Below are 1,153,433 nucleotides of genomic sequence, written 5' to 3'. Positions count from 1 at the left end.
GGATCGGGTTTTCTAACTTCCCTTTCCAGATATTCGAGATCACATGTTCTCTGTCTTCGCTTGTGTTCTATGTCGTCAATTAACTCTCTACGGTTCCTCACTTCCTCTCTAACCCTGTCTTCCTCTTTTTTCTTCGTATCTCTTCGTTCATTTACCCTTTGTATTTACCCATCTTTCCCTCTTTTTATTCTCTTCTCTCGTATCTTTTGTTCTTCTTCTTCTATTCTCCTTTGTTCTATTATTTCCTGTTCATCAGCTGTTCTTTGCTTATATCGCGTTTTCTTTGTTTTTCTGCCTTTTTTTGTTTTCTGGCCTGTTCATCATGGTATAACTGCTCTCGTTTCTGCATATCCTTTTTTCTTGCTCCTTCATCTCTCAATCGTCCTGCCTTTTCCTTATCCCTTCTTTCTTGTTTGTCTTGTTCTTTCCTTTGTCTCATGTCCTCAATGCCTTTACCATCAAGTTTCAATACAATCTGACCTCCCATCCATTCGTTCTGTGTGAATGCTATCTCATCAGTTCTATCCTCATCTCTTCCATGTATTTACCTCTGTTCCTGTACCTAGAGATGTACTTGCTTGTGCTTGAGCACCTTCTCCTTTTCACGTCTCTCCTTGTCCCTCAGGACATTGGAGGTAATATTTCTTTCCTTGTCTTGCTCTGGGCTTTCGTCATTACTTTGCATAGGTGACTCATATGACGGGTTGTTATATCCCATTGCTGCTTTAAGTTCCCTCAGTGGGTACAATCCTTCATCTTTACTAGCTTTATTTTTTATTTCAGATGGGCAGGTGGCACAGAAGGCTCTTCAACCCCTTATTTGCATATATACAATATCCAATCTAACGGCGGCTCCTCCTCCCTTTCTTCCTGGTACATCTTCCAAAGTTCTAGACTAGCCAGGCGATTCTCTAACTTTTTGCCAGTGTACGTGGCATGTAAATATGTCGTCATATGCTGCAGGACCATTTTAGATAGCGATCCACCTTGGGGCCATGGTATAAAAATGTTGTCTGCGGTCCCTTTAACCCATTCTGCACTGTACTGTTTAAGCTTAGGTGCATGTTTTGGCAACTGCTTGCACATGTGTATTATCAGAGTAATGTCTTCCATGCTTAACTTGTTTATCCCTTATTCATATAACACTTGCTTATTTTTTCATTTTACACTTTTTTACAATTGCTTCAATACAATATTAGCGAGCACCAATCGTCTCAAGCTCCAATCCTGTTATTTCAACAATATTTTACTTTAATCCTGCTAAAAAACAACCATCAATCCATGGCATGCAACAGTTTCCCTTTACAATCGTGCAATTTTCATGCTCTATTTCACAAAAACTATTTTCGATTATGACGTCACGAGTTAACTAAAACACATAAAACAAACAGACAAACTCTGGCCAGGCACATGAACTTTATACCGTCTGCTCTCTCAGACGCATCTTACCCCTATGTTTATTCTGACATGGAATTCAAGCCTATCTCTTTCAGATCATCTTTAATCGGTCTAGTTTTCTACGTCATCCTTTTAACAGGACTTTAGATAGGGCTTCTGCTAGCGTTCTTTAAAACCTAGGCACTGGGTGTATACTCTTATCGTGGCCACACTCACGATAACTCTTTATATTGCTCGGCCACACTCGAGTCAATTTCTTTCCCTTTATATATACATTACACTCTTATTCTGATGTTATATTTTATCCCGCCTCCTTCCGTTACCTTCCCTTTACTTGTTTTCTATGCATGCATGCTTTTGCCAAAACATTCAGTCTTTTTTACTCACTGTTCGCATGTCTTTCATCTATGGACGCTCGGGATCACTGTCTTCCTTACCACCTCTCCGTGCCACTTGTCCAATCCGCTAGTCGTAGAAGTGGGAGTTTTTTTGGGGGGAAAGCAAGGAACTCGTCACACCTAACCTGCAGGGTTTTTTCAATTAATCTAACCACTGTCTATGGGGAGCTTCTCGTTCTATCAGCTGGATGGCAAAGTACGTGTGATATTGCCGAGGACCCGAAGTTACTTATGTCAACGGTCGATGAGTATCTTTATCTAATCAAACCATCTAACTCTGCTACCAAGTTAATGTTAATGTTAATGTTAATGTTAATGTTAAAGGATATTTGTACCACACACAATCACCACCGGAGTGGTCCCCTGGCGCTCTGGTGGTTCTGAAATAAAAAGAAGAGGGGTGGAGTTAGTGGGGATGAGCTGGTGAAGTGCAGTAGAGCAGTGATGTGCTATTGGCAGCCTCAGCCCCGAATTCCGTTGGCTGGGCTTGGGGTGTTATACTGTCGGAAGACATGTGCTGTTGTACGGGTTTATGTGTGCTTTGTTTGTTGTTGCAGTGTAGTGAAGTTTGTGCGGATTGTGGCGTTGTAAGATTGTGGTTGTGTTTGGTTATAATTTGAGAGGTGTATGGAGAGGGTGAACTGGATGATCTCTCAATCAGCCCTTTAAGATGAGTAGCAGTACCCTCGCGATAGATGGGGATGCAGATTCATACTCATGCATCAACTAATTAAGACAACTCAATAGTTTTCCAAAGGGATTCCGTTCAAATGACAAGTTCATAAAACAGGGAGTACAACGAACATCAACAACCGCTCAATCTTCTTGCTCTCTTCACCTTTAGAAAAAACACAATATTTATAGCAAAAACATGTCATTACTGACGTACAACCTGCGCACATACTACCATCATTCTACGTGGCAATCTTAAAAACCTAACAAGCAACGTGATTGATTATAGGAAGGTAACTTAACAAAGGTATTATATTTGTATATGGTAACAGGGAGAGGGGATTGGATAATAAATGTCAGGTGGGGCACCTAAGCCTTCCCTTCAAAATGGCCACTGTGAATGTCACTAAAGTACGACATCTCATTGGCTCTACTCACTATAGGACCTTAGATTACATGGTCCACTATGATTGGGTTGGCATAAACCCCACTCATACTTTTCCACCTATGTCTAGCAGCATGAAGAAAGAACATCCAGGTGCAGAGAAGCTTGCCTGCACCCCAGCTTCCCACCAATTATGCTACAATCAATCATCAACTCAGTGGTCATGTGTCAATTACTGCTTTGCAGTTTGGCCTTGTGTCTGCTCTGTACTCTGAGAACTTTCAAGGAGTATGGGAATGGCGGGGATCCATGCATAGGTGTGAAAGTCTCCTTCTTCCAGCCTGTCTTTGTCACGTGACTGAACACCATGAAATCGTCTTTTCTCTGTGTCTTTTCGTATATTTGATTTAATTCTACCAGTCTTCTGACATACGTGGCTTATCTTGACCTTTCTGAACAGGATCCTCTGTTCTCTTCTCTCCTTAATTGTATCCAATGTCGGCCTATTCCAGTTTTATAAAACCTTGGTTTCTTGGCATGGTCATCCTTAGCTGAGTTTTGTTCTGTCTTGATTCTAGATTTTCTTACAGCGACACACTGCCTCTGAGGCCTTTAGTAAAGTTTGTTCAATTCTGCTTATGTGCATAGTGGACTTACATTCATATATAAAGTGCTTCTTGAGGTATTTACTTGTAAACATTGCCGCTGACCACAATCTATCAACTATAAAGCATCAGCAAGCTTCACGATTTCTTTGCCTCTTGCAGTTTTTTTGATTGATTGATTGATTGTTTATTTGTATAGCGCCTATACACAATGTGTTTCAAAGCGCTTCAAGGAGAGAGGGAACATGGGAGAATACTGTAACATTCTTACAAGTCCTTGAAATGATCAGAATGTGAAAAAACTATCAAATCATAACAGATAGTACAAGTGCATAAAACAATAAGGGAGAGGAGAGGGAGGAAAAAAAGAAGACAAAACTAGCAGTAACATTACTATGCCTGACGACAATTGTTGCAATGTAAGAGTGACAAGAGGAAGGGGGAGGAAGGAATGGGGGGGTGGAGAGAAAGGGGTAAGAAGAGGAACACAACAAAAGACTATCCATTAAAGGTCAATGACTATTAAAGATAGTGCTGGGGGGGAGGAGAAGACAGGAAGGGAAAGGGGGGACAGACAAGCTGTTATCAGAGGTCCAAGGACCGAATGATGAAAGTATTTGCTAAGATATAAGCGTAAAGCAGGAAAGGGGAGGGGGGCAAGGGATCATCAAGGGGGTAAAAAGGACACTAACGGTGCAGGGAGGGGGTGGGAGTAGACACTGGAGGGGGCAGGGGGCCAAGGAGACACTGGCAGGGGGGACATGGAGACACAGGAGGGGGCAGGGTGGACATGGAGACACTGGAGGGGCAGGGGGGACACGGAGACACTGGAGGGGGCAGGGGGGACATGGCGACACTGGCAGGGGGTACATGGGGACACTGGGGGGGAGGGGGGACATGGAGACACTGGCAAGGGGGCATGGAGACACTGGAGGGGGCAGGGGGACATGGAGACACTGGCAGGGGGGACATGGAGACACTGGAGGGGGCAGGGGGGACATGGAGACACTGGGGGGGGTCAGGGGGACATGGCAGCACAGGCAGGGGGTATGGAGACACTGGAGGGGCAGGGGGGACATGGAGACACTGGCAGGGGGGACATGGAGACACTGGAGGGGGCAGGGGGACATTGAGACACTGGCAGGGGGGACATGGAGACACTGGAGGGGGCAGGGGGGACATAGAGACACTGGAGGGGGCAGGGGGGACATGGAGACACCTGGAGGGGGCAGAGGGGACATGGAGACACTGGAGGGGGCAGGGGGGACATGGTGACACTGGCAGGGGGTACATGGGGACACTGGGAGGGGTCAAGGGGACATGAAAACACTGGCAGGGGGAATGGAGACACTGGCAAGGGCGGGGGACATGGAGACATTGGGAGGGGGCGGGGGGACATGGAGACATTGGGAGGGGGCAGGGGGACATGGAGACATGGGCAGGGGGGACATGGAGACACTGGCAGGGGGAAGGGGGGACATGGAGACACTGGAAGGGGGGACATGGAGACACTGGGAGGGGGTAGAGGGACATGGAGACAACTGGAGTGGGCAGGGGGGACATGGAGACATTGGCAGGGGGGACATGGAGACACTGGAGGGGGCAGGGGGGACTCATGGGACACAGAAAGTGGTGGCTAGTGGTGGACAGGGGTTGACAGGGACCCTTTTTGGGCCTTAGGTGGTGCGGCCGGCTCCCCACCTCCCGGTTGCAGCCATTGGCTAAAGGGGCCAATGGCAACCAATGGGAGAGGGAGGCAGGAGCTGGCCCACAAAACAGGAACAATTCACAACAAATTCAATGTCAAAATGACGAACAGCCATCTTGGAGGGCCTTAGACATGGTGGCAACAGGCAGGGCAGCAGATAAAATAATAGTGCACCGCAACAACAAAAGCGCAGGCGCTTCATGCTGGACACACCAGCCAAGTGAACAATTGCACATACGAAACGTGCAAATTTCCGACCAAAGATTCAGTCACTCAGATCAGCCACGGAGGTCAAAGTTAATAGTCTCTGTTCCTTACCCCAGCAGAGCACACTGAGAGTTCACGTCCAGTGCAGATGGAGGGTGCTGGAGGGCAGAGGGGAGGGCTCCAGCTCGATGTGAAGAGTCACCCTGTCGGGTGCACTGCGTTGTTCCCGGGAGTGCTGGGGTTGAGTGTAGAACTCCTTGTTCCCCACAGATGACCATGACCTCAGGTGAAGTTCCAGTAACTTCTTTATTTAGTTCCAGTACATTATAATGGTCATATAATGTCAGGTACATCTGGGTTCAGGGCAACATACACCTGCATCCTCCCAGGTAGGCTTACATCTCCCAACTGACCACATAGAACCCCAGTCACACATAAACATTCTAACCCTTAACACTCCATTGTCAATCAATACACTGACCAAAGGTTCCATTAGGATGCAGAATAATACCAAATCCCTACATTGAGCTAGCAGGGAGGGGGGGGGGGGTCGCTGGGCCATTCAGGAGCCGTTCGCGGTATGAGCACCTTTTGGCCCTTTAGCGTTTATATGGGAGAGCGGGCTGCTGCACTGCTTGGCTCCATCCCCCCCCCCAGCCCCTCTTACTTGTTTTGTGTGCCTCCAGCGCAGCTCACATCCGTTCCTGGGTACGGGCGCTGCAGGCGGTAGGCGGGGCTCCTTTGCTGCACGGTGCATGGCTGGCGGGTTCAAGGGAGGCAGGGTACGCTGTTGGCCGGGGAGGCCAGGGAAATCACAGAGTGTTCCGTGCCCCAGGTCCTGCGGGCGGTCTCCCGGCATCACACGGCCTTCGGCTGTATGCGGGTTGGAGTGCACATCAGCCTTGCCCCTCTGATCTGTCATCATCAGGCAAGTGGTCAGTGGGTTCTGGTCGGTGGGGTGCAGAGTTTGGAGTGGTCGGTCCGATGGTGGGGGGTGGCCCTGCCGACACCACACGGTCATTCGGTGCTGGTTGGTGCTCCTTATACCTAGATCCTTCCCCGGGTGCATATACAGTGGTTTTTGGTGGGCTGTGTTGTAGCTGTCTGTGCAAGGAGGCCTCTCTTGCATCTGTACACATTTAACTAACTGAATATCTTCATCATGTATGTGGCATAAGTTTATTCATCTTGACATCAATTTCTTCACCTTAGACTCAAGATGTCACTTATCCATGGTATTTTGTCTCTTTGTCAGTATTCTCAGGTCATTATATCCTCTATATGTTCGTCAGTCCGATTTCTTATGACGTCACCATTCTTCTTCCTTCATTATCTTCTTTGCTTCTTCAGGTATTTTATTCAAACAACCATCATATTGTTTAGGTTGTAAATATGGCTTCTTTAATGGAAACATTAACAGGTGCTGTCAACCTGATAGGTACTGGGCAGAGCCCACATGCTGCTCTCTGCTGATTTAACTGTTCGTCATACGTCACATACTTTGGTGTGAACCCAATAGGTAATGGGAGAGGGGCAGCTGGAGTGGGGACGATACTCGACACTTCCTCTTTAGTTCAAAATTAAAAAAAAATGTTGAATCAAGGTGCTATACAAATATATGCTTTAGTAAAACACACCATGTACAATAATCACTAACTAAAAGAACTGTAAAACCCACCCCTTTAGAAAGTACAAAAAATATGCTTAGAAAAGAGGCAGCACACTGAGTAATGAGACAGGGGGAGAAAAGGCAATTACAAGTTCACAATTTTCAAGTTGGATATTTCTTGAGTTTGCAAAATTGATTAAAATGATCTATCCAGTCTATAGGGCACCAGGGGTCAGATATCAGTCCATATTACCTTTGAAAATGTCTTGGTAGTTAAACGGTGCCAAACCCAGCTTCTCTTTATCATTTGCAGGATCCTTTCAGTTCGTGAATGTGGCAGTTGCTATCGTCCAGCGGCAAGCTGTTGTTTAGTTAGGGTCAACGGGAAGGTAACTGACATCTCGAAGTGTCTACTTCAGCTGTGCAGATCAAGTTATCACCAGGTTCTGTCAGCGGTTGCAGTTCAACTGCAGTGAGCTCGTACCAGGTTGCACAGGCAAGCGGTGGTCACTGTTCAGGGGACACCAGGGTTGGGTTGATCGACTTATAGGAGCAACAATGAATATGCTGGTGATTCATAACACTGACCCAGGCAATGCAAGGTAGTAGTACTTAGTTGTTTTGGGCTGAGGCAACAACATGCTGCAGCTGGGCTTTGCAGCAGCAAATGGACTCAAACAGTTCAGAGAATGATGAATGCTGAAGGAAGCTTTGAACAGTCCTGACATTTCGCTTGGTGTCGAACACGCTCAATTCTTGACTCACAATGGGTCACGTCCAAAGCAAAATGATCTTGGCTGTTCGGGCTTTCAGGAGCTCTGAGGTCCACTCCAGGGTTTTCAGGGACAAGGTTAGTCCTTTTCCTGGACCCCAAAACATGTGGGAGACTGGCACAGACCTTCAGGGATCCTGCAACACAGAGGAATCCTAGGCAACAGTGTGGCTGGCAGGAATGTAGGTCCAGCAACAAGGTTCACCCCTGATGGTCTCTGGGAATGGTTAGGAGACAGAGCTCAACCTCTTTGTATTAACACCTGCCTTCACTTCATTACTGAGGACTTTAGAAAAGACTGCTCTCTCAGTAGGGCTGGGCAAAATCTTCTTCCCGGGTTGGATTCCAGAGATGATTCAAATAAGTGGTGTGATGCCCCTTCTTTTAAATGTACAATTCCACAGATGATTGGACTAAAGCTAGCCTGCACTATGGAACTAATCCCTGCTCTTGGAATGAGCGGACTCCACCCTTCACACGTCACATCCAAAGTGATTTGTGCTACAGGACATGTTGGGGACAGGAAAGAGAGAGAGCGAGGCAGAGAGAACAAGATAGCAGAATCTTTCCCCACTTGTACACGTGTATCCCTGGTTACACTTACCTCACCCCTTCACTTCTTAATAGAATCAAAGCACTTTACAAATGCAGTGCTCTTCGACTCCTGCTTCCAGACCATCTTTCTGTGGAGTAGCTGTCCCTGGGAAATGGTGTTATCTGCCCTTACAAAGGACCAAAGAGAGGCAATCCCACCACGGCTACAGTCCTGCCAGTGGGCATGTGCAGCCTTGTCTGGAACAAATACTCATAACCCTTCCACAGATGAGTTGGATCCCAGTGCTAACATATTTGTGATCTTAATTTAATGTGGTTGGAATAACAATGAGACGTGCTGGCCACCAAACGCTAACACAGGTATGGCTTATGTCTGCAGTTTAACGTTCCACCAGGACAGAATCCTTAGTTATGCATTTTTGAAGCAGGAGTACATATCTTAAATGTAGCCCCTGTCCTCCAGTGACTTGGCGGTCATTGTAGCTTTCAAAAAGGGCACAGGTGACCACTATAGGGCAGGTGCTGCCATCAGGATACTGAGACAGCAGAGCACAGCTGTAGACTATATTTTTGTTATGGGGTTTTATGAAATGGAAATCTAATCAGCAGATTACCCTTTCAGGGCTGTGATAACCCACACCATTGTATTCATTAACAAAAATAAAAAAGTCAAGGCTTTCAAACACTTGCCAGATTGCAAATCCTCACAGTGAGTGAATCAAACGAGCTTGCTCTCAGAGAGGGAATGATAGAGTATGGCCAATCATGCTTGTGGGCAGTTGCCACTCCTTCTCCTGCCCTTCCTACGTTATGTTGTATATAGTAGTCTGGGATAGGAGGATGTCAAACACATGGGCGGAGGATGGGGTAAATCATGGTTTGCTGATGAAGTGGGCAATTAGGTAATTGTACGAGATGAGGTCAGTGATCTCTGTGATGTGAGAAACTGCTGAGCGAGCATTGATGAGCATGAGGCGAGACATGTGTGGTGTGGTCATGTGTATTTGATAGTGCAACAGTGATATTATTGTGATATTCTAGATCACCTTCCGAGGTTTCCCAGAGAGCTTGGCCATTCGAACCCTAGCGAGAATGCGTATAGACTGTGGGGGTATGAGACACATGGTAATGTCTTTTGGCGAGTAGCAGGAGTAGTGACTACTTTGCAGGTGAAATGCACAATAGCAGATCTGCCCCACAGCCCTATCAGGCAAAAACATGCACACATGGGCGATGTCCTTGTCTTCATCCTTTGCTGAGACGCCAGCGATGAAGATGCCCAAGGTGGACTTGTGAAATAAGTGGTGGACGGAGCAACTGAATATCATCTCGTGGTCACGCGACCAGCATCCTTCTCAATGCGTTCTGCCTGTAAGGTGCAAAACCTACTGGTGCTTAGAGCAACTGAGTTGCAGGACGTGGTCATGAAAGACGTGAAGCCTGGTGGTGAGCAAAGAAACTAACTGGCAGGACCTGAGTTTGTGACCAGCAGCCTCCTCAATGCTATGAGCCTGGTGCTTGCCTGGAGTCCTTAAGTAGCTGCATGGAAGGCGAGAAACTTGGCGCTGGGCGAAGCAACTGAGTGGTAAGACATGGTCACATGACCCTCCTCAATGATGTCTGCCTGAAGTTATATAGCAAAACACAGTATATTCACGTGGCTAACACATACATGTATAGTACATAGTTAAGACCTAATTTACCTATGTCTGGGATGCAGGTTTTCAAGTTTCAATCATGTGTCCACCTTCACATAACCATGATCATATAAACAGTTTGCAATAGCATCACAAATAACACTAATATACATACAAATACATAATATACTTACACATTGATTAGACCTAAAGACCATAACCTTTCGTGCCTTGAAACACTTGTGTATAGGCACGATATAAATAAAATATCATATCATATCATACATCACACAAAATACCATTGTAAACAAAAAATATACAAAATATTCAAAGTGCAATCATACATAAAGGGCTAATCAGTGCCAATAAAGTGCAAAATGAATAATAAAGTGCATGGCTAGCAGGGAAGTGCGATCACCAGGATTACACACACCCCTCGTCAGGAAAGAGATCTTTAATATATAGGCCAACTAGTTATGACTAATCATGCGGTTAATATGTTGTAATTGTAGGAGTATATTGCTTAGGCACTGGAAAAAGCCTTGTTCATAAATCTAATACATATGACTTCAATGGCAAACTCCTAGTTTCTACGAACAGCCGGGACAGCATTGTCTTCTTCAGGACCACATTTTTTAACTAAAACACAATATAAATCACATCACTAAACTCATGCCATCATTAACGGAGGGGAGGCAACTAGTGTTTAAAAAATGAACAAATATCTGTACAGCACCCCTCAGTTTAATCCGGAGCCATAATTCTTCCTAATTATTGTTCATATTTCTAAAAATGAACACTTAAATTATTCAGTAAGCAAATTAATTCCTTCATTATTGTTGAAGCCTCATTTCTTCACGTAAAGACACCAAAGGAAAACCTCCACAGTAGGCCAAAACCTAAATATAGGAAATGCACCTGTTGCACAACAACCATTGTGTGATTAGATCCAGAAATCCATTTGCTCCTCCACGTAAACCGATGGCACTCAATCTCAGTTGGGCAACCTAATACAATACTAACACCTCAAACAACACGGGTACCTATCAGGGCAAAAGCCCATACTGTAACACCAGTTTCACTATTTATATTGGCTATGTACCTATGTACAGCGCCCTGTGGCAAAAATGATTACTATTGTCATCAAACTACCTGGACGCTCTGAGCATTCAGCTACTACATACTTCTGTTCCCGTTTTCACATCTATTTGTACAACATCATACGTGACTATAATCCAGTTTCTAGAAACGGAGATAGGACTCGCTAACATTCACTCACTATCGTGGAGTGTTTGGGAGAATTCTCCAGAATAGTTCATTTCCCTTACCTACTGAGTCCCTTGGCAGCTTTGCTGGATTTCTAGGATTTATTTTTTTCACCTGATCAGAGTGTGAGCATTTTTTTCCCCAGTCTTACATGTGTTTTGCTGAGTGTGTTTAACATTTTTGTGTTCATAGACTGTGGAGCCTCGCCTAGTCCACAGGCATCATCTTTTTACTGTGCAGTGACACAGGGTTGTCTTTTAGACTTCCCAACTCAGACTGCATTTTCTGGGACTGACTACTGTCTCCCAGAACATGTAAAGTTGCCATTGACTTTATTAGTCTTTTTAAATCCACAGACCCAGTACAAACCATTTTATACGGAGTACTGGAAAGGGTTAATACTTATGCCTTTTTGTCTGTTTCTCTTGGAGCATTGTTTTGCTCCCTTTTCATCAAGACTTGGATGGTGGCAGTGGTAACTACCCTATTTTTCCTACCACGGTTATCTTAAATAACCTTGGTATTGTTTTAGGCTATCTTGGTAGCCTCGAACGAAAACCCGCTAGACCATATATGTTTTATTTCAGTTCCGGCTGGGTTTAATCACCATTTCTTTTTCAAAATGTCTTTCTCGTGTTTTACTCTGCGCACCAAACCAGGTTTGGTTCCTTTGTTCACCTTCTTTTCGCAGGCTTCTACGTAGAAGCCCTCCTTAGGTGCCTGTATGTCTGGGGGGGACAGTATGTGAGGGCGGGGTTTAGGACTCCTTGCACAGGGTCTCCTTGGAGACCCATGTTGCACTCTGAACTGATTGGCTGTGGTGACTGTCCTGACGGGACAGCACCCTGCTGTGTGATTGACAGCCAGGCTGTGTGAATGGGCGAAAACTGCATAAAAAGCAGGTCTCTGGGTCTGGAAATGCAGAGTCGCCACTCGAACAAAAGAACCGATGAGGAGCTGACGGAAGAGGGCCCCTACCACGACTGAACTGCCCGGTGAAGCCCTGCTGCAGGTCCGAATCCTCGAACTCTGATGGCAGAGAAGATCCTCCAGTAATCTTGTTCCCCTGAGCTGGTGGAACTAACTAGTTTGCCCAAACTGCAAGCCAGGACTCCCTCCTCTGGTCAAATTAGCTGTACAGAGCTACAGTGGGCCGGATAGCCAGAAAGGTCGGACCCTGCTTGGGTTTTAAGGAGCGCACCTTTTATTCGTTGCTTTGCTCTGCTACTGGTTTCTTCCCTGGGCAGTGCAGGGCCCTCCAGTCTTCCTACTTCACGTCAGTCCGACAGTCGCTTCAGGAACCGTGAACCTGCAGGAACTGCCAAGAATGTCCGCCTCATCTACAGCTTCTTCTCTATTTAAAGGTACTCTGCAAATCCAGTTGTTCGTTTCGTTCAGCCACGGTGTGTGAAATCTTTCTCCAATCCGAGGGCTTGTCCTTCTCTACTCTTTAAACTAACTTTTCTGCCAACCAACTTCGTCCAGAACACTTGGCAAAGACTTAACCGCGAACTACCCTGAGCTGTGTGATCTTGAGCAAAAGACTTTTGCCCTATTGACTTTGGCCCTAAGCCTTTTTGATTTGATTCCATCACTGTAGTTCCTTTTTCCAGATTGCCCTGCTTACTTACCTGTTGGTGCTGGTCAATGTCTGCCTAACTTTGTCTTTCCCTCCCTTTTGAATTTCTGGAGTGCCATTTTGCTCCCACTTCATTTGTGAGCTTAACTTGTCTGGAACCTATTGGGAGTGGTGTGGTGTATTAAGAGGGTGATTTTTAAACTGCTTTACTTTAGTGAAATGTTATTCAACTTATGTGTAAATAAATGTATATTCTTTTACTCAGAAATCTAGAGTCAGTGTTTGTTTGAATCATAGTAATTGCTGTACTTTATGTAACTATTGATACTGCTCACTTGCTCTTGAGATAGGTCTGGCTGCTTAGCCATTGCTACAACTTTTACTGTGTAGTACAGGTTTGTACCAAAGGTGAATTTGTAATGTCACTTGCAGTCTTAATTGTGTGTGGTGTTCCCAAAGGGTACTGCATATAATTCTGCCTAACACTGGTGTACACCGGTGAGGATCAAGTATAGTAATTACACTTAGAGTGCTGCTATTTACCTTGGATCAACTAACCACAAGGCTAAAATCACTAAAAAGCTAAATTCATCATGTCTGATATAGAAAGCTACAGTCAGGAGACCCTCCTTAGTTACATTGCGGATTGTTTTAAACATCTGTGTAGAGAAAGGAACCTATCTGCCAAAGGCAAAAAGTCTGAATTGATTGAAAAGTTGTTGAAGAACCAAAGTCTGTGGAGTGGGTCTGAAATGCCTGACTCTCCAGCAAATGTGGCAAATAATGAGGATGATAGTGTATCCATTTCTGATGAGTTAGAGGAAGTAAATGTGTCTCCTAATGTAGGCCTCTCTGCTCCCTTGTCTGCTCAGCAACCTCAACCTTTGTCCACTGGGACCCCCACAGGACCTACACTCAGTCCTGAATTCAATGCTCTAGAAAAGATGAGGCTTGAATTGGAATTCAAACGTTTAAATGCTCAAACTGAACATAAACACCAAGAACTTAAACTCAGAGAAGTGGAGTTGAATCATGAACTAGAAATGAAAAGGTTATCTCTTGAAAAAGCTTCTCTCCCAGAGTCTTCTAGGTCTTTCAGTCCTAAGAGACCCCGTATGCCTAAATAAATTATGGGTATGTATCAGGTTAAGCTTAGTTGCTTCCCTGGCTCTTCTCTAGGCTACCCACTGCTGCATCTGATGTTGTGATGGAGTTGGGGAGGTGGATAGGATGGATTATGAGTGTGGGATGTATTTACCCATGCATCCGAGCCATACCTCAAAACTGTGCAGTACTGACATGGAAAACATCATGATGGCCAGAGCTTCCCAGAAAATGCACAGGGAAATGCATGAAGAATAGGCTGCCACTCATTTTTGCCGATGTTATGGGCACAGAAGGACACTGCCTAAAACCACCATTGGACTACCCACACAGTAGTCTGAAACCATTGGGAATGGCAATGCTGATTGCCAAAAGCAAACCCATAACTGTTGGGAATTCATTTTCTTAAATCCCAAAAAGGGGTGCAGTACCAGTACTCAGCACTATCCAAAAGCCGGCGTTTTAAAACCACCAGATTTTGTAGAAAACTGAATAAATGAACCCAAAACATGCCAAAGAAAGACATTTTAAGAGGTGGATCCAATGTAAAGTTATATTCTGAAGTGACTTGAAGGTTTATAACAAGACTGGCTGAGCTGGGGATTTCAGCAGTTTAAGTAAATTTGGACTGAAAGACACTACAAATCTAAATGTTTAAAAGAAATGAGTGACCTACTTTGAGTGTCACATAGGTTGCAATTGTTTAAATGTCATAGTTTTGAACTTAGAATCAGCATTCTAGCTGCATATGTAAAAAAATGTCTTGACTTAAACTGGGGAACAAAAAGTGACATTTTATCTGAAACTTGGCTTAAGGAACTGAATTCTGCCTGGCAACTACCCCCCATCAGGAGTGAAACTTGAGTCACAGCTGTGTTCCCAGGCCTATCTGCCTTTTGCTGGCCACACTAAGGATATGCCATCTCCCTGATAATTGAATTAAGGGGAGCCCCACAGAACACAGGAGCTCTGAACAATGCAACCCCCTTCACCCAGGCAGATGGTTTATTACAGAGGTCGTAAAACAGCTTCCTCTTGGCAGAAGCTGGGAGGGGCAGGGTCTCTGAGCTTGCCAGAAACTGGAAAGACTGGTTTCTGTACCATGTGACCTGAAAAGACACACCTCTATAGCCAGAATATGGTTTTAGAAAAAGATGAATAACTCATAGTACGGACATGTGAAAATTTTATAAATGACACCATAATTCTTGTGATTTTTCTGCCCACATTTTAAGAGGTTTTTCGAACCGGTGGCATGTTCAGGGGGGTTTTAGCGGAAAAGAGGATATTACTCAAAATGTGTGCATGTGAAAAATCTGACACTTCATCAACTAATGTCCATACTCCTTGCGCACATGTGTGTAAATTTGGGGTAATGTCCGGAATTGCAAACCAGTTAAAAAGTGCAAAATATTGCCATTTCTGAATGCAAGCCCCCAGGAAGAGCAAAGTTTGGACAGGGTATATCTCCTGTGATATGTGATGTGTGCAGGTAATTTTAAACCAATGTTTACCTGTGCAAATATGTCTTTTGTTATCAAATATAGAATATGTGCAATTTGACTGGGGAGTGTCCTCTCTGCAAGCCATAAAATGACATCACGCTGACACACAGTTCCTTCCCCAATCAAGTGAGAAATGGAAGTTTGACCAATTAGAAGCTGAGAGAGAGGTAGGGTCAGTGATGCTAGAACACACCCACATTCTAAACACATAAAAGCAGAGAGACAGGACAGATAGGGACCTTCAAATCCATTTGCAGCTGGAAGCTCTGCCGGGAAAATCCATACTTTACCTCCATCAATCTCCAGAGAAAGCTGTGCAGAAAGATCCAGACTTTAAATCCCTCAATCTTCAGAATCCAGAGAGAGAGCAGACCCAGATCACTGTGAAGTGCAGAGACCAGAGTCCCGTCTAAAACCTGACCAGATCCATGGCGAGGCCCATTTCACTCAAGAATATAGTGTGAGTACCTAGAAAACTGTGCAGAACCAATCTCTTAGTTAAAATAATATAATTCAATCTAGCTTAATCTAAGTAGAACTGTCTCCTAACTGTCACCTGACATTTGTAAAGCTGTCACTTGTCATTTGCTAGTTGCAAGCTGCACTTGTCTTTTTGAACTTTACAATTTCAAATCTGAAAAACGACCTTCACAAAATCGCTCATATCTCCGCGACCGTTTGTGCTAGAGACTTGCAGTAACTTTCATCTGAAAGCTGAGATCCTAGGCTTTCATAGGACCCCAAAACGATAGTGATAGTCCTTGTAGTTCCTCTGTAATCGCGCTCGGCGCATTCGCGAATTTTACCGCGATTTGCAAATTTCTCCACGTGTAAAAAAATCTGCTGCTGCTTGCCTTCCATTTGCCAGAAATTCGTTTAACCTGCTAATCATTCCTGAATCATTGCAAGAGTGAGCCTGGACTAATATTAACTAGATACCACTCACCCTGAACCTCTACAGGGAATTAAAAGCATTTTAGCATATTTTTCACTCCATTGCCAGCACATATAGAAGCATTTTGGGCTGTGTTTTAAACTTCTGTACTCTAAGTTGCTGGGTGAACTGAATTACATTTGAATTGCATTTCTGAGAACTGTGTGCTTCCTTCCATTTCCTTGCATTGCATAAAAGGGGGGAGGGGATTGCCAGAGAAAAGTGATTACATTGTTTTGTTGAACGCATATTGAGTAGTTTCTGTACTGCATTTTCATTCCACATTGCATCCATTTGAAACCATAAAAGTATTGTTGCTATCTTATCCATTTCATGTCAACTCCTTAGTGATTATAAAGAAGTGTGCTAGTGCCAGACTATCCATTATTGATTATATATCAGATTAAGTGTGATATTCAATTATTAATTTATTATAAAGTCTGATATAGATATATATTGTTTAAATTATCAAATAAACCTTTTAACTTGCAAAACAGAACTACTTCTTGGCTCAGTGGGGTCAGGAGGATTCCAAGAGAGGGGTGTTATATAAGGGTAGTCATCCAGAACGCATGAACTGGACATAAAATTATATCAATAAGGGTTTTCATTCAGTATTCTAGACTAGGCGTTGACTTGGCTGTAGTGCTGAATTGAATCCTCTTACAAATTGGGGGCTCGGGCCGGACGTTTGGGTTAGATTTACCATTTGTGCAGATTAATACAGCGTGCCAGCTGACCAGATACACATATCCAGTCGGATCACCACGCTGCATTACGCTGTGAAGCATTCCTCAAAAGGGACACTCCAAGAAAAGTTCTGTTCTGCAAAAATAAAATACAAACTTCTGTAAGTCAGGACAGAGACCAATCTCTAGAATGACGACCTTAGTAGACATGAAAATAGCCAGAGAGCACCTCTTGCATAAGCTATTTGTGAGAGGTGAATGGACCGAACAGGGCCAGGATGCGTGGTTGCAGGCAATCACACAACAGGTCACTGAAACAGGGTCAGATATATATAGAGATCAGGGTCCCTTACATGTGGCCCTGAGTGAACTATATATGGCTCCTAAAGCCAAAGAGGAACACAATAAGATTGCCAGGATAGCAGCATACCTGTACCTATATATGGGAGACATGCAGGATAGATGTGCTGAAAGCCAAAATCTGGCAAATAGGCAACAGATGGGGTTAGAGAAGGTCCAATCTGACCTGGTCTCTTCTGAGCAGAGGCTGCAGAGGAGCCAGGAGTCAGAAAATGACAGCAGACGGTACATCACTAAAATAAAGGAGGATATGGATGTGCTGCAAAAGGAAAAGTCAGAACAGGATACCAGATTTCTGGCCTTGCAGAAGGAACACCAAGAAGGTTTGGACTCCCTACTGCAAAGCCAGAAAAAGCTGGAGCAACAGCTAGACTTCAATAGGGCATGTGCTGAGCAGGTAGTCACCCTGCAAAGCCACCTAGATAGGGAGAAGGCAGAGAGCAATAAACTGATTCTGAAAGACCTGGATACCCAGGCAGAGTTTGATCAGGAGCGCCAGAAAGCTGGTACCTTCCAAAGGCAAAGGGACGACCTGACGGTACAGATGCAGACTCTTAGTCAGGAAAGGGACACCTTAGGCCAGGAAGTCTGCCACTTAAAAAGAAAAATGGAAGAAAATCACCTAGCCCACCAGGGACTGGGTGACCTCCAAAAAGAACACCAGAACTTGCTAGAGCACACCAGGAGGGTGGAGGATGCTCTAGCAAGAAAGGAGCAGGCCAATAGGGACACAGCTCAGGAGGTAACCCTCCTGCAGCAAAGACTGGCCCAGTTCTCCAAGACCAACCAGGAAGCACGGAGGGAAAATGAGGCTCTCTGCCAGCACAATGAGAGGCTCCAGCACCAGGTAGCGATGCAGGAGAAACTGATAGAGTCGAGTAAGGCCTTAACAGAGGAACTGAAATCACAAATGCAGGCTCTTGCATTGCAACAGGGAGCAGGGGCGGATAGAGATGAGGTCCGCTGGGAAAGAGAGACTCCTGACCATAACCGCAGGAGCCCTAACATCAGGGGCCTTCATCTCCCCCAGTCCCTGGACTCTACCACCCCCATGTCCCCTGGTGCACATGAGCACAGGGCCACAGGGATGGCAGATTACTATCCAGCTAAGAGTATGGGGCTCATAGGCCAGTACCACTCAGGAATGGAGGGGTGGGCATCCGGGTATGGGCACCCAAGTACAGTACAGTTCAATGGGGAACCCCAGGAGAGTAGGCCCATTAAGGGCATCCTGAAAACCTCTGCCCAGTTAGGTCAGTGGAGGGGGTACCCATCAAATCCTGGCAGCAAGGAGGAATCTGAAGACTCCTCTGAACTGCGCAGGACACAGGAGACCAGGTCCCCACATTCTGCCAGCCATTCCCAGGCTCGCAGAATCCGGGAAAACCTGGAAGAACAGACGGGAACCTCTGGGAGCAGTGCCTCTGAGTCCGAGGACGAATGGACAAGGGTTACCCGAACCAAAAAGGCCAATAAGGCAAAAAGGGCCTTGCTTAAGGACCCCTTAAAGCAGATTAAGGCGATCAGTAGCGTCATCACGCCTTACCATAAGAACGCTAAGTATTCTGTTTGGGAGCACTTAGAGTTGTTTGAACAAATGATGGAGACTTTCCATTTGAAGGACAGCCAAAGCTGTATTCAATATGTAAAGTGGACCTTCTCCCCGGAATACTCCAGTTTCTTTGCGGGGCTGGAGGACCAAAATCATTTAACATGGTCCACCTATAAGGCGGCCATCTTGAAACATTTTTCTGTTCACAGAAATCCTCAAGAGGCTCGCAAGGCAGCCTACAATTTGCAATGTGGGGAGGATCAGGCCCCACAACAATTTGTGCAGGAGTTAAAGCGTGCTTTTGCACAGACCACAAGAAGGGTGCGCACGGATAGCAGAGAATTTATAAATACGTTTTTCCATGCCTTGCCCAAATATATCATGACCCAGCTCGTGAGGGATTTTCACGAGAAAAGATCTTTAGACTGGGTCATTGAACAGGCTACCCGGATCTATGAGGTGCAGAAACCGATAGATAGCAAAAGTAATGCCCAGAAAAACCCCAAAGCCAACAGCACCCCTGCTGCTGCCAAGGTGGCAGAGGTAAAGGTCACCCCCATTTTGGATTTGGAGATGGGGGGGCCTAAAAACCTACCTGCACCTAATAATGCTAGGCCCAGGAGGTCCTCGGGTCAGTCACAGACAGGGAGCCAAGGAGGCAGCCCCACAAATGGGGTCCCTCGCTCTCCTGATTATGTAAGTCCCCGTTACAAGGGAAATCGACCCATCCTGGGTTATGTGTGGACTCCTCCAGCCCAAGGGGGGGGATCCAGCCAAGCACCTAACCCAGGGAACTTCCCTCCCAACTTCCCACAGGAGGGCAGAAATTCTCTAAATCCTGGGCAGAACTTTTTCCCCAGGTATCCACCCAATTTCCAACCCCAAAATCATCCATCCTTCTTTCCCCAATTCCCTGAGCCCAGACAACCTAATCCGGGAGAGGGGAGGCCAAGGGTGGAGGGGTACCCAAATCTTCCCAACCCGGGGTATTACCAGAGGAGGGACAGCTCCCTTCCCGGGATCAGCCCAGGGGAGAAAACAGGGCCCCGTATCAGCCTGAGCGGGTTTCCCAGTTAGAGCGCCAGGTTCAAAACATGGCGCGGGATCTGGGTCACATACTGAGGGCTCAGCAGAACCCTCAGATCGGCACGCCGGCGCAGAACGCACCCAACTCTGGACCTGGTGCCCCAGAACAATGACGGGGGCAGCACCCCGATAACTCACCGGTTCCCAGGGAGGAGGCATAAAGGGAAGGGGGGTGTAAAGCCTTGGAGGAAGCTTCCTTCCTCACTTGTAAACAGCCCCTGGAAACCCAGGAACCGGAAACAAAATCTCTTGCCCCTGAAAGTCTGCCTCCTAAGGAGCAGAGGGGTGGTAGGAGAAACAAAAGACCCAAACAGACTCAGTTTGAGGAGGAGGTACAGATCTTCCAATTTGAGGGAGAGGGATCCTCAGAGGATCCTGGGAAAAGGATCTTCTCCTTCAGAGAGGGGGGAACCCCTCCCAAAGAAAAATGGGTCCCTAGGGATGCAAATCCAGACTGGGGAGATGTGGAGACTGAGCTACCGCCGCCCACCATCTCATCCCAGAACCAACAGCAAGAAACTCCCCTGGTTCAAACCCATCCTGGTGACTGCCTACAAAAAGGGGGGGGCGGCCCAGAACCGGAGCCAGGGGAACCCACAATGGCTCTGATCTCCAGTTGCCAAATTTTTCTTTCAGATTCCCAAGGCTCTCCACAGAATTCTGCCCAAATCTCTTCGCTAGCGATGTCCAAAACCAGAAAATTAGCCCACCAGTTGTCCAAAAATGTACATTATCTGTGCCCCCTTGAGGAGAAGGAGGGAAGATATTATGCCCCGGTACAAGTACAGGGGCAGGGTACAATTTTGGCACTGGTGGACACTGGATCTCAAGCTACCCTTCTGTCCAGAAGGGCCTTTGACGAACTGAATGCAGGAAGGGGAGAGAATTATCGTATTCCTCTCACCTCTCTTCCTGGACAACTCCAGAACTTCGACGGGAAGGAAATTCCCGTTGAGGGGACGGCAGACTTGGACATTAAAATTGGGCGACACAAGTTGAAACACCCGGTCATAGTTGTGACCCCAGAGGGCACCCCTTGTTTACTAGGGAATGACCTCCTGAGAAGGTTGTCACCCCTAATAGATTGTGTAAACAAGGTCCTCTGGACCCAGACTAGCCGACCAATAAAATTAAAACAGAGTGTCAACCATGTTAGTTTAAACGGCACCTGCCACATGGTTGAACAAAAATCTGACCAAGTAGAATTTCACTTCCAGAACAACCAAATTCCAGACGTGACAGTAATAGCAGTAGGACAACAGACTGGTGATGGGGGGTCCTCTCTATTTCTGAAAATCAACCTTCCTTCCAGTTTAAGGTGGTATTCCACACTGGAAGGAAACACTCTGAAATTCTATACTAATCCACAATCAGAAACTCCCACTCCTATAGTCCAGAAAGATGTGAAATCAGCTCAGAGCCTGGCTGATATTCAGCAAATTGGAGAGCAGTTGTTCATCCCTGTTCAGTTAAATGATGGGAAGGACTCTATTCTCGCTCGAGTGTGTGTGAACAACGGTAAGAGCTTCATCAGCGAAGCCATGTTCCGCCAACTCCCAAAAGATCCAGCCATTCCCACATTCAAACTGATAGACAAATGGGAAATGGACCTGGAAGCACCTAATTCCAAACATCTCCTGCCAAGCAGGTGTATGCTCAAAATCTCCATTGGCAACAAGAGCATAGTCCACAATTGTTGGGTCGTGCGAGACATCACTACCGCCTTTTACTTAGGCAGTGACATTCTCAATCGCTTTGCCATTAGTTTGGACCTAATAAACTTCAAAGCTTGGTCCCGATTAGCAGATAATCCCATGGGCTTTGATGATCCAGAAAAAGCATTTAGGTCAGCTCAATTGCTACCTTATGCAGTTGAAATCCAGATTAAAGAGGAGGTCACCATCCCAGAAAGGACCCGACAATTCTCCCTGGAAGTGAAAGTTAAAAGAGGACAACATTTGCAAAACCCTGATGCTTACATACATCTAAATGCTTCTCTCCAACAGCAAGGGTTGGGGGTAAACCCAACTCCATTAGTCAACATAGAACATGACACCATTCTAATAGAGGTGGATAACAGCGACTTAAAGAGTATTACTCTAGCCGCAGGCACCATTATTGGAATGGCGGTTGATGACCGACATTTTTCCATCGACCTAGTAAATGAACTGTTAGGACCAATCCCCAAGGACTGTTTTGACAGTGACAGTGATGACAATACAACACCAGACAGGATTTTTACCCAGCATGGGGGGAACTTCCTGGTGTACACTTCCTGCCCCTATGGTAAGGAAGATGTGACTTGTGACTTCAGGAGGGATGAGGTGATTTTCCAGGTCCATGAGGGCTGCCTTTCCCACCTGAAGCCTCCGGTCCAAATCAGCACTCTGACCAGGGACTTCTCCACCCAGCTGGAGGAGGCCGCTGAAATAGCCAAACCAGAAGTCTTTCCAGGCTTCAGGCAGATGGTGGAAGAGAGAGTCAACCTAGCTGATGCCTGTGTGACTCTGGAACAAAAGCAAAAGTTGAAACAAGTTTTCTTGGATTTCCAAGATCTCTTTGCGGTAAACTCATATGACTGTGGTCGCACCGACATCCACACAACCACAATCCCCACGGACCCTGGCATGACTCCTGTGTTTTTGAAGCAATATCGCTTGCCTCTCGCATCAATGGAGTCCCTTACTGAAATAATTAAGAACCTTGAGTCCAGGGGAATAATCCGTCCAGTCCACAGCACCTTCAATAACCCGGTGCTGGGAATATTGAAGCCAAACGGCCAGTGGAGACTCTGCGCTGACCTTAGGGAGCTCAACAAATGGGTCCATACTTCCCGATGGCCACTGCCCTACATTGACCAAGGGCTGGCCCAGATCCAGGGGTCACAGGTATTCACTGCAATAGACCTGACCAATGGGTACTGGACCGTGCCTGTCAGTAGGGAGGACCAATACAAACTGGCTTTCACCTTTGGGGGCCAGCAGTACACATGGACCCGGACTCCCTTCGGATACCTCAACTCCGGCAATGAATTCAACATTTTTCTACACAAGGCCATGCCCGACTTGGGTGCAAGGGGTAACCTGGCTTATGTAGATGATGTCCTCATTAAAAGTTCATCTGTAGAGGAACACATAGCGGAGATCCGTTATGTTCTGACACAGTTGAGGGCCGCCGGAGCAAAACTTTCCTTTCAGAAAGCACAGTGGTGTAGAACCCGTGTTAATTTCTTGGGGCATGAGATTACTCCTCAGGGTCTCTGTCCCCAGGAAAAGAAAGTGGAAGCACTTCAGAAACTGAAAGACCCCACAACTCTGCGAGAACTAAGGAGCCTCCTTGGACTGACTAATTACAGCAGAAAGTTCATTGAGGGCTACGCAGAGATCACCAGACCCCTGATTCATCTCCTGAAGGGGGGGGTCAAGTGGGAATGGGGTCCAGAACAAGCCGAGGCAGTAAGACAACTCAAGAGAAGCCTCTCACAAGCGCCTTGCCTAGCTTACCCTGTCAGAAACAAGGAGTTCTTCCTGGAGACAGGGTTCTCTAATACGTGCTTGACGGCAGTATTATACCAAAAGCATGACAAGGTCAATAAAGTAATCTCATATGCGAGCAAAACTTTATCCTCTGTGGAGGAGAAATTCAACGATTGTGAGAAGGCACTCCTGGCGACGGTGTGGGCATTGAAGAATTACCGCCCGTTTATCCAGGGGGAGCACATCATAGTGGAGACTCCACACCAGCCTCTGCAATATCTCCAAAGTGACAGAATCCGGGCCGGAAATGTGAGTAATTCCCGAATTACTTCCTGGATTCTGTCAATGCAAGGCTTTCCTGTGGAAGTCAGATATGGCCAAAACAAGAAGAGTCCCCTCGCGCAAGGTCTGGCTGACTTGCATGATTGTGCCAGAGAAAACTGTCTCGAGGACGAGAGTCTAAAAATAAAGGACAACACGGAGGCATACCTTAATTCCCCACACAAAGTCTTTGAAGAGGACAAGTGTGAGGGAATGCCCACTGTCTATGTGGATGGATGCTCTTACCATGTTGACAACAACGGGGAGAAAGAACTGGTGGCCGGCGTAGGGAATGCATGGGTGAATGAGTTCCCAGAACCCTCCGCTGGATACAAAATTGGTCCCCGAAGTAGTCAGGTGGCAGAATTGATGGCTGTGCATCAGGCCATCCTCACTGCTGTCCAGCATCAACTCCACGAACTGGTCATAATCACAGATTCGGATTATGTACGGAACGGGTTCGTGGAGCACCTGGTTAATTGGAAAACCAGAGGCATGTTATGTGCTAACAACAAACCCTTGAAACATGGGAAGTTGATTCAAAACATTGATGATCTGGTCACCTCGAATGAGATGACCATCTATTGGAAAAAGATCAAGGGTCATTCCAAAGTAGAGGGACCAGACAAAACTGGAAATGATTTAGCTGATCAGCTGGCCAAAACCGGGGCCATCCAAGGGGATCTAATTGAGATTGAGTCCCTGTTGGGGGAAATCCAGGTCACTGCTATCACTAGGTCCCAGACAAATGCTCACAACGACCTTTCAATTGCACAATGGAGTAAGGAGACCCCTGATGCTGATTTGATTACAGCTCAGAAGGGGGATCCAGTTATTGGTAAGTTTTACCAACACCTTGAGGACCCTGAGAACTTTCCCCTGACGGATACCGATTACATTGGGAAAGAGGACCTAAGAGTGTTGATGAAATGTCCAAAAATGTTCCGAATCCAAGACGGTTTGCTGGTAAGGAAATCCAAAGCTGGCCACGATCAGTGGGTGGTTCCTACCTCATTCCGAAGCCTGATGTTAAGTCACGCCCATGATGCGGCCACCGCCGGTCATAGGGGGTTTCACACAACACTGGAAATCTTAAGAGAGGTTGCATACTGGCCACACATGGGGCAGGACCTCGACCAATACTTGAAGGGGTGTCTCGTGTGTGCACAATTTCAGCCATCATCCCTCACGCACCGCGCGCCTCTCCAAAAGCGGGGGATGACTCTGCCATGGTCAGATTTACAAATCGACTTTGTAGGCCCCGTGATTCGCTCTGCTAGGGGGAATAAGTACATGTTGACTGTCACATGCTTGTTCACCAAGTGGGTGGAATGTCTCCCAGCCCCAAATTGCAAGGCAGAAACCGCAGCTGCCCTGATGATTAACCATATCTTTTCCCGTTTTGGTCTACCTCAAAGGATTGAGTCAGACAGAGGTAGCCACTTCACCAGTGAAGTAATGACAAAGATGTGGGAGATACTGGGGGTCAAGAGAAAGCTACACATTGCTTATAGACCAGCTTCTTCTGGGGCAGTAGAGAGATATAACCGGACAATTGTGAGCATCTTAATAAAGTTTGTGGCAGATTCTGGGCCAAATTGGGATATCCGATTACCTCTGGTCCTAATGGCCATCAGATCTACCCCTTCATCTGCAACCAAAATGTCACCATTTGAGTTGATGACTGGGCGCAAGATGGTGCTTCCGCAACATTTGCTCTACAGGACCCAAGAGCAGACACTGATAAATGCCTCCACTACTCATGAGTATGTGGAGAATTTAAGGAAACACCTTCAACATGCTTTTGCTTATGCTCAGCGGAATCTAGAAAGATCGGCTGATAGCATGAAGACCCATTATGACCTGAAAACTTCCAGGAAGGAATATCAGGTGGGAGACCGGGTCTATCTATACAACTTCCAAAGGAACCAGGCCAAGCAGCGCAAATTTTTGCCTACATGGAAGGGACCCTTTGAGATCATCGACAAGATCTCTCCTGTGGCCTACAAAATCCACATCCCCAAAGGTCCTTTGGCAGCGGGGGAAGACAAGTGGGTCCACATAAACAAGTTGAAATGTTGCCATCCCAGGCACACTCTGCAACAACTGGAGGAATCCTCTGGAATCCTAGCGGGCACTGTCTCAGACTAATTCAGTTCCAACCATAAAACATACCACATCTAGTCTCTAAAATATTGTGATTTGCATGAAACTGTCTCTTAGTTATACTGTTTTTTTTTTCAAAATAAGAATGTAATGTTTTGTTATGATGAAATGCATATGCTGCCCCACTATCTCGACAGTGGTGGAAAAACGTCTATGAGTAGGTATTGCCGCTTTTGCTTTATCATCCTAGGAGAGATGAAACCATGGAGAATGACCAAGGAGGACGATCCGGAGACCGCGAGCAGAGACGCAACGGGCCCGGGGTACCGCCCAATCTTCCCATCAGGACCGGCGAGGAGAACCGATCGATCAGTACCGATGGAGGAAAAGATGCTGAACTGTGCCATCTATTGGAAGAAAATGAGGAAACATCCCAGATCTTGCGAGTCCCATCAGTGAAACCGAATGGCCATCGCAAGAGGGGGGCTTGTGGGATGTATTTACCCATGCATCCGAGCCATACCTCAAAACTGTGCAGTACTGACATGGAAAACATCATGATGGCCAGAGCTTCCCAGAAAATGCACAGGGAAATGCATGAAGAATAGGCTGCCACTCATTTTTGCCGATGTTATGGGCACAGAAGGACACTGCCTAAAACCACCATTGGACTACCCACACAGTAGTCTGAAACCATTGGGAATGGCAATGCTGATTGCCAAAAGCAAACCCATAACTGTTGGGAATTCATTTTCTTAAATCCCAAAAAGGGGTGCAGTACCAGTACTCACCACTATCCAAAAGCCGGCGTTTTAAAACCACCAGATTTTGCAGAAAACTGAATAAATGAACCCAAAACATGCCAAAGAAAGACATTTTAAGAGGTGGATCCAATGTAAAGTTATATTCTGAAGTGACTTGAAGGTTTATAACAAGACTGGCTGAGCTGGGGATTTCAGCAGTTTAAGTAAATTTGGACTGAAAGACACTACAAATCTAAATGTTTAAAAGAAATGAGTGACCTACTTTGAGTGTCACATAGGTTGCAGTTGTTTAAATGTCATAGTTTTGAACTTAGAATCAGCATTCTAGCTGCATATGTAAAAAAATGTCTTGACTTAAACTGGGGAACAAAAAGTGACATTTTATCTGAAACTTGGCTTAAGGAACTGAATTCTGCCTGGCAACTACCCCCCATCAGGAGTGAAACTTGAGTCACAGCTGTGTTCCCAGGCCTATCTGCCTTTTGCTGGCCACACTAAGGATATGCCATCTCCCTGATAATTGAATTAAGGGGAGCCCCACAGAACACAGGAGCTCTGAACAATGCAACCCCCTTCACCCAGGCAGATGGTTTATTACAGAGGTCGTAAAACAGCTTCCTCTTGGCAGAAGCTGGAAGGGGCAGGGTCTCTGAGCTTGCCAGAAACTGGAAAGACTGGTTTCTGTACCATGTGACCTGAAAAGACACACCTCTATAGCCAGAATATGGTTTTAGAAAAAGATGAATAACTCATAGTACGGACATGTGAAAATTTTATAAATGACACCATAATTCTTGTGATTTTTCTGCCCACATTTTAAGAGGTTTTTCGAACCGGTGGCATGTTCAGGGGGGTTTTAGCGGAAAAGAGGATATTACTCAAAATGTGTGCATGTGAAAAATCTGACACTTCATCAACTAATGTCCATACTCCTTGCGCACATGTGTGTAAATTTGGGGTAATGTCCGGAATTGCAAACCAGTTAAAAAGTGCAAAATATTGCCATTTCTGAATGCAAGCCCCCAGGAAGAGCAAAGTTTGGACAGGGTATATCTCCTGTGATATGTGATGTGTGCAGGTAATTTTAAACCAATGTTTACCTGTGCAAATATGTCTTTTGTTATCAAATATAGAATGTGTGCAATTTGACTGGGGAGTGTCCTCTCTGCAAGCCATAAAATGACATCACGCTGACACACAGTTCCTTCCCCAATCAAGTGAGAAATGGAAGTTTGACCAATTAGAAGCTGAGAGAGAGGTAGGGTCAGTGATGCTAGAACACACCCACATTCTAAACACATAAAAGCAGAGAGACAGGACAGATAGGGACCTTCAAATCCATTTGCAGCTGGAAGCTCTGCCGGGAAAATCCATACTTTACCTCCATCAATCTCCAGAGAAAGCTGTGCAGAAAGATCCAGACTTTAAATCCCTCAATCTTCAGAATCCAGAGAGAGAGCAGACCCAGATCACTGTGAAGTGCAGAGACCAGAGTCCCGTCTAAAACCTGACCAGATCCATGGCGAGGCCCATTTCACTCAAGAATATAGTGTGAGTACCTAGAAAACTGTGCAGAACCAATCTCTTAGTTAAAATAATATAATTCAATCTAGCTTAATCTAAGTAGAACTGTCTCCTAACTGTCACCTGTCATTTGTAAAGCTGTCACTTGTCATTTGCTAGTTGCAAGCTGCACTTGTCTTTTTGAACTTTACAATTTCAAATCTGAAAAACGACCTTCACAAAATCGCTCATATCTCCGCGACCGTTTGTGCTAGAGACTTGCAGTAACTTTCATCTGAAAGCTGAGATCCTAGGCTTTCATAGGACCCCAAAACGATAGTGATAGTCCTTGTAGTTCCTCTGTAATCGCGCTCGGCGCATTCGCGAATTTTACCGCGATTTGCAAAATTCTCCACGTGTAAAAAAATCTGCTGCTGCTTGCCTTCCATTTGCCAGAAATTCGTTTAACCTGCTAATCATTCCTGAATAATTGCAAGAGTGAGCCTGGACTAATATTAACTAGATACCACTCACCCTGAACCTCTACAGGGAATTAAAAGCATTTTAGCATATTTTTCACTCCATTGCCAGCACATATAGAAGCATTTTGGGCTGTGTTTTAAACTTCTGTAGTCTAAGTTGCTGGGTGAACTGAATTACATTTGAATTGCATTTCTGAGAACTGTGTGCTTCCTTCCATTTCCTTGCATTGCATAAAAGGGGGGAGGGGATTGCCAGAGAAAAGTGATTACACTGTTTTGTTGAACGCATATTGAGTAGTTTCTGTACTGCATTTTCATTCCACATTGCATCCATTTGAAACCATAAAAGTATTGTTGCTATCTTATCCATTTCATGTCAACTCCTTAGTGATTATAAAGAAGTGTGCTAGTGCCAGACTATCCATTATTGATTATATATCAGATTAAGTGTGATATTCAATTATTAATTTATTATAAAGTCTGATATAGATATATATTGTTTAAATTTCCAAATAAAACTTTTAACTTGCAAAACAGAACTACTTCTTGGCTCAGTGGGGTCAGGAGGATTCCAAGAGAGGGGTGTTATATAAGGGTAGTCATCCAGAACGCATGAACTGGACATAAAATTATATCAATAAGGGTTTTCATTCAGTATTCTAGACTAGGCGTTGACTTGGCTGTAGTGCTGAATTGAATCCTCTTACATGAGTATGTGAAGCTAGCTTTAATTGCTAGATTTGGGAAGACCCCTTCCCCGTAACCTAAGAGGTTTAGAACCCTCAAAAAGCATGATAGTACCCCTTGGGCTACCTGGGTATGTGAATGTTTGAAAAACTTAGATGGTTGGGTTAAGGGTTACAGAGTAAACACTTATGAAGGTATGAGAAATCTTTTAATTTTTGAGTCAATTAATGATGCCTGCTCTCCTGAGCTCAGACAGCACGTGGCTGATTCTAAATAGATAGATCCAAAGAAGTTAGCTAAAGCTGCTGACCTATGGCTTCCCAACAGGGATACTCACAAGGATTCTGGGGCAACTCAGAAGAAGGATGAGGGAAAACAGCCAAAGAAAGATAAGAAGGAGAATTCGAATACCTCCAATCCAAAAGAGGGCCACACACAGCAACATAAGGGTAAACCACAAGAAAACCAAATCAGGCTTGTGTACCATCTGGACCCAAACAGATAGAGGTCAGAACAAACCCCCATTCATCAAGACATTTGGGAAATGTTATGGTTGTGGGTCAACTGACCATGTGAAAGGGGATCCCAGGTGTAAGGGTACACCTACAGGGATCCACCCTGTCTCCTTAGCCTTCTCCCCAGAGGAAGAAGTGCCTATGGCAAGTGGAAACTTTCACCTACTGGCTAATGAACCCATGCGAGTGTCAGCTAGTGTTTCTTTAGTGTCCCTGGGCTTGGGGGAATAACAGAATTTAGATGTCTATAATTCCATCCCAGATAATACTAAAGAGTACAAAGATAGTGAAAGCAAATGAGGTGGCAGAAGGGGACTGGCGAGACACAGCGCAAAGACTGGTGAATTGGGTTGGTTTGAATGGGCTGCAGGTGAAAGCATGTAGTGGATACCTGCCAAGTCACCCACTGGATAAGTTGTGCAAAAGAGGGGCTGTTTGCAATCACATTGCACACACAAACTACAGTTAAGTGCAATTTGTTACAATTTTAATTCAAATTCGAGGCAGTTTGACACGTGTTTTGAGCTGGAGAGCTCTTCCTCTGAGACTGCATGTTGATTGATAGTTCCAATTACACATTGCAATTGAATTTGAAACGTACAATATGTACAGGTCCCAGACACAGAGCACACTTGGCAGTTGTTTCAGACCAATTCACAGACCAATCAGAAATCCATGCAGACAACAAATGTGTTCAATTCAAAACATATTAACAAAATGTGCATATTAGAAAAAAGGATATAGGTTGGCCGGATAGAGTTGACATGTGACCAGTTCAATATAAGTGCAATTGATAGGAGAGAATATGCAAAAAATAAAAATAAGAATTAACTAAATTAGCATGTGTTCCTATTGTTGTTCAAATAGATAGGGCCTCATTACGAGAATGGAGGTAATGAAAAAAGGAAGGCGGAATGGTAATAGCGGCAGCGTTAATGGGTCTGGGTCATTATGACCCGACAACCCACAAATACCGGCACCACACGTACCGTGCCCCCTCATACCGGCATGGACATGTACACGCGCCCTTAAGGGAGCAAATAGCAGCATGACGGTAATTGGAGGACATCACAACCCACGCGGGCATGCAAACACCGGCATCCCGAAGGCGGTAATTAGGGGCTGCACGATGGCAGCCATACAGGCATCGTGGACCACCCGTAAACAGCAATCAAGGCAACTGCCACAGGTGCACACAATCACCACAGGTGGACTCATTGAATCTGGCCCAGTATAAAAGGAGTACACCCACACACCACACCCCTTCCTACACCAAAATGCTACCACTAGCTGTTGCAATCATGGCGCTGGAGGACATGCCTATACTGCTACAACTACAGCAACAACTACAGCAACAACAGCAACTACAACAACAACTACAGCAGCAACAACAGGCAGCACAGAGGAGACACAGGAGGAGAAGGAAGGTGAGACTGGCCCAGCAATTACCACCAGTGCAGCCACTAGTTCCTCATAGGCAGTCGCCAATCCCTCACATCAGTCCCAGTCCATTCAATCTAACACCCTGAGCACATCCACACCCTGTACTGGTTGGACCGGGACACCATCACCACCATAGTGGACATGATGCACAATGGCCCGCATTACAACACCGGCGGTAACCAATGGCACTATTAGCACCATGGTTGCTGCCGGTAACAAGTCCGCCAATGGTAAATGGGGAAATACTGCCCCATTCCAAGGTTGGCGGGGCGGCAATTCCCCATTTAGCATTGGCCCTTCCCCATTCCCATTTTTGCCCCATAGGGCTCAATGGGACTGGGGAAGGCGGTAATTACGGTACCGCAAATATCGGTACCGTAATTACCTCGGAAGTCCCTTTGTGGGTCCCTACTTTAACGGCTGGTCCAGACCAGCCGTTAAGGTCGGGAGCCGCAAAGGGACCTCGTAATCAGGCGTTAAGGGTTTAATGGTGCCAACACCTTTTTACGGCGCCGTTAAACCCTTAACGCCAGGGTCGTAATGACCCCCAATGTCATTGTGAGCCTGATAGAAATACGCACTGCCATCCCCCGCTACTAAAGGTGGTGTCTGTGCTCCACTTCCTGGCCACAGGCACCTACCAGCACACAGTGGGCCAGCTGTATGGCGTTTCGCAAACACTATTTTCACGCATGCTGAACCAAGTGCTGGATGCACTTCTAAAGCATGCTAGCACCCACATATCCCTACCATGGACTGCCCAGGAGGTAGCCAACACCAAAGTAGGCTTCCATGCACTGGCAGGCATGCCCAATTGTGTTGGTGCCCTGGACTGCACCCATGTAGAATTGGTAGTCCCCCATGTCGTAGAGGCAGTGTACCGCAATCAAAAGCAATACCACTCCATCAATGTGCAGATGGTACGTGACTCCAGCAAGATCATCACACATTGCCGCGTGTTATTTCCCGGATCAACACATGATGCCATGGTGCTCCACAACTCCACGCTAGCCCGTCACATGGAGCGTCATGCTGGACCACGTGCCTGCTGTTTGGTGAGTTGCCTGAGTGGCCCATGGCAGTGCATTGGGGTAGGGATGTGTTGCGATGCATACCCCACCTGGGTGGGAATGTGGGGGATGCATACCCCACCTGGGTGAGAATGGGGGGGATGCATACCCCACCTGGGTGGGAATGGGTGGGTGCATACCCCACCTGGGTGGGAATGGACGGTGAGTGGAGAATGCACGCAGAGCTAATGACACCCGGACCTGAACCTCCCAACCCCAACATTGGCACACATCTGACCATTAACGCATATCAATGACCACATGTGAGACGCACAACCTGACCACCATGTGTATGTCAAGCAATGCATGACTAAACAGGATCGCAACTGTGCCAATGTGGCTAGTGTGACCATGCACAGTGTAGAATACACAGCATAAATGGGAGGCTAAACATTGTCGTACAACCACAGTACATCCGCCTCAGCATGCATTATTTCACCCTGCATCATCTAATGAACGCCATCCAGACTGCCACACCTCATAGCAGTATAGTATGCATCTAGATAACATTTGTGCATACGTACAGGGGCATGTGCATGTCCACACCAAATAGCTGCGGGCATAACTGTGATTCCTGAAGGTGGCAGCTCAGAGTGACACACTACTATTTGTATTTGCTTGCAGGTGATGGAGGATATCCCTTGAAGCTGTGGCTACTTACCCCTGTGTGGAACCCGCAGAACAGCCATGAAGAGGAGTACAATCGGGTTCACACCCGTACCCGTGTTGTGATTGAGCAGACCTTTGGCCTGTTGAAGGTGCGGTTCCGCTGCCTAAGCAGGTCTGGTGGAGCACTCCTTTATAGGCCTGAGAAGGTGGCAAAGATCACCATGGCCTGTGTCATGCTGCACAACATGTGCGTCCAGAGAAATGTACCACTGCCACCTGACATTGACATGCATGCACCGGGTGAGGATGATGAGGATGGAGACGGAGGTGAAGCAGCACCCCTGCCAGTACGTGATGCACAGGATGGCCATGCAGTACGCCAATCACTGATTCACAAATACTTCTGAACCACAGGGACTTTGATAGACATGTGTCAGTGACACACTGGGTCCATGTGGACATGCACACAGGGAATGTTGGGAGTTGGGCACTGAACACCGTCATACATTAAATGGATACACACGAACTGAACAATCTCCAGGCATTGAATGTTTTTCTCACAACGGGTGTATTGGTTCAAACTGCAAAAATGTGACCCCCCCCCAAACCACCAGTGAACTCCCAAACCCCCCAGTAAACTCCAAACCCCCCCAGTGAACTCCCAAACCCCCCAATAAACTCCCCCAAATGTTCCCATTCACCCCCAACACCAAGTGAGCCACTCCCATTGTCCTCCCACACTATTTGCGGGACTTCTTGCTTTCCGGGGGCAGCATTTCAGTGTGCCTTGCACTCCTTCTCGTAGGACGCACAGGGCTGGTGGGGACAGAGGAAGCAGGTGTGGTGGCTGATGAGGAGTCGGTGGGGATTTCCACGCCTGCTGCAAGTTGTGGCCGCTGCATGTGCAGCAGGATTGATGTCAGTACCTATGTGATGGCCCCCATACAGTCTCTAATCAGCACTGCCGAGGCATTGACTGCGGCTGTGTTGGCTGTTATGGCAGCAGAGGATCCCGCTATGGCTGTCGCTATCTCCCACCTGGTGTCCTCGCCATCCGCTATGTATTGGCACAGGAGCTCCAACATCGACTCCTGTCGGGCCTCCACCCTCACCAGCCGTGACTCAAGGCTGTTGGTGGGAGCAGGAGTGGTGGGTGGTGCTGTCACGGGGCCTGCATTATCGATGCTGTCCTCGGGGATGGGGCTCAGGTTGGAATCGTGCAGGCAGGGATCAGCACTGCTGTAGGTGGGTGAAGGCTGAGTTTGATGCGGGGGGTGGACACAGGGTTTGGGGTGCATGGACATGCCACATTCGTGACTCCTTCCTGGTACACATTCTCCTCCAAGTCATCTTCGGTGGTGGCCAGTACTTCGAGGGCCTCCCCATCCACTGTTGTGGGTGTGGGCAGCTGGGTGTCGACAGTGTCAGGCACACTGGCTGTAGGTGTTGGCAGCTGGGTGTCGACAGTGTCACTGGCTGTAGGTGTGGGCTGCGAGGCTGCCCCGGAGGTGGTGGTGTCGGTTGCCCTTTTCTGTGGCCGGGACGTAGATGCCCTCATGGTGGTGTCCTGGCTAGCATCTTCTCCATCAGTGCCTGGTGGGGGTAGAAGAGATGCAGGGAATCAGTGATGGTGTTACATGCCAGATGCATACTATGGTGCTGTGCAGTATTTCATTACTCATGCATTCATGTCTTACAGGTGTGTCACACAGGGTAGTCTGAGGGGGCATTTTGGCATTTGCTGCATGGCAGGTGGCATGCCGTTGTATTGGGGTTTGTGTCATGTATTACATGGGCACGGTCCATGTGTGTTGGCTGTGTGTTGGTTATGGGATTGGAACTCAGCATGCATTTCTGTCTGCCAGGGTTTGGCCCTCCATCTGGACATGAATATGTTTATGTGGGTGTTGGGACATGCATTGCCTTGCCTACACTCTCTTCCACATCACTTGTGTTACGTCATGGTTTCCCCTACAGGGATCTGCAGGGTCACTCACCTCCTTCTGGTGATGTTGCCGCACCCGTCTCCATCTCCCCAAATCCATCGATGGACTCCGGATTTATGAAGGTGCTTGCCGTCTCCTCCCAGGTGGTCAGTTTGGCAGGAGAGTGGGGACCCCCCGTCTGTGGCCAAGGCCTCCCTCCTGTTGCTTGCAAGGATGTTACTGACCCTGAGGCGAGGTCATCCCACCTCTTCTTGCAATCCTTGACACTCCGTGGGGTGGTTCCAACAGCAGAGACCTTGCAGGCTACCTCCAGCCAGTTGTCCTTCTTGCACTGCTGCACCTCACGCTTCAAGTTCTGACTTTTAATCACATTGGCATGTGCAGCAAGGGTGTCCGCAAGCATGTTTAATTCAGCATCAGAAAAGCGTTGTTTCCGTAGGCTGGGGTAGTCTTCCGGGTTGCCTTGGATATGGTGAATGCATTGCCACTCTCCTGGAAACAACTGGTGGTTTGGGAGGATTGCAATGGATTGTGTTTCTAAAGATGGCCGCCGGCGCATTTCCCGTTCCGATGCGATGACGTTACTTTCCGGTCCAGTATCACGAGCCCGGTATTTGCATGTTGTTATTACCGGGTCGGTATTTAGGGGTTCCTCCTAGCCGGAGGCAGTATCGGCGGGTCCCGTGATGGCGCTATCGGGGGGTTGCAGGGCCTTTAGCGGCATGCCGTTATGGCCAGTACTGGCATGGGGGTTCGCGCGTGCTCGTGCACTTGTAATCACCCGCTATTAGCGGCGTCAAACGGACCCGCTCTTACCTCCAGGCCGGTAATGGCCCGTTTTTACCGCGCTACTCGTAATGAGGCCCATAGACTTGTGCGGTACTAGTGAGATAAATTATTGAAGGCGTAACTTGGAATCTTAAGAAGTCGGTACAGGTAACTGGAGGGACATAAATTTGATGTTTAATGATGTGCAACTCAAGTGGTACAAGAATAAAATTGGCATTGAGTTAAACAGTGTAACTCGCTTACCCATATATTGGTGTGAGGTTCTACTAATAGTGCTGTAACAAATCACTGGCTCCACTGAAATGGAAATAGTATTATATTATCTGCACACTTGTGCTTGCCAAAGGTTTAATATACATGCATGCAAATTTGCATGCATTCATTTAATTTTGTAAAGAATTAAAGTGAGGTCGTACCTATATTAATGCTGTTGCACGTAAAGACACTCAGTTGAGCGAAGTAGAATCTGTGCATCGATATGAGGCGTAGCATGTATTGCATTAAGGTGTCTGTACGAAGTGTCTGTACGAAGTCAAAAGGAGAAGAAAACCTACAATTGCATTCATTAGCAAATGAATTGGAGTCGTCTAGACGATCAGATGTGCTTTGTGAGACGCTAATGGCCAATCTAGGTGTATACACAAAAGAGCATCACTTACCAGCGTCTTCGCTGTGCGAACGATTCTGGTGCCTCCAGGCATGGGCGGTCCGCACTGTTAATATTAAGACGCAAACGTGCTGAAGCATTCAGCAGTTGAGCATTACGTCCCAACAGTCTGCCATTTTGGGAGTACTTGTGTTGAGTTAGATGAGCAGTCTAGCCATAATGAAAATAGGGGTTGAACAAAAATTTGAAGCTAAGTGTGCAAAATTGAGCGCGATATGCAAGCAGTTGCCGACAAAACATTATAAAAATTGAAGGTTGTGCATGGTGTCACGCTTGGTGTGGGCATGGTTTTCACCAATGGTGCCAGACATTCTTTAATTTAAATTGAAATGGGTTCGAGTATACCACCACCACCACTCAGAATGGGTCTCCCCTCAGGTATTTTATCAAAGGATTTATGAATTTTGGGCACAAAATACGCAGTGTGCATCACTGGACTGTCCACGATTAAGAATTGTTTCTCTACATCAGTTAGAAGACCACATGTATGCCATTTAAAAACCAGGGAATTTACTGTTACGCGTAACAGAGGCATGAGGTTGGAGGCAAAACTTCAGATATATTGCTATCATATAATCATATAGTTCTTTTCATATCCACGGTTGGTCATCCATCTAGCCCTTGTGTTTCATTGTAACTAATTTGGACTGATATACAGAAAAGAATCGACCAATTGTGCATAATTAGCACTCACTTACATTCACGCAATCATATAATATTTGCATAGGGCAGATTGTCCACCACAGGTACCCTCTGAATTAGTCAGTTTTATGGTGCTTAGGAACGTGGGGTGCCAATGATCAAATCAACAGCTAACCGCAGCCTATATATATTTCTCACACCCTGTTACTCTGGTTCATTTATGCTGGGCCCACACTGGACCCCGTACAAGTCCTTTCTTTTAATTCATGTATAGATCTTGTTCAAATCCTTCCATTTCATTCACGCGCGCAATTCGGGCACCCTCACTCGTGCCATCCACTATTAACTTATACTATTTTGTCGTCAACTGCTTGCATATAGTGCTCAATTTTGCACACTTAGCTTCTAATTTTTGTTCAACCCCTATTTTCATTATGGCTAGATTGTTCACTTAACTCAACACAAGTACTCCCGAAATGGCGGACTGTTGGGACCTAATGCTCAACTGTTGAATGCTTCAGCACGTTCGGACCTCCCGTGCCTGGCTCCAGAATCGTTCTCACAGCGGAGACTCTGGTAAGTGCTGCTCTTTTGTGTATACCCCTAGATTGGCCATTAGGTTCTCAAAAAGAGCATCTGATCGTCTAGACGACTCCAATTCGTTTGCTAATGAGTGCAATTGCGTTTGTTCTTCTCCTTTCGGCTTCGTACAGATGCGTTTATGCAACACATGCTACGCTTCATATTTATGCACAGATTCTACTTTACGTGCAACAGCATTAATATAGGTACAACCGCACTTTAATTCTTAAAAAAATTAAATTAAATTCATGTGAATTTGCATTCATGTATATTAAACTTTTGGCAAGCACAAGTGTGCAGATAATATAATACTATTTACATTTCATTGGAGCCTGTGATTTTCACAACACTATTAGTAGAACCGCACACCAATGTATGAGTAAGCGAGTTACACTGTTTAACTCAATGCCAATTTTATCCTTGTACCTCTTGAGTTGCACATCATAAAACATCAAATGCATGTCTCTCCAGTGACCTGTACCGACTTATTAAGATTCCAAGGTACGCCTTCAATAATTTATCTCACTAGTACCGCACAAGTCTATCTGTTTGACGTACAATAGGAACACATGATAATTTAGCTAATTCTTCTTTTTATTTTTCGTATATTCTCTCCTGTCAATGCACTTACATTGTACTGGTCACATCTCAACTGTATCCAGCCAACCTATATCCTTTTTCTAATAGACACATTTTGATAATATGTTTTGAATTGAAAAAATGTGTTGTCTGCATGGATTTCAGATTGGTCTGTGAATTGGTCTGAAACAACTGCCAAATGTGCTCTGTGTCTGGGACCTGTACATATTGTACGTTTCAAATTCAATTGCAATGTGTAATTGGAACTATCAATCAACATGCAGTCTCAGAGGAAGAGCTCTCTAGCTCGAAACACGTGTCAAACTGCCTCGGATTTGAATTAAAATTGTACCAAATTGCACTTAACTGTAGTTTGTGTGCGCAGTGTGATTGCAAACAACCCCTCTTTTATACAGATAGTGTTCTTGTGAATTGCCAGGAGACTCCTGCCATCAAAGACACTGGAGCCGGAATAACTGTGGTGGATGAATCATTTTTCAAGGTGGAGGATATTGCTAAGGCACCCAGACGCCTCAGTAAGTTAGCGAGAGGCCCTCTGCAAATGCTTCCCCAGTTACCAGCTCTCATCCAGTGTAATGATATGACTGTTAAAATACCTGTTAGTGTGCAGAGTGAAGTGCCTGGGAGAGTCGTGTTGGGTAATGACCTGAAAAGATTTGGAGTTGTGTCAAGCACCCCGAGGCCTCCCAGTAAAAGGAGACATGAGCTCACTAGGCTTGCAAGAGAGATGACCTTGAGAGGCTCGCCAGAGGAGTTGATAGAGGAAATTATAACTCCCACTCCGCAGGAGTTGCTCACTGCTATTTCTGGAAAGGCAGAGGCATAGGGGAAGCCCAAGACCTCAAGGAAAAAGTCAGACAGCATCCCTGTGCTACCAACAAGGACATCCCCAAGATTGTCCAAAGTCACACCTGTGACTCCTCCACCTGCTGAGGCAGATTGTGAGGTGTAACCTTGTGTGGTTGAGCCAGTTTCTGAAGAATCAGATCTGGAAGAAGACATTGGGGATCATTCCGAGTTTGGTGGTAGCCATGGTGCTATTAACACCATGGCTGCCTCCAAACCCGGGTCCGGGTCCGGCCTGGCTGAATGGGGATTTACCCGGTCATTCCGACCTTGGAGGACTCAGTAAGTCCCCATTCAGTAAACCATTCCCATTCCCATTGAGCCCCCAGAGGGCTCAATGGGAATGGGGAAGGCACTAATTACGGGCCTGCAAATAGCAGGCCCGTTATTAGCGCCCTGATCCCTTAGCGGGACCCACAAAGGACATGTGCTGGTAAACCCTTACCGCCCAACTCGGAATGAGGCCCACTGTCTTAGTTGGAGATCTTGACCCTGTTGACCATCCTGAGCTGCAGTCTTTACTGGCAGAAGGTGGACCCAGCGGGGCAGACTTCAGCAGAGGGCAAAGAGAGTGTCCCACTCTCGAGGGTCTTCGACAATAGGCTGCTAACTAACTTGATGGCCAGGAAGTTGGAAAGCATAGGTTAAGCTTGAAAGATGGTCTTTTCTACAGTGAACTGACAGAGTCTACCCCTGGGGACTGCAAAAGATTTGTAGTGCTCCTTGCCAACAGACTGCAGTTCCTACAGTGTCATGATTCCTGCCCCTCATGCCCCTCATGTCCCCAGCCCTCCAAGATGTCAGGCTGGAGCTAGGCCACGATCACCTACATGCCCTCAAGAGCCTCTCCATCCCTCCAAAGACCCACTTGAAGTCAGACTTGGCGCTTGTGGCACCAGACTCACTCACTCCCATAGGATAACATTGGGAATTGTACTTGTAGTGCATTGATGGGGACAAGGTGGATGCCCCCACATATTTTGGTTCCCAGAACTACATGTGCGGTCTAGTCTTTTGGGTGTGGTTCAGCCCAGAGACAGCTGGGATACCCAGAGACTATTTAAGCCACACCCAGGCTGAGAAACATGCTTTGCGTTTTCTAACTCTCACTGTGTTCGGTTCGGTCTCCAGTAGGCCTGCATCTTTCTTCTGCGCTCAGCTCCTGTAAGAACAAGAACACCGTTAGGAACAGCCTTACCTTGCAGTGCTTGTGCCCATCATTCATCGCTCCTTCTGTTCTGCGGGCATCTTCGGCGGTGTCATTCCCATCCCGGCATGTCGCTTCCTAAGGAAAAGGGAAAAGAACAGAAAAAAGGCATTAGTAAGCATTCTGCAAATCTTTGCTTATTTTTAAATACTGTTCGAGTTTCAAACGCTTACCTGAATCCAGCTGCTCTGGGGGAACTCTGTCTCCGGAACTTCTCATCCATCTGCAAGTTGGAAAAGACACTCCAGGTTAGCGTGGAAACATCTAGAGGTGCCGCATACCGCGCTTACCCACCGCATTTGTTCTTCATAACCAGCATCCACGCTGAAAACATCGCGGCACCAAAAAGAAAAAAAAAATCCCTCAGTTCAATGCAAATACGAAAGGGGTGCATCGCGCATCGCGCTCTCACTCACCTTCAGCGCTACTCATCTCAGCAGCACGCTGCCATCCCCTGACGCCGGCCATCATCTAAGGAAGGAAAGGAACGAAGTTAGAGAACTGTTCAAAAGGCTCATTATACTTACCTATCAGACTCTTGCCAGTGAAGTAACTAGGCAGCAACGAGCCCGCATCAATCAACGCGCCCCTGTGCTGAAAGCAGGACGGAGAGCACACTATCCAAGAAAACAAGGTGAGCTGTGGATCAAAGGGAAGGGTTGGACCCTGGGGAAGAAGGGGTTCAAGCACACAGAGACAATAGGGAGTTAAACTCTACCAATCCTGTGTTTCAGGCCCAGTCTCCAGTCGTATAGCCTCCAGGGAAGGGTTCGAGTTCGTAAGAGGTCAGAACAGGCTGAGTGACGTCCCCGTGGATACCAGGTGAGTGTTATAGAACGCAAAGCCTCACATCAAAATCCACCTGGGCGTCATGGAAACGTCAGAATCCGACCAGTTAGCCCACATGTTGGGGCAGCTACGTTCCGAAGTACATGCAGCCAGGCAGGAGACCAGCACGCTGAGGAGAGAGCTGATCGTAGCCAAAGAACACACTGATGATTTAAGCTGGCAACTTCTCCAGTCACAAGCAGGGCATGCACCATTGCCGGGAAGCGTGCCCTCGATGCCAGCGCCATCAGCCAATCCCGTTCAGATAACCCTTCCTGGGGCAGTTCTCTTGGCCCCACCTGAACGATTTACGGGGGATCCCAAGAGATTTGCAACGTTCATGAACCAGTGCCACCTGCACTTCCTTTGTAGGCCAGGGGCCTTTCCGAATGACCAATCACGGGTCGCTTTTGTGCTATCCTACCTGAGTGGTAGCGCCGCGGACTGGTCTGTACCCTTTGTGGCCCAAGACGATCCTTTGCTGCATGACTTCAGGGGCTTTCAGCAGGAGATGGAAAAGCTGTTCGCCCGTCGTACTCATGGGCAGGCATTACACAACGAACTTCTGTCCCTACGTCAAGGGATTCATACATAGCCATGTTCAATAGATTCGTAGTTGAAGCAGCATGGCGAGTGGAGAAGAGAACCATGTTATTTCATCAGGGGTTGCGAGGGGAGCTCAAGGATGTTCTCGTACAAGTAGTGAACCCCCCGAAAGACTGCTCAGAATTCATTGACCTTGTTGTTCAACTGGATCATAGGTTGCAGGACTGAAGAGCAGATCGAACCAGACCGGACCCTCGCCCTATGTATGTGCGTTCAAAAGACAATACTGCCCGAACCACGGAAGGTTCAGGAGAACCAATGCAAATCGGGGGGGGTCATATCCCCCTTGATTAAAGCGGAAAGGGAGAAAAGGAGACAGCAGCAGTTATGTCTGTACTGTGGAAGGTCAGGTCATTTCCTTAAAGAGTGCCCTGTGAAGCCACCGGGGAGGACGGTAGGGGCCACGGACAAGAAAGATACCATCAAGGAATCGGAAAACTCCCCAGCCAGGCAAGTGTAGGGGTCCACTTGTCGAGCGAAGAAAGTGAACTACAGACCTCCCATTTTGCACTATCTGTGGTCTTGATCAATCACCAACAACCATCTCGGATGCACGCAGTAAGAGCATACATAGACAGTGGAGCTGTTGGGAATTACATCGACCAGGATCTTGCGGCAAAGATGGGGCTTCCGTTACGCCCTAATTCAACCACCGACACATTACCACTGTCGACGGCACGGAAATGGCTTCTGGTCCAGTATCCCAATACACTGCAGCTTTAACCCTTCTGTGCCATGATGGAGACCAAGAATCTATCGTTTTCTACCTCATTAAGTCACGACAGTTCCGGTTGATTTTGGGAATGCCATGGTTGGTAGCTCACAATCCTCGAATCGATTGGCGAGCAAAAGAATTGGCCTTTCCCGAGACTTGCGCCCACGCATGTTATCGCCAAGAGAAACAACCAATAGACACCAGAACTTCCATGCTTGCGACTGTGGCAATCGGCCCCCTACCAAGTGAATACCAGGACTTTCAAGATGTCTTTCAGAAAGAACAGGCTAATACCCTGCCACTACATAGACCATACGATTGCCAAATCAACCTAATACCCGGTGCGTAAATCCCTTTTGGGAGAATTTACGCACTCACGGAACCAGAAAATCAGCACCTGAAGGCCTATCTTGACCAATACCTGGCCAATGGGTTCATCCATCCCTCGACGTCTCCAGCAGCCAGTCCTCTATTCTTCGTACCGAAAAAGGAGGGGGACTTGAGAACGTGCATCGACTATCGCGCACTGAACCAGATTACCATAAAAAATCGCTACCCCCTGCCACTGATCCCTGAATTGCTTGATCAAGTCAAAGATGCCCAAATCTATACAAAACTATACCTGAGGGGGGCATATCACCTTGTTTGCGTAAAACAGGGGGACGAATGGAAAACCGCTTTTCGCACCAAATACGGCTTGTACGAATATTAAGTAATGCCCTTTGGCCTTTGCAACGCACCTGCTGCATTTCAATACTTTATGAACGATGTCCTACGGGAATTGATGGATGTCTGTGCTCTAGTGTACATCGACGATATCCTAGTATATTCCGCATCAAAGCAGGACCACGTTAAACACGTCCGATCCGTATTGGAGAAACTCTGTCAACACCAGCTCTATGCCAAGCTCGAAAAGTGCTCATTCCACATCTCCGAGGTGGAATTTCTGGGCTTTATTCTCAGCCCGAATGGAATCCAAATGGATGTACTCAAGGTAGATGCTATCCTGAACTGGCCATCCCCAAATTCATTCAAGGGGGTTCAAAGTATGCTGGGTTTTGCAAACGTCTAGCCGGTTCATCCCAGGATTTTCGCAAATCGTGCATCCCATCATGTCATTACTAAGGAAAAGCAACAAAAAGTTCCAGTGGACAACAGAAGCCGAGGAGGCTTTCCAGGAACTCAAAGCAAGATTCACATCTGCCCCAATCTTACGCCGCCCTCGCCCTGATCTCCCATACCTGGTGGAAACGGATGCCTCAAGCATGGCTATGGGAGCCGTCCTCTCACAAAAGGAGCCCAAAACGGGCCAGTTAGACCCTGTTGTCTTCTGGTCGCGTAAATTCACACCCCCTGAACTCAATTACGCTATCACAGACAAAGAACTCCTGGCCATTAAGTCAGCCTTTAAGGCATGGCGGCACTACCTCTTGGGCGCCAGACATACAATCACTGTAATAACTGACCACCGGAACCTACAGTACCTAAAAATGGCAAAGGCCCAATCCTCACGACAACTACGTTGGGCTCTTTTTTTTGCTGAATATGACTACGTGATTACATTTCGACCAGGGGTGAAAAACGAGAAGGCCGATGCCATTTCCCGTATGGGGGTGGAAGAGCAAGGGTATCGGACCCCTGACCCAATAGAATCATCCCGAGTGGCAAGCTCCTAGGAATCACAGCAACCATAACTCAGAAAGAATTACATGAAGAAATCCAAAACCTGATGAGTCCAGAGCAATTACAAGCGTGGAGTGCACAAGGAGAACATTACATGATAAAAGATCAGTTGCCCTACTTCAGGAATCGTTTATTCTTACCAAACCAAGAATTACGAGAACAAGTCATGTCCGGTTATCATGATTTCTTGATCGAGGGCCACCCCGGAATCGCTAAAACCCTAGCCAAGGTAAAACAAAATTATTGGTGGTCCACGTGGTGTAAAGACATTTTGGGCCTCATTACGACCCTGGCGCTAATGGGTTAACGGCGCCGTAAAAGTCTGCGGCGCCGTTAACCCATTAGCACCTGATTACGAGGTCCCTTTGCATGACCCGACCTTAACGGCTGGTCTACACCAGCCGTTAAAGTAGGGACCCGCAAAGGGACCTTGGTGCTAAGTACGGTACTGCAATTTGCGGTACCGTACTTAGCGCCTTCCCCATTCCCATTGAGCCCTATGGGGCAAAAATGGGAATGGGGAAGGGCCATGGAGGAAGGGGGAATTACCGCCCTGCCAACCTTGTAAAGGGGTGGTAATTCCCCCTTTCTCCATGGCGGAGTCGGTAAATTACCGGCATGGACCATGGTGCTATTAGCACCATGGTTTTCCGCCTGGGTCGTAATGAGGCCCATTATCCAATACATCCTATCTTGTGGAATGTGTGCTCAAAACAAATCATCCAAGCAGAAACCGGCTGGGCTATTACAACCATTGGAAATCCCACCAGCACCCTGGCACACGTTGTCCCTCGATCCTATTACTGACTTACCACCCAGTCAAGGGTTTAACACTATTCTTGTGGTGGTGGACCTATTTTCAAAAATGGCACATTTCATTCCTCTTAAGGGGCTCCCAAATGCTTCCACTCTGGCAAAGGTATTTCTTCAAGGCATCGTACAGCTCCATGGGTTTCCTTCAGTTTTGGTCTCAGACCGAGGTACTCAATTTGTATCTAACTTCTGGAGAAAATGCTGCTCTATGGCCCAGATCAACATCCGGCTATCCACCAGTTACCATCCCCAAATGGATAGTCAAACTGAGAGGACAAATCAGACGCTCGAGCAGTATCTGCAATGCATGTTACACCAAGCTGAAGGAAGCGGGCTCGACCTATTATGGATAGCTGAATATGCTTTTAATAATTCCATACACACCAGCACTGGGCAGACACCCTGTTATACCATGTATGGCAGGCACCCACGTACTTCTGAGTTGGACGTTCGTAAAACCCTGGAAATACCAGCAGTCAAAACCTTGCACAAGACCATTTCTCAAACCTTTAAAAGGGCGGCTGAACACCTACTTAAAGCTAAGAATCACCAAAAGAAGTTTGCTGATCAACACCGAGCAAAGGCCCCCAATTACCAAGTGGGAGACAAAGTCTGGCTGGCGTCTAAACACGTGTCCATTAAAGGAGCCCGAACATTCCGTCCAAGATACCTGGGTCCATTCACCGTCACCTCCGTGATAAATCCTGTGGCGGTCAGACTAGCTTTGCCGTCAAACATGCAGATTCATCCTGTGTTCCACGTGTATCTCCTTAAACATGTTCAACCTGGGACCCGGGTAGCAACGCCTCCGCAGCCAGTAGTAGTCGCTGGGGAGCCAGATTTCGAAGTCAAGGACATCCTAGATTCAAAGTATGTCAGATCCAAATTATACTACTTAGTAGACTGGAAGGGGTATGGTCCACAAGACATGACATGGGAGCCTTGTGAGTACATCCATGCACCTCGCTTGCTTAGACGATTTCATCAAAACCATCCAACCAAACCAGGACCAGACAGAAGAGCCATCTTGAGAGGGGCCTTGAGGGGGAGTGCTGTCATGATTCCTGCGCCTCATGTCCCCAGCCCTCCAAGATGTCAGGCTGGAGCCAGGCTACAATCACCTACATGGCCCTTAAGGGCCTCTCCATCCTTCCAAAGACCCACTTGGAGTCAGACTTGGCGCTTGTGGCACCAGACTCACTCACTCCCATAGGATAACATTGGGGATTGAACTTGTAGTGCATTAATGGGGACAAGATGGATGCCCCCACATATTTCGGTTCCCAGAACTGCACGTGCGGTCTAGTCTTTTGGGTGTGGTTCAGCCCAGAGACACCTGGGATACCCAGAGACTATTTAAGCCACACCCAGGCTGAGAAACATGCTTTGCGTTTTCTGCACCTGCAGCGTGACAATCACTGTGTTTCCATCGGCCTCCAGTAGGCCTGCATCTTTCTTCTGCGCTCAGCTCCTGCAAGAACAAGAACACCGTTAGGAACAGCCTTACCTTGCGACACTTCTGCCCATCATTCATCGCTCCTTCTGTTCTGCGGGCATCTTCGGCGGTGTCATTCCCATCCCGGCACGCCGCTTCCTAAGGAAAAGGGAAAAGAACAGAAAAAAGGCATTACTTAGCATTCTGCAAATCTTCGCTTATTTTTAAATACTGTACGAGCTTCAAACGCTTACCTGAATCTCAGGCGCTCTGGGGGAACTCTATCTCCGGAACTACTCATCCATATGCAAGAGGGAAAAGACACTCCAGGTTAGCGTGGAGACATCTAGAGGTGCCGCATACCGCACTTACCCACCGCATTTGTTCTACATACCCGGCATCCACGCTGAAAACGTCGCGGCACCTAAAAGACACAGAAAAATAACTCTGTTCAATGCAAATACGAAAGGGGTGCATCGCACATTGCGCTCTCACTCACCTTCAGCGCTACTCATCTCGGCAGCACGCTGCCATCCCCGGACGCCGGCCATCATCTAAGGAAGGAAAGGAACGAAGTTAGAGAACTGTTCAAAAGACTCATTATACTTACCTGTCGGACTCTTGCCAGTGAAGTAACTAGGCAGCAATGAGCCCGCATTAATCAACGCGCCCCTGCGCTGAAAGCAGGACGGAGAGCACACTATCCAAGAAAACAAGGTGAGCTGTGGATCAAAGGGAAGGGTTGGACCCCGGGGAAGAAGGGGTTCAAGCACACAGAGTTAAACTCTACCAATCCTGGGTTTCAGGCCCAGTCTCCAGTCGAATAGCCTCCAGGGAAGGGTTTGAGGTCGTAAGAGGTCAGAACAGGCTGAGTGACGGCCCGTGGATACCAGGTGAGTGTTACATACAGTTGGCCCATGAGGTACCTTTGGCTGGTCACTTGAGTTTCAAAAAGACCAAGGAAAGGCTCTCATTATACTTCTACTGGCCTAAGATGGGTTCAGAAGTTGACAAATTCGGTAGGAGCTGTCACACTTGCCAAACCTCTGTCAAGAGTGGAGCCAAGAATATGGAACCCCTGGTGCCTCTCCCAGTGGTGGGAGTCCCTTTTGAGAGGGTGGGCATCAACATTGTTGTTCCCCTTGGCCCTCCCACATCTTCAGGTAACAGGTTTATCCTTGTTGTAGTAGACCATGCTACAAGATACCCAGAAGCTATAACTATGATAACTGTTACGGCTCAGGCTGTGGCTAAGGCTCTACTTGGTATTTTTACCAGAGTAGGGTTTTCTAAGGAAGTGATATCAGACAGGGGATCCAATTTTATGTCCCACTACATGCAAGCCATGTGGAAAAACTGTGGTGTCACTTACAGGTTCTCTACAGCCTACCATCCACAGGTTGGCGGTAAGGCAAAAACGATGCTGGTATGGTAATACCGGCATCGCTTATCGCTCCGGTGTATTCTGACCCGGCAACCCGGTATTAGCGGCACCCTAAATAACGGCGCCGCTAATAGCGGCATGGGCGCGTACACACGCCCCTTCGGGGAGCAAATACCGGCATGCCGGTAATATGGGGACATCCCAACCCACGCGGACATGCAAATACCGGCATTGCGAAGCCGGTAATCACAGGCTGCACGATGCTGGCCATACAGGCATTGCGGACCACCCGCAAACAGCAATCAGGAAACAAGCCAACTGCCACAGGTGCACACTATCCCCACAGGTGGAGGCAATGGAGGCTGGGCCAGTATAAAATGAGCACACCCACACACCACACCCCTTCCAACACCAAAATGCCACTACTAGCTGTTGCAATCATGGCGCTGGAAGACATGCCAATACTGCTACAACTACAGCAACAACACCAACTACAACAACTATAGCAGCAACAACAGGCAGCACAGAGGAGATGCAGGAGGAGAAGGAGGGTGAGACAGGCCCAGCAAATACCACCAGCGCAGCCAGCAGTGCCTCGTAGGCAGCCACCAATCCCTCGCTCCAGACCCAGTCCATTCAACCTAACCCCTGAGCAGATCCACAACCTGTACCGGTTGGACCGGGACACCATCACCACCATAGTGGACATGATACACAACGACGTAGGCAGCCTTATAGAAATAGGCACTGCCATCCCCCCGCTACAAAAGGTGGTGTCCGTGCTCCACTTACTGGCCACAGGCACCTATCAACACACAGTGGGGCAGCTGCATGGCATTTCCCAACCACTTTTTTACGCATATTGAACCAAGTCCTGGATGCCTTCCTGAAGCACGCAAGCACCCACATATCCCTACCACGGACTGGCCAGAAGATAGCCGACACCAAAGTAGGATTCCATGCACTGGCAGGCATGCCCAATTGTGTTGGTGCCCTGGACTGCACCCATGTTGAATTGGTAGTCCCCCATGCCATAGAGGCGGTGTACCGCAATCGCAAGCAATACCACTCCATCAATGTGCAGATGGTATGTGACTCCAGCAAGATCATCACACATTTCTGTGCCCGATATCCCGGATCAACACATGATGCCATGGTACTGCACAATGCCACCCTACCCTGTCACATGGAGCTACCTGCTGGACCACGTGCCAGGCTGCTTGGTGAGTAGCACAACTGGGCCATGGGGTACTGATGTGTTGGGATGCATACTCCACCTGGTTGGGAAAGGGGTGGGGGGATTCATACCCCACCTGGGTGGCAATTGTCGGTGATTGGAGAATGCATGCAGAGCTAAACACTCCAGACCTGAACCTCACGAATGGAACATGACACATCACTGGCACATACAAATAATGCATATCGATGACAACAAGTAAGAGGCACAACCAGGCCACCATGGTGATGGCAAGCAATGCATGACTGTACAGGATGGCAACTGGGCCAATGTGGCTAGTGTGACCATGCATAGAACTAACTGCTTGAATTGGAGGCTAAACATTGTCGTACTACTCCAGTACATCCACCTCAGCATGCATGATTTACACCGTGCATCATCTATTGAACGCCATCCAGACTACCACACCTCATAACAGTTTAGAATGCATCTAGGGGACAATTTTGCATACGTACAGGGACATGTGCATGTCCACACCAAATTGCTGCCACCATGACTGTGCTTCCTGAAGGTGCCAGCTCAGAGTGACACACACCTATTTGTATTTGCTTGCAGGTGACGGAGGATATCCCTTGAGGCCTGGCAACTTACCACTGTGCGGAACCCGCAGAACAGCTATGAAGAGGAGTACATTCGTGTGCACACCCGTGTTGTGATAGAGCAGACCTTTGGCCTGTTGAAGGCGCGTTTCCGCTGCCTAAGCAGGTCTGGTGGGGCACTCCTATATTGGCCTGAGAAGGTGGCAAAGATCACCATGGCCTGTGTCATGCTGCACAACATGTGCGTCTGGAGAAATGTACCACTGCCACCTGACATTGACATGCATGCCCCGGGTGAGGATGATGAGGATGGAGACGGAGGTGAAGTAGCCCCCCTGCTAGTACATGATGCATGGGATGGCTATGCAGTACGCCAAGCACAGATTCACGAATGCTCCTGACCCACAGGGACTATGAAAGACATGTGTCAGTCAGACACTGGGCCAATGCGACATGCACACAGGGAATGTTGGGAGTTGGGCACTGAACACCGTAACACATTAAATGGATGCACACGAAAATAACAATGTCCAGCCATGGATTTTTCTTATCACAACGTGTGTATTATTTACAACAGCAAAAATGTGCCCACTCCCCCCTCTCTAACCCCCCAACAAACTTCCAGACCCCCCCAACAAACTCCCAAACCCTCCCAACAAACTCCCAAACCCCCCCGACAAACTCCAAAAAACCCCCAACAAACTCCAAAACACCCACGACAAACTCCAAAACCCCCCAACCAACACCAATACCCCCAATAGACTCCACAAGATGCGCCCCTTCACCCCCAACCTTGTGTCCCACTTCCATTGTCTGCCCACACTACTTCCGGGACTTCTTCCTGTCCGGAGGCGGCATTTCAGTGTGCCTTGCACTCCTACATGTCTGGCACATTGGGCTGGTGGGGACAGATAAAGCTGGTGTGGAGGTAGTAGGTGAGTCGCTGGCAGATTCCACACCTCCTGCAAGCCGTGGCCACTGCATATGGAGCAGCATTTCAGTCAGCACCTGTGTCACCGCCCACAGGCAGTCCCTCATTAGCCGAGCCGATGCATTAACAGCGGCTGTGTTGGCTGCGATGGCCGCTGTGGTCCCCACAATTGCTGTGGCAATACCCCACCTGGTTTCCTCCCCGTCCACTATGTACTGGCGGAGTAGGTCTAACATGGCCTCCTGTCGGGCCTCCACCATCGACAATCGTGTCTCCAGGGTTTTGGAGGGGGCTGGAGTGGTGGGTTGTGCAGTCACGTGGGCGGCATTTTCGGGACTGTACTCATCAGAGGTGGGTAGGTCACAGTCACAGAGGCAGGGATCAGCTTCACTGCAAGTGGGTGACTGCAGGTGTTTTGGCGAGGGGGTGGGCACAGGGCTCGGGGTGACCGGGCATGTCACCTCGGTGTCTCCCTCAGGCTAGACACTGGCATCAAGTTCTTCCCCAGTGGAGGCGGGTGCTTCCAGGGACTCTCCTTTGACAGATGTGGGTGTGGCCTGCTGGGTCAGTAGTGTGTCAGACACACTGGCAGCAGGTATTGCTGGCTGTGTCCCAGCTCAGACTGGCAGTGGCTATGGCCTGCTCGCCTCCAGCGGAGGTGGTGGTGGTGGTGGTGGTAACCCTCTTCTTGGAGTGTGAGGTGGATGCCCTTGCGGTGGTCTCCTGGGTTGCTTCTTTCTCATCGGTGCCTGGTGGGTAGAAGAGATGCAGGGCATCAGTTTTGGTGTGACATGGCAGAGGCATACGATGGTACTGTTCATTATTAATTTTTATCATGCATTCATGTCTTACAGGTGTGTCACGCAGGGTATTCAGAGGGGGCATGTTAGCATTCACTGCATGGCAGTTGGCATGCCGTTGATATGGGGTTTGTGTGTTGGGTTACATGGGCACGGTCCTGGTATATTGCCCGTGTGTAGGTTATGGGATTGGCACTCAGCATGCATTTCTGTGTGGCAGGGTTTGGGCCGCAATCTTGACTTGGATATGTTGATGTGGGTGTAGGGACATGCATTGCCTTGCCTAGTCTCACATCCACGTCACTAGTGCTAAGTCATGTTTTCCCCTACAGGGATGTGCAGGGTCACTCACTTCTTTCTGTGGATGATGCCGCACCCATCTCCATCTCTCCAAATCCCTCTATTGACTCAGGACTTAGCAGGTGAATGTGGACCCCCACCTGTCTCCATGGCCGCCCTCCTGTTGCTCGATAGGATGTTTCGCACCCTCAAGCGGAGGTCGTCCCACCTCTTGCGGCAGTCACTCACGGTACGTAGGATGGTCCCCACGGCCGACACCTTCCGGGCAACCTCCTGCCAGATTTCCTTTCTCCTCATCTGGGCTTCTCACTTCATATCATTGCTTTTCATTATGGCTGCATGTGCAGCCAGAGTGTCAGGAAGCATATTGAGCTCAGCGTCTGAAAAACGCTTCTTCCGCTGCTGGGTGGTCGTCTTCCGAGTGGCCTTGGACATCCTCAGGGTTTTCCAACACAGCATGACACGAAAAGACTGGTGGTTTGGGAGGATAGCGACGGATTGGCCCTCATTACGACCCTGGCGGTAAGTATGCGACATTACCGCCATGGCGTAATCATCGTTTACGCCATGGACCGATGGCGTAAAGAGCGCCATATTCCGACCCATCGCGCACGAGCATTATGCCACGGCGGTAATGTAAACTACGCCAAGGCGTAAACAGCCCTTACCGGCATCGAACGCCGCGCAGGGTGACCTTCCGCCACCCATCATTGCGCCGACCGTAATCAGCGGGCCCCGTAATTAGCGGGCACTGTAAATAAGCGGAACCGGAAGTAGCGTCATCGCGGCGGAACGGGAAAGAGCACAGCGGCCATCTTTAAAAACACAATCCATTGCCATCCTACCCAACCACACTACATTAGACCCTGAAACCCTGTGAATCCCATTACCCACCCATTTCCTCACCTAACCATGCCAAAAGTTGTTAAAAAAGCCTGCGACAGGCAGCAGCAGTACCGCTTCAGTCGCGAAGAACTAACTATGCTGGCAGAAACGCTGCAGGAAAAGGCAGACATCGTCTTCTCATCAGAGATGACGAGACCAGCCATAGCCCGGAAAAAAGCAGTATGGGAACTCGTGGCACAACGCGTCAGTGCCGTAGGTACCACCCCACGCACCACCAGACAGTGCCGCAAAAGGTGGGATGACCTCCGGCTCCGAGTAAGGGGCATACTGTCAGCAAACCGTAACCTGGGACTGGCAACTGGCGGTGGAGCAGACTCCCCACTGAAGATGCAGCCATGGGAGGAGACATGTGCCTCATTGATCGGCATAGAGTGCATTGAGGGCGTCGGCGGAATGGAGAGAGGAGCCCCGACATCAGGAGACACAGGTAGGTGCCTCCAATTCAGCCTTGCAAAACACCCTGAATCACACTTACATGGGAATCACAATGTCGCCCCATATGGCAAACGCAACACATCAGCAGAAGACCCACACCCTGCACACATGCAGCATGTACACTCTACAGCAGGCACACACATTCCTGCATGCTCAACCCACCCAAAAGGGAGACAACCTGTATGTCACAGCCTACAAAGTCAACCATCTATCCATCTAAACCATGGCACTCATCACAATGCCTGCTCAATGTCCGCTGAACCATCAATAACACTTTCCCTCCTCTGCTCCACCACAGGCTCACACTCGGACACCGGCAGGGACGAGAGTGGCACCACCCCAGCCAAGAAGCCCAGGACAGAGGGAAGAGGCCACCAACCATCCACCTCTGCTGGACCCATGGCCAACCCACAGCAGGCCAAAATTCCTGTTGTCAAACAGCCCAGGGCAGCAATTCCCCCCGAGGAAAGGGACATGATAGCACCCACGGCAGACACACAACCACTGCTGCCCACTGAGGGGATTGTGTCTGCGGGGAGCAGTACAGTCGGGGAGACTGCAGCCATCGCAGCCTGTTCTGACAGCGATGTGGCGAATGTGGATGATGACATGGAAGGTCCCCCCAACACCCAACTTTCCTCCCCACACCTGTCCCCATGTAGCCTGCATGGACAGGACACACAGGGGCAATCCCCTGGAGATCCATGGCCAGCCACTCCAAGCCCAGTGGGAGTAGGGGAAGAGGGGAGTAGTCCTATTGGGCCTGCAATTGCAACCTCCATTGGGCCTGATTTCAGGCAGGTGCTGGACCAAATATCAGTGAGGCAAGAACAACTGGCGTCACTCCTAACGCAGCATGTTGCTGATTGTGGAGGTGGCAGTTCAGGCATGGAGAGGTGTGCTGAGAGCATCAAGGCAGCCATCCAATCAGCAAGCACGAATATATGCACAGAACTAGCCGCAGTGCGGAATATGATTAGTGAACTGATACGGACAATCATGGACACACGGCGTACCGAGCAGGCCGGTACCTCCTCAGCTGCAAGTTCGGCCCCATCCAGCCCCGTCCGCAGGTCATCCAGGACCCGGAGGAGTACAGGCAGGGGGGCCCCAGGTTCCGCGACAGGGGGCTGGCAATAGTGCCCGCCCAGTGGACCACTGAAACATTACCCACTTCACCACGGGCACTGGCACTCCTTTGCAGGCATTTCTGGGGGAGGGGGAGGGGGGATTGGGTGTGTTGGGGTGTTCAGGGGGAGGGGGAGGGGGGATTGGGTGTGTTGGGGTGTTCAGGGGCAGGGGGAGGGGGGTTGGGTGTGTTGGGGTGTTCAGGGGGGAGGGGGAGGGAGGATTGGGTGTGTTGGGGTGTCCAGGGGGGAGGGGTAGGGGGGATTGGGTGTGTCATACCTTTTCAGAAGCACAATACACTTTTTCGTTTATCACAAACCAAATGTGTAGACATTGCACATTGTGTATGTGTGCTTTATTGTTGTACAGTCTACAGTGTGCATATACCAGACACACACAGTGCCCCAAGTGCCGTCCACATGTTACACGCACACGCTGTGTGTGCTAGAAGTATTGGTCAATGAGATTCTGACGCATTTCACGCCCCTCCTGTGCATCGCTGCCTCCTTGAGGTGCTGCCCCATCCCCACCCTCATCATCCTCATCATCAGGTGGTTGCAGTTCTGCGTCAGGGGGCAGAGGCACGTTACGTCTGACGCACATATTGTGTAGCATGACACATGCCATGACGATCTTCGCAACCTTCTCATGGCGGTACAGGAGTGCCCCGCCAGACCTGCTGAGGCAGCGGAAACGTGCCTTCAGTAGGCCAAAGGCCTGCTCTATCACCACACGGGTACGTGCATGGGCACGGTTGAAATCCTCCTCATGCTGGTTCTGTGGGTTCCGGACTGGTGTAAGGAGCCACCTCTTCAGGGGATAGCCTGCATCACCTGTAAATGGGCAACAATGTATGTGTCAGGAATGAGATTGATTTCTGAACATGACGCGCCACCATGCCTTGCATTCAACTGTTACTTTGCACCAAATTTAGTTGTACTAATGGATTCACACTATGCAACCGGTATATGTTCATGGCTCTCATGTACTGTTTTGCATGCCAAGACACAATGCAGGGGGGACAATTGCCTTGTGAGTGCCCATCCACTGTGTCCGTTCAGGCCGTTATTTTATGTGACCTGGCACGTGTCCTGTGAGGTCAAAGCTCACATGATTGCAACATTGCTGTCTGGCTCATTATGACCCCAGGGAACAATACTGGTGTCAATGGGGACAGTTTGTGGGTCTTGCTGTCTGTGTAGTGGTGCATTGATGTTCCTGTCCGACATGTGCCTCCTTTGTGCGCAGTTATGGGGGACAGGCCTTTCAGTAGATGGTGTTTGGTGACGTGCATGTAGGTGCGTTCCTTTGGAGTCAATGTGGTCACATTTTGTACAATGCACTTGCAGATGGTTGTGTCATGGTTGGGGTACACTTTCATTCACATGTTAGGGCTGATTAGATCAGGCATCATGTATACAGTTGTCAGATGACGTGAGTGCTGCCTCAGGGTATGATCTGGCTACTGCTAGTCGCAGCCATGTGACGTATGCATCATTCCCGCCCCCCTTTCTGCCAGGTGAAATATGCATTGGTACGTCGATCACCTACACACTTTGCATTTCCATGCTCATGACATTAGACTCACCGAGTAGGCAGGATCTTGGGCCTGCATGTCGCTCCATGTAGCGTGGTATTGTGGAGTTCCGATCATGGGTTGATCCGGGGAATCGGGCACAACAATGTGTGAAGATCCTGTTGGAGTCGCAGACCATTTGCACGTTGATTGAGTGAAATAGTTTACGGTTGCGGTATGGTACCTCCATGGCATGTGGGACCACCAATTCAACATGGGTGCAGTCGATGGCACCAATGCAAACAGGTATGCCAGCTAGTGCATGGAAACCCACTTTGGTGTTGGCAATCTCCTGGGCAGACCGTGGCAATGAGATGTGGTCGTCTGTGTGCTTGAGGGGGGCATCGAGCACTTGGATCAGTGTAAGTGAGAATAATGGTTGGGATATGCCATGCAAGTGGCCCACTGTGTGCTGGTAGGTGCCTGTGGCCGGGAAGTGGAGCACGGACACTACCTTCAGTAGGGGCAGGATGGCGGTGTGTGTTTCTATCATGCTGACAATGTCGTTGTGTATCATGTGCACAATGTTGGTGATAGTGTCCCGGTCCAGTCGGTACAGGGTGTGGATCTGCTCTGCGGTGAGGTTGAATGGACTGGCTCTGATGCGTGGGATTGGGGGCTGCCTGCGTGGTGCCACTGGCTGTGCTGGTGGGGCTTGCTGGCCCTGCCTTGCCCTCCTTCTCCTCCTGCGTCTCCTCTGTGCAGCCTGTTGTTGTTGTTGTTGTTGTTGTTGTTGAAGTTGTAGCACTCGCATTGCTATCAGGTCCTCCTGCCCCAACATTGCTAGTCCTATTGGTATCATTGTGGAGTGTGACTGGGGTTGGTAGGGGTGGGGTGTGCTCTTTTTGCACTGGGAGAGTCTGTATTGCCTCCACCTGTGCTGATTCTGTGCACCTCTGGCAGCTGGGAACACTGCACATGGCCATTTACAGTTGGTTCGCGATGGCGGAATTAGCACCATGGCGGTAAGGTACTTAACGGCCTTGGCGATGGCGTTAGGGGCATGTCCGCTTGGTTTGTGATCTGCGTAGCTTTGCACCGTGCCGGTATTTACGGCATGGAGGGTCGCGCGCACGCGACCTTGGTGCTGTTAGCGGCACCGTAAACTACGATGTCGCTAATGGCACTTTCGCGGGTAATAATCGGACCTAGCGGGAAACGATGCCGGTATTCATTTACCAGCATCGTTTTCCACTTACGGCCTGGGTCGTAATGAGGGCCATTGTGTTTTTAAAGATGACCGCCGGCCCATTTCCCGTTCCTGCGCGATGATGTAATTTCCGGGTCCGGTTTTGCGAACCCGGTATTAGCATGGTGGTATTACCGGGCCAGTATTTAGGGGTGGCTCTGAGGCGTTGCCGGTATTGGCGGGTCCCGTGATGCCACTATCGGGGCGTTGGAGGGCCTTTAGCGGCATGCCTGTATTACCATTACCGGCATGGGGGTTTACTCAAGACCAGCTTGTGTTAGTTATGGTGCCAACAAGGCAGAGGGCCTTGCAGGACAAATGGATAGGTGTTACGCTCACCTGGCTCCCTCAGGGGCGTCGATCGGACTCGGACAGCTGCGGTCTCCACCAACGTGAAGCGTAGTGCAGAGATGACTGTCTGGACTGGCCCGCCTAATCTCATCTGCTTGACCCGTAGAAGTATTCTCCTGCAAGTGGAGAAAGGGATTTAGCCCTGTGGATGTTAGTGATGGTCCCTCCCCACTGTTCTCGTTCTCCCCACTAGTCACCTCTGATATTCCCAATTAGTATCCTCACCTTATGTTTTTAAATGATGAGCTCTCCATCATGCGTGGCATGCAGGGGCACGTAGATACCAGTTACTTCACTAGTTTGGGGTACTGGAAGAGTTCCAGAGGAATATTGACTCCGGGGTTTATAAAGTTCAAAGAGTTCAATGTGTCCGATGTTCACTCTTGCATCCCCTTGTTGAATTGCAGCTAAAAATATTGTCTGGAGGCTGCTGATGGCGTTCAGGTAAGAGTCTGTATTACCCAACACTGTCCGGTAAAAGTTGCATGAGTTTAACTTGTTTTTTTCTCTCCCTTTATAGATGCGGCATAAGAAGATGTGGCATATTGAAGGGTAATGCCTCCAGTGGTAAATCAGGTAAGCCTGGTGGTAAAAGTGATTGTATTTGTCGGCTCTCTAGGCTCACCTTGTTATTCCTTTTGTTTTCCCCCAGGTATTGGAGTTCGCCGAAGAAAATGATGGAGACAGCGCCGAGCCGAAAGATGCTGTGGACTGGTGAATATGGCGCGGTGCTGCAGCTGGCGATGCGACGCATGCTGAAGTAATGTCCTTTCAGGCTCGGAGTCGTGCTAGATCCAGAATCAGGTAAGGAATTAAAATAATGTCCGTGATCTAACCTTTTCTCCTTCTTTCCCCTTTTCCTAGGAGCTCCAGATTCGAAGCGGGCGTGGCAGAAGACTGGATGCTAGCTTGCAGGCACGGTGAGCGTTACACTGCAGAATGCAGAATAACGTGAAGCGTGTGTTGCTGGTCGGGCGTGGTTTAAATAGCCTCAAAAGTAGTCCCAGGTAAGAAGTCCCTAGAACCACACCCGAGTAAAAAATATTCCCTATAGTAAAATTGTCCCCATCAGGCTTCACGTTGGCTTGGATTCATTTGCAGCAAAGTCTGCCTGAGGTAAGTAATGACTATGAGCCTGGCGGCTTAGGCGCCAGGACTGATTTCTATTATGAGCCTGGCACCTAAGGCGCCAGGACTGAACCCAGATATCCCCTAGCCAGGGCTGCTGAGGTTTTAATAAATGTCTGGATGCCTGCTTCCGGGGCTGATGGGCTTGATCCAGATGCCCGGGGGTAGGCATCATGACAATAAGACCCTTCAACGTTGTGGGCAAACTTGGATAGGTGAACTATTTGGTGGACTTAGGCAGACCTAAGGAGTCTTTCACACCAACCGTTTGAAGGCATATGTCTCGAGACCAGAAGTGGGAGCTTTGCTTCTAGCTTCAGCTCAAGAGGATGAGGATAGTGAACCTCTACCTGACCTCCTCAGAGGCCAACCTTTGGATGAGAAAATAGAAGGAGTCAATCTCTCTTCTCAACTGACATCTGAACAACAGGAGGAGTGCAAAGCTCTGTTAAATCAGTTTGCCTCCCTGTTTTCACCATCACCAGGCTTGACCCCTTGGGGCCAGCATGATATTCTCGCTAGTGACTGTTTAACTGTGAAAAGCAGAATTTACAGAATGTCAGAACATATGAGATTCCACATCAAAGGAGAGGTCAACAAGATGCTTGATCTCGGGGTTATAGAGCCCTCTACAAGCCTTTGTATAGTCCAGTTGTTCTAGTACCAAAGGCAGGATCCAAGGAGTTGAGATTATGTGTGGACTATAGAGCTCTAAATGCAGTCACTAAGACTGATGCCCATCCTTTGACAAAGACAGATGAACTGGTGGATAGACTTGGTTCAGCCAAGTACCTCAGTACATTTGATCTAACGTTAGGCTATTGGCAAGTAGCCCTGACAGACCATGCCAAGGAGAAAACTGCATTCTCAACCCAAGCGGGCCTCTACCAGTTTAAGATTATGCCTTTTGGTCGAAAGAATGCACCTGCTACATTCCAAAGGATGGTCAATCGGGTTCTGAATGGGATGGAGGACGTCTGCATGGCATACTTGGATAACATTGCAGTGTTCAGCCCTACATGGAAATAACATATTGATCACTTAGGATATGTTTTGCAGGCTCTTGAGCAGGCCCATCTGACCATAAAGGCAAGCAAATGTCAAATTAGTCAGAGCAAAGTGGTCTACCTTGGTCATGGTGTAGGAGGAGGTGAAAAAGGGTCATTGCCCAGCAAAGTACAAGCTGTGCAAAATTGGGCCACCCATACTACTCAAACCCAAGTGAGAGCCTTCCTAGGTCTCACTGGGTACTACAGGAATTTCATAGAGAACTTTGGGACCATAGCTTCTCCATTGAATGTGATCTCCTCTCCAGAATTCCCTAAAAAGGTTAGATGGAATGAGGAGTGCACTCAAGCCTTTGAAAACCTGAAGAAAGCCCTTTGTCAAGCTCCAGTCCTAAGAGCTCCTGAGTATCACCAACCCTTCATTGTGGAGACAGATGCCTCCAATACAGGTATAGGTGCAGTCCTTAGTCAACTGGATGAGAAAGGTAGCGAGCACCCCATTTGCTTCGTTAGTAGGAAACTGAAGGAACCAGAAACAATGGGGGCAACCATAGAGCATGAATGTGTTGCCATTGCGTGGTCTTTGAAGAAGTTTAGACCATACTTATATGGATCTATTTTTGTGATTCAAACTGACCACCAACCCTTGAGATGGTTAATGCAAATGAAAGGGGAAAACCCAAAACTTCTGATATGGTCAATCTGCCTACAAGGGTTTGATTTCACCATTGAGCACAGAGCAGGATGTCACCACCAAAATGCTGATGGTCTCTCTAGGATGTTTTTAACCGACTAGAGGTAGAGATTCATCCAGGAGTGGATTAAATCCTCCTGTCCTTTAGTCTGGGGGGGAGGGGGCAAGTGTTAGGGAGACTTCTCCAGAATGGCTAATTTCCCTTACCTACTGAGTCCCGCAGCACCTTTGCTGGATTTCTAGGATTTATATTTTTTCACCTGGTTAGAGTGTGAGCCTTTTTTTCCCACTCTTACATGTGTTTTGCTGTGTGTGTTTAACATTTTTGTGTTCATAGACTGTGGAGCCTCACCTACTCCACAGGCATCATCTTTTTACTGTGTGTTACACAGCACCTTCAGTGCAGTGACACAGGGTTGTCTTTTAGACTTCTCAACTCAGACTCCATTTTAAGAGACTGACTACTGTCTCCCAGAAAATGTAAAGTTGCCATTGACTTTATTAGTCTTTTTAAATCCATAGACCCAGTACAAACCATCTTACATGGAGTACTGGAAAGGGTTAATACTTATCCATTTTTGTCTGTTTCTCTTGGAGCATTGTTTTGCTCCCTTTTCATCAAGACTTGGCTGGTGGCAGTGGTAACTACCCTATTTTTCCTACCGCGGTTATGTTAAATAACCTTGTTATTGTTTTAGGCTATCTTGGTAGCCTCGAACTTAAACCCGCTAGACCATATATGTTTTATTTCGGTTCCGGCTGGGTTAAGTCGCCATTTCCTTTTGAAAATGTCTTTCTCGTGTTTTACTCTGCGCGCTAAACCAGGTTTGGTTCCTTTGTTCACCGTCTTTTTGCGGGTTTCTACGCAGAAGCCCTCCTTGGGCACCTGTATGTCTGGGGGGGACAGGATGTGAGGGAGGGGTTTAGGACTCCCTGCACAGGGTCTCGTTAGAGATCCATGTCGCACTCTGAACTGATTGGCCGTGGTGACTGTCCCGGCGGGACAGCCACCGTTCTGTGTGATTGACAGCCAGGCTGTGTGAATGGGGGACAACTGCATAAAAAGGTCTGGAAAGGCAGAGTCGCCACTGGAACGAAAGAACTGATGAGGAGCTGACGGAAGACTGACCGGTGACTGAAACGCCCGGTGAAGCCCTGCTGCAGGTAGGAATCCTCAAACTCCAAGGACAGAGAAGATCCTGCAGGAATGTTCTTCCCCTGAGCTGGTGGGACCAACCAGTTCACCCAAACTGCAAGCCAGGACACCCTTCTCTGGTCGGATTCACTGTACAGAGCTACAGTGGGCCGGATAGCCAGGAAGGTCGGATCCTGCTTGGGTTTTAAGGAGCGCACCTTTTATTCGTTGCTTTGCTCTGCTGCTGGTTTCTTCCTTGGGCAGTGCAGGACCCTCCAGTCTTCCTACTTCATGTCAGTCTGACAGTCGCTTCAGGAACCGTGAACCTGCAGGAACTGCCAGGAACGTTCGCCTCAGCTACAACTTCTTCTCCATTTAAAGGTACTGTGCAAATCCTGTTGTTCGTTTTGTTAAGCCGCGGTGAAAGTGTGTGAAATCTTTCTCCAATCTGAGGGCTTGTCCTTCTCTACTCTAAACTAACTTTTCTGCCGGCCAACTTCGTCTGGAACACTTGGCAAAGACTTAACCGCAAACTACCCTGAGCTGTGTGATCTTGAGCAAAAGACATTTGTCCAATTGACTTTGGCCCTAAGCCTTTTTGATTTGATTCCATCACTGTACTTCCACTTTCAAGATTGTCCTGCTTATTTAGCTGTTGGTGCTGGCCAATTTCTGCCTAACTTTGTCTTTCCTTCCCTTTTACATTTCTGGAGTGCCATTTTGCTCTCACTTCATTTGTGAGCTTAACTTGTCTGGAACCTATTGGGAGTGGTGTGGTGTATTAAGAGTGTGATTTTTAACAGCTTTACTTTGGTGAAATGTTATACAACTTATGTGTAAATAAATGTATATTCTTTTACTCAGAAACCTGAGTCAGTGTTTGTTTGAATCATAGTAATTCCTGTCCTTTGTGGAACCACTGATACTGCTCACTTGCTCTTGAGATAAGTCTGGCTGCTCAGTCATCGCTACCACTTTTACTGTTTAGTACAGGCTTGTACCAAAGGTGAATTTGTAATGTCACGTGCAGTCTTAATTGTGTGTGTTGTTCCCAAAGGGTACTGCATATAATTCTGTCTAACATGGAGCATACTTTGGCGGCCATTTTGCAAATGGTTATTACTGCCAAATTGAGAAGTAATCTCTATGCTAAGCGAGGCAATCAATTAATTCAAAGACAAACCTAGTTGCATAATATTAAAACCAACTGAAGTATCTCTCAATATCTCTAATCTCGCCTCGATTTATACAATAATGAATGTTAGCATGTCCACTCTTAGATAGAATTGTGAATGTTAGCATGTCCACACTTATATGGAATTATGAATGTTAGCATGTCCACTCTTAGATAGAATTGTGAATGTTAGCATGTCCACACTTAGATGGAATTATGAATGTTAGCATGTCCACTCTTAGATAGAATTGTGAATGTTAGCATGTCCACACTTAGATGGAATTATGAATGTTAGCATGTCCACTCTTAGATAGAATTGTGAATGTTAGCATGTCCACACTTAGATGGAATTATGAATGTTAGCATGTCCACTCTTAGATAGAATCGTGAATGTCAGCATGTCCACTCTTAGATAGAATTGTGAATGTTAGCATGTCCACACTTAGATGGAATTATGAATGTTAGCATATCCACTCTTAGATAGAATTGTGAATGTCAGCATGTCCACTCTTTGATAGAATCGTGAATGTCAGCATGTCCACTCTTAGATAGAATTGTGAATGTTAGCATGTCCACCCTTAGATGGAATTATGAATGTTAGCATATCCACTCTTAGATAGAATTGTGAATGTCAGCATGTCCACTCTTTGATAGAATCGTGAATGTCAGCATGTCCACTCTTAGATAGAATTGTGATTGTTAGCATGTCCACACTTAGATGGAATTGTGAATATTAGCATGTCCACTCTTAGACGGAATTGTGAATATTGGCCCGCGTCGCATCTAGATGGAACTGTGATTGTTAGCACGTGAAAGTTGCATTTAGAAAGTGTGCCCTATAGCCTCTCCGTGAATTTAGAAATGTGCCCAACAGCCTCGCTGGTAAATCGAATTTAGAAGTGTGCCCAAGACCCTCTATGAAAGTTACATTTAGAAGTGTGCCCAATAGACTCTCTGGAAAGTTGCATTTAGAAGTGTGCCCAATAACCTTGCTGTGATTTCAGAAGTGTGCCCAATAGCCTCTCTGGTAAAATGAATTTAGAAGTCTTCTCAATAGCCTCTCTGGAAAACTGATTTTAAAAGTGCGCCCAGTAGCCTGTCTGTGGAAAATTTGAATTTAGAAATGTGCCCAATAACCTCGCTATGAAAGTGGCATTTAGAAGTGTGCCCAATGCCCTCTGTGAAAGTTGATTATAGAAGCGCATCCAATAGACGCTCTGTAAAAAAAATGCATTTAGAAGTGTGCCCAATAGCCTCTGGAGAAAATTGAATTTAGAGTTGCTCCCAATAGCCTTTTGAAAATTGATTATACAAGTGCGCCCAGTAGCCTCTCTGTGGAAAATTGAATTTAAAAGTGTGCCCAATATCCTCTATGAAAGCTGCTTTAGAAGTGTGCCCAATAGCCACGCTGTGAAAGTTGCATTTAGAAGTGTTCCCAATAGCATCGGTGAAAGTTGATTATAGAAGTGTATCCAATAGACACTCTGGAAAGCTGCATTTAGAAGTGTGCCCAATAGCCTCTCTAGAAAATTGAATTTAGAAGTGTGCCCAATAGCCTCTCTGGAAAATTGAATTTAGAAGTATGCCCAGTAGACGCTCTGTGAAAATTGCATTCAGAAGTGTACCCAATAGCCCTCTGCCCAATAGCCTCTCTGGTAAATTGAATTTAGAAGTATGCCCAGTAGACGCTCTGTGAAAATTGCATTTAGAAGTGTACCCAATAGCCCTCTGCCCAATAGCCTCTCTAGAAAATTGAATTTAGAAGTGTGCCCAATAGCCTCTCTGGGAAATTGAATTTAGAAGTATGCCCAGTAGACGCTCTGTGAAAATTGCATTTAGAAGTGTACCCAATAGCCCTCTGCCCAATAGCCTCTCTGGTAAATTGAATTTAGAAGTGTGCCCAATAGCCTCTCTGGAAAATTGAATTTAGAAGTATGCCCAGTAGACGCTCTGTGAAAATTGCATTTAGAAGTGTACCCAATAGCCCTCTGCCCAATAGCGTCTCTAGTAAATTGAATTTAGAAGTGTGCCCAATAAACCTCTCTGTGGAAAACTGTATTTAGAAGTTCGCCCAGTAGCCTTGCTATGAAAAATTGAATTTAGAGGGTTGCTCAGTACCATCTCTGGGAAAGTTGCATTTAGAAGTGCGCTCTTTGAAAGAGCATATAACCAATCATATCACACCACCACGCTTACTCTCTCCTTACATCACCACTCAACTAGAACACAGAGATACTATGACACCATTCGGTATAACTGTTCTCATACCAACATCCGCCGCTTACTCCACATCATTCTATGTAAACACTGCTGGTATCACACCCCCAGCCAGGCGTTTTCCTCAGGCCTAACGCAGCCACATCCGTTCCGGATAAATCCTGCCAGAACGAACACATTCTCCTGATCTCTAAACCACCACATCTACCGCTAAGAAGCAGCTATTACACGAGTACCGCACGAGCTGCACACATACCCGGTGCTCACACGCACCTTTTTGACTCTCCGTTCTCTCTCTACTGATCTGAACTTCGGTTCCCAAGGGCGTTCAACCTACCAGCGCCTTCAGACCATACCAATGGTATATAAGGCGCTATATAAGTGCAAAATAACAATAACAATAACAATAACAATATTGATTTGATAATAAAAAACGAAAGGAACACTCTGTAAGCTATGTGCACTCTAATAGTACCCTACCGTGCAGCCATTTTAAAGAGGCTACTAATACCACATCAAATATCTCTCTGTGCAGAGCATAATGTTGGAAAAAAAACATACATGTTCTGTGTATTTATCAATTGTAAAGCACAGTACCATACTGTTAAATAAATCCTAAGACAAAGAATGACATCACATGTGTTAGTAAAAACATGTACATGCTGGTCTACACCAGCCCTTCCAATAAATACTGGCCAATCAAGCTGGTCATTCAGGCCCTCTACGTGAGATTATAACACGTAGATCCACTTCTGTTCATGCCTCGCCAACAGGGCATCCAATGATTCACCTCTATTACTGTTCGTGACTTTCTCAACAACAAACCAATGAAAGTCGTCTGGTTTGTTTTTAAGATTGCTAAAGTGTGCCATCGTGGCACAGTTATCACCTTGTTGCTGATTCGAGGTGTGTGCTCATTCATGCAAATATGTATCGGTCATTTAGAGCTGTCCTGGAAACCTTAAATAGCTGCCTGGAAGCCGCGTGACCTGGTGAAGTTCAGAGCAACTGAATGACAGGATCTGTGTATGTGGCCGCAACCTCCTCAATGCTCTCGGCCTGGAGCTTGCCTGGTGTCCTTAAGTAGCTGCCTGGAAGGCGCAATACCTGGTGAAGTGCAGAGCAACTGGATGACAGGATCTGTGTATGTGACCAGCAGCCTCCTCAATGCTCTCAGCCTGGAGCTAGCCTGGGAGGCATATGAACTGTTGGTGGGCAGAATAACTGAATGGCAGGACCTGGTCATGTGATCAACAGCCTCCTTAAAGCTGTGCTGCTGGTAGGCATGAATCCTGGGGTGGGAGGAGCAACAGAGTGGCAGTATCCCGTCACGGGACCAGGAAGCTCCTAAATCAAGTCTCTTCACTGATCTCAAGAACAGAGAGCAAACCATCCGACAGCAAAAACCCACAAGCTTGGCTCCACCTGGAATTCAACCAAATGGAAAATCCCAGGGTGCCTCATGATATCCAGGCCAGCCGCTGTCCTCCCATGCCCTCCTGAGGTTCAAGCCAAGTGCAACTGGGTAGACAATTAGAAAAAAAACATTCATGAACCCACCAATTCCAGCAGGGGTGGTCAAAACACTAATATTAACCCTTAAGCATGTTAAAGCATTTTATTTACATCTGACTCAATACAAAACACTAAATGAAGATAAAATGAACAGTGAACTACAACCCGACCCCCAGCTCAGCACTGATTCCATAGCCCTTGCAATAATACAAACCCTTTCTCTAATTTGCACCTCAGCCTTAGCCTAAGCGCAAATCTAACACTTTACACTTATGCCTGTTCTACCCTAATGCGTAGGTTTATGCCAACCCTCATACTAAGCCAACATTACCAGCCCTCTCCAAACTGCCTATCCCTTTTTTACCACACACCCAAACAATTACTCTGTTAGCTCTATCTTTACCATAACCCCTACCCAAACACTTACCAGGACACCTAATCTACCCTGGTTACTAACCACACCCCGGCATCACCAGCCCTCCCACAACCACCCGTCCCTTACCCTCATCCTAATTCTAACCAAAATCGTTACTCCAACCCTAACAACTATCCTTACATTAAGCCTGATCCTACCCCTAAACCAGGCAATCAAAAGCCCACTGCACTGTCCTTAACCCTAACACTTACCCTAGCAGTACTTCATTTTTGACTACCTGTCAGCTCTTTTGGGACTTTTTGCTTGGCGATGTTTTCACTGTAGAGGTATGCTCACCATGACATTTTTCACTGACTATATTTTCATTGGCAACAATTTGACTGGATATATGAGACTTGACCGGTGCTTTCATACTCTGGCTGTGAGGGTCTATAAAAACGTGGTTCTGTCGTAAGGCCGTTTGCCTTTAATACGTAAAGATGACAGCCGTGTTACCAGAAACTGCTATCATTTCATTTGTGGTTAAATTAGACATTGAGGCGAGCCCATTTGTTCATCAAAATGAGCTTTTAATTCCATATTGTGTATGTTTGAATAACTTTTGATGTACTTGGTGATTTTTTAGAAATCCGCCTTGCAGCATCAAGGTGACAATGCCTGATTAACTAGTTATCTAAGCAGGATTCCACCCACTCAAGAAAAGTCACGCTGCAGAAAAAAAAGGTCAAATAAAGTTGCAGACGCAACTTTTCATTGTACCACTCGGTGGCAGTATGAGACTATGAAATCGAAATATATCGCCCGTGGTTCAGTAACAACGGATGTAGAATTTTAGCTTGGAAGAGATGAAGGACTTCTCTGCAACATCTTCAGGCTCCTGTCAGACACTTCTTAGTCGTTGAAGACACACTCTATCAATTCCCCGGTTACCAACGGGTAGCCTTCGGGATACGTTTGCCAGAAATGTTCCGATGTTTTAAATTTGGAGATATGCGCTCAGCAATGGGAAACACAAAGCATTATCAGAGCACAGTGATAAAGCAGCTGAAACCGCTCATTGAACTTTCATTAATAACTCGAGTATTTACCTTCAGATGACAATACAGAATAAAAAAAAATGCATTGAATTATTACTGTTCCTAAATATACAATTGCGAGCCTACATTTGAGGTTTCTTCTGCCCCCGAATTTGAGCCTATATGCTGGGGCTTTGTAGAGAGTAGGCAGCAGCGTAACCACACTCCGATTGTTGGGGGGTGGATGCTAGTTTTGAAAGCTGTAAGAGAGCGGGGCCATTGGCCCATGGGGCATTCTCGAGCCCCCTACCCCCTGCGCATTCCCCTGAACCCAGGAGGCTGAATAGCTGTTACTCCTCCTCTGGCCTATTAGATGCATCTTGCATCGCAATTCCGAGGATATGTAGATCAACAGAGAGATGCTAATCATTGAGGTGTGGGGTGGGGGGCTTGTAAAAACTGAGCACCGTTAGACCTTTGGCTAAATGAGGTTCTGGAATGAATAGGGTTCACTTGGATGATATACTCAATAGCGGGTGAGTTGGGCCTTCCAGCGCGCGACGCAACCTTGATACAGAATGTGAAGGCATGCACACCCCACACAGCACTATGGCGCTGGTCAATGGTTTCGCCTAGTCACTCTCTATCACTGAGTCCTTGGACCCGTGTTGGAGGGGGCGTCACTAAAAGAAGAGACGTCACTGTCTATTCTAGCGGCTTCCCTTTAGGTGAAGGAATCTATAAGCCAGGATACCCTTGGGTTAAAGTTGCGCTCAAGAAGTTCTTTTAACATAACATAACATAATGCGGCACGTATTTGTTGATCGTATAAGCGCTTGTTTGTTTTTATGAAAAAAAAAAAATCTGCATTGGGTTTTATGTGCACGCATGAAACCATCTTTACTCGCTTTCGGTAACCAACTCCACACTGCACCGAAGACACTACACGGTGACACATTTTAGAAGTCTTACACATTAGGGCATTAATCGTGTAACGTGATAATCATAGACACTCATGGACATTTCACACACTTTCTAGAAAGTACTTTGAAGGCACTGGTTTTGGTGAACTTCTAAACTGTGCGTCAAGAACATTATTGAATTGCACGCTGTACGTCATCTATGGTGAGTCAATAAAAATGACTATCGACAATGCAGAGCAACATAGGTTCGAATCCCGGGCCTTTGCTTAGAGACTGGTCTCCGGTATTAAGTGCGCTATAAAAGCTGCATTCCTTAATTACATTAAAAAACATCATATTATAATGTTTTATTTACTTCACATATCTCATAGGTGGCGCCATTCGTTTTTGTTGCTGATTCTATATGTAAAACAAAGTACACATTCTACCGGATGCATTCGTTCTTCTTGCATGTGATATTACAATAGACGGTGCAAATTTGATTCTCTTTAGTTTGACAGAATTTGTATACATTTTTGTTGTTTTTTTATTCATTTTTTATTTATTTATTTACAATATATACAGAAAAGATAACATATCAACAAAACTACAGAAAGATAATGCATGAAAACAAAATCTAAAAGAAATCATTAAACACGCTCCAGATCTTCTCATATGAAGACAATGGGCCTCATTACGAATCCGGCGGTAACCACAGCGGTAAAACCGCCTGGTTACCGCCGGACTCGTATTACCATTCCGCCTCCATGATTCCCGGAATTACCGGGGCATTACAACCCCGGTTTTCCGGGAATCACGGATGCGGAATGGTGTTAATCCCCATTCCCATTGAGTCATATGGGACTCAATGGGAATGGGGATCATGGAAACACCGGCAGCATCTCGTAATGCTGCCGGTGTTTCCTCGTCCGCCTGCAGGCGGGCGGTGTTAAACCCGCCAGGTCAGACCTGGCGGGAACATCACCTCCCGCCTGCAGGAGTTGTGATCGTCTGGCATGGAAACAACGGTGGCGGCGGGTTTACCGCCACCGTTGTTTCCATACCGGGCGATTTGTAATGAGGCCCATTTTACATTTCAATTTGTAAATCAACTTTTCTGTCCTTGACAGGCAATGCATTTCCTGGATCCATTCCTCGAAGGAAGGAGGGACCCAACCTTTCCACCCACAGAAAATCAGCCTCTTAGTCACAATGAATGCCCTAAAAATCCACTTTTTAAGGGCGGAGCTGACATCATCCAACCCAGAATCATCACCCAGGATTACCGTCCTAAAATCAAGGACAGACCCTCCACCAGTAATCCTGCCACACACATCACAGACCTTACTCCAAAAATCTCTGACCCTCACACAGCTCCACAGCATGTGTTGCAGCAACCCAACTTCCTGAACGCAACCCCAACAATCTTCACTGTCAGACATGCCTCTTTTATGAAGTGTTTCAGGACACCAATACAGGCGATTCAGAATCTTAATTTGTCGAGACCTTTCACACAGATTCAGCGAACACTAGGAGACATTACCACACATATTCTGCCAGGCATCAATATCAATCTCAGACCCAATTCTCTCACTCCAGACTCTCTGTAAATTGTCATTACTCCGATAATGTGACACGATTAGCTTGTACAGCCTACTGGCCAGACCACCTCCCTTCCCATTGGAATCAGCCAGAAAAGCACACACATCCGAAGAGTCAGACCAGTCCACCTCACCTACAGCCCTCTTCAGGCGTCTATAAGCAGAGTCTGATAATCCATCAAAATTCCATCTCTCTCTCATCTCAGCAGCAGTCAACCACCGATCATCGTTCCCCAAATCAGAGACCTGTTTAATATCCATCAAGAACCATTCAGGCCAAAAAACTGTCCTTGAATTATCCCTAATCCTAGGATTCAGCCAGATCGAGGCACTCCTGCACTTAAATGCATCACGACCAAGTAAAGACAAGACTTCAATCCATGAATTGCGCAAAAATGACATAGCCAAAATAATACCACCAGGTATCTTTGTATTAGTGGTCAACAAGGCTTCCGGGCCCAGCGGCCCATAGGCACTCGACTCTGCCACTGCCCAGCTGTCCAATTCACCTTTCAAAAATGGAACAAAAGAATGAGCAGAAAAGGCCAAATGGTAGGCCCTAAAATTCGGAACCCCTAAACCACCTAAATGGACTGGAAGCTGCAACTTCCAAAGACTAAGTCTCGGTGGTTTTCGGTCCCATAAAAATTCCTGAACAAGACGATCCAGATCTCTCCAGTAACAACTCCTAATTTTCAACGGAAGCATGCTAGATACAAAGTTAATCCTGGGCGTCAAATTCATTTTCTAGGCATTGACTTTACCCCACAGGGAAAGATTAAGCAACAACCACCTTTCCAAATCCAATTTGCAATCTCGAATAACACCACTCATGTTTTCATCAACCATAAGGGAGACAGGATACGTCAACCATACCCCCAAATAGCGCAAGCGCACATCAAACCCCAGCCCCGTAATCAGAGTCTTATCACACCTGTTGGACAAGGGCAACACTTCTGACTTCAAGCGGTTAATCTTGTATCCTGAACAAATGTGAAAATCAGACAAAATCCTCATCAGACAGGGCAGGGACTCTTTCAAATTCTGTAGCACCAACAAGAGATCATCCGCATAAAGCCACACCTTTTGCACAACACTCCAACAATTAACACCTAGTAAATCTGGTTCATTTTTGATGCAAACTGCTAGAGGCTCAATCGCTAGGATGAATAACAGAGGAGAAAAAGGACAACCTTGACGTGTGCCTCGGTTCAGACAAAAAGGCTCCGATACCACCCCATTAGTCTTAACGTCAGCAGTAGGATTGGCATATAGAAGAGCAACCCAAGAAACAAAATCCTCACCCAGATTCATCCTCCTCAGAACTGAAAACAAGTAATCCCAGCTGACCCTATCGAAAGCTTTCTCTGCATCAAGCGAAAGGACAGCGGCATCGCAGCCCGTTCCATCCGCCAATTCCATGGTAAGTAACAATCTCCTGATCTTACTGGACGTATGCCGATTTTTCATGAATCCTGATTGTTCCACAGCAGAATCTTATTATCGGTATTGATAAGGCTGATTGGACGATAACTAGCCGGATGATTACAGTCCTTACCTTTTTTCAAAAAGACCGAAATAGACACATGGTTAGTACTTTTAGGCAACGTCTCATCCAGTTTGCTAGAAACAAACATATCTCTCAAGAGCTCTAAGGCCAAGTTCGGGAGGATCCTATAAAACTCACAAGGGAGACCGTCTGGGCCCGGGGATTTACCCACATTCAGCCTTGAAATCGCACTTTTGATCTCATCCACCGTTATAATATCACCAAGAAGATCACGTTCAGTATCCAGAATCCTAGGCAAATTCAAATTACCAAAGAAGTCTTCACCTCTACCAGTTATACCTGCCTCATTGCTATACGGATTCTCGTAGAAGTCACAAAAAATCGAGTTAATTTTATTGGGATCAAATGTAATCCTACCCTCCGGGTCAACCATAGAAGCAATTGCTGACTCTGAAATCCTTTTCTTCAACCGGTATGCCGGCCATCTGTCACAACGTTCTCCCTTTTCGAAATAAGCACACTTAGAATAGAACAAGCCACGCTCTGCCCTCAGCGACAAAAAGTCTTCCATTTCTTTTTTAAGTTTTTTCAAAGTTGCCAATTTTACCGAGTCAGTTGGATCAAGCATCAGATCCGGAGAGATCTCACCAATACGTAGATCAAGAGCACGCCTCTTACTCTCCTCCTTTTTCCGCTTACCACTAGACAGCCCCAAACAAACACCACGCATACAGCATTTAAAGGCTTCCCACGTGTTCGCCACACTGAACTCTTCCGAGCGATTCTCCATAACAAAATAGTTTGCTTCCGAAACAATCTGCTCCAAAATATCATCATCCAATAAGATAGAGGTGTTCGTCTTCCATGAGAAACTTCTTTTACACTGAAATTTAAGTGTCAAATGCATCTCAACAGGGGCATGATCACTCAATAAAATATGACCAATACCACTAGAGACAATACTTTCCGACACATTCCCACCAGTAAAAATCAGGTCCAGTCTAGAAAACACATCATGCGCACTAGAAAAGAAACTGTATTGACGTTTGTCCATGTTCTCCAGACGCCACGTATCTTTCAAATTGTGTTGCTCCAAGAGTGATCTAAGCGCCTGATGATGATAATCACAACGCAACACACACCTGACCTGACTTCTATCCAGCTTAGGATCGACTACAGTATTAAAGACCCACCAAGTAGAATATTAGAATTATTCAAATCTAAAAGGGTCTGGGCCACCATTCTAAAAAAGGAGCCATTGTCCACTGTAGGAGCATACACATTGCAGAGAGTTAACAACTCCATGCAATCATCCTACCATCCTTATCCGCACATTCTTTCAAAAGTTTAACAAGAAGTTTCTTATGAAACAAAATGGCTACACCCCTCGACCTTGATGAAAAGGAAGATCCATAAGCAGAACCCACCCACTCCTTTTCCAACCTAGAAATTTCATCCGCCAAAATATGAGTCTCCTGCAAAAAACAGATGTCAGCATGCATGTCCTGAAACATGTGAAACACTTTCTTTTTCTTTAACAAATTATTGACCCCATTCACATTCCAAGAGACAACACACAGGTCATTAACAGTCCCACCTCTGCAAGAAGCCGCCATTATAACATGAAGGTCTGGAACATTTAAAGCAAAAATAAAATAAAAATAAAAAGAACTAAAAAAATAACATACACATGAAAACGAACCAAAAACAAAAAGTAAAAAACGGAGAGAACAGATAAGACTGTGAAGTCTATTCAGTCCAAAAAACAATTGAAACAACATCCAGAACCATTCCCAGGACCCCACCCAAGGCACAATAAAAACCTACATCAATGCATCAAAACATAACTATTCCAAGGAAAAAGAACCAGAATAATCTATAAGGAAAACCCAAAAACCCCAAAACCAACAAGTCAACCCCAAAAGCCCCAAAAGCCTCCATCCCCCCTCCAAAAAAACATAAAATAAACTTCAAATGAATCAGCAACAATTCAAAACAACAAGCTGTAGTATGGCATCACTAAACAGCAATACATCACATCACTAAATACCCCATGAAATATCAAGATGCAGAGTTGAACCTGTAAAATAAATAAAATTAAATCAATGATACTACAACCAAGAGGGACCAATGGCTTGCACGAATTCCCGGCACCATCCAGCCTGTGTTGGAGAAAACCAACAGTCTCCATTTGTAGCAACCAGTCCTTTACTCCCGCATGAGAGAACATCCTGATAAGACTGGACACAACTTCGAATGACATCAGATGCTCTCCATATCAAGTGCAATAGATCCTAAGTTTTGCAGCAGCTTTAAGTTCGATGGGCAGTATAATGTGACATACAGACTAGATATAAAGCAGATAAGTACAGAAAATTGCACCAAAAGGAAAAAGGCCAGACCTGTAAAGTAACATTGGTTAGTTGTCAAGTCTAGTGGAAACTCATTGGCACTTCCAGTATGAATATGGTTTGAGTAAAATATTCTCTGTTTAGCTGATCCATCTCATGTATTGTAAATACAGGGCAGTTCTAGTGTGGTTAATGTGCGGGGTAAATAATTATCTGTCCAATTGTTGAATCACATTTACAGAGAACACAATATGGTTACTGTCCTATGTCATTTTGTTTGATAGACCAAATGTCGGACCAACACACTTTGCTGAGCATCTGGTCCCCCCAAATAGTAACTGCTACATATATGAGGTAAAGCTGAAGAGAGGTAAACCTCAAATAAAGGGAAATGCGAAAGAGAGGTAAACCTCAAATAAGGTGAAACGCTAATGAGTGGTAAACCTCAAATAAGGGGAAACGCTAAAGAGAGGTAAACCTCAAATAAGGGGAAAAGCTAAAGAGAGGTAAACCTCAAATAAGGGGAAACACGAAAGAGAGTTAAACCTCAAATAAGGGGAAACGCTAATGAGTGGTAAACCTCAAATAAAGGCAAAAGCTAAAGAGAGGTAAACCTCAAATAAAGGGAAATGCTAAAGAGAGGTAAACCTCAAATAAGGTGAAACGCTAATGAGTGGTAAACCTCAAATAAGGGGAAACGCTAAAGAGAGGTAAACCTCAAATAAGGGGAAAAGCTAAAGAGAGGTAAACCTCAAATAAGGGGAAACACGAAAGAGAGTTAAACCTCAAATAAGGGGAAACGCTAATGAGTGGTAAACCTCAAATAAAGGCAAAAGCTAAAGAGAGGTAAACCTCAAATAAAGGGAAATGCTAAAGAGAGGTAAACCTCAAATAAGGAGAACAGCTAAAGAGAGGTAAATCTCAAATAAGGGAAAAAGCTAAAGAGAGGCACACCTCAAATAAGGGGAAACACTAAAGAGAGGTAAACCTCAAATAAGGTGAAACGCTAAAGAAAGGCAAACCTCAAATAAGGGGAAAAGCTAAAGAGAGGTAAACCTCAAATAAGGTGAAACGCTAAAGAGAGGTAAACCTCAATTAAGGGGAAAAGCTAAAGAGAGGCAAACGTCAAATAAGGGAAAAGCTAAAGAGAGGTAAACCTCAAATAAGGGGAAAAGCTAAAGAGAGGTAAACCTCAAATAAGGGGAAACGCTAAAGAGAGGTAAACCTCAAATAAGGGGAATCGCTAATGAGTGGTAAACCTCAAATAAGGGGAAATGCTAAAGAGAGGTAAACCTCAAATAAGGTGAATCGCTAATGAGTGGTAAACCTCAAATAAGGGGAAACGCTAAAGAGAGGTAAACCTCAAATAAGGGGAAACGCTAAAGAGAGGTAAACCTCAAATGAGGGGAAAAGCTAAAGAGAGGTAAATCTCAAAAAAGGGGAAACGCTAAAGAGAGGTAAAGCTCAAATAAGGGGAAAAGCTAAAGAGAGGCACACCTCAAATAAGAGGAAAAGCTAAAGAGAGGTAAAGCTCAAATAAGGGGAAACGCTAAAGAGAGGTATACCTCAAATAAGGGGAAAAGCGAAAGAGAGGTAAACCTCAAATAATTGGAAAAGCTAAAGAGAGGTAAACCTCAAATAAGGGGAAACACTAAATAGAGGTAAACCTCAAATAAAGGTTAAACGCTAAAGAGAGGCAAACCGCAAATAAGGGGAAAAGCTAAAGAGAGGTAAACTTCTCCTAATCTTTTAGCCATATTTGTAGCAGTTACTATTTGTGGGGATCAACTGGCCAACAAAGTGTTTGGTCCAACATTTGGTCTATCATTCAAGTGTTGAAGAGGCAGTCAGTGAAGTGCCCACATATACTGCAATCAGCCTTTGAGGGAATTGCTTCACACTCTTTGCATAGAAACATCGGCTTCACAGCAAAATGTGCAGAGGGTTGCAAAAATGATATCATTGATGATTTCTCTAGATTTCATTTTGAGAGGATTCAGAAACTTGCACCAGAGGCAGAAGAGGACTTTAGAGTATTCCCACTCGATTTTTGGAATTTTGGGATGTGCGTCTAAATGCCCAAGTATCAAAGGCACTCTCCAAAGCAACAACAGTGAGATAACACGCTGGTATTTAGGGCTTTATGATGCTTCTACTATTGGGGATTCAGGAGTGCAGTTTGGCTAAAAGAGGAAACAATGGTGTAGTTCATTCTCTGGCATTGGAACCAAGGGCAAATCATCTCCTCATCTTGCACTTTCAGGCAAGGCTCTCTCTACCCTTAAATCAGTGAGGAGAGGACCTCTCTCCTGTCTCTTTCCCCTATTCATGACTCTTCAATAGCCCATCCTGTCTCCGATATTCACTATGCACGTATGACTCCATTTGACCAACCCTAGTCTGCTTGCACCTTCCCGTCGCCATGCTAGGCATTGGATTACCTCTGGAATCCAGACCCTCACAAAACATGCGCGGTGACCTAAGGTGCTGGTACATATTATGGACAACTACCCTATCCGAGCCTTCAAAAATGCCCTTGTTGCCCATACCTCTGAATTGGGCTCTTTGCAATCGCCTCGACAAACGTCCATCTACTCACAATCTCTGCTCACAAATCCTAACTCAATATACATCACCTTCTCCATTTCTGTTAATGAATATGTCAAATAAAGGCAAAAGCTAAAGAGGTAAACCTCAAATAAAGGGAAATGCTAAAGAGAGGTAAACCTCAAATAAGGAGAACAGCTAAAGAGAGGTAAATCTCAAATAAGGGGAAAAGCTAAAGAGAGGCACACCTCAAATAAGGGGAAACACTAAAGAGAGGTAAACCTCAAATAAGGTGAAACACTAAAGAAAGGCAAACCTCAAATAAGGGGAAAAGCTAAAGAGAGGTAAACCTCAAATAAAGTGAAACACTAAAGAGTGGTAAACCTCAATTAAGGTGAAAAGCTAAAGAGAGGCAAACGTCAAATAAGGGAATAGAGAGGTAAACCTCGATTAAGGGGAAAAGCTAAAGAGAGGCAAACGTCAAATAAGGGAAAAGCTAAAGAGAGGTAAACCTCAAATAAGGGGAAATGCTAAAGAGAGGTAAACCTCAAATAAGGGGAATCGCTAACGAGTGGTAAACCTCAAATAAGGGGAAATGCTAAAGAGAGGTAAACCTCAAATAAGGTGAATCGTCACTGTTTTACCTCTAAAATCTCTGAAATGTGTGACACTCTCCCAGCCCTGCTCTCTCTCCCTCTTCAACTCTGCTGATGTCCACCACCCCTCCCCTCTACCTCTTCTCCTTTCAGTTACATCTCCCCTACCTCTGTTATTGAATTAACACCAAACCTTCACAGTGCCAAACCATCTTGCCTTCTATTGACTCTTTTGAATGAATGAATGAATGAATGAATGAATGAATGAATGAATGAATGAACGAAACAGCATTTAAAGAGCACAATGTTCTCCCAGAGGCATCTTGGCAATTCTTAGACAGGACAATGGAACAAGAGGAGCTAGAAAAGATAGGTCTTCATGGAACGCCTAAATGACTTATAGTCATACATCATCCAAAGAGCAAGAAGGATAGAGTTCCACAAGGAAGCAGGAGCAACTGAGGAGGTCCGGCCAATGACCTGAGCAAGCCTATATCGAAGATCCCCAAACAAAAAGGCCTCAGCTGAGCTCAGGATACAGCGTGTAACATAAAATGTAAACTTCTAAAGATAGATAGCTGCTCACCCATGCCGGGCCTGATGCGCTACACAAAGCGCTATGAATTGAACATGCCTTGCCACTGGTAGCCAGTGCATGCTGCACAAAATGGAGGAGACATGAGCGCAGTGAGGAGTAGAAGTGGCGACATGGGCTGCCGAATTTTAGGTAGGCCGGCGAGAGAAACAGAGTTACAATAGTCTAAATAAGACAATACCGTGGAGGATACCATAGGGGCACAAAGGTGAGCAGGTTTAAAAGGGATAACCCTGTGCAAAACCTTTAATTTAAGATGCCCCGCCTTCACGACCACACACCCAGAATCACATGCACAAACACCCTAGATGGTGGGTGCCATGGGACCATGCTGAGGAATGACCCATTTATGCCCCTTTGAGACACACAGACACAGGGGCCCGGCTGGACTCTGTCATGGCACCTCTGGCACCAGGCCCATGTAGGGAATTAACATTAGGTTGCATTAATTCAAGTGGGCCGCTTTATTGCCAGGCCTCTTTTACATACAAACTGCTGGCTGTGGCTTTCTTGGCCCAACTTCACATGCCAGCTACTGGGTGTGGCTGGGTGTGGCAGACAGACCAGGCTAATGGCCGTAGCCAGGGAGCCCAGCTACATAAGCCGCTTCATCCTAGAAGCCAGTGCTTCGCGTTATCTTGCACTTAAAAGCAATGTGACGTTTACTGTGCATGAACCATCAGATGGAATAGAATACTCACCCTGGAATCCGACTATCCCGCTCAGCCATCTCTGCACGCAGTCTTCTTTCATGAGCCGGTCACTGCAAAAGAAGAAGACAAGGTTGAACATCTCACCAACTGAAAAGCGGCGCCGCATTCAAGTGCATGTGCACAACTCTACAATACAGCGTACCTGTTACCTGCAGCCGCGGATCCAGTTCTTCAACGCTCCGTTTGCAGCAGTCACGCTCAGCAGCTTCAGGGCCCTGCTTCTGCCACCTACACGGGGAAGGAGCAAAAGAGCAAGATTAAAGAAGGAACAGACAATAACACACAGAACGGACAACGTATTGAGGAATGAACAAAAACAAACGGTAACGGGAGACAAACAATACAAAATAAAAACAAGGGAAGGCTGAAAACAAACACGCAAAGGAAGACAGACAAGAACAAGAACACTACTTACCAGAAGAAGTAGATAGTCGCACCTGGACTGGACTACCTCCCGCAAAGGACCAGTGAAGGAGTTCGGTCCATGGCAATTAAGAGCTCCTGTCAGTAGTAGCAGGACGGAGCACCCACAGACATTAATAATAAGGTGAGCCTTCTGCGACAAGTGCATACAGGGAATACACTCCTGGGAAAGGACGAAAGGGCGCAAGGTCACAGCTAGCATCACTCAACACCCTTTGCATTCACGCAGGTGTGTGACCCTAAGAAGCATCTACCGCAGTCATCAGTGGCGAAGGCGAGCACAGCCCCACGACGAATTTCACCCCTGGGAGGGCTACAACCATGCCCCAACGCCCCCGCAGAGACAAGGTAACCGTAACACCCGCCTGACAGACTGCACTGATCTGGGCAGCCATGGACAGAAAGGATGTGATTTTGACACCTAAGTCATTCACCACTTGCACAGGGATGGGGCATGACCCAATCAAATAGGCTAGAAAAGTGGTGACCAAAGAGCATCAGCCCCAGAAGAACCCACCACCAGAACCTCTGTCTTTTTCCTGTTCATTTTCAGCCAGTTGTTACACATCCATTCCCCCGCGGCTTCAAGACACATCCTAAGCCTAACAGCAGTTTCAGGCAACGAAAAGTACAGCCAAACCAATATCTGGGTGTCATCAGCAAATGCATAACAAAAGAAGCCGTGGGAGGTGATGAGTTTGGTAAGTGACTGAACATAAACAATGACCAACACAGGGGAAATAGTGAAGCCTTGGGGGACACCGCAAGAGAGTGCAGTAGGAGCAGAACAGACAAGTGGCAGAGAAAGGGACTGAGAACAATCAGTAAGAAAATAAATGAACCAGGACAGGAAGGTACCCAAGAGGCCGGCTCCTGTGAGGCGAGGAAGCAAGACCACATGATCGATCGTACCAAAGGCAGCGGACAAGTATCGGAGTATCAACACGGCCACACTGCCTTGATCATGTAGCCGGGTGAGGTTGTCCACAACTGAGACCAGAGCCCCCTCTGTTCCATGCCCTGGCTGGAAACTCGATTGAGCTGAGTGATAGAAAGAGGATTTCTCCAAAAGATAAGTGAGAAGAGGACAGCCCAAAGACTCAAGTAATTTCATAAGAAAAGTAAGAAGAGAAAAAGGGCGAAAGTCTGCAGGAACAGAGGAGTCAAGTGTAAAAGAATGCATAAGGGAGGCTGGGTTCTGGCCAGTATTGAATGAAAAGTTCACTGCTTGTGCAACCAGGGCTGGAAATCTGAACTGTCAACTCCTTTAAGACAGACAATGGAACAGCATCCATAAAAGAGGCTGATGTCAGCCTGTTTGTGGCCACTACAATCTCACCAGTGGTAAAAAACAGAAAAACATCCCACACTGGGCCAAGCATGGCAGTAGTTACCTCTGGCTGAGGTTAGAGTAACCACATGCCAAAATCCGGAATGTTCTCTCGAAATCTATCAATTTCATCCACAAAGTACAAGAAAAGTGAATCCCATAACGATTGGGACACCTGCACCGATACTGCGGAAATAGATGACACAGCGCAGACCAGTTTAAATAGCTTACTGGGATGGTTCAGAGACTTTTCCACCTGGTGAGAAAAAAAGAAATACAGCTTTGTGGTAATGCAGAGAAATGCATTGCCGGGTCAGCTTAGCTTCTGGAAAGTAATACAAATGCCATTTGCTCCACAAACGGTCAAATACTTAACATATACACTTGTCCTTATCTCTCAGAGCTCTTTAACCCCTCTCCCTTGGGCTTTTTGCCGTTGGATTCCAAAGTTGCGCAACACGAAGGTTTGGACAATTGCCAACTGTATTCAAGTTTACATGAAATTAACCAAACAATAGTCTGTTTTCCTAAAGCAAGGCAAACAGTCTGTACTTTGGAATAAAACCCATGCGGTGAAGGGCACAGTTATTTCCAACAGAGTAAGAAACTACTGTGGGTTTTAACGCCCACAGTTAGCAAGGCTGTGTAGGAAGACAGGAAAGGATAGATTTAGATTCTAAATTTCCCTTCCTTGTGGCATAAACTGTCCCTGGGTAGCGCTGCTGGACCGCCTACAAATCCAGGGGAAAGAATAAGAAGAGACACTAACTTCTTCTAGATGTAGAACACCGTTCAGCCTTGCATCAAAGTGCCCAATAACCACTCTCTTCCCCTATTTGTATGCATGGGAAGAGACAAATACCAGATCTAAAAACAGTGCTTGCGTCCATCCACTGGATTATCTCGCAGTTTATTTGCCAGGGATTGTACGTCCACCCCCATCCACTGTTGTTAAAACAGGAGTGACTCCAAGTCAGGTAAGGAAACTTCTGACATTGAAGTCAGACCTACATAAAAAGACACAAACAACATAAATTCTCCACTTGCTTGGTTATTGATCTTCTTTACTATAGCGAGTGGGGAGTTGTAAAAGATTGCTCATGTATAGAAAGTGAGTTTGGTATCTAACATTTGTAGCAATTACTGTCTACCGGTTCCAGCGACACATGTTTGTTGGGGTCGCTTTCTTCAGGACAGTCTTTTTCTCAATGTTTACACCACGGGAGTGAGAGAGCTCAGTTCAATCCCCCATGTGTGATTTCTGGTCGGGAAAGTGGGTAATTAATACTTTACCACCTCCTCGGTGCGGCAGGGTTGCAGCAGACAGGTGATCTGTGGCAAAACAAAAGGATAACTTAAGTGCACACAGCACAATTGGTTGTTCACTGCCAATAAATGGTTTAAAAATCTGCACTTTTCTAAAGCTGTTCCTATTCTTGGAAACACTACGCTGGGTGTGGTGTGGTTTACCTCTTATCATCTTGATTATTCAAGGGTTGGACATGTACTGGTATTTAAACCGGAAAAATGGGACCCGACCGGACATGGTTGTCTATTTAATAATTGTCACAATGGCCCTCCCCTATATCTCACTTGCGCTTACTCAAATGGAATTGTATCTTGGTGTCTAAATCACATGCATAGACACTGACCCGCAAGGTGGATGTTGTAGTTTCGCAGGTTGTATCCTTAGGTATCAGGCGTAACGGTCACCATGGTTCGAGTCTTAATGTCGTATTCCTGGGTCAAGAAAAATCGAAAGAACTCTTTTGGGGTCTGTCTATTTACTGGGGAGCACTACCTGATTTGTGCGCTCAAAAACGCACGCGACCAGGCACATCTAGCGTTGTCCTTGTCATGCATCGTGGCTACACGTCCAATCACGTGCGCCCGGAAGTCAGGCGTAACTCTGGAAATGTTTGGTGAGGGCGGGCTATCGCGGCCTTTTGTGTTTACTATCAATATGGCGACGCACCCAGAAAGATAAACACATTCTGTGCAGGCGGTTAAGTTTGTGTCAAAAACGGTCCTTTCTGTGCTATTGTATAGCACTGTCTCAATGTGGGCCTCACTGATCGGGTCGTTTCATACGAGAATTGGAGCACGTATGTGACCGTGGAGTTATGGAATGCTCAGGTAGCGAAAACACTGTGACAGCGTGCTAAGTCTATGATGCAGGGCTGGAAAGTCTCGCTAATACAAGTGCATCTTGTTGGTCTCTAGTCAATACATTCAGGTAACCTGGACCGTGTGGTCAACTGTGCATTGCGAGTGTTTGCCACACAATGCTCTCGTTCAGTCCCACCTTGTCTAATTGTAGATGAAAGATCCATTTCTGCTCTCTTTTAAGGAGAAGATTGGTCATATCGCCGCCTCGTCTTGGGCAGTTCACCTTTTCTATAACGGTCCATATCAAATCATTGGCTTTATGTCTGTATGTTTTAAAATGCTCAACTAAGGGAGCATTTTCCCTTGCGGTTCGTATACAGGACATATGCTCTTGAATACGCTTTTTGATGGGTCTTGTTGTCATCCCTATGTAGTTTTTGTTACATGGGCATTTGATCAGGTAAATCACGTTAGGAGTGTTGCAGTTGGTTAATGATTGTTGTCTCCACGGAGTGGGTAGGCCCAACTGCAGTGTTTGGGATTTTTTTAGTAAGGGCACAGACGTTACATTGGCCGCATGGTGTATGTCCGCACGGAGATGCAGTGGCCCACAGTGTGGTCTATCTTGTCGGATCCCGGGGTGGTATGTATGAGTGAATCAGAGTATCTCGTATGTTTTTTCTTTTTTTGATGGCAAAACGTGGTATTGGTAATGTGACCGTCCCCATGTTCAGTAATGGCCAAAGTTTGATAACTTCTCTTTTGATTAGATTAACTTTGTTGGAATAACTGAACACTGCAATGATGGTGTTTTCGGCTACTGGGCGTGTTTTTTGCTGAAGAGTGATGGCCCGCTCTTTTACAGGCCATTTGATTGTTTTTTTGGGGTAACCCCTCTCCACCAATTTTTCTGCTAGAATCTTGGCTTGGGAATCATATTCTTGTACAGTTGAACAGTTTCGCCTATAGCGCAAAAACTGGCCAAAGGGTAAATTTTCTCGTAAACTGCGCGGGTGGAAGCTTCTGTAGTCTAACATTGCATTTTGGTCTGTAGGCTTCCTGAAAACGGTGGTCGATAAATGTCCTCCGTCAGTTTTAATTTCTACATCTAGGAAGTGGATCACTTCTTTGGTGATGTTGTGGGTGAATTTCAGAAAGGGATTCCGAGAATTGAGCCAGTCCAGAAATTGAACGAATGACGTTTCTGTCCCTGTATATATGGCCAAGATATCATCTATGTATCTTGTCCACAGGGATATCTGTGATCGAAGGGGGTTCGTTGTTGTGTAGATGTGTTGCTCTTCGAATTCTGCCACGTACAGATTGGCTAGAGATGGAGCAAATGTCGCACCCATCGCAGTCCCCGAGCATTGTTGATAGAAGGTTTCATTGTGTAAAAAGAAATTCTGAGTTAAGGCCAATTCAGCTAATTGCATAATGAACTCTATTGGCACTGCCCGCGAGGTCTCCAATTCCCGTAGCACTTTCTCCACTAATTCCAGTGTGGTATGTTTCTATAGAGTGCCTCAATGTCTAATGTCACCAAAAATTGTGTAGTCTGATCGAAAGTGACTTCATGGAGCATATTTAAGATGCTCATGGTATCTTTCAAATACGAACGCATTTTCGGGATTTCCGGTTTTAAAAAGAAATCCACGAACTGCGACAAGGGCTCCAGTATGGATTCAATTCCAGCTACAATTGGCCTACCAGGAGGGGGTGATATGCCCTTATGCACCTTTGGTAGAGCATAAAATACTGGTAATTTGGGAAACCTTGGTGTAAGAAAGGCGGCTTCTTTAGTGCTGATGTATTCCTCGCATGCTGCTTCCTCCACTAGACTTGCGATGGTACACCGCAGAGACTGTGTAGGATCTCCTCTCAGGATCTTATAATGATTAGGATTGTCCAATAGTTTGGCTACCATAGCGTCATAATCGCCTGAGTTCATGATGACTGTGGCGCCCCCTTTGTCGGCTTGTTTGATGGTCAGTGCCGAATTATTTTTCAGATCTTGGAGTACCTGTCTTTCTGGCCTGGAGAGGTTTTGAAAGCTATGTTTATCTACTTTTTCTAGTTCATCTAGTTTTTTGAAAATGGCTTTCTCAAAAACTATTGACTCTGCAGAGGGAGTTGGAGGGTAATAGGTCGATTTTGGATGTAGACCTGTAGTGTCTTGTTCTCTTAAATTCGCGGGGACTTGTTCACATTCTCCAAAATGTTGCCGTAACTGAATGTTTCTCATTAGTCTGGCCACTTCAATTCTAGTCTGAAAAGCATCATGACGTGTCGTTGGGACAAAGCTCAGTCCCTTTTGTAGGACCCTTGTTTCTGCGTCAGTAAGAATGTGATCCGACAGATTCATCACTAGTAGTTGGGTTGTTGTTATTGTATGCCCCTGCCCCTGCTCCTGGTTACCACTGGTGATCCTTGCATTTGGCCTCTGCTGCGTCCCCCTCCTCTTTGGCCACGGTATAAAAAAGAGGCCCTACGGTTGGCATTGTGTCCTCTCTGATTGGTGTTAACAAATTGGACACGCCTGTCTCGTGATTGGTCCCGGGGGCTTTGGTCATTTCGTTCTTGTTCACCCGAAGTTCCTGGTCTATTGTCCTCTTCCGAGCTTCCACTCGAGAAGCTCCATTGGGCGGGAGTGTTCCATTTCTTCTGGTTATTGCGTCTTGGTTGCCACCCCCGCCTGTTGGTATTGTTCGGTTGTTGTGCTGTTCCTGCTTGTGGTTCATCATAGTAGCTTTCAACGGTATATGGGTACGTCTTTTCGTGCGTGAATGTTGCTATATCCTTTTTCAGTTTATTGATCTTTTTATTCAAATTCAAATCTTTGAATTCTTTGATCATGGAGTTCAGCTCATCTAGCTTTTTCTTGAAGTTGTCAAGGACTTCCGTTGACTTAAGTTGGTCGATTTTAAGTTCTATTTCACTCATGAGTTTAATTGAGACGGTCTTGGCCGTGTTGATAATCAGAATTAGCTAGTCTCTTGTGCACTTGTTTGCAATAAAACTCCAGTCTTTTCGGAACTGTATCTGGTCTAAAAAGATTCTTGGTTCTATCCGGATAACTAGCCCATCCGGTGCTGCTTGTGCGCGTAGATATTCTTTTTTTTTTTAAATAATTTTTATTAGTTTTTCAATACAACCAACAATACAAACCAAACATGCAGTGCAATCCACAATCATTACATTAACATCAATTAGTCTTTGTTCACTGCCCCCCTGTTCCCACCCCCCTTCACAAGCCTGTTTGTCCTTCACACTCATTATCTGCTACACACGGCAGGGCGTCATTTTCATCAGATTCCTCTGGATCTAACATTGTTCCAAATAGTCCAGATATCAATGCTTTCCATGCCATCAGGGTACCCACTTCTTCCTCCCAAGACATTCTACTTGCCTCCTGCCACACCCCCATTTCAGCCTCCGCCCATTTCTGTAATTCTTTCCACCACATCTCCACCCGTGGTTTATGACACTTTTTCCATCCCATAGCTATCCTTCGCTTTGCAAGCACGTACGCCAAGTCTTTCAGTTTCCCAACATGCTTCAGTTTTCGTGGCCTAGGAAACCCTCCCAACAGGCAGGCCCAAGCCGTGTCTACGGCGAGCGTGACCCCTTTCTCTGCTAGCTTTTGTGCGACATCTCTCCAGAAACACTCGATCACTGGGCATGACCAAAACATGTGTGTCATATCAGCATTCTCCTCATCGCATTTAGGGCACGCCTGTCTCCCAGCATTCCTGAATTTCGATATCCTCAGCGGGGTCATATACGCTCTATGCGTTACGTACAGCTGTATTTGCTGCAATCTGGCATTCCTAGATACTTTCTTATGGTATCCCAGGGCGCACTCCCACATCCCATCCTCCATTTGGGCTCCCACCTCTGTTTCCCAATCCAATCTCAAATGTGTCAATTCCTTTCCAACTTTAGCCATTACCATCTCATACAGTCTAGAGATCTCATGTCCCCCTTCAGCTGTGTCATATATCATCCCCATAATGGCGTCCGGTTCCTCCCCAACCATTTCTTCTGGTTATTGCGTAAACAAGCACGTTTTTAAAATATAAAAATTGTATCCACTTGTAGAGCTGTGCCATTTTAAACTGAGGGTCAATTACATCTGTTAGCTTTTAGTGTTCTGTGACCATCAGTACATGTCTGGTGGTAACCTTGCTGGTGCTACTGGAGTGTTGCCGCCGGACTTGTAACATTTTACCGGCACCTAACTTCCCGGTGCCACTTGGACATTGCAAGTCCCACCGGACCTGTAAACTGGGTGCCACAAAATGTAAGTCCCCATTCCTATGGAGTGCCGTTACTAATGGTGCCGATGCTTCTGTGATGGGTCTGGCTGCCAGGGCCTCTGTGCCCGGCAGGGTCAGATCTGTCAGGCGCAGTAGCCACAGCAGGTAAACTCAGAGTGTGGCGGTCTGGACACAAGGGTTCCGGTGAGCTTACCGGCACCCTTGTTTCCGGACTGCCACACTCATAAAGAGGCCCTCTGTCTTAACAGATTTATTAGTGGTATGATTTCACTCAGTGTGATGAGCTCCCTGCATATGTGGCACACCACCATATGCCCCTACCTGTTGCAAAGCGTTCTCCAGTACAGGTTCCTTTAGCTCTAACATTGTTTGAAATATGAAACAAATGGAGTACAACTTTGACATCCCATCTTGCAAAATGCGTTGTGTGCTATGTTACCTGTATCTTTACAGTATACTGAAAATGGCCGCAAATGTTCTTTGCTGCCACCACTAAGGTAATAATGCTCTGGTCTCCTTCATAAAGACATGGACAAGAGGAGTACACGATGGACAAGGCATGCTGCATTTTGGAATCTGCACTTTCCCAATGCAGACACTTGTCTGCCCTAAAGCCTACATGTAGGGTCAGTGGCTGCAGCAAACGTATATATCATAATGAAACACTTCTAAAATCTTGTTTGCAGTGTGATTTAAAAAAAATAAATAATGAATGCAGAGGATAACCATTCTGTGTATACTGCTGCATGTTTTCTGATGGAGGAGCATTTTGGAGGCCAGCCTTTAGTCTGTAGATTGCGATGCAACCCACTGTGCAGTGATGCATATGCAATCTGCATATTTGTTAATTATATTATTATTATTATCATTATTATTATTTTCCACATGTAACGTAGTAAAAAGCGAAATAAAAAGCTATAGATGCAATCTGAAATATTTCCACTGGATGGCAGTATTAGACTGCAACATCACAGTGCAAACATTTGGTTCTTCAATAATATGGATTTACAGTTTTCGCTTGGAGGAGATGTATGCACTGTCTTTATCATCCCTCATGCTTCAGTTACAAACTGCTTTGCCATTTTGGATTCACTCTGCGAGCACCCTGGTAAACAATAGATATTCTTTTTCCGGATGTATTGAAACGGTTACATTTCAGAAAACATTGTGAAAGCAAATTCATCAAGGCTGCCGAACACGGTGCCATTAGTCACTATTGTATTATCTACAAGTTTCTAGATACTTATTAGCACATGGAAATCAATATTGACTGCATCTCAGCCACGCACAATGCTCAAAATGCAGTCAATAATTACTGTTATTGACTGCAAGTCAAATATTTTAACATCAGAACAAGACAAAAAAAGTATGTATCTTGATACAAGAAACAACAGTGTAATTTATCAGCAAGACTTTTTCATCACTCCATCCATGGAAGGCTCTTTTTTTCACTTGAACAAAACATGTGTTAACTTTAGAGAAACTGCTGCTACTTTATATATTATGTTAAACCTCGTGTTTACCTTATTATTAACAATATACTTGCTATTTAAAAATACCTAAATAAAAACAAAATAATGTACACATATGTTATGGGATCTAAGTGATTACTGTGGAGCACGATATTGTGATACCGAAAACATTGAATCACAAAAATCGTGCTGCGCAGTGATCTTATGGATCACGATCGCCGACATCCCGCAAACCCGACCACCCGCACTTACATACCTTCTCTCCGCTATCCCTGTGGTGTCAGTTCCCTCCCAATAACGTGCGTCGGAGCTGGCGACGCAGGGTCCCTTTTTCTGTTTTTTCCTCCTTGGGCTTAAAGACTCTCTTGATTTGATATCTCATATTTATATGAGAGCATATGTTCATTGGTACGTGCTGGATGTTCTAGTGCTGCAGCTCCCAAATGCTATTCAGAGGCATTTTTATTTACCCCCACCACTCTAAGTTGTCATTTTAACACTCTGTTAACACTCTTTTTTAAGTTGTCAGTGGCCCTCATTACGACCCTGGCGGAAATCGTGGTGCAAAATGCACCATGGAGCACGGCGGAAAGCTGCCGATAGCGCCATGGGGGTTGGCGGATTTTCCGCCCCATTCCGACCTTGGCGGGGCGGTAAATCCCCATCCCCCATTTTACCCTTCCCCATTCGCATTTTTGCCCCATAGGGTATAATGGGAGTGGGGAAGGCGTTAATTACGCCACCATAAAATACGGTGGCGTAATTAACAACAAGGTCCCGTAGCGCCATGGATTTCTCCGCCCGGAAAAACCAGGCGGAAAACGCTCCATGGCGCTACGGGAACTCGTAGTAGGGCGTACGGGTCCGCCGCGAATACCGCTGGCGTAAACCCACTCCGCCAGGGTCGTAATGAGGCCCAGTGTGACAAATTAAGTACTACTCTGCAGGAGGACTGGGATGAATAGTGACTTATCTCCCTACTCAGCCCCACACTACTACTAAACCAGCAGTGATCCCAATCATGTCATGTCCCCCACTCTCCTAGTTCGGTATTATGGTCTGCGGGGGTGTGCCCCGCATACATTACGTTTATTGGGGTCAGAAAAAAGAAAGTTCAAATTACAAAATGCAAACAAGTGTTTTTCGTAATTTTGTAATTCAATCTTTTGGTTATTTTTTTTTTAACGCACCTCCGGGACAAGGACAGTCTCCATCCTCATGATGGATGTGAAGTGATAACAGTAGCAACCCAAACAGCAACAGTGAAAAGAATTCAAAATAAATAAATGTCCAATTAAGGTTTTAAACAAATATAGACATGAAAAACAAAAAAACAAAAAGGCAAATAACTATCTAAAAAGAGAAGCAAACATCCCACACAGAAGGAACACAGAAGTTGAAGATAGTAATGGATGGCAGAAAGGGTACTTGAGCAGGGGTGTTCGGGAATGGAATTGCAGCATTCTCATCAATGTTCACAAAGGACATGTCTTTCTAGAAAATGATTGAAAATGAGAGCTTATAAGAATGTGGGGTCACATTTATCCAGTTGGAAAATCATTTTTGAGTCAGTGTTGAGACTGGGCTCTCTGCGTTTCAGTCGGTGTCAGATGTGGTGCATTTCAAAGGGTCAAACCAGTTTGAATCAGTGATCTAGTTGGTTCAAGATGATGTTACAGCTGGATTGAGTCATCATGTGACACAATCGGTATTCCAGCGGTTTGAATCAGTGTTTGATTCGGGTCGATAGTGTCAGTCTAGAAAATTAGACACCCCTCGAAAGAAAGGCAATGCAGGATCATTGGTTGGCAAAGACCAACCGCCTCATTTAAAGTGTTAAGAATATATGCTCATTAGTCATTACGTAGCTATTAGCTCAACTAGAGTGCAGCCATTTTAAGATGACCAGAATCGCCATTTTGTTTTCTCTATCTGTTCTCTCTAACACTGCTACTTTGCCTCATGTAAAACTGCTTTGCTGTAGACATTATTTTGCTTCAATGGTCCAAGGTTACTAAAGACATGTTGCAATATTACGCTGGAGAGCCAGACAGAAATGCCCGGTTCCCTCCCTCACATATCCTTGAAGGCAAGGAGCAAGGCATTTTAATCAGTACACGGAATGCCAGCGAGTGTCCCTAAAAGAATAGCAATGTATGAAACTGATAATAAAGAGTTTGAATTATGTTCTTCTTTATGGCCCCCCTTCTGAGCACTGTGAGGCACCGGAGAGCAAGCAGACCTCTAGAGCGTGAATCGAAACCAGGAGATAGTGAGGCCTGGAATGTGCCAGTCCCCTACGCGCAGCTTGCCCATGAAAACAGAAGCGCTGTGTTCTCTCAAATAAAGAATGGTGTCTGTAAATTCGAGATTGCAAACTGTTACTAAATATGGTGGTCTAAGGTGTCATATTCGTCACCATGGTCATTCATCGCCTCCAATTCAAAGGGAATGAATTAGGGGCGGCATCGAATGTGTCATTACTGATTGTAAGATGCTCATTTTGTATATATGTAACTGATGTACGATTCTCGCTCTCTTGCGTCCCCCGAGGTCTGTTAGACACACGTCGCAGGGCGTGGGACCATTTGGCCAACTGGGACTATTTGTTTTGCAATAAACCCTAGATTTTGGGAATACAACCTCGTGTCTGGCGTATCAGCTTGTGTGTGGTGATTGTGCCTTGTTTCCACATCCAAGGGTCCCTCAGGGGCCCCTTCAATAGAAGGTCCTTTTGGTTCAATGAGGTGCTTGAAGAAGCAGTAAGTCAAGGGTTTCTGCAGTGGCCAGCCAATGTATGAATTGAGAGACAAGTCATGGCTCATGGAGCGATGCAGAGTAGAGCCAGTTGAAAATACAGGAGACCATATCAAAGTTTTGAAATGCCTAAATCAAAACCATGGGTTCTGTGTCAGTTTGAAAGCAGATTGGATGGTGTTCAAAACACTGTGAACATAATGCTAGCTGATTTTGAGCTTTCTCTTAGCTGGAGGTCCCAATTGAGGAGCTCCAGGACAGAGTGAGTCCTTCCTGCTCTGCCCTCTCAGTCCTGGGAGTTTGGCTGACCCCTACAGGGATTCCTTCACCTCCAGTAAGGAGCTTAATTCCAGAAAAGCTAGCAGAATTAGTTCACAGCAGTTCACGCTCACTGTTCCCATGTGATGGTTAGGGCCCGAAGCTCCTCTATGCCTTGGATGCTTATCTTCACCTCGCTGTTAGTGGACTTTGGAATGGACTGCACTCTGGCATGGAAAAATGACCATTGACTTTTCCGGTGGATTGGTGAACAATTTATTAGGAGAAAGCAAGCAACAGGACAGCAACAAACCAGCTACAGTACGAGGCTCCAGCACAAATGAAATCTCTCCTCAATCCATGCACCAGTCTCTTTTACCCAAGGGAACACATGAATTTCAATGGAAGGAGAGTTTCAGATAGGGAAGGGATTCATACTGAAACAATTTATTTTAAAAGCAGGGAACAAAGCTCCAGCATACAATTCTTTGATTCCAGCTGAGTTCTCACACATGCAGACATTGTTATCAGGAATAGGAGCATACCGTGATAAAATTAATGGAGCTGAATATACTTCTCAAAGGATGACACACAGTCTGAGGCAAGTGAGCAAGCTTACAGTAAGATGATTCTGTCTGCTAAAGCACCTTTTCTTAGAAAGAGGGAGCATGAAGCACACTTAAATATGCCAAAATGGAAACATGTCCGAAGCAAGAAATGTGAAGGCGAGCATGGCCACACACAAGGTGAATAGCCTTCATCACAAAGAGATGCAGAGTAAAGCCTAAAGCCTCTCGTCGCATGGGACAAGAAAACCATTATTTAATCATGGCAGTTTTCAGTACCTACTCAATATTAGTATGGAGCAGTGTGCCAGGGGAGTACATAACATTTTCAATTCCAGACATTCCCCTACAATTCCCTCTGATCAGACTTTCACTTCAGTCTCATTACATACATCTTTAGGGGAACACACATTACATCCAGGCACATCATAACATATTTGCTCTTCAGTAGCATGGCAGTGAAATACTTGGGTAGTCTGAGAGACTTCAGAGCATGTGGCACATGCTCCATAACAGAGACACATACAAGCCATCATCAAACATGACACATTCAGAATTATGACTGTCACTATGAATATGATGTGACTAAGAGACACACCTAGAGGCCCCAGTAGACACTCAATCCAAGACCCATGTGGCCAGTAAGCATCTGGACTGGTGTGAAGGAGGCTTACAGTGTGGTGAATGTGGGTGTTGATGCCACAATATTATTTTCATAACTAGGTATAAATGTACAGCACTCACTTTTCATGATTGCACAGATGCCTCCTTGTGAGTCTAGGATGAAGTCTAAAGCCATATGGTTCTGAAGCACCGTGGTTTGGGTGGCTCCTTGTTCTCATGATAATAGAGTCAAGGAGGACGTGGTAGCCTTTCCAATATCCTTTACCAACCATGAGAATTGGGTCAGAGAGTATCTGTTTATTTTAATCTGGAGGGCTATTATGAGATATCATACCCAAGCAACAAAATATTCCCAGGCAGTGCTTCTGCTGGGGTGGCGTTAAGCTGGAAAGGTGGGAGTATGACACGTTACGGGCAAAACATACCACATGTAACAAGTCCCTCCACATTTAATAGGAAGCCAAGGATACACCTTCTCCCCACAAATGAAATAGGTTCCAGAATACCTGGTGTACCCAGATTAGGGAAATTAAAAAATAGGGTCAAAGGCAAATGTGACATTATTTATCACTACACTGGTAATGGAGTGCAAATAATAATGTCATTTCCTAGTTCCCATGAAGAGAGGACCTGGCTTGGTGTAACATTCAAGGCCAGTTGCTGGGGAGGAAAGAAGGAGTTCAGCTGGCTTGATGCGTACTTGGTGTGGAGTGTGGAATTTTGGAGGACGGTGAAATCCAGGTGGGAATGATATGATAAGTCATTTATAACACACCCGTAAACAAGTATTTCTAGGCGTGACAAGACAATGGAGGGACTACAGAGGGAGGACACAACAAATAATCCGACTAAGCCTTGTGTCATTCAGATCATGTGAGGATCTCTACAGGGTCTTGGGCCTTGGGATTGGGTGGCCAACATTTGATCCAAACAGACATCCCCCATGGATGGGGCTTGTTGCAATAGGGTACTTGGAGAATAAGTCTTTAGGCAGAGGCGCACAGACCCAGCAGTTAGTAAGACTTAAAATACAGGCATACTGCCAGAAGAGGTGGCGGTACGTTGTTTGACTGTGAACCCGGGGATGTGCAGAGGGACCATCATTTTCATGACAGGTGGTACAAAAAGCAACAGTCAAAGTGAAACGATAATAGATCAGTAATCTAACAACAATAATGATAACAGAGATATAGCCAGAAATAGTGCACACTCAGCTCAATCCTCATATATCCAGGTTCAAGAATCGGGTTGTGGCACCAGTGTACAGGTTTGTGGTTAGAAGACAACGTTCTGTTCTGTTCATTTCAGCAGGTGATGTGCGCGGCACAAGCGATATAAACCCAGACCTTTCAGTTCAAAGTTTTACAGACTTTGTGAAGTTGTGACAAGGCAAACATCACTGTTCAAAAGCTCCAACTGAAATCAGGTATTGAGCATAGAATTCCTTTCTCCATAGTTAGTAATTGGAAGTTCTGGTTAAAAGTTCTCTCACAGTCCATCTTTCCAGCTGGCATGTGTTCACCTGCATAGCTACTGTCCTTAAAGTACTGCATCCGGTTTACGAATTCATCCGGGTATGTTGAGTATTCTCGCTTGCATTCATCTGTGTGACTGCAGTAGGGGTCCATCGGATGTTCAGTGTAGCTTTGATGCATATTCGGCAGGCCATCATATTCATCCCTATATAATGGGTATATTTTGGACTGGTCCTCACCCATGTCGGGTCCTTTATCTGGTATTTCTTCTATGGCCCTCACATATTTTCGTGGGCCTGGTGTGTATCCTGGCGATATTCTGCCCCGGCTTTGCAGAGGTGGATAAGCTCTGTTTCCTTGTCTCCAGGGAGACATGGGATTCATTCTTGGCATGGAAATGGCCTTACTTCATGACAGAGTGACTGGAAAAGACTTTCTCTCCCACAGTTAAAGCACTGTTGGGTGAGCAGCAGACACATGCCGGCATGCGAGAAAGCTAGCCCGCATCAGTGACATAGGGCCTCATTACAAGTATGGCGGTAAGGCAACAACGGTGCTGATATCGCTACCGGCACCTTTGCTACCGTGCCACCATACTATGAGTTATGCTCGCGGGTGCCCTTGCAGCCATCAGGTCTGAACTGGTGTCCGTACCGGCACCCGCGAGTAGAACATGAGGTAGCACCGGTACCATTATTAGCGGAACTGGTGCACCACCCTCTCCATTCCAATTGAGCCCTATGGGGCTCAAATGGCAATGGGGATGTACCGGGCCCGGCACACGCAAAAGGGCAATTACCATATCCGGCTGGGCTGGAATAGCCTGGTAATTACCCATTCGAGGGTGCCGGACCCGGGTGCGAGTTTGGAGGTAGCCTTGCGGGTTTTACCGGCAAGTCTACCTCCAACCTCGTAATGCGGCCCATAGTCTTTTGGGCCTACCTGGTTGTCTACTGGTTGGTCGACCTGCAAGTTGCGGGCAATCTCCCAGTGTTTGTGTATACCTTGGTCGGGAGCCACGAAGGCAGGGCTGTTGTGTCTGATAACAGCAGTCTCTGTCAGGGACGTACGCAGCGTGATCGCTGATACGGGTCAGGTGGTAATGGGTCTTTCAGAACCTCATCACCAGTTTCTGCATCTTGTTTACTATATATATGTATATATTAGGCAGCCCGCGGTAGCAACCGTGTAGTTATGGTTAAGTTGCTAAACCCATAGGAAGACCACTTTTTCGGCAGCTTATAACCCGCTGGAAGAATTCACACCAAACTTTGCAGAAGAGGTATATGGGCCGCTCTGAGCATTTTTGAAAATGTTGGTGAGGATTCCTGCAAGGGGGGAAAAGTTATAGGGGTTTGCAAAAACTTTTTTACACCAAATTTGTGGTAGGAGCGGGGGTTTGGTTCAGAAAGCGTGCCTTTGTGTGTTTGGTTGAAATCCGAGCAGTACTGTTGTTGCAAATAACTGAAATGTATGTCTCTAGAAATTAGTGATATCTGGCGCTGCTCCGAGGACCCATTTCCCTGTTCCCTTCCGCGGACAGAAGTGTCATTAGCTTGCAGTACGGTGTGCTGTCGGAGAACTTTGCACACAACCGGTGGTTGGCTGGATGGAAGCGTGCTGTGCGTCAACGTTTTTTGCAAAATGCTGGTGTGGTGTATCGGAGGACAGTGCGGCGGCGGAAGGGTTTGGAAAATATACCGTACACCATGTGTTTGCGGCAAGAACGGATGGAAAGGGTGGAGGAGCGAGAAGTGGTTCATGTGACATATGTAATTAGGTGGAATAAGACGTATGTGTGCCTGCAGTATTTGTGCGTATTGGGCCGATTCGGGGGCCTGGACAGGTCACTACCTTGTGTGGTGAATGGAGGCAGCTGTCGTAATGGTCCGATAGCTTGTGCAGCGACCTGTTTGCAGCAACCTCTTTCCGTGATGAGTGGTGGCCGGTGAATTTCAGAAGGGGAGTGAATTGCACATGACATAGGTTGGGTGGGAGCCTGGGTGGCTGTGCTATGTGGGTGGATTGCGGTAGTTGGACATATGGGGCATGTATGTTTGCATTACGTTGCGGTGGGTGTGTTGAAGGACTAGACTATTAGCTGCATGGCTGAAGGCCGTAGGCTGAAGGCCATGCACTCAAGAGCCTAGGGCTTGAGCACCCCCAACGCAGAAATGCATGTTTGACACTGCATGAGGTGGTGCTTGCATAGTGTGGTGTGTGCAGATTGGTTGGAGTAGGGCCAATGTCGTGCACATTATGTGGTTAGGGTGGCAATGACACAATACTTTGTGAATAGAAGTGGGTAAGACCATAGTATGTGAATGAAAGTGCATAGGGGTGGTGAAGACAGTGTTGTGTTTGGAGATTATGCAAACTGTTACAGTGTAGCTCCATTATGGTGCGCAGGGCTTGAGCACACCCACGGAAGTAATGCATTTTTGACTGTGAATCCGTTAGAGGGTGGTGGCCTGTAAAGAATGGTTGTGGAGCACATTTCAGACGCCATAGAGTAGCAGAAGTGAACTGCTATGTTTGTATCTTTGGTTTTTTGTAGGTGAGGTCATTGGTAGAACATGGTACAGTTTTGATGTGTGGTTGGAGATGGGGCAGGGGCAAGTCATGCAGTGTGGGCACTGGGTGCAGTGTTTGCATACTGGCTATGGTTTAAGTGCAGCTTACATGTGCTTGGATGGTGTGCTGTGTGCTGATTGGCTGCAATAGGGGCAATGGCGTGAACATTTTGTGGTAGGTTGGCAATGACACAATACATTGTGAATTGAAGTGGGTAAGACTATAGTATGTGAATGAAAGTGCATTGGGGGGCCGGAGACGGTGTTATGTTTGTAGAGTATGATAACTGTGGCATTTTTCACTGTAGAGCTCCATTGCGGTGCAGAGGTTGGGTAGGAGTGCTGGTGGAAGTGGTGCATATGTAGATTGTGGAAGTTGGTGACATGCTGACATGCATGGTTGCATTACGTTGCGGTGAATGTTTGCAAGGAGCATACCCACTGCAGCAATGCAGTTTTGACAGTGCATCAGTCACAGGGTGGTAACCTGTGGAGAATGGTTGTGGGGCACATTGTAGACCTGCTACAGCAGTAGAATTGAGTTAAAAAGCCTGCATTGTTTGTTCCATGGTTGTGTTGATAGTTGGAATATGCTTCAGTATTTGGTGTACGGCTGGAGATGGTGTAGTGAGAAGTTGTGCAGTGTGGCCACAGGGTGCAGTGTTTGTATACTGTGAGTATGGAAGAGGGTATGGGTGAAGTGCAGCTGATATGTGATTGGTTACTGTGCTGTGTGCAGATTTGTTCAAGTAAGCCCAATGTTGTGAAGATGTTGTGGTTAGGTTGCCAGTGACACAATACTTTGTGAATGGCAGTTGGTAGGGGTGGCTGAGGCTGTGGTATGTTTGTGGATTCTGCTAACTGTGACATGGTTTCGTGGATGGCAGTGTTATGGTATGGGGGAATTGGGTAGAAGTGCCGCTATGTATGTTACTTTTGTGGATAATGTTAGCAGCCCACAAGGTCGCATGCATAGATCTATAGTGTAGTGCTGGGTGTGGGCAACGGCTAGACTGTTGTGTGCATGGCCAAAGGTGTGCTGGATGCCGCTCAGGATCTTTGTGGGTGCTGAAATCGTGGATTCTTTAGCAGACGTTTCTAGTGGAGGTGCTTAGGAAGCAAACTCGACATGCGCTGACAGTGTTGAACGGTAAATATGGAGTGGTGTACAGAAATGATAGTGTGCAAGACAGAGGTTGTGTATGTGATTGGTGCATGTGTGTGTGAAAATGTCACAGCACCCAATGAGGTAGTGCAGGAAAAATGCCACTGCACAGGTAAAAACCATTGTGTCTGATGTACTGGGGCATGGCCCTCGCTGTAGCTGGGAAAGGGCACGTGCCACATCGTTCCATTATGAGGATGAGGGCATGGAAATGGAACTGTGGGAATTAGGCCATCAGGTGTTTAGGGTGTGGCTGACAGGAAGGAGAGGTACCATTATTTCCCAATACTGTGTCGTGAGGTTGGTAGAGATGGAGAGACACACAGTGCTTATCGTCGGTGATACCTTTGTGCGCCATCTGCACAGGTGTTGTGTGCAAAAAGGCATTGCAGGTAATTTCGGGTTGGAAGGAGTGGACACTTTCTGGGGCTGTCAGTATGACTGCAGTTTCCGCGGGATGGTTTGCCTTTGCAGATATGTGGCGTCCGTCATGAACGTTGATTTTGTTGTGGTGCACTATGGAAGTTTGCATTTGGGTTACATGTCGTGGGGACATTTAATCCGTCACCTCAAGAGGTTGCTGAATGCAGTGATGTGGATTTTTCCGGCTGCCAAGGTTGTTTTCTCATGCATAAAACGAAGAGGAGTATGCTTGTGTATTTTGTGCCTGGTCAGAGGTCGGAATGTGTGTTATAAACTAAACAGAAGCATTTGTGAATGTTTATATATATATATATGAAAGCATGTGTATGCAGACCTCTGGGATGTTCTCCACACACTATGAGATAATTAGGTCACAAAATATGCAGTAGTTTCGTAGAAATGGCATTTATTAGAGTGCCATGGGCAATGCCATTTTCTTTTACACTGTGCAACAAGCATTGAGCAGAATTTGGTAAAAATGTGAGGAGAGGCAAACAGAAATGCATATAAAGAGAAAAACAAAAAAAGTTGCTCGCAAGCACGTAAAAAAAAAAAAAATATTTCCACAGCCGTGATGGAACACCCAATCCCCTACCCTGCTTGAAATTTCTTCTCCCCCCACCTCTCACTACCACGAGAAGGTAGAGGTGTTTCTCTGTGCATTCATGATTACACGTGCCACATCCTGGGTGGGTATGTGGATGCATGTGCATGGAGAAATCGTGCATAATTGTGGCTGAACTTTGTACTGGACGTGCGTTGGATTTGAGGGACACTTGTAGTGTGAATGTTTTAATGGTACATTTGAAGTATTGTACAGGAGTGACAGTTTGGGATGATGGCGGTTTGGTAGCGATTGGTGTATGCGTGTGTTACTATTCAGTAGTAGCCAATGAGGTGGTGGTGGAGCAACAGTAGTGGAAAGGGAAGAAGGACTACTCCTGCTCTGCTGGAGCGCGGCTCTTGCGGTATTTCGGAAAGTGCGCGTGCCCCATTCTGCTATTCTCACCATGCTGTCCAATGGAAATGGGACTGGGGGAATTGTCTGATCAAGTGCTTGGGGTGTGCATCACAGGAAAGGGCGGCAACATCTTTTTCCATTACTCTGTGGAGTGAGGGTGGCAGGCAGAGATGGACAGATGTACTGTTTGGTAGTCGGTGATGAGTTTGTGGAAGATCTTTTCCAGTATGCCGTTGAAAAAGGCTTTCATTGTGGTTTTGATTTGGAGGCAGTGGAGGTTTTGTGGTGCTGTGGCGATGTGCGCAATTTCGGCTATCTAGTTGCTGAATGTGGAAGAGTGGCCACTTTCACAACTGTTTATGCTGTGGACGTGCACTATGGAGCGTTGCATTTGGGTTCCATGGCTTGTTCCTGTGTGTACTGTCAACTCAAGAAGCTGCTGGAAGCAGTGAAGAGCATTTTCCCACTGCCAAGGTGCTGTTCTCATGTATACCACCACGAATAGGGTGGGTCCAATCCAATGATCATTGTAGTCAGCCAGAGGTTGGACGAGGTATAATCAACCGAAGCATGTGTGACTTCTTGAGTGCTGCTGGGATGTTCGCCTGTGAGAACAACAACATTGGTTCTCAGCATATACACCTTTTCAAAACTAATGGAATTTCTTTGGACACCAGTGGCAATGATATTTTGTTTTCCAATATACAGGCTGCACTTAAGACCCTACTGTAAGCATGTGAACGGAACTACAAAACACACAAATACTTAAAAAAATCACAAAAAAAGATGTTTCTAAGGAAGCAAATAAAAAAAAAGGCTCTTTTCAGAGCCGCCACTACTGACGAGGTCCTCTACCCTGGTTGAAATGTATTCCCCCACTCCCACGCGTGCACACGTCGAAAAGTCAGCGGACATCGCAAGAGTTGCAGGGTTGCTTGTGTGAAATACGCCCTTTTGTAGATGGCGGCCATAAAATTGGGCTTGTGGAGGACACATGATTGGTCAATAAGGTTTCTCGGTGTGGATTACACGCACAGACTGTGGTAAGCTGTATATTTGTCGCGCGAAATGCAGAGGGTGCGATTATGGCTGTGTTTTGCACGAGCCACAGCGTATTCTTTTTGGGGGACATCTAAATACATTGATTGACAGTGAATGGAAAACAGTGTGCAGTGGGAAGTATTTTTGGATTGTATCATGTGGATTTTTACTCGTATGAGTACCTTCAATGAAGTGATTGATTTTGGTTTGTCTGTGTCAGACTTTGGTGATGCACCATCACAAGGATATTACTGTTGTTTATGAAAACTGCAGGGAAAACTGCACTACATGTAACACGATTTTCAGTACGGTTTGCGCTGAAGGAGGCACTTGGCCAGGTCATGAGTCTGTTTGCGATGTCCTGCATAATGTTTTATCCCATTACGCAGACACCCATTTCGCCGCGTTATTTTTCATTTGGTTCGGAAATGGAGAAAGCGCGGTACATTGTGAAGAAGTCTATTTGTGCCTTTTTTACGACTTGTGCCAATGTTGTACTTTACAAATGGGAATCTGACGTTCCACATAACAAAGAGTTTTCCCCACAAATAGCGTTCCTGTTAATATAAGTGCATTTCCGATTTCTGCACGGCCTATAAAAATTGCCTTGCTGCCCTTTTTGGAAGTATAGGAAGAATGTTTGTGGTAGGTGTTGCTCACTGCAGCTCTTGAAAACGCTCTGCAAAACGTAAAACAATTTGTTTCAAAAGTGTGCCCTTTCTTCCCGACTCCACTGCAGTGTTTTCCACAGTACCATGGCTCCTATTATTTAGCGCACAATCTGTGCTGGGTATATGATCCACATCACCCTGCCTCCCTTCTTTGCCACTTCCATTGTTGAACTTTGAAAGGAGTTTTCTTTAGTTAACTTTTTTTGCTTTCCAGTTCATTTCTATTTATTTTGGTCTTGTAACACACACCACTGAAGGAACAAAAGGCAAGGGCTGGTATGGAAGGGCCAGCACCCACAGGGATACCATAGGACACGTGCGGAGAGAGGGCAATTTTGGGTGGTCGTCACTTAAAAAGCGCCAGTCATTCTCATGCTCCCAGACGGACTCTTCCCAAGCACTTCAAAGTAGTTTCTCTCTGTACTATAGCGCATTACAGTACATGCACAGAACAATGCTCTTTGGCAGGTAAGGGTCATTAGTGCAGCATATGGTGTACAAGGTTGTTTTAAAGCTCCGGTTCCATAAAGGAGTGTCCCTGTTGTAGGCCACAGCCTATGTGGAGAATGTTGTACATGAAATTACCCTACTGCATTTTTCGCAGAATAGTAACTTGCCCACTGGACCCTTATGCTTGCATTGATGTCCTGGTCACATGCAGTACGGACAGTTCATGGTACGTCATTAGCTGTACGAGTAGCATGCACAGAGATGAATGAATTGTGCCATACAAGAATGCTTACAACAAAGAGAAAGGCATCTTCAGTACATGCAGGAGGAAGATAATTATTAAGCACGACCCATGTGGCTACAATACTGTTCTAACCACCAATGATATTCTTTACTCTCCAAAGAATCTGCTGTTTGCTTACTACTCTTTACATGCAGAACTATGTTGGTGACCAAGCTGCACCAGCTTTGCCATTTTGCAGGCCCACTACAAACTGTCACACCTGCAGTTAAATGTTATCTCCAACTCTACGACCCGCAGGCGAACCTTTGAAAATTTTCCAGCACATTGCTCAGTTCAGAGACGGCATGTCATTTTCATGGGTCATGGAAAGGCAAGCAGCACATCAGTTAAACTATTGTGATATTTGGCCCGCCCACCATACACAGGAGGTTGATCTTCCTTTTTTGCAGTGGGCCTCATACAGGCAGGCGTGGTGCAGCAACAAATTGGTAGGTTTGGTAGTCAAGTCAAATGCGGTAGCCTACCTTATCAATTCGTAGGGCTGGCGACAGGAGCACTCTTACCAGCACACAGAGGATGCCCTAGGCATGGACATAGTTGTACAACAGATAGACGGGCACTCCCACAAGTAATTAAAAGTGCTTTAGAACATGTGGCCATGCGGCCAGTACTGCAGTCCTATGGATACATGCATTGTGATTGGACGTACACCGGCCAGGTGCAGCCTGCATAGGAAACCTCCACATTGCTTACCTGCAGCTATCTCCACTAGTAATGTGTGGACGTTATGGTTAAGTTGTGCAACTAAAAACGTATCCCCTTTACTGAAAAAACTATGCTACAGGAAGGTTCTGCTCACAGTGCCCTACTACAAACCTATGAAAGTCACTGGAAAAAAGTTGGTAAAGGGACGTTATGCTTCTGTTGCCCTAACAACAGCCTAGCAAATTCAGTGCAAAAACTTCTGTTACAGGGACGTTACAGTTCCTTTGCACTAACCAAAACCTATCTATAGTATGGTTACAAGTAAAACAGAAAAAAAACAAAATTCACCAGTTATGGTAAGCTAAGCAACCATAACTTGCGCCAGCACTGTGCTCTGCTAAGACTAACACCCCTGACATCAAAGATGACATCACAAATGTCATTGATGAAATCACTGATGACATCACATGTGCATTTACTTTCATGAAAAGCCTCCACAAGGGATTCTCAATGTAATGTTGCAAGAAAACTATCAGAGGTCATTTGGAGAACTATCATGAGATAGATCATTCATTCCACAATGCGTTGCTATAAACACCATTGCAGTACAGTTTACGAGCCGACTTATTCAGAAACATAGGCATTGCATGCAGCATGCAACATAGAGGATCAATATGTACATTTTTGGCACAAAAGCCAAATATTTTTTGCCAAAATATGTACAAAAAGCAACAGTCAAAGTGAACCGAGAATAGATCAGTAATCTGACAACAATAATGATAACAGAGATATAGCCAGAAATAGTGCACACTCAGCTCAATCCTCATATATCCAGGTTCAAGAATCGGGTTGTGGCACCAGCGTACAGGTTTGTGGCTAGAAGACAACGTTCTTTTCTGTTCATTTCAGCAGGTGATGTGCGCGGCACAAGTGATATAAACCCAGACCTTTCAGTTCAAAGTTTTACAGACTTTGTGAAGTTGTGTCAAGGCAAACATCACTGTTCAAAAGCTCCAACAGAAATCAGGTATTGAGCATAGAATTCCTTTGTCCATAGTTTGTAATTGGAAGTTCTGGGTAAAAGTTCTGTCACAGTCCATCTTTCCAGCTGGCATGTGTTCACCTGCATAGCTACTGTCCTTAAAGTACTGCATCCGGTTTACGAATTCATCCGGGTATGTTGAGTATTCTCGCTTGCATTCATCTGTGTGACTGCAGTAGGGGTCCATCGGATGTTCAGTGTAGCTTTGATGCATATTCGGCGGTCATCATATTCATCCCTATATAATGGGTATATTTTGGACTGGTCCTCTCCCATGTCGGGTCCTTCATCTGGTATTTCTTCTATGGCCCTCACATATTTTTGTGGGCCTGGTGTGTATCCTGGCGATATTCTGCCCCGGCTTTGCAGAGGTGGATAAGCTCTGTTTCCTTGTCTCCAGGGAGACATGGGATTCATTCTTGGCATGGAAATGGCCTTACTTCATGACAGAGTGACTGGAAAAGACTTTCTCTCCCACAGTTAAAGCACTGTTGGGTGAGCAGCAGACACATGCCGACATGCGAGAAGGCTAGCCTGCATGAGTGACATAGGGCCTCATTACAAGTATGGTGGTAAGGCAACAACAGCGCCGGTATCGCTACCGGCACCTTTGCTACCGTGCTGCCATACTATGGGTTCTGCTCACGGGTGCCCTTGCAGCCACCAGGTCTGACCTGGTGGCCGTACCGGCACCTGCTGTAGAACATGAGGTAGCACCGGTACCATTATTAGCGGAACCGGTGCACCACCCTCTCCATTCCCATTGAGCCCTATTGGGCTCAAATGGGAATGGGGATGTACCAGGCCCGGCACAAGCAAAAGGGTAATTACCGGATCGGGCTGTGCTGGAATAGACTGGTAATTGCCCATTCGTGGGTGCCGGACCCGAGTGAGAGTTTGGAGGTAGCCTTGCGGGTTTTACCAGCAAGGCTACCTCCATCCTCGTAATGAGGCCCACAGTCTTTTGGGCCTACCTGGTTGTCTACTGGTTGGTCGACCTGCAAGTTGTGGGAAATCTCCCAGTGTTTGTGTATACCTTGAAGCTACTGGTTCACCTTTGTCTAGTGTTTTGTTTGGAGGGTTTTCCATGGATGCAGCCTGTGCATCAACCCTTTCGTAGATTCTCACAAGCTGAATGACTTCAACTATAGGGAGGGTATTTTTGAGAAGCTGTTTCCTGAAGATGGAGGAGGTACATCCTTTGATTGCTCGCAGCCTGATGGCATCCTCATCAGAGAATTGAGAAAATTGTCAGTGAGTATGTTTTTTTCAAAGACACGTTATGAATTTGCCAATAGTCTCTTGAGCCTTTTGCGTGTATTGATTGAAAACATAGCATTGATAATCCCTGTTGGCCTGGATGATCAGTTGTTTGTTTAGCACATCAACGAGTGCTTCGTATGTGGCTCTCTCACCCACAGGAATTCTTTTTAGGATGATCTTGATCTCTTTTCCCACTAGGTTGTTAAATATCTGAGATAAGGCAGATTATTTACCCTCCCCTACCACTTTGACAAAGTCATCAAAATCTTCCACCTACTCCATCCATAGTGGGCCTTTGCCACTATGGGGTATCAAAGTGAAAGGGAGAGGTTTTTTGATAATTTCCACCCTGTAAGTAGTAGGCATGATAGCGTGTTGCGCCCTGCGTCTTGTGCTGCTTGCTCCATAGTGGGACATGGTGGGGTCTTGGATTAGGTTGAGCTGAAGTGGTGGTGTGTGCTTCTGAACGTATGTATGATGCACGCCTTCTGTCCTTGGAGGATGTCAGTGGATTTCAACAGGATGGCGCTGAAACTTGCCAGTGCCAGAGCCAGTGCCAGTGCCAGTGCTGTGCTGGAATAGTGCAGCACAGTCTGGTAAATGTCTATGGGTGTGTAGCCTCAAATCCCCTTGCATGTGGATGGGCCTTTGATGTACTGCCCTCGTACACCATCAGGGTGGACAGCACTGTAGTTTACTGTTTTTTCTTCTCTCTTCCTTACTTGTGTTATGTTCTTTTTTTGCAGGCACGGGCCAGCAGGATCGCTGTAGCTTGCATGCACTGCTCTGTTTTTCCATTCTCGTTTTGTCTTTCTTTATGTTATATCTCTTTTCTTTTTGACAGGCATTGGCTAGCGGTATTGCTTCAACCCATGCGCATTGCTAGAAATGGCACGATCACCTGTGGGAGTATTCACGGCAGGACCGCCTATGTGCACTGGAGAAAGCTTGTAGGATCACCATTAGAAAGACACCCATCAGGATTGTCTGTGCATCTGGTCGGGAGCCACGAATGCAGGGCTGTTGTGTCTGATAACAGAGGCTCTGGCGGGGACGTACTCAGCGTGATCACTGGTACGGGTCGGGTGGTAATGGGTCTTTCGGAACCTCATCACCAGTTGTTGCTTCTTGTTTACTGTATATATGTAAATATTACACGGGCCGTGGTAGCGGCCGTGTAGTTATGGTTAAGTTGCTAAACCCATAGGAAGACCACTTTTTCAGCGGGTTATAACCCGCTGGAGGAATTCACACCAAACTTTGCAGAAGCGGTATATGGGCCGCTCTGAGCATTTTTGAAAATGTTGGTGAGGATTCGTGCAAGGGGGTACAAGTTACAGGGGGGTTGCAAAACCTTTTTTTTTCCATAGACTGAATGGGCAAAAACTTTGTGCACGGCGACAGACTGAACGGCTGGACGGATTTACACCAAATCTGTGGTAGGAGCGGGGGCTTGGTTCAGAAAGCGTGCCTTTGTGTATTTGGTTGAAATCCGAGCAGTACTTTTGTTGTAAATAACTGAAATGTACGTCTCTAGAAATTAGTGATATCTGGCTCCGCTGACCCATTTCCCTGTTCGCTCCGCGGACAGAAGTATAATTGGCTTGCGGTACGGCGTGCTGTCGGAGAACTTTGGACACAACCAGTGGTTGGCTGGATGGAAGCGTGCTGTGCGTCAAAGTTTTTTGCAAAACGCTGCCATGGTGTATGGGAGGACAGTGCAGCGGCGGAAGGGTTTGGAAAATATACCGTACACCATGTGTTTGCGGCAAGAACGGATGGAAAGGGTGGAGTGGTGAGGTGTGGTTCATGTGACATATGTAATTAGGTGTAATAAGACAGACGTGTGCCTGCAGTATTTGTGCGTATTGGGCCAATTTGGGGGTACCTGGACAGGCGACTACCTTGTGTGGTGAATGGAGGCAGCTGTCGTAACGGTCCGATAGCTTGTGCAGCGACCTGTTTGCAGCAACCTCTTTCCGTGGTGAGTGGTGGCCGGTGAAATTCAGAAGGGGAGTGAATTGCACATGACATAGATTGGGTGGGAGCCTGGGTGGCTGTGCTATGTGGGTGGATTGCGGTAGTTGGACACATGGGGGCATGCATGGTTGCATTACGTTGCGATGGGTGTGTTGAAGGACTAGACTATTAGCTGCATGGCCGAAGGCCATAGGGTGAAGGCCATGCACTCAAGAGCCTAGGGCTTGAGCTCCCCAACTGCAGCAATGCATGTTTAACTCTGCATGAGGTAGTGGCTGGTGCTTGCATAGTGTGGTGTGTGCAGATTGGTTGGAGTACGGCCAATGTCAAGCACATTATGTGGCTAGGGTGGCAGTGACACAATACTTTGTGAATGGAAGTAGGTAACACCATAGTATGTGAATGAAAGTGCATAGGGGTGATGAAAACAGTGTTTTGTTTGAAGATTATGCAAACTATAATAGCATAGCTTCATTGCGGTGCGCAGGGCTTGAGCACACCAATGTCAGTAATGCATTTTTGACTGTGCATCCGTTAGAGGATGGTGACCTGTAAAGAATGGTTGTGGAGCACATTACAGACGCCATAGAGCAGCAGAAGTGCCTGCCATGTTTGTATCTTTGGTTTCGTAGGTGACGCCATTGGTAGAACATGGTACAGTTTTGACGTGTGGTCGGAGCTGGTGCAGGGAAAAGTCATGCAGTGTGGGGAATGGGTGTAGTGTTTGCATACTGGCTATGGTTTAAGTGCAGCTTACATGTGCTTGGATGGTGTGCTGTGTGCTGATTGGCTTCAATAAGGGCAATGGTGTGAACATTTTGTGGTAGGTTGGCAATGACACAATACATTGTGAATTGAAGTCGGTGAGACTATAGTATGTGAATGAAAGTGCATAGGGGGGCCGGAGACGGTGTTATGTTTGTAGAGTATGGTGACTGTTGCATTTTTCACTGTAGAGCTCCTTTGCAGTACGGAGGTTGGGTAGGAGTGCTGGTGGAAGTGGTGCATATGTGGATTGTGGAAGTTGGTGACATGCTGACATGCATGGTTGCATTACGTTGCAGTGAATGTTTGCAAGGAGCACACCCACTGCAGCAATGCAGTTTTGACAGTGCATCAGTCACAGGGTGGTGACCTGTGGAGAATGGTTGTGGAGCACATTTTAGATGTGCTACAGCAGTAGAATTGAGTTAAACAGCGTGCATTGTTTGTTCCATGGTTGTGGTGATAGTTGGAATATGCTTCAGTATTTGGTGTACGGCTGGAGATGGTGTAGTGAGAAGTTGTGCAGTGTGGCCACAGGGTGCAGTGTTTGTATACTGTGAGTATGGAAGAGGGTATGGGTGAAGTGCAGTTTATATGTGATTGGTTACGGTGCTGTGTGCAAATTTGTTCAAGTAAGCCCAATGTTGTGAAGATGTTGTGGTTAGGTTGCCAGTGACACAATACTTTGTGAATGGCAGTTGGTAGGGGGGCTGAGGCTATGGTATATTTGTGGATTCTTCTAACTGTGACATGGTTTCGTGGATGGCAGTGTTATGGTATGGGGGAATTGGGTAGAAGTGCAGCTATGTATGTTACCTTTGTGGATAATGTTAGCTGCCCACATGGTCACATGCATGGATCTATAGTGTAGTGCTGGGCGTGGGCAAGGCCTAGACTGTTGTGCGCATTGCCAAAGGTGTGCTGGGTGCTGCTCAGGATCTTTGTGGGTGCTGAAATTGTGGATTCTTTAGCAGAAGTTTCTGGTGGAGGTGCTTCGCAAGCAAACTCGACGTGCGCTGACAGTGTTGAACGGTAAACATGGAGTGTGTACAGAAATGATAGTGTGCAAAACAAAGCTTGTGTATGTGATTGGTGCGCGTGTGTGTGAAAATGTCAGAGCACCCAATGAGGTAGTGCAGGAAAAATGCCACTGCACAGGGAAAAAGCATTGTGTCTGATGTACTGGGGCATGGCCCTGGCTGTAGTCGGGAAAGGGCACGTGCCACATCCTTCCATTATGTGGATGAGGGCATGGAAATGGAACTGTGGGAATTAGGCCATCAGGTGTTTAGGGTGTGGCTGATAGGAAGGGGAGGTACCATTATTTCCCAATACTGTGTCGTGAGGTTGGTAGAGATGGAGAGACACACAGTGCTTATCGTCGGTGCTACCTTTGTGCGCCATCTGCACAGGTGTTTTGTGCAAAGAGGCTTTGCTTGTAATTTCAGTTTGGAAGGAGTGGACACATTCTGGGGCTGTCAGAATGACTGCAGTTTCCGCGGGATGGTTCGCCTTTGCAGATATGTGGTCTCCGTCACAAACGTTGATTTTGACATGGTACACTATGGAAGTCTACATTTGGGTTACATATCATGGGAACATTTAATCCGTCACCTCAAGAGGTTGCTGAATGCAGTGATGTGGATTTTTCCTACTGCCAAGGTTGTTTTCTCATGCATAAAACCAAGTGGAGTGTGGAACTAGGCTGGTGTGTTTTGTGCCCGGCCAGAGGTCGGAATGTGTGTTATAAACAGAAGCATGTGTGAATGCATATATGCATATATATATATATATATATATATATATATATATATATATATATATATATATATATATATATATATATATGAAAGCATTTGTGAATGTGAATGCAGACTGCTGGGATGTTCTCCACCCACTATGAGATAATTAGGTCACTAAATATGCAGTAGTTTCGTAGAAATGGCATTTATTTGAGTGACATGGGCAATGCCATTTTCTTTTACACTGTGCAAGAAGCATTGATCAGAATTTGGTAAAAATGTTAGGAGAGGCAAATAGAATATAAAGAGAAAAACAAAAAAGTTGCATGCAAGCACGTAAACAAAAAACCTTTCCACAGCCATGATGGAACACCCAATCCCCTACCCTGCTTGTAATTTCTTCTCCCCCCACCTCTACCACTCACTATCATGAGAAGGTACAGATGTTTTGCTATACTTTCATGATTACACATGTCACATCCTGTGTGGGCATGTGGATGTATGTGCATGGAGAAATTGTGCATAATTGTGGCTGAATTTTGTACTGGACGTGCTTTGGATTTGCAGACACTTGAAGTGTGAATGTGTAATGGTACATTTGAAGTATTGTACAGGAGTAACAGTTTGGGATGATGGCGGTTTGGTAGCGATTGGTGGATGTGTGTGACACTATTCAATAGTAGCCAATGAGGTGGTGGTGAAGCAACAGTAGTGGAAAAGAAAGAAGGACTACTCCTGCTCTGCTGGAGCGTGGCTCTTGAGGTTTTTCAGAAAGTGTGCGTGCCACATTCTGCTATTCTAACCATGCTGTCCAATGGAAATGGGACTGGGGGAATCGTCCAATCAAGTGCTTGGGGTGTGCATCACAGGATGGGCGGCAACATTTTTTTCCATTACTCTGTGGAGTGAGGGTGGCAGGCAGAGATTGACAGATGTACTGTTTTGGTAGTCGGTGATGAGTTTGTGGAAGATCTTTTCCAGTATGCCGTCGAAAAAGGCTTTCATTGTGATTTTGATTTGGAGGCATTGGACGCTTTGTGGTGCTGTGGCGATGTGCGCAATTTCGGCCATCTAGTTGCTGAATGTCGAAGAGTGGCCACTTTCAAAACTGTGTATGCTGTGGACGTGCACTATGGAGCATTGCATTTGGGTTCCATGGCATGTTCCCGTGTGTACTGTCAACTCAAGAAGCTGCTGAAAGCAGTGAAGCACATTTTCCCACTGCCAAGGTGCTTTTCTCATGTATACCACCACGAATAGGGTGGGTCGACTCCAATGATCATTGTAGTCTGCCAGAGGTCGGACGGGGTCTAATCAACCGAAGCATGTGTGACTTCTTGAGTGCTGCTGGAATGTTCTCCTGTGAGAATGACAACATTGGTTCTCAATATATACACCTTTTCAAAGCTAATGGAATTTCTTTGGACACCAGTGGCAATGATATTTTGTTTTCCAATATACAGGCTGCACTTAAGACCCTACTGTAAGCATGTGAACGGAACTACAAAACATACAAATACTTAAAAAAATCACAAAAAAGGTGTTTCTAAGGAAGCAAATAAAAAAAAGACTCTTTTCAGAGCCGCCACTACTGACGAGGTCCACTACCCTGGTTGAAATGTATTCCCCCACTCCCGCGTGTGCACACCTCGAAAAGTCAGCGGACATCATAAGAGTTGCAGGGTTGCTTGCGTGACATACGCCCCTTTTGCAGATGGCGGCCATAAAATTGGGCTTGTGGAGGACACAGCATTGGTCAATAAGGTTTCTGGGTGTGGATTGCAAACACAGACTGTGGTACACTGTTTATTTGTTGCGTTAAATGCAGAGGGTGTGATTATGGCTGTGTGTTGCACGAGCCAGAGCGTATTCTTTGTGGGGGACTTCTAAATACATTGATTGACAGTGAATGGAAAAAAATGTGCAGTGGGAGGTAAATGTGGATTGTATCATGTGGATTTGTACTCGTATCGAGTACCTACAATGAAGTGATTGATTTTGGATTGTCTGTGTCAGACTTTGGTGATGCGCCATCATAAGGATATTATTGTTGTTCGTTGAAAACTGCAGGGAAAACTGAACAACATATAACACGATTTTCAGTGCGGTTTGCACTGAAGGAGGCACTTGGCCAGGTCATGAGTCTGTTTGCGATGTCCTGCATAATGTTTTATCCCATTACGCAGACACCCATGTCGCCGCGTTATTTTTCATTTGGTCCGGAAATGGAGAAAGCGCAGTACATTGTGAAGAAGTCTATTTGTGCCTTTTTTACGACTTGTGCCAATGTTGTACTTTACAAATGGGAATCTGACATTTCACAGCACAAAGAGTTTCCCCCACAAATAGCGTTCCTGTTAATATAAGTGCACTTCCGATTTTTGCACGGCCTATACAAATTGCCTTGCTTCCCTTTTTGGAAGTATAGGAAGAATGTTTGTTGTAGGTGTTGCTCACTGCAGCTCTTGAAAACGCACTGCAAAACGTAAAACAATCTGTTTCAAGAGCAAGCTCTTTCTAGCCGACTCCACTTCAGTGTTTTCCAAAGTACCATTGCTCCTTTTATTTAGCGCACAAACTGTGCTGGGTAAACGATCCACGTCACCCTGCCTCCCTTCTTTGCCACTTCTATTGTTGAACTCTGAAAGGAGTTTCTTTAGTTAACTTTTTTCGCTTTCCAGTTCATTTCTATTTCTTTTGGTCTTGTAACACACGCCACTGAAGGAACAAAAGCAAGGGCTGGTATGGAAGGGCCAGCACCTAAAGAGATACCATAGGGCACGTGCAGAGGGAGGGCAATTTTGGGTGGTCATTGTTAACGGCTTCAATTCAACACTACAGCTAAGTCAATGCCTAGTCTGGGATGCTGATGGAAACCCTTATTGATGTATTTTTATGTCAAGTTCGTTTACTCTGGATGACAACCCTTATATAACACCCCTCTCTTAGAATCCCCCTGACCCCACTGAGCCAAGAAGTAGGTTTGTTTTGCAAATTAAAAGGTTATTGAAAAATTAAACAATATATATATATCACACTATTATAAATAAATTGATATTTGATATTACACTTATGAGTATAATGTCGATCAACAATGGATAATGTTATACTAGCACACTTATTTTATTACTTAGGAGTTGGTACGAAAATAACAAGGTAGCTGGGAATGCTTTATGGTTTCAAGGAGATGCAAAGATGAATAAAAGGCAGTACAGAAATAAACTTGATATGATTTCAGCAAAAGATAATATGATCACTTTTTCCCTGACAATTCACCCCCGCCCTACGCAATGTAAGGAGATGGAAGTAACACACACAGTCTTCAGGAATACAATCACAGTACAATATGAATTCAGTTCCCCCCTAGCAAGCTTATAGCGCCAGGGATGATTTTGAAACCCAGGCGAAAGACTTTCAGGTGATTTGCAAGGGAGTGAAATATGCTAAAATTGATTTTAATTCCCTCTAGAGGTTCAGGGTGAGTGAGAGATACTTTAAATCAGTTCAGGCCAGCCCTATCAATGATTCAGGGATGGTTATCAGGTTGAAAATGGAATTCCGTAATGGAAGCAAAAGACAAATATTTTTACACGTGGCTGAAATGAAGCAAAATGTCAAATCACGGCAATTTAGTTGCGTGCGTCGAGTGCAATTACCAAGGAACTATAAGGAGAGAGATACGGACGATTTTATGAAGGTAGATTCTCAAAATAAAAGTCAAGCTCAGAATGACAGATGACAGTTTTGCAGCTTTGAAATGACAGAATGAACACACGATTCCTATGATGCAGTTCTCAATAGGTTAACATAGTTTGAATTAGATTATTTTAAACTAAGAGATTGGTTCTGCACAGTTCTGGCGAGATATTCACACTATAAATTTAAATGGAATGGCCTCGTCACGGATCTGGTCAATAGGTTTAGCTGCGGTTCTCTCTGATCGGTGGGTCAATCAGGCACCGGTTCTGCTCACAGCGGTCTCGGTCTGGTCTGCTGTTCTGGATACAGCGGTCTGGTCTGGCACTCGGCACTGCACGGATCTCTGGTTCTGCTGGTCTGGATCAAATGGATTCTGGATATAGCACTGCTTTCTGGGTCTGGCACAGGGTTCTAGGCCAGAATCAAACAGCTCCGCTCGGGAGTCTGAATAATTTGCAAATGATTTTGAGGCCTGCTGAGAATATTTTTGCTTGCAGTAGGCCTTCTTGGTTCAAAGTTCTGTAGTCTATCTGGAGTCAATCTGGATCTCTGGAGTTCTGGAGTCTGGATGTGAAGTCGTCCGTCAAAATGCTCCGCAGAAATGGAAAACAAATGTCTCTGTCTGGCTTCCAGTGGCTCTTTTTATGTCTTTAGAAAAATGGTGTGTGTTGGCATAACTAAGCCTGCCCCTCGCAACCTATCATTGGCCAAGTTTTCCTCTCTCCCTTGATTGGGGGAAGGAGATGGAGTGTCATTGTGATGAGGTAGTTTATGGGTCATAGGATCCACCCCTGGTCAATTTGCACACAAATCCATTCTTTATCCAAATACATATTTATCTACGTACAATTTTTCTAATATTATTATTTCTAATATTATATGTCCGGTTAACATATTTTCTGTAGCACCAAACCATCCGATCCCTGTCTTTGTAAAATGTCGTGTCCACTTATGACAGAATTCTGCCCATTTCACCAAGAACACAACCTCTAAACTTTTCCAGAATTTACACAAAGATGCACAAGGAATATGGGCATCAGATGATAAAGTGTCAGATTTTTAACATACAGACATTTGGAGTAATACCTTATTTTACACTACTATCCCCAAGAACATACCACAGATTCCTAACACCTCTTAAAATGTGCACAGAAGAATCACAAGAATAATGATATTAATTATATCATTTTGACAAGTCCGTACTATGAATTATCCATCTTTTTAAAATTATGCTCTGGCCCAGAGGGGTGTGGTTTCACAAAGCACGTGGTGGAATTTCTGGTTTGTCCACTTCCTCCTACTCAAGTTGCTCACAGAGGCACTGTCCCTCCCAGTTTCTCTCAAGAGGAAGCCATTTCCGACCCCCCCTAATTTAACATTTGCCTGAGCCAAGGGAGGCTCATTGTTCAGTTTCCTGCAGTCCCCAGCTGCTCCTCCCCTAATCCAATCAGAGAGGTGTCATCTCCCTTTGGTGAGGGCAGGAGAATGCAGGCCAGGCCTGGGAACATTTGTTGAGCAAGTTTCAACTCCCGTCGGGGGGAGTTGTCAGGCAGAATTCAATCTCTTTAAGCCAGGCTTCAGCTAAATGTCACTTTTGTTCCCAGTTTTTCTTCATCCAAATCAAACTTACAATTTTTACACCTGCAGCTAGAATGCTTGTTCTAAGTTCAAAACTATGACATTTAACAGTTGCAAACTATGTGACACTCAACAGTAGGTCACTCATTTATTTTAAACATTTATATTTTAGCGTCTTTCAGTCCAATTTAAATTAGGCTGCTGACATCCACAGCTCAGCCAGTTTCATTATGAACATTATTTTAGGCTCTTTCTCTTTCCAGATTTTGTAAGCACAAAGGTGATTTCAAAGCGCTTTTTGTGCTAATAGGCACTGCTGTTTTTCCTTTGGCACGCATTCCACTCATGGCACTCCTGGCGCATCACGCTCGCACTTGTGGGTGGTAGGTCAGGTGACCATTTTGGTGTGCGCAAAAACTGCACAGTTTTGCTGGATCCGGGCGCAAATGTGGGCTTTTCCGCCATCTTGGATTTCCTAAGCCCACAGCATCAAATGTTGCAGCATAATAACTCGAACATGGGTCAAAACCCCTGACAAGCCCCCCCGCCCGACTGCTTTGATTTTGAGTCGAGGGGAAGTCGGGTGCAAAGGATGTTTGGATCCACGCGCTGGGATGTCCGCATCATCTTCTTTCAATTCCGCAGATGGCACAGTTCAGCATTTTTCCTTCATCAGGGTCGATCGATCAGTTCTCCTTGCCGGCCCTGATGGAGTATTGGGTGGTACCCCGGGCCCCTCAGATCTTTGCTCCCGGTCCCCAGGTTGTCTTCCGTGGTCAGTATCCAGGTTTTCCTTCTCCTAGGATGACAAAGCAAACCAGCAATACCTATTCATAGACATCTCTCCCCCACTATTGATAAAGTGGAGCGGCATATACATTTTATAAATCAAAAGACATGAACATCTACATTTTTTTTTAAAATCAGTAGAAAAGAACAAATACATTTTTTTTAATCAGGAGACAATTTGCTTTCAAGAATCATAGAATTTTATAGGCTATATGTGGAATATTTTAGGGTTGGAACTGAATTACTCTGGGTCGGCCCCCTCTGGTATTGCAGAAGACTCCTCCAGTTGTTGCAGAGCGTGCTTGGGATGGCAACACTTCAGCTGATTTATATGGACCCACTTGTCTTCCCCTTCCGCCAAACTACCTTTCGGGATGCGGATCTTGTATGCAACTGGGGAGAATTCGGAACATTTTTGGACATTTCATCAACACTCTTAGGTCCTCTTTCCCAACGTAGTCGGTATCCGTCAGGGGAAATTTCTCAGGGTCCTCAATGTGTTGGTAAAACTTACCAATTATTGGATCCCCCTTCTGAACCGTAATTAAATCAGCATCAGGGGTCTCCTTACTCCATTGTGCAGTTGAAAGATCATTGCGAGCATTTGTCTGGGACCTAGTGATAGCAGTGACCTGGATTACCCCCAACAGGGACTCTATTTCTATTAGATCCACTTGGATGGCCCCGGTTTTGGCCAGCTGATCAGCTAAGTCATTCCCAGTTTTGTCTGGTCCCTCTACTTTGGAATGACCCTTGATCTTTTTCCAATAGATGGTCATCCCATTCAAGGTGACCAGATCATCAATATTTTGGATTAACTTCCCATGTTTCAGGGGTTTGTTATTAGCACATAACATGCCTCTGGTTTTCCAATTAACCAGGTGCTCCACAAACCCGTTCCGTACATAATCTGAATCTGTGATTATGACCAGTTCATGGAGTTGATGTTGGACAGCAGTGAGGATGGCCTGATGCACAGCCATCAATTCTGCCACCTGACTACTTCGGGGACCGATTTTGTACCCAGCGGAGGGTTCTGGGGACTCCTTCACCCATGCATTCCCTACACCGGCCACCAGTTCTTTTTCCCCGTTGTTGTCAACATGGTAAGAGCATCCGTCCACATAGACAGTGGGCATCCTCTCACACTTGTCTTCTTCAAAGACTTTGTGTGGGGAATTAAGGTATGCCTCCATGTTGTCCTTGATTTTTAGACTTTCGTCCTCGAGACAGTTTTCTCTGGCACAATCATGCAAGTCAACCAGACCTTGCGCAAAGGGACTCTTCTTGTTTTGGCCATACCTGACCTACACAGGAAAGCCTTGCATTGACAGAATCCAGGAAGTAATTCGGGAATTACTCACATTACCTGCCCGGATTCTGTCACTTTAGAGGTATTGCAGAGGCTGGTGTGGAGTTTCCACTATGATGTGTTCCCCCTGGATGAACGGGCGGTAATTCTTCAATGCACACACCGTTGCCAGGAGTGCCTTCTCACAATCGTTGAATTTTGCTTCCACAGAGGATAAAGTTTCGCTCGCATAGGAGATTACTTTATTGACCTTGCCATGCTTTTGGTATAATACTGCCGTCAAGCACGTATTAGAGAACCCAGTCTCCAGGAAAAACTCCTTGTTTCTGACAGGGTAAGCTAGGCAGGGCGCTTGTGAAAGGCTTCTTTTGAGCTGTCTTACTGCCTCGGATTGTTCTGGACCCCATTCCCTCTTGACCTCCCCCTTCAAGAGATGAATCAGGGGTCTGGTGATCTCTGCATAGCCCTCAATGAACTTTCTGCTGTAATTAGTCAGTCCAAGGAGGCTCCTTAGCTCCTTAGAGTTGTGGGGTCTTTCAGTTTCTAAAGTGCTTCCACTTTCTTTTCTTGGGGACAGAGACCCTGAGGAGTAATCTCATGCCCCAAGAAATTAACACGAGTTCTAAACCACTGTGCTTTCCGAAAGGAAAGTTTGGCTCCGGCAGCCCTCAACTGTGTCAGAACATAACGGATCTCCGCTATATGTTCCTCCACAGATTAACTTTTGATGAGGACATCATCTACATAAGCCAAGTTACCCCTTGCACCCAGGTCGGGCATGGCCTTGTGTAGGAAAATGTTGAACTCATTGCCGGAGTTGAGGTATCCAAAGGGAGTCCGGGTCCATGTGTACTGCTGGCCCCCAAAGGTAAAAGCCAGTTTGTATTGGTCCTCCCTACTGATAGGCACGGTCTGGTATCCATTGGTCAGGTCTATTGCAGTGAATACCTGTGACCCCTGAATCTGGGCCAGCCCTTTGTCAATGTAGGGCAGAGGCCATCGGGAAGTATGGACCCGTTTGTTGAGCTCCCTAAGGTCGGCGCAGAGTCTCCACTGGCCGTTTGGCTTCAATATTCCCAGCACCGGATTATTGAAGGTGCTGTGGACTGGACGGATTATTCCCCAGGACTCAATGTTCTTAATTATTTCAGTAAGGGACTCAATTGATGCGAGAGGCAAGCAATATTGCTTCACAAACCCTGGAGTCATGCCAGGTTCCGTGGGAATTGTTGTTGTTTGGATGTCGGTATGACCACATTCATATGAGTCTACCGCAAAGAGATCTTGGAAATCCAAGAAAACTTGTTTCAACTTTTGCTTCTGTTCCAGAGTCACACAGGCATCAGCTAGGTTGACTCTCTCTTCCACCATCTGCCTGAAGCCTAGAAAGACTTCTGGTTTTGCTATCTCAGCAGCCTCCTCCAGCTGGGTGGAGACGTCCCTGGTCAGAGTGCTGATTTGGACTGGAGGCTTCAGGTGGGAAAGGCAGCCCTCATGGACCTGGAAAATCACCTCATCCCTTCTGAAGTCACAAGTCACATCTTCCTTACCATAAGGCAGGATGTGTACACCAGGAAGTTCCCCCCATGCTGGGTAAAGACCCTGTCTGGTGTTGAATTGTCATCACTGTCACTGTCAAAACAGTCCTTGGGGATTGGTCCTAACAGTTCATTTCCTAGATCAATGGAAAAATGTCAGTCATCAAACTCCATTCCAATAATGGTGCCCGCGGCCAGAGTAATACTCTTTAAGTCGCTGTTATCCACCTTTATTGGAATGGTGTCGTGTTCTATATTGACTAATGGGTTTACCCCCAACCCTTGCTGTTGGAGAGAAGCATTTAGATGCATATAAACATCAGGGTTTTTCAATTTTTGTCCTCTTTTAACTTTCACTCCCAGGGAGAATTGTCGGGTCCTTTCTGGGATGTTGACTTCCTCTTTAACCTGAATTTGAACTGCATAAGGTAGCAATTGAGCTGGCCTAAATGCTTTTTCTGGATCATCAAAGCCCATGGGATTATCCGCTAATCGGTACCAAACTTTGAAGTTTATTAGGTCCAAACTAATGGCAAAGCGATTGAGAATATCACTGCCTAAGTAAAAGGCGGCAGTGACGTCTCGCACGACCCAACAATTATGGACTATGCTCTTGTTGCCAATGGAGATTTTGAGCATACACCTGCTTGGCAGGAGATGTTTGGAATTAGGTGCTTCCAGGTCCATTTCCCATTTGACTATCAGTTTGAATGCGGGAATGGCTGGATCTTTTGGGAGTTGGCGGAACATGGCTTCGCTGATGAAGCTGTTACCGTTGTTCACACACACTCCAGCGAGAACAGAGTCCTTCCCATCATTTAACTGAACAGGGATGAACAACTGCTCTCCAATTTGCTGAATATCAGCCACGCTCTGAGCTGATTTCACATCTTTCTGGATTATCGGAGTGGGAATGTCTGATTGTGGATTAGTAAAGAATTTCAGAGTGTTTCCTTCCAGTGTGGAATACCACCTTAAACTGGAAGGAAGGTTGATTTTCAGAAATAGAGAGGACTCCCCATCACCAGTCTGTTGTCCTACTGCTATTACTGTCACATCTGGAATTTGGTTGTTCTGGAAGTGAAATTCTACTTGGTCAGTTTTTTGTTCAACCATGTGGCATGTGCCATTCAAACTAACATGGTTGGCACTCTGTTTTAATTTTATTGGTCGGCTAGTCTGGGTCCAGAGGACCTTGTTTACGCAATCTATTAGGGGTGACAACCTTCTCTGGAGGTCATTCCCTAGTAAACAAGGGGTGCCCTCTGGAGTCACTACTATGACCAGGGTTTTCACCTGGTGTCTCCCAATTTTAATGTCCAAATCTGCCGTCCCCTCGACAGGAATTTCCTTCCCGTCAAAGTTCTGAAGTTGTCCAGGAAGGGAGGTGAGAGCAATACGGTAATTCTCCCCCTTCCTGCATTTAGTTCGTCAAAGGCCCTTCTGGACAGAAGGGTAGCTTGGGATCCAGTGTCCACCAGTGCCAACATTGTACCCTGCCCCTGTACTTGTACCGGGGCATAATATCTTCCCTCCTTCTCCTCAAGGGGGCACAGATAATGCACATTTTTGGACAACTGGTGGGCTAACTTTCTGGTTTTGGACATTGCTAGCGAAAAGATTTGGGCAGAATTCTGTGGAGAGCCTGGGGAATCTGAAAGAAAAAGTTGGCAACTGGAAATGGTTTCAGGTTCTGGGCCACCCCCCCCTTTTTGGAGGCAGTCCTCAGGATGGGTTTGACCCACGGGATTTTGGTATTGTCGGTTCTGGGATGAGATTATGGGCGGCGGTAGCTCAGTCTCCACATCTCCCCAGTCTGAATTGGCATCCCTTGGGACCCATTTTTCCTGAGGAGGAGTTCCCCCATCTCTGAAGGAGAAGATCCTTTTCCCAGGATCTTCTGAGGATCTCTCTCCCTCAAATTGGAAGACCTGTACCTCCTCCACCAAGTGGGTCTGTTTGGGTCCTTTGTTTCTCCTACCCCCCCTCTGCTCCTTGGGAGGCAGGCTTTCAGGGGCAGGAGATTTTGTTTCCGGTTCCTGGTTTTCCAGGGGCTGTTTACAAGTTGGGAAGGAAGCTTCCTCCAAGGCTTTACACCCCCCCTCCCCTTGTGCCTCCTCCCTGGGAACCGGTGGGTTATCGGGGTGCTACCCCCGTCATTGTTCTGGAGCACCGGGTCCAGAGTTTGGGGCATTCTGCGGTGGCATGCTCATCTGAGGGTTCTGTTGAGCCCTCAGTATGTGTCCCAGATCTCGTGCCATATTTTGGACCAGGCGCTCAAGTTGTGAAACCCGCTCAGGCTGATATGGGGCTCTATTTTCTCCCCTGGGCTGATCCCGGGAAGGGTAGCTATCCCTTATCTGGTAGTAGCCCTGGTTGGGAAGATTTTGGTACCCCTCCACCCTTGCCTCCCCTCTCCCGGATTAGGTTGTCTGGGCTCAGGGAATTGGGGAAAGAAGGATGGATGATTTTGGGGCTGGAAATTGGGTGGATACCTGGGGAAAAAGTTCTGCCCAGGATTTGGTGAATTTCTGCCCTCCTGGGGGTAGTTAGGAGGGAAGTTCCCCGGGTCAGGTGCTTGGCTGGATCCCCCCCTTGGGCTGGAGGAGTCCACACATAACCCAGGATTGGTCGGTTTCCCTTGTAGCGGGGACCTACATAGTCAGGGGGGCGGGGGACCCCATTTGTGGGACTACCTCCTTGACTCCCTGTCTGTGACTGGCCCGAGGGCCTTCTGGGCTGTGAATTATTTGGTGCCGGCAGGTTTTTAGGCCCCCCCATCTCCAAATCTATAACGGGGGCAACCTTTACCTCTGCCACCTTGGCAGCAGCAGGGGTGCTGTTGGTTTTGGGGTTTTTCGGCGCGTTATTTTTATTTTCGATAGGCTTCTGCACCTCATAGATCCGGGAAGCCTGTTCAATGACCCAGTCTAAAGATCTTTTCTCATGAAAATCTCTCACGAGCTGGGTCATTATGTATTTGGGTAAGGCATGGAAAAACGTATTGATAAATTCTCTGTCATCCGTGCGTACCCTTCTGGTGGTCTGCGCAAAAGCACGCTTTAATTCTTGCACAAACTCTTGTGGGGCCTGATCCTCCCCAGATTGCAAATTGTAGGCTACCTTGCGAGCCTCTCGAGGATTTCTGTGCACAGAAAAATGTTTCAAGATGGCCGCCCTGTATGTGGACCACCTTGAATGGTTTTGATCCTCCAGCCCCGCAAAGAAACTGGAGTATTCTGGTGAGAAGGTCCACTTTACATATTGAATACAGCTTTGGCTGTCCTTCAAATGGAAAGTCTCCATAATTTGCTCATAGAGCTCCAAGTGTTCCCAAACAGAATACTTGGCGTTCTTATGATAAGGCGTGATGACACTCCTTATTGCCTTTATTTGTTTCAATGGGTCCTTAAGCAAGGCCCTTTTTGCCTTATTGGCCTTTTTGGTTCGGGTAACCCTGGTCCATTCATCCTCCGACTCAGAAGCGCTGCTCCCAGAGTTGCCCGTCTGATCTTCCAGGTTTTCCCGGATTCTGCGAGCCTGAGAATGGCTGGCAGAATGTGGGGACCTGGTCTCCTGTGTCCTGGGCCGCTCAGAGGAGTCTTCAGATCCCTCCTTGCTGCCAGGATTTGATGGGTACCCCAACCACTGACCTAACTGGGCAAAGGTTTTTAGGATGCCCTTAGTGGGTCTACTTTCCTGGGGTTCCCCGCTAAATTGCACTGTGCTTGGGTGCCCATACCCGGATGCCCGCCCATCCATTCCTGGGAGGTACTGGCCTATGAACCCCATACTTTTGGCTGGATAGTAATCTGCCATCCCTGTAGCCCTGTGCTCATGTGTGCAAGGGCACATGGGGGTGGCAGAGTCCAAGGACTGGGAGAGATGAAGGCCTCTGGTACTAGGGCTCCTGTGGTTGTGCTCAGGTGTTTCCCTTTCCCAGCGAACTTCATCTCTGTCAGCCCCTGCTCCCTGTTGCAATGCAATAGCCTGCACTTTCAGTTCCTCAGTTAAGGCCTTACTAGACTCTATCAGTCTCTCCTGCATGGCTACCTGTTGCTGGAGCCTATCATCGTGCTGACAGAGAGCCTCATTTTCTCTCTGCGCCTCCTGATTGGTACTGGAATACTGGGCCAGTCTGTGCTGCAGGGTGGTTACCTCCTGGGTACCATCCCTACTGGCCTGCTTCTTTCTTGCCAGAGCATCTTCCACCCTCCTGGTGTGCTCTAACAAGTTCTGGTGCTCTTTTTGGAGATCACGCAGCGCCTGGAGGTACAAGTGATTTTCTTGAATTTTTCTTTTTAAGTGGCCGACTTCCTGGCCTAAGGTGTCCCTTTCCTGAGCAAGAGCCTGCATCTGTGCCGCCAGGTCGTCCCTCTGCCGTTGAAGGGCACCAGCTTTCTGTTGCTCTTCATCAAACTCTGCCTGGGTATCCAGGTCTTTCAAAATCAATTTGTTGCTTTCCTCTTTCTCTCTGTCTAGTTGGATTTGCAGGGTAGCTACCTGCTCTGTGCACGCCCTGTTGAAATTGATCTGTTGCTCCAGCTTTTTCTGGCTCTGCAGTAAGGAGTCCAAACTGTCTTGGTGCTCCTTCTGCAAGGCCAGAATTCTGGTATCCTGGTCAGCCTTTTCCTGTTGCAGGATATCCATATCCTCCTTTATTTTAATGATGTACTGTCTACTCTCATTTTCGGACTCCTGGCTTCTGTGCAGCCTCTGCTCAGAAGAGTCCAGATCAGATTGGGCCTTCTGTAATGCCAGCAGTTGCCTACTCGCCAGATCTTGGCCTTCAGCACATTTGTCCTGCATGGCTCCCATATATAAATATAAATATGCTGCTACCGTGGCAATCTTGTTGTGCTCATCCTTGGCCTTAGGGGCCATATATAGGTCACTCAGGGCCACATGTAAGGGACCCTGATCTCTCCATATATCTGACCCTGTTTCAGTGATCTGGGGTGCGATTGCCTGCAACCAGACCGCCTGGTCCTGATGAGCCCACTCACCTCTCACAAATAGCTTATGTAAGAGGTGTTCTCTGGCTATTTTGATGTCTACCAGTGTCGTCATTCTGGAAATTGATTTCCTTCCTGACTTACCGAAGTTAGTATTTTATTTTGCAAACAGACCGTTTCTTGAGTGGTGATCCAACAGGATTTATGTATCCTATTAGTTAGTACACTGTATTAAGCTGCACAAGCGGTAGATTTAATCCAGAATCCCCAGCTACGAGTCCCCACTCTGTTAACGGCTTCAATTCAACACTACAGCTAAGTCAATGCCTAGTCTGGGATGCTGATGGAAACCCTTATTGATGTATTTTTATGTCCAGTTCGTTTACTCTGGATGACAACCCTTATTTAACACCCCTCTCTTAGAATCCCCCTGACCCCACTGAGCCAAGAAGTAGGTTTGTTTTGCAAATTAAAAGGTTTATTTGAAATATTTAACAATATATATATATCACACTTTTATAAATAAATTGATATTTGATATCACACTTATGAGTATAATGTCGATCAACAATGGATATTGTTATACTAGCACACTTATTTTATTACTTAGGAGTTGGTACGAAAAGAACAAGGTAGCTGGGAATGCTTTATGGTTTCAAGGAGATGCAAAGATGAATACAAGGCAGTACAGAAATAAACTTGATATGATTTCAGCAAAAGATAATATGATCACTTTTTCCCTGACAATTCACTCCCCCCCTATGCAATGTAAGGAGATGGAAGTAACACACACAGTCTTCAGGAATACAATCACAGTACAATATGAATTCAGTTCCCCCCTAGCAAGCTTATAGCGCCAGGGATGATTTTGAAACCCAGGCGAAAGACTTTCAGTTGATTTGCAAGGGAGTGAAATATGCTAAAATTGATTTTAATTCCCTCTAGAGGTTCAGAATGAGTGAGACATACTTTAAATCAGTTCAGGCCAGCCCTATCAATGATTCAGGGATGGTTATCAGGTTGAAAACGGAATTCCCTAATGAAAGCAAAAGACAAATATTTTTACACGTGGTTGAAATGAAGCAAAATGTCAAATCGCGGCAATTTAGTCGCATGCGTCGAGTGCAATTACGGAGGAACTATAAGGAGTAGCAAGTCGGTTTAGAGCTTGTTGGAAAGCTTAGAATCTCAGCTTTAAAACAAAAGTTAAATCTCGCTAATGGTTCAAGAGATACGGACGATTTTATGAAGGTAGATTCTCAAAATAAAAGTCAAGCTCAGAATGACAGATGACAGTTTTGCAGCTTTCAAATGACAGAATGAACACACGATTCCTATGATGCAGTTCTCAATAGGTTAAAATAGTTTGAATTAGATTATTTTAAACTAAGAGATTGGTTCTGCACAGTTCTGGAGAGATACTCACACTATAAATTTAAATGGAATGGCCTCGTCACGTATCTGGTCAATAGGTTTAGCTGCAATTCTCTCTGATTGGTGGGTCAATCAGGCACCGGTTCTGCTCACAGCGGTCTGGGTCTGGTCTGCGGTTCTGAATCCAGCGGTCTGGTCTGGCACTCGGCACTGCATGGATCTCTGGTTCTGCTGGTCTGGATCAAATGCATTCTGGATATAGCACTGCTTTCTGGGTCTGGCACATGGTTCTAGGCATGTGTGTTGGCATAACTAAGCCTGCTCGTCGCAATTTATCATTGGCCAAGTTTTCCTCTCTCCCTTGATTGGGGGAAGGAAATTGAGTGTCATCGTGATGAGGTAGTTTATGGGTCATAGGATCCACCCCTGGTCAAGTTGCACAGAAATTGATTCTTCATCCAAATACATATTTATCTACATACAATTTTTCTAATATTATATGTCCGGTTAACATATTTTCTGTAGCACCAAACCATTCGATCCCTGTCTTTGTAAGATGTTGTGTCCACTTATGACAGAATTCTGCCCTTTTCATCAAGAACACAACCTCTAAACTTTTCCAGAATTTACACAAAGATGCACAAGGAATATGGGCATCAGATGATAAAGTGTCAGATTTTTAACATACAGACATTTGGAGTAATACCTTATTTTCCACTCCTACCCCCAAGAACATACCACAGATTCCTAACACCTCTTAAAATGTGCACAGAAGAATCACAAGAATAATGATATTAATTATATAATTTTGACAAGTCCGTACTATGAATTATCCATCTTTCTAAAATTATGCTCTGGCCCAGAGGGGTGTGGTTTCCCAAAGCACATGGTGGAATTTCTGGTTTGTCCACTTCCTCCTACTCAAGTTGTTCACAGAGGCCCTGCCCCTCCCAGTTTCTCTCAAGAGGAAGCCATTTACGACCCCCCCTAATTTAACATTTGCCTGAGCCAAGGAAGGCTCATTGTTCAGTTTCCTGCAGTCCCCAGCTGCTCCTCCCCTAATCCAATCAGAGAGGTGTCATCTCCCTTTGGTGAGGGCAGGAGAATGCAGGCCAGGCCTGGGAACATTTGTTGAGCAAGTTTCAACTCCCATCGGGGGTAGTTGTCAGGCAGAATTCAATCCCTTCAGCTAAATGTCACTTTTGTTCCCAGTTTTTCTTCATCCAAATCAAACTTACAATGTTTACACCTGCAGCTAGAACGCTGATTCTAAGTTCAAAACTATGACATTTAACAGTTGCCAACTATGTGACACTCAACAGTTTATATTTTAGCATCTTTCAGTCCAATTTGACTTAGGCTGCTGACATCCATAGCTAAGTCAGTTTCATTATGAACATTATTTTAGGCTCTTTCTCTTTCCAGATTTTGTATGCACCCAAGTCTACCTTCTTCCAAATGTCTGCTGGTGTTCATTGAGATCTTTTAATATCTTGCGATGTTTAAAATAGGCATTTTTAGCTTGCATTTCAGAGAAACAAAGGTGATTTCAAGGTGCTTTTTGAGCTAACAGGCACTGCTGTTTTTCCTTTGGCACACATTCCACTCATGGCACTCCTGGCCCATCACGCTCGCACTGGTGGGTGGTAGGTCAGGCGACCATTTTGGTGTGCGCAAAAACTGCGCAGTTTTCCCGGATCCTGGTGCAAATATGGGCTTTTCAGCCATCTCGGATTTCCTAAGCCCACAGCACCAAATGTTGCATTATAATAACTCGAACATGGGTCAAAACCCCTGACATTGTCACTTAAATAGCCACCAGTCATTCTCATGCTCCCGGACCGACTCTTCCCAAGCACCTCAAAGTAGTTTCCCTCTGTACTATAGCGCATTACAGTACATGCACAGTACAATGCTCTTTGGCAGGTAAGGGTCATTAGCGCAGCATATGGTGTACAAGGGTGTTTTAAAGCTCTGGTTCCGTATAGGAGTGTCCCTGTTGTAGGCCACAGCCTATGTGGAGAATGCTGTACATGAAATCACCCCACTGCATTTTTTTCGCAGGATAGTAACTTGCCCACTGGACCCTTATGCTTGCATTGCTGTCCTGGTCACATGCAGTACTGACAGTTCATGGTACGTCATTAGCTGTTCGAGTAGCATGCACAGAGATGAATGAATTGTGCCATACAGGAGTGCTTACAACAAAGAGAAAGGCATCTTCAGTACGTACAGGAGAAAGATAATTATTAAGCGCGACCCATGTGGCTACAGTACTGTTCTAACCACCAATGATATTGTTTGCTCTCCAAAGAATCTGCTGTTTGCTTACTACTCTTTACATGCAGAACTATGTTGGTGACCAAGCTGCACCAGCTTTGCCATTTTGCAGACTCACTACAAACTGTCGCACCTGCAGTTAAATGTTATCTTCAACTCTTCGACCTGCAGGCGAAACCTTGAAAATTTCCCGGCACAGTGCTCAGTTCAGAGACGGCATGTCATTTTCATGGGTCATGGAAAGGCAAGCAGCACTTCAGTTAAACTATTGTGACATTTGGCCTGCCCACCATACATAGGAGGTTGCTCTTCCTTTTTTGCAGTGGGCTTCATACTGGCAGGCATGGTGCAGCGACAAATTGGTAGGTTTGGTAGTCGTGAGGAGTACTTCAAATGCGGTAGCCTACCTTATCAATTCATAGGGCTGGCGACGGGGTGCTCTTACGAGCACACAGAGGATGCCCTCGGCATGGACATAGTTGTACAACAGATAGACGTGCACTCCCACAAGTAATTAAAAGTGCTTTAGACCATGTGGCTATGCGGCCAGTACTGCAGTCCTATGGATACCTGCATTGTGATTGGACATATGCCAGCCAGATGCAGCCTGCATAGGAAACCTCCACATTGCTTACCTGCAGCTATCTCCACTAGTAATGTGTGGCACAGATGCACCATGGTATGTTAACACAGAAAAAAAACACTCACAGTCTAATCAACACTTACCATGCACACCTTTCATTTTTAAGATACACCAACACTATTAGGCAAGGGAAGGGGTAGTACAAATGGATAGATACACAGGGGAATTTGGAGTTTTCCACAATTTCGTGATGAAGGCAGACAAGCTGTCAGTGACAAAATGTTTTTAACGGGATGTTATGGTTTAGTTACGGTACCAAAAACATATCACCTTTACAGAAATTACTATACTAAAGCAACGTTCCAGTTACAGTGCCCTACTAAAAACCCATGAAATTCACTAATAAAAAACATTGTTAAAGGGACATTATGGTTAAGTTGTGCAACTAAAAATGTATCCCCTTTACTGAAAAAAACTGTGCTACAGGAAGGTTCTGCTCACAGTGCCCTACTACAAAACTATGAAAATCACTGGAAAAAAGTTGGTAAAGGGACGTTATGCTTCTGTTGCCCTAACAGCAGCCTAGCAAATTCAGTGCAAAAACGTATGTTAAAGGGATGTTACAGTTCCTTTGCACTAACCACAACCTATTTATAGTATGGTTACAAGTAAAACAGAAGAAAAAACATAATTCACCAGTTATGGTAAGCTAAGCAACCATAACTCGCGCCAGCTCTGTGCTCTCCTAAGACTAACACCCATGACATCAAAGATGACATCACATGTCTGCCTCCCTATTTTTGTTCACTGACATATGTGGGGCAGGTGGTTTTCTTCACTGAGAATAAGGAACGAACTATAGAAAAGGTACTGTGTGTGCAGACCTTACCCTTCTCATATGTTCTCACACTGCTTTCCAAAGGATTCAGTCGCAGCATGTGATACAGATACATAAGGGAAGAAGCATGCCTGCAACAGAGCAATCATTGGTGTGCATAAAGATAACAAGTTAGGTTAAGAACACTTTCCGGTAGTACTCCAGCTTTTCAGCCAACTTTACTTTCCCCGAATATGGCCGCATTTGTGTGTGCTGTGGTCTCTTTATTGTTTGTGTGTAGTACTACAGATATGTTGTAAGTGAGGCATTAGTAGCTACTTATTACATGTTGCACAGTATGCAAAACTGTGACACAAAAGTATTCTTCATTTTACTATCCAACGCGGCAAAAATGTACATATTGATCCTCTATGGTGCATGCTGCAGGCAATGCCTACGTTTCTGAATAAATCAGCTCGTACACTGTACTGCAATGGTGTTTATAGCAATGCATTGTGGAATGAATGATCTATCTCATGATAGTTCTCCATATAACCTCTGATAGTTTTCTGGCAACATTACATTGAGAATCCCTTGTGGAGGCTTTTCATGAAAAGTAAATGCACATGTGATGTCATCAATGACATGTGTAATTTCACCTTTGATAAAATGGGTGTTAATTTTAGCAGAGCATAGTGCTGGCGCAAGTTATGGTTGCTTAATTTACCATAACTGGCGAATTTCTGGAGGTTTTCGGTTTTACTTGTAACCATACTATAGATAGGTTGTGGTTAGTGCAAAGGAACTGTAACGTCCCTGTAACAAAAGTTTTTGCACTGAATTTGCTAGGTTGCTGTTAGGGCAACGGAAGCATAACGTCCCTTTACCAACTTTTTTCCAGTGATTTTGATATGTTTGTAGAAGGGCACTCTGAGCAGAACCTTCCTGTAGCATAGTTTTTTCAGTAAAGGGGATGCGTTTTTAGTTGCGTAACTTAACCATAACGTCCCTTTAACAATGTTTATTCTTAGCAAGGCTTTCTTTATTCCTCTGTCCCTCTTCCTCTTTTTATACATACTGACTTTTCTCCCCTTATCCCTCCTCTTCCTCTCTCATGACACTATCCAACCATGGTCCTTGCCTCTGCTGAGGGTGGGTCTGAATTAAAGGTGCAGTATCCCTTTGCACTGTGACACTTCCATTAGAAACATAAAGTACAGTAACACCTAGTCATATTTTTTCATCAAACCATCTTTGAGCACCTGTTTGCCAGCTCTGTTTAGGAGAGGTTATTTCAAACATTTGTTACAAGTTATAACACTGTTCTTGGCTCACAAATATCCGAAGCAAAATCCCTTCCTCTTCAGCCTCAATACGGCTTAGATATAGAGAAAATTAAGCGCATCATACATTAAATCAGGGTTAAGTGTATGCAGTATCATGTATATATATGGTTAATTAGCTCTCATTTAGGGCTGCAGCAATTTGGATTTATTGCCTCTGAATCTGCCATACTCATTTCATTGCAATACCTATTTTCCCAATAGCACCACTCACTTCTTGTTGAAGAGGAAATTAATAAACATAGAAAGTAGGGAATTGTGTTGGCTTCTCTGCGATTACTTTTACAGTTATTACTGGGAGAGACTTGAGTTGTTACTTTCCCAAAATGTTTAATGTTAGGCAGGGAAACATTTTTTTTTTAAATGAACAAGACAGATGCAAGTCTCGACCTTGTATTTTCTTGCTGGTCCAGCGAGACATCTGTTTTTATGCTGCAGCCATTTGCCAGCATGCTCCGGGGAAGTTCCATTCATCAGCAGTAATAAAGCTGCCATGCTCAGAGAACAGGCCCACCTCCCTGCTTAGCAGAGTTCTTATTACACGCTAGATGGATGATCAGTAGATTCCCAAATGGATAAGTGAAGAATGGATATTTAATACATTTTCAGACCCCGAAGACCTGAAAGTCATATATCTATATATATTACACGGGCTGCGGTAGCGGCTGTGTAGTTATGGTTAAGTTGCTCAACTTAAAGGAAGAAAGCTTTTTGGGCAGCTTATAACTTCGCTCCACGTCGATGAATCCTCACCAAACTTTGCAAAAGAAGTATATGGCCTGCTCCAAATTATTGTGCTATGTTTGGTGAGGTCTCGTCAAGGGGGGGCAACACGCAACACTGCACTTGTCAAACTCAACAAACAATCTCTGGTAAGGTGGAGACTGATGAGGATGGGACGGGTTATGGCCCTAAGAAGCCAAAAAACAGGTGTTTTTCACCGCAAATGTCCGCAAACTGTCCGGATGTTCGCAAAATCTATGCCTATTTCTGTACTACAGGGTTCGTGAAAAGCAGTTTTTGGATGGCTTATAACTTTGGCCCACTCAATGAAACTGCATGATATGTTGCAATATCATTATAGACCTGGTCCCGAAAGGTTTTGCAAAGATTGGTGGGATTCTGTCAAGAGGGGGCAAATTTAGAGGGGGGGTCTCAAAATATTGTAACGGTTTATAAATGATGTGCCATTTGACAAATCTACACAAAAGTTGGCAACATGATTTTATATCTAGATCTAAATGTTTTTGTACAGTTTGGTGGGATAATCAAGAGGGGGCTACATTTGAGGGGGGCCTCACCATTTTTAGATGGCTTATAACTTTGTTGCTGTTTGATGAATGTGGACAAATGTTTTCAGAAAGATTATAGATCCAACCTTGAATGTTTGTGTAAAGTCTGAATGGATTTTGTCAAGTTATATAACTATTGTATGTGCATATATTAGACACTTTTGAAAAAATAAAACAAGGGTGGATTTCCAGCAAACTTGTGTAAGGAGCATTGGCAAGGACCTTAAACATGGTTTTGCAAATGGGCCCGTGTTTTATTTTTTGACAAGTGTATGATGTAGGTACAAATAATAGTGATTTACCTTTGGTAGCTGAGGTATAGCCTGTGGCCATGGGCAGTGGGCAAATAAGTTCATGACCTGGACAATCTGGCTACTGGCCATTATCACGAGGGACAACAAATGGGCTTAAAGTGTCATGTCCTCCTGGGACCGGCTTTGTGGTAAAGTTATTCGAAAGTGGGATAGATTTGAAAGGGAAGAAAAATGTGCTTGTGGTAATATGGTCATAGGGTTCTCTATTCGCCTTCTGCAGGCTGCCATGGAAAGCGAAGAGGGGCCCTGTACGGAGCCCCGCCTTGTCTTTCCATGGTTGCCATCTTGGAAAAGGATTTTCCTTCCTAAATTTGAATGTTAATAACATGTTCTGGTGATGCTGTTTCTTGCTTCCTCACTTTAGTGTCCCTGTATGTGCCTCTGATTTGTATGCATTGTGAGTCTTCATATATATTGTTTGTAATAGCACAAGTGTGTAGTAAGTATTGAATTGTTAGTTAGTTATTACATGTTTAACATTACGCAAAACTATGATAAGGTAGTATTCATTATTTTACTTTTTTCAAAATTACAAGATTATAAACAATTTACTTCTATTCAGCATGCTGCAGCCATTGCCTATGTGTATGTATGATTAGGTTCCTGTATTAACAACACTCGAATATAATGTTTTGTTTAGATGAGTACATTCTTAAATAGATTAAGTAGTTCATGATAGGTTTCCCGAGCAAGCCCTGACATCTTGTTACCAACATTATAAACACAACCCCATGTAGGGACTTTTCGTCAAAATGAATTTCACATGTGATGTCATCAGTGATGTCATCGATGACATTTGTGATGTCATCTTTGATGTCCTGGTTGTTAGGCTTAGCAGTGCACCGTGATGGCACGAGTTATGGTTGCTTAGTTTACCATAACTGGCAAATTTCTGAGGTTTTTCGGTTTTACTTGTAACCATAATGTTCTTTTAAGAAAGTGTTGTCATTGATATTCATAGGTTTTTTATTAGTCCAACTTAAACATAACGTCCCTTTAACAATGTTCTTTTTCAGTGAATTCCATGGGTTTTTGCCAGTGCACGCTAATTTCATGCAACTTACTAATATTATACCTACCCCAATATAGCAACATTTTTGTCCAATTTACAAAGTTTCACCTTAAACCTCTGCCATTTCCCACCTTCACAACACGCCTATGCACTTTATGCAACTTTTTCCACTGTTTTTGCATCCGTCGATGTCCATAAACATCTGACGTCATCGTGGACATTCCGGATAGTGCCACGTGACCACAGGCTTGCACGCAGCATGAAGATGTGCCGGCAAACCTGTCTGCACTTTGCGATCGGGTCTGTGTTTCGGGGACAGTTTGGAACTGCATCTTCTACGGATCTAGGAACTTTCAAGCTCAACATTTACCCTTGCATAACTCCTACACCTATTCTTACTCATTATACGTTAACAATCTAGTACACAACACATACTTAGAAGAATACTAGCAAAACTGCTATTTATCAGCTATTTCCATCCCTCCTCCCCAAGAGCCACCACCAGCTGCAGGACATATACAACAAAAAAAGTGCAGTACTTCCAAAGACAATGAACAGCACCAAGAAGATGAGGTAGAGGAAGTGCCTATCTCTAGCACCTAGAGAGAATCATGGGGTGGCAGTTCTTTACCACGTTTGGGAATGTACCAAAGGCTAAAGCTACCAAAGTGAAATGCACTGAGTACATTGTACTCAGTCATGGACTACCTGGACAGTACTCCCACGGGACCACTTCCATGTGCCGCCACACCAAATCCAACCACTGCAATGCTCTCAGAAAGGTTGTTCCTTTTTTTTAGCAATTAGTAGGCTGTCTAACTCCACCTCATCTTCCTCAACCAATAAAAGAGGCTGTTGATCTGAAATCTTTAGGAGACAACAGTCCTCTGTATATACTGCAACACACCACTCTGCAGGGGGCAGCAATTTCCAAGTGCTTTTGAAGCTGTAATCAAGGAGCATGAGAAACACTGCCCCCTAACTTAGAAGTAACACATGTGAAAAATCTTCTCCTGTCCAGCTGCCCCTCCATATCAGTGCTTGGTGCCTCTTCCCTCATTTCCTTCCCCACCTTGAGTTCTAACCGCTTATGCAAAAAAATAAAGAAATCAAAAAACAACAAAAGAAATGTTCTTTTAGGAACCACCTTTCACAGTTAAATCTTATAGATTCCATCTAATTTACATTTCTAGGTAAAGTACATAGACTCAATAAGATTTTCCAACATTTCCATAATCATTTTATGTTGTGCTAATGGGAATAATGTGGCGTTCATCCCCCATTCCAGGGACTGAAACAGGGGCTGAGGGCAGGGCAGCTCAAGTTATTGACCCAAGCGAAGTGAGGGCGTATAACGAGGGATCCAGACTGTTATCCCCCATTACAGCCCCTGCAATGGGGATGTAGGTCATTAGCAAGGATTTTCCTTCCTACGGCGGGACGCCGCGTGCGTCCTGGTGTAGGAGGAAAATCTTTTTTATTTCAGCTTTCAAAGTTTGAGGAAGGCGTTGAGAAGAGCAACAATACCGCCCCCTTTTCCAACAACCAGGAGCAAGAAAAAAAAGAAAAGGACATGCACCCTTGATTTGTTTACATTGTATAGATGTTGTGAGAAAAACAACCTGCACAAAATTAGATTTTTCTGTTCCATGTTTTCAGAAGAACACTTTTTGGATAATGGATGAATAGTAGTGTGCATAGTATTTTTCTGTTTGTTTTCTATTTCTTTCATTTGGCTAGAGTATAGCACAAACATGAGAAAAGAAGAAGTTGAACATAGTAAAGTAGAGAATAGAAATAGAAGAAGTAGAAGAATGAAAAGATAAACATAAAGAGGAGCTGTCTTTGAGAGATAGATATGAAGGATGTTGATCAAAACTGGAGAACACTTGGTATGGCCAAATGTAGGCAGTGGGAAGAGATAAATTAAATGAAAATGATTATGTTTGGTCTCTCATTCCTCAAGCCATGGGTTTTTGTAACACAGGACATACCAGTAGATACGGCACATTGTCTGGTCCATCTCGCGGTTTGCAAAACAAGAGGAGTATTCCAAGTTCACTGGGAATTTGTTAAATGGATGGATGATAAGGAGTATCTCTCCCTTTGTGTAGATGATTATGTTAAAGAAAAAAGACAGTTGTACAGTATAGCTGAACAAACACAGTAATAAAATAGCACTAATGTCATGCACTAATGTCACAGGGGCTGTGCTGCTATGGTGTCAGACCAGACCGTAGCTCCATCTCATGGGGATGTTTTTTTCAAAACCAATTTTGACATATGGAGTAATGGGATGCCTTGCAAACGGGATGGTTGGGCTAGAAGAAGAAACAGTTAGGGCCTCATTACGAGTATGGAGGCAGCCATGCCCTTGATAAGGGCATGGCTACCTGCATACCGTGCTCCAATACCGGGTTCCTTCAATGAGGACCGGGTCATTCCAACATTGGAGGACCCGGTAGTTCCTCCTTGAATGAACCCATCCGCATTTCTATTTGAGCCCCCGTAGGGCTCAATGGGAATGGGAATGGAGCTAATAACGGTCCGTAAATAACAGGCCCGTTATTAGCTCCTTGTTCCCCTCGCGGGACCCGGAAAGGACGTCTGGTTTTACCAGACGTCCATTCCGGGTCCCGCAAGGGAACCTCGTAATTGCGCATCCCGTAATGAAGGGTGCCGGTCCCGTACCGGCACCCTTCATTACGGGAGCGCAAGCCTCGTAATGAGGCCCTTACATTCCTGAACAGTAAGTGCTTCGGTGATTGGGCGAAATATGCTATTTTTCGCACATGGAACAATGTTAACAGGGACACAATGCATATTCAAAGAATGACGGCCCAAACACTCTGTTTTAAATACAATGGCACAGTTTATATAAGCAGAAGTACAGGATGGAAATCAATTATGGATTTTCCAGGCATGCGATTGGGCACTGCAGTATTGATGCACCATTATTGGTCCTGTGGCACATGAGCATACTTGCACCTCCAGCCACAATGGAACAGTATTTATTCTCTTAACACATTGCACTCATCAACACTTGTAGTGTCCCAGAGCCACGTTGTGCTGATCAGTGAACATCCCGCGGTTTATGGTCATAATCTCGAAAAAATAAATCTCAAAAAAAAAATCTCGAAAAAAAGGCCGAAAAAAAAGTTGCATTTTTTTTAATGACGTTTTTTATTCGAAATGGGGATGTTCCCCCCCAACCCCCCTTTTTTATTTTATTTTTTTTTTACCATTTTTTTTTAATCCCGGACCCCAAAATAAATATTAAGTAAAAAAAGAGAAATTCGACTTTTTTTTCGGTCTTTTTTTCGACCTTAATGTTATTCGAGATTTGTTTTTCGATATTTTGACTGACCACCACATCCCGCAGTAAGGATGTGGCCACAAAGAGGGGGGCTCGTAGGAATATGGGCCTACAAAGGAGTAGAGAGAATTGTTTTCTGAAAGAATCCACAGCGAGAATAACAGAAATATCTGCAAAATACAGGCTGTTTACTAAGGCAGCTGTATATTTTGCATCTCCTCTGGCCTCTGGGATACAGGCAGGTGCTAATGCAAACTGGCTCCAGATTAGTGAATGCCACAGAGAGAAGTCTGAATGCCAGAGTTCAGAGGGTGACCAGGAGACCAGTGCGCAGAGCAGTCAGGTGCATCAGCAGGGGAGAGGAAGAGAGAAAGCAGAAGCGAAAAGGAAGGTCTTGAGTTGCTTCCAACACTGGAGGTGGTTCCGCTCAAGTTTGAGAGCGACAGGTAGGCTCGTCCAGATGGCAGCCCCAGCTGAAGAGATAGATCTGACGCCAACTCAGAGAGGGCAGATCGATCTCGTCAACGGCCCTCTTAAAAGCAAGCTCTCCAAGCTCTGCACCACCTGGGTGCATTGGCCCTCGCCCTGTTCACTTTGCGCACTCAGCCGAGTAAAGAGCATCATCTTTCACCACCCGAAATAGTAACTGGAAGACACATGCACGCACCTGTCCCCCCAGTTATGAGGGCATCAGATGCCCATAGAGCTGTAGCGGTATCTGGTGGGGAATTCAAAGAGAACTTAACAAACCTGACACGTGCAATAAAGTACATCTCCTGACAGATCGCACATCATCGCCTTGACAATACACAGGGTACTGCAGAGCAACTTGCCACACATACTACACGTGCCAGCCACTGCGGCCAGGTGACCCCAGATTTCATGGTCCTTATGAAGTGGTGTTTTCCACCCCTCTCGTAGTAAAAGTGAAGTGGCTTCGATATTGGATTCACCTCTCAGATGTTTGTAGGGCACCCCCAAATTCCGCCACAGTATCCTAAAAGAAACAACAAAACTACGTCACAATAACTACCTCAAAATGAATGATGTGACTGCATGTCCCAGAAAAAAAGACATGCATTACTGGTAAAAGCATAAACACTTTTAAGTTAAAAAAAAACCTCTCTCTCCCTCTCTTTCTCCACCCCCCCTGTATTTTTTCCCTATACAGCAGTGTATGACATGGAACGCTGAACGCCAAATTATTCATTGTATGTTCAGAATAAAGATAGATATACTGTTAGTTCTACAAGGTTATGTCTGTACACTTGTTGCCTACACTTCACTGCCATCCTATTTACCTTATTAATGTTTATGTTATTGGAGTGTATCTTTTATCTGGGCAAATCATCTAAAAGAGAGGGAGTGGGGGACATGAGCTAAACACAACTGTACTGTCAAATGAAACCAGCAATGCAATTTTGCATATGTATAATACTTCCCAAATAAGTAACAATAAGTAGGTATTCTACATCTTGCGCTATGTAGAATAAAAGGCACCTTCCAGGCACACAGCGCGCGACTAGAGGTTGTCGATCCAGACACCCTGCAATACAAAAACAACTCAAAAAAACTCATGTTTAGTTATTGACGTGGTGAAGTATGTAAGCATCAAGTGGCAGGAAGCTACACCTAGCTGCCTAGCCAAAGACCTCCTGGGATACAAAGAGTAAGTAGCAACCTTTGTGGGAAAGACAAGGTCACCAATATGGACAGCGGATGTTACAAAATTGACATGGATTGCGGCAATGGAGAAGCCAGTGAAAGTGACCAAGAGGAGACCTTTAAGTTGTGTTTACACAGTGAAGTAACTGTCTTTGACGGCACATATGAAAAATGCAACAGGACATTGTTCATTCCAGACCGGAAAAGGGTCACGGCGGCAGTGATAGACTACTTCTGGGTCTGTGACCTACAAGCGTACTTGAACCTTCCACCATCATGGAGGGTCTACTCTTCGCTGACCATGCTGTACTCAGCTATATTATTAGTCCCAGAAGAACACTTGAAAGGGGGGCCACTACTGGACACAACACAGTTTCCCCAGCATTCGAAGAACAGAACCCAATGCAGAATTTCGTGTCTTACCCGGCAACAGACAATATTATAAGCTGCAGAGGAAGAAAAACACATCTAACTATCTATCAAAAGACTCATCCGCACTCCTTGTGGAGATACCTGAAGAATACTAATTGTTTAGCTCTTCTCAAACAATTTTTACCTCACTCCTGCTGCCCTGCGTAAAAGCAAGAGGTAATGCTAAATGGCTGCAGATCGTATGCTGGGAACTGGTCCAGTTGGGAAACAACACTGAGCAATGGTTCAATGTCATAAAGGTTGAGATGTGTGCCCTAAGGATGATGATGATACAGAACAGATACATCCTGGATATGGTGATGGCAATGGAAGGAGGTGTGTGCAATAAAATTGGGGATTCATGTTGCACACTCAAACCTCCCAAAAGCACAGAAAATGGATTGCTGGCCCACATAATAGCAGCTGTGCATGGCCTGGGGGTCCACTTTAAAAAAGAAGCTGTTATCCAAGGAGGTGATTTTTTCGATATCGACTTTGACTGGGCCCGTCCTGGTTTGGAGCTCTCTTGAAGACCCCAGTGCCTGTCATTGTGTTTATCCTGGATGTTTTCTGCCCTTGCCAAATGGGACTCCAATGTTGTGCCAAAGCAGTCGCTAGTATTGCAATGATGATGATTTCAATTGGTGTTTCAAAAGCACCTCATAATACAAAAGAGATAGAAATACAAACTGGTCACCCTATCCCCCACATTGTCCCCATACCCAATGGAGATGAAGTAAACAGACTCTATAAATGATCAATGTTCCTCCCCCTGAATCCGACAATGTTAAAAAGTGTGGGTAGATTTAGCAGGAAAGGGAGGAGGTATCCACATGACATGCACCCATGAAGAATATGCACAAGCAGTGGAAAGCCTGCCTGATGAATGTAGGGCATGGATGCCAATAAAGGGAACACCACCAGGCGAAGCTGCGGTAAGGAGGGAAAATTAAGTATGCAGAGGAATTTGTTACTGTAGAAGTAATGGAAGTGAAGAATGTTGGGAAGAAAATGAAGCTTTTCCACCCCCCAGGTGCTTTAGAGTGAGGTGAATCCCATAGATACACATGTGATATACTATGGGGAGTAGCTTCTGCTACAAAGCCCTGCACAAACACAATAAATGAGACACAATTTTTGTCGTTTTTGTAGATACATTCAGCCCTGCATGGCTGCGTGGTAAACAAAAGGCCCAATGAAGAAACCTGAACAGGCACAAGCACTGATGGTAGAAAGACCCACGCTATTAAGTTCCCACAGAAATGTCTCTTTGTTCCTTAACTGTTGCGAATACTTAAAAAAAGAATGCACCCTGTAATGACACGAGACAGTTGTCATGATCACTGCTTCCAAGGAGTCAGGAACAGCCCAACGTCCTTGGAAGCAGGCCCCTAACCGTCATCTTAGGCACCAGCCGGTCCCCACTGGGACCTTTTGGACCTTGTCCTGGCGCCGGTGGCACCAGGCTCATCAAAGCCATCGGTCCCGGCACTGGAAGCGCCGGGCTCATAATATGTATGAAGATGCTTGGGTGGACTTACCTGCAGCAGACCATGCTGCTTACTTACCAGCCACATAGGAATCCTCTGTGAACAGGAACTACTTTCTTACCTGGGTGGGGCAAGCTCCACTCCCTGGATACAACACGGGAACTCTTCTGGAACTGGAACTCTTTTCTTACCTAGGCGGGGCCGTGGAGGAAGACGACTCATCACTCTAAGGCTATTTAAACCACACCCGATTGAACAAACGTGCTTTGCGTTATTCTGCATCTGCAGCAGAACGCTCACCGAGTCTGTTCCAGCCTTTCTTCCTTCCGATCCTGAACCTGCAAGAACAATACTTACCACTCCTGTATCCAGTATTCAGCAGCATCTGCAAAGACAAGAAACAACAGGTTAGCACGGCAACCTTTACACGCAGCGCTTTCCTCACCTGATCCATCGGCAGCGAACATTTCTTCACGCTGCACCTCCGCCTGTGAAGACAAAAGCATTGTTATTACTTACCGGCACTCCGTGAAATTCCGGATTTCTTCAACGCTGCAACCCAGCATCTGAAAGACAAATGAAGAGACATTAGACAGGTATTTACTCACGTCCATCGCGCTCGCCACAATAGAACGCCTGCAAATACTCCGGCGTTTTCCAGCATCTCTTCAGCACGAACTCACAGCTGCAAGGGAAAAGAGACAGTTAGAGCGCTTGCATTTACTTACGCATTTCCAAGCGCTTCATTCCAAGGCTCTGGCTCCAACTTCGGCTCTCTTCACACCATCTCCTATCTCAAGAGCCCTGCAAGACAAATAGGAAAAAGCATTATACAGAGTCCTGTTGTATATTAACGTGCCCACGCACCTAAAGACTATAAGGACTAAAAAGGTGTCCGGAAACTCACCGCTCGTGCAGTTAATGACGGTAGTGATCCTCTGATGTCAAGAGGCCTATGTTTCACCAGTGAAGGAACTGGCAATGGCACCCTGCACCAGACGCAGATGGAGAGTCCAGCATTCACCTATCTAAGGTGAGCACGTTGACCTGGGGGCTCTACGGAGAAGCTAGGAAGAGAGTGAGAGAGGGGCATTCAACAACCCAGATCATTAACCCCCATATTCTTTCACCTGCAGAAATCTCACTCTTCGAGTTCGACACACAGTGCGAAGAGGTTCGGCCCCAGAAGCAAATCGAGTCCTGCACATCACTTTTCGGGTCACAGACACCTTCCTGCCAAGACCAGCGCCTCCGTGGGAATCAGGTGAGCGTTACAGAACGCGAAGCCCACCGCAAAACTCCTACCCAGGCGCAATGGAAACCTCAGACACTGATCAATTAGCCCAGTTGCTTGGGGAACTAAGAGCAGAAGTACATGCAGCTCGTCAGGAAACAAATTCTCTAAGAAGAGAGCTGATAATTTCCAAGGAGCGAACAGAGGACCTCGCTAGGCAATTGCTACAAACGCAGGCAGGACAGACACCTTTGCCCGCTCCAGGAGGAAGTTATCCTTCTGCATCATCCTTAAATCCAGTGCAAATCAATCTACCCGGCAATGTGCCCTTGGCTCCGCCCGAACGCTTTTCTGGTGACCCAAAGAAATTTGCAGTGTTCATTAACCAGTGCCGCCTACACTTCTTATGTCGACCAGCTGCCTTCCCAACAGATCAGACCAAGGTGGCTTTCGTGCTTTCTTAACTCAGTGGCAGCGCCGCAGATTGGTCGATCCCTTTAGTCACTCAGGATGATCCGGTTCTGCATGATTTCCAGGCCTTCCAGTCCAGCATGGAGAAACTGTTCGCAAGACATGCACAAGGGCAGGCCTTGGACAATGAACTTCTTTCGTTACGACAGGGTAATCAAGACCTCTTGACTTATATAGCCTCATTCAACAGACTTATAGTGGAAACTCAATGGCCTGAGGATAAGAGAATAACGCTCTTCTACAGAGGCCTGCGTGTAGAGCTCAAGGATGTGTTAGCTCAAGTCGTGAATCCTCCACAAGAATGCTCAGACTATATTGACTTAGTTGTCCAATTGGACCACAGATTACAGAACAGGAAGGCTGATCGTTCCAAATTTGATACCCGAATGTTTTCTAAACCACAGACCTACTAGGGGAGCTGACACTGTGGAACCCATGCAAATAGGGGGCATGAAAGGACCTTTAACCCAAAAGAAGCGGGAAAGAAGAAGACAGCTGCAATTATGCCTCTATTGCGGAAACTCGGGGCACTTTCTTCGAGACTGTCCAGTGAAACCAGCTAAGAAGGCTGTAGGAGCCGCAGATACCTGTACCACAAATTCTGAGCAGGGAAACGACCTAGCCCGACAAGTGTAGAGGTCCTCTTGCCGAGCGTTAAAATCTGTCCCGTGACCTCGCATTTCGTGGTGCCTATGGTCCTCATTAGTCCTGAATGTCCGGATCGTTTGCGTGCAATTGAAGCTTACATTGACAGCGGAGCAATCGGTAATTATGTGGACCGTGAAATGGTATCAAGGATGAATCTACCTCTTGTCCCTAAGGCAGTAAAAGACGTCATTACTACAGTGGATGGCACAGAGATAGCCTCCGGACCAGTAACGCACGCCACCCAAGAAGTGACGTTAGTGAGCCAAGATGGACACCGGGAGAAAATAGTGTTCGATGTGATCAAGGCCCCTCAGTTCCAGATCATTCTGGGAATCCCTTGGTTAGAGAAGCACAATCCTCAGATCGATTGGCGAGCAAAGACGCTTCAGTTTCCAGAATGTTTTACCACTTGTTATCCTCGGCCTGATGTTTCACTGGCGGCAATCTCTTCTGAGGTTCCCAAATTACCTCCCGAATACCAGGAATTCCAAGATGTCTTTCGGAAGGACCAAGCTAACACCCTGCCTCCTCATAGGTCTTACGACTGTCAAATAGATCTGATACCCGGAACAACTCCTCCTTGCAGTAGGATTTATGCCCTCACCGAGCCAGAGAATCTTCACCTCAGACAATATCTGGACCAATACCTAGCTAACGGGTTTATCCGTCCTTCAAAATCTCCAGCTTCCTCGGCTTTGTTCTTCGTTCCGAAAAAGGAAGGAGACCTTGAATATCAAGTTATGCCCTTTGGACTTTGCAACGCTCCTGCCTCCTTCCAGTATTTTATGAATGATGTCCTTAGAGAACTCATTGATGTGTGTGTTATTGTCTACATTGATGACATCCTCGTCTATTCATCATCTGAAGAAGAACATCGGAAACACGTTAGAGAGGTCCTCGAGAGATTACGTCAACATAACCTTTTTGCTAAGCTCGAAAAATGCGTTTTCAACGTAAATGAAGTTGAGTTCTTGGGATTCATATTGTCACCTAACGGAGTCCATATGGATTCAAAGAAAGTCGATGCAATCATCAAGTGGCCTTCACCAACCTCTGTAAAAGGAGTCCAAAGCATGTTAGGCTTCGCTAACTTTTACCGCAGATTCATCCCTGAATTCTCTCGAATAGTCCAGCCCATCACCGCTCTGTTAAAGAAAAACAAACGTTTTCAGTGGTCTACCAAGGCAGAACAAGCTTTTCAAGACTTAAAGACTAAATTCATTTCTGCACCTGTTCTAAAACATCCTCGCCCAGAACTCCCCTACATCGTAGAAACAGATGCTTCTAGTCTTGCTATGGGGGCAGTTTTATCACAAAGGGATCCGGTCACACACCAATTACATCCTGTAGCCTTTTGGTCCCGCAAATTCTCGGCTCCCGAGATCAACTATTCAATTACAGACAAGGAACTTTTAGCTATCAGATCGGCCTTTAAAGCCTGGCGGCATTATCTTTTGGGAGCCAGACACACAGTCACCGTAATGACTGATCACCGCAACTTACAGTATCTGAAGACAGCCAAAGCTCAGTCTTCCAGGCAGCTTCGCTGGGCTCTGTTTTGGCTGAGTTTGACTTTATAATTACTTATCGACCAGGCAGTAAAAATGGAAAAACAGATGCCCTCTCCCGGATGGGAATAGATGAACTGACCAATCCAGAACCAATACCCATAATCCCAGAACAAAGGATTTTGGGCTTGGTCAACGCTCAATCCTTTGAAGACATTAAGACTACAGTCAAATCACTTTTAACTCCGGCCGACTTACAGGACTGGCAATTAAAGGGAAAAGAATTCTCAGTGGTTCGAGACCTACCATATTTCCGAGGACGATTGTACTTGCCCAGTGAGAAAATACAAAAACAGGTAATCTCCTGTTATCACGATTCACTAATGGAGGGTCACCCTGGCATAACCAAAACCATGGAAAAGGTCAAAAGACATTTCTGGTGGCCATCATGGAAGAAGGACATTAGAGACTTTGTAATCTCCTGCGGTGTGTGTGCCCAGAATAAGAGTCAGAAGGAGAAACCAGCCGGTCTCTTACACCCACTAGACATCCCTCCCTGTCCATGGCATACCCTGTCCATGGATTTCATCACGGACTTACCTCCATGCTCAGGGTATTAAACCATTTTAGTAGTCATGGATCTATTCTCCAAGATGGCTCACTTCATTCCCCTGAAGGGCCTACCTTCAGCTTCAGTATTGGCCCGAGAATTCTTAGAAAACATCGTTCGGTTACACGGTTTCCCCTCGGTTTTGGTCTCCGATAGGGGAAGTCAATTCATCTCCCACTTTTGGCGAAGTTGCTGTCGTTTAGCCCAAATTGATGTGAAACTTTCTTCCAGTCACCATCCCCAAACTGACGGACAAACCGAGAGGACAAATCAAACTCTAGAGCAATATCTACGTTGCATGCTCCAACAAACTGAAAACCCTTGGAAGGACATTCTTTGGATCGCTGAATACGCCTATAACAATTCGACTCATTCTGGAACCGGGAAGACTCCCTTCTTCCTATTATACGGACACCATCCTAGAACCTCTAACCTGGATCCTCCCCAAGAATTCGAAACACCTGCTGTGGATCACTTGCACTCGGAGATCACTCGTGCTTTTAAGGAAGCCACTGCCCATCTGCAAAGAGCTAAAGCTCAATTTAAGAAAGGAGCAGATCAGCACCGTAAAGAGGCCCCTCACTACGCAGTGGGAGATCAGGTCTGGTTATCCACTAAGCACCTACCTCTAAAAGGACCCTGCACTTTCATCCCGAGATACCTTGGACCCTATCTTATCTCTGCCATAATTAATCCGGTGGCTGTTAAATTTTGAATTGCCTTCGCATATGAAAATACATCCAGTATTCCATGTCTCCTTACTAAAACCAGTGCAACCAGGAACCCGATTGACCGAACTCCCGGAACCTGTTTTAGTAGATGGAGAACTTGAGTTCGAAGTAAAGAACATCCTAAACTCCAAAATCTCCAAATCTAAATTATATTGCCTGGTTGATTGGAAAGGATACGGCCCCCAGGAAAGGTCTTGGGAACCCTCAGAGCATGTCCACGCACCTCGTCTGGTCAAGAAATTCCATTTGAATCACCCCGACAAGCCAAAACCCCCGGAGAAGACACGCTTGGGAGGGGCCTTGAGGGGGGGTGCTGTCATGATCACTGCTTCCAAGGAGTCAGGAACAGCCCAACGTCCTTGGAAGCAGGCCCCTAACCGTCATCTTAGGCACCAGCCGGTCCCCACTGGGACCTTTTGGACCTTGTCCTGGCGCCGGTGGCACCAGGCTCATCAAAGCCATCGGTCTCGGCACTGGAAGCGCCGGGCTCATAATATGTATGAAGATGCTTGGGTGGACTTACCTGCAGCAGACCATGCTGCTTACTTACCAGCCACATAGGAATCCTCTGTGAACAGGAACTACTTTCTTACCTGGGTGGGGCAAGCTCCACTCCCTGGATACAACACGGGAACTCTTCTGGAACTGGAACTCTTTTCTTACCTAGGCGGGGCCGTGGAGGAAGACGCCTCATCACTCCAAGGCTATTTAAACCACACCCGATTGAACAATTGTGCTTCGCGTTATTCTGCATCTGCAGCAGAACGCTCACCGAGTCTGTTCCAGCCTTTCTTCCTTCCACTCCTGAACCTGCAAGAACAATACTTACCACTCCTGTATCCAGTATTCAGCAGCACCTGCAAAGACAACAAACAACAGGTTAGCACGGCAACCTTTACTACACGCAGCGCTTTCCTCACCTGATCCATCGGCAGCGAACATTTCTTCACGCTGCACCTCTGCCTGTGAAGACAAAAGCATTGTTATTACTTACTGGCACTCCGCGAAATTCCGGATTTCTTCAACGCTGCAACCCAGCATCTGAAAGACAAACGAAGAGACATTAGACAGGTATTTACTCACGTCCATCGCGCTCGCCACAATAGAACGCCTGCAACTACTCCGGCGTTTTCCAGCATCTCTTCAGCACGAACTCACAGCTGCAAGGGAAAAGAGACAGTTAGAGCGCTTGCATTTACTTACGCATTTCCAAGCGCTTCATTCCAAGGCTCTGGCTCCAACTTCGGCTCTCTTCACACCATCTCCTATCTCAAGAGCCCTGCAAGACAAATAGGAAAAAGCATTATACAGAGTCCTGTTCTATATTAACGTGCCCACGCACCTAAAGACTATAAGGACTAAAAAGGTGTCCGGAAACTCACCGCTCGTGCAGTTAACGACGGTAGCGATCCTCTGATGTCAAGAGGCCTATGTTTCACCAGTGAAGGAACTGGCAACGGCACCCTGCACCAGACACAGATGTAGAGTCCAGCATTCACCTATCTAAGGTGAGCACGTTGACCTGGGGGCTCTACGGAGAAGCTATGAAGAGAGTGAGAGAGGGACATTCAACAACCCAGATCATTAACCCCCATATTCTTTCACCTGCAGAAATCTCACTCTTCGAGTTCGACACACAGTGCGAAGAGGTTCGGCCCCAGAAGCAAATCGAGTCCTGCACATCACTTTTCGGGTCACAGACACCTTCCTGCCAAGACCAGCGCCTCCGTGGGAATCAGGTGAGCGTTACAACAGTACCAGGTGCCTCACTGTGCACATCCATCACCGCCAGGCTAAAAGCAGCACTCCAACCCCCACCCAGCCCATTAGGAGATATGACACACCGAACTGACCCTGCCCAAGATGCCTGAGTTCAACGATAGTAGGTGACCTCAGGCCACCATCCCAGTAGTCATCAAAGATCTGAAAGAACACAACCATTTAACCTTATTTCATAATGACACTCTTTGTAATACGAGGTACAGGGAGGAATACATTATAGTCCGAAGCGAGGGTGGAAACCTTGGGTGCGGATAGTGCAATTTGAACTGAGTGAAGAATGTGTGGGTTAACATGATCTTGTGACTCCCCCTGTGCCAGTACCTGAGTTTACTAGATGTACACCATAATGATAGAATAGCATCGTCTTACAATAATAGCTAATGTGGAACGTAACCTTCAGTCCCTGGAGAGATGAGCCCACCTGACCCCACATGATGATAGACGGGCGGACAGGGCTGGGGACAATTGGAGCCAGGCATCCCATACGGAGCAGGCCCATGTGTAGGGTCTCACCAACCAGTCACGTGGGTTTCTATTGTATGTAAGACTGTATGTAAGATGTAGTAATGACAATGTGTTGCCTTATAATGTTCTGCCTGTACTATTGTTTGGCAGCACATTCTTGAACAGCAGAGTTCTTTGCTGGCAGTATTATTTTTGTGCTAGTACAACTTGTTATCTTTGCAAGAAATCCCCTGGTCTTTTTTTCCCTAGCAGGTTGTATTTTTACTGGCATGAGCGTCCAGGGGCGTGCCTTCAATACACTGATCATAAGTGTCCTGGAAGCTCAACATTTGTGTAATCTGATTCTGAAGATCACCACACGATGTCTTCATTTCAGCTTGCATTTGTGCTGTTGCAATATGGAGACCTTGCTTTTTTTAGTGATGCTTGCAGCTGCACAATGTCTTGCAGTTGGTCCCTACACAATTGCTTGGTGCTCAGCAGCTCTTCAGAATTATTCTGAGCCGTTTCTTGTCACTGTTTAATCTGCTAACCTGGCCCCCCACCACCAGTTAGAGGTGAAAATGAAAGTTGTTGTCAATGCTCTTCTTTCACAGTGGAAGTCATATGTATCCTCTGTAGGGATTGGTTTAATGGGCTGCATTCATCTTAAATGTCCATGCCCACTGAGGTGATGCTGTCTAACATCCCTGTCTTTCAGAGATCAATATCTGTGCTGGTCCAATCCCTGTTCAAATATAACTTTAAAAGGACATGGGCCTTAGCCTCAGGTATTGCTATGTCAGACATATCTCTGTTTCCAATGTACCAGTCTACCTCCAGCAGTTCTCACGAATCAGAAATGAAAACCTGTCTTACACCTATTTTACTGCTGTCTATCAATCACTTACAACTCCAATCTAATTTCCAATGTAACAATTTCTGTTTCTGTGCACACCTTAGTATTTACTTAGTAGGCTGGGCTATCATTACCATAAAATTAACTGCAACACAAAAATGCAATGCACATTAATGTGTTCTACACAATTTAAGTTAAAAAGTTCTATGATATGATATGACATTTATAACGCACCTATACACAAGTGTTTCAAGGCGGGACAAAGGCAAGCGATGGGGGACAGAGGGAAGACAGACAACGATCTAGTAGGCAAGGTGTCATTCAGATCAAGCAAGTACAAGGGAAGGGGGAAAAAGAAAATTGCGGGGGGGGGGGAAAGTGCAGTACATGGGATAATAAATAATCACATAAAATAAATAAAGAACGGCCAGCTGGTGGCAAGTGCAGGGTGAATGCAGACATGAGTCCTGGTATGGGGACTGTTCGGTTACAGAAAACAGTCCCCAAGTACAGGGGTTGGCAGGGAGTCAGCGCAAACGTGCAACTGGCAGGTCTAGGGCCCGAGTTCAGAAGGGTGGCTAAGTAAACATGCAGTCTCATTGTCAGTCAGGACTTCAGCAGGGGAGGGGGGGAAGCAGAAGCAAAGAGGAAGGTTGTTAGGTCCTTCCAGAGCCGAAGATGGTTCTCTTCAAGTTTCAAGGGGGCGGGGAGGCTGTTCCAGAGGGAGGCCCCAGCCGAAGAGAGAGATCTACCACCAACTTGTTGCTTGGAGAAGCGACTGACCCTGAGGGAGTTGGAGGCGGATGAGCAAAGAGCTCGAGAGGGAAGATATTTAGGAAGAGAGAGTTGACAGCTGCAATGACACTAGTTATCCCAAAAATCATACCTCAGTGGGACGTCCAGGATTCTTTAATCAGGCAAAATCTAATTTAAATGTCCACCCACTCCAAACCAGGCAAACACAATTGTCCTTTATTTAATCACGTTCTTTCTATTAGTCTGGGACCCCCAGTTTAAGAACATTGATTCCTTACAGCATTACTACCCTGAGGGGTCAAGAAACACACGGGGTTGCTCAGATCTATTTATTAACACAATAGCCATAATTTAATCAGAATAAAGATACACTAATTGTTTCTTCATAAAAGGCCAATGATAACAAATACTCAACATACTAGTCCTGTCAGTTTTCAATGCTACAGTTATGTAAACAGAAACTTTTGTAACACACACATAGCCATAGGTATATATGGACCTATTTTACCCTGAGCACATGTGCACCATGGAGTGAATGCATTAGAGTCCAGGAGGAATCTTTCATTTGTGAAAAACAAAACATTTGTTTAAAATATTCCTGCTGATGCAATTCTTGCTACTTCCTCTTTATTCAAAATACCACAGCCTTACTCAATAGACATGTCAGAATTTCAACAGCATTAAAAACTCAATTGAAACAAACTACTGTACATTCAGGTTTGTAAATGGTTTGTAAAAAAGAATTTCAAGATGTATGGAGGCTAGAACCCTTTCAGTTCTGTTTCTATTAAATTATTGTGTAAACACATACCTTTCTCACATTCAATGGGAAACTTTAAACTGTGAGAGAATGAGTTGTGAAGGATCATCCTCTCCATTTTGTCTTGGACACTTAGCTTTAACAACAATGTTCGGCTTGATGTTGTATCCAGGATGTGACTTTACATTATTTTACTAGGTATGCACAACGTGAGAAGTTGTTTGCTGTTCTGTGCTTGAGCAATGCACAGAGATGGAGTCAGGGGATCACATTATATACAGACCATAGGTAGTAATTAATTAATCTATAATTTCCAAACCACATACACTTATGAAATATTTACTTATTTCCCAGGATGTACAGTTAGTTTGTATACCCCTGCCCCTTAATACTTATAAATAGCAGGGACAGGATTTAATCTCATTCCCTTTATAGTATTACTCCCCTCAGGGTAGTTTTCACTTTTCATAATACTTACATATAACTTTCTTTTTGGCTGAATCAAAGAGACGTGAGCCCCTTCTTATGGAATGGCTCCATTCTCCTCATCTTGTAAGAGGTGGGCATCAGTTAGAAAGATGAGATCAGCTTTCCTGTCTGTTATTTCTTCCACCGTGGATTGCCTGGGGCTTTAACTCCTACTAGGCCTTATTTTCAGGGTGTTGGTTAAATCTAAAATGGGTCAAAAAGGAGAGCAATCTATTCCTCCTCTTTCCTGTTGTTATCACTTGTGTATAGGCGCGTTACAAATACCATATCATATCATATCATATCAAAACTTGTTTCTCTCCATCAGTCAGTGAGTTAGCGTGTGAGTCTGTCAGTGCATGTCCCTGAGTGAGTGTGTGTGGAGTCTTATATAGAACAGTAACCCCACCTCCTCCGAGGTAACGTATGCATTCCGCAATCTAATGTGTCAATATATGTGACTGGACAGTGTTCCAAAAGTGAAATCACAGTAGACATCCCCCTCTTAAGTCATTGGGCATATTAATGAAGGAGACAGTTTGATGGGAGTAACTTCTAAACCCCATTTCTCTTCCACTTAATGTGATGTCATCTCTTGGATTTCTTGCATTAAATATTGCCAAATTCTACATTTGTAATTTCCACAGATATGATGACTTTGCTAATTAGCTTGCCAGATCCCTCTCTTTGGCACTAATCAATTTTTACAATGTTTACAATGATATGATTAATGCTTAATTACTTACAGATTTAGCTGATAACTGGCTTACAACTTATTGATACTTTATGGTACAAATTATTTTTCTATCTCAAAGTGACAGGCTCATCCCTGTGGATGCTATGACATATGCCACATTAGCATGAAGCATTACTTTGACACAAAAAGGAAATATGCCTTATGTGCATACTGAAAAATACCTCAGATAACATAGAGTATTTCTAGCTGAACATTGCATTATAATAATTACCTTTTCACAACTTTCTGTTCACAAATTAGGTGCCGAATTGCGAATTCCACAGCAAATAAATGAATTTTTCCAAAACAAAATATTATACTAAATATAATCTACAGCTGGGTCTTTCATCATCAGAACATTTGGAGTCTTTAGTGCTTTAGCTGTTACTTCAGGGATAATATTTCTGACCCAGAGGCCTGGCAGAGATGGGGTTTTTGAAGTTTGGTTCTTCAGATCTTTGTGACTTTCCATAGATTGTTCAAATAAATCTTTTGTTTTTCCAGGTATTTTCTTTTTGTGCCTTCATGAAGGGATGGGAGATCAGATTAGGCAAAAAAGATTGACTGGTCACTCTGTATCCCCATTCAGTTTTCCTTATCTGAAGCCCACCGTACACAGATGCAACCCATACATGCTGGCTTAGTATTTAAAGTCATGTCAAGTTGTGATCTTTATGGTCTTATTCCCACCAGTTAATTTCTGTGAGAAATCATAGGATCCGTTGTCACATATCATTCTGGGGGAGCTGTTGTGAACAGAATGCAGATGTCATAGTTACATTGTGGATTCCTTTAACGTGGTCCTATTCACCCTCAGCTTTTAAAATATACATTTTCCTGTTCCCCTTGATTTGAAATTTTCCCCAAAAACAGAGCACCATAAAATCCAGATTTGTTTTTCGTTCTTGAAACTGTTGTTCTCTTTCTTTTAAGTTAGGCAGTTGCTTATTTTAACAAACTGTGAAGGCTATTTTCTGGTCTTGTCAGTTAAAGCGGCTGCAAAACATTGCACAAGTGTTTTCACATGTGTCTTTCAACTGCTGGGTGGTGGCCGCAGCTTGTGTGTTATTTATAAAATGACGCCTTGCTATTCATCTTTTCTTATGAGGTAAACTTCCCTCCAACTGGTACATGAGTACGGCAGTGATTTCTTCTCTTTGAAATGTTGCTAGCAGCAAAAAGTCAAATGTACTTACAATAACAGACGTTAATACAACCTCTCGGAGGGGCCTTGAATCAAATCAGTGCTATAACAGAGTTTCACTCTGATGGAAACATGTGCAGTAAAAGCTGCACAGTTTCAGAATGAGGCCTGGTCGTAATTACCTACTGTGGAACTTCTGGAAAAATCCACATCCAAGGGGCTTATAGTGAAAGGTTTGAATACATTGTTTCGAAATGCAATATTGCGAAACAAAAGGACCGGAAAAAAATAATCGAAGGCACGTTTGTTTTTCTTTTTTTTGTGGGGTCCACCCCCAAACCCCTGTTTTTTGGGGGAAAAAACTGTTATTTTTACCATACGAAAGCCAACAAAAAAAAATACATTTAAAAAAGCCATTCAAATATTTTTTTTCCGATCCTTTTGTTTCGAAACTATTGCATTTCGAAACAATAGGGGTCATTACAAGGTGGGCGGTAAGGGATACCGGGCACCGGTAAGGAGACCAGTGCCGTTAATCCCTTACCGTCCTATTCCAAGGTTCCTTACGGGTCCCGCTAAGGGACCAGGGCACTAATAACGGGCTTGCAAGTCGCGAGCCCATTATTAGCGTCCTCCCCATTCCCATTGAGCCCTATGGGGACTCAAATGGGAATGGGGAATGGCATGTTTAATGGGGACTTACCGGTCCCGCCAGGGTCGGACTACACCGGTAAGTCCCCATTGAACGAGACCGGTGCCGGACCCGTTATTGGTGGCAGTCGTGGCGCAAATAGCACCATGACTACCACCAATCTCGTAATGAGGCCCAATGTCTTCAAAACTTTGACTAGACACCCATCCAAGGCACATGGCCAACAAAGGAAATATGAAAATGCTGTTAAATATCATCTGTTTAAACATGAATGTATACAAACGTTTACTAAAAAATAAATGTTTTCCCAGATGGCAGTGGTTCGGCCTCATGTAAATTCCCCCGAGGTATTTTTGCCATGATACCTTAATGATGGTGAAGGTGGGCTCTACAAGTTCTAATTTATAAATTAGTCATTCTTTATAGAAAAGTCTTAAATAGCAATTACGTATGTTTTGCAAAATATTCAATTAATTAATCGTGTAAGTTATGTAAGTTATTCTAAGCTTATTATCGTGTTGGGGGCTTAGCATGTTTTTCCCATGCCTCATTATATGGGTAGTAGTCAGAATAATTCCCAAGTATTTGAAGAGGTTGACTTCCCATGGACATTATTGGATTGATCCATACAAGATTTGTCATATGTCTCACACCGAGATGGTCTGCCCTCCTTGAAGAATGCACGTTGCAAATATGCACATTGATTTTATAATGGGAGGCCTGGTTTCCTATCAGAGAGTGGTAGATGACCACACAGATGTCGCTCTCAATATTTCTGATTGTTCGTTCTCTATGCCTATCATGATATGCAAAGTGTGTAGACCTTTATTGTTAGTACTTCGTGTACTTTGATAATGGCTTTATTGAGCAATTGGTTTAAGTGTCCCTGTTAGGAGGGAATCGTCTGACATATTAGATATGTATCTTTAATCCACGTTGCTTGTGTATATGTTGTGAGGCTGCGTTGTTTTTTAATTGTGAGTGTATATATATATATATATATATATATGTAGTGTATATATATATATATATATATATATATATATATATATATATATATATATATATATATATTTTTTTTTTTGTAAAGTTTGCCGAGGTTTGGTACAGCGGGGGCAAAGTTATAGGGGGGTCCCAAAACTTCTGTTTTTCCCATAGACTGAATGGGGGAAAACTTTGCGCACGGCTACAGGCCAAACCGCTGGACGGATTCAACCAAATTTGCGGCAGGGGCTTGGTGGCGAAAGCGTGCTTTTGTAAATTAAATGACAATTCATCCAGTAGTTCCCTTAAAAACAATCAAAAGGTATGTCTCTACAAATTAGAGATATCTATGTCCGCTCCGCGGTCACACTTCCCTGTTGGCTCCGTGGAGAAGATTGCAATTGGCTATTCTGTGGCGTGCTGGCTGCAACCATGTCGCGCTTTCACCGATTGGTTATGGCACAGCGTGAAGTGCATTTTAATCTTTCGATACGTCCGCCATGTTTACTTCGTTTTCTGTTGAACTCGGACATCGCCTCTAATATACCTAAACGAAGAAGACACCGATGCACTTGTTACACTTATGGAACACTGTTTCAAAGGGTGAGCGTTAATGAGACTTGGTAGTAGAAAGTGAAACATTGAAGTATTCTTGTTAGCACTGTCGTATGGTACAGTGAAACTTGCTACTCATTGCACAAAATGAACTTACTGCGTCCATTTTACAATACATAAACAACATTACTGCGGTCAGACTGGCAGGAATCTGAGGCAGCCACCGGCTCTATTTCATACACACAGCAGTTCCACGCGTGTACGGGAGTAGCGGTTCTCATGAATAGCCGCTGATATGTTGTTGCAAAATGAGAATGTATTTGCATTCGCAGTGAAGGCCACTTCATTTTTTGTTTGAAATACAAGCTCAGTATGGCCGCATATTTGTCGACAGCTATAAGGGTCAGTTGTTTTTTAACCTTGAGGTGCAGGGAAAGAGCAGAAAGAATGTAGGGAGTAACAATTAGAAAAACATATCGTTTGATAAGATTATGCTTCAAAAACGTTTGCACCAACCATGAAATATTAGTTACACTACTGTCTGACTGCAGCTAACGCAATGGAGCTGGTCCACATCATGTGAGTGTATTTTTCTCGCCTATATACCGAATTGACATTAAATTTTTACTTTGGGGGAAAAACATTTTTTTTTCCTAATGCATTACAAGGTTTACGTGCCGTTGAATTTTTTTTCCCATTATGGACATTGCACATTGTCGCCGTTTGTAGGGTGTCAGTACATTTCCCCAAATTAAATTATTATTTAGTAGTAAAAGTATGTGTTAAAACTTTGTTTTGTCCAGAGATTGTGTATTGATATATGTTTTATTTACGCTTTTCCCCTCAGATACTTCCTTTCCTATTGTGATTGTCACGGATTACAGCTGCCGAGTGACGCCTTTTTTAACCGTCAAATGCAACTGTTTATTACCGGTTGTCTGTGCGTCATATTGCACATTGTCGCCATTTGTAGGGTGCCAGTACATTTCCCCAAATTAAATTAGTATTTAATAATAAAAGTATGTGTTACAACTTTGTTTTGTGCAGAGGTTGCATATTGATATACGTTTTATTTACACTTTTTCCCTCAGATACTTCCTTCCCTATTGTGATTGTCACGGATTACAGCTGCCAAGTGATGGCTTTTTCAACCGCCAAATGCAACTGTTCATTACCGGTTGTCTGTGCTTTATAACTCAGTGGGATGATCATGTTGGACCTCTATGTCCTTACGCTGCTGTCGCAATAAGAAGTAACATTCCATCCTTTCTGGTGGTGTAGATCACAGCGGTTGACGTTGTCTTGCACATCAATGTGGGAGGAAAATGTCTACTGTGGAGGCAACGCTTACTTTCTGTGTGTGAAAGAAACCAACATGCCCATTACCATTTTCATTGTTGACGAAAGACAGAAACTTACTACTTGTATGGAAATGTGTTTAGGGCAATCATTTCACACAGTTCATTGTGAAACACAACTACTTCACGAATTACTTAGTTTATTGTGAAATAAAACTATTGCACTAATTTTTAAATGTCAGTGTATTTTTTACAAATGTACTCTCTGCTTTCACAATGTGGCATGCTACGTTGCATGTTGTAATGTGTTCTTTTGTAGGTGCTAAATCACGGCATGTACATCAATATGGACGCATTTGTTTAAGCTGCCAAGGAACGTTATGGAGAAAGGTATTGCATACCCCACTTGCTTTGGCTACGGGAGGGTCAGGCCCATCTCATATGCTATAGTGCCATCAGGCACATTTCTGTTACTGTCAGACCAATTTCTGTCACCCAGATGCCCTATTAACCAACATTAGTTCAGAATAATTACTACCTTCTTAAAAGCGGGAAAATGAGGTAAGGTGCACTGAAAGTGTTTGGTGCACAGAAATGTTTGTAAAATAATACATGGTTACACCCCCCCAATACACATATCTTCACACCATTCGACCTGTGCCACTTACGAAATTATGTGTTGCACGGTGAGTGGTAATGGTGTTGCTTCCAGTATTTCTAACGTCATTGCTCTTCCCATCACAGAGTTTGTTTCAGATTTTATGTAAACGTAAGTAGACTACTCCTTTGTGTTTTTTAAGCACATTTTTATAGAAAAAAATTACTACATGTACAACACATGTATGTAAAGGTCATTGACAACACCCGAAAAGGTTTATGTTGTGCATGTGATAGTGTTTTGATATTTAACATGTGTACTCATGTACATAACAAATCAACGGTACAGATTCCGTCTCTGAGGGGTAGCCTCTATGTATGGTTAGTGGCCACAATGTCGGGGATGTGGCTACTGGCCATTACTGGAAGGGACAAAACATTGCAATGAGGTCGCCATGTCCACCAAGGACTGCCTTTCTGGTAAAGGTGTTCCTTATAACCATACATTTCTCAAGGAACAGAAATGTGGTGCTGCCTTTACGGTCACACAGTTTCAATTTTGCTTTCTGTAGACTGCAATGGAAAGCAAAGAAGGGTTTCTATCCAACACCCGTCTTCCCTTTCTATGGTGGCCATCTTGAAAAAGGATTTCTTTTCTTCAGTCGGGAACGCCGGAGGCGTTCCGGTTGAAGACAAAAAATCCTCTTTCTTGGTAGCACGGGTTACTGCTGTAAAATCTCGATTGCGTATGGCATTCATCCCCCACTCTTTGGGGAGGAATGGGGGTTAATGATCCAGATACGTCGGTATGCACTCTTGCTTATATTGTGTTGCACGCTTGCCTTGTGGAGTTCTGTGCTGGAAATTTTTAATTTTCGAGTTTGTACAAGAATATACATTCTATTTCCCCACTATAACCCAGTTACACATGTCATTATGAAGTGCGTATGACTTTTCGAACACGCCCCTATGTTGTGCGCCAGCATATGATAATGTGGAATTCTTCGGAAGGTGGGCAGTTACTTCAAATGTTCCTTTACAGTAGTATGCTTATGTGTTACTATTAGAACTCTGACAATTGTAGTACAACATTTTTGTTAACGTACTGTTATGATGTATTTACACTACTAAAAACCTATGGCATTCAGTTAAAAAAAACTTTGTTAAAGGGACATTATGGTTACGTTGCCCTCCCAAAAACCTGTAAAATTCACTACAAAAATAACTTTGTTGAGGGGACGTTATGGTTAAGTTGCCCTACGAAAAACCTGTACACTTCACTAAAAAATAATATGTTCGCCCTCCCCATTATGGTTCAAATTAAAATCGAAAAACCCCTGAAATTCGCCGGTTATTGCAGACTGAGCCCCGAGACTTGCCATCACCAATGTGCACTGCTAACAGCCACACCCAGAACATGAAAGAAGTATCACAAATGTCATTGATGACATCACTGATGACATCACATGTGCATGTACTTTTCATGAAAACTCTGTACAAGGGATTCTTATTATAATGTTGACAAAAAAAGTGTCAAGGATCCTTGGAATAGATGTCTTGAGCTATGTAGTGCATTAGGCAATGCATTGATATAAATAGAATTCTATTATGAAGTTCTTTACAGTATACTAAGCTACTCATGTATACATATGAGCATTGTGTGCAGCATACATGATGGAGGTGCAATATTCATAATCTTCCCATGTTGAATAGTGAAATGAGAAATACTTTCTTATTAGAGTTTTGTGTACTGTGCAACATGTAATAAGTAGCTAATGAAACCCAGTTCCTATATAATTTCATTATTACATACAAAACACAAAGATACAACAACACATACAAATATGAGTCTATACAGGGAAAGTGAAGTATGCAAAAAAGCAGCAGTAGAACCAGAAATTGTTCATAACCTACCTGATTATCTTTATGCACAGAAATGATTGTGCTGCTTCAAACCTACTACTTCCCTATGATAACTATCACATGATGTGACTGCACCCTAAAGAAAGTAATGCGAATACAAATATGAGCATATCCAGAGAAAGTACAGTAATAAAAAAACAGCAGAACAATAAGAAAGTGTTGATAACTCCACTGATTGTCTTCATACACAGATAGCATTGGTATTTTTCAAGTGTGTATTCTCCCTATGTATATGTTTCATATGCTGTGAGTGAACCCCAAATGAATTACTGTAAGAACATATTTGAAGTATAAGTCTACAAATATAGTACTTTTTTATTTCTTTGTTCCTAAGTATTACTGGCTAAGATATATCACTAAAGGAAAAAAGAGGGAGCCAGACATGTGATGTCATCAGTGATGTCATCAATGACATTTGTGATGTCATTTTTGATGTCCTGGATGTTAGTCTTAGCAATGCACGATGGTGGCACGAGTTATGGTTGCTTATCTTACCATAACTGGGGAATTTCAGGGGTTTTTCGGTTTTACTTGGAACCATAAAGTCCCTTTAACAACGTTTTTTTACTGAATTTCATAGGTTTTTACTAACGCAACTTAATCATAATGTCCCTTTAACAAAGATCTTTTACTGAATATATATATATATATATATATATATATATATATATATATATACACATTTTGCATTATTAATTAAAATCGTATTGAATAATTTCTGTTTTGTGTATGTTCAGCTGGGCAAGGTGGTACGCTTGCACTAAGTACTAACCAGTACTGAACAGGTTACCTAGCCACACAAAATGTATTGGGATATTGTTTTATTTTTATTTTTTTGGGCCTGGTCTTTGTAGTATGCAGGATTCTTGGTGCATGCATGATCAGTTTATTTTAGGCAATAATTTTTCACTCCAAGGTTCGAACAGGAGCCACCTACTCTTGGGGCATGCCTTGAAATAGCATGCCACTTTACCAGCCCGCCACTTTATCACTGTTGGAGACAGTTGCCTCTGGACTCTGGGGGAAAGCAGGTGCATGGCAATGGCACCCTAAAGTAGGACATTCTATTCCCTTCTGCGATTAACCCAAGCCCTAATATTTTAAACGTAAATGTCTTTAGGCATGTCCACATATATGAAGCATGGACCTGATAAAGGAAAAAAGCCAGTACCACCTTTGAAATATACATCTGGTCACTTAATTCACCGTTGACTCCTAAATGGGGCTCCTGCATATATCTTTCCCATTGAGAACACACCATCTGTCACAGCCAGTCCCCCAGCACAATTCCCATCCATTTCTGGAAGGTGTATTCCTTTAATGTGTTCCTAGTAAAGGAAACTACTTTTGACTCCTGATGCATTATCATGAGCCGAGTCTGGGACTGGCATGATCCGTATGCCCATTACTATGAGCCTTCACCATCGTATGAACGTCGTCGTTTTACTGTTTTTTTTGTTTTACTTGTGGGTCTTCCTATTTCTCATCTTGCTTCTTTGAAGTCTGTATTTAATGCTTCAATTTGCCTTTTTTGTATTTGATTTCTCCTCGTGATTCTATTATTTTATCTTTAGCCTCTCTTGGCTGGTTATCTTTTCATTCTCGGCTTAAATTTACCTTGCTTTGCATTGTGTTCAATCTCTCTATGATCATCCTCCTTCTTATCCTATATCCCTGGTTTGCTTTTATGTCCCTTCTCCAGCCCTTCAATATCTCAATTTCTTTTATCAGTTCCTCGCCCTCTCAATGCTTAATTGTTTTTTCGTTCTCTTTCTTTGCTTGCTCTGCCTTATTGGAACGCTCTCCCCTTTCTCTTCAATCTACTGTTTTGTATTTTTTATTTCCTTGTGTGGGATGTTTTTACCCATGCATCCGGGCTCTACCTCAAAAACTGTGCAGTACTGGCATTGAAAACATCATGATGGCCAGAGATTCCCAGAAAATGCCCAGGGAAGTGCATGAAGAATAGGCTGCCACCCATTTTGCCGATGTTATGGGCACAGAAGGGCACTGCCTAAAACCACCATTGGACTACCCACACAGTAGCCTGAAACCATTGGGAATGGCAATGCTGATTGCCAAAAGCAACCTAGAATTGTGGGGAATTAATTTTCTTAAATCCCAAAAATGGGTGCATTACCAGTACTCACCACTATCAGAAAGCCGGCGGTTTAAAACAACACCAGACTTTTTTTTGTGTAAAACTGAATAAATGAACCCAAAGCAGGCCAAAGAAAGACTTACTGAGAGGTGGATACAATGTAAAGTATTTCTGAAGTGACTTGAAGGTTTATAACAAGACTGGCTGAGCTGTGGATTTCAGCAGTTTAAGTAAATCTGGACTGAAAGACACTAAAAATCTAAATGTTTAAAAGAAATGAGTGACCTACTTTTGAGTGTCACATAGGTTGCAATTGTTTAAATGTCATAGTTTTAAACTTAGAATCAGCATTCTAGCTGCATATGTAAAAATGGTTAGTTTTATTTGAATGCAAAAAACTGGGTAACTAAAAGTGACATTAGCTGGGGCCTGGCTTAAGGAACTGGATTCTGCTTGACAACTTCCCCCCAATTGGAGTGAAACTGGATCTACAGCAGTTCCCAGGCATAGCTGCCTTTTGCTGTTCCCACAAAAAGCGATATGACACTTCTCCGATTGAATTACCAAGGGACTGCTAGAGACTAAACATAGGACCCAGGCAGAGGGTGTATTGAAGTGGCCATAAATGGCTTCCTCTTGAACAATGGGCCTTCCAGGGCCCCGGCAGATGGTTTATTGGGGGACCGTAAAACAGCTTCCTCTTGGCAGAAGCTGGGAGGGACAGGGCCTCTGAGCCTGGCAGAAACTGGACAAACTGGTTTCTACACCATGTGACTTGGGAAACCACACCCCTGTAGCCAGAATATGGTTTTAGAAAAAGATGAATAACTCATAGTACGGACTTGTCATAATTATATAAATGATACCATAATTCTTGTGATTTTTCTGCCCACATTTTAAGAGGTTTTTAGAACCGGTGGCATGATCTGGGGGCAAACTAGCAGTTAAGAGGGTATTACTTAAAATGTCTGCATGTGAAAAGCCTGATACTTCATCAATTAATGCCTGCATGCCTTGCACACATTTGGGTAAATTTGAGTAAGAATCTGATATTGGTAACCTGACCAAAAAGTGAAATATGTTGCCATTTCTCAATGCAAGCTCTCAGGAAGAGCAGATTCGGACAGGGTATATCTCATGTGATATGTGATGGGTGCATGTAATTTCAAACCACTGTGTAGCTATGAAATATGTCTTTTTGAGCAAATATAGATTGTGTGTAAAGTTGACAAGGGTGGGTTCTCTGTACCATAAACAGACCTCATCATGATGACACTTCATTTTATTCCCCCAATCAAGGGGAAGAGGATGAAGTGGCCAATGACAAGTGGAGAGGGTTAGGGCCTAGGAAGCTAGCCTCTCCACCCATTTTCAAAACACATAAAAGCAGACAGTCAGGACAGATAGAGACAGTCAATTCCATTTGCTGCAACGCGCTCTGCTGGACCACACAACATCCAGAAGATACTAGATTCCACACTTAGACTTTAAAACTCCAAAGAACTTGATTCAGAACTCAAAGCAAGGGCCTAAACCCACAAACTGAGAACTCTTCTCAGTGGGCCTCAGCATCCAGCAAACCTAACAGCGAGAGCAGCATCCAGGAGCCGTGCAGATCAGCGCTGGGTCCAGAGAAAGCTGTGCAGAAAGATCCAGAAGCAGTGCTGTACCCAGAGGCAGAGCAGAGCTGACCCAGACCGTTGTTCGCAGAACTAGAGAGCTGACCCAGACGCTGTGCGCAGAGACCGTCCGTGGCGAGTGAAGAAAACCTGACCAGATCCGTGGCGAGGCCCATTTATTTCAAAAATATATTGTGAGTACCTAGCAGAACTGTGCAGAACCAATCTCTTAGTTAAAATAATATAATTCAATCTATTTTAATCTAACCAGAACTGTCTCCTAACTGTCACCTGTCATTTGCAAAGCTGTCACCTGTCATTTCTAGTTGCTAGCTGTCACTTGTCATTTTGAACTTTAAAATTTCAAATCTGAAAAACGACCTGTACCATATCGCTCATATCTCCGTGACCGTTTGTCTTAGAGACTTGCAGTGACTTTCCTCTGAAAGCTGGGAATCTTGGCTTTTCAACGAACCTAGAACCGCATTCCTATTCCCTATACTTTTGCCGCAACCGCGAAAAACGCACTCGCGAATTTTACCGCGATTTGCAAATTTCTCCACGTGTGAAAACAGCAGCTTCATTGCTTTCCTTGCTAAAAATTCGTTTGCCTCTTAAGAACCATCCCTGAATCATTGCTAGAGTGAACCTGGACTAATATTAACTTGATACCACTCACCCTGAACCTCTAGAGGGAATTAAAAGCATTTTAGCATATTTTTCACTTCATTGCCAGCACATATAAAAGCATTTTGGGCCTGTGTTTCAAACTTCTGTAGTCTAAGCTTGCTGGGGTGAACTGAATTACATTTGATTGCATTTCTGAGAACTGTGTGCTTTTCTTCCATTTCCTTGCATTGCATAAAAGGGGGGGTGAATTGTCCAAGAAAGTGATTACATTGGGCCTCATTACGACCGTGGCGGTCCGGAAATAACGGTGGCGGTAAACCCGCCGCCACCGTTGTTTCCGGACCGCCTGATCCCGACCCCTGCAGGCGGGAGGTGATGTTCCCGCCAGGTCTGACCTGGCGGGTTTAACACCGCCCGCCTGCAGGCGGACGAGGAAACACCGGCAGCATTACAAGATGCTGCCGGTGTTTCCATGATCCCGATTCCCATTGAGTCCCATAGGACTCAATGGGAATGGGGATTTACACCATTCCGCCTCCGTGATTCCCGGAAAACCGGGGTTGTGATGCCCCGGTAATTCCGGGAATCACGGAGGCGGAATGGTAATACGAGTCCGGCGTTAACCAGGCGGTTTTACCGCCTCGGTTAACGCCGGACTCGTAATGAGGCCCATTGTCTTTTGCTGAAATCCTATCAAGTTATTTTCTGTACTGCATTTCATTCCACATTGCATCCATTTGAAACCATCAAAGTATTGTTGCTATCTTATCCATCCTATAACCACTCATCATTGATTATAAAGAAGTGTGCTAGTGCCGGACTCTCCATTATTGATTACTGCTCAGATTAAGTGTGATATTCAATTATTAATTTATTATAAAGTGTGATATATATATATATTGTTTAAATTCTCAAATAAACCTTTTAATTTGCAAAACAGAACTCCTTCTTGGCTCAGTGGGGTCAGGGGGATTCCAAGAGAGGGGTGTTATATAGGGGTAGTCATCCAGAACGCATGAACCGGACATAAAGATATATCAATAAGGGTTTCCATTCAGTATCCCAGACTAGGCATTGACTTAGCTGTAGTGTTGAATTGAATCCTCTTACAAATTGGGGGCTCGTAGCCGGGGATTCCGGATTAGATCTATCACTTGTGCAGATTAATACAGTGTGCCAGCTGACCAGATACACATATCCGGTCGGATCATCACGCTGTGTTACGCTGTAAAGCACTCCTCAAAGGAACGCTCTAAGGAAAAGGTCTGTTTTGCAAAAATAAAATACAAACTTCTGTAAGTCAGGAAGGAACTCAAATTCCAGAATGACGACCTTGGTAGATATGAAAATAGCTAGAGAGCACTTCTTACATAAGCTATTTGTGAGAGGTGAGTGGACTCATCAGGACCAGACGGTCTGGTTGCAAGCAATCGCACCCCAGATCACGGAAACAGGGTCAGATATATGGAGAGACCAGGGTCCCTTACATGTGGCCCTGAGTGAACTATATATGTCCTCTAAGGCCAAGAATGAGCACAACAAGATTGCCAGGGTAGCGGCATATTTATATTTAAATATGGGAGCAATGCAGGACAAATGTGCTGAAGGCCAAGATCTGGCGAGTAGGCAACTGCTGGCATTACAGAAGGCCCAATCTGATCTGGACTCTTCTGAGCAGAGGCTGCAGAGGAGCCAGGAGTCAGAAAATGATAGTAGGCAGTATATCATTAAAATAAAAGAGGACATGTATATACTGCAACAGGAAAAGGCTGACAGGGATACCAGATTTCTGGCCTTGCAGAAGGAGTACCAAGAAGGTTTGGACTCCCTACTGCAGAGCCAGAAAAAGCTGGAGCAACAGTTAGACTTCAATAGGGCATGTGCTGAGCAGGTAGTCACCCTGCAAAGCCACCTAGATAGAGTGAAGGCAGAGAGCAATAAACTGATTTTGAAAGACCTGCATACCCAGGCAGAGTTTGACCAGGAGCGCCAGAAAGCTGGTGCCTTCCAAAGGCAAAGGGACGACCTGGCGGCAAAGATGCAGGCTCTTAGTCAGGAAAGGGATACCTTAGGCCAGGAAGTCTGCCATTTAAAAAGAAAAACAGAAGAAAATCACTTGGCCCTCCAGGGGCTGGGTGACCTCCAAAAAGAACACCAGAACTTGTTAAAACACACCAGGAGGGTGGAGGATGCTCTGGCAAGAAAGGAGCAGGCCAATAGGGACACAGCTCAGGAGGTAACCCTCCTGCAGCAAAGACTGGCCCAGTGCTCCAGGACCACTCAGGAGGCACAGAGAGAGAATGAGGCTCTCTGCCAGCACAATGATAGACTCCAACAACAGGTAGCGATGCAGGAGAGACTGATAGAGTCTAGTAAGGCCTTAACTGAGGAACTGAAGGCGCAGGCTCTTGCATTGCAACAGGGAGCAGGGGCGGATAGAGACCAAGTTCGCTGGGAAAGGGAAACTCCTGAGCATAACCTCAGGAGCCCTAGTACCAGAGGCCTTTATCTCTCTAAGTCCCGGAACTCTGCCACCCCCATGTCCCCTGGCGCACATGAGCACCGGGCCACAGGGATGGCAGATTACTATCCAGCCAGAAGCTTGGGGCTCATAGGCCAGTACCTCCAAGGAATGGATGGGCGGGCATCCGGGTATGGGCACCCAAGCACAGTGCAATTTAGTGGGGAACCCCAGGAGAGTAGGCCCGTTAAGGGCATCCTGAAAACCTCTGCCCAGTTAGGTCAGTGAGGGGGGGTACCCATCAAATCCTGGCAGCAAAGAGGAATCTGAAGACTCCTCTGAACGGTACAGGACATAGGAGACCAGGTCCCCACATTCTGCCAGCCATTCCCAGGCTCGCAGAATCCGGGAAAACCTGGAAGATCAGACAGGAACCTCTGGGAGCAGTGCCTCTGAGTCAGAGGACGAATGGACAAGGGTTACCCGAACCAAAAGGGCCAATAAGACAAAAAGGGCCTTGCTTAAGGACCCCTTAAAGCAGATTAAGGCAATCAGGAGCTTCATCACGCCTTATCATAAGAACGCCAAGTATTCTGTTTGGGAGCACTTAGAGTTGTTTGAGCAAATGATGGAGACTTTCCATTTGAAGGACAGCCAAAGCTGTATTCAATATGTAAAGTGGACCTTCTCCCCGGAATACTCCAGTTTCTTTGCGGGGCTGGAGGACCAAAATCATTTAAGATGGTCCACCTATAAGGCGGCCATCTTGAAACATTTTTCTACTCATAGAAATCCTCAAGAGGCTCGCAAGGCAGCCTACAATTTACAATGTGGGGAGGATCAGGCCCCACAAGAGTTTGTGCAGGAGTTAAAGCGTGCTTTTGCACAGACCACAAGAAGGGTGCGCACGGATAGCAGAGAATTTATTAATACGTTTTTCCATGCCTTGCCCAAATACATAATGACCCAGCTCGTGAGGGATTTTCACGAGAAAAGATCTTTAGACTGGGTCATTGAACAGGCGACCCGGATCTATGAGGTGCAGAAGCCAATAGAAAATAAAAATAATGCGCCCAAAAACCCCAAAGCCAACAACACCCCTGCTGCTGCCGAGGTGGCAGAGGTAAAGGTCACCCCCGTTTTAGATTTGGAGATGGGGGGGCCTAAAAACCTACCTGCACCTAATAATGCTAGGCCCAGAAGGTCCTCGGGCCAGTTACAGACAGGGAGCCAGGGAGGCAGCCCCACAAATGGGGTCCCTCGCTCTCCTGATTATGTAAGCCCCTGTTACAAGGGAAACAGACCCATCCTGGGTTATGTGTGGACTCCTCCAGCCCAAGGGGGGGATCCAGCCAAGCACCTAACCCAGAGAACTTCCCTCCCAACTTCTCACAGGAGGGCAGAAACTCACCAAACCCTGGGCAGAACTTCGTCCCCAGGTATCCACCCAACTTCCAGCCCCAAAATCCTCCACCCTGCTTTCCCCAATTCCCTGAGCCCAGACAACCGAATCTGGGAGAGGGGAGGCCAAGGGTGAAGAGGTATCCAAATCTTCCCAACCAGGGGTACTACCAAAGAAGGGATAGCTACCCTTCCCGGGATCAGCCCAGGGGAGAAAACAGGGCCCCGTATCAGCCTGAGCGGGTTTCCCAGTTAGAGCGCCAGGTTCAAAACATGGCGCGGGATCTGGGTCACATACTGAGGGCTCAGCAGAACCCTCAGATCGGCATGCCAGCGCTGAACGCACCCAACTCTGGACCTGGTGCTCCAGAACAATGACGGGGACAGCACCCCGATAACTCACCGGTTCCCAGGGAGGAGGCACAAAGGGAAGGGGGGTGTAAAGCCTTGGAGGAAGCTTCTTTCCTCACTTGTAAACAGCCCCTGGAAACCCAGGAACCGGAAACAAAATCTCTTGCCCCTGAAAGTCTGCCTCCTAAGGAGCAGAGGGGAGGTAGGAGAAACAAAAGACCCAAACAGACTCAGTTTGAGGAGGAGGTACAGATCTTCCAATTTGAGGGAGAGGGATCCTCAGAAGATCCTGGAAAAAGGATCTTCTCCTTCAGAGATTGGGGAACTCCTACCAAGGAAAAATGGGCCCCAAGGGATTCCAATCCAGACTGGGGAGATATGGAGACTGAGCTACCGCCGCCCATCATCTCATCCCAGAACCAACAGCAAGAAAATCCCCTGTTTCAAACCCATCCTGATGACTGCCTCCAAAAAGCGGCCCAGAACCGGAGCCAGGGGAACCCACAATGGCTCTGATCTCCAGTGGCCAACTTTTTCTTTCAGATTCCCAAGGCTCTCCACAGAATTCTGCCCAAATCTCTTCGCTAGCGATGTCCAAAACCAGAAAGTTAGCCCACCAGTTGTCCAAAAATGTGCATTATCTGTGCCCCCTTGAGGAGAAGGAGGGAAGATACTATGCCCCGGTACAAGTACAGGGGCAGGGTACAATTTTGGCACTGGTGGACACTGGATCTCAAGCTACCCTTCTGTCCAGAAGGGCCTTTGACGAACTGAATGTAGGAAGGGCAGAGAATTACCAAATTCCTCTCACCTCTCTTCCTGGACAACTGCAGAACTTTGACGGGAAGGAAATTCCCGTTGGGCGGACTGCAGACTTGGACATTAAGATCGGGCGACACAAGGTGAAACACCCTGTCATAGTAGTGACTCCAGAGGGCACCCCTTGTTTACTGGGGAATGACCTCCTGAGGACGTTGTCACCCTTAATAGATTGCGTAAACAAGGTCCTCTGGACCCAGACTAGCCGACCAATAAAATTAAAACGGAGTGTCAACCATGTTAGTTTAAACGGCACCTGCCACATGGTTGAACAAAAATCTGACCAAGTAGAATTTCACTTCCAGAATATCCAAATTCCAGACGTGACAGTAATAGCAGTAGGACAACAGACTGGTGATGGATGGTCCTCTCTATTTATGAAAATCAACCTTCCTTCCAGTCTAAAGTGGTACTCCACGCTGGAAGGAAACACTCTGAGATTCTATACTAATCCACAATCAGAAACTCCCACTCCTATAGTCCAGAAAGATGTGAAATCAGCTCAGAGCCTGGCTGATATTCAGCAAATTGGAGAGCAGTTGTTCATCCCTGTCCAATTAAATGATGGGAAGGACTCTATTCTCGCTCGAGTGTGTGTGAACAACGGTAAGAGCTTCATCAGCGAAGCCATGTTCCGCCAACTCCCAAAAGATCCAGCCATTCCCACATTCAAACTGATAGACAAATGGGAAATGGACCTGGAAGCACCTAATTCCAAACAGCTCCTGCCAAGCAGGTGTATGCTCAAAATCTCCATTGGCAACAAGAGCATAGTCCATAATTGTTGGGTCGTGCGAGACGTCACTGCCGCCTTTTACTTAGGCAGTGACATTCTCAATCGCTTTGCCATTAGTTTGGACCTAATAAACCTCAAAGCATGGTCTTGATTAGCGAATAATTCCATGGGATTTGATGGTCCAGAAAAAGCATTTATTTCAGCTCAATTGCTACCTTATGCAGTTGAAATTCAGATCAAAGAGGAAGTCACCATCCCAGAAAGGACCCCACAATTCTCCCTGGAAGTGAAAGCTAAAAGAGGACAACATTTGAAAAACCCTGATGCTTCCATACATCTAAACGCTTCTCTCCAAAAGCAAGGGTTGGGGGTAAACCCAACTCCATTAGTCAACATAGAACATGACACCATTCTAATAGAGGTGGATAACAGCGACTTAAAGAGTATTACTCTAGCCGCAGGCACCATCATTGGAATGGCGGTTGATGACCGTCATTTTTCCATCGATTTAGGTAATGAACTGTTAGGGCCAATCCCCAAGGACTGTTTTGACAGTGACAGTGAGGAGAATACAACACCAGACAGGATTTTTACCCGGCATGGGGGGAACTTCTTGGTGTACACTTCTTGCCCTTATGGTAAGGAAGATGTGACTTGTGACTTCAGGAGGGATGAGGTGATTTTCCAGGTCCATGAGGGCTGCCTTTCCCACCTGAAGCCTCCAGTCCAAATCAGCACTCTGACCAGGGACTTCTCCACCCAGCTGGAGGAGGCCGCTGAGATAGCCAAACCAGAAGTCTTTCCAGGCTTCAGGCAGATGGTGGAAGAGAGGGTCAACCTAGCTGATGCCTGTGTGACTATGGAACAAAAGCAAAAGTTGAAACAAGTTTTCTTGGATTTCCAAGATCTCTTTGCGATAGACTCATATGACTGTGGTCGCACTGACATCCACACAACAACAATCCCAACGGACCCTGGCATGACTCCTGTGTTTGTGAAGCAATATCGCTTGCCTCTCGCATCAATGGAGTCCCTTACTGAAATAATTAAGAACCTTGAGTCCCGGGGAATAATCTGTCCAGTCCACAGCACCTTCAATAATCCGGTGCTGGGAATATTGAAGCCAAACGGCCAGTGGAGACTCTGCGCTGACCTTAGGGAGCTCAACAAACGGGTCCATACTTCCCGATGGCCTCTGCCCTACATTGACCAAGGGCTGGCCCAGATCCAGGGGTCACAGGTATTCACTGCAATAGACCTGACCAATGGATACTGGACTGTGCCTGTCAGTAGGGAGGACCAATACAAGCTGGCTTTTACCTTTGGGGGCCAGCAGTACACATGGACCCGGACTCCCTTTGGATACCTTAACTCCGGTAATGAGTTCAATATTTTCCTACATAAGGCCATGCCCGACCTGGGTGCGAGGTGTAACCTGGCTTATGTAGATGATGTCCTCATCAAAAGTTCATCTGTGGAGGAACACATAGCGGAGATCCGTTATGTTCTGATGCAGTTGAGGGCCGCCGGAGCAAAACTTTCCTTTCAGAAAGCACAGTGGTGTAGAACCCGTGTTAATTTCTTGGGGCATGAGATTACTCCTCAGGGTCTCTGTACCCAGGAAAAGAAAGTGGAAGCACTTCAAAAACTGAAAGACCCCACAACTCTGCGGGAACTAGGGAGCCTCCTTGGACTGACTAAATACAGCAGAAAGTTCATTGAGGGCTACGCAGAGATCACCAGACCCCTCATTCATCTCCTGAAGGGGGGGGTCAAGTGGGAATGGGGTCCAGAACAAGCCGAGGCAGTAAGACAACTCAAAAGAAGCCTCTCACAAGCGCCCTGCCTAGCTTACCCTGTCAGAAACAAGGAGTTCTTCCTGGAGACGGGGTTCTCTAATACGTGCTTGATGGCAGTATTATACCAAAAGCATGACAAGGTCAATAAAGTAATCTCCTATGCGAGCAAAACTTTATCCTCTGTGGAGGAAAAATTCAACGATTGTGAGAAGGCACTCCTGGCAACGGTGTGGGCATTGAAGAATTACCGCCCGTTTATCCAGGGGGAACACATCATAGTGGAGACTCGACACCAGCCTCTGCAATATCTCCAAAGTGCTAGAATGCGGGCCGGAAATGTGAGTAATTCCCGAATTACTTCCTGGATTCTGTCAATGCAAGGCTTTCCTGTGGAGGTCAGATATGGCCAAAACAAGAAGAGTCCCCTCGCGCAAGGTCTGGCTGACTTGCATGATTGTGCCAGAAAAAACTGTCTCGAGGACGAAAGTCTAAAAATAAAGGACAACATGGAGGCATACCTTAATTCCCCCCACAAAGTCTTTGAAGAAGACAAGTGTGAGGGAATGCCCACTGTGTATGTGGATGGATGCTCTTACCATGTTGACAACGACGGGGAGAAAGAACTGGTGGCCGGCGTAGGGAATGCATGGGTGAAGGAGTTCCCAGAACCCTCCGCTGGATACAAAATTGGTCCCCGAAGTAGTCAGGTGGCAGAATTGATGGCTGTGCATCAGGCCATCCTCACTGCTGTCCAGCATCAACTCCACAAACTGGTCATAATCACAGATTCGGATTATGTACGGAACGGGTTCGTGGAGCACCTGGTTAATTGGAAAGCCAGAGGCATGTTATGTGCTAACAACAAACCCTTGAAACATGGGAAGTTGATCCAAAACATTGATGATCTGGTCACCTCGAATGATATGACCATCTATTGGAAAAAGATCAAGGGTCATTCCAAAGTAGAGGGACCAGACAAAACTGGAAATGACTTAGCTGATCAGCTGGCCAAAACCGGGGCCATCCAAGGGGATCTAATTGAGATTGAGTCCCTGTTGGGGGAAATCCAGGTCACTGCTATCACTAGGTCCCAGACAAATGCCCACAACGACCTTTCAATTGCACAATGGAGTAAGGAGACCCCTGATGCTGATTTGATTACCGCTCAGAAGGGGGATCCAATTATTGGTAAGTTTACCAACACCTTGAGGACCCTGAGAACTTTCCCCTGACGGATACCGATTACATTGGGAAAGAGGACCTAAGAGTGTTGATGAAATGTCCAAAAATGTTCCGAATCCAAGACGGTTTGCTGGTAAGGAAATCCAAAGCTGGCCACGATCAGTGGGTGGTTCCTACCTCATTCCGAAGCCTGATTTTAAGTCACGCCCATGATGCGGCCACCGCCGGTCATAGGGGGTTTCACACAACATTGGAAATCTTAAGAGAGGTTGCATACTGGCCACACATAGGGCAGGACCTTGACCAATACTTGAAGGGGTGTCTTGTGTGTGCGCAATTTCAGCCGACGTCCCTCACACACCGGGCGCCTCTCCAAAAGCGGGGAATGACACTGCCATGGTCAGATTTGCAAATCGACTTTGTAGGCCCTGTGATTCGCTCGTCTAGAGGAAACAAGTACATGTTGACTGTTACATGCTTGTTTACCAAGTGGGTGGAATGTCTCCCAGCCCCAAATTGCAAGGCAGAAACTGCAGCTGCCCTGATGATTAACCACATCTTTTCCCGTTTCGGTCTACCTCAAAGGATTGAGTCAGACAGAGGTAGCCACTTCACCAGTGAAGTGATGACAAAGATGTGGGAGATACTGGGGGTCAAAAGGAAGTTGCATATTGCTTACCGGCCAGATTCTTCTGGGGCAGTAGAGAGATATAACCGAACCATTGTGAGCATATTAAAGAAGTTTGTGGCAGATTCTAGGCAAGTTGGGATATCCGATTACCTCTGGTCCTAATGGCCATCAGATCTACTCCTTCATCTGCAACCAAAATGTCACCATTTGAGTTGATGACTGGGCGCAAGATGGTGCTTCCTCAGCATTTGCTCTACAGGACCCAAGAGCAGACACTGATAAATGCCTCCACAACTCATGAGTATGTGGAGAATTTAAGGAAACACCTCCAACATGCTTTTGCTTATGCTCAGCGGAATCTAGAAACATCAGCTGATAGCATGAAGACCCACTATGACCTGAAGACTTTCAGGAAGGAATATCAGGTGGGGGACCGGGTCTATCTATACAATTTCCAAAGGAACCAGGCCAAACAGCAAAAATGTTTGCCTACATGGAAGGGACCCTTTGAGATTATAGACAAGATCTCCCCTGTGGCCTACAAGATCAGCATCCCCAAAGGCGGTTTGGCAGAGGGGGAAGACAAGTGGGTCCACATAAACCTTTTGAAGTGTTGCCATCCCAGGCACACTCTGCAACAACTGGAGGAATCCTCTGGAATCCTAGAGGGTACTGTCTCAGATTAATTCAGTTCTAACTTAAAATATCCTACATATCGCCTATCAAATTCTGAGTTTCTCAATGTGGGTGTTGTCGTTTTTGAATGCAAAAAGAAATGTGCATGTTCATATGTTTTGACTATAAATTTATATGCCACCCCACTATACCAATGGTGGGGGAGAAATGTCCATGAATAGGTATTGCCGCTCTTCCTTTGTTGTCCTAGGAGAAACAAAACCTGGAGACGGGCCAAGAAGGACGATCCGGAGACCGGGAGCCGAGACGCAAGGGGCCCAGTGTACCGCCCAATACTCCCATCAGGACCGGCGAGGAGAACTGATCGATCCGACCGGATGGAGGAAAAGATGCTGAACTGTGCCATCTATTGGAAGAAGATGAGGAAACATCCCAGGTCTTGCGAGTCCCATCAGTGAAACAGAATGGCCATCGCAAGAGGGGGGCTTGTGGGATGTTTTTACCCATGCATCCGAGCCCTACCTCAAAAACTGTGCAGTACTGGCATTGAAAACATCATGATGGCCAGAGATTCCCAGAAAATGCCCAGGGAAGTGCATGAAGAATAGGCTGCCACCCATTTTGCCGATGTTATTGGCACAGAAGGGCACTGCCTAAAACCACCTTTGGACTACCCACACAGTAGCCTGAAACCATTGGGAATGGCAATGCTGATTGCCAAAAGCAACCTAGAATTGTGGGGAATTCATTTTCTTAAATCCCAAAAATGGGTGCATTACCAGTACTCACCACTATCAGAAAGCCGGCGGTTTAAAACAACACCAGACTTTTTTTTGTGTAAAACTGAATAAATGAACCCAAAGCAGGCCAAAGAAAGACTTACTGAGAGGTGGATACAATGTAAAGTATTTCTGAAGTGACTTGAAGGTTTATAACAAGACTGGCTGAGCTGTGGATTTCAGCAGTTTAAGTAAATTTGGACTGAAAGACACTAAAAATCTAAATGTTTAAAAGAAATGAGTGTCCTTTTTTTGAGTGTCACATAGGGTGCCATTGTTTAAATGTCATAGTTTTAAACTTAGAATCAGCATTCTAGCTGCATATGTAAAAATGGTTAGTTTTATTTGAATGCAGAAAACTGGGTAACTAAAAGTGACATTAGCTGGGGCCTGGCTTAAGGAACTGGATTCTGCTTGACAACTTCCCCCCAATTGGAGTGAAACTGGATCCACAGCAGTTCCCAGGCCTAGCTGCCTTTTGCTGTTCCCACCAAAAGGGATATGACACTTCTCTGATTGAATTACCAAGGGACTGCTAGAGACTAAACATAGGACCCAGGCAGAGGGTTTATTGAAGTGGCCATAAATGGCTTCCTCTTGAACAATGGGCCTTCCAGGGCCCAGGCAGATGGTTTATTGGGGGACCGTAAAACAGCTTCCTCTTGGCAGAAGCTGGGAGGGACAGGGCCTATGAGCCTGGAAGAAACTGGACAAACTGGTTTCTACACCATGCGACTTGGGAAACCACACCCCTGTAGCCAGAATATGGTTTTAGAAAAAGATGAATAATTCATAGTACGGACTTGTCATAATTATTTAAATGATACCATAATTCTTGTGATTTTTCTGCCCACATTTTAAGAGGTTTTTAGAACCGGTGGCATGATCTGGGGCAAACTAGCAGTTAAGAGGGTATTACTTAAAATGTCTGCATGTGAAAAGTCTGATACTTCATCAATTAATGCCTGCATGCCTTGCACACATTTGGGTAAATTTGAGTAAGAATCTGATATTGGTAACCTGACCAGAAAGTGAAATATGTTGCCATTTCTCAATGCAAGCTCTCAGGAAGAGCAGATTTGGACAGGGTATATCTCAAGTGATATGTGATGGGTGCATGTAATTTCAAACCACTGTGTAGCTATGAAATATGTCTTTTTGAGCAAATATAGATTGTGTGTAAAGTTGACAGGGGTGGGTTCTCTGTACCATAAACAGACCTCATCATGATGACACTTCATTTCATTCCCCCAATCAAGGGGAAGAGGATGAAGTGGCCAATGACAAGTGGAGAGGGGTAGGGCCTAGGAAGCTAGCCTCTCCACCCATTTTCAAAACACATAAAAGCAGACAGTCAGGACAGATAGAGACAGTCAATTCCATTTACTGCAACGCGCTCTGCCGGACCACACAACATCCAGAAGATACTAGATTCCACACTTAGACTTTAAAACTCCAAAGAACTTGATTCAGAACTCAAAGCAAGGGCCTAAACCCACAAACTGAGAACTCTTCTCAGTGGGCCTCAGCATCCAGCAAACCTAACAGCGAGAGCAGCATCCAGGAGCTGTGCAGATCAGTGCTGGGTCCAGAGAAAGCTGTGCAGAAAGATCCAGAAGCAGTGCTGTACCCAGAGGCAGAGCAGAGCTGACCCAGACCGTTGTTCGCAGAACTAGAGAGCTGACCCAGACGCTGTGCGCAGAGACTGTCCGGGGCAAGTGAAGAAAACCTGACCAGATCCGTGGCGAGGCCCATTTATTTCAAAAATATATTGTGAGTACCTAGCAGAACTGTGCAGAACCAATCTCTTAGTTAAAATAATATAATTCAATCTATTTTAATCTAACCAGAACTGTCTCCTAACTGTCACTTGTCATTTGCAAAGCTGTCACCTGTCATTTCTAGTTGCTAGCTGTCACTTGTCACTTTGAACTTTAAAATTTCAAATCTGAAAAACGACCTGTACCATATCGCTCATATCTCTGTGACCGTTTGTCTTAGAGACTTGCAGTAACTTTCCTCTGAAAGCTGTGAATCTTGGCTTTTCAACGAACCTAGAACCGCATTCCCTATACTTTTGCGCGGAACCGCGAAAAACGCACTCGCGAATTTTACTGCGATTTGCAAATTTCTCCACGTGTGAAAACAGCAGCTTCATTGCTTTCCTTGCTAAAAATTCGTTTGCCTCTTAAGAACCATCCCTGAATCATTGCTAGAGTGAGCCTGGACTAATATTAACTTCATACCACTCACCCTGAACCTCTAGAGGGAATTAAAAGCATTTTTGCATATTTTTCACTTCATTGCCAGCACATATAAAAGCATTTTGGGCCTGTGTTTCAAACTTCTGTAGTCTAAGCTTGCTGGGGTGAACTGAATTACATTTGATTGCATTTCTGAGAACAGTGTGCTTTCCTTCCATTTCCTTGCATTGCATAAAAGGGGGGGTGAATTGTCCAAGAAAGTGATTACATTGGGCCTCATTACGACCCTGGCGGAAAGTTACCGCCAGGGCCGTGACTTTACCGCCATGGTGCTAACTACGTTAACACCATGGCGGTAAGGGGATTTACCGCCCCATTCCGACCTTGGCGGGGCGGTAAATCCCCAATCCCCATTTACCCTTCCCCATTCCCATTTTTGCCCCATAGGGCATAATGGGAGTGGGGAAGGCGTTAATTACGCCACCGTAAATTACGGTGGCGTAATTAACACCAAGTTCCCTTACCGCCATGGATTTTTACACCCGCTAGAAGCAGGTGTAAAATCCGCCATGGCGGAAAGGGAACTCGTGATTGGCGGTAAGGGGTCGGCGCAGCTAACGATGGCGCTAACCCCTTACCGCCAGGGTCGTAATGAGGCCCATTGTCTTTTGCTGAAATCCTATCAAGTTATTTTCTGTACTGCATTTCATTCCACATTGCATCCATTTGAAACCATCAAAGTATTGTTGCTATCTTATCCATCCTATAACCACTCATCATTGATTATAAAGAAGTGTGCTAGTGCCGGACTATCCATTATTGATTACTGCTCAGATTAAGTGTGATATTCAATTATTAATTTATTATAAAGTGTGATATATATATATATATATTGTTTAAATTCTCAAATAAACCTTTTAACTTGCAAAACAGAACTACTTCTTGGCTCAGTGGGGCCAGGGGGATTTCAAGAGAGGGGTGTTATATAGGGGTAGTCATCCAGAATGCATGAACTGGACATAAAGATGTATCAATAAGGGTTTCCATTCAGTATCCCAGACTAGGCATTGACTTAGCTGTAGTGTTGAATTGAATCCTCTTACACTTGCTATATGCTGCAATCGTAACTGTGTATTGTATTCTTGCTTTGTTTTCTGATGGCAATGTTAATTATTTAATTTCTTTCACTTTGATGGATCGCCTTATTTCGTATTCACAATTATTGTACTGTAAATTGGCATATGTACAGCGCCTATAAGGCACTATAAATAACACATTAAATACAAAATACAAAAAATACAAATATAAAGTGGGCACTACTGAATGTCATAATCACATTTAATATATTCAAAATTGTATCCGTGTGCGGGGGACGTTTTTACACTTGGTATTTTGTGAGCTAAATAAAATAAAATAAAATTGCCTTGGAAAACCTTCCACAGCCACTTCCCCTGCACAACACTTTTTAGTTATGTGTCAATAAATGAAATACCCAATTGTTCACTTTATCTGGATGATTTCTGTTTGGACACACTTTTATTTAATTTAGGTGATAGATTTGGGTTAAACTTGTGACAATTCATGTTGATAAAATGTTGCTTTAAAGTCAGAAATTCAGAACCTTTACTTCCAAGGATGCTCAAAGCAAGATAAGTGGCACAATGACTAATTGATTGCACCTTTATTTTCTTTGATATAGAATCCACAATTAATTGTTCGTAGCTGACAAAAATGCAATCTTATTAAAATAAATCACTTTGTGCAACATTCACAAAAAGTAATGTAGATACAAAAATGTGTAGAGAATGTATTTATTTGCATTTACTTTGAGTAATGTGCAGGTCAAAGTGGCCTGTGCATTTCCAGAGAGCTTAGCAGACCCAGAAATGGTGCTCTGTCCAGCTCCCTTCCATACATTGGTATCAGAAGCATGTGTGGTGTGCTCTGCACCCATAGGCATCTTACTGTAGAAATGTGTTATGTGTCCCCCCCCCCAGGTGCAAGTCTCAACATTGCCAACCATCGTGTTCCACCAGCCAACACACCAGATGATTGCACTCTTTGCTCCCAACTAGACTCTGATAACATGTAGAATAGGCCGAATCCTTCCAATCAGGATAACAAGGTCCACTAATTACAAACCCTGGCGTAGTGTGAGATCAGCTCGACCAAAATGATGCTCTCCCTGTTCTGGAATGTGATTTATGGAGCACCCCCCCCATTTCCCAATGCAGGGGTCTTCTAACGTGCCCTGAGGAAGGTGTTTTGACAACGAGCCATCAACCACCGAAACGTGTATGGATGTGAGACCCTTTATAAACCAGTCGGGTCCCCTAAACAATCTGTGAAACATCACACACGTAGGTGAACCCCATTGTGAAAATAAATGTTAACAGTTAATAATTGCATCCATGGCAGACTTAATGCCATAGTAAGTGCAAGTAACCACTGGCAGATTGCATGTCCCATTAAGTGTAAACAATGTACCCACAAGAATCATTGCCAGAAGAATAAGTTGTGGAAATAGGTAATGTATCTGATAAATCCTGCAAGTTAAGAACACCAAATGACAAGGTCATTTGGTTAAACTTCAGGAGTGGTCTTGCGATATAACCGTAGAAGTAATTGCATATGTCCTCCACTCCCAGCAAATTTTTACCAATCTTTTTCTTCACACTTATTTTTCATCTCTCATCATGATGACTGAAGTAATAGGAACCATTGTCGATATTTTGGCCTACATTATGTCACCCCTCTCTTGGGTCCTCTTTTATTTTTTTTTCATTTACTGGTTCTGTCCTTTGAACTTTGTTGTCTAACTATGAATATTATTGGCTTTTCCTTTTGTGTTAATGTAATATACATTTTATGCGTATTCTTGAATGGATATTGATGTCAATAAACACACACTGACTCGACAGAATTTTCACTTTTTTGTGCTAATCTTGGTGCTTTGATATATTGTTCAGTGTCACCTTAGCACTATACCCACCGGGATATCACTGATCTCCGCACATGTTTGAACTACTCACATATTGTTCAGAATTAGTGGTGGACCTATATGTGTAAGATTGATATTTTACCACAGCCACCGCTGTTATAATGGCTTCTACCAATAAGTATTGCTCAACATTGCAATCTGCCTGACTTTCCTTTCTCCATTAAGGAATGTTAGACTCTTCCTCACAAAGGCTTGATATATGACTCAGTCTGCATCAGCAATACTGGCCTTTCTGAGGTCATTGAGTTATACCCATGAACTCTCCCTGTATTAAATAGATATCCTCAGTAGTCCTCATGAAAGCAGACTCGGCAGAATGAAACTTCATGCAACTCTATTGCATGAAAGACTATTTTATTATGATAAAAACCTCATTAATACACAATGGGCCTCATTACGAGGTAGGCGGGTACGGAATGAACAGTTCCGGTAAGGGACCGATTCCGGGCTGCCCTATTATGAGGTCTGCAGCGGGACCTGCTAGCAGACCAGGATGCTAACAACGGGCCTGTCATTAACGTTATTAGCATCCTCCCCATTCCCATTGAGCCCTATGGGGGCTCAAATGGGAATGGGGATGTACCGGGGCGGGGAAATGTTTCTAATTTGATCAACTGCAGAAGTGTGAATTCATCTTACCCAGATACATTTGAGTCCTGCAGATAACACTCAGATCCCTGTGGTAGGTTGATCAATCTACTGAGATATCTCACTACAGAGTGTTTGTTTGTTTGTTTGTTTATTATATTTCTATAGCGCTTCGGACCCGGGAGTATAAGGGCGCTTAGTACAAGTTACAAGGCACAGTACATGGTAATAAACAGTAGTAGTAATAGCTCAACAAGTATACATGATATATGTACACATATATATATATATATACAGAATATAGAGACAGTAGAGGTAATAGCAACCAATAATGACAGAAATGAGACAAAAGCAATATGTACAATTTATAGCTGAGGACTAACTTGAAGGTTGACTTTTTGTCAGAAGTCACCCAATGGCAAGCTTCCTGAACGATTGGAAGGATTTGGATGCCTTAATATTCAGTGGCAAGGTGTTCCAGAGTTGGGAGGCGAGGACAGTGAAGCTCGAGCCTCCAACTCTTTTAGAGGTAAATCTGGGTACTGTGAGACATAGGGTATTAGAAGATTTCGTAGTTCTAGGGGAAGATTTCAGAGTAAATTTGTTAGTAAGGTAGGGAGGGGCTAGCTGGTTGAGTGCTTTGTAGGTAAGGCAGAGGGTTTTTAGATCGATTTTATGTTGGATGGTGAGCTATTTACATGAGGTTCTAGTGGCAGAGATGTGCTCACGCCTGGGAATGTTTAGTGCTGCCAGTGGCGCATTATTTTAAATGACTTGGAGTTTGCTAATTATCGCTTGATTGGCGCCTAGGTAGAGGCTATTACAGTAGTCTAACTTAGATTGTATAAGAGCTCTAGCTAGTGTGAGGCAACTGTTAGAGGAGAGAAATGGTCTACAAGCTCTAATTAGTTTACCTGTATAGGCAGTGGCTGAAGCGGTCGAGTTGACTTGTTTGGCGAGGTTGGTATTAGCATCGAGGTAAAAGCCAAGTGTTTTTACATTTTTGGCTACCGGGATAGTATTACCATCTATTATGATGTTGGAATAGTTGGGACTTAGTTTTTGTAAGTTGTTAGGTGAACCAACAATGAGCAGTTCAGTCTTCTCGTCATACAGGCAGAGGCCATGTGTGGCCATCCATGCCTGAATGACGGAGAAGATTTCATTGATCCTGGTTACATCAGTTTTGTAGTTGCCCGAGATAGTGAATCTGGGTGTCATCCGCGTAGTTTGTGTAGGTGACACCCAGACGGTCCAGTTTATCAAAGAGGGGCTTTGTGAAATGTGCTGTCTTACCTGGATATCATTCACAGGACTTAATTTCCTCTTGCTAACCCCTTTTCGATTTTGAGCATGTTTTTTCTGACATATGAGGCCTCATTACGAGGTTGGTGGAATGGGTTTACCGAAAACAGCAACATTACCGGTGCCGGTAAACCCATTCCACCAACCTCGAGGTTCCCCAGGATCTATTGCGGGACCCGCTCAGAACGTCTGTTCAGACCAGATGTCCTTTGCGGGTCCCGCAAGGGGACCAAGGAGCTAATAATGGGCCACTTATTAACGTGCCTGTTATTAGCTCCATCCCCATTCCCATTGAGCCCTACAGGGGCTCAATGGGAATGGGGAATGGTTTTTTGAATGGGGACTTACCGGGTCCTCCAAGGTTGGAAGGACCCGGTAAGTCCCCATTCAGAGAACCCGGACACGATTTTGGAGGCAGCCATGTCGCTAATATCACCATGGCTACCTCCAAACTCGTAATGAGGCCCATGCTCTAGCACCTGCCCAAACTTCTCTTGAACTTGCCTGAAAATCTAAGCCCCTTTAAAGAGATTTGGGCAGATTTGGATTGGAAGAAAATTCTGTGGTGCCCCATGAATGTACTGGAATCGCACTAGAAGATTAGTGAACGCCTTCAGGCCATTTTTGAGAAAGTTCACCCAGTCTTACTCATGAAAATACCCATCTCCTTTATTCATCTGAAAAACCAGGAAGAGGTTGTCATCTGAAAGCACAGATCAGGACATTGAAGAGGAGTCTGAAAATGTGCCCATCTGGACCATTGTGAGGGAAACGGCATCTGCCATGTCATGACAACCTGAAAAGGTCTACATTGAAAATGCAAGTACCAAGACTGCTGGCCCAGAGCCACCATACCTTAGAAGAGGGGCAAGAAAAAAACTGTCGAAACATTTAGGATTTTGTATTTCACAATTGAATGGAATTGTTTTCCAACTAATTTTATGTGGGGGGATGTGTTACGTGCAGTATTGGCATGTGAATGTTATGAGCTGTGATGATGCAGGATTCCATTATTATGGAAAATAAAACAATAACTGGTGCTGGGCTATGGTGAGGCCAGTAGCGGTCATCCCAATCTGTGTCTGTGTCATTTCCTTTTGGGAGCCTGGTCTTAGGGTTCCCCTCTTTGTGTGTGCGGGGAACAAACCCCAACAGGAATCTTACAGGGATCCTACTCCTACATTCAGAAATCCCATTGACTTGCTGGATACATCTACTAATGGTGGTGTGGGGGATACCAGCTTTCAAAGTTCATGTTACAAGTCATATTTGAATTCATCCACCAAACTCAATGCAGGAATACTTTCGGTGTTGTGGCTGTCTGCTTCCTAGGACACCAGAATGAAGGTATTTCTTCAGATCTACAGTGACCTCACTCCACTGCACCTACCAAACCCTCCTGTGTTTTTCCAAGCTGCACCAGACTATCCATACTTAAATATGATTTCACACATTCAGTCTGTGTACCCGCCCCCGATGCAAGTAATGTCACTGCTAGAGTAATGACAGGTTCAAGCTATTAGGGGGGCACTTGCTTTATCTGGTATTTTAAATTAATCCTCATATGTTAACTTGGATCCACCCATCTACTCTTGACAAAAATTCACTAGATTGCCAAACAAAAGCCAATTTAGGCAGAAACATGTCCACTTGTATCCCCTGTAAGACAACGCTCCAGATTTCTTCTAAAGGGCCTCCATTTAACTAAACATGCTTTCTAATTGTTTTTCCTCCTACATGACCTTTCCCTGGACCTGCTCTGCTTCACCAAAATTTGTCATTCTGACAGATGTTAACCAACATTATTGAAATCACCAACCGTGGATACAAACAACAGATGCACTGGACATTGTGGCAGCGTCCTCCCACTCCATAAAGAATTATTTTGTGCTTCTCTGTTTGTTACTCAGGCAGCCTTCCCACAAAGCCCTCTGGTTCCATCTCAGGATCCTATCAGAATTCTAGTTATCAACTACTCCACTAATGATCTCTGAATCTTGAGCAACACCTTTGCTGATAGGCTCCACCACCTTCGCATGTCACTCAAACTGTGTTCTTGGATTGGGTTTAAGCATCTCGATTCATAAAATCCATCTTTCCCATTCCAGTGCGGGGGGAGGTGTGGCCCTTATCTTCCCTAAGTGGATTCCTGCCACTGTGACTCCCACACAGACCTACTCCTCTTTTGAATGTCTTGTCTGCCGACTCTCTCTCTCTCCTAGCCATTCCCTTACCGTGGCTACTATCTATCGGCCACCTGGTCAAATTTCCTCCTTCCTCTCCGAGTGGGCGGACCACTCCTCCTCACTCCTGTCCTCAATCACTCAACTCCTCTTTCTTGGAGACTTCAACATCCACCTGGATGCCTCCTGTCCCCCCTCTGGACTCTTTCGCAACCTCTGCGACTCTCTCTCACTCTCTAATCTCCCGTCTGGGCCGACTAATTCTGCAGGGCACACTCTTGATGCCCTGATCTCCTCTGACCTTCCCCTCTCTGTCCCTCTCTCCACTCCTCTCTCCTGGAGTGATCACTTTCTCCTCTCCTCCCACCTCACCCTCCCTACCCCACAGGCAAAGCCACCCCCATCACTGCCACCTACCTTCTCGGTCATCCGACCCATGAAGCGCGTGTCAGTTGAGGCTTTCGCTGCCAACCTCTTGCCCCTCCTCCCCCTTCGGCTGACTCCCACCCTGACACAGCCCTCTCCACTCTCCACTCTGCTATATATCTGATACTCTTGATATCCTTGCCCCTGTCATAAGAATCCGCCTGAAGCCCAAAGCCAAATGTAACTCCTGGTATGACTCGGATCTCGTCACCCTTAAACGCAAGTGCAGGGTGGCAGAGAGGAAATGGCGTGCTTCATGTTCATCCTCTGAGAAACTGGCCTGTCGCCTGCTCTCAAGGCAAAACCGGCTCTCCGTTCTCACCAAGAAGAGAGCCCTTATCCAAGCCCGCATCTCTGCGGCATCTAACAATTCGGCCGAACTCTTTAAAATCTGCAAGGAGCTGGCCAACCCTGCTGCAGTCTCTACCTCTCCTGTCCCCTCCCAGGCCCTCTGCACGGCACTGGCCTCGCACTTCATTTCAAAAACTCAGGACATCCTGTCCTCACTCTCCTCCTATAACCTCCCCCCTCTATTCCCTGCCCTTCCTCTGGCTCTTCTGCAGCCACCCCTCCTCTCTCCTTCTCTTCCTTTCCCCTTTTTTCTGCTGACGAGGTTTCAAGACAAGTTCGATCTATGAAAGTCTCGTCATAACAGGTCCACCCCTGTTCCTCCAAAACTATCAAGGACCACATTGACTCCTTGGCTCCTGCCCTTGCTGACTTCTGCAATCACTCCTTTGCCTCTGGAGTCTTCCCATGCCCTCTCAAGCACTCCCTTGTGCACCCCCTTCTTAAGAAACCCTCTTCCGACCCTTCCTGCCCAGCTAACTATCGCCCAATCTCTATCACTCCCTTCTTGGGCAAGCTCCTGGAGAAACTGGCCATCTCCCAGCTTAATCTCCATGCTGAGTGTGTTGGTAGTCTTCATGACCATCAGTCTGGCTTCAGAGCTGCCAGAAGCACGGAAACTGCTCTCCTGAACATCCGTGAGGACCTGCTCTCAAACCTTGACTCTAACATTCCATGTGTTCTCATTTTGCTTGATCTCTCTTCTGCCTTTGATACTGTCAACCATACCATCCTGCTCAACCGTCTCCGTGATAACCTTGGTATCACTGGTCAGGCTCCGGCGTGGCTGACCTCTTTCCTCTCAAATCGACCCTCCCAGGTCCAACTGGGGTCTTTCCTCTCTGACATCTTCTTCTCTACCTGTGGTGTCCCCCAGGGATCTAACCTCTCTCCCTGGCTGTTCAACCAGTATCTGGCACTTCTCGCCCACCACATCGCCGCTCTCTGCCCCTACTTTCAGTGCTATGCGGATGATACCCAGCTCATTTTCAGGCTACCCTCGGCCTCCTCTTCTCCTTCCCTCATCTCTGACTGTCAGTAAGACTAAGATTCTACTCATCGGCACTCCCACTCCCTCCTTCCCTGCTGCTCTCTGGCCGACCTCTCTGGGCCCTCTTCTTGCTCCTACCTGCAAGGCAAAAAACCTTGGGGTCATCTTCGACTCCACACTCTCCTTCGCTCCTCACATATCCGACGTATCTAAGAAGTCACACTACCAGCTCCACCTCCTCCGAGGTATCCTTCCTTTCCTCTCCTTCCCCCAGAAGCTCACTGTCACTAGAGACCTGGTTCTCTCTAAACTGGACTACTGTAACAGCCTCTATCTAAATCTGCCCGCCTCTACTCTCCGCCCTTTGCAACTCATCCAGAACAGGACTGCAAGACTTGCCCTTGGCCTCAAGCCCAGGGACCGTATCTCTCCAGGACTGAAATCACTACACTGGCTCCCAGTGACTGCGAGGATCAAGTTCAAAACCCTCTGCATTGTCCACAAGGCTGTCTGGGGCCTTGGGCCAAAATACCTTCAACTCTCTCTTCCTAAATATCTTCCTTCTCGAGCTCTTCGCTCATCCGCCTCCAACTCCCTCAGGGTCAGCCGCTTCTCCAAACAGCGAGTTGGGGGCAGATCTCTTTCCACTGCAGGGGCTTCCCTCTGGAACAGCCTTCCTGCCTCCCTGAAACTTGAGGAGAACCACCTCCGGTTCCGGAAGCACCTCAAAACCTTCCTCTTTGCCTCCGCTTTCTCTCCCCCTCTCCCCTGCTAATACTACTGAAACTGTACTGAATCTGCAACTGGGCCATTCACCGTTCTCGGCCCAGCCACTCTCCCCTGCACTGCCTCCACGGCAACCCCTGCACTACGGGACTGTGTCTGTATCCATGCAGCCCCCCTTCCCAGCACTTGTCTGCACTTACCTCGCACTTGCTACCAGCTGGCCCTTGTTATTTATCCTGTATGCTGTATGCTAATAACCCTGTACTGCACTTTCCCCTCTCCCTTTCCCCCATGCACTTTTCCCTTCCCCTCTACCCTTGCGCGATCTGAATGACACCTGGCCTAGTAAGATCGTTGTCTGTCTCTCCTTGTTCCCCCCCCTGCCTCGCCGCGCCTTGAAACACTTGTGTATAGGCGCGTTACAAATGCCTTATCATATCATATCATATCAGGACCTTCTGCTCCATTCTTAAAATGCATGTCTCTCATCGTCTTATCTACAGGAATCGACACTCCAAAGGCCATACACTTAACTTTAGTTGACAAGGACATTAAAACCTGATGCTCATTTCCTTTTGTGTGATGGGACCATCTTGCTGTGATCTTCTGTTCTTCCTCTTTCCATCTTCCCTTTCCTTTGACTATAGCGTGGTATCTTGCCTCCCGACATCTGCAAGATGTTGAGTAAGGGGTCGTGGGGGTCTGAATCTGAACGGAAGGGTTTCCTTATCCCTAAGAGCTAAGAGTATTCAAACTGAGATAAACTGCACACCCCATTTAAAGAAGCAGATAGAGCCACCCTTTCCAGCCTATCCTGCTTAAGTACGGGTAAGACGTGAAGTAGGCGGGGCCTGAAATAATTGCTGGCACAATTATTTTCTCTTTGGGGGATGCTACTAGTGTGTGTGTGTGGTGTTGATGGCACCATTATTGGTAGGGATATGTGTGCACTGTTCAACACAATCATGCACCTGACCCAAAGGACCACCTCCATAGGCTCAGTGGAGGCCCTGCATATTTTGAGGTCATTATACTGTGCCCGTGGAGTGCAGTGCTGTAGGTGCCTTTTGTGGCAGACACAGCCCAATACACCTTTCTAGGCCTGCAGTGCATGGTTACATGAAGCACAAGAAGAATTTGCCATCTGCACTGTGATGGTGTAAAATTAGGCTCTGCTGCAAGATCACTGTAATGTGTGACTTTAGATCCATCATTCTTGATGTACCTTCTTGACCCACCACTAGAACAAGTCCCTGATCACCTTAATCCTTTTGGTCAGCACGACTACTTACACCTCAGCCGCTGCATTATCATTGACAGTTTGAGAATGTAAGCCTTCTTTGAAGATATTCCCTGCAAAATGATGAGTAGTTCTACAATTTACTCAATCTCTCAATATACCAAATTAAAAGCCCATAGTAGATCCCTGGGATGTTTACGGAATCCTTTCTATAACCCGTATTCTCAAGGAAGGACTATACCAATGCCATATTGATGGACGGAGCAGTCCCATTGTTGTGTACTTTACATAGTTATGACACAGTAGTTAAAATAGCCTCTAAATATAGTTTTGTTAATTAAAGTATTTATCCATATTCCTAGACATGCAATATAGTTGGGGGAGTGTGTTGTGAGAAGGAAAGCACTATAGGTCTCTTGGGCTCCATCCTATTACTGAAGGAGGTTCTTATATTGATATTGAAATGCTAGAATGCCCTTAGTTTTTCAGGCAGGGTGCTACCATAATGGAAAAAGGAGTGAAGGTGGGAGGCAGAACAGGGTTGGTGAGGACAATACACTTGATGAGATTATTGTAGGGTACAGTGCAAGGGGGGGTGAGTTCCAGGAGAGAGTTACAGCCAGGGTGGTGGGGGAGGGATCTAGTCCACTGGTCGATTCATAAACTATCCGAAGGGTATTTAATAAAGAGCAGTTTTGCATGGATAGTCACCCCACATGCGGGCAGTGCACAGACTTGAGTATGGTTTTCACTTAGAGCAACTAGGTCTTATATCTATTCTATATGTGCCAATTATTCTTCTGCTCCTCTAAAAGCACCTTGATGCCCTTGGGATAAGTGTGCTATAAAGGTGTACAAATAACTGACTAAATAAATAAGGTTCAATGAATAGGGTGTAGCGAGTGCAGGTAGAACATTTCAATAGGTTGATGACAGGAGCAAGGTCAATGGGGAGTCTTTTCAGGAAGATGGAGATTACAAATAGGGTGTTTTGGTACAGTGGCATATGAGATTGAGATGAATGATTAGGAGGTTCAGGAGGTTAAGCTTGGCAACCAAGTATGTGAGTATGCTGGACGTTCTGGGGTTTCGAGTCACCATCAAAGAGAATGATAAGATTTCAGAGCATGGGCCCAACATGGTGCTTTGGGGTTCTGGTGCTATACCTTTGGTGGTGGATTTTAATGACATGTGTGTGTAGCTTAGGGTCACATTTATGTACAGAGTTTCCCTTTGTATAGGTGTCAGTTTATATTATCTTTGAGCATTATTTGCATTTGCTAGTACATCTCCTTTTCAATTATCACTGGTATGACAAGCAGGACCTCCTACTATCACATATGTTGTATTGGGTATGCACACGAGTAGTGGCAGTATGTAGATGTGTTTCAACTCTTCAAATCTTCTGCTTCTGTAGGGTGCAGCCAGAAAATCCACTAGAAGTTCCTTTTTTTATAGACTGCTTTCCTCCAACATTCTTGCCGGATCTCCTCGTGATTCTGTTTTCTTTTTTGTATGATTTGTTTTTCAATGGCACTCACATTCCAGTTGCCCTGGTCCTATCTTCACTGGCATCCCCAAAACCCTTTGCCTTCTTTCATTCTACCACTTTACTACAGCTCCCCTAGTACCACATCCTCCTTCTAACTAAAAAGGTACCTTGAATTCCTTCTTAAATTTTGTCTGTACCTTTTCTTCAAATTGAGTGCCTTTATTTCCCATCTCTCCTTGTATGCATCTTCAATCAATCTCGAAAAAGACTCTTAATGCATACAATTTTAACAACAAATGTCTTGTTTTCAATGTATCTTTCCATATCCCTGGATTCTATGGACCATTCCATCCCTCAACTTTTGAATATTTCAGGGGTCTGCCACCTCTGTCTCTCTACATGTTTTGAACTAACATTTCCACGATCTCTCACCTTTGACTCTGCTAGATTGGAAGTATTTGAGCTGCATTCCAAAACATATCAAAAGCCAGAGGTTGCACCCCTGGAATAGTTGATCATATTGGCTCACTGATACCATTAGAAATCTATGAGGTGTTTCTTAATTTTGATCATCCTACTCAACAATTCTGGAATTAGCTGCAATCCTCTATCGAGCATATGCTCCATTCTCCACGCATGTCAAAACTTCCTGGCATCTCTGAAGAGTCCCACAAGTTTAGCCTCGGTCATCCATCCTAGTCAACATCTGCTTACAGCTTCTTTCTTAGAAAATGAAGACTGCCGTCTTCATATTTTACCCTTGCATTGATTACATCCAAATCGTTGTCAGTCCAGATCTCCCTTACATATATTATGTGAGAATGGTTCGGTGGTGTTGATGCGTGACATGATGAAATGATGTCACGTGGAATGCTGTAAGTATGGACCCAAAGTCAATATACTGAATGTGCCAGCTAGAACTATCCGGCTAAGGAGTGGGTGTGCAGTTTGATGTTTCCCTTATATTTTACTTACATGTAAGCTGATAGAAAAGTTACAGGAAAAGTTCAAAATCAAGGTGCATTCTTCATTGCCTACAACCTGTGTCCTGGCCCTTCTTTGACTTTGTCTTTCATTGTTACACTGTCAACAAACAATTCCGTAACCCAAGAGAAGCTGTGTGAGTGGACTGGCTGACAATGACCCCACCACTAAGCACAAAGACATCGCTCCTCGCAAGCATGCAACCCACCACATCTCCCTACTGGGGTACTTCCTCAAGAAGATACTGTTATTACAAGCATCCATACTATCTACCTGAAAATGAACACAGCCTCTATGGTATCATGGCACAAAGTAGGAATGGCCGTTAATCTGTGTTCAAAGTCACAAAATGTGCAAAACAGGAACCACTGCAAGGTAACATGTCCTCCCAAAGCTATGCTAGGGCGCAGAGGCATGGGCTAGCACTGTTTGTGATCTCTCTTTTTGGCTTATTGCACAAAAACCCATACTCGCTTATAGTGGAAAAAGTCGCTTTAATGTGACAGGCCAAAGCTTACAAATAACCGCTTACCTGGCTCCCATGGCCTTACAGACTAACAAAATGTTTTTCTAAACAACCAATTAATAATTTAACACTTTCCTTTTCAGCAAATAAATAATTAAACCATTCTCCCCTCCCTAACTGTTCCCTTGGTCCCTACCGTCTCCTTACCACTTCTCAAGGCGCCCCTTTTTCTCACCAGGGCCATGCCCCTCCAGGTTCAATACCTGTTCCCCCGGGGTAGCCCGTTTGTGCAAACAGCAACACCCCAACCTTTCCCGCGTGATTCCCCCATTGTGCTTCCCTCCCCCCATCTAAAGGGGCCATACCCCTGGCAACCAAACACTTCAAAACCCCTAAAACTACTCCCCTCTACACCAAACTCCACATCCCTATGACCTGCAGCCAGTCTGACCTGCCACATCAGCAACAGAAATGTTTTAACCTCACAACTTCCCCAACTAATGCCCCAACCTGTCACACAAAAACTACCTGAAAATTAAGGACCTTAGACAGAGGAAAAACCCACGACCATATGAAAAGAGGAATTAATCCGACAGAAAGCACATTACAAGGAACACCCCCCCATAGAAACTAAAACCATTAACCTGACTTATGAACAAAAAAGGGGGTGGGATGGCGGGGTCAAACACACGTCCAACTGTCACCTGCTCCAGAACCTTCCCCGAAGCCTTAAATACCCCCCAGTGGGCGCTCTATGCGCGGTCAGCTCTCTGGCCTGTGCCATGCCAAAATAGCCCTGGGGGGAAACACTTTGCGTTTCCCCCAGTGACCCCCTTTTGGATTATTGCACAAAATCCCAGACTCGCTTATAGTGGAAAAGTTTGCTTTATTATGACAGGCCAAAGCTTACAAATAACCGGTTACCTGGCTCCCATAGCCTTACAGACTAACAAAATGTTTTTCCAAACAATCAATTAATAATTTAACACTTTCCTTTTCAACAAATAAATAATTAAACCATTCTCCGCTCCATAACTGTTCCCTTGGTCCCTACCGTCTCCTTACCACTTCTCAAGGCATCCTGTTTTCTCCCCTGGGCCATGACCTTCCAGGTTCAATACCTGTTCCCCTGGGGTAGCCCGTTTGTGCCAACAGTACCACCCCCATCCCTTCCCACGCCATTCCCCCATTGTGCTTCCCTCCCATCTAAAGGGGACATGCCCCCGGCAACAGAAAAACCCTCCACCAAGGTGTTCTTTCTGCCCCACCCCTACCATTTCTCATTCCTTCCAACTTCTTACGATATCTGCCACCAGCAAGGTCAAATCCGCCAGATAATAACTATTCCCGAAAACTGAAAAGTGGACACCTCTCTGAATATCATGAAGCCTTCATATACTATTCCTTTGTGGTCCAAAACCTTTACCGCTGCCGAGGCACAACATTTTACCATCTCTCTGTTTATCCCTTTTCTTGCCCATTCTATGGCTCCCTCACTTCTCGCTCCCCTCCAAACTCTCCGTGGCAACAACTTAGTCCAAACTACACCTGCTTGAGGCCACATTTCTCGTATCCATAACAAATCCCTTGTCATTTTTCTAAGAAGAGCCACACCTGTATCTCTTACCAGGTCATTTTCCCCTGCATGAATGATCACTCCCTCTGAAGACCCATAATGTTCCTTCAACCCTGACAACATAGGCAGTAGCTGATCCCAGCGAAGGTCCCCTAGACCGGACCATCTTACCAATGCCTCTTTATAGCTGCAACCTAATTGCATGCCAAAAACCCTTTTCTCTGCTTCCTTCCCCGCCCACTTAACAAAAGAGTGGCCCACGATCCAAATTTGCGCCATCTCACCCGGCCTCCGAGCAGCATCTAAAAAAGACATTACAATATCACTTACAAATCACAACCATCCTACCACATGCTACACTCATGAGAACCTTCGAAAACTGCTTTCATACGTCCCCTTTACCCTTGTCCCTGATATACCCTTTGTATCTCCTGGACTTCCACCGCCCCAAACTTTTCATCTTATCCTCCGATAAGCCTAACCTACTACCTTCAGATGCTGCACCCATCCTAAATGAATGAGTTCCAAACTCCTCTGCCTTTTCCCCTACTGCTACCAAAACCTTTCGTAGTACCCCCAAAACTTGTGCCGCTGATACTGGCGCCCCTTTTCCTGCTGAATAACCAAACATGTCCCCACCCCCACAACTCTCTTTCCACATTAAACATGTCTGAACCGGGCATAAATCCTTGCTCCCCCGACCCAGCAAAACCCAAGAGCCCTTTCCTTTTTGAGCTGTTTTAGACCTCTTAATCTTGATGTCCAAACCTAACTCTGTAAAATGAACATCATCCCAACGCAGTCCACTTACCCCACTTTTTCCCCCACCATCTCAGAAACCCTAAAGGCCCCAAAGAATAGCCATGTAAAACAAGTCGCAAACAACTCTCCTTCCCAGGCCGACCAGCAACCCCCCCACCCCCAGCCTTACACAACCTTGTTAATAATGTTGCCGATACAGGTCTCCTCTTATCCTTTTCCCTCTTACTCTCCCTTGCCCCTCCTTCCAACATCCTGTTTGCCATTTCTCCACCGCTCGGCTGAAAACCCAAAAACCACTTCCAAAAGAAAGCAATCCCTGCCAATTTCCCCGTTATAGTTGCCCTAGACCGGCCCCTATCCATGCACCTCAAGAGGAAGTTAATGACATCATCCCTTCTCCACTCTTCCAACTCCGAGCTCCCCCTCCTATGAAATCCTCCCAAGCTCTCCTGTACGCCTCTCTAGATGCCGGAGCAAGCAAACCCTCCACCAATGCTAGTGCTCTCAGCTTCCTATCTTCCACAGCCCCTCCGGAATCCGCTGCCCCTCCTGATCCACTTTTGGAGCCAATCCAAGGAATCTCTGCCATTGAATATGAGATAATGCATCAGCGATGCCATTATCCTTCCCCGTTACATATGTTGCCTTAATCACCACATTCCATTCCATGCAACGCAGAACAAACTCTTTCATCAGTCTCGCCACCCTCTGTTACCTTGCTGACTGCCTGTTCACTACATGAACCACAAATTCGTTGTCAATGTTGAAATTCAATTTCTTGTTTTGCAACACCTTCCTCCACAACTCCAATGCAACCAGTAAAGGAAAAAATTCTGGGAATGCTATACTCCTTCCTTCAACCGAAGCGATGCCCACTTCTCCGCACACCACTTTCCTCCCCAGAACACTCCAAAACCTCCCGCACCTGCTGCATCTGTGATATCTGCACCTTCCATTGACACAGGATCTCCCTGCAACCACATGGACACTCCATTAAAACTCACCAAAAAATGCAGCCAAATCCTACAATCCTCCCAAACTGCACCTGTTACCCTTACCCGATGATGTGGGCACTTTGCTCCCGCCATAGACCGTGCCATGTTTCTACAAAATGTCTGCCCTGGGGCCACCACTTTGAATGCAAATTCAAATACCCCACCAATCTCTGCATTTCCACTAGCATCATCTTCCTGGCCCCCACCGCTTTCTCCAGCAATCCGACCAGTTTGCTCACCTTGTCGTGCGACAAGCGCGAGGTCATGGCTACTGAATCCAATTCAATCCCTAGAAATGTCAAAACCACTGCCGACCCTTCCTTTTTGTCTTCTGCTAAAGGCACACCCAAATCCCCCATCAAATCCTGAAACAACGTTAGCATCTCCTCGCACTCCCTCTCTCTGCCCCGCTAATTAACAGAAAATCATCTAGGTAATGCAGTACACCTTCCCAACCGGAACTGTATGAAAAAAAACACTGTAAGAAGGAACTGAAACGCTCAAACAAAGCGCAGGAAAGTGCACACCCCATTGGCAAAGCTTTGTTGATGTAGATGCGGTCCTCAAATTGCAATCCCAACAGCCAAAAATCCTCTGGATGCACCGGCAATAACATGAAAGCCGCCTTAATCTCACACTTGGCCATCAACGGCCCCACACCCAGCTTTCCTCACCAACCCCACCGCCTGGTACACACTTGCGTATACAACCCCACACTCCTCAGGGGCAATGAAATCATTGACAGACATGCCCTCGGGCCATGACAAATGGTGTATCAGTCTGAATTCCCCTGGTGCCTTCTTAGGCACAACACGCAGTGGGGATACAACTAAATCACCCGGCAGATCATCAAATGGCCCTACTATCCTCCCTGCCGCAATTTTCTTGCCCAATTTCTGTCTTACCACCTCCACATTTTCTTTGGCTGGCGTCAAATTTTCCACCCACCGATGCACCCTTGGCCCCTGATAACCCACCCTGATACCATGACAAAAACCCTCTCTAAAAATCTGAGCCCCTTACCTGCCCGGATAAAATTCCAACCACTTCTCCAACACATCCAATTTACAGGCCGATTCATGGAATAATTAGCGCGGCGCAAGTGGCCAAAAACGTGCGAATCGCAGTGGAATAGCGAAAATCGCAGTGCAAGTGCGAAAATCGCACGAAAAGCAGCGCACATCGATTCATGGAAGGCCGTGCGCGAGAAAACCATCGGATGTGCGATAAAAAAGTGTGCAGCGCACGTTGGCGCACAGGCCATCTAACTGCATGCGCCAGGTCACAGCGAAAATCGCACAGGACACAGCGAAAATCGCACATAGCGCGGCGCACGCAACAAAAGTAGGTGGAACACGGGGCGTAACACTCGGAATGGGGAACAACTTGCCAAAATGTGGGCGTCACAGGGGAAGTACAGGGTACAAGTGCGCGGAACGCCCACACGCTCGCCTACAACACATATTCATGGAATAGAATAGGGCAAAAAAGCGCACGCTCAAACCAGCGCACAGGCACAAACACGACCGCCACAAGAAAGCAGGCGGTAGCGTCTCTGCGCCTGTAAGAAATGTGCGCCAAAAGGTGCGCAAACAAATAGCACCTATATACAGCCATGATGAATGTCCTATACTGTGGCCCTCCAGGACAAATGACGTGCAAAGGGGTACCCACAAACACGGACACCCGCTGACAAAAAATACGTGTGCGTGTATACCGGGGTGCGCGGGAAGTCTCACACGCGATTTGTCAGGGTACGTGGATTTCAGGGGTGCGCGGGAAGTTCCACATGCGATTTGTCAGGGTACGTGGATTTCAGGGGTGCGCGGGAAGTCTCACACGCGATTTGTTAGGGTACGTGGATTTCAGGGGTGCGCGGGAAGTTCCACACGCGATTTGTCAGGGTACATGGATTTCAGGGGTGCGCTGGAAGTTCCACATGCGATTTGTCAGGGTACGTGGATTTCAGGGGTGCGCGGGAAGTACTACACGCGATTTGTCAGGGTATGTGGATTGCAGGGGTGCGCAGGAAGTTCCACACGCGATTTGTCAGGGTACGTGGATTTCAGGGGTGTGCGGGAAGTACCACACGCGATTTGTCAGGGTACGTGGATTGCAGGGGTGCGCAGGAAGTTCCACACGCGATTTGTCAGGGTACGTGGATTTCAGGGGTGCGCGGGAAGTTCCACACGCGATTTGGCCGTGTACGTGGATTTCAGGGGTGCGCGGGAAGTTCCACACGCGATTTGGCCGGGTACGTGGATTTCAGGGGTGCGCGGGAAGTTCCACACGCGATTTGTCAGGGTACGTGGATTTCAGGGGTGCGCGGGAAGTTCCACACGCTATTTGGCCGTGTACGTGGATTTCAGGGGTGCATGGGAAGTTCCACACGCGATTTGTCAGGGTACGTGGATTTCAGGGGTGCGCGGGAAGTTCCACACGTGATTTGTCAGGGTACGTGGATTGCAGGGGTGCGCGGGAAGTTCCACATGCGATTTGTCAGGGTACGTGGATTTCAGGGGTGCGCGGGAAGTTCCACACGCGATTTGGCCGGGTACGTGGATTTCAGGGGTGCGCGGGAACTACGACACGCGATTTGTCAGGGTACGTGGATTGCAGGGGTGCGCGGGAAGTTCCACACGCGATTTGTCAGGGTACGTGGATTTCAGGGGTGCGTGGGAAGTTCCACACGCGATTTCGCCGTGTACGTGGATTTCAGGGGTGCGCGGGAAGTTCCACATGCGATTTGGCCGGGTACGTGGATTTCAGGGGTGCGCGGGAAGTTCCACACGCGATTTGTCAGGGTACGTGGATTTCAGGGGTGTGCGGGAAGTTCCACACGCGATTTGGCCGTGTACGTGGATTTCAGGGGTGCGCGGGAAGTTCCACATGCGATTTGGCCGGGTACGTGGATTTCAGGGGTGCGCGGGAAGTTCCACATGCGATTTGTCAGGGTACGTGGATTTCAGGGGAGCGCGGGAAGTTCCACACGCGATTTGGCCGTGTATGTGGATTTCAGGGGTGCGCGGGAAGTTCCACACACGATTTGGCCGGGTACGTGTATGACAGGGGTACGCGGGAAATTCTACACGCGATTTGGCTGTGTGCTCCCAGGTATTCCCTGTACACCCTCCACGGCCCCTGCAGGCAGCACACACCACAGGGGACTACCCTGCACACCTGCTCATGTCACCCAGCACCCCCACCCCCCAGCATCCAGGGGCACCCTCCACCAGGCCCCCACTCATGTCTCCCACCACCCCCACCCCCCAGCATCCAGGGGCACCCTCCACCAGGCCCCCACTCATGTCTCCCACCACCCCCACCCCCCAGCCACCAGGGGCAGCCTCCACCAGGCCCCCACTCATGTCTCCCACCACCCCCACCCCCCAGCCACCAGGGGCACCCTCCACCAGGCCCCCACCCATGTCTCCCACCACCCCCACCCCCCAGCCACCAGGGGCAGCCTCCACCAGGCCCCCACTCATGTCTCCCACCACCCCCACCCCCCAGCAGTGCAGGGGCACCCTCCACCAGGCCCCCACCCATGTCCCCTATCACCCCCACCTCCCAGCAGTGCAGGGACACCCTCCACCAGGCCCCCACTCATGTCTCCCACCACCCCCACCCCCCAGCAGTGCAGGGGCACCCTCCACCAGGCCCCCACCCATGTCCCCTATCACCCCACCCCCCAGCAGTGCAGGGGCACCCTCCACCAGGCCCCCACTCATGTCTCCCACCACCCCTACCCCCCAGCATCCAGGGGCACCCTCCACCAGGCCCCCACTCATGTCTCCCACCACCCCCACCCCCCAGCCACCAGGGGCAGCCTCCACCAGGCCCCCACCCATGTCTCCCACCACCCCCACCCCCCAGCAGTGCAGGGGCACCCTCCACCAGGCCCCCACTCATGTCTCCCACCACCCCCACCCCCCAGCAGTGCGGGGGCAGCCTCCACCAGGCCCCCACTCATGTCCCCTATCACCCCCACCCCCCAGCAGTGCAGGGGCAGCCTCCACCAGGCCCCCACCCATGTCTCCCACCACCCCCACCCCCCAGCCACCAGGGGCAGCCGACACCAGGCCCCCACTCATGTCTCCCACCACCCCCACCCCCCAGCAGTGCAGGGGCAGCCTCCACCAGGCCCCCACCCATGTCTCCCACCACCCCCACCCCCCAGCATCCAGAGGCACCCTCCACCAGGCCCCCACCCATGTCTCCCACCACCCCCCCCCCCAGCCACCAGGGGCAGCCTCCACCAGGCCCCCACCCATGTCTCCCACCACCCCCACCCCCCAGCAGTGCAGGGGCACCCTCCACCAGGCCCCCACTCATGTATCCCACCACCCCCACCCCCCAGCAGTGCAGGGGCAGCCTCCACCAGGCCCCCACTCATGTCTCCTATCACCCCCACACCCCAGCAGTGCAGGGGCAGCCTCCACCAGGCCCCCACCCATGTCTCCCACCACCCCCACCCCCCAGCATCCAGGGGCACCCTCCACCAGGCCCCCACCCATGTCTCCCACCACCCCCACCCCCCAGCCACCAGGGGCAGCTTCCACCAGGCCCCCACTCATGTCTCCCACCACCCCACCCCCCAGCATCCAGGGGCAACCTCCACCAGGCCCCCACCCATGTCTCCCACCACCCCCACCCCCCAGCAGTGCAGGGGCACCCTCCACCAGGCCCCCACTCATGTCTCCCACCACCCCCACCCCCCAGCAGTGCAGGGGCAGCCTCCAACAGGCCCCCACCCATGTCTCCCACCACTGCCACCCCCCAGCATCCAGGGGCACCCTCCACCAGGCCCCCACCCATGTCTCCCACCACCCCCACCCCCCAGCAGTGCAGGGGCACCCTCCACCAGGCCCCCACTCATGTCTCCCACCACCCCCACCCCCAAGCATCCAGGGGCACCCTCCACCAGGCCCCCACCCATGTCTCCCACCACCCCCCAGCAGTGCAGGGGCACCCTCCACCAGGCCCCACTCATGTCTCCCACCACCCCCACCCCCCATCAGTGCAGGGGCAGCCTCCACCAGGCCCCCACCCATGTCTCCCACCACCCCCACCCCCAAGCATCCAGGGGCACCCTCCACCAGGCCCCCACCCATGTCTCCCACCACCCCCACCCCCCAGCAGTGCAGGGGCACCCTCCACCAGGCCCCCACTCATGTCTCCCACCACCCCCACCCCCCAGCAGTGCAGGGGCACCCTCCACCAGGCCCCCACCCATGTCTCCCACCACCCCCACCCCCCAGCATCCAGGGGCACCCTCCACCAGGCCCCCACTCATGTCTCCCACCACCCCCACTCCCCAGCCACCAGGGGCAGCCTCCACCAGGCCCCCACTCATGTCTCCCACCACCCCCACCCCCCAGCCACCAGGGGCACCCACCACCAGGCCCCCACCCATGTCCCCCTGCACCCAGGTCCTCACAATCACCAACCATGTGCGTAATGGTCAGCCTCCACAGCCAAAAAGCCCTACCAAGTAACCCATTCACCCACATGGAAATGGAAATTACATGTTACACCCCCAACGTACATAAAGCAAATGAACCCATGTCTGTCACACACAATGGTTGCAAATGAATTGGAAAACACCCAACATGACATGCATGAAACCAATGAGATGATACCACACAGTGAAGTATGAAAACAAAATTGTATTAAAAAAATATGAATGCAAATGAAATGAAACAAACTACAATGCCAATGAAAAAAAGAAAAGGTGCATGTCCGTCCAAAAAAATTAAAAACACCAAATCCAAAAAAAATGTACTTCAAAGTCACATTAAAAATGAAATCAATCCGACAGGAAAAAAAAAATCCAAACACCATTGCTCCATGGAGAAGAAATAAAAAATTAAAAAATAAAACAATCCCATGAAGAACTATGTACAAAATATCCAAGGGTCCATGAGCCCAACTGAACAAAGGAAACCTACAAAAAACCCTAACAAAAATGCAACTATATACAAAAAGTGGAGCTGTGTCCGTCGACTCCAAATCATAAGATTAAACAAATGAAACCTAAAACTAAAGAACTATATACAAAGGCGGCGGGCAAGTCCAGCGGCTCACTCCGTAGTGTTCCGGGCCAGGGCATCATCAAACTCCTCGTCTATGTCCCGGAGCCGGTCCTGTTCCATGGCCCCGAGGGTCCGCAGGGACGACGCCATCTGCTCCTCCAACCCCCTGCGGATTGCCTCGAGGCACTCGGCCCGCCTCAGGGCCCTCCGCATGGAGTTCTCCGCCCTGACCATCGTGAGCCGCTCCTCTTCCGCCCGCCGCCGCTCCGCACCTATCTGCTGGCCCAACCGCAGCCACACGGAAGACACTTCCTGTCCTGGGTCCTCCTGCCCTCCGGCCGATGCCTGCCCCTCCGATGTTGATGGCCCCGAGCCATGATGCCTCCCACGTTGACTCTGCTGCTGCCTCCGACGCAACTGCCTCTGCCAGCACGACGGCATCCAGGCTGATGTAATCCACCGACGCCGTCGTGCACGTGCCCTGCCTGATGATGCCGGCACATCCTCCATCTGCTGGGGTACAGTTGCTGTGGTGTCCACCCCTGCTTGATCTCCGACTCCCGACTGTGGCAGGGATGGGATCCCCACCGAGCTGGCTGCATAGGTCAGGGCAGGTCCACAGGGTGCCCTGGTGGCATCTGGGCCGGAAGACGGCAAGGAGAACGACCGGCGTATAGCCTCCACAGAGGAGGAGAGGGCCGCCAGATTGGCCGACACATGCAGGAAACCCCCGAACATGGAAGATCCCAATTGGGCCACGTCGGCACGGTGCTCTTCGTGATGATGTGCGTGCTCCTCCCGGGAAGCACGCACGTCATTACGAATTGCACCCGCGCGCATCGCAACCCCAATCAGGACCTTCTCCATACGGACACGGGTCCCCTCGTCCGCATGTGGAGGGGAGTCAGGTGACATGGACATCCCCTCTACCTGCGGACGGGCCTGGGACGGGGCATCCCTGCTGGTGCATGGTGGTGCACTCACAGGGTCAGGGACAGTGACATGCACAGGCCCCTCCACGGTGACCTGTGCTGCCTCCTGCCCCTGGACTGCACCACTTGCACCAGCAGGGATGCCCCCACCAGGCCCCATGTGTGCCCCTGTGGCGGCCTCCTCCTCCTCTGTGGAAACCACCAACCTAGATGGCTCCTCACCGTCTTCCACCATAGCAGGCCCCTGTGGGGGCTCACCCACCCCTTCCGCTGCAGCCGTGGGGGCATCCCCGCCGCCTTGCTCCACAGCGCCGTCTCCGCCCTCTTCTTCACTAGCCGCTGCGTAGAGGGAGACAAAGAACACAAGCATCAGGGTACTGTACAATGGTCCCCTAGACAGGAAGCAATAGCACAACACATGGGTCAGTCCAGGCAAAACACCCACAGTAACAGGCATGGTGCATGCCATGGACATTTCCATACATGTCCAATGGACTCTTGAAACATACAATGATATTGAACTCACATGCATCATGGGTCATGCCTATCACATGCACACACTTCACCTCAGTCACATCCATCTGGCCCCATACACCCCAAACACAGCGGATACAAGGGTAACTAGGCTGCATCAGTGAATCTGTGCATTGTCACACACATGTGTCATGCATCCATGGCATGCTCAAGTCACAGACACGCAGGTCAGGCACACAGACATGGCTACCATATATGTACCTGGCATCAGCACCCATCCCTCACCCCCACCCATGTCCAGGAACAGAGACTGGCATGCTCTCATGTTTAAAATCTGCATAGGGCTCCCCATGTGGCATTTAAACACATGCAACAACCATGTGGTTGACACATCACTGGTCGCACATGCATTACCATGATGTCCCTGCACACATACATGCATACATGGCCTATGTCACACATACAGGCAAGTATCAGAGAACCAGCACACCGCAACATGCCCTGTCTCACACAGCAATGCTTGGACACTTACCGCTCAACTCCAGACGGGTCTCCCTCTCAAGGATCTGGGCGTGGAGCGCTGGGCGTACGCGTTCCAGGACCCTCATCTGGATGGAACTCATGCGGCCCCGGCCCCCCTCCACGAGGCGCCGGGCCTTCACAAGGGTCCTGGACCTCAAGTCCTCCCAGCGCTTCTTGATCTTCTGGACGTCGCGGGTTGCCACCCCCTCCGCGTTGATGGCAACCACACAGTCGGCCCAGATCCTCTCCCGTCCTTCCTTGCTGGCGCGGGACGATCCAAAGAGGGCATCATACCACCCCAGGACATGCTCCACCAGGACACCAACTTCGGTGGCAGTGAAGCTGGTGCCCCTCTGCCCCTCTGGCCTGGGGTTGCCACTGGTGCCAGATGTGGAAGTGCCCGACATGGCAACCCAAGAGGCAGGTGTGGGTGGGCAACTGGGTCCTGGGGCTGGGCTGTGGAGCGATGTAATCCCAGTCGGGAGTCTTCAGTTCCAGCAGGGGTGGACACAGCAATTGGACCCCTGCAGATGGCTGATGTGCAGGCACCAAATGGCAGGGCACAGTGGCAGCAGGCAGGCAGGCAGGCAGCAGCAGATAGCACGTGGGAGGCTGCTCGGGGCACTGGGGGGCAGTAATTCGGCCTTCTGGGCAGGAGCTTGGTCTTCCGTGTGTTTTCGCGTGGCCAGCTTGATACGGAGTGATTTGGCACGTGAAAATCCTGCACGTCAGCGTGAAATTCGAGGAAAGGCCCTTAGCGCGTAAGCGCGTCAGCACGCATACGCGATTCTATTGGACCAAAGGCCCTCAGCGCGTAAGCGTGTCTGTGACGTGACCCGCACGGGTGTTTCCCACACAGCACGTGATGACGGAGCACACGTGGAAAGACTGCACGTCAGAGTGTCATCGCGTGTAATTGGACAGCATGTCAGAGTGTCATCGCGTGGTAATTTTCGGGATGCCTGATGACCAGGTGTATGGGAGGTACAGGTTTCCACCACACATAATACTGGACCTGGTGAGTCAGTGGGAGGATGACCTCACATCACCCACCCTGTGCTCCCAAGCACTCAGCCCCCTGGAGAAGGTCCTCAATGTACTGCACTTATTAGCCACTGGATCATTTCAGCGGACAAGTGCCATAGTGGGTGGGGTATCACATTCCACCCAGTCACGCTGCCTACACCAGGTCTTGAACATCATCACTGCACGCCCATCAGTCCGCAGGCACATATACCTGCCCAGAACACCTGCAGAAAGGCATGCTGCCGCCCTGGATTTTTACGGTGTGGCACGATTCCCCAAAGTGCTAGGTGCCATCGACTGCACCCATGTGGCTCTACGTCCCCCCAGGGCATCAGAGCACATCTATAGGAACCGCAAGCACTGGCATTCCATCAACGTGCAGGTAGTATGTAATGCCAAGGGAATCATCACCTCAGTATATGACAACTATCCCGTGTCCACCCACGACAGCTTCATTTACCGAATGTCCACCCTCAGCCGGGACCTAGAAGCTGGGCGGCATGGCGATACATGGCTGCTTGGTGAGTATGAATGCCACTGCACATGCATGCATGTGAGATACTGAGCAAGGTCACAACCCCACCAATGATACCAATCACCACCTCCACAGGGGACAGTGCCTACCCTCTCAGCCCCCACATGATGACGCCAATTCGGAACACGACCACGCCACCCGAGGTAAGATATAACACAGCCCACATTACAACCCGGGGCATAGTGGAGCGCACATTCGGAGTGCTAAAGTCACGTTTTCGCTCCCTTGACCGTTCTGGCGGGCAGCTGTTATACGCTCCCCCAGTAGTGTGCAGGATCATAGTGGCAGCATGTGTCCTGCACAACGTTGCAACACGCCGGGGCCTGGCCGTGGACATGGTGGTGGCCCCACATCCCCAACCACATGCACAGCCGCTGCGCATGGGAGGGAAAAGGGCACAGGGGGAGGCAGCCCGTACACAGCTAGTGGCTAATTACTTCACATAGAAATCACACCCCTGTGGAGGTCACACTGCCCTGGCACATTCCATCTGACAATCAATGATGACTCAACCTGACACTGATCCTGAATGTCTGGAGAATCAACCGTGAAAACCATATCAGCCTGAGATTGTTCAACTGGAAGTGTTACAATGTGTGCATCCCTACCCACACAGACACCACCAATGCAGTTTTGTGAAGAAACACATTCAAGCAGCTAAAATGAATACCCACTTGCAAAATGCAACAAGAGGACAGTGCCATGTCAGCCAACCCATTCCCAGCACCTCCACACGACACACCATGCCATGTCATGCTATTTGCAGGTAAACAAAGTAATCCCCACAACATGACACAAGTGTCACAATGTACAGTGTCCCTACTTGAAACTTGCAACACCTGAAATGCTCACAGAAATGCAGGACCAACAACAAACTTGAGCAGGTACTACCATTAACATGACATCACAAATGTAATAAATTAGTAGTCTCACCACCTGGAAATGCCTGCACTCCCACCACTTCCAACTGTACAGTGTTGGCGCCATGTAGAGTTGTAGGTGCACTGCTGCCAACATGGACCCCATCTCTAGAGGGCCTTGTGTAGACATGAGGAAGGGACCTGCAAATTGGGAGGTAGACACAGATGATGAGTTACACATCAATGCAACATGCAGTGTACAACACAACAGCAATATGCACTAGGAATGTATACACAGTATTGACTAGACTACCCACACATGTAGTGGGAGTCCAATGTCACCATGTACGTCAATGTCACTTGGGCACACCCTTTGCAAGCCCATGGAAACGGGAAGCAGGAGGGGTGTGTGTGACTCAAACCCAAGCATCTGAACCAAATACATGACAGGCCTGCATGTGCCCAGCCACAATGCAGCGTATGCCCACAGGAACCACGGAAGACAACAAATTGTCCCAAAAAAATTGGGAAAAATAAAAATAAAAATAAAAATAAAAATAAAAAAAAAATCAAAAATGGCCATTGATGGGCCCGGGGGGGGGGGTTGGGGAGGCCACCCAGGAGGTCCGAGGACAGGGTGCACACCAAAACCCACCTGTGTGGATCCTGGGAAAAAAAATCACCTCCATGGGCTCATGGCCCACACGGCTACCCTATTGTGGGAGTATCACTGCTGTCGCTATTATCACCCTGTGCAGCTGCATCCAGAGGTGGTTGCACTATGGGAGGCAGCCCACGCAAGGCCCTAGTCTGCTCCTCCATGGCTGAAAGCATGCGGGTGTGGTAGGTCTCGTTCTGGAGGATGAGTGTGCGGAGGTCCCCATGCAACAACTCACAGGAGGCCCGGACCTCCGCCCTCGTTGCCTGCATCTCAGCTGAGAGCGTACGGGTGAGACGCTCCAGCTGCTGTTCTGTCCTTTGGTGTGTTGAAGCCTCAAGCTCAACAAGATTCGTCCTGAGGTGAAGGAGCTCCTGCCTCAGGGCTTCCCTGTGGCCCTGGGACTCTATGGAGATGGCCTCCTGCAGAGTCGCCAGTGCCGCCCGCCTTTCCCTGTTGGACGCCAACATGTCCTCCCTGTGTGACTGGCAGATGGAGTCGGTTGCCTGCTGTAGTCGCTCCATCAGCCTTTCAGGGGGGGCAATGGAAGTGGCCACCCTATCCATGGCCTGAGCCATCATCTCGGATGATGCTGCCTGTTGGGTTGCCATACCGTAAATGGATTGCTCCCATGCGGTATTGCCAGGTGGCGTACGGCCACCACGTCGGCGGGCACCACCCCTGTCTGGGGCAAGGCGAACTGCGCCTTGCTGTGCCGGCACTGCCTGAGGCTGCAGGACTGCATTCCCCCTCTGATCTGCTGGCCCAGGAACAGGATCAGATGTCGCGGAGTGTGACCCTGCATCCGTAACCACCAAAGGGGTAGCTGCCAACACTGACATCCCCATTGAGGGTTCTGACCCTGGTGCAGGTGGGTGGGACAGAACAGAATCCCTCCCTGGAACACTCACCTGCGACGGCACGTAGGTCTCATCATCCGAATCAACACCTGAGTACAGCTCGGGGGAGGTGCAGCCAGAGACACCCCTTGAGAGCACGACCTGCAGCACTTGTGGGTTCTCACCCACCACCACACCACGTCCCTCACTGGTGGTTGGTCGGCCCTCGGACCCCTCCTTAGTCTGCACCATCTCCACAACCCCAGCAGTATCAGGTGCGTCTTCTCCTGCAAAGACATAAAAACAAAGAAATGGAAACAGGCATTAACACCATGGCACACAATGAGGGCTGAGAAGCAAGAGAACCAGTACTTGATTGACACATGTCCCACATGACTAAAACCCTCCCATGCATGCACCCTCACTGCGTATGAAGGGCAGGCAAATGGCACACACTGATGACACCAAGATGGAAGATGAACACATTTTCTGCATGCTGCCTGGCAGTGGCATCACACATTGGCCTGTGATTGCCAGGTGAAACACACATGCCATCACACAGATGGCATGTACCATTGCTATTGAGTGAAGATGGAGAGGAGGGCAGCACCTAATCATTCAGTCCAGTTCCCACATGTAATAGCTTTTCTAATTCAAACAGGTCAGATTTTTCACCTGGAGCTGCCAGTCCAAAATGGTCCAATTGCACAGGGACATGTGTGAACAAATGATATCCAGGTAACAAAGTCACTCCACTTTACCATAGCCATGTCAGACATGTGACTAGAGGACTGAGAAATGCCTAGTAAAAATGTGGGGGAATGCAAACAATCTGCCTGAATGAACAGAGAAAAATAAGCAACAATGTTGTGGCAAGGTGACACTTCAAGGGCAACTGGCGTGCTGTTGGGATAGATGTCTACTGTTGGCAGAAGGGATACTGCTATGGCCAAATGCAGCTGTGCAGGATGTATTGCATGAAGCACATGGCTGACCCATACGGCTCAGGCGCACACACTCTCACCTGGCACACAAACAGAAGCCCTCACACATACACCATGCACATGGATGACACACACATGCATGTGCACTCACCGGACAATGCCTCGTAATCAGGCAGATCTCCCACGCCTTGGATCTGTTCCTCCGTGACGTAGGTCCCAGCGACTGACTCATGTGGAGTGAGTTCCATGTCCACTACTTGAGACCCACCTCCAGTCACTAGAGTTGCGGCATGACTTGAGGCCAGCTTATTCTTTGCCCTGCGCTTTAGGTCATTCCAGCGCTTATAGCAATCATTGGCTGTGCGCCTCACAATTCCAAGGGCACATATGATGTCCGCAACGGTCTGCCAGTGTGCCTGGCGTTGTGCAGGTGTGGTCTTGGATCCTGCAACAATGACCATCTCGTTATCATGTCCGGACACATACTCGACAAGTGCATTCAGTTCGTCATCCGTGAAGCTGGGCTTCCTCGACGGGCCGGACTGTGTAGCCGTGTCTGGGGCATAAGCCTGTGCCGGACGAGCACTCTTCCTCTTCCGCTTGGAAGGTGGTGGTGATCCTGAGTGTCCTGCGCCGCTCTGGACACTAGGGGCAGGAGCACTGGTGGACTCTGTATCAGGAGTGTGGGATTGCACACTCAGCATGGGAGTTGGTGCAGGCATTGGCTCAAGTGTAATGGTGTCAGGGGGAATGTCAGCAGGATGGACTAGGACCGACACTGTCCTGGCTGGGTGTGTGAGAGCTGGGGTGGATGGAGCCGCAGCTGCCCCTGCAGCCTCTCCGCCCTGCCTACTTGGGGCAGCAGATGACCTTGCTGCCCCAGATCCACGTGGCATGATGACATGGAAGTCAGCCATGGAGTCAGCCAGGTCTGGTGCCACAATGGGCTGGTCCAACAAGGGCTGAGCATGGATGGTGTCAGCCACATCAGCCTCAACGGGAGGGGGGGGGATTATGGGTGCCCTTGACTGGTACTCCACACATGGGGGGACAGGCTCACCCTGCAAGTAACGACCACGTCCCCTACCGGATCCACCACGGCCACCACTTGTGGCTCTTCCACCTTTGCCACCCTTACGGAATCCTCGCCTCCCAGCCATGGCACTGATGTTAATGTGCGTATGGGAGTGGCTGTAAACTATTGTCCTGGGCAATTGGGGATCAAAGGGGTTGGGTACCAGATGGTAATTGTACCCTAGTGCTCTAGCAAGGCTGAATGTAACCCCTGGGGAAAGATGACGGGTCACGCTATGCACAGGAGGCCCAAAAAAGGGAGATGACGTGCACGCATCCCCTCCTAGACCACGTGTGCAGAAAGAAAAACCTGCACTACGCTGTGGCACCCAGTAACACAAGAATGAACGTATGCGCGTCACACGCAGCCTAGAATGACCTCTGAAGGGGTAGGCTACACACGGGGCAAGCACAGATGTTAGATACGTGCGTGACTCACCGTCTGCCAGGTAAAAGAGCGTGAAAAAGGAGAGCGTTTGGTTGGCTACACCCCCGCCAAAAGAAGATTTGTACGCTGTCTGAGGAGACAGGACAACAGTAGAAGGGAACACTGTTTGAGAGAACAGGCCCAGGTAAACCAGTAAAAGAGAAAAAAGAGAAAAAGCTGTCAGAGGTAACAGGGAGTACGAACTTGAAACGCTGTGAAGTAAATCGCGTGTGAAATGACAAGAAGTACAGAATTTACCCACTCGCTCTCCACGAAAAGCACGTACAAGGAAATGGTGTTCTACACGTACCTTTTATGCAGGCCCACACGTCCAGCGTCACTTACGCGGCGTCTACGCGCTAGGGCCATTTCCACCAATTACACGCTTTGTCACTTCTGCGTGTAGGGCCATTTCCACCAATTACACGCTTTGTCACTTCTGCGTGTAGGGCCATTTTCACCAATTACACGCTTTGTCACTGCCGCGTGTACGCGCTAGGCCCATTCCCACCAATTACACGCTTTGACACTCGGACGTGTCTTTCATTTTTTTCACACGCAACATTTTCTAACGTGTGCCCAATTCAATGTGCACGTGACTTCATAGACGCGCATACGCTGGTGACGCGTTTACGCGCTAAGGCCTTTCCTCGAATTACACGCAGACGTGTTGGATTTTCACGTGCCAAATCACTGCGTATCAAGCTGGCCACGCGTTCACACACGGAAGACCACGCTCCTGCCCAGAAGGCCAAATACTGCCCCCCAGAGCCCTGAGCACGCTCCCACCTGCCATCTGCTGCTGCCTGACTGCCTGCTGTCCACGTGCCCTGCCATTTGCTGCCTGCACATCAGCCAGGGGTGCTGTTGCTGTGACCACCCCTGCTGGAACCGAAGACTCCCGACTGATTTTCCATCGCCCCACAGTCCAGCTCCAGGACCCAGTTGCCCACCCACTCCTGCCTCTGGGGTTGCCATGTCGGGCACTGCAACATCTGGCACCAGTGGCAACCCCCGGCCAAGGAGGCAGAGGGGCACCAGCTTCACTGCCACCGAAGTTGGTGTCCTGGTGGAGCATGTCCTGGGGCAGTATGATGCCCTCTTCGGAAGGTTGCGCGCCGACAAGGAAGGACGGACTCAGATCTGGATGGACATCGTGACTGCCATCAACGCGGAGGAGGTGGCAGTCCGCGACTACGAACGTGTCAGGAAGCGCTGGGAGGACTTCAGGTCCAGGACCCTCAACAAGGCCCGGCGCCTCCTGAAGGCAGCGGATGGTAAGGGGCGCCGGGGCCACTTGTCGGAAGATCAGATGAGGGTCCTGGAACGCATATCCCCAGCGCTCCACAGCCAGGTCCTTGAGAAGCAGACCCGTCTGGAGTCGAGCGGTAAGTGTACATGCATACTGATTGTAAGCTGTGCGTGTGGTGGTGTGCCAGGAGTGTGCAGGTTGAACATGCATTTTTATGTGGCCAAGTAGGGGGGGTGTACAGGGCCGTGAGGGTGACACATGCGAGGGGTCTCATGTGTGACACATGAATGGTGCTTGTGTGTGTGGGCTTGCATGGCACAGGATGTGGAGGAATGATTGTCAGGTGTGACATGGATGTCGATCAAAACACTGCGACAGTTGGCGGAGGTGTACACATGCATGCAAGTTTGGTGTTGTGTGTGCATGTGTAGTGTACTCCCTATGTTGCATGTGATGTGTGGATGACCTTTGGGTGCTCATGCTGTTGTATGTGAATGGATGGTGCTGGCTGTTGCATTATGGCTGTGGTATGGCTCATGTGTGCAAGTTGAAATGACATGTGTGTTGGGGATTGTGATGCCATGTCTGAGGTTTACCAATGCCACTCATGTATAACTGTCATGTGTGTATGAGTCCATTTTACAGTGCCCTGATGCCTGTGTTTTCTTTCTCCCTGTCTGCAGCGTCAACTGATGAAGAGGGCGGAGAAGGTGCTGTGGAGTACAGCGGCAGGGGTCGCACCACCAGCCGGAGACGCAAGGCCCGGATCCCCTCCCAGTTTGTGATCTCGTCGGGGAGTGAGGAGTCCGGTGCCGCGTCCCAGGCCGCAGCTGCCGAGGGGAGGTCCAAGAGGCGGAGGTTGGAGTTGGACTCCTCGGCAGCAGAAGGGGCAGCTGGGACCCCACAGGGCCCAACGGGGGAGGATGGCACGGAGTCATCCAGGTTGGTGGGGGGTTTGGTGGAGGAGGAGGCCGTGCAAGCGACAGTGGCGGGGTCTGGAGGTGGGGATTCCACTGGTGCTAGTGGTGCAGTGCAGGATCAGGGACAGGAGGCAGCACAGGCCGCCGCGGAGGTGCCTGTGTGCAATCCTGTCCCTGCTCCTGTCACTGCATCATCTTGCACCAGCGGGGATACCTACCTCCAGACCCGTTCTCAGGGAGTGGATTGGCTTACGACACCTGGCCTTCCACTCCCTGCGGATGTGGCTATCCTGCACCAGGTTGTGCCTGTCCAGGGTGGGGTGGCGTTGGGTCAACGGGCCATTCGAGCTGACCTGCAGTCTTTTCATGATGAGTCTGCACGTCTTCTCGCATGGCTCGTTGACCGCGTTGACCCACTGGGACAGCTCACCAGGGCTGGATTCCTCCGTTTCCTGGACCTTGTTCCGACCCCCTTCTCCACAGAACCCCCTATGCCCCAGTCGTCCTCCATGCCATCTTCCCACCCATGTGTCACCTGGGTGCCCTGTGGAGCTGCCTCCGACCGTGCAGCCAGGCTGGTGGACAACAGATCCCTGCCACAGTCAGGAGTCGGACGTCCAGCAGGGGTGGCCACGTCAACGACTGCACCCCAGCTGGAGGAGGATGTGCAGGCACCATTGGACAGGGCACATGGACAGCAGCAGCTGCAGCAGCAGGAGGCTGTAGGTGGGAGCCACGATAGCTCGGGGCCTTCAAAATCGGAGGGGCAGGCATCGGCCGGAGGGCAGGAGGACCCTGGACGGGAAGTGTCTTCCGTGTGGCAGCGGTTGGGCCACGCCATAGATGCGGAGCGGCGGCAGGCAGAAGAGGCGCGGCTCACGATGGTCAGGGCGGAGAACTCCATGCGGAGGGCCCTGAGGCGGGCCGACTGCCTCGAGGCAATCTGCAGGGAGTTGGAGGTTAACATGTCGGCGTCCCTGCGGACCCTCGGGCCATGCAACAGGACCGCCTCCGGGACATAGACGAGGAGTTCGATGATGCCCTGGCCCGGAACACCACTAAGTGAGCCACTGGACTGGCCTGCCGCCATTGTATATAGTTATTTAGTGATAGGTTTCCTTTGCAGTTTATTTTTCTTTGGAGTCGACGGACACTGCTCCACCTTTTGTATATAGTTCCATTTTAGATTTTTTTTGGTAGGTTTCATTTCTTCTCTTGGGATGATGGACCCTGAATACTTTGTACATAGTTGGACTTTGGATTTGGATATTTTTTTAACTATGAATATTTTTTGCCATGGAGCAATGGTTTTCTATTTCTTTTTTACCTTCATTTACTTTTCATGGACTTGAACTTTGGAAGATATTTTTTCGTATTGTCATTTATTGATTTCATTTTGAAAAGAGACAGCCTGCTTAATTTTTTAATTATTTTACTTGTGTATTTTGGTTGATTTTGATAGCCATTGCTGTTGTTTTTAATACATTATTTTGATTTTTTCATTCTTCAATTTGTGGTTTCATCTCATTGTTTTCATGCATGTCATGATATGGGTTTTCAGGTTCCCTTGCAACCATTGTGTGTGTGTGAGACACATGTGTTGATTTACATTATTTCCATTGTAGTAGTATCATGGGCACATGTAATACTTGGTTGTGTCTTTGGGCTGTGGTGGCTGGCCATGAGGCACATGCTTGAGGATTGTCAGGGCCTGTGGGCAGGGGGACATGAGTGGGGGCCTGGTGGAGGCTGCCCCTGGTGGCGGGGGGTGGGGGTGGTGGTAGACATGAGTGGGGGCCTGGTGGAGGGTGCCCCTGGTGGCTGGGGGGTGGGGGTGGTGGGAGACATGAGTGGGGGCCTGGTGGAGGCTGCCCCTGCACTGCTGGGGGGTGGGGGTGGTGGGAGACATGAGTGGGGGCCTGGTGGAGGCTGCCTCTGGTGGCTGGGGGTGGGGGTGGTGGTAGACATGAGTGGGGGCCTGGTGGAGGCTGCCCCTGCACTGCTGGGGGGTGGGGGTGGTGGGAGACATGAGTGGGGGCCTGGTGGAGGGTGCCCCTGGTGGCTGGGGGATGGGGGTGGTGGGAGACATGAGTGGGGGCCTGGTGGAGGCTGCCCCTGGTGGCTGGGGGGTGGGGGTGGTGGTAGACATGAGTGGGGGCCTGGTGGAGGCTGCCCCTGCACTGCTGGGGGGTGGGGGTGGTGGGAGACATGGGTGGGGGCCTGGTGGAGGCTGCGCCTGGTGGCTGGGGGGTGGGGGTGGTGGGATACATGGGTGGGGGCCTGGTGCAGGGTGCCCCTGGTGGCTGGGGTGTGGGGGTGGTGGGAGACATGAGTGGGGGCCTGGTGGAGGGTGCCCCTGCACTGCTGGGGGGTGGGGGTGGTGGGAGACATGAGTGGGGGCCTGGTGGAGGCTGCCCCTGCACTGCTAGGGGGTGGGGGTGGTGGGAGACATGGGTGGGGGCCTGGTGGAGGCTGCGCCTGGTGGCTGGGGGGTGGAGGGGTGGGATACATGAGTGGGGGCCTGGTGGAGGCTGCCCCTGCACTGCTGGGGGTGGGGGTGGTGGGAGACATGAGTGGGGGCCTGGTGGAGGGTGCCCCTGCACTGCTGGGGGGTGGGGGTGGTGGGAGACATGAGTGGAGCGTGGTGGAGGGTGCCATTGCTGTTGTTTTTAATACATTATTTTGATTTTTTCATTCTTCAATTTGTGGTTTCATCTCATTGTTTTCATGCATGTCATGATATGGGTTTTCAGGTTCCCTTGCAACCATTGTGTGTGTGTGAGACACATGTGTTGATTTACATTATTTCCATTGTAGTAGTATCATGGGCACATGTAATACTTGGTTGTGTCTTTGGGCTGTGGTGGCTGGCCATGAGGCACATGCTTGAGGATTGTCAGGGCCTGTGGGCAGGGGGACATGAGTGGGGGCCTGGTGGAGGCTGCCCCTGGTGGCGGGGGGTGGGGGTGGTGGTAGACATGAGTGGGGGCCTGGTGGAGGGTGCCCCTGGTGGCTGGGGGGTGGGGGTGGTGGGAGACATGAGTGGGGGCCTGGTGGAGGCTGCCCCTGCACTGCTGGGGGGTGGGGGTGGTGGGAGACATGAGTGGGGGCCTGGTGGAGGCTGCCTCTGGTGGCTGGGGGTGGGGGTGGTGGTAGACATGAGTGGGGGCCTGGTGGAGGCTGCCCCTGCACTGCTGGGGGGTGGGGGTGGTGGGAGACATGAGTGGGGGCCTGGTGGAGGGTGCCCCTGGTGGCTGGGGGATGGGGGTGGTGGGAGACATGAGTGGGGGCCTGGTGGAGGCTGCCCCTGGTGGCTGGGGGGTGGGGGTGGTGGTAGACATGAGTGGGGGCCTGGTGGAGGCTGCTCCTGCACTGCTGGGGGGTGGGGGTGGTGGGAGACATGGGTGGGGGCCTGGTGGAGGCTGCGCCTGGTGGCTGGGGGGTGGGGGTGGTGGGATACATGGGTGGGGGCCTGGTGGAGGGTGCCCCTGGTGGCTGGGGTGTGGGGGTGGTGGGAGACATGAGTGGGGGCCTGGTGGAGGGTGCCCCTGCACTGCTGGGGGGTGGGGTGGTGGGAGACATGAGTGGGGGCCTGGTGGAGGCTGCCCCTGCACTGCTAGGGGGTGGGGGTGGTGGGAGACATGGGTGGGGGCCTGGTGGAGGCTGCGACTGGTGGCTGGGGGGTGGGGGGGTGGGATACATGAGTGGGGGCCTGGTGGAGGCTGCCCCTGCACTGCTGGGGGTGGGGGTGGTGGGAGACATGAGTGGGGGCCTGGTGGAGGGTGCCCCTGCACTGCTGGGGGGTGGGGGTGGTGGGAGACATGAGTGGAGCGTGGTGGAGGGTGCCCCTGGATTCTGGGGGGTGGGGGTGGTGGGAGACATGAGTGGGGGCCTGGTGGAGGGTGCCCCTGCACTGCTGGGGGGTGGGGGTGGTGGGAGTCATGGGTGGGGGCCTGGTGGAGGCTGCCCCTGCACTGCTGGGGGGTGGGGGTTGTGGGAGACATGGGTGGGGGCCTGGTGGAGGGTGCCCCTGGTGGCTGGGGAGAGGGGGTGTGGGAGACATGGGTGGGGGCCTGGTGGAGGCTGCCCCTGGTGGCGGGGGGGTGGGGGTGATAGGGGACATGAGTGGGGGCCTGGTGGAGGCTGCCCCTGGTGGCTGGGGGGTGGGGGTGGTGGGAGACATGAGTGGGGGCCTGGTGGAGGCTGCCCCTGCACTGCTGGGGGGGTGGGGGTGGTGGGAGACATGAGTGGGGGCCTGGTGGAGGGTGCCCCTGGTGGCTGGGGGGTAAGGGTGGTGGTAGACATGAGTGGGGGCCTGGTGGAGGCTGCCCCTGCACTGCTGGGGGTGGGGGTGGTGGGAGACATGAGTGGGGGCGTGGTGGAGGGTGCCCCTGGTGGCTGGGGGGTGGGGGTGATGGGAGACATGAGTGGGGGCCTGGTGGAGGCTGCCCCTGCACTGCTGGGGGGTGGGGGTGGTGGGAGACATGAGTGGGGGCCTGGTGGAGGGTGCCCCTGGTGGCTGGGGGGTGGGGGTGGTGGTAGACATGAATGGGGCCCTGGTGGAGGCTGCCCCTGCACTGCTGGGGGGTGGGGGTGGTGGGAGACATGAGTGGGGGCCTGGTGGAGGTTGCCCCTGGTGGCTGGGGGGTGGGGGTGGTGGGAGACATGAGTGGGGGCCTGGTGGAGGGTGCCCCTGGTTGCTGGGGGGTGGGGGTGGTGGTAGACATAAGTGGGGGCCTGGTGGAGGCTGCCCCTGCACTGCTGGGGGGTGGGGGTGGTGGGAGACATGAGTGGGGGCCCGGTGGAGGGTGCCCCTGGTGGCTGGGGGGTGGGGGTGGTGGGAGCCATGAGTGGGGGCCTGGTGGAGGGTGCCCCTGGATGCTGGGGGGTGGGGGTGGTGGGAGACATGAGTTGGGACCTGGTGGAGGTTGCCCCTGCACTGCTGGGGGGTGGGGGTGGTGGGAGACATGGGTGGGGGCCTGGTGGAGGCTGCCCCTGCACTGCTGGGGGGTGGGGGTGCAGGGGGACATGAGCAGGTGTGCAGGGTAGTCCCCTGTTTTGTGGGCTGCCTGCAGGAGCCGTGGAGGGTGTACAGGGAACACCTGTGAGGACCCACCCAGCCTAATCGCGTGTGTAACTTCCCACGCACCCCTGTAATACACGTACCAAGCCAAATCGCGTGTGATATTTCCCGCGCACCCCTGTAATACACGTACCTGGCCAAATCGCATGTGAGAATTCCCGCGCACCCCTGTAATACACGTACCCAGCCAAATCGCGTGTGATAATTCCCGCGTACCCCTGTGATACACATGCCCTGGCTAATCGCGTGTAAAACTTCACGCGTACCCCTGTAATACACGTACCCTGGCCAATCACATGTTAAACTTCCCGCGTACCCCTGTAATACACGTACCCTGGCTAATCGCGTGTATGACTTCACGCGTACCCCTGATATGCACGTTACCCGCTTTGTGTTCCTTGTTTGGCAGCCCTGTAAACTGGTCCAGGGTTAGCGCAGCCCTTTGCGATGATTTTGCGATTTTGATGGCTTTTCCTTGCGCGAGGGCGTTCTTGGGGGCGTTATTGGCGCTGCTGCAGGGTCGCTGCGATACTCTGCGCCACGGCTGGTTTGGGAGCCTAAAATCCATAAATAGGCTGTGCGCGGAAATCGGTTTTAGTGCACGTGCCTGGCGCAGACAATCGCACGCGGACACTCTGCGCCAGCCGCTTGCGACACTTTTCTGCGAAATTCTATGAATTACCCTGTCAATTGGAGTAAAAGACTTTCCCAGAACTCCTCTGCCAGATCCTCTCCCACTCCCTCTGTCCCCTTGCTGAAAACACTGAGTGAGAGGGTGCGTCCCTGCACATTTGCTACATTCATTTTTAAAACTACATAAGTTCCTTGTGCAGCCATCTTTATTAAATGCCCAACATGCCGATGATAACTGCCCCCTCATGGGCGGGGCGGCCAAGAAAAGGCCGGAAAGGTGCTGGCAAACCACTTGCTGTGTGCAATGTCGGGGTAAGTCTCGTCGGTGCCATCCACTGCAGCCATAGATCCATGTCTATTTCCCCCCATGCAGCCTGACTATCCTCCACCATCCTCGCTCTAAATTCTTCATCATAACGCACCCACGCAAAGCCTTTAAAACATGTAAATGCGTTTCTGATCACATCCATATATTTTAGCAGCGCCACGCAACGCTCAGGAACTTTCTCGCAATAGACACTGGCGTGTATAATAAATGCTGACGTCCAATTTTCAATTGTCACTGGGATCCTTGGCCGCGAGTCCAGTTCTCTCTCCTCTTCCTTAGAACCCTCCTTAGCTCTCACTTCCCTATGAAGCAGCTTAAAAACATCCACAAATTCCCCTGCCTGAATCTTATCCTTAGTTGTTGTCATCAAGTGCACTCCCAAAGGTTTTGTGATACCCATGTATGGTAGTTTTTTCTCCTTGCCCTTCACTTCAACCTCTTTATCTTTTGAAACCTGTACTTTGAGCGCCAATGGCTCAATCACCTTGTCCGTTAGTACCTCCAACGAGCAATTTTCCTTTTCTTCCACCTAGGCTCCGATAGCCTGTACACCAATCTCTCTCCTTAACGCTTTTAACCCTTGCAAACCAGACCCTTCCTTTCTTGCCCCAGTTCTCGCATCCCCTCTCTGCCATGCAGTTGACCAGTCCCTATCCCGCTCACCTCTTTCTGCCCTGCCATCGCCTGTCTGCGGCCTGGCCTCCACTCTGATGCTCCTCATTGCTTTCCTTACTGGACTCCTGCTGCGGGAACAAAACATGTCAGCAGTCTCACCCAACCAATTATTCCCCCGACCTCTTGCCCCCCAACCCCCTTGCTCCTGTCTTTTGCAATCCCACCTGAAGTCCCTTCTCACCCTCCCCCTCCTCCTTTCTGCCCTATAACCTTCATCCTCCCACTTCCCCACATATTCCTCCATCCCATCTTCATCACCCCTGAAATACAATTGCTTCTGCAAGCACATGCTCAGGTTGAGTAGATTTTCCTCTTGTGAGACCGGGATGTCCGCTCCGCCACTCCTTTGATGTCTTTTCGGCGGGGCCGCAGAAACCCCTTCCTGGTCCTCTTCTCTCGGGTGAGGTGTGCTGTCCTCCACCCTGTGGTCTTGCTCGCTAGGGGCCGTGCTGTGCCCTCTAGACTGTCATCGCGCAGTTCGAGGAGGAGCTGTTCGTAAACCCTCTCCATATTCATCCTCTGGAACAGCAGGGGCTGCTCTGTGCCCTCCACCCGAAACCCTCATAGCCTGGGGGACTGTTCTGCGCCCCTCCATAACCTCACTAATTGATGGGGACCTATCTCTCCTCCTCCCGCCTGCACTTTTCTGCAGGTATTTACCCCCCTCACCCCTCTGCCCTGACACCCCTCTATGTACCCCTACACTGCCAACTTCATGCCCCTCCCTGCCAGTGCCTTTCTGGGAACTCCTGACCTCCTCTGCATCCTCCCGTTCGTTCTTTCCCACAACCCTATCCATCTCCTCACTGAAATGCAACTCCCCCCTGGACGCCCTCCTGTCAATCTCCCTTCTCATCTTCCTGCTCCTGGATTCCCAAGCCTCCCCTCTACCAGCCGCTGGGCTGCAAGCTACTACCGCAGAGAGAGCCTCATCTGCTGCAGCTCTCCGCTGCAGCCTCCCCTCCCTTTCTTCCCCTTCCCACGTAACCTCAACCACAGCCCCCTCAAGCTGGGCCTTGGATGCCCTACTAATGATCTCCAATGCCTCCCTCAGGGCATTCACATCCACCAGACCCTTTTTCTTAGAACCCTGACCCACCATACTGCTTAGGCAGTGCAACTAAGCACTTGCGCACCGCCCTGCTGAAAATGCCTAAACTGGCCCTGAGTCTTTCCCCTAAAAAAAGCAGGAAAAAAAAGTCGGGGAGTCTAAATGCCAAAATATACTGACAAATGGCCGCCCTCAGATGAAAACCGACAAAATTTAGAAAATAGAAAAATTGTGGAAGAAAACCACAGTTAACAGGTCCACGCAATAATGTAGTCTGTACTTAACAGACTTGTTAATGAATAATCTCACAGCGACCCACAGGCCTGACAATTTAGAGAAGGACAAATAACCTATGTGGAGAAAAACTGAAATAGCACTGTATTAAATTGTCCCTAATAGAAGCACCTAAAATAAATAAACTCCTTTTCTTTTTTTTTCTTTTTTTTAAATTGCCCCAATACAAGAGGAACTGAGAGAGAGGGATCCTGGGACCTAATAAATCCAAAACTTAACCCCCAGAACCTGCCTGCCAAATGAAAACGGTACAAATGTAGAGAAGCAACACCAAAACGGTGCTTTATAAAAAAAACACAAAGCACCTTTAAAAAGGATTAGCAAAAAGAAATGCTGCCCCTTTAAGGATACAAACGCCACCTACAGCGCTCGACTGCCACCACAGTACACAAGCTGTGAGACGGACTACCGGGCTTGCGCTCCCTGGCCCAATAAACTAAGAGCTCCATAGAGCGAGCTACGAAACCCGCGCACCGCCCCCCCAGCAGCCGAGCTAAAACTCTGGGAAGAAAGAAAGTCAGCTCACGCTGGCGCAACAAACAAAAGGCGAATGAAATACATACACCCTCCCTCCAAGGCCCTACATGACAGAAAGAAGTCCTGAACAATGGTAGGAGGAGGTGCCTTATTTACGGCACCTCCAGCTATATTCCTAAAACTTTTATATATATATATATACATATATATATATATACTAATACTAATACTAAACTAAACCTACCCGCCCCTTATACTAAACTAACCTAACCTCCCTCACCTCAACTCACGAACTATACGGACCCCCAGGGAAAGGCTCTGGAGCAGGCGACCTGTCAAACACACGTCCAACCATCGACTGCTCCAGAACCTTCCCCGAAGCCTTAAATACCCCCCAGTGGGTGCTCTATGCGCAGCCAGCACGATGGCATGTGCCACAACAAAATAACCCTGGGGGAAACACTTTGTGTTCCCCACCGGACCCTCCTTCTCCTTGTTGTGTCCCTCAATTCAGTTGTACCCTCGATGCTTTTAGATGAGTGCAAGTTTCAGGGTCTTATCTAGGGTCTTCTTGTCTGCATATCCTCCTTCCCAAGTGGGTAAGCCTTATAATGCAGAAGTCACTGTTACCTGTCATATGTAAAAAAAACTCTGTGGCTCATGAGCACTACTGCACTCATTGCTTTCGATAGACCAGCTTAACTGAGACCAAGGAAGGACTGTCACTGCTAGCGTACATTACAGCTCACAAAGGAATTTAGTTATTTTTTTATTTATTTATTTCACATTTATAAAGCGCTCACACAGCCCGCAGGCATCGAGGCGCTGTAACAGGAATTGTTTTTTTTTTTTTTCTTAGTTACGTATTTATAACGCGCTTAAACACCCAAAGGTTTCTAAGCGCGGACCCGGGGATCGAACCTGTTGTTGCTCCGTGTCGTCTTGCTTCCAAGACGCGCACGCTGCCGCTGAGCTATCCTCAGCCATGAGTTACTATTGTCTGTGATAGGTCTCCAGGTATTGCAACATTCAGCATCCATTATTCATCACATGAGATCCAATGAATTAAAACATGCCACAAAACAGACCACAGTTTTCCACCAATTGTCTATTTATAGAAGGTTTGTAAGTATATTCTCTTAGATAATTGCTTTTGTTGTACACTATGAAAGACATTCATGTAATTGCCACCCTTATTAATGAGCATATTATGTTGCTGCTGTATGTCCTCTTCTGATACCTATTGATGTAATTACACTGGTCAAGTTATGTACACTATAATAATTTCACGTTCTCATTCTGGCTTGCTGGAAATGCTTAAGAAGTAGAGGTTTGTGACCAATGCAGGTACTATGCTGTGCAGTAAACTTGTGAAATGTTTCATGTAACAACTCAATGTAACTATGTTAACGTCATGTTTTGCGTTGTTGGGATTCTCAATATTTCTCAAGATATGCCAAGCTATGGACAGATTTGTGTTGGTTCCACCTGTCTGGCTTGGCATCATTTGAATTTATGCACTTGCTAACTGTTGTTATGTGAGTAGCATTTTCACCCATTGGCAAACCTTACTGTTGCTTCCACCCGTTTGTTGTGGCATGAACATTGACATCCATGTGCTTACTGTTTGCAGTAAGTAGCATCCATTAAGTCCTGATCAACTTACCTGTTTGGAGGCAACCTTCTGTTGGCTCCACTTGCATTGAACAATGTGTGTGTTATCCCCTTGTTGCCTTTCTTTTTAACCTTGCTGGTGCTTCCTCATGGCTGTACACAGTTTCTCTGTGCTTGCTTAATGCCCATGGTTATCATAAATGGTGGCGTGATCCGCTCACCTGTCTGTGGCATCCTTACTGTCGGTGCCACCTGTCTTGCATGTGTTATGTACTAGCAGACTGTTTTTAGTTTGGTGACATCTCTCTTCCTTTTGGATGTACCCTGCTATGTTTTAAAAGGAACTACTTGTTCTTATGTGCCATATATTGACGCCTGACACTTGCCCTGTGTATTCCAAACCCCCCTAGTTGTCAACATCATATCTGTACTTTGCTGCCATGGCCAGCTGTCTGCTCCCATGTCTCAAATCAAACCTGCCATTGGCAGACTAGACATTTGTATCGGTGGCATTTATGTATTCTGACTGTACTGATTGGCTCATGGCCATTTCACAGGAATTTTTTGCAGTGTGATGGTTTATTTCTAAACATCAGCCATTTGTTGGTCTTTTTTGACTGACACTATGGTGATATACTATGGTTTCATGTCTTGTGATCTTCTCATAACTGGTGTGTCTGGTAGACCCTCTATCTTTATCCTGACAACCATCCCTTCGTGATTTTGCTAGAGTTGAAAGAACCTTATTTGAGTGCAGGTGTGAATGTATGTTTGTCCCATTCAATGTCTCCTGGCCTATGATGTTCTTCTAATCTTTGACTCACTCTGGAGTGTATCCTCTGGTCTTGTGGCTTTCTTATAGTGTCCTCGAGGTTTAAAGGAGGAGGATATGTTCAGTTTACACTTGTATGTTCTATTTTCTATTTATTATTTTATTTTATTTTTTACATTTGTGTAGCGCGCAGGCAGCCCAAGGGCATTGCGGTGCTGTTACTTGCAGACAACTTAGTTACATTATGCATAAGTTACAGATTGGGTACATAGGCGTAACATATAATATGCATAGAGGCGTACACAGGTCAGGTATACATATGGCGGGTGTACATGAGAGACGGTAGAGAATCAAGCAAACAGGGTGGTTTTCAAGGTTTTGCGGAAGGTGGTCAGAGAAGGTTCAGCTCGCAGGGCAGTGGGGAGGACATTCAAGTGTAGGGCCGCAAGGTAGGGGAAGCTGGCACCCCCTGCTCTTGCTTTTTTTACCCTGGGTACAGTGAGTAGGTTGGTGTGATCATGGCCGGGGCATGTTGATGCACAGCATGTATGATGTCATGAAGAATGCTTGAGCGTCGACTTGAGCAAATGTTCTAAGCATGGCAGCTATACCTGCAATAGACAAAGCTGCTGAAGATTACATGTGCTACTGGATGTGTCCCCTCTGAGTCCTACCTGCAACAGCTGCAAAGTCACCCGAAGGAATCAGAAAAAGATGAGTCCTTCTTTCCTGAAAGCTGTGTCCCGGGCATACATGACTTTCCTCCATTTTCTTTTTTTGCTGCTGCACAGAAGCCAGCCCCTCATCCATGCAAAACAGGTGATTGAAACAACAAAGGGACACGACTGAAGTTGCCCCTTCAACTCAAACAGCTTCCCTGCCCCCTTCTACTCAGGTCAAACACCTGGGATTCCTATAACAAATATAAATGTTTTCTGACATCGACTGGCAAGTGCTTCTTGTACATGTGCTCCTTAACATGTAAGTTGTAAGAGCATTTATGTTTGTCCTGTGTTAAGTAGGAATTCATGGAACGCCACACCCAGTCCTACACTTAGAGGCTGATTCATGGAATAATTAGCGCGGCGCAAGTGGGCAAAAACGTGCAAATCGCAGTGGAATAGCGAAAATCGCAGTGCAAGTGCGAAAATCGCACCAAAAGCAGCGCACATCGATTCATGGAAGGCCGTGCGCGAGAAAACCAGCGGATGTGCGATAAAACAGTGCGCGGCGCACGTTGGCGCACAGGCCATCTAACAGCGTGCGCCAGGTCACAGCGAAAATCGCACAGGCCACAGCGAAATTTGCACATAGCGCGGCACACGCAACAAAAGTAGGCGGAACACGGGCGGAACACTCGGAATGGGGAACAACTTGCCAAAACGTGGGCGTCACGGGGGAAGTACAGGGCACAAGGGCGCGGAACGCCCACACGCTCGCCTACAACACGTATTCATGGAATAGAATAGGGGAAAAAAGCGCACGCTCAAACCAGCGCACAGGCACAAACACGACCGCCACAAGAAAGCAGGCGGTAGCGTCTCTGCGGCTGTAAGAAATGTGCGCCAAAAGGTGCGCCAACAAATAGCACCTATATACTGCCATGATGAATGTCCTATACTGTGGCCCTCCAGGACAAATGACGTGCAAAGGGGTACCCACAAACACGGACACCCGCTGACAGAAAATACGTGTGCGTGTATACCGGGGTGCGCGGGAAGTCTCACGCGCGATTTCAGCAGGGTACGTGTATTTCAGGGGTGCACGGGAAGTCACACACACGATTGGCCCAGTGCGAGCAGGGTACCTGTATTTCAGGGGTGCGTGGGAAGTTCCACACACGATTGGCCCAGTGCGAGCAGGGTACGTGTATTTCAGGGGTGCGCGGGAAGTTACACACGCGATTCCAGCAAGGTATGTGTATTTCAGGGGTGCGCGGGAAGTCACACACGCGATTTCAGCAGGGTACGTGTATTTCAGGGGTGCGCGGGAAGTTCCACACACGATTGGCCCAGTGCGAGCAGGGTACGTGTATTTCAGGGGTGCGCGGGAAGCTACACACACGATTGGCCCAGTGCGAGCAGGGTACGTGTATTTCAGGGGTGCGTGGGAAGTTACACACGCGATTCCAGCAAGGTATGTGTATTTCAGGGGTGCGCGGGAAGTCACACACGCGATTTCAGCAGGGTACGTGTATTTCAGGGGTGCGCGGGCAGTTCCACACACGATTGGCCCAGTGCGAGCAGGGTACGTGTATTTCAGGGGTGCGCGGGAAGTTACACACGCGATTCCAGCAAGGTATGTGTATTTCAGGGGCGCGCGGGAAGTCACACACGCGATTTCAGCAGGGTACGTGTATTTCAGGTGTGCGTGCGCAGTTCCACACACGATTGGCCCAGTGCGAGCAGGGTACGTGTATTTCAGGGGTGCGCGGGAAGTTACACACGCGATTCCAGCAAGGTATGTGTATTTCAGGGGTGCACGGGAAGTTCCACACGCGATTTCAGCAGGGTATGTGTATTTCAGGGGTTCTGGGGAGTACCACACGTGAATTGGCCGTGTGGGCCCTCCCAGGTGTACGCTCCACAACCTCCACGGACCCTGCAGCCAGCCCACACCACTGGGGACTACCCTGCACCCCTGCCCATGTCCCGCAGGCAGCCCATTCACCATGGGCATGCCCCCCAGCCAACCCACATGTCACCTTGCACTACTGATCAACAATGCATGTCTACCACCACCCCCACCCCCCAGCAGTGCAGGGTCACCCTCCACCAGGCCCCCACTCATGTCTCCCACCACCCCCCCCCTGCCACCATGGGCAGCCTCCACCAGGCCCCCACTCATGTCCCCCTGCACCCCCACCCCCCAGCAGTGCAGGGGCATCCTCCACCAGGCCCCCACTCATGTCTCCCACCACCCCCACACCCCAGCCACCAGGGGCAGCCTCCACCAGGCCCCCACTCATGTCTCCCACCACCCCCACCCCCCTGCCACCATGGGCAGCCTCCACCAGGCCCCCACTCATGTCCCCCTGCATCCCCACGCCCCAGCAGTGCAGGGGCATCCTCCACCAGGCCCCCACTCATGTCTCCCACCACCCCCACCCCCCAGCCACCAGGGGCAGCCTCCACCAGGCCCCCACTCATGTCTCCCACCACCCCCACCCCCCTGCCACCATGGGCAGCCTCCACCAGGCCCCCACTCATGTCCCCCTGCACCCCCACCCCCCAGCAGTGCAGGGGCATCCTCCACCAGGCCCCCACTCATGTCTCCCACCACGCCCACCCCCCAGCCACCAGGGGCAGCCTCCACCAGGCCCCCTCTCATGTCTCCCACCACCCCCACCCCCCTGCCACCATGGGCAGCCTCCACCAGGCCCCCACTCATGTCCCCCTGCACCCCCACCCCCCAGCAGTGCAGGGGCATCCTCCACCAGGCCCCCACTCATGTCTCCCACCACCCCCACCCCCCAGCCACCAGGGGCAGCCTCCACGAGGCCCCCACTCATGTCTCCCACCACCCCCACCCCCCTGCCACCATGGGCAGCCTCCACCAGGCCCCCACTCATGTCCCCCTGCACCCCCACCCCCCAGCAGTGCAGGGGCATCCTCCACCAGGCCCCCACTCATGTCTCCCACCACCCCCACCCCCCAGCCACCAGGGGCAGCCTCCACCAGGCCCCCACTCATGTCTCCCACCACCCCCACCCCCCAGCCACCAGGGGCAGCCTCCACCAGGCCCCCACTCATGTCTCCCACCACCCCCACCCCCCTGCCACCATGGGCAGCCTCCACCAGGCCCCCACTCATGTCCCCCTGCACCCCCACCCCCAGCAGTGCAGGGGCATCCTCCACCAGGCCCCCACTCATGTCTCCCACCACCCCCACCCCCCAGCCACCAGGGGCAGCCTCCACCAGGCCCCCACTCATGTCAAGCACCACCCCCAGCCCCCTGCCACCATGGGCAGCCTCCACCAGGCCCCCACTCATGTCCCCCTGCACCCCCACCCCCCAGCAGTGCAGGGGCATCCTCCACCAGGCCCCCACTCATGTCTCCCACCACCCCCACCCCCCAGCCACCAGGGGCAGCCTCCACCAGGCCCCCACTCATGTCTCCCACCACCCCCACCCCCCTGCCACCATGGGCAGCCTCCACCAGGCCCCCACTCATGTCCCCCTGCACCCCCACCCCCCAGCAGTGCAGGGGCATCCTCCACCAGGCCCCCACTCATGTCTCCCACCACCCCACCCCCCAGCCACCAGGGGCAGCCTCCACCAGGCCCCCACTCATGTCTCCCACCACCCCCACCCCCCAGCCACCAGGGGCAGCCTCCACCAGGCCCCCACTCATGTCTCCCACCACCCCCACCCCCCTGCCACCATGGGCAGCCTCCCCCAGGCCCCCACTCATGTCCCCCTGCACCCCCACCCCCCAGCAGTGCAGGGGCAGCCTCCACCAGGCCCCCACTCATGTCCCCCTGCACCCCCACCCCCCAGCAGTGCAGGGGCAGCCTCCACCAGGTCCTCACAATCCCCAATCATGTGCGTAATGGACAGCCTCCACAGCCAAAAAGCCCTACCAAGTAACCCATTCACCCACATGGAAATGGAATTCACATGTTACACCCCCAATGTTCATGAAGCTAATGAACCCATGTCCGTCACACACAATGGTTGCAATTGAATGGGAAAACACACAACATGACATGCATGAAACCAATGAGATGATACCACACAGTGAAGTATGCAAACAAAATTGTATTGAAAAAAATAAATAAAGAAAACAAACTACAATGTGAAAGAGAACAAAAAAAGATGCATGTCCGTATAAAAAACTACCAAGGCTCCATGAGCACAACTGAACAAAGGAAACCTACTAAAAAACCTACCTACAAATCAACTATATACAAAAAGTGGAGCAGTGTCCGTCGACTCCAAATCATAATAATAAAGAAAGGAAACCTAAAACTAAACAACTATATACAAAGGCGGTGGGCTAGTCCAGCGGCTCACTCCGTGGTGTCCCGTGCCAGGGCATCATCAAACTCCTGTTCGATGTCCCGGAGGCGGTCCAGTTCCATGGCCCAGAGGGTCCGCAGGGACGACGCTGTGTCCTCCTCCAACCCCCTGCGGATTGCCTCGAGGCACTCGGCCCGCCTCAGGGCCCTCCGCATGGAGTTCTCCGCCCTGACCATTGTGAGCCGCGCCTCTTCCGCCCGCCGCCGCTCCGCACCTATGGCGTGGCCCAACCGCTGCCACACGGAAGACACTCTCTGTCCTGGGTCCCCCTGCCCTCCGGCCGATGCCTGCCCCACCGATGTCGAAAGCCCCGAGCCTGCATGTCTCCCACCATGTTGCTGCTGCTGCTGCTCTGCCTCTGCCCGTGCACTGCCTCCTGCTGCCTGCACATCCTCCGCCGGCTGGGGTGCACTTGTTGATGTGGCCACCCCTGCTGGACCTCCGACTCCCGACTGTGGCAGGGATGCCTCCTCCACCAGCCTGGCCGCACCGTCAGAGGCAGCTCCACAGGGCACCCAGGTGACTGATGGGTGGGAAGATGGCACAGAGGACGACTGGGGTGTAGGGGGTCCAGTTGAGGAGGGGGTCAGAGCAAGCCCCATCAGATGGAGGAATCCGGCCTGGGTGACCTGTCCCAGCAGGCTGACGTGGTCAACGAGCCATTCGAGATGACGTGCAGTCTCTCCATGAAAAGACTGCAGGTCACCTCGCATGGCCCGTTGACGCAACGCCACACCAGCCAGGACAGGCTCAACCCGGACCTGGATGGCCACGTCCGCAGGCAGAGGAAGGCCAGTTGACGTCAGCTCATCCCCTGCCTGAAAACGGGTCTGGACGTAGGCATCCCTGCTGGTGTAAGATGATGCAGGGACAGGATCGGGGACAGGATTGCACACAGGCACCTCCGCGGCCGCCTGTTCTGCCTCCTGACCCTGGTCCTGCACTGCACCACTAGCACCAGTGGGATCCCCACCTCCAGACCCCGTCTCTGGTGCTTGCGTGGCCCCCTCCTCCACCAAGCCCCCCACCAACCTGGATGACTCCGTGCCATCTTCCCCCGTTGGGCCCTGTGGGTTCCCAGCTGCCCCTTCTGCTGCCGAGGAGTCCAACTGCAACCTCCGCCTCTTGGACCTCCCCCCGGCAGCTGCGGCCTGGGACGCGGCACCGGACTCCTCACTCCCCAACGAGATGACAACACGGGAGGGGAGCCGGGCCTTGCATCTCCGGCTGGCGGTCGGATTCCCGCCGCTGTGCTCCACAGCACCTTCTCCGCCCTCTTCATCAGTTGACGCTGCAGACAGGGAGAAACAAAACACAGGCATCAGGGCACTGTACAATGGACACATACACGCATGACAGTTGCACAGGAGTGGCATTGGCAAACCTCAGACATGTCATCACAATCCCCAACACACATGTCATTGCAACTGGCACACATGAGCCATACCACAGCCATATCGCAACTGCCACCACCATCCCTACACATACAACAGCATCAGCAGCCAAAGGGTAGCCAGACATCACATGCAACACAGGAAGTGCACCACACATGTACACACACCACCACACTTGCATGCATGTCCACACATGCAGTTGGACTCCTCGGCAGCAGAAGGGGCAGCTGGGACCCCACAGGGCCCAACGGGGGAAGATGGCACGGAGTCATCCAGGTTGGTGGGGGGTTTGGTGGAGGAGGGGGCCGCGCAAGCACCAGAGACGGGGTCTGGAGGTGGGGATCCCACTGGTGCTAGTGGTGCAGTGCAGGACCAGGGACAGGAGGCAGCACAGGCGGCCGCGGAGGTGCCTGTGTGCAATCCTGTCCCCGATCCTGTCACTGCATCATCTTGCACCAGCAGGGATGCCTATGTCCAGACACGTTTTCAGGCAGGGGATGAGCTGACGTCAACTGGCCTTCCTCTGCCTGCGGACGTGGCCATCCAGGTCCGGGTTGAGCCTGTCCTGGCTGGTGTGGCGTTGCGTCAACGGGCCATGCGAGGTGACCTGCAGTCTTTTCATGGAGAGACTGCACGTCATCTCGAATGGCTCGTTGACCACGTCAGCCTGCTGGGACAGGTCACCCAGGCCGGATTCCGCTGTCTGATGGGGCTTGCTCCGACCCCCTCCTCAACTGGACCCCCTACGCGCCAGTCGTCCTCTGTGCCATCTTCCCACCCATCAGTCACCTGGGTGCCCTGTGGAGCTTCCTCTGACGGTGCGGCCAGGCTGGTGGAGGAGGCATCCCTGCCACAGTCGGGAGTCGGTGGTCGAGCAGGGGTGGCCACATCAACAAGTGCACCCCAGCCGGCGGAGGATGTGCAGGCAGCAGGAGGCAGTGCACGGGCAGAGGCAGAGCAGCAGCAGCAGCAACATGGTGGGAGACATGAAGGCTCGGGGCTTTCGACATCGGAGGGGCAGGCATCGGCCGGAGGGCAGGGGGACCCAGGACAGAGAGTGTCTTCCGTGTGGCAGCGGTTGGGCCACACCATAGGAGCGGAGCGGCGGCGGGCGGAAGAGGCGCGGCTCACAATGGTCAGGGCGGAGAACTCCATGCGGAGGGCCCTGAGGCGGGCCGAGTGCCTCGAGGCAATCCGCAGGGGGTTGGAGGAGGACACAGCGTCGTCCCTGCGGACCCTCGGGGCCATGGAACTGGACCGCCTCCGGGACATCGAACAGGAGTTCGATGATGCCCTGGCCCGGGACACCACAGAGTGAGCCGCTGAACTTGCCCGCCGCCTTTGTATATAGTTCTTTAGTTTTAGGTTTCCTTTCTTTCGTATTATGATTTGGAGTCGACGGACACTGCTCCACTTTTTGTATATAGTTGATTTTTAGGTAGGTTTTTTAGTAGGTTTCCTTTGTTCAGTAGGGCTCATGGACCCTTGTTATTTTTGTACATAGTTCTTTATTGCATGGAGATTTTTTTACATTTGACTTTGGACAAAAAAATTTTCTATTTGGATTTCAAGTTTTATTTTTTTATACGGACATGCAGCTTATTTTTTCTCTTTCACATTGTAGTTTGTTTTCTTTCTTTAGCATTCTAATTTTTTTCAATACAATTTTGTTTGCATACTTCACTGTGGTATCATCTCATTGGTTTCATGCATGTCATGTTGTGTGTTTTCCCATTCAATTGCAACCATTGTGTGTGACGGACATGGCTTCATTAGCTTCATGAACATTGGGGGTGTAACATGTGATTTCCATTTCCATGTGGGTGAATGGGTTACTTGGTAGGGCTTTTTGGCTGTGGAGGCTGACCATTACGCACATGATTGGGTATTGTGAGGACCTGGTGGGGGCTGCCCATGGTGGCAGGGGGGTGGGGGTGGTAGGAGACATGAGTGGGGGCCTGGTGGAGGATGCCCATGGTGGCAGGGGGGTGGGGGTGGTGGGAGACATGAGTGGGGGCCTGGTGGAGGATGCCCATGGCGGCAGAGGGGTGGGGGTGGTGGGAGACATGAGTGGGGGCCTGGTGGAGGGTGCCCCTGCACTGCTGGGGGGTGGGGGTGCACGGGGACATGAGTGGGGGCCTGGTGGAGGGTGACCCTGGTGGCTGGGGGGTGGGGGTGGTGGGAGACATGAGTGGGGGCCTGGTGGAGGGTGCCCCTGCACTGCTTGGGGGTGGGGTGGTGGGAGACATGTGTGGGGGCCTGGTGGAGGGTGCCCCTGCACTGCTTGGGGGTGGGGTGGTGGGAGACATGAGTGGGGGCCTGGTGGAGGGTGCCCCTGCACTGCTTGGGGGTGGGGTGGTGGGAGACATGAGTGGGGGCCTGGTGGAGGGTGCCCCTGCACTGCTTGGGGGTGGGGGTTGTGGGAGACATGAGTGGGGGCCTGGTGGAGGGTGCCCATGCACTGCTGGGGGGTGGGGGTGCAGGGGGACATGAGTGGGGGCCTGGTGGGGGCTGCCCATGGTGGCTGGGGGGTGGGGGTGGTGGGAGACATGAGTGGGGGCCTGGTGGAGGGTGCCCCTGCACTGCTGGGGGGTGGGGGTGCAGGGGGACATGAGTGGGGGCCTGGTGGAGGGTGACCCTGGTGGCTGGGGGGTGGGGGTGGTGGGAGACATGAGTGGGGCCTGGTGGAGGGTGCCCCTGCACTGCTTGGGGGTGGGGTGGTGGGAGACATGTGTGGGGGCCTCGTGGAGGGTGCCCCTGCACTGCTTGGGGGTGGGGTGGTGGGAGACATGAGTGGGGGCCTGGTGGAGGGTGCCCCTGCACTGCTTGGGGGTGGGGTGGTGGGAGACATGAGTGGGGGCCTGGTGGAGGGTGCCCCTGCACTGCTTGGGAGTGGGGGTGGTGGGAGACATGAGTGGGGGCCTGGTGGAGGGTGCCCATGCACTGCTGGGGGGTGGGGGTGCAGGGGGACATGAGTGAGGGCCTGGTGGGGGCTGCCCATGGTGGCTGGGGGGTGGGGGTGGTGGGAGACATTAGTGGGGGCCTGGTGGAGGGTGCCCCTGCACTGCTGGGGGGTGGGGGTGCAGGGGGACATGAGTGGGGGCCTGGTGGAGGGTGACCCTGGATGCTGGGGGGTGGGGGTGGTGGGAGACATGATTGGGGGCCTGGTGGAGGATGCCCCTGGTGGCTGGGGGGTGGGGGTGGTGGGAGACATGAGTGGGGGCCTGGTGGAGGCTGCCCCTGGTGGCTGGGGGTGGTGGGAGACATGAGTAGGGGCCTGGTGGAGGCTGCCCCTGGTGGCTGGGGGGTGGGGGTGGTGGGAGACATGAGTGTGGGCCTGGTGGAGGGTGCCCCTGCACTGCTTGGTGGTGGGGTGGTGGGTGACATGTGTGGGGGCCTGGTGGAGGGTGCCCCTGCACTGCTTAGGGGTGGGGTGGTGGGAGACATGAGTGGGGGCCTGGTGGAGGGTGCCCCTGCACTGCTTGGGGGTGTGGTGGTGGGAGACATGAGTGGGGGCCTGGTGGAGGGTGCCCCTGCACTGTTTGGGGGTGGGGTGGTGGGAGACATGAGTGGGGGCCTGGTGGAGGGTGCCCATGCACTGCTGGGGGGTGGGGGTGCAAGGGGACATGAGTGGGGGCCTGGTGGGGGCTGCCCATGGTGGCTGGGGTGTGGGGGTGGTGGGAGACATTAGTGGGGGCCTGGTGAGAGTGCCCCTGGTGGCTGGGTGGTGGGGGTGGTGGGAGACATGAGTGGGGGCCTGGTGGAGGGTGCCCCTGGTGGCTGGGGGGTGGGGGTGGTGGGAGACATGAGTGGGGGCCTGGTGGAGGGTGCCCCTGGTGGCTGGGGGTTGGGGGTGGTGGGAGACATGAGTGGGGGCCTGGTGGAGGCTGCCCCTGCACTGCTGGGGGGTGGGGGTGGTGGGAGACATGAGTGGGGGCCTGGTGGAGGGTGCCCCTGGGGGGTGGGGGTGGTGGGAGACATGAGTGGGGGCCTGGTGGAGGCTGCCCCTGCACTGCTTGGGGGTGGGGTGGTGGGAGACATGAGTGGGGGCCTGGTGGAGGGTGCCCCTGCACTGCTTGGGGGTGGGGTGGTGGGAGACATGAGTGGGGGCCTGGTGGAGGGTGCCCCTGCACTGCTTGGGGGTGGGGGTGGTGGGAGACATGAGTGGGGGCCTGGTGAAGGGTGCCCATGCACTGCTGGGGGGTGGGGGTGCAGGGGGACATGAGTGGGGGCCTGGTGGGGGCTGCCCATGGTGGCTGGGGGGTGGGGGTGGTGGGAGACATGAGTGGGGGCCTGGTGGAGGGTGCCCCTGGTGGCTGGGGGGTGGGGGTGGTGGGAGACATGAGTGGGGGCCTGGTGGAGGGTGCCCCTGGTGGCTGGGGGGTGGGGGTGGTGGGAGACATGAGTGGGGGCCTGGTGGAGGCTGCCCCTGCACTGCTGGGGGGTGGGGGTGGTGGGAGACATGCATTGTTGATCAGTAGTGCAAGGTGACATGTGGGTTGGCTGGGGGGCATGCCCATGGTGGATGGGCTGCCTGCGGGACATGCGCAGGGGTGCAGGGTAGTCCCCCGTGGTGTGGGCTGCCTGCAGGGGCCGTGGAGGTTGTGGAGCGTACACCTGGGAGGACCCACACGGCCAATTCACGTGTAGTACTCCCCAGAACCCCTGAAATACACATACCCTGCTGAAATCGTGTGTGGAACTTCCCGCGGAATACACGTACCCTGCTCGCACTGGGTCAATCGCGTGTGGAACTTCCCGCGCACCCCTGAAATACACGTACCCTGCTTGCACGGGGCCAATCGCGTGTGGAACTTCCCGCGCACCCCTGAAATACACGTACCCTGCTTGCACGGGGCCAATCGCCTGTGGAACTTCCCGCGCACCCCTGAAATACACGTACCCTGCTGGAATCGCGTGTGGAACTTCCCGCGCACCCCTGGGATACACATACCCTGCAGAAATCGCGTGTGGAACTTCCCACGCACCCCTGGAATACACGTACCCTGCTGGAATCGCGTGTGGAACTTCCCGCGCACCCCTGGGATACACATACCCTGCTGAAATCGCGTGTGGAACTTCCTGCGCACCCCTGGAATACACGTACCCTGCTGAAATCGCGTGTGGAACTTCCCGCGCACCCCTGGAATACACGTACCCTGCTTGCACGGGGCCAATCGCGTGTGGAACTTCCCGCGCACCCCTGGAATACACGTACCCTGCTTGCACGGGGCCAATCGCGTGAGAGACTTCACGCGAACCCCTGAAATACACGTAGCCCGCTTCCCCAGGCCCGATCGCGTGAGAAAGTTCACGCGAACCCCTGTAATACACGTAGCACGCTCCCCCAGGCCCGATCGCGTGAGAAACTTCACGCGAACCCCTGAAATACACGTAGCCCGCTCCCCCAGGCCCGATCGCGTGAGAAACTTCACGCGAACCCCTGAAATACACGTAGCCCGCTCCCCCAGGCCCGATCGCGTGAGAAAGTTCACGCGAACCCCTGTAATACACGTAGCCCGCTCCCCCAGGCCCGATCGCGTGAGAAAGTTCACGCGAACCCCTGTAATACACGTAGCCCGCTCCCCCAGGCCCGATCGCGTGAGTAACTTCACGCGAACCCCTGAAATACACGCACCCTGCTGAAATCGCGTGTGGAACTTCCCGCGTACCCCTGAAATACACATACCTTGCTCGCACTGGGCCAATCGCGTGTGGAACTTCCCGCGCACCCCTGAAATACACGTTCCCCGCTTGGCGTTTGCTGTTTGCCAGCCCAGTGAACTGGTACAGGGTTAGCGCAGCCCTTTGCGATGATTTAGCGATTTTGATGGCTTTTCCTTGCGCGAGGGCGTTCTTCGGGGCGTTACTGGCGCTGCTGCAGGGTCGCTGCGATTCTCTGCGCCACGGCTGATTTGGGAGCGTAAAATCCATGAATACGCTGTGCGCGGAAATCGGTTTTAGCGCACGTGCCTGGCGCAGACAATCGCACGTGGACACTCTGCGCCAGCCGCTTGCGACACTTTTCTGCGAAATTCTATGAATTACCCTCTTAATACTTTCCTTCCTATCTTTCCATGAAAGAGTCACATTCATCATTGCATGCCTTTCCTTAGGCTTGTCTACAGCTGCAGCCAATGGCTTGTCTAGGAGAAAGAAGTCAAATCAAAGGGTTGGTTCTAGAGACCACTCTCTCTCCCTATCCACATATGAAATATTGCATACGTGGAAACGAACAGCAGTTTGATAGAAATACAGGATAGAGCAGCCACTCTGAAACAAAGAAGCTTGTATTTAAAATTCAGAAAAGCTTTTTTGTTGTAAATTATAATGAACCTCATGTTAGTTGCTATCACTGGGGCCTAATTAGGCGTTTTCAATTACATTTTAATAGAATATGCAAAATTCAGATTGCTGGGGTGCTTCATTGAAGATAGATTATTGCATTAACATACTCCAAGTGGGAGACATTCATTTTCCATTTTTTTACCATAAAATGTCATGTCTAATTTTAAGGTCAATACAATTATATTAAATTGTTAATTCATAGATTATTAAGTACTTTATAATTTATATGAAACTGATTGGAGAGATGCATTAAAAACGTGATTGTGTAATTAAGAATGCATTAAGAGAATACGATTGTAAAGTGCTCTGTTGCTTCCCAAAGCTAGGTCTGTACTCATCTAATAATAATAATAGGTTATGGAATCGTCATTCTGCTGTGTGCAGTCACATATTTGGTAAAAGTATAGAATCAGAGTGTTCCTTTGATCATCCTTATCCAGTATAGTTAATGACGAGGGGTCATGGAAGTTGTAGTCCAAAACATCTGGAGAGATGCACTTTGCAGAACACTGCCCACTGCACTGTGGGACTGTTTACACAAAGCGTGCCATCAATAAGTAACACTAGTTCAGCATCTGCATGTTGAAAGAGGGCAGGAGGCTCTTTAATGTTTCCAAAATAGTTTTTCCAAAGTGTCAAAATGAAGTATACTTTGCAACAGATTCTCCAATACATTTTCACACAGACCTTGCAACCACATTCTTGCAGTAGGCAACATGATCAACTTATTTCTATACCGATTTGATCCTGTGATCTACAGGTTACAAACACATTTGTACAGTACTGTCAAACTCACTGAGCTAACTTCAAGCCTCACTGTGCATGGGTGAGAACCCACATATTGTGTAGCAATGTGTCATTGGGCCTCATTACGCGGTAGCTGGTAGCCATGGTGCTATTAGCACCATGGCTACCCCCTTACCGCATTCCGGGTCCGGGTTCCCGAAATAGGGACTTACCGGGTCATTCCAACCTTGGAGGACCCGGTAAATCCCCATTCCGGGAACCATTCCCCATTCCCATTCCGGGCCCCCATAGGGCTCAACGGGAATGGGGATGGAGCTAATAACAGTGCCGCAATTTGCGTTACCGTTATTAGCTCTGAAGTCCCTTAACAGGTCCCTTCCATAACGCCTGGTAAAACCAGGTGTTATGGAAGGGACCCACTAAGGGAGCTCGGAATAGGGTGGTAAGGGATTACCAGCACCGGTGCTCTTACCGGTAATCCCTTACCGCCTACCGCGTAATGAGGCCCATTGTTAGACATAGGCATCAGAGCATTCAACCCCCCCGGTCTGGTTGCAAACTGTAATGTAGGATTGCTGAAAGAGGGTTGGTGGTAAAGAGATTGTGCTGCCAGTCAACGTGGGGGTGTCACGGTTTATTGGACAGTCAGTCACAACTCGTGGAGCCCCCCCCCCCCCAAATCAAGGTGTTGTACAGAAAAGCACTTAGCAAATTCAAACTTAGTCAGGTTTCCATCCTGCATAATACCACTCCACTGGTACCCCCTGTGTCACCAATAAGCCAGAAACCAGGCCGGTGTATAGAAATAATAATATATGTTTATTCAAATGTACTCAACTGATAATTGCTTCAACACACTCATCAGCCACCAACGCTGTGGCACAACACAATAATCATATATGGAATGTACTTGCATTTATAGACTGACATGCATTTCTTATAAAGCTTCAAATGCAACAAAAACACAGACTACATTTCAAATCAGTGCACATGTGGGATCTCTCTGCACATTAACACATAGGAAAACTTCAAAACCACACAGTCATAATTTTATATATCACAATGCTCTTTTCTCACAGAATCCCTCCCCCAGGCATCAGTTATATGTGACCACTATGGTTTTGAAGGCAAGGTACAGGGAGTGGGAATATATTGGGAATTTTGTGTGGCTTTTATTTTGAAAGGTAAGGTTTGGGAAATGAACTCAATGGGAACATTTGTTTTGTAACACACATTTAAATAAAATGCAGGGTGTTGGGATTCTGGTTTTGGAATAAAAAGGGACATTTGTTTTGGAACACATTACATTCAAAGAAAATTCAGGGTGTTGGGGTTCTGGTTGTGGAATAAAAGGGAGAATGTGTTTTGAAACACACTACAGTCAAAGGAAATGCATAGTTTTGGGGATTCCTATTTTTCAATCAAACCATTCAAAGGAAATGCAGGGTTTTGGGGATTCTTATTTTGGAATCAAGGCCACCCCTCTTCTGTAACGAAATCAGGGTTTACAGGAAAATACGGTCACCCAATTTTTGCATTGGAAATAGTGGTTATAACACACTCGGAATTAAATGTTTCAATTTCAAATGTTAACAAGAATAATCCTGTGATCTTTTCCATAGGGGAATTAATTGAATTCATTTAGAAAAAATATGCTACACAGCTTCGCCCCCCCCTCTCACATTTACATGGAAAAGATTAGGGCAGGTAGGTCCCCACACAATGCATAGCTTTGGGAGATATCTACTTACTTAGGAGATCTCTCTTCTTAGCTCAGGAGGCCAGCCAGAATTAGGACTCTTGTTTGGTAACAGGTAGGCAGCTCACAATCCAGGTCTCTATTCACAGAAAGGTCCCACCAGCTACCGTCCTCTCTCAGATAGGGCTCCCAGTTTTCCAAGCCGAAGACCCCAGCAAGTGTTGTGGGGTCTCCTTTTCTCTCTTTGTCATTTTATCCTTCTGTCATTTTGTCTCTCTCTCTAGGTTTGGCTCTCTCTGTTGGTCTTCCTTCTTTCCCCTGGATTTCCTTGGTTCCCCCTTGTAGACAGGAAACTGCTATTATATAGTACTCAAGACAAATTCACATTATGAATAATCCTATGCTCTGGATTGGACATTCATTTTCCTTTCCCTCCCACCAATCTGTCCCCTGCCATTAGAGCAAGGGGTTTAGGAGGTCTGGACTGTGGATAATGAAGGGAGGAGAGAAACACATCATTTCAAAATGACATTAAGAGCCTGATTAATGGAATTATGTGCGCCAAAAAACAGGCTTTGTGCGCCATTCTGCTTGCAAATTCCCATTTGTGAAACAGGGATTTGCGGGCAGAATGGCCCGTTTTTCAGCACACATAATTCCATGAAACAGCGATTAAGTTACATGTTTGTATTATCAGAAAGTCACAATATGACAACTTTCTGTAATTTTCAAATAGCTACAACAAAGTATATATTTTTGGATTCTATGATTCATGACAGATGTGGGGACATTAATTTGATCGTGGCATGACCTTTCTGGGGGAGCCATCATTTTCTGTGGTTTATTCATGAGCTAAAATAGTGATAAACATCAGACTTCACAGAACACATATTCATTTTAATTTCTTTCAGCTCACCAAAGTTTGAAATTCTCAGATGTATAGGAGTGTCACAAACCCATTTTCATCTGTAAATCAAATTACTCACATTGCATATTGCTTTTGGTGATCCTCGAAATTAGTATGGAATGAGACAATTAACATGCACGGTTCTCCAATTATTAATGAAAAGATGACCCATGTTATTTGAATGGCAAAACATTAATTTAGAAGCTTCCAGTTTCACATTCAGATCACTCCCTAACGTTTTCATTTTCTCCAAATGCACATGACTGGGACATCTGCTTATCTATGTTGTCTGTTTATTCACAGTCTTTGAAGTTCTATTGGGATTCTGTGAGAAGACAGTTTATTAAACAGTCATGACAGCTCTGAAAGGTCAGCTCAGTTGGCTACCTTATTTGACCATTCCACATTTTTGATCTAAAAACTGTTGTATTTCTTTGGATTTATGAAATAAGCATAGTACCATCAGCATGTATTTGTTTCCTCTAGAACACCATGGCAGTGGGAGCCAGCCAGTCAGGTGGCTAGGAACGTGGGTTTGAACCACTGGTGTAAGGTTGTGTTCCATCCCATGTGATGGCCGGCTCCCCTGCTGCCATCTTCCCCCAACCCCATGTCCTGTGTTTCTTTCCCCGTCCCACCCCCAACTACCTTATTTCTGCTGCGGCGGCACCACTGTCACAGCCGTTCCTTTCTCTCTGCTGCAGCATGCCATAGAAAAGAGAAGCAGGGCTCTTTCCGGAACCCCATTTCCCTTTCTATGGTGGCCATTTTGGAAAGTATTATCCTTTTCTTCAACGGGACACTGTGCGCGTCCAGTTGAAGGTAGGAAATTCCTTTTTTTTATCACTTCATCTTACCGCTTCGGTAGCACGGGGTGCTAATGGCCTTATGCCCCCGTTCCAGCCCTTAGAATGGGGGCTTAACACCACATTATACATACAAGCTATTAAAGGGCCAAAGTGTCCCCCACTATTTATCTTGGGTAATACTATAATTTAGGGCTTGACGGACATGAAGAAATTTAGGAAGCCATGTGTGGAGCTTTTTTAGAGTATAGAATGGATGCCAGAGTGAGATAAGGATGAAATCACCTTGAAGAAGGAATTCACAGACACATTGAAGGTTTGGGATTGGGTCCGGAACCATATACACCTATGTATTTATTTATTTTTACATTTATATCAGCGCACAAAACCTTCAGGCATTTATCTGGTCTAAAGGCATATAGGGAGTATGTGGAATCTCAGACCACCTATTTAAGGCCCCAACCCGTTATGTTATGATCTCCTGAATTAAGTTTTGTCATGCTTCTCCGGCTCAACCAAGTACCCACTTGTGGTGCCATAGGACCTAGGATTTGGAAGAGCATAGAGGTTTGGGGTTGCAGACTCTGTAAATGCCAAAGCCAACTGGAATCCCTTCACCATGTGTTAACTAGCTGCCGTGTGCTGGACCAATTGTATGTGCACTACTTGTTGGCTTTCGTTAGTAATGTGGATGAAGACCAAACTTTTTTGGACTAAATGTCTCATGACAAGTAATAGCCATTTCAATATGGATTTGTTTAAACTCTGGCAAGTAATTGAGTAACTATTAGAATCTTTGCAATATTATTGTGGTGTAGGTGAATGCTATGTAGTCATCAGAATGGACTGTTAAATAAAAAATAGTTTGTATTTTATTATGTATTAATCATGATGAAAGTGTTATGAAATGTGCAAGGAAAATATATTGATATATGTGTATTTTAAACTAATTTTGTGAAACAATCTAAAAAACAATGTAAAAAAACAATGTATATGTGGGTAAGAAGTGACTAAAAGAGAAGGGCCAGACCAGGAAAGAAGGAGGTGAGAGAATCAAGAGGTGTTGTGATTGGCCTTTCTACCTTGTTCTTCATTCTCCTTGGATGATGTATGGATGTGTGATGTCATTTGTGAAATGCTTGCTGTAAGGAGGGAATGTTTGGGTATGAATGGGTTCCACCCCAGGCAGTTGAGATGTGAGCCTGGGTGTTGGGAGCCATTGGGTTTCCTTTACGATTACTTCCTAATCTCATGGTGGACTTGATCTTAATAAAGCAACTGAATATTTAACCTGACAACGTATCCGTTTATAACTTAATGACTGAGAGGCAGTCATAACAGGAGGTTGATAGAGATCCCGAACAGTGACATAATTAGCATGGGGGAGTTGAATAGTGACATATTCAAAGAAGAAAGAGTTGGTGTCACAGTGGGTGGAGGGGCAGTGTTGAGAGCCTTGTTGATAAGGAACCCCACACTGTCACCCTTCCCAACAGATCTGGGAGAGTGAGAAATGTTAGCAGGGTCAGTGTGGAGAGCTACTAGTGTACCAGAGTCATGAGGGTAGAATCATGTTGCTGTTATAGCAAGAAGCTAAAGTTGAAGTGGGTAAGAGTCGAAGTGATCTGTGTTGTAGGAAGGGATTGTGAATTCCAGAGGCCAAGTGTAGGAATGAGAAGAGTGACAGCAGGTGGTGTAGAGGAGCATGCTTTCTGCACTAAGCAAGAGGGATACATGAGGTTGGAGAATAGGTGCGTCTTTTTTGAGCGGTGTGGGTGAAGCGGGAACAAGGACGTTGTGGATGCCAGAGACTGATGAAGAAGTTACACCAAGGTGAGGCTGCAGGTTATGAGAGAAGGGAAGCAGAATAGTGAATAGAAGGTGAAGTAGTGAAACATAAAGCTCCATGATGAAGGGTAAAAGAACAAGTGTGTATTAGAAATAGGCAAGTTAAGACAACGAAGAAAGGATGCAGCCCAAGAGAGATGGAGGATAGGTGGGTAAGCAGAATGTGACGGGGTGGATGGCTGGCTGAGAAGAAGTGGGATTGTGCTCCAAGTTGTGCTACAATGGGATATATGTAACCAAATGACAATTAACAGACCCAAAGCAGCAATGCTCCTTGGTCCTTTGAGGCAACAGAAATTCTGTGGTGATTGGATAATCAATGGCTTGGAGGCTCTCTATGCGTAGAAGCAGACATAAGGTACACTTTGAGCTTGAAGAAGTCGTAGCTTGAACAGAGGTTCTGACCCTAGGGCCTCCGACCCCAACAGGTCAAAACAGGGAGTGTTCTTTGCTGCTTTTGGCTTGTGACTGCAGACGTCCGGGCTGGATGTGCTGGGGAGAATGAAAGGTTCCAGCTTGTCACATGTTCCTCTGGGAGCCATTCACAGTGTTCTAGAAGGCTTCCTCGCCTAAAGGCAGTGTCCTGGTGTTGTAGGCCCAGGGAGCATCATTTGCAGGACTCTCGAATCGTGCACAGCGTCCTCTGGAAAAGCAGGATGTGGTAAAGTGAGAAAAAAAAACATTATTGCATAACAAACCTTAAATGAGGAAGATTGGTAGATTGGTATGGATATTATCGCATGGAGCTCGGGTCCTTTACTCTCTTGGAGGCAGGAAATAGGCAGAGCTAAATCAGAATCAAAGCTCAAAGAATGTGAAGATTTCCACCCTTTTGAATCTCACAGTATGCTCAACATCTGTGTTCTCATTGACTGTACCCGAAGCAAGGCGGCCTAGTAATCACGTCAAAAGAGGGAGAACACTCCCTGAGGCAAATGAACTTATTGTCTCATAGAAGGGATCTTAGAATCCACCAATCTCACACGAGAGGTTGTGAATATCTGATGAAGGGGCACACTTTTGGAGTTTAAGACAAGAGAATTAAGAAGAGAGAAAAGCCACAAAAATAGAAGGCACACTTGCTATGAGAGGCAAGGCCCTTGACTCCTGCTGAATACCAGAGACCCAGGCCACAAAGCCTCTCACAATATGACCAGAGGTGTCTAAGACAACTTCTCCCTTGCGAGAATAGCTGAGGAGTATTATTCTAAGATTGAAAGGCTTTTGAAAGATTTACTCTCAGTATTTTTGTTTCAAAAAGAAACATGGAAAACTAGACTCCCACATGGGGATTGCAAGACTGGGGGTGGAGGGGGCTCAGAAGTCTTCAATCCCAAATAAGGACGTAGAGGAGAGATCCAGGTACAGAAACGTTTTGAAAGAAGTACACCAAGCATCACAGATGAAACTGTATGAAACACAATGACCCCACTGTGAAAAAAGCAATCTGAGGATTTCTGAAAAATGTCAAGAAAGCCCACTAGGGAGAGGTTCCCTTTGGATCTTATTAGGAATCTGAGGAGCCAACAATCTTCTGCTGGAGTTATGCTATACATGGAGTGGGAGTTCATCCATCTGAAAGAGAAATCTGCTGGAAGTACTTTGGAGCTGCCTGTAACTGAGGACCAAGAGACCAGGACATGTGGATACCCAGAGGTAGACAACGTGTCTGGAGGTGCTCCTGCAGGTTTAAACCTATGGATGAAGTGCAGAAGAGAGCTCCTGCTCTGGGTGTGTACCCCTAGCTCATGCTGACACCCAGCAAGCAAACAAAGGAGTGTTTTCAAGCTTTTGAGCAAAATCAGTCCACAATTGAGATATGAAATGACTTCATGCATCGACACACCCTCTGATGCCTAAGATACTGCAATGATTACTGAGGTGCCACAGAAAGCGTACAATGTACCTGATTGAAAGCTGTCCACACACAATAGATAATTTTTACAATGCTGCCCAACTTCGACACGGCTACACTAAAACATTCCACTACACACCAAACCCGTCAAACCTAGAAGACATGCTTGATGATGCTGAGACTGTATATAGAACAGCATAGGTAGAAAACATTTGAGCTAACTGTCATTACCATGGATTCAAGGCACTCTGACCTTTGACCTGCTGACTTTAGATTGGACCCTTTTGGCAGGCTAGATTTGTATTTCCCTACCTCTTTCAAAGATATCTTAAACATTTTGTTTTTGGTTCCCAATGTTCAAAGCACTTTCTTCTTTTCCCTCTTGTCATACAATTCCCAGATTCTTTTGCAGTGGTTGAATATATTATTATTATTATTATTATTATTATTATTATTATTATTATTATTATTATTATTATTAATCATTGTGTTTGCAGTCATGATTTATTTTTATACATCATGCCTTGGATGTTACTTTCAGGATATTTGGTAACGTTACCCACTGGTCCACATTTCTAGCCTAGAATATAGCCTTCCCTCAGCCCATGCCACCACCCTAGAGGCAAAGGAAGTGGACTAGCTCTGTTACCTGTTCAAACCTTAGAGTGAAGATCCGCTGAACAAAGGCATAGCACATAGAAGTCGCTGACCAACACCGATTGTACTTCATCTGAGCTGAATAATATTTGGCACAATATCATTTTCAGAGCAAAACAATTATTTAGCTTCTGATCTGCAGTACTTGTAGTGGACTAGTGTGTAAACGTCATTTTTGGGAAGGACACATGGGTATTGAATGGACGGACAACATTTTCATGCATGGCCACCACACAGTGAATCAAGACAGGATTGGCATTTACTAATGAGTGCAATGAAGAAGCAATCAAATGACTGAAGGTTATTGACCCAGCAATCTTTTTATACCCCTTCCATCACTGTCTCTCATCTGCCTATTTTTCCCAATCCTAAACTGGTATATCCCATTCATCAGATACATTGATTTAGTTTATGTCGTGCAGTAAAAACAAAGCAGATTGTGGTTGGCAGCTTACCTCTGGGTACATACTCATACGATGATATCTGTAGGACTCCTAGTAACTTTTGCTGGAAAATAGAACATGGTAGCTGTCTGAATACACACAGAAGGGCTTCCAAGAAAAGTAAAATTATCTTTAAATGCCTATGCCATCTTGCTACATTCAGGCCAGCATGTGGGCTCTCATAATAGTATAGATATAAAATCCCCTTAAATGTATGATTGCAGGTTTCTAGAATAGTGCCTATGCTGCCTTCAGGCTGCTTGTAAGCTCTATAGAGAGATATGTGAAAGGGAAATGGCTGGGGGGAGAAGAGATGACAATTAGGAGCATGAGAAGGATATGTGGCGAAAGGGTTATTAGTCACTCAGGGGGAGCATCAGGACTTGTTCGACTCCCTGAAAATGGCGGCCAGGACCCCTAGAGGATACTCAAGATGAGTGGGAGAGGACTTGTAGCAGTTCATGTGCTGTACCTTACTGCGACTGTGTGATCACTAAAAAGACAGTGCAGTGCCCTCTGCACCAGGAGAGGTAAAAGAAAGAGATGAGGTATGAAAGTGGAATCAGGTGCTGACACTTAAAACAAACAGGGACTGTCAGTGACTTAGTGATTACATGGGGAGCACAGTAAGTAGCAGACTAGGAGAGGTAGGTACATAATATATGCATACCTGTTGTCCAGGAATGGTAGGCACCGCTATACCTCTATTCCACCAGCTTGATTATGTTAGAAACATTTTGGAATTTATAATAGGATGCATGCAATAACATAGTATGACACGCCGAGCAGTGATGCGTTCCTTTCACAAATCTATGCCACAGCTTTGTGAGGCTGATGGTTATGTCATCCAGAGCTACTGCCCCTCAGTGGCCAAATTCCTGCACAGGTGAGAAACGTTACTCACTAAGGCAACCGTACTGCAACCGTACCATCCATATCCCAGGAGGTACAACAGGAGATGGACATGATCTAGGATAGAAATCGCAAAAATCCCAAAAAATCACAAGAATATACAAACTGACAATGATTGTAAATGCATTAGACACGAAGCAAATGTGCACTCAACATAAAGAAGCCAAACACTAGGTAATATATGCATTTATACATGATCAATACTAACATAAGCAATGTATACGCTAAATGCAACATAAACAATGTATACGCTAAATGCAACATGAACAATATATGACTATAGCTCACTAACATAGAAATGCAAGAGTAATGGGCAGCCATCATTTACAAAAATGGAAGCCACAATATCCTTCAAAGTAAATGAAAAGCCTCAAGACTTCACAAGATTTCAAAGTGCTGATATAACAAAAATACAGATCTGTGCGGAGCTCAGACAGTAGCTAGCAAACCCTGAAAAGGGGAGGAAAGGAATGTTACAGTGGATGGATGAGATAACAATCACAAGATGCAAGCCATATATTCTTAGATGAATTAAGAGTACAACTAGCCTTTGAAAACCAGGTGCAGGACAACTAGTAGCCAAGAGACACCACGATAAATTACTCAAGAGTGTCCCCTGTGGCAAAAGAAACCATAACATTCACATTAATATTAGCTTAAATCCCAATAATGCATGTGACCCATAATTGAAAAACACTCTCTATTCATTAGCAATGAAGACAGATATGACACATGCCACACTCCTCACACATATTCCCAGACACAATGTGCCTCAGAAGGTCAAATGCAAAGAAGTCAACCTGGCTTATGGCCTAGGAATAAGAGATGGTATTTTCTTAAATTGAAGGGAAAGTAGTTAATGGGCCACTCTCTCCCTACTTTCTGGCTCATGTCTTCACACCCTGTCAGTTGCCCAAGGTTGGTCAGTAGGAAGCCAACCAATCAAACCCCTAATGTTACGCTGCCCAGTAGGTATTATGCCAATCAATAGTCTACTGTAGTGATGTCTTATTAATATTATGAATTTAGAGGTGGTCTCAGAAGAAGCCATCAGATTGTTGATCTATTGTTTTCTTGAATCGTGTACCAGTTGTACTGATCAGCTATAACGCATGCTTAAAGCCTTAACGGGTTTGGTACTGGGAGTTGTCAACAATGTTGCCTGACAGATGTTTTGCAATTGATTTATGATTTCTGTTTTATGCGTTTTCCTTTGCTCATCCTTCTGACACCTCATTATATCATGGGTATGTCATTTTCATATTGAAATGGATACTGTACTATTTTGGCAATATTTGTCTGTGATTTGTAACACCACAAATTACTCCTATATGACTTATATGTTGGAATGGACATTTAACAGCCTTGAGAATGACCAAAGGTTGAAACACGTGTCGGACTGGATCGATACCATAATTCAAAATATTTCTATAGACATTAAAAAGAAGCAACACACTTCTTTTTCTTTGTAACACGGTCAAGTGTATGAATCAAGTGTCTCAGCATTAGCCCATTTTTTGAAACCCTATAGAATCAGTATGTAGTCAATCCCCTTAACCAATCCCTGTAATCCGTAGTTTATGGTAGCTAATATTAGAGTATGATGTAGGTTATTTATTTTATTTATATTATTTTGCATTTGTAAGGCACTTATACATCAAGAAATTGTGTTTCACAGCGCCCACAGGGCAATGGGGAGGGAACATGCAGCCCTCTGTCCTACCTGGATAGGCTGAGTTTTTTTAGTTCTAGCTTTTGCAGCTGAAAAATGAAGAGAAAGGATTCTAAATTCCTTGTAGTGTCCACTGGCATACAGAATATGCTCAACAGTGTGATTTGTTCCAGGCTAGCGGCCATTGTGCTCACTGTGTCCTGTGGGTTCCAATTATTGGGAGCCCATCTGGGCTATACCGCTCCGCGATCGTGCTGTCACGTTGTGGTAACTTCTATTGTTAGTGCCTGTGTATGTACGGTACTTGCACGGGCAGTAACAAATCACTTTCTCCAAATAAGAATGCATGGAGGTAAATTAACCCAGTTGAGGAAAATAAATACATGCATGCAGCATGCATAGCACAAGAGCAGCTCCTAAGAGTCTCTAATTTTGAGATCTACAGTCTCATAAAACGTCAGACGCATGCACAGCAGAGTTGGACAAGAATGTCACTATGGTAATGGCCAAGGAGACATCTTGTGTGGAGATCACTGGTTGCCCGGGTCAGACAATCACCATGGGAACCGACAGTTGCATGAAGTCAAATAGTCTTTATTTCAAAGACCTAAATCTCTCTATATATACAAGGGACATTTGTGAATATGCGTGTGTCTGTTCGAAACTAATGTTCAGCATACTTCCCAACATGCTACAAACCTGAAATATGGTATGTGGGTAGGATCCATTGTGTAGACATTGCAAAAAGTATAAGATTATATATTTTCATTTTCTTTTGTGGGATGCATGATAATCACACATGTGACATATATTCCAAATGACTACTAAACTGAAGAACATCCCATAATTATTAGGAAGCACGAGATTACACTGAGCAGGTACCACTTGCTGAACGATCAAAGCCGTGGGGTGGGGAGGGATTTGAAGTTACAAGTCACTAGCCACTCACAAAAAAGACACTTGCCATGTCAATTCTATAGATACAGCACATCATTTCTTACTCGCCAGGAGTACATTTTCACTAGCCAGTTGCTGATTGTCGAGTGCAAATTCAAAGTCACAGCAAATATGACCCTATAATGCCCAAACTGATTTAACATTGATATCCCTGCAAACACACATCAAATGTAAAGCAAGCTGCACAATATGCACATCTGTCACCAAGTAATGCTTCCGGCAGACAAAATCTCCAGCTTTTAAGACAGTACCTGTCCAGACTAGAAAAGGAAAAAGCAAAAAAAACCCAGAAAACAAGCATTCTCGGTCTTCCCCCCAACCCTCCCATAGCCAATTTCCACAACCCATCAACATCAGACTTACACATTCCTATATCAATTCAGAAAATAAACCAAGACACACCTCTACAATTACTTTTTTCTTTACACCCTGAAATGGCTAAAGGTGTGTCAGCGGAGGCCTCTGTTAGATGGATTAGAGACTCATGAAGAGGTGCGGCTTGATGCGTTTTGCCATGACGGGTTCCTGTTACTGCGCAGGGTACCTTACTCTAACCCCAGCAGTGAGAGCTCTGCTCTCTCTGGATCTAGGACCACAGACTGCGGCGCTGCGGCTCACAGCGGCTCCAAGCGGCTCACGGCGGGCTGCTGGTTGTTGGGGGCTGAACTTGACTGCCTCATTGGGACGTATTCACTGCAGGCAGTTGTCTGCAGAGAGTCCACTGCACTGAAGACAGTGGAAGAGGTGAGCAAATCGGTGGGTAAAGCCGCGTCCACCTTGTGCTTTTGGGACCCGGCAGGGAGTGTTGCTGGAAAGTGACCTAAGCCACTGGAAAGGTCTTGGCAGGCTAAGATTCTTCCTGGTCACTTTTCTAATTGGTGTGGGGCATGTTCACATACGGTTCACATACTATCCCTGCCCTGTAAACTGATACAGGGAAAAGCATCTTGAGTTTGAGGTATTTGTGTCTAAGCATGTGGAATTGGTGGGGAGACTGTGGGACAGTGTCCTATGATCCACTGGAGCACCTTGTGCGGCCCAATTCTTTGCTTATTAACAATCCGAGTAAGATTAATTTAATAAACATTTGGCCCATAATGTTGCTCCCACAAGTAGCTAAATCAACGTGGGTATAACTGATTGAGATTTTAGCTACAATTATAGTGGTGTCCGTTTAAGGGAATCTTTTGTAACAACATGAGCACCATTCCTCCAGGAGAAAGTTATAATCTACGTAGAATGAAAGAGAAAGTGCAAACAGTGGGAGCGGGTAACAAGTTGATCAAAGGTAAAATCAAAAAACATGTCTCTGCAACAACTGGTGCTATCACTTCCTTCTTCCATCCTAATTCATCGGTACAGGAAAACTTGACTACACTGCAGCATTAAAGGAGTTACAAGCCTCAGTAGCATCCATGTAATTTGCGCTTAAGATATTATTAAAAATGTGTGGTCGTATTCTTGAGAACACCATCAATGTGGCCCCTGTAAGTGACGCAAACTGCAACTTGACGGATGAGGCTGAGAATAATTTGTCCATTGTCGTGGGTTTGGCAGTGGCAGCGGTTGAAGGGAATTCTATACAGCAAATCAATGCCTCCAGCAATTCAGAGATATTTTTTTCCCCGCAAACAGTGGAGATTGGCAAGAAGGGCGAGTATGAGGAAGCGACAGGGTGATGTGGCATCACTGCTATCTGTGATGGCTGTACCTAGCAAGATCACAAAAAAAATCTAAGAAAAAAGTGGCACGAACAAGGAAGCGAAAGCTAGCAAAGGAGAGCCGCTTGACTAGTTGGCTGATTACTGACAAGGACAAGGAAGTTACGGTGGTTGAGGGAAATTCAACGGTGCTTTCAGCCCCCTTTTTGGAAGGGGAACCTGACAAGATCTCTTCTACTCCATGTAGTAGAAATCAGACCTTCTCTACAATAGGAAATGTTAACTTAACGATGATGGAGGTGGTCCCAGAGAATATATGCATCATTAAGAACATCTACCAAAAAAGTGAATCTGATTGGCTCACAAGAACTGAATTCCTGAACAGATTGCATTCAATTCCACAACTTCGAGTGCTAAAATTAGAGGATTTTGAGTGTATAGAACCACTCAGTTGTGTGAACACCAATGTCTCTGCCATCCATTGTAAATTTAAATCTACCATAAAATTGATGAGATCACACAAAGACAATTTAGCCGAGGTGGACGTCCAACTTGACGCAGACCCAGAAAAGGAAGACTACACTTGCCAGAGGAAGACAATGGTGGAGCCTAAGACTAAGACTATGGCACTCGTGTTAACTTAAGAGAAATCTCCTCAGATACAAGACATTAAGAATATTTTGAAGGGGTTGGTTGATGCCCTTTCGGTGGTCTTTAATAATGAATGAATCTTCTCGATTAAGTCCTGGAACTGCAGGGGTTTTAGCCACCTCTTTTCCCCAGTAGGCTCGTTGTCTACAGTCACTAAGTATCTATGTTTTTGTTTGCAGGAAACGTGGTTGACCTCTCGAGTCATATTGAATGATTATACCTTGTATGGATCCACTGTTAAAAAGGGATTTCGGGTAAGACCCCATGGTGGGCTGATTGTGGGAATTATGCATAATGTGAAATCTCACCAAATTGAGACTAAGTTAGACAAATTTCATGTTGCTGTTGAATTTGAATTACGAGTTGCAGACCATTTTGTTAATTACTCTTTATTCCCCCCACCCCCGGTGCAGCTCAAAATGAAATAATGCAAGAATCCCGGCATGAGTTTATGATTAGATGGTCCCTTAAGCAGGGAATTAAACATATTGTCATCATGGGGGACTTCAATTGCCACATTTTGGGAGGGAAATGGTTATCAAGTAATCCTCTCTTAAGACCTGAGAATAATATGTGTCATAATAGAACAGATCTGGTGGGTCAGCAATGGCTGAGTTTCTTTAAATTCTGGGGTATGGAAATGATAAATGGAAGATCGAGGGGTGATAATCCTGGTAAAGAAACTTGGGGAAATGGGAAATGTAAGAGCAATCTGGATTTATTGTGTTTGATTTTAGTAATTATGACATATTTTTAGTAAGTAATATGAGCATTATTTATTTTCATTATGTAAATTATTATTATTTTTCATTTTTATTATCAGAATTTTGTATATATATTATTGAAAGATGTGAAACGTTTATTTTTAATCTGTAACACATTGCTACATTATTTACACTCTGTAAGATACGCCCTCAAAATGATTATCTTCATTGACGACAACTCTTTACAACTGACTCTCCTATTCCACGGTCACACCCCTCTATGGACTGTTATATTTGACACACTGATTGCAAATGTTAACTAGTTGTTGCAACTCTAAATGGTAAGCACGTAATAACTGCATTGCATGGACTGGATCACCAGTATTCCCTAATGCATGCATGTAGCCCACACTGACGTACAGTGTACCATAGCTCCCAGAAGCAAGGATCACTCGCAGTAAATGCACGCATAAAGTGACATAAGTAAACAACTGAGTGTGCAGCACACAAGATATCTTGTGACTAGGCATTATGTAGGTCGAGTTGGATTTTTTTATGGATCTTAAACCTACATTTACATTCGAAAGCAGTGCTGGCGGTTCCATAACATATCTCTGTGGTTTGCCTGGCTCTGTGATTTTCCCAACTGGTGTGAACTCCACTCGGTGTTCTGTGTGTACTCTTCAGCCGTGTGACCACCCTTCAGCTTGGCCTTTTTCCACAAGTGATTTAAAACGCAATAGTCACCTGCTAATTAAATGAAACATCACACCGGCCTACTCTCTGGTGTAAGAAAATCATTTGACACTTGACACAGAGATTTATGGTATACCACCCCAATGAACACACCATATTCAGTCTGCAATACTTAGGGAAACTCAAATATGAATAATTCAATAGAGATTGACCACTTAATCTCAGGGCGCCTTCCTAAAATTCATCCATCATAGACTTTAATTATAAGACATACCTGGATTTCGGGGTTGATGGCTAGCATCACTCATTCTTATTACAGCTGCACCAATTTGATATCATACATGTGTCAGCACTGTGATTCCAGCTCAACTGTGCAAATCTTACCTTCAAAAGAAGGGGTCCACCACTCCTTCCTGAATTCACTCTCGGAAAACACCTGAGGAAGACTTCATTTGGACTTCTTTTTGAAGCGTTGATCTTTCCAAAGTCCTCCATAACCGAGGTAAAGAAGGAGCAGACTAACAAAGCAGTTAACTATGGTCCATTGGGGGCGACTCTTCGTGAGCACCAGCATCTGACGGTTGGCAACAACCATCCGAACTGCACAACCCGAATGCCAAATTCAAACTGCATTCAGTTCCCGATTGAAACTGACTAGATGCCAGCTTGCCCACTTGACCCAGCATGACTAGACAGACCGGAACATGGTTCATCCTGCACTGCAGGACAGCTCGAACCTGGCTCGGTGCTGTCAATACACCTAAGAGCAGCTGACAGGTACTATTGACCCATAACTTCCCCCCCCGGTCCATCTTTGGGTGCTAGAGACTTGTTTGGTCACTTTTGCACCATTCCAAAGACATATCCTTTTTGAATCTATGGTGGTTGCTTATTGTCTATTCACGCTTGGGTTCAACACCTAGTGTGCTGCATCTTTCTATCCCTGCATATTTTGTGCTGTCTGTTAGAGGGGTAGTATTTTACATTGGCACGTTTCATTAAGGTGAATATATTTTTATAGGACCTTTTATAGAATACTCAAAATCTTTGATAAAATAGCCACCCAGCAGTTGCAGGATCATGTAGAAACCTTTGCTTCCCTACACCACCAACAGTCCGGTTTCAAAGCGTCACACAGCACGGAAACAGCCATGTTGGACCTTCAGAACCACATGGTAGGACTCATGGACAAGGGTAAAATTGGGATTCTGATGCTGCTGGATCTCAGCACGGCATTTGATCTGGTCGATCATGAATTACTGGTCAAAGCCTTGCGGAACAATGTCGGCTGCTCTGATATGGCACTGAAGTGGCTGGTCTCTTTCCTCACAAATCATTGAGCCAGAGTTCACTGGGGAGACAATTTTTCAGATCCCATTCTAATACTATATGGTGTGCCCCAGGGTGCCAGTCTTTCGCCCATGCTCTTTAATCTGTACATGCGTGCACTGTGTGATATCTTGATGGAATCTGGAGTTATTTTCACCAACTATGCAGATGACACGCAGCTCATAATAGAGCTAGAGGGATCACATAGGGCAGACAGCGTTAAGATTGGACTAATATATAGTAAAATCGATGACTGGATGTGCCTCAATGATTCTAAGACAGAACTCATGTTGTTTGGATCCAGCCGTCTTCTATACAAACTGGGGGGGGGGAGTACAAATCATTTCAGATCAAGGAGGCCATCATAACAGTATCTAACCAGGTCAAAACCCTGGGTATGATGATGAATTCTTCTGTTAACTCAGAAGCTCAGGCCAACCTTTTGCGAAAGAATACAGCCTACTATTTGCGGCTCATGAGGGCCAGTAGAACCTTTCTGAGTGAAAACAATATGGCCACCATTGCTAGGACTGTTGTGTTATCCAGGCTAGATTATGGCAATGCCCTTCTAGGGGCTCACGCCAAAGACCTGCATACCTGTCAAGTCATTCAGAATGACGCTGTAAGGCTAGTAAAACACCTCACGAGAAGAGACCATACTAATATGGCCAGAATATTGCTCCATTGGCTCAGAGTCGAAGAAAGGATCAAGTTTAAATCCCTTACTCTTGTGCACAAATGCCTCTTCGGAAAAGCACCCAATTACCTGAAGAAGAGTCTTATACCCTACACCCCAAAGAGACAGCTGCGCTCAGCAGGGAAAAACCTGCTTGTAGTACACAAACATGAACTCAAATCAGCCATGGGCAGATCCTTTATAGTGCAGGCAGCTCAGCTGTGGAACTCCCTTCCCTTGGTTTTGAGAATACAGGAGAATCATCTACAATTTCGGAAACTTCTGAAGACTCTGTCTTTCCAGAATCACAGCTCCCCTAGTTGATCTAGTGAGGTGCCCTAGATAGTTTGTGTCTGTCTCTGTTAACGCGCCCTGATGCCTGCAGGCTACCGGCGCTATAGAAGTCTACATTACATTACATTTCTTGATTGGCCATTCTGTTTTTGTCCTGTTATACTTTGCTGTTTGGGTCACTTCTGGATCACGTTCACACACCTTCTGAGATTATAGCCTTCCTTCAGCCCATGTTACCCCAAAAAGCCAAGGAGGTACATCTCTTTTGTGTGCCTGCTTACCTTTATGATTAGGATCACTGTTAGCTTTAGCCACTACTCATCCTTGTACTCCTGCAGAGCAGAAGCCATTTCACCACAGGTGTAGATACAGTTCCATCTGTAAATTGACAACGTGCACAAAAAAGAGAGTACAACTTTACTTAACAACCATTGACAACATCAATAGGTAAACGCTGGCAACGGGCACAAAAATGAGAGTACAATTTTACTTACCAACCATTGACAATGTTAATAGTTATGGCTTTTTAAATGTAGTATTTACGATTTTATATGTCCTGTGGGACTCTGTAAAAACAGTTTTACTATTTGCATTTGCAAAGACAGCAATAGATTGGGAGCATTATAAAACTGTGCATACAAGAGTAAACTACTCAAACAGTTTTATTCATTAGTAATAATTAGTACTCATAATAATAATAATAATAATATTTTTTTTAAAACATTTTTAAAACGCTCACTTTGCCCGCGGGCATCGCGGCGCTGTTATAGGACTTGTTTGTTTTAGTTGCATAGTTGTTTGTCGGACATAATAATGCCCACAACAAAAATGACAAACACAACATGATGCATTATAGAGGTGGAAAGCACATCGATGTATCAATCAGCCTAGATATAAAAACCCTTTTAATGGCAGCCTTCAACCATTCCCTCCCCAACATATACACTGCCCCTCATTCTATAGACCTTTCACCAGGATGCACTCATTCTCCATCATGGAGCAGCTGGTGGGGAGCAGGGATACCCGTCTGACTTTGAGTTGCGTCATGCACCACACTCGCTCGAACACATGAGTTCTTGATATCAGTTACAATCACTCCTGACTAACCTGCTATCACCTACCCACCCAGAGGCTCACACAGTGATAATTGACCATTACCGTTCATGTAGCTGTATCTTGGGTGAGGTCATTTATTGCTACATACAGCACAAGAGCAGCAACAGATTGTCTGATGTCTATGCTGGTTTGATCTATCAACATTGTATCACCTGCATCAGTTGTTATCAGTTAACAGAAAATCCCCAAGTTTAGGGGTACAGTAATTTACTTCAAGGGTGAGGGCAGAAGACAGATTGTACTTCCAAACTCCGAACTGAAAGGTACTGTGCTAAGAATATCCATAAGGAACAGAAGGATAGGATTGTACTTTCGAGTGGACACATTGGTCGCAAAGCTTTCGAATGGGCATGCAAGTAGCACACATAAGGGTAAATGCTATCCAAGGCTACCTACAACTTGTGCCGTGTGATACATGCCCCATCATTTTTGCAGACACTTCTGAAAAAAGGCCAGATGATACCCCCACAAGTGCAATTCCATATGGTCAGTGTAGCTCCCACTCTTCTCCTCCTGGTGGGTCTTCTAGATTTTGGCTGCAGACACCTGTGCTGCCCTGTGGTCCTTCCTGATGGGGCTTCTAGACTTTGGTTGTGGATGCCTATGCTGCCATGTGGTTCTTATCGGCGGGGTTTCTAGTCTTTGGCTGTGGACACCTGTGTTGCTCCATGGCTCCTCCCTGTGGGTCTTCTAGACCTTGACTGCGGACGCCTGTGCTGCCCTGTGGCCCCTCCTGGTGGAGCGTCTAGACTTTGGCTGCAGACGCCTGTGCTGCCGTGTGGTTCCTACCGGTGGGGTTTCTAGTCTTTGGCTGTGGACACCTGTGCTGCCCTGTAGCCCCTCCCGGTTGGGCTTGTAGACTTTGGCTGCGGACGCCTGTGCTGTCCTGTGGCCCCTCCTGGTGGAGCGTCTAGACTTTGGCTGCAGACGCCTGTGCTGCCGTGTGGTTCCTACCGGTGGGGTTTCTTGTCTTTGGCTGTGGACACCTGTGCTGCCCTGTAGCCCCTCCCGGTTGGGCTTGTAGACTTTGGCTGCGGACGCCTGTGCTACCCTATGGTTCCTACCAATGGGCTTTCTATTCTTTGGTTGTGGACACCTGTGCTGCTCCGCGGCGGCTCCCAGTGTGGCATCTATACTTTGGCTGCTGACGCCTGGTACTGTGGCAGGTGAGGCACAGGCTGACAGATAGCGCCGATGAGAAGGTCTGTCAGGCACAGGGGACTCATCAGACACATAATCCAATGAGCCAGCCACAGCCCCTACCACCTTCCACATCTATGTATCTATTGGGTGTCTTTGGGGAATTTTTCTAGCCTCTCAGGCAAGGATAACCTTTCATCCTCACTCACACTCAAGAAGAAAAATGATTTGAACACATAATTTATCTTTGTAACCCAGGTCTGAGACTGAATCTGAGAACGCAGCAATGATATGACTGAGAGAGTGTGTTAAGGGGCATGGCAGGAAGCCGTGGTCAAATTACGCCACATGATATCCCTCCACTTGCTTAGACCTTCTAAATCCCGGAAGCTGCCTCATCTGTGGAGGGCATTTCTAGTGTCTCGCTGCATAGGCGATGCCTCCCCTCCCCCATCAGCCAACATTGCCCTCTCCTGATGAAATTCCCTGTCGTGAAAGCCCAGAAGCAGCATCGATCAGTGAAGCAGGGAATGGAAACAAGCACCGAGAGCGCCGACCACTGCTGTCCATTAGGAATCCCTGCTCTTCCGGGAAGACATTACAAGGTGTTCTTGTGTTTTCTGAAATATAATATAAAAAAATACAGGCTGTAAAAAAAAAAATAGTATATCAATAACGAGCAAAGCAAAGCAAGGTCACAGGGACAAATATGCCAGCTGCACATTTCCCTATGAAAAGTAAATCGCTATCAGTCTGTCAGCCCAAGACCTTTCCATCCCTATGACACGTAGAGTTGTTTGGTCCCCAGCTTTGTTCCTACTTGCTCGCCTTTGTGTTTGCTTCCCTTCCTGATACTCTATTACCAGGTCATACATTTTAAATATTTATTTTATTTATTTGCATTTTTAAAGCGCTCAGAGAGCCCGGGTGCATCGAGGCGCTGTTACAGGAATATGTCTTAGTTGCATATTCATAATACCCAGAAGTTTCTAAGCGTGGACCCGGGGATGGAACCTGTGTTGCTTCGTGTTGTCTTGTTCTTGTTTCCAAGCCGAGCCGCTTGGCTATCCTCCCAGTTCATAAAATGAAACACACCCTTTTTAATATAATGATTAATTAATTTCAGGATGAACCAAACAAAAGCCACCTTTGATGAGTACCTAGTTTAGGAGGCGAACATAAGCTGGATCATAACATCACTTGTTTATCATGACCAATTCGAGAGCACTAATCGCCTAATTCAGGGTAATTTTAGCACGGTGCAAATGCACAAACACCCTGATTCACAGAGTGGTGCAAAGTGTATTTTTGCAGTTCAAGGTGGCTTTGCACTGGTGCAAAAGTGGTGCACCAGTGCAAAGTCACTTTGCCCAAACTGAGGCTCAAAGAGTATAATGATAACATGTGATTCATTAAAACATGTAGTAGTAATCAGATTATTATTATTATTATTATTATTATTATTATTATTATTATTATTATTATTAATGTTAGCATAATATCATTAAACATTATAGTAATCAGACTATTACCAATATTAATTATAGTAGTAGTATCACTATTGTTATTGGCTGTTGTGGTTTATCATCATTATAAATAGTAGTAGAAGATGTAGTATTATCAGAATGATAGCTACTTTCAGTAGTAGAAATACTAGAAGTAGTAGTGTTATCAGCTTATACATGGAATTCTCTAAGGATATCTGTGCACGGGCGCACCCTCCTCTTGTAAATTAACACAATACTCCCAAAGTCAGTCAAGTGACAGATGTCACAGCTAATGTGTAATCAAACCAACATTCTGATTCCGTCCCATTATGGTTCATGGTTACATCGGGGGTCATTATGAGTTTGCTGGTCCGGGAAAAGTACCTGCAAAAGTGCCGTTAATTCTGTGACCGGCCCTTTTCCCTCTTCGGCAAACTACACGTTTGCCGTTGGGGGTTAATTGATTTATGGTTTTACAAAGGTAGCAGGCGCCCCTCTCTCGCAAGAACAGACATGATAACCTGTTCAGTGGTTATTAACCACTTGAGAGTTCGCAGCCACTGCTTTTACTCACTGATGATCCCCAACAAGGGTGAAACACGTGTATGGGGTTGCTGGTGGTACTCTCGTTCAGATTGGAGTTGCCATTGTATTTCGGTGCTGGACTGCCCCTGGGCAGGACAAAGACTGATGTGCAAATGGATATTTCCCATCTGTGAAAGGCACAGTGAGTAAAAGCAGTGGCTGCGAACTCTCAAGTGGTTAATAACCACTGAACAGGTTATCATGTCTGTTCTTGCGAGAGAGGGGCGCCCGCTACCTTTGTAAAACTATTTTTTAAGGAACCTGGGATTGGTAACCCTAGGTCTCCTGGGGGCAACCAGACGTGGTCTCCCTTTCACTGTGCTTAGAGAGGCATCAGCTTCACCTCACTGATGATCCCCAACAAGGGTGAAACACGTGTATGGGGTTGCTGGTGGTACTCTCGTTCAGATTGGAGTTGCCATTGTATTTCGGTGCTGGACTGCCCCTGGGCAGGACAAAGACTGATGTGCAAATGGATATTTCCCATCTGTGAAAGGCACAGTGAGTAAAAGCAGTGGCTGCGAACTCTCAAGTGGTTAATAACCACTGAACAGGTTATCATGTCTGTTCTTGCGAGAGAGGGGCGCCCGCTACCTTTGTAAAACTATTTTTTAAGGAACCTGGGATTGGTAACCCTAGGTCTCCTGGGGGCAACCAGACGTGGTCTCCCTCTCACTGTGCTTAGAGAGGCATCAGCTTCACCTCACTGATGATCCCCAACAAGGGTGAAACACGTGTATGGGGTTGCTGGTGGTACTCTCGTTCAGATTGGAGTTGCCATTGTATTTCGGTGCTGGACTGGCCCTGGGCAGGACAAAGACTGATGTGCAAATGGATATTTCCCATCTGTGAAAGGCACAGTGAGTAAAAGCAGTGGCTGCGAACTCTCAAGTGGTTAATAACCACTGAACAGGTTATCATGTCTGTTCTTGCGAGAGAGGGGCGCCCGCTACCTTTGTAAAACTATTTTTTAAGGAACCTGGGATTGGTAACCCTAGGTCTCCTGGGGGCAACCAGACGTGGTCTCCCTCTCACTGTGCTTAGAGAGGCATCAGCTTCACCTCACTGATGATCCCCAACAAGGGTGAAACACGTGTATGGGGTTGCTGGTGGTACTCTCGTTCAGATTGGAGTTGCCATTGTATTTCGGTGCTGGACTGCCCCTGGGCAGGACAAAGACTGATGTGCAAATGGATATTTCCCATCTGTGAAAGGCACAGTGAGTAAAAGCAGTGGCTGCGAACTCTCAAGTGGTTAATAACCACTGAACAGGTTATCATGTCTGTTCTTGCGAGAGAGGGGCGCCCGCTACCTTTGTAAAACTATTTTTTAAGGAACCTGGGATTGGTAACCCTAGGTCTCCTGGGGGCAACCAGACGTGGTCTCCCTCTCACTGTGCTTAGAGAGGCATCAGCTTCACCTCACTGATGATCCCCAACAAGGGTGAAACACGTGTATGGGGTTGCTGGTGGTACTCTCGTTCAGATTGGAGTTGCCATTGTATTTCGGTGCTGGACTGCCCCTGGGCAGGACAAAGACTGATGTGCAAATGGATATTTCCCATCTGTGAAAGGCACAGTGAGTAAAAGCAGTGGCTGCGAACTCTCAAGTGGTTAATAACCACTGAACAGGTTATCATGTCTGTTCTTGCGAGAGAGGGGCGCCCGCTACCTTTGTAAAACTATTTTTTAAGGAACCTGGGATTGGTAACCCTAGGTCTCCTGGGGGCAACCAGACGTGGTCTCCCTCTCACTGTGCTTAGAGAGGCATCAGCTTCACCTCACTGATGATCCCCAACAAGGGTGAAACACGTGTATGGGGTTGCTGGTGGTACTCTCGTTCAGATTGGAGTTGCCATTGTATTTCGGTGCTGGACTGCCCCTGGGCAGGACAAAGACTGATGTGCAAATGGATATTTCCCATCTGTGAAAGGCACAGTGAGTAAAAGCAGTGGCTGCGAACTCTCAAGTGGTTAATAACCACTGAACAGGTTATCATGTCTGTTCTTGCGAGAGAGGGGCGCCCGCTACCTTTGTAAAACTATTTTTTAAGGAACCTGGGATTGGTAACCCTAGGTCTCCTGGGGGCAACCAGACGTGGTCTCCCTCTCACTGTGCTTAGAGAGGCATCAGCTTCACCTCACTGATGATCCCCAACAAGGGTGAAACACGTGTATGGGGTTGCTGGTGGTACTCTCGTTCAGATTGGAGTTGCCATTGTATTTCGGTGCTGGACTGCCCCTGGGCAGGACAAAGACTGATGTGCAAATGGATATTTCCCATCTGTGAAAGGCACAGTGAGTAAAAGCAGTGGCTGCGAACTCTCAAGTGGTTAATAACCACTGAACAGGTTATCATGTCTGTTCTTGCGAGAGAGGGGCGCCCGCTACCTTTGTAAAACTATTTTTTAAGGAACCTGGGATTGGTAACCCTAGGTCTCCTGGGGGCAACCAGACGTGGTCTCCCTCTCACTGTGCTTAGAGAGGCATCAGCTTCACCTCACTGATGATCCCCAACAAGGGTGAAACACGTGTATGGGGTTGCTGGTGGTACTCTCGTTCAGATTGGAGTTGCCATTGTATTTCGGTGCTGGACTGCCCCTGGGCAGGACAAAGACTGATGTGCAAATGGATATTTCCCATCTGTGAAAGGCACAGTGAGTAAAAGCAGTGGCTGCGAACTCTCAAGTGGTTAATAACCACTGAACAGGTTATCATGTCTGTTCTTGCGAGAGAGGGGCGCCCGCTACCTTTGTAAAATTAATTGATTTATGCCCTGACTGCCAAAACCAGCAGATATTTCCGTCACTGGTATTGCCAATGCCAGAAATACTAGCAATCCCCTCCATGGAGTCCTTTGGGACACCATGGAATGTGGAATTTCCACCCTTTCTGCCACCTGTCACATCCCTGTAATACCAGGATATCAAGAGCTGGAAACGGTAGGTCAGTTAGCCGATATGCCAGTGGAAATTACCAGTGAGATACTGCTAAGCATCTAATGACACCATAGACTTTAACATAATGTGCACCTAGCTCAGTGTGCATTATGTATTTAGGGAAAAGAACAGGCAGCACTTTCATCCCAATTATATTCATGTTTTACTACATTATATACTAACAGGCCGATTCATGGAATTAATGTGCGCCGAAAAAACGGCGCACGCGTGCTAAAACGTGCGATTCGCAGAGAAATAGCAAAAATCGCAGTGCAAGTGCGATTATCGCACAGAAAACATCGCACATCAATTCATGGAAGTCTGTGCACGCGCGAAAGGTGGGATGTGCGCTGAAAAAGTGCGCGGCGCACGCTGGCACACAGGTCATCGAACGCCGTGCGATAAGGCCACAGCGAATTCGCACATAGCGCTGCGCACATAACAAAAGTAGGCGTAACACGGGGCGTCACACGCAGAATGGGGAACAACTCGTGAAAATGTGGGTGTCACGGGGGAAGTACAGGAGGCAAGTGCGCTGAACGCCCACACGCTCGCCTACAACACGTATTCATGGAATCGAATAGGGAAAAACAGTGCACGGCCAAAGACGCGCACAGGCCCATACATGTCCGCCACACGAAAGCAGGCGGTAGCGTCCCTGCACAGGAAAAAAATGTGCGCCAAAGTCCTACACGCACGAGAAAGCCCACACGCGATCGGGCCTGGGGGAGCATGTGCGTGTATTTCAGGGGTGCGCGTGAAGTTCCACACGCGATTGGCCTGGGCGCGTGTATTTCAGGGGTGCGCGAGAAGTTTCTCACACGCGATTGGCCTGGGCGCGTGTATTTCAGGGGCTCGCGGGTGTTTTCACACGCGATCGGGCCTGGGGGAGCGGGGTAGGTGTATTCCAGGGGCTCGCGGGTGTTTTTACACGCGATCGGGCCTGGGGGAGTGGGGTATGTGTATTTCAGGGGCTCGCGGGTGTTTTCACACGCGATCGGGCCTGGGGGAACGTGTGCGTGTATTTCAGAGGTACGCGAGAAGTTCCACACGCGATTGGGCTGCGTGCAGGTATTTCAGAGGTGCGCGCGAAGATTTACACACGATCTGACCTGGGGGAGCGTGTGCGTGTATTTCAGGGGTGCACGTGAAGTTCCATACCCGATTGGCCTGGGGGAGCGGGGTACGTGTATTCCAGGGGCTCGTGGGTGTTTTTACACACGATCGGGCCTGGGGGAGCGGGGTACGTGTATTTCAGGGGCTCGCGGGTGTTTTCACACGCGATCGGGCCTGGGGGAGCGGGGTACGTGTATTTCAGGGGCTCGCGGGTGTTTTCACACGCGATCGGGCCTGGGGGAGCGTGGTACGTGTATTCCAGGGGCTCGCGGGTGTTTTTACACGCGATCGGGCCTGGGGGAGCGGGGTACGTGTATTTCATGGGCTCACGGGTGTTTTCACACGCGATCGGGCCTGGGGGAGCGGGGTGCGTGTATTTCAGGGGCTCGCGGGTGTTTTCACACGCGATCGGGCCTGGGAGAACGTGCTACGTGTATTCCAGGGGTTCACGTGAAGTTTTTCACGCGATCGCGCCTGTAGGGGAGCGGGGTACCACTCACCATCTGCCCTGCGTGTAGAAGAAAGCGTAGCCAACACCCGCTGTGAAGTAATAGCGTGTGAACCCCAACGGATGGAAAACACACGCACCGCACGAAAAGCACGTACAGAGCAGTGTAAAGGCATGCGGGATCTCCAAGCCCTGCCAGGGCAACGCCCGTGCGCGAAACGTCACAGACACGCTTACGCTGTAAGGGCCTTTGGTCCAATGTAATCGCGTACGCGTGCTGACGCGCTTACGCGCTAAGCCCCTTTCCTCGAATTTCACGCTGACGTGCAGGATTTTCACGTGCCAAATCACTCCGTATCAAGCTGGCCACGCGAAAACACACGGAAGCCACGCTCCTGCCCAGAAGGCCGAATTACTGCCCCCCAGTGCCCCGAGCAGCCTCCCACGTGCCATCTGTTGCTGCCTGCCTGCCTGCCTGCTGCCACGTGCCCTGCCATTTGGTGCCTGCACATCAGCCATCTGCAGGGGTCCAGTTGCTGTGTCCACCCCTGCTGGAACAGAAGACTCCCGACTCGGATAACATCGCTCCACAGCCCAGCCCCAGTTGCCCACCCACTCCTGCCCCTGGGGTTGCCATGTCGGGCACATCAACATCTGGCACCAGTGGCAACCCCCGGCCAGAGGGCAGAGGGGCACCAGCTTCACTGCCACCGAAGTTGGTGTCCTGGTGGAGCAAGTCCTGGGGCAGTATGATGCCCTCTTCGGATCGTCCCGCGCCAACAAGGAAGGACGGGAGAGGATCTGGGCTGACTGTGTGGTTGCCATCAACACGGAGGGGGTGGCAACCCGCACCATCCAGAAGGTCAAGAAGCGCTGGGAGGACTTGAGGTCCAGGACCCTCATAAAGGCCCGTCGCCTAGTGGAGGGGGGCCGGGGCCGCATGAGTTCCATCCAGATGAGGGTCCTGGAACACGTACACCCAGCGCTCCACGCCCAGGTCCTTGAGAGGGAGACCCGTCTGGAGTTGAGCGATAAGTGGCCAAGCATTGCTGTGTGAGACAGGGCATGTTGCAGTGTGCTGGTTGTCTGATACTTGCCTGTATGTGTGACATAGGCCATATAAGCATGTATGTGTGCAGGGACATCATGGTAATGCATGTGCGACCAGTAATGTGTGAACCGCACGGTTGTTGCATGTGTTTAAATGCGACATGGGGAGCCCTATGCAGATTGTACACATGAGAGCATGGCAGTCTCTGTTCCTGGACATGGGTGGGGGTGAGGGATGGGTGCTGATGCCAGGTACATAAATGGTATCCATGTCTGTGTGCCTGACCTGCGTGTCTGTGACTTGTGAATGCCATGGATGCATGACACATGTCTGTGACAATTTACAGATTCACTGATGCAGCCTAGTCATCCTTGTATCCACTGTGATTGGGGTGTACGGGGCCAGATGGATGTGACTGAGGTGAAGTGTGTGCATGTGATAGGCATGACCCATGATGCATGTGAGTTCTATTACATTGTATGTTTCGAGAGTCCATTGGACATGTATGGAAATGTCCATGGCATGCACCATGAATGTCACTGTGTGTGTTTTGCCTGGACTGACACATGTGTTGTGGATGGACATGATGGAAGTGTACTTTGACAGTGGCACTCATCTGCTATTGCTTCCTGTCTAGGGGACCATTGTACAGTACCCTGATGCTTGTGTTCTATGTCTCCCTCTACGCAGCGGCTAGTGAAGAAGAGGACGGAGACGGCGCTGTGGAGCAAGGCGGCGGGGATGCCCCCACGGCTGCAGCGGAAGGGGTGGGTGAGCCCCCACAGGGGCCTGTTATGGCGGAAGACGGTGAGGAGCCATCCAGGTTGGTGGTTTCCACAGAGGAGGAGGAGGCCGCCACTGAGGCGCACATGGGGCCTGGTGGGGGCATCCCTGCTGGTGCAAGTGGTGCAGTCCAGGGGCAGGGGCAGGAGGCAGCACAGGTCACCGTGGAGGGGCCTGTGCATGTCGCTGTCCCTGACCCTGTGGGTGCACCACCATGCACCAGCAGGGATGCCCCGTCCCAGGCCCGTCCGCAGGTAGAGGGGATGTCCATGTCATCTGACTCCCCTCCACCTGCGGACGAGGGGACCCCTGGCCGTATGGAGAAGGTCCTGATTGGGGTCGCGATGCGCACGGCTGTGATTCGTGATGCCGTGCATGCTTCCCAGGAACAGCACGCACATCATCATGAAGAGCACCGTGCCGACGTGGCCCAATTGGGATCGTCCATGTTCGGGGGTTTCCTGCATGTGTCGGCCAATATGGCGGCCCTCTCCTCCTCTGTGGAGACTATACGCCAGTCGTTCTCCTTGCCGTCTTCCGGCCCAGATGCCACCAGGGCCCCCTGTGGACCTGCCCTGACCAATGCAGCCAGCTCGGTGGGGATCCCATCCCTGCCACAGTCGGGAGTCAGAGGTCCAGCAGGGGTGAACACCACAGCAACTGTACCCCAGCAGATGGAGGATGTGCCGGCATCATCAGGCAGGGCACGTGCATGACGGCGTTGGTGGATTCCATCAGCCTGGATGCCGTCGTGCTGGCAGAGGCAGTGGCGTCGGAGGCAGCAGCGGAGTCAACGTGGGAGGCATCATGGCTCGGGGCCATCAACATCGGAGGGGCAGGCATCGGCCGGAGGGCAGGAGGACCCAGGACGGGAAGTGTCTTCCGTGTGGCAGCGGTTGGGCCAGCATATAGGTGCTGAGCGGCGGCGGGCGGAAGAGGCGCGGCTCACAATGGTCAGGGCGGAGAACTCCATGCGGAGGGCCCTGAGGCGGGCCGAGTGCCTCGAGGCAATCCGCAGGGGGTTGGAGGAGGAGACGGCGTCGTCCCTGTGGACCCTCGGGGCCATGGAACAGGACCGCCTCCGGGACATCGAACAGGAGTTCGATGCTGCCCTGGCCCGGGACACCACGGAGTGAGCCGCTGGACTTGCCGCCGCATTTGTATATAGTTATATAGTTGGTGTTAGGTTTCCTTTAATTTTTTTTTTTATTTGGTTGCGATTGGACAATGCGCCACATTTTTGTATATAGTTCAGTTTTTTGTTAGTTGTCATAGTTAGGTTTCATTTGGTTGGGCTCATGGACCCGGGATTATCTTGTAAATAGTTCTTCAATGGATTCTTTTATTTTTTGGATTTTTCTCATCGCCATGGAGCAATGGTTTTTGTTTATCATTTACACTTGGATTACTTTTCTGACTGTGACTTTGGACACCATTCATTTTGATTGTGCTGTGTGTTTTTGATTTTTTTCATGGACATTCATCTTCTTTTGGTTGTTTTGCTTTGTGGTTTTTCTCATTTCATTTCCATTCAAGTTGATTTTCAATACATTTTTATTTTCATCCTTCAATGTGTCGTATCATCTCATTGCTTTCATGCATGTCATGTTGGGTGTTTTAACATTCACTTGCAGCCATTGTGTGTGACAGACATGTGTTCATTTGCATTATTTACATTGGGTGTGTAACATGTAATTGCCTTTGATATGTGGGTGGATGTGATAGTTGGTTGGGCCTTTTGGCAGGGGAGGATGGCCATTACGGACATGATTGGAGATTGTTGGGACCCAGGTGCAGGGGGGCATGGATGGGACATGGGCGAGGGCCTGGTGGAGGGTGCCCCTGCACTGCTGGGGGGTGGGGGGGTGGGGAACATGAGTTGGACATGGGTGGGGGCCTGCTGGCAGGTGGCCCGCAGTGCTGGGGGGTGGAGGGGTGGGAGACATGGGTGGCGGCCTGGTGCAGGGTGCCCCTGGTGGCTGGGGGTGCAGGGGGACATGCGTTGGTGGGCAGTAGTGCAAGTTGACATGTGGGTTGGCTGGGGGGCATGGCCATGGTGGATGGGGTGCCTGCAGGACATGTGCAGGGAAGGCCCCTGTGGTGTGAGCTACCTGCAGGGGCCCTGGAGGGTGTAGAGGGAACACCTGGGAGGACCCACACGTGCAATTCACGTGTGGTGCTCCCCGCGCACCCCTGTAATACACGTACCCTGATGAAATCGCGTGTGGTGCTCCACGCCCACCCTGTAATACACGTACCCTGATGGAATCGCGTGTGGAACTTCCCGCGCACCCCTGAAATACATGCACGCAGCCCAATCGCGTGTGAAACTTCCCGTGCACCCCTGAAATACCCGCACGCAGCCCAATCGCGTGTGAAACTTCCCGCGCACCCCTGAAATACACGCACGCAGCCCAATCGCGTGTGAAACTTCCCGCGCACCCCTGAAATACCCGCACGCAGCCCAATCACGTGTGAAACTTCATGCGCACCCCTGAAATACACGCACGCAGCCCAATCGCGTGTGAAACTTCCCACGCACCCCTGAAATACACGCACGCAGCCCAATCGCGTGTGAAACTTCCCGCGCACCCCTGAAATACCCGCACGCAGCCCAATCGCGTGTGAAACTTCCCGCGCACCCCTGAAATACACGCACGCAGCCCAATCGCGTGTGAAACTTCACGCGCACCCCTGAAATACACGCACGCAGCCCAATCGCGTGTGAAACTTCCTGCGCACCCCTGTAATACCCGCACGCAGGGCAATCGCATGTGGGAGTTCCCACGCACCCCTGAAATACACGCGCCCAGGCCAATCGCGTGTGGAACTTCCCGCGCACCCCTGAAATACACGCACCCAGGCCAATCGCGTGTGGAACTTCCCGCGCACCCCTGAAATACACACGCCCAGGCCAATCGCGTGTTGAACTTCCCGCGCACCCCTGAAATACAGACGCCCAGGGCAATCGCGTGTGTAACTTCCCGCGCACCCCTGAAATACACGCACCCAGGCCATTCGCGTGTAGAACTTCTCGCGCACCCCTGAAATACACGCACACGCTCCCCCTGGCCCGATCGCGTGTGAATCTTCTCTCGCACACGTGTTCCCGACACCCGTAATACGGGTTCCCTGCTTTTGCCAGTCCGGTAAACTGGTACAGTGTTGGCGCAGCCCTTTGCGATGGTTTTGCGATCTTGTTGGCTTTTCCTTGCGCGAGGGCGTTCTTGGGGGCATAACTGGCGCTGCTGCAGGGTCGCTGCGCCACTCTGCGCCACGTCTGCTTTTGGAGGCGAGAATCCATGAATACGCTGTGCGCGGGAATTGATTTTATCGCACGCGGCTGGCGCAGACATTCGCACGGGCACGCTGTGCACCAGCCGCGTGCAACACTTTTGAGAGGAATTACATGAATCGGCCTGTAAAAGTGATCATGTGAAATTAACATTGTATTTTTTAAAGAGACAGTTTACATTGTTAATTCATTTAACGCATGTATATTTTTGAATAGTATGCACAAATAATAGTAATAAACAATAACACAAATAGAAAATAGCTAACAGTCACTTCAGCCTTCTCCTCTGACTCCTGTAACGTCTTTCAGAAACCAAAGGACCCCTGCAGAGCCTCTCCATGCCTTCCTCACCTTCCTCGTTTGTACAATGCACACTCAGTGAGATGGGAACATTGCTGCAAAACACATGTGATGACAATGTATATCTCTAAATACCAGGCCGTCTCCAATTCATGGGATGACTCTGTTGCTGAGGCTCTCATTCTACTGATAGCCATAAAAAGCACACAACTCACCCACCCTCTCATTCAAAATATCTACATGTTTTTCTCTAGCCCTACTGACATCAGCAACAGCTGGGGTGGCTCTAGAAAACATTCACTTGACAATACGGCTCTCAATCAAAGAGAGAAAGAGAGACGTACAGTTAGAGAGAAAGGGAGAGAGGAGAGTGTAGTGAGTGAGTCACCTATCCTAGATCAGTGTATGATATGCCAGGTACAGCACTTGCTTCTTCTCCTTTTTATTTGTCTTTTTAACTTTTACTTCTTTTTTCATATTAGTGGTTGTTGTAGTAGTAGTAGTATTAATAGTAGTTGTTGTAGTATTAGTTGTATTAATAGTAGTGACACTAGTGTTGCTATTGCTGTTATTGGTACTAGTAGTAGTATATTGTTCGCCATAAATCAGGATTGCACACAGCCATATTATCTAGAATCACTATAAAACTTAATTTTCTGAAGTTCATCATGCTTTTCATCTCATTCTGAGTCTGATGTTTGTTTTAACATTTTATTAGTGTTATTTATTATTTATGGACAGGAAGGAACACTGCTCTTTTGATCACAAAAACACATACAATAGATAAATCAGATTTGACAGGAAGGAGGGAGCTTCTTACAACTTCCTAGTTAACTGATGTTCTAAATGGAAGGAGGCAACCTTTATTTTCAAACAGTCCCTGTATTTGAGCATTTTCTCAGCTATGGACATTCTAGCAGTGTTTTATAAAATTGTTCAGCAATCTTGCACATTGCAACTTTAAATCCCAAAATGTCTGACTCAGTCTTTAATCCATCGAGGTTGAAACATTGAGCAACATTAAACTGGTCAAGAGCAATAACAATAATTACATTGCTTAAAAGCAGGGGAATCCTGCATAAAGTGCTGTATTAAAAAATAAATTACTATTTAGGGGAACATCCTCAGAAATATATTTGGGACAGTTTATGGGCCTCATCATGAGTTGGGCGGTATCCTAGCGGTACTACTGCCGAGTTACTGCCCGCGCTAATAGCATTACTGCCAACCGGTCCGGCGCTATTAGCGCCGGATCAAGGGTTGGGCGGTAACTGTAATTCCCCATTCCCCATTGGGTCCATGCTGGGGGTAAACACGCCAGACCCATGTTTCAGCTGACCCTTAAATACAGAAGGAATGGTGTTACCGCCGCAATTAAGGGAACCGCCCAACTCGTGATGAGGCCCTATATGTTTTATGACAATTTTAGAAACGTCTGGGAGCACTGTCATTCTAATCCTAGTCAGTTTGTATATAGCATACGTTTGTACCGAACTGGCATGACATGAGTTCACTGCACGATTGGGTGTGATCAATACCACCATATCTCTCAGTGAGCAATAGATAGGGGACAATCCAGTTGGGCCAGTCCCATATCCCGTCTCGTTTGCTATGGGAAATGCACATTCCCTCATCTCAAATAGTGATTGGGGACACGCTTTTAGAAAATCAATTTAAAATAATTCAGTCAACAAAACATTTATCGATACAACCTGACAACTTTAACTTGTACCACAACTAATCTTTTAACACTATGGTTGATGGACTGACTAGGATGTTTTCAAAACTTCCCGAGAACAAATTGTCAGATTCCATAGTGAGGGCAGCCATAGTACAGGCACATAGGTGCTCATTACGACCCTGGCGCTGACGGAATGAAGGGGCCCGGTACGGGGCCGGCCCCCTTCATTCCGTAAGGGCCGATTGCGAGGTTCCCTTTGCGGGACCCGGATCAGACGTCTGGTAAAGAGGAAGAGGGAGGTAACAACGGGACACTTGTAATGTGCCCGTTGTTACCTCAATCCTATGAGGGCTCAAATGGGAATGGGGAATGGTTCCTGCAAGGAGGAATTACCGGGTCCTCCTATGTCGGAATGACCCGGTTATTCCTCATTGCAGGAACCCGGTAATGGAGCCCGGTTTGGAGGCAGCCATGGAGCTAATAGCTCAATGGCTGCCTCCAAACTCGTAATGAGGCCCATAATGCATAGAGAGGAGGAACGTTACCAGCATTTTCTCTCTGACCTTGGAGGCTACCGGTAGGATTGAGCACACTCATAGATGTGCCTGTTTAAAATCATGTATTATGAAAGCAGGTAGGCACTCATTGCAAACCATGACATTTCTTGCAGGAGTTCATAACCAAAAAGACATGTTTAATGCATTCACAATGTCAACGAGGGCCTTACTCTCAAGCATACTTGGAAAGGATATTGGATACGTGGAAAGATTCAGAAAGATGAAAAAAGCACTACACGATACAAAGTGCCACCCCAACTCAAAAACTGCATACGCGATACCCGGAAAGCTTCTGAAAGGTGAACAAATTGGTACAAAATTCACAGATGCACCCTGAACTAAAGAATTGCTTTTGCAACACACCATAGGCCTAAAACTGGACAAAAATACATGTGCGTATGTGCGTAGGCGACCCCTAAAAATATCACCATCATTGCTGTGAGCCACGTAGGCACACTGCGTGCAGCGTGTGTCACATAACTTACATGCTAAGGGCCATTACTTTGTTTTTCACTGCCTCTGATGCTAGACACAGAAGAAACCCCTTCTCATACCTCTGTGGCAATTCTATTACCTGCCCTGTACCGCCTCCCACCTTGCCATCTGCTGCTGCCTTTCCAGAGTGAGTGACTGCTGACCACCTGCACTGCTTGGGAGTGCCTGTTGACCTGCCATTGCCTGTGCTCCTTTGTATGGCTTTGTGACTACCTCATTTGCTATGTCAGACTTTCAGCTCTCCGTTCCATCACCACTGCTCCACAGCTCTGCCCACTCACACATGCCTCAAGGGATGTCATGTCTGGCTCATCTTTATCTTCCCCATGCGGCACCCCCACAACAGTGATGCAGAGGGCTGTCAACTTCACCTTCAAAGAATTTTGCATCCTGGCGGATCTGGTCCTGGAGAACTATGATGCCTCCTTCAACCCAGCAACGCAGTGTGAGACTGAAAGATTCAGGCAGATCTGGGTGGACATTATGGCTGCCATTGCTGTGGAGGGTGTCTGGATGCTGCTGGTGAGTAGCTATGTGGTGCACTGCTCTACAGTGCATGTGAGTTTTGCATGGGCCTGCATGATTGCAGTTATTCCATTATTTATGCAGCATGTGCGTTTCAGTGATCCACAGCGGTACGCAGCCCCCAGATGATGGTCGCCATGTGTGATGTCAGACATCTGTTGATTGGACATGCGCTGGTATGTGCACATGCAATGTCACTTGATGGTTGGACGTGCTTGGACAGTGAGGGTGACAGATTTCGATGCTGTACCCATGCATGATGGACATATTGTTGTGTGGACCATTACAAAGTGTAGCCATCTGCCCTTAACGTCTGAAGGTGACACGTGCATATGGATGTTGGTGATTGTCATGATGGAGCATTGGTCTTTTAGGGACATTGATGTGATCTGTCTTGCCACTGCATGTGAAGTCTAAGTTGACATGTGATCATGCCTTGTGTAAGTGCTTGTGGCTACAGCATACTCGAGTGTGCCTCAGATGCCCAAGCAGGTTTTTGAATGGCCATGCTGTACATAGTGCAATCATTAGTGTCTACTGAAATCCACCATTCCACTGGCGGTCTTGCCACCAATGTGTTCCCAGCAGTACCCCGGCCCATCTGTGCGTCCATGCATTCTGTGGTCGGCCAATCTACCATTTGAGTCCCTGCCCACCCCTGTGACCCTGTGCCATTACTCCTGTGGCAACACAGCAGGATGCAGTTGGGCACCTTGGCATTGCCTGTGGACCACCTTCTATGTGCTGTGTTTACATGTGAATATTTCATGACTGTGCTTATCATTGACACTGGAGTGCTGCATCTGTTTTTATGGGTATTAAATGAGTGTGTGTGTGGCTGTTGCTGGTTGACCCATGGTGAAATCATGTTGCTGTGAATGTTGTGTCTGTGGAAGTAGTGCTGTAGAGCGTGGATGCAGGGACAGAGCCAACACACAAAGGCGCAGACCTCAGCCACTCCCCTGTGACAGCTCCTCTTCGGTGAGTGATGTGGCTGAGGTAACACCTGGACCATCGGGTGTGGATGCTGGGGGTAAGTCCCAGGAGGAGAAGGCAGCAGGAGACTCCTCAGCAGTGGTGGGACACTGTGATGCCACACAGGGGCCACCCACAGGGGAGGACACCCTGGAGTCATCCAGGTTGATGTAGGTGGAGGAGGTGGCCTTTGCAGCCCACCCTACGGGGTCCGTGGGGGGTATATAGGAGGTTTGCATGCTGCAACCGTGCAACCCTATCCCAGAGACATGAGACATGAGGCTGCGCAGACCACCGTGGAGGTGCCTGCACACAATCCTGTCCAAGGGCCATTGGATGGAACAGTTCCCACCTTCTGGGATGCCTCCACCTAATCCACCATCACCATGCCAGCCAATGTGTCAGTCCAAGTTCATGTGCTGTCCCTGCTGGCTGGTCTCACGAGGAAGACCTCAGTCATCTGTGATTATGTACAGTATACACGTCATATTGTTGTGCATCATCAAAATGAGCTGTGCCACCTCATGGCCTTGCTGGCAAAACCAATGTTCTCGGGTGGGATCTGTGAGCTGTTCCCTGTCCTGACCCCCTCCTCCTCTCCCTCCTCTGTACACTAGTCATCCTCCAGAGTGCCTTCTGTGCCATATTCCAGCATGGCTCCCCTGTGGACCAGTCTGTTAGGCAAAATCATATGCAGTACCCTTTGGGAACACCACACACAATTAAGACTACAAGTGTAAGTACAAATTCACCTTTGTTACACGCCCGTACTACACAGTAAAGTGGTAGCGATGGCTGAGCAGCCAGACTTATCTCAAGAGTAAAATGAGCAGTACAAGAGATTACACAAAGGACAAAAATTACTATGATTCAAGCAAACACTGAGTAAAATAATATACATTTATTTACACCATCAGTTATAAAAACAGTTCACTATCATAAAACAGCAGAAAATCACAGTCTTAATACACTACACAACACCCAATCAATTCTGGACAAGTTAAGCTCAAAATGAAGTGTGAGCAAAATGGCACTCCACCAATTTAAAAGGGGAGGAAAGACAAGGTTATCACACATCAATAACACTAACAAGTTATAGGCAGGGCAATCTAGAAAAGGCTACTACAACTAGGATTCAAGTCAATAGGTCCGGGCCAATGTTAATGGTTCAGAGTCTTTGCAGAGGATCACACAGTTCAAAGTAGTTTGCGGTTAAGTCTTTGCCAAGAGTTCAAAACAAAGTTGATTGGAGGAAAAGTTATTCAAAGGAGAAGAGGACAAGCCTTCGGAGAGGCGAAAGATTTCAAACACTTTCACCGCAGCTGGACAGAATGAACGACCAAATTTTGAACAGTACCTTAAAGAAGAAGAATGTTGTAGCTGAGGCAGTTGTTCCTGGCAGTTCCAGCAGGCTCACGGTTCCTGAAGTGACTGTCATGGTGACAAGAATGAGGATGTCTGGAGGGTCCTGTACTGCCAGGGAAGAAGCCAGCAGCAGAGCAAAGCGTCAAATAAAAGGTGTGCTCCTTAAAAGCACGCATTGACTCTCTCTCACTGGCTATCTGGTTTCCTGTAGCACAGCAAATTCTACCAGGCTAAAGAGGAGGTCGAGGGGCTTTGTGAGCTGGTTGGTCCCACCAGGCTCAAGGGGAGAATACTCCTTTGTGGATCTCCTCTGTCATTGAAGTTTCAGGCGATTCGGACCTGCAGCAACGCTTCACTGGGTGTCCAGTAGTTGCAGCAGTCGTCTTCCTTCAGCTTCTCGTTGGCTCTCTCGATCCAGTGGCAACTCTGCCTTCCAGTCCCAAAGACTGGTTTTTATGCACCAAATCCCCCATTCACACAGTATGGCTGTCAATCACAAAGCAGTGTGGCTGTCCTGGCAGGAGAGTCACCTAGCCAATCAAACTAGAGTGCAATTTGGGACTCCAAGGGCACCCTGTGCAGGGGGCCTCAAACCCCTATCTCACATCCTATCCACCCAGATACTCAGGTGCCTAAGGTGTGCTTCTGTGAAGAAGCCCGCCAAAGAACGTGAACAAAGGAACTAAACCTGGTTTGGCGCTCAGAGTAAAACACCAGAAAGACCTTTACAAAAAGAAATGGCGAATAAACCCAACCGGAACCAAATAAAACGAAAAGAACGAAAAGTGTAGATACCCCCTGCCACCAGCCAAATCTTAGAGAAAGGGGAACATAAAAATGTCCCATTACAAAAGAAAAGAATCAGCCAAAAGGGGATAACTATTAACCCCTCCAGTACTCTATGGGAAGGTTATACTGGGTCTGTAAATTTAAAAAAGACTAGTAAAGTCAATGGCAACTTTACATGTTCTGGGAGACAGTAGTCAGTCCCAAAAAAATGGAGTTTAGAGTGAAAAAGACAACCCTGTGGCACTGCACTGAAGGTGCTGTGTGACACACACTAAAAAGATGATGCCTATGGAGCTGGTGAGACTCCATATCCATGAACACAAAAGTAAAACACATTGAAAATGAAAAGCTCAAAACCCCAAAATATAGCAAAAGAGCTCTAAGGTAGAAGGAATTAAGCACTTGGGTGAGAAATCTCCCTAACACAGACCCACCACCTATACCCGGTCTGATGGAGCTAAAGTCGCTGCTCGAGGTGGGAGTCCCTTCAATGGCAGATGAGGTGGTCATTGTGACTACCCAGGCACTGACACAGTCACATGCAGTAGAGGGTCAGCAGGCACCTTGGAGCAGTGTGGGTGCTTTAAACAATCGACAACAGTCATCAGGTCGTCCAGGCGTACATACATGGCTTGCACTCAGCACGGCAGCACACATGGCAACTATGAGGAGGCAGATGGTGACGAGGCATACCACCCTGATTAGGCAGGTGGCACCTATGGGGCAGGAGGAACATAGAGGAGGCATGCAGGGTATGTTTACTTTGTTCCGGCGATACCAGAGGCAGCTGGTAGCAGAGAGGCAGCGGGCTCGGGAGGCACATGTGATGGTGGCCAGGGCTGAGGTGGCACTGCGGAGGGAGCAGAGCCAGGCTGCCATCCTGGAGGCAACTTGCAGGTCGGCAGAGGAGGCAGAACAACAGATGGTGGCCACCCTGCAAGCCCTCCAGGCAACAACAGAGGCCCACCTGAGGAGGAGGATGTTGCCTGCGACTCAGTCCGGGTCAAAAAGTTGTCAGAAACTGGAGAGGACTAGGATTCATTTGTGACTTTTTATTTTTATTTTATTGCCCGGACTTGAAAGACATCCCTTCCCTTTTTTCATGTATATAGTTACATTTCTATAAAGGTTTTCCATCACTTCATTTAATTAGGATTAGGTTTCATTTGTGACTTTATTTCTTTTTTCTTCCCTGGACTTTAACCTTTTAACTGCCATGGGTTTTCCCCCCAGTGCCAAGGCCTTTTTTCTAACGTTTTCTCCTTCATTAACCCCTTAAGTGCCAAGGACGAGATACCTCGTCCTAGACATTCCTTCCCTGTTTTTCATGTATATATTTATATTTCAATGTAGGGTTTCCATGGGCCTCATTACGAGAAGTTGTTATGCTCACCTGGTATCCACGGGGACTCCCTTATGCCCTCGTTGCCGGATTCACCATGGATCTTCCCGATTCTGGACGATGCCTTCTATGGCGGTCGGGCCTGGAAACACAGGAGGACTGGACTTAGGAACAGATTTTGTTTCCTCCCACCAGCCCCCTGGACTCGACCTGATGGCCCACTCCTCACCTTGTTATGATGTCTGGCAATCTCTCTGTCCTGCCTTCTGTGCAGGGGCGCGTAGTTTTCTGCGGGTTGAAGCAACCGAGTTAACTTCACTGGTGCTAACCCATTCAAGTGTCTTTAAGGAGGTAAGTCTGGTTATAGCAGTCTTAAAATGTCCTTGCTTTCCTTTCTTGCTATTAATGTCTTTTATTTGTGTTTTTTCCCTTAGGTGCTCGGAGGTTCGGTGGGTGCGCTACTTGGATCCGGCTCTTGCCAGGATGATGGACACAGGAGCGTATGATGGATGGTAGGTTAAGCGCGAAGTGCAGCGCGGTAATGTCTTTTCTTGCTAACCTGTATTGTCTATTCCTTTTCAGATCGCGATGGTCTTTCTGGTCGTGTGAAGATTTCCGGAGCGGAACGGGTCAAGAAATGCCCAGCCAGGTGAGGATTTTGTGAATACTGCTGTGAATGCCGTGAGTAACCTGTTTTAACGTTGTCCTTCTTTCTCTCTCCCTCCAGGTGCTTTGTTCCGGTGTGTGCGTGGTGTCCTGATGATGCTGCCGACTGGATGGAAGACCGCGAGCAGCAGGAATCGACGGATGGAAAGTTACAGGTAAGCAGAGACTGCTAATGATGTTCTTTTGTCTCCTCTGCAGGTCCGCTATTCAAGGATCGCCGGGTTCTGGTCTCTGAACACAGCAAGCGTCACGCTGCTGGCTGCAGAATAAAGCGAAGCACGTTCTGTAGCTTGGGTGTGGTTTATACAGCCCTCTGTAAAGTAGTCAAGGTAAAGTAGTCTGGGCTACCACACCCTAAAACACTGCACGGCACAGTATAGTTCTTAGGAACTAGACTGTGTAGGTGCCTCCATGTTGGCTGCAGGCCTTCACAGTAAAAGTAGTCCCTTCAAGACAATGGGCCTCATTAGAAAGTTGGAGGTAACCATGCCGCTTTTAGCGGCATGGTTGCCTCCATACCGCAATCCGGGCCCGGGTTCCTCGAATGAGGAATTACCGAGCCATCGCAACCTTGGCGGACCCGGAAATTCCCCGTCCAAGGAACCCGGGCCTGGTCCATCCCCATTCCCATTCGAGCCCCCATAGGGCTCAATGGGAATGGGGATGGAGCTAACAACGGGCACGTTAATGACGGGCCCGTTGTTAGCTCCCTGGCCCCCTCGAAGGGACCCGGTAAGGACGCCTGGTTTTTCCAAGCACCCATTGCGGGTCCCGCGAGGGGACCTCGTAATAGGGCGGAACGGGTTTACTGGCACCGGCACCTTTACCGGTGCCGGTAAACCCATTCCGCCAACCTTATAGTGAGGGCCAATGTCCCAATCTGAACATGAGCCTGGCGCCAGGACTGACTCCAGAAGAGTCTATGATGATAATGCAAGGCCCTAGGGGCCCCAAGTGAACCCTGAGTCCTAGCCCTACCTGGAATGTGACCATGCCAGTGGGGTTTTGGGTCACAGGTCGTGACAGAAGTGCGGTAAAACATCATTACCGGCATGGAGGAACTAGCGGGTCCATGCTCATTTGACACCGCTAATAGCGGCTGATTATGAGTGCGTGAGCACACGCGAACCCCCATGCCGGTAATGGCCATACCGCCCTGGCGCTAAAGGATCTCCAACCCCCCGATAGCACCATCACGGGATCCGCCGATACCGCCTCCGCCTAGGAGGCACCCCTTAACACCAGCCGGGTAATAACATCATGCTAATACCGGACCCGGAAGTAACGTCATCACTTTGGAACGGGAAATGCGCCGGCGGCCATCTTTAAAAACACAATCCATTGCAATCCGTCCAATCGACCAGTTGTGTACAGGAGAGACCAGTGCCAATCTAGTCAACATGTCTAAGGCTACCAGGAAATCAAACCCCCGTCTGTGCAAGATGCGTTTTTCAGACGAAGAACTCAACATGTTGGCGGACACCCTAGCTGCCCATGCTGAGGAGATCAACCAGCACAACCTCAAAAGGGAGGTGCAGCAAAGGAAAAAGGAGATTTGGGAGGAGGTAGCCCGCAAGGTCTCGGCAGTCGGCACCACCCCAAGGCCAGTCAAAGACTGTAAGAAAAGGTGGGATGACCTCCGCCTCAGGGTATGGAACATCCTGGCCAGCGATAGGAGGGAGGCCATGGCCACAGGTGGGGGTCCCCACTCACCCACAAAACGAATGCGCTCGGAGGAGACGTGCAGTACCTTCATTCAGATGGAGTCCATACGGTGCCGCAACATATGGAGATGAAGGTGAGTGACCCTGCACATCCCAGTAGGGGAAACCATGATGTAGCACAAGTGATCTGGAATAGAGTCTAGGAAAGGCAATGCATGTCCCAGCACACACATCAACATATCCTTGTCCAGATGGAGGCCCAAACCCTGCCACACTGAAATGCATGCTGAGTGCCAATCCCATTACCAACAGACAGCCAACACGCACGGACCGTGCCCGTGTAATACATCACAGAAACCCCAATACAACGGCATACCACCTGCCATGCAGTATTCCTGAATTGAGACGTCACGGCAAATGCCAAAATACCCCCTTCACACTACCCTGTGTGACACACCTGTAAGAAATGAATGCATGATAAATGAAATTCTCTACACCACCATATAATGCAACCTGCATGTACCACCATCAATGATGCCCTGCATCTCTTCTACCCCCCCAGGCACCGATGGTGAGGATGCCAGTGAGGAAACACCCACAAGGGCACCCACGTCCCTGGACAAGACAACTCCCACAGGCAAGACCACCTCCGGGGCAGTCTCGCAGGCCACACCAAAACCCAGGGCGAGTGCCCAGGCCATGACCGCACATGAGGGCCCCACATCTACGCCTGAGCTTGTGACCACAGAGCTGGCAACACCAGTGGAAGGCGAGGCCAGTGGCACACATTTGGCAGCAACAAGTTCAGTGGGCGAGGCAGCAGCCACTGCCCCACTGACCGACATTGAAACTGCAGTGGAGGAGTATGTGGATGAGGATGGACTATCCCATGTGGCATGTCCACACTCCCCAAGCCCCATGTTCACCCCCAGCCCCACACTCAGGCCACACCCACCAGCAGCATTGCGGATCCATTACTCCACGATTCGAACCTCAGCACCCTCCCCGAGGACAGCCCTGCCAATGCACACCTGGTCGCAGCACTCTCAACCGCTGCTGCTCCCACCAACCTTGAGGCACGGCTAGCAAGGGTGAAGGCTAGACAGGACTCAATGCTGCACCTTGTCCGACAATATGTTGCGGAGGGAGAGGACACGAGGCGTGAAATTGCTCAGGCCATGGCGGCAAACACAGCTGCCATTAATGCCTCTGCGTCGATGATGTGAGACAGTCTGGGGGCCGTCACGCAGGTCCTCACCTCAATCCTGCTGCACATGCAGCAGCAACAACCCGCACCAGCCGTGCCAATCACCATGGCTTCCACCCCATCCACCACACCCCCATCCTCCACACATGCTTCCTCTGCACCCTCCAGCCCTGTGCCTCGGACAAGACAGAGTGCGAGGCAGTCAGAAATGCTGCCCCCTGACAAGAGAGCAAGGAAATAGTGTTGGAGAACAATGGGAGTGGGTCAGATGTTGTTGGTGGTGTATAGGTGTATTAGGGGGAGTTCATTGGGGGAATGGGGAGTTCATTGGGGGGAATGGGGAGTTCATTGTGGGGTATGGGGAGTTCATTGGGGGTATGGAGAGTTTTGGTGTTGTGGGAGGGGTGGGGGTAGCACATTTCTATAGTTGAAATTAATACACCCGTTGTGTGAAAAATCATTCAATGCTGGACATTGTTCATTTCGTGTGTCTACATATCCATCAACGTCTCTGTCTGTCAGAAGTATTCGTCAATCAGTGATTGGCGTACTGCACAACCACCTTGTGCATCACGTACTGGCAGGGGTGCTGCTTCTCCTCCGTCTTCATCCTCATCATCCTCACCCGGTGCATGCATGTCAGTGTCAGGTGGCAGTGGTACAATTCTCCCGACGCACATGTTGTGCAGAATGACACAGGCCATGGTGATCTTTGCCACCTTCTCAGGCCTATAAAGGAGTGCTCCACCAGACCTGCTTAGGCAGTGGAACCGCACCTTCAACAGGCCAAAGGTCTGCTCAATCACAACAGGGGTACGGGTATGAACCCGATTGTACTCCTCTTCATGGCTGTTCTGTGGGTTACGCACAGGGGTATGTACCCACGGCTTCAAGGGATATCCTGCATCACCTGCAAGTGAATACAAATAGGTCTGTGTGAGTCACTCTGAGCTGCCACCTTCAGGATTCACAGCCATGGCCGCAGCAATTTGGTGTTGACATGCACATGTCCCTGTACATATGCACAAATATTATTTAGATGCATTGTATACTGCAATATGGTGTGGTAGTCTGGATGGCGTTGTACAGATGATGCAGGGTGTTTTCTTGCATGCTGATGCGGATGTACTGTGGATGCAGGACAATGTTTTGCCTCACATTATTGCTGTGTATACTACACTGTGCATGATCACACTAGCCACAGTTTAAATCATCTTCCGTCATGCATTGCTTGACATACCCATGGTGGCCAGGTTGTGCCTCTTACATGTTGTCATTGATATACGGCATTGGTCCAATGTGTGGCAGTGATGTGTCATGTTGGGTTGGGAGGTTCAGGTCAGGAGTGTTTAGCTCTGTGTGCATTTTCCACTCACCGCCCATTCCCACCCTGGTGGAGTATGCATCCACCCACCTCACAACCCCAATGCACTGCCATGGGCCAGTCAGGCAACTCACCAAGCAGCCTGGCACGCCGTCCAGAATGTCGCTCCATGTGACGGGGTAGCGTGACGTTATGCTGCACCATTGCATCATGTATCAATCCGGGATATCGGGCACAACAATGTGTGATGATCTTGCTGGAGTCACATACCATCTGCACATTGATGGAGTGGTATTGCTTGCGATTGCGGTACACTGCCTCTAGGGCATGGGGGACTACCAATTCTACATTGATGCAGTCGAGGGCACCAACGCAATTGGGCATGCCTGCCAGTGCATGGAAGCCTACTTTGGTGTCGGCTATCTCCTGGCCAGTCCGTGGTAGGGATATGTGGGTGCTAGCGTGCTTTAGGAGGGCATCCAGCACTTGGATCATCATGCTTGAAAATAGTGGTTGTGAAATGCCATGCAGCTGGCCCGCCGTGTGCTGGTAGGTGCCTGTGGCCAGGAAATGGAGCACAGACACCACCTTTAGTAGCGGGGGGATGGCAGTGCGTATTTCTATGAGGCTGACGATGTCATCATGTATCATGTCCCCAATGGTGGGGGATCTGCTCAGGGGTTAGATTGAATGGACTGGGTCTGATGCGAGGGATTGGTGGCTGCCTACGAGGTACTACTGGCTGCACTGGTGGTAATTGCTGGCCCTTTCTCACCCTCCTTCTCCTGTGTCTCCTCTGTGCTGCCTGTTGATGAAGCTGTAGTTGTTGTTGTAGTTGGTGTTGTTGCTGTAGTTGTAGCAGTATAGGCATGTCCTCCAGCCCATGATTGCAACAGCTAGTAGTTTCATTTTGGTGTGGGAAGGGATGTGGTGTGTGGGTGTACTCCTTGTATACTGGGACAGGCTCCATTGACTCCACCTGTGGCGATTGTGTGCACCTGTGGCAGTTGCCTTGACTGCAGGTTGCTGTTTATGGGTGGTCCGCGATGCCTATATGGCCGCCATCGTGCAGGTTCTAATTACTACCTTCGGGATGCCGGTAATTGCATGCCCGCGTGAGTTGTGATGTCCTCCTATTGCCGGCATCCCGGTAGTTACTCTGTGAAGGGGCGCATGTACGAGCGCGTGCCGGTATGAAGGGGCATGGTATGGGCGGTGGTGGTATTGGCGGGTTGTCGGGTCGTAATCAGCCGGACCCGTTAACAATACTGGTATTACCATTCCGCCTTCCTTTTTCCATTACCTCCATTCTCGTAATGACGCCCCATGACTTCATTGCACGCTTCGTGCAGACTATTTTTCTGTATATGCATTCGATTTTTTAAGGTTCTTCCAGTGCATCTGTTCATTGTCGGTCATGTGTATTGTGGCCTGACTGTGTGTGTCATGTTGATGCTGTGATGGTTGCTGGTGGAGTGGTGCACATGTTGCTGACATGTGGAGGTGTGGCAATCAGACAGCTTGCGGGTGCACTGGATGATTTTCATATTTCATTCCATGTGCAGGGGCACTACATGCTTTGTCTCAGTGTGTCAGGGTGGTTGGCGTGGAGGCTCGGTTGTGTGTGTTATGGTGTACATACGGGTATGGTTGTGATGTTGTGTGGATGTCTTATGATGGTTTATGTTGACTCTCATTGGGGATAGATTGCCACTTAATCATGTGTACTTCCACATGTTCAACATGTTTGCATTGGGTGTGGTATCTGGTGTCATCTGTTTTACCTCTGCACTTTTGATACTGGGGGTGCTGTTTCTTTTGCATTGTTTTCCTTTCGGGTCCTCTCTTGTCCTGGTGTCCCCTTGGTGCATACTTGGGATTGTGCATGTGCCCACACTCTATTCTCTGTTGTGTTTATTTGGCATTGTGGGTGGTGGGGTGGGAAGTGTACTCACTGTAATGGGTGGCCTGGACACATCACTTGTGCATTTGATGTTTCATTGCTTTGTCACTCCCATGTCATGCTGAACCACCCATCCACATAAGCAGTCATGCATTGCCTGTTCTCATGTCATGCACCACCTCTGCCATTAGAATGCAGATGTGTGCCATGATTGATGTTTCTGTGTGGCGGAACACATTTCATGTCTCACTGTGTCACACACCCTCTGACTGGCTTCCCATCACCCATACACAGGCCTGTCATGTTTTCATTCCTGACAGAGGGCCTCATTACGACCCTGGCTCTAAGGGGTTAACGGCGTTGTAAAAGGCTGCAGCGCCGTTAACCCCTTAGCGCCTAATTACAAGGTCCCTTTGTGGCTCCCGACCTTAACAGCTGGTCTGGACCAGCCGTTAAAGTAGGGACACGCAAAGGGACCTTGGAGGTAATTACGGTACCGCAATTTGCAGTACCGTAATTACCGCCTTCACCATTCCCATTGAGCCCTATGGGGCAAAAAAGGGAATGGGGAAGGGCCAATGGTGCATGGGGAATTACCGCCCCACCAACCTTGGAATGGGGTGGTAATTCCCCATTGCACCATGGCGGACTCGTTACAATACCGGCAGCAACCATGGTGCTAATAGCGCCATTGGTTACCGCCGGTGTTGTAATGAGAGCCAGAGACTTTGCCAACCCTACAACCCCTGCACAGGTTGTAATGCTCCCAGTCATTCTCAGTGCATAAGCCCAATCTATGATTCTGGGTACCTCTGTCCTCCACAGGCATTCACTTGCTGTCCTTTGAAGCCTTTGCAATTACACATGCACATTATTCACTTGCCACTTTGCATTGCATTCACATGTCACGTGTACATGGGGTGGCCACAGTGTAGGTGGTGCAACAGTGTGCTGTCCAGTGGAGGTGCTGCAGATTCAGGTCTGCCAGGGAGTGACAGGAGATGCTCCAGTCATGGGTTCAACAACAGTGCTACGTATTTAGTGTGTTGGTGGTGGACATGTGAAAGGTCTGCTTCATGGTGGAGGCAAGCCACAGATGTTGAGGTACGTTGCGGCTTCACATTGGACTGATGGGTTGTCAGATTGTCAGGGTGCTGCGTGGGGTAGTGTTGGAGGTGAGGGGGGCTGGTGGGTGGTGTGAGGGCTGTATGGGGTATTGGTGGAGGTGAGGGGTCTGGTGGGTGGTGTCAGGACTTGAGGGTGCTGCCTGGGTTAGTGTTGGAGAAGAGGGGGGCTGGTGAGTTGTGCAAGGGCTGCCTGGGGAATTGGCAGGGGTAAGGGTGGCTGGTGGGTGGTGTCAGGGCTTGAGGGTGTGTCATGGTGCAGTGTCGGGGGTGAGGTGGGCTGGTAGGTTGTGTCAGGATGTGAGGGGGCTTCCCAGGGTGTGTCAAAGGTGAGGGGGGTTAGTGGGGGGTGTGAAGCCTGCCTGGGCATTCTTGGAGTTGAGGGGGTGATGGGTGGTGTCAGGATTTGAGGGGACTGTCGGGGGTAGTGTTGGAGTTGAGGGGGCATGGTGGGTGGTGTGAGGGCTGCCTGAGGTAGTGCTGGAGGATAGGGGGGGATTTGTGGGTTAGTTCAGGACTTGAGGGGCTGCCTGGGGTAGTGTCGGAGGTGATGGGGGCTGGTGGGTGGTATCATGACTTGAGGTTGCTGCCTGGGGTAGTGTCAGACATGAGGGGTGCTGGTGGGTGGTGTTATGGCTGCCTCGAGTAGTGTCAGAGGTAATGGGGACTGGTGGGTTGTGTCTGGACTCAAGGGGGCTATGTGGGTGTAATGGCAGAGGTGAGGGGGGTTAGAGGGTTGGGTCAGGCCTTGAGGGTGCTGCCTAGGTTAGTGTCAGAGCTGAGTGGGGCTGGTGCGTGGTATGAGGGCTTTCCTAGGCTAGTGTCTGAGGTGAGGGGGGATGGTGGGTGATGTCAAGACTTGAGGGTGCTGCCTGGAGTAGTGTTACAGGTGAGGGGGGCTGGTGGGTGGTGTCTGAAATTGAAGGGGGTCATTGGGGATATTGGCAGAGGTGAGGATGATGGTGGGTCATGTCAGGACTTGAGGGTTCTGCCTTGGGTAGTGTCGGAGGTGAGGGGGGCTGCTGGTTTGTATGAGGCCTGTCTGGGGTATTGGCAGAGGTGAGAGGATATGGTGGGTGATGTCAGAACTTGAGGAGGCTGCCTGGGGTAGTGTCAGAGGTGAGGGGGGCTGGTGGGTGATATGAGGGCTGCCTGGGGTATTGGCAGGAGTTAGAGGGGCTGGTGGGTGTTGCTAGGACTTGGGTGGACTACTGTGCAGTAGGGGTATATGTCAGCAGTTTGGGTGCCTTGGGAGTAGGGGGGACAGTTTGCATTTTGGCAGGGGTGCAGCTGTTACTTACGGTGTACAGAGTGTAGTTTTGCAAGTGTGCAGCCATGACTTATGGGGGGGCGTGCACGGTTTCACAGGGGTGCAGAAGTTACTTACCGGGACCTCACTCATTTTCACAGCGGGGTAGCCTTGATTTTCTGGGGACCATGTGCAGTTTTGCAGGGGTGCAGCCATTACTTATGGGGGGCCCTGCTCATTTTTGCAGGAGTGTAGCCTTGATTTGCAGGGGACCTCATGTAGTTTCTCAGGGGTGCAGCCATTATCATCGGGGGACCTCGCAGAGTTTTGCTGGGTTCAGCATTGACTAGCGGTGGACCGCATGCAGTTTTGCAGGTGTGCTGGATGGTGTGGTCAGAGGTGGAGGCGAAGGTTTAAGCAAAGTTTGGTCTTTGGCTTGTTGCAGGCGTTCCTCGCACAGCTCGGTTTTCTTTGCAGGTCGGGTTACTTTGCACTTTGGATTCCATAAACATGCAATACACGCAATGGAAATGTTGCGCGCATGGTTGCGTGCAAAGTTATTGTATACACAGCGTACTTTGCGGGGTCTATGTGCTGATTCTGTAGGAGTTTCATAGTGATACTAAGGTCACATTAATCATATGGGAGGCGAGAGGTGGGCTTAGAAGCTTCTGGGGTTCTGAATGACCTTGCAAGAGACTGCAGTTTAACTCTGCAGGGTATACATGGGCATGTGTTATTTCCAATTTTATGTATTATTACTGTTTGTCCATTCTGTACCAAATCGGCAATTTCAACAGCACTACCGAGAAATCGGTGACCAGCGCCCAAAATTAAACATTGCCTTGATGCTGACAGTAGAATGGTACCATTGCTTTTATTCTCAGCGTGACCCTTTTCAAGAAGATAGAACATTGATATACACAAAACGTTATTGGCAAAAGGATCAATTTAAAAAAAGATGCAATCATAAAAGCATTGTAAACTGTATCTTTTGAAATCAAATTGCAATGCCCATTTGCAATGATAATTTTCATTATGTACTGTTGTATGTATTATTTCTGAAGAACAGGGTCTTGAGTACCTCCCTGAACGGCAGCAGTGGTCGAGGAGTCCTGATTGAGTTTTCTCTTTGTCTAAACATTAAGTACCCACTTCACATTTTTTTCATCACTTTTCTTGCTCACGAATTTGAAAAAACAATGCTGGTGTGGGTTTCTGTGTTTGAGGCAATGCAACGAACATAACCTTTAAGTGTGTGCTACTCAAATAAAAATTGAAATGACTCATGTTAGGTGAACATCTGCAATCTGGTGATCAAAGTGCACAGTTTGATATTGAAGCCTTAACTTTGGGAATTGAAATGTATTTCACGGAATTACAACTATGTCTGAGATAAAAGAGTTTTTTTTTTTCTTTATTGGGATTTGTAAGCATGAGAACAACTTTCTTTTTTCGAACAAGTAAACATAATTTAGATAACAGGAGTTTTCTTTTTAATCACTAAGTATGCAGTATGCTCTGGGCCAGGTGCTCATTTCTTTATTTACACCATTCATCCTGACAATAACATCTTTGTAACCCTAAACCATATTTACTAGTGTTTGTATGTACAATTAATATGGATCTAACCTCCTTCTTAGCTCTCTGTGCCATGAGGGCCATAATATTTGGGTGGCTCCTTCTTTCCCCTTTTGGTAGCTCATTGCTGTATGTCAGGATGTAGACTTTAATAAGGTTTGATGTGTTTGGACCCTTGCTTTAGAAACCAGTCCCAAAAAAACCTGAGTCTTTTAGACTGCCTCAAGCAGACTCCAGCAAGCAGGAAGTGGGCGTCATGGCGTTTCACGACGGAAGCACCCATGCTCTATGCCGCCGCTCACCCACCTGCCCTGCCCTGCTACCCACTCCACATGATCACCTTGTTGTCTGTGCAGCCAGCCCTGCCAAAACCCTCATACCCGCTTTCGCTCCTCCGACCGGGCGACCTTACCTTCAACAACCACCTTCAGCCCCACTTTCGAGACCCTGAACATGCACTTACAGGCTCCATTTAATTCCTTAATCCGGCCTGCTGTGTGATGGCCATCCCTCAATATCCCCACTCCGCCCACATTGCAATCTTCTCTGGGTGGTGTTTACTGGGTCGTTTTTTTATCTTGATGTACAGCTTCCTGTAAGTAGCACATTGATTCAGTCCACCATTCAAATGTACCAGTAGTAAGAAATGTGTGCATACTGAAAGAGTTAACATTGTTGTTATTGCAAATATTCGTCATACAACACACACAGTACAATTTGTCATTTTGGTTTGTTTAAATTATTCGAATTTGTCTTATCACGAAAGATACATAAGAACTAACATCATATTGTAAATAGCTGGTGGTTTCAATTATATGAAACAAGAAAAGAACATCCATATTCGAGCTCATAAACATTACTTATTACGAACATGCAGTAAAGTCTATATTCAACTAAAAACGAACCCAAAATGGCTGCCATTTTAAAAGTTTATTAACAAACAGGTAAACCAGAAGCCTGGTGCCTGCTGCTCAAAATTACACCTGAAACAGGTAAGAATCTCCCTATTGGGAGAAGAAACTCTGATCTTGAACCATCTATATCTCTAATTAGATAATGGAAAACATATTTTAGAATACAATTTATACTTTGACATACAGGTTATCTGCAGTAACAAGACCAGAGGGAAATTAATGTGACACATGGGAAAATGTATGAATTGCACAATTTTTTCAATAATAGATTCTTGAGCATAGTGATGAAATAACTCTGATATTAGAAAAACTACCAACACAACAAGAATATGGGCCTCATTACACGGTAGGCACTAAGGGATTACCAGCACCGATAAGGTCACCGGTGCCGGTAATCCCTTAGCGGCCTACTACGAGGTGCCTCAGCGGGTCCCGTCCTTAACGCCTGGGACGGGACCCGCTGAGGGACTTCAGAGCTAATAACGGTACCGCAAATTGCCTATGGGTGTTACGCTCACCTGGCTTCCACAGAGGCGTCGATCTGAACTGGACAGCTGCGGTCTCCACCAATGTGACGCGTAGGGCCGAGATGACAGACTGGACTGGCCCACCTAGCTTCGTTTGCCTGGCCCGTAAGAATAGTCTTCTGCAAATGGAGAAAGGGAATTAACCACCTGTGGAGTTGAGCGTAAATCCCCCCACCCCCGCTGTTCTCCCCACAGATCACCTCTGATGTCCCCTCTTATAGTCCCACCTGATGGTTTGAAAAGATGAGCTCTCCATCCTGCATTGAGCGCAGGGGTGCGTTGCTAACCAGTTGCTTCACTGGCTCGAAGGAATTGGTGAGTTCCAGAACAATATTGACTCCGAAAAGTATGTAGTTCGTAAGAGTTCACATGTCTGACTTTCACTCTTGTCCGATTCCTTGCAGTTTGCAGCTTAACCCCAGCGAAGGGTTTCTCGTGGTAGCTGAGGAAGTTCAGGTAAGGATTTGGCTTATCCTACACAGTTCAATAAAATAAGGCCAGAATGTAACCTGTTGCTTGTTCCCTTATTCAGGTGTGGAGAGAAAATACGAAGTTCAGGGAATTATACCTCCGGCAGTACAATTAGGTAAGTCTATTGCGGTGAGAAGAGTTCCCCTTATTTGTCCAGTTGTCTCACCTTGTTGTCCTTTTGTTCCCCATAGGGGCCGGGGTACGGCGAGGATGCAATGGAGACTGCGCCGACCCATGAAGAGGAATAGGACCCCCGGCGGTAATCAGGTAAGTCTATGGGGGTAGTTACTATTGCCTCTGTTTATTTCCTTGGCTCACCTTTGCTGTTCTTGTGTCCCCTTAGGTGCCAGAATGTGGCGGGAACGTGCAGAAGGATGCAGTGGATCGTGAGGATGCTGTGAAGGCCGGTTAGTTCAGCGCAGCGCTGCAGCGGGCGAGGCGGCGCAAGTAAAATGCTTCTTTCTTCTAGCTCGAAGGCGCAGTAGATCCGGAATTCCGATAAGGGTTGAAGGTTTGCTCTTATTCTAATCTTTTTTCCTTCTGTTCCTCCCTTTTTCTAGGAGCTGCAGACTCAAGTCGGACGTGGCAGAAGACTGGATGCAGGCTTTCAGACACGGTGAGCGTTACGCTGCTGGATTCAGAATAACGCGAAGCGGGTGCTGCTCTTCGGGTGTGGTTTAAATAGCCTCCAAAGTAGTCCCAGGTAAGTATTCCTCCCCAGCCCCACCCGAGTAAAAAATAGTCCCTAGGTAAAATAGTCCCTTCCAAGCCTCATTTGGCTTGGAGCTCTGCAGCATGGTCTGCACCAGGTAAGTTTGCAGCATGGTCTGCATCAGGTAAGTTCTACTCTATGAGCCTGGAGCCATAGGCACCAGGATTGACTCTCCATGTGAGCCTGGTGCCATAGGCGCCAGGACCACACCCAAACAACCCCTAGCAGGGGTTTTTGGGCTTGCTCAAAATAACGTGATGCCTGCTTCCGGGGTTGCTGGACCTGGTCGGGTTCCCCGGGGGTAGGCATCATGACAATGGGGGCTAAAATGGGAATGGGGAATGGTATTTGGAATAGGGACTTACCGGGTCCTCCAGGGTCGGAATGACCCGGTAAGTCCGCATACCGCCTACCCGGACCCGGTATGCGTTAAGGGAGTAGCGGCATGGTTACCTCCTACCGTGTAATGAGGCCCTATTTGTTTGTTTACCATCACACAGATACAAAGGGTATCAGACTCAGAGTGGATTCAATCTAATGAACATAAGAAAGAGGCCATAAAGCAAAGGTAAATTGAAGATACATGTATTATTTTGAATATTGTCTTGCGTGAATATATTGAACCTTTAAACGATTGGAACATATGATTTGAAATATATGGTTTATCATTTTACAACAGTCCCTGAATAAGGTCAAATATAGACCGAAATGCATTGGACAAAGAATAGTTGGTGCAACAGGCCTACTAAAAGATAGTCTTTACAAATAAAGACAGCCATTGAAACATTCATACAAGTTTCTGGAGTATCAATAAGAAATGAGCATGAAAAATTGAACTGGAGTGTACAATGTAATTACTGTGAATTACCACACAGGTCCTTCCAGCTGACTGTGACAATTAACCCAGTCTCACTGCTGTCATTATAACAGAAACATGGCTCACAGATGCCCATGGCCCATTCATAGAGCAAGTGCCCACCCTCCCCCGGCTATGCCCTTTTCAGGAAAAATCGTAAAACAGTGTGGGGGGTGGGGTAGCTATTATATGTATAAAAACTCTTGGGATGTTTGAGGTGAAAGTGGACTGCGAAGGATGTGATATTTTACATAACAAGATCATTCCTAATCACAATTTTAGCATTAATTATGTATCACTTTATAGACCACCAGGTGAGACCCCCAGTTCAATGAAGATCTCACACTATTGATATCCTCTGTGCAAAAAGCTACTAGTGCTATAATTCTCCCGGGTGATTTAAATCTTTGGAGAGGAGACCCAAGAGATAAGAAAGCACTTGAATTAGAAATACTTCTAAACAATGGAAATATTGTTGTACATAACTCTGACCCAACACACATAAAGGGAAATACATTGGACTGGTTGGCCAGTGAGAATATAACACTGCCAGGCGTCACCACTATCCCCTGTGTGTGGTCAGCTCATTCTTTTCTTAGGTGTCAGATTCAACTCCCTATACCTTTCAGGCAGTAACATGAGTTGCCATGTAAGGTTTTAGGGAGAAACTATCAGGCCATTACATCTGAGGATCTCGTGGGATGTAGAAATGCCCTGATAACACACACAAATGAGATGGATCACCCTGATGTATTGATAGAGAGTTATAATAGGCACGGTGTCCAGTCAAATGGTCGACAGACAAATGGTCGAAAGACAAATGGTCGACACGATTTGGTCGACAGGACAAATGGTTGATTTTTTTTTTACTTATATATATATTTTTTAGGTTTTCGTTTAGGTAAAAAAAAGGGGGGGTTAGCCAAAAAAAGAGGATTGGGGGGACCCCCCCCAAAAAAAAAGTGAAAAAAGTGAAAAAAACAAAAAAATAAAAATTCGACCATTTGACCTGTCGACCTTTTGGTGTCGACCATTTTTCCTGTCGACCATTTATTTTCGACCAAATGACCTACAACCAATAGAAACATGATAGCTTTACTTGACAGACTTGCCCCTAACAAGTCTCGAAGCATTAGGAATTTCCCCAATCATCAAAAGTGTTTCTTCACCGAATTAGTTCAACTAAAGTTAAGGAAAAGACAGGCGGAGTACATATGGCTTAAGGAAAAAAAATCCTAAAAATAAAGGAGAATGGAAATGTAGGGAGAAGGAATATAAAGACAAGTTCATAGAAGCCAAATGTAACCATTATAATGAACAAATAAGCATGACGGGAAACGAAACAAAATAACTTTCTAAACTGTTTGGAACATGGGAAAAGATCAAAGTATTAAACTATAACATAAACCCTAAAAAATAAGATTGCACGCAAGTTCAAAAGGCATTTGCAGACAAGCTTGTGCTTGCCCAAGCCAAGATTTGTAAAATACTGGATAGGTCGAAGTCTGCAACGGAGAGTGATATTATAGGGAATGGGCACCAAGAATCGGTGGACGACCAAATAGCCTCTCATCTGAGGGAGCAAAACCTGGTGGCGCCTTCTCCGCACTTTAATTTTTCAACTGTAACAATTTTAGAAACTTTAGAAATTGTAAATGCCATGCATCCCACAAGCTGTCCAAGGGACCTATTGCCATCTAAGGTCATCCTGGAACATTATGGTGTTTTTGCACCATTTTTGTGCAGATTTGTTAATGCCTCCTTTAACCATTTTGTCATACCTCAAACTATAAAAAATGTTGCGGTGAAGCCCCTTTTGAAAAAACAGGGTTTAGATCCTAATGATACGGCAAACCTGAGGCAAGGCTACCATGCAGCTCCAACGGCACATGGAGGTTGTAAGCATTTTACACAAGAAACAACCGGTCTTTCGATGCACCCATGGCACAGACAGTACCTTGGTCGACCTCCAAACACATATGCTGACAGTGCTAGAGTGGAGTGGATCGGGGCTGCTGATTTTGCTTGATTTATCAGCAGCCTTCGATCTACTGTACCATGAAATACTGTTGGAGAGATTGGCTGTCATAGGGGGATTCCCTGGGTAGGCGGTCAGGTGGAAGAGGTCGTTTCTAGAGGAACGTAGATCCAGGGTTTATTGGGGAGATGTTTCATCTGATTCGAAACCCATTGTCTGTGGGGTTCCGCAGGGGGCATGTCTGTCACCCTCATTTTTTAACATTTATGTCCAGCCTCTGTGCTTGAAATTGGAGAGATTGGGGCTTTTCTTCAAAAATTATGCAGTCGATTTTCAGCTATCACTGGAACTTAATGGAAATCATGCAGAGGACCAGGAGAGGCTAAATAATATCTATTTGTTCATTAAATACTGGATGTCCATGAATTGGCTATGCTTAATGCCGGGAAAACCGAGCTGATGAATTATGGGTCCAACACTCCAGGGAGAGTTTTGCTCAGGATCTTTCCAGCTTCCTGATCGAGGGTGCCCTGATTCCAGTGGCTACCAAGGTGAAGACTCTCGGTACGTACATGGGGGATAATCTTAATGTGAATGCCCATGTGGACTATATTGTGAGGAAAACCAATTATTACCTCAGAGTATTGAGATTGGTTGGTCCTATGGTCACAAAGGATAACCATGCAACATTAAAACAGGCTAGTATATTACCCCTTTTTGTATTATTGTAACTCTCTACTGGGGGGTGCCAGTAAGGATGCCATACAGAAACTGCAGAAAATACAAAACGAAGCAGTGTGCATAGTTCACCATATGGCATGGAGATAAGCAGTGACAGCCACTCGGAGATAGCTGCGTGGTTCCCGGTGGCAGCAAGGGTCCTTTTTAAGTTGCTAACCTTGTGACATAAGTGTATCTTTGGGACTGCCCCTCAATATCTTAAAGAGAAGGTAGAGATCTATCAACCCACTAGCAACCTTCACTCAGACGAGGCATGTGTTCTTAGGGTAAATCATTTCCAGAGAGCCTGGGGCAAGGGCCGCTCTTTCCCGGTTCAGGCGGCACGGGCCTGGATTTAGATACCAGAATCACTCAGGAAGGAAAAACATCATCTTGCCTTTAGGAGATTGTTGAAAACCAGACTGTTTCTGTGAAGAAACCTGAGAAACTTGGAATCCCCATTCAGCTCTGTCTCTCCGTTCAGCGCCTGGATGCCTTAAGGCTTTGGCGCTTTATAAGCAAAATAACATAACAACATAACATAACATAACATAGGACCCCACAGGGATTTTGGCAGTATTACCATTGGTGTTTTTACTGCCAGATTGCTAGTGGTCGTAGGCGGCATTAGTCTCCATGAATTGGAGTCCATGGGACCCCATGGTGATTTTGGCTGTTTTACCACTGGTGGTATTACTGCCAGATTGTTAGTGATGGTAGGCGGGATTAGTCTCCATTAATTGAAGTCCATGGGACCCCATGCTGATTTTGGCAGTATTACCACTGGCGGTATCACTGCCAGATTTCTAGTGGTGGTAGGCGGCATTAGTCTCCATTAAATGGAGTCCTTAGGACCCCATGGGGGTTTTGCCAGTATTGCCAATGGCAGTATTACTGCCAAATTGCTAGTGGTCGTAGGCGGCATTAGTCTCCATTAATTGGAGTCCTTAGGACTCCATGGGGATTTTGGCAGTATTACCACTGGCGGTATTACTGCCAGATTGCTAGTGTTGGTAGGCAGCATTAGTCTCCATTAATTGGATTGCTTAGGACTCCATGGAGATTTTGGCAGTATTACCACTGGAGTATTACTGCCGGATTGCTAGTGATGGTAGGCAGCATTAGTCTCCATTAATTGGCATCCATAGGATCCCAGGGGGTTTTGGTAGTATTGCCATTGGCGGTATTACTGCCAGATCGCTAGTGGTCGTAGACGGCATTTGTCTCCATGAATTGGCGTGCTTAGGACTCCATGGGGATTTGGGCAGTATTACCACTGGCGGTATTACTTCTGGATTGCTAGTGATGGTAGGCGGCATTAGTCTCCATTAATTGGAGTCCATAGGGCCTCATGGGGTTTTGGTAGTATTGCCACTGGCGGTATTACTGCCAGATTGCTAGTGGTGGTAGGCGGCATTAGTCTCCATTAATTGGAGTGCTTAGGACTCCATGGGGATTTTGGCAGTATTACCACTGGCGGTATTACTGCCAGATTGCTAGTGATGGTAGGCAGCATTAATTTCCATTAATTGGACTGCTTAGGACTCCATGGGGATTTTGGCATTTTGGTTTTGGAATTGAATCCTGAAGTTAAATGCACGAAATGTAAATAAATGTGATGATCACGTAAACATTATTTTGATATTGCTAAATGGTTGTTGTGAAATATCATGTCATTGCAGTCATTGGGCCTCATTACGAGGTGGGCGGTAAGGGATTACCCGCACCGGTAAGGGCACCGGTGCTGGTAATCCCTTACCTCCCTACTACGAGTTCCCTTTGCCGGTCCTTCCTTAACGCCGTGTTTTTGCAGGTGTTAAGGACGGGACTCGCAAAGGGACTCTAGAGCTAATAACGGTACTGCAATTTGCTGTACCGTTATTAGCACCTTCCCCATTCTCACTGAGCCCTATGGGGGCTCAAATGGGAATGGGGAATGGCCCTGGTGAATGGGGAATTACCGGTCCTTCCGACCTGGAATGGACCGGTAATTGCTCCATTCACCAGGGAGGAGTCGGAAGGGTTTTGGAGGCAGCCATGGAGCTAAGAGCTCCATGGCTACCTCCAACCTCGTAATGAGGCCCACTGACTTTGCACTGACTTTGCACCAAAAAATACACTTTGCACAGTTCCATTAATCAGGGCTTCCGCCGGCAGTGCAAAGTCACTTTGAACCGTGCAAAAAATTCCACGATCGGGCCCACAGTCTACAAAATATAACACAAAATGACTCATTTCTCAAAAGGAAATATATGCATCAGTCAGAAAGGCCTGTTTATTAAACTGTACAAAATCATTACTGAATCCATGGAAACAGTTGAAAGTGAGATTTCTTGCAGCAAATCTATTAAGCAGGAGGGAGCAAATCATTAGCATCATATCCATCAAAGAGGAGGCAAAGCAGCCAAGCGAATGATATGAAATCAATGATAGCGCTGGAGACCACGTCGATCCTGTCATGTGACAGCAGACAGGTGTATCAGTATATGCATGAAATCAATGATAGCGCTGGAGACCACGTCGATGCTGTCATGTGACAGCAGACAGGTGCATCAGTAGATGGGTGTATTAGGTCTTATCCTTTATAGAGAGCCATACGTGTTTGCATTCTATACCGCCATGCGGTTCACATTGGAAACACATCTGTGCCAATGCCTGGGGTTTCCCTCCAATGCTGGATAACGTTTGTGTGGCCAGTGTGCACTTTGGACAATGCAAAGAAAACAAGCTACAGTGGCCAACAGCGTTTGCCCTGATTAGGGTAAACAGGGCACACATTGCACCTGAATAAGTCTTTTCCAGTCCTGAACTTTCCCTTTACACATCACTGGTCTTTGGCGCAAGAAAATGCAATGGACCAAACTAGTTTTTTGGCACATTTGGTGGTTCTCCCACCACCAAAATGTCAAAGCATTGCTACCGAAAAAAGGCGTGATTCTTCAATTTTCCACTACATCTTTTGAAAATGTAAAGGCCTCCATGATTAACAATTGATGGAGGAATTTATAATGAATTTCCATTGAATCGGGAAGTAATAATGAGGTGCCAATTTCAAGAGGATCAATTAGGAATCCACACCATTGGCACCAGCATGAAACTCTTTGCTGGTGGAAAGACCCCTGCGAAGTGTCATCTTCTATCCTCTATTCACTTAGCGGCTTTGAAGTGCTCTAATATCCCCCTGGTTCATGATGTTCCCTGCAAACTAATGCTAATTAGGTTACAGCCCTCAAGCAATATTTCTGTGCATCTATTGTTGGCGTATCGTTGACCCTCCCATTTGACTACTGTTACACTGGCAATTACACTATTAATATCCTCAAATTACTCATACCAAATAAATGCAGCTCCCTTTTTACAAAGTTCTCTAACACTCTTGCCTCTATCTGCAAAGTGTCTCACAAATTTAGAGTAGTGCTCAACAAGTCTAAGAAGAATATCACATCCTGCTTGTTGGTTGGAGGTTCCAACTCTACAATTGACTTCACAAGTTCAACCCTAGGCTCCAGATCTGTGTCACTTAATGTGTGCCCGGGAAAGTCTATCGAGGTCACTCGGAACTTGCACTTGTACTTCCGAAGAGTACGCGCTTCTTCTGATGATATTCCCAATAGTCTGCCCAGCCTCATGTCCGGCAATACTTTTCCCTGTAAACAAAATATCATCCTGGTAGTACTTCACACCTTCAACTTTCCCCAATAAGTTGTGGATAACGCTCTAAGAGGCACAGCCACAGACACCAATCCAAAGGGCATACTCTTAAATCTAAAGGTACCTCATGAGTAACAGATGTGGTAAGGTCCTTGGACTCAGGATGAAGCTTTGCCTGATGGCACGCTGAGGCTAGATGCAGGGAGCTAAAGACTTTGGCCCCAGCACTGGCGGCACAGACCTCACTGTTCTGCACATAACTTCACTTGGCCATTAGCTTCACGCACCACCACTCAAGCACTTCAGTGCCTTTGGGTTTTTGTGTGCTTTATAAATGAACATATACATAAATAAATAAATACATAAATAAATAAATAAATAAATAAATAAATAAATAAATACTGGCAATACCCTCTCAGACGCCCAGACAGCCTCAATTGTTCCATCTCTCCCTAGTTTTGTGATTTCCACAGCAACTTCCTCCATCATGCACATGGGTACTGTCTGCACTTTCCCTGTAACGGGTCCACCCCCCACCCCTTCAGTCGGATGTGATGGTGGTACCCATGCAAACACCTCACAGCCTCTCTGAACACTCTTTTAAATCTCTCCTCTGGTCATACCTCTTCCTCTTCTTGCTCGTCCAACACCGCCACTCGCCCTGCAACTTTGGGATCCACTATAATGCCCATTTCAATTTGCTCACACTATCCCATCCTTCCTTGAGGCACACACAACCACCACAGTCGATTATTTGTCTGTAACTTAAAATTGTGTAACCAAGCTTCGCATATTCATGTATCTGCTGCGCACTGTTACCTCAGGGTATGTCTGCGCAATACAAATAATAAACAAACAAACAAACAAACAGTCCCTTTGCACTACAACATCACCTTAAACTCTCCTAATATTTCAATGTGCGCCCATATGCATTCGTTCTTGTACTCGGGGCCGGTGGGGGGGGGGCTACTTTTTGCCCCATAAAAATGCTGTTATATATAATAGTGCAGTCTGAACCAGTTTCCACCAGCATAGTCACTCCCACACCATTGACTGCAGCAACTGCAGGTGGTTTGCACCCCTCTTGGGGCGTGGCCCCACTTGGCTGACTGACCAGTTTACTCCCTCTCCTACATGCATACTCATTTCACTGACATTACCACGAGAAAGCTTCTCACATCAATGGGCCAAATGACTCTTTTTTTACACGCGTATGGCATACATCCTTGAGATCAGGGCATGCTCAGTTACTTGCAGACTGGCATGTGCTACGACACTGGCAGCACTTCTTGACACTAGACCCCTTTACTCTCTTATCGTCTGCACCCTCTGTGGTAGTTCCTTTCCTTTCCAACTCTCCCTTTCACGCCAGCCCCTGTTCCCTCTGCCCCCCTTTCCTCTGATAAGCGCATTCACCCACATGACCACACACCTTGTCCGTAGTCTGTGGATGTTTTTTTCCAGTTCCTTGACACACTCCATCATGTGTTCCATCTTCTTTGCAATATCAAGAACGCCGTCCAGATTGGGATCGTCTTTAGGACAGATTTCTTCTCTTATTTTACTCTTGCGTGTTTTCAACATGAACTGGTCTCAAAGTCGTTTGTTACATGACTGACCAAAATGACATTTGTTAGCCATTTCCCTTAAACCAGTAATAAAGTGTTCCCTTTCCCTGGTCATGTTACCAAAGTAATAACTAATATGATATGATGGGTCATTTATAACACGCTTAATACCCAGCAGTTTATAAGCTTGGACCCGGGGATCGAACCTATGCTGCTTCGTGCTGCTTTGCTTCGAAGGCGAGCACATTGCCCCTGAGCTATCCTCCCTAGCTCCGCAGTATTATGCAACATGCAAAACCATTTTCCGGAGAATGCTCTCATATGCTTTTAAAGACTTGCCTCCCGCAGGCTCTTCGCCATGAACTTCAGCACTAGTGGGACTCAAGTCAGGTGGATTCATTAATATCCTATGACATTCAAATCCTAGGCTGTGCATAAGAAGAGCACTGCACGAGGGCCCATGTGTTGCCTGGAAGTCTTCTCTCCTGGTCTCCCATTTGACAGAAGGTTCCCCTGGGTTCAAAAGTAATTGGGGATGAAGGGTGCTCATCTTCTCTATCTGTCAAGCCATCAAGTTTCCTTCAGCTGCACCTGGTGGCAGGGCTGCTCCTGCAAGGTCTGTTAGGCAAACTTCAAACTGCTGCACTTGAAAAATCTTTCAAAATGTCCGTAAGGAGAAACCTCAATCTGTTGCACTTCAACAATACCTTAATTCCTTGAAGGAAGGCCTGTCCAGCAATGTTTCATCCAGACCTTCAGGCACTGCAAGAGCAAGGCAGTCCTCCCCATGTGTACATGCTGTCTCGGATCAGCGGCCCATCCGATTGCTATGGCAACAAGGCCTCAACGACAGGTAACCGCACTGTAGCGCGTACAGCCACGGCTCCTCGCCGCAATGGAAGGTTGTCGTCCTGACACTAGTAGCCTCCGCCGCATGGAAGGCATGCTGCACCTGCAGCTGCCCCGGCAATGGCAGTTTGGACGACAAGCCGCCAACCAGTAGCACTGCCATTGTGGAGTGGAGGCATCCCCGCCAGGTCCCTCGGCAGAGCGATGGAGATCTGAGAATGGAGCACACATGCAGTGCCTCCGTCACCCAGCTTGAGCAGTCCATGGGGGCACATAACTCTCACTACAACACCTGGGGGCCTGTGTGTCCAGCTCGTCACCACTGTTACAGAAGAGACTTACTTGAGGTAGTTGTATCTTCGGCAGGTATTTCATGCTATTTTTATGGTATTTCAGGGTACACAAGTAAGTGGGTAACAGGCCCTTGATGCTCCACCTTCTGCTCCCCTTTCCTTCTCCTGCCTCTTCAAACAACACCACTCACACCCCTCACATTATAAATGGAACATGCTCATTTAGAACAGATAAGCAGATCAACGATGTACAGGTAGTACTGCAGGAACTAACATGAACATCTGCTCAACTGGCTCACCATCCGACGCCATCACAGTTCCTATTCCAATTTTGCCCCCACAAGCTACAGCATCTGCGATGGATGCATCCCCTTATGCCATAAGCGGAGCCCCACCCCGAAAACCTATCTCAAGCTTGGAGCCCCTTCTAGGATAAATCACTAGCCACACTTACAGCACCCCCACCTTAACGGGTATGGTCCCCCTTTCACACAATTTCCCCCTGAGCTTCTATCTCGCCTACCACTACCGACGCAAATCGAACATTGTGTAAGCGTGTGCCACACCATGCCTATGTCTTCAGTTAGCCACCGAGGAGCTGGGCCGTGCCCTCCTGAAGTGCCATGACCCACATATGGTTGCAATCATAACCCAGATCCGGGCTCTTAAACACGGGGAGAGGCACCCATGTACGTTCTGTGGACTCTCGCTCTGCTCTCCTTTTCCTTTTTCAAACAAGAAAGCTGTCCCCTTTCCGTAGGGTGCTTTAGTGGTGCCCCTCTTCTATTTGGGAGAGGCACAAACGTATTCCTTCCTTGTCCTTGCTTTGAACGTCACACAATTGAGGATAAGGGAACTATTTGAGGAACTTGTCACACTTAAGTCAAATCATTTAGCCTTATTCTATAAATTCAAGCAACTTCAGCCAAACATATACTTATATGTATTTTATATATGCATAGAGAGATTAAGCAGAACAAATCAGACAAACACAATGTGTAGTACAACAAAAAGTATTCCTTACATGGAATATAATCGAAATATCACATGCATATTCTAATACTTCAGGGCATGGTCTGAAAGAAAATAAGTACAGCCCTAATTATTTACAATAACGTATTTACAGTTACATATACAACAATTTTTTTTTTTTTTTTTATGTTTTATTGGTTAAATAAATTTTCAACCTTTAACAAATGCCCAGGAAATAGTCAGGAAATAGTTAATGTCCTTATCCAGACCCCACCGTCCTTACGAGGATTCAACCTCCTGGTTGGGTAAGGGCACCGGTGCTGGTAATCCCTTACCTCCCTACTACGAGTTTCCTTTTCCGGTCCTTCCTTAACGCCGTGTTTTTGCAGGCGTTAAGGACGGGACTCGCAAAGGGACTTTAGAGCTAATAACGGTACAGCAATTTGCTGTACCGTTATTAGCACCTTCCCCATTCCCACTGAGCCCTATGGGGGCTCAAATGGGAATGGGGACTGGCCCTGGTGAATGGGGAATTACCGGTCCTTCCGACCTGGAATGGACCGGTAATTGCTCCATTCACCAGGGAGGAGTCGGAAGGGTTTTGGAGGCAGCCATGGAGCTAATAGCTCCATGGCTACCTCCAACCTCGTAATGAGGCGCACTGACTTTGCACTGACTTTGCACCAAAAAATACACTTTGCACAGTTCCATTAATCAGGGTTTCCGCCGGCAGTGCAAAGTCACTTTGAACCGTGCAAAAAATTCCACGATCGGGCCCACAGTCTACAAAATATAACACAAAATGACTCATTTCTCAAAAGGAAATACATGCATCAGTCAGAAAGACCTGTTTATTAAACTGTACAAAATCATTACTGAATCCATGGAAACAGTTGAAAGTGAGATTTCTTGCAGCAAATCTATTAAGCAGGAGGGAGCAAATCATTAGCATCATATCCATCAAAGAGGAGGCAAAGCAGCCAAGCGAATGATATGAAATCAATGATAGCGCTGGAGACCACGTCGATCCTGTCATGTGACAGCAGACAGGTGTATCAGTAGATGGGTGTATTAGGTCTTATCCTCTATAGAGAGCCATACGTGTTTGCATTCTATACTGCCATGCGGTTCACATTGGAAACACATCTGTGCCAATGCCTGGGGTTTCACTCCAATGCTGGATAACGTTTGTGTGGCCAGTGTGCACTTTGGACAATGCAATGAAAACAAGGTACAGTGGCCAACAGTGTTTGCCCTGGTTAGGGTAAACAGGGCACACATTGCACCTGAATAAGTCTTTTCCAGTCCTGAACTTTCCCTTTACACATCACTGGTCTTTGGCGCAAGAAAATGCAATGGACCAAAGTAGTTTTTTGGCACATTTGGTGGTTCTCCCACCACCAAAATGTCAAAGCATTGCTACCGATAAAAGGCGTGATTCTTCAATTTTCCACTACATCTTTTGAAAATGTAAAGGCCTTGTAAGAGGATTCAATTCAGCACTACAGCCAAGTTAACGCCTAGTCTAGAATACTGAATGAAAACCCTTATTGATATATCTTTAGGTCCAGTTCATGCGTTCTGGATGACTACCCTTGTATAACACCCCTCTCTTGGAATCCCCCTGACCCCACTGAGCCAAGAAGTAATTCTGTTTTGCAAGTTTAAAAGGTTTATTTGATAAATTAAAATATATATCACACTTTTTAATAAATTAATAATTGAATATCACACTTAATCTGATATGGTAAATATTAACAACGGAGAATCTGGCACTAGCACACTTCTTTAATCACTAATGAGTTGACATGAAATGGATAAGGTAGCACACTGGTAAATAGGAACAAAAGTATAATGTGGTAGAGGATGCTTTATGTAGGCTCAGGTGGATGCAATATTCAATGAATGCAGTACAGAAAATACGCAATATGATTTCAACCAAACAATGTAATCACTTTTCTCTGGCTATTCACTCCCCCCCTCTTTATGCAATGCAAGGAAATGGAAGGAAAGCACACAGTTCTCAGAAATGCAATCAATGTAATCAGTTCAATCCAGCAAGCTTAAACAGAAGTTTGAAAACACAGGCAAATGCTTTGATAGGTGCTAGCAATGAATGAGAAATATGCTGGAAACGCTCTTAATTCCCTTTTAGAGGTTCAGGATGAGTGGTATCTAGTTAATATTAGTCCAGGCTCACACTGGCAATGATGCAGGGATAGTTAGCAGGTTAAACGAATTTCTGGCAAATGAAATCAGGCAGCAGCAGTTTTTTTACATGTGAAGAAATTGCAAATCGCGGCAAAATTCGCGGATGCGCCGAGCGCTATTACAAAGGAACCGCAAGGACTATCTCTACCGTTTTGGGGTCCTAGGAAAGCCTGGGATCTCAGCTTCCAAATGAAATTTATTGCAAGTCTCTAGCCCAAACGGTTGCGGAGATATAAGTAATTTAGTAAAGGTCGTTTTTGGTTTTGTAAATTTTAAACGCACACTTTTTCAAAATGACAAATTTTACTAGAAATGACAGGTGACAGATAGGAGGCAGTTCTACTTAGGTTAAATAGATTGAATTAGATGAATTTAAACTAAGAGATGTGTTCTGAGTTTTTCTAAGTACTCACAAGAGATTTTGAACAGGAAAGCGACTTGGTCACGATCTTCAGTCTGGTCAGGTCTTTCCGGATTCTGCTCACAGCGCCTGGTCTGGTCTCGGCTAGGCACAGCACTGCTTTCTCTCTGGTCTGGTCTCTGCTAGGCACAGCACTGCTTTCTCTCTGGTCTGGTCTCTGCTAGGCACAGCACTGCTTTCTCTCTGGTCTGGTCTCTGCTCTGGATAGATTGAAGTCTCTAGTTTGGCTTTCTGGAGTTTGATGGAGGTAAGTATGGATTTTTCCGGCAGGGCTTCCAGCGGCAGATGAAATTGAATGTCTCTATGTGTCCTGACTCTCTGCTTTTATCTGTTTCTTGAGAATGGGTGTGTGTGTTGCATCACTAGACTTGCCCCTCTCATTCGTCATTGGTCAGGCTTCCATTCCTCCGCTTGATTGGCAAACTGAACTGTGAGTCAGATTGATGTCATTTTATGATCTCTTGAAACAACCTCCCTTATCATCTGTGCACCCAAATATATATATGATCAAAATCCATACTTCAGAGTTACACAGTTGTTTGAAATTACATATACATGGTGTGGCTGAATTTAGCCATGTCTATGTCCAAATCTGCTCATTCTCGGAGCTTGCATTCAAAGAGTGTACATAATTGACTTTTTAACTGCTTTTTCAATTTCCGACATGGACCCAAGCTGGGAGGGGCACTGCCTGTGAGAAGCAAGCTGGCTTGGCAGAAACTGGAAAGACTGGTTTCTGTACCATGTGACCTGAAAAGACACACCCCTGCAGCAAGGATATGGTTTTATAAAAAGGGGGATAATTCATAGTGCGGACATGTGAAAATTTTATAAATGATACCATAATTCTTGTGATTTTTCTGCCCACAGTTTAAGACGTGGTAGGAACCGGTGGTATGTTCAGGGGGGTTTTAGCGGAAAAGTGGATATTACTCTAAATGTGTGCATGTTAAAAATCTGAAACTTCATCAGTTAATGTCCCTACCCCCTGCACACATGTATGTAAAGTTGGGTCCATGTCGGAAATTGAAAAAGCAGTTAAAAAGTCAATTATGTACACTCTTTGAATGCAAGCTCCGAGAATGAGCAGATTTGGACATAGACATGGCTAAATTCAGCCACACCATGTATATGTAATTTCAAACAACTGTGTAACTCTGAAGTATGGATTTTGATCATATATATATTTGGGTGCACAGATGATAAGGGAGGTTGTTTCAAGAGATCATAAAATGACATCAATCTGACTCACAGTTCAGTTTGCCAATCAAGCGGAGGAATGGAAGCCTGACCAATGACGAATGAGAGGGGCAAGTCTAGTGATGCAACACACACACCCATTCTCAAGAAACAGATAAAAGCAGAGAGTCAGGACACATAGAGACATTCAATTTCATCTGCCGCTGGAAGCCCTGCCGGAAAAATCCATACTTACCTCCATCAAACTCCAGAAAGCCAAACTAGAGACTTCAATCTATCCAGAGCAGAGACCAGACCAGAGAGAAAGCAGTGCTGTGCCTAGCAGAGACCAGACCAGAGAGAAAGCAGTGCTGTGCCTAGCAGAGACCAGACCAGAGAGAAAGCAGTGCTGTGCCTAGCCGAGACCAGACCAGGCGCTGTGAGCAGAATCCGGAAAGACCTGACCAGACTGAAGATCGTGACCAAGTCGCTTTCCTGTTCAAAATCTCTTGTGAGTACTTAGCAAAACTCAGAACACATCTCTTAGTTTAAATTCATCTAATTCAATCTATTTAACCTAAGTAGAACTGCCTCCTATCTGTCACCTGTCATTTCTAGTAAAATTTGTCATTTTGAAAAAGTGTGCGTTTAAAATTTACAAAACCAAAAACGACCTTTACTAAATTACTCATATCTCCGCAACCGTTTGGGCTAGAGACTTGCAATAAATTTCATTTGGAAGCTGAGATCCCAGGCTTTCCTAGGACCCCAAAACGGTAGAGATAGTCCTTGCGGTTCCTTTGTAATAGCGCTCGGCGCATCCGCGAATTTTGCCGCGATTTGCAATTTCTTCACATGTAAAAAAACTGCTGCTGCCTGATTTCATTTGCCAGAAATTCGTTTAACCTGCTAACTATCCCTGCATCATTGCCAGTGTGAGCCTGGACTAATATTAACTAGATACCACTCATCCTGAACCTCTAAAAGGGAATTAAGAGCGTTTCCAGCATATTTCTCATTCATTGCTAGCACCTATCAAAGCATTTGCCTGTGTTTTCAAACTTCTGTTTAAGCTTGCTGGATTGAACTGATTACATTGATTGCATTTCTGAGAACTGTGTGCTTTCCTTCCATTTCCTTGCATTGCATAAAGAGGGGGGGAGTGAATAGCCAGAGAAAAGTGATTACATTGTTTGGTTGAAATCATATTGCGTATTTTCTGTACTGCATTCATTGAATATTGCATCCACCTGAGCCTACATAAAGCATCCTCTACCACATTATACTTTTGTTCCTATTTACCAGTGTGCTACCTTATCCATTTCATGTCAACTCATTAGTGATTAAAGAAGTGTGCTAGTGCCAGATTCTCCGTTGTTAATATTTACCATATCAGATTAAGTGTGATATTCAATTATTAATTTATTAAAAAGTGTGATATATATTTTAATTTATCAAATAAACCTTTTAAACTTGCAAAACAGAATTACTTCTTGGCTCAGTGGGGTCAGGGGGATTCCAAGAGAGGGGTGTTATACAAGGGTAGTCATCCAGAACGCATGAACTGGACCTAAAGATATATCAATAAGGGTTTTCATTCAGTATTCTAGACTAGGCGTTAACTTGGCTGTAGTGCTGAATTGAATCCTCTTACAAAGTGGGGGCTCGAGCCGAGACGTTGGGTTAGATTTACCAGTTGTGCAGCTTAATACAGTGTGCTAACTGACGGGATACATACACCCGGTCGGATCACCACGCTGCATTACGCTGTGAAGCATTCCTCAAAAGGGACACTCCAAGAAAAGTTCTGTTCTGCAAAAATAAAATACTAACTTCTGTAAGTCAGGACAGAGACCAATCTCTAGAATGACGACCTTAGTAGACATGAAAATAGCCAGAGAGCACCTCTTGCATAAGCTATTTGTGAGAGGTGAATGGACCGAACAGGGCCAGGATGTGTGGTTGCAGGCCATCACACAACAGGTCACTGAAACAGGGTCAGATATATATAGAGATCAGGGTCCCTTACATGTGGCCCTGAGTGAACTATATATGGCTCCTAAAGCCAAAGAGGAACACAATAAGATCGCCAGGATAGCAGCATACCTGTACCTATATATGGGAGACATGCAGGATAGATGTGCTGAAAGCCAAAATCTGGCAAATAGGCAACAGATGGCATTACAGAAGGTCCAATCTGATCTGGACTCTTCTGAGCAGAGGCTGCAGAGGAGCCAGGAGTCAGAAAATGACAGCAGACTGTACATTACTAAAATAAAGGAGGATATGGATGTGCTGCAAAAGGAAAAGTCAGAACAGGATACTAGATTTCTGGCCCTGCAGAAGGAGCACCAAGACAGTTTGGACTCCTTACTGCAGAGCCAGAAAAAGCTGGAGCAACAGATCAATTTCAACAGGGCATGCACAGAGCAGGTAGCCACCCTGCAAATCCAACTAGACAGAGAGAAAGAGGAGAGCAATAAACTGATCCTGAAAGACCTGGATACCCAGGCAGAGTTTGATCAGGAGCGCCAGAAAGCTGGTGCCTTCCAAAGGCAAAGGGACGACCTGGCGGCACAAATGCAGGCTCTTAGTCAGGAAAGAGACGCCTTAGGCCAGGAAGTCTGCCATTTAAAAAGGAAAATGGAAGAAAATCACCTGGCCCACCAGGGACTGGGTGACCTCCAAAAAGAAAACCAGAACTTGCTAGAGCACACCAGGAGGGTGGAGGATGCTCTAGCAAGAAAGGAGCAGGCCAATAGGGACACAGCTCAGGAGGTAACCCTCCTGCAGCAAAGACTGGCCCAGTTCTCCAGGACCAACCAGGAAGCACAGAGGGAAAATGAGGCCCTCTGTCAACACAATGATAGGCTCCAACAGCAGGTAGCGATGCAGGAGAGACTGATAGAGTCGAGTAAGGCCTTAACTGAGGAACTGAAGGCACAAATGCAGGCTCTTGCATTGCAACAGGGAGCAGGGGCGGATAGAGATGAGGTTCGCTGGGAAATGGAAACTCCGGAGCATAACCTCAGGAGCCCTAGTACCAGAGGCCCTCATACCTCTCAGTCCCTGGACTCTGCCACCCCCATGTCCCCTGGCGCACATGAGCACAGGGCCACAGGGATGGCAGATTACTATCCAGCCAGAAGCATGGGGCTCATAGGCCAGTACCATCCAGGAATGGAGGGGTGGGCATCCGGGTATGGGCACCCAAGTACAATACAGTTCAGTGGGGAACCCCAGGAGAGTAGGCCCATTAAGGGCATCCTGAAAACCTCTGCCCAGTTAGGTCAGTGGAGGGGGTACCCATCAAATCCTGACAGCAAGGAGGAATCTGAAGACTCCTCTGAACTGCGCAGGACACAGGAGACCAGGTCCCCACATTCTGCCAGCCATTCCCAGGCTCGCAGAATCCGGGAAAACCTGGAAGAACAGACGGGAACCTCTGGGAGCAGTGCCTCTGAGTCCGACGAAGAATGGACAAGGGTTACCCGAACCAAAAAGGCCAATAAGGCAAAAAGGGCCTTGCTCAAGGACCCCTTAAAGCAGATTAAGGCGATCAGGAGCGTCATCACGCCTTACCATAAGAACGCTAAGTATTCTGTTTGGGAGCACTTAGAGTTGTTTGAACAAATGATGGAGACTTTCAATTTGAAGGACAGCCAAAGCTGCATTCAATATGTAAAGTGGACCTTCTCCCCGGAATACTCCAGTTTCTTTGCGGGGCTGGAGGACCAAAATCATTTAAGATGGTCCACCTATAAGGCGGCCATCCTGAAACATTTTTCTGTTCACAGAAATCCTCAAGAGGCTCGCAAGGCAGCCTACAATTTGCAATGTGGGGAGGATCAGGCCCCACAAGAATTTGTGCAGGAGTTAAAGCGGGCTTTTGCACAGACCACAAGAAGGGTGCGCACGGATAGCCGTGAATTTATAAACACGTTTTTCCATGCCTTGCCCAAATATATCATGACCCAGCTCGTGAGGGATTTTCACGAGAAAAGATCTTTAGACTGGGTCATTGAACAGGCTACCCGCATCTATGAGGTGCAGAAGCCCATAGAAAATAAAAGCAATGCCCAGAAAAACCCCAAAGCCAACAGCACCCCTGCTGCTGCCAAGGTGGCAGAGGTAAAGGTCACCCCCGTTTTGGATTTGGAGATGGGGGGGCCTAAAAACCTACCTGCACCTAATAATGCTAGGCCCAGAAGGTCCTCGGGCCAGTCGCAGACAGGGAGCCAGGGAGGCAGCCCCACAAATGGGGTCCCTCGCTCTCCTGACTATGTAAGTCCTCGCTACAAAGGTAACAGACCCATCCTGGGTTATGTGTGGACTCCTCCAGCCCAAGGGGGGGGATCCAGCCAAGCACCTAACCCAGGGAACTTCCCTCCAAACTTCCCACAGGAGGGCAGAAATTTACCAAACCCTGGGCAGAACTTTTTCCCCAGATATCCACCCGACTTCCAACCCCAAAATCATCCATCCTTCTTTCCTCAATTCCCTGAGCCCAGACCACTGAATCCGGGAGAGGGGAGGCCAAGGGTGGAGGGGTACCAAAATCTTCCCAACCAGGGGTACTACCAGAGGAGGGACAGCTACCCTTCCCGGGATCAGCCCAGGGGAGAAAACAGGGCCCCGTATCAGCCTGAGCGGGTTTCCCAGTTAGAGCGCCAGGTTCAAAACATGGCGCGGGATATGGGTCATATACTGAGGGCACAGCAGAACCCTCAGATCAGCATGCCGGCGCAGAACGCACCCAACTCTGGACCTGGTGCTCCAGAACAATGACGGGGGCAGCACCCCGATAAATCACCGGTTCCCAGGGAGGAGGCACAAAGGGAAGGGGGGTGTAAAGCCTTGGAGGAAGCTTCCTTCCTCACTTGTAAACAGCCCCTGGAAACCCAGGAACCGGAAACAAAATCTCTTGCCCCTGAAAGTCTGCCTCCTAAGGAGCAGAGGGGGGGTAGGAGAAACAAAAGACCCAAACAGACTCAGTTTGAGGAGGAGGTACAGATCTTCCAATTTGAGGGAGAGGGATCCTCAGAGGATCCTGGGAAAAGGATCTTCTCCTTCAGAGAGGGGGGAACTCCTCCCAAAGAAAAATGGGTCCCTAGGGATGCAAATCCAGACTGGGGAGATGTGGAGACTGAGCTACCGACGCCCACCATCTCATCCCAGAACCAACAGCAAGAAAATCCCCTGGTTCAAACCCATCCTGGCGACTGCCTCCAAAAAGGGGGGGGCGGCCCAGAAACGGAGCCAGGGGAACCCACAATGGCTCTGATCTCCAGTTGCAAATTTTTTCTTTCAGATTCCCAAGACTCTCCACAGAATTCTGCCCAAATCTCCTCGCTAGCGATGTCCAAAACCAGAAAATTAGCCCACCAGTTGTCCAAAAATGTACATTATCTGTGCCCCCTTGAGGAGAAGGAGGGAAGATATTATGCCCCGGTACAAGTACAGGGGCAGGGTACAATCTCAGCACTGGTGGACACTGGATCTCAAGCTACCCTTCTGTCCAGAAGGGCCTTTGACGAACTGAATGCAGGAAGGGGAGAGAATTACCAAATTCCTCTCACCTCTCTTCCTGGACAACTGCAGAACTTTGACGGGAAGGAAATTCCCGTCGAGGGGACGGCAGACTTGGACATTAAGATCGGGCGACATAAGTTGAAACACCCGGTCATAGTTGTGACCCCAGAGGGCACCCCTTGTTTACTAGGGAATGACCTCCTGAGAAGGTTGTCACCCCTAATAGATTGCGTAAACAAGGTCCTCTGGACTCAGACTAGCCGACCCATAAAATTAAAACAGAGTGTCAACCATGTTAGTTTAAACGGCACATGCCACATGGTTGAACAAAAATCTGACCAAGTAGAATTTCACTTCCAGAACAACCAAATTCCAGACGTGACGGTAATAGCAGTAGGACAACAGACTGGTGATGGGGGGTCCTCTCTATTTCTGAAAATCAACCTTCCTTCCAGTCTAAAGTGGTATTCCACGCTGGAAGGAAACACTCTGAAATTCTATACTAATCCACAATCAGAAACCCCCACTCCTATAGTCCAGAAAGATGTGAAATCAGCTCAAAGCCTGGCTGATATTCAGCAAATTGGAGAGCAGTTGTTCATCCCTGTTCAGTTAAATGATGGGAAGGACTCTGTTCTCGCTCGAGTGTGTGTGAACAACGGTAAGAGCTTCATCAGCGAAGCCATGTTCCGCCAACTCCCAAAAGATCCAGCCATTCCCACCTTCAAACTGATAGACAAATGGGAAATGGACCTGGAAGCACCTGACTCCAAACATCTCCTGCCAAGCAGGTGTATGCTCAAAATCTCCATTGGCAACAAGAGCATAGTCCATAATTGTTGGGTCGTGCGAGACGTCACTGCCGCCTTTTACTTAGGCAGTGACATTCTCAATCGCTTTGCCATTAGTTTGGACCTAATAAACTTCAAAGCTTGGTCCCGATTAGCGGATAATCCCATGGGCTTTGATGATCCAGAAAAAGCATTTAGGTCAGCTCAATTGCTACCTTATGCAGTTGAAATTCAGGTTAAAGAGGAAGTCACCATCCCAGAAAGGACCCGACAATTCTCCCTGGAAGTGAAAGTTAAAAGGGGACAAGAGTTGAAAAACCCTGATGCTTACATACATCTAAATGCTTCTCTCCAACAGCAAGGGTTGGGGGTAAACCCGACTCCATTAGTCAACATAGAACATGACCCCATTCTAATAGAGGTGGATAACAGCGACTTAAAGAGTATTACTCTAGCCGCAGGCACCATTATTGGAATGGCGGTTGATGACCGACATTTCTCCATTGATCTTGTAAATGAACTGTTAGGACCCATCCCCAAGGACTGTTTTGACAGTGACAGTGATGACAACGCAACACCAGACAGGATTTTTACCCGGCATGGGGGGAACTTCCTGGTGTACATTTCCTGCCCCTATGGTAAGGAAGATGTGACCTGTGACTTCAGGAGGGATGAGGTGATTTTCCAGGTCCATGAGGGCTGCCTTTCCCACCTGAAGCCTCCGGTCCAAATCAGCACTCTGACCAGGGACTTCTCCACCCAGCTGGAGGAGGCCGCGGAGATAGCCAAACCAGAAGTCTTTCCAGGCTTCAGGCAGATGGTGGAAGAGAGAGTCAACCTAGCTGATGCCTGTGTGACTCTGGAACAAAAGCAAAAGTTGAAACAAGTTTTCTTGGATTTCCAAGATCTCTTTGCGGTAGACTCATATGACTGTGGTCGCACCGACATCCACACCACAACAATCCCCACGGACCCTGGCATGACTCCAGTGTTTGTGAAGCAATATCGCTTGCCTCTCGCATCAATGGAGTCCCTTACTGAAATAATTAAGAACCTTGAGTCCCGGGGAATAATCCGTCCAGTCCACAGCACCTTCAATAATCCGGTGCTGGGAATATTGAAGCCAAACGGCCAGTGGAGACTCTGCGCTGACCTCAGGGAGCTCAACAAACGGGTCCACACTTCCCGATGGCCTCTTCCCTACATTGACCAAGGGCTGGCCCAGATTCAGGGGTCACAGGTATTCACTGCAATAGACCTGACCAATGGATACTGGACCGTGCCTGTCAGTAGGGAGGACCAATACAAGCTGGCTTTTACCTTTGGGGGCCAGCAGTACACATGGACCCGGACTCCCTTCGGATACCTTAACTCCGGTAATGAGTTCAATATTTTCCTACATAAGGCCATGCCCGACCTGGGTACGAGGGGTAACCTGGCTTATGTAGATGATGTCCTCATCAAAAGTTCATCTGTGGAGGAACACATAGCAGAGATCCGTTATGTTCTGACACAGTTGAGGGCCGCCGGAGCAAAACTTTCCTTTCAGAAAGCACAGTGGTGTAGAACCCGTGTTAATTTCTTGGGGCATGAGATTACTCCTCAGGGTCTCTGTCCCCAGGAAAAGAAAGTGGAAGCACTTCAGAAACTGAAAGACCCCACAACTCTGCGGGAACTAAGGAGCCTCCTTGGACTGACTAATTACAGCAGAAAGTTCATTGAGGGCTACGCAGAGCCCTGATTCATCTCCTGAAGGGGGGGGTCAAGTGGGAATGGGGTCCAGAACAGGCAGAGGCGGTAAAACAACTCAAAAGAAGCCTCTCACAAGCGCCTTGCCTAGCTTACCCGGTCAGAAACAAGGAGTTCTTCCTGGAGACAGGGTTCTCTAATACGTGCTTGACGGCAGTATTATATCAAAAGCATGACAAGGTCAATAAAGTAATCTCCTATGTGAGCAAAACTTTATCCTCTGTGGAGGAAAAATTCAACGATTGTGAGAAGGCACTCCTGGCAACGGTGTGGGCATTGAAGAATTACCGCCCGTTTATCCAGGGGGAACACATCATAGTGGAGACTCCACACCAGCCTCTGCAATATCTCCAAAGTGACAGAATCCGGGCCGGAAATGTGAGTAATTCCCGAATTACTTCCTGGAATCCTGTCAATGCAAGGCTTTCCTGTGGAGGTCAGATATGGCCAAAACAAGAAGAGTCCCCTCGCGCAAGGTCTGGCTGACTTGCATGATTGTGCCAGAGAAAACTGTCTCGAGGACGAAAGTCTAAAAATCAAGGACAACACGGAGGCATACCTTAATTCCCCACACAAAGTCTTTGAAGAAGACAAGTGTGAGGGAATGCCCACTGTGTATGTGGATGGATGCTCTTACCATGTCGACAACAACGGGGAGAAAGAACTGGTGGCCGGCGTAGGGAATGCATGGGTGAATGAGTCCCCAGAACCCTCCGCTGGATACAAAATTGGTCCCCGAAGTAGTCAGGTGGCAGAATTGATGGCTGTGCATCAGGCCATCCTCACTGCTGTCCAGCATCAACTCCACGAACTGGTCATAATCACAGATTCGGATTATGTACGGAACGGGTTCGTGGAGCACCTGGTTAATTGGAAAACCAGAGGCATGTTATGTGCTAACAACAAACCCTTGAAACATGGGAAGTTGATCCAAAACATTGATGATCTGGTCACATCGAATGGGATGACCATCTACTGGAAAAAGATCAAGGGTCATTCCAAAGAAGAGGGACCAGACAAAACTGGAAATGACTTAGCTGATCAGCTGGCCAAAACCGGGGCCATCCAAGGGGATCTAATTGAGATTGAGTCCCTGTTGGGGGAAATCCAGGTCACTGCAATCACTAGGTCCCAGACAAATGCTCACAACGACCTTCCAATTGCACAATGGAGTAAGGAGACCCCTGATGCTGATTTGATTACTGCTCAGAAGGGGGATCCAATTGTTGGTAAATTTTACCAGCACCTTGAGGACCCTGAGAACTTTCCCCTGACGGATACCGATTACATTGGGAAAGAGGACCTAAGAGTGTTGATGAAATGTCCAAAAATGTTCCGGATCCAAGACGGTTTGTTGGTAAGGAAATCCAAAGCTGGCCATGATCAGTGGGTGGTTCCTACCTCATTCCGAAGCCTGATGTTAAGTCACGCCCATGATGCGGCCACCGCCGGTCATAGGGGGTTTCACACAACATTGGAAATCTTAAGAGAGGTTGCGTACTGGCCACACATGGGCCAGGACCTCAACCAATATTTGAAGGGGTGTCTTGTGTGTGCACAATTTCAGCCGACATCCCTCACACACCGTGCGCCTCTACAAAAGAGGGGAATGACACTGCCATGGTCAGATTTACAAATCGACTTTGTAGGCCCTGTGATTCGCTCGGCTAGGGGGAATAAGTACATGTTGACTGTGACATGCTTGTTTACCAAGTGGGTGGAATGTCTCCCAGCCCCAAATTGCAAGGCAGAAACTGCAGCTGCCTTGATGATTAACCACATCTTTTCCCGTTTTGGTCTACCTCAAAGGATTGAGTCAGACAGAGGTAGCCACTTCACCAGTGAAGTAATGACAAAGATGTGGGAGATACTGGGGGTCAAGAGAAAGCTGCATATTGCTTATAGACCAGCTTCTTCTGGGGCAGTAGAGAGATATAACCGGACAATTGTGAGCATATTAAAGAAGTTTGTGGCAGATTCTGGGCCAAGTTGGGATATCCGATTACCTCTGGTCCTAATGGCCATCAGATCTACCCCTTCATCTGCAACCAAAATGTCACCATTTGAGTTGATGACTGGGCGCAAGATGGTGCTTCCTCAGCATTTGCTCTACAGGACCCAAGAGCAGACACTGATAAATGCCTCCACTACTCATGAGTATGTAGAGAATTTAAGGAAACACCTCCAACATGCTTTTGCTTATGCTCAGCGGAATCTAGAAAGATCGACTGATAGCATGAAGACCCATTATGACCTGAAAACTTCCAGGAAGGAATATCAGGTGGGAGACCGGGTCTATCTATACAACTTCCAAAGGAACCAGGCCAAGCAGCGCAAATTTTTGCCTACATGGAAGGGACCCTTTGAGATCGTCGATAAGATCTCCCCTGTGGCCTACAAGATCCGCATCCCCAAAGGTGGTTCGGCAGAGGGGGAAGACAAGTGGGTCCACATAAACCAGTTGAAATGTTGCCATCCCAGGCACACTCTGCAACAACTGGAGGAATCCTCTGGAATCCTAGCGGGTACTGTATCAGACTAATTCAGTTCCAATCATAAAACCTACCACATCTAGTCTCTAAAATATTGTGATTTACATGAAACTGTCTCTAGTGATGCTGTTTTTTTTTTTTTCAAAATAAGAATGTAATATTTCGTTACGATGAAATGCATATGCTGCCCCACTATCTCAACAGTGGTGGAAAAAAAAATTGTCTATGAGTAGATATTGCCGCTCTTCCTTTATCATCCTAGGAGAGATGAAACCATGAAGGATGACCAAGAAGGACGATCCGGAGACCGGGAGCAAAGACACAACGGGCCCGGGGTACCGCCCAATCTTCCCATCAGGACCGGCGAGGAGAACTGATCGATCTGACCGGATGGAGAAGAAGATGCTGAACGGTGCCATCTACAGAAGAGGAAGAAGATTATGCGGACAGACCGGTGCGTGGGTCAAAACCCTTGGGCACGCGACTCCCCATCGACCCAAACTCAAAGTGCAGTCACGTGGGGGGGCTTGTAGGGTGTCCTGACCCACGTTTAAGCTACCCTGCTACAACATTTGGTGCTGTGGGCTTAGGAAATTCAAGATGGCGGAAAACCCACATGTGCGCCGAAATCCAGGAAAGCTGCGCAGTTGTGCGCACACCAAAATGGTTACCTAACTTGCCACCCACCAGGGTAAAGAAAGGTCTTTGTTAACAAAATCCACTTTTACTGATGTCAAAAAGTTGCTGAAATCGTGACTCATTGGACCACTTTAAAGATTCAACCCTTTTTGTGGGGTTCCACATAACCATCTTACTGTAAGGAGCCCCATCAAAACAATGTTAAGCAAGGATTTACTACCATGTAAGAACCATTCCTGTTTAGAATGCATTAATCCAAGAAAATCCCAAAAATGGGTGCAGTACCAGTACTCACCACTATCCAAAAGCCGGCGTTTTAAAACCCACTGTGTGTTTTTCTGAAGGCAAGCAAAATGCCTATTTCAAACCTTGCAACATGTGCAAAATATTCACTGAACACCAGCAGACATTTGGCAGAATGGAGTTTTGTGTGCCTACAAAATCTGGGAAATGAAGAGCCCAAAAACAATGCTTATAACAAAAATGCTATGGAGTCAGCAGCTTAAGCCTAACTGCAACTGGATTTAAAACCACCAAAATCGAAAATGTTAAATTAAATGAGTGACCTATGTTTGGTGTCACATGCCTTTGTAACTGTTGAAATGTCATAGTTTTGCACTTAGAATCAGCATTCTAGCTGCATGTGTAAAATTACAAGTTATTTTAAAAGCAACAAAAAGTTAGCTGAAGGTCTGGCTTAAGGAACTTGATTTTGCCTAGCAACGGATCCCATCAGGAGTGAAACTTGAGTCACAACTATGTTCCCAGGCCAATGTTCCTTTTGCTGCCCACACTAAGGATATGCCATCTATCTGATAATTGAATTTCCTGTGCTCTGCCAGAGAGTGAACAAAGCCCTCTCCACTCAGGCAAAGGTTTTTATTACAGACGTCGTAAAAAGTGGCTTCCTCCTGGAGAAGCTGGGAGGGGCACTGCCTGTGAGAAGCAAGCTGGCTTGGCAGAAACTGGAAAGACTGGTTTCTGTACCATGTGACCTGAAAAGACACACCCCTGCAGCAAGGATATGGTTTTATAAAAAGGGGGATAATTCATAGTGCGGACATGTGAAAATTTTATAAATGATACCATAATTCTTGTGATTTTTCTGCCCACAGTTTAAGACGTGGTAGGAACCGGTGGTATGTTCAGGGGGGTTTTAGCGGAAAAGTGGATATTACTCTAAATGTGTGCATGTTAAAAATCTGAAACTTCATCAGTTAATGTCCCTACCCCCTGCACACATGTATGTAAAGTTGGGTCCATGTCGGAAATTGAAAAAGCAGTTAAAAAGTCAATTATGTACACTCTTTGAATGCAAGCTCCGAGAATGAGCAGATTTGGACATAGACATGGCTAAATTCAGCCACACCATGTATATGTAATTTCAAACAACTGTGTAACTCTGAAGTATGGATTTTGATCATATATATATTTGGGTGCACAGATGATAAGGGAGGTTGTTTCAAGAGATCATAAAATGACATCAATCTGACTCACAGTTCAGTTTGCCAATCAAGCGGAGGAATGGAAGCCTGACCAATGACGAATGAGAGGGGCAAGTCTAGTGATGCAACACACACACCCATTCTCAAGAAACAGATAAAAGCAGAGAGTCAGGACACATAGAGACATTCAATTTCATCTGCCGCTGGAAGCCCTGCCGGAAAAATCCATACTTACCTCCATCAAACTCCAGAAAGCCAAACTAGAGACTTCAATCTATCCAGAGCAGAGACCAGACCAGAGAGAAAGCAGTGCTGTGCCTAGCAGAGACCAGACCAGAGAGAAAGCAGTGCTGTGCCTAGCAGAGACCAGACCAGAGAGAAAGCAGTGCTGTGCCTAGCCGAGACCAGACCAGGCGCTGTGAGCAGAATCCGGAAAGACCTGACCAGACTGAAGATCGTGACCAAGTCGCTTTCCTGTTCAAAATCTCTTGTGAGTACTTAGCAAAACTCAGAACACATCTCTTAGTTTAAATTCATCTAATTCAATCTATTTAACCTAAGTAGAACTGCCTCCTATCTGTCACCTGTCATTTCTAGTAAAATTTGTCATTTTGAAAAAGTGTGCGTTTAAAATTTACAAAACCAAAAACGACCTTTACTAAATTACTCATATCTCCGCAACCGTTTGGGCTAGAGACTTGCAATAAATTTCATTTGGAAGCTGAGATCCCAGGCTTTCCTAGGACCCCAAAACGGTAGAGATAGTCCTTGCGGTTCCTTTGTAATAGCGCTCGGCGCATCCGCGAATTTTGCCGCGATTTGCAATTTCTTCACATGTAAAAAAACTGCTGCTGCCTGATTTCATTTGCCAGAAATTCGTTTAACCTGCTAACTATCCCTGCATCATTGCCAGTGTGAGCCTGGACTAATATTAACTAGATACCACTCATCCTGAACCTCTAAAAGGGAATTAAGAGCGTTTCCAGCATATTTCTCATTCATTGCTAGCACCTATCAAAGCATTTGCCTGTGTTTTCAAACTTCTGTTTAAGCTTGCTGGATTGAACTGATTACATTGATTGCATTTCTGAGAACTGTGTGCTTTCCTTCCATTTCCTTGCATTGCATAAAGAGGGGGGGAGTGAATAGCCAGAGAAAAGTGATTACATTGTTTGGTTGAAATCATATTGCGTATTTTCTGTACTGCATTCATTGACTATTGCATCCACCTGAGCCTACATAAAGCATCCTCTACCACATTATACTTTTGTTCCTATTTACCAGTGTGCTACCTTATCCATTTCATGTCAACTCATTAGTGATTAAAGAAGTGTGCTAGTGCCAGATTCTCCGTTGTTAATATTTACCATATCAGATTAAGTGTGATATTCAATTATTAATTTATTAAAAAGTGTGATATATATTTTAATTTATCAAATAAACCTTTTAAACTTGCAAAACAGAATTACTTCTTGGCTCAGTGGGGTCAGGGGGATTCCAAGAGAGGGGTGTTATACAAGGGTAGTCATCCAGAACGCATGAACTGGACCTAAAGATATATCAATAAGGGTTTTCATTCAGTATTCTAGACTAGGCGTTAACTTGGCTGTAGTGCTGAATTGAATCCTCTTACAGCCTCCATGATTAACAATTGATGGAGGAATTTATAATGAATTTCCATTGAATCGGGAAGTAATAATGAGGTGCCAATTTCAAGAGGATCAATTAGGAATCCACACCATTGGCACCAGCATGAAACTTTTTGCTGGTGGAAAGACCCCTGCGAAGTGTCATCTTCTATCCCCTATTCACTTAGCGGCTTTGAAGTGCTCTAATATCCCCCTGGTTCATGATGTTCCCTGCAAACAAATGCTAATTAGGTTACAGCCCTCAAGCAATATTTCTGTGCATCTATTGTTGGCGTATCGTTGACCCTCCCATTTGACTACTGTTACACTGGCAATTACACTATTAATATCCTCAAATTACTCATACCAAATAAATGCAGCTCCCTTTTTACAAAGTTCTCTAACACTCTTGCCTCTATCTGCAAAGTGTCTCACAAATTTAGAGTAGTGCTCAACAAGTCTAAGAAGAATATCACATCCTGCTTGTTGGTTGGAGGTTCCAACTCTACAATTGACTTCACAAGTTCAACCCTAGGCTCCAGATCTGTGTCACTTAATGTGTGCCCGGGAAAGTCTATCGAGGTCACTCGGAACTTGCACTTGTACTTCCGAAGAGTACGCGCTTCTTCTGATGATATTCCCAATAGTCTGCCCAGCCTCACGTCCGGCAATACTTTTCCCTGTAAACAAAATATCATCCTGGTAGTACTTCACACCTTCAACTTTCCCCAATAAGTTGTGGATAACGCTCTAAGAGACACAGCCACAGACACTAATCCAAAGGGCATACTCTTAAATCTAAAGGTACCTCATGAGTAACAGATGTGGTGAGGTCCTTGGACTCAGGATGAAGCTTTGCCTGATGGCACGCTGAGGCTAGATGCAGGGAGCTAAAGACTTTGGCCCCAGCACTGGCGGCTCAGACCTCACTGTTCTGCCCATAACTTCACTTGGCCATTAGCTTCACGCACCACCACTCAAGCACTTCAGTGCCTTTGGGTTTTTGTGTGCTTTATAAATGAACATATACATAAATAAATAAATAAATAAATACTGGCAATACCCTCTCAGACGCCCAGACAGCCTCAATTGTTCCATCTCTCCCTAGTTTTGTGATTTCCACAGCAACTTCCTCCATCATGCACATGGGTACTGTCTGCACTTTCCCTGTAACGGGTCTACCCCCCACCCCTTCAGTCGGATGTGATGGTGGTACCCATGCAAACACCTCACAGCCTCTCTGAACACTCTTTTAAATCTCTCCTCTGGGCATACCTCTTCCTCTTCTTGCTCGTCCAACACCGCCACTCGCCCTGCAACTTTGGGATCCACTATAATGCCCATTTCAATTTGCTCACGCTATCCCATCCTTCCTTGAGGCACACACAACCGCCACAGTCGATTATTTGTCTGTAACTTAAAATTGTGTAACCAAGCTTCGCATATTCATGTATCTGCTGCGCACTGTTACCTCAGGGTATGTCTGCGCAATACAGATAATAAACAAACAAACAAAGAAACAGTCCCTTTGCACTACAACATCACCTTAAACTCTCCTAATATTTCAATGTGCGCCCATATGCATTCGTTCTTGTACTCGGGGCCGGTGGGGGGGGCTACTTTTTGCCCCATAAAAATGCTGTTATATATAATAGTGTAGTCTGAACCAGTTTCCATCAGCATAGTCACTCCCACACCATTCACGGCAGCAACTGCAGGTGGTTTGCACCCCTCTTGGGGCGTGACCCCACTTGGCTGACTGACCAGCTTACTCCCTCTCCTACATGCATACTAATTTCACTGACATTACCACGAGAAAGCTTCTCCCATCAATGGGCCAAATGCCTCTTTTTTTACACGCGTATGGCATACATCCTTGAGATCAGGGCATGCTCAGTTACTTGCAGACTGGCATGTGCTACGACACTGGCAGCACTTCTTGACACTAGACCCCTTTACTCTCTTATTGTCTGCACCCTCTGTGGTAGTCCCTTTCCTTTCCAACTCTCCCTTTAACGCCAGCCCCTGTTCCCTCTGTCCCCCTTTCCTCTGATAAGCGCATTCACCCACATGACCACACACCTTGTCCGTAGTCTGTGGATGTTTTTTTTCCAGTTCCTTGACACACTCCGTCATGTGTTCCATCTTCTTTGCAATATCAAGAACGCCGTCCAGATTGGGATCGTCTTTAGGACAGATTTCTTCTCTTATTTTACTCTTGCGTGTTTTCAACATGAACTGGTCTCAAAGTCGTTTGTTACATGACTGACCAAAATGACATTTGTTAGCCATTTCCCTTAAACCAGTAATAAAGTGTTCCCTTTCCCTGGTCATGTTACCAAAGTAATAACTAATATGATATGATGGGTCATTTATAACACGCTTAATACCCAGCAGTTTATAAGCTTGGACCCGGGGATCGAACCTATGCTGCTTCGTGCTGCTTTGCTTCGAAGGCGAGCACATTGCCCCTGAGCTATCCTCCCTAGCTCCGCAGTATTATGCAACATGCAAAACCATTTTCCGGAGAATGCTCTCATATGCTTTTAAAGACTTGCCTCCCGCAGGCTCTTCGCCATGAACTTCAGCACTAGTGGGACTCAAGTCAGGTGGATTCATTAATATCCTATGACATTCAAATCCTAGGCTGTGCATAAGAAGAGCACTGCACGAGGGCCCATGTGTTGCCTGGAAGTCTTCTCTCCTGGTCTCCCACTTGACAGAAGGTTTCCCTGGGTTCAAAAGAAATTGGGGATGAAGGGTGCTCATCTTCTCTATCTGTCAAGCCATCAAGTTTCCTTCAGCTGTACCTGGTGGCAGGGCTGCTCCTGCAAGGTCTGTTAGGCAAACTTCAAACTGCTGCACTTGAAAAATCTTTCAAAATGTCCGTTAGGAGAAACCTCAATCTATTGCACTTCAACAATACCTTAATTCCTTGAAGGAAGGCCTGTCCAGCAATGTTTCATCCAGACCTTCAGGCACTGCAAGAGCAAGGCAGTCCTCCCCATGTGTACATGCTGTCTCGGATCAGCGACCCATCCGATTGCTATGGCAACAAGGCCTCAACGACAGGTAACCGCACTGTAGCGCGTACAGCCACGGCTCCTCGCCGCAATGGAAGGTTGTCTTCCTGACACTAGTAGCCTCCGCCGCATGGAAGGCATGCTGCACCTGCAGCTGCCCCGGCAATGGCAGTTTGGACGACAAGCCGCCAACCAGTAGCACTGCCATTGTGGAGTGGAGGCATCCCCGCCAGGTCCCTCGGCAGAGCGATGGAGATCTGAGAATGGAGCACACATGCAGTGCCTCCGTCACCCAGCTTGAGCAGTCCATGGGGGCACATAACTCTCACTACAACACCTGGGGGCCTGTGTGTCCAGCTCGTCACCACTGTTACAGAAGAGACTTACTTGAGGTAGTTGTATCTTCGGCAGGTATTTCATGCTATTTTTATGGTATTTCAGGGTACACAAGTAAGTGGGTAACAGGCCCTTGATGCTCCACCTTCTGCTCCCCTTTCCTTCTCCTGCCTCTTCAAACAACACCACTCACACCCCTCACATTATAAATGGAACATGCTCATTTAGAACAGATAAGCAGATCAACGATGTACAGGTAGTACTGCAGGAACTAACATGAACATCTGCTCAACTGGCTCACCATCCGACGCCATCACAGTTCCTATTCCAATTTTGCCCCCACAAGCTACAGCATCTGCGATGGATGCATCCCCTTATGCCATAAGCGGAGCCCCATCCCGAAAACCTATCTCAAGCTTGGAGCCCCTTCTAGGATAAATCACTAGCCACACTCACAGCACCCCCACCTTAACGGGTATGGTCCCCCTTTCACACAATTTCCCCCTGAGCTTCTATCTCGCCTACCACTACCGACGCAAATCGAACATTGTGTAAGCAAGTGCCACACCATGCCTATTTCTTCAGTTAGCCACCGAGGAGCTGGGCCGTGCCCTCCTGAAGTGCCGTGACCCACATATGGCTGCCATCATAACCCAGATCCGGGCTCTTAAACACGGGGAGAGGCACCCATGTACGTTCTGTGGACTCTCGCTCTGCTCTCCTTTTCCTTTTTCAAACAAGAAAGCTGTCCCCTTTCCGTAGGGTGCTTTAGTGGTGCCCCTCTTCTATTTGGGAGAGGCACAAACGTATTCCTTCCTTGTCCTTGCTTTGAACGTCACACAATTGAGGATAAGGGAACTATTTGAGGAACTTGTCACACTTAAGTCAAATCATTTAGCCTGAGTCTATAAATTCAAGCAACTTCAGCCAAACATATACTTATATGTATTTTATATATGCGTAGAGAGATTAAGCAGAACAAATCAGACAAACACAATGTGTAGTACAACAAAAAGTATTCCTTACATGGAATATAATCGAAATATCACATGCATCTTCTAATACTTCAGGGCATGGTCTGAAAGAACATAACTACAGCCCTAATTATTTACAATAACGTATTTACAGTTACATATACAACAGTGCAAAAATAAAAGAAAGTAAAATAAACAATCCACATTCTTTTTGTGGGGAAATCTCCTAGATCATCTCAAATGTGACAAATTTTTGACTGAAACGAAAACCAAACCAATTCGTTGTTGCTCTCCTTTTCCTGCATCAAGCCTTCCTCTCTTATACTACTCCCAAACCAGATTCTCCTTGAGCTCCATAGCAGAGCACTGGTTAGTTTGTGTAAGCATTTGCATTACAAAACAGCCTTTCATTTCAAACTGAAATTACTTACACATTTGGGAAACAAATAGGATGGCAGGAATGTTGTTTGTTTGTTTATGGAATGTATATAGCGCGGCCTGACCCTGAGGTATCTGTAAGGGTGTAAGGTGCCTATATAGCATTATTGGATTGAATGACACTTCCCCTGTGTGATGGGGTAAGAATAAACACATTTACCAGAGAAAGTGAATGGCAAACGTTAAAGTATTGTAACACTGGCATCATGAGCCCAGTACTTAATTATTTGCAAATTACATTGTGTAGACCCAAGCAGAGAGTACAGGAGAGTTGGGTTGGACAGTGAATTTGGATAGAAGGATTTAGGTGGTTGGATTGCTCCTTCCATTGCTGGCAGGTGGAGTTTTAACCTCATTTTGAAGAGTTTCAAGGAGGAGGTGGCTTTGCTGGATTCAGGAGACCATTACAGGGTGGTGGCATTAGTAGGGGAAAGGAACGAAAGCAGGAGGGGGCACAGGAGTGAAGGGGGACTTATAGGTTGTGAGGAGATTAGGATTTTAGAGTTTGTAAGTGAGAGTACAATGAGATGCATTCGGTGAGGTAGTGGTGACATAACCGGAGATGGATTCACAGCAAGTGGCAGGAATTTTAAAAGAATGTGATTGGGCATGGAGAGGCATGTGGCATAGCAACAGGGTAATGAGTGTTGTGTTCACTGTGTTCACAACAGCTGGAGAGGCAAAGGTTGCAGATCCATGGATTAGGCAATGGAGAGTTGAATTTACTAAAGGCAGGTTCAATTCTCTCAAGATTCCATCAAGTGGATTAAATAATTTATATCTCATCGGACCATGAGGGTCTTCTCGGACACCTCATCAGCCCACCCTGTCCCTGTGACTTGCGGTGTACCACAAAGCTCGTGTTTATCACCTACACTATATAATGCATGGACCCCAGATGCGAGGACAGTCCATTAAGGTATCTGAGAACCGCGGTGGTGCTTTTGCGAGAGACGCAAGGAGCTGAAACTGCAAAGTGCTGCTGATCTGAGGTTTGCCCATTGCTGTCGCTGACTTTCCATTCGTAGTGAATGAGACCCGAGACATCCTCCCTTTCGTCCCCAGGGCTGAGGCCCAGGAACACAGGATCTGCAGACCTACACAGGAACAGAAGCCATCTGGATCCAGTTTTCTTCAAACCAAAGGTACTGTAAAACTAAGGGGACTTACCTCTTGTTGTGTAGCCTTGCTAGCTATCAGTTGAAGCTTGTCTTGGTGAACCTTGCAGAGTTGCTTGCAGCTTGGCCCCCTCACAAGCCGCTCAGCTTGTGGCCCTTCAGTGATTTCCTTTCTACAGACATTTCTAAAACATTGTGCAATACATTTACTTATCTGCAAAAAGATCTTCAGCTCCCCTAGACTTTGCTCAACTAACATTGGCTGGCCTGGCTCCCTGAGAGACTCTTCTTACCTCTGACTTTGTGCTCTAGGAAAGGGTTAATTTACTTTTCATTGGGAGGTTCAAAAAGTACTCACCTGCTTAAGAATATTTGTTAACCATTGTTTTATTCCCTCATATGTTCCTTTTGACATTAATCTCAGTATTGCTCTAAATGTACCAGTGATAGATCAATATCCACAGTGTCTTAGTGGGGTGTAGGAAGTGTCTGCGTGCCATCCCAAATGGGTATCAACTGATTAGTGAACCTTAGAGTGTGGATTTATTGAAGTGTATTTTGTGCTTTATGATTGCCCCCTTCTAAAGAAGGCGTACTCAACTAAATTAATAAGTGTTTAATCAAGAAACCATTGTGAAACTCTGAGTTACAACCTTACAGCTCACATTGACCCCTCTTGAGATAAGTCTGGCTGCTCAGTTACTCTACCAACTTGTGTAGTACATAGCTGGTCTGATAGCACAGCGAGTAGAGTGCTCGCGCCAAACTCAGCCTTAAATCCTTCCGAGGTCGATAAATGAGCACCACACACCGTGGGTAATAATAAGCAGCGCTCAGATACCTGAGGGTTTGTAGCGCTATATAAATGCTAAATTATTATTATTTTTATTATACCAAAGGTTGGGTTACCTATTGCCAAGAGAAGAAGACTGGTGCAGTCTCCCACAGTCTCCCACAGGGTACTGCATACAATCGTGCCTAACACCAGTTCATCAATGCGTAGTGAGTGGCACCTTGGACATTGCAATATTACAACTTCAGAAACATGTCTGTATCGGTTCCATCGCAATGATGTGTTGTGTCATGTTTAGGCCTCTGTGGGCATTGCAATCACTGCAAGTAAATGTATGCGCCTCGATGCCAGGGAGACGCAGACAAATAATGCATGTGTAAACATTATGAACTTTGAATGGAAAAAAGGGGATTTTAATCATACAGTAGCACCTGTGAAAAACTGCACAGTCTGTAGGAAAGATGTAAAAGAAGACATCTTTTTTTTCCCTCAAAGGGCATGTTTTCATATCGTGCATTTCAGGGGTTTTCTCTGTAGTAACATTGTTTCTTTTTCATACTTACTAGGTTCTGCTTATTAAACTCGTTCAGCTCAAGTGTTTGCACACACTATATTTAAATTATCGGATGGTTATGGCGTTCTGCTGAAAATATATCTGAGCACCATTGAAGTTGGGAACGATTCTCTAATGCTTGCAAGATGTGACTGATCTTATCCCAAATGCATTGCTCTTAAGATTAAATCAGGCATCAGGGGACTGATTCCCCTGAATACTTTGTCCAGCAGTCAATGGAGTGTGTAGTGAAAGCTTTGTTCTTCCTTATTGTCTATATACAAGGTATCCAGCACGTTGCTGTGTTGTGTTGCTCATGTCATTTGCCCGCCATCTGGTTAAGGTTATTTGCAAGCTTGCGCATTTTACCGTCTCAGCGTTATTTTTTTCAGTCAGTCAAATTAATGTTATCGAAACTTGGATGTTGTGTCATTTCAAAATGTATCTAAGGGAAGGCCAAACCAGAATAATCTTTGCTAACGAAAAGCGACTATATATTGCATTAGAATCGAGAAAATACATCAATTGACCACTAGATGGCATTAAATGAACATAGTAAAACATGGAGGAATTTTATTTTTTTCTTCAAATGACAACATTTATGCTGGTTGGGTCAGGATACATGAGTATTCCTCGTAGAAAATCTGATATTTACTCATACCAAACCATGCAACGGGTGGCAAGCGCTGCCGAAACAGAAAGAGCAGCTGTGCTTTGGCAACTGATTCGTAAGGGACGGTTGAGGCGTGCAATTATAACTTCATTTTTTCCAAGAGCGAAAGTGAATCAATGTTTTTCATGAGAAGGTGGGGCCAGTGAGGGCGGCGAGCAGCAGACCCGCCTGGCACTATCTGGAGTGCAGTGTGGCGTGACAAATCAATCATCACACAGGAAGCGTGCGGAGCCGGCCGGCCGGAGACAGACGTGCCCAGGAGGGGGCAGAACCTAAGGCTTGCAGTGCAAGTGATTAAGAGTGGATGCCCAGGCTCGTGCAGGGGTGGCGGAGGGCTGCCAGCAGGAAGGGGCTGGAGTGACTGCCGACCAGACATGGAAGCGTGGCTGCATTTTATGCCAGGGGAAATCGTGCTGGGTTTAAGTGATAAGTTACAGCACTCTCATAATTGTTGTCTCAGGCAGGTATAAGTCAATGCTTCAAAAGGGACGGATCTACCCGGCTCTCAGTACCTGCACTTCCTTCTTATTTTTGAGCATTTCAGTACCTGCACTTCTCAAAGCCTGAAATGGAGTACTGGGACTGAACTTGGTGGTGAGGTGATAATGACGCCATTTTCTTTCACTCTTTCACATTGTAGGACTAACCACCTGTAGCCTTTACTGGGTAAGCAGAACCCTCACCCTCCTCTTCTCTCCACCACCCCATAATGGGCCTCATCACCAGCATCCCGGCGGTAATACCACTACTCGGTCTGGCACTTTTAGCGCCGGATCATGAGCAACAGTTGGGCGATTATTGCCCATTCCCCATTGGGTCCGGACCCAATGCAGTTGAGGGGCACTATTACTGCCAGCGGTAATTGGGCTGGAGGTAACAGTGCCGAAAATGGGCTGTAAGTAGACATTGTTACCTCCAGCTTTTAGTTGGAGGTAAAACTCCAACTTACTGCCCAACCCATAATAGGGCCAAATCTTAAATGAGGCGATAATAGCATTACCGCCCCATTTAAGGGCTACCACCCAACTCGTGATGAAGCCCAATGTCTCCTTCAGGGCCCACCCTGCAGAACAAAAGGAGACACAGGCAGGCAGCTCCTGGCACCATTTCGCTAAGTGGGCTTCCCGTGTTGCACCAGGGTCTCTTGAGAGTTTTTATATTGCGCACGGATTGCTATGGAAAGCCTGCAAAATTTCTTTTTTTTACATGTTTCTTAATTATAAGTAGTACCTTTTCTCATATGGAAATGGTTAAGTAATTAGGTTTTTAATTGAACATTTTGGACGGAGAACACGCACAGAGCTCTAGTTACCTACCAAATTCATAATTATTATAATTCAATGAAAGCAAGCAATAATACACTCCCCTTTTATAGCGTTGTTTACACCTACAATATCTGTTAGTTTGACACACAAAAAAGAACATATTTTTTTAAAAATGTCTTTATTGTTTTCTTTTAACAACAACAAAACACATAACATACAAATAACCATAACATAAATGGCTTATTGGCACTTTGTACGGATCTTGCCCTCCCGCTGTCATTTCATAGTTTTCTCCAACGATCTCGTTAGTTCAGTCCAGACCTCCCGTTGGGTCGAACACCAGGTCTGGTACGCATAATGTTCTATACTTGGGCTTCGTGCTCGGTCTTTCTATTTCGTCTATTGACCCTCTGTTTCCGAGGTTTCTTCGGAGTTTCCCTCCTCTCCGTGGCCAAAGAGGTCTTGTATTAGCGTGTTCCATGCAGTCAACTTGTGCACAGTTTCACCTTCCCCTCTTGTCACTGCTCTCATCCACACCACCGTCTCTGCCTGCGTCCACTTCTGAAGGTCTGACCACCATGCTTCTACGCGTGGGCCCTCCCTTGACTGCCATGTCATTGCTATCCTTCTCTTGGCCAGTATACTTATTAAATCTTTCATCTTCTCTAGATGCGATTCGTGTTTACCCCCTCTAGAAAAGAGGCCCAGTAGGTACTTTTTGGGGAGTTCCATCTGGATTTGAAGTCCGCTTCTTGCTATCTTAAGTCTGATCCCTTCCCAGAACTCTTGTATCACTGGGCAGGACCAGAACATGTGTACCATGTCCACTACTTCCGACGAGCAGCGGGGGCACCCGCTCTGCCTCCTATCTGGACTTTATTCATCTTTTTGGGTGTGAGATACGCTCTGTGTGTTACATATAGCTGCACCTGCCTAAATCTTGCATTTTTGGATACCTTTTTTTGGGTATCATAGGGCCCTGGTCCATTCTTGGTCGCAGAGGGGTCTCCCCAACTCCTCCTCCCAACGCTGCCTTGTGTGTTGGTCCTGTGGGTTTTTAACTTTCAGTAGCTGTTCATATAACCTGGAGGTTGTGTGCGTTCCCTCCGCAATGTCATAGCATACGTCTAATGTTGTCTCTTCATCCTGGTGTTCCCAATCTGGCCATCTTCTCGTAATGTTTCTTATCGTGCCGGTATATAGGATGAATTGACCCACATGTATTTCATATTCGTCTACCATTGGAAGTCCGCCCACCTTCCCTCCTTTCTCAGGTCTCCAATTTGTGCTACACCTTTAGTCTCCCAATGTGCTCGATATGTTGCTAATGTGTTTGTGTTCCCTCCCAGGAGACCTGCTAGAAAGATTTGTGCAGACAGCAGATCTTTTGCCCCTTGGAGTTTCCACGCTCTTTTCCATAAGTCCACTACAATGTTGAGCATGTTCGGCAGGGTTCTGAGCAGGGTCTGTCGAGCCATAGTCTTTCCCTTAAGTAATATTGTTTCAGTGCTGGCTGGAAAATGCGTGCGTCTATTATTTCGTCTTCCCCCATCCATCTTACTGCAAATTGCAGCTGCCCTGCTAAGTAGTATCTCTCGAAGTCCGGTAGTCTAATAACCCCTTCTTCGTAGTCCTTCTGGCAGGTCCTTATTGCGATCCTATTTCTCCCTCCCCCCATAGGAATGAACGCATTATCATGTTTCGTTTGGTGAAAAAGGCCCTGGGTATGCTGTATGGGATGTTCGTGAGGAAGTATAATAGGCAGGGTAGTACCACCATTTTCAGGAGGGCTGCTCTTCCCATCATTCCCAGTGGAAGTATCCCCCAGAAGGTCATCGACCGCCATGTTTTTTCTAAAGCAACGAGCATGTTGGATGTATGGGTATCAGCGGTGTCATGATGTATCCCTATACCCAAATATTTGAAGTTGCGGGCGCCAATGTCAGGCCCAGGTCCGGCAGACAATGTGGGGGGACGTGTTTTAGACCTGCCAAGGGGAAGAGGAGGGACTTCTCTTTATTAATCGCTATGCCCGAGAACCCGGTGTACGCCCCGATCGCTTCTAGGAGGCAGGGTAGGTTTGTGGTTGGCTTGCTTACGAATAGGAGCATATCATCCGCGTATAGCGAGATTTGGTGGAGTACCCCATCTATGTCTAGTCCGGTGTCTCTATATTCTGCTCTAAGGAATACCGCAAATGGCTCTAAGGCCAGGATATATAACATCGGTGATAGCGGGCAACCCTGCTTGGTTCCTCTATTATCTTCCACTCCTTGGAAATTAATCGCCCAGTTTTCACCCTTGCTCTGGGTTCCTTATATAGTAATCTGATCCATCGGAGGTACCCCTCCCCAATACTAAAATGGGCGAGTACACTCACCAGCCATTCCCAGCCCACAGAGTCAAAAGCTTTGACTGCGTCCAGCGACACTATTACGCTCTTGTCTTGTAGTCGATTTGTCTCATCTATCACGTGATGAAGTCTGCGGAGGTTCCAGGACGTGTTCCTTCCCGGAATGTAGCCCGTTTGGTCCGGGTGAATCAGCGTGGGTATTACCTGTTTTAAACGGTTGGCTAGGACTGCCGTTAGTATTTTAGCGTCCTGATTGATAAGGGATATCGGCCTATAGGAGGCGCATTTCCTGGGGGACTTCCCTGGTTTAAGGATCGGGACGATTATTGATTCCGACAGGCTTGTCGGGAGACGCATGCTCTCATATGCGTCTTGGAATGTCTCTAGTAGTTTCGGGGCAATGGCGCTCTTGTACGTATTGTAGAACTCTCCCGGGAGCCCATCCGGGCCCAGGGTTTTGCCGGTGGGAAGTTCTGTGAACACAGTCTCTATTTCTTCCACTGTGAGGGGTGCGTCCAATAGCTGGACCTGTTCTTCCGCTAGCCTCGGCAACCCTATTTCTACCAGTGCATCTGCTATGTCCTGCGGGTCTATTTCCGGATTCGGGGCGTACAATTGCTCATAGAAACGCGCAAACAGAGCTTTAATGTGCTCTTGGTCCCTGATCTCTGTCCCAGTGAGCTCTTCTAGTACCGTTATGGGATCTTCTTTACTAGGTAAAATAAAAAGAGCATCTTTATATGGATATTTACATTTTCTTAACACAATACATACCAACAAACTGGAAGTGTGTGTGAAAGAATCCCAAATACACTGCTTAACTTGTGTGATCCTTGGCAGAAAAATGTAATCCCGGTGGGCACTGCCTGAAAAAAATGAGTGAGTTCTCAAAGCCTGCCATCTTTTAGATATAACGATGCCAGTGTCAAAACAGGTCAAAATCAGTCTGTCATTGATGAACATCTTTGAGAGATGGTTGCATTAGGATCACTGAATCAAATTTAAAGGTAGCAATACACCATTGAAATGCCATTTCTGTTGGAAACACTGAGATGTGGAGGGAGACATATAGAGATTGACACTATATAGAGAATGAGACAAAAAGAGTGAGACATGTAGAAAGTGAGACCCATGGAGGACTAGGACAATGGAGATGGAGAAGGACATGCAGTCTGAGATTCATTGAAATGGGTCAATGGGCCGTGGCCAGGCTCCAGCGTGAGAGCGATATTACGACACCCCCTACGCGTCAAGCTACACCCCAGCTCACTCAAAGCCTGGATCAACTTTTTTTCAATTAAATGCACTGGGTATAAGAAATATCGCGGATGTGTCTGTTAAAGGTAGCAGGCCGCACTAGAGATCCACTAATCTGGTTAGTATTATATATAGCCCCAAGGGAGCCTATACGACCTAAAATGATTACTGATAAGCTCCTGTGTTGCTCTCTGCCCTTATGGACAGTGAACCCGTGAGAGACCATCTGGGCAGGACTCTTATTTTCCAGAAGTGTTCACCCTGTTGCTGGGTTTGTGGGTCTAAGAAGGTTGTTTGTGTACACCCCTATCAGTCATTGCTGGGCTTGGACTTCGGAGGCAGAGGGCGGCCCAGGACTGGTGTGCATTGGACATCCCCGGTGATCCTGCTGGGCTGAGTGCCAAGGGTGTGCAGGCTTGTGAGTGGCTGATTCTGACTCCCTCTTGAACTGTAGAGAGTGAGACACGGGGATTGAGCAATGGAGGAGGTCCTCAGTGTCGGTGGTCTCTGGGGCCCACACTTTGACTATTAGTAAAGGAGGGAACTCTGCATAGGGATGCTTGGATTATGGACAGCCCTCCAAGGACCCCTGAGGTCACATTGAGTAGGGAATGACATGACTGCTGTCACTCCTGTAGTCGCTATGTCTCATGTACTTTGCCTTATTCTGTGTATCAGAGTCTGTTCCCCGTGCTCAGCTTTGCAACCATACAGATCTGGTTGACAGATCTGGCACACTCTTACGTGTACTGCTGGGCTTCTAAGTACGCTTGATCAGCCTAAGGAGCTTTTCTCTGCTAGCAAATCATTTTCTTCCACTGCGTGCTTTCTCCCCACTGCTCTGCCATCCCAGTCTCACTGTGAAGCGTTAGGTGATTTTTTAAATTCCAAAATCACTAGTATTCAAGACATCAAATCCGCACACTTGGGTACGGGGTGAAGTTCATTGACATTTGCCCGCCTGTATTCACCCATTGGGCAACCTTCCCAGTGTTTATGGATGAGGCTGTCATGACTGCCATTTCTCACCTTAAATCGGCAGCCCCATGTGACCCAGTTCCTTTATCTATTCTGCAGGATCTTTTGCCTAGGATTATTCCTTTTATGACCCTGGCAGTGAATCTCTCTTGCAGCTGGGTTCTAGTCCCAGAGAGCTGAAACAGGACACTGTGATTCATTTTTTAAAGAAACCATCCTTGGATGCTTCTAATCTTTCAAACCTTTACCCAATCTCCCTACTTCCCTTTTTTATGAAGCTTCTCGAAGCTCTGATCTCTCCTCTTCTTTCTTTCCTCCTTATTGGAGTCCTCTGCAGTGCTCAACCCTTTTCAGTCTGGTTTTCGCCCCAGAAAGGGTACTGAGAGTGGCCTAGTGTCGGTCATGGATGATCTTGCCAGGCTTGTTGATGTGGGGGGGACCCTGATCTTGCTCGACTTTTCAGCAGCCTTTGATACTGTTTACCATCCCCTTCTCCTCTCTCGTCTGGCCTCTCTCAGAATCTACGGTCCCATACTAGCTTGGCTCTCCTTGTTCTTGACCGGTCATGGCCAGTCTGTGTCTTTACCTCCCTTTCTTTCTCCCTCTTATTCTCTTTTCTGTGGGGTACCCCAAGGCTACGCCTTGTCCCCGTTGTTATTTAACATCTATGTCTGTTCTCTGGTAGATCTCATCCGCGCCCATGGCTTTAGGTGTTACTCTTATGCAGACGTCACTCAAACCATGGTCCGATTAGATCTTGACCAGGATGGAGTGTCATCTCGCGTGTGTGACTTCCTATCGGCTGTGCGGGATTGGATGAGCACTGGTTGGCTTAAATTTAACGAGGATAAGACGGAATACCTGGTACTGGCAACCTCGGCTACCTCAGACTCCTGCTCCTCTTCCTTCTGGCCCACTTCACTGGGTGTCTTCCCCACTCCGGTGATGGTGGTAAAGAATCTGGGGGTCTATCTGTCTGCCTCATTGTTTCTGGCCCCTCAGGTGAGTGTGGTTTGTCAGTCTGGACACTTTCTGTTGTGGGTTCTCTGTAAGATTTAGCCCTTTCCTCCAGTTTCACTTCACCCACTAGTGGTGGCTGCTCTGGTTTCTAGCAGGATTGACTACTGCAACACCCTTTATCTGGCCCACCCGTCCGGTCTCATCCACCAGCAACTGTTTCAGATCCTAGCCGCTTGGGTAGCCACTGCAACCCCATATGGCTCTCACATCAGCCCGGTACTACGCCGCTTACACTGGCTTCCAGAGTAGCCGCGGATTGCCTTCACATCGTTATGTATTGTTCATCAAGCTTATTATCAGGTTGGACCAGAATTCCTTCCGGACAAGTACCAACCTTATATTTCCCACCCGACATTCCGTTCTGGTGGTGTCCGTTTGGTTGTGGTTCACAGGTTCCGTCTTCAGAGGGTTGGTGGTCAGGCCTTCTCTGTAGCGTCTGGCATGCTTTGGAATAGTCTCCCCTTTAAACTTGAATCTATGAAGAACCATCTGAACTTCCATTGCTTCCTTAAAACTACTCTCTTTGGCTGATTCTCTTCTAGCCGCAGCCCTGATGTGTCTCTCCGCGTGCCAAGGTTCCCATGGGTGTATGTGCAAGTTATAAATATAACTTACATAGCATAACATAGATAAGTACAACTGGGAGAAATTAATATTGCCGGTAAGTAATCAGGGAATTAACTCCTGGCGCCTCTTCATTGTCAAGGTGCTTACTCGTGAAGTAGACCAAACACCCAAAGATCAGAATGGTATATGCTTGGACCAGAAAGGAATAACACCATCACACAGTTGGAGCATCTAAAATCCCATGAAGAGTCACAAGAAACACTAACCCCAAGGACAGTTAGACAGATGAAGGGGCATTGTTCACAGAGACTAACTGGGGAGGAGCAATAGACTCAGCAGAATGGATAGACACATACCCAGGACTTTAAAACATAATAATTTAAGTAAATCAAGGGGCCCTTGACCTCGATAATCCAAACCTGGGGGCCACCAGATATTCGCAAACATTTCAAGGCAACAGCCAGGGAAGGTGGCATCCACAGGCCAACATCTAACTCTTGGAGCCCCAAGGAAGAAAGCAAGCAAGTTGGGGTTGCAGCGCATACTTCAGCTGAAAAGGGCAATATCTGCAACTCTATTCCCAGAGACAAATGACTAGTAAGAGACCACCAGTAAATGCCCTTCATCCAAGTTTACTCCTGCAAACTACTGGCCTGCAGAATTATAAGTGTGGGTCCATCCAACCATTGAAAAAGGGCAACCAAGTGGGCGGCTGAAAGACTGTCAAAACTGTGGCAGGGGGGCACAGGGGCACAAAGACAGACACCCCTCGAAGAGGCTGGAAAATGAGTCTGGCACAACTAAGAGCTGGGCCCCCCATAAAAGGAACAAAGGGCCCTGTACGAGGGGGTGCAGTGAAGAAATCCTACCCAGTGACTGGTGCCTTTAATCAAATGCATTTCATCCTTCCCTCACATCTCAGGTGGCTTGAAGGAGACAACGCCTAAAGCTGGAACCAGCATGTGGCAAAGGTGCCCGATTCATACCACATAGGAACATTCTAAAATGCCAGCACACAGATCCTGCTTGCTGCCACAGTACCCAAAGGATCTGAGGATTGGATGATATTGGGAGGATGTATGCTAATTCAGAACAGGCACTTGGAATCCACTGAAGCTATTCAGGATACAACCACCCACCTGGACTAAGTTCTAGCCTAGGAGGCTAAGGGGCCTGCATGGACCCCAGATCCCTCTTACAGCTTTCAGGATGTGCAGCTGTAAACACGACCTTAGTACACAGTCGAAGACACTGGGCCTCATTACAAGTGTGGGGTCCGGCACCGGGTCCTGCGAAAGGGGTATAACCAGGTCATTCCAACCTTTGCGGGCACAGTAAATTCCGTTGCGCGGGACCCAGAGCCCGTACGTCCCCATTCCCATTTGAGCTCCCACAGGGCTCAATCGGAATGGGGCGGATGGTAGCAGCGGTACCATTTATAACGGTACCGTTGCTACCATCCTGTTCGGCTTGCGAGTGCCACTCTGCACGCATGTTCTGTCCAGGCGTGCAGAGCGGCACCTGCGAGCAGAACTCGTAATGTGGAGGCAAGGTAACAACGGCGCCGGTAGCACTACCGGCGCCGTTCTTGCCTTACCGCCACAGTTATAATGAGGCCCAGTGTACCGCGAATTCTGCACCACAAAATCCTAGGCAGTGCACTCAGAGCAAAAACTATAAAGCATGCTAGTAGGACTATTGAAATCGGAATCTAAGTGGAGGCAGATCCACAGTCAGGACCTGCCCATCAGCACATATCATGTTTGGAATATGCTCCATCACCACATCTGATGGAATAGTGCTGGAAGCCTGCCACGGATGTCCCACTCAACTGTCCCTATCTCCCAAACATGACACATCACAACCTTGCAAAGAGCAGGCAACAAGTCAGATCTGTCCTGTAAACAATAACTCCCTCATGAAAGCAAAGGATGGGCAACATCCTGCTGAGCGCTGGGAGATCTTCCCTAGCCTCATGACTGTGGGATGTCACCCGGGAGAGTTGAGTCTGACATCCCCCACTCCAGCACCACCAGCAGATGTCTATCTCCTCCCATGACCTGACACCTGGAGAAGATTCCAACGTGCACCAGATTTCCAGTGGAGAGTGTGTTTGAGTAACGGAACTGGCGCACACCCCCTTCCACGCAGTCAGACGGGCTGGAGAATGCTCCGTTGCATTATCTTGACAAATCGGCAATGGTAGGTTGGTGGTGCATCCCGGTCATTGCAACACTGCCTCAAGCAGGCAGAAGGCAGAATCTCAGTGAGGGTCAGCAGCCCCCTTTTCCTTACCACTGACAGGGCTGAAGCTTAGGAATGGTCAGAACGTCCATCTCACCTACAGTAGTGATAGATCTCAGGATAGGTTATACCGTACTAAGGGCACAACTGGCTGCCCATACCATATGCCCAAAACCGGTAGCCAGGAGGCCGGGCAGCCTCCAGTAATCAAGCGCTCACAAGCACAATACAACGATAAAATATAAGATGCACTATTTCAAATAAAAAATTAAAATAATGAATGCAAAATTAATAAAAAAGTGTCAATCAGTGGTGCCCAGTCGCACGCCACGTCCCGGTAGACCCGAAGCCTGAAAGGAAAATAAAATTACATAAAGTAAGAACACTTAATCATAAATATATAAGGAAAGCGGAAGCACAGTGCAATACCGTGTAAATCCACCGAATGACCAAAGGCAAAGGCCCTTAGCTCCAAAGTGGCCAATCCCGACTCGGCAGTAATGAACCAGGAAGAAAGACTTCCGCCGAACAGTGCGTGCAAGTCACAAAGCAAATTAATGATGCAGCAACAATGAGCCGAGCCTCGATAGCCAGGAGGCCGGGCACCCCCCAGTAATCAAGCGCTCCCAAGCGCAATAAAAGGAAAAAATATAAGATGCACTAATTCAAATAAAACATTAAAATAATTATTGCAGAATTAATAAAAAACTGTCAATCAGTAGGCGTCCAGTCACACGCCACAGCCCCGGTTGACCCAGAGCCTGAAAGGAAAGCACAATTGCAGAAAGTAAGAACACTTAATCATAAACATATAAGGAAAGCGGCAGCGCAGCGCAAAACCATGTACTTATTAGTGCTTACTGAAACGTGGCTCATGGATAAGTAAGTTACAAACAGGAACTCTCTGGTTTTGCTGGACTATGCATGCACAGAGAATATCTTATGTGGGGAAAGAAGGAAGAGATGTAGCACTACATTGAGAATATGTCAACTATAACCTTACCAACAGAGTCGAAGACCATCCTTGTAAAATATAACTGTTTAATGTCGAGTAGACAGTAATAGGTTTCACAACATAGTAATAGACATTCACCAATCAGCACACAGCACATTAGTACTGACAGATCGGGCAGCTGAACTTCTAATGAAAGTGTAAGCCAACAAAAATAGGATCCTGGTGGCGAGTCATTTTAATAACTGGATTGACTCTCAAGAACAAAACATCAGCTGAATAATTGAATAATTTAATGACATGATGTACAGTTTGGGGATCACTCCATTGGGTTACACATGTTGCATTGTTGTAACGTGTGTGTGTGTGCGTGTGTTTGCGTGTGTGGGTGTGTGTGTGTGTGTGTGTGAGAGAGAGAGAAAACCTGTATGTGTGTGTGTGTGAGAGAGATTACCTGTGTGTGTGTGTGTGTGTACATGTGTGTGTGTGTGTGTGTGTGTGTGTGTGTGTGTGTGGGTAGGTGGGTGGTGCCGTATACTGTGCATGAGTGCAGAAGAAATTACTAACCTGGGATTTCAGAGATCTCAGTGAAATGGTGCAGCCAATGGGGGGGTCTTCCCTGCATACCTCTCGTGAGCTTGTAACTTGCAACCAAAAAGCAGAATAAAGCAGCAAGGAAAACTGAACTGATATATGTAAAGAGCAACTAATAGTAACAAGCTAGGTAGCACTTGTTACTATTAGTTGCTCTTTACGGATGAAATTTGTATATGTTTTAATAAAAATCACTATAGGTGTTGATTGCGCACAATTTTCACTGCACCATTGTGTAAATACCTATAAAAAGTCAAAAGGTTTTGTTGTTGATACTTTCACAAAAGACAATAGGCCTCATTACACGGACGGCGGTAACCATGGCACTATTAGCGCCATGGTTGCCGCCAGTATTTTTCAATGGGAATGCGGAAGGCGGTAATTAAGGTACCGCAAATTGGGGTACCGTAATTACCTCCAAGGTCCCTTTGCGGGTCCCGACCTTAACGGCTGGTAAAACCAGCCGTTAAGGTAGGGTCCCACAAAGGGACCTCATAGTAAGGCGGTAAAGGTTTGCCGGCACTGGTAACCTTACCGGTACCGGTAAACCCTTCCCGCCATCCGTGTAATGAGGCCCAATGTGTGCTAAAAAATTGAGAAATAAGAAAACAAGAAAATTATACAGTAGTATGTATATAAAAAAAGCATATGAACAGCTAAATAATTAAATGCTGATTCTGCCACTTATTAGTGTCTGTCTACTTAGTCATTTGAGCTCTATCACACACAGAATAATTTGGATTGTGTTGATCATGACAGAATAATATTGTGTTTACAGAAACCAAAAGGTAAACCCTTGATTCCAGACATCAGGACAACCCCCGTGTGCCTCTAGTTTTGTTCAGCCCATAGCCCTGACGTTCCTAGGGCTGTCCCTTCAGTTAACAGGCCACATCATCATAACATCACCGCTGTGGAAGACTTTGGACCGCTCATGCTCGAAAATGGCATCGGACAATCGAGGTCACAGCTTTGAACAGACAGACATTGACTCTAACCGTTGATATGATATGACATTTCTAACGCACCTAAACACAAGTGTTTCAAGGCACGACAAGCCTCAACCATTGGAGTATCGTGTCACACACTGACAAGAACCAGCGGTTACCAATGTCTTCAACCAACACAACCTTAAAAGCAATCCTGGGAAAGCATCTGAATTCTATTGCTTGACTGTTGGCTTCAAACTGCCCCAAATGCCCCCTTTGAACCGAATCGACGTCAACACACCGCTTGGACCAAAACAGCTCACCTCACCCAAACATGGTCCAACCCACATCTGCAGCACGTTGAAGCCTGGTACGACATCATCAAACCAACTGAACTTGGAATCAGGTACTTTATGAAGTGACACTGTCCCTCTGGCAAAATGTTTGGGGCCCTAGAGACTGTTTAATTCGCTTTTGCACATTGTCCCTGCAGGACATATGCCTTTTGAACTCTGTTGCATTTCTTACCTGTTTTTCTTGCCTGCTAAGTTTCCATTATGCTACATCATTATATTCTACATTTATCTGGGGTTGGTTTATATAGTGCTTTTTGAGATAGGTAAGTGCATAACTGACTTGTGTAATTAAAGTATATATGTCTATAGAACCTTGGTTGGACATTCTTTTATTTTGGAAACATTGTACTATAGTTGTTTTGGTGTATATTGGTTAACCTTCACACCCCTTCTGATAGTACAGCATTCCCTCAGCCCACGTTACCACACAAGGAAAAGGAGGTATATCTCTTGGCTGTGCCTGTTTTACATTTATAAATGAGATCCCTTTTGGTTTGTAGAGGGATGGGGTCTGAGTAGACTGTATAACCACTATTCACCCTCATACTCTTGCGGAGCAGAAGTCAATTTGTCACACACCCAACTAATGAAGTTCAACATGGTCAAGCACCCGCACCATTACTAACTTATCTGGATTTTGGCCTCCACAGCACATTGAGACATGCTTACTTTTTTATCAGGGGAACAATCCTTGATGCACTAGATCATTCGAGTGAAGTGATCTCATTGATCTTCCTGATCATGGATCTTATTCTTATTCTCCTTCTCTGCAGCCCACAATATTACATGATGGTCTCGGATTACGGGGGAAAAGTGTTGAACTGGATCGATAACTACCTTCATGACCAATCCACTGAAATGATGATTGGTGTTTCACATCAAAAACCTGCACAGCAACACGCTGGTTCATTTGCAGATCAATAATCTCTCCTTGAATGTACAGTGCATGTGTCAAACTGCTGGCAGCGTCAATGAATTGCTCTCCCAGAGTCTACTAGACATTCTCTGAGAGAACCAGACAATTCTGTGATTACCACTTTCAGTTAAATAATCAAGACTGGTGTAGCCTACTGGTAACAATCTATGCCACAAGTTAATTGTGATTATGTGCTTTGGTATATATTATTAATTAAGACAGCTGTTTTTGAAATGTCCAACCCAGGAAGGCACTGCATACACCCTGGTGACTACGAGCAAAGTTATTGGAATAATAATCAGCTCTCAGGCAGGCCGCACATGTTTAAGGTATCACACAAAATAAATGTCCAACTACTTGTGATAGAGAATATCATGCCTTACTTAGAGATGCCCCAGGAAGCTGAGGTCACTGAGGTCCTACTGCTTGTATTCTAGTATGATGTATCTGGGCCTCAGGTCATTTTAGATTCACCAGCATCAATAGCTAAGGCATTACGGATGAACTTCTACATTACTGGATGAATGTCTTAGGAGGATATCTCAGTGGCAACGTGCTCGCCTTGCAAGCAAGACCACACAGACCACCACAGGTTCGATCCCCGGGTCTGTGTTTAGAAAACGCTGGGTATGAGGCGTGTTATACCTAGCTATACCTATATAGGTTGTTCAACCTATCCTATCATATCATATCATTGATCTGGGGGAATCAATTACACTGGATCTATGGGATTTACACTTGTTGCATAGGGAGCATAGAACCACCCTCAAGTCATGTCCAACATCCACAAAGTGAGATCACTTTGCTTGAAACATACCTCCAAAAACACAAAGCATGGAGAAACTTGAGAACCAGAAAGCCTAACCTCTTAGCTCCTCGAGGGTTCAGATGGGTTGCTCATTTACATACACGGGGGGACAGAAACTGGAGCGAACTAACTACTGGATACCAGAGCTTCATCTAATCACAAAAGGTTAAAGACGCTGTCTGAAGCTTGGCTGCTCGAGTAGCCCTTTCGAGTCTAACTTGGTTTGTAGCAATCAATTCAAGACTTTTTGGAACATCTTTATAACATCTATGTGTGTCTCCCCTTGTCCTGCATAAGCTCTCTCGTGCACTCAGAACCTACATATCTTCATTTTCTGGAGCCTTAACAGGGATCAAGCAGATCAATAATTCTAGGGTACTGCAGATGACATATCGCCCTCCAGAAAACACCCTGAGGATGATAAAACTTTTGTCAGTCGAACATGATGAATTTCTTGACAAGCATGTCTAGCAGTAAAAGAGTACTGTGTTATAATCTTAATAAAGATTTACAATTCCCATTCTTCATAAAACAATCCTTCAATTATTGACTAAAGTCTTTTCAAGACAAAATGGTGGTTGACTTAAGAGTATGGAGAGCAGGATACAGTCATGTGTCCGTTCCTTATGAAACCAGTTAGAGTTTTTCAGGCATATTTTCAGACTATTGATATGTAGTTTGATCATGAACTATTGATATGTAGTTTGATCATGAGTGTAAGTCTGCAAAACAAAGGTTAATGCTAGAATTGCAATCACAAGTTATCAACTGTGTCTTCCCCTTCATTATCAGCTATCCCCACATACTTTCAACATTCCTGCATGCGTACATATACATGTACACACATACACCTACAAAAATGCATATACATGTGATCATTCATACATGCATGTATCCCACACATCCATACACTACACATATATACATAGTTGTATACGTAGGCCTGTCTTGCCTCATAATTACACCCATCCTTTTTTCTTTACCCTTGGTAAACAGTCCAAAAAAAGCCATGCCACAAAAAGCAAATATATCAAGACTAACTGCATCATGTACAATTACCCCTTGATGTCCAGATATTCATACCATGCCACTAAAAGAAAATCTATTCAGACTCGATGCATTAATGTAGGCAAGTCTAGCCATGTCGTAGCACTTTATCATGTTTGATTTATGTTTGATATCTAGTAAAATAAATGCTGTTCCACTGTAAGAAAATATAACGAACCCTCCGGCACCTATTTAGGGCAGTTTAGTTACTTAACATTTACCATGCCTACTTCACCCTTGATGACAGTAAAAAATGTCATGCCACAGTAACAAATACATCATATTGGTTGGACCAATGTAGGCCAGTCTAGCCATGTAACACTTACCATGCTTGCTTTACTGTCAGTCTTCTCTGCTCCCCTGGCACTATGGCCCTCGACTCTGTGCCCTTGCACACTGAAGTGTCTTCTACGTGCTGGATGGAATTACCAGTAACTATCACAGACCAAATACCCGGAGAGACCAAAGAAAAATGACAAACTACTGCTTGAAGCCCAATGAAAGGAAGTAGGGCGATATGACAGCTATCAAAGCAGATGCTCAATGTTCGCACATCATTCTGATTGTAAATAGTTTTTATACTTTCACATACATCATTTATGATGTCATCCTACGTGGCATTCCATAAAACCTATTGCCGGGAATGATTGGATTAGGGGAACATTTCTACTTATAGAATTATGTATGGGTTAGTATCTCATTGGCTGCCCCTTGTATGTAGGACATACCCTGACCTACTTCTACGTATGTCACATACTGATTATAGTAGAGAATATGGCAGCGGGCTAATAACTGCAACATTATGTATGAAGGTGCGTGGCAGGCCTTTTGAATGGTTGTCGACCCTATCCCACCTTGGACATTTGGCTCCTTAGCAGCACATGAACAGTGCTAAACCTAGGTGTTAAAGCTGTGTCAACTTGTTCTCTTGTTTTCCCAATTAGTCCATTGCATTTTTATCAACCTAATCCTTAGCCAAGGTCTATCATTTGTAGTTGAACTCATAGTCTGCACACTGTTCTGGGACATTCAAGGGAGTGTGAGCATACCACTACCTTAACTCAAGCTCTAATGAATAGTCTTTGTTTTGAGCTCTTTGTCACATGCTAGGAGACCACAATGTTGTTTATTTCAGCTTCTAAATTACTGCTGTTTGATATGATATGATATGTTATGAAATGGCATGTATAACACGTCTGTACACAAGTGTTTCTAGGCATGACAAGATTAGGAAGGGGAATCAGAGGGAGGACAAAACAGTGATCTTACTAGGCCTTGTGTCATTCAGATCGTGAAAGTGCAGAGTAGTGGAAGGGGAGAAGTGCCAATGGGGTGGGGACTGTCACGCTCACCTGGTCACCACGGGGGCGTAGCACGTGGCTGCACAAATGATGTCTGCGCTGGCATGGTACTGCGCAGTTGATGATGCTGCTGCGACTTCTCCCTTGTTATCACCCTCACGAGGCATTTGTCTGCAAGATCGAAATAAGATATGAGCCACTGAGTGGGGTTGAATTGGACCCACCTCCTCCACCACCTGATACCCTACACCTCTTGATCTCACCTTAGAATTTTGTAAGGTAGACTCTCCGTCCTGCATTCTAGCAGGGGCGCGATTAATACAGTCTTTCCCAGGACCAAGTTACTTCACTGATCCAATGAGTGGTTGCCGAGTCTTGGAGAGCTGGGTCAAACAGGTAAGTCTCTATGCCAATAGCTGCTTGGTATAGGTGTTAAAGTCTTAATTTTGCCTCAACCCCTTTTGTCTTTGTCTATTCTTTCAGGCGCGGCCTCAAATGGATTTCGAATGGAGATTCAAATAGTTTTAAGATGCAGAGCAGATTTCCTTCAGGTGAGTTGAAGCGCAAGACTGATGCGCTGTAAGTCTAAAATACTGGTTTCCCTTCCGTGCGTAACTAACCTGTTGTTTCTTCTTCTTTTTGCAGAAGCGGCGCGGTGCCAGAACGAAGAATGGAAGAACCGCTCTGAAGAGGCTCCGGAAGAATGCTGAACCCGAGTGCGTCTTGCGGCCTGAACGAATACCTTTCCTTCAGCTGATGCAGAGGTCCGGGAGCGGCTGAAGAAGCAACCGATGGAAGGATGCTGCAGGTAAGGCTTTGCTGTTGTACTGACTTTGTTTTCTCTTGCCTTTCTCCTTCTAGGTACCGATGGATGAAATTCTGAACGGGCGTGGCTGTAAAAGTTCGAGGACAGGACAGACACAGTGAGCGTTACGCTGCAGGAGGGCAGAATAATGGAAAGCGTGTTCTGCCTGCAGGGCGTGGCTTAAATAGCCTTGCAAGTAGTTCCAGGTAAAGTAGTCCCTTTACCACACCCTGTTCTTCAAGTAAAATAGTCCCTCAACCACACCCAGAGAAAGCCTCAGCCTCACTAGACTGAGCAAGTAGTTCCACGTGCTTCATCCCATCTTATGAGCCTGGTGCCAACGGGTTGCTCGGTGCAGGTAAATCAGAAAGCGCAGCCAACGGTGGCTCATAGGTGCAGAGAGAAGGTACTGTAGGTTTAAAGATACAGACCAGAAGTGCTGGGGAAGCCAAGAGTCAGTGTGAGGTGCAACTGGACATGCAGGCACCTGAGCCCAAGTTAAGAGGGTTGTCAGGTGACCAGTGCGTGGAGCAGTCAGGACATCAGCAGGGGAGAGGCAGAGAGAAAGCGGAAGTGATGAGGAAGGTCTGCAGTTGCTTTCAGAACCAGAGGTGGGTCTTCTTAAGTTTGAGAGAGGCGGGGAGGCTATTCCAGGGGGAGGCCCCAGCTGAAGATAAAGATCTGCCCCTATTCTCTGCTTGGAAAAGCGACTGCCCCTCAGAGAATTGGAGGTGGATGAGCGGATATCTCGAGAAGGGAGATGTGTAGGAAGCGAGAGCTTGAGGACGTGCATTTTCAGGCCCCAGAAAGCCTTGTGGACGATGCAGAGGGTCTTGAACTTGATCCTTGCCGCTAAAGGGAGCCAATTAAGAGATTTTGTCACTGGATAGATTTGATCTCTGGGCTTGAGGCCAAGGACAAGCCTCACAGTCCTGTTCTGGATAATTTGTAGAGGATGGAAAGTAGAGGCAGGAAGATTTAGAAAGAGGCTGTTGCAGTAGTCCAGCCTGGAGAGGACCAGGGCTCTGGAGACAGTGAAATTCTGGGGGAAAGTGAGGAAAGTATGAATACCTGAGGAGGTGCAGCTGATAGTTTGACTTCTGAGAGAAGTCAGAGATGTGAGGGGAGAAAGAGATTGTGGAGTCGAAGATGACCCCAAGGTTCTTAGCCTCAAAGGTTGGAGCAGGAAGAGGGCCAAGAGTGGCCGGCCAGAAAGAGAGAGAGGAAAGGAGGTAGCTGCCTACTCCTATGAGGAGGATCTCAGTCTTACTGGCATTAAGGCAGAGATCATCAGCGGTACACTGTTCCTGAATTGTGGTCAGGCAATCTGGAAAGAGAGACGGAGAGAGGGGACCGAGGGGAGCCTGAAAGAGAGCTGAGTGTCATCCGCATAACACTGAAAGTTGGAGCAGAGAGCAGCGATGCAGTGGGAGTGAAGTGCCAGGCAATGGTTGAACAGCCAGGAAGAAAGGTTAGATCCCTGGGGAACACCACAGTTAGAGAGAGAGATAAAAGAAAGGAAAGATTCTAGAAGGACCTGAGAAGGTCAATCAGTGAGAAAGGAGATTAGCCAGGCTAGGGCCTGATCAGTGATACCCAAGTTATCATGGATCGACTGAGCAGGATGACATGGTTGACCGTATCAAAAGTAGAAGACATATTGAGGAGAATGAGGACAGAAGGAAGGTTAGAATCAAGGTTAGAGAACAGGTCTTCACTGATGTTTAGGAGAGCAGTTTATGTGCTTCTGGCCGCTCTGAAGCCAGACTGGTGGTTGTGGAGTAATCCAACAGATTTAGCTGGGAGATGGGCAGCTTTTCCAAGAGTTTGCCCAGGAAAGGAGTGATGGAGATCGGGCGATAGTTAGCAGAGAGGAAGGATTAGCACATGGCTTCTTTAGGAGGGGGTGCATAAGGGAGTGCTTAAGGGGGGAAGGGAAGGTTGCAGTAGCAAAGGAGTGACTGTGGAAATCGGCCAAGGCTGGAGCAAAGGTGTTGATGTGGTCTTAATGGACATGAACAGGGAAGAACCTGTTTTGATGAGATTTTCATAAATCAGACTTGTTTAGAAACATTGTCTGGGGTGAACAAGGGAAAGGAAGAGAAGGGAGGAGGAGAGGTGGTCACGGGTAGGCCAGAAGTGGAGGATGATGAAGAGGAAGAGAGGGTGGACAGGATGTCCTGAGTTTTAGTGATGAAATGAGAAGCCAAGGCCATACAGAGGGCCTGGAAGGGAACAGGAGAGGTAGAGACTGCAGCAGGATCGGCCAGATCCTTGCAGATTTTGAAGAGTTTAGCCGAGTTGTTAGATGCCGCAGTAACGCATGATTGAATGTAGGCTCCCTTCTTGGTGAGAACATAGAGTATGTACTGCCTTTGGAGCAGACGGCAGGCCAGTTTGTCAGAGGGTGCACCTGATGCCCTACACTTCCTCTCAGCCACCCTGTACTTTCATTTGAGGGTGACGAGGTCAGAGTCGTGCCTAGAGTTGCACTTGGATTTGGGCTTCAAGCATATCCTCATGACTGGGCCAAGTACATCAAGAGTGTTAGGAATAGATAGGGTTGTGTCAGGATGTGAGTGAGACGCAGGTGCAGAAGGAGGAGAGAAAGTAGCAGTGAAAGCCTCAACATGAGTCGGATGACCGATAATGTAAATGGCAGTGATGGAGTCTCCTTGGAGCCTGAGGGGTATTTGATTTTATTAAACAGAGTGTCATTACCCCTTCTAGCCTTTAGGGACTTGCTCACTCTACCTCACATAGCTTTTGCCTTTGTCCAACATTGGCATCTGCAAATGTCCTTGTCTCTCCTAGTCTTAGCAGAAATATATCAGATGCACATGGTCTGTTCATTCGACTCATTGTGTGCCTTGCACCCATCTCTCGAAATAGCCTCCTTTACTTCAGGCCAATCTACTCCCTTATTCTTCACACGAAAACAGCATCTTCATTAATTCTTCAATTTGCAATCCTACACTCGTATGTTGAGGTAGCTGGGTTTATTCTTTAACAGAGGCCATAGTCAATTTTCATCCTAAGGCCGTCTTAAACATTGTGTATATACCTCTTTTTAGCAAGCTTCTATATCCTTTTTCTACCTTGCATCACAGTGTATCTCTAATTATTGGTCAGCAAGTTATTTCATCTTCTTACTTGCACAATTACTTCGATTTTAGGTACATGTTTCTCTTCATGCTTCAGTTACATCATCAGTCTTACGTATTTTCATATTGTTTCAACATAGGTTTATATATCTTCTTCATGGCATGATTCTGTTGTTGTCAGACTTTTACTTAGCGTTCATCCATGATTCTCACAGCCGCATTCTGGCACTTTGGCAGTGGGCATCCTTCTTGGTAACTTCCGTCCACTGACTCAACCTGAGGGAATCTTCTGAATGGTTGTGCGCATATCCTCTTTAGTATAATCAACATGGTATGGACATGTCCCATAATCTCGTGCATGGGTTTCCAATTGTAGCTCTTCGTCTGATATTCCAATAACATGGTGTTGGGGTCTGAGGGACTAGAGAAGAGGCCACCTGCTCCTCTACAAACTCCCTATGCCTGCCATACCCCCACCTCCCCTGTACACACATTGGACTTCATCACGAGTCTGGCGGTAACCCTTAAATGCGGCGGTAGCGCTATTACCGCCGCATTTAAGGGTCCGCCAGATCATGACCTTGGCGGAATCCACGGCAAAATTGCCAATTTTCGGCGCTATTACCGCCGGCGGGAAATCCATCAGCGGTAATAGTGTGAATTTTCCCCATTGGGCCCAATGGGGAATGAGGAATTCCCGTATGGGCCCAATGGGGAATGGACAATAACCCATCCGCCAAACCTGTGATCCGGCTCTAATAGCGCCGGCGTTACCGCCCAACTCGTGATGAGGCCCATAGTGGCAGTAACACCTCTTTCACCTGGTGTTTACACTCCACTATCACTCAAACTCACCCTCCAGAGCACACATTCAGTAGTGAGTGTGTGGGGTGAGGATGAGTGTTCTTGCAATGGTTTGGGTGAGTGGGGAAATATACATGGGTTGAGTGGGTTGAGAGAGTGGTGCTCGATGAAGGTAAAATAGGTGAGATGAGGCAGACTATGGTTCGTGGGGTGAGATGGAAGGGAATGATGTAGATTCAAGAATACGCTGAGATGGATTGTTTTAGTGGGGTGAGGTAAAGTGGGTGGGTGTGGAGTGTTATAGTAGAGTACTGGTGTGTGGGAGAGTGGGTGAGTGGGGAGAGGAACAGTGGGTGAGTGCTCTGATGTGGAGTCAGTGATTGGGCTGAGGTATAGTTGATAAATTGTCTGTGGTAAAGTGGGTGAGTGGGTTTAGGTAGAGTGAGTGAGGTGAGGTAGAGTGGGGTGCCTTAGCATGGGTGACCAGGGTGGGTGTGGCACTGTGGGTGTATGGTGTCAGCTTGAATTTTTGAAGGAAGTCAGGTGTGATGTATAGTGGGTAGATTGGATGAGGTATTGTGAGTGAGTGAGGTGAGGCAGATAGAGTCGGAAGATGAACTTGGATAAGTGGTATAGTGGGGTGAAAGGGATGAAGTAGAGTGTCTTGAGGTAGGGTGGGAGAGTGGGAAGAATTTTGAGGTAAAGTGTCTGAGCTAAGTATGCTATAGTGAGTGATTGTGCTGGAGTAGAATGGGTGAGCGGGTTATGGCTGAGTGTGTAAGTGGGTTGATGTAGATAGGGATAAGGTACGATGTGATTAGGTAGAGTACTGAGTGAGTCTAGAGTGCGAAATCGTGTGAGGTAGAGTGGGTGCTTGTGTGGCAAGATATGTTGGTTGAGTGAGGTGAGGTAAAGTGGATGTGTGAGGAGCATTGTACTGGATGAGTGATGTGAAGTAGAGTGTGCTATAGTGGAAAATGATGGTAAAGTCGAGTGGAGTGGGGGCGAGGTAAGGCGTGGTTACTGGGGTGAAGTAGAGTGGGAAGAGGTGTAGTTGGTGAGTGGGGTCAGGTAGCATCAGTAAGTGCAGTGAGGTAAAGTGGGGTGAGGTTGATTTGGTAAGCTGGGTGAAGCATAGTGGATAATTGGTGTGAGGTAGAGTGGGTAAGTGAACAGAGGTAGAATGGATAAGTGGGTGAGGTATCGTGGGTCAGTGAGTTATGGTAGGATGGGTGAGCGGGGTGAGGTTATATTGGTGGGTGAGTGAAGTGAATCAGAGTAGTAAAATGGTGTTAGAGTGAATGAGTTGGGTGAAGTACAGTGGGTGAGTGGGATGAGGAAAAACACATGATTGTGGTGAACTGTGAGGTATGGTTTATTAGTTGGGTGAAGTACAATGAGTGAGATGGATGATATAGAGGTGGTGATGGGTTGAGGACGAGTGTGTGAGTTTTCTGAGGGAGAGTGGAATGAGTGGAATGAAGTCAAGTTTGGTGATGTATGAGCATGAGTTAATGATGTACAGTGGTTGAGTGGAGTAGGAATGAGGTAAATTGTGTGAGGAGAGTGGTACATAGTGAATGATTGTGCTGAGTGGTGTGTGCTAGAGTAGGGTGAGGGTGAGTGTATGAGTGGGGTGAGGTAGAAGGGGTGCATGAGGAGCAGTAAGGGGGTTAATTGAGTGAAGTGAGGAAGTGTTGGGAGAGGAACATTATAGTGGATGAGTGTTGTGAAGTAGAGGGAAGAGGTAGAATTGGTGAGTGGGGTAGAATGCTAGGAGTAAACATGACAAATATAGGTCTGTAGGCCCCATGTTTCTTATAGTATTGCATCAATGTACAGCCATGAATCCATGGTCCCCTAATCAGGGTCTACAGAAAGAGCTCATCCCGGGCAGCTAGAAATCACCCATTGTGAAAACACTTTGCAAATGACCAATGGTGCACAGGCGCCCCAGATGAGGCAAACATCTGTATCTCCGAAGGGTGCCTACACTGTGTGGTTATGGAAATAGACAAACACGAGCTGCACAAAGCCTTGTGCGTTACATCGAAGTGCAAGGTTATTCTTACTTTTTATTAGAACTTCCTCCTCCAACACCTTTTGCAATTCTATTAAGTATTTACAGGATATGTCTTGACATCTTCATGCAGTTACAAGTTGAGTACCGGATGCACACGTGTAGCAGCATTTGCCATTGCAGCATGGGTTGACCTGGTGGCTCTGTTCACCTATGTCACTGTATTGGGATGTCTTCATTAAAATTCACTAAAATGCATTTCACAAAAGCCATATGAAAAAGACACACAAAAAAAGTGTGATTGTCGACTGGGAACAATAAATCAGTGTTGGATGTTAAGGCGTTTCAAACCTGTGCCTAACGCTGATACACCGATGACACCAGCTTGTGCCCTATCACACCCAGCGTATGTTACAGCTCCAGCACAAGTGAGTGATAAACACATTTAGAGAAACCATTTATTTTTAAATGCCAACTCATGCATGCTCACGTTAAACCTGAGGTCGTGGTTGAAGATTCTGGTGACCCATCTCAATCAGCTGACCACCTTTATCATCTATTGTGGCCAAACATTCTTTCTATAAATAATCGTATTGATGAATTACACGTCATGGTTTTTATAGATTTTAGATATTGTGTATCCCTTGTAGTTTTGCATAAATTGGATGGTTGACGTGTGTATGTGGATGAATGAACATACAATTGAATAGGATGAATTTTATTATTGTATAGATGTGTTCTTAAAGTTTTTTCCTGCTATGTGAATAGTTGCCATTAAAATCATGATTTGAGTCATTTATTTAAATTGTATCAGGTTTAATAAATTCTCTTGATACCTATTTGAAAATTGCTTCCTTTGGATGTCTTTTTTGTGATCTACTGCAATTAAAATGCTTAATTTGAAGACAACCATGTTATTTAAATATTACAAAATGAAACCACATTTAATTTAATAACTCACTTTGTCTATTTACTCACTGTATAGCCCCATTTTTTATTTCAGCACAAACACTCCAAAACATGTATTTCTACTAACACCATGTGCTGACCTCGGAAGGGGTCGTTATCACTTGGGATAAAGACCAGTGGTGGCCGCTACGTTTGGTGTTTGAGCAAAGCCCCCTACCCCTCATGCTGCGTAAAAGATGTATGTTTTCAATGAAAGTCTACTTGCATCTTTCACCTAGAGTTGTACTTTAGCATAGCCACCCACGCCAGATATTCAACACCACATCTTGAAGACCACTGTGTGGGAAGAGGATCTCGCTCGGCAGGAGGTCAAGGATTGCTTCCGCGGGAAATTCCAAGCACATCGCCACCCTCACTTGCTCTGCTGCGGGATCTGAGCTCCCCCGGTTGCACAAAGAGGACATCCTGATGCACAGATGCAGCATGTGCTGCAAAGGCCCCGTCCAGGCCTTTTAAATCCTGATAAAATGTCATCCTCATTGAACCTGCAAAAGGGGACCAAAAGCGATTCACCAGCGGCCGAAGCCTCCTGGGGCACTTCGTTCGGCTCAGCTAGGATCTTGTAGCAGCATGCTGCAGCACAGGAGAGGGGCAGACCATCAGCCTTCTCCGGCACCATCTTGGTGAGTAGCCTGGTGGGTAGCCTGGTGGGGGTGGCCATCGAGCAGACCACACCGATCGGTGCTAAGGTGAGGTGGATGGACGAAGGTGGTGTGCCGGCATTAAGAGGACAAGCCGTGGAAGTTGGTGAGACACTGCACCACTTGGTTTCAAACAGATTAGATGTCCTCCCTTCTGGAATAGGTCCCACCATGTCTGGCCCTCCCCTAGGGTGGTCCTGGACACACTTCAATGTGCTCTCACGCACAAGCTGATTGGGGCAATCTTGTCCATGGCCGGCAGAGAGCAGTTTGTGTGAGGAGTGGCGAGCAGTGCAACTGGTTTGGTGAATTGAGACCACCTAAAGGTGCCACAGGCCTGAAGGGCCCTACTACAGAAACCAGGAACTGTTGTGCTTGGACAGGTCTTTCTATAGTGAACTGAGCTCCTGGTTCCTATACCCCAACCCACTGCTCTGTGAATGCTTCAACTGTTGTCAGCTCAACTCGTGACCTATCCCTTTGCTTCTTTTTGATGCTGGTAATCCATGGGAAAGACTACACAACACCACACTACGCACTGGTTATTGCTCTAGCCTCCACTGCCCGTTGTTTCTGTTGAGACCTCCTGCCCTGGTCGAAAGAGGATAGTCAGGAGACAGCCATGCACAACACATGACCTACTATCATTCTTAAACTCCCGGCATTTCCTTCTCAATGAAGATGCCCTGCCATACCCAGTGACATTGAGGACGTAAGAAATCAGGCTTCCTCTGCTGCAATATCTGTCTATAAACTGCCAGTATTGGACAGAGGGTGCAATCCTACCAGCATATACTTCCTGGTGCTGCAGGAGCAGTAGATGCCCACTCTGGGCACTTTTGAGTTTGAACCTAGAATTCACAGCAGCGATTCTGCTGGGCTTTGCAAACTGGCTGTCTGGCTGAAGACACAGTGAAGTGGCCCCAATGGTGGAGGGCTCCTGATGGTGCACAGCACAAATGCAAAGCATGTGAGACCCTGCTACCCGAAGCATCTAATAAGTGGTGTTTCTCCATGCAACAAGCTACCTACCCTTTTTTCGGTGACCAGGGATGGCTTGTGCATCAGAATTGTCTACATCTATCATGCTTCTAGATCTAGGCCCTGTGGTGAGTTTGTCGTGCATTGTGCAGTTTCTTGTGCTGTTTTTCCATGCATTGCAGTTTATCCATTTCTCTCTCGCCTCCTTTCCATCTCTCTGCTCTCTCCCTGCATGGTGCTCTCCATCTCTCCTATTTTCTCTTACTGTTACACCTTCACCTATCCTATCTGGAAGCATGGGAGGAAAAAGTAAAAAAAAAATACCTCCTTGTCTCAATTCCAGGCCTGCCCATCACTTACCCTAAGTCAAACCTTATTGCAGGCAGACTGTCATAGCCATCCTCTTTGTCGCTCCCTCTCTGAACCTATGCACTCCCCACATGGTCTCTGTTCTCTCCCCTTTTGCTTTGTCACCCATTACTGGTGGCAACACATGGGAAGTACTGCTGGCATCCCCTAGGTGCATCATTAATGACTATCAGAATGGAACTGTCATGGCCCAGGGCTCTCAGCCAATCCTCCTCATTCTTGATAGGCGTCTTCTATCTCTCATCAACTTCCTCCCTTCCCCTGCCTCTCCTCTGTCTGCCTCCCTTCTTGCCCCTTCTCCATCTCTGATGGGCTCACCACATCCCTGTACCACTCTTCGGAAGAACTTCAAAGATGGCAACTAGCTTTACCTAGCTACCCTCAAATGTCGCTCTGCTATTAAACACTCCTTTGATATCTGTCTCCTTCTTCAAGACTTTGACCTTGATGTTCTCGCTCTCACTGAGATGTGGTTCACTGCCAGATCTGCCACTGCTTTTGACATATTCCTCCCTGACGGCTACAAGATCGTCTCTAAGCCCAGGCCTAACTGGTCTGGAGGCAGAGTGGCATTGATCTTACCTGAATGGGTCTCCGCTACTATCAATCCAACATAGACCTACTTGTCCTTCGAATGCCTCGTCTGCAGGTGTTGTGTCTTTCCAACCACCTTGTTGACTCTCATCACCATCTACAGGACCCCTGGCCAATCTTCCTCTTCCTCTCAGAATGGTCTGACATCACCTCTTCTCGGCTCCACTCTAAGCTTCTCCTCCTCAGATACTTTGATATTTACCATGGCTCTCCTTATTCTGCCACTGGACCTTGCCGCAACCTCTGATTTTCATTCCCTCACCATTCATCTCTCCGGGCCAGTGCACTCAGCTGGGCATATCTTGAATGATCTCATCTCAGCAGACATCTGAATCTCCAACTTCCTCCTCACTCCTGGTCTGACCATGCTCTCCCGTCCTGCGGGATGTATTAACCTACTTAGACTCTGCCCTGCGGCATCACTGTTTTCTGGTGGTGCCAGAATTATCAAAATGGCCGCAAAATCCCTGTGCGTGCCAAAACCTATGGAAATTGCACTTTACAACACAAAAAGATGGCTGCCAAATCTACCATGCATGTTGTCAGTGGTGGAATGGAGATCTCATTCCTGAAACATGTCACTGGGCTTCACAACAAGTAAAAATGGAGCACCGAAGGAAAAGCAGTGCTTTACTGAAAGAAATCCAAAATCTTGTTTTTAAATCTTTTTCTTGGTTGCTGAAACTGCAGAATGCCGGTACAAAACACCCTCACACATCCAATATTCTTGCTGGGTGCTCGAAGTCACTTAGTTCAAGAAATCATTATGAACATACAATGTCTTGGAAAGCTGAAATTGTCATCAAAACATTCACAGCAAAAATGTGCCTGCCTGTGAAATCTGTCAAAATATGGGCGCAGTACCCGTGGCTGCCTGTATGACAGCTGTCAGTAGATTGCATGATAGAATTTAAACTTGTACACCTGAAATCTAATGTCTGAAAACTAAGTGACCTGTTATTGAGAGTAAACTTGGTTGTAACTGTTAAATCCAATGGTTTAGAAGCTGGAATAAGTGTTCTAGCTGCTTGTTTTGAAATTACAAGTTTGCTTTAAACCAAGAAAAAAAAATGGAACAGAAATAACTTTTGGATTTAAGCCTGACTCAAGCCTGTGCCACCAAACCAGTATAATAGCTTCCGCCACAGAGGCCAGGCCTCTCTCTCCACCAGGATATCACACCTATGTGATGATTATAGGGTGGGGGAGGAATGTGGTCTGACAGGGGAAGAAGAGAATGAACTTCCTCCAGTCAAAGGAAGGCTAATTGTGAAGAGTCGTAAAATGGCCTGGGCCTCTAGAGGAAATGGAGAAGACTGCTTCTGAACTGCAGAGAGCTAGAAGGAGGCGGAGACAAACAGCCATTTGGGGCTGGACATTCACAAAGAAACATTTTGTTAAATACATAGAACTTACCACTTAAAATTGTTTAAATTACAAAAATCACATATTTGTGTATCTAAATTCTGACTGTACATTTTAAGAGGCAGCAAAAACGTGTGACATGTTCTAGAAGGAAACGGCGGAAAAGGTGGTTTTACACCAAATGTATTTATGCCAGAAGTATGAAAAGTTATACCCTTATGCCCATGTTCAACGCACATATTTGTACATTTTTTGGGATAAAATGGACATTGTCTACTGGACAAAAAGGGCAAAATTCTATCAAAAGCAGACACAAGATCCTACAGCACGAGGTTTGGAGGAGTATTTGCTACACAAAATATGTAATGTATATATGTTATTGTTATAGAGATTGCACACATGTAAATATGTATTGTAATAAAAGTAGATTTTATGTTCAAGGGACAAGGGGAGGATTCTCTGACTCAAACTCACACCATCATGGTGACACCCTGTTTTCTCCTCCAATCAAGTTATAGAAGAGACTCTAGCCAATCGCCTGCCTAAGGGGGAGTGCTTAGGATAAACCATCACACGCACCCTTTATCATGAGCATAAATAGAGACAGCTCAGACTGAAAAAGACAGACAGATTCACCCACTAACCGTTTGCTGGTGGAGCACCCTGCGAGAGGACCATCCATTTTCCTTGCTCCAGATTCCAGAAACTTGGCAAGCAGAAAGGCCCATTCCATTAGTTGAACCATTTTCAACTAGGCTTTGAATTTCCAGAACCAGAAAGAATCCCACAATACCTAAGGGGGACCAAATAAACAGCTGGGATCTGCTGTAACTGCTTCCCTGCTAAAAGAATTATTACCAGAACCAAAAGATCCAATCCAGTTGTGCTGTGCTGTGACCAGAGCCATTGCAGACCCGATCCAGACCTGTGCCATGCTGTGAAAAGGTCTAGTTCAGTCCGGTGTGCCCAGCAGAATCCCTGACCAGAATACCTGACCAGAAATCGTGACGGACCAGAATCCCTGACGGTTCCGTTCAAAACATATATTGTGAGTATCTACAGAACAGAAATGTGTCACTAGAATATATACCTGGCTTAGTCCAATCCCTATCTAAATCCATCCTATCTTGTCTTTAGAACCTGATATTGTTAGGAGTAGTTTGAATGGTCAGAACTTTCCTTGCACGGAGTTTCTCTTAGTTGTATTCTAAAATCATAAATCAATATTGTTGTGAATAAATAAATTGAAGATGAAGTCCAGAAAGAAATTGATTATCCACCACGTGAAGGGTCCCTGACCAGCATTGATGGAGATTTGTGTGTGGCATTCTCTTTTTCTATAGTCATAATCTAGTATAAGAAATCCTTTTTTTGTCATTTTAAAAGTGCATCCTTGTTTTCCATTCATTGCGCCTATCTGAAAAAAACGACGTCCACTAAAATGTCCATAACTTCCTCTATTTTTATGCTAGAAACAAACTTTCAACTTCTGCTTGTAGCTAACACCCTCAGCTTTCCAGGGAACCATATAGTTCTCCCACAATCATGATTACCACACATGGAAATGTTTTCCAGGTATTTTGTTTTAGGAAAATTCTATCACGTGTAAAACAGCCTTTGATGGCACCCAACCTCAATTTTAAGATTTCACATTGTTCCTTAGTCTCATATCATTGCTAGTGTTTTTCTGCAACTATCTAAAGCAGACCCCATATGAATTTAAACAATTTCAGCAATTTAAACCATATTTAGTGTTTTACCCATTCCATTCTCAGATAACTTTAAAAAATATTTTTGACAGCTTGCCAATAAATTCCGTTTTTCTCTTGTGTTTTCTGAGGGGAAATTGGGATTGATATTTTGTTTGATTTCTGCATTCCTGAATACCTGCTCTCTCCTCCTATCTCTTTACATTGCCTGTTGGAGGGGGTTTAGGGGTTTTCAGGGGGAAATAGTAACCATACTGTTATCTGATCTGTGCTGAATTGTTTTGCTCACTATTACTCCTTCTGATTAAAGAGATTGCTTAGTGTTAGATCACCCCATTGGTGATCAGTGTATACACCTTAAACATAGTGTGATTATATTGTAACTACATAAATAAATATTTTAACTTAGCAGACCAGCCTGATTGCTGGTTCACTGTGATAGGGGGTGGGGGGGGGGGTTCCAAGAGAGGGGCGTGATATGAGTGGTACATGGTTCAGAATAAAAGAACTTTTAGACATAAACAAATAAATAAGGATTTCAGTTGTGCATTACACGCTAGGCGTTGACTTAGGTGAAGTGCCAGATTGAAATCACTTACAGTCCTCTCACCTTGATCTCTTAGGTCTAAGCCTCTGCCTGCACTACCAGTTCTCCTTCTCAGTCCTTCGACCGATTAAGCGAGTGTCAGTTACTGCTTTCACTGCAAATTTCATTCCCCATCCCACTCTTGCCACAGACACCTACACAGACTCTAGACTTGGTAATCTTCACCTCTCTATCACCAACACCCTGGACATCCTTGCCCCTGCCATGAAGATCCACATGAAGCCTGCTTCCATGTGCAGCCCGTAGTATGACTCTGACCTCACCTCTCGAAAAAGCAAGTGCAGAGTTGCTGAGAGGAAGCGGTGGCCATCAGGCACATCCTCTGACAGACTCTATCTGCTCAAAGAAGAGGGCCCATATCCAAGCCTGCAACTCTGGGGCCACTAACAACAAGGGTGAATTGTTTCAAATCTGCAAGGAACTTAGCAATCCTACTGCAGTCTCTACTTCTTCCCTGCCATCCCTGACGCTCTTTGGTTCACTGTCCTCCCACATTTTAACCAATACTCAGGACATCATGTCCTCACTCTCCTCTAATCCCCTTCCTCCTCCCTCCTCACCTCTCAGACCTCCATTGGCCCACCTTTCCCCTTCCCTCTTACTATCCTCTTTCTCACTCATAGCGCCGGATGAGGTCTCTAGACAAATCTTCTCTATGAAAGTCTCCTCCAAGCAGGTGCTCCCCTGCTCCTCCAGAACTGTGAAGAACAACATTGCCTCCCTTATACCAGCCATGGCTGATTTCTGTAATCACTCCTTTGCCACAAGCTCATTCTCGCTATCACTTAAGCACTCCCTCTTGCATCCTCTACTCAAAAAAGCCCTCTGCTGACCCCTCCTGCCAAATTAACTACCACCCTATCTCCATTACCCCCTTCGTGGGCAAATTCCTTGAGAAGCTGGTCATCTCCCAATTGATCCAACACACAGAATCTGTTGGTTGTCTCCACAATTGCCAGTCTGGCTTCAGAGCAGCCAAAGGCATGTGACCTGCTCTACTGAACACCTGTGAAGACTTTCTCTCTATTCTCGATTCCAACTCTCCATCCGTTCTTGTCCTTCTGGATCTTTCCTTTGCCTACGAGGGTCAATCATGGCACGCTGACAAATCGGCTCCATGACACCGTTGGCATCATGGGCCTGGCACTAGACTGGTTGACCTCATACCTCTCTGACCGACCTTCCTAGGTTCAACTGGGCCGTTTTATCCCCCACACACTCTCCACCTACGGCATTCCTCAAGGCTCTATCCTCTCGTTGTGGCTCTTCAACATCTACCTAGCCCTGTGGCCCACCTGATCTCATCCTTCTCTCCTCACTTCCAGTGTTAAGCAGACAACAGGCAGTGTTCCTTCAAGTTTCCCTCTTCTGCCTCCTCTTCCTCCTCTCTCATCCCTGAATGTCTGACTGCTATTCAGGCATGATGTGCCGCCAGTGATCTCTGCCTTAATGCCAGTAAGATGAAAATCCTTCTCATTGGGACCCCGCCCCCACCTTCCCTCCTACCCTCTAGCCACCCTCTATGGGTCCCATCCACTCACTCTCTTGTGAGGCTGAAAGCCTTGGTGTCATCTTTGACTCCTCTTTCTCCCCTCCCCACATCGCAGACCTTGCCAAGAAAGCCCAGTATCAGCTGCACCTCCTCAAACACATTCACCCTTTCCTCACCTTCCTCCAGAAGCTCAATGTCTCCAGAGCTATGGTCCACTCTAGGATGGACTACTGCAACAGCCTCTTCCTCAACCTTCCTTTATCCTCCCTTCGCCCCCTTCAACTAATCCAGAATAGATCAGCAAGACTTATCCTTGGCCTAAAGCCCAGGGAAAGCATCTCTCCAGCCTGAAATCTCTCCACTGGCTCCCAGTTGCTGCTATGATCAAGTCGAATACTTGCTGCATTATCCACAAGGGTTTACTGGTAGAGCCCTTCAGTCTTCCAGCTCCAACTAGCTGCAGATCGGTGTCGCTGCTCTAAGCATGGAGTGGGGGTAGAGCTCACTCCTCCACAGGAGCCTCCTTCTGGAATGGTCTCCCTGCCCCTCTCAGGCTTGAGCAGGATGTCGTAAGGTTGTGAAGCTTCTCAAGACCCTCCTTTTCTCTTCTTATTTTCCCCTATCCCTCCCCCTCCCATGCTAACACCCCTGTCTGCCATAGTGATTGGCTGCCTTGTTCCCTCTGATTTCAACAAGGCACCAATCCTCCGTGGCCAGTCCACTCCCCCTCTTCGCACTCAGCATGTGGACTGTCACCCCGTGCACTCCATGCAATCCCTGGCACTTGCCCTCCTGGCCTACCCTTATCACTCGCCTATCCCATGTGGCCCTCTCGCACCCCCTTCATCCCACCTTCACTTGCACTCTCTCCTCTTTACCCTGCACATCCCTTCCCACCCGAAAACTTCACATTTCGAGCAGACCAGCACCTCCCCTCCCTCGCCCTACTTGTTACTACACTTGCACGATCCAAATGTCACAAGGCCCAGTAGGACCGATATTGTTATCCTTCTACCTTGACCCTCCACCCCCTTTTTTGTCTTGTGGTGCATTGGAACACTATTTGTTGTATAGGCACCTTACAAATACGAATAAATAATAAATACATAAATAAATCATTCCAATTAAGAGTGAATGTTAAAAATCGCTGTTGTTTTGGGTTCTTTTCTAGTAGTGAGCAAAGTTCGCCTATGGAAGTAAAATGCATTTATACATTTATTTATTTATTTGAAGCCCGCTAATTAGCAGTCCTGTAAAAAAAGTAATGAAACCTAAAGGTTATCTAACAGTAGTACACTTTACTTGAGAATGGGCCTCATTACGACCCAGGCGGTAAGTTACCGCCTGGGCCGTGACTTTACCACCATGGCGTAAACTACGTTTACGCCATGGTGGTTGGCGGACTTACCGCCCCATTCCGAGGTTGGCGGGGCGGTAAGTCCCCAATCCCCATTTACCCTTCCCCATTCCCATTTTTGCCCCATAGGGCATAATGGGAGTGGGGAAGGCGTTAATTACGCCACCGTAAATTACGGTGGCGTAATTAACTCCATGGTCCCTTAGCGCCATGGATTTTAACACCTGCTAAAAGCAGGTGTTAAATCCGCCATGGCGCTAAGGGACCTCGTACTCAGGCGGTAAGGGTCGGCGCTGTTTACGCCGTCGTAAATCCCTTACCGTCTGAGTACGAGGTCCCTTAGCGCCATGGCTAAGGGTCGGCGCTGTTTACGCCGTCGTAAAACCCTTACCGCCTGAGTCGTAATGAGGCCCAATCTCTGCATTGGTTCCTAATGTAGTCCTTGTTTAGGATGTCCCACATTAAAAAGTTCAATGCGTTTATAACCTAATCTCGCGAGACCACAAGTGCTATATTACAGCCCGTCTTCCACTAGTATGCTATTGTACACAGTGTGGGTTTCCCGAGGTCAGGTCTCTCATACAATAGGAAATTGTTTGGCTACCAAGTCTGCAGGAATGGCTTGACGGCCACTAATTAGCGGTCCTGTAGGACACAATGCATTGCTCAGAACAATCCAGTCTTCATTCCCCACGTCAAGGTAGATAGGTCAGCGTTAACCATGCCTGCTCTTGCATCTTTCAATGGGCCCCCTCACAAAGGATGAAAACTGATATGCAACTGCTCAGGGAAATATGTATTTTTAGCAGTAGCTCACAGTCATAGAACCCCAAATTGAACGTGTCTTGGAATAATGCTCTGCTCGTATGGTTTCTGCATAGGGAAGCATGTCTGCTTTACGTCCATTTACACCCATGTTCAGTGGACAGACTGTTTCATTGTTAACTTTAATCAGCATTTTCGCTGTGCATTTACCCCCAGCTTAGAGCAGAAGATAAATGCTGCCAGCTCGAAAGTGGGAAGATCCTTAATTGCGGCTGTATCAATGTTACCACCACATTTAAGAGCTACCACCCAACTCGTGATGATGCCCACAGCCTTTAGTTGGTGAGACTGATGCTTCCTCAGGGAACATGTGCAGGCCGCAAGCCCAAAGTATGGCGTTATTCTTTGGCAGATTCCAATATAAGGCAATGGAGGCTGTGGGTTAGCAAGGGACAGGTCTAGTGGACTGCGAAGAACAAAGAAAGGCACCCAATAGAGTAGCTGAAAGCCAATGAAAAACGTACAAGTTAAGAAAAGCTATTAAGTGTTCTTTGTCACAGTGGAGCCCACAAGCTATGAGGGCATGTTTCAATTGAGAAATGAAAGGGTCGAATGCAGGCCTAGTGACATGAGTGCTTGCAGAGGAGGTCTGTGTGTGACTGGCAGGTTGCAAATCTGACTCCCTGCATGGATGTCTCAGCCTTTAATCTTTCACAAGGTACAATCTTAAACCAGATACTAGTTACTCAGTACAACTCTTCCAGTTCAGAAGCCCCGCTCACATTAGTGTACGCGATTGAGACCCACGAGATGCCTGCAGGGTTAGCCAGGTCAACATATTTAGTATTCTTAAATTAGAATATGCGGGACCAAATACATACTAACGTGCTCCAGGGATTGTAATGCTACCCAATGTATTGGTGCACAAGCTATTGGCCTCAGAAGGAGAAAGATAATGGGATATGAAGACATTGTGGATTAATTTGCCTTTCCTTTAACCCTAGCCATGCTACGGTTTACACGTATCACACAATTATAGTTTGTGCTTGGGGTAGGTGCCACTTAGGTGGGAGAGGAACAGGCTCACACTGGCCCATAGGGCAAAAGGTCGATGGCCGAACCAAAAACACAAAATGCTGGTATGGGCCACTTTTTTTTGGTCAAATTGGGCCATTTTTTTGGGCCAATTTGGGCCAGTTTGATGAGTTAATTCACTCCGCGGCTAGTAGTTTTGACCAGTGTTGCTGAATAAATAGCCTTCAAAATGCACAATTTGCATCACACTTTATAAAAAAAAACTCCCCCTTAGTTACTAATCAAGCAGTGTAACAAAAGGAATAGCCATTTGCAACTGTGGCCATTTTTTCATTGGTGCCCGAGACAATTTCATGGGGCCCAGTCTGACCCTGGAGATGAAGGTGCTATAAGAGGTCCAAGGCTGAACAATAGATAGAAATCTTTCTTCTATGCCCATGGTATGCACCCATGTTTTAAAATCACACAGTAAGAGAGTATGAACTTTGAGCGTGCACAACATTTTAGCACCAGCTATACTAAATTCAAATTGATTTAGAATACACCATTACACGCTCAAATAATTTACCATCTTTAGTACCTAAACCCAAATGCTTATTTAGACAATTATTTTGTGAAATTATGCAGTGAAGTGCATATTTTGGAGACTAATTTTCCAAAGCGTTCTCGGGGGACACCTCCCCACCCATTGGGCTCGCTTGTTGCACTCGCTCACTATTTCAGGGACAAGCATTTACGCCCCACCACCTCACAGAGTCACCAGCTGCCACCGAAAGACCCGCCACCAAGTTATGGCCCAAGGTGAAGACCAACTGTTTGCAAGGATGTATAATACATTTGAAATCATGATATGCAAAAATCTAGAACTTGCACTCACTGAAATGTTGACCAATCTGTTTTTGGGCGCTTTTGTTTTGATGTAAATGTGTTCCTTAGAAACAACGGGTCCCCCACAGGAATATTCTGAGATGTTTATGGGAGTTTCAGACATCTGACAAGGGGCTTGACTTCGACTAGCAGGCTTGCTTAAATGTTCTATCTCGGATATCTGGTCATAGCATCGAATTCCAATCCATCAAATGCCATAACATAGAAAAAATGCATTGAAAAAAATAAATAAATAAACATCTAATGCCTTTTTTTTAAATGGTAAAGGGTTTAGTTTAATTTTTAATGAGTATTAAAAGTTAAAAAGGGGGGTTGGGGTCCCCCCATTAAAAAAACGTAATAATAATGCACTCAATGGTTTTTATTCGATGCATTTTTTCTATGCTATGGCATTTGACGGTTTGGCATTCGATGCAATGGCTAAGAACCCTATCTTGGTGTGTTCATTGTCCTAATCAGATATTTTCATAGTGTTTTTTGGCATCGCTTGAAACATAGTCACCACAAATCTTTAATAATAGCGTGTGTAAAGTTTATCGAGAAACTAAAGGAATAACTAAATGGGAACTATTGTGATAGATAGGCATTTTTTTACAGAAACATGTTTTTCCAATAACAGCAAGCTTTTATTGGTTGCCTTTTCTATAGTCAATGCCATATGTATACGAATGTTCAATATACGTGCTGTTAGGGATTGACTACGTTTACAGAGTGATGAAAAGGTTTTATGATGGTAGAATGACATACTTGTTTTTCCCTTTTTTTTCCCTATTGTAAAAATTTTTAATGTTTAAACCAAATCTCAAATGAACATAAATAAATAAATATGTATCATTCAATGGATGATTGTACAGCTCACAATGCTCCAGCAGTCAAGGCAAAGGGGGACAGATGGTGGTGTGGAAACGAATCTGATTTTGATAAGGTATGTTAATATGTATACGATGATTAATAAAAAGAAAACCGTAATCTTATGCTTTACTTCACAGAAAACATCTCGCCTCTCTGTTTGAGTTTCAATGAACAGCTGTTCTGTCTGAAATCTTATAAGTCTCACTGTAAACACACTCCTTACTGCACCGTCGATGCGGGAGGGATGACAAGGTGCCACTCATATTTTTGGTCTCCAAACTCATCCTGATGTTGCAAAGTTGGCCGCGCACACCAAAAACCTCATGACCAACTTTGCATCAGCCCCCTCAACAGGCACCGTGTTGTAGTTTCTGCTGCAGTCATTGCAAGGAAGAAGAGAAGCACACTTGCAGGTACGTTAGCGTTTATTCTGTAGGAAGATGGGGTGAAGCCTCTTATTGGAGGTGAGTGAGTCCACAGAGAGGCCAGGAGCTGAGTGCACTCCAAAGTGAGGTGGTGCTATTGAGTGAAGGAAGGGTGAGTGGTCTGTTTGGACCAGGTAGGCTGGACATCTGCCGAGCATGCACAGTGTTGCAAACATTTTATTCATGCATAGGAGACTTTCTTTGCAGCTCAGTGACACATTACTAAGGGCCTGATTTACAAACATGCTTTAACCCGGGAAAGTCCCATTGAAAACATTTGTGTAAATCAGGCACACAGTATCCCAAGACTGGCTTGCCTGCCATTGTAAATAATACATCCCATACTAATAATTCTGACAAATGCTGACTCACTACTGTGCACAGACCACTGACAAAGAGTGTTTCTGCAGCAGCATCTGGGGGGGCATATAAAGCACCCTCTAGGCTCTGGGCTGGAGACCAGGGCCCATTGTCCCAAGGCAATTGTGTGTAGAGAAAAGTTTAGTCCTCCAGAAAAAGGCGCTGACCTGTTTTTGTTTTCTAAACTGCTTTTTTGTGTTAGGCCCACTGAGTTTCCCAGCTGGGAGTTAGGGTAGCTGACAAGTGAGTCACCCTACCATTTGGTGAGTTCCATTATTATAGCATGCTGAGTAAATCCATTGCTTCATTATTTTCATTAATACATTTGTTAAATTGTTGTATCGGCTTAATGCATTCCTATAGGGCCATGGAATCAATAGCTATGCTGCCCACAGTTTAAATGCCCACTTTCAGGCTAAAATAGTTTTTAAGACCTTGACACCGTCTTGGCGAATGTACACAATAAGCAAGAGTTACTTTTGAGGCATTGGTTTGTGAGCTGGAGGAACATTTTGGGCCCCAGAGAGACACTTATTTTTTTAGCAGAGTCCAAGGCGAAATTAACCAATTAAAAGAACACACCATATATGGCAGCACTTTGGGCTAGTGGGGGAGGGTGATGGATTCTGGTGGAAGCACTTTGGGCTGGCGGGGGAGTGTGATCGTTTCTGATGGCAGCACTTTGGGCTGGTGGGGGAGTGTGATGGTTTCTGATGCCAGCACTTTGGGCTGGTGGGGGAGTGTGATGGTTTCTGATGGCAGCACTTTGGGCTGGTGGGGGAGTGTGATGGTTTCTGATGGCAGCATTTTTGCGCTTGTGGGGGAGTGTGATGGTTTCTGATGGCAGCACTTTGGGCTTGTGGGGGAGTGTGATGGTTTCTGATGGCAGCACCTTGTGCTGGTGGGGCAGTGCAATGGTTTCTGATGGTCTCATCAATGAGCAGTTAGCAATGTTCTGTTTCAATGAGAGCGTCCAGGAGAGACATGTATTGGTGAAGTGCCGTCTCTGCAATAAGCCGTGGGTATAGACCGGGTGAAGGAGCTGAGTACGCAAAGGCCCCCAACAAACAAGAGAGGAGTGAATTCATTAATGTAGTGGGGAACAACGGAAACTTTGAACCTGGGCCATCCAAGTAAATTAACATAGGTGCAAAGAAAGTGGGGTCAGAGGGGAAAAGCTCATGTGGTTTGGGTGTCGGGGCGTGTAACGCTTAGGGTCGAGCCCCGGCTGTAGTGCTAGAGGAACCTTGGGCAGGAAGTGATTGAAGAGGGTTCCTTCATCTCATGTTTACAGGGACATATTCTGGGTAGTCGTGAGATACATAGAGGAAAATATCAGAGACAAGATGAATGGTCTCATTGTGTCTGCAGTGGTTTATGAGGCGTGTAAGGCACTTGGTGTGATGTGTTTGTAGACAGAACACTTATATGGATGATACTTGACTCTGTGTCCCACATCACATGGGTTGGCATAGGCATACAAGTTAGAAACCTACTTGATCCTGACATCTACCTAGAAGTGTATGGGGTACCAATATGTATGTAATGGATAAGGCTAGAATGAAGGAAACAAGGAACAAAGTCAAGTTGCATCTAACCAAGAAGGGAGAAGTCCTTTTATGGCTGGTGCCATCAGAAAGGGTAAGGGAAACAGCACAATGTCGATTTGGTTGATCCAGGAATGATAATGGAAGCTGAACTTTAGGATAGGCTTTCCAATGTGCTTTTAGATATATTTGGCAAGTTGAAAGGGTTCAAGGTCTGCATTGTGTAAAAAGCCAGAATGAGTCCCATTGAAAACAAGGGATGCCCTGTCCTGCATTTGCTTGAAGAACCCATGAAGGCGGTATTAAAGACATTTTGGGACAACAGAAATATTGAGAAAGTGATGGGTTAGGCTTGATTGGATGGCGAAATGGGTACCTGAATTGAAATGATCGAACAATCATTCCAGAGCCACTTTTGCTTCCCGGTACAGCCAATTTTTAAAAGAACTTTATAAAGGGACTACCTCCCAAACACCATGGTGAATTTCACTATACTCTCCCGATGCTGTTTTGGCAAGGATTTAAGCCTCACCACTCTATAGGTTCACCAGCAGCCATTGCAACTCTTACATAAGGGGTTTTTCCCTTCTTTGCCATAAAATGTTGGTAACCAGTATGCAAGTTGGCCCTCTACATGGCTTTCTGTATGTAAATCTGTGTAGGTGGGTCACAAGAGGCTCCTGTGGCATGCATGGATACAGGCAGGCATCCAAATGAGACATGCAAGTGCATTGTATGCTAGGAAGAGAGTTTGAGAATGGACATTCAGGCTTGTTGATTGGGTAAGCATCAATAAGCCTAGGGCTGTGCGTAAGGAATTTGAACATCCGGATGGTGGGCGTTCGCTCGCCTATGCTTTTTGACATTTTTATTTAAATGGAACTATGGTAGACCAACCTCAGGAAAATGTGTGGGGCTAATCCACCACACATTTGTCTATGCTCACACCAAGACAAACGCATAGACCTGTGTACTCTGGGTGGAGACAGCCTACAGGGACAGTCAGTCTTGTCATATTTAGTTTGAATGTGACAGCCTGGAATACACTTTCTCAAATCCAGGGAAGGGAAAGGCTAACCTTCCCCCTGTCATGGCCAGCCTGATTAACTAACAAAGGCTCCATGGATCCGCCCTGCTCTTTTGTTGGGCCCTGCAGCTGATGGCAGCGATTAACATACCAATTTGAGGGTAATTAAAACAGACCAACATGGGGCCTGGCTGCAGAGGTTACCAAAAGAGACGGAAAACTTCAAGGGAGACCTGCTGCTTTAATTAGGAACCAGCGGGAGATCCATTAACCAGTGAGACTCTTTGATCAACAACAGACAGGAAGATGGGTGGGACATAGTATCACAAGTTTTCCTTCCTTTACCGTTCCTGTTGCACAGCTCTCTAGTTATGATCTCATGTATGCAGGAGATTGTTTGTATGGTCCCCAGGACTGGTACATTAAGGAAGGCTTAGCCTACAGCAATCACTGTTTGTAACTTTGCTTTTAGAGAGCTAAGCCCCTCTTTTGGCAGATCATCTGAACACTTCACTTGAAGTAACAAAGAAGAATTCATTCTTGGAATCTGGCGGAAGTTGCCGTCTGCCTTACATCTTCCGCCAGTGAAGGAAGGCCAGGATATCTAAAGAGGGAAGCAAGATCCCACCCCTAAACATCTCCCAGGGAACAGAAGGAGATACAGCACTCAGCGGACCCTTCTGCTGCTCCACCATCAATACCCAGCCAGCATACAGTGTGCCATGCTAGGCTCAGCAGCAAGCTTCCTGGATAGGAAGTGCAAGAAGGTCTCTGAACCTACAAGCATGGTCAAGGCAGCTGCCTGCAACAAACTCCTCAGCTTTGGGGCATCCACCTTAAAGGACAACACTAGCCCATTGAAGAAGCTGGGAGAAGTGCCTCGACAATCCTCTACCGACGTCTGCGGTTGAGGATATTTTTGAGCCAATAAAGTTCCTCGATCTGCAACCAACAGCAACACTGACCATTGTCAAGCGACTGTCACCTAAAGCAACCCTAAGATGTCTCGATCAGTGATTCATAACCTCTGAACAGCACTGAGACAATGGTTCCTGATCCTGAGCCGCCGTGTAGGCCAGCCTGCAGCCATTCATCAAGCTTTGCTCGCTGAACTGTCTTGATGCCCAATACCTGCATCTGACTCCCATCTCAAACTCTGTTTCAGAAGCCTGCAAAGCTCCCTGAAGCCGCCTCAACCCTGCCAAGCACCAAAAACACCTACAACACAAACTACATTGTGGTTATGTCCGCCTGGTCCCTCCCAGAAGAAGGCCCCTAGAGACATATTAAGACCCATTGTTCCCTTTGTACTGAAGCCAAGAAACCTTAAACTGTTGTGGTTATTAATGAAACCGACTACCCTCCTGTCAGCATCCAGAGTGCATCCCTTTCCTTCTTTGAAACTGTCAGTGCTTTGCATTCCTTTACGTGGTGGCTTGTAGTGTTGCTAGAACTGTCTGTTGTGTTACAAGTAAGGTCATTTTTGTTTATAAAACCTTAACTGGACAGTCCCTTTGATCATTGGGAAATAATTGTATTTCCACTGTGTTGCAACTAACCAACGATCCACAGCCTTTCGTAGATAAGCCTGCCGGAGGTTTATAATTTGCTTGTTATTGCAATCCGTTCAGATCCCATCTGGTGTATTAGAGGTGTGGGGTTGATTGATGGTTTGGATACCGATATTGACCCCTGGACCACTGGTATTCCGGAAGTTGATTTCTCTCAATGTGAGTAACAGGAACTCAGTCCTATCAGAAAGACTGGCTCCATGGTGTTGATGAGTAATTGCACCACATTCAGTCGAGATCAAATGGTGAGGTTCCACGACTCTGAGTGTGACAGAAGGGTTCCAGTTGGGAGTTATTGATTTGATGGATGTGGAGGTGGACTGTAGAACATTGCTTTTGCCTCTGTATCCTTCCAACTATGTAATGCCGACCAACACTGAGAGATCTAGTGGTGGTGCTGCTGCACACCTGCGTGGAACTATTCTCGACAGGGGACTATTGACCCATCCTCCACTGTCCTGGACATTTCAGTGACTTTGTTATGGGGTGGTACCTTGTGTGTAATGGATGGAGATGAGCGGGTGCGAGTTGGCAGGGGGTTAATTGTGAGGGTAGAGCAGCAGGGCACATGGAGGTAGGTAGAGTAGCATTTGGGAATGCCGTTGCTTGTGTTTGGAAGCCATTCCCTGCGATCGTGTGGGTAAGGGTCCTGGTATAAATTAATCTTTGACTAATCTGCAAGGGTGGCACCTCATCTTCCTTTCTGCAGAACAATAATTTGGACTCAAGTAACATGATCTAATCTTTAACTTTAGACTGCCGCTTCACCAAGTCTGTACACTTGAGCAACCTCATAGGGTCTTTAATCTGGTTTATTTCCAGCATAATCTACTGAACCAATCCCATAGATGTATCCTCCGTGAGGTCCTCAGTGGTCTAGTACCTGTGATTTCCTGTTGTCATCCTCATATTTCAACCATGTGTTTGGTAACAAGTTTTGAGGGCTAGTTTGTCTGCCTGGCAAACTATAGTCAAGAGGTCCCTTTCAGTGCAAAAGGATGTATGTCCCTTTCAGTGCAAAGTATGTGTCCTACCAAAGCATATACCACGTGAGGGTGAGTACAGCTGTGGACGCGGCCTATATAAATGTGTATAGTGGGACCTTCCTTTCTTGAAGATGTCCTATATGCAAACAGTGCCACATCTTCAGGAGCATGCCATGTATTAGCAATGTTTGCCTCGCTTCCCCTTTCTATGGTTTCACAGTGTCACACCTATTTATAAAAGGTAGATGTTTGATCAGAAACACGTTCCAAAGACAAAACAATGGGGAGAAGAGGCATTTATTTTGAGGTTGCTATGTAGGGGTGGATCAAGATTAGTGGGCCATCACATCACGCCCTGTGCCACCTGTCTCGCAAGACGTTGCCCGCCCCTTTCCCTCTTTGCCCCTCTTTACCGTCCCCCCGCAGAATATCGGTACTTTTGTTACCTCTGAAAAAGCGCTCCATTATACATCTGTACTGTTGCATAGATCTTTAAAGCGCTCCATTATGCGTCTGTACTGTTGTATACCACTGTAAGGCACTCTGTTATACATCTGCACTGTTGTATACCTCTGTAAAGCGCTCCATTATGCATCTGTACTGTTGTATACCTCTGTAAAGTGCACCGTTATGCATCTGTACTGTTATATACATCTGTAAGGTGCTCCATTATGCATCTACTCTTGTATACCTCTGTAAATCACTCTGTTATACAGCTGTACTGTTGTATACCTCTGTAAAGCACTCTGTTATACATCTGTACTGTTGTATACCTCTGTAAAGCGCTCCATTATGCATCTGTACTGTTGTATGCCTCTGTAAAGTGCACCGTTATGCATCTGTACTGTTATATACATCTGTAACCTGCTCCATTATGCATCTGTACTGTTGTATACCTCTGTAAATCACTCTGTTATACAGCTGTACTGTTGTATACCTCTGTAAAGCACTCTGTTATACATCTGTACTGTTGTATACCTCTGTAAAGCGCTCCATTATGCATCTGTACTGTTGTATACCTCTGTAAAGCGCACCGTTATGCATCTGTACTGTTGTATACATCTGTAACGCGCTCCATTATGCATCTGTACTGTTGTATACTTCTGTAAAGTACTCTGTTATACATCTGTACTGTTTTATACCTCTGTAAAGCACACTGTTATACATCTGTATTGTTGTATACCTCTGTAAAGCACTCTGTTATACATCTGTACTGTTGTATACCTCTGTAAAGCGCTCCATTATGCATCTGTACTGTTGTATACCTCTGTAACACGCTCCATTATGCATCTGTACTGTTGTATACTTCTGTAAAGTACTCTGTTATACATCTGTACTGTTTTATACCTCTGTAAAGCACACTGTTATACATCTGTACTGTTGAATACCTCTGTAACGCGCTCCATTATGCATATGTACTGTTGTATACATCTGTAAAGTGCACTGTTGCTTCTCAAAGCTAGGTATGCACTCAATATATACAATAATAATAATAATAATAATAATAATAATAATAATAATAATAATAATAATAATAATAATAAAAGTGGGATGTAGACCCTGGTGGTGGAGCGGGAAGACTGAACATTGACTACATGTATTTACATTCATGTACCAAAGCAGATGTGACTGGTGATTAGGTGGGACGGGTGATGCCCCAATATGTCTCAGGCACCCATTCAGTGGTCGGAGGGGCTTTTGGGGACCGTATGGAAGCCGCACAGTGGATTCATCCTTAATATTAGGGGTAGGGAGTTCCGGTGGTGCGGGGCCAGAGCAGTCAAGGAGCAGAAGCAGGGTGCATGTTGGAAACGCTAGATTGAGTAGGGCTTAGAAGCACAGGGTGTCAGGCGGGGAGTAGATGGAGACGGAATAAACCAAGTGGGCGTGGGGAGCTGGGGATGTCATCCCATTAAAAGGTTTTTCATGTGTGCTGCATGCATAGGCACCCCGTAGGTAGTTGGTGGGGAGATGTATAAGAAGAGCAGGTCAGGCTGCACATAATGCATGTTGCAAAGTGCAGTACTTTGAGGAGGGGGGGGGGCTCATAGGTAGAGAGTACGACCCAGAACTAGTCAAGACGACTGGAGACAAACTGAAAATCAAATGGCGAGTTTTAGAGCTACAGGGCCTGGCTTGGGCGGTTCGGTTTTGTGCGGCAGAGGGCATGTGGGAGCGGGAGCTGGTGTTGTCTGCCAGCTATTTATTCAATGTTTCCATTCGAGATGATGGCAAAACCTCAATGAAAATATCAATAAGAAGCTGGCAGCAAAATGAATGTCACAAATGCTGCCAGCTACCGAGCGACACAGCAGTGCCTCTGCCAAGCGGATGACACTGAATCTAACGACGATACCCTGCTGTGGGGATGACAGAGGGTGGACTAATGCACACCCAAATACCATTTTATGCTTAGGATCATGCATGCTGCCATCATGTGTGAAAACGTATGCTAATGGTTATCTCGCTGTAAGAAGTCCTCTTGATATTCAACCAATAGGACATGCTGTCTTTTTGTCCTCCAAGTAAATGCTATATTAAATGCATGTCTATTTAGAGAGCTCCTCCTGACAGGTTGCACGTTTCAGGGTGTGAATGCAAATAGAGATGTGTGCGACGTGTGGGATTAATAGAGCGGTTTATAGACAACCTCAGAGTGACAAGGGACACTATATTACAGCCAAGGCCTTCATGTCATAATCCATTCGATTCTAGGAGTGCTAGTCTTGGTACATTTCAAGTGAACACATTTGGACAAAAGTAACAGGTTGCAATGGTTTATAAAGTGTAACCCCACACTGTGTACAAGATGGGGGGGACATAGAGCAAGGGGGTGAGAGGACAGGTAGAGGTAAAACGAGAGAAGAATGAAACTGATAGTGAAAGTGAGATAAAAACGAGATAGAAAGAGAGGGGCAGAGAGAGAGAGAGCGAGGGAGAGAGAGAGAGAGAGAGAGATTGAGGGAGAGAGAGACAGAGAGAGAGAGAGAGAGAGAGTGAGAGAGAGAGAGATTGAGGGAGAGAGAGAGAGAGACAGAGAGAGAGAGAGAGAGATGTATCTTAGCCACACAGGCGACTGGGGAGGAGAGCATGATCTCCCTGGGGAGGAGAGCATGATCTCCCAGTGAAACGCTGGGGAGGAGGGCATGATCTCCCTGTGAAACGCTGGGGGGGGGCATGATCTCCCAGTGACACGCTGGGGAGGAGGGCATGATCTCCCAGTGACACGCTGGGGAGGAGGGAATGATCTCCCAGTGACACGCTGGGGAGGAGAGCATGATCTCCCAGTGAAACGCTGGGGGGAGAGCATGATCTCCCAGTGAAACGCTGGGCAGGAGGGCATGATCTCCCAGTGAAACGCTGGGGAGGAGAGCATGATCTCCCAGTGAAACGCTGGGGAGGAGAGCATGATCTCCCAGTGAAACGCTGGGTAGGAGGGCATGATCTCCCAGTGACACGCTGGGGAGGAGAGCATGATCTCCCAGTGACACGCTGGGGAGGAGAGGGGAGGAGAGCATGATCTCCCAGTGAAATGCCACATCTCTCTATGCGATTGTGCACTTACATGCCCACCCTTTGCCCGTCCCACAGGCTCTCCACAACTGCGACTCTCATTCTCCTTTGCCACGTGTCCCCATCCACAAGCTCCCCCGCCTCATTCTACGCTTCACAAGCCACGGATTGTCTCCGTCTTCTCTATGGCACTTCAGCATCTCACGTGACACTCGCCATGTTAGGCTGGGCAGCTGGGCTGGGCTCACACTGATTCACCCTGGCCCATCACAAAGCTCCCAGACAGCACTGGTGCACAAACGTCTTGCTGTTTCTCCTCCTATAATAAATCTTGAATGCACGCCTTTTTTGAGGGCCAGAGATCGATGATAATGGGCTCTACCATGTGATAATATCACCCTCCCCCTATTAACGTCCATGCTTTTCGGGCATTACTTTGAGATGGCAAGCAGCTTCCACATGGCACACCCCTTCATCTGTGCCAGTACATATTGTTTTAATGTTGGAAAATACAATATGGGAAGTGTCTCCAGGGTATTTTCAATGACTTTTCTGTTTTATTAAGACACTCCTCCCCCAATTTAGAGCGAGTATTATTTTGAATATTTTGTTTTAGTGATGCCTGCTACAGGATCCTGTGCACAATCTGAGGGTCCATCCTGCAAAACGAAATACCATGGGACTAAAACACCCCGGACGCAGCATGCATCCCAAATGGCTGCCTGGAAGCCATACAAAGAACCATGATTGGCTTGCAGAGGGTCATGTGATTGGATGTTTGTTTTCCAGTCAGTTGTTTGGCTTTCCCATCTGAAGGTACTGCCAGTAATACAAAGTTCCCACAGCACCAAGGTCCCTGCATCCTGGCTGGACGTCTCCAACCAATCTGGCACACTTTCAGATTGTGCAAGTGCAAGGGGGAGGGAAGAGGACAAGTGCCAAGGGGGAGGGATGGGGAGAGTGCAGTGGCAATATGTGGTAAGTGTTTCCAGACACGGTAAGTGCTGTCAGGGTGGTGGCTGAAGAAAGTGCAGAGGGGCAGGATACTGTAGGGTTGCAGATACAGTCCCTAAGTGGGTGGGAGTCCCGGAGGCAGTGCAAGGGGCTACTGGTTGTAGAGGAACCTGGTGCTCATGGGTTCAGTGGGTGGTCAGGTAACCAGTTATCATAACAGAAAGGAGAATCAGCAGGGCAGAGGAAGAGAGAAAGCAGAGGTGAAAAGGAAGGTCTTGAGTTGCTTCCCGAACCTTAGGTGGTCCTGCTCAGGTTTGAGAGAGGCAGGGAGGCTGTTCTAAAGGGAGGCCGCAGCCCAGGACAGAGATCTAACCCCACTCTCTGCCTGGAGACGCATCTGACCCTCAGAGAGTTGGAGGTGGATGAGCGGAGGACTCAAGAAGGAAGATTATTAGGAAGAGAGAGTAGGATGTATTGTGGTCCCCAACCGGACAAAGCCCTTTGAACAATGCAGAGGTTCTTGAACTTCAACCTTGCAGCCAATGGAAGCCAGTGGAGAGATTTCAGGGCTAGAGAGATGTGATCTCTGGACTTGAGGCCAAGGACAAGTCTCGCAGTCCTGTTCTGGTTTAGTTGCAAAGGGCAAAGCATAGAGGCAGGCAGATTTAGAAATGGGCTGTTGCAGTAGTCCAGCATAGAGAGTGCCAGGGCTCAGGAGACTGAGCTTCTGGGGGAAACTGAGAAAAGGAAGAATACCTCTGAGGAGGTGCAGCTGGTAGTGTTACTTCTTTGCCTCACAGGAAGGTGCAGGTGGAGGGCTTAGGTTGGGTGGCCAGAGTGCAAGACGGAAAGAGGGAGTAGGGGTTCCAATGAGAAGGATCTCAGTATTACTGGCATTAAGGCAGAGATCGTTGGAGGCATACCAGTCCTGAATCACGGATAGACTGTCAGGAATGAGGGAAAGAACAGAGGAGGCTGAGGGGAGCCTGAAGGAGAGCTGAGTTTCATCTGCATATCACAGAAATTTAGAACAGAAGGTAGAGATGAGGTGGCCCAGAGGAACTAAGTAATGGTTGAAGAGCCAGGGTGAGAGGTTAGACCCCTGGGTTGCACCACAGGTAGAGAGCAAGGTGGGAGAGAGAAAGGAACCATGCTAGGTCTTCACAGGTGTTCAGGAGAGCAGTTTCCATGCTTCTGGCTGCTCTAAAGCCAGACTGGTTGTCATGGAGACAACTAACAGATTCAGTATGGAGAGTAAGCTGGGAGATGGCCAGCTTTTCCAGGAGTTTGCCCAAGAAAGGAGTGATAGAGATCGGGCAATAGATTGCCGGAGAGGAAGGATTGGCAGAGGGCTTCTTGAGGAGATGGTGCACAAGGGAGTGCTTTAGGGGGGGAAAGGAAGGTTCACATGGCAAAAGAGTGATTGGAGAAATAAAATCAGTCAAGGTTGGAGTGAGGGTGTCAGTGTGGTCCTTCATGGTTCTGGAGGAGCAGGGGAGCACTTTTTTTGACATGCATTTCATAGATCAGACTTGTCTAGAAACATTGTTGGGAGTGAACACAGGGAAGGAGGAGAAAGGAGTCGGAGAGACAGCCAGAGAGGGGCGGGAGTGGTAGAGAATCAGTAAAAGGTGAGAGTGGACAGGATGTCATGAGATTTAGTGATAAAGTGAAAAGCCAGTGCTGTGCAAAGGGCCTGGGTGGGGGAACATGCAAGGGGCAGACTGCAGCAGGACTGGCTTGCTCCTTGCAGATTTTCAAAGGTTCGGCCAAGTTGTTAGAGGCCGCAGGGATGCAGGCTTGGATGTAGGCTCTCTTCTTGGACAGGACAGAGAGACTATATTGCCTTGGGAGCAGGTGACAGACCATCGGTCAGAGGATGCGTTTAAGGGTGGCGAGGTCGGAATCATACCAAGGATTGCACTTGGAAGTAGGCTTCAGACAGATCCTGATAACAGGGGCAAGAACATCAATAGTGTTAGAGATTGAGAGATGCAGGTTGGGTTGGAGAGGGCTGTGTCAGCGTGTGAGTTAACCGCAGGTGAAGAGGAGGAGAGAAAGTATGGACGAAAGCCTCCACTGACACACGCTTCATGGGCCGGATGACCAAGAAGGTGGGTGGCAGTGCTGGGGCCAGCTTTGACTCGGGCGACAGAGAGAGACGGGTGAGAGGAGAGAATAAAGTGGTCAGTCCAGGAGAGAGGAGTGGTTAGAGGGTTGGAGAGCTGGATGTCTGACGAGATAAGAATATCCAGAATGTGTCGGGCCAGAGGGAAGACTATAGAGAGTCGCAGAGATTGTGAAAGAGCCCAGAGGAGGGACCAGAGGCATCCAAGTGGATGTTGAGGTCTCCAAGGAGGAGAAGTTGACAGGTAGAGGCTAGGAGGGAGGAGGAGAGGCCGGCCCACTTGGAGAGGAAGAGGGTGACCTGGCCAATTGACCTGTAGATGGTGGCCACAGTAGAGAGAGGCCAGGAGAGATAGAGAGCCTGCAGACCAGGCATTAAAAGAAGGAGTATGACTGCATAGGAATGACAGAAGCAGGGATCCAGTCTGGGAAGATCAGAATTAACAACTTCATTTATCCCGTTGAATGGTGCACAGCATCTACTTAATGTTCTCTTCTCCGATCGCTCTTTCACCTTGCTTAGGGAGTGCACAATGCCTTCTGCATCAGTGACATCTTCAACTTTTATATCAGTCAACTTTTACTTCTCGCTACCATAGAAACCTGGATCTCCCATCATGATCCTGTTATTCTAGTGGATTTACACACTGACTCGCTACCTTCTGACTCGCTTGCTGACCTGTTGGAAAGAGAGGAGGCAGTTTGTGGTTCCTAATCAATAAGGTCATCAACCATGCCCTACTGCCACCATGTGATATCACCCCTTCCTGTTTTGAATATGTCACTATTTAACTCCTCCCTCCTACTCCTCTCACTGTTCTGGCTCTCTACCAACCCTGTGACCCTGTCAACTCCTTCCTCCATAATGTGAATCCTCTCCTTGAGTCAATGTTATTCCATCCAAAACCACCACAGCCACCCACTTTTAAATGAAATCCCTCACATCTGATTACTTCATCTACACCCTCTATGACCAAACTACCCACTCTTGTGGGAACTCTCTTGAACATGTCGATCTCTCTAAATCACCCTCCTCACCTAATCTCTCTGTTTCACCTATTCCTGTGATCACTTCATTGTTCACTCTGTCCCCCATCCCTTGACTCTTCAATGACTACAGGGAAATTCAAGCAGGACTCTATTGCCCTTTACCTTGTGATTTAAGTTCCTCGTCTCTATGTATGCCCTTTCTATTAATTCTTTTGCTTTTTCTTACTTTCACTATGCACTTATCCTTTCACCAACACTACCCTGTTCATACACACACACCTTCTTGTCCCAATCCTCGTCCCTGGATTACCTCTAAAATTTAGATGCTCAAAACAAACATGCATTGTGACCTACTCAGCTGGCACAAGTCACTGATCCACACCCTAGCCAACAAAACGGCCCTTGCTTCCTTCCCTCAGTATTAGACTCTGCCATAATGTCATACTTCACAAACCTAATCTCCCCATTTTACAACAACCTCTACAACTTTCATCTACCCTCAAAGCCTTGCTCACACAGCCCTAGCCAATATCCATCACCTCAAACCCTTTCAGCTAATGCCACTGCTCTCTAGTTTTCCTCTAAAATCTCTAACATTTGTGAAATTCTCACACCGCTACTCTCTCTCCCTCTGCCACACACATTCTGTCCACTGCCTCCACTCCTATTGATTCTACTTTTGACTATTTCTCCCGTACCTCTCCTGTTGGGCTCATATTTTGTAGGTCCAAAACATCTTACTTTATCTTCTATCAACTTGTTTGATCCCCTGATGATCAAATTTGTAGTCTCCATCATTTGACCGTATCTCTCTGAACCTAACCCTCTGTCTTGGCATATAATCTTTCATCCCTCTAGACAAAGACCTCAACTTTGCTACTAACACTCTCTACAATGTACCTAGAGCCTGCCCCACTTATACCTACTGACAAGATATTGGTTGTCTCTCTCTGAACACCCATTCACGTTTTAATGCCATTAAGTTCTTTCTCCTTGTCTACAAAGTTATCAATAGTCTTGCTGATCAGAATCTGTCTGATTGTATCCCAGTTTACTCACAATCTCTTTCTCTCAACACCTCCTCTGCACTCAACCCCACTGACCCATATGCCATCTGTGCCACCTCTTGCTTCCGTTCTTCCTCCCTACTTGCCCCACTCCACTGGAACACGCTGGCCATCACAATCAATGCCAAATTCTCTGTGAATCTCTTCAACGCTCTACTTAAGCATGACTTTTTTGCTAAAGAGGTAGTCCCTGAACTACTCCCCATACTCCCTACCTGACAGCACCACTCCCTTCAGAGACTCTTATCAATGTAATGTTGTATATTTATATAGTGCTTCTTGTTAGTTTGATGCACTTCACCCCATAGGTTAATGTGAGTCATCTGTTCTTGAATACATATATTTCTTATGTTTATTTCACTTTGTTCCTGGTCTATGTCCCATTTTCTTTAACACTTTTATAAACTGGCTATGAATGTAAAACAGACAAAAGGACACAAGAGTCATATTGGAAATTGGCAAAACAAGAAATCCTTTATTATTGGTTTGCAAAGCAAACCCTGTCAGCCCACCGCCCACACAAACCGAACCCACCTCCAAGTCGGCTTCCCCTTATATTCCCGCACGGTCTGGCCCCTCATAATATACGTCATATACGTTTAAACTCTGCGCTCAAAGATTTAACAATAATATCATTGTTCACATCTGTATTCCGTCTTCTGCTTCCAGCTTGTCTCCCGGCATCGCGTAATCCTCCACTTCCGGGTCAGTTGCTCTATTCTGATGATATGAGGCATAGTCCTCCTCAGAGGATGGTTGTGGAGTCAACGCCTCTTTATGGATTTCCGGTCAAGAATAAGTTCCCATTGTTCAAGCTGGTTTAAGCTAGTGCAATCCAAGATGGAGGCCTGGTGGCCTTCACCAAATGCACCGCAGAGCCTTCGGCAGTGTTGTTTCAGCAGTCCTCAGTGCTTGTTTGTTTTAGGGAGCTCTCATGCAAGTATTGCCTAGTATCAATTATTATTTGGTATTTTAAAGGCAAAACACGCCCGGAGGCCTCAGTGCGCACATATTGCCTTAATGACGTCATTACAGCGTCATTACAACTGGAATCTATTTCCCCCCTCCCAGGGTTCATCAGCGTTCACATGGCTCATCACTTATTCTCATCCACCTACAATTTTACAGGCAATCTTTCTGGGCAATACCTCCGCTATCTGGAAAATGTGTTATTATAAGTCATTTCTGATTGTAAATGACATCCCTGTTCTTCAAATAATTGCAAATAAAAAAAAAAAGGAAAGCAAACGAAATGCAGTGCAAAGACATGCATTCATCCATAGGTCCCATTGTCAAGCTCTTTATAAAATGCCTTGATATTTTAGGGTTATATTAGGATTCTTGCAAAATCCTTATAATTATTTACTGAGGAAGATAACAGATTTGATTATATAGATAGGTGGGTATGTGGTTTGATAGACAATCATTGAGACCTGGCATAGCAAGAAGGATTATGAAATGGCAACGTTTTTTTTTTTTTTTTTTTTAAGAGAAAGTCAAGAGTTTAAGGGAAACGGGTAGCTATTGGATCAGTCCAATGCTACTGACCAACTATTTAGGGTCTATGTTAATGCGATGCCCATAAATGGTGATATCGACCGGAAGTGAGCTTTTGAAGCATTGCAACATTTTAGGAAGTGTTCTATATATCTTAAACAGGATATGGGTCTGTTCCAGAGGGTTGCACCTCTGACATGTAGGGTTCCACCTCGAAAATGTTGGCAAGTGATATACGTTAATTGGCTTACTTGTAAAGATTCAAGAGTTTGGAACGTTAGAGGTGCTCAGACACATGCACGTATGATGAGGAAACAGATGGGCTAAATCGAAAGCATATGTCTAGGAATGATTTTCGTGGCTGCACATATTTGCAAATTGCAGCTGGGGCAAGTTGAGGACGATTGATATAAACATAACAGTACTAGACGTCTGTAATAATGTACCCTGTGCCAAACTTATTATTTTTTTTTAATTAAATGCATCTGGCTAATCAGACTTTTGCATAATATGATCACAATATATACATTAAAAAAGTCATCAATTAAACAGATCACACGTAAAAAAAAGAACCAGCACAATTAAAATGTACAATTCACATACAACAAAAGAATAAATATTATACATCATTGGTAAATACCTCTATTAATTACAATATTCAAAATAAAAGCCATCTTTCGAATAGTACCTCCATAGTAATTCTCTACAATTAGCCTTGCCATGTATTTGTGTTTTATGTGCCTCTAGGGATAACCTGTTTTGTATACTCACCCACACATGCATTGCTGCTGCAGTAATCACAAGCGACTCTGCCATCACAATCATACACCAAAACGGATCTGTTACCAAACTACCAGGCCGCGAGCAAAAACGCTCAAAGCCCTCAGAGTAAAGTTCAATAGAATTCTCACATGCCGTCAAAATATGCCTACTAGTTTCTATAGATTTGGCAGACAGTTGGCATAATGTTTCTTCACAAGGGAAGTTCTGCCAGGCGCCCATATATTCTAATCGCGGTGAAATATTTAATCTCAGATACAGGGTGAAGCGTCTTCGGGGGTCAAGTGCTAAATACAAATATGGGGGACTCATTGACATACCAATTGAATGTGGCACCAGCAGAAATTAGCATATTAAGGTGCCCTCTGGAAAAATTGGGGGAACTCCTGAGAAAAGTGTGGGCACACCATCCACTTGCGTGTACCCTCGACTCGAGCCCTGCTCTTAATGTGTGGGAACATGGATTACTCAGGTAACTACATGACTTTTGATATTCAAAGCTTTGTTTAGCATACTCCTCATAACACCGCTTATTCTCAAGGAAACCAATGGATCTCACACGGACGCAGTCGTGCGACTTAAGCTTGAGTTTATGTAAGTAAAAGCCAATGGCCCTCATTACGACCTTGGCGGAGAACCATGGTGCTATTAGCACCATGGTCCATGGCGCTAAGTTGCCAACTCCGCCATGGTGGTTGGCGGACTTACCGCCCCATTCCGACCTTGGCGGGGCGGTAAGTCCCCAATCCCCATTTACCCTTCCCCATTCCCATTTTTGCCCCATAGGGCATAATGGGAGTGGGGAAGGCGTTAATTACGCCACCGTAAATTACGGTGGCGTAATTAACAACAAGGTCCCTTAGCGCCATGGATTTTACCGCCTGCAAAAAGCAGGCGTAAAAATCACCATGGCGCTACGGGAACTCGTACTCAGGCGGTAAGAGTCGGCGAAGTTTACGCCGGCGTAAACCCCTTACCGCCTGGGTCGTAATGAGGGCCAATGTCTGCTGTCTCATTCAATGGCAGTCCGATATTAACCACACACTCTTGTGTGAGTTGGGAGGATAGCTCAGTGGCAACATGCTCACCTTGGAAGCAAGACGACACAGAGCGACACAGGTTTGGTCTCCGGGTCTCTGCTTAGAAACCTCTGGGTATTGAGCACGTTATAAATAAATAATTACAGATACAGTGTCCGTCAATTCAAGATGGGCTTTGTTACCCCTTTGAACCTGGATAAACATGATTTTTTTCAACATATTGTCCTGAAGGTGTTTTACTTTCCCCAAAGCTTGACATCACGTTCTGATAAAAAATGTTTAGCAAACACATTTTCACTTTCCCCACCATCATGTTATTTTTGCATGTGCAACACATGGCAGCCACGATTTGAACATTTCATGAACAATGCGTGGGTAGTTGCAGACACATGCAACACTTTCCACAATGTGCACACTAATTGATCTCCTTGTGAATCGGACCATGGTTCTAGAACATTTCAAGGCAGTGGGGGCTCTTGGCGGTCCTTCGACCCTCTATTTTAATAGCCATTCTTGCAGTTGTACCACCTCTGAGGATGTGGTAAAGAAACGTCAGTCCTGCCACATTCCTGTGTGTGCAAGTTGGCGTATTTTGTGGCAGCGCTAGAGGTCAGCCAGTCCTTTACGTTCTACAGTCTGTCGCTTGCAGCTGTCACCCCGCGTAGCATTTAGCGGAACACAATTAGTCAGGTTGACCTTTGCTGCTGTTTTCTCCTGAGCGTGTGATTGGCGTGAAATGAATGGACGTGGCGCTCTGCAGAACACGGCGAAAGCGCCAGCTAATGTCGCAGCCTTTCTGCTTACCAACGCATCTTTCTAAAGTCAAGCAGGTCTCAGTGGCTGCGCCTGCCTCGTACACAGGCGGTGATGTGTGCAAGGATCTGTCAATTTCACGTCAGAACATGTTAAGGAAGGACCATTTTTTGTTGTCTGCTTTAGAAAAGGGTGGAGGGTGAACCCCTAGGCTACCTCTTTCCAACCACAGTGGGACACATGGATTAATTCAGGGCTCAAGTCGAGGGTACACGCGGGTGGACGGAGTCCACCCACTTTTTTCAGAAGTCCCCCACTTTTTCCAGAGGGCACCTTGATATGCTAATTTCTGGTGACACCATATTTTGAGTGACCCCCACTATATTTTTAGGACTTGACCCCTGAATGAAATATATCTGTGGATCCCAAAACATTCTTACATAAATATGTTGGTGCTAAAAGTGTGCCTGTGCCTTGTGTGCCTTTTTGCGTACCTGTATACACTGCCCTGTTGGCCTCTACTGTTTTGTATATAACGCTGGTGTACTTTGTCCAGTATTATGTATATTCTGCATACTGTACAGTCACGGCTACCACCGGTATCCATTTTTTTCCAAAACCCGCAAATTGACAATTACCGGGTCATGCAGAGTTTGGCGGACCCGGTAATGGGCCATTCGCGGGTGCCAGTAGTAAGGGATTCCCCATTCCCATTCGGCCCCATAGGGCCGAATGGGAATGGGGAGGGTGGTAGCACTGGTACCGGTACTACCATCCTGTTCTGCTCGCGGGTGCGGGTACGGCCACCAGGTCAGACCGCGAGTAAAACTCCTAGTATGGCGGTACGGTAGCAACGGTGCCGGTAGCAATATCGGCGTCATTGTTACCTTGCCGCCATACTCGTAATGAGGCCCAATGTTATATAGTGCTTTAGCGCAGATTCTTCTTACTTCGATGCATTGTGATAATGGGTGTTATGATGAACACATTTAACGCTACTTAATTCATGAACCCCCTGATGATTGATTGATTGATTTATTTATAGAGCGCTTTACACCAAGGCGTTGTACAGTGGAACAACATAATACATGATAACAACAACAAAATATTAGTGGAAGCAAAATTACATCATGAATCATTCAACAAAACAGTGCAAAGAGCAATTAACTGAAGGGGAGGGGGAGAAAGGGTGAGTGGGAATAGGTGTGGGGGGAGGTGGAGATGAGTTGGACAAGGGAAATGGAAGGGAGAGAGAGGAGGAGTAGAAGAGGGGAGAGAGAAAATCAAAGGGGAAGGGAGAAGGGGGAAGGGGAAGTGGAGAGGGCAGAGGGGCGGGTTTCAAGGAGGAGAATGGAGGAGGAGGGATTTAAGGGAAGTGCGAAATGTGGTGAAGGTCGTGGTACAGCGGATTGTGAGAGGGAGTGAGTTCCAGTGCAGAGGTGCAAGGAGTTGGAAGGAGCGGAAACGTTAGGAAGCGCAGGGGGATGGAGGTACAGTGAGAAGGAAATGGTCAGCGGAACGAAGGGAACGGGAGGGGGAGTAGAAGGAGAGAAGGGAGGAGAGATAAGGAGGAGCAAGACCATGGAGGGATTTGAAGACAAGGCATAGAAAGTAAAATTTTAGCTGTAAGTGAAATGGTAGCCAGCCAAGGTAAGAGCGCGAGGTAGAGATGGAATCACGGGAGGTAAGGAGACAGAGGGTACGAACAGCAGAGTGGTAGATGGATTTAAGAGGGGCAAGATGAGATGCGGGAAGTCCAAAGAGTAGAGAAGAGCAGTAGAAGAGGCGGGAAAAGATGAGAGAGGAAATGAGGAGTTTGGTGGCGTGGAATCTGAGGGAGGGACGGATTTTGCGAATATTGTAGAGGTGGTATCGGCAGGTGCGAGAGGGGAGTGAAATGTGTTGGGAGAAGGTGAGAGAGGAGTCAAAGAGAACACCTAAATTATGAGCTTGGGGAGAGATAGGGAGATTGGAGGGAGGAAAGTGAATGAAAACGGGGAGGAGAGGGATGGGGAAAAGAATTAGAGGGGAAGAAAAGGACTTCGGTTTTATCAGTGTTAAGAGAGAGAAAGAGGGAGGACATCCAGTTCTTAATAGCAGTGAGGCAGGAGGAGAGTTTAAGGTGAAGGTCAGTTGAGAAGGAGGAGAAAGAGAGAAAGAGGTGAGTATTGTCAGCATAGAAAAAGTGGGAGATGCCAAACGAGGAGATAACAGGGGCAATGAGGGAGGTGTAAAGAGAGAAGAGGAAAGGACCAAGTACAGAACCTTGAGGAACACCGTAAATAAGAGGGAAGGAAGGAGAGGTCACAAAATGAAGCGTTGTATGGGCCCTGCTGGGATTACAGCCTGAAACTCCATGTTTCACAGAGTGGTCTAGACCAGCACTCGATTCGCTGGCCGTCCTAGGTCCTTGTTCATGATACTACTTTGGGACAAGGACAAGGACCTCTAAATGCGGAGGGCTCTAGGCAATGTGCACCCTTTCCTCGCATTAATCCTATCTGTTGGATTGAAGTTGCATATAGAAGAGACCAAGCTGGAGTCAGTATCAAGCAAGCTGGTACTGTACTCTTCTCATATTCATCAAGTTACATGGATAAGGAATCAGACATCAACATCGAGTATAAGGAGATAGCAACCATCGGACATCCATTCATGAGCTCCAGGATCAAGTGGCCTATAACAAACACTCTATCTGATGACGTGCTGTGACGAATCAACTTCCTTTTTACCAGTGAGCCGGGGGGTGAATATCTGCTTCTAAACCATCACTCAACCCCATACTTCTAATACACCAGAAGGGATCGAACAAATTGGAAAAACAAGCAAATTATAAACATCCTTGTCCAATTTTGGTAACGTGGACGGAACAGCAGGCTTATCTCTGCAAGGTCATGGATCGTTGTTTAGTTGCAACACAGAGAAAATACAATGATTACCCAATGATAAAAAGGACTATGCAGCTAAGGCTGTATAAAAAAATATCTACATTACAGACAGTTATAACAACACTACGAAATATAACCAACCATGTAAAGGAATGCAGAGGACAGGAAGTTTCAAAGAAGGAAAAGGGATGCACTCTGGATACTGACAGGGGGGTTGTCGGTTTGATTAATAACCTCAACAGTTTAGGATTTCTTGGCTTCAGCACAAAGGGAGCATTGGGCCTTAATATGTCTCTAGGGGCCTTCTGTGAAGGACCAATGGGACAAAACCACAATGTACCTTCTCCTCTAGGTGTTGTTGATGTTTGACAGGTTTGAGATTGCTTCAGGGCACTTGCAGGCATCTGCGACAGAGTTCAAGATGGGAGTCAGCAGTGGGTATCAGGTGGCAAAATGGTTCGACAAGCAAAGCTGGATGAACAGCAGCAGGCTGGCCTACACAGTGGCCCAGCGTCAGGAATTGTTGTCTCAGTGCTGTTCAGCAGTTCTGAAGCACTGGGCTAAACGTCTCTGGTTGCTTTATGTGACAGAGGCTTGACAATGGTCAGAGTTGCTGTCTGTTGCATATCGAGGCACTCGACTGGCTGGAAAATGTCCTTTAAGTTGGACAACGGAAAGCTGAGGAGTGTTTTGCAGGCAGCTGCCTTGTCCCTGGTTATAGGTTCAGAGAATTTCTGCTACTTCCTACCTAGCAAGCTTGCTGGGGAGCCTTGCAGGGCACACTGTGTGCTGCCTCGGTACCAATTCTGGAGTGGCTGGAGGGTCCTCTGAGTTCTGTATCTCCCTTGGTTCCCTGGGAGATGTTTCTCTTTAGATGTCCTGACCTTCCTTCACTGTCGCAAGCTGTAAGGCAGACTATGCCTTCAGCCAGGGTCCAAGGATGAGTTCTTCTTTATTACTTCTTGTGAAGTTTTCAGATGATCTGCTCAAGAGAGGCTTTAGCTCTCTTTTAAAGCCAAGCTGGCCACAGTGATTGGTGTAGGATAAGACTACCAGAATGAACCAATCCTGTGGTCCCTACGAAATATCTCCTGTATATGTGAGGTCAAGACTAGAGTTCTTTGCAACAGGAAAGGGAAAGGAGTGAACACAGGAACAAGGTGTGCCCCAGATCTAAAATGCCGGGCTCCTCCTCTCAGCAGAGATATCTCTGGCCACTCTCCCTTGTGATACTAACCCATCTTCCTGTCTATTGTTGATCAAACAGTCTGTCTTGTCAATGGTCTTCTCTTGGTGGTCCATATCAAAGTGGCAGTTCTCCCTTGAAGCTGCACCAAGACCAGACTTTATGGCTCCTGCAAATCAAATTCACGTACCTTATGACTGGGGTCCCCCTAGTGGGTTGCCTACTGTAATCAGAATAATATGACAGCTCACTGTCATTGATAGTGAGGGTGACAGCTGGCTTCAGTTTGACACAGTTACAAATGAAAGGATGTTGGGTTCCAGTCTCCTTTGTTAAGCTCTGCAGCCAGGCCCCATGTGGGCTTATTTGACATACCCTCTATCGTCATGTTAATTGCTACCTCCAGCTGCAGGGCCTAACAAAACAGCAGGGTGGATCCATGGAGCCTTTGTTAGTTAATCAGTCAAAAGCTTGGTCCTCCCACTTTCTGGAGATGACCCAATGTTCTCCTAGCTGTCACATTGCAACTAAATAGGACAGGACTGTCTGTGTTTGTAGGCTGGGTCCACCAAGAGGACACAGGTCTAGGCATTTGTCATGGTGTGAGCATATAAACAGGTCTGTGGATTAGCACCACACATTTTCTTGAGGATGGTCTACCATTGTTTCATTTAATTAAACATTTCAAAAAGCCCAAGCGAGCGCACGCACAGGATGCGGGTGGTCGAGTTTCTCACATATGCCCATATCATTCTATTTATGACAGCAATCACAGTTATACTTTTTTCAAATCTCATTAAATTCTTTCAAGTTATTTCCCTGTTCCTCAATTTATCAATATTCCTCTACAACTGTTCTGGATATTTTCCAATCATATGCTGTATCATTTATTATGTCCTTCTTCATCAATTCCATTTCTATATCCCTATTTCTCTACAATGATCGGACACATCTCCCATATATCTACCATATATCTACCTATATGGTGATTTTATCATACTACTGCACAATAAATGATATTGATTGCAAAAGACAAACAAATATTCCACTGGTTTAATCCTTGAAATAGCTCTATAGTGATCTCAGCTATTTCCTCATCCTCAATACGTTGATTGATCATGTCACACTGCAATTATCCAAGGACTTCTCCATTCTCTTTCCTTTAGTTTAATTAATCTTTCTAATGTGATCTCCTGTGTTTCTTCATCCTTCAAGTCGTTTCCCAGGGAGCCAAATACACCCAGCCCTATCAGGATTTATACACCAGATACATTTAATTACAGTAAATCTAAATAGACATGGTTTAAATATGCCATGGTTACCATGAAACCTGGTGTGGCTGAGTCTCTGAAGACCAATACTTGAAAACCAAGTCAATCTCATGATTTATAATACAGCTGTACTATGATACATGTGTTGTCTGCATACTTAAAGGTATAATTTGATTTCATAATATCAATAACCTTAGGCATGTGTCTCCATGCTCAATTATTCCTGAATCATGTACTTCCGATAACCTGGTAATTGGAATGATTGGGTTAGTTATTTGTGTTGCTCCTTGAATATATGAATGATAAAGTGCTGTATTTGACAGGTTCCCTTGGTCTCATACGTAGCCAAGACCCTACCCTGATGAAGTTCCATTTGTAAGACTAAGCATATACCCGAAGATGAAGATGATAATGATGGAGGAACCAACGATAGTGTTGTATCCAGAGGGGGCTAGAAGTTCTGGCCCATATTTCAGTGAAGATACAGAGGAGCCACAGGGCGCAGTCCCACCACCATCAGTGACTCAGTCAACCATCCCTCAGCCAGCAAGAAACAGTGTCTACACAGCCACAGTGAGTAGGACACCTCCAGAACATCAATACATATTGACACCATGCTGAATTTGGAACACCGTAGTTGACGGCTGGGGACATAGTCATGGTGACTGAGTACCCCCTTAAGGCTGTGAAACACTCCCTTCCCCAGGCAGGTTTGGAACTTGCAGCACCTCCTCCAGATATATAGGGATTGGTCCCTCACCAGGAAGGATGCCCATAAAAAAACAATTTAAAAAATACACAAATGGAGAAATTACTGAATTTTTTGGTTGATAAAACAACATTCCTACTTGCTTTTTGTACTTTTTGTTTTAATGTGGCAGGAGCCCTTCATGCATCCCTCACCCCTTACCACCTACCTTAACTAATACCCTTACCCCACCCATCACCTATATTTTACTGAAAATTTACCAACATTTTTAAATAAATTAGCCTACAAAATTGGGTCTTTTTTTTTTTTTACTTTATTGAATATAGCTGAATTTATATCAACTTTTTCATTTTTTTAATTTTTTTTACATAGAAAAAAAAATTCATAAATATAGACAATAATAATGAAAAAAGTACATCTAGAAAATATCAGTCAATTAAATACATGAATTGAGAAAAATTTGGTATAATAATAATACATTTCAGATATGATAAAGTGTCTATAGACAATTTCATCTTGCTAAACAGATAGTGTAGCACCAAATTCATTCCATGTTCAAAGCCTTTAAAAAATTAATAGTGGCAATTCTTATGCTCATAGATTCTGTTGCAGCCAACGCGGCCCATCTATTACTTGGGTCAATTTGTGCAAAATACGCAAAATGATTCACACACTTCTCGTGCTCATGAGGGCCGGGCAGTCTAATATTATATGCTGGAGAGTTTCAACAATGGCGGTATTTTTACAAAATCTGCACCAATTGAGATCTGGGGAGATCTGCTTCCTTCTTGTTTTAACCTGGCGAGTGGGCCAGATGTTAAATCGCAATCGCAAGGTGGCTGATCTAATAGCAGCAGATGGAGCTAAACATAGATAGGATGCAGTTTCTCTGTATCGTTTAGGACCAAATATTGCAGAATCAAAGTCTTTATAAGTTAAGCACTGGGTTCTAGTGTCGATCCAGTCCATCATGTACACTTTCTTCTTTGCTTGTTCCGGATGGAACACGAGAAGATCAAGTGGTATATCAGAGTTCACCATGATCCTCAAAATACTTGTGGACCAATTTTTAGGAAAAGTTTCTGATGATTTGAGTAAATAACTGGAAATAGAGGATAGTGTAGAGTTGTCACACGTGGATAGCAAGCATTTACAAAATAAGGCACATAGTCGCCAATTGTGAAGGGCCATTAAAGATATTAGGCCTAGTTCATAGCGCAGCAACGCACCAGGGACACATTGAGGTAGATGAAAAATTGCTCTCCAGAACTTGGCTTCTAATAGATTTAGGAAACCTTTAGGAATGATTTGCGTTTCAAGACCATAAAGAACAGTTGCTACAACGTTCTGGTTCCAATAAGTAATGGCTGCCTTGATCGAAAACTTACCATATTTTGAAATAATCAAGCGTGTTTGACAAATTGCCATATTTAATTTCTGTTTGATTTTGTTCAGGTGCGACTCTAGTGCCGGACAGCCATCAATAATGAGACCCAAGTAAACATAATTTGGAACCATCTTTATGGGAGTGCGCTCAATTTGCCAATTTAACAAATGCTTATGTAAACCTTTAGGGACAAACGTGACAATCTGTGTTTTACCAGTGTTTACTATCAGTTAATTTTCTTTAAAGTAATGGCAAAGAGCTGAGAGAAGGTTACGTAAGCCACTAGGTGTTTTTGATACTAAGACAAGATCGTCAGCATACCACAAGGCACTAATTTTCACGCCATTTAGTTTAGGTGCATCAGTTATGATTTTATCAAAAATCCATCGGACATCATTAATGAAGAAATTAAACAAGGCTGACGCTAGAATGCACCCCTGTTTTAGCCCTCTAGATGTACAAATTGGAGAAGATAAGAGGCTCTCAGCGTTAAGTCTTATGTAGACCTTAGTTTTTGAGTGGAGAGCGTAAATGATATCAACTAAAGTGGAGGGACATCCCGCCCTGATTAGTTTATCTATGAGTTTCGGTCTTGAAACCGAATCAAAGGCGGAATGAAGATCCACAAATGCAAAATATCTAGGTTGTTTCTTATTCTGTGCTTGTTGTCTTATGGCGTTTAAGGTAATTAAATTGACACTAGTGCCCAAACCAGCCACAAAACCTGTTTGCGCTGGATCTCGTTTACTAGCCAGTATTGACCAGTCATTAAAGTCTCTCAGCACCAGTCTGGAGAATAATTTTCCTGGAGCATCCAGTATTGCTATTGGACGATAACTCTTAGCATTCATACGATCGCCTTTTTTATAAACCGGAATAATTACAGATGAACGCCATGACTCAGGAATGGTTTTAGTTTGCAAAATATAGTGAAAAGCATTATTCAGGATTAACGCCCATTCATTTGTATGTTGTTTAAACATCCAATTCGTGAGCCCGTCGAGGCCTGCCGCTCTTGACGAGGATGATGACTTAATGAAGTTCTGAATAATATGTTGTGTACAACGCAAACTCCAACATTTCACAGAGTTGCTGTTGTAATTATAATGATTCATTTTAGAATCATCATACAGTGCAGTAAAATGAGTGACCCACACAGATTCAGATACTCCATTGAGTTGCAAATGGACTTGGGGGATATTATTACATTTGTTCAGTAGTTCCCACACTGTTGCAGAGTTTTTATTGTAACAGGCTGCAAGAAAGTTTTCACCATCCATTTGATACAATGCAGCTTTTCTGGACCGGATCCAGCGGCGGTATTTTGCTTTAGCAATATGGACGGCTTTGATCTGAGTATTCATGGGTAGTTTCCGAAGAATTCTAATTTCTTTTCTATAAGCTTTTTTTCTCTCACAGAGAGCTAAGTCAAACCCGTGAACATGTCTCTTTGATGAATTTTTAGAAACAGGAAGTAGATTTGCAAAGGTGTTCAAAACGTCTATATAAGAGTCGGCTTTGAGTAGCTTTTGATTGCTCAAAATGGCATCGTTCAGTGCTAAGAGTTTATCAGTTGACCATTTAAATCGATTTCTGGCGTTATTATTTATTTATTTATTTATTTATTTACATATATAAAGCGCTCACACAGCCCGCAGGCATCGAGGCGCTGTTACAGGAATTGTTTGTTTTTCTTAGTTGCGTAATTGTGTTTGTTTGTCTTAGTTACGTATTTATAACGCGCTTAAACACCCGGAGGTTTCTAAGCGCGGACCCGGGGATCGAACCTGTTGCTGCTTCGTGTCGTCTTGCTTCCAAGACGCGCACGCTGCCGCTGAGCTATCCTCCCGGGTCGTTATTGATTAATAAGGTCTGTTTGTACCAACGGGCAGGTTTAAGGTGGTTGTCAATTCGGACCGACCAAAATAATGCTAGGAGATGGTGATCACTAGCTGTCTGTTTTACAACAACAAACTTCTTAGTATTCATAAAGATATTATTGGACATAAAGATGTAATCAATAGCCGATTTAGAGATGCCTCTCTCCCAGGTATTCAAGCCTATGATCGCACCGTTTGCCATCTTTAGATCAAGATCTTCCATAAAGGACAACCACCTCATTCCCTCACGATTCTTAGAGCTTATACTAGACTCAAAGCAAGACAAATTCAAATCACCCATTACCAAAATTCCAGCAATGTTGTCCTGAACAGAGATAAGTTCAAATAGAGTCGAAAGAGCCGTATAAAAGCTGTCGTCGATAATACCCAGCGGATTACGATATAGGTTAATGAGAGCGTAAGTTAGCAAATTAAATGAAATCTTTACCAATTGCATGAGTTTGTTTGGGGCCTGCCAGGGGGAGATTTTAAAACCCTTGCTTGCTTTTACAGCAACTAACAGACCAGCAGTAGGTCTCCCTTTATCACCTTGTTCTGCTGGGAGTAGAACAAGTTCATGATCATCCCATGTAGGAGGATTTACGAGCCACGTTTCTTGTAAGGCTACTATGTCGAATGTATTCAATTGCGTATTTAAAGTCCATTGCAGGTGAGATGAACCACGCGTATTCCAACTAGTGAGGGAAATTTCAGTTGAGTAGGTACATATTCGTGGTTATGAGTGAGGATTAATGGAAAACAAGGAGTCAGGAAATGATTCTTGAGTGCAGAAGTTGCAAGAGCACAAAGGTTCAGATGCCGTGCTTGCAGTGGGTTCATTAAAATCAACCTTCTTAATTTGCTGGCGTGCCGGATCTTGTGCTAGTAGAAAGCCAAGATTGAATAAATCCATTCTGGCATTCCATAAGGTATTGCGTACAATTCCGGACTTTATCCATAGTCTAACAATGGAGAGGTTCTGATCACATAGAAACTCAATTTGGTCTAAATCAGTAGAGGAAATGGCGTCCAGTCCCTCTATATCCCCAAAAATGTTAAGAACACTAGCACGGCATAAATCATATTTTGGGAACGGCCCATCTCGACACTTCAGAATCAAACTGAGTAACAAATTACATTTTTTTGATAGTGCAGCACTGGCATCATCAGTGCGAGGTTTAATGCCACCATTGCGAGAATCTAAGTTCCTCTTGCTGTTTTGTTTAGGAGGAGCTTGATTGCAATGGCAATTAGGTGGTTTGGTGCAAGTGTCTATTTGGACTTTTGGGAGTGAAATTTCATTTCCAGTGATATGTTGAACATTAAGTGTTTGTGAAGGTTGGGTACTAGCATTCACAGCTTTGGGAATAACCTCAGAGATTCTATTGTATAGGTAAGTGTCAACTGCTGCTTTTAGTGAGCTTAATCGATAATTAGCCCCTGTTGTAGAGATGATAGATCGAGGTAGCTTACCAGCGCTAGAAGAGATTGCATCACAGTGTGCAGTCAGTGTTTGTGTAACCAGAGAAGGTTGCCTGATTTGCACATTGTCAGGTTTAGCTGTTAGCAAGTGTACCAGCTCATTCAACGGATCATAGTTTGGTGAAGTGTTAGATACCGTCTTGGGGGTAATTTGGAGTGGAAAAGAATCGCACGGCAACACTTGGTTTGCTGACATACCGGCCGTGTCATTGTTTGTAGTTTCATTGTATGTGTGCATTGGAGCCGCAGGGGAGTTGTCAGAAGTATTGATAGCACCCACGGGGTGAGTCAATTGATGTTGTTTTTGTGTGCCACCTGAGGGTTTGTGTCTTTGAGTGGCCTTAGAAGACACATTTTTTATTTTGCCAGTGCATGCAGATGTACGACCAGTTTTATGTGAATTTTGTTTTGAGCAAGCAGGCAAATTGGGGTTGGTCACTAATTGAACAGCAGTTCTCACTGGGGAGTCAACACTAATCCAAGACTCATTGTGATTTGAGATCAAGGCATCTTCAACACATTCAATCGGTCGAATGATCTTTGAAAAAGCTGGTAACACTGGATAGGTGGACAGGGAAGCTTTATTAAGTGCTTCTAGATTAGAGAGACGTTGTGTGATGGTGGCTCGAGAGTGTTCCTGAGAGCTTCGAACGGAAGACCAATTGGCTTCAAGGGTGGTTATTCTTTGCTCCAAATTTTCTAAAGAGAGGCTTTTAGCGTTTTTAGGCAGTTTGTCTCTCATCGAATTGCTTATTAGGTCTAATTGTGTGGTTTGACTGACTATTTTCTGATCTAGAGTTTCAAAAAGCTTGAATAGACTAGAGATAGTAGTATTAATAGCTCCCAGGGTAACTTCTAATAAGGCAGGGTTAGCTGGGGATGTGAAAGCTTGTTTTTTCTTATCAGTGATTGGACAGCGACGGGGAGTCGGTTGAATAAAGGACACCTCGTCCTCCTGTCTTGTTGAGTCCATAGAGCATGGTTGTTCATAGTCAGTCAGAATTGAGACTCTAGAACTTTCTAGGTCTCTACTCTCAGCAGGAATGAGACGGGGAGATGGTGAGGGCTTATTTAAGCTAACTTGACTCACGTCTTCAATAAGTACTGATGCCACCGAGGTGTTCATGACAGACTTGTCACAAGCTGACTTACTGTTGTCTAGTAATAACTGTTCACTATCATGAGTGGATTCTTCTAGAACTGTAGCAAATATTTGAAAAGGTTTAGTATTTTTATTGGGAGAGTGAGTTACAGTAAGTAGAGTTTGGTCTGAAATGGTAATACTCAAAGGGGAAATAAGAGGGCATTTGTTTATTGAGGGGAGTATTGATGCACTCGAAACACTTTGAAGAGCCTCGGGTGAGGACAAAACAATGGGTGTGTTCCCCGAAGATGCAAAGTCGATCGGATCAACTGTCGCCCTACCACTTGGTGTTTTCTCATAAAATTTGCGAATATCATGTTGAGTGGGGGCTCTAATAGGAGGAGTCAGATTGATATTTTTCTTAGAAGTACGTATACGACTATTAGGCTTGTTCTGCAATTTAGATATATTCAAATTCACAGGAGTTTGTGGGAGGCACTCGAGATCCGGTAGATTTTGCGTTGAGCATGGAGGAATACTCATCGGATCTCTAGTGATCTCCGATGACATACCTGATTTCAAGGAGAACATAAAGTGGTTTACAAACAGTTACTAAGAGTGAGTTAAATTTTCCGCTTTGTATGTACTACTGAAACAATCAATTATTAGGGAGGTCAAATTAAGAGGAGTATGTTCAGGCAAATGAAACCTTATAGCATGATGGGTGGCTAGGTGATGGCAGCGTAAGAAAACAGTACTTGTGACAGATCAACTAGTTCACTACCATCCACCTAACAGCCACACAACAGTCAGAGGGCTTGACTCCACCGGGCTTATCGCCGCAAGGGTGGATGGCAGTGCCTTTTCTAGCTGGAATGTGTCACGTGATAGGTCACGTGATCAGCACAGGCCCCGCCTCCTCAGAACGCTGTGCGAGTGCCTGCACCTGCAAGAGCCCCGTCTCAGCTCGCAGTGCAGGTTAGTAGAAATAGATAAAAACGAGCGTTCCAGCGAAGTAAAAGCAGCTTTCTAATCCAAACAATACACGCCGCTCGGGCGGATGGCAGTGCCTTTTCTAGCTGGAATGTGTCACGTGATAGGTCACGTGATCAGCACAGGCCCCGCCTCCTCAGAACGCTGTGCGAGTGCCTGCACCTGCAAGAGCCCCGTCTCAGCTCGCAGTGCAGGTTAGTAGAAATAGATAAAAACGAGCGTTCCAGCGAAGTAAAAGCAGCTTTCTAATCCAAACAATACACGCCGCTCGGGCGGATGGCAGTGCCTTTTCTAGCTGGAATGTGTCACGTGATAGGTCACGTGATCAGCACAGGCCCCGCCTCCTCAGAACGCTGTGCGAGTGCCTGCACCTGCAAGAGCCCCGTCTCAGCTCGCAGTGCAGGTTAGTAGAAATAGATAAAAACGAGCGTTCCAGCGAAGTAAAAGCAGCTTTCTAATCCAAACAATACACGCCGCTCGGGCGGATGGCAGTGCCTTTTCTAGCTGGAATGTGTCACGTGATAGGTCACGTGATCAGCACAGGCCCCGCCTCCTCAGAACGCTGTGCGAGTGCCTGCACCTGCAAGAGCCCCGTCTCAGCTCGCAGTGCAGGTTAGTAGAAATAGATAAAAACGAGCGTTCCAGCGAAGTAAAAGCAGCTTTCTAATCCAAACAATACACGCCGCTCGGGCGGATGGCAGTGCCTTTTCTAGCTGGAATGTGTCACGTGATAGGTCACGTGATCAGCACAGGCCCCGCCTCCTCAGAACGCTGTGCGAGTGCCTGCACCTGCAAGAGCCCCGTCTCAGCTCGCAGTGCAGGTTAGTAGAAATAGATAAAAACGAGCGTTCCAGCGAAGTAAAAGCAGCTTTCTAATCCAAACAATACACAAAATTGGGTCATTTCTCTTCGATTTTATTCTTATTCAGTTATTTTTGTATGGTGACCCACCAGGAACAATCCTTCTCCATTCTCCACCACCGGTCCCTGTGCCCAACAGTTTCTAATCAGACATTAAGGATAGAGCATTAGCCACAGAGGTTGCACAGGCACCGGATTACAAGAATGCATGGGAACTGATGGGTGCCTTTTTCTTGTTGCGACTGATCCTACCAGGTCACTACACATCCCTGGAGAAGATGCGGTGAGAGTTGGAGACAGCCAACCAGCTCAGGGCCGAATTGCTAGAGAAGATGCTGGCAGCTAGACAAGAGTCCAGGGAGGGTTCCCAGCTTGCCCAGGAGCATGGTGAAACTAGACAAGCAGGGGTTTGTTCTCAAGCTGCCTGGCCTGGTGTCAGGTCACGGCTGATGCAGTTGCAACTGCATGGTCTGCAGTAGTGGCTGGAGGACAGGTAAACCTCATGCCTTTGTATGCAAAGTGTGCCTGATGCTCATGTGAAGGAAACAGAGTTATGTGCAGAGTTATCTCTTTTGGCACAACAGGTATTCCTGTCTTAGAGATATCCCTTGACATTCATGCCTTTGCAGTGGAGTTGTCTGTTTGCAACCTGTGAAATTTCTGATTGTCTTTGGGATGTAAAATAGGTAGCACTAGTCACTAAGCGCAGGCATTGGTATCTGGATTGCATGCATGGAATGTGTGACACAATAAGGGAGTAACATCACATGGTTCGGTATCTCTTCTGGCCTCTGAAGGGGCTTGCACTCCCTGTCATCTGACCAAGGCTTTGCCAAGCTGCGTGCTGGCTCTGAGGATTCAGTCTACATCACAATCCTCTCGTTGAGGTAGTTGGGAAATATTGCAGGCATCTGGCATCATGGTCACCTACCCGGGTCACATTCCATCTACATTCACCCACTTCCGTGGAGTCTTGGGTCCCGGGAACAAAGGGAACTGAATATGAGGCTGGGCTAATGGTGCATTTTAAGCCTTATATTAAAATGAGCTAACTTAGAACATGAGAGAATATCCACTATCACTACTGCAGCAAGGTAACAATTCTGCATTTGCTCAAAGTTCTGCTTCGTTATTGTTATCTCTTGGTCTCTGCTGGTCTCCTTTACGGATTTGCCATGTTGTGCTTGCTGCTGCCTGGAACCCTGCCTACAGTCCTCTTTCTGCTCCTACAGAAACATACAAAGGCTGACTCGCACCTCGGAGCGGCCACGGAGTCAGCTGCAGAGTCTCTTGGTCTCTGCTGGTCTCCTTTACGGATTTGCCACGTTGTGCTTGCTGCTGCCTGGAACCCTGCCTACAGTCCTCTCTCTGCTGCTAAAGAAACATACAAAGACTGACTCGCGCCGCGAAGCGGCCGCTGAGTAAGCTGCAGAGTCTCTTGGTCTCTGCAGGTCTCCTTTATGGATTTGCCACGTTGTGCTTGCTGCTGCCTGGAACCCTGCCTACAGTCCTCTTTCTGCTGCTACAGAGACATACAAAGACTGATTTGCGCCCCTGAGTCAGCTGCAGAGTCTCTTGGTCTCTGCTGGTCTCCTTTACGGATTTGCCACGTTGTGCTTGCTGCTGCCTGGAACCCTGCCTACAGACCTCTTTCTGCTGTTACAGAAACATACAAAGACTGCCTCATGCCGCGGAGCGGCCGCGGAGTCAGCTGCAGAATCTCTTGGTCTCTGCTGGTCTCTTTTACGGATTTGCCACGTTGTGCTTGCTGCTGCCTGGCACCTTGCCTACAGTCCTCTTTCTGCTGCTACAGAAACATACAAAGACTGCCTCATGCCACGGAGTGGCCGCTGAGTCAGCTGCAGAGTCTCTTGGTCTCCGCTATTCTCCATTACGGATTTGCCACGTTGTCCTTGCTGCTGCCTTGAACCCTGCCTACAGTCCTCTTTCTGCTGCTACAGAAACATACAAAGACTGACTCGTGCCGAGGAGCGGCTGTGGAGTCAGCTGCAGAGTCTCTTGGTCTCTGGGTCGCTGGCAGCTGGCAACGCGCTGCGCCTTCCAGGCACCAGGTGTTGATCTCTGCTTCTTCGTGTATTCGCATTTAAACATCATTTTTAAGACTGTGATTTTTGTAATGCCGGAGGCCCCGGGTCTCCTCACACGGCAAAAATTGCTGCAGCGACGCCGTCTGGATATTGACCCATATAAACATAATGAGGGCAATGATGACAAAGGAATGGGGTATGGAGGTGAGTGTGAACACGCTTTAAAGGCCTTAAACGGTTTGCTGAACTGTTCACGTTGTTTACCTCACTCCCTAGTGATTTTACCCCCCTTTGTGCCATCATCCCCTAGATCCCCTTTACTTCCTTTATCGAATGATTTTTGAAGGATTCTTTGGGCGTCTTCAAACAGCTCTCTGAGCCCACATTGGGAATCCTTGATAAGTCTGTACTGAGAGCACCATACAAAAGCCCCTTGATGGGACTTGCTGACAATGGAACACTTACAAATGATATCACTGATGTGGAACTGTTACATGCCACTGCTCTCGCTGATTGTGTGGAAAGGAGTGTAAATGAAGATCAAGATACTGACAGTCTGTCAGACATTTCCATCAGAAAAGAAGATGGCCTTCCAACTGAGGGAATAGATCTTAACTTTGGAGTTCCAAATTGATTTAATTTTAGTATGACCACAGCGCTGGCCATACTTATGGAGGACACCTTTGTGAGTGCAGCCGACCATATAGCTTCTGCTTCCCAAACTGGTCACTTTGATCATGGACCTATAGTCCTATGTTTGGTGTAATGGTTCGGCTATTGGCACAACTGGAACGTTACCAATTCAGGACCCCAAGGAAGTTCTATATAAATCCAAACACTTGGCTGAAATACAAATCAAAGCGAGTGTAAATAATCGAACAAATGATGATCCTGCAGATCCAAATCATGATTTACATCCCAAATCTATTGGATCAGCAACTACTCAAGGCTGTCACCCGTTCTTTGATTTAGCAGCAAGGTAAGCTCGGTTAACTGAGCGTTTAAAAACTGACTATATTCATCTAAAAAAACGCTTGGACGAAAGTTGCAATTTGAACAACTCTCCAAGATCTAAACCCAAATCCCTGGCGTGCTTGAGTGTCCCATTAACAGATCTGGCATCGAATAAAAAAAAAGAAATCACGGCCAGGATCCCTTCCGACACAGACAATGCTTATAAAGTCTTAACAAGCACTCCAAATACTAACAAGGATGGTTTCTTAATTAAATCTTTACATCAAACTCTGCTTAGCAAAGATGGGCCATCTCATTCCAACAAAGCTAAAGCTCCTTCGAGTGTATCTGGGGCCCGATGTCAAAAATCTGAAGAAAGTATCCATTTGGCTTCAAAACATTCTTCATCTTCTTGTGCAGCTGTGCCAAAAGGCAGTGACGACCCTGAACATGGCAATAAACATATACTATCAGTCGCTGCGGGACTACAAATACACAATAACGTTATGGCAGCTACAACCCTTGCAATGGCTCCTTTTGTTAAGCTTTATGAAGCAATAAGCGACAAACTTGACAATCAGATTTCTTTGGTGGCATCTTTAAATTTCAAAATAAGTACAATGGAAAATTTCTGTCAACAACTGGAGAAAAGATTAGACATGGAAGCCGAAACCGCTTCGCTGGCAGCAACGTCTTTGTGAAGTTGCTAGAAATGAATTAGTGCATAATGCCAACCTAATGGAAGCAGTTATGGAATGTGCAAAATGGATGCGGAAAAATGGTGAACTTTTCAGACAGAAATCTGTTGGTCCCTACAATCAAACAAGACAAGAAAGCTGTATACTAACTATTGTTAATATATCTTCTGATGCTATATTAGCAAATACTCAAACAGATGGGTGCCTGAACACCAGTTCTCTTTTTCAGGGCAAAATGATGGTTCGAACTATTCCATCAAAAGCTATATTACCTGATCCTGCGTCCTTTCCATCCAATGCTTCAAATAAACAATCTAAAATCAAGTCAACTGCACTCAATGTGGCGCAAACACAAGATATAAGATCTGCTTTTGGACCAAAAGCTTTAATTTTCGGTAGTAAGTTGCTGGAAAAACAACCCCAACTCATACATTCTGAAGTTACTGAAAATGTCTTTTTTCCCAAGTAACATAGCTTTAAAAAAAACAAGCTAAGATCTCAAAGAAAGCTTCTCGAGCAGGATTGCAAGCTCAACCGGGAAAAGACATCCAGCGATCGACAAATGATTCAACTAAAATAAAAAAAGACGGTCACTGGGACTTCAGAAGGAATATCTTTGAGAAAGAATCTTAAGAACAATAAATCCAAGAAATTCATAAGGAACCTCACTACTCCTCCGCCTATTGAAATATTCAAACGTGCTCCTTTGTTGAAACCTCTTGGGAAAAACAAAGAGCTAAATGCTGACTCTATAGATCCTCCAAAATGCCTGGAAGCACTTGGCAATCCTAAAAAAAGACAACGACTCAATGAGTGTGAATCTGATACTTCATCTACCTCAATTGATCTTGCCAATTTATCTACCAATTCTCATGGCATGGAGGAATGTTCCCAAGATTTAGGTAACAAATCTCTTCAAGGCGATTCAAGCAATAACTCATCAACCATTTCACTAAAAACTAATGAGGGGAATAGTGATGACTTATCAGTGCGGCCTTATTTTGAATTAAAACACCAAATTAAGCCGTTTAAACCTGTTGTCAAAAAATTGGAATCTCATTAACAGAAGGCCTTGACAAATAATGGCTTTTCTCTTTCGATATCCCATCTGAATCCAAGGTATACTCAGGCACAAATCAAAAAAGAAGGGAAAAAAATGGGAAAAACAGAGCCCAACTATAACGATTATAAATCACAAACATTAAAACTATTACTTGAAAATATTTTACAAGAAAAAGATGAAGATACCTGAACAGACGAAACGTAATGAAGCTCTTCTACTGTGTGTCCTCTCTTAGGACAATAGATTAGAAGATATTGATATTGTGGAGTACGTCTCGGAAGAGCGTGCCGACCGGGTGTTCCTGCATATTCATTCTAAATTGATAGAGAATACTGTGTTGGCCGCAAAAGAGGAACTCCTCCTGTTCGGGTATGAAATTAGCAGATATCAAAGCTTATGTTTACCATCTAATGGTAGAACGGGTACAAGAAAAACATGTGATCTGTTGAACACATCAAGAAATGAACATAGGCGGATACCTGCAAATAAAAGACATGAAAAAATGCAGTCTGCGTGTATGGCGATAACTCACTCGACTCAACCAGATCTAAGGCCAACAGGCGTGGAATGTCAAATTATAATTAGCCAAAAATGTATGGAGCCCAACTGGAAGATACCTCCTTATTGTCATGCAATACAAGTGGGTTCTCGCATTTGTTTCAGGAAGGCAAAATAAGAAAAGAGACTTTTCAAATATTCTGTTTTCAAGAGACTTGGCTTCGGTGGATTCCAGTGTGTGATGGCTTCACAGTGTTATTAAATAAGGCCAAAAAAAAACAACTTTGGACGCCCGTTTTCTGGGCTTTTAACCTTGACTTATAACAGTGATATCAGAGGGAATCGTTGATACGATGAAATGCGGGCAAGAAACTTTACCATGTTAAATGGTCAAGCCATCAGTGATATCCCGGCGAGACACACTTGGGAACAGAATGGGATGAAAAAAACATTGGACTACATTTGGGTCTCTGAAAATCACACACACAAGATTAAGCGCCTTGTAATAAGGCGTATGGGTAAGAGTGACCATGATGCAATTGTGGTAACATGGGTGGAGCCAACCCGAGTCTTGTCGGTATACTGGGGCATTAGAGATAAATCAAGGACTTAATCGATTAAGGCTAACGAATACCAACATAAAAAATCTAACAAACGCCTTTACATCGGGAAATTGAAATGCCTGTACATCGTTGGAATACAATGCTTTATTATTGGATTTCTATAACAAAAAAATTGTTGATGCCAAACGCCTATTGCGCCAAGAAATCAAGAAAATCAAAACTAAAAACATCAACGAATATATCTTGGCCAAAAAGAAATGTCAACAAAAATACCGCAATTGGACAAAATCATTTAAAATGATACGAGAACAAGCTTCTACGGAATTGATGTTGAAGTTAATATGTGAAAACAGAACCCGCGAGACATGGGCGATAATAAATACCGGCTCTCTTACTCAGCAGAGCCACTCGAGTATTGTTGTAGCCAGAAATATATGGACTGAACATTTTTCTAAGGTATTCAGCAGTCCTTCCAATATTTCTGCTGCTTTTTGAATCGACAATACAGTGAATTGGAAACGATCTCCTTCGAAATATGAAATATTTGCAATAACGAAGTTGAGAAACTCTGGAGCAGCCGGCCCATATGGGATAACCAATATAATGCTGAAGAAAAAAAATAATGAATGGTCCAGATTTATTTTTGTCTTGTTTTGCTGCATAACAACATCAAAATCTATCCCGAAGACTTGGCGATCGTCTGTAGTTGTGCCCATTTTTAAAAAGGGTGATCGCTCTGATCCTAACAACTATCGGCCAATCGCTCTATTAGATGTAGTCGGGAAGTTATATGCCGCATTTTTGGAAAAGAGGTTGGCCGCATGGGCCTTGGAGAATGCCATTATTGACCCATGTCAAACTGGTTTCACAAGGGGAGTAGGAGTTGAATTAAATCTATCCCTCCTCTTGCTCCTGAAACTTGAAACAATACGCAATCAAAAGCACTTGTTCTTTGCCTTTGTTGACCTACAACAGGCATTTGACAGCCTAAATAGATCTTTGTTGTGGAATAAGTTCCACTCTTAGAACTGCCCACATTATTTACTACAAGCTTTAATGCTTGTACACTTGAATACCCCTATTTGAGTGAAAATTAATGGCAAATGTGACCTAACAAATGAGATCCTTACAGAAAGAGGTGTAAAGCAGGGCTGTCCTCTAGCTGTAACCATATTTAAGTTATACATTTCAGATCTACCATCTGCGCTATTGGACTGTCACTGCTTTCCCCCTAAGATTAATGGTCATCCACTGAGCTGGGTCACCTATGCAGATGATCTCGTATTGATGGATCACACCCAAGTAGGATTGCAATGTTTGCTCACCAGATTGGTATTTTTACCTAAACCAAAATGATTTGAAAATCAATGTTACCAAATCCAAAATCTTATGTTTAGGTGTAAAATTGGGACAAAAGGGGAAATCCTTTAAATGGTATGCTTCAAATCAAAGTTTGGAACGAGTTAAAGGAATGGTTTGGTCAACATTTTTTATTGCCCCTACGGTTCGGCTATGTGTTTTTAAGCCTAAGTTGCTAGATTTTAGAAAAATTTCCTATGGACCTTACCCAAGTTTTCGTCCATTAAACGCACACCAAAACAGGCACCAGGGAGCTGCCATTTTGTGATAATCCTATCATTTCCCCCATCGCCCGGGCTGACCTGCTTTTGCGGCACTAAATCATATCCCCCGCCCCTGAGCCTGTCATCAGCAGACGTGTACCGCCCATTTCACAACGCCAAAGCACGTCTCGTGTCAACATTCGCTGGGCTTCAGCTAATGACGTGTCGCCATGGAAATGGCAGGACGCCTCTTTCCTCAATAAGTATGAACAGACCGTTTCACAACACACAGCAGCAGATTTTCGATTCCATTCCTCTCTCTGTGTTACTTTGAGTATTCTGTGACTCGTTTCTGTGCTCTGGTCAGCTACCTTTGTTGCTTGTAGCCCGTGTGGAGAGATACCAGTACCACCGCAATCAATTATTTTAGTTTGTGCAACACACAATGGATACAATAATGCCCTACATGTACGAGCCCGAGTATAGCGAGGAGGAACTTCTGGAAAGGGAAACACGCAAAAACGATGGGGCTTCGGACAGCAGTTGGCAGGACGAATCAACGGATGAAGACACTGGACATAGTCGCATGGACGGTGTTTCCACCTGGTGCACATGCAATCGGTGCAAGCTAATGCCGACCGAGGAGGAGAACTGCTGCTGCTGTGAAAACTCGGGATGCGTGGCCTACATTTCGGAAGGCGAGCCACGACCGCAATGCATCACCGAGCTGCCAGACTTCAGGGCAGCCTGCCTCACATGGTCCGTGTTGAGGATAATGATGGTGCTTATGCATGAACTTCACGCAACTGTTCGTTCTCGTAATCCGAGTAACGAGTAAGTATACTCTGCTTGTCATGCCACTCCTATTTCATGGTCTTCTACTATATTCAAAATTACATATACATATCATTGTAACGCATGAAAGTCGTTCAATAGTGTGCAGTGTCTAGATAGCATTTGTCCGAGCAGAATGCCATTAGTTGCAAGAATTGTCATTGACAACAAACGTTTATTAAAATTATCTTGGTCATTTAAAAACAGTTTGTTTTATTCCTTTTCACAGGTGGTACAGGCTGGTGGTCTATCGTTCCTTTACATGGTGGCTTCACGGGAGGCTTGGACACCGCGTTCGAAGAGTGATACCCGCCTGTGACGTTCCCGAGAAACATTCCCGAGTGACAGCGGTCAGTACAGGGGATTTTCTCTCGCTGTGCTGCAACCTGAACTGTACAATGTGTAAACTTTTGTATTTTTGTGTCATCAAAATAAGCTAAAAAATAAAAACACCACATATATTTTAACAACGGTTGTTTTGATTTTTTAAATCAATCAAGTATGTCTCCATTCAAGGATGGACGTCAGACACCTGTGCTCAGAATGGGTGAAGTTTAGGTCGCTGTGAAGCGGGGTGGTCACTATCTAAGCTAACCAAATATATTATCAATAATGCATGCACTAAATAACACTTGTTCAAAGTCTTTCAGTCGGGTATGTCTCTATAAAAGTCACACATATATCAATACTATCAATGAACATTGGATTATACAGGCCTTAGGTCAAGGGTCTTGACCACTATAATACAGTGTTTGAAGTGTGGGTCTGTGCTCACAAGAATCTCCGATATGTTATTGATATGCAACGATACACTGCAGTAGGGGTCTAATGTTAGTTGGGGATCTGCTAGGTGGCCATCATGGCGTGGTCAGTGGTCTGGCACATGAAGAGAATACCTTGCAGGGACACAGGGTCAGAATGGTAGTTACTTTCCACTGGCTAGGGTGCGCGGGCAAGGACACGTTTGTGGAGATGAACGAGCCATGTGCATGGTTCAAGCCGGTTCACATGCAGGATCGTGATCTCAGAGAGTGATGTGTTACATTTATTAGCTGTTGCAAATACCTCTGGAGTTTTCCAGTCAGAGTGGGAACGAGGCTGTGGGCCATGTGCTCTGTGCGCTGTACTATCGCAGTGAGGCCTGGTCACCAAAATGGAGTGGAAAGGGGGTACAAAAATGGATGCCCCGTGTCCTGTTCAGTGTTCCCATCTACGCGAATGTCATGCAAAGTTAACCTCACATAAGGGCAAGGGACGGGCCCTATTCCTTTCCCCAAGGTCCCAAACAGCATGTACACTTCAAAAGGTATCCCACGCCCAGGGGCCATCGCTCACATGGCCTCCTCAGACCCCGTGTCTCCGGGCAGGCTTCCCCTGAGGCAGGCCGACCCCTGCAATCCACATAAGTGTGTCTCCTTTCAGCAGTCTTCCTGTGCCTTATCTGCACGCCCCAGGCCCATCCATCCCACCCCCTCTATCAAAGGTGGTTCGCACCCGAGGATGAGCGCTGGTATGGGGGGCTGTGACGGGCGCAAACGGCCAAGGTGCCAAACAGCATGTACACGTCAAAAGGTATCCCACGCCCAGGGGCCATCGCTCACATGGCCTGAGGCAGGCCGCCCCCCTGCAATCCACATTAGTGTGTCTCCATTCAGCAGTCTTCCTGTGCCTTATCTGCACGCTCCAGGCCCATCGATCCCACTCCCTCTATCAAAGGCGGTTCGCACCCGGGGATGAGCGCTGGCATGGGGGGCTGTGATGGGCGCAAACGGCCAAGGTGCCAAACAGCATGTACACTTCAAAAGATATCCCACGCCCAGGGGCCATCGCTCACATGGCCTCCTCTGACCCCGTGTCTCCAGGCAGGCCTCCCCTGAGGCAGGCCACCCCCCTGCAATAAACATAATACCACGACATACACACGTCATTCATTCACAAACACACCCCTGTTTCTAATACTTTATAAACCACTTGATATGTCTCATGAGAACATCTTTGTGCTTTGCAAGTCAACTCCTGATCCTTCTACCTGAGAAGCACTGAGATCTATGCTAATCTGCTCGTCGCCGTGCTATCTGTGACCGCTTCGAGCAAACTCGTCAGTGTGCTACCTGTGGCCATCTACCTGTTCTCCTGCAACATACTGCTCGGCCTGCTGAATCCAACTGTTTGTTGGTCAAGGTAAGGCCATGTATCCTAGTCATATTTTGGTCATTTTTACATTTCAATCTATTTGCTATTACAGTACCCAATAGAGCTATGGTCATTGGTCTCATTGCTATTGACTTGAGTTTCAATCGTTATGCTATCAATAGATCTATTTATTTTCATATGTGTCAATTGTCATCGAATTGCATCCTTCGGGGGTCCAGTCTATAATGTAAGCATGGTTCCTTTTCGTGCAAGACAAAACAGAAATTTCTGTAACTTATGCAAATACTAAGCCGCACATGATGAACTGGTATAGTTCCGGCGACCAAAACAAACCTTGCATTGAGCATGGTATGGCTCATTTACTTTTTTATGACATTTTTATTCATCAAGGCTTTATAATAATCTTGATATTTACTTTTCAGAATTTTCAACAATGCCTGCCTGTTCGATTAGCGGTTGCCCTTCGAAGACCCATGCTAAATCTGAAGGCACTACAATGCATGTATTCCCGAAAACTAAACTGTTGATCGAATAGGACAATGGGTCAGACATTGCGGATATCCACTGGATGAGCTGGAAAGTAGAGTCCAACAAGTCTTAGAGGACAAGAGGGGTGATCGATACCGCATCTGAAGCCAGCACTTTCCCTCGAACATGTACACCACATCTTGGGTAACAAAGAAGAACAAACGCCGATCGACACGAAAATTGCTCGAAAACGCTATTCCCACTCTATTCATCCACAATCCGCCACTGGTGAGTCAAGTGTCCGTTTTTAGCTTTAGGCCTTGCAGTAGTGTGTAGGTAGTCAAATGGATTCATTGATATTTTAGGTGTTGTTTCAATTTGTAATACTTTCGGCCATTGATATGAGTGTATAGCTTTTTGAATAATGACATTTATCAATATATTATTTTTAGATTTCATAACCCACAAACAAAATCTATATATGGGCACAGGGAACTGTGCTATATTGCGCATTACTCAAGTATTCTGTCTCCTTACATGGCAATTTTAAATATTGGCATTTCATTATCAAACAATAATTTACCTTTCCAACTTCTTGACTATCCCTTGAATCTGAAGCAAGAACATTCTACTTCCGTCACGTGCTCGCAGTTATCAACCACTTCTAGCACGTATCAGGTAATCATACTTGGCTAATCCGCTACAGACTTGTTTTATGCATGTCAAGTAATAGTTTGTATGTATCGTGTGATTATTTTACCAATTGTTTGGTTAGTGCTTTCCAATTGATATACACCTTAGTTGTCGTCCCCTGGTGTTTGTTTTCAGTTATAATTAGTGTTATCCATACTAATGCAAGTACTGTCTTTCAGGGAGATGCTGAAGCGTCCACCACATTGACAACAGCCCTAGATGTTCTTCAGCAGCCCGAGGTATGGATACTGACAGCTCAACTGACCGTGATCATCAGGACTGGAACACTTGTCGTTTGATTGTTCTACACCATATTTCATTTGTGGTTAGCCGTTGATATGTACCTGTGCGGTCAACCCCAAGCATGTGTTGTGTTTTCAATATTGTAATCCTTACTAATGCAAATACTATGTTTCAGGCTGTTGTTGAATCGTCAACCCACGCACTTGATGCAGAGCCTGAAATTCAAGTAATTCCGGTGGAAGTGGGACCATGCGGATACGAATCGGCGCAACAGCTTTCGGAAGTGCGCACCACATTGACAACAGCCCTAGATATTCTTCAGCAGCATGAGGTATGGATACTGACAGCTCCATTGAGCGTGATCATATAAAGTGATTCCATTTGCTATACTTTCTTCCCTATTAATGCAAGTACTGTGTTTCAGGGAGATGATGGAGCTTCAACTACAATCACAAGATCCCATTTAGATGATGCAGATGTAAAGAAATCGGAGAAATAAGTCGATTAAATCTGATCATTTTTAAATATTCCTTGATTCTTTTAGACAATGCAACATTTGTGGTTATCTCTTTATATGTACCTGTGCCGTCATCCCCAAGTGTGTGTTATGTTTACAATATTGAAAACCATACTAACCAAATACTGTGTTTCAGGGAGCTGCTGATGCCTCCTCTTCAATACAATCATTTGTGGCAGTCCATGTAGAGCCAGAGGTATGGATACTGACATCTCCATCGAACTAGGTCATCAGAGCTCGAATACTTGTCGTTTGATTGTTCCACGCAATGTTTAAATTGTGTTTGGCTATTGAGATGTACATGTGTGTTCGTCCTTACATGTGTTTTACGCTAACAATATTTTGATACACAGTAATGAAAATACTATGTTTCAGGGAGTCGATGGAGCCTCATTCCGTGCTGTCTATGCGGATACAGAAAATATATCCGTTGCAGCGCAAGAGGAAGGGGAGTCATGCGGATACGTATCAGAGCAACAGCGTGCAGATGTTGAAGGTTGAGTCAAAAAAGTTGTAAAGAAAAGAAACCAAAGTAAGGTTAGTTACAAACAGTTCATAACTTTAGAATTTATTTTGTGCTGGGGACTATTTTATGTTTTTTTTTCCAGTCAATTGTACTATACTTTATCTTGTGTTTAAACTGAGCATCCCTTTTCCAATCTGTCCTCTTGTTACCCGTGGGTCTACGAACTATACATACACAGACAGTGAAGCGAATGAGAGATGTTGCTTGCCAGACCATTTACACTATGGAGGAACTAATAATTCAGACGCGGCATGTTGAGACTCGGGATGCTCATGTCCAATGGCCAGAACATGAAATTAATGTGTCCGGAGAATCCAGCAAAGTTTTATTGGACCATTGCTACGGTACGACTGCACCGCCGCAACAACATGATACTGGAAGTATTGAAGATAGCTCTGAAGTTCACACAACCTACACCTGTAAAAAAATTGCCACCAAAAAAGCTGTCGACATTGTTGTGTTCTCCCATCAATGTTGAAGTAGCAGATGTTGAAATGACAGAGAATGAACCAGCAGAAGCATTCACCGATGCATCAGAACTTGATAGCAGCGATATGTCTTTCAAATGTGGTGATATGTCCTCAACGTCACAGGCCGAATCAACTTTGACGCAGGATGACAGTCTAATGAAAGAGGGCAAATACATAGTATTCGACAGTTGTTTGATGGATATTATAAGTATGCTGAAATGTGGGCATTCCGTCAGAGGGAAAGTATGTGGGAAGCCATTGATTCATGTGACTCGTCAAAAACAAGGCAGTAACGTCACAATACATGCCGCCTGTAGATTAATTCATACGTTCTCATGGTCTGCACAACCGATGCTGGGGAAAAATCCAGCAGGCAATCTACTGTGTGCAGCTGCATCACTTTTTAGTGGCTCAAGTTTTAGAAAGTTAGAGTATTTCTTTCAGTTTGTGGGACTCCATTTCATTTCAAAAACGCAGTACTACAAATACCAACATGATTATCTGTTTCCGGCCATTAGTAATGCTTGGAAAATTGAACAATCGTCTCTAGCAAGTACATTCGAAGGCAAACGATTCAGGCTAGCTGGCGATGGACAGTGCGACAGCCCTGGATTTTCTGCCAAGTACTGCACCTACCACTTTCAGGACATGGATAGTAAGAAAATTGTGAGTTCGGTGGTCGTGCAGGTAACACAATGTACATCCTCAGTAGCCATGGAGAAACTAGGATTTATAAAATCAGTGGAATATCTACAATCGAGGGGAATGCACATCGACCTCATAGCCACGGACAGACACGTTTCAATTGCCAAGACAATGAGAGAGCAGTTCCCACATATTAAACATCAATTTGACTTATGGCATCTTGCTAAATCAATCAATCAATAAGAAAATCTCGGCTGCAGGGAAAAAAAAAGGTTTGGAAAGTATTTCAGAGTGGTCCCAGTCTATCAGCAACCATCTTTGGTGGAGCTCCAAAACTTGTGAAGGGTCAGTGGAAATACTACTTGAAAAATGGTGGTCACTGATGCACCACTGTACCAATTTGCACCGCTGGTCAGAAAACCTACATTTCCACCAATGTGAAGATGGCCCTTAGAAGAAGTGGTTGAATCCATATTCACCGACACACAAACCCATTGAGAAGATTGTTTTCGATAAAACTCTATCAAGAGATTTGAGGGGACTGACAGAATTCTGTCACACAGGAGGTTTGGAGGTGTTCCACAATATGTGCCTAAAGTACAGGCCAAAGCGCTTGCATTTAAGCATACAGGGCATGAGGCATAGGACTCTACTTGCTGTCTTGGCCCATAACGAGAATCTCGGCCGTGAACAATCTAGGACTAAGGGTAATGTAAGGATACCTTGCTACACTAAGGCCTTTTCTAAAATAAGTAAGCAATGGGTGATCAAACCAGTCTATGAGGAAATGGAGTTCGACTTTGTCAAAAGCCTTATTGTTGCTGTATTAGAGAAGCACAGATATGGAATTTTGAACATTTCTGTTCAGAGCACTGATATATTGCCACCCAACATTGCCACTGTGCCATGTCCACCCAAAGGAGAGCTGGTTGTGAAGTACAAATCCCGGTTTAAATAATTGTAATACGATTGTCTTTTTGTAAATAAATTTTATTGCACAGTGTGCATACAAAGTACGCTAACCCTAACCCCTACCTTCACCATCCTGGGTGCCGAACTACCTGGGTGTCATCTTTGAATTCTCTCTCTACTCACCTCATATTGCTGACCTTGTCTATATGTGTATGTATATATTTTGTTGATGTAACTAATTTTCGCAATCTCTTAGAAATGCTGGGCACTGTTAACCGAGGGGAGGCTTGCGTATTGCAAATAATAAAACAAACAAACAATAAATCTCACTTTCAAATCAACTGCTCGGGTACTTTATACTTTCACCTGACCTTCCCCAAAAAATTAAAAGTCTCAATAGTTATGGTTCTTTGGGGCTTCAAAGCTCGCAGACAATGAGGACAAAATTGGGGCCTTAGAACGCGCCAAGCGAGCCGTTGCAGATGGGAGAGAAGCCAGTTTGCATTTGCACATTGAGACACACTACATAGATGGATTCGAAACTTCAAGTTCTCACAGATGGCTTTACTACGGGATGTTGCAAAGATAGAATGTATGCTAATTTCTAGTGAAGGTCAGCGGCTTTGATTTTCAGCTCGCGCCCTGAAGAGCCCCAAAACTCGCACTGGCAGTATAAGGTTTTATTGTTTTTTGACCTTGAGAGACAGGGACCATGCAGAAAGATCTTCATTTGAAGGCGGGGTTGGGGGTGCAATAACGTTTGAGACGATAAGGCAGAAAATTCTTAAACTAGACCGAGTTTCATGTTTGTTCAGTATACGAAAAATCGTTGTCAAGAGCACAGTGGGATTTACGGACTGCATTACGCAGAGACACAATGGAAATTGCAAATATAATGTAAGTAACTCTTTAGACGCTTTTCTACTGGAATGAAGAATTAATGAATGGATGCATGAATAAATGAATGAATGAAGAGCTTTGAAAATGTTTGTGGGATCGTCCTTGTAGCGGACACATGGGCATGCAGGTCCACATTCCACACGCATGTAGACAAAAAGTCGTTTCTCATTGTGTACCAACCTCGATTTATTTAGTTAGTTTTCGCATTGATTTTAGAGCCAAACATACTCCATTGCACTATCCTTGAAAGCAAATAGTTTCAGCTCGGCCGTAATAAATAAAATGAATAATATTAATAAAGATCGGCTGGCGAGACTAATTATACATTTTATGTTTTCAAAATAGGTATATACTCCCATTTTGCCACTGTCACCAGTTTCAGACATCGGCAGATGGTTTCTTCAGCCGCCAGCTGCAGCTTAATGTAAACAACTGCACCATTCTGATGATCTTATGGGACGATCGCCAAGGGCCCATATGCCCTTACACGGTATTAGCGGCTAGAACATATCAACCTTTATGCTGGCCTAGTGCCTACTTGATGGAACAGCCTTGCGGTTCAACGTGTGACAAAAGTGCCTCTTTGAACGAAAAGCAACACCCTGTGTACCATAAAGGAACAGCGCGTGACTCACGATAAAACGGAACAGTTTTTGCGGATACAGATAAAAGAAAATAAATGGAATTCCGAGTTAATATGGCAATTGCAGAATATTCTATAAACACTTAATGTCAAATAAATGTACTTTACCAAATTTACCGTGTTGCTGTTTGATTTTAAAGTACAGTTTCATATTCCGAATTGTGGCGTGCTGTGTTGTGAGCTGATCTGGGTTGGTTTCTGGGTTCTGTGTGAAGTCGCGTAGAAGACGACTGGGCGCGTTTGCCTACGCAGCACAGTAACGTCACGGAGAGAGGCGGGGAATATGAATGTTTTGATAATATCAGGCTCAGGGGCGGGGGATATGATTTAGTGCCGCAAAAGCAGGTCAGCCAGGGAGATGGGGCAAGTGATAGGATTATCACAAAATGGCAGCTCCCTGGTGCCTGTTTTCACGTGCGTTTAATGGACGAAAACTTGTGTAAGGTCCATAGGAAATTTTTCTACAATCAAGCGACTTAGGCTTAAAAACACATGGCCGACCCGTAGGAGCAATAACACATTTTGACCGACCCATTCCTTTAACAGTATCAGATATCTGGGTGTATTTTTCAACAACTCGATTAGAGAACATCAGTGGGTCGTTGAGTTAACATCAAAAATGAATAATCTGAAACTTCAGGGTGCAAAATTACACTCTGATTATGGAAAGTTTTCACTTAGGCCGGTAATGATGTTTTATTGTCAAAAGGTTGTTGCATCTATCACATTTGGAAGTGAGGCAGGATTTAATATCAGCAGCAAAATTAGGCCCGTGTTAGAAGGGCAATTTTTGCAAAATGTTTTATGTTTGCCCAACTGCGTATCAGTAAAATCAATTAGATACAATCTTGGGTTACAGTCACTCCACTCATACGTGATATGGAAATCAGTCTCACTATTAAGAGAAATCTTGATACGTGATACACCAATCGCTTACGAAATATTGAAAGGTGCAACAAGTAACAATTTAATGAAAATTTGGTCCGAGAAGCTAAACATCTATTTAAGCAAGGCTGGTTGCAGCACACAAATGCTGCTAGAGAATCCATGTAAAACCAAAAATAAACTAGCACTCTATGATTGGATAAAAACCACTAAACAGAGAGCAAGCCTAGTGACTAGCCTATTATTGGAAGACAAAGCTCGTGGTTTAAATGAACCTCCAAAATACTTAATCAAATTCCTGTTTAATTACCATCGTGGGCAGTTTCTAAGACTGCGTCTAAACATACTTCCAACAAGGGAATTGTTATTTCGGAGGAATTCTATTGAAGTTACTACAGACAACTGTCACTTTTGTGATCTTTTAACTGAATATCTAAAACATTTGGTTATAGAATGTTTGGAAATGTCATTTCAAAGATCAAAATATCTCTGATATGACTGAGTGGTGGACACATATACTGTCAGGCCAAAACTGCAAGCTGTCCTGTGCTATAATTTATTATCTTGACAATGTGTTATCACCATCAGACTGAGAACTTGAATGATAAATTGTGGATATTGTTATAATTAGATGATGAATTGTATTTATTTCTTTTATGATGAAGGTTGAGGTTGAGATGAGATGATTTTGGATGTAAAAAAAGTTTTGTAATAAACTATATTTTACAATTAAAAAAAAAATGTTGTTGGGATGACACAATCACCCACCAACAGCAAGACAATGTCTCCCACTGGTGTCCAGGTAAGAGCATGAGGACCATCAGTCATCCCATGAAGTGTGAGCAGTATTATATACACAATATAGAGGAGATAATGATTCTACAGAGAATGTAGTACTTGAAAATATTACAAAGATGACACCTAAAAAAATAAGTAAGCCACAATAGGGTACCTTCAGATCACAATTTCCCTATAATCACCTTTTCTTCATTAAAATAAGTGTAATTGTGGCACTTATCATTGATTACGAAAAGTACATGGACAACGGGTGCTCACTGATAAAAACTAGTCAACCGAACATCTAATTGTGAAAATAGCGACTTGCCTAAGACTAACAAGAAAATCCAAGTCATCCAGGAGAGAGCCTGTGTAGAGGGATTGAATGAAAGAGCACCTCCTTAAGGACTTTTTTATAATTATCCATTTAAACCCCCAGAAGAAGCGAATACCATCAGGTTTGTGCTACCGCAAACAGGTTCCAGAGATCCAATGCATGCCTGATGCTTTTGAAGCTGACCCGTTCTAGCTCTTATCATCGGCTGCAGTCTCTAAGCTCAAAGCATTTGAGTGTTGCCTTTTCATATGTTGTGTTGATGTTGGCTGCAGAAATGTGACTTTGATGGGCGATTCCTATGCATAGCTTGCATGGTTTCATGGTTTTCTTCTTGCAGATTTAACAAGTTACCTTGGTAACTGCGAGTATGTGCCCAGAGGTTATTCAAACTTACATTTCTTAGTGGACTAGCCCAAGGGCCTTAAACCTCCTGTTGAGAAGGGCTGCATACAGATGATTTTTAGTATGTTATACCCACTGTATTGATGGTGTGTTGCTTCCTTTTTGGTATTTCATGTTGTAATTTGTGTTTTTATCATGGCACTCTGGTGCCTGCAGGCTTTCAGCGCCTTATAAATAAATAAATACATAACACACAATCTTAATTGCAGAGATACAGGTAGGTCGTCTTTCTTGGACTTTCCGTCAGGAATCCAAGTTGCCAACGACCAGCACATATTACTTATCAGTCACTCTCAAAATTGCTTACCCACATATTCATTCACTTACTTACCTCACTCAAACCTACAAACGTGATATTAACTCAATGATTGCCCTACTCCTTCATTCACTCACTCACACCTTCCACAGAAATTCCCTCACAAAACCATTATGACATTCTCAGAGAAACTTTCTCATTTTTAATCACTTACTCCCTCACCTACTAAATCAATCATCCCCACAACTCTTTGCTTACTCCTTCGTCCTCTCATTCACCAACTAACCCCCTCACCTTTCACTCAATCACTCAGAGACTTATTCTAACACTCAAACAAAACAGAAGTGCTGAATGAATAATGATTTAGTCATCAAAGTGAATGCAGGGCGTAACTGATTTTCAATGATGAAAGCTGCTAAATTATGAACATGAAAGATTCTGTGTTTAAGAACTTGCTATTGGATAAGTCCTTTGTTGTTTGCTTATTTGCTTATGAAATTATGTAATAGAATATTTGTAATCTCAACAAATTCCTGGTCCTATTTTTCCCTTAACTCAGTCTATTGCGGGACTTGCTTGTTGCTTAGTCTCCTACATAAGCAGAGGTCGAGTATTCCCTTTGCTCTTGTCTCCACTGCTAAATCTCTCAGGTTCACAAGAGTCTCATCTCATTATTTACAGGCACACTTGTCCCAATGAACAAATCCTTTGGTGCTGCTACATTTTCTAACATGGTTCGAATTCCTTCCTCTATCCAAACATTATTATTATTATTATTATTATTATTATTATTATTATTATTATTATTATTATTATTATTATTATTATTATTATTATTATTATATTCATTGACCATTGACCTAACTTTGAGAAGCAACAAGCACTTTAGGGGGAAGAACACATTGAGGGAAGTAGGGAAAAAGGGAACCAGGAGTTAACAAGCAACCAAGGGAGGAGCAGATCACTGACTCTCAGATAGGGTGGGGTGTGGAAGGTGTGTGGACGTAGGTGTTAGGGAGGAGCCATTCCTTGAAGACAAAGGTCTTAAGATTGGTTCTGGCCTGAAAAAGTGATGTGGTGATTATGATATTGATGTGGAGGAGGTTCCAGAGTCCTAGGGGTGTAGAATAGAAGCCTTGTCTTCTTCTTCTTTCCTTCCCCAACGATCGTAGTTCAAGTCTGCACATGTCCTTACTTCTGGTGCATTGCAGGACTCCGAAGATGCTGTTTCACAGTGAAGTAGCTTGAGGACTTGAAGATGACAGCCTTATAGATGATGCAACTGGATTTGAAGATGATGCAGTCGAATTTGTAGAGCAATTAGATTAGTCATGCTGTGGCATGTAGGACACATATCAGGTGTGCACTGGAAAGCCTTGAAAAAGGGCATTACCACCATCCATGTAGGAGAAGACAATGGCTTGGAGAGCGGATATGAAGTTCGCTTCCAGGATGATGGGCTTGCTGTTACAAAGGAGAGAGAGTTGGTACCAAGTCAGCTGTGTTGTCCATGTTCTGTGCTGTTTGAAGGTGAGTGATCTGCCGATGTAAAACCCAAGGGAATTGGCACAGGTGGCCAGCTGGGACGTGAAGCCCTTCAGGTTCATAGCCAGGACTGGATGTCAGGGTATTCTGTGTTGTTGATCAGCAGTAGGAATTCTGCCTAGGGGGGGTGAGTTTCAGGTAAGCTCTGGACATGCAGGACTGGATCAAGGTGAGGCAAGCCTTGATACTGGGGATGTCATCGATTGGGATATCTTGAGGTAGATCTGTGTTTCTTTGCGTATTGGTGGATTTGGATGGTGTGTGGAGCGAGGAGGGTTCTGAGCAGTTCCACATAAAGATAGAAGATCACAGGGGACAGGATGTATCCTTGTAGGACTCCACAGGTGGTAGGTTGTCAACAGGTGGGGGTAGAGTTGGTGATCTGAAGGAATACATTTGTACTACTATTGGTGAGTAGCAAGGTCGGATTTTACCCAGCTGTAGCCGATCTCACTGATACCCATGCAAATATGTAGATTGCCGGTGAGTCTATGGTGGCCTACTAGAGGTCAAGTAGAACCAGGAACCTAGAAGGGACATCATCTAGAACTTTAAGGCCACCATTGATCATGTTGATGGTAGCTGTTTCTGTGCTGCATCTGGGTCTGAAGCCAGATTGGTAGGACTGAAGGAGACTATTAGCTTTGATATGTTGGTGAGGCTGTGTAGCTACTGTTTTCTCAAGGATGTAACCTAGGAAGGTACAATGGGTGATATTGAATCTATGTGATCAATGCACCGCCCATAATGTTGACTATTACATTGCTGACTCCCATTATGGCACGGAGCAGGGATCACATATATCACTGTGTCCTGCATCCCAATACCCACCTCTCTAATCCACTTACCTTTTTGGCGGCACGCAGTGAAGTGTGCCGCCGTCTCTCTTAGACCCTGCCAAATCAGTTCCTCCCACTTACATGGGTCGATACTGATGCGCAGGGTCCTTTTTTTACTTCTTAACTCTGCTCACCATTATGGGAAGCGGGGTTCACCCCCGCCACCCCTGACTCCCATTACTGTGCCCAAGGGGAGCGGGGGACACCCCCACAACCCCTGCTCTTCTTTGGCTCAGTAATGGGAGTCACGATTTTGTGCATATCAAAAGTCGCAGCAACTGAGGGGGCGCAGTACTGGAGCTGACATTTTGGTATGTTTCTGTGATAGTGCAGTAGTTGCTGAGGGTATCAGGGTCCAGTGTTGGTTTCTCGTGAAGGGGGATGAAAAGCCCGGTCTTGAGAGTCGAGGGGATGGTACCTTGAGATAGGGAGCTGTTGGTGATTGTCAGGTAAGAGAGGAATCTTTCCATCGGAAGTGTCTTGAGTACAGACTCAGAGAGGATGCTATCCACATAAAATGTGGCTTTGAGGGATGCTATGGTGGCAGTGAGGTCGTCCATAGTTAGTTTCTTGAAAGTTGTGCAGTTAGTTTTGGTTTTGCAAGATGGACTTTGTAGTCTGGTGTCAGCTGTGGGGTCGGTGTCTAAGTTTTGGTATATCATGCTGAACCTATTGACGAAGAAAAATGTAATGGTTGTGGATTTTTCCATGGAGTGCAGTAATGTTGGTTAGGGCAGAGAGTTGATAAAGTGTTTGATGGCTTTGATGAGGGCACTACTTTAATTGTTGGCCTTTGCTATGGTGTTTTGCAAGTATGTGTACTTGGCAGTGGTGATCTGTCATCTGCGTGTAGCACATAGTTCTTTGCACCAGACGAGGTCAGACACACTGCAGTATTTGCACAGAGTTTTTTCTTGTTTCCGATGGTTAGTTTGTTGAAGATGAGTTCTTGAGTTTTCCAGGGTGTGGAGGGTTAGGTTTGAGTGTACGTTGTTGCACTGGAGCATGGCGGTTAATGTTGCTTGTGATGGTGGTGTTCATTTCTTGGAGAAACGAGTCACAGCCCAGGTTCATCAGAAGTAGGTCAGCCTTTATGAGGTAGAGTTTCGTGAGGTCTTGCATGAGAGCATCCACAGGGAATTTCTTGAATGATTTGAAGGCTTGCTGGCTTGGTTTCTGACGGGTTTGCTTGAGAAGTATGGTGAAGGGGATTTCCACATGGCCTGGCAATTGAGCGGGAATGGAGAGCTATGATGGAGGGTGGGAGGGGGTAATGATGAGGTTTTGGATATTTCCTTTCCTGTGAGTTGGGTCTTTCATGGCCTGTGTGCGGTTCAGAGTGTCAAGTAGACAGATGAGACCTTCCTTCATTGAATAAGTTGCTGGGTTGCCAGGTATGTTGAAGTCGCTGATAAAGATGTTGTTGGGATGCGTGAGAGACATTGTGGTGGCCATGTCTGTGAAGTGTTTGATGAAGGAGGTTTTGGGTTTGGGTGGTCTGTAGATTGGGTGAAAAGAGACAATGTCCATTGATGAGAGTGGGAATTGGCAGGATAGGTTTTCAAAAGAGAGTATGGTGGTGACGTCCAATTGGGTGAATGGCCATGATGCCTTGTGAAGGATGGATTGCCCACCACCAATCTTGTGTGGATGGTCAAATTGTAGCATACGGTAGCCATTGCAAAGGAGGACATCTATGATGTGGGTGGAGATAGATGCCATCAATAACTCAGTATTGATGATGGCATCCAAGCCATGTGTGGTGATGAGGTTGGGGATGTCTGCAGCATGGATGATGGCTGAGCATACATGGGCAAGCATCAGTTTTCGTGATGGAGTGCTGATGGGGTGCAAACCCTATTCCTTTCCCCATTAAATGAGGGGAACACTGTTCTCTTAGATCCTTCTGGAGTGAACCTGTGGTGCCGCTGTGAAGGACAGGGGAAGCAGACGGTGGAGAGGGAGGCGTAGGGTTGTTTTAAGGAGGCGATGTAGGTTCTGGATTTCCACCTCAAATTTTTCATGGAAACATTTGTTGAAAACGCAACTTCCGTCTTCAGTCAATTTTCAGGTGACACTCAGTGGACGTTTGTCCAGCATTGATTGCTACTGTTTCTGAAAGTTTAAACAAATGCTCCTGTCCTTTGCTTTTTCTCTGATACACGTCATCCTATCCAATTTTCTTCCTGGTTCTCGTTATTACGACATCTCTCTCTCTCTTTTATAGAGCATTTTTTAACTCTGTATTTGGTTTTCCTTACTTATTGGTCTAACTTTTCGTTTATCTATAGATGCCTTTATCTTGTGTTATGCTTTTATTAGCTTTGTAGCGCCTTGACTCGTCTTGCAAAGAAACAAACCAGTATATTATATATTTTCGTCTAAAACACTCTCTGTACGCGTTCTGATTCTTGAAAACTGCTGTATTCGTAGCTACATCACTGGAGGGAAATACTAGGGAGTTGCGTAGCCCAAGGGTGCTCTTGATGACGGCATCTTGCACGTGGTGACACTTTGCCGCCCCCGCCACCTGTCTGTTCCCTCATCTCGCTTCGAGGGTGAAAAATGGTGGAGATACTCAGGCCTTTAACAATTAACAATTAAATACCTGTTCATGGGGTGTGGCAGCCCAGATGACATTTGTAAGGTGTTGTTAATAAAATGTAGTGATTACTCTATGTTTTGTGTCTCATTAATTTCCTTTCACTGACTCAATAATCTTAATTAAATAAAATAAAACAAGTAACCAACTAAGTAACCGAACATTTTATATATGGCAAACATGAGGAAAGTTCGTGGACAGCAAACCTTGCGTCGTGCAGGGGGTGCGTGGCAGAGGAGCCGCCAGTCTGGGCGTGTGTGTGTTCCTTACAACGCCTCACAAGCTCGCACTAGGTGGTCTGGGGGGGCAGGAGAGCGGAGTGCGCCGCTGCTTCCTCTCTGGAGGGAGAGGGGGAACCTGTGCTTAATATAACATGAATCTCCCACCATTCCGGGGCTGATGACAGCTTTTATTGGTGGGTGTCTGGGTCATGCCCCAGACGGAATCAGGAAACGCGTTTAGATTTCCTGACAATTTGATTCAATTACCCAGTCTCGGCAGACGGAGGAGGAGCGGGGGAGGGGATGCTCTGGGGGGACGCCACGTGCTCTGAAAAGCACTGTGCTAACATAGATGCAAAGTCTCACCCACCTGCTGCATGAGCACACTGCAATCACGTTTGCATGAACACGAAAAAGAGATGTCGTGAAACTGGAGTCGAGGGAATGCCCTAATTTTCATTGAAGCTTAATGAAATAGCTTGGAGCAATGCTGTTAAGTGGCTGCCAAGTACCCCCTTCCCATGCACGCCCCTGGCAGACAGTTCTGGCTTTTAAGTGAACAGCACTTTTGTGTGGCCTTCCTTTTTATACTTTGTCCATGGTGCCACCTATGAAATTCAATGAAAAAACATTCTTAAAGGCACGTTATGGATAAGTAGCACTAATAAAACCGTATGAAATTTAATGACAAAACTTTGTTAAAGGTTACAAGTAAAACCAAAAATCCCCAGACATTCTCCAGTTATGGTTAGACAAGCAAAGTTCTTAAAGTACTTTCTTTAGAGTTTTTTTCCAAGCACATGGTGCACATACATGGGGCAATAAACAGGCCACAAACACACAATTCATGTGTGTACATGATGATGAACTATAATGTTATTGTTATTCTTTGGAGTTGTTGTTTTCTTCCTTACTTTAGTTCACCTGTATGTGCCTCTAATTTGTATGTATTCCTGGTTTTTACAAGCATTGTTTCTACTAACGCAAGTGTGTGGTGAGTTTTGAATTGTTAGCTATTCCATGTTTAACATTACTCAAAACTCTGAAAAGGTAGCATTTATTATTTTCCTATCAGAAATGACAAGATAAAAAATATTCTACTTCTATGATGCATGCTGCAGCCATTGCCTATGTGTATCTATGATTAGGTTCCTGTATTAACAACATACTCAAATATAATGTTTTTTTTTGTTGAGTACATTATTTAAAACCTTAAGTAGTTCATGATAGGTCTCCCAATCACCCATGATATCTTGTTGCCAACATTATAAACACAACCCCTTGTAGGTACTGTTCATCAAAATTAATTGAATATGTGATGTCATCAGTGATGTCTTGCATGACATTTGTGATGTGATCTTTCATGTACTGGGTATTTGTCTTAGCAGTGCACGGTGATGGCGCAAGATATGGTTGCTTATCTTACCATTACTGGCAAATTTCTGGGTTTTTTCAATTTTACTTGTAACCATAACGTCCCTTTTGACAACGTTTTTTCATTGAATTTCATAGGTTGTTTTATGTAATGTAATACACTGTACGTCTATTCATCACGAGGCGTTGCGCAAGCTCACCTCGTGATGGAAGGACGAATGGAATGTTATGACACGCGACAAGAACGAGCGTTTCAAATGCAGCTGTCAGTTGCTGCCCATGGTCGGTGGGGCCTGTCCACTTATACTTTAGTTCCAGTAGTTAAATAAATATTTTTGTTTACTTCATAAATCTCCTGGTCTTTCCTCCAGTACTTCAAGTGGCGACGAGGATAAACTTCAGGCCCCACCGCCCCTTTTATTGTGAGCCTACATATTTCCTCCATATTCTCCCTCCGGCGATGATGACTTCCAGTGACACATCCTCGAGCGTGTAGCAGGCCGCGCAGTTGTCAGAAACTGTGGCCGCTCCGTTCGTGTTGTCAGCTGTGCATTGGGTGTGTAGCAGCCCTGGCAGCTGTACTAAAAGCTGTGGCCGCTCCGCCCCATCGGGTTCCTGTTCCTTGATCCTGAGCACGGGAACGTTACCGCAGTGAGTGCCTGCGTGGCTCCTAATTGTTTTCATTGTGCTGCGTGTGTTTCTTCAAGTTTCGTTTCGTTCGGATGTGTTGCATGCTGCCTTGAATCCTTACCATATTACGCAGTACACAAGGACAGGCAGTTTTATATTTCAAGACGGTTCTTACCGTATAATACTGCATATAAGGGCAAGTGCATTTGAATCCTTACCATATTACGCAGTACACGAGGACAGGCAGTTTTATACTTCAAGATGGTTCTTACCGTATAATACTACATATAAGGGAAAATGCATTTGCAAATACAGCTGTATTGACTTTGTGAAGACAATAATGCAGATGGCAATTGTTTTGTGCTAAACCGAGCACAATTTACTGGACATATATCGCTTTTTAACATATTGGGAGTGCAAATACTGAATTTTGTTGATAAATTCTGCAGCAAATCCATTTTCTACAGCCACACATTTAATCTTCCCAGCACACCTGTATGACAATTCTCTGGCTTTCAGTAGTGTGCCACCGCCCATGTTTTTTATGTCAGATGTTGGCGAGCCGGCAATTCCATGGAAAAGGTGGATTAAATCGTTTGAACATTACGCGGGTGTTGTGTGTGGCCAAACCTGCAGCGTGGAAAAGAGGAAGTCCCTTTTGATCCATTGTTTGGGCCCAGCAGGGCAGGAGAAGTTTGAAGACCTGCCAGATCTATTTCCCAATGAAGATATCGACCTGAATGAATACGAACGATCAGTGAAGAAAATGGGCAAGCATTATGAAAAGAAACTGAGCACAATCCTAGAACGTTCTAAGTTTGGGAAGAGGACTCAAGGAGAAGGTGAAAGTATAGAACAATACATTACAAATTTGAGGAAATTGGCTAAAACATGTAATTTTAATGCCCAACTGGATGAGAGATAAAGGGATCAATTCATGTTGGAGTGTAGGAGCAGTAAAGTGAGAGAAAGGTTGTGGGCTGAGGACGACCCCACTTTGGACACAGTTCTACGTGTGGCCAAGGAGGTGGAACACACCGAAAAGTGTGTCAAGGAGTTGGAGAACAGACTACAAAATACTGAAATCAAACATGAAATCTCCAAGGATAAGACTACTATACCCACAGCGATCAAGAATAATGAGTCCATTGCTCAAGTGACAGAAAATCCCGGTAAAAGATACAAGTCAGAAAGGAGTGGAAGACTGCCTTGGAATGAAGATAAAAGAAAAAAACCTAGCCTCAGAGTCAGCAATGGAGATGGGAGGAAGAAAGACGCAGACGAGGAGATGAACCTAGAAAGAAGAATACAGGGAGATGTTTTAGATGTGATAGCATAGATCATTGGGCAGATAACCCAGAATGCCCTGCCCTGAAAATTATATGTGGGAAATGTAAAGGTAAAGGACATTATGCTCGATGTTGCAGAATGCAGAACACTTCCACTAATTGGATAGGAAACGACGAGTGTAGTGATGAAGATGGAGAAGAAATTGTTTTTGTTGTAACAGATGAAGAAAATGAGCAAGAGATGGAAAGTCCCAGAGCTGTAGTGTGTGTTGATGGTACTGACATGCACATGATGATCGACTCAGGAGCTAAATACACTCTGATACCACAAAATCTCTGGGACAGAAAGAGACATGAGTATCTACATGAACCAGACATAAGACCCAGAGCATATGGGGAAGTTAAAATAGATCTCATTGGTTGGTTCTGGGGAGCACTCAAGTTCAAAGAGAGGAGAGCCAACGGGAAAATATACATAACAAAGAAGGGGAGAACACCTTTGTTAAGCTGGACTCACCAGAGCAAAATAAAAGTGAGTTTAGATGCCGCATCTGACGAAGCAGTATATTCAATTGAAAGTGGTACTGGAGGAATTCGAAGAATTAAAGAGACCACAGATAATGCTGACATAATGAAGGAAATTTTCAGGGAAGAAATTGGATGTTTACGTGGATTTGTTCACGTAATTAAAATGAAGACAAACCATGTTCCTGTAGTGCAGAAGTTGCGCAGCATCCCACTTTCTATGAGAGAAGAAGTAAAAAAGGAAAATAAATTATTGGAAGATTAGAAGATAATTGAAAAAATAGAAGCCAGTGAATGGGTCTCACCAATAGTAGTCTTGAGAAAAAAATCTGGAAAACTGAGAATATGCGTGGACATGAGAGAATTAAATAAAAATGCGATCCCAGACAGACATCCACTTCCTAACATACAGGAAATTGTGTCCACCATTGGACCTTCAAAGTATTTTTCTACTCTTGATCTGAGGTCAGCATACCACCAAGTTAAGCTGCATAAAGAATCTAAGAAGATGACAGTGTTTATTACACCGGATGGATTGTACCAATACAGGAGACTGCCTTTTGGGTTAGTATCAGCCGCTTCAGTATTTCAAAGGATCATGCACCAACTGTTTGAAGGTGATGAAGGAATCATTTGTTTCCAAGACGATATTTTAGTGCATGCCATTGACCAAAAGGTACATAATGAAAGACTACAACACGTTTTTAAGAAACTATATGAAGCAGGAATGACCTTCAGTAGAGACAAATGTAACATCAATCGCAGTGAAATTGAATATTTATGGCATAACATTTCTGCTGGAGGTATAAGGCCAAAGAAGCAATTGGCTGATGCCATAGTAAATATGCCAAGACCAAAAACAAAAGAGGAGGTGCAGACGTTCATTGGGATGGCGGAGTACTATTCTACATTTATAAAGGACTTTGCGGTGCACACAGTTCCACTCCGTGAACTTTTAAAAAGAAATATATTTGAATGGAACTTAGAATGTGAGGAGGAATTTGAAAATATCAAATTAGAATTAAATAGGGAACCATCGTTGAAGAATTTCAAGAGTGGGAGAAAGACCATAATTACAACAGATGCAAGCAACTTGGGATTAGGGGCTGTTGTCACCCAAGAAGTTGATGGAAAAGAAGTTTTAATTGCTTTTGCATCAGGATTATTAAAAGGTGCAGAAAGGTCGTACGCTGCAATAGAGAAAGAAATTTTAGCCATCAAGTGGGCGACAGAAAAATTCAGAAATTTCATCTGGGGAGTGGAAGTAGAGATTCGCACTGACCACAAACCATTAATACATGTCATTATGAATAAAGGTTTGGACAATGTATCTAACAGGATCAAAAGAAGGGTTGTACTGTTGCAAGAATACAATTGTACAGTACGATACGTACCAGGAGTGAAGAATCGTGCTGCTGACTGTCTGTCGAGGCTTACCAATACTTCTGAAGCATACGACGAAGGTGAAAATAATTCGGAAATGCTTTTGAATATAGAAACATTATCTATATCTCAAGCTGAGTGGGAGGAAGCTGAGAGGCAAGATGATAATATGGCTAATTTGAAACAGATTATACAAAATGGTGAAAACCTGAGGAAAGTCAAATTCAAGGAATCCAATCTCATGGAATACTGGAGAGTAGCGGATGAACTCAATGTGATGAATGACAGAATCATGAGAGGAGATCGAATAATTCCACCTGTGGGCCTACGACAAAGAATCGTTGAATTAGGTCACGAAAGTCATCAAGGGATAGTGAAGACTAAACAGAGAATACGTGATGATTTCTGGTGGCCAGGATGCGATCTGCAAATCGAGAGAATCATCAGAAAATGTATCCTTTGTAATCAGAGTGACAGAACATGTGTGAGTGTGAAGTACCTGATGGTAATAACAAACATTCCAGGAAAGGTATGGGATGAGATAAGTATGGATATATTGGGACCTATTCATTGTGATGGTAAGCAACAATTTTGCTTGGTGGTCATAGACCTTCTTACCAGATGGGTGGAAGTTTTAATTAAGCCTAACATGAATGCAAAGGTAGTTATAGAATTTCTGTCAGAAATATGTGACAGGGAAGGTTTCCCAAGAAGCATTTTAACGGACAATGGTGTCCAGTTCAGGTCAAAAGAAATGGAGAAATTCTGTGCCAATAATTCCATTGTACACAAAACAAGCGCAATATACCATCCACAAACGAATGGAGTAGTTGAGAGATTCAACAAAGTTCTCAAAGACGCCATTCGCTGGGTGTGGGCTAATAGGCTTAGCTGGGAAGAAGCAGTAAGAAGAAAAATAATTGCTCATCGTTTCACGCCACATAGTACAACAGGTTTATCGCCTTTTGAATTGAGTAGAGGACGTAAAGCAAATACCAAATTGACCCCATCCTGGTTGGGGAGGGAGACGGTGGTGAGGAAAGATTTTGGAGAAGCAGTAGAAAACATCAGGGATACACAGATTAAGAACAAAGTAGCTCATGACAGTCATGTAAAGAAAGGAAAAGAGAATGAGGTCCCAAGAGTGGGGGGTTTAGTAAGAATTAAATTGCCTCCAGTACTAAGAGATGGACCTTGCAAATGGTCCAAACCAGTGAGTGTGATTGAAGTTTTCAAACACGCGGTGAGAGTGCAAGATGGCAGAGTTTGGAATATGGAAAGGGTGTGTCGATGAAATTGTGCAGAAGTAGGATGAATGGAGAAACAATGTGCAGAGAACAACCTAGTCATAGTAGTAGTGAAGACATGAAAGAGAATTGTGAACATGTGAGACCAATGTTGAATAGAAAGGCAATGTCACTAATTTCCTTGCCAAAAGTAAAATCAGATTCTTCACGTGTATCAAGAACAGGAAGGATAATCCGCAAACCAGACCACATGAAGGACTTTGTCTAAAAATACAGAGTATACAGAACGAAGAAGAGATCTTATCAAACTATTGTTCAAATAACAGCAAGAAATTAAGGAGGGGAGATGTGTAATGTAATACAATCTACGTCTATTCATCACGAGGCGTTGCTCGAGCTCACCTCGTGATGGAAGGACGAATGGAATGTTATGACACGCGACAAGAACGAGCGTTTCAAATGCAGCTGTCAGTTGCTGCCCATGGTCGGTGGGGCCTGTCCACTTATACTTTAGTTCCAGTAGTTAAATAAATATTTTTGTTTACTTCATAAATCTCCTGGTCTTTCCTCCGGTACTTCATTTTAGTGCAACTAAATCATAACGTCCCTTTAACAAAGCTTTTTCATTGGATTTTATAGGTTTTTATTAGTGAAACTTAACCATAATGTCCCTTTAACAAAGTTTGTTCACTGAATTTCATGAGCTTTTACTAGTGAACCCTAATTTGCTACAACCTCCTGATATTATACCTACCCACAACATAGCAGCATTTGCGGCTGATGTAGAAAGTTTGAACCTACCTTCTGACAATTTTTTAACACTTCTATAAACATTTTTGTAACTTTTTCCACTCTTTTTTGTTTGCCGACATTCGCCTGATGTCATCGCAGACTTTCCAGACAGTGTCACGTGACCACGCGGACGCGTCCGTACTTTGCGAATGGGTTCATGCTTCACGAACAGTTGGAAGCTGAACTCTTGCACAGCTTCTACACCTATTCTTTCTCATTATCCATTAACATTCCTGGACACTGCACATGCTTGGAAGAACATTAGCAAAACTGCTATTTATCTTCAAAAAATGACATCAGCTATTGCCATCCCCTTCCCCAGGAGCCACCACCAGCTGGAGGGCCTAGACAATGGAAGAAGCGCAATAATTCAGAAAACAATGAAGAGGACCAGGAAAATGAGGTAGAGAAAATGCGTCCCTCTACCACCCACATAGAATCATGAGTGTGACAGTTCTCTACCACTGTTGGGAGTGTACTAAAGAGAAAGGCACTGAGTACAACGTTCTACTCAGTCACAGACAACCTGCCCATTACTTCTATGGGACCAGCTCTATGCGCCGCCACACCAATTCTAACCACCAGGATGCCTTCAGAAAGGCTGTTCCTTTCTCAGGAAGTAGGCTGTCTTCCTCTACCTCATCTTCCTCAACCAATACTGCAAGCATACAGGCTACTCCTGTGGGGCACAAAATCCCACCAGCCACCTCGCAAGCCATAAAAGAGGCTGTTGATCCATATCTTTCGAAGACAATAGTACTCTGCATATACTGCAACACACCACTCTGCTGGGGGAAGTAGTTTGTTTTGAAGTTCTTTAGAGGTTGTGATCAAGGAGTATGAGACACACTGCCCCCTACCTTATATGTACTGCACGCCCAACATCTTCTCGTGTTCACCTGCCCCTCCATAGCTGTGCTTTCTGCGCCTTCCCGTACTTCCCTCCCCAGATTGCTGTCTGGCCTATCCTGCAAAAAAAAAAAAAGAAAAACAAATGAAAAGAAAAAAATACATTAAAAAAGGTTCCTTAAGGAAACACCTTTCATAATTAAAAATAAGCTTATAGACTCCATCTACTTTAGATTTTTCAGTAAAATAGTTCAACTCAATAAGATTCTCCAACATTCCCTTTAGCATTTTATACTATGCAAATGGAAATAATGGACATTTGTATACTAGAGAAAAAGAAAAAAAAACATAAACAATGTTCTGTCCCAAATACTTTTCTCTAGCATACAATAAGGACCATAACCCTATCAACATATTAAACTACCACACACCAACTGCCACTTAAAAAGGTTCTACAAATATTTTGCATATACATTTCACTTCCTTATCCCAAAGAATTAAACACACTTCTGCTTAAATGCACGTATCATAGAACAAGTGCATGAATGGAGAGAGAAGTAGTGATTAGCCAGTGCTCATATAAGCCTAGAAGGAAAGTGCCAAGACATGGCTAACTGGGAGGCCACTAGCTACCTGCAGGGGCAGTGGAGTCCCAAGGGTGTCACACATCCACCAGAAGTTACACCCGCAAGGGCAGTGCTGAGGAGGGCGGGGGGTGTACTGGTGTTGACTAGATATAAAAGATATAAGGCCTGGAACCTGTGAGGTTCATGAGGAACCAGGCCACCAGTCTCAGTGGCATTGGTAAGAGTTAGCAGGGAAGGGATTAAGTAAAACAGGAACACACACGTATAGTTTTCAGAAGTTTCTGGAACTTAAGGAGGTCCAGCTCAAGTATAAGAGGAGCAGGAAGGCTGTTCCAAAGACAGTGACATGCCTCCCGCTCTGTGTTTCAAAAAGCACTTGATAAGCAGAGTATTGGAGTTACAGCAGCGATTTACGGAAACAAAGTTGGACATATTGTAATCCTTTCAATTTGCAGAAGCCAATGTACACATTTCACGACTGTAGTGATACGATCCTTGGCCTTGAGGCCAAGGATAAATCTTGCAGCCCTATTCTAGATTAGCCAAAGGGGCATAGACAACAAAGGGGGAGGTTAAGAGAGAGGCTGTTGCAGTAGTCCAGCCTACACAGGACCATCGCTCTACAGACATTGAGCTTCTGGGGGATGGTGAGGAACAGTACAATGCCTGTAAGGAGGTCAAGCTGAAAACATGGACTTGTTTACAAGCTGCAAAATGTAAGGAGTAACGAAGAGAGAGGACTTTAAGATAACCCCAAGGTTTTTGGCCTCACAGGATGGTGAGAGTAGAGGGCCCAAAGACAGCAGCCAGAGGGTAGGAGAAAAATGGGGCAGAGGTGTCACATAACATAAATATCTCCATTTTACTGGCATTCAGACACTGATTGTTAGGCGCACACAATGCCTCGATGGTGGTCAGACAATTAGAGATAAAAAACAACAAATGAGTTCACAGAAGGTTAAAGAAACCTGTGTGTCATTAACATAACACTAGAAATGAGAAAAGAAGCAGGACATCAAGTGAGCCAGAAGGACAATATTGATATGAAATTGCCAAAATTATAGGATAAAACCCTGCGGTACTCTGCAGGTGAGGTGGTGGAGTACAATCAGACCAGTTGCAGCTCCTAAGGGCAGTTAGTGAGGAAAGCATATCAGCCAGAACAGTGCCCGCTCCATGATACTAATGGTATCATGTAACCATTTAATAAAGATACAATTGTTGACCGTGTGACAGGTGGAGGAGACATCAAGAAGCACTGTCCTCAATTGTACTACAATCATAAATACCATATACACTTTGGTTATCTCATTCCACCATATTACACATACTGCATACTCCCACTACATTACCTATAATTACTATACACATATTACTAGTATGTGCTGGCAGTGTGCAGATTGTTGGGCCATTGGCCACAACCAGCACAAAAGAATTAAACCATATAACAAGTACGTACAAAACACCTTCAAATAACAAAACTGACCCAGATACCCCTGCCATCCATATGATGTCCCTGGACAGTAAGAGGAGACTGCAGATTCTGCGTCATCCGCAAGCCTTTTTTCATCTATAAAAACAGCTCCATATCATCTTTATTCCACTTCCTTACCCTTTCTACACCCTCTTTCAGCTACCAAATAACCCCAAATGTGTTTGCAGACTTTTTTCTTACTGAGCTGTCCACGGTCTGAGGCATTGTACGCAGACTTCATGACACCTGCAAACCCCTTTTTCACTCATTAAAATAGCTCTGTGTCAACTTATTCCACTCCCGACCCTTTCCAGCCCCTCTGTCGGCCACCAAATACCCCCAAATGTGTTTTCCACACTTTTTCCCACTGCACTGTCCGCAGTCAGCAGAGGCTGTCCACAGATCCAACATGACGACCATTTCCAAAAATATGACGCCCCTCTTGTTTTCACCATCTAATCAGCGGGCAGGTCTGATGTCCTCAGACATCACACCAGACCCTGATTATTCCAGGTGAGTTTCCGTGGACCGAATAGGAATGTGAGTCTGTGGACTGGAACCAGATATTACACATTTATTTGCCTACTTTTTTGTCATTTTAAAAAAAAATGAATGGACGGATTTACACCAAATTTGCAAAAGCATGCTTATGGGACCAAGGCGCCGCTTCAGCCGCAAATTTGGTTTGGGCTGTAGGCATGAGCACAATTTTGATTGGATTGCCCCCCCTGAATGAAACTGCACCAAACTCAGCCACATTATATACACTAACCAGCAACTAGCCATGGTCTTCAACACAATACTACAGTGGCCAAGGCATTTGGCTGTGCTGTATGTATATTTTGACATATTAATGGGCACTAGCTGTGACCTTTCACCATGGCCACTGACTACAGCTTTCAAAATTCCCCACTGTATATTCTGAATCAGTGACAGGTCACTAGGCATGTCTTTTAACCATGCACATTGGTATTTTTTAACACTAACCGACCACTACCTATGGGCTTTGGTGCTGGATATTGACACCAGTCTTTGTCATGGCCAAGTCCACGGCCTAAATTGTTATTAAGGTAATCACAGTTTCATGAGCTAACTTATAAATGGTGGTATGTCTAATTCCATTATTGATGTAATCAGTTATATACAGTTCAATTAGTGTTGTCACCAGTGATGGCATCAGTGATGGTATTTGTAATGTCATCATTGTTCTCATACAACATGTAATCTGTGATGTCATCACTGTGGTCATAGTCTGCGCAAGAGGGGGCATGAGGTTAAGTTGGCTTTTGCTGCACCTCCAGGTTTATTCAAGTAATTTCCTTGAATTTCAAGGGTTTTGTTGCAAAGTATTGCTCACCGTAAATTCCCTGCAACTAAAGACTTTTCTTAGAATTTCAAGGGTTTTGTTATTCCATACATAATTAGCATTAATAATGCAGACAACTTGGCTAACCAAAATAATATTATGTCTAGAAAGTAAAATAAAATATATTGTGCAAACACATTCCCCCAAATAAACTTGTTGTTACATAAAATGTGTTTGCATATGTACTTAACTTTTTTAAGTATTTACATGTGTATGTACTGTTGATGAAAATAGTTAATACAGTGTTACAGCAACTGTGTAGAAAGACTGCACTCAATATATTTTAAAATAAATATGAACAAGACTACTGCCCATATATATATATATAACATGACATGACCCACGCATGCAAAATGAGCCAATCAGATGTCAAACTCTGTTGACGCATCTACCAATCATCACACATGATCCACCAACCAATGAAATCACATTTAAGCGTGTGAATGAACGAGCCAATCAAACGTTACACTATATTGACACAGCTACGCCCACGCTACTTGACGGCATCTGCGTGTACTAGAATGTCCATTCAGATGGCGCGGGTTTATCTTTTCCAATCTCACTCAAAGGCAAAAATGGAGATGGGCCACCAGATTTAATGGTAAAATTGAGGAATCCTGCAGAAATTTGAATAAAGCAGTTTCAGCATGCATGACAGACCACAAGCAATTATGGATTTCGAACAACAACATGCATGGCCAATTTCTATAGACATGACGGAGTAAACCTAACCGATCAAGCAAATGCAATGTTTCTTCATAAAATCAAAACATTACTCCTGATTTTCTAAAGTTCTGCACTCAGTGTACCCAAAAACAGTCCTTTTAAGGACTACTCATCAAACATAAATGCACATGCACAATAAATAATAACAAAAAACATTTGTTGTTATACCTGCAGATACAGTTCATTGACCTTTGCCATACCGCGGTTTCAAAAAGACAGTTAAAAGGGGGACTGACTTCAGGTTTTATACTACAATCCAACTTAAATAATCAATCCAGTACAACAGTACAACACTACTTATGTACTTATGTAAAATAACTTTCAAATAAGAAAGCATAGAAAAATACATAAAAATAAACTGGGTAGGCAAACATTACACAGCCACACAATAGAATGCCATAAGTGAGAATACACAACCTAAAATACATTGTATGGCACATCTAAAACTAGACTACAATTGCTCTTTTTTTAAAATTAATTTACATTTTATTTTATTATATTATATATTTATATTAATTTTGTTAAACTATTTTCTTCTATTTTTCTCCAAAGTCTCACATGCTCAAAAGTCTGAAAACACACATCCAAAAGAAAAAAAAGACTATCCAATACCTACCAGGTCATTGAGCATGGCCTTTGGCCATGGCCAGTGATTTTTCACCCCTGACGTCACTATACCTATTCAAATAACTTCAGAAAATAAATGAAACAAAACACCCCCAAAAATATAGCAGCAAATTCAGTATGTCTCTTACCCGCGGGTATCTGTAGTTGTTTGTAACCTCGGATGTAGTTGCAAATATTGGCAAAAAGACCAACAAAAAATGCTTCTCTGCCCCCTAGGCCATCACCAGGTGCCCCCCATCCTTACCAGCTCCCCCCACTCTGTATGAGGCCTCCTCACTTCCCCTGCCTGATTCCCTTTCACCCCAAAACACACGCTGCTTCTGTGACGCAGTTTGCTTTCAGATGTCGGCTGTTCGCAGCTATACCGTGGCTACAGAAAGCTTTGTGCTTCAAACCTGGTCCCTGGACACCCTCCAACTCCCAAATTTCACGCAGTGCCCTCTAGCCATCCCCCCGGTGCTACCATGATGGCATTTGTATGTTTTTTGACCTGCCTAAAGCTTTTAAGTGCGTTGCTTCTTCTCAAAACGTCTGTTATAACTGGAAATATCTCTTGCATCGAGCAAAAAACAAGATGGTGGTTGTTTCATTTCTGAAAACCATGATCCTGCAATGCACCATTGGCGATATCTCAATTTGTTGGGCGAAGGGGGCTCCCCATTATCTGTCAAATATTTAAATAACTACTTCACAGAATAACCCCAAACCATGCATGGTGTGCGAGTCAACACTTCATGACCAAGTTGTTTAGGACCTGGTCCAAATCCGTACAGCGGTTTGGGCTGTGCGCTTTAGCAAAAATGGACCTTTTTTGTCACCTATTGCCACCCTATATATATATATACCTGTGCATTGGGAAGGTACTGAGTATGTGTAAAGTAGTTCTTACCTGTGTAACAGACAACACTTAGATTCCAGCAGGTAGACTGATGTTTCAGCCACTCTCTTCCCAGATTCAAAATGTTTCGCGCTCTGAATCAGTAACTTAGTTTCATTTTTCAAAACTTTTAATTTGAGGGAGCGTGTTGTGAAATATTCCTATGAGCACCAAGCCACTTTAGATTAAGTATTTTGTAATTCAAGCATGGAAGTCATTTATCACAGACATATTTTTTTTTCTGTTCATTATTAAGTTCCCGAAATGCTTTTAATTTAATTCAAAGCAGGTGGATCCGTGCTATTTGACCCTTCCGCTTCCTGCGAGGGGTATTTCAAAAGAGTAGGAGTGCACGAGTCCCTGAACTTTAACCTTCTATCAGAAAATAATGCATATGTTTATTCCAAAATTGTATAATGTGCTTTGCGCAGTAAGCCAATGGTATGATTATTTTCATGATTACAATTTATAGCGGAAGGGATCATTACAAATGTACATTATAACATTTTAACAAAAGCCAATTTGCAACATATGCTATTACAATTAATGTCCTACTTTTGATAGCTGCTTTTGAAGCAAATGCAGCCATTCCCCTCTGAAGATATCTGGTTCAGATCATAGAGTTAGATATGGAGAGAAAGAGAGCGCAGAGGGTGAGACATATCGAGATAGAAAGAGAGAGAGAGAAAGAGATAGAAACAGAAAGAGAGAGAAAGAAAGAGAGCGAGAGACAGAGAGAGAGAGAGAGAGAGAGAGAGAGAGAGAAAGAAAAAGAGAGAGAGAGAGAGAGAGAGAGAGGGAGAGAGAGACGGAAAGAGACAGTAAGAGCTATATCAGCAAATCAATTGCCTGGGACCTTCCAGGAGCTGATTGCGGACCAATAGGCGAGTTCATAAGGGCAGTACCAGACTCTTGCACAAAGGGTGTATCTCAAAATTACTGAAATAATGGACAATAAATAGCTCAATATCCTGGAGAGATGTAAGTGGATCCAAAAACACCCTCACAGCCACCAGATCACATTGGCTAGTGGATATCATTTGGCCCAATGTATAACTCCCAGAGATAACCTCTGTGATCTTCCATTTGTTCACCAGCATGAAAACACATCTCTGGATGAGCACCATGTTCCAAATGATATCCAATAGGGTTTGTATGCACTTTAGGTGGAGGAGAGCCACACACATTACTAAACTTTCACCACTTCCTGGGAGACACACATTTAAATCCAATCCATGCGTTTCACCTCCATGTCATCAGCTTTAGGCACTTCATGGTTGGCAGTGGAAGAGTTGGCGATTGCAGTGGGGAGGGCTCTGCTGGAAAGCAGAGGAGTCTATCTGATGTGTCTGCAAGAAGCAGAGGGAACTAAGGTCTTTTTGTCCAGAACAGTGTACCTTATACCACTGTTACACTCTCTAGCGTGTTCTTCTTGAGGACCCAGTGAAGTATTTGAAAGGATGGAAAGGCAAAGAGCAGCCCCTTTGTTCATGGACCTTAGAGAGCATCCACCATCCAGAATGTTGGGCCAGGTTGTACTAAAGACCAATTGGTCTCAGAAGCAAAAAGATGTAACCATAGGATGTCAGCATTTGTTCGCAAACATCTGGAATCACTGAGGGTGAAAGCAGAACTCTATTGATTAGGGGCAAATCAAGCTCAGTTGACCCTCCCTGCATTTCTGATGTCCCATCATATATGTTGCCTCATCAAAGAGCAATACCAGCAAGCCATGTATGTAGTGATGGTGGGCCCCTTCCTGTCAGTTTAAATATGCCTTGGCCCCTGTCTGTCCCTCCAATTAAAAACAAAATGGACCTCTTTTGTACACCTGAAGAATTGCAAATCTCAGAAGATTGCTGCTAACTCACAATAATTGGAATAGTATCTGGCTATGTAACTGCCTAATAGGGCTCAAACTGTAATAATGCCAAGAGCCCACCCAAACCATTCAGACTGTAATCTGTACTTTTGAAGAAGGGAAACCTCTGTATCCAGCGGTTCTCCTCTCATCAGGTTTGGAGTATTACTCCACCTGAGTAAGTGTTGCTGAATATCCACCAATATCTGAATTCCAGATTCATATGTTTGAGGCATGTGACCACAGCACTTACATAAATGGCAGGAGCAGTTTCAAGCAGGCTTTTGCCTATTAGAATTTAGCAGATGGGGATGAAATATCTACATAAAGGTGTAAGCAGTCCCTGTCTCTTGCAGAAAGCAGATTTTTCCAGTGGAGGAACATGGTGTCAACTCACAGAGTCTGACAAGGGATTCTGCCCAGGTCTAAACTGGACTACAACAATTGAAAATTCAGGGTAGAGTTTAAAGTTGAATTATGCTACTGGACTTCTCCCTCCCTCCTGCAGTGATGATGGCATTCTAATTGTGATGGGAGATGAATCAACCAATCACTGAGGTAAGACTGGAAACCTGTGCCTTCAATGTGGCAAAGGCTGATAAATGCAGCGGCAGCTTCCTAAAAACTCTAAGGCCAATGCCAGGCAAAGGAGGTGAACCTGGAAATGATGGTCAGTGTCATATACCAAGGTATCTCTGATGGGCTGCATGGATTGCAAGTGTCCTCAAACACTATAGAGGTAACCCATTTTCCAGGCTGGACTGCTGAGGTGTTACATAAAGAAACAGTGATAGTAATGCCATGTTTCCTCTGTTTGAGGTCAGAACCTGGCTGGAAATCCCTCAAAGGTTTTTTCACCAGAAATATAAGTGGACAAAATGCCTTCACATTGATCTGCCTTTGAGACCTTAACAATGTCTACCTTGTTTATCATCTATTAAATCCAATAGAACATGGCTGCTGTCTTTAGAACATTCTTGGGGAAAGGAGTGACGATGCTGGATACTTGAGGGAGTTCCCAAAACTCCATGCAGTAGCCATCCTTGATGATGCTGTGTGCCTATAAATCAGTGTCCACTCATGTAGCCCAGAAATGATGGAAACGTCCCCTCATTGGAAATTTTGGGTCCACATAGTAAGGACCTTTCTGCTGTTGTAGCTGCAATGGGATTTGGAGCACGTCAACACAGGGAGGAGGAACTCCTCGCTCTTCCATGTAAACAATGTCTGTAAGGAGAGCATGCCTTTGATAGAAAAGAACTTTGTGAACATGTTAGAGTGGGCACCTCCTTTAAAATATCTTGGATAATTCCTTGTTAAGAGAACATATCTGGAACAAACCACTATCCACATTGCACTAAGTGGAGAAAAACAGCATGCAGCATTATCCAGGTGTAGCAGTTGTGTCTGCATACAGATACTCAGATTCCTGTGCTAGGGTATAACTGTTCCCTGCTGTTTGGATGGCAGCAAATGCCAAGATATTGTGACTATGCCTTATGTCACAGTCTGAAATCTTCTGCAGCTGGACAGAGCTAATGACACATACCTGAGCAATAAACAAAACCCCCCATCCTGCAGAAATAGCTGTGTCCCTCATTTATGTCGAATAAGTAAACAATGGGAGAGTGGTGGAAACAAAGGGATAGAGGCGTTTTTTACAAGTGTGGGACCTGCTGCATGTGTCAGTATGCGAAGGATAAAAGCGAATCTTTATATATTGATGCGAAAAGGACAATACTTATTTAACCGTTCATTAACTGCAAAACAAACTGTGTGGTGTATGCTATTGTTTGTATTTGTAAGAATGTGGACATTGATAGTACAGTCAGAGAGCTCAGGATATGCATCCATGAACATTCAGTATGCTAGGAGCCAAGACCCAAGACTACCTTTGGCAACACACCAGCAGAAAGAACCCCGACAGGAGGACAAGAGCAAAGTGAGCTTCATTGGTTTACAGCGAGTCAATAAGGGAAAGAGAGGAGGAGACAGAGAACTTAAGCTATGGTAGAAAGAGTCCAGAATGATATTCAAAATGAGAACTGTACATCAAGGGGTCATGACTGATCATGAGATGACTATGTTTTTGTAACATGTGTTGTAATCCTAATTATGTACTGTTTCGGTACACTGTTACTGAATTTGATTGCTGATTTGATGTAATTGTTTCTTTTTAATGAAATTGTATTTCATTGTTGATAACATGTTAGCATAGCACCCCCGTGATACTTTCTCATGGAGTCAAGCTCCCCTAAAAATCTGTACTCCCCCCAAACCTCTGGAACCAGTTGATATTGGTTTCTTTCGAGTCACTCTTTTTTAACCAGTCATCATATTTTGCTTATCTTATAGTTTTCTCTAACCTGGCACCTTATCCACCTCATTAATGACCCATATATGATAACCAGAATGTTTATGGACTTTGCCTTTTAACCTCTAATCACAACTTTGAGAAACAGAACCATGGTTCACTTCTTTGGACCCCACATTCAGCAATTCCGGCACTCAACATATGTAACCATCCCATATGCCCACCTTCGGAGACCCGCTTGCAGGATGTACTGATAACGTGAACAAAAGAAAGATTTTGCCACTTAGTTAGCGAGTCGTTATTCTGCATTTCTTTTTTTTATTTATTTGTTTTGGTTTTAACAATCAAAACCTTTACAAAAAAACCAACATCAAAAGGTACCCAAAAAAGAGCAAAAAACAAAAAAAAGAATGATAAAAATAGAAAAAAAGAAGGAGAAGAAATATAAATGTATGAAAAAACGTAAGAAGCCGAAAAGAAAGGAAACCAGAGGGGAACAGACAATGTAACAGCAGTATTTTCATGATACTGATGTCTTCTTTTATATTGTGATGGAACTTATTTTCAAGACTGTTAGCATAGTCTCTTGTCTGGCTATCATTCTGTCCCAAAAAAACTCTGATATTAGGCTCTCCTCTTTGGCCACAAATATCCTAAATAACAATAATCTGGCTTCACAGGTGCCTTTGCACTCCATTAATAAGTGTATTATTGATTGTTTACCAGGAGATTCACATTGTCCACAGAGTTCTTTTGCCTGGTCCCCCTAGTTTCTTCTTGCCAATATTTCCCCGATGTGGGCTATATTTAGTCTGAGTCTCAAAAATGTTTTCTACTGTTTTGTCTGGGAATTTCTGTATATATTGTGCTAGACCACCCAGCTTTCTTTATACCTTTAATCATCGATTTGGAGGATTAAGAGATCTCATGCTGGCAATTGTGTCAATCCAGTCCCATAATTCTAGTGATTTTTTTTACTTTCAATGGGTTTGACGTTAGGGTTTCCAAGTTCAGCTCGAGCCGATTTAGGATTCCTCTTGTTTTCTTCTCCAAACTAAGAAGTATCTGGGATCTCGAGTTTTTAAGGTGCTAATTCACATCAAAGAAAAGGGAATCCTTCTTTGCAGTGATGATTTAACGATATAATGTGATTAGCTTCTGATCTGCGCTGCACCCTAATGAGACTAAACCAAGTTCAAAACGTAGGCTCGAGATTGAGGTGCACATTGGGAGAGCCAGAGTGTTCTTCCAAAGTAGGCCGTCTAGTTTGTTCCAATTTGTGTGCCACAGTAGTGGTTTTGCTTTTAAGCCATACAGTAGAGCTGGGACTGCTTTAGCCATGTTCAATCTGATTAGGGGTAAAATGGAGAATTTGCAATATTTTGCATTCAGTTTTTTCATTTGCAGTATTGTTAGTACAACCTTCTCCATGATTGCCGTGTTAACTTTATTGTTTTCAGGGGAGGCAAAGATCTTGTAGCCAAGATATATGAGTTCTTCGACACGGGGGATGGCTTTCCCGTCCAAAAAAGAATTTCCATATCCAATTTTCTTCTTTGGATGTTTGAAGATTAGAATTTTGGATTTCAAGGGGTTAACTGTAAGCCCATTTAAGCTGGCATACTCACTGAGTTTATCTAGGAGACGTTGAAGGCCCACTGCAGACCTATCCAGTAGCACAATGTCATCAGCGTAAGCCAGCCAGTGCAACCTCCTTCCATTTATCACTGGACTGGCCATCGCTGAAGAGAACAGAAAGTCTCCTACGTATGAGAGAAATAGGAAAAAGTACAATGGTGCACCCATGCAGCCTTGCCTTACCCCTCTAAAGACCTGTTAGTTCAGACAGATGACCTTGTTCATCCAGCCGCAGTCATAAGGTGGTGTTTCTGTGCAGATCAATTAACATTACTAAGAGGGAATCTGGAATCCCCCAGCTGTGTAGTTTTTGCCAGAGCAGGGATCTGACCACATGATCGAAAGTTTTGGATAGGTCTACCCAAGCCCCATAGAGAGGTGTGTCCAATTTCTCCTTTGTCTTGTCACCTACCAGATTTAAGATTAAGCGAGACTGGTGGACAATCCTTTTCTAAACCCTGTTTGATGGCATGATAGGATCTGCCTTGACTCCACCCAGTGTGTTAACTCTCTCAGAAGTAGCTGCATGAAGAGCTTGCTGTCAATGTCAAGGAGGGTGATTGGGCGATAGTTTTGCGGGCTTAGCCGATGGCCCCCTTGAAGAATGAACTCACACGCGCGTTCTTCCACGAAGGAGGAAATATGCAAGTCTTCAAAATTTCTTGAAAGAGGAGGTTCAAGAGCTCTGCCCAAAGTTTTGGATTGTTTCTCAAAACCTGGTAGGTTAAACCATTTGGGCCGGCGGCTTTAGATGTGGAACACTTAGATATTAGTTCAAGAATATCATTTTCATCAAAAGAAAGAGACCAGGGAGAGTCCGTGACCATGAAAAATTCCGATGACCCTTGAGGTTTGAAGTTTTCGGAAAGGTATTTCACCCACTTTGATTCTGGAACTAGATTACAGAGCGGTTAATACCTGTTTCTAGTTGACCCAACACCGCCCAGAAATTCCTGGAGTTATTTGCATTTAGAAGATGCAACATTTGTTCTCCATCTTGTTGCATCCTTAGGTGCCTCTGATTTCTTGACCAGTTCCTATAGGACTGCTTTGCTTTTTTTAACTCACAATAGAGGGTGGACTGGTCACTAATCTTTTTTTAAAAATTGTGCATGGTGCATCTAAATTCCCTTTTTTTCCTTTGAGTTTCTTCATTAAAGATGTGAAGGTGTTCTTGTTTCGGGATTGCACCTATCTTGCTTGGTGGATGAATAGACCAGATGAATTTTCCAAATTTCTCTGGGTGGGATTCTTCCTTCCAGGTCAAGCTCGAGATTTCTCCTAGTTTTTTGTTTAGGGTTTTCCCCCCTTGCTTATATTTTATCACTCTCAGCTTTCCCTTGAGGCCCTCCATTTCTTGCCCAATCTTAATGCATTGATGACTTTGTCAGTCAGGGAAGGCAAGTTCCATCATTGCATGATCACTCCCTCCTTAATGTTTTATGTCAAGGCTTGAGTGAAGGCAGGACAATTCTGGTGACACAAAGACATAGTCCAGATTTCCCCGGCGCCAAGTCACCACAGCATATTCACTTTCCATGGACTTCCCTTGAATCCACTCTAGATCCAATGAAGCCAGGAAATCTAGCCACATTTGGCCTTTTCTTGAAAGTTTTTTTTCCTGTTTGCAAGGATTTACCATAATCATTGATGGTAAAATCTATATTGAAATCACCCACTAACAGAATATTTATTCTGTCCAGGGAGTCCAGTTCTGCCAGAAAGTACCGGAGAGTTGAGCTGGCGGGATTTCAATAGATGTTAATGATTACCAATTCAGGATGTGGAATGTCTATTTTCATCTCTATTTTACATGCTTGTATTCCCAAAGCATTGTTGCATAATGAGGTAATCAATTTAATGGTGGATATTTTAAAAGCGAGTAGTAGACCCCCGACAGTCTGCCTTTGGCTTTTTGAGATGCTTGAAGTTTCTGGATTGAAAAGCCCTCAATCTCGATTGGATTTACTAACCAGGTTTCCTGAAGTATTAAGATGTCATTTGGCCCCAGAAGATCTTCTTTAAGGAGGTAATTCATGGAATAAATGTGCGCTGAAATTAGTGCCGCAAGCTGGCGCAAGCATGAAAAACCCAGTGCATGCGTGCGAATCGCACTTGTGCGATTCATGGAAGGGCCTGCGCGTGTTTTCCCCAGGATGTGCGCCAAAACCGTGCGTGGCGCACACGGGCGCACACGTCATTTCAACATCCCGAATGCCATGCGCAACACGCACAGCGAAAGCGCACACACCAAACAGGGGGCGGTACACGGGGCGGAACATGCAGAATGGGGAACAACGTGTGAAAATAAAGGCACAACTGGGGATGTACTGCTGGGAAGTTCACGGAATGTCCACACGCACGCGAACCACGCGTATTCAAGGAATCGAATAGGGGAAACCCACGCACAGCCAAAGACACGCACAGGCCTAAACACGTCCGCCACACGAAGGCAGGCGGTAGCGTCCCTGCGCATTACAAAAGTGTGCGCAAACAACAAACACGTATATACAGCTCCGATGAATGTCCCATTATGTGGCCCCCTAGGAGAAATGACATGTCACGCAACGCTCAGGCATCCCAAAAAAGCAAGAAAAAGAGTTAAGCGACCCCTGTAGCCCACGTGCGTGTAAAAAACACACACAGTACGCTGTGGCAGACAGGAACTTAAAAATCTCGTACGTGATCAACACGCAGGCTAGTAGGTCCTGTGACAACACTAAAAATATCTTCCGAACCATCACTAAAAAATACAAAGAATCTATATTCAAAGCCAAATCAGAATCCTACAACAACAGAATTGCCTTGGCCAACTCACATTCCAAAGAGCTATTTACCATCTTTAAAGAATTAACAGTACCTCCCATTTGCACAGACAAAATCGTTAAAGATGCAGCCTGGTGCTCCAACATACAACCTGCCATGCTAAAAAAAATAGACCTCCTCCAGAACAAAATCTCTGACCATTACAACGCATTACCTAAACAGAAGCACCAGAAGCAAACCCACCACAAACGCTCAGATATCATCCATCCAAATTTCTCCTTCTCTGAAATATCTGAGACAGACGTCTTAGACATCCTAAAACATCTCAAGCCATCGCTATGCAAGGGCGATGTATGCCCCCCTAAAATTATCAAAGAATGCGTGGAGCAGCTCGCTCCACTAATCACCACCTTCATAAACACCTCATTCAAAAAAGGTATATTCCCCAACTGCCTCAAAGAGGCGTGGGTACGTCCTCTCCTAAAAAAAACCTACATTAGACCCCTCCCAACCAAATAATTATAGACCAATTACAACTGTCCCATTTCTTCTTAAAATACTAGATAAGGCTGCCCACAGGCAAATCCACTGTACCTCGAAACGAACTTTATCCTTGGTAAGAGACAATCATGGTTCCGCAAAGGACACGGAACGGAAACCGCATTACTAGATTTGAAAAACCAAATCACTTCCATCCTTGGCATGGGTAAGCCTGCATTACTCCTGCTCCTAGACCTCTCAGCAGCGTTTGATCTCGTTGACCATAATACCCTCACCAACCACCTCACACATGCCGCACACTTCTCCAATCACGCAGCAACTTGGATCACGTCCTTCCTACAAGGCAGAGCCATGAAAGTGTTCTCCAATATAGCAAACGCTGAACCCACTATCATACACTGTGGTGTTCCCCAGGGATCCTGTACTGCCCCTATGCTATATAATCTATTTACAAAGCCACTCTTCGATAAACTGGATGCACTTGGGATCACATACACAAACTATGCCGATGATACCCAGGTGCTCCTTCCCCTCACGGGGAGCTATATCAAAGACGCTTCTACCCTCCAACAAATTTACTCCACAATCCAAGCCTGGATGGCCACCAATGGATTATGCCTCAACGGGGATAAAACTGAAATCCTCATTCTCGGTCAAAATCCACGCTAGCCAAATTGAGTCCAACCTATCAAAACTTCTGCATTGACAACTGTATCATCCCAGTCCTTTCGTTAGTTAAAACGCTCGGAGTCCACATTGATGCTACACTATCTATGGATAAGCAAGTTAGCGCCATTGTATCATCCTCCGCTACCAAACTAATCAATGCTATAAAGCCGTTTCTAACAAAAGACAATTGCCTCTCCATTGCAAGAGCGACAATAGGAGCTAAATTGGATTACTGCAATTCCCTCCTAGCAGGGACATAAAAAAAAACTTAGCCAGACTCCAAACCACTCAAAACAAAGCTCTCAGAGCAGCTCTAAGTATTCCCAAAAGAGAGCACATCTCCCAAGCAAGAAAAAACGCTCACTGGCTACCAGTTAAAGACCGAATCTCCTTCAAGATTCTCTCCACCGCACACAAATACATCAACCTAACAGCACCCTCTTACTTATCGGACTCTCTAGTCAGAACACAATCCACCAGACCCACTAGACTAGAGTACACCAACCAACTCACAGTGCCACGAATCACCAGGGCCAAAGCAGGAGGTCTAGGATTCCCCTATCTGGCACCTAAACTCTGGAACACGTTACCCACAGCCCTCAGAGCGGAAACCTCTCTTCAGGCCTTCCGAAAAAACCTAAAAATTACACTCTACAACTAGCTGCTAACTCACTGTATATACTTGCGCACTACTATGATATCTGTACATATGCGCTACAAGCCACAATGCCATCTTCATGCTGTATGTATTTACGTGACTACTGTAACTAAGATATGAATATCCACTGTAACCAGCGCCACAATGCCCACAGGCTGATGTGCGCGTAACAAATGTGAATAAATAAATAAATAAATAAATAGGCCCAGAAAAAAAGGGGTACGTGCCTAACAGGGACACCCGCATTATTAAAAATAGCGTGTGCGACTCACCGTCTGCCTTGCTTGTAGAAGAAGAACGCGTAGCCAACACCCACGCCAAAAGAAGAAGTACGCACTGTAGCCACTGTGAAGTAATCGCGTGTGAACCCCAACGCCTGGAAAACACACGCACCACTTTCCACAAAAAGCATATACAAAGCGATGGAAACCCACGTGGGACCTTCAACCCGTGCCAGGGAAACCCCCGTGCACATGTTTCGTCACATATGCGCTTACACGCTAAGGGCCTTTCCTCGAATTATACGCTTACGTGCTCTTTTTTCACATGCCAAATCACTCTGTATCAAGCTGGCCACGCGACAACACATGGAAGACCACGCTCCTGCCCAGAAGGCCATTATCCAGCTCCCCAGACCCCCGAGCAGACTCCCACCTGCCATCTGCGGCTGCCTGCCTGCCTGATGGCCATGTGCCCTGCCATTTGGTGCCTGCATGTCAGCCATCTGCAGGGGTCCAGTTGCTGTGACCACACCTGCTGGCACAGAAGACTCCAACTGTCGCGCCTTGAAACACTTGAAACCCTTGTGTATAGGTGCGTTACAAATGCCATATCATAACTGCTGTACCATCGCTCCACAGCCTAGCCCCAGGACCCAGTTGCCCACCCACACCTGCTTCGGGGGTTGCCATGTCGGGGAAACACCATCAGACACCACTGGCAACCCCCAGCCAGAGAGGCAGAGGGCTACCAGCTTCAGTGCCGCAGAAGTTGGTATCCTGGTGGAGCAAGTCCTGGTGCATTATGATGCCCTCTTCGGAAGACCATGCGCCAAAAATGATGGATGGAAGAGGATCTGGAAGGACATTGTGGCTGCCATCAACATGGAGGGGGTGCAGCCCACGACATATGACACGTCCGGAAGTGATGGGAGGACTTCAGGTCCAGGACCCTCAGTAAGGCCCGGCGCCTCTTGGAGGCAGCGGATGCAGAGGGTGCCGGGTCCACCTTAACAACGACCAGATGAGGGTCCTGGAATGTATACGCCGAGCGCTTCACCTCCAGGTTCTTGAGAGGCATACCTGTCCGGAGTCGAGCGGTAAGTGTCCATGTGTACTGATTGGACGCAGTGCATGTTGAGGTGTGCCAGGTGTGTGCAGCTTGGACATATGTCTTGAAAAGCCCATGTATGGATGTGTATGCACAGGGACTTGAGCCTGCCGCATGTGTGTCCAGTCATGTGTGAGGCACATCAATGGTGTATGTGTTCAAATGCATGATGCACGAATGCATGTGGGGATGCACACATGTTAGCATTTCTGTGTATCTACTATGGCATGGTTGGGGTGTGACACATGGATGCTGGTTCCACCTTCATTTACGTGCACAGCATACATGTGCATGTGTGTGTTTGACATGTGTGCAAATGTGATACGCCATGGATGCATGTGACACAGATATGTAGGAACCCCATTGGCAGATGTGACATAGTTGCCGATGATTGCACTGTGACAGGTGGTGGAAATGTACAGATGCATGTATGTCTGGTGGCGTGTGTGCATGTGTTCGGCACACCCTGTGTTGCATGTGACATCACGCTAACCTTCTGATGTTCATGCTAATGTATGTGTATGGATGATGCTGCCTGCTGCACGATTCCTGTTAATTTGCGCATGTGTGTGGGTTGAATTGATATGTGTGTTGGGGAGTGTGATGCCAACTGTTAAGTTTGAGACTGCCACTCATGTGCAACTGTCATGTGTGTATCAGACCATTGTACAGTTCCCTGATGCCTGTGTTCTGTCTCTCCCTGTCGTCAGCGTCAACTGATGTAGAGGGCGGAGACGGTGCTGTGGAGCACAGTGGCAGGGATCCCACCGCCAGCAGGAGACGCCAGGCCCAGCCCCCCTCCCAGGTTGTCATCTCTTCGGGTAGTGAGGAGTCTGGTGCTGCGTCCGCGGCCGCAGCTGCCGAGGGAAGGTCCAAGAGGCAGAGTTTGGAGGTGGACTTCTCAGCAGCAGAAGGGGCAGCTGAGCCTGCACAGGGGCCTATGGAGGAAGACGGCACAGAGTCATCCAGGTTGGTGGGGGGTTTGGTTGAGGAGGAGGCTGTGGAAGGCCCACGCATGTGGCCTGAGGGGTGGATTCTACTGGTGCTAGTGGTGCAGTCCAGGGGCAGGACAAGAGGCAGCACAGGCCGCCACAGAGGTGTCTATGTGTAATCCTGTCCCCGATCCTGTGACTGCATCATCCGGCACCAATATGGATGCCTCCGTTCTGACCCGTTTTCAGGGAGGGGATGCGCACACAACAACTGGCCTTCCTCTCCCTGCGGACGTGGCATTCCAGGACCGTGTTGAGCCTGTCCTAGCTGGGGTGGCGTTGCGTCAACATGGTATTCGGGATGACGTGCATGGTTCTCGTGAGGACAATGCATGTCATTTCGAATACCTCATTGACTTTGTCGACCTACTAGGACGGGTCGGCAAGGCTGGGCTCCTCCGTGTGCTGGAAATTCTGGCAACCCCCTCCTCAACTGAACCCCCTATGCGTCAGGCGTCCTCCGTGCCATCTTGCTGCCCAAGTATCACCTGGGCACCCTGTGGAGCTGCCCCTGACCCAGCGGCCCGGCTGGTGGAGGACACATCCCTGCCACAGTCGGGAGTCGGAGGCCCAGCAGGGGTGGCCGCCCCAACAACTGGACCCCAGCAGGAGGAGGACGTGCAGGCATCGACAGGCAGGGCACATGCACGGCAGCAGCAGGTTCAAGGTGGGAGCGATGATGGCTCGGGGCCATCAACATCACAGGGACAGGCATCGGCCAGAGGGCAGGAGGACCCTGGATTGCGAGTGTCTTCCTTGTGGCAGCGGTTGGGGCAGCAAATAAATGTGTAGCGGCAGCGAGCGGAAGAGGCATGGCTCTCTATGGTCAGGGCAGAGAACTCCATGCGTAGGGCATTGAGGCGGGCTGAGTGCCTCGAGGCATTCGCAGGGAGTTGGAGGAGGCCATGGCTGCATCCCTGCGAGACCTCGAGGACAGGGGAGAGGCCCGCCTCCGGGACGTTGAAGAGGAGTTCAATGATGCCCTGGCCCAGAACATCGAAGAGTGAGGCATAGGACTTGCCCGCCGCCTTTGTACATAGTTCTTTACGGTTAGGTTTCCTTTGTTTAGTATTTTCTTTTGGAGTTCATGGACATTGCTCCACTTTATATATATATTATTTATTTTGTGTAGTTTTTTTGGTACGTTTCCTTTTATTTTGGGATCATGGACCCTTTGGAGTTGCATTGTGAATAGTTCAAGACTTGTACATACTTTCGTTATTTGAACTTACCATGGATAAATCTTTTTTATACTTTTTTTATGTACTTTATATGGACAATGACAATGGACCACTATTCTAGTTTCCTGTTGTGGATTTTTGTTTTACATTTGAATTCTTTCATTTATTTTTTTCCATTCATTATTTCTTTATTTGCACATTTGATTTTTCATTTTATTGTTTCATTATGTTTTTCAATACATTTCATATTCCTTCATTATTGGTGTGGTGGACTCTCATTGGTTTTGTGCATGTCTCTATGAGCATTGCCTCAGTCATGTGTTGCCACTGAGTGGCTCTGTTGTACACTCCTGCATGGCCAAGCTGGTTCTTTTGAGACTCTCATGGCATGGGTAATTTGGGAGTGGGTGTAGTGGATGGTAGCGTGCTTATACTAAGGGGAAGGGGGGCTTTGGGTTGGCATTAGGGTCATGGGTCTGTTTTGTTATGACATGTTGTTTGGTGGCCCATGTGTCGAGGCCTGCTGGAAGGTGCCCGTCAATGGTGGGGGGGGTGGGGGACATGTGTCGGGGTCTGCTGGCAGGTGCCCGTCAATGGGGGTGGGGAACATGAGTCAGGGCCTGCTGGCAGGTGCCCATCCATTTGGGTGGGGAACATGTGTCGGGGCCTGCTGGCAGGTGCCCGTCAATGGGGGTGGGGGACATGTGTCGGGACTCCCAAGTGCATGGTGCCATGTGGCATGCCTGTGGGGAATGCCCAGGGGTGATGGGCTGCCTGCGGGGCATACTCTGGGGTGTGGGGTGGTCCCCTGTGGTGTTGGCTGTCTGTGGGGCATGAGGAGGGGGGGCACACCGGGAGGGCACACACTGCCAAATTGCGTGTAAAACTTCACACGCACCCCTCGGAATACACATACCCCGCTCGCGCCAGGCCTATCGCGTGTGAAATGACATGCGCACCCCCAGAATATGCGCAGGCAGCCCATCCACCCTCCCCATGCTCCGCAGGCAGCCCATCACCCCAGTCCATAGCCCGCAGGTAGCCCATCACCCCTGGGCATGCCCCAGAGGCAGGCCATTACCCCAGTCCATAGCCCGCAGGCAGCCCATCACCCATGGGCATTCCCCGCAGGCAGCCCATCCACCCTGGGTATGCTCTGCAGGGAGCCCACTCCACAGGGGGGACTTTTTCCATGTGTTTTTGCTGGCGCGAGCGGGGTATGTATTCCGAGGGGTGCGTGTGAAGTGTTTTACGCGATAGGCCTGCCGCGAGCGGGGTACATGTATTCCGGGGGTGCGCGTGGAGTTTCACACACGATAGGCCTGGCGTGAGTGGGGTATGTGTATTCCGGGGGTGCGCGGGGAGGTTTACACGCAATTTCGCTGCCGCGAGCGGGGTACGTATATTCCGAGGGATTTGTGGGGAGTTTTACATGTGTTTTCGATGGCGCGAGCGGGGTACGTGTATTCCGAGGGGTGCGCGGGGAGTTTTACACGCGTTTTCGATGGCGCGAGCGGGATACGTGTATTCTGAGGGGTTTGCGGTGAGTTTTACATGCACTTTCCTGGTTGTGGGGCTGTATGCTGGTCCAATGTCCTTTGCGCCATGTACTGGATGTGTGCAATGTTTTTGGCGCATGGGGCGGGGTTGGGGGCGTAACTGGTGCTGCTGCAGGGACACTGCTCCACTCTGCGCCACGGCTGCTTATGGATGTAAAAATCCATGAATAAACTGTGCGCCTAAATGGGTTTTGGCGCTCGCGGCTGGTGCAGACTGCCGCACGCGCACTCTGTGCGCCAGCCGCGTGCGCCACTTGTGGGCCAAATTCTATGAATTACCCCCTAAGTTGTTTCCTTTTCAAAAAACCTGGACTTCGCGTATTCCAGCAAACCAGCTTCAGGCCACTTTGCCTAAAGACAGTGGGCCTCATTACACGGATGGCGCTAAGGGATTACCGGCACCGGTAAGGGCACTGGTGCCGGTAATCCCTTAGGGCCATACTACGAGGTCCCTCAGCGGGTCCAGTCCTTAACGTGTGGCCAGATCACACGTTAAGGAAGGGACCAGCTGAGGGACTTCAGGGCAAATAACGGTACCGCTAATAGCGGTACCGTTATTTGCTCCTTCCCCATTCCCATTGAGCCCTATAGGGGCTCAAATGGGAATGGGGAAGGGCCTTGGAGAATGGGGAATTACCGCCCCCACAAACCTTGGAATGGGGCGGTAATTCCCCCATTCACCAAGGCGGACTCGGTAAAATACCGGCAGCAACCATGGTGCTAATAGCGCCATGGTTACCGCCGTCCGTGTAATGAGGCCCAGTTTGTCTCAGCTCGTAGTTTTAGGATTATTTGAGAGATGATCTCGGGGAGTTTTGACATGAGATTTCCATGTATGCGTTATTCTGCATTTATATACTACGGGATGCACACCGATATTCATGCAGACTTTTTTCAGGGAGGCATGACACACAATAACTAACGTTGGGTTGATTACATCACGACTCGTCAAGTCAGGTGTGAGGTATGTCACAACTTTTTATATGCTGGATAATATGGCAGCCATGGACAGGAACGCCACTGCCGAACTCGGCACATATGTTTACACTGAACGACAGGTAAGATGCATGGTACACAATTCAAGGGCTGCAACAGCCTTACATATTCATGGAGGTACTTCTGCTCTAGTGTTCTCCTCTCAATTGTCCATAGCATTAAGTTGTAAGACATGCTTTCCATCCATTCTCGTTAACTGGTGCGAGCCCAACAGATAGGATACTGACACAAGTGTACTCTAATGACATGGATCATGTAATCGTTTTACCCCATACACATACCATTAACTGGTACAAGCCCAACACATCGGATACCGACACAAGTGTACTCTAATGACATGGCTCATGTAATCGTTTTACCCCATACACATACCATTAACTGGTACGAGCCCAACACATAGGATACCGACACAAGTGTACTCTAATGACATGCCTCATGTAATCGTTTACCCCATACACATACCATTAACTGGTACGAGCCCAACACATAGGATACCGACACAAGTGTACTCTAATGGCATGGCTCATGTAATCGTTTTACCCCATACACATACCATTAACTGGTGCGAGGCCAACAGATAGGATACTGATACAAGTGTACTCTAATGACATGGCTCATGTAATCGTTTTACCCCATACACATACCATTAACTGGTACAAGCCCAACACATAGGATACTGACACAAGTGTACTCTAATGACATGGTTCATGTAATCGTTTTACCCCATACACATACCATTAACTGGTACAAGCCCAACACATCGGATACTGACACAAGTGTACTCTAATGACATGGCTCATGTAATCGTTTTACCCCATACACTTACCATTAACTGGTACAAGCCCAACACATCGGATACAACACAACTTTAATGAAACCCGTCATGCCATTGTTTTACCCCGTACACTTGCTCGCTGCTTACGCAAACTAGATATATGTCCTTGTTTGTACAGAAGTCAAAATGTAGGACCAACACGAAAATTGGACATTTTCACTGGAAAAGAGAAGTGACTCAGTCCCAGCCAAATTATGGGTGAATACTTATGCCTAGAATCTATGGTGTTTGATTCACCTATTATACCTTCCAGCCGCCAAGCACTCAGTACAAGTTAATGAGAAGGTTTTTTCATATTTTCAGTACTTCAGTTATCTACTACTTAACACACACACTAACCAGATCATTTCTCTTATTCTCTCTCCTTTCTTTCAATTTGATACTTTTGCATTTATACTATTTGTACATGTTTTCCTATGCACTGAAACTGCCTTATCTCCCTTTATGTGGTTCTTCCCTCTATCTCGCCTGTTTCCACTGATATCTACTCACATGGCCATGAATCATGCTTTCTTGCAATTATATGTTTTGATCTGAAATGTGACAATATTTTTGATGGAATTTACTGACATCAGTTTATTTGTCACTATTATTGATATTTCCTGTAATCAATCGGACATTTTGGCAAATTTTGATGGATTGGGATATGTGCACATAGATGCACTAATACACAACTGTAAGCTTATCAAGGAAGGTGCCTTCTCGGCACTTGTTACATCATATTAATGATTAGCACTGTAATAACGTTCAAGTAAGTTTATATCACTATTGAGTTATTCTCTTGGATCATATACAGATTTAATGTGAAGACATACATACGAAGAAAAACAAGGACGGATCCCTTGATCCCTGAACCTTCATCAGTGAACAGTCTGAGAATAATACACAAAGGGATATAAAATATATGTAGTAAAAAATAAAAGCTGAACAATAGAAAACAAATACAAACTAGCACAATCATGAGAATACCTGTCCACAATAGGTCTATGTAAATAGTGCAGCAACCAACAATCCCAAAAACACAAAACAAATGAATGTTCAGCATATACACAATGAAAATAAGGCAAATTGGCAGAGAACTTTGATAAAGCTCTACAGAAAGGTACCTGTGACTCACAGAAAGTGAGTCAAATAGTGAAGATATATGCTAACAATGATACTGTAAAACAGATACAAAATATATGAGAATAGACTAACCACCACAACATCTTATTATTATTTTAGACTGTTTATGAAAACTCCCCTTCCAGATCCAATGGGCGTCATTACGAGTATGTAGGCAGCCATGGAGCTGTTAGCTCCATGGCTGCCTCCATACCGGTGTCCATTACTAGGTTCCTGCAATGGGGATTTACCAGGTCACTCCGACATAGGAGGACACGGTAAGTCCTCCTTGCAGGAACCATTCGCCATTCCCATATCAGCCCCCATAGGGCTCAATGGGAATGGGGAGGGAGGTAACAATGGGCACATTACAAGTGTCCCGTTGTTACCTCCCTCTTCCCCTCGCGGGACCCGGAAAAGACGTCTGGTTTTACCGGGTCCCGCAAAGGGAAACTCGTAATCGGCGCTCTCGTAATGAAGGGGGCCAGTCCCGTACCGGCCCCCTTCATTCCGGGAGCGCCAGGGCCATAATGAGGCCCGATGACTCCTAACAATAGAAATTGCTGAACCTGGATTGGAAAGTCACCAGATCAGCACAGGTTCAACACAAATACGCTGCGGCTATTAAAAAAAAAAAGGAACTGATTGTGTATGTCAAGTATGACAAAGTAAGCAGTGACATGGTGACATCATCGTACCAACATCATCTGGAAGTAGGCCTGCTAAAGAATAATAAACTTTGATTAAAATAACAAAAATACTTATTATCAAATAGAAACATAAAATAATAAATGCAAATGAATTATATGTTAGTGTATACAAAAAAAAGCCTATTACATTAAGCAAACATCTAAAACATCTGTTTCATGTTTTGAAACTTAATATCCAATATATGTCATAATGTATGTGTAGCAAAACAAATGCACATTGTGCAATTCATGCAATTTGAGTATATCATACCTTTCATAAATCTAATATGGATTTTAGAGACAATAACTAACTTTGAATAATTAAACTCACTAAAATACATAGTTCTGATTTTCATAATGTGAATACATGCCACAATCATCTTTTCGCAGAAAATAGGATACATTTGAATCGTCATTCATCCCTCTGGCTTTTACAAAGTCCAGACTATCAATTCAAAATGTTTTTTTTCTTCTGATCTAGTATACTCTGGATATTGCAATATTGTTGTGTTATCTCTCACTTCCAAAATCTGCCAACACATCTGTGCAACCTGATGACCATGATCAGAGTAATGCCTTGCCACCGAGGATTTCAGGATTTTAATTCTGACATTAGAGCGATGTGGGTTCTATTATGTGGGAGACTCCACAAGGAAAGTGAAATTATGTTGTATCGTCCCATTCCTTCTGTTTTATGCTTTCCATTTCCTTATGGACAGGAAAATCAGCAGAGTGCAAGTCTTGACATTGTCAATTACCTTGGCAATTCCAAATTCTTGTGCTCAGGACCCACGCTAGTATCAGGCAATCCTTCAGGAGGTATTTCCCAGCAAATACTGTTCACTCTTTACCCTTGTGGGATGTTTTTATCCATGCATCCGAGCCCTACCTCAAAACTGTGCAGTACTGACATGGAAAACATCATGATGGCCAGAGCTTCCCAGAAAATGCACAGGGAAATGCATGAAGAATAGGCTGCCACTCATTTTTGCCGATGTTATGGGCACAGAAGGGCACTGCCTAAAACCACCATTGGACTACCCACACAGTAGTCTGAAACCATTGGGAATGGCAATGCTGATTGCCAAAAGCAACCTAGAATTGTGGGGAATTCATTTTCTTAAATCCCAAAAATGGGTGCATTACCAGTACTCACCACTATCAGAAAGCCGGCGGTTTAAAACAACACCAGAAATTTGTGTAAAACTGAATAGATGAACCCAAAGCAGGCCAAAGAAAGACTTACTGAGAGGTGGATACAATGTAAAGTTATATTCTGAAGTGACTTGAAGGTTTATAACAAGACTGGCTGAGCTGTGGATTTCAGCAGTTTAAGAAAATTTGGACTGAAAGACACTAAAAACCTAAATGTTTAAAAGAAATGAGTGACCTACTTTTGAGTGTCACATAGGTTGCAATTGTTTAAATGTCATAGTTTTAAACTTAGAATCAGCATTCTAGCTGCATATGTAAAAATGGTTAGTTTTATTTGAATGCAGAAAACTGGGTAACTAAAAGTGACATTAGCTGGGGCCTGGCTTAAGGAACTGAATTCTGCCGACCAGCTACCCCCGACAGGAGTTGAGACTTGCACAACTGCTGTGTTCCCAGGCCTAGCTGCCTTTTGCTGTTCCCACCAAAAGGGATATGACACTTCTCTGATTGAATTACCAAGGGACTGCTAGAGACTAAACATAGGACCCAGGCAGAGGGTTTATTGAAGTGGCCATAAATGGCTTCCTCTTGAACAATGGGCCTTCCAGGGCCCAGGCAGATGGTTTATTGGGGGACCGTAAAACAGCTTCCTCTTGGCAGAAGCTGGGAGGGGCAGGGCCTCTGAGCCTGGCAGAAACTGGACAAACTGGTTTCTACACCATGTGACTTGGGAAACCACACCCCTGTAGCCAGAATATGGTTTTAGAAAAAGATGAATAACTCATAGTACGGACTTGTCATAATTATTTAAATGATACCATAATTCTTGTGATTTTTCTGCCCACATTTTAAGAGGTTTTTAGAACCGGTGGCATGATCTGGGGGCAAACTAGCAGTTAAGAGGGTATTACTTAAAATGTCTGCATGTGAAAAGTCTGATGCTTCATCAATTAATGCCTGTATGCCTTGCACACATTTGGGTAAATTTGAGTAAGAATCTGATATTGGTAATCTGACCAAAAAGTGTAATATGTTGCCATTTCTCAATGCAAGCTCTCAGGAAGAGCAGATTTGAACAGGGTATATCTCATGTGATATGCATGATGGGTGCATGTAATTTCAAACCACTGTGTAGCTATGAAATATGTCTTTTTGATCAAATATAGATTGTGTGTAAAGTTGACAGGGGTGGGTTCTCTGTATCATAAACAGACCTCATCATGATGACACTTCATTTCATTCCCCCAATCAAGGGGAAGAGGAGGAAGTGGCCAATGACAAGGGGAGAGGGGCTGACTAGTGATGCTGCTCACACACCCATTTTCAAAACACATAAAAGCAGACAGTCAGGACAGATAGGGACATTCAATTCCATTTGCTGCAACGCGCTCGGCCGGACCACACAACATCCAGAAGATACCAGATTCAACACTTAGACTTTAAAACTCCAAAGAACTTGATTCAGAACTCAAAGCAAGGGCCTAAACCCACAAACTGAGAACTCTTCTCAGTGGGCCTCAGCATCCAGCAAACCTAACAGCGATAGCAGCATCCAGGAGCCGTGCAGATCAGCGCTGGGTCCAGAGAAGGCTGTGCAGAAAGATCCAGAAGCAGTGCTGTACCCAGAGAAAGCAGAGCAGTATCCAGAACCAGAGGCAGAGCAGAGCTGACCCAGACCGCTGTTCGCAGAACCAGAGAGCTGACCCAGACGCTGTGCGCAGAGACCGTCCGTGGCGAGTGAAGAAAACCTGTTGACCAGATCCGTGGCGAGGCCCATTCTATTTTAAAATATATTGTGAGTACCTAGCAGAACTGTGCAGAACCAATCTCTTAGTTAAAATAACATAATTCAATCTAGTTTAAACTAAGTAGAACTGCCTCCTAACTGTCACCTGTCATTTGCAAAGCTGTCACCTGTCATTTCTAGCTGCTAGCTGTCACTTGTCACTTTGAACTTTAAAATTTCAAATCTGAAAAACGACCTTTACCATATCGCTCATATCTCCGTGACCGTTTGTCTTAGAGACTTGCAGTAACTTTCTTCTGAAAGCTGGGAATCTTGGCTTTTCAACAAACCTAGAACCGCATTCCTATTCCCTATACTTTTGCAATCGCGAAAAACGCACTCGCGAATTTTACCACGATTTGCAAATTTCTCCACGTGTGAAAACAGCAGCTTCCTTGCTTTCCTTGCAAAAAAAATTCGTTTGCCTCTTAAGAACCATCCCTGAATCATTGCTAGAGTGAGCCTGGACTAATATTAACTTGATACCACTCACCCTGAACCTCTAGAGGGAATTAAAAGCATTTTAGCATATTTTTCACTTCATTGCCAGCAGATATAAAAGCATTTTGGGCCTGTGTTTCAAACTTCTGTAATCTAAGCTTGCTGGGGTGAACTGAATTATATTTGATTGCATTCATGAGAACTGTGTGCTTTCCTTCCATTTCCTTGCATTGCATAAAAGGGGGGGTGAATTGTCCAAGAAAGTGATTACATTGTCTTTTGCTGAAATCCTATCAAGTTATTTTCTGTACTGCATTTCATTCCACATTGCATCCATTTGAAACCATCAAAGTATTGTTGCTATCTTATCCATCCTATAACCACTCATCATTGATTATAAAGAAGTGTGCTAGTGCCGGTCTATCCATTATTAATTACTGCTCAGATTAAGTGTGATATTCAATTATTAATTTATTCTTAAGTGTGATATATATATCTATTGTTTAAATGATCAAATAAACCTTTTAAACTTGCAAAACAGAACTACTTCTTGGCTCAGCGGGATCAGGGGGATTCCAAGAGAGGGGTGTTATATAGGGGTAGTCATCCAGAACGCATGAACTGGACATAAGGATATATCAATAAGGGTTTTCATTCAGTATTCTAGACTAGGCGTTGACTTAGCTGTAGTGTTGAATTGAATCCTCTTACAAATTGGGGGCTCGAGCGGGACGTTTGGATTAGATTTATCACTTGTGCAGATTAATACAGTGTGCCAGCTGACCAGATACACATATCCGGTCGGATCACCACGCTGTGTTACGCTGTAAAACACTCCTCAAAGGAACGCTCTAAGGAAAAGGTCTGTTTTGCAAAAATAAAATATAAACTTCTGTAAGTCAGGACAGAGACCAATCTCTAGAATGACGACCTTAGTAGACATGAAAATAGCCAGAGAGCACTTCTTACATAAGTTATTTGTGAGAGGTGAGTGGACTCACCAGGACCGCATGGTCTGGTTGCAGGCCATCACGCAACAGGTCACTGAAACAGGGTCAGATACATGGAGAGATCAGGGTCCCTTACATGTGGCCCTGAGTGAACTATACATGGCTCCTAAAGCTAAGGATGAACAAGACAAGATGGTTAGGATAGCGGCATACCTGTACCTATATATGGGAGACATGCAGGATAAATGTACTGAAAGCCAAGATCTGGCGAATAAGCGACAGATGGCGTTAGAGAAGGTCCAATCTGACCTGGTCTCTTCTGAGCAGAGGCTGCAGGGGAGCCAGGAGTCAGAAAATGAGAGTAGACAGCACATCATTAAAATAAAGAAGGATATGGATATCCTGCAACAGGAAAAGGCTGACCAGGATACCAGAATTCTGGCTTTGCAGAAGGAACACCAAGACAGTTTGGACTCCCTACTGCAGAGCCAGAAAAAGCTGGAGCAACAGATCAATTTCAACAGGGCATGCACAGAGCAGGTAGCCACCCTGCAAATCCAACTAGACAGAGAGAAAGAGGAGAGCAATAAACTGATCCTGAAAGACCTAGATACCCAGGCAGAGTTTGATCAGGAGCGCCAGAAAGCTGGTGCCTTCCAAAGGCAAAGGGACGACCTGGCGTCACAAATTCAAGCTCTTGGTCAGGAAAGGGACACCTTAGGCCAGGAAGTCTGCCACTTAAGGAGAAAAATGGAAGAAAATCACCTGGCCCACCAGGGACTGGGTGACCTCCAAAAAGAACACCAGGACTTGCTAGAGCACACCAGGAGGGTGGAGGAGGCTCTGGCAAGACAGGAGCAGGCCAATAGGGACACAGCTCAGGAGGTAACCCTCCTGCAGCAAAGACTGGCCCAGTGCTCCAGGACCAATCAGGAAACGCAGAGAGAGAATGAGGCTCTCTGCCAGCACAGTGATAGGCTCCAACAACAGGTAGCGATACAGGAGAGACTGATAGAGTCTAGTAAGGCCTTAACTGAGGAACTGAAGGCGCAGGCTCTTGCATTGCAACAGGGAGCAGGGGCGTATAGAGACCAGGTTCGCTGGGAAAGGGAAACTCCTGAGCATAACCTCAGGAGCCCTAGTACCAGAGGCCTTTATCTCTCTCAGTCCCTGGACTCTGCCACCCCCATGTCCCCTGGCGCGCATGAGCACCGGGCCACAGGGATGGCAGATTACTATCCAGCCAGAAGCATGGGGCTCATATGCCAGTACCTCCCAGGAATGGATGGGCGGGCATCCGGGTATGGGCACCCAAGCACAGTGCAATTTCGTGGGGAACCCCAGGAGAATAGGCCCATTAAGGGCATCCTGAAAACTTCTGCCCAGTTAGGTCAGTGCGGGGGGGGGGGTACCCATCAAATCCTGGCAGCAAAGAGGAATCTGAAGACTCCACTGAATGGCGCAGGACACAGGAGACCAGGTCCCCACATTCTGCCAGCCATTCCCAGGCTCGCAGAATCCGGGAAAACCTGGAAGATCAGACAGGAACCTCTGGGAGCAGTGCCTCTGAGTCAGAGGATGAATGGACCAGGGTTACCCGAACCAAAAAGGCCAATAAGGCAAAAAGGGCCTTGCTTAAGGACCCATTGAAGCAAATAAAGGCAATAAGGAGTGTTATCACGCCTTATCATAAGAACGCCAAGTATTCTGTATGGGAACACTTGGAGCTCTATGAGCAAATGATGGAGACTTTCCATTTGAAGGACAGCAGTAGCTGCATCCAGTACGTCAAATGGACATTCTCACCAGAATACTCCAGTTTCTTTGCGGGGCTGGAGGACCAAAATCATTTAAGATGGTCCACCTATAAGGCGGCCATCTTGAAACATTTTTCTACTCATAGAAATCCTCAAGAGGCTCGCAAGGCAGCCTACAATTTACAATGTGGGGAGGATCAGGCCCCACAAGAATTTGTGTAGGAGTTAAAGCGTGCTTTTGCACAGACCACAAGAAGGGTGCGCACGGATAGCAGAGAATTTATTAATACGTTTTTCCATGCCTTGCCCAAATACATAATGACCCAGCTCGTGAGGGATTTTCACGAGAAAAGATCTTTAGACTGGGTCATTGAACAGGCGACCCGGATCTATGAGGTGCAGAAGCCAATAGAAAATAAAAATAATGTGCCCAAAAACCCCAAAGCCAACAACACCCCTGCTGCTGCCAAGGTGGCAGAGGTAAAGGTCACCCCCGTTTTAGATTTGGAGATGGGGGGGCCTAAAAACCTACCTGCACCTAATAATGCTAGGCCCAGAAGGTCCTCGGGCCAGTCACAGACAAAGAGCCAGGGAGGCAGCCCCACAAATGGGGTCCCTCGCTCTCCTGATTATGTAAGCCCCCGTTACAAGGGAAACAGACCCATCCTGGGTTATGTGTGGACTCCTCCAGCCCAAGGGGGGGGATCCAGCCAAGCACCTAACCCAGGGAACTTCCCTCCCAACTTCCCACAGGAGGGCAGAAATTCTCCAAATCCTGGGCAGAACTTTTTCCCCAGGTATCCACCCAATTTCCAGCCCCAAAATCCTCCACCCTTCTTTCCCCAATTCCCTGAGCCCAGACAACCGAATCCGGGAGAGGGGAGGCCAAGGGTGGAGGGGTATCCAAATCTTCCCAACCAGGGGTACTACCAAAGAAGGGATAGCTACCCTTCCCGGGATCAGCCCAGGGGAGAAAACAGGGCCCCGTATCAGCCTGAGCGGGTTTCCCAGTTAGAGCGCCAGTTTCAAAACATGGCGCGGGATCTGGGTCACATACTGAGGGCTCAGCAGAACCCTCAGATCGGCATGCCAGCGCAGAACGCACCCAACTCTGGACCTGGTGCTCCAGAACAATGACGGGGGCAGCACCCCGATAACTCACCGGTTCCCAGGGAGGAGGCACAAAGGGAAGGGGGGTGTAAGGCCTAGGGAGGAAGCTTCCTTCCTCACTTGTAAACAGCCCCTGGAAACCCAGGAACCGGAAACAAAATCTCTTGCCCCTGAAAGTCTGCCTCCTAAGGAGCAGAGGGGGGGTAGGAGAAACAAAAGACCCAAACAGACTCAGTTTGAGGAGGAGGTACAGATCTTCCAATTTGAGGGAGAGGGATCCTCAGAAGATCCTGGGAAAAGGATCTTCTCCTTCAGAGATGGGGGAACTCCTCCCAAGGAAAAATGGGCCCCAAGGGATTCCAATCCAGACTGGGGAGATATGGAGACTGAGCTACCGCCGCCCATCATCTCATCCCAGAACCCACAATACCAAAATCCCCTGGTTCAAACCCATCCTGATGACTGCCTCCAAAAAGGGCGGGGCGGCCCAGAACCGGAACCAGGGGAACCCACAATGGCTCTGATCTCCAGTTGCCAACTTTTTCTTTCAGATTCCCAAGGCTCTCCACAGAAGTCTGCCCAAATTTCTTCTCTTGAAATGTCCAAAACCAGAAAGTTAGCCCACCAGTTGTCCAAAAATGTGCATTATCTGTGCCCCCTTGAGGAGAAGGAGGGAATATTCTATGCCCCGGTACAAGTACAGGGGCAGGGTACAATTTTAGCGCTGGTGGACACGGGATCTCAAGCTACCCTTCTGTCCAGAAGGGCCTTTGATGAACTGAATGCAGGAAGGGGAGGGAATTACCAAATTCCTCTCACCTCACTTCCTGGACAACTCCAGAACTTTGACGGGAAGGAAATTCCCGTCGAGGGGACGGCAGATTTGGACATTAAAATTGGGCGACACAAGTTGAAACACCCGGTCATAGTTGTGACTCCAGAGGGCACCCCTTGTTTACTGGGGAATGACCTCCTGAGGAGGTTGTCACCCTTAATAGATTGCGTAAACAAGGTCCTCTGGACCCAGACTAGCCGACCAATAAAATTAAAACAGAGTGTCAACCATGTTAGTTTAAACGGCACCTGCCACATGGTTGAACAAAAATCTGACCAAGTAGAATTTCACTTCCAGAACAACCAAATTCCAGACGTGACAGTAATAGCAGTAGGACAACAGACTGGTGATGGGGGGTCCTCTCTATTTCTGAAAATCAACCTTCCTTCCAGCCTAAAGTGGTATTCCACGCTGGAAGGAAACACTCTGAAATTCTATACTAATCCACAATCAGAAACTCCCACTCCTATAGTCCAGAAAGATGTGAAATCAGCTCAGAGCCTGGCTGATATTCAGCAAATTGGAGAGCAGTTGTTCATCCCTGTCCAGTTAAATGATGGGAAGGACTCTGTTCTCGCTCGAGTGTGTGTGAACAACGGTAAGAGCTTCATCAGCGAAGCCATGTTCCGCCAACTCCCAAAAGATCCAGCCATTCCCACCTTCAAACTGATAGACAAATGGGAAATGGACCTGGAAGCACCTAATTCCAAACATCTCCTGCCAAGCAGGTGTATGCTCAAAATCTCCATTGGCAACAAGAGCATAGTCCACAATTGTTGGGTCGTGCGAGACGTCCCTGCCGCCTTTTACTTAGGCAGTGACATTCTCAATCGCTTTGCCATTAGTTTGGGCCTAATAAACTTCAAAGCTTGGTCCCGATTAGCGGATAATCCCATGGGCTTTGATGATCCAGAAAAAGCATTTAGGTCAGCTCAATTGCTACCTTATGCAGTTGAAATTCAGATCAAAGCGGAAGTCACCATCCCAGAAAGGACCCGACAATTCTCCCTGGAAGTGAAAGTTAAAAGAGGACAATATTTGCAAAACCCTGATGCTTACATACATCTAAACGCTTCTCTCCAACAGCAAGGGTTGGGGGTAAACCCAACTCCATTAGTCAACATAGAACATGACACCATTCTAATAGAGGTGGATAACAGCGACTTGAAGAGTATTACTCTAGCCCCAGGCACCATTATTGGAATGGCGGTTGATGACCGACATTTTTCCATTGATTTAGGTAATGAACTGTTAGGGCCAATCCCCAAGGACTTCTTTGACAGTGACAGTGATGACAATACGACACCAGACAGGATTTTTACCCGGCATGGGGGGAACTTCCTGGTGTACACTTCTTGCCCTTATGGTAAGGAAGATGTGACTTGTGACTTCAGGAGGGATGAGGTGATTTTCCAGGTCCATGAGGGCTGCCTTTCCCACCTGAAGTCTCCGGTCCAAATCAGCACTCTGACCAGGGACTTCTCCACCCAGCTGGAGGAGGCCGCGGAGATAGCCAAACCAGAAGTCTTTCCAGGCTTCAGGCAGATGGTGGAAGAGAGAGTCAACCTAGCTGATGCCTGTGTGACTCTGGAACAAAAGCAAAAGTTGAAACAAGTTTTCTTGGATTTCCAAGATCTCTTTGCGGTAGACTCATATGACTGTGGTCGCACTGACATCCACACAACAACAATCCCCTCGGACCCTGGCATGACTCCTGTGTTTGTGAAGCAATATCGCTTGCCTCTCGCATAAATGGAGTCCCTTACTGAAATAATTAAGAACCTTGAGTCCCGGGGAATAATCTGTCCAGTCCACAGCACCTTCAATAATCTGGTGCTGGGAATATTGAAGCCAAACGGCCAGTGGAGACTCTGCGCCGACCTCAGGGAGCTCAACAAACGGGTCCATACTTCCCGATGGCCTCTGCCCTACATTGACCAAGGGCTGGCCCAGATCCAGGGGTCACAGGTATTCACTGCAATAGACCTGACCAATGGATACTGGACTGTGCCTGTCAGTAGGGAGGACCAATACAAGCTGGCTTTTACCTTTGGGGGCCAGCAATACACATGGACCCGGACTCCCTTCGGATACCTCAACTCCGGCAATGAATTCAACATTTTCCTACATAAGGCCATGCCCGACCTGGGTGCGAGGGGTAACCTGGCTTATGTAGATGATGTCCTCATCAAAAGTTCATCTGTGGAGGAACACATAGCGGAAATCCGTTATGTTCTGACCCAGTTGAGGGCCGCCGGAGCAAAACTTTCCTTTCAGAAAGCACAGTGGTGTAGAACCCGTGTTAATTTCTTGGGGAATGATATTACTCCTCAGGGTCTCTGTCCCCAGGAAAAGAAAGTGGAAGCACTTCAGAAACTGAAAGACCCCACAACTCTGCGGGAACTAAGGAGCCTCCTTGGACTGACTAAATACAGTAGAAAGTTCATTGAGGGCTACGCAGAGATCACCAGACCCCTGATTCATCTCCTGAAGGGGGGGGTCAAGTGGGAATGGGGTCCAGAACAAGCCGAGGCAGTAAAACAACTCAAAGGAAGCCTCTCACAAGCGCCTTGCCTAGCTTACCCAGTCAGAAACAAGGAGTTCTTCCTGGAGACGGGGTTCTCTAATACGTGCTTGACAGCAGTATTATACCAAAAGCATGACAAGGTCAATAAAGTAATCTCCTATGCGAGCAAAACTTTATCCTCTGTGGAGGAAAAATTCAACGATTGTGAGAAGGCACTCCTGGCAACGGTGTGGGCATTGAAGAATTACCGCCCGTTTATCCAGGGGGAACACATCATAGTGGAGAGTCCACACCAGCCTCTGCAATATCTCCAAAGTGATAGAATCCGGGCCGGAAATGTGAGTAATTCCCGAATTACTTCCTGGATTCTGTCAATGCAAGGCTTTCCTGTGGAGGTCAGATATGGCCAAAACAAGAAGAGTCCCCTCGCGCAAGGTCTGGCTGACTTGCATGATTGTGCCAGAGAAAACTGTCTCGAGGACAAAAGTCTAAAAATAAAGGACAACATGGAGGCATACCTTAATTCCCCCCACAAAGTCTTTGAATAGGACAAGTGTGAGGGAATGCCCACTGTCTATGTGGATGGATGCTCTTACCATGTTGACAACAACGGGGAGAAAGAACTGGTGGCCGGCGTAGGGAATGCATGGGTGAAGGAGTTCCCAGAACCCTCCGCTGGATACAAAATTGGTCCCCGAAGTAGTCAGGTGGCAGAATTGATGGCTGTGCATCAGGCCATCCTCACTGCTGTCCAGCATCAACTCCACGAACTGGTCATAATCACAGATTCGGATTATGTACGGAACGGGTTCGTGGAGCACCTGGTTAATTGGAAAGCCAGAGGCATGTTATGTGCTAACAACAAACCCTTGAAACATGGGAAGTTGATCCAAAACATTGATGATCTGGTCACCTCGAATGAGATGACCATCTATTGGAAAAAGATCAAGGGTCATTCCAAAGTAGAGGGACCAGACAAAACTGGAAATGACTTAGCTGATCAGCTGGCCAAAACCGGGGCCATCCAAGGGGATCTAATTGAGATTGAGTCCCTGTTGGGGGAAATCCAGGTCACTGCTATCACTAGGTCCCAGACAAATGCTCACAACGACCTTTCAATTGCACAATGGAGTAAGGAGACCCCTGATGCTGATTTGATTACCGCTCAGAAGGGGGATCCAATAATTGGTAAATTTTACCAGCACCTTGAGGACCCTGAGAACTTTCCCCTGACGGATACTGATTACATTGGGAAAGAGGACCTAAGGGTGTTAATGAAATGTCCAAAAATGTTCCGGATCCAAGACGGTTTGCTGGTAAGGAAATCCAAAGCTGGCCACGATCAGTGGGTGGTTCCTACCTCATTCCGAAGCCTGATGTTAAGTCACGCCCATGATGCGACCACCGCCGGTCATAGGGGGTTTCACACAACATTGGAAATCTTAAGAGAGGTTGCATACTGGCCACACATGGGGCAGGACCTCGACCAATACTTGAAGGGGTGTCTTGTGTGTGCACAATTTCAGCCATCATCCCTCACGCACCGTGCGCCTCTCCAAAAGAGGGGGATGACACTGCCATGGTCAGATCTACAAATCGACTTTGTAGGCCCCGTGATTCGCTCTGCTAGGGGGAATAAGTACATGTTGACTGTGATATGCTTGTTTACCAAGTGGGTGGAATGTCTCCCAGCCCCAAACTGCAAGGCAGAAACGGCAGCTGCCTTGATGATTAACCACATCTTTTCCCGTTTCGGTCTACCTCAAAGGATTGAGTCTGACAGGGGTAGCCACTTCACCAGTGAAGTAATGACAAAGATGTGGGAGATACTGGGGGTTAAAAGGAAGTTGCATATTGCTTACCGGCCAGCTTCTTCTGGGGCAGTAGAGAGATATAACCGAACCATTGTGAGCATATTAAAGAAGTTTGTGGCAGATTCTGGGCCAAGTTGGGATATCCGATTACCTCTGGTCCTAATGGCCATCAGATCTACCCCTTCATCTGCAACCAAAATGTCACCATTTGAGTTGATGACTGGGCGCAAGATGGTGCTTCCTCAGCATTTGCTCTACAGGACCCAAGAGCAGACACTGATAAATGCCTCCACAACTCATGAGTATGTGGAGAATTAAAGGAAACACCTTCAACATGCTTTTGCTTATGCTCAGCAGAATCTAGAAAGATCAGCTGATAGCATGAAGACCCACTATGACCTGAAGACTTCCAGGAAGGAATATCAGGTGGGGGACCGGGTCTATCTATACAATTTCCAAAGGAACCAGGCCAAACAGCGAAAATTTTTGCCTACATGGAAGGGACCCTTTGAGATTATAGACAAAATCTCCCCTGTGGCCTACAAGATCCGCATCCCCAAAGGCGGTTTGGCAGAGGGGGAAGACAAGTGGGTCCACATTAACCAGTTGAAGTGTTGCCATCCCAGGCACACTCTGCAACAACTGGAGGAATTCTCTGGAATCCTAGAGGGTGCTGTCTCAGATTAATTCAGTTCTAACTTAAAATATCCTACATATCGCCTATCAAATTCTGAGTTTCTCAATGTGGGTGTTGTCGTTTTTGAATGCAAAAAGAAGTGTGCATGTTCATATGTTTTGACTATAAATTTATATGCCACCCCACTATACCAATGGTGGGGGAGAAATGTCCATGAATAGGTATTGCCGCTCTTCCTTTTTCGTCCTAGGAGAAAGAAAACCTGGAGACGGGCCAAGGAGGACGATCCGGAGACCGGGAGCAGAGACGCAAGGGGCCCAGTGTACCGCCCAATACTCCCATCAGGACCGGCGAGGAGAACCGATCGATCCGACCGGATGGAGGAAAAGATGCTGAACTGTGCCATCTATTGGAAGAAGAGGAGGAAACATCCCAGGTCTTGCGAGTCCCATCAGTGAAACAGAATGGCCATCGCAAGAGGGGGGCTTGTGGGATGTTTTTATCCATGCATCCGAGCCCTACCTCAAAACTGTGCAGTACTGACATGGAAAACATCATGATGGCCAGAGCTTCCCAGAAAATGCACAGGGAAATGCATGAAGAATAGGCTGCCACTCATTTTTGCCGATGTTAGGGGCACAGAAGGGCAGTGCCTAAAACCACCATTGGACTACCCACACAGTAGTCTGAAACCATTGGGAATGGCAATGCTGATTGCCAAAAGCAACCTAGAATTGTGGGGAATTCATTTTCTTAAATCCCAAAAATGGGTGCATTACCAGTACTCACCACTATCAGAAAGCCGGCGGTTTAAAACAACACCAGACATTTGTGTAAAACTGAATAGATGAACCCAAAGCAGGCCAAAGAAAGACTTACTGAGAGGTGGATACAATGTAAAGTTATATTCTGAAGTAACTTGAAGGTTTATAACAAGACTGGCTGAGCTGTGGATTTCAGCAGTTTAAGAAAATTTGGACTGAAAGACACTAAAAACCTAAATGTTTAAAAGAAATCAGTGACCTACTTTTGAGTGTCACATAGGTTGCAATGGTTTAAATGTCATAGTTTTAAACTTAGAATCAGCATTCTAGCTGCATATGTAAAAATGGTTAGTTTTATTTGAATGCAGAAAACTGGGTAACTAAAAGTGACATGAGCTGGGGCCTGGCTTAAGGAACTGAATTCTGCCCACCAGCTACCCCCGACAGGAGTTGAGACTTGCACAACTGCTGTGTTCCCAGGCCTAGCTGCCTTTTGCTGTTCCCACCAAAAGGGATATGACACTTCTCTGATTGAATTACCAAGGGACTGCTAGAGACTAAACATAGGACCCAGGCAGAGGGTTTATTGAAGTGGCCATAAATGGCTTCCTCTTGAACAATGGGCCTTCCAGGGCCCAGGCAGATGGTTTATTGGGGGACCGTAAAACAGCTTCCTCTTGGCAGAAGCTGGGAGGGGCAGGGCCTCTGAGCCTGGCAGAAACTGGACAAACTGGTTTCTACACCATGTGACTTGGGAAACCACACCCCTGTAGCCAGAATATGGTTTTAGAAAAAGATGAATAACTCATAGTACGGACTTGTCATAATTATTTAAATGATACCATAATTCTTGTGATTTTTCTGCCCACATTTTAAGAGGTTTTTAGAACCGGTGGCATGATCTGGGGGCAAACTAGCAGTTAAGAGGGGATTACTTAAAATGTCTGCATGTGAAAAATCTGATGCTTCATCAATTAATGCCTGCATGCCTTGCACACATTTGGGTAAATTTGAGTAAGAATCTGATATTGGTAACCTGACCAAAAAGTGAAATATGTTGCCATTTCTCAATGCAAGCTCTCAGGAAGAGCAGATTTGAACAGGGTATATCTCATGTGATATGCATGATGGGTGCATGTAATTTCAAACCACTGTGTAGCTATGAAATATGTCTTTTTGATCAAATATAGATTGTGTGTAAAGTTGACAGGGGTGGGTTCTCTGTATCATAAACAGACCTCATCATGATGACACTTCATTTCATTCCCCCAATCAAGGGGAAGAGGAGGAAGTGGCCAATGACAAGTGGAGAGGGGCTGGCTAGTGATGCTGCTCACACACCCATTTTCAAAACACATAAAAGCAGACAGACAGGACAGATAGGGACATTCAATTCCATTTGCTGCAACGCGCTCGGCCGGACCACACAACATCCAGAAGATACCAGATTCAACACTCAAACTTTAAAACTCCAAAGAACTTGATTCAGAACTCAAAGCAAGGGCCTAAACCCACAAACTGAGAACTCTTCTCAGTGAGCCTCAGCATCCAGCAAACCTAACAGCGATAGCAGCATCCAGGAGCCGTGCAGATCAGCGCTGGGTCCAGAGAAGGCTGTGCAGAAAGATCCAGAAGCAGTGCTGTACCCAGAGAAAGCAGAGCAGTATCCAGAACCAGAGGCAGAGCAGAGCTGACCCAGACCGCTGTTCGCAGAACCAGAGAGCTGACCCAGACGCTGTGCGCAGAGACCGTCCGTGGCGAGTGAAGAAAACCTGTTGACCAGATCCGTGGCGAGGCCCATTCTATTTTAAAATATATTGTGAGTACCTAGCAGAACTGTGCAGAACCAATCTCTTAGTTAAAATAACTTAATTCAATCTAGTTTAAACTAAGTAGAACTGCCTCCTAACTGTCACCTGTCATTTGCAAAGCTGTCACCTGTCATTTCTAGCTGCTAGCTGTCACTTGTCACTTTGAACTTTAAAATTTCAAATCTGAAAAACGACCTTTACCATATCGCTCATATCTCCGTGACCGTTTGTCTTAGAGACTTGCAGTAACTTTCTTCTGAAAGCTGGGAATCTTGGCTTTTCAACAAACCTAGAACCGCATTCCTATTCCCTATACTTTTGCAATCGCGAAAAATGCACTCGCGAATTTTACCACGATTTGCAAATTTCTCCACGTGTGAAAACAGCAGCTTCCTTGCTTTCCTTGCTAAAAATTCGTTTGCCTCTTAAGAACCATCCCTGAATCATTGCTAGAGTGAGCCTGGACTAATATTAACTTGATACCACTCACCCTGAACCTCTAGAGGAAATTAAAAGCATTTTAGCATATTTTTCACTTCATTGCCAGCACATATAAAAGCATTTTGGGCCTGTGTTTCAAACTTCTGTAGTCTAAACTTGCTGGGGTGAACTGAATTACATTTGATTGCATTTCTGAGAACTGTGTGCTTTCCTTCCATTTCCTTGCATTGCATAAAAGGGGGGGTGAATTGTCCAAGAAAGTGATTACATTGGGCCTCATTACGACCCAGGCGGTAAGGGGTTTACGGCAGCGTTAACAGCGCCGACCCTTACCGCCTGAGTACGAGGTCCCTTAGCGCCATGGCGCTTTTTACACCTGCTTTTAGCAGGTGTTAAAATCCATGGCGCTGAGGGACCATGGAGTTAATTACGCCACCGTAATTTACGGTGGCGTAATTAACGCCTTCCCCACTCCCATTATGCCCTATGGGGCAAAAATGGGAATGGGGAAGGGTAAATGGGGATTGGGGACTTACCGCCCCGCCAAGGTCGGAATGGGGCGGTAAGTCCGCCAACCACCATGGCGTAAACGTAGTTTACGCCATGGTGGTAAAGTCACGGCCCAGGCGGTAACTTACCGCCTGGGTCGTAATGAGGCCCATTGTCTTTTGCTGAAATCCTATCAAGTTATTTTCTGTACTGCATTTCATTCCACATTGCATCCATTTGAAACCATCAAAGTATTGTTGCTATTTTATCCATCCTATAACCACTCATCATTGATTATAAAGAAGTGTGCTAGTGCCGGACTATCCATTATTGATTACTGCTCAGATTAAGTGTGATATTCAATTATTAATTTATTATAAAGTGTGATATATATATCTATTGTTTAAATTATCAAATAAACCTTTTAAACTTGCAAAACAGAACTACTTCTTGGCTCAGCGGGGTCAGGGGGATTCCAAGAGAGGGGTGTTATATAGGGGTAATCATCCAGAACGCATGAACTGGACATAAGGATATATCAATAAGGGTTTTCATTCAGTATTCTAGACTAGGCGTTGACTTAGCTGTAGTGTTGAATTGAATCCTCTTACACCCTCTGGGTCCACATAGGCATGTTAATCCCCTTCTATAAGATTTTCCAACTCTGGAAGACCTAGCTCAGTGAACTGAACTATAAACAGGAGTACACAACATGGGCTGTGGGTTGGGGCTGTATCAAGGCCTGACTCACCTTAATTGCTTCAGCCTCAAATATGTTTACCAGCTGCACAATCTGCTCTGCTGACATTTGCATGGGTTGCTTGGTATGCCTTCCATGCCCATGATGCTTATGCTTTGACTTCCTTAGGTTGTTCCTTAGGTAGTGGGATCTGGAGCAAGAGGAAGTGGAGTTGGCCCTTTTTCTCCTGGTTGGTCCTTTTCTGCCTAGTGATCAGGCACAGATAAAAAAGCATTAGTATTAGCCACCATTCATTAATCTGGAAACCACAACCATACATTGGTTTTGTTTTGCCTGAAGTAACATCTACATAATACTCTGCCATTCATGCAAGGCTCATCGGTTGTTCACTGAATAATTGTGCCTGGTAATCAAAAAGGAGCAACAGCCCCTGTGTGGTGCATGGAACTTGAGGTGTAGATAATAAATTCAGCCAGTGCATAATGACAGGAAACTCAACAGGATGGCCCATACACTGCAAATGTATTAAGCATTCCCCCTGGCAAAAAGTTGACCGAGCACCCCAGGATCCTTACCCGACAGTGTTGTGACAGTATTCCTCATAGGATGAGCAATTGCTGGCCACTGCTGCTGCACGCCATGCCTGCTTATGCTCGTCTGGCTGGTGTTTCTCTAAATAAACCCTTGCAAGCACACAACAGCCTGCACAGCATAGCCACATGATAACAGGGGGAGGACAGGTAGGGGTCTGCGGGGAAATTTGCAACAGACTACCTCCCATACCTTACATCCAGGATTGAGATGGTGGAGTTGGCAACTAGCTAACCCCATATTCTTTTCTGTCTCAGGAAACAGAAAAAAACAGATAGAATCAGGAGAGGGATGGGTTAATATTGCAGTTTAGATCAAGAAAAGAATTACAGGTACATTTATGGTATATCTATCTAGGAAGGAAAAGTGCCTTCAACTAGAATAACATGTGACACAGAAGGGACAACAGGAGTTAATAGCAAACTTAGGGTGACTAAACCTTTAAGTCCCTTAAAAAATTAAAAAAAAATAAGATGTGGACTCCTTGCTCACTGTCTTTAGAGAGGCACAGCTTCACCTCTCTGATGAGGCCCAACAGGGCTGAAACATGTGTCTAGGGTTGGTGTTGGTACTCTTGTTTCTTGTTCAGAGGAGAATTGTCATAGCATTTCGGTGCTGGACTGCCTATGTGGGTGGGATAAAGACTGATATGCAAATTGATTTTTCCCTTCTGTGAAAGGTATAGTGAGCTAAAGTGTGCCTGTGAACTCTCGAGTGGGTACCTTCCCAAAGAATGGGCGTTTATCCATGTTCGTTCTCGCAGAGGGGCGCTTATGACTATTTTTTAATTCTTTAAGGGACTTTGTTTTCATCACCCTAGGTTTCCTAGCGTCATACAGACGTGGACACCTTGCTCACTGTGCTCAGAGAGGTACAGCTCCACCTCACTGATGAGGCCCAACAAGGCAGAGACATGTGTCTGGGGTTGCTGTTGGTACTCTTGTTCAGAGGAGAATTGCCATAGAATTTCAGTGCTGGATTGCCCATGTTGGCGGGTCAAAGACTGATATGCAAATGGATATTTCACTTCAGTGAAAAGTACAGTGAGCTAAAGTGTGGCTGCAGACTCTTGAGTGGGTACCTTTCCAAAGAACAGGTCATTAAGCCATGTTCGCTGTCACAGAGGGGAACCTATGACCATTTTTTGATTGTTTAAGGGACTTGGGTTTAGTCACCCAAAGTTTCCTAGGTTCCACCAGACATGGATCCCTTGCTCACTGACCAGAGATCATCCCCATGTTACATAACATCATTTTTCTCCTATGGTAAGCACATTGCCCCCGAGATATCTTTCAAGATTAAGAGTAGCAAACGCATTAATCAATGTCTGCTACTGTGTTCTGTAGAACAAATATTGGGGTAAGATCATCTTCCTTCTCAGTCATGAGCACAAAAAGGGACATCAGGAAGATGGAGACAGTGTAGATGTCATAGCAATCCCAACTAGGGGTAGTCAGAAGTACCAACTGAGCACAGAGTCCACCACAAACATCTGAAGGACTCCACAATTGTTTTGTGTTATTTCTCCACTCCTCTGTTAGATGCAGGTTGCTAGGCAATAAGTAGTACCCTTTTCACGCAGAAAAGAGTCCACACATCACTCTCATCTCTTTGCAGGTTAACTTACTATCCTAGTTGATGTAGTCAAAGATGTGATTGATCATCAAGTGCCAGCAGTCTCCAACTTCCAATTTGGGTTTGGGAGAGATTCAATGCACGGTTTTAATGAGCAAGTAACACACAACATGTGCTTATTTTCTCACACATTAAAGATGAGATGAAATAATTCGCTAAATCAGATCAAGTTAATGACAACCCTCTTTTCTGTATGGAGAACTGTGTGGGCGAACTCGGTTTGGATTTTACACAAAGCAAATGTATTAAATGTAATGAATGTGCAGCCAATGAGTGACCTCGCATAGAATCTCCTTAGTTCTTTTAATACTGCTTTAATTGGCAGCCACCGTAGCATTGCCCTGGTTTATGGTTTAACATAATAGGTATAAATGAAGTCAGTTTCAACTAGTGGTCAAACCAGATTTAGCTTTCCTAACTAAAAATCCATTTTGAATTTGAACATCTTTTGAAATTTCATTACTGGTCTCAAATCTTACTTCCCTTAAAAATCCTGTTCAGAAATTGGCATGTTTACTTGAGTCATTTATCTATTGACAATTTTTACCAGTAAGGAGGTCTTCCTTTTAAGTGATAGTCAATTTTGCAACTGGAGCATCTCCACTGTGTAACTTAGTTGCATTGTTACATGAATTTCTCCCAGGAGGTGTTACAAATCAATGGGTTCTGACCCTATGACACCATATTTTGCTAATGTGTCTATCATTTCACATACATTTTTTAATCAGGAGCTTAGAGTGACCCTTAATCTTCTTTCATTATATTGTTATGGTGTTTGATGCCATCAATTCATCTATTTTTTGTTTGATAATACATTCCACAAATCAATTATGGATTTAATCAGAAAAGGTAAAGGTAACAAGATCCTGGAGTTGAGAATTCATGGTAGTGAAGGCAGCTTGATACATTTTAATGATTACTCTGGGGTGCCATTTTGTAATAGGCTCAATGTTCATAGGTTGCAACTACCAAAACATTTATGAGGCCACTGTCAGAAACCTGAATCTGTCTCCCTAACTAGTCCACAGGAATCTGTCATCCAGGTGTCCAGGACAGGGCCATCACTATTGGATCCATTTCCTTCGGGTAGACCAGTGAGGGAGGATCACCTGGGTGAGGGGTCCTCGGTGTGAGGAAGCAGGCCACCGACAGGTCAGAGGCGGTATCCCCCATCTAATAACACCTTTTCCCCATCCTAAAACGTAGGATACTCAGACACTCTGTCCCCCGTTTTCTGACATGAACACTTTTGCATAACACGAAAGACAACAGACTAACAGCAGAGCCATTTACCTGACATGTCCCAACAGAAGGGTTAGGCAAAGTCAGGCAGTTGACCTCAATAACACACACCTGATGGCTCTTTCCCTTCCCCAAATGGACAAAAGGTGAAGCTCGAGGACGGCAAGGAGAGACGCAACCTTGCCCTTTGCGACCCAGACCTGTGAAACCTCCGTGGAATGAATCGTAAGACCGCAAGCAATAGTCAACGTAAACGGTACACTGAGCACACCTACACTGATAATAAGAACAGGGAGAGATGCTTGCTACCGTTGTACCAGCCTTGACTGCAAAAACAAGAAAAGAAAAGTGGTTCATCACAGCCGGTGAGTTGAGGGGAGAACTTATAAGAAACCAAACTGTTTTGAAAAAAAGTCTCAAATGGCAAATTAAAGAAAGTTCAAAGAACTGTTAACATTAAGGGAAAACCAGCTACATAGGAGTCCAGCACCACATTAATGCTCAATCGAGAGACTCTGGTTGATCCCATGTTTGTTGAAACTACTGATACGAGAAGGCCATAGGAGAGCCAGAAGGAAAAGATCAAAGTGGTTATACAGGGGTCAAACAAAACCCCCTTCCTAGTTGAAAGTCTTTGGTCTACACTAAGGGAGGTGAATCCCACATAGTGAATTCAAGAGTACGAATTGTGTGATTGGCAAGAGTTGGCAAGAATGAACCTGAGGAAGGGATGCTAATAGAAATGTGTGAAGTCTAAAGTTCCAATGAACAGTGTATTGACAGGAGTGAACCCGACAGAGGGATGTCCACAGTGAACTGTTTAAAAAGACCTTAAGGCTTGTGAATCCCACAGGTGAAATTGGGAGATTGGAAAAGGGGTCTGAGCCCAGAAGAAGGGGATCCAGGGTTGAAAAGCCATTACCCAATGAAATGTGAATGCCATAAAGAACGTGATACCGGGAGGCAAACATTTGAGAAGGATCTGAGCCCATAAGAGGGGGATCCAGGCGTGAAAAGCTATCACACAACGACACATGAATATAGCAGAGGACATTTCCTTGAATATAAGCCATAGTGAAACCAACAGAGGGAGACTAACATTTGAGCAGGGTCTGAGCCCGGAAGAGGGGGACCCAGGGGTGAAGAATCCTCACCCGACATACCAACTGAAAGGACATTTTGTTTTTTATTTGGAACCTATCAGGCCCTCGGAAGCAAGAAACGTAACCACTGAAGGTCCTGATACCGCTAGGAACTTTTGTGGATCTGAGCCTGGAAAAGGGGGATCTAGGGGTGAAAGTCATCACCCAATGTACTGTTTGTAAATGAACATTTTGTTGGTTATTTTGAAAACATCAGGTTCTCAGAGGCAAGAGACTTTTTGTATAAAAGAGACTTAACCACCAAATGTCCTGATACCTGAGAACGGAACTGTCATCTCGTGCTTGGAAAGCGTGAGAGTTTGCTTTGCTCACGGGTCCCGTGTTGTCCCATGCTCAAAATGTGGGCAAGGGGGACCCCCGGCTACCACATCCTGACATATCATTTGTGAACACTTCTTTCTTTCTTGTAAATCTTACCCCACACTCTTTTGTATTTAGTTGTAAGGATTGGTCATAGCTTGCTCCCATCTTGAATGTAGGTTTAGGTGTTTTTCCAACCTGCACATACAGTTTAATAAACACCTTTGAACTATGATCACTTGTGTCTGTCTTTACTGTTGCGTCCATGGGTTCCTTACACCACCTACTATTTCTTTCTTGCCAGGTTCAGTGATATGATAAGATAATCCTTAAGCATATTGTACGGAGGTTCAACAGGCTTTCCGTACTAAAATTAAATTAGCCCACTTTAAGATTGCTAGTAGCACGGTTCCTGATATTCAGCCTAATGGACGGGAGCCCTTGAGAAATACATTCCATTCTACTTTTAAATTTAATTTGATCTCTGTTCCTGAGATGTAGAGTGTTCTTGAAAAGATGCCACCCAGACTTGCCATGGAGATGTAATTTCACCCAAAAATATTTTGAACCGTTTTAAACTATTTGCTCTATTTCTTAAAGGTTTTACCAATGCAACTTTTAGCCACAGCACCATCCAAGACATTGTTAAAAATGTTGTAGTTACTCATGTATTAAAAAAACCTGGTCAGGATCTGAAAGTATTCAGTAACTTGAGACCAATAACTAATGGTCCTTTTTTATTGAAAATTGTGGACAGGACTGCTACAAAACAATTTCAGGTGCACTTGGATCAATCTAACATATTGCTTTCATGGCAGTCAGGCTTTTGATCCAAATATGGCACCGAAAGTACATTCTGTATCTTCATACCAAAATGTTGAGTGTTGTCAATAGGACTAAGATGGGGCTGTTAATGTGCCTTGTCATATCAGCAGCCTTCGATCTTCTTGATCGCAAACGGCTCCTGAAAACTCTCTCTGATAGAGGAGGCTGTTCCAGAGAATCTATTGAATGGATTAGTTCCTTTCTTCTCAATAGAAAGTCCAACATTTGTTGGGGAAATGCTGTTTCGGATAGTTCCTCAGGACGCACACCTTTCACCAGCACTTTTTAATGTTTATATTCAACCTTTGTGTGATCTGCTTGAGAACATGGGAATCCAGTTTGCAAACTACATTGACGACACCCAGTTAGTGATCGAATTGAGTGGTAACTACTCAAGCGATCTGAACAAGGTCTTCAACATTTATAAGACCATACAAGTCTGGATGTCATCAAACTGCCTATATGTTAACAGCTCAAAAAGTGAGTGGTGCCAGCAATAACTGCATTCATAAACTCCAGACCCTACAGAATGATGCAGTTCGTATCATCAGGAGTGTGACAAAAAGCGAACACATCTCCTTCCACAGGAGAGAACTTGATTGGCTGCCCATTGCAGCTAGAATGTGTTTTAAAATGAACACCCGGACCCATAAATGTCTTCATGGGTCTGCTCCCTCTTTTCTTTAAGAGAGATTTGCGCAACATACTACGGCAAGATCCACAAGATCCACTAGGACCTGGCGACCAGAGCGGCACCCGCGAGCAGAGCATTTCGGATGCACCGGAACCTTCCTGAATGGCGCCGGTGCATCCGACCTCCCCATTCCCATTGAGCCCTGTTGGGCTCAAATGGGAATGGGGAGCATTCCATTCCGGCGCCCGCGAATGGGCAATTACCGGGTCTGGCAGGGCCGCAATGACCCGGTAATTGCACATTTGCGGGCGCCGGAAAAAATTGCAAGTTTGGCAGCAGCCTGCAGGTTTTACCGGTATTGTGTGTTGTTGTCTGTGCTATTTGTATGTTTATGTATATTTTGCTTTAGAGAAATCTTTTTTAGATATCCTTTTAAGTTCCATCTGTCTAAATAGACTGATATATATTTTTCTACATTTTGGGGGTTTCTTTCAAATTATATGCTTATTCCAGTATTTGTACTGTGTATTTGCAAATTCAAAGGCCAAACACTCTTCCAAAAAAGAATTCCAGTGTGAGAACCGGGGTGATTACCTTTCTTGTTCTTTTTCTTTAGATGAGGGATGGCATATTATACCAAACCTAGCAGAGTGTGACCACGGACAATGGCTCGTAAATGGTTGCGTACCCACGTTTATAATGTCAGCATCTGACAATTAGTGGCGATGTCTAGAAAATAATGAAAGTACCTGGGAACATTGTTGTACTTGCTGGACAATGATGCCTGAGTTCAGAGAAGGGTAAACAGTAAAAAGGAATGAGTACCTGTTCTCTTGCAATGTGGTGGCAGTGCCAGAGTAATGATGCCATCTGATCTAACTCTTGACCATGTCAAGGAGTCACCTGTCAAGTTCTGGAAATATGTTCTGGAAACACGTGATGTAAATATCTGGAAATGCTGGGGCTACCTGGGGCTACCTGGTCATAATTTATCAATGAATGGGAATACAGACAATATGTTCACTATACAAACACCAAAACTGTTGGTGTGGTCAATGTTTTTATTATTTATTATTTGTTAACAAATAACTCGGCAGGTTCACACTTATCGAAAAAGAATCAAAACTGTGAGAATTACCCAAAGCAAAGTTCTACCTGCTAGAGGTGTCTCTTTTGACATAGAGTCAGTAGACAGGTTCCATGTGATAATGACGCCTGGAAAAAGTTGCCAGGTAGGTGACTTTTGTCCCTGACCCCTAAAACACTTTCCCCAAATATTCTAGGTAGTGTATAATTTTAATCGAACAGGTTCGATCCCCGGTCCGTGCTTAAAAACCTCTGGGTATCAAGCGCATTATAAATATGCAACTAAGAGATATATTCTTGTAACAGCGCCCACGGGCTGTGTGAGCGCTTTAAAAATGCAAATAAATAAATTAAATTAAATTATGATGAGTGTGCATTTTATGGGAAATGTTGCCCCCTGGCGGCCAGTTCCCAGGCGACTTTATCACTGGACACCAGTAGGCATCTATGCTTATGGGTAGCTGTTCCTTCAATTCTCACCTCACTATTGCTAACATTTATGGCACCAGTGTGTTTCAAAATAGCACACAAGAGAACATTAAGATGATGCCACAGGGCCATAATAGGCATAATGTCATGTGATGAACAGTAATAACTAGATGTAATGACCATAGAACAGATTAAGTGAAAACAGCAATGCTCGTAGTCAGTTAATGCGATCTAAATGAGCCCAGGCTGCGACAGTCCCGCATCGGTCGTAACCTGCAACTGAACGGTGCCTGGATGATGAAATGGCGCTTCACAGATCAGCTGTGCAAGAGTCCATGGAGGTTTGCATCCCTCCAGGGCAGCCTCTAGCACGGAGGAAAATATGCACCCACTGTAAGCCAGAGCAGGGACATTCACATTGTTAATTTAACACAGAATGCAATATTCAGTGAAATCCCATTACTTACTTGTTTTTATTAGTTTTATAATAATATGTAACGCAGCATTTTCAAATTAGAGTTTATCACTTGGCAGATTCTGCAGCACATGAAATGCAATCCCATAGTTAGGGAAGTTCAGGGATTGTATGGTTGTAAAATGGGTATTGAGTTCAATTAGATGTGCAACATTTATGCGACACATTCAAATACAATGGTATTCACTTGCTTTCTTGACAATGCATTGAGTCTGTCAGTCACTCGCAGTACTGCTATCTTCAAATCTAACTTGAGCTTCTCTTAGTCCCAGTGTTTAACCAGGACTACTTCTCTTCCTTAATGTTATCTTCAATTCATCTATGGGCTTCATTACAGGTTTGGCGGTACTACGGCGATGTAGCTGCCAGAATACCACCAAATGGAATTAGCTTTACCGCCACTTAGTCTGGCAGATTTAGCGCTGGTGTACAAGTGATGGTAGGTGGCGTACGTACCCATTTTTCGCATTTTAGGCACTCATTTCTGGCAGTCTAGGAATTTAGGACTAGATGGGGTTTTTGGTGCATTACACCCATCAGTAATTCCACCGGCGGTAATTCCATCGATTTTATGCAAATGAATATTCTGCCTTTGTGAAAAGTACGTGAGCAAAAAGTGATGGCTGTGGTCTCTCAAAGTGGGTAAAAACCACTGAACATGCTATTATGCCATATTCTTTCTAGAGAGGGGTGGCTGCTACCTTTTTTGTGCGAATGAGAACAACAAATGCATTTGTTTTTATTGTAGTCATAGAAGCATATGCAAGCCAAAGTATAGGGCATAGTGAAATATAACGTGTAACAATGATGATGTAGACACGGGTCCCACATGCAGGAAACACTCAAGGACCGCCATATTGGAAGTGAGTCCTAGCATTTTGTATTCTTTGTTGCAGGCGTAGCAACGTGGCTCAGTGAAAAGTTTGACTCATTCTCCCTTCCCCAAAGCACAGCAGTGCAGCTGAGAACAGTGACATTCACGCCAAACAGATAATGACTTCATTGTCTCAAGCTGTAGGCCTGCTAAACTGGAATGGCGCATATGATGAGAAAAATGTACTTGCTGACACTGGCACAGAAAATGCTTCCGATGCCTTGGCTAGCAATAGTGGGTCCGATGCTCCTGCTAGGAAACACGTTGCTGGTACTACTGCTCCTGAGAACGCACTTGATGCCCACACTATTGAAAATGGATGTGCCCCCCTTGCCAACGAATATGTACCTGTTGCCTTTATGACTAAAAAGGTACCTACTGACACTGCCATTGTAATTGATTCTGTTGCCACTGCTAATGATAATGCATTTGATGCCCACATAATTGATAATGAACCTACCCCCCCCATGCCACTGAATATGTATTTGTTGCCTGTGCCGCTGAAATTGCATCTGACCAGACCACCACTGAATATGCTCCTGGTGCCCCTGCAAGCAATATTATTTTGGGTGCTCCTGCTAATGAAAAATCTTCTGGTTCCCCTGCTAAAGAAAAGGGACCTGGCTCCCTTGTTGCTGAAAATGTTTTTGGTGCCCTTGTTAAGGTGAATGTTTGCACTGCCTTTGCCAAAGTAAATGTATTTGAGATCCCTGGCACTCTGGCAATTTGCACATCATCGCTCACCTGCCCCAAAATTAGCCTACAACCCCCAAACCCCAAAACGTCCACATTACCTATGTCATCCTTACTGGAAAATGCAATTGCTCTTGCCATCAACAGTAGCTCATCCATTTCTGGCGCTGACCCAACAACTTGCTTTCCAACTTGGACACGGCCATCCCTTCGAGTAACAGACTTACCACTAACACCACTGAACCACACCCGGACTACTCCCAACCCAGACTTATCTCTAACCACTCAAAGGAGCTTTAATCAATGCCTGGTCTTTAATGGGCCATTCCCTTGACATCTCTGATCTCATCACCTCCAACAACCTTGATCTATTTGCCATTAGAGAAACTTGGCTGCATGTTGCTGCAGATCCTTCCCCTTGCCACCCCGGGCAGTTACACGATCCTTAGGAAAGATAGACAGGACACCAAAGGGGTAGGGGAGGGGCCATCATTGTCAAAAACTCTCTGTCCATCAGAGAAATTAATAACCAAGTCTTCCAGTCCCGGGATCATTTGTCAATTAAACTGACCCTCTTCTAAACTGGTACCCTAACTCTTCATCTCATTTACAGACCACCAGTCCCATTACCATCATTCGAAGAGGATATCTCACATCTCCTCTCACTGGAGACCAAGCCTGCCTCTAAACCTTATCGGTGAAGAAAACCTAGGATTCAACCACCCCCACGGACACTAACACACTTGCCCTAGCCAATCCTATCAAAGCCTTGGGTTTCACCCAATGCATTTCATGTCCCACTCATGACAATGGCAGGATGCTAGATTGGCTGGCAGATTACAACTGCATCAGAGATATCTTATCCAAGGTGCATTGCTTGTAGTCGGACAACAATGTCATATTCTTCACCATTTCTATGAACAATCAATCCCTTACCATGTTACAACCATTACTGGCTACTTTCAAAAGAAATGCCTGCCAGATCACACCAGCCAGCATGTTCCCGCTGCTGAAGCCGCTGAAAGCGTACCAACTCATAATGAATGACCCGACCATAATGGTAGAACTATGCAACCAATCACTTCGACGTGCTACTGAAAAAAGTGGCACCTATGAGTAAACACAAACCCAAGCCACTAGCTCACATGAACTAACCTCAAAGCCAATCGCTCCACCAAGCGAGCTACCGAGACTACGTGGAAAAAGTATCCATCAATCTCTAATAGAAAACACTTTACCTCCTTGTCTAAAACCTATAAACAGGCCATACTCCTAGCCAAAAGCTCAACCTACAATTGAACAGAAAAAGTGAATTCAGGCACCCGAGAGCTCTTTGCCATCCTATGGGAACTCATATCACAGTCCCACCTCCACCCAGCTGCATCAAAACCCTCATGTGGTGCTTCAATATGCAAAATGCCTTCCTGGATATGATCGCATCACTACAAACAGAAATCCTGGTGAAGAAAAACAAACTAATGTCCACTGAGAGACTACCAGACCCCACACCCTCACCGTCTCCTAAGTATACCCATTTGTTCGAGCGCACTCCAGTCTTTGACTCCGAAGTAACTAAAATCATCAAAAGCCGGAAGCCATCCAGATGCAAAGGTGATATCTGCCCAATCTCGGTCATCAAATACTGTGTGTCAGAACTGCTCAATTCATCTCATCGCTCATTAACATCTCCTTCTCTACCGGTAGCGTGCCGGCCAACTTAAAAGACATATGGGTCCTCCCACTTCTCAAAACCCACCTTAGACCCAAACATCCCCACAGACTACTGCCCCATCATGGCAGTCCCACCCCTACTCAAAATACTGGACAGAGTAGCATACTTACTGATCCAAAAGTATCTGGAAGCCAACAATCTCCTCGAACTGTGACAATCCAGATTCCGTCCAGGTCACAGAACGGAATCAGCACTCCTAGATATAAAAATCCAAATGGATGAGTTTAATGACAATGGTGAACTTGCACTCCTCCTCTCACTTGATCTCTCAGCTGCATTTGATTTAGTGGACCACAACATTTTCTGCCAGCAACTTTCCTCGACAGCCCATTTCTCTGCTAAGGAAATATTGCATCCATTCTATCAAATAGAACAATAAGGGTCTTCTCCCCTTCTGCATCAGCCCCTGCAGCTGCAGTCACCTGTGAAGTCCACCAAGGGTCCTGTGTCTCCCCCCACACTTCACAATATCTTCATAAAGCCTCTCTTCGAACTCCTCGACACCTTGGGTAGCTCCTATACTAACTATGCGAACAATACCCAAATCCTCCTAAACGTCTCTGACTCCTATGATAGGGACTCAAACTCTCTGGGCAAAGTCTATAAAACCATTCAGGCATGGTTGGCTCTACACTTTCTATGCTTAAACGATGATAAGACATGGCTGTTCCTTATTGCACCACAAACACTCTTAAACAAACTTGATGGTGAATTTAAGTCTTTCACCTTCGACGGCATTACCATCTCAGTTTACAAAGAAGTTAAAACCGATCAATGCCTGCAGACCCTTCCTCACCAATGATAGCTGCATCACAATTGCAAAAGCCCTTGTAGTCTCTAGATTAGACTACTGCAACACCCTTTTTGCAGGATCCACCACCTGCAACATCAAAAATGAAATATCATACAAAGTAACGCACTAAGAGCAGCCCTGAATATTCCAAAAAAGACCATATATCACCAGCTAGAAGAAGTGTCCACTGGCTGGCTATTCGCAAGTGCATCCAGTTTAAAACTCTCACATTAACGCATAAAGGCCTCTCAAACACTGCACATAGATACTTGTAAAGACAATGTACTGAATCACAATCTAATAGACCCACCCAGGCTTCCCACTCACACCTCCTCAACATCCCAAGTTTCAAACTACAAAGAGCAGGGTGTCACAGCTTCCCGGTAGAGGCTGCAGAACATTGGAATGCACTCCCACTAAGATCAGAAACATCATTTTGGACCTTCCGAAAATGCCTCAAAACGTGGCACTTCTCACAAGACGTATAACCCACTAACAGCCTCAATTACAGCATTGCTAGTCATTATGGGTATTAATTTATTAATTCCTCATCTCATGACCTGTATGTCTATGCTATGTCTATTTGTACCACAAAGCTTTGCTCCCTGTAACCAGAAACCTGATGCTTTTGGGTCTGGTGCACTCTACAAATGACTAAAATAAGGCTGCACCCGTACTGAAGGATAAAGCTATGGGAGCCAGGTTAGAGGACTTGAGCTGCCAAAATGCTCAGTTTAGATCTAGGGCACCAGCGACCCCCAGCAACAATGGCTATCCCATTTGAATTTACTGATGGCCAGAAAATAGAATACCCAAATTCACAAAAACTATGCCAATTAAAGTGGTCCTTAAGAGAGCAAGGACGTTTAGTGCAGGTGGGCAACTGATAAGGGGGAAACGAGGAGCAGAACATCCCTTGATTTGTGGTACAAAGAGCAAGATGTGATGCCAACAAATCTAATCCTACGACAGAGAGGCATGATTGGGGCGCCTGCATGTCTGGTATCAAGAGAAGCACACTATTATTTCAATGTGCCAATTTGACCTCAGAGTTGTCCACTGAGCTTGGGCTAATGAGCGGATGCAATTGAAACAAGAGATGAATATCCCCTTCATCGCTGACAGAGGGGAAACAGTAACAATGATCAAACAAAGGTCATGTCAAGCGGAACAAAATAAGAATCTAATACCTGAGTGTTAAACAAAGAAAAATTAGGAATTAGACCCAGAGTGAGACCAGAAAAGAGCTAAAAATGAGCAGACAATTTTATGTCATTTTATGAAAAATACATGATAATTTTATTATTGTATCACACATCAGATAAAATTCATATTCAGGCTATATAAGCCTATACCAAATGTTGGATCAATATTTTACAGAAAAGCTGCATCGAAGTAAAAATACATTTATACATCATAGAAGTCGGCCCACTAAAGGGTCCACACCACATGCTCACATGTGGGGAACTGGAGACCCAAGATGAGTGAAGGGGATTACTCAAAGATGGAAAGAGGTACCCACACAAATGTCTGCAGAATGCTTAACAAAACATCTATGAAATATACATTCACAAATTTAGACAATGTTGATTTTCATAAGAAAAATGTGCAAACAAATGAATAAAGGTGCCATTCATCAACTAACCTAGTGCAGGACAAACAGAATGTTCTAAAGTCTACCTAACACTTAGAAAGTAGTCATTTTGATAGTTTCGACAGGGTTGAAGCATCTAGCCGCCTTTCCAGTTGATGTCTGTCTTCCTGAGGACGAGATGCTACCTTGTAGTCAACAGCCCCAAATTGTGGCTCACTTCAATTATACACAGTTTTAGAAACAGATCTGGATAGACGCACACAGAAGGGGTAGTCGATCCTAAAAAAGGAAACAAAATATACAATTTACAAGCTAAAAGAGAAACACTACTGGGTGCATTTCCTATAATTAAAGTCAAAAAACAAAACACTTCCACATAAGTATAATTGAATTTATTTATAAATGTGAGGCCGGGGGAAAACTATATGTACCATTCACTCAACCAGGCTGGCCGATCCCACCGTCAGCTATACAATTCTAGTGACGTGTTAGTCCTGCCAAATTTAGATCTCTTTTGATGAGTCTGTGGGGACATGGCAGAAAGGGAAAAAAAGAAAAAGGAGACAAAACAAGAAAAGCTCATGAAATTGGGACCAGCCCTAAATTCATATTTAGTGAAAAAATAAATGACCATAGAATGGCCAAATGTGAAGAACCAGAAAATTCCAATAAAAAAAATGGAAGACAACTCACCCAATCTGAAAAACCAGAAGAGGCAGAACATAAGTAAACCGATAACCCTCAAATGGATCGGGCTAGTGGCGATGGCTATCAACTCATGGCTCATTGAGATCAATAAGTGTCACCAGTGGCATTATTCCACCGTTTTCATGTCATATATCCATCAAGTGCTAAGAACAGAAGGAAAGAGACAGATCTGATGGTCAGTATGTGTGCTATTACCGCATTCCAATTTATAGATAAATTATCCCTGGTGTCATAGAGATGCATCTCATTTTTAGAAAAGGGCCCAAAGTATATGGCTGTAGCCGAACTGGATCTTTAATAGGGCGTGGCAGCATCATCCATTGGGAGACTGGGCGAAATTTGCTGACATCAATTAGAAAAAGTCTTATGCATGCTTGGGCGTATTGCTATTGCCCGAATTTTGGTTTTATGTTAATGGCTGTAGTTAAAGTAAGCTGCAAAGAGAGCCACAAGGTATAGAGACAATCTCTAAAATTTTAGTTTTAAATCACTAGTGCCAAGATATTAATGGCTGTAGTTAAAGTATGCCACAAAGAGAGCCACAAGGTATAGAGACAATCTCTAAACAACCTCTGGTGTGTCCTGAGGCAAGTTACCCAAATGGCGGTGTGTATGGAAATTGCAGTCAGCAGTCTGCTGCATAAATAAGAAAATGCACAAGTATATGCAAACAGACATTCGCCGCTGAATGCAGGTCGAACGCATGGTCTATTCAAGCATACAATAATGCCTAATATAGGACCAAGCCTGGGATGATATAGAGGATACACCCATGCTTGGGTGTATAATTATTGCCCGAATTTTAGATTTAAATCACTAGTGCCGCGATATTAATGGCTGTAGTTAAAGTAAGCCACAAAGAGAGCCATAAGGTATAGAGACAATCTCTAAACAACCGTCAGTGTGTCCTGAGGCAAGTTACCCAAATGACGGTGTATATCAATATAGCAGTCAGCGGTCTGCTGCATAAGGAAGAAAATGCACAAGTGTATGCAAACAGACATTCACTGCGCCAAATGCACTGGTCCGTTCGAGCCTTTGACTCGACTTTGATTATAGGAAATATACCCAGTAGTGTTTCTCTCTTAGTTTGTAAATTGTATATTCTGTTTCTATTTTAGGATTGACTACCCCTTCTGTTTGCGTCTATCCAGATCTGTTTCTAAAACTGTGTATAATTGAAGTGAGCCATAATTTGGGGCTGTTGACTACAAGGTAGCATCTCATCCTGATGAAGACGGGCATCAACTGGAAATGTGGCTAGATGCTTCCACCCCGTCAAAACTATCAAAATGAGCAGATGCAAACCACGTGATTAGGCCGATGGGGCGGCCATCCTGATAGGTAATTCACCAATTGAATAGCTGGAAGCCAAGGTGGCGGAGAAGGGGGACCATGTTCTGTTTTGCTTTTCAAAGAGTGCACAGACAAATCTGATCTCTCTCACCAATACACATACACTGAATGAAAAACCTTGAACGCAGGGAGGCAATAATTCACACATACGTACTCTCAGTTAAATGATGAACTGGCTCTTATATGGCCCGTTTTTCATCAAAAGCATACATAAATGTATATATGCAACACATAATAATTGTAGCAAAGAAGTCTAAAGAAAATACATCACTGTTGGCGCATCTCTAAGGAATGCCCTCATCTCGCAAGAATGTGCTGAAAAATCCCCAAAATCAGCCAGGCAGAGAGACATCAGCAGCCAACAGGTTCGGACAAAAGTGTCCCCACTCCGAGGTGAAGCTTTCTAACTGACCCCTTCAGTGCCCTGCATGTTAAGCCCTCCACAAAGGCAGGGGGCATTTTCCAGAAACTTCTGGCCTGAGTCTCTGCATGTTCGCAGTCCCCGTACACCACCGGCCAAAGTGACCCACGGTAACCTCAAGGAGCAGAACTCTTCCCTTTCTCAAGAAAGCAGCAAAAACAATGTGTAACTCATTCTCAGCTTTGACAATGTCCATGGCAACCTTATCAGGTACCAGCCGGCACCTGGGTATCCCAGCCTTTATGCAATCAGTGTCGTTGGAGGAGCAATGCAAACGAACATTAGCAAAAAATAACGTTGAAAACATGTTTTCCAGTGAAATAGTGCAAACAAGGCTGATAATATATTTATAGTTTGAAACAAGTGCAGCTTTCACTGAGGCCTGGAGCGAATGTCAATTATAGCTCAGAGCACACCAGAATGCACTGCGCACCAGTGCCATGTTTAATCTCAAAGTATTACAATCCACCCTTGGACATTTGACTTCCAAAGCCCAGTGGCATCAGAGTCGGTTCTTGAAACTGATGACGCATCGTAACTAAGTTGGGAATGCATTGAATACATTAGCAACACAAAATTATAATAACTAATATCACACAAATGCAGGGGTGTTGCTAGGTCTGGAAAAGACCCAGGGCTACGCTGATGTCGGAACTGTCGGGACTGGGGGCTAGCTAGCCTTTTGGTTGTAGCTCCTGAGATTCTATCCGGGGCTACAACCAAAAGATCAGGGGCTATAGCCCCCTTGCCCCCCCCAGCAACGCCTCTGCACAAATGCAAGCACAGGCATAACGCAGCGTACCTCCAACATCTGGAGCCCAAGAAAATAGCTAGTCCCACCAATTCCTAGTATAATATTGGGTTACCTGTGTTATATAGTCCTTTACACTTTGAACATAGTTTTCAATAGAATGAGAATGATCACTTAAATTAAAACAATACATACCTTTGCATTACAACCCAAATTATGTTTGGAAATTAGCAACAAATAATCAATAGCAGCTCGATTTTGAAAATCTGCTTTTCTAATAATTTTGCTATAAAGAAGCAACTCCTCTAAAGCTTGAGAGGTGTGATTGAGTCCTTTCACTACTAAACATGCTAATTTAATTAAAGCTTCATAGGCCCAAGCAGCTAAACCCAAAGCTCCCACTAATGAACAGGCAGAGCTAATACCTCAAATTCTGATAACAAATGCACATGTGAATCGCAAGTTGGGGATAGCCCTATAGATTTGAAAGTTGATCTTTTGATTTGATGAACTGCTGAGTGCAAAGGAATCATCATTAATCCTAATCATGTTAAGGCACATGGACCTCCGGAATTTTCTCTGGAAAGTACGTGTATATGGTGTTGCCACATGAAAAAACACATCCAGTTGGACGTTTCACATGATTCATATGATTGGCCGCTACTACTATTACAGGTCATTGTATTGCTCGGAACACGTGCACAAAACCTCCTGTCGAACATAGTTTGATTTTTATGAGTAGTTAAGTTCAGCTGTTGGCATTTGCCAATTTCTTTCGGCTCACATGTCATACAATAGCAAACATTGCCTTGAGAAACATTGTAAATTATTATCTGCATCAAGTTTCTCCATTTGTAATGTGTTTCTTGACAAAGCTAACAGTCCTATTAGATGGAGAAGGCTTGCCTTACATTATACATGACCCATAAAATGTGCCTTAGGGTCTGAGCAGGAGTTGGCACTGATACTAGACGTCTGGTCAACAAGCTTCTGCATGGTGCATGTCAGTCAAGCAAAAATAGAAAATATTCATAATCTGCCATGCTAGATACGCTCACATTTTCTCTGTTTGGGCAATCATCAGTGAATACCATGGTCTTGCTATGCACATCTCATGCACAGTTGATGTCAGTGTTGTCTGAAGTTGTAACTGTTTTTTCTCTGCGCTTTGCTAATCCTGTTCTTCGATCTGGCTGTTATTTCGGCATCGGCATCGGGCTGCTTTTGGACATCATTTCTCTCACCATCAGAATCACATGGATCACTGGCACAGATGTGATTTTTTTTTTTTCTTTCAGTATTTAATCAAAAATGTGATTTTTACAACATCGTTTCTTTTCTCTTTCGTTTGATATGTGGTATTTTGCATGTGTTGCAGCATGCTGTTTGACTCTCCAGAGCAGAGTCCATTTAGTACCACAATTAAACCAGACAGACACAGGATCTACAAGGCAAACACAGAAAAGAGATATCAGTGTTGATAATCACTCTTTTAAGTAATATTTGTCTGCAGGCACATAACTCTTTCCATCCACACTTTTGCACCCGCTACCATGCTGTCTGAAGAGCCAAATTCACACTCTCCATGAGAAGTTAACACCGTGGAGGCTCCCCCTTTCTGATCATGGACAATTTAACTGGCATGACAATCAATTGGGCTACTCGATCTCCCTCAAGAATCAATAGCACTTCTTCTCCACTGTTCATTAAAATGACTTTGATTTCTCCTTGGTAATGAGCATCTATTACCCCTTCTAGCACTTGAATGCCTTTCAATGGGGACAATCCATCCTATTTGTTCTGGTAGAATCTGTACACCAATCACCGTTGCAATCACAAGTATCCCTATTGGTTCGAATATGATCTCTTCACCCAGCATTATTTCCCAATACAATAAAGTCTCTTTAGCTGAATTGGGTTGAATTTGTAAGGCAGGAGTCAATAATCGCTGCAATGGGGTCTCATTATTTGCAATAGGGCGATTATTCAGGACTTGCACTGCATCAAACACTTGCTCACGCCAACCTACCAAATTGCCATTGCCAGATTTGCACAGCTGTTCTTTCAACGGCCTATTCATCCTCTCAATCAACCCTAATGCTTCTGGGTGGTAGATCATGTGATCTTTCCACTCAATGCTCTTTTCCTGACAATATTCCTCAATCATTTTTCTTTAATGTGTGAACTGTTGTCACTCTGTTTGCAAGGGTACACCGTAATACAGCGTAATCTGATCTAACAACTTGTGTTCTGTTGTGTAGCATTTTTACATGGCAATACCATCAAATATCCAGCATATGTATCCACAATTGTGCATGCATATTGACAGCCTTTGCTGATTGGCATAGGACCAATATAATCGATCTGCCAAATTTGACCCGTTAACTTGTCTCTTTGCAATGTACCCTGGACAATCTGAGGGATGGGTCTATCCTGTTGGTGTTGACACACCAGACACTGCAAAATGATTGTTTTCACTACCTCTAAAGGGATACTAATCCTGTGAGCTTGTGCCCACCAGAGAGTAGCTTTTTTTCTCCAAAGTGCCCACAGTTCTGGTGAGCCCACTTGGCCAGACCCTCCAAATTGTCCTTCTGAGCCTATACATCCACAAATGAAATTTTGGTGTGTTCATCTGCAACTGAATGAAACCAACGTTCTAATGAGTCCGTAGCCCAATGTGCATCCACATGATACACTGTGACTTCACTTTGTGATAGCATTTCCCCAATATATTGCCATAGTTCCTTTCTCCACAACTCTTTTGAATGAATTTTCCATCCATTCTTTTGCCATGTTGGCAGCCACACCTCTAGCCCATTTTCCACCGACCATGAATCTGTGTACAAATGACATTGACCAGGTGTCTCTTGTTTCAAAGCTTGATAAACTGCGTAGAGTTCTGCAAACTGACTGCCTTTCCCTTTCCCTGATGTTGTCAAAATTCTTTTGTCTTCGGATTATAAAACACTGCTTTCCAATATTGCTCAGTTCCCACAAAGCGAGCAGAGCAATCAGTAAACCAGTCATGCTTTGTCTGCTCTACAGTCAGATCTCCATAAGGTACTCCCTATTTAATGGGAGACTCATGTATTTGATATGATATTATAGGTTATTTATAACATGCTTAATACCCAGAGGTTTCTAAGCGCTGACCCAGGGATCATACCTGTGGTGCTCTGTGTCGTCTTGCTTCCAAGGCAAGCATGTTGCCCTTGAGTTAACCTCCCAAGACAGTAACTTCCTGTGGTATGTAAGCTACTGGTGGTATGTTAGCCACTTGCTCATTTAATTTTGCAACTCCAACATTTCCTGATTTGGCTCTGTGTTCAATGCACCATTTCCACTTGATTATTCTGTCTTCTTGAGCATGTCCTATTCTTTGTGTTTTTTTGGAGAGCTCAGCACCCATTGCATAATTGGTATTTCGGGCCTAATCAACACATCATGCCCCACTGTCATGTGCTCAGTATCAACAAGAGCCCAATACATGCCAACAATTGCTTATCAAAATGGAGTGTATCTTTTACCATCCTAGGGCAACCTGCCACTCCAAAATCCCAAGGGAACATGGTTTTTGTCCTGTTTCTGCCACACAATCCAGTTAGCATAATTTTCATTGTACAGACACATTTAACTCAACTTCGCCTACCTTCAATGGCCACAAGTCAAGCACCTACTGCATTGTGTCTTTTGCCAAATCAAATCGTCTTTGATGCTCCTCCCACCACTAAAATTCATATTCCTTTCGTGTCACTTTATAAAGGGTGGCCAATATCTGCCCTAGATGGGGTATATGCTGTCTCCAAAACCCAAACAGCCCTATTAATTTCTGAGCTCGATTTTTGTTCATCAGAGTGGTCAACTCAAGTATTTATTGTCTGTCTTTTGGCACAGTCGCTTGATGCCCATAATGCCACTGAATTCTGAAGACTATCATGGTCTCAGCTGGCCCTTGAATCTAGTTAGGGTAATCGTCCACCCTTCCTTCTTCAACTCATCAATGATTACTTCTAACTGAGTTCATACATTTTGCTCACCGTTACCCTATATCAAAATATTGTATATATATTGTAATATTATGGGAAATGTGTATGGCAGGTTTACATGGCATCTTGTGTAAGTGTTCTGCCACCAGCCGGTGACAGGTGGTTGGACTATGCATGTACACCATAGGTAATCTCGTGAAGGTGTACATGCGCCCGTTCCAAGAAAATGAGAACTGCTCTTGGCACTCCTCAGCATTTGGCACAGAGAAAAATGCATTAGCTAGATCTACCACTGCGTACCAGGTTCCACCAAACTTTTGTACAGCCTCAATCAAATTAATGGTGTCTGGGACTGCACGCAGTAAAGGAGGAGTGTGTTTGCTGAACTCTCCGAAGTCCACAGTAATCCTCCAGCTCCCATCCCCTTTTTTAAGAGGACAAATGAGATTGTTTCAAGCGGAAGTAACAGGGCGTAACACTCCTGCTACTACATTTCCCTTAATGGTGCCTGAAATGTCCCTATGCCCCCAGGAAAGCGGTATTACTTCATAGATAGACGCTTTGTTGCCAAAGGCACATGCACTAGGGCATTTTCAATGTACTTTCAGTAACTAGCATACAAGTCAATACACTCACTCCAAAATGATAGGTTTTACCGACAAGTCCCAGAGTCAACACTTCCAGAATTTCAAACCAATTATATACTCAGGTATCAAGACAATCGACACTTGGTATTTCTGCCTTGTCAAATTGCCTATTTTCATCTCCACTCCTGTCTGTACTGCTGGGGTTTCCTCCCCCCAGCAATGTAATGGTATAATTTCTACCTTCAAATCGTGATGGTTCCATGAATCAAAGAGGCTTACGCCCTGGTATCTATCAATTATCGTACCTATTGTGCATTTCCAGGCTTTCAAAAAATGTTAACATTAACATGAGGTTGCTTATCAACTTTTATATGAGCAGACACAGCCAGGTCTTGGCTACAATCCTAGTCAAATGAAGACTGAGTGTATGCAGGCTCCGACTCTCACATTGAACTCACCACTTTCCTCAAATTAGCATATGTTGGCAGGTACTGGGAAGGGATCCCCATAGACCCTTCTTCCTGTTACTCTTCAGGAGGAGCGGAAGGTGAGGTGTCCCTTTGCGGCTTAGTCACCACCTGTCACTTAACTTGTTTATATTGCTCTTTCACTGCAAGCCCTCTCTTTTTGTATAGCTCGTACATCTCCCTCATTTCAATACTATCAATCCCTTCTTGTGGCACACAATCTTTGAACAATGCCAAAAACATGACCTTTCTTGACATGCAGGAGCCTATACTTTCTAGCCCCCTGCCCTCTGTTCTTTTCTCGCTACGCCCGTCTCTCCCTCGTGGCTTGTCTTCACTTTTGTCCCATTCCCAAGTCTGCCAGTTGTCAGATGGCATCCACTACTTCATTAGTGGTTTTGCCCATCATACCCATGAACAAAGTCATGATGACACTTTTGTATGCAGGCGGGGCAGTTTTTATAACCATACTTCTCGTTGAAACGGAACGCGGCACTACTCACATGTGTCCTGGCTCATCTACATGAATTACCTCCTTCATGGCGTGCTCTCTGATCTTTTGAATCACTTCTTTTAAAGTATACCACCCTTTTTCCTCACTAGGCCAGTTAGTGGTAATAGGATACTAGCGGTAACACCCTTGGGCTGCTAAGTGCAACAGAGATAGCTGCAAAGCTTGGCCATTAGCTTCAGAGTGTGGCTCTGTCTTCAGTACCTCTTGTATTTTGGTGTCACTAGACAATGGCAGAAAGCACAGGGAATCCATTGCATTTACCAACAAACCAGCTGCCCCTCCATCAAACACCTGCACCATTCATGCCGAAAGCAGTTCTCCTGACTTCTGCCTCAGACGAGTAATGATTTCCCCAACTCCTATTTAGTATAATTTTCCAGAAAATTAAATATACAAAACCTCCTCCCAGATTATGCGGGTGCGGCCCTGCCCTCCATCTCATAACTGGCTTGGCCGCTACTGTCCTTCGATTAGGTTCTGACTTAGATTTTGCATCCCCCTCTTAGTTACTCTCAGAGCTGATGGAGTCAAAAATGACTCAATTTCAGGTGTCATAGTCCCAGTCTACACCTGCTGTGTCTATTAAATCTACAACTTTCCGCTTGTTCACACCCGCTCATCACTTTTTATATTCATTCCTTACCGTGGCCCGCTAGTCTACTGTCTGGTAGATATTAGCTTTGTTGTTAAAAAGCTTCATTTACAATTACTGCATTAGCGTAATCTGTCTCTCCACAGCTAACTCTTTTTCCAGCCATGAAATATCCTCTTTCAACTCAACATTCCTCTGATGTATCTTTCAATAGGCATATAGGAGGACTCACCCCCTTCTGCTTAAAGCCGCACATTCCTTTCCCTTCTAGACTGAAACCTGCTGTAACCAAAACACAACCTTTGATTGACTGGCATCCGCTAAACTCTCCTCCCGTGGCTCACTCAAACCTGCACCACATGCCAAGGCCTGTGCCAATTTATCTTATGGACTCTTGGCCCACCCTGGGATCATTAACTGGGGACATTCTACGGCAGCGCAAGTCCCTTTTCTCTTAAACAATTCATATTTACAATATTACTATTTACAATATTATTATTATTATCTTTATTATTATTATATTATTATTTACAATAATTTACAATACTCTTTTCCTCATAACTCCAATGAACTTGCGCAACACACACACACACAGAAAACTGATAAATGCGGCCTGACTCCCATTTCAACAATCAAACAAATCTGCACTTGCACTATAAATCTTGCCTACCAGCATTCAAGCACAGATTCTTTGATGCCTGGAATTCTTCATCACATAGCACCCTGCTCACAGGGCCAATTATGTTTTGATTTTCAAAGAGTGCACGGACAAATCATATCTCTCTCACCAATATACTTAATGAAACACCTGGAACACAGAGGTGCAATGATTCACACATAAACACTCTCAGCTAAATCATAAACTAGCTCCTATATCGCCCTTTAGTCATCAAAGGCATACATAAACAAATAAATGCAACACATAATAAATGAAGCAAAGGAGTCTAAAGAAAACACATCACCGTTGGCGAATCTTTAAAGGCATGCTCTCATCTCGGGAGAACATGCTGAAAAAGCCCCAATATTAGCCACCTCAGCAGCCAACAGGCTCGGAGAAAAGCGTCCCCCCTATGAGCTGAAGCTTTCAGTCTGACCCCATTAATGTCCTGCATTTTAAGCCCTCCGCAAAGGCATGGTGGTATTTTCTAGAAACTTCTGGCCTGAGTCTCTGCTCATTCGCAAGTCCCTGTATGCCCCAGGCTGAAGTGACCCTAGTGACCTCAAGGAGCAGAACTCTTTCCTTTCTCAAGAAAGCAGCACAAAACTACTCTATAACTCATGCTCAGCTTTGATAATGTCCATGGCAATCTAAGCAGGTACCAGCGGGCAAGTGTGTATCCCAGACCTTTCACGCACAGTGTCCTTGGATGAGCAATGCAAACCAACATGTTATGTTAAGTTATTTGACATTTATATAGCGCTCTATATATCATTGGTATGACCTCACAGCGCTTGTGGGTTGAACGCCCTAGGGGACCGTAGTCCAGGTCAGTCGCGAGAGTAGGGTATTATTAAGTTTGAGTACACAAATTATGTGAGCAGCTGATGCAATTGCGTGATGGTCGCTGCATCCTAACATTAGGTGTGGTGGTATAGAGAGATCAGTTGAGGTGTTCATGCAGTATTGTTTGTATGTGAGCAGTTAGGCCGCAATTGATCAAGGGGTGTAGCTGCACTCTATTGTGTGTTGGTGTAGAGTAGAGAGTGATAATAGTTATAGGAGAGGTGAGTGTCTGAAGTGGGTGTGTTATTCTTACCAGTCCACTGTTCAGGATTACATTCACGCATTTTGGGATAGCTGCACTCAGAGGGAGATGGGACAGGAGGCATCTAGCCATGTGTAGTAGATTCAGGAAGCGGGTAGTCAGCAGTCATATATCTAGCGCCAGTAGGACGCTAAGGTGACATCTATGGTAACCATTCCCTGATTCTGTCTTTGTGACTTATTAGTCACCTTCAGTGGTGTAATTGCTTGGTAGCTCCTAGAACATTTGTCCCAGGCTGTGGTTAGTTTCCAGTGTAATGTCATTAAGGTCATGGTCCACGGCGATGTAGGGTTTCAGTGGCTTCTAATGCTCTTACTCAGGTTTACGGATAGAGACATGGTTTTGGGGATTTGTGAAAGCCATGTAGTCTTAGGTGTGTCGTGTGCGGGGAGTGAGTTCCACTGAGTGGGTGCCAAGGTTTAAAAGGCAGATCCTCCAATCCTGACTGAATTCGAGGTTGGAATCACTAGTAAGAGGGCAGTGCTGGATCTTATGTTGTATGATGGGAGATAGGGTTTGATCTTATCATGTAGTTCCGCTGGTCTTGTGCACTGCTCGGTGGGTAATGCAAAGGGTTTTGAAGGTGGCTCTTTATCCTACAGGGAGCCAGTGAAGGGTGCAGAGAGCAAAGGAGATGTGTTCTCCGTGTCCCAGTGCAAGAAGGAGTTTGGCAGCAGTGTTTTGGGTTCTTTGGAGTTTGTTAAGTTGGTTTGCCGGTGCTCCCAGGTATAAGAAGTTGGCATAGTCCAGTCTTAACATAACAATCGACATAACAGTGACGAGTCTGTTGGGATAGGTGAGTTAAAGGTAAATGCATCTCAGGAGTTTGAGGTAGTAGTGACAGGATGCTGATACATTATTGATCTGACGGGAGAGGCTTAGGCCAGAGTCCATAGTGCAGCTAAGGTTTTTGACAATTTTGGAGGGGGGGCAAGGGATGGGGGCCATGAGAGTGGGTGCGGGAGAAGAGCTGTATTGCCGGACACCGTGATTTCAGTTTTATCTGTGATAAAAAGGAGAAGGTTTCTTGTCATCCATCGGTCAATATGAGAGAGGTATGCTTCAAGGTTGGGATGAGGGTCGGTGCTTGTTTTGAGAATTCTTAGGATAATTTGGGTATCGTGAGCATAGTTGTAACAGCAGAGGTTGTGTGCATGGATGATTCCAGGTAGCGTGGTAAGATAGAGGTTGAAAAGGAAAGCAGAGAGTCAGGTGCCTTGGGGTACTGTTGTGTTCACAGCGTGAGCCGTTGAGGCAAAAGGGGAGAGGAAATGGATTTGTTGCCTGTTGCTGAGGAAGGAGGCAATCCATTTGAGTGCCGAGCCACAGATTCTTAGGGAGCAACAAATCCGTTCACATAAGCAAGGAATAACGTTGAAAACATGATTTCCAGGGAAATAGTGCGAACAATGCTGAAAACATGTTCATAGTTCACAGCAAATTCCGCTTTCATTGAGGCCTGGAACAAATGTCCAGTATAGTTCAGAGCACATGAGAATGCACTGTGCACCAGTGCCATGTTTTAGCTCAAAGTATTACATGTGTTAGAGGTCAGCAGTAGATTATGATGTGGCCAATAGGTGAAGGGACGTTAGGGGACTGGTGGTATGTTTATAGGTGGTAGACAATGAGGGTGGGGATTAACACTGTGTATTGTTCATATCATGAGCAACAATTTTTTCCCTGAAAATCTTGTACTTGCTTTGAACTAACAGAGCTCCGTGTCCATTTGATTCTACGGGGCCTTCTGTCACCTTTTTCCTTTTTGTATACAACATTCATCTTGTTTTTCTTGCAAAGAGGTGCACCAAGCCTTTTTCCTTTGGCAAGTGTTTTTTATTATCTGGTTTTCTGGAGGTCTTGTCTTACAGTATCTTGATCCTAATATGCTCCTTTCTCCTCTGAAATCTTTTTCTTCTTCTCAATTAAATGCCGTATTTGAGATTGCCGCTCTATTATTTGTTCAGCTCTTGTCTCTTTGCATCACTCACTCTACTCTCATGATTCTATCTTTCAGCACTTGCTGTGAACCTTAATCTGCCACCTGCTTTTCAATTCTACCTCTCTGTTTCCAACAGTGTTCTGTTCTTGGTCATATCCTGTTCTCTTTGCCCAGTGAGTGCATATTTCTTCTATTCTCTGTTTCTTTTCTTTGGTTGCCACTTCAATGCTGATGATTGCCACACTTACTTTCCTTCTTTTCCGATTCTGACCAAATGCACTTCTCTGATTCCAGTTGCATTCCTGCAAGTAAAATCTGGCTTCTCTCCATTTTACTTCATCTTAAAACAACCTGTCTGAAACATCTTCTTCCCTCCGCATTCACAGTAATCCCATCCACCGCCTTTGATGTTGGTACACCCTTCATCCCCTCCCCTTTCAACATCTGACCACAATCTTGGATCCTCTTTGACCCTTCCTCTTCCTTTTCACTGTACACCTCTTCTCTTGACTACACTTTTCATTTTCCTCCATAAGATTCCATCTTTTCTGACCTTTGAATCCACTAAACCTTTAATTCTTTTCCGGACTCGACTATTACTCTACCTTCATTTTCGGCCTTCCTGCTTATGCCTGTTTTGCTTGTATCAATCTTCAATGTTGTCTTCTCTTGCAGCTGTCACCTTGTACTCTTGCCTCCTTCCTCTAGAAACGATGCACTGGCTTCACATCGCTGAGTGCCTCCAACTATGATATGTGGTTTTCACGTTTCTATCGGTAAATGGCCATCCTTACTTCTGTTCCCTCACTTAACTCTACACTCCTGCTCACTCCCTTTATTTATCCTCTCAGTTTCATTTTTGTCTGTTCCTCATCCTCCTAAGATAAATCACGTTTCCTGTCTTTTTATTTTCTTGCCCCTAACGTTTGCACATTGATTTACCTGGCCATCCATCAACCTTTCAAGTTTTCCTTTCCCTTCTTAAATCTCACATTATTCCTTCTACTACTCTCCCCTGTTCTAGCTTTCCGACTGTTCCTTTATCCTGCCTTAGCAAGTCATTACTGATTTGTACTCTTTTCTGCTTCATCAATTTAATGATCATCACTTTGGTGAAAACACCCAATAAATACCATACAATTAAATGTAAAATAAAATAATGTTACAACACAAAAAAAGACTTGTCTGGTTCAGTGTGTTAGAGCTTATCAGAAATATTAAACTTTCTGTCCACAAACATAACATGTGCTAACAATATTTTGCTATACATCAAGGTCACTTTGGAAGAAAAGGTACAATCTCATTACCCACTTCCTGTAACCAGTCCGCAACCTACATCAGAGAGAGACATCATTGTAATGGCTAAATAAAGTAAAGCAAAATTAACACTGGGCAGACTCCTTAGAATGTTCCTCCTGGACTGGAGTACAAGGAACAACTAACTAGTCAATAGGTTTGGCTGTTAGCAGTCATTAAAGCACCAACCATAAGCCAATGCTATTGCATCGGAGTACTACTAAAATGGAGATGGGTTCTGAGGAGGGACTCAGTTTGTGGATGGTGTTTGGTTATTGACCAACTCATTGACAGCCGATGGCCATGCTAATCGCTACCACCATTCCCTTACAGAACTGTCCCAACCCTGTACAAAACACATCCTCCTAGAATGCCTTGGAGCTATCTGTATCAAGAAATAACATTAAAGGTACGCCTGCCAGTGTACTTTCTCAACAGTTTTTCAGAGTTAAAGGTTTTGATGCAATGGGAGTGAGCACAGTGTTCTGTGTGGATGCTCTGTAGCTATTTGAATTCCAGCGCTTGTGGTGTTCGTGTTGTGGGGTGCATACAAAGGCCTGAAACTGAAGGTCCCTTTCACCTGCAAAGAAGGATTTTTGAACACTGACACAAAAGTGGCTTTGCATGTGTGTTTTTCAAGTAAAATTGAAGAGCCATGTGAAAAAGGCGTATGTGTCACAACCAAAAGAAAATCAGCATTTTTTATCCACAAAAGAAGAAGGAATCAAGTGCAAGTGAAAACTGAAGGTCCCTTTCACCGGAAAAAAAAGGATTTGTAAATACTGACCCCAAAAATGGCTAGGCACGTTTAAATGTGAAAATTGTACCACTGCTAACAGGAATAATGCGAGGGAAAAAGACATGGTGCGTGTTGACAAAAAGTAGTATATATATTATGTTTCGCATACAAAATAACAGTGATGTTTGAAAAGCCCCTTTGTTTTCCATGGGAAAGTACCGATAGGCCAGAGCCAATCCCTTTTGCAGGCTGTTGAACACATGTCACAAGTAAATTCACCACTGGAAGACTGGCATCCTAGTGTTTACAACTGCAATCAAATGTGTCTTGATCTGGAAGGTGTGGAAAGGCAAGCATTCTTTAGACTGCTGTCTCTGCAGGACCATTTCACCTAGCTGACGCATGACCAGAATGTAGACAGTAGGTGTGAACGGGGAGCAGTGAAGACAATTCAACTAAGGGAGTCTGAAACTCCAATGTCAAACAGGTAACCCACGTCAAAGAGACTGATGAAGAAATAACTCTGGTTGCAGGTGAGCCCAGTGAGACCATATGGCCTGAAGGCAGGATAATTGCCATTTGTCCCAAATGAAGATTTACTATTAATTGAAAAGGACTATTATCATTTAGGACTGTTCCCAGCAACCATAAGGTGGATTTCCTTCATTTATATACCATTTTATAGGTAATTCCCTGGTGATTTTGGATATGTAAAATTCATGCACCAACGAGTCAGAGAACTGTAATAGCCTAGTAAATTTAGGTTTCTGGCTGATTTGAAAATGCTCCAAATTTGAAAGTTGGTGAACAGGTGGAGTGTAAAATTAGAACAATGGGTAATACATTACATGATCATAACTGTTATGATTTTTTTCGGAAACAGCAGAAAATTGCCACATGGCTGTGCAAAATGGTGCAGACCTGGCTGTCTTTTTTAATTCCCGTGATTAGCTGAATCATCAAATATGTATATTTTGGCAGTTATGCATTAAATTAGGAAGTTTTGCCACATAACTAGTTTTTTGCCAAAATTTGACATGAGACTCTTAAACCAATCCGTAGAGATGGGCTGGAGTGGGGAAGGGAGATGAGAGTAAACGTCCAATCCTATTTTGTGACCTATTGCAGGGTACTCCCCCATGATTGTAAACATTGGTGGTGTCATTGCTGCAAGGGGGACTGCACTAGGAGGAAGGGACAGATATGCTGACATTTACCACCAAAAGAATGCTGCTGCATCTTACAATCTGACACCTGCAAGGAAACACCAGAGGAGATTGCTGAGAGTGTATCTGGGTGGAACTGTATATTGCTAGGAAGGCCTAAATGCTGACTGGGTCCTATGGGGCAGACTGCATAGATCCTTAGCCTACTTAACTAAAAATATTTAATTAATTAGCCTACTTAACTAAACACAATAATTTAATTAATTCACCATTTGGTGGAACACTACACAGTGATATTTGTCAAAATTCAAATTTAAAAAAGCTCACTTCCCAGTGTGCACTGAAAAACTAAAGCATATAATTCAATTGGGTAATCCTTTTTGTCTGGTTGACCCCAACTTCTTTAAATCAGTCCAATCGTTTTGTCAACATTTCCCCTAACACAGGCCTTTCAGTGGAGGGGGGTCTGAAATCCAAAATTCACCAAATCATTCAAATTTTTCTGTCTAACTTCCCCAGCACAGACCTAGAAGTAGGGGGTGGGGTGTCTGAAAAACAAACCCCTAACATCACCCTGTGTTTATTTTAAAGCAAAAGTGTGGGTGTAATCATAATTGCCATATGTATTTGCACCAATCTTGAAATCATTCTGCTAGCCTTTAAAGCCTGCAGGAAAATAGAAATTGTGCAGCACTACATCTATAAATGTGTTCACTGACCAGCACTTATTCTTTCTTGAAATGAAATGTGTAGAAAGTAAAGAGTTGTGATGTGTTCTTTTCAACTCATTTTTATGATGTATTTACTTCGAGTGAAGTTTAGTATGTTGTGCAGTGGATAAAGTGGTATTTGACATTTTTTCTGCAAATTTCTATCACTTTTAATTTAAATAACTATAAATATATTTCCTGTACATCGGCCAGGTTCTTGGCTCATTGTTAGCTCGGGGAGGGTGGGGTGGGGTAGTCCAAGCAGCATAATATGTGTTAGGTAGGGCTGAATAAAATAATCTGTTAAACAGTTTGTTACGTTACATATTGAGTGTGAATGAAAGGAACTCCCAGTGTTGAGGGTGGCTTCTCAATAAACCATTGGGGGCTTGTGGTCAGGATTTAACTGCCTATTCCTGACTAATGACAAGTACATTGTGACAGGCTATTCATGATGATGCAATTGCACTATGATAGAGGGAAAGTCATCTTTGTTTTGTTAAAGTGCTGCAAGAACTTGACCCATGAGTTCCAGGGAGGTGTGTAGGTGATCAATTACGATTGTGAAAGAATTGATTTGAGTGAGGAAATCAAGCAGGAACAGAGTGAGTTTGCTCCTGCATAAAGAACGTTTTACTAAGGTGCAAAAACTCCATTGTGAATATGACTAAGGTACACAATGGTGAAGCCAGGGAGCATCTCCTAGATAAATTGTGTCTTAGAGGATAATGGCATGAGGGTGATGATGGAAACTGGCAAACCAGAATTGTGCAGGTGGTTACCTCATTAATATCATCAAGCAATGATATTGTCATGATTCCTGCCCCTCATGTCCCCAGCCCTCCAAGATAACAGGCTTGAGCCAGGCCACGATCACCTACATGGCCCTCAAGGGCCTCTCCATCCCACCAAAGACCCACTTGGAGTCAGACTTGGAGCTTGTGGCACCAGACTCACTTACTCCCATAGGATAACATTGGGGATTGGACTTGTAATGCTTTGATGGGGACAAGATGTATGCCAATATGATATTTGACTGGTTAATTGTCACCAGTCTACTGGAAGGACTCGTGTGGATATCCCACTAAATTTCTTCTTATTTACTTTGTATAGAAGTTGTCTTTTTGTATTTGATTTCTTCAATAATTCTTGAGAAAATGTTGATAATTCCGATGAATTTATGGTAAAAATATTTTTATTCAATCATTTGTATTTTTGTGAGGCCTTTAGCAAACATTATACTGTTCAATGCATTTCGGTCAATAATAGACCTTCATCAGGAACTGTTAATAGTAAAGAAAAGAATAATTAACTAAAGTTTTTGTGTAATTTTGCATTAACAAAGAGATAATCATGTATTCTAAATTGTAACTATACACATTATGGAAAAAGTACCTGTGTAAAATGTTGCTTCAAATCTTTGGCCTGATTTACTATTTTTCCTTATTGGTAATTCCAATTTCTCTTCACTCAAGCACATTTGTTTACGTTAGCCGTTGCATGTCTTTTAATATCACTTCTTTGACTTCCTGGTAATATAAATAATAACCAAAATATATTCAAACCCTAACAAATAACATATATGAATTATTCTGTTGGTTAAAGTTCACCCTCCCCACAGGGGGAGTCTTACCTGTTGTGTAGACCAAGGTAATAGCATCCGGGCACCTCGCTCGCGTGAAAACGCAATGCTGGTTGTCCCGTTTGCTTTTATATTGAAAAAATGGCGCCGGCACACAACGCAGTGACGTCATCAACGTGATGACGTCATCGCGCGCCGGTGGCCATTTTGAATTAGTCAAAAATCGTTGTTGGATGATTGTAAATAGTTATATTCATGTGTAAAGCTCTTTAAATAAAGCCTTCTCATTGCTAAACTCTAAGGGAACCTCCTAAGATCCAACATACTTGATAATTCAATATAAAAATAAACATAAATTAAAGACATGATCTAGTAGCTATATAAACTATGGTTGCTCCATTCAAAGTGATGCACGTGTTTCCAAAATTATTAGAGCACGACAATATACATTTGATCTTTTTCAATGTGAACTGCTACTAATATAAATGAGTTGCTTGCTTATTAGAACTCTATTGCCATATAATCTAGTCTTCTACACACATTATTGAACATATTATAGTTGACAACATACTTACATTCTAGAATGCAAGGTATAATTTCAACTTTATAATTGCCTTTAAAGAAAACATGCAAAATTACATTCCTCGTTGAGACCATCCGGTCGCATGGAGTTGAGTTTTTCGATCCAGAGAGTTTCTTTCTGGTTTAAAAGTCTGTTAATATCCACCCTCTGACCTTGATACACTTCTATTACATCCAAAATTTGAAATTTCAATTGTGCTATCTGGTGTTGAGCTTCTTTGAAATGTCTCGCTACTGGGGATTTGGTGTTGCCTGTGCGAATGTTAGAGCGATGTTCATTCCATCTAATTTTCGCTTTACGAGCAGTCTGTCCCACATAAAATTTGCCACACGGGCACTTAATACTATATATGACGTTCATGGTGTCACATGTTGCAAATTTTTTCAAGTAAATTTTGTGTCCTGTTTTTGGGTGGTATACAACATCCCCCTTCTGAATCATATTACAATTTGAACAATTTAAACATGGATAAGTTCCCTTCTTTGTTGTTCTTTGTTGTTGTACTTGAGAGTCACTGCGTATAAGCATATCCTTAATGTTCTTACTTCTAGTATAAGCAAACATTGGTGGAGTGGTGTACAGATATCCCAATGTTCTGTCTTCTGATAAGAAATGCCAATGTTTCAGGACAGTTTTCTTGACTTTGTTGCTTTCTACAGAGTATTTGGTAACATAGATAAGCGAAGTTTCTTTGGTTGTTGGTGTTTTTTCAAGAATCTCTTGTCTGTTGATTGTAGTCACTTTGGAGATGGATTTGTTAATCTCTTGTGTTGAATACCCTCTTTGTGCAAATCTCGTTGCCATCTCTTTGATTTGTTTTTCGCATTCTGCTTCATCTTGCACTATCTTCTTAACTCTTAGCATTTGACTGTAGGGGAGACTGGTAAGAGTGTTCTGAGGGTGAAAACTCAAACGATGTAATAAGTTGTTGCAATCACTGGATTTACGATACAAAGTAGTGACAAGTTTAGAATCCTGATTTGACACAGTAACGTCCAAAAAATTCACTTCCTTTGTGCTGTGAGTTGTTGTAAATTGTATCCGTGTATCAATGGTGTTGAGAAATCCTGTGAATTGTATGAACTGTTCTTCACTTCCCTGCCAGATTCCGAATACATCATCGATGTATCTTCCCCAGTATTGAAGATGTTGTTTCCAAGTATCATGATTTAATATGTGTTCTGTTTCGAATTTTTACATGAAGCTATTAGCATAGCTTGGCGCCATTGTGGCTCCCATGGAGGTGCCGCTTGTTTGCAGATAATATTGATCACGATATCTGAAGTATGAATTTTGTGAGATGAAATCCAGAAGGATCATTAAAAATTCTTTTGATGCTTCTACCCCTCTGGTGTTAAATAAGAGCCATTCCACTGCTTCTTGTCCTTGGTTATGTGGAATTGAGGTATATAAGCTACGTACATCTGCAGTAAATAAGATGGTATTGTCGTTCGTAGATATGTTGGTTAAAATATTCAGAAAATGAGTAGTATCTTTAATGTAAGTATTCGTTTTTTGTATTATCGGTTGTAAAAAATAATCCAAGTATGTTCCTAGTGGTTGTAGAATACTGTTGGTGGCTGATACGATTGGTCTATCTGGTGGTTTTATTAATGTTTTGTGAATCTTGGGGATAGTGTAAAACACTGGTGTTCTTGGACTTGTAATGGTTAAGAAACGTCTGGTTTTTTCTGTAATCCATTTGTTACTCTCCGCTAGATCTAATATGTATTCCAAGTTCTGTTGAATCTCATCAATTGGATCTTTATCTATAGGTTGGTATACTGACCTATCCATAAGTTGTTGTATACATTCCTGATGATAATCTTCTGTGTCTTGGATTACCATCGCTCCTCCTTTGTCTGCAGGTTTAAACGTTATGTTTTTGTTTGAAAATAATCTGCGAATGGTACTCAAGTCTTGTTTGCTGAAATTGCCATATCGTGGTGGTTTGTATGAAAGCTTCTTCAAATCAGTGGTAACCATTCTTTGAAACAGATCGATTATAGGATAATTAACAGGAGGTATGAAAGTGCTCTTGGGTTTGAATTCTTTATACTCAATTTCTGGTATTGACTGTTCTGTGTTATCTTCTTCAATTGTAGCAAAAAATGCTTTTAGTCTAAGCTTTCTTGAAAATTTGAAAAGTTCTATTTTCTTTTCAAAAAGAGTGGAATGATATGTTGGGACAAAATTAAGTCCTTTCTGTAGTAGAGTATTTTCTTGTTCAGACAAATGATATTTGGACAAATTGACTACTAGGTTTTCCTGGGATTCAGTCGTGTATGTGGACGCTGTCGATTTCTGTCTGCGTCCCCTCCTTGTCCTTTTCCGCGTTGGTTTCTGTCTAAAAAAGTACCTCTAAAGTTAATACCCCTTCCTGTTGGGCGTTGATCGTTTGTACTAGTCCCTTTTCCTGCGTCTTGTTGCTCAGCGTTCGATGATTCTGGTCCACTTATATCTGGATCTGATGAACTTGTGGAATTTCTTGGAGTTGGTCTCTGATTAAATTTGTTCATCCAAGTGTAAACCTCATCGTTCAAATAATCATATGTGTCTCTACGATATTTTCGCAATTTCTTGGTTTCTAATTCCGTTCGATATTCAGTAAGATTATTGTTGATATCTTCTAAAATCTTGTCTAAATCGGTAACACTCAGTGCTTCGATCAATTCTGTTTGAATTTCTTGAATTTCTGTTGCTAATTTATCAAGTTCTTTGGAAAGCTCCTGAATTGTTAATAATATTAGATCTAGAGAGCATCTGTTCAAAATCTGTTCCCATTTTTTTACAAATTCATGACTCTCCTTACATAGGGTGGGTCTCAGAGGAATCCTCAAACCTCTCGGAATTCTTTGTGCTTTATAGTATTTGGTAAGTGTGACAGATGTAATTTCCTGTTTATCTCTTTACGTATGAGGCGTTCCAGTGTTTTAATTCTTGTATTAGGATCTGTTGTACTAGAACTTCCTCCGGTATCTTTTATTGAATTGAGAATAGCATTGGCCTCTTCAGGAGTGAAACTCAATATTTCTGCTTTCTTGTTCGTTAAACCACTCAATTCTTCATATGACATTCTTGTTCTCGCTTTGAAAGTTTAGTGTGCCTCTCACTCGTTATGCAAATCGAATTGACAATGTCCAAATAAGAGAAAGAGTGGGCACTACTTCGTTAGTTAATTGGGTAGTCTATACTCGGTGAGGTATTTAGTCCTGTCGCCAGATCCCTCCCCGTTGCTTAGGGAGGTAAAAAATGTTAATATGATATTTGACTGGTTAATTGTCACCAGTCTACTGGAAGGACTTGTGTGGATATCCCACTAAATTTCTTCTTATTTACTTTGTATAGAAGTTGTCTTTTTGTATTTGATTTCTTCAATAATTCTTGAGAAAATGTTGATAATTCCGATGAATTTATGGTAAAAATATTTTTATTCAATCATTTGTATTTTTGTGAGGCCTTTAGCAAACATTATACTGTTCAATGCATTTCGGTCAATAATAGACCTTCATCAGGAACTGTTAATAGTAAAGAAAAGAATAATTAACTAAAGTTTTTGTGTAATTTTGCATTAACAAAGAGATAATCATGTATTCTAAATTGTAACTATACACATTATGGAAAAAGTACCTGTGTAAAACGTTGCTTCAAATCTTTGGCCTGATTTACTATTTTTCCTTATTGGTAATTCCAATTTTCTCTTCACTCAAGCACATTTGTTTACGTTAGCCGTTGCATGTCTTTTAATATCACTTCTTTGACTTCCTGGTAATATAAATAATAACCAAAATATATTCAAACCCTAACAAATAACATATATGAATTATTCTGTTGGTTAAAGTTCACCCTCCCCACAGGGGGAGTCTTACCTGTTGTGTAGACCAAGGTAATAGCATCCGGGCACCTCGCTCGCGTGAAAACGCGATGCTGGTTGTCCCGTTTGCTTTTATATTGAAAAAATGGCGCCGGCACACAACGCAGTGACGTCATCAACGTGATGACGTCATCGCGCGCCGGCGGCCATTTTGAATTAGTCAAAAATCGTTGTTGGATGATTGTAAATAGTTATATTCATGTGTAAAGCTCTTTAAATAAAGCCTTCTCATTGCTAAACTCTAAGGGAACCTCCTAAGATCCAACATACTTGATAATTCAATATAAAAATAAACATAAATTAAAGACATGATCTAGTAGCTATATAAACTATGGTTGCTCCATTCAAAGTGATGCACGTGTTTCCAAAATTATTAGAGCACGACAATATACATTTGATCTTTTTCAATGTGAACTGCTACTAATATAAATGAGTTGCTTGCTTATTAGAACTCTATTGCCATATAATCTAGTCTTCTACACACATTATTGAACATATTATAGTTGACAACATACTTACATTCTAGAATGCAAGGTATAATTTCAACTTTATAATTGCCTTTAAAGAAAACATGCAAAATTACATTCCTCGTTGAGACCATCCGGTTGCATGGAGTTGAGTTTTTCGATCCAGAGAGTTTCTTTCTGGTTTAAAAGTCTGTTAATATCCACCCTCTGACCTTGATACACTTCTATTACATCCAAAATTTGAAATTTCAATTGTGCTATCTGGTGTTGAGCTTCTTTGAAATGTCTCGCTACTGGGGATTTGGTGTTGCCTGTGCGAATGTTAGAGCGATGTTCATTCCATCTAATTTTCGCTTTACGAGCAGTCTGTCCCACATAAAATTTGCCACACGGGCACTTAATACTATATATGACGTTCATGGTGTCACATGTTGCAAATTTTTTCAAGTAAATTTTGTGTCCTGTTTTTGGGTGGTATACAACATCCCCCTTCTGAATCATATTACAATTTGAACAATTTAAACATGGATAAGTTCCCTTCTTTGTTGTTCTTTGTTGTTGTACTTGAGAGTCACTGCGTATAAGCATATCCTTAATGTTCTTACTTCTAGTATAAGCAAATATTGGTGGAGTGGTGTACAGATATCCCAATGTTCTGTCTTCTGATAAGAAATGCCAATGTTTCAGGACAGTTTTCTTGACTTTGTTGCTTTCTACAGAGTATTTGGTAACATAGATAAGCGAAGTTTCTTTGGTTGTTGGTGTTTTTTCAAGAATCTCTTGTCTGTTGATTGTAGTCACTTTGGAGATGGATTTGTTAATCTCTTGTGTTGAATACCCTCTTTGTGCAAATCTCGTTGCCATCTCTTTAATTCAAAATGGCCGCCGGCGCGCGATGACGTCATCACGTTGATGACGTCACTGCGTTGTGTGCCGGCGCCATTTTTTCAATATAAAAGCAAACGGGACAACCAGCATCTCGTTTTCACACGAGCGAGGTGCCCGGATGCTATTACCTTGGTCTACACAACAGGTAAGACTCCCCCTGTGGGGAGGGTGAACTTTAACCAACAGAAAAATTCATATATGTTATTTGTTAGGGTTTGAATATATTTTGGTTATTATTTATATTACCAGGAAGTCAAAGAAGTGATATTAAAAGACATGCAACGGCTAACGTAAACAAATGTGCTTGAGTGAAGAGAAATTGGAATTACCAATAAGGAAAAATAGTAAATCAGGCCAAAGATTTGAAGCAACGTTTTACACAGGTACTTTTTCCATAATGTGTATAGTTACAATTTAGAATACATGATTATCTCTTTGTTAATGCAAAATTACACAAAAACTTTAGTTAATTATTCTTTTCTTTACTATTAACAGTTCCTGATGAAGGTCTATTATTGACCGAAATGCATTGAACAGTATAATGTTTGCTAAAGGCCTCACAAAAATACAAATGATTGAATAAAAATATTTTTACCATAAATTCATCGGAATTATCAACATTTTCTCAAGAATTATTGAAGAAATCAAATACAAAAAGACAACTTCTATACAAAGTAAATAAGAAGAAATTTAGTGGGATATCCACACGAGTCCTTCCAGTAGACTGGTGACAATTAACCAGTCAAATATCATATTAACATTTTTTACCTCCCTAAGCAACGGGGAGGGATCTGGCGACAGGACTAAATACCTCACCGAGTATAGACTACCCAATTAACTAACGAAGTAGTGCCCACTCTTTCTCTTATTTGGACATTGTCAATTCTATTTGCATAACGAGTGAGAGGCACACTAAACTTTCAAAGCGAGAACAAGAATGTCATATGAAGAATTAAGTGGTTTAACGAACAAGAAAGCAGAAATATTGAGTTTCACTCCTGAAGAGGCCAATGCTATTCTCAATTCAATAAAAGATACCGGAGGAAGTTCTAGTACAACAGATCCTAATACAAGAATTAAAACACTGGAACGCCTCATACGTAAAGAGATAAACGTGAAATTACATGCTGTCACACTTACCAAATACTATAAAGCACAAAGAATTCCGAGAGGTTTGAGGATTCCTCTGAGACCCACCCTATGTAAGGAGAGTCATGAATTTGTAAAAAAATGGGAACAGATTTTGAACAGATGCTCTCTAGATCTAATATTATTAACAATTCAGGAGCTTTCCAAAGAACTTGATAAATTAGCAACAGAAATTCAAGAAATTCAAACAGAATTGATCGAAGCACTGAGTGTTACCGATTTAGACAAGATTTTAGAAGATATCAACAATAATCTTACTGAATATCGAACGGAATTAGAAACCAAGAAATTGTGAAAATATCGTAGAGACACATATAATTATTTGAACGATGAGGTTTACACTTGGATAAACAAATTTAATCAGAGACCAACTCCAAGAAATTCCACAAGTTCATCAGATCCAGATATAAGTGGACCAGAATCATCGAACGCTGAGCGACAAGACGCAGGAGAAGGGACTAGTACAAACGATCAACGCCCAACAGGAAGGGGTATTAACTTTAGAGGTACTTTTTTAGACAGAAACCAACGCGGAAAAGGACAAGGAGGGGACGCAGACAGAAATCGACAGCGTCCACATACACGACTGAATCCCAGGAAAACCTAGTAGTCAATTTGTCCAAATATCATTTGTCTGAACAAGAAAATACTCTACTACAGAAAGGACTTAATTTTGTCCCAACATATCATTCCACTCTTTTTGAAAAGAAAATAGAACTTTTCAAATTTTCAAGAAAGCTTAGACTAAAAGCATTTTTTGCTACAATTGAAGAAGATAACACAGAACAGTCAATACCACAAATTGAGTATAAAGAATTCAAACCCAAGAGCACTTTCATACCTCCTGTTAATTATCCTATAATCGATCTGTTTCAAAGAATGGTTACCACTGATTTGAAGAAGCTTTCATACAAACCACCACGATATGGCAATTTCAGCAAACAAGACTTGAGTACCATTCGCAGATTATTTTCAAACAAAAACATAACGTTTAAACCTGCAGACAAAGGAGGAGCGATGGTAATCCAAGACACAGAAGATTATCATCAGGAATGTATACAACAACTTATGGATAGGTCAGTATACCAACCTATAGATAAAGATCCAATTGATGAGATTCAACAGAACTTGGAATACATATTAGATCTAGCGGAGAGTAACAAATGGATTACAGAAAAAAACAGACGTTTCTTAACCATTACAAGTCCAAGAACACCAGTGTTTTACACTATCCCCAAGATTCACAAAACATTAATAAAACCACCAGGTAGACCAATTGTATCAGCCACCAACAGTATTCTACAACCACTAGGAACATACTTGGATTATTTTTTACAACCGATAATACAAAAAACGAATACTTACATTAAAGATACTACTCATTTTCTGAATATTTTAACCAACATATCTACGAACGACAATACCATCTTATTTACTGCAGATGTACGTAGCTTATATACCTCAATTCCACATAACCAAGGACAAGAAGCAGTGGAATGGCTCTTATTAAACACCAGAGGGGTAGAAGCATCAAAAGATTTTTTAATGATCCTTCTGGATTTCATCTCACAAAATTCATACTTCAGATATCGTGATCAATATTATCTGCAAACAAGCGGCACCTCCATGGGAGCCACAATGGCGCCAAGCTATGCTAATAGCTTCATGTACAAATTCGAAACAGAACACATATTAAATCATGATACTTGGAAACAACATCTTCAATACTGGGGAAGATACATCGATGATGTATTCGGAATCTGGCAGGGAAGTGAAGAACAGTTCATACAATTCACAGGATTTCTCAACACCATTGATACACTTATACAATTTACAACTCACAGCACAAAGGAAGTGAATTTTTTGGACGTTACTGTGTCAAATCAAGATTCTAAACTTGTCACTACTTTGTATCGTAAATCCAGTGATCGCAACAACTTATTACATCGTTTGAGTTTTCACCCTCAGAACACTCTTACCAGTCTCCCCTACAGTCAAATGCTAAGAGTTAAGAAGATAGTGCAAGATGAAGCAGAATGCGAAAAACAAATCAAAGAGATGGCAACGAGATTTGCACAAAGAGGGTATTCAACACAAGAGATTAACAAATCCATCTCCAAAGTGACTACAATCAACAGACAAGAGATTCTTGAAAAAACACCAACAACCAAAGAAACTTCGCTTATCTATGTTACCAAATACTCTGTAGAAAGCAACAAAGTCAAGAAAACTGTCCTGAAACATTGGCATTTCTTATCAGAAGACAGAACATTGGGATATCTGTACACCACTCCACCAATGTTTGCTTATACTAGAAGTAAGAACATTACGGATATGCTTATACGCAGTGACTCTCAAGTACAACAACAAAGAACAACAAAGAAGGGAACTTATCCATGTTTAAATTGTTCAAATTGTAATATGATTCAGAAGGGGGATGTTGTATACCACCCAAAAACAGGACACAAAATTTACTTGAAAAAATTTGCAACATGTGACACCATGAACGTCATATATAGTATTAAGTGCCCGTGTGGCAAATTTTATGTGGGACAGACTGCTCGTAAAGCGAAAATTAGATGGAATGAACATCGCTCTAACATTCGCACAGGCAACACCAAATCCCCAGTAGCGAGACATTTCAAAGAAGCTCAACACCAGATAGCACAATTGAAATTTCAAATTTTGGATGTAATAGAAGTGTATCAAGGTCAGAGGGTGGATATTAACAGACTTTTAAACCAGAAAGAAACTCTCTGGATCGAAAAACTCAACTCCATGCAACCGGATGGTCTCAACGAGGAATGTAATTTTGCATGTTTTCTTTAAAGGCAATTATAAAGTTGAAATTATACCTTGCATTCTAGAATGTAAGTATGTTGTCAACTATAATATGTTCAATAATGTGTGTAGAAGACTAGATTATATGGCAATAGAGTTCTAATAAGCAAGCAACTCATTTATATTAGTAGCAGTTCACATTGAAAAAGATCAAATGTATATTGTCGTGCTCTAATAATTTTGGAAACACGTGCATCAATTTGAATGGAGCAACCATAGTTTATATAGCTACTAGATCATGTCTTTAATTTATGTTTATTTTTATATTGAATTATCAAGTATGTTGGATCTTAGGAGGTTCCCTTAGAGTTTAGCAATGAGAAGGCTTTATTTAAAGAGCTTTACACATGAATATAACTATTTACAATCATCCAACAACGATTTTTGACTAATTCAAAATGGCCGCCGGCGCGCGATGACGTCATCACGTTGATGACGTCACTGCGTTGTGTGCCGGCACCATTTTTTCAATATAAAAGCAAACGGGACAACCAGCATCGCGTTTTCACGCGAGCGAGGTGCCCGGATGCTATTACCTTGGTCTACACAACAGGTAAGACTCCCCCTGTGGGGAGGGTGAACTTTAACCAACAGAATAATTCATATATGTTATTTGTTAGGGTTTGAATATATTTTGGTTATTATTTATATTACCAGGAAGTCAAAGAAGTGATATTAAAAGACATGCAACGGCTAACGTAAACAAATGTGCTTGAGTGAAGAGAAATTGGAATTACCAATAAGGAAAAATAGTAAATCAGGCCAAAGATTTGAAGCAACGTTTTACACAGGTACTTTTTCCATAATGTGTATAGTTACAATTTAGAATACATGATTATCTCTTTGTTAATGCAAAATTACACAAAAACTTTAGTTAATTATTCTTTTCTTTACTATTAACAGTTCCTGATGAAGGTCTATTATTGACCGAAATGCATTGAACAGTATAATGTTTGCTAAAGGCCTCACAAAAATACAAATGATTGAATAAAAATATTTTTACCATAAATTCATCGGAATTATCAACATTTTCTCAAGAATTATTGAAGAAATCAAATACAAAAAGACAACTTCTATACAAAGTAAATAAGAAGAAATTTAGTGGGATATCCACACGAGTCCTTCCAGTAGACTGGTGACAATTAACCAGTCAAATATCATATTAACATTTTTTACCTCCCTAAGCAACGGGGAGGGATCTGGCGACAGGACTAAATACCTCACCGAGTATAGACTACCCAATTAACTAACGAAGTAGTGCCCACTCTTTCTCTTATTTGGACATTGACAAGATGTATGCCCCCACATATTTTAGTTCCCAGAACTGCATGTGCAGTCTAGTCTTTTGGGTTTGGTTCAGCCCTGAGACACCTGGGATACCCAGAGACTATTTAAGCCACGCCCAGGCTGAGAAACATGCTTTGTGTTTTCTGCACATACAGCGTGACACTCACCGTGTTTGGATCGGTCTCCAGTAGGCCTGCATCATTCTTCTGCGCTCAGCTCCTGTAAGAACAAGAACACTGTTAGGAACAGCCTTACCTTGCGGCGTTTCTGCCCATCATTCATCGCTTTTTCTGTTCTGCGGGCATCTTCGGCGGTGTCATTCCCATCCCGGCACGCCGCTTCCTAAGGAAAATGGAAAAGAACAGAAAAAAGGCATTAGTAAGCATTCAGCAAATCTTTGCTTATTTTTAAAGACTGTACGAGCTTCAAACGCTTACCTGAATCCCAGCCGCTCTATGGGAACTCTGTCTCCGGAACTTCTCATCCATCTGCAAGAGGGAAAAGACACTCCAGGTTAGCGTGGAAACATCTAGAGGCGCTGCATACCGTGCTTACTCGCCGCATTTCTTATTCATAACCGGCATCTACGCTGAAAACATCGCAGCACCTAAAATACACAGAAAAAGAACTCAGTTCAATACAAATACGAAAGGGTCACATCGCGCATCACGCTCTCACTCACCTTCAGCGCTACTCATTTCAGCAGCACGCTGCCATCCCCGGACGCCGGCCATCATCTAAGGAAGGAAAGGAACGAAGTTAGAGAACTGTTCAAAAGACTCATTATACTTACCTGTTAGACTCTTGCCAGTGAAGTAACTAGGCAGCAACGAGCCCGCATCAATCAACACGCCCCTGCACTGAAAGCAGGACGGAGATCACACTTTCCAAGAAAACAAGGTGAGCTGTGGATCAAAGGGAAGGGTTGGACCCCAGGGAAGAAGGGGTTGAAGCACACAGAGACAATAGGGAGTTAAACTCTACCAATCCTGTGTTTCCGGCCCAGTCTCTAGTCGAGTAGACTCCAGGGAAGGGTTTGAGGTCGTAAGAGGTCAGAACAGGGTGAGTGACGTCCTTGTGGATACCAGGTGAGCGTTACAGATATTTGGCTTGAAGGTGGAACATTGCACAAAGCACTAGAGGCATTGCAAGGCCCAGAATGTTTGCAAAGAACAGAAACAAATGGCACAGCTAACTGTGCAGTTATATTTTCATTTGTTTTTAGTGGACAAGCATTCGCTGAGACCTGTGAGACCGAGGAGCAAAGACAAAAGCTAAAACAGGTCTTCTTGGAATTCAAAAATATCTTTTCAGTGGACTCACATGACTGTAGACACACATGCATTCATTCAACCACCATTTGCATGGACCCAAAGATGGCCCCAGTATTTGTGAAACAATACCGGTTAACTTTTGCATCCATGGAGTTACTCACAGAGATTATTAAGAACTTAGAATCATGTGGGATAATTTGTCCGATTCACAGTACTTTCAACAACCAATTACTGGAGATACTCAAACTAAATGGCCAATGGAGACTATGGCCCTCATTACAACCCAGGCGTTAAGGGTTTAACGGCGCCGTCAGCGCCGTTAACCCTTAATGCCTGATTCCCATTTTAACGCCTGCTTTTAGCAGGCGTTAAAATGCAAGGCGCTAAGCCGCCTTGGTGCTAATTACGGCACCATAATTTACGGTGCCGTAATTAGCGCCTTCCCCACTCCCATTATTGTTGAACACTTACCGCCAAGGTTGTAATGAGGGCCTATGTGCCAACATGAGAGATTTGAACACACTGATCGAAATGTCAAGATGGCCCCATTCCTGCATTGATCAGGGACTAACCCAGATCAAAGGGTCAAAGGTATAAAACGCCACTGACCTGCCCAACGGTTAATGGACAGTAAGTAGGGAAGACCAGTACAACCTTGCCTTTACCTTCGGGGGCAACAATACAGGTGGATGAAACCCCCTTTGGATACATAAACTCTGGCATTGAGTTCAACATCTTCCTACATAAGGCCTTACCCGATTTGGCCAAAATGGGTAACTTGGCCTATGTGGATGATGTTATGATCAATAGCACAACTGTGTAAGAACATATTGCAGAATATCTAAGCCAGTTGCAGAAAGCTGGAGCAAGAATGTCCTCTCGGGAGGCATGGTGGTGTAAGACCCGAGTGAATATCTTAGGAAACAAGATCACCCCTGAGAGTCTTAATCCCCAGGCAAAGAAGATGGAAGCCTTATTGAAATTAAATGACCCTACCACTCAGAAACCTTCTTGGACTCACTCATTTTAGTCGGTTGTACATTGAATACTAGGCAGAGGTCACTTGACCCTTGGTCCATTTATTAAAGGCTGGAGTCAAGTGGGAGTGGGATCCGGAACAATCAGAGGCAGTTAAACAACTGATAAGAAGCCTTTTTCAGGCTCCTTGTTTGGCTTACCCCATAAAGCACAAGTAGTTCTTTGGAGATGGTGATCTCAGATACTTGCCTAACAGCAGTGTTGTATCAAACGCATGACAAGGTCAACAAAGTAATCTCGTAGGTGAGCAAGACTTTGTCCTCAGAGGAGGAAAAATGCACTGACTGCAAGAAGGCACTCCTGGCAATGGTTTGGATGTTGAAAGATTACCGCCCATTCATCCAGCGGGAGCACATCATTGTCGAGAATCCTCTCCAACGCTTGCAATATCTACAAAGTGACAGAATCCATGCGGGAATGTTAGTTATTCTAGTATTACTTCCTGGATTCTGGCCATGCAAGGCTTTCTTGTAGAAGTCAAATATGGCCAAAAACAAGAAAGGTTGGCAGACTTGCATGATTGTGCTCAAGAAAACTTTCTTGAGGATGGAAGTCTAATGACCAGCAACTACATGGAGGCGTACCTAACTTCCCCACACAAGATCTATGGAGAAGACACATATCAGGGGATACCCACAGTGTATGTGGATGTGTGCTCCTACCATGTTTATAACAACGGTGAAAATAACTGGCATTGGGAATGTTGTGTGAATGATACCGTGGTGGTTATAAAATAGGACCCCAAAGTAGTCAAGTAGCAGAGTTGATGGCTCTTCATCAAGCCATCCTCACTGCAGTGCACCACCAACTCAATGAACTGGTCATAAACACTGACTCTGATTATGTCAGGAATGGGTTCGTGGAACACCTGATTAACTGGAAGAACTGAGGCATTCTTTGTGCCAACAACAAACCACTAATGCATGCCAAACTGATCCAGTCAATTGGTGATCTGGTGACCTCCAATGAGATGACCATCTAAAGAAATAAGGGGTCATCTAAAATAAAGGGGCCAGAGAAGACTAGGAATGACATGGCTGACCAGGTGGCTAAAACTGGAGCTCTGCAGGGGGATTTCATAGAAACAGAATCCCTGTTGGGTGAAATCCAAGTTGCTACTGTCACCAGGTCACAAACTCATGTGAATAGAGAACTTCCAAATGCCCGGTGCAGTAAAGATACACCAGATGCAGATTTGATTGCTACACAGAAAGAGGACCCAATCATTGGGAAATGTTATCTACACATCGCAAACCTTGTGAGCTTTCCTCTAACAAAGTCAGAATATACTGGTAAAGGGGATCTCTGGACGTTGATGACGTTTTGCAAGATTTTCCTGATCAAGACGATTTGTTGGTAAGAAGATCCATATCTGACTGTGGCCAGTGGGTGGTACCTACCTCATTTTGAGCCTGATGTTGAACCACACCCATGATGTGGCCCTGCCAGTCATAGGGGGTTCACACAACATTATACATCTTGTGCAAGGTTGCTTACTAGCCACACATGGGCCAGAACCTTGACATTTATCTAAAGGGGTGTCTTGTGTGTGCTCAATTCCAACCCAGTTCACTCACACACAGAGCTCCCATTCAAAAAAGGAGAATTACACTGCCTTGGTCAGATTTGCAAGTCAATTTCATCGGGCCAGTGATTCGACTGCTCTAGAGGAAACAAGTACATGTTGATTGCGTTCACTAAGTAGGTGGACTGTCTTCCAGCCCTGAATTTTAAGGCAGAGAAAGCTTCTGCACTGATGATCTATCACATCTTCTCTCGTCTCACCACTCAGTTTTCAAAGGAAGCAGTTCAAGCAGTGGACATTCATCCTAGCTTGGTGTGGTGCCTTTGAAATTGTACATAAAATATTACCAGTTGCCTACAAGACCCGCACCAGAAGGGAGAACAGACAGAAGAAAAACTGATCCACATGAATCCGTTGAAGATCTGTCACTCCAGACGTGCTTTATGACTGATCGATGAGCCAAAAGAAAGTTTTGCCACGTAACACATTTTTCCCAAAAATGTGACATGACAACAAATGGGGCTTGTAAATTAAGCTGCCATATGTCTGCTCCAGACTCATAAACCAATCCGTAAAGATAGGCTGGAGTGGGGAGGAGAGAGAAGGGTAACTGTTCAATACTTTTGTGTGATCTCTTGCAGGGTACACCCCCAAGATTGTAAAATTGGTGGTGTCATCGCTGCTATACAAGTGGAACTGCACTAGGAGGAAGGGACAAAGCTGCTGACATTTGCCACCTAAAGAATGCTGCTGCGACATACAATCTGACAGCTGAAAGGAAACACCAGAGGAGATTGCTTAGAGAGCATCTGGGTGGAGCTGTTGATTGCTAGGAAGGCCTAAATGCTGACTGGGTCCTATGGCCGAGAGCGGCAGGCCATCCTTGAGAGTGGAGTGACCAGACCCCTGCCCTATTTTTCCAGAGGATCCTGACAAAATATTCTCTGCATGTTCGGCCCTTAACCGGAATGTACACAGATCAGTATTTTGTGTTGGATCATGGTGAGACTAAATTGAAGAAAGTGGTCAACATACCAGTAATAACAAACAGCATGACACACGGCATGTGGGACCTGATTGTTGATCCTCCTTGCTACTATGTGTCTGTTCATGTCACAAGACTGGATGGCATCACAGGTCATGGGAACATCGACCAAACACCAAGACATTTTGAAAATTGTGCTGAGAGTTAGTATGTTGGAAAAAGGAACATATGTTTATTCTGTCTCTTGAGCTGTTCACCATTCCCCTACTTTCCCTCCTCAACATGCTGTACCTCAGGGTTCTGTCCTGGGGGCCCTTCTCTTTTCCTTGTATACTATTCCACTTGCTTCCATTATCAACTTATTCAGTCTATCCCACCACTTCTACGCTGGTGATACACAACTTTGTATTTACTTCTCATCTTTCACCTCTATCCACAATACTATCTCATTCTGCTGCTGTGTCATCTAGATCTAGATTCCAAACCACTTCCTTTAACTTAACTCTTCAAAGACAGAGGTTCTCTACTTGCCTTCTTCATCCATTCATCACCCACTCCCTCTTATTTTCATTTCTTCCCTCCCCAACTGTCTGCCTATATCACTCTCCACTCGCAATATTGGTGCATACAATGATTCTTCACTTACTTTTTCAGCTCACATTTTTGCACTTTCTCGTTTGTTTCAATCTCACCTGTTTAACCTCTGGAAATCTAGACCTTTTCTTTCAATTTCTTCTTCTTAATTATGTGTGTATTTGCCTGTTTTTTGCCTGCCTTTTCTACGGTTCCACTTTTCTTCTTAGACGTCCAGCTTCTCATCTTGCTCCTCTCCCCTCCATCTGCCTTCTCTTCCCCCTCTCATCTCGGGAATCCATTTCTCCTGCTCCTGCATCACTTTGCTGGCTTCCTTTTCACTCCTGTTTGCTCTTCAATTTCCTTTATATTGTCTTTCAATCCCTTTATAATATTGCTCCTTTGTATCTTTCTTCATTTCTCTTTCTACTCTCCTTCTCGCTCGCTTCGCCGTGAATCTCAATGCCTCCTCACTGCCCTTCGTCCTCCCTGGGTCTCTTCTCACTTTCGCTCATTCTCCTTACCGGCACCTCATCACTGGAACGTGCTTCCTCTTTCTCTTTGTTCAATCTGGTCCTACTCCTTGTTTAGCTCTCACCTCAAGGACTATTTTCTGTCATCATGATATTATTTCTTTTATGTTCTTTTATGTTTTGTCATTAAAATGTATTGTGTGATGTGAAACTGATTTGGGTTGGTTTTAATTTGGGAGCTTAAAGAGGCCTCCTATGGCGGAACACCTGAAAATGGTACTAAACCAAGTAGTATAGTGGCTTGGATTGGAACGCCTTATCTTGTGTAAGATGAAGTGGATAGTGATTGTGATGTAGGACTGATAGGAACAACTCTATCCTTGGATATGATGTGCTGCTATATATTCTGTCCATAGTAAAGCTTTGCCTCTGCATGTAGTGTGCCTTTTAAGGGGGAACAGGTAGTGTTGGGGATGCTCAACAGTAGTGGATGCCTGCTATCCAAGTGGGCAAGAACTAGGACTTGGACAATGGTTTGAAGTCAGCATATGCCGTTATGTTTGGAGCAGTAGGAGCTGGTACCAGACTTTCTTTGTTTTCCTATCCTTGTGGGTTTTGAAATTCTCTGCCTCTAATATCTCCAGCACGCCTTCTCCCACCAATCACTCTATTGTCTTTGCCTCAATCTACACTCCTGCTTCTTTCTCACTCTCTAAATCTACTGCAACTATTACTAAGTGCAAGTTTCCCTCCGCCAAACTTCCTGACTAACTCTCTGACAAACACCACTCTCTCCCCTACTATGCAGAACTCACCTTAGTAGCCACTGAAGAAGCCTTCACTAACTTTAACACTGCTCTTTATTATCCACACTATCCGCTTGCTACACTCACTCCTAAATCACCCCCTCCGTGTCCCTGGATTACACCTCACATCCGCACACTGAAAAAACTACGAGGAAAAGGTTTTGCAATTGGCAAAGGTCAAGACACTCCTCTGATCTCCAACTCTGTCTCACTGCTCTTCAAACCTATTCTTCTACTCTTGACTCTGCCAAATGTGTCTTCTATCTTTCCATCATTTTGTCTCAGTCCTCCCAACCTAGGTGCCTCCAAATATTTCTCAACTCAATTCTCTCACCTCCTAAACCCACCTCCATCTCCTCTGGTCTTTCTGCACATGATCTTGCTCTCTAATTTGTGCCTATCATTTCTACCATTAACAATACCCTCAATAATTAACTTCTTTCCCCGCCACCCAGCAACACTCAACCTCCTTAATATCAGATCAGAAAAATCTGTCATCTTCTTCCTTTCAATACTGCTAAACAGCGAATCTCCTCCTCATTTCTATATCTGACTACTATGCCAGTCTCCTCTATGTTCTGGCAAACTATGCTTTTAATCTTCTGGAAAAGTCATCGCCTGTATGCACACATTTCTACCTTCCTTGCTTTACCTCTAGCTCCTCTGCCCCATCTTCAGATTGGCTGGCTATCTATGGAATAAAGGGCTAAGTATTAACTTCTCATCATCTTCAAACCTATCCTTGAACTCGTCCCACCCAAACCTATCTGCTCATCTTACTCCTGACTCATTAAGATCATCCTCAGCAACTCTCCTTGACACCACTTGAGCCCTCTATGCTCCCTCTCATTTCTGCTCTCTCTCTCTCTCTCTCTCGCCTCGCTCCCCTAGTCTGGAATACTCTTCCTCTCCTTCTCCATACTACTCAAACTCTCCAACTATTTAAATCCAACCTCAAAGATCTCTTTCTAGCTGTAGAGCATGTTTCCTAGAACTGTAAACTACTGCATCAATCGTTTTTCCTCTCTCCCTACACTTCATGGACAACCCTACAGCACATTTCTATCACTCCTTCATCCTTAATTCAGCACTTTCTCCGCCATCCCAATGCTATGTCATCTGGCCCTGTTCTCATCCCTGTTTTATGTTTTCCACTTCCCCTGTAACATCTGGTCTTCAAGTCACATTTTCACATCCCATTGTAAAAGACACATGTCATCTGCTGTGTCATCAATGGTAAATTCATTTATGCATTTTTCTTCCAGAAATGCACTGCTTCCCTGTTATTTTTATCAATAAATAATTCATTAAATAAATACATACAAGCAAGATGGTGGGTTTAGCATTAGGCTTGCATGGAAAAATATGTTTCAACTGATTGGTGCTTGTCCAAACCTTTTAGAGATTTTGGTGGCCGATTTGGCTTAACAATTTGACAATTCATGCTGATGAAATGTTGCTGTAAATATCAGGTTGAAGAGGTAAGACCTTGTCTACTTTTCAAATATAGAAACAAAAAATAACTCTTGGTTTGCATCGGATAAAATGGTAACATGATAAGAAATAAAGACAGCTATGTGTGTTATAGTCATGTATTTGGTTACATCAATAGGGTCTAGGTTTGGTATATTCAAATGGCACGCATCATGGAGTGCGTCAAGTGCTGTTAGCTGAAGGACTCCATGCTGGATTTACACTCATCCACTGGATTACTTTGCTTTTAATTACTTCTTTTAATTTAACTGTGATCTCTGAGGCCATGCCCACTTTCTTCTCTCCACCTATTATGGAAATGGTCATGTGAGTCGCGGAGTGCGTCGAGTGCTGTTAGCTGTTGGCTGCTGGCTGCACAGCTGACAGCCTTCGACGGTCTCCCAGTGCCGTTCTGTCTGTATGTGGAGTAACGGTTACTTTGCTATGGCTGTGTATACGCTGGGAACTGCAATGCCCCTTGCAGCATCTCAATTAATTGAAAAAGACGCGGTTACCTTGCCCTCCTTTTTGAAAATTCCTACGGGTGACCCTAGAACTTTAGTTTCTAAAACAAAACTGAAAGCCCATTACAAATCAACTTCCATGGATATTCAAACTCTGCGGGCTCCCGCAGTGTATCCGGAGGCGGTAAGAGCACTACAGACGTCTACTCAGAAAGAAATCTGTGAAATGGCCCAGTCAATGACAAATGCAAAAACAACAAACACACAAAATTTCTACACATGTTATCAGTGGATGTTTTGCAACAAAGGAGAAACATTTAAATTAGTAATCAATTGAATGAATCTTCTATTCAAGAGTTATCTGACTCGCAAAAGTGTATTTTCACTCCGGCAGCATCACCTGTGCCGTGTCGATCAACACAAATTTCGTTTTAGCAAACCTATGGCGAGACCCATTTTTGGGTTTCAACCACACACCCCAATATCCTGAGAAATAATGCTAAATGCTATAACAACTGGCTTACATAGCCTCTTAACATTTAATGTCAAACATATCCATAGTAAACGACTAGGTAGCCCGAAAGGTGGGAGGAGAGGCCTCAGTCTGGCTCCAAAGCACCTGACTCTACCTTGTATAATAAAAGGCATACAATCATACTGGGTCAAAAGGATCTCCACAGACTACAGATTAGAGATAGAGAGCGAGACAAGCCCTGTCCAAATAGAACTACAATAATTGAGGTGTTTAAATTAATACCTAGCTTACAATTTATCCAATCAAGTGATATCCAGTTCCTTAATAATACTAACAACACATATATGGAACCAGTGGAGGAATTGTTCCCCTCCTTACTCGTTAAGGAGATAGTGTGGGATGCCAGAGACAAGTTGATATTCTTTGGCCTGAAAGTCACAATACAGAAGCCAAGAGACTCTAATAATTGAGGTCAGAGAATGATTACAACAAGAAGTCTTGGATCAAAAGGATCTCCTCAGACTACAGATCACTCTGCCCGGCAAACCTTGTGGTTGTGTCTGAAGCACAAGTTACACTTCATGTACTGCAGGGTGTAGATTCTATACTCACACATGTAGGTAGGTGTGTCCATGCTACATAGACCTTCCAAGAAGACTACCAAAAGGCCTCACAGCATGCTTTGAGTGAGTGTGCATATTTCTAGACTCTGCGCATCCATGCTGTCACTATGGGAATAACTCTGGAGTTGATTTGCTTTGAAGTCTTATACCTGTTACCCTCCCACACTCACCACACACTTCATGGGTACATGTCCATGTCCCTCTTGTGGGTCACTGTACCTTCTACCTATATCCAACTGCATGTAATTACTCACTCCACTTCACAGACCTTGGCTAGCTGTTACTCTTACAGTCATACTTCAACTGGGACATTTTCCTTTTTTCAACACTCCATTGTGTACAGTCCCTGTGCCAGTTCAACACGGGTGTGGCATGTGATGGATGCATACCTGGGTGTCAATATGTGTGTCTGTCTGTTCACATGTCGTCTAATAGCATGTCATTGAGCCAAATGACCATGCCCATTTCACAGGTATTCATCAATACTTTACAGTGCTGTGTGCCATAATGTGCTTGCTAAGAACCATGTTTCTTGCCAATGTGTCCACTGGCTGTAATGTTTTTGCCAGTGTGCATATGCCATGATCAGATGGCTTCCTGTACACAGTCTGTGTATGCTGCTTCTTTCATGGTGACATGCTCTGTATTTTGTTGCATGACATCAATGTGATAAACATGTTTACTGTAGACACGTTTCACATGACTCCTCATGTACTGTGCTGGTCCAGACCACCAGTGGAGGATGTGGAGTGGCAGGCCAGGAGAATCCACTGGTGCTACGGACCATTCTGCGACTTAAGGCAAACATCACTGACTCTTTGGACTCCAGTAGTTCTGTTGCTGGACCGGATGTGCAGCCCTCAATGCTGGCAGAGATTAAACGCACAAAGTGTTGCAACAGTTGGGGCCTGCGATTCTGCAGGGGGTCAGGTGCCTTCACAAGGCCAGTCTATAGTATCAGGGCTGTCTGTGGTGGTTACGGATGCTAGGTCATGCTCCCATGTATTGGTTGCTGGTCCTGTGACAGATGTCCAAGGGATGGTTGCAGTTCTGCAGCCAGAGACAGTGGCATCACAGCAAGGGCCACGCTCCCTTGAGTCAGGCAGGCGTGGGCCCCACACACGTGGGAGATGTGTGCAGCCTGGGCATATCGAATGGGAGCAGCAGATGTTGTGTTCCGCACACCGACAGGGTGCTGCCTTAGAGAGTTTGGCTGAGGGCGTGGATAGGGTGGCCAGATCCATGATCCCAACAGCAACACAGGTGGTGCAACAGCTGCAGATAACACGGTCCACATGCTCCTCCCACAGCCTGCGCATGGAGGCCAACAGCCGGAGCTAGCTAGCAGATCTGAGGCCTCTGCAGACCGCCCTGCTTGTAGAGGGTCGGGCACACAGGGATGCCCTGAGACAAGAATTGTTGGCCCACAGAGCTGCAGTTCATGAGGAAGAGGCAGCCACCAGGAGAATGTTCCCGAGATTCTGACATTGAGCAGGATGTCTTGGCGGAACTCCGTGCACACTGTGATGTTGTGCATGGTGATCGCCAACCCCTCAGTGTGCTCATGCATTCAGCAGTGTCACGCATTGCCACTGACACTGATTACCAGGTCCGGGCACTGCATGGTCAGCCTCATGCACCACTATCACCTTCTGATTCAACCCAGGATGGCGATGCCAGCAGAGACATGCCTCACGGTCCACCATAGCTGTGCGGTCCGTGAGCCCATGGAGGTTTTTCTTTTTTTTAACATCCACCCATTTGGAAGTTGATATGCACCCTGCCCCTCCCCTCCTCATGGGTTCCCTCCCTCCCCGGTCCATGATGACATTGTTTTATTTAGATATTTTTTATTTTATTTTATTTTTGGATATTTTTGTTCACCCCATGCCTGGATTTCAGCATTGTATTTTTGAGTGCATCCATTATTATTATATTTTCCTTGAGGTGTGTTGTCAACATCTCGATGCCATGAGGTTTACAGTGGTGGACATGCAGGCATGCATAGTGAGGTCAACTTGCATGTTTGTATGGTGGTGCACAGGATGGCATGTGCAGGTAAATATGGTCTATGTGAACCATGGCACAGGTGTGCTGTGTGAATGGTACTTCACTATGCCTGTTGTAATGTATTCTTCTATGTTGTTTCAGTAATCTGTGCTCTGGCATTGACTGGTGTCCCGGTTGAGACACCCTGCAGCCTTTGAGGTCCATACACCCCATGCCCTCCACCAGGCACTGTCCCTCCTTTACCTGATTAGGAGACACCGTTTTGGGTGAAGGTGATGTGGGAATCACAACATGCTGACGCAGTCAACGGGTAACCATGAGCACTGTCTTGCATGTTGAGCATGCATCATTGGTGTGCATGTTTGCTGCATGTCTTACTTAACTTATATGTGCTTTGCATGCTGACATGCCGGTATGGTTATTTAAATGGTGCTCATGTCACTGTGTTACCTACCTTGGTGAATTCCTCTCGGGCTGCACCTACTGTCCTGTAGAGCAGGCCGTTGTCCATCTCTAAGCCAGGCGCTGTACTCCCTGGAGTGGCATTTCTTTGGGTTTCTGTCTCAGTATCACTCTCTCTCCCTCTCTCTGTTGTGGTAACACTGCACTCCAGGGCTGATCACAACCTATTTTCTATCACCATGTGTTGCTCCTGCAGTGGGTGGTTTCTGCATTTTTTCTGTAGCAAATGATGTGTTGTCATGGATGTGCATGATATTTCGGTTGATACTATGCATATGATTGCGCTTAGGGGAAGTGTCTCCCGATGGTGTGCATCATATGCAAGGCTGGTGGGTACCCTGTACAGATAAGTGAAGGGCAATGGCAGGCACGTGTGTGGTGTTTGCATGGGAGTCTAGCACTGTGTATGTTCACTTGGGATTGACTTGTCTTGTGGGCCATCAGTTCTTCTCAAAGGGTGTATGTTTCACAGGGTGTGCTACTGATGATGGGTCTGGCCATGGTGTCATTTCGATGGATTGGTGGGGCCACTGTTTTCACATTCTAAATTCTGTGCTTTCTAACTGTGTGTGACTTTCATGGGTGTTTGGTATTTGATAGCATGGCTGGATGTTTGTGGCCTATGACAGGTGTTGCTGGTTATGATTATGCATGTCTCATGGCACTTTTAGCATGTGTAATGAGTGACACTTCACATCCTTTGCAATGTTTGTGGGTTCATGGATCAGTGGCACATTTGGCCTGTCTTGATTCTGGATCAACCGTTACAGCGTGCAGCACCAGTTGAAAGACACAAACATGTGGGTATTAATGCACATTTCTGGGATGCTGTTGTGTACCAGCACATTAGGGTGAGTGGTGGTGGTGCTTTCACATGCACGTACTATGCATGCTGCACCATGGTGTTTGCAGGTTCAAGTTCAAATGTAGCCTGGTTGCATGGTACTGCTGCATTCGATGCATTCGATTGAATGCAGTATTTGACCATTTGTATGCTGTGACAGTGAAGTCTGCATTCACCATGCTGTTTTGGTTTGCATCCTACATTTAACATGCATTTATCCTTGGTTGCTGTATCACATTGACTTGTGTTGTCTGCTTATGTCTTCCATAGCAGTTCCATCGGTGGTCAGCATTCCATTGGTGTATCACACACGAACAGATAAAGAGCATGCATTACTTTTGGCATGTGTATTTTCAAGCAAAGCAATAAATGAGTATGTCCACTAACACTATCCCTAGTTAGAAGCACACCCTATCCCTGTAGGGTAATGCTGTCCTTAGGTCAGAGCTGGTGTGCTGCCTATCTAATTGAAAAGGCAAGAGAGAATTTATCCCTACCTATACAATGTATGCATCATATAGCAATCACAATAAAATAATTGAACCAAACCATTCAAAGTCTGGACATTTCACAGTGGAGTATTTCCTTTTGGCTAAACACCATTTCTTTATTCGCCCCCAATGAAGTGTGTGCACAGAGTGCAAGGCAACGAATAATCTATGACTCAATGCACTAAAAAAAATATTTTGTCGTCAGAGTTCAGGTCAGTGAGGAAAATAAGCTACTTCACTGAAACAAGTGTGGTCATTGTATGAGCGCCTAACAAATGACTAATACATACGTTCATTAATAATTTGCTCTCATGACTGTGTTCAGTACACTGTCCCAATGCTACGCAGGAGATGGCATTCCTTATCATGTCATTGGTAGTGTTCCAGGGGTGTACCAGCTTTTGGTGTGATTCATTATCTGCAAATGTGATGTCTTCACATGTTCATGCTGCATGTTGACTGATGCGTTCATTGTATATGTGCCATCGTCTAGTGAATGCGGATATGTGACATGCACATTTGCTGCATGTCATTAGGGTGACAGGCAGCGTGGGGGATGTTGTTGTTTGTCAGTGTGTGTGTTTTGTGTGTTTGATTTGCAAGCAGTGTGCAGGTGTCTGTGCATGTGTTTTGGAACACATGTTGATGGATGTCGTGTGAGTTGCAGTTTGCATGTCCTGTATGCCACTGAGGGGTGTCCTGGGGCCTTCATTTATTTTGGGCATGTATGTGTTAGCTGCACTATGTTTCATTTTGTTCTTTGCCTGCAGTTCCTTCCATCAGGGAATGATGGCTATTTCATGAGATGTAATTTGACTGTAAACTGCATGCCAGGCGGACAGGTAAAATGTCCATTTATATTGATCGTTATGAAATGTTCAAGAACTTGTGGGTCAATACTGCACTTCTTTTCTACACCCCACAATAGGGACATGTTAGTGCGCATCATGCACAATATGGGACATGTGTGCATATATTACCAATTGTGCTTGTTGCAGTTTGTGTACATGTGAATGGCTGAGGCCATGTACGTCTTGTACGGCTTGTTTCTGGATATATCGATGCTTATACATTTGACCGGGATGTTACTGACTCAGATCCACCAGAGCAGAAGGGGGCCACTACAGTGGGTATGGTGCACAGTATAATTATCCTTTTACATTACATGGGATGACTTTGGTGAAACAGAGGTGATTTAATTTAATGGTTGGCCTGGTGGTACGGGGGTACTCCCTCTATAACGTGTTTCTTTTGGAAACACAAGATGAAATGTGTTTTTTTTTTATTTATTTTTTTTTTTTAAATTGTATCACAATTTTTACAAAAAAGAAGGAAGCTCGAAAGTCCTTATGACCTTGAATTCATCTTGATTTGGTTCCTTTACTTGACTTGATCTCAGTCCCGATTCTCAGATGAGGAAGAAAAAGGGACTTCGACGTGATGTGATTTTTGTATGTCTTTGGGGATTGGACTTCCCTTCGCTTGTTCGATCTGTTACAAGTTCAGAGCTTTGAAAAACAAGGTCACTCCGATGACAAAGCGCCTGTTGTTACCACCGGACAGCATGGTCCATAGATCTTCCATGTCTAAGGTAGAGTAGTTCTTCAGTTGGTCTGCAAGGAATCGATGTCGTTCTGTCATCAGACCTGCGCATTCAAGAATCAAGTGTTTCGTGGTTTCTATTTTGTTCTCGGTTTTGCAGAAGCGACAGATATTCGTTTCAGCTTGCTTGCGTATAGCCAGGATTTCATTTGTTTTCAGTTGGTTTAGTTTAAACCTCAGGAACAGTCGGCTTAACCTCTTATCAGGGAATTTCTGAAGATAGCCTCGTACCGCGTCTAACTTCATTGGAACACATGGGATATTTGCTGTCATAGAATAAGTATTGGCGACTTCTTGAGTGTTAATCCAGTCCGCTTCGAGCATTTTTTTCGATACTTTATTGGGATTTTGGATCAGTGTCTCCACGTTGAGGTCCAATTCCTTTAAGATGGTCAGATTTCGTTCTTCCCAGATGGAGAGCATACGATTGTCGCCGTTTTGGATTTCCTTTCTGATGAGGTCCAGAACTTTTGCTTCAGGCTCGTTGATTACTTTCCGGTACAACATAAGGCTTGCTCTCATTTTTATTACTAAGAGAGATGGTAAACACAGTTCTCTTCTTATTAAGGCAATAGGGGTGCAATTCGCCAGACCCAGGACTGACCGCCAGAAGTAGCTTTCAAATTTCTCCCAGATAAAGTCCGGGGCCAATGGCATTGCGTCCATGCCATAAATCAAGGCCGGCACCACTTTGGCCTTGAAGAATCTCAGCGTTGGAACGATCGAGAAACGACTGTATTTTCTATCCACCGCCTTGGCTTGCGCGGTTAGGCTCTTCAGTTTTGACCATAGTGCTTCTTGCATAGTTTTTTCCTCTTTGTCATTACTTATCATAATTCCCAGGTATTTGAATGCTTTTACTGTTTCCAGGTTTTGCCCCTCACAGTGCCATGTGAATTTTTGTTTTTTCTTTGCAGACTGTCCGAGAATGAGGATTTTCGTTTTGTCTTTGTTTAGCCTTAAGTTGTTCTTTTCCATGAATACCACCAGGTTGTCTATTTGGCGTTGTAAGCCAATAGGCGTCAGATCCATCAAAATAATGTCATCGGCGTAGAGTAATCGTTCTATCTTAGAGCTGCCTAATGATGGAGGAAAGTGTCGGATCGCTGCACTTGATTCACCGAAGTCTGCGATGTAAGAATTGTACAACGTAGGCGCCAGAGGACAGCCTTGCTTTACGCCTCTTGAGGTCTCAATTTCTTCTGATAGGCGCCCCTCGGCGCTGAGACGAACTCGGATGGAGGTTCCTTGATGTAGTGCTTTTATTGGTTCAAGAATTGAATCCGGGCAGTCTTTGGCTTCGAGTTTTGTCCAGAGACGTTGTCTATTGACCTGGTCAAAAGCTTGGACCAGGTCAATAAAGACAACGTAGATGGAAAAGCCACCTTGTAAGACTTTGGCTTTCAGAGCGCTCAGTAGCAAGATGTTAGTTGTGGTTCCTGAGTTCCTTATGAAGCCGTTCTGAAAAGGGTCCGCGAGATTGTTGACGCGAATCCAGATTTGTAGTAAGTCTAATACAAGGGATGCGTATACCTTCCCCATCACGTCTAGGAGGGCGATTGGTCTGTACTGATTAGGGTCATCAGTAGCACCTCTCTTGAATATTGGAACGATGTTAGCTTTCTTCCAGGACGATGGAACTTCATTGGAAAGGTTGCAATTTGTGAAAATTTTACTCATTATGCTGGCCCACAACTCCGGGTGTTTTTTTAGTTGTAGATTGCTTATGCCATCTGGCCCAGGCGCTCTGGAATTGTTCAATTTCCTTAATTTAATGAGGATTGATTCCTTGTCGTCTGGAATTTCCCAGGGGGTTTTGGCTTTGGGTTTCGGCCTGTCTCCCACTTGATTTATATTCGATGGTGAAATTGGAGCGAACAGTACGGAGAAGTGGTTTATCCAACGGCTCTCTCCTACATTATTTTGTATATTGTCATTGATCTTATTTGCGGCACCTTTGATTAAGTTCCAAAAGTCCTTCGGCTTATTTCCACAGATGGCAAGCAGCATCTGTTCGGAGTCGTTCTAGTATAGTTTATGCCGATGGTTTATGAGCCAGCTCTTATAGTTAATGACAGCGTTTGTCCAGTTCGCCAAAGTTTCGTTGGAAGGAGACTTTTGATACATTTTTTTCAGTCTCCTATGGAGTCGTCTTTTTTCTACCAGTTCTTTGTTATATGAATGTGAATAGCCAATCTGTGGTTTGGTTACTTTGGCTGATGACATCTGGAACTTGGTTAGTAGAGGAGTGTAGTCTAGGCCCTCCCTGTTCCTTTTAGCAGATAGCAGGTTCTTGTGATCGATTCGAGTATAGCGTGCTTCAATCTCACGGAGGCCTTTTTCAGAGATTTTTACTCGTTTTCCCTTCTCCGACGTCTCTATTGGTAAGGAGCAGTTTGAAGATTGATCAATGGACACTAGACCTTCTGTGACTAAAAGGTTGTGGTCACTGAAAGCTGTTTGCACGATCTTAAAAGAATTAATTTCCGGAAGGAGATCTCTTGAGACGAATGTATGGTCGATCGTCCCTTGTTGCTCCCCTCTTTGCCATGACGGAATCTCGAGATTAGTCTCTTTGCGATACCAGTGAAGGTTATACATATCTCTGGCTTCCATTAACTCATCAAGGAGTTTTCCTCTTTTTCTCGCCAGGGAGTTCTGGTCTGTAAGTTTTTGATAATTTCCAATCCCTTCACACTTCGCATTAAAATCGCCATTTATGATTGTGCTGTGATCCGGGTTTTTTCCATAAGCCTCTCCCATCACGTTCTCGAGGACTGAGGTGAATTCATCACTTGTTGTCGACTCAGGGTTCCAATAAATGTTTATCAAGAGGATTGTGCCCACTTTTGAAGCAACGGAAAGTGTCTTACGTTTTAAGATTGTTGCTTGGATCCAGTATGGTGACGGGAGAGTTTCCACAACATCAACTCCGGAGGCCGCTCCGACCATGGTTAAGAGTCCTGCGTACGGGCGTCCTGCTTCCCCTTTCTTTGCAGCTGTATAGATGATTTCATATCCATCCAGCTGCGGTTTGGAGGTCAGCCATGTTTCTTGGACACACATAATGTCGAAATGCCCTAGGTTCACATCAGTTGCTTTAGTTAAATGCCAAAAGCCCCTCGTGTTCCAACAGCCGAGTTTTAGAAGCTTCTTTGGTGGTGTGTTTCCATTAGTTAGTTCTTCCTGGATTGACGGATAGTAAGTCGCGTCGACCACTGATCGTGGCTACTGGTTACCTCGCAGGGTCCTCTTAGAGTTGGGCCAGGCCCAGGGCGTTGATTGATTTGACCCTGTTACATCATACTTGGTTGGTGCTTGTCCATTCCTTGGGAAACCGGGATGTCTTTCGTTTAGTGTTTGGTGCTGTTCCGTCCGTCCTTCGCCTTCTGGAGCGTTGTTATATTTTTTTCTTGCCCCCTGGTTGGATTTTTGCGTTCTGTGCGTGTCCGTTTTTTGCTCCTTATAAACCGGACGGATATGTTCCATCCTGCTAATATAATGAACACAAGTGTCTCTTTTCGGTGGTTTAGGAGTGCTGGGGTTGGGTATTGCCCTACCCATTTCTAGTGAAGAGTCCGTTTGTTTATTCAAACATTTTATTTCCACTAGTTCATAACCCAGCCGCAGGAGGGTTTCAGTTTCCTTCAATAATTGAGATTCGATGTTCTTGGATTTGAGATGTATATAGGAATAATCGAGTCTTCCAGACGTGCTTGGCTCCACCATCCAGAGGTCCTGGTTTCGAATATGTCTTAAGCTTGGAATTTGCCTTAGGATTTTTAGGATGTTAGTTCTGTTCATGGTCACTCTGCCCAGATTTGGTTTTGTGCTTTTCAATCTTAGAATACAGTCGCTTACTATTTTCTTAGATTCCATTTTTGGGGGTTTCTCAGGTTCCGTTCTTCTAGTGCCTTTAGAATTCGATTCCACCCGAGGGGGGTGTTGCACATGTGCGGTTACGTTTCTGCGACCCATTTCCACCTTCCAGTTTGAGGTTTTTGTGTCAGTCGTCAACTCGTTTCGTCGACGATGTGCTGGGTCAGGTGAGGGTCGGGCGTTTCTCCAAATGTTCGGACTAGTTCTATGCACTGGTTCCGTTCTTTTTGTGCACGCTGAGTTCAACCTTGGTTTCGGTACCTCTCCAAATCGCAGTTTTTGGCTTTTTTGGATTTTCTCTGAGTACTTCGGCGATAATCCCAGGTGGTCATGTATTTGGACTTTGATCGGAGGTTCCTTGTTAGGGGTATCTGCTTCCACTTCCCCCACTTTTCTCTTCGGGGTTTTCCTGGTATTGTTTTCATACCCAATCTCATCGATGGTTATCGTACTCCAGTCTGACTGGTCATCCACCGTGAGAACTGGGTGTGTTTTCTTTGCCTGACTGTCAACTACTTCAGTGGCCCGGATCCCGCGTGCAGGAATACCCTCCTTTGGTTCAAACATAGGGGTTACTCTTCTTGTAGCTGTCTTTGTTCTCCGCCGCGGAGCTTGTGAGCCAGACACCACAGCTGGCGTGTTCTTATCTTTCTTGGAAGTAAGATGGGCAATCGACTTTTGCTGAGAGAATATACCATAGGAAAAAACCTTGGGGATATCCCGGAGGCCTTTGACAGGCCTGCTCATCCCTTCACCTGACTTTGTATAGGAGAAGGGATTTGGTGCGTGTTTGGTGAGTCCTTCTGTTACCTCATTTGAGCGATCAGCCGTAGAGACTTCATCCTCTTCCTCTATTATTGCAATTATCTCATCTAGAGGATCCTTCTGTTGCACCATTGCTGCTGCACTTTTTCTTATTTTTTGTTGAGCAGCTGTTAAGTCTGTCTCAGAATTGGCAGTCAACGTTAGTGTCGGATTTCTTTCATTGCAGACTGGCCCTCCCTTGGCGTTTTCTCTGACCGGTGTGAGCAGCTCCAGAGGGTGCTGCATTATTTTAAGATCATTCCTGATGGGCGGTCCAACTGCCCTGGGTATCGGGATGCCTCCTGTCCCGACAATGTAACCTTCCAGATAGTTTAATTTTGACTGCATAGAAGCCAGCATTGACATCTGATCGCGGAGGATGTCATTTAGGCTCTCATATAGCTTACTGAAAGGTGCCATCGCAATTGTTACAGTAGACATAATGGTCATTATGTCAGCCTTTTGTTGAAAAGGGTCTTGTAACGATGGTTGTTGTGTTTCACTCAGTCTAAGCATGCGTATGGGAGTGTATACCAGCGTTGGAGTTTTTGCTGACTTTTTAGCACTTGCCCGTTCACACTTATCGTGCTTAGGCTCAACTGATGGCATTGTGTTTCCTGACCTCAGAGATGAGCATAGTGCAGTTTGGGAGTCCGATCTTTGTAAGCTTGTGCTTGTCTCATTTCCTCGCTCAGAGGATGTCAGGTGCTGGATTGGTGCAGTATTTGCAGGACTTTGGAAAAGCTGGAGAATTGTTTGTCTTTCGACTGAGCTTGTACTTTTGGGTCCAAGTTTCGCAGGGGATGGGCAGTCCCTCGCCTCCCCGTTCAAACATTGTTCTTTTCTCACTGTTACAGTTTTGTTGGTATAATGCCATCTCAGTGCCGGCAAGCTTTTTGTCAGCGTCTTTGTAGAAGCAGAGTCCGGAAATTTTAAAGGTGTAATCGCTTCTTCTGTGCAGCTTTTTAATGATGTCATTTCTGTTTCTGTTTGCGAGCAGCTTTCCAAGATTTCACTGTCCGACAACTCCTGCTGCCTATTCAGTCGAGTTTCTAATTTCTTTTTAAAGAAATCATTCATTGCTGCGACAGTAAAAGGCATGCCAGGTCCGTTCTTTGAGCCCATTTTTTTATTTAAAGGTACTTTTGGTTTTAGGGTCGCTCTTCTTCTCATCCTGTTAGGATTATGGCGATATATTTTGGTTAGTGCGGGGGTAAGTTGTTTAGACACACCATCCGTTTGAGGTCCTTGTTTATCTTTTTTTTTCTTTACTTGAATTGCTGCCCCATCATGCTTTTTTAGCATCGTTTGGTCGGCCACTGCATGTGAACCAGATACACAGGAAGTGCCTGGCCCACAGCCGTGGTCAACTCCGTCCTGAGGATTGCAAGAGACAGGAGCGTGCAAAGGATTTACATTCTTGAGGTCTTTCAACACTGGGATGATTCCAGTGAGTCTGTTGGTGATGTCTATTGATTGGGCGTCCTCTGCAGTGATCTGGGCTTCAGTTGGACTCTCCAGGACCTCGCTCGCTTGCACGTTGTGGACTATAGCAGTGCATAAAGTTTTAGTTGAAAAATGCATAGCATTTGTCAGTCTGATTTTGTCACCTTTTTTGGGAATTGTTGGAGTCGTAGTTTGCTGCGTGCAGTACTCCATGTTGCTATCCCCGCTCAGACTCATAGCAGTATAGGTTTCAGTTACTTTGTTACTGGAGCTGTTGTTTTCCAGACTAGAGGTTTCGTTTGGGGTTTGTCTCTCCGGAGCTAATGAATTACTCGAAAGGCTCGACTCCTCCTCCACACGGGAGGTAGACAGGGCTTGCGAGTTTTGCTCAGCCTGGACTAAAGAAGCTGATTTCGAGGACACGAGATCCGGCTGAGTTTGATAAGCCACTCGAGGTGGCTGTGAGCCGGGTGGCGCCTCAGACGGGTTGGCCAGAAGAGACTCATCACATCTCAACAAATTCATCCTCGGTGTCTTCGCGGTCTTCACCGAAAAGTCTGGCGAGGAGTCAGGCGGGTCTGACGAGATTGTCCGCTTCGGTACCCGTTTCGGCACCGAAGACTTCTCGCCCCTCCTCTTCAAGTTCGGTTTCAGAGCACTGGCTTCCTTCGGTGCTTCCTTCGGTGGCCGCAAGACGCGGCGGGTGACCTCCATTTCAGGAGCGGGTGGCCCGGTAAGACTAGGAGCCACAGGGGCTGGCGGGGAGGCTAGCACAGGAAACGAGGGACCAGACAAGGGGGAGGCAGAGAAGGATTCCACCTCCGGGGGAGGGGAGGGTGCGGGGGGGGGCGTCATGCCTGCCCGATTCCTAATGTTGTATTTAGCGTAGTTTGCTAAGTCCTGGGCCCCTCGTCCCTAGTCCTTATAATAGAGGTTTGTTCAGAAATGATCACCGCCCCGTCACGGTGGCCGAGAAAGGTCACAAATCTCACAGAAAAAGGACTCACCGCACAGACTGACAGGCAGGCTCCTCCACTCCTCCACTCCCTGCCACGGTCTGCCAAAGTCTGCAGTCACTCAGCAGCTCACTCCGCGCAAAATGTGTTTTAGTTCTAAGGGATGCACACAATTGAGCACTTCTAATGGCACTGTCTCAGGGTGGTTTTGTTAGCACAGTGGATTGGCCCATTGTCCTCATTGAATAGCACCTGGGATGTAGCGGGCTCCAGTGCACTCCACGGGGGAGGGATTTTAGGTGAAATGTGCTTGCAGAAGTTGGGTACGTGCAGCCTCACCACGTGCCCTTTGTCCAGCCATATGCAAGCAGTGGGCCTGTGGTTGGGGATGAGGTTCCACCACCACCACCATGTCCACAGGGACACCACGCCGTGTTGCAACATTGTGCAGGACACATGCTGCCACATTGATCCTGCAGACTACTGTTGGTGCATATAGCAAAAAACCACCAGAGTGGTCCAGGGAGCGGAAACGTGACTTGAGCACTCTGAATGTGTGCTCCCCTATGCCCCGAGTTGCACTATGGGCAGTGCTGTATTTTACCTGGGCAGGTGTGGTGGGGTTGCGTATTGGCGTCATCATGTATATGCTCAGAGAGTAGGCACTGTCCCCTGTAAAGTTGAGAATGGTTGTCATTGTCATTTTTTGACAGTGTCTATTTGTCTGTGTGCAACATGCATGCCATTCTTACTCACCAATGAGCCATGTGTTGCCATGCTTCCCAGCTTCCAGGCCCCTGTGTAGGGGGGACATCTGAAAATGTAACAATCATGGGTACTGCCAGGATAGTTGGCATAGACTGAAGTAATGATGCCCTTGGCATCACACACAACCTGAACATTGATGGAGTGCCAGTTTTTCCGGTTGTGATAGATGTGCTCTGTTGTTCGAGTTGGATATAGAGCAACATGGGTGCAATCAATGGCCCCTAGCACTTTTGCGAAGTGAGCCACCCCATCAAAATCCTGGACCACTGCTTGCCTTCGGCAGGTGTTCTGGGCATATAGAAATGTCAGTGCACAGAAGAATGTGCTGTTATTATTGCCAACAACTGGTGTAGGCAGCGTAACTGTGTGGCCTGTGAAATTCCACTGACTATAACGGTGGTCCGCTGGAAAGAGCCAGTGGTGAAGAAATGCAGTACAGAGAACACCTTTTGCAAGGGGCTCAGTGCTTGGGAGCACAGGGTGGGTGATGTGAGGTAATCTTTCCACTCTGCGACCAGGTGTAGCTTGATATGGGGGGCGGGGACCTATATCTGCTATAGACCTGGGCCTTGGGTGGAAGATCCAGGCCCTGGCCATCCTCCTCCTACTGTGGTGTCCCGGGATGACTGCTGCAACAAATAGTGCATTCATTGTGGCTGTATATGTGCGTTTGTTGATTGTGTCTTCTTTTTATCCATTTGTTTGAGTGCGCGTTGACATTTACACCTGCTATCATGTGGTGTCAGTGTTTCGGGATGTGTGCATACTTTTTTGGCCGCCGGTGTTCCCTGTTCAATTCCATGAATATGGTTGATTTGCATGCGTATGGGTGGTGCGATTGTTTGACTGTGGAACGTCCCTTGTAATGCCCACATTTTCGCTTGTTCTTCCTCATTTCACGTGTTCCACCCCCTTTTTAGGTGGATGCACAGGCCAGGCCAGGCCGGCCCTTCAAGGCCTTTGCGGTGTCGCAGTGACCGGTTAGACCAGTGCAGAACTCTCCAAAGTCCCAGGTAAGCCCTGCCCGTTGTATTTGTATTTGTATTTTATTTTATTTATAAAGCGCCTTACGCCAAAGCGCTGAACAACAGAACAACATGATACATAAAACAATAACAGTGGAAGCAACATACAATAATGAATCAGTCCAACAAAACAGTGAGAAGAGCAATTAAACTGGAGGGATTAGGGGAAGCATAGCAGTACAGCTGACAGGGAGAGGGAGGGGGAGGTGGAGAAGAGGGAGGGAAGGTAAGGGGAAAAGGATGGGAGTGGGGAGGAGGGAGTTCCATGAATCGACGAACAGGGACTTGCAAGTCCACGATTTTCCACGCAAATAATTCCAATGTGTTTGTATTGCCTATGTCATAGCCCTCTTAATGGTGAACATATATAGTCATCAAATTTCACTTAACCTGGGGACATATGGTCCTATTAGTGCAAAAATGGCTAAGTAACATTAACTCTGACCTGGGATTAATTTACATCTCATACTGCAAATATTACATATCATTAGGCTTTGTGAAATAATGTTGAGTGGTAAAAAACCTTTGTCATGTTTGATTGAGTGGAGTGAATGGTGGAAATGTTTCATGCACATGCCTTATGACACAGAGTAGTATAATGTATCAGTATTGAACATAATACATGTCGGGCTCCATGAAAAAATGGCAGCCGCGCGGGCGAGCTATAAGTTGTATAAAACTGAAAACACATACTGGCGATACGACTAATAATGGTGCTCAGTAGGACGTTTTCAGCTAGCTCAAGGGATTGAGAGGAAATAGATTGAGAAAGTTGAGGTTAATTTGAAGCAACCACAAGTATTAAAAGGTTGACCCAAATAATTTGGGGACGTAAAAGATTTCCTCGAAATGAAGATTGCCCCGCTAATAAGAAGAGTTAATTACAAAGGGTATACTTCACAGATTTTTTGGGATACATATCATTCCTGTAAACTAAAACAGCAATCTCCGGTGGTATAAAATAGTAGTTATTGGTTAGGTGCCGCTCCAACATGGCGGCTGCGACGATAAACAATGAGTCTGTCTGAGTAAGGCTTACACACATGGACAAACATTGAAGTAACCGCGCATGGACTGATGCTGCTACTTTGTTTGTGTTTGGCTGAGAAGGTGTTTGAGCGTTATCTTTGGGGGAACAAACGTAAGTATACATGGGGCCTTATTATAATAGTGGCGAGAACGGTATGAACGGTGCCGGTAAGGCACCAGAACCGTTCATACAGTCCCGCCGCATTACGAGTTCTGCTCGCGAGTCCCTGGGCCTCATTACACGGACGGCGGTAAGGGTTAACGGTCACCGTTAATGGCAACGGTGACCGTTAACGCTTACCGCTGTACTACGAGGTCCATTAGCGGGTTGGTGCTTTAACGCCTGCTTTTTGCAGGCGTTAAAAACCAACCCGCTAAGGGACCTCGGAGCTAATTACGGCACCGCAAAATTGCGGTGCCGTAATTAGCGCCTTCCCCATTCCCATAGAGCCCTATGGGGCAGAAATGGGAATGGGGAAGGGCAATGGCGGAAGGGGGATTTACCGCCCCACCGACCTTGGAATGGGGCGGTAAATCCCCTTACCGCCAAGGCGGTGGCGGTAATTTACCGGCATGGTCCAGGGTGCTAATAGCACCCTGGATCACCGCCTTCCGTGTAATGAGGCCCCCTGACAGCCCACCAGGTTTTACCTGGCGAGCTGTGCGGCACCCGCGAGCAGAACTCATGATTGCACCGGCACCGTTATTAACGGTGCTGGTGCAACCATGCTCCCCACCCCCATTCCGACCTATGGGGCGGAATGGGGATCGGGAGCCTGGCATTACCGTCACCCGTGAATGGGCAATTACCGGCCCATTCATCTCATAATGGGCCGGTTATTGCCCAATCGTGGGTGGCGGTACACTGCGTTTTGGCCCAAGATGTTGGCATAGGCACACTGCACACTCATGTGCATTTTTGACAAACGTCGATAATCTCGTGGCCTTATGATATTAGTTTGCAATATTTTGCATCTGTCCTAGCTTTGCCGGTTCTCCTTGAACTTTTGACATCAGTGCACAACTGATTACCGAAAGATGGCCCTCCTTACATCTTTGTCAGTATTCTAATTCTGATATATCCAGGCCCTTTGAAAGTGGTAATTATGAAGTTGCCTATACCCTTAGAAAATAAAGAGTGGTTGGATCTCACTGAGCGGTAAAGCTCCAAATGAGGGAGAGTGCAACAAAAGTAGCGTTATTGGACAGAAACACATTCATGACGAATAATCTCTGAGGTAATATGATGGGTAGAAATGGAACACATGCACCAGTTTTTGACAGTGTGCTGCTGTCAGTTAGGAATTAAGAAACAAAAGGGACGAAAGAAAATAATTCTCCCCCGTTTTACATATATCCAAATTCTCCTGGAGACAAAAAAAGAAGGTCATTACAACCTTTAACTTATATTGTATTGATACATAAGTGGAGGCTTAAACATCAGAGAATCAGAATAACACATGGGGGTTGGGGATTTTTTATGTTTTCAAGGAGCGAGAATGTATTGCCGGTGGGGATTGATTATACCATGGAAGCCAAAGTTAATCATACAAAGAAATGCCCTACACATGTGTGAATAAGAAAGGGGTTAGTGTTGAGCTATGCTTCATACTTGCATTTGGCACAGGTAGTACAGAAATCGGTTTTAATTCGCCATTTGGTGTTTTTCATGTCTTTCACAGTTCTCTGCACAAGTAAAAGGGGTTTTTGGAAAACGATTAAAAAACACATCTATTATAAGAAATGCTATGTCCCGATGAAGGCCCTGTTGGTGATCAGATGAGAAGGTCTTTTGGACAGACATATTGCATGCTAGGTGCCGAAACACAATGGCCCTCATTACGACCCTTGCGGAAATCAACCGACCGGACCGCCATAGCGTAAATAGCGTTTCCGCCATTGCACGATGGAGCAAAGTGCGGCTCATTCCGACCCATCGGGCACGAGCACCACGCCATGGCGGAAGTGCAAAGTCCGCGATGGCGGAAATGACCCTAAAACGGCCCACACCGCCGCCATACGGCGCCCTAGGTGCAATACCGCCACCCATCTCAGCGGACACCGCAGTGAGCGCCAACCGGAAAGTACGGTGACCGTAAATATACGGAAACGGAAGTAAAAGCATGGTCCCGGAACGGGAAACATCCCGCCGTACACCTATAAAACCACAAATTCCACACAACCATTAAAAATACTATCCTGAGACACATCCCAACCCGTCATCCACCCTAGTGAAACCAAGAAAAATGGGAAAAGTAGCGAAGAAAGCGTGCGACCGCAAGCGGCAGGTCCACTTCTCCCGTGAGGAACTCACCGTGCTCACAGAGACCCTCCAGGAGAATGCTGCCGCCGTCTTCTCCACGCAAATGACCAGGACGGCACTTGCGAACAAGAAGGCCATATGGGCCCTGGTGGCACAGCGGGTAAGTGCGGTGGGGACCGCACCCCGCAACCCACAGCAATGCAGAAAGCGATGGGACGACCTGCGGATACGCGTCCGTAGCATACTTTCTGCCAACCGCAACATTGCCACAGCTACCGGGGGAGGATCGGAATCACCCATCAAGTTGACCCCCTGGGAAGAAATCTGTGCCTCCACCATTGGAATGGAGAGCATAGAGGGAGTCGGAGGGATGGAGAAAGGAGTGCAGACATCCGAAGATTCAGGTAGGTGTCCCAAATAAAACAATGCCAAAACCACAATGTCCAATCATGTGAAGTACCACGTGCCCACATAGTGCAACAGTAACACATGTCCAGGAGAACGTCCACATACATAGGCCTGATAGCACACTTTAAAACACACATCAAATACATAAATAATTAAAAATCCTAAAAACACCCTCTACACGTGCAGCAGGCACACCCTAACTGCAGGCTGCCAAACAACTGCACCCTCACTCCACACACAAATGAAACCACCTCCAAGGCCCCGACCCAAATCACCCTCAGGTACCACCCCAATGCATGTGATACATTGCCATTCCAATTCCCACAGGCCCATTAATAACGCTCGCCCTCCTTTACTCCACCACAGGGTCCGATCCAAACGACGAGCTCCAGGACACCCCTACCAGCACACCTGCAAAGAGGGCCAAGACCAACGGCCAAAGACCCTCCACCTCAGCTGCACGCATCAAGACACGGCAGCAGCACAAATCAAGTGGCAGCACACAGGAGGGAACTCCAACAGGCACCCCAGCAGCCAGCATGCCCACAACAACACCACCACAGGTCCCCCCAATGGATGCCACAGTAGGCACTGCTTCTGGTGGCAGCAGCACCATAGGTGACCCAGCATTAATGGCAGCATGCTCCGACACAGAAAACGGGGATGTCGAAGTTACATCCATCCATGACCTGTCTCAATCCCCCTGTCTGTTCCATCCCGTACACCATGAGGATACCACGCAGGGGCACCCACAAGACGACGACTGGCCATCCCCCACAAGCCCTGTGGCAAGGCAACATGAGGTGATCAGCCACTCTGTGACACCACCGCAAATGGCCATGGCCCAGCAGAGGCAACAGTCCCTCGACCAGGTAATCGTGCAACAGCAGCAACTGGCCACGCTCCTCAAGGACCATGCCGATGAATGTGGGGGCACTAAGGCAGACATAGAAACATCAACTGAGACACTTAGGGCAGAAATGGAGAGAAGTACAGAGACACTAAGGGCACAAATGGAGAGTAGCACCGAGAGCCTGAGAGTAGAAATGGAGAGAAGCACCGAGAGCCTGAGAGTACAAATGGAGAGAAGCACCGAGAGCCTGAGAGTACAAATGGAGAGAAGCACCGGGAGCCTGAGGGGGGAACTGCATGCGACGTCCAAAGACGTATGTGCCGAACTTGCCGCAGTGCGCCGTGTGCTCACTGAGCTCTCACAAACCCTTAGGGACATGCATGGACGTGAGCAGGCAGAGACATCATCCGTTGCAAGTTCCGTCCAGGGCAGCCCCCAACGTAGATCTGGGAGGAACCTGCGCTCCACAGGCAGGGGTGCCCCTGATACCCAGAGAGGGGGCTTGCAATAGCGACTGCCCACTGACAATGAGCATCTCTGGACACTGGTGTTCGGGGGGGAGGTAGGAGGGTGGAGGGGGTGTGTTGGGCTCACTTGGGTGGCGGGTCGATAGGGTGTTTAACATGATATCACATATGCCATAAACAATGCACGATCATCCAATGAGATGTGTGGACATTGATCTTTGTGTACGAGGCCATTATAGGCGTACAGTCCATATTGTGCATGTTCCAGACACACACAGTGCCACGAGTCCCGTGTCCATGTATCAGCCACCAGGCGTGAGTGCTAGAAGCATGCATCTATGAGATGCTGACGAATGTCACGGCCCTCCTGTGCCTCGCAGACTCCTTGAGGTGCTGCCACATCCCCACCCTCATCATGACCATCATCACGTGCTTGCAGTTCTGCGTCAGGGGGCATGGGCACATTTCTACGTACGCACATGTTGTGACCATCGTTGAAACCTTCACATGGCGGTACAGGAGTGCCCCGCCAGACCTGCTGAGGCAGCGGAAACGAGTCTTCAGTAGGCCGAATGCCTGTTCTATGACTACACGGGTACGTGAGTGGGCATGGTTGTAGTCCTCCTCATGCTGGTCCCGTGGGTTCCGGACTGGTGTGAGGAGCCATCTCTTCAGTGGATACCCGGCATCACCTGTATGTGGACAATATAGGAATTTTGAGGAATGCCATTGCTACGTACGCACCCCCCCCCCTTCCTGCCAGGTCATTGCCGCATCACATACCCCACATCATCATGCATGAAATGAGACTCACCGAGTAGCCAGGATCTGTTCCCTGCGTGTCGCTCCATGTAGCGTGGTATTGTAGAGTTCCTCAAGACCATAGAATCATGGGTTGATCCAGGGAATCGGGCACAACAATGTGTAATGATCCTGTTGGAGTCACACACCATTTGTACATTCAGAGAATGAAATTGTTTTCGGTTGCGGTACTGGGCCTCCACGGCATGTGGGACGACCAATTCCACATGGGTGCAGTCGATGGCACCAATGCAACCCGGTATGCCGGCAAGTGCATGGAATCCCACTTTTGTGTTGGTAATTTCCTGCTCCGAGCGTGGTAGAGAGATGTAGTCGTCTGCGTGCTTCAGGAGGGCATCGAGCACTTGCAATAGTGTCCGTGAGAACAGTGGCTGTGATATGCCATGCAACTGTCCGACTGTGTGCTGGTAGGTGCCTGTGGCCAGGAAGTGGAGTACAGACACCACCTTCAGTAGGGGTGGGATGGCGGTTGGGCTATCTATCATGCTGACAAGGTCAGCCTGTGTCATGTCCACAATGGCGGTTATGGTGTCCCGGTCCAAACGGTAGAGGGTGTGGATCTGCTCATCAGTGAGGTTGAACGGATGTGCTCGGAGGCGTGGGATTGCGGGCTGCCTGCGTGGTGGTAGTGGCTGTGCTGGCGGCCCTTGCTGGCCCTGCCTTGCCCTCCTCCTCCTCCTGCGTCTCCGCCGTGCGGCCGGTTGTAGTTGGTGTTCGTCTTCTTCTTGAAGTTGGAGTACTTGCAGTGCTATCAGGTCCCCCAGGGCCAACATAGCTAGTCCTGCCGGTAGCATTTCGGAGTGGGTGTGGTTGTGGGAGGAGACTGGGTGTGCAATTTATGTGTTTTCAGGCTGTATGGCCTCCACCTGTGGTGATTCATTCCACCTGTGCAAGCTGCTCTCCCCTTTGGGCGAGCACGTCCCGCACACAACGCTGCAATTCGACGAATGGCATCTTGCTATTACAATCATGTATTTGTACCCGATGGCAGTGTAACATTGGTTGATATGTTCATTCGGCTATGGTCCCATTGTTTCACATACTATCTTTGCAGTCGCGAACAGACTTGTGAAGGGTCAGTGGAACGTAGTACTCGAGTAACGGTGGACCCTCATGCAACACTGTACCGAGGTTCACCGACGGTCGGGGCGTCCCATTTGTGAGTGAAGGCAGTTGCCATTTTCACTCACAGCCGCACTAGATGGATTAATTTGTGAATTCAAGCGGCCACAGATGCCTTTTCGACGTGATGTTGCAAATGAGGAATTCGAAGGGCGGCGCTTTCGGTTTTCAGCTAGCGGCGAGGAGATGCCCACAGGTCTGACTGCAAATGTAACGTTCTATTGTTCAATGTCCTTGGGACAGGGGCCATGGCGAGGATGCAATGATTGATATGAATAGTTTGGGATGCGCAATAGCGACGTGGGCGATGAGGCCGGACGTTCCCAAATACATGTTACTTCACAACACTGGAATTATGGGCTGGGGCACAGTGGATTTTGCAGGCTGCATAACGCACAGACTCAATGGAAATTTCACATGTTATGTGAGTATGGAAACAGGCGTTTTCATTACGGGATGAGGGAATGATGTATGGATGCATGGACAGATGATTTGATACAGAGTTTGCCATGTACAGGGCTTCTTGGAATCTATCCGCCTCCCCTGCGCTATGTGATGCAGGGCTGCCATAGTGGGACCATCGTCTATCAGGCCTTGTTGAGCCCTCCCTGTCTCGACGCGCCTTCAGACACTTGTGTCTATGCACGTTACCAATCCCATCTGATGGATTCTGTTTTAACAGACGCATGCACAGGTACACTCGTTTGTGATAGTGTTTTCACCTCGATATGGATGGTTATGATTCGCAAGTGGTTTTTGGGTGGTGATGATCCTTTGGAGTGGGCTAGCATGCATATGGCTGTGGATTTGGTGTGATCATTGAAGTGAGTAATTCAAATGTAGTTCTGATGGCCATACTATTCTTTTTCATTTCATTTGGTTGACAGGTATCTCCTCCCCTTTTGCCACTGCCATCTGTATGCCACTCCTGCAGATGGATTTTACTCCCGACACCTGCTGCTTCGTGTTAATCAGTGGAGCAGCATTACGATCTTATGGGACGATCGCCAATGGGCCACATGCCCTTACGCAGTACTAGTGGCTAGGAGCAACATTTCGGCCTTTCAGCTGGACTAGTGCCTCCCTATTGGGACGGCCCTGCGGTTCTAGGCGCTTCCATGTTGCCTTTTCGTACGAGAATGTAGCCCCTGTGTACCATGAAGGAACAGGGCGTCACACAAGAAGTAGCTGGTCATTTATTGCGGATGCAGCCCACAATGGTGAAATGTATTTTGGAGTTCATGGCCTAATGGCTGTATGAGCTTGGTGAATTTGTTGTGCATTAAATTTCTATTCTGATATGAACCGTGTAGCGTTCTTCTTTGCAAGTGATGTGGCATATTACTATTTGGGGAGCGATGTATTGTGAGGAGATCTGCATTGGGTTCCAGCTTCGGGGTATAGTTGCGTGGTACTGTGCTGGGCGCGTTTGCCTACGAAGCCCAGTGAGGTCAGGGATAAGGGCTGCCATTATGACTGTTTTGATGATGTCATGCTCAGGGGCGGGGGATTAGCTTTTGTGTAACAGATGCCGGTCAGCCAGTTGGATTGGTGTAATGATGTGATTATCGGAATATTGCTGGTCACAGGTGCCTGTGTTTGCGTGCGTTTCTTGGTGGGAGACTGAGGTCATGTCCATTTGTATAGCTTCTGTATTCGTGCCATCTGTGCCCTGCAGCTCCCATTGGGCCCTCTTGAGATTCATTTGTTCGTTGGCAGGCATGGATGACTAGTACATTTCACTGGTTGCATTGTGTGACTTCATTGCACCTACGGGGGGTTGTACAATGTGGCCAGGGAGCGGTGTACAGGCACTCAGTAGGGCCGTTTACGGTTGGTTCGCGATGCCGTACTTCTCACCATGGCGGAATGGTACTTTCCGCCGTGCTTGATGGCGTTAGGTGCATGTCCGCTAGGGTCGGAATTCGCGTACCGTTGCGCCATGGTGGTAATTACGGTTTGGCATGGCGCGCGCGTACTTGGTGCAGTTAGCGTTGGCGTTCACTACGGTGTCGCTAATGGCATCGTACTTTGCGGTGACGGGTCATGATCGCACCGAGCGCTATTCGATGGCGGTATTGCATTTCCGCCATCGTTTTTCGATTTCCGCCAGGGTCGTAATGAGGGCCAATGTGTCGACCTACAGTCTGAAAAATATACTAGTCAGTTGACATATTTGGTTGATTGGGTCATCCCCACAATGTGCCACCTCTCCGAACAAGATATAAAATAGAGTAACATCCAGTAACATCTAGAATTAGTTTTAACACCTAGAGTCAGTGATCAAAATTACTGCGTGCAGTGCATGTGAGTTGTGACCTGTAGTTGGTTCTAGTTTGTTAATTCATCGAAACTACTTTACTGTGTTGCGTTGGAGTAAAACATAAGAAAATATTGACACCTCTGTATACTAAACCCACAGTGTGATTAATTTTTAAATATGTGTTGGGGCGTCCATGAAAAGTGGCAAAAAGAATGAATTATTAAACTGTTTTTAACAGATTTCTGGCGAGTGTGCAGAGGATTTAATCTATCATTGCACATAGCACAACACAACGTTATTAAAAGCGTGGAAAAAGGAGGTATAGCCTGTATCCTAGTTTCTGTTTTAGATAATGATGTGTTAATAAGGTCATTGACTTTCTCACTGGCGTTTGTAGCAAAGGTAAAATGTAGCTTTCTTGATGGATGTGGGGGAGAATTGGCAGAACAGGAGCATCATGATTACTGCTAGGACTTTGCCTGTTTCCTGAGTGTGGTTCATACATTTAATGTTGTGTAAAGATGGGGAAAAGGCATGGTTCTGTGATAGAAATTGTATAACACACATTGCAGCAGAGAGCACTCAACCCACTGGGCTATCTTACTGGCTATAGCTATTTTACCAGCTATAGTAAAATGAGCAATTACATGTCTGAATGTTCTCAAAGTCTGAAAGCAAATTACACTCTGCAGTGGATATGATTAAACTGTTAACTGTGATTTAGCAGTAGGCCAGTTTATCTGCAGGTCTGCTGCAATGTTGGCCACATGTCAAGCCTCAGTGGATCTACTTTTCATGCTTGAGAGGCTAGCAAAATACATACCATTGGGAGGGTTCATAACTGCGTATTAAATCATTTAGATTTGTGCAGGGAAAGCAGTTCACTCACATACCGTACTCTGGGCACTTGTTACCTCATAAATCCAAGCAATAATTCTGGACAGCATGCCATGTAGATAAGAAAGATAGACACATTGTGCACTAGGACCCAAACCGGCCCATAAAGCTGGGGGTTGCCCAATAGCACTTTAAGATGAGTAGCAGCACCCGTGAGATGGATGGGGATGCAGATTAATACTCTTGCATCAAATCAATAATGACAACTCAATAGTTTGGCAAAGCGAGTCCATTTAATGACAAGTACAAAAAACGTAGAGTTCATGAACATCAGCTGTTGCTTGATCTCCCTTCTCGCTTCACAACTCCAATGAACTTCATAAAAAACACATCTTTTATACTAAAAACTCCTCATCACTGACGCATAACGCTTAAAATGTTGCATGCAATTCTATTGGTTATAAGAAGGTAACTTTAATATATGTACTATATCTGTATATGGTAATGAAGTGAGGGGATTGGATATACAGTATCAGGTGGGGCATCTGAGCCCTTCCTTCAAAATGGCTGCTGTAGACGTCACTAAAAGTACAACGTCTCATTGGCCCTATTAACTATAGGACCCTAGATTACTTGGTTCACTATGATTGGGTTGGCATCAACCCCACTCATACTTTTACACCAGCCTAGCAGCGTGCAGAATATCCGGCCGGTGCAGCAAGTTTGTTCATGCCCCCAGTCTCCCTCCAATTATTGCAACAATAAATCATCACTTCAGTGGTCATGTGTCAATTATTTCTTAATATCTTGGCACAATTCCATGCGTAGGTGTGAAAGTTTCATCTCTGCTGCTGGCTCGGTCACGTGATTACGACACTGTGAAAGTCGTCTTATTCTCCATATAATTTGTGCATTTGATTTACTTTTGTCTGCCATCTGCCTCCTGAGGCTTATCTTGACCTTTCAGAATAGGATACTCTGTTCTTCTCTTCATTAAATGTATCTACTATCAACCTACTTCAGCTGGTACGACCTTGGCTTCTTGGCATGACTTGTCTTGGTCTGAGTTTCTGTCTGTCCTTAATTCTCTATTTTCCTTCTGCTAAACTCTCCTCGTGAGACCTTAAGTAACCTTTGGTCAGTTCTGCTCTTGTGCATAGTGGAAGTATATTTATATACAACCCTTTTCTTGAGGTAGATATGTATAGGTGGCGCTTGCCGCACTCTATTTTACTATTAAGCTTTAGCAAGCCTCACAATGTTCTTAGCTTCTTGCAGTTCCGTGCATATGTACACGTGTAAGCTGGCTGAATATCTGTATCACGCTCATGGCATAAGCATCTAACATTTGACATTGTTATTTCGCTTTAAACTCAGGATGTCACTTAGCCATGGTGTTTCATCTCTTATCATTCACAGATGTTCATATCTTTTATATGTGTGAGTCAGTCCAGGTTCTTGTGACATCACCATTTGTCTTCTTTTAGGACTTTCTTGGCTTCTTCTGGTATTGCATTTTGACAATTGTCATTCTGTCTCACTTGTCGGTATGGCTTTCTCAATGGGTACCTTACTGTCCAAGGTTTCTTAGGCACGGGTACTTCAATAGGTGCTGTCAGTTTGATAGGCACTGGGCAGAGCCCTGCTGCTGCCCTCTGCTGGTTTATTTGCTCATCATACATCAAATATTTTGGCGTGAATGTTCCCGGCACCTCAAAATGGGTGGTGGGGGGTGTGAATCATGTTTCAGACCTCCTCTACATTCCCCCTCTGGGTGATTCATTGACCACTTTCACTTCTTCTTTTGTATCCATCTTTCCTGCATCCTCTGTATTCACTTTCACTTCTTCTCCTGGATCCATCTTTACTTCGACTTCTTGGTCCACACATGAAGGTCTGAAGAAATGTCTCTTTGGAGTCCATATTTTTATGACTCCCTTCAGGCTCTCTGCTGTTCTCACATGCTCATCTTATTCCATGTCATAAGTTGACATGGTCCTTTTGGACTGCAATAGATCCATCTTCCCACATAGTTTCTGTGTTTCCTTGGATACCGAAACTTGGCTCCTTCTGGTGCATGAATGCTGGCTTTCAGAAAGTTTCTTATTTCTTCATCAGTCAGGTCTTTGGGCTTCCATCCTGGTTTGATATTGATCATAATCTTTATCCCTATAGCCTTTTTCGTAGTTTTCTGGCACTGAGAGATTATTATCTTAATAACACAGAATCCAAGTAATATCATCACTAGTAGGGCTCCTAGGAGCTTCAATGCATCTGCCATCCATTGTGGAACTCAGGGAAATAGTGACCCAAACCAGCTGCAGTCGTCTACTTTGTCAGCTTCATCGATCATCTGATTCTGCAATTTTTGCACAAACTCCTCCATCCACAGCTGTGATCATCTCAAAGACATACCTGTTCTGTAGAGTCATTAGTCAAATTGCCCTTAATTCTTCTATGATCGCATTAAATCCTTTTATTGTCGTATTGATGGTCTGCAGTAATTCCCATCTGGTTATCTGCAACCATTTAGTATTTGCTCCAACTTGAATTCTCGGCATGAAAATTGTCGTGAAGACTGAAGAAGTCTGACTGAACAGCCTATGTTCATAAGGGATAGCATCAAAAGCTTCTATGGATTTTGCAGAAAAGTCATTCTCTCTCTTCATTCGGCTCATCAGTTCCACAGATCTCCTTTTCCTCAGTTGAGCATCTGCTTTCGGGAAACTATCAATATTCAGATCACTTTTTGGGATCAGCAGTGCTGGAACATGGCCATTTACTATTGTGCATATACCTCCCCAGTTTCACGGTAGTCTGATATATGCTTTTGATCCACATGCCCAATAATGATCCATGATCACTGCAGTACCGTGTACCATTCCTGGAGCGTCAAAGACTCGTCCACAGTTGTGATTCTCTCCCATTTTGTCTTGTGCCATTATTCCTGAAGCAGAATTTTGGGCTCTCCAATGGCACTATAGGCTAGGGTCCTCCTCTGTCCTCGACTCATGTCAATAGTTTAGCAAGTTTTGGCCATAATGGCTTGCATTCATTTTGCACTATGATGATGTTGGGCTCATAGTGACCGAAGACCATCCATGCCCTGCATATCATTACTCCTTTCTCCCATCCGCCTGGTGAAAGCACTGTTCCCCAAATTTGCATTTGGCCTCTATTTTCCACCTTTGAGCCACTTCTGGTGCCTTCCCTTGAATATTAAGTTTGTGATTTTCCTCTCTTCTGATTTCTGCTCCATTAACTCCAGGCTTCTCTTATCTGATCACAATCTTTTTTGTTTTTCCATTGCTTCTTGTCTTTATGTCCTGGACATAATCATCTTCATTTGGATCAGTTGCTTCAGTTGCCCATTTTATTGAGGCATCACTTCCCATGAACTGGCCTCTGGTCGTGCACATTGCTACGTGTGATAGGCAGTGTGCTGTCTGGACATCGATTTCCACAGCTACTAAGATCTTTGGCTTCCCCATGCTGTAAGGTAGGAGTGCACAAACAAATCATTCCCCTTCTGAATTTCGTCGTCCAACTTCTTTCATGTGTTGGTACCATATGTTATTTCCAAGTGTGCTATGGTGTCCAGGTAATCGTTTAGTTCATTGTCATCTCCTTGTATTCTGCTTTTCATTCTCAAAGTTTTCATGTAGTTTGCTATCATCACATCCTTAATAGCATCCATGTAGCTTCTTCTCATTGAAGCATTCTCAGGTACTTCAATCCATGGTTCAGGTCCCTTCATCTGTACAAATGGAGTAGGCGGAAGTCTGGCAATCCTTTGCTTCTCCTCTTGCATCCTTTTTCTCTTGGTTATCAATGTCCATATCCACTGTGATATTGGCCCAGTACACGGCTGTGGTGTAGAACTTGTACTTGTCCCCTTCACTGGAACATGTGTGCTTATTGATGCTGTCTTTGTTGGTTCATTCTCCACCTCTATTTTGTCTCTTTAAAAGTTCAACTTCTTCCATTTGTCTTATTACTTCATTTGTAGTAGAACTTCTCCTAGTAGGCAGTCTATTCTTCTCCCATGGTATGGATTGCGGTTCTGCAGTTATTGACACTAGACCTGGTGCAAGTGTACTCACTGTTTGTGCGTGTGTATTTTCCATTAACCTTTTCTCATGCTTGCTCTGCCGACCCTGTCTCCGGCTTTTCAATTTATTTGTTACCAAATGTGTGTGTGTGTCATGGCTAATCACATCCATTTCAAGTTCACTCACCCCTTTGTCACCTTGTCTAGGAACTGGAAGGACTATAAAAGGTCTGGGTACTTTTATGGGTGTCATGCGTTCATCATTAGGTGGGTGCACTGAATTTGGAACATGCAGTTCAAATATTCAGTGACAGTAGAACAATGATAAATACAATACATAGGTACATTATGCCTCTGTAGGTTAGGCGGCAACACTTAGTTCTGGAACAATGAGTCCGTCTTTCCCCTTGAGGGACGACAATGCTGTTGTTTTGATTCCCCATCTATATCATCTAAGGAAAAAGCATACAGTAATATATTCTATGTAACAATATCTCTGGATTCTGATGTCTTTGCTTGTCGGTTGCATGTACTGGAACAATTGTCCTCCTTTGTCTGGACACTGAATTGTCTTATTGTCTCTGGATACAGTTCTCTTTTCTGTGGTCGCAATTAAGGCAACACATTTGGCAAGTCCACATTTTACTGTACGTGTTCAAAATACACAATCTCCTAGTCTGTTCCTCTTATCTGTTTTACTCCGGACGACATGTCGTGTCCTTGATAGTATAAACAAGCGTGAAGTCTCTGGCAACACCTTCTCGATTTGTCCCTCGGCGGAAAGTTTTACAGTCTCCTTCAGATATTCTGATGATGATTATACAGTTCAACCTGCATCACAATGCCATGCAGGAGCATGCTCATCTGGTTAGAGTTTGCTGGGTCTCTGATGAAAGTGAGGACGTCAACACTGGCAGGCCTCCCACAAGTTCTGGAAAGTCCTCAATTAAGCAAAAGAAGACGTTACTTGCCAATCTGCTATCTTCTGGCGACAGGGACATTGGTCTTGTTCTTGTTGCACTCTGGGCAGATTCTGTGATTTTGGTGAGCTTCAAGAGCAACTTGGATTACGATTCCGTTCAGGATTATGCTCAGACGTTCTGTGTTTGCAGGATCACGGAGAAATGTCAAGACGTCAGTTTGTCTCCCAACAAGATCTGGGCAGACTTCAATTAAGCGAAAGAACAGTATGCGAACAAGCCTATTCGCTTCTTCTTCTGCTTGGGACATTTGTTTTTTTCCTCTCTGTATTCCGTAAGCAGGAGGAACTGCTCAGCGATCACAGTGAGCAACTTCCTTATTGTCTTTTCATTTTCAGGGTCTTGAAGAAATTCAGTGATGCTAGTGAGCCTTTCCATTAGTGATGGGTACAACCTCAAGACAAGGTCAAAGTAATTTAGAATGTATTTAGTGATGTCACTGCTGTGAGTGTGTGCTAAGTGAGTCCAAACTATGCTTCTGTTTGGAACGAGTCTGAGTATTGTATTTTCTTCCAATTTGTGTGTCCTCGATCAAAATTTGGCATATCCTCTTCTCAAACAAGGCTTCAGCGTGCCTCAGTCCAAAGTTCAAAGTCAACAGAATAGGTTCTGGCTTATACGTGCAATTATCTTCTTCACCCTGCAACTAGGATGCACAGAGTGTCTGTATTTTTATGTCCTTATCCTCTTTTTTGTTTCAGAGGAAATGTCCAATTTTAAGCCACAATTTGTATCAGAGTTTCTAATCTTTCTTTTGCTGGTTATGCGACCTTCTTCCTCGTCATGGATCTCGTCTGTACGGTTTGCGGTTCTTCCCTGTTGCCTGTAGTATCAACGTGTTAGGGTGCGGGCAGGGGCCCTTCTTCGATGTATGGTCTGATATCACCCTGAACGAGCCAAGCTCTTCTTCCTTCTAGCTTGACTGCAAGAGGGAGTAACGTTCTCCACTCTGAATGGACCGTTGAACCTTGGCTCTTCCCACTTCGGTCTCGTGTGGTTTCTCACCAGGACCATGTCTTCAGGAAAGATTGGTGGTAGACATAGTCCTTGAATTGAGTCAGTTGAAGTATCTCCTTCTGTGTTCTGTGCTGCCACGGAAACTTTTGTCATCGCTGCAGCGGTCCTGAAATTACAGTAAGACAAGCATTTTGCATTTTAGACCCTAAGATTTCTCCTGTTTGCTGGGCATCACACCTAGTTCTAGCTCGGGGGTCAATGGAGTACTCATCCTTCTGCCTGTTGCTATTTCGTGCAGCGTAAGATGATGGTCAGTACCAGGCTGGTTTCTGAGTGCGTACAGTGCCAATGGAAGGCAGTATAGCCATCCCTTTTTAAGATTAAGCTTCAACTTGGCTATCCTTTCCTTTAACAGGCCGTTGAGCTTCTCACATATTCCATTACCTTGTGGGTGATACACCGACGAGAACTTGTGCTTTATACCAAGCAGCAAGCTGATCTGCTCAAATACTGCATTAACAAAGTGAGGACCATTATCTGACCTCATGACTTCACATACTGCCCACCTGGGAAATACCTCTATCACCAGAAATGTGGCTGCACAGGTAGATTCTGGGTGTGTGCATGGACCTGCTTCTATCCATCTGGAGAATGAACACACCAGAACAATTAGGTACCTGTACCCGTTACATACTTGAATCATATCAGCATAATCAACATACAAGTGCTGAAAAGGTCCATTAGGCCTTGGGATGACTACCCTAATTACTCTTAGTGTGTGCCCAGCCGTGAACTGTTGGCAGATTATACAGTTCATCATAAAAAATGCAACTTGTTCCGCTAATTTCAGTATGAACCAGTCTTCAGCGAGTGTTGCTGCTAGATTTTCTTTTGTCATGTGTGCTGGATAATGTAATTGCTCCATTGCTATCGTCAATAGGGCTATAGGCATCACTAGTTTACCAGTGCTGTCTTGTTGCCACAAGCTTTTGGAGGGTTTAAAGAACACCCTCGCCGCTTCCAGAGGTTTTTCTCCTCCTGTGGTGCTTCCCCTTGGAGATCCATTAACTGGGTTTGCCCCATGTTACTATAGCTGTGAGGTTCACTTCGTGCAACAATCATTCTCTCATGCACATCAGTTGTTTCCACATCCATTACAACTTCGTCTTTGGTGGACACATGCTTGGCATCTGTGTCTGCTGCTCGATTTCCACGTGAGATAAAATCTGTCCCTTTCGTGTGGGTGGCACATTTTATGACTGCTGTGCCCACTGGGACCTGTAATGCCTTAATGAGCCTATCCGATAGGGCTGCATGCTGCACTGGCATGCAATCCGCTCGTAGGTAGCACCTCCTTTTCTAGCGCACTAAGCCTGCATGCACCGTTGATGTCACATAGGCGGAGTCACTGTACATCGTCACTTCCTGGTCTGCGTGATTCTCAATGGCGAGTATCAACGCCAATAATTCTGCAGCCTGTGCTGAATAATAAGATGGCAATTGTGCACTAATGAGTACTCAAAGTTCTCCATTCGCTGTGTGCTTCACCACAGTGGCGCCTGTATCTCTTTGCCCATCATTTTGATCGATTCTCGAAGAACCGTCAATGAACACAATTTCTCCTTCTGCCAACGCGTTTTCTTTCACTTTGGGAATCTCATCATAGAATCCTTCATAATTTGCACAGTCATGGATTGGTTCTCCTTCAGTGACTGGCTCTGCTATGAACACAGCTGGGTTCACTATTTTGCATCAAACTATCTTAATCGCTGCATTCGATATTATCACTTCATAAGCAGAAGCTCTCTGAGATGTCAATGTGCCCTTTGGTTTCTCTAGAATGGCAAATAGTGCATGCTCGACAAACAACGTCATTGAGCATGCCATCACAATGGTTGTAGCCTTCTCTATGGCGAACGCTGCGGCAGCTAAACTCTGTTCGCAAGGTAAATTACCTCTCATCACTGGGTCCAAATTCCCACTGTAGTATGCCAGGGGCTTGTATCCCAATGTGGTTATCTGTGTGAGTAATGCTGTCATAACACTGCCATTTGTGTGTGAAAACAGGTAGATTTCTTCTGCATAATTGGGAATCCCTAAAACTGGTGCGGTGCAAATGGCTTTCTTGAGTTGAATAAAGTCTTCTCCCATAGTCTCAGACCATTCAATTTGTTCTTTCGTCCCCTGTGCCTTCTTCAGGGCTTGTAACAAGGGCTTAGTGTATGACCTGTAGTCAAAGACCCATGCCCTGACATAATTGCAAAGTCCTAAAAGACTCAACACCTGTTTTATCGTGTGTGGCTTGGCTGTGTTCAATATGGCCTTTTTCCTCTCATGCGAGATCAGCTGGCCTATGTACAGCACTTCTTGCTGACAATATTGTAACTTTTCTTTCTCAACTTTATATCCTTTCTCAGCCAATATGGTCAATAGCTGAACAGAATCGTGTCTGCATCTCTCCTCTGTTGTGCTGCAAATTAAGATGTCATCCACATATTGTAAGACAACACTCTCTACTGCAATATTGCTTAAGTCCATCTGCAGGACTCTGGTAAAAATCGAAGGAGATTCACAGTACCCCTGAGGTAACCTTGTGCTTTTCAGACGCATCTGTCTGAATGTAAATAACGTCAGATCTGGTGAGTCTTTGTGCAATGGGATTGAGTAAAATGCATTTTTCAAGTCAATCACCATGAAATATTAAGCCTCAACAGATATATTATATAGGATTGTGGCCAGGTTAGGGACTAGAGGGAACTCGGCCTCTACAATATCGTTTATCGGGCATGACCCTCCTTTTGATTTTTTAATTGGATAAACCAGGTGTTGCATGATAAATCTGACATCACTAAAATGCCCTGCTCCATCAAAGCAAAAATTGTATTGAAAATCCTTTCATCTGCTTCCCTAGACATGAGATATTGTCATGCTTTTGGTAAAATTTCTCCTGGTTTAATTCAATCCTTACTTCTCCGATTCCTTTCAATAAGCCTACGTCATAGGAGCCTGTGGTCCTGTACTGAGACAGGCACCTGGGCCAAGTCATCATCATAAAATTCGGGACGGTTATGTGCCAGCAAAGTTCTCTGGGGCACCTCTCCTTTGATCATCCTCACCCAAACAATGAGATTTACCTCAGCTTTTGTTTCCTCAACATCCTTTTGCTCGTCAAACAGATCATCATCAGTGACGTCAGTCAATCTGTACCCTTCCTCAATGGTGATTACTGTGCACCATTGTCTGCCTTCATCATCGCAACCATCGATCAGTACCATTTTCCCTCGCACTATGGCAGTGTATATTGCCAAGGGAATTCTTTGCCTAAATAGAAATTCATCTGGGTTCTCATGTTTTTTCTGCAAGGCCTGGTAGCCCTGCCATTAGTATCTGTATCCCATATGCAAATATTTCTGGATCCAATGGGACAGCTCTCATATCGTATAATCATTTCACCGACGTTTAAATAATGCTTACCTGGAGTCGAACATACTATGCCCTTTTCCATGAATGAGATTGTCATGTTTAACCTTGTCAATAAGTCACGGCCCAATAAATTTACTGAGGTCTGCTTTGAATATAGCAATGGCACCTTCATGTCCCACTCTCCTATAGAGAATGGAAGTTCATTTGTAAAAGGAACATGACTTGTTGCTCTTGTGAAGCCCTGAGTAGTTATGGCATCTCCGGTCTGGGAAAACTTGCCTTCACGTATACACGAGCGTGTTTAACCCGTGTCAACTAAGAAGGAATATTCTTTATCTCCTATACAGACATCTAACATTGGTTCCTCATGAGGGTCTGGCGTCACTGATTGGATAGAACACATCAGGTTTCGCAGTGAGCTGTCCTTGTCCATATATAACCTTGTCCCATGCTGCGAGAATAGACTTCCTCCGGCACCAGTGTTGGCTCTCATTCCAGAGTTCAATGCCTGTCCTGCACTTGTTGTCTGTGACAGTTGCATCAGTGACTGTTGAGACTGTCCTTGTGGAAAACCTATCAAGTTCTGAGGTTGCAAGCTTTGCTGCGCTCCTGGCGTTTGCTGTTCACCGTATGATTCTGTGCAACTCCATTTCCACCCTGCTGTAAAAACACAGGTGGAGTCACCATTTCGCTTCTGATTCCTTGGTCTATTTGCACCATGCCTTGACTTCTGCATGTGCGCACTAAATGCCCTGTCATCCCACATGTCCAACATATTGGTGGTGTTCTGATTAATTGCCCATTTGCCATATCTTGATTGCCACTTTGCATGTTTTGAAAACCTCCCTGATTACCTTGGAAACCTCCCTGATTACTCTGCCATCCTCTTCCTCGAAAGCCTCTCCCTCTGGGGTAGAACCCATTACTGCCCTGATTAACCTGCTGTTCATTATTGACCTGCTGTATATTTGATCCGTCTATGCTAGTTATCATTGCCCCTTCAATGGAATATTTTGACAATTTCTTCTGCACTAACTTTGCCTCTCCAGCTTTTCGTGTAGTCTCTTTCTTGCGATTCTTTTCTTGCAGAAGTCTGCAATAGTGAGCTATGGTCATTTGTATCTCAGACCATGGCTTGGCCTCATTTCCTACCAATTTCTTGAGCTGACCTGATCTGGCAGCCCTTGGCATAATTTATGGTAAAACACCGGTATGGACTTCCCCCAAGATTCATGAGTTTCCAGCACACATGCGTCTTGGAAATTCGGAATATAAAGCAACAGACTCATTCATTTTGCGGGTCATATGGCTCCCATGTCAGACGTATCCGGGTATAGCAATCGTAATGATTTCCATACCGCGGTTCTGAAATTGATAAAAGGAGCTCCATCATGTGCAGTGTTAACTGGAGTCAAGCCAGGGTAACCTGCACGTGTCCACACGTCGTCAGCTCGATCACCAAGTATGGTGATTAAAAGACCCTTAATATCCCCTATTGCCAACGTGTTCCCTCCCGTCATTGTTTCCAGCTCATGTATCCATTCTCCGGCTCCCAATATTAACATTAGAAACTTGTTTTTCAGATTCTCTCGGTCCATGTGTGGCCATGGAATATACTGTGGCCTCGTTCCTCCTTTTTCGAGCAACGGGAATTGTAATACATGACACTCTTTTTCCTGTCTCATCATTTTTCTATCCACTGCAGGGGTGTAACGCTCACCTGATTCCCATGGAGGCGCAGGTCTGGCTTCGAGTGCTGATGCTTCTTCAATGGTGAAGCGCAGGACTCTGAAGATGGACAGGAAGGGCCCTCTACTCTGGCTTCTCCGGCTCGCAGGAATATTCCCCTGTGTGTGAAAAGGGAGTATTACCTACTGACTGAGTTATGATCAAGCCTCCCACTCTCTTCCAACCCTCCACGATACCCTTCCACGATTCCCCGTGAAGTCTCACCTTAGGGTCAGGAAGGATGAGCTCTCCATCCTGCTTCTGATGCAGGGGCGCGTTGAAACCCAGTAAGCTTGACTATTCAGGTAAGGCTCTGTAAAAGTTCTGTTGCAAGTTCAAAAGTCCAAGCTTAATAATAATGTTCATTGTCTTTTTGCAGCAAGCGCTAATGTTCGGAATGCCGGAGATATGGCACCGACCCGAAGTGAAACGTGCAGTTCCAGTTCCAGTAAATGGCAGGTTAGTTCTGGATGAGCGCTCGGGAACTGACTTTGCATACGCTCATTCAATGTCTTTGTCTTTTTTCCCCATAGGGGCCGGGGTCCGGAAAATGCCTGGAAGCGGCAAGACCCGAAATGAAATGAGGTAAGTCTTATTCCCTTCCTTCTCTCACCTCTTATTCTTGTCTTTTTCTCTAGGCTCTGGGAAGTGGCTGTGTCTCCGGATGATCGCTGCTGAAGATGGAGGAACCCAGGAAAGGTGAGTGAAATGCAGCGCTGCAGCGATCGTAACAAAATGCTTTTAAAAATAATGTCTTCCCTTTCAGGATCGTTGGTGATGTCTCCGTGGTTCAGATTTAGCTGGTAAGGTCTCTTGTCTCCCTTTGCAGGTGACCCAGGATGCTGACAGGCGTGGCTGAAGTCCAGATGCAGAAGCTGACACGGTGAGCGTCCAGCTGCGAGGAGCAGAACAACGCGAAGCGTGAGTTGCTGATCGGGTGTGGTTTAAATAGCTTTGGAAGAAGTCCCAAGTGTGTATCCTTCCTCCGATCAGGTATGTATCCTTTCCCGACCACACCCGGGTGGAAAGTAGTCCCACAGGTAAAGTAGTTTCATTCAGGCCTCAAGAGGGCCTGGATGTGGCAGCATGGTCTGCATCAGGTAAGTGCACATGAAAACACTTGAACACATGTCTAGCTTTATGAGCCTGGAGCCTAAGGCGCCAGGACAGAGGTCCAACATGAGCCTGGCACCTAAGGCGCCAGGACTGCGTCCAAAGGGCCCCAGCTTGGGCCCGCTGGCACTCCCCTGGGGGAAATGATGCCTGCCTCTGGGGTCGCTGGGTCGGACCTGGCTCCTTGGAGGCAGGCATCATGAAAGTACCCCCCCTCAAGGCCCCTCCCAAGGTTCTTCCCTCCGGGGGTTTGGGCTTGTTCGGAAATCTCCGGTGAAACCTTTGTACTAATCGAGGTGCGTGGACATGGTTACTAGGCTCCCACGATCTCTCTTGAGGCCCATATCCCTTCCAGTCTACAAGATAGAAGAGTTTCGACTTTACCACCTTGGAGTCTAAAATGTCTTTAACTTCGAATTCTAATTCCCCTTCAATTTGAACTGGATCTGGAGGCTTGGACAATCGGGTTCCTGGTTGTACTGGCTTCAAAAGTGATGCATGAAAAACTGGATGAATACGCATGTTGGACGGTAGGTCCAGTTTAAAGGCCACTGGATTGATTATAGCTTTGATGGGATAAGGTCCTATGAATCTGGGATTGACGGTTCGCGGGCCCTTGAGGGGTACATGTTTAGTTGCTAGCCATACCTGGTCTCCTACTTGGTAAGGAGGAGTTTTACTTCGGTGCAAATCAGCGTTTTCTTTATACTTTTTCTTGGCTTGCTGTAAATGAGTTGCAGCTTCTTTGAAGGCTCGGGTTATTGTGGAATGCAGATGATTTACTGCGGGCATTTCCAGGGTCAGAGGTGGATCTAGGTCAGAGGTCCGAGGATGGCGACCATACAAAGTATAAAAGGGGGTTTGTCCGGTTCCAGAATGCACTGAATTGTTGTATGCATATTCTGCGATCCAAAGGATGTCTTTCCAATTTAACTCGGATTGGAGTAACATGCACCGAAGATATTGCTCGAGAGTCTGATTGGTTCTCTCGTTTTGTCCGTCGGTCTGGGGGTGGTGGCTGGTGGATAACCGCACATCTATTTGTGCTAGTTGGCAACACTTCTTCCAAAAATGTGAGATAAATTGACTTCCACGATCCGAGACTAATATGGAAGGGAAACCATGTATGCGAACTATATTCTCCAGGAATTCCTTGGCCAAGGTGGAAGCTGAAGGCAAACCCTTTAAAGGGATAAAGTGGGCCATTTTGGAGAATAGGTCCACAATTACAAGGATTGTGTTGTAACCAGCACAAGGAGGCAGATCTGTTATAAAGTCCATTGACAGGGTGTGCCATGGCGCCGGTGGAATATCCAAGGGTTGAAGTAGGCCGGCTGGCCTTTTCTTTTGAGCCTTGTTTTGGGCGCAAATTCCACAAGACAGTACAAAAGACTTTATGTCTTTTCTCCAAGAATGCCACCAGAAGTGGCGTTTGATTTTTTCCTCCGTTTTAGCGATACCAGGGTGTCCTTCCATTAAAGATTCATGATGATGGGCAATAACAAGTTCTTGCAATTCTTTACTTGGCAGAAACAACCGCTCCTGGAAGTTGGGTAAGTCATCCTTAACGGTGTAATGAGGACCCTTTTGACTCCATTCCAGTAAGGTTGAAGAGTCTAGAAGTTGTTTTACTTGCGTTTGGATATCCTCAATAGTTTGCAATGAAGTTAAGCCTAAGATTCTTTGCTCAGGTATGATGGGCACAGGTTCTAAGCTCGAATTAGGTTCTTCCATGCCAATCCGGGATAAGGCGTCCGCTTTTCCATTCTTGCAGCCAGGGCGATAGGTAACTACAAAATCAAATTCCGCAAAGAATAGAGCCCATCGGAGTTGTCGTGAAGATTGAGCTTTGGCCGTTTTTAAATACTGTAAGTTTCTGTGGTCTGTAATTACGGTGATGGTGTGTTGTGCCCCGAGAAGGTAGTGACGCCAAGCCTTGAAAGCAGATTTGATGGCCAGTAACTCTTTATCGGTGATTGCGTAGTTGATTTCAGGAGGAGAACATTTTCTGGACCAAAAGGCCACTGGGTGTAGTTGGTTAGTTTTTGGGTCTCTTTGCGACAGGACAGCTCCCATGGCCGAACTGGATGCATCGGTTTCCACTATGTACGGGAGATCTGGGTGAGGGTGCTTCAATACAGGTGCAGAGGTGAATTTGGTTTTCAGGTCCTGGAAGGCTTGTTCGGCCTCAAGAGTCCATTTGAAGCGTTTGTTTTTCTTTAGGAGAGCGGTGATGGGTTGGACTGTTCGGGAAAATTCCGGGATGAATCTTCGATAGAAATTGGCAAAGCCGAGCATGCGCTGAACTCCCTTCACCGAGCTTGGAGATGGCCATTTGAGGATGGCGTCCACCTTTCGCGAGTCCATTCGGACTCCTTGAGGTGTCACGATGAATCCGAGAAACTCAACTTCTGTGGTATGAAAAACGCATTTTTCGAGTTTTGCAAATAATCTGTGCTGGCGCAGTTTCTCAAGAACTGCCCTAACATGTTTTCTGTGATCAGATTCTGAAGAAGAGTGCACCAGGATGTCATCAATGTAAACAATGACACAGACATCGATAAGTTCCCGAAGAACATCATTCATAAAGTACTGAAAGGCGGCAGGTGCATTGCACAAACCGAAGGGCATCACCTGATATTCGAAGAGCCCAAACTTGGTGCGGAATGCAGTCTTCCATTCGTCGCCTTCTTTTATGCGCACCAGGTGATAAGCTCCTCGGAGAACTAACTTAGTGTACACACAACCGTCTTTCACCTGGTCGATAAGCTCAGGGATCAAGGGCAGAGGATAACGATTCTTAATTGTTATTTGATTTAGGGCGCGATAGTCTATACACGTTCTAAGGTCGCCTTCTTTTTTCGGCACGAAGAACAGAGCTGAAGAGACAGGAGAATTGGACGGGCGAATAAAACCATTGGCTAGGTACTGATCTAAATACTGACGCAAATGCAGGTCCTCAGGTTCCGTAAGAGCATAAATCCTACTACAAGGTAGTTGAGCATTAGGTACCAGATCGATTTGGCAATCATAAGACCGATGGGGAGGTAACGTGTTAGCCTGTTCTTTCTGAAAAACGTCTTGGAATTCTTGGTATTCTGACGGTAGCTGTACAGGGGTGGAAGTTGCTGAGGCTAGACCCATAGCTGGATTTCTTAGATAACAAGTTGGTTCACAATCAGGAAAACTTATCGTCTTTGCTCGCCAGTCAATTCTGGGATTATGTGTTTCTAACCAAGGAATTCCAAGAATTACTTGAAATTGTGGGGCCTTGATCACATCAAACACGATTACTTCCCGATGTCCATCCTGACCCACCAGTGTCACTTCAACAGTGGAATGCGTTACAGGCCCTGAGGCTATTTCGGTTCCATCTACTGTAGTAATGACATCTTGGGTTACTTTCGGGTGGAGAGGAAGCTTAATCCTGAAAGCCAATTCATGGTCTATGTAATTTCCAATAGCTCCACTGTCGATGTATGCTTTTATAGCATGCAACTGCTGAGGCTGTTTTGGGTCCACGAGCACCATTGGCATGACAAAATGCGAGGTCAAAGAGTTAGTTTTCAAGCTCGGCAAGCAGACCCCTACGCTTGCCGGGCTAGGTCGTTTCCCGAATCAGGTGTCACTAATTTGTTATCAGTAGCTCCAACCACCTTCTTAAGTGGTTTAACTGGACAATTTCGAAGAAAGTGACCGGAAGTCCCTCAATACAGACAAAGTTGCATTTGCCGCCTTCTCTCTCGTTCTTTCTGTGTTAATGGTCCTTTAACCCCTCCGATTTGCATAGGTTCAGATACGTCAGTACTCTTGGAGTTAGCATGGGTTTTGATCGGTGCTCGGTTTTCATACTTGAACCGATCTGCTTTTCTATTTTGAAGTCTGTGATCAAGTTGAACCACCAAGACAATGTAGTTTGCGCAGACCTGGGGTGGGTTTACTATCTGAGCTAGAACATCCTTAAACTCTCCGCGCAGGCCTCGATGAAACAATGTGATCCTTTTGCTTTCTGGCCATCCAGTTTCCACAACCAGTCTATTAAAGGTGGCAACGTAGGACAGAAGATCCTGATTACCTTGTCGTAAGGATAGCAGTTCGTTGTCAAGGGCCTGTCGTTGAGAGTGTCGAGCGAACAACCTTTCCATGCTGGCCTGGAAGCCCTGAAAATTCTGGAGAATGGGATCATCCTGATTTACCAATGGAATAGACCAATCGGCAGCACTGCCACTGAGGTAAGATAGTATAAAGGCTACCTTGGTCTGGTCGTTAGGGAAGGCTCCGGGTCTGCATAGAAAGTGTAAACGACATTGGTTCATAAAGACGGCATATTTCTTGGGATCCCCCGCAAAACGTTCAGGCAGGGCCAAAGGCATGTGTCCAGGTAGATTAATTTTTACCGGGTTACTCAAACCCATTGATGTGGAAATGTCTCCGGAATTAGGTAAAGGAGTGTGCCCTGCCTGGGCCTGTAATAACATTTTGGCTAGGTCATCTGTTCTTTCCTTGGATAAGATCAGTTCTCTTTTGAGAGCGTTTGTCTCCTGGCGGGCTGAGTGCACCTCTGCCCGTAATTCCCCCAAAAGCTGGGCCAGCTGGTCAGTCTCAGAAGTCTCCATAGCGCCCGGGTGGGAAATTGTGGGTAGGCTTCGCGTTCTGTAACGCTCACCTGATTCCCACGGAGGCGCAGGTCTGGCTTCGAGTGCTGATGCTTCTTCAATGGTGAAGCGCAGGACTCTGAAGATGGACAGGAAGGACCCCCTACTCTGGCTTCTCCGGCTCGCAGGAATATTCCCCTGTGCGTGAAAAGGGAGTATTACCTACTGACTGAGTTATGATCAAGCCTCCCACTCTCTTCCAACCCTCCACGATACCCTTCCACGATTCCCTGTGAAGTCTCACCTTAGGGTTAGGAAGGATGAGCTCTCCATCCTGCTTCTGATGCAGGGGTGCGTTGAAACCCAGTTACTTCACTGGATTGAGGATTGATGGGAGTTCAGGTAAGCTTGACTATTCAGGTAAGGCTCTGTAAAAGTTCTGTTGCAAGTTCAAAAGTCCAAGCTTAATAATAATGTTCATTATCTTTTTGCAGCAAGCGCTAATGTTTATGTCTTTTTTCCCCTTAGGGGCCGGGGTTCGGAATGCCGGAGATATGGCACCGACCCGAAGAGAAACGTGCAGTTCCAGTAAATGGCAGGTTAGTTCTGGATGAGCGCTCGGGAACTGACTTTGCATATGCTCATTCAATGTCTTTGTCTTTTTTCCCCATAGGGGCCGGGGTCCGGAAAATGCCTGGAAGCGGCGGCAAGACCCGAAATGAAATGAGGTAAGTCTTATTCCCTTCCTTCTCTCACCTCTTATTCTTGTCTTTTTCTCTAGGCTCTGGGAAGTGGCTGTGTCTCTGGATGATCGTTGCTGAAGATGGAGGAACCCAGGAAAGGTGAGTGAAATGCAGCGCTGCAGCGATCGTAACGAAATGCTTTTAAAAATAATGTCTTCCCTTTCAGGATCGTCTGTGATGTCTCCGTGGTTCAGATTTAGCTGGTAAGGTCTCTTGTCTCCCTTTGCAGGTGACCCAGGATGCTGACAGGCGTGGCTGAAGTCCAGATGCAGGAGCTGACATGGTGAGCCTCCGGCTGCGATGAGCAGAACAACGCGAAGCGTGAGTTGCTGATCGGGTGTGGTTTAAATAGCTTTGGAAGAAGTCCCAAGTGTGTATCCTTCCTCCGATCAGGTATGTATCCTTTCCCGACCACACCCGGGTGGAACGTAGTCCCACAGGTAAAGTAGTTCCATTCAGGCCTCAAGAGGGCCTGGATGTGGCAGCATGGTCTGCATCAGGTAAGTGCACATGAAAACACTTGAACACATGTCTAGCTTTATGAGCCTGGCGCCTAAGGCGCCAGGACAGAGGTCCAACATGAGCCTGGCGCCTAAGGCGCCAGGACTGCGTCTAAAGGGCCCCAGCTTGGGCCCGCGGGCACTCCCCTGGGGGAAATGATGCCTGCCTCTGGGGTTGCTGGGTCGGACCTGGCTTCTTCGAGGTAGGCATCATGACAAGGGGTGATAGTCCAGCATCGCCATCTACCTGGCAATGTCCTTAATCGGCTCACATAGGGTGGTGGAGACACCCCTGTCTGACCGTAAGATGCTCCTTTGTGTCAGTCTAACTGTGTGGCTGACTCTGATGCCTTAGGTGCAGACTCACTAGAATCTGACCATCTTATCCCTTTTCCTCTGGAGAAACATTTTTTGCGTCTTCTCTCTTCTTCTTTTTCCTCATATTCCTCTCTTTCTGCTTCTGATATTGTCTTTGCCCAACTCGTGTAACTCCTCTCATCTTCCTTGTTTCTGTTTAGCGTTAACCTATCTAGGGACATTTCTATTTCTACTACTTCGGGAGGCGTCCTCAGCATCATACAACTGAGTGCTCTCAAGGCGCTCATCCTCCCTTCTCCCTTGGGGTACTTGTTCAAGCACCATTTCATCATATATTCTATCGATCGTCTCTCCGATGCTTCTGGTGTTGAAGTCATCTTCGCTATTTGCCCTAGACGGGCCTGGTACTGAATCGTACTTCTATGTCTTCCCATTTTACTACTGGATCGTGTTTTTTAACCTCTCTTTCCAGACAAGATTGCGTGCTCTCTGTCTTCGCTTACGTTCTATGTCGTCATCGAATTCTCTGTGCTTCCTCGCTTCCTCTCTGATCCCATCTTCTTCCTGTTTCTTTGCATCTCTATGTTTATTTGCCCTTAGAATTTCCTCATCCCTTCATCTTTTTATTCTCTTCTCCCTTACCTTTTGCTCTTCTTCCTCTATTCTCCATTGTTCCTGCCTATTCTGATCATTAGCTGCTCTTGGCTTATGATCACATTTCCTTTCTTGCTCTTTATGATACTGCTGTTCTCATCTCTGTCTATCTTTTTTCCTGATCCTTTCGTCTCTCAATACTTTTTCCTTTTCTTTCTCTTTTCTTTGTGAATCGTCTGGCTCTCCCTTTTGTCTCACATCCTCAATGCCTTTACCATCGAGTTTCATAAGAATCTGAACTCCCATCCATTCCTTCTGTGTGAATGCCATCTCATGAGTTCTGTCCTCATCTCCTTTCCATCTTTTTCCATCTCTATTTGTATCTAGAGATGTACTTGCTTGTGCCTGATCTCCTTTTTCTTTCTTGCGCCTCTCCTTGTCGATCGGGACTTTTGAGGTGATATCTCTGTCTCGGTCTTTGTCTGGATTTTCAACACTGCTTTGCGTAGGTGACTCATATGCCGGTTTTCTATATCCCGTGGCTGTTTAAACCCTTTAAGTGCCATGGGTATTTCCCCCCAGTGCCAAGGCCTTTTTTGGTGATTTTGGTATATGGCCAATCAATGCCTTGTAACTTTTTTGTTACATGAGATATCCCAGCCAAATTTGGCCCCTTTTTTTCCCACAGGTCGATGGTCGTAACGCCACCCAGGAATCCGAGGTTGCTGTAGGGGGGTGAGAGAAAATAACCGAAAAGTGCAAACACTTTGTGTTTTTTCAAAAAATGGGAATAAAATAATGTACAAAGAAGCCTGTGGTTTTTTTCCTTGTGAGAGATAGGAACAAATGGTTGGCTGTGCTGAATTCCCCAATTTACTGGCTTTCAAGAACAGGTTGAGTGGAAACGAAAAATAAATTATTTTGATGTGGTTATCAACCATTTTTTGAGAGTTAGGCGATTTTGGCCATTTTTGCCAATTGGACATGCATGGACGGAATGGAAGAAAAGGGTAGGAAAGCCAAATTGGAGGACAGAAAGGCATACATTTCTGAAAAGAAGACAAAATTCCAAGTGCAGGAAGGGGTGATTTGTGCAGGTCGAGCAACAACTAGGTAGGGGAAAATGCGAAAAAAGTGGGACAATTACTGAAAAAAAGGTATGTGGTGGACATGGTTGGCTTGGTACAGCAATGGCTTCTATGAATTTTGAGAAAAGCAATGCTCTACTACATTCCCCCAACTCTTGCTGTTAGGAGATCACACATTTTTTGTAGTGTTTCACAAAACAAGTAATACCAAAAGCCAAACACTGAGCCATGGTACACAGGAGTTTTATGCTTACTGCCTGAACAGACGTACTTAACATGTGTAAATCAGGAAAACCAATGTGGTGAGGAACGGCAAGCAGAGTTAAATGTCTGAAAATTGAGCTTTTTACTGTGAGGTACCGTTTTCATCAGGACGCCTTTGGGAATGAGGGACGGTAGGCCATGTGGTTTTGGCGGTGTGTTTCGGTGGGTGAGCCGAGTGAAATGTGCAGAAAATGCGTTTTTTCCGCCAGATTTCGGACTTTGCCGGGGTTTCGGGGTAATACATTATGGGCCGATTTGCACACGTCAGACCTCTGCGGATTCACACGGGGGTCCTCTTTTCGGAAATGCATGGGGTTCCCTGTTTTCCTTGGTGGCTTGGACACGCGAGGCCTATATCTGTATGGTGTGCCCGTCTGGAAAAAGTGTGAAATTCAACTGTCAGAACAGACTTGGGTGTAGGGGTCTTTTAGGCTTTCCCCTTGGCGCCCAGGTAGGTGCACCCACATATGTGAGGTACTGTTTTCATCGGGACACCTGTGGGAACGCAGGAGGGTAGGCCATGTGTTCTTGGCAGTGTGTTTCGGTGGGTGAGCCGAGTGAAATGTGCGAAAAATGCATTTTTTCTCCAGATTTAGGAATTTGCCAGGGTTTCTGGGTAATAAATTATGGTCCGATTTGCGCAAGTCAGACCTCTGCGGATTCCCATGGGTGTCCTCTTTTTGTAAATGCATGGGGTTCCCTATTTTCCTTGGTGGCTTGGACACCCTATGCCCAAATCTGTAGGTTGTGCCCAAAACCCTTTGGGGGTTACAAGTGGTGTAGCCTTTTTCCTTTTGTGCCCCAGTAGGTGCACCCACACATGTGAGGTACCGTTTTCGTTGGGACACCTGTGGGAATGCGGGAAGGTATGACATCTGTTGCTGACGGCGTGTTTCGGTGGGTGAGCAGAGTGAAATGTATGAAAATTGTGTTTTTTACCCCCGAATTTTGACTTTGCCGGGGGATATGGGTATTAGATTCTGGGCCGATTTGCGCAAGTCAGAACTCTGTGGATTCCCACAGGTGTCCTCTTTTCAGAAATGCATGAGGTTCCCTGTTTTCCTTGCTGGCTTTGACACCCTAGGCCCAGATCTGTAGGTTGCCCACATGAACAAAATGTGCTATGCCGGAAGGCTTGGGGTTACCGGTGGGTTACCCGTTCCTTTTACGCCCCAGGTAGGTGCATTCACACATGTGCAGTACCGTTTTCATCGGGACACGTGTGGGGACGCGGGAAGGTTGGACATGTGTTGTTGGCAGGGTGTTTCGGTGGATGACCAGAGCCAAATATCTGAGAATTGTCTTTTATTTCCAGCCAATTTCAGAGATATTTCCCTCTGTCCAATCACCGAAACACGTCGCCAAAAACAGATGTCATACCCTCCCGTGTTCCCACAGGTGTCCCGACGAAAACAGTACCTCACATGTATGGGTGCACCTACCGGGGGGCAAAAGGAAAAGGGTAACCCACTGATAACCCCAAGCCTTTCGGCACAGCACTTTTTGTTTGTGTGGGCAACCTACAAATTTAGGCATAGGGTGTCGAAGCCAGCACGGAAAACGGGGAACCCCATGCATTTACCAAAAGAAGACACCCGTGGGAATGCACAGAGGTCTGACTTGTGCAAAGGGTCCCAGAATTTATAACCCCAGACAAAGTGAACATTGTGTTTTTCTCCCACCAAATATCACACTTTGTCAGGGATTGTGGCTAATAAAAACTGGGCCAATTTGTCCAAGAAAGACCTCTGTGGATTCCCACGGGTGTCTTCTTTTCGAAAATGCATGGGGTTTCCAGTTTTCTTTGCTGGCTTCGACACCCTAGGCCCAAATCTGTAGGTTGCCCATATAAACAAAATGTGCTGTGCCGATTACCCTTTTCCTTTTGCGCCCCGGTAGGTGCACAAACAGATGTGAGGTACCGTATTTGTCGGGACACCTGTGGGAACGCAGCAAGGTATGACATATGTTGTTGGCGACGTGTTTCGGTGAGTGGACAGAGGGAAATTGCTCTGAAATTGGCTGGAAATAAAGACAATTCGCAGACATTTTGCTCTTGTCACCCACTGAAACACACCGCCAACAACACATGGCCTACCTTCCCGCGTCCCCACACATGTCCCAATGAAAACTATACCTCACCTGTTTGGGTGCACCTACCGGGGGCCCAAAAGGAAATGGGTAACCCACTGGTAACCCCAAGCCTTTCGGCACAGCATATTTTGTTAATGTGGGCAACCTACAGATTTGGGCCTAGGGTGTCAAAGCCAGCAAGGAAAACAGGGAACCCTATGCATTTCCCAAAAGAAGACACACGTGGGAATCCACAGAGGTCTGACTTACGCAAATCGGCCCAGAATGTGTTACCTATAACCCTGGGCAAAGACCCACATGGGAGAAGGGTGCCCAAGGCCAGGGATATTACCGCCGACTTTGCTAGAGCCCTGGCTGCCCTGCGTTACAACTTCTCCCCACCAGTGAGTCCCGGCAGTGTGCCAATACCTCCCCGAAGGGAAAAGCTGTAACGCATCCCAGCCGCAACTACAGGACGGTTTGAGGTGATGTCCCAGGCCTTGGACATCCATGTACCATGTGGGTGTACCGTTCCCTAAGCACAGCAGCAGCTCCTGGGAGCCCTGACAGAATCCCCATTCCTCCCCGGAGGCGACATCTGTAACGTAGCACAGCCAGAGGTGGAGCCTCGGCTTGCAGATGGAAAACCCACATGAGAGGGATCCACTCCCAGGGAAACACCAATGTTCTGCTGGCATGGGGGGCAATTTGTGGCCTGCCACCGCAATTGTGTCCCAGCCCACCAACGTATCTGCCCAGATGGCCCATTCCCACCCACACCACCAACAGTCCAGCCCCAGTCTCACCCACCCCACTGACAGTGGGCCCTAATCATAGAATAATAAAAAACAGTATTCACATAACGTTGCAGCTGCTTGCGTAGAAAAAGCTGTACACAAAACAAAAAACATGCGTTACCTACGGTCTCACCAGCAAAAACAAATAAATACTTTGCAAGCATGCCTATCTTGCAAGCCCTCCCTGGTGGTCTACTGAACCTCACCTCCAGTGAATACCCATTTGCCCCTTCCTACGGGCAATATCTGCCCCCAGGGCGCCCTGCATGAGGTGCCCCCGCCACCCATTTCGGGTGAGAGGGCCCCCAAAAATTGTGGGACAGGCCCCCCAGTGGGTGGAGCAGTAAGGTTTGGGCACCCTTGGGCCATATTGGCACACCAGGACCTCCCCCTCACATAGCCCGGGGGTTGAATTACAGTTTTGAGCGATCCCTGCTTTGCAGGGATCGCTCAAAACAGGGTGCCAAAAAGGACAAGCTATCTCGTCCTTGGCACTGTGAAAGTAATTCCAAAGAGGAGATAGCTCATACTTGGCACTAAAGGGGTTAAGTTCTCTTAATAGATATAATCCTTCGTCTTTTCTGGCTTTGCTTTTTGTTTCAGACAGGGTGGGTGGCGCGGAAGGCGTTTCACCCCCCTCTGTGTATATGTTATGTATCCAATCTACCGGTGGCTCCTCCTCCTTATCCTCTCGGTACATAATCCAAAGCTCTAAACTAGCAAGGCGTTTGTATAACTTTTTCCCAGTATATGTGGCGTGCAAATATGTTGTCATGTGTTGCAGGACTGCTTTAGATAGCGATCCACCCTGAGGCCATGGCATAAACATTTTGTGGGCGGTTCCTTTGACCCATCTGCACTGTACTTTTTCAGCTTAAGTGCATGTTTCAACAACTGTTTGCACAAGTGTATTAGCGGTGTAATATCTTCCATACTTAAAATTATTTATCTTCTCCTCACACAACACATTTTAAACAAAATCAACAATATGAGCGAGCACCAATTGTTGCAAGCTCCAATCCCGTTTTTCACAGAAATAATTTTTTCCACAACAACCATCAATTCACATTATACAATATCTTAGCTAAACAATTGTGTCATTTTCGCGCAAATTCTTCTAAATATTTCTTAATTTTTATGACGTCAGAGAAGAAAAAAAAACATAAGACATACGTGACAGACTAGACAGACGCCAGCCGGCTACATAAATCTCCTGCCTCTATGGTTTACTCCGACATGGAGTGTAAGCCCATTCCTTTCGAAAACGTCTTTAAACGTTTCAGTGTCCTATTGCCCTATCTTTTCAGGACTTTGAATGCAGGCTTCTTCTAGCCACTATATTAAAGCGTAGGTATTTAGGCATATCCTCTCTCTGCCTAGGTATCCTCCTGATATCCTCTCTCTAGCTCTGGTATCCTCCCGGTAATATCTATGCGTTGCTCGGTCACCCTCAAGTCAATATTACCTTCCCCTTATTTATATACATTCCACTCTACTTCTGATTTTATTTTTTGTCCCACCTCCCTCCGTTACCTTCCCTTACTTGTTCTAAGGCATGCAACTTTTTGCCAAAGCATTTAGTCTTTCTCACTCACCGTTCGAATGTTTTTCCTCTCTTGATCCTCGGGGTCACCCTTTTTATCACCGCCTCTCCTGTTTTTCTTCCGGAAGGCTGCTCATTGTAGTGGGAAGGGATTTGTGGGTGAAAACACGGGTTCCTTCAAACCTCAACTGCAGATTTTATCATTTACTCTAGCCACTATCTAGCGGAGCTTCTCGATCTACTCAGGTGGATGGCAAAGGACTTGTGATATTGCTGAGGACCTATGTCGACGGTCAATGGGTGTCTTCTCTAATCAATAGCTGTTAAACCATCCTCTGCTACCAAGTGTGCACTAGGACCCCAACCAGCCCATAAAGCTTGGGGTTGCCCAATAGAACTTTAAGATGAGTAGCAGCACCCTTGAAATGGATGTGGATGCAGCTCAATACTCTTGCATTAAATCAATAATGACAACTCAATAGTTTGGCAAAGGGAGTCCGTTTAATGACAAGTACAAAAAACATGGAGTTCATAAACAATGAACATCAGCTGTTGCTTGATCTTACTTTTCACTTCACAACTCCAACGAACTTCATAAAAAACACATCTTATATACTACAAGCTCGTCATCACTGACGCGTAACGCTTAAAATGTTGCATTCAATTCTATTGGTTATAGGAAGGTAACTTCAATATAGGTACAATATCTGTATATGGTAACAAAGTGAGGGTATTGGATAAACAGTGTCAGGTGGGGCATCTGACCCCTTCCTTCAAAATGGCTGCCATAGACGTCACTAAACGTACAATGTCTCATTGGCTCTATTAACTATAGAACCCTAGATTACTTGGTTCACTATGATTGGGTTGGCATCAACCCCACTCATACTTTTCCACCAGCCTAGCAGTGTGCAGAATATCCGGCTAGGTGCAGGGATTTTGTTCGCTCCCAGGTCTCCCTCCAATTATTGCAACAATCAATCATCACATCAGTGGTCATGTGTTAATTATTTCTTTGTATCTTGGCCTTGAGACTTCTCTTGGTCTGGAAAAGTGAAGGCACCTGGGCATGGCACAATTCCATGCGTAGGTGTGAAAGTTTCATCTCTGCTGCTGGCTCGGTCACGTGATTCTGACACTGTGAAAGTTGTCTAATTCTCCATGTAATTTGTGCATTTGATTTACTTACCTGAGGCTTATCTTGACCTTTCAGAATAAAATACTCTGTTTTTTTCTTCATTAAATGTATCATTAAATGTATCTACTATCGGCCTACTTCAGCTGGTATGATATTGGCTTCTTGGCATGACTTGTCTTCGTCTGAGTTTCTGTCTGTCCAGGGTCGGATTGGCCCCTCGGCATTTCGGCCCGTGGCCGGGACAACATCGTTCCTGTGAGTGGGGGCTGGTTTCTGGCCATGCCTGGGCTGGTTTGGAAGAAAAGAAAATGTAAACAAAAAAAAAAAAATGTCATTCTTTTTTTTTTTCAAAAAGCCATTCATCCTTCTTAGTTCATTAAATGAGTACCAACACAGGTTGGGTGATATTGTATGCATATTTGTTCTATAAAAAAAGAGCTTAAGCGTAAGTGCTATACAATAACATACTATCATTTGGCCTTGGATGTCTGCTTGGATTCACAGTAATTTAGTGTGCTTAGGACCAATGTTATTTAATGCCACTTCTTGTTTTGTCAAGGGGTGAAAGGTTGTGTTTCATCGCTTCCCAGGATGTCACTTTGGGGTGGGGTCAAATGACATCACTTCCGGTGATGTCATCAGAGGTCAAGGGTCATGAGGTGAGGGGTGGGCCACCTTTTTGAGGCGAGGTTTGTGCCACTTTTTTGAGTGACCAGGCCTATTTCATTGTCCCAGTCCAACCCTGTGTCTGTCCTTAATTCTCGATTTTCCTGCTGTGAAACTCTCCTAGTGAGACCTTAAGTAACCTGTGGTCAGTTCTGCTCTTGTGCATACTGGAAGTATACTTATATACAGTTCATTTCTTGAGGTAGATATGTATAGGTGGCGCTTGCCACACTCTATTTTACTATTAAGCTTTAGCAAGCCTCATGATTTTCTCAGCTTCTTGTGGTTCCTTGCATATGTACACGTGTAAGCTGGCTAAATATCTGCATCACGCTCATGGCACAAGCATCTAACATTTGACATCGTTATTCCGCTTTAAACTCAGGATGTCACTTATCCATGGTGTTTCGTCTCTTTTCATCATTCATAGATTGTCTTATCTTTTATATGTGTGAGTCAGTCCGGGTTCTTGTGACGTCACCATTCGTCTTTTTTTAGGACTTTCTTGGCTTCATTTTGACAATCGTCATTCTGTCTCACTTGTCGGTATGGTTTTCTCAATGGGTACCTTATTGTCCAAGATTTCTTAGGTGCAGGTATTTCAATAGGTGCTGTCAGTCTGATAGCCACTGGGCAGATCCCTGCTGCTGCTCTCTGCTAGTTTATTTGCTCATCATACATCACATATTTCGGCGTGAACGTTCCTGGCACCTCAAAATGGGCAGTGGGGGTGTGAATCGTGTTTGGGACATCCTCTACAATATTACAACAAAACATTAATTGTGGTACAATAAAATCAAGGGGCACTTTATGTGATATGATCAAACATTTTTTTCACTGTACACAAGCTTTTAAGCACAAGGATTTTGTAAAGTGACCGAGGACAATGAGATGGAATATTGTGTGATGATCATAACTTTTATGCTCACCTGGCTCCCACAGGGGCGTCAATCTGAACTGGACAGCTGCGGTCTCCACCAATGTGACGCATAGTGCCGAGATGACGGACTGGACTGGCCCAGCTAGCTTCATTTGCTTGGCCCGTAGGAATATTCTTCTGCAAATGGAGAAAGGGAATTAACCACCCGTGGAGTTGAGCGTTATCCCCCCCCCCCCCACTCCCGCTGTTCTCCCCACTCATCACCTTTGATGTCCCCTCTTATAGTCTCACCTGATGGTTTGGAAAGATGAGCTCTCCATTCTGCATTGAGCGCAGGGGTGCGTAGATAACCAGTTGCTTCACTGGCTCGAAGGAATTGGTGAGTTCCAGAACAATATTTACTCTGAGATTTCCGGCAAGACGCTGTACGTATGTAGTTCGTAAGAGTTCAAATGTCTGACTTTCACTCTTGTCCGATTCCTTGCAGGTTGCAGCTTGACCCTAGCGAAGAGTTCCTCGTGGCAACCGGTAATATTCAGGTAAGGATTTGTATTCCCAACACAGTTCGATAAAATAATGTCAGTATGTAACCTGTTGCTTTCTCCCTTATTCAGGCGCTGAGAGAAAGTATGAAGTCTCGGGGAATAATGCCTCCGGCGGTAAAATCAGGTAAGTCTATTGTGGTGAGGAGGTTTCCCCTTGTTTGTCCCTTTGTTTCACCTTGCTGTCCTTTTTTTCCCCTTAGGGGCCGGGGTTCGACGAGGATGGAGTGGAAGCTGCGCTGACCCGTGAAGAGGAATAGTACCCCCGGTGGTAAAATCAGGTAAGTCTATGGGGGGTAACTAATATTGCCTCTGTTTATTCCCTTGGCTCACCTTGCTGTTCTTGTGTTCCCCTTAGGTGCCGGAGTGCGGCGGGAACATGCAGAAGGATGCGGTGGAATGTGAAGATGCTGCGAAGGCCGGTGAGTTCAGTGCGGCGCTGTAGCAGGCGAGGCAACGCGCATAAAATAACTTCTTTCTTCCAGCTCGAAGGCGCGGTGAATCGGAAATTCAGGTAAGGATCAAAGGTATTGCTCTTGTTCTAACCTCTTCTCCTTCTTTCTCCCTTTTTCTAGGAGCTACAGGCGCGAGGCGGGCGTGCCAGAAGGCTGAAAGCAGACTTGCAGGCACGGTGAGCGTTACGCTGCTGGATGCAGAATAACGCGAAGCGTGTGCTGCTCTTCGGGCGTGGTTTCAATAGCCTCCAAAGTAGTCCCAGGTAAGTATTCCTCCCCAGCCCCATCCGAGTAAAAAATAGTCCCTAGGTAAAGTAGTCCCTTCCAAGCCTCTTTTGGCTTGGAGCTCTTGCAGCATGGTCTGCATCAGGTATGTTTGCAGCATGGTCTGCATCAGGTAAGTTTTAATCTATGAGCCTGGTGCCTATGGCGCCAGGACTGACTCTCCATATGAGCCTGGCGCCATAGACGCCAGGACTGCACCCAAATAGCCCCTAGCAGGGGTTGTTGTGCTTGCTTGGAATAACTTGATGCCTGCTTCTGGGGTTGCTGGACTTGGTCTGGGTCCCCGGGGTAGGCATCATGACAGTAACATAAACAACGGCAGAAAAAAACATCTGCATTCTCTGCATTGTGAAGTTGAGGTTTTACGAACAGACACATCAGTGACTCACCCCGTAAAGTTTGCCTAAAATAAACCTTTAAAATCAAAGAATGGTAGGAAAAACCAGCTGCGATTAGATTCAAGAAAATATCTTAGAAATGTGGTAGTTGATGATACGGATTTTAGCACCCTCTCACTGTTAGAACTGGTGCAACAAGACACTAATGGACCCAGTGTAGCGCAAAGCGTTCAGTGGGACATGCAACAATACACTTGCCAGAAAAATCTGATAATAAGAGCAAGCCACGACCCGAAAAATGAAAAGTATTAGTTGTCATATGTCTTGCTAGATGATGCCCAGGAAAGAAGCTGGTGAGCCGATTAAATATATACTATCAAATGATGGTGAAGGGGTGTAGAGGTGCCATCTCTATCATCAGCCCAACCACAAAAGATGGGGCAACAAGAAGGAACGACCAAGGCTGTATCAACTCTGGGGTAGCTAAAGATCTGGAAAAAAGAAAGTGAAAATTGGGCGATGGAAAGCTTTATTTAAAAAACCAGCGAAAGTGAATCCATCTATCTCTCAATTGGTGAAGGTCTCTTTAAAACTGAATAAAAATGGAAACAAGACTGACTCTATAGACAAACCTGAAAGTATGTAGGGCAAGGAAGGGGAAAGAGCTAAGGACCCCCCCCCCCCAATGCAAATACGAAACAAGGAATTTGAGTGGGAGATCGAGAGAGGTTAATGGACCTTTTTCAATACTAAAGATGCCCTAATTATGGTACCTGCTAAAAAGAATATAAGGATCAATAGGATAAATAATACGTTGAATGATAAACCACATGAGGGGGGCGAGAAAACAGAATTGGAATTATTTAAGTTATATATGGAACTCAGACCCAATATTAATGTGAACATATTATTGAATCATAACAATGTACTTAAATTGCTGCATGTACCTCCTGAATTCGAAAGAATTTCCTCGGAAGACATGAAGTATGTGAGTTTTCCAAACGCAAAACAGCACAGATATAGTGGAGATCCACTTAAAATCAATGTCTGTGGGGTGCATGGTCTATCAAGATTGAAACTAATTCAAAGATTAAAAGAGAAAGAAAATAGGGTAGAAATTAAAGGATTGGAAAGTCAGTGCAGTACGAGTAGGGGGGGCTCAACATTTTAAATTACTAAAAGACACGTTGCAAAACCTGTCTGTACAACAGATGCAGGGAAGCTGGGCTGCAGTCTTGTTAGGGAGAATTCTCAAAATGTGCTAATTCCTCTCTTCCTCAGAGAGCCCCAGCTCTTTTGTTGAACTTTGGGACTTTGTAATCTTTAATTCTGTTTGTTTTCTGTGTTTATTTCTTTGGGTTATGGAGTTTTAAGATAACTCCATAGGCATCTTTTCATGTATGTTACACAGCACACTCAGTGCAGTGACACAGTGATGTCTTTTTAGACTTCCCAGAGGTTTAAATACCTTCTCTGGGATAAACTACTGTTTCCCAGAGAATGTAAGGTTAAATTGACTTTACTAGTCTTTTTAAATTCCTAGACCCAGCATACACTATCTTCCTCTAGAGCGCTGGAGGGGTTACCTAGTATCCCCTGTGTCTTGAAACTCATGTAGCAGTCAAATGCTACCCTTTTCTATCAAAATGGCTGGTGGCAGTGGTGTTACAATGAACTACCATGATTTTTCCTGACCGTGAACACCGGTAGCTAAAAATCGTGGGAGCCATTGTTTTTCAAGATCACGCCTTAAGCCCCTTTGTTTAAGCAGGTCCCGGTCTTCTTTTTTTGCCATTTCTTTATGGAAAGGTCCTTCTAGTGTTTGTCTCTGCGCGACAAACCAGGTTTGGTCCCTTTTATACCATGCCTTTGATGGGCTTCAGGACTGAATACCGCCTCTGACGTCTGAGTGTCTGGGGTGGGCAGGAAGTGAGTGAGGTGCCTGAATCTCCCTGTGCTTAATCTCCTAGGAGACTCAAATGCACTCTGGCGTGATTGTCTGGCTGACTGTCTGGCAAGGACAGCCACCTTGCTGGGTGTGTGGCAGCTAGGCTGGAATGAATGGGAGAAAACTGTTTAAAAGGTGAGTCTCTTGGACTGGAAAGCAGAGTCGACCACTGGAACGAAAGAACTTAAGACGAGCTGGAAGAGGACGGCTGCTGCAACTCCTGGACCGTTGGTTTGCCTGGAGAAGCCCTGCTGCTGGTCAGAATTGCCAAACTCACCTCGACAGAGAAGCCCCTTCAACGATGACTTCTTCCTTTGAGTTGGTGGGACCAATCAACTTGGAAGCCACCTGGATATTATTCTCGGAGCAGGTTAGGATTAACCAGGGAGAAGGACACCAGCTTGTGTGCTTGATGAACAGCTACTCGAACTGAAGTGACTCCATTTTGTCAGTGTTTTCCGATAATCCCCCGACATCCTCCCTCTTGTCCCCATGATTGAGGCTAAGGAACAGTGAGATCTGTTGGAACTGCCAGGAATCAACGTCTTCAGCTGCACCCTTTGCTTCATAGTAAGGTACTGTGCCAACCCAATTGAGAGAACACTTCTCTTGCGGTGAAAGTTTGTGTAACTTTCCCAACTTGCAGGCCTAATCAGCTTGTGACCCAACATATGATTCTTTTTCGTACAAACTACTTCTTAGAACTTTGGCAAAGACTTGTTTACTTCAAGAACTGCTCTTTCCTATCCATGACACTAGTCCATTGACTTTGACCTAGGCCTATTTAAGTGAATCGAGACCTCTAGTGAACTATAACTATTTGCACTGCCTAAGAATGTATTTGTGATCTATTCTGCTAAGGTTTGCCTTTCTACTCCCATTGAAAGAAAATGAAATGCCATCATCTCCTATTTCAGGGGAGCCTAATTTGTTAAGAAACATATTGGTTTGCTATTGAAGTGTGTTTGTGTATAATATTAAGTTGCCAAATGCAATCCCAATCTCTACAATTAGGTTTGAATTGGGTGTTGTATCAATGTGGGCTCGGGTACAGTGGGTCTGTATATCTCAGTACTCAAAAATGAAAACCGGTGTGCCAAACACATTGTATCACCTATTAGATAGAAACCTGGATCTCTCGAGCACATTGATTTCTTTAAGGGACCGATCAGAGGACATTTTAGAAAAGATTGGTATGTCAACTGAGACTTTGATTTGTAATCCTATGTCTGTAATGCGTGCATTATTCAATCTTGATTGGTGTGAAACTATAGATACATTTCATTCTTATCCTTCATTAGTGCATTTGAATCATGAACATAGAGCCTGTGGATCTCCCACAAAGGTTGTTTTACAATTTCCAGATAGATTATATCAAGGTATTTTCCTTAGAGCTAGATGGAATGTCCTTCCCACAAGAGATATCTTGGTCAGAAGAGGGGTGATTTCTGCGGATCTTGCTAGATGCAGGTTCTGCCTGGCTAGTGAGGAGTCCTTAAAACATTTGGTTACGGAATGTGTGATCCTTCACCCACTCAGGGTAAAATATCTGGAACCTCTAAAAATCAACTACATTATGTTTGAGGAGGAGTGGGCATGGAAAAGATGCTTGAATAACCAAACAACTCATGAGGGCTTGGCCCTATCTGGATTTATTAAAAGCTTACGTTTATAATAACATAGAGCAAAGTTTGTTATCCTGTTAGGTGTGGGAAACTGTTCATGCAATGTCTGTTTATGCAATGTTTGATCACAATGAGTATCATATTTTTTATATCTTTGTTTTCTTTCTCTTATAATGTCTAATTCCGCTCTGTCTGTATTAATGGTAGAGATGTATTGGTATAATGTGAAAACATTGTTTTTAGTGATTGTTTTAATGTTTTGTAATGGTTTGAATAAACCATATACAAATACAACAAAAAAATAATAAGTTGCCTCCTTCTATTGAATGTTTTCTAAATGATTGTGTAATAAATGTTTTACCAAGAAACCTTGAGAGTAAGTGTCTACTTGAACCACTGTGATTGTAAGACCTCTGTGTAACTGTTTGTACTGCTCAAATACTCTCTTGAGTTAAGCCCGGCTGCTCAGCTCGCTACCACAAAACTGTGTAGTACAGACTTATACCAAAGGTTGATTTTGCTTACACCTGTAGTCCTAATTGTATGTGGTGGTCCCAGACGGTACTGCATGCAATTCTGCCTAACAGGTCTTGGAGACTCTGAAGAGTGAATTGGTGAAGGAACTTCTAGGGGAAGAAGCCAGCTGACAGAAGAGCCTCTAAGAACAGTAGTTTGGAACACGAGAGGACACAAGAGCTTCGAGAAATCTGAAAATCAGATTAAGATGTTCTCAAAAGGGGACATTGTTACTCTGAAAGAACCATGGCAGCTAAATCAAATTTGGATAGATGGATACCAAATAGTGGAACAATTGGCAGTAAAACCTGCTGCGAGTAGACCAGCAGGAGGTATGTTGTGTGGCCTTAGATGTTCCAAATTCTAGTCCTTAAAGACCACCTCGAATAACATCCTTGGGATCCTGATGATTGTGGCAAACTAGAAAATGGGCAAAAATAATCATGTGAAGATCTTGATTATTAATGTATATTGGAATGAGAGGCAGGTGGGGATAAACGAGTTCATAAATCATAGAGTTTGATAGACTGGAGGATCAGTGGAGAACAGCATGTAATTATGGGTGGTGACTTTAATATGAATCATACAGGTGAAGTTGTAGTGGAAACTAGGAACATCTGTGTGCACAGCATGAAATTAAGTCAGCTTCTGGATGATTGGGACTTGTTGGTAGCAAATGGAAATGTGATGGGTGATTTAACAAAAAAGGCAAACCTCTAATCTCGAATACTTAATATTATCAGAACTAATCTATAAGCAGTGCAACAGGTTTGAGATCATTACCATGCATTTCAGTGACCATAACGTGCTGGAAGCAACATTTGACCTGTGTGCTAAATCCCAATCTAGTGAGAAACTTTAGAGTTTGGTGGTCAGCAGTGGGGGTAACAGACTCAAAGAAATTTCCATGGATTGGGCGAATTTCACAAAGAAATTAGACACCTTTGTTAACAAGGGACAGGAAGAACGTCTGCTGGAAAGGTGTATGAGTGTAGCATTTAATGAATTTATCTGGGAAGTTGAAAAACTAAAAAAGCCTGCAAAAAGACATAGTATACATTCCCATGCATTCAATCCACTGATATGTGAACGAAAGAAAAATCACAGGACAGAACTAGCACTATTGCGGCGTCAGTCGTTTGTTAGTGAAGTATATGGTAAAAAGAAAAAGGAACCAGTAAGCAGCCATAAATATTGGATGTGAAACCAAAAATCCATAATGTTTCTGTAGGACAGTGTAAAAATGCTGTCAGCACTTAGGCAAACTAACACTCATAATCTTTGGTCCATAATCAACACTGACACAATGGATCAAATCATCTTACAAAGTTACTCTGTAGGGGAAAGGGAATGGAGGTTGCATTGGGCTGATATGTGCAACAGTATATCAAGATCGCTTAGTAGGGAAGATAATCATTGCCCCTCGAGTGTAGAATTTTAACAGGAATTCGTTAGGTGGTTGAGTATAAAATCATAAAATTCTAATGCAGCAGGGCCTAATGGACTAACAAATACCATACTTAAGTTGAAGTGGAACCTTGGTCCTTGTTCTAGGCACATCTGTTTAGGAGCATTCTTAGATCAGGTGCTACACCATTCACCTGAATCCATAATTGTTCCAATTTTTAAGAAGGACAATTGATCCTATCCTAATAACTATCAGGTGATTGCACTTTTGGACTGCAACAGTAAAAGCATTAGTTCTTGAAAAGTGGAGTTATGGATCAAAGAAACAAACATCCTACCCAGAAATCAATGTGGCTTTAGAAAGGGGCAATCAATGACACTAAACAGGCTTATCCTGCCGGTCCTAAAAGATGGACCTGTGGGAGAAGTGAAGGGACTGCCAGACCAAATGTATGTAGCATTAATAGACTTCTCCAAGGCGTTTGATCTTGTGAATCAAAATTTGCTTTGGAGAAAGCAAAAAGAATGGGGCATCCCACAGCACTGCTTGATATCCCAGAATATATACACAAAGGTACATCCGTGAGGGTATGAATGGATGCCATGGGATCCATCACAGGTAGAATTCTCATGACAAAAGTACACCATCAGGGTTACGTATTCGCACCATGCATATGTCATTTATACTTGATGGACCTAAGCAATGAATTGGGAAAGGCAGCCCAAATTAGTCCAAAGGTGGGTGGTCTCTCCATTAGTTGGCTGTCATATGCGGATGACGTGGCACTTTTGGATAGTTCACCTATGGGGTGTCAGAGGCTGCTGATAGCATAAGTGAATATGCAAAGGCCAATGATTTGATTATTAACCAGAATAAAAGTAACATCATTGTGTTTGGCAACATCAAAAAGACGTTCAGAAGGTATAACTGGACCATCAATGAAACAAGTATTGAGAATAAGGAGAGAGTGACTTACTTGGGTTTTAATTTATATAAACTCTTAAATAGATCACTTGCCATCAATAATATAGAAATGAAAGTTGACTAATTGGCCTCTCAAATGAAGAGGCTACAAAAAAATTATGTAAATTTACAATTAAATCTCTGTATCGTTTTTTTATGTTGGTAAAGACATACCAAAGATAATGTATGGGATGAGAAAAGACTTGGCTGCATACAGCATTCCATGGGAGAGATTTGAGGGGAGACTATGGAAGAGAGTGCTGGGACTGCCTTCCTCTCTCTCCATGGCCTCTTTACATTTTGACTTGGGCATTCTGCTGCTATAAAATGCTGGTTTAGTTGGTGGTTACCACCTGAGGACAAAAACCTCGCCAAATCTGAATAAATTGACATCGTTGGATGATTGTGTCTTAGATGCAATAGATAAAAATAGATAAAGATCACTCAGATTTACTGGGTAATCCAATGAGCGTAAATAAGGCTTTGAAGGAAAAGGACTGGATTAGTACCATCTCACGAATATGAGGCTATAAACTGCACTCTACCTTTTCAATAATTGACAAACCACTTGGTCACTTACCAAATTATATGCAGCAATATCTGTTTCCTGTTACAAGAACCACGTTTCTAAGATTTAGATTGAACCTCTTTCCACCTGGGGAAATTACATATGGCCAAAGAAAGCAAAAGTATAAGGAAACTAATACTTGCCCTAGGTGTAATTCTGTAGAAAAAACAGAAACCTCCAACATATAGTGATGGAGTGACGTTAGCACCAGTTATAAAAAAATATCTGGCTCCATTTTTCTGCACTGTAAATAATTTATCAAATTTGGAATATTTGTGGAACCGCTTGTCTGCGAATTCAGAACTTTTTTTTAACATATGAAATTGTACAAATGTTGGATGAATTAGGCTTATTGGAATATTGGTCATGACAAGTACTCTTGCATATTTTAGAGATGTTCATAATTTTAAATGCATATGTCTTGTGATTTGGTATGAATGTTTGTACTTTTGTGTAAGATCACATTTTTCATCAAATTCACAATATATAAAAAGAAAAAAACAACTTTAATGAGTCTAGCAATTATTGCATAGAGTTCCAGAAAGACAAATTCATTGTTTTTCCTGCTCTTTCTTATTTAGGGTCAGTGCTGAAAGTGTTACACTTGTGGAAGCCCCTGTCTGTTTTTTTTTTTTTTTCAGAGGCCTGAACAAGAAAGCCAGCCACTCCAAAATCAAAGAGCCACATGGCGCTGCCCACAGCCCGGGAGATCCATTTTAAAGATTTTATTTTATTTTAAATATATATATATATATATTTCTTCTTTATTTATGGGCTGCAAAAGAGGCACACAATGGCGACCCCCAAATGACCTCCCTGATTGCTGCTCTGCCTACGGCATGTCGTACTGCTAAGTGCGCATTCATTAGCATGAGATGCAGTGTTTATTTATAGGGGGTTTGTGGGTGTGGATGAGGAAGCTGTGTAAAATATTCATCTGTGTTGCGTGTGGTTATGGTGTCTGTGATATGAGCTGATTTGCACAAGCTCACGTTTTCCTCAGTGTCTGGTTACAGGTGAGTGACAATGTTCTCTTCGCTATTTGATAGCACCCTACCGAAATTCTGAAGTCATATGAGGAGACCAGCAAATACATTGTGGGGATGACAAATCCATGGATCAATATGGGCACTGGTTGGATAGGTTAGTCCATAGGGTCGCAGTTATGCGAGTGGTTTATATTCATGGTCGAGTCAAGTTTTTGTCGTTACATGTGTTTTTTGTTTCTTGGTTAATTAGCACCAAAGAAAACATCATTGTGGCAATGATTGCCAAATTTTTGACTTGGTAAAGTGCAAACAGCCGACGCGCGTTTAAACCTAAGTCTTTTTCAAGGCTGTGTTTTGTGAGTTGGTTTGAAGGTGAGGTGATGCACACAGTGAAGTGACATTGTTTAAAACAGTAATATTGTAAGCACGTGTTATTCATCCGGTATAGATACAGTAAATGGTAGTTTCAGTCATGATGAATTGGACAACAGTATGGCAAGGTGACAGTTATAAGTCAGTGATGGTGAGGGGTAGTGGTGATGGTGGATTTAAAATAAGCAGGTTATAAACAATTAGATAATTGCATTTTATGCATATTGACAATTGTAACAATATTGAGGTAGAGCATGAACAATGTACCAAGGGAGATGAAAGAAGGAAAACCAGTTGTTAGTTAAGAATGAGGGCCAAGAGAAATTGAATGGCAATAAAGATGAAGGAGTCTGAATGTGTCTTACCCAATTGAGTTACGGGGTAGGCTTCAGGTGAGCTGTAGTCTGATCCTCCCAGGTGTGGGCACCAGAGGGGCTGGGTAGCCAATTCTGAAAGGATAGTTGAGAGGTTTCCTGATTGGATGGGGGACGAATGGTGCGGTTAAGATCAGCAGAATTGCAGCGTTTGCGAGGGCTTGGCCACGGAGAGGAATTATGCGCCCAGATGTAGTATCTGACCAGGCGGTAGTGAGCTACAGTTTGTTACTTAATGGGTGGGCTCGAAAGGTGATTAATGTGGGTACCGGGTCGAATAAGGCAGTGAGGTCATGATTGGCAGTGGGTGAGACACTCCCTACCCAAGTGGGAGGTAGTAAAGTGGTCCTCAATTGTCAGTCAATTCGGTGTGATTCGCGGGTGGCATCCATGAGTGGATGGTTGATTTGGAGTGCATGGAACTCAGTGCAGATGGGTGAGTGGATGGCGAAGGGCGGTGTGCTGTGTGATGAATAATAACACAGGTAGTGAAAAATGGGTGGGGGGGCTCGTGACCCAGAGTGCGCAGGACGGTAACCTGGCGCTCGTGAACAGGCCAGAGATATGTCAAAACCACCGTGTCAGTTCCAGCAGTGATGCAAATGGACGAAAGACGTCTTGGTCAAGTCGTAAACTCGAAAAGCTTACCGGTGCTGGGTTCGGTGCGTAGTCCGTTGTCAGGGTTCTCACGAAGCGCGTTTGCTTGGATTGTCCCGGGCTTCCTGGTATTAACTAAGCCTAGTGTGGATTGGATGTTGGGGGGAGCGATGTGATTGGTCTCTAGAGACGGACCTACGGATTGGTTTGTCTCAGAGACCACGTCACAGGGGTGGAGCTATCCCGTGACTGAGGATTTAGAGGCGGACTGGTCCCCGTGTCATACGAGGATTGGTCTACTTATTTAGTATATGAAAAATAAGGAAAGATAAGGAAAAATAAAAATAAAAATGTAAATATTTATTTATTGGGTGGATGTCCTAGGTCTGTGGCTGGAAGGCACCAGTCAGTTTGGATTTGGGGGTGCAATGGTCCCCTCCGCAATTGCAGGGTGTGCGGATGTCTCGTAGCACAAGGATGGGGCTCATGACCTAATGGATGGATTAGCAGTGCCAATTAATTCAAAAGTTGAGCAGGTGTTCCAAAAAATACATATTAAGATCACCATTGGCAAGTGTTAGGACATAATGTTGGAAGGCCTGGTGGTCAGGTATGTGCTACATGTGTCTGTAGAGAAAACTCAGAGAATTATGCATAGATATTTACAAGAAAACATGAAAATCATGGTCACTGTTTAATCCAAAAGTGACGGCTCGATATTTGCATATCAGCCTGGCTTCTTTCTGGCGTAGTTGGAGTTCTCTGTAGCCACCTCTTCTGTCTGTTGGTATTGTTTCGATTCCTACAAAGGTGATGTCTTCTTTATTGTCCAGCTGGTGTTTTTCCTGCCAGTGTAGTGCCAGCGTATATCTGGTATCCTGGGAATGAAGGTAACAGAGGTGTTCCCTGATTCTTGTTCTGAGTTCCCTCTTGGTACTCCCGATATATTTTCGATTACATACACAGTTGATAGCATAAACCACATATTTGGATTTATAGTTAATATACTGTCTGATTGCATGAGTACTCGTAGCACTGAAATGCAAGGTTTTGGTAGTTGTGACAAATTTACACATGGAACGGCTTCCACATTTGTAAAATCATACTGGTGGGTTGCTGGCGAGCCAGTTGTCATTGGTTTTTGGAATTGGTGCCATGAATGATGGACTTAAGATATTTTTTTAATGTTCTGGCCTTGGTATAGGTTAAACTGGGCTTGTCTGGTATCCATGTCTTGATGTCTTCGTCTATTGATAAGATGTACCAATGTCTCTTTAGGATCTTCTGTACTTGGTGGCTATCGCTACAGAACTGGGTGATGTAGCTTATTTTGCTGTCATTAGCTTCTAGCTTGTTGGTGTGTGCCTTGGGAATCAATAACGAGCTGCGTTCTCTGCTGTTAGCCATGGTCTTGGCTGCTTCTATTGATTGCTCAGGGTAGCCTCTTTCTGAGAAACGTATGGTAGGTACTGTGCATTCATCTCCATATGCAGGCCGGGAGCTGCAGTTCCTTTTGGCTCGTAGGAATTCCCCTTTGGGGATATTATTAATTACCAATTTTTTGTGGCAACTTGATGCGTGCAAAACTGAGTTTACTTCAGTAGGTTTCCTGTAAGTTGAAGTCATTAGCTCTGAACCTGCTGGTGTGATGGTGATATCTAGGAAGTCGATGCTCACTTTGCTTGAAGTTCCTGTCAGTTCGATGCCAGAATTGTTCTCATTCAGATATTGTTTGAATGACTCAAGTTCTTCCTTTGTTCCACACCAGATCATCAGGATGTTGTCTAGGTATCGCATCCAGGTGTGGATCGATTTGTTGAAATGATTATTTGTAAAGGCGTGCACCTGTTCATAATGATGCATGATTAAGTTAGCCATGGGGGGTGCATTTGTGGCCCCCATGGCTATGCCTTTTGTTTGTCTGTAGTATTGTTGGTCAAATAGGAAAATAGTGTTGGTTAGCGAAAATTCCAGAAGTTCTTTCGTGAGTTCCAAATGTGACCAGAATGAAGCTGAGGTTTTTGCAAAAGCAAATTCTATGGCCTTCAGGGCTAGTCTCTGGTCTATGGACGTGTAGAGGGCTTTGACGTCCAGAGTTACCAGAGTGTAGTCTTCGTTCCACACAATGTCTTGTAAGATTAGCAGAGTGTGCATTGTGTCTCGTAGGAAGGTTGGTATCTTTGGTACCTCAGGTGCCAGTAAGTTATTGATGTATTTATTCAGTGGTTCTGTTATCCATCCTATACCGCTCAGTATTGGGCGTCCTTCTGGTATAGAGTCAAATTTCTTGTGTATCTTGGGCAAAAAAATAGATCATCTGCATCCTAGGGTGTTTAGGGTGAAGATATTTCATTTCGTCGTCAGACAGGAGTCCACGTTTGTGCCATTTGGTCAGCAAGGTGTTGGCTTCTGTTAGGATTTCAATTGTTAGATTCTTGTTCACGGTGTCATAACATCCTGGGGTGGTTAGGTGAGCTAGGGCCATTTGTATGTAGTCAGTTCTGTCCATTACGACCACGTTGCCCCCTTTGTCAGCTTCCTTGATTATGATTTGGTGATTGTTTTGTAATTCCTTGAGTGCCAGTCTCTCCTGACTGGTAATGTTGTCTCTTCCTCTTGAGTATTTCATTCTCATACGGTCCTCAAGTGCTTGGAGGTCTCTTGTGACCGCCTGGTTGAAGATTTCAATCTCATTGTCCACTTGTAGATTTGGAGTGAATTTAGACTTAAGTTTCATTTCCGCTATTTTCAAATTACTTTCCTCAATATAAAGTTGTTGCAAGGTATGCTGCATGGTCTGTGTTTCCATGTTGGGTGAGTGTTCCTGGGTTGTCAGGAGATCGGTACATTCGAGATGTTCCATGTTTAAGGTACTCAATGGTACTGCTGCAGACCTAGTTGGTTTCCACTTAACTTGTTTGGAAAATAATTTCTTTAGTTTAAGTTTCCTAGTGTATTTGAACAGATCTATCTGGGCATTCACATAGTTGGTGTGCTTAGCTGGAGCGAATGAGAGACCTTTGTTCAGGATTTCAGAGTCATGTTACTAAGAACGTTGACTCTGTGTTTGCTGCTGTAGCTGTGTTTTGGATATTGTTAGTCTGATAGCACTTTCTTGTTCTTCTTGAGTGTTGCTTGGTCCCCGATCTCTTGCCTCTCTTGGTTCTAATCTTGGTGGTATGTTTCCCCGGGTAGGGTCTAAAAAATGCACTTGCTTTTTTTTTGTTGTTGTTGCTGCGGGGCTCGGGTTCCTTTTCTGTAGCGTTGGATCTCATCAAGAAAGTTATAACCAATGCTTCTGCTACGTTCATGTTGTCTGGATTGTCTTGGTGCCGTCCCTTCCATTTCTGCGTACAGTGCCTCTGGTGCCTGGTCCAAATCTTCACTCACTTCTGTTTCTTGTTCTGGTTCACTGTCTGCGCCTGATGTTGCTGGAGAGCTGGCCGGGGAACTTCTTTGGAGTTAGTTCCCTGGATGTTATCAAAGTTAGGTTGGAAGGTGAAAACTCTATTGTCCTGATAGTCTCTTTCATCTCTTGCAAATTTTCTACATTTCCTGATTTTGACTTTGTCTTGATTAATTCGTAATATTTCGTACATGGTTTTGTAATTCTTTTCTTTAGTTGCCGTTGGAGAGTTGCTGGACTCAATGTCATTTTTTAGTTGGTCGATCTCTAGCACGAGTCTTCCATGCGCCCTATCAGCATATTCTATAAGTAGTTCCATCATTATTTTGGAACCCATGATCAGGTTTTCTTCCCATTTGGCTGCCAGATCAGCGTCCTCAGGGTTAGTAAAGTCTGGAAAAATTATGATCCTCAAACCCCTTAGGATTTTTTCTTGTTCCAGGTAGGTTTGGAGGGTGAATCTCTACCAGAATTTGTTAATCTCCTTGGTACATATTCTTTCTAGTTTGACAAATTGTTGCCTTCAATTATCAGGCGCCCTTGGAGTTGGTGGGAATGCATGTACTGTGGATCCTTTCGCAGAAAAAAGATTCTTGGTGTCCGTTTTCCTTGATTCGAGATAGTCAGCCATGTTGGCTCTGGTGCTGCGGGGGTAAGGTCCCTGAGTTGAAGTTTTCGTTGGTTGGAGTTATCGGTGTCGGGACTCCCTCTCCCCTGCACACCTCCTATTTGCTTGTTTCAGAATCTGCCTGCAGCCTAGATCCTGGTTTATCTGGGGACCAACTCCAGGGTTCTCGATTGGTTGAAAGATTTGTGGGGATGACAAATCCGTGGATCAATGTGGGCGCTGGTTGGATAAGTTAGTCCATAGGGCCACAGTTATGCGAGTGGTTTATATTCATGGTTGAGTCAAGGTTTTGTTGTTACATGTGTTTTTTATTTCTTGGTTAATTAGCACCAAAGAAAACATCATTGTGGCAATGATTGCCAAATTTTTGACATGGTAAAGTGCAAACAGCCGACGCGCATTTCCCCCTAAGTCTTTTTCAAGGCTGTGTTTTGTGAGTTGGTTTGAAGGTGAGGTGATACACACAGTGAAGTGACATTGTTTAAGACAGTAATTTTGTAAGCACATGTTATTAATCCGGTATACATACAGTAAATGGTAGTTTCAGTCATGATGAATTGGACAACAGTATGGCAAGGTGACAGTTATAAGTCAGTGATGGTGAGTGGTAGTGGTGATGGTGGGTTTAAAATAAGCAGGTTATAAACAATTAGATAATTGCATTTTATGCATATTGACAATTGTAACAATATTGAGGTAGAGCATAAAAAATGTACCAAGGTAGAGGAAAGAAGGAAAACCAGTTGTTAGTTAAGAATGAGGGCCAAGAGAAATGTAATGGCATTAAAGATGAAGGAGTCTGAATGTGTCTTACCTAATTGAGTTACGGGGTAGGCTTAAGGTGAGCTGTAGTCTGATGCTCTCAGGTGTGGGCGCAGGAGGGGTGGGTAGCCAATTCTGAAAGGATAGTTGAGAGTTTTCCTGATTAAAAATCACACTGGCAACATTTTGGTTCAAGGTCTTCAACCCAACCTCCTTCTGTTTGACCGCATGCTAATTTCTCTCATTAACTTCCTTCCTTCGTCTGCAGCTCCCCGTTCTACTCTCTCTCTCCCTCTTCTGAATGGTGTACCACGCCACTGTAACCCACCTCAGAAAACCTTAAAAAGTCCTGACCACCTCCACCTGGCGACTCTTAACGCACGCTTAGCCAACAAACACTCCTCTGACATCTGTCTCCTTCTTGAAGACATTGACCTCGACATTCTCACTCTTACCGAGACTTGGTTCAATCACTGCCTTTGACTCCCTCCTCCCTGGAGGCTACAAGATAATCTCCAAGCCTCAACCTCACCGCACTGGCATGGGGGTAGCCTTAATCTCTCCCCAAATGGGTTCCTGCTCCCATCTTACCTATCCAACCCTATTCCTCTTTTGAAAGCCTGGTTTGCACGTTGGTGACCTCTCCCACATCCACCCTGACCATTGCTAACATCAACCGGCCTCCAGGTGCCATCTCCCTATTCCTCTCTGGATGGGCTGACTTCTGCTCTTATTTACTTCCATCCACCTCTAACCTTCTCCTCATAGGGGATTTCAACACTCAAGTTGACTCCCCTGGATCTGCATCCATTCTATTTACTGACCAACCCACACATCTCGACACACTCTGGATGTCCTCATACACTCTGACCTCTCAATCCCATGACTCACCCCTCTCTCCTGGTCAGACAACTCTCTCCTCCCATCTGGGTCTCATTGGCCCTCTGACTGCCCTCCCAAAAGACCCACGACCTTCGCTCACTAAAATCCGCCTGATGAAACATGTGACTGCGTCTGCCTTTGCCTCAGCCTCTACCCCACACCTCTGACTCTACCTCTGACTCTACCCTCAGCATTCTCCATCTTTCCATCACCAACACTCTTGACATTCTTGCTCCAGTCATGAGGATCAATCTGAAACCTGCCTCAAAGCGTGACACTTGGTATTGCACGAACTTGCGGCCCTGAAGCAAAAGTGCAGGGCAGCAGAAGGGAAGTGGCTAACCTCAGACCCATCCTCTGACAAAATGCCCTGCAGCCTGCTCCAAAGGCAACAAACATGCCATCAGTGCCAAGAAAAGAGCCCACATTCAGGCACGGGTATCAGGCACATCCAATAACTCGGCTGAACTTTTCCAAATCTGCAGGGAACTAGCCAACCACTCCGCAGTCTCCTCCTCCCCTTCTCCTTCCCAGGCCCTTTGCAATGCACTGGCCTAACATTTTTTTTCACCAAATCTCAGGACATTCTGACCACCCTTTCTCCCCTCTCCTTCCTCCATCTTCCTTCCCCTCCTTCTCTCCTGTCACACCTGAAGAACTTAACAGAGTTGTCTGCTCCACGAAGGTCTCTTCTAAACAGATCTCCCCTTACTCATTCAGGACCATCAAGGATAACATTGTCTCTCTTGCCCTTGCTGATTTCTGCAGTCACTCTTTTGTCAGCGGATCTTTCCCCTCCCCCCTTAAGCACACCCTTGCGCGCCCATTCCTGAAAAAACATCCGCAGACCCTACATGCCCTACCAGCTATCGCCCCATCCCCATCACCCCCATCCTGGGGAAGCTGCTTGAGAAGCTGGCCTTGCCCCAACTCAACTCTCACACTGAACCTTTTGGTGGCCTCCACGACCATCAATCTCGATTCTGAGAATCTAGAGGCACTGAAACTGCTCTTCTGAACACCTGTGAATAACTGCTTGCATCTCTGCACCCCATATCCCCAGCTATCCTTATCCTTCTCGATCTCTCCACTGCATTTGACACAGTTAACCATTCCATCCTTATACAAAGGCTCCAGGATACACTTGGTATCTCGGAACGGGTACTGGATTGGCTGTCCACTTTCTCACTAACTGCTCTTCCCAAGTCATCCTGGGCCCCTTCTCCTCTCCTACTTCCATCTGCACCTGTGGTTTTCCCCATAGCTATATACTCTCCCCCTGGCTATTTAACATCTAACTTGCTCTCCTTGCCCGCCTCATCTCCTCTTTCTCCTCCAACTTCCAGTGTTACGCAGATTACATACAGCTCTTCTTCAGACTCCCACACACAGCTCTTCTTCTGACTCCCTGCTGACTCTCTTGCACCCTCCATCATCCCTGACTGCCGATCTGCCATCCAGTACTGGAGCGCCTCCAATGATCTCTGCTTTAATGCCTGTAAAACTGAGATCCCTCCCATTGGGACCCCTGCTCCCTCCTTTTTCCCCCTCACGCTGGCCTTCCTCCTTGGGCTCTCTCCATGCACCTTCAACTGAAGCCAGAATCCTTAGAGTAATCTTCGACTCCTCTCTCTCCTTCCCCCCTCACACTGAGGACATTGCCAAGAAGACCAACTATCAGCTCTTCCTTCTCAAAGGAATTTCCCCTTTTCTCACTTTCCCTCAGAGGCTCAATGTGACTCAATCCCTGGTTCTCTCTACACTTGACTATTGTAACAGCCTCCTCCTGGATCTTCCTGAGACCCCTCCAGCTTATCCAGAATAGAGCATCAAGATTTATCCTTGGGCTGGAGCCCAGGGACTGCATCTCTCCTGCATCTTCACTGGCTCCCGGTTGCTGCACAGATTAAAGTCAAATCCCTCTGCATCATCCACAAAGCTTTCTGGGCCACGGGACCACACTATTTAAAACTTTATCTCACTAAATACTCTCCCTCTAGACCATTTCACTCCTCTGGCACCAACTCTTTGTTATTGTTATTTTTCATTTATATAGCGCCTTATTTACCATTGGTATGGTCTGAAGGCGCTGGTAGATTGAACGCCCTTGGGAACCGAAGTTCGAGTCAGTAGAGAGATTAGAGAGAGTCCAATGGTGCGTGTGCGCACCCGGTATGTGTGCCCCTGGTGCGGAGTTCGTGTGGTAGCTGCTTCTTAGCGGTAGGTGTGGTGGTGGAGAGATCAGGAGTATGTGTTTGCTCTGACAGGAATTATCCCGACGGAGTGTGGTTGCGTTATGCCTGAGGAGAACGCCTTGCTGGGGGTGTGGGGCCAGCAGTGTTTACTTAGAGTGATGGGGGGTGAGCGGGAGATGTTGATATGAGAACAGTTATACCGAATGGTGTCATAGTATCCCTATGTTCTATTTGAGTGGTGGTGTAAAGAAGAGAGTAAGCGTGGGGTGTGGTATGATATATGCTCATTCAAATGTTCCTTGCATTCCACACATCTGTCTGCTTGACATATTTACACTCTCAAGTGCGCCTTGCGTGTACTGGTCTATCACTCATTCTCCAGTGTGCCGCTGCGTGTGCTCTCATGGATTCCACATGCATGCGCTATTCACTCTTGTCCTCCCCGCGCGTGCACCCCAGTCTACCACGCACATGTACTCCCGTCTGCCTACGCACTCATCCGCACTGTATACTCATCCGATCTATATACTCCTCTGTTCTGTACGCTCATCCGCTCTGTATCCTCATCCGGTCAACACACTCATCTGGTATACATATTCATCCTATCCACACACTCATCCGCTCAACATACTCATCCGCTCTATGTGCTGTTCATCCGTTCAACATACTCATCCGTTCAATGTACTCATCCGCTCTACATACCCATCTGCTCCAAACACTCGTTCGTTCCATGTGGAAGTCCGCTCCACACACTTATCTGCTCCATACGCTTGTCCGCTCCACGCACTCATCTGCTTCACACACCCATCTACATCACATACACTCATCTGCTTTGTGTGAAAGGCGTTTTGCTAGACAGAGGGCAGGGGGTCACTCACTTTCCTCTGCAGGCTCCCACCTTTGGAATAGCCTCCCCCTGCCTCTGTGCCTTCAGCAGGATCTTCTCAAATTCCGGAAGCTACTTAAGACTTTCCTCTTTTCCGCCTTCTCTCCTCTGCTAATCCCACAGTTGCTGAATCTGTGTCCTTGGCCCTTATGCATCCTCGGACCCTTGACCTCCCACACCAATTCTTCCCATCTCCTGTCTATCCAGAGCAGTTTGCATCTGCACACCCTCCGCTATGGAGGCTGGCACTTACACCACCAGCGGCCAAGGTCGTGCAGCACTCAACATTTCTAGCACTTCGCCTATGGCTTACCAATGACCTCAGACTCCCCAGCGCTTACCCCCTCGTCCCTCTTCCTTTTTGCACTTGCACGTTCTGAATACTCACAAGGCGTAGCAGGTTTTCCCCTCTCCTTCTTCCCTGCCATGCTCTTTAATATTGTACTGTAGTGTATTACCCACCCTCGCTCCATCCCTGCCCTGTGGGTGTTTTGAAAAAGTGTTTTCTTCTTGTATAAGCGCCTAAAAAGCAAACAATACATACATACATACATACATAAATAAATAAATAAATAAAAATACGCATTCTTTTTTTTTCTTCTTTTTTTAGGGATAGCAAGGGAGACCACAAGGTGGCAACCCCCAAATGACCTCCCTGATTGCTGCTCTGCCTATGGCATCTGGTACTGCTGAGTGCGCATTCATTAGCATGAGATGCAGTGTTTATTTGTACGGGGTTTGTGGGTGTGGATGAGGAAGCTGTGTAAAATATCCATATGGTGTTGTGTGTGGTTATGTGTCTGTGATATGAGCTGATTGGCACAGGCAGGTTGGCATGGCCCTGGGGTCTTCCTTGCCTGAACAGGGGAGTATAGCTCAGCAGCAACGTGCGTGCCTAGGAAGCAAAACGACAGGAAGCAACACAGGTTCGATCCCCGGGTCCACGCTTAGAAACTTCTGGGTGTTTAAGCGCGTTATAAATACGCAACAAAGACAAAAAAAACAATTACTCAACTAAAAAAACATTCCTGTAACAGCGCCTAGATGCCCGCAAGCTGAGTGAGCGCTTTAAAAATGCCAAAAAAATAAATAAACAGGAAATAACAGGTGAGTGACAATATTTTCTTGGCTATTTGATAGGACACTCCAAAAATGCTGAGGCCATATGGGGAAACCAGCAAATACATTGTTCACAATATCAATATTCTAGTGTCATGAAACATGTATTGTGCAATTTGTTAACTCCTTGACATGCAGCTCATAACTGAACCGGATGGGTTTATACAGAGTTGTCCAACTCCAGGCCCCGATGTCCAGGATCCTGACAGGTTTTCAGAATATCCCTCAGTAATATTCATGAGGAAACATTTGCATACATGTAGAATCAGTGTATGCAAATGTATGTTTTGCATTTTAATGAAGGGTATCCTGAAAACCCGACATGGATGCAGCCCACGTGGCCTGGAGTTGGACAACCCTGGTTTAAGGCGACCTCTAGTGGTGAGACATGTATAAAACCGTATGATCCAAGGCACCATGCTACTTTGGTTAGCACATTATTCAAGGGTTCCATCTCAAAATGCCTTATTAAACTATGAAATAAAAATTCTCATCTGATCTGAATCACCATACTATTTGGCATGGCACACTTCAGCACCAGCTGCTGGCGCGCAGCCATACATAAAACCTGGATTTGAAAGAGGAGAAAAACCGGAAGACGGAACCTCTTTATATATGCTTAGAGGGACTGGAACAAAATCCAATCACATAGCAGTCTCACACCTGAACTGAACTAAAAACCTGCCTACTTCATATCCATAATTAATTTATCATTTTCAGACAACTTCACCCTTCTCCATTTGAGATCCCCTCAAGAAATCACTTATTACTGAAATTAAGTAGTCACTATGTTAGCCTTCCCACACTGGCTATCTGTTCTACATTGTACTGTCATTGTACAGCAGCTTGTTGCTCGCCAATGAAGTGTTTACTTAACAAAATCCAAATGCAATGAAAATGCAACAAGAAACTATGATATGATGGAGAGCTGGTGTGGTGGCAAGAGGCCATTGGGACAAAACTCAGTAGTAAACTGTCTAGTCCCTTCTGCCCAATGAGACTGTACCCTTTATAGGGATGAGCAAACCGACTAGAATCTAATTAAAGCCTGTGTGACCAATGGGGTTCAAATCGGCTCAAACTATTCGCACCACATTGAGCTACAGCTCAAATGGTTTGATACTTTCTAACCGGAATTTATGATGCTTGTCTAAATATGGGCATTTGATATTTTGGGTCACTTTACTCTACGGTAACACAAAATTCTGGAATACTGGTGGCTAAGGAAATTATGCACTAGGCCAATAAAGTCCTGCCTGGAGCCATTCTGTTGCAGAGAGAGCAGAATTAGAGACTTGTCATTCTTCGCTGCTTCCCCTAAAGCCATCATTTCACAAAAAAAACACCTAGTTAAAAACTGCACTTTAGATTTCTTGCTCAATAATTGTTGGTTTACTTTTGGTTTGATTTATTATAATAGAAAGAAAACAGAAAGTGGTTCTTGTTGAGCACATTTTGGTGGTATTTCTGGTGGAAATAATGTCAAACATGTTTACTATTATGACCACTCATTCTTGTGGAATTTCTCCAAAATTACAAGCAAGGTAGCAAATTTTCAGAGTCCATAGGGCTTAGTGGTGATTTGGATGGAAATCGTGCAGTGAAAATTCTATCTTCAATAATTCCATTGCTTTTTGGAATTAAAATAGAGGACAAATAAGCGGCACATGACCACAGTATATCCTCCACTTTAATACCAAACCAGGAATTTGGCAGTACAGTAAAAGTGGCAGTAATTCCATTATTGTATTGTATTGTTTATTTATATAGTGCCTATACACAGGAAGTGCTTCAAAGCGATTCAAATAAATTGCCACCAAATAAAGTGAAAGTAGCAGATTTTCTTTTTACAGCACCACCAAACTCATAATGACTCCTGAGCCAGTGCTCATGAAGTGATTTGCCTTTTTTCAGACATATCACACTTATTTTCAGAACATTGTTCATAATGCACATTTTTTCTGGATCTCAGTTTCTCTTACTAGGTTCAGCGACATGGTTTGAATCAATCGTTTGCTATGGCTCAAAAAAAGAATATGCTTAATTGAATTTATATAGATATTTTTTTTTTTTTAATTTTTTAATTTACTTGTATATAATCAAAGAGAAAGATTTTTACAAGAATGACAAAGAGATCGGAGCGTGTCGTGTACAGTGTTAGTCTCAACGGCCTAGGTTGCCGCGTTGATTTTGTTGAAGGCAGCCTCCAATATTTTGGCTGTCGCAACAGCCCAGCGAGGTTTTTCGCCAGATATCAAGCGGTACCACCATGTTTGCTCATCAATCAGTACCGAGTCAAGCCATAAGGGAGATAGGAACGCTGTGCGAATTTGAGTTAAAGCAGAGCAGTTTAGGAGCAGGTGGCGCACGGTCTCAATAGAGTCCGGAAGTTTGCACAGTCTGCATGTAGTCTCAGACGCCAACCTTCTCATTGCTAAGATTTCCCGCGTATGAAGCAGGTTTAAGCGCGCTCTTAGAAATATAGTGCGCAGCTTTTTGTCCGGGAATCTCAAACAGTATGCCATTGGAAGTTTCAGTTTGTTAAAAGTCGGAGGGAGATGATTGAGAAACTTAGTTGCCGCCGCTTTGTCAGAAGTGTTGATCCAATCTTGTAGCTTCAATTTTTCACTGACTCTTTGCGGGTTTAAGATCAGGTCGTCTAAAGTACAGTGCAAATCTTCCAGTTTGGTTTTTTGAAGGAGGGTCCATTTTTTGACGGCCTTGCAGTTCGATGACTCAAGTTCTTGGGCGATGATGTTAGCGATAGGCAGGTCGTCCTTAATAAGAGTCTTCCTAAAGAGGGCCAATGAGGACCCACTGACGGTGGCGCTTAGTGATACCAGACCCAGGTCCCGTCTAATAGCTTCGATTGGAATGGCGGTAGGTAGGCCTAGGAGTGATTTCCAAATGTAGGCTTCCAAAGATCGCCACAGTGTGGGAGGAACAGTGAACATAGCGTCCATGCCGTAGGTCAGGGTCGGTACCATTTTACCTTTATAAAAATTTATGGCCGGTACTAGCGAGAATTTGCCATATTTTCTGTCGATCGCTCTTAGTTGTGATGTAAGTTGTTTGGTTTTAGACCACAGACGCTGTTGCATTGTGAGTTCCTGCGAGGAGCCGTCGAAAGTCACTCCTAGGTATTTGAAGTGCGAGACCACTTCAATGTTGGTTTTACAGATTGACCAGGGTCGTATTTTTTTCTTGGAGCGGCCCGATCTGGAAAGGATCATAATTTTCGTTTTCGACTGATTGATCTGGAGATTATTGGTGGTCATGTAGGTTTCTAAGTTATCCAACTGCCGCTGGAGGCCGATCGGGGTCTGGTCGAACAGAATCATATCGTCCGCGTATAGAAGGCGTGAAAGTGAACTTTTGCCAAACTTTGGCGGGAAGCTTCGGACCTGGGCTTCCGAGTCTTTGAAGTCCCCCAGGAAAGCCACGAACAAGGCCGGGGCTAGTGGACAGCCTTGTTTGACTCCTCTATGAGCGGGGATTTCTTTAGACAGTGCTCCCTGTCTGTTCAACCGGACGCTGAGTATATTGTTGGTATGAAGGGCTATTATTGGTAGTAGCACATCTTTTGGGCAGTTCCAGGTTTCCAACTTTCTCAACAGTTTGCATCTCTCCACTTTGTCGAATGCCTGAGAGAGGTCAATGAACGCCACGTAGACTGTGGGGGACCCTTGTTTTATTTTGGCTTTCAGAATGGTGAGTATGAGGATGTTTAGTGCTGTACCGCCGTTTTTCTTAAAGCCTAGTTGGAACGGGTCACTGCAGGGGGCCAATTTCGCCCATCGGTTGAAATGGATCAAGAGGAGAGACGCAAAAAGTTTGCCTATTATGTCCAGTAGAGCGATAGGACGATAATTTTCAGGCGCTTCCCTGCTTCCTTGCTTAAAAATTGGGATGACGATTGCTTTAGACCAAGATGCTGGAATCTTTCTAATGACTCGGCAGTGGTCAAACAGAATACTGATGAAGCTAGACCATTCTAGGTGGTGTTTCTTTAGGTCTATGTTCGTCAATCCGTCTGGGCCCGGGGCTCGTGACGATTTTAATTTTAGGATGGCCGCACTTATGTCTGCTGGAATTGACAGGTCAATCCAAGGGGCGGCCGTAGTATCAAAAGCCGTATTGATGGCAGAGGGCGGGCTGGCAAAAAGATTGGTGAAAAATGTGACCCAGACTTGTTCCGGGACAGCGTTGATCATGGTTGAAGTTGTACTACCATGAGAGGCGTTTACCAGGGACCAGAAGTCTGCAGTTTTTTTCGACATTAAAACTCTCGTCATGGATTCAGCGTCATGCTGGTAGAGTGCCGCTCGGCACGCTCTTATCCATGATTTATAGATTGTATTTTCGTCTTTCCATCGGGCCCATGCAGCAGTAGTGTTGTCCGCCTTGGCGCGTCTTCTGAGTAATCTCAGTGCTTTTTTTCTCAATGCTATTTGTTTATCGTAGAGATGGGTATGAGTTATAGCGGACACCGGCCGTTGTTTCACCTGATGCATGTGCTTGAGAAGCATAGGTAGGTAGTTTGGCCTTGGTGAAGAAGCGCAATCTGTTACTGACGTGATGTCTGAGACCAACTGTTGCGTGATCATTCTGATGCTAGACGATATATCTATTGATCAAAAAAGCTTTAATCCAATTCAAACCAAAGTGGCATGTTGGCTAGAATCAGTTGCACTGATCCTAGCTACATAGCGGTTGAACTGGACATTTAGAGGCGTGCCTTGATTCCCCGGCGAGCCATCTCTGCGTACGCTCCAATGGCTTGAGCCGAATCCAAGCATTTGCAATCTTTCAAATATAGCATCCCTAATCCTTTCCCTTTATATTACTGTCATTTACTATTCATCCTCTCGGTTTGCGTTTTAGAAAACCCATGTGTACAATGGGGAAACAGGGTGATTACGTGATAGTCCAATAACCGCACTTATTTTTTTCTTCAGTCAAATCCTGCATAAGATTTCCAATTCAGGTGTACAAAATGTAAGGTCAACATCTCGGTTACATGTCTTTATACCGAGGTATTATATACAGAATCACCTATATTGAAACATATACCTTGGAAACCTGAATATTGAATTTATCATAATTTTTTCATTTTTTGGGGGGGGAGGGGTGCCCCCCCTAAACACCAGTTTCCGACCACTAAAAACCCATCCTGACCGTTTCCCCAAAAGGAATTAATCCTTTACCGGACCATAAATGTATTCGATATAAGGGTTTACAAAGTATATGTTTAGATATATAAGTGATTTGGTATATCATTTCCGATATACCAACAACTCATGATGTACTTTCCAAAGCGCATTTGTAGTGTATACATGGCTTTCGTCCGGATGCCAGATAATGCATGCATTCAAAGAATGTCACCAATTAAGTGTAGCGAGGGAAAAAGGGGCATGCGCCTGTTAACACGTGCATCTAGCATTGCTCCTGATTCTTTACAGTCACATCACCTGAGGAATATAATTTACCACTGAAACCAAATGTAGGTATGTAGGTATGCACATTTGGGATCATACAATCTGCGCATTACTCAAATTCTGGTTTGGAATTTCCTCTGGGCAAAATTGATAAGGCTGTTTGTTAATCAATAGAAAAACAAACCAAGACTTCTGGTAGAGGAGTACCCTAACAATTACCATTCAAAAAAATAAATGCCAAAGCTATTGCTTAATCTGTAATTTTTTATTTCAAGATTGATGTTACACACTATGATCACAAAATAATGATCAGGTATAGCTTGTTCTCTTATTATTTGGGGCAAGTTACGCCTGTCTGCGTTTGATGATGACACCCAAATGCCCCTTGGTTGCCCTCCTCCCTAACCTATTTTTTAACAAACAAGAAAGAGATCCACAAGCAGAGCAATATTCATTTCATTGCCATTTAGTTTGTGAAAAAATTGTAAGGTTGGAGGGAAGGGTTGGGATCTGTGCCCTAAGGGTCACTAGGGGAAGCAACAAAGTGAAAGCATACTCAGATTGAGTTGAGGTTTAACGTGTGAAGATGAAAAATCTTATAAGGAGTAATAGCCAGTGCTGCTGAGGAGGATGTTCATAAAATGAAGCTCCTCCGTAGAGCTGTAGGGCACTGAAAAACACGTTTCGGATATGCCATTCACTAATCGCATCTGTATGTGGCCTTCCTCAGGGCGAAAAAGAAGAGAAACTGCGGTCTCCTGTGGTGTATACAGGAGTAGGCAAAATGTGTGGCTACACAGACGTATGTACAGAGTCCCATGTGGCGCTTGGAACTGGGCCGTCCCCTGCGGACCACTGCTGTATTCCAGGGAATCAGGTACCTGGAGATAGAACTGGTCGTCCTTCTTGCAGCAAAACACTGGTCCGTCGGAGTCGGTCAGCGCGTGGCAGGGATGGCAGGAGATATAGCTCACTCCTCAGAGATTTGGAAGAGGAAGGACTCCATTCAATCATTCATGCTTTAATAACAGGGACACCATCTCTGTCGGACACTATCACAGCATGGAGACCTTCAACACTTGGCAATTTCTTATAAAGGAAACGCTTCAAGTCCTCCGCCATGTTTCAAGCACTTTATCAGGCATGCACAGGCCCTTCAAAGACAAGGGAGGCAGACAGTCACTCCAACGAAAACCTCAGTAAATCCCTCCCTTACCTAATCTCCTTCTGTGTGACCACACTCATCCTTTGACATTGCTGTTCACAATGATCTAGAGAATGCATGACCGGCCTCAAACATATCCTTGATCGGATGCTGGCGGTAGTCCATGGATTCCTCCCACTGAAAAGCATCATTTTTTATCTGACATACACTCACTAAGAGCCACATGAACAGAGGATAGCACAGGGGCAATGCGCTGGTCTTGTAAGCAAAACCACGCAGAAGAACAGAGATTTGAAACCCGGGTCTGTGCTTAGAACCAAACTCGGGTATGATATTAGATGCATTATAAAAAACGAATTAATTCAAATGAAATTGACCAGAATGGAAGCTAGTTAATTCTGTTAGAAGCCTCACAAGCTTCCGAGTACCCTGCTTCTTGGTCCTCCTCTGTTGTATTTCCACTGATCATAAGTGCGTGGAGACTGTGGAAAGATGGCGTGTACCGTATTATGAATCATAAATGCATGCGTGTATAATTCCCTTGCATCACCGCTCAGTTGGCAGCCACTGCTGGTGCACAATGCAGCCCTGTGCAATCAGCATGGAGGCAGGGACGGAACATATGGGCCTTTTGCAATCCCGCGCAGCTCTCCGAGAAGAGCTTCTGTTGTTCTTGGCTGCTGGGAACAAAATGTCCCCTCTGGAGGTGGATACAGCAATCCAAGACTTCCTGCTGAGTGGTGTTCAAGGGTAGCCTCGCCGCCAGACCTCATTATGCAGCCATTTTGTTCTGCTTCCTCAAATAAACAGCGAGGGAGCCGGGGCTGTGGGATCTGATGGTGGAGAATTAGCAATAAGTGCATTTTGCTAATGAGTCCATTGCTGCAGGGGTAAACAGATTGGAAGGAAATGTTATTGCCTTCCCCAGGCAACACCATATTACACATGCCGGCAATGTAATCATGCCTCTGGCCTGTGAACAGGAGTGTCAATGGATCAGATTTTAGGGCATTCACTAAGCGGTGATTGGCAGGTGGGAATTCAATTACAAATCTGGAAGTGTGTGGTGTGTTTGTGGGAGAGGAATCGTTATAGGAGGAAAGCATCTGAGGGCAGCCTTGCTAATGTCCGTGAGTGGATTAAATCCTTATGGCGCAGCACCAGTAGACCAGGCATCGGCACCACGCCAGTAGACCGTGCATTGCCACCGCGCCAGTAGACCGCGCATCGGCGCCGCACCAGTACACCGTGCATCGTCACCTGTTCCGCTGCAATGCTTCGCCGGCAGGGACGGCGAGAGGGCATGAGTGCTTCCGCTTTCACCGTATTTTTCATTTCCGGCCCCGCCAGATGTGTCCTTAGTATGCAGGCAGCAAACATTTTGCTAAATACATTTGCTCCATGTTTCGCTCCGTGTGTGGGAGCAGGATTTTCCCTTCTCAAAAATGTACCTATGGGTTTCCAAAGCCTTCCTAAATCCTTCATGTGTCTAACAGCAGCGACAAAATCATAGGTGGAACCGGGACAGCACCACATAACCTGTGACTCTGATGACATCATAGGAAGTGATGTCACATCATCTTGTACCCAGATCATGCGCCATTGTATTTTTTTAAACAATCTTTGTTTTAAAAAACATAGCCTAAACGAGTTAGCACGCCATTCATACATGTCCTCGCACTTGCGCCATCTGTACGACACAAGGCCGAGTAAGATCTTTGTTTTGACCTCCTTTTGTTTCCCCTTCCTTGTCCTGTAGCGCCTAGAAACACTTGTGCACAGGCGCGTTATAAATGTCACATCATATCATACCATGTAATATAAAAGCAATCAATTTGATTAAATGGCAGAGTTTGCAAAGCTGTCCACAGGAGCAGGAAGCAACATAGGGTCAGTGATCGCTACCCCGCCCCTAGCCCTTAAAAACCCAAATGATATCAATGGGTTACAATGCAGACAGGAGGGAGAACCTTCCCCGTCAGCTCTTGTGTAAGATCTTGGAGATCTACTCCCGTTACGGAACGGGATCTACTCAAGACGATGCCACACGCGACCGATTGTGTCCTACTGCTCACGTGGCGTGTACCTGAGGAACGCACGTGTGTGCTGTGAATGTATATGGCACTGGTATTCCCATTTACACCTCCTCTCCTGCACACTCTGGCGACAAACAACACAACATCAACATACAATAATGCTGCAGTCATTTGGGTTTTGGATGCGTCGTCCAAGGCCCTCTACTGCAAGGTCAACCCGTTCGACATTTGCCAACTTTCCATTAGGCCGCCATATACATGTGTCAGACTTCTAGCATTACCCCGCGGGGTACTTGCAAGTCTCCATCTCATTGTGAGAAAACTGACAGTGCAGGGATAAAGTATACAGATGCGCTGAAATACCGCACACGGTACTTCTGAATACCAGCATGCATATTTTTTTTAATTTATTTTATTCATTTCCACCTTTTATTGTAATATGACACTGTGCAGTAGAGGGTCATACCGTAGATGTACGTTCTTGTTTTTTTTTAAAAAATGTTCTATTATTAAGTACTGACCATTCCCTGAATCACAATGGAAATAAGGGTAGATGGTGACCTCCTTTGGAACCCCCAACAGATGTATTCTCCATGAGTTTAAGGGAAGGCGCTGCCACATAATTTCAGGAAAGAAAACATTAAATACTTATGTTTTTTTTATATTACAATTTTTACCTCCTCTTTTGTGGAAGTAAAAAGTGCTGGTGTTTGTAGGAGGTATCTCAGAGCTTTATAATGTTGTAGTTCCTGCATTCTTTATTACTAGCAATGCCAGCTGTTTCAAATAACCCACAACTCATGATGCTGTGGCATATAAAGGCAGATGGTGTTTTCAAATACCACCTACTTTTACCTTTACCAAAGGAAAGGATGCCACTATGGGGTGGTGGTAAAGTGGATGTATGGCCCTGGTAGCAGAGCAGCGTTGATGCCAATTGAAGGGGCAGTGGAAGCCTGGCACAGGCAGTCTTGATAAGTCAGTTCTTAAGCAGGTTGCGGAGGAGGCGGGGCCTGCTTGAACTCCAGTTTTCGTATGGAGACTCGATGGACGGAGAGACTCATCCCAGCCTTGGCATATGGGGTGAGCAACTACTACCTGCTCCTGTAATCGGACACGGAGGCACACTGCGGCAGAAAACCTATGAGACACTCTCAACCTGCCGCACACGTTCTACAACATTCTATTAGAGATCATTCTAGTGGTCTCCAAAGGTGACCTGGGCTTGGCCTCAGCCAGCGGGCTTTTCCCCCTGATTGTAACGCATACTATATACTAACCCCTCATTGGTGCAAATAGTGCAAAGCATAGAATTAGACAGTACATTCTCAAGCATTACCAGGTCCCATGTCTATAGATACTAGTTCCTCCAACATCACCTCCTTCTCTCTCTTGTCTGTAGGATTCATTGTGGCATACATTGGCGCGTTGCACCACCTTATGCGCCACAACCAAAAACAAGAGCAAGAGACTCCCCTAAAACACAGAAGCAAAATGTAGACACCACCTCAGCATCGCGCACAAGCTCGCACAATCTCTTTTTTGTTGTAACAACCCACTCATTCCAGTGCGCCAAACCAAGGACCTTCACAAACATAAGCTCCTCTTCCCAAAACAGATCCATGACGTCTGCTTCGAAATTGCATCTAACAGTACAACACAGAAACCCACTTTTATATTCTCGAATTGCCCATTTTCCCAAAATAATTGATCTCCCAGCAGTGTGCATCACTCCCTTGTTAATTAAACACTCACCTTTCAGAGGTGATGCCATACTGCACAAATGCATAAGAGCACGTGTGCTTCACCCTCAGAACACAATCTCGCCCCCAATGATATTCCACCATGAAAACAGTGGATCAATAACTTGACAGATATCTTCTGTGCCCTTTGTGCGAGAAATATCTTTAGAATGACTGTTTACGTGCATGCCCATGGCCATATGATGCAAGCCAACCTCAAACATTGCAAAATGTAAGGATTCAGACAGCATGTAGCCAAGAGCAGCGGTCTGGGTGATAGATGAGGCTCTGCCGTGCTTGGATGATTTAACAGTTTATTGAGAAGTCATCCTCAAGACAGGGATTTCCTTCCTTCCCCTACTTAAGGTGTGATGCAACAAACTGTTTAACAGATTATTTTATTCAGTCCAACTTCAGACGCATATCACGCCCCTTGGATCCATCCCCCTGCGCTAACAATGAGCCAAGAAACAGGCCGGTGTACAGGAAATATATCAGTATTTATTTAAGTAAATGTAATAGAAATTAGCACGAAAATCTGAAACACCACTTTATCCGTGGCGCAACACAATCAACTTCTCTCAGCATAAATAAATCACAAACCTGAGCTGAAAAGAACACAATCACAATTGCTGCATATTTCACTTCACAAAATTATTACACTGATCAATAACGAAAGCAATTATCTTGTAGTGTTGTGCGATTTTGATTTTCCTACAGGCTTAAAAGGCTAGTAGTAGGATTTCAAGATTGGACAAATATACATGGCAAATCTGAATTCGCCCACATTTGTGGTTTAAAATAAACACAGGATGATTTTGCGGTTTGTTTTTAGACCCCCCCCCCTGCTGTGTTGGGCAAGTCAAACAGAAAAACTTGAATGATTTGGGGATTTCAGATCCCCCACCACTGTAAGGCCTGTGTTGGTGAAGCTGGATAAAAAGCTTGGACTGATTTAAAAAAAAAGACACCACTCATCCTAAATGAAGTAATTGTCAGCAGGACAAAAATGATTACTCAATTAAATGATGGGCATAGATTTCAGCGCACACTGGAAATTGAGCTTAGTCAATTTTGAATTTTAACAAAATTCACCCCGTAGTGTCCTGTCAAATGAGCCAAATGGAGAATTAATTTATATTAACATTTTTAGTTAACTAGGCTAAGGATCTACACAGTTCTGCCCCGCCACCCCCCCATCCACTAGCCTTCCTGATGGCCTGTCTGTTCCTGTGAGTCTGTGTCTCCTCCTAGTGCAGTCTTCCTTACATAGCAGTGCTGACGCCAACAATGTACAATCTTGTTGAAGTACCCCGCAACAATTCCCACAACTAGGATTGGACAGTTACCGTTCTCTCTCCTCCTAAACCTAGCCTCCATGTCAAGATTGATCTAGGGGCCTGGAGCAACATATGGCAATTTCTATTTGTAATCACCATTTGTTCTCCTTTCAAATGTTTGGAAAACATAGATATGTATCAAAACTTCATAATTTTACTAGCAATTGACATCATATACATATTTTCTGATTCAGCTAATCATGGGGAATTAGATAAGCCGACCACCAGGTCCATGCCATGTAACAAGGCCATGTGGCATATTTCTGCCACTTCCATAAAAAGCCTAACAGTTTGAATCTGTACATTATTTCCCATATCCCTAATTTTATTCTGCTCCCACTAACCATCTCTCACATTTGGAACATTTTCAGATCAGCCAGAAACACATCTTTGATAGCCATTACAGTTCCATGAGCCACAGGTGGATGAATTTTACATGTCCAAAATCATCTGGAAATTACCTCAAAAATGGTGCATACATGAAATCAATCAACCTTTTTGTTGCTGGGAAAAAGGCCCACATAATAGTCTTTTTTTAATTTTATTTTTTATTAATTTTATTGGTTTACATACAAACCTTTAAAATTAAACCATTCATTATCACTCATTACATCTCGTTGCAAACCACCACATTACCCAGCAGCTTTTTTGTTTAGTGTCTTTTTTATGTTCTCGTGTGTTTAGTCTCTGAGCATAGTTTCAAATAACACGTCACAAGTGTAATACACTTAGTCCAGTAACCGATTTTCGATTATAGCCAAAAAGTTTGTCAACGGCAGTATCAATTTCAGGTCTGTTCGGATGAACATTTGTTGCCACCACTCATCTGCATTGAGGGGTGGATGAGACTCACTCCAAGAGCCCAAAAGTCGGGTTCTCTCTGTACGTAAGTTGGTGCAAAATAGCACCAAATTGTAAAATTTTCAATTTCCTGTGTACAGCATCGACACATAGGGTTCAAGTTCGCATTAGCTGACCATGCTCTCAGGCGTTCCTTGGTTTTAAACATGTTAAGCCGAAGGCACATGAACAGCCTCCTGGCGTTTGGGTGTGGGAATAATTCAATATATTTTTGCATACTGTTAAATGCCCGGGCCTCCGGCGGAACTTCACTCAATAGCTTAGATGCCCCTCGTTCAGAGCATGTCGACTCCCAATCCAAACGCCATATTTTTAATTTTGCTGCTTCCGGGTTTCCTTGAAGCAGCTCTAGGTTGATATCATAATCTTACATTAGACTTTCACATTGTTTCAGCCACATTGCCAAGACACCTGGGGCTGACGAGCCGGCATTATGGAAAATGGCAAATTGCGGAATTTGTTCGCATACTTTTGTTTTCCGGTATAATGATAGCAGACTCCAACATACTCATGCATGGATAGAGATTAGCGATAGTTTGTAACGGATTGAAGCCGTCGATGTTCCTTTCGATATACCCAGAACTTTCATCCAGAAGATGTTCTCAAGCGTGGACCACACCTCCCATGAGCAGCCCAAGGCATTTTCTGCCCAGTTCGTTAGTGCTGGTATTACTTTTTGTTGGTAGAATCGCAGGAGCACTTTGAGAGAAAACCTTCCGAATCTCTTCTTTAACACTAGAGCATGATTTGCTAGTTGTTTACATTTGCATTTTGTCGCCGTTGTCCATGGGTCGTCCTTGAGACTAGAACTGATGATCATACCAAGATATTTTACACTAGATGATATCAGTAGTTTTTCTTGTCCCATAAACCAGGATAGGCTCTTTATCTTTCTTGTCCAACCACTTTTAAGATTTTTTAGCACAAGGTTTTCACATTTCTTTGTGTTAATAAGTAGGTGATTTTCGACCACGTATTGTTGCACTGCATTGATTTTTCTTTGCAGGCCAATTGGTGTTAAGTCCAGCAGAATGAGGTTGTCTGCATAGGGGAGCCAATTTAGACTGGATCTGTGCATCTTTGGCGGAAAGGACTTTACAACCTTGATGGAATTGCCAATGTCCGATAAAACCGGCTGAATATCGCTGCTGCCAGGGGACAACCCTGTTTAACTCCCTTGAATGTTTCAATCGATGATGTCAGGGTGCCGGTTTGATGTAGTCTTACTCTAATTGAGGTGCCAGTGTGCAGGTCTTTTATTGCAGCAAAAAGGTCTTCCGGGCAACCCCATGCACTCATTTTCTTCCATAGCAATTCACGATCTATCGTATCGAAAGTGTAGGAAAAGTCAATGAAGGCGAGGTATACCGTTGTTTGTGATCTTATCGCCTCCATTTTCAGTAAATTCAGCAGCAACAGGTTCAGTGAGCAACCGACATGTTTTACAAATCCGGTCTGCCTAATGTCGACATGATTCACTGTGTGGCCCATTTAACTAATTTAAGTTGTAACATAGTTGCATAAATCTTTCCCAAGACATCAAGTAAGGCAATCGGTCGGTAGTTTTTTGGGCAGGTTCTGTCGCCCTTTTTGTACACCGGCACAATCACAGCAGATTTCCATGAGGTTGGCGTCTGACATTGGTCATTTACTCTCTGAAAGAGAGTCACGCAGAAGTCGGCCCATAGCTCCAGATGTTGCTTAAATGTTAAGTTTGTCAGGCCGTCTGGCTCAGGTGCACGTGAGTTGGTAGCTTTGTTGATTATTCTTACAATGTCGTCTTTGGGAAATGTTAAAGCCCATTTTGTATTGGTTGGAGCAAACAAATTTGTTGATATTGTGTTCTTTTTGTATAGTTCGTTGAAGTGGGCAATCCACACTGCTTCCAAAACCATGGATGCTTGAAGAGCAACCTGGGGAGCTTGTGTGTCGTTCATAATGTTCCAAAAATCTCTGGTGTTCTTGTTTTGGAGACTTTCTAACATGCAGTATTTGGTAATGTGTGCTGTTAGTTATGCATTGCTGGGAGCATATTGTGTGTGGGCAGATTCCATTAGGGACAGTGTACTTTGTACCACTTGTATCAGGTCTTGTGCATTGCTTTGTTTGCTTTCACATTGCATGACATGCCATGGTGTGTTTGGTGGTGAAGCTGGGGAGGGGTTGGGTGACATGGCGCTGTTCTCATGTTGTATTTAGCAAGGGGGTAATGAATTTAGCAGCATAGATGTTTGTCTTTTGATGACACAGCATTGGTGGTGTTTGGGTAGGTAGGGATGCACACAATGTAACACTTCCAGGTGACCAATCTCAGGCTTGTATGGTTGTGACAGTTGACTGTCCCTTATGTCATCATCATTGATTGTCAGCTGGTATGTGCCAGGGCTGTGTGCACTCCACAGGGGTGTGATTTTATTTGAAGTAATTAGCCACCAGCTGCGTACGGGCTGCCTCACCATGTGCCCTTTCCCCTCCCATGCGCAGCGGACGTGCATGTGGTTGGGGATGTGGGGGCACCAACATGTCCACCGGCAGGCCCCGGCGTGTTGCAACGTTGTGCAGGACATATGCTGCCACTATGATCCTGCACACTACTGGGGGAGCGTATAACAGCTGCCACCAGAACGGTCAAGGGAGCGAAAGCGTGACTTGAGCACTCCGAATGTGCGCTCCACTATGCCCCAAGTTGCAATATGGGCTGTGTTGTATCTTACCTCGGGTGGCGTGGTGGGGTTCCAAATTGGTATCATCATGTGGGTGCTCAGAGGGTAGGCACTGGCCCCTGGGGAGGTGGTGATGGGTATCATTAGTGGGGTTGTGACATTACTCAGTATCTGACATGCATGCATGTGCAGTGGCATTTATACTCACCAAGCAGCCATGTATCACCATGCCGCCCAGCTTCTAGGTCCCAGTTTAGGGTTGACATTCTGTAAATTAAACTGTCGTGGGTGGACCCTGGATAGTTGGCATATATTGAGGTGATGATTCCCTTGGCATCACATACTACCTGCACGTTGATGGAATGCCAGTGCTTGCGGTTTCTATAGATGTGCTCAGATGCTCTGGGGGGACGTGGAGCCACCTGGGTGCAATCAATGGCACCTAGCACTTTGCAGAATTGTGCCACCCCGTAGTAAACCAGGACGGCAGCCTGCCTTTCTGCAGGTGTTCTGGGCAGGTATATGTGCCTGCAGACTGATGGGCGTGCAGTCATGATGGCCAACACCTGGTGTAGGCAGCTTGACTGCGTGGCCTGTGACACCCCCCCACTATAGCACTTGTCCGCTGAAATGATCCAGTGGCCAAGAAGTGCAGTACATTGAGGACCTTCTCCATTGGGCTGAGTGCTTGGGAGCACAGGGTGGGTGATGTGAGGTCATCCTCCCACTCACTCACCAGGTCGAGTATTATGTGAGGTGGAAACCTGTACCTCCCATACACCTGGTCATCAGGCATCCCAAAAAGGCTGGTTCTGGGTCTAAAAATTCTGGGCCTGACTATCCTCCTCCTCCTCCTCCTGCGGTATCCCACGACCACTGCTGCTAGGAACGGTATGTTCATCTGGGCATCTGAGCTTGTTTGTTGTTTGTGCGCACTTTTATGCTGCGCGGGTCCACGTACGCCTGCTTCCTGCTGGCGTACGTGTTTCCGGATTAGTGCGTCTTTTTTGGTGCACGCATTAGCCCCGTTCGATTCCATGAATATGTGTTGTAGCTGCGCGTGTGGGCGTTCCGCGCATTTGCCTCCTGTACTTCCCCCGTGACGCCCACATTTTCACGCGTTGTTCCCCATTCCGCGTGTTACGCCCCCTGTTCCGCCTACTTTTGTTGTGTGCGCAGCACTATGTGCGCTTTCGCTGTGCGCTTAGCGGACGATGTTTGGAGACGTGTGTGCCAGTGTGCGCCACGCAGAATTTTAGCGCACATCCAGGGATTTACACATGCACGGACTTCCATGAATCGCTGTGCGCGGGTTTTGCTGCGATTTTCACACTTGTGCTGCGATTCGCACGCTTTCGCCGAAAATTTCAGCGCACATTAATTCCATGAATCGGCCTGTATATTGGAACCCTTTTGATCCACAAGTAAGCGGTCTATAATGGTGGCAATTGCATCGATAAACTCGTCTTTCCCCGCTCGTGCATGGTTCCAATACACATTAATAATCATCATTTGTTCAATTGCTTGTGACGCAAGGTCCGTTTTAATAATCGTTGATTCTTGGATGAATGGAGAGTGGTTTACAGAGTTAGTGATGTCAAAGCCAGATGCGCGTCTTACCAAAGTTATAAGACCAGCCATAGGACGCCCCTTTTCAAGTCGTATGGCAGGGTTTAATGCGATCTGAAAGCCCAGTACTGTCGGGATGTCACTTAACCAAGTCTCCTGTAGGCACGCAATGGACAGGTCACCCAACCACTCACTGTTGAACAAATGACTAAAGCCTTGCGTATTCCAAGAGCCTAATGAGTATAACTGCAAGGCAGGCTCCTTCTGGCATTATTTCGGTTGATTGCTATCAAGTGTTGTTGCCAACCATTGCCAGTTTTGTGCTAATTCCTGATTGAGGCTACTTGTGTGAGGGTTGACCGTTAGACCGTCGTATTTCACTTCGCCTTGTATGGTTATACTTATCTGTTTGCTCTCCTCTCGTTGTTCTGGGTATCGATCTTCAGCAAACGAGACATGTTTCTTTCCAGTAAACGACAAGTTTTTTTTTGGGGCGTCGTCTCTTGGAATCTTACAGGATGACATGGAGAGTCCTACAGGCCAGTTCGAGGCTACTCTAGACAATCCCGTAGATGTTTTGTGAAGGTTTGATGTGCATTCTGATAGCTCCTCTTGGTCGTTTGTTGATGCTGCGTACAGGCCCTCTTGCACCTTGTAGACATCGAAGCCTAAAGAAAAGAGGGACACATTAGCGTCCAGGATAGAAGAGGCTACTAAGCGGGAGGTTATGTGAAGCACCACTTTGTCATTACATTGCTCTTCTGGAAATTCAACAATGTGCAGGTCTTCAGAGCAGATTGCACGCAATCCAGGTACGTGGTGTAGTAATTTAATAATGTTGCTACGATTTATGATCAATTTGTCGGAGGTCTGTAATCTCTCGACCAGTAGTCTGACCAAGGTCTGTTGAGGTGGTCCCCTAGTTGAAATGCTCCTTCTTGGTAAAGGGTTTCCTTTGTGATTTCTTATTGGGTAACCCTTATTTTGTTTCTCAGGCTGCTTTGGGGGGTAAGATGCGACCGTTTCCTCGCGACCTTGAGCTTGACTCTCCCACAGCTCTCCATCTCCTTGATCATAGTCCACACTCCTTGTAGTTTGTGTTCGATAATTTCTGTTTATCTCTTGTCGTTTAGCCTGCATTGTCAGGAAAGTAGGACTCTTCGGGTGCATTATCACAGGCAATGTTACTCCCCCCTTATCCATTTCACAACTAGACTGCAAGAGAAAATTCTAGTGCCGCCTGGTTTGAGGCTTCGGTTTCTCGTATTTTCGCTTCTTTCCCAATGACGACAAGTCTTCCCACGGCCGATGCTCTGTCGGATTGGGTGTCCACAGGCTTGTCGGCACCAATTTGTGCTTTTTCACTGGACGAGGTAATGGACTCAACGTCCTCGTATTCAGTGTCATCATAGGTTGACATATTTAGCAGTTCAGTTGGAATTTCCTTCTCCATACTCTCTTTGGCCCTCATTACGACCCTGGCGGAATTAGAAAAACGATGGCGGAAATGTAATACCGCCATCGAATACCGCTCGTTGCGATTATGACCCGTCACCGTAAAGTACGATGCCATTAGCGACACCGTAGTGAACGCCAACGCTAACTGCACCAAGTACGCGCACGCGCGCCTTGCAAAACCGTAATTTCCGCCATGGCGCAACGGTACGCGAATTCTGACCCTAGCGGACATTTACTTAACGCCATCAAGCATGGCGGAAAGTACCATTCCGCCATGGTGAGAATTACGGCATCGCGAACCAACCGTAAATGGCCCTACTGGGTGCCTGTACTCCACTCCCTGCCCACATTGCACAACTCCTCGTAGGCGCAATGTAGTCACACTATGCAACCAGTGAAATGTACAAGTCACCCATGCATGCCAACGAACAAATGCATGCAGGGGCTCCAAGTGCCTTGTGAGTGGCCATCCATATTTGGCATGTCACCATTGCCGTACTGATGCAGCACAGGCATGTGAAGGTTCAAGTACACCAAAATGAACTGAAATATTCCATGAGACAAAACAACAATAGTCCCCCATCGCCTGCCACTAGTGTAAATCAACATTCAAAGCAGTATCCTGAGGGAGACTGCACCAGCCCTGTACTCTTGCCAGTAGACAAACCAACCATCAGCATAAGCATGTACCACACAAGTTGGCAGAGTGACTGAGCAGCCAGGCTCATCTCAAGAGGGGCCAATGGGAGCTGTAGGGCACAGATGGCACGAATACAGAAGCAATTCCAATGGACCTGACCTCAGTCCCCCTCCAAGAAACGCACGCAAACACAGGCACCTGTGACCAGCCATTTTCTGATAATCCCATCATTCCACCAATCCACCTGGCTGACCGGCATCTGTTGCACAAAAGCTAATCCCCCGCCCCTGAGCATGACATCATAAAAACAGTCATAATGGCAGCCCCTATCCCTGACCTTACTGGGCTTCGTAGGCAAACGCGGCCAGTACAGTACCACACAACTCTACTCAGAAGCCGGAACCCAATGCAGATCATCTCACAATACATCGCGCCACAAATCGGAATATGCTACATTACTAGCAAAGAATAACGCTACACGGTTAATATCTGAATATAAATTTACTGCACATCAAAATCACCAAGCCCATACAGCTATTTGCTCATAAACTCCCAAATAATTTCCATTACTGTGGGCTGCATCCGCAAGAAATGACCAGCTTCTTCTTGTGTGACGCCCTGTTCCTTCATGGTACACAGGGGCTACATTTACGTCCAAAAAGGCAACATGGAAGCGCCTAGAACCGCAGGGCCGTCCCATGAAGTAGGCACTAGTCCAGCTGAATGGTTGATATGTTGCTCCTAGCCACTAGTACTGCGTAAGGGCATGTGGCCCATTGGCGATCGTCCCATAAGATCGTAATGGTGCTCCACTGATTAACTCGAAGCTGCAGGTGTCGACTGTAAAAGCCATCTGCAGGAGTGGCGTACAGATGGAAGCGGCAAAAGGGGAGGAGATACCTGTCATCCAAATGAAAAGAAAAATAATAGTATGGGCATCCGAACTTCATATGTATTACTCACTTCATTCAACACACTAAATCTACAACCATATGCATGCTAGCCCACTCAAAAGGATTAATTTCACCCAAAAATCACTTGCGAATCATAACGATAAAAATCGAGGTGAATACACTATTACAAATGAGTGTTTGTGTGCATGCGTCTGTTAAAACAGAATCCATGAGATGGGATTAGGAACGTGCATAGACACAAGTGTTTGAAGGCGCGTCGAGACAGGGAGGGTTCAACAAGGGCAGATAGACGATGGTCCCACTATGGCAGCTTTGCATCACATAGCGCAGGGGAAGGGGATAGATTCCAAAAAGCCATGTACATGGCAAACTCTCAATTAAATCATCTGTCCATGCATCCATTCATCATTCCCTCATCCCGGTATAAAAACGCCTGAATATTTACTCACATAACATTTGAAATTTCCATTGAGTCTGTGCGTAATGCAGTCTGCAAAATCCACTGTGCTCCTGCCCGGATTTCTAGTGTAGTGAAGTAACATGTATTTGGGAACGTCCTGCCTTATCGTCCACTACGCTATTGCGCATCCCATTCAATTCATATCAATCATTGCATTCTCGTCATGGGCCCTGTCCCAAGGACATTCAACAATAGAACGTTATATTTCCAGTCAGACCTGTGGGCGTCTCCTCGCCGCTAGTTGAAAACCAAAAGCGCTGTCCTTCGAATTCCTCATTTGCAACATCACGTCGAAAAGGCATCTGTGAACGCTTGAATTCACAAATACATCTATGTAGTGCGGCTGTGTGTGAAAATGGTAACTGGCTTCAATCACTAATGGGACTCCCCGCCCGTCGGTGAACGTCGGTACAGTGCTGCATGAGGGTCCACCGTTGATCGAGTACTACATTCCACTGACCCTTCACAAGTTTGTTCGCGACTGCAAATTTAGTATGTGAAACAATGGGACCATAGCAGAATTAACATATAAACCAATATTTCACTGCTATCGGGATTAAATACATGATTGTAATTGCAAGATGCCATGCTTCAAATTGCAGCGTTGTGTGCGGGACGTGCTCGCCCAAAAGTTACTACAGCTGGCACAGGTGGAATGAATCACCACAGGTGGAGGCTACACAGCCTGAAAACACATAAATTGCACACCCAACCCCCTCCCACAACCACACCCACTCCAAAATGCTACCGACAGGACTAGCGATGTTGGGCCTGGGGGACCTGATAGCACTGCAAGTACTCCAACTTCAAGAAGAAGACGAACACCAACTACTACAACAACCGGCCGCACAGAGGAGACGCAGGAGGAGGAGGAGGAGGGCAAGGCAGGGGCAGCAAGGCCCACCAGCACAGCCACTACCACCATGCAGGCAGCCCGCAATCCCACGCCTCCGAGCTAATCCGTTCAACCTCACTGCTGAGCAGATCCACACCCTCTACCGTTTGGACCAGGACACCATAACCGCCATTGTCAACATGACACACGCTGACCTTGTCAGCATGATAGATAGCCCAACCGCCATCCCACCCCTACTGAAGGTGGTGTCTGTACTCCACTTCCTGGCCACAGGCACCTACCAGCACACAGTCGGACAGTTGCATGGCATTTCACAGCCACTATTGTCACGGACACTATTCCAAGTGCTTGATGCCCTCCTGAAGCACACAGACGACTACATCTCTTTACCACGCTCGGAGCAGGAGATTACAAACACAAAAGTGGGATTCCATGCACTTGGCGGCATACCGGGTTGCATTGGTGCCATCGACTGCACCCATGTGGAATTGGTTGTCCCACATGCCATGGAGGTCCAGTACCGCAACCGGAAACAATATCATTCTATCAATGTACAAATGGTGTGTGACTCCAACAGGATCTTTACACATTGTTGTGCCCGATTTCCAGGATCAACCCATGATTCTATGGTCTTGAGGAACTCTACAATACCACGCTACATGGAGCGACACGCAGGGCACCGATCCTGGCTACTCGGTGAGTCTCATTTAATGCATGAGAATGTGGGGTAGGTGATGCGTCAATGACCTGGCAGGAAGGGGGGGGGATGCGTACGTAGCAATGTCATTCCACAAACATCCTTTATTGTCCACATACAGGTGATGCCGGGTATCCACTGAAGAGATGGCTCCTTACACCAATCCGGAACCCACAGCATGAGGAGGACTACAACCATGCCCACTCACGTACCCGTGTAGTCATAGAACAGGCATTCGGCCTACTGAAGGCTCGTTTCCGCTGCCTCAGCAGGTCTGGCGGGGCACTCCTGTACCGCCATGAGAAGGTTGCAAAGATGGTCATGGCATGTGTCATGCTACACAACATGTGCGTACGTAGAAATGTGGCCATGGCCCCTGACGCAGAACTGCAAGCACCTGAAGATGGTCATGACGAGGGTGGGGATGTGGCAGCACCTCAAGGAGTCCGCGAGGCACAGGAGGCCCGTGAAATTCGTCAGAATCTCATAGATGCATGCTTGTAGCACGCACGCCTGGTGGCTGTTACATGGACACGGGACTTGTGGCACTGTGTGTGTCTGGAACATGCACAATGTGGACTGTACGCCAAGAAAGGCCTCGTACACAAAGATCAATGTCCACACATCTCATTGGATGAATATGAAGAAATGTATGGCAAATGTGAAATGATATTACACACCCAATCGACCCGCCACCAAAAAAAAACCAACACACCCCCTCCACCCTCCTACCTCCCCCCCGAACACCAGTGTCCAAAGATGCTCATTGTCAGTGGGCAGACGCTATTGCAAGCCCCCTCTCCGGGTATCAGGGGCACCCCTGCCTGTGGAGCGCAGGTTCCTCCCAGATCTACGTTGGGGGCTGCCCTGGACGGAACTTGCAACGGATGATGTCTCTGCCTGCTCACGTCCATGCATGTCCCTAAGGGTTTGTGTGAGCTCAGTGAGCACACGGCGCACAGCGGCAAGTTCACCACATACGTCTTTGGACGTCGCATGCAGTTCCCCCTCAGGCTCTCGGTGCTTCTCTCCATTTGTCCCCTCAGGCTCTCGGTGCTTCCCTCCATTCGTGCCCTTAGTGTCTCGGTACTTCGCTCCATTTCTGCCCTAAGTGTCTCAGTAGATGTTTCAATGGCTGCCTTAGAACCCCCACATTCAGCAGCATGCTCCTTGAGGAGCGTGGCCAGTTGCTGCTGTTGCACAATCATCTGCTCGAGGGACTGTTGCCTCTGCTGGGCCATGCCCATTTGCGGTGGTGTCACAGAGGGGCTGATCACCTCATGTGCCTTGCCACAGGCCTTGTGAGGGGTTGGCCAGTCGTCGTCTTGTGGGTGCCCCTGCGTGGTTTCCTCATGGTGTACGGGATGAAACAAACAGGGGGATTGAGACAGGTCATGGATGGGTCCTACATCGACAGCACCGTTTTCTGTGTCGGAGCATGCTGGCATGAAAGCAGTGTCACCTATGGTGCTGCTGCCACCAGAAGCAGTGCCTTCTGTGGCATCCATTGGGGGGACCTGTGGTGCTGCTGTTGTGGACATGCTGGCTGCTGGGGTGCCTGTTGAAGTCCCCTCCAGTGTGCTGCCACTTGATTTGTGCTGCTGCCGTGTCTTGATCCGTGCAGCTGAGGTGGAGGGTCTTTGGCCGTTGGTCTTGGCCCTCTTTGCAGGTGTGCTGGTAGGGGTGTCCTGAAGCTCGTCGTTTGAATCGGACCCTGTGGTGGAGTAAAGGAGGGCGAGCGTTATTTATGGGTCTGTGGAAATTGGAATGGCAATGTATCACATGCATTGGGGTGGTACCTGAGGGTGATTTGGGTCAGGGCCTTGGAGGTGGTCTCATTTTTGTGTGGATTGAGGATGCAGTTATTTTGCAGCCTGCAGTTAGGGTGTGCATGCTGCACATGTAGAGGGTGTTTTTAGGAATTTTACTAATTTATGTATTTAATCTGACTTTTAAAGGGCGCTATCATGGCAATGTATGTGGACGTTCTCCTGGACATGTGTTTCTATTGCACTATAGGGACACATGGTACTTCACATGATTGGACATTGTGGATTTAGCATTGTTTTATTTGGGCCACCTACCTGATTCTTCGGATGTCTGCACTCCTTTCTCAATCCCTCCGACTCCCTCTATGCTCTCCATTCCAATGGTGGAGGCACAGATTTCTTCCCAGGGGGTCAACTTGATGGGTGATTCCGATCCTCCCCCGGTAGCTGTGGCAATGTTTCGGTTGGCAGAAAGTATGCTCCGGACGCGTATCCGCAAGTCGTCCCATCGCTTTCTGCATTGCTGTGGGTTGCGGGGTGTGGTCCCCACCGCACTTACCCGCTGTGCCACCAGGGCCCATATGGCCTTCTTGTTCGCAAGTGCCGTCCTGGTCATTTGCGTCGAGAAGACGACGGCAGCATTCTCCTGGAGGGTCTCTGTGAGCACGGTGAGTTCCTCATGGGAGAAGTGGACCTGCCGCTTGCGATTGCACGCTTTTTTAGCAACTTTTCCCATATTTATGTTTTTTAACTGGGGTGGCTAACGGGTTGGGATGTGTCTCAGGGTCGGATTTTTAATGGTTGTGTTGGGATTCTGATTTTATAGGTGTACGGCGTGCTGTTTCCCGTTCCGGCCCCATGTTTTTACTTCCGTTTCCGTATATTTACGGTGACCGTAATTTGCGCTGACCGCTCATTACGGTGACCGCTGAGATGGGTGGCGGAATTGCACCTAGGGCGGCGTACGACGGCGGTAAGGGGCGTTTTGGGGTCATTTCCGCCATCGCGGACTTTGCACTTCCGCCATGGCGTAATGCTCGTGCCCGATGGGTCAGAATTAGCCGCACTTTACTCCATCGTGCAATGGCGGAAACGCTATTTACGCTATGGCGGTCATGTCAGTTACTTTCCGCCAGGGTCGTAATGAGGGCCTTTGTCAATTAAGTTATCTCCAGTTTCAGTAGATGGAGGAGTTACAGCCACTTGATTTTGTGTTGGCTTGGACGATTGTTTGTTATTTTCCATGGCTAGCACGTGCACCACCTTAATGTTACGAAGGAATTTACGTGCTCCATTCAGTTTGTTGCCTTTCTTTGCCGGTAAGTTTTTAGATTTTTTACGTTGGGGCACATTCAGTTGTTTTCCAGTACCCGTGCATGAGGGTGTCTCAACCTCCTTGTTAAAGATAGAGAATAGTGTTGGGGCTGTGTTTGAGATGGATTTGTTCTCGACCTGATTTGTACTCTCCGTCTGGGGTTGCATGTTAGATGTAGATTCAACTTGGGAAACTCTTCGCGCTAAGTTTGCTGGACTTCCTGCTTGTTCAAAGGCTGTGTGGAAGGACACGTCAACAATTTCGATAATTGGTATTGTGTGCTGACTTAGTACCGCCGTACTCAGTGGTAAACTTGTTACCCTAGGTGACATGGTACTTGTCTTACTGTTGTTAGCGATCGAGCTTGAAGGTTAAGTGATTGAGATTTGGACGTGTGGCTTCTCAATGGGAGGTTTAGGAATCGGCTGTGATAGGTTTATCTTGCTGCTAACAAACAACCAGGTGGATTTGTAGTGTCACCACTATTGCCTGTGCCGTGATTTCCTTCATCCATCGTCGGTCCTGTGCAAACGTTAGATCTATTACAGTTTGCCACAGATGGTGGTATTTTTCCGTCCCATTTAAACAACGCAAGTGCTTCTTTTGCAACTTCAGCAAACAGTTTTTTGTCTGCCGCATCATTGCTCCTTTGCTCATTTATGAACTTGTAAAGCTCATCCAGTTTTTTCGTGCCCTCAAGTTGCTTGTTATTTGTGTGACCACATATTTGTTCTAGGTTTACTACTTTGGAGTTTAGTAAAGCCACAACAGTAGTTAAATCTCTGGTAGCCTCACGTAGGTGTTCATACAGCTTTATGAATTGTGCCAGTGAGATAGTTAATATGGATAGCAACAGTTCTTGTAAATCCATAGACGACATTGCAGTATTTGGGGCTGGACCGTGTGGCAGAGCTTTGGGGCAATGCGATGCTCTGCCAATGCTGGCTCTGTTTCTTTTAATTTTAGGGAAAAGGTGTTCTATAAAAGAAGAATCAGCAGTCTCGTCAAAGTCAGAGTCAGTGTCAGAGTCATCCATGCGCAATAACTGGGGCATTTTTTTGTTCGAGGCACTGTGACTTAATGGGCATTTCTTTTTATTGCTTAGCCCTGCTTATTTCTGGGACAGGGGCGGTAAGCCGGATAAGTCATGGGGGAGCGCAGTCTGCTCTCCTTTTTCAAACATTTTTGCGCGTTTGCGAGGAACACTCAATGCTGACTCTTCGGAGGGGTCGGTTATCCTCGTATTATTACGTTTCAACAAGGCTTTCGCCCCTCCAATGTTGTTTTTTGATAATGTGTCACGTTCATTGTTTTTACGTACTTTATTCAAAGTGATTAGGTTCTGAAGCACGTTATTTATAATGTGCAAAGAGTCACGACGTGCATTATGATTGATAGTTGAAGCCGACATCACAGGGTCGGCTAGCGTACCTGTATGTAGGTCACAAGGCTGGTCCACAATCTGGCCGCCGAATACCTCTTTGGCTGGGTTTGATGTGTTAGTACCTTCGGAGCCTCTAACAGGTGACTCCGATTCATGAGATGGGGATACAGGCAGGCCGTCGATAGGCGAGCTAGCTCTCAATGGAAGTAAGGTACGGGGTCCATCATTGATCGATCTACGCTCGACTGGATTAGACTTAGACGTCTTGCACGTCAGCTCCTCGCGTCCGATGGAACACACAGCTGAGTCTTCCAGGGCTCCTATCACCCGCTCCGACCCGATGCGCGCCAAGGACTGCAAACACTCTCCTCCGCCAGGCGCAGAATCACCATCGCCGTGGCACACGGAAGGTAACATTATGTGGCTTTCTATACAAATCGGTGTGGTACCAGTGTTTAATACTTCCTGTGCCTCATATGTTCCCAATGCTTCGTGTGCCGAGTTGCATTGTACTGGTGAGTCTCTTAAATATGTGTTTTGCATTATGTACAGGTGCGGTGCCAGACATTTGAGTGTGTGGAAATGTCTCAATGTCTTCACTTGTAGACGCGCAAGAGTGGTAATTACTTACTTTGGTTTGCCGGCTCCATTGAGGCACTGTTCTCTGATTTGGATCTGCAGAGTTCTCACGTTTTTTCTGCGCACGTGTTTTCGGTGAGGACATTTTAGTCACAGGCAACGCGCTTAATTGAGGGCTGTTAGACATCATTTCTGCCCCTCACAACTTGCCATACAGCCAAACAGTAATGTCCACAGCCCTTTGCTCCTCAGGGTTTAGCGCCACAAGGGCGGCAGAGGCGGCCTTTTGTACCAGGTGACCGAGTTAGATGATAAAGGTACAGGCACACGCACTTCCAATTCTCCAATTCTCCTCCAGGTAGGGTCACTCGCCACAGCCAAACAGTAATGTCCACAGCCCTTTGCTCCTCAGGGCTTAGCTAGATAATAGTCTTTTTAAATTAATTGTGAATCGTCATGTGGGACAAATGGCCCTCCTCCTGCCTTCCGGCCATTTGTTTTCACTGGGTCAGCCTGTACCCAGAGTTTTTTTTTTTATTAATCCCTTTGTGTTGGAAGCTTGCTCTTTGAAGTTGTTGCCCCCATTTTCACACACATTAGTCATGCTCCAGCCAGGGGGAACTTCTTCTGCGGTCAGTGCCTTCATCACCAGCAGGTCTGGAGAACACTGAATTTCACACCTTTAGCAGGGCACTTTATTGCAGTTGATAATTAGATGGGAGAATGGACAACCAGGCTGAGAGTGGGAGATTTCCTTCTGAAGTTTGCTCAGAGCCAGTAAAAAGGTTTATCTTGGGCAGACATGTTTCCATGAAAACAAAGTGGCTTTTGAAATATCACTGGGGTTTTGTATCTTAAATATAATATACATTTTTTTGTCAACCCGCACATCATGTCTTTTTGTTGACATTTTTCTGCTAGCAGTGATACATTTTCACATTTAAACTGCATTTATTTGCACACATCTGTGCAAGCCGTTTTGGTGTCAGTTTATGCAAATCTTGTTGCTATGTAAAAGGGATGGTTGATTCCTCCTTTTTTGTAAATTAAAATTCTGCTTTTCCTTTGGTAGTGACAGGTAGGCCCCTTCTCCACATAGCTTTTTAATTTTACTTGAAAAACAAAAACAAAGAAAAATAAAGGCCAAGCCATTTTTGTTTGTGTTTCAGTGTTTTACCTCTTAAGTGCCAAGGACAAGCTATCTCGTCCTTGACATTACCTCCGTGTTGCCAAGGACGAGATAGTTTGTCATTTTGTGCGATCCCTGCAAAGCATTGCAGGGAAATCAAAGTCCAACCCCCGGGCTATGTGAGGAGGAAGTTCGTCCTCACGGTCCAGGGGTTGGATTTCTGTCAGTTAGTGCATGCTGACGTGAAACTGAAAGTAATTTTCAGTGCGGCAGCCATTTTGGCTGCCGCAGTAAAGAGTTTCCACCTTTCTCTCCCTCGATCTGTGGCACTATTGTGCCTTTCAGATCAAAGGAGTTGTTGTTGGAATGGGGAGACGCTCCCAGAATTGCCAAGCATGGCCGGTATGTTTTCCCCCTCTAAAGCACCAGCGACTTATGAAATGAAAAGGGGTGTGGCCCCCTACCCCCTACCACAAAATGTGTTTTTACGGGGGGTGAGTTTCAGTACACCACAGGGACGGCTATAAAGTGGGGCAGTGACTGGAGAGTAGTAGTTATGATTTGTTTTTGTTGCAGTGACCATGGGTAACAAATGTTTTTTATTTCATATACAGCTTTTTCTATGCAAGCAGCAGGAACCTTATGTGAGTACTGTTTTTAATTATTCTATTTCCCTTCCGGGGCTCCCTGGAGCTGCCGCTGGGCTAGGGGACGGTACACCCACATGGTAAACGGATGTCCAAAACCAGAGACAACACGTCCTCCCGTCGTGGAGTTCTGGCTGGGCTGCGTTACAGCTTTTCCCTTCAGGGAAATATTGGCACATTGCCAGGACTCCCTGGTCGGGAAAAGCTGGAACACAGGCCAGCAAGAACTCCAGGGCGGTTGGAGGTGATGTTCCCGGCCGTGGGCATCCATTTCCCATGTGGTTGTACCATCCCCAGGCACAACAGCAGCTCCAGGGAGCCCCGGCAGAGTCCCCTTCCCTCCCCCGAGGTTAATTCTGTAACGCAGCCCAGCCAGCGCTCCAGGATGGTTGTGGGTGATGTCCCTGTCCTTGGGTGGCTGTCTCCCATGAAGTTTGACCATCCCCAAGCCCAGCAGCTGGTCCAGGGAGCCCGCCAGGGACCCCAAACTTTCCCGGAGGGAGAAGCTGTATCGCACACTGGCAGAGCTCCAGGATAGTCAGGGGTAATGTCCCTTGCCTTGGTGGACTGTCTCCCATGTGGGGCAACCATCCCCAAGTGTAGCAGCTGTCCCGGACTGTTCCCGAGGGAAATTCTGTAATGCAGGCCAGCCAGAGCTCCAGGTAAATCGGGGTTATGTCCCTGGCCTTGAGCGGCTGTCTCCCATGTGGGTTGACGATCCCCTTGTCCAGTGACAGGAGGGAAAGGCTGTAATACAGCCCGGCCAGAGCTCCAGCTGGGCTTGGGGATGGTCGACCCACGTGGGAGACAAGTGCCCAAGGCCAGGGACATCACCCCGACCATCCTGGAGGTCTGGCTGAGATGCGTTACAGAATTTACCTCTGGGAAGGAAGGGGGACCCTGCCAGGGCACCCTGGAACCGCTATGGCACTTTGAGTGATCACCACCTATGGAAGACAGCCCACCAATGCCATGGACATTACCCCCTGACTATCCTGGAACTCTAGCTGGACTGCGTTGCAGCTTCTCCCTCCAGGAAATGTTGGGGACCCTGTTGTTGTAGCTCTGTGGAACTGCCGTAGAACTTGTGGACAGTGGACACTTTTTCTTTTCCACCTAGGAAGGTTTTGGAATTTGCCGGGGATTGTGGGTAATACAAGTCAGACCTTTGTGGATTCCCACGTGTGTCTTCTTTTCAGAAATGCATGGCATTCCCTGTTTTGCTTGGTGGCTTGGACACCCTAGGCCTAAATCTGTGGGTTGGCTCCCAAAACCCTTTGGGGGTTACCAGTGCTTTAGCCTTTTCCCATTGCGCCCAGGTAGGTGCACCCACACATGTGAGGTACCATTTTTGTCGGGGGACCTGTGGGAACGCGGGAAGGTATGACATTTGTTGTGTTTGCGTTGTTTACATAATGTTTTGACCCATTTGCTGCTGCACTTTGTCACACAACCCTTTCATTTCCCAAATGTCTCCTACATTTAGTTGCTGCTTTCGGCACTATACACTTTTGTAACCTACACAAGTCACCTACCCTTGAAAAGGTCTGCCTGTGCTCTTTCAAAAAATGTATGTTTGCCCTTCCTCACCACATTGTTTTCCTTATTTACGCATGCTAAATATGTCTGTTTAGGCCATAAGCATAACATTCCTGTGTACCATGGCTCCGTTTTTGGCTTGTGGTAGTGCTTGTTTTGTGAAACATTGTGAAAAATATGTGATTTCCTAACTGGAAGGGTTGGGGTAATGTAGCGGAGTATTGTATTTCTAAAAATTAACAGAAGCCATTCCCTTACCGGGCCAACCATTTCCACCACATACTTTTTTTTCTGTCATTTTCCTGATTTTTCTCCAAACTGTGGAATTGTTCGCTACATAGCATGGGGTGTTCCTAATAGAGCGGTGTCTTAAGTAAAAGCTGTTCCGTCTGACCACGGTGAAAGTGCGGGAAATCTTTTGCCTCTCCGAAGGCTTGTCCTTCTCTTCTCCTTTAAATAATGTTTCCTCCGACCAACTTCGTTTTGAACTCTTGGCAAAGACTTAACCGCAAACTACTCTGAACTGTGTGATCCTCTGCAAAGACTCCGAACCATTAACATTGGCCCAGACCTATTGACTTGAATCCTAGTTGTAGTAGCCTTTTCTAGATTGCCCTGCCTATAACTTGTCGGTGCTATTGATTTTGGATAACCTTGTCTTTTCTCCCTTTTAAATTGGTGGAGTGCCATTTTGCTCACACTTCATTTTGAGCTTAACTTGTCCATAATGGATTGGGTACTGTTATAGTATATTAAGACTGTGATTTTCTGCTGCTTTGTGATAGTGAACTGTTTTATAACTGATGGTGTAAATAAATGTATATTCTTTTACTAAGAAACCTTGAATCAGTTTTTATTTGAACCATGGTAATGGTTGTCCTTTGTGTAACTATTGATACTGCTCACTTCACTCTTGAGATAAGTCTGGCTGCTCAGCCATCGCTACCACTTTACTGTGTAGTACAGGCTTGTACCAAAGCTGAAATTGTACTTACACTTGTAGTCTTAATTGTGTGTGGTGTTCCCAAAGGGAATTGGATATGATTCTGACTAACAACTAGCATAGACAATGGGAGATTCAATATTTTCCAGAAGCATAGATCCAAAATGGACAGTGTATCCCATGTCATCAGCTCCTAAATTGGCAAAGAAATAGAAAAATCGGAGCAGCCTCTCCGTTGTGAGGCGCACGGCAGAACGGTGCACAGGTTTCAATATCAGTGGGATGTGGTGGCTGCAAGGCTGCACTGTATGGACAACCAGGCAATGGAACAGCAATAAACCGGCCTGAGGGGAATGCAGCAGGACAGCAGACCTTCTTAACACTGTGAAAGTCCTGAAAGTCGTCCCTGCTTGCTTTTTGTTTTTTCTTCCACCATTGTTTCTTCTGCTACCGGAGTGGCCAGTGGCTTGTGCTTTCAGCTACTTGCTCCTCTCCAAATAGCACAGGCTAAACCCCCTTCCTCTTTGTCTACACTGAAGTGCCCGACTGGCTGCCCTTTCACAGCTCGCATCGTGAAACGCTTTGCATTGAAAAAGTTAAGAACCATGGACAAACAGGTAGTGCCTATTACCTCCCTGGATGTGGTGAGTGAGTCTTAAAGTACCAAGGAGGCTGTTGATTTTACATTGCATGTAATGGACATCCCAGCAAAAAACACCATGCGCTCTGCACGCACCTGCTCTCAACGAACAGTGATGTTGGGGCGGTCTTGAAAGGTAACTCAGCGATTAAAAAAATGACAGACAACTTTCCACCAACTAATAATGGCACCCCTTTTGACCTTGCCAGCAGGACTTGTAACGAGGACCTGTTTGAGGAGTTTACACAATCTCTCGCCTGTTTTGGATCCAAGACAATAGCTACTTTGGTAAATGTTCTTACCAACACCAGGGTGCACCAGTTCGATGCTGCTTCCTCTTCTTTCCCTGATCCTATCTCCAGCCCTATGCTGTTTGAAACCCAGCAAGAGGGCTTTGGTCCCTCAAACGAGGTCAGGCCACAAACATGTAGTGAATCCAGGTCATTGCTGGTACCTGAATTACCATTACTGCCTCCAATCGCAACTCATACTGATGAGACAACCTTATCTATTTGGGATTTTGAGATCCCATTCCTATTTAAGACCATGTCTCTTGTAATGGATCTCCATCCTGTAACTCTATTGGGCTCTAACAACCTCCCTTTGCCCTCTTCACCCAATGTCCCTTATTCTCATGACACCTTAAATGAAAGCGGGTCATCTACAATGATGTTTACCATTTTGGAGAAGCTATTAATGGATCTTACCAATAAAATTGAGTCAATCATGAATAAGCTCGATACTCAGGATGAATATCTAGCAAATACTAACCACGCTGGACACCCTTCTTGTTTCTTTTGACAGCCAGATGTCAGCTATGACCCAGATAAGTACTCTTGTTTCCTCTCAGACAATGCCCCAGACATTGCTCTCAAACTCAGAACAGTTCCCTTTGAGTAATTATTTGCCTCACCTAAAGCGGACCTACAGCTGGGATGCTCTTGAGCATATGGCCCTTGGAATGTGCATCTATGGCTGGATGGGATTACACCAGAATAATCTGAGGCCAAATAACCGGACAAACTCAAGTAGATGGCAGGTGGTTTACCACACCACCCAATTAGCCCAAAATATCTCATTACCCATGCCTTCACCATGAAATTGTCTTTGTACTTGGACTTGCAGATTATTCCTGTCCTGGGAATGCACAGGAGTGAGTGCACTCACTATCTTGTCTGGAATTCTAAGTTCAAACTCTATTTCCATCCTTGGCTCACGTGACAATAGACTAGGATTCTGTTCATTTTGCAGCTTTTAAATGCCTTAAATTAATTAAACCTTGGAATCCTGTGCATTCTTTCTTGCACCTTAACGTGAGAGAATTCATCCTCTGCACACTCGTTCTCTTCAGCTGACCTTGAGTTCTTGGATCTTCACTTCAGGCCAGACAGCCTTGCCCTGCAGCTTCACTATTCTGCTGTCCTGCTGCAACACAGCTTCTCGTTCATTCTCAAAGATTCCTTGGCTTATTATTTCTTGACCCCAATGTCCAGCTTCTATTCAATGGCGGCTCTGTCTGCATTCTATTCACTGCTCATATCTAGCCTATAAAATGATTTGCTCTACCTTGCATTTCAGTGTCTGTACATTCATTGAACTTCTGTTTTCTGCAGTACTTTGTTAACATGTAATTGGGCCTCATTCCGACCCTGGCGTTAACCAAGGCGCTATTAGCGCCTTGGTTGACGCCGTTATCTCTCCGACTCCGCCATGGTGAATGGCGGAATTACCGCCCCATTCCAAGGTTGGCGGGGTCGGTAATTCCCCATTCACCATGGGCCCTTCCCCATTCCCATTTTTGCCCCATAGGGCTCAATGGGAATGGGGAAGGAGCTAATTACGGCACCGTAAATTACGGTGCCGTAATTAGCTCCAAGGTCCCTTTGCGGGTTGGTTTTTTAACGCCTGCAAAAAGCAGGTGTTAAGTTCCAACCCGCAAAGGGAACTCGGAATAGGGCGGTAAGGGTTTAACGGCACCGGTCTCGTTACCGGTGACCGTTAACCCTTACGGCCCGACTCGGAATGAGGCCCATTGTCTTCTTTTCCACTTTGATAGTTCACTCAATTCATGACTTCGTCATTTGTCCTCTAGGATCCATACATCATCTTTATTCAGTATCTCGGGACATCATGCACACTTTCGTATGACGTCATTAGTTCATTTTCTAATCTCTTTCTCTCTCATATTACTTCAGGGAGTTCCTCCTGTAGGCTCTCATCAACTCGAGGGTATCTTTGATATGGTTGTCTCAATGGATATCTTCCACCAAATTCTGGGTGTGGCATTGGCACAATAGCTGGTGTCAGACAAGGCAAGGTCATGTGTCTCCAATACAAAGGAGGTAGGGGGCTGGATCTCCTGCAGATGTATTAATCTGCTCCTCTACACCCTGTCTTGAAATTCTTACTGACTGCTTATTAGTGCTGGACAGGTGAGGTCAACTGCGCAAACCCATGAAACGTGCTTATGTACCAAAAACTGGTGACCAAGAAGAAATGTTTGAAGAATGAAGGTGTGGCTGGTAAGGCTCATCCTAACAAACCAGTTGTCCCATTGTGCCCCATGTTTCAAACTAGACCGCCCATGGTTCCAACTAAATACTTGTAAATTGTTTCCTTAATGCCCTATGCCTGTCTGTTCTTTGAGGCGCAATCTGCACTAATGAAAACTTTTGTATCATGTGCCCGGTTGCAACAGCACCCTGATTCCTGAGTGTTTAGGCACTTTACAAATGGAAGCATATAAATAAATAAAAAAACTACAGAAGTGAGCAAGGGTTCCTTTCCTGTAATTAACTCTGTGCTGCATACAGGGGAACCCGCCAGTATTCTGGCGATTGATTTGGACACTGAACTGCCTATGGGGTTCTTCGCTGGGCTCTTCAACCTTAGGACACCCGACTACCAGTGCCACAATGAAGCCTTCAACTAAGAAACCTATAAAAATACATTTTTTTTACAAACAAGAAGAAGAGTGCTAACCCTATTCAATTACTCCCCTGAATTAAGGCTGTGGCTAAAGATATGGAGGGCTTGCCCCCAGACACTAACTTGGAATCCTCGTTTGACAATCGTTCAGAGCAAAATATGACTTCACCTGGTGATCTGGCACAGTCTGAGCAGGGCACAATTCCCTCTACTTTTGCAACCACTGACCTGGAGGGCATCGCTGACCATGCACCTCTGGGGAGATCCGATAGGAGGGGTAAGCGGCCGTCAGCCCAGAAATCTCTAGATACAGAGCCTTTTATGTGCAAACAATGGTCTGGTTCTGAATCGTTCACACGTACTGGATTTATTCCACAGCATAATTCCCCTGCAACATATTCAGAGCAATGACATACAAATAAAAATTGAAAACATATATGTGAACAAGCATCCATTCCTAGCTCAATTGCATTTTTCTTTGCTAATAGTAGCCTGTCCTATACATGGGGAAATGTGGGTTCCTTTTGTCATATGGGCTATGAATGTGTGTTGGTGGAAATTGAGTATGCTAAGCAATTCTCCCCCCCAAGACGTGAAGGGACACCCCATGCAATGTCTCAGACAGCAGAAACCGTATTGCAGTCCCTACGTCAGCTCGCATTGTGAGAACCAGTATGCATGGCCACGGAGAAGAGGCCTACAGGGTCTGGCTCCCCGATTTGGGGGCTCGAGACTATTGCTCCCAGTCTAATCCCATGGACTTCACATATTAGTTGAAAAATACCCAAGGACACCATCACTTGTTTGGGGGTGGCAGTCTGATGAAGCAAATTGACAAATATACTGTGGTGGCTCTCCAAGAGACTTGGCTTACTAAGGAGCTAATTATTGACGGTTAACATGTACTTCACAAGTTTGCAATCCAGGGTCCATGGGGCCGACCTAGGGGAGGAATAACGCTGGCAGTCAAGAATCCCCTATCCAAGGTGGAAATAGTTATGAACTCAACTAACATACTATTGAGAACAATTTAATTCCCACCTGTGTCGCCTGGTGGGGACCCCATGGACCTTATTATAGTGAACATCTATGATCCTCCCTATAGACTAAAACATGCCCAGGTTATGTCTGAAGTGGAGACCCTGCTCCAGATCCATCTAGGTTTTCTCCCTTGTATCATCTGGGGGTGCTTTAATTCCCAAAGGAATTGACTCCCTCGGATTGAGATGATTGCACTTTATCCGAATCATCAGACGAGTAGGTGCTTGCACGTTTCTGCAAAAGGGGCCTTGAATGGGCAAATATTCTCTATTCATTGGAATTCAAAATGACAAAGAAAATGATGCTGTCTGATTCCCACCCTGAATATACTCAAATTGGAAATAAAAACTGTAGCATGTTGGATTACGCCTTTTGCGCCAACTCCGGTACCCTGGTAAATTACATGCATGTAATCCATAGATTAGAGAGTGATCATCTTCCCCTCCTGGTTAGTGTGAACTGTTTAATGCACCCACCACACCTGGTTGAGGGTTAACCCTTCTTTGAATCATGTTTCCTGGAATGATAGCAGGCTTCTAGCAGTAGTGGCCCCCATGCCGCTGGCACTGATGTTGGGAGCTGTGAGGAAAGACACCTTGTAAATACTAGCACTTGTGCAGCTGACGCCATCAAAGATTTAGGCAACTTAATACCCGCAATTATTTCCAAGACTTTCGTCAAAAGAATTACTAAGGACTGAGGAACAACCAAGAGATCCACTAAACACTTGTTTGATGAGCTAATCATCAAAAAGAGGAAAGCATTGCATTACTCCCTGAGGGATCAATCAGAAACAGCCTTGAATCCTTCTGAAATTGCTTCCCGAACCAATCAGGCCAAAAATAACTATTGCAAATGGTTAAGACATTGTAGATATGAACTAGAGTGCTCTCACGGGCGATCTGTAGTGGGCTATGCACTGACCAATGACGTTTGCAACTTTTGGAGGACCATTGAGGGTTATACCTCCATGATCCGGTACGTTAATGGCATCTCAGAACTGGTATGTGTAGAGCAGATTAGCAGATCCTTGGGAAGGGTTGATATGGTTACCCCTTACACAAATCTCCACTCAGACAAATGGGTGTACTCTAAAGGCCCAGCAGACATCCTGAAATTTATCGGGAGAAGTACATTTTCCAGAGCCCTGTGCCCCGATGGTATATGCAGCTACCTGATCAAATCTGATTATGCACACTGGGCCACTGCCCTAGACTGGCTTTTACACTGGATCGGGGATGCCCAGTCGATTCCTTCATCGTTGTGGGATAGTAATATTCTACCAAGTTGGAAAAAGGGTGAACGTAGGGACCCTAGTAATTATCACATGTTAGCGATGTTGGATGCTCCCTCCAAGGTCTTTTCTCATCCTTTGCTGGACGAATTATGGACACGGGCTGAAAACTCAAGACTTATTACTTTTAACCAGACTGGTTTCCAGAAGGGCCTGAGCACCACCACGATTGCCTTGCCCTGATAACTACTATCCAACAAGCTTGTAGTATCCGACAAAGGACAATGAATGTAGCCTCTATTGACAAGAGCACTGCCTTCGATTCGATTAATAGGACCAGGCTCTGAAATTAACATGCCAATTGGAGCATTCCTTCAGGGCTTCTCAATATGATAATCTCTCTTCATGACAGAACCAGAGTGAAAGTCCTGCTCGATAAATCTGGCAAGACATTTTCTTGGATTCCTACCTATCAGGGACTCAAACAAAGGTGCATTCTTGCACTCCTGCTTTACAATCTGTGCATGGCAGACATGGGATTGGCCGTGAGTAATTCGATACCACAGAAACTGGGGTATCGATCCCTCCAATTGATGGGGTTTGTGGACGATCATAGTCTTGTTTGACCTCACCCCTGCTGGTCTTCAGGTGGCCTTAAACCAACTCAAGGTATTCTCTGATGCTAATTCTTTGGCAATTGACCATAACCTTGGCTTTGTTGATGTTTTTACCCTGCCTCATGGAAGTTTCATTCTTTAAATTGGTGGCTGATTGGGAATAAACTGGAGGTGGCCAATGAATGAAAATAGGTGTCCTGTTTGATAATCAATTATCAGGTACTCGACACATTGACCTCATTGAGCGAAAATGCTTCCAGACCATGGGTGGCTTGGCTAAACTGGCTCGGAGAGGAGGGGGCTATTCCTTAGGGATATTGTTCCAACTATATACCACAAAGATCCTCCCGATCATAATGTATGGTGCAGAGTCCTAGGAACCTATTTAGACTCCAACCTGCAGTTAGCCGGTTGGAGTCTAAATAGTTAAAAAAAACAGTTTTGTTTGCCAATGCGGGCTACAGTGGACTTGATCCACTTCAAATTTAACTTGGCCCCATGCAAGGCGAGATTCCAACTTTCATGTGTTAACATACTTTGCATGCCCGACAGCAATATGACCAATATCGTTGCAATGACAGGTCAATGGTATTCCATGATACTGGGTCATCCTAAGAGTCTGGATTACCATAGACACAACTCTATGTTGAAATTCATAATTGTTCAAAGTTATCATGACCAGCAGATAGTAAAGTTATCTGAGATGAGTAACCACGTTCTGTTTCTCAAATATATCCTACTGCAGGGGAGTTGTCCCAAATATATACATCAGTTTGTGTGTATGTCTGGTCTCAGAATATTTAAGGATTACATTGAATGCAGTTAAAACGTTTGAAATAACTGGAGCCTGGCCTAATATTCTTCAACCTGGACGCAATTGTAGACTTTGTGGGGAGCTCCAGTTTGAAACTGCCAAACACCTCTTAATGAGCTGAGAGGCATCAGGGTCGCTAAGGACAACTGCTTCTTAGGCTGCCGGCATCAATGGCGGTGTAAACGAGGGTTTGTGGCTGCGGTTTATGAATGGCAATAACAAAGCCTGCCTCTTTTTTTTCACAATTATGTGGCAAAAGTTGATCCCAATTTTGAATGGTTTCCAAGTGCATTGAATGTTGTGTCAGTGGGGGAATGGAAGATTTGGATTTTAATGATGGTTTTCTTCACTATAGGCATTTGTGATTTTAACTTTACTTTTTCTTTCCTGTTACGTGTTGAAAAGTTTTTCAGTTTTATATAACTATGTACCACGTTAAATAAAATAAAAAGAATAATGATAATTAAATAAATTAGGTCTGATGGTATTACCAATTTTGTTTTGTCCAGAGACCAAGCCTCTTTTCACTGTATCTTATTACTTTTGGAGATCAGTACTGCAGATTTATTAAGATTCACTTCTAGGTTACCGGATGACATAAACTTTCCCAAACTTAATAGGGAGTGGTGTAGCTCCACGTGGATGGAATCAAACAGAATGATGTCATCAGTAAATATAAGGGCTGGAATGTGAAGGGACCCAATCTCTAGAGCAAGACGACCAGATTAAAAATGTAGGGGGCCAGCACACAGCCCTGTCTTAGGCTGACCCTTGTATACAAAGTTTGACTAAGATAACCCCTCAATGTTAGACTTATCTGAACGGCTACATGAGGGTGGAGTTCTATGATTAGCTTCAGTAGGCCCCCTGGAATACCCCAGGTCCATAGTGTGTTCCATAGTTTCTTACCCACACAGTGGGTTGTTGTTGAGAGATCAACACATGAATACAGTAGAGGGCTGGCTTTCCTTTAAGCCAATTCTTTTGCTGGAGAAATCTAAGAATTAAGCTTTTCAGATTTCTCCCAACATTAGGCCTTGGACCAGTTTGTAATGTAGTTGGTCTTCCAATAGAACCAATACACGACGTCCATTCATTCAAATCATCCAAAAGCAAGGAGGCAAATATTTGATAGGTTGAGTCCAACAAGGCGAACGGATAATAATTGTTTGGATTTGTACCATCTCTTTTGTAATGGGAAGGGCAGCAAACCTCATACGCCACGATGGGAGTACTTTACTTACATTGTTTTCTTTAAGGACTGGATTTGGGAGGCCATCTGATTCCATCACTCTCGAGTTTTTACGATTTAGTAATCTTTGATTTTGTAACCCATCCGGAAAATAAACATTCTTAGGTAGGTAATAATCCTGGATCAAATCTGAGCTTGGTACCCATGGTTGTTCACATTATTTTCCCAAAGTGTAATTTCCACATGCATCGCGTGTGCCATACTAATATCTGGCTTAAAGGTTACAGCATTTACAACCTTCCAAAAATAGAGACAGTTTTTCATATGTTCTATTCTTAACATGTTTTGAATGTCGCAATTTTTAAGGTTGAACCTATATAATTGTATCCAGTTATTATATGACTTTTTTTCAACTTATTTTTCCTATTCTGAAAAGTGTTGGCACTTAAAGACTTATCTTTACAAACTAGTCTCATGTCACAGTGCAGTTCTTTTATTTTTTGGATTCAGCAAGTCCTCATTAATGTGGATTTTTATGACATTTTGGTGGAGGGGGTACTGACTGATTTGTTATTAGTATTTCATATCATATATGATGTATTTTTGTCAGTTTTTGGAATGTATACATTGGAGAACTGTGGTCAAACCATACTTTCCATGCAATTATAGCTGATATATAATTTGCTATATTTTTGAATCAAGGACCTAGTCCACCAAATTCTCAAAGAAGAAGATCTAGTTGGGGGATTAATGACACCTCCCTTGATCAATTTTATTTATTTGTTTGTTTATGTAGCACCAGCAGCTCGCAAGCATCAAGGTGCTGATATATACACGAAGAGACAAAACATATAAATCACAGGACAAGGCACTCAATAAGTCATTAGGGGATTCACTTTCTTAGGACCTTTTTTCAATGCAGACACTTCTATTGATTTGTTTGTGAGGACCAACCAATCATGGTCACTCCTGTTGGTTTCAATACTATTTAAAAGTAGTACATAGTAAAGAAAAGAAGGTGTGCAAAATACATAATTTATGTGCAAATGTGTAGTGACTCAATGGCAAGTTGGTTTCCCTGGGATTTCCCCCTGTGTATGGCCCTTATGTCACACTTACCTGATTGGCCTATTAGAAACTGGCTGCATTTGGGGTGTCCCACCATGGGGACCCACTGACCTCTCTTGGGGTAATCTGACATGAAAGCTGTCACAACTGATTTGTGCAGCCACGTGGCTTTATAGATTTGTAGAATCCTCCGTTTTGGAACAGAGATGAGGTGACCTTTTTTAAAAATAAAATATTTTTTTTTCATTTTTTTTTATTTTGCGTTCGGTTTAGAAAATTAAACCTTAAGCTTTTTGAGAAATAACAACAAAAAAAAAATAGCTGCCCTTAGCCACCTGGTTCGCTCTTCGGGTGTCATGCCCTAGCCATGTTATGCTCTCAAGATTTACTAAGTCTTTTCAAGTAAGATACCCTTTCCAAAGCACTTTTATATGGGAGTTTCTGAGCATAAATAACCAAAAGAACTGACCTGTGCTTGCTACGGGTACTCGAGTGCTCGACCTGGGCCCTCCGTCTAAAGCAATCTGGAAGAGAGGCGAGAGCAGCTGCCCTGCGCTTCCCTGTGCCTTGTGAGCTGGTGGAATAAAACTGCTCTGAATAATGTGCTCTGTGCGCGCTAAAACATGAAACAAACAGAAGAGTCCAGGGGCCAGATTACAGAAACTTTGCACCGGTGCAAGTGCAAAATTGCACGGTATTAGCACTAGGGCACGGTTTGCCCTATATTTAAATAAACTGGGACATATTAGAAAACTATTGCACCATGACAAGTGCAGTTTGACATATTAAACATTTTTGATGCATTTTTGCCCTAGTGCCTTTAATATGCCAAACTGCCATTGTCATGGTGCAGTCGTTTTCTAGTGTGTGCCACTGTTGTAAAAATAGGGAAAACATTGCCCTAGTGCTAATACTGTGCAACTTTGCCCTTGCATTGGCGCACAGGTTTGCTGCACCCCGGAAGTGATGCATTAAAGGGATATGTATGTAACTTAAGTTTCCCCAGAGGGGCTCCCCTCCAGCTGCCTGCACGAGTGTTCTGCGCGCTCTGAGTGCTGAGTGCTTTGGAGAAAGAAAATCAGGAGTTTTCCCTGTGCATAATTCCAGCTTGCCTGCGTAGTGTGTCCCGTGCGTTAAAGATGGTGAACAACTTATTACAGTAGACGTGATCTACAGTATGTGTAGTGCATGCATTGATGTGAGAACAGAGGCTCCATCACCTAGCGCATATTACTTGCCACAAAGGAAATACAACAATGCAACAGTATAAGGTCAATAGACTTTTTTTTTTAAACGAGAATAAAAAAAGCGTTTAAAAGACCGCTCTGTGACCGCATCGCACTGTCAGCCCCTGCAATGCACAAAAGTGCCGCTCTGTCAGCACATCAAACTGTCAGCCCCAGCGGCGCACAGAAGTGCGCGCAGTGGCTGATGGGTACGCTAGAACCCAGAAGCAGCGACGCGGGACATAGGGTAAGTTTGTGTGTGTGTGTGTGTGTGTGTGTTTGTGTATGTGTATGTGTATGTGTTAGGTGTACGTGTTTGTGTGTTTTTTGGGGGGGCTTGGAAGGGGAGGGATGTGGTGGGGACTGAGGGAGGGGCGTTCGGGGTGAAAAACAGGCCTAAAAATGGGATGGAAGGGTGGGTTGGAGGGGGGGGAGTCTGTCTTTTGTTTTGGCGATCTACAAAAATTGAAATAATGACATAGAACCAATAGAACAGTTAGAAATAAAAGACGGCACTGCCATACATTGATGACTGTAATGTGCCATTGCCTTTTGTAACCTAGGTAATCCTAAACCTATGTTTGTTTGTTTGTTTGTTTGTTTGATAATGCGCACCAAACCCTCGGGTAGCTGGGCACAACAGCTACAAGAATATTTTTAGTTACAGCATGTCATTACATGGGAGTAGAACAATTTACAGTGCATAAGAAACAATTTACAATTTACAATGCATGCAATTTGGCTTCAGGGTATATAATACACAATGGAACGATGGTGGGGGCAGTAGTATGGTACATGCAGGATCATGCACATAGTTCAAAGATAGAATCACAGGTGGGTGAACAATATCTAGGTGTCCTCTGTGCGAAGCCAGTTTAATAGGTGATGTCTGAATCTCGGGTATGGTTGTTCCACTCTTCTCGGGTATGGTTGTTCCACTCTTAGGTCAGCAGGGAGTGCATTCCAGGAGACAGCAGCATTAACTGGGAAGCTAGCTCCCCCTGCTTTAGAGAGTTTGAATCTTGGGATTTCTAGGCAGTGATGGTTGGATTACCTGGTGTGATGGGTTGAGGCTTTTCTGGTCAGTCTGGCAGAGAGATAGGGTGGTGCAGCATTGTTGAGGCATTTGAAGGTAAGGAATGCCATTTTCAGGTGAATCCTGTCACTGATTTTTAACCAAAGCTGGTCTCTTCTAAAGTTTGAGATATGCTCTCTACGAGATATGTTCAAGGCGGCTCTCAAGGCATTGTTTTGTAATATTTGCATCTTGCTGAGGATTTGTTTGTTAGCGCCTACGTATAAGGCATTGCAATAGTCTAGTTTAGACATTATCAATGCATTGGCAAGCTTAATGCAACTAGCTCTGGATAGGTAGGGTCTGCAGGCCCTGATAAGTTTACAGGTGTAAACTGTCGATGATGCAAAGAGCTCACTTGTTTTTTTAGTGATAATGTGGCATCAAGGTAAAAGCCTAATGTTTTTACCTCAGTTACTACTTTGATTATGTCACAACTGGGGCTGAGTTTTTTTAGGTTGGAGTCAGAACTCAAAATCAGGATCTTGTTTTTTTGTCATTTAGGCAGAGACTGTATGAGGCCATCCATGCCTGAATGAGGAGGTATATCATGTTTACCAGAGCTGTGTCTTCGACAAATTTGCCCTAGTGGGGTATGAGGATCTGGGTGTCGTCAGCATAATTGGTATATGTGATGCCTAGCCTGTCAAGTTTGTCGAAGAGGGGCTTGGTAAAGATGTTATACATTGTCGGAGAGACGCATGAACCTTGTGGAACACCACAGGTGATTTGGATTGGGTCCGCTGAGGCTAAGGGGGAGAACACTCTCATCGTACGGTTAGCTAGGAAGGATTGTACCCAGGCTATAGCATCCCTCAAGAAGTGTGCAGCTGACGCTAGGTGTTTGCATAACACTGCGTGATCCACCAGGTCGAAAGCTGCCGAGAGGTCGAGGAGTAGCATAGCTGTTTTACCTTTATCCTTCAACTCGTCGATTTGTGTCTTCAGGTCAATTAACGCAGTTTCAGTCCTGTGTTGTGGTCTGAATCCAGATTGGTGCAATTCTAGTAGATGGTTAACCTCCGGATACTTTTGGATTTGGAGGTAAGCTACTCTATTGATAATTTTAAGGAGGAACGGGACTGTTGTGATGGGTCTGTAACTGGTGGGAATGGCCGGATCTAGTGTTTGTTTCTTAAGGAGAGGTAGCACCCAGGATTCTTTAAGGTTGATTGGGACAGTATTTGAGTTGAAGGAGGTATTAATTAGCATGGAGATAAAGGGGGCTAAATCTCTAGCTGCATCCTTAATTATTTGTGCTGGGCAGCAATCGCCCTGGCAGTTAGAGGGCTTCAGGGATAGTATAACCTTTTCAGTTTCCAAGATGGAGATTATAGTGAATCTGAAGGGTGTATCAATGATTGGAGGCCCCGCGGGTGGTGTAGGTGGCGTCTCAGTGGAGCGCAGGGATGCTTTTTTGTTAGCTATTTTGGTTTGCAGAGTAACTATTTTGTTGGATAACGCATGTTGGATGCTGGTGCACCATTGTTTATCTTTCAGAGCATTATCTGTAGGTGGAATAGGGTTTGCCATTTCCCGGTGGATGGTGAAAAGCTCCTTGGTATTTGAATTAGTCTTGGTGATTCTTGCATTGAAGGTATTCTTTTTGGTGAGGATTATTTCTCAATTATACATATAGGGAAAGTTAGTTAGTGTAGTTTTATTCTCAACCGTGGGAGAGTGATGCCAGGTGGCTTGGAGTTTCCTTTTTTTGATACGTAGTTCTTTGAGCTGGGGATTGAACCAGTTGTTAAGATGGGATTTTTGTTTGCTTTTACGGAGTTTGATTGGTACAATAATGTCAAGGGCCTTGGCCATGGTGTTATTAAAGGTTGCTACAAGTGTGTTCGGGTCGGAGCTATCAGGGATAGCGATGAGGGTGGGTAGGAGGAGAGGAAGTAGTTTTTCAGTAGTAATGTCTTTTTTGCATCTGCTGGGGACGGGTGGAGCTATTTCAAGGATTATCTGTTTTTGGGGTCAATAGTGGACCAGAAATCAATTAAGTGGTGGTAAGTCCTAGGTTGTGGGGTTATTTTGGTAATAGTAGGGGAACAGTTCAAATTGGCTACCCAGTCTAATATTCATCCTTTTATATGAGTAGGTGCAAGGACTTTTTGGGTCAGGCCATGTTCTGTTAGAACAGCTTCAATAGAGTGGGCTTGTTTATCCTGGGGATCATTAAAGCCTAGATTGAAGTCTTCTAGTAATAGAAGTTGAGAGCCGTCCTTGATATTGTTAGAGAGGAGGCTGGAGAGGTCTTCCTCAAAGATACAATTGGACCTGGATGTCTGTATATTAAGAAGATAGTTAATGTGCTGATATCCGAGATAGGAAGTGTGGCTGAGAGTAGCTCACATGATTTGATTTTGGGGGGTGTAGTTAGCCATAGGGCTAGTTTAGTTTTAGCTATGATAGCAAGGCTGTCCCCACTGGAGTTGGGCCTGTCGACTCTCAATAAATTGTAGTTATCAGGTAAAGCTAACATGAGGGCTTGACCTGCTGCGTCATGAAGCCAAGATTCAGTAACTGCTAGGATGTCTAGGTCATCCATAGCGAGTATGTATGCAATATCAGTGCTATGCACCATGAGAGATCTGGCGTTAATTAAGGCTCCAGGGGTTTGTTTAGGGTGATTAGGTCTGAATTGAATATGAGGAGGGTAGGCAGTACTGCAGGTAGGAATATTTTGCATAGTTTCTAGGGAAGGTGTGGAGGGATTATGTCTGTGGGACATGTCTTATGGCTGAGATAGGGGTCTTGTGTCCTAGTTTTATTAGTCTTGGGTTCGTAGATCCAGGGCAATCTTGCTCAGAGTCTCAAATTTCTCTCTTGCAAGGTACAAGGTGTTCGATTGATGCAGGCCATTATTGTAAAGACACAGAGCAATATGATCGTTTGTTGAGTCTTTACGGTGTGCATAGTTCTTCTGTATAATGTTTATAATTCCGCAGGAGGAGTGTATAGCTAGTTCAGTGGAGCAGATGAGATAGGGCCTGGACAAATATGTAAAACATAAAATCAAGGTAGGCTAGTTCACATTCCCAGATTAATTGGGAGATATGTAAATACACAATGGTGTAATACAAAATGGTAAAGCACGATGAAAAGGAACATGTTCAAGATAGGCTAGTTTGTAAGGCAAGGCTCTATACAGAAACGGTGTGTTATTTCAGATCCCCTCGAGGTGGGTTGGTGAGGTAGACTTAGAACATATGTTTCTGTTATTACAGGTGCACAGTGAGGCAATGGCAGTGGCGCACGAGCTATGGGCTGGTAGACTATAATAGTCGGTAGGCTAGGAGCGCACTTAGGGCTAGAGGCACTTGCGTGCTGGTCAGATGCAGCTGGGGACGGTATGTTGGGCTACACAGAGTGTGTTATTATACGTTTTGTGCAATCGCTTATGTGGAGTAGTGGACTCTAGGCAAGTTGTGTGCATTCATGGATTGACTACGCAAGCAGTAACAGCGGCTTTGCAATAGAATGCATTATAATATCGACTCGCAAATTAGCGATATGGCCAGTCTTGCAAACATAGAAGTGTTCGAATTAGTTCTTAGATTTTGTTAGGTCCAAGTGTCAAATGTCGCATTCCCGGGCACGAACAGGGGCAAACAGGGTTGTTTCAGTCTAAAGATGGCCTTTGGATGGCCGACGGCTCTTGTGTGTAAGTAGTACACAAACACGCGTTGCCTAGCAACGCCGAGGCATCTCAGCCTCTCTTTCATCCCGCATCGCCCCCGACATTTTGGAAATGCTGAATGTCGCTATGTCATGGGCAGCACTTTTTGTCTCAACTCTCCAGGCCTTAGTTTATCCAAATCATGTTCCAGTGTGACACCTCCAGCAACAGGACTCAATAGAAGAAGTCCTCTGCTTGCCTATACCAGCAGGCCGACTCAAGTCTACCCCTTGAGACAGCTCCAAGCAACAGGGTCACAATCCAGACGCAGAAAGCTGCGCACTCCAGACCCACTGGCCTTCCATTCACTTCATTAGTATTCTACAGGTCAGTCAGCTCTCTAACCAGGCGCAGCAATTGTTGAGAGGCCTGTTTATTTGTCCTCAAATTTTTCTTTTTTGGAGTGCTCTACGTTTTTCCTGTTTTTTGTTTTCGTTATTTTCATGTGCTGTCGGTAATTGGCCTCTACTAGTTTAGTGCATAGACTTTTAGAACAATGGAGTGTTTCGGAATATTTTTTAAAAAAGCATTGTTTAAGTCAATAAACAATTGGCTTGCCTACTAATAGAAAGAAGCAATTACTGATTGGTTTCATAGGACTTTAACCAAAGAGAACTGTAAATGACTTTAAAGTCCAGGCCCTGCTTGAAACAGAGAAGAGGAGAATAGAGTATGATAAAAAACTGTGCCTTGGACTGTAATTACCAGGATGGACGAGGAGTCATTTCACCGGAACTGTGTCCCTTGGGGACAAGAAAGGGGCCTGGCTCTAACATGCCCTTGAAGGGCAGCTCTGAGTGGATAATCTGCATGATTTGCTAAGCACATGTCACCTGTTCATTTTACTCTCTACGTTTTTTTTTTCCTTTGGAATTACGTTCATTAACAGTTCCTAACACCACGATATGTTCTTCAAGAACATGTTATAACGTTAAGTTTCATGTTTAGGTCATGTTTGCGTTGTAGATTTTGCCGGTGTCATGTATTCTGATGCAAAATATCAATAATGTGATGTGTCCGCTGTAGTAATTTGTCTGTAACCTAACAGTCATTACCCTGGATCCTGGTGGCTACTGAATAAGAATAAGTCTGTTTATTTGTCACTTTATAGTGGATTTTTGACAAAATGGATCTCACACAATAGTAGCCACCGACTGTTTCTTTTTTTCTTCCTAAATCATTTTAAATTAAAAGGCCATGCAGGAATGATTAGGATTAACAACATGGCTTATAAAGTTAGGTAACTTGTGTATAATAACATAACTCAGCATAACAGTAAAGCGGCCCGTGAGGTCTCCATTTCTCCTCATCTTCCCTATCAGGATTATAGCACCTGAGTGGAGGGTGGGGACTGTTCTTGACTTTGGGCAGAGACTTCTACCCCTGTTCCAGTTGTTCTGTTGGTAGCACCGCTATAAAAATGAAGGATACCTGTGAAGCAACACTAGATCCAGGAGACAATGGCAACAAATTCCATAAATATATAATGAATTGGGCCTCGGATGTTCACCATAGGTTAACACCTTCTATGAAACGTGGCAGAAGAAACATTTCATATGTGTTATGTGTACTTAGGAGAATTATTTAGGTGTGGTAGTGTAACATGACACAATATCAGAATTCTGAATATTCAGATGTAGGTTAATCTGGGGCTCACACTATTTCTGCATCTAATTGCATCTAATTGTAATTCCTAACAACAGAGGTTTCACACAGAGCAAATGCATCTTTTTCTGGTCAAGACATGTTGGATTTGTAACAAAGTTCCCGCCGATCTAGAAGATGATGTGTATGGGGCCTCATAGAGAGATTGCCATGGTCACCTTGACTTTGATTGTGAAGGATTGCCATCTGGAAAGAGTGTAGATGCCCTGCCTTCTTTTGATTTATATTACTAATAAAATTATGTGGGTAATACATTTGAGAGAGGGTGGACTCCAGAACAGCCCCTGCGTACAACTCGTTCTTTGACAAAACCATAGCGTACACCTGTGCCCTGCTGGATCAGTTTCCTCATCTGCAACTCTTCCGTTGCACACATCAAGCACACATGTTGCATGTGCCCTGTTTACAGCAGCTGTGAGAGCAAAGTCACTGAAATGCGGAAGTTCAATTTAAATATGTACCTATGTTCCAAAACCATAATACTTATGACAAGCTATTACTGGTGGCAAGGTAATCTGGAAATATAGGGCAAAGTTTTGGTATAGGGGCTGGTAGTTCACGCAATTATTAAGCCACATCTGATTGTATCATATTCATGTCAACACTATGAGCCCAGGCCAGGAATGGATAGGCTGTGTGTGTATTCTGCCTAGACAACCTGTCTCTACTGCAGCCAACAGGACAATAGGCAGAGGGAGTTCACACTCATTGATGCTTTGTGAGGAAGGACACTGCTCTCCTTCCAGGAAATTCTCACTAGGAGTTGCCTGAGAAACAACTTGAAAAAGGCAATCAATAAACAAGAAGGCCAGCCTCACAGCAGGGCATTGCATACCAAATACATTTTGAATTTGCAAGCTTGAGAAGAGGGCAGGTTTAGACTGTCAGATAGAGTAGAGATAGCTGGAAGAAGGGTTCCTACATTTTATGTTTCCTTCTTCTCTCATCCACTTCCTGTATACATTGTTATGATGCAGGAAGGCAATGTTTTATTTTCTTAAAGCAGGCGTGCATTCATCCAATCCAATGGAGTCTTTTGTCTTCATAGGGAATGGTGATTTGCTTTTGGACCTTCAAGGACATGACGAAGAATTAATCTTGACCCTCTGGAGTCCTCTCCTGGTGATGAACTGCTGTTGGAGCAATAACTGTTTCTCTGCCAGCTGCACCTGCCTCAAGGCTCCTCATTGGTGTTGAAGGGCTCCTGCAGGACCTAGACAGGCTGCCTGGGTGGGAGTGAAGAAAATAAGGATCTATCTTGTCCATGATCCCCTAGACTGGGACTCAAAGCATGTTACAAAGAAAAAGAGCAGAATCCATGTGTTGTGCTCTACAGTTTCAAATCACATTTGAACCATTGTCAGCTGTGCTGGAAAACCTTCAAACCACCATGAACCGCTGTGCTGCTTTTGGCACTTCTCTGAATCATTTTCAAAATGCTGGTGCTGCATTCAACAAACTGGCTCGATGTTGCATCATATCAAGAACAAAACTTATTGTCTCAAATCACCAGCTCACAACTACAGGCCTCTTCCAATTGCCATATCGTGAAAAACCACCAGTATCTTCGTATTTTCCCAAGCTTGACTACTGAACTGAACCACATTGAATCATTTCAATGCCTCCTTTGAACCACATGAAGGTCCTGCTTCATAGAGATTCACCGCCAACTAGCTGCTTGGTTCAGCAAGACTCACTGCATCCAACGCACATCAACATCATCCTGAAGCCTGATTAAACACTGTTGAACCACCATACAACTGAGAAAGGTAGTGTTTAGATGCTGCAGTTAACTTGGCTCACTGTTGGAACCCTAAGAACTGGCAGACAACTCATTTGAACCATTATCACCAAAAAAGTTGTTGTGATTTCTTGCCTTGCACCCCTTCTACATCACCCAGTGTTTGGATCATTTACATTGTGCATAGTATGCATTCTTTCAACGAGGGTGTTTTTTTTAGTTTTTTTAATAGTTATATCACCTATGAGGTGTTTATTTAAAGACTATATTTGTATAGAACCTTGTTTGGACATTGCTTGATGTTGAATGGTTGTACTATTGCACTTTGGGTTGCTATGGTTATCACATTCATACCCCTCTTAAGGTCATATCCTGCCCATGGTCCGTGTTACACACAAGGCAAAAGAGGTATATCTGTTGAGTGGGATCACTGCTGGTTTTTAGTAGTGTGAGTCCTGCGAACACTATTCATCTCATTACAGGATGTTGTTGATTAGCATCATTTAGCCACTATTCATCCTTGTACACCTGCAGAGCAGTAGTCATTTTGTCACACCAACCACAACGCTTGACAGCGGAAAGCACATTGCCACCTTATTGAAGACCAGCTTTAAGATTTTTTACCCAACCTACTGCCTTGTAAGAACCTGTCAGCTAAAGGAGGCATATCCGCTTTGTTGTGCAAACAAAACTGCTCAAATTTAAAACATAAAAAAAATGCTTTTCCTTTAAGGGATATTCTTTCAGCTCTGTTAATGAAGGTAGCAAAGACAGTGCTCCAATGCCAATTTACCAGTCATATCAATGGAACTGTACTTGGAGGTCCACGGAAACAGAACCAAACCATGCAGTACACTGGATAACATGGCTTCAATCTGTAACTATCCAAATGTAGGGACCACAACATGGATTTCACCATTACAATGCCAAGGTTCCATGGCAACGTAAACAATCAAAACACTTACAAAATTATGCTTCACACTTGAAACCCTTACAGCAAGGCCAATCCAGAGAGAGAAAGTATTAAATTATTTTTAAAAAAACAAGCAGCCCAGTTTGCAAGTGTGAACTGTAGGAACAGGAGTCTCAAATTTGGTGAGGAGAGGAAGGCCAGAAAACTGCAAGAGGAGAAGGCTGGAGAGAAGTTGGTGGAGGAGAAAAGGTCTGCATGGTAAAATATTTGTCATCATCTGGAGTGGAGCAGGAGGAGGTGGTGAAAGATGAAGAGTTTGTAGAAATAGGTGCCAAGAATAGGAGTGGGATAGGAGGTGTTGGGGAGAGGGGTGAGGAAATAGTTAAAATCATCAGGAGTGGAGGAGGAAAATATCCAAAGAGCTCAACGGGTGAGAAAGAAGGTGGGAGAATGTCACAGATTTATTACACGGCACACTCCAGTCAGGGACGCCTTCCCCAACAATGAATGTGGTGTACAATAAAGCTCTTTTTATTATTTTAAAACCACAGGTTCTTTTCTGTTAGAGTAGGCCTCCAACCGGTCTCGCAGCTGTAAGTGATTTCAATCCAGCACCCACCCAAGTCACGCCCAGCGCGTAGTGCCCAAATGAAACCCTTATTTATTTTTCTCTATAAATTCAATATTCTGAACGATATACCACTCATATCACACCCTTCTCCTGAAATCCCCCGGTCACACTGAACCAGGAATCAGGCTAGTTTGCAAAGGTGATTATTTATTTATGTATTTAGAATTCAAATCACAATATATTTTAATAGGTAAACAACAATCACCAATGGGGTGACAGAACGCTAAATAATATCTTTAATACTCTAGGAATCAAATTATGAGCACAAAAACAGTTGCAGCACAGAAAAGAATACTTTTGAGTTGTTTTGGTATAGATGGCACTATGGTTAGGGGTTCCCCCTGCAACACCCCTCAACCCACCAATAGTCAATTAAATAGATGTGAGGAATGAGAAGGTATTCAGGAATAGCACAACGCAAACAGAATATCACTCCCCCCTTCCCCCTTCAAACACAAGAGAAAAACGGAATTGACTTCTCAGCTGTCTGAATGGCTTTAAAATTGTCTTTGGAATTGACTGAGCAAAAACACCAAATATGGTCAAAAAAACTCAAATTATTATAAATTCCTATGGGAGCTGCTTTGAACAGTTGCACACAATCACAAACAATGATTTATTCCAAAGAAAACATTTGAAATCTTAAAGTCCAAGTGGGAAATAATTAAAGCTAATTCGCACATGTAAAAACCTTTCAGAATTTCAATTTGCGGCCAACTTTTCCTTGCACGAGATTCACTATAACGGGTGAATCGCACTGCAGTTTTGGGTTCTATGGATAGCTAAGGATGTTAGGTACCAGTAGGAGTTAACATTTTGCTTCTATCACAAAAACCGAGGAAGTTATAGAGGTTTTAGTAAAAGTTGTTTTTGCAAAATAGGCGTGAGAATGGAAAACAGAATTTCGGGTTTAGAAATGACAGATAGGTTTTCTTATGCTATATTAAAGACTACAAGAAGGAGAATTCCACACAGGAAGATCATTCACGGCCGCTCATAACAGTTAATGTGTGATTCTCTAGTTTCCCTTTGGTTTGGGAATGACTTTTCTTAAACAATCAATAAGAAGTTAGGGTTTAGGAACACATATGAGAAAAGAGTCAGTGCAAAGATAATTCTAACAATACTATGGTTCTGAATTAAAGATGGGATGGGTTTTAGATAGGGGTCAGACAATGCAGATATATTAGGGTCACTTTTCTTCCTATTAATACTCACAGAATAAGTTATTAAATTGGACCGTCAGTTCTGGTCATGGATTGGATCTGGTCTATGAAGTACAGCACATCAGGCACAGTATCGGATCAGCTAGGCCGGTCAACGGATTTGCATGGAATCTGCCCTCCTTGTTTGTGGATATTTCAATCAGCTGGTTAGCGAGTTCCTCAGGCAAGCCTTGTGGTAGCAAGCCAGAGAATTTCAGGATACAGGTTCCAAAGGCCTTCTCACACCACAACGCTTCACTGGGTTGCAAGAATAAGTTTGAGGATTTAGGCCTTACAGAAAATAATAATTCTCTACTGATTTGCAAGAGTCTTGGTATCTGGATCTGGAAGGATGTTAAAGCTGGATGTAGAATGCTGGATCAGAGTGCTTTGCCGGAATCAGGAAAGTGAGTGGATCAGTGAGTCCCTATGTGTTTTCAGCTGTCTCTATTTATCCTTTAAAATGACATCACAACATGGGTGTATGGGCCGGCTTAACTAAGCCCGCCCCAGTGAGGTAGGATTGGATCAAAACCTTGCAACTGAGTGATTGGATCAAGGCCGGATGATGTCACATTTTATGGTTTGCTTTACAGTTCTAAGAAACCTCCCGTTAGCTACTAGTATCAAAATCGCATTTCAACCTAAATACATATTTCTACATTGGTCGCCTTCATATGAATCACACACAGCGATTCCATATTTAATGTAGCATCTGCTCAGCAAAATCCCGCAGCTGTGGGATCTTGTTTCACCTTTTTACAGAATCTTGTCCTTTTCGGCATGAACACATTTGCCAAATTTTGTGCACATTACCAAAAACGTGCACGTTCAACATGGGGATGTGTGTGTACCTTTTCACAATTCTAGTATTAACACATTTCACATAAAACCACATATATTGCCATTCCTGTCCAGAACCTGTTACACGGTTCTGCCGCCTCTTAAAACGTGCAGCCAAAAACTAGACTAACAGAAATGTCCTTTTTATATTTTTCACCACAGTTGAAGTTATGAGTTTTTAAAAATTGTTCTTTGTTCATGCTTAGCAGCAAATGGTCCGCCCATTTGTGTCTCCCTGCAGTCCAGGAACAGGCCCCTCCTTTGGGAGTCCCTTGCAGGAGCAGTTTACAACCCCCTTCACACCTCCGTTTCCTGGGCTGAAGCACCGCCATTGTTCCTTCTCTTTCTGTAGACAAAACTCTGGCCTAACCCACGATTAGTATCTCCCAGTGTGTTTCTGCTGAGAGGATTTTCCCTCCACCTGGGAGAAACCTGCTTTTCCATTTCTTGCAGTTCAGCCAGGCTAATTCATTCTTAATTAAAATCCAGCAAAACCAAAGTTACTGCATCAAATCACATAAATACATTACTTTCTTAGCTTTCAATCTGTGGGATCAAAAACACAACTAAGATCTGTATTCCTTTAGCACCAATCCTTTTATGTTTGCTAACCAGGCAGACTTTTAGTTTAATACTTTGAAGTTTCATCAGGGGCTTCTCTGACAGCTGTCATCCACAGGTAGCCCAAGGTACTGCACACAGATTTTGACAGGGGCTGTCAGTTACAGACAATCGAGATTTTCTGAAGAAATGTTTTGCTGTTCACATTTAGGACTTTGTATGTTTGCGATGTTTCATAAGATTACATGAATTTTAGTGCCAAGCAAGATTTTGGATGTTGAGAAGTGTTGTGTTATAGGCATTTTAGAGTTTTTAGCACCAAAGCAAATGTCATTTGTAGGCACATTTTGGAGTTTTATTTTCACTTGCAAAGTGTTGCTTCTCCCTCTGCACTCTGTTTGCGGGCCATGGAGCCCACCGGCACCTTTTCTGCATTGTGTGCTCTATCCCACCATACATGCACCATGGGTGGCAGGTTGTGCATCCATTCTTTTGTGCGTTGCAGGAGGCGGTTCTTGTAGTTTTTTGGCGGGCCCAAGAGTTTTGCTGCCATTGTTGCTGCTTCTTGCACCATAACTATCAGGGTGATGCCGCATAGCACAGCAAAGTAGGTCAATACATCCCACACACCCAACGTCACAAACACCCCGTGTCACAATGGACAAGGAATCAGGCCGGTGTGTATCAATAAGATATGTATTCATTTATTATTTAATGAAACAGGACAATCAAACCATTTTACAACTACAAATGTTGTGGTACACAATTGCACTAATCTCTACAAAACAATTAGGTTAAGATATCCTGTTACAATTCTCACAATCTTTAATGGAAACATAGAAAAAGAGAAAATTTAGAAAGAGATTACACCAATGGGTTAACACTCCCCCCTGCAACACTCATCCCCAAACATTATCTAACTTGATTCCTTTGAATGGAAGGCAGTGGCAAGGAGTAGGAATAGAGAGAGAAAATTGGATTTGGAGTAAAGCCCACCACCCCAAGATGGGAGGCCAGCAAAGAAAGTGAGAACCCGTTTTTGGAGCAAGAAAGGCAGAATTGGATTTTGATTATTACTCACAACAGCTAGGGGACAGAATGAAAGGAAATGTGTGTTGCTAAAACTTGAGGAGATAAGAAAGATTAGAGACTTCTATTCAGCACACCAGGACAACAATATAAATAAAGTAGGAAAATCGGATTTGGAAGGAAGCAAATGCAAAAGGAAAGATACAATAGCAAATGGGAATTCATTTTACACATAATTTACAATGACAGGCAGCTCAGAGAAGGAGTTTAGATCAAAATATGAAATTTGGTTTTCACCGACAAGGACCGAGACACATAACAGAGACTTGCAGGAAAAAGTGATTGCTCTCAATGGGACTACGGTTTGGGTTTTTAATAGGACAGATGCAAAGAGGAATTTGTGGCGTTATGCACAAAATACACGGACAAGCTCGGTTTGCAGTTACAAGGAGACTAATTATTTTGAGGCAACACTTCAATTACTATAATAATTAAAGAAAGACACGTTGGGCAAGGTGATTAATTTCGAATATCAACTAACGTGTACCATGAATTTTAATGGGGGAATTAATTGTTTTACTTAAAATATGGTAAGGATTTACACAGACACTGAGAGGTTTACCAAAGGGAATATGCAAACATACGCAGGCTAAATACAGTTTCTTCTATCGGAAGGTGACTGAATTACACTAGCAATGAGGGGTTTTCAATTGTGTTTTTTTTTCTTCTTTATTGTGTTTGGTTCACCCAAACCTTTACAATATAGGACTAAAGGTAGACACAATTTTAGTCCACCAGTACATATCTCAATAATACAATTACAAATCTTTTCATACAAAAATTAGATAATATAGATAAAACTAAGTAAAATCTTAACATCAATACAAATATTTAAAACGAGCCAGGCAGATAGAATATACATACATAAAACATCAATTATAAAACATCAATTATATCAGCATTCATTGCTTAATATATAATTCCTTAGATATCCCCAAAAAAATATCAAATCCTAGTATTATCTTGATCCTATTTCAAAAGTGTATATGCAAAAATACATCCTTAATACTGAGTATGGCCATAAAACGCATATGGGTTTTCTATAGGGGTTTACAATGGGTTTTTCAATTAATGGGTGCAGTGTTACAAAAAGGAATCAGATAAAACTAACTAAAATCTTCACATCAATACAAATATTAAAAACGAGCAGGGGTATTTGCTACTTACAAAGTAAGCCTTGGTTTGGGATTCTGGAAAGCCAGCTGGATCTCAGAACACTCTGGACAGCTAGGCAAGGGGTCTGGTCACTGTAGTCTCAAGGATGCACAAATTCAGCTGCCTTCTCTCCGTCTTCCTTCTCCTGTCCCCCTGGATTTTTGTGTGTGTCCTCTGACTTAGTGCAGTCCCTCTTATATAGCCCAAATGACATCACTCACTTTACAATCTAGGGGGAGTACTCTGCAATTGTCCCTACTGCTCGGATAGGGCAGGTTACCATTCCTCTCTCCACCCCCTGGCATGATTGGTTCAAGGGAAGAGAGCACCATCTGTCTATTTGCTTTTAATACACTTCTTTGTGCTCTTGGCCCCTTTTATTTCCCATAACTTCATACTTATACTAACCCCGACCATATGAAATAAATATGCGGTTTTAGTGGGTCATAGGGAATTAGGTAAGCTGATCGCCAACTCCGTATGAGGAAGCATGGCCCTTTTGCACATTTTTGTCATTTTCATAAAGTGTATAACAGTTATGACTCTGCAAATGATCAGGAATGTTCCTAATTTCATCTTTGCTTTTTCCATCAAATATCATCATTGTCACATGTTCCGAGCAGCCAGAAATTAGTCTTAGCAGGCCATTTCAGTCCCCAAAGTCCTAGGAAAAGGCACATTAGCTCTTTAAACCCACTTGGGAATTACATAAAAACATAGCACAAAACAAATAATTTCTCATTTGAACTGCTGCGAAAATGCCTAAAAATGTAATCAGTCCTTTAATGTCAATTGAGAGGATCTGTCCTCTTCTGTGGGAGGGGCACTTTATCCCCCACAGCCGGTGCCCAGAGATTTTCATGACCCCCTTTGAAGTTGTCAGTTTGTTCTTGGTAGTGGGTGCAGAAAGGTGCTCACACCTCCCAGTCATGTTTTAGTAACTTGCTTTCTTTGAAATCACAGAGCCCCTGCCTTCAAGTCTAGCAGAGCAGGGAATTATAATGCCCTCTGTAACCTCACATGTCATTGCGGGATGATTCATTAGTAGGTGCGACTTCCATTGGGAAGCAGGGCTTTTCATTCAGAGTTTCGTGACTTAGCCCCAAACTGTTTTTTCTGGTATTATTGCCTCTTCAAAGTGACTGAAGTCTTGTGGGTGGGACATGATGTACATTGCTTAGTCAACCCCCTCACAGCATATTTCCCTGAAATGTCTGTGCAAGCAGACCTATCCTTTCACGGTGGCATTTTAAAGTAATTTCTCTTTTTTTTCACACGTGTGCAAGCCGTTTTTTTTATTTGCAGTGTTTCAAGGGCTGCTGTTTAAGTGACACGAGAATCAAAAGCCTTGTCTGGTTGTAGGATTGAAAATCGTGCCCCTCATATGAATTAAAAGTGAATTTAAATCCATTTTTGGATGCAGTGCATACATCTTGTCATTCAGATGAAATGAAAGCAACACAGGGCATTTTTGGAAGCAATACATAACTTCATGTCCTTCAGGTGAAACAAAGCAATGCAGGGACGTTTTTGGATGCAGTACATATCTTCTTGTCATTCAGATGAAACAAAAGCAACGCAGGGCCATTTTTGGATGCGGTGCATAACTGCAAGTCATTTAGGTTACACAAAAGCAATGCAGGTCCGTTTTTCGATGCAGTGTGTTTTTGGTGCAGTGTTTGAATGATGTTTTTCAGGTGAAAGTGATTTGTGTTTAGGGCCTTTACATGCACCCCACAAGAATCAGGATTGGAGCTGAAGACTGAAGTAACATCACTCGTGTAGCAGAAAGGAACTAGTGGTCGCAAACACCCTGGTAACATTAGAAGAGAGTGAAAAGAAGAGGCGGTGGGAGTTGAGGAGGTGATAATATCAGAGGCCAAAGTTTAGCATTTAGCAATGATGGAAAGGGAGATGTTTAAAGAGGATGTGCGAACAATAGTGAGGGAGATAAGGTGAGTGGGTGCTCAGCTTGAACGGAGGACATATTCAGGTGGAGGAGAAATATTCCCTTGGCAATGAAGAAGGGAGAGTTTGAGAGTGATGCAGAAGTTGCTGTAACATCAAACCAGAGCTGTGCAAAGTAAGTAAGTATTAAGCGGAGAGGGATGGAGAGTGAGCAAGCTGGTGAGGGAGATCAGGTCCTCTCCAGCTTGAGTAGCTATTTTCCAGAGGGCCATGCCTGCAATATCAGGCCCAGATGTTTGGAGGAGTAACAATAGTGGATCAGGGAGATAAGAGTCAATTTAGAGATGGGAAAGGTAGAAGACAAAGGTCAAGCCAATCTCCTGGCGAGAACCAACTTAACACTGCACAGCCGTGACCAAAGACCAGCATGCACATGAAAACTGGTAAAAGGGATACCAGACCCTGGAAAGGTTGCACCTAGAATCAGTGGAAGAACAGTGCTCGGGAACCCTGTAATACTGCAATAACCGAGTGGGAAAGGTGTCCAAACTCCTGGGATCTCTAAGCAATGAAATTAATGAGGGCTCAGAGCCCTGTAATCCTCTTACGCTAGGGGGTTCAAGAAAGTGTAACTTATCCACAATTCTAAGGACTGGAACTTTGACTCCGGTGCGAAGAGGCATAACCACTCACTTTGTTGGGAGAGACACATCTGAAGAAGGCCATCCTGACTTTTATTGTTGTTATTATTACTTGAATATTGAATGGAACTTCCCCATTACCATTGGTTCTCCAATAGCATAGATAATCATGGGGTACACAGGTACTGCTTCCAAAATGGTAAAATTGCCGAACAAACCCGAGATCAGGCCAAAAGCTGACACACTGATATTGAGAGTCTATTGTGCCAAGGCCCCTTCAGCTGATGTCAAATCCAGCTGTGGAATCTTCATGGAGGTGCCTCATGGTTGAGTATCTCCAGTGGGTTTCATCTCCAAGACACCAAATGCTTGGCTTCTAATCTTAAAGACTATAGCAGTTGTGGGCTAATGGGTCAACATAAGTGTCTAGATATGGTGTCAGAACTCGGTAGTATTTGTAAACCAGATAGAGAAGAATAGAAAAAAGATGGAGTGGTGCATCAAGAGTTAGGATTTTGGCCCTCGGCCTCACCTTTATGGATTGCCTCTCTACTTCTTTATTGTGGATGGTTGGTATAAGAGTATTCCTAGCTGGGTAACTTCTGTTCTCCAAATGCAATGAGAACTACAATCAACCCACCAGTACGCTTCCATTAAAAAAAGGCAACTTGGCAGAATATGGCATGCCTTCAAACATGTCTATTTCTCCCGAGGTGTGGCAGGATGTCTGTGGGTGGTGCATCCATCTATTACAGATGGAGGCCGAGGACAGATTATGTTATGAGAAATAGGCCGACTGATCTCGTCCACCAGTGCATTTAGCAAAAGGCCCTCCCTCGTCTGCAGGCAGTGTTCTCTTGCTACTTAACCCCTTAACTGCCAGGCTATTATGCAAGTCTAAGCAAAAAGGACAAGCATACTCACCCCTTAACTGCTAAGCTATTATGCAAGTCTATGCAAAAAGGACAAGCGTACTCCTCCTTGGCACTGTATATCCCAGTTCCCAGGGAACATGTTTCCAACACAGAACACAGAACATAGAGCAGGCCAGTGCACTAACTGGGAGGGTTGAACTTTGGAGACCAAACCAGACGTGTTCTAAATGTTCAGACCCCACAGGCACGTATGAGAAGGGACATGCAATCACGAGGTGCATTTTGCCTGGGGAGCTTTTTTCGGGGGGAGGCAGTCTGGTTAGTCGTCAGTGGAGAACCAAGAAGCACTTCCAGGGCTTTCTGGAGATGTCGGAGGTTCCCTGGAGGGTAGGTGCATCCAGTCCACCAGGCAGTGCAGTGTGCACCACCTATCCATGTAGGCTGCAGCTTCTCTAATGCTGTGTTTGCAGGGTAGGTGCATCCAGTCCCGCCTACCCAAATAGGCTGCAGCTTCTCTAAAGCTGTTTTTGCAGGGTAGGTGCATCCAGTCCTGCCTATCCATGTAGGCTGCAGCTTCTCTAAAGCTGTGTTTGCAGCGTAGGTGCATCCAGTCCGTGAGGCAGTGCAGTGTGCACCCACCTATCCATGTAGGCTGCAGCTTCTCTAAAGCTGTGTTTGCAGGGTAGGTGCTTCCAGTCCCGCCTATCCATGTAGGCTGCAGCTTCTCTAAAGCTGTGTTTGCAGGGTAGGTGCATCCAGTCCGCCAGGCAGTGCAGTGTGCACCCACCTTTCCATGTAGGCTGCAGCTTCTCTAATGCTGTGTTTGCAGGGTTGGTGCATCCAGTCCCGCCTATCCATGTAGACTACAGCTTCTCTAATGCTGTGTTTGCAGGGTAGGTGCATCCAGTCCTGCCTATCCATGTAGACTGAAGCTTCTCTAATGCTGTGTTTGCAGGGTAGGTGCATCCAGTCCTGCCTATCCATGTAGACTGCAGCTTCTCTAATGCTGTGTTTGCAGGGTTGGTGCATCCAGTCCCGCCTATCCATGGAGGATGCAGCTTCTCTAAAGCTGTGTTTGCAGGGTAGGTGCATCCAGTCCGCGAGGCAGTGCAGTGTGCACCAACCTATCCATGTAGGATGCAGTCTCTAAAGCTGTGTTTGCAGAGTAGGTGTATCCAGTCTGCGAGGCAGTTCAGTGAGTGCAGTGTGCACAACCTATCCATGTAGGATGCACCTTCTCTAATGTTGTGTTTGCAGGGTAGGTGCTTCCAGCCCTCCATGCAGTGGTGTGTGCACCAACCTATCCATGTAGGCTCCAGCTTCTCTAACTCTATGTTTGCAGGGTAAGTGCATCCAGTCCCACCTGTCCATGCAGGCTGCAGCTTCTCTAATGCTGTGTTTGCAGGGTAGGTGCATCCAGTCCACCAGGCAGTGCAGTGTGCACCAACCTGTCCATGTAGGATGCAGCTTCTCTAAAGCTGTGTTTGCAGGGTAGGTGCATCCAGTCTGCGAGGCAGTGCAGTGTGCACCAACCTATCGATGTAGGCTGCAGCTTCTCTAATGCTGTGTTTGCAGGGTAGGTGCATCCAGTCCCGCCTATCCCATGTAGGCTGCAGCTTCTCTAAAGCTGTGTTTGCAGGGTAGGTGCATCCAGTCCCGCCGATCCATGTAGGCTGCAGCTTCTCTAAAGCTGTGTTTGCAGCATAGGTGCATCCAGTCCGTGAGGCAGTGCAGTGTGCACCCACCTATCCATGTAGGCTGCAGCTTCTCTAATTCTATGTTTGCAGGGTAGGTGCATCCAGTCCCGCCTATCCATGTAGACTGCAGCTTCTCTAAAGCTGTGTTTGCAGGGTAGGTGCTTCCAGTCCGAGAGGCAGTGCAGTGTGCAGCCACCTTTCCATGTAGGCTGCAGCTTCTCTAATGCTGTGGTTGCAGGGTTGGTGCATCCAGTCCCGCCTATCCATGTCGACTACAGCTTCTCTAATGCTGTGTTTGCAGGGTAGGTGCATCCAGTCCTGCCTATCCATGTAGACTGCAGCTTCTCTAATGCTGTGTTTGCAGAGTAGGTGCATCCAGTCCCGCCTATCCATGTAGACTGCAGCTTCTCTAATGCTGTGTTTGCAGGGTTGGTGCATCCAGTCCCGCCTATCCATGTAGGCTGCAGCTTCTCTAATGCTGTGTTTGCAGGGTAGGTGCATCCAGTCCCGCCTATCCATGGAGGATGCAGCTTCTCTAAAGCTGTGTTTGCAGGGTAGGTGCATCCAGTCCACGAGGCAGTGCAGTGTGCACCAACCTATCCATGTAAGATGCAGTCTCTAAAACTGTGTTTGCAGAGTCGGTGTATCCAGTCTGCGAGGCAGTTCAGTGAGTGCAGTGTGCACAACCTATTCATGTAGGATGCACCTTCTCTAATGTTGTGTTTGCAGGGTAGGTGCTTCCAGCCCTCCATGCAGTGGTGTGTGCACCAACCTATCCATGTAGGCTGCAGCTTCTCTAATGCTATGTTTGCAGGGTAGGTGCATCCAGTCCCACCTAGCCATGCAGGCTGCAGCTTCTCTAATGCTGTGTTTGCAGGGTAGGTGCATCCAGTCCACCAGGCAGTGCAGTGTGCACCAACCTGTCCATGTAGGATGCAGCTTCTCTAAAGCTGTGTTTGCAGGGTAGGTGCATCCAGTCTGCGAGGCAGTGCAGTGTGCACCAACCTATCCATGTAGGATTGTAGGATGCAGCTTCTCTAAAGCTGTGTTTGCAGGGTAGGTGCATCCAGTCCGTGAGGCAGTGCAGTGTGCACCAACCTATCCATGCAGGCTGCAGCTTCTCTAATGCTGTGTTTGCAGGGTAGGTGCATCCAGTCCACCAGGCAGTGCAGTGTGCACCAACCTATCCATGTAGGCTGCAGCTTCTCTAATGCTGTGTTTTGTCGAGTAGAAGCAAGGCAACACACCATAATATGCAGTAGACCCAGGGTCTTTTCCACTGTGCTTGCAGCAGTCATGTGATATTCACTCGACTCTTCCAAAACTGAACCTTTCGTTGAGTTTCATTTTTAAAGAAAGCTCCATCCTGAATGGGTAGTCTAGACACTTCGATTTTGAATAGAGCACTGCCCACAGCTGCTCTGTAGTTTTAAACACATAGGTCATTTTGTCAAAAGAAATACATTGCTACTATGTTTCCCCTATAATGAATGTTGGGTTTTATAAGAAGTGGTATTTTTTATTTTGTCCATTATTTCAGTACAGAGGCTTGAGAAATGACGGCATGCCAGGGCCTTGAGGTCAAAACAAACACACACACTACCACCAACCCTCACCCCTTCCCCCCCTCAATCTACGTACTCCCAACCACACCACCGTGACTCAGTACCACATCCCACATGGAAAGGTACAAGGATCCCAGGAGCAGGGCTATAGTACGCACTGCACCAGTTACACAATGTAATCACAGAGGCACCTTTTCAGCAGCAGTTTGTAGACTCCTACTGATTCCCCCTTCCACCTGCTAGCCACAGCATGCAGGACATCATCATTCAAATCGAAAGGTCATGCCAAGGCACTTTACAAAGCCTTTCCTTTGACATTGACATATATAATTCATTCAATATGTGAACACATATACAAATTCCGTTGTCTCGTATTACACCCTTCCACTTCTTAGGACCGAGGAGATGAAATTTCAAGGACACGTGTTTCAATTTAACATCACTCAGAGTTTTTGAATCTTTACATTTCAACCATGGACATTATGAACTGGGTGCATACACCCAAGACACAGAGAGTGGTGCAAAATGCATTTTTAGTGCTTTGCACCGCAAACATACACTTTGCACCGTTCTGTGAATCCGGGTGCTTCTTGGCTGTGCAAAGTCACTTTGCAGCGCAAAAATCACTTTGCACCGTTCTGTGAATCGGGGTGTTTCTTGGCTGTGCAAAGTCACTTTGCACCGCAAGCATACACTTTGCACCGTTCTGTGAATTGGGGTGTTTCTTGGCTGTGCAAAGTCACTTTGCACCGGAGGCATACCCTTTGCACCGTTCTGTGAATCGGGGTGTTTCTTGGCTGTGCAAAGTCACTTTCCACCGCAAACATACACTTTGCACCGTTCTGTGAATCGGGGTGTTTCTTGGCTGTGCAAAGTCACTTTGCACCGCAAACATACACTTTGCACCGTTCTGTGAATCGGGCTGTTTCTTGGCAGTGCAAAGTCATGTTGCACTGAAAACATACACTTTGCACCGTTCTGTGAATCGGGGTGTTTCTTGGTTCTGTAAAGTCACTTTGCACCGCAAACATACACTTTGCACCGTTTTGTGAATCAGGTTGTTTCTTGGCTGTGCAAACTCACTTTGCACCGGAAACATACACTTTGCACCGTTCTGTGAATCAGGGTGTTTCTTGGCTGTGCAAGGTCACTTTGCACTGTTCTGTGAATCAAGGTGTTTCTTGGCTGTGCAAGGTCACGTTGCACCGAAAACATAGACTTTGCACCGCTGTGTGAATCAGGTTGTTTCTTGGCTGTGCAAGGTCACTTTGCACCGCAAACATACACTTTGCACCGCTGTGTGAATCAGGTTGTTTCTTGGCTGTGCAAGGTCACTTTGCACCGTTCTGTGAATCAGGTTGTTTCTTGGATGTGCAAGGTCACTTTGCATTGCAAACATACACTTTTCACCGTTCTGTGAATCAGGTTGTTTCTTGGCTGTGCAAACTCACTTTGCACCGAAAACATACACTTTGCACCGTTCTGCGAATCGGGGTGTTTCTTGGCTGTGCAAAGTCACTTTGCACCGCAGGCATACACTTTGCACTGTTCTGTGAATCGGGGGGTTTCTTGGCTGTGCAAAGTCACTTTGCACCAGAGGCATACACTTTGCACCGTTCTGTGAATCGGGGTGTTTCTTGGCTGTGCAAAGTCACTTTCCACCGAAAACATACACTTTGCACCGTTCTGTGAATTGGGGTGTTTCTTGGCTGTGCAAAGTCACTTTGCACCGCAAACATACACTTTGCACCGTTCTGTGAATCGGGCTGTTTCTTGGCAGTGCAAAGTCATGTTGCACTGAAAACATACACTTTGCACCGTTCTGTGAATCGGGGTGTTTCTTGGCTCTGTAAAGTCACTTTGCACCGCAAACATACACTTTGCACCGTTCTGTGAATCAGGTTGTTTCTTGGCTGTGCAAACTCACTTTGCATCGAAAACATACACTTTGCACCGTTCTGTGAATCAGGGTGTTTCTTGGCTGTGCAAGGTCACTTTGCACTGTTCTGTGAATCAGGGTGTTTCTTGGCTGTGCAAGGTCACGTTGCACCGAGAACATACACTTTGCACCGCTGTGTGAATCAGGTTGTTTCTTGGCTGTGCAAGGTCACTTTGCACCGCAAACATGCACTTTGCACCGCTGTGTGAATCAGGTTGTTTCTTGGCTGTGCAAGGTCACTTTGCACCGTTCTGTGAATCAGGGTGTTTCTTGGCTGTGCAAGGTCACTTTGCACCGCAAACATACACTTTGCACCGCTGTGTGAATCAGGTTGTTTCTTGGCTGTGCAAGGTCACTTTGCACCGCAAACATACACTTTGCACCGCTGTGTGAATCAGGTTGTTTCTTGGCTATGCAAGGTCACGTTGCACCACCCTAAAGATTCCATGAATCAGGCCCTTTATCTGTTGCACCCCGACCGAAAATACCAGCATGACCCATTAGGGGAGGGCAGTTTTTTTCGTTTCTTTACACATTGGCAATTTCTCTGAATTCGGTTCTTGGCCAATGTTGTCACCGCCTTGGGAGCTCTTGCTTTTCTGAGGAATGCCTGGATAAATTATTTACCATCAGATAGTCACGCCGACGATTATGAACTAAAGATGGGGGAGCGCCTGATAATGGAAGGACGCTTCTCCTTAGAGCAGCATTTCATATTCCCTAACGCAATGAGGCTGCCTGCCATCAGGCGAGCTCAGTCCTTTCCGAGAGCACTTAGCCTTCCATCGGAGAGGCCTGAAGACAATATCACAGAGTAGGCAAAGAGCCTTCCAGCATGGGACGCAAAGCTCGTGAAAGCGATGCACGTGGATGCTGCGCGTTACAGATGTCAGGCTGCTGAAGGACACGAGAGGTACATATGCCCGGTGTTCTGAAACACACACGGATATCACTCTGCTCGGATACGAGTCTGCCCTGCGAATGACATAGGTGTGCCTTATTGTCTTACCAGTGGATGAGTGCATAGGTGAACACATTGGAATGTTGTTTAGCGCCACATGGAACACAATGATTTCTGAGGGCTTGTGGATGAAGCTGGACCTACTGTTGTCATCCACCTGGTGGGATTGATTTGATTCACAATGAGTATCTCTGAATCACTCCTAGTGGCTCAGCAGTAAGTCACTCCTAGGAACGCAGGAGTAAGTCAGGAGTAGGTTCTAGGTACTCATGGTAATTTCCTTGTGTAACCAACAGCCCTCTACAGGTTTACGTCAAGGTCCACCTACCATTGCCACTAGTACATTCTTTGTGATTTGATGTGCCCCAGAGTTGATTTGTGTACCAGTGACGAGGTGTTTCCTCAACCATGCCCGTGGATACAATATGAATGAGCTGCTAACGTAACATGCTGTTTTCAAAGGAATGTGAAAGATGCTCATGGCTTTATCTGCATGGCACTTATGGTGTAAGGGCTGTTGGGGCCACAAAGTCTATCAAGATCAACAAGACATCCTATAGGCTGACCCCCATGCCAAGAGGGGGAACCTTGGATCACCTAACATACAAACCCTCTCTGTGTGCAAACCCCAAACCCAATTGGAACCTGTCATAGGGCTCACAGGGCTGCTGGGACCACACCTATAAGTATGCCCATCGAGCCTGTGTCGTGCGGCATCCATCTTGCTTGGGGCATGGCTGCTTATCCAAGTAGCCATGCCAAGTCTTAGCCAAGACACTTAATTAGCACCTACACACTCTCACCTTGGCACTCCCACGACTGCATTGCCTCAGAGATCTGAAAATGCAAGTTAATGCAATGTACTATGCTATGAAGGTAACCATGCTATGAATACAATTAAGCAATGCATGTAACATGAGCAAGAAACCAATGTAACCAACCTTCTTAAGCAAAGGCGTCAAGATGCCTCAGGGTTAGGTGTGCTATACAAATGTCAAAATAAATAACTAAATATTGAAGCCTCGTCCGATCAAGCAATCTCATTTGTTTAGTCTTCCAGTTGCAGAAGCAGTAGACTGAGAAGAGAGAATGAGGAATGCCAGATAAAACCACTTCATGCATCCAAACTCCTGTGGTGGTAGAGCACAGATCCCAAGCACACCTGCAGCGCTGAGAGGTTAAGCGCAAATCCAGCCATGACAGGGCAAATACAAATAGACTGGCTGGTTAGGATAAGTGGCCTCCAAATTCCTGTCAAACTAACCATCTAGATTGCATGGATACTATCGTTTTCTGCCCGGTCCAGGGTATTCCCCGAAATGTGCGAGGCATTACAGAAAAGGTAAACACAACGCCTTCATGCTATGCGGCACAGTGGGCCTCATTACGACCCAGGCGGTAAGTTACCGCCTGGGCCGTGACTTTACCACCATGGCGTAAACTATGTTTACGCCATGGTGGTTGGCGGACTTACCGCCCCATTCCGACCTTGGCGGGGCGGTAAGTCCCCAATCCCCATTTACCCTTCCCCATTCCCATTTTTGCCCCATAGGGCATAATGGGAGTGGGGAAGGCGTTAATTACGCCACCGTAAATTACGGTGCCATAATTAACTCCATGGTCCCTTAGCGCCATGGATTTTAACACCCGCCAAAAGCGGGTGTTAAAACCTCCATGGCGCTAAGGGACCTCGTAATTGGCGGTAAGGGGTCGGCGCAGCTAACGCTGGCGTAAACCCCTTACCGCCAGGGTCGTAATGAGGCCCAGTGTGTCTCTTTATTGTTTACATCATGTGGCTTTGTGTGACATCATGATGGGGGTTATTCTGGAGCGAGGGGTTGTCCTTTGTCACAACATCCCACTCCCCATACAACAACATAGAAAAACTATATGATCCTAATATTTTACTCTTGCACATTGTGCCTCATTAAACATTTGGCGGTACGGTAAAAACTGTGGGAATTCCTTTACCTCAATGTGTTTGTGTGCTAACAGTAGTACTGGCACTTTGATTGCACTGCTGAACTCAAGAGTCTGAAGTGGAGGGCTTATTCCTGTGGCACGTTTCTGGTGATGAAGTGGAGGGCTTATTCCTGTGGCACGTTTTTGGTGATGAAGTGGAGGGCTTATTCCTCTGGCACGTTTCTGGTGATGAAGTGGAGGGCTTATTCCTCTGGCACGTTTCTGGTGATGAAGTGGAGGGCTGATTCCTCTGGCATGTTTCTGGTGATGAAGTGGAGGGCTTATTCCTCTGGCACGTTTCTGGTGATGAAGTGGAGGGCTTATTCCTCTGGCACGTTTCTGGTGATGAAGTGGAGGGCTTATTCCTCTGGCACGTTTCTGGTGATGAAGTGGAGGGCTGATTCCTCTGGCATGTTTCTGGTGATGAAGTGGAGGGCTTATTCCTCTGGCACGTTTCTGGTGATGAAGTCGAGGGCTTTTTCCTCTGGCACGTTTCTGGTGATGAAGTGGAGGGCTTATTCCTCTGGCACGTTTCTGGTGATGAAGTGGAGGGCTTATTCCTCTGGCACGTTTCTGGTGATGAAGTGGAGGGCTTATTCCTCTGGCACGTTTCTGGTGATGATGTGGAGGGCTTATTCCTCTGGCACGTTTCTGGTGATGAAGTGTAGGGCTGATTCCTCTGGCACGTTTCTGGTGATGAAGTGGAGGGCTTATTCCTCTGGCACGTTTCTGGTGATGAAGTAGAGGGCTTATTCCTCTGGCACGTTTCTGGTGATGAAGTGGAGGGCTGATTCCTCTGGCAAGATTCTGGTGATGAAGTGGAGGGCTGATTCCTCTGGCACGTTTCTGGTGATGAAGTGGAGGGCTTATTCCTCTGGCACGTTTCTGGTGATGAAGTGGAGGGCTGATTCCTCTGGCACGTTTCTGGTGATGAAGTGGAGGGCTTATTCCTCTGGCACGTTTCTGGTGATGAAGTGGAGGGCTTATTCCTCTGGAACGTTTCTGGTGATGAAGTGGAGGGCTTATTCCTCCTGCACGTTTCTGGTGATGAAGTGTAGGGCTGATTCCTCTGGCACGTTTCTGGTGATGAAGTGGAGGGCTTATTCCTCTGGCACGTTTCTGGTGATGAAGTAGAGGGCTTATTCCTCTGGCACGTTTCTGGTGATGAATTGGAAGGCTTATTCCTCCTGCACGTTTCCGGTGATGGAGGGCTGATTTTCTGGCACGTTTCTGGTGATGAAGTAGAGGGCTTTTTCCTCTGGCACGTTTCTGGTGATGATTTTTCCTCTGGCACGTTTCTGGTGATGAATTGGAAGGCTTATTCCTCCTGCACGTTTCTGGTGATGAAGTGGAGGGCTTATTCCTCTGGCACGTTTCTGGTGATGAAGTGGAAGGCTTATTCCTCCTGCACGTTTCTGGTGATGAAGTGCAGGGCTTATTCCTCTGGCACCTTTCTGGTGATGAAGTGGGAGGCTTATTCCTCCTGCACGTTTCTGGTGATGAATTGGAAGGCTTATTCCTCCTGCACGTTTCTGGTGATGAAGTGGAGGGCTGATTCCTCTGGCACGTTTCTGGTGATGAATTGGAAGGCTTATTCCTCCTGCACGTTTCTGGTGATGAAGTGGAGGGCTTATTCCTCTGGCACGTTTCTGGTGATGAAGTGGAAGGCTTATTCCTCCTGCACGTTTCTGGTAATGAAGTGGAGGGCTTATTCCTCTGGCACCTTTCTGGTGATGAAGTGGGAAGCTTATTCCTCCTGCACGTTTCTGGTGATGAAGTGGAAGGCTTATTCCTCCTGCACGTTTCTGGTGATGAAGTGGAAGGCTTATTCCTCCTGCACGTTTCTGATGATGAAGTGGAGGGCTTATTCCTCTGGCATGGAGGGCACGTTTCTCGTGATGAAGTGGGGGGCTTATTCCTCTTTAACAAGGGGGGTCCTGGGAGTCCCTCTGCCAGACATTAGTCCTGGTTATGAGAGACTTACCCAGAGTCTTTAGCTCACTATCTTTCACAGAGAAGAAATATCCCAAACATATCAGTCTTTGTCCTGCCCTGGGGCAGTCCAGCACCGAAATGCTAGGCAATTCTCCTCTGAACAAGAGTACCAACAGAAACCCCAGACACGTGTTTCGGTCTGGTTGGACCTCATCAGTAGGGTGGATCTGTGCCTCTCTAAGAGTAGTGAGCAAGGGGTCCACGTCTGGATTCCCCTAGTAACTTAGGGTGAGACCCAAAGTTACTTAAAAATGCAAATTAACAAGGGGGGTCCTGGGAGTCCCTCTGCCAGACATTAGTCCTGGTTACGAGAGACTTACCCAGAGTCTTTAGCTCACTATCTTTCACAGAGAAGAAATATCCCAAACATATCAGTCTTTGTCCTGCCCTGGGGCAGTCCAGCACCGAAATGCTAGGCAATTCTCCTCTGAACAAGAGTACCAACAGAAACCCCAGACACGTGTTTCGGTCTGGTTGGACCTCATCAGTAGGGTGGATCTGTGCCTCTCTAAGAGTAGTGAGCAAGGGGTCCACGTCTGGATTCCCCTAGTAACTTAGGGTGAGACCCAAAGTTACTTAAAAATGCAAATTAACAAGGGGGGTCCTGGGAGTCCCTCTGCCAGACATTAGTCCTGGTTACGAGAGACTTACCCAGAGTCTTTAGCTCACTATCTTTCACAGAGAAGAAATATCCCAAACATATCAGTCTTTGTCCTGCCCTGGGGCAGTCCAGCACCGAAATGCTAGGCAATTCTCCTCTGAACAAGAGTGCCAACAGAAACCCCAGACACGTGTTTCGGTCTGGTTGGACCTCATCAGTAGGGTGGATCTGTGCCTCTCTAAGAGTAGTGAGCAAGGGGTCCACGTCTGGATTCCCCTAGTAACTTAGGGTGAGACCCAAAGTTACTTAAAAATGCAAATTAACAAGGGGGGTCCTGGGAGTCCCTCTGCCAGACATTAGTCCTGGTTACGAGAGACTTACCCAGAGTCTTTAGCTCACTATCTTTCACAGAGAAGAAATATCCCAAACATATCAGTCTTTGTCCTGCCCTGGGGCAGTCCAGCACCGAAATGCTAGGCAATTCTCCTCTGAACAAGAGTACCAACAGAAACCCCAGACACGTGTTTCGGTCTGGTTGGACCTCATCAGTAGGGTGGATCTGTGCCTCTCTAAGAGTAGTGAGCAAGGGGTCCACGTCTGGATTCCCCTAGTAACTTAGGGTGAGACCCAAAGTTACTTAAAAATGCAAATTAACAAGGGGGGTCCTGGGAGTCCCTCTGCCAGACATTAGTCCTGGTTACGAGAGACTTACCCAGAGTCTTTAGCTCACTATCTTTCACAGAGAAGAAATATCCCAAACATATCAGTCTTTGTCCTGCCCTGGGGCAGTCCAGCACCGAAATGCTAGGCAATTCTCCTCTGAACAAGAGTACCAACAGAAACCCCAGACACGTGTTTCGGTCTGGTTGGACCTCATCAGTAGGGTGGATCTGTGCCTCTCTAAGAGTAGTGAGCAAGGGGTCCACGTCTGGATTCCCCTAGTAACTTAGGGTGAGACCCAAAGTTACTTAAAAATGCAAATTAACAAGGGGGGTCCTGGGAGTCCCTCTGCCAGACATTAGTCCTGGTTACGAGAGACTTACCCAGAGTCTTTAGCTCACTATCTTTCACAGAGAAGAAATATCCCAAACATATCAGTCTTTGTCCTGCCCTGGGGCAGTCCAGCACCGAAATGCTAGGCAATTCTCCTCTGAACAAGAGTACCAACAGAAACCCCAGACACGTGTTTCGGTCTGGTTGGACCTCATCAGTAGGGTGGATCTGTGCCTCTCTAAGAGTAGTGAGCAAGGGGTCCACGTCTGGATTCCCCTAGTAACTTAGGGTGAGACCCAAAGTTACTTAAAAATGCAAATTAACAAGGGGGGTCCTGGGAGTCCCTCTGCCAGACATTAGTCCTGGTTACGAGAGACTTACCCAGAGTCTTTAGCTCACTATCTTTCACAGAGAAGAAATATCCCAAACATATCAGTCTTTGTCCTGCCCTGGGGCAATCCAGCACCGAAATGCTAGGCAATTCTCCTCTGAACAAGAGTACCAACAGAAACCCCAGACACGTGTTTCGGTCTGGTTGGACCTCATCAGTAGGGTGGATCTGTGCCTCTCTAAGAGTAGTGAGCAAGGGGTTTATTCCTCTGGCACGTTTCTGGTGATGAAGTGGAAGGCCTATTCCTCCTGCACGTTTCTGGTGATGAAGTGGAAGGCGTATTCCTCCTGCACGTTTCTGGTGATGAAGTGGCAGGCTCATTCCTCTTGCACGTTTCTGGTGATGATGTGGAGTGCTTATTCCTCTGACACGTTTCTAGTGATGAAGTGGAGGGCTTTTTCTTCGGGCACGTTGATGGTGATAAATGTGACACTTTAAGGCCAGAAATCGGTGGGTTTACATGCAGAATAACCACCAGCCAGCCTTCCTAAGCCAGCTGCAATTTTAATGGTTTGGGTCTATTTGACCTAAAACATTTGACCTAATCACATTTGATCAAATATATTTGAACTTTCTTTCTGGTCTAAAAAGCGGGGGAGACCCCCCTGCAATATCCCACACTTCCTCTCAACCTAATCTATACCCTTACCCACACCATATATATATTTAATTATATTTGACCAAAATAAAGGTAATACGAATTATATCAAATGTTTTAGGTCAAATGTTTTTAGATCAATTATGCTAATAATGTGTTACTGATATGTCCTTCTACTGCCGTTCCCATTGACCTCTTCTTCATGTAATTCCGTGGAGTTGCTTTCTAGGGGAGGCACATGTTATGCCTCACTTGACATGTATGGACTAACCTGTGATTCCCCCACTGCCATTGGTGTTCATTTTAGGCTTCCGGATACTTTCATCTTGTGCCATTTTAATCTCTCTGTGTCGGAAACTCTCTCCATTAATATCAGTCCTTGAGTTGGACTCATGCTCAGGAATGAATGTATGACCACACCTTTCGATTCCACTACACCTCTGTGTGGGCCAATCCCATGGCTGTATGTGACATGGTTTGATACATCATTTATTATATTTATTATAATTATTATTTTATTATTATTATTATTATTATTATTATTATTATTATTATTATTATTATTATTATTATTATTATTATTATTATTATATTTATTGAGTGCATACCTAGATTTTAGAAGCACCAGAGCAATTTACAGAGGTATACAACAGTAGAGATACATAATGGAGCACTTTGCAGATGTATACAACAGATACATAAAGGAGCACTTTACAGAGGTATGATATACAAATCGGAAGGTAAAGTCAGTGCACAGATCCCAATGTTCTTATTGAAAAATCCATAAAACAGGGTACAGATATGGCTTCAAGTCCAATTTATTGGTAATTAGACAGCCGACACTTGTTTCGACCTATCAGGTTGTTCTCAAGGCGTGATTCCAATGGCGTAATGTACAAACTAGTGTGTCAAGTAACACAGTTGCTGCCCTCCAATAGGTATGTGTCTTTGTGCCAGTACGAATTTTCTGGTGCAGGTAGCTCCACGGTAAAGCTGGGGTCAAATCCCCATTTCCAAGAAGAATTTGTTGCCTCAAATTCTTCTTGGACACACCACTTTGTACATTACGCCATTGGAATCACGCCTTGAGAACGACCTGATAGGTCGAAACACGTGTCGTCTGTCTAATTACCAATAAATTGGACTTGAAGCCACATCTGTACCCTGTTTTATGGATTTTTCAATAAGAACATTGGGATCTGCGCACTGACTTTACCTTCGGATTTGTATATCATATTTACCTGTTCTGGTGTGTGTTAGGGGGCATCAGTGGAAGGTTATCAGAGCAGCAGGCCAGTATACTTTAGCTAATTCTGGTATCAACTAGCCCACTGGCTACTTACGACCCCCAGCCTGTCTTACCACTTTACAGAGGTACACAACAATACAGATACGTAATGGAGCACTTTACAGAGGTATACAACAGTACATATACAAAATGGAGCACTTTACAAAGGTATAGAATTGTTCAGATACATAATGGAATGCCTTTACAGAGGCACACAACAATACACATACAAAATGTAGCAATTTACAGAGGTATACAACAGTACAGATACACAATGGAGCATTTTTCAGTAGTAACAACAGAACAGATATACAGCGGGAGTAAGGTCAGAGAGGCACAGAGTAGGAGTAAAGCTTTACAGGGTGGTCGGGAGAAGATGGGTGGGCAATGTCTGGCAAGTCAGGTGGTGCTAAAGGCGACGTGATAGCCTAGTTGTTGAGGAGGAGGAATTAGCCTATCTGACAGAAAATCTGCGATCTACTGACCCATATGATAATTTTTGGCATGGGAGATTTGGCCTTACGGGGCACTTTGCCTGAATACTTTGCAAAATACCAAACCAAGAGAGCGGGGGTTGCAGGGTTGACCCCGCTCCCCATGGTCAATATTTTGTGGTTTCAAGGCAGCTGGGATGTCCCCTACTTCCTTAAAATTGGAGGCAGGGGACAAAATAAAATGAATGTGTGTTGAAATGAGGCCCGAACAGATAAATTACAGTCAGTGTGCCGTGAATATAAATAAATTAAAAAAATCAATTAATCACCCCAAACAGAGGAGGAAAGTCTCCTTGAAGAGGTGGGTCTTGAGTTCTTTTCTGAATTGTAGGAGCGTGGAGCAGAGTCTGATGCTGATGGGGAGGAGGCTCTGTAGAATTGGGACATAGGCAGAGAAGGCTTGTTTTCTGGTCTTTTCATTTTTGCAGCGGCAGATTTGAAGTCTGCAAGTGTCTGGGCTTCTCGTGGCGTGCTGTTGGACAGAGATGCTGAGTTTCTTCATGACATGGCATGAAGTGCATTATCCAGCGCTTGCACTTTCTTGCATGTTATTTGGAGGGCTTTGTTGGGGATACTCATAAAAAATCAGTGGTCCCAGTGGTGTGGTCCAGCAGGAGGTTATACTCTTGTAATTTTTAATATTGTATTTGACAATGTTTTCAAATCCTTTATGCTGGAATGGTGGGCCATTATCTGACTATATGGTCTGGGCTATGTCTAGCTCAGCGAGTACTTCTTCAAGAACATGTAACACGTCCTATATTGCTGTGGAAGAGATTAATCTCACTTCTGGGTGCTGGGAAAAGTCATCCAACATGATGCGGATGTGCAGTACTATTCTCCTCATTAGGGACTCAATAGTCCTCTTCTTTAGATACTCAATGGAGGTGGCAGATGAGGAATAGCAGACTCTTGTCACAAACCGCAACCCACCAGAAGGAGTCTACCGATTTCTCTAGTTCCGGGAACGAGATCTTCCCCTTAAGCTCCCTTTGGTTTTGCTCACCGTTTGACGGGCCATTTGAGCCACATGACTCTTGAAATAAGCTCAGTGGGAATGGCCAGGCGGGAGGCATAGAACAGCACTCCTTCCAATCCAACATAATGCTCTGCCCTTAATCTCCATAGGCTTTGAAGGAAACACTGGTTTGCTGTTCTTCTGTGATTGTGTTCTGATAGGAAATAAGAACATAGCCCCATTTAAAGCCATTACATTAACATTTGCATGCCTTGTTGTCTGGCTGTGACACTAATTATGTCCTGTAGGAACCTGGCCTTAGGGATGGGCACTTGTTATAGTCCCTATACGCTTGTCCGCTCCTTCATCAACAGATACCTCTGCTTTCTTTCCATTGTGTGTGGTACCTTGAGAGACAATCAGTAGAGTTATCTTTACCTTCTCTGAACTGCAGTGTTATCGCATAGTCATCGATTAGAGCAGCCAGCACTCCAACCCTATGGGGAGGGAGATGTTACATTGATCCCAACATGATTGGATAGTTTGTGTTCTGTACCCAATGTGACTGTCTGTCCAAAAATGTACAAATAAAAATGTGGCAGCCTATTAGGGAATAAATCTAATAAATGTGCTAATTCCCTTCACCTTAGAGACCACCAGCAACTTTGCTAGATTTTGAGGACTTGATTTTTGTTTTTACCTGGAGAGAGTGAGAACCTTTTTTCCCACTATCTCAAGTAGTTTGATGTGTGTTTTACTCTTGTGTTCTTTGATTATGGGGTTTTAGATAACTCCATACGCATGATCTTTTCATGTGCATCACACAGCACCCTCAGTGCAGTGACACAGGCAAGCCTTACAGGCTGTCCCAAGATTTAAATACCTTCTCTGGGAAAAACTACTGTTTCCCAGAGAAAAGTAAAGTTAAATTGACTTTGCTAGTCTTTTTAAATTCCTAGACCCAGCACACACTATCTTCCAATAGAGTGCTGGAGGGCTTACCTTGTATCCCCTATGTCTAGAAACTCATGTAGCAGTTAAATGCTACCCTTTTCTATCGAAAAGGCTGGTGGCAGTGGTTTTACAACAAATTACCATGATTTTTCCCGAACGCGAACACCGGTAGCTAAAAATCACGGGAGCCATGGCGTCTGATCCCCCTTTGTTTAAACAGGTCGCAGTCTTCTTTTTTCACTGTTTCTTTTTGGAAAGGTCCTTCTAGAGTTTGTCTCTGTGTGCTAAATCAAGTTTGGTCCCTTTGTTCCTACGCCTTTGGTGGGCTTCAGGATTGAAGACCGACTCTGGTGCCCGAGTGTCTGGGGTGGGCAAGAAGTGAGGGAGGTGCCCGAAACTCTGTGTGCTTAGTCTCCTAGGAGACCCAAATGCACTTTGGTGTGATTGGATGACTGACTGTCCGACAAGGACAGCCACCCTGCTGGGTGAGTGGCAGCTAAGCTGGAATGAAGGGGAGAAAAACTGTTTAAAAGGCGAGTCCCATGGCTTGGTGTTAGGCGGAAACCTGTGCAGTTCCCTCTGGGACCACTGCAAAAGATTTAGGACTACAGGTGTTTGGCAGTAAACCCACTTGGTAGCAGTCTGTACCACACAGGTTCACTTGGTAGCTGTGGCTGAGCAGTCAGACTTCCCTCAAGAAGAGTTAGGCAGTATGTGGAGTATACAAGATAGGGCAATTTACACAGTAGAACAAGCAAACACGGAACAAGGCTTTGGTGTAAAGATATATAGTTATTTATTTATAAAAACACATCTATGGAAAACACTCTGGCACTAATACGGCAAACAACTTCAATCACAATTACTATAAGTAAATCAATCCCCCTAACAATAGTTCGACAAGTCTAGGTTCAACGGCACCACTTATTTGCAGACAGAGGTGAATGCTTTAACCTAGATGGCACTCTAGTATTCGTTAGGACGGGAGAGAAAAGGCAGGGTATGAAATCAACTCGGTACCAACACTTTTACAAACAAATGCAAGGCAAGTCAGGCTGGGTCTACTGTAGGTTGCAAAGTTCAGAGGCCAGGCCCACTCAGAGAGAGGCAAGGCGATATGTCCCAAAAAGTATCACAGTGGAAATGCACTTCGAGTCTTTGTCGCAAGTTGTTAGATTGGACCAGTTCAGAACAGAAAGTTAAGAAGGCGTGGAGGCGACCCAATGGAGAGGCGAGGATTCAGACACCTCACGCTAACCAACACAAGGGAAGCCAGGCGGACACGGTACCTTGTTTGTGGAGAGACAGCTCCGGCGGGGGCAGTTGTTCCTGGTGGTGGATGCATGTCGGGGCTTTGCCAAGAGAAGAGATGATCTTGTCGTCGAAGGAAAGTTGAAGATCGTTGCACCACCAGGGAAGAGACCAGCCGCGGAGTGCTCCATCACAAGGCACCACCTTTTGGTCGCGGTACAGGTGTTAGTGGCTATCCGGTTGCCGGGGTGCTCTGCACGGGCAATTCGACCACTGCGTCCTGGAACGAAGAAAAAGCAAAGGAGAATGGTTGTTCCCACCAGTCAGGGGAAGAGACTCTCTGGCGGGGAGATCTCTTCTGTCGTCGGGAAGTGGTGAGTCGGTTCAGCAGGGCTCCACCGGAGGTGTCGTCGTTGCAGGTCGGCTCAGCTTTACCCTCGTCGGATTCTTAGGTCCTGTGGCGACTTCTGAAGATCAAGTCCCAAAAGCCCTGCTTTTATGCAGAAAACCCCATTCATTCAGCCTAGCTGTCAATCAAAACACGCTAAGTGGTGAGCGGGGTGGCTCACCACTTGGGCTAATCACACCAGAGTGCGACTTGAGTTGGCAAGGCAACTCAGTCCAGGGTGCCTAAAGCCCCTCCCACACCCCCTGTGGTACCCAGACAGAATGGCACCACTTTGGAGGACTTCTGTGTAAAAGCCCGCCAAAAGTGGAACAAAGGGCTCAACCTTTGGTTTAGGAGTCACAGAGACGAACACAGACGCCATTTTAGAAACCGAGTTCTGGCAGAAAATACCAACCGATAGATTTATTTAAGATAAATAAACCGGTGGTATGTTAGAGATTAACGAGAAAAAGTATTAACCTCCAACAATGGGAAGAATCCCATAGGGTTATATCCGGGGTCGAATATAACAAGTAGTTTCTACTGCCACCAGCCAAAACTCGACGAGGGGGGACAGGCCAGTGCCCCCTTGAATAACAGACCCAGGAGTAATCGAATTACCCCTACTAGTACGTCCACAATAGGATGGTTTGTACTAGTTCTGTTAGTAAATTTAGGTCTAGTAAAGCCAATGGTGACTTTACATAGTCAGTCTCCGGGTATGGAGTCTATGGTGGGGATCCTCTAGGACGCCCCGGTGTTACGGCACGGAGGGTGCGTTGTAACACACATAGCAAAACATATGAGACCCTATGGAGTAAAAGACCCCATAGCCCATACAACACATTGACATTCAACGGAATTAACCACATTCATGTCCAAGAGTGGGAGAAAAAGAGTCTCACTCTTGCCAGGATGGAAAAAAACAAACTCCAGAAATCCAGCAAAGCTGCTGGGGGACTCACTAGGTTAGGAAATTCAGCCTAAACAGAGAATTCTCCCTAACACTTGGAAGGCAGAGTCGACCACTGGAATGAAAGAACCGAAGACGAGCTGAAAGAGAACGGCTGCTGCAACTCCTGGACCATTGGTTTGCCCAGTGAAGCTCTGCTGCAGGTCCGAATAGCCAAGTTCATCTCGACACAGAAGCCCTTCAAGGACTACTTCTCCCTTTGAGTTGGTGGGACCAATCAACTTGTAAGCCACCTGGACACCATTCCCAGAGCTGGTTGCATTTTCCTCAGAGTGCTGCAGGAAACCGAATAACCAGGGAGAAGGAGACCAGTTTGTGTGCTTGAAGACAGCTACCGGAATCAAAGATTTGCCAGTTTGCCAGCTTTATGACAAGTCCCCGTGCAGTGCAGGAGTCCCCCAACGTCCTCCCTCTTGTCCCCACGACTGAGGCTCAGGAACAGCGAGATCTGCAGGAACTCCCAGGAACAGAAGTCTTCAGCTGCATCTTTTTCTTCAACAAAAGATACTGTGTAAACCCGACCGAGAGAACTTACCTCTCACTGCGAAAGTGCGTGAAACTTTGGCATCTTTCAGGCCTATTCAGCTTGTGACCCGACATATGCACCTTTCTTCTAAGAACTACTTCTGAGAAACGTGGCAAAGACTTTTCCATTTAATGTACCAGAACCATTTTTACCTAAACAAGACTCCAGTCCATTGACTTTGGCCTACCTATTGCATTGAACTAACTCCTCTGGTGAACTCAAACTATTTGCACTGTTTTAGAGTAACTGTAATATTCATTTTTTTTATCTTATGCCTTTTTGCTCCTACTTTAAATGCTCTAAATGCCATTTTGTTCCTCCTTCAAAGTAGTTTAAATGCCTCAGAACCTGATAGTGTGAAGTATTGTAGTATATTTTTGTGTGATATTGAAAGGGGCCCCTAGGGGTCCCTCGTGATATGGAAACAAGGCAATAACCATACACGAAAAGATGCGCCAGACACGAGGTTCAATTTCCCAATGCTAGGGTTTGTTGCAAGCAAAACTCGTCCCAATTGGCCAATTCTGGTCTCACGCCCTGCGACGTGAGTTTCCTAGACCTCGAGGGACGCAAGAGAGAGAATATCATACAATCAGCTATGTCATGTTTAACATCCTCCTTTATTAAGTTTCTTTGAACTCGGGATGACAATGGACATTTCCGACGGGTATGACAATTATGACACTCTCGATGTCTATTCTAGTAACAATGTGCAATTTAGAAAGTGCAGAGGCATCTTTTAGTTGTTGAACAGAACACAGTGGTTCTGTTCTTGGAAGCAAGCTGCACAGGGGGAAGAGCCACATTCCATGCTTCGCTCACTATGAGGTGCTATTTGTGTCCTGGGAGCCGGCACGCTCTACAGGGTTTTGCGAAAGGGGGCCGTAGGAAGAGCATAATTCAAGCCTTTAGCTGTTTTATTCTAACATATTCTACCATCGTACAAGGATGGCTGGCAGCTGTGAAGTGATTAAATGTCCTGCAGCTCTCCCTCAAGGCTACAGAGAGGGAGCGTGGGCATTCCTTTCTGGGCTACTCATGAGGAGTTTTCAACAAACTCCTCAGTCCCGCGACCTTGCTCTTTCATATTCAGACATCGATGTTAACAGTTGAGCAGAGTAAGCAGAATCCGCAAGAATTGCAAGCTGCAGAGCAGTTTTAGACAGAAAGCAATGAGCAATGGTTAACAAGCAAAATGGCGATTCTTGCTACGGTTAAAATGGCCGCTTGTTGGTCAAGCATAACAGTCCATATTTCTATAATTTGGTGCATAAGACGGTTGGCCTACGGCCATCAAGTTATGTCAGTCATTCAAATGAAGGGTATTCACTTTTCCAGATTGACAATATTGATTGCCTTCTTTTCTAACTGATTGCGTAATAAATTAAGAAGTGTTTTACCAAGAAGCCTTCAGTATAAGTGTCTATCTGAATACTTGTGATTGTAGACCTCTGTGTGACACTTGTACAGTTCACATTCCCTCTTGAGATAAGCCTGGCTGCCCAGCTTGCTACCAAAAACTGTGTCGTACAGACTTATACCAAAGGTTGGTTTTGCTTACACCTGTTGTCACAGTTGTGTGTGGTGGTCCCAGAGGGTACTGCATGCAAACTTTGCCTAACACATTCTCAAAGTACCAGCTCTCAATTTAGCAGTATTGTTGCTCTGTGGTTGTTAGAGGCTTGCTGGTCCTATTGGTCTTTTCGTGCCTTCTTGATCCAGCTGAACCGGAACAGCAAACAGACCGATTGGGCACTCATCAGCCATGATTTCTAATTCTTGTTGAGGTTGAAGAATGCCATAGTTGTTTTGATGACTAGGACATTCATGCTTTCAAAAGTAGCCTATTCCTTCAGACCATAGTTCCGTGGGTTGTTCTTCTTTGTTCAGTCAGACTAGCCAAATTCAGAATGAAACCGCCATAGAAGTTGGCCATCCCAAGGAAGATGTGTACCTTGTGAGGAGATTTGGGCTGGTTTACTGTTTTGAGATCATTCACTTTTCATGGGTCTGCTGGCATAACTCAATGCCCAATAAATCACCTTCTTTTGCATTAACTTGCACTTTTTTTCCAGATAAGGATAATCAATGTTGTGGCAGCCTTTGGAAGAATCCAAACAACTGTCTCACATGTTTTTTCTTTTCTGACGGGCAGTAGATCACCATATTTTCGGTGTCATTAAGTACCCCTGGTTGACCCGCCAGCAGCAAGCCTCTCAGCTTCAGATAAAACTCCAAAGCTCAACCTCTTAAATTGAAAGAGACATATGTGTGATGGCAACTTCATTGTCAGCTTTGGATCCACATGTAGGTGTACCGGATGCTAATGTTTCTTCAGCACTATTGTTGAGAATGTAGTAGATAACTGTATGTCCAGAACCATGTAACCTAGAATAGGTGTTAGGTGCCGCAACCTTCAGTTCATCCAATTCAGCAGCCTCAGGTCCATGCACGTTCTCACTCATGTGGTTATTTGGGTTTGTTGGCATCAACCATCAGAGAGACCCATGTGGTACGGCCCAACACTCTTTCAATAATGTCTTCTTCCTGCATCTGTTTGAGGGCGACCTCCATCTACTATCTCATGAGCAAGGTGATTCAACAGTGTCTAAGCACTATGGCTACTGCCTGGTTAATATGAACCTGGACTTCTTGTCCTTTAAGAAACCCTATTCCCTCAAAAGTGATGTTGGTGAGTTTCTATGAGTGTCTCTATATCCTCTTCACAGACACTGAGTGTGAAATATGCTAATCCTATTTCTTCAGCATTGTTGAACCTGAGCAGAGTGTCCTTAGCTTCTTAGAGATTTCGAGACTCACCAGTACCTCTTAGCACAGGTACTATTTTGGTCTTGATAGTGATGGCACAACATAATTATCTCTACTAGACATACTTTGACACACTGCTAAGAGGAAGAACACTTTCTCCACATCTTCATAAGGACCTTGACCTCCCATGGATCTTTGTCTTCCTTTGTAACAGCCACTACTCCAGCGTGCCTTGGTCTGGTTACAGTCACAGGTCTGGATTGGTTGTGGGTTGACAGCACGGATTGACATACTCTGGCAATTTGGTTTTGTTTTCCATCCCTTCACCAGATTGGCCATACAACTTGACAGCCCTTGGCATATTAACAGAATCCACAGGAGCCACGCTGACTAAGTGGACGTTTCAGTATTTCTTTGTCTTTGGCCATGTGACAGACAACCAAGTCTCCTCTGCCTGTTCAAAGAGTGGGCTCTTACTGCTGGCACTTCTTCACGGTGCAATGCCTCCATAGATTCCTCCATGTGTGATGTCCTTGCCGCAGTGAGCTAATGAGGTCTTCCTATCTCCAATATAATTGTAGAGACATGTCAGGTTCTTTTAGTATTTACCTCCAGAGCATTGCTGGGTTATTTATGAACATATGTTACCCTCCTCATCTGTCAGGGCATACATCACTTACTCCCTCAATCTGGTGTGAAACACGGCTGAGGATTTGAATGCCCCTTGATCTGCTTGATGCAAATTCACTATCTCATAATCCTTTTTTAGCAATGGGCTGACATATGTGTACAGGGTGCTTTTAGCTCCTCTGTAGGAGCCATTGCCTCCTGGGAGTGTTTAGAAGACCTTGTGTGCCTCTGTTCTCATATAAAACAGGAACTCCAATTTCCTTCGACTTCAAGCCATTCAGTCCGAGAGTCTCAACTGTGCCCTTCTGTATCAAGTGATCCATGCACTTTGAACTCAAGGACTGAACACTACCGTAATGCCTTATTTGTGGTGAGTATTGCCTGCTGCTGTTAATCTGAATGAGATGTAGCCCACAGACATATGGGGTCCTTGCCATTTACAGCAACACATCATCTAGTTCATTGAGATCATCATTGCCCATTTTAGAAGAGTCTTCAAGCTCATATTTCTACAGCCATTGAAATTGTATTAAGGAGGTGAATCCCTGTTTGAGAGAATCTAACAGTTCTGATTCTTTTTGGAATGGTTTTAAGATTGAGTAAAAATGATTTAGGAACACATTTTCTTGTGGATGTCTAATCTTTAACCCAGGATGCCGTATCGGAATCCACTTTATGTCCTTTCTCAGACTTGGGGTGGATAAACACTGCATCACTGTCCAGATACCCAGCAGAAGATAGTGTCGTATCTCTCCCTAATTTACATTTGCCTTTAAGACCTTGTAATTGGTATTCGCTTGTCACCCAGAATAATGGGTTAAGATATTTCTGAAATGGGGATTGCAGCTTACAGAGATGCAGGAATCTGAGGAGAGCAGTGTCTAGACTGCAGACCTCCATTGGAGTCCCCCATGGATGCAGGGCCTAGCAAATAAAATAGAAATAATGGGGAAACATGCATGGGCATATGAAATCTCCCATTCAAGGAATTCTGTGAAAGACACGTGGGCATGAAAATCATAGGTTTGTAAGCAGCACTGCTTTTCTCTTGCTAGCTTTTGTTTCAAAAAGATGAACATTGAAGCCAATCAGGAGATGCCTAGCCCATCTTTCAGAGTATTTGACTCCATTCCAAAATATTTTGCATCCCATTGAGATGAGGAATTACACACAAATTCACGTGTGTGATCAAGTAGCCTATTGCAATACTCAAATTAGCAAATAAAGGTGCAGCAAATGCATGCTACTAATCTGTGGGACATATACAAAGTGATATTATGCACAAATAAGCCACGTGATGACATAACTGACCTGTTGTGTGAAAAAAGTGCACATCTTTCCTAATGCGTATGAAACAGACACATTTAGACAGATGTGCATGTTTTTTTTTAAATTTTATTTCAGATGGGATCACATGCATACACAATCCTGCATGTGGTGTCCAAGGAGCCATTCCATGACAACGTTATAGACCAATGGTAGAAGCAATGGCAGGAGAGGATGATAGAAGTAGCAATGTTGGTAATTAACAGAGCCAGGCATTGATGTCATCAATACGGTGATGAAGGAGCATGAAGATGTTCGGCACAGATACATATAATGCCCTTTAGAAGGAGATTACCACCAACATCAGTGCTCCAGGTGTAAACACACTTACTGTAATGGAAGTAAAGTTGTTGAGGGCTTATGTGAACCACATCGCTAAAGAGAAGAAATGGGACACAGGATGGTGAGACCCAGTATCCCCTTCCCTGTAACACCTTTACCCTATCCAATCCGGTAGTATATTTAGGAACTCTACCCCACCTTTACATCATGAACACTTGCTTACTGACAGCCCGCTCTAAGGGAAAACAGACTAAAACCCAAGCCGTGTACCTGACATGTCCCAATTCTATGGCCAGGCGAGATCAGGTAATTATTGGCAATCTCTCACACCTGACTTCCATTACACTTCCCCACATGGATAAAAGGCGGAGCAGGAGAGCACACTCTGAGCGAGGCAAAGCACACGAGGAAACAGCAGTTTCGAGATGGCAGCTGAACAAGAGGGGAAAGATGGCAAAACCGAAGGGGATCGCACGGAGGGAAATTCCCTTGACCTTTTCGATGAGGAACTGTTGGGTACTTTGTATAGATCTGCGGCCTAGCGGTATTTTCTTACCGCCAAAATGAAAATAATTCAGTAATAATCACTCTTTGCATTCAGATTAGATTTGGTATATAGTACTATAGTATACATACATTATTTTAGCACACTGATGCATTTAGAGGTATACATTATGTTGGTATGCGTTATTGGTGGTATTTATGGGTGAGCATAAATCCTTTGTTTTATATATGTGACCACAATATCCAGAACCCCTTATTTGTGTTTAGTTTGTTCGTGTGATCACTAGAGAGACCTCAGGCTTGCATTTCAGAGACACCAAATTTCCAATTGGAGTGCCACCATGGGCTGTTCTCACTGACTTATCTACGACAGCAAGCTATATGTGGTATTTATCACCAACTTATTTACGTTTGGTGAGCTATGTCCAGGGCCTCTCTTTCTGCCGACTCATAGACCTTCGGCAGCAGGCTATTTCATTTTGTTATTATTATGTTCCATTCAGAAAACACACCCACTCATATACTGAATGGATTCATGCACACAGCTACCGCCATGTCTTATCTTTTAGCAACTTTTAAAAATGACAATTGCAGATAAAAATGAAACACACTTCCCGCCTGCTTTCAGATGTTTTTTTTGTATTATAAAACTTGCATTTCAACACGAGCGTACTCTTTTTTTTACAGAAATAAATGGAAAACTAACAGTAACAACATTATCTGTAACAAAATGAAAAGAGAGTGGCGAGGAACAAGAATTCAATTTGCAACATTAAACATGTGGTTAAAACACAGGAATCTCCTCTCCTACTCTGACTGAATATTTTAGCACACATACACACAGCCCCCACACTTCAGCGAGATAATTACCAGGCTTGTTCAGCATGTAACTTATTTGGCTGGTCGCCTTCTGGAGGGGTTCACCCAGCAAGGACAAGCATTTGCTGTCGCTCAAACTGGGGCTGACTGGAAATCCCAGTCTCTGTAGCAGTATTGAATCTGCTTTAGGAATCAGGCATCCCCAGCTATCAACCCAGTCCTTCTCCGAGCTGTGTCAAGATGTCGTCTCCTAGCTTCCCTGAGATTATACATGAAAACTCTGGTTACCTCCTACCAAAGGATCCTAACCAATAAAATTCTATCATGTCCTATCCACCCTCTGCACACAATAGAAATCTTTTACAGTAAGCAACTGTAACAAAACTGATTTCCTGCTATTCGAATCCTTGCTTCCTGCAAATACTGTGGACAAAGCAGCACAGAAAAACAAGAAGAAAAAATAAATTGCACACAGTCTGAAATGAGTTTCAGCCTGCCTCATTTTGCAGTGGAGAACACATTATATTATTAAGAAGTTAGAATCATGTTAGTACGGTTAATACAACAGACCTATTGCTCCGTTCAACTACACCTGAAGAGGCTGCCTGATATGCGATATGTAGTTTCCTTTTCACACCCAGTATTTGCCATACCTTACTCATTAGAGTACTTGTGAAATGACTTCCTCTGTCTGACTCAATTCTTTGTGGCAACCCAAACCTTGAGAACACATGGTTCACCAGCAATGTGGCTGCTGTTTGTGCACTACAATCTGGTGCAGGAATACATTCAATCCACTTCGACATCAAACATATCACACTTAAAATGTAACGGTTTCCTCTGCTCGACCTTTTTAAAGGGCCTACATAGTCTATTTGCAAATCTGACCATGGAAGAGTTAGGCCTCTTTTCATCAATGGTGCTCTATGCATTGGTGAAGCAGGTTTAAATTGGGCGCATACTAGACATTCTCTAGTATATAATTCCACATCTTGAGACATATGTGGCCAGTAAGCATAATCTTTTAGTATTTCCAATGTTTTTTGTGAACCTCTGTGGCCTGCAGTTATTGCATCATGTGCATGTTGTAGCATTAGCCCTCTGAATGAAAGGGGTACCACCCACTGTATTTGTCCTGTTATGGACTCTCTAATCATGAGTCCATCCTGCAGTCTAACTCGTTTTTTATTCTTTAATAGCACCCTCAACTCTTCTTTTCCCATACAATCATTTTCTGTTAAAGGGTTTTGTTCAGGATCTATCAAATGATTATAATAGATTCCCAAAATTCGATCATTCTTTTGTGCCTCAATCAAATCTTGGTCTGGCATATCATGACCCCACTGTACCACTGGTTGATCTACCTCCTTTGGTGCTTTAGAACGTGTTACTGCATCAATTTGTATTTCACCCAGTAAATCATCTATAGGTAGCAATTCTCCCATCACAGCCCCAATTTTAGCCAGGTGGTCTGCCTTATCATTTCCCTCCTTATCATCTCCTGGTGTTTTTAAATGCCCACAAACTTTTCTCCAGTATATTGTCAAATCATTTTCTGACACCAATTTGTCTAAGGCTTGTATCATTTTTCCATGTTTAAGTGGCTTTTTGTTGTATGTAACCATGCCTCTCGCTTTCCAGCCACGTAAATACTCCACAAAGCTATTTCGTGCATAGTCAGAATCAGTCACCAGGACAATTTCACTGAATTTATTATCAACTGCAGTAGCAATTGCTTTATAAATGGCCGCCAATTCCGCCACTTAACTGCTTCTAGCTCTAATCCTCATCCCTACACTGGGGACGCCTTCACATTTCAACCAGACATTCTCTATTCCTGACACTAATTGTTTATTACTGTCATTTTCAATGTGAAAAGCACAACCATCCACATATACAGTTGGCAGATCCTTGCATGTTTTTTCACCAAAAGCTTTGTGTGGTGATTGTTCAAATCCCTGCAAACTAGGTTCCACTTCCATTTCGTTTGATACTTGTTCAGCTGCACAGTCATGTAAGTCAGCTAACCCTTGTGCAATTGGGCTCTTTTTATTTTGTCCATATCTCACTTCTACAGGAAAACCTTGTAATGCCAGTGTCCATGAAGTTATTCTGGACTGCGCTAGATAACCTGACCTAATTATTTTACTCTCTAAAAACTGCAAAAGTTGATGATTTGTTTCAATAATCACCTTTTCTCCCTGAACAATAGGGCGGAAATGTTGTAGCGCCCACACAGTGGTTAATAGGGCCTTTTCACATTCATTGAATTTCATTTCAACTTGGGAAAATGCTTTACTTGCATATGCAATGGTTTTGTGATTCACATCATGTTTTTGTGATAACACTGCTGACATACAATGTTCAGAGAACCCTATTTCTATAAAGAAATCCCTATCCTTTATGGGATATGCTAAACATGGTTTTACAAGACATTCCTTCAATTTAGCTACTGCCTCAGACTGCTCTTTTTCCCATATCCAGGGTGTATTCAGTTTAAGCAGTTTAGTCACTGGTTGAGTGATTTCAGCATCATTTTCAATGAACTTTCTGTTATAGCCTGTCATCCCTAATAAACCTTTTACCCCTTTCACATTTTTAGGGTCCTTTAGTTTTTGTATGGCCTCTATTTTCTTTTTTTGTGGATTTAGCCCATGTTCAGTAACTTCATGGCCTAGAAAGTTCACTTTTTTCTTGCACCATTGTGCTTTTTGTAAAGACACTTGGTGCCTGCCTTCTGCAATTGGCCAAGCACATGTCTTATTTCATCAAAATGGCTTTTCAGGCTTTCATTTTTTATCAGGACATCATCCACATAAACTATGGTTCCTCTTTCCGCTGCATCTGGCATGGCCTTTCTCAAAAATATGCCAAATTCACTCCCACTATTGATGTACCCGAACGGAGCTCTAAGCCAGGCGTATTGAGTCCTGTCAAATGTAAAGGAAAATAAATTCTGTATCTCCTCTGCCAATGGCACGCACCAATATCCAGAGGTGAGATCTAATGTAGTAAACACTTTTGAACCATGTACCTGACCTAGGCCCTGATCAATGAATGGCAGTGGCCATCTGGATACTGGTACTCTTTTCTTTTTTTAACTCCCTCAAGTCTGCACATAGCCGCCATTGACCATTTGGCTTTAACACACCTAAAATAAGTGTATTGGATGTGCTATGAATGGGCATGATGATTCCCCGAGCTTCCAAATTCTTTATAATCTCTGCTAATGATTCTAAACATGCCAGCAGTAGTTTATACTGGCGTACAAATACTGGACTTCTGCTACACCCTTCCGGAAGTGTTGCCACATGTAAATCAGTTAAACCGCAATCATAAGCATCTTTTGCAAATACATCTTTAAATTCCATAAATATCTTTCTCAGTTAGTTCCTAAGCTCATCGTTGTCACAAACATCCGCTAAGGAGATCTGCTCTTCTACCATTTTGGAAAATTCTGGAAAATCTTCTGGTAAGGGAATCTCGGCGCTTTCCTCTAACTGTGTGGCTGTGTCTTTTTGTAAAGCTGCCACTTTTAAATATTTTGGCATATCAGCTTTCACTTCAATGGGCTGATTTTCTGTTTCATTTTCATTTAAATTAAATGTTATACAATCCTCTTGATGGCAGCACACTGTCTCATTTGAATCATAAGGATACACAGAATGAATTTTAATTATTCCTTTGGGCTGAGAGTCCAGGTGTTCTGGCAACTCACCCTTGGCATTTGCATACTTTTCAGGGATATTTCCAATCCCCATGTTATTTAAATCTGCCGTATAATGTGATTTTTGTATGGTCATTCCTAATGGGGAGTTTTCTTCTAAATGAATATCCTGACAACCTTTATTATTTACCATAATTTTTACAGATCCTTCACCAATATCTACCAATGGAGTGTATTCATAATCCAGGCCTTGCTGTTTTATGGATTCATTCAGACATACAAATGCATCAGAGTCTTTCATCTGCTGTCCATTTTTGCATTTCAGTGTTATTGCAAACTGTTTTGTAAATGCAGGAATAATAGTATCTTTCCTCATTTGTAAATCGATTGCATAAGGAACCAGTTGTGCACAATGATAAGCCCTTCTTTTGTCTTCAAATTCAGGTGCCGGCCCACCTAGGCGTGACCATATTTTTTGATTAAGGAAATCTAACACCATACACATTCTGTGCATGATGTCATTGCCCATGTAAAAGTCATTTTGTGCACCACTCACTATCCATACATTATGGTAAATTGTTTTCTGCCCAATGCTAATTTTAAGCATGCATCTGCCTGCAATTCGTTTTTCAAAGTCTGGACTGTCCAATCCAGAAACAAATTGGTTTTTAATCCTAAATTTCGGGATCTCTTCCCTCTCCATTATCTTTTGCAACAATTTCTCATTAATGAAGCTTCTCTCCTGTTCAAGCGCTAAAGTGGCTTTTATTGTTTTAAAACAGTCATTTATACCAACCTGAACCCATGATTGCTCATCTTCCATGTGTATTTCAGCAAGAGTGGTAATGTGTTTTTCTGAATCTGTTTTAGGAGCAATATTCTGTTTGATTGTTTTCTCTTTTAAATAAAAACGTAATGTGTGCTCATCTATGGCAGTCTGCCAATTTTTCCTTGGGTCCAAGTATATTTGTACAGGTAGTTTTTCATTGTCGCTCTGTATTTTGTCTTGACACATTAATATAACCGTGACACTAGGTATGCAAATATTCTGGAGATATACCTCCACAGCATCATTTGTTTTGGCAACGGTGTGACATTCATTTATGTTGCTGTTTCGTGATTTTAGTTTCTTAGGTCTCAATGGTTTTTTGGTTAAGGACCACAGCACTCCATTCACCCCATCTATGAGAGGAGACAATCTTTTCAGGCAATCTGTCCCCATCAGAAATGGAATTTCACAAATAGATGTGATTAATACCTCTTGTTTCATTCTGTGCTTTCCTATTTTTATGTCAACCTCAGTTACATCTATGATGGGCACCTCCTCCCCATTAAAGTTATGCACTGGACCTTGATTTTCCTTCACTGTGATCTGATTCTGTGGGGGTCTCCCTTCATTGATACTCTTTACCAGCTCCTTGGACATAATTGTGGCCTGTGCGCCAGTGTCAATCATAGCAAATGTTTGGCATTTTTCTTCTACAGTGATGGGTGCATAATATCTGTCCTCAACTTCCTCTAATACACATAAGAAGTGTGATTTCTTACTGATTTCAGGGCTCACCTTTCTCAGGCCTTTTTCACTTTTGGCTAAACACATTGGTAAATGGAAAGACATTTTCCCCTCCTTTTTACCCATTTCTGCACGAGAGACTTTATTCATTTCTCCATGTTCAGAGGTTTTTTGGAGTGTGGCCACTGTTCGCCCACCCATCTGGGTATCATCAGGGAGCACATTCCAACCTTCCAACTGAACATGTTGTAAGAGGATTCAATTCAACACTACAGCTAAGTCAACACCTAGTCGAGAATACTGAATGAAAACCCTCATTGATATATCTTTATGTCCAGTTCATGCCTTCTGGATGACTACCCCTATATAACACCCCTCTCTTGGAATCCCCCTGACCCCACTGAGCCAAGAAGTAGTTCTGTTTTGCAAGTTAAAAGGTTTATTTGATAATTTAAACAATAGATATATATATCACACTTTGTAATAAATTAATAATTGAATATCACACTTAATCTGAGCAGTAATCAATAATGGATAGTCTGGCACTAGCACACTTGTGAATAGGAACAGAAGAATAAGGTGGTAGAGAATACTTTATATAAGTTCAGATGGATGTAATGTTGAATGAAAATGCAATACAGAAAATACTCAATATGATTTCAACAAAACAATATAATCACTTTTCTCTGGCAATCCCCTCCCCCCTTTATGCAATGCAAGGAAATGGAAGGAAAGCACACAGTTCTCAGAAATGCAATCAAATGTAATTCAGTTCACCCCAGCAAGCTTAGACTACAGAAGTTTGAAACACAGGCCCAAAATGCTTTTATATGTGCTGGCAATGAAGTGAAAAATATGCTAAAATGCTTTTAATTCCCTCTAGAGGTTCAGGGTGAGTGAAATATACTTGGGATGAGTTCAGGCTCACTTTAGCAAGGATCTAGGAGTATTTAGCAGGTTAAACGAACTTTTGGTAAATGAAAGCAAGAAAACTGCTGTTTTCACACGTGGAGAAATTTGCAAATCGCGGTAAAATTCGCGAGTGCGTTTTTCGCAATTGCGGCAGAATTATAGGGGGTAGGAATGCGGATCTAGGTTCGTTGAAAAGCCAAGATTCCCAGCTTTCAGAGGAAAGTTACTGCAAGTCTCTAAGACAAACGGTCACAGAGATATGAGCGATATGGTAAAGGTCGTTTTTCAGATTTGAAATTTTAAAGTTCAAAGTGACAAGTGACAGCTAGCAACTAGAAATGACAGGTGACAGCTTTACAAAATGACAGGTGACAGTTAGGAGGCAGTTCTACTTAGATTAAAATAGCTTGGATTAGATTATTTTAACTAAGAGATTGGTTCTGCACAGTTCTGCTAGGTACTCACAATATATTTAGAAATAGAATGGGCCTCGCCACGGATCTGGTCAGGTTTTCTTCACTCGCCATGGACGGTCTCTGCGCACAGCGTCTGGGTCAGCTCTACTCTGCTGGTCTGGTCTGGGTCTCTGGTTCTGATCAGGTCTGTGGGTCCGGATACAGCGGTCTCCGGTTCAGCTGGTCTCTCTCTGGATACAACACTGCTCTCTGGCGAATGGCAAGAGTTCTTGCAAAGAATTCAAACAGCTCGCCTGGCTGTGATAATGGCAATGATTTGAGGCCTGCTAAAGAGGGATTTAGCTTGTAGTTGACCTCTCTGCTACAAATTCTGAAGTAAAGTCTTGGTCTCTGAAGGTGGATAGATTGAAGTCTCTATGTTGGCTCTCTGGAGGTTGATGGAGGTAAAGTATGGATTTTCCCGGCAGAGCGTCCTGCAGCAGATGGAATAGAATGTCCCTATCTGTCCTGACTGTCTGCCTTTATGTGTTTTGAAAATGGGTGGAGAGGCTAGCTTCCTAGGCCCTACCCCTCTCCACTTGTCATTGGCCACTTCCTCCTCTTCCCCTTGATTGGGGGAATGAAATGAAGTGTCATCATGATGAGGTCTGTTTATGATACAGAGAACCCACCCCTGTCAACTTTACACACAATCTATATTTGATCAAAAAGACATATTTCATAGCTACACAGTGGTTTGAAATTACATGCACCCATCATGCATATCACATGAGATATACCCTGTTCAAATCTGCTCTTCCTGAGAGCTTGCATTGAGAAATGGCAACATATTTCACTTTTTGGTCAAGTTACCAATATCAGATTCTTACTCAAATTTACCCAAATGTTTGCAAGGCATGGAGGCATTGATTGATGAAGTATCAGACTTTTCACATGCAGACATTTTAAGTAATACCCTCTTAACTGCTAGTTTGCCCCCAGAACATCACACAAATTGGAGTTTGGGCTTGAATTGAAGGTACATTTTTTAAATTAAGGCTCTCAAAGTTATACATTTCTGTCATTTGATTACAAAGAGTTATCAGTGTTTCTGTAAAATATATATTTTGCTTTCAATTCAGTTCTCAGAGTGTTGGAGTCCGCCTCCAAGACTTGGGTGGGTCAGTCACATGTGTCTTCTGGTAGGCAGGCCTTTGTTGACAGGAAACAGTCAAAATCAACATATCCTATTCAATTGCAAGAGCCTATTGTGTGGTCTCCAGGAGGCTCCCAGCCAGTCTGCCTTCTATCAATCAAGAGGTCATGTGAGATTCTACCTCCTGGTGTGAATCTCTGGAGGTGAGAGGGTTTCCCAGGCTTCAGGCCTCTGGGAACAGCAGGTGGCTAATGTTTAATTAAAATGCAGCCTTTGAAGTCAGCTGAGTCAAATCCCTTTGTCAGCAACTGCACTCAGTTCTCCTGTCAGAGTTTAGACCGCTAGCGCCGCCTTGAGGATTTTGTTGGTACTGCATGCAATTTTGGGATCTTTCTTGGATTAATGCATTCTAAACAGGAATGGTTCTTACATGGTAGTAAATAATCCTTGCTTAACATTGCTTTGATGGGGCTCCTTACAGTAAAATGGTTATGTGGAACCCCACAAAAGGGTTGAATCTTTAAAGTGGTCCAATGAGTCACGATTTCAGCAACTTTTTGACATCAGTAACAGTGGATTTTGTTAACAAAGATCTTTCTTTACACTGGTGGGTGGCAAGTTAGGTAACCATTTTGGTGTGCGCACAAACTGCGTGGTTCTCCTGGATTCTGGCGCACTTGTGGGCTTTTTGGCCAGCTTGGATTTTCTAAGCCCACAGCACCAAATGTTGCAGCATGATAGCTCAAACGTGGGTCAGGACACCCAACAGATCCCCCCACGTGACTGCCCTTTGAATTTGAGTCGATGGGGAGTCGGGTGCACAAGGGTTTTGACCCACGCACTGGTCTGTCCGCATAATCTTCTTCCAATTCTGCAAATGGCACAGTTCAGCATCTTTTCCTCCATCCGGTCGGATCGATCGGTTCTCCTCGCCGGTCCTGATGGGAGTATTGGGCGGTACACTGGGCCCCTTGCATCTCTGCTCCCGGTCTCCGGATCGTCCTCCTTGGCCCGTCTCCAGGTTTTCTTTCTCCTAGGACGACAAAGGAAGAGCGGCAATACCTATTCATGGACATTTCTTCCCCACCATTGATATAGTGGGGTGGCATATAAATTTATAGTCAAAACAAATGAACATGCACATTTCTTTTTGCATTCAAAAACAAAAACACCCACATTGAGAAACTCAGAATTTGATAGGCGATATGTAGGATCTTTTAAGTTAGAACTGAATTAATCTGCGACAGTACCCGCTAGGATTCCAGAGGATTCCTCCAGTTGTTGCAGAGTGTGCCTGGGATGGCAACACTTCAACTGGTTAATGTGGACCCACTTGTCTTCCCCCTTTGCCAAACCGCCTTTGGGGATGCAGATCTTGTAGGCCACAGGGGAGATTTTGTCTATAATCTCAAAGGGTCCCTTCCATGTAGGCAAAAATGTTCGCTGTTTGGCCTGGTTCCTTTGGAAATTGTATAGATAGACCCGGTCCCCCACCTGATATTCCTTCCTGGAAGTCTTCAGGTCATAGTGGGTCTTCATGCTATCAGCTGATCTTTCTAGATTCCGCTGAGCATAAGCAAAAGCATGTTGAAGGTGTTCCCTTAAATTCTCCACATACTCATGAGTTGTGGAGGCATTTATCAGTGTCTGCTCTTGGGTCCTATAGAGCAAATGCTGAGGAAGCACCATCTTGCGCCCAGTCATCAACTCAAATGGTGACATTTTGGTTGCAGATGAAGGGGTAGATCTGATGGCCATTAGGACCAGAGGTAATCGGATATCCCAACTTGGCCCAGAATCTGCCACAAACTTCTTTAATATGCTCACAATGGTTCTGTTATATCTCTCTACTGCCCCAGAAGAAGCTGGCCGGTAAGCAATATGCAACTTCCTTTTGACCCCCAGTATCTCCCACATCTTTGTCATCACTTCACTGGTGAAGTGGCTACCTCTGTCTGACTCAATCCTTTGAGGTAGACCAAAACGGGAAAAGATGTGGTTAATCATCAAGGCGGCTGCCGTTTCGGCCTTGCAGTTTGGGGCTGGGAGACATTCCACCCACTTGGTAAACAAGCATGTCATAGTCAACATGTACTTATTCCCCCTAGCAGAGCGAATCACGGGGCCTACAAAGTTGATTCGTAAATCTGACCATGGCAGTGTCATCCCCCTCTTTTGGAGAGGCGCACGGTGCGTGAGGGATGATGGCTGAAATTGTGCACACACAAGACACCCCTTCAAGTATTGGTCGAGGTCCTGCCCCATGTGTGGCCAGTATGCAACCTCTCTTAAGATTTCCAATGTTGTGTGAAACCCCCTATGACCGGTGGTGGCCGCATCATGGGCGTGACTTAACATCAGGCTTCGGAATGAGGAAGGAACCACCCACTGATCGTGGCCAGCTTTGGATTTCCTTACCAGCAAACCGTCTTGGATTCGCAACATTTTTGGACATTTCATCAACACTCTTAGGTCCTCTTTCCCAGTGTAATCGGTATCCGTCAGGGGAAAGTTCTCAGGGTCCTCAAGGTATTGGTAAAACTTACCAATAATTGGATCCCCCTTCTGAGCTGTAATCAAATCAGCATCAGGGGTCTCCTTACTCCATTGTGCAATTGAAAGGTCGTTGTGAGCATTTGTCTGGGTCCTAGTGATAGCAGTGACCTGGATTTCACCCAACAGGGACTCAATCTCAATTAGATCCCCTTGGATGGCCCCGGTTTTGGCCAGCTGATCAGCTAAGTCATTTCCAGTTTTGTCTGGTCCCTCTACTTTGGAATGACCCTTGATCTTTTTCCAATAGATGGTCATCTCATTCGAGGTGACCAGATCATCAATGTTTTGGATCAACTTCCCATGTTTCAAGGGTTTGTTGTTAGCACATAACATGCCTCTGGCTTTCCAATTAACCAGGTGCTCCACGAACCCGTTCCGTACATAATCCGAATCTGTGATTATGACCAGTTCGTGGAGTTGATGCTGGACAGCAGTGAGGATGGCCTGATGCACAGCCATCAATTCTGCCACCTGACTACTTCAGGGACCAATTTTGTATCCAGCGGAGTTTTCTGGGAACTCCTTCACCCATGCATTCCCTACGCCGGCCACCAGTTCTTTCTCCCCGTTGTTGTCAATATGGTAAGAGCATCCATCCACATAGACAGTGGGCATTCCTTCACACTTGTCCTCTTCAAAGATTTTGTGTGGGGAATTAAGGTATGCCTCCATGTTGTCCTTTATTTTTAGACTTTCGTCCTCGAGACAGTTTTCTCTGGCACAATCATGCAAGTCAGCCAGACCTTGCGCGAGGGGACTCTTCTTGTTTTGGCCATATCTGACCTCCACAGGAAAGCCTTGCATTGACAGAATCCAGGAAGTAATTCGGGAATTACTCACATTTCCGGCCCGGATTCTATCACTTTGGAGATATTACAGAGGCTGGTGTGGAGTCTCCACTATGATGTGTTCCCCCTGGATAAACGGGCGGTAATTCTTCAATGCCCACACCGTTGCCAGGAGTGCCTTCTCACAATCGTTGAATTTTTCCTCCACAGAGGATAAAGTTTTGCTCGCATAGGAGATTACTTTATTGACCTTGTCATGCTTTTGGTATAATACGGCCGTCAAGCACGTATTAGAGAACCCCGTCTCCAGGAAGAACTCCTTGTTTCTGACAGGGTAAGCTAGGCAGGGCGCTTGTGAGAGGCTTCTTTTGAGTTGACTTACTGCCTCAGCTTGTTCTGGACCCCATTCCCACTTGACCCCCCCTTCAGGAGATGAATCAGGGGTCTGGTGATTTCTGCGTAGCCCTCAATGAACTTTCTTCTGTAATTAGTCAGTCCAAGGAGGCTCCTTAGTTCCCGCAGAGTTGTGGGGTCTTTCAGTTTCTGAAGTGCTTCCACTTTCTTTTCCTGGGGACAGAGACCCTGAGGAGTAATCTCATGCCCCAAGAAATTAACACGGGTTCTACACCACTGTGCTTTTTGAAAGGAAAGTTTTGCTCCGGCGGCCCTCAACTGTGTCAGAACATAACGGATCTCCGCTATGTGTTCCTCAACAGTTGAGCTTTTGATGAGGACATCATCTACATAAGCCAGGTTACCCCTCGCACCCAGGTCGGGCATGGCCTTATGGTGGAAAATATTGAACTCATTACCGGAGTTAAGGTATCCGAAGGGAGTCCGGGTCCATGTGTTCTAGTGGCCCCAAAGGTAAAAGGCAGTTTGTATTGGTTCTCCCTTCTGACGGGCACGGTCCAGTATCCATTGGTCAGGTCTATTGCAGTGAATACCTGTGACCCCTGAATCTGGGCCAGCCCTTGGTCAATGTAGGGAAGAGGCCATCGGGAAGTATGGACCCGTTTGTTGAGCTCCCTGAGGTCGGCGCAGAGTCTCCACTGGCCGTTTGGCTTCAATATCCCCAGCACCGGATTATTGAAGGTGCTGTGGACTGGACGGATTATTCCCCGGGACTCAAGGTTCTTAATTATTTCAGTAAGGGACTCCATTGATGCGAGAGGCAAGCGATATTGCTTCACAAACACAGGAGTCATGCCAGGGTCCGTGGGGATTGTTGTTGTGTGGATGTCAGTGTGACCACAGTCATATGAGTCTACCGGAAAGAGATCTTGGAAATCCAAGAAAACTTGTTTCAACTTTTGCTTTTGTTCCAGAGTCACACAGGCATCAGCTAGGTTGACTCTCTCTTCCACCATCTGCCTGAAGCCTGGAAAGACTTCTGGTTTGGCTATTTCAGCGGCCTCCTCCAGCTGGGTGGAGAAGTCCCTGGTCAGAGTGCTGATTTGGACCGGAGGCTTCAGGTGGGAAAGGCAGCCCTCATGGACCTGGAAAATCACCTCATCCATTCTGAAATCACAAGTCACATCTTCCTTACCATAGGGGCAGGAAGTGTACACCAGGAAGTTCCCCCCATGCCGGGTAAAAATCCTGTCTGGTGTTGTATTGTCATCACTGTCACTGTCAAAACAGTCCTTGGGGATTGGTCCTAACAGTTCATTACCTAAATCGATGGAAAAATGTCGGTCATCAACCGCCATTCCAATAATGGTGCCTGCGGCTAGAGTAATACTCTTTAAGTCGCTGTTATCCACCTCTATTAGAATGGTGTCATGTTCTATGTTGACTAATGGAGTTGGGTTTACCCCCAACCCTTGCTGTTGGAGAGAAGCGTTTAGATGTATGTAAGCATCAGGGTTTTGCAGATATTGTCCTCTTTTAGCTTTCACTTCCAGGGAGAATTGTCGGGTCCTTTCTGGGATGGTGACTTCCTCTTTGATCTGAATTTCAACTGCATTAGGTAGCAATTGAGCTGAACTAAATGCTTTTTCTGGATCATCAAAGCCCATGGGATTATCCGCTAATCGGGACCAAGCTTTGAAGTTTATTAGGTCCAAACTAATGGCAAAGCGATTGAGAATGTCACTGCCTAAGTAAAAAGCGGCAGTGACGTCTCGCACGACCCAACAATTGTGGACTATGCTCTTGTTGCCAATGGAGATTTTGAGCATACACCTGCTTGGCAGGAGATGTTTGGAATTGGGTGCTTCCAGGTCCATTTCCCATTTGTCTATCAGTTTGAATGTGGGAATGGCTGGATCTTTTGGGAGTTGGCGGAACATGTCTTCGCTGATGAAGCTCTTACCGTTGTTCACACACACTCGAGCGAGAACAGAGTCCTTACCATCATTTAACTGAACAGGGATGAACAACTGCTCTCCAATTTGCTGAATATCAGCCAGGCTCTGAGCTGATTTCACAACTTTCTGGACTATAGGAGTGGGAGTTTCTGATTGTGGATTAGTAAAGAATTTCAGGGTGTTTCCTTCCAGCGTGGAGTACCACTTTAGACTGGAAGGAAGGTTGATTTTCAGAAATAGAGAGGACCCTCCATCACCAGTCTGTTGTCCTACTGCTATTACTGTAACGTCTGGAATTTGGCTATTCTGGAAGTGAAATTCTACTTGGTCAGATTTTTGTTCAACCATGTGGCAGGTGCCGTTTAAACTAACATGGTTGACACTCTGTTTTAATTTTATTGGTCGGCTAATCTGGGTCCAGAGGACCTTGTTTACGCAATCTATTAGGGGTGACAACCTTCTCAGGAGGTCATTCCCTAGTAAACAAGGGGTGCCCTCTGGAGTCACAACTATGACTGGGTGTTTCAACTTGTGTCGCCCAATTTTAATGTCCAAGTCTGCCGTCCCCTCGACGGGAATTTCCTTCCCGTCAAAGTTCTGGAGTTGTCCAGGAAGTGAGGTGAGAGGAATTTGGTAATTCCCTCCCCTTCCTGCATTCAGTTCATCAAAGGCCCTTCTAGACAGAAGGGTAGCTTGAGATCCCGTGTCCACCAGCGCTGAAATCGTACCCTGCCCCTGTACTTGTACCGGGGCATAATAACTTCCCTCCTTCTCCTCAAGGGGGCACAGATAATGCACATTTTTGGACAACTGGTGGGCTAATTTTCTGGTTTTGGACATCGCTAGAGAAGAGATTTGGGCAGAATTCTGTGGAGAGCCTTGGGAATCTGAAAGAAAAAGTTGGCAACTGGAGATCAGAGCCATTGTGGGTTCCCCTGGCTCTGGTTCTGGGCCGCCCTCCCCTTTTTGGAGGCAGTCATCAGGATGGGTTTGAACCAGGGGATTTTGGTATGGTGGGTTCTGGGATGAGATGATGGGCGGCGGTAGCTCAGTCTCCATATCTCCCCAGTCTGGATTTGCATCCCTAGGGACCCATTTTTCTTTGGGAGGAGTTCCCCCCTCTCTGAAGGAGAAGATCCTTTTCCCAGGAGCCTCTGAGGATCCCTCTCCCTCAAATTGGAAGATCTGTACCTCCTCCTCAAACTGAGTCTGTTTGGGTCTTTTGTTTCTCCTACCCCCCCTCTGCTCCTTAGGAGGCAGACTTTCAGGGGGAAGAGATTTTGTTTCCGGTTCCTGGGTTTCCAGGGGCTGTTTACAAGTGAGGAAGGAAGCTTCCTCCAAGGCTTTACACCCCCCTTCCCTTTGTGCCTCCTCCCTGGGAACCGGTGAGTTATCGGGGTGCTGCCCCCGTCATTGTTCTGGAGCACCAGGTCCAGAGTTGGGTGCGTTCTGCGCCGGCATGCCGATCTGAGGGTTCTGCTGAGCCCTCAGTATGTGACCCAGATCCCGTGCCATGTTTTGAACCTGGCGCTCTAACTGGGAAACCAGCTCAGGCTGATACGGGGCCCTGTTTTCTCCCCTGGGCTGATCCCGGGAAGGGTAGCTGTCCCTTCTTTGGTAGTACCCCTGGTTGGGAAGATTTGGATACCCCTCCACCCTTGGCCTCCCCTCTCCCGGATTCGGTTGTCTGGGCTCAGGGAATTGGGGAAAGAAGGGTGGAGGATTTTGGGGCTGGAAGTTGGGTGGATACCTGGGGAAGAAGTTCTGCCCAGGGTTTGGTGAGTTTCTGCCCTCCTGTGAGAAGTTGGGAGGGAAGTTCTCTGGGTTAGGTGCTTGGCTGGATCCCCCCCCCCCCCTTGGGCTGGAGGAGTCCACACATAACCCGGGATGGGTCTGTTTCCCTTGTAACGGGGGCTTACATAATCAGGAGAGCGAGGGACCCCATTTGTGGGGCTGCCTCCCTGGCTTCCTGTCTGTGACTGGCCCGAGGACCTTCTGGGCCTAGCATTATTAGGTGCAGGTAGGTTTTTAGGCCCCCCCATCTCCAACTCTAAAACGGGGGTGACCTTTACCTCTGCCACCTTGGCAGCAGCAGGGGTGTTGTTGACTTTGGGGTTTTTGGGCGCATTATTTTTATTTTCTATTGGTTTCTGCCCCTCATAGATCCGGGTCGCCTGTTCAATGACCCAGTCTAAAGATCTTTTCTCATGAAAATCCCTCATGAGCTGGGTCATTATGCATTTGGGCAAGGCATGGAAAAACGTATTAATAAATTCTCTGCTATCCGTGCGCACCCTTCTTGTGGTCTGTGCAAAAGCACGCTTTAACTCCTGCACAGATTCTTGTGGGGCCTGATCCTCCCCACATTGTAAATTGTAGGCTGTCTTGCGAGCCTCTTGAGGATTTCTATGAGTAGAAAAATGTTTCAAGATGGCCGCCTTATAGGTGGACCATCTTAAATGATTTTGGTCCTCCAGCCCCGCAAAGAAACTGGAGTATTCCGGGGAGAAGGTCCACTTTACATATTGAATACAGCTTTGGCTGTCCTTCAAATGGAAAGTCTCCATCATTTGCTCAAACAACTCTAAGTGCTCCCAAACAGAATACTTGGCGTTCTTATGATAAGGCGTGATGACGCTCCTGAGTGCCTTAATCTGCTTTAAGGGGTCCTTAAGCAAGGCCCTTTTTGTCTTATTGGCCCTTTTGGTCCGGGTAACCCTGGTCCATTCATCTTCTGACTCAGAGGCACTGCTCCCAGAGGTTCCCGTCTGTTCTTCCAGGTTTTCCCGAATTCTGCAAGCAGAATGTGGGGACCTGGTCTCCTGTGTCATGTACCACTCAGAGGAGTCTTCAGATCCCTCCTTGCTGCCAGGATTTGATGGGTACCCCCCCACTGACCTAACTGGGCAGAGGTTTTCAGGATGCCCTTAATGTGCCTACTCTCCTGGGGTTCCCCATCAAATTGCACTGTGCTTGGGTGCCCATACCCGGATGCCCGCCCCTCCATTCCTGGGTGGTACCGGCCTATGAGCCCCATGCTTCTGGCTGGATAGTAATCTGCCATCCCTATGGCCCTGTGCTCATGTGCGCCAGGGGACATGGGGGTGGCAGAGTCCAGGGACTGAGAGAGATACAGGCCTCTGGTACTAGGGCTCCTGAGGTTATGCTCATGAGTCTCCCTCTCCCAGCAAACCTCATCTCTATCCGCCCCTGCTCCCTGTTGCAATGCAAGAGCCTGCGCCTTCAGTTCCTCAGTTAAGGCCTTACTAGACTCTATCAGTCTCTCCTGCATCGCTACCTGTTGTTGGAGTCTATCATTGTGCTGGCAGAGAGCCTCATTCTCTCTCTGTGCCTCCTGATTGGTCCTGGAGCACTGGGCCAGTCTTTGCTGCAGGAGGGTTACCTCCTGAGCTGTGTCCCTATTGGCCTGCTCCTTTCTTGCCAGAGCATCCTCCACCTTCCTGGTGTGCTCTAACAAGTTGTGGTGTTCTTTTTGGAGGTCACCCAGTCCCTGGAGTGCCAAGTGATTTTCTTCTGTTTTTCTTTTTAAATGGCAGACTTCCTGGCCTAAGGCGTCTCTTTCCTGGCTAAGAGCCTGCATTTGTGCCGCCAGGTCGTCCCTCTGCCTTTGAAAGGCACCAGCTTTCTGGCGTTCTTCATCAAACTCTGCCTGGGTATCCAGGTCTTTCAAAATCAGCTTGTTGCTCTCTGCCTTCACTCTATCTAGATGACTTTGCAGGGTGGCTACCTGCTCCGTGCATGCCCTGTTAAAGTCTAATTGTTGCTCCAGCTTTTTCTGGCTCTGCAGTAAGGAGTCCAAACTGTCTTGGTGCTCCTTCTGCAGGGCCAGAAGTCTAGTATCCTGGTCAGCCTTTTCCTGTTGCAGTATATCCATGTCCTCTTTTATTTTAATGATATACTGCCTACTATCATTTTCTGACTCCTGGCTCCTCTGCAGCCTCTGCTCAGAAGAGTCCAGATCAGATTGGGCCTTCTGTAATGCCAGCAGTTGCCTACTCGCCAGATCTTGGCCTTCAGCACATTTGTCCTGCATGGCTCCCATATGTAAATATAAATATGCCGCTACCCTGGCAATCTTGTTGTGCTCATCCTTGGCCTTAGAGGACATATATAGTTCACTCAGGGCCACATGTAAGAGACCCTGGTCTCTCCATATATCTGACCCTGTTTCCGTGATCTGGGGTGCGATTGCTTGCAACCAGATCGTCTGGTCCTGATGAGTCCACTCACCTCTCACAAATAACTTATGTAAGAAGTGCTCTCTGGCTATTTTCATGTCTACTAAGGTCGTCATTCTAGAGATTTGAGTTCCTTCCTGACTTACAGAAGTTTGTATTTTATTTTTGCAAAACAGACCTTTTCCTTAGAGCGTTCCTTTGAGGAGTGCTTTACAGCGTAACACAGCGTGGTGATCCGACCGGATATGTGTATCTGGTCAGCTGGCACACTGTATTAATCTGCACAAATGGTAGATCTAACCCAAACGTCCCGCTCGAGCCCCCAATTTGTAAGAGGATTCAATTCAACACTACAGCTAAGTCAACACCTAGTCGAGAATACTGAATGAAAACCCTTATTGATATATCTTTATGTTCAGTTCATGCGTTCTGGATGACTACCCCTATATAACACCCCTCTCTTGGAATCCCCCTGACCCCACTGAGCCAAGAAGTAGTTCTGTTTTGCAAGTTAAAAGGTTTATTTGATAATTTAAACAATAGATATATATATCACACTTTATAATAAATTAATAATTGAATATCACACTTAATCTGAGCAGTAATCAATAATGGATAGTCTGGCACTAGCACACTTGTGAATAGGAACAGAAGAATAAGGTGGTAGAGAATACTTTATATAAGTTCAGATGGATGTAATGTTGAATGAAAATGCAATACAGAAAATACTCAATATGATTTCAACAAAACAATGTAATCACTTTTCTCTGGCAATCCCCTCCCCCCTTTATGCAATGCAAGGAAATGGAAGGAAAGCACACAGTTCTCAGAAATGCAATCAAATGTAATTCAGTTCACCCCAGCAAGCTTAGACTACAGAAGTTTGAAACACAGGCCCAAAATGCTTTTATATGTGCTGGCAATGAAGTGAAAAATATGCTAAAATGCTTTTAATTCCCTCTAGAGGTTCAGGGTGAGTGAAATATACTTGGGATGAGTTCAGGCTCACTTTAGCAAGGATCTAGGAGTAACTAGCAGGTTAAACGAATTTTTGGCAAATGAAAGCAAGAAAACTGCCGTTTTCACACGTGGAGAAATTTGCAAATCACGGTAAAATTCGCGAGTGCATTTTACGCGATTGCGGCAAAATTATAGGGGGTAGGAATGCGCTTCTAGGTTCGATGAAAAGCCAACATTCTCAGCTTTCAGAGGAAAGTTACTGCAAGTCTCTAAGACAAACGGTCACGGAGATATGAGCGATATGGTAAAGGTCGTTTTTCAGATTTGAAATTTTAAAGTTCAAAGTGACAAGTAACAGCTAGCAACTAGAAATGACAGGTGACAGCTTTACAAAATGACAGGTGACAGTTAGGAGGCAGTTCTACTTAGATTAAAATAGCTTGGATTAGATTATTTTAACTAAGAGATTGGTTCTGCACAGTTCTGCTAGGTACTCACAATATATTTAGAAATAGAATGGGCCTCGCCACGGATCTGGTCAGGTTTTCTTCACTCGCCACGGACGGTCTCTGTGCACAGCGTCTGGGTCAGCTCTACTCTGCTGGTCTGGTCTGGGTCTCTGGTTCTGATCAGATCTGTGGGTCCGGATACAGCGTTCTCCGGTTCGGCTGGTCTCTCTCTGGATACAACACTGCTCTCTGGCGAATGGCAAGAGTTCTTGCAAAGAATTCAAACAGCTCGCCTGGCTGTGATAATGGCAATGATTTGAGGCCTGCTAAAGAGGGATTTAGCTTGTAGTTGACCTCTCTGCTACAAATTCTGAATTAAAGTCTTGGTCTCTGAAGGTGGATAGATTGAAGTCTCTATGTTGGCTATCTGGAGGTTGATGGAGGTAAAGTATGGATTTTCCCGGCAGAGCGTCCCGCAGCAGATGGAATAGAATGTCCCTATCTGTCCTGACTGTCTGCCTTTATGTGTTTTGAAAATGGGTGGAGAGGCTAGCTTCCTAGGCCCTACCCCTCTCCACTTGTCATTGGCCACTTCCTCCTCTTCCCCTTGATTGGGGGAATGAAATGAAGTGTCATCATGATGAGGTCTGTTTATGATACAGAGAACCCACCCCTGTCAACTTTACACACAATCTATATTTGATCAAAAATACATATTTCATAGCTACACAGTGGTTTGAAATTACATGCACCCATCATGCATATCACATGAGATATACCCTGTTCAAATCTGCTCTTCCTGAGAGCTTGCATTGAGAAATGGCAACATATTTCACTTTTTGGTCAAGTTACCAATATCAGATTCTTACTCAAATTTACCCAAATGTGTGCAAGGCATGCAGGCATTGATTGATGAAGTATCAGACTTTTCACATGCAGACATTTTAAGTAATACCCTCTTAACTGCTGGTTTGCCCCCAGAACATCACACAAATTGGAGTTTGGGCTTGAATTGAAGGTACATTTGTTAAATTAAGGCTCTCAAAGTTATACATTTCTGTCATTTGATTACAAAGAGTTATCAGTGTTTCTGTATGATATATATTTTGCTTTCAGTTCAGTTCTCAGAGTGTTGGAGTCCGCCTCCAAGACTTGGGTGGGTCAGTCACATGTGTCTTCTCGCAGGCAGGCCTTTGTTGACAGGAAACAGTCAAAATCAATATATCCTATTCAATTGCAAGAGCCTATTGTGTGGTCTCCAGGAGGCTCCCAGCCAGTCTGCCTTCTATCAATCAAGAGGTCATGTGAGATTCTAACTCCTGGTGTGAATCTCTGGAGGTGAGAGGGTTTCCCAGGCTTCAGGCCTCTGGGAACAGCAGGTGGCTAATTTTTAATTAAAATGCAGCTTTTGAAGTCAGCTGAGTCAAATCCCTTTGTCAGCAACTGCACTCAGTTCTCCTGTCAGAGTTTAGACCGCTAGCGCCGCCTTGAGGATTTTGTTGGTACTGCATGCAATTTTGGGATCTTTCTTGGATTAATGCATTCTAAACAGGAATGGTTCTTACATGGTAGTAAATAATCCTTGCTTAATATTGCTTTGATGAGGCTCCTTACAGTAAAATGGTTATATGGAACCCCACAAAAGTGTTGAATCTTTAAAGTGGTCCAATGAGTCACGATTTCAGCAACTTTTTGACATCAGTAACAGTGGATTTTGTTAACAAAGATCTTTCTTTACACTGGTGGGTGGCAAGTTAGGTAACCATTTTGGTGTGCGCACAAACTGCGTGGTTCTCCTGGATTCTGGCGCACTTGTGGGCTTTTTGGCCATCTTGGATTTTCTAAGCCCACAGCACAAAATGTTGCAGCATGATAGCTCAAATGTGGGTCAGGACACCCAACAATGTGTAACAACATCATTTAGTAATTTGTCATTGTTTAATTCTGTGCATTTGTGATCATTTAGTGTGTTACCAGCCCTTTCAGCTTCTTCAAAAATATGTGGCTCAAGGAATTCTTCAGGTGATTGATTTGTACCCTCCTTTTGAGTATTTCCTTTTTCTGTCTGTGTTTGTTCACCGTTTTGACTGTCCAGGGAAGGAGCTATAGCATCCCCACTTACTCCCTGTTCACTGGTATTCCCCATGCATGAGTCATTTTTCTTAAATCTGTGTCTTTTTTCTCTTGGAGTTTCAGGTTTTCTTATTTCATTTGTACAAATCTCCAATGTTTGATTTAGCTCTAGGTTAAACCGTACCTCTCTTTTAGAATTATTTGCACTTTCTATGACATGTTCATTCATTGGTGCTTTCACTTTTACATCATTAGGCCTCTCAGAGTCATTATGCAAAATTACATTAGGGCAATCTGTCTTTTCGGCGCTGTAGGTATCATGAGTCACTTTTCAGAAGAAGCCCCCCGGTCATTGCTATGGCCATCAGCCCCATCTTTGGATGGTTGTTTTTGTGCTGTATAGAGCTTCCCTATTTGCTCAGCTAACATTTTCACTGGGCCTCGAGGCACTGGAACCTTTCCATCTCTCTAGAATCCTCTTTCTGTGGCCTAGGTCGATATTGGTTGTTTTCCCCCTGATTGGATCTATTCTGATACCTCTCAGGTGAGTGATTTCTATTGGGATGGTTCCTGTACTCTTGATTCATTTGTGGAGGGGAGCGGGGTGCACCCATCCTTTGGTTGTAGTCCCCTGGTGGGGAATCATTGTACTGACGTGGAGTATAATTCATGTTCTGTCTCATGTCCTGTCTCTCATGTTGTGGGTGTGACCCCTATGTTGATTCCCATTATCGGCAAATCGATCCACATATCGGGGTCTATCCTGATTACCATATATCATGGTGTTGGGATCAAATCTGCTCTGTGTCCCCAATGTCTGGTAGGGACCATCATTTCTTTGATCTTGATTTTGTCTTTGGTTATTATTCATACCTGACATATCAGGCCGATATCCTGCCCGGGGTCTATCCCCTAAATACCTAGGGCTGATGTAGCTCTCCCTATTACTAGGATCATGTGATTGGAACATTGGTACAGAGTGTGATGACCTTTGTTGATTAACCCTTTGTTCAGGTGCCGAATTATTTTTGCCTGGACTTTGAGCAGACTCAAGGGACATTTTGGCTGACCTGATTTCCATCACTGTGGCTGATGGTTCTTTAGATTTAGGTCTAATATCTTTCATTTTATCACTTTCTCTACCCTGACAATAGAGTACATCATATAGTTTTGTGCTTTGATGTACAATCCATTCAAGGGACTTGTCACGGTCAAATTCACGGACCAATTGTGATATGATATCTTTCTGTAGCCCATAGAAGTGGGCAGTTTTAAACTCATTGGAATTGGGGTCAAACGATACATCAAAGCAAGAAAATGCCCTTTTTAAGTCCTGTAAAAATTGGCGAGGGGATGTGTTAGGCCCAGCAGTGATTGTGTAAGCGACTCTCTTTGCCTCCTGCAATGACTGAAAAGGAGAAAAATGACACCTAATTTCTTTTTCAAACTCCACCCATGTCATATTCTGCTGTTCATTTAATCCCCTTATGATGCTGGCCGTCGGGGCATCCAAAGTTAAATGAAAATATTGTCTGTACTGTTCCTTAGGTATCAATGTCATGAACCGCTTCTAAGTGATCCCCTATGCAGCATTCCCCTCCCTTTTTAAATGGTTTGATCAGGGCTTTTAATGGATTTCATTATCTTTATGGGGCTTGTGGGATGTTTTTACCCATGCATCCGAGCCCTACCACAAAAACTGTGCAGTACTGGCATTGAAAACATCATGATGGCCAGAGCTTCCCAGAAAATGCCCAGGGAAATGCATGAAGAATAGGCTGCCACCCATTTTTGCCGATGTTATGGGCACAGAAGGGCACTGCCTAAAACCACCATTGGACTACCCACACAATAGGGAATGGCAATGCTGATTACCAAAAGCAACCTAGAACTGTGGGGAATTCATTTTCTTAAATCCCAAAAATGTTTGCATTACCAGTACTCACCACTATCAGAAAGCCGGCGTTTTAAAACAACATCAGACATTTGGGTAAAACTGAATAAATGAACCCAAAGCAGGCCAAAGAAAGACTTACTAAGAGGTGGATACAATGTAAAGTTATATTCTGAAGTGACTTGAAGGTTTATAACAAGACTGGCTGAGCTCTGCAGGTCTGAAGCGGCTTAAACTGAAACTGGATTTAAAATTACCAAAAATCGAAATGTGTAAATAAACTGAGGGACAGACTTGTGACTGCCACATAGTTTGTCACTGTTAAAATGTCATAGTTTTGAACTTAGAATCAGCATTCTAGCTGCATATGTAAAAATTGTCTTGACTTAAACTGGGGAACAAAAAGTGACATTTTATCTGAAACCTGGCTTAATGAAACTGAATTTTGCCCAACAGCTACCCCCGACAGGAGTTGAGACTTGCACAACAGCTGTGTTCCCAGGCCTAGCTGCCTTTGCTGCTCCCACCAAAAGGGATATGACACTTCTCTGATTGAATTACCTGGGCTCTGCAGGAAATTGAACAAAGCCCTGTCCTGACTCAGGCAAATGTTTTATTGGGGGGGGGGGGTTGTAAAAGTGGCTTCCTTCTGGAAGGAAAGGGGAGGAGCACTGCCTGTGAGAGCAAGCTGGCTTGGCAGAACTGGAAAAACCAGAAATTCAACCTTGTGCTGGGGGAAACCACACCCCTTTGGGGCCAGAACATAAATCTAAAAAGATGGATCATTCATAGAGCGGACTTGTGAACATTTTATAAGTGATATCATTATTCTTGTGGTTTTTCTGTGCACATTTGAAGACGTGGTAGGACCCGGTGGTATGTTCAGGGGGGTTTTAGCGGAAAAGAGGATATTACTCTAAATGTATGTATGTTAAAAATCTGACACTCCACCACCTAATGCCCACACACCATGGGCACATCTGTGTAAATGTGGGGAAAAATCCAATATTGGTAACCCGACCAAAAAGTGAAATATGTTGCCATTTTTGAACCCAAGCTCCTAGAAACGACAGAATTGGAATAGGGGATACCATCAGTAAATGCATGATGTGTGTATGCAATGCCAAACAACTGTCGATCGGGGAAGTATGTATTTGAATCAAATATAGATTTGTGGGCAAACTGACCAGGGGAGGATCCTCTGACCCATAAAACCTACAGCATCACTCTGACTCACAGTTCCTTCCCCAATCATGGGAGAGGGGAGAATTGGGCCAATGTCAAGTTGAAAGAGGGGCTGGCTAGTGATGCTGCACACACACCCACTTTCAAAAGACATAAAAATAGCCACTGGAAGCTAGAGAGGACATTCAATTCCATTTGCTGCGGGACGCTCTGCCGGGAAAATCCATACTTTACCTCCATCAGCCTCCAGAGAGCCAACATAGAGACTTCAATCTATCCACCTTCAGAGACCAAGACTTTACTTCAGAATTTGTAGCAGAGAGGCCAACTACAAGCTAAATCCCTCTTTAGCAGGCCTCAAATCATTGCCACTATTCACAGCCAGGCGAGCTGTTTGAATTCTTTGCAAGAACTCTTGCCATTTGCCAGAGAGCAGTGTTGTATCCAGAGAGAGACCAGCTGAACCGGAGACCGCTGTATCCGGACCCACAGACCTGATCAGAACCAGAGACCCAAACCCGACCAGCAGAGTAGAGCTGACCCAGACGCTGTGCGCAGAAACTGTCCGTGGCGAGTGAAGAAAGCCTGTTGACCAAATCCGTGGCGAGGCCTAATTCAAAAATATATTGTGAGTACCTAGCAGAACTGTGCAGAACCAATCTCTTAGTTAAAATAATATAATTCAATCTATTTTAATCTAACCAGAACTGCCTCCTAACTGTCACCTGTCATTTGCAAAGCTGTCACCTGTCATTTTCTATCTGCAAGCTGTAACCTGTCGCTTTGAACTTTTAAAAATTCAAATCCAAAAAACTACCTTTATTTAATCGTCCGTATCTCTGGAACCGTTTGGGCTAGGAACTTGGTTTAACTTTCCTCTGAAAGATTAGAATCTTACCTTTCCGACAAGCCTAGAACCGACTTCCTTATACTTTCACCGTAATCACGATTCTCGCACTCGCGAATTTTACCGTGATTTGCGATTTGGTTAAAAATCCAGCCACGTGTGAAAACAGCAGCTTCCTTGCTTTCCTTGCTAAAAATTCGTTTGCCTCTTAAGAACCATCCCTGAATCATTGCTAGAGTGAGCCTGGACTAATATTAACTAGATACCACTCACCCTGAACCTCTAGAGGGAATTAAAAGCATTTTAGCATATTTTTCACTTCATTGCCAGCACATATAAAAGCATTTTGGGCCTGTGTTTAAAACTCCAACCTGTTTTCCTCTAAGCTTGCTGGGGCGGAACTGAATTTCGTATTGTATTGATTGCATTCCTGAGAACTGTGTGCTCTCCTTTCCATCTCCTTATATTGCATAAAGGGGGGAGTGAATTTTCAAAGAAAAGTGATTACATTGTCTTTTAGTGAAGTCCTATCAAGTCGATTTCTGTGCTGCATTCTTTTTCATCTGTGCAATTCATTGAAACCATAAAGCATTCTATGATACTTTATTCCCCTGTTCCTAGTCATAAGTCACCAGAACTGTGCTATTGTAGGATTGCTTATTGCTGATTACTGCTCATATGCCTAAGTGTGCTATCAATTATTAATGTATTATCAAAGTGTGATATATCTATAAATTGTTAATTTCTCAAATAAATCTTTTAAATTTGCAAAACAAACCTACTTCTTGACTCAGTGGGGTCAGGGGGATTCTAAGAGAGGGGTGTTATATAGGGGTAGTCATCCAGAACGCATGAACTGGACATAAAGATATATCAATAAGGGTTTCCATTCAGTATCCCAGACTAGGCATTGACTTAGCTTAGTGTTGAATTGAATCCTCTTACAAATTGGGGGCTCGAGCCGGACGTTTGGGTTAGATCTATCACTTGTGCAGATACACATATCCGATCGGATCACCACGCTGTGTTACGCTGTAAAGCACTCCTCAAAGGAACGCTCTAAGGAAAAGGTCTGTTTTGCAAAAATAAAATATAAACTTCTGTAAGTCAGGAAGGAACTCAAATTCCAGAATGACGACCTTGGTAGATATGAAAATAGCCAGAGAACACTTGTTACATAGGCTATTTGTGAGAGTTGAGTGGACTCATCAGGACCAAACGGTCTGGTTGCAGGCAATCGCGCAACAGGTCACTTAAACAGGGTCAGATAAATGGGGAGATCAGGGTCCACTACATGTGGCCCTGAGCGAACTATACATGGCCCCGAAGGCCAAGGATGAGCACCACAAGATTGCCTGGGTAGCGGCATATTTATATTTACATATGGGAGCCATGCAGGACAAATGCGCTGAAGGCCAAGATCTGGCGAGTAGGTAACTGCTGACACTACAGAAGGCCCAATCTGATCTGGACTCTTCTGAGCAGAGTCAGCTCAGGAGCCAGAAGTCAGAAAATGACAGCAGACGGTACATCACTAAAATAAAGGAGGATATGGATGTGCTGCAACAGGAAAAGGCAGACCAGGATACCAGATTTCTGGCCTTGCAGATGGAGTACCAAGAAGGTTTGGACTCCCTACTGCAGAGCCAGAAAAAGCTGGAGCAACAGTTAGACTTCAATAGGGCATGTGCTGAGCAGGTAGTCACCCTGCAAAGCCACCTAGATAGGGAGAAGGCAGAGAGCAATAAACTGATTTTGAAAGACCTGGATACCCAGGCAGAGTTTGACCAGGAGCGCCAGAAAGCTGGTGCCTTCCAAAGGCAAAGGGACGACCTGGCGGCACAGATGCAGGCTCTTAGTCAGGAAAGGGATACCTTAGGCCAGGAAGTCTGCCACTTAAAAAGGAAAATGGAAGAAAATCACCTGGCCCTCCAGGGACTGGGTGACCTCCAAAAAGAACACCAGAACTTGTTAGAGCACACCAGGAGGGTGGACGATGCTCTAGCAAGAAAGGAGCAGGCCAATAGGGACACAGCTCAGGAGGTAACCCTCCTGCAGCAGAGACTGGCCCAGTACTCCAGGACCAATCAGGAGGCACAGAGAGAAAATGAGGCTCTCTGTCAGCGCAATGATAGGCTCCAACAACAGGTAGCGATGCAGGAGCGACTGATAGAGTCTAGTAAGGCCTTAACTGAGGAACTGAAGGCGCAGGCTCTTGCATTGCAACAGGGAGCAGGGGCGGATAGAGACCAGGTTCGCTGGGAAAGGGACACTCCTGAGCATAACCTCAGGAGCCCTAGTACCAGAGGCATTTATCTCTCTCAGTCCCTGGACTCTGCCACCCCCCTGTCCCCTGGCGCACATGAGCACCGGGCCACAGGGATGGCAGATTACTATCCAGCCAGAAGCATGGGGCTCATAGGCCAGGAATGGATGGGCGGGCTCCGGGTATGGGCACCCAAGCACAGTGCAATTTAGTGGGGAACCCCAGGAGAATAGGCCCATTAAGGGCATCCTGAAAACTTCTGCCCTGTTAGGTCAGTGGGGGGGGGGTACCCATCAAATCCTGGCAGCAAGGAGGAATCTGAAGACTCCTCTGAACGGCGCAGGACACAGGAGACCAGGTCACCACATTCTGCCAGCCATTCCCAGGCTCGCAGAATCCGGGAAAACCTGGAAGATCAGACAGGAACCTCTGGGAGCAGTGCCTCTGAGTCAGAGGATGAATGGACCAGGGTTACCCGAACCAAAAAGGCCAATAAGGCAAAAAGGGCCTTGCTTAAGGACCCATTGAAACAGATTAAGGCAATCAGGAGTGTCATCACGCCTTATCATAAGAACGCCAAGTACTCTGTTTGGGAACACTTGGAGCTCTATGAGCAAATGATGGAGACTTTTCATTTGAAGGACAGCCAAAGCTGTATCCAATATGTAAAGTGGACATTCTCCCCAGAGTACTCCAGTTTCTTTGCGGGGCTGGAGGACCAAAATCATTCAAGGTGGTCCACCTATAGGGCGGCCATATTAAAACATTTTTCTGTTCACAGAAATCCCCAAGAGGCTCACAAGGCAGCCTACAATTTGCAATGCGGGGAGGATCAGGCCCCACAAGAATTCGTGCAAGAACTGAAACGTGCCTTTGCGCAGACCACCAGAAGGGTGCGCACAGACAGCAGAGAATTTGTCAATACATTTTTCCATGCCTTGCCCAAATACATCATGACCCAGCTCGTGAGAGATTTTCACAAGAAAAGATCTTTAGAATAGGTCATTGAACAAGCCACCCGCATCTACGAGGTGCAGAAACCGGTGGAAAACAAAAACCAGCCCAAAAACCCCAAAACCAACAGCACCCCTGCTGCTGCCAAGGTGGCAGAGGTAAAGTTTGCCCCCGTTTTGGATTTGGAGATGGGGGGGCCTAAAAACCTACCTGCACCTAATAATGCTAGGCCCAGAAGGTCCTCGGGCCAGTCACAGACAGGGAGCCAAGGAGGCAGCCCCACAAATGGGGTCCCTCGCTCTCCCGATTATGTAAGTCCCCGTTACAAGGGAAATCGACCCATCCTGGGTTATGTGTGGACTCCTCCAGCCCAAGGGGGGGGATCCAGCCAAGCACCTAACCCAGGGAACTTCCCTCCTAACTTCCCACCGGAGGGCAGAAATTCTCCAAATCATGGGCAGAACTTTTTCCCCAGGTATCCACCCAATTTCCAGCCCCAAAATCATCCATCCTTCTTTCCCCAATTCCCTGAGCCCAGACAACCTAATCCGGGAGAGGGGAGGCCAAGGGTGGAGGGGTACCAAAATCTTCCCAACCAGGGGTACTACCAGAGAAGGGATAGCTACCCTTCCCGGGATCAGCCCAGGGGAGAAAATAGAGCCCCGTATCAGCCTGAGCGGGTTTCCCAGATAGAGCGCCAGGTCCAAAATATGGCACGGGATCTGGGTCACATACTGAGGGCTCAACAGAACCCTCAGATGAGCGTGCCACTGCAGAATGCCCCAAACTCTGGACCTGGTGCTCCAGAACAATGACGGGGGCAGCACTCCGATAACACACCGGGTTCCAGGGAGGATGCACAAGGGGAAGGGGGGTGTAAAGCCTTGGAGGAAGCTTCCTTCCCAACTTGTAAACAGCCCCTGGAAACCCAGGAACCGGAAACAAAATCTCCTGCCCCTGAAAGCCCGCCTCCCAAGGAGCAGAGGGGGGGTAGGAGAAACAAAGGACTCAAACAGACCCACTTTGTGGAGGAGGTACAGGTCTTCCAATTTTAGGGAGAGGGAGCCTCAGAAGATCCTGGGAAAAGGATCTTCTCCTTCAGAGATGGGGGAACTCCTCCCAAGGAAAAATGGGTCCCAAGGGATGCCAATTCAGACTGGGGAGATATGGAGACTGAGCTACCGCTGCCCATCATCTCATCCCATAACCCACAATACCAAAATCCCCTGGTTCAAACCCATCCTGATGACTGCCTCCAAAAAGGGGGGAGGCGGCCCAGAACCGGAACCAGGGGAACCCACAATGGCTCTGATCTCCAGTTGCCAACTTTTTCTTTCAGATTCCCAAGGCTCTCCACAGAATTCTGCCCAAATTTCTTCTCTTGCAATGTCCAAAACCAGAAAGTTAGCCCACCAGTTTTCCAGAAATGTGCATTATCTGTGCCCCCTTGAGGAGGGAATATATTATGCCCCGGTACAAGTACAGGGGCAGGGTACGATTTCAGCGCTGGTGGACGCGGGATCTCAATCTACCCTTCTGTCCAGAAGGGCCTTTGATGAACTGAATGCAGGAAGGGGAGGGAATTACCAAATTCCTCTCACCTCACTTCCTGGACAACTCAAGAACTTTGACGGGAAGGAAATTCCCGTCGAGGGGACGGCAGATTTGGACATTAAAATTGGGCGACACAAGTTGAAACACCCGGTCATAGTTGTGACTCCAGAGGGCACCCCTTGTTTACTAGGGAATGACCTCCTGAGAAGGTTGTCACCCCTAATAGATTGCGTAAACAAGGTCCTCTGGACCCAGACTAGCCGACCCATAAAATTAAAACAGAGTGTCAACCATGTTAGTTTAAACGGCACATGCCACATGGTTGAACAAAATTCTGACCAAGTAGAATTCCACTTCCAGAATAACCAAATTCCAGACGTGACAGTAATAGCAGTAGGACAACAGACTGGTGATGGGGGGTCCTCTCTATTTCTGAAAATCAACCTTCCTTCCAGTCTAAAGTGGTATTCCACGCTGGAAGGAAACACTCTGAAATTCTATACTAATCCACAATCAGAAACTCCCACTCCTATAGTCCAGAAAGATGTGAAATCAGCTCAGAGCCTGGCTGATATTCAGCAAATTGGAGAGCAGTTGTTCATCCCTGTTCAGTTAAACGATGGGAAGGACTCTGTTCTCGCCCGAGTGTGTGTGAGCAACGGTAAGAGCTTCATCAGCGAAGCCATGTTCCGCCAACTCCCAAAAGATCCAGCCATTCCCATTTTCAAACTGATAGACAAATGGGAAATGGACCTGGAAGCGCCTAATTCCAAACATCTCCTGCCAAGCAGGTGTATGCTCAAAATCTCCATTGGCAACAAGAGCATAGTCCATAATTGTTGGGTCGTGCGAGACGTCACTGCCGCCTTTTACTTAGGCAGTGACATTCTCAATCGCTTTGCCATTAGTTTGGACCTAATAAACTTCAAAGCTTGGTCCCGATTAGCGGATAATCCCATGGGCTTTGATGATCCAGAAAAAGCATTTAGGTCAGCTCAATTGCTACCTTATGCAGTTGAGATTCAGATCAAAGAGGAAGTCACCATCCCAGAAAGGACCCGACAATTCTCCCTGGAAGTGAAAGTTAAAAGAGGACAACATTTGAAAAACCCTGATGCTTATATACACCTAAATGCTTCTCTCCAACAGCAAGGGTTGGGGGTAAACCCAACTCAATTAGTCAACATACAACATGACACCATTCTAATAGAGGTGGATAACAGCGACTTAAAGAGTATTACTCTAGCCGCAGGCACCATTATTGGAATGGCGGTTGATGACCGACATTTTTCCATCGATTTAGGAAATGAACTGTTAGGACCAATCCCCAAGGACTGTTTTGACAGTGACAGTGAGGACAATACAACACCAGACAGGATTTTTACCCGCCATGGGGGGAACTTCCTGGTGTACACTTCTTGCCCTTCTGGTAAGGAAGATGTGACTTGTGACTTCAGGAGGGATGAGGTGATTTTTAAGGTCCATGAGGGCTGCCTTTCCCACCTGAAGCCTCCAGTCCAAATCAGCACTCAGACCAGGGACTTCTCCACCCAGCTGGAGGAGGCCGCTGAGATAGCCAAACCAGAAGTCTTTCCAGGGTTCAGGCAGATGGTGGAAGAGAGAGTCAACCTAGCTGATGCCTGTGTGACTCTGGAACAGAAGCAAAAGTTGAAACAAGTCTTCTTGGATTTCCAAGATCTCTTTGCGGTAGACTCATATGACTGTGGTCGCACCGACATCCACACAACAACAATCCCCACGGACCCTGGCATGACTCCAGTGTTTGTGAAGCAATATCGCTTGCCTCTCGCATCAATGGGTCCCTTACTGAAATAATTAAGAACCTTGAGTCCAGGGGAATAATCCGTCCCGTCCACAGCACCTTCAATAATCTGGTGCTGGGAATATTAAAGCCAAACGGCCAGTGGAGACTCTGCGCTGACCTTAGGTATCTCAACAAACGGGTCAATACTTCCCGATGGCCTCTTCCCTACATTGACCAAGGGCTGGCCCAGATTCAGGGGTCACAGGTATTCACTGCAATAGACCTGACCAATGGATACTGGACCGTGCCGGTCAGTAGGGAGGACCAATACAAGCTGGCTTTTACCTTTGGGGGCCAGCAGTATACATGGACCCTGACTCCCTTCGGATACCTCAACTCCGGCAATTAATTCAACATTTTCCTACATAAGGCCATGCCCGACCTGGGTGCGAGGGGTAACCTGGCTTATGTAGATGATGTCCTCATCAAAAGTTCATTCGTGGAGGAACACATAGCGGAGATCCGTTATGTTCTGACCCAGTTGAGGGCCGCCGGAGCAAAACTTTCCTTTCAGAAAGCACAGTGGTGTAGAACCCGTGTTAATTTCTTGGGGCATGAGATTACTCCTCAGGGTCTCTGTCCCCAGGAAAAGAAAGTGGAAGCACTTCAGAAACTGAAAGACCCCGCAACTCTGCGGGAACTAAGGAGCCTCCTTGGACTGACTAATTACAGCAGAAAGTTCATTGAGGGCTACGCAGAGATCACCAGACCCCTGATTCATTTCCTGAAGGGGGGGGTCAAGTGGGAATGGGGTCCAGAACAAGCCGAGGCAATAAAACAACTCAAGACAAGCCTCTCACAAGCGCCTTGCCTAGCTTACCCTGTCAGAAACAAGGAGTTCTTCCTGGAGACGGGGTTCTCTAATACGTGCTTGACGGCAGTATTATACCAAAAGCATGACAAGGTCAATAAAGTAATCTCCTATGCGAGCAAAACTTTATCCTCTGTGGAGGAAAAATTCAACGATTGTGAGAAGGCACTCCTGGCAACGGTGTGGGCATTGAAGGATTACCGCCCGTTTATCCATGGGGAACACATCATAGTGGAGACTCCACACCAGCCTCTGCAATATCTCCAAAGTGACAGAATCCGAGCCGGAAATGTGAGTAATTCCCAAATTACTTCCTGGATTCTGTCAATGCAAGGCTTTCCTGTGGAGGTCAGATATGGCCAAAACAAGAAGAGTCCCCTCGCTCAAGGTCTGGCTGACTTGCATGATTGTGCCAGAGAAAACTGTCTCGAGGACGAAAGTCTAAAAATCAAGGACAACACGGAGGCATACCTTAATTCCCCACACAAAGTCTTTGAAGAGGACAAGTGTGAGGGAATGCCCACTGTCTATGTGGATGGATGCTCGTACCATGTTGACAACGACGGGGAGAAAGAACTGGTGGCTGGCGTAGGGAATGCATGGGTGAAGGAGTTCCCAGAACCCTCCGCTGGATACAAAATTGGTCCCCGAAATAGTCAGGTGGCAGAATTGATGGCTGTGCATCAGGCCATCCTCACTGCTGTCCAGCATCAACTCCACGAACTGGTCATAATCACAGATTCGGATTATGTATGGAACGGGTTCGTGGAGCACCTGGTTAATTGGAAAACCAGAGGCATGTTATGTGCTAATAACAAACCCCTAAAACATGGGAAGTTGATCCAAAACATTGATGATCTGGTCACCTCGAATGAGATGACCATCTATTGGAAAAAGATCAAGGGTCATTCCAAAATAGAGGGACCAGACAAAACTGGAAATGACTTAGCTGATCAGCTGGCCAAAACCAGGGCCATCCAAGGGGATCTAATCGAGATTGAGTCCCTGTTGGGGGAAATCCAGGTCACTGCTATCACTAGGTCCCAGACAAATGCTCACAATGATCTTTCAATTGCACAATGGAGCAAGGAGACCCCTGATGCTGATTTGATTACAATTCAGAAGGGGGATCCAATAATTGGTCAATTTTACCAGCACATTGAGGACCCTGAGAACTTTCCCCTGACGGATACCGATTACATTGGGAAAGAGGACCTAAAAGTGCTGATGAAATGTCCAAAAATGTTCCGAATCCAAGACGGTTTGTTGGCAAGGAAATCGAAAGCTGGCCATGATCAGTGGGTGGTTCCTACCTCATTCCGAAGCCTGATGTTAAGTCACGCCCATGATGCGGCCACTGCCGGTCATAGGGGGTTTCACACAACACTCGAAATCTTAAGAGAGGTTGCATACTGGCCACACATGGGCCAGGACCTCAACCAATACTTGAAGGGTTGTCTTGTGTGTGCACAATTTCAGCCAACATCCCTCACATACCGGGCGCCTCTCCAAAAGAGGGGGATGACACTGCCATGGTCAGATTTACAAATCGACTTTGTAGGCCCTGTGATTCGCTCGACTAGAGGAAACAAGTACATGTTGACCGTTACATGCTTGTTTACCAAGTGGGTGGAATGCCTCCCAGCCCCAAATTGCAAGGCAGAAACAGCAGCTGCCCTGATGATTAACCATATATTTTCCCGTTTTGGTCTACCTCAAAGGATTGAGTCAGACAGAGGTAGCCACTTCACCAGTGAAGTAATGACAAAGATGTGGGAGATACTGGGGGTCAAGGGAAAGCTACACATTGCTTACAGGCCAGCTTCTTCTGGAGCAGTGGAGAGATACAACCGAACCATTGTGAGCATATTAAAGAAGTTTGTGGCAGATTCTGGGCCAAGTTGGGATATCCGATTACCTCTGGTCCTAATGGCCATCAGATCTACCCCTTCATCGGCAACCAAAATGTCACCATTTGAGTTGAAGACTGGACGCAAGATGGTGCTTCCTCAGCATTTGCTCTACAGAACCCAAGAGCAAACGTTGATAAATGCCTCCACAACTCATGAGTATGTGGAGAATTTAAGGAAACACCTTCAGCATGCTTTTGACTATGCTCAGCGGAATCTAGAAAGATCAGCTGAGAGTATGAAGACCCACTATGACCTGAAAACTTCCAGGAAGGAATATCAGGTGGGGGACAGGGTCTATTTATACAATTTCCAAAGGAACCAGGCCAAACAGAGGAAATGTTTGCCTACGTGGAAGGGACCCTTTGAGATTATAGACAAGATCTCCCCTGTGGCCTACAAGATCTGCATCCCCAAAGGCGGTTTGGCAGAGGGGGAAGACAAGTGGGTCCACATTAACTAGTTGAAGTGTTGCCATCCCAGGCACACTCTGCAACAACTGGAGGAATCCTCTGGAATCCTAGAGGGTACTGTCTCAGATTAATTCAGTTCTAACTTAAAATATCCTACATATCGCCTATCAAATTCTGAGTTTCTCAATGGGGGTGTTTTCGCTTTTGAATGCAAAAAGAAATGTGCATGTTCATATGTTTTGACTATAAATTTATATGCCACCCCACTATATCAATGGTGGGGGAAAAATGTCTATGAATAGGTATTGCCGCTCTTCCTTTGTCGTCCTAGGAGAAAGAAAACCTCGAGACTGGCCAGGGAGGACGATCCGGAGACCGGGAGCAGAGACGCAAGGGGCCCGGGGTACCGCCCAATCTTCCCATCAGGACCGGCGAGGAGAACCGATCGATCCGACCGGATGGAGAAAAAGATGCTGAACTGTGCCATCTATTGGAAGAAGATGAGGAAACATCCCAGATCTTGCGAGTTCCATCAGTGAAACAGAACGGCCATCACAAGAGGGGGGCTTGTGGGATGTTTTTACCCATGCATCCGAGCCCTACCACAAAAACTGTGCAGTACTGGCATTGAAAACATCATGATGGCCAGAGCTTCCCAGAAAATGCCCAGGGAAATGCATGAAGAATAGGCTGCCACCCATTTTTGCCGATGTTATGGGCACAGAAGGGCACTGCCTAAAACCACCATTGGACTACCCACACAGTAGGGAATGGCAATGCTGATTGCCAAAAGCAACCTAGAACTGTGGGGAATTCATTTTCTTAAATCCCAAAAATGGTTGCATTACCAGTACTCACCACTATCAGAAAGCCAGCGTTTTAAAACAACACCAGACATTTGGGTAAAACTGAATAAATGAACCCAAAGCAGGCCAAAGAAAGACTTACTAAGAGGTGGATACAATGTAAAGTTATATTCTGAAGTGACTTGAAGGTTTATAACAAGACTGGCTGAGCTCTGCATGTCTGCAGCGGCTTAAACTGAAACTGGATTTAAAATTACCAAAAATCGAAATGTGTAAATAAACTGAGGGACAGACTTGTGACTGCCACATAGTTTGTCACTGTTAAAATGTCATAGTTTTGAACTTAGAATCAGCATTCTAGCTGCATATGTAAAAATTGTCTTGACTTAAACTGGGGAACAAAAAGTGACATTTTATCTGAAACCTGGCTTCATGAAACTGAATTTTGCCCACCAGCTACCCCCGACAGGAGTTGAGACTTGCACAACAGCTGTGTTCCCAGGCCTAGCTGCCTTTTGCTGCTCCCACCAAAAGGGATATGATACTTCTCTGATTGATTTACCTGGGCTCTGCAGGAAATTGAACAAAGCCCTGTCCTGACTCAGGCAAATGTTTTATTGGGGGGGGTCGTAAAAGTGGCTTCCTCCTGGAAGGAAAGGGGAGGAGCACTGCCTGTGAGAGCAAGCTGGCTTGGCAGAACTGGAAAAACCAGAAATTCAACCTTGTGCTGGGGGGAAACCACACCCCTTTGGGGACAGAACATAAATCTAAAAAGATGGATCATTCATAGAGCGGACTTGTGAAAATTTTATAAGTGATATCATTATTCTTGTGATTTTTCTGTGCACATTTGAAGACGTGGTAGGACCCGGTGGTATGTTCAGGGGGGTTTTAGCGGAAAAGAGGATATTACTCTAAATGTATGTATGTTAAAAATCTGACACTCCACCACCTAATGCCCACACACCATGGGCACATCTGTGTAAATGTGGGGAAAAATCCAATATTGGTAACCCGACCAAAAAGTGAAATATGTTGCCATTTTTGAACCCAAGCTCCTAGAAACGACAGAATTGGAACAGGGGATACCATCAGTAAATGCATGATGTGTGTATGCAATGCCAAACAACTGTCTATCGGGGAAGTATGTATTTGAATCAAATATAGATTTGTGGGCAAACTGACCAGGGGAGGATCCTCTGACCCATAAAACCTACAGCATCACTCTGACTCACAGTTCCTTCCCCAATCATGGGAGAGGGGAGAATTGGGCCAATGACAAGTTGAAAGAGGGGCTGGCTAGTGATGCTGCACACACACCCACTTTCAAAAGACATAAAAAGAGCCACTGGAAGCTAGAGAGGACATTCATTTCCATTTGCTGCGGGACGCTCTGCCGGGAAAATCCATACTTTACCTCCATCAGCCTCCAGAGAGCCAACATAGAGACTTCAATCTATCCACCTTCAGAGACCAAGACTTTACTTCAGAATTTGTAGCAGAGAGGCCAACTACAAGCTAAATCCCTCTTTAGCAGGCCTCAAATCATTGCCACTATTCACAGCCAGGCGAGCTGTTTGAATTCTTTGCAAGAACTCTTGCCATTTGCCAGAGAGCAGTGTTGTATCCAGAGAGAGACCAGCTGAACCGGAGACCGCTGTATCCGGACCCACAGACCTGATCAGAACCAGAGACCTAGACCAGGCCAGCAGAGTAGAGCTGACCCAGACGCTGTGCGCAGAAACCGTCCATGGCGAGTGAAGAAAACCTGTTGACCAGATCCGTGGCGAGGCCTAATTCAAAAATATATTGTGGGTACCTAGCAGAACTGTGCAGAACCAATCTCTTAGTTAAAATAATATAATTCAATCTATTTTAATCTAACCAGAACTGCCTCCTAACTGTCACCTGTCATTTGCAAAGCTGTCACCTGTCATTTTCTATCTGCAAGCTGTAACCTGTCGCTTTGAACTTTTAAAATTTCAAATCCAAAAAACTACCTTTATTTAATCGTCCGTATCTCTGGAACCGTTTGGGCTAGGAACTTGGTTTAACTTTCCTCTGAAAGCTTAGAAACTTACCTTTCCAACAAGCCTAGAACCGACTTCCTTATACTTTCTCCGTAATCACGATTCTCGCACTCGCGAATTTTACCGCGATTTGCGATTTGGTTAAAAATCCAGCCACGTGTGAAAACAGCAGCTTCCTTGCTTTCCTTGCTAAAAATTCGTTTGCCTCTTAAGAACCAACCCTGAATCATTGCTAGAGTGAGCCTGGACTATTATTAACTAGATACCACTCACCCTGAACCTCTAGAGGGAATTAAAAGCATTTTAGCATATTTTTCACTTCATTGCCAGCACACATAAAAGCATTTTGGGCCTGTGTTTAAAACTCCAACCTGTTTTCCTCTAAGCTTGCTGGGGGGGGAACTGAATTTCGTATTGTATTGATTGCATTCCTAGAACTATGTGCTCTCCTTTCCATCTCCTTATATTGCATAAAGGGGGAGTGAATTTTCAAAGAAAAGTGATTACATTGTCTTTTAGTGAAGTCCTATCAAGTCGATTTCTGTGCTGCATTCTTTTTCATCTGTGCAATTCATTGAAACCATAAATCATTCTCTGATACTTTATTCCCCTGTTTCTAGTCATAAGTCACCAGAACTGTGCTATTGTAGGATTGCTTATTGCTGATTACTGCTCAAATGCCTAAGTGTGCTATCAATTATTAATGTATTATCAAAGTGTGATATATCTATAAATTGTTAATTTCTCAAATAAATGTTTTAAATTTGCAAAACAAACCTACTTCTTGACTCAGTGGGGCCAGGGGGATTCTAAGAGAGGGGTGTTATATAGGGGTAGTCATCCAGAACGCATGAACTGGACATAAAGATATATCAATAAGGGTTTCCATTCAGTATCCCAGACTAGGCATTGACTTAGCTGTAGTGTTGAATTGAATCCTCTTACAGGCTACTTGTTGCAATACATGGAATTGCACTACTTGGTGACTCAATCCTGGTTCCAGGTGTATGGGATTGGTGGCTGCCCCCAATGGGAGTATCAAATCCCCCAAGGGCGCTGCAGCCAAGTTCAGTCACCGGCCCAGTCACTGGGGCACTAGCTCTTTGGGCAGAACTAGAATTCACCTCCACTCCATTGAATGTAGTACCCTGCCGCCTCTCCTGAGACCTGGGAATGCACATTTGTTCTTCTAAGTCTTTCCACTTTTTAAGGAGCCTGCGTGCTGCATTTTGCAGATAGTTGTTTTCATCACTAATTTTATTTATTACCTCCTGCATGTCGCACATTTTCATTTGGCATTCATTGAATTCTTTGTTTCTCTTGTCTTTTTCTTGAATCATTTTAACCATTTCTTGCTCTGCACCTTGGAGATCACTTTCTTTTCCAAAATTTTCTTTTTTGTAAAATCTGCATTTCTGAAACAATCTCATCTTTATCCTGTCTAATGGGGTCCACTAAGGCTTTTAAGTGTACCAATTCTTGCTCACTGTCCTCAAATTGTTTCTTGCTTTTGGACAACTGAGCATCAAAATCTCTGCATTTTAATTGCATGTCTTTTTGGCATACATCCAATTCTGCTCTTAACATCTCCTCTTTTTTGCTTGCCCCATCTAAATCAGTCTTTAACCTGTTAATTAGCTGGTTATCATTTTCTTGCATTCGCAGGGACCTATTCAGAATAAACCAGATCTTGGCGCATAGCCGTATTAAACAGTCTTTCTCTGCAGTTCTATCGGCTGCATTCAATAACCTTGTAAGGCAGACCTGAATTAGGCTGCCTTCCGCAAAAATATTGTCTAGTTTTTCTTTCTGCACCTCACCCTGAATGCGGTCATGCCATTCCAAGGTACTGTTCGATGACCACGTCCCATGTGCAAACAACTTTGCCTCTAAATATTGCACTAGGTCTGAGAATGTGGTTTCCCTTTGTGACATTCTGAAATTCGTTTTTAGTAACACACTGTTATTTATAAAATGGGTTCCCTTAATGTACAGATGGCAGTGTGAGACACACTTGCCATGACTAGTAGGTGCTCTGTGATCACTTTCCCGGCCTGCAACGCACCATAAATATGTTGGGTATTTTGTATAGATCCGGGGCCTAGCGGTATTTTCTTACCGCCAAAATGAAAATAATTCAGTGATAATCACTCTTTGCATTCAGATTAGATTTGGTATATAGTACTATAGTATACATACATTATTTCAGCACACTGATACATTTAGAGGTATACATTATGTTGGTATGCGTTATTGGTGGTATTTATGGGTGAGCATAAATCTTTTGTTTTATATATGTGACCACAATATCCAGAACCCCTTATTTTTGTTTAGTTTGTTTGTGTGATCACTAGAGAGACCTCAGGCTTGCATTTCAGAGACACCACATTTCCAATTGGAATGCCACCATGGGCTGTTCTCACTGACTTATCTACGACAGCAAGCTATATGTGGTATTTATCACCAACTTATTTGCGTTTGGTGAGCTATGTCCAGGGCCTCTCTTTCTGCCGACTCATAGACCTTCGGCAGCAGGCTATTTCATTTTGTTATTATTATGTTCCATTCAGAAAACACACACACTCATACACTGAATGGATTCATGCACACAGCTACCGCCATGTCTTATCTTTTAGCAACTTTTAAAAATGACAATTGCACTGTGCAAAGATCTTTCCATATTACCAGTGTTATAATGATAGATGCACAAAGGACAAGATAAAAATGAAACACACTTCCCGCCTGCTTTCAGATAATTTTGTTTGTATTATAAAACTTGCATTTCAACACGAGCTTACTCTTTTTTTTACAGAAATAAATGGAAAACTCACAGTAACAACATTATCTGTAACAAAATGAAAAGAGAGTAGCGAGGAACAAGAATTCAATTTGCAACATTAACATGTGGTTAAAACACAGGAATCTCCTCTCCTAGTCTGAATATTTTCGCACACATACACACAGCCCCCACACTTCAGTGAGATAATTACCAGGCTTGTTCAGCCTGTAACTTCTTTGGCTGGTCGCCTTCTGGAGGGGTTCACCCAGCAAGGACAAGCATTTGCTTTCGCTCAAACTGGGGCTTGTTGACTGGAAATCCCAGTCTCTATAGCAGTATTGAATCTGCTTTAGGAATCAGGCATCCCCAGCTATCAACCCAGTCCTTCTCCGAGCTGTGTCAAGATGTCGTCGCCTAGCTTCTTCCCCGAGATTATACATGAAAACTCTGGTTACCTCCTACCAAAGGATCCTAACCAATCAAATTCTATCATGTCCTATCCACCCTCTGCACACAATAGAAATCTTTTACAGTAAGCAACTGTAACAAAGCTGATTTCCTGCTATTCGAATCCTTGCTTCCTGCAAATACTGTGGACAAAGCAGCACAGAAAAACAAGAAGAAAAAAAAATCTGCACACAGTCTGAAATGAGTTTCAGCCTGCCTCATTTTGCAGTGGAGAACACATTATATTATTAAGAAGTTAGAATCATGTTAGTACGGTTAATTATATTAGTTCATTAATCTTCAAATGTGTCTCTTGCAACATAGGCATTTCAGATGAAAAGAAAAAAAAAATGGTGTGCATTTTGAATATGAAAAATAAAATGCGCTTTTAAATGAGAAAATGGTTTGTTTTTAACCTGTGTAGCCTGTCTTCATTTACATATCCATATGTTGCAATGGCAACACATAGCTTGAAGCAATTGCATCAAACCCATGCAGTGGCGCTGCATAAAAAAAAAATGCTCAATAACACATGTCTTGCTGTACCACATTGTAGCAATGCACCAAACCCATGCAGTGGTGCTGCATGAAAAAAATGCTATACATTGATCCTGTGTAGTGGCGCTGTACTCCAAAAACACACCAAACAATCCTACAGAACCATTACTTTCCAGAGACCTTGAGAATAGAAAGTGTAAGACCAGGAAACCAGGCTGAAGAATCCTGCATTGTGTGTCGGAGATACCCGTGGCCCTCCTGCGTCAGTAAACAAGGCAGGGAGAGTCACCAGCCACCGTGGTACCCTCCTTCGCTCCAAGAAGAAAGCAGCACCAGTGGAGTCAACACAGCCGGTGAGTTCATGAGACCGATAAAAGCCGGTCTGTGTTGAAGCAAAGTTTGCTAGCAGCAACATTTTATGGTAAGCACTGGAGCAAACATTGTTAAAACACGTGCAATAAGAGACACGAGTGAAGTTGAACTGCTGATGAGTGATTGTACTTTAAAGCAAGCTACAATACCTTTGATGGAGTAGTCAAGCACTGCGTGGGTGCTCAATCAAAGGTCTCTGAAAGGTACCCAGCTGAGAAGTAATAACAGTAGATACATTTGTTGCAAGCATGGTGGAGGGAGACCAATTGAAAGAGAACTAATAAATGTGTAAAGGAGTGGTCCTGCAACGGGTCAAACAAAATCCTGCACACAGTTGAAAGTCTGCGATGTTGATGAAATAGAGAAAGTTTGGAAAGGTATGTTAATTTCATCGGAGACAGGCAGAATGAGACCAATTGAAGGTTTTGTGTTAAAGCGGGTCTGACAGAGGGGGGCCCGGGGTGAACAGTAAATCACCCAAGAAGTTGTATAAGTGAACATCCTAAGGAGAAAGGAAGTTTACTGTTTTGTCGTGTTACATCAGGCGCTATGAAATAAGAGACTTTGAATGACAAATAGACTTTGGCATCGAAGGTCCTGATGTTGAAGTCTTTATCTGCATCCTTGTGCTAGAGAAGCCATAGAGTTTGATCAGCTCTAGTGTGCCACCTTATCTCGTGCTGATAACGTGGCACATTCTAAGCATCACCATCACAGAATGCAATCTGCTTCTTGCAGCATCAGCATATGGGCAACATCCAGAATAACCCCTCAACATGCGACCAGCAGAAGTGGCTCCGCCTTTCGTCATGGCTCCATTTTGCAACGTGGGTAGACCAACTTTTCGCCAATTTGTAGTGTACAACATCACAGGAATACTGGTAAGTAACGGGAACCATCAGGTAGAAGGTTGAGTGGGCTTTATTGTAGTTACAGGGTAATAGATAGGACATAGGGAGGGAGGTAAAGTGAATATATGTCTAGGCTATCATCTCCATTCCTGAAGTCCCTAACTGACATATGTGGAACCTTGAGGACCCATGGTGTTCCACTACACCAACATTCTAATAGCTTGCGTTGCATTGGCAATACAAGAACCCACTAGTCATGTGTACCACTAGAGGTCCACGGGAATCTGCTTTACTACATTATTTATGGGAACATTAATGAGAGTAGGCTGAAAACTACTTTTTTGTGGATATGCTTATGTATGCAACATGCAAGTCATGTATTTCAGATTCTCCACATTCCTGTGAAACCTGGGAAATGTCTTGTACTCCCATGCCCCCAGATGGAGGCCTCAGTGACTTTAGTCTTTCCACAGAGTTTTGATGTAAACCAATCCCAGTTCACGGTAATTGGGGTCAAAGTTATCATAATGCATGTTGTTTAACTACCAAGGAGAATTCCTTCAGTTCTAAGATTTGGGCTATCTCCTTTTTATGATATCAACTGAACATCACGTACATTGCATACATTATTAAATTATGCTGAAATGAATACAGCAACTAAACGGATGCAACAGAAGTCAAGCAAGGCATTTTTATTTTGTTCCCGCTCATATTATGGTTTTAATAGACGTCCACATTACCAATTGATGAGAATGCATGCATTATTAGTTAGCAGGTACAAGGCAAATGTAAGCATTTTAAAAATGTATGCGATTTGTGCAGTTATGTGTTTCTTATTAACCATTAAACTATTAAATACAGAAATAAAAGAAAACAAAACAGTATTGATGTATCACTAGAGCAATAGGGGTCATTGTAATGAGTAAAAATAAATGACTTTGAATAGCAAATAGGATAGTGGATTCCTGGCATGTGTGTTCGAGTTATAGCTGGAAACAATAGGAGACAGTAATGTTCTCTCAGAAGGTGCAGAAGGTGCAGAAGGGAAAGTATTGAGGTCTTGAGGCCATTGGAATGGTGATGGGTGGGCGCAGGAAGGTGAACCTTTGGAATGTGCTGGGGCAGGGACGTCATTTAGGGGTCACCAGGCATCACGTCTGTGACCCCTGTGGTCTTCTTTGCTACACCTAAAAAACGTTTTTCTTTCTTCAAAATTGGAGCTCCGGGGCTGTGGCCAGCAGCATGTGGCTCTTTGTTTCTGGAGTGGCGGGTTTTCTGATAGCTGTGTGGGAGTGAGGGGTTGCTTGCACCCCCCTCGCACATTCAGCACGTGTTATGGATCATTTACTCGTGCAATAGTGGGGGATGCCTCCATTGCAATTATGCAAACTTTAACATAAGTGGGGCTATTGCGGGACACACTTTGGGCCTCATTACGACCCAGGCACTAATGGGTTAACGGTGCCGTAAAAGGCTGCGGCGCCATTAACCTATTAGCGCCTAATTACGAGGTCCCTTTGCGGGACCCAACCTTAACGGCTGGTGTAGACCAGCCGTTAAAGTAGGGACCCGGAAAGGGACCTTGGTGCTAATTACGGTGCCGCAATTTGCGGCACCGTACTTAGCGCCTTCCCCATTCCCATTGAGCCCTATGGGGCAGAAATGGGAATGGGGAAGGGCCATGGAGGAAGGGGGAATTACCGCCCCGCCAACCTTGTAATGGGGTGGTAATTCCCCCTTTCTCCATGGCAGAGTCGGTAACTTCCCGCATGGACCATGGTGCAGGGTCGTAATGAGGCCCTTTGTGTCCATTTTGTGTGCCCTCGACTCCATCTGTGGACTAGGCCTCACTTTGTTAGTACGAGAAGGCTTCTCTCCCCTCTGAAACGCCGCGCACAGTGCACACATGGCCCCCGCCTTTTCCTCCCTGTCTGAAAGTTTCACAACTCCCGGGATGCCGCTAACAGGAGGACATCACAAGTCAAGCGGACATGCAAATACTGGCATCATGAGGATGCTAATAGGGGATACCGGCATGCCGACAATACCGACATCACGCAGCACCCGTAAAATGCTATGTGCAGTGATCCCAACTGCCACAGGTGCACACAATCTGCACAGGTGGAGGCAATGGAGTCTGGGCCAGCACAAAAGGAGCACACCCACACACCACATCCCTTCCCACACCAAAATGATTCCACGAGTAGTAGCAATACTGGGGCTGGAGGGCATGCTTGCATTGCCACACCAGCAACAACAACAACAACAGCAGACACCTCAGAGGAGACGCAGGAGGAGAAGGAGGATGAGACAGGCCCAGCAAGCCCCACCAGTGCAGCCAGTGGTACCACACAGGCAGCCCCCATTCCCTCGCATCAGAGCCAGTCCATTCAAGCTAACCCCTGAGCAGATCCACACCCTGTACCGTCTGGACCGGGACACCATCACCACCATCGTGGACATGATACACAACGACATTGTCAGCTTCATTGAAATACGCACCGCTATCCCCCCTCTACTGAAGGTAGTGTTGGTGCTCTACTTCTTTGCCACAGGCACGTACCAGCACACGGTGGGGCACATGCATGGCATATCACAACCCTTATTTTCTCGCATTCTGAACCAAGTGCTGGATGCCCTTCTAAAGCACACAAGGGACTACATATCCCTACCACGGACTCCCCAGGAGATTTTTGATACAAAAGTTGGCTTCCATGCAGTGGCAGGCATGCTAAATTGCATAGGTGCCCTTGACTGCACCCACGTGGAGTTGGTGGTCCCGCATGCCATGGAGGTGGTGTACCGCAACCGCAAGCAATACCACTCCATCAATGTGCAGATGGTATGTGATGCCAGCAAGATCATCACACATTGTCATGCCCGATATCCCGGATCAAGTCATGACTCAATGGTCCTGCGGAACTCCACGCTACCAGGCTACATGGAATGACATGCAGGACAACGTGCCTGGCTGCTTGGTAAGTTGCATGACAGGCACATGGTAGTGAAATGGGGGGATAGGTGCACACACCACCATGGTGTCTTTGTTGGTGTGACAGCACGATGTGCATATCACTAAACACTGTGCCCCAAAGCATCCCAAACTGAACATGACAACTAAATCTCATAGGAATGAACTAAGGTGGACACCTATCACAACATGCCAATCTTAAAACCACTCCACATCCCACAACACGTGCACCACCCATCCTCGTATCTCACCCTCCGTAACACCATCCAGCAACATGCTGTGAATATTCACTATCTAGCTGGCTTCAGAAAATCACCACATAGGACAAGCATCCATGGGAGTGCACTGAACAAAACCACCAAGGGGATCCACTGCCTGTCACAGGGTCGCCACCACCACAGGAGTGCAACATGTCAAATGGGAATAATCAGCGCTGAATGGCAAATAATGCAGTACTGCCAACGCTGCCAGTTGGTAAATCATACAGAAAACTACACATCACATATTCGACACAAACACAGAAGTATGTGCCCACAATGCATGAGCAACATCAAGGCAGTGTACACCGTGTATCATCTTTAAGATGCAACACACACCATAGGTCCATGGCACAGAACACATTGCAGGAATGAGAAATGTGTGCATACAACCAGGGGCATGTGCATGTTACCATCAATTCTCTATAGGCATGTGTGACAAGTACAGCTGTCCATCATTAATCGACTAACATGTATCTTTAATTTCCTCTCATGCAGGTGATAGTGGCTATCCCTTGAAGCCACCCCTGTCCGAAATCTGCAGAACAGGCTCAAGGAGGACTACAATCGTTCACATGCCCGTACCCGTGTGGTCATTGAGCAGACCTTTGGCCTGTTGAAGGCACGGTTTCGCTGCCTTAGCCGGTCGGGTGGGGCACTCCTCTACAGGCATGAGAAGGTGGCCAAGATCATTATGGCATGTGTCATGCTGTACAACATGTGTATCCGACGGAACGTGCCCCTGCCCCCTGATATTGAACTGCAACCACCTGGTGATGATGAAGGGGATGAAGAAGATGTGGGCGCACATCATCGCGGTGCCGATGCACAGGCGGGACGTGCTGTGCGCCAGTCAGTGATTGCACAATATTTCTAACACACATGGGTGCAGTCGGTGACATGAAAGTGGGACAGAGGGCACTGGGTGTGGGAGTAATTGTACTCTATGCACTGTCTATCAATGAAACATATGCATAATGTCCACACAAGATTATTTTTTCACACAACGGGTGTATTAAACTGTCCAGAAAAATGTAAGTGCTCTAACTCTCTGCCCCACACACCCTCTCCCTCCTACCCCTCCCTGCACAACTCCCCCACACACCCTCTCCACCCTCCCCCTACCCCCACAACTCCCCACACACCCTTTCCCCCCTCCAGCTCCCCCCACAACTCCCCCACACATGGTGTCCAAGCAAATGCTTCATGCGTCTCTGTCTATTGCCTTAATCAGGTTGCCCCATCTACATCCTTCCACTTCCTGCACCTGGTGGCAGCATGTCCGAGCAGCGCAAGGTGCACGCCGATCTGCGTAGGGGACTGGTTTGGATGGAGCTGGAAGAAGAAGGGGTGGCCGCTTGCTCCAGTCTGGGGGCTGGACACTCAGGCTCCATCCAATCGGCAAAGTGGGAGAGGACCTGCCTCAGTGCAGACACCTCCTCGCACAGTCTTGAGGTGCTTGCCTCTATGGCCTGCCTCAGGAAAGCAGTGTTGTGGTGCCCCTCCTGCCTTGCCTGGGCATTGTCTGCGACAAACTGTCTCACTAGGGCTGTGAGCTCTTCTTGGCACTGCGCCGCATGTCCTGTCTGCTGCACCCCCACCTGTACACCAGTGGAGGTGGAGGGTGCTTGTGTGATGTCACCAAATACATGTGGGTCCACTGTGGGACTCATGCTCCCTTGTACGGCCTTCCCTCCTGACTGTTCTGGTGTGGTGTCGTGATAGGAGTAGTCAGGTGTGACATGGGGGGATGGGGCAGGACTGGGTGTTGCAGGAATGTCTGAGGAGTCGTCCTCGACAGGTACACACACCTGGTCCTGCACATCATCAACTGTCTGGGGTGCCGTAGCTGCTGCCTCCCCAACAGAGCTGCTCTCTGCTGATTGTGCCCCATCGCCCACTGTCTCCTGTGCAGGTGACACAGGTGTTGTGTGGACTGCAGCAATGGGCCTTGGCGGCACCAGGGCCGTGGCATCCTGTACTGTTTGCCCCTTGAGTGGCTGTCATGGCTTGGCTGGGCCTTTTGAAGTGGAAGGCCTGTAGCCTTCTTCCCTGGCCCTCTTCCGGGGTGTAGGTGCTTGTGGGTGTGAGTCCCGGGCCTCGCTATCAGGATCTGAGCCTGTGGGAGACCAAGAGAGGGGCGGCATGAGTGATGGTTTGACAAGCTTCATGCATACATTGGTAGTGTTGCTCTTGTACACATTAGAGGGGGTCAGGCACTGGAGTTTTGATGATCACATTGCTTGCTATATGGGTGGAGCATGCAGGCATCCGTCAGGGTCACTCATGTTGGAGCTGGCATATGCTATGTGACATGCATTTCTGTTGTGGACTGCATGCAGTGTGAGTTAAGCCATTTTCATATTTGTGTGGTGTGTCAGGTATGTCATTGCCATGCTGCATGCATGGGCATGTGTCTGTGCTGCGGACAGCATCTAGGCAGGGATGTGTGAAATGTATATGTATTGAGCCATGCATTGCCTCTTTGGATGGACTAATTGGTGGACTATCAACATACTTAGCATTACAGTTTTTTCTTAGGACACACCTCCATCCGCCGATGACGTGGCGCCACGTTCCATGTCACCCACACCTTCGATGGCCTCAATGCCAATCGTGTTGGCGCAGATCTCCTCCCACTGGCTAATCTTGATGGGTGAGCTGGGTCCACCTCCAGTAGCCATGGCCTGGCTCCGGGTTGCGGCAAGGATGTTCCTGACTCGCAGGCACAGGTCATTACATCTCATCCGAACATCCTTTATTGTACGGGTGGTGTTGCCTACCGCGCTGACTCTTTGGGCAACAAGTTGCCAGATTTCTTTTTTCTTTATCACTGCCTCTCTCTTGAGGGTGTTTGCGAAAAAAACCTCGGCATTGTCAGCCAGGGTCTGAGCCAGCATTGTTAGTTCATCCTCATTAAAGCGCTCTTTGCGTTGGCGGGAGGCACTTTTTTTACTGCTTTGAGCATGATTTAGTTGTGGAAGGTTGATGTCTGTGGTCAGCAATATGCTCCATGTCCTGTGTGCTGAAGGTGGCAATGGATTGTGGTTTTCAAGATGGCCGCCGTGCTCTTTCCCGTTCCTGTGCGATGACACTACTTCCGGTTCCGCTTCTTTATGGGCACCGCCAATATCGGTCACCGCTATTAGCGGTGCCGCTAATGCCGTATCCATTGATGCCGGTAGTGCTGTCTGTGCTTTCCATGATGCCGCTAAGGGTCATTTTTTGGACTCTAGAAGCATGCCGGTAATGTTGTTACCGGCATGGCGCAAAGCTTGTGCACGCAAACTCTTAATAGCTCTCTATTAGCGGGCTCTTTACTACATGGACACAGTATTTGCTCCATGCCGGTACGGACTGTTACTTATGTCCAACCTCGTAACGACCCCCTATGTGTTCTCTGAAATAAGCTTTGATGAAAATTGTTAATGATAATAATTTGTGATTTCTGCAAAAGGGTGTTAGCAAAAAAGATTATTGGTATTTATGATGATGGCAGTGAAATAAGGTTGAGAAAAGTTGTCAAAGAGGGTGCGTATTTGATAAATTGCATTGTGAAAATTATACTCCTAGAAGGAACGAATATATATATAAGAATACAAGCAAGGTGTCATGGGGGAAATACACCGTTAGCGCACATTTGCCAACACCTCCCTTGTATAGTGAAAAAATACAGAAATATCACTAACAATAGCTAACTGAAATAAAAGGAGAAGGCTCGTCCACAATATGGCCAGAGGCAGGGTCCTTTGAAAAAAGAGTGTTAGACCTTGTTGCAACCCATTTGCTAGCAAAATACTGGGGAAAGCAATTGCAAAATAGGCAGGAAGTATTAGACTTATGGAGAATGTTCCAGGAGGCAGCCCCTGGTGGTGAGGTAAGTAAAGAAACATCAGTAGAAAAACAGACAGCCCCACACGGGGGAGAGGGAGCTACAAGGGATGAATGCACAGTAAAAACAGGAGAGAATGACCTCACTAAACTTTACCCGTTACTGACAAGGCCTGCTGTGGGAGACAGTGAGCCACAGTATGTGCCGGCACCAAGCACCCCGGCAGCAGCAGTTGCCACAGCCCCACCACCGTATGAAACAGGAGGTCTATACGGACCGACTAGTGCCCCTCCAGTAAATTTACCGCAGTTAACTGGAGATTTAGATAGACAGCTCGCTCACGCCCAAATGGAAATAACACGACTAAGAGCATTGTGTGATAAGGACCAGATGGGCCAGATGTTGCCCGTGGGAGGAGAAGTACCATCATTGGTAACAACTGATTTGACACCTCCACCAAGTGTAGCAGGGGGGTCTACACCGTCCCCGCTGCCACCGACACAGATACTAAAAGGGAAAGAACAAGAGTGGCAGTCAGGAGAGTTCCTCTTCCATTAAAATGGCAAATCTATGAGAATAATATGACCAGAGTCACCCGACAACCAAGGAGGAGAGGGACATGGAGACAGGGGGCCTCATTCCGAGGTTGGAGGTAAGGGTTAACGGTCACCGTTAATGGCAACGGTGACCGTTAACACTTACCACCATATTCCGAGTTCCCTTTTGCGGGTTGGCATTTCACGCCTGCTTTTAGCAGGCGTTAAAAATCCAACCCGCAAAGGGACCTTGGAGTAAATTACGGCACCGAAATTTACGGTGCCGTAATTTACTCCTTCCCCATTCCCATTGAGCCCTATGGGGGCAGGAATGGGGATGGGGAACCGGTACGGTGAATGGGGAATTACCGGTCCCTCCAACCTTGGAATGGACCGGTCATTACTCCATTCACCATGCCGGATTTCCATGGAGTAAATAGCTCCATGGTTGCTTACCATGGTGCTATTTACTCCATGGATAGCGCCAGCCTCGGAATGAGGCCCAGGGAGTCAGAAGACAAAATAGATGAGGTATGGAGCGATTTAGACGAATATGAAGATGGGGCAGCAGCGGCAGGGTCTCCACTACCATTTAGATTTGACCAAGAGGAGGGAAGCCATCCAAGGTGGCAAGGGAGGTAGAGAAAAAAAGTAGGGAACATGTTGGTAAGTAAAACCAAGAAGGGAACGGTAAGTAAAAAAGGGAATAAGGCTAAACTACAGATGCCTCTGATACATAAGGGAGCAGGGAGACCACACTACATACCATGGGCACAGATGGACAAAAATAACCTGTTGAAACTCCTCCCTCCTCTTTCAGGTGGGGCGGGGAAGTGGATACATGCATTTGAAAAGAACACAGCAGGGGTACCATTCGCCATAGGGGATGTAAAAAGTTTACTAGTGTCCACCGTTGGTGATCAAGCCGACAGAGTGTGGGTGAAGGCTGGTTTCCTGGAGTAACAATGAACTGTGACCGCCATGTTGGATTGTCATTTAATAATGTGCGTGCACAAGTATGGGGTACATTGTGAGGACCTTCCCAGATACTCCAGATTTACATTTAGTGATGCAATGCACTATTGGAGATGATGAGGAGCCTACGCAATTCATTCTTCGGGTACAAGACCTGTGGCGATCAGAAACGGGAACAGCATGGGACCAATCCACTGCCTTGTTTTACTTCATAATTAAAAAAGGGCTCCCGAAGGAGGTACAGGAGGCCTTGGATAAAATAGCTGGGATAGAAGCCAAAGGCTGGCCAGAGATTCAGAGCATAATTGTACACCATTGTAGAAGGATCAAAGAGAGAGAAAGAAGATAGCACAGAGAAGGTTGGCAGATGAAGCAAAATTGGTACAAAATAAATTAGTGAAGGTTGCGACAATGAATTCAACACAACCCACCGACAGGTAGAGGGAAGGAGAGGAGGGGTTAGGAAATACACTATTAAGGATGGTAGCAACATGGTCTGCAAATGGACAGGCGCAATGGGAAGGAGAGGAGCAATACGAGGGGCCCCAATGGCATGGCAGACCCGCAAGAGGAGAAGGTGGGTACCGGCGGCAGAGAGTAGGATTTGGAGGAATGGGAAATAGAGGATTTGGAGGGCAAGGAATGATAGGAGGACCACAAGGGTCATGCTGGAATTGTGGGTTTTAGGGACATTTTTCCAGAGAATGCAGAATGCGACCAATGGGATAGTACCAAGGGCAGTCTCCCATGGGAAATGATCAGCAGTATGGCCACCCACATGTGGGTGGGGGTGAACAGAACAAACAATGTTATAATGAGCCACATCCGAGGGTACAGCAAATGCCATGCAGACAACAACCCCAACAGCAAGGGATGCAACAACAGGTAGCATGCCAAAATACCATGGGAAATGCAAACACTAACATTTTTGCAACAATCGCAAACGGCACGCCCGCATCTTTCAGCGGGATAGCTGTAGTAGGGGACAGTGTCTTTTCTGTCCTGGGGACAGAGACATAGGCAGATTAGGACAGCCCACAGAAAGCACTTGCGTGTCCAGTCCTATCAACTACCCTACGTGCAAAAGAGCAACCACTAGTGGGGGCCAACAAACAGTTCATCTTTATGGTGGACTCGGGAACTGAAAAATCGTGCTTCATGGAAGGACGGTTCCTGCTTTCGGGAAAAAATTTGGAAATGCAGGGGTTCCTTACACAAAAGACTTAGACATAATGGTGGGAGGGAAGACGGTGCGAGCACCACTACTGTACCCTGAAGACTTGCCAATTAATCTGTTAGGAAGGGACCTCTTGAGCAAATTAAATATGACCATCTCCTTTACAGAATGGGGGATAGTATTCTCCACCCCAGGGGTATGTCCGATGAGGGCTATGTTAATGATCAGTACAATGACCAATGAAATTGCAGTACGAGGGGTACCAATTGATATTGATATGTTCATTTATGGGATACAGGTACTTGCCAAAGTTGTGCCCGAGATAACAAGAAAAGAATGGAGAGTGCCATCTGATTTTGTGTTCCGCCCCATTGTATACTCAGATGTTGTGCCAGGGACAATTATGTCAATTGATTTGGAAGCAGTGCAAGTTTCAAGCAAAGGTATTGCGGTGATAGGACTGAACAAGCATGGATGTGAGTGGAGAACAGTGTTGTGCATAGACCCAAACATAGTGATGCGAGATTTGACTGATGAGGAATTTTTCACTGATAATGAAACTGATGGGGAATTTATAATGGAAATAAGGGTATCCTGTGACATAATGATTCAGCATAGAGAAATACATAACCCTCTCATGGTTAGTGTTAATGCACCACCCACTATATTTGATGAAGATATGGACAAGGTACTGCCAGAATTATGGACTACCGGCCCACATGACGTAAGGCTACTGCAAGCGGTCATGCCCATGAAAATAAAATTGAAACCTGGTGCAATCCTGCCCAGAGTAAAACAGTACCCATTGTCAAGAGAAGCAGAGGCAGGAATAAAGGAAACTATAACAGCATTATTACAACAAGGTATAATAGTACCATCAAATTCACCTTGTAACACAGCGATTTATTCGATTAAAAGAGCAAGGAGCGGGGCTTGGAGGATGATACAGGACCTACGCCCACTAAATGACATCATACAAAAAGAGTTCGCATTAGTGCCTAATCCTGCATCAATTTTGTGTAGCATACCAAAAGAAGCCACTTGTTTCATGGTAGTGTACTTGAAGAACGCCTTCTTCTCAGTGCCACTTGAACCAAGTTGTCGATACCTCACAGCGTTTACATTGGGGGGCAACAGATATGAACATTGTAGATTGCCACAGGGGTACTGTGAGAGCCCCAGCATTTTCAACAGAATATTACATGAAGACATTGGTAATGTGGATGTAGAGAGCACAATAATTCAATATGTGGATGACCTCCTCATCTGCAGTAAAAATGAAGAACAGTGCAGAGAGGACTCAATTGCATTACTAAATTTACTGGCCACGAAAGGATACAAAGTGGACAAGGGCAAGCTTCAGTACTGCCTAGCAGAAGTGTTGCACCTAGGACAGTTGATTTCAAAAGATGAAAAAAGATTAATACCTGACAGAGCATCAGCTATACGTCACACAATGATACCGAAAACTTTAGAGGACACGCAGAAGTTTCCAGGAATATGTAACTATTGCCGTGCATGGGTTTTGGATTATGTAGCATATACACGCCTGTTATTACAAGCATTAAAAGAAGCTCAAAAGAACAGCACCCCTATAAAATGGACACAGGAAATGATGACACAATATTTCAAACTAAAAGGCCTCATCCCACACGCACCAGTTTTAGTGAACCCCGAGTATGACCGGGAGTTCTACCTCTTTTCACATTTCAATGGAATACTGATGACAGCAGTGTTAACACAAAAAACGTCACTAGGTCACAAGCCGTTGGCCTACTACAGAGGGAAGGGAGATGATATCCCAAAGGCAAGCACAAATGCACTGGAGGAAGGGGAAATATACTATGTGGAAGGGCCAGCTTCAATTGACAGTGAGACAGGAGAAAAACATGTAGGTGCATCAGTGGTAAGAATAGAAGAGGATGAGTACAAGGTTATAGTGCAGAAACGCCTCCCATCCCACTTACCAGCTCAAGCAGCAGAATAGATTGTGTTAATTGAAGCACTGCATACCACCAAAGGATGTGCAGTGACAATGTACTCTAACTCGAAATATGTGACAACAACAGTGCATTCAGGGTTGTCACAATGCCGACGAAGAGGGTTCAGGAGGGCAGATGGATCGCCAGTACAACATGCAGCACTATTAAATGATTTGATCAAAGCACTAGCAGAACTGTCAGCAGTAGCATTGGTATGGTGCCAGGCACACACCAATAATACGGACGCGATCTCGCTTGGGAACGCGGCAGCAGACGCTGCTGCGAAGGAAACAAAGTACTTCAATGTTCCACAACCATTAGAATGCATTGTGAAAACAACAGTGCAGTAGTACAGGAGAAAGGATACAACTTTACACCCATCCTACAAGTAATAGAATTGCAAAAACGCACCCCATTAAAAGAACAGGAATTATGTTGAAAGAGAGGATGTAAATAGTCGCCAACAGATCTAATAAGGCAGCAACAGCTGAAAGGGGAGGTGGTGATGCCAGTAGAATCATTATTGATAGCATTCCAACAGCTCGACTTCCCAACGCACGTAACAAAACAACACATTGCAGCAGAGATTCAAGAAAACTGGTTCATACCAAATTTGCAGGAACACCTATCGAAGTTAACAATTGAATGCACTACATGCCAAACATATAATTCAGGAATGACTCTTCGAACACTACGAGGAACGCTACTGTGTCCATTGGGGCCTTTTAGAGAGCTCCACATTGACTATGCAGACATGGGGGAGAGATGTAATGGAGCAAGGTACCTCATTGTGATAATTTGTCCCTTTTCACGGCGGGTGGAAGCTGGGCCTTGTCCACACCCAGACGCAAAGGGTGCCACAAAACTTTTGGTCCAGGAGATTTTCTCAAGGTGGGGAATATGCGATGTGATCAGATCAGACAATGGCACCCATTTTGTGAATGACGTCTTCAGAGAGGCGACCACCTTGTTAGGTGTAAAGCATAAATTATGTTTGATTTATCACCCGCAGGCTAGCGGATTGGTAGAAAAAATCAACAGCCTCCTTAAAAGTAAACTGTCAAAGCTATGTAACACTCTTAAGAAACATAGGGTGTATTGCTTGCCACTAGCACTGTTCCAACTCAGAACACAGCCAAGTAAAGACCATCATTTGAGCCCACACGAAATAGTGATGGGACGGCACATTCACACGCCACTCTCGGCAGTAAGAAGAGCATCAGAGGCTTACAGAGCTGCCTCAGTGCTTGGGGATTAATTTAGGGAATATCTCACCCAGCTGACACGTGCAGTACGAAGTATAGCAAGACAAATAGCACCTGCATTCACGCGAGATAATGAGACAGATACAACAACACCAGCCCCACAGGACAATTAATGCCAGGAGAAAATGTGTATGTGCGTATCTTCGTGTGGAGATGGAACTCCCCATGGTTTCACGGTCCCTTTAAGGTTGTCTATTGCACACCGACTGCAGTGAAGGTGAAGGGGTTGAAATATTTGGTGCATCTCTAAGATGTGAGAAGAGCACACGATAGTACAACTCCTCAAAGTGATAATCAACGGAGTGTAGAGGTTGCAATTGGTCAAAATAAAGATGTGTAATGTGCAATCAAAATGAAGTAAATCATTTTAAGGAATATGCAACAAGAAAATTATATAATTGAGAAAAAATGTGCATTGAATTGCATTATAACTTTAAAAGCATACATCTCAGGTGGAAATATGGCATAAAGGAGGGCCCTCAATAACAACAACTCAAATATAGATAGTGATAGAGTAGATGATAGAATAAATAGATGGTATCATTTTGAATGTGGATTAACATTTTTGGCAATACTGTTTTCTGTGATGATATTTTTTGCTGCCTTGCACTAGACATTTACTTTCATAATTGGGGATATGAAAGGGCGGGGAGTGGGGTAAACCTGATACGGGAAGGCTCAGGCCTCACATGGGCCGGAGTTACAACAATGTGGAAACATAATGGTTCTGTAAATAATAACCTCACTACGTTGCATAAAAACCAAACTGTCAAAACCCCCATTCTTTTACTTGCTGCTATGAGTTTTGATAAAGATAATGAGACTAATCAATATGATGGTGATTATTCCTAGTTCGGTGAGACTGACCTTACATATACACATGTACAGGCAACCACAGACCCTTCCTCACAAGGCACTGTAATGCACTTTGACCCTGAAACTCCAATCTCCCAAGACACTCCAGTACCACAGTCCTGGCAAGCTACTAGTGAAATGAGTGATGCAAAATGGGCAGATGTCTTTCCCATCAAGTACAGGAGAGTAAAATTGATAGATAATAGTGAAGGGAGGAGGAGGAGACAGAAAAGAGGGTCGGGGGAAAAGGTATGATGTATACCGGACCTGGGATTAGATGAAATTGAAGACCCCTGACAACCAGATCAATCAAACAAATGGTACTCAGACAAGAGTCCAACAGCCAAACAAGCCACGAATGAGAGCTGTTATGTCTGCTCTCTCATACCTCATGCCTCAAGCACACCTAAAATACTTTTACCTCAAGAAGTGCTCTTGTCGGATGCCCAATGTTTAGTTCATCTCGTATTGTGTAGGATTCAGAACACCTTCCAGTCACACACAGTTACAATAGAAATGCTGCAGAATGAAAAAACCTGCATGAGTAAGCCGCAAGGAGTGATCTGCATCAAAGAACAATTTTTTGTCATCAGAGGGACACGGTTCACAGAAAACAAATGGCATGACTTAATGATCCCGTGCAAAGCAGAGGTGTTGAGAGGACTTACTGAAGATAACTTTCAATTGGTCAGAGAAACACGCACTCCTGTCTGGTCCCAACACATTGCCAAGCTCACATGGGTCACAGCTCTTGAAAAACCCATCAAAACGCAAAAAGAGAATGACCACAAACTTTTTTACATGGCGAGGGGTAGGTGCAAATGGGCTTGAACAAAAAATGCAACATAATAATTATCATTCCCGACATGAAAAAGGGCACAGCAGCGCTCATGGACATGTATTGGGTATGTGGAAAACAAGCATACCTGCATCTCCCACCATCCTGGAGGGGTACAGGTGCCCTGGCCACACTGCACCCAGTGCTATTGGTGATACCAGAAAGCCATATCCAAGGGGACAAATATTCGGCTGACATATCGGCAGCACACCAGCCAGCAACAACAGAGCCTTCCACATACGACATTCTGTCTGAAAGCGAACTACAAGACAGGATGTCTCGCAAACGACGGTCATCCAACTATATCTCCAGCAAATCATCAGACCTTCTGGCTGAGATTCCAGACAAGTATAAACTCTTCAACTCCGCTGAGAATTTATTTGCTTCCCTCCTGGTGCCAGGACTTCAAGCACGGACAAATGCCAAATAGCTGCATATTGTGCACTGGGAGCTGATCCAACTGGCCAACGACATTGAACAAGGGTTCAATGTTATCAAAGTGGAATTTTGCGCCCTGCGCTTAATGGCAATGCAGAACAGTCCTGACATTCTCACATCAATGGATGGCGGTGGTTGCCGAAAATCGGGAGTGCATGTTGCACATTTATATCTTCTGAAGACACAGACAATGGAACCCTCTCCCATGTTATCTCGGCTGTGCACAGTTTGGGGGAAAGAAAGCGGAAGGAAGGGGGAATAGAGCCAAGCAACTGGTTCGACAACATCTATAATTGGATACCGTCCTGGCTTAGCGTGATGATGACAATTTTTGTCACACTCATCAGTTTTGTGCTACTATTTTTCTGTGTGTGCCAGGTCGGCCTCCGATGTTGTGCAAAATCAGTGCCTAATTCTGCTATGATGATGGTAACAATGGGCAAACCGACAATGGTAGCAGATGTAAAAGATGCTCAAATCCAAACTGGTGAGATAAATCCCCATATGTATCGCCTAACAGCAGTATATCATCAGCGACAGGGTGGATAACTTATACCATAAAACAATCAAAGAGCCACATGAACTACAATGGTACAGGGAGGTGTGGGTGGACCTGGATAGGGATGGGGCAATATATATGACCTGATATATCACCTGATGAATATGCCAGGAGAGGTCAAAGCTTATGAAGTGTTTGTAGGGCTTGGATGACAATTAAAGGGACGCAGTGCAAGAAGCAGAGTACTATCGAAATGAAAATAACCATAAGGATTAGTTTGTTACATTAGTTGTAACCAAAGGGGGGAATGTGTAGGAGTGAGGGGTCGCTTGGGCCAATCCCAAGGAAGCAGCACCTAAGGATACATATGTTGCCCTGCTCACCACCAATCCAGAACTAATGTAATCCCTTATGTAATGATGTCACTGATGATGCTTTTTCCCCTTAAAAGTTCATGTAATCTTATTATTTGTCAGAGCGCTCTCGAGGCAGCAGAGTTCTCTGGAAGCCAACTTCATATACACTTACTATGTTTTGCAACCCATTCTCCTAGTCCTAGAGACTAGGAGAATGGGTTGCAAAACATAGTAACACATATACAATGTGTGTTGTATTTTTATAATTTGCTTGTGTAAATCGGGGAGTGAGCCTTTACACACCTATAGCCGGTAAGATAGCTCAGTGGGTTCAGCTCTCAATGCTACAATGTATGTGTGATCTGCACGTTACAGGTTCGACTCCCGGCAAAGTCAAATCAGCATTTCATCCTGCTAAGGTTGATAAATGAGTACCAGCACAGATTGGGTGATATTGTATGTGCATTTGTTCTATATGAAGCGCTTAAGTGAAAGTGCTATATAATAACACATCATTATCTTTTGGCCTTGGCTTCTGCTTGCATTGACAGTAATTTGGTAATATGGGCCTATACGCGCTTTTATTAACGATGCATATGGTGATCCATCTTGTATGAAATGAATATCACTTTACAGTGATATCATAACCATATTTTTAGTAGTGTACTTAGAAACATTGCTATGTTATGCCACTTCCTGTTTGGTAAAGGTGTGAAAGGCTGTGTTCCATTGCTTCCTGTGACGTCACTTCGGGGTGGGGTCAAATGACAACACTTTCTGTGCTGTCATCTGAGGTCAATTCCATACCATTGCATCTTGTGGGCCAGTATGCTGTTTTGAAATTACTTGTTTACTCCTATGTCACAGACAAGTATTGGTATCAGAGAAAGGCTAATATAACCAAAGGGATGGACCAAGCACGTGAGGATACAGGGGACCAATGGGACAGTACGACTGCCTATACATGGGTGGTAACAGCAAATCTATGCAAAATATATTTCAAATGAAGTGTTACCTGAATAACAGACATTAAAACAACACGTATAATATTACAATGGCACAATAACATGAACAATTCATGAAATGACACCATGTTTTCTATGTCCATTAAATTAAGATGATAAATGCATATTCCAAAAAAGTTTTGGTATCAGAGAAAGGTTACACAGAACAAGAACATTGCACACTTATTGTATTTGATATGCATTGCCCATTAATAATCTATTCCTGTGTGCAAATGTGGCTGTTTTTTAATTTCTGGTTTATTAATTCTCTGTCAGGCTATGGAGTTCTGTGCATCAGTTGATAGATTCAGTTTTGACCACACCAGCTGGAAAAAACACAGTTCAATTTACTTGACTTTGTTTGCAAGGGACGGCACACTCTGCAAATAAACTTAAATTCTTCTTCTAAGGTGGGGGGGAGGTACATGTCACTTTAAAACGACAGCAAAAGTCTAATTGGGTCATTCAATTAGCTAAAGTTAATTTATTGCTGCACGATAGAATGATATGATATGATTTGGTATTCATAATGCACCTGTAGTGTTTCTAGGCACCACATGACAAGGAAGGGTAGATAGATGAAAGACAAGACAAACAATCCTACTAGGCCTTGTGACATTCGGATCATGCAAGTATGACAGAGAGAATTGCAAGGGAAAGGGGGTGCAGGGGAGAGGGTAGGGGGAAGTGCAATTAGGACAGCATGGCTCTGATTAAGTGAAGCCAGGGCAGAACGACTCTAGGTTAGTGCAAGGAGGCAAGGGAAGGTACATGCCACTTTAAAACGACAGCAACAGTCTAATTGGGGTCATTCAATCGGCTAAAGTTGATTTAATGCTGCAAGCTCTATGCAGAACACGTTATTTTAACGCTATTGTAATTCAAACCCTTTCACTTTAGTGAGAAAGCTAGATATATTTTCCCTTCTCCTGTTATTAGCGCCTCACTTCCTTGGTTCTCTGCTTCCCTCACCATGTTCTTACCCCTATGATTGTAAAGTACTCCATTGCTTTCTGATGCTAGGTCAATAAAAACCCTATTAACAACTGTAGTGATACCTTGCTGATGAGCGCAACGAGCAGCATAATTGCAGGATGCCCAATGATTTGGTATTTATTACGCCCCTGTACACAAGTGTTTCTAGGTGCCACAAGACAAGGAAGGGTAGATAGAGGAAAGACAAGACAAACAATCCTACTAGGCCTTGTGGCATTCAGATTGTTCAAGTGCGACAGCGAGCATTGCAAGGGGGAATGGTGGGTGCAGGGGAGAGGGTAGGGGGAAGTGAAATCAGACAGCATGGCTCTGAGTAAGTGCAGCCAGGGCAGCGTGCTTTGGGTAAGTGCAAGGAGGCAGGGGGCTTGGGGTTAAAGTTACAGCCCCTAAGTGCGTGGTGGCTGAAGACAACCCTCTGTAGCCCCCAAGACAAAAAAGCAATCACCTTGTAAGAAGAGGACTTGAAGGTACTCTGCTGCACTCAGCTGCGGCGTTCTACCCAAACCACTACAGCCTTACACAGACATCCTCATAATGTGTCTGATTGTCACCCAGACTCCAGACCCTCTGGCCAATGCACTCAACATTGTCTCTATGTAGGGCAGCAGGATTTTAATATTATGCTTGCAATTGTTCTCCTGATACACTTTTTAGAAAGAGTTGTGCCATATCCTGGGATTTCGGTGGTACTGACGATGGTATAGAAAGCGCTCCTAAGAATAATCTAGCTGAATTGTTGACAATATGGAGTAAGGTAGCCATAGCAACGACAGACAGGAAATGGAGAAGCACCTACTGAATGGCAGTGACTCTGGCCAGACTGCACATTTCATGTAAATTAAAGCTAATGCAAAAATGCGCATTGAACTCCAGAAAGGAGAAGCATGACACTTGAATAGTAATCAGCACAACATTTAGTGACACGTTTTCACAAAACACCATAAGCGATAGCATTATAAACAGAGTGGACAGATTTGGAGCTACATGCACAGCATGAACACCAAACTAGAATTGCTTTTACATTTTTACTCTACAACACAATGGGTCTAATTGCGAGTCCAGCGGTGTTACTGGCGGGTTACTTTCGGACTCATAAAATGTACCGGCACCTGGATATTACAGGTCCCAGCGGACCGGGAGCTATGTGCTGGTAAAATGTTGTTCCCCATTCCCATGAAGTCTCATTGGACTTCATGGGAATGGGTAAACGGAAGCGCCAGCATCGTTGTTAACGGTGCTGGGGCTTCATGGGGGGGTCTGCCTACCGTGGCCGCTGTGCTCGGCAGGGTCAGAAGGATTTACCACAGAAGGATTCCTTGCCGCCCAAATCAAAGTATATTCTCAATGTCATTTCTGTTCTAAGGTCCACCTGCACCTGTGGCAAGCCTATTCTATCTAAAGGGGATATGGTACAAATGGTTGACTCCTCATCCACAATGTCTGGGGCACACAGACCCCTGTCCTGGGGCAATTTACCATTCTTAATATTCGCCTCGATTTAGCGAGTTTTAGATCTGCTTTGAGCACTCTTCATTTAGGTCCTGTATCTGTGCCTAAATGGCACCAGATTTAAGGGCGCTATTTCTGTATGTGAGGGATCATAAAGTACATGCTGCAGAATATTTCAGATTTTGGAGAGTGGTTTGCTCACACTGATCTAATACCCCCAAATCACACAATACCACCCCAAAATCCAGGGCAAATAACAAACAGTGAGGTATTCAAAAATCAAAATGTATTTAAAAATATTAGATAGTTTCAACAAAATTGGCCTCCAGTTTTACCCTGGAGTCCATTATAATCTAGAGGAAGGCATTACATCTCCAAACATAATTTTACCTGATTACGTGGATCTGACTATTTCTTTTTTTTAAATATGTTTTTATTGACAATGGACATAGCAAAGTGGACCTCGCGGCCCTTTCAACCAGCAATTAATGCAAAAGAAATCACATTGTCGGTAACATTTTCTGATTTAAACCCCCATTATCTTAACTCCCAATCCCAATTCCCCCCTCCCGCTCCCTCCCCCCAAGCGATGAGCATGCCAGGTTTAGAGAAGATGCAACTACTTTAAGCATAAGGGAGTACACTTGCGTAGCACTTGGTAGTAAAACATGTTCCTTGAAACAGTGGGGTAGTACCAAGAAAAAGATAGGCCAGGGTCAGACTCGGCCTCCAAGGGGCATGAGACCCTGTGTAGAGTAAGCCTTTGTACAATCCCTCTATTATAAACGCATAGAGGTACAGTCGTCGTGCAGCAGCACTGCTGTCCATTCTTGTGTAAAGTCAGACATAGTGTCATTTGCTAATGCAGTAAGTTTTTCGTAGCTGAAAATCGCCCTAAGTTTGCATAGCCACTCCTCTTTGGAAGGGGCCAGGCCACTCTTCCATTTTTGTGCGAGTGCCAGCCTTCCTGCCCGTAACATAGCACCAATGACTTTAGGGAACGCATTCACTTCCGACTCCGGCATGGGGGAGCCCAGTAGGATTTCCAATGGGTGCAGCGATGGAGCATAACCCTCAATATCCTTAATCCAGCTAAGTAGTTCCGTCCAATAAACCTGTATGGACGGGCAGTTCCACCACATGTGAAACCAGGTTCCCCGTTGGTGGCACCCCCTGGGGCAGAAAGGGGAAACATCCCGGTACATCCTTGACAACAAAGCTGGGGGGCGATGCCAAGAGTGTAGGATTTTAAAGTTATGTTCCATGGCTGCTGTATATAGGGAACCCGTGAAAATACACTTAAAAACCGCCCTCCAAGTGTGGTCATCTATTGACATTCCCATCCTCTCTTCCCATATGCGCTTGAAGGGTTGTCTACCCTCTAGGTCCGCCGTATTCAGTACACTGTAGAATTTAGCCAACGAACCTTTATGCAATGTACTCTTGGCCAGAATAAGTTCGAGAGGGGTGAGGGGGCGACTAAGGCGTCCGGACCACAGTGGCTGGGTGAGTATCCCTTTGAGCCTCAGAAATTCAAAAACCGTGGGGGGCCTATCCATCAGGGCCTCCTTCAAGCTATCGTATTCGATGAAGCCTTCTTCCCGTGTGAGTTGGGAGATTCTTTCCAGGCCCATGTCGGACCAAGCCTGGGTGTCTCGGAAGCCCCTCCTGCCCAGGTCAATGGGAGGGCCCCAGAGCGATGTCAGTGGAGAGGGCCACAAAGTCAACAATTTATTAGCTTTACTGGGTTTCCACAGCGACCAGAGGACTGCAAGAGTGGGATGTGTCCTGAGCTGTGGGGGGAGGGACCTGGGAGAGGCCCATAGGTAGTCCCTGACCTTTTTCGGGTGAGCGTGGTTGTCTTCAATGTAGATCCAATACGTGCGCATGTCGTCCCTCATATGCTCCAACATTACCCTAAGCTGAGCTGCTTTGTAGTAGAGTCTAAAGTCGGGGAGTCCAAAGCCACCCTGGGATTTTGGGAGGGTCAGAGTGGAGGTTTTAACCCTGGGTCTTTTGCCATTCCAGATAAATTGTAGGACACGAGACTGGAGCACGTCAAAGAAGGCCTCGGGTATCACAATGGGAAGGGCGGAGAAGAGATAGAGAAGGCGAGGTAGTATATTCATTTTCACTGTAACCATGCGTCCGATCCAGGAGAGTGTGAGGGGAGCCCATCTCTTGAGATCCCTACTAACCCGGGCGAGAATATCAGGAAAGTTGCTCTGGTATATATGTGACAGATCTCTGGAAATACAGGTGCCCAGGTAAACTGTGGATTCTCGCTCGATTCTAACCCCCAGAATATCGGTATTGTTTCCGATATCTCGTTCTCCCGGGCCCATGGGCATGATGCTTGATTTGGACGCATTTATTCTCAGCCCCGAAAAGGAGCCAAAGGAGCGTATAAGGTCAAACAGCCTCGGAAGGGATCTATGAATGTTAGTCAGATAACAGAGTATATCATCTGCGAATAGGGACAGTTTAAAATCACACTCACCACACCGTAATCCCGTAACTTCCGGGTCGCTCCTAATCGCTATGGCCAGGGGCTCCATGGCCAGAGCATATAAAAGGGGTGATAGGGGGCATCCTTGTCTGGTGCCCCTGGAAAGGGAAAAGGGCTCTGAAGTACCCCCATTAACTAACACTCTCGCCGAGGGCGAGTTGTATAATGCCGCGACCCACCCGCAGAAATTATCTCCCAGTCCCATTTTCCGAAGAACTTTGATCATGTAGGGCCATTCGACGCGGTCGAAGGCTTTCTCCGAGTCGAGCGAAAGGAGGTATCCCTCCACTCCCTGTTCGGAAGCCTCGTGCATAAGGTCGAGAGTCTTTCTTATGTTATCTGACCCCTGGCGCCCCGGGATAAAGCCCACTTGGTCCCCATGTACGAGGGTAGGGAGGAGTTTTGCCAATCTATTCGCCAAAAGTTTGGCCAATATTTTAACATCGGTGTTTAGCAGCGATATGGGGCGATAAGATTGGCAAAAAGCTGGGTCTTTGCCTTCTTTAGGTAAGACCACTATTAAGGCTGACATCATCGTGGGCGGGAGGGTACCTTGTCTAAGTGCAGAGTTGAACAATTTGGCCAGAAAGGGGGCGAGCGTAGATCTATAGGTCTTGTAAAATTTAACCGAGAAGCCGTCATCTCCCGGGGCAGTGCCACTCTTTAGGGAGGAGATCGTGTCGACGATTTCCTCCGGAGAGATGGGGATTTCCAGGGTGTCTGCCTTCTCTGGGAGTAGGCCCGGGACAGGGAGGGAATCCAGGAATCTATCAACATCCATCCCGTCCCCCCCATAATCTGAGCTATACAGTTTTTCATAGTATAGCCTAAATTGGTCAGTTATTTTGGAGTCCCTTGCGGTTGAGTTCCCATCCGGTGAGCGGATTGAATTTACTCTCCTGCTACTCCTAAGTTCGCGGAGTCTCCAGGCCAGAATCTTATCGGCCTTTTCCCCCTTTTCCATATACTTTTGTTTCAAGAATGAGAGCTTCCTTTCTATTTGCCCCACCTGAAGGTCGGCCAATCTGGTGCGCAGCTTCTGCAATTCCTCCCATTGCCCAGGAAACATCTGTGTTTTTAGTTTACCGCCCGGTTGAATGGCCTCTATCTTGCTTTTCAAATCCTTTTCTTCCCGGTCCCTCTCCCTTTTTTTCCCCGCTCCGATGCCGATCAGGGTACCCCTAATCGTTGCCTTAAATGCCTCCCATACTCCACTGGTGCTAACCTCCCCGTTGTCGTTAAGGGTGAAATAGTCTTCTATGGCTGTCAGGAGGGTTTGGCGTGTTTCCTTGTCATGTAGAAGAAGATCGTTACAGCTCCAACGGGATCCGGTTACAGGGGCCGGGGGGAGGCCGATCCTAATCTTAACCATATCATGATCCGTCCAGGGGACGGTCTCCACCCCAGCACCCGCGACCTCTTCCTGCAGTGATGAGTCTACCAGAATATAGTCTATGCGTGAGAAGACAGCATGGGGTCTAGAGTAAAACGTGTAGCTGGGGTTCATGCCTTTCTTGGGTGCACCCGTGTCACACAACCCCAATTCCCCATTTACTTCCTGAAAGGCTAGTGCCAACTTTTTGTGGAGCCGGCTGTTGGGGCAAGGGTTCATCGATTTCCTATCCCTCTCGGGACACAACACCATATTAAAATCCCCTCCCACCAGGAGGGTGCCCTCCGCGAATGCCATTATCGTCCCCTTCATGTTCTCCCAAAAGGTGTCCTGCGCTTCATTTGGGGCATAAATGCAAACCAAAGTAAACAAACGTCCCCGCACATCCCCTTTTACCATGAGATACCGGCCTTCCGGGTCTGCCTTAGACGTTTTAAACCCAAAGTGAGCCTCGGGGGATACCAGTAGGGCTACTCCTCTCTTCTTTGACTGGGTGGAGGCAGTGTACATCTGCTCTATGTGTTTAGCCTTGAGCTTGGGACCCTTTCCCCGAACCCAGTGAGTTTCTTGCACAAAGAGAACGTGTAACCTCGCCCTTGTAAATTCCCGTATGAGCAGAGACCTCTTGGTAGGCGAGTTGAGACCCCGGACATTTAAGGTCCCCACTGACAAGGATTGGAGTGAATCATCCATTAGGGCACAGTATGAAGCTCATTACTCCAATTTCAGAGACGCAAGCGTTGTTACTCCCATAATGCTTTTGTACTTCCCTGAGGGCTAGTGACAGTCCCCGGTGTATGATCGGGTCCCCAAACCTTGGCGCGCTATAACAGTTCCCCCAACACCCCAACTTCTCCCCTTCTCTCCCCCCACCCCCCTCCCCCCTGATCGCCTGGTTGTGTTGAGACATTGTTCCTAAATCACACAACAGGCCACCCGTGTCTCCCCCCTCCGGGCTTTAGAACTCAACATTAACACCCATTCGAGCCCCCCCTCTCTCCCTCCCGGGATCAATACAAAGCGAGGAAAAAAGAAGAAATGCCAATATCCCCCATCACAGTAACAATAAATGAGTTATTCGTCGGACACCATTAGCTCGCTTCAGTCAATCTGCGGGTCCGGTGATGTTGGGGCCACTCTCCTGAATTTTCTCTGGCCTCGTACTCTGCGCCTTTCCTTCGGAGCTTTGATTCCCTTTGGGCCCAACGGGATGCGCTCCCGATCCCGGTCTCCCGTTTCCAGGCCTGAACTGTCTAGGAGTTCACCCGTCACTCTTTGAATGTCATCTTCGGTGATCAAAGCATATTTATATCCCTCGAGCTCGAAAGAGAGTGAGAATGGATACCCCCACCTGTAGCGGACTCCCTTGGCTTGGAGCATTTTTGTCAGAGGGGAGCAAAGGCGGCGTCTCGCTAGGGTAAAAGCCGACAAGTCTTGGTATACCGATATCTGGGCCCCTTCCCATTCCACCGGGCCTTTCTTGCGAGCAAGCTCAAGGATTCTGCTTTTCTCGGAAAAGTAGTGGAAGCGTACTAATACTGATCTGGGGCCTCTGGAGGACGCCCCCGCTCTGTGGGCCCTGTCAATTGTGGGTTCGTTGGTGTTGGACCCTTCAAAGAGCACCCTCACCACCGCGTGGATTGCCTTGACAATGTCTGCCTGGGTTTCCCCATCTTGTTCCGGGAAGCCCAGGAAGCGTAGGTTGCAGCGACGTTCCCTATTTTCCAGGTCATCCATTTTTAGGGAACATTTCTCTTCTCTTCTCTCCAATTCCGACAGGCGCATGTCAAATTGCGTCTCGAAAATGTCACTCGAGGCTGTGTTGTTCTCCAATGCCTGCACCCTGTCGTCTATAGTGTTCACCTTTTTGTCTAGGGAGTCTAGCCTGAGGGCAATATCAGCTCGGAAGCCTCTGATTTCCTCCAGCAGGGCCGTCATCCCCCTAGAAACCGTGCCAGCGTCCACGGACTCCTGCTGTGTTTGGGCCGCCATTCCAGAGGCCTTCCGAGGCTCAGGGGGTGAGTGAGGGCGACGGAACTGTTGTAGGGCTAACCTCCAGCTCATAGAACCTCACCCGGGTTCTTCACTTCCCCTGGGGTTGTCCTCCCCCGTCTGTATTGGTCGCTGAGAAACTCTCAGTTCTGCTATGTTCGGGGCGGGATGTGGGTTATTGTTTTTCGGGGACCCTCACCCGCCCCGCCGTGGAATCAAGGGGGAGGGCGTCCGCTCTGCTAGGCCCCGCGCAATCCAGAAGACCAGTTCACCGCTCAGGGGGCTCTTCGCTGTCCGCTTATTCCTTTTTTATTTTTTTTTTTGTTATTTTTTTTTTATTTTTCTTTTCCCCTTATAATTATTTTTAATTATATTATTTTTATGTTAAGTTGGCCTTCCCCCTCCTCAGGTCTCCTGGGGCCCCCGCCTTCCGTCTAGAGCAGGGCCGAGTCTCCTTACCCCAAGAGCCTGCGGGCTGTTGTCCTGCGTAGGCCTTGTCACGCTCCTCTCCCGTCTTACGGAGCGGAGCGCAGCCTGGGTCCCCCTCTTGCGGTGCCGCCCTGCTGCGCCTCCAGGGCAGCCGCGACGGCTTCCAGGCACGTCTCTCCGGCCTCTGGCGCTGTCGGATGGGTGGCGGGATCGCCCGCCGGGGTCGTCTGGGCCTCTGTTGGCCGGATTCGAGCCCGGGCTCAACGCTGCTCCTACGCGGTGCCGCGGGGCAGCCGGGGGGAGGGGCCTCCCTCGTTCGAAGTTCTCGAGCTGCGATCTCCGGATCTAGGTCTCCGCGGGACCTCAAACTTGGGCTGGGGGTGCTCGGGACCGTAGTATTAGTGGGGGTAGTGGCGATTCCTCACTCCGGGGGTGTCGGGGGGGGCTCAGGTCCCGCGAACGATGCCCAGATGGGGAGACGCGCTGAGATGCGTCAGTACATCTCGGCGCCCCCTGGTGGATCCGTGGAGCGATCTGACTATTTCATGTCCAAAGAGACATTAGTTTAAATCACACCAATCTCCATATAAATATGCTGTATTCTATTAAACACAAGACAAACTGACATTTCGGCTTTTCCTTGATGACTGCATAATTATCACTGATTTCTCACTAGAACATTTTCCATAATGCAAGTATGGTAAACCATTTGATTTTCTCCTGCATCAAGACAAGTATGGTTCCGGAGAAAGTTGTATCAATCAACATTTAAAGTCCATGTATAATGCACCAGCTTCCCAGTGCAGGTGTGAGATAATCGATATATTAGCTATGTAGAGACCACTTGAGATATAGGCAATGGTCGGCTAGCATAGTACTATGTGTTAAGCCATGTACATGCAAAAGGTGATTTGTTTGCATATACTCATGTATGTTTTAATTCACAGGTAATGTTCTCAGAAATCTATATATTCTGTTATGAATCCATGTATGTCATACATTTTCTGAATGTGTGGGTGAAGTTCTCTATAGACATGTGTATGGTGTATGCAACTTTCATTAAACCTGGATTTGTTCTTTCATTTATGTGTGAGTGTTTGTGTGTCACTTTCCTTGCACATATATATGTTTTTTCAATCCAGATGCATGTACAGTTTTACAAAGGGCCTACATGTTAGGTTTTCAGTCTCTTTATATTTCTAGCCTGGAGATGTACTGTTCTCCAGTAACATATATTTAGTTGAAAACTCTCTTCCCTCCCACACTACTCCTGACTCTGCACAGGCATTGAAAGGCAGGAGAATGCAGAGGATGTGCATTCTAAACAATTCATAATCAATAGAATGAATTCTTCCAACATGCATTTTGTCACAGAAACATCCAGACTATGCAATGGCCTCTACCGGTGCTATTAACTGCTTGATGTCTCCTAGACTATAGTGGTTCATGTTTGCACTATGCTCTAAATACCTCAACACTAGCTTCAACCGCCAACTACATATGCACATAATATTTAGCTTTACAAAAGTAATCCCGCTTTAAATTGGGAGACAACATGTTTTCAGATTTGAATTCTGCTTTTCACTGCAAAGTGGACTGGCTTTAAAGAAACTATATCACACTTTGTATTAGATATACATAGAAGAACCAAAGAACATTGGGATATTAACACCTGTTTACCTGTTCTCAATTGCATTTCCCTACATTTGCTGTCTTGTTATCCAGGTCTGCAAATGTATCCCAGATTTCACCCCAATTAAATAAGACAAAATGGGAAGTTGTAATTGATTTACATTTTCAGATTTAAATTGTGGTTTTATAGGAACCAGCTATGGACCCAGTCAGACATCATCCTGTCAGCAAACCCTCAATTCAGATGCCCTTTTTGGGATCAATCCACCTGAGCAGAATGGGCATCCTTCTTTGGGCTTCAAGGACTGCTCTGCCATCTCTCAATAGTCTGTTCTCCTGCTCTGCAATCTCCTGTTTATTCCCCTTCTGTCTCTGACATGCCCATTATTGCATAATAATGTGTGTGGACTATGTATGCCATTATATTTCTATTTAACTACAAACCCGGCTGGTCAGAGGTGTGGCCTTCCAGTCCAAAGGGTAGAAGGTAAGCCCTACTTAATGAGAAAAGCATATTTTGCTCAAATTGTTGCTCATCTCTGCTACCTTGATAAATTGTATACTTATAGATTCTATGAGTCAATGAAATCATTTTGAGATATTGAATGATTGAATTCTGATACATTTTGGCTATGTTATGTATTTTTTGCATATTGAAATAACTTGTTGCATGATGATATATAGATGCATTACATAATCTTATGGTATTACTTTTTATCTACAGTATATCAAAAGCCCAAATCAATCAGAGCTTGCATGCTGATGCAACAATTCAGTGTGTTTTTACACATTTTAAGTATTATTCTCTACATTATAATTGTATTTACTTCTTTGGTGTGCAAATTCAACAGTCCTCAATAAGAGGTCAGGATGATGCATGGCGAAATATTCCCTTCACAAGTCATCACTTATCCAACGTAGGTTTTTAGTGTGCATATTATCAATGACCTTTCAGTGACCTTATCTGTTAACCTTTCATAGGCTAATGCATTTTCAATTTTGATGAATGATGAGCCGAATTGTAGGTTCTCTTTGAAAAGTAAATTTTGGGACCCATTACATGGTATCTAGAGTAGGGTGTGTTGATATCTCAGGAGCCAAGTCGAACAGGATGGAGATCATTATTTTTGTACATCCTTCATGTGCATTCTAGCTGTGGTAGTCAAGGACAGGTAAAAAAGTAACCCAAAACAGTCACAAACAGACCTAAAACTTAAAAGGTAAATATGTTGCTCTACTTCCTGGGTAGCAATGATGTATTGAGCAAAGAAAAGGATAAATGTTTCAAAATTGAATGTTTCAGAGTGTTGAAGAGACAAAAGTCCTGAAAATTGGACCGACTTAATCGAGAGCATCAAGAATGCAGAGATCTTTATTTAACCTTTTTTTTTAAAACAAATTAATCAATTACTAAAACATATGCCAAAAAATAAATACAAAATACATAATAATGATGAAAATATTTCACAATTTTTCATTGATATATTTGTTCACAGTATTCATCAATTTAAACAATCGTCTGTGCAAATAATTAACCCAGTTTTTTGTTGCAGTTTCAACCATATTGCTCAAAAAGGAAATTGTAAAGAAAACAGTTTTTCAATGCGCACAGTAATGTCCAATATACATTAATCTGTATTCCAAGTAGCCCTACATGTTTTTGTCTTAACTATAGCCTTCAATGCTGGACATTCCTCAGGGGCTAAACAAGTTGAAAAGGCTTGAGGTCTGAATCTACTTATAATTCTGGTTAAACTTTATTAGTTTCCTGTAGATAATAATTCATGATCTGTGATCCTACAACAATGACCTGGAAGGATGATCCATGGTGACTCCTTGTGGTGCTTACTCGTTAAACTCCATTACTACCATTGCAACAATTGATCAAAACAATGCCAAAACCTTGGCTGATCTCAGGGTTCTATTTTGCTATTATGTTTCCTCCTTCTTTGCATTGATGAAGTATTGTCTTAAATCAAATGGCAGTCCCTCTTTCAATCGCCTTGGATCCTGGATGAATGTTTAAGATGTCCCTGCGGAGAGTTGTACGATACACTCTGGCCATATACATCTGTGGTCTACAGTAACTCTCAAAGATGGTAAACATGGGAAGAATTTCAATGTTTGGTTCCCCTAGCAGTTTTAAGGCATTCCTTTCCCCCATGTTGTCATGTATCGACGATATCGACCGTTCTGGTCTGCCTGGTCCTTCAGTCAATAGACTTTATACCGTTAACCTTCAACATTGCCGACGCAATGTTCTAGTGCGGTCTAGTTGTCTGTGCGGACCTCATGCTCCCTTGAAAACAGTCACGCCCCCGCGTTTCCATGCGTCTCAATGCTCTGCTTGCCTGCTTCTCGCCCGGCAAGTTGTGTTCTCGTGTTTTGCCCTTTTTTCCTTCATAAAACCTACTTCCACGCTCTCCGAAGCCCAGCAGACTGGATTCAGATGATTCCAGAGCTTACCTTTACAAGGCACGCTCATCCAGGAAAAAGAAACCTGCGCACTCAAAGAAGATATCCACAAGAAGCAAAAGAGTACTCGGATTCTGACACATTTCGTTGCAAAGGAGAACTGAAGCCTAACGCATCTCTTGATTAAATTAACCCTGTGCATGTTTAATCTAATTATTCAATAACTAAGTCATTTTTGACAAGTCATCCATCAAAAATAATCATGCTGAAAGTTAAACTACAAATGTGTAATGTACTGCACCTGATATTTCTAGGTCCAAGAATTCACACATGTCAGAGATGTGCTTTGTCAAGAAAGAATGTGTACTTCACAACACATATCTAAGATGGACATTCATGGAAACACATTTCTGAAAAAAAACATTTGTTTCTTGGGTTGCACAATGGATAATAGAAAATATATCACTCTACATTGGTTTTATGAAGTTTGGCTTTGAAAATAAATGAGTTCAACAGTTATTTTTCAACATCTGGGCATGATTTGCAATTTGACTGGTGTCCCTTTTCAACACGACAGCACGCATGAGGCAGATAGATACAATGATGTACAGTCTATACTTCTTAGTTCTCTTACTCTGCCAGAAAGACCTTTCTATTTTTATTTTTCTAGGTCTCATTTCCATTATAAAATCCCTGACACTGCTATCATCAGTTTAACAGCAGGCATGTGTGCAGTAGTATTCAGTATTCTATGCCAAATGTTTCCTTCACTGTAACATGGATTTTGTTGGCAAGAATACCACTGCTCACATTAAAACACCCTGAGCCTCATTACACGGTAGGCGGTAAGTAACAGTCCTTACCGGCATGGCGCTAATAACGTGTCCGTGTAGGAAGCAGCCCGCTAATTGCGTGGCATTACGAGTACACGGGCACAAGCTTTGCGCAATGCCGGTAAGGACATTACCGCCATGCCGTAAAAGGCCCCAAAAAGCCCCCTAGCGGCACCAATGAAAGCGCTGATAGCACTTCTGCCATCCATGAGTCCGGCATTAGCGGTCACTGCTAAAAGCGGTGACCGCTAACAGCAGTGACTGTAAATAAGCGGAACCGGAAGTAGCGTCATCGCACAGGAACGGGAAAGAGCACGGGGGCCATCTTCAAAAACACAATCCATTACCATCCTCTGCCCCCAGGACCTGCAGCACCACTGCTCGCCAAAATCATCCCTACAGCCCCTGCGAATGGCCAAGGCCTTAAAAAAAGGAGCAGCGCGGCAGCGCAAGGAACGCTTCTCCAATGAAGAACTGATAATGCCATCAGACACACTTGCTGCCAACGCTGAGGTTGTGTTTGCAAACGACATGCTGCGTCCCGCACTGATTAAGAAAAAGGAGCTCTGGGCAGAGCTCCACCCCCCGCACTGTGAAGGGCGTACGCAAGCGGTGGGATGAACTGCGCCTTTGTGTACCGAGTATTCTAGCAGCCAACAGGAGCCTGGCCATGGGCAAAGGAGGCGGAGGAGGATCCCCAATCAAGGTGCAAGAGTGGGAGGAGACATGTGCCAGCACCATTGGCATTGAATCCATTGAGGGAGTTGGTGAAATGGAGCGCGGTGTGCCGTCATTGTCAGATGGAGGTGAGTGTCCGCACAAAACACTGCAATGCAAAGCATGAGGTAATCCCCCAAATGTGACCTTGAAATCAGCTCATGGATGGGGCCATCAAACATACATGTACACAACCCTGCCCATATGCTGTGCACATCCCCACACAACCACATGCATGAAGCACCTCAGACACGTGTCACCCAGACTCATGCCTGTATGACCCACCCATCTGGCTAACGACCTGTATGGCCAAACTTGAAGTCCAAATGCATAGAACTGCAGCAACAACAACATCTGCATGATGCACGTTGACCCATCAAAGATGCTATCCCTCTCTTTGTTCCTCACAGGCTCAGAATCTGACAGTGAGGAGCAGGACTCAGCGACTCAGGCCCCACCTTCAAAGAAACAGGGCAAGGGCATGGAAGCAGGCACCATGGCCAGCACATCGAGCGGCACCGGAAAGTCGGCACTGCCGCAGAGGGCCAAACCCACACATTCACCCATGTCACCAAGGCGTGAAAGTCCGTCAGACAGTATTGCAGCACCCACTCCAGCAATTCCCACCACGCAGGATCCACCTGCGGAAGGATCACTGTCTGCCGCAAACAGCTCCTTCGGCGAGGCACCCATGTCAGATGTGGAGGAAACGTATATTTCACTTATTGAACACCACACACCCAGCCCGCAGCAGTCAGCCCAACAGAGCCCACGCCCCACATCACATGCCAGCAGCCATGAGCTGTCTGGGGATGAATTTGGCAGGGTGCTGGAGTCCCACGGTGATATCACCTGATGGTGGACACATGCCACAAGCTGCGTCAGGTACCATCAAACGCAGACACAGAGGCCATGACATGAGCATCATCCGACAGCGCCAGGAAGACATAACTGCGCTGGTTGGCCAGCATGTGGGCGAGGCTGCCCTGGCGAGGGAGGAGTGCAGTCCTCACATGCATCGCAGACGCTATGGATAGGCAGAACCCCACCCAGGGACCGGACCAACCGAGCACCTCCTCCTCTGCCAGCTCAAGGCAAGACAGCCCCCTGCGCAGGTCCATGCGGGCTATGCAGCACACAGACTCGCAACCACCCAATGCTGGCAGAGGGGGTGGGAAGTAGGGCCAGCCTGATGTGGTGACTCGTGTACTGTAATGCTGCACTGATGTGCGAGCCATGTTTGGGGGAATTGTGGGGGAGGGGGTGAAGGGTGTTTGGGGGAATTGTGGGGGAGGGGGTAAAGGGTGTTTGAGGGAATTGTGGGGAGAGGGGGTAAAGGGGGTTTGGGTTTATTGTGCGGTGAGGGGATAAAGGGTGTTTGGGAGAGTTGTGGGGGGAGGGGGTAAAGGGTGTTTGTGGTGTAGGGTCCATGCACTTCATATTATTATGAAACTTAATACACACTGGTGTCAAGATGAATCACATGAGTTGACATTTTTCATTGTGTATGTGTGCTTTATTGGTAGACAGTGCACAGTGTACATTTCCCCACAAAACCCAGTGCCCTAATACCCACACCCATTGCACCCTCTTCATCCATGCGTATTAGAAATATTGGTCTATCAGATGCTGGTGCACAGCACGCCCCTCCTGTGCATTGCCACCTGCATAACGTGCAGCCCCATCTTATCCCTCCTCATCCTCATCATCATCCTCACCAGGTGGTTGCAGTTCAATGTCATGGGGGCAGAGGCACATTCCGTCTGATGCACATATTGTGCAGCATGACACATGCCATGGTGATCTTGGCCACCTTCTCATGCCCGTACATGAGTGCCCCACCCGACCTGCTCAGGCACCGAAACTGTGTCTTGAAAAGGCCAAATGTCCGCTCAATTACCACACGGGTACGTGTATGTGCACAATTGTAGTCCTCTTCGTGCCTGTTCTGTGGGTTCCATACAGGGGTAAGGAGCCACCTCTTCAAGGGATAGCCAGCATCACCTGCATGGGTGCAACAATGGATATGTGTAAGTGATTACATCAAATGGAACCAGTACCTATCACACAAGTCAACTTTAATTTGTGAATGACATCCACATATCCCTACATGCATGGAGGTAATCAAAGTAACTGCAATGTGGGAAGGTGATGTAGTCCTTGCAAGTGTTCATGCACTGTGCATGCCTATGGCAGTTGTTGCCATGTACTAGGTGATGTCCAGTCATTCGTATCCTTTGGTCCTGTCACCGTTTGAACCAGACTCCTAGTGAACTGCCATTCAAAACTTGATGTCCCCATGTTGGCATGCAGCACTTCTGTTGTGGTGTACAGGTGTGATTCAGTATAATAGCAACAGGTGATCCCTTTGTGTGCACTCAAGGTCGCATTTCCGTTGTGATGCTGTTCAGCGTACATTTCCATAGTCCATATTGGCCGCATGTTGCTGCATTGTGTTGTAGAGAGGGTACGGTCTGATGATGTGCAGTGTGCATGTGGATGGATATGGCATGGTTGTGTAAATGGCTTAATTTCATTGTTGTGCAGCTTACGTCTTGCATGTAGTTTTCATGTGTCAGGTCCAGTCTGGCCTGCCTTGGGGGACAGTGGTGTATTTCTGTATGGGCATTGTTTATTCTGTCAACTGATCTCAAACAGTTGGAGTATGCAACTCTCCCCCCCAATCACACCCAGTTGGAGTATGCATCTCCCCCCCAATCACACCCAGTTGGAGTATGCATCTCTCCCCCCCAAATCTACTCTCCACATCCACAGTCACATACCATTGGGACGTTGATGGAGTGGTATTGCTTTCTATTTCGGTACACTGCCTCAATGGCATGTGGGACCACCAATTCCACATGGGTACAGTCGAGGTCCCCGATGCAACTTGGGATGCCTGCCAGTGAATGGAAGCCAACTTTGGTGTTGGAGATCTCCTGGGCAGTCCGTGGCAGGGATATGTGTTCACTTGTGTGCTTCAGGAGGGCATCGAGCACCTAGTTCAGCGTGCGTGAGAATACTGGTTGTGATATGCTATGCATCTGCCCTACCGTGTGCTGGTAGGTGCCTGTGGCCAGGAAGTGGAGCACAGAGACCACCTTCAGTAGAGGGGGGATGGCAGTACGGATGTCTATGAGGCTGACGATGTCGTTGTGTATCATGTCCACGATGGTGGTGATGGTATCCCGGTACAGGGTGTGTATCTGCTCAGGTGTTAGGTTGAATGGACTGGCTCTGATTCTGGGGATTGGTGGCTGCCTCTGTGGTACAACTAGCTGCACTGGTGGGGCTTGCTGTGCCTGTCTCGCCCTCCTCCTCCTCCTGCGCCTCCACTGTGCTGCCTGTTGTTATTGCTGTTGCAATGCAATCATGTCCTCCAGCCCATGTAATGCTACTAGTATTGGAATCATTTTGGTGTGTGAATGGGTGTGGGAAGGGGTGTGGTGTGCTCCTTTTGTGCTGGCCCAGTCTCCATTGCCTCCACCTGTGCTGATTGTGTGCACCTGTGGCAGTTGGGAACACCTTTATGGATGGTTCGCGAGGCCGGTATTTCCGCCATGCCGGTATGGGCTTTGTGGGCCTGCTTCATGCCGCTATTTTCATGTCCGCATGACTTGTGATGTACTCCTATTTCTGCCAGGCAGCCATTGCCACCAGGAGGGGTCGCGTGCCCGCGACTGTGCCGCTATTAGAGGCACCGTTCTTAGCTGTGCCGCTAATAGCGGGTAAGCGGGTCGTAATAGACAGGAGCGGTTAGCGATGCCGGTAATCCTTTACCGGCATCGTTTTTCCCCTACCGTGTAATGAGGAACCATATGTCTCAGCCCTTCCCAAACTGGCATCTTGCACTTTGGCTTTGATACCCTTTCTCCACTGCCTTTTATCTGTCCATTTGTTCTCAGCACAGAATACCTAAAATCGGACATGCATCGAAATCTCATGGCACCTACTGTCCGCATGCATCTACAAAATGGCAAACATGTCTTTCTTTTCACCCTTGTCTACCCTAACCCTAACCCCTCTCATCTTTCAGATCTGCCAGTGTTCCTTGAGACAGAAATCCCAATAAAATAACATAACATAATAACATAACAAACCAAATGTTAGTCATAATAGGAACTAAACAATTGTCTTAATGAGCAAAGCACATTATCAAAACCGAGAACAACTATGTAAATTATTTTCTGACAGAAGGTTATCCGAAATCTATCTTGTATTTCTCTGTTTCAAAATAAACCTATGAGAAAAGGGACATGGCACCAATAAGGTTCTTTGCATTAAATCAAATCATTAAATCAAATAGAATTTTAGGAAGATATGAATAACCTGTACATTTGACAGATATGTCTTTTATATAAGGGTCACATGCTTGCATTACCAAGTACATGATGCACACTTCGCATAGTGCTCATTTGTATGCATTATTTATTTATTTAACAAACAGTGTGTGTCACCAGGAACCATCACATTCAGGCAGCTTTAGGATTTAGATATCGGATAAAAGGGACATGATGGCTGTCACTCCATGTACTCAGAGGGCCATTTATTTCTCTTCCAGAACGTCTTGCTGGGTCCACCAGAATGTTTGAAGAGGATGAGCTAGATATCAAGGTAAGGATGACTGTTCTTATGTGGCTCTGTGCCTACACACGACTAGCCAATTCTCTCTTGTTTTCTTCAATAGAAAACAGTCCGCAATATTAGCCCGACCCATAGATCATATTCCTCAACCCTCCATTTTAACTTCTGCAACATTCATATGTGGCCTCTTTGCTCTTCTTGTTGTCTCTTTCTCATGTTATTGTCTATTTCAATCTTGTAGAACAAGTCTTTTTATTCTATGTATAGCTGTGATTAGCATTGTTGCAATACCCAGAATAATATTAGCTCATTAGAATTTGGCAGTTCTATTACCTACATGAGATATTCCTGTAATGCATTAGAATCATGTTCTATACTTTCAGCAGAAAAGTAACTGAATGTATTAATGTAAGCCTGCATCTTCGTGATTGCTTCAGTGCAGCCCCAGCCAACTCCAGTTGTGCTGTCAGTCTTTCTGTCAATTTGAACAAAACGGGCCAAGGGTGGCCATCAGCTCCAGGTGCTGATGATTAAGAGATTTGGTTTGTGATGGTGCGGATGAGAGCTGCACCGGATCTGCCATGTCCCCACCCGTTCCCAAGCATGAACGAAAGTACAAGCTGAGAGCCGGTCTTTAGAAAGTCAGTAAAACATTTATGGTCACGCAGCCGCCATGAAGAGTAGAATAGGTTGTGTGACACAAATAGGTCGAGGAGGAGTGTGCATACACAAAGCAGAGAAAAGTTGCAGAATACCCAGACAGGGTTACACAAGTAGCATAGACATGGGCAGGTAGGGAAAGGTTGCATCATAAACAGTCAGGGAATAATGAATGGCAGCATGCAAGACACAAAGAACACTAACATGGTGGCTGAAGAGGAGAAGTACTGCCATTGTTTAGACCAAATCCTGCATAGCTTCAATAATTAAATATTGCAGCTTAACACACTATTCCAGACCTCACAGTGCTAAAACAGCAGCCCAAGCACCAGGGCCAGTGTGTGTAAGGGAGTTCTGCCTAAGAGTTGAAACCGCACCAGACAATGTTTTCTTTGGCACAGCATGCATTACTTTATTTAATTAGTTTCTATTGGTAGCAGCAAGAAAATAGACATATCTTTGAATGACAGGTGCAAATTGATGTCATGCCAAAACATCTCATACCAAACAAACATATAGCGCCCCAACTGTCCACTGAAGATAGGCGCACACACGATAGGACAGTAGACAATCCAATAAATGGGTGGAAATGGTTTAAGTACAGCGGTCCTTCATCACGTGGTCAGAATAGTCACTATTTATTCCATATACAATTAGATAGCAAACCTGTTAGGGTCATTGTGTATCTAGAGAGGGGACTTGAGATGTCAAGGCCATAAACATGTCTGTAAGAGACAGACTCAGCATGGGAATGAGATGGGAGTGAACTTCAAGGCCGGCTCACAGTGGTTCTCCCATCTCTCGCTCCCCACCTCGTACCTTGACACTGCATGACATAGGGTGGATGAACAAATAATTAACCAATAAGAAATTTCTTCACCTTATCAACTAGTGTAGTAGAAAGCCAACCAATGCCAAGCTAGAGTGACATGTATCATTTTTAGAAGGATGAAACTAGGAGGAGTTGGTTGTGTAAGAACCAACACTAGAAGTTTTACTTATAGATAACTATATTTTTTACATTCCACTATGAATAAGCAAGCAGAAGTTGTTATGATATTTAATAACCATGCCATCAGCTGTGACATTTTTCTAACTTAAAACTTTGTTGTTCTTAATGCTATTTGAGATTGACTTTTGTACGCTCTCCCGGCCATTCGTATTAGAATAAAACTCGATTTTCGTGTGCACTTGAAGTTACTCTATTGAGTTTGTGTCTTCATGGCTATACCTGTACCTAACATAACTGGTTCTGCTAGGATGATTGCTGTATTATGAAGGGAGTAAGGTAAAAAAGACATGACTCTACCTCATCTAGAGATGGGATGGCAGACCTGTTTCTTTCCCCCACAGCAGGTAAAGTACCATTTGAAGAGTACAGTATTTATTTCCGGAGCTGTGGATCAATCTGTCGTATGACAAGGAGTCATCTAGATTGTTTCAAAGCATCACCCTCAGTATCCAGGTAAAACTGCCCATGAGTGGGCATCAAGATAAATGTCAATTGAAAGTTACCTGTTCTAAGGCCCATGGGCTGAGACATTGGTGGACCGTGCCAAATAAAATTATCCCCCCAGCTCCCACAGCGTTCAGCCCCAAATCACAGCATCCGTGGACAAAATAATGGGGCAGGCACCAATTTTATCAAATATGTATGTATGTAAAGTGTGAATCTAGCTGGCAACCAGGATTATAAATTACAGTTGGTAGTAACAAAGGAGCTGGGATGGATTGGTCGAGCAGCGGAGGTGGAACCTCCAGAGGGGGAGAATTGGGGTAGAACAGCACAATCAGTGAATGAGGAGATGTTCAATAACACAGTTGTATCATAATACTGAGCCCACAAGCTTCCTATGTATGCAAGTATGCATTTATGTGTGTAAGTATATGTGTGATATAGTACAAACTATGATAGAAATCAACACTGAACTTAACAATACAGTGAGTAGGGGATACTGCTTGGGGGGTTGTCTTATCTGTGTTTTGTTCTAAAGTAGGGTCTACAGGTCGGTGTGCAGTGTTTACATTGAATCCTATATATTGAACGCCCGTATATCGAATCCTTTATCTTGAAATCCTTTATAGTGAATATATTTAGGGTGGGGTAAAGGGTTAAATGTGTTCACTATAAATGTTTTCAAGATAAAAGATTTTCTATATGGGCATTCGTTATACTTTTGATATAAAGACATGTAACCTTCAGATCATTCCTGGACTACAGGAGGGGGATAGAACTAGCCTGGTGTTTCAGATCTTATGAGCCTAGCAGGAGAATGCTTGTTTGTTTTTTTTTTCTTTGTTGCACTTATAGGATTGGATTTTAGTCTGGGGATATATTGGATCCGGTTGTTGTGCTGACCTCTAGAGATGACATTTTCAGCTACTTGCAATGGTGGCTTGAACATTAGAACTTTTTTGGTGAAGCAGGATATTGTTAGAAACCTAGGGGTATTCTCCAATATAGACCCTGGGAAACTTCTATTCAGTTGGCACGGGGAAGGCCATCGCTCTTGGATCCCAATCCTGGGAATAGACCAGAGTGGTAGGACCACCTCGGTAGGGAAGTTCAGGGTTATGCCTGGGAAGGAGCCCTGGGTAGAATGCAGCATCCCCCTTTCCCGTGCCCATACCCCATCCAACGTTCCAACTACACCCCCTCCTACACAAACACTGTGACGAGGAAGACTGATAGTAAAGAGTCTAACACTCGCATATCTCGATGGACATGCCCCATTAATAGGGTCAGGCAAAGTCAGTCACTTGAATTTAATTACATAAAGCTGATACCCATAAACTCCTCCCACACAGATAAAAGGAGAAACATTGAGACACACTTTGAGCAAGGTCAGACACAATAAGGAGCAGATGTTTTCCGGGGCAAAGGCAAACCCACTGGAGCAGGATGACCAATCAAGGGACCAGAGCGAGGGGTAGGGAAACCCTACAGATCCCTGCAGCAGGTTGTTGCCTCCTGGAAACCATGAAGGTTATGCAGAGTTAGCCAAATCCAACACAAGAAGAAACCTGTGCTTTGTATCAAGGACACCAGTGACCCTCCCAGGTGAACAGCAGAGTTGGGGAGGCGAGGCCAAGCCTGTGGTATCAACCTTGACTCATGAATCAAAGCCACAGAGAATAGAAAGGAATGCACACAACCGGTGCGTTAGCAAAAGACCTAAAAGGCCGGTTTGTTTGAAGGACAGATTGAATCTGCAACAGAGTATCTCACAATTGAAGGTTGTGTGTGTGCTGATGAGACGTGAAAGAAAGCAAACCAGTAGTGAACTTTACAACGTAATGATTACTGTGAATCGAATGATACAGAGTAGCGCAGTGGTCGGTGAAAGGAAATAGCCCACTCGAAAGTCTCCCTGAAATGTTTGATGTCTTGTTTTACAGCGACAAAGTGAACGATCTCTTAAATGTGCAATGATCAAGATTAATCCAGACGAAAGGGGAAGTTAAAAGGTGAATGCTTTAAGAGAAAGATTTTTTTGAACTTTTATGATTGTGTTATGGAATTATCGAGACCAAGAGACAATGGGGCAAATAATATAAGGGATAACTGAAGTGAAAGTCGAAGTGTTCCTGCAGAGGTCTATAAAAAAAACGTGCACACTCGAAAGTCTTCGACATCAGTGAAACATCCGAACCCGACTGAGGGAGACCTGGAATGTGAAATAAGTTATGGGAAGGGAACCAACCCCTAACAAATATGATGGAAGCCTGGGGAAGGAAACCCCTGCAAGTGCTGTGATTGCGAGGTCCGAGCCCAGCTGACGGAGATCTACATTGAATCAGGTACTTTTTGTTGAGAGGACTGAGCCCAACTGAGGGAGACCTACATGAACTTTTGGTGAACTGAAAATAATTGACTTTAACGTGGAAGCCCAAGCAGGCCTGGACCCACGTCTTGAACTGACTTTCCTTTGCATGCACATTCCACTTTACACACTTTTTGTATAAGAGATAGGGCCGGCATTCGACTTTTTTTTAGTATAAGCCATTTTGATTTGACATAGACTGAGTAGGACTGTGTTTTCTTCATTGTTTGATGGTAGAGACTACTCCCATCATAGCTATAGGGCAAAGTAGGAGATTTCCAACCCCACAGATTTAATAAAGGTTTTGAAACTAACTTGTAGCTCTTGTGTCAGTATCATACTTGTGATACCATGCCCCCCTTACAATGTACTGAACATCATTTGAGCTTGGAAGATTAACCTGCATAGTTTTTTGAGAGTGGGGGAAATGTGGTAACATTTTTTCAGCCCTGCAATGAGCCATGCTGTGGCATGAATGACTGTTTTAGGGCCTGGGGGTAGAAGTGTCTCTTAGAAGAAATGATCAATCAGTCCACCATGTCCAGTGCAGTCCCTCTTGATTGTGCTATTAGATGACAAGGACAAGATGTGAGCTTTGCCTGAGAAAGTGCAGTTGATTTGGTACACAAGTAATTTCATGGAATACTTTGGTGTTAGTTCTAGAAATATATATAAAGCAGAGCACAGCTATCTTATTGGCATATCTTGGGTTGGGGATCTGGTCTTGATGTTGATCAATCTTCTACAGAATTATAAAGTTAATGTGTATACACTGACTTTCCTAAACAGGATATTCAATAGGAAATCATCTATAGTGTATCTGGAATTATAAACAACATATTATTTTGGATGCTTTGGGTCTCATTACGAATTTGGTAATAACTTTGTGGTATTTATGTGGAATTACTAGCCTAATTTGTTTGCTGTTTTTGCAACTAGGGCCAGCCATGTGAATCCACATTTCTAGAGTATTCTGCTATGGTAACTGCACTGATTACTTGCATTGAAGTGGAGTATTTATCCTCCGCATCTTGCTGAAGTTAAATCCTTTTCAGAAGCCCAAAACAATAGTTCAGTGTTATTGTAATTCTGTTACTGCTATGACAATGACAATAACCAAATTTCTGCCAATTTTTCCCCATCCCGCTGTTCTTGTAATGAGGCCAATTGTGTCTTGTATACTTGAAATAATTATTTTCTGTTGTATTTTTCCCGTTTTCTGCTTGCATCAAACCTTCTGTTCATTGTGTGAGTTTCCTTTTTACAGTGGACCAAACAACATTTTATTGCATCCCATTTAGGTTATATTTTTCCTTGGTGGATGTCTTTGTTTTGCCAGTACACAACTCAAATAGGGTGAGTTGACATTTGACGGTGCATGATACACTAACATCTGTATCAAGATGTAGAGAGACTATTTAAATAAGAATGTTGTCTTGTAACTTTTGATATTAGAGGTGTGAGGAAGTAACCTGACTGGCACTGAGAGTAGATGGTGGTGTGGCCATGGGGCTGTGGTTCACCACCCGCTATATGATGTTAGGGCTGGTAGCAGATCCCATGACCCACCCCTTCAATCCTCCATAACATGATCTTAATACTTTACCAATCATGAGTAAGGCCCCAAACTGCATGCACACCTGTAGCATCAAGGCACCCAGAGTCCCCACCACCCACAAGACACTTTGGTATGATCCTTCACAGTCCAGAGGGTGTTTTATCATGGGTTCTAGAGGGGGCCTTGCTGTATCAAAACTGCCAAAGTAATATTTCCATGACAACAGTAGAAATCAGAAGACACATGGTGCATGGAACCTCCAAAGAAGCAGTAATGTATTTGTATTTGTATTTTACTTGTATTTTATGAAGCGCCTTAACACAAAGTGCTTTACAGAGGATATGAAAAGAAACAATAAAAATGAATAAAAAGTAACAATCAGAAAACAGTCACTGAGGGATGTTGGAGGTAATGAGACTTCAGAGAACCACGGAATAAGGAATAGACCGAAATAGAACAGAGAGAATACAGAAGAGCAATCCAGTGACGAGGTGCAAGGAGCACAAAGGTGCAACAGCGAGATTGAGCACAGGGAGGATGAGGGGCTACCAATAAAATCTAAGAAGAAGAACAAAGGGGGAGAGAAAGAGTATAGAAAGATATCAAAGCAGTAAGATACCTAGGAGCAAGTCCATAGAGGGATTTCAAAACAAGGCAAAGAAACTTCAATTTTATTTGAGAATGAAAGGGTAGCCATCCAAGAGTTGAAATCAAAGAAGAAATAGAATCCTGAAACAAGAGAAGACACAAAAGACGGATAGAAGAAGTTAACACTGATTTAAGAGGAGCAAGACGAGAACTGGGGAGCCCAAAACGGGCAGTAGAACAGTAGCAAAGTCTAGAGAAAATGAAAGAAGAAATTTGAAGTTTAGATGCTTGAAAAGTAAGACATGGGTGGGATGTTAATGAAAGGTGATAAGAAAAGGAAAGATTAGTGCAAAAAAGGCAAAGATTTTGGGCCGAGGGTGAAATTGAGAGCCTGGATGAGGGAAAGAAAATAAAAGAAGGGGATGGGTGGGGAGAAAGGGTATTAGCAGTAAAAACAAGACGTTGGTCTTCCCAGCATTGAAAGTAAGGTAGTAGGAAGACATCCAAGATTTGATAGCAACTTGACAAGCAGAAAGATTATGATGAATTTCGGGAGAAAGAAACGAAAAGGAAAGAAACAGTTGGGTGTCATCAGCATATAAGTGGTGAGATAACCCAAAAGAGGAAATATTAGCAGCAAAATAAGAGGTATAAAGAGAGAATAGAAAAAGGCCCAGAACAGACTCTTGGGACAACTGATGGGCAAGCGGGAAAGATTTGGAAGACTTGCCAGCCCAAGAAACTGAGAATGTTCTATTGGATAAATAAGAGTGAAAACAAGACAGGCTAGACCCCACGAGCCAGAAAGAAGAAAGTGAAGTCAAAAGTAAAGAGTGATCAACAGTGTCAAAAGCAGCCAGGAGATCTAGAAGAATGAGAAAAGATGAGTTTTTAGAATATCATGCAAAAAGAAGAGAATTCAACACAGAAAGAAGAGCATTTTCTGTGGAGTGGAAAGGGCGAAAACCAGACTGGAATTGAGGAAGAATAGAGGAATTAGAAGCACATGTGGATATCTGAGAGTAGACAAGCCGTTCTAATAGTTCCGAAAGATAAGGCAATAAAGAAATAGGAGACGATTAGAAAGAATCAGAAGATCAAAAGTTGGTTTCTTTAAGATTGGAATGATGGAAGCGTGCTTAAAAGACATAAGAAAAGTAGAGGTAGAGAGACAGACGTTAAAAAAGGAAACACGATAAGGTACACAAAAAGGATAGACCCCAGGAATGAGTGCAGAATGATTACTATCCTTGGGGGAAGCAGTACGGTCAGCTTTATCTAATAGAAGAGAAACCTCAGAATTAGAAATCAGAGCAAAGTGAGCAATGGAAGTGTGAGGAGTAGGGGCAGGAGGAGTAACAACTTTAGGTGAATTAGAAGCTTCAATGTCATTATGAAGGAAAAGAATTGAGCAAAGTCAGAAGCGGAAAAGATAAGTTTAGCAGAGTGATCTAGAGAGGGAGATGAGAGAGCCGAGCAAGGATTTTAAAAAGACACCTATGATGGGTAGATTGGGTATGTAAAAGATCAGAGAAATAAAGAAGCTTAGCGGAATGTAAACAGTCATCATAAAGAGCGTGATAAGATTAGTAAGATGAGTGATAAGATATCCTGCCAAACAACAAAGAAGATGGCACATAGAGCGTAGATGAGGGGAAAGCTTAGGTTGGGAAGGTTTATGAGTAGGATGGAAAGAGGACAGCGGAAAAAGCTGGTCGAGAGAAGTGGAAAGTGATGTGGAAATAGAAGACGCAGCCTCGCAAGAGGTAAGAGTTGAAAAGGAGGAAAGAGCAGAAGTACAGGCAGAATAAAAGAAAGGTCTACCCTGAACTTTCTCAAGTTCACTCTTGATAGAGCAAAAAGGGAATTCTACCTAACTCTGATTGACTCTCACTGTAGCTATCCTCGATGACTATAGGGCACCCTACACTCACTCCCCACTCCTCCTATGTTTATGACTATCAACTCCACTCTCAGAGTTCATAACCTAGCTTAATACTTTGCTGTAAAGTTTTACACAATGTAAGACTCTCTCCTGACCTTCCTTACACCCCCTCCTCCTACATTTTACACTCTGCCTATTCTACCATCATCCTCTGCCTTTATCTCCCACTTTAGTCACACTAGTACAGACAAAGTGCTCTCTCTCCTGATGAAGGCTAACCCCTCTTATGCCCTTCAGAACTTCTTGCTCCTCAGTTAGTCAAACCTACTGCCCCCTTTAGTGGTCTCTCACCTCGCTGAACTCTTCAAACTGTCTTTCAACTCTGCTTGCCTCCTCTCTCTCTCTCCTAAAACAACAAGGGGCTGACCTAAAACTATGGGCTGACTTTCACCCTATGTCTCTCCTTCCACACTACTCTAAAGTGCTTGATATGGTTGTGTTCAACCGTCTGGCCAGTTGTTAAGACATCTACAACCTTTGAGACCCTCTACAGGCAGGTTTCCGCTCCTTTCACTCCATGGAAACTGCTTTCATGTATGTGTCCAATTTAATTTCCTCTGCTAAGCACTCCTACCTATCCTCTATCCTAATTCTCATCTCGTTGACCTGTCTGTTGCCTTTGACACTGTTGATCACTCTGATCTCCTTAATATTCTTTCTTCTTGGGATTGATGATCAAGCCTTTTCCTGGACTGAATCCTATCTTGCACCTCGCCAATTCTCTCTATCCTGGAGAAACACCACTTCTCAACTCACTCCGCTAACTGTTGGTGTTCCACATGGCTCTGTCTTGGGTCTGCTTCTCTTTCCACACTACACCTCTGCTCTTGGGGGACTAAACTCCTAATTTGGGTTCTCGCACCAACTCTCTGCGGATGATTCCCAAATATTCTTCTCTTTTCCTGAACACTCCTCTGATCTCTCTTCCAAAATGTCCAACTGTTTCTCTGCTATTAAATATTGGATGGCTTCACACTCTCGATATTAAACAATACCACAACAGAGGAGCTCTTCTTTCCTGCCAAAAGCTATCTCTCATCTCTTCTGCTGCCTAACCAGTTCCCACCTAACACTGTACTCAGCTAGAATCCTCAGCATCATCTATGAACTTTCTCACACCTTCTCTACTTTAATCTACAAAACTGGAACAGCAGCTTGCCACATGCACCTAAATATTATAATAAGCAAGCACCGCCTTCCTGCAAACACCCCCATACATCTCTTATTCACTCTTGTTGTCTCTAAACTGGACTACAGTGGCATCCTCCTATTTGGTCTCTCCAAATATGCTTTCTGTCCTCTCGCCAAGATCATTAACTTCGCTAGCAGGTCTCTGTTTGAACTCCCTCACTTCACACCTACCTCCGCCTGCCATCAGCACGCTGGATGTCTGACAGTGAAAAACAGGTCCAGATTTAAATTTATTCTCCAGGTTCACATATCTATAAGTGGTAAGGCACCACTGTATCTATCTGCTATCCAACTCTACAAGCCTCCTTGTAATCGCTGCTCTGCCTCCTCGAATATCATTGTGGCTCCTCAACCTCCCAGTATTTCCTCTTGCTTCCACTCTTTCTCTCTTCTTTTTCCACTTGTATGGAATTCTCTTCCCCGGACATCTGAGAAACAGTCCACACAGATTTGTTCAAAAACAAACTAAAAGCATACATCCTCACCTCTGATTTTCCTTCTTAACCTATATCTTATCTGCCTGCTATCTAACATCTTTCCCGCACCACTGTCTCTCACTTCCTAGGCTGCACTCTAGCACTTCATCCATCATGTTCCCATTGTTGGGTGTCCTGACCCACGTTTGAGCTATCATGCTGCAACATTTGGTGCTGTGGTCTTAGAAAATCCAAGATGGCCAAAAAGCCCACAAGTGCGCCAGAATCCAGGAGAACCACGCAGTTTGTGCGTACACCAAAATGGTTACCTCACTTGCCACCCACCAGTGTAAAGAAAGATCTTTGTTAACAAAATCCACTGTTACTGATGTCAAAAAGTTGCTGAAATCGTGGCTCACCGGACCACTTTAAAGGTTCAACCCTTTTGTGGGGTTCCACATAACCATTTTACTGGAAGGAGCCCCATCAAAACAATGTTAAGCAAGGATTATTTACTACCATGTAAGAACCATTCCTGTTTGGAATGCATTAATCCAAGAAAGATCCCAAAAATGGATGCAGTACCAACAAAATCCTCAAGGCGGCGCTAGCGGTCTAAACTCTGACAGGAGAACTAAGTGCAGTTGCTGACAAAGGGATTTGACTCAGCTGACTTCAAAGGCTGCATTTTAATTAAAAATTAGCCACCTGCTGTTCACAGAGGCCAGAAGCCTGGGAAACCCTCTCACCTCAAGAGATTCACACCACAGCCCAGGATATCACATGGTCATAATAACCAAATGCAAAGTGACCCCCTGGTCTGCTGACCTCAACCTCCTGGAGACCACACAATAGGCTATTGCACTTCAATAGAATATGTTGATTTTGACTGTTTCCTGTCAACAAAGGCCTGCCTGCCAGAAGACACATGTGATCACTGACCCACCCAAGTCTTGGAGGCGGACTCCAACACTCTGAGAACTGAAATGAAAGCAAAATATATATTTTACAGAAACACTGATAACTCTTTGTAATCAAATGACAGGAATGTATAACTTTGAGAGCCTTCATTTAGAAAATGTACCTTCGATTCAAGCCCAAACTCCAATTTGTGTGATGTTCTGGGGCAAAACCCTGCTATTTATGTATACTACAGACTCTGTGTTTAAGCTAGAGACATGGTAATTTACTGGAGTATGTATGGACAGGCCGTGTACATGTGTATAAATCTGGAGAAAAATCCGATGTTGCAAAACCCACTAAAAAGCACCAAAGGTTGCCATTTCTGAATGCAAGCCCCCAGGAAGAGCAGAATTGGAACAGGGGCTACCTCATGTGACATGTGATGGGTGCATGTAATTTCAAACCACTGTGTATCTATGAAATATGTCTTTAGGTCAAATATAGATTGTGTATAAAGTTGACAGGGGTGGGTTCTCTGTATCATAAACAGACCTCATCATGATGACACTTCATTTCATTCCCCCAATCAAGGGGATGAGGAGGAAGTGGCCAATGACAAGTGGAGAGGGTTAGGGCCTAGAAAGCTAACCTCTCCACCCACTTTCAAAACACATAAAAGCAGACAGTCAGGACAGATAGGGACATTCTATTCCATCTGCTGCGGGACGCTCTGCCGGGAAAATCCATACTTTACCGCCATCAACCTCCAGAGAGCCAACACAGAGACTTCAATCTATCCACCTTCAGAGACCAAGACTTTACTTCAGAATTTGTAGCAGAGAGGTCAACTACAAGCTAAATCCCTCTTTAGCAGGCCTCAAATTATTGCCACTATTCACAGCCAGGCGAGCTGTTTGAATTCTTTGCAAGAACTCTGGCCATTTGACAGGGAGCAGTGTTGTATCCAGAGAGAGACCAGCTGAACCGGAGACCGCTGTATCCGGACCCACAGACCTGATCAGAACCAGAGACCCAGACCAGACCAGCAGAGTAGAGCTGACCCAGACGCTGTGCACAGAAACCGTCCGTGGTGAGTGAAGAAAACCTGTTGACCAGATCCGTGGCAAGGCCTATTTCTAAATATATTGTGAGTACCTAGCAGAACTGTGCAGAACCAATCTCTTAGTTAAAATAATATAATTCAATCTATTTTAATCTAACCAGAACTGCCTCCTAACTGTCACCTGTCATTTGCAAAGCTGTCACTTGTCATTTTCTAGCTGCAAGCTGTAACCTGTCGCTTTGAACTTTTAAAATTTCAAATCCGAAAAACTACCTTTATTTAATCGTCCGTATCTCTGGAACCGTTTGGGCTAGGAACTTGGTTTAACAAGCTTAGAACCGACTTGCAAGTCCTCATACTTTTGCCGTAATCACGATTCTCGCACTCGCGAATTTTACCGCGATTTGCAATTTGGTTAAAAATCCAGCCACGTGTGAAAACAGCAGCTTCATTGCTTTCCTTTGCCAAAAATTCGTTTAACCTGCTAGTTACTCCTAGATCCTTGCTAAAGTGAGCCTGAACTCATCCCAAGTATATTTCACTCACCCTGAACCTCCTAAAGGGAATTAAAACCATTTTCAGCATATTTCTCACTGCATTGTCACCATATTCAAAGCATTTTGCCTGTGTTTCAAAACTCCTATCTGTTGTATAAGCTGCTGGGGGAGGAATTGAACTGAATTCTATTTGATTGCATTCCTAAGAACTGTGTCATCTTCATCTCCTTACAGTGCATAAAAGGTGGGGTGAATTGTCCAAGAAAGTGATTACATTGTCTTTTGCTGAAATCCTATCAAGTTATTTTCTGTACTGCATTTCATTCCACATTGCATCCATTTGAAACCATAAAAGTATTATTGCTATTGTATCCATCCTATAACCACACATCATTGGTTATAAAGAAGTGTGCTAGTGCCGGAGTATCCATTATTGATTACTGCTCAGATTAAGTGTGATATTCAATTATTAATTTATTATAAAGTGTGATATATATATATATTGTTTAAATTATCAAATAAACCATTTAAACTTGCAAAACAGAACTACTTCGTGGCTCAGTGGGGTCAGGGGGATTCCAAGAGAGGGGTGTTATATAGGGGTAGTCATCCAGAACGCATGAACTGGACGTAAAGATATATCAATAAGGGTTTCCATTCGGTATCCCAGACTAGGCATTGACTTAGCTGTAGTGTTGAATTGAATCCTCTTACACCATCCCGAGCACAGGTGTGCTTATTGTCTACCTGCACTTTAAAATGTTCAATTTCGTTTGTCCTTAATCTATGTATTGTCCGTGGTGACTGTTCCATTTACTTCCCTCCATAACCTGGTCAGAATGACCCTTAAACTCACCCAATTGTGAGAAGCTCACTGCTTCCTGTAAACATCTGATTCCTTACCTAGTGTACATTATTTCCTGATCAAAAGATTGTTACTCCTGTATATAACTATATAAAGAAATAGAAATGTTTTACTTGCAGTACGGAGTCCAGTATAATCTTTGACCTTGTCTCCTTTACTTGAAAAAACGACAGGTGCACCACAAATAAGCCAATCTAAAATCACTATAGCAAATGTTGTATTAAGAGAATGCAACAAGGAGGGATAAAAATGCCATCATTGGGCCTCATTCCGAGGTTGGAGGTAGCCATGGTGCAATTAGCACCATGGCTAGCCCCTTAATGCATACCGGGTCCGGGTTCCCTGAATGGGGACTTACCGGGTCATTCCAACCTTGGAGGTCCCGGTATTTCACCATTCAGGGAAGCCATCCCCATTCCCATTGAACCCCCATAGGGCTCAATGGGAATGGGGAGGGAGCTAAAATCAGGCCCGTTAATAATGGGCCCATTATTAGCTCCCTGGTCCTTCAGTGGCTCCTACTAAGGATGGCTGGTAAAATCCTTACTGGCGCCGTTAACCCCTTACTGCCCATAGGGCTCAATGGGAATGGGGAGGGAGCTAATAATGGGACCATTATTAACGGCCCGTTATTAGCTCCCTGTTCCCCTCGCGGGACCTGTTAAGGACACCTGGTTTTACCAGGCGTCCTTTCCGGTTCCCGCCAAGGGAACCTCATAATAGGTGCTCCCGTAATAAAGGGTGCCTGTCCCGTACCGGCACCCTTCATTACGGGAGTGCAAGGGTCATAATGAAGCTCATTGTCTTTAAAAGAATTAATTCAGTGTTACACATCAAGTACACAAACTGAGTAATTCTACCACAATAGCCGCTCTCCATAGAGCATGCTTGTTCAAACCTTACTAACCACATGCAACAGTCACCTGCTGAATCATCTCCAAAGGCTACGGCAAACAAACCAATAATTGTATTTTTTTACATATTCTTTAGCACACTGAGGTGGCCAGCAGGTTGCATGAAGACTGCATAAGGCAACTAATAATAACAGGATGAAAGCCAAACGCTGGATGTGCTAGGCAATGTTATTTATATTTAAAAATGGTTTCCTCCGCATAAATGGATTGCAGTACATTAGCCAATGTATCCTTTCAATAGATTTAGTAGTTTCAGAATTGTTGATGTTAAAAAACAGCCACTCCAAAGGGCATTCGTTCTAATGTAGTCTAAAGAACCAAAAAGCAATCAACTTCAATATGTTATCCCCTCTCTGCAGATTACCGGAAGCTGTGCACAGATAAGTGTGTTCAGACATACTGCGTGTATGATGTCCTTGCTCATAGCCAATGCACTATGTCATTCATTAATATGCAATCACAAGCCTGTTCCTGCTGTTGCCTTTACACCTCTGATTGATTGAGCAAATGCAATATTCATATGGCTTAGGTTCATATTCCATTGTTAGTGTCCACTCGGCTCCTGCCTTTACAAACAGGTGGAGAATATATGCTTGCCAGACTCAAACGCTGTAATCCGGCTAACCCATAGAAAGCAGATATGCACACAGGAACCGGATATGTCCGATAGGAGCCCATCAATATCACAGGGTTTGCATTTATCTCTCCCACTGTCATTCCCTTTTTCTTACAAAGCCACATGCAGTGAAGCCACTAACACTGGCAGAAGTGCTCCATAGAAGACCACTTACATTACATTACACATTGGTTTGGAACATGCTTGCTCATGACTTTAAATTTGGAGCCAATTAAGCAGCTGGTGGTTTAGTGTTTTGACAACTGTAAACATACGTGTTGCTTTTTGTAGTAGAGCAGCTAAAATTGTTGTTAAGATGGATTTCTAGAAGGTGGCTTGGTGGACATCTTTTAGGAGGCCACCCTAGTTATATTGAACAGGGATACTCTTCAGCCCATTCAAGGTAGCAATGGAGAGCAGTCAAGGCTATTCTCAGGAGAGTGTGCGTGGGGTCAGGGGTCCACAATGAGCCCACACAGTGAAGGACAAAATAATTACATTTAGACAGGAATTTACAAACACACTGTGGGCCCGATTCATGGATTTTCTTTGCACAGTTCAAAGTGACTTTGCACTGCTGAAAAGTGACTTTGCACTGTGGACAAAGACCCTGATTCATGGAACTGTGCAAAGTGTATTTAGGTAGTGATACACCCTGCTGTGAAATGGGCACTGTGTCACTGTTTGGACTGTGCCATTGCATTAGAACTGCTGAAAACTTGCTGTGTTTGCCGTGATCTATTTATTTATTTTTCAAGGACTTTGCTGCTGGAATTTGCGGCACTCCTGTGCCTTTAAGAAGTCCCTGGTCATGCCTCCTGACTGAAAGAGGAACAGGAAATTGGATTTAAGGCTGGTCCAGCCGCCCTTGCGGCGACAAGCCCTGCTGTGAAAAAGGGCACTGTGTCACTGTTTGGATTGTGCCATTGCATTAGAACTGCTGAAAACTTGCTGTGTTTGCCGTGATTTATTTATTTATTTTTCGAGGACTTTGCTGCTGGAATTTGCGGCACTCCTGTGCCTTTAAGAAGCCCCTGGTCATGCCTCCTGACTGAAAGAGGAACAGGAAATTGGATGTAAGGCTGGTCCAACCACCCTTGCGGCGATAAACCCTGCTGTGAAAAGGGCGCTGTGTCAATGTTTGGACTTTTTGGCTGGACGCGGGACGTTGGCAGAATAATCTACGCATATAAACTTGCTGGAGCAGATAGTACAAAAGCAGATTGTGGCAAGTGGTGTGCAAGTGGTCGTTTGTGGTCACTTGTGGGAAGGAGTGGGAAGGATCTGTATCCTATCATCAGCCCTTCGTGAATTGGAGGGACTGCAAAGAAATACCAGCTGCTTCTCTGTTTGGGTAAGCCTCCCTCCCTTCCACACTGGCTTGCGTGCCTTAACGATACATGAGCTTGCGGGGGTTTCATCACTATCCGGACACTTGTACACTAAATGTAATAATGCTACGGCTGTGTGGCATACAATCAGTGAACGGGAGACTGCAGAGGTTATATTTCCTCTTTGATCCTGTAGCGGGGACTGAGACACCAATACGAACGAGGGGGGCGTGTCTAAGTCAATACTACACTGTGGGAGTAATCATTTGCTTCATTACTCATGGGCGGTGTATGCTGGTGACTGTGGTAGACTTACACGCATTGATCTTATTGATTGGATTGCACATATTACTACTTTACATCGCCATATACAACTCCAGATAGGATCTAAATCAGGCGTAATCAAACAGGAGTAATTATGCCTCCCAAAGCACGCACGACAAAAACAAACTATAATCTAAGAAAAGGCAAATCCAGTAAATCAGGCACAAAATGGAATAGGGCGAATGAGATGATGACGCCGAAGATAACCCCTAATGATATGATAGGGTACGATCCCTGTACTATTTCAAAAAATGGCGCCAATAAATAACAACAAGGCTGCTGATGAGGTGTTACCAGCAGCACATGATGGGAGTCAGCCTATGGACACCAGAAATTACGATGACATTGATAACAACACAGTGAGGACACCTCAGAAAGAGGCAGTAATTACTGTAGAATCACATGTGTTGCAGCCGGCATATAGTCTGCCCAATCTATCAGCTACCGGCCACATGTCTGAATCTCCTAATCTATTAATTGATGTTGAGGATGCTGGTCATCAGGTGAATATACAACTAACTAAATAAGTCAGCATAATTCCACGGCTATAGAGGACCTGCAGGCCTCTATGTCCTCACTGCAGTTTGCACTAAAGATTCTCCTCAAACTCTGTGGGCATATACATGTTAATATGGTGTTACAGCTCAATCTGCCCAATTTGGGGTCGATATATGAACCTGAGAACCCCACAACTAAACCTACTGAGATTGAACTGGTAAACCCTGAGGCCCCACTAAATCTAGAGGTACCGGGACCACCAGTGGGTGAAGAAAGGACATATCTCACCAAGAAACAGCGAGGGATGGCCAAAAGGGCGGCCTTGAAGAATGCACAAGTGGAAATAGCCTCATCACTTCCTGACACAGCCAATGCGCAAAAAAAATCCAGAAAGGCTAGGAAAAGGGCACTTAAGACAAAAAAGCAGCGAAATAGGGGACCAGGAACACTTACGAGCTGTATTCTACCTGAAAAATCGCATGAAATATCCCTAGTCAGTAGCGATTGCCAAGACTCTGTTCTTTCCCAATACTCTACTATTAAGGACAATAAATACTCTACTCCTCAAAGGATCACATCACGAAGTGGACAGGAAACCATTACTACTGAGATGGAAAGTCCTGAACCACCAAGGGACAAAAGTAGGGAAAAAAGTAAAATCTGTATAGTTAACAACCTTGATCAGAAAATGAAGGGCAAGTGGTTAGCAAGGGTGCCCCTGCTTTCTCGACTACACCTCATACCACAACTAAGAGTAATTCTCTCTGAGCATTTGTCGAACCTTTAAAAACCACCAATCCAAATGTGACTGCATTACATTGTAAAGTATTGGCCTCAGCTCAACTGATTCGGAAACATAAGAATAGTTTGGCCCAGGTGGGCCTAGGGGTAGATGTGAATCCCGAAGAAGAGGACCCTATGATAATGGTGACATCCCAAGCACTGAAGGATAACAAAAATGCTAGACCGTCATTGGCGACAGGGAAACATGTGCAAATGAGTGACATTCAGAACACACTTAAGTGGCTAGCAGATTCTGTACCACTCATTATGAATAAACCCTGAGCCTGCGCCTTGTGGGTGTGGAACATGCAGGGCTTTAAGCACTTTGTTGCAAACAATAGCTCACTACCCCTTATTATGAAACATTAGCTTTTTATGTTGCAAGAAATCTGGCTATTATCTCCTATTGTAATGGATGGCTATGTGTTATACCATACCTCTGCAAAAAAGGGCCAGTTTCGAAGACCCAATGGGGGACTGTTGATTGGGGTGGAAAAATCAATAGTATCCAGAGAGATCACAACAGAATATGAAGATAATATTAATGCTGTTGAAGTGACTATTTTGAGGAATGATGAGCGGGTAAAAATGTTGCAGGTCAATGTATATAATCCTTGTGGGGCCACGGGTAGAGAACAAATCCAAGAAGCACTGCATGACTTATTGAGTACTTGGTAGAGTGAAGCTAAAAGTAATTTTGTCATACTTGCCAAAGATTTTAATTGCCTAATCAAAGGGGGAAGTGGAACTGCTAATAATAAGTTATTATATCAGCACTGCCTTATGGACAATAATTGTAGAGATCTGGAGGGGGATGGATGGCTCAGTTTCCTCAGAGGCTGGGACCTCGAAATAATCAAAGGCACACACTTAGTGATCGCCCAGGGAAACATACTTGGAGGGCTGTAAGGGCTTTTAGTACCCTTGATTACATCTTTACGAGTGGAGAGGTGACATCCAGGGTCAAAGATATGAAAGTACTAGCGAATAATTGGAGTGACCATGAAATATTGAGTATGAAAATGGAAAGCACGACTCCCCTCCTCATCTTGCAAATAGGCAACATCCTTGGAAATCACTCTGCCACAAGTCTCATGTGGTCTGAAAGAAACATCTCCCACGCTGGTCATGACACCAAAGCTTGGGACAAAAACTATTTTAACTTGTTCAATTCCATGACACTGGAAGACATTGAACATTAGATTAGTACATTTACAGGGAAATATGCAACAAAAAAATCTTTATTAACAATTAGAGAAAATGGTCCGATCTCTGTTTACGACAAATAAATACGTGATGCTAAGCATAACCTAAGAAGCGTAACTTGCAAAATTAGGGCAACTACTAGATCACTGTATGTTGCGTATAGCAAGATTAGAGAATTACAGACCCAATATCGGACCCGGTCGAAGCATAGGAAAAGAATACAAAAATTGGAGTGTTGGCAAACAACGGTAAAAGTCATATGTACAAGAAATACTCGGAACATATGGGCTCTCCTTGGTGAGGCCAAGGGAAGTAGGAATATCTCCCAAATTAACCCTATAAGTGCTAATGAATGGGTGAGATTTATAGAGATATGTAATGGGAAAGAGGCGGTAAATCTTAAAACCTCATCTATGGTTTCCCCTCCTTTCTTAGTGAACTTGGAAGAACTCACAGATAAAATCAGTAAACTTAAATCTTTTCGTACTCCGGGCCCTAACAGTCTCTCTAATATTGTTATGAAAAACAACCCCCTATTGTGGGCTAATCTATAAAAAATTTGGATCGAAAAGGTATTAAGAGAGTGGATAATACCTGATACCTGGCAGACCGCAATATTAATACCCGTATTTAAAAAAGGAAACAGAACAAACACCGGAAATTACAGATTACTGTCAATGCTTGACTGCTCGGTGCTGGATCGTTTGCAGAGTGGATTAAGAGTTGGATACTCTACATCCCACAACCTATTAGTCATGAATTGTCTGAGAGACAAAGTGTTACAGCTTAACAATCCTCAGTTGTATGCATTATGTATTGATTTCAAGGCGGCCTTTGACATTGTTAATAGGAAGAAACTCTGGCTGAAATTGAAGACCATAGACTGCCCGGAAGGCTTACTTTATTATCTGCAGCTCCTCCATTGTAATACCTCTGTCCAGCTGCGACTGGACAATGGAGGAACACTGACAAGGTCTATAAAGGAAAATAGGGGTGTTAAGCAGGATTGCGTTACAGCACCAATATTGTATAATCTGTTTGTATCTGACATTCCTGTGTTCATTCGGGCCACACATAATTGTCCTCCTAAACTGGGCTCCCAACACTGTCTGGTAATGGTGTATGTTGACGATCTTGTCATCTTCGACCATACATTTAGCAGACTGTCTCGATCGGCTGAGCGGCTTTGGCAGTATGCGGAATTAAATGATCTAATAATCAATCATAGCAAAACAGAAATTAGTTTATATACCCATGGGAAAATGTGTCGATCTTGCATGAGTGTAAGGGAACAAGAATTACAGTACGCCAATACATACAGATATTTAGGTGTAGAATTTTACCCCAAGGGGAATTTGGACACTTGCATTCAAACGTGCAAAATAAAAGCTGTGCAACTAACTGCTATGATCTGCCAATTTACGCGTAATCAGAGCCGCTATTCTACATGGGGAGCACGCCAGTTATACATTCAGTATTTAGTGCCCATGGTAACCTATGGATTGGAGGCTTTGGTTAATATTAATCTGGACTGATTACAGATTATAGAAGAACAATTCTGGAGTAAGTGTTTGGGTTTACCGCAAGGGATAACTATGGCTATCCTCCGTCTGGAATTAGGATTATTTTCCTTGAAATCTATTGTATTAAGGAAACGGGCGGAATTCTACATTAAAACCCTTAACAAGCCTACCAATCCATTATTGGTAACCATTAGAGAGGATATGTGTGGGAATAAAAAGACCCGGTTATCTGCAGAAATGGCTATATTATTCTAAGCAATATGCTGGACCCCTAATGGGGTGAAGACCCAGAGTATTTGAAACATCAGCTGGGAGAACGTTTGAAGTTATGGGACTGGCAAAACAATTATGAGCACCTGAATGGCCTGAGGAGCTATACATCCATTACTTATATATTGTATATGTTTAAAAAAGCCCAAGGGTATTCATATCTTTGCCCCTCGGACAGTCTAAGGTGCTTTTTTTTTGCTCTTGCGCATTGACCATCTTCCTGTACTAGCAGTAAAAGGGTGTGAACGAGCTGTGCCCATAACTCATGTTTCTGTCGTATTTGTAACAAGCGAGCTGTGTCTGAAACAGCAAGACACACTCTAATGCTATGGCCTATGATGGGCTCCACATATATTAAGCATTATGGCAGACATGTTCATAATCTGGACTACATTAAGGAAGATGAGTTTTGGATCAGTGTCTGAACACTTCGAATGCTAGTCTTCATTTAGCCCTCTATTGAGTCTGTTTTATAGCTAATAAAAGATGGAATGATAGAAACCGGCCACTGTGGGCTCTTGGTTTGTTAACTGGTTTATTAACTGGAATTATAGGTTTAGACATGAATGTAAATAGTGAAATTCATCAATTATGAATAATGAAAAAGGAAGCTATGTAAGGTGGAATTGAATGAAAAGTTTGAACATGTTTGAATACGTTTTAATATGAACTGTTGGATATTCATCTATTTTTCTTCTTTTAAGAGCGGATCATTTACTTTCATTCATATGGAATAGGTATTATCCTTTTAATTTTTATATGTAAGTATTTATGTTAACATGGATATGAATGTATGTTTTAAGAAAAATACTAATTGATTGGTATGATTTTGTTGATGTATGGGTAAAGTTTTTGTTTATAAAACTATATTACATTAAATTAAAATTAAAATAAAATTAAAAAAAGCAGGTGATGCTATTGCACACCACTCAATAATAAATATAAATATGAAGTCACCATGGGTTCTTAAAATGCAATCAATTACTTAAATCAATACCAAAACAGACCCTCCAGGTTATATCGATTTTGCGATCCCAAAAAATGCTGCGAAAACTGCTGTTTTTGAAAAAAAACAATAACATTGTCATTTTGAAAAAACACCTGCAAAATGGCTATTTTTGCAAAAATGACAGTTTAAAATAAGAAGTCAACAAAACACACAAGGGGCCAGCTTTTTTGATACAAGAAATGAAATGCGCAAGCACATATCATCACTTGTGCCAATAAAAGAGCAGCCTAATCCACAAAGGCCATCTGAATGGACGCGTCTTATATTCTCCCATTGTGATGGACTTTCTCACCCCTTTGTGCAAATTAGGGGGTTTGTTCTACGCATTTAAAAGTGCATCCCAAATTTACGAACAAGATGCACTTTTAATTCTGCAGAAATTGTAGGCAACCCTATATGCCTGCTTCAAATAGTCACACGGTGGGTGCCACTGCATGAAATCGTCTTTCCTGACACAGTCATGCAATTATTAATATTATTATTTTTTTAAGTGTGACAACAGAGGTTTGAACCACTGCTGTCTCACTTCCATATCTGTTCCTCAAATGGGATAGAAATGTATTTTTTGGGGTCACATGTTACAGTGGCAGGCCTCTTAAGCCATCAGCTAAAAATGCGCTGGGAGCCTGTAGAGCATTGTCGGGAGAGCGCTTCCAACAAAAATGTATTGAGGGCTGTTGGCCAGCGCATCATTTGTGCTACAGCTCAGCCACATGGAAATTAATAAGGGGAATCAGAGTAAGGTGACCTGCTCATTTCAAAAATGGGTTATCTAAAAATAGCATATCATCTGCTCTATTTTTAGATGCCCAATATTTGGAGTATCAGCCCAAAATCTACATTTTTAAATGTTTTTAAAATGTTCATAATATGAGATGCAAGATGCAGAAGTAGCATGAATGAATGAAGGACTGTATACTGCGGGAGGAATTGTGGAGCGTAAGGTGATTTGGGTGTATGATTTGGAGTCTGGCAGGGACTGGGGAGTGCAAATTGTGACTTGGAAATGTGACAGGGCACATGAGTATGTATATCACTGAGAGTGAGAGGTTCAGATATGCAAGTAGTGATGGAGACATGGTGAGACGTGCGAGATGTGTTGGTGAGAGAGGTGTGTGGGTGTTTGGGAACTGGTGAACATAGAAGGGGAATATGTTCAGCTTTACAACAGATAATGATCAATATCATTAATAATATTAAATAGGCATGCACATTAAACCAAAGACATAGCAAAACACTGTTCTGCCAAGCCACAGACATCTGGGACCTTTCCAATTAAAATTATACAAATGGTATAAATAATAACACCCCGGCTCCCTTGTAGCTTTACACACTGCCTCTTCCCTGCAATGTGCCAATCTTATACCCTCCAGTCAATAACAAATGTGCCACAAAAAGGACACAAGACACAATTAATAAAGGTTTGTGCCGCAAAATGAGCCATTTCATGCCGCAAAATTTTCCATTTCATACTGCAAAATCCTGGAGGGTCTGAAAAAGTTAATTAAGTATTGCAGTAACATGGAACCATCACAAGAAACATTGCCTAGCTTCAGAAGACTAATCCCTCTGAAGAGTGTGGCCATGTGCCCATAACTCTCAATATGTGCACCCAGAATGTATCTGATGGAGGTAAAGTACTTGTACTTGTTAAGTACTTGTGTTGGTGATTGTTCAAGATCAGAGATGCAGCAAATGTGCTGGTAAGTAAAAATGTATTCTTCTCTTTCAGGTTTTATTGCTCAGGTGCATCGACTAAAAAGCAGTGGAACGGAAGGATACAAAAAGACTTGTTCTCAATGTTATCCTACGGATGACAAAGGGAGACAAATGCTTTGCGTTTACTTATCCCCCTGGCTACAAGTTTGCTATAGGAATGGATTGGTCAACTGGGAATCACTGGTGATTGGATTTACTACCTTTGGTTCTGGTGCGCGGTGCCCGGTGGCTTATGTGAACGTATTATTCCTTTTGTGTCCAGGAGCACAGTGCTTCCCTTGGTGATGGAGAAATGCAGAAAGCACCAATGTGACCTCTTCAGGACATTTCACAGGGCAGGGGAAGGTGAGTTCTAGCAATGGCCACCGTACCCACACCAAGGCAGGTGTATTTCCAGTCGCGGTTCAAGAAGACCTTCCAGAGCAGGATCTGTTGAAGCTGGGAGGCTGAAATACATAAGGAAGGCAGTTACAATAACAATAGCCTTATTATACATTTCTAAAATATCTTCAGATCTTTCTTTTAACGGGGGCTCCCCTTGAAGTACGGGATTTTATGGGCTGTTACCTACAGGTTTGATTGCTCAGTTTTCAAAACTTGTACTTGCTCCTGGAACTTCTCTTGAGTGTCTTTTAATGTCTGTGTCTTAGACTCAGTCTGTCTCATCGTGGCTTCGGTATACCAGTCGATATAACTGTCCTATTGACGTTGGTGTACATGTGCACTTTTTGTCTCAAGTACCTTCCACAAAATTGTTATCCTGTCGAAATCAAATGTGCCTTCCTGGGGAAATGGTCTTGGTGACTCCGTCTGTGTATATTCATGCCATTGTTCCAGGTACCTACATGCTGAGTAAACATAAAGTGTGCTGGACTCGCTTCAGGAAGAAGCAGTACTTGTCTATATTGTCTTGAACCCATTCTCTCAGGGGTAAAACAAGGCATGGATTTTTTTTGTTTTCTTTATTTATTGTGCATTTATAATGCACCTATACACAATGTTTTTCGAGGCGCAACAAGACAAAGGAACAGGGACAAAATAAAAAGAATCCAACTAGGCCTTGTGAAATTTGAATCGTGCAAGTGCAGTAATGAGGGCGGGGGCGTTCAGGCCGAAAGGCCCCATGAGAAAGAAAAGCGAGTGCAAGGGGAGGCCAGGTGCTCACAGCCAGCAGAAAGCAGATAGTGCAGGGGAAGGAAGGTCCATGTCTAAGTGGAAGGCAAATGGCTGGATGGGCTACAAGAGCAAGTACAGGTTGAGATGTGGAGGGGGCAGTGAGGAGAGACCAAGTGCAGGGGTAGATGTGGATACGGGGGCCTGATGCCCTGTAAGAACTTAAAGGAGCCAGGCAGCCAGTCAGGAGGCAGGCGGGGACATTAGCAGGGATATGGGAGTGGGAAGAAAGAAGAGCTTCCAGAATTTAAGGTGATCCAGCTCAAGTCTGAGAGGGGCAGGAAGCCCATTCCAGAGGGAGGCACCTGCAGGGGATATCGATCTACTCCCCACTCTCTGCTTGGAGAAACATCTAATCTGCACGGATTTAGAGCTAGATGACTGAAGGGCTCTAGCAGGGATGTATTTAGGGAGAGAGAGTTGGATGTATCAGGGTTACAGGTCTCAGAAAGCCTTGTGGATGATGCAGAACGTCTTCAATTCGATCCTTGCAGCAACCGGGAGCCAGTTGAGAGAATCTGTGGCTGGGGAGATGTGGTCATCTGTGGCTGGGGAGATGTGGTCCCTGTACTGTTGCATTAGTCCATACTGGAGAGGACCAGGGCTCTGGAGACATTGAGTTTTTGGGGGAAGGTGAGGAAAGGGAGAATGCCTCTGAGGAGGTGCAGCTAAAAGTGGGCCTTCTTGGCAAGGTCTCTGATATGAGGAGTGAAAAAGAGAGAGAAGTCAACGATTATTATTTACAATCCAGGTCCATGCCTAACTCCGTCTGCATCAGGAAACTATTGAGTCCTATGGCTAGAAGGATGGGTATTGCTCTTTAGCTTAACGTTCTGCCGCATCTATCCAGAGGCTCATGTATCACCCAGCCTCTGCTCCTCTCCCGGCACATACATGTCAGAAACGCTTGTACGTGTTGGTAAGATTCAGATAACTGCTGGTTTGCAGCTAATATTCCCCTTTGTACTACCCACAGCGCAGAGCAGTATTCAGCTTTTCGGTGACACAAAAAGGTAAGAGTTAAAGAAAAGACACAAATCGGTGGAAACACAGCATGTTACAGCTCTCATACTAGGATAGAGAAGAGTGTGAAATAAAAGTGGGATCACAACCTAGGTTGGACATTTAAGGATGAGGTCTGGGTTAAAACAAGACAGTCTTAGGGCTCTCATCCCCAAACATTGTCTTCACACTCATACAGAATGCATTCATTCTAATCCCTCATCTATCCTACACTACTCTGATTGGTACAGAGGTCTCATATTCTCTTTAAGTCAGTAGGGAGCATGGATGCGATGCTTTTAAACTGAGGTGGTAAACCACTTTTATAATTTCCTTAGACAGATAACCAGTTCTATAAGATGGGTACTTTCCCTCCTGTATCCTCGGGTAATCACACCAGCTTCCATATTTGTCAATTTCATTTTTCTAGATTGCAGAGACAAACATCAATCCCCCCCCCCTGTTCCAGACTCCACCGTACAAGACATGACAGTATATTGGCACAATTACCTGTGTTCACCAATCCCCGATTTATCAGTCAGCTCTTGCTTCCATGCCTGCTCTGGCTTCCCACCCTGGGCCTCTGGGAACCCTGGCCAGTTCACAGAATTGTCTTTTGGACGCACGGAGATCACCGGGAAGTGCGACCACGGCCCTATGGCCTGGCTGCAGAGCACCGATCTTGATAAGGAAAAGGATCCCTCATAACTACGGTGGATTGTTGAACACATTTATTGGTAAAATGCCATGACAGCACACACCCAACAGCAAACACGAGAGACAAACATCTTAGTGCGGCCATCCCCTACTTTGGTCCCCAACCATGGATATCGTTTGGGCGCCACCAGTGGTGACGCCTGAAGTCTCCCTTGCTACTCCAGTAGTATCCCTTGCTAACCCTACAAAAAGGTCTCTTGAAAAACAGGGGGTTCCACAAGTGTAACACTTTGAACAGTGACCCTAAATAAGAACGAATAGGAATACAAAATAATTTGTCTTTCTGGAAATCCATACAATAGTTGCTAGACTAATTAGAGGTTTATTTCAGGCACACCTTAGGGGGCGAGTCACTGATTTAGTCTGTTCTTAAACACCTCAAATACACAATGCAGACAACCTTTAGATTAGAATATGCATCCATTTCGGACTATGTATTTTGCTTTTCGCAAGTTGCAATTATAGCATGTTTTTTTCTGCCATTGTGTCTGTTACGATCATCACAAAATATTCCATCTCAGTGTCCTCAGTCACTTGACAACATTATTGAACGTAGATAGTATAGCTCAGTGGAAACGCGTGCGTCTTGGAAGCGAGAAGATACAAAGAAACTCAGCTTCAAATTCCGGGTCCACGCTTAGAAACCCCTTCGGTATAAAGCGTGCTATATACATATATATCCAATTATAATTATAAGAAAAGCTTGTGAACAGTGTAGAAATCTTTGACCATAGCACATAAAGTGACCCTTGATTTCATTGCGCCACAATTAATGCTTTGTTTTCATGTTTCTATCTTTCCTATCTGCCAGGATGTTTGTTTGCATGTATGAGTTAATGAGTTACCAGAGTATGGGATGCCGTGTGAGTGCACTGATTTCTTTGCGGTATTCTTCAAAACACAATTATGAACTCTCCCAATGGTATGCATTTTGTCAACCTCTGAAGCCTTAAAAGTAGATCCACTGAGGCTTGACATGTGGCCAACTTTACCTCAGGCCTGCAGGTGAACTGGCAGCTGTTAAATCTCAGTTACCAGGGTAATGGTTTCCACTGTGTAATTGTAATTTGCTTTCTGACTTTGAGAACATTCAGACATGCAATTTCTTATTTTACTATAGCCGGTAAGATAGCTATATCAGGTAAGATAGTTCTGTGGGGTGAGCGCTTGCTGTTGCAATGTATGTGTGTGTGTGATCTGCAGGTTGCAGGTTCAAATCCTGGCAAAGCCAACTCCACCTTTCATCCTTCTGAGCTCAATAAATGAGTACCAACAAAGGTTGGGTGAAATTGAATGTATATTTGTTCTATATAAAGCGCTTAAGCATAAGTGCTATATAATAACTTATCATTTGGCCTTGGATGTCTGCTTGCATTTACAGTAATTTGGTAATATGGGCCTATACACACTGATCTTAATGATACATATCATGATCCAATATTGTATGAAATGTATATCACATTACAGTGATGGCACTTCCTGTTTTGTCAAGGGGTGAAAAATTGTGAGCCCATCGCTTCCCCTGATGCCACTTCGCGAGTTTAGGGGTAAAATTACATCACTTCCTATGATGTTATCAGAGGTCAAGTGTCATGTTGTGTCACTTCTGCTACCCCTGGCGTTTTGTTTGGTGAAATGACATCCCAGCCCCCTACCCCAAACCATATGCATGTATAAAATAAACCACCTGGATAATACTATTTTTGGAACAAACAGATCACAGTTTATTGGAGTCAGCAAACAAAATGGGGGTGTGGAGGGATGAGGGGGGTGCTGTCCCAGCCTCCTTTAGCATAATGGCCTACAACACCTCTTGGGTTACCTTTTCAATCACCAGGCTTTCTCTAGTATTGTATTGTCCTCGGGTGACCCTTGTCACTTCCGGTTATTACATAGCAGATGTCGGCCTCTGGGTACCAACTGTCTGGCAGTACCCATGTCCTTGCCTAGAGCAAATAAACTCAGGACCACTGCATTTAGTTGACGAGGAGTCTTAACTGTACATAAGGCGGTCAGTGCCCCTCGAACCTCAAAGCTGACTTGTGTGTAGCCACCGGATACCGCTTGTGGCCCAACCCTCAGCGAAAACGCCTAGGACCACCTCGTAACTCCGCCTGTGACAGAAAAGAAAATTAGCCACAACACCACACAACCTATGAACTGAAAATGTGTTGCCACACAGTAATCAATACATAACATTTCACATGCAGAAAAAAGAACCACTATTGTCACCGAAGACACTTCCTTGTTAAATAATATCCTTACCCCATCTTGTTCTACCATAATCAATCCCTTGACCTTGGCTACCTAAAGGAGTGGGTGGGTGTTCATCTGGGGCTGCAAAGAGGATGAGTCTCCGCAGCCCTGGACCTTTAGGCATCCCCCTGGGCCCAGAGCTGGTTTTAGCCTGCCCCATGGAATGCAACTTCCGCCTTCCTCGGGGGAGTAGAAGCGATGGATACCCCAGGGAATATAGGAGGGGGAGGGGCAGAGTGGGAGCCGGCTATGCTGGTTGTTGCACTAGCGCCCCTCCGGGGGCTGGCCAATGCGCTGAATGCCCCTTCCCGCTAAACCCACTGACCTGTATACCCACCAGGGCTCATACTTTCCAATGAAAGGGGTGTTCCCAACAGGGTAAGGGGTGTTCCCAACAGGTCATGGTTGCTCACTAAATTCCTCCTGCTAGCAAAGAACAAAGCTTCAATATATCAGCCTTTGATACGGTTTGCTCGCTTTCTTGTAAGCCAGTGTTAACAGTGAGGTCACCCTGTGGTAACTCAGTTAGTCAAGGTGCTTACACTCCTTAAAGATTCCCATATGCTTTGAGGAAAGCGAGTGCCTTAGCAATCTGATGACTTCCATTCCCCTGCGTCGCTTTTCTTAAGAAAGCAAGAGTTCAGATCCCACTTGCCTATGCCAAAAGGGAAACATGTCAGAGAGGGTTGAGAAAGCGAGCATTCCAACAAGCCAGGCAAGAGGCTTTCAGTGCAAAGACATGCACAGTTCACCCTAAAGTATCAACCTCGCACAAGCAAAAAACGTTGTTTAAACAGGGCAGGTTACAGGGCCTAGTTGCTATGATACTGAAGTGCCAGGCCTTGGGAATGCATAAAGTTTTAATTTCCCAATGTTCATCCCTAGCCTCAATGTGCTGCGAGAGAGTACCACCTTGAAACGCCGTATTTTCGTTTAAAGCATTCTCCGATTGTTGTTTTGTTCACGCCTTTCATCCTTGGGCCTATCATAACATTTTATTATTTTGACGTGCGCTGATGAAGGTGTCTTTATTACCGGTCACATTGTCTGTTTTGATAGGGAAGTAAGATTGTTTTGAAAGAGATGGAGCTAAGCATTGTTTGAAGTTTGCTTTCTAATGCTAATTTAGGAATGTCCCCTCCCTGATGCTTCACTCTGGCAGCAAGATGGGGGGATTTTACTTATTACAACATACCGTGTATGGTCCCTGTTTATTTGACTAATTAAAAACGTTGATTTCAGTGCTGTGGCATGTTAAATGGTCATGTGATGTGTGTTTGCACTTCCATACGGGCAACCTTAGAGTGGCGAATGAATCTACAGACAGTGCCTTAAGTGGCACTACACATCGAGCCGGGGCTCATCGAGGGGGCGTGGCCTAACAGTGGGGTCTTGCTGGCCCGTTAGGCCACGCCCCCTCGACGAGCCCCAGCTCAATGGGCTACTGGCACCCCTGCCAGGGAGCCTTTTGTAGAGATTAGCACCCTCTCCCCTATGGGGGAGAGGGTGCTGATCTCAGCTTTTATTTTGTATAGGCTTGCCTGGCAGGGGTCAGTGCCTCGCCTATTCAGCCTTAATGGTGGCGCTGCCCCTCGCCAGCTGGGGAGGGGCAGCGTCACCATTAAGGCTGAAAGGGTGAGGCCACTGGAAGCAGAGGCCTTTTTCCGAAAGACTGAAACTCCCGCGAATCCGCGGGAGCTTCAGTATTTAGAAAGCAAGGCCTCTGCTTCCAGCGGCCTCACGTTTTCTCCATAATGGTGGCGCCGCCCACGGGCATCACTTGATTAAAGGGATGCCGCGTAGGTGCGGCGCCACCATTATGGTTCAAAGGCATTTTTTTCTGAAGCCTGAAGCTCTCGCACACGAGCGAGAGCTTCAGGCTGTAGAAAAAAATGCCTTTCGTGTAGCGGTCGGGGCTGCCAGGGGAGAATAGTGGGCCCCGGCAGGGCCCCGCCTCAAAACGAAATTTCGGAGCATGCCGGGGCCCAGCCCCGGCAGGCCCCGGCCCACTTAAAGCCCTGTCTACAGATTAGGTAATTTGTAACTGACCCATCACAAGACGCGCAGAGAGAGGAAATTGAATATTTCCCAAAGAATGTGGATCATTGGTTACATCAGAACCTAATTAGTCTGGATGGTAAACAATGGGCAAGTGTGCTTTACGGCGTCGCCGCCACTTTCATCTCCAGTGACACTAATTCATTGGAAGCCCCACTCATTGCAGTAAATCGTAAACACGCATGGCTCTGATTTGAGCCGGATCCCAAAACGGCCCCTGAAATCAACTGCCAAGGGGTCTGTGTCGAGAGATCCAGGGATCGACCCACCGCACATCCCTTTCAAATGTACACAAGCCCCGAAGCCTTTTTTGTTAGCACTGCTGTCAGAGAAGCATGACCTTGCTTTCATCTGGGCTGTGGGGATAGACAAAATGGCGGATCACAAATGTGAGCCTGGATAAGGTTCACGAACGCCACCTTACCAACATTTGCACACACATCTTAGGTCTGTATTGTGACAGTCGCTGCCAATTGCTCACATGAATCTGACAAGCGTGGATGTCTCGTGGTTTCGCAGTGCATCCAGGGAAATAACTACTCACACTCGATTGCCTGTGCAAGCAGCATTCCTTTTATTGGGTGTTGGGCAAAAAAGGCTTGTGGACCTTTCGTTCATATTTCTAGAGAATAAAATAAATAAAAACTGCATTTTCGTATGGGTAAATGTAATCATTATTTATTTCTACAACGCCAAACAGTACTCAATAACTCATCTCGATTCCCACCTACTGTCCTTTTAATTCTATTATTGACTCGATATCTTGTATAACACTACACTTTGGCTCGCCGGCACTTCAGAACACTCAGATGAGTGGGTGTAGTGAAACTCAGATGCAATGTGGGAGGCGGAGATTCCAAGGCCATCTTAAGCACTTTTGGGGCACGGACACCATTGGGGCCCCCCATAACTGAACCAAAGAAATTAACGGTCCAGATACCTGGTCATGCCCCCCTCGTTGCAATTATAAGCATAGGTTGATATTGAACCCATTTACCCAACACTAGGCCCTTTAAGATGAAGTAGCAATACTCTGAGATGGATGGGGATTCAAAAATATATTCAAACATCAATAATCAGAATGACTGAGGAAGTTGGCAAAGTACGTCTGTTTTAATATCAATTATCTAAAACAGGGAGTATAACGAACATCCGCACGATGTTCTCACTCAGCAAGTCTCATAAAAAACATAGCTTATATAGTAAAAACTTCTCATCATTGACGTCAATCTATGTGGCAAATTACAAAAACCTACTTGGGGAAGTGATAGGCTTAAACGGAACAACTAGGTATACGTTCTATACTTATCAGGGAAAGTAATTGGGTCTCTACTGTCAGGTGGGAAACTAAGCCCTCCTCTAGTGCAAGTCACTACGAACGTCATCAAATACACAACGTCCTATTGGTTATATGAACTATAGGGCTCTCTATTACGTGTTCCTCTACAATTGGTTGGCACCCTTGCACCCCTCTGTAATATTCCACATACGCTAGCAGCATGCAGCCTGGCACCCAAGTGCTGGTGGGCTGGACATACCCATGGCTTCCCACCTAATTATCCTGCCATCTATCATCACTCTTGCCATCTGCCAGTCAATTAGCCTTTGAACATGGCCTTGGACAGGTTCTCTGTGCCTGAGAATAATAGGGAATTTAGGCATATCTTTTTCTCTTGGTTTCGATACTGCTCAACCCAGTATCTATTTGCATCCGAACATGTGACTAGAGACTATGTTTCAGAGCTTTTCTGTATTTAAAATACTATTAAATGATGAACCTCTGACATCTTCAATTTTCTTGCTCCTCACCTCAGACAGGATTTAATTATTTTCACATGTTTTATAGCTACTGAATGAACATCCAAGCCCACAGTGGCCTTGACTTCCTGGTGCTGGGTCAGCCAAGCCTTTCTTGAATCCACCTCCGTCATTAAGTTGTTTTCCAACTGCGACCCACTGAAAAAAAACCTATCTATTCATGTGTCCATACTCTGCTAAAGTGCCTTGTGAACGATCCATAGTCTATACATTCCTATGCATATACATTGGCGCATCGCCACAATCAATTGATTACGTAGCCAGCCTTAACAATACTTTGTTTGCTTGCATTACTGCGACTGTACAATTGTACAATGAGTTTGCATTTTCTTCATCGTTTCTGTAGCATGAGCATCTTCACCTCGAGCCAGAAATGTTGCTCATCTTTAACACCTCCTCCTTAGATCCTATAGATAGTTTATGGTCTTCAGCCTCTTTTCTCGATGCGTCAGCTCTGCTTTGCATGATGTCGTCAGTCTTCTTTGTTGCTCGTTTGTTTTCACACTTCCTCCGGGATTTCATATAAATGACCATCATATTGTTGTGAGTGCATATATGGCTTCCTCAATGGGTACCTCACTTCCAGGATTCTTTTCGGTATAGGTATTTCACTGGCACTGCACGTGTCTCACACTCTGGCTCCCCACATATAGGCATCCTGGGGGCAGAGCTTTGAGTGGGGGTACTCTGCTCCACCTCTACACTATGCTGCCTCACAACAATCAAAATAGGCATGGGTACTCCCTTTCAGTCCCTTTACACGTTTCATTCTCGCTGTAATCAGAATGATAAAGATGCAGCATTTCAAGGTCAACATTAGCTGTCCACGATGCCGGTGCGTGTGTTCTAGTATAGGTACAGGACACTTCATCAATAGCAGTCACAAGGAAGGCATACTGGTCATAGTATAAATGCAGGACACAGATCGTTTGAAAAAGGTGAGGATCAGAAAACAAGCCTTCTCTGCCTACGTCCCAAGACTATTTAACATCCTCCCCGTCGGCATCAGGCTCGGTCCCACGCACCTATAATTCAGAAAAGAACTCAAGACCCACCTCTTCAAGGAGTATATCCTCCTCAACACCTAGGCCATCACATCCTCCCTTGCATCACCTGACTCGCTAGATGCCTCCAGCCCCTCTGCTCCCTGCCACCCGGCAGGGCTGTACCACTCCTCTGTCACCCTGTATCCTACCCCACGCTGTATATCTGTTCTGTTGTTACCACTGAAAAGTGCTCTGTTATTCATCTGTAATGCTGAACACCTCTATAAACAGCTCTGTTATGTATCTGTACTTGTCCATACCTCTGTAAAGTACCCCTGATGCTTCTTGAAGGTAGGTCCATGCTCAATAAATACAACAATAATAATAATAATAATAATAATAATAATAATAATAATAATAATAATAATAATTGTAATAATAACATTATCCAGAACAGAACAATGATTCGGATTAGCTCAATCACATATTCTAACACTGCCAAACATGGATACAGGAGACCAATGGGAGCAAGGAGAAAGCTAAACATACCGTATCATAGATAACGGATGAAGATTAAAAGATGCCAGGAAGGTGTCCGTATCCAGACAGATTGAGATTAGCAGGTTTTCAAGTACTATTTCCATTAGAGAGCAAACCAACATGTGGCTGTGGTAAACACTATATCAATGTTTACCATTATGATAGAGGAAACAACACTATAGCCACTGAAAAGCATGAGTGAGGCTGTTTTTTAAGATCATTCTTGCAGAAAAAAATCACTCTGAACAGTGAAAATTTTAAAATTTTTAGAGACTTGCAATTTGGATAGGTTTGGCAATACAAGATTAAATGAGATGCCCAGGACGACACATTCATTAAACGGTGAAGCTGAAATTTGCACCACCAATTTCTGCACTTTAACACTTGCTTGTCTAGCACTTACAGTGAACTAAAATAATCACATTTTATAGACCGAATTAGGAAACATTTAAAAACAAATGTTATGGTAGCGTATTATTCAAAATGGTAATGATTTTACTTTATTGTCTCCATCATCAAGGGAAGTATATAAGCAACAGCAAAATTGATGTGATCGTAAAAGACTTCGGGCCTCATTACACGGAAGGCGGTAAGGGTTAACGGTCACCGGTAATGGTACCGGTGACCGTTAACCCTTACCGCCTTATTACGAGGACCCTTTGCGGGTTGGTACTTTAACGCCTGCTTTTTAGCAGGCGTTAAAAACCAACCCGCAAAGGGACCATGGTGCTAATTACGGTACCGCAATTTGCGGTACCGTAATTAGCACCTTCCCCATTCCCATTATGCCCTATGGGGCAAAAATGGGAATGGGGAAGGGCAATGGGGAAGGGGGAATCACCGCCCCGCCAACCTTGGAATAGGGTGGTAATACCCCTTTCCTCCAAGGCGGTGCCGGTATTTTACCGGCATGGACCAAGGTGCTAATAGCACCTTGGTCCACCGCCTACCGTGTAATGAGGCCATTCATCCGAGTTTCTCTTTTATGTTTTAAAGCTTCAAATACACTTAAAACACAGGCTTGTCAAAATTGTATTTATAAATGTACATAAAACCTTTGAATTGTACAAAAAAGCTAACAGTTTGTTGGTGTAAAATGAGCAGACCTTAGAATATGCAATAGCTGGTCCTTCTTTCTAGGACCCCTTTAGTCAAATGGCCTTCAAATTGCTTTAATAAAACTACTTGATTATTCCAGTGGGCCAGTAGACTTCGCGAGCACTGGATGAGTTTCTGTAAATGCAAAAGGTTAGCTGCATGAATGGACACAAATAGAAATATATGATAAAAAGGATCTGAAAGCAGTTTGTACTATTCTCTCACAGAGGTGTGAATAAAATGCAATCATAATCACAAAGAAAAAAGAGCTATGGAAGCCAAATATAATGTACGGTATTGCAGTAGATCCGAAGATGTACACACTGGATGGAATTATCAATGACTACTTTGTGTAAACATCTATGTATCTTTGTGCATTCATTATCTAAAAGAAAAGAAAGTAAGAGACCAAGCAGTGTGAATGGCGTAGCAGCAGACACTGGGAAAACTAGGTAGAATATTGCAGTTTGCGGCCATCCCAAGTCAGAACTTCAGGGTAGCTCGTATAAAGCAACAGGGTGATAAGATAGAATATCAAGGAGTATGGGATCATCTCATGGCTTGAACACTAATTGCACAGATATATGCATCTGGCAGGTCACAGGACTTTGTTTGCCATCAAAAGCATTTGCCTGTGTCGTCATGTACAATTTGAAAAGTGCTGACTCATCAATGTGATACATCATCCCCAACAAAATGAAATATAGTTGAGACAGATTTAGATAACAAACTTAAGTACCAGGGGCAAGTGCCAAGGAAGTGCATTCCCGAAACTCCCACCCCTACACCCGTCACACTTCTTGTTCAGCAGTTGCCCATTCCGAGTGTCACAAGGCCTAGTAGGATAGTTATTGTATCTTTCTCCCTTGCCCACCTCAGACCCCCTTTTTGTCTTGTGGTGCCTTGAAAGACCATTTGTAGTAGAGGGGCCTCACACATATCCAATAAAATAAAATAAATAAATAAAAACCTTACTGTAATGAATGTAAACAATTCAGTGTTTTAAAGCAGCAATACTGTAATTATGCATTATGAAATACATTTTGTTTTTTTAGGAATGGAATTGCATGATTTCATTTTCAAAGAAATACATTTAACACATACTGGTCTTTGCCAAACACGATATAGTTAGCTTAATAAATATATCATCCTGATTACTTCTGGTTTGCAATTGTTGGAAAAGAAAAATACATTCTTGCATTGCACCACCACACAGACCTTTGGCACTTAAGAGTGCAAGAGATAATTAGTGCTGCACTCTCCATTAGGCCCTTTGAACTTGCAGTGAAGAGAGGGTGGATAGAGCCCTGAGGACAAGAGAGGAATGCAGGGTGAGCTGTGCCTTCATTGAACATGGTAACATAGATATCTTGCTTTGCTACACAAGTGTCAATTCAACTATCAAATCTACAGAATTGCATAGCAAATTGCTATGCGACACTGTTTATGTCACTGATTATGTTATGATACTCAAACCTATCAAAAAGCATTTCAACTTGGGCTATTGCCCATGATCAGTATAATCCCCACACAAAGGTGATAATGCTACAGGAATTATGTCTTAGTGAACAATTTAATACCACATTGAACACAAAGCATTACAGGATTAATTGATCAGAGCAGAATGTACTTGTCAACAACAGACACGCAATAGGATTAAAGCCTCAGCAGCATGCCATAAAATAAAATAGTCTCAAATGTGCTACTTAAATTAGATAAAGAATGGAAACCGATTTATTTAGATTAGGCAGCTTTGTGGGGCACCCTTCCAAGGTGGGGTCCCAGGACAAGTGTCCATTTTGCCCTCCCTTAAAGACATCTCTGGGAGAGAAAGTGTGGGAGCAGCACCTGTGAAGTAGGAAGCGAGACAGAGTAGACGACAGGCAAGTGGCTCAAAATCCTGGTGTTAACGGTGCAGCTGAGTATGGGTTAGTGTATATCAGAAAATAAAGTTGGAGTAAAAATCGATTTAGTCTCTGAGAGATTTCTTTCACAAGTAAGATTGAGAGTAGTGGCCATTAGTGCAAGTGGTGATACGGCTTTGGATGTAGCAACGGTGAGACAGAGCTTACTTCACAAGGACGAATTCTGCAGATGATGAAGTTCAGAACATGCTCATCATGCCAAAATAGTAGCACCACCACCACCACCTTTTTAGCTGCAGGCCCCGGAAATACGCTGTGCCCAGTGCAAGCGAATGTTCGCAATGCACATGGAAGCACCTGGGGGAAATGAAGCACTGAAAATCAGTAAAGGAGCCTCGCTAATCAACAACTTGGGAACTGAAGACAAGCACACACTGTTTCTTTACCAAATGCTGGTAGACCCCAAATATTGGACCGATTTTATGGGATGTTCCAATGATCAAATTTAATTGATATGGCATTAAACATAGATTCAAGTTCTACAATATTAGACACAACTTCATTGAGACCATCAAGTAGTACCTGACTAATTGACAGGATCCAGCCTTCTGTTGCCACTTGGATGAGTACACTGAGGGGGCACTCAGCAATATGGTGTAATTGGCATACAAGAGTGTCCAGATACAAGAAAATACCTAAATGGGTTGAAGAGACAACAACATTTTCACAAATGGAGAAAGTGATGAAATCAAAAACCGATAAACGGAAGTCAAATAAGGGCACATCTGTGTGAAATTTGGCAGTAGAGGGCACCTTGAGAAAGTGTGCACAAGTCGGCATGTTAAAGCAATCTATCTGTAATAAATTACCAGATTAAACATGATTCTCTCCATTAAATAATGAAAACTCAGAATATGTTGACAAATATGACAACACATGATAGCACAGTGGCAATGTGCTGGTCTTGGAAGCAAGACCACACAGAGCAACAAAGGTTTGAATCCCGGATCTGCACTTAGAAACCAGACTCAGGTATTAAGTGTGTTATTAAAAAAAAGAAAATTGAAGAACACAGGAACATTCATTTAAATGATGGTTCTGCATGCCTGCTGCCATGTTGCATGGGGCACATGGTGAGTTCTACATATTGAGTTTTAGTGTTCTATAAATAATATGACATTACAAACATTAGGTACCACCTTACAATATTTCTTTAACGTCAAACCATCAATTAAATATCTGGTAATAGAACAGTCTAAATAACTGAGTGTGTACAGGAGGGTTCTTTTCTATCCCATCAAGCTTTCTGGCATCTGTGAACTCTGACTCTGAGACAGGAACAAAGGAACGGACACCTGGGTGAGTTGCACAGCCATCTTTATTACAAAGACTGATATCTATTGGAAATTTCTCTTCTGTGAAAGAATGGCGAGCTAAAGACTCTGGTTGAGACCCTAACCCGGTCTATAGGCCGTAGAGAGACACTCCCAGGACCCCCTTGTTTGTGTAATTGTGTATTAATGATGTTTTCCTAATGAAACTCTGAGCTAAAGCATGTTGGGAGAGCCGGTTTGCTATGTATTATCAGCAGACCATCAACACTGCGCTAATTGCGCCTATGTCATGATATCCCCCTGTGGTACATCTATTAGTGGATTGGATCAGGAACATGGGCTTCTGAAAGTTCTTTCCAGTTGACAATATCAAATATATATTTTTCTTTTTTTACCAAACCAATCATAAGTGTAGTGCACCCGTCTTGTGAAGTAATGTAACTTCATATCTGTAATGCCCACCTGCTTCAGAGCCTAAAAGCTCCATCAAGATTTTCCAGTTGAATCTTGATGAACTGTCCACATTCCATTTTACATAAAGTGATGCAAAGAATAACTGAGGTAACAAATTTAGGATATTGAAAAATAAATTCTGGACCTTTAGGAGTTATTTCATGTTTTTATTTTTTTTTAATTTTTTTATTGTGCCTTTAGTTAATAGAATCTTTAAGCACATAGAACATTAATAAAAATGTAAATCACATCAACCATGTCATTACAATTCTACAATAGGAATATAAACAATACTATAATTTCGGTTATGTCTTGTAAAATATACAATTAATACGTTATAAACTCTTACTAAAATCACAATGAATTTAAAAGAATTCCAAATACTCACAAGTACACAAAAGATACAGCAAACAGTCCTTATTAAATCTCTTCAAAGCGTCTTTCCATATGGAGAAGTCCACTGCCACAATAACCAATGATTCTGTTCCGAATAGAGAAGACCAAAATTGGTCCTGTGCTGTATGTTCGATTTTAATAATGAAACAGCAATACCCTTTCTAATATTGGATTTTTAGTGCGGGACAGGAGTTAAGTATTTGACGGCAGGTTTCGACTTGCCTATGGCAAAACGTCATGTCGTTCAAGCAATGGTACATTCTGCCATGCTCCAATAAGTTCAATGGTAGGCAGTAGGTTTAATTGTAAGTACAATATAAAACGTTTTGAATCAATAGAACATGGTTTAGATAAATAGCTGCAGTGCATGTACAATGGAAGACTCTGACGAGCATATTCATTATAGCTTTCGTGGTGCCTAGTTTATTTACAGTGTTGCCCCTGTTCCATAGTATCAATTTATTTTATATTATCATTTCAAGATTAGGCAAAACAATGGTAAATCCAAGGCAACTTGGTGTGTCATGGCAGTCATTTTCAATTCAATAATGAACCTGTTTATTTCTCTAATATCAATCTTCTTAACTAGCATGTGAAACAAACTATTGTTATTTGAGTTTGTGGACAAAAGCGTGGCATAAAGAAGTGTTCTCTGTGCGTGCTACATTGAGAGGATCGTGGGGTAGCCGAAATTCCAGTTTCAAAGCTTCGACCGGCACCAAATTCATAAGGTTTATAGGAGCTTGAAGTAGATTTCCTTCAAAACGATCAAGCCACGAAACAGGCTTGCATAGGAGCGCAGATAGACCATATAGTAAACCAGGTATGATGCTAGCATGACATATTTCCTGTAATCCTGCTACATTTTAACCCCCACGAGGTAATACATAACGATTTACTGCCAGACACTTTGTCCAGATCTTAGTTAGAGCTATATCGCTGTTATAAGATGAAGAAGGATTCAATCTTATCGGAAAGAATAGGTAGATCTACTCATCAATCCTGTCCAATGATTTATCATTTAGCTTCCAAGTGAACAGGCACTTTTCAGGGGTATGTTCACCTAGACACCTGGTCTTCGTTTTTTATGTATTAATGTATTAATGACCATAACATTCTTTGTGGCATATGCAGCAAGGGTGTCAATCATATGTTGGAGGTCAATGGGAGTCTGGTCAAACAGTATTATATCTTCTGCAAATGAGAGACACAATATATATTTGTTAGGAAAGATTTCATATTTGTATGTCATTTTCCCTCCATGTGCCAACCCCCAAACTTTTTTGCTGTTTTTTTAACACCAATGACTGACTTTGCCAGAGAAGCACAGCCCTCAGCTGCACTCCTATGGGTTTTCGCTCACTTCTTATGGGGAAACTGACATGCCCTTAAGACAGTCGGTACTGGGTGACTTTGTTTCCCTTAGTCCTTTCCTCATGTTGCAGCTTTTGTGCAACATGTAACAAGTGTGCAATGTAACTTACCTTACAGTACACTTGGGTCTCTAGTCATTTCCAAAGGCCCTAGAACCTCTCTCTGGACTTTTTATGAACTGTAGTTATGTGTCAGGGACAGGACAGGAGCTATTGTTTTCATATATTTTTAACCCTTTCTTGCCATGTTAACCGCGTTTACCGCGTTTGGCACAAATAGGTGGCCTGGCTCCAAAATGGCCATGCAATGAGGTTCTTTGTCCTGTCCTTTGGTCATCTTGCCTCTTCACCTTCCCCAGGTCGAGCCGACCCGGCTCAGTCCTTATTTGGTCATGCACTTTCCCGCAAAACCCAATGCTTTTGCAGGCTTCTGCATGTCGTGTGTGTGTGCCTCCAGGATGTGGGCTGGGATGTCTGTCCCCAATACACATCCTGGGTGCCAGAGAGTCTGCAGTGTCCTGAATGCCTGGGACCACTGTGGTCCATGATTGGTCCACGTATGGAGTGAGTGTTTGTGAGCATTTCTCCCATTGGGTCCTCTCCGTTTTGGCGCGAAGGGAACTTTAGATAAGAGGAGGCTGAAACCACCATTACCATGTTGATCTCTTGAGTTCACACCGAACAAGGGATAAGGAGCCGAGTATCCTGCAACAAGCAGCCGAGTCAAGGAACCGCTGGTGACCCGCTGGAAGGTTTGGCACCCTGAGCCCACTGTCGTCCCGTGGGACCCCTCTGCATCTGATCATCCTATAAGGTCTGCGAAGACGCTTTGACCCATTGGAATAGTGGGATCAACTATTCTCGCCACCTTCAACAAACCCTGCAAGTAAGCCTCTTCAAAAGTGTCCCTGGGCCAACCAGTGGGCTGATCAGCTTACACGGGACGTTTGCTCTGTTACCGTTGCTGTTTTGAGGAGGCCCTCGAAACTTGGTATACTGCTTGCTCTGAGTCCACGGCACCTTCACACCAAATTTCGTACACTTGGCGTTCCCAGGTCTCAAGTGAGACGAGTGCGCCTAGACCGGAGTAAACGCGGTTACCGTGTTGCCCTGCTGTGGCAACGACCTGTGCAAGTTCGCTGCATTTCTGACCCCCTTGCCCCTGAAGCCTGCAGTGGAATTGGGCTGATTCCTCCACCCAGAGTGGAGAAATCTCCACTGTCCCATTTTGGAATCCTCGCTGTATCTCGGGAACTACACGGTGTCGAGACGTCCTGATAGTCGCATTCGAAACTTGCCAGCGAAGTGGACTGTACTGGCGAAGTTTGGGTCTGCCTGCGTCGGGGACCGGTGAGCAGTCCTTACCCCAACTGGTGGCCCCTAGTGCGGGAGCCCAGTTTTATGCACAAATTGGCCCCTGAGGGCCCCTTTCCTTTCCACAGCTATTGCAAAATAGCGACTCCATCCCGCACTCTCAAACTGCCTCTGCCCTCAAGTGGAGGTCCTGCTTGAATAGTCGGAACTTGTTCTTCATCACCTTATCCACCTTCCTGAGCTGCTAGAGACCCTTGAAGAGACCCTATTTTGTCCATTGGCACCAGCGCATGCAGGTTCTATTGAGCATAAGGCTCCTCTCTTCGTAGGGCTTGGACTGCCTCTAGGTGGTCTACATATTTCGTGCTTTTAACCCCTTAGAACCCATTGGTCTTGTATATGTATTGTGTTGATAATGATATATTGGTTTAGGTTAGTGTTACTGTGATTCTTTGCTATGGTCTATGTTACAAAGGCCTTGAAATACATGTGTCTATATTTTTAATATAACACCTGTCTGGAGTAATTTGTAAGTGTCCTTGCTTTATGTGCTCATTGAGGTCTTTCAGTCACCCTCACCCCTCCTGAGACTTAGTCTTGACCGCCTGCCATAGCTACCCTGATTGGTCTGGCTTGTCCAGAGGTTACCCTGTTCCAAGAAACTAGGTTGGCCTTCTGAACCTCTGCCCCTCCAGGTCAGAGTTCAGAAATCCTTCTTAACAATATGTAACATTCATTTTAGGTGGAAAATGATGTGCCAGTCGAAGCTCTTTATCCAAATCTGCTGTGTATAAGGTGTACAGCATTGGAGCCATCACCCAGCCTTGCTTAAGGTCACGGTTGGTACTATAGTAATTGGTATGCACTCCTACAGTATTTAGTCATACCGTAATGGAAGTATTTGTGTATAATTGTTGAATATAGTACAATAATGTAGTATCAATCCCCCAAGCCTTACGTTTTTCCCAAAGCAGAGTTCGGGAAATTAGGTCAAACGCCTAGCTAAAATGGACATAACAGAGAACAGTTTCGTTTTTAGTCCAGTAGAGGCTGTCACAATCAAATATTGGATTAGACAGATGTTAGTTATTATATTGCCTTTCTGGAAGGGACTTATCAGATTAGTTGTTTCGGCCCTTTGGGTAAGCTTCCTTAAAAGAACAATGGCAAAGATCTTCTAGCTACAATTCATCATAGTCAGAAGCTGATAGTTGACAGGATCCAATCTATCACCTTTTTTGAAAATAGGTACAAGTACAGATTTACGCCAACTGTCAGATTTATGTCTCTGCAAAGTTCTATATGCTGATATAACGTTAATAATATTTTTTCCAATAGTTCTGGCTGGGTCTGGAAATCAATATTCAGTATGCCATCTTGGACGTAGGCACATGAACCCTTAAGTTTTATAATGATGCTGACCAGTGAGTGCTCTTCCATTTCTAAAGTAGAGAGATGTGACTCTTTAAGTTTGACTCTCTCATCAGGGCAGGAAGTAGCATGATTGACTTAAAGTTCTTTGATATGTCTGAACCACACATCTTCTGGTATTTGGTTTAATTCTGTGTGAGTCATAGCTTTAATATGCTCCTTAAAGTGTGACCAGCATTTGCGGCTATCATGCAATTTTAACCATCCAAACAACTGTAACCATTTGGCATTAGTGGTAGAGTGTGTATGTTGCTTCAACCAGTTCTTGTATCATATGGCAGCGTTTGTAGGTGAAAGGGTCGACTGTAATTGATTTGAATGCAATAGTTTCAAGTCAAAGGACCGGAAAAAAAAAGTTAGAATGTTTTTTGTTTTTTTGGTTTTGGGGGGGTCCACCCCCAAATCCCCGTTTTTGGTGTAAAAAACACTTTTTTTTCCTATACGGAAGCCAAAAAATAAAAATACATTTTAAAAAGGGCATTCAATCTTTTTTTTTTTCGGTCCTTTCGTTTTGAAACTATCGTAATTCAAAACAATGCAGTCAACCCTTTGACTGGACACCTATGGCAGGATGTTTAATGCACACTTTTTTTCGCAACTGCTTAGCAAAACACTAGCTCTAATTGAAGCTCAGGCTTTACGATCGAGTCGCCTTTGCTCAGCAATAGCAACGTCAGATGGGGCAATGTTTTTAACATGACAATTGCTAGATATGTTTTTCCTGTTTACCTGGATGATTTTCATTTTATTCCTAATCATAAACTCGAGATCCCAGTTGGATTGCGATAGAGCCAGCTCTATTAATTCTTGCTGAAGCCATAGTGAACCATTAAGGTCCTTTACGTCTGTCTCCGTCCAATAAATACGGTTACCCTGGAGGTTGGTCACAACATTAAGTTGCCTCACCATGTACTGTCGAGTTACACCAATATCCACTGTCCAAGTTAATGCTGCATGGTCACTCAAATTATTAAATTCGGTTTAAAGAGTTTTAACAGGGCCCAGTCAGTAATAACAAATGATAGATGTAGCAGACCATGTGAACTAAGAAACCGTCTCCAGTGGCGATCAGAGTTTGTAGAATATGGTGTAAGTACATGTAAACTTTTTACATTAAAATCACCTACCAAGACTATGTGACCAGTGCAAAACATCTCGTAATATTGTATGATGATGTCGTTGATTATGAACTGTGTGTTTTTGGTCTGTACACCACCAGGCGGGTCATCAACATTTACTATCAGAATACGAGTTAAAGGGTCCTGCGATGGTTGAAATATTGCAGATAGAACATAAGGGAATTACATAGTTTTAGGAAAGCGTGACAGTTGGTTTATATCCATCGATGTTAAATGTTTGAGTACCACAAGTTTCCTGTAAAGCAAACACATCACATGATTCAATAATTGCTAGGTCTGTAGGGTGGACAAGGAAGGAGCCATAGCCATGCATATTCCATGAGACCCAATTTAGGCAGTTTTGTGTAGAATACAGTGAGTTTGCTCCATTGGTAATCCGTTCAGGAAACCAGTATTCGATTTCCTGATGATTGGACGCTAGTTGGTCATTGTTAGTTTGAAGTGCTCGTAAGGTTGCTCTCTTTGAGTTTTGCACATCCTAAAGAGTGTTATTGTTCTTTTTAATTTGATGGTCTAATTCTGAACAGGTGCATTTCTGTGCTGCAAATAGTGAGGGACAATCTCAGTTGGGCTAAGGATGCAACATAGGTTTTTAATAAGGCTACCATCACCAATGAAGAGAATTTTATAAGTGCCCAGTTAGTAGGGCTGCCAATAGCCGGTAATTCATTATGAATGATGTCAGTAGTTCTGATCAAAATTAGATGAGGCAGCTGTTTGAACATGGATAGTAAGCAAGACTGATTTAAAAAGGACTGTAACTGGTTGGATTGAGTTCTTCTAAAATGCTCCATTTACCCAAGTCATAGACATCGCTGGGTGTAAATGAAAAGTTGTCGACCCTAGTGACATTATGAGTATAGGCGCGTCATAAATGCTATATCATATCATATCATATCAATATAATCATTAGATTTATAGCAGTACTTATATTTTCAGTACAATTTTGATTTGGCTGTCTTAATTGAGTGCAGTTAGTAAAATCTGAGCAGTGGCGTGTGAGCTCAGTTATCTGGTTGACACATATAGGCATCTGTGGTCAAGCATCTGTTATAGCTGTTGGTACAGAGCAAAGCCATTGGTCTATTGGACCATTCCATTGTACTTGATGCATTGAACCATCTGGTAAAGTATTGGTCACTGTTGTTTGGTTTTACAGGCAGCCTCGGCTTTTACCAATGATCAGATCTGATGTTAATTTAGTATAGACCTTCCAGGTTCTTGTGTATGAGCGCTGGTTATTACACCTCTTCCTAAATTCAATTTTATTTGCTGTTTTATCCCCCCTCGGAATGTGTTGTGGCATCACGTTTCACTTTTCACATTCAGAGCTGCTAGAATGTGTATTTCCTCATAATCCCAGTTTAACCCAGTATGTGGAGGTGGAGAGGTTTCATTTGGGGCCACATGTTGTATCGAATGGGCAGCAGAGGAAGAGGCAAATGCTGTTCAGTTTTTCATATAAGTAGAGTATTTAAATACATGTACAAATGAAGGGTTATTCATTTTAGTGGCCATTTCATGTCCAGCTCTTTGTAGCATATTAGTTTCAGGAGCTGTTGAATTCATCAGTATTGTGTCCACAACCTTTGCTAATGTCAATTTAATATCCGTCTGTTCCTTAGCAATCGTGGATATTAACATTGGGAGGGCGTCCGGCTTGGCAATTAGAATGATTACTGCTTTGGAAGATGATCTGGCCATGAGAGGGGTTGATAGGTCATTTTCTGAATCTTTTTCCGTGTCACTTTCGTTACCAGCATCTAATGGGTCAGAGGAGTCTGTGGAGGATGCCAATGCAGTCAGGAGAATTAGATAGGTCCAGGCCTATTCCATCTTCGTTATTGTACTGCAAAGGAAGTTCCTTCTCTCCAGCAAGTGATGTACGCTGCAAACCAATACTCATTTTTAGTAGCAAATTATTGTTGTCAATAGTAGGAGAGAACACGTGTTCAGACTTTTCAGATGGCGAAGCTGGGAAGTGTTCTCTTACAGTTGGTGGTGTTTTGGCATTGATATAGCCTGTAAAGATTGATTGAGACCTACAGGGTTCATTGCTTTTCTCTGTTTCAGAGGTAGTAGCCCTGGTCGTCTTGGCTGAGCCATGACTATTTGTGATTTTAGCAGTGCAGCCAGCAGCGCTATGTACATTTAAGTGCAGTGGCGAGTCTCATTCTGAAACCATGCTTAGGAAAAGTTCTTACCTGGTGTAATGGGAAGTCAAGCTCAGGCAGCAAAAGGCACAGGACACTCAGCTGCACTTCCATTTCATGACACATGCGCTGATGCGCATGTCGTGGGTTTTATGGCCTGATCCTCAGGCAAATTGCAGGCAGCTCGCAGAGCATGGAGGGCAAGCTGAAAGAGCCCAATGTAATCATATCAAGAACACCACTCCGATGAAAATACAATGTTCCAATAGTACAGGCAAACAAACTCCAAGGGGCAGAGTAAGCAGAGGGCACTCACCTGCATTCCTGCTTCACTACAGGCCTGCTGATGTGCACGTCAGTGGGTTTCATGTCCAGGTCCTCAGACAGCTTGCAGGCAGCTTGCAGAGCGTCGAGCGGCAAGCTGAAAAAAAGCCCAAAGTAAATGATTCAGGAACACCACTCCGATGAAAATACAATGCTCCAAATAGTACAGGCAAACAAACTCCAAGGGGCAGAGTAAGCAGAGGGCACTCAACTGCACTCCTGCTTCCCTACACGCCTGCTGATGTGCACGTCAGTGGGTTTCATGTCCAGGTCCTCAGACAGCGTGCAGGCAGCTTGCAGAGCGTCGAGCGGCAAGCTGAAAAAAGCCCAAAGTAAATGATTCAGGAACACTGCTACGATGAAAATACAATGTTCCAAATAGTACAGGCAAGCCAACTCCAAGCGCCACAGTATGGATAGGGCACTCAGCTGCACTCCTTCTTCACGAGGCGCGTGCACACATTAATTCATTTTTTATTAAGTATTGCCTTTCATATCATAGTTCAGATTCAACACACCCATCATATTCTGGAAAAGTAAAATGCGTAGTATTTAATTGTGACAAGGGGCTAATGGACACCTTTATTACCAGCTTTCTAAGTCAAGACGGTGGTTATGAGAAAGATTTCAGAATTAGGATGGTTAAATATAAGGCCTGAAACAAGCCGCATGAAGAACACTGCATCCAACACCATGGGGACCTTTTCTTTGATAACCTGACCCTACACATTGTTTTGTGTAAGAAGCACGTCAAAGACTAGACTGCTTGTGTAAACAAGCAGATGCCTGTGAGAATAACGATGACCCTTCCAGTGAGTAAAACAGCTTATAACCATCCAACATGATTACAGCATGACTACACATTGTGCTTCATTTTATGCAAGATAGTGACAATCCAGCATACATTGTGTAGCATGGTCTGCCCTATGAAAAATAGACTAGTGTGTTTTGAGCCAAGCCCAGCATTATAGGCAATGCTCTATGGGAAAGGACCTCACTGGGAGTTTATAAACTAGACGAAGAAGTGCTCGCGGAGTAAAAACGTTTTGTACAACCGTTTTACTTTTTTTTTTTCTCCAGGATTCAGGAGAACAGAAACCCAGGTCTCCATAGTAGTATGTAGATGTAGTACCTTATCCAAGTAGAATCTTATATACCTGTCATGTTTATGGGCTAGAAATTGAGGATAGACTATAGGGCGATGGAGTCAGTACTTTGACAGATGCAACTTCTCTAATAGTGTCTTGGATTTCATCACTCATTATGGATCTTCCAAACTTCGCCCTGTTTCCATCCCACACCCAAGCTGTTATATTTTGATCTAGTTAGTTCTGATCTCCAGGTCAGTTACTACTACTTTGGAAGAGTACATTAATCATCTGATTACTCTGGTGTAAATTACCCCGTTCGTATTTGATACTTGGCTCCTTGCTTTTTTCTTTATTCTCCAGATTAGTCAAACCAGCATTCTGCCAAGGCTCCCTGATTCCCCAAACCTCTCCACCATTACAATAGCTGGACATACACTTAACCTTTCATTTATCTAAGTCATTAGTGCCTCCCATAACTTCAAGGTCTAGCTTTTCATGATCTCAGTTTACACTCTATTGTGTCTAATTCACCTCTGATTGATTTAAGGAGACCATATTTGTTTGATGTGCACACACTGTACCTCAAATTCTAACCTTGAAATCTTCAGAGACTGCCTTATGGATCATCTTCCGAGTACTCATCAGGTGCAAACTTTATGCTAATTATTTCTGCAGCTCTATGCAGAAGTCAAAGGGGGAAATTCCTAGAATTCAGCACAGAAGTAGCGCACGCGGGCAGCGCAGAGAGGGAGCGTGCGCCAGCGTGCGCCACCCGTGTGCGCCAAACAGCATTCTGGCACACCGCGTATTCATGGATTTCCCAAGCAATTTGCAGCCGTGGCGCAGCGAACATCCAGCAACGCCAGTTACGCCCCCAAGAATTCCCCTTGTGCAAGAAAAAGCCATATAAATCCCCAATATGGCGCAAAGGGTTGAGGTAACCCTGGACCAGCTTACAGGCCCCCTAAACTGTAATCGCGTGAAAACCTATGCGTTCCCCGCTCGCGGCAACCAAAACTTGTGAAGATCTACTCGCACACCTCCTTCAATATGTGTATCCCACTCGTGGCAGGCAAAACACGTGAAAATCAACTTGCGCACCCCTTGAACACACGTCCCCACCTGTGCCAGGCAAATTGCATGGGAAAAATGTCCCCTGTGGTATGGGCTGCCTGCGGGTCATGGTTAGGAGTGATGGGCTGGCTGCAGGGCATGGTCAGGGGAGTAGGGTGGTCCCCTGTGGTGTGGGCAGCCTGCAGGGCATGCCTAGGGTTATAGGGGGGCCCTGTGGTGTGGGCTGTCTGCAGGGGGTACATGTGGCTCCTCACCACACTGGTGCGCAAATCTGGGGGTACGCGAGTGAGCTGTTCACACAATTTCATTGGCCTGAGTGGGGTACGTGTATTCTGGGGTATGCGAGTGAGATTTACACGCAATTTTGCTGGCGGGAACAGGGTACGTGTATTCTGGAGTATGTGAGTGAGATGTACACGTGATTTTGCTGGCGGGAGCGAGGTCCGTGTATTCCGTGGTACGCGAGTGAGATTTACACGTGATTTTGCTGGCGTGAGCGGGGTACGTGTATTCCGGGGTAAGCAAGTGAGTTGTCCAAGCGATTTCGCTGACGGGAGCGGGGTACCTGTATTCCGGGGTATGCAAGTGAGATTTACACACAATTTCATTGGCACGAGCAAGGGACGTGTATTCCAGTGTACGCAAGTGCGCATTACACACAATTTGGCAGTGTGGGCCCTCCCGGGTGTGCCCTCACCCCCTCTCCATGCCCTGCAGGCAGCCCACACCACAGGGGACCACCCTACACCCCTGGGCATGCCCCACAGACAGCCCACATGGCACCATGTATTTGTGAGCCCCAACTCATGCCCCCCCACCAGTGACGGGCACCTGCCAGCAGGCCCCGACTCATGTACCTGACTCATGTCTCCCCACCCCACCCCCATTGATGGCAACCTGTCAGCGGGCCCCGACTCCTGGCCTCCCACTCCACCCCCATTGACGGCAACCTGCCAGCAGGCCCCAACTCATGGCCCCCCACCACACCCCCAATGATGGCAACCTGCCAACAGGCCACGACTCATGTCCCCCTACCCAACGTGCTGTCAGAATACAGTCCCATGTCATAAATGCCAACCCAAATCCCACCCCACACCGCACCACCTCAGTCCAAACACACAACCGCATATTGTACCCAATCCCCAGTAAAAGCACCACGCCTTTACCTTCAATAAAGCACAGGCATGCACCCAAAGACATGTCCAACAGAGCCACACAGTGGTGACACATGACACAAGGCAATGAACAGTGACACATGTACAAAACTAATGAGAGTAGACCATACCAATAAGGAAGATTCGTCAAATGTATTGAAAAGTTAACAAAATGACAAAAACAAAACCACACATGCAAATGAACAAATTATCAAAGTAATACCAAAAAGAAAACATAATCCAAGGAAAAAAAAAATCCAAGAAATGAAAATTGTAAAAGTCCATCACCAAAGTCCATTAAAATAAATCCAAAATTGAAAACCATAAAAAAACAATACTCCATGGGATAAAATGAAAAAGAAAGTATGAACATGGCCGGATCTATCCACAATGTAAGTCACAAGGGTCCATGATCCCAAAAAACAAAGGAAACCTATCAAAAATCTAATCAAAAACAGAACTATATACAAATAGGAGGAGCAAAGTCCGTGGACTCCAAATCATAAATTAAAAGAAAGGAAACCTATGCCTAAATAGCTATGTACAAAGGCAGTGGTTTAGTCCGACGGATCACTTCTTGATGTTCCGGGCCAGGGCATCATTGAATGCCACGTCGATGTCCCGGAAGCAGGCCTGTTCCCTGGCCTTGAGGGCTTGCAGGGATGTTGCCATGGACTCCTCCAAGTCCCTGCGAGTTGCCACAAGGCTATCAGCCTGCCTCAATACCCGGTGCATGGAGTTCTCCGCCCTGACCATCATGACCCGTATCCTTGCCGCCCGCTGCCACTCTGCATCGATTTTCTGGCACAACCGCTGCCACACAGAATACACTTGCAGTCCTGGGTCCTCCTGCCTGTCGGCCGATGCCTGCCACTGGGATGTTGTTGGCCCCGAGTGATGACGCTTCCCACGCCGAGCCTGCTGCTGCCTCAATGCCAAATTCCTCTGCTACCACGATGGACTCCGGGCTGATGGAATCTCCCAGCACCATCGTGCATGTGCCCTACTTGATGATGGCTTCACATCCTCCATTTGCTGGGGTCCAGTTTGTCAGTCCAGAAAGAGTAGACCCCCCTCGATCGTAAGGCAATATACTTTGTTGCCTGAAGACCAACCGCCTCATATGTTTTAGTATTAGAAAGGTGTAGTGAAAGCTTAACTACGGTGCGGCCATTTTAAGGTGACCAAAATCGCCATTTTGTTTCCTTCTTGTTTTCTCTAACGTTGCCTTTTGCTTCATGTAATACTGCTTTGCTGAAATATCATTCTGCTTCACTGGTGCATGATGCAAGGCCGCGAGAGGCACGTTGAAACATAACGGAGTAACCCAGACAGAAATGCCTGGTCTCCTCCCTCACATATCCTTGGAGAGTGAGCAGCAAGGCATTCTAATCAGTACAGCAGGTGCCAGCTAGTCTTGGTAGCACAGTAGAAATGCTAGAGCGAGCATTAAATGACTTAAATTATGCTCTTCTTTGTGGCCCCTTTTCCTGAGCCCGGTAGAGCCCTGAAGAGCATGTTGACCCCCAGCACACAAATAGAAACTAGGAGATAGCAAGGCCTGGAATGTGTCTATCCCTATGCACAGCTTGCTTGCAGAAACAGAAGCATCATGTTCTTTAAAACAAAGACTTATGTCTATGGGCTTACAAAATTGCAAACTGTTACTAAATGAATGTTTGAAGGTGTCATACTCGTCACCATTGTCAATCATTGTGCCTAGTTCAAAGGAAATGCAATAGGGGCGGTATAGGTTGTGACACTACTGATTACTAGATGCTTGTTTTGTATATATGTAACTGTTGTATAAATTTCTCTCGCTTGCATCCCTCGAGGTCTGGTAGACACATGTCATGGGGCGTGGGACCAGTTGGCCAACTGAGACTATTTGCTTTGCAATAAACCCTAGATTTTGCGAATACAACCTCGTGTCTGGCGCATCAGTTCGTGTGTGGTGATTGTGCCTTGTTTCCACAAACAAGGGTCCATCAGGGGCCCCTTCAAGTTGGTGGTGTCACCACCCATGCTCGACCCCCGACTCCCGACTGTGGCAGGGATGTATTCTCCAGCAGCCTGGCCGCGGGCTCTGGGGCAGCTCCACAGGGGGCCCAGGTGATACATGGGCGGGGACACGGCATAGAGGATGACTGGCGCATAGGGGATGCAGTTGAGGAGAGGGTTGCAAGAGCGTCCAGCACACGGATGAACCCTGCGCCAGTAACCTGTCCTAGCAAGTCGAGGCAGCCAAGCAGGTATTCGAAATGACGTGCACTGTCCTGCCTAGAACCATGCATATCATCCCGAATACCACATGTGCGAAACGCCACACCGACTAGGACAGGCTGCACATGGTCACGGATTACCACGTCCGCAGGTAGAGGACGGCCAGTTGTTGTAGATGCATCCCCTACCTGCGTACGGGCCTGGACAGAGGCATCCCTGCTGGTGCGGGATGATGCAGTCACAGGATAGGGGACAGGATTACATACAGGCATCTCCGGGGCCACCTCTGCTGCCTCATGCCCCTGCCCCTGGACAGCACCACTCGCACCAATGGAACCACCCCCTCCAGGCCACATTCGTGGAGCTGATGCGGCCTCCTCATCAACCACATCCCCCACCAACCTGGATGACTCAGTGCCGTCTTCCTCAGTACGCCCCTGTGGGGGCTCAGCTGCCCCTTCTGTTGCCGAGGAGTCCACCTCCAACGTTGGCCTCTTAGACCTCCCCTCGGTAGCTGCGACCATGGACGCGGCACCAGACTCCTCACTCCCAGAAGATATAATAACCTAGGAGGGGAGCTGGGCTTTGCCTCTCCAGCTGGTGGTGGCCTCCCTGCCGCTGGGCTCCACAGCACCGTCCCCGCCCTCTTCATCAGTCAATACTGCAGACAGGGAGAGACAGAACACATGCATCAGGTCACTGTATAATGGTCTGCTACACACGTGACAGTTGCACATGAGTGTCAGTGTCAGACATCACAGATGGGATTACACTCCCCAACACTCATGTCATTTGAATCAACACACATGCACAAATAAACTGGTATCGTGCAGCAGACATCCACATCCATATACACTCCATGAACATCCAAAGTTTGCCATGACATCACATGCAACATGGGGAGTGCCAAACACATGCAAACACGCCACCAGACAGACATGCATCTGTACATCTCCACCACCTGTCACAGTGCAATCATCGGCAACTATGTCACATCTTCCAATCGGGTACCCAGATGTCCGGGTCACATGCATCCATGGCATTTCACTGTCACACACATGCCAAACAGACACACGCACATGTACACCGTTCACGTACATGAAGGTGGGACCGGCGTTCATGTCTCACACCCCAACCATGGCATAGCACATACACAGAAATGCAAACATGTGTGCATCTCCACATGCAGTTGGCCATCATGCATTGGAACACATACACCATTGATGTGCATCACACATGACTGCACCCACATGCAGCACAGGCATGTCCCTGCACACACACATCCAAACATGGGCCATGTCAGACATATGTCCAAGCTGCACACTCCTGCCACACCTCAACATGCACTGTGTGGAATAGAATAGCCCAGACACTCACGGCTCAACTCCAGGCGGGTCTGCCTCTCTAGGACCTGCTGGTAAAGCAGTGGGTTGATGCATTCCAGGACCCTCATCTGGTCGATGGTAAATTGAAGAAGAAGAGAAGCCGGGCCTTCATGAGTAACCTGGACCTGAAGTCCTCTCAGCGTTTCTGGATGTGTTTCAAGTCGCGGGTTGCCACTCCCTCTGCGTTGATGGCAACCACGATGTCCGACCAAGTCCTCTTCCGGCTTCATAATGCCCCAGGACTTGCTCCACCAGGATGCCGACTTATGTGGCTGAGAAGCTGACAGCCCTCTGCCTCTCTGGCTGGGGGTTGCCAGTGGTCTTAGATGGTGTTTGCCCCAACATGACAACCCCCGAGGCAGGTGTGGGTGGGCAACTGGGTCCTGGGGCTGGGCTGTGGAGCGATGGAACGCCAGTCGGGAGTCTTCTGTTCCATCAGGGGTGAGCACCGCAACTGGACCCTGGCAATGGCTGATGTGCAGGCACCAAACAGCAGGGAACAATGACAGAAGGCAGGCAGGCAGCAGTAGATGGCTTGTGGGAAGCTGCTCGGAGTTGTGGGGGGCAGGTAAATGGCCTTCTGGGCAAGAGCATGGTCTTCCGTGTGTTGTCACGTGGCAAGCTTGATGCAGAGAGATCCGGCATGTGACAAATCAGCACGTGTGCGTGTAATTTGAGGAAAGGCCCTTAGCGTGTAAGCGCATAAGTGACATGGCATGCATAAGCGTTTCTATTCGCAGGGGTTAAAGGTCCGGGTAGGATGCCATTTTCTTGTATGTGCTTTTTGTGGAGGGCGAGCGTGTGGTTCTTGTACTTCTTGTGGGTTGACACGTGATTACTTCACAACAGTTGCAGTGCGTACTCCTTGTTTACTGCGGCAGAGCTCACTTCTTGTTTTGGCGGGGGTGTTGCCAACATGCACACGCACATGTTTTTTCCGTTCATTTTCCAGGCAGACGGTGAGTCGCGCATGTATTTTTCCACTGTGGTTGCCCCCGTGTGTCGCGTACCCATTCAGAGGTCATTGTAGCCTGCGTGTACCACGCATATGCTTTTTTTGTGTTTCTGGGTGCCACAGCGTACTGCAAGTCCTTCATTCCATGCACGTGGGTTACAGAGGGGTCGCGTGCACGTTTGTTTTTGTTTTTGGGGTGCCTGAGCATTGCTCTGTCATTTTTCACCAGGGGTCGCAGACAGCCTTCCAGGAGCACAAGGGTACCTATTCCATCTAGTACCCTGCCCTCTTCACCCCAATTGCCCAGGACAATTGTTTTCTGCACCTCCCATTCGCACAAGTACATCAGTTCCATGGTTGGGAGGCGACCAAGTGGTAAGGGAGGCAAAGGTGGCCGACCTCCAAGAGGTGTCTGTGGTAGGGGACGTGGCCAAGATGAGCAGGGTGGCCAGGGTGGTCAAGGTGGCAGTGGTGGGCAACGTGGGCAGGCTGGCCCAAGAGCGCAGTGTGTCCAGGAACATTCAGGGACCCCTATGCCCCCCATTCCAGTGGGTCAGGGAGATGCAGCTGACACCATGCCAGCTCTGGCCCTGCTAGCCCGACCCGGATTGGTCACTGAACAGGCATGGGATGACTCACAGGCCGACTTCCGTGTCACGAAGTCCAAGCCACATGTGGCGGTGAAAGTTGCTATAACCAGGCTACATGGATCTGGGGCCGCAATGTCATCTGCTGCCCCGAGTAGCCAGGCTGAGGAGGCTGCAGGGGCAACTGCAGCTCACTCCACCCCGGCTCTGAGTCACACAGCTGGGACAGTGTTGGTCCCGGCCCCTCACACCAAGACAGTTGTGCTGCTTGGTCCTGGCAACAGCTCCCATCAGCAAATGCCTGCAGTGATACCTTTGGTCATCGTGCCATTGCCTGCTTCCAGTGGCCAGTCCACCTGCACTTCAGTCCTACAGACTGGAGGAGCGTAAGCCACTTAGGGTCTGCACCACCTCTCAAGAGGAAGATGCGTGCTCTTGCGGAACAGGCTGGGACCCCAGACATGGCTCGCCCTCCGGCATGTCAAGGAAGCAGAGTTTCAATAATGTGGAACTAGACGCAGTTGTGGGCTACGTGTCGGAAAATGGCTGCAATTTACTGGTGATAGCAGGGTGTAAGACTATGGCTGCTCAGAGTAGGGCCCACTGGCAGTGATTAGCAGACCACATTAGTTCCTTGGGATTTGTGACATGCACATCTGATGATTGCTCCGAGCGTTGGAATGACCTCAAACGCTCAGCAAAAAACAAGCTGGCTTCTAATTACGCCTCTACTCTGGTGACTGGCAGTGGGTCACCACCAGAGGAGGATGAACTCACAGAACATGAGGCAATCGCTGGTGGGTTCATCACACAGGATCAGATCCAAGGTGTGGAAGACCAACCAGATCTTGAGAAAATGTCCGGTGAGTGCCCATGCGTGTGTGTCCAGACCATGTGTATGTTGCTTGGGTGATGTGTTGTAATCGAGTGCCAGGTCAGGCTGTCTAGTCATAACTGCCATTTGTGACCCATCTAGTGCCTCCAAGCCATCCCCCACCCTTGGGTTTGGGGTTCACTGTATCCCTACTGACCACTGCAAACACTTTGCACATGATGACTGCACTTGCCCTTAAACTGCCATCATGCCACAACATTGTTATTACAGTTTTTTTTATCTTTATTCTGCCTGATTGATGGAATCATTTGCATGAATAACACAGATTTGTGTGCCTTTATGTCCAAAAATCACAATACTTCAGACAGGGATTTTCGCCTAGAAAGGCGCAAAAATGTGCACTTTTCATGCAAATGATTCCATCAATCAGGCTGATCGACTGCTGGGCACCTACACATGTTCTACACCCACTCACTTCTGAGCCCTGTTTGAACCTTCAACATGACAAATGACTTGTGTCATGTCCAAGTGACCTACCATTGATGTATCCACGTGCCTCCCATCACTGTATGTGAACACACTGGTGTTGTTGCAGCGTGTGACAAATGTGTGTTTTGTCCAACTCTTTTGCATGTTCTGTTTGATGATATGCATTTGATATGTATGGGGGATAGTAGTGATTAACTCCCATCTGGGTGTCCTTTTCAGTTCTGCCAAGGGTATGCTATGTGCCATCTGTGTGCTAGCATGTGTCATGTTTGTGGATGGTCCATGGCACTCACAGGCTTATGTGTGATGCAGTTGCTATGCACCAAGCACCACATGTGTTGCTTTTCCATTTTGGAGTCATCAGTGTTTGCTTTCAGGGTCCCCTTCCACTGCATTGCCACTGCATGCATGGCAGGGTTTGTGTCATGTGTGACATGTCTGATTAATGTATTGGATGTGTACATTGTGATGCCTATGTGTGTGGGCTATGCTGATCATGTTAGTCTTCATGATTTCTCTTTTCATTTTGAGCAGGTGATGAGGCACTAGATGCTGTGGAGGAGGAGGAGATGGTGCAGGGGCAGGAGTACCCATAGCCCCAACCAAGGACCAGTGGAGGACGTGGGGTGGTGCTGCACGAAAATCCATTGGTCCTACGACCATCCTGTCCACGGGTGTCTCTGGGTACACCTCTGATGATCTCTACGGCTCAGGTGCTGATTGAGAAATTGACACAAATGTCCCGTTGCAGGTTAGTGTTTCTGGCAGGGATGCTGTTCTATCCAACGCACCTGCACTGGGGGTAGACACCTCAATGGCCCATTCAGTGTTGGAATGTCCGCCTGTGGTAGTTATGGCAGGCAGACCTGTCATTAGGAATATTGGAGTTAGAGTTTGAGAGGATACGGTTGTTCTGTGTAGAGAAGGAAGAACTGTTTACCTTAAGAACCGTCCATATATCTTCTCTCCACTAGTACTCCATTCCTTTTTTACTTCTTCTTTGTGACTTTACAACAAAGAAGAACCTATTTTAAAAAATATTTTTTTCTGCTTCTCAAAAAAAGAATAATTGATTGTTTTCTGTTCTTTAAACAAAATTGTGAATTACAACTATGAGTGTTTTAACAATTTCTGTTATACTTCTTTGTTATTACAACCTTTATGCTCATCAGGATTTTCTTTGTCTAAATAATAAACTTTTCAAATAACTTTCTAGAAATTTGCCCTTTTTGTTTTCAGAGAATTTCATAAAAATGCATGATACCAGAGTTTGGTACTTTTTTGAACAATTTAATCATGTTGATTTTGATACATAGCAGTAAGGGATCTACGGTGTTATTGTGGTAGTTATGGATGCAGGGTCACACTCCACAATATTTGCTCCTGTTCCTGGACCAGCAGATCAAAGATGGAATGCAGTTCTGCAGCTTCAGGCAGTGCCAGCACAGCAAGGTGCACATCACCTTGGGGCCGACAGGTGTTGTGTCCAGCAACGCGGTGGCCGTGTGCCACCGGGCAATACTTTGTGGGAGAACTCCATGTATGCAATTTCACAACAACAGGGAAACAGGCCTGAGCAATCATCTCATGTGAGATGATAGCTCAGGCCGTGGATAGGGTGGCCACTTCCGTTCTCCCCCCCAAAGGCAGGTGGAACTCCAGCAGCAGGCAATGAGGTCCACGTGCCACTCACACAGGCAGGACATGTTGGGCGCCAAAGGGACAGACAGGCTGAACTGAGGACTCTGCGCACAGCCATATCTGCAGAGGCACGGGCCCACAGGGATGCCCTTAGGAAAGATAACACCTCCCTCAGAGCTACTCTGGGTGCACTTGAGGTGTCATGGAGTAGATGGTCAGAACAGCAGCTGGAGCAGCTAAAACGCACAATCTCAGCTGAGCGCCAAGCAACCCATGAGGAGATCCGTGTATCACGTGAGGCCTTGCAGGCAGAACTCTGTGTTACCCATGACGTGCTGCATGGGGACCTCCGGACCATCATCCTGCAGAACCAAACCTTTCAAACCTGCATGCTTGCTGCAATGGAGGAGCATACCAGGGCTTTGTGTGGTCTGCCTCTCATACCAGGCACAACTTCTCATGTAGCACCAGAGGGTGATGACAGTGACGGCAGTTCTCCCACTATCGGGTAGCCGTGCAGGCCATGAGCCCATGGAGGGATTTTATTTTCTCAACATCCATGCATGTTGGTGTGGGGTGCACCCTGCAACTCCTCCCTCCTGGGTGGTCCACCCCATGGACCCATGGCCATTTTTTATTTTTATTTTGTATTTTTTTGTCCTCTTTTTTTGTCTGTTTGTTGCTTTGTGTGGCACCCATAGGCATCCACTATGTGTTCCAGCTGGGCCCATACAGGCTTGTCTTGTGTTTGTGTTTGAGGCTTGGGTTCCAGACACATATGCCACTCCTGCTTCCCCTTTCCATGGTCTTGCAAGGGTGGCCCTGTGTGACAGTAATTTACACAGAGCCATTGGGTTTCCATCAGTTGTGTGGCCAGTCTGTAATCCAAACTGTGTATACACCCCTAGTGGGGATTAGCGATGATTTCTCCACTGCATGTTTGATTAGTATATTGTATTCAATATTGCTCATTATGCATATTTACATGTAGCTTCTTCATGTCTTACCTTGCCTGTCTCCATTGCAGATGCAGTTCATGTTGTATGCAGAACCCTGCCCCATTTACCTAACAGCAACACACTCAAGATGGGAGGGGTTGATGTGCTGGCTTTGTCAGGTTGTCACACTTGGACTATTGTGATTGGTCACTGTCAGACATTGCCACTGTTGGGTACTGTATTCATGTTTTGTCATGTTGGTAAGTATATGTTCATGTGTGCAGTTTGTTTTTCATATGTGAGAAGGAATTGTCTGTGACCTGTTTCCATTTGTGACGGTGCACTTTGTGACAGTTGTGTCATGTGTTGTGCATTCATTTGGTTGCTTTCACATTGCATGCCATGGTGTCTTGGGCGGGTGACATGGGGTTTTGGAGGGCTTGTGTGACATACCAGAATTTGGGTGTGCTGTTTTGCAAGGGGCTAGTCCTTTATGCAGCATGATTGTGTGCCTTTCACTGACACAGCAATGGCTCTGTTTAAGTAGCTAGGGATGCACACAATGTAGCACTTTGAGGGAAACAATCTCAGGGTGGTATGGTTGTGATAGTTGAGTGCCCCTTTGTCATCATCAATTGTCACCTGGTATGTGCCAGGCCTGTGTGCACTCCGCAGGGGTGGTATTTTAGGTGAAAAATGTTGCCACAAGCTGGGTACGGGCTGCCTCGCCACATGTCCTTTCCCCTCCCTCGTGCAGCGGCCATGCATGTGGTTGGGGATGTGGGGGCACCACCATGTCCACCAGCACGCCCCGCCGGGTTGCAACGTTGTGCAGGACACATGCTGCCACAATAATCCTGCACACTACTGGGGGCGCATATAGAAGCTGGCCGCCAGAGCGGTCAAGGGAGCAGAAACCTGACTTCAGCACTCCAAATGTGCACTCCACTATGCCCCGGGTTGCAATATGGGCTGTGTTGTATCTTATCTCGGGTGATGTGGTGGGGTTCCGTATTGGCGTCATCATGTAGGTTCTCAGAGAGTAGGCACTCTCCTCTGGGGAGTTGATAATGGTTGTCATTAGTTGGGTTTTGCCATTTCCCTGTGTGTGACATGCATGCATGTGCACATGCATTTGTACTCACCAATGTGTCGCTGTGCCTCCCAGCTTCCAGGTCCCAGTTTCGGGGTGACATTCTGAATATGAAACTATTATGGGTGGACCCCGGATAGTTGGCATATACAGAGGTGATTATTCCCTTGGCATCACATACAACATGCCCATTGATGGAATGCAGTGCTCGCTGTTGCGATAGATGCCATAGGAGGACGTAGAGCCACATGGGTGCAATCAATGGCACCTAGCACTTTGGGGAACTGTGCCACCCCGTAAAATTCCTGGACCACAGCCTGCCTTTCTGTGGCTTTTCTGGTCATGTATACGTGCCTGCAGACTGAGGGGCGTGCAGTCATGATCGCCAACACCTGGTGTAGGCAACTTGGGAGCACAGGGTGGGTGATGTGAGGTCATCCTCCCACTCAACGACTAGGTCTGGGATGATATGGGGTGGAAGCCTGTACCTGCCATAGACCTGGTCATCAGGCATCCCAAAAAGGCTGGTCCTAGGTAACAAAATGCAGGGCCTGGCTATCCTCCTCCTCCTGTTGTGTCCACGACAACTGCTGCGAGGAACGGTATATTCATCATAGTTGTATGAGATTGTTTTTGTTTATACACACTTTTATGCTGCGCAGGGGTGCTTCTGCCAGCTTCAGTCTGGCTATGTGTTTCCGGATAAGCGCGTCTTTTGTGGCGGGCGGGTTTCACCTGTTCGATTCCATGAATACGTGTTGATAGCACACGTGTGGGCGTTCCGAGGATTTGGCAGCAGTACGTCCCCCAAAATGCCCACATTTTCATGTGTTGTTCCCCATTCTGCATGTTCCGCCCACTTTTTAGGTGTGTGCGCTGGCCTGTGTGCAACCTTCTATGGCCGTCTCATGCTCAGCCTTGGGGATGTCGCAATGACGTGTGCGCCACACGCGGATTCAGCGCAGATAACAGTTAAGCCACACGCAGTGCCTTTCATGAATTGACATACGGGCGTTTGCACGACTTTCGCACACGTGTGCTGCTATTTTCACACTTGCGCCCCCATTTCATTTTCAGCGCACATTAATTCCATGAATTACCCTGTATGTGTTTAGGCTAATCAATGATCACTTCTGGTCTCTGTCACATGTGTCTAACCTGTTAATTGTGAAATGTTTATCGTTCCTATGTAGACTTCTCGAGGCATCAACTAAATCACAGACTTCCTTGAAATGATTTATGGAAACTTCATAGAGCATTATTTTTGGAGTAGAGAATTAAGGTCTACATTTAGGATGGTATCTACAGACCACAGACTCAAAAAAGTTAGGTGTTTCATATGTTATTTTATATGGTGTTCTGATATACCAATGTACAACGACCAAGGTCTCGTCAGTGGCCGATACTGTCTTAACTGCCTGGAAAAGACCTGATTCATACATTAACGTTGTTGTCAGGGGGAGAGAAGACTCTCCTTTGCATGGCAGCAACACTGTTTGTAACACGCTGCACGTTTTATAATAAATGGGAGGCCCACACAGTAATTGCCGGTCTCAACTGCAACTTTATTTTAACTGACCACCAGTCCCCCTACCTTCCTGCTTTCCCATCACATCGAGTCCCGCCCCCACCCTAACCCTGTCTTCCACATAACGATGTGGACTGGAACATGAACTACATGAACATGACAACCTTCCCCCTTTTTAACTACTTAGTCATGTATTAACCCATTGGTTCAATGAGTCTTCTGGGTTTAGTCTTTGCTCGCACTTTTCTTTGTCGGTTTATGGCTGCCATGATGGAACCTCCTGGTGTCATCTTGCCATTGTTGCCTGAGGCCTACCCTCCTGAGGCTTCCTCATCCCCCAAGTATGAATGATCAGAGTCTTCCCTGACCCATTTGTCCTCACAGTACTCAGGGCCTTCCCACAAGGCTTCCAATGATGCAATTTCACCACCACGACATTCTTTGAAGAATTTCTTGTGATTTCCCATCCTTTCTCATTCACTGCCGTGATGCAGAAAAGGAGTCTTCCTTCCTTTTCTGGGTCTGGCATACTAGTATTCTGTCAGCTTCTTCAGAACTGTGTTCTAGAGTCCCTCTTTGCTCATCTGTCGCAATCTCAATTTTCTGCTTTTCTTCAGCGTCTCTGGTTCGGACCTCCTTGTCCTCCGGTATAATGTCACATCCATAACCTGCGGCCAAATAAGAGATTCGCTGGGCATTTGCCTGTGGTGCTGTGTGGAGTGTGGTGGTAATCATGCAAGAGCTGGCCTTTCATTTGAAAGGTTTGTGGGACAGCTGAGCAATGTGCAGCACCCTCTTGAGGTTCCCCATGAAGCACTCAACCTTGCTGTTGGCTTAGGGCCAGAAGCGTTTCATTTTCTGGTGTTTGAACCCCATGTACTGTGCAAAGTTGTCGAAGTACACTCAGATAAAGGGTGGGCCATTGTCGCACTTTATGATCTGGGAAACACCATAGGCCGTGAGTATGTGGTCCAGTGCCGTGATGACTGCTGTTGCTGCTGTGGACGGTACAATGTGTACTTCTGGGTATCCTGAATTTCGTTGTTCACGACTAAGGCATACGTGCCATCCTGCTGGGGTCCAAAGAAGTCAACCGCCAGTTCTTCACATACCCTGCCGGGGTGGGGAGTCATCAGTACCAGGTTTGGGTGTGGAGGCAGAGCTATTTCACTGCAGATGCAACAGTTCTTTAGGGTGTCCCTAACTTGTCTATTTCTTGGAACCAGATCGTATGCCTCAGTAACTTCTTAGTTTAGACTACCCCCGGTGCCCCTCATGGGTCAGGTTGACCAAATGTTGGTGTAACAACCTCGGCAGAACAATTCGGCAGCCCGTCATGACGATTTGATGCTCGGTGCTGGTGAGTTTGTCCTGCACCAGTGACATTGCTTTGATGTCACCCTGAAACATCTCATCCAGGTGTTTAGCCCTCTCCCTCGCATGTTTCATCTTTCGTTGGCTGATGCACTCCGAGACGATTGCCAGCACAGGGTCACCTTCTGATTCCTGTTGAAGCATCGTCCACGCTATTGGGAATGGTTTCAATAGGTGGATAACGTATTGTAAGTATGCATCATCGATTGAGTGTTGCGGTTGCAGGGGTCCAGTGGGGTGGCGTGGGAGGTAGTCATATGGGTTCTTGTCCTTGCCCAGCCCAGTCTATGGCGGCTGATGAATTAGTAGTTTTGGAGACAAAGTCCACATCTTTCTATTCATGGTGGCATCCAGGCTTGGAGGTTATCATAGATGGTGAGAAGGGCATGGTGGTCGGTAACCACAGTAAAAAGATGGAACAGTTCACAAGCTCAGACGACCGCCAGGCTTTCCTTTACTGCTTGTGGGGTCTTATTGTGCGAGTATCATGCCCAGCCCCACCGGACTGGCATCCACTGTCACTTCTATGTCTTTGGCAGAGCTGAAGTATGCGTGGTTTGAGGTTGAGGCAATGCATGCAATCAGTATTTCATCTGGACACTGGATTGCAAGGATTTCAGCAAAGGTGGCCTTGCAATCCAGTGTCCAGATGAAATACTGATTGTTTTTGGTTAGCTCCCGAAGCTGGGCACTCACCGTCACAAAGGTCTCCAGATAGCGAGAGCAGTAACCTGAGAGCCCCAGGTATTACCTGAGGTTTGACATGTCCATTGGCGGGTGGCTTAATGTAAGGCCTTGACCTTCTCTGGGTCTGTAAACATTCCCTGGTCTGAGAATATGTGACCAAAGAACTTGAGGGCTTGTTTGCCAAACTCGTATTTGTCTTTATTGAGCGTGACATGGACCACTTCTAGGGCCATGCAGACCTTGTGTAAGGTGTTGTCTGCTCCTGGGCTGTTTTGCCAAACACCAGGATGTCGTCGCTATAGTTCAGACACCCTGGGATGTGCTTGATTGGTGAATCTCTTCCTGGAGAATCTCTGCAGCCAAAGATATGCCAACGTTCAAATGCTTGTAGCGATATAGCCCCATGTGAGTCACAAAAGTGGTAATGTATCTGGACTCCCGGGCAAGTTCCAGCTGATGGCAGCCCTTGTTGAGATCAAGTTTTGAGAACACAGTTGCCCCATTGAGGAGGTGGATCATGTGCATTCTTCTCGGGGCTTGACGTCTTTGTCGCTGAATGGCCATGTTGGTGTGGCTCATACCTAGGCAGAGGCGGATAGATCCTTCTGTCAATTTCTTAGGGACTGGCACGATTGGGGAAACCCATGGGGTGGGCACCACCACTGGTCCAATGATGTGAGAGTCCAGTAAGCATCTTAACTCCTCCGACACCTGTTTTTGTGTGTTTCTGGGGATACCCCTGCAATGCTGGGCAACGGGTTTAACTTTGTGAAGCCTTACTTTGCAGTTGCATAGTTTGGCCAGAACATTTGAAGAGGTCTGGGAATGCTTTTGTGACATCCCCTACTCAGGACATGTATTTATGAGCCATGTTAGGGTAGAGAAGGTTGACGAGTCCCATGTCTATGGGCATTTTAAAACTTAGAATGTATACACTGTTGGCTTCTGTGGAGAGTACATGTAACTGAAAGTAGGCCGTGTGTGATTTGTGCGCAGAGATCGTGGTAAAGGTACCCTTGCAAGGCAGAAGCATGTTCGAACTGCAGGGAAAACTGTCCACCTGTGAGGTTCAGTTTGGGTGGGTTTGGTAGGCGATTGTAGACCTCTTCACTCAGGACATTCACTCTTGCTCCGGAATCAATAAGAAATTCTGCTTGTGTGTTGTGGACCTCGAGAATTAATATGGGGCTGTGATCCTTCTCCGTCTCATTTCCTAGCGCCCACACGTATCCTTTCTTTCCTATGGTTTCTTTGTTAGGATGATGATTCACTTTCAGATGGCGAGCATACTTCTATCTAGCAAACTCTCCTTCAAGGTAGTTGAGCGATCTTCCTGGCAGGAGATCGGAGGAACCTTCTGACTGTTGTTGGCTGCTCTCCCCTTCTGCGGGACAGTATCGCCTATATTTGTGGCTCAAACTTCTGTTGTCTCCCCCTCATGACATGCACTTCTGGCCCAAAGCTGGGCATGTGTCCTAATGATGGAATTCATAGCCACACCCGTAGCCTGATTTTGCTGCCTCGCTGACCTTGTCAGGTGGAGTTGGTGTCAGTTTCTTGATGACTTCCTGATGCTTGAGGTCTGATGAGATCTTCACTCATTCTAGACCGACCACTTTAGCAATGGCCTGCGACTGCAGCTGCCGAGTAGGCACGGGCCATAGCTAAGATTTCATCGAGGGTCTGCTGTTTCTGGAACAGTTTCTTTTTGAATTCTGCAGACTTGCATCTCACAGTGCTTCATCATTGGAGTAACGATGGGATGTGCAATGCGTCATGCGGATGCATAGCCGCATGACATAGTTGTCCATGGTCTCTCCCTGCTCTTGAATGGTTGTGTGAAAGATATGTCTCTCATAATCCACGTTGGTGTGTGTCTCAAAGGAGGTGTCAAGTGCTTCTCGAATTTCCTGGTATTCCCCTTCATTGTGCGGCCCAGGTGAGCGTGATCAGCTGAGGAGGGTCACGCCTCACCTCTCTCCGTCTCGCTGAACGCTGGGGCTGACAAGACAGCACCAGGTCCGTGCCTCCTTTGCTGCCAATGTCAGAGGGCGAGAAGACTCTCCTTTGCGGGGCAGCGACACTGCTTGTAACACGTTGTGCGTTTTATAATAAATGGGAGGCCCACAGGTCACTGCCGGTCTCAACTCCAACTTTATTTTAACTGATCACCAATTCCCCTTCCTTCCCGCATCCCTGTCACATCCCTTCCCTTGAGTCCTGCCCCCACCCTAACCCCCTCTTCCTCGTAATGATGTGGACAGGAACTTTAATTGCATGAACATGACAATTGTCTCTCCCCAGTAGTGGCATTAAAGAATCGAACCATAGGTTTTTGCCTCGTGCTGCGGGTCCGACAAATGTGCCTCCTCTTACAAACATGTTTAATGTCATGCCTGTGCATTTAAGACATTTCATTCCTGTTTTCTCCTTAATTATTGAACACACTCTTCCAGGGAGTATATCTTGGGGGTAACACACTTATCTTGGCAACAAGATAATGCATAGCAGTATCAGTTTGATACCCCTTCCTGCTCTTAGAGGCTAAACTCCAGCATGAAGCGATTGTTTATTTAGAGTTGAAAGGTTGCAGGGGACATTGAAAAATACGGCTGAATTTTGGAATGTAACTACTAACATTGATATTTCCCCTGTGATAATACTACCTGATTGGGATCGTTTCACGAGTATCCCGATAGTATGCACTGATATTTTACCCACAAACCAACCCAACCCTACAGACACTGACCCTTCAAACGGCCAGTGGAAACTTCACTCGCCAGATTACATCATATCACAGGACATCATTCATTGTATATAATGAGGAATGTTTTGGGTACAGTATTAATCTCAACAACATGAAGCATCCCCAACTGTAAAAGTCAAAACAAATGCTAAGTATGCTATGAAGGCAAGAGCAAGCCAGCCTTTGTTGCACTCTCTCGAAAATTAATGCCACAATAAGAGATCACAGTGTGTGTAAGCAAGGCAAAGTGGTGTCTGTTCTGGTCTTTGCTCTGCTGGAAGAAGAGACATACAACTTTTACCGTTCTTAAGTGTTTTTCTAACATATGTGGTGTCTTGGCAAATGGTGAGGAAGCATCACCTGGATGCTGTATGCTTGTGTTGGCAAAACATTTTGAATAGTCTGGAGGAATGAAGAAATCGGATCTTTAATTGCACACTTCGTTTTGTTTTTGAACATCACGTGGTGTTCCCTCTCCATCTCATAACTGCTGGACCCATATGCGGCAGGCAGGATACATATGTTATGTGGGGGTGTTGTGCTTACTGTTGCCACCGCCCTCCCCAGGATCACACCACACGTTTGTGCAAGTGTTGGCAATAAAGGCTGTGGGATTTTATTGTTACAGATATGGTCATGAACATAAACAATAATCACATATCATAATGTCTTGTACTTTTGAGCACTGGGTCCTGAGGTTGCCCCCTCTGGCCCGTGCCGCCTTCCTCGTCCCACGACTTGTGTGTGGTCACCGTTCGGTGGCCTGTCTTTTCTTCTGTTGTTTCTCTCCCTTTTTCTAGGGTGAGAGGTTTTTATGGAGAAGAAATAATAAATATGAGACGCTGAGTACACAGCAAACTCACTTCTGTTTGGGTCCCCGTGCAGGGTCCCAGACTGGTTTGTGTTTCTCTGGCTGTGAGAAGCCCCTTATATATGACCCAGCGGTAGCCCTGGGTCCTTGTTGTGTAGATGTGTCTTCATTTTGGCCGTTAATCTGGTGTAGCTGCTGCTGGGGTGGTCCCCGCTGCAATTGGAGCAGTTGTGCTTGTACCAGCATTCTTTTCCCCGTGCGCACTGTTTTTTTCTATAATTCCTGCATGTAGTTGCACATTTTGTGGAATTGTGTGACTTGTTCTGACCGTGGGTATTTAACCTAGCCCCCCATGGCTGGTTTGTTCGAAAGGGCTGCTCGGTTACTTGGTTTGTTGGTTGCTTGTGCAATCTCCACCTCTGATGGAGGCTTGCCGTTCATTAGATCGATGTCATTCTGAACTTCATCCCATTCTATGGATGTTCTTTCAGACATATTCCTTCTGAACCTTATGTCATATGCTAACCAGCCATTCCCTTAATAAGCAATTTTGACTTCTCGGATCTTATCACTGTATGCCCACATTTTGGTCCCATCTCCTGGGAATTTGTCTAGAAAAAGTGTGGCTAGAATGGCAAATGATTTTAACCAGTTGTCCTCGGTCGATTCTACATGAGCGTTTCTGGCTTTGGCCTTGTCCTCAATTTTTGTTTGGGGTCTCTAAAAGCATCCCTCCCCTTGCGCTGTGCCTCGATGAGTGAGAATATGTCTCTGAATTATTTTGCCCATATGGCCGCCTTTATTGTTATCTCAATGTTCCATGCAAGGGATTTCTTGTACTTGTTGAGTATTTCGGTTTCTAAAGTGTTTAATCTCAGCTCTAGCTGTGCACTGGTGATCAACATAAATCTGTTGTGGGGCTGGGGATGTGTCACTGAGCCCCGTGCTGTTCGTGCTGGGGGGGCATGCTTTTAATGGCCATGCTGTGCCTGCCCCTGTTGCTACTGTTACAAGTGTTGGTGGCTGTGTGGGAGCTCTGTTGTCTAGAATCACTATGGGTTCCAAAGGTGTATTGTGTCCTGGGGCCCCTGGTGGGTCTTTGGGGGCCTGTTGCTTGTCCCTGATCTCAGAAATCATTTGTTCCATTTTTTTCATGTTATCACACAGCAACAACATTTTCTTGCTCTCATTACCTGGTTTGTTGCTGTTACCTGGTGCTTTGAGCTTCCTTGGTGGGAGGGCTGTCTTCGCCTACTGTTGGCACTGCCACTTCAGCCCTTGGCAATCCAGTAAAATTTTCCCTGACCGACTCCTCCCAGCCATAATGTTGTGCTGCCTCTTCTGCAGCCCGCAGGAGTTGTGATTTTGGTTTCTGTGTCTTGCTTTTTGGGTTCTGAGCTTTCCTTTTTGGTGCCATGTGCCTCCTTAAATTGCTACGCTGTAGCAGCGCCACCCGCACCGGGCTCACTCGCTGTGTCTCTGTTTCTTTAGGGCCTCAGATCGTTCCTGTTCTTCTCTGCGTGCGCCTGCTCCAGGCAGTCCTTTAAATGCAGCTGCTGTGGTCTTCCCGGCTTCAGCGATGATGGACGAAAAGCAGGCTTGGGCTTTCTTCTTTCTCTGAAACTCGCAATGGTGGAAATGGGGTACAGACGTAACTCCAGCTGCCACTGCAGATGCTTAGAGGAATTTAGAAATGAACAGGACATTGTTCAAAGTAAATACAAGATGCTCAGTACACAGAAAACTCGCTTCTGTTTGGGTCCCCGTGCAGGGTTCCAAACTGGTTTGTGTTTCTCTCGCTTAGAGCATCCCCTTATATAGGACCCAGGGGTAGCCCTGGGTCCTTGTTTTCTAGATGTGGGGGCTGTTAGGCCAGCCATCATGCCGGCTGACACCGACTGTCTGGGCACTCCAAGGTGCCTGCTTTTGTTGTTCCCTGTCTCCCTGCACATCTCTCGCACCTTGCCCTTCCCTCATGCCCTGCAGTGCTGTGACTGCGTGTCTCCAGGCCCTGGAGAGGGAGGGGGGGACAGCCCTTGGTTGTGGACTGCTGCCCCTCTCCCCGGCCTGCTGCAATAAGGCAGCAATTAACAGGCCTCGCTTGGTGCCGGCAGCGTTGCTCATGAAGGGATTGTTAAAGCCCTTTAATGTCTTTCAGGTTGACTTTAGAGTAAAATTGACGTGAAGTCTTGCTATTTTCATATCACATGTTTTGCAATTACCTACCCAATTTGAAGATAGGTTGAGGTCTCTAAAAAGATTTGTATAATCAGTGATAGCGTAGTTTTTGCAGGACGGGTATGGTGTCCAGCCCAGCGAACGTGGTGTATGTACTGTCTATTAAGAAATGTCAAAAGACATGTTCTTTGTCTTGGATATCAAGAATCAGCTTCTCCGTTCTATTGGTCCACAGTGACAGTGGAAGACCACAAAGTCTGGTGTTATTGTATTATTGTGCCTGGATCTTGACTCCAGGTCCTCTTTGCCTTCACAGCCACACAATTTTTGTTCTAATGTTGATAGCGTCACAACCTCACTCCAGTCTGCTTTTCAGATATTCAACCTACCCGATGCATCATTGCAATTCATCCGTTAGATCACAAAACTGCTCTATCTTGTGCTGCAAGGCCCCAACTGGGCCGGTGTGTCCAATTCGACCCAGGTTTTGGATTACCTTTCCCCTTCCAAGGAGCTGGACATGGGGGTCCATGTTGCATTTTTGCCTTCATTTGAGTGGCTTTCGCTGTGAAGAGGTGGCCACAGTGCGTTGAGATAAGAGGCAAGATATGAGGCTATGTGATGCTCTGTCTGTGTCTGAGAAGCAACGTGAATGCTATCGTGCAAGCTTGTGGTTCAGCACGACATGGTATCAGTGAGCAGCAATACTGTTTGCATGGGTGAGTCAGAGACATCTGAGTGTTATACCTTTATATTAACCCTCAGTCTTACTTAACCTTTTTACCAGAAAGTCAGATGCAAATGTTCTCTACTGGTAGCAATTTGGAGCTCCTCACATCACATGATTGTATCTGTGTGATGTTCAGTAGTCAGTTTGCCACAGTCAGGGTTTTGGGTGAATAATGGGCAAAGATGATTTTATTTTGTTGTTTTTACTTTGTTTATTGAGTACTTGACATTACAACGGAGAAGAAAACAGGTTGGCAGTATCAATCAATGATGTACAGCTTACACTTACATTAAAACATAATCTCCCCAAGGTGGGCTGAGTTTTTAAGGTACAGGTGAGGGCCATACAGCATTGGCTGATTGACAGAGGAAATGAGTTGAGATCAAGGGTCTGTATCCATGGCATCAGGCTCATAGTCTTGCAGTTGCTGCAAATACCATTGGAAGTGGGACCATATATCCACAGGTCTGCACTGAGTCGGTTGCAGTGAACTCCACCGCAACTCCTGGTCAGAGGCCCAAGTGACAGCCTGTAGCCACGTCCCTATGGAGGGGCTTGAGGGCTGGAGCCACAGCAGACGTATGCTTCGCACAGCAAGGACCATACATAAACTAGCCAGCCTGAGGAACTTTGGATGGAGCGATTCAAATTCATGGAATAGACAGGTCAGGGGGCTGGCCTTCACTGCACAGTGAAATATTTTAGTTACTACTTCACAGACCCCACTCCAGAACTCCCACAGTTTCTAGCATTCCCATAACATGTGTAAACAGCCCGCCCTTCAGTTCTGCATCTTGGACGTAGAGAGGAACAGCATGGTGAAAATAGATTTAGCCTGGGGTGTAATGAAACCTATGTAACAGTTTGTGACACAGTGCACATCCGTAAACACATTGCCTCCCACATTTCGTCAGTAATGTTTATTTCCCAAGTCCATACCTTAGGATTCTCTGAGCTTTGTGAGTGGTTTATTAACTCGGTTTTGCAGCGAGTTATGTATTTTGGTTACCCGCCCATGCGTCGATGCACCCTCTAATACCAAGCCAAGTAGGGGGTTGTCTGGGGGTTATGATATAGGGCATTTATAAAGCGCCAATACACAAGTGTTTCATTGGGAGTTCCATCATCGCAGCAGGGATACCGCGTCTCAGAACAGCATAGTGCAGCCAGCTGTATGGCAGCCAACGCAGGGGTCCTGGCAGGTCGCACCATTCAATAATGGATCCCATGTCGTAGTCATCACCCAGTGTGAAACACCCCTCCCGGGCCCATCTGCCCTTAGCAACTTTGCTTATTTTGGGGAATGTCGGGAGGCAGTTCCAGAAGGGTAAGGCCCCATTGAATGGGTGGGGATTGTCCTCCAGTTCCCATATCTTGCCCCATGCCATTGCAGTTGTTCCAGTGGGATTGGCGCCTTCGGGACCGCTCCATGTTGGAGATAGTATCAGTGACCGCGCATCACGAGTGTCTGCAGTTATCCACTCAATCTTAACGTGCGGAAGAGGGGGGTCTTCACAGAACCAGTAGGCAGTAAATTGAGCCAGGCCCTCCTGGTTGTAGGGTCTAAGCAGCATTTCCCACTTTAGCCTCACCACTCCAGCATGCCACATGAAGTTGTTGATCTCCCCTTTCAAAGTCTTGAAAAACTCGGCATCCGGGCAAAATTGGAACATTCAGGAAGTGATAGAGTAATTAGGCAAAACTATCCCAGCGATTGTAAGGGGAAGTTTAGCCCAGTTGATCAATGATATACAGCTTACACTTACATTAAAACATAATCTCCCCAAGGTGGGCTGAGTTTTTAAGGTACAGGTGAGGGCCATACAGCATTGTCTGATTGACAGAGGAAATGAGTTGAGATCAAGGGTCTGTATCCATGGCATCAGGCTTATAGTCTTGCAGTTGCTGCAAATACCATTGGAAGTGGGACCATATATCCACAGGTCTGCACTGAGTCGGTTGCAGTGAACTCCACCGCAACTCCTGGTCAGAGGCCCAAGTGACAGCCTGTAGCCACGTCCCTATGGAGGGGCTTGAGGGCTGGAGCCACAGCAGACATATGCTTCGCACAGCAAGGACCATACATAAACTAGCCAGCCTGAGGAACTTTGGATGGAGCGTTTCAAATTCATGGAATATACAGGTCAGGGGGCTGGCCTTCACTGCACAGTGAAATATTTTAGTTACTACTTCACAGACCCCACTCCAGAACTCCCACAGTTTCTAGCATTCCCATAACATGTGTAAACAGCCCGCCCTTCAGTTCTGCATCTTGGACGTAGAGAGGAACAGCATGGTGAAAATAGATTTAGCCTGGGTGGGGTGTAATGAAACCTATGTAACAGTTTGAATTGTATCAGGCGGAATCTGGAGTTATGTGACACAGTGCACATCCGTAAACACATTGCCTCCCACATTTCGTCAGTAATGTTTATACCCAAGTCCATACCTTAGGATTCTCTGAGCTTTGTGAGTGGTTTATTAACTCGGTTTTGCAGCGAGTTATGTATTTTGGTTACCCGCCCATGCGTCGATGCACCCTCTAATACCAAGCCAAGTAGGGGGTTGTCTGGGGGTTATGATATAGGGCATTTATAAAGCGCCAATACACAAGTGTTTCATTGGGAATTCCATCATCGCAGCAGGGATACCGCGTCTCAGAACAGCATAGTGCAGCCAGCTGTATGGCAGCCTACGCAGGGGTCCTGGCAGGTCGCACCATTCAATAATGGATCCCATGTCGTAGTCATCACCCAGTGTGAAACACCCCTCCCGGGCCCATCTGCCCTTAGCAACTTTGCTTATTTTGGGGAATGTCGGGAGGCAGTTCCAGAAGGGTAAGGCCCCATTGAATGGCTGGGGATTGTCCACCAGTTCCCATATCTTGCCCCATGCCATTGCAGTTGTTCCAGTGGGATTGGCGCCTTCGGGACCGCTCCATGTTGGAGATAGTATCAGTGACCGCACATCACGAGTGTCTGCAGTTATCCACTCAATCTTAACGTGCGGAAGAGGGGGGTCTTCACAGAACCAGTAGGCAGTAAATTGAGCCAGGCCCTCCTGGTTGTAGGGTCTAAGCAGCATTTCCCACTTTAGCCTCACCACTCCAGCATGCCACATGAAGTTGTTGATCTCCCCTTTCAAAGTCTTGAAAAACTCGGCATCCGGGCAAAATTGGAACATTCAGGAAGTGATAGAGTAATTAGGCAAAACTATCCCAGCGATTGTAAGGGGATGTTTAGCCCAGTTGATCAATGATGTACAGCTTACACTTACATTAAAACATAATCTCCCCAAGGTGGGCTGAGTTTTTAAGGTACAGGTGAGGGCCATACAGCATTGTCTGATTGACAGAGGAAATGAGTTGAGATCAAGGGTCTGTATCCATGGCATCAGGCTTATAGTCTTGCAGTTGCTGCAAATACCATTGGAAGTGGGACCATATATCCACAGGTCTGCACTGAGTCGGTTGCAGTGAACTCCACCGCAACTCCTGGTCAGAGGCCCAAGTGACAGCCTGTAGCCACGTCCCTATGGAGGGGCTTGAGGGCTGGAGCCACAGCAGACGTATGCTTCGCACAGCAAGGACCATACATAAACTAGCCAGCCTGAGGAACTTTGGATGGAGCGATTCAAATTCATGGAATAGACAGGTCAGGGGGCTGGCCTTCACTGCACAGTGAAATATTTTAGTTACTACTTCACAGACCCCACTCCAGAACTCCCACAGTTTCTAGCATTCCCATAACATGTGTAAACAGCCCGCCCTTCAGTTCTGCATCTTGGACGTAGAGAGGAACAGCATGGTGAAAATAGATTTAGCCTGGGTGGGGTGTAATGAAACCTATGTAACAGTTTGAATTGTATCAGGCGGAATCTGGAGTTATGTGACACAGTGCACATCCGTAAACACATTGCTTCCCACATTTCGTCAGTAATCTTTATACCCAAGTCCATACCTTAGGATTCTCTGAGCTTTGTGAGTGGTTTATTAACTCGGTTTTGCAGCGAGTTATGTATTTTGGTTACCCGCCCATGCGTCGATGCACCCTCTAATACCAAGCCAAGTAGGGGGTTGTCTGGGGGTTATGATATAGGGCATTTATAAAGCGCCAATGCACAAGTGTTTCATTGGGAATTCCATCATCGCAGCAGGGATACCGCGTCTCAGAACAGCATAGTGCAGCCAGCTGGATGGCAGCCTACGCAGGGGTCCTGGCAGGTCGCACCATTCAATAATGGATCCCATGTCGTAGACATCATCCAGTGTGAAACACCCCTCCCGGGCCCATCTGCCCTTAGCAACTTTGCTTATTTTGGGGAATGTCGGGAGGCAGTTCCAGAAGGGTAAGGCCCCATTGAATGGGTGGGGATTGTCCACCAGTTCCCATATCTTGCCCCATGCCATTGCAGTTGTTCCAGTGGGATTGGCGCCTTCAGGACCGCTCCATGTTGGAGATAGTATCAGTGACCGCGCATCACGAGTGTCTGCAGTTATCCACTCAATCTTAACGTGCGGAAGAGGGGGGTCTTCACAGAACCAGTAGGCAGTAAATTGAGCCAGGCCCTCCTGGTTGTAGGGTCTAAGCAGCATTTCCCACTTTAGCCTCACCACTCCAGCATGCCACATGAAGTTGTTGATCTCCCCTTTCAAAGTCTTGAAAAACTCGGCATCCGGGCAAAATTGGAACATTCAGGAAGTGATAGAGTAATTAGGCAAAACTCTCCCAGCGATTGTAAGGGGAAGTTTAGCCCAGTTGCACAACTTCTGCCAGATCTGGAGCATATATGTGCCGTAGTTGCGTACATATATGGAGTCCTGCTGATGTGTCACAGTAACGCAAAGGTATTTTATCTCCTGAGGTGACCAAACAAACCCCGTAGGGTCCCGGGGAGCCACAGTAGCATCTGACAATGGAAATAGTTTGGTTTTCGAACAGCTTAGCTTCAGGCCAGATAGGGTGTCGAAGGCGAGGGTGTCCTGCAAAATAAGGGCTAGACGGAGCTCGGGGTCTCGTGCATAGAGCAATGCATCGTCCGCATATAGCGAGATGATCTCCGGTGTGCCCAATAGCCTGATCCCTCTATGTGAATGTCTGTGTTGAATCAGGTCAGGTAGGGGTTCCATCACAATAGCAAAGATTAAGGGAGAGAAAAGACACCCCTGTCGAGTCCCCCTGCAGATATGAATAGGAGCCGAGAGCCACCCATTTGTGCAGACCCTGGCAACAGGAATTGCATAGAGCAACCGCACCTAAGCGATGAATCGAGCACCGAAGTTTCACTGTTTAAGCACCGCCCAAAGAAATTGTCAGGACACTGAGTCAAAGGCCTTCTGGATATCGTGCGTAGCAGCGACCGCCTGCGGACCGGGATCTATCTGGGCCAGGATATTGAAGAGGTTCCTCAAGTTTAATGACGTAGAACAGCCAGGAGTAAAGCCTGACTGATCTGGGTGGACTATATGTGTCATGAACGGAGCGAGTCGGAGGTACAGTGCGAATATTTTCACATCTAAATTGGTTAGTGACAGGGGCCGATTGGAGGTGCATTGTGTCGCCGGTTTGTCAGCTGTGAGCAATACCATAATTACTGCCTCCCACAATGTAGTAGTCAGTACCCGCTGTGCACAGGACTCTTCCCATCGGGCAGCCATTTGGGGAACAAGGAGGGATTTGAAGTGTTTACAAAACTCCATGGTTAGGCCATCACCCAACATCGGACCATCCAGCACCACCCTAGCCTTTTCAGTAAGAACAGAGAGTGGCAGACCATCGAGGAAGGACTCAACCTCAGGGACAGACCTCTTGTCAGTGTTAGTGTAAAGTGCAGCATAGAAAGAGTGAAACATCTGGTTCACGTCCGTCGAAGAGTGGACTATCGTCCAAGACTCATCCTGGATGACCGGAATGTGGTGGCTACCTCTCTCCTACCGCAGGACCCTGGCCAATAGTTTATCGGAGCGCTCCCCCTCGCCATGCCCTCTAGCCAATCGAGGGTTGTCCAAGAACTTCTCTCGATCTGCATACTCTCTGAAGTTGTCAATTTTAGTTTTAATATCACAGAGTGTAACCGGAGCCGAAGCCGTTGCGTATTGCATTTTGAGTCAGCTAAGGGTTTTCGCTCTCTTTGATATTGCAGCTTATTGCTCTAACTAACCCGCATTCCTTAGCCAGGGCCATGCCATGGATATATGCCTTAAAGGCATCCCGTATGGTTGCATGAGTGTCGACCGAGCCAGTGTTGAACTACTTGCAGTACTCCTCGACACACTCCCCCAACGCAGCTGAAAATACCAAATAAGCCAATGCTAGAGGCTTGAGTCGCCATGGACATCCCTCCTCTACAGCATCCACCAGTGTGTATGTCAATGTAACAGGGGAGTGGTTGGAGAAGGTCCTCGGCAGAATACCAGCCTCTGCGATGCTGCCTGTAAGAGTATTGGATATCAACCACATGTCAATACATGAGTGAGAGTCATGCACCTTGGAGTACGGCTAAGGTGTTTCTAACAAAATATAGGTCAGCTACAAATGTGTGCAGGCTCACTTGATAGCAGTGCGTGGCAAGTGTGCTGTATCAGCAATGGGGTCTGCTCCAGTCTAAACTTAGGTGGTGGCACAATTAGGGTAGACCTGCAGTGCAGAGAGGTCGTTAACATTTCTGGCATTATCCAGCGATGCACGGCCTTCATCCTGCTATGTTGAAGGCAGGGTGCCCAAATATGGCGGGAACCTCAAAACGTAGTGGGGGCAGCTGTGAAGGAGCCACAACCGCATGTATCGTATTAGGTTCTGGGGCCAAGCTCTGACCTTGGTGTGACCTTCCTGTGACCTGTGTTCGCCAGGTCCGATATAGATCAACACAGAAGGTGGAGTCAATTTGTGGGATGCAGGGTCTGAGTCCGCACTGCGCTCTGCATCAGTGAAGACCCTGCCTGAAAATCGTGAGCGAGTAGTGCCAGGCCACATTGCCTGCAGAGGCAGTCCGCAGCTTCCCCCTGTAGGTTTCCTTGTAGTGGAACACAGTGACAGTACGGTGTCCACAGCAACGCTGAGGCAGGCCTTTGGTGCTGGACAATTAGGGTGAATCTGCGTCATACGCATGTTCGGAGTCATCTTTTTGCCCGTACCAATATAGCCTTACTAAAACTCCTCGGCAATAGGCAGGATGGAAAGAGGTGTAAGGGGGTAATTTGACAACTGTTTCCATGAACATTACACAAACTAGACGTTCTTCGTATGGCCTCCTTAGTCTTCCCTACGTAAAAAAGTTACTGAAAGGTTGTCTCAACTTTTAAGTTCTATTGCTAATTAAACAAGAAAGAAGGCGAAAGAATGTTCTGGAGACCAGATCAGGTAGGTCTCCAGTATTGTATAATGTCCACAGATGGGCTTTGAATGCAATTTGGACTTCAGTTTCCCAAGCCTCAGAAGTCCAGAGCTACTGGTGATGTTGAGAAGTTGCAGGCTGGAAGGGATCTGCAACCTTTGGCCCTCCAGATGTTTGGGACTACAATTCCCTTCATCACAAGTAAACATAGGCGAAACGAGGGAGCATGGGAGTTGTAGTCCAAAATATGTGGAGAGCCAAAAGATCCCACCACCCCCCCACTCCCCCGCAGTGCACATTCCCCTTTGCCAGGGGACAAGACGGATCACGTTTGGGAGAACATAATGTTTGTAAACATGGGAGGCACCTAGAAATGCGATAACACGCCCTCCTTTGCAGAATTGACCCCTGGGGCCTGACGGATACTTTCAAAATCCATGTTATCAATTCCCAGTAGCCCAACTGTCTATCGTATTTTTTAAAAAACATTTTAAATGTTTTCATGGAATGTAACAAGTTCCTACCAGCTTTTTTGTCCTTCTTAGGAGCCTGTAGCTCGAGCTAAAAACACATCAGGTCAATATATTTGATTAACACACTAGTTCAAACCAATGCAGTACATGCAACCGAGCACTACAGTATCACAAAACCGCGTTATTTCGCTGCCTCATTTTCCCTGTGCACAGCTCGTGCGTGCAGCTGGAGTTTGCATATTCTCCTGTGCTCTCTACCAGCCCTGCCGCATCCCGGGGCCGCCTTTGCTGCTGACCTTGCACCTGCTTCCATGAGTGATCTCTGCAATTACAGCAGTGGGGGAATAAGACTGATTGCGATTGTTCTCTTAGCCTGTCCTCTGCCTGCTTCAGGATTCATTACAAACCCTGCTTGCAATTAGGAATTTTCTTTTTTTTCCTGTTATCTGATACTCTGCTAATGAGGGGAACGTGGGCACGCGCTGGATTCAGGAGAAAAGGAGCCATTCATCAAAGGGACACACGGAAAGTTCAGAAGATCCGAGACAGCCGCAGAGATCTGTGTTGCCTTACATGTGATTGGAGTCAGAAGGCAAACTAAATGAGGCAAAGCAGCCTGCGAGCAGTGGGGGCTGCAGTCAGTGAGCAGTGGGGGCTGGATATGGGCAAACAGGTCTTAACTCACAGTAGGGTGGTAGAGGGCTGCACTGTGAGCCACCTCTCACCCGGAAATTGAGTCTGGATCTGTGTTTGACGTCATGGTCACAGCTTTAACCCTTCAATACTTCGTGGAGCCGAGGTCTATTAAATGAGCTCTATTGACTTGGATAACACTAAACACTTGTTGTCTGTCAACTGCAACAACAACCCACAGTAGTGGTGAAGGTTACAAATGACTGTTAGAAAGACAGGGAACCCTCAGAGACAAAACAACCCCCTGCTGCTTTCTATGGATTAGTTAAGTGCAAACCAAAGCAGGGTAACCAGATGTTGAAAGAAAAACAAACAGGACGGGCACAAACATAAAAGTAGAACTATACCCCAACTCCTAATGCCATCTAAAAATGTGCCTTCAACCCACCAACTGATGGGCTCCTAATGTAAATTATTAAATGATGTATATATATTACACACCCACGGTAGTGGCTGTGTAGTTATGGTTAAGTTGCTGTTTCCATAGGAAGAGCCCTTTTTGGGTGGCTTATAACTTCGCTCTCTCTGGATGAATCCTCACCAAACTTTGCAAAAAAAGTATATGGGTCACTCTGATTTTTTTTTGCAAAGTTTGGTGAGGTTTGGTCCAGGCGGGGCAAAGTTATAAGGGGGGGTTCCAAAACGTATTTTTTTTCCCATAGACTGAAAAAACTTTGCTCACGCCTACAGCCCAAACCGCTGGACAGATTTTCACCAAATTCGGACCAGGAGCATCGGCTTGGTCCCGAAAGCGTGCTTTTGCAAATTTGGTGAAAATCCGTCCAGTAGTTTTTTATAAAATGAGCAAAAAATAGGTAAAAAAAAATTTGTGATATCTATGTTCGGTCCGCGGACACACTTCCCTGTTCGCTCTGCGGACAGTGTCCTGATTGGCCAACGGGCTTGCGTCATGTCCGCGGACATACAGCATGTTCGCTGATTGGACGTCAAAGAGCGTGAAGCGCATCAGATTTTCGGGAATGCCCGACATCTTAAAGTCGCGGACATCCGCGGACAGCGCGGTGAAACTTGGTGGAGAAATGCTATTTAGTAGAGTGTGTTGGTGTGTAAGACTGTTTGGGAAGGGTGGGGGAGTAAGAGATGGGTTAAATGTTGTATTTATTTAGGTGGTTGATCTCCTTGTTGTGTTCGATTTGTCCGCGGACAACATGGATGTCCTGAAATGTTCTAAATAAATGAAATGGGGGTGTTCTGAGGACAGTACGTCCGTATGTATGGTTCGTAGGCAAGTTGAAACTGTTCTAAGAACACACGCGGTGTACTGATATTTTCGAAAATAAACAAAATGGGTGTGTCTTGAGGACGGTATGTCTGTCCATACTGTTCGTAAGCAAGTTGAAATTGTTCTAAGAACACATGAAGTGCCCCGGGATGTTTGTTAATAAACAAAAATGGGGGTGTCCTGAGGACGGTATGACTGTCCGTACTGTTCGCAAGCAAGTTGAAACTGTTCTAAGAACACATGAAGTGTCCTGGGACGTTCGTCAATAAACAAAATGGGAGTGTTCTGAGGACGGTATGTCTGTTCGGTTTGCTGGCAAGTTGAAACTGTTCTAGGAATACATCATGTGTCCTGGGATGTTCGTCAATAAACAAAATGGGGGTGTCTGAGGACGGTATGACTGTTCGTACTGTTCACAATCAAGTTGAAACTGTTCTAAGAACACATGAAGTGTCCTGGGTTGTTCGTCAATAAACAAAATGGGAGTGTTCTGAGGACGCTACATCTGTCCGTATTGTTCGCAAGCAAGCTGAAACTGTTCTAAGAACACTCGCGGTGTCCTGAAAAGTTCATAAATAAAGGAAATGGGAGTGTCCTGAGGACGCGGTCCGTATTGTTCGCTGGCAAGTTGAAATTGTTCTAATAACAGATGATGTGTCCTAGGATGTTCTACAATAAACAAAATGGGGGTGTCCTTAGGACAGTGGATGTTTGTCAATAAACAAAATGGGGGTGTCCTGAGGACGGTATGACTGTTCGTACTGTTCGCAAGCAAGTTGAAACTGTTCTAAGAACACATGAAGTGTCCTGGGATGTTTGTCAATAAACAAACTGGGAGTGTTCTCAGGACGGTACATCTGTCCGTATTTTTCGCAATCAAGCTGAAACTGTCCTAAGAACATTCGCGGTGTCCTGAAATGTTCGTAAATAAACGAAATGGGAGTGTCCTGAGGACGCTGTCCGCATTGTTCGCTGGCAAGTTGAATCTGTTCTAAGAACACTCATCATGTCCGCGGACATTAAAAGTGCCCATATGGCATAGTCAAAATGTTTGACTCTATCGGTGTGATATGCTGCGATGGTTGTGGCCAGGGCATAGAGTCTTGGGAGCATGGCCATGTGGCCATGCTCCCAAGACTCTATGCCCTGGCCACAACCACTGCATCATATTTCACCCATAGTGACTTATAACTTTGGGATCCAAGAACAAATTTATAAGCAACAAAGTTGTAAGCCACTATGGGTGTGATATTCTGTGGTGGTTGTGGGAAGGGCCTATAGTCTTGGGTGCATGAACAAGACCAAATTTATAAGCACCAAAGTTATAAATCAATATGGGTGTGATTTGCTGCGATGGTTGTACTTATTATAATATACTTACTGTTTGGTTTAGTAACTGGAGTACATGTATTTTTTGTTCATTTCTGTGATAAAAGAAAAGATCATGTTAGTATTGGTATTTTGTAATGACTTATAATATTGAATAATCAACATTTTTGTTTTACCCTCATTATATTAGATTACAAACCAGTGTACTGTGCAATTTGCTCAGTTTCTGTGTTTGTTGCTAAAATCATTGGATCTGTGGGAGAAAAAAAAATCCATGTTGGATTAAAAAAAACACTTGTTTTGTTATGCTACAGTCTATTTGTTTGTTTGTTTTCAGTCTCCGGCTTGTTGCAAATGTTTGGAGTAGTTAGATACCTGTTGACATATTGTAATTGTCTATTTTTTGTTATAATGAAGTGCTATTGATTTATCTCTTTGGATATTGTAAAATTTTGGGGCAGTTAGATACCAGTTGGCGTATTCTAACTGTCTATTTTGTTTTATATAATTTAGTGGTATTCATTTATCTGTTTAATTGTTGTATAATCTTGGGGCAGTTAGATACCTTTTGGCATATTCTAACTGTTTATAGTTGTTTTTATAATGAAGTGGTATTGATTTATCTGTTTGGTTATTGTAAAGTCTTGGGGCAGTTAGATACCAGTTGGCGTATTCTAACTATCTATTTTTTGATATAATTTAGTAGTATTCATTTATCTGTTTAGTTGTTGTAGAATCCTGGGGCAGTTAGATACCTGTTTGCATATACTAACAGTTTATAGCTTTTTAATAGAAGTTTAGTTAAGGTTTAAGTATAGTTTAGTTAATAAATGTTGGTTTTAAGAAGATTAAATAAGCATTTGTAAGATTTGCTGGTAATCTCTGCTTTAGAGTAATGGTACTATCATTACATTCAAACCATCCACAATTCTTTTTTATATATGCAGTGTAGTGACCTGAATTGGTTGTGGCTCCTGCGTGGTAGATTATACCTATTGTTGTGAAGGTTTTCTTACCAAGTGATACTTGACCATGTGTGAATCCAGTCAGCTTGCAGTTGTTTTTGGTACCATATGCATTGTAACGTAAAATCATTAGTATTATGTATTTACCATGTGTTTGTATTAGTAAGGTGGAGCGATTATCCAAATTGCAGGTAGAACATAATCTACCATGGTTTGCATTTTATGCAAGTTGCTGAAATGGAATGGATTCACAATTAGGTATTGATATATATATGAAGCGTTCATTGGGGATTTGTTCTTGTGTCACATTGTTGCAGAGAGTGCATGTATGTTTCCACATGTATGAAATCTGGAAGATTTCATTTATAGGTATGTTTTGTTTTCCAGTACATGTAGTAAGTACATTAGAAATTCTTGTGGATCTTCCTGTGAGTTTAGAGTGAATTTCACCATTCCAGCACAGTAGTCCAATTGTTGTCTTATTCCATAAACACTATATGTGTTATTAGGATTGTTTGTTGCATTTCTATGAAGTACTAACATTTGCAAACACAATTGGTCTGTACTCTGTAAGTATATGTTGTCAGCAATTGGTGGTAATTGAAATAGAATATTCATTGCTACATTTGGGTAGCAACTCACACCAATTTTATTTGAGAGTTTAAATGGACCAGGTAATTCTGTATCTGAGTGTTTTTTTTTTTTTTTAGTTTGTCTTCCTTCTTTGACTAAGTACCTGGTTTACTTTCCCTAAGTGGTTCTTTTTTGTTTGTGGTATTTGATGAAGTATTAGTTTCTTTTACTCTCTTTGGAGGATTTACAGTGATATTGTGTTGTATTTCTGTTTGATTTAGTTTTCTTTTACAACGTTTTACTTTTTGTGGACCAGGATATGTTTTTAGGTGGGGGGTGTATAGGAACAAAGTCTATTGTATTCTAAAATGCAAGGAATAGCAGCGTTTACTTTACTTGCATGAAAGTTGATTAGAAATATACCGTCAAGTGTACGTAAGCGTGATAGTGCTACGTAGCTCATGCCTTCTTTAAAGACTGTGTTACAATGTCTATTAATGCTTTGTCTAGGGTAAGACCTTGTGATTTATGAATGGTGACTGCGTATGCAAGAGTTAGAGAAAATTGTTCTCTGCGTACATACATGTCTTTGAAGAGAAGGAATCGAGATGTTGAGCGTCCTATCCTTTTTACTTCTGAAGGTTTGTCAACGAGAATATTGACAAACTGAAAGTTGTCATGTGGGTATGTTTGAAAGCCAACAACTGTACCCAGTGCTCCATTAACTAGTCTTTGGTCCACGTCAAGGTTACGTTTAAGCATTACTCTGCAATTTAAGGATAATTTTAATATTTTTTCCAATCCAGCTGTGTTGGAGATTGAATTTTCTAAACTATTTAGTCTTGTTGTGGCTTGTTCACACATGGGTAGTGTCATACCATGTATGTCTAGTTTGTCTGTGGCGCTAATTTCCAGTATTGTGGGCATTTCTTTTTTTAACATTGTTTCATTGAATTTGAAACAGCTTGCAAGAGTTGGCATTAAGGCCATACAATTGACATTTTTTGGGCTAATTTTTCCATAACATCTGTAGCACATGCATTATTGCCATAAAGTGCATGAATGTGCCGGGTTTTCAATATTGATTGTGCTTCTTGAGATAGTATACCAACTCTAATACTTTTTAAGATGTTGGCATAAGTGAGATCTGCAGATTGCCACATGTTTTCTGTTAATTCTCTGTATTGGAAATGTTGCCAAAGGTTGACATTTCCTATGACGCCAACAGTTTTATGGCAGAGTTTGTGTCGTAAGGTTTTAAAAATAGGCTCGCCTTTCACTGGTGTCAATTGAAGAAGATCTCTGAAAACAATAATGTGTTTTCCTGCAAAGAGCTCTTCGTAGTTTGTTTTGAGTACTTCTTGTAATCTGAGGAGAATCAAAGCCAACATTAGGTTGGAGACCATGCTCACTTCATCTATTAGTATCATTTTCATTTGTTTTAATACTCCATTGCAGCTTCTGTAGAAAGTTTGTAATAGTCTAATTGGTTTTGGTGTTCTACTGGCAGGAGTAGTAATCGGTGTAAAGTGATACCGCCTATGTTGTAGGCAGCTAAACCTGTGGGGGCAGTGACAACAGCTGACAGTTTGTTGTTTGTCAATTGTTGAAGGAACTTACTGATGATTTTGATTAAGAATGTTTTGCCAGAACCAGCTTCACCACTGACGTACAGTAGTATAGGTTTGTAATTTTGACAGGTGCATTCTTTGTTTTCATGTTATATACCGTGTGCAATTTCTTTTGTTACTTCTTGAAAAATGCTATATTGCTCATTGTTTAGTTTTAATTGTAGTATAGTTAAGTCTTCTTTATCTTCATACTGACACATGGTATTTTATACTTCTGTCATAGCTAATTCTGCCTCATTTGTTATTAGTGGCTCCACAAGTAGTTCTTGGCTTCCTGTTACAGAAGGTTGACTACTGTCAGGAGTGTCCTTATCTAGTTGGGCCTGGAGTTCTTCTTCGTGTTGCTGTTCATTGTGCAACATTGTTTTGTACTGTGTAAAGTTTATATCAGTTATAGTGCTTTCATTTTCTTTGAAACCGTCTTCATATGAGTCATAGTTATCTAGTATTTCTTCTTCTTTTCTCCATGGTTTAAAGAGTTGTAGCAGGAACATGTAATATAGTTCTTATGTTGAGGAGTCTTTAATGACAATTTGATATGATTAATTACATTTCGTTTGGTGAGTTTTACTAAGCTGCCTTCACAATTTGTCACTATGTATTTGCCTTTTTCTTTCCATCAGGTTTTATATTATTTTTGTATGTGAGGTTTTGGGCTATGTGGTATAGACACCTGGTTTCCAAAGTGTTACTTCTGTTTGGGTAGTATGTGTCCAGTAAATTGTTTTTTAAAATGTCTTGGATGTTGGGATCATGTTTGGCTATTGTTTCTATATCTTTGTATGATTTTAGAACTCATTTTCTAGATTTAGCAGGACCCGGACTGAGCCATACTATATTTTCAGATTTTCCACACAAAGCAATACTAGTTAAACGATCTGCAGCTTCATAGGAGCCACATTCTCTATGGGAGAGCATTTTTATGCCCAAGCTGTATAATTTCTGAGTCAGTGTTTTGTCTGATGACAGGTAATTCCAGAGGTCTTGGAGCTGTTTTTTTTCTGCTTTTGTTAAGTATGCTGTAACATATCGTGCAACTGCAGTGGAATTGTCTGCAATGTACTGCACATCTATGTTTGCATTCTATAAGTGAGCAATGATTGCATTGCATTGTCTTCTGTTCTTTTTATGTAATATGTATATTTAGGTGATTTACCTTTAACACTATGTCGAACTGAAGACATGAAGTTGTTCACTTGACCTGTTTTTGTAACCGTTCTAGGGAAACCAAAGCGGCATTTGATGTAGTATTTCCCTTTGTTTTTGTATCTGCGACAACAATATTTGCCACATTTGTATCTTTGAAATTGTAAAATGTGTGCATGAAGATCACTATTTGTTGCTTCTAATGGAATTTCACAAGTGACATATTTTTCAATAAACTGTAAAACAGTGGCATCACTGTCTTGACCAAATTTAGGAGCATCTTTAATCCATAAAAGCATGTGGATATGTGCTGCTCCTCTGGCTTGGTATTCTTTTCTCCAAAAGAACTGTTGCACTTCTCCGAGGGGAGGAGCAGTTTTATTACAAATAAAGTGTAGCATAGCAATGAAGCGATGGTGAAAATACCTTGAAACATTAACAGGATATAGAGAACAAAGTTCTCCAGGTGTTAGTATATCTATGTTTTTTTTTTTTTTAATATGCGTAGGAAATCATGTAAATCTTCCCATGCATATTCTGCACAACTTAATGTAACAAACCAAGTGGGTGGGCCAAGGTTCCTTATCATACAACATACATCTCCATGACGTCGAAACCAGTACTTTTTATTATCACGCTTATTTGCTAATAGATTTGTAATATTTGATTGTAAAAACTCATCTTTTTGTTGCACTTTTTGTAATAATTGTGTAGCTGACATATTTTGAAAGTGGGATCCTGATTTCAATGTGTGTGCAACTCCGTAACATAAACAGGGTAATTCATAGAATTTCGCTCAAATGTGCCACACGCGGCTGGCGCACAGTGTGCGCATGCGAATGTCTGCGCCAGCCGCGTGCGCTAAAATCGATATCCGCTCACAGAGTATTCATGGATTTCTGCCTCCAAAACCAGCTGTGGCGCAGCGACCCTACAGCTGCGCCAGTTACGCCCCAAAGTACGCCCTCGTGCAAGGAAAAGCAATCAAAATTCACAATTCATCACAAAGGGCTGCGCTAACCCTGGACCAGTATACAGGGCTGCCAAACAGCAAACGGCGAGCAGGGAATGTGTATTACTGGGGTGCGTGGGAATTCCACACGTGATTTCCGCAGTGTACGTGTATTTCTGGGGTGCGGGGAAGTTCAACACGCGATTACAGCAGGGTACGTGTATCACAGGAGTGCGCGGGAAGTTCCACACGCTATTCCAGCAGGGTACGTGTATTTCTGGGGTGCGGGGAATTTTTACACGCAAATTCAGCAGGGTACCAGTATTACTGGGGTGCGCGGGAAGTTCCACATGCGATTTCAGCAGGGTACGTATATTTTTGGGGTGCGGGGAACTTTTACACGTGATTTCAGCAGGGTACCTGTATTACTGGGGTGCGCGGGAAGTTACACACGCGATTTCAGCAGGGTACGTGTATTTCTGGGGTGCGGGGAAGTTTAACACGCGATTTCAGCAGGGTAGGTGTCTTACTGGTGTGCGCAGGAAGTAACACACGCAATTTCAGCAGAGTATGTGCATTTCTGGGGTGCAGGGAAGTTACACATGTGATTTCAGCAGGGTGCGTGTATATCTGAGGTGCGGGGAAGTTCAACACACGATTACAGCAGGGTACGTGTATTTCTGGGGTGCGTGGAAGTGTAACACGCGATCACAGCAGGGTACCTGTATTACTGGGGTGCACCGGAAGTCCCACACGCGATTCCAGCAGGGTACGTGTATTTCTGGGGTGTGGGGAAGTTTCACACGCGATTTCAGCAGGGTACCTGTATTACTGGGGCGCGCGGGAAGTTCCACACTCGATTACAGCAGGGTACATGTATTACTGGGGTGCGGGCAAATTTCACACGCGATAGGCCCTGTGCGAGTGGGGTACGTGTATTTCGGGGGTGCAGGGGAGTCCTACACGTGAATTGGCAGTGTGGGTCCTCCCAGGTGTTCCGTCTACACCCTCCACGGCCCCTGCAGGCAGACCACACCACAGGGGACGACCCTGCACTGCTGGTCATGTCCTGCAGGCAGCGCATCCACCATGGGCATGCCCCCCCAGCCAAGCCACATGTCACCTTACACTAGTGATCACCAACGCATTACCCCCTTGCACCCCCACCACAGAGCAGTGATTGCCACCTGCCAGCAGGCACACACTCATCTCCCCCAGCACCCACTCCCCCCAGCAGTGTGGAGCACCTGCCAGCAGGCTCCCACTCATGTCCCACCCATGTCCCCTTGCACCTCCACCCCCCAGCAGTGCAGGGCACCTGCCAGCAGGCCCCCACTCATGTCCCCTTGCACACCCACCCCCCAGCAGTGCAGGGCACCTGCCAGCAGGCCCCCACTCATGTACCACTCATGTCCCCTTGCACACCCACCCCCCAGCAGTTAGGGGCATCTGGCAGTAGGCACCCACTCATGTCCCCTTGCAGCACCACACCCCAGCAGTGAAGGGCACCTTCCAGCAGGCCCCCACTCATGTCCCACTCATGTCCTCCTGCACCCCCACCCCCCAGAAGTGCAGGGCACCTGCCAGCAGGCCCCCACTCATGTTCCCTTGCACACCCACCCCCCAGCAGTGTGGGGCTCCTGCCAACAGGCCCCCACTCATGTCCCCTTGCACCCCCAGAACTGAGGGACACCTGCCAGCAGGACCCCACTCATGTCCCCTTGTACCCCCACCCCCCAGCACTGAGGGGCACCTGCCAGCAGGCCCCCACTCATGTCCCCTTGCACACCCACCCCCCAGCAGTGCGGGGCATCTGCCAGCAGGCCCCATTCATGTCCCACTCATGTCCCCTTGCACCCCCACCCCCCAGCAGTGTGAGGCACCTGCCAGCAGGCCCCCACTCATGTTCCCTTGCACACCCACCCCCCAGCAGTGTGGGGCACCTGACAACAGGCCCCCACTCATGTCCCCTTGCACCCCCAGCACTGAGGGGCACCTGTCAGCAGGCCCCCACTCATGTCCCCTTGCACCCCCACCTCCTAGCACTGAGGGGCACCTGCCAGCAGGCCCCCACTCATGTCCCCTTGCACACCCACCCCCCAGCAGTGCGAGGCACCTGCCAGCAGGCCTCCACTCATGTCCCACTCATGTCCCCTTGCACCCCCCCAGCAGTGTGGGGCACCTGCCAGCAGGCCCCACTCATGTCCCACTCATGTCCTCTTGCACCCCCACCCCCAGCGGTGTGGGGCACCTGCCAGCAGCAGGCCCCCACTCATGTTCCCTTGCACATCCACCCCCCAGCAGTTTGGGGCACCTGCCAACAGGCCCCCACTCATGTCCCCTTGCACCCCCAGCACTGATGGGCACCTGCCAGCAGGCCCCCACTCATGTCCCCTTGCACCCTCACCCCCCAGCACTGAGGGGCACCTGCCAGCAGGCCCCCACTCATGTCCCCTTGCACACCCACCCCCCAGCAGTGCGGGGCACCTGCCAACAGGCCCCCACTCATGTCCCCTTGCACCCCCAGCACTGAGGGGCACCTGCCAGCAGGCCCCCACTCATGTCCCCTTGCACCCCCACCCCCCAGCACTGAGGGGCACCTGCCAGCAGGCCCCCACTCATGTCCCCTTGCACACCCACCCCCCAGCAGTGCGGGGCACCTGCCAGCAGGCCCCCACTCATGTCCCACTCATGTCCCCCTGCACCCCCACCCCCCAGCAGTGTGGGGCACCTGCCAGCAGGCCCCCACTCATGTCCCACCCATGTCCCCTTGCACCCCCACCCCCCAGCAGTGCAGGGCACCTGCCAGCAGGCCCCCACTCATGTCCCCTTGCACACCCAACCCCCAGCAGTTTGGGTCACCTGCCAACAGGCCCCCACTCATGTCCCCTTGCACCCCCAGCACTGAGGGGCACCTGCCAGCAGGCCCCCACTCATGTCCTCTTGCACCCGCACCCCCCAGCAGTGCGGGGCACCTGCCAGCAGGCCCCCACTCATGTCCCCTTGCACACCCACCCCCCAGAAGTTTGGGGCACCTGCCACCAGGCCCCCACTCATGTCCCCTTGCACCCCCAGCACTGAGGGGCACCTGCCAGCAGGCCCTCACTCATGTCCCCTTGCACCCCCACCCCACAGCACTGAGGGGAACCTGCCAGCAGGCCCCCACTCATGTCCCCTTGCACACCCACCCCCCAGCAGTGTGGGGCACCTGCCAGCAGGCCCCCACTCATGTCCCACTCATGTCCCCTTGCACCCCCACCCCCCAGCAGTGTGGGGCACCTGCCAGCAGGCCCCCACTCATGTCCCACCCATGTCCCCTTGCACCCCCACCCCCCAGCAGTACAGGGCACCTGCCAGCAGGCCCCCACTCATGTCCCCTTGCACCCCCACCCGCATCATTGAGGGTCACCTGCCAGCAGGCCCCCACTCACATCCCCTTGCACCCCCAGCACTGAGGGGTACCTGCCAGCAGGCCCCCACTCATGTCCTCTTGCACCCGCACCCCCCAGCAGTGCGGGGCACCTGCCAGCAGGCCCCCACTCATGTCCCACTCATGTCCCCCTGCACCCCCTCCCCCCAGCAGTGCGGGGCACCTGCCAGCAGGCCCCCACTCATGTCCTCTTGCACCCGCACCCCCCAGCAGTGCGGGGCACCTGCCAGCAGGCCCCTCCTCTCCCACTCATGTCCCCCTGCACCCCCACCCCCCAGCAGTGCGGGGCACCTGCCAGCAGGCCCCCACTCATGTCCCACTCATGTCCCCCTGCACCCCCTCCCCCCAGCAGTGCGGGGCACCTGCCAGCAGGCCCTCACTCATGTCCCCTTGCACCCCCACCCCCCAGCAGTGTGGGGCACCTGCCAGCAGGCCCCCACTCATGTCCCCTTGCACCCCACCCCCCAGAATTGTGGGGCACCTGCCAGCAGGCCCCCACTCATGTCCCCTTGCACCCCCACCCCCCAGCATTGTGGGACACCTGCCAGCAGGCCCCCACTCATGTCCCCCAGCCAACACGTCATCACAATCTAGATCCCTGGCCCTTATGGCCAGCCTCCACATGCCAAAGACCCATCCAAGTATTGCATCCACCCTCATAGAAATGCCAATTTCATGATACAACCCCAATGGCAAGTGTGTAAATGAACACATGTCCGTCACAAACACACAATGGGTGCAAGTGAATGTCAAAACCCATATCATGACACGCATGAAACCAATGAGATAATACCATACATCGAAGTATGAACAAAAAAATGTATTAAAAGCAACATGAATGGAATAAAAAACAAACAAATGACAAAGGGAATTAAAAACGAAAAGCTGCATGTCCGTAAAATAATGAAAAACAACAAATCAAAATCCAAACTAAAGGTGTCGAAAGTCACAGTTAAAAAAATGAAATCCAAGGGAAAAGCAAAAGTGAAAACAATTGCTCCATGGGGAAATAAAATAATAAAAAAGATGAATCCAATAGTGAACTATATACAGAACAACAATCCAGGGTCCATGATCCAAACTGAAGAAATGAAACCTATCAAATATACTACCTAATGAAAAACTATATACAAAAAGGTGGTGCATTGTCCAAGCGCAACCAAAATAAAGAAAAACCAAAGGACACCTAACACTATAACTATTTACAAGGGCAGCGGGCAAGTCCAAAGGCTCACATGTTGATGTTCCGGGCCAGGGCATCATCGAACTCCTGCTCGATGTCCCGGAGGCGGTCCTCTTCCATGGCCCCGACGGTTCACAAGGACGATGACATCTGGAACTCCAGGCCCCTGTGAATGGCCTCGAGGCACTCGGCCCGCCTCAGGGCCCTACGCATGGAGTTCTCCGCCCTGACGATCATGAGCCGTGCCTCTTCGCGGCTGCCGCTCTGCATCTATTGCATGGCCCAACCGCTGCAACACGGAAGACACTTCCCGTCCAGGGTCCTCCTGCCCTCCGGCCGATGCCTGCCCCTCCGATGATGAAGGCCCCGAGCCATCATGGCTCCCACCTTGTTGCTGCTGCTGCTGTGCCGCTGCCTGTGCCCTGGCTCCTGCTGCCTGCACATCCTCCTCCAGCTGGGGTGCAGTTGTTGAGGTGCCCACCCCTGCTGGAAGTCCGACTCCCGAGTGTGGCAGGGATGTGTCCTCCACCAGCCTGGCCGCAGGGTAAGAGGCAGCTCCACAGGGCACCCAGGTGACAAATGGGTGGGAAGATGGCACGGCGGACGACTGGCGCATAGGGGGTTCAGTTGAGGAGAGGGTCGGAACAAGGTCCACAAAACGGAGGAATCCGGCCATGGTGAGTTGTCCCAGTGGGTCAACGCGGTCAACGAGCCATGCGAGAAGACGTGCAGTCTCCTCATGAAAAGACTGCAGGTCACCTCTCATGGCACGTTGACGCAACGCCACCCCACCCAGGACAGGCTCAACCCGGTGCCGGATAGCCACATCCGCAGGGAGAGGAAGGCCAGTTGGTGTAAGCCAATCCCCTCCCTGAGAACAGGTCTGGACGTAGGTATCCCTGCTGGTGCAAGATGATGCAGTCACAGGATCGGGGGCAGGATTACACACAGGCACCTCCGCGGCAGCCTGTGCTGCCTCCTGTCCCTGCCTCTGCGCTGCACCACTAGCACCAGTGGAATCCCCACCGACAGACCCCGTCTCTGTCCCTTGCACTGCCTCCTCGTACCACTAAACCCCCCACCAACCTGGATGACTCCGTGCCATCTTCCTCCATTGGGCCCTGTGGGGTCTCAGCTGCCCCTTCGGCTGCCAAGGAGTCCAACTCCAACCTCTGCCTCTTGGACCTCCCCTCGGCAGCTGCGACCTAGGACGCGGCACCGGACTCCTCACTCCCCGACGAGATGACAACCTTGGAGGGGAGCCGGGCCTTGCGTCTCCGGCTGGCGGTGCTATCCCTGCCGCTGTGCTCCACAGCACCTTCTCCGCCCTCTTCATCAGTTGACGCTGCAGACAGGGAGAGATAGGAGACAGGCATCAGGGCACTGTACAATGGACTCATACACACATGACAGTTGTACATGAGTGGCATTGTCAAACTTCAGACATGGCATCACAATCCCCAAAACACATGTCATTGCAACTCACACACATGAGCTATTCCACAGCCATATTGCAACAGCCAGCACCATCCATACACATACAAACAGCATGAGCAGCCAAAGGTGAGCCAGACATCACATGAAACACAGGGAGTGCACTAGACATGCACACACGTCACCACAATTACATGCATGTGTACACCTCGCCAACTGTCGCAGTGATGGGATGGGCATCCATGTCACATCTGGCAATCAATCTTCTACCTATCAGTCTCACATACACCCATATTGCATCACTGTTGCACCCATGTCAAATACACACACATGCACATGTACACCGTGCAGATACATGCAGCTGGAACCAACATCCATGTGTGACACCAAAACCATGCCAACTTACATACACAGTAATCAAAACATGTGTGCTCACACATCTGCATTTTGCCTGCATGCTTACCCACACATACACCATCCATGTGTCTGACACATGAAAGGACTTGCATGTGTCAGCCTCACAGCCCAGTACATACACATCCATACATGGCCCTACAAAACCAAATGTACAACCTGCACACTACTGGCACACCACCACACGCACAGCTTCCAATCATTATGCATGTACACTTACTGCTCGACTCCAGACGGGTCTGCCTCTCAAGGACCTGCACGTGGAGCGCTGGGCATATGCGTTCCAGGACCCTCATCTGATGAAGCTGGTGGCCCTCTGCCTCTCTGGCTGGGGGTTGCCAGTGGTGCCAGATGGTGTAGTGCCCGACATGGCAACCCCAGAGGCAGGTGTGGGTGGGCAACTGGGTCCTGGGGCTGGTCTGTGGAGCGATGGAATAGCAGTCGGGAGTCTTCGGTTCCAGCAGGGGTGGTCACAGCAACAGCACCCCGGGCTGACGTGTAGGCAGCAAATGGCAGGGCACGTGGGCAGCAGGAAATCAGGCAGCAGCAGATGGCAGGTGGGATCATGCTCGGGGCTCTGGAGGGCAGTAATTCGGCCTTCTGGGCAGGAGCGTGGTCTTCCGTGTGTGAACGCGTGGCCAGCTTGATACGGAGTGATTTGGCACGTGAAAATCTAGCACGTCAGCGTGTAATTTGAGGAAAGGTCCTTAGCGCGTAAGCGCATTAGCACGGGTACGCGATTTCATTGGACCAAAGGCCCTTAGTGCGTAAGCGCGTCTGTGACGTGCACGCGTGGGCGTTTCCCTGAACCCGGGTGCATGTTACAAGTCCAAGAACTGCACGTCCGAGTGTCAGCTCGTGTAATTGGAGGTTAGGGCCTTAGCGCGTATACGCGGAAGTGACGTTGGACGTGTGGGCCAGTTCAAAAGGCACGTGTAGGACGTCATTTCCTTGAACGTGCTTTTCGTGGAGAGCGAGTGGGTGAATTCTGTACTTCTTGTCGGTTCACACGCGATTTACTTCACAGCATTTCTAGTTCGTACTCCCTGTTACCTCTGACAGCTTTTTTCAGATTTTCTGTTGGGCCTGTTTCCTCAAACAGCGTTCACTTCTTCTTTTGTCCTGTCTCCTCAGACAGTGTACAATTCTTCTTTTGGCGGGGTGTTGCCAATGCACACACGCGCGTATTTTTCACGCTCATTTTCCCGGCAGACGGTGAGTGGCGCACGTATTTACCAACTGTGCTTGCCCCGTGTGTCGCGTACCCCTTCAGAGGTCATTGTAGGCTGCGTGTAACACGCGTACGATCATTTTTGTGTTTCTGGGTGCCACAGCGTAGTGCGGGTTAATTTTTCCACGCACATGGTCTACGAGGGGTTGCGTGCACGTTATTTTCTGTTTTTGGGGTGCCTGTGCGTTGCGTGACCCGTCATCTTTCCCCAGGGGTCACATACAGCCTTGCTAGAGCACTAGGGTACGAATTCCATCAAGTACCCTACCCCTTTGACACCCAATTGCCCAGGACAATAGTTTACTGCAACTCCCATACACACAACAACATCAGTGCCATGGTTGGGAGGCGACCAAGTGGTAAGGGTGGCAAAGGTGGCCGAGCCTCAAGAGGTGGCCGTGGTGGGCACGGTAGGGGACGTGGCCGGGATTTGCAGGATACCCCTAGCCCCTCATGTGTGGAGAACCAGTCAGGGACACCCATGCCCCCCCCATAGTTGAGGGCAACGTGGCTGACACCATCTCTGCTCAGCCCTTGTTGGACCAGACCATTGTGGCACCTGACCTGGCAGAGGGTGACTCCCAGGCTGACTTCCAGGTCGCCAAGTCTAGGCCACGTGTGGCGGTGCAAGTTGGTGTCACCAGGCCACGTGGATCAGGGGCAGCTATGTCATCTGCTGCCCCGAGTAGGCAGGGTGGGGAGGCTGCAGGAGCAGCTGCAGCTCCATCCACCCCAAGTCTGACTCTCCCAGCCAGGGCAGTGTTGGTCCCAGTCCATCTTGCTAACGTTCCCCCTGACTACGTAACACTTCAGCCAATGCCTGCACCAAGTCCCTTGCTCAGTGTGCATTCCCACACTCCAACTACCCAGTCCACCGGTGCTCCTGCCCCTAGTGGCCAGAGCGGCGTAGGCCACTCAAGATCCCCACCACCTTCCAAAAAAAGAGGAAGAGTGCTCGTCCACTACAGGCTGATACCCCAGACACGGCTACGTAGTCCGGCACGCAAACGAAGCCTAGCTTCAATGATGCCTAACGTGATGCACTTGTGCAGTATGTGTCCGCACATGACAGCGAAATGTTGATCACTTCAGGGTGCAAGACCACACCTGCTCAACGTCAGGCACACTGGCAGACCGTCGCGGACATCATAAGTGCCCTCGGATTAGTGAGGCGCACAGCTGGTGAGTGCTACAAGCGCTGGAATGACCTTAAGCGCAGGGCAAAGAAAAAGCTGGCCTCAAGTCATGCCGCTACTCTGGTGACTGGAGGTGGGTCTCCACAATAGGACATTGAACTCACTGTACATGAGTCTGTTGCTGGGACCTACGTCACAGAGGAATAGATCCAAGGTGTGGGAGATCTGCCAGATTACGAGGCATTGTCCGGTGAGTGCACATGCATGTGTGTGTGTGATCCATGTGTATGTGGTGTGTGTGAGGGGTTCTGATTGAGTGCCAGGTGAGGGTGTGTGTGCCTGAGTGGTTTGGGTCACCCATGTGCTTCATCCAAAACATTCTGCGCCCCTGGATTTGGGTATTACAGTATCCCTTCTGCCCACAGTAGACTTTTTGTGCAACATAACGCCAGTTGCCCTTGAAGTGGCATCTTGCAACAACATTTTTCCGTATTTCTCATTGTTCATTCAGGCTGATTGTTTCGAACCCCCACTTTCACTACGCATTTCTCAGCCCTATTGTCAAACAATATGTGACATGCCTATGGTACATGCCATCTGTGTGATGGCATGTGTCATGTATGTGGATTGGACATGGCACTCACAGGCCAGTGTGTGATGGCTCTGCTAGCCAGCATGCAGCTAATGTGTTGCTCTTCCATCTTGGTATCATCAGTGTCTGACATTTTCCTCCCCTTCAAACTCAGTAACAGTGCATGCATGGGAGGGTTATAGTCATGTGGGACATGTGTCAATCAAGTACTGGTTCTGTAGCTTGTGAGGCCTAATTGTGTGCCATGGTGCTAATGCCTGTTTCCATTTTTTGTCTTTCATGTTTCTGCAGGGGATGACGCACTTGATGCTGTTGAGGGTGAGGAGATGGTGCAGACCCAGGAGGGATCTCAGGCACGACCGGGCACCAGTGGGGGACGGGGTGTGGTGGTGGGTGAGAACCCACTCTTGCTGCAGACCGTTCTCTCCAGGGGTGTCTCTGAGTACACCCCCCCAGACCTCTTTTCGGGTGTTGATTCGGATGACGAGACCTATGTGGCTTCGCAGGTAGGTGTTTCTGGGAGGGATTCTGTTCTGTCTGACCCACCTGCACCAGGGGTACAGCCCACTATGGGGATGTCAATGTTGGTAGGTCCGCCATTGGTGGTTAACGATGCAGGGCCACACTCTGCAACATCTGATCCTATTCCTGGGCCAGCAGATCAGAGGGGGAATGCAGTCCTGCAGCTTCAGGCAGTGCCGACACAGCAAGGCACAGTTTGCCTTGCCCCAGACAGGTGTGGTGCCCGCCAACGCGGTGGCCGTACGCCACCAGGCAATACCGCATGGGAGAAATCCATATACGGTATGGCAAACCAACAGACATCAGCATCTGAGATGATGGCTCAAGCTATGGAGAGGGTGGCCACTTCCATTGTCCCCCCAGAAAGGCAGAGGGAGCAACTACAGCAGGCAACAGACTGCATTTGTAAATCACTCAGGGAGGACATGTTGGCATCCAACAGGGACAGATGGGCGGCCCTGGACACTCTGCAGGAAGCCATTTCTTTAGAGTCCCAGGGCCAGAGGGAAGCCCTGAGGGTAGAAGTCCGTCACTTCAGGCAGACTCTTGTGGAGCTTGAGGCTTCCACTGTCACGAGGACAGAACAGCTGCTGGAGCGGGTCACACGTACGCTCTCAGCAGAGATGCAGACAAGTCGGGAGGAGGTCCGGGCATCACATCAGGTGGTGCATGGGGATCTCTGCACCATATTCCTCCAGAACGAGACCTTCCACACCCGCATGCTTGCTACCATGGAGGACCAGACTAGGGCTTTGGGTGGGCTGCCTCCCATAGCGCCACCACCTCCTGAGGCGGCAGCAGCACAGGATGATGAGAGCGACCACAGCAATTCTGACCCCCCCTCCCCGGCCCCCACATGGTCATTTTGGATTTTTGATTTTTGATTTTTGGTTTTTGATTTTTGAGTTTTTGTTACAGTGTGTTGCCTTTTGTGGCTCCCGTGGGCATCCACTGTATTCCGGCTGGGCACATGCAGCCTTGTCCTGAGTTTGTGTTAGATGCTTGGGTTCGTGAGACACACACCCCTCCTGCTTCCCGTTACCATGGGCTTGCAAAGGGTGTGCCCAAGTGACAGTAACTTACACAGTGACGTTGGACTCCCATGACATGTGTGGGCAGTCTGTAGTCAATACTGTGTATACATTCTTAGTGCATATTGTTGTAGTATTGTACACTGCATGGTGTATTGATGTGTGCTTGTGCATCCATGACTCCCTCCTAATTTGCAGGTTCATTCCTCATGTCTGCACAAGGCCGTCTACTTTGGAGATGGAGTTCATGTTGTAAGCAGTGCAATTCCAGATTTGCGTGGCATCACCAGGTTGTAAGACTACGTATCCTTTAACTTAGTACTGTCATGTGAATGCTATGTTTGGGGTGGATAGCTGCATTGTATTGTGGTAAGTGTTTGGTCATGTGTGTTGTCATTTCTACATTAATGGGAGCATATTGTGTGTGGCCATTTTCCATTCGGGACACTGTACTTTGTGACACTTGTGTCATGTTTTGGGGATTCCTTTGTTTGCTCTCACATAGAATGACATGCCATGGTGTGTTGGGTGGCAGTGCTGGGGAGGTGTTGGGTGACATGGCACTGTTGTCATGTTGTATCTTGCAAGGGGTAATGATTTTAGCAGCATAGAAGTGTGTCTTTTGATGACACAGCATTGGTGGTGTTTGTGTAGGTAGGGATGCACACAATGGAACACTATCAGGTGAACAATCTCAGGCTGGTATGGTTGTGACAGTTGACTGTCATTTGACTCATCATCATTGATAGTCAGCTGGTATGTGCCAGGGCTGTGTGCACTCCACAGGGGTGTGATTTTAGGTGAAGTAATTAGCCACCAGCTGCGTACGGGCTGCCTCACCCTGTGCCTTTTCCCCTCCCATGCGCAGCGGGTGTGCATGTGGTTGGGGATGTGGGGGCACCACCATGTCCACGGGCAGGCCCCGGCGTGTTGCAACGTTGTGCAGGACACATGCTGCCACTATGATCCTGCACACTACTGGGGAGCGTATAACAGCTGCCCGCCAGAACGGTCAAGGGAGCAAAAGCGTGACTTGAGCTCTCCGAATGTGCGCTCCACTATGCCTCGGGTTGCAATATGGGCTGTGTTGTATCTTACCTCGGGTGGCGTGGTGGGGTTCCGAATTGGCGTCATCATGTGGGTGCTCAGAGGGTAGGCACTGTCCCCTGGGGAGGTGGTGATGGGTATCGTTAGTGGGGTTGTGACATTACTCAGTATCTGACATGCATGCATGTGCTGTGGGATTTATACTCACCAAACAGCCATGTATCGCCATGTCGACCAGCTTCTAGGTCCCGGTTTAGGGTTGACATTCTGTAAATGAAACTGTCGTGGGTGGACCCTGGATAGTTGGCATATACTGAGGTGATGATTCCCTTGGCATCACATACTACCTGGAGGTTGATGGAATGCCAGTGCTTGCGGTTTCTATAGATGTGCTCAGATGCCCTGGGGGGACGTAGAGCCACATGGGTGCAGTCAATGGCACCTAGCACTTTGGCGAAGTGTGTCACCCCGTTAAAATCCTGGACGACAGCCTACCTTTATGCAGGTGTTCTTGGCAGGTATATGTGCCTGCGTACTGATGGGCGTGCAGTCATGATGGCCAAGACCTAGTGTAGGCAGCGTGACTTTGTGGCCTGTGACACCCCCCCACTATGGCACTTGTCCGCTGAAATGATCCAGTGGCCAAGAAGTGCAGTACATTAAGGACCTTCTCCAGGGGGCTGAGTGCTTGGGAGCAGAGGGTGGGTGATGTGAGGTCATCCTCCCACTCACTGACCAGGTCGAGTATTATGTGAGGTGGAAACCTGTACCTCCCATACACATGGTCATCAGGCATCCCAAAAAGGCTGGTTCTGTCATGATCTCTGCTTCCAAAAGATCAGGACTTGCCCGACTCCCTTGGAAGCAGACCCGTAACCCCGGTTCCGAGTGCCAGCCAGTCCCAATTGGGACCTTTTGGACACTGTCCTGGCACCAGTGGCACCAGGCTAATAAAGATGCCCAGTCCCAGCGCTGGAAGCGCCGGGCTCATAATGCTTGGGTGGACTTACCTGCAGCAGACCATGCTGCTTACTTACCTGCCAGTTGAACCCCTGATCCTCTTCTGTTTGGGACTACTTTTCCTGTTGGGTGGGACAGGAGCCACTCCCTAGGTTCAGAACACTGGAACTCTTCTGGAAAGCAGGAACTCTTTTCTACCTAGGCGTGGCTGTGGAAGGAGACACCTAAGCACTACAGGAGGCTATTTAAACCACACCCGATGGATGAATCTTGCTTTGTGTTATTCTGCATTCTCTGCAGCAGAACGCTCATCGTGTCTTCTGCTTCTGATCCTGGGCCTAAGGGAACAAAGGCTTACCATCCTGGAATCCAGTCTTCAGCAGCACCTGTAAAGACAAAGAAAGAAAAGGTTAGCACTACGGTCTTCAGTGGCAGCGCATCTCTTACCTGGTCCATCGGCTGTCACCAACGCCTCGCGCTGCATTCTGGCATCTCTGAAAGACAAAGGCTTACCTACTCTTCGCATGCTCCGGAGGTCTTCGCACTGCATTCCGGCATCTGAAAGACAAAAGCCTACCAGCTCTTCGCACGCTCCGGAGGCCTTCGGTGCTGCATCCCGCATCTGAAAGACAAAAGAAGGTGCGTTTAAAGACATTGGGCAACTTTATTATTCACGTGCCATTACTCCTTCCCACGCCGAATCCAGTGGGTATTCCAGCACCCTTCAGCTTCTCTAAAGCTCCGAACTTGTACCTGCAAGATAAAAGGGACAGTTAGTGCGCATCGTGAAGCAGGCTACAAGCGCTTACTTACGTGCTTCCAGGCGCTTCTATTCCTCACGCGGGTTCGATCCTCAACTCTCATCAGCCCGCCATCCGCCATCGCCGGAACCCTGCAAAACAAGAGATATCATTACAAAAGACTTTTAAGACATTTGAAGTGCCCAGAACTTACCGTTCGTGCAGTTAACGACGGACAGCAGTCCTCTGAGGTCAAGAGGCCTGCACCCTTATCCAGTGAAGAAACTGGTTACGGCACCCTGCCCCGAGGCAGATGGAGAGCTCGGCGTTCACTTACCTAAGGTGAGGGCGTTAACCTTTGGGGTTCTACAGGAGAAGAGAAAGGGAAGAGGAGAGAGGCACCCAATAACCCCAGTTCATTAATCCCATATTTTCTATCTGCAGACATCTTACTCTTCGAGTCAGACATACAGTGCACAGAGGTCCAGCCCAAAGAGCCAACCGTGTGTTACACATCACCTTTGAAGATACGGCATTCACCCAGTCAAGACCGGCGCCTCTGCGGGAATCAGGTGAGCGTTACAGGTTCTGGGTGTAAAGATTCTGGCCCTGACTATCCTCCTTCTCCTCCTGCGGTATCCCACAGCCACTGCTGCTAGGAACGGTATATTCATCCTGGCGTCTGAGCTTGTTTGTTGTTTGCACGCACTTTTATGCTGCGCGGGTCAACGTACGCCTGCTTCCTGCTTGCGTACGTGTTTCCGGGTTAGCGCGTCTTTTTTGCCGTGTGCGTGTGAGCGTTCCGCGCATTTGCCTCCTGTACTTCCATGCCCACCACAGTAATACACGTGCCCCGCTCGCCCAGGCCCAATCGCGTGTGAAACTTCCCGCAAGCCCCGGAAGTACACGTACCCTGCTCGCCCAGGCCCAATCGCGTGTTAAACTTCCCGCGAGCCCCTGAAGTACACGTACCCCACTCGCCCAGGCCCAATCACGTGTAAAACTTCCCGCGAGCCCCTGAAGTGCACATACCCCACTCGCCCAGGCCCAATCGCGTGTAAAACTTCCCGCGAGCCCCTGAAGTACACGTACCCTGCTCGCCCAGGCACAATCGTGTGTAAAATTTCCTGCGAGCTCCTGAATTACACGTAACCCGCTCGCCCAGGCACAATCGCGTGTGAAACTTCCCGCGCACCCCCGAAATACACGCTATTTTTGACACAGCGGGTGTCTGTGTTTGTTGCGTACCCCTTTGCACGTCATTTGTCCTAGAGGGCCACAGTATGGGACATTCATCGGAGCTGTATATACGGCTTTTTGTTAGCGCACATTTTTTTATTGCGCAGGGACGCTACCGCCTGTCTTCGTGTGGCGGACATGTGTTGATGTACATAGTTGACTTTCGGTTTGTGTCGTGGGATCGCCATTTCACTGCTGGGGGGTGGGTGTGCAAGGGGACATGAGTGGGGGCCTGCTAGCAAGTGCCCTGCACTGCTGGGGGGCGGGTGTGCAAGGGGACATGAGTGGGGGCCTGCTGGCAGGTGCACTGCACTACTGGGGGGGTGGGAGTGCAAGGGGTCATGAATGGGACATGAGTGTGGGCCTGCTGGCAGGTGCCCCGCACTGCTGGGGGGTGGGTGTGCAAGGGGACATGAGTGGGGGCCTGCTGGCAGTTGCCCTGCACTGCTGGGGGTGGATGTGCCAGGGGACATGAGTGGGGGCCTGCTGGCAGGTGCCCTGCACTGCTTGGGGGTTGGGGGTGCAAGGGGACATGAGTGGGACATGAATGTGGGCCTGCTGGCAGGTGCCCCACACTTCTGTGGGGTGGGTGTGCAAGGGGACATGAGTGGGGGCCTGCTGGCAGGTGTCCCGCACTGCTGGGGGGTGGGTGTGCAAGGGGACATGAGTGGGGGTCTGCTGGCAGGTGCCCGCACTGCTGGGGGGTGGGTGTGCAAGGGGACATGAGTGGGGGCCTGCTGGCAGGTGCCCGCACTGCTAGGGGGTGGGTGTGCAAGGGGACATGAGTGGGGGCCTGCTGGCAGGTGCGCCGCACTGCTTGGGGGTGGGTGTGCAAGGGGACATGAGTGGGGGCCTGCTGGCAGGTGCTCTGCACTGCTGGGGGAAGTGGGTCCAAGGGGACATGAGTGGGGGCCTGCTGGCAGGTGCCCTGCACTGCTGGGGGTGGGGGTGCAGGGGGACATGAGTGGGACATGAGTGGGGGCCTGCTGGCAGGTGCCCTGCATGCTGGGGGGTGGGGGTGCAAGGGGACATGTGTGGGGGCCTGCTGGGAGGTGCCCCGCACTGCTGGGGGGTGGGTGTGCAAGGGGACATGAGTGGGGGCCTGCTGGCAGGTGCCCTGCACTGCTGGGGGGGTGGGGGTGCAAGGGGACATGAGTGGGACATGAGTGTGGGCCTGCTGGCAGGTGCCCCGCACTGCTGGGGGGTGGGTGTGCAAGGGGACATGAGTGGGGGCCTGCTGGCAGGTGCCCCGCACTGCTGGGTGGTGGGTGTGCAAGGGGACATGAGTGGGGGCCAGCTGGCAGGTGCCCCGCACTGCTGGGGGGTGGGTGTGCAAGGCAACATGAGTGGTACATGAGTGGGGGCCTGCTGGCAGGTGCCCTGCACTGCTGGGGGGTGGGGGTGCAGGGGGACATGAGTGGGGGCCTGCTGGCAGGTGCCCTGCACTGCTGGGGGGGTTGGGGTTCAAGGGGACATGTGTGGGACATGAGTGGGGGCCTGCTGGCAGGTGCCCTGCACTGCTGGGGGTGCCAGGGGACATGTGTGGGGGCCTGCTGGCAGGTGCCCCACACTGCTGGGGGGTGGATGTGCAAGGGGACATGAGTGGGGGCCTGCTGGCAGGTGCCCCGCACTGCTGGTGGGTGGGTGTGCAATGGGACATGAGTGGGGGCCTGCTGGCAGGTGCCCTGCACTGCTGGGGGGGTGGGGATGCAAGGGGACATGAGTGGAACATGAGTGGGGGCCTGCTGGCAGGTGCCCTGCACTGCTGGGGGGGTGGGGGTGCAAGGGGACATGAGTGGGACATGAGTGTGGGCCTGCTGGCAGGTGCCCCGCACTGCTGGGGGGTGGGTGTGCAATGGGACATGAGTGGGGGCCTGCTGGCAGGTGCCCCGCACTGCTGGGGGGTGGGTGTGCAAGGGGACATGAGTGGGGGCCTGCTGGCAAGTGCCCTGCACTTCTGGGGGGTTGGGGGTGCAAGGGGACATGAGTGGGACATTAGTGGGGGCCTGCTGGCAGGTGCCCTGCACTGCTGGGGGTGTGGGGGTGCAAGGGGACATGAGTGAGACATGAGTGGGGGCCTGCTGGCAGGTGCCCTGCACTGCTGGTGGGTGGGTGTGGAGGGGGTCATGCGTTGGTGATCAGTAGTGCAAGCTGACATGTGGCTTGCCTGGGGGGCATGCCCATGGTGGATGGGCTGCCTGCAGGACATGAAGTCCCCTGTGGTGTGGGCTGCCTGCAGGGGCCGTGGAGGGTGTAGAGGGAACACCTGGGAGGACCCACACTGCCAATTCATGTGTAGGATTCCCCTGCACCCCCGAAATACACGTACCATGCTCGACCAAGGCCAATCGCGTCTGAAACTTCCCGCGCACCCCAGATTTACACGTACCCAGCCCAATCGCGTGTGAAACTTCACGCGAACCCCAGGAATACATACACCCCACTCGCACAGGGCCTATCGGTGTGAGACTTCCCGTGAACCCGAGATTCACAGGTACCCAGGCCAATTGCGTGTGCAACTTCACGCGAACCCCAGGAATACACGCACCCCACTCTCACAGGGCCTATCGCGTTTGAAACTTCCCGCGAACCCCTGGAATACACGTATCCCACTCCCCCAGGCACGATCGCGTGTAGAACTTCATGCGCACCCTGAAAAACACATACCCCGCTCCCCCAGGCCCGATCGCGTGTAAAACTTCCCGCGCACACACAAAATACACGCACAAGCTAATTTTTTACAAAGCGCGTGTCGCTGTTTGTCGCGTACACCTTTACACGTCATTTGTCCTAGGGGGTCACAGTATGGGACATTCATCAGAGCTGTATATTTGTGCTTTTTGTTAGTGCAATTTTGGCGCACATTTTTTTCCTCGCAGGGACACTACCTCCTGCCTTCGTGTGGCGGACGGGTTTGGGTCAGTGCGCGTCTTTGCCCGTGCGCTGGTTTGCCCTATTCGATTCCATGAATACATGTTGTAGGCAAGCATGTGGGCGTTCCATGCACTTGCTTCCTGTACTTCCCCCGTGATGCCCACATTTTCACGAGTTGTTCCCCATTCCGAGATTTACGCCCCGTGTTCCGCCTACTTTTGTTATGTGCGCCGCGCTATGTGCGCTTTCGCTGTGGCCTTAGCGCACGCCGTTAGATGAACTGTGCGCCGGCGTGCGGCGCGCACTTTTTCAGCGCACATCCCTGATTTTACTTGCGCACGAATAGATGTGCGCTGGTTTCCCTGCGATATTCGCACTTGCGCTGCGATTTTCGCTCTTTCACTGCGAATCGCACGTTTTCGCACGCTTGCGCCGAAATTTTCGCTGCATATTTATTCCATGAATCGGCCTGAAAGTTGCTAGTTCACTTTCAAAGAGTAGGTGGAATATGTATTCCACATTTTGTCTAAAGCTGGGATCTTCAGAATACATCCGTAATGAGTAGTATCCTGATGCTGTTATTTGAATAGGTCTATCATCGTACCTTCCTCCTTTGCCAGTAGGAAAGAGTAGAGGAAAAGCACGTGCTTCTATAATTTTTTCCCATATGCTGATTGGTGATCCTTTTGTTTGACGCATTTGGTACGTTTCTAGTGCATCTTCTACGGTGTCATTAGAGTGCAATGGGTGAATTGTATAATGTTCTAAAGTATTGGATATTGTAGCAGGATCTAGGAGCTCAAATTGACCAGCTTCTTGTGTCTCTTGAATTATTTCAGTGGTATCCTTAAAGTTTTTTTCAATATTAATTTCTTTGTAGTATTCATTATTGTCTTAGAGGCTTGTCTAACTTTATGTAAATCTACCAGTTGTTGCCAAATTGTTTTGTCTTTTGTAGGTACACCATTTACTAAGATAATTAGAGATTGCTCCATTGGACGTTGCACTCCTAGAGTGTGCACATTTTCTTTTAGATCTAATAGTAAATACACTACTTTTCCCTGAATACATTTCACTAATTCAGAGGGAAGTAATGTTGCTGTTTTTGGTTGAAGGCGTATTATTGCTTGAAATGGGTGCACTGTTTGAATTATGATGCTCTCATATAAATTGAGTTGTTGTAGGGGTTCTAGTACTGGAAATAATTCCAAATTATTTGTGATAGCATGTGAAGGAGTTTGGTTGTTGTCAAGTTTTGTAGTGCAGTAACTGCAAAGTATTAAGGGGTCAGTTATTTCTTATTTGTTTTCTGCTATAAGGTAGAGAGCTAATTCAAACCATTTAGAATCTTCATTGTCTTCTATTTTGTTTGTTATGTCTACAGTTTTTGTGTTACTTTTATAAAAAAAGTTCTATGGAAACATACACACACATGGTTTGGTACTTCAGCAGATGTACTTTTAAATTTCAGTATTTCTTTTTTGTATGTGTGTAGTAGAGGTTGCCATGCATAGAATTGTTGCTAATTTGCTTTAAAGCTATTTCATTCTGTAAGTGGCTTTCACTTCCAAAATATTTTTTCTGGATATAGTCGATTTCTTCAAGTAGGTCTTTTGCTGGACCATGCAGAAGAGTGTTATTTAAATTGGCTTGTGCTAAAGCAGGACTTTTAGCATAGTACAGTTCATAGACTAGATTTCTTATAGTTGAATGATGTGTTGATATCATTTTGACATAATGGAAGGTGGTTTTGCAAGTAGGTCCTGAAATGCAGGCCAACAAATGTCCTTGTAGTCCTGTGTACTTGCGCACTGGACAGATATCCATATTTTGCAGTAGTTTAATTTTGATTTTGTCTTTGCCTTTCACAAACTGATTGAGGAATTGGAGTAAAGACTTGAAAGATTTTTTGGGAATGTTACACATTGACGTGCATGGCCATTTGAATACTAGACATTCTGATTCAGTTGAATGGAGAGGTAATTCTAGGTTTTCTGGGGTTATTTTTGTAAGCAGTATTTCTTGTTCCATTATGGTATTATTAACTTTTTCATAACCTCGTCCATTGCTATCTATGGCAATTGTATTTGTTTTCTTTTGTTTGTATGCTTCTTCATTAAAGTATGGTTCTGAGCTCGTAGTGTGACTCCATTCACCTCCACAAATACTTAAGAAGTTATTTCTGTTGACATTGCCCGGATTTCAAAAAGGAGAAGTACAGACGCCGAAACACCTGTCAAGGGCTAAAACCTTTAACAAAATAAAAACAAACTAACCAGAGACTTGTTTGGAATCATCCTTTCATGTATTTTGGCGCAAATCAGTGCAGGCACAGGTGTGCGTTTTTTCCCATAATATTAAAATAAATAACTTTCTTTTGAGAAGGATTGCACTGTCTATCAACACTTCTAAAACTAATTTTCTACGATAGGTTTTAAGGGTTGAGCCTAATTTCTCTCCTTTTTTATAAGATTTTGAAGGACTATGTGACGGAACATTTTTGCTAAAATACTTTTTTTGGTATGCTTAATTTGCACTATATCAAGATTTATAGGAGCAGTTTTATCCGTAGTGGTAGCTGTTTGTTTGTTAATTGTGTTGTGGTTCGTTTTACATTTTGATAGAGGAGGCAAAGTTTCTGTAGTTGAAGCTTGTTTTGTTTCGCTAAATGACTGTATTAGCTGTTTTGTTTAAACTTTTTTTTACAAATTCTGCTAGAGATGGATGCTTGTTTTGGACACTTCTATTTTCATTTGCTCTGCTTCTCCGTTGCTTTCTACAACCTTGATTTTTGGTAGGCATTTTTTAGGGTCTGTTGAAAAAAATAAAGAAGGTATGGGTTGGGGTGTTCTTAATGTATGTCTGCTGTGTGCATGAATGTCTGAGTAAGATGAGAAAGATGTATGTAATGGTGTGTGATTGTGCATTGGGCAACTACAACTAGTTGGGATAGGTATTCTTGAATTTATGTGCTACTAAATTGGGGTTCAGATGACAGTAGCAAGTAAGCTAGTGGTGTGGAGAAGTAGAAATAGTAGATCTAATGGTATACAATTAAAATAGTTGTTTGTTCTATAATATCAAAATTCTAGGGGCTGAGTTGGGTTATTTGTGTGTCAAAAACAATGAAATTGGCGTCATTCTGCTGTAAATCTCTGTTTAAGAAATGGGGATTTGTAGACAGAATGGTTCACACTATCTATTTTATGGTACAGAAATAGTATGAATTAACCTTAAACTGTGTTTGAATAATAGTACAAATAATATGGTGGTATTCAACTTACTTTTTTTTCTGAAATGAGCAGGTTTCTTCTTAGTTGTTCTTTGTACTTCAAATTTGGCTGCTTCTTTTCAGGAGAATGGTCTTCACTGCAATTGTAAAGGAAACAAATTAGTAATTTTGTTTGTATATAGCATGTTTTTAATTTAGACATTGAATTTTTTATTGACATTGACCCTCAGCGCGTTCCTCAAAATCATGAAAACTATCTTATTCACATAAGATGCGTCGCACCAGTTGAATACATATCATATGTTCTTAATGCATAAACTGTATTGTAATGACTAACTGTACAAACCAAAATATCATTTGTATGCCTTGTGGAATTCATAATGTACCACTGAATACCACTATTTCTGTAACTAAGCTCTTGTAAGTAACAGTGCCTCAATGCCATGGGCTGCTTGCGCAATATATAAATATAAGTAAATAAATGTTTATGTTTTTGTACAAGTATTGTTGTTTGATATTTGAACATACTGTGTGCATGCAATTTTGTTTGAGTATGTTAACTCTCAATATTGTACTTTAAATATGTTAGTTCAACATGCTTTGAAAATGTGTGTGTAAATAAAATTAAATAGCCGATAGATTTGGAAGTGACAGTTGATTTTAGGAGATGGAAAAAAATGACAGTAAATTCATTTTATAGATTATACAAGCTAAAAGTCAATTAATCTGTTTATATGAATCTATAAGAATTGTACATGTACTATACAGAAAACATGCATACCTGTAGTTTGTGTTTATGCATATGTATATGCATACGGTTGCAAGTAGAAATCTTGGAGACTTGTACAGTATTTCTGGTAGACGGTGCTTTCCAATGATGTGACACTTGTACTCAGAGAGATTAACAGTACATTTGAAATGCTGATCTATGATGATGCAGTTAGATGTAGAGGTCTTGGATGTCATTGATGGATGTTCATGTGACTTCTTAGCTGTATCCAATGAGGGAATGGCAGAGAAAGTGAAATGGAAATGGTAGAAGGACTGTCCATGTTACGATATGTCCGCGGACATGGCGGTAGTCCACGGACATCAGGTGTTACATGCGGGGATTTTGGGTTGGGGAGCCATGAAAATGAGACTGAGCAGAGAAAGGGATTGGTCAGGAAAGTTTAGTGGGTGTGTTGTTCCAGGAGAGAGTTTCTCAGATACTCTTTTTGCTGAGAGAAGAACAGGTAGCTATGGCTGAGTGTTTCAGAACACAGCTTGTTTGGATTTTGGGAGTCTCGTGGATACATTGGTTGAAGGTGCATGCAGAAAGCTGTGGAGTAGCTGTAGATCTTGGATTCCCATACGTGGAAGTGCACTGGCATGGAGTATGTGGAATGAAGTGGTTGGACTTGCTACCTCTCTGTGCTACTTTGGAGACAGAGCAACATCCAGACATAATTGTAATTCATTGTGGAGGGAACAGTTTAGGACATGTGTCTGGAATTTCTTTGCAATTTGCAATGAAAGAAGGACTTGGGAAGGTCATGGACATGTTTCCAAATTCTCAAGTAATTTTTTCACGGATTGCGCAAAGACAAATGTGGCTTCGTTCTTCTTCATTTGGTCCACAAATGGAGAAAGCAAGGTACAATGTCAATAAGGCTGTTTGTGCCTTTCTAAAAGATTTTGGCATGTCCTCTTTTCACAATGAAAATATTATGTTTCGTAGTACATACATTTTCGCAGAGATGGAGTCCATCTTACTTAGTAATGTAAAAAATGCATTGCAACCTTTTTTGGAATTACAGCATCCATTTTGTAGTAGGTGTTGAGCATTTCAAATTTTTCAAACACAAACAAACACCACCAAAAGGCTCTTTTCAGAGCCACCACTTCCTCCCAGATAAAACTGCAATGGTTACGATAGAGCAGCACCCCAAAATTTTAGATGTCCGCGGACTGTCCGTGGACTTCTAAAAAATACACAGGGCCCTGCTTCATTTATTTTCACTTCTATTTTTTAGCTGTGAAAGGCGGCTCTGAAAAGAGACTTTTTTTTATTTTTGTTGTTTTATTTTTTTTGTTTTTTTATATGTGGGACCTGTTCTATGGTGAGTTTTTATTGAAAAATATTGTAGATTACTTGAAAATGTAGTTTTAAATTGTCCTGGGACACGAACAGTGTTCGCAATCAGAACATACGCTCATCATGGGCGCGGTCACATGATAGGTTTGCGAACATGTTCGCGAAGGGAGCGGGTGGCCGCAGGACACCAAATGAACTGAAACTGTTTTGCGCATGCGCGTTGGTGTTCTACGGACACTGTTCGGGTCCTGAAGTGATTAAAAGTGCGTCACAAGTGAAACTAACAGTTACGGACAGGCGTTTGTTCTTAGAACAGTTTCAACTTGCCTGCAAACAATACAGACAGGCATAGAGTCCTCAGGACACCCCCATTTTGTTTATTTACGAACATCCCAGGACACTTGATGTGTTCTTAGAACAGTTTCAACCTGCCTACGAACAGTACTGACAGGTATAGTGTCCTCAGGACAGCCCAATTTCGTTTATTTACGAACATTTTAGGACACAGCCTGTGTTCTTAGAACAGTTTCAACTTGCCTGCCAACAATACGGACAGGCATAGCGTCCTCAGGACACCACCATTTTGTTTAATTTCCGAACATCCCAGGACACTTGATCTGTTCTTAGAACAGTTTCAACCTGTCTACGAACAGTAAGGGCAGGTATAATGTCCTCAGGACACCCCCATTTTGTTTATTTATGAACATTTCAGGACACAGCCTGTGTTCTTAGAACAGTTTTAACTTGCCTGCGAACAATACGGACAGGCATAGCATCCTCAGGACACCCCCATTTTGTTTCTTTACGAATATTTCAGGACACCGCGTGTATTCTTAGAACAGTTTCAACTTGCCTGCCAACAATACGGACAGGCATAGCGTCCTCAGGACACCACCATTTTGTTTATTTACGAACATCCCAGGACACTTGATCTGTTCTTAGAACAGTTTCAGCCTGTCTACGAACAGTAAGGGCAGGTATAATGTCCTCAGGACACCCCCATTTTGTTTATTTATGAACATTTCAGGACACAGCCTGTGTTCTTAGAACAGTTTTAACTTGCCTGCGAACAATACGGACAGGCATAGCGTCCTCAGGACACCCCCATTTTGTTTCTTTACGAACATTTCAGGACACCGCGTGTGTTCTTAGAACAGTTTCAACTTGCTAGCGAACAGTACGGACAGGTATAGTGTTCTTAGGACACCTCCATTTTCATTTCTTCACGGACATTTCGGACACCCGCGCTGTCCGCGGACACGTGAACTGCTTTTTAATAAAAGACAAGAAATGAGTTAGGACACAATATAATAATTTTACTTTAACATAACGTCCCTTTAACAAAGTTCTTTTACTGAATATATATATATATATATATATATATATATATATATATATATATACACACAGTGGTGGTCAATATATTTAAGGTGAGTGGTGAGTTAGTTCCATAGGAAATAAAAAAAAATGAATTGCAAATACATTTTGATGAATTCCTCTAAAGTTTTACAAACAATTTTGTTCTCACATTTTTGAAAAATTCTTTAATTAAAATGTTTTAAGAAAACAAAAATGAATACACTTTCGGCCTAGTCCCCATTCCTTTTCCCATATACAAAAAAGGACAGTTTTTGCTGGGACTCACAGCAAACAGAGCTGGATGGAATTGTACCAGGTCTGAAACAGCTTGGGCACGAAGCATTGACTCGCAATCCTTTAGTTGTCTGCGATGATCGCGTCCAGTACATTTTTAAATATTTCCCTCAGTCTCCAATTATACAGATATCTCCTGTTAGGCAAGATTGTATGCAGTACCCTTTGGGTGCACTGCAACAAGCCTAACCTCCAGGCAATTGGAACCCAACCTTTGGTATAAGTCTGTATTACAGAGGTTGGTAGCGTGTTGAGCAGCCAGGCTTATCTCAAGAGAGGTCAATGTGAGCTGTAGGGGAGTTAAACAGAGATGCACAGTGACAAGTATTCAAATAAACACTTACACACAAGGTTTCTTGAATAAACAATTATTAATTTATTTATCAGTCAGTTAGAATAAGCCTTCTTCAGAAGGGAGCAATATAAAAGCAAAACACAAATATATTTCAAAACATACACTCTTAAGTTTCTAAATCAGTAAAGACTCTTTTGGGATGGCCCACAGTCACAAGTGCTGTGGACATTAATATCTTACTGTTTGCATTTACAATACTCTTAGAACTTGGTCAAAGGAAAATGTTTTTAGTTTTTAGAACAAACAAGAGATCACAAATATTATTAAGCAGGCAAATACGTTTGGATTCCCTAAGCAGAGACATTCAGTAAAACAGGTTAAGCCAAAGTCAAAGGGCAAAAGTCTATATGAGCTGAAGCAGTTCTGGTAGCTAATTAGAAAAGTATTTGCACAATGTTTTAGAAGTCTTTGAAGAAAAGAAGAATCAATGTAGGGCCACACGCTGTTTGGACTTGTGAGTAATAGAAGATGCAAGCAACTCTACAATAAGAGGTAAGTTCTCTCAGACTTTACAGTACCTTTGGATTGAAGAAAAAGTGCAGCAGATGACTTCTGTTTCTGTGCAGTTCTGCAGATCTCACTCTTCCTGGGGCTCAGTCGTGGGGACAAGAGGGAGGACTTCTGGGGACTACTAAACTGCAATGGGGCCGTCACTGCTCGTAATCGGCAATCTTCAAACAAGTGGCACTTCGGTGTTTCAGCTCCTTGCGACTACTGCAAATAGAAACACTGTGGTTTCTGGCTGTCAAGATGGACTTTCCTTGCTTCTGGAGTCCGGCACTTTGTTCAAGGGGCTCAGGCTTGACCAGTCCTGCTTTCTGGGAGTCCGGAGGTTCTTCCTGGAGCTCGTAGACAACTTAAAAGCAACGCACACAATCTGGTGCTCCTCTCCCTGGCATTTCGGTTTCCAACAGCAACTCTGTGGAAATGCAATCAGCTGCGAGAGAATGTCCTGGTGGCTTACTTTGGAGGTGATTGGTCCCACCAACTCAAAGGGAGAAGTCGTCCTTGCAAGGGCTTCTCTGTCGATACAAATTTGGAGTTTCAGCACATCAACAGGGCTTCACCGGGCAAACCAACGGTCCAGGAGTTACAGCAAGCGTCCTAATCAAGTTCTTCTTTTGTTCCTTCGTCCATTTGTCGACTCTGCCTTCCAAGCCAAAAGTCTCACCTTTTATTCATGTTTCTCCAATTCATTCCAGTCTAGCTGTCAGTCACCCAGCAAGGTGGCTGTCCTTGCCGGAGAGTCAGCCCACCAATCACTATAGAGTGCATTTGGGTCTCCTAGGAGACTAAGCACAGGGGGTTTCGGGCACCTCCCTCACTTCCTGCCCCCACCGAACACCCTGGGGCCAGAGGTGGGCTTCACTTGTGAATCCCATGAAAGGCAAAGTGGACAAAAGGACCAAACCTGGTTTGGCATGCAGAGTAAATCTCAGGAAGGACCTTTCCACAAAGAAAAGGCGAAAAAAGAAGACCGGACCATTTTGACAAAAATGGCACCCTTGGGTGCTTTACTGCAGCCCGCGGTAAATGCACACCACGGTAGTTAAAAGTAAACCACTGCCACTAGCCATTCATTGAGGAAAGGGTAACATAAAATTGTTACTTGAGAAGCTAGACTAAGTGACCCCTCCAGCACCGTATTGTAAGATAGTGTGGGCTGGGTCTAGAAAGTTGCAAATGTAAGTAAAGTCGATTTCACTTTACTGATCTGGAAAACAGTAGTTTATCCCAGAGAAGGTATTTAAGCCTTGAGGAAATCTGAAAGTCTTCCCTGTGCCACTGCACTGAAGGTGCTGTGTGACATAATGTAAAAGATGATGCCTATGGAGTTTGTCAGACTCCACAGCCAAAAGAAACACAGAGTTCAAAATCACATTAAAATACATGAGAGAGTGGGAAAAAGGGGTCTCACTCTCTCCAGGTAAAAAAAGTCATCAAAATCCAAGTTGCCTGTGGTCTTTAAGGTGGAGGGAATTAGCACATTTCTGAGAATTCTCCCTAACATCTCCTATGGTGCAGTGCAGCAGACAGTCTTTTCAGAAATGAAAAAGCTGCCATCATTTTCTTTTCTCTGCTGTGAGCGATAACCGTGGTTATACCCACAGCTACCCAAAAAAAGGCAGTAAAATGCAATTTCGAGGAGGAAATATGTGAAATGGCATCGGGCCAGAGGTGGAGGTGGGTAGAGAGGTCACATGTCACATTTGGGAGTTGGAGGTGGGTTAGGGGCCAAGGTAGGAGCAGACATGATTTCCCGTAGCTGCAGTTATACGGAAGAATAACTGCTTTTACATAAGAAAATGGGAATGGGTATGAGAGTGCGTCCGGCGAAAGGTAGTAGCCCACCTCAAATGTTTAATGTCTTGTAAAAAACCGACTAAGTGAACGAACTTTGAAATGCGCAGTGGTCAAGATTAACACTGTCGAAATGGGGAAAATAAAAGGGTGATTGCTTTAAGATTGATTGATTGATATTTTAATTCTATCGCGCTCGTACACAAGTGTTTCAGAGCGCGACAATGCAAGGGAGGGGAGAACAAAACAGCGATCTTACTAGGCCAAGTGACATTGAGAACACGCAAGTGCATGGGAGAGGGGGGAGGGGAAAATTGCATGGAAGGGGGAGAGGTGGAAAGTGCGAAGCAGAGGAGAAACAGATACATAACAATAAATACATAATAAAGGCAACAAACAGTGGTAATGCAGCCAGCAATTTGCAAGTGCTAGGTTTAAGGCAGCAGACAGGATAGGTCTGATAAGTGCAGGAAGAAATAGGGGGGGGCTGTATGGGAACAGATACAGACCCAGTGCAAGGGGTGGCCCGGAGGCAGTGCGGGAGGGTGGCAGGATGAGCAGGTACCTGGGCCCAAAGGACAGAGGGTGGCCAAGTGCATGGTGCCAAGAGAGAACAGATCAGCAGGGGAGAGGGGGAGCGAAGGCAAAAGAAAAGAGGAAAGTCTTGAGGTGCTTCCGGAACCGGAGATGGTTCTCCTCAGGTTTTAGAGCGGCAGGGAGGCTGTTCCAGAGGGAGGCCCCAGCCGAAGACAGAGATCTACCCCCAGCTCATTTCTTAGAAAAACGACTGACCCTGAGGGAGTTGGAGGTAGAGGAGCGAAGAGCTCGAGAGGGGAGGTATTTGCGGAGGGATAGCTGAAGGTATTTTGAACCGAGTCCCCAGAAAGCCTTGTGGAAAATGCAGAGGGTTTTGAATTTAATCCTTGCAACCACTGGGAGCCAGTGGAGAGATTTCAGAGCTGGAGAGATACGATCCCAGGGCTTGAGGCGAAGGACAAGTCTCGCAGTCCTGTTCTGGATTAGTTGCAGAGGGCGGAGAGTAGAGGCAGGTAGATTTAGAAAGAGGCTGTTACAATAGTCCAAGCTAGAGAGAACTAGAGCTTGGGATACCATGTCTTTTTTTTTAAACCTGAGCCAGAGCGTGCCATCCTGCTTACGGGGGCCGGCCTTACTCCGTGCTGTCCAACGTCGGGAGAAGAGCTGACTCAGTCACCTTGATTTTTCATGTTATTAGACAGACTTTCCTTTGCAGACACATTCCCCTTAGCACACTTTTTATATAAGGTATAGGTCAGACATTAGTTCTTTTGAGTATAGGCCATTTTGTTTTGACATAGACAGACTAGGAATGTGATTTCCTTATTATTTGATGGTAGAGACTACTCCCAACATAGCTATAGGGATTAGTAGGAGTTCTTCCAAACCCCAATAATTGAATAAAGGTTTTGAAACATGTACCTCTTGTGTCAGTGTCATACTTGTGATACCTTGCCTTCCTTACACCACATGTCATGGATTAGTCTACTATTTAAGATGTGATTTGCATTTCTACTAAGCAGACCAATGATTTTTTAAAAAAAAAATGTTAGCATAAGTGATGTCTGTAGACTGACTCATGCTTTCAGTTAGTTCTCTGTAGTGAAAATGTTGCCAGAGATTTACATTTCCAATGCTGCTGTGTGTGTTACGGCATTGTTTGTGTCTTAATGTTTTGAAAATAGGTTGACATTTTACTGGTGTTAACTGTAGGAGGTCTATGAAAACAATAACATGTTTTTCTCCAAACTGTACTTTGTAGTCGGTTTTTAGGACGTCTTGCATTCTGAGGTGAAATAAAGCCAACACGAGGTTGGAAACAATGCTTACTTCATCTATCGAGAGCAAATTCATTTTTTTCAGAATTCTGCTTACTTCAGTAGCAGCTTCTGCTGATAGTTTGGAGCATTCTGATTTGTTTTGGTGTTGGACGGGGAGGAGCAGCAGTTGGTGTAAAGTTACACCTCCTATGTTGTAGGCAGCTAAACCTTTGGGGACTGTTAAAACAGCCAACAAGTTGCTGTTTGTTAAGTTTTGTAGAAATGTGCTGACTATTTTAATGAAGAATGTTTTACCAGAACCAGCTTCCCACTTACATAAAGGAGCAGAGGTTTATAATGTTTACAGCTACAAGTTGTAGTTTCATGTTTAAAACAATGTTCAATTTCTTTAATGACCTCCAGATAACTGGTGAGTTGTTCATCATTTAACTGTGATTTCAGCATTGACAAGTCTTCTTCAGATTGTTTAGATTTATACCTGGTATTTTCTACCTCAGTCATGGCTATATCTGCTTCATTTAGATCAAGTGGTTGTCCGAGTGGTTCTTGGCCTCCTGTAAGTGAAGGTTGACTGCCCTCAGGAGGGTCTTTATCTCATTGAGCTTCAATTTCTTCCCATTGTTGGCGCTCATTGTGCAACATTTCTTTGTATTGTTTGATATTGACATTTCTCATACTGCTTTCTTTCGCTTTGAATGGAGACTCAAATGAGTCCTAGTCACTGAATAATTTGTCTTCTTTTCTCCAAGGTTTAAAAAGTTGCAGTAGGGCCATGTAATAAAGTTCTCTGTGTTGCAGAGATGTATATGATCATGTTACATGATTAATTAGGCTGGGTTTGGTAGGTTTCATCAGGCTTCCTTCAGAAGTTGAGACTGAATATTTGCCAGTTGTCTCATCTGTTGTTTGTAGGAGTAGGTTTGGGCTATGTCATACAGGCACATGTTTGCCAAAGCAGGACTACTGTTTTGGTAGTATGTGTAGATTACATTTATTTTTAAAATGTCCTGGCTCTTGGGATCCTTTGTGGCTATTGTTTCAATCTCATGGTAGTGTAGAGGAGCAGTCAACTGCCCCTGCAGGAAGTCCCACCCCCCCCAACTACCTGTATGCTGGTAGCCTGAAATTGTGCCATGCGTGACACCTGCAGTTGTGACTATTCCACATTGACTCTACGAGAAAAGGTATCCACTAAGAAACCCCTATCAGATGTATTCCCGAAGAGATGACAATCTCTTGGAGGTGATCCCGAAAGAATATGAAAAAGAGAGAAAGACAAGTTGGTGACATCTAGAGAAATGAGCATGACACACTGATAAGACTGGTTGAAGAAGAGAATGTATGGACCTTATAGAAACTGATGACAATGCAACGAATCGAGTGAACGTTCATGTGCGAAAAGAGGATTACATGTGTGAGGAGCACTGTGGAAAATGTAAATCATTGAACAACTGTATAGATGCAGCATCGCAAGCGGATCAAGTAATCATAGAAGCTGGCAATACGTAGTGAATAGACTGTAGCCAAAGCTGCCATTATATGGAAGCTGGACATCGGTGTCGTGATTTTAGTAAGCTCAAACCATGAAGAGAAGGGCTGAAAGCTGTGTCGCAGCAGAGAATTAACTGGGAGCATGGAAGAATTGAGAAGGGCTGTCTGGTTTATCTATTCTTAACGGCAGAGAACGTGAGAAGCCGAATTATGCCACGTTAAGGTTCTACGAAAGAACACCATGAGTGCCAAGTTTTATTAATTCAATTAAATACTACAAAATGGGCTGCATTGCTGTCTTCTCTCATGTGAGCCCAAGAAAAAAATAGAGTTGGGCACACATTTCCAGAACTATGATAAGGGTGTTCTCACACTCCCTTATATTCCCAGGGAAGAGAATACATTACAAGGCCCAGTTCAAAGACAATCTTCATGGCAGAAGGCATGGGTGATGAGAGATGTTGGGTCAATTGGGTGGGGAGGTGAAGTCAAGTTCACCCCCTGGCACCTGGGGTATGGGCTTTCGTGCTCCTAGCAAGCCGAATGTTCCAGACATGGCAAGTGCATGCTAATCAATTGTAGAGGGCCATATAACAAACAGCCTTATAGTTTGAGAGCCAGTAAGGTACTGTGGTTCTAATAACTGATGAAGATGACTTGCACTAGGGGTGGGCATGAGTTGTCCACCTAGCTGGAGAGACCCAATCACAACCCAACCCCTTATAGAAAGTATACTTAGATGTTCCTCTTGAACCAACTGAAACCCCCGTAAGTTTTTCTTATTTGCCACGTACTATGATGTCACGCATGACAGGTTTTTTACTATAAAAGTGTTGTTTTTGTGGAATGCTTTGAGAGAACGCTGTGCGACATCCGTTGATATCCATTGTAACTCCCTGTTTTAGACAATTGATAATAAAACAGTAAAAAGGCTTTCCCATCTTCCTGAGTTGGTTTGATTATTTGGTGTAAGAGTTATTCTGCTTCCCATCCAACTCCATGACACGCTACCCACCATGGGCCCTAAATTCACTTTGTAGCAGTATCAGATGGTTGTAAGACCCATCAATCAGTTAGCTCCAGAACTTCGGACGATCGGACATTCTCTGCCATATAGCGGGAAGATCGCAGGGTTTCCTGTGGAGAGCGGCCAAATAGAAATCTTGCAAGAAAAACCGAGACGGGGGCAGGGTCCCTCTTTGATGAAATCCCTACCTGGTTTTCACAGGTGCTGTGTGGATTGAAGACGAAAGTGGTTGGTTGGAGGAGGAGACGATACCGAAGGCCGTGAGTCAAAACGACCGAATGGTGAGTAGACTGAGGGGAATGGTAAATTAAGGGGATGGGGTTGTGGTAATTTAAAAGTAACAGAAAATATTGTGTGGAGATAGAGATAGAAGCACCCAGAAGCCTGCCCCAAGGGAGTCTCTAGAAGATGTTGTCTCACACTCCAATAGGAGTCACTAAGCTACGTGTGAACAGGTTCACATAAGGAAACAATTTAAATCCAGTAATAGGATGTTTGAATAGGGGCGAGGAGAAAACGGGGATCAGAGTATTTTTAGTAAATGTGTAAAAAGACTAGCGTTGAGTTAATGTGTTGAAGAAGTGACAAAAGTTGTCGAGAATTGCTATGAATGCTCAAGGGTGTTGTGGATCTACGAGTGATGAATTACCATTTTCTATAGGAAAATGTGCCATGTCTGTTCCATTGGTGTATTCACAACAAACACCAGCTAACATTTAAGAAAGAGATTTGATGACAAAACTTAACATGACAATTTAATTTACTGATGAGGGAATAGTGTGTTCCATTCCCAGACTACACTACTTAAATGTGGTTGAATTCATACTAGCATTCACAGGGCAAATGGCTCTGAGAGAAGTTCCAGTAGAGCCAGAGGTTTTTTCTTTATGGGGTGAGCATTCTACTAACATGGCTACCCGGTTTACTGGGGATGCATGTGAGGATACCTGACACATTTTTGTTCAGACCTCATGTACCTATGAACGAAGAGGGGTGACAGATTTTCCCTCTAGAATTAGAAACAACCATATTATGAAAGGCCATGGCGATGCTCAAAGGAACGGATGATGAGGGTAGACCATGCAGAACAGTATTATCTCTCGAAGAAGGGTACAGGTTTACTGACATTACTGATGAAGATATGTTTAGAGAAGCCCAACAGACGATGAAGTTGTATTCTTTATAAGCATTGCATTCTAGATAAGAATAGAGAAGAGGGAAAACCCACAGCAGAAGGCAATACTATGGCAGAATCCAACATTTTCTTAGGAGGACATGGAGAAATTGCCCAGCATCCTATGGACTACAGTCCCTTATAACGTCAGATTATTAAAGGGAATAGGGGAAGTTAAAATGAAGCTGAAGCCAGCAGCAATTTGACCTCAAGCAAGACAGTTCCGCATGTCTTGAGAGGCTGATGAGGGTATATTCAAGACCATATCAGCACTGATGAAACAAGGTATTCTAGTGTTATCAGAATCATCGTGCAACACCATGGTGTATCCTATCAAATAATCAATGGGTAGGTGGTGGAGATTCATACAAGACATGAGACAAATTGACCAGATTGTAGATGCAGAGTTTCCTCTAGTTCCTAACCTGGCAATGATAATATGCAGTATCCCAATAGAAGCACAATATTTCAATGCGATTGATATGAAAAATGTGTTTTTCTCAATCCCGTAGCACAAGGACGCACCAGACTTGACTTTATTTACTACTTGCCAAACTCAACTGAAACATACTAGGCTGCATCAAGGGTACTGTGATCCTCCATCAATCTTTAACAGGGTCCTCCCGATGGACCTAGGCAATGTTGATTTGAAGAGTGCTGTGATACAATACATATATGACATTTTAATTTGTAGCACTACAGACGTTAAGTGCAGGCAGGACTTAATTCAGTTTATGACTATCTTTGCAGACAAAAAATACAAGGTAGACAAGGAGAAGCTACAATATTCTCATGAAGAGGTGTTATACACAGGACAGTTGAATTCACATGAGGGTCAAAAGGTGACACCTGAAAGAGCTGAGGCGATTATGAAAACTGCAAAATCGCATACAGTAAAACAGATGCAAATCTTTTTGTGACTATACAATTATGTTAGAGCCTGGGTGTTTGACTACAGTTCAAACACAAGACCCCTTTTGCAGGCATTAAAGAAAGCACATGTGAACAAAGTAAACTTAGAATGGACTGAGGAGATGGAGGAATGGTTTAAGGAATTGAAGAAAGCGATTTATACTGCACCTGTTTAGGAATTCCCAATTATGCTGAGGAATTCTATTTATTTTTGCATACAAATGGGACAGCCATGACTGCAGTGCTTACACAGAGGACTACAATGGGGTACAAGCCTCTAGCATATTATAGTGGGATTTTAGACCCAGTTATGAAAGGACAATTTATTTGCGAACAGTCATTGTCAGCTGCCACATTCGCAAAGAAGTCTACATGTATTGTTATGGGCTGCTCTATGACTCTCTTCGTTGAGCATACTCTGTTTGCCATTTTAGAGAATCCAAAAGGTGCATTGACATCTCAGAGAGCCTAAGATTATGAAGTAATGATATCAAACCCAACGATCAAAATTGTCAGATGTAAAATAGTGAATCCTGCCACATTTGTAGCTGAGCCAGTAACAGAAGGTGATCATGTGCATGACTGTGCAAATTGTGTTGGATTTTATGATGACATACCTTTGTCAGCAGGGGAAATTCTCTTTATTTCTTTGAAAATTGAACAGATTAGTGAAGAAAGACATTCTGGCACAGCTGTAGTGAGGCACAGATTAAATTGGTAGCGCTTCTTGTCGTTCTTGAGAAACACTATAGGGCAGGAAGTGAGAGTGTACAGTGACTCCACCTATGTGTTGTTAACTGTACACGCATGGCTAGCACGCTGGAAACGGAGGGGCTAACTCTGAGCGGATGGCACTCCAGAGCATCATGCATCCTTATTGGACAGGCTTATTAAGGCACTACAACTCCCAGTGGCCACATCAGTCATTAAATGCGCCGCTCACAATAAGCAAACAGATTTTATCTCTTGCAGGAATGAAGCCACAGACGTAGAAGCCAAATGAGTTGCATATTTCCCAGATATCTCAAGTTGTGTTGCTCCAAATATCAAAGAGAAAGTAGTCACGATTATGGTAATGCAAGAAGGGTTTAATAATTTGAAAAATACTCAATTGATGGAGATTCAAGGGAGTGAGGTGCTGGAAGAGCACGAGTTATGGACTTGAAGGGGGTGTTCGTTATCCCCCACAGAAGCATTATGGCTACAGGATAGCATTGGAAAGCCAGTGATGCCAGTAGCATTGTTAAAAGTAGGGCATGAACAGCTGCATTACGCCACACATGAAACTAGGGAAAGTCTTGCTGCAGCGATTTCAGAAGACGGGTTCAATTACAAATTTGTTAGAACATGCTGCATTCTTTTTAGAGAATTACATCATGTGTACGGCTGGGCATACACTGAGAACAACTAGAGGAGTAATACCTTGACCGAATGGCCTTTTTTAGCATTTACATATTGATTATGTTGACATGCTACAAGTATGTAATGGATGAAAGTATCTGATAGTGTTGGTTTGTCCCTTCTCTAGGTGGATCGAGGCAGGTCTGTGTACTTGTCCAGCAACGTTTTTAGTATGTGAAGTATTTCCAAGATGGGGTGTGTGTGAAGTGCTGAGATCTGATAATGAGCCACATTTTGTTAATGATAGGTAGGACTATTATTGAGTATTAAACACAGGTTTTCTTCTGCTAATCACCCACAAGCAAACAGATAGTGTGAGAGACTCAATGGCCTCCTTAAAGAAAGGATTGCAGAAATCAAGCTAACTTTGAAGAACGGATGTCTATTGTCTGCCCTTAGCTTTATATGCCCTAAGGAATCTGCCTGGTTCAGACCACCACCACACCCCACATGAAATAGTGACAGGGAGGTGAATGAGAATGCCTCTTACACCTCCATCGAGTAGTGGAAGTGATACCTGGAGTACAGCAAAACTGTTAGGTGATGAACTACTCAATTATTTCACATGTATGTCCTTTAGTATTTCTCTCATTTCAGATCAACTCACACATCAGACGGGTCAGTCTCAGAACACAGATGAAGACAATCCAGCAACCTAATCACCGAAACGTTTATCGACATCTAAATTGTTTGTTGGCGAAACCATTCTGATTAAAAACTTTACCCGAAAGTGGAACAAGCCACATTTTAATGACCCCTTTTGCTCTGAAAATAGGAGCCCCTTAGCAGTAAAAGTCCAGGGCAGGCAGGCTTGGCTTCACTTGAACTATGTGAAATTGTACAATGACGAGAACACCCCTCCTACTGTTGCTGATCCAGAAGCAAGACAAGAAGAAGAATTTCATTGTGTGCAGACTCGATCGATGACAAGGAAGAAGACGGATGACAAACCAACCAGTTGATAATGCAGCTTTTGCATTTGGACTGTGACTCATTCGGACACTCCTTATATATATATTATAGCAGGAATGCAAACCTTTGTTGTGAGTCCCAGGAATCTTTGAAAATGAACTTTAGAAAAATATTGATGTATCATGAATATGCCTAAATGACAGAATCTAGTTAATAATTGGAAACAAGAGCAATATCCAGATTCCTTTTTCACAGAGTATCTATTTGGTTAGCCCTATGGTCCTAACTGACAGGGATGTGCATAGGATTGTGTTTACTGTTTGTGTATGTATTCTTCAAGCGTATCTTGCTCTCATCAGAAGAAACATTGATATTTGCACTTTTTTACAGGATCCTAAAAATGGCCTTGTGACTAGGAGTTTGTTTATTGTGATCACTGAGTATATACTTCAACATCAGCAGTAAAAGCATTTTCTTATGATTATGTTTAGAAATGGGGAATGATGAGGAAAACAAGATTTTATGGAATGAACGAGCACAACCAGCATCAGGATGGTAAGAGAGGTGGATGTCAATGGTCGTATGCATAGTGTATGCATAAACAATTTCTCTTTTTTGTCTTTTTGTTTCTCCTGGTTCCCACTCTCTATTAAATTGGTCCAAAAATGGCAGATGTATCTTTGGTCCTCCCCACTATGGAACTACTTCTGATTAGGAGAACTGCTTTTGACTTGCTTCATGAGCATTACACAACTTTTACATTTGGGAGACACAAGAGAAATGCAAAGGAGGATAATGAAGGGATAAGCACTTTTCTAGACAATATGGCACACTTGGGTAATAACATGTGGTATCAGCACATGAAAAGGTGGGAGAGAAAACAGCTAAGGACAGGTGCTACGTGTGTTTCCTAATACCTTATGCTTTGAAAACCTCCCAACATTCATAGCCACAGAAGTAGCGGTGAAAAAGCACATTGCCTGACACATCTCTCACTTTGTCTGACAAGAGGACTGTTCCAAGGAAGAACAGCATCCATAGTGTGGATAGATAAAGAGACATCTTAAAAAGAATACAATTAGGTGCAAGATGTAAAGACAAGAGAGAAGCACAAAGCACCAAATAATAAAATATGAACAGCCTGGAATGAATTGTGCATGAATCAAGATTGAAGAAAAAAGATTCTGCAATGCAAAGATAAGAATGGGAAGGTAATACAAGAATGTTTTGAAAGAGATCAACTACAAATCAACGGAATAGTGCTTAGTCTCAAAGGATGGGCATATGGACTGGTTGTGTGCAAAGCAGTAGCACTAACCGGACAGTGGGAATCAGTTGTGGCAAATGCAAAAAAAGAATTCAAGGGTCAATGGCCAATGATTGCAAGATTGTTGACGTGGGTCGACGATAATGGAGGTCCAGTGCAGATACGACTTCTGAAGGATGCATCCTTATGTTTCAGAAATAATGGTACGACGAAGGTTGGAGACAATCGCCAGTGTGGCCAAACTTTTGATGTACCAGGCATGAAGGAAGGGACAGCTGCCCTGCTTGACCATTGTTGAGCTTGTTGGTCAGAGCCTACCTGAAGCTGCCCATGGACTGGGGAGGGACGTGTTCCTTAGTGCGCATCCATGTTCCAGCGTAATTGATTCCTCAGAGTGACCTGAACATTTGAGAATTTCTGAAAGCAAATGCCCATTTAAGAATAAGAAGAAGATTGCTTGAATATCTCAATTGAACAAGGAGGGAGAATTATTTCTCAACAAAATCAATAGAATCCTTTACTGCTATCCCATATGAGCAGAGGTTGTTCATTAAGACTGCCTCAATATTCACGGTTATCTTTATGCCTGGGACCAGATGATGGCCAATGACAAATGGTTACAGATTACCAGATGGGAACTTCTGCAGACCATCCACACCACTATAAAGAGATTCATTGCTATCAGAGAAGAATTGAGGGCTGAGATTAATGACCCTGCAGAACAGATATTTCCTTGACATGATCACAACGATGGATGGAGGAGTTTGCACCAAATTGGGGCCACCATGTTTCATGTTCATACCTTCTCACAATGACAAGAATGGGACATTGACAGAGGCCCTAACATTGCTGACACATCTGCACAACAAGATGGAAGACGAGACAAAAGACATCACAGATGACAGATGGTTTGCATCCATATTCTCATGGGTTCTACAGTGGATGGCAAACATCTTCAAGTTTTTTGGAGTAATAATAGTGATGGTGATGATTGTATTCTGTGTGATCAGGATAATAATTACTACAATTGTAAGAAGACAGTAGGAATGAAGATCATGATCGAGGTCAAATCAGGGTTGAGACCCTTGACAGATGAAGAAATCAGAAAATACATAGAGGCCAGCATCGTAGCACCTGAGGGAACCAAGTTCCTGTACCTAAGGAAACACAAGAAATACGAGGAACAATGGGTCTATTGTAATCCAAATGGACAGTGCAGCTACATGACCTAGAGTGTGGATGAACATGTAAAATCAGCAGGATCCCTGAAGGTAGTGATGAAGAAGCACTTCTTCAAAAGAAGAAATCAAAAAGTGGAGAATAATGAAGGTGTGGTTAATGAATCAACCAGAGGGGGGAGTGTAGAGGAGCAACCAACTGCCCCTGCAGGAATTCCCGCTCCCTACTACCTGTAGGCTGGCAGCCTGAAATTGTGCCATATGTCATACCATCAGTTGTCACTATTGCATGGCAAATCTCCAGGAAAATGTATCCACTAAGAAAACCCTATCAGATGTATTCCCAAAGAGATGACAATCTCTTGGAGGATATCCTGAAGGAATATGAAAATGAGAGAAAGCAAAGATGTTGACATCCCAAGAAATGAGCAATGACGCACTGAGAAGACTGGCTGAAGAAGAGAATGTATGGACCTTATAGAAACTGATGACGAAGTAAAGAATTGAGTAAACTTTCATGTGTGAAATGAGGATTGCGTGTGTGAAGAGCACTGTGGAAAATGCAAATCATTGAAGAACTGTATAGATGCAACAACGCAAGTAGATCAAGTAATCATAGAAGCTGGCTATACTTAGTGAATAGAATGTAGGCGAAACCGCCATTATATAGAAGATAAACATTGGTGTCACAATTTTAGTAAGCTGAAACTATAAAGAGAAGGGCTGAAAGCTGTGTCGCAGAAGAGAATTAGCTGGGAGCATGGAAGAATCGAGAAGGGCTGTATGGACTGGTGTCAAGACTAAAGGCAGCCAAGACTGGTTATCTATTCTTTAAGGCAGAGAACGTAAGAAGCCTAATTATCCCTTGTTAAGGTGCAACGAGAGAACACCATGAGTGCCAAGTTTGATTAATTCAAGACAATTAAATGCTACAAAATGGGCCAAATTGCAATTTGCTGTCACGTGAGCCCAGGATGAAAATAGAGTTGGGCACGCAGTTCCAGAACTATGATAAGCATGTGCTCACACTCCCTTATATTCCCAGAGAAGAGAATACATTGCAAGACCGAGTTCAAAGAAAATCTTCATGGCAGAAGGCATGGGTGATGGGAGATTTTAGGCTCATTGTGTGGGGAGGTGAAGTCAAGTTCACCCCCTGGCACCTGGGGTATGAGCTTCCGTGCTGCTAGCAAGCTGAATGTTCCAGACATGGCACGTAGCACGTCAACCAATTGTAGAGGACCATATAAAGAAGAGCCTTATGGTTTGAGAGCCAATGAGGTATTGTGTTTCTAATAACTGTTTAAGATGGCTTGTACTAGGCATGAGTTGTCCACCTGACTGATGAGACCCAATCACAACCCAACCCCTTATAGAAAGTATACTTAGATGTTCCCTTGAATCCAAACATAACCCCCCGTAGGTTTTTCTTATTTGCCATGTAGTATGACATCACGTATGATGAGTTTTTAATATACAAGTTTACTTTTTTTATGAAATGCTTTGAGGGAACACTGTGCGATGTCCGTTGATGTCATTGTAACTTCCTATTTTAGACAATTGATAATAAAACAGTAAAAAGATTTTGCCATTTTCGTGAGTTGGTTTGATTATTTGGTGCAAGAATGTTTTCTGCTTCCCATCCAACTGCATGACACACTACTCGCCATGGGCCCTAAGTTCAGGGCCCTGAGTTCAGGGCCCTGAGTTCAGTAGGATTTTAGAACTCTTTTTCAGGGTGAAGCTGGTTTAGCCATATCATGTGTTCAGATTTGCCATATAAGATTGTACCTTTCGAAGTGTTGAGTCCAAGTAGACACCTAAGGTATTTTCTGAGGCTGAGACACTGATGTTAAGCTTGTCGATGCATAATGGCATAGATTGGACTGAGCTTTTTTGGGATTGAAGGGGAACCAACCAGCAGTATCTCTGTTTTTACATCGTTTAGACACAGGCCATTCGAGGTCATCCATGTTTGGATAGTAGATTGTGTTCAAGGTGAGGTCAGTCATTGCCTGAGAAGGGGAGCTGGATCTGCGCGTCATCAGCATAGTTCGTATACGCTATTCGAAGTGAGTCCAGGAGGTCGAAGAGGGGTTTAGTGAATATGTTATAAAGCATAGGGGAGATGCATGAGACTTGGGTTACTCCACATGTGATAGGTGACGGAGGGCAGAGGCGACTTCAGAGAAGACTCTTATGGACCTCTCATCTAGGAAGGTGGTAATCCAAGCCGTGGCTTGCTCAGAGAAGTTGGCAGAGTATTTTATTGTCCACCAGATCAAAGGCGGTTGAGAGGTCTAGGAGGAGAAGGAGAGAAAGCGTGCCTTCATCTTTGAAGGTGTCAATTTGTTTTTTTGAGTCTAACAGGGCTGACTCTGTTTCGTGGCCTGGTCTAAACCCAGATTGGCATAGGCCTAAGATTTGGTAGGATACTAGGTAGTGCTGAATTTGTATGTAGGCTGCTCTATCTAGTATTTTTAGCCAAAATGGCACTGTTGTAATGGGTTGGTAGTTACTTGTTGAGTCCAGATCAAGTGAACATTCTTTTTAGTAGTGGAAGTATCCATGCTTCTTTCAGCGATGTGGGGACCCTGCTGGTGGCAAAGGAGGCATTGATGGAGTTGGTGATAAACAGTATGAGGGTATCTGTGCAGTCTTTGATGAATGATGCAGGGCAGATGTCCCCTTTGCATCTTGAAGGTTTTAGGTTGTTTAATATTTGTCGTGCTTCCATTTCATTGATGGGGCGGAAATGGAAAGTGGAAATGTAAGGGTACTTGGGTCTTGGCAGTGGGTAGTGGCAGGCGAGGTGAAGGGGCTTTAAGAGAAGTTTGTTTTACTTGGATTTTAGTTTGGAGAGTAATGATTTAGTTTAGCAACGCTTCCTGTATATTTGCACTCCAGGGGTTATCTTTGATAATGGCCAGTGGCGCTGGAGCTGGAACTTTAAGTTCTCTAAGGATCGTGAATAGTTCCTTAGTGTTAGATTTAGCATTTGATAATCTGTCGTTGTAGCAAATGGCTTTGTCTTGGGTGATGGAAAGTTTGTAGGTATTGGTGGCAGATTTAAAGATCTCTTTGTGGTTTACGTTGGATGTTTTATCCAAATTGCTTGAGCATGCTGTTTGATTGTTCTTAGATTCTGGAGGTGCTCAGAGAACCAGGAGTTGGTTTTGGAGATGGATTTGGCTTTGCAAGGTACTAACAGGGCACCCTTATTTACTGCTGTTTCCATATTTTTTGTATTGAGAACTGCCAGTGCATCTGGGTTAAATTAAAGTCCCTGTGTCCTAAGTGTTCCTGGTGTATGTCAGAGAGGAGGGGTGATATGATAAGTTTAGAGATCGTACGTGAGCTTCGTGTCTAGGTTGGTGGCAATGGGGTACCAGTATTACGGCCAACCTGAGCTTGCAGTATATTGAAGTTAATGATTAAGTTGTCTGACCAAGGGCAAGGGGAGATGTCAGTGACGGATGTCTCACAGTTTATGTCGTCAATCCAGGGAGCAGCCTTCTTTGTGAATTGGCCAATTTATCCGTAGTGTGAAGCATAATGCCTTGAGGGCATTAGCTAGTGAAGAGGCATCCCAGATTAATATCTCATAGCAGGATCAATCTAGTCGACAGTTTGAAGTTAGTATTAATGTGGTATGGTAGGTCATCCTCAAATCTGCCAATGTGGCCCGGAGGTTGGAACAGTAGATTCAATAAAATGGAGCTTGTATGGGATGTGATGATTTTGAGGGAAAGCAGGTCACAGTTTCCCTCTAGGTTGTGAGTATATTCTCTGATATTAAGGTTGTCCATGTAAATCAGGGCAGCCCCCACTCCCCTGTCATTTTGCCTGTCCGTTCTAGAGATGTTATAACATGTTGGGATAGATAGTACGAGCGTAGGGCCTGAAGCAGAATGTAGCCATGTTTCAGTCAGGGATAGGAGATCTAGGTTGTTAGCTACAATAAGATCATGGATGTCCAAGGCATGGGCATGCATCAATCACATGTTGAATCATGCAGAATTCTGTTTCTAAGGCCTGTGGGGTATGGGCGCGTCTAGTGGGGGAGGCAGGATGTATGATATGATATGATAGGTTATTTATAACATGCTTAATATCCAGAGGTTTGTAAGCATGTATCAAGGGATCGAACCTGTGTTGCTCTGTCGCCTTGCCTCCAAGGCAAGCATGTTGCCCCTGAGTTATCCTCCCGAGACTGTAGTGTTGGCAGGATGGAGTGTTGCAATGCCTTGTCCAGTAGGTCACATGGCATAGGAGGATTTAGGTGCAGCACAGTGGATTGCATCGGGCGCCGAGTGGGTAGCGCTCGCTGTGTAAGCCAAGATAAGAGGCAGAGCATGAAGCTGAGAAGGTAGGATGGTAACTGCTATGAGGCTTGTGCTAAGGAGAAAATGGACATTGGTAGTGGTATTCATGCAAAAGACACGCAAACCTTGTGGTATGTCCGGGGACATAGTTTTGTGGATGTGTCATCTTTCATTAGGAAGCATGTCGTGGTGCAAACAGGAGGTAGGCTTCCGGGCAGGCCATCATAGCTGGACCGCACAGTGTGCATCGGCCAGGACATATCCAGAATTTCACATTTTCAGCAGCAGAGAGCTGAAGAGAGACTACTTGGCCTTTGGCCTTTGGTCACATCCTTTGTATTACAGTATGTGCAAACTATTGAGGGATCAGTTATTTTGTATTTATTTTCTGCTGTTAGATATAAAGCGTATTGGAAAAATTTGGATTCCTCTCTGTCCTCTACTTTGTAGGACAGTTCAACTATTTTTGAACACTTTGTGATAAACCTGAAGGTGTCTCACCAGCTAGTCCCCGGGGATCTGTCATCCAGGTGGCCTGGGACACAGCCATCACTTTTGGATTCACTTCCTGGGAGTGGACCAGTGCGGGAGGATAACCTGGGTGAGGGGTCTTCGGGGAGTGGGAGTGCTATGGGAGACCGGATCGCAAGCCGTATATTTGACATGTCCAAAATCAATTGTCAGCCAGGGTCAGGCAATTACTGACCATCACACATATTTGACTTCCAATACACTTCCCCACACGGATAAATGGCGGAGCAAGAGATCACACTCTGAGTGAGGCAAAGCACACGAGGAAACAGCAGTTCCAAGATGGCAGCTTAACATGAGGCGAAAGACCACAAAATAGAAGGGGATCGGAGTGAAGTGCCCTTGACCTTTTCAATGAAGAACTGTTATTTTCATAAAACCCTGAGAATAGAAAGTGTAAGACCAGGAAACCAAGCTGAAGAATCCTGCATTTTGTGTCGGAGGTACCCAGGGCCATCCTGCATCGATAAGTAAAATACTATGCACAATTGAAAGTGTTCGATGTTAATAGAGTAAAGAAAGTTGATGACAAAGTAGATGAAGTTGGGCCAAGCCGGAACGTGGGAGATTCACTGAGAGGTTTTGGTTAAAGCAAGTTTGTGTTAATGTAAATTAAAATTTGTCCGAGCGCAGCAGAGGGAGACTGATGGAACATTGTGTTAAAACAGATCTGAGGCCAGCTGAGGGGGATCTGGGTTGAGCTGTGAATCCCCAGAGAAAATTGGATACATAAGTTGGATAATTGAACATCCTACGAGTATTGCATTAAAGGGGATCTGAGCCCAGCTGAGAGGGATCCGGGGTGAATACAGAATCCCTTGAGAAATTGAGAATGTGTGAAATTCTAAGAGGAAAGGAATTTATTGCTTGTTCGTCACATCAAACCTTCTGAACGAAGAGGAAAAGAGACTTGGGCACAGAAGACCCTGATGCTAATGTTTGAACTGCACCTTCTTGCCAGAGAAGCCAGAGACTATGCTAAGCTTGTGTGTGTGGCCGGAATATCCAAATATATCAATTTTCGAAAACTTTTCTCTCGCATAACATTGTTTCCCACACTATTTGTATTTAGAAGCAAGGATTTGAAATAGCTTTATTATTATATGCTCTTATTTTGACAAAACACCACTAGGACTTTGTTGTTATTATTTGATGGTCGTAGCTTGCTCCCATCTTTAGATTTAGGATTAGATAGGTGTGTTTCAAACTCTTTTTGAAGTTCAACAAACACCCTTGAACTTAAGTTTGTCTTACTGTTGATACAATGCTTTCCTTACATGATGTGTCAGAAGTGGGATGTGACTCAATTGAGACAAATTGGGGCACCCTAACATTCCAGAAACTTTGTCATAGAGCCTCTCATCCTTCTATCCCCACAAAAGTGTCCATAGGCTTTGATATCTGTAGCAGCAGAGATGCTGCTATCCCTCCAAGGAAAAGAGGAATGAGTACCACAGACTTAGTTTGGATACCCCAACCTGGGTGTTATATACAATTGGCTCAAAAATCTGACCTTGCCTGAAAGTTTGGTTTAGCTGTCCTAGCAGACGTCATAGATCCCGACTTCAGGGAAAACATAAAGGTTATCTTACAGAACCATGGCGAAAATCCATTTGTAGTACATCGTGGGGACACATTGCACAAGGAATTCTTGAAAGTGCTTTATTTCCTGAACCGGAAGATACCTTAGGTTTTGGGGAAGCTGATGAACCATCTACCATTGAAGCAAAAGGAGAAGAAGAATCTACTATACTTCCTGTCTTAGGCTTCGCCCAGCGAAATGAAACAGTATTCACAGAGGCTTTCTTGCAAATGATTCCTGAAGGGGAAGGATTAGAAAATAGAAGTATTTTGTTCTTCCTAAAACAATGATTACTGTACAGAAAGAAAGTATCCACATCCTAAGTAAAACTGAGTTTGTAATTCCCAAAACCCATTTGAAGATCGTACTAGAGATTGCACTTTCTCATTTGGCAGGCGGACACTTAGGACAAACTAATACCCAGACATACATCAGTGGGAAGTTTTACTTGCCAGGTATTCATGCCTATATGAAGAACTTCATTCAGACATGTGATATATGTCAGAAAACCAGTACTCATATTCCCTTGCCTGCCCCTCTGAATCCTTTACCAATTATAGAAGTCCCTTTCTCTAGTCTAAACTAGATTACTGCAATGTGCTATTACTAGGCTCATCCAACGCAAACCTTGCAAAACTACAACTCCTACAAAACAAAGTGCTGGGAGCAGCACTTGGCATAACAAATCTGACCATATCTCAAAGACTAGAAGGGAAGTTCGCTGGCTCCCTATTATGGCAAGAATTCTATTCAAAACTCTTTGCATCACACACAAATGTTTAGCTAAGACAGCCCTCATGTACCTCACCAACACAGTATCGATGAAAGCCGCTACAAGAACACTGCGATCTAATAACAGCTCCCAACTCTGTGTCCCACGCTTCAAACTCATGAGGGAAGGGGGAGGAGCTTTCAGGTCTTAGCCCCAAAAACCTGGAACTCCCTCCCAGTGACATTGAAAAGTGAACCATTGCACCCAAGTTTTTAAAAAAATCCTAAAAACCTGCCTTTTTAATAAAGACTGGGGCAATACTTGCTCCATCCTAACCTGTAACTGCACCAGCAAATTGTTTTCTGCTGGGTCTCCACAACCATTGTTTTCATATGCATGGTCTCTTTCAGTCTTTTATTGTGTAACTATTGTTTCACTGTAACCAGAGATGCAACTCCTTTTGTAATCTACGCCGTGATACCCCAGGGTTTGGGCATGTAACAAATACAATAAATAGATACAAATAAAAACGTTTTGGGTTGGATATCACTGGACCGTTGGAAACCTTGAGACTGGATTGTACCCTCTTGCAATTAGAAGTGTATCCAACAGCATTTTAGAAATACACCCAATTGCATTTAGAAGCTGCACCCAATAGCCTATCTGAAAGCTGATTGTAAAACGGTTCCCACCTGCATTTAGAAGTGTACCCAATAGCATTTTAGAAGTATACCCAGTTACACTTGAAAGTTGCACCCAATAGCCTCTCTGTGAAAGTTGAATTCAGAACTGTTCCCAGCAGCGTTTAGAAGTGTACGAGGGTGTGAACTAGACGATGATAATGACTGAACGAATGTGTGGAGCGGACAAATATGAGGAACGGACGAATATGTACAACAGACGATGCTTAATATGCTTTGGAATGAAGGAAACACTTGAAAACTTACATCATTACCACACCCCACGCTTACTCTCCCTCTTACACCACCACTCATCTAGAACACAGAGATACTATGACACCATTCGGTATAACTGTTCTCATATCCACATCTCCCTCTTACTCCACATCACTCTAAGTAATCATTGCTGGATTCACACCCCCCAGCCAGGCGTTCTCCTCAGGCCTAACGCAGCCACACTCGTTCTGGGTAAAACCGACCAGAGCAAACACATACTCCTGACCTCTCAACCACCACACCTACAACTAAGAAGCAGCTACCACTCGATTTCCGCACCAGCTGCACACATACCTAGTGCGCACACGCACTTTTGGACTCCCTCTACTCTCTATACTGACCTGAACTTCGGTTCCCGAGGGCGTTCAACCTACCAGCGCCTTCAGACCATACCAATGGTATATAAGGCGCTATATAAATGCAAAATAACATAACATAACATAACATGGATACCAAATATATCCTCGTAATCGTTTATTATGTTAGAAGATACCCTCAGGCATTCCCTATGCCAAATAAACACCACTGAGCAGATTTTAAAACATCGATTACCCCATTTTTCCAGGGTTGGGTATCCTAAGGAAATTCTAATAGATCAAGGATCCAATTTTATGAGCAAACTCATGTGTGAAGTCAAGGAATTGCTCCATATTGCCACCTCATGACCTTCAGTTTACCATGCAAAATCAGACGGATTGCTAGAAAGATTCAATAAAACCCTTAAAATGATCCTAAGAAAGTTGGCAGATAAGGAAGGGAAGGACTGGGACTGCATGATCCCCTGCATGATCCCCTGGGCCCTATTTGCAGCAAGAAAAAACCCTCAGGTGTCCACTGGATTCTCTCCTTTTACATTATTTCATGGTAGAGAACCTAGTGATGTCCTGGACATGGTCTGGGAGACCTTGGTAGAAAGAGAATAGGCTCCCATTCCCCTTTTGCAAAGGGCCACCAGATTGGGAGAGCATAAGAAACTTGTTCGAAATCTAGTGTATACTCATATGGAGAAAGCCCAAGAACAATAAAAATCCACCTGCGACAAAAAGGTAAACTTAAGATAATTTTCAATTGGACACAAGGTACGAGTCTTACCTACCTCAGAAAACAAACTGTCTCAAAATGGCATGGCTGAATTAAAAATTAGAACAGACAGAAGCCTGTAGCCATATTGTAGCCCAACCTGACTGGAAACAAAAGACCCATCTCTACCATGTAAATCTCTTAAAAGAGTGGAAGGAAAATACTTCTGCCACCAATGCCATGATATTATCTTGTTTGGTACCCAAAGAAATAGATAACTTTGAATTCATTCCCCAAGAGCTGTATAGTCAACAACAAGAATATTTAAAAGATTTAGTTACATCATTCCCCGATGTATTCTCTGAGAAACCAGGTAGAGTGCAAGGCACGTATCACTATCTAAATAGCCGGTAAAGTGGCACAGCGAGTAGAGCGCTCGCTTTGACATCCGTGCAGAGCCTGCTGACTCAGGTTCGAATCCCGCCTTTCATCCTTCTGAGTTCGATAAATGAGCACCACACACCGTTGGTAATAATAAGCAGCGCTCAGATACCTGAGGGTTCTTAGCGCTATATAAATGCGAAATTATTATTATTATAATTATTATTATTATATTAGAACTCCTAGGGGAAAAGTGGTCTATCTGAAACCATATAGACTCCCGGACCCCCGTAGACAGATAGTGGTTGAGGAAGTGAACAAAATGCTAAGGGCGAATATCATCGAACGTCTTCAGGCCCATGGATCTCTCATAGTGAGCTGTTTGTAAGAAAGTGTTTGTGTTGTGAAGGAGGGCTGCTGCGTTCCTAAGTATTCTACCTGGTAGGATGGGGTAAAGGTGTTACAGGGAAGGGGATATCACGTCTCGCCATCTGGTGTCCCACTCCCACTCTCCGAAGATCCCTCACCCAGGAGATTTTCCTGCACTTGCCCACGCCCAGGAACTGGATCCAAAAGCGATGGCCATATTCTGGCCAACTGGATGACAGATCCCTAGGGGCTAGAGGGTGAGACACCTTCAGGTTTCTCACATACCCTTCCCCTAAACCAAGAGTATATGATTGGTCTTTGTCCAGGTTCTTCATTGTTAAGACCTGGGAAAGAACAGGACGAGAAATACCCAGGGCCTCTCGCATAATTCACTGATCTGTTTGTGATGGTATAGGTAGAGGTGTCGTGGTTTTGTCAGTCTCTCGAAAATATCCTATGAACTGGTCTCTAGCAAGTGACTCTGATTTTAGAGGTTCTGTTTTTTTCCCAGTCCCAGATTGGAGCTTTTTGGGAGTAGTAATGTGAGTGCCAGTGGTCTTGGGGTGAAAATTCTCTTGAAGGGAGGTGTAGTTTCCTGCAAGAGAGTGGAAAAGGTAGGGAAATCTCGACCCAGAAAAACTTCTTCGGGGAGTTCAGAAATGATGGCTGATGATATTAAACAAGATTTGCCCCTGATGTTAATGTGTACAGATATTTTGGGTATACTTCATTGTCCACATGTACACAGGTAACTCTAACTAGGGTAGCATTCTCGAGGTCTGTTGTTGTGACCAAGTCAGCACTTATAGCGGTTTGCTTGCTGCCTGAGGCAATCAATATGTTTTCTCGCTTTCCATTTCTCAAGCCTTTTCATTTGTGAAATCACTAGAGGACTGACACAAACATATGCTGAAGGTCTCAAGGTCTTCTTTGGGTGTTTCCCACTTTTCTCCCTTTAAAGAGCCTAACTCCATAGGTTTGTCTTTAACATTTTTCAGACAGTGCTTGGCCAAATGCCCAGTTTCTCTACATGAAAAACAGATAAGAAGGGGTGGTCTGCTTCCTTACCTTGCTCCATCTTACTTTTGACTTTGGTTTTAAGCCCAGGTCTCTTGGATTCTACTCTCTCTATTAGTATTGATTTGTTGATTCTATATGACCCTCTTTGTCTACAACTTGAGGTTGGAGTCGGTGGGCATGTTTGTAATTTTTCCGTTCCTCACCTCGATGTACCAAGTGAAAGTGGTTGGCCGCATCCGAGTGGTTTTGTGTCGAAGGTTAGGATAGGTCGACTTAGTTGTAAGACAGTCTTTTGCAAAAAAGGGGGCAAGGAATTGGTGAACTGTTCTAGTGTGAACATTTCTATTACTTCTTCTAAGGATGTTTTATTGATCCAAAGGGCTAAAGTGTTTTTGATATGTAATTTTTGCCACTAGAAATTACAAGTTTGCCCCACTCTTTTTAAGAGCCCTTCTTTGATGGATACAAGGTAGCTCCCTGGGTAATATTGAGTAGTTGGTGGGCGCTCAGTAGTTCACCTTTCAATAGAGGACCCAAATAGCATATTTTTAGGATTTCTTCCCAGCCTAGTTCGTCAGTTAATCTATCGAAATTCGAAAACATGTTCCCTAGATCTTTGCCTTTTTGGTACGGTATAAGTATCCCTTGGGACAATAGGGGCCTAGCTTGTAATTCAACCAATTTCATTAGGTTTTCTCGGATTCTAACTTTGGCCTGCATTTGATGTGCCACTAACTGGGCTATTATCGCTTTTGGGGCTAAGGGTTCCTTGTGTTTTATTCTCATTTGGATAAAATCTGGTCTCGACTCCATCAGATAAGGTTTCAAAGTCGTCTGATTCTTCTGAGTCTGATTCTGCCGGAGGAAATGGTTTTTCTAGGTTGGTCTCTAACCCTGAGGTTCCCGCAACGTATAGTAATTGCATACCAAAGTAAAAAGGCTTGGGGGTGGGGGGTTTAGGGAACTAAGCCTAATAAAGGTAGGGGCTGGTCAAACTTTCAGTATTATTCAATGCCACTATTGCATATTATAATGAGAGACTGGGAGGGTATCTAAGAGTACCTGTGTTTTGAAGAACAGATCTTGTTGAGCAGTTGGGATGCTTAGTTCAGAAACTAAAGCCTCTTTTAGAGTGAATACGCGCTCAGAGTCAAGTATTTCAACTATTCTAATTTCCCCTTCTAGTGGTACCATAATTATCAACATTGATGTCAATTTTTATCAGTTGAATCACATTCCACTCCTGACACCATATATAAGGAAGGCATGGTATTGAAGTAAGACGGACACAAGTGACCACAGTTCAAGGGTGTTTATTGAACTTTCAAAGGAGTGTGATAATCCGAAATCTAAGATGGGGGCAAGCTAAGACTATCAAATATTAAATAATGCAGTCCTAGTGGAGTCTTGTCAAAATAAAAAGGCCTATACTAAATAAAAAATGAGTGCCAATCCCTACCGCTAATTTACAAATAGTGTGGGGGAAATGTTCATGAAAAAGAAAGAAGTGTTCACGAAATGATAAGTTAGTATGTATGGGCCTTTGGACTCCGAACTCCACTTTTTGAGCATGTGGCAAAGCAGTTTACTCGAGCCACGCACACACTCTGGCTTCCTTGACTCAAGGTTACTGTCCAATTCCAGCATCAGGGCCTTCTGTTCTCAAGTATCTTTTCCATTAAAGTCTCTTGATTCGGAGGGTCTGGTATACAAAATAAAAATAGAAAGTTATTTTCTTCTTACAATTAAATGATTGGAATATCTCCCCCTCGATACCCCTCAGCTGGGCTCAGATCCGATTACTTTATGATTTCAAAAGCATTACTTCTCAAGTGATTCATGTTTCACCCTAGATCCCCCTCAGCTGGACTCAGATCCTTTTATTCCTTCTCAGGTGACTCATGGTTCACCTCGGATACCCATCAGCTGGGCTCAGATCCCTTCTTCTCATTCAAATAGTCTCCCTCAGCTGTGCTTGGACCAATTGTGGTTCACTTTATATTTATCAAAGATTTTCGAGTGTGCACAGGGTTTAGCTCGACCTGTTGCAGGACCACTTCAATACAAAGTTCATTTTTTACAATGCAGTTGTCATTCAGTTGGATACCTTACAGAGACCTTCAAATGAGCACCCACATGGTGCCGGACCACTCTGTACCCGGTATCTTATTTGGCTTTTTCAAAGTAGATTCACTCCTTAGATTCCACTTGTTCGCGAATCTCATCACAAGCACTTCAAAGACTATTTAGCTTAGGGCCCTTTAGTAACGTGCATATGTAATGGATGGGAACATACAGAATAACTCTGAGTCCAAATAACCAAAGCAACTCAGGAAGTTGGCAAAGTACTGTTTTATTAACAATTATCTAAAACAGGAAGTTTACAATGAACATCAACGGACATACGCTCCGTCTGTCTCAGCGTTCTTTACATAAATCATAGCTTTTATATCAAAAATACATCAGAGGTAATGTCATAGTATGTAGAATTAGTAAAAAATCTATCAAGGGTAGGGATTGGCTACAGGAAACATCTAAGTATACCTTTCGATAGGAGCTAGGATTGTGATTGGCTGTTCACTATCAGGTGGACAACATATGCCTACCTCTTAAAGATGTCATCTTCAGAAACATCAGATACACAGTTTGTCATTGATCTTCAAACAATAAGGTCCTTCATTATATGTACTAATACAATTGGTTGACACGCTTGTGCCATGTCTGAAACATTCGGTTCACTTAGCAGCATGTCAGCCCAGGCCCAGGTGTAAGGAGATGGGGCATGACACTATCCCATCACCCAATTAGCCCAGCATCTCTCATCACCCATGCCTTCTGCAATAAAGATTGTACTTGGCCTTATAAAGTATCCTTGCCTTTGAGAATGTACGGGAGTGAGAGTGCTCACTATTGTGTCTAGGACTCCAAGTTTAAAGCTCTATTTTCATCTTTGACTCATGTGACAGGACCCATGATTTCGTCCATTATGCAGGTTTTTAAATGCTCTAAATGAATTGAACCTGGTTTGCTTGTGTTATTTCTTTGCACCTTAACAAGGGATAGTTCATCCTCCACATGTTCGCTCCTTTCCAGAATAGATAGCCAACCTTGGCTGCTTCAGACTTGACTCCAGGCCAGACAGCCTCGCCATGCAGCTCTGTGATTCTGCTTATTCTTGCTGTGAAACAGTTTTCCCTTCCCGCTTCGTGGGTCCTGGCTTATTCATGATACCTAGGTCCGGTTTCTATATAATGTTGGCTTCAACTGCATTCTATTAGCTACGTATAGCCAGCTTCTATGATGACTCTACCATGAGTGCCCTGGATACTTTTGATGCAGTGTCGGATATATCAGCATCCGTTCCTAGTAATAGACTTCTCACTTTCCAAGGCTTGTGAAAGTAACTGTTTCTAGAGGTCCTTGCAACCCTCTCAGGTCTTGCTGCCTTTATCCTTGTGTTAAATCGCCATCTCAGAACTGCTGCTTCCTTCTGTGCTTTTACTCACTCAGAGTGTGCTTCCGTGCTCTGACATTTATCCATGTGGTGAAGTGTGATGGTAGTCAGATGTGTGTAATGATTAGTAGTTGCCTGACCTTGCCTGACGACGGTGTTAGGACATGTCAAGTATGCGGCTCTGGTGTTAGTCTTTTGTTGCTCACAATGTACTGTCTGTGAGAAAGTTTTTGTGTTAAGAATGGGAAAGGGGTGGGGGGTTGAGCTTCTAGGTATCCTACCTACTAGGATGGCAAAAAGGTTTTACAGGAAAGGGGATTCTGCGTCTCACCCTTCGAGGTCCAACTTCCACTCCCTGGAGACTCCTCGTCCAGGTGATCCTCTCACACTGGTCCACCCCCAGTGACTGGATCCAATAGCAATGGCCTAGTCCTGGCCACCTGGATGACAGATCCCGGGGGCTAGTGAGTGAGACACCTTCAGGTTTCTCACACTACAGGTTACAGAAAATACATTTCTTAAGAACATTTTGCGTTTGCCAGTTTTGGCCCCAACCGTTGCAGTGCATGCAGAGCTTGGCGTAAACATATGGCAAACAAATAGTATCAGGCTCCTTTTTTACATTAGCTCAGTATCTGGTCAAACGCAGAGCATCTGTAACACCCAATCTTATTTGTGCATTTAGAGGTAGTGATGTTTGGAAAAGATACCCTGGCTAATGTTAATTTCTCTTTGCATAACTCAGTGAAATGCCATAAGCCTTTTTCAACAAACAAATCTGTTGATCAAGAGAGAGAAGAATGCTTACAAAATGAACGTTGTCATATTAACCAAGTAGAGACGTGAATCAATGGGGCTAGTATTGGCTTCTAACAGAAAACCTGCTGTTGAGACTAAAGTAGATTACTTACAACCTTACTTGACCCACAGTACCAAACGATTAGATCGATGGGTCATAACCAGAGCCAGATTCGATCTTTTGCAGATTCGAGCAAATACATCAAATTGGTAGGGCTATGTTCAAGACTCACAAGGCCCGTGCTGTAATCTAGCACTTCAAAGTCTTGTGCACTTTGTCTTGTTTTGCCCCCAATATATGGACATGTGAAGGCAAAAAATCCTTGCAATATTGAAACTAGAGACTTTCACCCAATGCCAATCTGCACTAACCTTTTTATTACAGTTACAGCCACTTTCTGTTGCTTGGACATTTTTAAGTTGTCTAAGGAGGGCCTGGAGGGTAAGGACACAACGCCTGGAGAAGGTTATCCCATTTGATCATGCAGGCACACATTTTTCAGTCAGTGTGTAATTTATAGCCTTATCAATTATTTGTACCTCATTGTATGGTCATGGTTTTACCTTGATATTATTCTATGGTTGATTGTATGCTGTCTTTTATTGTATGAAATGTTCAATTTTATCTGAATAAACTTATTTGATGATGAGTATAGTTAAAGTACATTTTTACAATTAGAGAGATATACATGCTTGCATGTCTTTATATACTTACTTTGTAGGATGTGAAGAGTGTGTTTTTGGTAGCTGTCTTTGACAATTCGCTTCTTTCCTGTAATTTTAACAGAAAGTTAGTGGGTATATGTGAATGGGTGGTAATGCACTTTTAGTAAGCAAGTTTGTTATTTATGAAGGTAGAAGGAGTTGTTAGGAAAAAGTATTAATCAAGTTGTGTTATGGGTGGTATTTAAAAGTGTGTTAACTATGTTCTTAAAACAATTAGAGTATGAGTAGAGCTGTTTGGCACATTAGAAGAATCAGGGCAAAATGGGTGTGAGAAATAGGTGTATATCTAGGCTATTTTTGTGCTGCTGATTTTAATAGAAGAAGTGCTGTGATTGTGGTTGTGATTGTATTTGTCGTATGTTGCAGTGTTTTTAAAGAACATGAACGTGTGGCCTAGTGGTGATGCAATGGTGGATTTTTGTTGCAGTAGTGTTTAGTGTCTTATAGTGGAGGTTCAGAGAGAAGAGTACTTTATATGTAAGGTGTTTCTTTTTGCATACTGGGATTTGTAGTCTGAGTTGTGTAATGCTAGAAGTGGTATTGCAAGTCAGAGAATGCCAAGAAAGAAACCAAGAGTTGATAAGCAGTTATAGTTTGGAATAGGTAATTTTGTCAAGTATGCATGTATTGCTAATATATTAAACTGGCACACACCACTTAATAATGGACAGCAAATCCTTTCTATCTGCTGGTCCTTTCTTTTATACATTTTTGTACACACAGTGCTGCTATAAATGCACGTATGTATTTTTTGAATTTCATCAAAATGTTGCTAAAAAGAAACATTTTTAAATGCACAGCATTGCAAGTAACTGCCACATGATGTGAGCAGGTGCTGAATGCTGCAATACATCACATTTGCTAGAGTGGTTAAACAAGAGGATTTGCTTATTGAGAAGCTTATTAGAGGGTAAGTGGCAAGAACCCTGTATGTAAACATTTGCAAAACAGTTGTTTTAGTAGTAGTTAGCGAACTCTATGCATACCATCTGAGTCTTTTATGGAATGGAAATGGGACTGCAGAGATCACAGAGAGTCGTAGATTTCCGGGGGCACCAAGGGATAAGCCAATTAGGTTTTCTGGATGTGGTGTACAGGAAGAGGGCGTACCAGGATTTTTGTTTGGTGAGTGAACTGAAGATGGCTGTGGCTATGTCTTGAGGAAGCAATTAAAAAAATACCCTTTCCAAACCCTCTTTCAGGCAACAAATAAATCCAAATGTGTTTTCCAGACTTCTCATCACACTGTCTGCGGTCAGCAGCAAGGTCTGTGGACTTGGGGGCACCCATAAACATTTCTTTCACCTATAAAACCAGCTCCAGATACACCACGTTACACCCCCACACTTTCCAGCCTCTCTTTCGGCCACCAAATAACCCCAAAAGTGTTTTCCAGGAGGCCACGAGGGGGCGCGCAGGTGATGGCCGCCTGAGCATTGCTCTGCCGCCGACTTGGGCCGTTGAAGGGGATTGAGCCCCCCCGGACCCTTCCGGCGGCAACGCAGTGTCGGATTGGCTGCTGGGCCTCCCTAAGCCGCCTTTGCTCAAAAGAGCGGACTTCGGGGCAGCGGGTAGCGGAGAACGGGCTTCACGGTCCAGGGTGACGGAGCGAAGAGAAGGCATGGAAGGGCGATCCCCCGGACCCGCAAGCGTGGGAGTTGCCCGGCAGGGCGGTGCACTCTCATCGGAGTGGTGGGCCCACGCGGAGAGTCCTCCGCCCACCACCGCAGGAAGACACAGAGACCTGGGACATCGGTCCCGAAGCAGGACGAGAACGCGCCTCCGGGCGGGCCGGTGAGTGGACAGAAGCACTGCGGACGGGGCTCCCATAGCGGTAGAGCCTGGGCGCGTGCCCCACAAACCCCCCCCCGGTGAGGAGAACTGGTGGCGGTGGGACGAGCCTGGGGTAGACCCCGCCGCCCAGTGGAGGGGAATCCAGAGCAGCCCAGTGATGGCGACCCCCGTACCCTGAGCGTGGGAGGCCCGCCCTGCGCCGGTGCAGTGCGACGGGGCCGAAGATGAGCCGAAGCCTGTGGAGGGAGGGCGGCCCTCTCCCCCCCCAGTGAAAGGCCCACTGGCCTCTCCAGGCCTGTGCCTGAGGAGGAGACAGATGACGGTGAGAAACAGAGGAGCAACGCCGCCAAGCCAACAGAATCAACTGGCGCTCACATCTGGCAGGTGGAGGCCCCTGTGTTAGTTCCAGGGCGTGTGCCCGCCTGCAATCCCCCAGGATTTAACAGGACAAGGAGATAGACCCGGGTGTGAGGCCCCCACCCAGTCCTTGTGGGGCGTGTTCCCGCCTGAAGGTCTCCCCCCGCCATACGGGCCCATCTGCGGGTCGTACTCCGGCTCCCGCCACTTGGCCCCGGGGGGCATTTCATTCGGCCCTGAGCCAGTGGCGGTCAACGAAGCAGATACGTGAAATGCCCGTATGAACTGGTGGGAGACCCTGCAAACCTTTCGCTACGAGGGGGCTGGTGACAACAACGAGGACCCTATAAACCACGGGAGCATGGCCCATTCGGAAGCCCTGGCGCATTCCTCAGCAGCCATGGAGAGGGGATTTGCAACCATACTCCAGGAGATCCGGGATATGCGATCAGACATTGCACAGGAACTGGAAAAAATGGACAACAGGGTGGACAAGGTGGAAGACAGACTCTTGCAGGTGGAGACCAATCAGTCGAACTCAGCTACGCAGGAGGTGCTAATGGATATGCAGCTGGCGGCCCTGGAAAAGAGGGACGAGGAAAGGGCCAGACAAATGGACGACTACGAAAATAGGGAAGGGAGGAACAATCTTAGAATTTTTGGGGTTCCAGAGGTGGAGGGGGAAACGGAGAGAGACTTAATCCGTGTGGTGCGAGACATAATCACCCTCCTTTTCGCTGAAGAGATGACCACGGAGCTGACATTTGATCGTGTGCACAGTGCGGGCGGAAGGGCGGGGGGCCCCCGCTCGCTAATCACGCAATTTCACTATTATATAGATAAGGCAAATGTCCTGGAGGAGGCAAGAAAAGCGGGGGTAATTTCCTACAACAACGCAGAGATCTCAATATTTCAAGACCTCTCCGCCTACACCTTGTCGAAGCGGAGAATGTGCCGCCCCCTCACGCAACTGTTGAAGGTTAAAGGGGTGCGCTACAGATGGGGTTACCCATTCTCCTTGACATTCGAATACATGGGCCAACGGACGTCGTTAATCACAGAAGAGGACATAAAAGGGGCCATTCAGGATTACGTGACGGAGCCTACCCCCAGAAGAGGGCCGGTGGGCCCGGCATCGATCGGGGAGGGGGCTTTGGACCGTCCTGGGTCCAGGAGGAGGAAAACCGGCTTGAGAAAATACAGGAAGCTAAATACACCACCGTCTGTGAGGGAGGGGGAGCGCAAGGATTTAGAGGACTGTGGATCGGGGTGACTCGTCCTCTTGAGGGGCGGGATCTAATGCAACGATGGTCCAGATGAATAAAGTTTCCCCCAGAGCAGCAAGTAAGAGGGGGGCGACGGTGGGGAAGAAACAGAGGGGGGAGGGTGGCTCATAACAAAGAGCTTGGATACGAGTGCCTGATCGTGAAGGGCAGTCTGGTGGTCCGGCCTAATGCCGGGAATGGTGGAACTAATTGGCTGGACGTGGGGAGGTGGGAGGGGATGACGAAGTTAGTTGGGGATTTACTGTTGGGGAAGGGGCTTGGGGAAGAGTTGGGGGAAGGTCCAAATAATGTCCAAACAGTGAGACTAAGGGAGCGAAAAGGGAATAGTGATGCTAAGCAGGTGCCCAAAAGATCTGGTGAACTAGATTATGGCTGATAGCCAACCGGCCCTGGGAGTGGGCACCCTGAATGTGCGGGGCTTGAACACCCCCACTAAGAGGTCCTTGGTTTGCCGAGAATTCAGGAGGGCAAAGTTAGACCTGCTGTTTTTGCAAGAGACACATTGGGCGCGGGGGAAGGAACCCAAAATGAAAGGGGGGAGCATAGGGGAGGTTTTCCATGCATCCCACAAGGGGAAGAAAAGAGGGGTGGCTATTCTGGTCACCAGGGGTGTCCGCTTCACTAGCAAAGCAACTCTGCAGGACCCCGAGGGTCATTTCCTATTGGTGAGGGGCACCTTACAAGGATCCCCCCTGACCCTGGCAGTGGTGTATGGTCCAAATGATGGCCAGGCCCAATTCTGGGAGGAGGTAAAGGAGAAGCTTAAGCTATTTGTACGGGCCATGTTGGTGGTAAGGGGGATTTCAATATGGTGCTGGATCCACCTTTGGATAGGAAGCGGGTGAGCCCCCAGAACCCCAGACTCGCGGATGAGTCCACGGCGCGAACTTTCCGGAGGGTGAATGAAGAGCTTTGCCTGGTAGTCTCAATTCCGTCCTCCAGAACAGGAATCCCCTCTTTTACATACTACTCGGCCATCCATGCCTCGTTTTCATGGATAGATTATATTTTGGTGGACAAAGCCCTTTGCCCGTATGTTGCAGGCTACAGGGTCGATCCCGTACCCTGGTCCGACCATGACATGGTGGGGGTCACAATATCGAGGGGATGGCGTAAAGAACGCAGAGGCCGTTGGAAATGCAACAATGCCTTATTAAAGGACGAGGTTCACGCCCAAGAGATTGCTGACGCCATAACAGAATTCTTTGAGCTAAACGAGAATGGGGAAGTGGGCACACACACGCTTTGGGACACCTTTAAGGCGACTCTACGGGGTGTTCTTATCCACAAGGGTGCATCGGTAAAAAGGATGAGAGAGGCACAGGAGAAGACCCTGCGGGACAAAATCGCCCGACTCCAGCCGGGGAGCTCCCCGGACCGGAGCCGGAGCGCGACCGTATGGCCACCCTGGAGGATTACAGGCTCCAGCTAAAGGACTTACTTCTCCACAAAACAGAGAGAAGTCTTCAGATGGTCAAATAAAAGTATTACAAAAAAGAAGACAAAGCGGACAGGATCCTGGCCTGGAAGCTAAGGGAGGTCCAGAGGAGCAGAATGGTGAGGGAAGTGAGGGACGCTCAGGGAACCCTGGGTTGCGAGTCTTCCCATATTGGAGAAGCCTTTCACCGATATTATGAGACCCTGTATTCATCTGAATATGACGGGGGAACTGCACCGATAGAAGATTTCTTGAACTCAGTCCAACTCCCTGCTTTGTCTAGGGAGATGTCCGAGGGTCTGGAAGGGCCAGTGACCGAGGAAGAGGTGAACAAGGCGATAGGTGGGATGAATGTGGGAACCTCCCCCAGGGATGACGGGTTTTCCATTTACTTTTACAAAAGATTCCGATCCTCCTTAATCCCCTACTTGGTGAGGGTTTTCAACTCTGTACTAGAGGGGGAAGTTCTCCCCGAATTCATGATGGGGGCTATCATCGCGGTGTTACCTAAGGAGGGGAGGGACCCCACACAGTGTGCATTTTACCGCCCCATATCATTGCTAAATATCGACGTTAAGATTCTGGCCAAGGTGGTGGGGAGGTGGATGTCGGGAATACTGCCGAGGTTAGTCCATGGGGATCAGGTGGGCCTCATCAGGGGGAGACAGGGTTCGGATAACATACGTAAGACCATAGATCTATTCCACTTTGCGCAACAGTCGGAGCTTAACGCAAGTGTCCTCTCCTTAGATTCGGAGAAAGCGTTCGACAGGGTCGAATGGCGGTATATGGATCTCCTCCTGAGGAAGATGGGTTTCGGGGCCCATATTATGAGCTGGGTAACGGCCCTTTACAGAGCTCCCACGGCAAGAGTCCAAGTGAATGGGGAGTTGACCAATGCCTTCCCCCTCTCTCGAGGGACAAGACATGGGTGCCCCCTCTCCCCTCTGATATACGTTCTCACGATAGAGGCCTTGGCTATAGCGATCAGATCACATTCAGGAATTAAGGGGATCAACAGGGGGTAGGTGGAATTTAAACTCTCCCTACTTGCAGATGACATTCTGGTCTACCTGGTAGACCCTAGCTCCTCGCTCCCCCCTCTAATGGACCTGGTGACTGAGTTTGGACGCTTCTCGGGCCTGAAAGTCAACGCCTCGAAATCGGTCCTGCTCCCTATGAGACCCCGGGACCCGGTGCTAGACCCTTAGACATGTTGCACGGGATTGAAATAGGGAAGGCTGAAATACGATACCGGGGGTTCTCCTCACACAGGATCTAACTAAACTGGCCACTGCGAACTACAACCCCATAATAACAGGGATCACATCAGATCTCAGGAGATGGGGGAGGATGATCCTCCCTTGGTATGGCAGGATGACGGCGGTTAAAATGAACGTATTGCCATGACTCTTATACCTTTTTACAGCCCTTCCAACCAACGTCCCAGAGCAGGCTTTCAGGGTTCTACAGAACGCTACCCAGGACTTCATATGGCAGGGGAAAACCCAGAGGACCAGGAAGAGCACGCTGACGCTGCTAAGGGAGGAGGGAGGATTTGGGGTGCCGGACTTCCACCTGTACTTCTGCGCTGCCCAGCTGCGGGTACTCTTGGAACACATGAAGGAAGGAATGGGGACGTACTGGTCGTACCTGGAGGATATGGACACCCACCCCCTGAAGGTCTCTTTCCTTTTGTGGGCTCCATGAAGAACAATCCCGAGTCATTTGAAAACCGACCTTGGGGGTTCTCTGGGACATTTGGAAGGAAGGGCCTCAGACAGCGCACCTCACTACATGGCCGTCCCCGATGACCTCCCTCTGGGGCCAACCCCTGAACCTGGGTAGTAAATGGTTTAGGTCCTCCCAAACCTGGTTGGATAAGGGATTGGAGTGGGCGGGGCAGATGTTCAGGGAGGGTGAATTCCTGCCGTATGAGGAACTAAGGGACACGCTCGGCCAGGGATCCCTATCCATCTTTGAGTACCTCCGCCTAAATGGCATTCTATGTGACCAGTCATGGGGTCCCAACCTGAGTAGACAGTTAACGCCTTTTAAGCTCATAGATACGGCGACCTCGAGGAAGGGGGCGGTATCTTGCATGCATAAAATCCTCAAAACGTACGACCTCCAGGGAAGGAGAAACTTTCGTAAGTGCTGGAATGATCTGGCGGGAGAGGAGATTTCAGAGGACTCCTGGTCCAGAATATTCAAAATTACCTTCCACGGGAAACTATTCACCGCCGATATGGAGCACAATTTCAAGGTGCTGCAGGGGTGGCATAGGGACCCAGTGAAATTATCTAAGATGTTCCCGGCGGTGTCCCCGTTGTGCCTGAGGGGATGTGCTCAAGTAGGCTCCAGGAGCCATATGTGGTGGCACTGTCCAAAGGCTCAAGTGTACTGGGGGTCAGTGAGGGACTGGATGGCGGAAGTGATAGAGGAACTCTTACCTCTAAATCCCCTGACGATGCTACTGGGCCTCCATCCGGAGGAAACGGAAGTACACCGATACCCAAGGATGTGGGAGACAATGTTGCGGGCGGGTAGAGTAGCCCTCGCACAAAAATGGAAAAGCCTGGAGCCCCCTTCCAAGGAAGATTGGATGAAGAAGGTAAAAAACAAGTTTGTGATGGACAAACTGACTGCACAGTGAACAATGACACAGGCTTGTTCCTCACGAACTGGTACGGAGTACAACAATCCTGGGGATGGGAGGTCCATTGAATCATGGGTGGGAAACCGGACTCAACGGGGCGAATCAGAGCTGTGCTACAAAGGACAGGGGATGCCCGGTACCCGGGGCAAGGCGGCTTCAGGCCTATAGGAGTTACTGGCACTAGCTGCATCACATTCGTAGAGAGGGAGAAGACGTTAAGAGTCTCCCGGATCAACAGACTTGGTTTGGACACGGGGTCGGGGGGTGGGCACAAGTCGGGGTGGTGGGGTATGAGGGTTGTGGGGGTTTGGGAACGCTCAAATACTGTTTTGTAAACCTGAATAAAAATTGAAGTTTAAAAAAAAAAAGTATTTTCCAGACTTTTTTACCCACTGTGCTATCCGTGAACACATGCGGTTGTCCATGGATCCAACATGGCGTCTGTTTAAAATAAATATGATGTGCCTCACACTTTTGAGCACACAATAAGCGGGTGCATACGACATGCTGAACCCTGATTGGCCCAGACGTGTCCGTGGACCCTGAATAAGGAAATGAGTCCACGAAACAGACCCAGATATCACACATTGTTTTAACCTACTTTTTGCCCATTTGTAAAATAACTACTGGATGGATTTACTTACACCAAATTTACAAACGTACACTTTTGGGATCAAGCCGCCACTCCTAGCGCAAATTTGGTAAAAATGTGTCCAGTGGTTGGGGCTGTAAACACAAGCAAATAATTTTTCCATTGCGTCTAAGGATTTCCACAAATTGTGGGATCCCCGCAATAACATTACCCCTAGATGAAACCGCAGCAGACTATGCAGAATAATTACATTGAGTCCCTATAGTTTATTTTACGTTTGGTGAGGATCCGTCCAGGTGGGGCAAAGTTCTAAGCAGCCAAAAAAAGTGCTCTTTCAATGAGTTAAGCAACTTAACCATATCTACAGGGCCACTACCACAGGTCCTGTAATACATATATGTAATTATTACCCATACTTAGAATTCTTATAATATATCCAAATACATGTGTTATTTTTTTTAATGTGTTTTATAACATGTATCATCTCATTTAGAAAACAGTACTGTCCATACTTTTTAAATCCTAAGCACAACCAGACATTTAAATCGGTATATTTAACATGTACCAAACAATCAGGTTCCAACATGTTTTATTTCTATTTATTTCTATTGATATTTCTACTGTATATACATTTGACATTGTCTTACAAATACCTTACCTATTTTTGTCACAATAAGATAAATTCCATGCAATGGGCACTTTTAATTAATTGCTATTAAATTCAAGTAAATATATGTATACAATATTACATATGTATATTTTAAATATGATACTTAAACACATATTTTATTATTAGTATTATTATTAATATTATTATTATTATTATTATTATTATTGTATTTTTGAGCACGGACCAAGCTTCGAGAAGCAACACAGCGCTTTGGAGAGGTATACGACAATAAAGATACATAACAGAGCACTTCACATAGGTGTACAACATTAGAGATGCATAACACAGCACGGTTCAGTGGCAACAAGAGAACAGATATACAGGAGGGGTAGGATACAGAGGTGTTCAGGGGGTTTACAGCTGGACCAGGTGGCGTGGCGCAGCAGTGGGCGGTGTCCAGCGTGTCAGTTGGAGCGTGGGGCGACGTGATGGCCTAGGTGTTTAGGAGGAGAGACTCCTTGAAGATACTACAAATGAAAGATTCACATGTACTGATATCATGCTTTTGTAGCCATTTAATGTGTTATACAATGGTTTTATTGTTATTAAGTATACTGAAATCACATATGTAGCAAGTGATGGGCCCTATAAATATGTTAACATACCCAATGAATGACCACATGACATGAAATGTGCACTATGAATGGATGCACACTCATGAAAGATAATTACACATTTTTAAAATGTTTTCTTGCAAATAGACACTAGCACATTTACAAAGTTTAAAGTGGGCCTATTAATATTTCTACCATCCATGGGTTATCTCTGTAACTTGACAGAAAGGTCCTTATTATACTCTTTGCACATCACTACCACACTGACTACCTCTCATATCATGATAAGTGTGTAATACCAGATAAGCAAAATGTATACCTTTCTGATCAGATACAGGAAGATTAAAAAAATAAAAAAAAACTTTTCAAAGGATTATGACTAAGTTCTTGTTTATGACATTGTGGACACTCATGGATCCACTCATAAGAGATTCCTATCAAATTATTTACACGTATTGTCTCCTTTGCTAACACCACAAAAAACTCTCGAGCATCTTGTTGAGTATTTTCCGAACGACATATCTCTCTGCTTTTACAGCTACTACATGTCAAATCGACATTGCAGAATGTATGTCTTGTGTTGTGGTCTTTCATCTACTGACAGTTTAACACTTGGAAGTTCCACAGATCGTTTTTTTTTTCTAGTGTCGAAGCTACTTGAGGGGGGTCATTTGAAACAATATACACAAAGCTGCTCTGAGTAGCATTGAACTAAATGTACACAGAGTATTTCAGACCTACTGTACATTCCTACACTGTTAGATTGCCTTCCTTTTAAGAATGTATAGAAAAACATTTCTTTTAATGTATCTTTACCTGTTGCTTATTTATTGTTGAAATATGTCTTACAGGTCTTGGTAATAAGCCTAGATGAGGTCCATAGATTACATGTAACCTATTGTACTCTTTAATACATGAAATGACAGCTGTCTCACCAAGTTTAATTAAAACAATCCTCTTCATGTTTTACTAATGATCATTCTGCATATGACATTCCTTCCTTAAACACTGTGTGACCCATGTCTATCAGTGCTGCTTCTTAAGTCAAATTCTTCTGACAGTAAGGGAATTACTCTGAATTTGGCCGTAAATCTGCCAAAAATCCCCATGGAGTCCTATGGAATCCAGAAATGGGTATTCATTCCAAGTCCGAAAGCCTGCAGACTCTTTGTGCTGTTTCGCCTAAACGCCTTTAACACCAGAGAGCGATACAACCATGGGGCTTGCAACACAGGAGTGAATCTCTCCTGCCGGTTTTGCGAGAAAGAAGTGGAATCACTTAAACATCTTGTGTTGTTCTGCCCGGAACTAAAAGACGTCCGCTCAATTCACCTGGGCCGTTGGAACGATGAGCATCAGCTTGTGAGTGCAGAAGAATGGTGGATGAGAATGTAGAACGGCACTGACATGAAACTAACCCTGCCATTAACATCTTTTTTTGGCTTCAATTGAAGAGAGGTTAACCACAGATGCCAAGCATCAGACTGATCAACCCCAAACAAAGCCATGTGGAGTCATGTACGCTGATTAGGCTGGAGTATTATGACAATGGAGGATGGGAGGGAGGAGGTGTTTGGGGTTTTGCATTTGGATTGATGGATTTGATTTGTTTGTGTGATATTTTATCGGTTTGAATTTAAACTGGGTATTTACACTGGCATGCCCCCACTCGTAAATCAGTGGTAAACCCATGGGACTGAGTGGCGGTAATGGTAAACGATTTTGGCAGAAAATCAGTAGATTTACTGTAAATACAACGCCAAACTCGCAACGAAGCTCACAACTTTTCCTTCGACAACTACTTTAAGAGGTGCATTCTTCATCCTGTTGGCTATTTAAACACATCCATTTGTTTCCAGTACTCCCAAGAGACTAGTCTACTTTGGGCTCTCGGCTCACAGTACAAAAAGCAAAAGATGCAAAGAGAAAATTGCACAATAATACGCTAATCACGTGTAACTGAACACCCACTCAATGCTGATGTTCTCCATAATTGCATCAGTTAGACGCTAATGCATCACGTGTATCCTTTGCCAGAAGATATGTCAAGGGGAAGGAAACGAAGCAAAGCGAGTTAGAGCTGGTAGCGTATCCTGTGCTCTTCCCCTCAAGTGCTGACATGCTAATCTGTAGAGAGGTTCTTCAGATCAATATCTTTTGCAGGTTTCTCTGTTGTGGGGGTTGGGAGGGGTGTCATCCTGTTGTGCTCTGTTTCTCTACCGCTCTAGAAATGCTCTGGCTGAAGATTCTTTCTGAGTACCATGAGGCTGCATTAATATGTCAGGCAATGCGTGAGGTGGCTGCCTGCTTCCCTCTGACACAGAATGTGACCTTAGCCATGTGTGTTATGTCATCTCCTTTTCACAGTTGCATGTATACATGGTTAGTGCTTATCAACTGGTTGTCTTGTTTGAAACGTTTGACTAAGTTATCACAAAATAGCAATTTATCACCCTCAGTGTTTGTTTTCCTTTCCTCCTGTGTTCTATTTTTTTATGTGTGTGACTTGTGTAGCCTACAATATATTACCTCCCTCCAACCCAGTGTAAACCAAGCAGAGTAAATGTGACAGTTGCTGGGAATTTCTGGATTAGGGATTTGTGAAGTCATGGCAGACGGGCGTTGTAGGATTCTCCGGCCACTTTCATCACTTGAGTTGTGACGCTTCTTTCTATTTGCGATGCTGTGTTCTATTTTGTCCATTTTGTTTGTGGATGTAGCCACAGGCAGTGGAGGACCAGAAGGATGCCAGGACAGGGATGTAGCCTTCTGCCTCACTTGACCTATTGGGTAAAAATCTCCCTTTGTCCAGTGCAGGGAAGCCCAGAGGGTGGGACGTGATTGTCCTGTTTCCTTATTGCCTTGGTTGTGCATGACATTGCAGATACTGCGGGAGGAGCTGGATGCCCTGGGGCCAGCCTTAATGTCCCCTCTCTCCCTCTTTCTCTTTTCTCTTTCTCGCTCTCTCTCTCTATCTCTCTCTCTCTGTCTTCCTCTCTCTCTCTATCTTCCTTTCTCTCTTCCTCTCTCTCTCTCATATGTTGGGCTCCTGAGAAGTAAGAGGGCGTCCTGTCATGTCAGCTTGTCGGAACCAGCTTCAGAAGATTGCTTTTTGTGTGCTGCCTGGAAGAGGTATGTTTACCTGAAGGTTGGAGGGCTCTAAACAATAGTTTCCTGGGTGGCTACAGGGACCTCATGATCTAAATATCACAGGTTACGCTTTGCTTCTTTTAGTTTATATCAGACATAGTTCATTACTGGCCTGACTGGCTGTGGCAAATTGTTATAGTTCCTAGATATTTAATTTAAGGTAATCAGTCGAATGTTCTGTTCCTCGAGATCTCCCATATTTTGAGTTACATCTTCATAGTTTCACTACCTGTCCCTGATCACCTGTGTCCATCAAAGTTGCCCCAGATTCCAGAGCTTTTAACGGACACAGGGAGCATGGGCAGCCCCAGCTCCTGGCTAGGGAGGACGGTATCTTCCCACCTTTAGGTACAAGGCTTCTTTCTGATGTGTCACCCAGCGCATAGCTCTGATAGCAATATTTTATTTTCTAAGGTTTAAACAATCATTAACATCTGGAAGCATCAAATGCGCAGAGGACAAAAGCTGGCCCTTGCAATATCACATACCCATTTTGATGAAGCCACAGTCTTAACTGTTGTGTTGAAAGGTGCATCTAATAGGCAAAAGGAAGGCAACCTCCTAGCTGGGCTCAGAGGAATTGGGGTAGAAGTTGGGGTAGGGTCGGCTGAAGAGGTGTCAGGGCTGGTGGCGGACCATTTCTTTTTGATGTTTGAGGGCATCCCTTGCCTTACAGATTGGAAGAATAGGCAAATACACATTTGGAGTGTTTAAATTAATAATGAAGTCAAAGAATGTAGCAAGCTAATCAGTAGCGACACATTAATCAACCCTAGTTTTGCTTAAAAGGAGTCAATAATAAAGAAAATTGTCAAGCAAGGGTATTTTGCAGGTGTTGAGGGGAGGTGTTTGGGTTGTCCGTGGCAACTTCTTAGATCCAGGGGGTGAGGTTGGGTTTGTGCGATGCCAGATGAGGATGTATTCTGTTTTTAGGAGGGTTGAGTTTGAGGAAGTGGGTGGTCCTCCAGTTGGGGATGGAGGACAGACCGGTTTTGAGGATGTAGTTTTGCTAAGGGGAAGAAATATGGAGGTATATTTGTGTGCTGGCTGCATATTGGTGGAAATGGAGATTGTGTGTGCTAATGGTCAATGCAAGGATTCAACATATAGGTTTAAGATGAGTGGAGATAGGGATGAGTGTTGAGGGATGCCATACGTAACAGGGGTGTGGCCTGATCGATAAGGAGGACAAAGTGTGACCTGTCAGTGAGAAAGAGATGAACCACTCGGGTGTGTTGCCAGAGAGATTTATCCTCTGGGCTAGGAAGTCTAGTAGAATGGTATGGTTGATGGTGTTGAAGGCTTCAGAGAGGCCGAGCATTATGAGTATTGCTGTGTGTTCTTTGTTGCTGATGCTGTGGAGTCATCAAGGGTGGAAAGAGTACTATGTCTAGGTCAAAAGGTGGATCGGAAGGGGTTAAGTAGGATATTTGTGGTGATGCTGTTGTAGTTGCATAGTTACCATTATTCTGGTGAGGTATGGTAGGACAGTAATAGGGTGCTAGTTCTCAGGGATCATAGGGTTGAGATACATTTTTGAGACGGGGTGCGATTTGTCAAGAGGATTGTACCATGTGAGACAGGAGCAGTTGATGTTGAGCAAGCGGGAAGATAGTGTGTGCATGAAGCAGAAAGTGTGCAGATTTTTCTTTGACAGCGAGGGTGGTGGTGAGTGTAAGTGTGGATGGGGTTGAAGATGTTTTGTTTTGGATGTTGTCCCATGATGTTTGCTAGCCATCAAATTGTCCAGGGTGTTGGGTGTTGCCATCAATGTGTCATGGGTGATGTTGTGTGAGGTCATAAGGAGTGAGTTGAGTGATTACAGTCTTTAGTATGGGACTGGTGTCTGTAAGGGAACTACCAGGGCTAAAGTCACCAAGATAGATGTTGTTGCAGAGAGAGGTGTGCTTGTTAGTAGTAAAGACAGTCCACTTGGTGTGAAGGTTGGGATTGTGAGTTGGGGGGTGATAAAGAAGCTGAGTAAAGCTGGGTTGTGGGAGTGATGGACGGGAGCAAGTGAGAGAGAGTGCATCAAAGGATGTGAATGGGTGTGTGTTGGATTACGAAATATGATTGTGTCTTTATATATGATGGGAATCCCACCATCTAGTTTGTGTGGGGCAATGTCTGTGCTGGATGAGATATGATATAATATGATAGGTTATTAATAACAGGCTTAATACCCGGAGGTTTCTAAGCATGGACCCGGGGATCAAACCTGTGTTGATGGGTGTCGTCTTGCTTCCAAGGCAAGCATGTAGCTCCTGAGCTATCCTCCTGAGATAGAGTGGGGGAGGCGTTTCAGGGATAAAAATGTGTAAGGAGGGGGTTGAGCCATGTTTTGTAAAGAGTATATCTGGGGAGTGTGTGTTAATGAGTTCATTAATTGTATGTGTATAAGCAGATGAATAGTGGCCGTTGAGATGAATGCAGGTGTATACAATTGGTTATTTTAGTGGAGTTTGATTTGAATGTGGTTTGTGTGCATTATGCGAAGCATTTTTGTGGCAACTGGTGGCCAAGAGAGGCAAATAACACATAACGAAATAGAGAAAGATATAGCAGCAACCCTTAGCTCTGCCCTCCCTCCATAGAACAGAGCTAATATACGCAAAGCAACCCAGAAGAACTTCAATAGGAAACAGATATAAAAAAGAAACAGGAAATCAGTCCTATTGTGCTGCTGAAAATGGCACCCCTAAGAAGGTGCAGGATGTAACATTTCACTCTACCCTCAGCCCTTAACTCCAGCCCGGGGCAGGAGTCCCCTAAGCAAGTTGCTTGATATACCTTGTCAGGGGTCATCAGCCTGCATATTTACTTTGAATGCTTCTTGTAGGTCCCCTGTGATCTCTGCAGCAGCTTCAGGCAAATGGAATGAGTGCCTCTGGTGGTGTTGTGATGAAATCTGTGTTGCTCTCAGCCCACCTGAAGCACCTTTTGGAGGTGCAAAGACCTTTCAAAGATGGAGGTTGTGGATCAGACGAAGGTAAACTATGACCCACGCAACTGCTCACTTGGAAACAAAACTCAACTGCTCACATACAAACATCCACAAGAGTCAGACCATTGCAAGGCTTGAATCAAAACTTATATGCACAGAAAGAAAGACACAAGTGTGTTCTTGCTATGCACTAGCCTTGTATAACACTACCCCAGTCCCTATTGTTTTTATAGGTAATTTATTATGCACCTATACACATGTGTGTCTCAATGCGCACCAAGGCAAGGGGGGATGAGGGTGGAACAATCCTACTAGGCCTTGTACATTCAGATCATGCAAGTGCAGGTTATTTGTATGTATATACATATTTATGGTTTCAAGCAAGGATCCGTACTCGAACATGTGTTTCTCAGCGTGGTCTTGCTTCCAAGACCCGCACGTTGCCACAGAGCTATATTCCCCTCACGTGACTATCAGGACACACACAACAGCTCTAGCAGTTTAGGAAGGACCTCTAGGCCCTGCTTCTCAGGGAGTTGATAGGGAACTCCTGCAACGTTCAGTTACTGCTCCCTGGAAGAAACCACCACTGTGTGCCAGGACCACCATGATCCACAGCTGGAACTCCCATCTGAGGTCGACACACGCCTTTGTTGTAATCCTCAACCAACAATTTAAAGCACTCTGCTGCTCCCTAGCGACATCATGCATAATACATGCAAAAACATACACAATTACAAGTCAACAAGCTTCACAGGTCTCCTTCCCAGAGGTTCCTTTAGTTGTGTGTCTTTAATAATGGTTACTTCTCGTAAATATCTCATGCCTTGGTTTTGCAAACCAGTCTTTCAATTGTTTTTTTTTTCTTTTCTTTTTTCCGCCTGGATAAAAATCGAAGACTATGTAGGACTTTAGTGCAGGGTCTGCAGTTCTGCCAGTATTTGTATCATGTCAGTTCCGTAAACGAAGTAGGTAATAAGCAAAACTGCCACAGCAGAAACTACATCTGGTCAAATCAGCAACAGCAGCACTATAATTATCAATAGCTGCAAAGAGCAGCAATAGGCCTATGCAGATAAATCACAATCACTATCAACAGCTGCAAAGATCAGCAATGTGCCTAAACAGACAACACTTGGTCATTATCAACAGCTGCAAAGAGCAGCAACAGGCCTGAGCAGACAATGCTCGATCATTATGAACAACTGCAAAGAGCAGCAGCCGGCCTAAGCAGAAAAAAGCACTATCATTATCTACAGCTGCATAGAGCAGCAACAGGCCTAAGCAGAAAAAGCACTATCATTATCAACAACTGAAAGAGCAGCAACAGGCCTAGGCAGAAAAAGCACAATCATTATCAACAGCTGCAAAGAGCAGCAATGTGCCTGCTCAGAAAAAGCACAATGATTATCAATAACTGCAAAGTACAGCAAAAGGCCTAAGCAGACAACGCTCGATCATCATCAACAAATGCAAAGAGCAGCAACAGGCCTAAGCAGAAAAAGCATGATCATTATCAACAGCTCCAAAGAGCAGCAACAGGCCTGAGCAGACAATGCTCGATCATTATAAACAACTGGAAAGAGCAGCAGCAGGCCTAAGCAGAAAAAGCACTATCATTATCAACAGCTGCAAAGAGCAGCAACATGCCTAAGCAGAAAAAGCTCTATCATTATCAATAACTGAAAGAGCAGCAACAGGCCTAAGCAGAAAAAGCACAATCATTATCAACAGCTGCAAAGAGCAGCAACAGGCCTAAGCAGAAAAAAGCACAATCATTATCTACAGCTGCAAAGAGCAGCAACAGGCCTAAGCAGAAAAAGCACTATCATTATCAACAACTGAAAGAGCAGCAACAGGTCTAAGCAGAAAAAGCACAATCATTATCAACAGCTGCAAAGAGAAGCAAAAAACCTAAGCAGACAACGCTTGGTCATTATCAACAACTGCAAAGAGCAGCACCAGGCCTAAGCAGAAAAAAGCATGAGCATTATCAACAGCTCCAAAGAGCAGCAACAGGCCTGAGCAGACAATGCTCGATCATTATAAACAACTGGAAAGAGCAGCAGCAGGCCTAAGCAGAAAAAGCACTATCATTATCAACAGCTGCAAAGAGCAGCAACATGCCTAAGCAGCAAAAAGCTCTATCATTATCAATAACTGCAAAAAGCAGCAACAGGCCTAAGCAGAAAAAGCACTATCATTATCAACAACTGAAAGAGTAGCAACCGGCCTAAGCAGAAAGAATCACAATCATTATCAACAGCTGCAAAGAGCAGCAAAAAGCCTAAGAAGACAACGCTTGGCCATTATCAACAACTGCAAAGAGCAGCAACAGGCCTAAGCAGAAAAAGCACTATCATTATCTACAGCTGCAAAGAGCAGCAACAGGCCTAAGCAGAAAAAGCACTATCATTATCAACAACTGAAAGAGCAGCAATAGGCCTAAGCAGAAAAAGCACAATCATTATCAACAGCTGCAAAGAGCAGCAAACAGCCTAAGCAGACAACGCTTGGTCATTATCAACAACTGCAAAGAGCAGCACCAGGCCTAAGCAGAAAAAGCTCTATCATTATCTACAACTGCAAAGAGCAGCAGCAGGCCAAAGCAGAAAAAGCACAATGATTATCGTCAGAGGCATCAGATGCAGCAGCGGGCATGGTCACATTAGCGCAATTGATACCACCATGAAAAGAAAAATGACCCTTGTTCAGAAATAATGTTGCACTACTCACTTGCATGGCACACTGATTGCCTACACATTGCCTTGCAACATTTCAGGTAATATTAGGGATACAAAGGGGACTGTGTCTATGTTTTGTTATACAAAGAAAAGTACAAGAACAAGGAACATAGTGTCTGCTATTATATAGAGACAATATTTCGCCATGTTCATGACAGACGTGGAGAATGAGTTGTCTCTCCAAAAAGGCTATTGTTCATATCAGCCATTGTCTACTCTCCTCTCCTTGAGCATGCTATATGTTATGATGTCATTAAGAATGGTTAAATAGGCACGCACAGATAGGTGGTATGTTTATAACTTAGGGGATAGGTGCTCACCCCAGACATTGACATAACCTTGGCTTTAAGTGGGATGGGTCCTTCTGGTGCTCAGATTCATAAAAGCTGCAATACGCCCATCAACACGTGCCTCTGCCTGGTCCCATCTTTAAGGAGAGATAGTTGTTTGAAGTTGTATTCCAAAGCTGACCTTTCACTTTGCTTTATTTCTCTGATTGGCTCCTGCTGTCTACCTGTCAGTGCCTGTCCCTTGAATGCTGGTGAGCTATCAAGCTCATATTCAGGGATATTCTCAGCTCACTGCAAAAGAGAAATCAATTTCAGTTCTATATTGAGTGTTACACTGCCCATTAAAAGTCCTATCCAACTCCCTCTTCATGTTGTTTTCTTTTTATGTTATAAGCATGATTTAGATATTTTTTTCTATTCTTCATTACCCTTGCAGCGGTTATAGATTTGCCTTTGAGTAGGGTACACACATAAGATCAATGTTGGACATCCTCTAGTGTGAATGAACACAGATATACTGGCCTGTTCAGCACCCAAGAGGGTCAACTATCTTGCTTTATCCGAATAGGAAAAGGAACTGGCATATCAGTGTTGTGCCGCCAACAAGGATGGCCCAGCATCAACATAATAGGAACTTATCTAAGCAAGAGTATCATCAGCAACCCTACACATGTGTTTCTGCCTTGTTGGTAGCCATCAGTCAGGTAAAGCTGTGTCTCTTGAGGCACAGAGAGCAATGGGTGAATGTCTGGATTCACCTTCTTGATATAGGGTGAAACATCTTTTCGTCCAAAATGAGACACAAATAGTGGGATGGATTCTACTCGGGAGCGTCTATGGCTTTCACGGTGCAGGTTGTTTTTTCAAGTTCTATGGGTGGAATATAAATTTGATTATCCAAATTGACCAAAGCTTTCAGTTTTCTGATTTCCTTCCTTTGGATTTCTAGACATTTATAAAGATACTTTAGGGTGAAGTTATACAAACACGTTTTTTTTAATGTATGTGAACCTATCATTCTGATAAATATAATGATAAAGAAATGCCCTGAAGAAGCGCAGAAGAGAAATCAACAATGGCCAGGGATCAAATATTGGCTCGTCCTCTTCGAAGATTGGATTTCAAGTGCTTACCAAATGCTGATCGTGACAAAGACAGAACAACTACTTGCGTCCAATGGCTCCAGTCAAACACAAATCCAGGACTGACACTCCAACATATAGCCCAGGGGAGTTACCTGAGCACAAAGTCGCTTGAATTCTTTTTGGACAGTATATCCTCTTTAAGAGCTACCAAGATGTTCCAGGCAGCTAGCTCTATCTCATGGTCAATATATATCCATAACGCCCACAATCAGTTGTCATAACCACCATGAAAACCGTGTTCTTCTCCCATCTTGCATCTGAACAACAGCAGTTGTGAGGTGTGTGCACCTTACAAGCGCTATTTCCACTGCCTGTGTTGTATGCTATTTTAGTATTCAAGTGGTAGATACCACAAGGGAAACATCGCTCAGAATAATACCAGCCTTTTGTCAGTCTTGACACGGTCATTGATTTAGTCAGAGGATAGTGGAGACAAACTGTGAGGTCTCTCAGCTGGAATGAGAGAATGTGCCTATACACAATGTGTTTCGAGGCGTAACAAGACAAGGGGGCAAGAGACATGGATGACAAGAGAAAGGGTCCTGCTAGGCCTTGTGACATTCCGATCGTGCAAGTACAGTAATAGAAGTGCATCAAAGAGGGGGTGGGAGGGCCTAAGGGTAAAGCAAGTGCCCGAGAAGGCCAGGTGGAGAGAGCCCTGGGAAATAGGTAGTGCAATGGCAGAAAAGTCCATGTGCTAAGTAGGAGGAACGGCTGGATGGGCTATGTGGGTTCAGGTGCAGCCAGGCTAGTGCAAGGGGAGGGAGCCCAGGTGGGCAAGTGAAGGTTGGGGTGGGGTGTCAAAGGAGACCAAGTGCAGGGGTAGATTGGTAGGGGAAGGCCTGGTGACTTTAAGAATCTGAAGGAACCAGACCACCAGTCAAGAGGCTGAGAGGGGAAACATTTGCAGGAGATCGGGAAAGGGAAATAGGAAGAGACAATTAGGGTTCTGAGAAGATTCTGGAACCTAAGGAGATCTGGCTCAAGTTTCAGAGGGGCAGGGAGGCCATTCCAGAGGAAGGCACGTGCGTATGAGAGAGATCTACCCCGCACAATCTGCTTGGAGAAGCGCCTGATCTGCAGAGTGCTGGAGCTAGAAGACTGAATGGCTCTAGCAGGGAAGTATTTAGGGATAGAGAGTTGTATGTAGCGGGGTCCCAGGCCCCAGAAAGCCTTGCGGATGATACAGAGGGTTTTGAACTTGATCCTTGCACTGGGAGACAATGGAGGGATTTTAAGGCTGGTGAGATGCGGACCCTGGGCTTGCTTGAGGTCAAAGATAAGTCTTGCAGTCCTCTTCTGGGTTAGTTGAAGGGGGAAAAGGGAGGGGTTAGGTAGGTTGAGGAAGAGGCTGTTACAGTTGTCCAGCCCAGAAAGGACCAGAGCTCTGGAAACAATGATCTTCGGGGGGAAGATGAGGAAATGAAGTATGCCTCTGAGGAGGTGAAACTGAAAGTGAGCCTTCTTGGAAAGGTCTTTGATGTGAGGAGAGAAGGAGAGAGAGGAGTCAAAGATCAAACTAAGGTTTTTTGCCTCACACTAGGGTGAGGGGAGGAGGCGCATGGAGGGCGGCCAGAGTGTAGGGGGAAAGGAGGGAGCTGGTGTCCCAAGGAGAAGGTTCTTGGCCTTAATGGCATTATGCAGACATTGTTAGCAGTGCACCAAGCCTGAATAGCAGACAGTCAGTCAGGTATGAGAGAGGAAGAGGAGGAGGCAGAGGAAGGAAGCTTGAAGGAGAGTTGTGTGTTGTCTGCATGATACTGGAAGGTAGGAGAGAAGGCAGTGGTGAAATGGGCAAGGGGATCAAGGCAGATGCTGAAAAGCCAAGGTGAGAGAATAGAGCACTGAGGGACACCACAGATGGAAAGTGAGATGGAGGAGATAAAAGGGCCCAGTTGAACCAGGGTAGGTCGTTCAGAGAGGAAGGAGGTCAGCCAGTCCAGACACAGATCCATGATGTCAAGGGTATCACAGAGCCGGTTTATACGGGTGTCATGATTGACCATATCAAAGGCAAAGGAGAGGTCAAGAAGGATGAGCATCAAAGGAGAGTTGGAGTCGAGATTGGAGAGCAAGTCTTAACAGGTGTTCAGGATTGCAGTTTCCATGCCTATGGTAGCTCTGAAGCCATACTGGTGGTCTTAGAGACAACCAACAGATTCAGTGTGGTGGATAAGCTGGAGGAGGACCAGATTCTCCAAGAGCTTGCCGAGGAAGGGGTTAATGGAGATAGCGTGGTAGTTAGCTGGACAGGAAGAGGCGGCAGAAGGCTGTTTGAGTAGAAGGTGCACAAGGGTGTACTTGAGGAGTGACGAGAAGGATCCAGTGGCAAAGGAGTCATTGCAGAAATCTGCCATCGCTGGTGCAAGGGAGACAATGGCCCTCATTACGAGTTGGGCACAAAGGGATACCGAACACCGGTAAGGACACCAGTGCCGGTAATCCCTTTGCGCCCTATTCTGAGTTCCCTAAGCGGGTCCCTTCCTTAATGCCTGGTTTTACCAGACGTTAAGGACGGGACCCGTTAAGGGACTTTGGAGCTAATGGGGGCTCAAATTGGAATGGGGAATGGATTTTTCAATGGGGACTTACCGGTCCCGCAAAGGTCGGAATAGACCGGTAAGCCCCATTGAACCAGGGCGGACTCGGTACTGGTATTGGAGGTAGTCATGGCGCAAAAAGCGCCATGATTACCTCCATTCTCGGAATGAGGCCCAATATTGCCCTTGATAGTTCTGCAGGAGCAGGGGAGCACCTGTTTGGATGAGACTTTCATAGAGCAGACTTGTCTGGAAACCTCATCAGGTGATATGGAAGAGAAAGAGGAGAGTTGGCGGGGGGGGGCAAGGGAGGCCTGACAGCGGGTGAGGGAGAAGGTGATGGAGAAGGGTAGGGTGTAGAGGAGAGAGCCATGTTGTTAGTGGCCCCAGAGATGCTAGCTTGGATATAGGTTCTCTTCTTCGAGTAGACAGAAAGTCTGTATTACCTTTGGAGAAGGTGGCAGGCCAGTTTGTCAGAGGATGTGCTTGAAGCCCGCCACTTCCGCTCAGCTGTTCTGCATTGCCTTTCAGAGAGGCCAGGTTGGAGTCATACAAGCAGTTGCACTTGGATACAGATTTCATGCGGATCCTCATGACAGGGGCAAGGATGTCCAGATTGTTGGAGATGGAGAGTTGAAACTTAGTAAGGGCTGTGTCAGAGTGAGAGTCGATGGCAGGAGTAAGAGGGGGAGTGAAGGTGGCGGCAAAAGCACTTGCTTCATGAGTTGAAAAAAGGAGAAGGAGACTGGCAAATAGGGCATTAGGGTAATGCCAGAACTGCTTACCTCAAAGGTCAGTGTGGACCATTTTTGTATTCTAAAGTGGGTTGTTTGAAAACTTTGTGTATTGCACAGCTGGTCGTTTTCACAAATTTACTGGATCAATGTGCTTTAAACTGCACAATCTTTCCAAATTGTTTCCCAAAATGTAACCCAAAATATTTCTTACACTGTCATGAAAGTCATACATTTCCATTTACAAATGTGGCCCAATTTCTTTTCCATTTCCCAGGATGTTTACTGTCCCATTCCAAAACCAATTCCGCATTCTCTGACGGAGGCCCAAGATCCGATTTACAGGTAGATGATCACAGAGCCGACTCTGCCCAGCAGGTTTATGTGTATTATTGCAAACAGTGAAGCACTAGGTGAAAATGACAAAACTGAGCAAGATAATTGTGTTTATTACCCAAATAATGGAGGAATGTGTGTATTTCCTCTGTACCAGGCTTCACCAATTAGGTGGAGAGAAGTACCACCTGTGTCGTTGTGTGATATGTCTTGTTAGTTTGTACTATCAGGTGGTGCTAATGAACTGAAACGAGAGCATTGGAGTATAGGTGATGGCATGTGAGGAGGGGTTAACAGCTTGTGGGTGTTGTTTGGGTATTGAGGAGGGACACACAGTTTGTGGGTATGTTTTGGTCATTTACACACCCAATGACTGCCCATGACCATACTAATCCCTAAGGCAATCACCACTCACTACCTACCCCTCTCTGCCAAAAACACATCCTTCTGGGATCTCTTTGAGCTCACTCTATCAAGCACTAACATCAACCTTGGGACAGGCAGGGACATTTCTAAGCAGTATGCTGAGAGTTAATGGCTTAATTACAGCTGTAAATGGCCACTAGTGTAATACAAATGCCAGAACCAAGCGAGTCTTCATCCACTTGATTTAAATCTCTTCCATGCACTGAATCTTTTGAAAACAAGCAGCAACAGTCTTGGCTTGATGCATTAGAAAGGCGTTTGCCTAGTACTGCCATCATATGGCCAGATAATCAGTCAGTGTTTCAGCTGTTGACATGTTATAGCCAGGTAGTACCATTATGTCAATGCCTAGCAAATGCCTATCCCTTACTTACACAAAAGAGCAAACTGCTGGCTTTGCCAATGCTTGTTTAATGAAGGTCATGATGAGATACTGTAAAAGTCACTTCATCTGCACCAGTTCCTTACTAACCATAACACCTGGGTGTTTCAAAACTTACTAAATGCTGACAAACCCCAACCACATACTTGAGCAAATTGTCCCGTGATTACGTGTTTTGTACCAACTGTCTATATGTTAGCGCCCTGATGTTTGCGAACGACCAGTGCCATATAAATAAATAAATAAATAAATAAATAAACAAGTGGTGCATGTACACACAGTGGCACCTACTGAAGATGAATTCCAAACATTGTCCAGGGGGCTGGGATGAAGTGTTACTGGAACTGGCAATATCTACAGGACCCAAACAAGCGTCTGTATCTCCCTCATGGGTAAATACGGACATTGGACCTATCGCCTCTTAGTGCCAGAAGACAACCCAGAGCAAGAAGTACACAAGGCAGAGAGGTCTGAGACAGTAACACAATCCACACCCCGAGCTCTGGGTTCCCCTCCGCGAGTGTTATTGAACCTCAAGTGCTAAGTGGTTTTCTCATCCCAGGCAGCCTCTTTATGTTTTACTGAACGGTATCGTGTTCTGATATGAAACATGGTGACGAGAATCTCCATTAAAGGGAGTGAATCAGGGCTTGTTCTGCATTAAATATGCAAGGACTGAAGGCCGCATTGTGACACTCGCACTGTTTGCAAAATAAGCACAACTCTGGCAGGCACGTAGAATGCTGGAGAAAGGAGAGGCATACCAAGAGTCAGGCTAGTAGCTATCATAGTCTGTAAGTTTGGAACACACAATCCTATGCACCACGTGGTCAACTACTAGTCATGGTGAACTGGTATGGCTAAACTACATGATTTCATTATTAGCCGACATTAGGGCTATTCTACTTCCTCCCGACCGGCACGCAGCATAGAAAGAATGACGCTTCTAGTGTGGGCTGGAGAGTGTTTGGAAAACAGTTATTTTACTGCTCTTAGTGATGACAGCGAATGGATTGATTTTATTGGAAGCCCAACTGCTGAGAGAATGTGTTCATGTCTACTCCGGGGTTAATGGAGTGAGTGGGCACCATACAGTCCCCGAGCGCCCCACACAACCTTACAGTGGGATTCGAAAATTGATCAATGTTCCTGGTCCTATGAGCCATACATGACTCAAGTCACAAAATCATTTTTTCAGGTTGCACGTACTCAGTGCATGTGTATGTTGGGCAAACAAGTGAGTCCCAGGAGTATTTGTTCACGTGCCAATTTAGGGCTGCTAGGAACTAATGCATATACTCGTGTCAGGCGCTTGATTGATGGCTACGCTGAGTAGCACTTGTCATGGGTGCTGACTTGACAAATGTATTGGTGGAGCCCAGGCAGTGACATAATCTCATCAAAATAAGAGGAAAATACCTAGTATGTGGGTCCCAGGCCCTGCTTTCCAAGGCCCAACCGGCACTGGTGCTTAGCCCTTTACCTGCACAGGCCTCTGGACGCTCTGCCAATACCCCCTCGGGTACTTGCTGTCGCTCGCCGGGCTGTGCAGTGTTTCTCTGCCTGCCAGCTCTGGTCCCATGCTTCTCGTTCCCGGTATTGGCTTTTTGCTCCCAGTGCTGCTCCAGGTTCGCTCCACCGCACCGGGATCTTTGTTCCTTTGAGACCGTAAGGATTTCTTCTTCTCTGCATCTTGTTTGAATCTCCCGGCTGGACGTCCTTCTGCTTCACTGATGGTGTGGCTGTCACTCTCCCCATGCAGTGCCTCCGAAATCTCAGATAGCTCTGTAAGTCCTTCATCATTTATTATGTTAACCTCCCAGTTCCTCCTCTGTGGAATGAAAGATTAGTTATTGCATTCCACCTGATATTCATGACCTCTTCTTCGTCTCAGTTGGAGTCCCATAGATTTTACTTGGGTCATCTGTCCTCCACCTTGTCTCACCAGAGGCCATCCCCATGGGATGGTTAGGTAACATGGAGTTGGAGGGCAAAGAATATGAGGATACATGGGAGTTGGGTGTAGAGCTGGAATACCACGTTTCCCTTGGATTGTCATCCCTGTCCCAAGTAGGGGTGTCTCTCCCCATGAGATCCACCCACTGAGTACCACCCCCAGGGGTACTATTGGATAGTACCTCACCTCCCTGGCCACATGGGAAGGGGCTCCCCTCTGGGGAGAAGTGAGAACATCCAAGAATCCGTCAGACTACATAATGTATATATTGTGTGATAAAACTAACTACAAGTAATCCATGCACCTTCTGCCACACAGAACTCAAACTGCTCATACTACAACATTTACCAATAGAACTTTCTCAGCCTGAACCTTTTAGCCTGGCTGAGACGCAATACGTGCATTCAAACACAAGCTTTTTGTTTTTTTAACAGCCAACCATGCTAACTACATTGCATCTAGGGACTCCCAATTTTGTCCAATAAGGTATATGGAGACTAGATGATTGCCCAGAAAACACTGTGAAATGCCACCCATGTCGAAAGAACACAGGAAAGGCAAGATAGCCCCCACGTAAGGCCCACACTCAAGGCCCCGGTCCCGAGACTGTCGGAGCCGGGAGCAGCCAGCCAGCAGCCAGCCAGCATTCTTTGTCCCGAGCAATATCCACCAACTCTGCGATGATTCCGTAGTGAGCTAGTGAGCCCTTAACCAATCCTCCATATGTACTGTGCACACAAGGATACATTACACACAAACTATAACCATTATGGCGCATTCTCTCGCTGCAGCCACTCCACCTTCACCTCTCACATAGCGCAAGCTTGAGGCACCCCAACGGAACATTAACTGCCCATCTGCTCCAGTAGCCGCATTAGCAGACCTTAATCATATCCCACTGCACTACGCAAGCCTCCTCCTTGCATATACTGTGGCCTGCCACCACAACCTGACTGTACAAGCCTTATCTATCTCGCTGCCACTATTCTTGCTTGCTGTCTCCCCACTCATGCCGCCCACTGGTGAACTTAAGCACCATATGCCAGTGTGATTGCCATCTGTTGTCATTGCTGCATTTTGAAGCACCCTACACCACTGTGATCCCATTTTTTGCCTCTGCTGCATTTTGCAGCACCATATGCCAGTGTGATTTCCATGTGTTGCCTCTGTTGCATTTTGCAGCGCCATATGCCAGTGTGATTACATTTGTTGCCTCTGCTGCATTTTGAAGCACCATATGCCAGTGTGATTCCCATACGTTGCCTCTGCTGCACTTTGCAGCGCCATATGCCAGTGTGATTCCCATATGTTGCCTCTGCTGCATTTTGAAGCACCATATGCCAGTGTGATTCCCATATGTTGCCTCTGCTGCATTTTGAAGCACCATAAGCCAGTGTGATTCCCATTTGTTGCCTGTGCTGCATTTTGAAGCACCATAAGCCAGTGTGATTCCCATTTGTTGCCTCTGCTGCATTTTGCACCATACGCTAGTGTGATTCCCATGTGTTGCCTCTGCTGCATTTTACAGCACCATATTCCAGTGTGATTCCCATTTGTTGTCTCTGCTGCATTTTGAAGCACCAAATGCCAGTGTGATTCCCATATGTTGCCTCTGCTGCATTTTGAAACACCATAAGCCAGTGTGATTCCCATTTGTTGCCTCTGCTGCATTTTGCACCATAAGCCAGTGTGATTCCTATGTGTTGCCTCTGCTGCATTTTACAGCACCATATTCCAGTGTGATTCCCATTTGTTGTCTCTGCTGCATTTTGAATCACCAAATGCCAGTGTGATTCCCATATGTGCCTCTGCAGCAACATACACTAGTGTGATTCCCATATGTTGCCTTTGCTGCATTTTACAACACCATATTCCAGTGTGAGTCGCATCTGTTGTCTCTGCTGCATTTTGAAGTACCAAATGCCAGTGTGATTCCCATGTGTTGCCTCTCATGTATTTTGAAGTGCCATATACTAGTATGAATTGCCACAAGCTGCTTTCACGCAGTGCCACCCTTTATCACTGCTATGTGCACCTCCAAGCATGTACAAAGACTGTTCCTTAAATCACACGGGCCATGAGCACCCCCGACCGCAACCACAGACTCTGTTCCAGAGCTATGTATTTCAACGCGGCAGCATTCACACACCCGATCAGTCTGCCCAAATCCTGCCCAGGCCACAGGTCCCCAGACCACGCTACCCTACATTTCTTCCAACCACTAACAAGCAAAAACCACCCTTCCCCACATGCACGGAAAGCATACAACAACTCCAACCTGCCCCACCCCCTCCGGTCATGCTGCCACTAGAATTATGGACTCGCAACTCAACCATGCTCCAGGTGATACATCTCTCACCCTAGACACCACTAAACAATCTGTGCCCCTCAAACACTGCACTGATGATGCTGTTACTGTCAATACGTCAGTGCCCCCTGTCTCCTTGCCACACACTGCCTCGGTTGCGACAACCACAGGCAAGGATAACATTCCAACTGACACAAGGGGAGGTAGGAGGGTATTTATACTGCTACACCAAACACCCCTCCAAACTAGGGAAACAACCCTTTACAAAAATACAAAAGGTTCGGTGAACAGTGTGTTGTTTAGGTGATGCATCTATCTAAGGCAAGATCAGGTCTCCTACACTACACATCAATGACATAATATTCTCCACAGCGGAGTATAGAAACACATGAGCTGGTTAGTGCTACTCATTGAACTTTCAAAAAGAAAATCTTATCACAGTATAAAAATGTTTTATTCAATCAATTAACAATAATTAAAAGCAGAGAGTTCTTCAGAGAAGCAGTTCGTATTTCATAAACACAATACAATAAAAAGATGTAAACAGTGCACCAGACAACCTCAAACAAATACTATATGAATTGCAGTGGCATAAAAGGGAACCGACAATAATCGGGTTCCACCCTACAACGTACAGAAAGAAATCTATCGTCACAGAGAAATATTTGGTTATATAAAACGGAGCAACCTAGGGTCAACTAATTCTCCCACACTGTGCTCCACACTAAATTGCACAAAAGTACTCACACTGCATCATACCCAAACAACCCAACATGTTTCATTCCTCATACACATTCATCAACCAGAGTCAAGGGAAATTCATCAGGGGCTCATATCAAGGACAGACACCATTCACAAAAAAACAGTAATTTGTATAACTTTAGAAGCTAAAGCAAGACGGCTCAAAGGCCATTATGTTTATGAAAATTGGCTAAGCAGAACCTCCTGGCATCGTCCAGGGCTAGCCGCCAATGTGCACTGTTGTTGTGCTGCCACGGTTCAGGGGCGAACTGGGATGGTAGATACAGTTTAATTGCTCTTATCACTAACTCCTCGATTACTGAACCGGCCAAAGGAAGATGATTGACACCTGTACAATATTTGGTCGGTCAGTTGAAAAAAGATGCACCCAGAATTTAACTGGGTTAGGTCAAAACACTTAAATGTCCAACCGTCGTTCAATGGCGGTAAATAGCACCGAGGGCAAATCTGGGTAATGTTTGAACAGCAAAACCTATTGTTGGGAGTTGAAAAAGTCCTCAGGGCGAAGTAGCTGCGCTCTCCTCGTTGTATTAAGGTTCTCGGTTCATGTCGGCGCTCAAGTCCTGAGAAAAGCAGGATATCATTCCCACAACTAACACGCCTAATGCCCTGCCACTGGGCCCTGGGCCAGCCACTTACATCATCCACCCCAACCCCACACCCCCTCCTCCTAATCTCCCCTCACTTACTGCGCCCTCATTAACACCCGCTCTCTCCCAGCCCATGCAGCAGACATACACAACATAATCATCACCCACAACTTTGACTTCTGTGCTGTTACGGAAACATGGTTGCTTGAATCATCGGGCCCTGCCCTCACTCCTGCACTCCCCACGGGCTACACTATCTTCCGTCAGTACCGCCCACTTACCAAAGGAGGCGGGGTAGCCATCATAGCCAAAGACACCATCACCATGAGAAAAATTGACCAAACTATCACAAGTAATTGTGATCTACTTTCTCAAAATCTCACCCTAGACACCACCAAGCAAAATCAAAATCACAACACCACACAACTGCACCATCACACTGCACCTTGTCTACCCCACCTGGTCCGATGACTGACTTCCACTCCACAATAACACACCTCCTATCAGACAACCTCAAAACCTCCTCTATGGTCATTCTGGCATGCAATCTTAACCTACGACTACATGATCCTAATGATGCCCCAGCTGAAGCCCTAGCCAAAGCACTGGAGACACTTGGCTTCTCACACTCCATAACTAATGCAACACATAGGAAAGGCCGGACCATTGACTGGCATTCCCACCACAACTGCCCACTGGTTGTCAAAGCCAACTCTCCGCTCCCATGGATGGACCACCGCCTCATTCTCTTCACCCTCTCCCCACCGAAGCGCCAAAAACCTATCATCATACCTCTCTCCTCCTCCTCCACCAGAAGTGCACGCCTCCTCACAAAAGAAAAGTTAGACCCCTACTTCAGGGATCCAGCACTATTGGGCCACTTCTCCAAAGACTCTAATGCACTCACCACCTCCTTCAATTCCGTCCTCTCTGATGCAATTGAAGTCATAGCCCCACTAACTACACGAAAAGCCAAGCGCACCAAGCACTCCAACACTTGGTTCACCCTGGAACACTCGGACCTGCGCACGCACAAAAAAACATACAGCTCTATCCAAGTGGCAAACCAACCAACTAGCCTCAGGCAAGCTTGAGTTCAACAAGCTATCCAATGAATACAAAAAAGCCATCATTCTCGCCAAGGCCAACACATTCAATACAAGAATCGCCAATGTTAAATCTAACTGTAAGGAAATATTTACTATCATCAGGGAGCTAGAAACTGCTGTCCACCCAACCCCCAAGCAAACCAAAAAGATGAAGCCTGGTGTGATGACATCCAAACAGCTATGCTCCACAAGATTGACACCCTTCAGAACAAACTCAGAGTCAACCAACTTCACCCTCATCCCTCCACTACTGCCCAGCCATCCACCCCCACCGATGATGCCTCCAACACAACACTCTTCTTGTTCAGAGAGGTCAATGAGACCGAAGTCACCACAATAAGAACATTAAACCAACTGTTAAACAGACAAACTAGACATGTTTCCGAATTTAGTGGTCAGTCAATTGTAATTTTGAGATTGCCCGAATAGAGTATTCAGAAACTATATTTTTAGAGAAAGTAAAAAAAATGCTAGACCTGAAGTGCTTTGTTGTAATACAGAATTAGAAAGGATAAGCTATGTAGTAACTTAAGAGTAAATAGAAGTATGCATGTCGTCATATGTTAAAATTCTGAAGAAAACCATCATTTTATGGTCAACAAAAACAGTCAGAGTCTGTTAGGAGCGTAGATACGGTGCTTTAAAATTGGTGTATAGAAAATGTATCTCTATAAAGATTTTTGTTGTCTTAGATGAACTAATTGATAAACGCTTAAATGAACGAAGGCTTGGTGCCACTGCACCACCTTCTTATGTACCTATCCCTGCTGTCTACCTCTTCTTGCTGTTGCTCCTTCTCCCGTAGTAATTCCTGTTCTTCCTGTTGTTCCTCCGTCACTAGTTATTGCTTTGTTTTCTAATGTTGTTTCTCTACCTGTATCTCCACCTTTTCCAAATGTTATTGTTCCAGTAAGTTCATCTTTTGTTGTCAGTAGTAGGGTCTTCACTATTTATTGTATAGGATTTGTCTACTCTCTTTCTTTCCCAAGTGGTTTTGCTTCGCATGTAGCTGTTCAAGGGGAGAGCACTGAATCAAAATTTGTAGCATAGGACATGGTTTCCAATGAGAAGAGGAAAATATTTGAATGCATGGGCTAGGTATAGAGAAAAGAGAAAAATGTACTGTCTTAGCTAAAACCCCTTATTCTAGATGGTATTCACGATCAGGATGTTTTTATTGAGGGGATGGGGATAGAGCGGTTCCTTCCTCCTTGTAAGTCAAGGATTGAAGAAACGCAAATCTTCACAAGGGATGCGCTTAGATGGATTTTTGAATGTGTTGATGTCTCCCACAGAAGTATTTGCTACATACAGTTAGTATACTCCAGAAATGCAGAGGTAAGTGTTACAGGTAATGATAGAATACCTGAAGGATGAGTGTATAAAAAAGAGATTTGTTGTCCTGCAGTTTTGATTATGGTCTATAAGGGAGCTCTTTTGCACCTGATATTATTCCTATCACTTTTTAGCGCTTGATCTGTTTTTTCTTTCTTAAACAAATGATCAGAGTTGCCTACTTCTCAGTTGTTTATGAGGGAGGGTCATCCGGCATTTGTTCTTAGAGTTGAGATTCAGCTAGTTAGAGGGATTGGAGGTGGTAATACATAGTTTCGAGGTCAGTCTATTCCACAGAATAATGAGCAGTTGAATCCTGTACACATCGACCAATGTGCATATTACAGACAAGAGGGTCAATAGAGAGCACAAGGTCCAGTCCTTTAGTAGATGTCAAATAACAGCTATTGTGTCATGGGTAAATGACCCAGAGGCCGCCCTGGAGTAGGGGTTCCTGCGGGGAGCCAGTTTGCTCAAAATTCTCAGTTCTTTTCGTGAAATAATCAGCAATCTAATGTGGATAGTAGAAATATCTTTGATAATGCTTCCACTGTCTATCTTTCTAAAGATCTTGTCTTTGACGACATATTGTTCCGTTTAGGTGGCCCAAAGCAGGGTCTGGAAGCAATGCCTATTCCCGTTAATCAAAGAGGTCTCTACGATGTGATGAAGGAGGCGAATAGAAAGCATCTATTTTTTCATAGATGTGGAGGCACAGAAGTGTTCCATTGATCATTCACGGGTTCCAGACATTCCACTGTATGGGCAGAACAATGTTTTTAGGATATTCTGGTACGCCAGTGGTTAGTTTGATTTCTTTTTTTGGCACTGATTTCACTGGGTCCATTCGCAGATTACTGTTTGTTCCTTCTGACAATGAACTGTGGAGAGAATTTTGTTGGGGTTGAATCTGTAGAAGGGATTAAAGGCGGTAATTCATTGTTCTTCAGATGGAGTGCCTTTGACGATTTTATCTCAGTAATTTTCTGCCTCACAGTTTCCGACTAGACCTTTACCGGCAGAATTTAGTGAAGTTCCGACGCGTTTTTCGGGCGGTTGACGGTAATGATGTTGGTGTTTTACAGACTGATCCTGTTAAAATTGTTTTGAAACTTGAAGTTAAGTTGTCACGACTTCCACAACATAAGATTTCAGTTGATGGTGAGCAAGCTTTTGAACTGTATAGTTTTCGATTTTATACATCAGGGAGTGATTGAGGTAATTGCAGGAAGTTGGTGCAATAGCCTGATTTCACCATAGTACAGGAAAGAGGATAATGTGATTCTATTCCGTTTCATTGTCGATTTACGCGCTATCAATAAGATTGTTGCTCCACATTTTCCTATTTTGCCTGATGTAACAACGACATTGACAATGATTCCAGTTTCTGCTACTCCTTTTAGTATTATGGATCTTACGAATGCCTTCTTTGGCATTCCCATATATAAGAATAGTAGATATTTGTTAGCGTTCACCCTAGTGGGATGCACGTTTACCTTCACCCGTGCATCACAAGGGTACACAGAGAGTCGAGTATTTATAGAAGGGCTTTGAAAGGGCAGTTTGAGACACTTGAGTTGCCTTCAGCTTGTACATTGTTGTATTATATTGACGACCTTCTCTTAGCTACAGACTCAGAAAGTGCTTGCAAAGAGGGTACAGTGTTATTGCATATTAATCTCGTAGAACATGGACATAAAGCTTAATTTGATAACGTCTTAGTACTGTTGACAGGAGGTTGCCTATTCAGGCTATCTCCTGTCAAAGGAGGGAAGAAGATTGACACACGGATAAAATAAGCATTTCTAGCATGTCTGTCCCAAATACACAGAAAGAAGTTAGAGCCTTGAAAGAAATGGCTTCTTACTGTAGATAGTGGATCCAAAAAAACAACAAAAAAAAACAAACAATGATGGCATTGACAAAGAAGGGCATTTCTTTGCCACTACTGTGGAACTTAGAATACCAGAAAGCCTTTGATCTGCTCAAGACTGTGCCGTGTTCAGCACCACTTTTGGACACACCAAAGTATTATAAGGCCTTTGTGTTGTATGTGCATGAATAGGAATGTGATGAATGTGCTTTGGCTGTGTTAATACAGGAGCATGAAGGGGGGGGGGAGAATAGACCGTGCAGTTATTTTTCTCCTCCATACTTGATCCTGTTGCATGCGCTTTTACTGCGTTGTCTGAGAGCTGTCGCTGCTGCTGCTGCTGCGTTTGTAAAGCAGAGTGAGGGGATGGTTCTAGGCCATACTTTAAGTGGTATGACACCTCACTCTGTAGATGTTCTGTTAAGAAGAACGCAAAACACAACACCTTACTTCTGCCCAATCAACAAAATATTAATTGATCCCATTTGTACGGCATATTCAAGTTGAACAGTGTTGCGTATTTAATTTGGCTGAATTGATTCCTCTTCCGCAAGGCATTGCTTGCAGTGACGAAATGTCACATGACCGCCTTTATACCGCAGAGTAAGAAATTAAAGTCTGGATTGATTTAAATGATGCACCTTTGAACAATCTACAAGGGGATCTGTTTTTCGATGGCTCCTGTTTTAAAACTTTCGGATGGTACCTACATTGCTGCTTATTCCATCAATACACTAAGCAAGATTGTGGAAACCAGGAGAACTTTTGCATAACTCCGCGCAGGTCACAGAGATTATTGCATCGATTTAAGCTTGTGAACTTTTAGAAAGATTTAGAGTGAATATATTTACAGATAACTGGTATACCTTTGGAGTGGTTCATAACTTGGGTTGACAAAAGGTAGAACGACGTTTCTTGACCTCGTGCGGAAAACAAAAAAATCCAAAATGGCACCCCGATAGTTCAGCTACTCTCAGCACTCGCGCTTCCTACTCAACTAGCGATCATGAAGTGCATAACACATTGAAATATAGTAGATAATGTAGGGAGAGGAAACGTTTTTACTGACAGGATAGCTGTACTGATCTTTATTGTTTTGTACTTAGAAATGTATGTCAGGAAAGACACCACAAATATATGTTCAGTAGATGAAAAGATTGATTTGATGAAGGATATTCAAACTGATGCTACTCCAAAAGAATGTAGATACTGGGCTGCAGGTTTTAGTGAGTTTGGATGAGGAAAGGTGTTGGGCCGACAGTTCAAAGGGGAGATGGATGTTACCCGATACAAGCCACCTCCATGATCACAAAGGCTTGTGGTCCTGTTTACATATGTGCTAGAAAAATCCATAAAATACTAGAATCTGTCTGGGTAAACGCAAAACATCTCAGTAATGTGAAGTAACTAGACACTTATGTATAGCTTCATTGTCCATATGGATGACCCCACAGATTAGAACTGGCACCCCCCCGGATGAAACCATGGAGGGAAGGCCAACTAATATTTGCAGTCTACCAAAAACCTGGAGTGTTAAAAATATGTTGAGTATTTGCTTCTTACTAAATGCTGTAACCAGTTAGCTCAAGACTTTTATTTGATTTATTAACAGGTGTGAGAAGGCCTCCCAGTTAAATACGAGGGGCCAGGTCCAGAATTCAACCAGGTAGATGGGTGCTCCCGAAGTTATTTGAGAGAGCATCCAGTCTCGCACCACGCAGAAGAGGAACGCTCCAGGTCCCGTTGGCTACACAGACTGCTGTACGAATAGCAGGGAAGCGTCACTGGATCCACACTTCGCATGTCAAGAGGATAACTTTCCCCTTGCCACACGATGGAGAAGATAAGGAGAAACTTACTTGCTCTGCTCCCAGTGATCAGTCAGCATTGAGCAGTACTGAGAGTACTTCGGAGACACTCACTGAGCCCATGGGGCCTGGGGAAACTGCTGCTTCGTCTCCACACTCTCCTGCAGATCCTTTTGCATCTTTGTCTGGTTTTGCTGCAAATTCATCACTTCCATCAGGAAGCAACAACACGCTGTTCGCGTACCAGGAGTCACAAGGTATAATCTGCGTCCGCGGAGCTAGACTTACTGCACGGTTCGGCTGTGCCCACAGGAAAATAAATATAGGGCGTATCCTTCGCCCCATCTTTTGCATCTGAAGGAAAATAGGTGGCTGGGGATAGGGAAACGACTAAGAAAACGTGTGATCAGGAGATCACCAGCAAACAGACTACAGAGTTTTCACTTCAAAGGAACAATGCCTGTTATCGACCCTACTCGTGCGGCACAAACAGTCGCGTGCGTGGCCAACAATGACAATGGACGATCAAATACATGGGACCGCATTACGACCATGGCTGTACGGTTTACCCCGTACTGCCTCATTACGAGGTCCCATCGCGGGACCCAGGAAGCAACTCCTGGTCAAACCAGGCGTGCTTACCAGGTCCCGTGAGGGGAAGAGGGAGCAAACAATGGGCCAACTTGTAATAGCCCGTTGTTTGCTCCCTCTCCCATTCCCATTCAGCCCTATGGGGGCTGAAATGGGTATGGGGAAGGACCTTGGAGGGAGGAATTACCGGGCCTTCCGAACTCGGAATGGCCTGGTAATTCCTCATTCTGAGGACCCGGACGTGATTGCGGCGGCAGCCATGCCACCAATAGCGGCATGGGTACCGCCGAGGTCGTAATGAGGTCGTAATGAGGCCCATTGTCTTTTAAAACGTGTTGTAATTGCGTTAACCAGTTTCACAATATTAGCTGCTTTAGGATTTTGGTATATGAAAGAAGTACGCCACCTGAAACATTATTGCCTGCTGAGAATGTTCCTACTGTATCTACACCTTTCGTGCACCTGCACACTCTATCTCCTAGAGACTCTCAACATAGACAGAGCTATCATAATAATAGAAACAAGAGGGTTTCTGCACCCATCTATTACAGCGCCACACATAGATTTATCTTTTTAGGTTAAGATTTATTAGGTAGCCCATAATGATAACACGTGTTTCGGCACCTTTGACGTGCCTTTCTCAAATCTGGGCAATATAGTGCAAGTTACTGTTTTAGGCATTGAATTTACAGGCGAACCAAGTACATCAGAGATTAATTTTTTAGATTTGACGATCTATGTATCAGGCAACTGTCTCAAAACCAAAACATACAGGAAGACCACTGAAGTGAACTCTACATTGCATGCAACTAGTTGCCATTATGAACCGGTGATTCAAAATATCCCCAAGGGGGAGTATATTAGAGCTAGGAGAAATTGTTACGAACAAACTAATTTTGAGGAAGAATGCAACATCCTTTCTACCAGATTTAAAGCAAGAGGCTATTCGAGAAAAAATATTAAAACAGCCTACAAGAAGGCGCATCAAATACAGAGATCACAAACACTTGCACAACGAAACAAACCAACTCAACAAGAAAAAGTGCAATTTATTACAACGTTCTGTGCCAACAACAAATTGATCAGGAGAATCCTTAAAAGACATTGGGACTTGCTCAAGTTAGACCCACATATTGGACAACTGAAAGAGGATTATCCATCAATAGTTTACCGACGGGCTAAAACCTTGAAACTGAGCCTTAGCCCTTCATTACTACCAGAAGACAATAAAGAGAGACCAGAGAATTGGCTAGACAAACCGAAACTGGGATTCAGGAAATGTGGAACTTGCACTATGTGTAAACATGCGGTTTCTATGACAGACAATTTCATGAACACGAATGGGATAACAATTAAAATCAGAGAACAAATCAATTGTCGTACCAAGTACGTGATTTATGCAATCATATGCATCTGTGGAAAAATCTACATCGGGAGTACGATTCGTGAACTTCGGGTGAGAATCCGAGAACACCTGGCAGTAGTTGGGAGCCAGGAAAAGAACTTACCACTTGCAGAACACTGGCAGAAACACCACCAAATGGACCGCAAGCAAGACATCAAATGTATTGGTCTCAAGAAGGTTTCCCTAGAACATAGAGGTGGAAATCAAGAATTATGGCTACGCCAGGAGGAAGCAAAATTAATTAACCATTTCAGATGCATTGAGTTTGGTCTGAACACTGACAATGAGATGTCTAATTTCTTGTAAAGAATTAAGGATCAAATACGTTTACAGTGTGTAGGAAACAATAGGTTGAACCTGTTTGGAGCGGGACTTCATATGAATAAACTCTTAAATAGTCTAAAATTCTATATCATATAAGTTGACTATTAGGGAATTATAAAAACACAAACCAGTTAAATTTCAATGTGAAGATATGACCTTTCAAATTACATATGATTACATTCTTATACATTTTGTGCACCTGCGCTGACGATACAATGGTTCTTCTTTTTTAAAATTACAGGAAATATATGTTTTGATACAGGAAGCTGTTAACCGTAAGCACAACGTATCTCGCTAGGAAAACCAAGGAGAACGGGCTGAACACTAGAACAGGCTTTGAAAACTACAATTCCCATGTGGTCAGGGGTACATACACATGTAAAACTATGTGGTAAATACATGCAAAACCAAATTGAGTTTACAAAATACTTTTTGTGTAATGCTAACAAACATATTGCCTATTATGTTTTCCTAGATTGTTTAAATTCAATCATAATTACTGAAGGGGTAAGACGGAAACTGATAGTTACATATGGACCACAACTCCCATGAGTCCACGGTAGCATAGAACTACATGATTACATATTTGTAAGTAACAAGTAGGAGCTAAAAATCTGCGTTAATATGGCTGAGTTTAATTGCCTTCCCGCTAAAAACAAGGAAGATCTATTTTTCTTGCGATGAACTTGTAATTAAGGAACAAGAATTAATATTTGTAAAAAAGTAAAAAGAGAAGCGGAATTGTAAGTAACAAATAAGAGTCAAAACTCTGCGGTAATAGGGCCGCCGAGTTTTTCCTCAGAATCCGAAATGGAGATAGGACGAACAGGTTACGGTGGTTACAATACATATACATCACACGGCAACCCGAGCAAGCTCTCAGAAGGGACGCGACGCGTGATGCAGGACACATGAATTTGTAGGTAAGCCCTATCAATCTATACGGGACCACCCATCTGCACCTCCAATTAGGTTCAGATCCGCATGAAAAGCAGGCGGCTATTATGTACCGCTGCTCTTTCTTGTAATGCAGAATTCACATCTCAAATGTTCTTAAGGTTAAATTGTTTGTATTGTAAGGGCAACAGCTCCACTCCTCGGCAGGAGATGGGCTGTAAGTAACAGCTACATAACTTTGACAAAATAAGAAGTGGAACTATGGAGATTTTTCCTTTTAACAAATGCACATGAATGGGCAGACATTCAAATTAAAATTAACGTATTTTGGACACATATAGAGTAATTAACACAATGTTTATTATCTTTTACCACTAAAGCTGAGGCTGCGGTACGAGTCTGATGGGACTCCAGTAATCCTAATACGTTATTAGAGAGGTTATTCTTGAACACCAAAGAATAGATAAGCTTCTTTGTAACCAATTTACAAAAAAGGACATGAAAAATAGCAAATTAGCCAAATGTCTTAGGTTGTATTTAATATCACCCTTGCAAAGTTTTGTTTTCTATTCCCCCCCCCTTCTCACCTCTCTTCTGATTGTTTTTCAACACCAAAACTGACAGCTATGATGGTATGTGTTATTAATTTACATCACGTGGAATATATAATTTTCTTAAAACTGTATTTTCACTTATGTTGTGCCAACTCAATGTTTGAAATAATGTGAAAAACAACAACAAAAACAAAATGCAACATATATGATGATTAATATGACGGTACTTACTTATTTTTCATTTTTATTTTTATTTACAAAATATTTACTTTTTGCATTTGTGAAATATTCTGAAAACAGTAACTTGCACTACATTGCCCAGATTTGAGAAAGGCATGCAAAGGTGCCGAAACAAGTGTTATCATTATGGGCTACCTAATAAATCTTAACCTAAAAAGATAAATCTATGTGTGGCGCTGTAATAGATGGGTGCAGAAACACTCTTGTTTCTTCAGTACTAACAAACGAAGTAGGGGAACTCTGTGTCTTCGTTTTTCTGCACGCACCACTGCGACACCAAGAAGCTGGTACTATATTTAAAGTCGCAGAGGTTTATGAGTGACGTCAAAAAAAGTCCCTCACTGATTGTTTTTTTTCTATCATAACAATACATTACTGCTTAAAATGCTTAAAATGAACGCAACTCATGCCATTTTGAATAGGACAAATTGCTGGATCTGCTCCCATTTGCCGAAAGATGGGGAAAAAGGGTTGGGCTGGTATATTCACCCTTTGCCTTTAACTACTGCATGTTATGCTTCTGTAAGGGCACTATTTTTCGGCCGATGGAATGATAGCATCTCAGGGAACTTTGATGGGACGAATTTGAAAGGTGAGTCCTAAAGCCTCTGGGATGCTCACTCTTTGCAAATAGGAGCAACCTTAATGTTGCTTCTATTAGGCCTTCTGATAGATTGCTCCGACCTTTTCAATCTTTGATTTCTTTTAAAATGGCTCCTATAGGCAATAGGGATGCCACGCCACCTTCTTACACTGTTAACCATAGCCCCAACTCAGTTTCTTTCTGCATACAGCGGAATGGTACTCAGTCAATGGGTGATTTCGAGGGTTTCACTAGTGTTGCAAACTTGACCAGTGAGGACAGACCTTTTAATGTAGGTGAACCTGTCTACTTCATTTGCGGTATTGAAGCTTATCCATGGCTACCTAGGGATTGGCAGGGAACTTGTTATTTTGGAATTCTGCTACCTGGGGTATATGTAGCCAGTACCACTGAAATCTCTAGGGCTTGTCCTAGGCGGGACGAGAATGGTGATACTTCGTCACAAGTTCTGGGTGATGTAGCAAAATCCTTTCTATCTTTTTGGGGGTAGATTATGAATTCCGAGGATATCAGGAGACTAGCAAGAGTACTGGATAAAACCATCAACTGGACCACTGACATACTCTATAACATGATTCTAGAGCAAAAGGCAATTAGATTAGTGGCGCTACAAAACCGGATGGTATGAGACGTCATCTTGGCTGAGCGTGGTGGAGTATGCAAATTAGTGGGGTCCGCTTGCTGCGTTTTCGCACCAGATTCCTCCTCAACCATCTTTAAGGCAATACAAAATCTGCACATCCTCAGTTCAGAGGTTCATGTTCCAGAGGGAAACTGGGATCTTAGTGCTTGGTTCTGGGACTTCTTACGATCTTGGGGATGGAAGCTTCTCTCAGCCTTATTGATAATTCTGGGTATTCTGTTGTTTTGCTGTTGCTGTATACAATGCCTTCCTGCCATATGTTCAATGTTAGGGGGATGTTGTGCACAGACTATGGGAACGTTAGGGCCAAAGGTAGACGCACCGGAAAGAATGACCAACGAATTTGTGATGAAGGAAATTTCCGCCGCAGATCTTATGGCAATTGATATATCTGATGATTGTGATTCAGGATGTATGGACATTGAGACGTGGAGTTACTCGTAAAGCGACTAGTTTTTAGTTTAGCACTTGGTTTAGGCCAAAAGGAGGGTTTGTTAAACGGAAATCATATTATGCCTCCTTTTGATTTATATTGGCCTAAGCCTAGTCGCTCCATTGGGAAAACCGTGTTGCAAAGTTCTGATTTTAAATTGACCATCTTGGAAAAAGTCCTCCATCTTGGTTCTAACTTCTGCTCACTCTTCAGTAATGATTAGCTATGTTTTTAGCTGCCAGAGCAGAATCAACCTTTGAGCCTATTTCAACAATAGGGCTGGCAGAGCAGACTATTTGTGCTGTGCAAACAAAACCTTGTAGTCAGAACAAACTTTCATTCAAAGTATTATCTATATCTACAAAACTCATCCTCCCACAAACAGTGTTGTACAATGAATGTAAACTAATGCTGTGTGTTTTTTAAGGAATCCTGTGTACATTTCTGGAAATAGAATTTACTTTAGAAAGCTAAAGATCCACACAGCTGATGACAACAATGTTTGTCAGTATGTTTAAGGAACCTTGGAGCTAAAGTGAACTCCAGTTTAAAGTGTTTTCTGTATTAATAGCCTTAGCCACATTCAAACATAAGAACTGAATGTTAGACAAACTAGAACTGTGTACCTTAACAATAAGCTATTGAATTTGTTTCTTGAAACTAGGATCAGCCTAAGCTGGATAACCATCATGACCAGACAGAACAAAGTTGTAACCATTGTATTTTGAAGACTGGAAAACACTTCAAGTATGTAAAGACAATATTGTTGTATTTGCCATGTGAACTGGGCACAAACCCAAATTTGTAACCTATTAGTTTGGAGATGGGCTGAGCATGTTTTGTGATGACCAGGACTCATTCCCCTCACAGTGTTTCTGGTACACACTGCGAGGTGCTGGGAGCCAGATAGCTATCTGCTTTGATATTTGAATCTGTACACAATAAGTCTTTCACTTCGTGACTGGCAGATCTAATTTTGGTGGTACCAATCCTCGATATTTGCTTGATCTTACAGAACCATATGCAAAGGGGATATCTGGCCCGCCTCCCTTATCAAGGAGTGTTCAGACCTTCTCATACCCTTCATCACAGCGAACATCAACGCCTCCTTTGCATCAGGAGCGGTTCCTCCCAGTCTCAAAGAAGCATGGCTTCGCCCAGTTCTAAAAATAATCTTCTCTCCACCCATCTAATCTCAATAACTACGGACCCATCACCACTGTCCCCTTCCTACTTAAAATCTTTGACAGAGCAGCCTACCTGTAAGTCCAGCAATTCCTTGAGTCAAACAATATCCTATGCTCCTGTCAATCTGGTTTCTGTCCTGGTCACAATACCGAGGCGGCCCTACTTGACCTCAAAAACCAAAATGACGAAATCAGAAATACAGGCAAAATTGTCCTACTTCTCCTCCTAGACCTCTAAGGTGAATTTGACCTGGTGGATCATACACTACTCTGTCTACACCTCTCTACTTCAGCCTTCTTCTCACCTAAGGCAATCATTTGACTCGCCTCCTTCCTTCAAGGAAGAGCTATGCGCGTCTTTTTAGACCAAGCAGCAGCAATCCCAGCCACTATCCCATCCGGAGTACTACGGGTTCTTGCCTATCCCTCAAACAATACAAAATGTTCAATATCTCCCTATTCAACATACTTGACTCATTCTGCATCATGTACGCCAATTATGCTGATGATACTCAAGTCCTCATCCCCTTGTCCATTAACTACGAGGCTGACTACAGAACCCTCAACTCCATCTACAACACCATCCACACATGGATGGCTGAAAAGAGGCTCTGCCTGAACAGGGATAAGACTGAACTAATGCTGTTAGCCCCCACTGTCTCTCACATTAAACTTGGTGTTCAGTACCTATCCTTTACCATAGACAAGAACATCATCCCTGTCTCCCAATTAGTCAAAACCCTAGTGGTCTACTTAGATGCCAACTTAACTATGTCTAGGCAAGATAGCGCAATCACTGCCTCAGCAACCTATTACTCCAAACCCCTCAATGCCACCTGATCGTTCCTCTCCACCACAAATTGCCTAGCTATTGCCAGAGCCTTAATAGGCTCATGGTTGGACTATTGTTATGCCTTATTCTCAGGAACATTGGCTAAACACTTGGACAAACTCCAAACTATTCAAAATAATGCCCTTCGCGCAACCCTGGGCATCCCCAAAAGGGAGTACATCTCAGCGGCCAGACAACAAGCGCACTGGCTGCCTTTCCGCCAGCGCATCCTCTTTAAAACGCTGGCCCTCACGCACAAATGCATACATTACACAGCACCCCCTACCTCTCTCACAGAGTCATCATCCCTCACAACTCCAGACCCACAAGAACACCTTACGCCAAACTTCTGCCCGTTCCCAGAGTAAAACGTGCCAGAGGTGGGGGTGCAAGCTGCCCGTTCGTTGCCGACACGCACTGGAACTCCCTGCCATGGGGCCTCAGAGCTGAAACCTCTCATCTCACCTTCCGCAAAGCAATCAAAACCAGTCTCTTTGCCTAAAACTCACACATGCCGCCCAAGTCCCCCACACAGCAACCGCTATATGTTTATGCCAAACATGGGTAGCATACTGACATTGTACTATGTGTGGATGTGGATTTATGTTGCTAGTCTACAACTTTATGTAAACTCAGAAGGGGCCAATGTAACCCAGCCACCCACCTAAGCTATGTAACTTTGTGGGCCAATGTAACCCAGTTGCTCATCTTTATGTACTTTAACTAAGATGTTATCTTGTAACAGCGCCTCAATGCCCCTGGTCTGTGTGTGCAATATATAAATGCAAATAAATGTAAAAAAAAAAGAAAAATAGTAAGATGCAGCACTCTGGGTTCTGAAGCAGGGGAAGAAAAGGCAATCAAAACACAATGTAGAATGGATATGCTCATGGATATGCTCTTGAGATGCAAGGTGAGATTCATGTCACCTAGTCTCTAGGGCCTAAATTTGACCAGGGGGACATATATCAGTAAATAATTGCTTTTAGTGACTTGGCAGCTTGGCGGAAAACCAGGCTTCTGGGTGATGTTCAGCGTTTCGATGCAGTTCTAACACAGCAGTCACAGTAGTCCATGCAAGTGGATGTCTACGCAGATTGAAATGAAGAAGACCGTTGTTCTGAAACATTACTGAAGTGATGTGGATTTTGGAGGTCATCAGATTCGGTTTGGTAGGCAAGGTACGGTAGCGGGCAGTCTGATGATGGATTGCACAGGTGAGTCAGTTCGATGCAGGGACTCGAAGGATGCAGTTCAAGAAGAACAATACGTCAGTTCAATCAGCAACTTGTTCGGCAATAGAAAAGCTGGAGGTCTAAACAGTGGTTTGAGCGGTGCAGACGCAGCACTATTTCATTTGAGATGAGGCAACGTCACGCTTTCGGATGACGCAGGTCATAGGCAAACAGGTTAGAACCTGCAGGACTGCATTTCGATGTTCAGTGAGTGTCAAAGGCAGATCTGAAGGGCGCTATTGGTTTAATCTTGCTCAAATATGTTAAAAACAAGCTCACAGTGGAATGGAAGGAAATACTTAGATTAAGTGCCAATGTGGGTACGGATTTGAACTTGCATCTGATTAGACAGAAAGTAGTAGGTAGAGTGTACTGGACACCAGTTAAAATGTATAAACTGGGGTTACAAACTGATAATTTATGTTGGGAGTGTGGAAATGAAATTGGTACCCTTCCACACCTTCTCTGGAGTTGCTCAAGAGTTTGATATTTTTGGAATGATGTGCTTGATAGGATTAATCTGATTTTGGATGTAGTTTTGCAGAGATCAGGTGGGATCATTATCTTACTTCTACATCGAGGTAGGTGTAAACATTCTTTGAAATATAGCAACTTAAATATAAAAACTAGGAAGAAGCCAACAGTAGAAGACTTGTTGGTTGATTTACGCATTTTATCACACTTTGAAAAGGTCTCATTTAAAGTAAAAGACAAACAAGAGGTGTACAATCTTTTTTGGGGACCATTCAATGCCTTGTATGATTGACTATATAGGCTGTGGATAGATGTGCTGAGTGGGTTGAAATATATATTAGAAATGTTTTTTTTGGTGTCGTTTGTGTGGTGTTGGTGATTGTGTGTGTGTCCTATATAGGATGTTTTTATTGACTATTGTATTTTGATCTTTTATTGTCTGCATAAATTAAATGTTTCTTAGTATGTCAAAGGGTTACTTGATTGTGATGTTTGTTTATTGATATGTAATTTAGTTGAATGATTTTGAATTGTATTATTTCGGTTACTATTCATTTCTGTATTAGACTGTTCTGTAATTTATTTGTTGACATACTAATAAAAAGATGTTTAAAAAAACTAATTAAAATGGCAGGAATCCTGGCTGTTTTGACTCTCAGGCGATGTACATCCCTCTCCAGGGTCTCAGGGATGAGATGAATCCTTTTCTCAAACTCCGAAACACGGGGGAGGCTGGCACACACATTCCAGGGGTCCTTCAACATGGCGAGGTCCTGAAAGGCAGAGATGCAGGTCTTGTTCAAGCAGCATCACACCCATACTGCTCCCTGGGGATGGTTAGGGGACAGAGCTTGCCTCTGCCTTTGAACGCATGTCTTTACCTCACAACTGGAGAAGGTTCAAAGAACTGCTCTCCCAAAATGATCCAACAAAATCTTCTTGAAGGTTTGAAGTTCAGAGATGACTCAAAAACGTGGTGGGAAACCCCTTCTTTTAGAGGAAAAAGACACCAGGTGACCAAGATAGCCAGGATTAAGGGTTCCAATTCCTGCTCTTGGAGTATGCGGACGTTGCCTTCAGACATCACACCCAAAGTGCTTTGTGCTACAGGAATTGTAGTTAAAAGGAAGGAAAGAAAGAGGGAGAGAAAAATTAGAAGTAAAGCTCTCACCCCGTCTAGACTAACTCCGCTGCTTCCCTTCTAAATAGAATCAAAGGCATTTGGATATGCAGCACACTGGTTGGAGGCTATTCCTGCTGTGAATGGTTATGCCCTTTGATTCCTGTTCCAAGGACAGCTTCCTGTGGAGTAGCTGTCTCTCTGGGCAGGGTGTTGCCTTCCTTCACAAAGGAACACAGAGAGGCAATCCTCAAGTCTCCAGACCTGCCAGCAGTGTCAAGGTCAATCCTGTCTGTGGGAATGCACATAATCCTTTCAAAGCTAATCTGTGCTTACAGATGTATGGTCTTTATTTATTTTACTGTTATCCTATGTACTGCACCGCACCCTCTTCCTTTCCTCCAACACTTTTCCGCCCCCCCCATCCCCTGTACTTGCGCAATCTCAATGTCACCTGGCCTAGTAAGATTGTTGTTTCTGTCTTCCCTCTGTTCCCCCTCCATCCCCGTGTTATAAATGCCATATCATATCATATACAGGGCTGGGACATGTTGGAAATCAAATTGATGTGACTTGAATAACTATGGGAAATACTGGTCAACATATTGTAAACTCAGTTATGGCTTATAGTTACATTGTTTGTACCACCAGGACAGCAATATCACACTTATTTAGTGTTTGGAACAGCAGTGCATATCTTAAATGCAGAGACTTGGCTGTAACAGCAGCTGTCAAATGGGCACCTGTGACCCTGCTCTGTGACACTAGAGAGCAGGCATGGCAGATCAGGCTACTGATGCAGCAGGGCACAAGTGTACACTATGCTTTTGCCATGGAGCTGTATGTAAGGGACATCTGATCAGCAGAATTTCATCAGAGGTCTGTGGTCTGTTTGGATGGTAAAATGGGAACCAAATATGTTCGATTTAAATTCATGCACCGCTGCCACAACTGCCACTGCCTACTTTTCAAATGGTGACTTGTAGTACTCTCACTTGTTTAAGCGCCTCCCCGCTCAGGGTTAGTTGAGTCCAAACTCGCAAGCGTCTGTATGTATGATGAACTCTTACCCATATTACAGGATCTTCAGAACTATGGCCTTGCGCAACCTCTGGAATGAGGATTGACAAGCAGAGGTCCAAGTTACGTTCTTATGGCATTTTTTTTTAGATGCCACATCATTACTGCAAAGTATAAGTGTTGTACACCCCTTTATGAAAGCCTTGTGTTAACCACTGAGGCCCATAAAGGCCCTAACCGAAGTCTGGGTAATAGATATATCCACATCCAGCACTGCATAGCTTTTGCCCAGGAGAGGATGTTTCTAAAGTACCCAGAGCTATCTGGCACTTGCATGCCTTGATTGTCAAGCCGGCCATCTTCACTATAAAAACCCACCATTATAAAAGAATACAGACGCCTGCAGACCAAAACTGTAGATGCACTCTGAAGACTCAGCAGGGAGAAAAAACAGACAAGCAATGCAACAAAGAATTTAAAAGGATATGTTCTTAGTGGAAAAACTGCGCAACAGGGACTTACCCAGTCTCCAGGGTCCCAAAATGGGAACAGGGAGACTGGGTCAATTTAAAGTACCTTATTCCAATGTTCGGTGGATCAATATCATCAAACCAGATTTTGAGCTGTACTGTGGTGCGGGTTGAACCAGTTTCAGGTGCTGCAATTTGTGCTGGTCCAATTGGAAAATCGTCATCTAGTTGGTTAAAAACAGGAGCGGGGGCTGTCAATTGCAGAATTTGGATTTTGGTTTAGGTGGCTCACCTGGGTCAGATTGAGGATTGAGTTGGATCGCTGAGTGATGTGATGTTCCAGCATTTCAAGCCAGTGCCCAAAGGTTCTAGGCAGCTATCTTGGTGATTTGATTCAGGGTTCGAAGAGTCAGTATTTGGAGTTGGTCAACAGCTGTGAGCTGGATGTTTGAGCTGAACAGGATATGTGCTCTGCTTGGCATGATGGATGCAAAATAGTGGTTGGTCAAAGGTTGATTGAGTGTCAAAAGCAACAATGCTGGGTTCCTCTTGTGTTTCGACTAGTTTTATGCAGTTGAACAGGTTCTGGCTGTTCTGGCTCTCCAGATGCTGTAAGATCCACTGCCGGTGGCTCTAGAACAAGGTGAGTCCTTTCAGGCCCTGCTCTAACAGCCTAGGGATGATTTGGTGCAGAGAAAAGTCCTGGTTCTCAGCAAGAGTTACACCCGATGTGCCCTGGTGTTTGGGTAGGGTAAGGAACTTGCCTCTACTTTGGAGCACTCTCTTTCCATCTGAACGGTTGAGGTCTTTAGAAAGATCAACTGCCCCATACAAATTATTCCTTATCTCCTGGATGGTACAAATGTATCTCAATGAAGGACTGGGAGATTCCCTCATTTAGATGCAAAGGTTCACAGTGGATTGGACAAAAGGAAGCCTGGCTTAAGAGGGCCGAACACTGTCCTGTGAAAACAAAGTTGTTGCCTTCTTGCATCATACCCACATTGCAATGTGATAAATTAATTTCAGGAAGCATGAAGGGAATAGAGGTACAGAGAGAAAAAAGACACTGGAATGCTTTCCTAACGGTACAGAGCTCCCTCTGACTACATCGGTTTACAACACCCTGGTGTGAGGCTATGCACTATGTGTAGGCTGCGCCCTTTCATTCCTGTTTCCCAGGACAGATCCTGGTGAGGGCTATGCAGCTAGCGAGGTGTGTTATTCAACCTCAAAAAGATCATACAAGATGCATCTCCTACTGGCTAAGCTCCTTAGGGTGCAGCAACGTTAGCCATGCTAGAGAGAATACCCACAAACTGTCCATAGCTGGCAGTGTGACACATCTATGGTACAGATTGGGCATGGCTTTAACAATTATAGAAAATATCAACCACAATACTCAGAACTCTGGTAAGGCTTATGTTGAAAGATTAAACTGATCTGGAAAACAGAGGCATATGGTAAAATCAGTCTCTGCGCTGAAGTCACTTTGCTGTCACCCCATCTGTCAAGAGGGTACCTGTGATCTCTTAGCCTGCTTTGTGCCACTGGAGAGCATTTGCTGCAACTGATGAAGCAGGGCAAAGGTGTAAACTAACATTTTGGCATGGAGTTTGATGAGAGAGGGCTTGGGCTAGCAGAGCACCCTTTATGAGATATGCAATCAAAGGAACCAGTGCTTCTACACCCTTGCCATATGGCAATTGTTTTGCAGTGACATTGGAATGGCAATCATCAAACCGCTTTCCAGTCTATAAAAGATGCGCTTGCTGCTTACATCAGAATGCCATACTTTGAAAATTCTTGTTCATGAAGGTTTGGAGCTTTCCTTACATATTCTGATCAGAAAGGCAAGCCCTACATCATTGCTTATACCAGCAGAACACTCATGTTCACAGAACAAAGGTAACCAATTTAATGAGAGGCCATTTTGAGTCAATGGGTCAATCGCCATGTCCCATTATGCACACATGCTCACCATTTTAAAGCAATTGATTTGGATGAAATATTCAACCTTTCAACAGTTGTATACAAAAACACTTAAAACATAACATAATCTTACATATTAACAATAAAATAGACATAATTAAACATATAACAAAACTCAATCCATAATACAATGAAAACATCCTATTATTGCTTTGCATGAAAATCAGAATGTGATATACCATCAATTATCTTGTTTCAAACAATGAACAGGCCATCCTCCACATTAATACTTCACTAATTTCGTCATTTCCTAATTTCAGTCCTTGTAGATAATTAACAGTGGCATAGCCTAGTGATTTAGAATATATGTGGAAGACATGTTTCCATAATTTCTCTTTATCAGCATTGATCTAAGGATCTAATAGATTTTTTAAGTACGTGTACTGTAAAAAATGACAGTTTCTCACATTCAACAACAACATGTTCAAGTGTTTTCTTCATTTCTTGACACAATCACGCCTTTGATCTATTTGTTCAAGTGGGCGCCATTTGGCTATGATTTCCCTAATTTTCCATAGATTGCAGAGACGTCTTTATGGGAGGGCAAAAGGGGCACTTGCCCCAGGCCCCCACCTTGGAGGGGGCCCCCACAATGCTGCTGTATCTAAAGAAGTAATTTACGTAGTTCACCAGACTTAAAAGGCACCTCTTATGGCATGCTGATGAGACTCCAAGCCTATTTTGTATTTGTTGTGGACAGGTACATTCTGCTCAGCTTTCTGTGTTCACTATGGCATTCATTGTTTGTGCAGTCACTGTAGCACAACTCCTGTAGCATTCCTCCTGTAGTAGTAGGGGTTCTATAGAGAAGACACTGGACCAGGCATCGCAGGCCTCTGGCAAGCATATTTTTCTTATTTGACACACAAAACGGGTTGTCCTTTTGTACAATTGAAAGGTTTTTCTGCTCGTCTATAAATAAAGTTTCACAAGCCTGTGTTTAGGGTGCATTTAAAGCTTTTAAATGCAAAGTAGGAACTCTGATAAACTCTATTAGCATCACATCAATTAAAATAAATAAAGCTAGGATAATTCCCATTTTGCCTAATATGCTTCCATAACTTTTTGTTTTTAGAAATTGTCATGTTTGATTATGTGAATTGTGTACTTTCCCAGGTCAGTTGTATCAAATGGGATAATTTTAGTTTATGGTAAGAACTGGAAAAGAAAACGGTAAAGTGCAGACATTGCTGAGAGGGTGCAAATCCCAGTGTCACCTCTTAACCAATGTGTGATCCCAGTCATCTCATATTGCATAACCTGTCAAAATGACCTGTCTCTAAAACTTTGGAAATTGTCTCTCTTCAAAGGGGTTTTGTTCTCCGAGTGTCATCTTCAAAGAAGCCTCACTCTAGTGTGTCTTCCGCTATAATATCAGTGAGCTTTGATATATTGCACACCAGAGCCACTTTGCTCTCTAATGGCAACACTTATTGATATCCATGTCCCTCTTCTAATCTCAGTATGCCTTAATATGGACTCGTTCCTGGTCGCTTCTAATCTTCATCCACTAGCTATACTATGGTATCTGTATCTTTCTCCTTGCTTTCAATTGGTTTCCCGTATGCACTTCTTGGATTCTTTTAGGAACCTAATTGGACTCATCTGTCTATTCTGGATTATGTGCACCTTTTACATACAATCTGTTTTCTGCGTTTAGACTATAGCCGCTCTAACTTCCTCGTGCCTGGTATTGATGAAAAGTGTGCTCTAGCTATGCTAGAACAAAAGTACCGTTGTCGTTGACTTCTAATGTTGGCCTTGAAATGCTACTTATTTATCATTCAGATTATTGCAAGAATTAACAGGGTAGTGGGATAGAAAGGGAGTATCCGTGATTATTTTGATCGCTGCGAAGCAGCACATCAAGTTATGGGTTGTGAGTATGATGAGGGGGCACAACCAGATATTTGGGATCTTTTAATTCCTTTGGTTCAGTGGAGGGGTGCCACCCAAACGGTGTCTGTTCCCCAGGCCCCAAAAGTGTTTAAAATGGCCCTGATAGATTGAAATTGGTAATCTGTGATTTTTAGGGTACCACCCCTCACCCTCCTATGAGGATTGAAAAATGTATGCTGCATTTCAAGGACATCGTTTTGAACAGGTATTCTGCCCTGTACACGGCAGCTCCACTGGTGTTTATATCCATTTACCCAAGACTAGGCACACCTCCAGAATCAAAGAAGGCTACTAATACAGAGGAATATATGTGCATGATTACATAAAGAGATATCATGAAACCTTTACAAATAAAGGTGATTGCTCAAGCAACAAAGAAGGAGGATTATTTATGGAATAGCACACCGACATTGCAGCAATGTGAGTGCATGAATATTTTAGATATAAAAAATACACAGCTCCACTAATGGAGAATCAACAATAACAGCCATGTTGGAGATATGTGATGAGTTGTCCCATACTGAGAAGGGGCTTCTTTTGAGAGGCACCTCAGTTGTGATTCGGGAAGATCTCCATACAAGAGGTGTGGTTTTAGCAAATGTGGAACATCATGGAGTTCTGAAAATGATGACTCTTCTTTCTGAGAAAGCTGAGTGGATCTGTTTAGAGTGTCAAGCCTCCAGCCACACAATATGCACACCAAGCATGGCGAGAGTTTCTTGAGCATTGTCTCCTGTTCACTCCCAGGGAGATTGCTTCTTAGTCTAGTAAATTACAACCAAATTGGAGGACATGCTAGTGAGCCATGACATTCCAAAATCTCTGAAGACATACAACGGGCCACAATGGACCACTTTCTCCAAAGAAGTACCTTTATGCACTAATAATCAGGAAGGTGAATCACCCCTGGATCCCCTCAGATGAATAGTAATGCTGATTATTTCATGAGAAGCATATAGAAAGTTATCAGAATCCCAACTAAAGGAGAACAGAGTTTAACATTTGAGCTCTGTCGAATCACACCGAACATCTCAAAAGGACAGAAGTATGAGATTGGCTACTATGAGATTGGCTACTCCCAGTCATGTTTAATGTTATGCCATCAGTGCCTCAAAGAGAAGAGAGCAGGAGGCAATTGGAGGCATCTCACAAACCAGTATCCGGAAGAGTGCCAAACCATTCAAAATCATCACATGTGGTTATTCGTAAATGATATGCACAGGGAAAACTGTTTGCCACTTAAAACCATCCCCAGTCAGGCAATAAATGAGCCATACCCTGGTCACTGCATAACACTCTGGAGGTTTGATAATCAGAAAAATGTCTTCTTCAAGAAAGTGAGGGGCTACTCATGGGTGGATGCCTTTTCCTATGTCTTCTTTCCCCCAGCAAATGTTCCCTTTCCTATCCCCTGCACTTGCACAATCTAAATTTCACAGGGCCTAGTAAGATCGTTGTATTTCCCACCCTTCGGTCCCCTCCCCTGCCTCGTTGTGCCTTGAAAAACTTCTGTATAGGCGTGCTATGAATATATTATCGTATGATATCATATCTATACCTTCCCCCAAACCTGTCCTGGAATAAATGAGGGTGGTGATGATGAGGGTATTCTTGATGCAAGTCTGTATGGGAGGGGGATTTTTCCAAGGAGTCAGGGTTGACAGAAAGAACATTTTTGATGGCACTCACTATATGTTCAGGTGCGAATAATGTATTCCTTAAACATTTCATATTATATTGATTTGACAAGGAAACCACAAGTCTCCTTCAGTCTTTTCACTAGTGGCTCAACACAGTGAGCCAAATGACCATCCATGTCCTAGATGTTACCATCAGCAATGTGGAAAGTGAACTGTGCTGTGGTCTGCAGAGAGATATAAATACCCTGCTTCATTACAACAGTTGTCACCCACAAGCACTAAGGAGTAATCTCCATTGTGGACAATATTTACATGTCTGCCGAAACTGTAGCTCCATCACAGCGTATTGCCAAAAGCCACACATTCTAGACCAATGGCTCAAAGAATGGGGCAGCTCCAAGCAATTACCAAAGCATTTGAAAGAAAGTGGATGTAAGACCCTTAGAGAAGTGTTGCTCTACCCAAAAGATCAGCCACCTGCCAGTAATACACCTTCTTGTGTCACTATTTAAAGATTTAAGGTCCCAGAAACTACCAAAATAAAACTCATAATTAAGAGTGCTGGCCATTAATTCATTCACACCTCCCTAATGAACCATAGTACCTATGTTTTCATTAAACAGAAGTCACAAACTCTGAAAGCAATTGGCACATTCCAAAAGATCAGGTCAGAAGAAAGACAATGCAGACAACCAGCACTCTTGAATTTAGGCCCCTTAGTAGGAGACTTTCCTTTGTTAATGTGTGTGGCATACACGTTTGCCAATAAAGTAACTGGGCAACACACTTGCAAGTCGCTTATAACTCACACAATGGGACAACAGATGACCAGGTGACCCTATAATAACTTGATATAATGAGGTGTTAAAGGATGTTATCATCACCTTAGACTAGAGCATAATGCAGCATTTGTCAGATATTAAGTTTACAATGGAGGTCAATCTATCAAATATGTTAGTTAGCTTTGATGAATTGACTTACTACGTGTACTTTACTGTCATGTGTCTGAATGTGTCCTTAAAAATGAATCAAATACTTTTGAAATGATCAAATATTTCTTTAAATAACATCTTTTAAATCTGCATATTTAACTAACTCCTAAGAGGAAAACTGAGATTTCTAATAAAAGTCCAAATACGAAGTATCATGTTGAACAGCATATAAACAAGGCATGTACCTTTTTCTGCATATACATCATTCAGAAGACATTTTCAATACTAATTTGCTGTGACATATATAATTATTTTCATTATCATCATAGCTGTTCACACCAATTCTTACTTTGAGTTTCTCCATCATTAATGGTTTAGAAATTGGGCTACCAAAACGTATTCTGAGTTCCCCTCTTAAATCGTTGATTAACAAGTGTGCCACCAAACCTTCTAAGTGATAAACACTTGGTTATTCTATAAGGGTATTTTAATTGTTCAAATGAATGATTTCAATATTGTGTTCATAATTAATTATATATGTCTATGCCTATTCAGATCAACTCAACCTGAGCCTACTGTCATATGCTTCTGTCAAATTAATATGTGAGAATTATTTCCCATTCTTTGATGGAGATTGTTGAAGATATTTTGGCTGGATAATTCACAAAAGTATCTGGAAGTGGAATGCAGTTTTGTCTTGAAAAATTACAAATGTGGTCCTGATGAAGGTGCAGCATTGATTACAGCTGAAACATTATCTAATAATCGACCCCTGATTACAGAAAGATATATGCAAGAATGTATAATCTGGATAACTATCTGTTCCTGCATTGCTTTTGTTGGGGGTTGTCTGATTGTGTTTGCTTTTGACTGATCCTATTTGAATATTCGTATTGTCATGCAGAGTGTGTTTTTTAGTCTCAACTTAGTTATACAGATTCTTTACCCTTAACAATTGTCTTTTTAATAGTTTGATGATTGTTGCATCCTGTCCACAAACTATTCTTGTGTCATCACACAGTATGTAATTAATGTATTTTTTCATTCACTTTACATGGAATCATAACAAATTGGTTTAATCATGTTATGTTTTACAATGTTCAATTTGGATATAATTACAACATATGTTATAGTAACTATTTTATACAAACTATTCAGATGGATTCTTCTTCCGTATCAGTATAACATGTTGATTTCAAATGACTTTTGTTCTTTTGTAAAATTAATATTCTTTCATTATTATTTCCTTTCAAAATTGGACTACTGTAACACCCTATACTTGGGAGCCAACAAATATATATCATCAACAAAATACAGACCCTCCAAAATAACACCCTGAGAGCAGCCGTGGGCATAGCTAAAAGAGAACATATCACAGAGACAAGAAAAATGAATAACTGGCTCACCACCAATGATAAAAACAGCCTCTATCACCTACAAATGCCTTAACAACACCGCCCCACAATATCTCACAGAAAAATTTAAGAGACACCCTGATTGTACCTAGATATAAACTCACCAAAACTGGAGAACGTAGCTTCCCAGTAAAAGCCACCCAGTTGTTGAATACCCTCCCCCCGACCTTAAGTACTGATCAATCTTACTCCCACTTCAGACGCAACATTATCAACTGGTTCAAAGAAAATGACCACTAATTTCCCCCACCACCTCCTCCTTCAATGTATATATTGTTGATGCCATATTCATGGTCTGCGTTTTTATTGTCTGTATTTATACTTTGCCTGTACATATCTTATTTGTATGTCTGCTCTTCCTCACCATTGAATCTTCCTGTACAGCACTGTATCCTAAGCTGAAAATATCCTTGTTTTACTGTTGCGCCCTGATACTCCTGGTTCTGGCGCGCATTATAAATAATAAAACAAACAAACAAACATTAAATTAGTTTTTCATTAATTACTAATGGACCATATCATGAAAGATTATAAAGAATGTCAACCAAAAAGAGCGGCCTTGTGTACCTATTTTTGCACTCAGCTGCGTCATGGATGTCATGTCAGCATCAAGTGTCACATGGTATACAGGGCCACACAGATTTCCACGGAATAACTGCAAACATCTGCATGCCATCCTTTGCCCATGCATTTATGTGTGATTGATAGAATTTAGCAGCATGTTGGCCCTGGCCTATATACTCATCCTTTAAATAAAAAATTTAAAAAAACAAAAGCAAGATATTGAAGGGGTGTACACGGTTGATTTTGTAAAATGTCTCTTTTGCACACGTTTTACAAACATGAGAACCTCCCCCAGTGGAACATACAAGAACAGGCTGTGAATCTATTTTGTGAATATGTACAGCTGCTGATGACATTATTAATTTGTGTAAGTATTAATTATATGAATTAATGTTATTAATGTTGGGTATAGCACCTCTTATACATTGCTTGCCCTTGACCACCCCTCAATGTCAGCCCACTTTATCACACTGCTTAGCAATTTATGTGTGCGGAAAACAAACATTTGTAAAAGACATCTGTAGCATAGGCTATACACAAGACAATTATGCGTGTGTATTATGCACTTCTAATATCTGTTTTTATACTGTGCATCCTTTTTGCAGGGGAATGTCTAAGTTGCTGCTGGAAAAACATTATGAGTCACCCCTGCAGCGAGGATACCTGCTCAGGGAGACAGATTGCTTCGGCAACCCCCCTTATATACACTAAGGTTAAAGTCAATCAATCCTTCTCTAGATTTGGCCAGCTCCTTGCTTGGTTCTTCGGCTCCATTGCACAATCAATCATTCATTTACTTCTGTTTTTTTACCATTAGCGTGGATTGATTTTTCGGTGCTTTGATAACTGTCAATGTGGAGCCTGGAGTAATCATTCATGTTGTTATGTTCTGCAGAGAGAAAACAAATGCCTTCTTACTCCTCATAAGTGTTGTCCCGCTTCCTCTCCTCTGTCTCAGCCAGGTGAAATGCTGCCTTGATCATAGCAATTACCCAGCAGAGAAATGCTGCTTTAATCAAACCAGTTAACACAGCATGTCCCTTACATGTTTCAGATAGGTTCCACATTAAGCTGTACATATCAAGGATGCTGAACGGTTGGATACTTGCAATTGCACCTGGGAGCCTTCACAGAAGGATTCTCGGATTTAATGATCGCGAGTGTGCATTTACATGGACTTTTAAACTCGGTGGTTATAGAGCAGGAATGGCATGCAGAGAAGTGGTAGAGCATACACGGTGGGCAGTTTCACCTACACTTTATCCCTACATATGACCCCTTGGAGTAACACCGCCCACCCCACCCCAATACACCCAGCAATTGCCTATTTGGCCAGGGACTTGCATTAGCATTTTAGTTTGCAAAAAATGCACTAGAGGGGACTAAAATGTAACAATGGTTTGGCGAGAAGGTGAGTGTAAATATGTGTCATGAGCCCTCTCTCAGGCCCAGTGTTGTTGTTTTGTTTTTGTGTAACACTTTATTTGGTTTTCACCAGCACAATATAAAAATATAGTACAGTTTCAATAAAACACAACCATGTGTTACTGTTGTGCTTGGTTGACATATGGTGAGATCTGGAAGAAAGGGAGACATGTTGTATAGTGTTGGGAGGAATGCATGAGACTGGTGATGTAAGAGAGAGAGAATGTTCTGTGTAAAGGTTCCACACTCAGGCAGTTAGAGAGAGGGTGCCTGGGTGATGGGTGTCAGGGATTCTTACTGAGACATCTTACTTATGGTAACTGAATAAAGTAACTTACTGGCAACCTACCTGAAGCGTCTGAGGAATCTACATTACATCAATGGTGACCAGCTGGTCCCAGTGTGAGGCCGGGAAAATAACTTACATGAAAGAAGTAGCTTGAGTGAGAAGTCTGCTGCAGGGGGTGCAGAACACAGGAGAGGGGATCCACTGCCCCAAACAAGTAAGTACCATCATCCAAGGTGAATAAAGGGGTGCTGTGCCCCAGAGAATAGTGGAATTGTCCGGGGCAGAAAAAGAAAAGGGTTGTGTCCCAGTACATGGCCCGGGGTGAAGGAAAGGGTATTGTTATCAACAGAAAGAAGACTTGGGGCGAACATAGTGGTCCTGTCTACCCAACAAGAAGGGTGAAGAGGGATAGCCCAAGGAAGTAGAAATGACCGGGTCATCTCCAGAGGACTGTCAAAGGGTGGGAAAGAGGGCCATGGCTGCTGAGATGACAGTGGGAAGAAAGATGCTGCCATGTATAGTTAAGAAGCATCACTATGAAGTATGCTGTCAGCGCTGACATCATGGGTATTTTGGTAGCCAAGGGTCACCTTGGCATCAGCCTCAGCTTGCAGCAAATAAGGACATTAGACACACACCTATGGATAAACCGAGCTTCTTGTATTAGATAGAAAATACACAGCTGATAAGTGGGAAAATATAGCAGGACAAGTGGCGGGCAGTCGGCAGTCGAAGATCTCAAGAGCCCAGGTTATATAGCATATCATATGCAATCACTAATACATTAAAGCATTGGCACAATGGTGGGCATGAAATTGCAGACATTTGGCAATAACGGGCAACATCTTACTTGTGATCTTGTGATGAAGCCTTGCAGGTACATGGGCTGGGTACATTGTGTTTTCATATGGACAAGCAGTATTCACACACACTATTGTTATATACCATATACGGTGCTCATGCTATACTTGTAGAGAGCAAATGCAAGAGACGGTCTGCTGTGTCACTCTGCCTTGTTATGGCTTCTTGGTAGAATATGCACCAGGCGGGGTTGGTTAAGTAAGAGGAGCTGAGTGCAGAAGGAGGCAGAGGGAAAGACAAAATGGAGGATCTGAGGCCTAAATGTATATGAGCGCATAATGTAGCTTACCAAAGCATAGCATAACATAGCATAGCACAACATAGCATAGCATAAAAATCCTTCAACTTCAACCCCCCCACCCCCGCCTGTTTGGTCATCCCTGATGCAGGGCATAGCCCACGGGGAGCAGTTTTGGGGCATTGCATCAATCACTGATGCCCACTTACACGGGTGACAGGGTGGATAAGCACAGGGATTGTCACAGAAAGGATGTTGATTCGGAGACATAGATTATCATCCTCTAAGGTCCCAATTAAAAAATGCATACAATTTGGCATCAGACATTTATCCAAACACATCAACCATTTCCTGTTCATTGGAGGCGTCTTTGCAGGCATCCTTAATTAGACGTATCTCTATTTCGAGTGGCACCAACCTGGCTTTCGAGGGCAAGTGAGACACCTGTTCAGCACAGCATGACAGAAGGCAGCGAATAAGAAAAACTATCATTGCAAAGGTGGCAATTATAACAACAATGATTAAATACCATGTAGAGTGGAAGAGCCCAGTGAACCAAAAGTGTTTTGAATCCAAGATAGCACTGAGCCGACACACGCTTTGTTTATATCGTGTACGGTGGTACCAACCCCTTGGAGGTGTTTTATGATGTCATCAACCTGGGAGGAGTTATCGGGTACCCAGGTGCAGCATTCTTGTCACATAATTTTACAGGCAGTCCCTTGGGCAGCTAGAAAATAATCTATTGACATTATATTCTAGAGGACAATAGTTCTAAGTGCAACCTGTTCATTTTTAAGTATCTGTATTCCTTTTATGTTGGTCTTAGCTAACTGCTTGAGGAGGAGTAATTGGGGATGAAGAACGGCCCTGTTGATGGCAGTGCAGATGCAGTGCAGATGTGAGTGGGTGTTTCTGCACGCAGGCTGCTAATGTTGACCAGTCTGATTTGACCGGGTATTTTTCTTTGATTAGGGTGGTAAGTGTTGTAATATTAGCAGTAACAGCCTCACCTTCCGCCAGTGTGTCAGGCCAATGCAGTTTGTCCATAATTTGTTTGTATAGAGCGTCTTTGAGCACAGTTCAAAGGAGTTGCTTAAGGTCTCCAGTGGTGAGATCGTAACAGGCAATCACTGTGTTCAAATGTTCCATGAAAGCAATGGGGTTGTCATGCAAGGTGGGGAATTGTTGTTCCATATCGTATAAGTCAGTGGATCTCCAGGGAGTGTGCATTCTCAAAGGAACAACATCGGTATTTGCCTGAGGGAACGTGTGCATAGGCATAAGGGCAGTGACAGCAGTGATGGATGATGAGTCATCCATAGTGTTCAGTGCCGAGGGTGAAGACATGGAGGCATGAGATGGCTGGCATTCGTGTTTAGTGAGTTCCTGCTACTCAAAAGTGTATTGTGGTGAACCTGGGTCTGCTGCAGCGAGTGATCTCTATAAGTCGTCAGAGGTACACTTGTTTTCCAAGCTGTGACAGCGTTGTTGTTGGGCATGAGCAATGGTGATGGAGGAAGCTAGAGGTTTGGCTTTGGTGGTAGAACATAAAATGGAGAGTTGGTGCAGGGCGTGGTGTGGGAGCCAGAGGAGGGATGACTGTGGTGGCATGGTAGCTCATTGTGGTGTGGGGGTGGCAGGTCCATAGGATGCAGAGTAGGTGCTGTGTGGGCAATAAGGGGAGACATGTATAGTGCTAATTCATCTAAAAGGTCAACAGGTGGCGCTGGAGGTCTGTAAAAACACTTGTGTAGAGGCCTGTTTTACAAGTGTGTTTGCTGTTTGGCCGGTCGGCCTTGGAGGGATGCGTGTATTGTTCTAATTCTTTCTCTATCTTAGACTGGACTTCCTAAGCAATCTAGTCTGACTGTCATGTAATCTCATCATTGATTAATTGTAAACAGTGAAATAGGCTGGCCAATGACCATCAGACACCTTAGATTTTCTTTGTTTCAAAGCCCCATGCAAGACAACAAGATGATCCACATTAAATGAGCCCTCATGTGGCTAATGAAACTCCTTTTGAACCCAAATCAAAACATTCCAATCCTTCAAATATTTATGGTTGAACTCCCCATTGTGGAAAACATGAAGAGGGGATTGGACCGTACTCCAGGTGTAAGTGGTATTTTGGATAGCTCAGAGCCCGTCGATAACTCTAGGAATTAAAAGAGCAGGGAGACACAAAGGGCGCTGGGACTTCAGGCAGTGCAGGTCAAGAGGGGTAATGCAAACACCCGATCTGGCCCCTTTCATAACAGCCCTAATCAATGCTTCCTTCAAAATGAGCTCAGTCCCTAGTAGCCTCAAGGAGGCTTGGGTCTTTTCTCTTCTAAAAAAAGAAAAAAAACCTAGACCCTAACAACCCCACTAATGACAGGTCAATCACTGCTGTCCCCTATATCCTAAAGATCTTAGCCAAAGTGAAGTACTTGCAAATCCAGAAGCACCTCGAAGACAGCAACCTTTTGGGCCTTAGACAATCTGGCTTCATACCAAGTCACGGAACAGAGACAGCCCTTCTGGACTTAAAAATTCAGATGGATGAGGCGAAGGACAAGGGCAATCTAGCCATTCTCCTGCTGCTTGACCTCTCGGCAGCATTCAACCTCACTGACCACCAGATCCTCATGGAACATCTGACGGCTTCAGCTGCATTCTCCAGTCAGGCTACCACCTGGATCCAATCCTTCCTAGCCGAGCGAACCACCCACGTCTTTTTGCTGAGGGCTTCAGCCCACCCTAGCCCCATCCTTTGTGGCGTCCCACAAGGTTTGTGCATCTCGTTGACCTTATACTATATCTTCACAAAGCTATTGTTCGACTGCATTGACAACCTGGGTGTCACATACACAAACTATGCTGACGATACCCAGGTTCTCATCACCCTATCAGGTTGCTATGAAGAGGACTCCATACAAATCAACAACCTCTACCTAGAGATCCAAGCCTGGATGGCAGAACACGCCTTATGCCTCAACGACGAGAAAACTGAGCTCCTCCCTCTCGGCTCCCAACCACAGCTAAACAAACTGGCCCCTGTTATGCTTCAATCAACATAGATGGTAACATAATCACAGTGGCCAAAGAAATTAAAACCCTAAGGGTTTATTTAGATTCCACAGTCTCGCTCAAAAAACAGGTAAACGCCACAGCCTCCTCCACAGCTTACACAAATAAGCTCATCAATGCCTGTAAAGCCTTCCTCTCACCTTCCAGATGCATTACACTAGTCAGAGCGCGAGTGCTCTCAAAAATTGACTACTGCAACACTCTCTTCCTTGGCACCTCAGAGCGCAATTTGAACAAACTGCAGGTGCTGCAGAATAATGCCCTCAGAGCGGCTCTGAGTATCCCGCGGCACTCACACATCTCCAGCTTCAGACAAGATGCCCATTGGCTCCCTGTATGAGACGGAATCACCCTTAGATCACTCGTCATCGTCCACAAATGCTTCTCTAATGACGGCCCCAAATATCTGGCAGACAAACATATATCAACCAGAACATTGTATTCTCACTGCCTATCCGTCCCCAAAGTCTCACTAAAAAAAGCAGGCGGCACCAGCTTCCCGGTCCTAGCTGCCAAACAATGGAATGCTATACCTATGAACCTTAGAGCAGAATCATCCTTTTGTATTTCAGAGCAAAAACAAAATCCTTGCTAGCCAACAAGAACTCACCCATTGTCCTACATACTAACCTTTGGCTCACCACTGAATTTTTTTCCTGTGTCTGCTACTCAACCACCTTGTAACCCGATCATTTGCACTTGTTATTTATTATCTTGTATATCTATAATCTGTTGTAACCTGCTCTAAGTCTCTGGCGCCCAGTTACCTCACGGTTTGGCATGTGGTACAAATAAAGAAACTAAACTAAACTAAACTAAACTAAACTAAACTAAACAACCTCGCAGCAATTGGTATTTACTGGTGGTGACAGCATAAATACAAACTGGAGAGGTGTACAGAAGGGGAGACAGGAGCAAGCAAGGATTGACAGAGGTTATGGATTATAAAGATAAACTAAGACACACAATGTACTAGAGGAGCAACTTCAGGTTTTGTCCAGCAGTAACATTCAGCACTAAACTCCTGAATCGTTGAGTTCCATCAACATCCCCTCTTTAGTTGAAACAAGAACACGGATATGAACCACAATGCTCTGAGAGTTTTAGTAGATAAAGCAATGAATGGGGGGCCATTCCCAAAAGTGTAGTTATGATTAAATCTTTTGTTTTTACCAATCAAGGACACCCCCGAGCATGGTAGTAAAGCATGTAGGTATGTCTGTGCCCTAATTTTTCTGTAGTAAGGAAAGGGTTCTGGTGAAACACACAATCAATTCACCAATGAAATATTACTTTGACAAGTAACCCCAAGGGAATATGGAAATGCCCAAAACAAGGCAGGCCTGTAGATAGCAATTTAAAGACACCTGGAGTAGGCCAATGATATGTGTGGTAATGGCATACCACAATGACCTTTTGATTGAGTGGAGAAAGTCAAAAATAACATGGCGGCGGATGACAAGACGCAAGGCTACACATTCAGCTGCAACCATCAAAATAGCAGCCCCAGGAATTCATAACGCTCTTACAGCAATGGCACGCTGTGAAAAGAACTCTTTATAGACAAGGCACAAATGCAGCGTAACCTGCGACCAATCCTAGGTGCCCACAACAACACACCTCGACCCCCAATGTGGTCATCCACTGGGGTCACAAATCGTTGTTATGTGGCTGCACACATTAACCATGGGCGCAGTGACTCTGAAACGTACTCAATCTGGAGACAGTAGCATGTTCCAATAGTTTGCAAACCGGATGTCACACGGGGGCCGTAGGCCTGAATCACAAGAAAACACAATGAGGATCAAAACATAATCTTTAAACAGTGTGACCTGCAAACCCGAACAGCAACATAAACTGTTAAATCTAACATGACAAACCAAAAATAGAAATCAAAACATCACCGGCAAAAGTGTGAGGAAAAGGCAAGAGCGAGTGAGTGAACTGATACCCATATTAAAACTACTGAATAGAACTACAGAAGGACTGCATTTTGTAGTTCAATGCTTGCCTTTATCTTTGTTTCATTTTTGGCTAAAACATTAGCTTCGACTTGAGCTATGTCAGTCATCGTGCCAGTGCTTTCTGAGTCTGCAAGGAGCTGCTCTAATAAAGGGAAGAGGGGGAGTCATTGGCTGTGTCACTCTTTTAGGGCGTCTGCAACTGCATGGACCTGCTCTGATGAAATATGGGAAATCAAACTGTTTCTGAACTTGTCTGCCAATATCCCCATACACAGTCCTGTAACCATGGCACAAAAGAATACATACACACAGGACAGCCTGCAGTACTAATTTCGTTTATAGGGACTCACTTTGAGCTCTACACTGTAACCAGCAAAGCTGCGCCTATGACAATAACCACTAGAAGCTTGACAGACACGGGGAACGTGATGAATGCGACAGACAAGGCACAACAAAAAAAGTAATTAAAATAACTGCAACTGTAATTGGATACAGTAACTGTACTTAGATACAGACAAATGCAAAACTTACCAGGGGGTTTAGATATAGAGACAGTGAATACATGAAATGCAAAATCAATGTTTAGTCAAAATATAGTTCAACGCAGAGAAAAACAAAGTAACAGAAAATAAACAGAAGGACGGTTGTATTTACCCATCATCCAGAGTGAAATAGGTTCACAGCTGTGTGTTGTGCTGGAGATCCTCTCTGACCCACCTCTCAACCAGACCGCAAAATTGGCATCTTGGGAGTCACAAGGTGTGCCACTCTTAAAAAAGCAACCTCTGGTATGGTGAGGACCTTCTGTTACTCTGCCTTGCAATTGCAATTGAGGAAAGCCCACAGAAAACTCCTGCGCAGTTATGCCAGACTCACAGCACCATTCTGTGATAGCCAAAGTTTTACCCTTCCCAAGGGTCACCTCGGCATCAGCTTCAACTTGCAGCAAGTAAGGAGATTAGACACACACTGAGGGGTAAACCAAGCTTAATGTATTAGATAGAAAATACAGAGCATACAGAGGTATAAGGTGATAAGCAGAAAAATACAGCAGGAAAAGTGGCAGGCAGTTGGCACTCAGAGCTCTCAAGGGACAGCCCTTAGAGGACAGGTTATATGGTAAAATGGAGGATCTGAGGCCTAATTGCATGAGAGTAACAAGGGGGGTCCTGGGAGACTCTCTGCCAGACATGAGTCCTGGTTACAAGAGCCTTACCCAGAGTCTTTAGCTCACTATCTTTCACAGAGGAGAAATATCCTAAACATATCAGTCTTTGTCCTGCCCTGGGGCAGCCCAGCACCGAAATGCTAGGCAATTCTCCTCTGAACAAGAGTACCAACAGCAACCCCAGACACGTGTTTCGGTCTGGTTGAACCTTATCAGTAGAGTGTAGCTGTGCCTCTCTAATAATAGTAAGCTAACTGTATGAGAGAGCATAATGTAGCATAGCATAACATAGCATAACTAGCATAATAATCCTGCCACATCAGTATAGTGTGATTTTGTGCCTACCTGGGGGCATATTGGTGAGGCTTCAGGGAGCTCTGTCAACCTCTGCAATCGAAGCTCAAGTGATTATGTCACCTGAGGGAAGCAGGGTGTTGGTGGCTGATGAAACACACTGGCCTTCATTACAACACCGGCGCTAAACCATGGCGCTATTAGCACCATGGTTGGTGCCGGTGTTGTAACGGGTCCGCCATGGTTCAATGGGGAATTACCACTCCATTCCAAGGTTGGCGGGGCGGTAATTCCCCATTGAACCATGGCCCTTCCCCATTCCCATTTTCACCCCATAGGGGAATGGGGAAGACGCTAAGTACGGTACCGCAAATTGCGGTACCGTACTTAGCACCAAGGTCCCTTTGCGGGTGCCTACTTTAACGGCTGGTGTAGACCAGTCGTTAAGGTCGGGTCCTGCAAAGAGACCTCGTAGTAAGGCGCTAAGTGTTTAACAACGCCCTAGCCTTTTACGGCGCCGTTAAACACTTAGCGCCAGGGTCGTAATGAGGCCCACTCTCTGATATGGAATATGGACGTTCGGAGCATTTCTATGAACAAAACGTTGGTTATGAGTAAAAAAGCACCTTAAAGCGTGCACTCTCGGCATACGTTGGCCTGATGAAAAGTTGCAAAGGAAGCAAGAAGTTTTAAAGTAAGGCACCTTACTACGAGTCTGGTGCGTGATAAGGGTGATAAGGTCACGCTTTGTAGAAGCACGGAGTTACGCTCCAGCCCTGGCATAATGCATCAAGTCATCAGTGCACTACTAGACGTTATGTCTGAAGTTTTCCAGGGTCGGCAACATGTATTTTATGGAAGCGGAATTCATGTGAATTTGTCGGCGACCTGTTGGGCTGGCAAGAAGGACAAGAAGGAATTTTGAGGTACTGGACCATTGTTGTAACAGCAGCGCAGGAGAACATCTATGTGTGTCCTTTGGCGCTTTGGTCACGACGTGCGCCATTAAGATTTGGTTAAAGAGGATGCGGAATCCTTTGGCGTCTGCTGGCAGGTGAGAAGATAATGCAGCAAGCAGAACTTGTAAGGTAATTGTTGCATTTATTTGGAAGTATTGGCAAACGTATTTTGCTGGAGTAGTATTGCATGCCTGCTGTTGTCGCAGCAAAGTAGATTTGAAATGTAAAATTAATTTGAGTAGTATGTAATTGCGTGTCCCATATATTCTATATATGTTGTTTGCATTGTTTTTGCGAGTGAAGTTGTGACACACTGTGGTTTCTACAAGGACTGACATGATATTGCAGGAGGTTGAATGTTATTTTGAGATATTGTGAAGAATAATGTAGCGTTGCCGGAGGTTCAAGGTTACACAGGGTTATTGTGAAGTTATATAGCATTGCAGGCGGTTTTATGTTATAAGAAATAACGTTGGAGGATTTTCAGGTTTAAGCTGTATGTCAGCTATGGACTTTTAGTGTATTTTAGTACTGCCTTGCTCTAAAGGCAATAATGGACTCTGAAGCTATAACCACTCTGCTTTAAGTGTTGTGTGTGGAGAACCTGAGAATATGGGATAGAATTAACCTGTTCGACGATGTTCAGGCTAACGCTGCAAGTCAGCTATGAACTCCAAGCAAATTCTGTTTTTAATGTTAATTGCCATGTCTGTTGTGAGAGAATATTTAAGATTTTGTGGAGATTGTTGAATGTTGAGATCTGTGGAAAAAGGTTCCAGACATGTTCTAGTACAGGGATGTTCTGGGAAAGTGTGTGTGTCTGCACCATGCATCTCAGTGTAGTATGGTTGAACGACCCCACCTTATTAGAAATACACATTATCAATGTGGTGAGTATGGCACTATGTCTATGGTAGGTAGAGTAGTAATGGTTCAGTGGATCTGCAATCAGAGTGTGTGTGCAGTGTCTGCAGAACGACAGCACTCAAGAATAAGGTGTGATTCATTAGAAGGATGTGGAGGGATTATGTCTCTGGTGTGAGGTAGTGCTTGTATGAACGTGGAACTGCAATGTGTGTAGTCATCCACGGAGCGACACCGCTCAATAAAAAGGTGTGCTTGTATAGATGCCTACTTTCAGAAGTATTTGAGGTAGTCATAGAAGAGTAGTTGATGTGAAGAGACGTCAACCTGAGTAGAAAGGGACGGGGGTGCCTTCCGTGATGTCTAGAGTTCTGCCTCTCGTTAAATAGTTGGAGTGTGAGAGGTGTAGTATATGTGTTGGCATTTAACACCATGTGATGTTCTCGAAGGAAGAGTGTTAGTTGGTGGAAGGTGCTTTCTAGCTTTGTATGAGGGTTGAGACATATGACCTCCACTTGTCTTTGGTTTCTGCAGAGAGGTCTGTGCTGCCCCATCTCTATTCACAAGCTTTTAGTGTCATCAGCGTGCGGCGGGGACCTGTTTAGCTGTGAGTGAGTGATGTGTGGATACTCGTTGCGTGATGGATGGTTTGGACTATGTAAGGAAAGAAAATGTGTTGTGAAGTGCTTGCTTCAGATCTGGAAGGAAGGGAGCTATGTTGTATGGTGCTTGGGATGAATGCAGGAGACTGGTGATATAAGAGATAATGTTGTGGTATGAGTGCGAGAATGTTCTGTGTAAAGGTTCCACACTCAGGCAGTTAGAGAGAGGGTGCCTGGGTGATGGGTATCAGTGATTCTTACTGAGACATCTTACTTATGGTAACTGAATAAAGTAACTTACTGGCAACCTACCTGAAGCGTCTGAGGAATCTACTTTACATCATTTACACTTTCCGTTAAAATATACAGATGACTGAACTTCTAATGGTGAATTAAAAACGTCCTACCTGGGCATTCAAAAGCTGCGTTAATACATTCACATAAGTCAAAAACAAAATATCTTTTAGTACAGGACAAAATAAACTGATAGCCGAAAATTGGGTAATCCCTCAACAGTCCCACAGTCACAAGGGCAATACTTGTTCTTATAAAGCCAGGACATGTGAGCTCTCAATGGTAAGGTGTTTTGTTTTACCGTCACCATTTTACGCCTATGTGTCGTGGAGAGAATTGAGCAAACTGATGCAACAGTAGACAATGCACTGTGAACAGCAGCTGGATATGGGGCCTGGGTCCAACATACCTTCAGCTATGCCTCTGCAAATATCTCCCTCTCGAATCCTTCGCTCCTCTACCTCTAACTCCCTCAGGGTCAGCCGTTTTTCAAAGAAACAAGCTGGGGGTAGATCACTGTCTGCAGCCTCCCTCTGGAACAGTCTCCATGCCACTCTAAAACTTGAGGAGAACTTGAGGTTCCACAAGCACCTCAAGACCTTCCTCTTTTCTTCTGCCTTCGCTCCACCTCTCCCCTGCTGATGTGTTCTCTCCTGGCACTGTGCACCAAGCCACCCTCTGTCCTCCGGGCCCAGGTACCTGCTCAGGCTGCCACCCTCCCGCACTACCCCTGGGCCACCCCTTTCACTGGGGTCTGTATCTGTACCCATACATTCCCCCCTTTGTTCTTCCTGCACTTATCAGACTTTCCCTGTCTGCTGCCTTAAACCTAGCACTTGCCACTTGCTGGCTTCACTACCACTGTTGCCTCTTATTAATTTATTGTATTATTATATATTCAGTTTCTCCTTTGCTCCGCATTTTCCACTTCCCCCCTTCTATGCACTTTTCCCCTCCCTCTCTCCCATGCACTTGCACGTTCTCAATGTCACTGGGCCTAGTAAGATCATTGTTTTTACTTATTTCTTTTTTGTTTCTCACCTGTTTCCGCTCCCCTGAGCGCGATATAAATAAAATATCAATTCAATTCAATTCGGTATCTCAATGAGCACAAATTCATAACAGTATTCATGGCTGGCCAAATTCCAAATCCCTGGCTATCGTTTTAAGCTGTTGTTTATTGATTGCATCAGTCTTGAGCTGTTCTATATCTGTACTCCACTTTTTACATGCAGAAGTGCAGTTCTTCAACCAAGGATAAATATCCTGAGAACCCTTTAACGCCAATTCTCCCATAACATGTATGATGTTTTGATTTTCTGAGGACCCTCAGAATATCTTCTGGCAAAAGTAAATAAAATCCTATTGCAATCAACCCAGTAATACTTGGGGTGCCATTTTGCAACCTTAAAGCCACCTCGAGGGCACTCAGGCCCAAAGCAAGTACCTTCCTAAGAAATACATGATGTATATGATCCAAGGCAAAACAGTTTGTGCTCCCCCAAATCACGCTACTGTAGAGGGCGGCAGAATATACATTGGCACACAGAACCTGAATACATTGTCGAACCGGTTGCCACCAAACCTATAATAACATCTCACCAGGCCGCACAAGCCTGTATGAAGACAACTTTACACCAGCTCCAGGTGTGGAGACGAAGAACTATTTCACCAAAAAAATACCACCAGGTAGCGATAAATGCTCACTACTTCTATCTTGACTTCATTAATCAGCCAAGTGAATTTGGGTTTATTGTTAGCAAAAGCCACTATTTTGATGTTAGCAAGGTTTAGGTTCAGACCATTTCCCCTGAAGTATCTGGCAGCATAACTCAAGCAATGACCAAGTCCCTTTAGCGTCAAAGCAAGTGGACATGTTGCTCCCGGCTAGAGGGCAGGGATTACAATCGGATAAACAGATCATAATAAGCCTTGGAGCCATTGGGCAGCCATGTATGTGCTTTAACTAGGGCTAAAGTTGAGTGATCTGTGTGACAGCAGACACATACTGGCACCAACCAGAATTAGATGCACTTACACGTTTCCTTCCTCAATATGATTGCCCTTGCCCTGCCAAGTTCCCTTCTCACCTTTCCACCTAAGGGACATGACATGATGTAGATGCACCAATTGCTGTGCAATGATTCTATTGCCATTTTTTAAGCCCACCCTCCCCCGGGCCAAACAACATGCAGCGTCTGCTGGATTCCTTAGCGGTGTTTTCTGCGGTACTGGCAAGGAGACTTACTGGAACTTCTGGAGGAGTCTGGGTCAGAGAGACTGTAGCCATCACCCTGACTTTCTGGAAAAAGGTTTGTTATCCAATAAGTGTATGTGTGCGATTGGTGGAGGGGTGATGAATGGGTGGGCCAGCAGCGTGGGTATGACCACATACATTGAGAGCACCCTTTGAATGTTTTTCTTTTTACTGTGGCAAAACAAGTGTATATGTGGGTGCTTGTGGCGAATTTGTGCCTCATTTTGTGATGGTGAAGTCCCATCTCACTACGCGCTGGGAGATTGCTCTGGGTTCCCAGATTGCTTATCAAGGCTTAAACGCGTGAGCAAGTGAGTATTTGTGTACGTAGTAGCAGAAGACATATCATTTACTCACAAGTTTTCCAATACAGACGTGGACACATTTATAAACTTTAAAAGCTAATAATTAGCATGCTGCACATATTCCCTAATTCATAGTGACTTCAGGATGCATTTGAATGTTAGCAGCCAATTCAAAGCAATGCACACACGTGAGTACATGGCATGTTTCTATAGATTCTTTTTGATTCAATTACGTAGAAAATGTGTTTGCTTAAGTTCTAGCATGCCACTTTTGAATTTGCAATCATTACAAAAAATATGGCTCTTAAGAATATTAATTTCTTTTGGGGCCAGTGGCTACTTAAACAAATAATTAGTCTAGAGGCCTTCAATTTATACATGTATGAGAGTAGTTTGGGCATGTATGCTTTTCTTGGATTGTACTTGCTTAGTGGGTTAAAGTCCTAAAGAAATAGTATTTATTTGCACTTCTGTATGGACTCTTCCAAATGCATGCTCACACCTTCCTGCCCTGCACACAGTGAATCCGCCACCACCTTTCCATGAACTGCAACCCACCCCACTGACCCCTGGCACAAGAGCAAACATAGAGAGGATTCTTCCCTTATGTTGTGTTGCCTCCCTTATGACATCCTGAAGGTATGTCGGGCATCTTTCACATCTTTCAGTAACATCGGTGGTTGGTGAAGTAGTGTGTCGGGGCAAAGCAGGTGTTGTACACTGGTGTGGGAGAGGAAGCATGTTGAGTTGAGCATGGGGAGGAGGTTTGAAGCATGTGACTACATGTCATCCGCTGTGCCATTTTGCTGCATGTAGTACATAGTCTAGAGCCGAGTAACACACATGTTTGGTGCAGCTGTCCAAATGGTCGGCATATAAAGTATAGCAGAGCCCTCAACTGTCGACAGTTGCTGTCAGTGTTCATACTATATGCATATAGACTGCATGTAAAGTATAGCAGGTCCCTCAAATGTAGACAGCAATCATAGGTGTTCAGACACTTTTCATTGCCACCACCTTCTTACTTCAGCACTGCACCACATAGAATACAGTTTAGTCCTACAAAGCATGTGGTCTAGCTGTCACATAGTCTCTTCCTTCGTCAATACACCTCTTGCCTCGTAACTATCCACTCTTCGGCCTACAATGTCTACACATACACCTTTACTTTTTTTCCATCCAGTAGCTCACAATAGGATTTCTGCATATTCGGGGAGAAATTAAACCATCTGAATTTTGGCACATCATGTCAAATATGCTTGCCGAAATTTGTGGGTGCTTCAGGCTGGGCGATTTGGATCATTGGGACTAAATATTATAAGTCTGTGTTTGGAATTCAGATCCAATCCCCTGTTGGAAGAGGCAGTAGATTGAACAACATTTGAGGTAATATATTTTCCTTGAGTGATAGGTAGAACATTGATCGGATTAGGTTAAAAAGAGGGAGATGTGGAGGAGTCTGTTTAGGGAGAGGTGGGAATTTAAAGATGTGATTTGAATAATGGAAATTTACAAAGTTAAAGTAGTATGCAGTTGATGAACATTTAGAAAATGAAAATAACATTTAGAAAATGAAAATAAAACGTATTTGAGCAAGAGAGAGAGCATTTAAATAAGATAGACAATGTTTTGTGGCCACTACCTACCTTGCACGTCAACTGTCATTCCTTGTCAGGTTAATGAAAATATCATAACAGAACTGTTTGAAGGCAGAAGGAGACAGGATATTACATTAATTGTAACTTCCTTTTTGTGGTCAAACCAAATACTTGTTGCTTGCGAAGTGGCCAATAAACAGTGTTATAATTCATTGTTGGCAAGCAAGCGTTTTCAGCATCTATAACTCAGTGTGCTGTCTTGTGTGTGGCTGGAACAAACGATTGTTGCTCAAGTGATATTATTATAATTATAAATATAATTGCATTGAAACATGTTGTATTTCTTTGCATTCAGGAGGGGACTATATTCTGAGGCTGTAACTCAAGTCGTTTTTTCGGAGGGAGTGGACTTTCCAGAGACCAATGCTGAGGTCAATAGAGGGATCAGAGGTAGTGGGGGCAGATACTTGGGTTGATGAGGCGGAAACAGGTAGTGTAGATGTAGTTGTAGTGGGTAGGATGGGAGAGAGTGCTGCGGCCTGAGTGATGTTTTGGAGGTTAGTGAACAATGGCTACAGGGAAACTGGGGCAGAGGAGCTAGGGGACTAGAGGGTATAGATGAGATGGGGATGGAGAGGGAAAGAACAGTAAGGAGGAGAAGCAGGATTTGCAGGACTATGGTAGGCAAGTGATGGAGAAGGTGAAGAGGGGACCACAGAGCCATAGGTGAATAAGCAATGCACATTATGAAATCAAAGGGTCATAGATGGCCAAGAAATGCAATTTAAGAATTCAAGGCATCCTAGGTGACCAAGAAATGTGAATTAAGAAACTGCACGGTCCTAGGTGAACATGAAATATAAATTAAGAAATCCTTCAATGGCAAATCAATCTTATTTCTGGTCGTACATGAGTCTGAATGCTGACTGATGCCTGCTGAATAGATAAATATCTACCTCTGAGACCCCTTCGGTAACTAAGCTTATTTTGGCATTGGATTCTACAAGCATTGAACTGCCAACGCTATAGAACTCTGATCAAGTTCTCTTCTGGGTTGAAGGAAGTTACTATTTCTTAAAAAGCTCATGATCCAATTCTTTTGACTTGTTTTTTTAACACTCCTTGACTGAGCACCTCCAGTCCCACTCCACTCATTGTTTATTCAGGACACCTGTTGTCTTGACACGTGCACTCTAAAGCTGCTAAATATCAGGCAGGAGCATATTGCTACAACAACATGATATTGGTATCTAGATGTAGATGGCAATAGCTTGTATTTTCTGAATAATATCTGACGCGGTATGTGAGAAACTGAACATACAATGGCATTACCTGAAAAAAACTACGAGAGTATCTTCTTTCCAGCAGCAGTGAGTAGGTTTATTATTCAAAGGTTCCCTTTGACAGCTGTAGTCACAGCCAAGTCCCTTCAGTGCAGGGAGTAAATGTAATAGATGCACACATGATCCCAAATCACAAAACTATGAGAGTTACTATCCTGTTGCCAGTTGTACATTTTAAATATAGGCCATAGCTGATTTTAAGGTATGGTGGCTAGTATCTTTCATATTTAAGAAAAACCCACATCAAATTGATACTGTACATGTGTCAGCAATATGAGCCCATCTCGATTGTGGAAAGGTTATGTGTATTCTTGCCAGACATCCTGGCACAATCAGCCTGCAGGGCAGGATACTGAATGGCGGGGTCTCTCCTTTGCATCTCTGTGAGGGTTTGTAACACCACACTCATCCATGACAGTCTCCCAGCAGGAACTGTCCTTGGAAACAGGCATCAAAGGTCACACCCTTCCCAAAAGGACAATCCTCATTCCAGGGTGCAAAATATTAAAAGGGCCTATAATGCTATTATCAATGGAAGGAGTCAGAATTAGTTTAGACAGAGGAAGCTCAGCATAGCTGGGGAAGATTTACCTATTGTATTTCTTTCTATAGCTTTCTCCTTTCTGTCTGTTCATTTCCTTTAACACAGAGCACTTTGGGTATGATGCCAGAAGGCAAAGACCACTTTTCTCCAGTACCAGGATTGGATTGAACACATTTAGGCAGGCTTGCTTTAATCATACTGCCTGGGGGAGCTTGCCTATAGAATAGGGTGTTTCCCACCAGTGACTAAGTGTCCAACTCAGGGGGACCACTGTTCCCTACAAATCTCCAGGGTACTTTGAAGGGTGACATACTGCTGGAGAAAAAACAGCATCTCTGCCAGTCACACAGTCACACTGCTGCCCATGGCCTCATTATGTTGAATGACTACTGAAAGTGTGTTCCATCCTCTGAAGTGTTCGGAATCTGAGAACAAGGACAAATCCTTTCCTGGAGTCCCAAAATTGGGATTGACAGAACCTGAGAGCCAAGACAACCCGGATTTCTGTGTTTTTGCTGTCAGACCTCTGCAAGCTCTGATTTGAGCCGTTTAGACTTCATCAAACCAGCAGGGCACTTTTTATCTGGCTTTGGCATTTGACCCATCTTCCAGCAGCTGTACCGAACATTCAAATCAGTTTGCTTCTGCACCGTGCAGGCTGAAAACGGTGTTACCTCACCACAAACTGAAGCTTGTTTCTGGATCTGCTGCGTTCAAATCACCTTTTGAACCACCAAACTCTTTGATGAATGTCTACATCGACAGTCAAACACACCCTGGTGGACTCAATGAAACGCGTCCATCGAGCGCTGCATTGAAGCTCCCGACTTGTACTGAGCAACCAGTCAACAGCATCTTTGCAGTCAAACTGACAGCCATTTTAATGGTGGTATTGGCCCTTCTGATCCACAAGTCAAAGTGCACCATCTGACCGACAGATTAGAAGTGTCCAGCATCTTTGCTATCAAAGTAACCGTCCCCATTCTTTAAACATTACTTCGAACTACAGCAAGCTTCAGCTCGACACCACTTGACCACACTCCCCATTTGGAACAATGAAACCGCTGCAACCAAGCCTGATTCAAACCACAGAAACAGTATCAACTAACCCGGTTCGATGCAGTCAAACCAGCAAGAACATCTAAAGGTATTAATGACTGACGCGTGCCCACTTGGCCCAGCTTTTACTTTTAATGTATTTTATATATTTGTAAGGTGCAACCAAAGTGGCCCGGAGGCATACAAGGCATACTTCATGCTATGCCAGCTCTAGATCATTTACGTACAAGAACATCTCCTTTTTTAAAACATTTTGTTTTTTAATTGCCTTTGTTTTACTACGCCGAGTGCTGCAACTTTCTATCCTTTCACATTCTGTGTAATTTCCACAGGGGTGGGTTTTATGCAGTTTTTTTTTTGTTTTGTTGCAATTTAGTTATTATTGGAGATGGTGTGTTTCATTAAAGTGCCACATACGCACACCCTGTTGAGAGTATATCCTTCCCTCCCTTTACCCCAAAAGACGAAGGAAGTTTATCTCTTAACTAGGCCTGTTTCATCTTCATGGTTAGGATGACGCTTTTGTAGAAGTGTGAGAAATGAGCTGGTGGTTTTCCCACTACTCATTCTTGTACAACTGTGGGTCAGAGGTTATTTCACAACACTTATGGACTTCAGACCTTAAGCACATTTCACTTGCTAGCATACATGAGGGCACCCTGTGACCTCTAACTGGTCTAACAATGAACTAGATTACCTATAATTGGCCTCGCTTCAGAGCCCTACACACGATTTCCATGAATGCAAAGCTTGCTTCTTCCTGTTGGTGCTGGATTCAGCCGGAAAGGATGCGTGGAGAGATACGAAGCTAAGGTGATGAGGGTTATGATGGAGTTAGAGGGATGAAAAATAAGCACATTATTGCCTGGAAATTCCTATTGGCACCCTGTCATTGGATGCATCTCTCTACCGCTGAATACACCGAACACTATTCCTGCAAATACTGCAACTCTAACACTGTTGCTTTTATACTAGTTATAGCCTGTAGGGGGAAACTGCAAAGTAGTTCGTTTTTTGGAATTTTAATATATTTAGGAGTTTGGAGGTCATTTAAAAAAACAAGCAAACATTGTGCAGAGTCAACTATGATGTAGCAGGGAGGCATTCATAGGTTGAAGCTGCTTTACCAAAGAGCTACTGCTGTGAGTTTTCAATGAACCAGGTAATGGATGATGTGTAAGGCTCGAGAAAGAGGCGCATAGACCAGAGTCAACACTAGGGTCAAATTTGGTATACAGACAGGGCCCAGAACCATTTTCTATAGATGGTCATGGCTTCACTTTGCTCCTTGCTCACATATTGCAAACTAGACAACCTAAAGTGGAATTCCTCAGGGTTGTGCATTTTCATAAGAGAGATTTCTAAAATCAACTCAGAAGGAACGATAGTAATAGGCTGCTGTTTGGGAGAATGTTCATTTCATTCCTAATTTTCTCCCACCTTAGAGGCCCCTAGCTCTTTTGCCGGACTTAGGACTTTTTCTTTTTAACCCCTAAGTGGGACATTTTTCTCACTCTCTCATGTGTTCTTCCCTGATTTGGATTTGATGTTTTCACTGTTTTTGGAGTCTAACAAACTCCATAGGCACATGCCTTTTGTATAGTGACACACCGCACCTTCAGTGCAGTCAGAAATCATTTGGATTTCTCTAAAGGTTTACATACCTTTTCTTGGGTGAACTACAGTTTCCAAGAATAGTAAGGTGCAATTAATCTTACTTAACTTTTTCATGTGTAGGTCCAGCACACACCATTTTATGTGGAGTGTTGGGGGGTTACTTAGTTGCCCCTTAACCTAATTTCTTATGTAGCACTTTTTGTTAACTACACTACATGTAATGGCTGGTGGCAGTGGTTTAATTTTTACTACCATTGTGCTTTTCTACAGCAGGCTGAATCCTCAGCTGCAATACAGGACCCATAGGCTGTCTTCTTTTTTCACCATTTTCTGTTTGTGTGGTCTTTCTCGGCTTTTACTCTGTGTTGAGACAGATTTTAGCACTTTGTGTGTTTTAAATTTGGCAGACTTCAGCCCCGAAGCCCGTTCCTGGCTTCAGTGTGTCTGGAAGGACAGGATGTGAGGGGTGGTCCCGGTGCTCCCCTGTCCTTTGTCTCTAGGTGTGCCGGATTTAAACCAGCCATAGCGGGCAGATGGCAGTCCAAAAGGACAGCCACCCTGCGGTGTGATTGACAGCCCAGGCTGAGCATGAATGAGTGTCCACAAACGAGTGCAACATCTGCCGCGGAAGGAATCTGGGAAAAAACTCCAGTAGCCTTCCAAGGACACTCCAGAATCTGTGACTTTGGCATTGCTTGTCCCTCCTTTGGTTGTAGCTTGTTGAATACTGTTACTGCTGGGAAAGGCTTACCTAGATTTAATTGAAGGATTCAGTTGTTCTCACATTATAAGAAACTGTTCTAATTTTTTTATGATCCCTTAACCCTTCCTTCCGTAAACTTGAAAACATGTAAAGTATATTGGTGTGATATATTAATGCAATACTATCCTTGTAATTAAAGTCACTTCAGCGTGTAGGAGAAATGTATTAGCATCTCCAAATAGTATTCAATAGCTTTATTGATTCTGAAAAGTAATTCCAATGTTTGCTTGAACGTTACAATTACCTTTTTAAAGAATGCTTATTTAAAACTGATGTTAAATAAATAAAATAACAATATTTTTCACTGAAACCTTGAGTGTTAGTATTACTTGGTTACTTGTATTGATGGATTTTATTTGTACAGTTCCACAGCTCACATTTACCCTTCTTGAGGTAGGCCTGGCTGTTCAGTCACATTGTCAACTTGTGTAGTATAGACCTAAACCAAAAGATGGGTTACCTAATACCAAGCAGATAAGTCTTGTGTAGTCTCACACAGTGTGACTGCACCGATTCCTACCTAACAGCCACCCTAGTTATGGTGACCAGGGAGTCTCTGAGAGTTAAGCCAAATCCCAATCAAGGTACAAGAAGAGCAGTCAGTGGGCTCACTTACAATGCATCAACCAATAATTAACCACTTAAATCAGGTAGGTAATCAGATGCAGATAAAATGGATAACCCCAGTCCAATTCCAATTCCCTTTCACTAATAAAATTAAGCCATAAGATGTATGGGGCCTACTGTACAAATGTCACAGGTTTTAATACAGGTTTCTCCAGGGAAGGTATTCTCTAAAAGAATGCAACAGGCTTGTGGTGTCATTTCAAACAGTTCAAAACTATTTATGGATCAATAAGTATTTGTCCAACAATAGGTACGTTCACCTATCTCTTCATATCCCAAGGCTAGCCCAGGAGTAGGATACTTGACCAAGGTTTGATGACCAAGCTAAGTAAAGAGGAACTTAGGAGACAAAGGGGTTCATTCCAAGTCTGGCGGTCTGGTGAAAAACTGTTGGTATTCGTGGATACTGGCACTTTACCGAACTGCCCGACTACGAATTTGTGGGTGGGGCACCAGGGTTACCACCAGATAAAAGCTGGAGGTAAGACAGGTGCACTAGTGGCAAAAAAATCCCTCATTACGGGCACCGGCATTGCTGGTGCCCCTAATGATGGCAAATCCCCTCATGGAGTATGGACCGAGTGCCAGAAACGGTATTGACATTTGCCAGTATCCTGGTGGCTCTACAGCCAGGGCACCGGCAAACTCAGAATCAGGCCCAAAGTACTTTGCTCCCAATGTTTATTTGTTTATTTTTTTATTTGTGTAGCGCACAAACAGCCGCGGGCATCGCAGCGCTATTACATAGCTAGGTAAATTACTTTGTTACAGAGGTAAGGCATAACATCGATGATGTACATAATTTGTAGGGTTACAGAGAACATGGTACATCAACGCAACATAACATAAAAGGTGTATATTGGTTTTAAGGTTACAGAGGGTGAGCATATATATGGGAGAAAAGTGAGACGGTGTGTGAGGTTAGTTAAACAGCCTGGTTTTGATGTCTTTACAGAAATGTGAGGGCTCATTTCGAAGGTTGAGTGGCAATGTGTTCCATTGCCTAGCAGCAATGAAGGGGAAGCTGGCTCCACCGGTTTTGGCACGTTTGACAATGGGGATTGTGATTTGTTGGGTGTAGGGTGTTCTAGTGGGCCTGGAAGAGCCGGCTCTGATTACTTTTGAGGAAAGGTAGGGGAGCCGCGTGAGTGAGGGACTTATGAGTGATGGCGATGGTCTTGAATAAGATGTGTTCTTTGATGGGGAGCCAGAGAGCTGAGCGTCTGGCTGCAGTGATGTTTTCTCTTTTGGGAATGTTGAGAGCAGCTCGGAGGGCGTTGTCTTGAATTACTTGGGGTTTCTTTAGGTTTTTTGCTGAGGTGCCAGTGAAGAGGATGTTACAATAGTCCAGTTTTTAGCCTATTATTGCTCTGGCAATGGAAAGGCAGTTTGGTTTGGCTGCATTAATCTGATTAGTGAAGAATGTGGATGAGGCAGTGATAGCGTTCACTTGGCGTTACATATAGAGAGAGGCATCCAGGTAGACTCCAAGGGTCTTGACGGAGGATGAGACACAAATCTGTGTGTTGTCAATTGTGAAAGACGTGTATTGACTGTTCAGTGTTTTGAGGGTTTCCATGGGACCTACTAGGAGGATTTTCACCATTCAAACAGAGCCAGTTGGCCACCATCCAGGCCAGAATGGTCGAGTAGACGAGGTTGAGGGATTTTGTGTCTGTTTCATAGTTAACGGAAAGCGGATGGAGGACTTGGGTGTCATCAGAATAGTTAGTGTAAGCTATGCCGATGGAGTACAGGATGTCAAAAAGTTGCTTTGTAAAAATGTTGTAGAATTTGAGAGAAATATAGGATACTTGCTGGACTCTGCAAAGGATGTGGCCGGGGCTACTTGGACCTGGTCTGAGAACACTCTCATGTCTCTTTCTTCTAGGAAGGAGGTGATCCAGGAGGGGAGGTGCTGACATAGAATGTGATAGGTCAAGGAGGAGGAGTAGTGCTGGCTTACCTGCATCCTTAATCTCATGTAATTGATTTTTTAGGTCAAGCAGGGCCGATTCAGAGCCAGGACCAGGGTGAACACCAGCTTGACATAGATCAAGCATGTGGTTAGTTTCTAGGAAGTTTTGGACCTGTATGTATGCTGCTTTGTTGAGGATTTTTAGAAGGAAGGGGACTGTTGTTATGGGCCTGTAGTTGTTGGGGGAGGCCGTGTCAAGTGAGTTTTTATTGAGAAGCAGCCCTGCCCAGGCTTGCTTGACGCATGGGGGGACTGTTCCTGAGTCTAAGGAGGCATTCATGAATGCAACGAGGAACAGAGCTAAGGTGGCTGCACAATCATTGATGAAGGTGGCTGGGCTAAATCACCTTTGCAGTTGTTGGGTTTGAGTAGTTTCAGGAGGGTGAGAACTTCAGGTTCAGTGACATCCTTGAATGAAAAGAGTGGGACGTCCTGGGTGGTGGGGTTTGTGGTTGGAGTGATAGGGTGGTGGGGTTTAGTCATGACGTTCTGGTTGGTTAGGATTCTGCTCTGCAGTAGGTCTAATTTGTAATGCATGGCAGTTTGGATGTTTGAGAACCAAGTTTCGTCTTTTGCGACAACCTGCGTTGTGGGAGCCAGTGTTTCTAATTCCTTAAGGATGGCGAGAATCTCCTTGGATTCAGATTTTGCATTGGCAATCCTGGTGTTAAAGGAGGCGGTTTGGCTAAGATGTTACCCTATGTGGGTTAGGGGGTGAGAATGGTTGCGTTTACTTACCAACCAGGATCTGATTTTCCCAGGTAACTTGATGGAACATCTGCTAGCCACCTTTAATAGAAATTGAGAGTGGTCACCGGTGAAGGCATTTTAAATGGTTGAAGTCCTAGTAGTGTTGTAAAATATAAAGTGGACTGGTGTGGACACAAACCAAAGGGTGTGGCACACCAGGACCCCTAGGGGACCAACATTACAGGTTTGCTAATAATTTTCACAATCATGATTTTTACTTATGATGTTTTGTATGGAGGGCATGTGGAATGAGAGTTGTGAGTGTGGATATGGTAGGAATGTCCTCAGGGTGATGCACCGCCACTTTTCATTACGCTGAGTAGAGTTATCTTTATGTATTTAATGTTGATTTTTGTATTCATGCATTTTGTTATTATGAACTGTTGGTTCTCAATTAAAATTAGCATTGTGGTGGGGAGCCAGCCAATCAGATGGCTACGGACATGGGCATGAACCGCTGGTGCAAGCCCCCATTCCAAGCCGCCTGACAGCCAGCTGTCCCCACCACAATCTTCCCCCAACCATCAGTCTCCTTCTTCATACCCCCCCACCAACTGAAATACATTATTTTGGTGGCGGCAGGACCCTCATCCACTCCTTTCCCTCGCCTCCTGCAGGCCGCCATGGAAAGGGAAGAGGTGCTCCATACGGAGCCCTGCCATCCCTTTCCATGGTGGCTATCTTGGGAAAGGATTTTCGTTCGTACAATGGGACGCCGTGCACATCCCGTTGTACGAAGGAATATACATTTTCTTAGCACCCGAGCCACCTCTTTGGCAATCTGTGTTGCTAATAGCCTCAATCACCCTTTCCAGTGGTTGGAACGGATGATAACGTTTTCCCCCATTCCAGCCATTGTAACAGGGGATTAACACCATATTATATGATGAATTGTGCAATACATTATATTTTATGTTAAAATAATTGGTTCTGTTTGAATGGTGTAGGGTATCCCTTTTTGTTTTTTGTAAAATATAAAGTGGGCATAGCTGAAGTGAGTACTCTGTGTATTCCTGTTGCAAAGCTCAAAAGCACATACATATCATAAGAGAAGGAATTCACATACAGAATGTCATTACGGGGGATATGGCTTTATGGGGGAGTTCAACGCGAACACACTGATTTAAGCTGGTCCTGAGTTTCCCAATGCGCTGAATTTCAGTCGTTTTGTTGCGTTAAGTTTACTCAACTTAACCGCACAAGAGTTTTCCCTTGAAAATATATGTCTCAACCCCATCAGTAAGCATTATATGCAATGTGCAAACCTAACACAAAAATAAAAAATGTAGACTGGTAAAATTATTGTACATAAGGGAGAGAACCCTTGCAACCCCTGATATAAGAACATATCATACAACCATACAAATAGGTCCTAAATAAACAAACACCAAACAGGTAAATTCAATCCTTTACATTAAAGGCACAATTTCCTCCTGGCATACAATCTTATCCAGAATGCATGTTGGATGAATTTTACAACTCTGCAAACCTTATCCATATCATCTGTCACTTTGCAAGCCTTATCCACATCATCTGTCACTCTGCACACCTTATCCATATCATCTGTCACTGTGTGAGCCTTATCCATATCATCTGTCACTCTGCACACCTTATCCATATCATCTGTCACTATGCAAGCCTTATCTGTTTCATCTGTCACTCTGCAATTACTATGCAAGCCTTATTCATATCATCTGTCACTCTGCAATCATTATTCATATCATCTGTCACTATGCATGCCTTATCCATATCATCTGTCACTCTGCACACCTTATCCGGAGTGCACACCCCAGCCACCACCCTCACAAGAATACTGTCAGTCTTCATTACTGCAAAACCGCACAAGCCAAACGATGTAGCACAGACTCCCACCCTCAAAGGAGCTCTGATCAATGCACATTCCTTAGTCGCCCACGCCACCAACATTGCAGACCCTGTCTCTGAAAACAACCTTGATTTCTTTTCACAGAAACCTGGCTCCACCAAGCGGCAGGCCCTGTCCTTGTCTTAGCCCTCCCAGAGGGAGACACGATTATCAGATCAGACAGAACTTCTGGCACAGGAGGATGCCTCACCATTATAGCTAGAACCTCGCTGAGCCTTAGGGATGCTACCAGCGTCAGCCTACCTTCAGCTGTACTTCTATCTGATAAAATGATAAAATCCCACTAACATCCACTCAAACAATCTTCCAACATCTAGCCTATCGAACCCCAGGCCCCATCTCTTCCTTCGAGGAAGACATCACAAGCCTCCTCTCCTCTAACACAAAACCAGGCTCCCGCATCATATTCCTCAGAGACCTCAACCTTGGGTTCCAGGATCCAAGCGACGCCAATGCTCTCGCTCTCGAAAAATCCCTATCCCAACTCGACTTCAAGCATCACATTTTTGAGTCTACCCATGCCAAGGTCGTACCCTAGACTGGTTATCTGACCTGAACTGCTCCATAAACATTCTTCAGAACAAACCCATTGAATGGACAGATCACCACTACATATCCTTTACTATTCAGGGATCCGCACCACCCTGCCTTGCTAATTTTCCAGGAACACCCTTGATATAACATTACCCAATCTATCCCCACTAATCAACAACATATTGGACGATACCAACTACAAAAATCTAGATCCCACTGAATTGGTTTATCTCTACAATACAACACTGAATTCCATCTTTGACATTATTGCCCCTGTTAAACTAAAAAAAGCCAAAGCTGCCGCCTACCTCAACAACTGGTTTACCCCAGAACTTAAATCTTTGAGAAACCTAGAAAGAACAGCAAAATCTAACTGGCACAAATATCCCTCCATTCACAATAATATTCTGTTCTCCAATGCAGCCACCACCTACAAAACAGCAATCCTCTCTATCAAAAAGGAAATCTATAACACCAGAATACTCAAAGCCAAATCCAAAACTAATGAGCTTTTCAGCATCCTAAGGGAACTAGAATCCCCAGCATCACCCTCTTCAGACTTCACAAAAATTCAACAAGCCTCAGCAGACAAAATAGCATCTCTCCAAACTAAAATAGAAGCGAGAAAGAACAGCCTTGCAAACAGCTCATCAGAGATGCCCCTCCCAAACCTCAACACCCTCAGTGCCCGCCATTCTCATTCACCATGGTCACACTCAGCGAAGTGGAAAGCATCGTCAAAGGCCTTAAGCCTTCAAGATGCCAAGGCAATACTTGTCCAGCCCCCGCTATAAAGGACTGGGCCAAGGAACTATCTCCTTTTATCGCCACTATGATAAACTCCTAATTTAAGAATAATCTCGTCCCAAAAAACCTTAAGGAGGCCTGGGTCATGCCTCTCCTAAAAACGCCCAATCTAGACCCAAACACAACGTCAAACTACAGACCAATCACCACCGTCCCCTTCCTCCTAAATATTCTGGACCGAGTTGCCTACTTAAGAATCCAGAAACATCTGGAGGACAACAACCTACTTGGTTTACATCAGTCAGGCTTCCGGCCCAGGTACGGTACCGAGACTGCCCTTCTGGACCTGAAAATACAGATGGACGAGACGAGAGACAAAGGCAAGCTGGCCATGCTCCTCTTGTTAGACCTCTGCACCACATTTGATCTAGTCGACCAGCAGATCCTCACCAATCAATTAACCTCTGCTTCAGCCTTCTCCACCAACGTTTCCTCCTGGATCAAATCTTTCCTCTCTAACTGCACCACTAGAGTCTTATCTCCCTCTGCCTCTGCAGATCCTATCCCCATCCTCTGTGGGGTATATCCCAACTCTATATAACATCTTTACGAAGCTCCTATTCGACCGCCTTGATGACATGGGTGTCATCTACACAAACTACACGGATCACTCCCAGGTCCTCATCACTCTGTCAGGACACTACGCCAACGACACCAAACTAATTAACAACATCTATCTGGAAATCCAGGCATGGATGGCAACACACAGCCTATTCCTTAATGACGAAACAACTGAGCTCCTGATCGTAGGCACCAAACTTGACCCACAATACTCGTCCTTCATCATTGATGTAATACAATCAAAGTTGCAAAAGAAATAAAGACGCTCAGCGTCTACCTCGACTCCATATTATCTCTAAAAATACAAGTGAGTGCATTTGCCTCATCAACAGCTTACACAAACAAGCTAATCAATGCCTGTAAGTCCTACCTATCCTCTACCAGTTGTATGACATTAGCCAGAGTCCTAGCTCTATCCAAAATAGATGACTGCAACACACTCTTCTCAGGCCCCTCTGAAATGAACATCAATAGACTCCAGTTCTTACAAAATAACTCTTTAAGATCCACCCTAAACATCCCAGGATCCAACCATATCTTCAGCCACAGACAAAATTCTAACTGGCTCCCAGTGCGTGACAGAATCTCACTCCGTACCTTGGCAATCACCCACAAATGTATCTCACACACTGCACCTAAATACCTCTCAGACAAGTTCTCCCCACACCACGCCACCCGTCCTACCAGATCATCCCAACCCACCGCCTCAAAGTCCCCAGATTCAACCTCAAAATTGCAGGAGGAGCCAGCTTCCCTGTTCAAGCGGCCAACCTCTGGAACTCGCTACCCTCTTCCATCAGACTAGAACCATCCTTCAATGCCTTCAAAACCAGCGTCAAACTCTGGCTTTCTGATAAACCCACCAATTACTGAGCCCAAATGATCCTTGATCATAGAGATCCTGCATCACAGCCCTTTGTTTGGCCTAAGTTTGCCGTTGGTCCTCATCTCACCTGTACCTATCTTAATGGTCAGACCAATATGTAACATAAGTCAACCTTCTCACTATTATTGTGTATTTTTTGTACTTACCATGAAGGTCCGAACAATATGTAAATTGTAACCTAGGTTGACCCTTCCCCCACTACTGTGCTTATCATTTATGTTAACATGTATGTACTTATGTTTTTCTGTCTGTAACATGCTAAATTTTCCAGCGCCCAGTTACCTCAGGTTTAGGTGCGCGATACAAATAATAAACAAATAAAAATACAAAAATACAAATATCATCTGTCACTATGCAAGCCTTATCCATATCATTGGTCACACTGCACACCTTATCCATATTATCTGCATACCTTATCCATATCATCTGTCACTATGCAAGCCTTATCCATATCATCTGTAAGTCTGCACATCTTATCCATATCATCTGTCACTATGCAAGCCTTATCCATGTCATCTGTCACTCTACACACCTTATCCATATCATCTGTCACTTTGCAAGCCTTAGCCATATCATCTGTCACTCTGCACACCTTATCCATGTCATCTGTCACTCTGCACACCTTATCCATGCAATCTGTCAGTCTGCACACCTTATCCATATCATCTGTCACTATGCAAGCCTTATCCATGTCATCTGTCACTCTACACACCTTATCCATATCATCTGTCAGTCTGCACACCTTATCCATATCATCTGTCACTATCCAAGCCTTATCCATGTCACCTGTCACTCTGCACACCTTATCCATACAATCTGTCAGTCTGCACACCTTATCCATATCATCTGTCACTATGCAAGCCTTATCCATGTATGTCATCTGTCACTCTACACACCTTATCCATATCATCTGTCACTATGCGAGCCTTATCCATGTCATCTGTCACTCTGCACACCTTATCCATGCAATCTGTCAGTCTGCACACCTTATCCATATCTTCTGTCACTATGCAAGCCTTATCCGTGTCATCTGTCACTCTACACACCTTATCCATATCATCTGTCACTATGCAAGCCTTATCCATAGCATCTGTCACTCTGCACACTTTATCCATATCATCTGTCACTCTGCAAGTCTCATCCATTTTATCTGTCCCACTGTAAACCTTATCCATATCATCTGTCACTCCATATCATCTGTCCGTTTGCAGTGAAGGACAGAGTGAGTCCCTATTGCTGTAAGACATGGCATTACATAAATAGACCTCAGTGAACTGAGATGTGGTCACAAAACAAGGAAACGCATCTCTGTTTCCTCATCAATGCCGCAGCGAGGACATTTGTCCAAGTAACTTGTTCCCCATAAGGCGACGACCTCAGGCAGCAATTGATTGCCTCTTCAGAACATTCACGTACAACTTTCCTTGAGTTTGTCATTCTAATTGTGCATTTTCACACACATATGTCTTTTTTCGATGCAGGATTGTATTACACATTTGCGCTGCCGCGCGACCCTCCTGCCACCCCAGCTCACGCAGCACACTATCTCTGATACCATATTTCAGTAGCTGAACATATGGTGATGCAGTAGAGAACAGTGCTGCTTTGTTCAAGAGCGACAGCAGAAGGTTCGAGCGCAGCGCTGAGTAGTGACGTATGCCAGCAATGCAATGTGGTGCCCTGGTCTCCAAGGGTGGCTGCTCTTGTATTACTAACGCGCTCTGCTTTTCTATCGCATACTGAGATTTAGTTGGCCAGTGAAAGCTCACTTAAATTAGGTTTCAAATGCCCAGCATGCAAAGCCACCGCAGGGATTCGTGCCCTTGATCCCCATGGCTGTAGGGAGGCGTCTTGGGCCTAATGTACATTCTCGGAAGCATGAGACCAGGAGATCGAATCCACGGTAGCACAGCTGTTCGGATGCACTGCTTTCTGGCTGACTGCTTCCCACATTCCATTTGCACTCAGCTGCCTACCATGGATCCTGCAAGATAGATGCAGTCCCTAACAATGGATATCATTACAATTAAAGATAATGAAATTGGGAAATTAGCAAATTTAATAAAGATGCTTTGCCTGGTTAAACAAATAGGGCTAGGCGCAATAAAGCAAATCGAATCGTATCTTTGTTTATGTCGAATGTGGGGCCGGTTGCTTTGTGTTCTTGGACACCTGCCAGATTGCAATTGCTACATTAGAAGGCTGTGTCAATTTACCATGTTTAGTCCATGAGGAAAACGTGTTTGAATCCAACAGTGTATTGCTTTTTTGAACTTTTCGGTTCCTCTTCTATTTCAAATTTGGTTGAAACTTAAGACCTTGAATCCTTCAAAATAATAAATAACACATGCATTTTGTGTGGAAAGGCCACCTCCACAATTGTAGTAGACATGGCAGAAGTCAATTAAGCCAAAGGCTTAAGGATGCAAATGTGCCCATTGTATAGTAGAGGGTGCAGAGAGAGCTAATGCAAGTGGGTGCAGAGCTGCAGATGTAGAGACAAAGAGAAGAAAGAGCAGATAGAGAGAGATAAAGAGAGAGATACCGTGAGAAGAGATGAGTGAAATGGATTGAGTGATAAGCAGAGCAAGCAAATTGAGAAAGGACATGGCAAGTGAGAGCAGAGGAGAGACAGTGGGAGTCAGAGAGTGAGAGAAGGATGGAAACCAAGAGAACTTGCAAGAGAGGCATGTACAGCTGATGTATCCCCCAAAACCACTTTGTTAGACCCACTGGGTGCAGCTTACCCGGTTTGCACCTGTATCTGACTTTACTGTTCCCTTTATTGATAGATTGATTGATTTATTTGGTATTTTTTATACACCTATACACAAGTGTTTCATATACACAAGTGTTTCGAGGCGCTATTAGACAAAGGAGGAGGAAAAGAGGGAAGACAAGACCAACAATCTTACTAGCCCCGGTGTCATTTAGGCCATACAAGTGTGCAATAAGAAGTGCAGGGGAGAGGGTACAGGGCACAGCATTAAGTGCAAGGAAGGCTGGGGCTATAGGGAGCAACACAACCAGGTAGTGCAAGGTAAGCCAGGCGCATTGTAATGTGGGCCAGGTGGACTGGTCGGGGGGGGGGTCTGGTGCCCTGTAAGACTCAGGGGACCTCAAGCAGCCAATCAGCGGATGGATGAAGGAACAAGGGTAGGTTAGCAGGGGAGAGGGTGCGAGAAAGAGGAGAAAAGAAAGGACTTGAGGAGATTCTGGAACTTGAGGCGATTTTGGCTGCAGGAGGAGAGAGGAAGGGAGCCCATTCCAGACTGAGGCACCTGCAGAGGAGAGCGATCTGCCCCAATCTCTGCTTGGAGGAAAGACTGACCCGCAGACAATTAGAAATAGTTGAGCAGAGGGCTCTAGAAGGAAGGTATCTAGGAAGAGATAGTTGAAGATAGTGAGGGCCACGGCCCAAGAAACCCTTGTGGACGATGCAGAACATCTTGATCTTGATCCTTGCAGCCATGGGGATCCAGTGGAGGGATTTCAGGGCCAGAGAGATGCGGTCCCTGGACTTGAGACCAAGCGTAAGTCTGCTCTGGATGAGATGAAGAGGGCGAAGAGTAGATTTATCAGATTTAGAAAGAGACTGTTGCAGTATCCAGTCTAGAAAGAACCAGAGCTCTGAAGACAGTGAGATTCTGGGTGAAGGTGAGAAAAGTGAGATTACCTGTGAGGAGATGCAGTTGGAAATGGGCCTTTTTGGCAAGGTCAGTGTTGTGGGGGGAGAAGAAACGAGTGGAGTCAAAGAGAGTGTGGGCAAAGGGGCCCAGGGAGATTGGGGAGAAGGCCCAAGAAGGGCAGCCAGAGTAAGGGAGGAAAAGCGGGATCAGGGGTCCCAATGAGAAGAATCTCAGTCTTAATGGCATTCATACAGAGATCATTAGAGGTGCACCATACCTGAATAGCGGATAGACAGTCAGGGATGAGCGAGGAGGGAGAGGGTAGCCTGAAAGAGAGCTCTGTGTCATCTGAATAACACTGAAAGTTAGGGGAAAAGGTTAAGATCAGGAGTGCCAAAGGGGCCAGATAGACATTAAAGAGCCAGGAGGAGAGGATGAAGCCCTGGTGAACACCACATGCAGAGAGAGAGAAGTGGTGGCCACACAAGGGCCTGATCTGTGATAACCATGATCCCGCAAAGATGATTTAACAGGATGGCATGGTTGATTGTGTCAAATGCAGAGGAGAGGTCAAGGAGAATGGGGACAGAGGGAGAGCTTGAGTCAAGGTTGGAGAGCAGGTCTTCATGGGTGTTCAGGAGAGTAGTTTCTGTGCCTCTGGCTGCTCTAAAGCCAGACTGATGGTCATGGAGACAACCAACAGATTCAGTGTGGAGAGCTAGCTGGGAGATAGCCAACTTCTCCAGCAGTTTGCCCAGGAAAGGAATGATAGAAATCGGGCGTTAGTTTGCCGGAATGGAGGGGTTGGCAAAAGGTGTTTTTAGTAGAAGGTGCACTTCTAAGTGCTATAGAAGAGAGGAGAAGGAACCAGTGCGAAGGAGTGATTGCAGAAATAAGCCAAGGCAGGAGCAAGATAGCCAATGTTGTCCTTAATGGTTCTGGAGGAGCAGGGGGTCATCTGATTGGATGAGACTTTTATAGACCGGACTTGTCTAGAAATATCATCAGGTATTGCAGGAGAAAGGGAGGAGAGGGAAGACTGCCATTGAGGGTCTGAGAGAGTAAAGGTTGAGAGAGGAAAAGAATAGGGGAGTGCAGACATGATGTCCTGGCTTTTAGTGGTGAAATGTGAAGCCAGAGCCATTCAGAGGGTCTGAGTGGGTGTAGAAGAGCTAGATACTGCTATAGGATTGGCAAGCTCCTTGCAGATATTAAACAGTTCAGCTGTGTTGTAAGAGGCCACAGAGAGGCAGGCTTGAATATGGACCCTCTTCTTAGAGAAGATGGAGAGACTGTGTTGTCTTCAGAGAAGGCGGCAGGTCAGTTTGTCTGAGGGTGCACCCAATGCCCCCCACTTCTGCTCAGCTACTCAGCACTTGTGTGCCAGAGTGGCCAGATCAGAGTCATACCAAGAGTTGCACTTGAGGCAGGCTTCAGGTGAATCCTCATGACAGGGGCAAGGATGTCCAATGTGTTAGAGATAGAAAGGTGAAGGTCGGAAAGGGCTGTGTCACAGTGGGAGTCAGCCGTAAGTGTACATAGGCGATAGAAAGTGGAGGCAAAGGTGGCCACTGATGCCCGTTTCATAGGTTGAATGACCGCAAAGGAAGCTTGCAGTGCTGGATGGGGCTTTGCCAGTGAGACAAGAAGCTTCAAGTGAGAAGAAATAAGGAAGTGGTCACTCCAGGAGAGAGAGTAGTAAGAGGATTAGTGAGAGGGATGTCCAAAGAGATGAGAACATCCAAGGTGAGTGTGGCTGAGTGTGTCGGACCAGAGGTTAGAATGGAGAGGGAATGAGAGTTGCATAGGTTGTGGAAAAACCCAGAGGAGGAGTCTGGGAAGTCCAGGTGGATGTTGAGATCCCCCGGAGGAGAAGCTGAGAGGTAGAGGAAAGGAGAGAGGTGGTAAGACCAGCCGATTCATAGAGGAAGAGGGTGACCTGATCAGGTGGCCTACAGATGGAGGTCAAGATCAAAGAGAGGCCGGCGGAGATAGAGAGTCTGTAGGCCAGGCATTCAAAGGAGGAATATGTCTGATTGGGGAAAATGGAAGCAGGGATCCGCTCTGGAAATATCAGGGTTACTCCTCCTTTGGGCCTATTAGGCCTTGGTGGAGAGAGGATCTGTAGCCCTGCAGAGGAGTGTGTCAACATTTGTGACATAGGCAGCCTTGAACCATGTGTCGGTAAGCGTGAGAATATCCAGATCCAGGAGTTCAAGGAGGTGGTAGATGTCAGAGGAGTGTTTGACAGCCGAGCAAGAGTTGAGGGTAGCCACTCGGAGTACCCGTCGAAATTGGAAGAGGAGCCGGAGAGGTGAAAGAAGGAGGCAACCGATGAGCCAGAGAAGAGGTAGATGGCAAGGAAGCCAGAGGGGTGGAGGCTGGAAGTGGAAAGGGAGCCAGATGGGAAGTGGCTGGCAAGGGAGCCAGAGAGGCTGAAGATGGCCAGGCTGGGAAGCCAGAGAGGTGAAGGACAAAGGATGCCAAGGGGCCCGAGAGGTAGTAGATGGCAAAGGAGCCAGAGAAGTGTTAGAAGGAGTCGCAGGAGAAGGAAGGAAGTTGATGAGGTGAGGGAGGCACCTTTCAAATAGTAGGATAGGCCCTGGACCATGATGGTGTCATTTAATTATGACTGCAGGACCAGAAGGAGGCCAAGAGAACTTCCCACCTGGACCCACCATTAATGGAAGAAGAGGAAGACAGAGAGAGAAGTGCAACCATATGAGGGTTGCATAGGTAGGGAGAGGGAACAACAATGAGGATGTCAGTGATAGTCTGTCTGAAGGAGGCACTGCCATAGGTGTCAGCAATGGGAAGTCCTGGTATGGAGATGAGGGTGCCCTTCTTGAGCTTCTTCCTTCCAGTTTTAGTGAGAGGAGTGGGATAGGTCGATAGAGAAGCAATTGTAGAAGATGGGGGAGATTGAGAGCACCAGAGATATGGTGATTGAGGAAAGGGGCAGGAGAGAAGCATAAAAGAGAAAGAAACACTGCACAGAGCTACGCCAGACAATGGACACAGGAGGGGGATTAGGGAAGGAGTTTGGGGGAACAAAGGAAACAACTGGCAGCAGCAGAATGCAGAAGGAGACAAGTAAACAAGGGCTCCAAACACGCAATGAGTGGAAACATCGTTGGGAGCCAAAAAGGCTCAGCTCAGCCTAGAGAGGAGAAATGCCTAGAGGACACCAGTAGTAACCATCAGAATGAACGGGTGCCTAGAGAAGAAGAGGAAGGCCTAGTGACACAACAGTAAGTCATATGCAAGCACACGCAGGAACACTCAACGAGAGGGAAGAAAATGCAGAAAATGTAGGAGAAATGCAGAGAAACAGTTGCAGAGACACAAAAAACTAAGAACGGTTATCCATGTGAGGAGATGCCTAATGGGTGCGTGGAGGCAGTGCAGAACGAGACATGCATTAAAATGGAAGTAACCGTGAGGTTGTACAGTTTAGGGGAATGCAGTACTGGCTGTGCCCCCCGCCTACACCTTTGGTACCTTGCGGTCGCTGCATGCTTGCACTCATCGTCCCGATACCTTTGTCGCACAACTCCTGCGTCGCACAACACCAAGCCCTAGGCCTGCGTGGGCCTTGCCGCAGAGGGTCCAATCCGCAGCTCTTAAAGGTTCAGACGGGTGGACGTAGCGCAACATGCTACGTATCGATGGACAGCATCTCCTGCGGCCCTGCGTCGCACAACACTGTGTCCGTGACTTGCACGGTCAAAATATTTATTTTGCTATGGTCCTGTATGACCACTTTGCCGTATTGCAAACCTAGTAAACTGGGTAGGGTATGTCTTAATGACAGTACTGCAATCTCTCATATTACTGTCATGCACCTCACTTAACTGTCCTGCATCCATGTAACTTGCTCCGATCTTGTCACTGTGTAATTTGCTTCCTTCCTCTAACTGTAACTAGCAACTAGATGCTGCAGGGCCATGTGCGCTGCCACACATGCAAAAATAAATACATTAATAAATAAGAATGCGCACGAAAGAGAACCAAATGAAAATACAGATGTTATTTAAAAAATACACATTTTTGGAATCAGGCACACTTTGAGCTATATGCCCAATAATCACAGAAATAATGGGTATCATCCACGTGTGCATTGAAGTACTGACCATATTGAAATATGAGCAAGTTAAGATGCAGGCTGGTGTACTTTGTGCCCAAATATCATGGGGTGGTGTTGCACTCTGCACTGTGCATGCATCACAGTTAATCTCAACTATTAAAGAGACACTGATTTAAAAAAATAAGATATATTTTAACTACAAAGGCAATGATTATACCTTTTGCAGTAAAACACCCTGATATTGACAATCCAGTAATTACTGTTACCTCATGCAGTAATTACAGGCATTCCAATAAGAGTATGGGCCTCATTACAAGGCTGGCGGTAAGGGGTTAATGGCGCCGGTAAGCATTACAAGGGGCCTCATTACACGGATGGCGTTAGGGATTTACCGGTACTGGTAAAATACCGGTACCGGTAAATTCCTACCGCCTTACTACGAGGTCCCTTTGCGGGTTGGGGGATTTAACGCCTGCTTTTTGCAGGCGTTAAAATCCATCCCGCTAAGGGACCTCGGAGCTAATTACGGCACCGCAAAATTGCAGTGCCGTAATTAGCGCCTTCCCCATTCCCATAGAGCCCTATGGGGCAGAAATGGGAATGGGGAAGGGCAATGGCGGAAGGGGGAATTACCGCCCCTCCAACCTTGGAATGGGGCGGTAAATCCCCTTTCCGCCAAGGCGGTGCCGGTATTTTACCGGCATGAGCCATGGCGCTAATAGCGCCATGGCTCACCGCCTACCGTGTAATGAGGCCCAAGGTCCCTTAGCGAGTCCCACTAAGGCCGGCTGGTAAAACCAGCCGTCCTTAGTGGGAGCCGCTAAGGGACCAAGGAGCTAATAACGGGCCGGATATTAACGGGTCCGTTATTAGCTCCCTCCCCATTCCCATTGAGCCGTATGGGGGCTCGAATGGGAATGGGGATGGGTATTTTGAATGGGGATTTACCGGGTCCTCCAAGGTTGGAATGACCTGGTAAGTCCCCATTCAAGGAACCCGGACACGAGTTTTGAGGCAGCCATGGCGCTAATAGCACCTTCGCTACCTCCAAACTCGTAATGACCCCCTATGTTTTTACTTTCAAGCATGTGGTAAAATATTGACACTGCATCCAATTTTACCGGAAGTGTGGGACTCCCTCAGCAGTAATGACACAGAAATCAGAAGTAATGGATATAATGAAAATGGCACACCACTAGGCAGCCATCAAAGGATAGGATTGCAAACCATAGAAAATCAAATGCGAGTTTACCTTCATGGGAAAATGACCAGCTCCGAGGAATATGGCAACCCCATTGGAGGGAAGGGAACCAATGTACGCTTGAGTTCACCCAAGTTTACAGACTAGGAGATTACTGTACTGGCAGAAAAGGTTGCCAAGGAGGCGTCTAGGCTGATGCTAAACCAAATGGCCAAAGCTGCTCCTTCCAAGCATTACCAGCTTCGGAACATGCTGTGTGACAAAGTTAAAGCTGTGTCTGTGCATACCTGTACCTCTTAAGACATCCAAAAGAGGTGGGACGGAACAAAGAGGCGGATGTGCAGAAACATTTTGACACACAGGCGGTGGTGCACGGCCTCTAGAGTTGGACTCAGTGGCAGTCCCGTACATGCACACTTGGGAGGCAAAGGGTGCAACACGGTGGGCATCACATGCATTACTGGAAGAACCAGCGATGCAGATGTTGCAGCATTACTACAGATTGCAGGCATTGAGTTTAACATAATTTCTAATACATTACCTATATTATTGCTTGGGATGTAAATCCTGCAGTATCACAAGGTGATGCCTGATGTGTTGTGGAGTTGAGGGCCACTTTGGCAATAGGAAAAAGCATAGCATCATCCACATGATCACAAAGATACACACACACTTTGATGTAATACCAACAACATACAACCATCACCTTATCCCACAAATCCTGCTCTAGAAACCACACGCATCAAATCCAAATCGTGCACTCATACATTCCACCAGCAGGCAATCCACAGTGAATCCAAATCACACAATCATGCACATGGCATGGGCACACCACATATCTGGCCACACATGTAGGACCAGATTACAGAAAGCCATGCTGTGCCAATTACCATATTGCCCAGTGAAGTAATTTGTTGAATACATATTTTCCACAGCTCACCCATGTGTATCCACAGTCCCATGTGTATTCAGAGTGAGCACGACCAGTGATGAAGAGGGACGGACCCCACCCATTGCAACCTGCCAGCACTCCATCCCACCTACCAGTGCAACCTGTCCAGCCAGTCTATCCAGATCAGCTGAAATAGCCAGTGAAATCCGACCAGGTTGCCCAGTCACCAATGTCACTGTTGATGTGACCCAAGATGCTTTGTCCTCACACCCTTCTCATCTGGTGTCCTTGGACATATGTGAAGACATGGATGTGGATGGAGTCACCCCACATTCAACACCTATTGATAGAGAAAAAGGCAGTGCAGATGTGTAGTCTTCCGATGATCACCGATGACCATCACCACATCACCTCCCCATCTTGAATGGGTCAGTCTGCCAGTTTGAATGATCTCCAGAGAGGCAGAACACCAGTCCATCATAAATTACCCCGGGAAGATGGCGACACAGCTCCAGCACAAGAATTACTTTTGCATGCAAAAAACAGAATGCTCTGCAGGATATCAAAAGGCAATATTGATGCATGGCAAGAAGCTGTACCAGCATGTGTCCCACAGGGTGGGAAAACTAATGTCCGTGCAAGCATCATGACACTTCAAAGCGAGTGAATGAGTGCGAGCACAGATGCAATACACCAAGGCTCCCATCATGTATCTGGAATCATGGAGTGGATGGAGTGTTCCTTTCAGCATTTGAAGTCGGTGGTGTCAATGACCCCTACTCCATCAACTCCTGTGAACACACTCTACACAGTGTACATATCCCCCCATGAGCCCACCTGCGAAGTGGAAGAAACCATGCCAGTAACTCGACCTACTGTGCCTGTGTTAAGCGTGTGTGTGTTGGGTTTGTATTTTGGTCTGAAAAATGGGGGGTGTTGGAGTTATCTTATGCGGGTGGAAGAGGTGGGTGTGTTGGGTAGCACAGCACACTTCATAATACACTACAGACATTGGGCCACACCATGTGTTGTATTACTACTTTTGTGACGTAGAAGACCACTCAACCACACCAAGAAAATGGACAACAATTTTAAAAAATTGATATACTTCAAATAACGAAGGACACATCGTATTTCATCACGTGTGACCGTGAATACATAAATACTCAGTACAATTCTACAAAATGCATAACACATCAATCAATATATATGAATTATTTTTAAAATCAGTTAAAAAACTTCCACAAAAATAACATAACCAATACTACATACAGTGATCAAATGCAACCATGTAAATACAACAAAGTTTATCTTCTTAAATCAAGAAAAAATCTTCCAACCTCACAATAGAGACAGCACTAACAATGTAACAAAGAACTACACTAAACATATACTATAATGTAACCCAACATGTTTCTTTCCTTCAGAATGTTCAGTTGGTTATTAGGAAATTCATCAATTTTGCAGTGGAGTCCCAATCTGAAATGGAACTAATACAGGAGTTTGTTATTGATGACTCTGTATTGTTCAATTCTCTTCATAGAAGGTAGTACTAAGTATCTCCCTAGATCAAAATAAAACACACAAAACAGCTATTAGTATGGCTGCTGAATTGACTCTCATCAGTTTATCAATCAATACTGTATATATCATAATGGATGAAAAACGGGTATACACTCTTAACTAAGACTGTAGTTACTGACAGTCTGGTAAGTATGAGAAGGAGAATCCATTAAAAAAAAATGTCCTGTGGGGATATAGAAATATAAGCCATACACATCTAGGTTTAAGACCAATACACGGATGCATAAATACTATCGTGTATCAGAACTTGCACAAGGGCAAATGTTCCAAAATATGCTCACACAATAGTGGTCTCCTAAATTGCTCTTGTTTCATACATCAAACAGTCTTTGTTGGTGTGAGGTCAGTCTAACAGTCATTCTATTCGTATATATGTTAATGGCATGGTGCCCAAAGAGAATTTCCTATTTTGTCTTAAAAAATGAGGTGCCTAAAGAGAATGTGTAACCTCTTATTAGTGAATATCTGTATTTCTTATCTAACGCTGGAAAAAGTACTTGTTCGATCTACAACGAGCGGTTAGATGTTTTAAACCACCTGGATTATACTAATGTAAACCATTAGCAGCAAAATGTTTAAATATTCATATATTACATAATGCTGCAATGTTTTCCCTTTCCACTCACCTCAAACAGTATCCTCTCGAATGCCTTTGGTACATATAATTTAGTTGGATCTCCCAAATGGCAGGGTAGTCTAGATATAAGAAGGAATCTATGTATCGGCAGCATTCTGTTCACTACAAACTCTATGATACCAATGTTTGTCGGGACAGCCATATTGACCTAGTGGTTGTTACTTACCACAAATGAATGCTCAATTTCAACTCTACCACCACATTAAACAATACAGCTAGTGGTGAGGAGAGTGTAACGATTTGCACAAACGTCAAATAACTCAGGAAAGGGATACTTCTGTCATCCTTAACCAAATCATGATGGCGCTAGAATTAAATGGTAACTGTGAACTACACTTTCATATGATTATCAGTGCGCAGTTATATACCGTGAACAGAACGGATGACTCAGGCAACATGCATTATTGATCGCAAAATCGCATCAAGAACAATTACTTTCTTTATAGTTACTACACTGGTTGCCACTCAATCATGTCATTTAGGGCTATTTCGTGACTGTTAGTCAAATAAAATAGGGGGGGTCACCATCAGTGAGAAGCTTTTAGTGTTATTGACCTTATCAGGATTAACTTTGACTAAATTGACCATTTTAATTTGTCCAATCCATGCCCACAAGTCATAAAATGTCCAACTAAAGGTGCTGTCAGAACCTCATTTTGCATGCAGCTCTCGTGTTCAGTTATTCTCACTTTCACTTTTCTTTCGGTCTTGCCAATGTATATTTTGTTACATGGACACTGATTCACGTAAATGACCCAACTAGTATTGCAGTTGTTTAACCTTGATTGTTTCCAAGGGTGTGTTAAGCCAATATCGACCTGCAATTTTCTGCCTGTCTGGGCACAGCATTTACATTTACTGTGTCCCATAGGACTTTTCATACAAAATGCCTTTGTACTATTTTCTGAATATGGTTAGACAGTATGTGGAAAGTGCTTACAAAAGATATGCTGTGATTGTGTATTTTCACTTCCTTATTGTATTCTTCTAACATCGCTTCACAATTATTGTTACTAGCCCTTTTCCAAGTGTTTCTCACAATTCTTTTAGGGTAAGCTCTTCTTATTAGCTTGTTGTTTAACTGGATGGCTTCTTCCTTAAGGTTTTCCTTTTTTGTAATATTCCGCTTCAAGCTGAGAAATTTTCCCACGGGTAAATCTTTTCTCGTGTAATTCAGATGGAAACTGTCAAAACTCAACAGACAATTCTTATCTGTAGATTTATGGAAAGGTTTCACTTCAAGCTGACCCGCTAGTAAGGTCAGCAAATATGGTCAAATCCCCAAAGTTAATGTTGCTATCACTATGATCTTTTGTGAATTTTCTAATAAGGGTTCTGTTGTTTGAGCCATATAAAAAGGGTTTCAAGTTCTGTGACATTGCCCTGGCAAATAACTAAAACATTGTCAATGTATCTTTTCCATAATCTAATCTGATGTTTAAATGGATTGTTGCCATATAGTATTAGATTTCTCTCCATAGTCTCTATGTAAAGATTGGCCAACAAAGGAACCACCAGTGACCCCATGACAGTGCTATGTATTTGGTGGTAAACGGTATCATTAAATACAAAATAGATTTCCGTGAGTGCCATCTGTGTGCACCAGAGAATGAATGAGTTAGATGTGTATCCATCATGTCGCTTGCTCAACAGTAATTCTTCTACCATCTCTAATGTTGTCGCTTGTGATTTTTTAGTATACAATGATACAATATCAAAGCGTAATAATTTGGATTCTACATTGAATGGGAGGCCCTCAATTAAATTAATCACTGATGTATGCTGTAAAAACAAAGGCATATCCTTAACAAATGGTTTTAGAAAAGTGTTGGCGAATTAGACAAAAGGTTCAAGAACAGACCCAGTGCCTGACACAATTGGTCGTCCTGGTGGAGCAATCCATGTTTATGTACTTTTGACAGTGTATAAAACTTTGGTATACTTGGATCAGTGAAAATAAGATACTCTGTTCCCTGCTTAGACAACTCTTAAATGCCTTTTCCACCTTGATGGATATTATCTCTTGTAGTCTTCTAGTCGGATCAGTGGGTAACACTTCATATAAAGATGTGTAGACTAGTTAGTGATCGCATTCTGCGATGTAAGCTGCACGATCTTGTAACACTATGGCAACACCCCTTATCAGCTTTTCAAACAATAATGTTTCTATTCCTTCTCAGGGATTCAATAGCAGATTTATCCTTTCTCGACACATTTTGGAAAGCATTGAAGTGTTTGTTTTTACTTTCCAAAATTGCTACATCCGTTAATACTGTTTTTTCAAATGCAATGGACTCCGGAGTGTGACTAGTGGTAGGTGGACAAAAAGTTGAAGATTTTTTCAAACCACTCATCTTGATCTCTGCTTCATACACATTTTCTGCAAAGAATTGTTACAGATGTATCTTTCTAAATAACTGTGGAAATGCAGTCCTTGTCTGAAAACTGTCATGTTTGGATGTGCGTATGAAGCCGACTCCTTTTTCAAGTGAATTAATCTCGTCCGAGTTTTGATAGATTGATCCATAAGGAGTTTGAATTCTTGTCTGGAGTGGTTCGTAGTCCCACATTGTCTGGTCCCTGTTTAAAAAATGGTGCTTGTTTGGGCCTCTACTTCTCTGTCCTCTTTTTTTGGTAAGGTCATCTTATACTATTTGCTCTTCCGCAATTTCATTGTCCTCGTCCCATGGCTCTCTGTGTAGTGTTATCGGTTCAGCATCATTGTTAGAGCTTTTAAAGCTGAATGAGGTATTCCAATATCTTACTCGTCTTCCTCTAGTGGATGTATGTCTTAGTTAACAATCTGTACATTATTGTCCTGTGTATATGAGAACACTTTCTCACGAGAGAAGTTGGTCATGTCAATCTTTAGACGTCTAATTCTGTCTTTGGTTGTAGTTGCTTTGAATTCATTCATCTCAATAATTATGTCCTCCCATCTCTTTTTATATATATATAGATATATATAGAGATACCAGCTTTTTAATTTCTTCTTCTAAAGTAGTCAGTTCAATAGACAATGTATCAGTCATTTTTCTTTAGCAGTATCTAAAGGCTGATAGGGTGTGTTGAAGTTGTCCTCTAGGGTAAGGGAAGGGTCGGCAAAGAAAACACAACATTGTCTGTCATTTAGGCTAAGGGTTGCTTATTACCCATCTACATCAGATAATTCACAATGTATTCATTGAAACTTTGCCTATTTTAGCATGCAAGATTGTCATGTTGATGGTGCACTCTTGGGCATTTCTGTTCTTCTGTACACATGTATACATGTACTCCTTTCAAGACTTGCACCGTTTCCTATAACAGCTCAGTACAGGTGGAGACTTGACCAGCGCAAAGATACTGTGGGGCCAGCCATGCCGTCATTAATTGATAACAGGTCTGCAAGGTGGCTTCCGTTACACAGATAGGTACAACTAACACAGAAGACAATGGGCCTCATTACAAGTCCGTCGATAACTTTGCCGGTGCTACCGGCAGGTTTGCCGCCGGACTTGCAATATTTACCGGTGCCTAGCTCACCAGTAACACCGGGGGATTACAACCCTGGCGTTCCGGGAAGTCAGGTGCCAGTAAATTGTAAATCTTTAGTCCCATAGGACTCAATTAGAATGGGGACCACGCAAGCACCAGCACCATTAATAACGGTGCCAGTGCTTCCGTGAAACTCTGTGGGTGGGTGCCATTCTGCCCGCCAGGTCTGACACTGGCAGACGGGATGGCACCCGCCTGAAGAGTCGTACTGTGCCGGTCCGGTAACAATGATGCTAGTATTCTTACTGGCACCATGGTTACCGGTCAGGCACAGTTGTAATTAGGCATAATGTCAACTATCAAAGGGGTGAACCATTGTTGTAGTACAAATACCCCATTCACAGAACGTGGATGAGCACATCTTGCATCACTGTGCCTCTGACACCTTGCCCCTAACCATATTGATGTAAATAGGGACTGAATTGGTGTAATGTTCCTGTAACCTGGTTGACATTTCAACTCCTAGAGCACTCATTCTGCTGGGTATGGTCAGTCCTTCTCACAAATCTCACTTGGGACATCGTGCTGGTCTTTCCTCCACATCATCCTCATCACTGTCTGGTGGAATGCTTACATTGTGGGGCATCGACACATTGTGGGGCATCGACACATTGTGATTCATGTAAAGTTTATGGAGTACACAACATACAATGCTGATGCCAAACCTACTGAGGTACATACATCATGGCACCACTGATTCTTTCGAGGCACACGATCCTTGCTTTCAGGTTGATTTGATGAGGCTGCATGTTTGAATCTGGGCTGCATTTACCTCCTCATCCCTGATTTCTGTGGGTTTTGGTATGGTGTCAAGAGCCGTATCCGGTTCTAAGAGCCAGCATCACCTTTCTGGATGTTGGTAGGTTCTGAATATTGTGTCCTATTGTATTTATTTATTTATGCATTTATATCACACACAATGGACCCATAGTCATGATGGTGAATAGAGAAAAACAATGGTAGAAACAACCAATAACTTGAAACATAAAGCAAAGTATAGTACATCCTAAAAACCAAAGTGATCCCAATAAATAAGATCAAACCCGTGATATGCCCATACTCATAATGGAGCTGAGGTATGGCTAATTATTTTACACCAACAGTGCACTTAGAGAATTAATTTACAATTGGTATCCCCTCTCGGGAATTAGTTGCACGTGCCAAGATAGTGTGGGAGGCTGGGAGCGTGCTAGTCCCGCAACCCACATTTATAGACGTCACACATATATATAGTTGTGTGTGGTTGGGTGCATGGTTGATGGAGCTAGGGTATAGTCCTGCATCTATATCACAGTGCATGGCAACCTTGTACAGCCCACTTCACCAGGCAGTCCCTGTTCTCATCCTCCCAATCAGTAGGCACTCCCTGTGCTCAACCCCCTTCACCAGGCACACCCTGTGCTTGCTTCCCCTGGAACTCCCTGACATCCACTTACCATGTCTGTTGACCCCAGTGTTTGGTACGCTGGTAGAGTACTGTTGGACTGAATCATTTAATCATGTGTAGAATCGGGGAACCTGGCAGAGCAGTGAGTGATGATCATTTCTGTTTCACAGGTGATCTTGACATTCAAGATATGCTTCTTTTTCCAGGATCTCTAGTACTGCTCTGCCACATGAGGCGGACAGGGGGTGGGGGTACAATGGCACTTGCGTTCAGCCCAGGGATCATATATGGCTGTGCATATACTTAACTGGACTCAAAACTCCTTCTTAGTAAGCTGCTGTACGTAAATGATGGCCAGCCGGTTCAAATGATATGTTCTCAGGTTCTGTGCCACTCAGGGCCCATGTAGGTAATACAATGTTTGATGTGTGCGAACACTTCAGATGTTCAGAGACATCTATGACTATTTCTGCATTACAGGGTTGGTGAAAAGCAGTTTTTGGGTGGCTTATAACTTTGGCGCCACTCAATGAAACTGCTTGAAATTTTGGCCCTGATTCTGAACGGTTTTAAAAAGTTTGGTGGGATTTTGTCAAGAGGGGGCTAAATTAGAGTGGGTCTCAACATTTTTAAATGGCTTATAACTTTGTTGCCATTAGACAAATGTGGCCAAAGGTTTCCAGAAATATTATAGACCCAACTTTGAATGTTTGCGTAAAGTCTGAATGGATATTGGGCAAAGGTATATGACTATTGTATGTACATACATTTTGACACTTTTGAAAAAATAAAACATGGGCGGATTTCTAGCAAACTCATAAAAGGAGCATTGGCAAGGACCTTAAAGCATTGTTTTGCAAACGGACCTGTGTTGTATTTTTGACAAGTGACATAATGTAGGTACAAAAATAGTGATATACTTTTGGTGACTGAGGTATAGCCTGTGGCCATGTGCAGTGGCCAAATTGTCTGGGTCATGGCATAAGGTCATGACCCGGACAAATGGCTACTGGCCATGACCACGAGGGACGACAAACGGGGTAACATTGTGCTTGTGGTAATATGGTCTTAGGGTTCTCTATTCGTCTTCTATAGGCTGCCAGTGAAAGGGAAGAGGGGCTCTGTATGGAGCCCCGCCAACCCTTTCCATCGTGGCCATCTTGGAAAAGGATTTTCCTTCCTACAGCGGGACGCCACAGGTGTCCCAGTGTACGAAGAAAAATGTACGAAGAAAAAACGTTTTTGTTTTAGCACCCCGGGTCACCTTTGGGAACCCACGGTGCTAATGGCCTTCATCCCCCACTGCAGGGGCTGGAACGGGAGATAAGAGTCTGCAGCCCTCATTATCTGCCCTCGCTTCGTTTGGGCCGATAACATGGGCTGCTGGGCCATTATCCCTGTTACATTCCCTGAAACGGGGGATCAAGGCCACATTATTCCCATTAGCACAACAAAACATGCTAATGGAAATGTTAAGTAGATGGAGTCTGTAAGATTTCTTTTTAGATCTATTTTTTAATTGTGAAAGGTTTGTAGAGGCGGAGCCAAGTAACCCCACCCAAATTTTCGCGCCTTGAAACACCTGTATATAGGCGCGTTACAAATGCCATATCATATCATATCATATCCTCCCCCATGCTGCCTATATGTTGGGAGCCAGAATGTGAGTCACGTGCAGTAGCAGTAAAAATACCTATACCTAAAAGGATCTTGAAATTAAGGTTCCCATTGAGGAAGCCATACATGCATTCACGACAATATGATGGCCATTTGAATGAAATCCCGGAGGAAGTGTGAAAACTAAGCAAAAGAGAAGGTTGGTGATGGCATGAAAAGCAGAGCTGATGCACGTAGAATATAGACAAGAAGCTGAAGACCATATACATTCTATAGGCTCTAAAGAGGAGGTGTTAAAGCTGAGCAACATTTCGGGTTCCAGATGAAGGTGCTCATGCTCCAGAAATAATGAAGAAGATATGAAGTCATTTTACAATTGTACAGATTCAGTAACACAATTAGACACAGTGTTCTTATAGGCTGGCTATGTAGTGAATAGATTGTGGTGATGCACCAACATTTATATACATATAGGAATGTAAGGACTATGGATGATTCCACAATGTACTTTAGCAGATCTGGATCCCGTGAGCAGAAAGGCTTTTCAGTGTGTCGCAGTTAGAAATCGAAAACTTAACTATGGAGGTGAATCGAAGAAAGGCTCGGTGGCCCAGCACCAGGAAGTCAAGGCCACAGTGATCCTGCATGTTCTAGCAGTGGTTATAGAACGTGTGAAAAGAACAAAACTCCAGTCTTAGGTGAGAAGCAAAAACATTGAAGAAGTCAGAGGTTCATCATTTAATAGTATTTTAAATGAACAAAGATTCTAAAACATGGCCTACAGTTACGTGGGTGGATGAAAATAGATACTGGCATGAGCTGTATCAAAACCAAGAGACAGAGAATGCCTATACTCCCTCTCATTCTCAAACGTGGAGAACATTTCCAAGGCCACTGTTCAAAGGGCTAATTGACTGGCAAGAGGCAAAAGTGATGATAGATTGCAGGCTAATTGGTGGGAAGCTATGGTTATGAACAGCCCACCAGCACCTGGATGCCAGCCTCTGTGCTTCTTGCATATGTGGAATATTGCAGAGGGGTACAAGGGTGTCAACCAATGATAGAGGGCCACATAATAGAGAGCCCTATAGTTTGTATAATCAATAGGATGTCATATTTTTTATGACATTTGTAGAAACCTGCACTAGAGGAGGGCTCAGTTGCCCCACCTGATGATAGAGAACCAATCACCTTCCCTGACAAGTATGGAAAGTATACCTAGATGTTCCCTGTAAGCCAATCACTTTTCCAGGTAGGTTTTTCTAGTTTGCCATGTAGGTTGACGTCAATGATGATGAGTTTTTGCTATATAACCTGTCTTTTTATGAAATGCGTTGAGTGAGAAGATCGAGCAAGTTCATTGATGTTCATTGTAACTCCCTGTTTTAGATAATTGATATTAAAACAGACAGAATTTTCCAGCTTCCTGTGTCAGCTTGATTAATGATGTTTGAGTATATTCTGCATCCCCATCCATCTCAAAGTATTGTTATCTCATTTTAAAGGGCTTCTGTTGGACCCAAGAGTTCAGGTGGTTCCTAAAGGAACCTTCCTTTTGTTGTTGTTTGATGATTTTTTTTTAATTTTGTTTCGCAGGAAAGGTTAGAATGTAGGGTGGTGAGGGAAAAGAGGGAAGAGACACCAAAAACTAATATGGAGGGGCAGGTGGACAGAGGAAGATGTTGAACCTGTGTTACTTCTATGGTAAGGGGCAGTGTTTCTCATGCTCCTTGATTACAGCTTCCAAATCACTTCGAAATTGCTTCCCCCTGAAGAGTGGTGTGTCGCATTATATACAGAGGACTGTTGTCTTCAAAAGATATGGATCAACAGCCTCCTGTATTCCTTGCAAGGTAGCTGATGGGATGTTGTGTCCCACAGAAGTAGGCTGTGTGGTTAAAGTATTGGTTGAGGTGGTGGAAGCCTACTACTTGCTAAGAAAGGAACAACCTTTCTGAGAGCATTGCAGTGGTTGGATTTGGTGTGGCAGTGCATGGAGGTGGTCCCGTAGGAGTACTGTTCAGGTAGTCTGCGACTGAGTGCAACACTCAATGCATTTCACTTTGGTAGCTTTGGCCTTTTTTACATTTCCAGCAGTGTGAAAGAACTGCCACACCCATGATTTTCACTTTTTATGTTGTGTAGGTGATCCAGCTGGTGGTGGTGGTGGCTCTGGGGGAGGAGGGATGGTAATAGCTGATGCCATTTTTAAGATAAACAGCGGTTTTGCTAATATTCTTCCAAGTATGTGCTGTGCAAGGGTACATTTGGGGCTTGAAAGTTCCTAGATCAGTAGAAAATGCAGTTATGAACTGTTCTCGAAGCACAGACCCAATTGCGAAGTACGGACACGTTCACTGACACGTCATCAGGCTGTGCATGAGAGCATGGTCACGTGGCACTGTCTGGAAGGACCGTGATGACGTCAGCCGTTCGCGGACATCGACGGATGCAAAAATGGTGGGAAAAGTTGCAAAAAGTGTTAAAAATTATGCTAGAAGGTGTGAAATGGCTGAGTTTTAATGGTAAACTTTGTAAATTGGACAACAATGTTGCCATATCGGGGTAAGTATGATATTAGTAAGTTGTAGGAAAATAGCATCCACTGGTAAAATCCTATGAAATACACTGAAAAAACTTTGTTAAAGGGATGTTGTGGTTTCATGTAAAACAGAAAAATCATAACTCACACCACCACTGTGCACTGCTAAGAGTAAGACCCAGGTCATCAAAGATGACATCACAAATGTCATTGATGACATCACTGGTGACATCACATGTGACATTAATTTTGATGAAAAGTCCCTATAAGAGGTTGTGCTTATAATGTTTTTAACAAGATGTCAGGAATGTTCAGGGGACCTATCATGAACTACTTAATCTATTGAAAGATGTACTCATCTAAACAACATTGTATTGCAGTGTTGTTGTTAATACAGGAACCTAATCATATATAAACATAGGCAATGACTGCAGTATGCACCATAGAAGTACAATATATATATAATCTTGTAATTTTGGATAGTATAATAATGAATGCTACCTTATCACAGTTTTGAGTAATGTTAAACATGTAATAACTCGCTAACAGTTCAAGACTTACTACACACTTGTGCTAGTACAAACAATACATATGAAGACCTACAATGCATACAAAACAGAGGCACATACATGAACTTGAAAGTAAGGAAGAAAGAAACAGCATCATCAGAAAATGTTAATAACATTAAAGTTTATCTTCATGCATACAAATTACGTGTTTGTTTGATGCCTTCTTATTGTCCCATGTATGTGCACCATGAGCTGTGACCAAATCCTAAGGAAAGAACTTTAAGAAACTATGACAAAGTTAACGTCTAGATATATAGTACCTTTTGAATTGTAATATTCTCACTGTCAGTCAACACAAACAAGTGGCCCAGGTATGTGATGTCATCAGTGATGTCACTAATGACATTTGTGATGTCATATTTGATGTCCTGGGTGTTAGTCTTAGCAGTGCATGGTGGTAGTGTGAGATATGGTTGTTTAGCTTACCATAACTGGTGAATTTCTGAGGTTTTTCAGTTTGTCTTGTAACCATAAAGTCCCTTTAACAACGTATTTTCATTGAATTTCATAGTTTTTTATTAGTGCAACTTAACCATAAAGTCCCTTTAACAAAGTTTGTTCAGTGACTATAAATAAAAAAAAGTGTTGTGATTGTAATAATTTAAAACAAATACTAAACGACAAATAAAACTGCAGTCCCTGCATACCGGTCCTCTGCTCACTTGCAATGTCTGTCAGAACCCGAGCTCCCACTGCATATCTTTTTAAAGTCCCCATAACATACCCATGTGCGGAGAATGCACCCTTGGTGTGATGGCGATATTCATTTAGGACTCATTTGATGACAATGTATCTCTCTAAATATAAGACTTGTCCCCACATCTTGGTATGCCTTTGTCACTGCTGCTTTCATTCTATGTTTAACCATAAAAGACTAAGCACCCAAGGCATCCCACCTTTAAGATATCTATGTGTTACCCTCTAGTGTTGATGCAAAGTCAGCTGTGCTTTGCTGTCTCTAGCAAATATGGAACTGACAACGTAGGAGAGAGAGGGACAGACAGAAAAAGAGAGAGAGAGAGAGAGAGAGAGAGAGAGAGAGTGAGAGAGAGAGAGAGAGAGAGAGAGAGAGAGAGAAACAAGATCAGCAAATGATAGGCCAGGAACTGCTTTTTTAATATATTATTGTATGAATCATAAACAAATAATATATTTCATGTGTGTCTACGCCAATTGGCATTCAAGTGCAATGTGAATATTGCAGAGGACAAAGTAAGGGCTCAGGTGATTCAATGGTGCTATTGAATCACATTATGTAAGAAAATACTGCCCCAACCAGGTATTTCACTGACGAGGTTTCTGCAGCTTCGAAGAATGCATGATCCTGAGGGAGAAAGGGCAATCAAATGGCCACTGCCTTGGCATCACCAAAAGAAGAGCAAGCCTGTGAAGTTGGCAAGACAAAAGGAAGACCAACTATAGGTTCTCCTAAGTCTGACAGTGGTACACCATATATTGTGGGGTGCACACTATCTTGCAAAAGCAGTTGTCGTGGGAGGTGTGGAAGAATTAATCACTTTGCATGAGTATGCCGCTCCCAATTCCCACAGGAAAGCCCCAGAGCAAGACCCAGCACACAGCACAAAAAAGGAAAAGCAAAGGTCCCATAATAAGAGTTGTCTTCAAAATTCTGCAGGATGTGTACCACATTGAGAAAGTAGAGGTTTTCAACATATCAAGTGAAAGGGACCAGGACTTGAAACCGAAGAGGCAGCCCCATTGCACAATCAATGTGAAAGGGAAAGAGACAACAGAGCTTTTAGATACTGGACCTTAAATAAATGTTATGGCCCTTTTTCCGTTTTGCCAGCTATGGAAATAAAAAGGTTTCACACCACCCAGCGTATCAATGCATATGTTTGGAGGATCCAAACGAATCCCTCTGGAAGAAACGTTCCTGGTGGAAGTAAAACAGGTACAGCAGCACATTTGTGGGATATGCTATGTCGCAGAGCAAGCAAAGACATACTGCTGAGATGCAAGGCTGCAGAAGTCCTCCTAGTATCGAGTTCTTTTGTTGCAGTGTATGGAATAGGTGGAAGGTCTGGGTATTAAGCGTGTTATAAATAACCTATCATATCATATCATATAGATACAAATACCTCATCCGAGGAGTCGGGATAATAAAGGGCGGACCCATAAGACTACACAAAGATGACACAATGCAAACAGTTGTACTAAAACTTTAGCGACAACCATTTCATCTTGGGGAAATGGGGCAAGGACAGGATCATTTCAACCCGTGAATGTTAGGGGGCAGGAAAAGGGTTTTGAGAAGGCTTTGTGGTGTCTCATTTCATAGTTCAGACATAGATGGACCCCAAGTTAATAGAGGGGGAAGGCGAGAATATGGACATTTAGACAATTGTCAAAGTAAGACTTGATGGATAAACTAATGCAATCTACATTGATCCCCGTTTCGAAACCTTTCTCTGGTGCAAACAGTTGTCATTCTCCATGACTGTGATCTGCATCACATGACAATAAAATGAAAGTAATTTCTATACATCGCTGTGAGTGAGCCAATTAGCAGCATGGCCAAACATTGGAAATGTTTCCTGTTCAAGATAATCTGAAAATCATAACCATTTAACGAAGACCGGGGGCATTACCGTGGGCGGTATTGGCCCGCCACCGAGGGTTTTATAGCCATTAGTACCCTGGCCCGTTAGACCGCGGTACCAATGGCATTTTTTTCTGTTTTGAAACGCTACCGCGTTTCGAAACAAAAAAAAAAGTTTTAAAAAATGGTCGCCGGGAAAGGGAAAACATAGTCAGTTTTCCCTTTCCAACGTGGCCATCGGGAGCGGACACACTGGGAACAGAAGTGTTTCCAGCATGTTCGCTCCAAGAAAAGAAGAAAAAAGAAGGTAAGAGGGGTTGGGAGGGCGGGGAGGGGATAGTTTGAGCTGGAGGAGGGTGGAGAAAAAAAAAATGTATCCGAGTCCCCGGTGCGGGACGAAGGCAGCCTCCAGCCATAGGGAGGCTTGGAGCGGGGATTGCCCTGTTTCGAGCCTTCTCATTTGCTAAGGGGCTGCCACGTCCCTTGCTGGGAACAGAGTTCTCGGCAGGCACGGCATGCTCGGGAATACTGTGTGGTATAGCTCAGAAAAGAGCCAATCCACACGTTGTATTCCCGGTGCGCAGCGCGTGCCGGGTACTAATGTGTCATAACATTCTATTATTGAAAAATCCCAAAAGCAGCATCTCCCCAAATCGCTTAAACTGATAGCACAGGGTCGGACATCACTCCATCCCTGTGCAGGACGAATGTGTGGGTTGTTCAAATTTCAATGTCGAAAGTACACTCCAGACTGGTATGCTGACCTACAGGCCGATTCATGGAATAATTAGCGCGGCGCAAGTGGGCAAAAACGTGCGAATCGCAGTGGAATAGCGAAAAGCAGCGCACGTCGATTCATGGAAGTCCATGCGCGAGAAAACCAGCGGATGTGCGATAAAAAGTGCGCCGCGCACGTTGGCGCACAGGCCATCTAACAGCGTGCGCCAGGTCACAGCGAAAATCGCACAGGCCACAGCGAAATTCGCACATAGCGCGGCGCACGCAACAAAAGTAGGCGGAACACGGGCGTAACACTCGGAATGGGGAACAACTTGCAAAATCGTGGGCGTCACGGGGGAAGTACAGGGCACAAGTGCGCGGAACGCCCACACGCTCGCCTACAACACGTAGTCATGGAATAGAATAGGACAAAAAAGCGCACGCTCAAACCAGCGCACAGGCACAAACACGACCGCCACAAGAAAGCAGACGGTAGCGTCTCTGCGGCTGTAAGAAATGTGCGCCAAAAGGTGCGCCAACAAATAGCACCCATATACTGCCATGATGAATGTCCTATACTGTGGCCCTCCAGGACAAATGACGTGCAAAGGGGTACCCACAAACACGGACACGCTGACCAAAAATACGTGTGCGTGTATACAGGGGTGCGCGGGAAGTTCCACACGCGATTCCATCAGGGTACGTGTATTTCAGGGGTGCGCGGGAAGTCCCACACGCGATTACCGCAGGGTATGTGTATTTCAGGGGTGCGCGGGAAGTTCCACACACGAATAGGCTGGGCGCGTGTATTTCAGGGGTGCGCAGGAAGTTCCACACGCGAATAGCCTGGGCGCGTGTATTTCAGGGGTTCGCGGTAAATTCCACACGCGATTCCATCAGGGTAGGTGTATTTCAGGGGTGCGCGGGAAGTTCCACACGCGATTCCATCAGGGTACGTGTATTTCAGGGGTGCGCGGGAAGTCCCACACGCGATTACAGCAGGGTACGTGTATTTCAGGGGTGCGCGGGAAGTTCCACACGCGAATAGCCTGGGTGCGTGTATTTCAGGGGTGCGCGGGAAGTTCCACACGCGAATAGCCTGGGCGCGTGTATTTCAGGGGTGCGCGGGAAGTTCCACACGCAAATAGCCTGGGCGCGTGTATTTCAGGGGTGCGCGGGAAGTTCCACACGCGAATAGCCTGGGCGCGTGTATTTCAGGGGTGCGCGGGAAGTTCCACACGCGAATAGCCTGGGCGCGTGTATTTCAGGGGTGCGCGGGAAGTTCCACACGCGATTACAGCAGGGTACGTGTATTTCAGGGGTGCGCGGGAAGTTCCACACGCGAATAGCCTGGGCGCGTGTATTTCAGGGGTGCGCGGGAAGTTCCACACGCGAATAGCCTGGGCGCGTGTATTTCAGGGGTGCGCGGGAAGTCCCACACGCGATTACAGCAGGGTACGTGTATTTCAGGGGTGCGCGGGAAGTTCCACACGCGAATAGCCTGAGCGCGTGTATTTCGGGGGTGCGCGGGAAGTTCCACACGCGAATAGCCTGGGCGCGTGTATTTCAGGGGTGCGCGGGAATTATCACACGCGATTTGGCTTGGTACGTGTATTACAGGGGTGCGTGGGAAGTTACACACGCGATTAGGCTGGGTGGGTCCTCACAGGTGTTCCCTGTACACCCTCGACGGCCCCTGCAGGCAGCCCACAAAACAGGGGACTACCCTGCACACCTGCTCATGTCTCCCACCACCCCACCCCCCACCATCCAGGGGCACCCTCCACCAGGCCCCCACTCATGTCTCCAACCACCCCCACCCCCCAGCAGTGCAGGGGCAGCCTCCACCAGGCCCCCACTCATGTCTCCCACCACCCCCACCCCCCACCATCCAGGGGCACCCTCCACCAGGCCCCCACTCATGTCTCCCACCACCCCCACCCCCCCAGTCACCAGGGGCACCCTCCACCAGGCCCCCACTCATGTCTCCCACCACCCCCACCCCCCTGCCACCATGGGCACCCTCCACCAGGCCCCCACTCATGTCTCCCACCACCACCACCCCCCAGCAGTGCAGGGGCAGCCCCCACCAGGCCCCCACTCATGTCTCCCACCACCCCCACCCCCCCAGTCACCAGGGGCACCCTCCACCAGGCCCCCACTCATTTCTCCTACCACCACCACCCCCCACCATCCAGGGGCACCCTCCACCAGGCCCCCACTCATGTCTCCCACCACCCCCACCCCCCCAGTCACCAGAGGCACCCTCCACCAGGCCCCCACTCATGTCTCCCACCACCCCCACCCCCCACCATCCAGGGGCAGCCTCCACCAGGCCCCCACTCATGTCTCCCACCACCCCCACCCCCCTGCCACCATGGGCACCCTCCACCAGGCCCCCACTCATGTCTCCCACCACCCCCACCCCCCAGCATCCAGGGGCACCCTCCACCAGGCCCCCACTCATGTCTCCCACCACCTCCACTCCCCAGCAGTGCAGGGGCAGCCTCCACCAGGCACCCACTCATGTCTACCACCACCCCCACCCCCCAGCCACCAGGGGCACCCTCCACCAGGCCCCCACCCATGTATCCCACCAACCCCCACCCCCCAGCAGTGCAGGGGCACCCTCCACCAGGCACCCACCCATGTCTCCCACCACCCCCACCCCCCAGCAGTGCAGGGGCAGCCTCCACCAGGCCCCCACCCATGTCTCCCACCACCCCCACCCCCCAGCAGTGCAGGGGCAGCCTCCACCAGGCCCCCACTCATGTCTCCCACCACCCCCAACCCCCACCATCCATGGGCACCCTCCACCAGGCCCCCACTCATGTCTCCCGCCACCCCCACCCCCCACCATCCAGGGGCAGCCTCCACCAGGCCCCCACTCATGTCTCCCACCACCCCCACCCCCCTGCCACCATGGGCACCCTCCACCAGGCCCCCACTCATGTCGACCACCACCCCCACCCCCCCAGTCACCAGGGACACCCTCCACCAGGCCCCCACTCATGTCTCCCACCACCCCCACCCCCCACCATCCAGGGGCAGCCTCCACCAGGCCCCCATCCATGTCTCCCACCACCCCCACCCCCCTGCCACCATGGGCACCCTCCACCAGGCCCCCACTCATGTCTCCCACCACCCCCACCGCCCAGCAGTGCAGGGGCAGCCCCCACCAGGCCCCCACTCATGTCCCCTATCACCCCCACCCCCCCCACCACCAGGGGCACCCTCCACCAGGCCCCCACTCATGTCTCCCACCACCCCCACCCCCGCAGTCACCAGGGGCAGCCTCCACCAGGCCCCCACTCATGTCTCCCACCACCCCCACCCCCCAGCAGTGCAGGGGCACCCTCCACCAGGCCCCCACTCATGTCTCCCACCACCCCCACCCCCCAGCAGTGCAGGGGCACCCTCCACCAGGCCCCCACTCATGTCTCCCACCACCCCCACCGCCCAGCAGTGCAGGGGCAGCCCCCACCAGGCCCCCACTCATGTCCCCTATCACCCCCACCCCCCCGCCACCAGGGGCACCCTCCACCAGGCCCCCACTCATGTCTCCCACCACCCCCACCCCCCCAGTCATCAGGGGCAGCCTCCACCAGGCCCCCACTCATGTCTCCCACCACCCCCACCCCCCAGCAGTGCAGGGGCACCCTCCACCAGGCCCCCACTCATGTCTCCCACCACCCCCACCGCCCAGCAGTGCAGGGGCAGCCCCCACCAGGCCCCCACTCATGTCCCCTATCACCCCCACCCCCCCGCCACCAGGGGCACCCTCCACCAGGCCCCCACTCATGTCCCCTATCACCCCCACCCCCCCCGCCACCATGGGCACCCTCCACCAGGCCCCCACTCATGTCTCCCACCACCCCCACCCCCCAGCAGTGCAGGGGCACCCTCCACCAGGCCCCCACTCATGTCTCCCACCACCCCCACCCCCCAGCAGTGCAGGGGCACCCTCCACCAGGCCCCCACTCATGTCTCCCACCACCCCCACCCCCCAGCATCCAGGGGCACCCTCCACCAGGCACCCACCCATGTCTCCCACCACCCTCACCCCCCCAGTCACCAGGGGCAGCCTCCACCAGGCCCCCACTCATGTCTCCCACCACCCCCACCCCCTGCCACCATGGGCACCCTCCACCAGGTCCCCACTCATGTCTCCCACCACCCCCACCCCCCCAGTCACCAGGGGCACCCTCCACCAGGCCCCCACTCATGTCTCCCACCACCCCCACCCCCCACCATCCAGGGGCAGCCTCCACCAGGCCCCCACTCATGTCTCCCACCACCCCCACCCCCCTGCCACCATGGGCACCCTCCACCAGGCCCCCACTCATGTCTCCCACCACCCCCACCCCCCAGCAGTGCAGGGGCAGCCCCCACCAGGCCCCCACTCATGTCCCCTATCACCCCCACCCCCCCACCACCAGGGGCACCCTCCACCAGGCCCTCACTCATGTCACCCACCACCCCCACCCCCCAGCATCCAGGGGCACCCTCCACCAGGCCCCCACTCATGTCTCACACCACCCCCACCCCCCAGCAGTGCAGGGGCAGCCTCCACCAGACACCCACTCATGTCTACCACCACCCCCACCCCCCAGCCACCAGGGGCACCCTCCACCAGGCCCCCACCCATGTATCCCACCACCCCCACCCCCCAGCAGTGCAGGGGCACCCTCCACCAGGCACCCACCCATGTCTCCCACCACCCCCACCCCCCAGCAGTGCAGGGGCAGCCTCCACCAGGTCCCCACCCATGTCTCCCACCACCCCCACCCCCCAGCAGTGCAGGGGCAGCCTCCACCAGGCCCCCACTCATGTCTCCCACCACCCCCACCCACACCATCCAGGGGCACCCTCCACCAGGCCCCCACTCATGTCTCCCACCACCCCCACCCCCCCCAGTCACCAGGGGCACCCTCCACCAGGCCCCCACTCATGTCTCCCACCACCCCCACCCCCCAGCATCCAGGGGCAGCCTCCACCAGGCCCCCACTCATGTCTCCCACCACCCCCACCCCCTGCCACCATGGGCACCCTCCACCTGGCCCCCACTCATGTCTCCCACCACCCCCACCCCCCAGTCACCAGGGGCACCCTCCACCAGGCCCCCACTCATGTCTCCCACCACCCCCACCCCCCACCATCCAGGGGCAGCCTCCACCAGGCCCCCACTCATGTCTCCCACCACCCCCACCCCCCTGCCACCATGGGCACCCTCCACCAGGCCCCCACTCATGTCTACCACCACCCCCACCCCCCGGCAGTGCAGGGGCAGCCTCCACCAGGCACCCACTCATGTCTACCACCACCCCCACCCCCAGCCACCAGAGGCACCCTCCACCAGGCCCCCACCCATGTATCCCACCACCCCCACCCCCCAGCAGTGCAGGGGCACCCTCCACCAGGCACCCACCCATGTCTCCCACCACCCCCACCCCCCAGCAGTGCAGGGGCAGCCTCCACCAGGACCCCACCCATGTCTCCCACCACCCCCATCCCCCAGCAGTGCAGGGGCAGCCTCCACCAGACCCCCACTCATGTCTCCCACCACCCCCACCATCCAGGGGCACCCTCCACCAGGCCCCCACTCATGTCCCCCACCACCCCCACCCCCCACCATCCAGGGGCAGCCTCCACCAGGCCCCCACTCATGTCTCCCACCACCCCCACCCCCCTGCCACCATGGGCACCCTCCACCAGGCCCCCACTCATGTCTCCCACCACCCCCACCCCCCCAGTCACCAGGGGCACCCTCCACCAGGCCCCCACTCATGTCTCCCACCACCCTCACCCCCACCATCCAGGGGCAGCCTCCACCAGGCCCCCACTCATGTCTCCCACCACCCCCACCCCCCTGCCACCATGGGCACCCTCCACCAGGCCCCCACTCATGTCTCCCACCACCCCCACCCCCCCAGTCACCAGGGACACCCTCCACCAGGCCCCCACTCATGTCTCCCACCACCCCCACCCCCCACCATCCAGGGGCAGCCTCCACCAGGCCCCCACTCATGTCTCCCACCACCCCCACCCCCCTGCCACCATGGGCACCCTCCACCAGGCCCCCACTCATGTCTCCCACCACCCCCACCGCCCAGCAGTGCAGGGGCAGCCCCCACCAGGCCCCCACTCATGTCCCCTATCACCCCCACCCCCCCACCACCAGGGGCACCCTCCACCAGGCCCCCACTCATGTCTCCCACCACCCCCACCCCCCCAGTCACCAGGGGCAGCCTCCACCAGGCCCCCACTCATGTCTCCCACCACCCCCACCCCCCAGCAGTGCAGGGGCACCCTCCACCAGGCCCCCACTCATGTCTCCCACCACCCCCACCCCCCAGCAGTGCAGGGGCACCCTCCACCAGGCCCCCACTCATGTCTCCCACCACCCCCACCGCCCAGCAGTGCAGGGGCAGCCCCCACCAGGCCCCCACTCATGTCCCCTATCACCCCCACCCCCCCGCCACCAGGGGCACCCTCCACCAGGCCCCACTCATGTCTCCCACCACCCCCACCCCCCCAGTCATCAGGGGCAGCCTCCACCAGGCCCCCACTCATGTCTCCCACCACCCCCACCCCCCAGCAGTGCAGGGGCACCCTCCACCAGGCCCCCACTCATGTCTCCCACCACCCCCACCGCCCAGCAGTGCAGGGGCAGCCCCCACCAGGCCCCCACTCATGTCCCCTATCACCCCCACCCCCCCGCCACCAGGGGCACCCTCCACCAGGCCCCCACTCATGTCCCCTATCACCCCCACCCCCCCCGCCACCAGGGGCACCCTCCACCAGGCCCCCACTCATGTCTCCCACCACCCCCACCCCCCAGCAGTGCAGGGGCACCCTCCACCAGGCCCCCACTCATGTCTCCCACCACCCCCACCCCCCAGCATCCAGGGGCACCCTCCACCAGGCACCCACCCATGTCTCCCACCACCCTCACCCCCCCAGTCACCAGGGGCAGCCTCCACCAGGCCCCCACTCATGTCTCCCACCACCCCCACCCCCCTGCCACCATGGGCACCCTCCACCAGGCCCCCACTCATGTCTCCCACCACCCCCACCCCCCCAGTCACCAGGGGCACCCTCCACCAGGCCCCCACTCATGTCTCCCACCACCCCCACCCCCCACCATCCAGGGGCAGCCTCCACCAGGCCCCCACTCATGTCTCCCACCACCCCCACCCCCCTGCCACCATGGGCACCCTCCACCAGGCCCCCACTCATGTCTCCCACCACCCCCACCCCCCAGCAGTGCAGGGGCAGCCCCCACCAGGCCCCCACTCATGTCCCCTATCACCCCCACCCCCCCGCCACCAGGGGCACCCTCCACCAGGACCCCACTCATGTCACCCACCACCCCCACCCCCCAGCATCCAGGGGCACCCTCCACCAGGCACCCACCCATGTCTCCCACCACCCCCACCCCCCAGCAGTGCAGGGGCAGCCTCCACCAGGCCCCCACCCATGTCTCCCACCACCCCCACCCCCCAGCAGTGCAGGGGCAGCCTCCACCAGGCCCCCACTCATGTCTCCCACCACCCCCACCCACACCATCCAGGGGCACCCTCCACCAGGCCCCCACTCATGTCTCCCACCACCCCCACCCCCCCAGTCACCAGGGGCACCCTCCAGCAGGCCCCCACTCATGTCTCCCACCACCCCCACCCCCCACCATCCAGGGGCAGCCTCCACCAGGCCCCCACTCATGTCTCCCACCACCCCCACCCCCTGCCACCATGGGCACCCTCCACCTGGCCCCCACTCATGTCTCCCACCACCCCCACCCCCCAGTCACCAGGGGCACCCTCCACCAGGCCCCCACTCATGTCTCCCACCACCCCCACCCCCCACCATCCAGGGGCAGCCTCCACCAGGCCCCCACTCATGTCTCCCACCACCCCCACCCCCCTGCCACCATGGGCACCCTCCACCAGGCCCCCACTCATGTCTACCACCACCCCCACCCCCCGGCAGTGCAGGGGCAGCCTCCACCAGGCACCCACTCATGTCTACCACCACCCCCACCCCCAGCCACCAGAGGCACCCTCCACCAGGCCCCCACCCATGTATCCCACCACCCCCACCCCCCAGCAGTGCAGGGGCACCCTCCACCAGGCACCCACCCATGTCTCCCACCACCCCCACCCCCCAGCAGTGCAGGGGCAGCCTCCACCAGGACCCCACCCATGTCTCCCACCACCCCCATCCCCCAGCAGTGCAGGGGCAGCCTCCACCAGGCCCCCACTCATGTCTCCCACCACCCCCACCCCCCACCATCCAGGGGCACCCTCCACCAGGCCCCCACTCATGTCCCCCACCACCCCCACCCCCCACCATCCAGGGGCAGCCTCCACCAGGCCCCCACTCATGTCTCCCACCACCCCCACCCCCCTGCCACCATGGGCACCCTCCACCAGGCCCCCACTCATGTCTCCCACCACCCCCACCCCCCCAGTCACCAGGGGCACCCTCCACCAGGCCCCCACTCATGTCTCCCACCACCCCCACCCCCACCATCCAGGGGCAGCCTCCACCAGGCCCCCACTCATGTCTCCCACCACCCCCACCCCACTGCCACCATGGGCCCCCTCCACCAGGCCCCCACTCATGTCTCCCACCACCCCCACCCCCCTGCAGTGCAGGGGCAGCCCCCACCAGGCCCCCACTCATGTCCCCTATCACCCCCACCCTCCCGCCACTAGGGGCACCCTCCACCAGGCCCCCACTCATGTCTCCCACCACCCCCACCCCCCCAGTCACCAGGGGCAGCCTCCACCAGGCCCCCACTCATGTCTCCCACCACCCCCACCCCCCAGCAGTGCAGGGGCACCCTCCACCAGGCCCCCACTCATGTCTCCCACCACCCCCACCCCCCAGCAGTGCAGGGGCACCCTCCACCAGGCCCCCACTCATGTCTCCCACCACCCCCACCCCCCAGCATCCAGGGGCACCCTCCACCAGGCACCCACCCATGTCTCCCACCACCCCCACCCCCCCAGTCACCAGGGGCAGCCTCCACCAGGCCCCCACTCATGTCTCCCACCACCCCCACCCCCCTACCACCATGGGCACCCTCCACCAGGCCCCCACTCATGTCTCCCACCACCCCCACCCCCCCAGTCACCAGGGGCACCCTCCACCAGGCCCCCACTCATGTCTCCCACCACCCCCACCCCCCACCATCCAGGGGCAGCCTCCACCAGGCCCCCACTCATGTCTCCCACCACCCCCACCCCCCTGCCACCATGGGCACCCTCCACCAGGCCCCCACTCATGTCTCCCACCACCCCCACCCCCCAGCATCCAGGGGCACCCTCCACCAGGCACCCACCCATGTCTCCCACCACCCCCACTCCCCCAGTCACCAGGGGCACCCTCCACCAGGCCCCCACACATGTCTCCCACCACCCCCACCCCCCACCATCCAGGGGGCACCCTCCACCAGGAACCCACTCATGTCTCCCACCACCCCCACCCCCCAGCAGTGCAGGGGCACCCTCCACCAGGCCCCCACTCATGTCTCCCACCACCCCCACCCCCCAGCATCCAGGGGCACCCTCCACCAGGCACCCACCCATGTCTCCCACCACCCCCACCCCCCCAGTCACCAGGGGCAGCCTCCACCAGGCCCCCACTCATGTCTCCCACCACCCCCACCCCCCTGCCACCATGGGCACCCTCCACCAGGCCCCCACTCATGTCTCCCACCACCCCCACCCCCCCAGTCACCAGGGGCACCCTCCACCAGGCCCCCACTCATGTCTCCCACCACCCCCACCCCCCACCATCCAGGGGCAGCCTCCACCAGGCCCCCACTCATGTCTCCCACCACCCCCACCCCCCTGCCACCATGGGCACCCTCCACCAGGCCCCCACTCATGTCTCCCACCACCCCCACCCCCACCCCCCAGCATCCAGGGGCACCCTCCACCAGGCACCCACCCATGTCTCCCACCACCCCCACTCCCCCAGTCACCAGGGGCACCCTCCACCAGGCCCCCACTCATGTCTCCCACCACCCCCACCCCCCACCATCCAGGGGCAGCCTCCACCAGGCCCCCACTCATGTCTCCCACCACCCCCACCCCCCTGCCACCATGGGCACCCTCCACCAGGCCCCCACCCATGTCTCCCACCACCCCCACCCCCCAGCAGTGCAGGGGCAGCCCCTACCAGGCCCCCACTCATGTCCCCTATCACCCCCACCCCCCAGCAGTGCAGGGGCATCCTCCACCAGGCACCCACACATGTCTCCCTGCCCCCAGGTCCTGACGATACTCAATCATGGCAGTAATGGGCAGCATACCCAGCACAAACACCCAGGCAAGGATTGCATCCACCCACATAGTGAATGCAATTACATGATACAACCCCAATGGCAAGCATGTAAATGAACACATGTCCGTCACACACACATACACAACGGGTGCAAGTGAATGTCAAAACCCATATCATGACATGTATGAAACCAATGAGAAAATACCACAAGTGAAAGTTAAAAAAACATGTATTAAAGATGAAAAATAAGTAAACAAATCGAACATACAACAATGGGGATAACAAAATAAATGGTCCATGTCCGAGAACAAATGTAAAAATAAAAAAAACAAAGTAATCCAAAAACAAATGTTGTCCAAAGCAATGTCATGTGGAAGGAAAATAATGAAAAACCATTTCCTCATGGTGAACACAATAATCAATAAAAAAAATGTTTCTTCAAAAAGCAAACTATATACACGAATATTCCAGGGTCCATGAGCCCAACACCATAAATGAAACCTACTACTACCTAATGAAAAAAATATCTACAAAAAAGTGGCCATTGTCTGAGCGGTCCAAAAAAATAAAAATGAATAAAGGAAACATAACACTAACTAACTAAATAACTATATACAAAGGCAGCGGGCAAGTCCTGCGGGTCACTCGGTGATGTTGCTGGCCAGGGCATCATCGAACTCCATGTCGATGTCCTGCAGGCGGGACTCTGTCCTGGCCCCGAGGTCTCGCAGGGATAACCCCATGTCCAGCTCAAACTCCCTGCGAGCTTCCTCGAGGCACTCAGCCCGCCTCAACGCCCGACGCATGGAGAACTCCGCCCTGACCATGGTGAGCCGCTCCTCTTCCACCCGCTGCCGCTCCGTACCTATCCGCTGGACCAACTGCTCCCACACGGAAGACACCACCATCCCAGGGTTGCCCTGCCCTCCGGCCGATGCCTGCCCCTCTGATCTTGATGGCCCCGAGCCATGATGCCTCCCACGTCGAGCCTGCTGCTGCCTCCGACGCCACTGCCTCTGCCAGCACGACGGCATCCAGGCTGATGGAAACCACCGACGCCGTCGTGCACGTGCCCTGCCCGATGATGCTGTCACATCTTCCATCTGCTGGGGTCTAGTTGCTGTGTTGTCCACCCCTGCTGGACCTCCGACTCCCAACTGTGGCAGGGATGGGATCCCCACCGAGCTGGCTGCATTGGTCGGGGCAGGTCCACAGGGGGCCCTGGTGGCATCTGGGCCGGAAGACGGCAAGGAGAACGACTGGTGTATAGCCTGCACAAAGGAGGAGAGGGCCGCCAGATTGGCCAACACATGCAGCAAACCCCCGAACATGGCCGATCCCAATTGGGCCACGTAGGCACGGTGCACTTCGTGATGACGTGCGTGCTCCTCCCGGGAAGCATGCACGGCATCACGAATCACAGCCGTGCGCATCGCGACCCGAATCAGGACCTTCTCCACACGGCCAGGGGTTCCCACGTCTGCAGGTGGAGGGGAGTCAGGTGACATGGACATCCCCTCTACCTGCGGACGGGCCTGGGACGGGGCATCCCTGCTGGTGCATGGTGGTACACTCACAGGGTCAGGGACAGCGACATGCACAGGCCCCTCCACGGTGACCTGTGCTGCCTCCTGGCCCTGGACTGCACCACTTGCACCAGCAGGGATGCCCCCACCCGGCCCCATGTGTGCCCCAGTGGCGGCCTCCTCCTCCTCTGTGCAAACCACCAACCTGGATGGCTCCTCACCGTCTCCCACCGTAGCAGGCCCCTGTGGGGGCTCACCCACCCCTTCCGCTGCAGCCGTGGGGGCATCCCCGCCGCCTTGCTCCACAGCGCCGTCTCCGCCCTCTTCTTCACTAGCCGCTGCGTAGAGGGAGACAAAGAACACAAGCATCAGGGTACTGTACAATGGTCCCCTAGACAGGAAGCAATAGCAGATGAGCACCACTGTCAAAGTACACTTCCATCATGTCCCTCCACAACACATGGGTCAGTCCAGGCAAAACACACACAGTAACAGGCATGGTGCATGCCATGGACATTTCCATGCATGTCCAATGGACTCTTGAAACATTCAATGATATGTAACTCACATGCATCATGGCTCATGCCTATCACATGCACACACTTCACCTCAGTCACATCCATCTGGCCCCAAACACACCAAACACAGCGTATACAAGGGTAATTTGGCTGCTTCACTGAATCTGTGCATTGTCACACACATGTGTCATGCATCCATGGCATGCACAAGTCACAGACACGCAGGTCAGGCACACAGACATGGCTACCATATATGTACCTGGCATCAGCACCCATCCCTCACCCCCACCCATGTCCAGGTACAGAGACTGGCATGCTCTGATGTTCAAAATCTGCATAGGGCTCCCCATGCGGCATTTGAACACATGCAACAACCATGTGGGTCACACATCACTGGTCGCACATGCATTACTATGATGTCCCTGCACACATACATGCATACATGGCCTATGGCACACATACAGGCAAGTATCATAGAACCAGCACACCGCAACATGCCTTGTCTCACACAGTAATGCTTGGACACTTACCGCTCAACTCCAGAGGGCCTCCCTCTCAAGGATCTGGGCGTGGAGCGCTGGGCGTACGCGTTCCAGGACCCTCATCTGGATGGAACTCATGCGGCCCCGGCCCCCCTCCACGAGGCGCCGGGCCTTCACAAGGGTCCTGGACCTCAAGTCCTCCCAGCGCTTCTTGATCTTCAGGACGTTGCGGGTTGCCACCCCCTCCGCGTTGATGGCAACCACACAGTCGGCCCAGATCCTCTCCCGTCCTTCCTTGCTGGCGCGGGACGATCCAAAGAGGGCATCATACTGCCCCAGGACATGCTCCACCAGGACACCAACTTCGGTGGCAGTGAAACTGGTGCCCCTCTGCCCCTCTGGCCTGGGGTTGCCACTGGTGCCAGATGTGGAAGTGCCCGACATGGCAACCCCAGAGGCAGGTGTGGGTGGGCAACTGGGTCCTGGGGCTGGGCTGTGGAGCGATGTAATCCCAGTCGGGAGTCTTCAGTTCCAGCAGGGGTGGACACAGCAACTGGACCCCTGCAGATGGCTGATGTGCAGGCACCAAATGGCAGGGCACGATGGCATTAGGCAGGCAGGCAGGCAGGCAGCAGCAGATGGCACGTGGGAGGCTGCTCGGGGCACTGGGGGGCAGTAACTCGGCCTTCTGGGCAGGAGCGTGGTCTTCCATGTGTTTTCGCGTGGCCAGCTTGATACGGAGTGATTTGGCACGTGAAAATCCTGCACGTCAGCGTGAAATCCGAGGAAAGGCCCTTAGCGCGTAAGCGCGTCAGCACGCATACGCGATTCTATTGGACCAGAGTCCCTCAGCGCGTAAGCGCGTCTGTGACGTGACGCGCACGGGTGTTCCCCACTCAGCACGTGATGACGGAGCACACGTGGAAATATTGCACGTCAGCGTGTAATTGGACAAAAGTGCGCATACACGCGATTGGCCTATGTACGTGTATTTCATGGTTGCGCGGGAACTTACACACGCAAGTACGTCAGCGCACCTGTATTCCGTGGTGCGTGGGAATTTCCACACGCTATTGGACTGGGAACTGGGTTCCAGGGGTGCGCGGGTCACACGCTCGCCTAGAACACGCGCAAAGCATAAATTTGCGCACTTTAACAATAACAAGCTCAGACGCCAGGATGAACATACCGTTCCTAGCAGCAGTGGAAGTGGGCTACCAAAGGAGGAGGAGGAGGATAGTCAGGGCCAGAATATTCACACCCAGAACCAGCCTTTTCGGGATGCCTGATGACCAGGTGTATGGGAGGTACAGGTTTCCACCACACATAATACTGGACCTGGTGAGTGAGTGGGAGGATGACCTCACATCACCCACCCTGTGCTCCCAAGCACTCAGCCCCCTGGAGAAGGTCCTCAATGTACTGCACTTCTTAGCCACTGGATCATTTCAGCGGACAAGTGCCATAGTGGGTGGGGTGTCACAGGCCACCCAGTCACGCTGCCTACACCAGGTCTTGAACATCATCACTGCACGCCCATCAGTCCGCAGGCACATATACCTGCCCAGAACACCTGCAGAAAGGCATGCTGCCGCCCTGGATTTTTACGGTGTGGCACGATTCCCCAAAGTGCTAGGTGCCATCGACTGCACCCATGTGGCTCTACGTCCCCCCAGGGCATCTGAGCACATCTATAGGAACCGCAAGCACTGGCATTCCATCAACGTGCAGGTAGCATGTAATGCCAAGGGAATCATCACCTCAGTATATGCCAACTATCCCGGGTCCACCCACGACAGCTTCATTTACCGAATGTCCACCCTAAGCCGGGACCTAGAAGCTGGGCAGCATGGCGATACATGGCTGCTTGGTGAGTATGTATGCCACTGCACATGCATGCATGTTGGATACTGAGCAAGGTCACAACCCCACCAATGATACCAATCACCACCTCCACAGGGGACAGTGCCTACCCTAACAGCCCCCACATGATGACGCCAATTCGGAACCCCACCACGCCACCCGAGGTAAGATATAACACAGCCCACATTATGACCCGGGGCATAGTGGAGCGCACATTCGGAGTGCTCAAGTCACGCTTTCGCTCCCTTGACCGTTCTGGCGGCCAGCTGTTATACGCTCCCCCAGTAGTGTGCAGGATCATAGTGGCAGCATGTGTCCTGCACAACGTTGCAACGCGCCGGGGCCTGGCCGTGGACATGGTGGTGGCCCCACATCCCCAACCACATGCACAGCCACTGCGCATGGGAGGGGAAAGGGCACGGGGGGAGGCAGCCCGTACACAGCTAGTGGCTAATTACTTCAAATAGAAATCACACCCCTGTGGAGTGCACACTGCCCTGGCACATTCCATCTGACAATCAATGATGACTCAACCTGACACTGATCCTGAATGTCTGGAGAATGAACTGTGAATACCATATCAGCCTGAGATTGTTCACCTGGAAGTGTCACAATGTGTGCATCCCTACCCACACAGACACCACCAATGCAGTTTTGTGGAGTTACACATTCAAGCAGCTAAAAAGAATACCCACTTGCAAAATGCAACAAGAGGACAGTGCCATGTTAGCCAACCCAACCCCAGCACCGCCACACGACACACCGTGCCATGTCATGCTATTTGCAGGTAAACAAAGTAATCCCCACAACATGACACTAGTGTCACTATGTACAGTGTCCCTATTAGAAACCTGCAACACCTGAAATGCTCACAGCAATGCCGGACCAACAACATACTTGAGCACGTACTACAATTAACATGACATCACAAATGTTACATATTAGTAGTCTCACCACCTGGAAATGCCTGCACTCCCACCACTACCAACTGTGCAGTGTTGGCGCCATGTAGAGTTGTAGGTGCACTGCTGCCAACATGGACCCCATCTCCAGACTAGAGGTCCTTGTGTAGACATGAGGAAGGGACCTGCAAATTGGGAGGTAGACACAGAAGATGAGTTACACATCAATGCAACATGCAGTGTACAACACAACAGCAATATGCACTAGGAATGTATACACAGTATTGACTACAGACTGCCCACACAGCTCATGGGAGTCCAACGTCACTGTGTAATTCACTGTCACTTGGGGACACCCTTTGCAAGCCCATGGAAACGGGAAGCAGGAGGGGTGTGTGTGACTCAAACCCAAGCATCTGAACCAAATACATTACAAGCCTGCATGTGCCCAGCCACAATGCAGCGTATGCCCACAGGAACCACGGAAGCCAACAAATCGTCCCAAAAAAATAGGGAATAAAATAAATAAAAATAAAAATAAAAATAAGAAACAATCAAAAATGGCCATTGATGGGCCCGGGGGGGTTGGGGAGGCCACCCAGGAGGTCCGAGGACAGGATGCACACCAGAACCCACCTGCGTGGATCCTGGGAAAATAAAACACCTCCATGGGCTCATGGCCCACACGGCTACCCTATTGTGGGAGTATCACTGCTGTCGCTATTATCACCCTGTGCAGCTGCATCCGGAGGTGGTTGCACTATGGGAGGCAGCCCACGCAAGGCCCTAGTCTGCTCCTCCATGGCTGCAAGCATGCGGGTGTGGTAGGTCTGGTTCTGGAGGATGAGTGTGCAGAGGTCCCCATGCAACAACTCACGGGATGCCCGGACCTCCGCCCTCATTGCCTGCATCTCAGCTGAGAGCGTACGGGTGAGACGCTCCAGCTGCTGTCTGTCCTTTGGTGTGTTGAAGCCTCAAGCTCAACAAGAGTCGTCCTGAGGTGAAGGAGCTCCTGCCTCAGGGCTTCCCTGTGGCCCTGGGACTCAATGGAGATGGCCTCCTGCAGAGTCGCCAGTGCCGCCCGCCTGTCCCTGTTGGACCCCAACATGTCCTCCCTGTGTGACTGGCAGATGGAGTCGGTTGCCTGCTCTAGTCGCTCCATCAGCCTTTCTGGGGGGACAATGGAAGTGGCCACCCTATCCATGGCCTGAGCCATCATCTCGGATGATGCAGCCTGTTGGGTTGCCATACCGTAAATGGATTGCTCCCATGCGGTATTGCCAGGTGGCGTACGGCCACCACGTCGGCGGGCACCACACCTGTCTGGGGCAAGGCGAACTGGGCCTTGTTGTGCCGGCACTGCCTGAGGCTGCAGGACTGAATTCCCCCTCTGATCTGCTGGCCCAGGAACAGGATCAGATGTCGCTGAGTGTGACCCTGCATCCGTAACCACCAAAGGCGTAGCTGCCAACACTGACATCCCCATGGAGGGTTATGACCCTGGTGCAGGTGGGTGAGACAGAACAGAATCCCTCCCTGGAACACTCACCTGCGACGGCACGTAGGTCTCATCCGAATCAACACCTGAGTACAGCTCGGGGGAGGTGCAGCCAGAGACACCCCTTGAGAGCACGACCTGCAGCACTTGTGGGTTCTCCCCCACCACCACACCACGTCCCTCACTTGTGGTTGGTCGGCCCTCGGACCCCTCCTGGGTCTGCACCATCTCCACAACCCCAGCAGTATCAGGTGCGTCTTCCCCTGCAAAGACATGAAAACAAAGAAATGGAAACAGGCATTAGCACCATGGCACACAATGAGGGCTGAGAAGCAAGAGAACCAGTACTTGATTGACACATGTCCCACATGACTAAAACCCTCCCATGCATGCACCCTCACTGCGTATGAAGTGCAGGCAAATGGCACACACTGATGACACCAAGATGGAAGATGAACACATTTTCTGCATGCTGCCTGGCAGTGGCATCACACATTGGCCTGTGATTGCCAGGTGAAACACACATGCCATCACACAGATGGCATGTACCATTGCTATTGAGTGAAGATGGAGAGGAGGGCAGCACCTATTCATTCAGTCCAGTTCCCGCATGTAATTGCTTTTCTAATTCTAACAGGTCAGATTTTTCACCTGGAGCTGCCAGTCTGAAATGGTCCAATTGCACAGGGACATGTGTGTACAAATGATATCCAGGTAACAAAGTCACTCCACTTTACCATAGCCATGTCAGACATGTGACTAGTGGACAGCGACATGGCTAGTAAAAGTGGGGGAATGCAAACAATCTGACTGAATGAACAGTGAAAAATAAGCAACTATGTTGTGGCAAGGTGACACTTCAAGGGCAACTGGCGTGCAGTTGGGCTAGATGTCTACTGTTGGCAGAAGGGATACTGCTATGGCCAAATGCAGCTGCGCAGGAAGTATTGCATGAAGCACATGGTTGACCCATACGACTCAGGCGCACACACTCTCACCTGGCACACAAACAGAAGCCCTCACACACACACCATGCACATGGATGACACACACATGCATGTGCACTCACCGGACAATGCCTCGTAATCAGCCAGATCTCCCACGCCTTGGATCTGTTCTTCCGTGACGTAGGTCCCAGCGACTGACTCATGTGGAGTGAGTTCCATGTCTACTACTGGAGACCCACCTCCAGTCACTAGAGTTGCGGCATGACTTGAGGCCAGCTTACTCTTTGCCCTGCGCTTTAGGTCATTCCAGCGCTTATAGCAATCATTGGCTGTGCGCCTCACGATTACAAGGGCACTTACGATGTCCGCAACGGTCTGCCAGTGTGCCTGGCGTTGTGCAGGTGTGGTCTTGGATCCTGCAACAATGACCATCTCGTTGTCATGTCCGGACACATACTCGACAAGTGCTTTCAGTTCGTCATCCGTGAAGCTGCGCTTCCTGGACGGGCCGGACTGTGTAGCCGTGTCTGGGGCATCAGCCTGTGCCGGACGAGCACACTTCCTCTTCCGCTTGGAAGGTGGTGGTGATCCTGAGTGTCCTGCGCCGCTCTGGACACTAGGGGCAGGAGCCCTGGTGGACTCTGTATCAGGAGTGTGGGATTGCACACTCAGCATGGGAGTTGGTGCAGGCATTGGCTCTAGTGTGATGGTGTCAGGGGGAATGTCAGCAGCATGGACTAGGACCGACACTGTCCTGGCTGGGTGTGTGAGGGCTGGGGTGGATGGAGCCGCAGCTGCCCCTGCAGCCTCTCCGCCCTGCCTCCTTGGTGCAGCAGATGACCTTGCTGCCCCAGATCCACGTGGCATGATGGCATCAACGTGCACCAGCGCACGTGTCGTAGCCCTGCTGACCTGGAAGTCAGCCATGGAGTCAGCCAGGTCTGGTGCCACAATGGGCTGGTCCAACAAGGGCTGAGCATGGATGGTGTCAGCCACATCAGCCTCAACGGGAGGGGGGGGGGATTATGGGTGCCCGTGACTGGTCCTCCACACATGGGGGGACAGGCTCACCCTGCAAGTTACGACCACGTCCCCTACCGGATCCACCACGGCCACCACTTGTGGTTCTTCCACCTTTGCCACCCTTACGGAATCCTCGCCTCCCAGCCATGGCACTGATGTTAATGTGCGTATGGGAGTGGATGTAGACCATTGTCCTGGGCAATTGGGGGTCAAAGGGGTTGGGTACCAGATGGTAATTGTACCCTAGTGCTCTAGCAAGGCTGAATGTAACCCCTGGGGAAAGATGACGGGTCACGCAACGCACAGGAGGCCCAAAAAAGGGAGATGACGTGCACGCAACCCCTCCTAGACCACGTGTGCAGAAAGAAAAACCTGCACTACGCTGTGGCACCCAGTAACACAAGAATGAACGTATGCGTGTCACACGCAGCCTAGAATGACCTCTGAAGGGGTAGGCTACACACGGGGCAAGCACAGATGTTAGATACGTGCGTGACTCACCGTCTGCCATGTAAAAGAGCGTGAAAAATGAGCGCGTTTGGTTGGCAACACCCCCGCCAAAAGAAGATATGTACGCTGTCTGAGGAGACAGGACAACATTAGAAGGGAACACTGTTTGAGGGAACAGGCCCAGGTAAACCAGTACAAGAGAAAAAATAGAAAAAGCTGTCAGAGGTAACAGGGAGTACGAACTTGAAACGCCGTGAAGTAAATCGCGTGTGAAACGACAAGAAGTACAGAATTCACCCACTCGCTCTCCACGAAAAGCAGTACAAGGAATTGGTGTTCTACACGTACCTTATATGCAGGCCCACACGTACAGCGTCACTTACGCGGTGTGTACGTGCTAGGCCCATTCCCACCAATTACACGCTTTGTCACTTCTGCGTGTAGGTCCATTTGCACCAATTACACGCTTTGACACTTCTGCGTGTAGGTCCATTTGCACCAATTACACTCTTTGACACTTCTGCGTGTAGGGCTATTTCCACCAATAACACGCTTTGACACTCGGACGTGTCACGCAACTTTTTCCTACGCGTGCACGTGACTTCATAGACGCGCATACGCGTTTACGCGCTAAGGGCCTTTCATCGATTTAAACGCAGACGTGTGGGATTTTCACGTGCAAAATCACTCACTACGTATAAAGCTGTCCACGCGTTCACACACGAAAGACCATGCTCCTGCCCAGGAGGCCAAATTACTGCCCCCCAGAGCCCTGAGCACGCTCCCACCTGCCATCTGCTGCTGCCTGACTGCCTGCTGCCCACGTGACCTGCCATTTGCTGCCTGCACATCAGCCAGGGGTGCTGTTGCTGTGACCACCACTGCTGGAATCAAAGGCTCCCGACTGCTTTTCCGTCGCCCCACAGCCCAGCCCCAGGACCCAGTTGCCCACCCACTCCTGCCTCTGGGGTTGCCATGTCGGGCACTACAACATCTGGCACCAGTGGCAACCCCCGGCCAAGGAGGCAGAGGGGCACCAGCTTCAGTGCCAGGGAAGTTGGTGTCCTGGTGGAGGATGCCCCTGGTGGCTGGGGGGTGGGGGTGGTGGGAGACATGGGTTGGACATGGGTGGGGGTCTGCTGGCAGGTGCCCCACAATGCTGGGGGGTGGGGGTGGTAGGAGACATGAGTGGGGGCCTGGTGGAGGGTGCCCCTGGATGCTGGGGGGTGGCGGTGGTGGGAGACATGGGTGGGGGCCTGGTGGAGGGTGCCCCTGGATGCTGGGGGGTGGGGGTGGTGGGAGACATGGGAGGGGGCCTGGTGGAGGGTGCCCCTGGTGGCTGGGGGTTGGGGGTGGTGGGAGACATGAGTGGGGGCCTGGTGGAGGGTGCCCCTGGTGGCGGGGTGGTGGGGGTGATAGGGGACATGGGTGGGGGCCTGGTGGAGGGTGCCCCTGCACTGCTGGGGGGTGGGGGTGGTGGGAGACATGAGTGGGGGCCTGGTGGAGGGTGCCCCTGGTGGCTGGGGGGTGGGGGCGGTAGGGGACATGAGTGGGGGCCTGGTGGAGGGTGCCCCTGCACTGCTGGGGGGTGGGGGTGGTGGGAGACATGGGTGGGGGCCTGGTGGAGGCTGCCCCTGGTGACTGGGGGGGTGGGGGTGGTGGGAGACATGGATGGGGGCCTGGTGGAGGGTGCCCCTGGATGCTGGGGGGTGGGGGTGGTGGGAGACATGAGTGGGGGCCTGGTGGAGGGTGCCCCTGGTGGCGGGGGGGGTGGGGGTGGTGGGAGACATGGGTGGGAGCCTGGTGGAGGGTGCCCCTGGATGCTGGGGGGTGGGGGTGGTGGGAGACATGGGTGGGGGCCTGGTGGAGGGTGCCCCTGGTGGCTGGGGGTTGGGGGTGGTGGGAGACATGGGTGGGGGCCTGGTGGAGGGTGCCCCTGGTGGCTGGGGGGTGGGGGTGATAGGGGACATGAGTGGGGGCCTGGTGGAGGGTGCCCCTGCACTGCTGGGGGGTGGGGGTGGTGGGAGACATGGGTGGGGGCCTGGTGGAGGCTGCCCCTGGTGACTGGGGGGGTGGGGGTGATGGGAGACATGGATGGGGGCCTGGTGGAGGGTGCCCCTGGTGGCGGGGGCGTGGGGGTGATAGGGGACATGAGTGGGGCCCTGGTGGAGGCTGCCCCTGCACTGCTGGGGTGTGGGGGTGGTAGGAGACATGAGTGGGGGCCTGGTTGAGGGTGCCGCTGGTGGCTGGGGGGTGGGGGTGGTGGGAGACATGGGTGGGGGCCTGGTGGAGGGTGCCCCTGGATGCTGGGGGGTGGGGGTGGTGGGAGACATGAGTGGGGGCCTGGTGGAGGGTGCCCCTGGTGACGGGGGTGGGGGTGGTGGGAGACATGGGTGGGAGCCTGGTGGAGGGTGCCCCTGGATGCTGGGGGGTGGGGGTGGTGGGAGACATGGGTGGGGGCCTGGTGGAGGGTGCCCCTAGTGGCTGGGGGTTGGGGGTGGTGGGAGACATGAGTGGGGGCCTGGTGGAGGTTGCCCCTGGTGGCTGGGGGGTGGGGGTGATAGGGGACATGAGTGGGGGCCTGGTGGAGGGTGCCCCTGCACTGCTGGGGGGTGGGGGTGGTGGGAGACATGGGTGGGGGCCTGGTGGAGGGTGCCCCTGGTGGCGGGGGGGTGGGGGTGATAGGGGACATGAGTGGGGCCTGGTGGAGGGTGCCCCTGGATGCTGGGGGGTGGGGGTGGTGGGAGACATGAGTGGGGGCCTGGTGGAGGGTGCCCCTGGTGGCTGGGGGGTGGGGTGATAGGGGACATGAGTGGGGGCCTGGTGGAGGGTGCCCCTGCACTGCTGGGGGGTGGGGGTGGTGGGAGACATGGGTGGGGGCCTGGTGGAGGGTGCCCCTGCACTGCTGGGGGGGGGGTGATAGGGGACATGGGTGGGGGCCTGGTGGAGGGTGCCCCTGCACTGCTGGGGGGTGGGGGTGATAGGGGACATGGGTGGGGGCCTGGTGGAGGGTGCCCCTGGATGCTGGGGGGTGGGGGTGGTTGGAAATATGGGTGGGGGCCTGGTGGAGGGTGCCCCTGGATGCTGGGGGGTGGGGGTGGTGGGAGACATGGGTGGGGGCCTGGTGGAGGGTGCCCCTGCACTGCTGGGGGGTGGGGGTGGTGGGAGACATGGGTGGGGGCCTGGTGGAGGGTGCCCCTGGATGCTGGGGGGTGGGGGTGGTGGGAGACATGGGTGGGGGCCTGGTGGAGGGTGCCCCTGCACTGCTGGGGGGTGGGGGTGGTGGGAGACATGGATGGGGGCCTGGTGGAGGGTGCCCCTGGTGGCGGGGGGTGGGGGTGGTGGGAGACATGAATGGGGGCCTTGTGAAGGGTGCCCCTGGTGGCGGGGGGGTGGGGGTGATAGGGGACATGAGTGGGGGCCTGGTGGAGGGTAGCCATGGTGGCAGGGGGGTGGGGGTGGTGGAAGACATGAGTGGGGGCCTGGTGGAGGCTGCCCATGGTGGCAGGGGGGTGGGGGTGGTGGGAGACATGGGTGGGGGCCTGGTGGAGGCTGCCCCTGGTGACTGGGGGGGTGGGGGTGGTGGGAGACATGGATGGGGGCCTGGTGGAGGGTGCCCCTGGTGGCGGGGGGGTGGGGGTGATAGGGGACATGAGTGGGGTCCTGGTGGAGGCTGCCCCTGCACTGCTGGGGGGTGGGGGTGGTGGGAGACATGAGTGGGGGCCTGGTGGAGGGTGCCCCTGGATGCTGGGGGGTGGGGGTGGTGGGAGACATGAGTGGGGGCCTGGTGGAGGGTGCCCCTGGTGGCGGGGGGGTTGGGGTGGTGGGAGACATGGGTGGGAGCCTAGTGGAGGGTGCCCCTGGATGCTGGGGGGTGGGGGTGGTGGGAGACATGGGTGGGGGCCTGGTGGAGGGTGCCCCTGGTGGCTGGGGGTTGGGGGTGGTGGGAGACATGGGTGGGGGCCTGGTGGAGGCTGCCCCTGCACTGCTGGGGGGTGTGGGTGGTGGGAGACATGAGTGGGGGCCTGGTGGAGGCTGCCCGTGCACTGCTGGGGGGTGGGGGTGTTGGGAGACATGGGTGGGGGCCTGGTGGAGGCTGCCCCTGCACTGCTGGGGGGTGGGGGTGCAGGGGGACATGAGCAGGTGTGCAGGGTAGTCCCCTGTTTTGTGGGCTGCCTGCAGGGGCCGTGGAGGGTGAACAGGGAACACCTGTGAGGACCCACCCAGCCTCATTTTTTTTTTTTTTTTATTTTTTTTTTATTTTTATCGGTTTATTACAAACCTTTAAAATGTTTACAAACAACAAACAACACTGGATTTCATCAAGAGAGAAGTGTCCGTTAACAATCGCTTGACAGTCCCTTAGCAATCGCTTAGCGATACCCCTCCAAGATCGCCGACAACAATGCAAGACTTTGTCGCCCTTGAACATCAACCGACAGTGCGTTCAGTCTATTTTCAATCAGCATCAGAAATCGGGTTAATGGTAATATCAGCTTCCTGTCACATCCTTGAAACATAGCAGCCCACCACTCATCCGCACAACGGGAGGGATAATTAGCTCCCCAAGGCCCCAGATGAAATGTCCTTTCAGAGCGAAGCTTAGTGCAAAATAGCACCAAGTGCTTTAGGGTTTCCTTGTCTTTAGTGCATATTCTACACTTCAAGGATACAACTTTATTTGCTCGCCAAGATGCCAGCCGTTCACTAGTTTTAAATGCATTCAGCCGCATCAGCATGAACGCTCTTCGGGCCTGTGGGCCTGGAAATAATTCAATGTAACGTTGTAGAATGTTGAAAGGCCTTATCTCAAGCGGGACGTCCTTCATCATGGCAACTGTGGTGCGTCGAGTACAAGTTTGTTCCCAGTCCGCACGCCAGATTTTTAATTTTGCAGCGTTCGGGTCGTTATGCAGCTGATCCATGGTGATTCCATGAATACTTAAGATCTCTTCACATCTTCTCGACCATAATGATAACATGCTATTATATGCCGATGAAGGGTCGTGAAAGATGTCAAATTGTGGAATGTGCTCACGCTGGCGCGATTTTCGAAATAAGCTTATTAGGGCCCAGCACACCCTTGCGTGTAACGAAATAAGCGACAGTTCGTACCGACACAAGCAGTAGCAATCCCCCGAGGCAACGCCAGTACCTTCGACCAAAAGCAATGCTCCAGCGAAGACCATGTCTCGTAACTGCAGCCCAAGGCGTTTTCTGCGCCATATAGTAACACTGGAATTACCTTCTGATGGTAAAAGGCAAGGACCGGTTTTAGTGAAAATTTCCCATATTTGTTCTGTATGATGGCTGCTTGACTGGCCAATTGTTTGCATTTCCTTTTATTTTCAGTTATCCAAGGGCCGTCGTTGACTGATGAATTTAGTAACATTCCAAGATATTTTACGTTCAGAGTTGTCTGGATGGTGTCACTACCCAAATACCATCTTGGATGATTTTTCTTGTTTTGGCTTCCGCTATTAAGATTTTTTAACACCATAATTTCACACTTTTTTGTGTTTATTACCAAGTGGTTTGATGCAACATATTGGGCAACTGCATTCAATTTCCTCTGCAAACCTACGGGAGTTAGATCCATAAGAACAAGGTCGTCAGCATATAACAGCCAACTTAAGCAGGTCTTGCCAATCTTCGGCGGAAAAGATCTTACGGCATTAATTGCCAATCCAATGTCGGAGATAAATAGGCTGAATATTGCAGCTGCTAAGGGACAACCTTGCTTTACCCCCTTATAGGTTTTAATTGGGGTTGTTATGTTTCCAATTTGATCCAACCGGATTTTTATGGAGGTTTCAGAGTGCAATTCGAGGATTGCTGCCAATAAGTCGACAGGACATCCCCAACTTTGCAATTTTGACCACAAGCGGGACCTGTCAATGGTGTCGAAGGCACAAGAAAAGTCGATAAAGGCCAAGTAGACCTTAGTTTTAGATTTTAATGCTTCCATTTTCAACAAATTTAGGACCAACAAGTTTAAAGAGCAGCCTACTTGCTTAACGAAACCTGATTGTCTTTTATCTACGTGATTAGACTCATTTGCCCATTTCACCAGTTTGTGTTGTAACATTGTGGCATAAATTTTCCCCAAACTGTCGAGTAAAGCCACAGGACGATAGTTCTTTGGGCATGATCTGTCGCCTTTCTTAAATATTGGGACAATAACCGCAGATTTCCAGGATTTCGGAGTTTTTTGAGATTTACAAATCCTATCGAATAGGATTACGCATATGGACGCCCATAGCTCAGGCTGTTGTTTGATCGTGAAGTTGGAAAGCCCATCCGGTCCAGGAGCTCTTGATTTTTTTGCTTTGTTAATAATAGACACAATCTCTTCTCTTGGGAACGTCAAATTCCATGGATTCGCGGATAATCCCAAGGTGGTGATCTCAGGGATTTTATCTTTATATAGGGCTTCAAAATGATTAATCCAGGTTTCTTCTGAAACCATGCTGGACTGTAGTGCCAATTGAGGAGCCTGAAAGTTGTTAATGAGTCTCCAAAAATCACTCGTGTTTTTGTTTTTTAAAGTATTTAACATCTGTTCTGCGTCGTTTTGCACCTGTATGTATTTGTGCATTTTCAACCAATTTTTGTATTTTTGCTTTGCCGCCTTTATTTCTAGTTTACGAGTGACCCTGTCAAGAGCCTTAGCTCTCCTTATGGCTGTGCGCATCATTCGTTTTTGCGTCAATATCTCAATATCAAAATGGTGGGCGCGGACCATGTTGGGGTTTTTGGAGCCCACTTTTACCGTTTTGAATTGTGTCAAAAGATGTTCATATTCGAGGTCAGCACTCGGATGACAATACTGGAGCATCACCCCCTTAACTTCGCTCTCCTCTAGTCTTAAGCAAACTCTGTTAGATTCAACCTCAAGCTTATGAGTCCATTTTGATCTTTGAATGGTGCAGCTTGATACAAATTCCATGAGCAACATGTTATGGTCGCTATGGTCTTTTTCACAAATCCTCAACGATTGTATCCTCGGATGTAAAGCTTCAGATGCGAACATATAATCGATTGTTGAGGATGAGTCCATACGGTGCCATGTTTGCATAGATGGTAAGTCGCCGCGAGTGTTACCATTCAACATCTGAAAGTTACGTAGCTTCATTTCAGTTATCCAAGCCAGTGCCAGTGAGTTTTGGGCTAACTGTGGCTCCTTACATAGATCGATGTTTAAGTCGCCGCACAGGAGAATGTTTGGAGAGTCAGAATGTTCCATTAGATGATCAATAACGCCGGTGATCTGGTCAATGAACTCCATTTTACCGGCACGTAGATGGTTCCAATATACGTTCAATATTATCATCATGTCCTTCTGCGTGGCCCGTCTCCCTAAATTTTCAATGGTGGTTTCCTGAATATATGGAGAGTGATTAACGGAGTTTGTGACGCGCCAGCCAGAAGTCCTTCTGACCATCGTTAGAAGCCCTGACATAGGGCGACCCATCTTGGGTTTTATGGCCGGATTTATTACAGACTCAAAGTCCGCTATGAGTGGTAATTCACTTAGCCATGTTTCCTGTAGGCACACAATTTGAAGCTTTTCTAACCAAGGTTTGTTAAACAGGTGAAAAAACCCTCGAGTGTTCCATGAGGCGACAGAACAAACCATAGGTACATTAGAGTCCTGGCGTTATTGGCTCTTTTTAACGTTTAACGCCCCGGCAAGCCAATTCCATTCTAGATTTTCAGCTGCAGGTGTTGCGAGGTGCTGACACTCATTAAGAGTTCCGTTGAAAGAATCCTTTCTTTTAATTGTAATTCTTATTTGAGCATTGGAGCCGTCACATTTAGCAGTAGCCTCACTAGATGGCAATTGAGGAGTCCTTGGCCGGCGCGGTGATTGGTTAAAGCTTTGAATACGGGTGTTTGTCAAAAGAGACGATCCTTCCGGTGTCCTTGTTGGCACATCTTTCGACAGCATTGGAACTGCAACATCAATCGAAGGTGCATCCCTTCCGTTATTAGGCACTCCACTAGAGTATAGCGATGGTACATCAGAGACGTTCAGATTGTAAACATCGAAACCTAATGAAAACAATGCTACATTTTCTTTTAATATTGAGTTGATCAGAAGGTTCGATGTAAAGTGAAGCAACACCTTGTCGTTCGTGCCTTCCGCTGGAAACTCCACGACTTTTATGTCGTTTGATGAGATTGCACGGAGGCTTGGAACGAGGTGAAGTAACTGCAGCACCGTTCTTCGATTCAAGATCAGATTCTTAATTGGTTCCAGGCTCTCAATTGCCAGCTTATATATGTGGACTTTATTCAGCGCTGATTTTGGAACCTTATCGTGTGAAGTTTGAGGACGTCTTTCAACCACCAATTCTTTAAATCTTCTTCGATTGGTTTCAAGATGATCTTCCTCGATACCTTCCAGCGGAGTCCTTACGGGCTCCTTATTTTTGTCAGTTTTAATCGAGGAGCGTGACAATGCCAAGGGTCCCTCTGGTCTGGTGATTTGAGCCCGAGCTATGCAAAAATTCCGCTTGTCAGCCATGGTCATAAACACAGGACTGATTGTTGGCATGGACGTAGAGTTCGTATTATCGCAAACTTCAATCAGCTCACAGTGTCTTTCATGGGACTTGTGTTTGAATGTCAAATTGTTACCAGTATCCTCCTTAGTACAAGGCTGATTTGTTATTACAGTATTTGAAGCGACTTTGACCAATGATGGGACGGATTTCTCCACACGTGAAATCGGATCAACTTTAGGTAATGGCACAGTGATAAGGGGCACCTCAGAGTTTGTGGGTGAGACAGGTTCTAACTCTACAAATTATGGGTCGTCGTAAGTTGAGAAGTCCAGGAGTTCAGTTATGTCGTCATCAGATGACTTAGTATTCTTTAATTGAGAATGATTGGCTGAAATCGAATGTGCACTTTTTTGTGATATTAAGGCGTTGCTTATAGCTGGAGCTTGAGCCGTTAAAGTTTTGTCCGAGACAATAGAAGCGGCCTGTACCATCTTTATGTTGCGTAAAAATTTTTGAGATCCCTTTGAGACTTTTTTCTTTGTCTTTTGGATTTTCGGTTTCTTACTGGTTACAGCAAGTTTTGAGTTTAAAGACGAAGTCGCCAGTTTTCTTGTAACATTAGAGGAACCTGTAAAAACGGAAAAGACCTTGGGTAAACCTACATTTGCGGGGATAGTCGCAACATCTGCAGTCGCTTTAGTTGCAGAACCAATGCCCGAGTAAGAGGCCGTTTGGGGGTCTATGGAGGCCTTGTTAGCAGCACATCTAGCTTGCTCAAATGCTGTGTTAAATGACACGTTGACACTGTTTGGTACAACCGGAATAGCCGATGAGCAAGGCCCATTGATTGAAGTAGGTGAAACGATCATGAGCCCTGTATCGTGAGGGGCTCCAAGGGCCTTTACAGGTGCCAGAGCAAGATCCACTTCCACTAAAGAGATATGTGTCGATTGTGACGATTGAGAGCACAGAGGATCTTGGTTTGGAGCAGCATCAATTGATGAGTGCTGTTGCTTTGATGTCCTAGCAAGGTCTTGTTCAACCTGAGGCTTATCTTTCAAGCTAGTGAACTTGCCACATGGGCATTCTTCAGATAGCCGCCTACTTGCGTTTTTGATGTCATGTTTAAATAGGGCAAGGGTCTCTCGCGCCACTTCGGCGAACAGTCTTTTGTCAGAGGAGTCGGTTTTCTTGCACTCGTTTAACAAGGTAAACGCTCCTTCCAGTCGTTTAAGGCACTCATGTTGCTCTACATACGAGCGGTCGCAAGTTTTTTCAATCTAAGTTAATTTGGAACTCATCATTGCGACCACCGTTGTTAAGTCCTTAGTGGCTTCGTGTATATTTTCGTACAGTTTCGTAAACGGGGCCAAGGAAATCGACAAAGAGGCCATGAAAAGGGCTTGTATTTCCGTTGAAGAGGACATCGTCGGCAGGTTTGTACGAGATTAATTGGGTTGAGACTCGGCAGGTCTGGTCTCATGTGGCTCCTTGTCACGACGAATTTTCGGAAATGGGCGTTCCATTAATGAAGAGTCCATAGACTCGTTATGTGAAGAATGTTCGTTGCCATCAAATTCATCGATGGCTCCATTGGACTTCCATTTAGAGGTGGCAAGTCTTTTTTGGGAAGTCAGATGTAAATCAGATGTCTCGTGCCTCGAGTCGACCTTTAAGGATTGATCGGTTGCTTTTAACCGTTTATAACACGAGTCAGGCCATATGTCAGAAGATGCCCCCAGCAGCTGGCTGTTGTTGCGTTTAACTGCAGTTTTTGCTTTCGTTTCGGCTGAAAGGATCGGCTCTTTAGATGCCTTACTGGCGCACATTTTGTTCAAGAGCGATAGGTTCTGAAGAACGTTGTTCACTACCCCAAGGGAGTCTCTTCTTGCGAGCATTGAATCGCGCGCCTCTGGCTCGCCCCTTGTACCGTGCTCCAAGTTAAGAACGCAGTTGCGATCACATTCGTGCAAACTTGAGTTAAAAATGCTATGATGATTGCTAGAATCATTCGCATTCATGTATACGATTTCTTCATGCAAGCCCACTGTGGACCGTCTCGTAGTTACACTCACTGGAGAACTTGCAGTGATCATTGTACTAGAGTCATTTAAAATGAGCCCCACATCGTCACAGGGTAAGATAGCAGAAGAATAAATGGCCGGCCGAGGGCCAGCGGTCTGATTTTCGGCAGTATTCGGTTCCTTCGTTTGATCAATATCCTGCTCTGCAGCGAGCTCACTATTAGAGGGAGCTGCTCCGTCTTCAGCGAGACCTCAAGCCGTGACGGAGACTAGGCTGCCTTGGCCGCGTGCGTTCAAGGACTCGCGCGCTCCGAGACCCGCCCCCGCAGCATAATCGCTCGCGGGAGTAGCGGCCAAGCGAACACACCCCAAGTTCAAATGCCGGGATGAGAGAACCGCCGCGGCGGTGTCCAAACGGTTCGCCACTGGCGCTGACGCCACCTCGAGTCGGCGGGGCTCCAAGAGCCGCGCAATCTCCAGACCCCGCGATCGCATGCCGGGGCTCGCTTACCTCCTGCGCGTGGCATTCATTTGCCTCCCCGCGCCGCCCGTGAGTAAAGTCACGACCCGTAATGACATCGTGTGTGAAACATGCAGTGTCGAACACATTGCCACAGAGAGGGGGTAGATTAGAAATGTTGATTGCTGCGTTTTCGGGGAGCTGTGCTTCGTGTGCTTGAATAAGACCTTCGTTGTGCTCATCAGATTCAGAGGTGCAAGAGTGATAACAACTTACTTTCTGTAAGCGTGCAGGTCGCCGAGTGGCCATTATCTCGTCAGAGGCTACCGCACCATCACGCCGCCTCTGTGCCCGGGTCCTTAGCACAGGGGACTGGGTAGACTCCATTGCTCGCCGCTCGCCAAACAGCAAACAGCTTTGCTTCCACAGCCCTTTCCACCTCAGGGCTTCACGCCGCAAGGGTCACGGAGGCGGCCTCAAGTAGTCAGCTGGGTGGTCAGCTGACAACCCAACTGTTAAAGGCACACGCACCTCTCCCCTCTTCCACGGGCTTCTCTGGTTTTCTCAGGTCATTAAGAGGAGGATCGATAGATATAATGTCTCTCTTCCACTCGCCACAGCAAACAGCTTTGCTTCCACAGCCCTTTCCACCTCAGGGCTTCATGCCGCAAGGGTCACGGAGGAAGCCTCAAGTAGTCAGCTGGGTGGTCAGCTGACAACCCAACTGTTAAAGGCACACGCACCTCTCCCCTCTTCCACGGGCTTCTCTGGTTTTCTCAGGTCATTAAGAGGAGGATCGATAGATATAATGTCTCTCTTCCACTCGCCACAGCAAACAGCTTTGCTTCCACAGCCCTTTCCACCTCAGGGCTTCACGCCGCAAGGGTCACGGAGGCGGCCTCAAGTAGTCAGCTGGGTGGTCAGCTGACAACCCAACTGTTAAAGGCACACGCACCTCTCCCCTCTTCCACGGGCTTCTCTGGTTTTCTCAGGTCATTAAGAGGAGGATCTATAGATATAATGTCTCTCTTCCACTCGCCACAGCAAACAGCTTTGCTTCCACAGCCCTTTCCACCTCAGGGCTTCACGCCGCAAGGGTCACGGAGGCGGCCTCAAGTAGTCAGCTGGGTGGTCAGCTGACAACCCAACTGTTAAAGGCACACGCACCTCTCCCCTCTTCCACGGGCTTCTCTGGTTTTCTCAGGTCATTAAGAGGAGGATCGATAGATATAATGTCTCTCTTCCACTCGCCACAGCAAACAGCTTTGCTTCCACAGCCCTTTCCACCTCAGGGCTTCACGCCGCAAGGGTCACGGAGGCGGCCTCAAGTAGTCAGCTGGGTGGTCAGCTGACAACCCAACTGTTAAAGGCACACGCACCTCTCCCCTCTTCCACGGGCTTCTCTGGTTTTCTCAGGTCATTAAGAGGAGGATCGATAGATATAATGTCTCTCTTCCACTCGCCACAGCAAACAGCTTTGCTTCCACAGCCCTTTCCACCTCAGGGCTTCACCCAGCCTAATTGCGTGTGATTATTCCCGCACACCCCTGTAATACACGTACCTGGCCAAATCGCATGTGAGAATTCCCGCGCACCCCTGTAATACACGTACCCAGCCGAATCGCGTGTAGAACTTCCCGTGTACCCCTGTAATACACGTACCCAGCCAAATCGCGTGTGATAATTCCCACGTACCCCTGTAATACACGTACCCTGGCTAATCGCGTGTATAACTTCACGCGTACCCCTGATATGCACGTTACCCGCTTTGCGTTCCTTGTTTGGCAGCCCTGTAGACTGGTCCAGGGTTAGCGCAGCCCTTTGCGATGATTTAGCGATTTTGATGGCTTTTCCTTGCGCGAGGGCGTTCTTGGGGGCGTTACTGGCGCTGCTGCATGGTCGCTGCGATACTCTGCGCCACGGCTGGTTTGGGAGCCTAAAATCCATGAATACGCTGTGCGCGGAAATCGGTTTTAGCGCACGTACCTGCCGCAGACAATCGCACGCGGACACTCTGCGCCAGCCGCTTGCGACACTTTTCTGCGAAATTCTATGAATTACCCTGCTAGTGTCCTAACTTCCTATTTTTGGAAAAGTCACAAAATTAGCAATCTCCCAAAATCGCCTACACTGATAGCACAGAGCCGTACCACGCACTGTGCAGGGCGAATGGGTGGGGCTGGTCAGATTTCACTATCGCCAGTACACCCCACATGGTATGCCGACCTCAGGCCAAACTTCCAGCCCACCAACTGTTATGGGGCTGGAGCCAACAATTGCAAAATCATCAATCGCCAGAAGTCACCTATTCTGATAGCACAGGGCGGGGTCCTGCCCTGTGCAGGGCAAATGGGTCTGGTTGGTGAAATTTCACAATCACAGTACACCCCTAACTAGTATGCCAACCTTGTGCCAACATTTCAGTCCTCCGTCTGTTATGAGGCTGGGCCAATCCCAAAAATACAAACACACTTTCACAAATATTACACAGCCACGGTAGTGGCTCTGTAGTTGTGGTTAAGTTGCTAATAATCCCATAGGAAGAGTACTTTTTGGGTGGCTTATAACTTTGCTCCCTCTGGACGAATCCTCAACAAACTTTGCAAAACAAGTATATGGCGGACTCTGAATTTGGTGAGGTTTGATCCGGGGGGGGCAAAGTTATAGGGGGGTCAAACAACTGGACAGATTTTCACCAAATTTGCAGCAGGAGCAGCAGCTTGGTCCCAAAAGTGTACTTTTGTAAATTTGGTCAAAATCCGTCCAGTAGTTTTTTTTTTTTAAACGATCAAAAAGTAGGTCTAAAAAAATTTGTGAAATCTATGTCCGCTACGTGGACACACTTCCCTGTTCGCTCTGCGGGCAGGACACCGATTGGCTAATTGGCTCGCGTCATTTCCGCGGACACGCAACGTGTCCGCCGATTGGCTGTAATGAGGCGTGATGTGCGTCAGATTGTTCCTATGCCCCCGTCATCTTGGATCCGCCGACAGCGCAGAGGTGAACAGAGGCGAAATGCAGTTTTGGGGAGTGTTTTCTTGTGTTTTCTTGTGCAAGAGTGCATGGGGAGGTTTGGGGAGTAAGAGATGGGGCAAATAATGTATTTGTTTAGGTGACAGGTGCTACTGATGTATTTGCCATGCCCGTGCTGTCCGGGATGTTTGTAATTAGAGAAAATGAGGGGTGTCCTAAGGATAGTATTCCTGTCCGTGCTGTCCGCAGGCAAGTTGAAACTGTTCTAAGGACACACGCTGTGCCAGCGGACATAAAAATTGATCATATGCTGCAGTTAATATGTTTGATTCTATGGGTGTGATATGCTGCGGTGCTTGTGGCCAGGGCCTAGAGTCTTGGGTGCTTGGCCGAATGCTATGCACCCAAGACCGAAGTTATAAGCACTGAAGTTATAAGCCACCATGGGTGTGATATGGTGTGTTGTTTGTGGGTGTGATATGCTGCAGTGGTTTTGTCCAGGGCCTAGAGTCTTGGGTACATGGCCGAAGTTTGTTAAGAGAATGCAGTTTGTCAAGAGAATATTGACAAACTGAATGTTGTTGTCACGTGGGTAAGTTTGAAAGCCAACAACTGTACCCAGTGCTCCATTAACTAGTCCTTGCTCCACGTCAAGGTTCTGTTTAAGCATCACTCTACAGTTTAAGGATAATTTTAATATTTTCTCCAAACCAGCTGTGTTTAAGATAGAATTGTCTAAGGTATTTAGTCTTGTTGTGGCTTGTTGACACATGGGTAGTGTCATACCATGTACGTCCAGTTTGTCTGTTGAGCAAATTTCAATTATTGGTTGCATTTCTTTTTTCAACATTGTTTCATTGAATTTGGAACAGCTTGCAAGAGTTGTCATTAAGGACATACAATTGACATTTTTGTGTGCTAATTGTTCCATAACATCAGTAGCGCATTAGTTATGGCCATAAAGTGCATGGATGTGCCGGGTTTTTAATATTGATTGTGCTTCTTGAGATAGTACACCAACTCTAATACTTTTTAGAATGTTGGCGTAAGTGAGGTCTGCGGATTGGCGCATGTTTTCTGTTAATTCTCTGTATTGGAAATGTTGCCAAAGGTTGACATTTCCTATGCTGCCAACAGTTTTACGGCAGAGTTTGTGTCCTAAGGTTTTAAAAATAGGTTCACCTTTCACTGGTGTCAATTGAAGAAGATCTCCGAAAACAATAATGTGTTTTCCTCCAAAGAGCTCTTCGTAGTTTGTTTTAAATACTTCTTGCAATCTGAGGTGAATCAAAGCCAACATTAGGTTGGAGACAATGCTCACTTCATCTATTAGTAGCATTTTCATTCGTTTTAACACTCTGCGTAGTTCCAGTGCAGCTTCTGTAGAAAGTTTGTAATATTCTAATTTGTTTTGGTGTTCTACTGGAGGGAGTAGTAATCGGTGTAAAGTGATACCGCCTATGTTGTAGGCAGCTCAACCTGTGGCGGCAGTTACAACAGCTGACAGTTTGTTGCTTGTCAATTTTTGAAGGAACTTGCTGATGATTTTGATTAAGAATATTTTGCCTGAACCAGCCTCACCACTGATGTATAGTAGTATAGGTGTGTAATTTTTGCAGGAACATTCTTTATTTTCATGTTGTACACCATGTGAAATTTCTTTGGTTACTTCTTGAAAAATGGTGAGCTGCTCTTTGTTCAATTTTGATTGTATTACAGTTAAGTCTTCTGTATCTTCTTCATAGTGACACATGGTGTTCGCTACTTCTGTCATAGCTAATTATGCCTCATTTGCTATTAGTGCCTGTCCCAGTGGTTCTTGACTTCCTATTACAGAAGGTTGACTACTGTCGGGAGTGTCCTTATCTAGTTGGGCCTGGAGTTCTTCCTGTTGCTGTTCATTGTGCAACATTGTTTTGTACTGTGTACAGTTTATATCAGTGATGGAGCTTTCATTTGCTTTGAAAGCGTCTTCATAGGAGTCACAGTTTTCTAGTATATCTTCTTCTTTTCTCCATGGTTTAAAAAGTCATAGCAGAGATATGTAATATAGTTATTTCTGTTGAGGAGTTTTTAATGACAATTTGATATGATTATTTAAGCTTCGTTTGGTAAGTCTCACTAAACTGCCTTCACAATCTGTCACTCTATATCTACCTTTTTTTTCATCAGGTTTTATATTATTTTTGTATGTGAAGTTTTGAGCTATGTGGTATAGACACATGGGGCCTCATTATGACCCTGGCGCTAAGTGTTTAACTGCGCCGTAAAAGGCTGCAGCGCCGTTAAACACTTAGCGCCTTACTACAAGGTCCCTTTGTGGGACCCGACCTTAACGGCTGGTATACACCAGCCGTTAAAGTAGGGACCTGCAAAGGGGCCTTGGTGCTAAGTACGGTACCGCAATTTGCGGTACCCATCTTAGCGCCATCCCCATTCCCATAGAGCCCTATGGGGCGAAAATGGGAATGGGGAAGGGCCATGGTTCAATGGGGAATTACCGCCCCACCAACCTTGGAATGGGGTGGTAATTCCCCATTGAACCATGGCAGACCCGTTACAACACTGGCACCAACCATGGTGCTAATAGCGCCATGGTTTAGCACCAGTGTTGTAATGAGGGCCATGGTTTCCAAAGTGGTACTCCTGTTCAGGTAGTGTGTGTCTAGTAAATTGTTTTTGAAAATGTCTTGGCTGTTGGGATCATTTTTGGCTATTGTTTCTATGTCCTCATATGATTTGTGAACTCTTTTTCTAGATTTAGCAGGACCAAGACTATATTTTCAGACTTTCCATACAAAGCAGTACCGGTTAAACGATCTGCAGCTTCATAGGAGCCACATTCTCTATGAGAGAGCATTTTTATGCCTAAGCTGTACAATTTCTGAGATAGTGTTTTGTCTGATGATATGTCATTCCAGAGGTCTTGAAGCTCTGTTTTTTCTGCCTTTGTTAAGTAGGATGTAACATATCGTGCAACTGCAGAGGAATTGTCTGCAATGTACTGCACATCTATGTTTGCATTCCATAAGAGGGCAATGATATAATTGTAATCATTGATATATTTTGATTCTTCTGTTCTTTTTATGTTATACGTGTTCTTAGGTGATTTACCTTTAACACTATGGGCCTCATTACATGGAAGGCAGTAAGGGTTAATGGTCACCGGTAAGGGTACTGGTGACCGTTAACCCTTACCGCCTTATTACGAGGTCCCTTTGCAGGACCCGACCTTAACGGCTGGTGTAGACCAGCCATTAAAGTTGGGACCCACAAAGGGACCATGGTGCTAATTACGGTACCACAATTTGCGGTACCGTAATTACCACCTTCCCCATTCCCATTATGCCCTATGGGGCAAAAATGGGAATGGGGAAGGGCCATGGAGAATGGGGGAATTACCGCCCCACCAACCTTGGAATGGGGTGGTAATTCCCCTTTCCTCCATGGTGTTACTGGTATGGTAGCAGCGGCAACCATGGTGCTAATAGCACCATAGTTTACCGCCTTCCGTGTAATGAGGCCCTATGTCTAACTGAAGACATGAAGTTGTTCACTTGACCTCTTACTGTAACTGGTCTAGGGAAACCAAAGCAGCATTTGGTGTAGTATTTTCCTTTGTTTTTGTATTTGCTACGACAATATTTGCACATTTGTGTCTTTGAAATTGTACAAATTGTGCATGAAGATCACTATTTGTTGCTTTTGATGGAATTTCACAAGTGACATATTTTTCGATAAACTGTAAAACAGTGGAATCACTGTCTTGACCAAATTTAGGAGCATCTTTAATCCATAAAAGCATGTGGATATGTGCTGCTCCTCTGGCTTGGTATTCTTTTCTCCAAAAAGAAGTGTTGCACTTCTCCGAGGGGAGGAACAGTTTTATCACAAATAAAGTGTAGCATAGCAATAAAACGATGATGGAAATAAATTGAAACATTACCAGGATCTAGAGAGCAACTTTCTCCAGGTGTTAGTATATCTATGTTTGTTTTGTTTTTGTTTGATATGCGTAGGAAATCATGTAAATCTTCCCATGCATATTCTGCACAACTTAATGTAACAAACCAAGTGGGTGGGCCAAGGTTGCTTATCATACAACGTACATCTCCGTGACATCGGACCAGTACTCTTTTGTACCACGCATGTTTGCTAACAGATTTGTAATGCTTGATTGTAAAGTCTCATCTTGTTCTTCCACTTTTTGTATTAATTACAAAGCTGACATATTGAGAAAGTGGGTTCCTGATTTCAGATGTAATGGTAAATAAACTACTTTGTCTCGAATGCATTTTACCAATTCAGAGGGAGGTAATTTTGCTGTTTTTGGTTGAAGGTGTATTATTGCTTGAAATGGGTGCACTGTTTGAATTATGATGCTCCCATATAAATTGAGTTGTTGCAGGGGTTTTTGGTAGTGGGAATAATTCCAAGTAATTTGTGATAGCACGTGAAGGAGTTCGGTTGTTGTCAAGTTTTGTAGTGCAGTAACTGCAAAGTATTAAGGGGTCAGTTATTTCAGATTTGTTTCCTGCTATAAGGTATAGAGCTAATTCAAACCATTTGGAATCTTCTTTGTCTTCTATTTTGCATGTTACATCTATAGTTTTTGTGTTACTTTTAAAAAAAGTTCTGCGGCAACACACACACACACATGGTTTGGTACTTTAGCGGATGTAGTTTTAAATTTTAGTATTTCTTTTTTGTATGTGTGTAGTAGAAGGTTGCTATGTGCAGAATTGTTGCTAGTCTGTTGTAAAGCTATTGCATTTTGTAAGTGGCTTTCACTTCCAAAATATTTTCTCTGGATATAGTCGATTTCTTCGAGTAGGTGTTTGGGTGTACTATGTAGAAGAGTGTAATTTAAATTGGCTAGTGCTAAAGCAGGACTTTTAGCATAGTACAGTTTATAGACTAGATTTCTTATAGTTTGATATGATGGAAGGTGCTTTTGCAAATAGTTCCTTAAATGCAGGCTAATGAATGTACTTGTAGTCCTGAGTATTTGCGCACTGGACAGGTATCCATATTTTGCAGCACTATCATTTTGATTTTGTCTTTGCCTTTCACATACTGATTGAGGAGCTGGCGTAAAGATTTGGAAGATTTTTTGGGAATGTTACACATTGACGTGCATGGCCATTGGTATACTGGACGTTCTGGTTCAGTCGATTGGAGAGGCAATTCTGAGTTTTCTAGGGATATTTCTGTAAGCAGTATTTCTTGTTCTATTATGATATTATACATTTTTTCATAACCTCGTCCACTGCTATGGATGGCAATTGTGTTTATTTGGTTTTGTTTGTCAGCTTCTTCATTAGAATATAGTTTTGTTCTCGTGGTGTGACTCCATTCACCTCCACAGATATTTAAGAAGTTATTTTTGTTGACATTTCATTTATTGACAAGTTTTTTTTTGTAATTTAGTAGTTAGTTTTGTTAGTGCTTTCATTCTGTTTAACACTAAAATGAATAACCTTCTTTTGAGAAGGATTGCACTCTCTATTAAAGCTTCTAAGATTAATTTTCTACGGTAGGTTTGAAGGGTTGTGCATGATTTGTCTCCTGTTTTTATAAGATTCTGAAGGACTTTGTGGCGAACATTTTTGCTAAAATACTTTTTTTGGTATGGTTACTTGCTAGTATATCAAGATTTATAGGAGCAGTTTTAGCAGTAGTGGTAGCCAAATTCTTGTTAAGCATTTTTTGTTTTGTTTTACATTTTGATAGAGGAGGCAAAGTTTCTGTACTGGAAGCTTGTTTTGTTTTGCTAAATGACTGTATTAGCTGTTTTGTTTGAACGTTTTGTACAAACTCTGGTAGAGATGAATGCTTATTCTGGACACTTTTATTTTCATTTGCTCTATTTCTGTGTTGCTTTCTTCGGACTTGCTTTTTGGTAGGCATACTTTGGGGTCTGTTGAAAAAAAAAAGAAGGTATGGGTTGGGCCAGTTCTGCAATGTATGTGTGCTGTTTGCATGAGTGTCTGAGTATGATAGGAAAGATGTTTGTGGTGGGGTGTGATTGTGCATTGGGCAGTTGCAATTAGTTGGGAAGGCTATTCTTCTTTTTGTGTGTTACTAAACTGTGGTTCAGATGAGAGTAGAAAGTGAGCTAGTGGTGAGGAGAAGCATTAATAGTAAACCTAATGGTGTAAAATTAAAACAGTTCTTTGTTTTGTAGTACTAACATTCTAAGGGTTGAGTATGTTATTTGTGTTCCAAAAAAACAGGGATTTGTATGCCATTCTGCCTGCTGATCTTTGTTTAATAAATGGGGATTTGGGGGCAGAATGGTTGAGAAATCGCTGTTTTTTTGGTGCGCAAATTACATGAATGAACCACACAGTGTGTTTGAGGAACAGTAAGAATATTAAGGTAGTATTGTACTTACTCTTTTTTTGTGCAATGAGCAGGTCTCTTCAGATATGTTGTTTGTAGTTCAGATGCTGCTGATTTTCAGGAGAGTGGTCCTCACTGCAATTGTAAAAGAAAGAAGTTTGTAATTTTGTGTGTTTATTGCACTGATGTTAATGTAGATGTTGATTCATATGTTTTTGTAGTAGTATTCTTGTTTGATATCTGAACATAGTGTATGCATGCATTTCATTTGACTATTTGCAGCCTTTATATTTTATTTACAATATGTTAGTTCAACATGCTTTGCAAATGAGTAGAATTTTACGTGCATGAAATTCACTTGTTTTTTTAAAGGTGTGTTGTAGATAGCAGACAGGTTTGGAAGTGACAGTTGATTATAGTAGATTGGAAAAATTTCAATAAGTTCATTTTATAGGTAGACATGCCAACAATCAGAAGCACCTGAGAGGGGGAATTCACCACAGCAATCGGGAACATTTATTTTTCTCATAGGATTGCATTGGGATTAGCATTAATTTATGCAGGAGACAGTAAAAAATAGTGCGCTTTTTCAATGAATAATTGGGAGTCTCACGCCTAAATCGGGAGGGTTGGCATGTATGTATTGGTTATGCGGGAGACAGTAAAAAATGGTACGATTTTTCAATGAAAAATCAGGAGTCTCACGCTTAAATCGGGAGGGTTGGCATGTATGTATAGGTTATGCAGGTTTAGTGGCATTACTCTGTTTATATGGATTCATAACACTTGTACATGTACTGTGAATAAAATATGCATATCTGTAGTTTGTATTCATGTTTGTGGATATGAATGCAGCTGTAAGTAGAAGTCTTGGAGAAGTGTAGAGTAGTTTTTGTAGTAGGTGCTTTGCAATGATATGAGACTTGTACTCAGAGTGATCAACAGTACATTTGAAGTGCGGAACTCTGATGATGGAGTTAGATGTATTTATTTATTTAATTTGATTTAGTTGTTAGTACAACTTTACAATTTTTTTTTTTTTTCACTTTTTACAGATGAACAAATAAAATCAGTATTAAGTTACAACATTTCAAATTTCACACCATATTTCATCATAGGATCATCTAATATGTGATAGTTCATAAGTTGAAATCCATGACAACAAATGAAATAAAACACTTGTGCATATATGACATATGACACTTTTTACATAGTTTTACATGTTGAGATGTCAAGCGCTTCATGTGACGTAAGTATATAAAGAAGGAACTTCTCAGTTACTAGGGAATCACCTTATTTAATTCTTTGGTTGTTATTTGCAATCTTTACCACAAACGGAAAAGCCAAATCAAGCAATCGCATTGTCGCGATTCTAACTGAAATCTTTCTGGAGCTAAATATTTCATGCCATATTTCATTCAGCGTGTGATCAGCAAGATTCCAGGCTAAGCATTCAGCTATTTTTAAACGTTGAGGTACAAAGGCTTCACACTGCATAATAATGTGTTCCAAAGTTTCAGGAATCGGTCTATTAGAACAGAATCGACAATAACTTAGCTCTTTAGTTATGAGGCCTCGTCTTAGCAAGATTTCGTTGACAGGCCATAAATTTAATCGAAATCGTAGTATTTTTTGTCTCAGGCTCCAGGATGGACATCTAACAAGTAGTCTGCCATTCTTCGGTATTCTTTATGACCAAATAACATCCTGTTAAAATTTTTTAATTTAGAACATTTGTCTTGGGTCATAATCCAATCAGCTTGGAAAATTTTGGTTTTTGCCCGGTTCGGATTGGTGAGTAATATATCAATAGAGATTTTTGCCTCCACAAGGGCATCCAATACATGGGTTCTCAATTTTAATGGAAAAGAATGAGATGATGTTAGAAGATACTTTGCTAAGATGGCTAGACAATCTTGTTTGAATAGACCCATTATGCATTTTCTTAGCAGGACACACATTTTCCAAGTAACCAATGATTGGATTGATAACAGACCAAGTTCAAACCTAAGCAACAGACTAGGGGTGCCATTTGGTAAATTAAGGATGGTTTTCCAGAATTTAGCTTCTAATTTGGTTAGGCAGTTGGAAGACCTGGGTAACAAAGATTCTGAGCCATATGTAATTATAGGTAATACTTTCTGCTGATAAAACCTCATTACCGGTATGCAGGAAAATTTTCCAAATCTAGCATGAATTATTTTTGCTTGGGAAATGAGTCCTGTTAGTTTGGATTGAAGCTTTATCTCGATTGTCTTTTCAGATACTAGATTGTTAAAGTCTACGCCCAGGTATTTATACTCAGTAACTACTTGAAGTTTCTTATCACATATTGTCCACTGGAACTTTTTATGTGAATGAGTTGGGTGTCTTCCAAGAGTGACAATTTGAGTCTTGGTCTCGTTTATTGTGAGGTTATTTTTCGCAACATAAGCCTCAAGAGCAGTCAGCATTTTTTGAAGACCAGAAGGAGTTTGAGATAGCAGAATTAATCGTCCGCATATAGAAGCCAGGGAACTACGTGATCACCCAGCTTCGGAGGATCTGATTGAGTTCTCATGAAATCATCAGCCATGTCAAGTAAAAAAAGGTTAAATAAGGTGGATGCAAGGATGCACCCTTGCTTCAGGCCTCTTGCAGTCGAAATAGATTTGGAAAGTAAGCCCTCCATATTTAATTTAACTTGTACAGAGGTGTTAGAGTGTAACAGCGTCACAATTTTTATCAAGTTTTCCGGACAGCTATATCGCACCAATTTCTGAGTTAGCAGTATTCTGTCCACTAAATCGAAAGCCATGCGAAAGTCCACAAATGCTATATAAAGTGGTTGCTTCCGCACGGCATACGAACATTTAATGGCATTGAGAATAGTTAAATTAATGGCCGTGCCCATGCCCGAAACAAACCCAGTTTGAAAAGGGTCTCTTCGTTTAAACTGTAGTGACCAGTTGTTTAGTTCTCGCAATATCAGCCTGCAGAAAATTTTCCCAGAGACATCAAGGAGGGCAATGGGCCGATAACTCAACGGGTCTTGCCTGTTGCCTTTTTTGAAGATGGGAACGATGATCGATTGTGTCCATGATGACGGAATTTTTTGATGACTAATAATAAGTTGAAAAAGAGAGAATAAAATCGGCGCCCATAGGTCAATGTTTTTTTTTAAGATGGCATTAGATAGACCGTCTGGGCCGGGGGCTCGGGACATACTGGCTTTGGTGATAAAATGATAAATATCATCCTCGTCAAATTCAAGAGAAAACGGAGTGGAGGTCATATACACATTTTCATTTGCAGTTGGCGCAGCATACACATTTTTAAAATGTAGGCACCAGTCAGATTCTGAAACACCATTAATGTGTGAAGATAGTTGGGACGGGGTGGTTACCGAATTTAGTAATTGCCAGAGCTGTGCCGTGTTTTTATTTTTAATTTCATTTAGCATGAGTTCTCCATCATTCTGATGTTTGGTAATTTTGTATTCTTTTAACCAATTTTTATAGCTGGTTTTGATGGATTTCATGGCTTGTATTTTTACATGAGCTGGTAATTTCATGGCTTCTCTTTTTTGTGATCTGAATACTGTTTTCCGAGTACGAACTATGTTATCAGAGATTTTACTTATTTTGGTGTTGATGCTTTGTTGGGAGGCATATAGTTGCATTAGGCTAAACGGAGATATTTTATTTGGTTCAGATGATGACTCACATGATTTATAAGATTGTAGATGGTCATAATATGAAATTAGAGATTCATGTGACCATTTCAGTCGATTTAAAGAATTATTAATTTCATATTGACCTTTAAGTAAATGTCTTGGTGCAGTTGAAGTGAGGTGTAGGTTGATCTTAAAGGTTAATGGTAGATGATCGCTGTATTGTGATGTTTTGACTGCAAAGTTGTTTGAATGTGCAAACAAACTTCTCGAAACAAATATGTAATCAATGATAGCTGATTGTTTTTCCCTAAGCCAAGTGTCATGAGGAGGCGAGTCAGCCACGCTCGTACCATTTAGCATGATTAAATCCCAAGATTTCATAAATTTGTTCCACATGCATATACGTTCATTATCTTTCACTTTTTTCTTATTTACAAGATGTAAATTTAGATCACCAGCAATGATCACGTGAGTAGTTTCATATTTCAGCTTAGCATTCTCTAAAGCAGACGTTAAGTTTTTGAAGAACTGAGCAGATGTTATGCCTATAGGATTCCAATAAATATTAAGGCATGCAATCTTAATCAGTCTGATAGTGACGTAAGAGCATTGTATGTATGCATTCGATGAAGGTGTTGAACAAAGCTGAATGTCTGCTAAAGAGTTTGACGCTGTAAGCAATCCTGACATAGGTCTGCCTCTGGTTGCTTTTATAGCTGGATTAAGCAACACAAAATAATTATTCCATGTTGGTGTAATGGAGAGCCATGTTTCTTGCAAGAAAATTAGATCATAATCACCCAATATGCTATCCTTGTTATTGATTAGATGCTTAAACCCCCGTGTGTTCCAGCTCAATACTGCTAGCTCTGCAAACTTCATTATTAGCTAGTTATACTCTAGTCATATAGTTTTGAGCATTATACATGTTTTTCGTGGGGTCAGCAGGAATTCTTGGGATGTAAGATTCAGATCTAGGTGTTGATTTCAGGCAAGATTTAATTTGTTTTTGATTGTTTCCGGTACGAGTGAGTAGAAATCCCAAGTTAAATAAGTCCTGTCGCGCGGCCCAAATGATGTTATGGATTACTAGTGACCGGGACCATATCAGGACTATGGTGTTATCATCTGCGATTGGAAATTCAATTTGATCAAGATCTTGTGACTGAATTTCTTGTAATGATTTCATATCACCAAAAAGTCTTAGGATGCTTTGACGATTCATATTATATGACAAACCTAGGTCCTGTCGACACGAAAGTGTCACGGAATGTCTGTTCTCCTCTTTTGCTAATCGGGTGTTAGACAGCATTGATGTTTTGCCTAGGGAAGATTTTATATTTGGAACAGATTTCAGGCTTGTCCATTGTCTTTCATTTGCTTGTTTTAAGGATGATACCGTCTGTGATCTAGTATTGAGTTGCCAGAGACGCGCAATCGAATCTTTGATTTCATTTAGATCTGTTTGTAATAGGTTATTATTGGTGGTGTGGATTTGGCTCTTGTTTTCAACACCGGAAGGACCGAGCTCAGCAAACGAGACTCGCTTTCCTGGACCAATTGTTGTTGCACTCGTCTTTGACAATGTGTCAGAATGAGTCACAGTAGAGCATTTGGTAGGGCCATTCGTTATAATTGGGAAGATTGGTGGTTCAAACGTTCGGGACTCAAGATACAAATCGATTTCATGTCTTAAGGCCTTTCTTGAATCTGCTAAATCTTTGTTAACCTCATTGTTCTCTATTTTCTGATCACCACTGATGACTGACATGGGATTCATAATCGCATCAGGGTTTTTATCGTGTGCAGACTTCTGTTTTTCAGTCAATTTGATGAGTTCATCTAGTGGAGGATGGTCTGCAATTTTTTTTGACGATTGAATAGAGTCTGCTTGTTTATTTTTTTTTCTTAAATTCGCTAACGCAGTATATTTTTTCGTTATAAGGCTCGCAGCCGCTGTCGATCTCAAATTTGCTCTAGTAAGAGTGTTAATAAATTGTTTAGTGGAAGAGTTTCCTGATATCTTCGCAGATTTTTCATTTTTTGTCTTTTTCAATTGGTCTGAGGGTTTATTACAGTTCTTTTTTGACTTGATTATGGCTTCATTGGCCACTTTCATGTCGAAAACTGAATACATGGGTTGGGATTTTTGTCCATAGTGTGACCTTTGTTCTCCTTGTGAGAGCGGGCAGTTCACGTGCCGATATGTGGAGGTAGCTGTTACAATTTTTTTCTTTTATAATACCTTCAACAAACGGAATGTCCGAGTTAGCCTTATGTTGATAATTTAGCATTTGGGGAGGAAGATATGTTTGTGAGTCTAGAATTACTTCTATGATTTCACAGTCAAGATCTTCAAGTGTTTGGGTAGAAGCACAAATTCCTATCATGTTGGTTTTTAGATTTTCATCTTGTTTTTGAGTCACACGCTGTGTTATTTCATTTTGATGCTCAATAATGTGGATCAATTTATTATAGATGTCATTATGCCTGGAGTTGGCAACTAAGTTGCGTTTCTTTTGATCTATTTCCATTGCTTTGATATTCTCAGTCACATTTTTTAATGAACTATCAACAGTTTCAAAGAGTTTCGCAAGAGCCATAAGAGCGATGTTCATAACTTCTAATGTTAACGTGGTAGATATCGAGGAATTGAGTACTTTTTCCGAACTCAGAGGGGCGTTATTTAGCCTCCGTGGGGTTGGAGGGATATAAGAGATGTCTAATGTGGAGATGCTGTTTTCCGATTGATTAAACATCTCAGGAGATTTAGATAAATTAGATTTGATTACTCTAATCGAGGTACTCATGATGTTTGTATCTGTGGTGTCTGTGATTTCCTTAGCAATGCCATTCATATTGGGGGCTGCAACAACTGGGACACCTATGGAGACATTTTCTAATAACATACTATCAGAAAGTGGGATTGGCATTTCTGGCAAAGTGACATTTCCCTCGGCATGCATATGAAAATCTGACATAGGCATAGTGTTTTTAATTGAACACATTATGGAATTGGCTGGCACACATACAGCAGTTTCAGCAATACTGCTTTGTGAACCAACCTTGGTCATGCACACTACCGAATCAGTCGGCGGACTTACATTGGATGGTAAAACCAGCGGCATAGATGCAGCAGGGATCAGATTTGCAGCAGGTTTACTTTTCACTCCAAATCCATAATTTCGTATATCAACATTGCGTTTATTGGGCGTTTTCAACTTTTCCTTTTGATTCATTTTACTTTTAGGTAATGGTTGCTTAGGAGTTGAACATAACTTTTTTGTCACCTTTGTAAGGGGTCGTTCCTCTGGGAACGCTTGGGATTCTGACATAATCCGTTGGCGTATGTCACACGGCATCTCCGTTGTGAGACGATATGGTTTGCTAGGTTTGCGAATCATTAAACTCCGCTCACTGCAGACAGTTGGAATAGTTTGGAGAGGGGGAAAGGAGGAGAAAACAGAAAAGACAAAAAGGTGAGTATGTAGAATATGAGAACTCGTTTCGCCGCGGCAAAATGGGACTTCACAGGGCTATCCAGCCGCAGGGTAAGGCACGCCCGACAGCTTAAGGAGCTGCCAGAGTCCGTCTCTCCCCCCTTACCCTTGTGGCAATTGAGGGCTTATGTAGCTAACAGAACAGAACAAGGTACTTCTGAACTGTAGTACTCACTGCACACGAACACGGCCACAGCCGAACAGCAAAACAGCGTCTCCAGCCCTTACTGCCTCCAGGGCTTAATGCCGCAAGGGTGGTTGGGCCGGCACTAAATGCGGGCTGTGAGTCACGTGATTCGTCACGTGACCGCGACAAAGTCTGCCTCCTCCAGGAAGACAACCAATGTCCAGCAAGAGCTCTGCTAGCAGTGCTGGGAGGACAAAAGGTGCTGCAGTTCAAGGTAGGTAAGCAGTCAGCAGGGTACTCCTTCCAAGTGAATGAAAACACGCCGCTCGGGCGGTTGGGCCGGCACTAAATGCGGGCTGTGAGTCACGTGATTCGTCACGTGACCGCGACGAAGTCCGCCTCCTCCAGGAAGCCAACCAATGTCCAGCAAGAGCTCTGCTCGCAGTGCTGGGAGGACAAAAGGTGCTGCAGTTCAAGGTAGGTAAGCAGTCAGCAGGGTACTCCTTCCAAGTGAATGAAAACACGCCGCTCGGGCGGTTGGGCCGGCACTAAATGCGGGCTGTGAGTCACGTGATTCGTCACGTGACCGCGACGAAGTCCGCCTCCTCCAGGAAGCCAACCAATGTCCAGCAAGAGCTCTGCTCGCAGTGCTGGGAGGACAAAAGGTGCTGCAGTTCAAGGTAGTTAAGCAGTCAGCAAGGTACTCCTTCCAAGTGAATGAAAACACGCCGCTCGGGCGGTTGGGCCGGCACTAAATGCGGGCTGTGAGTCACGTGATTCGTCACGTGACCGCGACGAAGTCCGCCTCCTCCAGGAAGCCAAACAATGTCCAGCAAGAGCTCTGCTCGCAGTGCTGGGAGGACAAAAGGTGCTGCAGTTCAAGGTAGGTAAGCAGTCAGCAGGGTACTCCTTCCAAGTGAATGAAAACACGCCGCTCGGGCGGTTGGGCCGGCACTAAATGCGGGCTGTGAGTCACGTGATTCGTCACGTGACCGCGACGAAGTCCGCCTCCTCCAGGAAGCCAACCAATGTCCAGCAAGAGCTCTGCTAGCAGTGCTGGGAGGACAAAAGGTGCTGCAGTTCAAGGTAGGTAAGCAGTCAGCAGGGTACTCCTTCCAAGTGAATGAAAACACGCCGCTCGGGCGGTTGGGCCGGCACTAAATGCGGGCTGTGAGTCACGTGATTCGTCACGTGACAGCGACGAAGTCCGCCTCCTCCAGGAAGCCAACCAATGTCCAGCAAGAGCTCTGCTCGCAGTGCTGGGAGGACAAAAGGTGCTGCAGTTCAAGGTAGGTAAGCAGTCAGAAGGGTACTCCTTCCAAGTGAATGAAAACACGCCGCTCGGGCGGTTGGGCCGGCACTAAATGCGGGCTGTGAGTCACGTGATTCGTCACGTGACCGCGATGAAGTCCGCCTCCTCCAGGAAGCCAACCAATGTCCAGCAAGAGCTCTGCTCGCAGTGCTGGGAGGACAAAAGGTGCTGCAGTTCAAGGTAGTTAAGCAGTCAGCAAGGTACTCCTTCCAAGTGAATGAAAACACGCCGCTCGGGCGGTTGGGCCGGCACTAAATGCGGGCTGTGAGTCACGTGATTCGTCACGTGACCGCGACGAAGTCCGCCTCCTCCAGGAAGCCAACCAATGTCCAGCAAGAGCTCTGCTCGCAGTGCTGGGAGGACAAAAGGTGCTGCAGTTCAAGGTAGGTAAGCAGTCAGCAGGGTACTCCTTCCAAGTGAATGAAAACAGTTAGATGTAGAGGTCTTGGATGTGATTGGTGGATGGTTGTGTGACTGCTTAGCTGTATCCAATGACGGAATGGCACAGAGAGTGATGTGGAAAGGGTAGAAGGACTGGCTAAGAGTTACGTGCCGTGCGGACACCGCGGCTGTCCGTGGGTAGGGCGTGCCACATCCGGGATTTTCCAGCAAATCCAGTATGGAAAGGGGACTGTAGGGATCAGCCAATCAGATGTTGACATTGTGGATTTGTGTAGGAATAGAGTGTGTGTAGTGAAGATGGCAGAGGTGGAGAACGTCAGGGTGTTTGAGAAGATATGTGCTGTATGAACAGTCCCCATCTGGTAGTTTTGCACTATGGTGCTTTCCATTTGGGCTACATCAGTGCCCCTACTTTGTTGGCGGATTTGGAACAGTTGGTTCAAGCAGTAATGAATATCCTTTCAAATGCGAAAGTAATTTTTTCTGGATTACTACCTAGGGCAACAGATCTTGGATTTCCTCAAGTGGAAGTGCACTGGCATGGAGTGCGTGGAATGAAGTGGCTGGACTTGGTACCTTTCTGTGCTACTTTGGAGACGGAGCATCATCCAGACATAATTATAATTCAATGTGGAGGGATCTGTTTAGGACATGTGTCTGGAATTTCTTTGCAATTTACAATGAAAGAAGGACTTGAGAAGGTCATGGACATCTTTCCAAATTCCCAAGTAATTTTTTCTCGTATTGCACAAAGACAAATGTGGCTGCGTTCTTCTTTATTTGGTCCACAAATGGAGAAAGTGAGGCGCAATGTCAATAAGGCTGTTTGTGCCTTTCTAAGAGATGTTGCCATGTCCTCTTTTCACAATGAAAATATTATGTTTCGTAGCAGATATATTTTTCGCAGAGATGGAGTCCATCTTACTTATGCTGGCAATCAGATTTTTCTGAGAAATGTGCAAAATGCATTGCAACCTTTTTTGGAATTATAGTCATCTATTTTGCAGTAGATGGTGATGATTTCAAGTTTTTCAAACACACAATAACACCACCAAAAGGCTCTTTTCAGAGACACCACTTCCTACCAGAGAAAAGTGCATTGGTTTTGCTAGGGCAGCACCCTAAAATTTTATACGTTCTAGGACTGTCCGCGGACTTCCAAAAAATGCACAGGGCCCTGCAGTGTTTATTTGCCACTTCTATTTTTAAACTGTGAAAGGTGGCTCTGAAAAGAGCCTTTTTTGGGGGATTTTTGTTGTTTTAAATATGTTTTTGGTTTTTTAGACACGACACACTAGGAGAGGAGAGGAAAGGAGGGCAAGGGAGGGACACCAACCACAGGGATAAGAAAGGGTAGGTGGAGAGAGGAAGATGTAGGGTGGGCCTTAATTAGGTAGGTAGTAGGTCATCTGGTGCTCCGTGACCGTAGTCTCGAAAGCACTTCGAAGACTCTCCCCCCTGCAGAGTACTGCGTTGCAGTACATACACAAAATTGTGACCCTTGAAAGGTAAGGGTCAACAGCATTGCGAATGGCCTGTGAAGCAGCTGGAGGGATGCGCTCTCCCATAGGAGTGTCTCTTGTGGTGAGAGGAGTGGAAACAAAGGATGCGGTAGAGGAACTCAACCTACTACTTGCAAATGTCCACACTACGTTCTCTACATCCTCACGCGTGTTCCCCTCTGCAGGCCCTTCGGGAGGTGGTGGTGGTGGAGGGTTTGGGAGTGGTTCTGAGGCAGATGTAGCAACAGCAGCCTTGGATGCTATCAGGGTTGATGAGATAATCTCAGCAAGAGAGGCAAAGGCAGCAAAAGTCAATCTGCAATAGCCAGAAGTACAATGAAGATCAGCTCTGGGGTGTGGCCTTTTATGGGGGTGGAGGGGTGCGCTTCGCGAACAGATCGAACACCCAAAAATGTTCAAAAAGTTACAAAAAGTATGTGGAAAGCCATGGTCATTGTCTGGGACATGTGCAATGGTGAATTTTTACTGTAAAATAATTTGGATTGTCTGAATAAGTACTTTTAAAATGTTGGGGAACCGGACAGTGTCCGCAAATTAAGACACACACATCGGGAACACGTCCGCGAAGGGAACGGGTGTCCGCAGGACACCAAATGCACAGGAACGGTTCTGCGAATGCGTGCAGGTGTTCTACGGACAGAGTTCGGGTCTGCAAACAAATTAAAAGTGCGACACAAGTGAGACGAACAGTTACGGACAGGCGCGATGTTCGCAGGATTTACGAGTGTGGTGCGCATGTGCATAGATGTTCTGCAGACTGTACGGACAGGTATAGTGTCCTTAGGACACCTCCATTTTGTTTGACTATGGACATCCCGGACACCGCGCGTGTTCTTAGGACAGTTTCAACTTGGCTGCGGACAGTATGGACAGGTATAGTGTCCTTAGGATTCCTCCATTTTGTTCACTTACGGACATCTCGGACACAAAGTGTGTTCTAAGAACAGTTCCATCTTGGTTGCGAATGGTACGGACCGGTATAGTGTCCTTAGGACACCAACATTTTGTTCATTTACGGACATCCCGGACACCGGGTTTGTTCTAGGAACAGTTCCATCTTGGCTGCGAATGGTACGGACAGGTTTAGTGTCCTTAGGACATCTCCATTTTGTTAATTACGGGCAGCCCGGACAGGTGCGCTGTCTGCGGACATTCTAACTGCTTTTTTAAGAAAAAATAAGACACAAAGGATTGAATTAAAAGAAACATAATATTTATTTTTATTATATAAAGATACACAATTTATGAAAGAGAGGGGGAAGCAGAAACTGATACAAATACAGGGGAATGAGTCCTGAGTGTTAGTCTTAGCAGTGCACGGTGGTGGCGCGAGTTATGGTTTCTTAGCTTACCATAACTGGCGAATTTCAGGGGTTTTTCGGTTTTACTTGAAACCAGAAGGTCCCTTTAACAAAGTTTTTTTACTGAATTTCAGGTTTTTAGTAGTGAAACGTAACCATAACGTCCCTTTAACAAAGTTTTTTTTACTGAAAAAATATATATATATATAAATATATAGATACTGAGCCAAAAGGCAGCTTCTTTCATGTTGACAAATTTTGCTTCTGCGAAATACAAAAGCATTGAGCAAGGAAAAGTGCACATTTCTAGATTTCAGATTTTCGAAAATGCACTCGTTCACAAATGTGACCTGTGCCTATGCATAGGGCTATCCACTAGTGACAATAAAGGGTTTGCGAGCCCCCTTGCATAAGTTAGTGCCATAAGCTTACTCTCTAAACTAATGTATGACAGGGTCCCTGCACGTCTTGGACTGCTGAGCATGTCAGTGAATGTTCCTGGCAAATGAAAAGTAACATTTCTGTACCTGTTTAAAATATATAGATGCACGTAGGACAGCAGTTTTTTTAGTACTGCTGCACTACTTTTAAAACACGGGTAAAAACTCATGTTTCTAAGCAAGCAGGGGGGAAACACATCTCATTGGTGAATTTGTAAACCCAATTGTGCAAATGGTGTGAAAAAGAGCATCTGAATGAGTTCATTTGCAATGAGTACATTCACGTACCCTTTGCGAATTCTGTGAAACTTTGCCACTGATGTGGGGGATGCTGTATTGCAGGGGGTCTGCAACCTGCGACTCTCCAGATGTGCAGTGCTATAACTCCCTTTATGCCTTGCCATTGACTATGCTGGGTAGGGTTGATGGGTATTGTAGTCCAAAACATCTGGAGAGAGCCTAGGGTTGCAGACCACTGCACGTATGCATCCTAGCACACACTCATACCATTTATTTTTTTTGAAAATCTGCCCCATTGTGTACAGATGAAAAGTAATTAGCTGTACAACGTGTGATGGAAATCCGCCCAAGAAAGTCCTTTTGGGTTTTGATGTAATAATGTAGCATCCTGTCCCTAGATATTGCCTCACTGGCACGCAGTGAAATGAGCTGCACATGTACACAAGCAGTTGCATCTGCCGCATCAGGGAAATCAATGACTGTAGAAAACCTCATTCCCTCCTGCCAGTTCTGTGGTCGGGAGGAGGGAAAGTGATGCTTATTAGTGCAGCCAGCAGGTGCTTCAAGATACTGCTGAATGCTGGGTGAGACAATACAACAGTCAAAGCGACGAATCCTTGAACTAAGCCTGTCATGCACAAATACAACACAGCTGCAAACCTTGCAAGTGACCCCACAACTGTAGACATGACTCTGTAGGGTTCCATGGCCTTTCAACTACCGACATGATAAGCAGTTACACCATGCATGTACATGTACCGCCATCTAATTGTGCTTTCGCCTTGAAGGCATTCCGCCTGCCAAAGCATTTCCTTCACAGGTGTCTATAGCATCAGGTGTCTAGAGCATGATTGTCATCAATAATGATATTGTCCCAACTTATCAGCCGCATAGGGCAATACCCACATTAACCAGCTGCTGCAAACCTTGCCATTTCCCTTTATTTGCTTGGCTGCACAATTTGGAAGAAAAAGGCACACATGTGTAAATGATTACCTAAGGGGTGTTTATGGGAAATATCATTAAATGTGAATTTGAATGGAAGCGAGAAGAGGATGAAGATTCACTAAAGACTAGACTTTGCATTCAGCATCATCGCTAGAGATACCTGCATTTTATTTATTTATTTGCATTTTTAAAGTGCTCACACAGCCCGCGGGTATCGAGGTGCAGAACAGGAATTGTTTGTTTTTTAGTTGTGTAATAGTTTTTTTTTTGTCTTAGTTGCGTATTTATAACGTGCTTAAATACCCAGAGGTTTCTAAGCGCAGACCCGGGGATCGAACCTGTGTTGCTTGGTGTCGTCTTGCTTCCAAGGCGAGCGCGTTGCCACAGAGCTATTTTGCATTATACGCATTCAGTCAGTATAGAGAAATGAAACTTGGCACACCAATGAAGTATTTACTTCCCTGTTTGTGTTCTGCTGCCTTACCACAATTATTCATAACCGTGCTTGCACCACCAAAAGTGTACCCATCTATTACTAACAGAGGCATCTTCAAATGAATGATGATAGGAGGGTGTGAGTCTTAATTGTACTAAGGGTGCACATCAGTTCTGGTTCTCTTTTGAAGATTGGGAAACTGACCTTTGAAGTGAAGGTTTGCCCGGCTCCTCATAGAAGCCCAATGTGCTAATTGGGAGGATTGAAATGCATCCTTCTTAGTGAAGTCATGGAATCTTCAATTCGTATTGAAGTCAAGGTAGTGATAGACTATACATGTTGCTGATAAAGCGGTGGGGTAACAAAGTGTTGGGATTGCTTGGGGGTTGTGTGCTGTCTATTCCTCCGTCCACCTTACAGTGCTTCTTTTAACTAACCTCAACCAAGATTTGATGCCCGTTTGGTTACTGCAACAGCACAAACACTATCATACATCTATCATGAACTCCTCTAACAATGACAGTCACCGGCTGGAGTAATTCAACCCAAGGCTTTAAACTAGAAAACTACTGAGAATCTAGAGTCAAACTGGACTTAGAAATCCTTCAAGACCTTTACAGAAATGGTATGATAACCATGAGTGTCGACCCTGTCACTAGGCATGGAGGCACTGACAAGGGAAACACATTTAGAAACTTCAAAAATATTCTATACATTTAAAATGCTTAGTTATGTTTCCATACTCAGCTGATGCAATTCATCAGTCTTTAGGTTCCCCTCTGCTGTCCAAATGGCAAAGTGCACCGCTGTGTGCCCTTCCTCTTCAACAACAGCTATGATTGTGACAAAAAGAATGAGCACGGTTCTACAAGGTCACCTTCACCTTCCACTATTGCAAACATTCGGAATAGTTTCAAGTTACTTCTTTCCACCCCCATGTCTCTTCACACAGGACACTACAGTTCCAGTGTAAACAAACAGTTAATTACCAGCACAGGGTTTCTGCCTCTAAAGAGCAAAATGCGATAAGTAGGTGCTGTAATGATGCTTCTACCACAATCTTATGCCATCACGGGGCCTCTGCAATGGAACAAGGTTGACAATTATGCATCTACAAAGACATATCATAGAGGGTTACCAGACAATTCATCGAAAAAAATTGGTCGACTGGACAAATGGTCGAACCAATTTCGTCGAAAACCAAATGGTCGAATTTTTTATTTTTTTTAGTTTTACCCTTTTTTGGGGGTCCCCCCCACAACACCCTTTTTTTACTAAATAACCCTTTTTTTCCCTAAACTACAACCTTAAAAATAAATATGTAAATTTAAAAAAAAAATCGACCATTTGATTTTCGACGAAATTACGTCGACCAAATGTCCTGTCGACCAATTGTTGTCGATGAAATGTCCGGACACCTCATAGAGGCCTGTGTGATCGATGGAACTTAGATACTGTTCTTATACTGCACATATCTCTCATTCTATCTCATACAAATATGCCTTTCAAATTCAAAATAAGACAGTTACCTTTATGTTTAGTCTTTTCAAGAACCATTAATAAGTCACAAGAACCCACGCCCCCCTCCTGGAAGTGATCAGTGGTAATTCTGATATTTAAGAAGGGGGGGCAAAAGTGACCTTATGAATTACCGACCGATATCGACCTTTAAGATATGCTAGAACAGTGTACGTTCTGTTGGGAATGTTTAGTGAAGTATAATTCATTTTCTTTGGTGCAGTTAGGGCAACCTCCTATCAAAAACTGCATTACCATGCACCTCATAAACAGACACACCACTGCAATTACCAGGAGAAACCAAATCTTGACATTGGGAAGAATATTGAAGTATGATGTCACCATCATGAAACTTTTGCAGCTAATAATAATAATTTCGCATTTATATAGCGCTACAAACCCTCGGGTATCTGAGCGCTGCTTATTATTACCCACGGTGTGTGGTGCTCATTTATCGACCTCGGAAGGATGAAAGGCTGAGTTTGGTCCCGCCGGGATTCAAACCTGCGTGAGCAAGCTCTGCACGATGTCAAAGCGAGTGCTCTACTCGCTGTGCTACTTGATGACACATGGTCTTTCATGGTTTAGGTAGGAGCAGGACGGAATCAAGTGTGAACAACAGGGCCTATTGGGAAGAGGGAAGATGATAACTGACTCAAGGCATATGGGAACTTCTCAAGGGGAAAGAGAAGCATTAAGCACAGAAAGGAGATGGCAGAAAAACAGGTTTGGGAACTTAATAAGAATCGTAGAAGGCCACAAGGGAATCAAAGAGCCTGATTTAGTGGCTTCCAGGACATATATGACTTGATCATGAACAAGAAAAAGGGAACTCAGAGACAGCAGATAACACCAATACAGAGGCACCAAATTCCTTACTGATAGCTGGAAGCTATTTCCTTTTACTGCTAGCTCAGTTGAGGCAAGAACAGTAATCCTCCTCATTTGGCTCTTGGAGTATTATGCCTTGAGATTGGCCTGCACTTCCTAAATATGAGCACACATTACATCAAGAATGCTGGCACAGTAATATACAGGAATGGCTACATTACATGTTGTTGAAAGGCAGCTATGCTTGCAGCTTCCATATTCTTCCCAGTTCTGAAGTACCATCCACTGACCTACAAGTCATAGATACATACTTCTTCTGTGCATGTGCTAGCCATTCTTGCCCTTAGACAATGCTAACTTTCTACCCACATTTAGAGGATTTCTGCACGAGTATATATAGTTCAAGGTTGAAAACATGTAATGTTTGGGCAAGCGTTGAGAACAATGGAATATGTGCACCATTCAAAGAAAAAGCGCATACTATATATTTGTGTCAAGCATACAGATGTGTGGTTCTCTTAATGCCCCCAAAATGGTCATTGATTTTATGCAAAGCAGGCTGGAACCCACCCTGGTGTTATTTGTTACCATGTCCTTTCTCAGAAGGGTATTTCTACAGGGTATACCAGCAGGGTATCATACTGTCCACTTAGAAAGATAACCTTCTATCAGGCAATAGCTGGTATGGTCGTTTAAGTTGTGAAGTTGTTCTTTGCTCCTTAATACTTAATAAAGTGTAATATTCCTATTATGGCTACCATATTTACTTGAAGTGATCATAAAAATTTACATTTGTAAAATTTAAGAAACACACTGTTGACATGTAAGTTTAATAAAAACATTTCCTTTTTTTCTTTATTCAGCACCTGTTTTTGCAGGAACCAATCCCATCACCCCCAAGATATCTGTTTTGTTTTCTATGGTCACACAGCTGTCTGCAACAACATCTGTGGGGGCTCTTTCAAATTCACACCTATAAATGCAACTCTCACTGGCACATAAAGAGACATAGCCGCTGAGTGTGAGAGGCAGGGGAAGGGGCAGTGATTGAGACAGACGAGAGGAACCAAGCACAGAGAGAACGAGCGTGAGTGAGTGGGTGTCTCCATGCGAGAGAGTGCTCGATTGGCATATGATATGCCAGGTACAGCAAGTAGGCGATAATACCTGACACCTTCAGTGCCTAACATTAAACAAAAGATAGAACCTCAACTGAGCCTTTGTCGGAATTCTGCAATCCTTTGTAGACGTTTTTGGAATTCTTTACAATGAATGTTACAACTGGACACCTGGCTTTATTTAAAAGTTGGACTAAGGATCCAGCGGGGAATAAGTTCCAGCAGGGAATGAGTTCCAGCGGGTAATGAGTTCCAGCGGGTAATGAGTTCCAGTGGGTAATGAGTTCCAGCTGATTGAGTCTAAAACCCTGGCAACAGCAGATCGAAGCCTATATCTTCACTTTCCCAAACTCTACAGATGAAACCCCTACTTGTATTTAGTTCACAGGAAGCACTTTAGCACCACAAAGAGGAGACCACATATTGTATGTCTGCATGTGTTGTATTGTATCGCTGTTGTATAACATACAGAACAGGCAAGTAATGAGAATTAAAGTATGAAGCTGGCCACAAATCAAAAGGCACTGGATAGAGGCTGTGCATTACAAGCCCTGGATGTGCCAACGACTAAGTAGTTTGCACATCCAAATATTCCAAATATTCCAAATATTCTGAAATAAAAACCTGAATGCACCAAAATGCTGAATATGGCTGTTAAAATAAATTGTAACTCTGAAAATGTTGAATAAGAGGAGCGAGGGTTGTGGGGGTGTCCCCCGCTCCCTTTGTTCGACATTAATAGAATTTGGGTGTTGCAGAGATGTTCCCCACTTCTATAAAAAGGAAAGCGGGGGACAAAATAAAGTTTAAAAAAACACACTCTTTGGGGAGGCATAACTCACGTTGCAGCAAAAGAGCAGTGGAAAGGGACAGCGGGTACGTGCGTGGCTGCAGGTAAGATTAAGGGGTAGGGGGTAATGTATGTCATTATTCTGTGCCGTACAATTAGAATTCAAAGTGTTCGGCTACAAAATAATCACGTAGATCTCTTTAAGTGTGACCTAGTTGAAGACAGTGTGCCCTGAAACGTATTGGGGCGTTAGGTAACCAACCAGACTCCTTTTAAGCCTGACATAGGTGTATGTTTATGGAATTAGTGTACCTGAGGTTGGAACATACAAGGGCATTAGTGAGCTCATATTAATTTCCATGCAGTGGGATCATCTCTTGCATGTCAAATTTGAAATGTGCATTGTGGCTATTTCATCAATTTGTTCATTTAATGAACTTTCAACATCCATTGTAAAGCCAAGGCTTGTCAAGGAGGTGATAGGCATGTATGCAGTTCTTGATATGTCTGTCAATTGAAGATGAGATGTTTTGGGCTTGGTTTGCCAAAAATGCGAATTTCCATTTTCGATGAGTTGCGATGGAGGTTATTGAGATGAAGGCACCAAGTGGATTCAAATAAGATTTTAGGGATAGGACACTGGTGAAATAGGTCAATGTTCAAGTCAATGTGTGAATCATCTGCACAAAAGTGGCTTCTTCATGAAACAAAATAGAGAATAAAAGGGGGCACGCCTTAAAATTTGCATATGTTTATTTACATTGTGTGATGTGATTCTAGAGAAAGAATGCAATCCAGTCCATCATTATTCCTTGATTCCTTTTTCAATACTTGAGATGTTTTGTATGGAAGGAATAGTCAATGTTGGAATATAATGCTGTGAAATAAAGGAGATTGCCTACTTTTCAAGCATTAGAATCCAGTGCTTAAAGAATTCTCTTGTGAAAATTATTCTGTTAGTGGCTACTGATACACTTTTCACTTTTTTGGCTTTGAACAGTATGTTTGAGATCAGAACGCCAGATGTGCAAATAATGCCACCACACGAGATATTGCAAGCTGCCTACAGCGTAATACATTAGGTTGTACTTGGTATATGGGCCAAGCCTTGAGAAAGACCCAAGAGGGTTGAAACACGTATTGGCTACCAAGAGGGCCGAATATATGACTTTCTTGTGTTGGATTAAATGATCACCCCAACAGGGGCGCAAATTGATTTCCATGGTATTCTTTGGAGCATTTGTACACCCCTGGCACGGTTTGGTATCTAGTGCCAGTTTATTGATTTCCTTAGTCCATTGGTATTGATTTTCATGTCAGCGCACACCCTATACAAACCATCTCCTGTTACAATTGTGTTATCTTCAGTTTGGGATTTTCCTGCATTTGTACGGGGGTGCAGCAGACTTCTGTTAGGTGAGTTTCTGGTTCTTTCTGTACTCATCACCAGAGCACTCACCACCTGGTAATCCCACTATATACACACATTGAACTCATTTTTGGTCCTTTTATCATCCCTTATTTTGTAGGGAGGGTGTGTTTTCAGGACCACCAGTGGTTGAATGGCTAGGGATTTGTTGATCTCTCAAGGATTTGATAACCTTGCCAGGTGAGTGAAAGCTATGGGGGACAACTTCTCAACCCATTGGTTGTGTTGCAGGGGCTAAAAGAGTCGTGGGTGCATTGGTCTCTTCAGGTGCCAGGCCTGGGTCTGGCTATATGAGATATATTAGGTTTAAATGACAAGTTCTACAGTGCAGTGATATCCCTAATATAACGTCCCCTGCAGATATATTCCCTCCCCACAATTCTGGGAAAGGAAACAGGATGTTTTTTGAAAGATCAAATTTATTTGAAAGAAAATGTATCTCAAATCCAGTCAAAGGATGGTTTCCAGCACTATTCTAAGGAATACACCACATGTTGCTGTATCACAAAACGTTGTTTAAAAAACATGAAATTGACCTGCCTGTATTAATCGCAATGATCTTCACCCACAAACACTAATTTTCTAATTATGCTTATATAGATGTTATTTTCTAGATAATACTAGATATTCTACTTATACTTTGTTCACTTTTCAATACATATCTTGCAAAATGCTTGACTTCATCAAAGGCATCTCAATATTATGTATACAATCACATTTGTCAATTCATCAAAATACAATATTCACTTTCTATAACCACACCCATAATTTACAGCAGAACACAACTGTTCAAATGCACAGTTTTTCACATAAATGAACGCTGGGGCGTTCAACATATGTATGCAATGTAAAATACACTTAAAACAACTTGGATCTGCAGGTTTTGTTTTCAAGAAGTACTTTCTTAAGTCTACAGTATGCACCATTTCAGTTCCCCCTATCCAAACTGGAAACGTGTTCTGATTATTCACTGTGACAAATTATTAATAATTTTCAGTCAGTCTATGACCCTTCATGACCGGTTCATTGACCGAAATATCCACTCTGTGGGTAGAATTCCACATTTTCTATTTTTAATGGGCTTCATTTTACAAAAACAAAACTGCACTTAGATTGCATAAAATAATGCACACTGTACCATCGATAATTGAATGGATTTTATAGAAATGAAAATCTCTCTTAAAATGTAGCTGCAATTAAAAATCTCAGAGTATGTTTATCTTTCACTTTGCCTGTGTTCCTTTAACTAACATCCCATTTTTTCTCCCAGACCACCGTCACTCCAGGGAATTATCATAAACAGGAATATAAGAACATCTAGATTTACATTGGGGCTTAGTTCTTCCGTTCAAGTGGTACTTTCTATTTTTGGGAATCAGACTGACCCCTTTCAGTTGAGGCTCCATCAATTAGAAAGACACTCAAGATGCTCTGAACAGACTCCCATTTATACTGCTCATTTCATTGAGAATAAGGACCCTACTTTTCGCAATTTTTATGGAGACTTGGATTTAAAGATCTCCTTCTGGTGCCTGTCTTCTCCTATCCAACTACTTACAGTAATATTCATAATAATCCTCATCATTCCCTCTCTATTCATGTTCATGGCATTTTATGATCGAAATGATGTTCCTCTCGGCATTAGGATGCTCCTATTGCCATTTCCCTGTCCTCAGATATTCCTACCGGAACCTCTCCTCAATCGTGTGACATGAAATGTGGGGGCCATTCACTCCTCATTCAAACTGCAACTTGTTTTTTTTTCCTTGTAACCTTTCACAACAATATAGTAATTTAAAATAAGAAAAATTATAAAAATCCAACGCTTGATGGACACAGAGAAATACTGTAAGAAGCATTATGAGATATTGGTTTCTAAAGTTAAAGAGTTCCTTTATTTATTTTAAAATGTATTTGGTTTGTTCAAACCTTTAAAAAGATTCAGAAAATACACTCTTTTGCATCCCACGTTTTACCATCATCTGTTAATTCGACATAAAATAAATGACATTTCAGAGTTCCCAAAATAAATGTTTTCCTTTAGTGACCGAGCTCTAAATTTACTTGCTCAGCATCGAGACATTCTTTTAAGACTCGCAAGATTTCCTTTTAGAATTGTACAGCAGTTAACCATGTGAATTTGGTGTTAACTGAAAAGGGTTTTTATAATCTATTAAAAAACATTGTTTTCAGTTTCCTCCCAATTACCCCTATAAAGTTATTGATTTTCAGTTATGGTATACTTTAGATTACATGGCAATACATGGAGATACAATACACCAAATACATCTAAATAAAATGTTCTTTCTGGTCACAAGAAGTCCCTATTGTTAAATCAGAAAATGAGGTCTTTCTGAAAATTGGTATAGGCAAGTTTAGACATGTGATCTTCACTATTAAAAACAACCAGTGATTAGGACAACTTGGAGTTCCTGGAAAACAGCTTGTGATTTGGAGTTGTTAGACACACAATTCGTGACTTTGAGAATTTCTGGGGTGGGGTTGAACTGTGACAAGTTAACCCTAAATTCACATGTACCTAGAACCTGTTCAGGCTCAAGAGAATATTAATCAAACTAATTGCAACTTTAAATGGTGTTTCTTTTCTTTCTTCATGATTGCATCATTTTCTTTTAACATTATTTCACATGAGGAAATCACAAATGTATGTTTCTCTGCATGACATCAGGAATATGACAACTTGGCTGCAATCCTGGGATTGTCCATTCATGTTTCAGAGTTTCAAACTAAATATGTAGTGGTCAGAAATTAGTTTTTTTTTTGCTGTCAATGGCATTCAAGTGCTTGGACCTTAACACTTTTGGATCTGACAATGTCCCTATTTCAACAGAGATAGGACTTGAATGATAGTAATGAAGCAAATGGAGGATAGAAATCCAATTTGTATATAACATGACATTTTCCTTCAGTATCTCTACCATTATAATGAGACAATCTCCATGGCTCCATGTTAGGTGCAATCTATTACAAAAGGGACACATATCCTCACTTGTTCCAAACTGTATTTTTCCAGACAGTAGAATCATTTGTGACATATTAGAAAGACGTAGATCAGCTTTATTTGGTCGGTATCTATTTAATTTGAAGAGACATTATTTGGTTCCATTTACCCACATGCCTAGGTGGTAGATCCAGTTTCTGATCGCTGGATACTTGAAAGGACCACTGATTTGGAAAGGACTTGTGCAGTTGGAGATGCATGCTTTGAGTCTCATGATATTTGAGAAATGTTTAGCATGATGAACAATTGAAGGGACCCCACACAGAATCTGTAGGCACGAGAAAGCTTGACCAATACATTCTGACTGCAGGAAAACTAATCTCTTGGCTAAAGAGCAGCACAAGAAGCACAGTGAGGTTCCAGCCCCAAGGTGAGGGAACCAGCAACGTTTCTAGCTCTAAGGCCAGAGGAAATCCATGCAAAAAAGAAGCCTGCCTTCCAGACGATGCAGAGCAGACACAGGTTCATTTTCTGTTGAAACAGACGATGAGAGCAGCAAATCAGGACCCCAATCAACTTTGTGTCACTAGTCCAAGGAAGAGAAGCACCGGATATATGATTAACTGGTTGATACATAGTTATAGGTCTGCTGAGCAGTAGAATGGCTTGGGAAATGAAGGTTCCACTGGCAATCCTTCATCTTCCCTCCACAGTCCCTGCTTCTTCCAGAATCTTGGCTTCTGTTGACCTCTATAGAATAGCTTTGTATCCCCACCTAATATCCATCTTTTGGAGCTGGGGGTAACTCTAGCCAATGAAAGAAAGGAAATTCAGCATTCAAACAGGGGGTGACTGTCCAGTGAACATGGCTAACAGCCTCAGCAACTCTTCAGCAACCATGCTATGACCTGGCATGAGTGTTTATTGATACTGGACACCTCCCTTTACACGGTTCCGGGCAGTTTCACACAGACTGTTCACCTTCCCAGGCTGCTTGGAATAAGCGTGTTAAACCAAACTACCCAATATGACCTTTTCCAACCATTTCAGAAAGGACGAAGGCCAAGGACATGGCAACACTAGGCATGACTTGAAAACAGAAGATTTAGCCATTTTGGACCACATATATGGTTAAATGTCAACCTCACAGTAAACAGGAAGATGGGCATGTATGTGCACCCAAGTTGGCTTAACAGTGATACCACTGCCACCAGCCCCCTCGTGGTGAACTGAAAAGAACAAAAAAGTGGGAAATGTGTTTCCCTGCAGTTCTCTCCATAGGGAGGCAGTATTGCAACATCAAACAGGGAACATATGGAGGGCAGCTTCCATAAGCAATGATAAGTAACCCAATGACAAGGGAGATGTGTTAGGTCTTGCAGTTGAAAAAGACAATATTTCCTAACAGAATCTAACATGGAACCTTGTTAATTCCATTTTAATCCCTGTTAATGGGGATGTTGGCTTGAAGATGTTTTTTTTTTAATTGGCTGATGGCAATTTGGTTTGCTATTTTCTAGGTTATGGTGTGTGCCTGGTACTAATGTAGGTGGCGCTAGTTGCCGAAGGTCAGTAGATGCTTCTAAACATTGGCTACCCTTGAGATGCTTCTATGTGCAATACATTGGCTACCATGGAAAGTTATTCTAGGTGCGGTATATTGGCTACCCTTGTAATTCTTTCAAGTGCAATAAACTTGCTATCCTCGAAATAAGTGTTGCCTTAACAATTATTTTACATGTTAGGAATGTGACATGCAACAGACAGTGCCCGCTGGCCAGGACCAAGGAGTTATGTGGGCAATGGAATTCAGAGGATCTCCACTATTCTCCCACTGTGAGGCTCTTTTGGTGGTTCCTGCCCCCTCTCTGAGTGGTGGCCTATACATCATGGGTTCCTTCAGCAAGGTCAAACTTGTTGGCGTTGCCTATGCTTGTTTCTCTTCTCTTTGCACCGCCCGCACACAATGCATACTTAGGGTCTGATTCATGGAATGTTTTGCATGGTGCAAAGTGATTTTTCACTGGTGCAAAGTGACTTTGCACTGCCAACAAACCCCATGATTCATGGAACCATACAAAGTATCTTGTTGCTGTGCAAAGTCACTTTGCATTGCTCCATGAATGAGGGTGGAGCAGTGCAAGAGGTTTTCTTTGCAGTGCACTGCAAAAATACACTTTGCACTACTCCGTGAATCTGGATGGAGCAGTGCAAGGTGTTTTTTTTTCTGTGCAAAGCAGTTTTGCACAGCAAAAAGACACTTTGCATGCTTTCATGAATCTGGATTGAGCAGTGCAAAGTGTATTTCTGCTGTGCAAAGTGGCTTTGCACAGTGAAAAGACACTTTGCACTGCTTCACCCTGATTCATGGAACCGTACAAAGTATTTTTTTGCCGTGCAAAGTCACTTTGACTGCTCCATGAATCAGGGTGGAGCAGTCTAAAGAGTTGTTTTGCAGTGCAAAGTCACTTTGCACTGCAACATTACACTTTGCACTACTCCGTGAATCTGGATGGAGCAGTGCAAGGTGTTTTTTTTTCTGTGAAAAGCGGCTTTGCACCGCAAAAAGACACTTTGCATGGTTTCATGAATCAGGGTGTTTGTTGGCAGTGCAACGTCACTTTGCACCAGTGAAAATTCATTTTGCACAGTGCAAAGAATTCCATGAAATAGTGCCTCAGCGTTTTCCATCCCATCTCTCTCTCTCTCTCTCTTTGGATCTCTTCTAATTTCCCAACATCAAATGTCTATGTTTCATCTAATGACGGGAATATATGGGATCTGGGTGGCAGAGTAAATGCGGCCTACTTTTTAGCTTGTCTGGCCAGTAGCACTTCTGGTGTCGGCAGCGGGTAACTTTGCAGAAGCTGTGCTCCCCTGTGTTTCCCCTCGCAACCCTGTACACGTTTCTAACAAGACGAGGAAGCGTAGAGTGCGGTCCTGAACTGGATCTTGGGCTCATTAAAGCAATTTGACAGAACCGAGCATGCAAAAGAAGGCGGAAGTGCAAGTGTAATGATGTACATAGGCTTGTAATGGCCTTCTTTAGAAAAACGAAGGAAAAAAAGCACAAATGAGTGATGAGGAATTTTAAAGGCAAGACAATTTAATGAGAGAGCGAGGGAGGCTGAGAGCACACCAAGACTTGTCAGAGCAGGGTGACCTGGATGGCTTGATTGCAGACAGTCTGGTGTATGCAGGGTAATAATGCCTGAACATCACTATGTGAAGGCTGTGTGGGTGGCTCGGTATTTCTTTATGGAAATTTCACAGACATTGTGTGGGATTTAGCAATCGGTCTGCCGTCAATCTTTAAGAAGCGCACAGATGTACACATAAAGCAGAGTCTGTTTGTTTTTGTACATTTGAGCGTGTGTGATGGGTGTCTGCATTTTTTGGGTTCTCAAGTGCTCCATGAACGCAGGACTCCACTAACAGATGCAAGTCAAACTTCCTCACTCTTCCCAAGTGATGCGCCCAAACCTTCTGTCAAAAGGCTTACTCACAATGGCACTACAATTGAAGATCAAAACTTCTTTTTGAGTGATTTCTCCTACGATTAACAGACATTTCTGAGAAAATGTGGTTTCTTTTGTTGTATTAGTGTGCTTCACTTTAATAAATACACTGCTCGCAAATCATCATTTGAACAAAAAAAAAAGTCATATGTTACAATATTTCATTGAACAATCGTATATTAAATTACATTCAATACACATAGAAAAATCACAAATTCACACATTCAAACATTCAAAAAGCATTCATGGGAGAAAAGCTCAGGGGCAACGTGCTCGCCTTGGAAGCAAGATGACACGGAGCAACACAGGTTCGATCCCTGGGTCGCTCTTAGAAACCTCTGGGTATTGAGCGCGTTATAAATAACCAATCACATCATTCACTCATATTTGCTCACTCATTCAAGCACAGTCACACATTCAAACAGAATGAACAGTATTTGCACTTTCATTCCAACACATATTCACGAATTCACAAAGTATTCCCTCCCTCATTCAAACACATGTTCACTCATTAAAACAGCATGCAGTATTTATTCTTTCTTTCACACGCACCCAAGAACCCATACATCAAATACGTGCTCAATTACACACATACAAAACTGCATTTTACACTTACCTCAGCGCCTCCTGATCAGAAGATTCGAAACCTGTAAGCATAGAGTGCTTCCTGGTTCTTGCACATGTGCGCAGGAGGCAGAGCAATGAAGACACAGATCCTGATTCCATTTGCATGTGAGTGGTGGCACAGCAGCACCCCCTTGCACATGCAAACGTACAGTTCCCCAGCCTGCATCCCCAAATGAGCCAGGCAAGGATGGGGAAGCAAAACAGTACCTCCCGGCCTTGCATGGCTTATGATATGGTATGATATGATGTTATTCGTAACACGCTTAATATGCAGAGGTTTCTAAACGCAGACCAAGGGATCGAACCTGTGTTGCTCCGCGTCGTCTTGCTTCCAAGGTGAGCATGTTGCCCCTGAGCTATCCTCCCGAGTCTATTGAAACAAAGTTTCCCTTTGACGGTGCATCCCTAATGGGCGAGGGTTCAGGAGATTTCGCACCTCCTGACACCTTATGCGAGAGCTGGCCTTGTTGAAGTCCAAAATATCTGGAGAGCCACAGGCTGCATACCCATGTCCTATAGCAGAGGTCTGCAGCCTCCAGTGCTCCAGATGCTGTCGACCAAAATTCCCATGATCAGTAGCCAGCACAGTCTGTGGTAAGAGATCCTGAAGTTGAAGTCCAAAACATCTGGAGAGCCATAAGTTACAGATCACTGGGCTATAAGAATACATATGTGGGCGATCTTGTTTTACAAAATATGTACATACCAAAGGAAATGGTTGAATGAACCCTGTTCATCAGTAATTTAGGAACTTCAAACGCTTGGCTTATGCTCGAAAGACCAGTTGCTACTGAGCATCCCCTCAGCCTCAGTGTCAAGGGGTGACAGAAGATTGGCTGTCTTTGGCCCATGTTATTAATATTGGTGGTCTCATAATGCAGTCAATATAAATATCACACTGATTTTGAATATGCACACTGACCTCAATTGACCATAGATGGTTTCACATATAGATAATTCAGGTATGGAGAGCTGCTGGTGCTATCAATTATGTGAAATGTCTGATCTATCCACCATGAGGCAAAAAGACCACTCACAAATTTGAAGACCACATTGCATTTATGAATAATTTCCTTGTGCTTAATGATGCAAAAACGAACATTACTTGGCATCCATATTTGTCGTTCCGGCCAACGCCTCTCACCATATTATACGCTAGATACCTGAGCCACCTGCCCAGCATTCATTTTTCTTTATTTTCATTATGGCTGATACACCTTAAAAGAAGCTCACTACAGATATCCACACACTCCCTGCTGTACTGCTGGAAGGAAAGCAAAATGCATACCAGGGGAAATTGACTAGAGACTACAGACCCAAAAATGTCACAGCAGCATCTGAACACACAACTGATGGGACACTACTACTAGTCAGCATTTTGTTTATTTTTTATTTTTTTCATTTCACTTTATTGCCAGCTTTCTTTCAGGGGGAAAGCTCAGTCTCAGGGATTGATAGACAACATTATCTTTTTCTGTATTTTAGTTTTATTATTTTTAATGATAGGTTAAGGTAGTCAACCATAGGAGATAGAATACATCCTCTAGTTCAGAATCCCCTCATCAACTAATATTGTTTTTCTAATTCATTTGTTGTTCTGTACAAATAGTAACACACTTACACCTGGGGTTTTATTTCATATGTTTCATTTGCTTTATTTAGGGATACGTGTGTCGTGATGTGGAGAGACCATGCTGCTGTTGAGCCGGTCTAATGATCAGAATAATGGCCAGCTGGGGTCGTGGCTAGCTGAGCTCGAGTCCATGGAGAATTGTCCAACAGAACTGGCAGAGGAGTTGAGTGTTTGAATTGTTTGCTAATGTTAGCATCACTTTCATCATCTTTGTTTATTTGGATTAACACTCATCAAACAAAACCAACTCACAAAACCAATTACCATTAACCTGGACAAACCTGACCTCGACTGAAAAACATAGCTACTTCATAAATGGATCGCTGATACAATTGACAGCATCTCCCCTGAAAAATCTTTCTCCCCATCACAAAAGAGAGCAATGGCAACATGGTTTACCCCAATGCTCAGCACCATGAAAAAGAAAACCAAGAAACTCAAACTGAAATGGAGGAAAGAATACGACCAAACAAAGAGCACAATTTCAACAACAGATCCGGTCCTACAAGAAAGAAATTCAAAAAAGCCCAAAAGAAACAGTACCACAATAGAATTACTAAAGCCGCCAAAACCCAAAAAGAACTGTTCGACATCATGAATGAAATGAGAAATCCACCGGGATGCAACAACACATCGGTATCTTCCCAGAAAATATGCAACAACCTAGCAGACCACTTTAAAAAATAAATCAGGTACATCCATCAAATTATACAAAGCAGACCGGTCAACCCAAAAGCACAACCAATCCCGCTAAACAAGGAAGTGTAGCATAAACCCACAAATACCAGTAGAGACATTTGTTAAGCTGGTAGGATATAGCAATAAAGCAGACCCCTGCCACCAGACCTTTAAAAGTCCATCCTCACACAGGGCTCACCACTGGAACACTACAGAAACCTTTTTAAACTGTCACTCGCAACAGGGAAAGTACATCGATCATTCAATTTGGCGTACATCAAATCACTACTCTAGGACACAGGAGGAGACGTGGAAGACCTCTAAAACTACAGACCAATTTCCAACATTCCCTACCCACCAAAACTACTAGAAACATAAGTCTACAAACTAACACAAGAACACATAGAAAAACACCAGCTGCTAGACCAGGCGCAAATCAGCTTTAGACCCACAAGGGGAACAAAAACAGCACTCCTATCTATCTGGGATGACCTAGAGACAAACGCAGACTTTGACACAAACTCTGTCCTAATTCTACTCAACCTCTCTGCATCTTTCTACACAGTCAACCATGACATCCTCATCAAGATAATTGAACATATAGGAATACCAGAGTTAGCCCTGCGCTGTATAGAACCCTTCATGTCAGCTACACGGGACACCGACTGTGGAGTACCACATGGACCATCCCTATCCCCACTGTTCTTCAACATCTACCGGGCTCCGCTAATAAAGATGATCAAAAGCACACCCTTACGAGCTACAACTATGCAGACGACACACAATTCATCTATAAAATGGAAGATACAGAAGAAGAAAACATAACGCTGGGAAAATGTCTAAAAAAACTCTATGATTAGATGAACACAAACAGCTTAGAACGCAAACCAGGTAAGGCAGAAATCATGATCGTATTCAAAAACCTGGAAAATAACACTTATGGTCCATGGTCCACAGAACTAGGAACAACACCCACACCACTGAAAATAGCCAAAAACCTGGGAAGCCTAATGAACAATGCGCAAACATTAGAAACACAAGTAAATGCAATCATCAAGAAATGTTTTTCCTCCTACACTCAGTTAAAAGAATGCTACCATTGTTGTCGTTCACCCATAAGACACTGAGAATCATCGCCCTCGTCATGTCCAGAATTGACTATGCCAACGACCTCTACCTCGGAATGCCAGGACACCTACTGAAGAAACTGCAACATATCCAAAATCAGTGGCCATTCTACGCATCAAACTATCACGAAGAAACCACATAACCCCAGCACTAAAAATGTTACAATGGCTTCCTGTCAAACAGTGATTCACATTCAAAACAATGCGCAAAACGCACAGAGCAATCCATGGCCAAGGAGCAGAATTCCTACAAAATTAAATAATGATTTACCAATTGACCAGAACACTCAGATCATGAAACGACGTGCACCTTGAACCAAAACCCTAGACAAGCACAAAGCTAGGCAGATCCTCATTCTCTCACCTGGCAACAAAAACTAGGAACACCCTCCGAAAGACATCCAAAATGCAAAGGACCACTCAGAATTCAGGAAACTACTCAAAACCTGGCTCTTCGCCACAGAACCCAAACAAATCCGGTACCTCCAAAGCCAAGCCCTCTCACCAGGAATTTATTTATTTATTTATTAATTCACACTTGTTTAGCGCACAGGCAGCCCGGGAGCATCGGGGCGCGTGTTACAGAGGTTGAAAATGACTTATTAGACATACAGTGAAGTCATTACTTAGTTACAAGAGGTGTACTGCAGTTGCAGATGAGAACAAGGAAAAAAGAGCAAACAAAGAGGGAAGAATGTGTTAGTTGAACAATTTGGTTTTTAGTTTTTTGCGGAAGGCAGAGAGAGGTTTCTGCTCTGAGTGTACTGGGTAGTTCATTCCATAGCTTAGGGGCAATGTAGGGGAAGCTTATTCCACCTGCTCTAGCTCTTTTGATGCGCGGGACCCTTAGTTGGTTGGTGTGACATTGTCTAGTAGGTCTGGTAGAGTGTGATCTGGCTATCGTATCAGACAAGTAGGAGGGGGCTGACAGATTGATACATTTGTGTGTAGTGGTAAGAATTTTGAGGGTAATACGCTCTTTGACAGGTAACCAGTGTGTTGACTTTCTAGCTTGCGAGATGTGGTCCCTTTTTGGAATATTGAGAGCTGCTCTGAGTGCATTGTACTGAGTCGTTTGGAGTTTATTGAGCTTAGATTTGGAGGTGCCGTCCAGTAGGGCATTACAATAAGCTAATTTGGCTCCAATGGTGGCTCTGGCAATGGATAGGCAGTTATCTTTGGTTAGGAAAGGTTTGATGGCATTAATAAGCTTGGTGCTCAGGGCGGAGGAAGAAACAATGGAATTGACTTGCTTGTCCATGGAGAGTGAAGCGTCAATGTGGACTCCTAGAATTTTAACACAAGGTACAACTGGGATCACACAATTGTCTATGCAGAAATTGGAGTAGAGTGTGTCGATGTTAGTGAGAGTGGATTTTTGACCGAGGATGAGAATTTCGGTCTTGTCTCCGTTGAGACATAGTCCGTTCGTAGCCATCCATGCTTGGATGGTGGCATATATATTCTGGAGGGTGGCAGCGTCCTGCTGGTAGAGTTCAGTAAGAGAGAGGAGCACTTGGGTATCATCAGCGTAATTAGTGTAGGTGATCCCAAGTGCATCCAGTTTATCAAAGAGAGGTTTGGTAAAAAGATTATAAAGGGTAGGAGCCGTACATGAGGCCTGAGGGACCCCGTACCTGATGGTGGTAGGCTCTGCGTTTTCTATATTGGAGAACACTTTCATCACTCTTCCTTCTAGGAAGGATGTGATCCAGTTCGTGGCCTGTTCGGAGAAGTGTGCAGCCTGTGTGAGATGGTTTGTGAGTGTGGCATGATCAACCAAGTCAAATGCGGCTGAGAGGTCTAGGAGGACCAGGAGGGCCGGCTTGCCTTTGTCTAGGATTTGGGTGATTTGGTTCTTCAAATCTAGTAATGCGGTTTCAGTACCGTGACCTTTGCGGAAACCAGACTGCCTTTTACCTAGGACAGAGTTGTTTTCCAAGTAAGACTGGATCTGCATGTGTTCAGCTTTATTTAGGATTTTAAGGAGAAATGGAACCATTGTGATGGGACGGTAGTTGTTGGGTTGGGCAGGGTCCAGAGTGGGTTTTTTTAAGAGCGGGCGCACCCACGCCTCTTTAAGGCTGTCTGGGACTTTGCCTGTCTTGAAGGATGCGTTAATGAACGCTGTGATGATCGGCGTAAGAGGTACAGCACACTCTTTAATGATGTTAGGGGGGCATATATCGCCTTTGCATTCGAAGGGTTTGAGCTGTTTGAGAATGTGAAGAACATCCGATTGGGAAAAGTTAAATTTTGGGGAGTGATTGTCTTTATGGGTGATGAGAGATTGGGTCTGCTGGGGGTGAAGAGCCTTGTAGTGTTCTGCTATTTTATTTTGTAGAAGGTCTATTTTTTTTAGCATAGCTATTTGGATCCAGTTGCATCAAGCTTCATCCTTAACAATCTCATCTGTGCAGATTGGAGGAACGGTAAGCTCTTTAAAGATGGTGAATAGCTCTTTTGAGTGGGAGTTGGCTTCTGTGATACGCTTGTTGTAGGTTTCTGATTTGGCCTTAAATATGGCATTTTTTTATTTTTTAGTAATGCTAAGAAAGCTTACTTTGGTGGCGTTGCAGGGATTGGCCTGCCATATTTTAAGAGCTTGGCGCTTGCATTGGCGTAGATTTAATAGGTCCTCCGTGAACCATGAGTTGGAGAGAACCAAGTTTTTTTCTTTTTTGTTTTCAAGAGGAGCTGCAGCGTTAATGGCATGGGTGAGGGTGTCTTTGAAGATCTCTGCTAGAGTGTTGGGGTCAGATGAGAAGGGAGGTGCTAGGCAAGGATTGTTAAGAAAGGGACGTATATTGTCTGCTGTAAGTTTTTTGGCACTTCTGGCTAGCTTGTGCAGATGTTGGCGGTTTGGAATATGTGGATATGGGAATGCAGAATTGGAGGCAGTTATGGTCAGTCCAAGGGAGGGCTGTGTTAGAGTTGAGGGTGGAGCCACAGTTGTGATCTGCCACCCAGTCTAGGATACAGCCTTTATCATGGGTAGGGGTTGTTACTTTCTGTGCAAATCCTAAGTCTATAAGGTCTCTGGCGAGAATGGATGCTGTTTTGTCTAGTTGGTCATCGTATCCAAGGTTTAGGTCTCCTAGGAGCAGTGTTTTGGTAGTTTTTTTAACGTTGTTTCCAAGGAGGTGGTTGATTATTCCTGGGAAATTACTATGGGGACCTGGAGGTCTGCAGATGACATGAATGTTTACTGTATCTTAGGGGAGAGGGCTAGTTTGGCTGAAAGGATGTCAATCTTGTCTTCCCCAATGGTGGGAGTCTGTCTAATGGCGAGGTTATCTTTGAAGATTAGGGCGACCCCACCTCCCGTTTTATCTAGTCTGTCCTGTCTCAAGATCGAGTAGCCTGAGGGTAGGGCTAGGTTGATGGTAGGGCCAGAGGCTATATGCAGCCATGTTTCTGTTATGGCTAATATATCTAAGTCTTGACTGGTGATAAGATCATTGACTTCTATAGCATGAGCGTTGAGTGAGCGAACATTTAGTAGAGCACATTTAAGATGTTGAGGCTTCTTGGATTGAGGTGGCCTGAAGTCGGTAGTGGGAGTATGCTTTTTAGTAATGTAATGGCTGTGGGGCGTGAGAGTCTTAACCAAGTTTAAGCGTTTGGGTGCACTTGTGTGGGGAAAGTGGCAGGTCTTGGCGTGAGTGTGTGATCCCAGACATGAGTTCCTATGTGTTACCTGCATGGGTGTGGAGATGATGGCTATGGGGTGTGTGCGTGTTCTGAGTCTGTGTTGCCTAAGTAGGTTCTCGAGCATTGTGATTGGAGTAGTGTGTGTGATGGTGTGCCCTGATTCCATAATGTGGCTGTTAGGTTGTGCCATAGGCACAAAGTATGCGATATTATTATCAAGTATGATGCAGACTAGGCCTGTGAAGATGTGCTGGGTGTGGGAGATGTGCATATTGAGGTAGGAGTGCGGGTGCGAGGTGGATACTATATGGATTGAGTGAGGCAGATGCCTGGTAGTGCAGCTCGCAGTGTATACTGTTGCGAGTGGAACCTAAGTAGTGTGGGTGGCTACCTTGGAGTCAGTTAGATTCAGTTAGGGGGCAAGGATCTCACAAAAAATGGCCTGGTAGCCTTAAGACAGTTATAGGCTTGGCAAGGAATCTAAGGTTTTGATAGCGGTGCAGTATATTTTTACAGAGCAAAGTGGGCTAGGTCCCCATGTGGCATATATACATTTACATACATGTGTAAGCAGACGAGCATTCCTATGTAGGACAAACGTTCAGTGCTGGCTATGAACTTATTGGGTAGAGGTGCATAGAAGGATTACTGGCAGTTAGGGTACAATGATAATAGGTTCATGAACATAGGCTAGAGCGTGGTGCCTAAAGTAAGCATTTAGGAAACTGCGTAGCGGTTATCTAATTTTGCATGATAGTCGCTTGTAAAAAATAGTTCGTAAAGGGGAGGAGAAAGTCTTACAGTTCCTTTAAAGTAACGCACCTAGGGTGTGCAGACTCTTACCTTCTGAGAGGGTAGGGTTAAGATTTGTGGCCCCAGGCTCCTTAGGCTCAGACAGGCTCGAGACAGGGGCAGCTTGCCTTTGTGTTTCGGCCTTCATTTTGAGGGCTGGCTCTCGCCTGCCGGCTCTCATTGGGTGCAAAAAGGAGGGCAGCATCCAATCAGATGCCGCGTTGCTGCTGCTAGGCAGTAGTATGCTGGAGGATAATTACGATCCTGTACGGGTGGCCATCTTGGAGAGGGGTTTCCTCCTTGTCGGCAATGGAGGTCTGCAGTGGCAAAATGGGTGCTGGTGGGCTGTAGCACCAAAATCAAATCTAGGTGCTGAGATGAGGGTGGCAGTCACTGAAAGGAGAGGGAGAACTTAGATCTCAAAGGGAGGGACCAACCCTGGGGACAAAAGGGAGACAATGCTAGACAGAGCACTCTCATGACCAAAAAACAACTGATAACCGTAGCAATCTCAAACCTGGGTGGGGAAGGCCCTCACCTCCTGTCCCTCCCATGGAGCACTAGACAGCCTCAAATATAGGCCGCTGATTCGTGCAGCACTGGGTGAATACACCACAGGGGAATGGTCCAACAGACAGCAAGACCATAGAAAGAAACACAAGAAAGATGCCCGAAAGTATGAGACAACCCTACTAACCCAGCCGTTAAAACCTCAACGCTTGGCACACGCCACTCAAACTATAATCAACCACATCCTCTCTCCTGCACCCCAAACCGCAAGCACTTTGCTGCACTGTAACAAACAAAACAAACCACACACAGAATCGCACAACAGCAAATGGGAGCCCACGGATCCGGAAACCACACCCATGATCAGCGAACAGCACTTACCAAACTGAAGTTGCTAACAAAACACCTCTAATCTCGATCTACCTTTATCCCATTACACCCACCAAACAATCCTACCCTGTTAACTCTGAGATCCACCAGAGCTCCAGGGGAACACTCTCATCTTGATATTGCGCGGGATAAATATCCTTTAACATAACATAAAATTGAGCCTGATTGCGCCAGAAAACCTGTGCCATACACCCTGATTGCGCAAGATAGCACCATTTTACATCTAGGCAGATTTTGCCACCCAAGCTGACTGTGCCAGATAGCAGCATTTCACAGTTGGCCTGATTGTGCCAGATAGCCTGACTGTGCAAGATAGCAGCATTTCACATTTAGCCTGTTTGTGGCACATAGACTGATTATGCCAGATCTCTCAATTCAAGATAACTATTAATGAGCAGAATCTCACAACTAGGTAGACTATACTCTGTGTGAGCTAGTCCACATAAAATTATATATATGAGCCAGCGTCACAATTAGACAGAACTGTGAATATTAGCAGAACGTCATATCTAGACAAAACTGTAATACTAGTTTGCATCATATCTAGACTGAATTGTGAAAATTATCTTCCAACACATCTAAGAAAGAACCGCAATGGTAGCGTGCATCATTTCTAGACAGAACTATGAAGATTAACTAGAATCATATCTAGATAAAAATGCCTGGGAGTCCTTCTACCGGCACAAACACAGCCCATTGACCTTTTCTTGGGTGGATGGCCCCTGGGAGAGCCTCAACCATGCTTTTGCTCACTGTGCTTTTCACAGAAGAGTAATATCCATAGGCATATCAGTCTTTGTCCCACACAAAGGTTGTCCAGCACCGCAATCCTAGGCAAATCTCCTCTGAACCAGAATACCATCAGCAACCCCAGACACGTGTTTAGGCCTAGTCAGGTCTCATTGTTGTGGTGGAGCTTTGGGGTGTCTATGACTATATTGTTTGATTGTTCAAGGGACCACCTCACTGATGAGGCCCAACAAGGCTGAAACACGTGTCTGGTTTTGCTGTTGGTACTTTTGTTCAGAAGAGAATTGCCATAGCATTTCGGTGCTGGACTGCCCATGTGGGCGAGAGAAAGTCTGATATGCAAATGGATATTTCCCTTCTGTGAAAGGTACAGTGAGCTAAAGTGTGGCTGCAGACTCTTGAGTCGGAACCTTCGCAAATAACAGGTCATTTAGCCATGTTCATTCTTGCAGAGGGGCGCCTATGATTATATTTTTTGATTGTTTAAGAGACTTAGGTTTAGTCACCCTATGTTTTCTAGAGTCATCCAGACGTGGACCTCTTGCTCACTGTGCTCAGAGAGGCACAGCTCCACCTCACTGATGAGGCACAACAAGGCTGAAACACAACAGTCTGGGTGTGCTGTTGGTACTTTTGTTCAGAAAGGAATTGCTGCAGCATTTTGGTGCTGGACTGCCAATGAGGGTGGGACAAAGTCTGATATGCAAATGGATATTTCCCTTCTATGAAAGGTACAGTGAGCTAAAGTGTGGTTGCAGACTCTCGAGTGGGTACCTTCCGGAAGAACAAGTCATTTAGCCGTGTTTGTTCTTGCAGAGGGGCGCCTATGACTATATTTTTTGATTGTTCAAGGGACTTAACTTTAGTCACCATAAGTTTCCTAGGGTGATCCAGACATGGACACCTTGCTCACTGTGCTCAGAGAGGCACAACTCCACCTCACTGATGAGGCCCAACAAGGCTGAAACACATGTCTGTGGTTGCTGTTGGTACTCTTGTTCAGAAGATAATTGCCATAGCAGTTTGGTGCTGCACTGTCCATGCGGGCGGGACAAAGTCTGAAATGCAAATGGATATTTCCCATCTGTGAAAGGTACAGTGAGCTAAAGTGTGGCTGTCGACTCTCGAGGGGGTATCTTCCCAAAAACAATTCATTTAGCCATGTTCGCTCTCGTAGAGGGGCACCTATGACTATATTTTTTTATTCAAATCATATCTAGACAGAACTGTACTATTAGCTGGCATAATATCCAGACAGAATTGTGAAGATTAGCTTGCGTCATATCTAGACAGAGCTGTAATACTAGCTTGCATCATACTTAGAGAGAATTATGAATGTCAGCTTGCATCACATCAAGACAGAATTGTGAAGATCAGCATTGCGTCATATCTAGACAGAACTGTAATACTAGCCTGCATCATACACAGACAGAATTGTGAAGATTAGCCTCCATCACATCTAGCGAGAATTGTAATATTAGCTAGCGCCACATCTAAAAAGAATTGTGAAGACTTGCTTTGCGTCACATCTAGACAGAATTGTGAACATCCGCATTGAGTAACATCCATACAGAATTGTGACAATCAGCATTGCGTCACATCTAGACAGAATTTTGAAGATTAGAACTGCTTCTCACCTAGATAGAGCTGTGAAGATTAGCATTGTGTCACATCCAGACAGAATTGGAAAGATTAGCTTGTGTCACAGCTAGACAGAATTGTAATACTAGCTCTCATCACATCCAGAGGAATTGTGAAGATTATCATTGTGTCACATCTAGCTAGAATTGTAATGATTAGCTCATGTCTCATCTAGACAGAACTGTGAAGATTAGCATTGCTTCACATCTAGACAGAATTGTAATACTAGCTCACATCACATCCAGACAGAATTGTGAAGATTAGCATTGCATCCCATCTAGACAGAATTGTAAAGATTAGTACACATCACATCTAGACAGAACTGTTAAAATTAGCATTACATCACATCTAGACAGAATCGTAATACTAGCTTCCATTACATCTAGACAGAATTATGAAGATTAGCATTGTGCTACATAGAGACATACTTGTAATACTAGCTTGCGTCACATTCAAATAGAATTGTAAAGATTAGCTTGCATCACATCGAGACAGCATTGTGAATGTCAGCTTGCATCACATCTAGATAGAATTGTAAAGACGAGCATTTTACCATATCTACACAGGAATGTGAAGATTAGCATGCATCACCTCTAAATAGAGATAGCACTAACCAACCCCACTAAACAATCTCTCCCCTCTGCATACAACTCTCACACTCTACACAAATAGAACCACACCTCCAAAGCACTACAAACTGCACTCACTACACTAAATCGCAACAAAAAAACATAACACACAGGGCCTTGCAAAACAACACATGACGGCTACCAACGGAAAAGCACAACTAAACTCAGCAAACAGTGTTAACCAAACTGAGGCTGCCAACAGCACATCACAGCTCTCTTGCTCTTTTGCCTGCTCAACCTTACTAACCCATCCCACCCGCTTCACTTTCTCAGATCTACCAGAGTGCCAGGGGATCATTACGGTGGTGAAAGTGCGCGGTTTAAGTAACCTTTAACATAACATAACATAACATGCATCATTGAAACCCAAACCATTAAAATCATAACCTAATATATTTATGCATAATTACTCAATAGATTACATTATTACAGTAAGTGAATGTCATTTGCCTATACATCACATATGTAAATGAAACACATTACAATATGTTTGAGTAAAATATAATAAATATTTAAATAGCTAATTGCAGTGCTCTGTTTGAGAGAAGTTAGATTAGAGCCTGTGAAGAGTGCATATCCCTTATAAAACATTTGGGGTCATTATAAGTTTGCCAGTATCCCGCTGGTCAATATGGCAGGATACCAGCAAACAGTATTACCATTTCCGCCACCTGATATCCTGGTATATCCGGGATATTGCATGCAGCGGGAATACCAGTAATACCCCGCTCCATGGGACTTCACAGGGGGTATTGCAGTATATCCATCACCGGTGCTACCAGTGCTGGAAATATCAGCTGTTTTTTGCCAGTGAAGGCCTGATTTACCTCCAACTCTTGGCTGGAGGTAAGTCAGGTAACCCTCCACCGGCAAGCTTGTACTTTGCCAGTTCAGAAAAGTGCCAGCACGTGTTATTACCAGCCCTTTTTTCCAGACCAGCAAACTTATAATGAGACCCAAAGTTTCCTAAAATGGGCTAGTTACCAAGCCATATGAAAACAGACATCAGCAAAGGCACATTGTTTCATAAAGTAGACAACCAATAAGGACTTTCAGAAGTATGCTCTGTTTTTATATTAGCTGGCAAGCGGACATACTTATGCACTTTATTCTTATCAACCAAGCCTTACTCAAGCATTGAGCAACTCCAACATCACAGAAGGGTGGGCAGTTGACCGGCACACAGTGCATGTGCATTGGGTACTGAATGTTTCCCTAAGCTCCACAGCTTAGGTCTAAGTCACAGCTTTCTTTGCATTGAATAGTGCAGTCATAGGCATACAAAGTGAATTATGTGCCAGTGCCCTAGGCCATTGAGATGTAATAATAGTTCACAGTAAGGTGACCAAGAGAAACTTAATATCAAGCATATTTGTGGGTGGTGGTTCGTTGCAGCCTTCTGATACAAAAGTTGTCTTTGTCTATAAATACAGACAGAAAAGAACAACTGATTTAGAATTCACCAACTATTTTTAGTGTGCTAATTTCACATTAATGTTGCTGTGTTCTCCCATCAGACTACGGTTTTCCCAGAGATGAATCCATTCTAAATTATTAGTTTTGGCTATTAGGTGTCGCTTGTGAGTACAGATAGGGAGGAATGGCATTTGAGGAGGGCCAAACATCCTGTTGATGTTGTTTGGTTATGTGCCCAAACATTGACTGCCCATGGCCCTGCTAACCGCTATAGCCATTCCCACCCAGTTCCTGCCCCTCACTTCCCAAGGCCCAAAACACCTCCTCAAATGAACTCTTTGTGCGAGCTTCTTTTCAAGCTTTAGCATCAAATGTTGCACTCAAAGTGCCTGCCTGTGTTTTTTTTCAAAGCAGTCTCCTGAGAGTTGATGACTTCATTGCAGTAGTGATATGATATGATATGGCATTTGTAACGCACCTATACACAAGTGTTTCAAGGCATGGCAATGCGGTGGGCGAGAGGTGCTAGGTATTTGTTGAACAGCCAGGCAGAGTAGTTTGACCCCTGGGGAACACCACAAGTAGAGAGTGAAATAGAGGAAAGGAAGGCCTCAAGTTTGACCTGGGAGGGTAGATCAGAGAGGAACGAGGTCAGCCAGGCCAGGGCCTGATCAGTGATACCCAGGTTATCACAGAGACGATTGAGGCATGGTTGACTGTGTCAAAGGCAGAAGAGAGATCGAGTAAGATGAGGACAGATGGATAGAATCAGAGTTAGAGAGCAGGTTTTCACAGATGTGCAGGAGGGCAGTTTCCGTGCTTCTGGCTGCTCTGAAGCCAGACTTATGGTCATGAGACAGCCAACAAATTCAGTTAGAAGATGAAGCTGGGAGATAGCCAGCTTTTCCAGGAGTTTGTCCAAGAAAGGAGTGATGGAGATTGGGCGATAGTTAGCAAGGCAGGATGGGCCGGCAAAGGGTGTCTTGAGAAGAGGGTGCACAAGAAAGTTCTTCAGGGGGGAAGGGAAGGCTCCAGTGGCGAAGGAGTGGTTGCAGAAGTCAGCCAGGGCACGGGCAAGGGTGTCAATGTGGTCTTTGATGGTTTTGGAAGAACAGGGAAGAACCTGTTTTGACAAGACTTTCATAGATCAGACTTGTTTAGAAACCTCGTCAGGGGTGAGCAGAGGAAAGGAAGAGCAAGAGGGAGGAGGGTGGCCACAGGAGTGCTGGAGGTATAGGAGAGAGTAGAGAGAGGAGAAGGCGAGGACGAGAGGGTGCTCAGGATGTCCTGGGTTAATGGTGTAATAAAATGTCTTACCAGGTTGGCTTCAGCCACTCGCTTTATACATACTCTGCGTGTCCTTCACTGAAGTCCTGTAAAAAACAAGCATTGGCCAAGCCAACAGTTTTGGCTTTTGCTACCATAAATGGACAGGTAATATCACTATGGCTGTGCCTGGCAAATGTCTTTCCCATGCCCAAACAAATGCCCAAACTGTTGGCATCGCCAATGCTTTTTAAATGTTGCACTCATAGATTTTAACATGGCAGCATAAACACATCTGGAATAGTGATATATAAATTCAAGGACAAAACTTTATTTGCAGGGATGTTAAAATAAGTAATACATTGTAACGAAACCTTTCAATTTCAAGGAAACAACTTTAGTAGCTGGGACGTTAAGGTGAGAACGTAACACTACAAAACCCCTGATATTCAGCTAAAGATACCTTAACTTCACGCCTCTTGTTGCACAGCCTATAAAAACAACAATGACTTCACTGATGACATCACTGGTGACATCATTAAATACATCAACTATGAGAGCACTGATGGAATCTTGGATGGCATCACTGATGTCATCACTGGTGACATCGCTAATAGCATCATAAAGGACATCAATGATTATTTAACTATGTTTTTTCCTTGAACTTCAAAGGTTTTGTTACAGTGTATTTTTCACCTTAACGTCCCTGCAACTAAATAAATGTCCTTGAATTTCAAGGGTTTTGTTATTCCATACATTGTTGGAACACTACCAGACCACTAGCCATGGCCTTGGGCCGGTGGGCACGGCCACTCTATATTTTAAAAAACCTGCACACAAAGATCTTCATCAATCATAACCTGATGTTGATCTGTTTTGACAGTGGTATTGTTATGTATAAAAGATTGCAGGCTTTGAGAACTTACACTGTTTTTAGACAGTGCAGTACATGGGATATAATAGAATAAATAACAAATAAATAACACAAAGTAAAAGTATGGCCAGAAGGTGGCAAGTGTAAGGGTAAGTGCGGAAATCAGCTGTCAAGTGTTGGTAGTGGAACTGTAGGGAAACAGAAAAACAGTCCCCAAGTGCAGGGGTTGCCGGGAGGGCAGTGAAGGTGTGCGACTGGTGGCAGAGGGGACCTGGGCCCGAGATCAGAGGGTGGCCAGATAACCAGTGCAGTATCAGTTTCAGCCAGGAAGTCAGCAGGGGAGAGAAGGAGAAAAAGCAGAAGCAAAGAGAAAGGTTTTGAGGTGCTTCCGGAACCAGAGATGATTCTACTCAAGTTTCAGGGTTGCAGGGAGGCTGTTCCAGAGGGAGACCCCAGCCGAGGAAAAAGATCTACCACCAACTTGTTGCATGGAGAAGCGACTGACCCTGAGGGAGTTAGAGGCAGAAGTGATTTCTGAAAGATAGTCTCCCAGGGTAATCACCGGCCCAAAGTAAAATCGAGAAATTTCCCTGCTTCCTCGGCCTGAATTGATCAGTTTTCAAGACTGTTCAGCTGTGATGGAGAGGGCACCAACACAGAAATACCAATTGGTGCTCGTCAAGTTCCCATCACAGCTGACCAGCCTTTTTCAAATTGATGAGGTAAAGTAAGCTCTGTTCTCTATTCCTATCGGCAAGTCTTTGGTTTCAGATTTGGTGCTGACGGACATATTAAGTCAGGAACATCAAGTATGGGTTCCTGTATTCACCAAATGTTTTAACAAGTTTGTGATCAGGAGTGTGTTTGCTGACAGCTGGAAGGAATCCATAATAATTCAGATATTTAAAAAAGCATACACGATGGACGCCAGCTGTTACCGCCCAATATCTCTGATTCAGGCCACTGCAAAATGGCTGGGCATGGTTATCTATACACGTACAGTAAACTGGGCGACAGAAACTGGTATTCTCCCAGAGGAGCAATATGAATTCAGGACAGGATTGGGCAGAGTAGAGCAGGTCCGGAACCTCAGTTTGATTCTGGCCAAGTATGTGAAAGGCTATGACTGTCCAGTCTACATGGGGTTCATGGACCTTGGTCAGGCTTTCCCCAGGGTAAACCGCTGAAATCTGTGCAATCTGCTCCAACCAATGGGCTTACCAGGGCACATTTTGATTATATAAATGTCTCTCCACACAGGCCTAAAGGCGGCAGTGAGGTTGAACAATGAAGGGGATTTATCTCCATCATTTGATACTTCACATGGGTCCAGGCAAGGGTCCTGGTCCCACTATTGTTCAACCTCTATGCCTTCAATCTGGCAACTGAATTAAACAAAGTCACTAAAGATACGCCTAGTGTGGAGGGTAGAAACACCACTGTGCTGTCATGTGCCAAAGGGGTCATTCTACATTTATATGCGTTACTTTTTGTAGTTTCTTTTGATATTGTTTAGTGCTTTTATGTATGCAATGTATGTTTTATAGTTTCCTCTGCTACATTTTGGGTGTACTGTACTTTAATGGGGTTGTGTACCCGTCGCATTTATGGTCTACTTTATGAGTTATGTTGTTGTTACACTTGAGTACAAGCCATTTACTGTCACTAGTAAAGGGAAAGGACGGTCAATCTACATGGGCCCTGAATCAAATATCTGATTTCCAGGTACTGTATTTTTATTTTATGAGCCGGTTTATCATTTGTTTTTCTGTAGAGCTTTTTACAAACTCAGGTCAAGTTTTTTAATACCAATTTTAAGGAAAATAAACTTGACTACAATAAAAGAAGCTACTAGTTTTATATATTATTATTGCTCTTGGTTAATAAATAACCTTTAAACCTACTATTAAAAGAAGAAACAGATACATATACTTAAATATTACAATCCAATAAATAGAACAATACCAATTTCAATTCATGAATATTAAAATACAGCTTCTTTGGCAATCTAACAGACACCATTAAAAAAATGAAGATGGGAAAGGGAAAAAATAGAAACAGAAAAATTAGGTCATTCCAATAAGTACATATTCATATCTTGCAAGTCATTGTACTTTTATAGACAGATTTAAGGGTTTAATAAAGCTTGTAATGGCAATCATTATAAAGGTTGTACGTCCTCCTAAGCAAATGTCCCATATCAGACTTGCCTGCTTCAAAAGGCACAGCTCAAAGATCTTCCTCAAATGAATACATTGTAAACTATGTGTGGATGAGCTGAATAATACCACGTGTTCAAGTGATTCTGTTTCCCCCTTCCTCAAACAGAAGTGACAAATTGCCTGTTCCTCTGAGAGTACTCAATATCTGACCAAGATATTCCTGTAAGAACAAGGCCCCATCGATAACACAAAAAGAGAGCTTGAATTCACTTATCAGGGTAAATTGCAAGGAAAGGAGCAAGAACTTTGCACTTCAGGGAAGGATATGAATGCATGTCATCAACAGTAGAGGTCCAGTCATACAAATACAAAGATCGTTTGGCTGACTCCAGTTTATCAACATGTTCTACAATGGTACTACCAATCTGAGCCAAATGTATTGTCCACCCAGGTACTTCCCTTTCCTTCCAATAGGATTTTTAGGTCAGCATGAAGAGAATTCTCAACAGGACATGATATTTTCCAAATGAAGGACATAATCTTCCAGAAGTCTCTAGCCTTAAGAGAAGCAATACCCAATTCATAGCAAATTACATCAATCAGAACAGAAATAGGTACTCTCAAAGTCTGTTTCCAGATCAATGCTTCAAGAGACGGCAAGTAATCCAATATATGTAGGGCATTATACTCCATTCCATATAATAATATTGGTGCAATTTTGCCAGGTTAGTAGTTGACAGTTCGTTTAAGAGAGTATCAACCGAATTGAGAGTCAATTCTCTGTAATTGGGTAGCCATGGATTGGGCACAATCACAAAACTAAGTCTGGCGTACAACAATATTGGGCTTCGTAGTGACCGAAATACCTAGATACACCAGAGGATTAACCTTCATGAGGCCATCTTTTCCAATGTACCAACTATAGGTAGACTCTTTTTTCTCATCTGTGCACTGAAACACCTTGGTTATAGTTGGGTTCATTTTTAAAGAATGTTTCTCCGCAAAGAGAGATAATGTGTCAAATAAACAACGTAAGCCTTTGGGGGTACAGTCGAAGAAAAGAGAATTGCCGGCATAGGATAGCCCATATGGTTTCAGGCCAGACAACTTGGGGGACAGAAATGCTGCAGATTTAAGATGTTCACCAATGTCAGCCATATAAAGATGAAATGGGCAGGCTGCAAGTACGCAACTTTCCTGATAAGTTTGAATCGTACGGGAGAGTATACCGTCATTATTGAGTCACACTTGAATGTTGGTTTGTGCTACAGCCCAATAATCAATCTCAGCAGACCCATTGGGATTTCCCACGAGTGTAGCTTGAGCCATAATATATTATGATCTACTGCATCAAAGGCAGATGTTATATCCACTGATGCAATATAGATAGATTTATATCCCCCCATGCTAAATTCTGCACTCATTTCAAAATCAACCCTTTCAGTGAGGTACCTATGTGCCTACGAAGTCCAGTCTGCCATTTCTTCAACACAGCTGATGCCTCGCTCATTTCTCCAAGTGTGATGGCAAGATGGAAGAAAATACCTTGCGGCCAGCATCAAGGATAGCAATGGGCCGATAGTTTGCAGGATTGGGTATGTCACCTTTTTTAAAGATTGGGACAATTTAGGCTGTCGCCGACACAGCAGGGAACATATTCAGAGTGGTAATACTTTGGAATAGGCATAAAAAAGGTCTTGGCCCAGACCATAGGTTTCCTTTTCAACATTACATTGGAGAGACCATATTGTCTGGCCTCTCCTGACGAGGAACGCTTATTTATCACTACAGTATCAGCTTGCATCTTATATCGATTCCCCAAAAAGTACATGTTGAGTCTCTACTTAACGTTTGACTCAACTCAGAGCCTTCGACGAGAAGGTCAAAATGTGTGGCCCAAGCTGATTCTGACACCGCATTAAACAGCTTGTCGGACCGAGGTCTGTCTGCTCCGCTAATAAGCGTACAGAATGCTCTGGTATTTTTATTTCTCAGGGCCTCCAACATGCTCACTGCATCCTCCTGTAATCTCTTGGCTCACAATTGTAAAAGCAAATTTCTGTAATACTGCCCCAGACCTCTCACCCAGGAGAGTATCTGAGGAGGGGATGGATCCATCCGATTACATGCAACTCTAATAGATTGCCTCAACACACCACGTCTTAGCACCAGCTCTTTATTGTAAACATGAGGATGGACTTTACTTTCTCCAACCCTCTTCTTCTTACTTGATATCAGACTAGCATACAATATGCCCTCCATAGATTTCTCAAAATTATTCACAGAAAAGGTCTACTTCAGCCATACATCAGTATTGCCCTGGATGTTATTAAATAGGTATTGGTTTATTTTGGTGACATTAGTATCTTTCCAAGTCAGTCGTTTACCAGCTGCATTGACCTTCACATCAATCAGCTCCCTTGCTGACTCACCTAATGTCCCCAGCTCGACTTCAAATCAGGCCTCTAACATACTGTGATCACTGGTTTTATATTATCACCTTATCACCGTCATCGAAAGAGGCAGCCGGAGCTGTGTACATGTACCTAGAAGCTGCAATACCGCTGATTGCTGAAAATCACCTTTAATTAATGCAGTTGCACACACCCTAATTGTATAATTATGATTGAATGTATTGCGCCCATTTTATTATGTTATATAATGTATTCCATTTGCACAATTTGTATGTTGTCTTTTATGAAGCGTTGTTCTTCAGTAAAAAGATTCATTCATTCATGATCAAAGTGAGTCTCAAATAATAGGAGGATGGAACACAGTACACATGCAGACCTCCACAGTTACTGGGTGTGGCTTGCAGGAGCATGATCCATGTTTTTGGAGAAGGCTGGAAAATGCAGAGCAGTTGAAAACGTTGAGGCTGCAGAAAAAGAAGAAGCTGGAGAGGTGGTAGCGTCATAGAGCAGGAGTAGGTGGTGATAGTAAGGGAGAAGAGCAGGGGGTAACATCAGTAGGGGCAAGTAAACAGAAGGAACTGGTGGTATAAGGGACATCCAGGAGCAGGTGGTAACATCGGGAGGGGAGAGTAAACAGAAGGAACTGGCAGCACAAGGGACATCCAGGAGCAGATGGTTACATCAGGAGGGGAGAGTAAACAGAAGGAACTGGCAGCATAAGGGACATCCAAGAGCAGGAGGTAACATCAGGAGGGGAGAGTAAACAGAAGGAACTGGCGGCAAGAGGGAGATTAGGAGCAGGTTTTAACATCCGGAGGTGAGAATAAAGAGAAGGAACTCGCGGCATAAGGGAGACCAGGAACAGGTGGTAACATCTGGAGGGGAGAGTAAACAGAAGTAACTGATGGCATAAGGGACGTCCAGGAGCAAGTGGTAACATCAGGAGGGGAGAGAAAACAGAAAGAACTGGCAGCATACGGGACATCCAGGAGCAGGCAGTAACATCAGGAGGGGGAAGTAAACAGGAGAAACTGGTGGCCCAAAAAGCCCAAGAGGCTTTGGGACACATGTAATCCAACAGCACCAAAGGAGAAAAGGTGAGACAACATCCTTTGAACTCCAAAGATCTATCATTGGCTTTAGGGGCATATAGTGTGGACTAGCGCACCCATGGAAGAGACATTTCTTTGGAAGAAGACTATGGTGGTTATGATCATTTCATGTGGGATGATCCTGACTTTCTATTTAATTTTCACAATTTGTATGTGTTTTTTTTATTTTTTTTAATGCATGTAGAGCAATGGTGATCTGACAATACTTGGCTTTGGCAAACGTTTTGATCTTTAATGATCAAGCACTTTCCTCTACTGGGACCCAGCACACTACAGCATAATTATTAGAGTACAGCCCCCCACTTGTCACTGATTTTGTATTCAGGTTGCCTAAAGGCAAGCTGTTGATATGGTATCAAATATGAACTTTAGGTTAAGCATTGCTTGATTGACTAAAGAGAAATTATGTTTATATCAACAGGTTCAAACAAAAAACCTGAGCAACACTGCTGATGCCTTTTTGAAACTTAATCAGAAGATGTGATGACACTTTGTGTTCCTTACTCCAGGACTCCTTTTGGACAATCATCAATTTACTGTATACCTCAGCCGAGGAATCCAGCTGTGATAGAGGACAGCAGTTAAGAGAGTGGGTCTTGCCCCCATTGTTTAATGTCAGAACTATTTCCTCCCCTTTCCAACTAAGTTGACTATATCAAACTATAGTTAAAGCTGTTAAAGAACTTTAAAAAGAATTGGATCACGATGGAATTTTGTGCTTTGAACACATTTATTGGTAGTACATATGGTCCTGTTACCTTGTCTCCTTTCTGGGCATATACAGGTTGCTGATGTACCTCAGATTTATTGTTGCATATCGCAGAAAGACAGAAATTCATATGCCTCATCCAATGTGCACACTAGACTTGACCCCTGTCACATAAACCCCTCACTAATTTGGGGACCCCAGTCATAAACTGCCTTGAATCCCTCAATAATATAATGTCTGGACATGCTCAGCTGCACCTTTAACAGAATTCATAGGGTCATTTGACTTAAAGGGAAAGAGTTTTATTTTGAGAAGAGTTATTTATGCATACTCTATTGGAGTTGTTTCACTGTATTGTATTGTGTTTGGTTATTTATATAGCAATCTTTTCCCACTTGTGTGGTCTCAATGCGCTTTTTCCTCAGTTGAACGCCCTTGGTGACCGTAGTCGATGTCGTTGGGAATTCTAGAGAGTTTAGTTCAGGAGATGCATGTGTGCATGTTGCTGTTCTAGAACTTGGGTGGAATGCAAGGCTCGACTAATCAGCCCAAGGGAGGTCAGACACATGGTTGGGTGCTGTTGAGGGTTAGAAATAGATTGTTTTTGTCGAGAGAGCCTATGTGAGGCCAGCAATACTGTTTTCCTTTCAGGTGGTGGTCGCTGTATGCTAGTGGCAGAGGTGTTGAGGTACGTCAGGTGTTTCAGTCTGGACGGGTATGTGTGCACTAGACCGGATATGCTTGGCCGTAGCCGTATTCTATCGTGCAGGGATGTTTGGCCATCCCTGCGGCCTGTGTCCACACTAGTCAATGGTGACACTGATTTTGCATGGCCGTCATGGTCAAGGAGGTAACAAAAAGCACATTGAGTCACCAAAGAATTACAATTAGGGATGTGTGTGCCTTAAAGTCCTGGACCCGATTGCTACTTCAAACAGTAAGCAAAAAGTAGTTTAATTTAGCTTGAGCCATTCAAGCCTCCATGAAGATGTGTCTCTAGTCAAATCAGCCCATGTCAATAATTGTCTGTACGTTGATCAAATTTGCCTCAACCATTTCGAGCCAGTTGCTCACTATGGTTTGAATTGAGTGGAACCTTCCTTGAACAAACAAACAAAATATATCAATTTGAACCAGCGTAATATCTTTTTTCAAACCATAGAAAACTGTTTATTCCAACTGTGTAGAGTAGTTTCAAATAAGAGAAACTGAAAGCATAAAAAATGCCTATTTAAGTAATGTTCTGAACTTAAGTATGATATGAGAGAGCAACAAACTCAGCTTGATGTCTGAGTATTGCTTCGAAGGGGCTCCTTATGAGTAGGGTGCTGCAAATATTCTGAATTTGATTATCGCCACTTTTGAGTCAGTAATGGAATTATGGTTTGCAATATACTCCAATTGATTTCAAACAGTGGAGGTATTTCCAGAGTCAGAATTACCACTGCAGTATTTGCCCAAAAAAACATACAGAGGCACTAACACCACATTCAACACACATTCACCACACATTCACCACACTTGTAATCTGGCAGTAATTCCACCAGAGTGAGTGCTGGTAATGGTAGATGACACAGTGCTTACTGTTTTTTTTTCTATTAAAATAAACTAAACCAACAGTTACTCAGTTTATCCTGAAAATAAAAGATTTAACTACATATGTATTTTAAGATATATAGGGATTTAAACAAAAACAAAAAACATAGCTTGAGTTGAAGTACACAAGACCAAGACGTTTAGCTTTCTGCTCTTTCAGAAGCAGAATGGCTGCAGGCAGGGAAAGGCAACCTATTGCATCCTTTACTAGCACCAGTAACCCACTATTCAGTAATACCAAAGAGCTTCCAATGCTCATATCTGGACGGGCCGCTCCAATTCCTTTTTGAGCTTCAGCTTTGAATGTTTTGAATACTTTGAGCTGATTCAAACCCCTATTGTTTAGGTAGGCTTGAACCCATCCCGAATTACAATACAGTGAAGATAGCAATACTCAAAGAGCGGAAATCTGACTTGATTTTGATTTTGTGATATATAATGCACGAATCCAAAAGGAGACTGCATCTAGGCACAGGCGTTAAAGAGACAATGATAAAAGGAAGAAAAGAAGGCAAGTTAATCGAGATGAGGGAAATTATTGGAAATGTATTGGAAAAGGTAGGTTTTCAGCTTCTTTCTGAGTGGGAGCAGGAGGTTTACTTTACGAAGATCAGTAGGCAACAGGGACCGCTGACGGAAATGCTTTTTTAGCTGCAATACACACAACGGGAAGAGAGAATGGTCAGAAGATTTTGATCTGCTGATCGAAGGAGGCAAGTGGGATGGTGACAAGAAATTTTAGAGTCAAGGTAACTAGGAGCCATGCCATGAATACACTTAAACGTCAAGCAGAGGGTCTTAAAAATAATCCTCTGCTGAACTGGCAGCGAGTGAAGGTTTCTACAGTATGATGAAATTGAAAAAGATCTGGGGAGTCTATAAAGAAGTCTGACTGCAGAATTCTGAGCGACCAAGAGGCGGTGTATCTGGCCAGTTGGAATGCTCATAAGAAGGGCATTACAATAGCCTAGTCTGGAATTTACCAGAGTCCCGACAACACCCTAATTCTGCAAATAGCGGCAAGACACGCATGCCAGGCAACCGTCACACATCTTATTTCAGTAGTTCAGTAATGACCTGAAACTCCGAGAAGTTCAGTCTTCTCTTTGTGCTCTCTGTGCGCTATGATGGGGATCATCATGAGTTGGGCTTAACATACAATTAATAATGACCCGTAGGACAAATAGACTTCTCAAAAGACAGTTGCTTGCAGTGATGATGGTGTTACTCTGTAGATCACTGAGGAATCGTGCATATATAATAAAGGGGGAACACACTTTTGTCCTCTCATATCACCATCAAAGACCTCGCAAAGGGGGACAGTCAGAACCCACTTGGTATATTAGGCTACATTTTCCTTATGGTGGGAATACATCTCCGCTGCTACGAGGGGATGCCAACCTGCCTTCTGGTGTAGTTCTCGAGGTGCTTCCACAAACTGTACCAGCAGATTCTATGGGAACAGTAAAGGGGGTGGATGATTTGGCAAGACTTGCGAGAGTTTGTAATGAGCTTTTTACCAAGAGTGCATGCCCAGTACACTAAACTCTCTATGCACTTTTGGATTTTCTGGACATTGAACTCTAGGAATCATTGTATAGTTTTGGAAACCACTTCGATCTAGAGAGAATTGTGAGCTCTTGTCTTGTTCTTTTCAGGCTCTCATGAAGTCACTCAAAAGCGTGTTTATCTGGTTGGTTGATTTAAAGCATTTGTCACTTTAAGAGGTGCTAGAAGGTGATTTTTTTATTAACAGATTGTGAGACAATAGGTTGCCCTGCTTTAAGTCATCATCAATTAGTTTATTTCAGAGTAGCATACTCCATATTACAACACATTTTATAAAGTAATAAAACACATATATAAATGAAGCGCAGATGCTGGATGCATAATATAACTCGCACAGAGTGGCGAAGGAACAGTTAAAAACACGTATCAATGCACTTTGATACCTGATAGCGCGTGACCAACAGGCAATTTGAAAAAAAAAACAATAAGACAATCTGTTTCCATACATCTGCCTAGAGTGGGCAAAATAATATAAATTGGTGTAGGGACTCATAAGAGCCACCGAAACAGCTAACCTCTTCTACTTGCCCTAAGCCCAGCAATTTATTAGTGATGGCCTTCACAGGCAGGGCGTTTGGTCTTGCCTTGGCCAATAAGATGCGGCGATGCAGATGTGTAACGGCATTGAGCTAGCTAGCTGCCACGACCCCTGACAAATAGGAGGATGCAGACTTGCTGAGGGTTTAAGAAGGTTCAAGTCTTCCCTTTGCCCAGAGCCGTTACCATTTACATTTTGGAGATCCCTTTGATATTATCAGGGTTATCAAAGCACTGACCCAGATCCACACTTCCCAAAGAGGTTCTAACGAAGGCCGGGCAGCTAATTCAATCACAGTTGCCTAAAAGAAGCACATGTTCTCTAAGTGTTTTAGTCAGAATCCAATCATTGCAAGCCCACAGTGATTGCCTAAATAAAATGGGCTTTACATGTAGAAAGTCTGAAAGATGGGTTAGCCCAGATTCTAGGTGGGTAATGCATGTTAACGTGAAGGAAGGGACACCCAGCAAGCGGGACAGAAAGGCATTTTGATGGCATAGTTGAAAATCCACCTTTCCCCTAGGCCAGAGTTCACTCCCAAAAAAACCCACAGCCACGTTCATTCCACTATAGGCTGTCAGTATATGGGTGTCCAAGTGATGGTGTAATGGCTGCGACAACCTAAACATGCCACCAGAAGCTTGCTTCATTTTTGCTCTACGTTTACTAATATTGTCGTGCAGGAAAGCCTGTTAATGAAAATAGTTCCTAAATACAAACTGATAAACATAAATCAGATAAGGTTATTCTTGGCGGTCGGTGGGCTTTAGTTGAAAAACACATGACATGATACTTGCTGACATTATCCCTAAGTCCATGGATTGACATATATATCCCTTAGCATCCACCAGAACCTGGAGTGACTTCAAAGTTGTGTCTATAAGCACTGCATTGTCTTGTAGAGTCAAGAATCAAATTGCAATTCATGCCGGCGGCTCCTGGGAGATGATTTGTATACTCTACTGAGGATTGAAGCAGTTTGGGGATTTTTTTCCATTTCCTCTGGGAAGCCTTGTGAGACTCATCTACTAATTATTGGTCGCCTATAATGTACATCTATCACCATTGTTTTGGATACAGCTTCTTGCAACACTCCAGGTACATGTGTTAGAGGCATATGACTGCACGCAGCAAGTGGTCCACACTAGATCCCACTAGGAGCTTGACTACGAAGATCAAACACATGAACACATTTGTTTGTTGCAAACAGTGGTCATGACCTGAGGAAGGCTGCAAGTGGCAGGAGCATCACCTAATACTCGTTAGACGGCCGAAACACACTGTGTCAACCATGTAAGAAGAAATGAAGACACTGAAAACAAGGTGCCGGTTGATAAAAAAAAATGTATTGATTAGGTAGAATATTGGCAGATTGGGTATGTCATGGAGGCCGTGATTACTTTCTTTTGTATATCATCATGTAGAGGCAGATGTACATGTCATCTATAGTGCTCAACCCCTCACCTCTGTCATACTGGAAGAACAGCAAGATGACACTGGGTTTCATCCCAATACCACATCAAAGATATGAGAGACGTGTGCTCAGATAACGTATCAAATGTACCCTCAATCTGACGTGGTAGAAGGATATCTGTAAAAACCACTGAACATAGAAGTGCTATAAGTGAAGTCGGACAAGTCTAAGATGAAGTAACAAAGAGAAGACACAAGGACACACTGGAAAGATATACAAATGCTCAAAGAATGAAGATGTGAATGAAGTAACAAAGTGAACTTATATGTGAATATGACGAAACTATATACAGTAGGACGATAAGTGAAAAGAGATGCAGAAGAATTATATACACAGAAATGCGATATAGATGAGATATATAGAAGCTTGCTGCAGTAGAAAATATAACACTGGTAAAGCAGCAATGATGGGAAATGGATGTTGACTATGTATAAATAGTAAGCGAGAAGCCTGAAGGAAGGAGACAAAGGCTGCAGAGCTGACAGGCGCTGGAATACAGCAAGAAACTTGGGGTTGGCCACCCTAAGTTACCTGGGGGAACCCAGACGTGGACCCCTTGCTCATTGTTCTCAGAGAGGCACAGCTCCACCTCACTGATATGGCCCAGCAAGGCTGCAACATGTGTCTGGGGTTGCTGTGGTTACTCTTGTTCAAAGGAGGTTTGCCTGGCATTTCAGTGCTGGACTGCCATTGTGGGCGGGACAAAAACTGATATGCAAATGGTTATTCCTCCTTTGTGAAAAGTACAGTGAGCGAAAAGAGATGGCTGCAGACTCTCAAAGTGGTTAAAAACCACTGAACAGGTTATCATGCCATGTTCTTTCTAGAGAGGAGCACCTGCTACCATTGTTGCAAGAACAAAGAATGTTTGCTTGGTTTAGGATCAAGAATACCACAGCAAGTAGCAATTGCAAGGTACGAAAGGAGTCGAAGAGGATAAGCTACATATGCACAAGTTATTCATCTTAGATTGAGCAGAGGAGTGAACATTTGCAAGTGTCAAGTATTGAACAATCAATGAATCAGAAAACATGTGCAAGACGGAGCAACCAAGTCTCCAGAGGCCAAGAGGAGTAATAGCCTCCAATATAAATAAATTGTGCTCTAGCACCTTGAAACGTCTCATGTGCTAGATGGAATTACAAATAAAGTTATTGGACCCAAATGACCGGACAGTTTAAAAGAATATTGCAAAGTACTACTTTAATATTAGCATAAAATAAAGTAAAGTAATTTGGTGAACAACAGACTGTAGTCCACACACTCACACCTGAATGCAATTATACAACAGGCTTTATACCTCAATGTTAATCAGCTATGACGTCATCCTACGTGGCAAACTGTAAAACCTATTCAAGGAAGGGATTGGTTAAGTGAACATAAGTGCCCATAGTATATTAAAAATGTTTTTAGATGTAAAGGTTATTATCAACATTGGCTTCCTCCTATCTATATACCACCTCTACATATGTATAATACTGATTATAGTGGAAAGAAAAGCAGCGGGTTGGCCTTTACAACATTGTATACCATGTTGCCGCTTATACCCTCTGATTGGTTGGCATGCTTTCCCAACCTTGTACTTTCGGCTCGTTAGCAGCACATACGCAGAATGGAGCCCAGGTGCCTTGAGTAACGTCAGACTACTCCCCACTTTTCTAATTAGTCCATCATCTCTCATCGGTCTGACCCTAAGCCAAGACTTCTCTATTGTAGTTGACTTTGACATCTGTTCCTCATTCTGGGACTTTTAAGGGAGTGTAGATACAACATAATCTTCGTCTGGAGCTTAATGAATGGCCCTTGTTTTTGACCTCTGAATCACATGTGAGGAGACCACAAATGTGTCCATTTCAACCTTCTGTTTACCACTGTTTGATCCAATTATGCTGGGTGTTACTCCTCTCTACCTGTAGAGACATGCTCAATCCATCTTGCATAGGCATTCCACACTTTTAACTGTCCAATACTTGGCTCTTGCAGATGCTTTCATCTTTGCTGAATCTAAGATAAATATGTTTTACGTACATGGATTATCCTTTTGACTCCCTTTGTGCCTTGAAATTATTCCTTGAAGTAGCATCTTTGATTCCAGGCAAATGGGCTCCTCCTTATTCCTCATACAAAGCTGTTTTGCTAGCGTCTCTCGACTCTGCAGCCCCGGTCAATCAGTGAGGTAGCTTGATTGGTTTCAATACAAGTCCGGAATCTATCTTTCCATCATGGACGCTCTAGCCACGTTATGTTTCCCTCTGCAGCAAGCTTCTATATATCTCATCTAGCCTGCAATTCTGTGTATATAAACTTATTAGTCAGCAGATTACTTTATTTTCTTTGCATATATGATTTCTTCATATCAATTACATGTTTCTCTTGTTGCTTCAATTACATCTTTATTTATTATTTGTATATTGTTTCAGTGCGTCTTCATGTCTGCCCTTCGTGACATCACTCTGCCCATGTCAGAGTGTGCCGACATTCTTCCACCCTTTCAGTGCGAGGGTACATTCGGTGCGGTTGTCTGAGGGCATATCGTCTCTCATACACTCGATGCAGTAATTGAGATGATACCTGGAGTCCCAAATAGGGTGCTTCTCCTGCTATTCCAGTATGATGGAGGTGAGGTGGCGTGAGCTAGGAATTACATGTCCACCTGCTCCTCTATGTTCTCCCCTCTGGTCAAGTCCTCTACCACCTTCTTCTCTTCTAGCTTCATCTTCTCTTTGTATTGTGGTTTCTTTGGGATCCATATCTTTGTCACCCCACACAGGTGACCTGCATTCTTTATATGTTCATCCACAGTCCAGGTCATGTGGCAGCACTCCCCAGATGGTGGATAGAATACCCAACATCCCTAATATTTCTTGTGCTCCTTAGGATATAGAACTATGTTCCTGGGGCAGAGAAGGGACTCTTCTTTATGTTCTGATGAGTGTTGTCCTCATTTTGCATTTATTCACTGGTTCCAGCATCTATATCCAACATTATCTTCATCTGAATAGCTTTTTTGGCTATCTTCTTGCATTGTCTGAATATAATCCTAACAAGACTGAATCCTAGCAATACCAATACTAGTATTGCTCCAAGTAGTTTGAACGCGTTTTCCAGCCAGGTTTGAATCCATGAAAACAGAGACAAAAACCAGTCTTCTCCTGCTGTCTCATCAACATCATCCTCCATCTTCCTACTCTGGGTTGTCAGCATAATTATTGCTTCTGTCAGGGTTCCATTTTCTGCATCACGGGAAGGTATGAAAGTACAGCAAGTACGCTCGACCTTGGAATTTTCCAGCCAGGTTGGGATCCATGAAAACAGAGACAAAAACCAGTCATCTTCTGCTGTCTCATCAATGGCATCCTCCATCTTCGTATGCAGGGTTGTCCGCATAGTTATTGCTTCTGTCAGGATTCCATTTTCTCCATCATGGGAAGGTTTGAAGGTACAGCAAGATGGCCCGGCCTTGGCGCACACGCCTCCTTCCATTGCTGTAATCAGGCATAGGACATACCAGTTCTGGACGGTCCTGATGGCCGTCAGTTCTTCTCTGATGGCAATAAATCCTTTTATTGTTGCTTTGATCATTTGCAGCAGCTACCATCTTGTAATTTGCAGCAATCTGGCATTCACTGCAGTCTGAAGTCCTGGCATAAATATAAATGTCATCACCATTGCCGTTTTGCTGAATAATGTATGCTCATCCATAATATATTTATAGGATTATATTGAATTTAATGAGAAATAGTTGTCCTTTTTTTATCCAGCAGGGGTTGAGCGACCTCTTCTTTATCTGGTGTTCATCCACTTTTGGAAATTCGTCAATATGGAGGTCACATTGAGGAATCACTAATGCAGAAACATGTATGACAACAATGGAGCATGGTCCTCTCCAACTTTAGGCAGATGCATGTAAGCCCTGATTCTCCTGGCCCAATGTCGATCCATCAGCACAGCAGTGCCTCCATTCTTTCCTGGTACTTTGAGCACCTACTGACATCCTTTATGTTCTCCAACCAGAACCAGGCCTTCATTCTTAAAGCATGTTGTAGGATTTTGTACGGGTATAATAGATACTGGTCCTGCTTCATTGTCTACCCATGCTAGTAGCTTAGAGTACATGGCCCATGACCCTACACAGGTCATTCACTATTTGCACCACACTTACTGGTGCCTTCTTCAATAAATGTGCATGGCAAGATAACATTCCTACTTCCCATCCTGCACTGGTGGCAACTCGTCCATACATGAATAGCCGAGGTCTCTCTCACTCCTGATGTTTCCACTGTATCTGAACAGTCCATTCTCTTCATTTCAACAACCTTTATTTGTTATCCAATCAGGGATGGATACATACATTTTGCAATAGTCCAACTCATTCCCTTTTCCATCCTTTGTGTTTTCACATAAGTATCTTCTTATGGAAATGTTCTCCTTGATCGCCATCATAGGATCGCCCATTTTCCTTCGAATTGTCCTCTAGTTGTACATGTTGCTAGATGAGTAAAATACTTCACATCATGTGCAGGCATTTACTTTGCAATAAATGTTCTAGCTGTGTTCATGGCATTGGGGATGAGAGAACACACGTAGCAGCTTTCATCTGATGTTCTCTCTACCACTTCCTTCATGTGCTGGTAGCATAGATTATTTTTAAGTGAGCCACATTATCAAGATATGTATGTGTGACTTCATAATCCTCCCCACCATATCTTTTAAGTCGAATCAGCTGTTTAGGAAAGTTAGGGAAAATGCTACTTGTACTTTTGTTAGGGATCATAAAATATGTCTCATTGTCCTCCTCTGTTTCTGCATTTTTAATCATTATGTATCTAAATGCCATAATGATGAGGAAGAAAAGACACATCATAAGACAAAAATGAAATCACAATCACCATTCCAGAAAAAAAATGATCAACTTTCTTGATGGTAGTGAGTCTCTCATATTTTGTAACCTCCCCTTGTTGCTTTAATTCAATATGTAATTTTGATATTGTCAATGAATCACATTTTTATATTAAAAACTGCAGAATAATTGCTACAATGATTCGGAAAATGCAATGATTGTTTTTAGGATTTCCCGAAAACATTATAATGCTTGTATGTTGTCTTATAAGAGCTGGGTAAAACTGCAATATGTAGGTGAAGACAGCGTACAAGGATGTGCGCAATGTTATTATGCTGGGTAGCATAGAAGATATAGTGTATTCCTTGTCTTTTTGATTCCGGTACATCAACATATTGGGCCTCATTAAGAGTTAGGCAGTAATAATCAGCAAATACCGGCATGCTGGTACAAACGTGTCATTGTAGTACTGGTGCCGTAATCAGGAGCTGATTACGAGTCAGCGTGCACGTGGGTATCGGCATGCCGGTAACGGAGGCACCACCATGCCGGCAATGTCCCTAAACCCCCCTTATAGCGGCATCATGGAATGCACTGATACCTCCTCTGCCATCGTTGACCACTTTAATAACGGCACCGTTCTTACCGTCAACGTCAATACCATAACCGGCAGCAACGTCATCATGTCGGAACTGGAAAGGCGCCAGCAGCCATCTTGAAAAACACAATCCATTGCATTCCTCTGCAGACAGGACCTGTGCACTAAAAATCTCTATCCTTGCCTGAAGATAATGTCGAAGGCTACAGGAAAAGGTACTGCTCGCCTGTGCAGACCGCGCTTCAGTGACGACGAACTCCATATGCTGGCATACACGTTTGTAGAGCAGGCAGGCGTGGTGTTCTGTGCAGACCTGCGGCGTGCAGCGCAATTGCAAAAGAAACAAATATGGGAAGAGGTTGCAGGGAAGGTCAGTGCGGTGTGAACAACACTACGCACCATCAAGGATTGAAGAAAGAGATGGGATGACCTGCGCCTGCGTGTCAGGAATATACTTTCTGGCAACTGCAGCCAGGGGCAGTAAACAGGCAGCGGCCCCAACTCCCCCATCAAGTTGGCCAGGTGTGAGGAAACATGTAGCTCCATCATGGACATGAAGTCGAAAGAAGGAGTTGGACAAGCAGAGTATGGGGTTCCACCATCAGATGATGATGCTGAGTTACCCTTTGCGCACCACAGAAGCCCCCACATACCCCTGACATCCCAAGTACAAAGTTGCCCACCAATTGTGAGGTTGGTGAGAGCATATGAATGGCCCATCAGCCACACCTACACACATTCCTAACCCAAAGGCCACATCCCTGCCACTAAAACACTAAAGCAACATATGCATGCACACACACACATCCCTGTCGAGATACTGGCCTCATCACTGTCACATCAAAATGCATGCTGCATGCCTCTCCAATACCAAATACACCCCCGATACCCAACCTAACTGCACATGGCACATAACATGCAAGCCACAACACATCTGTAGGCCTCACAACAGACACCATGGACATCATGGCTGCACCTGAAGGATGCCAATACAACTCCCCCAATATTGCAAGCACCATGGCTGCCATTCCAACCAGCACACAATGAAGCACATGCCCCAAACTACACCGGTTGTACACCGGCTATGATGCCGCAGCACAACCAAGAACATCTGCATAAAAGTCCAGCTGTGAGGACGATGCCACCAGGCCATCCACATCCAGGGTTGCAGCAGCAACCAACGGGAGAGCCAGAGCACACACCAGTGCCCAACAGGGTACACAGCCCCTACCACAGGCTGAGCAGCCACCTGCCCCTGCACCCTGGAGCACAATGGCGGAGGAACCCGTGCCAGCAAGGCACACCTGCAGAAAGATGCTGCAGCCAGGAAGGTTGCCCACATGTAACAATCGGACCCCCAGGAGACACGACTTACCGAGGATGAGCCAACATCAGTGGCAATTGACATGGATGGCACACAGTCAGCAGCTACCAGTTCCGTGGGCAAGGTTCAGCATCGGCCCACCACAGTACTGACGAGGACTATGGGACTGAGGAGAATCGTAAAGCAGGAGTCAGCATGTTAGGGGATGGCAGACACATGCCCAGCCTGCAGGAAACACCACAGGGCACCCCTGATCATGAGTCCGAAGGCCACTGCGGCAAAGAGGAGTCAGCTCCACAAGTACACACCCCTGTGTTCAGCATGTCACCACCGGCCATGCAACCATCCCGACGCATATCAATCAGGGACCTAGAGGGGCGGTTGACCCGCATGGAGGGGAGACAAGAATCAATGCACAATATGGTAAGGCAGTATTTGGCTGATGGAGCGGCAATGCGCAAGGCCTACAGAGATAACACTGTGGCCATCATCCGTGCCATCAAACGTGTTGCAAAGCGGGTCCATGAGGCCTTCCATCTGTTGCACAGACCGTTGATCGCATGGCCAACAACATGGAACAACGCCGTCCTGCCGCACCCGAACCACAACCAAGTACATAAATGAGCACCATGCCTGCAAGCTCCACACAAACTAGCCCTGTGTGCAGGTCCTTGAGCAGCATGCACCATCCATAAATGCAACCCCCACCCATCAAAAAGGGGTAACAATAGCAGGGGACCCTTGGACATGTTTGTTTGCAGTCCATTTAAAGGCATATGGAGCTGTGGGTGTGTGGGGCTGTTGAGGGGTGAGGGGCGTGGGTTTGTGGGGCTGTTGGAGGGTGGGGGGCGTGGGTGTGTGGGGCTGTGGGCATTGGTGAGAATTCTCCAGAATGTCTAATTTTCCTTGCCTACTGAGTCACTCAGCAGCTTTGCTGGATTTCTAGGATTTATTTTTTTCACTTGGTAAGAGTGTGAGCCTTTTTTTCCCACTCTTACATGTGTTTTGATGTGTGTGTTTAATATGTTTGTGTTCATAGTCTGTGGAGCATCACCTACTCAATAGCCATCATCTTTTTACTGTGTGTTACACAGCACCTTCAGTGCAGTGACACAGGGTTGTCTTTTCGATTTCCCAAATCAGACTCCATTTTCTGGGACTGACTACTGTCTCCCAGAACATGTAAAGGTGACATTGACTTTATTAGTCTTTTTAAATCCACAGACCCAATACAAACTATCTTAAATAGAGTAATGGATAGGGTTACTAGTTATCCCTTTTTGTTTGTTTCTCATGGAACATTGATTTGTTACCTTTTCATTAAGACTTGGCTGGTGGCAGTGGTAACTAACCTCTTTTTCCTACTGCGATTATTTCAAATAGCCTTGGTATTGTTTTAGGCTATCTTAGTAGCCTTGAACTTAAACCAGTTGGACCATATTTACTATTATGTGGTTCTGGCTGGGTTTATTCGCCATTCCTTTTTGTAAAAGTATGTCTTGTGTTTTACTCCAGGTTTGGTTCCTTTGTTCACTGGCCTTTCACAGGCTTCTGCACAGAAGCCCTCCTTAGGCACCTGTATGTCTGAGGTGGACAGGATGTGAGGGATGGGTTTGAGACTCCCTGCACAGGGTCTCCTTGGAGACCCATGTCGCACTCTGGTATGATTGGCTGTGGTGACTGTCCCGGCGGGACAGCCACCCTGCTGTGTGATTGACAGCCATGCTGTGTGAATGGGGTAAAACTGCATTAAAAAGCAGGTCTCTGGGGCTGGAAATGCAGAGTCGCCGCTGGATCGAGAGAACCGAGGAGAAGCTGACAGGAAAGGACCTCTACCATGACTGAACCTCCCGGTGATGCCCTGCTCTGGGTCCGAATCTCCAAACTTCGACGACATGGAAGATCTAAAAGGAATCTTCTCCCCTTTATTTTATTTATTTATTTATTTTATTTATATATTTGTAACGCGCCAAAGCCTGAAAGCATCAGGGCGCGACAAGGACACGAAGACAGAGAGTTCACCGGATGGTACAAATAGAAGTAAAGATGGACTCTATAGGAGTGCAGAAGTGGTAAGTGCGTCAAATTACCTGAAGAGCATGGTTTTCAACTGCTTTCTAAAGGAATGGAAATTGCTTTCCAGCCTGAGATTGCAGGGTAGCTCATTCCCAAGAGAGATAGATTTAGTGGGAAAGGCTCTACCTAAGCCCTTGGCTTTTACTCTGGCAAGGCCGGATTCAAGTAATCCTTGCTTGGCAGACCTTAAGCTTTGGCTAGGTTCATACCATTTGAATTCCTTTTTTCAGGTATGCTGGAGCAGTGCCATATAGGCAGCGATGGACCATTGTCAGAGATTTAAAACTAATGCGCTCCTTTATAGCGAGCCAGTGAAGGTCGATTATGTCTTTTGTTATGTGGTCGAGTTTGGATTTTCCTGCGATGGATCTAATTGCATTATTTTGGATTCCCTTGTTCCCTTGAGCTGGTGGGAACAACCAGTTCGCCAAACTGCACGCCAGGCCTCCCTCCTCTGGTCGAATTTGCTGTACAGAGCCACAGTGAACCAGATAGCCCGGAGGAACGGACCCTGCTTGCGTTTTAAGGAGCGCACCTTTTATGTGTCGCTGTGCGCTGCTGCTGGTTTCTTCCCTGGGCAGTGCAGAACCCTCCAGTCTTCCTCTTTCTTGTCAGTCCTCAGAGTCGCTTCAGGAGCCGTGAGCCTGCAGGACATGCCAGGAACGTCTGCCTCAGCTACAGCATTCTTCTTCTCTAAAGGTACTTTGCTAACCCGATTGTTTGTTTCGTCCAGCCGCAGTGCAAGTGTATGAAATCTTTCGCCAATCCGAAATTCGTTCTGAACTCTTGGCAAAGACTTAACCGCAAACTACCCTGAACTGTGTAATCCTCTGCAAAGACTTTGGTCCATTGACTTTGGCACTGGCCTCTTGATTTGATTTCCTCACTGTAGTTCCTTTTTCTAGATTGCCCTGCTTACTTACTTGTTGGTGCTGCTCAACTTCTGTCTAACTTTGTTTTTCCCTCCCTTTTGAATTGCTGGAGTGCTATTTTGCTCACACTTCATTTTGAGCCTAACTTGTCCAGAATCTATTGGGTGTGGTGTTGTGTATTACAATCGTGATTTTTCAACTGCTTGATAATAGTGAAATGTTTAATAACTGGTGTGTAAATAAATGTATATTCTTTTACTCAGAAAACTTGAGTGAGTGTTTGTTTGAATCATATTAATTGCTGTCCTTTGTGTAACTATTGATGCTGCTCACTTTACTCTTGAGATAAGTCTGGCTGCTCAGCCATCGCTACCACTTTACTGTGTAGTACATACAGGCTTTTACCAAAGGTGAATTTGTATTGTCACTTGTAGTCCTAATTGTGTGTGGTGTTCCCAAAGCGTACTGCATATAATTCTGCCTTACACTGGTGTACAGCAGTGAGGATCAAGTATAGTGATTACACTTAGAGTGCTGCTATTACCTTGGATCACTAACCAGAAGGCTAAATATCACTAAAAAGCAATATTAATCATGTTTGATATGGAAAGCTCCATTCAGGAGACCCTCCTTAGTTACACTGTGGATTATCTGAAAAATCTGTGTAGAGAAAGGAATCTCTCTGTTAAAGGCAAACAGTCTGAATTGATTGAAACATTGTTAGAGAAACAAAGTCTGGAGGGTGGGTCTGAAATACCTGCCCCTCCAGCAAATGTGGAAAATGATGAGGATGATAATGTGTCTATTATTGAGGAGTTAGATGAAATAGGTGTGTCCCACAATGTAGGCCTCACTGCTCCTTTACCTGCTCAACAACCTCAACCTCTGTCCACTGGGACCCCGCCAGGTCCTACACTCAGTCCTGAATTCATTGCTCTGGAAAAGATGAGGCTTGAATTGGAATTTAAACATTTAAATGCTCAAACTGAACAAAAACACCAAGAACATAAGCTCAGAGAAATGGAGATGAACCATCCCTTAGAAATGAAAAAGTTGTCTATTGAAAATGCTTCTCTCCCAGAGTCTTCTAGGTCTTCCAGTCCTAAGAGACCCTGTACGCCTAAAGAAATTGTGGGTTGTATGAGGCTAAGCTTCATATTTTGGATTGGTAGGCAATGTTTGAATATAAGCATGACATTCAAGGTCTCACAGGGAATCAGTTGCTTCACTGGCTCTTCTCTAAGCTACCAACTGTTGCATCTGATGTTGTGATGGAGTTGGGGGAGGAGGATAGGATGGATTATGAATGTGTGAGGTTACCTTTAATTGAAGATTTGGGAAGGCCCCTTCCCAGTACCTTAAGCGGTTTAGGACTCTCAAAAAGCATGATGGCACCCCTTCGGCTACCTGGGTATGTGAATGTTTGAAAAACGTAGATGGTTGGATTAAGGGTTACAGAGTGAACACTTATGAAGGTATGAGAAATCTTGTTATGTTGGAGTCAATTTATGATGAATGCTCTCCTGAGCTCAGATATCACTTGGCTGATTCTAAGGAGATAGATCCCAAGAAGTTAGCTAAGGCTGCTGACTTGTGGGTTGCCAACAGGGCTAATCACAAGGATTCTGGGGCAACTCAGAACAAGGATGAGGGAAAGCAGCCAAACAAAAATACAACGAGAATTCAAATACCTCCTATCCAAAGAGGGTCACAAACAGCAACATAAGGGTAAACCACAAGGGAAACCGAATCAGACTAGTGCACCATCTGGACGCGAACCAGATGGAGGTCAGAACAAACCCCCATTCATCAAGACATTTGGGAAATGTTATGTTTGTTGGTCAACTGACCATGTGAAAGAGGATCCCAGATTTAAGCGTAAACCTTCAGGGGTCCACACTGTCTCCTTAGCCTTCTCCCCAGAGGAAGAAGTACCTATGGCAAGTGGAAATTTTCACCTACTGGCTATTGAACACATGAGAGTCTCAGCTAGTGTTTCTTTAGTGCCCTTGGGCTTGTGGGAACAACATAATGTATATGTCTATAATTCCACCCCAGATAATACTAAAGTGTATTATAAAGATGGTTTTCTTGTGAATGGCCAGGAGACTCCTGCATTCAGAGACACTGGAGCCAGCATAACTGTGGTGGCTGAATCATTGTTCAAGGTGGCGGATGTTGCTAAGGCACCCAAACACCTCACCAAGTTAGCTGGAGGCCCTGTACAAATGCTTCCCCAGTTACCAGCTCTCATCCACTGTAATGATATGACTGTCAAAATACCTGTTAGTGTGCAGAGTGAAGTGCATTGGAGAGTCCTGTTAGTTAATGACCTGAAAACCCTTGGAGTTGTGTCCAGAACCCATAGGCCTCCCAGTAAAAGGAAACAGGAGCTCACTAGGCCTGCAAGGGAGAGGACCTTAAGAGGCTCTCCAGATGAGTTGATAGAGGAAACTATCACTCCCACTCCACAGTAGTTGCTCACTTGTATTTCTGGAAAGAAAGAGGCAAAGGGGAAGCCCAAGACCTCAAGGAAAAAGACAGACAGTCCCCCTGTGCTACCAACAAGGACATCCCCAAGAGTGTCCAAAGTCACACCCGCTACTCCTCCACCTGCTGAGGCAGAGTGTGAGGTACAACCATGTGTGGTTGATCCAGTTTCTGAAGAATCAGATCTGGAGGAAGACCATGTTTTAGTTGGAGATCTTGACCCTGTTGACCATCCTGAGCTGTAGTGTTTACTGGCAGATGGTGGACCCAACATGGCAGACTTCAGCAGAGGACAAAGAGAGTGTCCTACTCTCGAAGGTCTTCGACAACAGGCTGCTTCCCAACTTGATGGGCAAGAAGTTGGAAAGCATATCTTGAGCTCGGAAGATGGCCTCTTCTGCAGTGAACCAACTGAGTCTATCCCTGGGGACTGCATATAATTGTAGTGCCCTTAGCAAACAGACTCCAGTTCCTACAGTTGGCCCATGAGATACCATTAGCTGGTCATTTGAGTTTTAAAAAGACCAAGGAAAGGCTCTCCTTATACTTCTACTGGCCTAAGATGGGTTCAGAAGTTGACAAATTCTGTAGGAGCTGTAACACTTGCCAAATCTCTAGCAAGAGTGGAGCGAAGAATGTGGCACCCCTGGTGCCTCTCCCAGTGGTGGGAGTTCTTTTAGAAAGGGTGGGCATCAACATTGTTGGTCCCCTTAACCCTCCCACATCTTCAGTGAACAGGTGTATCCTGGTTGTAGAAGACCATGCTACTAGATACTTAGAAGCAATACCTATGAGGACTGTTACGGCTCAAGCTCTGGCTAAGGCTCTACTTGGTATTTTTACCAGAGTAGGGTTTCCTAAGGAAGTGATATCCGACAGTGGATCCAATTTTATGCCCCACTACATGCAAGCCATGTGAAAAACTGTGGTGTCACTTACAAGTTCTCTACAGCCTACCATCGACACACAAATGGACTGGTAGAGAGGTTTAATCGTACTATGAAGAGCATGATAGGTGCTTTAGAGGACCCCCTTAAAATAAAGTGGGACCTTCTACTGCCATGCCTTTTCTTTGCTTATAGACAAGTCCCTCAGGAGGGAGTTGGTTACAGTCCCTTCGAACTTCTCTATGGCCATCCAGTCAGAGGCCCCTTCACCCTGATTAAGGAGGGTTTGGAGAGTGCTCCTTCCCCAAGCTGTTAGTCTAGAAAATACCCTACCAGAGCATAGACGGTATATTATGTTGGCCAAAAACCAACCGCATCACATGTCCAGAATAGCCAGTACAGAATCGTCAGCATAACCACAGAGCGTCCATTTTATACCAACAGAATTCGCCATTTTGCTTTCTCATGCTTTTCTGTTCAAACGCTTTGCAAAAATGAATTCTATTTCGGTCTGCCCCTGCACAGAGCGAGGCCACAAGTTACATGTTGAGAGACTAGCCCAGACAGAAATACTTTGCCTCCCTCATGAGTCCTTGAAGTCCTTGAAGGCGAGTAGAGAAGCATTTAATCACCAAGCAGGTGCCAGCTGGTCTCGCTGAAACTGCAGAAACTGTAGAAATAGACATCTAAAGACATGAATTATACTCTCTTTCACAGCCCCCCCTTACTGGACCCCTTTAGATCAAGCTGACCCCTAGCACACAAATCGAACTAGAAGATAGCATGCTTTGGAATGTGTCTCTCCTATGAACACAGTTCGCTCACAGAACAAGAGCATTATGTTCTCTGTAACAAAGAATACTGTCTGCATGTTCGTAGATTGCAAACTGTTGCTGAATAAATGTCTTAGGAGGTGTCATACTCGTCATAATTGTCAATCACCGAACCCTTGCTAAAGAAGATACATTATGGGTGGTTTTGATGTGTCACTGACTGATAATATGATGATCTTTTTGTATATATGTTACTGTTGGAGAATGCTCGCTCTCTTGCATCTCACGAGGTCTGGGTAACACACGTTGTGAGACGTGAGATCCGGTCGGCCGACTGAGACTATTTGCTTTGCAATAAGCCCGAGATTTTGGGAATTGAACCTCGTGTCTGGCGTATCAGTTTGTGCATGGTGATTGTGCCTTGTTTCTATGTGCGAGGGTCTTCAGGGCCCGTCAGAGCCAGTCAGATTGACTGACTATGTGATAGGTCTCTGGAGGAGAATGTCACACATGATGGCAGAAGCCATTGATAACTTAAAACAGGTCAAGCTCTGGTCAAACATTGTCATGACCAGAAGGCCAGCATGGTTGAGTTTACTCAAGACCAGCTTGTATTAGTTATGGTCCCACCAAGGCAGAGGGCCTTGCAGGACAAATGGATAGGACCCTTCAAGGCTAACTTGGAGAGGTGAACTATTTGGTGGACTTAAGCAGGCCTAAGGAGGCTCCCAGAGTCATTCACACCAACCGTTTGAAGGCATATGTCTTGAGACCAGAATTGGGAGCTTTGCTTCTAGCTTCAGCTCAAGAGGAGGAGGAGAGTGAACCTCTACCTGACCTCCTCAGAGGCCAACCTTTGGATGAAAACATAGAAGGAGTCAATCTCTCATCTCAACTGACATCTGAACAACAGGAGTGCAACGTTCTGTTAAATCAGTTTGCCTCCCTCTTTTCACTTTCACCATGCTTGACCCCTTGGGGCCAGCATGATATTCTCACTGGTGATTGTCTACCTGTGAAAAGCAGAGGTTACAGAATGTCAGAACATGTGAGATCCCACAACATAGGAGAGGTCAACAAGATGCTTGATCTCGGGGTTATAGAGCTCTCTACAAGTCCATGGTCTAGTCCTGTTCTTCTAGTACCAAAGGCAGGATCCAAGGAGTTGAGATTCTGTGTGGACTATATAGCTCTAAATGCAGTCACTAAGACTGATGCCCATCCTTTGCCAAGGACAGATGAACTGGTGGATAGGCTTTGTTCAGCCAAGTACCTCAGTACATTTGATCTGACGTCAGGCTATTGGCAAATAGCCCTGATAGACCATGCCAAGGAGAAAACTGCATTCTAAACCCTGCAGGCTTCTACCAGTTTAAGGTTATGCCTTTTGGATTAAAGAACGCACAGCTACATTCCAAAGGATGGTCAATCAAGTTCTGAATGGGATGGAGGACTTCTGCATGGCATACTTGGATGACATTGCAGTGTTCAGCCCTACTTGGAAAGGACATGTTGATCACTTAGGATATGTTTTTCTGGCTCTTGAACAGGCCCATCTGACCATAAAGGCAAGCAAATGTCAAAGTGGTCAGAGCAAAGTGGTCTACCTTGGTCATGATGTAGGAGGAGGTGAAATAAGGCCATTGCCTAGCAAAGTACAAGCTGTACAAAACTGGGCCACCCCTACTACTCAAACCTAAGTAAGAGCCTTCCTAGGTCTCACTGGGTATTGCAGGATTTTCAAAGAGAACTATGGGACCATAGATTCTCCCTTGATGTGATCTCCTCTCCAAAATTCCCTAAAAAGGTTAGATGGAATGAGAAGTGCACTCATTCCTTTGAAAGCCTGAAGAAAGCCCTTGGTCAAGCTCCAGTCCTAAGAGCTCCTGATTATCACCAACCCTTCATTGTGCAGACAGGTGCATCCAATTCAGGTATAGGTGCAGTCCTTAGTCAACTGGATGAGAAAGTTAGGGAGCACCCCATTTGCTTCATCAGTAGGAAACTGAAGGAACCCGAAAAAAGGTGGGAGACCATAGAGCGTGAATGTTTTGCCATGTGTGGTCTTTGAAGATGTTTAGAACATACTTGTTTGGATCTACTTTTGTGATTCAAACTGCCCACCAACTCTTGAGATGGTTAATACAAATGAAAAGGGAAAAATCCAAAACTTCTAAGATGGTCAATCTGCCTGCAAGGGTTTGATTTCACCATTGAGCACAGAGCAGGATGTCACCACCAAAATGCTGATGGTCTCTCTAGGATGTTTTTAACTGACTAGAGTGAAGAGATTTATCCAGGAGTGGATTAAATCTTCCTGCCCCTTAGTCTCGGAAGGGGGCAGGTGTTAGGGAAAATTCTCCGGAATTGGTAATGTTCCTTACTTACTGAGTCCCTCAGCAGCTTTTCTGGATTTCTAGAATATTTTTTTTTTTCACCCGGTAGAAGTGTGAGCCTTTTTTTCCCACTCTTACATGTATTTTGCTGTGTGTTTTTAACATTTTTGTGTTCATAGACTGTGGAGCCTCACCTACTCCATAGGCATCATCTTGTTACTGTGTGTTACCCAGCACCTTCAGTGCAGTGACACAGGGTTGTCTTTTCAACTTCCCAACTCAGACTCCATTTTCTAGGACTGACTACTGTCTCCCAGAACATGTAAAGTTTCCATTGACTTTATTAGTCTTTTTAAATCCACAGACCCAGTACAAACTATCTTACATAGAGTACTGGAAAGAGTTACTAGTTATCCCTTTTTATCTGTTTCTCAAGGAACATTGTTTCGTTCCCTTTTCATTAAGACTTGGGTAGTGGCAGTGGTAACTACCCTATTTTTCTTACCGCAGTTATATTAAATAGCCTTGGTATTGTTTTAGGCTATCTTCGTAGACTCAGACTTAAACCTGCTGGACCATATTTACTTTTATACGGTTCCGACTGGGTTTATTCACCATTTCTTTTTGTAAAAGTCTTTCTCATGGTTTACTCTGCACGCCAAACCAGGTTTGGTTCAGTTGTTCACCAGCCTTTCGCGGGCTTCTGCACAGAAGCCCTCCTTAGGCGCCTATATGTCTGAGGGGGACAGGATGTGAGGGAGGGGTTTGAGACTCCTTGCACAGAGTTTCCATGGAGACCCATGTCGCACTCAGGTATGATTGGCTGTGGTGACTGTCCCGTCGGGACAGCCACCCTGGTGTGTGATTGACAGCCAGGCTGGGTGAATGGGGGAAAACTGCATAAAAAGCAGGTCTCTGGGGCTGGAAAGGCATAGTCGCCACTGGATCGAGAGAACTGAAGAGAACCTGACAGAAAAGGACCTCTACCAAGACTGAAACTCCCGGTGAAGCCCTGCTGTGGGTCCGAATCTCCAAACTTCGACAACAGGGAAGATCTGAAAGGAATCGTCTCCCATTGAGCTGGTTGGAACAACCAGTTCACCAAACTGCTCACCAGGCCTCCCTCCTCTTCTTGAATTTGCTTTAGAGAGGGCTTGTCCTTCTCTATTCTTTAAAGTAACCTTTCATCTGACCAACTTCATTCTGAACTCTTGGCAAAGACCCCGAACGACCCTGAAATGTGTGATCCTCTGCAAAGACTTTGGTCCATTGACTTTGGCCCTGCCCTCTTGATTTGATTTTCTCACTGTAGTTCCTTTTTCTAGATTGCCCTGCTTACTTACTTGTTGGTGCTGCTCAACTTCTGTCTAACTTTGTCTTTCCCTCGCTTTTGAATTTCTGGAGTGCATTTTGCTCACACTTCATTTTGAGCCTAACTTGCCCAGAATCGATTGGGTGTGGTGTAGTGTATTAGAATCGAGATTTTTCAACTGCTTGATAATAGTGGAATGTTTAATAACTGATGTTTAAATAAATGTATATTCTTTTACTCAGAAACCTTGAGTCAGTGTTTGTTTGAATCATAGTAATTCCTGTCCTTTGTGTAACTATTGATGCTGCTCACTTTACTCTTGAGATAAGTCTGGCTGCTCAGCCATCGCTACCACTTTACTGTGTAGTACAGGCTTGTACCAAAGGTGAATTTGTACTGTCACTTGTAGTCCTAATTGTGTGTGGTGTTCCCAAAGGGTACTGCATATAATTCTGCATAACATTTGGTGGTTGGGGGGGGCGTGCAGGTGGGGTCTTTTAGGGGATGAGGACGTGGGTGTGTGGGGCTGTTTGTGAGTGGTGGGTGTGGGTATGTGGGGCTGTTAGGGGCGTGGGTGCGTGGGGCGTTGGTGGGTGGGGTGGCTTGTGTGGGGCTGTTGGGGGTTGGTGGCCATGGGTGTGTGGGGCTGTTGGTGGTGGGGGGTGGCTTAGACATTGACGTTCTGCGGGTGGAGGGTTCATTCGTGTAAATAGTTTTCCAGATCAATACACCTGTTGTGTCAAAAAACACATGACTGGACATTGCTTCTTCAGTGTGTGTCTTTTTATTGAACAACACTGTTCAGTGCCCAGAGTCCCTCCAATCCCAGTGCACAGAATCCCCCAATCCCAGTGCCCAGAGTCCCCCATTCCCATTGCCCAGAGTTCAACATTTCAAGCACCTTCTGCATCCTAGTGCATCAGAAATAATGGGCAATCAATGATTGGCAGACAGCATGCCCCTCATGTGCATCACAACCTGGCCGATGTGCAGCATCTTCTTCTACATCATCTTCATCCTCACCCAGGGTTGGCTGGTCCATTTCAGGTGGCAGTGTTACATTGCGCCGGATACACATGTTGTGCAGCATGGCACATACCATTATGATCTTGCCCAACTTCTCAGGCCTGTAGATGAGTGCACCGCCCAACCTGAGGCAGCGAAAGGGTGCCTTCACCAGGCCAAATGTCTGCTATATCACCACACAAGTGCGTGTATGAGCAAAATTGTAGTCATCCTCGTGCCTGTTCTGAGGATTACGGACAGGGGTGAGGAGCCACGGCTTCAGGGAATAGCCAGCATCACCTGCATGGGAGCACAATAATGTATGTGTGAGCATTTATTCCATTCCGTTTGTGCACAGCATGTACATTGTTCATGTTCATATGCAGTGGGTCTTCAATGGCAGCTATTGACAACGCATCTGTGCAAATATCAGGAAGTGTACTACTTGGCAATCCATGATGGGGGCATTGACATCAGATTCACCACTCTCCTAGATGAGGTGCGAAGGTGCATGATGTACTCACATGTGAGGGATGTGTGGCAGAGGATGTTACCATATGCATGTTGGGAAATATTCGATGCATTTGGCTGATGTCCAACATGTCACATGTGGGTTTGGCAATCATGCTTAATAATGATTGATGACGCCATGCATATGTCCCTCAACCTCTTCACACATCTGACAATGGCACAATGTGGTTGTTGGTATGGTCCGCAAATGTAGGCATATGTTCCTTGGATGAGGCTTGGTGTCGACTGGCATGCTGGTACTTAAGTATAGTGGATTGTTACTGCTCAAATAGCACACATGTGGTGATGTTCACTACTTGAAGTATTACATTTTCTAAGCCTTGTGGCATGGTATTTTTGAGTTTGCCTTCATGTGCGCATGTTGGCATGGTGTTATGCAGTGTTACTATCTGTGAGGGGCAGTGATGGGGGTTTCCATGACTGGCATTTTGTCTTGCCCAGTCATGGATGAATGACCTGTAAGGTCTTTTGATATGCTCATGTGTATTTGGCTTTGTGACTGCAGGATGGTGCATTGTGGTACCTGTGGCTGCGGTCTGATGATGTCCAGTGGAAATGTGCAGGGGTGGGCGCTGATTTGTATCTGACACTTGCACAATGAGGTACAGCCATGGTACGTCTGCATCCATTGTCAGTGTCATGCATCAAGTTGGAATGCACAAGGTCACAGTGTTTGCCACCGAGGACACAGACACCCAAAAAAACCATTGCCAGGACAGCAGACAGGTTTCATATGCATGTCACCCCCCATAAGACCCCTATGGTCCTGTAATCAGACATACCCAGCAGCCAGGCACGTCATGCAGCAAGTCGTTCCATGTAGTGGGAAAATGAGGAGTTCCGCAGTACCATCGCATCATGTGTGGATCCCTGGAATCTGGCACAGCAATGTGTTATCATCTGGCTTGTGTCACACACCATCTGCACATTGATGGAGTGGTATAGCTTCCGATTGCGGTACACCACCTCCACGGCACGTGGACCACCAACTCCACATGGGTGCAGTCTAGGGCACCAATGACATTGGGCATGCCTGCCAGTGCATGGAATGCAATTTTGGTGTCATTCATCTCCTGTGCTGTCTGTGGTAGGGATATGCATGCCCCTGCGTGCTTTAGGAGTGCATCCAGCACTTGCTTTAGCACACCAGTAAAACATGTTTGTGAGATGCAATGCAGCTGGCCCACTGTGTGCAGGTAGGTGCCTGTGGCCAGGAAGTGGAGCACACACACCACCTTCAGCAGAGGGGGGATGGCGGTGCGGATGTTGATCAGGCTGACCAAGTCATCATGTATTAGATCACAATGGTGGTGATGGTGTCCCTCTCCAGGCGGTATAGGGTATGGATCTGTGCTGGGGTTAAAGTCGAATGGGCAGGACTTTATGCAAGGGATTGGTGGCTGCCTGTGGGGAACTACTGCCTGCACTGGTGGTATTTGCTGGGCCAGATTCATCCTCTTTCTCCTCCAGCGTCTCCTTAATAATCCCTGGTGTAATGTCTGCTCAAGGAGTAGCAGTGCAGGCATGTCCTCTAGCTACTGTATCGCAAATGCAAGTGGGATCATTTTGGTTTTTGAAGGGGTGTGGTGTGTGGGTGTGCTCCTTTTGTGCTGAGCCAGGCTCCATTGCCTACATCTGTGCTGATTGTTTGCAACTGTGGCAGTTAGGAACACAGCAGATTGCCATTAACAGGTGATCCACGATGCTGGTATGTACATGCCTGTGCAACTCATAATGTCCTCTTCCTTGCGCAATGCCAGTGTTACTAGCACGGCGGCCGCGCACCCGTACGCTGTCTGGTACGGATATGCACAGTCGCAGTGGGTCCCTTCGATGCAGGTGGGACCGGCATTGTAGGTTGTAATGGCCCGGTCCGGTAAACGATGACGGTGTTGCCTTACCGGTATCGTTATTACCGAAGCGCCAACCTTGTAATGAGGCCCATTGTTCCTTTTATCTATCTAAAAAAGGTTCCATGATAGCTGCAAGTCCATTAATTCATTTTTAGACTTTAAGAAATGTTGATCTTTATCTCAAAGGTATTTTATTATTCCATACACTCTTTTTCTTTGCTCTTGGTTGCTGATCTTGTCTGCATGTGCAGAATTTCTTCTCTTGTTTCACTGTCAGTAGATGCAGAAAGGGTCCAAGTTTTTCCCTTGTACAGTGTGATGTTGTGCAGGTGCTGCCAGGCTCACCTTCCATGCAGTTTAACAGCTGTGGGGGTAACTACTTCCACCTCATAGTGTTCCTCAAAGCAGGGCTTATTCCAGGTGCGGACAACGTGCGCACCAGCACCTGATCCCCTAGATATAAAAATGGTTGTTTCAATAAGCAGTCTGGATCAGTTGGCTGACTTTCTTCAATCCTCTTTGACCCCTCCCTGTGGTTCTTAACCCATTGAAAATAACAAGAGCCACTAGCGGTCATAGTTGCCAAATAATCATGCATCTTGTCGCCTAATGTCTTTGCTACACTGTGGGCATCAGTTTCTACCCCAGTAGCAGAAGCAGGAGGTGTTCTCATTCGACATCCAGTCACAAACCCGTGAAGAGTAAAGTGGTGATCTGAGCTAGGCTGATTTCATAACGCATGTAGCGTGAGGGGTAGGCAATATAGCCACCCCTTCTTCGTGGTGATTTCAATCTTTGCTATCCTCTCTTTAAGTAATCAATGTAATCATTCAGAAATCCGATTTGCCTGCGGGTGATTGATGGAAGAGAACTTGTGTTTTATCCCTAATGAAAGGTGAACTGTTTAAATCATTCTTTTACAAAACCCATTGTCAGATCGCAGAACGTAACACACACCCCATCGTGCGAACCCCTCAGGCACAAGGAACTTGGCGGCGAAATGGACCTCGGGGTGGGTACATGGTCCTGCCTCAATCCATCTAGAAAATGGACATACCATATACCTGCAGATGATGAAATGGGCAAGTGGGTGTAGGGATTGCTCCTTTCACTGTTTGCAAAGTGTGGCACACTGTGAAATTCAAAATAAGCTGTGCCAGAAGTTCTTGCTTATTTCGTGAAAACCAAACTTCTGCAATTGTAGCAGCAAGACTCTCTCGAGTCATATGCGTGGGATAGTGAAGCTGTTCCAGCGCCATCCTCAATAATGCTAGAGACATAACTGGCTTTCCAGTGGTAACCTGTTTCCAAATTGCCCCAGTGGGGGATAAGGAACACGGCCCTTTCTCCATAAGTCTTGCTCCTCTGTGAGGCTCAACCTTGTATCTCAATTAACTGAACAATAGGCAGCATTTTAAAGCCCTCCTTTACCAACCTGCACCGTCCTGTCATTTGTTTAACACTTCCTAGTTTGAAATCAGAAATGTTGCAAAAATATAGAAATCCTATCTGTTCTTTTAGTATGCACTGCGCATTTTACGACTGCAATATTCAATGGGAGCCTTAATGCCTCAAAGAGTTTATCCAATAGGGCCGCATGTTGCACTGGTGTACCATCTGCACAGAGGAAGCCCTTCCTTTTCCAGCGTGACAAACCAGCATGTACAGTTAACGTCACAAAGGCGGAGTCAGAGTACACCGTCACTTCCTCATCCTCATATCTTAGGAGTGCTGCGATAAGAGCACTCATTTTGCAGCCTGTGCTGAGCACTGCAAAGGCAATCTTGCGCTTGTGACTATCGCAAATTCACCCTCTCAGTTCAGCTTTACTACCGCTGACACATTTTGCCTTTTGCCAGTTGTATGATACATTTTTGAAGACCAGTCCATATAGAGGGAATATTATCATTCAGTATATGTTGTACAGTCATGCACATAATCATTCTCCCCTACCTTTTCTGCTATGAAAATTGCTGGGTTCACTACTCTGCCATTGTTATACCCAAAGCATGTTCAATAGTGAATGCAGCAGCAGAAAGAGCTTGTTTGCAAAGATAATGCCCTTTCATAACTGGATCAGAAATCCCTCTGTAATAAACCAATGGTTTATGTCCATGTCCGAATTGGCGTTTTCTGTTTAAGGACTGCTGTCATGAGTGTAAAGACTGGAGGGGGGGTTATCTGTACTCCTGTCCTCTATATGACAGAGTAGAAGCACAGAGCACCCCAGCCATGGTTCTCTACTTGGTAGCAATGGACAAGCAACCAAGGCTTAAGCTTTTAGGAGGTGATGCAGGCTGGTTCTTAAGTACTGTGTAGTCCCCAATCCCACACAAAGGAATGTCCACACACTATGTTATGCGCTAACAAAGTTCTTCATATAAATATGGTTCAAGATATATACATTAATTATTAACACACTTTGTACTCTGGCAATTCTAATATGGCAAATATATTCAATGTCTATGTGGTACTACACTTAGCTATTGACTCCTTAAAAATGCATGAACTGCTGACAGTTCTAATGGCATACAAATCAAACAGTAATGTGGATCAGCATAGGACATAGGAAGGAAGACAAGTTAGTTTAAACAATGGCAGAATACTGTGTCCAACTATCATGGCACAGTTCTGTATGAGGATCTCCTCACCTGGCCAACCTGTAATAAAGTGTACTAACAAGCCCACTCCATTAATGTTAAAATAGTCATGTTTCCTGGTCAAAAGGTTCAAGTACCCCAATGTACCTGAGTAAGAAGAGCTTCTTCTATGGTTCATAACTGGATCCCTTGAAGAAATGTGAACACTGACGTCGAGGCAGCAGCTTCAACCTTTGTGGTGCTCATCGATCGTAGATATCCTGCGAAGACGAGGCATGAGGTTTGCCTCAATGTAAAGAGTTCAGTGCTGCAAAGAAGACTCAGTGAAGAACGTAGGCCCATCAGCAGGTGTCGGTGTCGACAATTGGAACTCAAGCACGGCTGGATCTCGGGTCTTCACTCGTCAGCGTCTTTGTGCACTTCAGGTGGCGGGAAACCTACTGGTGGAATTTCCTCGCTCGTCAATGACCTCGACCTTCTCCGGCAGGACAAAGCAGTCGACAGTTATGGCAAGGGAGCCCTTCATTCAATGTTCTTAGGCAAGGTGGAGCGTTGTGGCTGCAATCATCGAGCAGCACAGCGTCTCGCTGTCCCCACTTCTGGGCAACACAATTTGACAGGCTTCCAGTGGTATGGAAATCCTCAGAACCCCGGTTGACGGCAATGGATATCAACGGCCTCGATGTCCTGGTGATTTACTCAGCGGACCCCGTCTCCGGTCGATAGCCTATCAGGACTGAGTTCCAGGGTGCTACGATGAAGATCAGTTTATGCACAATGTTCCCTCGTAGCTCGGGGAGAGGTCTACTAGCCAGGTCCTCTCTTGGATCAGTCCTTGACAGACTCAGCAGCTTTTACATTTTGTATATGGTACTTCCATCCAACAGTCAGTCAGGGGAATGGACAGAGACAACGTTTCCCAGGTCTTTGGGAAAACAAGGTAACAGGTAATAGAAACCAAGAGGCCACAGGGGCCATCTTGCCTTCTATCAGGAATCCACTGATTCCTTTGGCATGGCCTGGGTATCCCAAAATGGAGGATACTCAGAGCACCTGTCAAAATCAGCGTGGAGCTGTCACCAGCCCATACCCTGCTCTGTGGGACACACATAGGTGCCCAGAAACATACACTAGGGGTACAGGGTTGTACCCCCACCAATGGGTGCCAAAAGGGTACCCCAAGGGTATCGGTTCACCACAACCAAAAAGAGGAAGAGATGCACTGCCAGGAGTCCCAACTGAACTCCTGTGCATAAAACAACAATCACACAGGATAAGGGAGTACAGTACAAGGACATGTAGACCCTGTTCCTCCATGCATTTCCAGCATCACAATAACTTCTCAATTTGAATGGGAAAATAGGTAACGTTCTTCATGATTATATGGAAGTCCCAACACAAGGGATGTACTGATTGCCTTTTTTAATTCCTCAAATCCTTCAGTCATTTCATCTGTCCTTATTATTTTACCTTTGTCACCATGTGCCTCTTTAAGTCATTTTAAAAGTTGTTCAATATATTTGCTATAATCGAAAACCCAGCCTCTGTTGCATTTCCCTCACTGTTTTAGGTTCTGAAGTCCTCATCATTGCTTCTTCTCTTTTGGGTGTAACTTTTCTCCCGACTTCTTCCACAATACTGTAGCTTCCCCTTGTTTACCTTGTATCATTTCTCCGCTAGTATGGTCATGAGCTGAACTGTGTCTTTTCTACAACTTTCTTCTGTCTCACTGTACACTAAAATGTATCCACATACTGATTTTTTGCACTTTCGAACTGAACATTACCCAAATGCATCTGGAGGACCCTGTAAAAATTGAGGGGGACTCACAGTACCCCTGGGGCAAACAAGTATGTTTCAGGCGGATATTTCTATATGAAAATTAAGTCACATCTTGTGAGTTCTCATTGAGGGGAATTGAGAAAAATGTGTTTTTTTTAATCTATAACTGTAAAATATTTTGCATTTGATGTGATATTACCTAATATTGTAACAGGATTTGGAACTAAAGGAAATGCTGTGTCTACCATATTGTTTAGGGGCGAAGATCCTGAATAAATCTTCAATACCAACAAGTTGATTTCTTCACTGGGTACACAGCCGTATTACATGGGAATCCAGATGGCACCAATATTCCCGACTTCATTAAAGAATAAAAAGTCTTGACTATGGCTTCATCCGCTTCTCTGGACATGGGATATTGAATTGCCCTTGGTTTAAGCTTGATTTTAATTGCTCCTAATCCTTTCAATAAGCCCACGTCATATGGACTTCTAATCAATAACATATTTGGCACTTTCTCCAAATCTTCCTGAACAAATGATGGTTTTGTTTGTACCTTGACCATTCTCTGAGATATATCCATATTCTCCACTTAGTATTATTATTTAGGATTTATATAGCGCTGATCCACTGACCCTAAGGCTTAAAGGGGCTGTAAGATAAACAGGACAAAAATAAAGCAACCAGAAAAAAAAGAAAAAGACCATCAGGGCTGGAAGGGAGTGCCAGAAGGCAGACGCTCAAACCGAGAGGGTTTTAGTTAAATAGATAAGTCTTCAGTCCTTTTCTGAACACTCTGTTGGACTTTTCAGTTCACAATTTCAGAGGGAGGTTATTCCAGGCAATGTGGGCCGAAGAGTAGAAGGCTCCAATCTTAGTATGTGATAATTTGCAAGTAGTAAAAGTTCATTAGATCTAAGGCTGTAAATGTCATGATGCCTACCCCCGGGCATCCAGACCAAGTCCATCAACCCCGGAAGCAGGCATCATGTTACCTGGAGCAAACCCAGCAACCCCTGTTAAGGGCTATCTGGGTACAGTCCTGGCGTCTATGGCGCCAGGCTCATATGTTAAAACGTACCTGATGCAGACCATGCTGCAAGGGATCCGAGCATCCAAGCCCATGTGAGGCTTGAAGGGACTATTTTATTTTAGGGACTGTTTTGTTACTTGGGTGTGGCTGTGGAGGAATACTTACCTGGAACTCCTTTGAAGGCTATTTAAACCACGCCCGGAGAGCAGCACATGCTTCGCGTTATTCTGCATCCAGCAGTGTAACGCTCACCGTGTCTGCAGTCAGCATCCAGCATCCTGCCACGCCTGCCTCGAGTCCAGAGCGCCTAGAAAGAAGAGAAAGAAGAAGAAAGGTTAGAACAAGAACTTTACTGGATTTCTTACCTGATTTCGGATTCAGCACATCTTCGAACCAGAAACAGACTTCATTTTAAACTCGTCGCATCGCCAGCAGCAGCGCCGCGCCATACTCACCGTTCCTCGCAGCATCTCTACGATCCGGTGCTGTCTCCATCACCTAGTTGCCGCATTCCAGCGCCTAAGGGGGACAAGAAAACAACAAGGTGAGCCAAGGGAACAAACAAGGACAATCTCTTGCCACCATATTCTTACCTGATTTTACCGCAGGAGGTATTATCCACCAGCACGCTAAATCTTCCTACGCTGCACCTGCAAGAAAAGAGAAAGCAGCGAGTTAAACCTTGGCATCATTTACCGGACAGTGTTACAAAACACAGACTCTTACCTGAACGCTTTCAGCTGCCACAAGACAATCATCTTTTGCGTCTAAGCTGCAAAAGAAACAAGGAATTGGACAAGAGTGATTAATCGGACATTTTGAACTCATTAGAACTTTATACTTACGGCCTTTCGCCCGGAGGTTTGGAGCCAAGATTTGTCCAGAACTCTTCCAATATCCTCAAGCCAGTGAAGTAACTGGCCATCAACGCGCATTCTTCGCAGAATGGAGAGCTCATCATACAAAACTATAAGGTGAACTTTGTGAAAGGGAATGTCAAAAGTGATAAGTGGGGACGCAGTGAGGTGTTAATACTTAAATCCACGGGTGGCTAGTTCCCTGTCCCCGTCTTTAGGAAACGACTTCTACGGTTCAAGCAGACAAAGCTAGGTGGGCCAGTCCAGTCAGTCATCTCTGCACTACGCATCACGTTGGTGGAGACTGTGGCTGTCCAGTTCTGCTCGACACCCCTGTGGGAGCCAGGTGAGTGTAACAGTAATTGCTCACCTTTGGCTGAGTTCCTCATTGAGTTAAGTAAACCAGAGTTTTTCAAACAATTGAAGGAGATAGACAGGAGGCGAAAAAGAATGTTACTTGATAGGAAGCCAGTAAAGCTCAATTCTCTACAAGGAAATATGGTCTGATCTTTTCTTATCCATAGCGACCCTAACAGTATTATTCTGTACTACCTGCAATTTATTCATTTCATAGTTTGGGAGACCGGTCAGGAGACTACCGCAGTAGTCTATCCAGGAGCTAATCAGTGCTCTAGCTCACATTTCTCTACTTGTTTGAGAGAGAAAGGGGCGTGCATGAGAGAGCAGTTTGATATAATAAGAGGATGAGGCCACCAGACTGCTGACCTGCGCTTGAATACAATAAGTGAGACTTACACAAAATACTAATTCATCATCTGAATAATTATCCCTAAAAATCTCATTGTCTGTCAAGTCTGTCAATCTATATCCTTCACCGTGGGCTATTGTAGAGGTGGAGCCAAAGCCCCCACTGAAAGCTCCACCCCCATGCTGCCTATATGTTGGGAGCCAGAGTGTGAGACATGGGCAGTACCAGTGAAAATACCTATATCAAAAAGAATTCTTGAAGTAAGGTACCCATTGAGGAAGCCATATATGCACTCATGACAATAAGATGGCCATTTAAATGAAATCCCAGAGGACATGTTCAAACTGGGCAAAAGAGAAGCTGGTGACATCATGCGAAGCAATGCTGACACATCCTGAAAAGGGGCTGAAGACCATAAGCATTCTATAAAATCTAAGGAGGAGAAGTTAAAGATGAGCAACATTTCAGGCATGAGATGAAGATGCTCATGCTAGAGAAACAATGAAGAAAACATCAAGTGATTTTACAATTGTACAGATGCAATAGCGCAAGTAGACAAAGTATTCTTAAAAGCTGGTGACGTAGTGAATAGATTGCATCGATGTGCCAACATATATACATAGGAATGTATGGACTATGGATGATTCCACAACGCATTTTAACAGAGATGGTGTTACGCTCACCTGATATCCCGGGGGCGTCTGGAAGGCTCTGAGATCTGGAACCCTGGATGCGTAGTTGCCCAGTGCTGAATAATCAATATGCAATTACAGAAGGGAGGATTTGTGATAACTGTCTCTAATGGGTGAATCTCCCACCTCCCTCTGACCGATTCCCTTCCCACTGGGTTCCTTTCTCACCTTAGTTATTTGTAGGGTGAGCTATCCGTCCTGTGTTTCTTGTGCAGGGGCGCTTGACGTTTGTTGGCCAGCTGCTCGAGTTGCTTCACTGGGGCAGTATGCCTTCCTTGGGCCCATGCCTGCTGTGACCTCGAATTTGCTGGTAGGCAGGTAGGTTTGTTAATTGTAAGTCTTTGTTCTGTTTATGGTGGGAATTTGTTAATGTTTTTATCTCATTCTTTTTGGATGCAAACGGCTTGATGCTGGCGTGCAGGATGGAGAGGCACGTTTCTAGGTAAGAAAAAGCGTGAAGCACAGCACCTTTATTGTATTTTGAAGCTAACCTGTGTTTTCTTCTGCTTCTCCTCACAGGCCGCTGTGGTGTTGCGAGTGGATTAGAGCGCGATGAAAAACAGGCTCCGGAATCCGTTAAGGTAGTACAGCGCTGTGCCGTTTTTTAATATTGAAAGCAAACCTGAATATGTCTCTTTTCCTTTGCAGATGTTGCTGTGGTGCTCCGGATGGAAGCGTGGTGTAGCGTGATGGAATTCAGGTAAGACTGATGGAATTTGATGTTTTGGAAGCGCGTGTTCTAGTATTGTTTTTCAATTTCTCATTATTTCAGGTCACAATGTTCGAACAGCAGCTGTGGTAGCGGTTCGCCGGAAGTCCTAAGCTAGTACTCACAGGTGAGTGATGTTTCTTCTTCTCTCGGTTCCCACAGATCACAGCCCAGTTGAGATGCTGAGTGCTGGATGGTGTTTTATCAGGTAAGACAGAATAATCTTGTTCTTGTTTTTGCAGGATTACAAGAAAATGCTGAAGACCAGGAGCTGGACACAGTGAGCGTCATGCTGCTGGTTGCAGAATAACACAAAACATTTTCTGCAGTCAGGGTGTGGTTTATATAGCCCAGGTAAAGTAGTACCAGGGAAAGTAGTTCCAGGCCTGCCACACCCAAAACACTAGACCGCATGGCTTGGTTCTTAGAACTAGACTGTGTGGGTGATTCCATGTTGGATTTAAAGGCCCATATACATAAATGGGACCTAGTTTGAACAGCCCTTCCTTCCTACATATGAGCCTGGTGCCAGAGGCACCAGGACTGTCTCCATGAGCCCTTTTGCAGTGGTTTTAAGGCCCTCAGGGTTCTGGTGGGAGCCTGCTTGTGGCACAACTTGTGCCCCCTCACAGTGGTCATGACAGCTGGACCCAGTGAAAAGGAAGGCTTTTACAGTGTGTCGCAGTATGAAAACAGCTAATAAGCAGAGGTGAATTTAAGAAAGGCTTGGTTGACCCATCATCAGGAAGTCAAGGCCACCGTGAGGCTGAATTTTCATGCAGTAGCTACTGAACGTGTGAAAAGAACAAACTGTTACGCTCACCTGACTCCCACCGAGGCGCTGGCCAGGTTCGCGCTGCTGTGACCTCTTCTAAGGTGATGCTCAGGGTTCGGAAGACGGACTGGACCGGGCCCCCAAATCTGGCTTGTCTGGCTCACAGAAGTATCCTTCAGTAGGCAAAAATAGGGGATTAACTGTCTGCGGGGTAATGCAATCGGCCTCCCACTTTCCCCTCTCACCCTCCTTGAAACCCTTCTGTGATTTCTCGTAGCGTCTCACCTTAGGGTCTGGAAGGACGAGCTCTTCATCCTGCTTCTGATGCAGGGGCGCGTTGGTATCCAGTTACTTCACTGGATTTTCAGATTGGTGAGAACCAAACTTGCTTGGCTTCCAGGTAAGTTTTTTTTGATAAGAGGTTCCCCTTGTGTCCATGCATTAATGTACTAATGCTAGTGTCTTTTTCCCCATAGGAGCCGGGGTACGGAATGCCGGGGAACAGGCACCGACCCGAGAAGAGAGGTGAAATCCTTGTAGAAATCAGGTAAGTCTTTAATGAGCGTTTTTTGGTAATGTCTTTTCATTCGCTCATTAATGCTGATGTCTCTTTTTCCCCATACGGGCTGGGGTCCGGAAATGCCAGGATGCGGCGCGGACCCGAAATGAAGAGGGAATGAATCAACAGGTAAGTCTTAACATGGAGATTTAGCTTTCTTTATTCCCTTCTCTCTCTCACCTTTTGTTCTGGTCTTTTTCTCCCTAGGCGCTGGGGCGTGACTGCGAATCCGGATGATCGCTGCTGAACATGGAGGCGCCCTGTAAAGCTGAGTGGAATGCGGCGCTGCAGCGATCGACGCGATGAGCTTTTAAATTAAAGTCTTCCTTTTCAGGATTGTCGGCGAGATGTCTCCGGGATGCGGATTTAGCAGGTAAGGACTTTTCCTTCTTCTGTTCTCTTCTTCTCTTCCTTTGCAGGTGATCCAGGATGCTGGCAAGCGTGGCAGAAGTCAGGATGCAGGAGCAGACACGGTGAGCGTCCAGCTGCTAGATGCAGAACAACGCGAAGCACGTGTGGCTGTTCGGGTGGGGTTTAAATAGCCTTTCAAGAAGTTCCAGGTATGTATCCTTCCTCCAATCAGGTATGTATCCTTCACCGACCACGCCCGGATGGTAAATTAGTCCCACAGGTAAAGTAGTTCCTTTCAGGTCTCAAGGAGGCCGGGATCCTGCAGCATGGTCTGCATCAGGTAAGTGCACCCAAGCATTCCCATAATGAGCCTGGCGCCTATGGCGCCAGGACTGATGTTTTTTATGAGCCTGGCGCCATAGGCGCCAGGACACTGTCCAAAGGGCCCCTATATGGGGTTGCTGGGTCCTTCCTTGGGGACTGGATGTCCGCCTTCGGGGACGCCGGGAGCGGGCATCATGACACAAACTCCTGTATTAGGTGAAGATCGAGAACACTAAATACGTCAGCGGTTCATCGTTTAATAGTATTTTAAATACAGAAAGACTCTGAAATGTGGTCTGGAGTCACAGGGTCAGATGAAAATATATACTGGGATGAGCTGTATGGAAACCAAGAAACAGAGCATGCTTATACTCCCTTCTATTCTCAGACACGGAGATGTTCAAAGGCTAATTTACGGGCAGACTGCAAGAGTGATGATAGATGGCAGGCTAATTGGTAGGAAGCTATGGTCATGACTAGCCCACCAGCACCTGGATGCCATCCTGCGTGCTGCTAGCGTGTGTGGAATAGTACAAAGGGGTGCAAGGGTGCCAACACATTGTAGAGGGACACATAATAAAGAGCCCTATAATTTGTATAACAAATGAGATGTCATGTATTTGATGACATTAGTAGTTACTTGCACTAGAGGAGGGCCTAGTTGCCCCACCTGATGTTAGAGACCCAATAACTTCCCCTGACAAGTATGGAACATATAGCTAGATGTTCCCTTTAAGCCAATCACTTTCCCAAGAAGGTTTTTGTAGTTTGCCACTTAGATTGATGTCAATGATAACCTGCTTTTTTTCATGAAACTCCCTGAGTGAGAAGATCGGCGGATGTTCGTTATGCTCCCTGTTTTAGACAATTGATATTAAAACAGACATACTTTTGCCTACTTCCTGAGTCAGTCTGATTATTGATGTTTGAGTATATTCTGCATCCCGATCTCCAAGCATTGCTACCTCATCTTAAAGGACTTTTGGGTACATGGGTTCACTCGGTAGCAGAGAGAATATGGTTAAAAGATCCATCGATCTAGTAGGCTTTTAAGGGTCTCGAAATATCGAGTGTCATCCGCCATTTAGCTGGAGGAACTTGAAGCTCCCTGTAGATAGCGGCCATTAAAAATATCTTGCAAGTCACGAAAGACAGGTGGGACGGGTCCTTCATTTCACGAAATTCCCCTCCCAAATTCTACAGCAGCTTTGCAGCCCGAAGGCTGAAGCGGCTTGTTGAGTAGGAGGCAATCTCGAGGGTCAGAAGCTGAAAATACGAATGGTGAGTAGACTGATTGAGAGGGCAAATGATGAATGGACACTGAGTGGGGAAAGTGATAACGGGCAGGTTGGTTGGGGTAGTTTAAACAATGAAGAGCATCATAGTTTAAGGTATATAGATGAGGAGCGATCTATATGATAAACCCGGAATCCTACGTCAAGGACGTTTAGAAGGAATTGTCCTAGAGTCCAAGTGGACGTACCTAGGCTATGAACGATCAAGGGTTGTTAATGAGGACAATTCATACTCCGATCTGAGTTATTATTAGGGACAAGAGAAGTCACAATGAGTGTTGCTGGAAGTATATGTGGGCCGGCCAGTCTGTCAGTCTGTTAGTTTTTCTGCATGTTGTATATGGTCAGGGGTCGAAGTGTACGAAAAGAAGTAGTGGAACTATGTTCCCTGCAGGTCGGCCCCGCTCCCCACAAACCCCATCCCAGCTCCCCTTCCACACACAATCCAAACCTCCAAACAAACACACCTGCTTTTTATGGGAATTTGAAGTGCAGTGCACAGAAGTGCAAGCTTCAACTTCTTCCTACACTGTTATTTTAAAGCTTAACCATTCTAGAACGGTTTCCTTTTAATATAAAAGTATAGGAACGGTAAAACTTAATAATAAAAAGTATGGGATCACCGCTTCCAATCGCTCCCACCCACTTTGACCTCTGTATATGGTAAAGAAATAATGAGATATTAAAGAAACAAAAAGTAATAGAGTCTGGAAAAAGGCTAACATTTTATTATTCATTTATTTAATTTACTAATAAAGTTGATTAAATAGTGGAGTGTAGAAAAGTGAAACATAGAGGTTTGGCGCTGCAACGATTGGTGCTCGCGCATATTATACTATTTTCCTGAAAAAAGTATTTACCTGTGTAAACTAATGGTAAGTAGTGACAATCAATTGTGACTAGTCATGATGGAGGATATTACTCCACTTATACACTTGTGAAGACAGTTGCCAAAACATGCGCCCAAGCTCAAGCAGTATGGTGCAAAATGGGTTAAGGGCACAGCAGATAAAATGTTTATGCCATGGCCACAAGGGGGATCACTGTCCAAAGCAGTTTTTCAACATATGACAACATACTTGCACGCACCGTACTCAGGAAAGAAGCTAGACAAGAGGTTAGCTAGTTTAGAGCTTTAGAAGATATACCAGGAGGAAAGAGAAGACCCACCGCCTGAAGACTGCATGCTTAACAAGTGTAACGAGGAGGCTGTTGAGCCGTCTGCTCCCCCTACAGTGCCTGAAGTAAACAGCGATAGCACGAAATATGAAGGATTATTTCCTATAAGAGAGCTTAAGGCAGCGACAGGGTATAGCAACCCGACATATAAGTCACCTGCATTTAGCAGCAACAAGAGTCCCAAAAAAATCCAGAAAGAAATGTTATCCCTCAAGTCCCACGGGACATCAAGAGAAGTGAATGACCAGGTGTGTCTCTAGACATAGAGAGAGAAATAAAAAGATTGAAAGGAGAGAAAGACAAAGCTGACTAGGTAGAGCTCATACCGAACAAATTGATGGGTGGTCAGATATTGCTAAATCTTGAGGGGAAAAGTGTCGAGGAACTAAGACAGAAGGCAGATCAGGTCGGACAAGATAAAAAAGACAAAGAAAGAGAGTAACAATTGAAAGAAGACAAAGCTGAAAGAAAGAGTAGACAAAGGCGCTATAACTGATGAACAGTTGAAAAAGCAGAAGAAAGCAGAAGAGCGAAGAAAGTATGACAACAGGCACAGAGCAATCGAAGAACGAGACATGCGAGAAAAGAGAAGGAAAGAAGAGGAAGAACAAAAATGAAGTGGTAAAAGAATGCAAAGACACAGGGATGAAAAAGTGTGTAGTGCAAACAAGAGAAGAGAGATGAAAAGACAGGAAGAAGAAAGGTTCAGACAGGAAGCAAAGGAAGAAAGAGTGTTGATGAGAAAATGGAACTCAAGAGAAGGCAAAGGGCATGCAACATTGATTGCATAGAGAAAGAGTTAATGGAACCAATTCCAGTAGTGGCATGGGAGGACATAGAGGAGTTCTTCCCAAGGCAAGACCCTCAAGGGTAGATTTAGAAGATAATTTTGATATATGGGCCATTGGAGATAGGATCGTAAAGACTTAACAGGAGATTAGGACAAAAAGTGAATAGAAAAATAAAGTGAAAGACGATCGATTTGAGGGAACTCATTTGCCAGGCAGAGAAAGATGTCTGCTCAGCCTCGAGCATAGAGCTATGTCTTTGGACAAACTAACGTTAAACAGAGATGGGAAAGAGGGGAGCCGCACTGGTTGGGACAAGAGATGTCAGACGAAGAAAGAGAAACCTTCCGTGGGGAGGAAGGCGCTAATGCATGTGGACCCGAGTGGTGTTATCCGACAGAAAGGGAAGTAAGGTGGTCGGATCTGGAATTACCTAAATCGAGGTTGCCAGAGACACTGGCACAGCCAGATCGACCTAAAGGGTGATCCCATAGTGTGAGTGGGGACTCGACACCTTATGTGAGTAGGCTAATAGCGCCATGATTACCTCCATACTCGGAATGAGGCCCATTGTGTTCAACACCAGGAATACAGTATTTAAATGTAGGCAAACGTATCATGGCATTTACAGGACAAATAGCCATAGGAGGAGTAGCCCTAAAAACCAGAACTATTTCACAATAGGGACCACATTTTTTTAATGTGGCTGCCTGATATTGTGGGTAAGACTATGAGATTACCTGATGAATTTCTCTTTAGGCCAGCGATTGCCATGGATGAAGAAGGGGGACGAGTTTTTCCCTTAGAATTACAAGCAGCTGTAGTACGAGGAGAATTGGCCAGGCTCATATGATTTGATGATGACGACAGATCATGGAGCACAGTGATTGCTATTGGAGTGGGTTGTAGATTGACTGACATCACTGATGAGGACATATTTAGAGATGACACTTCAGACGACAAAGTGGTATTTGAGATCAGCAGTACATATTGGGTTAGGGCCGAAAGATGCAAGGTTCCACAGAAAATGATGATAGTGCGACAGCGTCCTGCATTTTTTGATGAAGATATGGCTAGAGTGCCAGTTGCTTTATGGACTATGAGCCAATATGACATTTGCCTATTAAAGGGGGTTGGAGAAGTTAAGCTCAAACTGAAGCCAGGAGCAATTTTACCTTGAGCAAGGCAGTATACCATGTCTTGAGAGGCAGACAAAGGTATTTTTGAGACGCTATCCGCCATGATGGATCAAGGCATTTTAGTGACATTAAAGTCACCGTGCAATACCGCGGTGTATCCTATCAAGAAATCTAAGGGAAGGTATGGCATTTAATTCAAGATATGTGCCCCATTAATCAGATCGTAGAGCCTGAGTTTCCTCTACTTCCCAACACGGCGACAATCTAATGTAGTATTCCTGTTGAGGCACGATATTTTACTCTGATTGACTTGAAAAACACATTTTTCTGAATCCCGTTGCATAAAGATTCTCAAGATATGACGTCATGTACTTTTCATCAGACTAAGTTGAAAAACACAAGGTTGCAACAAGGGTATTGTGAGTCTCCATCGATTTTAAATAGTCCTGCAGATGGACTTAAGCAATATTGATTTGCCATGTGTCATGTTGCAATGTGTAGATGATATGTTGGTCTGCAGCACATCAGAAGAATAGTGCAGACGTGACTCCATCCAATAAATGATTATACTAGCAGAGAAAGGAGATAAAGTGGACAAAGATAAATTACAGTACTGCCAAGAAGAAGTGCTATACATAGGACAGTTAATTTCACAGGAGAGAAAAAAAGTTACACCTGAACGGGCTGAGGTGATTTTGAAAACAGCAAAAACGACAAATGATAAAGCAAATGCAACAATTTTTAGGGCTGTGCAATTATGTCATAACATGGGTATTTGATTATAGTTATTACATGAGATCTCTGTTGCAAGGCCTGAAAAAGGCAAAGCAGAATCAGGAAAACATTGTATAGACGGAGGAAATGGAGGAAGGGTTTGATGAGTTAAAAAAAGACAATTTGCACAGCTTCAGTTCTAGGGATTTCCAATTATTCTGAGGAGTTCTTTCTATTCTTGCATTCAAACGGAATAGTCATGACAACAGTGCTCACGCAAAAAATCATGTTAGGGTACAAGCCTCTATCATATAACAGTGGTATTTTGGATCCAGTAATGAAGGGTCACTTCCCTTGCGAACAATCGTTGTCAGCCGCTGCGTTCGCTATTGAGAAGTCTACCAGCATAGTGAGGGGATGTTCCGTAACGTTATTTGTTGAACCTGCTCTATTTGCTGTTTTGGAGAGACATCAACAGTACACGCATGGCTAGCATGCTGGAAAAGGATGGGTTACCTCTGAGCGGACGGCTCTCCAGTGCAACACGTAGCATTAATGGACAGACTTATTAAAGCACTACAACTCCCAGTAGCCATCACAGTAGTTAAGTGCGGAGTGCACACTAAGAGAGCAGATTTTATATCGTGCGGAAACCAAGCCGCAGACAAAGAAGCAAAAAGAGTTGCATATTCACCCGATATAATGAGATTTAATAAACCTGATGTGTAAGAAAGAATGGTGGTTATGATAATGAATGTGAATTAAAGTTTTAACCATTTGTTGAAAAGACAATTGATGGAAGTGCACAGTGGAGCCCCACAGGATGAGAAAGACCTGTGGACACGGAAGGGGTGTTCTTTATCCACTTCCGAGGTACTATGGTATCAGGAAAGCACTGGTAAACTGGTGATGCCTGTAGCCTTATTAAGGGTAGCGTTAGAACAGCTACACTGCCCTGCACATGTCACTAGAGAAAGCTTTGCAGCAATCATTGCTGAGGACTGGTTTGTACCGAATCTGTTAGAACATGTTGCTTTTCATATAGTTAATTGCATCGTATGTAAAAGGTTTACTTCTGGGCACACATTACAAACAGTTAGAAGAGCTATCCCTCAACCAAATGGTCCTTTTCAGATTTTACATATTGACTGTGTTGATATCTTGGAGGTTTGTTATGGATATAGGTATATGATAATGGTGGTGTGCCCCTTCTGTAGGTGGATCGAGGCCGGTCCATGCACACACCCTGATTACATTTGTGTTGCAACATTTTTAGTCCAAGAAGTATTTCCTAGATGGGGAATATGTGAGGTGTTGAATCAGATATTGGCCCACATTTTGTGAATGAGGTTTTTGAGCAAATACGTTTATTATTGAGAATTAAGCACACATTTTCTTCTACTTATCACCCATAAGTGAATGGGATATGTGAGAGACTCAACAGACTGCTCAAAGAGAGGATAGCCAAACTAAAGTTAAAATTGAAAAAAAAGGATGGCTGCATTGCATTCCCCTTGCATTATATTAATTGAGGAACCAACCAGGCTCTGACCATCACTTTACACCCCATTAATTAGTAACAGGGAGGCAAATGAGAACACCATCGAGGACTAGAAGTGATGCCCAGGCAACAGCAGAATTGTTAGGGAGTGAGCTACATGCCAACTTAACATGTATGACCACAAGTATCTCTGTCATTTCAGAACAAGTCAAGCGGACAGGGTGTCGGCCTCAGAACACAGATGAAGACCATACAGCAAACAGATCTGAAGAACTATCTGTACGTAGACTTTTCCCAGGTGACTGAATCCTAATAAGGAACTTCACTAGAAAGTGACACAAACCCCGATTTAACAGCCCTCTCATAGTGGAGGACGTTACCCCATCAGCAGTAAGGGTGCTAGGGAGACGCACTAATATACACCTGGGAGAGGTTAAGATCTATGCTGGAGAGAGAACCACACCCCCACCCCATTCGGAAGGAGGTCACAGAGAAGAAGTTCAGCACGTGCAGATTAGATTGATGACGAGAAAGGACCCACAGACTGTCAAGTAGACAAGTGAAAGTGTGCATATTGGACTGTGGTTCTTCTGAGACATTCTTTATAGCTGCTAAGCAAGGAGTGAAAACACTATAGTTCTTGAGCCACAGGAGTTTGCTGAACGTGGACTGTGAGGCATTCAGATCCTGAAGAGGAAAAATGCTAAATTTTGTATTCCTTTTTGATGTCTGGAAGAGGGAGCAGTTTCCTGACTCCTTTCTCAGTGAGTTTGTCTTTGGAGACACCCACGGTGGATTAATGGCAACACTCATTGGATAACTTTTGCTATTTTCCTCTTCATTCTTTGTGCATATCCTGCGCTGGTTAGGAGAACTAGTGACATCCACCTGTTTCTGCAAGATCCTAAAAATTACCGTATTGTGAGAAGACTGCTTGCAGCTATTATAGAGCAGATCCTCCAGCTGCATGAGTTCTGTACAGAAAGTACAGATGGTCCTGTATGATTAAGATGCCCACAAACTACTTGGAATGATCTTTTATTTTCTGATCCACAACCACCCTTATCTTGTTGGACGACAGACCAGTACACATGTATTTCTGAGGGATCCAAGGAATCGACCTGCAATAAATTGGCTGCAACATGAGATTCACAAGCAGATTAATCTGGTACCTGAACAATTTCTTGAACGCATAGATGGGTCTATCAAGTGAAGACATTCACAATTTACCGGCCTTGATCTTTTACTATTGGCTGGAAGCGAATACTCATTTGGTTTGGCTAAAAAACAACTCTTTTGAGTTCATTCAAAATCCTATCAATCATCCTGCAATCAGACAGCGGCTTGTGGAACTTGTGGACCAGATTCAACAGCTGCCAGAATATTTCGTGAGATTGACTGATTAAAATATTTTTTTTCTTCCTTTAAAGTAGTCACAGGTAATATGGGCAATATTGATAGCAACAATAATAATGTAGCAAACAACGAGAGATCACAGTGATGTGCAAGAAGCCACTGTTGCTGGAGCTAGACATACTGGTACATAACATACACATGTTTTATCGTTATCATTTTTCCTTTTGTTTCTCACAATACACACCGCTTATTATGTTGCTACCAAGAGAGCAGGGGTTCCTGTATATCTTCCTATACAGAAGGAAGGTACAGAAGTAGCATTTGTATGACAGCCAAGGCCTTATGTGATTGTTCCTCCACCAGGAGTTCATGTAGAGACACCGATTACACTGACAAGTGTCCCTATGATTCCCCCATTAAGAAGGAATTATGCAGACATATGTCATGAGATGCTCATAAAAGCTCATGAGGCAAGAAAGCAACCTAAGAGAAGTGCAAAAGAGGATGATAATGTATTTAATGATTATCTAGAAAGAACACCACATGTGGGGAATAATATGCGCTTTCAGCATATGAAAGAGATGGGAAGTAGGACCTCAGAGGAGGAATGCTATGTATGTGCACTCCTGCCTTACACTATGGGAAAGTCTTAGATATTCATAGCCATTGAAATAGATGTTCAGACAGCACATTGCCTATCTCACATTGCACTCTGCCTAGCAAGAGGTCAGTTCATGGGCCGAACAGCATCTTTGGTATGGCCAACAGAATGGTCAACTTCAGATGAAGATGATTATCTTCAAGACACAAAGACAAGAGCAAGAGCTCACAGCAGAGATCATGTGATAAGATAGGAACAGCCTGGAGTGAAAGGAGCTGTAATCAGATGGGAAGTAAACAGAAGACCTGAAAGTCCAGGTAAAACTGCAGAACAAGATGGAAGGACTGAAGCCAAATGCAGATTTGGAGATCAGTACTTTCTCCAGACGGATGGGAGAAAGATGTGGTCATCTGCAGAGCCTGGGTAGTAATTGGCTGCTAAAAACCAACCATTGACATTGTGAAAAATGGATGCAAACCTTTATGGCCAAGACTTGCTAAACTACTGACATGGGTCGAAGACAAGGAGGGCCTTTACAGATAGTGCCCCTGGACAGTGCAAAGCTCTGTTTCAGAAACAATGGCACAAGAAAAGTTGCAGAGAATCAAAATTGTGGTTGAGTATTTGACCTTCCAGGAATGAGCATTGGAACAGCAGTCATAATGGATCGCTACTAAGCCTGTGGACCCAGAGCTTATATGAAGCTGCCCAGAGATTGGGGAAGACGGTGTTCTATAGTGAACGTCCATGTTCCAGCATTGGTTATTCCTAAAAGTGACTTGAACATTGGTTACTTTCCAAAAGCAGATGCTCACCTGAGGAAGAAGAGATCTGATGAGCTGATAAGTCGCATGAAGAGAGATAACTATTTCTCAGCCAAGTCAATAGATGTTTTTAAAGCCCTGGTGCAAAAAGGGCTGGTGGTGCTGTTTGGCTGCTCCCATTTGCAATTTTCATTTTCTACTTTATTGGATTTAACGTTTACGGCATTTCACGGAGGCTGTGAGCGGAGCACGGCTCCTTTGAGACTTTTTATTTCTTTTTCTAGCTTCCTGCGATCAGCTGTGTGAGCACGTTTGCTATGTGTCACTAGGAAAGCAACAGCCCACAGCCCTTGTGGCGTAAAGCCCTGGTGCAAAAAGTGCTGGTGGTGCTGTTTGTCCGTTCGGGTGATCGGTGGAAGGAGGAAAGGAGGGAAGAAACTGCGGCAACTGACGAAGACAGAGACTTGTCCTGCAGAGTTTGAGGAGTCCGATGAAGTTCGTGGCAAGCTCGAGGTGCGGACACTTAGTCCTCACCTGCAAAGCCTGCATCTGTGTCAAGCATGAGCAGCATCACGCATGAAAAATCTAAAGCCATCTTGTTCACAAAGACCCGAGCACAGCGGAGGCTGGAGTCATTGGCGGAAACACCTCTCACCAAAGTGCCTGCCACTACTGATCCAGTAAGTCAAGTAAGTCCTATGGTAATGAGGGGTGCGGGCAGAGGCACGGCTGACATTACCTCCTCCTCTATGTCTCCTATGCCTCCTGACAATGCAAATACTCTGCCACCTCTTTGCATACTTAACAGTAAGGACAATATTTTAAAAGCTGGGTTACCTATAGGGGGTGTTAAATACGCTGATTTGGAACCGACGACCAAGGGATTTTCAAGAGTTGGTGGTCACCCCTTTCTCGCTTCTCTTCCTCTGCAGTACCCACCCACAATACCTGAGATGCAGGTGCTAGCTTGGCAATCATACAAAACACTCACGAGTAGCGTAACTGATGCATGCAAAAAATTAGAATCTGTGCTACCTGAAGCATCTTGTCAACTAGACATGCGGCCTGTGAGGCTCTCCCTTCCTTCGTCATCCTCTTCAGACATAAACAAAATCACTTTGGATGATGCAAAACAGAGGCAATCTAAGTACTACAGTACTGTTTCTGTTGACATAGAGGTTGTACCAACATCTGATAAGGATTTCTATGTGGAAGAGGATGAAGTATGTGTTCAGTCCTCTGATCTATTGGACCCGAACTTCTACAACTGTGACCACCAAAAAAATGTTAACAAATGTGCTTCACATGATCATCACACTAATGAAAATAGACATAACTCCTTAGAAGTAGTGAACAAATTGTTGCTTGATTTAACACCGCTCAATAAAGATCAAACTAGAGAAAAAGAAAAGCCGGTTGGCGAGAAGCAAAATTTGCAAAAAGGAAATGTCAAACAACTCTTGACTCAAGGGCACTCTCGGACAACCTTAGCACGAATGGAGGGTCTTGCAAAACATAGAAGAATTGAGATGAGCAGCTCACCAAGCCTTAGATGCTCTCAGAGGGGTAAACATGATAAAAAGAGTGACATCAGAAATGAAAATGTATTAACCATCATGGAATTAGGAGGTATGAGAAACGGGATTCCAGAGAGATCATCGTCTTCCTCTTCTGACTGTTCAACAACTGACTCCTCTCTAATGGAACGCCCATACCCCAAAATTAGGAGATCGAAAAATCAACTGCGGCAGGGTCTCTCAGGTGTTGCTAAGGAAAAAGTATCATTGGGCGACATAAACTGGTTAAGAGCGCTGCACTTGACTATTATGTAATCTATGGTGATAACAATCACGCCGTTCACTAAGCTTTATGAACATCTTAATGATAACATTAAAGACCTCTCCACCTTGGTTGCCGTAATGAACACAAAACTTCTCGACTCAAAAATAACAATCCTTACCTCAAAGAATCTCAGTACACTCTGAAAAATAAAATGGAGTCAACTTTAAACACAATAATTGAACAAACGAAAAATAGCAATATGGAAAAAAAATTACGGGTTTAGGTGGCCAAGGAGGCTTTGTGGCTCTTAAAAAAAAAAAAAAAAAAGTTTGGTAACTGATTACGAAACAAAATCTACCAATGCTGTCTGTCAATGTGTGACATCTAATAGTGAGCCAGTGGGCGTTGCCAGTTATAGACAAGGAGTCGACTTCTGTGGCGAAGATAGTTTCTGGAACAAATCTCATAACTGGCATCGAACTGTATGTGGAGGCCTACCAGTAGTGCAGCTGAATGAAGTGTGCTCTGAAGCTCAGAAAAATCAAGATGTTGTCCATAGCAACACAGAGATGGAAATCCAAGACTCTACATTGATACACAATGGTCCTAAAGTTGCTAATCTGCAAAGTAACGCGGAAATCACTTCATTTACTGAAGTGCTAAAGGACAGCTTATCAATCAGACATCTAGCCCACCAAAAGCCACAAATTGCATCAACCTCAGTTAGTTCGAATGATCGTCGGGCCTCCAACACTGGAACCTCAGACACTCGAAATGAGGTTGGGAGTAACCAGCATGAGCTGTTTAATATATTTAAGCGCTCCTCTGGTTCATTCAACAAGAAATGTTCTAACCCCCCCCTTAAGTGGCCTCTTGACAAAAATAAAACTAAAAGCCAACCAGCCAAAAAAATGAGACTCGGAAAGAGCTGAAGCAAATTCTTACGAAACATAAAAACAGTTAATGTAACTGTAAATAGTAACAACTTGAATTAAAAAACATTAAACTAAAAAAAAAAGTCTGGCTTGTAATGAGGCTGGAGAAATGGATGTGCCTGTTGAAATGATTTGTATCAGTGAAGGATCAATTGACTTGACGAATCTGTCCACTTATGAAGATGAGGAAGTAGGAAGTAGTAGCCACACATGAGTCCAGCGAACCGGCATCACCAGTTAAGGACACACTGAAGATGTTTCTACAGGAATGGCCTCAGTGACCTCAGTGAAAGTCTTGTGTGCCACTGAAACATCCCAATTTCGAAGATTGTGCACGCTGATCCAAGTGGCCGCCCCCGTAGAAAGCGAAAAAGAAAGAGCTAGCTCTCCCTTTGTGACTATGGACGAACAATGGAAACAGCTAGCTGCTTCAGGTGTGGTAACCCGTACAATTTAAATTTAGCTCCAGAGCTCACTTGTGCTGCCAGTCATCGTACACTGTATCAACGGTGTGGCATTCAGTGCTACTCCAAGAATGTTCAGAAGTTTGGGCTTACCCATCAAATCTCTTCAAACGTCCAAAAAGGTAGGTCTAATATGGAGTGTAGCCACATGCCTCAAAAGAACGGCAAAGACGTTAAAAGAGGCCCCTCCAAAGTAGAAGCCATACATAAATTTATATTGGAACGAGTTGATAATTCGGATGATTTAATGTTAAACCGTCACAATGTGTTACAGTTGTGTCATCTCGTCCCAAACCTGAGGGCCACTGATTCTGAAGACTTGAAAATTGTGGAATTTTCTGACGAGAGCAGAAATGACAAAGTGATTCTGTGGGCCTCCAGTGAGTGTTTGCTGGGTGAATTGATTCTAAAATTTGTTTTAAATTGTTTATTTTCGGCCCGCGCTCCGAGCGCTTGTTCTCCCTCCTCCCCCTGCAGCCACTTCCTGGTCATCCCTCCCTCCCGCCTACCTGCCCACCCACCCCCCCTCTGATTGGTGGCGTCGGTTGTCCCTCTAGGACTACTCGACAGCTGCTCTCCCCGCTCGCTTCTTTTACAAGCAGAGTGGGTGTGAGCAGCCACCGTTAGCCGTGCCCTGTCTGCAGGTTAAATCCCTGCACAGCCCCTGTGGGCCTCCAGTGAGTGTTTGCTGGGTGAATTTGTTGTAAAATTTGTTTTAAATTGTTTATTTTCGGTCCTGCGCTCCGAGCACTTGTTCTCCCTTCTCCCCCCTCCCCCATCCCCCTGCAGCCACTTCCTGGTCCTCCTTCCCTCCCGCCTACCTGCCTGCCCATCCCCCCCTCTGATTGGTGGCATCGGTTGTCCCTCCAGGACTACTCGACGGCTGCTCTCCCCGCTCGCTTCTTTTACGAGCAAAGAGGGTGTGAGCAGCCGCCGTTACCCGTGCCCAGTCTACTGGTTAAATCCCTGCACAGCCCCTGTGGGCCTCCAGTGAGTGTTTGATGGGTGAATTTGTTGTAAAATTTGTTTTAAATTGTTTATTTTCGGCCCTGCACTCCGAGCACTTGTTCTCCCTCCTCCCCACTCCCCCTGCAGCCACTTTCTGGTCCTCCCTCCCTCCTGCCTACCTGCCCGCCCACACCCTCCTATTGGGTGCCTTCTGGTTTATTCTGACCCTATTGGGCAGCACCCCTGCCCGGCAGCCCCCTCGGCTAAGGGCCCCTTAGGCAAAGGGTGGCTTCTTGTGGTGTCTGCAGGTGTCCGCAGGGGACGCCTGTTGCCACCCTGCTCTTTGGTCTGGGCCCCCTCTCCACTCTGTCCACCTGGTTTGACCAACTAAGTCAGTTGTGATCTCACTGTTTCAACTGTGCACTGTCACCGTCCTTAAAGTTGCTCTGTGAAACCTAGGCCTTTTCTCCCTCTTTAGGATTCTCAAATTTAGGTTTGTCCTTCCTGTCTTAGTTTGTCCTGGGCTTTTCTTGCGCTCGCCGCATAAGCACTGTCCTGTGCCACTCTCCTGCTCACTCGCCTCTCGCTGTCTTGTCTGCCTACCCCTGGACTCCTCTCCCACATACTCTATGGTGCTCTCTGTCTCCCCCATTTTTTCAAACTGTATCACTATTGACTATCCTGCTCTCCTCACTAAGTCTGGTAGGAAAACGTTTAAAAAGGACATCCTGGTCTCCAACCCAGGCCTCCCTATCGCTGACACCTACATCAGTGCCTCCTCCACATCATTCTCCCGCAATGCAAACAGAATATTATTAGACCTTGTAAAGGGGGAGTATAATACACACAGTATTGTACCTGTGTAATAAACTCTCCCAAGGCAATAGATAAAGGGCCTCATTACAAGCATGGCGTTAGCCGTGCCTGTATGGCGGGCATGGCTACCGCCATGCTCACTACCGGCACCGCCTCCCGCGATTGGGCAATAACCAGCCCATTACGAGATGAATGGGCCGGTAATTGCCCATTCGCGGGTGATGTTATAGCTGGGCTCCCGATCCCCATTCTGCCCCATAGGGCAGAATGGGGGTGAGGGGCATGGATGCGCCGGCACCGTTGATAACGGTGCAGGGCGCAATTACAAGTTATGCTTGCAGTGCCGCACAGCCTGCCAGGTAAAACCTGATGGGCTGTCAGGAACCCTCGAGCAGAACTCGTAATGCGGCGGGACGGTATGAACGGTGCCGGTGCTTTACCGGCACTGTTCATACCATCACCGCCAGGGTCATAATGAGGCCCAATGAACGCTAACATTACAAATAAGGAGAATAGAACACAGAGTGCTATAACAGTTTAAAGTAGGTATGGATACAGGAAAGAGGCACACCGTACATTAGAGTAATGTACCCTCTGCAGTGAAGAAAATGATGTTCTTCCTCAGGGGTGCTGAATGTGTTTTGGTCTTTGGTGGGATGCTCTGCTTCTCTTTTTGAGGTACTTCCTGGCATAACAGGCACCTTGCATCCCAACAATGGTCTATTTATGAAGGTGAGCCATTTCCATGGCATGGTCTGTCTATTGTAGAACTACCTGGTCTTCATTTAGTGATCTGTGCCTTACTTATTAGGCGTTGCCAAATACGTCTTCAGACTTGAACCAGTGTAGCATTGATGGCAATTGGAATCTCTCCATCAGTTTTAAGCAATGCAAGGACCATTGTCACGTAAGAAGAAATTCTATTATTCAAATGTCTCATTTCTTTTCTCTATGAGGTGCCCCCATGCAGTGGAAGGAGGCCATCTTTAATGCATCAATTCACACTCTGTAGAGAAGTAATTGTGGTGTACTTTGGTTGTTGTAGCAAAAAAGGTTAAATGGTGTAAATAATGTAGTTCGTGTCATCCAATCTGGTGTAAATACTTTAAAGAGGACACTTGAGGTGAGCAGTAATTTCACAGAAGCTGCTCCTGTCCACTGACCAGCGACAGCTGTAGGGGAGAGTGGGGTTTACTGAAAACAACAGCCCACCATGATAACATTACCATGGGCCTCATCACGAGTTTGGCATGAGCCCTTAAATGTGGTGGTAATGGTATTATCACCGCATTTAAGGGCTGCCAAAATAGTTGGGTGGAAAATTACATTGTTTGGCTGTTTGCCATGCTATTACCTCCAGCACAAATACCGCCAGTAATAGTGCTCCCCAACCACATTGGGTTCTTTGGACCCAACGGGGAATGGGGATGTAACGTCCCCCGCAACTCGTTATCCAGCGTACATTGTGCTATACTTAGTTGCGTTAGCGCTATTAGTATTGGGTGGTATTCGGCGGTATTACCAGCAGGATACCGACCAACTCGTGGTGAGGCCCCATGTGTCTTAAACCCTGAAATAATAGATAAACATGAACTGTTTGTGACACAGGCAGAATTATGTCACAGGTTGGTGGACATGGCCAAAGAGGACATTCCAGCATGAGTGTAACTCACAGAATGGAAATGGAATTTGTTTGCGTGATAAAACAATGGGTCAAATTCTTAAAACATAAAATAAAAGGAGGACATGCCCTGTTTTCAAGATAAAGAAACCCCCATGGCACAGTGAGGTGGATGATAACAGGGAGTGTATTTCAGCAAGGGAATGACTGGCACAAAACCTATTGAATCTGAGTCCTTGCTGGCTATGGGCCTTGGAAAGCTCTGTTAAGGAAACATTACCATAAATAGTATATGTTAACACAGCAAGTGGTGACATTTGTTTGCTTCATTAAAGTTGGGTCTTTGCATTCACTTTGGTTTTGCTCATTTTTCAGAGAACAAACGTGTAAAAAAAGGGTAAGTGGTATAGAGAACACAAGAAAGGCAGGGGATATTAGTGTTCCACCAGCATTTTAAAAAAACAAATAACAATGAAAATGAAAAGATGCAGGTGCATAAAAATGTAAATGCAGAGCTGGAAACACACAGAACTCAGGAAGTAAAAGATTGACTGGTTTTCCAAATGAAAGGTTCGAACCACCAGACTGAAAATGTTAGTCCAATTTTGATCATTGTGATCTCCTTAATACTCTATTCCTTCTTGGGATTCATGATCAAGCCCTAGCATGGATTGAATCCTACCTTGCACCTCGCCAATTATCTGTCTCCTAGAGCAACAACACCTCTCAACTCACTCCTCTAACTCCTCCTTTGGTTTTTCAGACCAACTCTTCGCAGATGACACCCAAATCTACTACTCTTTTCCTGAACTTTCCTCTGATCTCTCTATCAATATGTCCAACTGTCTCTCTGCCATTAAATATTGTATGGCTTTGCATTCTCTAGTATTAAACTCTACCAAAACAGAGGTACTCGCATTCCCTGCCAGAAGTTCTCTCTCATCGCTTCCTCTGCCCATCTAGTTCCTCACACTCTCCCATGCTCTTCCACATCATCTATGACCCTTCTCACACCTTCACTATTTTCAACGGCAAAACTGGAACAGCAGCTCGACTCAACCGCCTACATATTAGGAAAACCAGGCACCACCTTCCTTTCAAAACCACCAAGCATCTCTTAACCACTATTTTATTCTCTGAACTGGACTACTGTGCCAGTATCCTCTTTGACCTCCCCTACTATGCTTTCTGTCCTCTCAACGAGATCATTAACTTCACAACTAGGACTTTCATTGCACTTCCTAACTTCACACCTACTTTCTCGTACTGTCCCCAGGCTGGATGGCGGATAATGCAAAACAGGTCCAGATTTAAATGTCTTCTCCTGGTTCACAAATCTATACACGGTAAGGCACCACTGTATCTATCCTCCTCTATCCAACTCTACAAGCCTTCTTGTAATCTCTGCTCTGCCTCCTCGACTACCCTTGTGGATCCTTGCCCTCCCTGTGATTCCTCTCAATTCCGCTCTTTCTCTCTTCTTGCTCCACTTGCATGGAATTCTCTTCCCCGGACATCTGAAAAACTGCCTGCATGGATTTTTTCAAAACCAAACTAAAAGCCTACCTCCTCGCCTCTGAGTTACCCTCTTAATGTACCTCTGCTCTGCCTTCTAGCTAGCATTTTCCCCTCACCTCGAACCAACCTCTGTCTCTCACTTTCTCTGCCTCATTCTAGCACTTCACCCATCATGATGATGTCCCGAGCTCAGCTGACCGTACCGCCTACCTGCACTTAAAAATGTCCAATGTTGGTTGTCCTTAATCTATGTATGTCCACTTGCGTATTCTCCCCGGTGACTGTTACATTTACTCCCCTCCACAACCTCGTCAGAATTTCCCTCAAACTCACCCCCTTGTAAGAAGCTCACAGTTTCCCCTCACATCTGATTTATTATTTGTATTTGTATTTATTGTGTTAATAAAGCGCTTTAATCCAAAGCTCTGTACATTATGACAACAAGATACATAGAAATGTATAACAGTAGAAGCAATTTACAAAACATGAATCAAGCCAGTAAAACAGTAAGTAGAGCAATTAACATGTGAGAGTAAGTGAGGGAAGGAAGGGGTGAGGAAGGGAAAGGAGGAGGGGAGAAAGGGTGTTAGGGTGAAGATGTAAGGAGGGGGAGGAAAGGATAAGGTGGAAAGGAGTGGGTAGAAAGAGGAGAGTAGGGGTAGAAGTGATTATCTAGTGTATGTTCTTTTGTGATCAAAAGAGCATTGCTCCTCATGTATATACATACATGAATTAAATAAATGTTCTCCTTTATGTGAGGCCTGTACCCACAATGATTAGGTTTCAAAGTGCCCCACTCTACCCAATGAGCTAGTAGGAGTACCTACACCACAACTTTACATATCTAGGCCGAATCTACACTTACCAGGCATAGCCATGCCGCTTACAATGAGTTCAGATGCTCCTAGAAGTTGTCCAAAAACCATACACATTACTGACAAATTATTTTCCAACAAACATCAACACAATACTTATAGGGTATGATTTGGCATTTGATTTGATTTGACATTAATATAAGCGCATATCCTGAGGCAACCTGTCAGCAAGCTGCATCTAGGCGCAGATATAAAGAATGATGATAACCTAGAGCCATTCAATCAAGATAATACACAAACAGATAGGTATTTAAGTGTTTTTACGGAAAATTGTTAGAGAATTCAATTGATGCACATGTATTGGAAGCAAATTCCAAGCTTGAGGACCTGCGAAATAAAAATCGTTAATCATCCCGAGTGGTGGTTCTCGAAGGAGGAACCACCAGCAAACATTTGTCCATTGAGCGCAGTAGGCAAGAAGGTTTATATTTTCTGATCTTCAACACTAAATAAGCGGGGACGAGATTGTGGATATATTTAACAACCAGACACAGCAGCTTAAACTGTACTTGTTCCTGGATTGAGAGCCAATGAAGGCTCCTCCCAAAGCCTAATACAGCGTCTCTACGAGACAGTGAGAAAATCAGACGTACTACAGAATTCTGTATCACTTGCAACCAGTGGAATTGCTGTTTAGGCAGGCCAGTCAGCAAAGCATTGCAGTAGTCCAATTTGGTGTTCACAAGGGAACCCACCACCATAGGACGAACCTTCTCAGTGATCAGTGGAAGCTGTGGTTTAAACAGCTTCATCTGATAGTAACAAGATTTCACTATCTGATTCACCTGTAGATTGCCCTTCATGTTGGATTGCCAGATAACACCCAGATTTCTCAATCTCTGTGAATAGTCCATAGTTTGTCCAAACAGGGTCGGGCAAGGTATTGAGTGCAACTCATTGTTCAGTTTGTTCTTACGACCAAAGATAATGATCCCCATTTTAGATGGGTTTAATTGGAGCATATTGTCCTGCATCCAAGTTTGAATTTCTTCAGCACATCTCACTGTAAGCTCAATTTCTGCCATTAGCTGGGTGAGTCTTACATATATTTTATGCCATTCGCATAGGAATGATAACACAAATTAAACTGCACCAAAATGTCTAATAGTGGGCCTATATATAGATTAAACAGAATCAGAGACAGGCATGAACCCTGGGGAACTCCCCAACCAATAGGCAAAGATTCAGACAGAAATGAGCCTGCTTTGACTTGTTGCACATGGTCTGACAGGAATGATGAACAAGTTACTTACCTGTAACTGTTGTTCTCCTGCATGGGTCTGGCATGGATTCACATGCTCATGAATATTCCCCATCATCAGGCTTTGGAATCCTAGGTAAAGAAAAAATCTGTTTCATTTTCGTTTCTGAACTGTCTTTCTCCTAACAACCAATCACTGGTCTCTGGGTCATACTGCCCCCAGCCAATGACTGCCCTCTAGCTAAGCCCTTCCTCTGGCAGCCACCTTCAGATTTGGTAGTATGTAAAATGGCAGCAGGACCAAGAGAAGAGCCACAGAGGGGTAGGCGGGAGGGTTCGCTTGTGAATCCATGCCAGACCCATGCTGGAGAACAACAGATACAGGTAAGTAACTTGTTCCTTCTCCAGCATGGGGTCTGGCATGGATTCACATGCTCATGAATAAAGAATACATAGCAGTACACACATGCACAACCATGGGAGGTGGCAAGGCTCAACATTAAGCATTTCAACATCTCAACATTTTGCATCTCTTACGTCCTCACCAGGCTCACCTTCAAGCGAACAGGTTGCGCAACACTGCTTGGCCGACTCTGGAATCCTCCCTGGAATCCCGGTCGACACAGTAGAATCTTGTGAAGGTGTGCGTCGGACCTCCACGTAGCAGCCCTGCAGATGTCCAGCAGGGGCACACCAGACAGGAACTCCGTAGTTGCAGTGATTGCTCTGTTCGAATGGGCTCTCGGGTGGCCAGGCAACGGTCGGTTTGCCAACCGGTGACAATGGGTGATGTAGCCGGAGAGCCACCTGGAAATGCCAGCCTTTGAGAGGGCCTTCCCTTGGTTCGCAGGGCCAAAGTTCACAAACAGCTGTGATGTCTTCCGAAAATTCTTTGTGCGGTCCACGTAGAACTTCAGCGCTTTAGCCACATCCAGCGAGTGCAAAGTTCTCTAAACCGGCGTCGAAGGCGACTGGCAGAAAACAGGTAACACCCTGGGATCGTTGAGATGAAAGTCCAACAGCACCTTGGGCATGAAGGAGGGGTGCGACCGCAGCCCTACTCTCATTTTGTGGAAAGTTAAGTACAGAGGTTTACAGTAGAGGGCCTGGATCTCTCCTACTCGTCGTGCGGAGGTGATGGCCACAAGAAACTTTGTCTTGCACGACAGGAATTTCAGCGGCGCTGAGTGCATAGGCTATACCAATGAACCTTGTCAGCACCACAATGAGCTCCCATGCCGAGGCCGGAGCCTTCAACAGCAGGAACGAGCAGAAAAGTCCTTTCATGAACTCCTTGACCAGGTGGTGTGGCC

At 45.6% G+C, this 1,153,433-nt stretch overlaps 1 protein-coding gene across 1 annotated transcript; it reads right to left on the bottom strand.

The window, feature by feature from the left end:
* Window positions 1-959,644: 959,644 nt before the first annotated feature.
* LOC138480496 (putative uncharacterized protein FLJ45035) lies at window positions 959,645-983,726 on the bottom strand. Its single transcript, XM_069612270.1, has 2 exons — window positions 983,358-983,726; window positions 959,645-959,692 (listed from the first exon to the last, which is right to left on the bottom strand). Exons 1-2 carry the CDS (start codon window positions 983,724-983,726, stop codon window positions 959,645-959,647), a joined length of 417 nt encoding a protein of 138 aa, XP_069468371.1.
* Window positions 983,727-1,153,433: the final 169,707 nt, after the last annotated feature.

This window comes from Ambystoma mexicanum, chromosome 5p (genome assembly GCF_040938575.1).
Source record: "Ambystoma mexicanum isolate Mex_15411 chromosome 5p, UKY_AmexF1_1, whole genome shotgun sequence".
NCBI lineage: Eukaryota > Metazoa > Chordata > Amphibia > Caudata > Ambystomatidae > Ambystoma > Ambystoma mexicanum.
This window is presented reverse-complemented; position numbering and strand designations above follow the sequence as displayed.

Coding starts and splice junctions, on each gene's coding strand:
- LOC138480496 (XM_069612270.1), bottom strand. CDS start 983,726: ATGGATAAGGCTTGGATAGTGACAGATGATATGGATAAGGTGTGCAGA. Junction 959,693..983,357: donor TGACAGATGATATGGATAAG/GTATGCAGATAA, acceptor TTTGTCTGCCAG/ATATTTGGGGCCGTCATTAG.